Consider the following 1,142,046-nt stretch of genomic DNA (forward strand, 5'->3'; position numbering starts at 1 on the left):
CTTAGGAAACAGCAAACAGAAAGTGGGGTTAGGCAATGAAGCCCACCCCCAGTGACCTATTTCTTCCAGCCAGGCCCTATCTCCAGAAAGTATCAAACCTTCCTAAACAGCACCAAACAACAGCTGAAAACCAAGTGTTCCAACACATGAGCCTGTGGGGGACATTCTGCATTTAAACTACAATATGAACGTGATTTCCATCCTCCTCCTACCGCCTCAACTCAGAACAGCCTGGAACTGAGAAGTGTTTGTGCCTTTACCATCTACACCTTCTTCTCCCCTTTCTCTCTCTTTTTTCCTTTTAAAAATTTAATTACTGAGGGAGCAGCATACGCCCCATGGTACACACATAAAGATCAAAGGATAACTTCTCTTCTTCTACCATTTTGTGGGCTCCAGGGATGGAACCCAGGCTGGCAGGCTTACACAGGAACTGGTTTACTCTCTGGACTCTCTGTCTGGCCCGTTGCTTCTTCCTTTTTCCCACTCACTTCTCTGGTTTTTGTTCTGGGATTACTGTTCATTCTGTGTGTCTGTTTATCGGTCTCTGGTCTGTTGCAATGCTCCCTTTTCTGTTGTCTCTTTCACCTGTATTTCTGCCCCCTTGTTCACTCCACGGTTTGCCATATGCATGTGTATAAGGATCAGCAAAAGTCTCCCACCCTGTAGGCAGCCAGAGAATCCTGAGCATTGTATGCATGGAGGCAGAAGAACAAAGGTTACAAAACAGCCTTAGCACTGCAGGGTCTGAAATCCCAGACGATGGGAGCTATTGCCATCCTATATACCTTTATTTGTTTTTGTTTTTGTTTTTGTTTGATTTTCGAGACAGGGTTTCTCCGGAGCTTTTGGTTCCTGTCCTGGAACTAGCTCTTGTAGACCAGGCTGGCCTCGAACTCACAGAGATCCGCCTGCCTCTGCCTCCTGAGTGCTGGGATTAAAGGCGTGTGCCACCACCGCCCAGCCCCATATACCTTTAGAGGATTATTATTTTAGACTTGTTTTGTTTTGTTGCTTGGTACATTGTCTATTCAGGTTTACTGAGTAGCCTAGGGTAGCCTCCAGTTTGCAATCCCCTGTTCCTATTTCCAGAGAGAGGGATGTGGTAGCAACTGGGCTCCATCACCACATCTAACTTATTTCAGTATCTCTGAAGTTTCTAGTCCTATCTACAGCATTCTCACCAGGCTTGGGCCTATTGGCTTATAGATTATTGGGATATGATGGTAGAAGAGCCTCCAGGGGGCTATGCCAATCCTAGGAATATTCTTCAGTGGTTTTCAGCCAATTCTACAACTTCCAGTCCCTGGAGGCCAGTGTGTTTGCAATGCAAGAGGATTAGAACTTTCCCTAGGGGAGCCCCCTCCTTAGCCCAAAATCAGGGCTGCATTTTGGATTTGGTAGGAACTAAGAGACTCGAAAGACCTGATGACGGTGTGTGTCGGTGTTAGGCTAATTTCAATGAATTCCAAATTGAGGTAGCTACACTGAAGGAGGTCCCTCATGCACCCCAAGTTAAATGAACTGGGGTTAAAGCTGTCAGTGCTCTTGTGCTGCATCTGACCACACGGGATGTAAATGGGAATTTTACACTTAAGAGGGAGAACCATGGGTGAGTTCTTTTAGAAAGAGAGCTCTGTCCTTACACCACACTTTCGTCTCTCGGAGTCCTATGTGACTCCATCGCCTGAGAGGGAGGCAAGCTTTATCATGGCTTCCTCATGGATGGGGAGGCGGTACCTGGGCAATAACTGACTTTCACCTTGTAGAGCCGGGTCATCCAGGGTCACAGGTCTCCCTTTTCACTGCTTATCCTACAGGACGGCAGCACCTCGTGGCCTTTGAGTTAGAAATCCCTGGGCGGCTCTGCTGATGAAGGCAGTCTGTTGGTGACCTTGAATAACTCCACACTCTTTCTGGATGCCTGCTTCCTCGCTTTAACTGTGGCTAGCACGCCCTTCCTTGCTTCTGGTTATGTCGTGCTTTCGTTTTCTTTTTAAAATTGGCAATGATGAATCATCACTGAGTCAGAAGGAAGGGATTCCACGTTGTGCAGAAGCAGAGAATCTCTGGGTTAGACAGCTTTGCGGGGAGGTGCTTGCTGGCAATGTCCCAGCACTCAGGAGGCTGAGACAGGAGGTTGAGATTTGAAGCTAGTCTGACCTACATATGAGTTAGAGGTCAGCCTGGGCTATAGAGCGAGAGGCTGCCTGAAAAGATCAAAAGAGGAAAAACTAAGCCAAATAAATAAACAGATCTCTGAAAAAGTCAGCTGGCTTACTCTTGCTTCAAAGTGGAATTAGTGAAGGAATTAAAAGAGTCTGGATTCTAGAGCCCCACCCCGGGCCTACAGAAATGAAAAACACACTCCTAGCACAAGGACATGTGCTCAACTATGTTCATAGCAGCATTATTTGTAATAGCCAGAACCTGGAAACAACCTAGATGCCTCTCAACCAAAGAACAGATAAAGAAAATATGGTACATTTACACAATGGAGTACTACTCTGATAAAAACATCTTGAAATTTGCAGGCAAATGGACGGACGTGGAACGTGGAGAAAAAACCATCCTGAGTGAGGTCACCTAGACCCAGGAAGAGAAATATGGTATGTACTCACTCATAAGCGAATATTTGGACCAGAGCAAAGGATGAACAACCTACAGTGTACAACCCCAGAGATGCTAGATAACAGAGAGGATCTAAAGAGAGACATACATGGATCCACCTAGGAAGGGGAAATAGACGTGAACTCCTAAAACCTTCATCCCATCACGGATGGAAGCAGATGCAGAGATACAGACGCAGAGTGGTTAGTTGTGGATCTAACCACTGGACTGAGCTCCGGGAATCCTGGCGAAGAGGAGGAGGAGTGATAACGTGAGCAAAGGGGTCAAAGCCATGATGGGGAATCCCACAGAAAAAGCTGTCCTGAATTAGTGGGAGCGCACTGGCTCTGGACTGACAATCATGAAATCTGCACAAGATCAATCTAGTCCCCCTGAAAGCAGGAGACAGTGAATGGGTGGCTTGGGCAGTTTGTGGGGCCACTGGCAGTGGGACCAGGAGCAATCCCTAATGAATGATCTGGCTTTTTGGAGCCCATTTCCTATGAAGAGGAACCTTGCTCAGCCTAGACAGGAGGGGGAGGGCCTTGATCCAGTGGTGATGTGACAGAATTTGTTGACTCCCCATGGGAGGCCGTATCATCTCCAGCCTTTCTACATCATTTTGATACAAATATGATATACTCAGAAATACTGTTCTGTTGTTGTTTGTTTTACTTTATTTTTCCTTCCTTCCTTCTTTTCCTTCCTTCCTTTTTCCTTCCTTCCTTCCTTCCTTCCTTCCTCCCTCCCTCCCTCTCTCCCTCCCTCCCTCCCTCCTTCCTTCCTTCCTTCCTTCCTTCCTTCCTTCCTTTTTAAATCATGCTCTATTGGCCTCAGTACTGTTCCTGCTGAGTCTGTTTTCAGCCTTAGGCCACCCTGAGCAACAAGGGTGCTGTGCCTAGTCTCCAGGTCAGTGTAGTTGCCCAGGAAACTCCAATCATTCCAAGATGATTCTGTTCTATTCTCAGTCTGGAAAAGAGGTCCAGGAGGGAAAAGAACCTCCAAAAAGACAAGCTCCAGGGAAGAGGGGGTAGAAGACTGGAATGAAAAATGATTCAAAAGAAAAGGGAGTTCTGGTCTGGTCTGGAGAGAGTTAAGTGTCCCACCAGACGCGTCTGCCCTGGGTGAGGGTAATTCTATCTGTGGCTTGCCATTTCCGAAGGTGACCGAAGAAGGCTCCAGCGACTGGCAGGGACTAAATGTTTTGCAGTTACCGTGCTCACCTTGCTCCTGGGTCATGGCAGGAAGAGTGTGAGATGGTTAATGTTACTGGTATCAGCACTGACTGGTCAGGCTCAGTCCTGGCCAGTGGGAAAAAGAGAAGGGCCTGCAACAGCAACTCTGTGGCCAGAGAGGACCAAGTGCTCAGATCACTAGTAGGGACCCAGCAGACAACGGTCTAGGTAGGAGATCCGAGGGCCGGGAGCTATGCAATGGATTTTCCTTTAATGTACCTTTCAATTTTTCTAGAGCCAGAGTCAAAAGGACATGTTATCCAGCACATCTCAATGAGAAGCTACACGGCTAGAACTCAGAAAAACACATGGTTTCGGTTTGTCTTCTCTGGTGTGGGCAGTTTAACAAGGCAGTTCTCCCTACGAACAGTCTTGGGAGTCAGGCTTGGTGGTATAGGACTTTGAGCTCAACATTTGGGAGGCAGTGGCAATCAAATCTCAGTGAGTTTGAGGCCAGCATGGTCTACAGAGTGAGTTCCAGGGCAGCTAGAGCCACACAGAGAAATCCTGTTCTGAGAAAAGAAAAGCAAATGAGTGAATCAATGAATGAATGAATAAGAGCAAACTTGGGACACTGGAGAGATTGCACAGCAATTAAGAGTGCTTGCTGTTCTTGCAGACGACTGGAGTTTGATTTCCATCGCTGATGCCAGACAGTTCAAATGATCTGTAACTCCAGCTCCAGGAGATCTGACATCCTCTTTTGACCTCCACCAGTGCCTTTGAGTGCATTCACAAACACAAATAAATAATAAAATTTTAAAAACAAAAACAAAATCCAGACTCAGTATGTTCATTCTCCCGAGGACAGTGCAACAAAGAAGAGAGTCTGTAACCAGAAAGGGAGGCAAATTAGAGATCCTTTGGGGTGGGCTTAGTAGGGAACTGGAGCAGGACTTTGCCAGAAGGAAAAGGGAGTGGACAAGCATTCCGGGCAGAGGAGATGAAATCAGCGAAGACAAAGAAATGTGCACAACACAAAGGGTAATAAGTTTGCAGTGTGTCTGACTGACAGAAAGCAGGCGAAGCTGTCCCAAGCACAGAGAGATGCTCTTGCGGCCAGGGAAAGTTCTAGGCCTTGTTGAAGAGCATGTGGGTGAAGCAGGGTGGTAAAGGAGGCTCTTGTTACATCATCACATTCAGTCTTTCCCTGGGAAGAACAGTGGAGGGCCTATGGGCAGAGAGCAGGAACAAAATCCTGACCTACATTAGGAGATTCAAGAAGAAAAGAGCAGGCCCGATCGAGCAGGCCGTGTAGTCCACGGGCCTTCACCTGGAGACAGGCACCACAGAGGAGGCAAGGAACATTCTTATTTTTCTTGTCTGGGTCCATACCTCAACACCCCTCACCTTTCCCCATTTTCTCTTGCTCAGTTGGCTGAGGTAGGACCCACCTAACAACTTTTCTAAGTCGTGTGTTGCGGCTTGAAGGTGAAATGTCTTTCATAAGGTCATGTGTTTTGGATACCTGGTTGCCACCTGGTGGCACTGTTTTGAGAGCTTCTGGGACAAAGGGGAGTTAGATGTCCTTATGAATACTTAGGAATAATAGCCTTTAAAACTTACTTCTTTAGGAATTGTAAATTATTTAGAGACTTACTGTCAAGCTTGGAGGAAATATGCGTGTGTATAAAATTGTTCAGCACTGCCCACATGTTGAAAAATGTGCAAAATAGAACACACAGCTCAGGGACGGATCATAAAGCAAGCATCCATATCGCTGTGGATGTCCTCATATCCCCTGGCTGCCATTTCAATCCTGTTCAATCCTCCCTACCCCTGCAAAGGCAACTATCCAAAGAAAGTACTTTAAGTTTTTTTGGGACCAAAGAGATGGTTCAATGGGCAAAGCACTTGCTGTCAAGGAATAGGAATTTGATCTCCTCTGGGAGAAAGAGAGAACAACTCCCACAGCTTGTCCTTTGACCTCCACTCATACAAGTGTCCCTATGTACAGACATGCACACCTAACTAAATAAGTAGATAAATGTAAAAAAAAAATCTAAGTTTTATTAAAAAAAAAATTTCTCCTTCTAATTTCAGATAGACCCTCCCTACCTTTCTGGGCCAGTTATGCCACCTGGTTCAACATATACAGTAGGGATCGGTATCTACTTATACTTGTGTGTATGTCTAAGTGTATGCCAAGTTCAAGTATCCTTAGAAGCCAGAAAAGGATGTTAGATTTCCTGGAGCCAGCGTTACAGTTATGGGCCTCCCAACATGGGCTGTGGGAATTGAACTCAGTTCCTAGAAGAGCAGGGCACACCCAAAGGTGCCAAGCCATCTCTCCAGCCCCTCAGTGTACACCGTCGTAAAATGGGGATGGAGCTGTGTAAATTAAGCTGTGGCCACTCGATAATTAATCCCCTCTGTGACTTTCCGTGGCTACTTTCTGTCTTAAGAGAGGCCTGTTTTTCTATAAACAGGAACGAATGCTCCAGGAACCATTTAAAGGGCAGGCAGGGAGAAGAAAGGCATGGATTGTTGAGTCTGGTAACTTCAGATTGACTTATGTGGGATCTGGGCATCTTGAACTGGCTTAAAAATTTGTTTGGTGATCCTTGAAAGCTACTGAGTTTTCCTCTGTGGTTAGATGTGCTGGCTCCCATACTTAGGGAAGAGGCGAGTTGTAAATGTTCATGTAGATGAATGAATATATGATATTGATGAGCAAATCCAGAGGGTTCCCATGGGGAGGCTGGCCGGGCAGTGCAGCAAGGTGTGAAAAAGGTCTTTGGAAATACCAGAGCATTGGCAGGAAAGCAGTGGCCACTGGCTTCTGCCGTTGCTCAAGGCAGGCCGGGCCCACCCTCCCCAGGTTCACGGGGAGGTTTATGAGGGCCAGCGTGTTTGTGCTGCTCTTGATTTCCACAGATTGCTCCGCAGTTGTTTTTATTAGTTTTATTCCAGCTGTTGCTCAGGGGATTTTCTGGCAGCCAGGTCCTCCAGGACAGCTTGGAATCGCTCGCTAATTGACTCCAATCATGAAAAGGAGACAGCAAGCCTGCTTTGGTCTCTTTCTCATTGCGAGCCGGATAAATCCCAGGCAGGCCCCATAAGAAAAGCAGTAATGAGGTTCACACCTCCATTTTCCAGTGCAGAACTAGCCTGCCCAAGTGTTAGGTGCCGGGGTAAGGTGTGAGCCCAGAGGAACCGGGCCTGAGGAGGAAGCAGACCCGAGAATGTCATTCCTCCTGGGTCCCGTGTGGGAGCGGGCTCCTCAGTAGTTTCACCATCTCGGCCACCCCAAGACATTCACAGGTATAGGTGACTCCTCGGGTTTTCACTTCACACCATCTCCAAAGATGCCCTAGCCGGAGAGAGGCTGCCCTGAAGTCTCAGGGAGATCTTTTCTAGGAAGTTATTACTTTCACCCACTTTGCAGAGCGAATAAGAAAGTAACTTGAAGTCTAGCAGGCTGCTGTCAACTGGGTATAGCGGATACGTATTGCTGTTGTTGTAAAAGGCATTTGTTTTGTGTTCAGTATTAAAAGGCCATAGTGAGGGCCGCATCAGCAGAACAAAACTCTCACTGCCTGTCATTGAACATTCCCCAACAGAGTTTCTAAAGAGTGTTGTATCAATTGTTGTGTGAAATTAGTTCTCATCTCTTTTCGTACAGATATTATCACATTCCCCCCCCCCCCGCCGCCTCTGTGTGTGTGTCCAAATGGATCTAAATCCAAACATAAAGGTTATTTAAAAGCAGGAGTCTTGCCAAGCGGTAGTGGTTAATGCCTTTAACCCTAGCACTTGGGATGTAGAGGGAGGCAGATCTCTGAGTTTGAGATCAGCCTGGTCTACACAGGACAGCCAGGGCTACACAGAGAAACACTGTCTCCAAAAACAAACAAACAAACAAATAAACAAAAAAACAAACAAACAAAATAACCAAAAAACAAAACCAACCAAACAACCAGAGAAACTAAACTAAACCAAAACAAACCAAACAAAAACACACAAGAAACAGGGGCCTAGGCCTCACCCTGCATCTCCCAGACTATGACTCTTCATCACAGTCTGAAAAGAATTAAGGTAAATAAGATCAGGGTTCTGATGTCTTTTTTGTTTAATAGGGAAGTTGAGTCATTACTGGAAATCAGAAAACAGCATGTTGACAAGGTTTGGAAAGACTGAAAACATAACCCCAGTGTAGGGTGTGGTTGTGGAAGTGATAGAAGATGATGGGGAGGAGACACAAATTAGAGTTCTGATTTTGTTTCACGTGTGCGTGTGCACGTGGCTGGACATGGCAGAATCCAGAGGATGATGCCAGGTGTCTTCTCATTCGCTCTCCACCTCAGTTCTTGAGATAGGATTTTTTTTTTCCTTAAATCTACCTGGAGCTCACACCCCAGGCTAGTTGGCAAGTCAGCAAGCTCCAGGGATGCTCTTGCCTTTACTTCCCCAGCTCTTGGATTACAGATGTACACCGCCCTGCTTGACTTTTTACATGGCTTCTGAGGGACTGAACTTAGCATAGTACTGACTGAGCCAACTCCCCATTGCTTGTTTATTTTTAATTTTTAAAAAATATAGCCAGGTGGTGGTGGCACATGCCTTTAATTCCAGCACCTGGGAGGCAGAGGCAGGCGGATCTTTGGGAGTCTGAGCCCAGCCTGGTTTACAAGAGCTGGAGCTGGTTCCAGGACAGCTAGAGCTGCTAAACAGAGAAACCCTGTCTTGAAAAACCACTATATATACATATGTACACACACACACACACACACACACACACACATAGTATTTTACTTATTTGAGAATTTCCTCCATGTGTATTTTGATTATCTTTACCACCCACATTCTCCCTTATGTCCTTTCCGACCCACCTCTCCCTCTCTAGACTCTCCCAATTTAATATTATTTTTTAATTTTTTAATAACCCACTGAGTCCATTTTGTGCTACCCATATACTTAGGTATGTGGGGCCATGCACTGGAGCATGGGCAATCTACCAGAGTTGGTACCTTAAAGAACCTGACCCTTCCTCCTTTAGCAGCTATCAGCTGTCAATAGCGCCTCAGCTAGAGGTGGTAGCTCCTGTGCCCCGCCTCCTTCTACACTAGAATGTTCATTGACTTGGTCTGGGGCAGGCAATCACAACTTTAAAAGCAGTCCCCAAATGTACAGAAAACAGTTTTGCTCCAGTGTTTCCAGCCTCAGGCTCTTACAGTCTTTCTGCCTCCTTTCCCACTATCTTCCCTGAGTCTTGAGGGGGTGAGCTGTGATGCAGATATCCCTATTTGTGGCTGAGCACTCCACAGACACTTATTCTGCACACTTGATCAGTTGTGAGTGTCTATGTTTAACCACTGTCCCCTGCACGAATAGCTTCTCCGGTGGAACGTGAGAGCTACACTCATCTGCAGATTTAGCAATAATGTCACCAATGTTATGGGTGTAGTCAACCGGTTTCTAATTGGATTTAAGACTTAACTTCACAGGAGGAAAAGGAAGTTAAATAGTAAAAGTCTAACCAGGAACCCAGATTTGGACTGCTCATAAGTCCAAAGTTGAAACCTTTGCTAATGAAAATAGCATCATACTGTCCTCTAAATTTTTATATTTGTTTTTAATTTTTAAAATGCTTTTAAATTTTTCACAGTTAGTGTACAAAACAACAGATTTATTGGTTTTTTTTTTTTTTTTTTGTTTTGTTTTTCAAGACAGGGTTTTTCTGTGGTTTTGGAGCCTGTCCTGGAACTAGCTCTTGTAGACCAGGCTGGTCTCGAACTCACAGAGATCCGCCTGCCTCTGCCTCCCAAGTGCTGGGATTAAAGGCGTGCGCCACCACCGCCCAGCAACAGATTTAATTATTAAGACTTTTTAAAAACTCATTTAAAAAAGATTTTTTAAAAAAATTTTATTTATGGATGTGTCTCTCTCTCTCTGTAAATGTATATATACTGTATGTGTGGATACCTTACAGAAGGTGTTGGATTTTCTAGTGTTGGCATTGAAATTACAGGCTGTTGTGAGCCACCCAGTATGGATGTTGGGGACTTAACTGGTGTCCTCTAGAAGAGCAGGAAGCTCTCTTTACCATTAACTCATCCCCCCAGCCCTTATAAAATATTTTTATGCAAACATCTCATTGCACTTTGCTCATACTCATACTCACAACCTGCTCTTTCTGCCTTCTCTTCCTGATCTTCTGGGAGCTGAAGAGCTGACTCAGTGGTTAACAGCACTGGCTGTTCTCCTAGAGGATCCATGTTTGATTCCTAGCACCCACATGGTGGTTCATAACCATTTATAACCCCAGTCCTAGAGGTTCAAATATCCTCTTCTGGCCTCCATAGGCAACAGGCACATATATGGTGCATGGACAGACATGCTTACAAAATACCCACACACAAAAAATAAAAAGTAAAAATAAAATTTAAAATGATATGTATCAATCCCATGCAAGTCAACTGTAAAATAAGCAAGCAAAACATGGAATAACTGGGGAGATAAGCATACAGAATATTTGCTGACATTTAGAATAATAATTATTGCTATGTTAGTATTATGGTTTGGTTTGCTTTTTTTTGAGATAGGCACCCCGGCAGTCTGGCTAGCTTATGCTCCGAAATAACAACACACAAACTGTATTCATTTAAACACTGCTTGGCCCTTTAGCTCTAGCCCTTACAGGCTAATTCTCACATCCCGATTAACCCATCTCTAATAATCTGTGAGCACCAGTCTTACCGGGAAGATTCTAGGTTGGAGCTTCATCGCATGTGTCTGCCCAGGAGCGGGGCATGGCGTCTCTCTCTCTCTTGAGGCGTCTGCTCCCAAGAGGAGAGCTGTGGAGTCTGAGTTCACTTCCTCTTCCTCCCAGCATTCTGTTCTGTTTATTCCTCCCACCTATCTTCTAACCAATAAAATGGGCCAAGGCAGTTCCTTTATTAGCCAATGACCTTCCTCCATCATTTCCCCTTTTTCTGTTTAAACAAAAAAAAAAAAGGCTTTAACTTTAACATAGCAAAATTACATATAACAAAACAGTTATCAAGTAAAAGTTACAATATTCTTTATCATAACTAAGGAAAACTATAACTATAACTAACTATTCTTAACTCCATCAAAGACTCCAGAAAGATACAATACTACCTAAGCAAACAAGAAAAAAGCAACTTTTAAAACTCTAGAAATGACAGAGACATCTCACTGCCTGGACAGTCACCCAAAGTTCCTCTGTACCGTTGGGGCATCCATCTTCAGCCTTCAGGCCCATGGTATCCAGCAGACATTTCCATAAAGCAGGAAAATTCAAAGTCAGTTCAGTCACTATCTGTTGTGTCCTGCAGAATGCCTCACAGACTCTTTCATGAATCAGGAACCCCGAAAGATCATCTCACCTTAGGCAAGTTCAGTAGTCCTCTCTCTGTGGGTTCTCTGTGTCCAGTTTATGCAATAGTCCAGGCAAGAGCAGTTTCTTGCCCAAATGGCTATCCAAACTCCATAAGGTGCCTCTTCGATGCCCATCTTCCTCTTGAAGTAGATTGGTGCTGCCAGGAGCAGAGTGTCTCATGAAAAGTCCTCAGTTATTAAAACATTAAATGTCCTATTCTGTAATCTTTGAAAGACATGAAGAATGTCTATCTAAAATATATCTCTATATATCTAGAAAATCTAACTAACATGACTGCAAGCTTTACTATTATCGATGATTATCCATTAACAACCTATATTTCTTAATTATACAGTACATATTTAAATGAACTACACAATCACAATACCTTAATCAAAATCAGAAACACTTATATATATAACAAAATTGACCTTAAATCTCTATCAATAAAGCAAAATCTATACTAATGTAAATTATTCATATCTATATCATATCCCCCTTTAAATGTAAAAGGACGTTTATAAACCATATTTGGGAACATGGGCACAGTTTTTTCTCTCCAAACTGCTTCCTGCTGAATGGGGGCATCGTTAATTAGGTCTTTCATGGTATAACCTGTGTGCTAGTTTCATCTCAGTCGGCAGTTGAGCGAAGCAATTTTCTGAAGATGTTCACTGCAACCCTTCAGGAGGGCGTGGTCCATCATACCAAATCGGAATAGAAGAAATGAACAGCGTCTCATCCTCTGTGAAAACAAAATAAGAAACTCCTTTCCAAAGCATCATGTCCTTAGATCCAAATTTCAAAGTCAAGGCATCAAAATATCTATGTTGGATTAGTTCAGCAGCATTTATAAATAAATATCTTTTAGCATCTGTTGCTCCTTCCTCAGCATTTAAATAATTTAAAGAGAGCATAATAGCATACAGTATCAAAATTCTCTGTCTATTTTCCATCTTTGTACAGCTTTGTTTTAACCTCTATTTCATTTATTTTTACTTTTAACTTTTTGCTTTTTGAGACAGGTTCTCTGTATCTTTGATCTGAAGTAACTCTGTAGACCAGGCTGTCTTTGAACTCTCAGAGATCTGCCTGTCTCTGCCTCCCAGGCATTGGGATTAAAGGTGTACGCTACTACACCTTGAACTCACATAGATCTGTTAGTCTCTGCCTTCTAGGCACTGGGATTAAAGGCTTGAGCTACCACACCTTGAAGTCACAGAGGTCAATCTCCCTCTGCCTTTCAAGTGTTGGTATTAAAGGTGTGTACTACCACACACAACAACTCTCTTCCTTTTTTTTTACTTTAAGAACTTCAACTTTTAGCTTGCATATATTTTTAACACACAGTAAACCATTTAGAAATTTTCTTTGTCTTTGAATCTCTCTTTACTCTATATCTCTCTTTTTCTGACCACAAGAGCCTTTAATTTACCAAGCAATCTCAGTAGGACTAAAGCCGTGGCTTTGCCAGCTAGATCCAGTCCATTCCTTAGCTTTCCAGCCTCATGGCGGATATACAGGCTGCAGCCATGTTTATAGCCACAACTCTATGGCGTTTCAAGGTCCCTCCAGCCAGCGAGCTACAACAGACAACACTCAAGTCCTCTCTCGGTAGCCGGCCCTCCTGCCTCAAATAGCCTTTTGGTAATAAAGAAGGAAGAGGAATTCCAGACTGTAGAGGGCCCATAGGTTGGATAACCTTATTGATAGCTCTTAGATCTGTCACCATTCTCCATTTTCCATATTTCTTTTTAACAACAAATACTGAAGAATTCCAAGGGCTGGTTGATACTTCAATACGGTGAGCATCCAATTGTTCCTGTACCAGCTGTTCTAAAGCCTGCAGTTTGTCTTTCGTTAAAGGCCATTGTTTAACCCATATGGGTTTCTCAGTTAACCATTTTAAAGACAAGGCTGTTAGTACTTCTGAAGGTTTGCTAGTTACTTTATGTTCCTGTACAGCCCTAATGGCTGGTGACCTTTGTTTATAATATTTTATAATATCCTTCCCAGGAACATGAGTTTTTGGGACTGCAGGAATGTTAACCAGGGTATTCCATTGCTGCAATAGGTCATGGCCCCATACATTCACTGCAATATTAGCTACATATGGCCTCAGCCTTCCTTTTCGTCCTTCTGGCCCTATGCATTCAACCCACCTTGTGTTTTGTTTTTACTTGAGATACGGTTCCTATTCCTAGGAATTGAATATTTGCCTCTTGAAGAGACCAATCTGGATGCCAAGATCCTGGAGTAATGATAGCCACATCCGCATCTGTGTCTAGGAATCCCTCAGTTACAATGTCATTTATATGCACTCTTAACTTTGGTCTTTGATCATTTAAGTCTGCCAAAAATATATGTTTATTATTTCCTACTTGAGTCTTTGACTCATTTTCCAGGTCTATTCCATTACCCAGAACAGTATGGTTTTATACAGTTGGCACTGGATTGTTTAATTTTCCTGGTGAGACATGTTCTCCACAGTGGCTGGGAATGACTGGGCCTTGTTTGACATCAGGGCCTGTGAGAGGCCCCCCTCCCTGAAGAATTTCCCATTTGTATCAGGTTGCCTTGTCTGTCTCTTGTCGACCTAGCTAATTCCTAGAATCAAATAAAGGGAAGGAAAATAGTGTAAGTCTTGCACAATACCTTTCATAGTAGACGCAAAATAATTATTGAACTCCTGGATATTATCAATCATTTTTTGTAGTTTTCCAGATCTTACCTGTCATAATTACAATGAATTAGAGTAGGTGTAATAATCATTATCGGCCAGCAGGTGTCGCAGTTGCAGCCATGTGGCTAAGAGACGTTAGCAGCAGTGAATAGCACGTGTTGCTTACTTAGGTACTGAAAAATATGCTTTGTTTAACAGATTAAGAGCAGTTATTAAGGTGATCAAAGGAGTCCGAGAGTTGGGGCCCAGGAAAAAAAAAAGAAAACCCAAAGTTTTTTATTAGTGTGAGTTGTGGACTATATACATTGCAGGGATCACAGGCAACTGTGTGTGGGCTGGTGTATAATGCACAGAGAGGCAGTGTGTGGGTGGCGAGCTGGGGAATGCTGAGCAACAGCCTGCTGCATTTGAGGGCCAACTAGAGCTGCGGGCAGGAGAATCAGTCCCCAATGCACCATGAGGCTGTCAAAATGATTGCAAAAAGTGTGGACTGGTCCCTATGCTGGGTGCCAGATGATGGCCGAAGTTACAAAATAATCCCATACTAGTTCAGAATTACATATAATAAAGGGTTATTTATTTAGGGAATACTCACAGATCACTGTCCTAAATCACAGTCCTCTGCACAAATGGGGAAAAGGAACAGAGTCTAGCTCTAGCAGCCCAAAGCAAGAGAGCAAACACAGGCTATACAGTTGCATTTATACTATAAGAGACCACACCCAAGTGGGCTGGTATCTTAAAGGCTATTAGCTGAAGAAGCAGAAGCAGCTCACACGGCACTGTGCCATCTGCTTTAGGACTTTACCAGTTTCACTGACATTATGGCCACATTTGTGAAAAGCATGAGGCACAAGGGTACCAGGACCCTGTGTAACAATCTCCCCAAAACCTTGGTAATAATGGTGCTAGTTACTGCCATCTATTTCACTGCCTGTTGCAAACTAAAGCCTTCCTATGTGGTCAAGCATGTGTACCCATAGTGTTTGGTGTGCTAGCCTCTGTGTGTGTGTGTGTGTGTGTGTGTGTGTGTATGTGTATATGCATACATATATGTATATGTATATACACACATATATTGTATATATGCGAATGTAGAGAGATCTGGCACTTAATAATAATCTAGCTCAGAACTAAGAAATATACAGTATTTATTAATAGATAAAACTTACAAATCAGGATTCTCTGAATGAACAATTGATAAAGATGAGATTCAAACAAACCGAACCAGCAAAACCAGGGTCCAGGGGGAAAGGCAGAGAGGAAGAGGGCTGGATACACTTTTGCATCCAGGTAAATAGTCTATGAGGCCATGCCCCAGTAGGCGGGTAGTTGTTAGCTATACACCTTCCCACAACACCTCCCCCTTTTGTTTAAATAAGAGAGTTTTAAACCTATTACAAAATTATATACAACAAGAACAAATATCCTATTTTAACTAGCTTAAGTCTTGTGTAATAAATAACTTGGCCAACTCATGAGAGAAAAGTAACTACATTTATCTAGTCTTCAACCCCGTCAAAGATTCAAGAAGGGAAATAATGTTATCTGAGTAATTAGGAAGTGCAATCAGACAACTTCCAAAAGATGCAATAAATCAAAGAGACAACTGGCTACCTGGGCAATCACCCAAAGTCACGTTTGCAACGTTGAAGCAACCAACTTTGGCTAAGGCCTAGAATAACTGACAGATTATTTTTAAAGGCAAGAAAAATTTCAAAACCAGTTTACCCTGTCTTGGCAAGATTTGACAGTTCTGTTTATCCATTTTTGGATACTATGTATTTTGTCAGTGGTTGAGGTATGGGCAGTTCCTTGCCCAAAGGCACGTTTTGCCAAGAAGACAAGCTCCAAGTGGAGTGTCTTTGGTGCCTTGATGCAGGTGAAAGGTTCTACACCCTTCCCTTCCAACCAGACCACCCAGGCTGTTCTCATAGCCGATTCCTGCTATTCCCTTTTCCAAGGTCATCATTTCCCCACTCTCATGTTCAAGGTCAAATCTGATAACTGGCCTTCTTTGGGTTCCTTTGTGTTTGTTATAGTTTGGCCTCCCACAGCCAAGGTACCAGACCAGGTTGTGCCCCTGTTTGTTTTCATTCCCTGTCTAAAGATGGTGACCATGCATACAAAAAAGGTATTATGGTTGCTTTTAAAAGGAGTTATCTGTTAGAGTTATAGGTCATGGATGAGGCTTTTTTAGATGAAATTATAGAATACAATAATCCAAAGATTCAGGGTGAGTCTGGAAATTGTTAAATATGGCCGACACTGTGCGCAGAGTGGGGTTGGGTTACTCCCCTGTTTCTCTATGGTAGATAGTTCTAGTCACAAAGTTGGGAATGAAAGATCTCAATGGGCTCTTAGCTCTGATGAGGTTTTTATTTTTATTTCTTTGGTAGGGAAGGGAAAAGGCACTGAAGATTTCCTCTCAAGTTGAACATACATTTTTTTAAACCCATATTAAGTTTATGAGCCGAAAAATCTCATTGAACCAGTAATCCTATGATCTTTGCTTATTATAATTCTGTGAAATTGTGATCAACTAATAAGTTGGTTATAACAGTCATCAGTAATGGTCTAAAATGGGTTTGATGAGAGGCAGAAAAGTAAGGAATTCTTCCTTGTCACAAAGGAAAGAGTGTGAACTAAAAATTTGTAAACATGGGGACTTTGGGATAACAGAATGTTTATTTCTGGTCCTTTATAAATGTGCATGGAAAGCAGTTATGGTCTTTGTAGTAAAGCTCATTTTAGAGAATGCCTATGACAATCTTAGAAATAGTCCATGCCTTTGACTGAATTCTCATTACTTGTATCTAATATAACTGCATTAAATACCCATGCTATATAACAAATAACCCTAAAGTTCAGAGGCTAAAAATCCCACTAGAGCCAGTCTTCTCTATGCTGCCTGAGCTGCCCAATGAGTAAGCAGCCTTCCTCTTCCGCCTTCTTGCCTTCTTCACCATGTTGGAAGATAACCTTCCAAACTGGAAGCTGCACTGAACCCTTTGCTTCTTACGCTGCTTTCTGTCAAGTATTTTGTCACAGCAATAGGGGAGAAAACAAGAAGAGCTGATACAGAAATCTGTTATATGGGAGGCAAATCCTTCATGGGTAGAGTCATCGCTGTGCTAAGCCTGACCATATATATGGTTCGCGGGCCTTGCCGCTGGTTTGTTTGTATAAGGAATGTGGATGAGTTTGGAGGTGCAGGAGAGTGAAGACCCAGAACAGTGTAAAGAAGGCATGATGGAGCATTTTGGTGGGCATTTGGAAGACAAGAATGCCCCTGGAGATGCAGACAAGAAAGATTATGCTTGAGAACCAAGTGAGCTTCATCCCAGAGCTGGAAGGTTGGTTCACCATACATAAATCAATACAAAACATTAAGTAAATAAACCAAAGGACAGTGAGTTCTAAAAGAAAGAAGTAGGAAATGTATTTCATTCATAAAGGAGTTCTTGGCCAGATTTGTAACTTGTTCTCCTTTTGAAAAAGTTTACCGCTCTTAATGAGATGTCTCCTTCAAATCCCCCCACCCCAGAGCTCAGAGGACATATCAGAAGTGGAGGCAAGAATCTCAGAGCCAGAGAGAATGCTGGATGCTAGGAAAACAATGCCTCCAAATTAACTAAGCAGAGTTCATATGAGGGGGCTGGAGAGATGGCTCAGCGGTTAAGAGCATTGCCTACTCTTCCAAAGGTCCTGAGTTCAATTCCCAGCAACCACATGGTGGCTCACAACCATCTGTAATGAGGTCTGGTGCCCTCTTCTGGCCTGCAGGCATACATGCAGACAGAATATTGTATACATAATAAAATAAATAAATATTAAAAAATGTTTAAAAAAAACAACAAACAAGTTCATATGAACTCACAGACACAAAAGCAGCAAGCACAAGGCCTTCACGTGTGGCTATGCACTATGTGTTATATTGTAGCTTTTAGTTTTGTACTTTCATGAAACTCCTGAATGTATGAACAAGTTGATTTCTGATTTTTTGTACCTTCCTTTTGGGCTCTTTTCCTTCTGTTGTTTTGCCATGGGATAGTTATTACTTTATATCTTATTTTGTTGTAATTTGTTGTTGAAAACCACAAATAAGAAAAAATTAAAGTCAGGAAGAAATGAATTTGTATATTTAAGTTCAGGAATTTCAAATCTCTACGACTAATTTAAACCCGGGGAAGCAAGTCCAAAATAGTCCTACCGGGAAGCAACTTATAGTGGAAATAATACAATAAAACTTTACCCCCCCCAAAAAAAAAAAGTTTACCGCTGTTGACTCTTAATACAAACTTCATTTTACCCTTCTTGGACTCTGTAGAAAAGTGAGGAGAATGTAGAAAGGGTGATGCCCGAAGACTTTTGCCTATTCCTGTTTCTGTCTTTCATGCTTTGTGTTTAACATTACACCGTAATACAATACTGGATCCTGCTTCTTTATGTTGCTATTGTGAGCATTTTCCATCTCAGTACAGTTTGTCCATTGATGTATTTATCCACAAATTCAAGCAGCAGTTCTTTATGAAAGCACCAATTTCTAAACAAGTTTCTTCTACTAACAGTAGACAAAGCAGCTTCATAACCTGCAGTTGACTTTTCCTTTGAGCTGCCACCCAGCTCCCAAATAAAACATGGAGACTTATTATTAGTTATGAATGTTCAGCCTTATGTTTGTCCCAATAGATCTTATAACTTATTTTAACCTGTTTCTCTTTATTTATGTTTTTCCTTGGGCCTTTTTACCTTTCTTTCATTATGGATGTCTTACTTTTTGTCTGATTGCCTGGTGACTGCCTGCATGACTGGGCATCTCCTTTTCTTCTCTTCTCTTCTCTTCTCTTCTCTTCTCTTCTCTTCTCTCCTCTCCTCTCCTCTCCTCTCCTCTTCTCTTCTCTCTCTTCCTACTTATTTTCTCTGCCTGCCAGCCCTGCCTATCCCTCTACTGCTTAGCTATTGGCCATTAAGCTTTTTATTAGACCAATCTGGTCAAAATGGAGGTGTGGGTTAGAACCCCACTTCTGACTCCAATGGTATGTGTGTGTGTGTGTGGGGGGGTCCTTCTGTCCATGCATTGCCTTTATTGGTTAATGAATAAAGAAACTGCCTTGGCCTGTTGATAGGGCAGAGCTTAGGTTGGTGGGGAAAACTGGTCTGAATGTTGGAAGAAGGAAGGCAAAGAGAGAGACACCATGGAGCAGTCACCAGAGCCAGACATGCTGAAACTTTGCCAGTAAGCCACTGCCACATGGCGCTACACAGATTACTAGAAATGGATGAAACTAGGATGTAGTAGTTAGCCAATAAGAAGTTAGAGCTAATGGGCCAAACAGTGATTTAATTAATATGGTTTCTGTGTGATTATTTCAGGGATAAGCTGGCTGGGCAGCCGGGAAGAACAAGCGGCCTCCCTCCTCCAACAAATCATGTGCCTTAAGCAGGCAAGGTGAAATAGCAGCACATTTTTACATCGTTAAACAAATACAACATAAACAAACATAACACATCTTTGCCTAGTTAAAGTAATATTCCACAACAATAACCAGAGAAAATCAGAAGGTGAAGACAGAATCCTAGCCCCGAGTTCGGGCGGTTGAAAGTGAGATCACCGAATTCTGAAGACAAGGGCAGGGACATAGGGACTGCAGTCGAGGTAAGGCGTTAAGAGTCCCTCTTGGTTTTCCCAGTGAATAAACAAGATGTGGGAAAGCAAAAAAAAAAGGGAGACTGACTCAGAGACAATTTCAGTAGTCCAGATGAGAGACTATGGAGCTGGGTGAGGACGTGACTGAGGGAGGTGAAGTGGGCCCTGTAGACTTGTGTTGGAATGACATGTTTACCTTGGTGATGGTTTGGACGTGGGGCACAAGAGAGAAGGGAAACTTGGGTGACTTTCTAAACATCCTCTGTAGGCATTAGTGGTGCCATTACTGGTGTGGGAAAAGTGGGTCTTGTATTATAAATGGCATCAGTCGGCTCACTTTTGTGATTTTTTTTTTTCTGTGCTGCTGAAGAGGAACTGAGGATGTGGGTCTTGGGTTTCACTCCCAGGTGAAGTCTGAAGGATGTGTGTAACAAGAGAGAACAAGCAAAGACTAGGCATTTTCTAGAGCATGGCTACCTTCATGCTGGACTGTGACTATAAACTCAGAGACAGATGAAGGAGAAATGGCAGTTGGTGAGAGATGAGATGTTGAGTCTCCAGGGAGAGTCAGAGAAAGGAAAGTGGCAGAACTGGAGGGTGTACTATGATTCATTTGGTATCCACAGCTCAGGGTACACAACAAAACTTAGTGTTTGTGGTTTAGTTAGGTGATTATTGTGATCTGGGTAAGTCTAAGAAACTAAAGATGACCTCTTCTTGATTTGAGCAGTTTTTTTTCTTCTTCCCCCAGTCCTATATAGCTCAAGCTGGTCTCTAAAAAACAATTTATTATTTTATTTATATGTATCTGTGTGTGGATCTGTGCATTTGGATGTGGATGCCGGAGATGCTGGAGCCCCTGAAACTGGTCTCACAGGTGGGTGTGTACAGCCTGATGTGGGTGCTGGGAACGGAGAGCACTAGCGCTCTCAACCCCTGCCACGTCGTCTTCCCGCATTCACCCACCGAGTGCTTTGATTACAGCAATGTACTGCCACGCTGGCTTGAATCATCCTTTTGAATGTTTCGACCCCATTTTCTCCACGTTCTTCCTCAGGGGGCTCAGAATTGATGAGCTTCTCTGCTTCTAGTCACTGGTGGAGAGTACATGAGGTAGGTACTGATGGCAAATCCTGCAGTCACGCCAGGCTCCCGGAAGCTGGATGGATCCTGGGTTGAGCTAGTCAGCGCATTCACTAGAGTTAATCATTTGCTTCTCCATCTCTTCAACAAAACCTCGATGAGCACCTACTATGTGCTGCCCTCAGTTTCTTGGGGTTGTCAGATCCCGAGCTGAATGGATGAATAAATGTCCATAAAAAGTTGGGCTCATTAATCTTCTACAAATAGCACCCGAGGCTTTGGTCGTGAACTTGTTGGCTCCCTGCCCTTCATACACAGTTATATTGAGATAAAAAGAGAGGAAAACCTTTATTCTTTTGCCTGCTGTGTTGTTTTAAAATTTTATAAAAATGTACAATGCTCTGAAGAGGCTCAGGCAGAAATAAATCTTTCTCTGGTGTCTAAAAATGGACAGCCTCGTCTCTCTCGAAGCTGCTGGGGGTCAGCAGTCATGCCCCACAAAGGCAGCAGGCACAGTCTGCCCGTTAACATTTTTAAGGCCACTGTAAGTTATTATTATTATTTTTTTAGTTTGGTTATACTTACTGCCAAACCTTCAGAATCTGTGTATTCGTGGTACCTATGAGGGACAGGGGATTTTGGTGAATTCTGTCAGCCATCTTACTTACTTTCTATCTTACTTTTCTACACTTTTCTCCCCACGCCAGGCAATGCATGATGTCAAGCTGAGGCCCCAGGCTTCCAAGCAGTAATGGTACTGGTTTCCTCTCCAGCATCCAGCCAGTCTCATGGGTGCTAATGAGCAGTGGTACATGTGTTGCACAGTAGATGCTCAGTCTATTCTTGTTTGGCTGATGGATTCTTATCATCCCCAGTAAGACTGAGATTGTATCTCAGCCCCTGATACTGACCCCTGTCTTGTAGGCACTCAATGAGGCATATGTTGGGTGGATACTTGGGTGAATGTCCATGGGGAGGGCTGAGCTTTGCAAATCCTTGTAGGGTTGACTCTCTTGATTTCTCTAAAGATCAGCAATGACACTGCCCTTCCCCAATCACACTCAACACAGCACAGTTCTGAGACAAGATACGTACATGAGTGTGTGGATTTCTTACTCGCCATACAAGTCTCCAGCAAGCTCATCTGACCATCCTCTAACTCACTTCCGTGCCAACCCCATCTACCTGGAGACTGCAACATATCCCACAGGTCGAGGGTTTTCGCAAGACAGATTCCCCTGTTTCAGATACCCCTTGCAAGTAGCAAGCTGCCTCCTGCACTATGACCAACTTATTTTATGTAAGAGTTCTTACTGTCCTTCTTTGGGCTTGATTAATTTGCTAGGATGGCTCAAGGAACTAAGGAAAACACATGCATTGGCTTTATATTGATCATATATCTATATAAATAAAGGAAGTTACAAAAAAAGAGAAATGTCAGAAGGGGCATAAAACTTCCATGCCTCTGCAGAGTGTTGTCACCCAGGAGGCCCACAAGTTCAGTCGTCCCGTGCGCACCAAATCCTATTGCTGAAGAGCAAAGTGTATGGAACCTGATTCCTATACCCTTGTCCTCTCCACAGAGGTCAGTGGCTGGGGCTGAAAGTTGAGTACATACAATGTGTGTGATAATTGGCTGGGCCCTGTGAGAACACACAGCAAAGGTAAATATTTATTGAGCACAACCATAAAGCCTGAGGTCCCATCTTCTTAGCTTGTAGTTGTGGCAAATACAACAGCGTCTCTAAACATGCCCCTCCCTAGTCACAGTTTCAGTACATTGCAATGGGTTCTGCAAATACTGCAGAATGGGTGTCAATACAGACAATAAATATTTATCCTGTCTTCACTGGAATAGGCAAGGTAAGAGAACCAACCTAATCCTTGCATGTCCCTCCTCTTCTGGAACAACTTGGTAAATGTTTGATGACGTGAATAGATTGTTCTGATAAACTAGAACATTTATCAGAAGTTTATCGTGGTTGACCTGTCCCATTCTTTGGAGCAGCTTCTTTAGGCTCTGCAGCTAAGATCCTTGACAGAGAGGTCAAATACCTGGGAGGGTGTTTGCATGGCCAACTATTGTGTACACTTGGAGGGTATAGGCATGAGGAAAATCACATTTGTGATGGCCCTTTGGCTGGAAAGGACATTCTAAATGAATGAATGACAAAGCTGTGCTTTGTCCCAGATATAGTTGGGCATTCTTGAAGGAGAAAGCAAAATGACTAAGGTCTCCGGTGTATATATGAGTCTCTGGGTAACAGCTCCTACTATTTTTACTATAAATAATTAAAAGTACTCACTGATGGTGGGGTGTGGTGGCTTTTGATCCCAGCACTGGGGGTGGGCAGAAGTAAGGGGATCTCTGTGAGTTGGAGGCCAGCCTGGTCCCTCTCTACAGTGGGTTCTAAGGCAGTCGGGGCTACATAGACAGACCCTCTCACACAAAAAATACTCACTGATAAGTTTTAATCCCAGTGTAGGATTGAGAATCTAGAAAGGAAAGGAGAAGCCATTTGACTAGATATGTCCATAGTAAAAGCCAGAAGGATTCAAAACAGATTCCAGAGTTTTTGTCTTTTGGTTGAAAAAGATCTAAAGAATGAGTTATTAGTGGTATTATTGTGATGGTGGATACACATTGAAGTGTCACTAGGAGGCAAGAGATGGTGTTCTAACATGTTTGTATATTGTCAGGGTTCATTATTTAAACTCAAGGGAGGTGATTTGTTTGATATAGCTTGCAGGAATAGTAAACTCACCAGATTGCTTCTTTGTTTTTTCAGATAGACTTTCTTTTATTATTATTATTATTATTACTGTTATTATTACTATTATCATTATTGTGATGGTGATGTTGGGAATCTAACCAAGGGCCTTACATAAGCCAGGCAGGGATTCTATCACTGAGCTACATCCTAGTCCACAGATCACTTCTTAATTAAATGTTCTAGTGAGGGAAAGGCATTTTGTTGTAACCCGTGTCAGGTCTAGGTATATTAACAACGAGAACATCAGCAAGGAGGATCGTGGGAAGCTGGTTGTAGAGTCTCCTACATGCTCGTTTTAGCCAGGTATTTCCCAACTTGAGGATTGCTAGTGTGGCAACACCGAGTTGACTTAAGCTCTCTTTGCTCTCTCTTCTCTAACCACTAGGCAAGTGGGTCAAAGGTGAATACCCAGGAGGGCACGGAAGAAAGAAGGGATGGGGTTACTGATGTCTTAGAAGCCACTGTTTGAACCATCAATGAGCAGCAAATGGTGGCTTCAGAATTGCCTTTTCTTCCCTCTCTTATGCTGTTGGCTTTAAGGTTCTTAAAGTGTTTTGAAATTACATTATTCTTAGTAATACAGGCAACTAAAATGCCATTGCCTTCATGAATGTACACAGGTAATCCCAGCTGTGGAGGGGGTAATCCCAGCTGTGGAGGAGGCGAAGGCAGGAAGATTGCAAATCAAGGCCGGTAAGGGCAACTTAGTGATTCTGTCTCAAAATAAGGAAAAAAATGAACACAAATGTTGGGGACAGTTTTCTGGTAGAGCATGTACGTAGCACATGCAAGTGAGGCCTCAGATTCAATCCCTTATGCAGAAAATAAAACAAAACAAACAAATAAGAGAGAGAAAGACTGAGAATTTTCACCTGGAACTCAGCAACCATCCTCTAAGGAGACATTAGCATTGCCATTGCAGAGACACTGGCAGTCTGGGGGACCAGGTCTAGCCCTCACTGAGAAGTAATTCAATGGTGTTCATTTAGTATGTGGTATTAGATGCAAACTCAGTGGTGCTCTACTTGGCTCAGGGTCTTAGGAGGGCCTGGCGACTCCTTTCTCTGCATCCACACATTATTACCTGCCTTCGAGAACAATGCTGATGGGCTGTTTAGAAACCCTTGGGTTTTCCAGACCATCCACAGCCTCTTGGAGATCAGCTCAAGAGAATTTGCCTGGAAACACATGCCCTGTGCTTTCTGTGCTAGATACCGACGTTTTGGTATTTCCTGCTGGAACACTGCTTGGGTGGAGTTCCCTTTGGAAGCACCAGGCTTTTCCTGTTTGTGCAGTTGATTTCCAAAACCTTAAATAAACTCTGCTATGTGTCCAGAACAGCAACAACCCCACAGTTCTTTTTTAAGCACCTACTAGGGGCCTGCCATTTTTCTAGGAGCTAGATACCACTGTGACCTCCATAGCCCTTGCTCTCAAAGCGCTCTCAGTCTGGTCCAGGACTGAGATTGGTAAACAGGCATTTGCCTTCCACGTGTTAAGTGCCATGCAGGACAAAGTGCAGAGTTGGGGATGGGAGGAAGGGTGAATGCAACCTCGGAAATGTCAGAGCTTGAGAATGGGTGCAGTGTACTGGGAGATACTCGCCAGGTCGTGATGACAACTCAACCGTGTGCTAATTATAAGAACATGATTTTTCTCAAATCTTTTCTCAATTACATGCAAGTACAATGTTCTAGTTAATTTTCAGAAAATCCCTCTCTCCAACAAGCCATTTTGCAATGGCTTAAGCATCTCCACTTCTTTTTTTTAAATATTATAACGTGTAAGCATCTCCATTTCTAATGTCACTGCAAGTGAATGCAAAATAATAAATGGTGAAGTAAACGCATCACGGAGGCAACAGCGCCACACTGTATAGCCTGCTTGAAGGAAAGAGTCACATCTGGGTAAGAGGCAAGCAGAAGTAGAAATAGGAAAGTGAGGTGCTTGCTGGATCCCAACAAGTTAGGTCCTTTATTATATCATTGGAAATGCATCTGGGCATGTCAAATAGACAGAGTTCTTAGTTATATATAGGTGACAAAACACATCTCGGTGCCACTTAGACTTGTGCTTTATTTTGTCTTTTTCTGGACTCTCCTTGCCCTCCCCCTCCCGTTACTGAAGACTAACTTTTTTCCAGAATAAAAACTAGAGGGCAGGAATAGATGTAAAGACTTCTGTGTATTTATTTAGTTGGGGTTTCTTTTTTTAAAAAAATATTTATTTATTTATATGTATACAATATTCTGCCTGCAGGCCAGAAGAGGGCACCAGACCCCATTACAGATGGCTGTGAGCCACCATGTGGTTGCTGGAATTGGACTCAGGACCTTTGGAAGAGCAGGCAATGCTCCTAACCTCTGAGCCATCTCTCCAGCCCTTAGTTGGGGTTTCTTATGATTTCTCTTGGATATACTGTGTGTGTGTGTGTGTGTGTGTGTGTGTGTGTATGTATGTGTGTGCATGCACGCACGTGTTTGCTTGCGGGTATGGAGACCAAAGGTCAGCCTGACCTTAGGTGTACTTCTTCAGCAGCCATCCACTTTGCTTACTGAGACAGGGTCTTTCCCTGGGGCCTGGAGCTCATCACTGAGTTCATCACTAGACTGGCTGGCCAGTGAGACCTAGAGCTCTTACTATCTTTGCCTCCCCAGTGTTGGGATCACTAGCATGGTTGACCACATTGGACTTCTTATGTGGGTGCCAGGGACTGGACTCAGGTCTTCAGGCCTTCAGGGCATGCACTTTACTGACGGAGCTATTTCTACAACCCTCTGGGTTTACTTTTGATTTCTGATGAGCTAACAAAGTGCATCTTCTCCCATTTCCACACACGACTTTATTGCCAGGTATGGCGGTGTACACCTGTGATTCTGAATGCGGGGGTGGGGAGGCTGAAATAAGGCGGTTACTGCAAATTTGAGCCTAGCCTGGGTAACAGACTGTGAAACCCTGTCCCCCAACATTGCTCTATTAAGTTATAATTTGTTTATAATAAAATATACTCATTTGAAGTATACAGGCCTATGAATTTCAACATAGTGTAGCCACCTCAACAGTAGAGGATTGAACGTTGACAACTCTCCAATGTTCTCTCACGCCTTCTGTGCGGTTGCCGTAGTCATGGCTGCAGACCCCTACTGACCTGCCTCCTGCCTCTGCAGATCAGTTTCCCCTGATCTAGAAGTTCTACTCTATGGACCTGAAGTTCTGTTGCGTGGACTCATCTCATGTGGAGGCTTTTGTGTCTTTTTCATTCCTCCTCTCCCTTAGGATAGCATATTTGAGATCCTAGTTCTCTTTTCTGTTGCGGTCATCAAACACTTCCACCAAAAGTAACGTAGGGGAAGGAAGGATTTATTTCAGCTTCCACTTGGAGTTCACAGTTCAGTGCTGAGGAAGGTTAGGGGCCTGGGGTGGACTTGAAGTAAAATCGGTGGAGGAATATTGCTTGCTGTCTCAGTCACTGGACAATGCTAAGCTGGGTTTTTGTTTTTTTGTTTTTTTTGTTTTTTGGTTTTTGGGTTTTTTTTGTAGAGCACAGGGCGTCTTGCCTAGGAATGGTGCTGCCCACAATGGGCTTGGTTATCTCACATCAATCATCAGTGAAGACAACCTCGTACAGACAATTGCTCAGTTCAGGTTCTCTCTTCCCAGGTGACTCCAGATTGTGCCAAGCTGACAATGAAAACTAACTAGTACAATCTTTTTATAGGTAGTTTTTTAAAATTTTGATTTAAAACACTGATTTTTCTCAAATGACAAGTAATTGCTGGATTGCTCAGAAAGATAAACAGTTGAAGGAGGTCCCTCTGGTCCAAGAATTCTACCGTGGCCCAAGGAAGGGAGGCCTGAGAATTGTATCAGGTGAGTACAGATGTGATTTAAGAGAAAGAGCATGTGCATTCATTTCTGAGCCCTGCGAGCCTGGGAAGACGGGAGACGAAGCTGCTGTGAGTGACAGGATGCATGACAGAGGACGACAGCGCGATTTGCGCAGTTCTCCTATGAGCTCAGCAAAACGTGACGGTTCTGAGAAATATAAATATATACCGCTCTATTTATATGCGTGTTTGTCTCAGGAGACTTGGCAGCGAGTGGTGGGAAGGGTTTCCTGAAGATAGAGTGGGCAAAGCGAACGAGGGAAAGTGAAGCCTGTCTGAGGCCTGCTGATGCCTAGCGACAAACACACATGACAACCACTAACATTAACTGAACCCTTAAGTACGCTGTCAGGCCCTGCTCAGCTCCTTACATGCACAGCTTCGTTCCACATGAACTCACATGCTATGTAGCAAATAGTTCTTCTGCTGATCCTTGCATCCTTTTGCCATCTTCCTGCATGCCATAGTTACCTGCAGTTGAGCTCCCTGCACCTGCATAGGTCTCTGATGGAACACAGTCTTCCGGCTATTGGAGCATTCTGCATCTTAGCCAGGACAGGGAAGAAAATGCTTGCGACTTTACCTGTTATAAATGGATTCAGGAAAACCAGTGCTCTCAGTTCCCTCCCATGTGACTTTGTCTAACTTCTGCTACACTTTCCAGGAGGCTCTGTTTGACTCTCAGCCTTGAATAACCTTACTAGTCCCTCTCCCTAACTTTTTATCTTGTTTTCCTCAGGGTCCTGTCCTGTCCTTCTAACTTGCCTTCCCATGTCCTCCCCTAGGGTTGCTGCTGGGCAACTGTTATAGAGTCACCTTACAGACAAGGGAACGAGGAGGGTTTCTCTCTATCTACCTCCTGCTCATCCTCCATCTGAGCTTCACTCTTAGACGGACCTTCCAAGACCTTTCCCCACAGCCTAGGTCTGGCTTATTTTCTCAGAATCATCCTTTGCTATGTATCCCAGTACTAAGTTTGAAATGGTTTGCATGATAACCCTTCCCAACCCAGGTTGGCTGGCTCCAGGATGTCAAGGGCCACGTCTACTTTGTCCTTCGCTGTACTCTTTGCATCCTGTCACGTCTTCATGAACATAGTAGTTGCTCAGTAAATATTTACCAGCTGAACACGTGATTTGAGGTTCCTTCTGTTTCTCACAGCTGCTCACCCACCTCTTGAGTAGGTTTTAGCTTCTATAAGAACTGTTCCAGAAATGCATTAATTATAGCTCTTCTGATTGGCACGAGTCTGCTGCCCATTGCCATTGTTCAGGGTGTATGGAGAAGAACCATTTTCAGGTCAAGATGACAGAATTGCCCCAGGGGACCAAAGTTTAGTACCAACTGTAGAATTGAATGTAGAAGCAGGAGAAAAGTGGGCAGAGTCTGAGTGAATTATTAGGAGAGATCTGCACTTTTGGATAACATTCTGATTTCACTCCCATTCTGAATAAAACATTCACTCTTAGATCTCATTACTTTCCCACCAAAGTGCACTTAGTCTCATGTTCTCATTGGGAGTTGTTAAGTATCCATATCGTGTTCCTGCCATGGTGATTTCCCACCTATGTAAAATTTACAAACTGCGTTGGAAGCATTTGTGGAGAAAGGTACCATGGCTGTTTTTGAGACTGTTGAAATGCTCGCTGACTCAGAGGCTTCCCAGGCACACACACTCTCAACACGAGGATATTTTGGCTCTGATCAACATGGATGAATCTTCCTACCTGACAGTTGCCTGTAAGTCAAGACGTGTGTGTTAATAGTCACCAGCTTTCGGCTGCTGTTCAGTGCTGTCTCTGGCAATCCTTCATCTGCCAGGATGCAGGATCCGAAGGATCTTGGCACATAGAGGCGTTGGTGCTTAGCAGCAAAGTAAATATTGGCATGTCATGTGGGCGAGGCAAATATAAGTAAGCCATGACATCTTTAGGGGTTATTTGTCTCAGCTCCACAACCTCTTTATTTTGCTTTTGTTTACTGATGGGCTGATGAGAAATCAATGACTTCACATCTTTTGAGACAAGTCAAAGCAGAAGATCTTTGTAAATACGCAACTTGGAAGTATTTGAAGGTCCTGGGTAGTTTTGTGTCATATGACAGAAAGAGTATCATTTGGGAAGAAGGACTCTCAATTGAGAAAATGCCTCAGAAGATTTGCCTCTAGGCCAGTCTGTAGGGCATTTTCTTAGTTGGCGATTTATGCAGAAGGGCCCAGCCCACTGTGAGTGGGGACATCCCTAGGATGGTCGTCCTGGGGTGAATAAGAAAGTAGGCTGAGCAGGACATGAGGAACATGTACCCCAGTAAGCAGCATTCTTTCGTGGCCTCTGCTTCACAACCCACGTCCAGGATTTTGTCTTGAGCTCCTGTCCTGCCTTCCCCTTATTGTAGACTACAAGATGTAAGATGAAATAAACCTTTTCTTTCACAAGTTGCTTTTGTTCATGGCGTTTATCCCAATAATAGAAACCTAACTAAGGTGCTTAGTAAATACTATATGCATAACTTTGACCATGAAAGGGATCTATTTGTTTCCATAAATCCTGATTGCTGGGTTAGGTTACTGAACTTGTTCCTTCTGACTTTACCTCTTGTATTTCTGTGCATCAATATTTGCTTGGTGATGCCAATCAAACTAGTGCATTAGCCTGTGTAGCTCTTAGAGCCCGGATAGGGATGTGTTACACCCATGTGATTGGGTTGTTTTCTTGTCTTTCATCCCCTTATGAGGGTTGTCTTGACTAACTCTTGTTCTGCTTGAATGAGCCACTTTTTCCTACATCAACTAGAGTGCTCACATCTATTTAACAGAACATGACTGGGTTCTTTAGGGAGTCCCTGCTAACTCCCTGTATCCACTTTGAAGCCAGAGTCAACACTTCACTGCAACCCACTTGCCCACTTGTGACCTCTGGTCACCTCCCAAAGCATCTCGGGAACAGAATGTTGAATTTGCTGAAATGTTCACAAAGGAGGAAAGTTGAGGGCTCCTCCCAAACACCATGTAACCAAACTTAAATCCCTGATAAAAGTGTCCATTTGTTCTGAGAGCCCCATCTCCTCTTGCCTGCTGTAGCCCGGTTTCCTCCTAGTATCCACTGGCTGCTGGATGCAGCCTCCTCTCTGGATTCCTCACCTCCGGTTAGCATTTTAGTTCCTCAACCCTTCTTCATTATCTTGCTTCGTTGAAGTTTTAGTTTCTGTTCACCAATGTATCTCTTGAGATTAGTCCCTCTTAGAAGGCATGATGGCAAGGTCATTATACATTTATTTTCTTGTCAGAGACTGGAGGCAAAACTTAAGGGCAGTTTTACCATATTTGTGTCTCATATGCCCCTTTTTGCTTTCTTTCTTTCTTTCTTTCTTTCTTTCTTTCTTTCTTTCTTTCTTTCTTTTTATAAAGCCATTTCCTTGACATATAGCTTCAGCAGGTCTGGCACTTGTTATATAGTCCAGGCTAGCCCTAAAATGACAGCAGTGGGCCTTCTTCTGGGTATTGGGATAACACGTGTACCACACCTTCCCTAACTTGCAATTGCGTTTTCTTGCTTAAGTTTCTTCTGCATCATTTTAGCTTCTGGCTTGGTCAGCAGCCATTTCCGCCTGACTCTAGCACTCTGCTCAGCTATAGTAATCCTCAGTCTTCTTCCTCTCAAGCCCACAGTGTATAAGCCTGATGCTCCAGTTGTTCATTCAGGCTGTCTCTCAGACCTACAGTAATTAGGTTATCCACGAGGCTGAGTGGTGGTGGGATGCTATCATTCTTCAAAGGTCAAGGTCAATGCAGCTGCTTTTGTAGGCCCATTCAGGTCCTCCCCCCTCTCCCAGACTCAGCATTGATCTGACTTGCTCACGATACTCCACTGGGTTCTCCAGCATAGACATAATTCACTCTCTGTTGTTCTTTATAAGTCTTAATGTGCCTATTCCGAGGGAACTTGATCTTTTAGCTTTGCACTATTGTGGCATGTGGGCTATAAGGCTTCTGGCTGGGTCATTTATATTGCCAGACTACAGTCATTTTGAAGGCCAGTCACCATATGTTTTTGGTTTTGCTGCTCTACTTGGCTTGTGGTGGGTTTGGACTTCTCTTTTCCCTTGATGGTGATGTCCTGTGTGTCTGATTTGTTTTGGACATGTGCGGGAGCAGGGCTGTCATGAGCTCTTCTAGAGGCGAAGCCAGTGGGAGAAGAGGGGTTAAGAGATGGTAAACACCTGATCATGTTTTCCTTCTCAAATGATCATTGACGGTTAAAAGATCTGGCAACTTGCCATCAGCCAAGACCCTCGAGGAAAGACCCAAAAGGGGTGGTATATGGCAATTCCTGGACATAAACTTCACTGAGTGAAGCCATTGGGATTCAGAGGTTGTTTCTGCAGCACCATGGCTACACAGCACCATGGCTATACAGTACCACAGCTATACAGCACCATGGCTATACAGTACCACAGCTATACAGCATCATGGCTATACAGTACCACGGCTATACAGCACCACGGCTATACGGCATCACGGCTATACAGCACCACAGCTATACGGCATCACGGCTATACAGTACCACGGCTATACGGCATCACGGCTATACAGCACCATGGCTATACAGCACCACGGCTATACGGCATCACAGCTATACAGATGGATAGAGGTTCCTTGAGGGCTGCACTTACAGCTAACCCACCTTTCTGTGCTATACAGGAGTACACACAGCCCAGCACCTCATGGGCAGTCGGAAAGTTCTGGTTGAAGGTATGAACTAGAGTAGGATGAGACGTGAGGCTGCAGAGTGGGACTCAGTATCCAAACTTCAACTTGAGATTCCAGTGAATTGCTGGAGGACATGGGCAGCATGACTTCAGCAGCATTCTGAGATTCTTCGAGGCCAAACCTTCGAGCCTTGGTTTCTTATGTAGGATTCTGGTGCGAATTATACGAGAGAACACACTTAAAGCTCTTACTACATAATAAACGGTCAACAAACTTCACGATCTCTGATTTTTCTTTCCAACTTCTTACTGTATCCCCGGGAAACTCCTTTGCTTCACAGACTCCCCCTGAGGTCTCCATTACTTACCTAGCTTCTGAATTTACTTAGCTCGATTTACCTCTTAGCTCCTGCTTTCATCGTTCTACGGATACTCTAGTTGCTGAGAAGTTCCCTTTGTACCTGACTGCGGTGGGCAGTAGTCCTTGGTGAGGACTTCCACTGGGGAGACAGTGTGCTTGAGACAGTTGCTTTGCTGCCAGTATTGCCGACAGGGTTCTCAGTGAAATGGGAGAGCCAGGGAAGTGGGGGGAGATGATCTACATAGGAAGAAAGGACTTAGATGTCTCAGTGACTGGTTCCAAGGAAGCCCTGCTTGGACCTGGCTTTGATCCAGATGACCTGTGATTGGCTTCTTGAACTCTAGATAACATCGGTAGTGGAAAGGGAGTCTATGAAATTATCTTTGGTGACTCATTACTTGGGTTGTCATCAAGGACTTGGCAGAGTGGCCTTAAGGCTTTCTTATATGTGGGGGTGTTGGTTAGAAAGATTTGAAATAGGGTCTTGCTATGTAGCTATGGTGGTTTGAATGAGAAATGTCCCTCACAGTCTTAGGCATTTGAACACTAATCCCCGGTAGGTGGTGCTGTTTCAGGAGGTGTAGGAGGCCTTGAAGGATGCATCCCACTTGTAGGCAGGTTTTGAGAGTTTACGTACCCAAGCCCTTTCTAGTTTGCTCTCTCTATTTCTTGCCTGTGGCTCAAGATGTGAGCTCTCAGCTGCTCTAGTGCCATGCTTGCTTCTTACCGTATGCTTCCTCCCCACAAGGGACTTTTCTCTCTCTAGAACCATGCACTCAGATAAACTCTTTCTTCTTAGGTTTGTCTTGGCCATTTGTTTTATCACAGCATCAAATAAGTAAGTAATACAGTAGCCCTGGCTGTATGGGAAGCCCAGGTTGACCTTGAATTTGTGATTTTCTTTCTTCAGCCTTGCAAGTGTTGGGATTACAGGTGTGAGTAAGGCTTCTGCTTTATTGGTCTTCTGGCCCAGTGCACATTGGTTTACAGATGAACACAGTCCACCCCTGAGTCCTGGAGGCCATCTTCCTCATACCTCCCCGTGTGGGAGCATTGTGGTATTGTGGTGTGTCAGTGCCCTAGAGGTGCTTATGTAACTTCATTTCTCCTGTCTTGGCAGGAGCTCTGGTCCTGAGGGTGTTTACATTCTGCAAGTATAAGCCCAAGAATGCCTGTCTCAGGGCTGGCTCAGGTCATTCCCGGCTCCCTGGCTCCCTGGCTCGCCAAGCACCTCCTTTGTCTCTGGAACGGGCTGTCACTGCCTTAGAAATCAGTATTGGACATGTGAGAAGCTAGGCTGAGCATAACAAGAAGGCCCACTTGGAGGAGGCCTGCCTCAGGTACTGCCTGGATGGAATACGCTCACTTGGGAAGGAGAGGCCACCTCTCCAGGACAAGACTCAGCTGCCCTGGAGCCTTGTGCCGGGCACAACAGCCACTCACAGAGTCAATAAACTGCGAAAATCTGTGGGCGAGAGAGCAGTTTAGAGGACAGGTTAGTGGATGTCCTTAATCAACACCTAAGAAAAAGTTTCCACTGACCCACACTTCCATTCATAATAACAATGGTTACTATTTACTCAACACGTTCTGTTTCCTTGAACCCCATAAAAGGCAAATTCAGCAAACAGGTGGACTTTTCCCAGTTAATAACTGAGCCTTCTCAGTCATGAGCACAAAGTCTGAGGAACTTGCCTGGTGTCCCAGGGACAGTAAATAAGGATGCAAAGTCACCCTGTACAGTACACCTTTTGTTCTCCCTGCCCTTCCCGCCTGCTGCTCTTCTTTTCCTGCGGAGGGGCAGAGACGCCCAGCCCACTACCCCGGCCCCACCCCTTTCTTTTGTAACCGGCCTGAATTCAACAGAGAAGATCCCTGGGAAGTGATCTTGGTGGCTGCCTGCTGAGCTTTATTCCAGAGCTCCCACCCTTCCCGCAGGCTCCAGCTCCGCAGTCTTCTGCCCTCTCCTCCCACCCACCTCAGCTGTAACCACAGCTCTCAGAAAGTTCCCCTCTGCCCTCTGGTTTGGAGACCGGGTTTCCATTTGGCTAGAATAAGAATCTTGCTGCAGATACTATTTTATGAACAGGCCCTTGCACAAACCCAGCACTGGATAAATATGCGTTGAATAGTTGGTTAAATTCTAGACAAAAGATGAAAATAGCTTTGGATCCAGGAGATGGAAAAGTTGGGGGCGGGTGCAGCGCGGGGCTGGGGCAATGATCTTGACTTTGCTCTTCTGTCCTCTTTCCCTGCTCCCTCCACTCCCCGCCACCTCTTAGGGCAGGCGCGGTCTCTGTAGCTTAGTTAGAATTACCGTTGTCATCTGAGCATAGAAACATCCAAACAGATTGAAAAGCTCCAATCGATGCCAAAGCAGAAGTGTGCACACAAGGGCTTGTTTATCATTGGAAGTGATTCAGTTGTGATTAAACTCCAAAGACAAATGTGCTAACAGCTCTCTTGACCCTCAGGCGAGAAACAGCGGAACTGAACTCTGGGGACCAGAAAGGCATCTCTGGCGTGCTGGGTGCACAAGCCTGTGCCCACTTTTGCGGCCACTGTCCGCAGATGGCTTCTGCGCTCGCACGGGTTGGCGGTGCCTGCTGCTGCCGGGCTGCAGCTGAGATCATTCTGTTGATCTTGTTTTACACAGCGCAGCCCGGCACAGGCTGAGTACAGAATGTTCTCTTCTGTGAACCAAGTTTGAACTCTTCCAGCCCACTTTGAGGAACCACACAGAAACAGAGGAAAAAGAGGGCAGATAACCCCCCAAATCGTTGAAATCGCGGTGTTCTTTGGGATTTGGGCTTAGGCCATTTGCTTTTCACTGCCTGAAGTGGAAAAATATATTTTTTTTTTCAAACTTTGCTTTCCCGGAAGAGTGAAATGCCTGTGATGTCCTTCCTCTTAGGACTTGGCACCGACTTTGGAAATTAACAAGTCTGTCACTGTCTCTCTTCAATGTCTTTCTCTCCTCTTAGGCATTCAAGGAACAACAACAATGAAAGTTGGTTTCCTATAAAGGAAAGCTGAGGTCCCTGGTGCTTGTGACTTCTCTCGGGGTTGTGGAAGCTATCACAGTATTGTAAATTGTGTTCTCTGACTTATGCCTGTGGCTGGAAGGACCGGAGATGGGGAAGGCGTTGGCCCAGTGGCCTCTGTACAAATGAGCCATGAAAAAAGCTGCGGACGCTTAGGAGGGGACTTCCTGTTCTTCACCTTGCTTCAGGGTTAAGGGTACAGTTTGAGGATACAAATGGCTAGCGGGCTGTAGGATGATCTCAGTGTGAGACTTCTATAGGTTCAACAGTAAGGTTCAGTTTAGCAGTTTTACAGCATAATAATAATAACAACAACAGCACTCCTAACAGTAAGTTTGAAGAGCTGAGGTTATGCTGTTACCTAAGCTGTTTCCATTTCCAGACTCACGCAGTTTCTCCCATCTCCTCCTGCCAGGTAGCCGGGGTTATAGGTACATAGTGACATGCCAGGCCCCTGCTGCTGGTAATAAGAGCATTAGCAACCCATAGTATTTTTATTGTTTATCGAGGCAGGGTCTTACTGTGTAGCCCAGGCCCCTTTTGGTCTGAGCTTCTCCTGCTTCAGCCTCCTGAGAACGAGGTTTGCAGACATGCATTGCTACACCTGGCCACAATAATGAATATTTTTGATAGTAGCAGATTCCTTTCTTTGCGCTCAAATCTACAAAAAAAATTGGGTGAATCACACAAAGTTTTGTGTGAGAATTTTCCTTTTCCTTTGAGAGCTCATATTAGAGTGGACAAGTCGTGTTTTAGGCTTGTTGGTGAAAGGGTCATAGATTTGTCGTCTCTACTGGCTGCGTCATTTATGACTATGTCACTGCGGTACCAGTGACACAAACTGTTCTCGTGAATCCACAGTTCTGTCACTTCCTGGTTTGGGGCTTCTTTAAGTCTGGCTTTTGTTCATGGTTGGCAAAGACACTCTGTTGGTTTAAACATATCTATCTATCTATCTATCTATCTATCTATCTTTGTGTGTATCTATCTATCTAGCCTTTGTTTTGTTATCTATCTATTTATTTATTTATTTTGATGCAGAGATGTTTTATATTAAGACCCAGGACACACATGAACCAGGACTTGCGTAATGAAAGCAAAAGACTTCGTGAAACAGGAGCCACCTGATTCTTCTGCAACGATGATATTTTTCTACTACATTTTATTTCAGTAGACAAAAAGAATGCTAATTGGGTTCCACTAAGTTGCTATCGCAACCACTGATGTTTTTCAAAGCTGTAGCTTGAAAGAGACTGTGTTAAGGGACTGTGTTTTCCAGTAGTCCACTCTCTCTCTAGTTGCTGGAATTGCTCAGAAGAGACCAGAAGTCTGTGGTGAGGTGCAGGGTGAGAGAGTTCACCCGGTTTCCTAGGCTTCTCTTGCAAGGGAGGCACTCTTAGCTTTTGTGGAGGAGTCTGTGTGGACTCTATCTATCAGCAGGGTTGCTCATGATGTACCTAGATCACTATGATAGTAATAATTCAGGTTGCACAGCGCTATGTGATAAGGCTCAAGAAATTCTAGATGTTGAAACAGATGGGATTTTCCAACTGGAGTCACTCAACCTAGAAAGCCTATGCAAATGTCTCTAGATTTGAAAACCTCCGAAATCTGCAACACATCTGGTCCTTAGCCTTCCAGGTAGGGCCACTCAACTTGTAGCGGGTATTTATCCAGTCTGGCACTATCGTATACATTGTTAACACAATCTTTATAATCAAGCTCTAGGGGAGAGTTTAATTATTACCTGCTTTTACAAAGCTAGGAGAGAAAACTCACCCATGAGTGCTCAACCAGTAAATGCTCAATTCAGCTGGTTTATAAAACGAAGGCATTCAACTGATATTCTAGCAAAGATGTTTTCAACAGTTACACTGGTCAGGTAGACTGACCATTGACCTTAGTCCACTTGGGACCCTGGCCCATCCCTATCACTGTGTGTTTTTCAACAAGCCTTGATCTTGTCCCATGGACCTCTTCTCAGCTCCGGTCCCTGGAACCTCCTTCAGTTTACAAGTTCCTTGGGTGCAAACAAATACCTGACATGCTTTTGAGAAGTGGGACAGAAAGTGAAGCAGGGAAGGAAAAAATTGTGGGAGCTCACCAGGGAATGGGTCTCTGGGCTTCATGGAAGAGGCTGTCTGCAGTCAAGAGTCTGGCTACCCGGGCAGCTTTACCTGGCAGCAGCTTTCTGACTGACTCCCTTCACCCTGGTCTGTCTGGTCACACCCAGGGGCTTCTGAAAGTTTATCTTTCCAAAGCCAGTTATTGCCTGGTCCTCCACACTTGTTGCTAACACAACACAGCCGTCTTCTTGTGGCTTTCTCACTGCAGGCTCTTCAGGATTCAGGTCTAGCTCATCAGATCACAGCTGTCCCATCTCTCTTTCACCTCTGCCACTGGTCCCCTACATGAAGGAAGCTCCGCCAGGCTGGTTTTCTTTCTGTGGCTGAATGGGTGGTACCTGTCTGACTGTCTGATCTCAGGACTGTGCCCATATGCCCATGTTATGTCCCTGCCCAGAATGTATTTCTTCCTTCTCTCTTTCCAGCCATCGCCATCCCCAGTCTTTTTTTTTTTTTTTTTTTTTTTTTTTAGTTTTTCAAGACAGGGTTTATTTGCGTCGCAGCTCTAGCTGTCCTAGTACTAGCTCTTAAAACCCAGGCTAGCCTCGACCACACAGAGATCCGCCTACCTCCTGCTTCCTGAGTGTTGGAATTAAAGGCATGTGCCACCACTGCCCAGCTTCCATCCCCAGTCTTAAAGTCAAAAGGCCTGACTTTGCGGCTATGCTCCCCCAACAACTCTTTTTAGTTTTGTATATTTTTACAAACATATTGTCCATTTAGGAATAGCACCAAATAATATGGAATATCTGAATGCTTCATGTTTTAGGCCCTCAAATCCATCCATCCATCCATCCACACATACATACAAACATTTGAAATGACTTTTCAAATGTCTCCTTAATTTCTGACATAGAAAATTATTCAGGGACAACAAGACCAAGAGTTGGTCTTATAACTCCAGAATCCGCAGAGAGGGCCATGGTGGTTTGAATGATAAACCTCCCAAATAGTCGTGGATATTTAAGTGCTTGGTACTCACTTGGTGGTGCTGACTGTGGAAGCTTAGGAGGCTTGGCATGGCTAGAGGAGGTACTCCTGGGGGGTGGACTTCGATAGTTAAAACTCATGCCATTTCTTGTTGGCTTTCTCTGTTTTGTGCTTGTAATTCAAGACGTGAGCCTGCAGCTCCCTGCTCCTGCCACCGTGTCTGCCACTTGCTGCTGTGTCTCGCTGCCGAGATGGACTCTTAGCCATCTGGAGGTATAAGCACAAATAAACTGTTCGTTGTAAGAGTTGCCTTGGCAAGGTATTTATTTTATCACAGCAAAAGAAAAGTAACTAATATAGACACTTGTATCAGAGAATGGGCTCCTGTTGTGACAGACCTGACCATGGCGCTCCTAAGAGGAGCGTGGAAGACTTTGCACCCTAAAATGGGCTACATACTGTAAGCAGAATTTAATGGGTCATCCTAGCCGGAGCTTGGAATACAGTCCTGAGAGTGATGTGGACTGTGGAGGCTCAGCTCCAGAGGTTTTAGAGGATAGCCATCTTAGCACCTGGGCTAGAGACCAGTCCCGTGGTTTTTTGGCAAAGAATCTGGTTGCCTTCTGCCCTTGTCCCGGAACTTTTTGCCTGAGGCTGAGGCTGAATTGAAAAGTGGAGAGCTAATTTATTTAGCAGAGAAAATAGCACGACAGTGATATATCATGATATTATAGGTAATCATTCTTCAGCAGGTCTCAGTGAAAAAGAGCAAGCGGGGCAGGAGAAAATACAACATGTATGATGTGAAGGGAGAAAGAGGGCCAGGAAATGGAAGGCTGCTGCCAAGGCTTGTGCTGGAAGCGATAATGAGTTTAAGGAAATGTGGGATCTGCATTGGAACAAAGGGAAAGGTGCCCTCAGGTCAAGATCCTACCCACCTGCTTCTAATCTATAGCAGCAAGCCTAAGGATTCCTGCTGCTATAAAGTCACAACAAACAAAAGCTGATTCTAATGTAGTCCAAGGGGCACGGGTCCATCCTAAGCTGGCAGCCAGAGTTGCCAGTGTTGTCCACATGGTACTTGTCTTAATTAGTTTTTCTTTTCTTTTCTTTTTCTTTCTTTTCCTTTTTTTTTTTTTTTTTTTTTTTTTTTTTTGAGACAGGGTTTCTCTGCCGCTTTGGTGCCTGCCTGTCCTGGAACTAGCTCTTGTGGAGCAGGCTGGCCTCGAGCTCACAGAGATCCTCCTGCCTCTGCCTCCCGAGTGCTGGGATTAAAGACATGCACCACTACTGCCTGGCTAATTACTTTTTTATTACTGCTGTGAAGAAGATGCCATGGCCAGGTAACTTAGAGAAGAAAGAGTTCAGTGAGGGTTTACAGTTTCAGAGGGTGACTCCCTGAGCATCATCCTATCAGGGAACGTGACAGCAGGCAGGTACAGTGCTGAAATAGTAAATAATTGAGAGCCATGCTTTGAGGCAGCAACCATGAGACAGAGAGAGAGAAAGAGCTAACTGGGAATGGTGTTGGTATTTGAAACCTCCAAGCCCACCCTTCCAACCTCCTCCAACAAGGCTACACCTCCTACTCCTTCCCAGTCCAACCAACTGGGGAGAGAGTATTCAAACGCATAAGCCCATAGGGCCATTATCACTCAAAGTACTGCAGTGCTGGATTTAAAGTCACAAAGGATACAGGGTAAAGGGGTTAAAGAGAATTGCTGAGGCTAGGCAACACATGGCGGGGGGCGGGGATCTCTGCATGAAGTCCCTTAAAGAGCAAGAGGCTCGGAGAGGCCATTGCATGAAGCTATGAAAATGAAGCCTGGGCTGCAATGGCGATTCCAAGATGTTGGTGATGCCCAGAGCTGTGAGAGCTGCATCCAAAGAGAGGAGGGAGGAGTGCTGGTTGCAGGCGGTAGACAGCAGAGCTGGAGGGGCAGAGCCACCTGAGCCCTTTGAAATTAAAGTCCAAGACACGTGACATGGTTCTGGTGTTTGCTCTCCTGGTTTTTGGCTTTGCTTTGGTCCAGCATCCCCTCACTACACCCCCGTTTCTCCCTTTTGGAATGGCAATGTATATTCTTTACCATTGTGTGCTGCATATGTGTAATTTGCATTTTGATTTGACAGGGTTTACAATTACGAAGCTTTGCGTTTCAGAAGGGATTTTGGACTTTCAGAAGAGTATCAAGATGATAACAAACAATGGGTACTTTTGAAGTTAGACTAAATGCATTTTGTATTGTGATATGGCCGCAAGATTATGGGGACCAGGGAATGGAATGTGGTGGTTTGAATAATAAATGTTCTCCATAATCTCATCATTTGAATGTTTGGTGTCCCGTCGGAGAGGCTTTGGAGCTGTCGTCTTTCTGGAGGAGGCATGTTACTGGGGCAGGATTTGAGAGTCAAAAAGCTAAGCCGTGGGGCCGGAGAGATGATTCAGTGGTTAGGATCACTTGATTCTCTTCTAGAGGATCCACATTTGATTCCCAGCACTCACATGGTGGCTTTCAACTGTCTATAATTGCAGTCCTAGGGTGGGGTTGCAATGCCCTCTCTGGCTTCCTTGGGCACAGAAAGCCTGTGGTACACAGATACACATGCAGGCAAAACACCCATACCCATTCAAAGAAAATAAGCCCCTAGTTCACTCTCTCTGCTTCATGGTTCCTGTTGAAGGTGTGAGTCTGCTCCTTCCTGCTCCTGGTTTGCGGTCACGTCTCCCTGCCATGATGGATTCTTACCGCTCTGGAACCATCAACCCAAATATACCTTTCCTTCTATAAGTTGCCCAGATCATAGTGTTTTATCATAGTAATAGAAAAATTACTAATACAAGGGCCATCACAGTGAGTATAGAGTTGTTGTTTTTGACACCCAGTTCCCATCAACCATCTAGGAAAGCATATCGTTACTTTTCCAGGGTATTAGCTATCAACTCCAACACCTCGGGCAATGGGTCAAGTGCAGTACTGCTGATCTGTATCTCAAGCCTTTCAATTTTCTTTTGGGACCCTCTTCCTCTAAGTCTCAGCCCTTGGGTCATGACCAGGGTTGGCTTCTCTCCATGAGAGAAATAGGTCAGGGACTGGCCAGTGAGAAGGTTGTCATTCCCTGGCTGGCCACAGCTTCTGGTTGAATGCTGAGGGTATAATTGTAGCCAGACCAGTGGGCAACAGCCCTGAGTTCTTGCTGGGACTATCTGGAGCTGCTAAGCTGACAGCTGTGATGGAGCTTTGGGGAGCTCTCTCATATCACCCACAGAAGGCTTGTCTGAAGAGCGAGCTGCACGACGGGAATTAGAGTTGAAGGCAGATAGCAACGGGTTCTGTGTAGCCCCTGTGAGGACTCACATCCAGCCCTACCTGTACCTTGCAGACCATCAGTTCTCTTCGGTTTAGGTCGATTTTGCTGAGCTTTGCGAGCTCGTAATTCGGAGTTCTAACTATTCCAGGACTCCTTCGTGATCTATACTGTGCAAGTGGGTGACAGCCCAAAGTGCATTTCCCTGCTCCTGTCCTGAAGCAGGCCCCTGGTCGAATTGGCCTGGATGGATTCCTAGTCTAGCCCTTGTTGCATTGAAAGTCAAGATTAAGCTGAGTTGATGCCTTCCTGTGGTTCCATGTATTGATTAGTGGATGGTTTCTCTCTATTCCTCCTTGGACAGCATGGTACTTTGCCTGGTGCTGTTGCTCAAAGTGTTGAATCTTAGCAAAACCTGGTGCTGCCCAATGGCTGTACCAGCTTATTGGTACATGAAGTTTGCTTTGCATCTCTCTCTGGGCAAGGTTTATGGTAATATGGTTATGAGCCTCTAGGGGACTTATAAACCATAGTGCTGGGTAGTGATCAGGTGACAATAGGGAAGGGAAAGTGTCACCTTCATTTTAATAGTGCATCTGTGTGAGTGGTGGCCCCAAGTGTGTGTTTTGTCCTCGGAAAAATTCTTATAAATGCATCAGTCTATCATTCAAAGGCATATATTTAATAAGCATCAGCTAGAGACCCACACCTTTTATTAATATTGCATATCCTAAAGGCAATAGTTGCTTAATAAATACTTCCAATGATTAATATGGTGTTACAGCTTTAAAGTCACTTTGAGGTAAAAACCAAACCAAATAGAGTTCATATTCTTGGCTCCCAATATGGGATTAATCTTTACCTCTGATTCAAGACATTACCAGGGATTCCCCAGCTAGGGTGGGAGCGCTTTCCCTCTGTCTGGCATGTAGTCTTGGATCACTGGAATATAGTCAGTCCCAAAAGTCAGGGGTTGGGGAACATTTTAAAATGCTTTGTACCAAATCAGACTATACATTGAACAACATCATTTTCTTACTGTAAGTGACTCCAGGCTGTTCATGACTTCCTGTGCCTGCATTTAGTCCCTGGCTCAGGCCATACAAGGACAGTCCTTGGGCTAGCCCGAGGCTGGACTTTCTCCAGCAAAGGTGACCTTCTTGCTCAACTCTTTCTGCCTGGGGAATCTTGGGAGAGTTTCATGTCCTCACTGACCACCTTTAAGATAACCATGCAGGGAAACCTTAGCAAAGTGTGGTCTGCAACCTGCAAAGGCAGTTCGCAACCTGTGGGCCACTGCCCCTTTGGGGGAGGGTCGCCTAAGACCATCAGAAAACACAGATACTTACATTACAATCCATAACAGTAGCAAAATTAGTTATGAAGTAGCGATGAAATAGTTTTATGTTGGGGTCATCATGATACGAGGAACCGTATTAAAGCAGTCGCCACATGCTAAGCAGAGCTATAAGCAGCCGGGCTAGAGCAAGGGAGGATGTTGTAATTCTAACCTGTTTGGAATGAGGTTTCTATTCATGTTCTTATCAATCAAGTGTAGCTCCTTTCCAACGCAGGACAACATATACTCTTGTGCACGTATCTCAGGAATCAACAGACTTCAAAGATCTGGCAAGAGTTTCTCTCTCTCCTTCTAGGTGGGAGCTGGGAAATGTTGAGGGTGCCTCTCTCTGCCAGTGGCCCCAGTAGTTCCCAGGCAGGGCCCTACCTCGAGCATACATTAGAACCTCCTGGGGCTTCAAACACTCCTGGCAACTGGGTCTCACCCCTAGTGATTCTGAATTGTGTGGCCTAAGCTATATCCTGATAGCAGATGTTAAAATTATTCCTGAAATTTATAATGTGTTATAGTTGTATGATCTGATTATGTTTGGTACAAGAAAAATAAATATATTTTAAACATTCAGATTTTGATGCCGGGCGGAGGTGGCGCACGCCTTTAATCCAGGGACTTGGAAAGCAGAGGCAGGTGGATTTCTGTGAGTTTGAGGCCAGCCTGGTCTACAAGAGCTAGTTCCAGGACAGGCTCCAAAACCACAGAGAAACCCTGTCTCAAAAAACTAAAAAAAAAAAAAAAAAAAATTAGATCATACCACCACTACATAGATTTGACTTTCTATGTGCTACCAAATAGTCTTTATTCTTCTCCTTTTTCTTTTTGGTGTGATATAGCCAGAGCCCAGGAGCTTGTGCATGAGAGGCAAATTCTCTGCCACTGATCTTTACCCTGAACCCCAGAACATGACTTCCTAGTATAGCAAGTTGGGGAAATCTTTTGCTTATTTCATTTGGAATTGGAGAAAGTCAAGGTCTACATCCTGCTCTTAATTTAAAGACTATGGAGCTGGATGTGGAGTGGGGGTGTCCACACAACTATAACTCTGGTACTTGAGAGGTAGAGTCAGAAGGATTAGGAGTTCAAGGCCAGCCTTGGGGCCACGTAGTGAGTTCAAGGTTAGCCTGACCTATCAGAGACCCCAGACAAGCATAGAAATGGAAGCTTATGTGAGCATTGGACCAATGAGCCATCTTTTGGTGAGTTCTAAAGCTTATGGAGGGGTTTTCTTCAGCAAACTCTCCATTTCCCTCCTCTTGTCTCACTGTTTGGAGCATGTCCTATTCTTTTTCGGCTGCTTTCTTCTTAAAAGCTAGAAACCATGTTAGCCTATTCTGATGGAGCTAAATGCTCGTGGGAGGAGGGACTAGGAAAACACGCTAAACTGGAAGGAGTTTTGTGTTTTTGAGTCTGGTGAAACCTTTACTCACCTGATGGTCTTGGCTTGGGTCCTGGGTCTGTCTAGAGGGAGGCAATATCTGAGACATTCGGATGTTGACAAAAGTCTTGTACATAGGATCCTGGATAAGGTAGCAAGGATGCCAAGGCCCATGGGAGGCAGGAGGGTTCCTGGGGGAGTCTGGTGCTGGGTCAGGCTCCTTCTCACGGAGGCTCTCAGAAGCAGAGTCTACAGAAGAGCGGAGATAATGGCTATAGGGACTCCCCGTTCTTATGACTTTAGAATATTTCCCAGAGGGAGGACAAGTATCAGAGGAAATGGAGGAGAGCCTTTGTTAGGACACCCGTCTTGTTAATAAAGTCCAGCAGTGGTAAGGGGAGCGGTTAAAGCACACAGGATGCTAAATTGATTTATGCTGAAAACCACGGCAGCAGAAGTTTGCTTTCCCACAGTTTCTTGGAAATAATCCTTGGTTCCTCCCCCTCGTCGTTGCACAAGACAGCTTATAAAGGCCTCTCAGATGTGGGGGACAGAATTCCTCAAACAAAGCACCAAAGCGAGTCAAAAGGTCGCAGGGTGATTTCTTCGGATTTGTGACACCATGGCATCTGGTATCTGGAAGTAAACAGAAAACAGAAAAGGGAACCGTGTAAAGAACTTTGTAAGGTCAACGTAGCATGTGTTCCCCACCTAAGTGGATACACTTTGTGGGTCATTTCTTTTCTGTCGGGTACATCTGCGTCCTATCAAGAGCTCATTCCCAGAGTGAAGCAAAGTTGGAATGAGCAGTGACCACTCTTTTCTGGTTTCCCTTGGCCCTCCTGCTTCATATTGGGAGTGTTGTCTAAATGTTAGAGGAGGAGAGGGACATTTGTATCTTTAATCCTGTCCTCAATTTGCAAACAAGAAACTAAGTTAAAGGGCTGTACTCAGGTCCCAGGGATGATGCTCAAACGGTGCCTGTAAGGACACTCTCACGGAGCATCTAGTCCTTACTTTTCTCCAGAGGATGCCAGTTTGGACTCTTGACTTTCCCAATAGCGACTTAGATGTGTGTGTGTAGTATATGTAGTGTGTGTGGTATATGTAGTGTGTATGTAGTATATGTAGTGTGTGTGTAGTATATGTAGTGTGTGTGTGTAGTGTGTGTGGGGGGAGGGGTCCTGATATTGTCACATATTCTACTCCTTTGACATGACATGTGCATCTCACTGTATCCACAATGCTCTCCCAGCGCCTATTAGGCAAGGCTGTTCCATAGGATGTTGGAGCACAGGGAAATTACCTGACTTTTCCAGGTTGCTGAGTAGAGCCGGTGATTAGCCACATAAGGACACTTGTTGGTTCTGTGCCTCTGTCTTTGGTCATGGAATCTTCTGCTGGTCCCCAGGGCTGTACATGACATGGCTGCCATTAGCATATGGCTACTGAGACAAAAGAGGAAGAATTACCTGCACCAGTTAAGCTATTTTAGCTGCAAGGGATGGATGATGCAATACAAGCTACCTAAGTAGTAAAACTATACAGGCCCTGGGTAGAGGTGTGGCCCAGTGGCAAGATACATAACGTAGATTGTAGCAGGTGCTAGGTTTAATTTCCAGTACTGGGGTGGAGAGAGGGGTAAGAAGAATATTGTGAAGGAAATAAGAAGTGCCTGGTCCAGAGGGTCTAATAAAGTCATCAGGGCCTTGTGAAGTCACTTCTTGGTCTCCCTGTCACCCACATTGCTTTTGTTCTCACCCACATGAGGACAATAGAGTGGCCAGTAACTCGAAACATACCTTCCTGTGTGCTTGAGATCAACGGGAAAAAGAGGGTCTCTTCCCGTCCCAGTCCCCAAAACTACACAAGTTTCGTTGCCCTTCATTGGCTATGGTGTGGCTATATGCTCATTTCTGGTCCAGCAGTAGGGCAGGGCAGTCTTCATAACAGCCAGGCAGAGGCTAAAGAAAGAACACAGAGACTGGATAGAAGCCTTTAAAGAAGACCTCTGCTTTGGCTCCCAGGATGCCCGTGGATAAGTGCCGGCTATCTCGTTCTGTACTTGGGAATTTTTCTAAGTGTGCATACTTTCATGCATTATTTCTTTGTTTGTATTGTGAAAAGGGCAGGGCATTTGAAATCAGAGAGCTGAGATCATGGTGGCTGTGCAGAGAGCGCCAGCTCTACAGTCACATGGGAAGGAATAGACTTACACAGCCGAACCTGGTGGTGCGGGGTTTCACTGAGACCTCCTACTGGAAGTGACCTTTGGAAATGGGCCGGCCGGGCTTATCACCAAGGCATTGTTGCTCTTACAGTGATTATTACCTTTATCTCCTCTGAATTGCTCCCACTCTGGCAGATGGCTTGTTTGTGTGTGTGTGTGTTTTCTCAAGACATGAAGTGTGAATGTATCTTTAACAACAAGAAATCTAGGCAGGGCTGCTGTAAGCCCATATAGTATCTTTGTAGAACCAGCAACAGAGCCCCCCCACCTCCAGACAGGGCAGTCCCCAGGAAACAAGGGATCCTTGTGGCAATGGATCCCTTGGTGCAATGAAAAACGTCACCTTACCCTCCAGGCACACTCAGGTGTGTTGACGCGAGGGGTCTTTACTGTTGCCACGCCCTTAACAAGAGGGGCAGTTTGGAAGCAGGTGCTGTAAAGTTACGCTGTACCCTGTTATCATATTTTACAGAGGAATTGAAGTCTTAAGGGCGTACTCTCCATTTTCTTGGCAAAATTCATCTACCTGAGGAGGACCCCTTACCACTGTCCCCTTTTCTGAGCCATATCTCTTCAGGCTGCCGAATATAGCACGGTAAGTTCTTTCTTCTAGTTAACTATACAGCAGGGAATGCTCTGGATTCTACTGGCCTTGGCCTGTGCTCACCTGCACCTGCCTCGCATTCCAACTAAAGGCGTTGAACCCTCCCTCTTTAACTGTGTTGATAAGTGCTTTTCCAGAAGGCAGCTGGTCCGTTTAAGATACAGAGTGTTGGCTGTCCATAATTTAGGGTTGAAATGTCAGGGTCTGAGTTCTCCAAAAGGCTGGGGGTGGGGCGTGGGGATACACACACATGTACACACACACACACACACACACACACAACACACACACTGACATGAAAATGCAACAGGCTTATCTAGACTAACTACCACTATTGCCAGTCAGTACCTCTGAAGAGAATGAGTTTGAACTGGATCTACCCAGCTCTGAGGATCCAGGGAGTGTGTTAGGATTTGTGCTACTAAGGCAGGTTTTCCCGTCTTGCTCCTTGGGGACAGAGGATGGTTGGGGAGAGGCAAATGCCATGTTGCTGTATCGCTCTGTAAACGATTTACTCTCTTACCTCAGCCGTGGGGGTCTTTGGGTTCCTTAGAGACACCTGGCTCTAATGGAAGGTAATTTCAGAACAATCTTAGCCAGGAATATCCTGCCACCGTGACATCTAGTATCAGTTTAAAGCATGAGTTGTTTGTCTCCTTCTGTCTCTGTTTCTAGTACTCTCTTCCCTTTCTTTGCTCCACCCACCCAAGTGCCATACTGCGACTAGGACCCCCTGTATGACATGTATATTTTACCTCTGAGCCAAATCCCCATCTATCTCTCTTCTTTTTAATTAATATGTTTTATGTGTATGGATGATTTGCCTGCCTGTGTACCATTTGCATGCAATGCCCATGGAGGCCAGAAGAGGGTGTCTGGTCACCTGTAAATGTAGTTTCAGATGGTTGTAGAAGCAACTATGTGAGTGCTGAGAATTGAACCCAGGTCCTCTGGGACAGTAGCAAGTGTTCTTAATGGCAGAGCCACCTCTTCAGCCCCCCCTCTCTTCTTTACACATGCAAAACAAACAAAAACCCAAACCCCAAAACAATAACAAACAACAACAACAACAGTCTGTCTCCCTGACTTCCATTTTCTGTATTCCAGTCTCGCTTTCCTTTACTGCAAAATGGTCAATTTTTATGTTGGGTTCCTTATAGCTTCAATCTTCTTTCCTCAAGTCCTTGTGTTCGCCCAGCGGAAGGTACTAGAAGACTGGAGATCCAGGCAGCAGTGAAATGGGGTGAAGCTTCTTCATGGGGAGGTAGGGGTGCTGGGCTGAGTCCTCCACATCCCCTCCCAGAGGAGAAGGGCTCCTCGTGTCTCCAGATTCCCCCTTGTCTCCCAGCCCTTCACGCGTGAGAAGATAGCAAATGCTTCCCACCATGCCTAGTCTCAGGTGTCTAATGACCTCCTTGGTTCTCTTAGGTGCATCCATACCTTGAGTGGTCCCCGCATTTAACCCTTTCCCGTTCTGTCCTCTGCAGTGTTTCCTGACGGATACTACCTGACAGAGCGATCAGCCTCGCCTGCTCTTCTCAGAGCTCCTGGAGTTGGGCCAGGGTGTCATCCAGACGGGTACTCACGGCTTTCTCCTTAGCCGTCATGCTCAATCACTTCTCTGCCCTCTCCACTCTCCCCGCCTCCTGGATGCAGTTCCAGCTCTTTTCCTTTTCCTTTCTCACTCCTTCCCTGACAGAACTACTTTCCTTGCATCCAGTCTCATCTAAAACATCAGCCATAAAAGAAATGTTCTGAAACCAGACAAAAATCACGGGCACTCTCAGCTCCGCCGAGGTAGGCAGCTAGTCGTGTCCATTTGGACCTCTGGGTGGACTCTTCATTCTTCCTTATAATGCCGTCCCATCCCTGGGAGTCAGACCCCCCTGGTTGCATCAAAGGCTTGCCTGATCTCTAGATTACTGTTGGGTTTCAGCAGTTCCAGAACCCTGGTTGCAGACCACAGACCGGAAGAAGTCAGAGCACTGCCCAGCCCGGAGGGCACAGAGTGGTGTATTAGCTACTGTTGCACACTCATGGTCAAAAGACCCGGAAGACACAACTAAAAGATTACAGCTCATTGTTTAAGAGAGCTTGTGTTGGTCACTTGACACCATGGTTTCGTGAGGCAGGACATCATGGCAGTGGAGCAGAAGCATGGGAGGAGGGAACTGTTCATCTCATGGAAGAGGGGGGTAGAGTGGGGAGGACAGGGACAAGGTATAACCTTCAAAGGAGCTGACAGTGACCTGTTCAACATGCGATCCCGTGGAGCTATTATACATTTCAGCTATAACCATTGGACACTCTTCTGGAATCAGTACTCTCCTTACAGCAGCTATCTGTAGCCCCTTCCGGGACCACCAATGCCAGTCTTTCCTCTTGCTGCTGGCTCTGTGAGTTTTCCTCGCTTGCCTATCGTTCCGGAAATAGTCCTGTCCTATTTAACTCTTCACCCCGCTCTGAAGGTGCCATCTTCTTGCTGGTCCCCCGTGGAGCCCCAATTACTGCTTTTGATAAAGTCTTGTGGACTTTCCCTTCCTTGGTGTATGGGACTTCAAAGCTCTCTTTGCTTGCTATGCATTCCAATTTTACTATAGCTTTGCTTGGTGGGGCCACAGACTAAATCCTATCTGATTTAATGTGTCTCTTTTCTGCTTAAGGATGGGAACCTGAGGAGGAAAGTGGGGTGTGCTCACCTTCACTGCCTGCCTGCTTTCTCAGGCTTTCCATTTGACCAGAGGAACAGGAGGAGAGAGGAAATCACACAACCCTGTCGTGTAAGCAGGTACTGAAGGGTTATTTGACTTTCTTAACCACTAATGTCTCTGGCTCACACTTAGACTGCATCCAAGCTGCCAGGGGCCCAGTGTTGATCCCTTTAGGATGGAGAGGATGCTGTTGGAATAGCAAACCACCTAGGATTTGAGCAAATGCAGACAGCAGCAGCTTACTCTCTTGAAACTCTGTGTCCACTGCAGGCTAACAAAGGCTCTGCGCATGCTCGCTTGAACTCAAGGGCTCTGCGCATGCTCGCATGAACTCAAGGGTTCTGCACATGCTCACTTGAACTCAAGGGTTCTGCTCATACTCACTTGGACTCAGGCTTATAAAACAGAGTCTGCTGCAGAGGGAATAGGAGTTCCCGGAAGACCTTGTGTCAGGACTTATATGACCAATTCTTGCATTTCCTTAACCAGCGCTAACTAGTCACATGGTCCCACCCACACAGAAGAAAATATAGTCTTACTGTATGCCCGGAAAACACTTTGTGCTTTGGAAATATTTGGGGATGGTATCAATGATTACAGTGTGTGCGTGTGTGTATGTGTGTTCTTCAGACAGTTTGGCCTGGCCATGTTCTTTTTTGCTTGTTTGCTTATTTTTTGAGACAGGGTTTCTCTATGTACCTTTGGTTTGGAGCCTGTTCTAGAACTTGCTCTGTAGAGGAGGCTAGCCTCGAACGCAGAGATCTGCCTGCCTCTGCCTCCTGAGTGCTGGGATTAAAGGTGTGTGCTACCTGTTCCCAGCCCCTGGCGCTATTATCTTGAGCAAGGCTCGATTCCAGTCTACTGACCTCTGGCCCACTCCTTCACATTATTGAAGTCCGCACCCTACCATCGGGTTACTAAACCTCCCCTCCTCATAGGCGTCCTTGGATGACAACTACCACTGGCCGAAGCCCAGCCACTCTTAAAACAAGGATGTCTTGATTAGGGTTTTAGTTGCAGTGATAAAACACCATTACCAGAAACAATTTGGTAAGGAGTTTATTTCAGCATACAACTTTCACATCTCCCTTGGCCACCTAGGAACATCAAGGAAGGTACTCAAGGCAGGAAGGAGCCTAGAAATGTGAGCTGAAACAGATGCCATGGAGGAAGGAACCCCACTTAGCCTGCTTTGTTGTATACCCCAGGACCACCTGCCTGTGGTTGGCACCAGCTACACTGCCTCTCACCTCAATCATTAAGAATAACCCAAGACTTGCCTACCGGCCAATCTTAGGAAAGCATTTTCTCAATCAGGATTCCCTCTTCCCTGGGTCAAGTTGACAGGAACCAACGGGAGAAAGGGAAAATGTCATGGGAAATCTGTTTAACATGAACTTGATCCTCCGGTCATTAGAGGGTCTATTCGAAGGGTGCAGTTCAGATGGATGCTGTGGGTTTGACAGCGTTTTGTGCCATTCCCACCCTCTAGTTTCTGAACATCCCCCACGGAGCAGTTCTTCTTGCCCCTCGCCGGCTTCCACTCTCTCTGGCAACCATTATTCTGTGTTCTCTCTCTGGATTTGCCCATTTTTGGTATTTCCTATCAGTAGAACCATACAGTGTTTGGCCTTTTGCGTCTCTGAGCCCAGCTTCTGTGCGAGTTATCCATGTGCCCCACAGACAGCCTGCATGATGTCGTATTAAAGAATGATCGTGCAGGGCTTGCCCAGCGTCCCTTTCTCTACCTGCTCTTGATCTTGATTTCCTTTCTCCCTCCTCAGGAGCTCCAGCAGCAGTGGACTTCCTGGGTCTCCACAAGGGCCTCTCCTGGAGTCCTTCCCTGACTCTGGTGAGATTGGCTGGTGTGGGAGGTGGGGGAAGAAGACAGAGTGTGGCCCAGGGCCACTTTCAGAGGAGGGAGATACTGTACTTTCCTGGGCTAACCTCTCTGTGAATCCTTTGTAGCTTAGGTGGTGGCCAGTAACCACATTGGTAACCATAGTTACCAATGAGTGAGTAGTGTGTATGTGCCCCCTCCCTTCCTTGGCTTGTGTTCATTGCAGGAAGTTCTTTTTAAAGAGAATTATTTTTAGATTTATTTGGTTTTATTATTTTATGTGTATGGGTGTTTTGCTTGCTTTGCTTGCGCAGTGTGTACCACATGTGCACCTGATATAACTCTGGGACTGGAGTTAGAGATGGTTGTGAGCTGCCATGTAGGTGCTCGGGGTTGAACCCAGGTCCTCTGTATAAGCATCAGGTGGTCTTAACCACCTCTGTGGTCCATTGAAGTCCTTTACCAGCGCTGTTTCCAGCTGTGGCCCCAGAAGGGCTCTGTTTGACATTTTCTTACGCATCATCACTTAATAATGCTCTTTCCCTGCTCCGTGGCTTTCCACGATTCTTTACTATGAGTGGGATAAATTCCTGGCATTCAAGGCCCTCTATAAACTTAACTCCAGTTGAATTCTAGCTTTTACCCTCAAGCTGCGCTGCACAACTACAAATAAGCCTGCTCTGTTTACTTTGGGGGCCTCTCCTCAGCCACTCCCACCAGGAAGGTGTCTCAGTTTCTGCCTGTGAAGTTTTCCCCGTAATTCCTCTCAGTTTTCTGTATTCTTATACTTTCCTCGTAGCGCTCTGGTCTGGAATTCGTTCTTGGGCACGTCCTGTGGCCTCCTGTGGTTGGTGACCTCTTCATGTCTTGTTCTGTGCCAGGAGCAAAGTTAGTAAGTAGCAAAGGAGAGACGAACTGCTTAGAGTGAGCCTTCTCCCACCCCTCATGTAGTTAACAAAGGAAACCAGTGGTGTGGAGCCAGGCACGGGGAGCCCAGCCAGGGCTGAGGAATGCACCCCCTTTTCCTGATGGTTGAAATAGTGTGTTAGGAATGCGCCAAAGAAGATTGGAAAAGCTCAGCCATCTCCAGGGACGCCCGTTAGGCGCTTGCTGAGATAGGAGATCTGGAAGAGATAGATTATGCATTGTCGGCTAGAGGTTATTTCTGGATGCCTTGAGTATATTTTGTTGATTCCATGTTTATATGGAGGAATAAGAAAAGAGGGCATGTTGGGAGGGAGAACAAGGCATGCTGGGAAAGGAAAATGAGATAGAAATACAAAAGATTGAGGGAAGAGGAAGGGAATGGATTCGGGAACCCCAAGCCTTGGCTGAGAAGCAGGATCTCATTTTTTTTTAAGGGCTGAACCCTGTTGAAAAGCTCCCACTTCTTCTGTGCCTCCCCCTGCCGGGTTATATAGCACCCTACTCCTTCTGAATTTACCTGGACACGTCAAAAACATCTTCTGGTATAACCTCACCGAGATGGGAGGTACTGTGTGGCCTTGTTTGGCTTTAACTTGCTGATTGGGCTTTGGAGTTATCCCAAGCCTTGGAGGAATGCCCAGAAGGCTAGGGCTGCTGCCACATCTGCAGTGCAGGCTGACCTTTCTCACAGTGGCCCAGAGCTACCCCTGCACCAGAAAGTCCCCTGGGTCATGTGGGGAGAGGGCATGTACCCTGTTAGGGACTCTACTGGCAGGCTTCTGTTTGGGGACCTTCTGACTTTGATACTCTAGAAACGAAGAGAGAGGGAGGTTACAGGCTCAGGCAGCAAGACGACCATAACTCTCTTGATCTGGCTGCATTGCCCTTGTGTGTCCGTGTTATCTCTGTATTTTTCCTGGTCAGGAGCACCTCATCTGGACTTTGCCAGGAGGTGGCTGGGCTCCCACATTCCCCTCCAGTCCACCCATGGCTATTGCACCAATTTTTGCTAAAAGCCCTACCTTGCCTTTCTAGTCATCCACTTTACAGCCGCCAGTGGAACAGGGATTGGGGAGTACTCAGCTCTGTAGTAGAGAGCTTGCATAGCATCAGTGAGTCCCTGCAGAGCAGAACCAAACATCCCAGCTGTGCTTCCTAATGTCTATGGAACAGTTAGAGTAAACACTGCCTCCCCCTGAAGGTACAAAACCACAACCTCTCCCTCACCTCTCCATAGACAGGCTTGGGTGCTAGGGAGAAGGGAAGGACAGCGTGGAGGAGATGCTTTGCTGTTCGCACAGAGTATGAGTTAGATTCTGGCTCCTGGGTGAAGCTGCTTCTGAGTGTCTTTTTTAATTTTCTTTTTTCTTTTCCTCCCCCCCCCCCCAAGACAAAGTTTCTCTGTGTAACAACCCTAGCTGTCCTGGAACTAGCTCTGGAGCTGGAGTCCAGGCTGGCCTCGAACTCACAGAGATCTGCCTGTTTCTGCCTCCCAAGTGCTGGGATTAAAGGCCACCACCTCCTGGTTTGAGTGTTTTTTATATACAGAGTTTTCTCTTTTCATTAGGTCCTGTTGTATAGGACTGTCCTCTGAGCCAAACTGACACATCTTTATCAGCTCAGCTGAGCAGGTTTGCAAAAGGTCATCATAGCTGGGCTTGTTGACAGCTGACCCTCGTTTGTAGCCACCCACACCTTCCAACCATTTGATGGTTGCCCAGATAGCCATTAGTCTCTGGGAGGCCGAGGGGAGGGGGCTTCATCTACACAACCATGATGGTGTCAGCCTTCATGCTATGTAAAGACCTTCCAGTGACAGCTCCTTTAAGGCCACCTATGCTTCTCCCAGTAAGGTGTCACCCATTGTTCTATAAGTAGGCCTAAGAAGTTCACCGGTTCCCCAAAATCGCATATCTACTTGTTGTTGGGTCTTCAGGAGGAAGGACTTTGTGTCTCTTACCTCCCCAGAAAGCCGTGTTAGTGACAGGCCCTCCGGCAATATTTACTTGAGTGATTTTGGGGAAAGACTTTACCATCACCTCTCCTCCCACGCTCCTCACTTGTCCATTTTTGCCCTCTGAGCCCAGCCGAAATTTCACAAGATCTTTCAACCTACTTACTTCAAGAAGTATCTCCAAGAGGTCACCAGGGTGCCTCATCCCTGCGCCTGGCTCAGGAGTGAAGGGTAATCTCTCGAGACTGGATACAAAGCATGGCCGGGTCAATGCAGTAGCCTCAGAAGTGGCAGGAGAGCCACAGAGTGCTGAGGAGAGCCACAGAGTGCTGAGACAAGCCCACATGGGGCGTTTAACCATGGTTTCCTCATTTTCCTTTTGCACTGAGCTGTTCTTTGCCTCCAGAGCAGGGACATTTCCTTTTTCTTTTCCTTTCCTTCCTTCCTTTTTCTTTCTTTCTCTCCACCTCCCCTCCCCTCCTCCCTTCCCTTCCCCTCTCCTCCCCCCTTTCCCTTTTTCTTCTTGGAGATAGGATTTACTATGTGGCCTCATGACTTTGAACATAACTCCCCTTCCCCCAGTCTTCCCAGTGCCGAGGCTGTAGGACTGGGCCACCATGCCTGGCTGTTGCTTTTATTATATGGTAAATAAATGACTCAGCAAAACCTGAACAGACTTCTGAAATTGCTGGCAGAGATGATAATTTTAAGGAAGGCGTGTGTGTGTGTGTGTGTGTGTGTGTGTGAGAGAGAGAGAGAGAGAGAGAGAGAGAATGCGTGTGTGAGAAAGACAGTATGCATATAAGAGAGAAAGCATATGAGTGTGAGAGAATGTGTGTGTGACAGTGTAAGAGTGTGTACATGAGAGTTTGTGAGAGAGAAAGCATGTGTGTCAGAGAAAGAAAAAGTGCATGAGTGTGTGAGAAACTTTGAGTGTTAGAAAGTGTGTATGTGTGTGAGAGAGACTATATGAGAGAGAGAGAAGAAAAAAGAAAGTGTGTATGAGAAAGTTTGAGTGTGAAAGTGTGTGTGTGTATGAGACAGAGGGTGTGTGTGTGTTAGAGAGAATGTATGTGAAAATGTGTGTGTGTGTGTGTGTGTGTGTGTGTGTGTGTGTAAAAGCATATCTCCTAAGGGGACTCTGGCAGATAGCACTCAATCATGAAAGAACAAACCCAGGAAGCACGGAAGAGTTGTCCCGTGGGAACCTGAGTGGGTGCTTTTGCCTTTCATGTCTCTAGCCATGCATTGGTGAAGAATGATGGAAGCCCAGGTACGTTTGGGAAACTGAGGTAGAGGGGACCTCAGATTGGCATGAATAAGAAGCAGTGAGACTAGATATGAAGAGAAATTGGAAAAACGTGGTAGAACCAGCAGAGAGGTGCCTCTGAGGAGGTGTCTTGATTGCTTCCTATGACATCATGGGGCTCTAAGGATGAAGGTATCTGCTGCGGGGACCAGAGTCTCCTAGGGTGTATTTCTGACAATGAGAAGAGTGGCTGTGTTAGATACTTTCTCGCTGCTGGAAGAAATACCCGACAGAAAGCAACCTAAACAGTGCGAGGGAGGGTTTATTATGGCTTACAGTTTGAAGGGATACAGCTCATCATGGCAGGGAAGGCATACCAATGGGAGAAAGAAGCTGCATGTTCACACCTGCATGGGTTTAGGAGGATAGAGGGATGGATGCTGGTACTCACTTGGCTTTCTCCTTTCCAACCTTCAATTCCATCAAGGCCCTGGACACATGGGATGGTGCCTCCCACTCAGGGTGGATATCCCCTCCTTGGTTAATCCTTTCTCGAAATGTCAAAAGTTGGGCCTCACTAATTGCTCAGGTGTTTAATAATCAAATCAAGTTGACAATCAAATTTAGCTATCACACAAACCAAAAGGGAAATTGGGTGTAATTGTAAAAAAGCAAAGAAAAAAAAATCCCATAGAATATGTCTACATAGCCCAAGCTGACCTTGAACTTGTGATCCCTCTGCTTAAGTCTCCCCAGGCTGGGAGATGCCATGGCTGGTTGGTGAGAGGTACATTTCGAGGCATATTTTAAATGACCTTTATAAGTATTTCCTATAGATACCATCTAAGATATGCTTACAAGCTGGAGCTCTTGGTCACAACCTGGGAAGTGTGCTGAGGGTTTCGATTAGAAAGGACACAGTTCATTGCAAGAATGCCCTGCCTGGCATGGGAATGAAGACCTTGCTGCTGTGGTTCATGAAAGAACTGCCGTCTTTGGAGAAGACTCAGCACCGACAGTCTTGAGAGTCAGGCCTGTCTGGGGGCGGGTAGCGCTGACAGACCTTACAGCTGTGAGGTTAGGATGTACAAACTGGGAGGAGCTTAGTTAGTACTGGTGAGTTGGTTTAAAAAAAAAAAAAACAAAACCAAAATGTAACAAAACAAAAAAAAACAAAAGAAGAGAAAAAAAGAAAAACTCAATCCCTGAAGTATGGTGACTGAATTAAGCAAGGAACCTTGACGATGTCCTTCCAATTTGCCTCCATAATAGCCCTGTCTCTTAATCTCTTTCTCTTCCAAAGTGCAAGGAGAGGCTTCTGCCCAAGCTCCCTTCTCAGGTGGAAAGCAATTATTATAAAACCTCGTTAATGAGGAAAGATTAACTGCCCAGAAAGAGGAGACCAAAGGTCCCCAAGTGCAGGACAGTTGCCCAGACATCTTTTCGTGTGTGTGTGTATGTGTGTGTGTGTGTGTGTGTGTGTGTGTGAAGTAAACAGAGTCTCTGTATGTATTGTATTCTAGGCTAGCCTCACTCCTCTCCCCCCACCCCCGCCATTGCTGGGATTAGAGGTGTGTGCCACCACACACACCTAGCTGTTCTAAAGGCAGTTCCTGAGAGATTTTCTCACAGATTAACTTCATAATAAGGTCCTCACCTGTTGGGTTCTACCATGGGCCTGTCAGGGAGGCTCATACTTTGTAAATGGATCCATGTCATGAAAGTCCCCTCGTGCACATCGCTGTATGCGTCTTTCCTTCTGTTTCCTGTCAATTCATATTGAGAACTTCTGGAGAACCAAGGGGAAGGCTTCTTTCATCCATATATTGGCAACAATAAGAGCTGACATGGTTGGTGGGTTGCTCATTTGCTCTAGGTACACTACATGCATAAAATAGGTCCATTCTTAGCATGGTCACAGAAGACAATGCATTCGATAATGTATTTTCTGGGTCCAAATTTTTTGTCATCCATTTTGAAACAGAGCTTTGACTCGAGATTCCCAGGCTAGAGGCATGAGCCACCATGCCTCAGCTTCTCTGTGGCAATTAACCCTCTACTCTAAGACTTCATCATGACAAGAGATCAAACCCAGAGTCCTGAATATGTTAGGTAATTACTTTCCTACCTAGCTATGCTCCAGTCCTGGCAATCTTAAAGAAGGATGAGTTTAGGGTTTCCTAGTCATGATATTATCTACCTTCAGGTTAGCACCTTTTGATTTGGGCCATGCATTGTAAGGTGTTCAACAGGAGCCCTGACATTAACCCATTTAGCCAGAGTATTTCTTCCAGGCTTGGACTCTGATAACTGCCCAGATCTGGATGTTTCCCCTTGATGTGGAGAAAAGGTATCAAATCAGTATGGGAGAACCCATAGGGATGCTTGATGTTCCCAAAGCCCAGGCCCTAGAACAGGGTCATGCAAATAGAAAGTGGAACCTGTGGTCAAACAGGCCTGGGGATGCTGCTAAAACAGGCTGAATACAGATTGGAATGCTTGTCCCGTTCCAAGCTTGTATAATGAAATCCTCGTGCCAGCGTTATGGCCTTCGGGAGAGGATGAAGTCAAGATGGCAGAATCCTCACAGTTGGAATTAATGCCCTTAGGATGAGAAAGTGACCTAGAAAGCAACCAGTTTAGACCAGGGACCTTGGAAGCAGCAGTTCTGAGTCTTACCCTTGGCCAGAAGCTCGAAGGAAATGTCCTTAGTTTAGTTTTCTTATAAGGAATACCAGAAGGAGGCTCTGCTTCCTCATCCACTTCCCTGCTGCTTTGGGGTTCTAATGGAGCATCCCTGCCTGAAAATCATTCGTGAGGATGTGAATGGAACCAAGACGCACCTGGACACCTTGGGGATGGACAGTTCATCTCTCCAGCCTCACCCCAGTTTCTGCCCTAAGTCCCAGGGAAAGCCTAGACTAGCAGCTTGGTGGCACTTCATTGTTTTTGGACCCACATGTGCTATGTAGGAGCGCCGCCTTCTTCCTTTCCCGTAAGTCCGAACTAGAATCCTATGATAGCACTTCTTTCTAAAACTTGACCTTCTGTGGTCTGTGAATTTCACTCTTCGATTCATGACACGGGAACCTGGAGTCACTGGCTCAGTGGAAGTCTCATGTGATCATGAGCTTCTGTGGCACCTTAAATCATGAGTTGAAGCCCACTTAGGGCTAGGAGGACTCTGTCACTCTCTAAGACCCCCACTTTTCCTGCATCACTCATGAGATGCCAGGGATTTCATTTCTCCTTTTCATCTGGTGAGAACATAGCAAAGACTATCTATGAGCCAACAAGCTGGCCTTCTCAGACCCTGAATCGGCCAGCTTCCTGAACTTATACTTCCCGGCCCCTGAGAGAAAGGTATTTTTGTTGCTCACGAGCGTGGGAAGTCCTATGACTCTAAAACTGCTGTCAAAGGAGAAGATTACAGCAACTTGAGGATCTTTGGTTTTGATTCAGAAATTGGGCAACACTTCATTCCTTAAAATTGAATCAGTGTTGTAACGGCCAAAGCAGAAGTTGGTTTTTCAGATAGAAAAGTACTGACAATAGCAGAAACAAAACCCAAAGTGAATAGGTCATTCCAAAGTTACTTCCATTATAAGGCAGCACAGGGAAACTAGGCAATAGGAAATCAATGGTTGGTGAACACTGGACTGTTTTGGGTCACTCTTTTGTATGAAGATGAAAAGTCTGAGGAATTTCATTATCATGCATAGATTGTCCAGTTTGGGATTTTGGACTCCATCTTTCTAATCTTGATTGTTTAGAAGTTCAGATAAGTATCTTAGTGTCAGTTTGGTTTCATGGGATTTTAACAGGAGTGACTCCATCATCATCATCATCATCAATCTTTATGCCTCTCATTTCTGTTTGATATGGTTAATAAGGACTTTAGCTTTTAGTTTTTACTCCCGAGTTTTAAATCCAAGGTCTCACACATGCTAAGCCTGTGTTTTCTCACTAAGCTATACTCTAACCCCTAAGTTTGTTTGTTGGTTCTCTTTTTCTCCTTCCTTCTTCTTTCCTTCCTTCCATTGCAAGGTATGTGCACATGTGTGTATGCGCTCGCATGTGTGTGAGCTCGTGGTGTGCACATGCTGAAGCTGGAGAAGGACTTTGGAGTTCCTGTTCCATTGCTCTCAGCCTTACTCCCTCAAGACAGGGTCTCACTGAACTAGGCTGATGGCCAGCAACCCCAGTGGTCCTCCTGTCTCCACGCTGGCACTGAGTTACAGGCACATGCAGCCTCATTCAGCTTCTTTTGAAGGTGTTGGGGTTTCAAACTTAGGTCTTACACTTCCACAGTTAGTGCTCTTACTCGTGGAGTCATCTCCCCAATCCTCTGATGCACACCTTAAATCTCTAAGAGAAAATGTGAGGTTAACACTCAGTGAATACTTGCTGGGCATCCTGTTGGTTATTTCTGTGGACTATAAGATATCTGAGTTGATAATAACGAACATGTCATTAGTATTCCAAAGACTTAGTGTCTGCCTAATAGATTTGTTTTTCCTATTCCAGTTCATCAGAACACATAAATATTGCTTCTCATAGAGGAGAGAGCTGAGACTCATAAAGTGAAGTTATTTTCTGATGGCCACGCAGGCTGCAAATAGGCAGAGTGGGCTGTAACTGATTTTGGCTTTGAGGTTAGGTTACCCATCCTCAGTGAGATTCTCTGCTATCTTGGGGTTTGGCTCTGAGAATTTGAAATCAAGTCAGAATCCAAATGGTTCCTCACTCTGTGCAACACTCTTTGTTACTGAGAATTTCTTGGAAAGGCACTGTCAGTTGGGTCCCCATTTTCCTGGGCAAGTAGCAGGCTCCATGGATGGAAGTTGGCTACCCTCGGTGTGAGGGAGAAATTTCTATTACTCTTACCTAAACCTTGTTTGTCTTTTCTAAAAGCGAGAATTACGCAACTGTGTTACTTATTTCTCCCCACCCCAGTTTGCAGGAGGCTGAGGTTCAAAATTTTCATCTTGTTGACTGTACCATCCCATCTCTGGTTCTATTGCTTTTTAATCACATGCACACATTTCACTATTTTTTCCCAACCATTCCTCCTTCCTTTCCACTCCTGTCACAAGATCTCATTAAATATTCCAGGTCAGAAATGCTAATGCCCCTGCCTCCAACTCCCAAGCGCTACAATTACAGGTAAGGTTTGTTGGGTTTTTTTTTTTTTTTTTTTTTTTTGGTTTTTCGAGACAGGGTTTCTCTGTGGCTTTGGAGCCTGTCCTGGAACTAGCTCTGTAGACCAGGCTGGCCTCGAACTCACGGAGATCCGCCTGCCTCTGCCTCCCGAGTGCTGGGATTAAAGGTGTGCGCCACCACTGCCCGACTACAGGTAAGGTTTTAACATGAGCCGCGATGAAGGGACAGTAGGTACGCACAGCTGTTAGAGAAAGGAAAAACTGTCCTCGCTATACCTGCTTTGTTGTATGCACTTTAGCTTTTGTTTCATTTGTATGTGCTGTGTGCTTATGCGTATGCATGTTCATGTGTGTGTGTGTTGTGTGCACAAGAGGCTCTAGGCTGATGTCAGCTATCTTCCTGAATTTCTCCCCTTTTTATTTTTCGAGGCAGCATCTTTCTTCTCACCTGAACCCAGAGCTGAATGTCAGTTAGTCTAGCTGATCAGCTTGTTCTGGGGATCCCTGTCTGTACCATTCACACCCTGGGATCACAGATGGGCTGCCACAGCCAGATGCATGATTGATGGGGATCAAAACTCTGTTCTCACATTCGGTGGCAAGCTCTTTACCTACTAAGTCATTTCCCCAGCTCCATGCATGAATTTTTTTTTTTTTTACAGCACTTGTATGTTGCCTCAAACTTTTGGTGGAAAGAGTCCATGTATTACTATTAAGAAACAAAACTGGGTGGTGGTGCAAACCTTTAATCCCGGCACTCAGGAGGCAGAGGCAGGGAGATCTCTGAGTTTGAGGCCAGGCTGGTTTACAGAGCATGTTCCAGGACAGCCAATGCTACACACAGAAAAACAGAAACAACAAACACAAAAACAAACACTAGGATATCTCCAGTGATTCTATCTGGTTTTATTTCCTTATCTTGCTGGAGAAATCCAAGCATGGGTTCTAGCTAGAAGTGGCTCTATTTATGTGGAGCACAAGGAGCCATTTTTATAATTTATTACTTTTTAATTAATCAAGTTGCACCAGTATTTATGGAGGGCTGTGGCTTTCTGAAGTCCTTGTCTAAGCATTCTCCTCCCCAGTTCAGTCAATTGCCCTCTTGGAATGCAGGTGCAGACTTTGCTAGTTACCATTTGCATAGGACTATAGATGAGTAAAACCTGACTCCAACATTCTAGGTGGCTTCATTTAGTCTTCTCAAGTGGTGGATGGAAGAGTTTAGAAATAGATCTGAGTATCACCAGACAGGAAGTGCGTGTGAGTAGGAAGCAAATCTGTGGCCACTGTTCCTTCCCCACCTTTGCCTCCTCTGCCCAATACATACATCAGTAGAGGCGGTAGGAGCCACCTGGGTTCATGGATTTAGCCTCCTCCCTCTCTCTCTTTCTTTCCCTCCCCTCTCTTTATCTCTCTCTTTATCTCCCTCTCTCTATTATCTCTACACCCAGCATCTCCATCTCTATTCCCTCCACTTCCCTCTCCACCTTACCTCTCTTGGTGGGACTGGGAATTGAACTCAGGACCTCACACATGCCTGTAAGTGTCTCATTACTGTGCCATACTCCAAACCACCTAGTTTCTTCGTTCCAGTTGAACCTAGCGAGAACCGGAGCCCTCAGTATGGTGTCTAGACACACACCTTCCCATGACAAGGTACAAGACAGACCGAGACGGTGTGTCTTTTAAGAATGTCATCAAATTATAAACGTCTCCAGTTGTACGACTGGATGCTGGATCAGAAACCAAAGATCCCTGAACATGATGGATCTTGTCAGCAGCATCTGTCTGGCAATTTTAAAAGCAGGTAGGTCAAATGGGGACAGTCTTCATTCTCAAGATTTAGTCAACTTTGGATGATACTAATTTTAAATCAGCCATTACTAGTGGATACTAAAAATAGACTATACGAAAGATCTGGTGCAGGTCTTACAGCTTGACACAAATCTGATTAGTTTTTCGACAGCACGCCTCAGCTAGTGTTTTGAGTACTTCTCCCAATACCTTTGGCAGCTTTGAGTTCCGCTTTAGGTGCAGAGTTTGAAAATCAGCCACTGAGATGGAGGGCAGGTTCACACAGCCACCGGAGAAGGAGAAATACTGTTTTCTTTTAGCTCTAGAGAATTGGCTTCAGTGGTTGGTGTCTTCCTGCATGCTAGAATCTCAGAGTTTGGGTTAAAAGAATCATTCCTTACTCGGGAGCTTTGCCATTTCTATGCCTTGCAGTATAAATAAAGAGCAATTAAAATCCATATCCTGCTCTCTGAACAGTGTTGTTCACCATAATCTGCTTTCTTTGATGTCTGGTCTTAGATAATACAAGCTGGTCTACTGTTGCAGTCAATACGAGTCAGTGAGACCACCCAGCTCACAACTTTCCCTCCAAGGACTGTTTGTTATGTGAGGTCAAGGTCCTATTCTTTTTGACCCCTTTATTTAATAAAGAATAACTAATTGTGTGTGTGTGTTGGTGGTATATGTGTACATGTGTAGAGACCAGAACAGATGCTGATTCTCCATGTTGTACCTTTGAGATGGTGTCTCACTGAACCAGAAACTCACTGTTTCAGCTAGGTTGGCTGACAGTGAACGTCTAGGATCTGCCTGTCTTTGTCAGGCAATGTTGGTGTCCCAAGTTCATGTAACCATGTCCAGCTTTTACTCTGATGTTGGGGTTTTAGACTTGGGTCCTCATGTTTGTCCAGCAAGCACTCTTATCCACTGAGCCATCTCTCTGGCTTCTTAATCCCGTTTCTTACTTTCCTTTGAGTCTGTTACAAAATGGTCAAAGGCTAAAGGGCTATTTGGCTTTTGATTTGACAGTCACGCCTTCAGTTGCTGTCGCTTTCAAGTGTAAGGGATCCTGAGTCTTGCATGATGCAGCCACAAACGGGACTAAATTATGCTAAGTAAAAATAAATTCTCGTACTGAGAATTTCCCAGGAGTTTTGATATTTTTGACTCTTGCTCACTAAATATGGAAAAGATTGAGACATGGAGAAGCAGGGGAGCTGTTCTGCCTTTTTTAGACCTTTGAAAAAGCCGTTTCGTCCTATTCAATGCTATATTAGCAATATACTAAAAATCCCTCTCTGCCAAAAGGTCACAGTGCCCTGCGTGTTTGAGGTTCGGGAAATGTTCTTTTAGCTTCCATTTTTATATATGTAACAATTAATTAAATAATCAATATATTCTAGTGGTCTAGTATTACTCATATATGGAAATGATAGAAATAGATATTCCGCTGATTTTTTTTTTCTTTTAAACAAAACCTTACTATTTAGCTAGGCTGACCTGGAACTTTTGATCCTCCTGCCTCAGCATCCCAACTCTTGAGATTACAGGCCTGTGCCACCACACCTGGCTGAAATTCCATTGTAATCCTCTGTGTTCTTCATATAAGGCAGGTTTCTGGTGTTCAAAGTCAGCACGGCTGTTGGTGGAGAATACATACAAAGGCTAGGGAGCAAATTGTGTCCTCTTTTGTGACTGGGAAGACTGCAACTTAAGAAGTATTGATGGAAACAATCAGGAACTTCAGCTGATGGCATACACTCTAAAGATGCGGTGATGGAAGACAAGGAGAGTGAACTGAACTAGCTGGCTCAGCAGCACTGGAAATGAGTGCCTTGGTCAGTGTCAGGCTCTGCCCGTTGAGAGTTCTAGGAGTTTGGTAACTGTGGTACCAACGGTTATCAAACCACTGGGTAACCATTCAGCTGTTCCACAGCTTGCCCTCGAAGCACATAATGTTTCTCTGTCACTTGTGGCACACACAAAACTGATAGAATAAGATGCTTGATCAGCTCAGTGCTTCTTTCACTCCCTTCTCTGTCCCCCTCTATCCCTTTTCTCTCTTCTGGGAACTCAGCCTTGGCACCGTACACAAAGATCCAAAGGTCTTTCCCTTAGCGTTGTGAGCAGCCATTGATGCTCATTGCTGAGATCCATTAACTCATTAGGATCACACAATGCTAGAATTCTCCTTTTACTGTGTTAGCCTGACTCTCTGGAATGCGGAAGTGAAGAGAGCTTTCTCCTATAAACTATTTGATCATCTTGACACACAGTTGCTTTGGAAAATCAAAACAAATGCTTCATTCCTTCTGCTCTTTACCTTTTATGATAATGCTCCATGCTAGCATTTCACAAGTGAATGAGGGCTGTTTTGTTTTATGAGAGAGGCTCATTATGTATCCCTGGCTATCCTGGAACTTGTTAGAGAGATCAGGCTGGTCTTGTGCTTTTGTAACAAGCACTTTACCCACCGAGCCATTTCCCTAGCCCATGATGAGTCTTTAAACAAACTACTATAAACATATAGGTAGTGACATTCTTGTGTTTTCAGTCTCCTACAGTCTTGGTTTTTATTGATGGCCTCATCATTCCATCTTCAGATCAAAATTTTGGTCGCTTAGATCACCCTCATGAACTTTGTTACTACTTTGCTTTCCCATCTAATAAGATGTTCTGTGTTTATTCATTCATCTCTGGCTTCAGACCTAGAACCAGTTATCTCTCTGAGTGGACGCACTCTATGTAGGAAAAAACAATCTTTAGATGTCATCATCTGGGTGCCCAAGGAGCTCACTGATCTGGGTTGGTCATTATTTTAGAAGACAGAGCTGGAAAACTTAATTTCCAGTTCTGGGACTTCAACCTGGGGTCTCAGGCATACTAAGCATGGACTCTCCCACCCATCATGTCCTCTATTACTGAGCTACACCTCTAGTCCCAGCATTGTACTCATGTTCTCTCTCTCTCTCTCTCTCTCTCTCTCTCTCTCTCTCTCTCCTTCTTTTGAAATATGGTCTTGAGCATTAGTCCTCCTACCTCAGCCTCCTAAACACTAGGATTATAGTTCTGAGGATTCATATCTGCCTAATTTACAGTAAAAAACAGAAACAAGAAAAACATAGATTTATTAGAGAAAAGCCAGAAAAGAACTCCTTGAGTGGGAATGGCCCCAAGGGGGGATGGCTCCCATTTTACTTTTAAAAGGTAAAACATATTGCTGGGCATGGTGTCTTACATATGTAACCCTAGCACTGGGGAGGCCAAGGCAGGAGAATTGCTGTAAGTTTCAGGCCAGCCTGGACTATAGAGTGAGATCCTTATCTGAAAAGAAAATAAAACAAAAACATCTCATATATTCAAAGGGAAACTTTGTTTATAATTATTATAAATATTATATTTATATTATATTTATTATATTGTAAATTTATATTAACAATTTTACAAATTTAATTTACAAAGTTTATATTTATTCTACAATATAAACAAACTAGTCCCCAAATAACAAATCACAACCAACAATATACAAGTGTTGTGGTGATTTAAATGAGAATGGCCCCCATAGGCTCATATATTTGAATGCTTTGTCTATAGTTGGAGCAGCTGTTTGGGAAGGAATAGGTAATGTAGCTGTGTTGGAGGAGGTGTGTCATTGAGAATTGGCTTTGAGGCTTCAACAGCCCACACCAGTCCCCATTACCTTTCTTCTCTCTGTCTCATGGTCGTCATCTCAAGATGTGAGCTCTAACTACTTCTCCAGAGCTGTGCCTGCTGGCTGCCATTTTCTCTGACATCATTATCATGAACGAGCCCTCCGAAACTGTAAGCACCAAATAAACTCTTTCTTCTCTAAGTCCCCTGATGGCTGTAGCCATCAGCGGTGCATGTTTGCAGTTATAGATTGTGGTAAAAATGATACAACATAGCTCATCTCTCTGGTTAAGCCACTAACCGGACACCTTGTTAGCTTGGTTGCCTTTCTCTTGCTTCTGACTTTTGGGTTATTTTTGTGTCAAATTAACTTTGGGGTAATCATGTAAAATATTAAGTGCCTTGATAATTACACCAATAAAGTAAACCATATTAAAGAATTAAACCATTTGCTTGCTCCCTAGTCCTAATTATCCCTCTATATGTAAGTTTTTGAAAAATTATGGCTTGCTATTGCATTTAAAAACCTAAGTAAATAGTGTCTACTTCTCTGTCTGCTTGCCTTAGACAGTGGATAGATAGTTCCTCTGTAACATATATAAAGAGATATGCTTTATTTTCTTCTTTTCTTAAAGCAGGGTCTTACTGTGTCCCTCTGTCTGGACTGGCACTTGACATGTAGATCAAGCTGGCCTTAAACTCCCAGAGGTCTGGGTGCCTGTGTTCCTGAGCTTTGAGGTAAAAGAACTGACCCAATCTTACATTCTTAAAGGTGCACAGTTTCAGATGTGTGTACATGCTATTATATGTTCAGATCTGTCCAGATCTTAACAATCATGGACCGTACAAGCAAAACTAAGGCACTCTCTGGTGAATCTATCTGTTGGCAGATGGGTCAATTGAACAATCACTTTGGAATGCAGTTTGTCAAAACGTAGGAAGGATAAAGCTGTATTTGCTACTTCCTGGCAATTCTTTTTATAGAGGAACTCTCTTTTTTCCTTTTAGGACAGGGTCTCTCAGTGTAGCTCAGGCTGTCTTTATTCTATCTTTCTGCTTCAGCCTTTGGAATGATGAGATTACACATATGCACTGTCTCATCCTGAAGGAGGGATTTTTATTGTTGAAGATATGTAGTACCTTGAAATTAGAAAAAAAAAACCTTCAATTTTTATCAAAAGAAGAATAGGTAAATTAAATTTTGGTACATTTAACTGACAGAATATCATATAATTAAAATGTATGTGCCAGGTGGTGGTGGCACACACCTCTAATCCCAGCACTTGTGAGGCAGAGGCAGGTGGATCTCTGAGTTTGAGGCCAGCCTGGTCTCCAGAGTGAGTTCAAGATAGTCAAGGCAATACAGAGAAACCCTATCTAAAAAAAAAAAAAATTAAACCCAAAAACTAAACCAAAAAAAATAATGAAGTAGGTTAATACATAAGAGCGTGTCTTTTAAAAATTTTTAATTTAAAATAAGAAACGAAGCATAAAGTAACTGCAGCATGCTACTTCTGTAGCATTACAGCCTACAACACAGAATGTGGGCTGTGTTTGGATGCATACTTGGTAATGACAGTTTGGAAACATGAACAGGATGGATGCACAGCATGGCTCCAAGGACTCACACGGAGGGAACAGAATGGCACTTTGTAATTCAAGCGTTGTTTTAACTTTTCAAAAAAACCTTGTGCCCGCCTCGCCAAGCATTGGCTCCTGGAATATATAGATAACTAGGAAGAAAGACAGACTCATAGACACAGAAAAACTGGGATCGGGGGGTCTAGGCTCTTGGACGGAGAAAATGTAGCACCCTGGAAACGCAGCATGTTTATTATATGCAGGGAGGCAAGGTCATTGCATACAGCTGAACAAGGAGGTGGGGTTATTGCATACAGATAAAGAGGCAGGGTTACCATATACGGTTGAACAAAGAGGCAAGTTTAGCTAATCTTGGTAGGAGCAATCTCTGTAGGGGAACAGTGAGCATGGGGGTCACGGGGTGGGGAGGAAACCATGTGAGGCTTTGCCACCCAGTAGTCACTGAGACCACTGTGCCCATGTTATTTGCTCAGGGCTTCATTAGCTCCTGTGCGTACCATTTTGTTTTGAGAATTTCTGCAGAAGTACTGTATTTACATCATTTCTACCTTCCCTTCTCCCCCTCCTAACTCCTTCTGTGTCCCTCCAATTCCCTCTCAATTTCATGACCTCTTCTTTAAGTATTATTTTCATCCATACATATATGCACATATATGCACACACATGTATATATAATAAATACAACATTGATGTAGAATTCCTCTTTGTATGCTGTGAATATGTTTTATTACCATTGGTTAACAAAGAAGCTGCTTTGACCTATGGCAGGGCAGAACAGAGCTAGGCAATAGGCAAGAAAACTAAACTGAATGCAGGGAGAAAGAAGGCAGAGTCAGAGAGATGTCATATAGCTGCCAAAGGAGACAGATGTCAGGAACCTTACCAGTAGGCCACACCCTCGTGGTGATACAGAGATGAATAGAAATGGGTTAATTTAAGATGTAAGAGCTAACTAGTAATACACCTAAGCTATTGGCCAAACAGTGATGTTATTAATATAGTTTCTGTGTGATTATTCGGGTCTGGGCGGCCAGGAAAGGAACATGCAGTCTCCATTTATACAATGTGCCAAGTCCAGTGTTCATATATATGTGTGTGTTTAGTGGTTAACCTCTTGAAACCAGATAGCTTGTCCTGGAGAAGACTGATTTTTTTTTCTCTTTTAAAAGCCATTAATTGACAGACCTACCTGGTGCCTTGGGTGACAAGCCAGCAAAAAACACCCCCCACCACCACCACAAACCCCACTCCTCACAGTTCAGGCTGCCTGAAGCATCCACATGCCTGCCAGGAGCCACAAGATGCTGGGTGGTTGGGTATCAATATGATGAGGAAGTATATGGTGGTGAAATGGAAGAGAAAGAGAGACAGGGGTAGGGTCTTATGAGATTTCCCCATCCATGATGTCAACTGGTATCATTGTGTAGGTCCGGTTTGAGCAAACGTACTGTTGAGATTTCATGGGGGCAGCTCCCTATCATATATCGAAAACACTGTCTCAAAGCACACATCCTCATCCTCTGACTTTTCTGCTTCTACTTCCACAACGTTCCCCAAGCTTTAAGTGTAGGAACTGTAATATAGATATATCAACATGAGGTGGGCACCCCATAGCCAGCTGTTCTCTGCATTTTGACCAGTTGTGGATTTCTGTGATGGTCTCTGTCTATTTCAAAAAGAAGCTTCTTCAATGAAGGGTGAGAGCTATGTGCACCCGTGGATGCAAGGATAGATATTTTGAATGCAGTTGAGAATCAAAAAAGCTGTGTGTGTGTTTGTGTGTGTGTGTAAAATCTTTGAAAGTGGAAGCATTTAATACAGGGAGTTTTCACATTTAAAAATAAATCTAGATTTCTGGGTTCTCTTGAAAATCAGAAGCTTCATTCGGTCTTTAAGCAGTAGCTGTAGGTGCTGCCCCCTTCGGGTGAGCTGAGTGCCCTTCATAGTCCCTGCCCGGTAGCCTGGCAGTGTGCCTTCCTTGCTTCTTGGTGCCACCAGCCTGATTCCCACACGGCTAATGCCCCGCTGAGCGAGACAGATAATGAATAGCACTTGTGTTTCTTGCCATCAACAGCTTTTTTCCCCTCTTCTCAAACATTTCAGTCGTGTGTCTCCAACTGGGCTCAAATTGAATTTCAGAGTGCTTGAGAGTCAGGGCTGCTATGTCCCTGATGTCCTTTCTCAGGGTGTATTTTAAGTGGGAGTTGGGCTGGATAAGTCGGTTAAAAATACCACCTAAAGTTCCTGGAGTCCTCGCTGTGTCGGTAGCAGGAATGTAGTATGGGAGCTTGTTATTGGTCTTCGGTAGTTCTAAAAGACGGCTGAGGAGGAGAAGCAGACTGTTCCAGATAGCCAAACTAATTTTCACAATCCTCAATGCAGACTGCACTCCATTATTTCTAACATCCACAGCAACAATTCCCCAAGAACTAACTCTAATTAAGAATTCCTGCTCATTATCGAGTTTGGAAATAGATCAGGATGAGTCCCGGATCCCGTCCATGCCTACAGCATGAAGGGTGGCCAGGAGGGTGAGAGCTCCCCCCCCCCCCCCCCCCCCCGCCAGTCTCCCCAAAGAGTTGGAGAAAGAGAGCTTCAACAGCAGGTGGGAATGGGACATCCAACCCAGGAACCTTTGTCTTTAGGGCAACGTTTTTCGGGGGAACCTCCCATTTGATGTTGAGGGTCAGAGATGATTTAAATGAGTCAGTGGGGGCTGAAAGGTTCAGCTAAAACAGAGGCTGCCAAAGAAGTGGCACAAATAGGATTCATGCTTCCGTAGCTGAAATTTTTCACAAGGTAGCTGCATGCATGCTGTGAACCGAGGGACCCTAGGTAGGGACCGCCCAAGGAATAAAAATGTTTGCACAGGTTACTTTCAGTTTTCACTTCCCAGTCTTCTCAAAACTCCATCACTAGACTCTGTATTCAGGCACCATCCTTAAAGTTACCCTCATGCTCTTTCCATAAGTGCATTTTGGAGAAGCTTGGAAAAAGCCTTTTGGGACTGGAGATGAAACTCAGTTGGCAGAGTGCTTGTCTACCATGGCAAAGTCCTTGGTTCAAACCCCAGCTCCATATGAATCCAGGCATGGTGGCACATGCCTGTAACCCACTGCCTCAGAGGTAGATGTAGGAGGACTAAAAATTCAAGACCATTGTGGTCTACATAGTAATTTTGAAGCCATGAAACTCTCTCGAAAGAAGGGTCGGGGAGCCTGCCTGCCTGTACCAGGCTCTCTCTTATGCACCATTAATGCCCAGGTCACATGGCTAGTAAGTGACCACCCGGATTTGAGATCTTTTGAGTGCACATTCGTTCATGTACCAGCAGTTTTCAATGTATGATCATGGAACACCCTGTAGGGGGAGGCCGTGGGAATTTGTTCAGTGGGTCTGTGAAGTCAGAACCATTCTCAGAGCAAGGCTTTCTCAATCAGTCTCCTATGAATGTGCGGGGACTTTTCCAGAGTCTGCATAACACGTGATGGAAAGGGACAGGCTGCAGAACCAGACCTGAGAATCCAGCTGTTTTCTATTATGCCAAATACCACAGAGGTTTCCAAACACAGAACAATGCTGTTCTCCTCACTAATCTTTGTTTGGTTTTGAGCTCTCTGGGAGTTCTCCATAATTTCAAAGAGGAAAAAAAAACCCAAACCCCAAAACAAAACAACAAGCAAAGACACTACTGGATCAAATACTGGAAAATCATTGCTTCTAGTGCAGTTAGCAGCTCTCCTAGCCATTCTCATCTGGGTGTGTCCTAAACATCTTTTCTCTGAGTTGGCTGGTGTGCTGGCTAGATTTATGTCACCTTGACACAAACTAAATCACCTGAAAGGAGAGAAACCTCAATTGAGGAAATGTCTCCATAAGATTGAGCTGTGATTGACGAGGGGGCAAGCCCATTGTAGGGCTGGTGATTCTGGGTCCTATAAGAAATCAGCAAGAACAAACCAGTAAGCAGTATCCCTCCATGGCTTCAGCATCAGCTCCTGCCTCCAGGTTATTGCCCTGCTTAAGTTCCTATCTTGGCTTCCTAGGATAGGAAGTGCCTATCCTTCAAGAAGGGACTATAGTGTGGAAGTGTAAGCAGAATATTCCCTTTCCTCTACAACTTGCTTTTTACTCATGGTTTCACCATAGGAACAGAAACCCTAACTAAGACAAGTTGGTATCAGGAGTGGGGTGTTGTTGTGACAGAACTCACTGTGTTGTTTTGGGGATGCTTGTGGAAGGACTTTGGAATTTTGTGCAAGAAAAATTGAGTGTTCAGTGCCTGGTGAGCTGTTCTGTGGGAACTTGGAAGATAAGGAGGTTGAGGGCAAAGCAGAAGACAGAGGCTTGGCTTGTAAAGTTTCAGAGGGAAGTTTAAAGACTCTATGAGGACCATTTGTTACTTTGAATAAAAAAATTCTGTGATTCTGATTTGCCAGGGTTGGAGAATCAGCTGTGACTAACAAGATACCAGAACTACTGAAGTGAAACCTTGGCTTTGCTGGAACACTCGATATTGGTTGGCTGGAGTTGAGAAATAAGTTGTGATAAACAAGAGACCAGCAATGTTGAGGTGAAATCTGGCGAGTGTTTCCCGAGGAGAGCCATCACACAGAAGCTGTGTTCAGAGGTGGCCAAAGTTGTACCTTGATCTGAGCTACCTGGTTTTGAAGGCCTGAAGGAGTCATGGAGAGCTGTGCTTGACGCTGTGAGAGGCCAGGAGAGGTCATTGGTAAAAATGCAGCTTCAGTAGCAGTTAAAGGTTCAGGACTGAAGGGGTCATGCAAAGAAGTTGAGGCTTGGCACCACGAAAAGAGCCAATGAGAGGCTATTGGTAAAAAGGCAGCCCAGTCGCCACAAAAGACCCTAGTGTTTTGGAGACGCTGGTACAATGGGATGGCCACCAAGAACAGCAGCAACAGCAGTGGAGGGGAGCCAGCCAGAGTCTAGAAGACAAGCTGTGCATGCTGCAAGGGATGGAGCTGGAGAAGTGACCCAAGCCCCTTGGAGGAGCCCAGAAGAGTGTGAGTAAATCCCGGGTACTAGACATTCAGTTATTTATACTTTTGGAGTGTGGTTTTGCTTTGTTCAGATTACAACGGTGCCCTGGCTCTTCCTTCTTGAAGTAACAAAGTACTTAATTTACCTTTTTATTTTACAGAATTCTACAGTTGAGAGACTTTCAACTTTTGAAGAAGAGATTTTGGGGCTTTACAGAGAATTTGGATTTTAAGAGACTTGATATTTTTAAAGAGACAATTTATAGTGTGTTTGAAATGGTAAGACTGTGGGATTTTTTTAAGTTTGTAAAATGTTTTATAGTGTAATGTCTTTATTAATGTGTGATCTTGGGGCTGAACAAGAAAGGAAGGTTGTGGCTTAACAGTGACATATTTGTGTGTCAAGTTGACAAAGGATCCATTGTGCTTGGCTAGATTTATATCAACTTGACACAAGCTAGAGTCATCTGAGAGGAAACCTCAACTGAGAAATTTCCTCCATGAGATTGGGCTGTGGGCCAGTCTATAGAGCATTTTCTTAGTGATTCATTGAAGAGGGCCTAACCCATTGTGGGTGGGGCCACCCCTGGGCTATTGATCCTGGGTTCTATAAGAGAGCAGGCTGAGCAAGCAATGTGGAGCAAGCTAGGAAGCAGCATTCTTCCATGGCCTCTGTATCAACTCCTGCCTCCAGGTTATTTTCCTGTTTGAGCGCCTCTGTCCTGGTTTCCTTCGGTGATAGACTACAATGTGGAAGTGTAAGCTAAATAAACCCTTTCCTCCCCAACTTGGTTTTTGGCTATGGTGTTTCATTTTCTCCATAGAAACCCTTACTGAGACAGCTGTGAAGAGAGACACTTGGTGGGCTGGAGGTGAGGGAGATTTTCTAAGGGAGAGCGAAGCACCAAGAGCCTCCAGTGGGAGGAAGGGCAGAAGAAGGAGAACCCAGGAGACCCTAGGCACAAGACTGTGTATTTGCCCTGGACTGGCAATTACGGGGATGTAGAGGCAAGGGGCAAACATATGCTTTAGAAGAGGGCAGCAAAACCTCTTAGCAGCTCATGGCCCAGACAAATCACTCAACCTTGCTGGACTTGACTTTCCTTGACTGTGAAGCAAAAGTCTGGATTAGCTCAGAGTTTTCACAATAACACTTCAGTAAATACATACCATACTCATAGCGGCACTTAGAGATAAAATGATGCATAAGACAGCCGTCTGTAAATATTTAGTTTAAATTAAGCAGGCTTAGTGTTGTCTCCTATCATAATGCCACTCTCCATGACGGAGGGTTTATTTGTTTGTTGAGGGAAACTCTCATTAGTTCTCAGGTTGGTTTGAAGTTACTGGACTCAAGGTATCCTTTGGAATTAGCCTCTTGAGGTTTGGCATTACAGATACATAACACTGAGCGGCTCCATCTTTGTTTGAGGTTTTATCTTCTCTGTAGTACGGGGGAGTGAACCTAGGGTCTTGCACATTCTAGGTGGTTGCTCAAACATTAAGGTACATCCCCAGCTATACTCAAGACTGTGTGTATGTGTGTGTGTGTGTGTGTGTGTAAGAGACAGAGAAGCGGAGAGACACAGACAGAGATGGACAGACAGATATACAGACTGACACTTTATGTAGCCCTAGTTGTCCTGGAAGTTGCTATGTAGACCACAGACATCCATCTGCTTCAGTCTCCTGAGTGCCAGGATTAATAACATGCACAACAGTGCCTGGCTTTTACCGAGTTTTGATATGCTTCCTCAAGTTGCAGTACTGCGACCACAGAATGGCTTGGCCTAAGGAGAAAATGAGATAGGAGAGGTGAAGAGCCCTTGAAAGCAGATAATTTGATCAGATTTTTTTTTAATAGCTCAAAATTTTAGAAGTCTAAATTGTTTGGTTCCATACACATAAAGTCTTCACAGAACTGAGAAGAGACAGTTTCAGAGGAGGGTCATAAGCCGTCAGGCTTCCTGACTGCGAACATGAGGTTACAGCTCAATGCTGCCACCTGACCCTGTGTTCCCGAGCAAAAGACGCCATTCCATTAAAAGGGGGCATCAATGCCTACCTCATCAGGTTGTTGTAGCTATTTGATGAGAAAACACATGTTGGACTCAGGCCTCGGGAAACATGGGCCGTCTTTTCTCCAGTTGAGAAAGTAGACAGCCGAAAACGCGTGAACAGACTTGGTGAGTGGGAAAGGAGAGACAGGTTCTAGCACTAACATGCCAAATAGGAAGAAAAGTGGATTCTGATTCTGGAGTCTGAAGCTTAAGAGGTCTGGCAAGCCATTTTGGTGGTCTGTTTCCTCTTGTCTGCCACATGGAATACATCGGCTCCCCTGGGTCTGACTTCCTGGGAGACATGATGAATGGGCTGCAGTCAGGAGTCCTTCGTCTCCCATTTATCATCTCTTGGCTTGCTCAGAGGAGCTCTTGCCTTCCAACAGGTGAGCTGGATTAGATGGATTGTGTGTTGTCAAAACAGTAAGTAATGGGATGTTGTGGTGATTCTTTTGTGATGTAGAAGCAGGAAACATTTACGCATTTCAAGTTAGATTAACAGCAAGCTCAGGAAATGGACATTTATGGTTCCTGATCCTTCCCCTATCTATCATACTTGTTTTTAAATTGCCACCCTAAGGTATATTATTCAAGTTTTAACTCTATATTCTTCTTACAAATGTATTTGGAGAAAATAAACACAAAATTCGGCATTATTTTTTTGCCTGAATAAATATGGTGGACAGAGATCTGTGAAGATAATTATTTGGTTCTGTCTTAGATACTTTTCTATTGCTAGGATAAAACACCATGGCCAACTCTGAGAAGAAAGAGTTTATTTTTGGTTCACAGTTCCAGAGGGATGAGAGACCTTCGCCATCACAGCAGGGAAGTGTGGAGGCAGGCACTGCAGTGGCAGCAGCCAGAGCTTCTGTCTGGAAAGGCAAGCTAGGGGCAGAGAGACTAAAGCAGAGAAGGCAGGAGCCTTCAACCTCTCAAAGTTCGCCCCCCAGTGACGTGTTTCCTCCGACAAGGTCACACCTTATAAACCTGTCAAAAAAGCGCCATCTATTGGGGACCAAATGCCTGAGCATATGGGGGGACATCTATTCAAATCAACACAGGTTCCCTGGCTAGTTCCATTCGAAGAATCACTCTCTGGCAAAGAGTTAGAGAACCCAAATCCAGGCTTTCCAAGGACTTGGACATAGGCTTCAGTGCTTTAAAGAGTCGGGTTGGAATTTGAACTCCACTTTTTGCTATACTTGTTGACACTGAACTTTTCGTTTGTTTTGCATGAGTGTGTGTGTGTGGGGAGGGGCGGGGCGTAGGTACACATATATGTATGTGGAGGCCTGGCACTGATGCCAGGTATCTTCCTTAATCAGTTTCCGTATTCTACATTAGGTCATGGTCTCCCTAGAAAACCTAGAATTCACTGTTTTGGTTAGTCAGGCTAGCTGGTTTGTGCTGGCCACAAGAGATTCCCTGTCTCTGCCTCTGGCGGATTGGGATTACAGGCAGGTTGTAACATTTATCTGGATTTCATGTCAGTTCTGGGGATCTAAACTCTGATGCTTCTATCATTACAGTTGCTTTACCTCCTGAGCGATTACAATACCTTTGAACCTTCAATTTTTCATGAAGTTGGATTGATAGAAGCTGCCTGGTCGAGTGGAACATTGCAGATGCCTCGTGAATGCTAGCTCCCAGGAGGGCAGTGCTGCCTGTGCAGGTAATCCACTATGCCTGCTCTGCTTAGAGCTATCTTACTCTGTTGGACTGATTCGAAGTACCACCATGCGTACCACAGTATGTAGGTTTTGGGGGAAGTTAACTTATTAAAGCACATAGTGTCATAAGATTCCCAAGTAACTTTATGAAGGAAGTTCTTAATAGCTATGAAAACACCTGGACACATGTGTATCATGTAAACACAAGATCATTGCAGGTGCCAAATAAGGGAGAATGTACAGAAGGGTCCAACAGAGATTAAGCTGAGCTTGTATTTTTCTCTATCCAGAGAACCGGCAATAAATTGGGTCCTGGAAGGTGGAGCCTCTTGCAAGGGACCAGTTGAAGCTGTCACCTATAGAAACGCTCTTGGAAGAGCACGTTGTCTTTAAGTTACATGCCTGGCTTCTCTTAGAAAGGTGCATGAGGCAGGATTTTTCTTCACATATAGTAATTTCTAGTTTCTACTTTGAATTTTGCCATTTTTATTGAGAATAGAAATTTTTAGAGGAGAATACAAAAAGCTTTATAAACAATCCATATTCATAACGGGGCACAACATTTGAAGAGAGAAACCATGGAGAAGGGAGATACTGGCAATTCCTACCATTGGCAGAGGATTTCTATCTGAGAATGTGAAAATACCCCGTACAAACCCAGGCGGCAGAGAAAAAGGCAGTTGAAATGCAGGGGAAATTCAAATGACCAAAAACAATAGACAATATGCTAATTAGCAATCAGAAAAAATAAACTGTAAAGCACAAGGAAACATCATTATGCATTTTCTGCAAAGGCTAACATTAAATACGCTGACAATAACTGACAAGATGGAGCAGGGCAGAATTTCAGGCGGTGGGAGGGAAGAGGATTTGGTAAACTCTCCCCTGGAAGTTTGTGTCATCCACTAAAGTTGAAACTATACTTACCAGACTAATCGGGGACTCCAATCTGAAGTGTATATTCAACAAAATATTCATTACTATTTTTAATAGCCCTGAGCTGGAAATAGTCCAAATGCCCAAGTACATGGTGGTCTAATTCCATTTTGGGGACCTGGGCCGCCATGAAAATTATCATAGTATAGTTACTTTGAGCATCGTTGATGCTATTCATATACGAAGAATTAGCAAAAAAAAAGCTCAATATTATTCTAATTATCTAAAGGAAAACGGGGGTTAGCTTCAGGTTTTAAAAGATGAACATTTAAGCAGCAAGATTTTGAAGAAAGGAGGCGATTATGATAAACACTACCATCTGCTAGAGCTGTGTTGCTCTGGCGGGACAGCCGATTATGGTGTCAAGACATAACCTTGGTTAATAATCTAAACTCAGCAATAGGTGGAATATTCATATAATAGAAACTAACAAAGTCTTCTAATTTAGGGGCTTTCTTCTCCCTGTGTCTTTAAGCATGTCCTAGCATACTACAATAAGACGCAAAGTACTGTTCTCTTTAGTGGCCAGGAGAAGATAGTTATTGGGGCCTGTTATCTGTGGGTCTTTTTAGATGCTGGGAATCATTGAGCTATCAGCCAAAATTTTAGGTGCATATAGGCTTTCCAGAATGAGTTCTATATCAGACCTGCCTGGCTTTTCCAAGAACTAAAGCACATGCTGTAAGACAAAAAAAAAAAAAAAGGACAGGAAGGGAGAATCATCAGAGCCGCTTTCTGTGCTTGCTGCCCTGTAGCAAGGGTCTTTGGGAGGAGAGAATGGCTTTCAGGGCTGTCAGGGATCTGTGAAGCAGAAGAGACTGGGCTAGTTGTGAAGAGGCATTCCTGGGGTGAGCTGCTCTTGACAAGAGCCTCTGTGAGTTGGGGAAGGGCACGTGTACATAGCTCCACCTAGCACTGAGGGAGGGACTTTGTCCTTTGTAGACTACAGCAGCCCGTTCAATGATGGGGACAAAAGTGGCAGGATCCCAAGACGAACTAGAATTCTAGGACTTTGCAGGAGTAGTCTTCAGTGGTAATGCTGTGTGACAGCAGGAGGCAGTGTCAAAGCAGATCTGACCTAGCTTTTTTTCCCACCCCGCCTGGGTTTTCGAGACAGGGTTTCTCTATGTAATCCTGGCTGTCTTGGAATTCACTTTGAAAACCAGACTGGGCTTGAACCCACAGAGACCCTCCTGCCTCTGCTGGGATTAAAGCCATGTGCCACCACTTCCTGGCCCGATCTGTTTCTTGCCTCACATAGATGTGACAGTAAGATTGCCCTTTGGATTAGGTAACTCCAAAGGGAGTTTTAGAATAACTGACAGGGACAGAAGGTTAAAACAGTCCTTCCAAAGTTCTTCCTGACAAATAAGTCATGTGACCCCAAATATCACTTTCCAGTTTTCATATGAATTACCAAGGTAGAATGTATCTTTACACTGTAGAAACCTGGTGATGGCCACATTGACCATGTGATCGAGGGCAGCGTTACTTCGAATTTGGTGACCTTCTGGTGTGACACCAAAATGTGGAAGATATTTGTGAAGTATTCTTATTGAGCAAGCCTTCTTTTCCATCCATTCTCCTTCTCTCCCTCCCTTCTTCCCTCCCTTTCTCCCTTCCTCCCTCCCTCTCTCCTTTCTTCCCTTCCTTCTATTTTTGTGGCACTGGGCTATGAACACAAGGTTTTATATATGCTATACATACACTCTACCACTGAGTAATAGCCCCATCATTATCCAATATGTTTAACCAGAGTATTATCTATCTACCAGTTTATAGGCCACACAGAGTCTAGAGGAACATGGCCAAGAAATGGAAAACAGCCACATGGGTTCAGAATGTGGGACAGTCAACAAGACAGTTGACCTGCAGTCTTTGGAAACTCAGTCTCATGAGAACCAAGGATGTGCTGCAGAAGCAGCCATTGTCTGAAAGGCTAAAGAGCTATAACAATCAAACATGCTGGCTTAGAAGGTAAAAATGGTCCCAAGAGTAAATTTGGAAACAATTGTGGAATTTGACTTGGACTAGATGGTAGATGACCTTAGGATTGTTGTTGCTTCCTTGTGCATGGTAACACTACACAACCATAGAGGAGAGGTATCATTCGTTATTCTTGGGAGACATGTTCCAGTCTGCAGAAGTGAAGTGCTTTGATTAATATAGCTTTAGGGGGAAGTTTATATAGAGATGGAAGAAGCAAACAGCAAAATGTTAATTGTTGTTGTAACTATGGAAGATGTATGTTCACTTTGAAGTTTAGAGCACTGGGTGTTCTTCCAGAGGGCCTGAGTTTGATTTCTAGCATCCGCATGACAGTTCACAACCATCTGTGACTCTTGTTCCAGGGTACTGACATGCTCTTCTGTACTCCCTGGGTACCATGTGCATGTGTAGTGCACAGACATATATGCAGGCAAAATATACATGCACATATGAATAAATGAATAAATAAAAGAAATAGAGGAAGCAGGATGACTTCTGGGGAGTCAAAGAATTCTCTGGAAAAAGCAGGAGATGTGACAATTGTGCTCATGGATCGGCAGCTTGTGATCACATGTATTCTGTTCACTAAGAGCACCCACTGTGACAGAGAGCAAACCGCACAGCGTCGTGATAGGCAAGGCTGCTTGCTTTTAAAGAGTGGCGTTCCTATTAGCAGCTAGTCTCTCCAGCTGGTGGAGCAGGAGACAGATCTCCAGACAATCTGAGGTGATTACCATGCTCCCGTTTGCAGGCACAGCATCCCCCCTTGCAGCCGCTATTTTTCAGGAGACCTAGAAGTGCAGACCGTTCCGCCAGCTGCATCAGGAATAGCTTGACTCGCTTAATTCAGGGTCTGGCTGTCTTGACTTTGGTGTGTTTGTTAGCGGCTGCGGAGAGCGGAGAGCCATGAGTGTGTCCCTGCTGCTTGCAGTTCCGCTGCAGACAGCTGTCAGCTGGGTCTCCTCTGCAAACAGAGGCTCCAGGTAACTGTGTACTTTTCCATTTGACAGGCTGCCTGGGGTCCTGTTGAGTCTTAATCTGGGCTTCCCAGAGCCTTCCTTTGGTGACAGTGGATGATCTGTGATCCTCTTTAAATAGCTGTCCAAATCTTAGCTCTCTCTTACCCCCCTAAGTGTTGTTTTTAGCGTTCAGTACATCACAGTAAATGATTATACATCAAGAAATTAAGGAATCACAGGCCTAGTCCAACCTGTAGACATCTGTAGCAGACAGAGCAATGGAGAGAATATGTTAGGAGAGATATCAGATTGGCTTTTGGAACTTTTTGAAGTGCCGGCATGACACGATGGAGCTGACCTGCTTTTTTTGTCCACTGCAGACTGAGCTAATGGCCCAGCAAAATTGATTGAATACAACTGAGCCACAGGAGCCTCCACCATCAGTCTAGAAGCCCAGAGAGCAGAGACAAGTCTGCTTGAAGCCTACAACAGGAAACCGAGAAACAGCTCCTCCAGTCTCTAGCAGCCAGGGACAACAGGCTATATCAGCTGTCTTCTTTTGCCTGGGCTGTGTATGAACTCTGAGGAAAGAACTTATTGACAGTATCTGTGATGTTAGCCAGAGTGGCTCACGTCTGTAATCTCAGCACTTCGAGAACATGGGCAGAACCATTACTGTAAGCTTGGGGGCCAGCCAGAGTTACAGAGTGAGACCCCTGACTCAAACACATTGAAAGAGACACAAAGCAAAGCAGGATGTGTGCGTGTGCCTGTGTGTGTTAGCATACCCCATCCCTGCCTCCACTCTCCTTTCTGCATAGCCCACGTGTGTCCTTTTTAGCAAAATGGGTCCCTTGGTACACAAGGGACACCAGGGATCAGTCTTCTTAGGAAATGGGACATGGTTGTGTTCACTAAATAAGCAAAGTAAGCCAGGTGTGGTGGCACATACCTTTAATCCCGGCAGAGGCAGGTGGATCTCTGGGAGTTTGAGGCCAGCCTGGGTTACATAGGGAGTTCCAGGACAGCTAGGGCTGTGTAGAGGGACCCTATCTCCAAAAACAAAAATAAAAAATAAAATAAAAACTAAGCAAGGTAGGATAGATCAGAGCTTTTAAAGTGAATGAGTTTGAGGGGTGAGGGTGTGGGCAGAGAGAACTGCAATCAAGAACAAAGTGATTTAGATCATATTGGGGAAGGCATCTGGGTGCTGTAGGGAAGGACCCACTGGGTTCCTAGGCTGCCTCTCCTCCAAGGGGAGATAGCTCTGCGTTGTGTGGCTTGCTGCTTTCAGTCTCCAGTCTCTCAGTCAGCATACCTTGCTGTCAGCTGCTCATGCACATTCAGCCACATGGGGCCTTCCATTGACTCCCTCCTAGAGCTTCTTCCCATGGCCAAGTTAGCTTTCATGGCATGCCCAAGGTGCCCCAGAGGGACAACTGTTGCATATTTGACCTGGTCTGCTGCTATTGGATTAGAGGCTCACAGAGGACTTACTCAGACATATCACACAGGAGAGAACACCTTGGTGACTAAAGCGCTCTTGGCCACAGTCCCCAAATACTCTTCAACCCAGATCATATTTCAAGCAAAAGGTTTCATGTGTCTTTGGCTTCAGACTTGTGTGGTCTTGTCACTGTTTGGGTCACGGGCTGTCATCATTTGTTCATTCAATTCACTCATTTGACTTCGTTTCATAGTTTATTTGTGTCTTCGCTCTTCTGTCGGGGGGAGAAAGTGTACTGGCTCACAGTGACAATACACAGTTGCCCTCTCTATATTTCTAGGATCACATTTGAGACTTAAGTCCTTGGCGTCATCTTTGGTTTGCCCCTTTTCACTGGTTAGTGTCTCTTCTCACTCTGCTATGTCCATCCAGAAGATTCTTCCATACTTAGCACACCCTGAAGCGCTTTCATCTCACTGATGAGATTTGTCTATTTCCCACATCAGCTTTTCTATTGTTGCCTTTTTGAGTCATCTTTAGCTCTAGCCTAGATCAGGTTTTCTGGACCTGTCTTTTTTTGCTTACCACATGTTGGAGTGTACTCTAGCCCCAGTGAGTCCCTCATCGCTTTTCAGACTCTGCTGCATCTTCATGCTGTTAGGACTTTTGAAAAACCCAGGTAATACCTTTCTTGTCAAATCTGCACCCTACCTTGACATTTTGCCCATTCTTCACAGTTGAGATATTCGAGTTCAAATCTCACCTTTCCTGAGAAGTCCTCCCTGGTTCCTTCAACTTAGCTCTGTATCCATTGCAAAGTTAAATGTACATTAGAAGCATACTCCACATTCAAGGGGAATTTGTTTATATTATTAACTTATGGTACTTAGCAAAATCAGGTTCATATGGGGACATGTGCTAATGCTACTCAGTGGGGGATTTGCTGAGGGCCTGAACTGAAATATGCATTTATTTCTTCATTTATTCAGTGTTGGGCTCTCATCTGGGTCCTAAGAATGTGCCAAGGGTCTCCAGGGATTGACCTGAGAGGGATGGGAGACAAAGAAACTTAGCAGTAAGGTGTGAAGGCTGGGTAGTAAGGAAAGATCATTGGGGTGGGTTGGTGAATCCTTTATAGAAATAGAGATGGTTGAACTATAGCTGGAAGAGTAAATAGCTGTATTAATAATCCTAAGTTTCTTTTTCCACATCTTGAAGCCAGGATATTTTTTTTGTCAATATATACATTTAATATACCAATGTTTCTGTCCAACCCCCAAGCTTGGAAGTGTAGGCACCACCACACCCAACTCAATACTATATATCTGAACAATACTCAGAAGGCTGAGGCAAGACGGTCATGAGTTTGAGGCCAGCCTGGGCTAGAATGTATCACAAAGACAAAGAAAAATATGCAGTAGTGAGATTCTGGAGGTTGTACAATATATTTTCACTTTAAAAAATGCTAGGTGTGGGGTTGCAGTGTGTTTATTCCCAACTGCCGCTTTGAGAAGTCAATGCAATGTTCTCTCATGGTTCTGTAGGCCATCAATGCAAACGTATCTTAAAGACGTGAAACCAAGATGGCAGCATATCTGATAATTTTTAGGGACTATCTGGGGGGTTTAGTCTGTGTCTTTTCCAGCTTCTAGAGGCTTCCTGCATCCCTGGACTTTAGGTCCCTTCTTCCAGTTTACTTCTGTTATCCCTGGCCTTCTGACTCTGACTCCTATAGGAGCCAGCCATGATATGAACAGATCACCCAAAGGAAGTTTTTACTTTCAACCATTATCACCTGCCAGTGTAGGACTCGGGCATCGATAAGTTTAATAGAGGCCTGAGTCTCAGTAGTTTACCCTGAAGCAATACCTGGTAACAGGAAGGACCATAAATTAAGATGACCTGAGCACCACCCAAGAACAGACCATCCAAAGGAAATACCTAATGTTCCAACTGCTGTAGATAGGATCACCTGCCAGAACACACTCACCAGGATACCCCTAGACAAATGTCAGCCAATCAGTGGTCCTGAAGCTCAGAAACCCCTCACTCCCACCTTTACTACTATAAAAAACCCAACTCTAACTGAACTTGGGTCTCTCCGTTTATTCCAATACATTGGACATGCGGAGAGACTGAGTTTGCAAACTTGCATAAAATAAAGGCTCTTTGCTTTTACATGTAGGACTCACTCTCCTTGTTGGCTTTTGGGGGACTTTGCAGATTTGGGCATAGCAACTCCCCTCCTTCCAATCAGAGCCACATGAATAATCCAGGGTTGTCCCCCCCCCCCATTTTAGGACACCCATTCTGACAAGACAAGCTAATAGCCACAGGTTCTGGAAATTAGAACAGAGGTATCTTTGGGGACATAATTCAGTGTATGACAGAAGTATTTATTTTAAGGATACTGATATGTTTTTTAGAGCCTAAATGTGGGATTATAGCTACATCTCAGGAAGACTCTAGAATCTTTTTGGTTCCTACATCTGCTCCTGTCTTCGTGACTATATTCCTCTCTCTTGTTCTTGGCAGACTGATTTTCTCTGCAACTTAGCCAACCTGCAGGAACATGACGGGTGACAACCCAAGGGTCTGGGTTGCACTTTACCCATCTTGCCCCTTTGTACCATCTCTAGACCCAATTTTCAAGAAAAGAACGAATTGCTGCTTTAATTACAACTACTACTATCATTGTGACTGTCTTTTAAGCTCACAAGGTAACTCAAACTGACCTTGCAAGTCCTCCTGCCTCTTATTCCCAAGTGCTGAGCTCACAGGTATTCACCACCATGGCTAGCTGATTGACACTTCTAGATCAAGCCTATCAAGCCAAGAATGCACTGGCCTAATGAAGAGCTTCAGCCAGAGCCTAGAGCTGTTCTCCACAGCACAAATGTTCCTGGAAAGCAGGCATTCTAGGCGTAGGCCTTGGCGTGCGTTTAACCATAGTCGTCTACTGAGAAAGACTTAGCTCATCAGAAGGGTGAGTGAGAGAGTGCTGTTTCTGATAGAGGGTAGTGACACTCAGTTAGTGTCTGTCAAACAGTAGGCATTCAAGGGACGCTAATGAAGTTGGCTTGTGAAGCTTCCTTTCACTTTTGCCTGCAAGAGAGTCAGGCCTTCAATGGGCCCCACTGCTCCTCGCTCCTCTAGGGACCTCACTGTCATGTGCCACGTGCCCTGTTTAGAATTCTTCAGCTGCTTTCTTCCTGCCACAGAATAAAGTCCAAACCCTAGCCTGCCACTAATGTATAGAATGGTGAGTCTCCTCTCCTCTACCCAGGACAAAATAATAACCATAGAAGTGTTGAAACAATTAGGTAAATTGAAGGGGCCACCGCACTTAGCAGCCCCTCTCGGGGCTGAGTCCTCTGCACAGGGCAGGGTGACTTCCTATTGCTCCCAAGGAATTGGTCTCGTTTTTTTCTCATGGTGGAATCTTGTTTTTACCTGGGGCTCTAGCCTTGGGAATATCTGGCCCTATGTTGTCTTTAGTCTTATATATCCCTTTAGGTTCTGCCAGGCTAGAGGGTTTGTTCTCTTAATTTTGAAGACTTTCTAGTCTCGTTCTATAGTCTCAGAATAGGATATGGAGTCCAATTTTCTACCTAAATATGGGAAACCATCCACGCACTGCCTTCCCTGGGCCATTAGCTTCTACTTGAGCGCTTTGAATGCTGATGAGCCATACTTAGGCTGCTTGGTCCCATTTTTTTCAACAGCTCTAATTAAATAATGAAAACATGCAATTATCTTTTTAGTCGTGACTGTCTTGCCTTTTTAATAAAAATTTCAGTTCTTTCATGAGAACAAAGTAACTGCTCAAAAGGCATTGATTATATTTATGCCTTAAATGATAATTTCATGACATTAGTAGTTACACCAATTTCTCCCATTTTCTTCTAACTATATCATTTGTTGGAGGAGATGACTCGCATTGGAAGCCTCATGATTTCTGGGTGATGCCTACAATGGCCATTAACACAAAGACAGTGAAGAAAAAACCTCCTAACTGAGGTTAATGCCTCTTGTTATGCCCCCCAACTTTGCTTAGGTCACTTTCTGTTTCTCTCCCTCTCCCTCTGTGAGGCAGTCTCTCTGTGTAGCCCTGGCTTCCTGGAACTATGTAGAGCACGCTGACCTGAAATTTACAGCTATCCACCTGCCTCTGCTTCCTGAGTGCTGGAGTTAAAGTTGTGTACTACCCAGCTTTAGGTTACTTTTGATTCATTTTCAAAAGGAAAAACTATATTATAAAACTTTTACTATGTGTTGAGGCATCTCTGCAGTCTTTTCATGACTTATATGCCAATATATCTCCATCTGTATGTCTAGTTTGAATTTTATAGAAATTGGTACCAAACTATATAGTCTCCTAATGTATTAATTTTGTGTGTGTGCGTGCATGCATGCATACATGTGTGTGTGCACGTATGTGCATGTGTGTGTCTGTGTGTGTGCGTGTGGTTATGTGAATCTTGGGAATGAACACAGAGCCCGTACATACTAGTCAAGGGCTCTCCCACTGAGCTATCACTACCACTACCGCTTATTCAGCACTTATTGTTATTATTATTCTTAGCATCATCACTATTGTTATTTTGTCTGTCTATCTGTCTGTCTATCTATCTATCATCTATCTATCTATCTATCTATCTACTATCATCATCTATCTATCTCTATCTATCTGTCTATCATCTATCTATCTATCTATCTATCTATCTATCTATCTATCTATCATCTATCTATCTATTTATCTATCTACTATCATCATCTATCTATCTCTATCTGTCTATCATCTATCTATCTATCTATCTATCTATCTATCTATCTATCTACCTATTTATCTATCTACTATCATCATCTATCTATCTCTATCTATCTATCTATCATCTATCTATCAATCATCTATCTATCTATCATCTATCTATCTATCTATCTATCTATCTATCATCTATCTATCAATCATCTATCTATCTATCTATCTATCTATCTATCTATCTATTTTAAGATTAGGCATCACTATATATCTCTGACTACCAGGAACATTCTATGTAGACCCAATTGTTCTCGAACTCACAGAGACCCACCTGCTTCTTTCTTCTGGGTGCTGGGATAAAGGCGTGTGTCACCACGCCTAGCAGCATTTCTTAAGACAGTTGCCCAAGCTGGCCTCACATTTATGCCAGTCCTTCTGTTTCGGTCTCCCAAGTTCTGGGATTACTAGTATGAGCCACGATACTGGAATGCATTTTTAGTTTTAAAGCAGGGTCTTACTATATCACTTAGGCTGGCCTCAAACTCACTGTGTAGCTCCTTAAAAAAATGTTTCTTACTGTTCATGTGTATGGCATGTATGAAAATGTGGGTTTTATATGCCCTGGCATATTTGTGGAGGTCGGAGGCACACTTTCAGGGGATGGCTCTCTCCTTCTGTTTGTGTATGGTTCTGTGGATTGAACTGAGATTGTCAAGCTTGTGTGGCATACTTACTGAACCATCTCCATGTTCCCATATTGTCTTTTATAGAGATACATGAAGACGTAAATTTTTATATAAGTTTTAATAAAAGTTTGAATAATTTCTTGGTTGGCATAACTGATTTATCATTTTTTCCTTTTGGTTAACCCATAAATGGTTTTGGATTTGTTCTTGAATTTGATTTCTTTATCTTAAAAGACACAAGAAAGACCAATGGCCTCTGTAAACCTATGTACAAATTTACTCACCATTACCATTTGATTTTGTATCACGTGTGGATATCCTAGCCCTGAATACTTCAGATATGACCTTATTAGGGAAAAAAGATCATTGTAGGCAGAATGAGTAAAGGTGCAGGGTAGTGGTGGGGCTAATAGAGTAGGATTTGTATTCTCGTAAAAAGGAGAAAGTTGGAGACAATATGTGGGGAACATCATGTGACATCATGGGACATGAAGGTAGAGCACAGGGTGATGCTTTTATAAGTCAAGGGATTCCAGTGAGTGTCAGAAAACACTGCAAAGCAGGCAAGACCATGTGAAGGGAACAAATTTTTTATTTTGGACTAAAAAATCTCCAGAAATTTGAGATGATAAATTTCTGTTAAGTTTCCAAGTTTATGCTACTTTGTTAAGAAAGTTCTAGAAAACTGATATATCTAACTTTAACAAATGAGACAGAGAAGATTAGAGCAATACTCTGATCTCAAGTGACAATCTAAGATAACTGGGCATCACTAGTCACTATCCCAAAAACATATGGAAAGATTATGACCATAATAAAGCTTTAAGGAAATGGATTAAGCTTTACCATTGTGATGAGCTGAATGTTTGAGTAAAAGTCAAATACCCAGTGACTTAGAAAGGTTAAAAAAAAGTAATTACTAAAAATCCCAGTGATAAGGATGTGATTACCAAAGACCTTCCTTTTATGGCTAGATCAGTTTTTCTGTATTTCAGTTAAATGAGGTAACATGAGCAAAATGTAATGATAATTATTTCTACAGAATTTATTTTTCTCACTTGTGTTGGTGTCTCATCCAAGGACGAAGCGTGCCTGTCTATATTGGGGGGTTTCCAGGGCACTTTATTGAATGCCATGTGTGTTATGGCAGCTATATGCACTGAAGAGCATACATAACAAGTTGCTTTCAGAAAATGGTGTCAACCATTCCATTACAAAGAAATGAGTAGGCGGGTTCAGTCCAATGCAGAACATTTCTCCTGAGCCATAGAGCGCAACTCCTCTAAATCTCTAGACTGGTTTTTTCATGCTTTATTCTTTGGGCAACTAAATGATAATGATATGATCTCACTCTCAGGACAGCTGAGTGTGATGCTGCACAAGCACAGGGGCTTAGTTTACTTTATTCATCTTGGTATCTTTTTAAAAAATATTTATTTATTTTATGTATACAATATTCTGTCTGCATGTATGCCTGCAGGCCAGAAGAGGGCACCAGAGCCCATTCCAGATGGTTGTGAGCCACCATGTGGTTGCTGTGAATTGAACTCAGGACCTTTGGAAGAGCAGGCAAAGCTCTTAACCTCTGAGCCATCTCTACAGACCCTCATCTTGGTATCTTTTGGGGCACAATTCTTTTTCATTGAAGGAATAACTAGGCACCACAGTATGCACTTGTGGTCATTTCTAACTGGAAGGCTGAGGCAGGAGGATTGTTCAAGTCCAAGAGTTCTAGACCAGTCTATAAAACAAAATGAGGCTGTCTAATAAATGAATGAATGCATATATATTTTGTAATTTCTCTGTCTATGCTTTTAAAAATTAAAAGATTTATAAAGGCAAGGCTTTTGCTTGTCCTTCTTAATGGAATATACAGTCAGACCTGTAAACCAGTCTATTGGAAAATTTTCATAATATGCTTTAAATGGGATAATGAAGACATAGTTGTTCTACATTTTTTAGGACAAAGACAAGTTCTTCTTATTCTTTATTCCCCTAACAAATTGCTACCCTGAGTCTTTTCTAGTTCAGTATTCTAAACTTGCCACTACTCTTTCACATCCTTTAGTCCTGAAGTTCCAGGGCTTCTAGGGGCTTTCCAGGAAATTTCAGCAAGGGAAGGACATCAGATAAGGGACAGGAGGGAGCAGTGGGAACTGTGGAGGACTGGAGAATCTGAACTCCCATTGAACGGACACGATTTTGTTCGGTTGGGTGGGAATAGGATAAGTCTATTATGGTCAGATTTTCACATTTCTTAGGAAGTACCAGAAACATAGAATTAGATGTGATATCTGTCAATTTGAAAATGGTTTCAAATTAAAAAGAAACACACACACCGCATTGACCTATAATATCCATTCTTTGCTGGTGAACACACCCCATAGTTGAACAGTTTGTAACTTCTGTTTTTCCAAAATGAGTAATTCATACAGTTCTGGGCAGTGATTCCCTAGCAATCACCAGGAGCTTTAGCATGAGAATGGTGGCGAGCAGGTAGAGACACATAAATGTACAAGAAAGTCTGAGTCATGTTTTAAACCATTTGTATTTTTTTTATTGCAAAACAATTGTTACAGAAATTCCAGAAAGTTCTTTGCCTGTAGCATCTGCCAACTTCTGCTTCAAATTATAGATCTAAACAGACAAGCTCAAAGTGCATTGTGAATCCAATAACAGACCGTTAAAAAAGAACAATGCCTCTGGATATATATATATATATATATATATATATATATATATCCAGTGTCAGTAGATATGCAAACCTCTTTCTATCATACATGAAAGGAAGAAAAGATGTATGTATGTTTAGTAAACCCAACTTGAAAATCATTGTATTTATAGGAATTCATTTAAAAATGGTGTCTGAATAATTCCCCCCATTGTAAACTAGAATCAACTCATTGACAAGCGACAGTCTAAGTGCTATATTAGGAAATGACCATGAGTGTAGTGTACTGACGACACGGGCTGACTTCCACGGTGGGAGCAGCAAGAGAAACTCAGGTGAGATACTCCAGTGACAGGAAGCAGGTTAAGTCTTCACATGCTACAACATCCTTCCTCATAGTCTCCCTCACACTGGTCCTGTGTTTGGATCCAGTGAAACATGCTCTCAACATCCATGGAAGTTCTCTACGAGTCACCCCAAATAGCGTGAACTGCCTCTCCCAACTTGAAGTTCTTGAGTGTATTTGATGTGTTTGCTCTGTGTGAGAGTCATAGATCAGGCCCCGCTTGGCTTCAAATCAGAGGCCCCCTGACATGGCCATTGAGAATCGTGCTGCAGACACCTGGGAGGCTAGCACAGGGCTTGAAAGCCCACATCTGAATCTTTCTGTTGGGACATACATGTTTTCATGGTCAACAGATTTTGCTTGCATTGTCTTTCCTAGGCCCATTCTTTTGTGTTCTAGATCTGGGTCTTGGATTGAATTTGTCATCCCTTCATGGAGAGGCAGGTGACTGGGTAGAGATGTAGAGGGCCTTGCAGGATTCAGACAGGCGATTCAGATTCAGCTGTGACAGATGTCACAGTAGCCACGTTAGGAACATGTATGGAGGGAGGAGGTGAAGTCAGCTGGGAGCCCAGACCCGGGACAAATTCAGAACATCTGGCTTTTCCCATGTAGTCAATGTTTGGGGTTACTGTTTGGGGGTCCATATGAGGTAATGGATGAGTCTGTTGGTCTCACACACATAGAAAAAAAAAGGAGCTAGCTTTAGACTTTAGACTAAAGAAAAGGAAAGAAAAGGGAACAAAAAAAAAAAAAAGACTGCAACCCCAGGCCCAAGGCTGATTTCACCCTGTGCCTCACATTCTTCAGGAATCTGCCTCCCCCCAGAGGCTGGAGTCATGGCTGGCACTGATGCCCACCAATCTATGGGCATCTACATAGATGTCCATTGTTTCAGTTTCCAAACCCACTGCCAGTGCAGGGATCCATGTGCTGCCAGCAGAAGGTGGCCAGTTATTCCAGGAAAGTTAGGAAACAAACCGCTTCTTTTGATTAATCCGGGTGACTTGGTCACCTCCATCCCCTCTTAGATGACACACAGAAATCAGAATATCTTGGCTTTTATTAGGGGTAATCAGTGCAAAGAGATCATGAGAGCAAAGGAGACATTAACACTCTCTGAAATTAATTTGAAAAAGAGAAGAAAAAGTTGTTCTTTTTTAATCAGAGCCAACCCCTTCTTTTATTGACTCTAATCTGAGAGACAGAATGCTTGACTCGTAGACACAAGAGACAGCACAGGGCAAAGCTGGTGGAGAGAAAAGGTTTCCCTGCTCATTTTGGGAGCATTTTGACTGTGCAAGTTGGATCCATCCCTTTCCAGATGTTGAATGGCTTGTAACCATGGAACCGCGACTTCTTTAAAGAATAAACTCTTTGGAGTCACCTGATGCTTCATCAAGCAATTGCCCGTTCCCACCTCTGGACCCAGCTCCCCCATGGGTGTGAAAGGCACAGGACAAGGGGGGGGTCCTCGTCCACTAGCGTGGGACCATTCACCCATAGCGTCCATGCATTCCTGTCCTGCCACCATGGACCCTTGGCTTTCATCTCTGGTTGAGCAATTTGCACCTAGGAAGCTCTAAAGAATCCAAGGCATGTCTTTCATGCCACAGATGCCCCGGCACCTAGACCCTGGGACTCCAAAGTGGTGCTGCTTTGCCATCTCTGGGGCCCTAGCTATTGCGACTTGCAGGGGATACTCTAGCTATATTATTTGTTCAGAGCTGTACAAACTTGAAACAAAAGGAAGCCTTGATTACTTGGTTTAATTTCTGAAACCAGAAAGAAGCTGCAGTTAAAGAAGCCCAACAGTTTGCTTGGGCCCCTAACTGTCTTAAGCACTGCAGCAGACAAGAGTAAAACGTTAAGTACGCTAAACAGAGTCAAGACTGGTGCATAAAGCACAGCATGCGTTGTGCTGGTGCAACATTAAGACTTAGTTTGGAGAGGGGTTACTTCAGTCAAGTCACATCGCTATTGGAAGGATTAGCGGGTTGAACGCAACATCTAGGCCTACAAGTATACAGCCGCCTAAACGTTAGCATCACTTTATCTAGAACAGACAGCGCTACTGAATGAACGTATTTACCAAATACTGTATACGGCTTCCACACGGGGTCAGCAGACGTAAACAAACAGCCGATTCAACTGGAGTTTAAAATATTTAAGTTCATTGGTTATATAGTATTTTGCATAACATGGCAGCTTGTCCATCACACAACCATACCCTGCCTCTCACAGCTAGCGGGACCTGGTAGAGGATGGCCATCAGCTTACACAAACATTTTACAGTAGTCTGAGGAGTATGGGCAACATAATGAAGACCAGGAACAAAAACGCCCATTGCCAGAAGCTGCCAAATAACATGGAAATGGGAACGTCATCAATCCTTGCTCATGTGCTTCTTTATTGAATGTTACAGGTTTATAAATGAGTAGAAAGCGGTCCTGCGACGTTCATTAATACAACCACATGCTACAACTATGCTGGGTTAAACACAGGTTACAGATAGGTTTACATGTGTTTTATAATACAGCATCGCCCAACATGTCACATGTCAGAGCCTATAGATAGAGCATGATGGATAACTGGATAATATTGCCTTTAAGGAAATCAAACATCCCAAACACCCAGGGAGATTAGACTGTACAGCTGCAGGAAGACGAAAAGAAACGTACTATCCAGTGATCTACCATAATGTTATCTATAGAAACCGGATTTGAAAATACATTTGTAACATTCAGAAGAAACACATTTTGTGTTTTCACAAGTGCCCCTCCCCCCATTTCATTATTCTGGCATATGTATATATATTGTTTTTTCCAAAGGGGGAACTTTCAAAGTGCTAAGTATTAGCTGGCCCTGGAAGCTTCGACATTAAAGAAACACCCAGGTCTATAAAGTGCCGCACTCTGACTGTCCTCCTTTGACTTGCAGAAACACAAACTGGCCACGACAACTATCCTCTTGCGTTCTAGCACTCCATTCAAATCTATCAGTTTCTAACTGTAAATATAAAATATGGCCATTTTTTTTATAAAACATCCATCATTTCTTCCCCAAAAGGAACAAGCAAGCAATTTAGAACAAATCATTACACATTGCAGTATATAAAAATTGGCACCTATGAAGCAGACGATTAAATATGCTATCTCTTTCTTGAGCCCTCTATGACTTTAAGTATGTATGGTCTTCAATGACCGGCTGCTCATGAGCTGCTTAATTCACGAGGCAGGTAATCAAGGTCCCCTCCATCAGGGACATGGTGGGACGGATGAGCTGAACACAAGCAGTCTGTACAAGGCCACAGAATCGATGCCACACTGGTGCAGAGAACCCAGACATGGAAGGAGATGGGACTGAAAAGAACACACACACACACACACACACACACACACACACACACACACACACACGTACAGGAAAGAGATGGCTTATGAGGCCTACACAGTTTGTGTCTGAAGTTGTTGACATTTGGCTTAGAGATTCTACACACTTCACCAAGGAGGCTAGCACTTAATTTTCATGCAGAACAAAAGCTCAGGACTGTTAAGTGTTTCCTTTCCCAAGTCACGTTCTTTCTCTCAGGTGGTCACAACCAACAGAGACACTCAGGCTTGTCCTTTCTCTCCCTTGCTTCCAGTGAGGTCCCAAGCCAGGCCCCACAGTGCTTGGCACCTGCCCTGTGGTCACAGATGACAAACTCATTTTCTTGGACTTCTCCATGGATTCCCTCAGTCTCTGCCTTTGAGAATCCTTGCTAATCAAAGTCATGGAAGTGGCCCAACCACATCCAGCTAACCGTATCTACTCTAAGGGACAGAAGCGCAGGGACATGGCCTTCCAAAGAGTCACAGGGAAATGGTCTAAAAGTGTTTGGTGCCTGTTTCAGCTTGGCTGCTAATGAACGTGGTCTCTCTCTTCATCAGCCACCGTGGAAACAGGGGAGTCATGAACCCCTGAAAGTTACATTGCAGCTTCACATGGATGTGAATTGGGGGTGTGTGTGTGACAGGGCTCAAAGTTTCCGTGAGGTGCTCACAGGGACTCATGGCTCAAGGAAGCTTAGAGTCAAATGATTTACTCTGGGATTCAATGCATGTCTGTTGGGAGAGAGATCAATAAGGATGTGTCTCCAGCATAGTTTTCAACGAAGAGGTTGGGTGTTACCGAAATACCAAGGATGAAAACTGATTCTACAAGTATGTGAGCTTGCCACTTGTTTTAGGATGAAAAGCTTGGTTCCTTAAGCTTGGTTCCATATATATGGCTAGAGGTTTTGTGAGGGATTGACTTGATGTCACCAAATGAGATAAATGGTTAAAAGAACCAGAGAGCATCTGGGGCCAGGGACATGAATCATGTTTCTGTTTTTCCTCTCTCCCTTCCTCCTCCTTCTCTCCCCCCCACCCCCCACTGGGTATGGAACACAGGGCCTTGAGTATGCTAAGGAAGTGAGCCCCAGCCCTAGCCTCAGAATATTTTTCTTTTTATGTTTTCTTTTCTTTTTTTCCTTTTTCTTGACAGGGTCTCATGTAGTCCAGATTGGCCTTGACCTTGATGTGTAGCAGAGGTTGACTTTGAATTCCTCATCCTCCTGCCTCATCTCTCCAAGTACCGGGATCACAGGTGTGTATCACCACTACTCCTGGCTCCAAATTAGTTTTCTTAAAGACTTTATTATTTTAAAATATTCAGTGATCCAAATAGGAATCCAAAGTTTTGTGGTCGAGATTTTCTTATTCCACTTCAAATCTAGCTTCTAGTTTAGAAACTTATGCCTCCATTCTAGACTGTGTAATACAAACTAGCTTGGAATCACACATCTATTCCGATTGTATTTGGTGGTAATAGCTTCCTGCCAGAGAAACCAGAGTGAAAGAGATGTCACGATAGTGCGTGCTTCCAAACAGGAGGAGGCAGAGGGCAAGGGTGAACCACTTTGACAGTTCTTGTTCAGTGTAAGAAAAGATTAAAAAGGCAGAGACTTTTTAAAAATTGTAATTTCAGCAGTGGGTCCAATAGCACAGTGAAACTTTTTCCAGTGAAGCTTCTTCAATATTAAAAAATAATCTTGGCTATACCTTCAGATGACAGGAAGTCAAGCCTGTTAAGAAATTTCTCTGTCTGCTTTATTACTGTATATAAACATGTATCTGTGCATGTGTGTGTATACATAAACAGCATAAACTATAGAATTATGCATAAGCTATATTTGCTTTCTCTTTTGGCCTACTACACCTTTTTTATAACTTTGTAAATAAACATATTCATGGTCTGCCTGCAACTGATGGCTTTGGGTAGATGTCAAGCCCCCAGTCAAGTCTAAGATTATTTATGGTTTTTAAACTTCCTTAAAAAACACTTTGGGGCCAGGCAGCGGTGGCACAAACCTTTAATCCCAGCACTAGGGAGGCAGGGGCAGGCAGATCTCTGTGAGTTCGAGACCAGCCTGGACTACAAAGTGAGTTTCAGGACAGTCAGAGCTGTTACAAACAAGAAACCCTGTCTTGGAAAAAAGCAAAACAAAACAAAAGTACTTTGGAACATTTCCATAAAAATGATACCAGCCCTTGAGAAACTCCGATTAAGTTTATGCTGAGCCCAGATTCGATGGCTAAATTCTAGGTATGAAAATATCCACATATAACCATGTGTTCAAATACAAAATGGTCATGTGATGAGTGGTGTGGGAATTTGGCAGTAACATCTTGAAGGTGCTCGGAGGACATAGTGGAGACATGCAAATGAAGAAGGCCACACAGCAGCATGACACACTATGGATGGTGTGACTGTAACAACATCCCCCGCGACAACGTAATGTTAGTTCTTCCCATTGCTGTTTTTCTTAAAGTTCAATATTACATATTGGATGAGTGAATTCACTGATGACAGGTGAGATACAAAATAACTTACAAATATAAAATTATCTGGTTACATTCGTCCTGAGCTTGCTTGACTATACACTTGGTTGCCCATGGCATATTATAAATCATATCACTCTTGCTTTCAACATCAACTCTTCTTTCATTTCGATTGCAAGACAAAAAGGACAAAAAAAGGCAATTCTGTTCCCTTATTTCTTCTAAAGAGATAAACAGTTGTGGCACCAGAAGTGAATATATAAGAGACAGGCGAACTGTATATATGACTGTTACCTTGTTTTTCTTTATAATGACCAATTACAGAAGTGTTGGCATGAGAAGGATGTGGGACGTTAGGTAGAACTGCTTGCTGCCGGCTTATACTGAATAAAAGGGATGTTCTTCATCAGTCACCAGTGATGGAACCAATGTGAAAAGAAAACAGAATGGAAGTTTAGAATATCTCATCTTGCATGCTGGCTATTTTATCTTATTTTGTAATTTTAGCCCTGTCTCCTCAACTCTTGGTAACAGGGCAGAAGTCCCAAGATGCCTGCTGGCATGGAGAATGCTTGAGCTCGTTCCCCAGAGCTCGTGGCTTTCTGTGGTGCCTGGTGATACGCATTCATCTCTAAACCCTTTCCGTCCTCTTTTCCCCTCCCTTCCCAACAAGTGTCAACATGCCAGAAAACCCTGTGTTTGGCACTGGGCCAGACGGAATGCTTGCTTGACCTGTGGCCCAGAGGTTACCTTTGAGTTAACATCTCCCAAGGCAATGTTTTGCTCAGCTAAGAGTAAAGCGGATATAACTCAAGGAAGTGGGGGGACAAGGTGGACATGGGGAGAGTTTTAGTGCTGGATTCTCGAGCCTCCTGCAACACACGTTAAGAAGGTTTAGTTGTGCTTGCTCTCAAAGCTGTGAAAAGCTGATGTTCTAGACAATCTCCTCATGGATAGGCTGTCCCCTCGGCCCTCCGGCTTGGAGGACTTACTTCTCTGGAAGGGATTTCGTAGGCTTGAGGTGTTCCTCTGTCTATCAAGCTTGTCACTGATGGAGAAACTCTTCCTGGTATGTGCATATGGCGCACTTGGCTCCTCTGCTGAGTAGCTGTTAGCGCGCTCTATCTTGGGAACTGTGATGTTGTTGGATAGGGTTCTGTCTGCATTTTCAGCCTCCTGAGAGGAGATCGGATTGGCAGCTCTCCGGCCTCTGCCCTCATTTTCCTCACTGTCAGAGCTAGGATGGCTGAGCTCTGCCTCTCGCTCAGGGTGGCAACAAGATAAGTCCTCTGCTTTGTCTCCGAGACCACCAGGGAAGGTGGCTCTGTCAGCAATCGCTTGAGGGGCATTGACACATCTTGTGTCGATACAGTCGGTAATACTTGTGTATTCTGCTGTTTTCACGGGCACCCCAAAGTTAGCATAGTAACTCCTTGAAGGAGAAAACATAAAGCTATGGGATTTTACAATGGGGGCCTCTTCTAGGAGAAAGGGTGCAGCTGCTAGGTAGCGGCTACTCTTGGAACGCTCGATGGTGTGGTACATTGGAGGGTCTGTGTCCCAGGGGTTTTGGCATTCTGGGAGGTGGGTATAGTCTGAAGAAAAAGATCGAGTGTCCATGGAGGTGAGGTCTTCAAAATCAATGCTCCTGCTTGGAGGTCGGTCTGTCGGTGCGAGGGTTGCATAGGCACTACTTGAAGGGGCTGTGGAAGGCGCTAGAGTTGAAAAGCTTGGCTCGCCCAGCCCCAGGATGTTCATGGAACTATCCAGAGGGTCTATATCACAGTGGAGCTCATCCATGGCAGAGACATAGATGTCTATGCATGAAGAGGGTCTTCTGGAGTCCGGAACAATGGCCAAGGTGTTTGCAGGGGCTGCAGGAGCTTTGGGTTCTTTTGCTACTGAGTGGGAGCTAGTAGCTCGGTGTAAGCTCAGGGACCTTTCTTTGAAAATGCTTTCCAGCTTTTCTAGCCCACCTTTCTCTTTCACATTGACCGAATAGAAAGAATGGCTTCGCATACGGGGCATTAAGGTTGGAGAAGTTGGGGATATGGTCTCCTCACCTGCAGGGTCTATACTCTCTTGAAGTTTGAAGGTGTTTCCCTCCTGGCTATTGAAGCTGCTCTGGCGGACGATGTAGGCTGCATCTGTGCAGTCTGAGGAGGTTCTTGAGCGGATCTTGTTGGATTCCGCCCTCTCCAGACCCGTCAGGCGCTCCAGGGCTGTGGCCATGCGTCCGATGAGGTCCTCCAGTTGAGCCAGTCGGATGTCCACGGTCTGGAGCGACGCCTTCATGGAGTGTTCTCGCTCGTTAACTTCCTCCAACCTCATGGACATGTTCTCCACCCTGTACCGAGAAGCAGAGAGTAAGAGTCACCTGGGTCGGGATCCTCTGCTGGGGGAGTTAGAGGGTAAGGCTAGAAGATGGCAAAGCTGTGCTCTGCTACAAGAGGGAATCAGTGGGGTGGGGGTTTGGGTCAAGTGGGGGGGGCTGAAGTGGAGAAAGTGGAGGGGTTATAGGTAAAGGAAGGGGCTAAAGTGGAGAACGTGGAGGGGTTATGGGTAATGGAGGGGCTGAAGGGGAGAATGGGGAGGGGTTATAAGTAAAGAACGGGACTGAAAGGGAGAGAGTGACATTCCTGCCCTAACCTAGGATTACAGAATCTGAATATGTTTGTGTCCAAAGACATTTTGGAAATGATCAAATAGAGATTTTCTTTAGCTTTGGTAGTAATTTTGAAAAGGGGTCTCTGTGTTGCACAGACTGGAGTTATCTCCCAGTGATACTCCTACACTGCTCTAAGGGCTGAGAAATGTCTGGTCATAGCCTGGATTGTGGGGCCCCTTTGTTTACTGCCCTATGGCTTAGGGTTCTGTATCACAGAGAAAAGGAGCAAGAGAGAGTCAGAGGGTTGAGGCCTAAGGAGGGAGGTCAGCTGGACCCAGACTGGGAACCCAGGGAGAGTGAAAAAGAAGCTGGGGTACAGAGGGAGAGGCCCTTCAGGTACACTAGGAAAGTTCTGATGGGAGCCCTAAGAAAATCGAGCTAGAGCTGGAAACCAGTTGCAAAGGGGCTGAAAAAAATACATGCATATATATATATATATATATACACACACACACACACACACATATACATACATATGTGTGTATGCATATACGCATATAACACTCATATATATACATATATACATTCACACAAATATATACATTCAGGGCCTCATATACATACATACAGAGTCTCTCTATAGCTCTGGCTGTCTTGGAACTTGCTTATAGAGCAGGCACTGCCTACTTCTGCCTCTTGAGTGCTGGGATTCAAGGCATGGCACACCTAACCTGGTCAAGAATTAGTCTTAACCAATTTTCACCACTTCTCTGCACTCCTGTGTAGTTGGTGTATTAAGTCTTGTAGAAGACAGAAAGAGCTCATGTTAACCCATTTCCATCTACCACTCTGAGGGTGATTAACCATCTAATCACCCAATAGTCTATTGATGAGAACATGGAACTAGCTGCAAGGCGCTTAATGTGGAAGCTAAAATCTAAAAAGGACCTAGAGCCAAATTTACTTTATGTTTGTTCTATAACAAGACAGCTTCCTTTAAACTTATTCTTCTTTTTTTTTCCTTGAAAAGTTTGGGAGCAGTGAGATGGTGCAATAGGTAAAGACACTTGCCACCAAGTCTGCTGGTCCGAGTTTGATCCCTGGATGTGCATGGTAGAAGAGAGAACCTAGACCTGCAACTTGTCCACTGACCTCCACATATGTGTGCACACACAGACCCTGCCAAGAACTTTCAGTCAGTGATTGTGGCCCCAAGGAATACACACACAGTGACCAAGTTACCCAAAGAAAAGAGGTCATTGTGAAAACTGCGATCTTATCTAGACAGTAACCTGACTTTAGTTTCCCGTCCCATCTCCAGATAGAGAGTGGTTCATTTCAGATGAAGTCGATGACAACAGGGTACAGGGGAGATGAGAGGTGGCGCATGCCCATGAAAAGAGAACAAGCTCTTAGTTCTGATTTCAGATCCCTGCGCTCAGGTTGTATAACACAAAGGTACAGTTATATAATATTCTCTGTTGTACGGACTGTGTACAATCAGTAGTGAAACGCAGCCATCAGCATCCATACCAATGTGTCTACTCACAGACACACATATGTGCAGACCTCTTTCCCAGCTCTCTCTCTCTCTCTCTCTCTCTCTCTCTCTCTCTCTCTCTCTCTGTCTCTGTCAAGAGGCTGTGAATAAGGCAGGAGATACCAACTGCCTCTGCACTCAGAACAGACATATCCTGGAGGATACTGAGGCACCCAGTACAGATGCCGTGGTCTTTTGGTAGGCTCCCAAAGCACCCCGAGACATTTCTGTTGTGCTTACATACCATCCCATTGTTGGAAGATGCTAGTTTTTGGTTTTCTTAAAAATGAAAAGAACCCAACAATAACGACAGTTAAACTCTAAAGCAAGTAGAAGCCATAGAAGCAGAATGGGGACTGGGCTTGTGGCCCTGCGTTTTCTGATTCTTGAGGCCTGGACCAAGAAGACAGGAGGCTTCTCCTTCGTTCTGCATCCCTGGCACCTTCTCACCTCGCTCACACTCTGAGAAGCCACCCTTGGCAGATCAAGGGAGGGAGTAGTCCTGCAGGGCTTGCTGACATGGAGTGGGAGACTCTGGTTCCCTGCTGGGTTTCCAGAAGGAGTTATTGACTTGGTCACAGTATACTCATGCGTGCTGGCATCCGGTCCTCTTCATTCTAGTTCCTCAGAGAGGCAAAGCCTTCCTGGCATCTTACTATGCCTTTCCCTTCCTGCCTTTCTTGCCTCCTAGGCCTATGTATTTCTGAATTCAGAAAGCATTTCAAAGGCCCGAAGACATACGCTGAGGAAATGTGTCTCAGCTATGGTAATATTCCCACATGGCACAATTTTCTGGAAGCACGCGGCTGTATGTCCATTCATGAGCAGCTTTCCAAGGCCTCAGAATGAGAGCGCTTTGGAATTTCAGTTCCTCCCTCTGTTTGCCAGGGAACTACTTTACAGCATATCATAAATCTCTCTGTTTTGTAGTGGCAGATGTGAATAAAACCTGTGCAGAGCTTTAAATCTTATTAATGTTGGCTTGGTACCTATGGTTACAACCGCCCATTGGCATATGCAATTATATCTATGTATATATTCTGCATTCTTTAAAGAAAGAGCAAGGGACCAAAAAAATTGCATCTTATGTGATTTCTACACAGTTAATAAAGAATCTTTGATGTGGCACACAAAGTGTCATCTCGTGAAAATTAGAAACGAGTCTCTTAAATCTTTGAAGTCCCATTCACACTGACTGCAGTTACCGATCTACTGTGTCGTCTATGCTATTACTGGCTGCCTTTATAGTATAAACAGCTAAAGTGCGGTTACACCAGTTCTCTGGGACACTCTCTGAGTGTTCTTTTGGAAGCTAGCCCCATAAACTGCATTATGAATATACCAGACTGGAATGATGGTTTTATTAGCCTAGAGCCACATGAGAGACACAAGACCTAGAACTGTTAGATATCAAAAAATTCTGTCATGTGTGTGTTGTGGCTTACTTTTGTGGGGCAGGGTTTCTCTGTGAACCTGGAGCTTGCATTTTTGAAATTAAGCAAGCCCCAATGATTCTACTGTCTCTACCCCTGACAGCACCATGGCCACCATAATTACGGGTGTGCATGAGGCCATGCCTGTCTTGTGATATGAGCTCAGGTACTCATGTTTGTACAGAATATTTTTTATATAGATCTCTTGGCTTTCAAAGCCCTTTGGTAAGTACTAAGTGAATCTGGGTAGAAAATTATGCATTTACGTCTTTGTTTTTAGATTTACTCTATAAAAGAGAAACAATAAAAGTAGTTCTTGGTAAAATACCAATCATTATTTTCACTGGTGGACAGAACCCATGCTCTTGCCTATCTGGATGACACGGAATACCCACATAAGCCAAGCATGGGGCTATTCTCTTCTGGAGAAGAGTACTCAATAGTCTATAGAAGGAAGCAAAAACCTGTTGAGGAGCCTCAGGTGGGGTTGGGCCTTCTTTACTTTATGTCTGGGACAAAACTTTCTAGTTTTTGGTCCAAGCCAGACCTGCCCTAGACTCACCAATGCACTTTGCCCAGGCAGAAGCTTTCACTGCCTCCTGGAAAAACTCAGGATATTTCTAAAAGTTTGGTCTGTGGACTGATTGGGCAACAATCTTTTCTTCCAGAAGGTTCATGTTCTCTTTGGCAGTACAGATAAGATGTCTGTGTTTTGGAGATGTGAGAACAGATTTATCCGGTCCATGAACAGCCATAGGACCCATCTCTGCCAGGCAGGGCCCAGGGAACACACCTTTCTGATGTCACCCGTATCCTCTCGTCGTTGGATGAGTTGAAGCGGTCGTCCTTCTCTCTGAAATACTCTTCTATGCACTGCTCTTCAAAATCATGGACTTTCTTGAGCTCATCATCAGTTATGAAGAGTTCTGGGGGAGGGGGAGAGAAAGAGCCGTGAGACAGAGCAGGGACCGCAACAGCATCTGCTCTGTGGCCTAATGACAGCTTTAAAGAAATCCAGGCTGGGGAACGTCTACCAGATTCTATTGCGAGTCCCACACAGAATCCAAATCTAATTAGGTCTCTTGAAACACAGGCTCCTTCCTGAGCAGCAGAGTCACTGTGGTCTCTGGAATGCACCTGGGTAAACCTGGGTACCACAGGAGCTTGGTTTAATGAAGGAAGCGACAGGAGGATAAGGAGAGCCAGGGAAAGGAAGCAACTGGGAGCATGGATGTTTCTTAAAGGCTCCGAATTTTCTGGGCTGTGGAGTGTGACATGCCAATGTTATTGAATAATAATCTTCACGCAACCCCACATTCTCCTTGTCTTTTTCCCTTGTTACAGAGGCAGGAAAACCAAATACATACATTTCTAGTCACCCTTGATATTATTGGAAACTGCAAGACTTGGTTTTGAGCAAGAAGTCTACTGCAGAGACGGATGGTATGTCAGAAGAGAGTTTGCTCCTGATTATTTTAAAAAAAAGATACATGGCTGCTCTTTCTATGCTTTTTTTTTCAGCTTCCTTTCTTTTTCCTGACCTCAACATAAACATTTGATGACTGGAGGCCCAGTGACTATTCTGTGACCTTGAAAACAAAATCACGCAGAAGGAAACACTGCGCTCAAAACTAGGAGTTTGTGTCTTTGTTCTCAGTGAGCCATGCTGAGTTTTGGATCATCCCTTCACTCTCTGTAAGTAAGAAAAGGGAGCTGTCCTTATTTGTGCTATTGTTATTCTGGTTTTCTAATAGAAGGTAACCGTCTACATCAATGCTACAGCAACAAAAGAAGTCTGGAGGAACTGTGAGCCTTAAAATGGTTTCTGGAACAGGGTTAGGGCAAGAAGGTTTCTGTGGATATTTCCCAAATCAGGAAGTCTTTCTTATCCTGGACCCTGGAGATGTTGCAGGGATTGATGCAAATGTTAGGAGGGCTGAATCCCAGCTCCATGGCCTTGTTGCCCCAGATTGCTCTTGCTTGCCTAGATGCATCGCCTGGAACTTGCCAGGGTCTGTAAAACATGGGCGTAAAAACTGCTGGGACTATAGAAATCACTGGAAGTCAGATTGCATTTCTTCAATATGGTAGGCTCCTAAGGTGAGGCACTGCTGTGTCAGGTAGGGACACTGAAATGTGGTCATAAAACCACACAGAATCATGAGCATCAGGGTCAAAAAGAAGAGAGACTGTGTGTAGACTCCCTCCCTGATCCCAAAGAGTCATAATGCCCTCTGGTAAGAATATTTCTGAGATCCAATAGAGTAGACCCAGAACTTACTTGGCACCTTATAAGTGCCTCATTTGACTTTCTCTCCCCGCCCCCCGCCCCCCGTGTGTGTATGTGTGTGTGTTTTACAGGCACTGCTGCTGTCTCTGTGCCTGGCATTTCTATGCATGCTCTGGACCCAGATTCAGGGTGTCATGCTTGTATAAAAAGCATTTTACTGACTGAATCAAACCCCAGTCCCCATGCTGCTCTTTTTCAAAAAATAAAATATACTTCTTTTTTTAAAAACAAAACAAAACAAAACTATTACCATGTCAGATTTTACCCTATAACTCTAAGTTTACTCTTTCTGAGACTCAATGAGAACTTGGCAGTGCTCTGGGATCGTTTAATGACAGCTACAGACTGACGGGAGAGCTTCGTTCTTCCCTGATGGGTAGGCGCATGCGCGGCCTGCCTCTCTGCTCTTCGCTCTTCTCATCCTGCCACATTCTCAAGAGCGTCCTTCTGGGAAGGCCGTCTCTGAGAAGTCTGTCACCTGCTCCTCTCTGCTGCATGTCCAGAGACCTGGCGACACATTCAGTGCTACTCTGGCTGAAAACAAGAAAGCCACGTATATGGCTGGAGGTGGTTTTTACCTGCCTTGACACTCAGAACTTGGGAGAATGCAGTGAATTTCTACCAGGATGGTGCTAGCCTGATTTATATAGCGAGATAATGAGGGATATGCAGTGAGACCCTGTCTCACAAATGGAGCACAAAACAGATCACATATAGAGTTTGGTAGAGCTTCTCAGTATCCTTGGACCTATGAAATGGGTTCTGAAGAAGAAATAGGTCTCTGGGCTGCCTCAGCTGTGGTTTGAACAAGAAATACCCCTCTCAGACTCATGTGTTTGAATAGTTGGTCCTTAGAGGGGAGTAATGTTTTGCAGTATATAAACTCTGTCTGGCTTATTGGGGATGCATCTTTAAGGTTCATAGCCTCGCCTTGGTGCCTGTTTAGTTTTTCCGGCTTTCTGATCTCCCAAGGTACAAGGAGCTGCACGTCCCTCGAACCCCTGCCACTATGGAGACCCATCACTGCCAAACCTTCCTCCCTTACTGAAGTCCTTCTCTCGAAACTGTGAAAATAGAAAGCCTCTCCTTGGCTGGGCGGTAGTGGCGCATGCCTTTAATCCCAGCACTCAGGAGGCAAAGGCAGGCGGATCTCTGTGAGTTCGAGGCCAGCCTGGTCTACAAGAGTTAGTTCCAGGACAGGAACCAAAAGCTACGGAGAAACCTTGTCTCAAAAATCAAAAAAAAAAAAAAAAAAAAAAAAAAAAGAAGAAGAAGAAGAAGAAAAAAAGAAAGTAAGCCTCTCCTTTAAGGTTCTTTTGTTAGGTATTTGGTGCCAATGATGATGAAAATCCCTCACACAGTTCTCTTTCAGGTACGGTATCTCCAAATCATCTTGTGCTCGCTCACTAAGCAGAATTTCCTTCCACAAGTGTTCATGCTTTATTGAAATTGACTTGGAGCCCTGAGGTGACCCCCAGCACAATATTATTTATTATTATAATTAATTCATTTTACATCCTGACTATTTTCCCCTCCCTCCTCTTCTCTCCCACCCAGACTCCAGCGCAATATTCTTAAAACGTTCCTTGCCTAGCATTTGCCCATGATGGCATGTTTCGAGCACCCCAGCTTTCTGTTTGCCTAAACTTGTATTTCGGAAGGGAATGGAAATGGAATTGCCAGGTTTTTCTGACTGTCTGGTTTGAATATCTAGAAAGAAGTTTGGCATTGCTTTGTTAGGGAGCTCACTAAGAGCTCTAGGCTTAGAGAAACAGTTCACTAACGGGCTCTGGTTTTAAACCATGGTGTATTGGTATCCCACGGATGGAGGTAGATTCCTGGACCATCATGCTAGAGGCGCTTGCTTGTGGATTTAATGTAGATGTAGACTTAACCCATTTGGAAAAAGCACAGCAGATTGTTTATAAGTCATTGCATCTCCAGTGGCTCCTGAGAGTTGGTGCCCAGGGGCATTTAGGAGCCTGCAGGAGCCACTGGTACTTAATATGCAGAGATGGAGATGTTAAGTCTCCTGCAATGTGTCACACATTCTTACACAGTGAGGAACTCTTCCAGCCCAAATGCCATCCAAACTTCCCTTCAGAAACGCCAGGCTAGAGGTGGGTGGTAGGTGCTGGGTGGTGGAGAGGCTATTGGTCTGTCCTTCGAAAGTAAGGTTTGTTGTCTCCACAAAATCATATAGGAACAATGCTGAAGGTGGAGAAAACATTTAAGAGCTGGGATAGTGACAGTCCCAGAAATGAATACGGAGGAATAAAACTCAGGCCATACTGTTTAAAAATGCTATCTAATATAACACTTGGTGCAGAGCAATGTGGCTGATTTGCTATGGGATCTTTGGAAAGCAAGAGTGTATGAAGGTGGCTAACTCGATTGGAGAGTGGTTTTTTTTCTTAGTAAGAAGTGGCTAAGAATTGTGACTTCTGCTCAGACTATGCCGTCTTCCTTCTGTCATGTATCTCATCGAGTAGGTCCCATTCCCACTCCCCTAAATAGGCAGGAGGCAGGAGAAATCAGGCAGGAGAACCAAGCAGGTCATGGATCCTGCCTGACTGCCTATGGGAACTGCTGGGAACTTCCAGCTGCAGGTGCCAGCTTGCCGCTCACTCAGGCCGTAGTCTCTTTCATCTGGGTCACTCTCGTGTTTCCTCCACCGGCAACACACATGTTGGAATATCATGGTCATGTGGCTGAAGATGATGAGCGGTGGGGGCAGAACCGGCCTCTCGTGGAACGTCATGATGAGTTGGTACCTCTGAAATTTCCATACTTGGTTGGATATCGACTTTACCTCAAAAAATGTATTGCTGAAACAGATCAGAGAGTCAGTCACAAGACAAAAACAAAATCATTACTTTTTGAAATATCAGCTCCCTCCATCCATGCTGCCCATCCATCCACCTGTCTGCCTCAAGAATGGCCACTCACTTGAAGACAGCAATAAGGAGGTTGACCAGAAGGATGTTTGCCACCAGGAGATAGCAGGCCATGATGGCCGGCACAATCCATGCTCCTGTCTTGCATGGAGGTAGCTGGATTGTCTTGCCATCTTCTCGGGTCTCATTCTGTCCACAGGGGGCTAGAGGAAGCGACATAGTCAAAAAATGAGAAACCAAGGCAATTTGATTTACACGAGAGTGAGAGAGAGACATTTAAATGAGGGGTTTTAATGGAAGAAAAGATACAGCCACCTCAAACAGCAGAAAGTTTCAAAAAAAAAAAAGCCAAAATTGGAAATTGAGAGCTTCATGAATATTCAAAGGGCCACCACTCTTGAGGAGAGGCGGTTCCACCTGTGTCCCCAATCTGTCATCAGACTGCAAAAGGTGTCTAGAGCCACCTGCCTGGTCCCTCAGTCCCTTGGCCCCTGGCAGTGGTGAGGGGGTATTTGGTGTTCCTAAAATGCTTGGTGAGGGCTTTTGGAGGAGCCAGGGCCAGAGTCCTACCTCCTGGCAAGTTACTTTCAAAATGCGCTGTAGAGGCCTCCAGCGGACAGCTTGGAGTCGAGCATGGCAGGCTATTGATTGGAAATTAACACCAGGGCAACTGCTAATCGCTGTGGGAAACAATCCACCACCCCAGCCAACGATTTGCTGTCTCAGTATGGAAGGAACGGTCCAGGGCAGCACCCTGGGAAGCCCCAAGAGAGCTTGTCACTTGGTGCCTCTGATGGATGAGGAGGATGATAGGGAGTGGGGTGACAGGGAGGGACCACAGAGCCCAGAGCTACTTGCCTTTAAATAGCAAACCAGCTGCATATTCATTCCAAGTGGCGCATTTCAGGGACAAGGCATACAACCTAACTGCAGCAGCTACATGGCAAAGACGGCGTTCAGGGAGATGCGGAGGTGGGAACCGGGAGGAAGGCGATGTGTGGGACTGGGTGAGCGGAAGTAATGTGCTAATGAGGCCAGCTTGGAATTTCCAGGTAAGTGGGGGAGGAGTCTTCAATAATGCTTTACAGCCCTGTAAAGATAGCTCATAGAGTCTGTCTTTGTTACTGTTCTTTTGCTGTGAAGAGATGTAGGGACCAAGGCACATTGTAAAAAAAAAAAAGCATTGGGAAAGGGGGGCGACTAGCTTACAGTTTCAGAGGGTTAGTCCATGACCATCATGGTGGGAATCATGGCAATTAGGCAGACGGCTTAGCCTGAGTAGTAGCTAAGAGCTCACACCTGATTCACAGACAGCAGGCAGAGAAAGAGAAAGAATGAGCTTGGGCCTGGAGTGAAAGCTCAAAGCCCACCCCCAGTGACACACCTCCTCCAACAGGGCCACACCCCTTAATCCTTTCTAAACAGTCCACCAGCAGGGACCCTAACATTCACATATATGAGCCTAGGGGGGCCGTTCTCATTAAAACTATCACAGAGCCAGAAGTTGCTTATAAGTACTAGGGGGTAGGTGAGCTAGCCCTTGCTGTGCAGCTGTTTGAACAGTGTGACCATACCTCTGTAAGCAGTGGGTAAGAGCCCCTCAGGAGGCCTCAGTAGCGCCTACAGGCTGCAGCTTAGCATCTGGAAGAAGGGGTGGCGTGGGAATTTATAGGGCTTGAGGGGTACAGAAAGGGGGCCCATTCTTCTCCAGAACTCCTTCTGCCAGGCATTGCACTCTGCAGGTTCTCAGCTCTAAATACCCAGGGCTCACCTGGCAGCTAGAAACACTACTAACACTCACCCAGAATTGAACCAGAAGCCCCCGGAGTCATAGGTATGGCATTTGCTCTTAGCCTTCCTTGTTACTTGCTTTAGAGGTTGAGTAACTGAGCTTTAGTTAGGCTGGAAAAGTCGCTTGATTTTTTTTTTTTTAATTAAAATACCTTTGCAGCCAGCAAAGGTTTTATTAGCATCAGGCAACCAAGATCCTGATTTTATGGCTAGGATAAGAAGGCCAAAGTGCTCCCTTTGGCTCTATTTGCCGGATAATTGGATATGGGGATGGGGTGTTTTCTAGAAGGCAGAATCTTGTTATTGACATTTGAAGCACTGACCACCCAAGACAGCCCTGTAGAGGGGTTCTGGAAGGAAATTCACCTCCAGGTGATGTCCAAATTCTGCAGGCGGTTCCCCAGGATTATCTCCTCTCACTTCTCCCTACGGGCACAGGCTGGACCAAGTTTCCTGCAGTTCCTAGAAATCCAGTCTCCCTCTGACTTCCTGATTTTGAGTCACATGGGTTCTGTTTCCTCCACAAGACCTGTTGGGCAACTTGGTGCCACTCCCAATCTCACCCAGGGCTCATGTCTTCTCTTTAGCGTGCGCTTCGCAGCCCACCTCTACCCTTTGAGCCTGGATCAGGCTAATCATACACTTCAACTCCCAACATTCTCGCTGTTTCTCTCGGAGCTCTCACACTGCTGCCACTGCCCAATGACTTGTTTGTCCCATACGCAAGATTCCCACCGAGGCATTGCTCTTCAAGGTTGCTCAGTCATATACCTGGCATGTTCATATGCACCCCAGGATAGTCAGTGTTTGCTGTCTGAGTGGAGAAATCTCTTGAGCATCCATGCATGAACTGCTGTGGTCCTACGAAGTTGGTTCAGACAGGCAGTGTAGATGTCAGGACAGTCTGAGGAACGTCATCTACAGCCAGAAGTGCAGCGTGAATGAGTTAGACGTTCCTTGTGACAGTGATAATGGCAATAAAAGTGAATAGTTAAGGAGCAGCATTTATTTGGTAATATCACCAAAGACACTGAAAGTGTGATAGGCAGCAGTTAGTGCAAAGCATTGCTCCATGAGGGCTATGAATGACTCCCTTGTTCTGGGTATTTGTCACAAGTAGAATGTCCAATAATTCAAATAAATACACAGATGTCCACCACTAATAGGGTTGAACAGGGTACTTCCCAAACCTGACAAGCAGCAGTTATTAGGAAGGATGGTGAGTTATCTTTGACGGTCCTATGATACCAATAGGCCGCTGGGGATGCCCCACATGGATGGCGGTTGAGGGCTATGTGAATTGGTTGCTATCACTCTGTCTCCCCCTTTCTTACTTTTCTCACTTTGCACTTGGTGTAGAAAGATTGGGAGTGGTACCCAGTGATACAGCATCTGACCTGATGCTGAGGCTGAATTGGTGTCTAAGTTTTAGGAGTCCAAGCAGAGATTCAGCTGCTCTACTCCTTCCCCAAAGGAAACCACTTAAAGGGTCTAGTCTGATAAGGCTGAACTTTCATCCAGCTGCAGTACAGACTATTGCAATCAGGGGGATGGATACAAGTCTGAAGAACTGGCCAAATACTTGGATAGAGCCACCAACCCTGAGAGCAAAGAGCGTGAGTTCTAGAAGCAGCGCCATAGGGCAGGTGTGAGCACAGAGGGGGGACTTGGCTGTGCAGTTCTCGCCAAATTTGAAGAGACTCCCTTGCTTTGTCTATGTGGGTCACACTGACACATCACAGGGAAGAAACTGGAAGTGCCAGTTCCCACTAATGAGGCATTCAGAGGTAGAAATGGACAATTGGGCTATGGGATGCACTGACGGGTTAGTCACAGTCTGGCAGGAGTGTGTGGGCAAGGAGAAAAGCTACTCCCATAGGTTGTGGAACAACATCCCAGTGGTTGGAACTGCTCCCTCCCCCATAAACCATTATTAGTGACTAAGGAGGTTAGTCTATAGCTTATGAAAAGAGTACTTAACTAGTCTAAACAGGACATTGAGTTCAGTTCCCATTGCTGAAATAGGTAGAACCTAGCCTGAAACAAGGGTCAACAGCATTCTTCCAAGAATATAAGCCCTGAGATGAGAATTCTTGTCTCTCTTGTTCACCAAGCTGAAGAACACAGCCTCCTGGGCACTACCTGACACATGTAGGTGCTGGACAGAGATCTGCAGCTAAACATGGTGATGCTGGACACACCAGGATGCAGTGTCATGCATTTCTCCAGGTGCAAACTGATGTCTGTGGCCAGGTCAGAGCCTGAGTGTCTGTCCTATTTACTCCTAGGTCTCATCAAGTGCTGCCATAATCTGCTAGTATAGAAAACTCCTGTGATAGCAAAAAACTGACAGAAAACAAAATAGGATTTTCCTCCCAAAGTCTCTGTCCAGAACAATAGAAGATCTTACTCTGTATGCTGTTGTCTAATCCTCCATAGCAAACCAGCCTTCCTACCTCATCCAGTACTCATGGTAGACATTGTTAATTAATCCTTACATCCTCTCCTTTCAGCCAAGATGTTACTTTGGAATTCTTTCCTAGATAAAACTCTTGGAAGTATGGCCAATGAACTGTAATTCATACAAGGCACAGGGCCATACTTAGCCTGCTGTAAAATGGGAATGCAAGGATTGGGATGGAAGGTCTTTTCTGTCTCTTTTAAGGCTCCCCACTCAAGTCTACAAGGTTTGGTTGACACTCAACCAACATCCCAGCTACCCAGGAACCCAGAGTGCCAGACTTAGACACCCTTCGTATTCTAGACATTTCTGGTGTGTGACATGGACTTCTTCCCACATATCACAGACCCCCAGAACTTGGCCCTGCGCCTTGCCAATTCAAAGGGGGCAGCTTTAAAAGTGGATGATTCTTCAGAAAATATTCACCTCAGTTCTTCTTTCGTCTGAGCCCCTCAGAAGCACAGAGGGTAGAGCTGCAGTAAGCGTCTGTGGAAGGGATGGTAGGCATCCACCTCCACCGGAACTTTACATGGCTCTTCCTCCCAGCTCTGTAAGAAGCACGCTGATTTTAGCCAGGTGTGGTGGTACACAGCTGCCGTTCGAGTACTCAGGAGGTAGAGCAGGAGGATTGGGAGTTCACGGCCAGACTCGGCTACGTAGTGGGACCCTACCTATCTCAAGAACTAGAAAGAAAAACGAAAAAGATAAAGGCACTGGGACTTGTTTCTGCTGCATGTACTGGATTTTTGGGACCCTAGTCTATTTGGATGCAAAGCTTCCTAGGCCTGGATGTAGGGCCTTGGACTTCCCACAGGGCAGGGTTCCCTGCCCTCTCTTAAGGAGGGAGGGGGAAGGAAGGAGGATGAGTGGGGGGGGGGGAGCGGGAGGTTAATGGGAGGAGGGGAGGCGAGGAAGTGTAAATTTTTGAATGGAAAAAATAAAAAAAAGGAAAAAAAGAGAAACATTTACAGTTGTGGGGCAGCATGCCTTTCTCACTCGAGGTTGTATAGCTAACACGAGATAATTCTATAGTTACTTTCTTTACCCAAATCATGCTAAGTTCCTGCTGTGTGGCATGACAATTTATTCAGATAATGTAATTACGAATATAGGAGAAATGGGTACAGCCTCCCTTTGATCTCTGACCTGGGTACACTCCACTCTTTCTCCAGTGGCTTTGTCAGTGTGTGAACACAAGTGATCAACTACTGCTTGCTTCAATCCAAAGGCTTGAGCTTGAGGTATGATCTCTATATAGTTTTGACATAATAGACGGTCAGAAAGTTCAAAACCTTTGTCAGTGTCTCAGAAGAATTCGGGAAGAACAATGGAGCCATCCACACAAGGTAGACGAGAGTCTCTTTCCTCAGGGACTCCGAAGAGGGAAAAACACAAGGATGAGGGGAGCCTCTCGACTATAGACAAATGAGGGAATTTTATAGACACTTGGTCTTTTTTATTGTTCTTATATCACTAGCCTGCACTGTTCAGATGAAGAAGAGCTGACTGGGGCTCTTTAAAGGTCAGAGCACGGAGGAGAGCAGGTTCATAAGTAGGAGGAGGCACTGACATTGCCTTTTTTTTTCTCTCCTACAATAAGCAGGGCAAGAGAATGTTCATTATTTCAATATGTGTACCATGTTGTTCCCTCAAAATCAGAAATATTTAAAATTAAAGATGGACCGATGTTTGACTAATATTACTCTTAAAGATAAGACAAGAAAGAAGAGCGATTTTTAAAGGACTATCACTTCTTCTTACATCTGGAAAAAAAAATGCCCTCAAGCTTAATCACAAACCAGAGTCAATAGAATAGTTTAGTTGAATATCTGACTTTTTAAATTCCATTTTATTTTTTTTTTAAGAAAATGATTTTCAACCAAAACTCTGTTTTAAGGGCTGGGAATATGACTCAGTGGATAAAGGAGCCCATTGAGGTTCCATCCCTGGGGCACACATGGTGGAAGAGGAGAACTAACATCTGTGAGCGGTGCTCTATCCTCCATACATGCACCATGACATGCACATATGCTCCCTTCAGCAGAGAAATAAATAATGTAATAAAAACTAAAAAAAAATTAATCCATTTTTAAAAGATAAGAAGACAAGGAGTATTACTTTATTAGAAAATGACCCCCATAGAGAGAGGCACTATTAGGATGTGTGACTTTGTTGGAGTGGGTGTGGCTTTGTTGGAGAAAGTGCGTCACTGTGGGGGTGAACTTTGAGGTCTGTTTTGCTCAAGCTTTGTTCAGAGCAGTATACAGGCTGCTACCGCTCCCCTCAGATTAAGATATAGAACTCTCAGCCTTTTCTCCAACACCATGTCTTCCTGCATGCTACTTGTCAACGATGATAATAGACTAAACCTCTGAAACTGGAAGCCAGCCCCAACTAAATATTTTCCTTTATAAGAGTTGCTGTGGTCATGGTGTCTCTTCATAGCAATAGAAATCCTAACTAAGATGATCCGTTTGACTGAAAGACCAGGAATGCTATGGCCACAGTCCTGGCACCTGCTCTGAGGGCTAACTCTTGGAGAACTGCTCTTGGGTCTTCTTTGTAGCATAATAGTCTTCAGGATGAAATAACTGAAGACACTTCTTTTTGTACTGATACCTCTTTCCAGAATTTTCCTTATTTAGAGGTCTTAGATTGTGATATATCTATCTGGGAGCTAGGAACAGTTTCTATTGCTTGTAGGGGTTGACAGTGTCCCATGTAGTCAAGGACAGGAGTTATAAAGGTAAGTGTAAACCAGATCAGACTGAATTCTGTATAAAGGGACCATCAACTAGTTTCTGTCTTATTACTTCTTTTATGGCTGACTTCTTTTCCTAGTCCCTGACTCAACTGCTAGGGATGATGTTGGCTTCTCATGACATGGCACAACAACCATTAGAATTCGCCAGGTTGCCTCGAGTGCTATATCTGTGAATGAAGGGAGTTAGAGTATTGATTTTCCTCAAAGGGTGGCACCTCTGCGGGTCAGGGAGTCCATGATGATTTTAGGGTACGAGAACAGAGCACTAAATAACATTGAGTTAGGTGGTAAGAAAATGACCTTTTCAAGACTCATTCAACCCTTCCTGACTTCATCAGGAGGACACTGTCAGTTTGAGGATGTTTGCTTAACTCATCCTTCACTAACCCCATTTCCAGTAAAGTTGAGACATGCTTAAGCATCTGCCAAGAATTTCATAATAGTGTGGTGTTTTCCTTTTGTTTCTTTTATGGTTATCTTCTATTTACATCAAATCATAGTCATTTTCAACTTATGGCCATGGTATAATTTTTTTTAAGTAAATTGAGTTTTAAAAAGTGATTCAGTTGAAAAATTACAAGGAACAGAACAGAGGTTACAAAGTAGAGATTAAATGTTGAGAAATACTAAATTAGATGATGCCCAAACTTCATCTGCTCCTAACATTGTATTGGTCCATGATTCCAAGAAAAGTCATGAGATCCTTAAGCCTATATCACCTGGGTATCAGTGATACAGTCTTTAACTCTTTAGGGCCATCCTGGTATGTAGTCACTGGCTGTTAGTGTAATTTTAGTTTTGAGCTGTTCATAATTTATTTCAATTTAATGGCTTAGAAAGCAGAATGTCCCAAACCTCGGTATATTGTGGGTATGTGGATAGGTGCTCTAGGGGAAAGAGGGAAGCGAATCTGATTCTTTCCAACATCTCAGTGCTATGTTCTTGCTAGTTTACACATAAATTGTTATTTATTTGCTATTTCTGGAAATAGATTCAACATTCCAACCTTGGTAGTCTATTGTTTTGCTTTAGGAATTCCTATCAGGATAGTTGTATCCTAGTCTTTCTAGGGAAGACTGAAGATATATAGTGGCTATTGTTCAAGCCACTGAGTTAGGGTTAAGATATAGCAGGTTGATTGCCTCAACAGTCCTAATCCCCACCCCCTTCCCTATATCCATCTCCTTTGCCAAGTGACTGTGGAGTTCCCACTGCATGTGTGGAATCTGTTTAATTGCCCTTTGACTCTGAATTTGGCCATGTTGGTGAATGAGGTATTTGCCAATACGATCCATGTAGAACTTCAGGAAAGCCCTGTGTGTCTCTGTTTCTACTCTTCTATCTCAACCATCAGCACAGCAGATATGCTCGCCAGTCAGAGGTGAGGCACATGCGCATGGAGCCTCTGCTCTGACATGCTTCTGTTGTCTGAGTTGTTGTTGTTGTGAATCAGCTGATAGTTGTTCCCCTAGCAGCCGGGGCAAGAATAACCATTTAGTCCCTGCACAGGCTTGTGAACTCAGTGAGTGCTGGGGGTTAAAAAAAAAAAAACCATGGAGTTTGGGATGTTTTACCCTTTTGTACAATTGAGTCTTAGAGATACTTTTCTATACTCACTGTGGGAAGAAGTAGTCCTTTAAAAAGACAAAGTCCTTTGTTTAGTTTCTTTCCTCTGATGAAAAGTAGTTGAATGCTCTCCTCCTTCCCCAGAACACCTCCAATATACCCACAACATACCTAGGGTTGGGACATCATGCTTTCTAAGTCATTAGGTTAGTGAATTGATTTCCAAATGGCTCAGAGGTACAGTTGTCTGAACAGCTCAAAACTAAAGCTGCAAACAGCAGGTGAGTATAAGCCAGGATGGCCCTGAAGAGTTAAAGACGGTATCACTGGTACCCAGATAGGGCAGGCCTAAGAACTGTCCACCTCTCATTTAGGTCATGGTTGATTGGAACACATCCTATCACTGACCAGTGACCAGTGGCTAGTCAGACTTGGTCTTCAGAAGTCAATTTGCAGTACAGAGATTTTAGCTAGACAATGGTAGATACGTAATTGGAAAGACAGGTAGAACCAGGCCATATTGGTCCCATAAGAGTAAAGCAAGAGGAAACAGCCTGCTCCACTACTGAGGGGACCTAAGAGACAGCCACAGCAAGGATTGGACCAAGATGCCAAGACACTGCTGGCCTCATTTGAAGAAAAAGATGGGTAGGCGCCAATGCAAGAATTCTTCCAACATCCCACAAAGCAACATTGATGTGGGAAGGTCATATGTCTATCTGTTGCTTTCAATGGTTAATTAATAAACTGCTTGGCCTGATAGGTCAGAACATAAGCGAGTGGAGTAGACAGAATAGAATGCTGGGAAGAAGGGAAGTGAGGTCAGACGCAATGGAGCCAGCTGCCAGGTCAGACATGCTGAATCCTTCCTGGTAAGCCACCACTTCGTGGTGCTGCACAGATTATTAGAAATGGGTTAGTCAAGATGTGAGAGTTAGCCAAGAAGAGGCTAGATATAATGGGCCAGGCAGTGTTTAAAAGAATACAATTTGTGTGTTGTTATTTCTGTGGCTAAGCTAGCCATGTAGGAGCCGGGAGGGACAAAAAGCAGGCCTGCTCGCCTCATTACTACATAACATGGTAACATCAGGACATACAACAGGAAGACTTGATCATCTTAACCCAGAAGAAGTAGAAGAAAAAGACTTTAAACACCATTTTATGAAAATGAGACCTTTAAAGAGGAAGTGAAAAACTCCCTTAAAGAAACTGAAGACAAGACAAACAAAAATTGGAAGAAATTAATAAATCTCTCAAAGAAACCCAAGAAACCCCCCTCCCTACAAAAAACAAATAATCAAACAGGTGAAGGAAATAGCTCAAGACTTGAAGACTGAAATAGAGGTAATAAAGAAAGAACAAACCAAGGAAATTCTCTATAAGGAAAATCTGGGTAAACAAACAGGAACTACAGAGACAAGTATAACCAACAGAATATAAGAGATTAGAAGAAAGAATCTCAGGCACTGAAGATACTACAGAGGAAATAGACTCATTGGTCAAAGAAAACATTAAATCCCACAAATTCTTAACCCAAAAAATTCAGGAAATCTGGGACACCATGAAAAAACGAAACCTAAGAATAATAGGGGTAGAAGAAGAAGAACTCCAGCTCAAAGGCACAGAAAATATATTCAACAAATTATAGAAGAAAACTTTTCCAACCTAAAGAAGGATATCCCTATGAAGGTATAAGAAACTTACAGAATACCAAGTAGACTAGATAAAAAAAATCCCCTTGCCATATAATAATCAAAACACAAAACATACAGAATAAAGAAAGAATATTAAGAGCTGCAAAGAAAAACAGTCAAGTAACATATAAAGGTAAACCTATCAGAATTACACCCGACTTCCCAATGGAAACCATGAAAGCCAGAAGGTCCGGGCAGATGTGTTGTAGACACTAAGAGACCATGGATGTAAGCCCAGACTATTATACCCAGCAAAGCTTTTATTCATCATCAATGGAAAAAACAAGATATTCCATGACAAAAACAGATTTAAACAATATGTATCCACAAACCCAGCCTTGCAGAAAGTACTAGAAGAAAAACCTCCACCCAAGGAGGCTAACTAAACCCACAATAACACAAACATCTGATAACCCCCCACCAACATAACAAAAAGAAGGGAAACACACAAACACTACTACTGAAAAATAACCAGAGTTAACAACCACTAGTCATTAATATTACTTAATATCAATGAACTCAATTCACCTATAAAAAGACATAGGCTAAGAGAATGGATACAAAAACAGGATCCAGCCTTCTGCTGTTTACAAGAAATATACCTCAACCTCAAAGACAGACACTACCTCAGAGTAAAGGGTTGGGAAAAGGTTTTCCAATCAAATGGACCTAAGAAACAACTCTGTGTAGCTATCCTAATATCTAACAAAATTGATTTCAAACTAAAATCAATTAGAAGAGATGGAGCAGGACATTTTATATTCATAACAGGAACAATTCATCAAGATGAAGTCTCAATCCTGAATATCTATGCCCCATATACAAGAGCACCCACATATGTAAAAGAAACATTACTAAAACTTAAATCGCACGTTGAACCCTACACACTAGTACAGGAGATTTCAACACTCCTCTCTCACAAATGGACAGGTCAACCAGACAGAAACTTAACAGAGAAATAAGAGAACTAACAGATGTCATGAATCAAATGGACTTAATGGACATCTATAGACCATTCCATCCAAACACAAAAGAATATACCTTCTTCTCAGCACCTCATGGAACCTTCTCTAAAATTGATCACATACTTGGTAACAAAGCAAACGTCCACAGATACAAAAAAATTGGAGTAACCCCCTGTGTCTTATTGGATCATCATGGAATAAGGTTAGAATTTAACAATAGTACTCCCAGAAAGCCTACAAAGTCATGGAAACTGAACCGTCAACTACTGAACCAACCCTGGGCCAAGGAAGAAATAAAGAAAGAAATTAAAGTCTTTCTTGAATTTAATGAAAATGAAGGCACAACATATCCAAATCTATGGGACACTATGAAATCAGTGTTAAGAGGAAGTTCATAGCACTAAGTGTCCACATTAAAAAACGGAGAAAGCTCACATAAGCGACATAACAGCACACCTGAAAGCTCTAGAAAAAAAGAAGCAGACTCACCCAGGAGGAGTAGAAGACAGGAAATAATCAAATTGAGGGCTGAAATCAACAAAATAGAAACACAGAAAACAATCCAAAGAATCAATGTAACAAGGAGCTGGATCTTTGAGGAAATCAACAAGATTGACAAACCCTTATCCAAGCTAATCAAAAGGCAGAGAGAGAACATCCAAATTAATAAAATCAGAAATGAAAAAGGGGACACAACAATGGACACTGGGGAAATTTAGAGAATCATTAGGTCCTACTACAAAACCTGTATTCCACAAAATTGGAAAATGTAAAAGAAATGGACATTTTTTTTTAGATAGATACCATATACCAAAATTAAATCAAGACCAGGTGAGCAATTTAAATAGATCTTTAATGAGATAGAAGTTGTCATCAAAAACCTCCCAACCAAAACAAGCCCAGGGCCAGATGGCTTTAGTACAGAATTCTACCAGAACTTTTGAGAAGAGATAATACCTATACTCCTCAAAGTGTTCCACATAATAGAAACAGAAGGGTCATTGCCAAACTCTTTTTATGAGGCTACAATTACCCTGATACCCAAACTGCACAAAGACTCAACCAAGAAAGAGAATTACAGACCAATATCACTCATGAACATGGATGTAAAAATTATCAATAAAATACTGGCAAACCAAATCCAAGAACACATTAAAAAAAATCATCCATCATGATCAAGTAGGCTTCATCCCAGAGATGCAGGGCTGGTTCAAAATATGAAAATCTATCAATGTAGTCCATCATATAAATAAACTGAAAAAAATATGATCATTTCATTAGATGTTGAAAAAGCATTTGACAAAATTCAACACCCCTTAATGATAAAGGTCTTAGAAAGATTAGGGATATAAGGATCATGTCTAAATATAATAAAAGCAATATACAGCAAGCCGACAGCTAATATCAAATTAAATGGAGAGAAACTCAAAGCAATTCCACTAAAATCAGGAACAAACAAGACAAGACTGTCCACTCTCTCCTTATATCTTCAACATAGTTCTTGAAGTTTTGGCAATAGCAATAAGACAACAAAGGAGATAAAAGGGATTCGAATTGGAAAGGAAGAAGTCAAAGTTTCGTTATTTGCAGATGATATGGTAGTATATATAAATGATCCCAAAAACTCTACCACAGAGCTCCTGCAGGATATAAGATCAACTCAGAAAAATCAGTAGCCCTACTATACACAAATGAAAAGGAAGCTTAGAGGGAAATCAGAGAAACATCACCTTTCACAATAGCCGCAAATCACATAAAATATCTTGGGGTAACACTAACCAAGAAAGTGAAAGACCTATTTGACATGAACTTTAAGTCTTTGAAGAAAGATATTGAAGAAGATACCAGAAAATGGAAAGATCTCCCATGCTCTTGGATAAGAAGAATCAACATAGTAAAAATGGCAATCCTACCAAAAGCAATCTATAGATTCAATGCAATCTCTATCAAAACCCCAACACAATTACTTACAGACCTTGAAAGAACAATAATAAACTTTATATGGAAAAACAAAAACCCAGAATATCCAAAACAATCCTGTATAATAAAGGAACTTCCAAAGAGCAATCAGGGTCCCTGCCCTGTGGGAAGTCCAAGGACCACCCACCTCCATCCAGGTCTAGGAAGGTGAGCATCCAAACTGCCTAGGCTCCCACAAAGCCAGTACGTGCAGTAGGATCAAAAACCCATTGCCATTGTTCTTGAGTTCTCAGTAGTCCTCACTGTCTGCTATGTTAAGCGAGTCTGGTTTTATTCCAGGCTTTTTCAGACCCAGGCCAGCTGGCCTTGGTGAGTTCCTGCTCTTTGGGCTGACAAGGGAGGGGGACTTGATTGGGGGAGGGGGAGGAAAATGGGAGGCGGTGGCGGGGAAGAGACAGAAATCTTTAATAAATAAATAAATAAAAATAAAGGAACTTCCAGAGGCATCACCATCCCTGACACGTAGCTCTATAACAGAGCTACAGTAATGAAAACACCTTGGTATTGGCATAAAAACAGAGATATTGACCAATGGAATCGAATTAAAGCCTGGCTTGAGAGAAATTCCCAGGAATCCACAAGGATGGACCCTAGGCAGTAGAGGAGAGGGTGCCTGAACTGGCATTACCTTGTATTCAGATTGATGAATATCTTAAGTATCACCATAGAACCTTCGTCCAGCAACAGATGGAAACAGAGGCAGAGTCCCACATTGGAGCACTGGACTGAGCTCCCAACGTCCAGTTGAAGAGTAGAAGGAATGAGAATATGAGCAAAGAGGTTAAGACCATGAGGGGTTCATCCACTGAAGCAGTTTACCTGAGCTAATGGGAGCTCACCAACTCCAGCAGGACTGGGAAGGAACAAGCACAGGACCAAGCTAGTCCCTCTGAATGTGGTTGACAGTTGAATGGCTGGGGCAGACTGAGGGGCCACTGGCAGTTGCACTGGGATTTGTCTCTGCTGCATGTACTAGCTTTTTGGGATCCTATTCTCTTTGGATGTATACCTTGCTCAACCTAGATGTAGTAGAGAGGGCCTTGGACCTTCCACAGGGCAAGGTACCTTGCCCTCTCTTAGGATTGGAGGGGATGGGGTAGGAGGATGTGTGGAAAGAATGGGATGACGGGAGGGAGTAGAAATTTGGATTAAAAAAATCTAATAAAAAAAAGAGTGAAGCAAGATATCTGAAGGGAGAAGAAAGGAAGGGAAGGAAGGAGAGAGAGAGAGAGAGAGAGAGAGAGAGAGAGAGAGCCAGCCAGCCAGGGAGTATGAGACGTGACATGGAAAGAGACTGGAGAGTAGAGAGAGAAGCGGATGCCGGAGGCCACCTCTTCAGTTGCTGGCTCCCCCAAACCACTTCCATTTTCATTATCAACCCACTTCATGCTGCATTTCCTGTCCCCAAATCCCTCTGTGGTGTCCTCTACTGGGCTCACAGTCCATCTTCCTGTAACTTAGTTTGACTGGCTTTGTTTTCCTGCAACCAATGTTTTTCTTTGTGTCATTAGTGTCTTAGCGAGAAATAGCTTCTGACTAGTAGTTCGTCAGAGCAGGAACATTTTCAGAATGTTTCCTCTGGATAGTGGGGATAGCAACGAGATGGGAGATGGGGTCTTCAGAGGTCGGAAAGATGTAAGTAAATACTGCGGAAATCACAGTTCTTCTGAGAGCTCACCTTGGCATCTCTTTCTCTTTCTTTTCTCTCTCTCTTTCACATACACACACATACACACACACATACACACATACACACACATACATACACATACTCACACATACACACAAATACACACATACTCACACATATACACACATACACACATACATATGCACACATACACACATACATATGCACACATACACACACATACACATATGCATACACACATACATACATGCACATAAATACACATATATACACATACACACACACACCATTTTGATATGAACCTAAACAAAATGGGATCAGATGAGCGGCTTCTCCTTCAAACCAAACAACAATAAAAACGCAGAGACCAAACATAATGGTTAATGTTGATTGTAAACTTGATTGGACTGAGAAATGCCTACAAAGTTAGCGATGCCCACATTTGGGGATCTCTCGAGAGTGCTCTTAGAACATGGAAATTCTGACTTAATGAATGTTTGAATCCCTGATGGTTCATGATACAATGACAGTAAGGGTGTGGGCAAAAGGTCAGAGGTGGGGACTCGGGAGGGTCACTGGGGGTCCATCCGTCGGGGCTCTATCCTGCTCTGGCCCCTTGTAGTATTTATCCTCTGGTTCCCACCCTTCATGAGGTGAAGCAACTTCTTTACCATATATCCTTGCAGCCATGATGCTCTGTCCAAGAGCGTGAAAGGTGTTTCTGTCAGGAATTTATATATTTTTTTCCACAGTCACACAAGAGTAATGAGAATAAGTAAAAAAACTGCGGTTTGCTTCTCTGGACTTATGTGTTGCTGTTACCTCTATGGCAACTTTTTGAATTTCTGATCATCCTTCCTCCACTTCCCCAGCACTAGGGTTACAAGTGTGTGCTACAACACACATTTAAATTCTACTGTAATTTTTTAAAATTTGAGACATGGATTTCCTATGTAACCCTGGCTATCTTGATTCATGCTGTGTAGACTAGGGTGACCCCAAACTCTCAAGTTATTACTTGACTTCAGAGCTCTGGGGGCAGGAGATGGATCTCTCTTATTACAGGCGCAAGAAAGCAGATTCATTCTCCTTGCCCTGGCCAGGAGAATCCCCTGGAAGGCTGCACCATCTCAGCTTGCACACACATAGGGGAACATGTGTGTTGCTATTTTGTTAAAAACCAGGATTGCATGCTTTTTCAGAAACCCATACATCTCCAGTGAGTCTGTTCATCATGATATCTGAAGAGGGATGACCTGGAACCACCTTCAAGAGGGACTGTCCTATAATAGAGACAGTAGTAACAGAGCTAGTAATAGAACACCAGGGCCGCTTGTGCCGGGAGGGATCAATGCAGCAAGCCAGATGGCACATCTTTGCCTGGATGTGCCTTAGGGGATGGAAGGCTGTAACAGCACCACAGAAATGATCCATGGCTCCCATTGACTCTCATCAGACTGTGCTTGAGGGGTATTACATTCATGGAAGCAATCTATATGGCCCCTAACATTTATTCAGCTCATGTACATAGGCAAACTCGAGTTCCTGCTGACATTATTTACACATTCCCTGGTAAGAGACGAAGCAGGAGAGCCATTCATCCTCCCAACTCCTACTCCTGGTTCTCATCCTCTGGCATACTTCCCTCTCCATGTCCCTTGGTCCCTTTCTGTACTCCAGATGCCACGCTCAGTCTCCTGCCTCCTCACTCCTGTCTCTTCTTACGACTAGAGCTGTTCACCCTCCAGCTGATGGCTGTAGAGAGTCCACATTGTATGCAGTCCACGTTCTGCACTGAACCTAAACAGCTGTTGGCAGGCTCAGATGCCAGCGCCCAGCACTTGCTGTGGTGTTGGGAACAGACATTCAAATGTGGGCTGAATATCAACACCGCTATTGTTGAATATATCAATACCACTATAATAAAACAGGAGATGGAAAACCTTTATACACTGGACTAACACTGACATATGTCATTAAATAAGCATTTTAATTTTCATGGGTTTATTTGTTAAAATAAATATCCATTAAGTGGCATTGTGGGGAAAAAAGGGAAGTGGAGGAAGGGCCTTTTTCTGTCTATCCCTGCTTATCTATTCGCAACGATCATGCCATCTTATATTCTCTGTTTTGATAGCTATCTGCCACTGGTCTATCTCTTTACATCATTTCCTGAAGTTACTACACATGAGGTGCTATCTTGGGCAGGTTCAGGTGGAGCCTCCAATCTGCCATTGTCAGCTTTGTATGCTTGGGCCCACTCATGAGTGGGAGCTTCAGTATCTCCATCTTTAAGACTGAGATAATGATGTTGATACATGCCCAGCTTCCGTGGCCATTCATCTAACAAGTACTCATAGAGTACCTGTCGGAGGTGGGCTGGTGATACCCCAGCGAATGAAGCGCTGAGACCTCTGTTGTTTGATCATCTGCACTGGGAGGCAATGGGTGTGTGCTGAGGGGCAGAGGTCACGGGGAGCCCATGAAAAAGAAACAAGAGCGTAATGAATGAGCAAACTCAGTCATGTGTAGGGAGGTGATTGGCCCTGGAGCAGGCAGGCTCCAGAGTGTGTCCAGGTGGCCAAGAGACCACCCTGGGAGAGCATGATGGGAACAGACTGGTCTCGGATGGGACTGTTGGCTGAGAGGTGCTGAGGAAAGGCTGGTTGACGCAGCAGGCATTGCTGAGCAAAGGCTCTGAGGTGAAGCCTGCCTGCTGTGTGCTGTGAGCTCAGGAAGGTCCCTGTGCCTGAGGTCACACTGGGAGAGCAGCTGGAGTAGAAGGAAGGGTTGAGGGCAGAGAGCATCACGCGGGGCCTCTGGAGAGACCTCAGAGAAACAGGTTCTGAGGTGACAGGCATGGAAACAAAGCATCATTCTGTATTATCATCCTGGATTTAATTCAAGTAACTGACTAATTTTCCTTTCTCCGCTCATGCTTCTGCCTGACGGTTTTGCAGCCCTAGGTAAGCCATCTTTTCAGAATTTTTTTCTGGTAGTTTGCACTCAGCAAGGAACACCGATGGCTGTCATGTTTTGGTGCCCTATAGTCTTCAAATATAACTCATAAAGAGGAAAGGTAATCATAGGGGGCAGCTGGGCATGGTGGCACATGCCTGTGACCCCAGCATTTGGTAGAAGAGTTTCAAGTTCAAGGGCAGTCTTAGGAAGACACTGGGTTTGAAGGCAGCCTGGGTCACAAAGCCAGACACTGTCTCAAAACAAAACCGAAATCTCAAACAGAGGTTAGGAACAGGGCTCACCAGCTACCTCTCAGTCCACCTACACAGCTCGCCCCAGCTTTTGGCTACACAGCAGTTCATTGAAGGAATGTTGATTTCTAATCTGATTTGAACAGAAGTAACTTTCACGGCTAGAGGAAAGCCTCACAGCACGAGAGAGAACAGGGTTCTCGTTGATGGCGTCAGGGCCCAAGCCTGGCTTTTCTCTCTGTAGCTAGCGGTGCTTCTCAGCACACAGTGTTCGGTGCGCCTGCTGTGCCTAAGAACAATAAGCTCAGGTATAGGCAAAACCCTCGCTCCTTAAGTGCCTTAACCTTTGCTGAAGCAGGAAGACCGACTTGAAGCTGGAGCCAGCAGGGGGCTTAAAATTCTCTAGATGGTTTGATTCCTCGTGTGACATACAAGAAAAGACTTTGATTCCTAGGAATGCCTTAATTTCAAAGATAAAAAGTAGGAGAGATGGTTCACAGAAATTATCTGTTAATATTCAACTCGGTTGATTACATTCGCTAAGAACACTGGAAAACGAGAGAACTTCACGTTGCCATTATAAAAACACCCCAGCTTACACAGGGGTGGCATGGGAGAGCTGATCTGCGTTTGTTCTTTAAAACCCTGGCTGACACAGTTTTAAGAAGCTAACGCTTCGTGCAGCTCCTCTCTGAACAGTAATGGACAAACAGTGTTTCATCCGGCCAAGTCGGTCTGAATAGAGCTGTGGGAAAAAGCCTAAAACGGAACGACAAGCAGTATAAAAACTAGCCGGTTTCTAGGTTCTGCATAGAAAGGAAACAAGTTGGCCTTTTTGGGCTGCTGTCCCTTGCCTCTTCCAGAGACAAAGGCTTTTTGCTGCGTTCTCATAGAACGGGACTCGGGGAGTGGAGACTTGTGCACCGTTTAGAAAAAGGAGGGTGGTGAGCGTTCAGGTTCAGTCTTCTCAGTGAGCGTACGAACACACATCATACAAGCAGATGCAGCAGAGACTGGAGAGAGAGACACAAGGGACCGAGAGCTGAAGGAAGGCAAGCTCCCTGACAGGAGGCCGAGGGACTTGGCACATACGTGGTTGCAGTTAGAACTCCATGTAAGGCGGAATTTTGTGTAAGATGACAAAGCCAACGTGCAGTGACGTGAGCATGTATTCTGTCTGGGCTATGAGGGGACGTGCTGACTCACACAGGTATGAGGCCGATGGACACACTCTTCTCCATAACTTTTCAAGGAGCAGAGCTGACACGGGTCTGGCAAAACGTGTTTCAGACTCCCAGACAGAAAGGCCCTGTGAAGACTGAGCGGGTGTTTGTATTTACAGCCTCCCGGAAGAAGGGCCCAGCAGGTTCTAGGACAACGCTTTTCCATCTCTTCCCTCCTCTGAGCCCCACAGCAACTGACACAGTTTTATATCAAGGGCAGATACGGAAGATGAAGTGGACCAAATCTAGCAAGGAACATTTTGGAAGTTCTTACCCAGTCACTTAAAAAAAAAAAAAAAGAGCTTGGCTTTTGGTCTGTCCCAGGAATTGTTTTGTATGTTTTATAAATTTCAACAAAAAAAAAATGAAAGAAAACACATATGAGGTATGCACTTTTATCATGCCTATTTTAGAGATGAGTAAACTGAGGCAAAGAGGATAACTAACTTGTCCCTGACATAGAGCTAAAAGGCCTGAATTCAGACCCAAGTTTCTATCATCTTTAAAGCAAAACAAAAACCACCCAACCGAACACACCCCACTACTACAAGAGTCCCAGGCTGATCAGGAACTTGAGATCCTCCTGCCTCAGCCACCTTAATGTTGGGATGATAGGCACGTCCCATCATGCTAAGTTCTATCATTTTAACATTTTAGCTATCATACTATGCTGCTTCTAATAATGAGGATTTTTTTTTTAAAGATGGGGTTTTATTATGTAGCCCTGGCTAACTTGAAACTCATTATGTGGACCAGGCTGGCTTTGAACTCACAAAGATCTACCTGCCTTTGCCTCCTGGTTAAAGGGTTGCACCCCAAGGCCTGGTCATTGTGAGGATCTTGAGGGTCACGCTAAGGAAGCATGGGCTGATGTACTGATGTCTGCATTCTGGCTTTTCTTGTGTTCCATCCTTATGTCAGGCTAGTGACTATCAAATACTGATGCTTACAAATGATCTTTTTTTTTTTTTCGTTTGTGAACTTTTGGGATAAGCCTGACCATAAGAATTATTGGCTACCATGCTTACTTTCAAACATTATTTATGTAGACCATTCATTCAACAAATGGAAAGTTGGTCACATGTTATCTAATGAAAGAACTCAAAATGCTAACTTTCCATTTATTTATGTATTTATTTATTTATTTTTGTTCAGCAATTCCTTGAGAATTGGGGCTGACTGACAGGGATATAATATACACGTGCAGATTTTGAAGTGTTTAGATTGTGTTTGATAAGGTCACCTAGGCCACAGACTTGAAGACTTTAAGGAAGTCCTCTTTATGTATTTATCCTGAGATCTGTCTCTGACTCATGGGAACAGAGAGCTCTTTATTTCAGTGGATGGGGCAGATGGGAGCAAACGGAACCATTCTGCCTGGGCATAGCTGCTTGGAGACCCCTTGACTGACAGCTCCACTCAGCTGGTTGGGTTTGCAGCAGGGGCTCAGTCGAGAAGAGGTTAAGGACCATCTACGACAAGGCTTGTGTCAGCAGTGCACAAAGCGCGAATCTGGTTTTGTTATCCGCATGTAGGAGAGTCTATTATTTCACGTTAGTAGGTGATTGAAGGCACTGGCTCCATCGATGGTTGTCATGGATATGCACTGCTCCAACTGCTCCCAGACTATAACAGAAGCACTCGTGTTTAGTTTAGGAACGTCAAACAAAGGGATCTGACTCTATCAAACACCGCAATACTATGTATCGGCATCCGAGACTAATCAAGATGCCGACAATCACGTCTGTGGCGTGAGAATTCAAGAGATGGATTTGCTGTAGGGAATATTCCAACTGATGGCAGATACATAAGATCAAATAAACAGAGCAGTACCGATAAGATCTTTATTGCTGTGCTCTCTCATTTAATTTATATATAGACTGTATATAAAATTATACACACATACACAGTCAGCCTTGTTTAGGTCTGTCTTCTCCTTGCCTCCATGAACTGACTCAGACCTGGGAGCAAAGAACATGAAACATAATCTGTTCTATTTTGAGACTTAAAGAGGCATACTACAGAATCTTTCTGTTCTTCTGGGCGTTGGGTGGTCTGAACTACTTTTGGCTCAAAATTGGGGCTACTTTGGGTTCTAGTACTCTGTCTTTGTATAGATCTTCTCGTGATGCAGTTTGTAGCTAGGCTAATTTCACGTGTGCATGTCAAAATAATGGAGCTGCACTTAAACACTTCTATAACCCAGCATTTTGGCTCACTTGGATTTAACCTGACAGAATTAGTAAATTAGTTTTAGGTCACATTATTAAGTGATACTTTAAAATGTACATTCTCTGGAGAGCAACATTCAGCTACTTTTTCCTCTCATGGTGAACATCTTGGTGTAAATCAAGTCAGTTGGATATTAGAGTATGACATGACCCCTACAGAAAGCAGAGCCAACCACAGAATATCCACTGGCTGACCAGAAAACCATTCAAGGATAGGGAAAAGACAGACAATTTCAAACGCAATCATCATCCTAGCAGCTCCAGGATGGGAGCACCGGATAGATATATTCTATCATTCAATTGTTCAGTCTCTTTCTTTTTATTCCATTTTCTTTCACCCCCATGCTCCCCTTTGCTCCCCTTTGATCACATTAGGAGATAAACTTCCAATTCCATCAGAATATCATCAGTCGCTTTGAGCTGGCGAGTAATGCATCTCCCTTCTGTATTCCCCACCAGATGGAAACCGTGATGGGAAAAGCCTCTCCTCTCTAGACTGTACATCCACAGGGAAAACTTGTCTCAGTTAGAATCCTGCCACACCTCTAAACACAGAAGAGACAGAGAATACAAGATCCAGGCCCTAGGACCAGCCAGCATGCCTTCAAACCCAAGAACTGTCATTCATAGGCTGTCTAATGCAGGACACATAAGCTCCCTGGGACTGTTCTTCGGCTATCAGTGGGTCATAATCAGAGTTGTGTGTAGAGATTTAAGTATAGTGTCTAGCACATCGGAAGTGCTCAAGAAATACTAGCCTTTTTCTATGAGAGGCTCTGGAGCTTGGAGATATCAGCCCAGACATTGGTCCAGCTTGGTCCGTCAAATAGCAGTGTATCTTATTTAAATTGCTGATTAGGCCACTGTGAACCATTGGAATTTCCTGACACAGGCCACTATTGAACAACAAAATTGGCCATTTCCCCATTTCCTCAGGTTCAACAAATACAGTAATAGTCTTTGTATTTAGTTCGTTAAAAATATAGGTTCAATCATAATGTGTCATAGGTTCCTCATGGGTATTAAATGAATTAGCACTCATAACTGTGTGGGGCCAATGCCTGCTTGATATAGAGAGAATGCTATGAATGGCTGGTGAGATGGCTCAGTGGATAAAGGGGCTTTCCGGCACACCTGATGATCTGAGCTCCATCCTGGCATCCGCATGGTAGACGGAGAGAATCAACACATGAGAGTTTTTCCTCTGACTTCCACATGTGCACCATGACTTGCATGCACATGTGGATGTACGCACGCATCCACGCGCGCGCGCGCGCGCACACACACACACACACACACACACACACACACATCCTTTAATCATATGTAGTGTCTGTATTCCTGGGAATTGGTCTACAGCCTCCTGTATGCTAGGCAAGCACTCTGTCACTTGAGTTATAGATAGATGTATATGTTTGTATATTCTTAGCTCTGGAAAGTGATATTGCCATTTCTATTAGTAATAGCATTTGCTGTTGTTATTTTTGTTACCCTTGGACATAATTACTGCTCAACTCCACACCTTTTTTTTTTTTAAATCAAGAATTACCTCTGTAAGAGCAACAAGTGCTTTTAACTATTGAGTCCTTTCTCCAGCCCTGTGGTTCTGGTTTTTTGAGCTAAGATCTCATCTAGTTGATTTTGGCTTCAAACTCACTTTGTAGACACGGGCGACTTTGAACTCCTGGTGTCCTGCAGCCTTCTCTTGAGTTCTAGGATTACAGGTTTGTGTCACCATGCCTGGCTTCATACTAATGACATTTACTTATTTATTGGGCACAGGCTAGGCAAGTACTCCATCCTTGAGATACATCCTTAACCCTTCACCAATGACGTTATCTTTTAGTGACATTGTATCATTTAACAAAATATAATTTTTATAGCAAAATTTTCATATGCTAAATTAACCAAGAACCTACCTGGTGATTGTAAGTAACTAGATCCCTAAAACAGCACTATTCTGGACTCGGAACAAACTTGTTTAGTTATTCTTAATCTTATCGGACCTGGCAGTTCTTTTTCATGATAACAAGTTTCTATTGTCTTCTTTAGTCTATTATGGTATCGTTTGCCTGTTTTCATAACTATGGAAAATCAAAAGTATGTCTTTTCATATTAAAGAACAAAAGGAACAAAGTAACAAACATCTGAACTTATAAATACTCAGGCATAAGTATTCTAGATTTTGTTATGGGGCAATTGTGTTTGAATATAGAGAGAATTTTCAGGAATGGGACAGACACAGATGGAGATGGATGTAAGCACCAAATACAGTGAATGCTTTGTCATTAAAAAGTTGATTTTTCCAAGATGGTGAACCACCCTAGAGAAAGTTCCACAACAAACAAAATGCCACCTCCCTTGATTTTCATGGTGGTTTCATGACTGGAAAAATCCATGACTTATTAAGAACATGCAAAATGTTGTATTAACGTATTTAAATGTACGGTGGAGTTAGATCCAGATAATTATAACCAGGGTTTTCATCCACATAATTGTTTTATGGGATACTAAAAATCTGTAGACAGAGAACAAGGCTTGATTGTTAGATCTTATCCCTCTAAGGATTGGCAAGGAAAAAACACACCAAGATTTCTAAGATAAAATTCCCAAAATATAGAGGCAAGGTCGCCTCAGTAGAAGCCACCAAGAGCAAAGTTGAGTTCAGTCACTTCATTGTACAGAGAGGTGCTGGGTTAGTGTCATATGTTCTGCTCTTTGGGACAAAGTTGAACTTGAAGGCCAGTTTGCTGGCTACTAAACTACAGGATTGTTGGATCATCAACCATACTGGGAATCTTTAGATCAGTGCTATAGTGGAGGTCTAATCATGCAAATCATCTCTCCCCCTCCCCCTCACACACACACACACACACACACACACACGTACTCAAGTCACCCCCCTCAATATCTATATTAATTCCATTCTTATACAGGGTCCTTCCTAGCTTTTGCACCAACAGAGGCATGAGTTCAAACCTTTATGCCGCCTACAAGACCCGCGCGACCTAGCCGTCGCCTGCCTCTTTAGTTTTGCTTAGTGTCATTTCCGCCTTACCCATCATGCCTCCACCTTGTTGATCTGTCATCAAGATCCCAGCAAGACTCCCTCTCTTTCCCACCTCAGGAGCTCTGCACAGATAACTTTACCTCCCTAGGTTCTTCTGATGGACTTCTGTGCATTTTGCCTAGCTTGGCTTAGAAGCAAGTCACTTCCTCAGAGAGATTTTTCTTGAGCCTCTACTGTGCCCTTTTTCATAGCTCCCATCTTTCTTCATCACAGATTACAGGGCTCAAGCTTCTGTGTTTTTTTCCATCTTACACATATGATATGGCATGAATATCTGTGCACCACATGTGTGCTTGATGCTCACAGAGGCTGGAAGAAGGTGTCAGATCTCCTGAACAGTTACAGACAGCAGTGAACCACCATGTGAGTGCTGGGAATCTAACCTAGATCTTCTGAAAGAGCAGCCAGTGTTCTGAATCACTGAGCCATCTCTCCAGCCCAAGCTTGTGTTTTTATGTGTATGTTTCTAGGTTTATTATCTGATGCCTCCAATAGACTGCGAGTCTGAGGGAGAGGAAGAGGCGGTGGCAGCTTAATGAGCTTCATGGATTCCTAGCACACAGCACAGAACTGCTGGATCCAAGAGTGGATGAGTAATTGGGTCAGCTGCCCAGAGTGACCTTCATACTGGCTGGAAAGCAGAGACATGCCAGAAACAATCAGGACCTTTTTCTGTGATGAGCACATCATAAATGCATTGGTTCTAGCTTGTTTTCGAGAGAGAAGCTTGCTGTTTGAATCAGCTTGTTTTGGCTTCTTTGTTTTCAACTAAAGACATGTAGAGGAGAAGCACCTCACTGTTGAAATGAGTTGAGGCTCTCCCATCTCTCTGGAGCTGGCATCCCTTGCTGGAAGAACCTGGAAGAAACAGCAGCTTTTCGAAGTTTGGCTTCCCAGGACTCAACCTTACAATACCCTTCATCCTTTCAATGTTATCACCGGTATCTCATCCCTGCATAGCTTCGTTTTGTGTCTTTTGTTTTGTTCTTTTCTCAAACTTTTGCCCTTGGGAGTCACTTTCATTAATCTGGCACACCTGCACACTACCAGCCCTGCTCCTATTGTTTTTCTATAAATGCCGCACACTTTGACATCAACATAGATTTTGGTTTAATAAAAAATCAGTAATGTGCGTGAGCACCTCTGTTTCTGAGCTCATCACGTTCACTCTACAAAGCCTGCTCTCATATGGGGCAGCGTTGCTGGGAGGGAGACCCACGGCAGAGCCAATCACAGCTTCAGTAACAAACTGAAGGTTACACCTGGTTCTGTCACGGACTGTCCCTGCACACTAGAGCAAACTGTTTATAGCCTGGTTCCCCACCCACCCTGTGCCCACCATGGATATGAACTTCTAGGGTTAGGGGTTTAGGTTAGGGTTAGGGTAAGCAGAATCACCCCATCCTCCATGTTAACCAGTACGGAGGTTGAGAAAATCTGGCCTACTAGCCTCCAAAATTCAACTCCCAATCATTGCTTCTTAAAGGGAAAGACCTCAATGCAATTGTCTTGCCATCTGGATTGTCCTAAATGGAAATTCTAAAGAGGTCCCTGTAGTGTCATTTAAAATGTATTTTATAAAGACTGCCTGAAGATCTGAGAGTAAAACAGTCCATTGTTCAGTCTTATAGACCAGATTATGTTAACATACACCTTTAATCTCAGTAGCCATAATGGCACACATCTTTAATTCCAGTAGCCACACTAGTTGCCATAGAAACTGGGTGGTGCATGCCTTTAATCCTAGCCCAAGATAGGAATATAAGATCGGGGGAGGACAGCTCTCAGATGCAGTCTCCTTCTGAGATTCGAGGAGGCAGGATCGCCATTTCAGTCTGAGGTCAAGGTAAGAGCCAGTGTCTGGCTGTTTTGATTTTCAGATCTTCAGGTTGAACCCCAATTTATGAGCTTTTATTTTATTTTATTTATTTATTTATTTTGGATTTTCGAGACAGGGTTTCTCCATAGCTTTTTTTTTTGGTTCCTGTGCTGGAACTAGCTCTTGTAGACCAGGCTGGTTTCGAACTCACAGCGATCCACCTGCCTCTGCCTCCTGAGTGCTGGGATTAAAGGCATGCGCCACCACCGCCTGGCTTATGAGCTTTTATTAATCATGCTTCAGGTCCCAAATGCTAAGAAACCCAAAAGTGAACTTTGCTGTACAACCTTCTCCAAAAGTGTTGCACGCAGTGTAGTATTGCAGCCTGCATCTCAGGGCGCACTTTTTAGTTGCCTCTCCCTCGCAGTACTTATCTGCCTCTGCCTCCCACCCCCAGGCTATTTCCTTTGCAAATACTGCATTCTTGTTGGCATCACTGTTTTGATGGCAAATGCTACTTTATATCCTCATAAAGGCATCTGAGATTCCTCTAGGAAGACACGCTATATTTTTCCATGTCTAAGTCATCCATGATGAGGGCTCTGAACGCCTCTGTTACTATTACTAGTAATAGAAAGACTATTCTAGAACTATAGCCACCTTCCAGGGGGCCAAGTGATGACCCTTTATTGGATTTCTGGATGGGGGGGTGTCACTGGCTTTTGCAAGATTCTCCATCCTCTTGACAGTTGGCATGTGACAAGACACTGTGCTCTTTCAGGATGGCCGTAAGCTGTTGTGATTCTTACATCTCCAGCAGGGTACTTAGTAAGTACCTTAGAACAGGTTACTTAGTAAGCAAAGGAACGCAAGATAGAACTTAGGACTATAGAGAGGTTCAGGGCAAGGAGGAGAGGGAGTCAGATAGGAGCAGCCTTCTGCTATCATGTAGAAAGCAAGACAGACTTGGGCACTGGGCCTGGGTTCCAGTTCAGCCTCTACTGAATGCCTTGGCAAATTCTTTACCTGGTTCTGTCACAGGCTGTCCCTGCACACTAGAGAAAACTGTTTATAGCCTGGTTCCCCACCCATCCTGTGCCCACCATAAATATGAGCTTGGACGAGGGCATAGCAGTGTGTCATAAGCCTGTCCTGGTGCCAACTACTGCATCAGGTACTCGACAAGTGCTAATTGACTTTCCCTTTCCTTAGTCATGCAGAAGAAGCCTGCAGAGCCCGTGACCCTGCCTTTGTCACACACTTAACAGAGACCATGGGAATTTTGGTGTTCAGTACAATCTACTTAAATATAACTGCTGTCCATTTGGCAAAAAGGCGGTGACATTTTTGATACTTGATAGGGTTTGCAATCTTAAATCTACAGAAAAGAATTCAGTCTTTGAGTGCTTGCCCTGCTTGCAAGAGGCATCCCCTGCCCCGGATATTCAATTACTTACTGCATAATAGAACCGCATGCACCGTCTATTGCTCTTTCTGTAGGTGAACATTATGTTCCTCAGGTGGCATGAGAGGCTTTGAAGTACTTGTCAGCAACTGGCCTTCCTATGCAGTACTGGAACCATTCAGTTCACGGTGGCATTTGACTTTCAAAGCCCTTGATCAGAATATTAAAAAAGGGTCCGCACCAGTCTCCCTTCCTTGCTTCAGGAACTGTGCTTTCATGAAGCTGAGCGCCATGGGATCCTCAGGCTAGTCAATGGCCCCCGTTTAAGAACTGTTTTGAATTTGTTTTGCTGGCATTGATTAGCAGCTATCACTACTGAGTCCCATCAGCCTTATAGACCAGATTATGGTAGCACACACCTTTACTCTCAGTAGCCACAATGGCACACATCTTTAATTCCGGTAGCCACAATGATACACACCTTTGATCCCAGTAGCCATACTTGTTGCCTTAGAAACTGGGTGGTGCAGGCCTTAAATGACAGTGGTGCCCACCTGAACTAGTTGATAAGGCTCCATTGCCGAAGAAACCCTACACTTTGGCTTCAAGGTAGGTAGAAGCCAAGCTTGAATTGAGCTGGAGGCTTCCTTCCTGCCGTCTAGCATGGAGAGCACTCCGGGCTTCTGTAAAGAAAAGGCATCCATAGGCTAACCCAGCTGTGAACCCTACTGTCTACAAATACCAACCTGCTAGGCAAAATGTGCCCACTCATTCTGTAGTGGTACAGCTGTTGTGGGGCTAACCAATCCCTTTCTGATTGGATTTTAGGTCCATTCCACAAAGAAGATTTCATACTTGGTACTATAAACCTCGCCAAAAACCCACAGATAAGGAGATACTGAACCCCAGAGGTGAACGTAATAATGTTGTTTAGCTAAATCATCATAGTGCCATGCTGCCTTTTAAATATTTATGTTTATACCCCTAGGTAAACGCTATTCCAGAAACAAATGGCTCAAGGGACAATTGAACGTTCAACCCCAAATCGGACATTTATACCATCACCTTTAAGGATCAGGGAACAGCATTAAGGGGGAGGCAGGAAAAAAAAAAAAGGAGAATTGTAAGATAGGGAGAGGACCTGTAAAATGTAGTCATGCAACCAATGTAATCATGACCTCATGGCAGCTGAGACTGTCTGTAATGGACCTACACAAGACTGGACTCATTGAAAGGCTACCACGAATGTGGGTGGAGCTTACAGGGCCATACGCCTTGATGCTGAACGATTGGCTACTACTGATGATCATTGTCTTTAGTTGTATAATCACCAAAGAGCCTCTAGTGGGTGGTTCCAAACTCATGGCCACACAGGCAATTGTGTTTAAATCCTGTTAGTGAGTCACAACAACAAAGTCGTTGGTTTGCAAAGGGAACTTGTCAGGAAGAACACAGGGAAATCCTAGAGGTGGGGAGAGATAAGGGTTATAATCAGATTTCACAATATAAATGTATGAAATTGTCAAAGAAAAAGCTCAATGAAATTTAAAAAATAAATAAAATAAAAACAAAATTTATAAGCCAGATATCCCCTTGCTGGGTGAGGTTGAGTGGTCATATTATCCCTGGTTGAGGAGCAATGAAATGGATTTGAACTTTGGGAGGCCGTCATCATCATCGTCATCATCATTTATTTGGCACTGTTAGGGACTAAACCCACAATCTTGAACATACTAGAGAGTGTCCTATCACCCCAGATCCTGGGAGATTTTTCTGTGGTCACAAGAAAGCTTCTGTGGGTATATTTCAGCTTCTTGTGGCAGTCCTGAGACATGTCTGATGTGTTTGCAGGATTGCAAAAGATGGACTAAGAATTTAAAAATAAAAGCAAAAAGTGTGGAGGGGGGAGAAGAGAGAGAGAGAAAGAGAGAGAGAGGGGGCTGAAAGAGAGAGAGAGATGGAGAGAGAGATGGAGGGAGAGAGAGAGAGAAAGAGAGAGAGGGAGGGAAGGAGGGAGGGAGGGAGGGAGAGAGAGAGAGAGAGAGAGAGAGAGAGAGAGATATGCATTGGCTTTTCTTCCTCCACTCCTCCCTCCTGTGGGGCCTAAAGAGAGAAGGGTGGATGCAGAAGGAAAATACAGGCTGAACTGTCAATGCTGATCTGGGGAGGAACTTGGGCTTCCAGTAATCCTGCTACTTCACACATTATTAGAAATGTCCCGCGGGCAGCATAAAGATGGTTTTTGGAGAAAGCAAGCTATCCACCAAGGTGCTTGGGAAAATTGCCATGCAGACACAGTCCTTCTCCACCAGCATGCCTAGGCCCTGTTCCCTGCCCTGCAGCCACACCATTGCCTCATGCTGCCCTCTGGCTGCTCAAAGCCCACTCCATCCAGCCTGAGCCATCTGCTGCGACATTTCCTGTCCAGCTTCCAGCTCTCCGTCCCTGAATGCTGATTTCAGCGATTTGGAGAGTTAAGATTAAACGCACAAATACTTCGCACTAAGGAGAGATGAGTCTGCAGGTTTGACCCGGCCAGGGGATTCTGGCTCTTCCAAGGGAAGCTTGCTAGTCCTCAGTCAGGGGAGTTTTGGAACAAGAGCATTTGCCTGCCTTCTCTGGCTTCCCTGAAGTGAGCATGATCTCTCTGTTCCTCTCTCACTTGGCTTTTCTAAGTTAGAGATCTCACTCAGAAAGAGGCTGCACACAAGATGAACTGTGAAGAGACCCATATTTCTTAGCTTGGCACAGAAAGTGTTTCTTAGCAATCTGTCTTCCTAACCTCATCTCCTCCATTCATTCCTTCAAACGCTAGTAGGAAAGACGGACACAGTCTCTAGTCCCAGCTCCTCCGCTAAGAACACAGATAATGCAGCACGTGGTCACCTAAGAAACTCGATGGAAACAACACGTCCAACTAGGGTAGGTTCAGGAGGCCTGGGAGTGCCTTGTATGGGGCACTAACCTGGAGATTAGTTCGTGGCTGGCAGAGTGGGGAGACCTCCTGTCTTTGCTCTTTCCAGCCCCATCCGCTAACACCTGGCATGCTTAGTCATCTCTCTCTGACTGGACATGACAGTCCTCTCTTTAGAATGGTTTGTCTGTCTGAAAAACTCCTAGTACCGTTCATAATCCGGCTGAATTTCTTATTACCAGGCAGATGCCTCTGATTGCCCACTGCTCTGCCTCTTTGCTGAGCTGTGGCTCCCTGAGCCTCCTGCTAAACTAAATTGTGTTCCCCTTTCTTTCAAGGGAAGTCCTTGTAAGTCACCCCTATGGAAACAAATCACACCAATTTGTAATGGTCTGCTTCTATGCCAATCTTCCCCATTAAGTGTTCTTCAAAGGCAAAGAAGTAAAGTCCCTTTTTAACCTCCGTTTCTGGCAGAGAGCCGGACATCCGGAAGTGTTCGGTATCACTGAATGGACTCATTCAGACTGAGGATAGCAGGCTGTTCCCTGCATTCTTTCCTGTATTAGATGGTAAGATTTAATGCCCACATAGAAGGACCCAGAGAGCTTATATTTCCAGTGTCACTACTGCTAAGATCAAGAAATAGTTATCTACCAGAACAGAGGATGCTGTTAAGACAAAGGTTCAAAATTCTACAGTAGACCGCAATCTACTGGTGTCTTCTAAACTCATCCTGAACCAGGGACCGGACATTCTAGCCCAATACTTAGCCCAAAGTCAGGCAAGTTTCAGTTAATCATCCCTTGGCAGATATGGCCATAAATGGAGCTGCAGGAAGTTATTTGCTGTAGGGGACATCATCTTTCCAAATTTGTGGCACCTTTCTTCCTTACACACTGCCTCCAGGCTTTTATGAACTCTGCCACATTCTAGGGCAATTAATGTAGGTGCTTGCTGGCATGGTCTGCTAACTGTTAACCCGGGTGCAGAACATCTATTTGTTAGCTGTTGTTAATACAGATCCGTTAAAAATCAAAGTGGGCATCCTTGGCTTGGCTTTCGGCGGAGATCAACCATCTGGCTTACTGTGTTCGGTCAGAACGCTGTGCATTTGGAAAGGCTGTGCTTACAGGATGTACAGCAGTTACCTCCAGGGTGGGACTGCTTAGAGCAGGGGGGCTTAGCAGGGCCTGTTCTGACCTGCTGCTAGGCTCATACAACCCTCCCTCCCTTTCTCGGTGCTCTCACAATGAAGGACCCCCCCCCATCTTTATAGACGTCTAACAGCTAATCTCTGTGTACATATTAGAACGAAGGCTTTGTCCCAAATCTATTCCTTGAGCCTGGCTATAATTTTTTAAAGGACACCCTCGGCTAAGTTTCAGGTTGTTATCAACTCTTGGATTCCCTCTCAGGACACGTTTGTTTCTCCCTTTTACTCCTCACGGCGTGCATGCGTGTGCTCTGAGCCCATGATCAGGCCTTTAAATTTAACCCATTGTAGTTCCTTTGTAAACACTCAGTTCCTTTCCACTGTCAGGCCTGACATTCACGGCACCCTGATTTCTCTAGCTCCATGGGCCTGCTCGCTGGAATCTGCTTGTTTGGTTGGTTATTTAAAGCCATTGACAACACCGCTTTTCTCTGTGTCTTGCTCCGGGATGTTTAATCATGCACGGGAGACTTTCTGAGTTGCTTCTTTGTGCCAGACACAGCTTGAGCCGCTGAAGCTACAGCAGCGAACAGAGAGAGGTGGTTTTTGCTCCCATGGAGTTGGCATAATAAAAGAAGCTTTTTGTTCTAGGGCTGAGCTGTCCGATATGGCACCCACTCGGGATCTACAGCTGCTCGAGTTCAAATCCCAACTAATTAAAACAAGATAAAATAGAAATGCTAGTCCTTCATTCGTGCTGGCCATATTTCAAGTAGAAGCATGGGAAAATCAGCAGCTCTGATACTAGATAGCACAGTTCTGTCACAGGTGGTTCTACCACAAGAGTGTTCTAGAAGAATTTTCCACTGTCATCCCTCGACTCTATAAAACCCTCGTGGACACACAGAGGCATGAGTTAGAATGACAGGGCTACAGACTGTCATTCTTCACATGTAATTTCCCTTAGAAGCATAGTTTATGCACAGCATTCCGGAGTCTGCACATTGGCAACACCTAGTTTTGAATAATAAGATGGCTGAATTCATGCGGTGGGGTAAGATTTTGAGATAGCATTGGCTCACTGTTTCTGAAGGCTCTGCATTAGCCAGAAATGGAAGGAAAATACTGGGGTGGGGTGGGGGGACGAGAAACATTGTCTGCACTAAACATGTAAGAGAGAATAAGCATGTTCTTAGCATTTATACTGTTTTGGGCATTTGCAATTTGGAGATAACCTAAAAGGATACAGGAGGATGTGCCTAAGTTGTTTTGTATAAAGGACTTGGACATCTGTGGATTTTGGTAGCCACAGGATGAGGTGAAGTCCCGAAGCCAGTCCCCTGTGGATACAGGGATGACAAGCCCGTCACTTCCCATTCCTGCCTTTGGACCAGGTGTTAGCTTTGTTCTCAGCGTTTCGTGGCTAGGAGAGTTATCATCGAGAACCCAGAGAAAGCCTGTCTATCTTTCAGGCTATTCTCTTATATTTTTGGTTGTGAGCCTAGCCTTTAATGACTGAGCCATCTCTCCAGCCCTCAAGCTGTTCTCTTATAAATTCTCAGGGACCTGAGAATGTTTGTAGAAGGGAACACAGAAAGCAAGATTTGGGGGAGCATACTCAAACGTCCTGACTGAAGCAGGGCTACAGAAGAGACAATGGGAGTCTGCACATAGATGTGAGTGTGGACGAGAGTGAATGTCAGTGCACCTGGGCTTCATGGGACCAGGCTGTGCGATCCCGGGACTTCTGCTATAAGTAGCAGGGGGTTTGGGAGAGAAAGTTTCTGGAATCTGGGACTGTGGAGAGACATTCTAACTTTGCAGGGCTGGAAGAGATACATTGACTTTCAGCAGGAAGCTATATGGACTATCAAGTCAGCCCTACATCCTGCCCCTCCCATCCTAAACCCTACTCCATAGCCTCAGACAGTAATCACCTCCCAGTTTTAAGAGGATAAATTCAAAATTGAAATAAGTGGAATTATAAGGTAAACACTGACTTCCTGGCAGCATCTGAATTTGTGGTCTGGGAGCAGAGTTCACCCCAGAAGTTGTGTGGTTTCCTTCTACATACATGAACCCAGGCAACAACTGATGTCCTCCTCTTTACCGGGCCATTTTATTTGGAGCGGTAGAATAACATAGTCCCAGGAGGTAAGCACATCTAATGCCTATGAAGAAAACTTGAGTAGTGAGGAAACTGATTCCATCCTGAAGTTCAATGGATCACCGTAGGAAGGAAACCATACACTTACATGACCTGTTGGCTTAGTCAGGAGTCTAATCAGTCTGCGTGGCTGATCTGGCCCGCCTTTTGTTCTTGTAAATAAAGTTTCATTGACACATAGCTGTACACACTGGTTTGCTTATTGTCTAGGACAACTTTGGGGGTAAAATGGAAACACTGCTAACTATGACAGAGACCATATTGCCCTGAAACAACATCTAGTCATTTCTGGAAAAAAATTGCTCACACCTATCTGGCCTGGCTTACAAATTCCTTAAAGGCAGGACTATATCCAAATATTTTCCTTTTTCTTCACAGGCCATGTGGGTACAAAGCAAGACTTTAAGAATGCAGAATAGACTGGAGTGACTCTTTCAGCGTCAAGCATGACTTCTTGAAGAGACTCCTGGGAACAATGTGTCTTTTATTACAGCTGCTGATTGCAGCTATTAAAGAGGGTATGGTTATCTTTCTATCAGCCATGTTGATGTGGTTTTTTTTCTTTTAGTTTTGGGTCAGGGTCTCAATCCTTCCTCAGCTGTTGGGATTTCAGGTCTGTGCTACCATGCACAGCCTCTATAATGCTGGAACTTGTGTGATTTGACCTTTCAGGGTCATGTACTGTCAGCTTCGTATGCTATCTGGTGATGTTGAGATAGAGAAACCTTTAAGAGCTGGGGGCCCCTCGGAGGTACTTAGGTTGCGGAGAGATTTCCCCAAAACCATTAATAGCAGTTATGCAGAGTGGGTTCCTTCTCTTAAGAGTGCAGTTTTATAAAAACAGGGTGAGCCCAGCTCTTTGCTAGTCTCTTGTTTCTTGTATTGCCGTGTGATTTCTTTCTCACATGTTCCCACCGTTATGACAGCATCCATCATGAAGCCCTTACCAGAGCCCAGAAGATGCCAGTGTCTAGCTGGTTTTGTTCATGAAACTGAGGAACTAAACACACAAGCCCTCCCCTTCTCTCTTCTCCTTTTCTTCCTTTTCTTGGCTTTTATCTCTCTTTCAGACTTTTAGATGTTTTTTTTTTTAAATCAAATTTGTGAGTCTCCAGTTTCAACCTTCAAGTGCTGGGATAATAGGTGTGTGTCTCTTTTTATTGTAAAGTCCCTAGCCTTGGGGATTTTGTTATACCAGTACAAAACTAAGAAGTGGGCAATGGGAGAGCTGACTGTCACATTGTAAATGTGGGTGGTTGCACCAGCCATCTGCTGTATGTATAATCCCGGATGCTCACGGTTTCCTACCTTGCTGGAAAGGTGTCTCCAGTGTGAACGATGTTGGCTTTTCGCTGAGGAGACTTAGAGTCTGAGGGCCTATCCCAAATCAGTTTCTTCCAGAAACTTCCTCCTTTGCTGAGGAGAGCTTTAAAATGAGTATGATTTATGTACTGAAGGGAATATGCACAGTGGGTGTGGAGAATGTGTGTGTGTGTGTGTGTGTGTGTGTGTGTGTGTGTGTGTGTGTAGAATGAAAGGCCAGGAAAAAAAAGTGCAACTTCAGGTAAAGCTGGAGTCCATACCCCATCCCACTGGGAGCTCCAGGGTATGGGCTGTGCCTCACTTCCGGGAAGGTATTCTGTAGCCTCAAAGTAGGAGTTTGCAGGCTTCAACAAGAGTCAAAACAGCTAAGTGTTTATATTCCCCACATTTAACAGGTGAAGCAAGGTGCAGGATTTCCTGGGATCGCCACTCTCGGGTCACCTTAGGTTTCCTGGGTAATGAAGAGACTGCAAAAATTCTGGGGCCAGTTATCTGAATGTAAGCCCAGTATTAGAGACCATGGAAACAGAGAGGTGGGTGCAAAACCTGGAAAAAGGGGTGAGGGGGAAACAGGTATCCACCACATTGCCAACTGGATGCCTATGTTTATTAATGTGCTATGAGGTTATACACTATGTTAGCTCTCTCTCTCTCTCTCTCTCTCTCTCTCTCTCTCTCTCTCTGTATGTGTGTATGTGTGTGATAGCCTAGGCTGGCCTCAAATGCAAAATCCACCTGCCTCTGCCTCATGAGTGCAGGGATTACAGGCTTGCACTACCATGCCTGGTTTATCTTTGTCATTTCTGTGATGTGCACACTCCATTTTATGAAAGAACCATCTTCTACTTCCTCATCCTATTATTTTTCCTTCAAAAATAAAATGATTTATCTGGGAATATAAAAATGTAGGCTTTTGGTTGTTGTCAGTTTTCTGCTCTATTCCCAATACCTAAGAAATGGAAACAATTTATATGTCCTTCAGCTGATGAATGGATAATGAAAATGGGATCCATTTACACAATGGGATTTTTATTCAGCTACACAGGAAAAAGGAAATCGTGAAATTTGCAGGTAAACAGATGGAACTGGAAAGTAGCATTCTGTGTGAGGTAGCCCAGACTCTGCCTCACATTCTCTCTTATTTGTTTCTAGCTCTGAGCCTTTAGATGTGAGCATAAAACCTGGAGTAACTGCATAAGCCAGGAAAGTAAAAGGGACCATGGAGGGCTGGGGGGGGAGCTCTAGAGAGGGGGATAGTAGGAACAGGTGCTATGAAGGGGGAATGGGAAAAGTGGGGGTAGGGTTTAACTGGAAAGTGGGGAGGAAATATAGACAAGGGGCAGGAGGGTGAAATGAAAGAAAATCAAAAGCTTATCAAAATATGTGACTTTTTGTCATATCTTTGGGGGCATAAATATTAAATGTCCTTTGTAGAAAGCATTCCCTTTGTTTGTCCTAAGTATAGTCCTTTTGTACTTCAAAGATTCTTGGTCAAACCACGCTCAGATTTGAAGTTCCAGATTATGGTATGCCTAGAGATTCACTTGGGAAATCCGGTGCCTCTTGGCATCTTCTCTTTCATCTCTCCAGCGTGAAGAGTTCAAATCCTGCTCTGGCCTCAAAGTGCAGCTTTTCTTCCCTTTCAGTTAGGGGGTGCCCTTCACTGGCTTAGTCCACTTATGTTTTTTTTTTTTTTTTTTTTTTTTGAGGATGGTAGCTAGCACTCAATTTGTTGTCCCAGCCACAAAGTCAACAGCTTGGGGTTAGAACCAGACAGTTCTTGTATCTTTTTTTCCCATAAGATTATAGACGGTGGAACATTTAGCATCAGTGGGGGTTGCCCTCTCTCCATGCAGCTGTCTCTACTGTTCATCCTGCAGTGGTTACCTTTCCTAGGCTGCAGCCCATTACAGCTAGGCAGAGTGAGAACTGGTATTTTTTACAACGACTAATTTTATCTCAAAGCATGCTCAGTAACTTACTTGCTTCTGTTCTATTGACACACACACACACACACACACACACACACAACCTTTCTGCAGGTCTGGTTTCTGTCATTGTTGCTGATTTGGGGGTCTTTTCTTACCCTAACCAACTCCTACTTTCTAACCTAATATTTTGTACTTGTTGAAGAGGACAAGATTAAAAAGCACTTTTAAGGAAGTCTACTGACTTGTCTCTGTTGAAAGGGACAAATACTTCTTATATTGCTTTTCGCTACCCAGAAATTCGCAATTGGGTGACAAAATAGTTCCCACAGCCAGATGGGAGCTCAATATTTCTTCTCATAACAAATTTTGGGGGTTTAGTATAGAAGACTAAGAGAAAGTTATGGGAATTCAAGATGTATTATACCCCTGGAAGCTCTTCTTCTGTGGGGCTACCTAGGACTCACTTAGAGGGGTTACAGTAGAGTAGACAATATTTGGATTTTGAAGTCATGCCAACCAGGGTGGATCAAAAGTATTCTGTTAAAGGTACTGGAGTAACAAGGCTTTGAAGAAAGGTCTCTTCAAATGACTGGAGAATTATCCATCTCAGGAGAGGCTGGAACCCTAGCACAGAAATTAAAATTCTTAGCAAAGAGGTCACCAGGGACTCTTCTAACCATCCACCAAGTTGACCCTTTTCTCTTGGTAAGCTTTGCCATTTTTGTGATTCTGTTGTTGGTACCCTACCCCAGCCACTCTTCTCTCTCAACTTGTGCTCATCCATCTTGGCTTTCACAGAAAAAGACATTTATCCTAAAATCTGCCCGTCAAGTGAAGATCTTTTAAATTAATTAATCAACCTTTATTTACATGTATATGTATGCACCTGCTTGTCTGTATGTGTAGAATATGCATGCAGGTACCAGCAGAGGCCAGGAGAGGGTTTCATATCCCCTGGGACTGGAGCTGCAGGAGTTTGTGAATTGCCCGATGTGGGTGCTGGGGACTCAATTTGGGGCCCACAGAAAGAACAGCAAATGCTAATCATGGAGCCATCTTCTCAGTCCCCCGTTTCATATTTAATTCGTTTTATAGTTCAGCACATCCTGTTGAGCTTCATGGCTTCCCTGGACTCTGTACAGGATCTACAAACTCAATCTAACCCCAATGGGACACCAGCCCCATGCATATTTATCTTCCCAAGTTTCTCTACGGTTTTTATACTTTAGACTAAGTCAGGGATCTCAGGGCAAGTTCCCATTCCTCAATTTTGACTCCCTGCCCAATTCTTCTACACCCTTGGTACCATCTGAATTTGTCCTAGGTCTTCCTAAGGTACCATCCTCCAGTCTCCTGCTGCCACCTTTCCCATCGCTACCACATTAGGGATGTTCTTTCATTTCTCACTTCCCATCTCCCTTCCTCCCCACGATCTCCCTCTCCTTTCCTCTCCTTTTCCTTCTCCTTCTCCTTCCAGACCCATCTGTCCTGCTTCCTGTCTCCTACCTCTCACTCTATAGTGAGCCATGCTAAATCGTTTTTTTTTTTTTTTTTTTTTTTTTTTTTTTTTTTTGTGCCTGGAGCTTGCCACTCTGGGTCTCAGTTTGGAATGCTATTCTCTCTTCACACCCCTGCTCCCATCTGCCTAGCACACATCTGCTCATATTTCAGGGCTCTGCTCAGCTTTCTTCTTCTTCTCCGCAAGGCCTCATCTATTACACCCATGCTCCTACTCCGTGTGGGACTGACTGACTTCCTTGCTTAGGGTCTCCTCGATCCATAGGCTGGCAACGGCAGGTTGCCCCCTCCTGAACTGTAAGTTCCTCGAAGGCAATGTCTCTTTCATGTTTCTTCCCAGACTTTGCCTTGCAGCTCATGGTAGAAGAAAACACCCTTTGAATGAAGAATGGACTCCAAATAGAGGCCAGCCTGGGAGGAAATTACCGTGGATATCATGATAGCAGAACGCATACAGGTCACAGCGGGGGCCTAATGAAGAGATAGCTCTGTTCTTCGGTAAATCTCATAAGCCCAAGTCTGGAGTAGTAAACAAGTCATGTGGGTATCCGTTATAGTGTGGCCCAACTTTCTCAGAGACAGCCCTGCATTGGCTAACTTCCTTAGCAGTTTGTGAAAACGGAACCTCATGGAACAATTTCTTTTTCCCCCAAAGTGGGCACTGGCCCAAGCTTTCCTTCCCAGAGTGCGCTTCCTGGTCGGGTAATGCGCCCTATGCTCTAGCCGGTAGGCAACCCTGTGCTCCGAAGCCATTAGAGGTCAGTCTGAAATACTAAGCCGTAGCTGAGACCAGAGTTCTGAGACCTGGAGCAAACAGCTGAGATGCGCACAGCTCGCATCCTCCTGGCTCCTGGTGTTTTATGTCCACCATCGAACGTGTATTTCAGACACTTGAGCTGTCCTACTTTCATAGCCAAACCCAGGAACAATTAATTGGAGACAGGAAAGTAATTCAGGACAGTACTTTCCATACACATGGTTTGAGTCAAAGCCACAATGACAACCTGTATACCAAAGAGCAAGGATTATTTTAACAGCAAAATGTTGTATTCAATCAAACAATCAATTAAAACAATGAAACAAAGAAACCCCTCCTCCTTCAGATTACCTATTAATTTTAGATGAAAAAGCCCCAGGCAGTAAGAAAAAAAAAATGACCCACGCACTAAGAAGATTGGATATTTAATTCAGAGGGGGAAATGCCTAGGTAATATTAAGTTGTCATGGTAAAAAGCAAGTCCTGGACATTCTGCTTCCCCAGTACTATCTAAACTTGTAAAAATACCCAGAGAGGCAGAAAGGAGGCCTAAATTTAGACCTGCATTTAATGCATTCAAGAGCATGATTCATTTCTCTCCTGTCTTGGTACAGCCTGAGGAATCTGAATACACAGCAGAACACCCTGTAAGGAAGAAGCAGCCCCCATGCAGCCAGAGGCTGGAGCGTGTGGAGACACCCTGTCACCTCTGCTAACACAGGTGCACTTCCAAGGTCCCCGCCCACCAAGCCAGATCTCTGAGCTCAGGAAAAACCATTCAAGTTTAATTTTACTGCAGCCTTGGTGTGGATACTGCTGGGAATTTATGTATTTTGTTGTTGTTCTGCTTTTGAAATGGGTTTTCCTCCCAAGCACCTGTGGGCCTGGCTAGCCCTCACAGGCCATGCAGTATGGGTCACTTTAATGAGACCGCCCAGAAGAATGTTGTAGTTTGGTATTGGTGTAGTTAACGGAATGAAATGAATTATTTTGTGGCACTGGGTATTGAACTCAGAGCATCCTGTGGACCAGGCAAATGCTCTACCATTGAGTTATAGACTCCAGGCAATGTTGGTACATTTAAGACTCCAAGTCACTATGGTAGCCCTTAGCTGGGCTTAGCAAGATAATATACGTAGCATGAGTACTTAATGTCAATTACAGGTTATCTGAACAACAGCAGCAGCAGCAACAACAACAGCAACAACCAAGTAAAGTAAAACCCAAATAGCAACCGACCAACTAACTAGCCAACAGCAGCAAGTTCAGGTCACATAAATCAGATCGGCATGAGGCCCAACCTCCACAATGAAAACGGCTGCTGTCTCTTCTTCATTTTCACCATCTTCTACTTCTAACCACATCCTTGTACGCCCCTGCTCCCAAGCCAGAAGCCAAACCCTAGCCTCTCGGGTAATTTAGACTAAGCTTGGTCTGTTATTTGTGTCAGTCCATTATGACTTAGAAGGCAAATGAACTTGTTATTTTGTGAATTTTAAAAATGTGATTCCAATTTTTTTTTCTCAGGTTTTTAAGCACATTTGGAAAGTAACCTCACAGGTTTCATCCCATGGTCTTTGGATTTTTTTTAGGTTAATTTCTGTCTAAAACAACAGGAAAATAGATGAAATATATACCCAAAATACTACACTTAGGGAACACCGCCTCCCAGAAGTGAGGGCATTCTAGCTGTCCTCCATTCTGAGGTGTGACATTGGTACGAGTCACCTATTCTGAAGGTCCCATTGCATATTCACACCGATCAGTCCCAGTTCAGAAAGAGATCACCCCACCCCACCCCCCCATGAAATGGGTCCAGCAACGGAGAAGTCAAAACATCCAGAGCTAGATATGGAGCGCGTGCATCAAGTTAGGAATGAGTTATCTGAGGTGCGTGGGAATGAGAAGCACTGGGAAAGGGCCACACGGGGCACACCCACGGGGCACATCCACGGGGCACATTTACAGTGGGGGCTTGGTAGACCATGGGAGGGCAGTGGGTCCGGGTGGGTATGAAATCCTATCAGCCTGAATACATGCTTCACACGCCAACCTGCACACGGCACAGAGAGGAGGCCACAGACTGAAGGGCAGCGGCGATGATTTGAATGATTTGTACCTTTCTCAAATAGTTTGTTGCTGGTTCTCCTGGGCAGTTCTGAAGGGTGGCGGCAGGCATCCAATCTCCACCGGGCCCACCTTGTGCCATAGTATAGGCATTTGAGTCATTAATAGAAGAGTGATGTCCGGTGACCTTGGTCGAATGTTATTTGAGGTTTGAGGACAGTTGTCTAAATCCATTTGAGAAAGGACGAATCCTGTTTAGCAACTCTAGACAGAAAACTGGCTGATTTAGCTTAGAACAGTCTGCCATTGCGGCCAACTTCAGAAGATCACAGAAGAGGGCAGGGTCTCAAGAAGGTTTCATCCACCTAAGGCTGGGTCGGTTCTATTTTGGGATTTGGGGGGTCAAGATTTATCCTCACACACATAGAGCGCCACAAGATCTAATTCCCAGAGCTGAGGGAATTTGTCCATTTTTCACACAAAACACCTCCATTCTGTCTTTGGGGGTGGTGAGGAGATCTCAAGTTCTAAACTATAATCAGCCCTTCTTTTAGAACAGCGATACTAAATCCTTGTGTTCAGCGGATGGCAGTGTTTGTTGCACTAGGCTGAGTTCATAGTACAACATCAATAAATGGCCACGTGTAGAGGGACAGACAGAATCCCATTTGTAAAACCCATCCCCACCTCCCCTTCCTTTTCCTCTCCCCCTTTCTCCCATACCACATTGTTCAAATGCCCATGTGGACTTCCTCTCGTTCTTGGAGAAAAAGGGACAATTTGAAAAGGCAAAATAATGTAACAAAGTGGAAAAGCAATTTCCGCGTGTGTATGCGTGCGTGTGTGTGTGTGTGTGTGTGTGTGTGTGTGTGTGATAACCTTGTCTCTGAGGAGTATCAGCATAGCAAGCTTTTAAAGTGTTGTTTGGCCTGGAGGGACCATTTGAAAGGATGCTCTCTACAGGAAATCCCTGTCCCTGGGAAACTGCCTTCTTCTGTCAGCCAAAGATACCCTAACTGGAGGATGGAGCTAAAATTCTTCCTTTGTGAGTTGGCTAAGTCTTATGGAACAGATATTTGTTCCAATTAGGTGTTCCAAAAAGTTGCGCTTGCCTCAGAGCCTCAGATAACGTGTTTTGAGAAGGAAAGCATATTTGTTCAGAATCTATCGTGGAGGGGAAAATGACGTGTAACTGTGTTCTGTTGCCAGGATACCCACGCTCTTCACAGGCCCGAGGACTTCCAAGCTCAGACGTCTTTGGTCCTTGTATGCCTAGGCCCCATCCCACCTGGGATGAGGAGGGAGAGCGGGTGCTGACGAGACTCTACTCCCTCTCTTAGTAAGCTATGTGGTTACCTGACCCTAATCGGTGTTCACAGTCCAGGGCTCACATGGCTGACCTGTCAGCAAAAAATAAATGTCTGAAAAAAATGTGAATTCAACAGTGTTGGAGGGTTGTTATTTTCAGAGTTGAACTCCTCAGGGAAAGTGAGAGGGAGCTGCTGCTGGGATTCAGCTTCACACTGAAACATGCTTCTCCCCTGACGCTTTCTTCCCCAAGTCATTTCCTGATGCCTGGTGTGCCCTGACATTTGGTCCAAATAAAACCCTGGAACAGACTCAGGACTACAGCTGCCCCCAACTCCACACAAAAGGAGTTGTTTTTTGCAGAGACTCCGTGTCTAATAGACTGACGGTCCGGGGGCTGCTGCCTCTTGGTTCACGCTAGATCACTTTAGGGTATAGATACCCCCCACCTCAGCATCTACAGCCAACAACTTGGTCTATGACCTATGGGCATTTTCCATACTTCTTGGTAATGAATTCTGGCTTCATCTGTGTCTCAATAGCTCTTAACAATGAGAAAGACTGCCGGGGAATAGCTTTTAGCATGAGGAAAATACCATACAGATGTTTGCCCTTAATCTTGAATTCTAATGATGAAATTGAGAATTGTTTATTTATTCTAAAGTCAAGCCCTAGAAATTTGTTTTCTAAAGCCTAGCAAGGTGAGGGTTAAGGTAGGAGTGGGTAGTTTTGACATAATATATTCCCAGTGATGAAATATAAAAAAAAAACCTTGCCCCAAGAGTTTGAGTTATACACAAACTTATATCATTTAAAGTGGTTCAGTTTTTGTATCAACTTTGGTCTACTAGATGTCCATTTGTATTACAGGAAGGACATACCTGAAGAAATAGGTGATGGCTATTTTGCTAAGGTATTATATTCACCTCCAGCGATTGTTTCCACCACGATAGCAAACTAGGAATCGGCCCTCTATCTTGAGCCATTTATTGAGGACAGACGAATGGACTTGGAAAAGACGTGACTCAATCAAAGTTAAATACCTGACTTTGGTGTATGAGAATCATAAACTTGCTTACGGTCTATCTGGTCTGCAAACACTTCCCCATAAATCATCCAATATGGCATGTAGAAGATATTCTTGGCCAGTTTCCAAGATGGCTCCTCATTGGGAAAGAGGATGGCTTGTCTGGCGACCCCAAAGCTCATCAGTACCACCAGCATAATGATGACAAAGTACATCATGTCTATCATCTGGAAGGGCGGAGAAGGAGAAATAAGAGAAAAGCCACGTGATTGAGGGTGCCTGTGAATGCTGACATTGAAGGAGTCCCCAGCTAAGAGGACAACTGGACTATTGAAGCTGATGTCTCCATGCTGAATACTGATGTCAGTTGCTAAGTTTTTTTTTTTTTTTTACAAGTGCACACATAATTGAGCCCCTTCATTTTTATGGACGTCTAGGAAATATATTTACATTTAGACACAGAAGGGCTAATCCTCAGAATTTGGGTTCTTCACGTGGTTCCAGCACCATTTTTTTTTTTTTTTAAAAACTGTTATTAGGGAAGGCAAGTCGTTTGTTTTGGTTTCTTTCTTCTTAGGAAAATTAGAATTGGGATAGTTGGGCTATTTCAGGAACAAGTGCAGAGCAGCATATTCCTACTCTTAGTTCGAAGAGGCTAGCATGACTCGGGAAGCTCAAGAAAATGCAGGGTTACAAATAGACCCAGGGCAGGAGGGCAAATGGGAGCTCCATCGCATTGCTGGATTCTCTGCCATGGATCTGTCTCTCACCAAATCATCCAGTTTCTATGTTTCTCCTGTAGGGTATCTTATTATTGGAGGGGGTGGGGTCTTTTCACTGGTCTTTAAGCTATGTAGCTTCATGACTGAGACCAGTGCCTGTTGACATGACGGATTTCCTCCCTGGTGTGAAGCCAATTTCTCCTGACTGAAGCCCACCTCCTTCACTCTTCCCACTTTTCCTTCTCCATCCCCTCGCTTGCTTCAATGCTATGTGACTAGGCATCTCATTTTCCCCTGCCCAATTGCTCTCTTTTCAACACTGAACAAAGAGTGGTGATTCTAAGTGGCTCCAAACCCACAACTTCTTTCTTTAAGAGAGAGCTCCAATGCATCTGCCCGAAAGATGGCTGTGCTGTCCAAGCTAGGTTAGCTGTGCGCCCGCATTCCATGGAAGTCATGGTGAGGTAGGCATGTGACACAAGACAGGACTATCACAATCTTCAGAACCTTTTTTGTTTGTTTGGAGACAGGTCTCTGTATGAGCCCAAAGTATCTTAGAACTCACTGTGTAGATGAGGTTAGCCTGCAACGTCATGCTCTTCCTGCTTCTGCCTCCAGGGTGCTGAGATTACATAGCCTGTTCTACCATCTCTTTAAAATAGAAGTAGAGAGAGAAGTTCCCTTTCATTCTTCATAATGTTCATTCTTTATAATCATGTAGCATGCAGGAGGCTAAGTTTCCCCACCAGCGAAGGAGCAGATAGAGAGAGCTAGTCCTAGCAGTGACTGGACCCCTGTCTCAGTAGTCTTTATGGCCTGTTCCACCCTGTTTTATAAGTCAGTATGTCCCTCATACTCATAAGTTACAAAGATTGGTTTTCACTCTTTGTGTGAAATTGTCTAACACCAAAGACTTCCTCCTCTTGGATATTACAGTATAAGGATTACCTACCCCCAGAAAAAGATGAATGCTAATTATCAGTGATAAAGAAGGTTTCAGACAGTTTTACTTATTTATTATTGTTACTGTTGTGCTGAGGACTGGATCAAGGGCCTATTGTACACTAAGCACACACTCTGCTATGGACCTATTTCCACCTCTAGCTTAAAAGAGAATATTTTATGGTACTTAAACATTACGTTCTTTCTGGGTGCCTTAGGACACAGGGGCCTCAATATATTTTAGATCAATTCATCAGTTTTCAAGACAACTTCAGAATACATCTGCCCAAAATTTTAAGACCTTGAAGTGAGATAGGAAATTCTCTAAGATCCCTCTTTTCCATCTCCCTGCAGGTTTATGCTGGGAGAATAACAACATGTTCATAGGAAACCCATGCTTTATCTTCTCTCTTCTTTTTATTTTATAAAATTCTTTGACCACTTATTCATAGAAAGTTTATCAATGAAGGAGCACAGATGGGTCTTTGTGTTATATTTGGTTACACTTGTTAAAAGACGGGTGGGGCAGATTAGGTGGGCTCATGAGCATGCAGGGCTAGCCGGACTGAAGGAAACTCAGAGAGGAAATACAGAAACGGCACCAACTTAATGTCTCAGTTTTTTTTTAATTATTGTTTCTAATATCTACTCACAGGGTCAAAACAGCAAAAGAAAAAATTCTTCTCATATGCTGAGCTTTCTGTCTTTACTGTCATAAAAAATATCAGGAGCAGACTTCTTTTGTTTTCAAAGTGAAATTATCCAGTGAGATCAGTGCGAAGATCCTGCCCAGTCTTACAAATGTCTTTCAGCGTGTTCAACAGAGAATACCCACGGTGGGGAGGAAGCACAAGCTCTCAGGTGCCAGACAACCTGGATTTTGATCCTAACTGCTAGCAAAAATAGCTATGTGAGAAAAAAAATCCACCAAAGAAAACTTTTTCCTGACCATTAAAAAAGAAAAAAGAAAGTTGGCTAAGTGGCCTGGAATGCGGTGCTTAACCTTGTTTTTAAATGTTGTAAGTGGGATAATAACAACAATCACGCGATTACCTTTGACTCAGTGACTATGCGGTAATTCTCATAAATGCTAATGTGCTATTATTGGAAGGCCAGGATCTGGAGTCAGGAGTTTGACCCTTGTCCCTGTTTCTCTCAGAGTCTGTTTATTTAATTAATATAGGAAGGGCTTAGATCAATTCCACGGGGTTTAACAGTTTTGAGGACTGAGAGGCATCTCCCATGGTGTCTGGCACAGTATCGCACAGCTCCTATCATGGCTTCGATTCCACGTTACATAAGGGAGTTAGTCCACAGTTACAGTTTCCTTGACAAATAAAATACGCAAGGACAGAGTCAGGATTTCAGGTAAACCTGGACCTGTATATGAACAGGATTCACAGCGGGAAGGGACGAAGGAGTTCTGTGCTGTCGGGTATTTATTTGATGCACTGGTTGGTTTCCTTGACATTGCCAACACAGAAAACGATTTCAGAATGAGCACCTGGCCATCCTGTGCTTGGTGTCCAGAGACCCTGGGCGCTGGGCTTCCTAGGTGTGGAGTATGAAAGAGGGCGCCTCTAAAGGCTTTGCATATAACACATCTGGGAAGACTCCTCAGCTTCCAGCTTGCCATCCATCTGGCTCACTGATAAACTCCAAGGATGGATTTTATCTACCTTCTGGATCGATGACTCAATTATTGAACTAATTATCTTAAAAGCATCCTGTAAGAACTCAAAGTCCCCAAATTTCCTACTTATTCCTGACTGATAAATGAAGTCATTCATAAGTTAAAAAGTAGAGAAAAGACATCACAGCCCTCCTCCTCATTTCTTAGTAAGGTTTTATTTTAGTCAAAACCGGGATAATTACGCCCTTATTAAAATGATAGGCACGGAAATTAAGATAATCTCACTGCATTAATGTAACTTTAGATATTTCAAATATTTAAATGCCACCTCGACTTTTAAAAAAATAATTGACTTGGTTTGGGTCTTTGAATATTCTGTTAAAATAAGGTTATCATAAAAAACTATCAGATTAAATAATCCCCTAATTAATAATCTTTTTATTTTAGACAAAAAAGGGAAATGTAGTGGCATTTCATTTGTATTTTAATAAAGAGAGCTAAAATGGGAGCCTAATATAGTGGTTCATGACAGAGGGCAGCTCTGTGCTTTGGGGACATTTGGTAATGTTTGGAGACGTCTTTGTTGTCCTAACTCTTCCTTCTTCTCTCTCCCCCCCTCTCTCTTTTTCTCTGGTGTTAAACATTCTGCAGTATGCAGACTTTTCAACAAAGAATTACGCAGTCCCACCTGGGTGTGCTGTGCATGCCTGTAGCCCTAGCACTGAGGAGGTGAAGGCAGGAGGAGGGTAAAGTCCAGGACAGGCTGAGTTACATAGTGAGACACTTTAAAAAAAATAAAAAAAATGTGCCAAGGTGGAGAAAAATTGGTCTGATTTCCAAGCTGTTATAGTTTGATATCTTTTTCTCAGTTCACTTCGAAATGTATTTGAGAATCTCAAAAAAGGCCTGTTTTCTCTCGAAAATCCATATGCACATTTTCCTATGTAAGTTGGGAGCAGGATACCCAGGTCCCTCCCATCCTTCAAACCCATTCCCCAGGGTCTACCTTTAGACATAAGAATTTTTCCCGGAGTCTCAAAGCCCTTGTTTAATGAAGACATAAGGGCGGAATAAACAAATAATATACACCCTGCCCTCTCCCCACACAATATCAAGCTGAACTGGGTTCAGTGTGTGTGATTGAAGCTCCAGAACCCATGTTTCTGTTCTCTAGAATGTGTCTGGTGCTATTTACCCTAAACAGCGTCGGTGTGATAATTCCAAGCTTTGTGTAAGAAAGGGTTGGTTATATAGAAGACACTGTGTGTTTATAAACTTTCCTTCCTTCATTGTCCTTTACAAAGACAGTTTGAGCATAACAATAGGAGACGCAATTTACCAGCCAGCTGACCGCCAGCCAGCTATTGTTGAGCACTGCCAGTCCTAAGGACCACAGCTCTGCAAAGTACACGTTTGCTGCTCTTTGTTGCCTTAGAAGGCCGCGAATGGAATATCAAGGAGTAAAGGAAATTCATTTTGAATTTAAATTTTTCCTTTCTTTGCATGGATTTTTTTATCAACAGGAAGATTTCTGGTTATTTAAGATGTATTTCGGTAGAATTCATATGCAGATGTTTAATAAATACTGAATTAGCAATGATGCCTGTCAACTTGATTGGCAGTAAAAAGGGGCATCTATAATGCCACTTGCTGGTTTCAACAACTCATAGGAGGGAACTAGAGAGACGATCCCAAAGAGATTCTTATGAGGGGGTATTTTTCCAGGTAGGGTGGATATTCTTAGCTTTCCACGTGTCGGAGATATACATGCGGGCATCAGGTTCTGGTAATTCCCCTAGACTGTCTGAGGAAGAAGCTCATGAGCCCAGCATCCCACCTCCACTCTATGCCTGCCACCAGGATCACACTGATGCTGGCTACCCCAGGCTCAGTCTTTATGGGAAAATTCTGAAAACTAGAATATAGCCAGGAAGTTGAAATTCTCAGACATTTGTATAGAGGTACATTAACTCACCACTTGAGATTCTTTTATTTTAAAGAATTTAGAGGAGCAGGTGTCTCCCTCAGGAGCCAGGTTCAGTCACAGTTTTCCCTAGTACTCAGAGTCTGCCTACCTAACTCAGATCAACTTAACCCCGCTCCTCCCTTTGTGGACTAGACTCCACTTTTTAAAAGAGTTAAAAAAAAGTTTATCTTATTTTACATCAGGTTTTTTGAGATAAGCTTTTGCTATGTAACTGACCCTGGATGGCCTGGGATCTCACGTCCTTAGCTCCCCAAGTGTTGGGGTATTCTGAGTGAGTACAACTACACCCAGCTTCAAATGTTGCCTCAAAAACTCACCTTCTATGAGTCTTCAACATTTGTTAGCAGTTTTCAGTGGAGACCAAGTCATCCTCCATGCCCGCCCACTGAGAACCTTCTGTGTCAATCTGTCTTGACCTGTGAGCGACCCTTCTGGACTCCATAAGATGTCACCATGACCTTTTCACCCTTCCGTTCCCTTTGTCTCAACTTCACAAAACAGCATCTTTGCTTAACTATTTTTCCTATTCTTTTCCTAGCTAGGGTCTCTATTTGTAGCCCTGATCATCCTGTAACCTGCTCTGTAGACCAGGCTGGCCTCAAACTCAGAGATCTGTCTGTCTCCTGCTCCTAAGTGATGGGATCAAAGGTGTGCACCACCACTGCTTGGCTTTGCTGGGCTCTTAAGCCAGTGCCTGCCATAAAGCAAGTGATCTTTCCATATGCTTCAGTTAGAAAAAAAAGGCGGCTTTTTATATAGCAATAGAGTCAACTTTGCAAACACTTAGAGGAAATTAAAAACCCTGAAGCACCCCTGGGGCCATCTCATGCAGACCTCAGTGGCAAATCCAAACGAATCACATCTCTCTTTGTATTATCAGGGATCCTCCTCCGGGGAAAAGTGACAACGGCCCCAAATGCCCTTGCTTACCATTTTCCCAATCATCATTACATATGGGCCCAGATACTTGTTCACGCCGAAGATGTCCAGCAAACGGATGTACCAATAAATGATGTTCACACAGTAGATGACCCTCCCGTCGCTCCTGAAGGGCTGGTCTTGAAGACGGAGGATCATTCCCACCGAGAAGAGAAGGATAGCGATGAGGTCGGTGACGTTCCAGTATTCCTGCAGCCACACCCTCACCTTCTGCAGCAGCTTGCCAGGCTCTGACATCAGGATCTAGAAAGCAGAGAGAGGGTTAGGCCTGCTTTCTTGTATCCTTTCAGCTCCGCTGGGAAGCGCTCGGTCTATCAGCTGATGGAAGGGGCTAGGGAGACCTGTGTCTCGTTGAAGGCCTGTATGCTAGGGATGCATAACTGAACTCAACGTAGGCAATCCAGATGTGCACAGATGTAAACAACAGGTCTAATTCTTGGGATGGTCTGGCAATGTTGAGCCACTGCAGGCTTTTGCTATAACATTACATAGATACCCGTATCCAGCCTTCAGGACTGAGTGACATGGACCACTCCTACAGGACACCTCCATTCCTCTCTTGTGTCCCCAAATCGTTGCCCGAAGTACAACCCCATTAATGACTCATCATCATCTCCGTGATTGCCACTGAATTCTACGTCCCATTACAGGCACATGGCTGCTACCGTCTTCTCAGGACATAACTGTTGTCATTATGGCCACCAGCCTACCGCCCAGTTTCTGAGCAACACACAGTAAACTCTTTAAGGACCTAACCCTTGATGTGGTTGATGAATACGCAGTTGGTGGTGTAAGCAAAGACTCATCAAGCTGGACCCTAAGCGGGGGTTCCTTTCATTACCAGTAAATTATACCTCATTTCTTAAAAAAAAGGAGACGAGGGACAAGCAAACCACGGTAAGTATATACTCAGACTTTCTGATGGCTTTCATTATAAACAGACCAGAAGCCAGGCTCCTCCCCGCGGCCCACTTCACATCCCACCGCATTCTCAGTCGTTCTGCCCCCATAGCCACACTGACTTGCTTGGAGGCTTAGCAAGTTCAGCCTGCGCTCAGGACCCTCACGTGCGTAATTCCTTCCCCTGGGGACTTTCTTCTCCAAGAGTCTGTATGTTTGACTCCTTCTTATCCTTAAGCTCTTTATTCAGCTGTCCCCTTCCTAGGAAGGCCTCTGTTGACCATTCCAGCTGCAGAAGCCTCCATTGCTCCAAAACACAGATACCTGATTCCTGGCACTGACTTCCTACTTCAGCAGGTGTGGGGGTTGGGCCAGGGGATTTGCTGTCCTTGCAGGCTCCCAGGGACCCTGTTGGGACATCTACTGTCCTACCTACCCACTGGTATCCCCTGCAGCTGTTGCTGTTCTGTCAGCTCCTCAGCCTCTAGTTCCAGCTTAACTAGATACAAATTGCGCACGTGCATGGGGAAGTAGGGGCAGGGAGGATGGGCCTGGGCCAGGTCTTTGCAAAGCCCACCCTCTTGTTCACGCGTCACTAAAACTGCTGGAGAGAGAGAGAGAGAGAGAGAGAGAGAGAGAGAGAGAGAGAGAGAGAGAGAGAGAGAGACAGGAGAGAGAGAGAGAGAGAGAGAGAGAGAGAGAGAGAATAGATGAGAGACAGTGAGGAAAGAGGAGAGGGAGAAAAGGAGGGGAAAGGAGAGCTCCTCCTCTGCCCCATCACTGCTAAGCCAGCCCGTAGCACAGGCCTTGGTATCGTGGGACACAGCAGAGCATCACGGGGGAGTGGAAAGAGAAGAGCGGTTCAGATAACCGAACAAGTTTCAGACCCCAATCTCTTCTCTATCCGTAGCATACCAAACAATTGCTCCATCTTGTTTCCCAGACCCGTAAAGCGGGGATGGATGCGATTAAGGCTGTCACTGACCTCACAGACTTGGGGGAGAACTGGGTGAGATAATGTCTACTAAGGCCTGCTGTAAACAGCTCCATACGATTAAGGGTTTGCTGCGGCTGGCTCGGGTGACTACGTGCAGAAGTATGTGGAGAGCAGAATGGGACCAGCAGCGCATGAAACCACAGCCTTCCTGGTGTTTGCCTGGGAGGCACGGAAGCATGCGAACTTTTCCATGCTTCCAGGATCTTGCGTCTGGGTTCCTGAGGGCCTGTGTGCCAACCACAAGGAGGCGGGAAGGCCGATGCTTGTGGGAATTGTCAACCACTCAATAGCCGAGCCACTCCTTCCAGAGTTCAAGGCAGGGGCATGGGGTGAGAGGCGACCTCACCAATTGCCGAGAAAAAGATCACGCACAAAAAATGGCCACAACCCCACTTCTTACATCTTCCCCCAGCGGCAAGCACTTCTCAGCTGACCCTGCCCTGACCCAGTATCGGAAGCCCCACCCTGCCTGCCGTGACATGCAGCTTCACAAGAAATGGACGGCCGGGCCTGGAGGTTGCTGGCAGCCTGCCGGCTTGGCAGCCTTTCTAGAACAGTCCGAGGAGTACAGGCTGCTTCCCATCTTCTTCCAGCCTAGTCCCTGGACAGCCTCCAGTCTCCACACTTCTAGTCTTTGCCTCCTCTGCTTGCGATGGGGAAGGAATATGTGGCTGGGTGTGAAGTCTCGGGAGTGCCAGCTGGCACTCCACAGAGGCAGGGCCCCTGGCGGGAGCAGGCTCAGTTCTCTGAGCGACACAAAATCCCAGGCAAATTTATTACTGTTTTTTTTTTCAGTTTCCAAGTCCACTGCACTGCACAGGCAATGGGAGGCATGGCGAATGGTGGGACACAGGGCGAAGAACAGGCTGGAGCAGCACACGGTGTCTCGCTGCTTTAGTCCTTAGTCTCTAATCAGTTGGGACTTATGTACCATTCCCAAGCTCTCAGGAGGGGGAAATACTAATTAGAATAAAAATAACGCCCACATAGCCCCAGAGAAAGGTGCTGGCGAGTTTTTTTTTTTTCTTTTTGTATGTGTGTGTGTGTTTAAATCTCAATGCAGTCACATTTAATGGATATGGCATCTTTCTTTTTGGAATGTGTCTGGGTGATGAAGGTGGGTTTGTGGCCCCATTGCCTTCTGTGCCCACCCACTGAAATACAGAAACCAGGATTGTGCTGGGGCGCCCAGGGCTGCACAGGCTTGACAGGATTCTTCCCTACTGAAAAGGCCCCTCCCACTCACTGCAGTTTCTGGGAACATGCAGAGGAGTCAGCCTCACCTTGCAAGCCTGTGCAGGTTCTCTCTGGTGAGGTAGGAGTTTGTGGGGAGTACTGAGCAGGATTGTTGCGCCCTCTTGTGGACTCTTTCTTGACCACATAGATTTTAGAAGCACTGGAATCTCAGGAGCCACTGGGGTTAGCTTTTCTTCCTCTTTTTTTTTTTAATTATTTAAGCTTAAAAAACAGTTTTAAGTTCACAAAAAGCACTTTCCTTGGTGTCTCCTGGCCCCTGCAAAGGCACAGCCTCTTCCATTATCAACAGCCTCCATCACCCAAAGACCTATCAGGGTTCACTGTTGGTAGGGTATGTTCTATAACATTCTATAGATTTGAACATGTGTAGAATGATATGAATCCATCACTAGTGTAGCATACAAAATACTTTTGTACTCTTAGAAGCTCTGGGCTTCACTTACCATCCTTCCAATGTCCAACCCTGGGCAACCATCAATCTTCTTACCATTTCATGGCTCCACCACCCCATAGCTCTCCTTCATCCCCACAGCTCCCCCTCATCCCCATAGCTCCCCCATCCCCATGGCTCTACCACCCCATAGCTCTCCCTCATCCCCATAGTTCCCCCTCATCCCCATAGCTCCTCCATCCCCATAGCTCCCCCATCCCCATGGCTCCACCACCCCATAGCTCTCCTTCATCCCCATAGCTCCTCCATCCCTATAGCTCCCCCATCTCCATAGCTCCCCCTCATCTCCATAGCTCCCCCTCATCTCCATAGCTCCCCCTCATCTCCATAACTCCCCCTCATCCCCGTAGCTCCTCCATCCCCATAGCTCTCCTTCATCCCCATACTTCCCCATCCCCATAGCTCCCCCCATCTCCACAGCACCCCCCATCTCCATAGCACCCCCATCTCCACAGCACCCCTCATCTCCATAGCACCTCCATCTCCTTAGGTTTCCCCAGGGTTTCATATAGCTGGAATCATATAGAATGTATCCTGTTCAGACATTTTTCTCTTTGTAACACATAGCTAAGTTTTCCCATTGCCTCAGAGCTCATTTCTTTTTAGCAATGAATAAGACTTCCTCTCCCCAAGGTTAGCTTTGACTTCAAACAAATCATAAAGGAGGTGGCATTTCAGTGACTCCTCTTAGGCTAATGGAAGGAGGTGACGAGAGACCAGAACTGAGTTCCATCCTCCACGGTGCTCCCTAGGGGTGGAAGGGCTGGCGGGTGCCCAGTGTGGGGGTGGTAGACACCAAGAAGGAATCAACTCCAGAATAAACTGAGGAAAGGAAAACATGCAGTGTGTCATTCCCCTCTCCCCCGTGCTGCTGAAGCTGTTTCTCTCTGTCCACCATGAGAGTTCTGGGTATTGAATGCAGGTCGTTGAGCTTGACAGTAAGCTGCGGGAACACATCTGGAGAGCTTGATACTGGATTGGTGGACAGTGTCCAAGGAGACCCCCAAGTAAGGAGTTGAAATGGGAGTTAAAAATAGCAAAATTTAAAAAGTCATTTTCATAGAGATGAGAAGAGGGAGGTGTAAATGATATTGAAGCCCTCTGGAGGATGTCTTGGGGCAAAAGGCATGTGAGCAGAAAATAGACTGAATTGCCCTAGGAAACCTCTCTAGGTTTGACAAAGAGGGAAAGCAGCAGCCTCCAGCAGCCCCACAGAACCCTGTCTGGGGCTTAATTCGGATCCCAAGCATCCTTCTCGAGTCTCCATCCTCAGATATGATGAGCCACCATTTCCCTCCCGTTTTCTGTTAGGAAGCAGTTACCTCTCTCATCTTCTCAATTCCCAGCGTGAAGATGTAGGAGATGACGATCCATTCCTGAGTGGACGGCCAGCGCTCCATCTTCACTAACACGATGTAATTGAAGAGCATCAGGTAGCCGATGTATGCCAGCTGCAAGGGAATACAGTACAGGAGTCGAACTGCAGAGGCCTGGGGGCTGCGCCCTGGGCAAGACCACTGCGTGGCAGCATGGAGCAAGGTCAGTAAGCGGGACAGGGAGTCCATGAGGAACCGAAATAGAGAGTTTTAAATAACAAAGAATATTTATGTATTTTCTATGTGCATTCCTGTGGAGGTCTGAGGACAATTTTCAGAAGTTGTTTCTCACCATCTACCAAGTTCTGGGGCTTGAACTCAGGTCTCTGGACTTGACGGCAAGTGCCTTTACCTGCTGAGCCACCTCTACCTCCAACATTTTTTTTTCTTAAAGGCTGTAATAGTTAAAATAATTGCATATGCAATGTTTGTTTTTTTTTTTTAACCTTTATAGTATCTCTGGGACCCTAGGACCTTGCTTATACCTTTGTGTCATGGTGTAAAAATTTGTGTGGCAATCACCAGTGTGTGTGTGTGTGTGTGTGTGTTCCAGTGCTCTGGCTTAGAAAAGAACCTGGCCTATCAGGGCTCTTCTTGCTTAGGTGTAGACATGGTTTTCCATACTAAGGTGATACAGTATAGTTTTTCCCCCTGAAAGATGTCAGGTAGGATAATGCCCACCAGAAGGAAAGAAAGACACATAGACTACTTAGCAGTTGGTAAAACCACAGTGTTAGTAGTCTAGATTTAGTCTTAAAGGACCCTCACCCCTGCTCTCCTGAGCGGATGGTTTTGACCTCCAGTGGTTTGCTTCTTTCCCACTGGGTACTGTCATCCTTCCCTACCCTGCTCGGAACATTGGAGTTTGTTTTCTGTTTCTTTGAAACAAAGCAAGAGAAAATAAATCGGTTTACAGGAAGGCGTGGGGTGTGTGGCCTGTTGTGGATTTAATTCTCCGGAGGCACCAGCATCTGGAGTTTGAGTCCTGATGTGACTGGCTGGAATGCTAGATGTGGGGAAACAGTCCTCAGGGCCCAGGCTTTTAATCTGCTACTGAAAGATGCAGTGATGTCAATGTGGAAAGAGAAGAATTAGTGGTGCTCTTGCCTAAGAAAGTTTGCCCCGAGGGGGATGGCAGACGGGCGAAACATCCTGCTGGCGATGCTTCAAGTTGAGCAAGGGACTGACGGCCTCAGGGGCTGTGAGCAGGGATCCAGAGTGAGCTGACTCAAATCTGTATTCTTTGGGGGTGGTGTGGCAATAAACAGGGCAGCATGTGGGCAGGAGGATTGAGGATTTAAGATGCTGAAGCCATTGGGTGACTTTGAAGGCTGTAAAGGCAAAGTTAGGGGGTAGAAACTGCAGCCTGGTGAGGAGATCAGTGAGATGGGCCCAGAGAGATGTCTTGTGTTCCAATGGGCTTCTCCCTTCGTTTTTACCAACTTTTTAATAGGAGTCAAAGGTACCTCTGACGTTCCCATTACATTGATGTACATGGCCAGGCCCAACTGTGGCACAGAATTCCCTTTCTGATAAGTCAAGACCTGGACATGGTAGGCAAACACTCTACCACTGCCAGCAACTTCCCAGCCAGCCCTTCCTATGACAGAAGTAAGACACATAGCATCTGGAACAATCAGATTGTGATAGTGAGTGAGCGCTGCAGCTGCCGAGGGTTAGCTTAACTCTTCCACCCGGGCGATTGGATCTTCTCTATCCCCATGACTACTCTCATGCCTAGGTTCCCACAGCTCCCCGCTTCAGAACCACTAGTGAATCAGGGAACTTTCTCATGGGAGAGGCATCCTTTAAAAATTGGTTTTGAGTGTGACTTGGCTCACAGGGTTTCAGGTTATGATCAAGAAAACACCGACATGCTCTGCAGCCCTTGTATGCATAGCTATGAAACACAAAGGAGGGGAGTCAGTTGGTGAGACTAACACACTCAATTTCTGTCTGCCTCGCGTCTCTTCCATCTTCCTGGGCACTTCCTTCCTTTTATTGAATAAAATTCTGTTGCTTTAGAGCAAGGTGGAGTGACTCTTAAGTGCCCTGCTTTTAGTATTTTACGAAGTTCAATGCAAAAATGTTCCAAGGCCTTGTCTCCTCTTGTCACATGTTGGCCCAGAGACACATAAACTCATTTCTTCAGAAATTCCATGTCTTAGAACTTAAGTAACTTTACTAACAGGGCCCACCCTCTGAACTCAGGTCTGGTGTATCTGGAGGAAGGAAGGGAGGCAGAGAAACTTGGAGTGACACTTGGGTTTAAGTTTCAGCCCACGCATGTCATCTTCTGTAAGTCACTTAACCTAGGGCCTCTGGGGAAGAGCTTGTCACTGCCGGGGAAACCCACAGTGCACATCATGTCCTCTGACCTGTGGTCGCTTGTACCTTGAACCTGAATCTTCTACAGCGCATAACTGAGAAAGGTTCTCTGCATAGACAGGGCCTGTGAGCCAATTGGATCTCTGCTTCCTTCTGTTTTGGAACTGAAGGGGACCCACCTGCTTATCTGTTCCTTTGGAGAGCTGAGATAAGGTCAAAAGGTCATAGGGGAGTGAGGTGGGTGTTCCCTTTGGGTAGAGTGTCAGAGAGGAGGAAGGTACACTTCTGGAAATCAGAGCAAAGTATTCTAACAGAACACAGGTCACAGCAAATGTGACCATCAGTCTGATGATGAAGTTTATTGTTAAGCATTGTTGGGGTCTCAAGAGCTTGGCACTCATTTCCAGAAATCCGTTTACCTTGAGGCCTGGATTTTGTCAACATTTGAACACAAATTGCTGGAATTGTTTAAACCTAACTGGGGAATTTAGTGTGACTGATTTACCAAGGCTAACCAGGACAGTTGTAGAAGACCTAAACCCAAATGACAAAGATACAGCTCCCGTGGTGCTCTGAATGACAAGGGCACCCATAAGTTCATATGTCTGAATGCTTGGTCTCCAGTGAGTGGCTCTTTGAGGGTTTAAGAGACTCATTCTGAGCTCACTCTTTCTCCTCCTACTTGCAGATCAAGATGGGATCTCTCTCTCTCTCTCTCTCTCTCTCTCTCTCTCTCTCTCTCTGCTGTTCCCACCACTATGCCTTCACTCCCTCATCATAGATGCTAACTCTCTGAAGCCATAAGCCTACTTACATGCTTGCTTCTCTAGGTTGCCTTGGCCATGGTGTTTTGTCATAGCAATAGAAAGGGAACTAAGATAGTGTTTTAAAGTTTGTTGCAAATGATGTTTGGAGCAGTGTGCCCCAGGTTTCTGTAATCCTTGGAGACACCTGGGGCCTTCAACACCTCCCCACTACTCCCACAGAGCTGATTTAGTTGGGTACGTGATGGATCCTTGAATTGGGATTTCTAATAAAATCTTTCCTATTGTGAGAATTAAAAAAAAAAATAATGGGCTAAAACTCACTATTCTCTGTTCTGAGTCAGGCAGGGCTTTTTAACCCTAACAGCTCAAGACAATGACCTGGGGAATGCTAATGCAGTACCCAGAGGGATGACATCAGAGCCCTGAGGGTGGAGACCAGGTGAAAGCATGTTTTGAAAGGGATCCAGCACATGGACTTGGCACATGCGTATAATCCCAGTCCTTGAGAGGTGGAAACAGGTGATCAGAAGTTTAAGGAAAACGTGGGTGAGACCCTGGCTTAAAAAAAAAATCAGAACCAAAAGTGTAGTAGGTGATTCCAATGACCTTGATACAGAGGTGCCAAGGATGACAGCCCCTGGCCAGGGTACTGGTGATGAGGAAAGCATTTGAGGCTGAAAATTGCCTTAGTTGGGTCAACAAGGAGCAAGAGAATCAAGGAGCTCAGATGATGGACATGCTGAACCCCACTGAAGAAGAAAGAGCAGAGACCTGGAAGGCTAATTGAGGTCAGTGTTCATCCACGTGCTGGTTAATTCTTTATGTAATTCCTTACACCAGTTTCTCTTGTGCTTTAGACTAGGAATCTGCTAACATTCACAAAAGGCCACATGGCGAATCTTCAGGGTTCTGTAGGCCAAGAGGATTTTATTTTTAATGGTCATAATTAACTTTTTTTGTTAGAGCACATGTGTGGCCAGCTGTAGTAAACACTGAAATTTGGAGTTCATCTTTCACAAACTGATTTTTTTTTAAAAAAAAACTTATTTCAACCTTTTTAAAAGAAAGGTTAAAAAAAAAAACACCAAACAAAATAGGCTGGGGTTGTAGCTTAATGGTAGAATACTCGCCTAGCATCCCTGGGTGTGATGTACAGTGACACAGAATAAATGAAATCAAAATGCAAAAATGAGTTCCAGCATGTAGACCATAAGAGTGGAGTTTCCTCTGTAGCTATAGCTTTCAAATCCCCCCCCCCACTTTTTTGGTTGTGACAACTGAGGCAGGAGAATAGAAGGAGAAGGGCAGATGTGGGCATGAAAAGGAGAGACAGCTGTTATATTGGTGAAATCATTGTGAGTCTCAGGGAGGTTAGGAAGCATCTGGATCCTTGCTTACACACAGTAGCTGGTCAATAAATGATACTTCTCTTGTGGCGTGGACAGACGAATCTGGCATTGATTCCCTCTCAGAAATGTGAGGAGTTTAGGAGCAGCACTGCTTCCTCCACATGGTACTTCTACATGCAGACATTATCGTGCCTTATATCCGTCAACACACTAATCTTCACATATTATGTCGTTTTTTTCTCTCTCTATCTTACAGATGGACAGAATGGGAAAGTAACTTTTCTGGGGTCACACAGCACAGAGGGACACAGGTAGGCCTATATGTCACCTGCCTCTTTTCAGATCACATGTAGTCACAGCTACACAACTACGCTGCTTTCTACAGGGCAAGCTTGAAAGAACGCTATAAAAAATGTAAACTGAATTTTTGGATGTATATTATTTTGAGGTGGGTATGATTTGGGGATGTCAATACATTTGGGATTTTATTTTACTAAAATGAATATAAATGAGGCATGTGTGTTTTCATATTCTCTCATATTCTATTAAAAATCATCCTTTAAAGTAGCGGCTTTTAACTGGTGGTAGTTTTCATCCCACAAATGCCTGGAGACATTTTAGCTGTCATCCTTAAAGGACAGAGTGTGGTTCTGGCATCTGGTAGGCACAGACCAGGGACGCTGCTGCATGGCAAAGAAGGATCCTAGCTAAAATACCACCAGTGCCGTGGCTGTGAAGTCTTGCTTTAAAGCCAGTGTTGAATAATAACATCCCGGACTGCACAGGAAGCCACGTCCACGGTCCTTTGAGCCCCTCTTGTCCTCAGACCTAGATTGCCCTGTTGTTGACTCAAAGGACTGCCCTGCAGCTGGCGTGAGAAAGTCTAGAAACACAGAAGCTTTGTCCTTCAGCTGGCGTAGCTCCAGCAGGCTGGGTAGAATCACTTTAAGCTCCAGGGCTCTCAACCTGTTGGTCATGACACTTTGGGGGTGACCCCTTTCACAGGGGTGACCTAAGACCACCAGAAAACACAGATTCGTAACAGTAGCAAAAGTACAGTTATGAAGTAGCCATGAAAATAGTTTTATGGTTGGGGGGTCACCACAACATGAAGAACTGTATCAAAGAATCACAGCATTATGACAGTTGAGAACCACTGGAAAGTGTCACTGAAAAGGAAAAGGGAACCGCAGCAATGTCCCTATCTATGATATTTGATGCCATTTCGGGGACAGCCCGTGACTTTGGAGGCAGGAAGTGCATGTAGGGTGTGATTCCTGGAGAATATTTACCAGGGCTGGAGGTTTTCGTGCTTTGAGCTGTGCGCTGTTTAATTGTGCCCGAGTAAGAAAGTGTGACTGATGTCATTACCAAGTTGGCAGTTGTTACTTATAGATGCTGTCAGTCTCTGGGGGTGCTACATCTGACCCCCTCCCCCCCACATGTTCCCTGAAGCCCCGGATGAGCATCTGTAATTGGTTACTCTGTCCTAATTCTCCTCCGTGCGGCAACACAGGAATGTTCTGGAAGAGGACATCTGTTTGCATGTGAAACTAACTCATACACATCGCACATCTGTTTCTGTTACTTCTCACCCCTGTCAGTTCCTTTACCTTCTGTGGCGAGCAGAAAGGCAGTCTATAGACGCTGTCCCCCAAAGCTCGCAGAGCTTGTGAAACTACAGGAAAAACAAGGTCACAGGGCTTCCATTCCTGCATGCGTGGTACTTACAGTGCTGCTCAGAGAAAGCCACACAGGTACCCGAGACAGGACCGCCCACCCTTGAGGCTAGCCTTTTAGAAAGGGGGAAGGAAAATGCTTACAGTGTAGAACCAGAACTTCACAATGGGTGCATTGTAGAACTCATAGATTTTTCGGCCCACGGGGATTAGCCGGTGCCTGCTTTGGACTTCTTCTTCGTCCTTCTTTCTGGATGATTCCCCATTGTTTCGCCCCAGCATCGCCTACAGTAGGAGAGAACAGAGACTATCATGGCTGGGCTCTGTAGGCCGTGTTGCAGAGGAGGAGTGGATGTTCATGATGCCTGAAAGCTCACAGAACCCAAGAAAACAAGCCCCACACCAGAGAGTAGAAAGGCTTGCCTTTCTTATGTGTGAGTTTGCACTATATTTGTATGAGGTGTGTAATTCTTCGAAGAATAGAAATCTTGGGGCTTATTTCTTGAGCCTTCTTTTCTTCTACAACATGGACCTTCTGAATGAGTAGGCAGTAGGATATACATAGAGTTCTGCGAGGGATAATAAGCACTGTTTGGGAAGGCCAGGCTACAGGAATCTGTCCCAATTTTGTTACTTTCTTCCCATATGTATATGAGACATGCAAGATCTGGATTCAAATTCTGTCTACCCCATGCTAGTGACTTCCGGGTCAAAAGCAGATTGATTGGGCATGTTATAAGCCATCTGAAGAGCTTGGAATTTAGTTAGATTAGGAATATCTCTACCCATATAAAGCATGGGCATTGGTCCCTCTATTTTAAACCTTGTACGATTAGAATTACTGCTGTTATCAATTTTGTGCTAACTCTGGGGTACATTGACTTCCTCTTCAACCAGATGGGTTAGGGGAAAGGTTTGAAGCAAACTTGATCTGCAATGGTCCTCATCTCTAAGCTGCTGGAGAGCTCCAAATACATGCATCTCCTTGCTGTTCATCACAACAGTAGCCATATGAACAATAATAATCAAATATTGCAAAAACAGCAGAATCTAGGGACAGGAAGACACACCCTGCCTGGCTAGTAAGCAACAGGATGTCCCAGAGATGACTAAAGAGCCTAACAGTGAAGTCTCATAGGCTTTGGATGAAATAGACAGGAGGATGAGTTCTAAGATGAACACTCAGGATCTGTGCACTCTCTGAGACCTACTTTCATTAGCCATAAGTTGGGCTATGGTCCTTGGGGACCTATGTATTAACACCTGGCACCTAATTGAGTGGTCTGTAAATACTAGGTAGTCTTCAAAGTGAACGCGGACCTTCTTAGGTACTCTCACCTAAAGGTCCCTCACCAGAAAGGTGTGCATGCTGTGAGAATCTATAGCAGGGCAAAGTATTGGCTTTAATTCTTCCACATTGTTATAAGATATAAAGGTTAATTAGACAATGCTGGGAAATTGAGTTTTTTTCTTTTCTGCAATTATGTGGTGAATGGGTGACGTATGCACATATGTGTGCACGTGTGCATGTGTGCATGCAGAGGCCAGAGGAGAATAGTAGGTGGCTCTGTCACTCTCTAGTCCCTTGGTGTAGGGTCTCTCATTGAATCTGAAGCGAGGTGGTGGCCAGCAAGCACCAGTGAACCTCTTGTCTCTGCCTACCCATCCTGCACTGGGATTACAGGCACATGTGACCACAGCTGGCTTTTTATGTGGGACTGGGGACTTGAACTGCTAAGTCAACCCCCATAGCCTGAAACTTAATAAACATGAGTCTATGATAAGACATACATTATAGCTGCTCAGAATTGAGAAGGATTTGGGATAAGACACGGTACTTGGCACTTAAGTTTCAAATTAAGAGATCTAATTACAGCAGTGTTTGCAATTTGTAGGGAAGTTGAAGACATAGATAACTTCCACATGACTTAGTTTTCAACCACCTGACACAATACATACAAATATAAGTTTCAAGTATTTCAACGATTTCTTCATAGTTAGCTCATTGAACTGTATGACACTCACAGATGTTAGGATATATTCTCTGGCAAGCCTGTTATGCTCTGAGACATGAGAGACATCTTCTACAGTGACTTTCTGAAGGATCATACTCCCCAAAGCCCTTAGTAGACAAGGGACCCTTCTTCTTCTATATCCAGATACAGTGAGCATCATGCAGCTTCTGACTGTCCTCCCAGGAGGCTGGCTATGAGGAAGCCACACCATACTTGATTTGGGACATTTGGCATTCCTTGGAGGCTCTTTACTCTGGTGAATTAAATCCACTAAGCAGGACCATAAGAGAACAGAATATAATTCTCTCTTGCCCTTGGCAACTGGATGAGGTTGTTAAATGTGTAACAACTGTCAATGGAGTATGTATGTTTGAATTCTAATCTCACCTTTGCAACTAACTAGCTGGCTAAATGTGGGCAATTTAATCTGCGTCCTTGCTTTCCAATCTGGGAAGTAGAACAATGTGTACCTGATGGGCATGATGTGGTCCCATGGCGAGGGCAGAGAGAGTATGCAGCACTATTTCAACAACATAAGCAAACATTTGTTAATGCCTAGTTGTTAGTCTAAGTAGCTTACGTGTATGTGTCTAAGTGGTTTATTCTTAAATCACACAACCACCCGCAAGACAGACAAAACTCTGCTCCCACTGATGATGGAATGAAATTGTGTTTAAGGTTACATAGCAAGTAGGTGAAAGGGCAGGATTGTTGGGGAATATTATTTGAAGTCATGTTACTTTTGTTTGTGCTGCATTTGTTTAACTCTGTGAACCTGTAGCTCTTTGCCTGTCTAAAACACCTGATTGGCCTAATAAAGAGCTAAATGGTCAATAGCAAGGCAGGAACAAGGATAGGTGGGGATGGCAGGCAGAGAGTAAACAGAAGGAGAACCAAGGAAGAAAGAGGAACAAGAGAACAAGGAGAGGAAGACATCACGGGCAAGCCACTTAGCTAAACAGCAAGTCTCAGAGAAGGAAATAAAGAAAGATAGATATACAGAAATAGAAAAAGATAAGAGCCCAGAGGAAAAAGGTAGTTGGGATAATTTAAGAAAAGCTGTCAAGAAACAAGCCAAGCTAAGGCCTGGCATTCATGACTAAGAATCAGTCTCTGTGTATGATTTATTTGGGAGCTGGCCCTCCAAAAAAGCCAAAAGAATAAAACATCACACTGCACAGGATTCTGACTCTAAAGCACATACTCTTTACTTCTCTGTTGAGACAGCCAGGAAGAACCCAAAATCAACACTAAACATGATTAAAAAACCATTTTATTGAGGCATTCAGAGACCAAAATCATGACATGCTCTACAGGGAAGGCAGTGTGCTGCTTTCGCAAGGCAGGACAGGGCAGGTGCCTACCTAGGTTTTTACAAAGATCTTGGAACTGAAACAAAAATTGCCTTTTCATCCGGTGAGCAATGGGTCATATTTATCAACAGATCCCCAGGAAGGGGTTTCTAGAAAGAAGGACTGCCTATGGAGGAAGGTTGTCCCATGGTGGTCCCGATGATGACACTCATGCAAAGTCTTTCTGTCACCTGAATCAACCCAATTTTCATCTTCTCCTCTTCCAGTTCCTTCTGGGTCATTACTCCTAGAGCCAGTGGCTAGGGTGCTGAGGGAGGCTGAGGTGCTACAGACCTGTCCCTGTGGAGCTGCTGTTTGATGCAGCTCTCCCAAGCTATGAAGCCCTATCTGTCCCTTTAATAGCACAGGCACAGGCTATTTTCAGCCTTTGGACACAAGCCAGTGGCAGCCATGTCACTTGGGTGGGGGCTGCGGGAAGTGCTTCCGTGCACAGCTGTCTTGTTCTCGCTGCAGAACAAAGCATCCATGTTCTATAATTGTACCAGGAAGCACTAATACAAGCTTTCCACAAAGCTCAAAATTCAATTAGTGACGGGTTTGTGACTTTGACCCTGAAGACAGACACAGTCTTGGCTTTTGACCAGCAGAACGGCCCCAGCTTAGCAAAGCTGGCTGCTCACAGCTCATGGCTTCCCTCTCTCTTGCCAGTCACATTGTCATGTTTATCAATGGATGCTTGCCTGGAAAATTGAGGTCGCCTGGCTTTGAATTTGACTGATTTGTTCTGTAGCATCATTGGCAGAAGGCTTTCACATACAGTTGGATCTTATAGCCCTGCTGTTTGTGCACAAAGAGGAAACTTACGATACTGTAATCTTAACACTTACATGATTATACCTGGCAGGAAGCCGGGGAACCCTTATCTCAAGCATTATTGAACCTCAGCAATATCAATGCGTGAGTGGCTTGGGAGAAAAACGGCGTAGTGTTTTCTTACTGTTAGCTCCATGTCCTCTTCATCTTTCTCCTTTGTGGTCTTCTCTGGCTCCTCTGGCTCCTTCTCTTGGAGGTGAATTTCTTGGGCCTGAGTCATATAGGGCATGTCGTCTTTGTTCTTGAACTCCAAGCTGAGAATTGAAGGAGGAAGTAGAATTCCCAGAATTACCTAAAGTAATAATAATGATAATAATAATAATCACATTTAAAGGATTAAGATTAGGGTGGTTGCTTAGAATCAGAGAACCTGGGGTGAGGCGTGTGTGTGTGTGTGTGTGTGTGTGTGTGTGTGCACATGCATGATCATGCACAGGTGCTGTACTGGCTGAACATGGATGTGGAAATCTGGAGATCTAAACATACAATAAAGAAACACTTATTTTACTCAGATATATCTTATCCTGTTAATTCTAACATTATGGGGGAAACTGAGGAGAAAGATCTTATTCAAAAGCAAAAGCAAAAAAATAAGAGATTTTCATTTGGTCATTAGACAGAACTTGGCCTTGTAAAATCAATTCATACACATACTGGCATGTATTTGTGAAGCAGAGTTGATGTGCTAGCTGATGAGCTCTGTCAAGTAAAGCTTTCTGGGTTGACCTTGAAGGCACATGTAGAAAATCATTTTATCTACTGTAGAACATTCTATTGGCAATAACCAATGTCCAAACAGAACCATCCCTTCCCACAGAGAATATTCGTGGAGAATAGTTAGTCTCCTTGCACAAAAGCCCCAGAAAGGCCAACACTGCATTACTCTCATGTGTAAACACGGTGTGAATCTCAGTGTCAGGATGCTTTTCATGGCAGAGTGATCTCCTCCACTGTCAGAGAACAGTGTCCTCTCCAGCTTCTCTCAATTCTAAAATGGTTCCAGTGCATAAGGGTCCCGAAGATGAGCCTCCCTGAAGATACTGCACCAAGGGGAGGGACTCAGACAGAATCTGAAAGATCAGTGGGTGTGATGCCTCCACAGGGACAGTCTTGTGGTCCTAATAGCCACGGGGACTTAAGACCAGTGAGGAGAAAAGGTCCAGAACTGACTCTGAATTATAGGTGTTTTGGGAGGCTCAAAGGGCATGCTGGCAATCTTTGTAGGGTACAACGCCCTGTCCTCGGAGCTGAGAACCAGCTTGGCTTCCCACCTGAGGCCAGGATTAGTGGTTACTAGCAGCAGGACTCTGGGATGTAATACATGACCTACTTCATAGAACCGTTTTTGTAACTTCAGCTCAAGAGCCCCTAAGAAAGGCAGAGTGAGACAAACAGTTCAGGCCCAGTGAAACAAGTCAAGGAGGGCAGGATGCAAAATTGTGGTGTAAGTGGGTCCAAAGATACTAGGTGTATCATGAACGACATGGTCACACTACATACTAGCAAATTTGTTACGAGAGTAGATGCTAGACAATCCTACCTCATGCAAAAAAAGGTAATTGCGAGATGATGAATGTGCCAATTTGCTTGACTCTGGTAGTTACTTCACTGTGTATGTTAAAGCATTGTATTGGTATCTTCAATACACGTAATTAAAAACTGGCATCATAAAAATTAAACCAAACAAACACTCTTCCATTTTTCTCTCATTCATTTCTCTCTCTCTCTCTCTCTCTCTCTCTCTCTCTCTCTCTCTCTTTTCAAAAATTCTTTTACTTTAATGTTTTCCCTGAAAAATCACTAGCAGGATTAGAGGAAGCAAAAATTGGGCTGAGTGTGTCGCTCAAAGGTAGAGAGCTCTCTTGGCCTGTGTGGGGCCCCACGGTCTTCTCTAAAACTGCCAACGAATAAGGCAAAAGCCCAACTTTCTCTTCTCAAGAAAAAAATCATATACACAGTCTGTTCAGTACCCAAGAGAACTACTACCTCTTGGTTTCCCTTAGTTCACTTCTATAGCTGTCGCTATACACCTTTTGAAAATGGGTTTAGGTTGTGTCGACTGGCCTGTGACTCGCTTTTCCTCATCTGAGAACAGATCAGGGACTAGGGATGTATCTCACTGCCATGTGTGAGGTTCTGGGTTTGATTTTGAACCCACCTCTCCCTAGTAATGTCTTGATGTACAAATCTATCTCAACTTTAGTTCAGTTAAAATGTCTCAAGCCCATTCTATCAGAGGCCATGTCCCTATGTTATGACATAATACAAGATAGCCTGAGTGGGATCAGAAGGGTATTTAGCCTCACAGGGCACTGAAGGGTGACTTAGATGAGACTCCTGTGGTAGCATGATTGTGCAAGAGTGTACAGTGTCCCCCAAGAAACCTGTGTGTACTATGCATCTCTGGATTTGAGACAAGATTCTGTTTTTGTAGGCCTTCAGATCTGGCCTCAAGACCCCCAACCTAAGACCTTTGAGGGTAGAGGCAGAATAAGCAATCAATGACTACAGCATATGTAGTCTGCCTTCTTAAATGTGACAGACCCCAAGTTCAAACCCTTAACTCTAAATGAAAATCACATCTCTAAAGAGATTATAATGAAGAGTGATGGGTTAGCATCACCTCCCGACATAAGATAACCCTTAGACCCACCATAGATCTGGCTTAGAAAACTCCAACCAACCCTTGGACGCTATGGCAACGGATCTCTTTTGGGTATGCTGACCTTGAGGCCCGAGTTCTTGCGCATGCGGAGCCGGCCCATCCACATGTCAGTAAGTAACATCTGGCTGCACGTGTGTGCAATGAAGTCACGGTGCTTGGCAGCCACAGCCAGCTGCAGGCATGTGGCATTGCTCCAGTTCTTCAACTCATATGTTAGCAGTTTCATAGCCAGCTGCTCATCCTGCTTATAGGACTGGTCCAAGAGTTCCACAGCCAGCTGGCCAAAGTCCCTGGAAGACAAGGCACAGGAGGGTGACTTAGATGAGACTCCTGTGGTAGCATGATTGTGCAAGATTCAGGCCAACTTGGAGACTTCCATGAACAAAGATGAGCCCCACTGTGTAATCATAAAAGGTAGCTTGCTGTGAGGAGTAGCTGTTTCATGTCAAATCTGCTGGCTCATAAAACCACCCAGTCAACATCCTTTAAGTGTTCACTAGATACCATGTCTAGAACTGAAGATGTTAGGGCAAAGCTTGATTCCTGCACTCAAGACCCCCAATTCAGGGCATGTGAAGGTAAAGGCAGAATAATCAGTCAACCATTAGAGTATAGTCTGTCTTCTTAAACATGACAGACCTGTTCTTGCCAACTATATATGATCTCAGCCAAGTGACTTAGATTCTCTGAGATGTTATCCTTAATTGGATGAAGTACATGATGCTATGACCTGTTGCTTGGGGCAGTTGAGAGGATGAATGAAATCAGTGTAACCTCTCTGTACCTCTATGCAGCGTTGTGCACAATAAGGGTAAATGACTCATGCCCACTCTCTGTGTGCTCTAGTGCAGGGACTCTGTTACCCCGTAAGTTTTGTGGAACCTAGAACTTCTGGCATTTGGGGTCTACCCTTCCTTCTCTCCCCACCCTCCTCACGAGTGACTGGCCAACCTGGAGTTGTGGTTCAGCTCCTGGGAAATGTCATCAACCATGTCATTCTCAGAGGCCTCATGAGCCATGGCTTTGCAGAGCTTGCAGGCCACCAGGGCTTTGGCCATGGCTTCCTCTCCGTGCTGCCAGAAGAACAGGGCCATCTTCTGCCTCTTCATGAGGACAGCCCACACCATCAGCTCATGGAAGGGGAAGGGGAAGTGGTTGATCTCGGGGTCATCCAAGTCAATGTCTACCTCCTCTTCACGCTTTTTAGTTGTCTTTCTTCCTCTCCTCAAGGGAATGTCATCCTGCAATTTTAGAGAAACAAAGGCAAGCTGAGTTGAAAAATGAATCAGATTAATTCACTACATACTTTATGTATAGCTTCCATTGGCTCAGCTCTAGAATCATACTGAAACGAACCAGACCAATTCTTATCCTAAAGAGACTTGCAAACTTCTTTGGGCTAATTTAAAAATAAGACTTAATAAATGCATATTCAACGACCAACATGTCCGTTTATGCTTTACTTTAAACAGAACATTTTCTAAGCTGGGGATGGTGGTGAATCCCTAAAAGCCCAGCAACACCTTGGAGTCAGAAACAGGAGGATGGCGAGTTCGAGATCAGGCTGGGCTACATAATTAGAGTCTGTCTTAAAAATTCCAAACATGTTTTCATAGGTCATTTTCTTCCTTCCTTTCTTTTTTGTTTGTTTACTATTGTCCATTTCTTCTTCCATAGGTGTGGCTGTCTATACCTCATGATGGACAACATTACCATGTTTCTTTTTTCTCCTTATATTTTTTTTCTGAAAAAGCAAGGATATTCTATATTTGTGTTTTCACATAACAACAATAAACAATGAACCAAAGATGGGAACAAAACTGCTCCAGTTTCTGCACCCCTATTAGATGCATCTGTGAAATTCTTTGGATCTGTTGGCATTGGTAAATATTTCTAACTGATTTTGCCTGTGGAGTTTATGCACTTGGTTTTCAAGTTAATATTTACAATTGGATTTATTTATTTTTGTTTTGCCCCCACTGCTAACATAAATCCATTGTGGAATTTTAAGAGCTACTGTGAACTGCCACCATGGCACTTGGAAAATCGTATTTTAGAATCATGCACTAAGCCTTACTATTAAAATGAACTCATATATCTTTTAAATATGTGAGAAAGAGAATAATCGACACTAATAATTTGAGCAAACACTAACCTCCATTCCCAGCAGTTTCAAGGCTTTGGGCTGTTTAAAAAAATGTTGTGAACAAGTTAGATCTTTTTTTCATTGAGGTAAGAAACGAATTCTACTATATTGCAAATAAGTAATATAAGAACTCTATGGTACCATATAGCGTTAATTCTATGTCACTGAGTAAACACAATAAAAGGAACATGTTTTTGAAAAGATTGAGGAGAGTTAGGGATGTTGTGATTGTGGTGAACCACAGCAAATCAGAAAACTGAAGAGATAAAATTGAAGGTTTAGAATGACTTTTGTGGGTTGAAGTTTCCCTTTCCTATGACCGTCCTACTTCACTGGCTCCTCCAGGATGTACAGCACTTGAATAAATATTATGGTCTGAGTGTTTTCCTCCCCACCCATCTGCATCAGATGATGAAATTCTAACTGACAAGGTGGGTATTTGGGAGAGAGTGTTAGATCACGATGGAAGATGCCTTCTGAAAGAAAGTTATATCGTTATCAGAAAGGCTGATGGGAGTTGGTTGGCTTTTCCCGTGTGAAGACACAGATAGAAGGTACCACCTAGGAAGCAGAAAACAGGCCCTATGCATACACTCAGCCTGTTGGTACCCTGTTCTTGACCTTGGAGCTGTGGGAGATACATTGATGTTGTTTATATGCCCCTTAGCCTCTGGTATTTTGCTACAGTAGTCTGAGCAGAGAAGACAGATGAAAAATGAAACAACCAACAGATCAAACCAGATATTTCTCAAACCTCTGGAAAACTTCTGTTATGTAGAGAGTTGGGGTATAATTCGAAATGTTTGTTTAGATGTTTTCTTTGGCTATCTTCCAGTGTTGCGCAGCAGAGCAAGGGTGTGCGGGCCTTAGCAGGTGCTGTTGGTGGCAGGAGTTGCTCAGTGACATGGAGGGCATCCCCACACAGGGAGTGGCTTCCTTGGCCTTGCTGGGTGTTTGTAAAATGGGCACAACTGAGGGCACGGAAAAAGCCACTTGGGAATTTGTATTTAAGAATGGGAGAACAAAATAACACCCATGGGCCAGGGGTACCAATTCCATCTCCTAAGTGCATCAGGGCAGTGGGTGTCATTTCGGAAGCTACCAAGGACATAAGAATTAGGAGCTGACAGTTCCTGTAATTTGATGTGATTATATAACTTAGAATAGCTTGACGCTGTCTCTCTCCTTTTCTCTTTTGGCTTCTAAAATTACCACAAGTCTACATTTTTTGTCTTTATTCAAACATTTTGTTCCCCCTCTCCTGGTTTTCTAATAGATCCACAAAATATTTTCCTCAGTGGAAAACTTTGTTAAAAAACAAAACAAACAAACAAAAACCCAGAAAAACAAAAATAAACACTACATAAAGGGAAAAATCATAAAACCCAAACATTAAGAAACTCATAAATATTTTTTTAAAAGAGAGAAAAAGGGAAAAAATCTCATGCCCCCTACCAGCAGAGCCAATTGCTCTCCAGGTGTCTTTTTGGGATCCTAAGGGTTCTCCAGCCCTTCAGGGAGTGAAGTCCAAGCAATATTTTTAGTAATACACGCCTTTGAGGGTCCTGGCTTACGAAAACACTAGCGACTCAAAGCTGTGGGGACCTTAGCTTGACAGGAGAAAAGGCGATGGAGCAACTTGGGGACTGTTCCTAGATCCCAGTGCTAGGCACAAAATGAACCAACCAACAACAAACCAAACAACCAACGAACACAAACGCAAACAAGCTTCACTTAAGAACATCCTCAAGACGTACACACTGAATCACTGGCTAAATCGAGCCATGAAGACATGTTCTAGAAATGCCTTATTGCCATCCTGTGGGACATAGGTGGAAACTGTCCCTGCTTGGACTTCTTTTGCCATAGTAGTTCTGACCCAGTGACTCCCGAGGAAAGTGCAGGTTTTTGCTGGAATTGAACTGTAGACATGAAAATGCAAGATAGAAAATCCAAAAACGAAGTCCCTCCCCCAATGGAAGATCATTTTTATTTGAAGGAAAGACTAGCAGAGAGACTAGTTATTTAGACTGTAACTCTAGAGAGACGTTTTTAGAATGACCAAAGTGGGACTGTCACCACAAGGAAAGCAGCAGATAGAATTTGTTTGCCCAGTATTTTATATTTAATAATAAATTTCAATAATTTGGATGGAAAAAGGGGGGGGGTGCGCTTTCTGTCTTTTCAATTTGTTTTCCCTTGGAGACAAGAAGACCCGAAATCTCTCCTCCCTAGTCTTCCCCAAAAGAATCTCAGAACATGTTAGAAACTCACCCTTTTGGGGCCAAACAGATTGTGGTAGAGGGTCCGGAAGCGCTTGCGGGTGTAGTTGCAGCGGTAAGCCCCGCCCATCAGGTACTCAATCACTAGGCCAATGTCTATGAGGCTGATTCTGTAGTCCGGGGGCAGGTTTCCCTGTTAGAGATGACGGGAACAACAGACAAACCCAAAAAGACGGCATGGTTTACTAGGGGTTCATTGGCAAGTGTTCTGTAACTATTTTAGAGTAAAAATTATAATGAAAAAAGAAACATGAATGTATTATTATGCTGGTTAATTAATTCACCTTAAAATAGATCCAACCGAAACCTGGATACTCTCGCTTGGAAAGAAGACATAAGTTAAATAAGAAGATGCGGTAATCGCCGGCAATAACAGAAAATCAAATTATTTATTCAAGTCTTCAGCTGGGGAGAAAAAAACACCAGTGTAGCAGAAAGAAACACAGGCTAGACAAGGCAAGGGCTATCATTCCCAGCTTCTAGATGCAGGGTCCCCTGATGCTCCTGAGCCTCTCTCTGACCCAGGCCTACCTCTTGTAGGCCCTTTGGGTATCCCCCCACTCACAAAAAAAAGACTCCTCTCAGAAGATGAGTGTCGCTACCGGGGCGGGGACCACTTAGAGATCAATTCTACTTAAACACAAGACCTCTGTTAGCTGGTCACATATACTGGCCCTCCCCCAAACTAGGTAAATAACAGGAATCAGGGAAGGCATTTCATAGTGTCAGAATGGAACTGTAGGAGTGTTGCTTGCGCTGAAAGGGTGTGTGTGTGTGTGTGTGTGTGTGTGTGTGTGTATCAGAGAAGAAATTTTAACATTGGAATGAAAACTTTCACAAAATTAGGTGGTTTTGTCACCTTTTGTTGCAAAATAGCTTCGTTTGGGGCAATAGCAGTCCACTTACAGATCACCAGAATGTGATATGGGACTCCGGCAGTAGGAAATCCATTTAATTGGTTAAAAACAGCTTCAATGTACAGTTTTAAATTTTTCTTGAACTTTTTAAAATTTTTATATTTCCCATGTGGTTGGTTCTTGGGATTTTGTTGTTGAAAGTATGTATCAGTGAAGCAAAAGAAAAAAAATTGATGTGTCTGGGATCCAGCCTGGGTTGGGCTTTTTGTGTTCTATTCTCAGTAGCAAAATTGAGTAGCTAGATTCCCTTCATCATCCTTGGTTGGGATAACTGCATCCTGGATACATGTTACGTGCTGAGGATCATGCCCTGATTTGGCGTGGTCTGCACACAGCAATGACGAGGCATCTGTATTGCTTATCCTGGGACACAACTGTTGGACCGAAGGGCAGCTTGCAGGTATTCATGCCCAGAAAGGCCAGAGACATGAGTCCCCAGGGCAAACAGCACGGGGCTAGGCTCTGTTAGCTCAATTCTGCGTGACTCTATCCTTTTCTATATCTCACTTTGTGTTCTAAAATCAGAAATCAGGGACCTTCGCTCCTTAGGTCCCGCCTGCTTCTAGAAGCTCGACTGTTAATCAGCATCCATCAACTGCTTTCACTTTCTACTGCTCCCCATTGGGCAAAGAGCACTGCGCGGAGTGCTCGGGGTTGGTGTCCTCCGGAGTTTGGTGTGTGGGGTTGGAGGTGGTCAAGGAAGTGATGTGGATGGATCTGTGCTCTCGCTTCCCCTGCTCTGGAGGAGGCTGAAGGGGTGAGTGGTACCTTGAATGCCCAACAGGTTGTGACAACAGCCTCCTGAAGGAGTCTTCCTTTGCTTTGGATCTTTCCAAATTGGAATTCAAAAAATTGAGACCAGAGTCATTCTTACGCTGTCTGCTGTTCTTAATCCTGTCCCCACCCTGTGGGGCATGACTTTGGGAATGGGCAAAGCTTCAAGAACGAGCCCCCATTTCATGTCTTAACAACACAGAGCAGGCCCTGAGCTTCAAGTTACTTCATAGAGAGGATCGGGAGGCAGGTTGACAACTTGAGAATGTTGTCCTCATGCTCTGAACCATTACTCGAAGGTAAAGTTTAAGTCATGCCATGCTATAAGATGTCCTTGGGAGCAGTTCAAACTCAGAATGAACTGTCTTTAGGCGTCAGCTCATGGTATGGCTGTCAGGTTTGAACTGTTTAGGAACATTGCTTTTTTTTTCCCCATTTGAAACACATAGCAAGCCTTGAAAACAAGCTTGTTTCTTCAGGGTGTGGAAAGTCTTAAATGATTGCTGATTGTTAGGTTCAGCAAAGGAGAGTGTGGAAAAGACGAGGGGACAGACAGGCTTGATGGGGGAAAAATAATCACTGGTTAGGGCTCATTCTGGGGAGCACTCAGGAAGTAAGGAGGTCACCCATGGTTTAGTAGGCTAGCAAAGTAAAAAAAAATAACAGGCAATCATTTATTTTTTTAAAATAAGAGTGTTCCTACAAATTTGCATGAATTTATCTTATGGGCTTCTGAAGGTCTCCTTTTCTTATCCAAAATTTCAAAAACCCTTTCCTTCCTTCCTTCCTTCCTTCCTTCCTTCCTTCCTTCCTTTTTCCCTCTCTTCCTCCCTCCCCCTTCTCTATTCCTCCCCCTCTCTTATAGTCAGCAAAACTGGTCTTAGTTCCCATGTAAATGAACTTTAAATCTTAATTTCACTGTGGCCTCTGTATTCTACTCAAATCCCCCTCCTCTGGCAGGGAAGGAGCACACAGATAATCTGAAGTGTTAGCACAGTTAATTGAAGAAAGAGAAACTACGACTTAAAACATCCGAAGCCACAGACCGAGCAGGCAGCTACTGAAAGGGCAGGTTATATGTTAAAGGAGTGTGCAGACAGACTTGAGCCGCTAGCTTAAGAGGGAAGCCACGAGTATAGCTGATGGATTTATGCATCAAGTCGCTTGACCGAATTGGTTTGCCTTATATCAGTTCAAACTCCTGGTGGATGGAGAATAGCGATTCTTTATCACACTGCTTGTAGATTGCTCTCTAGATAGGAAAGAATTTGAGATCATGAGACTAGCTTGGAAGCATTTCTCCTCACTCATTTCTGTTGGTTTCAAAGAACAGTGGGACTTAAAGATGACCTGATTGGCTTATGGTGATCTGATAATTAAAAGATGTATTCTTGGATTTGTAGGCATTGTTTACATTTAATTCAGAGATATCTCACTATCTATTATGTTTAAAGTCCAGAACTATGTTTCTAACTCATGCACATGTATGTGAATATACATTGTATTATGACTACCAGTTAAAACTTTCTCAGAATTATATATATATATATATATATATATATATATATATATATATATACACATGCCTATAAGGAAAGAGGAGTTTATTATATTCCTTAATACTTATTATATTCTTTAATTAAAAAAAATTAAATGTCCCAGGACATTCTTAGGATTTTAAACCTAGATTTTGGATCCCCTGAGTAAGTACTTGGCCTAAATTAGAAAAAGTCTTATGGGAGAAATTTGCGCCCAGATGTGAAACTTTCCCGTCTTTGAGAAACACCTAACAAGGAGTCTCATTTCCATATCATTTCATCTGTGAACATAAACTGTTGATATGTGGCTTCTTTGCAGAAGAGAAGGCTATTCCTTCCTTTCCTTCAGTAGCCAGAGAGATGAGTCTTTATTTCCTGATTCTACTTCTTCCGAGAGAATAAACTAAATACAGATGTTATTTTTGCCCTCCTCTTACTAACAGTCTGCTCTCCAAGTAAAGGGAGAAACTGTTGCTAGGCCAGTCTAGTGCGATTCTGGATGAGCTTCAAAGCCATCTCCTCCAGTCCCTAAGTGAGCGAGTCAAAGAATGCTCCCCCAACTCTCCTCTCGTGCTATTATTCCTGTCGCTCTGAACGGCTGCTCTTAGCTAACGTTCCTTCCTCCCATGTTCTTAGCATCCTTTCCTTATTAATCTATGTCATTTTCAAGGTACATTAACAGCCGAGAAGCTTTGAAAAGGGAAGAGAGCACCTTAAGGATTAGCTGCCTGCCTTCTAACAAGACTCGTTACAAACAATGGCAGGAGACAGCTCAAGGAGCTTTGGCTAATGGCTACTGCTGTAGCGGAGTGGAAATCTTCCGAGAAGAGACGCTAATATGAGAGATCATTTAGCTGAGAGAAGCTAATATGAGATGGTGATCATTTCTGCTCAAGGAACTATAACTTCAAAAATCTCCTTGAAAGGCGAGACCTGACTGCCAGGAAGGGGGCAGGGAAAACGCGTGTGTTCCAAGGTTTAGGTTGGCTGATGAACGGGATTCTGGGACCAAAGCCTAGCTAAATCATCAGAAAGCCCCATGTTCTAACCGAACACAGACTGCTCTGAGGTGAGGAGATGGTGTCATATTCATTATTTTAGAACTGCTTGAAATTTATTGAACATAAGAATTAAATGCTTAGCAAAGAATATGCAGAGTGAGTGGGACCCTAATCACCTGAGAATAGTTTCCAGAAAAATCGAAGTCAGGATAAATTAAGGGAAAGCAGAATGTGCGAAGGAAATGGGTTTTCTGGAGGCACAGATGCCACGCACGGTGGCTTGGAAAGGGCTGAGGAAAGCTGGGGTCTCAGTAAAGTCGTGATTTGGGTAAACAAGCACACAGGGTCTGCTTCCCTTGATGTCAAGAGTTATGGGTTTTGCCCACAAAGCTGGACAATCCTTCAATATGGCTGTGTGGAGATGGAAGGAAAGTTTGTAGTAGCAAGGAAAAATAAAACCAGTGTTTTCAGGTGGTTGTGGGTTTTGTTTTTGTTCTTACATCCTTTACTTGTTCTTAACGAAGGCCCAGTAGATTAAAATAGGCCAATTATAAGAAGCTCCCAGGCCTCCAGCACTTTGAAGACAATAGCAAGAGTTGCTTACAGTTTACTAAGGGTCAGTGTAGTTGAGACTTTCTACGAGATGATGTACTTGTCTTGTACTTTTGATTCTCATTTGAGAGTCAAACCAGTCTAGGACTTTCCCTGAGTCCACGATGCATGGAGAAGGAACTTAGTTCCTTATCTAAAACCAGGAACATGTTTGGCAAGTCCAGAAAATGACCTGGGGCCAGGACTCTGGGAGAACTGAGATTTCTCTTCCTAGGACTCCCCCTACCCCATCCCGAAGGACTGCGGTCATCAGTCCTGCCAAGCCTGTGGTACACTTGAAATATCCCTGGTTCTCTTTGGGCAGTTTTGCTTGACTGGCTTCTTTCTGACTCTGTCCCATCGTATGATGGTTTTCTGCTGACTTTTTAATTTTTCTCCTGCACACTGTATAGAAGGTGCTATTATTTCTTAGTAAACTTGCTTGGTGTATGGCACAGTTTATGCAAGACTGCCTGATTCCAACTTTTCTGGCCTCTGTATTTTCTGATCCTACGGTCCTCCCTGTCAGGAACCTGCCATTGAAGAACAACCTGCTGGTCCAGGTCCCTTCTCTTAGTATGTCCTTGGGTTCTGCCGCAGTACTACAGCATGCCTATGAGGTGGGGAAGGTCAACAGTTTCTGTTTTGTTCTTTGGAGTTAAAGGTTCTGAAGCCAAGCTACTACTAAAAGAGACTGTTTGGGGCAAAAGAGCAAATACATGCCAAGGTTAAACATAACCTTCCTATGTTCAACATTAAATGAGAATTTTATGCAACAGGAACGAGGCTATTACAATCCTACTTCAGACAGTTTTTGTGAAGGGTAATGATTTCAGCTGGAGAAAGCCTATGTAATATTGTGTACCCCATCACCAGTAAGCCTTAGTCATTGCTGCTTTTCCTTGATAAAGTATCTGTGATGATGTTAGCATGTTACAAATGATTGAATATAGTCCTCTCCTCCTAACTCTTCAGCCTTCTCCATAAACTGTGAACAACTCACTTGCACCGACCAGCTTAAAACAATCAAACAGATGAACATAAAGTTTAGTTTGGAAAACTGAAGTGTTAGGAGGATGGACTGCATAGACGAGCACCCTTGTCTCTACCTCATTATGTGAGGTAGATAGGATGCTATGAGGAGCTGGCAGGAAGGCACCTCATGTGGTAAGTTACCATGGAAACTTACTCCCCCAAACAGTGTCGGGCATTTGGCAAGCTATAGGTAATGACATAAATCCACGTTGGCATGGGGGGGAAAGCCTAGAGTCTGCTATAGAAAAGCGTTACATTCAGTGAAAGCATCTAAAACCATGGCAACCGAAGGAAGGACCACAGCGGCATTGTCAGCAGAGGAGCCCAAGCTACAAAGCAGATGCACATACACCATTCTGCGATGGTGGGGGCTGGCAGGGACATGGAGACTGGGCAGCTCATGCATTACAGGTACAATCTATCACAGGAAGCACTCAGGACAGGGCCTCTGACCTGTGGTCTAGAGGATTCTTACCTTTTTGACATCCCTGACCAAGTGGTACAATGTGTTTGAGGGCCCATGTCTCTGAAAATGATAAAGAACAATCAAACAGTTTTGCTAATCAGGGGCTTTGGGTGACGAGGCAGGAGGGAGCAGGGAGCTGGAAGGAAAGGTTCTGGCTGGTGGAGGGCGGCTCGTGGTGCAAGGCCTTGTTCTAGTTGCTCAGTTGTGTCTGTTACTTTGAAACCAAGGCTGGCTGGATTTCGGATCACATGTTCTCCAGGAAAGTGTATTTGAAGTTGTAGGCTCAAACTTTGTCAGGGTGATTGCCAACTAATAGATACCTGGGCCAAATGGTGTGGAAAGAGCCAGTTTCCCGGCAGGACAAAGCAGAGGGTTTGACACATTGCCATAGAAACACTTTCATTTGATTTAATGTAGTTTTCCAAGCTGTCATTAAAAACTTGTCTCAAAAAAGCATTGGCCAGCTTTCTCGGCAAAAGGCCAGAAAGTCGGTAGCGAATCCTTGTAGACTATACAGCCTTTCTCAAATCTCTTCAGCTGTTGTTACTGTATGAAAGCAGCTACAGCCTGTACGTACACAAGTGATCTTGGCTAGGTTTCATCAAAACTTTACTCATGGTCACAGAAAATCAAATTCCATAGAATTCTTTTTAGCAGAGGGCTTTTTACTGTGTAATCTCAGCTGTCGTCAAAATCACAGCCCTCCCCCCACAGCCTTATGAGTTCTGGGATTACACACAGCTGCTGCTCTATCTGGATGGATTTCATAAATTTTAACATGTCATAGAGTATTGCGACTTTCTTTGGTTGTTTCAACCATGAAATATAAAAGAAAGTCATTCTTAGTTCCCAGGTTGGACAGAAATAGTGGAAGGGCTTCATATTTTGGTGATAGGTCCCTGGCATCTGACTTACGGGAAGGTCATAAGCAAGCTGGGGAAAAAGAGGTCAGTAAAGGGTATGGATGTATTGAGGCTTAGAATAAAGTAGATGAAGCTGGGAGGTGTTGGCTCACACCTGTAATCCCAGCACTTGGGAGGCAGAACCAGGTGGATCTCTGTGAGTTCAAGGCCAGCCTGGTCTATAAGAGCTAGTTCCGGGATAGGCTCCAAAGTTACAGAGAAACCCTGTCTCAAAAAAAAAAAAAAAAAAAAAGTAGATGATTTGTTATTCTGTGGTCTTTCAGAAGTAGGGATGCTGAGTAAAGTACAGAATCCCAGTGAAATTTGATTTTCAGAAGAGCAATGATGCCCCATGCGGTACTGGGAATAATAGTCCTCCGTGCTCATGATGTCTGTATTTGCTGAGGCCACCACTGGATTGAAAACATTTGGGCGAAATTGTGTGTGTATTGAATATGTACAAATAGTTTTCTTATCTTTCCTTAGAACAGTGGTTCTCAACTTTCCTAATGTTCTGACCTTTTAATACAGCTCTTAATGTTGTGGTGAACCCAAGCCATACAATTATTTTGTTGCTACTTCATAGCTGTAATTTTGCTACTGTTATGAATCATAATGTAAATATCTGATATGCAACCCCTATAGGGGTCACCACCCGCAGGTTGAGAAACACTGCCTTAGAAGATACAGGCTAATAACTGTTTAGATGGCGTTCATCTCGTAGTGGGTATTGTACAGGAGAGCGCAATGTTCCTGGTTTAGTTGCTTCATTATTTAGCTTCCAAAAAGAGGTAATATTTTCAAAAGTTGGATGATGTGTGTGGATTCTATGCAAATCTGATGTCATTTAGATGAGGAATGTGAGCATTTGAAGGTGTTGTTTTCTTCTGTGGTAACTCCTAGGACGACTCCTATGCCATATGAAGGATGACTGTATTTATGCTAACACTCATTGCTTTTCTGAAAACCAAATTCTGCTGGTGTGCTGCAGCTATTGGCTAAATCTGACAACATGACCGCAGAGCCTGAAACACTGGGAATGCTCTGAGCTTGAGGCTCCTGCCCCAGCCTGGGTGTGCAATAGAGGGATGGCAGAGCTTCCCGGGACGCAGTTTTCTCCTCTTTACAATGAGGAGAGTACACCGCTTCTTCTGATTGGGCTACTTGAGATTAAACGATGCAATGCCTCCTTATAAAGTTCAAAAACGGTGCTCAGCTTTCAGTAAGTAATAGATAGCATTAGTATAGTACCATTGTTGCCATTCGCTGTCCCATAATTTTTCTCAACACGGTACTGCAGCTGACCACTGTCGGTTGACTGGAGTAATGAAACCTGTTGATCTAAGGTTCAGGACCAGGGGTTTTCACATTCTTTTTGGCTTCAAACCTTTCCACCCCAACTCTGTCTAACTGATGAGTCCTGATGCCCAGGTGTATTTACTTCTCACTGGAAGTCTCAGTGATTTGAGCCAGACAAGCCCGCAGGGAAAGCAGAAGCCTGGGTGCCCTCTGTCAGACGGCTTCCCTCCTCTAGCGGACTGAGACGAAACACACTGGTGTTATCTGTCTCCTGCCTCTTGGTGGGGAACTGTCTATAATGCATTGCATGCACGGTACCAGGACAGCCATTGTGGACAGTGCATGGAAATGAAACGTCTGAGAAGAGGCTTGGGGTTAGTTACTGGATTCTTTCTATTGTTTCTCAGAGACTTAGGACCTTAGATAAAGCACTCCTTAGACTCTGTCTATACTTTACACTTTCGGGGGCTGCAAAATTCATGTTGAGCTTCATGTCCAGTACAGCAGTGTGAAGAGGCGGGACTCTAGGTGATTGGGTCACAAAAGTACCTACTTTGTAAGTGGAATTGAGGTCTAGGCAGAAAATGGTTCCCACTCTCGTACTTCCAACCTTTCTGCCCTAAGAGGACTGACTGTGTCTGTCTCTTGTAGTGGATACATTCTGGAAAGGGAGAATGGCTCTCACTACGTGATGAACCTACTGGCCCCTTGGTCTTAACTTCCAGCCTCCAGCACTGTGAGAAAGAAATTTATGTTCTTCATAAATTATCCAGCCTCAGGTATTCTGTTGTAGCAGCACCAACAGACTAAGGACCTCAGTTTTCTCATCTGTGAAATGGCAAAAACCAGCACTAGTTCTTTAAACTTGGGTAGCTCTTTTGGTGAATGCCGCTGCAAAGAACCACAACCATCATAAGACATTTTTGGACTCCAAGGTATTTTATACTATGGTGAGAAAAATGGACTTCATCACTCTGAGGATGACATAATGATACAGAATACTTAATCAGCCTGCTTTGGTGCGAAACCAACCCTCTCCTGCAATATTTGTCTCAAACACCTCTGAGGCTTACAGAATATGTGAGCTCTGATCGACAGAGACTTGGCTGGTGGTTTTGTGTTAGAATCTGAGAACAGTGGCCTCTGATTATCACGTTCCCTTTTGCCTAAGATGCTTACAACTGAGCAGCTAGAACAAGGCAAGTCGTGGTGACTTGGCGTCTGTAGGTTGTCCAGGTGCCAGGGAGGGCATGGGAGGAGCGATCCATGCATTAAAGGAGAGACAGGAAAAGAATCACAGACATGGGGGCGGGGGCAAGGCCGGAGAAGGTAGACAAAGAGAAGAACGGAAGCTGGAAGGCATCTTGGCTTGGCCCTACCGTGTTGTACAGTTCCTCTAGTCTGGAGATGGTGAGGAAACGGTGCATGCTTACTCCATTCTCGATGAGTAATTTTACAAAATCCACTCTGTCCAGAACCAGGGCGTCCAGCATGGCTTGCTCCAGGGACCCTACCTGTAATTGAAGACCTTCAGTTAGTCTGCCCAGAGCAGAGAAGAGCACTTCCCCCGTGCTAACCCTGAGGGCTTGAAACCCATTGGTGGCCTGTGAAAATCTCCAGATATACCAGAGAGAACCGGTCCCCGCCCCCGGCTCTCACCCCTCCCCTGCCACCTCTCCCCCCCCCCCCACCCCCCCACCCCCGCCAGCGCCACTCTTGGATTTACAGATCTAGAAGCTACTTTCTCCCCTAAATCTCTTACTCTGGAGCTTCAGGACCCCAGGTTTTCCTCCTGACAGATTCTCTGGCTTCTGTAATGCCTATGCAGGCAATGCTAGACCCTCCTCCCCTCCCTTCATTTTCTTCTTCCATAGGCTCTGAATGAGGGCCCTGGCTGACTTAAGGATAGGAATCCAGGTAAACAGAGCCTAGGGTCCAATAGGCATGGAATCTCTGGGTAGAAATGGACACTCCAGAGACAAACCGGGGCCTCTTAACTAAAACAATGTATTTTCTAGATGGAGCACTGACTGGGACTTGTATTCGTTTTGCAGTTTTCATTTATTTTATTTATTTATTTTTTGTCAACATCCAGATTTCTTGACAAATATGCCCCCGACTATCAGTCCCTGAACACCGTGAAGACAGGTGCTCAGCTACGGCCAGAGCTTCTGGGGGTGGAAGGTTTGGGAAGCCTTACTTCCACGCGAGTGCTGGGCTGGCACCCGTGGGTGGGTGCGTACATCCCGTTTCCCAAATTCTTACTTTTGGCACCCAAGCAACAGAAAAAAAAAGCCACGGACAGTTATATAAAGCTTTGGTTCACTTGTGCCGGGTATAGGGCAGACCTGTGTTCAGCCACCAGGACCAGATGGTACCTACACACAGAGATGCCTGGCCCAAAAGCAAACCAGCATGAGTGCCGACATTTGGCGGCAGCAGCTTCCTCCTTCTGCTCTCTTGAAAGATAACCAGTAACATACGAATCCTCTCCTACATTTATGTTAACGCTGTCTTATCTGTATCTTTAAAGATAGAATAAAAATAGGATTTGCATCTGAAAATTGCTGAGAAGAGCCTGGGAAAGGTTGGTGGTGCGCCTACTTATATCTTCCACTAGGTGGCAGCATGTCCCCAAACACGAGAAGGGCGCCCAAGCCCCGTATAGCTCTAAAGCAAAGGGTGATTGCTCCTCCCCCCACATCCGCCCCAATTTTCTGAGCCTCTTTCAGAGGTTCCTTAAATACTATTGCCAAGCACGTGGGCTTTTCAGGGGTAACGATGTATACTCTACCGGCCACTGTTGCCCGTAAATAAAGATCTGACTGCGAGCGATGTCAACTCTGTTCCAGGCTAAAGCCAAGCTCAGTTGGTCTGGGGCAGATGCATTGGCTCCTGTGCGAAGTGGGAGAAAAAAAAAGGAGGGAGAGAGAAACAGTGGTTAGTCATGCCAAGAAGAGTCTCTCAGCCACTCCTCCATGGATCCCTCTTCCCCAAGGGCAAGCTAAGGAGCTGTGTGACTCCATAGATATTTTGGGGGAGGATCCTTCTTTGTCACGGGGCTTTCCTGTGTACTGTAGAAAAATTTCATTATTTCATTCATTCATTTATTCACCATCTGTCTGTCTGTCTGTCTACTTAAGACAGGGTCTCAATATGTAGATCAGCCTGGCCTTAAGCTCATGGATATTCCCAGCTTGGCTTCCTGAGTGCTGGGATAATAGGTGTGTGCCCGGCCCTTGTTACATTTCAGTCCCAAACAGTCAAGTGTGGCTAGAAGCAGAGATGACATTTGTGTCTCTACCGAAGACTCTGCTGGGACAGGCAGTCTGGATAAAGCATGCAGTCCACACACACATACCCCAGCAACTGTTTTTGTATCTGAGCACAGGTGCAGCCTAGAAGGCAGTAGGAATATCTTGCATCCTCTGTCATTAACCGGCTCTCAGGAAATGCTGCTGCCCCTGTCCTGGGATTACCCTTTGGGTGACAAACTCCTTAAGAGCTTTGGGTTGTACTCCCTTCCCAAGTCTGAGCCTGGTGCCCGCAAGTTGATGGGTATAGTATACATCATATTCTTGGAATGAATTGATTATTGTTTGAAATAATGCCTATTAATTTCATTTACACAGATTTTTCTATTAAGAAAATCTTTTCTCTTCTTAGATAGCAACATGGATTGCAAAACTCATGCCGGGGTAACTGAAATATGTGAAAATGTATGTTACTAAGTTACAGAGGAAAAAAAAAGTGAAGGTTCCCTGGGATTGATTTTGGAAGGTGTCATTTTATAATTGCTTCTTATTTCCCATCTTTTAAAAGTCTATTTTTTATTTTAATGGACACAGTAAGTGTATATTTGTGGACTATTGTGTGACATTTAGACACACAGACACTGTCTGTATGGATAAAATCAGAATCGCAAGCAGAGACCAGTAGAGAACATTTGTGCGTGTGTGCATTGAGACCATTCAAAATTTCCTTTATTATCTATTTCAAATATATAGGCATTATTATCTATTTCAAATATATAGGCAGTTGTCAACCTCGTTTTCCTATAGTTCTTCAGTACGGTTACTACAATTAACAGGCTGTACCCCTGAATACATTAAACACCCCCACTCCCTCCTCCCCCACCATTTATCTTTCCACTTCTGTGATATCCACGTTTAGTTTCCAAATCTAAGAGGAACTTGCAGTATTTGCCGTTGTGTGCTTAATTAATTAATTATTTCCACTTAGCACAGTGTCCTCCAGTTTCATCTGTGTTGCTGCAAAGGGTATGTTTCTCTGTTTCCTTCTGGTGAATACTATTGCATTCTGTATAAAGACACCACATTTTCTTTAGCCGTTCGCCTGGTGATGAACATCTGAGTTAAGTCCCTGCCCTGAGTATCGTGAATGGTGCTGCAATAGGCACCAGCATGTAGATGTTTCCTTGCTCTACTGATTTCATTTCTTTCTGATGTACACCGGGCTCTGGGACAGCCACATCACACAGTTGTTCTGATCTGAGTTGTCTGAGGATCCTAGCCTCCATGCTGTTTTCTTTTAAAAAGAGATTTTTTAAAAAAAAGATTTATTTATTTTGTTTTATGTGTACAAGTGTTTTGCCTATATATACCATGCATATGCCTGGTGCCTGTGGAGGTCAGAAGAGGGTGTCAGATCCCTTAGAACTGGAGTTATAGAGGGTCGTGAACCATCACGTGGGTGCTGGGAATTGAACCTTTGTCCTCTATAAGAGTACAAGTGCTCTGATATGCTGAGCCATCTTTCAGCATCATCCGCGCTCTTTCTTTCTAAATAAATTCTTTTTAAATAAAGATTAGATCAACTTAATATTTATCCGGGAGAGAGATATCGGGGGGGGGGGAGACACAGGAAGAGAGCGGAAGAAACACACAGAGAGAGACACACACACACAGAGAATTCACTTTGCTTCTTTTAGCTGGTCGGCTGGTCATTAAGAACATACTACAATGGTTCAGTCATTCCCTGCATTATTTATATGTCACAAATTTGCATGCTGCCCAAGTCAATAGTAGCACAAGCCTGAACAGGAGTCCATGGAAGAAGGAGCGATTGAGGTCAAGGTGAGCTACAGGCCTGAATGTAATTAGGTAAGTGTCAAATAAAAACATGAAGTCCCTGAATTTTGGATTTTCAAAAAATTGAAAATGCATCACTCGAGAATCGTCCTGGGTGACAGTTTGAATCGGCACAAGTGATGAACCACCCTGGCTTCCTTAGGACAGTGACAGTTTTAGCACTAAAAATTCCTTCATTCAGAAAGATGCCTCAGTCCCAGGTAAGACTGGATGGCTGCTCGGGATGTCCTTAATCAGCTGTGCACTGGAATTTCCCACAGAAGTTTAATACACTCTTGCCTCAGATGCATCCCTAGAGTTCCTGCTCAATCTGGTCTTAGGCACTGCGTGGTCTAAAAAGTTCCCCAGGTGATTCATATGGGAAGACAAGGTTAAGACCCTCTAATGTAGGTAATATACACTCATTAGTTTGCTTACTTTTCACTCGTGTAATTTTGCATTTAAACATATTGATTTCATGCCCTCCCAGATGACAGACATTTTACCAGTATGGACACCAAGATGAATCAGGCCGAATCCTTTGTCTTCAGACCTTACAGTCTGGAGAGGAGAACGCTCTAGTTTAATATAGCAGCCATGGGATTTCCCCACTCAGCATGTATTTGTTGAATAGATTTGTTTTCAGCAACCGTTTAAATTTGCACAGCTAATAGTGATCACCAAAACTGTAGTCACCCTCTTAATGGAAGTTGCTGTGTCCTAGTCAGTGGTGGGCCAGTATTCGGAAAACATGCAAACCTGTAACAGTGAACCTTTATAATGTGATTTGTGCTATAGGGACCAGTGCCACTCCCAGCATATCTGTGGCCTGTATCTACATAAACAAATGATTGTGTCAGTACTGCTCCAACTTCCCAATCTTGCTTGTTGCCATGACAATATTGTACCAGCTAGCTAGAGCAATCCATTGGCAGGCTCCCTCAATAGGAGGGCTGGAAACTGTCTTTGAGTAGCCTTGAAGGCACAAATATTTGAGTTCTTTGGGCTCTCTGGTTGACTCCACATGGAAAATAGAGAGTTGGAAAATACCTTGAGGAATTAAAAAAAAGGCCTGAATTACAATTAGGTCTTGACTTGAGCTCAGGGTACTCACCCAATTGCCCTGCTTTCTGGGATGGTAGGTGGGAGGCCTGGGTGCCTTTGAGGAAAGCCTTTGGATACAGGGTGAGGATGAATGGCGGGAGGAGTGGCAGAGGTATAAGGATGAGAAGGCAGGAGGCATGTGAGGCCATCCAGAGAGGGGAAGGGTCAAGTACAGTGCTGTTGAATGAGCTGCGGGCTGCATTCCTGCCACCCAGCTTCCAGCCGCCTGGCTAGCTTATGCCCCTAAATAACAACACACAAATTGTATTCTTTTAAAAACTGCTTGGCCCATTTCTATTAATGTGTGTAGTGCCATGAGGCAGTAGCTTACTGAGAAGGATTCTAGCCTACGTCCATCTTGGGCAGGAGCTTCATCGCATCTGCCTTGGAGAGGAGCGATATGGCGTCTGAGCTCACTTCCTCTTCCTCCCAGCATTCTGTTCTGTTTACTCCACCCACCTACGTTCTAACCTATCAGGCCAAGCAGTTTCCTTATTAATTAACCAATGACCTTCCTCCATCACAGTGCCTTAATGTGGGCACGAGTACACGTCAGTATAAAAATGTCAACATTGCGGTTCAATTATTTTATCTTTCTGCAGGAGGCTGGTGAAGTTGTAAGTGGACAAACTATGACCACATAGAGTTCTGAAGGATGAATTACTGGACATTTCAGTAACAGAGGTATGTGTGAGGAGATGAGGTATTTAGCTCACTTCTACTGCTCTATTAAGCGTTCAGAGCAGTATGTGGTACGTAAAAGGCATGTCTTAATCTCTCTGTGTTAAAAGACAATGCCAGAAAGTGGCAGCTCACAAAGAAAAGATTTTTTTTTCAACGTTTGGGAGGCCTGGAAACCCGAGATCAAAGTGCCAGCTGGTTTGATGTCTGGTGTGGCCTCCCAGTGCTTCACCTGTGTCCCCAGAGTTGCAACAGTCAAAGGGTGGGCACAGTTCTAGAGCGTGAGAGCAGTGATGCTGGCAACTGAGATTGGTTAAGAGAACTTCACACGCGCTTCTTTGAAGAAACATGAGAAGTTGCCTGGTTAAAACAAGACAGAAAACAACGTGTGGTAAGGTTGCTAAGATCCACGGGAAGAAACGCATTCTCTGTGGCAAAGGTAAAGAAAGCTTGTGTTACTACAAACATTCCAGCCACCGTGTGTGCTGAGCGTTCACATCTTCACCCTCTTCCTCTACTTACATGAGGCTAACATCATCTCATACCACAATGGGATGAGTAGGAAGAGACATCTCTGGAGATATACGTGCTGATAGTCTTTGTGTATGATGATGATGATGATGTGTGTGTGTGTGCTCATGTGTGAGTCTGTTTGTGTCTGTGAATGTGGGCATGCAAGTGTAGGCTGCTGGATAACCTTGAGCATCAGTCCTCACCTTCCAGCTTGCTCGAGACAGTGTCTCTTGTTCTCCATTGAATACAGAAAACTAGCTGGCCTACTCATTTCCAGGCTGCTGGGCTGCAGCTATGGATGCTACCACATCTAGCTTGACTTGGGTTCAGGGACCTGAAGTCAAGTCCTCATACCTGTGTAGCAAGATCTTCTCCCACACAGCCACCTTCCTAGCCCCAGTCAAATTATTTTGATAGATCACATCAATGTAATTTCTATTTCAGGATTCTGTTAAGTATCCAGCTTTATTAGTTGTTGTACATATTAAACGTTATATTGGTATGCATGGATGTATGGGTGTATATAAAGAAATGCAATATATAGAACTCACTTCCAACCATGGTTTCAGGTATGTGCTGGGGGTCTTAGAATGTGTTCTCACAGATAAAGAGCAGCTACTATAGTAAAAGTTCATCTGTTTTTTCCAGAAACATTTTTATAAAGAATATTATTCTTCTGTTAATACATTTTCTCTTTTGTTATTTTCATTCGACTCTCTCTGTGTGCAGTCTATGCTAATCCATTTTTATTATTTATCATTTAATGAGTTGGGTTATAATGGACCCAGGGTAGCATTCTGAGCTAGTTATTATTCACAACTGGAAGGCTTTCTCCTAAGCCATGCCAAAATCAAACTCCCTCCTGCAAGCATGGCTTATCCACACAATCCTGCATGCATCCCACCTCCTCTGTTTCTTTGCTCTGAGTTGGGGTGAGGAAGGACTTGCACTTTCTGCTGTTCTTTGCACATGCTGCGGCAGACAAAGGGAAGAGAGCATCCTGGGGCGCTCCTCACACCTAGGAATAGGATTCTGAAGGTGCACTGTTACTGCCTTTTCTTTAAAACTCTGCCCTGTTCCCCAACATGGTTTCTGCATACACAGACATTTTGGAGCAGATTTCTTAGTTTCACCAAGATGGAGCTGCTTGCTTTTCCTTGTTTCTGGTCAGTTGATTTGGTGATTTGAACACCTTTTAGGAGAGGAAGGGGAGAGTGATGAGTTGATACGTATGATCGCGTCTGTGTTGGCAATTAGAAGGTCATATAGATGAGAGAGTTTCTTAAGCAGGGGTTTTCACAGGGTAGCCTAGCTCTAGCTGAAGCATGAGGACAGACAGTCAGGAACATGCTTGACCAGAAGCAGGAGGCTCCTTTAAGAGGTCACTGTATTCAACTGAATCAAGAGTCTGAGAGGGGGAAGGGTAACCAAAATTAAGGATAATATAAAAAGCCATATGGAAATCTACTATTTTACAAAATTGTAAAAAAAAATCTAAAATAAGAGTTTGGACAGAGGTATCCTTCATGGATGGACAATGCTCCTACTAGAAGTCATGGATTATTAAATGAAAAATCCCAGTGCCAGGTGTTGAATACTTCCCTATAAACTGTTGGTCAGGGAGGTCCCAGAGGCCCCTGAAACAATGCTACTGTCATTGCTCTTGATTGGCCACCAGAGCTTCGTGATAAGACCCAATTGCTAAGGATAGATGCTACACATTGGTCAGAAGTCAAAGAAATAAAGTTGGGGGGTGGTGCGGAGGGAACACCGTCAATAGGCTTACCAAGCTGTGTATCCTGAGAGCTACAATAATGACCTGTCAAGCAAGGTGCATCCTCGGACATAATAGAGGCATGGCTATCATAGGAGTAATCAACTGTGTTTTGATTGCACTGAAGGCTTGTTCCACAAGAGGAAATTCATGCCTAGCTCTGTAAACCCAATCAAGACCCCATGACTGGCGAGGTCATAGCCCCTCGATGGAAACCTACTGCTAGTGTTTTGCTGAATGACTGTGCTATCAAACTGTCTTCCAAACACTTACATTTATACCCATAGATCTGAGCTCTGTCCAGCCTTTATCACATAAGCTTCTTGCTGCTAGAAGTGGCAATTAATGCAGAAACCCATAACTGGCTAAAGTATCAGGAACACATGATGGTGGAATGTTGGACCCTAAATGGAACAGCTATCCCATCTTCTCTAAGGCTCAGGAAACATTGAGGAAGAGGGGACTGAAAATATAAGAGCCAGAGGGTGGCGAAATGTGCAATGTGAAACAAAAGGCTATGTCTGGGTCATGAACTCACTATAGCTGTGGTTATCTGCAAAGAACATGCTTGAGCCTGACAACATTTCATCATGGACTGGGGAGAGGCTCATGAGGTCCTACCCCTCCCAACTATTTATTGACAGTTAATGGTTGTTAGGGGAAGGCTTGTCATTTTCTTCAGTGGTGTAGCCACCGATAAGTTGCTCTTCAAAAAACATCCTCCCCCCAAACACATTTTGGGTAGAAACCAATTAAACACTGTGGGCTAAAAAAAAAAGGAGGCATGAACATATAAGGGGACTTGATGTGGGGGTTTGGCGAGAGTGGGAGGACATCAGAGAGGGGAGTGGGTGAAGGAAAAGACTACAATTCATTATATGAATGTTTGAAACTGTCAAACAGACAGAGATTATGGCACAGTATTGAGGGGTAAATAACCAAAAATTTAACATATACATGGATGAAAATTTCAAAAAAAATTTGAAGGCCTTGGGTACTAAGCAAATAATTCATCCTCTTTGAGGGTGATGATCTATAAAAAAAGTTGGGTGTCTCATTTGACATAGATAGTCTTAATACAATCCTGCCTGATGGGTTGGGGTGGGGATGGGCAGGACGTTCTGATGTGTCATGCATGACAGTAGCATGACTCTGATGTTGAGGATGAAACACCCATCTCTCTGAATAAGGTTGAGGAACACTTTTCTTCGTGTTGAAGGATTTGGAACCTTCCTTGCCTTATATAAAGAATTTTATCTAGATTAAATATGCTTTCTAAGCCAGATGTGGCAGCACATGTCTTTAGTACTAGCCTTTGTGAGGTAGAGGCCAGTGGATCTCTGTAAGTTCAAGGCCATCCTGTTCTATATAGCGAGATCCAGGATACCCAGCGCTACATAGCAAGAGCCCCTATCTCAGTGTATGTGTATTTCCTGATTCTGTGTGCTGTTGTGGTTAGACTGATGTAGTTCTCCTTGCATTAAAGAAGCTCCTCTTTGTTTAAACCAACAACCAGGGAGCCTGCATGGGACCCACCTAAGCCCTCTGCATATATATCACAGTTATGTATGTTGGTCTTTATGCGAGACTCCTGACAAAGGGAGCAGTGGCTATCCTCAGTGCTTTGACTGGATCTTGGAAACCTATTCCTCAGTCTGGATCACCTTGCCCAGCCTGAATAGAGGGGAGGGTGCTTGGTCTTATGGCAGCTTGATATGCCGTGCTTTGCTGACGCCCATGGGAGCCTTGCCTTTTTTGGAACAATTACAGAGGAAAGGTGGATGGTCAGGGGGCCAGAGGGGAGGAAGGGAAAAGGGAGTGGGAGGAGAGAATGGAGGAGAGGTTGCAGTAGGGATGTAAAATTAATTAATTAATGAATGAAAATATCTTCAATATACAAAGACGGGAAAAAACGGACAATACCTCACTTAAGTATAAAAATCAACACACACACACACACACACACACACACACACACACACTCACACACACCCCTCCTCTTTACAGAAGATAGACACCATTACAGAAAGTCACAACTGGCTGAAATGCTGATAACAATGGACCGTGTGGCGCCCAACCCCAGCTGGTACACCTACAACGCAGCTCATATACCCAAGACACAGTGAACATCACGGGAGAGGCGGTAGACAGATTGTGAGAGCCAGAGGACTAGGAATCCTCGTGTGAGATAGCGTATTCTAGATACGACAGGGAGGCCACACCCATGGAACTGCAGCAATACAGATGCCTGAACAATGACAACACCAATGCGCATGGGAGGACTAGGAATCCTCGTGTGAGATAGTGTATTCTAGAAATGACAGGGAGGCCACACCCGTGGAACTGCAGCAATACAGATGCCTGAACAATGACAACACCAATGCGCATGGGAGGAACAATATAGGGTCCCAACCCTAGATAGAGAGCTACAAGTAATTAATGACTACTGAGAGATAGAACATTAAAGTCTTCCACAGGGATGAGCCCTCTAACTGGCTATTCAGTACCAAGTGGTCAGTCAGCCCTAAAGCCAACACTAAAAAGTCTTAGCAGGTTGTATTTATATATTTATTCACACACAAGCACACACACACACACAAACACACACATGTATGTATCTATGACATTTAAAGAATGTGAGGATGAGAAACCATGAATTTGGGAGGGAGCAGGATGGGGTTGTGGTGCATGAGAGAGGTTGGAAAGAGAGGAAGGGAGTAATGATGTGAAGATACTTTAACTAAACATGCTTTCTATGGTTGCATTTAGCATTTCTTTTATTTTATTTATAAATGTTGCAACTAATGCAGTAGGGTCTCAATCAACACAAAACCACCTGCCCTTTCATTAAAAGACATCAGAGTCCCTAACTACGTGTAGCTCAGTACTATGGGAGGAAACTAGCTGGAAGGCCCTTTCACATGACCTACGTTGCTAGGATACACCTTCAATCTTCTCCCCCAGTGGAGATAGCTACTCAGGAGCCTCCCTCAAGAATGTGGCTGCTACCTGGAGAAAGATGGAATTCAAAGTTGGAAACACACACACACACACACACACACACACACACACACACTTCACACAGATGGAGTTTGTATATAATTTATTGTTTTCTATATTTTATTGCCTTGAATGATAACTATCTTCTCTTGGTAAAAATAACTTTAAGTGAATCTCAAAAGAATCCTAACCAGGATCAGGAAAGACCAATTTAGCTTTAGCTGAATAAATCCCATTTTTATATGCGAGAGACAAAACAGAGCTACCCGAAGAAACATAGGGTAACTTCCTTGGGTTATAGTAAATAAGAAAAATAATGCCTAACATTTTCTTCATGTTTAGTTTGAACCCACAATAGTTAACACAGTTTCTGAGAATTCATGAACTGAATTCTTACAATGACCCACAGGTACCATTACTCCAACTTTACAGATGGGGGAATCCAGGCACAGGAACCTGTGTACGTTGAAGTAGCCAGGACGTGTCAGAGGTGAGATTCAAACCCAGGCAGTCTGGTTTTGCAGTTGTCCCCACCATCAATTTTTTTTTTTTTGAATTAGAGTTTCACTGTAGCTAAACTGACTCCAAACTTGAGAGTCTCCTGCCTCTATCTCCTAAGTATAGGGTTACAGCCAGTGTCACCATGTTAGCTTCCTAAGGAAATTCTTACTTCATTTTCCTGCCTGTGCACTTGGGATGTGGAGCCTTCAGGAATAAGACCTAGATTTCTAACTGGTTTAATTCGTTAAAAAAAATTTTGAGCTCTAGTTTTCTGCCAGCCTTTATGGTAGACACCAGGGAAATAGGGTGAACTTTCAATGGAGGGAACCCTCTAAATATTTACATATGTATTTCTTTTTAGTCCTTTGGGTTTTATTAGAAAGTTTCTTGTTTCGATAGAATCCTTTGAAGGATCATTTTATACACTATGACACTTTCTAGAGGCTTCAAATAAACCCAGCATTCATTTCCTTTGGAAAAGCAAACACTGGTTCTAAATGGTTTCCACCTATCCCTACCAGCCCTATTCATTTCAATAATTCCATCTTGATTGCCATCCCTCCCCAGCCATCATAAATACAGCTCCTGGTTTAAATTTTCATGCAGTGAAGACGAGTACACACAAACTAGCAATTTAGGTAATGTTTATTTCCTAAAATGATTCTTTATAAAGTATTTACCCTTCTCCCCAGATAGGAATTTGCATAAAGATATAAATAAGATATAGGCCAAGTATGCTTAAGAGGGTATTGATTAGGTAAAATGATTTATACCTGGGTAGGCAAAATAAACCTTCCTTGAGTTTTGTTATATATGCTGTTTAATTTTCTGTCTTAATAAGGTTATTAAATTGTGCATTTTCCTTAAGTTGAAACTGTTCTGAAGAAGAGCCATCACATTTTCACTTTAGAATTCTTCAGGCTACTTATATAGATTAGGCTTGGGTTTGTGTGCAGCCTTCTCCCGGCATTCTGAACAGCAACCCTACACTTCAAACACTTCAGATATGCTTTTCCTGAGCTCAGTGGCCCTTTACATTAGAACTTTTAAAATACTTTGTTTATACCTTATAATCTCTAATTATGCAAATTTTTGATACTGTTTTAAACAGTTCTGAAGACTTTGAGACATAGAAAGCCTTGCCTTATATGTGGAGATGCCTCAAGAATTAGACCATCGTTGATATTAGGTCTGGACTCTTAGAGAACTGAGCTCCCAGGCAGATGGGTACTTCTGACTTCAGTTTTGGTTTCTGACATAGCAGGTGAGTAGCAATTGTGCTTATGGGCTGTAACTTCTTTGGCTCAAGGAGAATGAGCACCGAGCTGATTTATTATCCACAGTGCTTGGGAAGTGATTTAGTTCCTTGGGGCTTAGTTCTTTACATGTAAAACCACATAAATAATATCTGTCTTAAAAGATGGTTTTGCACATTAAATGGGCTCATAAATGGAAAAGGATGATTTGTCAAAGGATTATTCCAGCCAGGACAAAAAAAAGTCTGGAACCATCTATTTTCTTCCCCCAAGAAACATATCTTACCACGAAAGTCAGACATTACTATAGTGGTATATTATTTGTGTTTTCATAAACAAAAATTGCTGGAGGATCAGAGTGCAAAGCAGCCACACTAGTTAGAAATAGAGGCCAGGCAGTGGTGGTCCACACCTTTAATTCCATCCCTAGAGAGAAATATAAGATGGGAGGAGACAGGTCTCAGACACAGTCTCAGTCTGAGGAGGCAGGATTGCCCATTTTGGTTTGATAAGAGCTAATGGCTGGCTGCTTTGCTTTTCTGATCTTCAGTTTGAACCCCAGCATCTGTCTCTGGTTTTTTTATTCGTGCTAGACACTATCGTAGAATGAAAAGATGGAAAAGGTGTTCCAAGTAAACAGACATAGGAAGCAAGCAGGTAGAACTACTCTAAAACTTGAAAAAACAACTTTTATTTTTTTTTTTTTCTAGACAGGGTTTCTCTGTGTAACAGCCTTGACTGTCCTGGAACTCTCTCTGTAGACCAAGCTGACCTCAAACAAAGTTTCACCAACCTCTGCCTCCCCGATGCTGGGATTAAAGGTGTGTGCCTCCACCACATGGCAGAAGTTTTTTAATTCAAAAATGGAAAGAAAAGATAAGGAGGGGTACTTCATAGCAATTAATGGACAGATCCATTAAAAGAACATTCCTATTTAAATGTATATGCACTGAACACAGGTGTGCCCAATCATGTAATACTAATAGATGCATACTAATAGATGTAAATCACAGATTAAATCTAGTACAGTGCAGTGGACACTTTAATATCTTACTCTGATCAATTAACAGATCTTCCTGACAAAAATTAAACAGTAAACATGTGAATTATATGACACCGTAGATCAAAGTGACTCTACGGAATATCCCCTTCAAATGTTACAGAATATATGTTCTTCTGAGCAGCCCACGGAACATTCTCTAGAATAGGTCATATACCAGGGTACAAAGCAAGTCTCAACAAATATAGAAAAGCTGAAGTAATTCCTTTTATTCTACCTGATCATAACAGAAAAAGACTACAAATGAATAGCAAAAGAAATCCTAGAACACATATGAATTCAAAGATCAGAGAATACTACTGAGTGACGAATGGGTCCTTGAATAAATCAGGAAGGAAATAAAAGAATTTTTAGAATCAAATGAGAATAAAAACACAGCATATCAAAACATATGGGATACATACAATGAAAGCAGTCCGGAGTGAAATTTATAGCTCTAAGTGTCTACATTAAGAAGTTAGAAAGATCTCAAATAAATAACTTAACGATATACCTTTGATCCCTAGAAAACTCAGATCAGTAGATGAAAAGAAATCCTTAAAATCAAAGCAGAAATCAATGAAATAGAAACAAGATAGTAAATACAGACAATACAGAGAATTAAACAAAGAGCCGTTTCTCTGAAAAGATAAATAAAATGGACAAATCCTAGACAAAAGAGAAGGTGGAAATGAATATAATTAGAGGTGAAAAGGGAACCATTACAATAGATATCAATAAAATTCAGAAAATCTAAATAACATACTCTACTGAAGTGGAGAATTTAAAAGAAACTGATGGATTTCTGAATATATATGACCTACTAACATTAAACCAAATGAGATAATATATAAAGATTTTGGTTATCTATTTTTTTTTTATGTGTGTGAGTATTTTGCTTGTATGTGTCTGTGAATCACATCTGGCAGAGCTGATGGAAGCCAGAAGAGAGTGTTGAATCCCCCAGAGCAGGATTTATATATGGCTGTGCGACATCCTATAAGTACTGCAGACCTAATGCAGGGTCTCTGCAAAAGCAGCAAATTTGCTTAAGCACTGAGCAATCTCTTTAGCCCTCAGATAAACAATGTAAACAGATCCATAACAAACAGTTAAGATTGAAGGAGTAGCCAGGAGTGGTGGCACACACCTTTAATCTTAGCTCTTGGGAGGCAGAGGCAGGTGGATCTCTGAGTTTAAAGCCAGCCTGGTCTACAAAGCAAGTTCCAGGACAGCCAGGACTGTTACACAGAGAAACCCTGTCTCGGAAAAAAACAAAACAAATTCAGGAAGTAATTAAAAATTTTCCTACTAAAAAAGCCAAGGTTTGAATGGATTCACCAGTAATTGACAAGTGAGATTTCATGAGATTAAAGGTTTCTATATATAAAAAGAAACTGTAGTTCATGTAAAAAAAAATCACCCTACAGAATGGGAGAAATATCTCTGCCAGCTGTGTATTTGATAGAAGACCAGTTTCTAGAATATACAAAGAACTTCAGAAAATGGGTATCAAAGAAACACTTTAAAAAACGGACCACAGAACTGAACAGAGAGTTATCAAAGGGAAAGATACAATTGTCTAACATTTTAAAAGTGCTCAACATCATTATCCACAAAGGAAATACAAAGTTCAACTCCTTTGCGAATGATTAGAATTGGTGTGTCATCCTGTGAACAAATGTCAGCAAACACTGGTGAGGACGTGGGGAAAGAAATCCCCGCCCCCTAGTGGTGGGACAGCACACGGGTGCAGTACCAGGGAAGGCAAGAGGTCTCATTGCTCCCATTAGCTCAGAGCAGCTGCGGTTTCCTGCACAGCCGTTGCATAAAATTAATCCTGCCAATTTCCAAGTGTGGCTGGGAGAAGGGCTCCAGAGGTTCTCCTCCCAGCTGAAGAGCGGGTGACGAGTACTTACTGTAGAGGGAAGGGTTTTTTTTTCTTCAGTGTTCTGGTTGTGAGGACCTGAAGTTAGGAGCGGGAAATGTTGGGTAGATCTGGGAGGGTAATGGGGAGTCTATGTTGGATATGATAAAGATAAATTAATATATGAAATTGTCAAATAATAAAGTATTCTAAGAAAGCACTATGCAAAGAAGTTTTAGTGTTTTATATATATATATACTCTTGATAATAACTATTATCAAATTAATAATCATAATTTAATAAATATGCCAGCCAATTGGTGATGCTTTTGCATGTAGAGCATTCCCAGTTGGACCATCATTACAGGGTTTTCTGTGGTCAGCGTGAATGACTGGCTGCCATAGACTCTCCACAAAATGATACTACAAGATGAAGAGAAATTCTGAGTATTAAGTCCAGATGGTCCTTAAGTTTCCTAGGGCTTATGCATGTTAGAACTGCCAATTTATATTAGGAGTGATTCTCTGACAGAATATGAGGTGTCAATCGAATCTACCATTTGGCTTTCTTCTCAGCTTCTTTCCTGAGTGAGCTGAAGTTTGCCAAGGTTAAGATAAGCACCAGAGGAGGTAAAGCTGTTACCGTGCCAGAGTTTGAATGCAGATGGAGGCACTATGTTCAGACTTTAAAACGATATTGTTTTTAGGAATGTAATTTTAGAGGTGCATTTATCTGGGTTGTTTAGCTCGTGAACACTGGGAATTCTCCATATGAGGCACAGCCACCCCTGTTTGGAAGACTTCTCTGGTAACATCCTCAAGTCTCTATTGTCCAAGAGGACATGTAGGATTAGTGTTCTATGGTGGCCCCTGGTTGCAAGCAGCCAGTGGTGTAGCGGCTTAAACGAATGCAGACAGATTGTAAAAATATATATAGTTTTAATGTAGAAATAGACTTACAGAACCACCGTTCCCGCGGAGACCAGGAAAGCAGAAGGGGACCACTGGGAGCATGCTTGCCAAATTTATAGGCCAACATTAGCCCGAGGCGAACACACCCCCTAAGGGGCGGGACTTATCCCTACATCTCCCCTTTTTGTCTAAATAAGACAGAACTAAACCAAATACAACTAAATACAATAACAACAAATAATCAATATAACAAACAATATTGAGAATAAAAGCTTTGCTAAACATTCTATCTCAAGGAGTCCAAATAATGGAAAGAGTAACTACAATTGTATAATCTTCAACTCCATCAAAGATCTGAGAAGGGAATAAACACTACTCAACAAACGAGATATATCCAAAATGTGCAACGATTGACAGAGACAACTGACTACCTGGGCAATCACCCAAAGTCTCGTTTGCAACGTTGAGTCAACCAATTTTGGCTAAGGCCTAACATAACTGACATACCATTATTAAAGGCGAGGAAAACTATATATATTTTTACAATCTGTCTGCATTCGTTTAAGCTGCTACATTTTGGCGCCCAACGTGGGGCTCGAACCCACGACCCTGAGATTAAGAGTCTCATGCTCTACCGACTGAGCTAGTCGGGCAGGCGGCTGGGGTGCTGGGAATGCTGCCCCGCCGCCCCTATTACTTCACAATGGAACTGCTTAATCTGTCCTGGTGACCAGTCAGGCTGTGTTCACTGGTCATGGCTGGGTGACAGTTCTTCAAGAACTTCAGACCCCTTCTCTCACTATTGACTATTTCCCGAGAGATCTGGGCTTCTCCATCGCCTGAGCCCCTTCATGTACTCCTTCCTGGGGCTAGAGATAACAAGAGGTGGGCATTAAATGTTGGTTTGATTGTCCCCTTATGAGTTGGGCTCTGTTGTTTTCCAGAGGAAACTCTACTCACTAAGAAGAAGTGTTTCTGCTTTTGACTTTAGAGCTAGGAATTAGTCTTTTGAGGACCAAAGTCATAGAACAACCTCACAAAGTCAGGAATTTAAATGTGTACTCAGTCTGTTTGGTGATAGATGGGCTAAGAGTTTCTACAAGCCAACATTGCTCTTATGTGCTTAGGTTCCCAACAATATATACAAGTAGAAAGGATTAATGGACTTATATGGTTTATGATTAATGATATTGTAAAGCTCTCTGTGTTTCTTTTTTCTTTTAAACATCTGTTTAAATGAATGTGTTCTCTTTGTTGTGCCCTTTCTGCAGTACAAGGAGCCAATCCTTTACCAGCCCCCTGTTTGTTTGCAGAAAACAGTGGAAAAGTGTTCCCGATGTATGCACAATAGGCAAAGTAGAGAAACGTAATGGATGCGAGACTGAGAATAGAATAAAAATTTTTACTCTTGGCCTGATTATTCATGATATGTCAAATGGAATTTGTTTTTACAGCTATGTGAATAAAATTTCTGCTATTACCACCGAGGTACTATAGAAGCCTATGCCTCAGGGATATTTTGTGGAATTATTGCATTGGTTTTTCTCTCTTTTATTCTCTTTTACTCATTCTGTCTCTTCCTTTGGGTGCCATGCAACACCATATGTGATGTGTTTTCACTAAAGTTGCACATAACAAAGTGAGCCATTGATTCTTCTCAGGTTTGTTATGACAATCTCCAGTCTCCTTGTCTCAAGAGCCCAAGGTCTCAGCATCCAATATGCATTTGCTTATTTAGTCTCCCATCCCCAGCCTCCTTTCAGAACTGTATCACAGCCTGCTTTTAGCATCTGGTCCTCCATACCAGAAAATCTGTTTTGGCTTCTTCAGAGAATAAGTCTTTTATTTTCAGTTGGAGAGGGTTTTTCAGAGTGGGGGAAGACATGGCATTCTGACTGCATCTTAAAAAAGACTTAACAAATTCTTTCCTATTTTTCCTCCCAACGCTTTCCTTTTGAATTTCTGATTGTCCCAAATTCTGGGACTTTTGGGCACCACCAAGTGTAAATCAGCTTGATGCTAGCTTAGAATTCCATTTTCTTTTCCGGTCTGCTATTTTTTGTTTTTCCCTCCATCTGTTCTCATCTTCCAGGTATAGAAATTGCATACCTCAGTCCTAGTCTCGTCTCATTGGTCATAGTCACGTGATCCTAACATTTCTACAAAATAATCTGAGGTGTTTAGCTTCCATCCTTAGAGAGAATGATCAGTACAGGAAGCATGAACCTAATGCTTCTGACCTAATGCTTTTAATTAAGACCTCACTGTCTTGTTCTGCATGTGTTTATTAGCAAGCCATGGTAGACCCTTGGTTCAGCTGCTACATTTGTCAGTCTCTCTGGGTTTTGTCATGTATCAAAAAAAAAAAAAAAACAACTGTAGTAGTCATTGACTAACCTAAAAAACACATGAATTTGGGGCACTGTTTATCTGGTTCTGGACATAGATCTTAGTACATAGAGCAAGTGTGAATGACTCAGGGAATCTAGGCTTGTGTTCAGATGTAATAGGAGTGGCGGGGCTGTGTTCCCAGTACCCCGCCACCTGACTAGCTTATGCCCCACGTTGGGCGCCATTCTGTTGAAGGAGCTGCGGGCTGGCGTTCCTGCCACCCAGCTCCCCACCACCGGCTAGCTTTATACCCGAAATAACAACACACAAATTGTATTCTTTTAAACACTGCTTGGCCCATTATTTCTAGCCTCTTAATGGCTAATTATCACAATCTTGCCTAACCCATATTTAGTAATCTGTGTAGCACCAGTCTTACCGGGAAAGATTCAGCATGTCTGACCTGGCAGCTGGCTGCATCGTTTCTGCCCTGGAGAGAGCTGCATGGCGTCTGAGCTTGCTTCCTCTTCCTCCCAGCATTCTGTTCTGTTTACTCCGCCTATCTAAATTTTAACCTATCAGGGCCAAGGCAGTTTCTTTATTTAACCGATGACCTTCCTCCCTCATTCAGAGTCTACCAACTTCTAGCTGTGAGAGAGACCTTGACCAAAAGCTCAGTTTTTTTTTTTTGTTTCCCAGTGTCCCTAGTGGCCTTTTACCTGTAGTCATCTTGTGAAGATGAAGTTAGTTCATACTCAGAAATGTAGTCACTTATGTATTAGTTGTGATTGTTATATGCTAATTGTATTATTGTCATTGCCATGGGTAGTAGAATACAATGACTTAGACTGAGGGTTTTATGGCCTGAAATGGGTGCTCATTGCATTTAACTCTGTTGTGCCAGAGAGGCAACTGTGCACTCCAGGAGAGTAACCTGTGCACTCCAAGGCACCCTGAGTCTAAGAGTCCAGCTCGAGCTTCCCTTTACATACCATTGTAGATATGATATGTAGGTGGCTTCATCCACTCATCTCCCCCATTGAGTTTCCCTTTACATACCATTGTAGATATGATATGTAGGTGGCTTCATCCACTCATCTCCCCCATTCAGTCTCTTGACTCTGGAACCCATTAATGTTTGGTCAGCTTCCTCCACTCTTTCCTGATTCCTAGAAATGCCCTCCCGGTTCCCAGAACACTCCATCGCGTGTGTGTAGTTTTGACATAAGTTCTCCCCATCCTCCTAGCCCTGATTCCTGAGTTTGATGCACCTAAGCGTTGAGTTATCTTCTCTTTCCCTCAAAAGGAATGTTTTTGCTTCAGAAAGTCTGTTTCGGTTCAAGACCTCTTTGTCTATCCTTGAGTACTTTTTTCAACGAGGTTAGGAACTTCTGGGACTACAGAGTCAAGTGACACCGTCATTATTTTTATTATTTGTATATTCCGCCAGTCCATATGATCATATAATCGAGGCAGTGGCTGTCTGTACAATTGATGCTGTTCCACAGTTCTCAACTAAGTCAAGAAATAGAAGGCATGACTCCTTAACTCTGCTGGGAAGTCACAGCTATGAGTTCTCCACTAGTGGAGAGCTGTTCAGCGGTGTGGATTTGCAGTGAACCTTCCTGGGCCACATCAGAGCCTTGCATGTTGTGGTTGTTTGAGTGAGAATGATCCTCATAGGCTCATATATTTGAGTGCTTGGTCTGTAGCTTGAGGAACTGTTTGGGAAGAATTAGAAGACAAGGCCTTTTTGGAGGAAGTGTGTTACTCAGGATGGGTTTTGAGCTCTCTCTCTCTCTCTCTCTCTCTCTCTCTCTCTCTCTCTCTCTCCTTGTGGATTAGATATGAATTGTTAGCTACTGTTCCAGTGCTGTGCCAGCTGACAGGCTCCATGCCATGATGGTCATAGGCTGTACTAGCCTCTGGAACTATAAACCTCCAAGCAAATGCTTTCTTTTATAAGTTGTCTTGGTCAATGGTGTCTCTTTTCCGCAAAGAGAAAGTAACTAAGACAGACACATTACAAAGGAAAAGGATGTTTAGTTTCTGAGGAAAAAGTGAGAGTCTGCTACATTAGTATTTAGAAATGGCCACATGGTGCTAAACAAAGCGTTATAGACCTGGGTTTATCTGGCCCCGATTCCATTTCTTGTTTCAACCAAGTCAAGGCACAGAGCAGTTGCACCTGGAGTAAGAAGTAGAAACTAGGGAGGCGCTGCTCTGTTTGAAGGGAGACAGTGTATTTCACTCTTAGAGGGAAATAAAAAAAACAGCAAGCAATGTGAGCAGGAGTATTGGGAACTTGAGAGATGCTGTGATCCTGGGAAGTCACATGGACAGGCCACAGGGAGTCCTGTGTAAAGTACCCAAGAATGCCAATCTTAGAGATGCTGCTTATTTTGGGGTCATTTGCATTATTAACAAATAAGCCTCTTTTCTATCCACGGTAGTTTCTAGAAAACTCTACAGTTTATTAAACATCCTATAAGCTAAGTTTCATTTTCCTGTTCATTTTGAAGTTGACTTCTTTGATGAAGAAAAGAAATAACACATGGAATTAAAAACTAGAAGGCAGTACTGAGCAAGAGAATGGAAGGAAGTTTTCCTGCTCTCCTGAAGAGAGTGTTGTATTTGTTGCTCATTGACCTGAGAGTATAGAGCCCTCCCCAATGACCTTCACAGGTAAGAGTACCATAGCTTACACCTGGGCTGTTTATGTGACTTTGGTTAGTGATTTATTGATATAGCAAATAACTTCATTTCTATTAATAAGTAGTATTTATTAAATTCCTGCTGTTTGTGATCAAATTTTGCTGGATGGTGGGGGAGGATACATACAGCATTCAAGCACATGAGCAGAATCCCTTTTCTCTGGAAACATGGTTACCAGGACTTTTGTAGCTAGGGCACTAATATTCTGACTGGTTATTGGTTTATTACAGTTCTACCAGCATCGTTAACAATTCCTCCCACTTTCATGCCCCCCAAAATGCCTGTTTGGAGATAAATTATCTGATACTCATTCCAAAGAGCTGTGAAGATTAAATGACAAAATTGCTGTGAAAAAAATTGCTGTGAATTACAAAGTTTGATCCAAATGAAATGGATTAAAGTATTTGAATTCTTTTATTGCATTCTCTGGTGGATACAGACAGTATTGTCTGAACTTACTGTCTACCTTAGGCCCTGTTACTGCTCTGAGATCTGCTCAATTTTTCATGGGAATAAACTTGCCGTAAGTTAATTTTTTGTTTGTTTGTTTGTTTTTGAGACAGGGTTTCTCTGTTTAGCTTTGGAGCCTGTCCTGGCGATTGTTGTGTAGACCAGGCTGGCCTTGAAATCACAGAGATTCATCTGCCTATGCCTCCTGAGTGCTGAGATTAAAGGCGTGTGACATCACTGCCTGACCATAACTACATTTTTATTTGAAAGCAAAATAGTGTGTGCTTCATCATTTTCTAGGTTTCATTCCTTTATGCTGCATTCAGAACCCTTATCTGTATACTAGATGTTTTCTGTATTTCACCTTAAATGAATACTTTAACATTTATGCAGCCTTTCATATTTAGTATGTCATAGTTTTGATGGGTTTTGAACATGGAGGGTGTCTCAGTAGCCTAGGAATTTTTAAAGCCTGCTTTCGAATGGAAACGACTATGTGGTAAATGTGAATCATGAAGGAAGACAGCACCCAGAGCAGCCTCCTCAGGTGTCCTTTGCGCCAGCCCACACAAGAAAGGAGCCACGAGGCCAGCAAACACATATTACCAACCTCCTATGTGGTGGGAATTGGGTCCCCCTGTACACGGCATATGTGAACAGATACGGCCCTTTTGTCTAGTTTGCCATCATCTTCATCTTCAGCCAGACCACCGTGTTTTAGAGAGACCTCTCCTGGTACTACACTAAGGGCTTTAGTGTCATTATCAGTTAAGATGCTTACCATGTCAGCAAAAGAATTGCCAATTATTATCTCAGACTCATAGAGGAGGAAACTGATGTTCAGTGAAGTCAAAACAATTTTTTTAGTCAAGAAAAAGCGGTGTTTGAATGTGGTCATAAGTCTTGCTGCTTGAAGGTGTCACACCCTTTGACTATGGCTTCCCTGTAGTGTCATACAGAGGGGATGGTAGTGGGGATAGAAGTGGGAGGAGTAAGTAAGACCTATATAGGATTGTCCCCCCCCCCAAAGTAATAAACTTTGGTCTTTGGGGGGAAAGATGGTAAGCACATCATTTTCTTCAAAAATATTAGAAATGACCAAGTAGAGACTATTAAAACTGAAGGCTGTAGTAATGATAATAGTAGATAAGTAATCAGTGGCACAATTAGGTATATCAGCTATGAGCTTTGCGAAGATGTTTAATCCTTGAACCCTGCCTGGCTAGTATTCATTTGACCTTGTTCATGGTTGTGTCTGATAAATGAAACATTGTATTTTGGAGCAGACCACGCATTGGCACTGAACGAAGAATGCAATCATAGTGTGTTTATTCTAGGATGTGGACTTTCGATATTTGCATTTGATGAAGTTTGATACATTTTGACCCTCAGTACTTCTTTTAAAACAATGTGTGGAGATTTGCAGCCTCTCAAACTCTTTTCGGACTTCCTTTCTTTTCCCCTTTCTGTCTACAGAACTTCTGTTCCATGGGTTGCTCAGACTTGGGGGTTGGCAAGATGGCTCAGCAGGGAGAGGCGCTTGCTGCCAAGCCTGCTGACCTGAACTCAAGCTCTGGGACCTACATGGTGGGAGAGATCTGGCTTCTGACCTTCCTATGTGCCCCCCACCCTCCCCAGATAAAGGTAATAACTCTGGCTGTGGATAAGCTGCCCCATGTCCCATTTCACAGGTCCAGAACTTCTGTGACAGTGACTGATTCAAGAGATGGACACTTACAGAATTAAGCAAGTCCCCATTCTTCTTGGAACCTCTCCGCTGTGGTTACCAGGAAAGATGGATCTTTCTGACTGGCATTTTCTGAGCTGCTTGGATGTTAGCCTGATGAGGTTTCTTTGGTGACCCAGGTACAGGCTAACAGCTTCTGGCTAGAGGGCTACTTTGATGACGTCAGTTGAGTCCTAGCTCTCATTTTGTCTGAACTGTGCCTGTCCTTAGAGTGTCTGGCCAGGTGAATCTACAAATCCATCCATCCATTTCTGCTTTAGCTGATTTAAATTGTATTTCTGGTACTTAGATAATTTCTAATTGTATAGATAGTTCACTGATTATAGTTAAATAAAGCAAGTTTCAGTTTATACTTAAGATACTTTTTATATTAGGTAAATACATGCTGATTCTTTGCTCTTTTATTAAAACAGCTTATTTGGCACCTGAAGCGTTGCGACGCAGCTGGATCTGCTGCATATATGTTTTCTCCACGTGTGAGTGGTGGGGAGGGAAGAGTGGGTGAGGGGAGGGCACACAGCCCTTGGCAGGGACCCTCACTTTCCATGTAAAGGTCAATGTGATGTCACTTCTTGTCAAAAGTACCCACATTACTATCTGAAGCCACCCTGGATTTCCTGGCTCTCTGGAACATCATTCCTTTGTACCCTTTCTTTCTTTACTGCATTCATTTGAAAATGCTCCATAGGAAAGACATCTGTCTAAGGTGTGGGGAAATTCACCTTTATCATTTACTTTATTGCTTACCATTGCAATGCTTAAAAGCACGCATCAGAAGACTGAAGATTTACTAATATAAATTCAAATATGAGAAAATTAAACAGCTCAAAAACAAGGGAAGCAAAGACTTATTTTCCCCATGGCCACCTGGTTTCCCATCTGCCTTGCCTTTTTCCCCAGTGGCCTTATGAAGCAACGGTTTGCTTCCTGACTCTCCTCCAGTCTAACTACTGGTTTTCTCAGAAATGTCTTAGAATAAAAATTGGACTCTACAAATAACCCCTGTGCATTACATAATTGAAAATTAAATATAATTGTGAAAATTAAGTCTTGGCTAAACACACAGGAGGAATATAATAAACTTAAGAATCTAAAATGGATGTAATTACGTATATATGCTTGATCATCAAAGAAGTCATCCAAAACTGTGCCCGATTCCCTTTCCAAATCAAGTAGGTCAGTGTCGGGGGGTATTCAGTAGTCCTTGCAAAATAGAGTTCACACTATAATCATTTAATGACACAAATTCCCTCAGCATAACGGCTGCATAAACAGTGTTCATTATAGTGATTAGAAACATTAATTTCTTAGAGCAATCAAAATTTTCTTTCATCTCCTATTGCAGTATTTTTTTTAAGATGTAGGTTTATGACCCATGAAATCAATTTAGTAGGTACAATCAGCATCTGGGAAAGTAGATTAAAAGAGAAAATATTCAGTTTCATTGCATATTGTCCATGTAAGTTTATCTGAGATACATTTCAAATTTTAAAGAGCAATATGTATAACTCTTTGACTATGACACAAACTGTATTTCATTTTGTAAAGTAGCACACTAAAAAGCTAGAAAACAAGTAAGTATTCTACAATATGCCAAATACATTGTAGGGCTGACCTGAATATGACGCCTAATTTCTAGTTTCACAGATTGTTGAAGACAAGTGTTTTCATTGAACAGTCACAATCACTGTGTTTTCTTTCTGAGACTTAGATTCCCCTTCCCATTTGCTATGAAATTTGTTCATGGCATTTGTTGATGTCAATGGAGTGGGGGATATCTTGGCTGTATGTACGAGCTCTCAGTTCTGGACTGAACCATTGACTAGCCAACTCCTTGTGAGCACACTCTCACCGGCTCTGTCCCTCAGGTTCCTTATGTATAAGTGAGGCTCATGATGAACTGGTAGGCTATTTGCAGAATCAATGAAGGAATGCAATAAATGTTCTTCACAGTGTTGGGCACACAGTGAGTCTTCAACAAATATTGCTTATTGATGTTATTACTTTCTTCATTATCTTTATATGAGAATAGAAAACATCAGACTTTTATAGCAAAGAAGTTTCACCTTTGCTTCCGATAGAGACAGCATAAAGCCCAGAGTGTATCTTGTGGCTCAACCTACTCATGCCTGCCTCAGGCCCTTAATTCTCTTTCCCAGCATCTATATTTGTAGTTGAAAATGAAACATCTTACAGAAATGTCTAACCTAGGATACACCACACACTAGGAGGGAATGAGAATTTCCTGATATGTGATCAGGAGTCTAGTGAACGCATATAGACACTCAAGGAATGAACAGGGAAGCCTGGTAATCATATTTGTCTAAGGGTCTCATGAGGTCCAGGAGGAAGTCAGATATGTTGGTCCTAAGTTCAGGCATAATCATGAGTTTGAGTGTGAAGGAGGTTACTTCACCTTGTGTAGCTTTTCTTACTCCGCTGGCAAAGGGAGATTCAATTAGTTCCTGCATCACATAGCTGTTGCTGTGATTAATGTTTACCGTAGTTGTAAGGAGCTTCGCACAGCTACTGCCACATAATAAGTTTTCAAGAAAATAGTGGTAGTGAAAGAAGAGTAATATTCTAGAAACAGCGCATGAAGTAACTGTCCTTTTTTACTCTGAAATATAGAACACCGATTCTATCACTGGATCATTGAGTAATCCATTCACTTCTTCATCCAACAAAAACTGAAGGCGGCATGAATTGGGGATTAAGTTCCATGATGAGAAGGTGAATAGGACAGCTTTTCTGCTCTCATTGAGTTTATAGTCTATGGAGGTCATGGGCACGCAACGACGAGGGGGTGATAAGGGCCGCTGCAGATGTGTTAATAGCGCTAAGTGAGAACACAGATGTTTGTGACTGACAACCACACTTAGAAACATTTATAGTTTGTCTTCCATATACTTCCGGCCTGAATTTTAGATCTGAACAGGCCTAACTTTCTTCTGTTTATACTAATTTATTAAAAGTTTTGCCAAGTGTAGCTTGCTCACTAAGGTATACTAAAGAGGAGGCTTCATCTATAGAACCTGGAGGAAATTGGCCTGTACTTGGCCACGGCTCCAAGGGTAAGGGCAGGTAGTGAGATATCTTTGAAGGACTGAGTCTAGAGAGTAGGGAAAATATCCACCCTATAAATTAAAATCCAACAATTCAAGCATGCTTGCGCTTACTATGTTCAACAGGGAAGTTAAAGTTCTGTCTAATGCTCAGTTATAACAAGGAGTATTGTCTACGTTTTCATTTCTCTATCTTCTGAATGATATTTGATTTTTAATTTTAATATATACATCTATGCCCATTTCCATTTAGATAGCTTTGAAAATAAAGTAATAATAATTATTAAATAACTTTAGATAACTTAGCATTTTACATATTCTGTTAACATTTTTCATTTAAATTTTTATGATTAAATTTTTATTTAAATTTAAATGGACATGAGTAACATTCTATTCAAAACTTACAAAATCAAGTCACACACAACATATGTCAGCATTAAAAGGCTTCAATAGTGGTAGCACTGTCTTACACAATGGGTCAATGGGCTGTCAGTAATTAGATGTGACATAAACCATTTGGGGTTAAGTCCATTAGTAGGAGGCTTAAGGTGTCTCTGTTAATCCATTTAAATTACTTTTTGTGTTATGTGGATAGAGGAACTCTTACCTTTGAGTAATGCTGTCAGGATAGCTAAATCAATGTCCTGGTGGCCTTCTGATCCCATTCGAAATACTGTGATCTGCAATTTGAGACAAGGAGATGCTTAACAACACATTTGTCCTCCAGAGAGAAATCAAATCAATGAAACCACTTCTGATCAGTGACAGTTTTACTATCCCTGAAGTAGGTTCTTGACTTTAGGGCAAGCGTACATAATGAGGATCAGAGGAATGGGCTCTCCCACTCATTAAGAGGGAGATGTGTCAATAATCTCCAAGTGGGGACCATCTTACATTACTGTATGGATAGTGGTTATCAAGCAGGGCTTTCAGGATTTGCAATATATGTAAGTTGTAACACAGGCCATGAGTGAGGAACTGTGTTTAAAGATAGCTGGCCACTATGTTCTATAGAAAATGGCCCACTGCATGTGCACAAATGTGCGCTGTAACCACCTCTACACTTATTCCTTAACAATAGTCATCTGTGTTGGTTGGTTTTTGTCAACTTGACACAGCCTAGACGTCTCCGGGAAAAAGGATTCTTCACTGAGAAAGTGCCTCTGTAGGATTGTCCTATAGACTAGTTTGTAGGAAATTTTCTTGATTAACAATTGATGTGGAAGGGCACAGTACACTCCTGGGCAGATAGTCCTGGGTATACAATGAAGTAGGCTTCTGGAGCTGGAGAGATGGGTCAACAGTTAAAAACTCTGGCTGCTTTTCCAGAGGGTCCCGTTTCAACTCCCAGGACCCACATGGCAGTACCGTCTGTAACTCCAGTTCTGGGATCTGACAACATCTCTGGCCTCTGTAGGTACCAAGCACGCACATGGTGCACAGAAATATCCATATGTGCAAAATAAAACACCCATATATGTAAAACAAAATAATAGAAATGAAGAAGAAACTAGGTCGAGGAGCAAGCCAGGAGGAGCAAGTCAGAATTCCTCTGTGATCTTTGCTTCAGTTTCTGCCTTCATGTACCTGTTTGAATTCCTGCCCTCACTTTCCTCAGTGATGGAGCATGATCTGGGGGTTTTAAGCTGAAATGAACTCTTTCCTTACCAAGTTGCTTTTGGCCATGGTATTTTTATCATAGCAATGAAAACCTCAACTAAGACAACATTCAAGGGTTTTGACACTGGGATGCGCGTTACTGTTTAGCCCTCTCAATGAGTGCATATCCTTTAGAATAATCTAGCAGTATATCCAGATGGTAGGAATGGACAGAAGGCAGTAAAATAACATCTTTTCCATGGTAATATAGGAGAGAAACACGGTCTCTGGGGAAGAATAACAGGAAGGAGAGGGAGGAAGCATCAGCGAGGAATTAATTCTTTCCTGAGACTTGACTGTTGATAGAAAGAGGGAGCTGGGAGACTCATTCCAGAGGAGATGTTTTTTACTAACAATTGTTACTGCAACCACAAACTAGCAATTGGGGATAATCTCTACTTTTATGGCACTGAAGAATTCCCCTCATAATCTCAAACAACTTTGCTGACATTCAAAGAAAGCCCCAAGAAATGTTATTTGTATGCGTCCTCTATGCTCACCAAAGGCCCAGGTGTATGTTTTGGGTGGGAATCTTTTATGGGTGTACAGGAAACACTGGCATCCACAGTGATGGGCAGCACCGGATTTGTTTCTACTGTGTGCCCTGAGAAGCTTTCATTTTCCCTTGTAGAATGCTGACTACACAGAGCAAGTTTCCCCGCTTAAAAGGCAAAGACGAGCAGCGGCTAAGTATTGGTTTCTAGCCGGGATGAGCTAAAGAACGGTTTTTGGAGCAAAAATTTGCATGAAAAACTTAGAGAAGGATTTTTGTAAGGGAGCAAGGCTTAATCTATTTTCAGGAATCTTCTTGCCAACTCCATGAAGAGTTAGTAAAGATCATACTGGGAAAGTATAAACTTGGCTGAAGGGCAGGGAAGGTTGCAGATGATGCATGCCCTTAGCTAACCAATCAGAAAGCACAATTCAAAAATAAGCTGTTGTTTACTAAGTGAGTTTACAGTCAGTTGAAATTTCAGGAAAACCCCAAGAGTGTTTCTGTGCCTTTGACGGACTGATTCTAGGACTCAAATAGTCACAACCACACACAATTGTCATAGAATTCGTTACCAAATCAAAGACTTTAAAAGAATATGTTGTTGGCATTGGAAACAATGAGTAAATTATGAAATAGAATACAACCCAGAGATGTGCCTACACGTATGTGAGCATTTGAAACCAGACAAAGGGTCGTTGGAAGTCAGCGGGGAGAAGATGCTTGTTTTCTCCCTTCTCTTCTCTTTTCTTTCCTTTCCTTCTCATCCCCTTTCTCAGCCTCCTCTGTTTCCATTAATAGAAGGGTCGTGCTATGTCGCTGATCTCAAAGTTACAATCTACGGCCTCAGCTCCCCTGATACCTAGGATTGTGGATATGAATCACCACCCTGAGCAATAAGTGATGTGAGGACAACTGTACCTTTTCACTTAAAAACCTGAATTCCTTTTCTACCTCCCAAATCACACAGATAAAATTCCAAATGGATTCAGTATGTAAAGATGTATAAAATTGTTATAAAATACAGGAGAATATAATTTGTAAAGATTTTTTTATCATGTAATGGAATTCTTTGATTCATTCCCAAATACCAAATAAAAGTAGATCATATAATTAATGTATTATTTTTTATGTTACATGTTCTTTTAAAACAGTCTTTAAAATATGACACATTTAAAATTTTTATTTTTGAGATTGTATTTTAATTATAAGATTTCACCTGATGTGGGATTCCCCTATGTATGCCGTGAATACAATTGGTGAATAAAGAAACTGTCTTGGGCCTGTACAGGGAATAGAGGTAGGCAGAGAAAACTGAACTGAATGCTGGGAGGAAGCAGGCGGAGTCAGGGAGAAGTCATGGGCCTGCCACCAGAGACAGACATGCTGAAACCTTGCCAGTAAGCAATGAGCTTTGGGGTAAAATATAAAATAATGGAGATGGGTTAATTCTAGATGTAAGAGCTTGTGGTTGGCCAAACAGTGGAGTCTGTGTAATTATTTCAGGAGTCTGGGTGGCCAGGAAAAGAACAAGCAGAGGGCAGCTGGGAACACACTAGCAGCCTCCACACAACATTCTCCCTTCTATTTCTTTCCTCCAAACCCTCCCAGATACCCTTCCTTGTTCTCCAAAACTCCTGGCTCATTTTTCACTAATTGCTATTGCATTTTGTAAATGTATATACATATACATTCATAAATACTGTCTCATGGTAGTATCAGAAACTACACCCATAAAATATCTCCAACATGACTGCCCAATCATGTGCTAAAGATTGTTATTTTAGAGCTACTGATTCTAACTATTATATGTTTTGATTACGTAACTTTCTTCGACTTCCGTGCCTGGAGTCTACTAAAATATGATATGTCCTCTTTATGGAGCTTGGCACTTCAGTTAGACTTTATTTTTATCTAAATGTGCTATATAACAACCGTTCATGTGTCCCATCCATGGTTTTATTGATTGTCTTATCTAAATCCTTATGTTGAAACTTAAGGCCAGGGTGATGGTTATAGGATGTAGGGCAATTAAGGGGGTGCTATGTCTTGATTAATGAGGGCTATAAATTAGTATCATTATAAGAGAGCCCATAGAGAACGGCCTCATTCCTTTTGCTGTGTGAAGACACGGCCAGAGGAGCCACTTAGGAGCCAGAAAGAGCCCTTTACATCTGTGACCCCTGATTCTGGCCTTTATGCACTCAGAGCTCTAGGGAGCGAATCTACATTATGTATTAGAATCCTGGGCTATAGCATTCTGTTTCAGCAGTCCGGGTGTACCATAACAGCCCTATTCCCAGTTAGAAAAATCCTTGTTTGGGGGGAACATTTTCTTTGTGTCAGGAAAAGTGATATTTATTTTCAAATATATGATCTTCAACTCCTCATTTTATGTAATAAAATAAATGTGTGCATCTACATAAAGGTGAACATATAAAATACACAATCAACAAATCATTGCTATGACTATTTAATTGGATGGGGAAATTATTAAGACTTTGTTATTATGCCTCTAACTCCTAAATAGTTATTCAAAGCTGATCATAGAGTCATTTAATAAATCAGAAGATAGCCTTGCACAAAGCAAATGATGAAAGCCCATTTCAGTGCTGATGGAGTACATCTGACTGTGGATTTGACACTAGGAATGTGTGTCACACATCTTCACATGGACAGAGGACAGACACCTGGCATATGAACTCTTTAGCATTCAGATCCTCCGTGTGACTTTGACATATTGTGCACATTCTAGGAGAGAGGAAACATTCTGAAGAGTGTTTAGTGAATAAGGAGACAATGAATTTCCATGAAGAGAAGGCTATGCTAGTCACCCAAATGTTCTGAATGTTCACGGTAAGTTACCATTGCACCCTTCTGTACACAGCAGTCTCCTCTGTTCATAAGGTGGGATGATAATGTTTGCCTATTTCCACTTAGATAGGAAAAAAACCGTATAGGATCTCCTAGCAAATAGTCCATGTTTTGTCACTGCTTTGGAGAGAATAGATGGATCCATAGATTATCACATTACCGTTTGCCCCAGGCATCTTCTGCTTGTTTAGTCAGAGACAAAGTAGCTTGGCTAAGGTCACACAAAAGTTAGAACTCTGAAGTTGAGTAGTGCCTGTCCTTACCCCCATCCCATCTAGAGAGTAGTATGTGAAGGACAGTATTACCAGCTGAGCTGCCTCTTCTGTTCCAGCTCATATGTGGAGGTCAGAGTCTAGGATGGCTACGAGACGGAGGATGTGAACGGAACAGCCTTCTGTTTTGGTCTGAGTTTGAGATGTTCTTCTATAGGCTCATGTGATGAAGGCTTGGTTCTCTGGCATTATTCTGTGGTGTTTTAGGAACATTGGTGGATGGGGCCTAGTTGGAGGAAGTAGGTCACTGGGGAATACATCTTGGGTGCTGTCCTGTTCTATGGTCACTCTCTTTGCTCCCTGGCTGCCAAGAGGTGATCAAATTCTACCCCAACAGCGCCATGGTGTTCTCTCTTTGGCTCACAATAGTAGAGCCAGCCACCCATGGACTGATACAATGAGATAAAGTAATTCTCTCATTTAATTCCCCCCTCAGGTATTTATCACAGAGATAAAAGACTAACACACCTTCATAGGCATTTGAAATAAAAAATAAGAAAAAAATGACCAAACAAAACCCATCTATGAAGTGTTTTTGAGTTGTGGTCACAGCTGGGTAGGGGTGGTAGGGGCTTCCAGGTGGAGGTGTGTGCTGACTTAGGTTTTCATAGGGCATCTCCTTCTGCATAGCCATGAGGATATTGTACCTAGCATTATTGATGACCCCATAGTTCCAGGTGGGAGATGAGAAGTAGCTGTATCTTGTTCTGAACTCAAGAAGAGATGCTGGAGAGGTAACCTGAGGTTAGTAGTGGTAATTTGACTAATTGTTTAAGTTAACTCTTTTTTTCAGGGCTGGATGGCCTGAAAGATATGCAAAAAGCATTTAACTTATGGCAAGATGAAGGAATTCAGGGTCGTATTTGAGCCCCATTATTTAAAAGATCAAGACAATTGCAATATGAAATGGGCTTCTTTGCACACCTGACCTGTTAAACTCTCCAATGCCTAAACTTCACTGCACGATTAGAGATCACATTTCAGATGGAAATCCTCCTGACACACATGTTAAATTTCCTTTAAAATGTAAGATTATCGGGCTTTCATAGCAACAGATGTGGATGGGGGGCAACGAGTGGGGAGTTCCAAAGGGATTTATAGGGGTGCTTGTAGAAGTGCCTGGCATTGTTATCAGGGAGCTTGAGATGGTGTTGGCATGCAAGGGCTTTGTGGGATTTTTATTTTTGAAAATTGAAGTGTGGGCATGGTTGCCTTCTTGTCCATGTGCCATCCTGGAATGCTGCTGTTGAAAAACACAAGGACCTGGGCTGACGCTGTGAGCAAGGGAGCCTTCAGAAGAACCAAAGGAGCTCCAAGGAGAGCTGGGGACGCCAAAGACAAGTTTTATATTATAAGCTCCCCTGACCGACCTGAGATGTTATACTGCTATCACTATTCTAAAACTGCTAAAATTTGAAATGAAAATGTTGCGAAAATTAGCTGCATAGAGCCGCCTTCTACCACTTCCAGGGATGACCGCTTTCTAGGCTGTTCTATCCTTTCCTTTCCTGGTGGCAGTTGGTTCTGAAGAGCAGGGCTTTCAGCTGCAGAGGTGGGCATCGTGGATTTGTCATTGGCCTGATGTTCACTATCTATGTGTGCTGTAGTGTATTTAGCCGCTATGACAAGGCAGGCTTCCATCGTCTGCCATTGTCAACATTGCTGCAGTGAGTACCCATGTGCACATGGGGAGGGGTATGCATCTGGAGGAGAAAGTTTGGTCCTGCTGCTCTGAAGGAGAGCTCCTTCACCTGCTTCTCTCTGATGCCTATGGTGCCTTCACTCTTTCATTCGCAGATTCTGATTCTCAGGATGTCTGAAAAGAACATTTAAGTTTACAATATGCACTCTTGGTCCTGTAGTTTGAAACTCTAGTTTCTGCTTCCACCTCCCAAATATTGGGATTAAAGGCTTGCGCCACCATGCCCAGCCTAGTTTCTTGTTTTCAATTAGGAAATTATGGAAAAAAATTTTGTTCCTTCCCATAGTATCCTTTTCTCTCTACTACATTTTAAGCATAGAAGAAAAAATATTTTGAGAATTCATTTTGTCTCTTTTTGTCATTTGAGGGGCAGAAAAGGAGATATCCATGTGTCTCATTTGATCAAATATCATAAACATAGTATAATAAAAATGTAAACTAAATAGAATGATAACCTAATTGTTTTATAGATAGTTTAGTAAAGGCTGATTTTTTTTTTAAATTGAGATTTTCAATGTGAATGCTAGCTCTAACTCTAACACTTCTCTGACATGGCTTGTATATTAGCAAAGTTACATTATGGGATACAGGAAGATTAACTCAGCTTTCCAGATAAAAAAGAATAAACGTGAAAACCATTTCATTAAAAAAATGTTTCCCCCAAATTCAGCTTCCTTCTTGACAAAGTACCCGAGCTTAGATAAAATTATGGCTTTCACAAGGAAGGGAAGTGGAGTTTAAAATTCACAACCTTCCCTTATTTTCTACCCCTTCCACCTTACTGCCAACCAGCTTCACTGTCTTTATTTTTATTTTGTGTCCCCTTATAAAAGTCAGAAATTTGGTCACCGTGCTTGTCACTCCCAAGTTGTGTATGGTTCTGATTTACTGAGCTGCTTTCCTGAGCCTCTCTGCCCAGTCTGCTGAGTGTGGAGGGCACAGTACCAAAGTGGGCAGATAAGATCCATGCTCTCCCATGTTGCCACCCTGAGAAGGGGAAATGAGAGAACAGGTGTGGTATGCGGTACCATGTTGTGTAATGTTCTGTACAGCATTGCTTCTGCCTCCTCTCGACCCCTTTCTCTCTGTGCCTGCTCTCACAGCCTTGTTCAGCCTGTAACAGCTTCAGTTTTGTGGTGATTCTGGTTCTGTTGTGAGTGGCAGCTTGTTTTTTTCTGGGCTGCTCAGCCCCAAAATAACCATACAGAAACCATATTATTGCAGTACTGTTTGGCCAATAGCTTAAGCATAATTCTGACTAACTTTTATATCTTAATTTAACCCATTTCCATTGATCTGTGTATCACCACAAGGCTGTGGCTTACCGGATAAAGTTCCAGTGTCTGTCTCTGGTGGGGCTACATGCTTCTCTCTAATCTCTGCCTTCGTTTTCCCAGCATTCAATTTAGTTTCCCCTGCCTAACTAAGTTCTGCCTTGTTATAGGCCAAAGCAGTTTCTTTATTCACTAACCAATAAAAGCAACACATAGACAGAAGGACCTCCACACCACGGTCCTGTCTCTCATATTCATTCCCATTAGGCTAGTCATGCAAACAAATGTATTAACTTTTCCTCCGTCCCTATATAAGGCAGAGAAATTCCTAGCAGGGCATTCAAAGATCGCTGGTATGTGCTCCCTGCTGTTCTTTAACTCCACCTGTTGCTGATTGCGCACTTATCATTGTGCCTCTTGCTGCCATTTCTCCCTGTCACAACCACAACCCATGTCCACATACCAGACATCCAGCCCACTGTGTGGAGCAATGTATTCCTTTTTCGAGACCCTGATTTTTTTGGTTTCTCAGCTTTTGCCCATTCAGAAGATTCTTAGCTGAATTTCCTCCCTTTACTTGGTGAACTAACCATGGGTCTTCCTCTCCACACGAGCCATTTTAAGAAATTTACACACTTTCTTTAAGCTCCTATCATCCTCTAAGGCTTTCTGAGGCTCTGCTTTCCACCTTTATGACTCCTGTAAGCACACTTTGTATAAAGGAGAGATTAGCTCGCAGAAAGGCCTCCCAGTCCCAGCTCAGTAAACATTGTTCAGTGGATGAACTACCTCCAAACGGCTGTGTTTAAAAGATTTAAAGAAAATAAAACATTTAAAAAGAAGTAGGATATACTCCCCAAGTGCCAAGAATCAATTTCAGCACAAGAGTCTGCCCGATACTGTGTTGTTGCGAGATTGAACAAGTCTTATATGAAGGAGGGTAGGGTGTAGCTTAAAAGCATTATTTACTGGGATTTCATATACATAAGAAAATTTGGGGGCTACAGAAGCATAACATACTCCAAAATATGTTTCACCAAGGTGTCATAATCCTTGGTTCCATGTATACTAAACCACTCCATACAGGAAAAAAAAAACTCAAAGTAAAGATATACTCCAGGGAAATGCAGCAGAAACTTAAAATGACTTAGGGAGCAGCCTAATTCATTTTTTCTTGGAAATAAATGAGTCTTTTCTCACCATGAAAACAATGAAATAGAATAGAGGGCATGCCCTGAATTAATCATGGCCATTCCATTTTAAAACTCAGTAAGTCTTGGGTCAGACAGGAAGAAGGTATGGGAGAAAATACTGGGGAAATTAAACCGACTCACTTTCAAAGTACCCATTTATCAGCTTAATTTGTGACATATTTCGGTCACCGTGGGCATCGAATCTGTGAACGCAGGCATGGCTATTGAGTAGAGCTTTTGAAAATGAAAATAACTGTGATATTACACTGAAAACCAGGCCTAAGCTGCAAGGACATTCTGGCTCAATCGATCAGAAATTGAAAGGAACGTTCCACACTCGTGCCCTGCTGCTCGCTGTTTGGGAGATGACGTCTGAGCTTGACAAATGGTTTGGAGCATGTCTGAGAAGTTTACAGAAATGCTAGGACTACACACAGATGATCAACAAAGGAAATTCTTGCAATTCCAAAAAGTCCACCTATAATAACATTAACCCGGAGCCTCAAGGACACTCAAAGGCCACAGGACAATTTCCGCAGAAGAAAAATATCGACCTGGATATGGTGACTCGTGCCAGAATCCCAGTATCAGGAAGCTGAGGTGTGAAGGTTGCCATGAGTTCTAGGCCAACCTGAGCTACAGAATAAAACACTGTCTCAAAACTAAACAGCAGATACATTTCTGGTGTGTCCGCTGTTTGGATTATCACTAAATTCTGTAGAGGCTTCAGAAGAAAGGAAGGATTAGATCCAAGAATTCAGTCATCACAATGCTGTGCTTTTTATTTTATTTTTAATTTAATTTTATTTTTTTACAGTGCTGGGGATCAAACTGAGGGCCTTGCACTTGCTGGAAGAGTGGTTTACTACTGAGCGACATCCCCAGTCCCAGGGCCTTTTGAAGTCCACAGGCTTATCATAGCATTTCCCCTAGTATCACTAGCATTTCCCCTAGAATCACTAGTATTTAAAATAACTTGAAACAATTGAATAAAAATGCAAAATACATGCACATTAAGATATGGAATGATAAAAGTCTATTGACAGGGAAAACAGGAATCTCAGTTGGCAATCAAAGGCTTCTAAGCACACAATGACTTTAGGTTTCTTTCTGGCCTTATCAGAAGGGACTTGATGTGGGGGGGGGGAGAGAATGATGAACCTTCAGGAACAGAATGCTGGGAACCTGAAACTTCTTCCTTATTTCCCAGCTGTTTTGATGAACTTTTGGATGAAATTGTTAAAACTGTCACTTTGTCAATGTTATTGACTCTAGCAAGGGACATGCATATTAATATGTAAGAAGGAAGGAAACAAGAGGAAATTCATGTGTAATTTCAGATGAGAAAGCAAAACAGCATTGGAGACAGAAATGCAAATTTAAAATTAAAATATTAATATCAGATTCAATTACTTGTCCCAAGTTCCATAAGACCCATAAACATTCTTTAGTATCCATGGGGACTGACCCCAGTACCTCCCATGGGCATCATACTCAAAGGATGCACAGGGCCCCTTGATTTAACAGAATTTTGACGTCTAGACTATGAATAACCTCCCATACAGGCTATGTCAACTCTAAATGAATACCTACTGCATTGTAAATGCTTGTGAATAGCCATTTGGTTGTATTATTATTCAGTGAACTATGAGGAGAAATGTGTGTACATGTTTATCACAAATACAGTTCCTTTTAAATATTTTTGGTTGGCATCTGATTGAGCCTGTGGTTGTGGGACCTAGGGATACTGGCCTAACTCTTTATGGAATATTTTTGAACGAGCCTCACATTTTGCACTGAGCTAGTTGAATAAAAAGTGCTGCAGAGACAGAAATTGGATGACATTAATACAATTCCAGCATGTCCTATAAAGCTTTTGTGTATAAATTTGCATATTATATAAGTAAGTTTTTTTTTTAACTTTGAAAAAGGATGTGTTGTTACACCACGAGCTTGATAATTTATTTTCATCATTTGACCTTTGATTCATAATTTGACCTAGGTTGATTTTGGTGGAGGATTGTCTTATAGAATGAGTCCTGTCTACACCATTGTTCGGCTCTGTGTTACCCTGAGGGACCCTAAAGACAACAACTCGGCAGTTAATGAACGGAGCTGCAGAAAGATGGGTACACTTTGTACTCTAATCTTAGATTCCCTTTTTACCTTTTAAATCCTGCCATAATTTCAAAATACTAGAAGTTTCCCCACCAAGAAATGTAGTTAAGAGGCCAGAGATGTAGTTTTCGTCCTATAAAGGTAATACGCTTGCACACCTGGGTGCTTCCTTTTCTCCCCTCCTCTCCCTTTTCCTTCTGTGCCCTTCCATTCCTTCCCCTTTATCACTTCTTTCTCTTCCACCCCTTCCCTTCCCTCTCTTTCTTTCCCCTTTCTCCTCACGGAAGAGAAACAGGAGCATATTTTGAAATATTATTTTGCATGCCGTGTTCTCAGTTAACATAATATTTGTGAACTGTTGAGAACTCTTCAAGAATATACTTTTGATATTTGCAGGGTACTTTTTTATACTTTTGATATTTGCAGGGTATTTTATCTGATAGGTATATTATAGTTCTCTTAATCGGTGTCCTGTAGTTAATCAATTACATTGCTTCTAACTGTTTGCTGTGAATAGAGATAGGATGAAGGTTTGGAGTGCGGATCTTGTTCTGTGCTTAGCACATAGTCCTTAAATAAGTCTTAGACATGTGGAGCTTTTGCCACAACCTTTGTCATAGCTACAGAGGAGTCTTAGCATGAGGGTGAGCTGAAGTCAGAGGAAGCTTGGGTTGTCTTTGAACCTGATTTGCTGGCTAACCCTCTAAATCAATTAACAAATGCCTGAGGTAGATCTGCTGGTTCCAAAACAGTACCAGAGAACCTACACCTGTCTCTGTTGAGAAGCGAGCTGGGTCAGAGCTTATCTTCATGATTACCAGCCACCAGGTGGAGCTTCAGTTCAAGTTTCTCTCCCGGTTTGACCTGCCTGATTTTTCCTCCAGCTCTCTGATGACAGCTTAGGGTCTCTAGGCCATTTTGGCTTATATAACTGGGCATGTTCAAGTGAAATCATTCAGTGAACATACTGCATGGGGATTGCTTTTTATAACACGTAAGTCATATCACAGTAAGAAGAATTTAAAATATGGGTCAGTAATTCACCCAAGGTTTTCTAAACTCGTGACTGGCGTATCATTCATCATCGAAAGAGTGCTCCCATCCTAAGACGACACTGAGGAAGGCAGAACAAAACTCCTCAGCTGCTTCTGTGATGAGGGGAACATATAGAGTGGGTGCAACCCTTCATGTAGTTCTCACCTTTTAGAAGGCAGAGACGAGACGGCAGTCTGTCATCTGCTGTCTCCCTCTCTCAGTTCTTTTCCTGATAACTGGTATTTCCATGTTCACTTATCATATACATGTGGTATGTGCCTCACTGGGAGATAACGGGACAGATGTTGTAGGACCTGCAGTCATATTTCCAGAAACTTCTCTGTAAATCTCATGACAAAGAATAAAAGATAGAGGCTAAAGAAATAATTGTTATTTATATCTTGTCAGCCAATCAGATGAATGAAAATTAATGTGACTCAAGGTAGCATTTTTCCTTTTTAGGAAAAGAGTATTGCTGTGTTCACGTGCAGTTCTTTCATATATGTTTAAAAATAAGTCTAAGCATCTCCTGGGAGTAATACCCAGGACTACAGATATGCTTCCAGTCTAACACCATATGTGCTTCTCATTGAGTTATAACATTTTTTTTCTGCTTTTTTTTTTTTGGGTAGCTGTTTTTTCCTACCCTTTTCATCACCACCAGACAGAACTGCATCTTTGTCCCCTGTTTTTCTGTCATGTTTACCATGACATCACACGTCTTTTTGGTAAAAGCACTTCCATGAGACACTGTCGTTTGGCGAGAGAAATTACAAAGGTACCATAAAGGGCTCCAGACAGAAAAGGTTCTCATTTTTCTCTTCAAGGTAGTCCAGATCCCTGGTAACAGCATGGCTGACAGTTTAAAAGTTGGGTATACCAGATGTCCTTAATTTGCCTCTCTGGGAATCTACCCACCTGTTACTGGGCCAACCCCACTTTTCAGACTTGGGAAGTAAAACCTTAAGACTGAGCAACTGAGGGAGCTTTGAAACTATGGAGAATAAGAATATCAGTTAATATAAATTTCTTTATATATTCCATTTCGTCTGCTGTGTCCAGTGATGACCCCAGAGACAAATGTCTCAGGCATGGCATGGTAGGCTATCTGAGGGCATGGTCTTTGGTTTCCATCAGTCAGGCTTTCAGTACCATGTCCAGTGAAACACTAAAGAAGAGAGCTGCTTAAATTCCCACTAGAGCTGAAAAGTTTGTGGCCAGGTGAAATTCTTGAGAAGAAAAAAACTTACTTAAGCCTGAGTTCATGGTTTTCTCTCTATGGTTTGCAGGATGAGGTTATAGTTTGGCAAATGTCCAGGGCTGAAGGACTCCTGGTGTAATGTTCTTACATCTCAGAATCAAATAAGTTTGACTGATGGTCACTGGGGCTCTCTTTCCCCCTAGAGGCTATGCCTCTTTGTTTGCTCTCAGAATGGCAGAAAATAAACACCAGGACATCTTAGTCCAACCTCCTGGTGATCCACTAATTCTCCATCAAACTGGAAGAAGCAATCTTGGTTTTTGTGGATGGTACCAACAGAAAAATCACATTTGCTGTCTTTTGTAGTCTGTCCAGTGATTTAGGGGAAATTTGTACTGTAAGCATTCCCTTTCCCCTTATGGTGCTGTGTGATGATTCTATAATCTGGTTCTCTGTTATAAAACCCCATTATTGATGGTCCCTTGCTGGCAAATGACAATCCTTTTTCCACTCCAAAGAGTCTGTCACTCTTCAACTTATACTACTCCACTTGTGCCCAGGGACAAGGACTTCACACTGTGAAAACCAGCATGTGCACAGTCTGTCTCTGGACTGGACTCTATTCCAATACCTAGACACATTCTGTGTTGTTTTGAAGATGACAGACCATAAACAGAGCATAGACTTTGAACAAGGTGTGCCAAAGAGGGGATGATGCTAGCTTATAGAAGCATACCCTTATGCCACCCATGGTTCCTCTCTGTACCTCCCTATGTGAGAGAAATGGGGACAACTCTTCATCTCAGGATTATAGTGGCATTTCATTCATATTTTGATAAATAAAGCTTGTCTTAATACCAGAAAAGCAAAACAGTCACACTGGCCAGCCTTACAGACCAGGCAGCAAGGACACACACCTTTAATCCCAGTAGCCACACTAGTTTGCCAAAGAAACCAGGAGGTAGTGGTGCACACCCTTAATCCCAGCACTAGAGAGGAATATAAAACAGGAAGAGACAGCTCTAGGTCACAGTCTCATTCTGAGGTTTCCTAGAGGCAGAATCACCATTTTCGAACTGGGTCGAGTTAAGAGCCAATGGCTGGCTGCTTTGCTTTTCTGGTCTTCAGGTTGAACCCCAATATTTGTCTCTGAGTTTTTATTAATTGAGCTTCACAGGATTACTGTACAATTTGATGTGGAGTAAATTCTTACCATTAGGCATGGGTGTGGTCATAGCAATTCTCTGCCTTTGTTTCTCTGTTCTCCTTGCAGATTCTCTCTCTCTCTCTCTCTCTCTCTCTCTCTCTCTCTCTCTCTCTCTCTCCTCTGCTGGTCTGCTCCATCTAAAAACTCCACTAAGCTTTTTAGCTTTTTGCTCTTTGAGACAGGATTGAAGCATCACTTCTTATGTGCCCCTCTTGGTGGCTGTGACAATTTCCCTATCTCAGCGCACAGATCCTGACAGCATTACATTGGTACTACCGATGATTGCTCACTGTGCATTTGCAGTGTCTCCAACACTGCATGCATGTCACCATCACTTCAACCAGTCTAACAAATACCCATTGCTACTTCCCGTCACCAACCCCACTTCACAGCTTAGTGAAAGGCCATGCAGTTTAAAAAGGCTGAGGTACAGCAGAGACCATACTCTTAGGGCCTTGTTACAGTAAAATCCCAGACTGAACGCTTGTATTGCTTATGATTAACCTTCCAATCTACAAGCAAAGTGAGTCCAGAGTTACTGAGGCTTAAGTTCCGCTAAAGTGGAACACTGAGCATGGCAGGTATGACTGGGGATGCTGAGAGGGAACTGTACTTAGCCTCTGGATGAGAAACACTGCGAAGACACATCCACGCTGTGACCAGATGTGAATCATAAGATCCTGGTCAGTCCTGCTTGAACCCAATCGGGTCATCTGTGACTGTGTATGGGCTATCTGAAAAGTATATGTCATAAGAAATAGTATTTCTAGAATGAAAGATGGTAAGAAGCAAGGCTTTCTGGTCTTGTGGATAAATAGAAGCCCGCTGGTGATGGATGCGCGAGGCTCGTGCCCAGACTTCATGGAGTGTGTATTTGCTCCAAGATAATCCCAGATTTTGCTTGCTTGAGTTAATGTGTTTGAAAGCATTTGTAAATGAAGCTATAAGATTATATCATCACATGATTTTATTGTCTTAAACAAAGACAAATAACAGAGAGCAAATAAATGAGAAAATCACAAAAACCAGTTACTGGAATCAAATCCAACCAGACTCTCCCCTGCCTCGAACTGGTTCTGTGTGCCTGGCTTTGGTCCTATGGGCAGAAACTGTCCCTTGTTTATTTACACAATGCTGAGCCTGGGGACACTGTCATTTTTCTCTTCCTTTCTTGCAGCTTTTTTTTTTTTCAACTTGGCTTCCTCCACAGCTTTTTTTCTAGAGCCACTGGAGAAGAATGAGAAGCCAGCGGGCGTTGTGTGTGTGTGTGGGGGGGGGGGGGTCCTTTTTCACATGACTGAATGGAAATACTAAAGGAAACAAAATGTAGCCCCAGTTGGCTTTCCCCCGAAACCAGCTTGGCAAATCAAAAAGGAAACTGGTGGGAGAACGAAGCTTTCACACAAAACTGCATTTTCTGACCTGACAAAGGAAGAGTGTGCCGTTAGTTCAGCGGTGAAGGGAGCGATTAGTCTAGGGCCACATTATCCTGACCTATGGTGAACCTTGTTTTGAAAAGTTTTCTATTCTTTCAAGCTCAGACGGAATTGATTCAAAGGAAGAACAATTCAGTCTATTGGCTGTATTGTTTCTTTGGAAGCTGGAGTGACCTCTCTCCCTTCCTAGTGCCAATACGAATACACAGCCCTGCATCCTCCTGCTCCCAAGATTGCTTTTATTTTCTATGCCACATGTAAAACATTAACTGGACCTCCATGATAGCTCCTTAGGAAGTCTCAAGAATATTTGCTGCTATCATCAGCAGTGGATACTGTTCATGGTTGTGGTACCTCCTCTATACTGAATCCAGGATTTGACCAACGCCCCACTATCGCCAGGTGCAAACTCCAGTCCTCCCTCCTACATTAACATTATTACAGCAGCCCCATCGAGCAGCGAGCGTCCTTGCTTCCTTCCTTGTCTCTTCATCAAACCCATTTTCTGAATAACAGCAGAGCACTGAAGCCAGCTGTCTCTGGGGTCAACTCTGTTATGCTTCCCATTGGCTATACCCTGAGCAAGTTCACTTCCATCTGAAAACCTCCATTTCCTCATTTGGAAAATGGGAGTCATTGCCGTTCCCCTTACAGTCATTTTCTATGGAAAGTCAAAAGAGATAACTGCATGCTAAGTTCTTGGCACAGGCCTACTATGTGTGAACATTATTACTGAATTGTAAAAGGGATCTGTTTGGACATAATGAAAGGTCTATAGAGAGATCTATAAGGAAATTATATAGACCCCATGTGCAGAAGAGGAATTCTACTGTTGTGGAATATTAGTTGAAGATGTGTTACATTCATTTATGCTGCAGAATATTTGTTTAATGATGCAAAGATGTGGCGCTTTATTTTATGCTGCATTTATTTAAATCTGTGAATCCGTGTTACTTTGTTTGCCTAAAACACCTGATTGGGCTAATAAAGATCTGAATGTCCAATAGCTAGGCAGGAGAGGGATAGGTGGGGCTTCCATGCAGAGAGAATAAACAGAAGGAAAGAACGAGAAGAAGGAGGAGTGAGAAGGAGAGAAGGAGAGGAGGATGCCAGGGGCCAGCCACCGAGACAACCAGCCAGCAGTGGTGTAAGAAGTAAAGAAAGACATAGAATACTGAGCGGTAAAAGCCCAGATGGAAAAGTAGATGGGATCGTTTAAGTGAAGAAAAGATGGCTAGAAACAAGCCAAGCTAAGGTCAGGCAGTCTTAAGCAAGAATAAGTCTCCATGTACTTATTTGGGAACTGTATGGCAGACCCTCCCAAAGAGTAAAGAGTAAAAAAAAAAAATTCAGCTACATACTGTGGTGTAGATTTGTGGGGTAGAACAATTGCCTAGCATGAGTGAGGACCTAGGTTTGATACCCAGTACAGAAAAGAACCAAACCAAGCCAAACATAAGCCCACAACTTCAATTCTCATGGGTTCAAAGACTTTGAGACTTTATAGAAAGACACGAGGTGAGATACATAAGGGGCAACAGAGAAATGGCATGGTTCAGTCTGTCCCTTCCTCAGTGGAAGCCCTGCTGAATGGTGAGTAGTGATGTAAATCCCCACATACACCGAAAGGTTTTAAAATATGCTGGCATACACTTACTGGGCAGAATGATGGGTTTCATAAAGACATCTTCTTCCAAGCATATCATGTTCCTTGAACTCATTCAGCACCACACACCCTGTCCTTTCTCCCCTTCCTCCTTCTCCCACTCCCAGTCACCCAGGCACAATGTTAGCTAACATGGCCTCTTCCGTTAAAAATGTATGGAGAGGAATAAATACTCAAATACTGTGATCCATTACTTAACAGCAGCTTCATAATAGACTACACCACTAGGCACCTCCACCGCTGTTGCAAGCATTCTAAAGTGTGCAGACAAAGCTAGATCACCTGATGTCTGTACACAGCTTCTTGTGTTATCATATATCTTTTAGTGGGGATTGACCCTAGGGCTTCACATATACTGAGAAGTATTCTACCACTAAGCTGTGTCCTTAGGTTATTTTTTTTATGACTTTTGATTATTGAGACAGGATTACGCACACCCTCAGCTCACTCTGTAGTCCAGGCAAGCATTGGACAAACTTATAATCCTCCTGGCTTAGCCTTGAGAGTAGCTGGCACTACAGCCCTGCAGCACTTGACTTGGACCTTTGATGCAGTTAAAGGATACAGTGAACTCAAGAGGAAGGAGGCTACTGTCAGCACATCACAGCACGCTATTTTACAGCTAACGTTTTCATGGGACTGAATATCCTCAAATATTGATGAAAGTCTACATACGTTAACCAATGTCACAGTGGTCCATCACATTACCGAGTGTGATGTTCCATATCTATACTTTTATACAAGTGGCCCCCACACACTAGGCCTTTACATCAATGTCAGTGAAAACAGCGAGCAGTGTGTGCTCTGATGCCATGCTGTCTGTCATGTTTCTAAGGAGAGTGGAATTTCTCACTCCTGTTATAATCTTGTGGCCTTGGTGTCATCTGCTGCTCAGCACTGCTGGTGACATTGTTATGTGGCAAATAACCGTATAATCAAAATCAGGACACACTGACAAACACCAAGGGGGAATTCTAGTTAGAGAGGGACATGCCTCAGAGGGACTTGCCTGGGCTTGCAGAGAAGGCTAAGATGTGATTGGCCATTGTAGGCTGTATTAGAGCTTCGATGCGGGGATTTTCTTGGGGAGGAGGGATGAGCCAGAAGGAGAAAGCATAAGTGAAAACAAGAGAAAAATGAACACTGAATCTTATGTCTGAATGTGAACTTGGCTGAGGCTATGGGTGGAGGAAAGGCCATTAGTGATGAAAGGCTGGAAAGCAAGGTCGGGGACAAACTGCAGATGATCTTCAGTGTCACAAGGTTTGGGCACACTATGCACTATGCCTTGTGCCATATATACATATACATACACACATACATATATACACACATACATACATACATACACACACACACACACACACACACACACACACACACACACACACCCCTCTATCAACCCACACATCAATTTTGCTAGGTTTGGAGAGTAAGTTTATTGCCCAAGATCACTTATGTGATGAAAGAGAGACAGTCAAGACCTGGTCTCGAATCCCTCTAGTTCACACAAAGATCTTTTGCTAAAGTCAAACAGAGTCAGAGGCAACTGAAGCTTTGAGGTGTGAGAGGGGACTTCAGGCAGGACCTGGCTTCAGGATACTATACAAATGTCTGTCACAGAGGGATGTATACACACTCAGGAGGAAGACAGAACCTCTGACCAATTCCCTGGAGAGTAAATCTACAGAGTTGGTTTTATACTCGCCACCTGGTACCCTGGCTAAAGGAGGTATGCCCGCGTGTACAAACAGACAGAGTGTTCTGTGAGACCCTGGGCTGTGTTAAACATGGAACATGCTGCATGTGCCAGATGTTGTTCCAGATGTGTGGATTTGACTGTGTGTGATTTGACTGTGGTTCTCTGTAAGTAAGAGAACCACAGTCTCTGCAGAGACTGTAACTTTGTGTTCACCGCTTCAGTTGAATGCCAGAACCTTCCCTACATCTCTCTATCACATTGGCTGGGTTACATGATGACACCCAACTCATTTACACACATAAAAGAATGAAGTAAAAACATTCACATAGAAGCAAATTTTTTAGTTAAGTGCAGATTATTCACTAATGTAAATAAAAACATGTTAATTCTCACATATGGAAATGCAATAGATATTTGGGCTTACTATTTCTTGTGCCATATATCTCTATCTGTCTGTCTTGTCTATCCATCCATCCATCCATCCATCCATCCATCCATCCATCCATCCATCCAATCATCCATCTAATTATCCATCCAACTATCTAAAACTCTCTTAATACACACAACATTTTGTGTTTTGAAGTGAGTGTAAATTAGTTGTCCAAGATCATTTATCTCAACACTATTTCCATTTTAGTTCCGGTGAGGCTCCATTATCTTCTTTTGTAATGATTCTGTGAACTTCTTTCTCATTGACTGCCAGGGGTGGTAGTGGGTACTGGGACATGTCTAAATGACCCCATACTGTTCACATGTAAAGTTCATGTCACACACACACACACACACACACACACACACACACACACACACACACACCAGAGAAGATGATGATCAAACCCAGGGTTTTCTGTATGCTAACCAAAATAATGTTCTAGCACTAAGCTAAAACCTGACCCCTAAACAGTTCTTACTTATTTTTAGTATTTCATGACTTTAGAATTAAACCCAGGACCTCACATATGCCAGGCAATCATTCTACTACCAAGCCATACCCCAGTACTACATGTCTGCTGATTCAGTGTCTTGTCTCTATGGTTCAACAGTTTTCCTTCTCTCAGTCATGTGTTCCTGATTCCTACTGAAACAAGTGGGGGTGCTAGCTTAAATTGAGCAGAGAATCATGGTTCTGGAGTCATTTGATACCCAGGACTGTGTATGATCTGGTGTGTGGGTGGTCTGATAGTGTCAAAATTCAAATTAAAGTTTTTATCTTTTTATTATTTCATGCATCTTGCATGTATTCTAGGTTGTTCAGGACATTATATACTTTATATAAATTGGATATTGCCATATTATTTTCTAACTTTTAAAAAAAGATTTACTATATTTTTCTGTTTGACTGCATGTGTGTATAGTTCTCACAGAAGCCAGAAGAGGGAGATAGAGTCCCTGGCGTTGGAGTTACAGGCGGTTGTGAACCATCTGACATGCATGTTAGGGACCAGATTGAGTGTGCTGCATGAGCTGCAAGTCCTCTCAACTGCTGTGCCCTCTCTCCAGCCCTTCTGATTTTAGCTGAGTTCTTTTCTTCCCGTATTTATGAGTAAGTGAAGGGTTGAATATATCCAGACTCTGAAGGCAGAGAGTTGCTAAATGAAGCCGTGTCTGTCTGTAAGTGGAAGCAGCCAAGCGCTCATGGTCATGCTGTGGCACCCCTTGAAGCATTGTGCCCCAGTAAGTCTCACTCCCCTCCCGGCAACAGCACTGAGTGTTAGCATGCGTATTTCTCTAGTGGAATGAACGACGACTTAAAAACACTCCTCGACAGTCAGGGAGGTGGACTTCCCTGTAGTGTGAGCACATAGCTGGAGGCCTTGCCGCTCCTGCCAGATGACTCATTATGGTTTTATGGGTTCTAGGGAGAAACAGCTTGATGCCTTTGTTGTTGGTAACCAGTGCTTCATAGCAAAGAACCTGCTAAGAGAAGGGGTTAGATGGCTGCAGTGCCTGGCTGATCGCCTGGGAGGTCTGGTTGCTCTGCCACCACACTGAGAAGTCGTTCTGTTATTGAAGCTCCTCCCTGCTTTCATAGTCTCTACCTTCCCACTTAATAGGTCTTTGAAAGAAAACCCATTATCTATGGGGAGAAAGAATCATGCTTGCTAAACCTTCCTTTGCACAGAATTTGCTCTCTCCCTCTCTCTCTCTTTCTTCCTCCCCCCCTCCCCCTGCCTCTCTCTCTCCCTCTCGCTCTCTCTCTCTTCCTGAAACACCATCAGCTAACCACCCAGGGTAAAAAAAACCTTAGTTGGAAAGAAAGACACAGGCTACTGAACCATCACCTCTCCATGGTTTTGGCAAGAGTGACTCCTGCTTGGTCTAATTATCCAAATGTATTTCACCATTGACCTTGGATCATTGTATGTTGTGTTTCTTAAGTAGAGAATTCCTTGTACACCTACAAAAAGCTGTAGTGTAGAAGAAAGAAAGATGCTAAAGAAAATGTTGAGCTACAAAACCTGGCGTGGTAAGTGGCATGCCGTCATGGTAAATGGCATGAAAAGATGTGCATTTGAAGTTAGTAATCACAAGTCTAAGAGCCGCATAAAGTAAAATCTAACTATTTTCTGTCCATTACTTGGTATTTGTTTCTGGATTTCAGGGACAGAAATTGCTTTCTGTTGAATTTCTCCATTGTGTGACAATTGCAACAAAATGCCTGCCAGTTTCAGAGATATGTACAGATAGTCTCATGGGGACATTTGTTGGAGGGGGATCCCTGTCTCATGCAACCCTACATTTCTTCTGGTTAGATTTCAGCCTACTCTTCTCTTTCCTCCCTCATTCTTTCTATTTCTCTTTGCAAAGCTATTAGCTAAAAGTCTTAGAAGGCCACCAATCTGGTACATCTCCACCATGCTATCTTAAAGACAGCATGAACTGTACAGATCGAAGCTAGTGCGATACACTAATATGTAGGATGCGTATTATGAAGGATATGTACATATTGCATGTGTGTGTGTGTCTGCACATACTTCCTTTATGATCACTCTCAGCATTTATATCATGTATTAGATGCTGAGTAGAAAGGACCAGAGGAGTTAGTCAACTCTTTGATCACTGCATTTTAAGGAGACTGTCATTCTGTGTTTCTACACAGAGGAACTGAAATTTCGTAGACTTTATCAACACTTTTAATTTCAAAAATGTCATCGGAAGAGCAGTTTGAGCTTCTAAAAGAACGATTGTAGTTGTGAGATAATGAATAAAATGTGCCTTTTGGGATCATAATTTCCAAAATAAAATATCCTATATTAACTGATAAATGAACCCAGATTTATCAGCGGGGAATATTACAAGATTATACACTATATAGCAGGCTCCTGAAATCTTAAATAAAAGGAAAATGTTAGTTTCCTGAGTAGGAATTGGGTGTTATTTTCATCCACTCTGTAGAAATGGAAGGTCTGATTTCTGTAAGGAAGTAGAGTCTTACACAGCATTACTGGCTCCTTACAGCTAGGAGCCACTCTGAAAGAGGAGCTAAGGCCATATTCCAGCAACCTTGCAGACAGACCATAGCCTAATGGTCTTCAGGCTTGATGGAATCAAGGCAATCTCTAAAGAAAATAGACTGGAAGTCTTTTCTGTCTAAAAAGTATGAATGATATGTTCTTTAACTATCAAAATATTACACACCTTATTTCAGCATATGTCACTTGCTATGGTGATGACATTTTGAGTCCCAGCACTTAGAAGGCTGAGAGGCAGGGGGATCATGAGTTCAATCATGACCAACCTGGGCTGCAGAGTGAGAATTATCTCAAAAACAAAAGACAAATCTAATTATGCCCATGTATCTCATTCTCTTTCTTCAAAGGCCACCTAGAACACACCTTGCATGTTACACGGGGCCATCGGGGAAGACAAACCTCCACCTCCAGCATTCCTGGAGCTTCCAGGGAGGGAAGCCTCAGGACATTTTCCCAGTTGCTCGAGTTTCAGAGCCTGTCTGTCTGTCAGCCTGGTTCAGTCCCCCGAGAACTCCCAGATGTGACAGGCCATCAACAGCTTTGCCGGGCATGACAAGTTTCATTTCAGGCGGTTCAGCTTGTAATTTCATGGGGACCGGCTGCTGTTCTGGGCCCAGTCAATTGCAGGTTTCAGTCGCTCTTCAAGTACTGCTTCAGTGAACATACTCAGCAGTCACAGTGTGGCCTGGGTCAGTGGCAAGGACAGAAAGACCTCACAGGCCCTTAATAAAAAACACAGTTTGCTGGCCTTCTAATACAGTCCTCATCATGTACACAATAACATTTCCCCCCATGAAAGCCTAAAAGTAATTTGGTCATTACATCACAATTGTACCTATTTATCAGGAGTTATCTATACACATTGTGCAATGGCCTAGATCAGGATAACCTTGTCTCAACTTTCCAAATATTATATATCAAACCACAAGTTTATATCTGTTAACTATTATTACTCACTATGCATTATAAATCCATATTATTGTGCTATGCTATATCATATAAATACTTCAGATAAGATTATTTAGCTTATTAGTCTTGTTTCTTGAAAATCAGTCATCTTAATTCTTGTTTTATAGATAGTGTGCTAACAGTATTTCCATCACAAACCATGAAGGAAGTGAATTAACAGCTATGAAATAATGGAAAGGATCATGCTGTATTCTTGGGGAACCTGGGCTGATTGACATCCATGGTGCCGAGCTCCAGCAGACACGGAGCTGTGCCCACTCAACGAAGGCTGCTGCTATTGATAAGAGTCCCCTGTCCTCACCGGTGACAGAAGGGCTGGGTTGGCTGGCTCACCCTGCCGCTTCCATCCTGTCGTGGATATTCTACAGAGTGCACTTGAACTTCTGCCAGTGTGATCAGCATCACGTATGAGGATAATGTTTAGTATAAAAGGGAGTTTACCCTACAGTGTTGGGAGATCATAATGAGCCAGCAGGCGTGTAAGTTTTGTCTTGCTCCATGCAAGTAGGGTTATGGGCTTGTTCTTTTTTATACTGTTGGAATGATGAGATGATAATAAGTAGGTAATTTCCCTTAGGGGTGGAAAAACTTGGTCTGGCTTCACATGTTTTGGGACCCAGAAGGAGAGACTCAGGTCAGCTTTAACAGGGAGAAGAACAGCTTGTCAATTAGTAGTCTGAGCCTCCTGGAGGCTCATTCCAGTAAGGTAATTTCATGTTGTAAATCTGGGAAAATGTTTGGACAGGCTGAGGGCCAGTTGTTTCAGTAACCGCTGCTATAAATCCTCCATTCCCCTGACAGTGGTTCTCTATCTCAGATACCTTACCAGGCAGAGTAAATGCCAGTCCTGGGGGCTGTAGACCATGTAAAACTAGGCTTGGGGCTAGTGAGAATGTCTGCTCCCCCCCCCCCAAATTTAATCTATATATTTCTTTGCATTTTGGTTCTACCCAGGGCCAGGGGCTATCTTCCTTATTATCAAATGCATGGAAAAGTATTTTTAAATAAAAAAAAAATGTGGAAGCCTGGACGAGCCACAAAGCAGTCAGGAAGATACAGTTTTTCCGTGTATCCACAGTCCAGTTACAAAGTCAGCTATTTCTCAGACCCAGTGCTTGTCAACCATTGCAAAGGAGAAGAGGGACAGAGATGAGAAGCATTCTTCAGTGGAACATGAGCAGGGATTCACTTTGGTGGTTCTGATCTACTTCTAATGTGTGTGGATGCGGCATAACTCGTGGGGCTGGTACAGTGACCTATGACCCTGCAGAAGTGGGTCATTGCTTTATGAATTGGCAGCGGTACAGAAGCAGTCTTGCTGGTGGTAACACACTAGGAAATGGGACTCACAGGGAGACCTTGCCGGAGCTACTCTGAAAGCACATTGATGGGAAACACAAATTCAAAGGCAGGCAGGCGGGGCTGCCAGCTCATTTGGGAAAAACCTGCATTCATCACAGCCAGGACAGGCTAGGTCTTCATATTTCTTTTTGCCATGCAATTACTTCTTATCCTGTGGCCCCTTCACTGGGGCTGTGTTCTCAGAACAAAGGTTCTTTGGTAGGCTTCCAGGAAGGTCAAAACCCACAATGCCAGAGAGCCAGTGCCACTTACCAACTCAGGAAGTTGCCCAACTAAAGTGTGTGGACATTAACTCCATTAAAATTCGCTGTATTATTTGAAATTCATGAGTGGGAAGGGCAAGTAGGAAGGGTCATCTCTGTGTTATAAGGTTTAACAATGACCCTTATTCAAATGGTATAGTCACAGGCGATCTTTAGTAGTCTCCTAAGCAGCACTCCCACACAGTTGTTGGGGCGGGGGTGTCTCTGTTAGGCAGATGTGCGGTTAGCATACTAGTCAATCCTAGGGTTTAGACAGACTCCATAGGTTTGTGGCATTGATGTCCCGATGGCCCCAATGGTCCCTTACCCCTGCCACGCAGATGCCCTGCGTGTTTTCACAGTGTGGTGAAGATGGAGGTAGATGTTAAGAGCACTGAACGGGGACTCCTCACAATCGGGCTTACATTCTCCAAAACTGGCAGCCACTAGGGCTAAGTGCTATTGGTGCTTTAGTTTTAAACTCAGCTTAATGTTTTCAGAGGGGGTGCTACTATGAAATGGAATGATCCCGCCTTATTTTTCAGATGTGTGTTTCTGTAGATTGTGTGTGTATGTATGTGTGTTTGTGTGTCTGTGTGTTGGTAGGTGTGCACGCACATGCCTGTGGGGCCCAAAGTTGATGTTGGATGTCTTACTCAATGATTTTCCACCTTAGGTTTGTGAGAGACTCTCACTGAACTTGAAGCTGACTGATTGAGCTAGATTCGCTGGCTAGTGAGCCTCTGGGAGCCTTCTGTCTTTGCCTTCTTCCCAGTGCTGGTGTGATAGACACATGACATGGGCACCTGGCTTTTCTGTGGATGCTGGGGACCAAAGCTCAGCTCTGCATACTTGCATGGCAAACATTTTATCCACTGAGCCGTCTTCCAGGCTCCTAGAAGATCTAGCTTAAACAATGTTTATGAAGAGTGTTCAAAGATATGGAATTTAATTGCTAAATGAAACCTTTACTGTATAAATATCCACTACACTACTACAACTGTGTTTAAAAACAAAGATAATAGCCTAAGAAATCACATGTATAAAGAACAGCCACTGTGGAAGAAAACTCCAGCTTGGGGCACCCTAGATGATACTGTCCCTTCTTTTTATAGTGGTAGTTCTAACTTTTTTATAATCAACATATTTTCATCAGTATCTATTACACAATTAAAGAAATCAAATCAAAGTTGATGGAGGAAGGTCATTGGCCAATAAAGAAACTGCTTGGCCCTGTGGGTGGAGTAAACAGAACAAAATGCTGGGAGGAAGAGGAAGTGAGGTCAGAGTCTCGACATCTCTCCTCTCCAGAGCAGACGCCTGAGAGAGACGCCATGCCCCGCTCCCGGGATGAGCCATGCCCCGCTCCCGGGCAGACACACGGCATGAAGCTCCAACCCAGGATGGACTAGGCTAGAATCTTCCCGGTAAGACCGGTTCTCACAGATTATTAGAGATGGGTTGATCGGGATGTGAGAATTAGCCTGTAAGTGCTAGAGCTAAAGGGCCAAGCAGTGCTTAAAAGAATACAGTGTCTGTGTAATTATTTTGGGGCATAAGCTAGCCGAGCAGGTGGCCGGGGTGCTGGGAATGCAGCCCCGCCGCCCTAATTACTACACAAAGTGGTATTCAATTGTAAGTTTCACGTTCACTAAGAAATGTGAAATTAGTTTCATATATGAAAAGAAACTCTTACTAAAGAAATGTCACTAAAATCCCTAAAGACCAGATGAATGGGACTGGGCCTTGCAGACAGGCATTCTGTCTCACCAGCTCACTTGATGGTGAGACTTCTAGGCTAGAAATTTAGAGTGATGTGTGTAGAGTCTGTTTTTTTTTTTTTTTTTTTTTTTATTAACTAAGCCTACATTCAGGTTTTCATGATCCCCTCAATTCTTGGAACAAAATATTTAGCCTATGTGTGCTTTAGAGGTGGAAGTGACATTAATATCTTTTAAAGGTAATTTTCAGTTTAAGACGGGGAGAATAAGCACACACACACACACACACACACACACACAAACACACACATGAATGCATGCATGCATGCATGTGTGTGTATATAATTGTCCAATACCAAGTATGTAACAGATACAACATCTTTGTTATTTTTATTACATCTATTTATTTACTTGTAGTTGAGGAAGACCATGCACTCCTGCATCCTGTTGCATCTATTTCCCAAGTGCAGTGGTTGCAAGGGATTGCAACCAATACTACACTATACCTGGTGGCATCTGTGCCTCCTCCTCCTTACAATATTGCTCTTCTTATTAGTTGAACTCTGACTTCTCAATGGACTTGGAATATTTTGCATGTGCCACATGATATGTAGCATGTGCATGTGAGTGTGCTGGTGTGCATATCTGTGCACACTTGAGGAGGCTAGAGCAGGGCGCTGGGTGGGTGGCTTCCTTTGTCACTTACTGCCTTCTTGCCTTGAAACTGTACTAGAAGCTCATCCTTTTAGCTAGGCTTGCCGGCTGGTGAGATCTTGAGATCTGTTTGTATCTTCAACCTAAGGCCAGGTACTAATCAATACTGGTCATCATGCCCAGCTCTTTATGTGGGTGCTGGGATTTGAACTCGGGACATCATGCTTGCACAGCAGATATTCCTACCAACTGAGATATTTCTTCTTCTCTCACCTTAATAGATGGCCATACAATCCTCATTATAGAGCCAGGAATCAGAAAGTAGCCATTGCCTCGTATTTGTCTATGATGTCTCATCTGGTTTGCCAGACAAGTCCTGCTAGTTCTGGGTTCAAGCAAGACTCCCAAGCCAGCTCAGCTCATTCACTATCTCTCACTCCAGCATATATCACCACCCCCTTAGTTGAGATTCCTAGGGACATTCCTTGTTGCTCTGACTGCTTTCATGCTGGCCACGGACCAAGGTGTTCTTTTGAAGGCCCCAAAAGATCATGTTACTACAGGGCTCATAACCAGACAGGATTCCCGTCTGACTCAAAGCCCACACTCTGCTGTGTTTGGTTGGTACCTACACCCCCCACCCCCAAGGCTGCTTCTGCAACAACATCTATCACCTCAGCTCTTATCAATTTACTTCCGGGTACTCTAACCTTCTTGTTATATCTCTAATGCTGTAGGGACCACTGGTACCTTTGCACCTATGCCTCAATCTTCTTGGAATATTCTGTCTTTAGATCTTTGACAGTGAGCCTGCCTTTCATTGTTTTCCAACAGCACATTCAGTGGTAGACACTGAAGGAGGGCTTCTCTATTCTCCCTTTGTATACATTCACCAAATCCATGCTGGGCGGAAGTGGTCAGAGACAATACAAAATAACACCCACATCAGGAGTTTTGTTCACTTTTGTTCTATATCATTGCTATCTACTAATCCTGCTTTTAAGGCTTTTTATAAATTATCTGTATGACTACATACTTATCTTAAATCCTCACTGTCTCTTCCTCATTAGAAGGTAGACAGAATGAATGTATCCTGGTGCTAGAATACTATCTGGAAGATAGTAGACATGCTATGTATGCTTCGGGAGAAACCAAAAAAAAAAAAAAAAAAAAGGTTTGGTGAACAGAAGATTATCACAGGAACTTTCCCTTGCCCTGTGTGACTTGGAAAGGGCTCAGTTCTGAGTGAAATGTGAATGGATGTTCCAAGCTGAAGCCTACCCCATGGCTTCCAAACATGAAGCCTACTCCATGGGTTCCAAGCATGAATCCTACTGCATGGATACTTTCAGTAACTCCTGAATACCTTGTTTATTTATATACAGTGTGTTATGTGCCTGGCGGCTATTCTGTGTCCAGCCCTCTGTGTGCCTGGATCCAAGGGGTATTGGGAATTTGAAGGCATGTTAAAAGGTACATGGATTATCCTTCTTTTGGAGCCTTCTGGCTTGTCCCATTAGGTTTCAGAAAGCTATAGAGGAATGACAATCAATCCACACACAAGGAGACAAGGCAGCTGCAGTGGACCTTGGCCGGAAAGTTAACAAAATTCTGAGAAGACCAATGAGTAAGGCGAAAAGAGTGAGCACGCTCCTTACTGTGAAGGAGACAAAGCATTTCAGTTCCCCTCCAAGGAGAGGTTGGCTAAGTGAAACAGGTAAACCCCAGGATGGATGAGTAGGGACTATGGGAGAAGCAACAGCCTCTGGGCAGTGTGTACTTGCTCCCCCATTGGCGTGCTTTCATCAGGGTTGGGATTTGATGAAGGCAGATAATGAACTGAGAGATTGTTACATGTGCCCAGCATCGGGACCACTGGCCCTGGCTGCACCCTTGATATTTGAAGAATGCCCTCCTTTATTGAGCTTCACCATGAACAAGAGGCAGTGGTGGCATGAGGCTCTGAGGCCAAGCTCCCACCACAGGAGTATTTTATGTGTATTAATTAGTATGGGAGAGAAAATGGTGGGTACCTTGTTTTCAGACTCTAGGTTGACCGATGACCTGTAGATGTAGTGGCCTCTATAGTTCATTTTCAATCCCCTTCCGTTTTCTACTCGCTCCAATCCTACTGCATCAAACACATCTCCACAATTGTAAAAGCGCAAATTTCAATCACATTTGGAGAAAATGGCAGTGGAAGATGGCAAAAAGCCTGGAAATATCTATTCTGAAGCAGTGGGTTTCTAGCTTGAATACTATGGCTTTAGTCAATGGCGGTATTACTGGGAAAGTATTAGAGAACCAAAATTAATCTGATTATTTTGGGGGGGCCTGGGACTGAACGCAGACCTTGCACTTGCTAGATAAGTGGCCAACCATTGGGCAACATCCCAGTTCCCCCGATAATTAAACAATTAAGCTGAGAGTGACCAGAGTTTTATTTTCAATATTTATTTTCTCCCTGCTATTGGATATGCTTAGAAATTAGAGTTTGGAAATCATTTGCATATAAGAGTTGAGATCAGAAGGAGATGTCTGGGAAGAATAAATTGAGGTGGCATCTTGCCCCGCCGTGGCCTTCCCCATCTGCATCTCTCACCTTTCTGTCACCCGACCTGAAACACTAACTTGCAAGTGCATTTGGATCAGAATGTGTCCTCTGTTGAAAGCTCACAGACGTTGCGAGGTTAAAATGCCACCCCCCTTTATACATGGAACTCTGTAAACCCTGGCTCTAGGTTCCCAGGGTAGCAGTACAGAAGAGGAGTCAGGGGGAGGTGGGGACCTGTGGTGAACAGGGTAAAAGAAGATGAGAAATTCTTTTCTGCCATTAAACGGAACTTGGAAGGGGGCTCATGGCAGCAATCCTGCAGAGGAGGGAGTGGAAACTACAGACTTGGCTTATTTCTTTATCTTTAAAATGATATTTATGTATACAGAGCTATATAATAATGTGTACATATATGTGTTTCATGTCTACTCACAGTGGTTGCACATATCTCTGAGCACAGTGTGACATCTCTGTGTTCCATGACTCAATAAGCAGTTGTCTATGCATGCCCCAGACCCTCCGACCATTCTTCTACTCCCAACTTACATGAGGGAACTTTTTTTTAAAATTTATTTGTTTATTAAAGATTTCTGTCTCTTCCCCGCCACCGCCTCCCATTTCCCTCCCCCTCCCCCAATCAAGTCCCCCCTCCCTCGTCAGCCCAAAGAGCAATCAGGGTTCCCAGCCCTGTGGGAAGTCCAAGGATCACCCACCTCCATCCAGGTCTAGTAAGGTGAACATCCAAACTGCCTAGGCTCCCACAATGCCAGTACGTGCAGTAGGATCAAAAACCCAATGCCATTGTTCTTGAGTTCTCAGTAGTCCTCATTGTCCGCTATGTTCAGCGAGTCTGGTTTTAACCCATGCTTTTTCAGACCCAGGCCAGCTGGCCTTGTTGAGTTCCCGATAGAACATCCCCATTGTCTTAGTGTGTGGATGCACCCCTCACGGTCCTGAGTTCCTTGCTCATGCTCTCTCTCCTTCTGCTCCTGATTTGGACCTTAGTATTTCAGTCCGGTGCTACCACTTTTGGGAATATACCCAAGAGATGCCCTATCATACAACAAAAGTATATGCTCAACTATGTTCATAGCAGCATTATTTGTAATAGCCAGAACCTGGAAACAATCTAGATGTCCTTCATTGGAAGAATGGATAAAGAAAGTATGGAATATATACATATTAGAGTACTACTCAGCAGTAAAAAACAATGACTTCTTGAATTTTGCATGCAAATGGACGGAAATAGAAAACACTATCCTGAGTAAGGTAAGCCAGACCCAAAAAGAGGAACACGGGATGTACTCACTCATATTTGGTTTCTAGCCACAAATAAAGGACATTGAGCCTATAATTCGTGATCCTAGAGAAGTCAAATAAGAAGGTGAACCCAAAGAAAAACATATAGGCATCCTCCTGGATATTAACTTCATCAAGCGATGAAAGGAGACAGAGACCCACATTGGAGCACCGGATTGATTTCTTATTCTTAATCTCCGCAAAAATGAGAAATTAGTTAAAATATTTAGCTTGTTTTCTGAGAAAACAGGTTCTGATCTATAAGTAGAAAATTGTATTGTAGCCCATAGATAAGTTGATGACTTTCTGAAATGCATAGTTGACGATTTCACACAAAAAGTTTACCTTGGCAAACCTGGCCCATGATAAAGGTGAGGTTTACATTCTTGCTCAGAGACGCTAAATATTTATCAGAACCTTTAAAGGCAATGGAGTGCTTAAGGGCCTTTTTCCAAAAAGGATTTAAAGTAATTAATTGATCAATTAGTGTGTGTATGCATACGTGCATCGTGCATGTGTGCACGTTTGTGCATGTGTGTGTGTGGGGGGGTGACAGAAGAAGGCCTGAGATATACCCTAGAACTGGAGTTACAGGCAGTTGTGAGCCACTTGACATGGGTGCTAACAACTGAGCTGTTTTGTGTTTTATAAGACAGTGAGTTCTCTAAACCACGGATGCATCTTTCCAGCCCATTAAGGAACACTTGTGGTTCTGTGATCCTTATATGTTGCAGTGCAGAGCTCTCAATTGCAATCGCTCTTACCTCTTGGGAGTTACTGCAACCTTGGGAAATTGGAGACCTGTGTATATTTTCTCCCCATGAGATCATGCACACTAAATCATGCATTTGTTTTCAGAGGGTTCAGAGGACTCTCTACAGACTGAATTGTTTAGGGATTTTAGGCTAGGGATTGCTGCTTTAGTGAATGGAGGGAAAACACAAGGCTATGAATAAAAGAACATTCCTGTTAGCAGTAGCTGTGGGGTGGGCTGGAGAATCTATATGGGACTTAGTGCATTTAAGATCTCAGCAGAGTCTGGAAATCATTTGAATACAAGAGTTAGCATCAGAAGGAGATGCCTGGGAAGAATTAATGATGTGGCATCTTAACCCTTTGTACCCTCCCCCACCTTCATTTCTTGTCTTTATGTCTTTCTACCTGGGACACTAACCAGTAATTTCCTTTGGATCAGTATGTATCCTTTGTGGAGGTTCACATACATTGCAAGGTTAAAAAGCCACCTCCCTTATACATGGGATAAACTCAGTGATATCCTCATATCAAGCAAGAGCCTGAAGGTCCTGACCCTCCTGTGTCCACCTGTAGAGTGGCAGGGATGACATTATAAACCTGTGCGCCGTCACCACCCATTTTTAGGGTGTCCTGGGGATCTAACCTGGGGCTTCTGATAGATCAGCGCTTTCCCCTCTTAACTACACCCTCAGCTCCTATATTAAATATATGAGTAAGACTTTGTCATTCAAAGACTTTTGTTCCCCTGCATTACACAAATACAAAAGCTAGAGAGCCTGTTATCTGCCCTGTAGGCCCATCATATGCAATGTCCACAGTCGTATAAAACAAGAAGACAGGTCACCCCATAGAAATGTTGCCAAATTTTAGAAAAAATATTAAATATACCTTTGTCTGGGTCTCTGTCAAAAGATTCAAAATTTTTGGTATAAATAAAATCAAGTTCATTTCTATAAGAAGAAAAAAAAAGAAGTGTTGCTGGAAGACAGGAAACAATGATTTCTTTTGATTTGTTCTCAGGTACTAAACACTAATTATGTGAAGGGACCCTGTGCTAGGCCTTTAGGGGACACTCACATGTAGAAGGCTGTCTTTTTCATTGAGTTGCATGCTGTCTTGCAGCAGGCAAACTTTGCTTCCTGGTGAGGTGGGGCTGAAGACAGCCCTTTCTGGCCCATGTTCTGCTTAGGTTCACATCCACACTTGTCCCTCAGTTGTGCAAAGCTGGGCTTGGGACAACACCTTTGTTTGTCTGTAAAACACAGATTGTTCTCAGGGTAACCCTTCAGTTAGTGTTCTAAGTTGGTTTATCTTTTGGGACTGGGTCTTCTGTAGCCCACACTAACCTCTAATTCACCGTGTAGCTAAGGATGACCTAGAACTTCAGGTTCTCCTGCATCTACCTCCCCAGGGCTAGTGTAAGTGCGCACGAAGGTGCCCACTTTTTCATTTGAGTTCTTTTGGTGCCCATGTTCATGAGAGGGATAAGCTTGCCCATGCGTTCACATGTGGAGGTCAGAGGCCAAAGTGGAGTCTCTTCCTCCATTACCCCCACTTGATTTTTCAAGGCAGGGCCTCTCCTCTGGAGTATGCAACACTAACTGATATGTCCACAACATTTCCCCTCCACCTAAGGCTCTGGGAACAAGATGGAAGAGGGGCCAGAAGATTGTGAAGCCAGAGCACCAGGACGTCTTCTGGGAGATAGCGTCTTCTGCATAAGACAGGGAAGCTGTACCTGTGAAATCCCAACCACACGGCTGCCTGAACAAGACCAACACAATGACAACATCAGCTGACAAACCAATGGGAATAAAGGAACTCTTATAAGGCCTTGTCACTAGATGAAGAGCTAGAGGCTGCCCATGGCTGCTGAGAGAAGGAGAATTAGCTTTCTCCAGTGATAAGCTTCCTGATAGGTTATCAGTATCCCAATTGGTCAGCCCCAAACATACACGCACACACACACACACACACACACACACACACACACACACCCCACTGAATGGGCTCAGAATGATGTATTTACATATGTGTGTGTAACAATGAAAATTGAAGAAGGGGGTCGTAAATTTGAGAAGGAATAGTAGGGATACAAGAGAAGTTGGAGGGCAATGTACTCACATATAAATTCTCAAAAACTTAAATAAAAAAAGGCATGGTCTTGGACTGGATCTACAGTTCATTGTTTAGGCTACAAGAGCCGGTCAGCAAACCCTCGCCATCTGCCTGGGTCTGTTTTTCAGCACTAGGGTTTCTATTTCTCACACCTGGGTTGTACGTGGCTGCTCTGGATCTGAACTTACAGGGACAGCACTTCGTAACCTTCAATCTGGGATATTTGACTAAAGCTCTATTAGACAATTTTGTTATTTAAAATTTTAATGATTTTCTGGTTCTTAAAAACAGGCAGATTTCTGAAAAACATTTGTTTACTATAATCACATTTTTGAAGTCATGAAAAAATCATGCATATAATTAAATTTAAAAATCCTTGGGTGTAGAAATATATGTAAACAATTACCTAAATTATGTAAAAAACTATTAATAGAAAAATGCACTAATGTAATAATGATATTTATTTAAAGTTCTCACTTATTACCTTTATCCCATATATTTCTATGGTTGAATATTTTTATAACTAGAAAAACAATGTAATTATTATTGTCAATAGTATTAGCTTACGAAAGCCATAGACTCATGTCCTAGCTTTGTTGCCCAGAACCATACACAACAGTTAGACACATCTCTCAGCATCTCTTAGTCAGGTTACAGGTCAAATATTTCTTTGTGTGTGTGTGTGTGTGTGTGTGTGTTTCGTTTTGAGACAGGGTTTCTCTGTGTAACAGCCCTAGCTGTCCTGGAACTGGCTTTGTAAACCAGGCTGGCCTCCAACTCATAGAAATCTGTCTGTCTTTGTCTCCAGAGTTAAAAGTGTGTGCCACCTTGCTCAACCACTTAGTTAGCTTTTTATGGGAACAAAGTAATACCACATGCTGATTTTTATGTGTAAAGACACTTATATTTTATTTTCCACAGTAACTAGGGTACTTGTGTTCTTTCATTCTTTCCACTGGCATTTTCTTTTATGACTGTGGATACAGGAGACCCTAGGTATTAAAATTTTGCATTTTTAGCATCTAGGAGCTAGAACCTTATGACCCTGATATGAGGAGATGTAACCAAAGTGACTCTTGCCATTCACTCCCATCCTCTTTCCATCTATTTCCCTTTTCTGGTTAAATGACAAGCAAATACAATTCTGGCTATATGGTTATGTGCTCCAAGTGACACAAGATGTGCAACATAATTTTGTGTATATATTTACTTTGTAATACATACATGAGAAAAGGTGTTACTATTGTCTGCTGTCTTGACAAGCAATGCTCTAAATGACATTGCCTTCCAGTTCCTTTTTTTCTTTCATTGAGTATTGTGAGAGCATAGGAAAATTGGGCACTAGGCTTCCACGATTCTCAAAGGGATTTTAGCCTTCAGCACGGGGGCAGAGGGCAGGCAGGAATGCCAAATAGCAAGTGAGTTCTTTCTTTCAAGGAATCTCAAAGTTTAAAATGTAAATGGGTTCTTTAAAATGACTTCGATTTGTTCATGTTTGCCAGTTAGAATTTATAATTTGCAGAAAGATGGTCTTGGTTCAAGATTGTCACTAACTAAGGAAATGGCATTGGGTCTGTGATTTAGTGTCATTGAGTATTTGCTTCCTTTTATAAAGTGGTACTATGAATAATGACCCCAACAAAGTTTACTTTGGTATCGGGATAATTTGAAGCACTCTTGTCTAAATATAAAGTTATTTACAAACAACACTGCCATCAGTTGCAATAATATATTTTTGAGTGCTTATTGTGTTCTTTGTGTATGTTAGTTCATTTAATCCTAATCTCACAATTTAGATATTATCACTCCACTTTCCTGGAGGATGAAGCAAGGACCTCAGGATCCATTCCCAGATCACTTGGCCAACACTGAAAGCATTTCATGGAGGAGCTGAGATTTAAAGCTGGCAAACAGTTGTCAGGCTTGCATCACCTTTATTCCCAGAACAGCGATATTTCAATTGCTTGAGAGTTTCAGAACCTCCAAAAGTAAATCAGAAATCCTTGCGCATTGGGAGATGGTTTCTATTATTTTTAAGATTTAAAATATGAATTATGTGCACACATGTGTGTCTCTGTGTGGGTATGAGGATTGTGGGATGGAGTTATAGGCAGTTGCGAGCCACCATGTGTAGTGCTGGGAACTGAACTCAGGTCTTCTACGAGAGCGTTATGCATTCTCCACCATTGACCCATCTTCCAGCCCCGGAAGAGGTTTTCTAAGAAGCTGTGCACTTCTGTCCCACAGGCAGCAAGTGCTTATAACTTCACCTTGGCGTCTTGTCACCCATCCAGAGTACAAGTTTAACTGAAGAAAGACTCTGTCACTCTTGTCAACCGCTAGGTGTACCTCTCTCCTAACTTACACAAGCCAGTGCCCAGAGACAGGACCTTGCTTAACAGACTGTGTTCTCAGCTTTCCCAGCTTTAAAGGGACAACCAATCAGTGATCGGTTGGTGCAATTAAACTCACCCACACTCTGCTCCCTTAAACAGTGTGCTAGTTTCTGCTCGTGCTTTCTCTTTTTCTCTGCCTCGCGCTTCTCATACACCACAGGATGGAGGACTCTTTCTGGATTTATCACATGCTCCTTGCCCATGATTTGTAAGTAAAAAAATATTTGAATTACTTTTCTGTTGCAGCTCTGTGTTGAGTTTGTGTCTTGCGTGTGAAGAAAGATGGCTGTTCCTGGGCGTGGTTTTCCCTGGGATGCCAGGTGGAGTAAGGTAGGAAAGTCACAAGATCTGGTTCCTAGTATCAGATCCAAGTCAGGCAGCAGCCACCAAGCATATCTTCCCAATGTGAATACTTTCTTTCATAGAAGGGACTCTACACGAGCTATCAACAGCATCTGTCTGCATAGACTGCTTGTGTGTGTGTGTGTGTGTGTATGGGGAACTCCTGTACACAGGCCAACAGCGAGGCTTCCGACCCTCCACCAGGTGAATGAAGTACCCTGTGCAAAACCCACAGTAGATACTCATCCCCCTTTATTTCTCTTTAGGGCAGGCTAGGTAGCTGCTCTGATATTGGAAGCCCAACTTAGCAAGGGGCTTTCCAAACATCCTTTAACTCATTGGAAGTGTTTGAACTTAAGTTATTAAGATGAAGTTCAGATAAAGTTTAAGTGGTTCAGGGATAGTTTATTATCTATCTCTAAAATATTTCCCATTTCTTTCCAAACGTTGTACTACATAGTGTCGGTATGATCCATTCCTGAACACTCTTGTCTCAGAGATGAAAGGTTTCTTCTCCTGGCCATAAGAAGCTTATGTAGTGTGTCTGGTCATGGGAGTTATGTAAAACTTGCAGAAGGCCATCTACTTGGGTTGAGTGTTTTTTAATGGGGCTTCAAAGACCAAGTCATGAGTTTAATTACAACAAGTAAGTTTTGCCTGGTTCCAGGAGGCCCTATTGCTGATAAACTAAGTAAGACATAATTAGTTGTTCATCGAGCTGTAATCAGTCGACTGGCTGATTGGCCAAGGTGTAGTCAATTATGTTTTCTGTGCCTGATGTCTGCTAGCCTACAGATTGTGAGCAGATGTGTTAAAGCATGTTCTCGGAACCCAATGTAGTCTGTGACTTTCCCTATTGGCGAGACCTTCTTTGTTTTTCTCTACTCAAGCACTACTAAGTTTAATTAGTCTAAGGAACTTTCTCTTCTGCTATCACTTAGTAGAAGGTGCAGAGGAGGAACTTGAGTGATAGCCTACCCCAGCATCAGGTGGCCAGACACAGTCGCCCCCCTTCCCCCAGCCCTGCTCAGAGTTCTCTACGCTTCTACGTTTTTGCTACACCTGAGGACAGTGGGTAACTACTCTTAATTTTTATGAATTTGTGTACAGAGTTCCTGATTATTCTTGAGCATAGCTTTACTCTAGATGATGTTTGGAAGTCACAACAAGCTGGTTTGCTCTGTAGGAGAGGCCCTAGGTGTCTGGGTCAGACAGGGTGAAAGTGTGAGGTAGCCAAGTAATAGGAAGTCACAGGTGTTCTGAATTTCAAGGAGTCTAGGACTCCATTACCTGGAGTTTTACTCCAGGGTAGTTTGTGCTGGGGAGGAACTTGCCACCTCCTGGGGTTTGGTGATGTTGCTTAGGTAAGACAGAAACTGCACTGAGTCCAGCATCTAGAACCTTCCACTTTGGAATTTCAGTAAATTTCATGGATGGGAACTGCTAGAACCTGTACTTTATTTTTTTAGAGAACCGGGAAGAAATAGAGAACCAGAAATATTTCGGAATTTCAGTGGCTACAATTTAAAAAACTGTAATTCGTGTTAATGATTGTGCAAAGGTGATGGGATGGTTTGAATGGGGTGGGGAGAGATGATGGGGAGGAAGGCAAGTGTTTCACTATACAGCCCAGGCTGGCCCTACAATCTTCCCTCAGTTTCCATGTGTTGGGATGGGATGATTTAACATAAAGGCACAGAGAAGTTTTGAGAGGACTCGATGAGGAAAACACATTAGAGAAATGCATCCCTCAGGTTGCTTAAACCTTCAACTGGGAAGTGGGGAGAGGTATCCTAGCCTGGCATGGAAGATGCTTAGCCTATGAGGGAGGGTCATATCCCATCATACACTGGGAGGATGGCAAGGGAGACTCTCTACAAGTGTTTCCAGTGGAGAAGGCAAAAGGATTGGGGTCTATATAGTAAACCCTTGACCACCCCCCCTCTTTTTGACTTTTTATTCATGCTTATCATGATGACTGAGCTATTCCTTGAGGAGAATAATTAGACAGGACCACCAAGAAAATGGCAAGGGCCTGTTGACTAACTCGCTTGCTAAAGTCAGAGAAATGGTGTGTGTTGGGGGAGTGTATCTTCAGAGTCTAGAGCAGTGGTTCTCAACCTTCCTAATGCTTCGGCCCTTTAATTCATTCCTTGTGTGGTGAACCCCAACCATAAAATTATGTGTTGCTACTTCATAACTATAATTTTGCTACTGTTATGAATTGTAATGTGAATATCTGATATGCAGGATGTCCGATATGTGACTCCCAATGAGGTTGTCACCTACAGGTTGAGAACCACTTTTCTCGGTGTGATGCATAGACTTTGAGAAGGGCAGAGGTGGTTTGTCCAAGACCTATCTGAGTCTCTGGTGAGTTTCTTTCCTTTCTGCCTCTAAGATCTTGATGAGGGTTAATTTTCAGAGTATTGTCAATGACTGTGTTCTTTACAGAATTTATCTATCTGTAAGCAAATAGAGAGGGTATTGCAAGGCTTGCATGTTTATGTTTACAAGTATTTTGATAAATATATGAAAGTGATATGTTTTGGAATAGCATTTTCTGGACACTTTCAGTGGCTATCTTTGCTTAATGAAAATTCCAAACAATTAAGATTTGCTAAGAATGAGTATACTGGTTGGGTGGTGGTGGCACACACCTTGAATCCCAGTACTAGGCAGGTGGAACTCTGTGAATTCAAGGCCAGCCTGGTCCACAGAGTGAGTTCCAGGAAAACCAGGAATACACAGGGAAACCCTGTCTCAAACAAACAAACAAACAAACATACATACAAACAAACAAACAATGGGATAGAAGTTTGTGGATGAACTTGTGGTTTAAGGATCATTCCCTCCCTCCCTCCCTCCCTTTCTCCCTCCCTTCCTTTCTTCCTTCTTCGTTCCTTTCTTCCTTGGTTTTATTCAAGACAGGGTTTCTCTGTATAGCATCCCTGGCTGTCCTAGATCTAGCTCTTTTAGACCAGGCTAGCCGAGAACTCACAGAGATCCACCTGCTTCTGCCTCTGAGTGCTGGGATGTGCTACCACTGCGTGACAGTAACTTTCTTTTGTGAATGTCTTGCTATCATGTATGGGCTGACCCGGAACTTGCTATGTAGGCCAGGAAGGCCTGAAATTTATGCAATCCCCCTGACTCCTAAATGTTGGAATTAAAGATGTGCATCAGCAGTGCTTTGAAGTCTTCGATTCATACTATGGTGAATTAACTGGTAGAGAGTTAAGAGATGTCTGCTTCATTTTTAAATTAAAACACTAAAACTCATTTATTCTGATTGTGTTGTGTATTGGAGGAGGGACAGGTGACAAACCCAGGGTCAATGTGATTCTGACTATTGGGAGATTTCCAGGTTACATGACATGGTTGGGTGAGCTACTAAAAATTGTTCTGAAGGTAAGACGGATGTTCAGTGGTATCATCCAGAAAACATGGAGGGTGTTTGGTGTAGGAGGTCATTCTGTCTATGTGTTGCTTTCATTCGTTAATAAAGGAACTGCTTTGGGCCTATAGCATAGCTGTAGGGGAACCGAGCTAGGTGGCGGGGGGAACTAAAAGGAATGCTGGGAGAAGGAAGGCAGAGAGAGACACCATGGAGCTGCCAGAGTCAGACATGCCGAATCTTTGCCAGTAAGCCACTTTCACATGGCGATATACAGATGAATAGAAATGGGTTAAATTAATATGAGTTAGCCAATAAGAAGCTAGAGCTAATGGGCCAAGCAGTGATTTAATTAACAGAATTTCTGTGTGATTATTTCGGGGCTAAGCTAGCTGGGCAGCCAGGATAAACAAGTGGGGCCCTCCTCCTACAGGTGTTGACTATCTTGACAACATGAAAAACATGTGTTCTCTTAGTAGATATTTGACTATGTTTTATGGGTAGCAGTTTCTCCTTGGGCCAGGGTATAATGACATCCAAGGAAGGCACAGTTGCCTTCTCTTTGAAGGGCCTATGAGAAACAAAAGCATGCACACCACAGTGTAAGAAAACAGACAACTAGTGCTTTGCACTGTGAGGGTAAGGACATACCTGCCTTGGTGTCTGTAAATACACAGGGGTTGAACTGAGAGGCTTGCAGCTGCCACTTACACTCATTCGTCAGTCTCACACTACAATGCTTGACAATGAGTAAATTAAATGGAATACATCCACAAAATACTCATATCCGTGAGGTCAATGTCGTTTATTTCCTAGATCTTCAAAGGAACTAAAGCTACTAGCAGCTAAAATCACACAAAATTAATGAAAAATTGGAAATATCTCCTCGTGTGAGGAGAGTGAGGTGTTTTTGTGGTAAAAGTTAAGAAGCTCTAAGTTGTATTTTCCTGTTGCTGGGGATAAGAACAGTTTTTCTTTATTTGTAGCCTGCTCAAAGTGATGTAAGACGTGAACAAAACTGCATGATTGTAAAAGGGGTTTTTGTATGTGGCCAGGCTGGCTTAAATTAGAAAGGAATTATAATTTTTTTTTAAAGAATCGAATGCTCATATCCAAAGTATATGCAAAATTAGCATTTGGCTCTGTGCTGAAAAGCAAGTTTTATTTTATTTATTTCTTTTTGAGCATCTATTTTTTTGTCAATAGGGACCAGAACAATATTGGGTCGTTTGAGCACTGTGTCCATTCCGTTGCAGAGTGGAGACTTCTCCCGTGGCTGTGGGCCTTCTAATGTTTGACTTTACAGATTACAAAATCTATAAAATCAAATAACGTGTGGAGGCATTATTGGATGTGCTGTTAAAATTATATGGTGTAGGTAAAAGTCTGCTCTCTGTGCTGGAATGCCTTAGTTATTTAAAACATTACATGCAGTAGAGGTGATCAGTTGCTTTGTCAGCAGGCCGAAGTCAAATCCCTGACCATGGCCATTCTAAGACTTTGTCTTTCAGTTATTGGTTTGGTTCTTTTCTAACAATGGTTCGACTTGCTTCCTTTCTTGTCATCTGGAGGTTATATATATTTCTTGTAATGCATCTATTACGATGAGGAAGTTGGCGGAGGGACATGATGACACAATGGCATCAAAGCATTACTCCCTGACAATTTTATCTAGGACTGGGGAAAATCCAAGGGGAAAAGGAGATATCTGGGCATATACTTTGATTAGTTCCCATAGTGACACATCAAATAACTAATAAAATTAATACCAAATGTATCCTACGAGCCACACACTTTGCTGACATTCTTTAGACATGCTGACTCTGAACTCTCCCAATAACCTGGGGAGGAAGTACTGATGTCCCTGGGAACATTCACATGATGCTGAGGGTCCAATCTTCCAGGATACACTAATCACCTTTGCTAATGATATAAGTGTCTTGCTTGCATCTATTTTTGTAAGCAATAGATATTTGGGGATTTGTGTTTGTTTCTTAGATGTGTCAGATGCTGTGGGACAATGGTCTTGTACCCTGTCACTTGTATTGTTTTAATAAAACACTGATTGATCAGTAGCCAGGCAGGAAGTAGAGGTGGGACAATGAGAACAGGAGAATTCTGGGAAGAGAAAAGATTCAGTCTGCAATCGTCATTCAGACACAGAGAAAGCAAGATGAAAATGCTTCACCAAGCCACGTGACTGACACAGATAAGAATTATGGGTTAATGTAGGATTAAGACCAGACGGGACAGGTCTGTCAATAGTCAGATCTATCTTCAGTAGGAGAGGAGACTGCTTTAGAGGCCATGCCTGCTTGACTTTAGTGAAGCTCTGATAGAAAGGGTAGAGAAATCCTCATTTTCCTAAATAGATATGTTTTTGAATGCTAGCACTATCCTCTGCCCTCACAGAAACAGTTAATTTTGCTGCATGGGATGATGATGTGATTTAGGTATCCAGAGACTCATCTGTAAGGCATAGACAACAGTCCTCTCTTGTCTTATCTAGTGTCTAGGGCAGAGTCATCATCCCTAGAGGTCAGGACTCTTTTGTAGAGCACAAGAAGACATGCAACATCTGGATACATTTTAGCTTTTCATTTGGTTGGGGTATTGGACTTGAAGAGCCCTCTGGGAATCCTTAATCTTCTAGTAGATTGATGTTTGTCTTACTGAGTTAAAAAAAAAATCAAAACGTGTTCTGGGTTACAATGGAATAAAACAGATTGCTGAATCCAATGAGATTATTGTCACTTTGTTTTAAAGTTGAGATCCCGAGAAACAATGCTGGGTAAGCCACTCCAGTGATGAAGCCTGGATAGAATCCAGGTTTGTCTGCTAGAGCTCGCTCCTCAGCCAACAGATTAGACGCTTGCCCACAGGTCAAAAGACTCAAACAGATGGCCCGCATCAAATCTAGGTCAGAAACCAAATCTGCAACTCCCCAAGGAGATGTGGTCCTGTTAGCAGAGGTCTATGAACTATGCGGATTCAAATGTCATTCCCAACCTGAGTTTTTTTCATTCAGCAATCCAGTAAACAAATATTTATTGAGTATCTGCTATGTATATACCATGGCACTGTGCACAATTAGGCTGAGTGAGTGTAGGAAAGAGAGAATAATGAATAAAGCATGGATTTGGTTCTTAAGCACTTACAAGCTTATGTGTACATATATAGATATTATATATGAATATATTACAATGAAGATAAGAGATGTAGATAAGGGAATTAATAGTTAAATGTAATCCAGATGTGTGTGTGTGTGTATGTGTGTGTGTGTGTGTGTGTGTGTTGTGTGGAGAGGGAAGGAAGACAAGAGAACCAAGAGGAGGGGAAGGATGGAGGGAGGATCTGGTGTTGAATTTGGTAAATGAAAATGCTCCCCATATGAGAATATGTAGGAAATTAGGAAACTAAAAGAACTAAGAAGGTCAGTTTGGTTGCTAAAAAGCATTCATAAAGAATGAATGGATTTTCAGACTGAACTGTAGAAAAACATTACCATAATTTATATTCAAATAAGTGATATGATTCTCTCTGTGTGTAAGCAAGAAAAATCTGGCATTATTATAACAAGGAACCAGCTCAACTCTATCGGTTGGTGAAGTTCTGTTTGCAATGATTCAGCCACACAACATGGCTGACACTTCCTGGATCCAGGGCCATGCATATGCAGACAAGCCCTCAGGCAGAAGTGCCTAATGGCACCAGGAATCTTAAAGGACCCTGTGTGATCCATGTGCAACATGGTTGCATCATCTATGTACGGCGCAGCTGCGTGAGCCCTTGCACACATGCGTGAGCTCCGTCATCTGCATATGACATAGTCACGTCAACCCCCTGTGCACATGTGCCAGGCAGCTTTTAAAAGCTGGAGGCACCATCTTCAGCTCTCTCTCTCTGCACACCAACCTCCATCAGGCCTATGAACACCCCCTCTAAAAAACTAAGCAGGTTTGTTGTGTATTCCGTGTTTCTTTCTCACTCATGCCGGGTTATTTCCCTGCTAATGGCTTGCTTTTCTGTGGCTGAGAAGTTCAGAATGGCTTTAGTTTTACAGGGTTGTTGGAGAGCAAAAATCTACAGAGTTTACCTGCTATAAATGCTCTCTACTCTTTATGGAAATCTGCCAGTCCATGGAGTGTACAGGTGGGGATAGTGGATCACCAAGGCAGGCTTCCATTGAGCAGCAGTAGTCAGAGCAAGGAAGAAGGAGGGTGTGAGCGAGGATATGGAATGCAGATGATGAGATGAGGTAGCTGTGCGTTCACACCTAGCCCTAAAATAGCAGAGGTTATAATAGCAAACCAAAGGAAAAGCATCATGCATCAATCTTTGATAAACATCAGCTTACGGAGCTGGGAAAGAGAGGGAGGAAAATGGAAAGCAAAAGTGAATTTAAGAAGTATAAGGAAAATGGAAAGTTGAGAGTCTAAATTAGATCTGTAGAAAAGTCTCAGCAGGAAGAGAAAATGGGATGACCAGTACTTCAAAGAAAGGTCTGGAAAGGAGACAAAATGGTGATCTAATGTCTTTGCTTCCATTACTCCATTAGCACATTGTTTTTAGCTTTATTTTTTTTTTGAGCCCTGCATACATGAACCCCACAGCTACGCCACTCTTGACCCTCCTCCCTGTCTCTTATCAGCACATGCTGTATTTCCTGACCTTACTTCTGTGCCCTACCCAAGGGAGACTATGACGCTAATGAAGTGATATAGCTTCAGCAACTGTGAGGAGACCATCTTAACCAGCCTATCAGTGAAGCTTATCTGATTGTGTATCATTATGTTCTAAGTTAAGAGTAGATACAACGTGCCCTTCCCCTGCCCCATCCTGCTCTTTTCCATGTTCCCTAGCAGATGTTGCTAAGATTGCTGTGCTCTGAATATTTGTGACCGGCCCTCCACATTTGCATATATTGAATCTTAATCAGAGTCATGATGATGTCACCAAGTGAGGTGCTTGTGAACTTACTTGGTCATAGAGGCTTCACCCTAAGAATGGGATTAGCGTCTTCAGAAAAGTGTTCTGAAGAAGCCTGCTTGCCCCTTCCATCCTGTGGAGACTCAGAAAGAAACCATCTTCTATGAGAAAGTCCCTACCAGATGCCCAGTCTTCTGGTACCTCGCTCTGAAATTTAACACTTTCCAGAACGTTGGGCAATAAACTTTGTTTATAAGTGACTTACTCAGGGGAAGTCCAAATTGACCAGAATTGAACAGTGGTCCTTATATGCTTCTTAACTGATAAAGTTTAAGGAAAGATGGGTTCATTTTCACTCCTGTCCATTCTAATTTGCTGAGTTGGATAAATGCTGCTAATACCATTTCAGTGCTCATTGGTTTTAGAACCATCGTTGCAAATGAAAATTGGCTCTAAGGAAGTAAGTAGGAAAGCCATGCTCCTAAGTCATAAAGGCTATGAAAGTGCATCACAAGTCTCTCAAATACTCAGAAAAAACAATATTAAATTAATTTTATCATAAACTGTAATTAAGAAACCACCTTTTCAAACCACCAGATCTCCAATAAATTCTCAATATACAATTGAAAGTCAAAACAAACCACTGGGCAGTTAAAACATTCTCATAACTGTAGGTTAGGAGTAAGAAATAATAGTGACATAATTACTATAATTCTTGAAGCTTTCAACCAAAATCACGTGATCAAGTAGTAAAACTGCAATCTTGTAAATTTCAAGTTAAGAATACAATTCAGATCCCCCCCCTCCTGTAATATCCCTTAATCAAGTAGTACTAGGAAGCCATCTTGGACAAAGCAATAAATGAGTGTGAAGTCATTAGTATTTTATTTAATTTTTATTTTCCAACATAAATGTGAAGTAGCATTTTGCCTTTATGGGGAAAATCTGGTATATGAATACTTTGAGGGAAATATCATGAACAAAATGCACTTATTGCTGGTGTTGACTCAATGGGTCATTGTTAAAATCAACCTCGAAGGCTCACTCTCCTGCCACTGACTTAATTTTTGCAGGATCCCATTAAGAGAACATTGCCTTCATGACAGCGGGAAGCAATTCTAGAAGACGACACACCCTATCCCAAAAAAGTTTGTCCATAGGGTTGGGAACACTGTTTAGGGGTTGTTGATTATTACTTGTACTAGATAGAGAGTTGGGGTCAAAACTACGTTTGTTCAAAAAAAGGAGGGGGGAGATAGTAATAGTGAGTAATAGAGTGAATACTTGTGAGCTATTATATATTTGTTACTTTTGTTTACATTATTTGTACATATATACAAAATTATTTTGTTAGATTGTATATATGCATGTTTCTACCTTGGTTTAGGACATTTTGTATATTGATACAACTTTTAGGGTATATTTTCATATTATTATAGGTCAATAGTTGTTCCTATTTGTTGTTATACAGTTAGATCAATTAGGTTCTTTAGATACACAGAGATTGTATTCTGTCTAGATAGGGAATCTTCAACCACTTCAAAGATCTGTGGAATATGGCATTTAAATAACTTAGGATTCTGTTGATATGAGACACGATTGCTTATGACAGCACCAATCTATTCCTGAGAGAATGTTGAGCACCAAAGACACTCCACTTGGAGCTTGTTTTCTTCTTGGCAATACTGGCCTTTGGGCAAGGAACTGACAATGCCTCAACCACTGACAAGTTACATAGTATCCGGAAATGGATAAGCAGGGCTGTCAAATCTTGCCAAGACAGGGTAAAATGGTTTTGAAAAATTTCCTGCCTCTGAAAATGGTCTGTCAGTTGCATTAGGCCTTAGCCAAAGTTGGTTGCTTCATTGTTGCAAAATGAGACTTTGGGTAATTGCTCAGGTAGCTAATTGTCTCTGTCATATATTGCTCTCTTTGGAAGCTACTTGATTGTACTTCCTGCCTGCCCAAGTAATATTATCTCCCTTCTCAGTACTTTGATTGGGTTGAAGATTAGATAGTAGTAGTTACTGTACTCTTATGATCTAGTCAAGCCATTTCCTATACAAGACTTAGACTCCATAGGATTGAATCTTTATTAAAACATTTAGCATATGTTCCTTGCTTAATATTGTTTATGCTGATTGCAATTCTAATCTTATACTTGATATCTGTTCCTAGTGTATATTGTTTTGTATTGGGTTTGTAACTCTCTTACTTAAACAAAAGGGGGAGGTGCTGCGGGAGCTCCTTCCGCTCCTTCAGCCAATAGCCTTTAAGATACCAGCCCACTGGGGTGTGGTCTCTTATACTTTAAAAAGCAGTAGGAACCGGCAATCTTTCTCTTGCTTCTGGCTCCCTTTCTGGCAGCTAGACTCTCTGTTTCCTGTTTGCGATGAGGACTGTTGTTTGGGATGGTGATCTGTAAGTTTTTCCCTTTAAATAAAGAAGCCCCTTTATTATCCATAATTCTTAACTGGTGTGGGGTTATTCTGAGGCTTCAACACTGTTGTCAAGTATCTGGCTGTCATGGGCTATCACAAAGACAGAGGGTATGCACAGCAAACTGTGTAAGAGACCCAGTGTGAACAGCTTCCACCACGAGTATCTTAGAAACAGGCTACACGGCAACTGTAATTAATCTATTTTCTGATCTTTCAGGTTGGAATTGTACTCAGCGGTTATGAGATGTCTCAACCGGACACTCTCAGCTGCATGATCTGAACAGGTGGAAACAGCAGCAGAAAGATGGTTTGTTTTGACTAAGAGCAGGGAACTTGGGAGCCTGAATTACTAGATGGAAGGAAGGGTGATAAAGGGAAGCGATCACGTGGTAACCACACGCCCAGATGCACCTAGAATCAAAAGGTCCATTAGTTTGGCCATAATGAGGATTTCCAAGGAAGCAGGTGACAAATTCTGAACTGGGCTCCCAAAAGGTGAAGGCAGTGTGTAGAAAGCATAAAGGAGGGAAAGGTTTTTCCTCCCCAGTCAGGGGAAACAATCCACAGAGTCCTAATGAAGAAAAGTGAGATTGGTGGCAACTGGAACCAGGCAAAGCAGGCAGACACCAGGGACAGTGCCAAAAGAATAGCAAGACAGCTTGGCAATGATTTGCTGGGGTGGCGGTATTGGTAGAAAAAGGGAGGAGCGAAGCACAGGACTGAGAAAATGACGTGAGAGCAGGAAGGTGGCGTGTTATGGGGGTGTAGGGGTGGGCCTTTGGGAGAATTGGGGAAACTGATGTTTATAGACATTAAAAATTTGAATTAACAATGGGAAACCAAGCAAGGCATTCTAAGCAAGTTTCAATTATGCTTGTAGAGACAAGGTAAGAGGTTAAGGCCAGAAATACAGTTTTATGAATAACATCCAAACAGGTTATTGCTGAAGCCAGCAAGAGGTGTGAGTTACTATCAAGAAAATGGGGTACTATATTAAAATACTTTAGGAGGCTCAGCAGGCAAGACTGTCTCATTGACCGAATAAAATTTAAAAGAAGTTTATTTAGGGCAAACAGCTCAGAAACACATGCAGTTAGGCCAAGCTTATGATATTAGCTCTATTTAAATGATATTAAAGAGGAAAGCTATATATCCTGAGACATGCACCTAACAGGAAGGTATACAAAGATTGGAAATGAAAAAAGGAAGACATGGAAGCTTTCATTACCAGGAAAGTATGAACTGAGAGAAGCTGATGTAATTGTATTAATGCCAGATGAGCTGAAATACAAGGCAGAGACATTGTTAGGAATGAATAAAGCTGTTGAAGAACGGCAGACAATGATTCACTAGGACATACAGCCAATTGTAAAGTCTTATGAGCCCAGGGACATAATCTCAGAACACATAAAGGAAAAATTTGACAGAATTTCAAGGAGAAATGGATGCAGTCTCCCCTGGTAGAAGATTTTAAATTCTCTTAAAAATGACACAAAGGAAAAATAACAAAGCTTCACATGGTGTGGCTTCAATGGGCAAAAACTACGAGAGAGGATGCAGAAGTTTGAGGATGAGAGGAAAACGGTGCCACTGAGGGACTGGCAAAGAGGGAATAGGTGGACCCCCCAGGCAGAGTAACAAAGAAGGTTGTTGTTGAAAAGAAAAAGCAAGCACCCTTCCTAGGGCAAGACCACAGAGGAAGTATGGAGAGGGGGGTATGAGGCCCACGTTAAGTTGAACCCTCTTAGAATACCCTTTCCTCTGATACCAGAGAAAAAGGAAGAAACCTAGATCAGGATATTTTGTGATGGGGGAAGCAAGTGGACAAGTGTATGGGCTTTGACTTCTCTCAAAGGCAGCCTCTGTTGAATACGAGGGGAGGAGTCATCAATCCATTTGCTGTTTCCATCTGGTAGTGTTCATGCGTGCAGATTTGGCAATACAACTTTAAAATTCACGTGTGAATAGAGGGGAAAATGCTTGACCAGCCCGAAGACTGCTGATTTCTTGGAGGTACGATGTGGCAGGCTTTGCATAAGCAGAGGAGAAATGAATTTTAAAAACTTTATGAAGCTAGTAGAATGCACAGGGCTGCTTCCCCTGCCGGAAACATTGACAGAGTCATCTAAATATGTATTTCTAGTGATGTTGTTTACTGTGTGAGCTAACTGGCTGTGGTCAGGGGAATGATGCTACATTAGCCATAGAACTTGGAGCTTTAGTTGAATTAGTTAGATTTGCTGTAGACAATTATATCTCATAGAGCTTGGAAAGGAAATCAAAGAACAGCTAAAGTGTAAAACGGAAGAGGGATTTCACCTTACAGTGTCCTGTTTATTCTGTATGCGGTGTGCTACAGTCTGGTGAGTGCTGATCAGTTTACACCAAGACTCTCCCAACTGGCTCTCTTAGATTGTATGTGGGTGCCTTACCTCTAAGGGAGGTGATACCCCAATTTGCTCTTCTGCTTCCCCCAAAAGAGAAACGACTACCTTGTGTTTCCCTCATTTGTAAAGCATCGAGTACTGTCCACACTGTCCCTCAGAAATGGAAATCATTTAAATTAAGTACAACCTTATCAGCCCTTATCATGTCTGCCCTGGAAATGCACGCAACCTCTTCCTCAGGGTTCATGACGAAATGATAATTATCTAGCAGAATTATATAGGATCGTCTTATAAAACACTCTGGCAAGTTCATCCAATATCATTTAGTTTTATAACCTCTAACGGCTCCTAGAATTTTTGCTGGAATTGCCTTTCTTGGAGATTTCAAGGCTACTCAGAAGTCTAGTCATGGTGAGAGTTCATCATTAGCTTTGGCCTCAGCATCTAAACACAATCAGAACTCAAAAGAAAATCCTCCCAAGTCTCACAGAAGGAATAAGCATGACAGTCTCATGGCCAGGGACTCTAATGGCTTTGTTTGGCCTCTTTCTACCAGCTGTCAGGGTATGTATGTGGCCATAGAGATATTCAGAAATTAGAGATGTCTCCAGTTTCTCTGTTGTCATCCCAAGCCTGGAAGCTTATGTAAGCCTTGATTGACAGGGATGTGTGGATGTCTTCTGAAGGATGCCTTGTTTATTGAACCTGTTATTTCATTTAAATGTTTGGTTGCCTTCATCACCGTCTCAATTGGCCTTTGAGAATAGTTTGTTTCCTGAGAGCCTGACAGGAATCTCCCCAGAGTGGGCAATTCACTCTTGTCAGTCTGAATGAGACAATTGCTGAATAAAGATACTGACCATCACTGGTTTTGCTTCTCATTTTCTCATTGCTCAGCAAGTGAGCCTGAACTTCCTTAAGTGAAAGGAGAAGGTACCATTTGTTTCTCTTACTGGGAGAGTTGAAAAGATCTTCTGTGTTAATAGACAGGAAGACTCAACTTCCTGCCTGGCGTATATTAAAGGCTCCTTAGTGTTAGCTTCTGTTGTTTCTCTTCACCCTGCCAGAGTGTCTCTGCAGGTTACTCCACATCTGGAGTGCACTTCGGACTGATGTAAGAAACATTTGCGCAGCATCTAGATAACACTGCAGAAACTTTACACAGATGTTCCAGGGCTTCTACAGTACTCAATCCATTTTTCATCTGTACTACTGACCATATTAACTTGGATGCTATATCACTAAATCTGTGGTGACTAGAAACACCCAGTGTCTCTCAGTTTACAAGCGGAGTGGAACCCCCACCCCCACCCCACGAGAGACTCCACCGAACATTCCCAGAAGAAACCACTTTTATATTCTCCTTGGCTCATTTGGTTGAGTTATTCTGAAGTATTGGGGTGAACCCAAACCAGGAAAACTGTGGGAAACCTGGCTACACACATGTCATTCAAGCCAACACTAAAAAAAATTCATGAGTTCTGGGGCCAGTGGCACCTCTGGAGGATGGTGAAAGCAAAACCCGGAGGAGAAAGGGGCAAAGGATGGAAGCAAACATTTGGGAGCATGGAGAGTGCCCTGCCCCTACAAGGCTGACATACCAGTTCCTTCTTCTTCATGCATTCCATGAGGATGATGAAGAGGTGCTGAGCTTGGGTGCGAGTGTATGTGAAGGTCTTCTGTATTGTCACCAACAGCTGGTCCCTCAAGGATTCATTGATAAGTCTGCAACGAAAACCACGATCAGTCAGTTCAACACAACTCCTATTCTGTGTGTGTGTGTGTTATTGTAGTTTATCTTAATTTACACATTGTTCATAGTTGATAGGGTGATGTTTTAATATATTAGGGACTATGGAATAATAAAACCAAGGTATTGACCATATCCAGCACCTTATGTTTTTATCATTTTTTGCAGTGATAACACTCAAAGCCCTCCATTCTAGCTACTTCAAAATACTAGTATTCTTTACCATGGTCACCTTACAGTGCAGCTGGAACATTGTAGAACACAAGAGAACACTGAGGATTTATTTTTAATCAGAGTTACTTCTGCCTATGTTTTCCCAACAACAGCTCTTTTAATGTGTCAGTTTCCAAAGCAGTGCATTTAAAAAATAAATTCGTGTCTCAGAACCTCACAGGGTGAAGTAGAAAGTGGACTTAGTCATTTGCTGCCATTTGCCTTTTTCATAGTCACGTGTTTAATGACTGCTACCTCAAATTCTGTTATTAAAGATGACTTCAATTGCATTGTCTACATCTTGGAAAGGATTTGCTGTGTCATTTCCTCACAAACTGAAATGTTATAACTATTTATGGGGATAAAAATTACATCTCAGCAATGCATTTTTCAACATCGATGTAAGATGTGGACATTAGTAAAATGTTTATTGTACAAACGTGAAGACGGGAGTTTGATCCCCAGCACCTTGTAAAAGTCAGATGTGACATACACCTTGCAATCTCAGCACTGGGGAGGCATACACAGAAGAATCTCTGGGGTTCCTGGCTAGCTAACTACCATAATCAGCAAGTCCCAGGTCCCAATGTGAGACTGTCTAAAAACTGAAGGTGGGCGGCTCCTGAGAAGTAACACTCCAGGTTGACCTCTAGCTTCCACATATCCTGCCAGGATATATATATATATACACACAGACACATATATGTACATGCATTCCCCCACAGAAACAGGCAGAAACAGGCACCCCCAAGTGGAAATAAGAATTAGGTTACTACTTTAAGCTAAAGGGTTTTTAAACTTTAAAAAAGGTTTTACTTTTTTTTTCTAGTGAGCCAAAAGTTTGATTCATAGGAAGCAGCATTCCCAAAGCAAAGCACTGTTTACTTCAGCATGCCCAATCAATCAATGCACACTTAAGGCCTCAACTACTAGTTTTTAACTTCTCCCATCAGCCTGGAGAGAAAGGTATCTGTCCAAGTGACAAGGGTGTGAAAACATATTTTGCTATAAAAAGATAACTGTTCTAACTGTTCAAAATCGGGAGGATAGACACTCTTCTCTGGGACAGTAGTAATCATATTTTCTGCCTATCATTTGAACATTTTATATGGTACACATCACCTTCATTATTGAAGTATTAGCAACTCCTAGATAAGATAGAAAGAATATTATTTCATTTGATGCTGGCAGGAATCCTGTTGGCAAGAGGTTTGCTTAATTTTATGAGCATGGATTTTAGCCAGATGGAGTCGAAAACTTAGATCCGCACAGCCAACAAGCAATGACAGAGCAGGGTACTGCCCGATGCTCTTCTATGTCACCCACCGCCTCTCTGCAGCGTGGACCCCACACCATTACCCCCTTCAATGCTGTGGCCCTACAGCAGGCAGTTGTGAGAATTCCTTTCACAGAAAAGCAGGGCAAGAATCTTGAGAATGCCTTTCTATCAGTGACCTGCTGTGGCTTGGATATGCGAGGTTCCCATGAGCACAGAGAGCTGCTCATTGTGGTACCCTTACTTTGAAAAGAAGTGTGAGTCTAAGGATCCTGAACGTCCTTCATCTGAGGATCAGAAGGTAGGGTCACTTCACATTCACACCTTCCTGGGGAAGAATAGTGCCAAAGGATATACATGCTTAGAGAAAAGGAGGTGGGACAAGAAAGGCTACCCCAAATGTTCTCTCGATATTAAGTGATTCTGGTTGACTCCATGCTTCTTGGCTAGAAATCATCTGTCTGCCTGTCCATCCATCCATCCATCCATCCATCCATCCATCCACCCATCTGTCATTCACTCATTTAGAAAATTCATGTGGATGTCTACTTGGTGGTAGGCACTGTGGTATGCGTCAGGGATAGATGGATATATGGATGCAGTATGGTCACTCCCTGCCTCCAGTGGAGGAGAAAGACATCAATTAGACATTTAGCCACAACTGTCAGTGGTAGAGAAGTAAAAGAGCTGGTGAGAGGTGACCTGGGGAAAACCGAGGAGATGGAGCTTTCCCTGACACTTGCAGAAGAGTGAGCATTAGGAAGGGTTGGAACTGGTAAGGGTGGGAAAGGACAGACAGAATGGCATGGATAGGCCTGGTTTGGAGAAGGAAGAAGAGGGCAGAATGGCTGGAGCATGTGAGCACTGTAGTCTAGACACAAAAGAACCCCTAAAGTTCTCTTTGATAAAGGTGCAGCCTCAGCTTGATGCTAGCGGGAGGGGGTGGAAGTGGTTTGAATGACAACGTCCTTTACAGGATCAGATGTTGGAGCGCTTGGTCCCCAGTCAGTGGTATCTGTGTAGGTAGGTTTAGGGATTGCGGACTTGCCAGAGGAAGTAAGCTACTGGGGCTGGATTTTGAGGCGTCAAGGCCACATGCCACATGCTCTCTCTGCTTCCTGCTTGCGACTTAAGATGTGAACTTTCAGCTTCAGCTCCTGCTGCCATGTCTACTGTCTGCTGCCTTGTCCCTGCCATGACGGACTCTTAGCCATCTGGACTTGTAAGCCCCAAATAAACCCTGTCTTCTGGAAGTTGCCTTGGCCCTGGCACTTTATTGGAGCAACAGAAAAGTGACTGACTGATATGGAAGCGCCACCTAACTGAAGGGTTTGAGATGCTGAGACTGCGCCCTCAAAGGGATCCAGGCTGCTTCGCGTGTCCCAGTCACGTGGTTGGATGGTGTTGTTCTGCTCCCTGTTCCTGCTAAGATCTGTCACCACACCAATGGGCCAGATACATACATTCAGATTTGCGAAATTGTGACTCCCCAAGTTTTTCTGCTTCTATGAAGTGATTATTTCAGTTGTTACAATAACTAAAAACTATTGTGGGGAACAAATTTAAAAAGTAAGAAAAGATGAGGCTATAGCGAGGGTTAGCCAGGACAAGATCATGGGGGCCTTTGGAGACTATGTTAGAGTTTATTTAGTTTTTGACACACAGTCTTACTGTACACCCAGGCTAGCCTCAAATTCATAATTCTCCTGCTTTTACCTTCAAAGTGCTAGAATTGCGGACAAGTGCCACCATGTCTTGTGAGATCTGTGGCTTTGTCCCCACAGTGGTAAGAAGTGTTTCAGCAGGAGCAAGAGACCCATTTCTACTTGTGGTGCTAATTAACTCTCCTAAGACTCAGTCATACCTGGTCATATGTCTACTTGACAGGCAACCCAGGAGGGTAAGTCCAAAGAGTTCTGCAGCAGCAGAATTGTATAAGGTAGCACATGACTGACTACAGGAGGGATTCTTCTGATTTGCCACTTGATAGGTCCAATCATTCATTGGCAGGTGTTTAATTTTGATAACAGCTCGGAATTTGTTCTCTACTGCCAGCCATCTGTAATGAACTCTGAATTCCCTGAAGTCATTAACTGTTTGCGAGTGCTGTCTGTCACTTCCATCCAATCTGTCAGTTTGGGAATTAAAGAATGACGTATAATTGACTTAGTCACAGCTTTCAGAACTAGGCGAGCTTAAAGACTCGCCCAAGAGTTCTATAGTTTGGAGTCTCTGTTTCATATCTCTCCAAGGTGGTGGCTTCAGATCAATCACTTAGCAAGAAGAACCTTACAATGGATTGGAGCTGCAAAGTGGACAGGCTCATTGCTGGTAGAATAGAAAATATGCAGAAGAGAACCATCATGTATGGAAAGGACATGATGGGGGAAGCAAAGGAGACTTGGTCCATCTGAAGCATCGTGTTACATTTACTGAACTCCAGTTCTGCTTTGTTCCCCCGCCCCCCCCGCCACATCTTTCTGATTACATCAAAAGGAAAATATTCTTGGCATGCCTCTGCTGTTTTAAGTGTCCCATTGTTACCAGTCACTCCTCTTAACAGAGAAATAGCACATATAAAGCTCATACGCCTTTGGTTGAAGAGGTTTAATGACACTTCTTCTTTAAGAACAATCCCATATTATGCATTTCCTGTGTTCTTAGCACCTCCTGATTTACCAATCCATGGCAGAAATGGGAGAAGAGCCTTTGAGGCAGGCAGGTGGCCTATTTTGTAGGGGAAGAAACTGGGAAAGGTGCTGGAGTGATCTGTGATAAGTCACGTAGCCTGGTGATCTCAGACTGGGCTGAGTTTGTTCCTTTCACTCTTGTGCCATGGTTCCAGTTTTCCTGTCTTATATCTCCCTGTCATTTAGTTTCCTAGTCATGTGCATCATAGGGGGCAATATAAGCTCGATTAGTTATTAGGAAAATGCTTTCCCTTTATATATGCATGTGTATATATGTATATATGTATGTATGTATGTATGTATAATGAATGTATGTGCAGAGAGAGGCAAAGACAGACAGGCAGACAAATGGAGAGAGGAGAGAGACAGAATGAGAAAACGAGAATGTTGGGAGTGTTCTGACCGGCTTAGGGGAGAGGAGTCTAAGTGGGGTTTGGTAAATGAAGACACCAGACAGAGCACTCAGCAGCTTGAAGCTGTTGTCTACGTTAGACCCTCGTCTGTGATGCACTCTGTTTCCCTGTCTTATTTTGTGGATACCCATTTTCCTGTCTTTGAGAAGCCCGCTTTCTTGAAACTCTGATTTATTTTTAGTTCCTTCCATTTTTTTTTCTCCCACTCCACAGCCCTGGAGAGGAGAAATTGATAGCTTTTTTAAAATTTTTACCATGATATTCGAACATCAATGGATTTAGAGACAACCCCTTGTTAGGAGTTTTTTTATGGCACTAGAGTAGTGATTGAAAACGTCTTGACACCAAAACATGGTTGTAACATTCTGTGAAACTGTAGCTTTAGAACCAGGTCTGTGATAGTGACTTATTTATGGAACCCGCTAATTGGGGGCTCCATATGCATCAGTGTTATTTTGGGTCCACCTCAAATTAGAGGGTTTTTGCGACCGAGGAAAATCTCTGTGCTGTGGCATTTGTGGTTCCATTTAAATGCTGTATGTATGGCCTGTAGTTTTCAGATTCGTCACAGAGTAATTTAAAATAGGTCAGTGTTTACCCAGGGCTCAGGATAGCCAGCAACATGCCCCACACTTTGCAATTAGTGTTCTATTCAAACGCTGAAAATGCAGCCCACATGTAAAAATACTTCTCCCAGAATAAATTTAATTATCTGCAATATCAGATTTTGTTCCTAGACTTGAAAACTAAAAAAAAAAAAAAAAGCATCTAGGATTCAGTGCGACTCCAGGAGCTAATCTTAGGTTAATTAACAGCTTTCCAGGAGAGCGGTCCTCCCAAGAGCCCTGCAGATGCTCTGAGATGCCGCACACACAGGGTGAAAAATTTTACTTATATAAATAAAACTGTGAATACCCACACTTGGTACTTTAAAGACATCATTTCCAATGGCATCTCTAGTTTACTAAAGAAAACAGAAATTTTTGTCATTTATTTGAAGCCAAAGCCAATGCCTAAATGTTACACAAAGGACACCCAAAGATGTCCTTGAATGAGGTCATAGAGAATGGCAATCCCTATGCTTCCTTCTCTTCTCTTCAATCTTACTCTCCCCTTCCTTTCGAGAAAAGCTCTCACTTTCTTTCAAATGCTATACCTCTGCTGCCAACAGCCTTTTTAATAGGTTCTCACCCACTGGCTGTGTGATCTTAAGACTTACTTAGCTCTTATTTATTCTCTTTGTATATGTAACATGGAGGTGATAAAGTGTTTTCATAGACATGTGAATTAAGTAAGTCCATCCTCACAAAGGGTCTGGTGTGTGGCATGCCTCACGCGAGAATTTGCTGTGATGGCAGCTGGCCTTGAATTATAATTTCTCAGGAGAAATAATTTTCCCATTTGAGACGGATTAAAGAACTGCGGTGATTTCTTACTTTGGGGAAAATTGAGATATTTAGATCTAGGGGAAGCTTAATTAAAATGGAGCTTTGCAGTCACCCCATGCAGACATTTGCATGTTCATTCTCTGATTCATTCGCTCATTCAGCAAATCATACTTACACCTGTTACCGTCATGCACCGTCTTCAGAGTCAGTTGGGAGATGAGCCTCTCCAGTCTTAGCATCTAGGAATTAGTAGCATTATTTCCTCTTGAGTAGTTAATGTGGTTAAGAACCATGTATCCTTAAAAGTGGCCACCTAACCACTCACACACATTTCTAAAATACTGCCACTTAGTTCTGTGCATAGAGCCTACAACGCTTTTGCTTTGGTTTAGGTGATTCTCTACATTTACTCGGGACTCACTGTGTACCGGGTATTTTTTTTTCGACTTTGTCACTTGACCTGCATCCATTCTCTATGGCTACCATTCTCATCCTTTTATTCCTGTCTAAAGCTGTATGTAAGAGGCAGTAGCAGTAACGTATGTGCATGCTTGGGCCAGCTCTACATGACCAGGGGAAGTCACCATCAAACACTCGGTTGTTTCCCTCAGGGTCTTTCTTTCACATCGACGTCTGCTTGGGGTGGTGAGGTGACAGTACACCTGCAGGTTTTCGCAACCCCTATTAGAAACACCAGCACATAGAGCTCTGAATTCTGGAAATATTGTCCTGACTCAGCTCCTTCTCCATGAACCTTGGCTTGGGTTTGTCTTTATCTTTCTCAGCTGGAATAGAAAGACTGCTAATTGGCTTCTTGCCTATCCTCCTCCAGTACACCCTCCACTGCATTGATTAAATGGCTCTTTTGTAGAGGGATCATGTTCCAGAACACTGTTAAAATTCTGCAATAGCTCCCCATCACCAGTCAGATGACATCTTAGTTTGCATATGTAATTTAAGATTATCTGTGGTCTCTTGCTTAACCTAGGCTCTCTTCTGCTACTCTTATATACTTCCCATAAATACAGGATCTCTGCATATATTGTACACCTCTCTGCCCTTGAATGTGCTCTGTCTACTGCATGGAACGATTTCTGCTCCTAAACTCTCTACTCAAAGCCTATTTAAACCTCAGTTGAAACTATCTCATGGGTGAAAATCTCTGATTCCTACTTACAAGATGCTCTGGGAGAAGATCATTTTATTCCCATAATGTGTAGGGCAGTCAGTCATTCACAAGAATGCCCACCATCTGAAGATATTCAGCATTTCAGTGATACAAAGGTAATTTCCTCCACACAGGGCTTAGTTGGCTTTGGCAACTGGAAGTAATTTTATCACACGAATGTCAACCCAACAAACATATATAATAAATGATCAGTAGAAGATGTAGGGATGTAATTAAAACACTCTGATATGGTGCCTCTCATTGGAAACCATCCCTTCCTTTTCTACCGAGGACTCTGAATAGATTATTCAGCTCTTTCAGTCTTTATCTCCTCATTTGATAACAGATCTAGCATATATGCTTAAGAATGATGTTTTTAGGTCAAACGGTCATGTGAGAAAAACACCTAGAACAACCTCTGATGCAGAGCTATTAAACAGGGATTATTTATATACCTAAGAATTTTTCACACCTTCAGAGGAGTGCTAGTGAAACCCAGCTCAGAGCTGAAACAAGATAACCAGCATGCAAAGTATCCACACTGTGAAGAGAAAGTGGAATAGTGCCATGGTTGTTGGATGAAACAAGTCTTTGAATGAGAAGGCAAAGCACCATTGAAAACCAATTAGCCCAGTGGTTTCCATGGGGGAAGGCCAGGGTCACATTCATTCATCAGGTGAGATGGAAATAGGCTGGTGATGAGGAGGTCCCTGAACTAATCTTATATCATTTCACAGTCAAACAGGTGGGGATCAAAGCTCATAAAGCTCTACACCTCCTGATTTTCCAATTTTGATCCATTGGAAATATGTATTTGCCAGGAAGGGCCCTACCTGGAAGATTCTGCTGGAGAGATTTGAACTTGGAATAAAGGAATGATCCAACTTTAATCATTTTATGCAATGAAAAAATGTGAGGTCTGTAGAGGTGAACTGACTTCCTTAACAGTATGTGACTTGTGAGAGCCAGCTGAGTGGGGAGACAAGAGAGTGAGAAAGGAAGACTCTGATAATGATGTATGCCAGCCTCCATGTACAGGCTCACTTCGGTGTATTGATTAAACATTACGATTTGTTTAAAGGGCTCCATGCAAGTGTTATCTTCTACTACATACACGAGGATGTTCTGTAGTCGACATAGGAAGATTCAGCAATGTGACTCCAGGCATCTACTGTGTTCCCAGGGGAATTCTTTGTTTTTTCTATCAGCTGCTCAAAGTTCCTCTAATTAATTGAAAGATACACATAAATATTCAACAATTAGAATCCCCAAGAGCAACTCTGATGCTGTTTTTCAGAAAAGGATGGCCAGATAGAATGTTGGTACAGATCAAAGTGAACACAGATGTAGGTTGGCTAGATTATTTTGTCACTGAATATCGAAACCAGCTACAAAACAGCCCCTATCAATTAAGACAGACAGCAGTTCTGTGTCTTAATGTCTAGTCTAGAAGAAATTGTTCATCTGGACTATTCCTGAGGGTTCTATCTACTACTGAGGTGGATCTTAGAGAGACTGTCTGTTATAGGTTGTGATATATACATATCAGTGGAACAAGATGCTCTCAGATAAATTTTATTTCTGATATCCATAGAGGGACCGTTTCCCATTTAACTCTCGCTCTTGAATTCCAAAATCTGGAGCCATGTATAGTAACATAGAAGGTATAGGCATATGTACCAAAGGAAACACAAGTGAGTGGCATCGTGGTGTTGAGAGTGGCAAGTGAGCACTTGGTACTTGTGATAAGAACATGCTCTGTGATCTGTGTTTTACTGGTGGCCTTTCATAAGACAACCTAGACTCTAAGCTCCTTGGCTGTTTGGATGGCAAGTTCTATTACCTATGTGTCTGTATTTTCTCTAGAGTGCCAACTTAATAATCCTAAAAGACTTTTTCATTTTTTTGTGTTGATCACATAATTCTGTAGTTTTCCTGCATGCACCTTCTAAAGTACTGTTTATTATCATTTTTAATTATTACTATTATTATTATCCTCTAACTTTGCTAGACTCTAAGCTTTACAAAAGTAGAGAATTTTATTCTTTTGGCTTCCTTGTGTGTTTTTGCCAGTATCTGGGCTAGGGTTTAGATCATAATAGTTATTCAATGTATTTCTCAAATGAATAAGTAATAGTGAATGAAATAGCAAATAACATGGGAAATCTATCAGAATTCAAACATTTCTAGTCTGGTGAAAACCCACTGTAGAAATGAAGAACTGTGGTGTTTAGTGTGGTTGTCATTTGCTATAAGGGACCATTTAAGTTTAATTATAGTTTAGTCCAAGTTTGTAGCCATAACCCAAGTACTCAGGGACTGTCTGATGGATGACAAAGAGGCAGATTCTATCATCCCCAAAAGTTCTATTGGTCAGCATTGCTCTTGAGGTTTACAGCACAGGCAAATGCTCCACCTTGGACTAGAGCTAGGGCTATGGCCAGCAGGATATTTAAGTACAAATTTCTAAACAGTACTGGCTTTTTGTATGTCATTTCCCCTCTTTTCTTTGCCTGTGGCTATTCGTGTGCCCAAGAGCTAAAAGGAAGCTTTCCAAGGAATACAGCAACTGCCACATGGTCAGGCAGATTTTCTGCCAAAACTGTAAGTCAAGCAATATACTCAGAGTTCATTCCAAGTAAAACCGATTAGTGAGCACCACCCGTAGCCACGCTAGGGGGATGGTCAGGATTTCATTATTTTGGGCCTTGCATCAAAGTCAGAATCAGAGCTGACTTAAGAAGTATATGGACCCTTTGGGGAGGCCAAGCTATGGAACGCCTTCAATGGATATACATTAAATGTTGGCTAGAGATTTATTCAGAGGAGAAGCTAAGTAGCATGTGAGAGAAGAAGAAAGCTGGATGCATTCTACTTTCTTGTCTGAAATAACTCTGGGATAAGCAAGATATGCCTCCTGTAGTTACTGGGCCATCTTCCTAGAATACAATATGGCACGGGTGTTAAGAGCATAGTTCCAGTTCTAGCCTGCCTGGGAAGACCATGTGCTACTAGGAGAAAGTTAGCAAATGACGTGACCTTTTCACCCTACATTTTCTTATTTCTACAGTGGGATCAATATCGTAATTATCTAATATTACAAAATAATATATTTAAACCAAGTTTTTCCATGTAAAAGTTTTGCAATAATATATAAGAGACATATTCATATTTATAAATACAATTAACTCCAGTATGTCAAGGATGTTGTTGGAGATAGGGGTAGAGGGGTCAGGGAAGAGTAGTTTGTCAGATTATTCTTTATTACCATATTTTCTTCTTTCAGATACTGGGATAATGTAAGTTTTCTCTATTTTTGTTACATATTCTAGGATGGATTAATTCCTTGCTTAAGAAATTTCAAACAACTTACTTTAGTTTATGTGTATGAATGCTTTGCCTGCATATATGTGTGTGGTACCACGTGCGCTCCTGGCTCCAGGAGAGAATAGAAGAGGGCATCAGATCCCTTGGAACTGGAGTCAAAGATAGCTGTGAGCCACCATGTGGATGCAGAGAACTAAAACTGGTCCTTTGCAAGAGCCACAGTGCTCTTCACTCTGACCATCTCTCCAGCCCCCATTTCCTATGTAAACATCACTGTTTCTTATATATTATCAACAGTAAGTTGTATTGTCAACCTGTCCCTCATTCCATTTCCAACTGATTCCCAGTGGTAAGGAGTTTCTGTTCCTTCATCTCTCATGCCTTATCCTTGTATAGAAATTCTTATGTGGCCAGGTGATTGAAACATTGATATGTTTTGGCATATTGATCAAGAAGCAACTGCTTCCTCTATCCCACGTATCTTTGTGGTAACGTGGGCTTTTTCTCTTTGTTTAGATAAATCGCTGTACTACTTGTTACTCATCTGGGGGTCCTATAGATATGAGTGCCCTTAGAAGGGTGCCATTTTATTCTAGTGCCAGAGTAGATGTTCACAACACATTGACTGATTGTGAGATCCTCTCTTTGCCCAGTTTCATTGTTAATCTATCCTACCAGGTCCTTTCATCTGAGCTCAGATGAATCCTTAAAGTCGTTCTCAGGGCATTTCCAGAACCTATCACTGACAGATGTGAGCTGGCACTCAAGAGGAAAATGGCTTGTGATTCTCGTACCAGAAATGCTAAAACTGAAACACACTATCAAATGATGAAAACTAAGGTGATTGCAGTCTTACAGACATCCAAATCTTAGGCCTGTCCCCAAAACACTGAATTATGACTGCCATGGCCTTAAAGGAATAGATTCTTTAATGCTTATCCAAGACCTATAGGAGCTTCTCTTTGTGATGAAGAGTTGTGTGACACAAACTATCCAAAGACTGTGTAATAAACATGGATATCCACCCAATAATGTAGGAATCAAATTGAGAGGCTTTTGTTTCGTGTTTCTTTTGGCAAGATTAGTACATGTATCATTGGACCCTGCTTTCAATGTGTTTTCTCCTTTTCTGTCAAAAAGGGCTTTCCAGCAGGTGGTCAGTGCTGTGAATAGTGTATGAAAATGATGTGCTCTATGATCAATTTGAGAATTCCATGTGGGTTCTGGAAAATCTGTTAAGAACATTCCAGACATTTATTATTAGTGGTACCACTGATGGCAAGTTAAACCAGTGTAGCAACAGCTACAGGGTCAAATGTCTGTTAAGATACTTCAGAATTAGCTTCTAAAGGACAGGAACTAAATTCAAGGTCATTTCATTTAGGTACTGTTTATTTCTTTATTCCACGTGTATGGTTGTTTTGCCTGCATGTATACCTGTGTACCACTTGTGTGCTCGGTACCCATGAAGGCTAAAGGACACAAAATTGGGGGATTAGAGAGGTAAGGGTAGATCTGGGGATAATTAGGGGAGCATTTAGGGGTCAATTTGATCAAGATAAACTGAATTCAATTCTCAAAGAATTAATAAAATATTTATTTTTAAAAAGTGAAAATCTTTATCATGAAGGGGTGTTGGATTTTGCCGAAGGCTTTTTAAGCATCTAATGAGATGATCATGTGATTTTTTTTTCAGTTTGTTTATACGGTGGATTACATTGACAGATTTCTATATGTTGAACAAACCCTGCATCTCTGGGATGAAACCTACTTGGTCATGGTGAATACGTTTTTTGATGTGTTTTTTTGGAAGGAGTAGATGGGCTGGGGGGAGGAGAAGAGGGGTGTGAGGGAGAACTGTGGTTGGGATGTAAAATGAAATTAAAAAAATAAACATAAAAAAGTGAAAACCAAGCATATGGAAGGTTGGGACTGTAGTGTTTCTCTCTGATAACTATTACATCAATGACAAGTGAGGTGGGATGGCATCCATGCTGATCTAATGCTTGTCCTACTGTCTGTAACTTCCCCATCACCTAGAGCATTTCCTCCTCAAATACTGCTTTTCTCATCTTTCCAATTTGTCTACCTTTTAAAACTGGCTGTGTGTTTTCACTAGTCAGAATATACTTGGAAGAGAACAGAGTTCAGATAGTAAGTCAAAGGGAAGACAGAAAGAGAGGAGATGAATTATAACAAATTACACATACGTATGAAAATGCCATGAATACCAACTTAAAAAGTAAAAATCCCCAATAATTTTCAAAAGACAAGAAATGAAGGACACTGATGTTCTTAAGAAATCTATTCAAATAACAATACTAAGAACTAAAAGTCCTATCAAGATGAGCACTTTATCAGTAAAATTATCCTGTAGATTTTCAAATCTGATCAGAACTAGGCACAGATGGGGTAGGTGGAGATTCAAGGTCAATACACTTTCTGATTCAATTGGATTCTAAAGACCAAGTGTGGCAGCAGGTGCAGAGACCTGCACCAAATGGTCTAGTGACTTGAGGAGAGTATTCGCCTGGTACAGAGACCAGGGAAGCTACTTTGGAAAACACTAGATGTATCAGAGAAATTTAATCTTCACATAATCTAAATTATCTAAGTGAAGTGGGGTTCATGGATTATTCTCATCAGGATTAAGTGGGGTACCTGCATTATTATCATTGGGATTGCCTGAGTTCTAGTTTTAAACAGTTTGTTGAGTTCTGCCTTCAGTCCATCTAAATCAGTACATAAAGGTGTGTGGTTAGTATGCACCTTTGAAATCTTCCTCTGGGTATTCTGGCAACTCCAGTCAAGAGCTCTCTACAAAGAGTTCTCAATAATGGTTTGCTTGGATACCTTCTGATGATGGCGGCTCTTTATATTCAACGACACACTTTTTCAGTGAGCCATGAGTGGAGCAGTTTTAAAGAATATTTAATGTAGAGAGTTGGCTGGCTAACTTAGGTCAATAAAACCTTTCTCGTTCATGATATTTTCTCTATGCTTGAAATAATTTTTTTTTAAAAAATCATTGCTTTATCCTCCCCATGTTGACACGTTATGGAGAGATTTAACAGTAACTTGTCAGATGAAAGTTTTATATAATTTGTGCTGAAATGAACAATTGTTCTAGCCACATAGAATGTGGGCACTATGACGAGGGTGTATATTTATATTCCTCTGAGAAAACCAACAGTGATACTTTCTCTCTGTGGTGCCTTCTGCCACCTCAAAACTCAGTAATTTAACATTGAAAACTATTTGTTATATTTGTTTACATGAGACTGCATACATGTTCCTGGAGGAAAATTATGCTTTCCATAATACCCTTGGTACCTAAAATGATTTGTAGAAAATACCCAGTGATTTATTAATTTGAAGAGTCATGCTATCTGTCTTCTGTTTAAGTCTTCAACTAAATCCTTTGGATGTATATATAAAGATATGGCTACTTATATAATTAAATGTGAGTAAATATTATGTTAAATATTTTACTATGTTTTATTACACTTAATGCATTGAATTTAAATATAGACATAAAATTTAATTACACACGTGTGCGAGAATGCACATACATAAGCACACAGAAATGCTAGCCTGGCATCTTAAAGAATTCCTCTCCTTGACCACTTACACTAGTACATGCTTAAAATCCCAGCTCTCGGGAGACGGAAGTAGGACGATTTAGAGCTTATCAATGTCAGAAATAACATCAATAACAAAAAATAGTCTTCTCTACCAGTTCCTTTCATTTTTGGGGGGTTGAATCTTTCTTTGGGGTTGTTACACGGAGAGGACTATTTTTCTTCTTCTACCATCTAGGGTGATCCTCATTAAAGATAGATTTGATGGAAAGAGGGAAAAAGGAGTAGATTGATTATATTGGCATTTATGAATAACTGAGATACCATAGAAACCTTGTGGGAAATGCCCTACTCAGTATTTTATCTTGTACTGTTTAAGCATTTTAGCCTGTGTGACCCTGTAGTCACGTGTTTGAATGTTCGTTACAGTGTCTCTGAGAGCCAGTTCCAACAGTTTCATGCACACAGTAGGTACCCCTTAAACAATGCTTACAGAAGTAACAGGAGAACCACTTCTAGTCTTTGTTTTTGATGTCTTTTTCTATGATTTAATTCAAGAAAATTGAAAAAGAATCAGCTTGACACGTCTTACAAAAAGTTCTAGAAAAGGGATGAGGCAGGTGAGATTAACAAAAACTAAAATTGATGCTTGAAATCAGCTTAGTTGCCATTGGGTTCTTTTTCTTACTTGGCATTCCAATTATGTCTCTATCATGCTGGGGTGCAGAGCATCCAGATCAATTACTTTCTGCAGAAAGCAATACAGAAAAATGATAGGGCTTTGACATCCTTCAGTGTGAGCTGAATCTCTGGAGCAGCAGGAGTAAACACTTGTGATTATTGCACAGAATGACATGTCCTAGGGAATACCGACTACTCCCAGCTTCCTAATACACCTGCTTTTCTGATGGCTTTCTCTTGTCTTTGGACACATGATATGTATTTGGAGAGATACAAACATTCTTCAAGAAATTTGCAGGCATAAATTGGAAACCATGCAATGTAGTTTTCTCTTTTTATAGTTAGTTGATGTTCTCATGCCTTCATCCTAGCTGACCCCCCAAAAATCTATTTTCAATAAAAAAGGCTAACATCAAGGAAAATGAAAATAAACCAAAAACTCATGAGAATTCTTATTAAGTTCTTAAGTAGAAAAGTCTCAGAATATTTTTAATACATACACACACCCTAAAATCTCTCCCATACCACGCTCACCCCGTATCACCCCTGTCCTATACTGTGTATACTTTCCCCATTCATCACATCCCCACTTCTACTGTCCCCCCACACCATCCCTCTACCACTTCACACACAGCACGTGTACACACACACACACACCCTTTACATCCATCACCCCCCCTCATCTCTCTCTTCACACAAACATCCCATACCACACAACACACTACATTCTTTTCTTCTATTCCCAAGAGTAAGATTTCTCATGGCTGAGCAATGGTGGCAAATGCCTTTAGTCCCAGCATTTGGGAAGCAGAGATAGGTGGATCTCTGTGAGTACAAGGCCAGCCTTGGTCTACGGAGTGAGTTCCAGGACAGCCAAAGCTACACAGAGAACCCTGTCTCAAAAAAAAAAAAAAAAAAAAAAAAAAAAGACTGCTCACATGCCCTTCACAGTCAATCCCTAATTAAAATGCTACTAGGACATAGAATAGGAGTGCTATATGCCTCACTGATAGTTTTATAATTTCCCAATAGTCATGAACAAATTATTAAAAATCCTTTAAGGCATGTTTTTCTTTTTGGATGCTAGCTGGCTAGTGCTGCCGCTTTTCTAGATCTGAACTGTGGTAAATCCAGGATGTTAAGTTTTGAACAAAAATTCTAAAGAAAATATAAGCATTGGTAATAAAACTGTGACGGATGAAGAGCAGTGACTCAGAGCACATGCGGGCTCAGACGATGTTCTCATGCTGACACTGTCCATTGTTAGACACTTGTTCCCTCTGTGACAAATGAAGGGGTGAGATCCCATTTCTCTGCAGCCTGAGACTCGAGGTTGACAGTTATCAGGTAAAGGCCTGATGATTTCAGCATCAGGAAGCTGCACACTGAAAGGTGCTCCAGACACCAGGCAATGCTGTTTATCTGCTTAGTCAAACACAAGAAAGTCTTTGTATTTAGCACTGGGTAATTAAATCTAACAGTTCCTGGTAGCATTAATATTTGTATTTATGGGGTTTAGTCGTTTGCCATTAAGAAGAAAGCTTTGATCATATTTCTGGAGCAAGAGAATTAATTATGGAAAGTGCTTACTGCTTCACTCTGAACTATGACAGGTAAACAGAAAACCCATTACGGTGATAAGGAAATGGACTTTGGCCATTTCTTCCAGGTACCACATGTCACAGAACAGATAGGGAGGAAAAAGACAAAACACAGAATTTAATTTTAATCTCAGCACCACACACAGAAAAAGCATTTCATTGTGATTGTCTCCTAGTGTATCCAAGCCCATTTGCGCTGTGATAGACACAGTCTGTCTGTTTCTATCTCAAGCAATCTCATTCAGATGAGATAATCAGTTTTGCCAATTATAATTCACTTCCAAAGTGATTCTTTTCCAATTCATATTCTCTTTCCAATTCATATTTTCTTTCCAATTCATATTCTTGGAAAGGAACTCAATGACAGACTAGAAAGGTCACAATGTAAGGGGAGAAAAGGTCGTTTCTTTAAGATTTTAAAATGTAAGGTTACATAGCTGAATACGCACACTCATAGTCCTTAAAGCTATATCATTTAACAATCCATAAATTAAATTAACTTTAAAAATTTAAATAAATTCCCAAATAATAAAAATCAGCAAAAATATTAATCTATTTGGAAATGAAAGCTTTGTAATTAGGATGTGTATGCTCCCTATATCTAATTTTATTTGGACAATGATGCATTTACTTGTACAGGTTTGTTTATATAAATATGTATGCACATATGTATGTAGTAGAATGTTCAATTCCATTGGAATTTGAAAAATTAAAGAAGAAATCCTTTCTGGTCAATGAAGTCTAGCTGGATCTTTTTTTTCCTTCCTTCCTTCTTTCCTTCCTTCCTTCTTTCTTTCTTTCTTTGGTACATGTAAAGAAAGTACACTACCACAAAATAATGTTCATTGCAAATGACTTTAAATTGCATGCACATGTGTGGTAAATAATTTCTTGTCAAACTGAATAGGCACAACTAATCCTGGCAGTTATTCCAATGGCATACAGAAATATTGTGACTTTATTTTATCATGATAAATTTACCATTGACTTCCTAAGAGTGTAGCTTTTCATCATAGCACTATGCATAATATCTCTCTGTGTGACTACATGTATCGACAAACATGTACACAAAACTTCCCTTCAGGTTTCTATTTGTTTTAAGTATTGAAAATATCTTGGAATAATTTTAAAGCTTTGAAGACCCACTGAAATAAATAGCATTTAATTATTTGCCTCTGTATTAATTATGTGAGTGACTTCAGATTCTTGGATAACTGCCCATGGTTCATATGTTTGTGTAGAGACTATATAGATTGGGAATTTTGCATACTTAGATTATAAAATAGTTAGAAATAAGAATTCCAAGTGAAGTTAGGTGTTCACAGTCCTTTTGAGTTTTAAATTGGAGATGGGTGTATGATGGTCTAGGTGAGGATGGGGGTAGGCTTATGATGGTCTAGGTGAGGTCAAAGATAGGTAGATGATGGTCTAGGTAGGGATGGGGATGCATGCATGATGGTCTAGGTGAGGTTAGAGATGGGTAGATGATGGTCTAGGTGGGGATAGGTGTATGATGGTCTAAGTGAGGATGGAGATAGGTCGACGATGATCTAGGTGGGGATGGGTAGATGATGGTCTAGCTGAGGTTGGAGATGGGTGTATGATGGTCTAGGTGAGGATAGAGATGGGTAGATGATGATCTAGGTGAGGTAAGAGATGGGTATATGAGGGTCTAGGTGAGGTTGGAGAATGGTATTGGGTGTATGGCCCAGGTGAGGATGTGAATGGGTAGATGATAGTCTAGGTGAAGACAGGGATGGGTATACGATGGTCTAGGTGAGGTTGGAGATGGGTAGATGATGGTCTATGTGGGAATGGGAAAGGGTGAATGATGGTCTAGGTGATGTTGAAGATGGGTAGATGGTGATATTGGTGGGGATTAGGATCAGTGTATGACGGTCTAGGTGAGGTTGAAGATGGGTAGATGGTGATATAGGTGGGGATGAGGATCAGGGTATGATGGTCTAGGTGAGGTTGAAGATGGGTAGATGGTGATATTGGTGGGGATGAGGATCAGTGTATGACGGTCTAGGTGAGGTTGAAGATGGGTAGATGGTGATATAGGTGGGGATGAGGATCAGGGTATGATGGTCTAGGTGGGTATGGGGATGGGTAGATGGTGATATTAGGTGGGGATGAGGATCAGTGTATGACGGTCTAGGTGAGGTTGAAGATGGGTAGATGGTGATATAGGTGGGGATGAGGATCAGGGTATGATGGTCTAGGTGGGTATGGGGATGGGTAGATGGTGATATTAGGTGGAGATGAGGATCAGTGTATGACGGTCTAGGTGAGGTTGAAGATGGGTAGATGGTGATATAGGTGGGGATGAGGATCAGGGTATGATGGTCTAGGTGGGTATGGGGATGGGTGGATAATGGTCTAGGTGAGGATGAGAAAGGAATCAAAACTTGGACACAAGATCACAACCAGGACTGCACTATTTTTGTATGTTAGGAATACATATGCTAATAATATTAAATATAAATTATTGAAAAAACTGGGTAACTTTTGTGCACCTAAAGTTTAAAGGAGTCTGGGGAGGTGAGGAAGGGGGAAGGTGGAGGAAGTAGGAAGAGAGGAGGGAGTGGGAACAGGGATAGCTATGCAAAATGAGAAAAGATTGTATTAAAATATATTAAGAAAAAAACTTTAAGTTTAAAAGTTTAAAGTTTTAAAGAAGTCATCGAGACCCTTCCTGAGTAGGACAGAAACATGCATCATGAAACATACTTCAGTGAATTTTGCTAATAACCCAGATGGATGAGCTCATAGACTGTGCAGACTTGGACAAAGCATTTAACTTCTTGTCCACTAGATTAAGTTGCCCACTGCCCCTTCCAATTCTAAAACTCACATTTTTTTTCTTACATATTTTAAATAGTAATAATCAGAGACTTTTTTTGGTTTTTTGAGATAGAATTTTTCTGTACGCAAACCCATATCTGCTTTGTGGACATATGACAAAAACAATCAGCAAACTCAATGGGTTCACAAACAATTAAGAGCAAAGAGCTGTTTTCAGGTTAAAGGATCATATTGCTATATTGGAAGAAATAAGGACTACGGCAAAATTGAATTAAAAAACAGTTAAGGTTATCAAACACTTTTGTTAGTCAATATAAAGATCATTGGGCAAATGCCCTCTATTTAGGTCCTCAGTAATAAGATGGGTCAGTTCTTACTCTCCCAAAGAAGAATGATGATAGCAATTTAATTAAATTTGGCAGTGACTAAGCTTTAACTTCGATGATGATCTTTGTAGAACCATCAGATCTCTAGGTGTCAGGTCACTGCCAAGGCATTCAGGGGTGGCATAGAAGCCCTCAGCCTTCTGACAGTCTCCACTTCACACGTATTGGTTCCAGTATAAACCAGGCAAACATACTGTCTTAGTGGCTGCCAAAACAGGGATTAAGAAAGGGAAAGGAGAGGAGGTAGTGGCTGAAATGTGGAATCTCTTTACTGGCGAGGAGAGAGGTAGAAAGGGCGTGCCCTCCACCGGGCTAGCTCGTCTGTAATTTCATTATTGTAGTTGCATACTGGTCTGCCTACTAGCCTTACTATGGTTTTTGAGGGTGGCATCTCCAGGCTGTTCTTTTTTTATATCTCAATGTTTTGCACAGTTCATGGTACCCTTGGACAGCTACTCTATATTTATAAGAGGCCTTATCTCCTGTGGGACTTGTTTGTCACCCTAACCATAGGCTAGAAAAATTGGGTAATTAGTGTTTTGCTTTTTAGTTTGACTTAATGTTGTGTGTGTGTGTGTGTGTATGCATTAACAGTTGACCACTATGGATCTGGTAACCTATCAGAGACCTTGTCTGTAGAGAAGAATGATTCTCTTTCTCTCAGCAGCCTTTGATTGTCTGTCTATAGCTCTTCATATCAAATTCTCAGAAACAAACTAACTAACTAACAAAAAACAAACGAAAACCCAGAAACAACATCAACCAAAAGCAAAAGTTAAGTGATTTCCCCTGGTTGTGTTCCTTAAACACATTCACATCTTGTTTCAAATTACTTCCATGACCTGCAGGAGTGTCTTATTAGGCCACTGTGGAGAGACTTTCTCCCAGGAAAGTTGGAGCTTTGGACTTTAGACAGCAGCATTAAAAAGCTGATACTCCCACCAAAATATATAGGGCTGAGGAGTTCTGGGAGTAATTCACAAAGGACCAGAGCTGTAACCGATTATCGAGGTTTTACCTTCCAGGACAATAGAGAAGTACTTGATAATAATCTTCCGAAAGTGTTTACAGCAGCTTGACCATGATGGTTCTTAGACTCATGCCCCAAACTCAGCTTATCTTGGAGGCTACCCTGCACTGTTACCCATATTCTGTTTGCTTCATTTCTCATAGCCCAGTGCCTGCCTCTCCTTCCTTGAGGGAAAAGAGGGAAGGAGAAACTGAGAGAAAAGAGCACACCCTTTAAGTTCCTTCCTCCCCATCCTCATGCGGTCTCAAGGTAGCCTTCATGGATTCCCCACTCCAGGGGCATTTTATATGTTGTCCTCTGTTCTTCTCTACCACCCCACAGTCAATATTTAGATAATTGTTCATAGCTGTTTAGGATATGAGGTCTTGACTGAACTGCAGAGAACACACTTTGATGCCCTCTTTTCCATACTTTAAACACCAGCTTTGTACTCAGGAGTCTACCCTGGGGCCTGGTAATTCACCTACCCGCCTTCTTCTGAATATTTATGCCCAAATGCCAGGATGTCGGATGCCCGTCCACTCCCATCACAGACCACGACTGGTACAGGAGGGGTGTCTCGAAGGTACTCCAAAACGATCGAGATCACGTTGGGTCCTCCTTCCACTATGAGCGCCACCACTGGAACCCCTTGGCCAATTCCTGCATTAAAAAAGGAAAAGAAAGGGAAAAAAGGAGAAAAGAACACAAAGCCAGCAAACCAAATAAACAAAAAGAGAAAAAAAAGCACAAACTAAAATTACTGAGCATGGGGGAGGCAATGAGATATGAAAGGATAAAACACTGAATGACATTTGTAGAAAACTCGTTAGTAGAATTTCCACCCCCAGAAAGTACACATGATCCTGCCCAATCCCCATAACTCCCAAGAGGGATATTATTCCACTTCACATCAGACAACCTGATCCATCAAGAAGGGAAGTGACTCACAGAGAAAGACTGGGTCGTTTGTCAAAATGATGGAAGCCACATTCTGATTGTTAGAAGTGTCTTATCTATCTAGCAGTTCAGTTTTCTGTGTAAAAAATTGGAAGTTAGAAATTTCCAACTTCCTGGTTACCAAAGAAATGTTTAAATAGCTCTTTTCATTAAAAAAAAAAAAGTCAGCAGGGCCTTGTTGGATCTCATTCAGGCTGCAATATGGGTCTATGTGTTCTAAGCACAGCTGATTGTCTGACCGGCAGCTCCCAGCAACACCAGCATCATAAAAGGTCACCATTTTGGATACATGGGTTTCTGCATAAAGTGCCACGTGTGTGATGATACTCACTACACATCTGTTGCATTCAGTTGAATTAAGGGGATTCAAAGGTATATCCCAATGCATTTAAGATTTATATCAAGCCACAAAACCCTGTAATTTTCATGTAACAATTTCTGTAATGTAAGCATTGTATGTGTGATTCAACCTAGCACGCTAAAGAGAAGCATTGAAAACCAATGTCCACGAGAGAAACCATGAGGACAGATTCAATTTATTTTATAGTGACATTTTAAGTATCATGAGCTGTCACTGAATAATGTACTTTGTTCAATTTGATAGTACATGGGTTAAACTAAACAGCATAAAAATGAGCTGGTTTTACGATGTACCCAAAAGCGCTCTTACAAAAGACATAATTGAAATTTTGCGCTACCTCTGTAAATATGAATTTACATAAAACAAAACAAAAATAAAATCAAACTTTGGTCATCTGTGTTTTCTGGTTGTCCTTTTGCTGACAATTTATCTTGTATCAAAAAACTACTTCCCAGTGACAAGCAACGACTTGGGATTTAGTTTTCGCTCTATTGGTAGGAGATTTTACTGGGCTAATATGACTTGTTTTCTTTCTAAAATCTGAGTGCACCAGTCTCACAGGGTCTTATCAACTCTATGTTATAGAGGTTAGATTTTTTTTGCAATTTGATTTTAATCTTAAAGGAAAGGTCCAAAATGCAAGGGATCAGTTTTTATGGACTAATTTCAGGGTAGGTAATACATTTCAATTATTTCCTGAAAACATAGTTGTCAATATATCAGTGTTATAATCTCTAAAGAAACAGAAATATGCTCAGGATGGTAAGATTTCCTATGTTTGTAATGAACTTGGTAATCGAATAATTCAATTAAGTTCAGTGCTAGAAAAAATGGACAGAGCAAAATATTTGTCTCCCTTTTTATAAACATTCTATATATCTATACCCCAAACTCCCTTTTCTTTGGTGACAAAACATGAAGTTTACCCAGTGGTTAAAAAAATGCTTAATACTTAAAATAAAAATTTTATTTTTTACTTTAATTTCTTATGGCAGAGACAATTGTTATGCTTAACACAAACAGAACTTGCCAAGATCTGGCAATATTAAGCCTTTTTTTTTTTCTGGATGCACACACGTGCACATTGGTTTTGAACCTGAGAGGGGGAAAGTATATTAAATATTATGTCAAGAGCTAAGCTGTGAGTGTTAGTCTGTTGATGGAGCATGCTTTAGAGAATACCTGAGAGATGTGGAGAACGTGAAAAACTCTTGCTCTACAAAGGAAGTGCATGTCTGGACAGAGGCAAAGATGTTTTTAGGCAAATTCCTGGGGTTCTAGGATCCCTGAAGCTCATCAATGAATATGTACATAAAGAACTTTATTTAGCCACATTGAAACATTCATGCATTAGCTTGCTATTTTATGATCCCCACTGAGACAAGTTCTTTGATGGCTTTTCAAGCTAAATTCTACATCTGAGGAAATTATATTCCATTTTATTGCTCTTTCATGTTGATTGGCTAAACCTTCCCCAGTAAAACACTGTAGAACACATCCCTTCTCTTATTCCATCCGCTCTTTCTCTCATTCTTTAATTTTTTTCCACCCACATTTTATTTTCTTAACCACATTTTGAGCATAACACATTTAGGAAAATCTCTAGAAAAATTAACAGATTACAAACTGTAGGCTGTTGCCACATAGAATGAAATGGCTTTTTACAAGTCAAGCATAGTACATTTTTATTAGTGACAGAAAGGAAACATTCTGGAAATCCCTTTTATCTGTAGTTGACCTAGATTTACTCAACTCACTGCTTTTTCTTTATATCTGTCAGAAATTAGTTTAAGTTCCTTTAAAGATGCTTGCAAAACTATGTCTTGCTCAGCAGAAACTGTTGGCTGTTTGCCTCCCAGTCCCTCTCCCAAAAGTTACTCAGATTTATAATGGAAAAAAATAAACTATTTCTTAGGGAAAAGATTATGTAGATTATTGAAGATCTCTGGACTATTATTCTTTTGGTTTGGGGAGAAAGTAGTTTAATTCCTTAGCTGAGCACAATCATCTGACAAGTTCTTCTGTATCTGAAGCCTTGGAGTGGTCCTTAAGAGATTTCTACTAGAACATAAGTTGCTTGAACAAGAAGATGTGTAACACGCCTGCCGCACACTTCAGCCTTAGGATTTTGTCACATGTAACAAAAATATGAGCTCAGGGAATGGACATGAGTTCAGCAGGGCCCAGTTTACCTGGGCTCTTTCATTACATTTAGAGTCCCAGTTCTCTCTGCACAGCCTAACATATTTGACTTCTGTCAAAATTTTTGTGTGGCTGATATGCCATTCAGAAATGGGGGCATTCCTTACCCCCATGGGGAGTATTTATGTTGGGATAAATTAAGATTGAGTTGAGTTAGGCATTGTTCAGGACGTAGGTGGCAGGAAGACTTAAAATGCCAACTCATTATTTTTCTATTTTATTTTTGTTATTTTGTGTGCATGGATAAGTCTTGCCTGTCTGGGAGTCTGTGTAGCACATGTGCGCCTGGTGTCTACAGAGGCCAGAAACGAGCACTGGATCCTCTGGGACTGGAGTTCCAGATGTTTGTGACTGTCATGTGGGTGCAGGGAACCAAACCCAGGTCCTCGGGAAGAGTAGCCAAGTGATCTTAAATTAGCCATCCTTCTATCCCCTTAAAAAAAAGCTTCTCTTTCTACCTGTCTATCCCCTTCCCCATCTCTCTGGCATGAATCTATATGGTATAATCAGTTAAGGTAATTATAGAAGCACTTGGTGTGTTGAACAGAAATGGCTGATTTACCTAGATGACTTAGTTCACACTACTACTCTGGTTTTATGTCAAGATGATCAGATAGAATTTAAAGTACTTAGGAGTCTACAGAGTCATTTATTTTCTGTTGAAAGGTGGTTTATATTTCCATGAAGGTCAAACAGACAAGACTGACCTTGACCTAAGTCTCAATGACCACAGGCCAAGCTTACGAGATTATAGTCTGTATCATTCAGAAAGGAGATTCCTGCTCCTTGTATGAGATGACTTCCTAAAGAGAGTGGCCAGTTCAAGACCAGTTCTGCCACTGGTGAGAACCCAAGCGAAGACTGGCAATAGCATTGACGTAGTTAACTTTTGGCTTTGTCAGCTCTGGGAATATGCAATTCTTAGTGATTTAAAAGTTTGCTTGGAGCGAGAATTTCTGTGTTTTGAAATACTGCATATTGTCAGAATTTATCAATATGCTTCATGTTGCACAGATTTAAATTTGCATAATACCAATTATAATTAAAAGGCTTCACCCACCCACTAACTCAAATACCCTGGGCTCTAATTCAGCAGTTTATTCTGCCGATAAACACATGGTCATCGTCTCCTATATTTATATGAGTGGCCAGCAAAACCAAGTAACCTCCTAGATTATTGCATGTTTCAAACAGAATCTCCCACACATTTGAGAAGCATTAACAATTATTGTAGTGATGAAAGTTAAACAGTACCATAGCTTTTTTTTTCAGATTAGATTCTAAGTACTTGTAACTAGATACTACCTATCTTCTGTGGTCTGCAAGTGTGAAGTGGATTTAAGAAAATTAGGTAAAGCTATAATCAAGCCAATGAGATGGATCAGTGGGCACATTTGCTTTCAGGAACACACATGGTGAAAAGAGAGAGAACTAAATCCCAAAAGTTGCCCTCTGGCCTCCACATGCATGTTGTGGTGCATGGGTGTACACACTCACATCCACACACACAAACACACACAGCTGTTGATTGGTTGTGTCTAACTAACAAAAATCTAATCTTTTTCTCTCTAGCTTCAAGATACTTCTTGCAAGTTTCTCTGTCATGGATAGGTAAGTATTCAGATACAGTTATGGAAATGCTGTGTATAAAGATGGCGCTGCAGTAAAACTTCCTTCCGAATGAGACATTAGGGATCTCAGAGGTGTTTCAAAGAAGAGGGAGCACAGAAAACACTGAGCAATGTCCTAAGAGAAAAATGCATCTCGTTTCCAGAAGTGTCTCTCAGGTTCTCTATGGAAGCAGAGGCTTTCGATATTGCCTTGGTTTTTAGAAGTGGTATGTGTAGTCCATTCAAGACAGTGTATCTACAAATGTGTAAGGCCTCACTTGGGAAGGTGCAATCTGGCCAGGTGGGTTTAGTGACTTGTGATGAAATGCCCAGCTGATGAATGAACAATCCGATACAGATCAATCTCGTCCATGTTCTGTTATTACAACATGTGTTTTTCTTCAAACAATTCTACACTAAAATTGATGTGCTGGTGTTTGTGGAAACATAAAATGCCACATAAACTAGTGAACAGTCAAATTATTTATGGGTTTTTAGTAGGAAGAAACTCCTTGAGAGATGCCCATGGTCTGTCCTTGAGGTTGGGACTATCCAGATCCCACGTGCCCAACCCACTACGGAGAAGTGTTAAAATGGAATGATTTTTGTCAACATCCTTTTCTGCCATTGCTGGACTGTAAGAATCCCTGTGTTCAATTTTAACTTAACCCAGTCCCTCTATGGACATGTGCATGTTCAAGTTACGATAAGTCCACCAGAATAAACATTTCATAGATTTTTATCTTGATATGTGACATTTCTGATTTGGTTAGAGATAAGAGCTTCTCAAGATCCAAAAATAGAGGGCTTAGATTGAAGGAACTGCCTTTCTCAGACTGTGATTTTTTAAAAAAAACCCTAAAACTAACAAAGCAAAGCATTTCTTATCCTTCAGATGGAGACCATAAAATCTATTAATATGGCAAATTCAGTTTCTATTTGTTTTCCTGCTGCTGCACAGACTTATTTGGGGCATTATTTATGCCTCAAATATTTGCCTAGGAATCCTATCCTAGCCCCTCCTGGAGTGCATTTTATTTAGGTATGGTCTTCTTATTCTGTTGTTTCCACTTAGCAATCAGAGGCCAAAGGATAGACTGATGGAGAGACTTAAAGAGTAGGGTAGACGGGAAATCTGGTCAGTCAGCTTAAGTTCTGAAGAAGGTCCACTGGAAATGTTCTTATTGGGGTAATCACTCTGTATAGAGCACTGTGGAGGAGGTCTTGTCTGAATCCCTTAAGAGCAATTGGATGCTAGACCTGTGTCAGGCCAGGGCTACCATCCTGGAATTAGTGTCTGGGGCAAATGATTGGCAGGTGGGCTGTGAAAGCATGCTCACCCAGAGAGTGAAGCCTTGATTGACAGTGTCTCTGATGGATGCAAAGGGACCATGGAGAGGAAAGATCACATAGCCCAAGTGTAACTGAGGAAGGGATGGTGGGTATATGATTAAGTAGAATTCAAGTGGGGAATAGTTTGCCGACCCTTCCTATAGACATATCTCTTTCTCTCCATCCTGTTTATTGCTATAAAATACTCTATGGCTGTCTTTATCCATCTTTAACTACTCTGAAGAGTCTTGGGGGTGGGGGCATTTCTAAGCATAGAAACCTAAGAGGGAGAATATTCTTGTACTTGGAAATTCTTTTTGGAAGAGGAATTTGGGGTAGAATTGTGGGATTTTCGTTTGAGGTAGAGTTGTAAGGAAAACAGAGGTCAATGATGGCTGTGGAGCTCTTGGCTCTGCTGGTGTCAGGTGGGGGCTTCGTGCTGAGGCACAAGTGATGATTAGTGGGGAGCCCATGGAATGGTCATGGTTTGCTGATGGACCCCTCTCACTGAAAAAGAGGAGTCAGCCATGTGTACCCTAAGAACAAAAGGGAGAGGGAGATTCAGCCCATCTCTCTGCAGTAGTCTAAAAACACCACCTGTGTTAGTCTAAGTTTAAGGCTAGGATCCCCTATTCTGATAGCCTTAGTGACCCCTTAGAGAGTGGGGCCCAAGTCTAAACCCATCATAACATGCTGCTCAGGGCATAGCAAAGTCTCTCCAGGCTTGGGTCTTCCTTTGACTTCAGTGACTTTCCTGGGAGGATGTGGCTTCACATGGGTGCCATTTTTATTTTACACCCTGGAAGTCCCACTTGACTCACACTGGGATGACTCTTTTTCCTCAACTCTGAGGGACCCTGTCTAGACCTGGGCAGAAATTGTTACCTCCTTCTTCCCAGTTCCATGATGGATAGCCTTACTCTCTATCCAGCTTGCCTTTCCATGCATTCCCATTTCCTTCACTGGTCCTCAGAAAGTATCTCTGTTTCTAGTGTATCCCTGCCCCGACTGCCACTGCTAGACCCCCTGTCCGCATGGCTAGACTTCATAAAGCATGTTAGCTCCACCTCATTGTCTTAGAAGGCAACTTGATGGACATAGATGTACTAAAACCATATTAAGCTATTTTGCACAGTATGTAGCACAAAGAGTAGATCCCTAATTTGTGAGATCATCAGATTGATTAAGGAGTTATTATTTATAAAGTCTCTTAAAACAGAACTTGGCACTCACTAAGAGCTTTCTGGTTAAATAAACACAAATATAAAGATGCTTATTTATATTTATTAAGCTTATAAAAGGTTTCTTCTTTAAATATATACATGATTCATGAAGATAGAAGAAATGAATGCAATTTATCTATGTAAGTCAAACACATGTTCTGACAGTAAAGTACTGGGAAACATGCCTCCCTGAAAATGTGCCTAGTTTCCAGAGCAGACCAACAATATGCTAAAACCACATGCATTTATGTTGCATCCAAAACCCAAAACCTCCTGGTTTGAGGTAGATGGCCTTTAAAATTAAATTATTTTTTTCCTAGTTCTCTATTTTTCTTGGTGCCTCAATCAGTTTATTAAGTCTTTTGAGTGTGTTAAAAAGATGCAAATACTAAATAATAAAACCAATAAACCAAATCCAAGTATTTTATATGCTTTCAAACTCACTTAGCTTTTGACTTAATGGGAAAAGTTATTCCCTTATGGCCAGACAGCTCTGATTGAAATATGCTGCTATTAATGTCAGTGTGCTCCTATGCAAGTAGAATCACTGTGGGTAATTTCAATAGAAAGGGACACCTAGTCCCATGGGCTATAAAGTGGATATTACTTTCCAAAAGGGGAAATCCAACATTGTTTTCTTTGGGGTCATTGTTTGAAGACTGAATGTTTTAACGTAATTGATCTAAGACAACAAGAAAACTCATCCAAACAAAGCTATAATCTTCATCTCTGCACTGTTCAAAACCCACATCAAAAGACTGACCTTGCCTTCTCAGATGTGGGGTAACTGGAGAAGTTCGGAACTCATTTTACTTTAAAATATTTTGCCAACACTTTTCTCCCAATGTCCTGGGATCCAAATATACAGCCCATGCAAGCGCCTGTGCTTTGTGGCAAAATGAATAAAGAACAGCAGTTACAGCAACTGTGGGCTGTGAACCCAGGGAAGGACCTGGCCTGTCATGCAGAAAGAGGTGATGGAGATGGGCGAGGTGTTACTGCCAATGTGTATTAACTGATCATCCTCAAATTGTACATATGTTTTGCTTTGCATCTGTTATAAGAGAATGCAATTATTTCCAAGAGTACTTCCTTCAAGGAGTGTTTTCCTGCCCTCCACCTCTTTCTGTTTCCGAGTTCAAAGATAAGTCTTCTTAAACATCTTCCCCTTCACTAGGAGGCAGAATTAAACATTTTGCTCTGTTCTTTTATAGTTAAAAAAGAAGTCTCCTTTATGACTATGCTCTATAATTTTTTTCAGTCAGCCATAACATTCTAAAGAGGAAGGTTCTCATGCCCCCCCCCCCCGCTCGTGACTCTTGAAATTTTATTTCCTTGTTTATGTATCCCAGCATCTCTTTTTTCTACCTGGCAGATGTACCTTAGTAATTCAATCATGTCACACAGAAATCTTTATGTAGTGGTTGACCACTAACGTTTGGGACACAGAAAAGCAGGAAGGCAAAATGATTTTGTTTTCATTATTGTTATTGTTTTTTGAGACTGGGTTTCTCTGTGCAGCTTTGGAGCCTGTCCTAGAACTCACTCCATAGCCACGGCTGGCCTTGAACTCACCTGCCTCTGCCTCCTCAGGGCCCCCCCCACCCCGCTTCTGCTCCGGTTCTGTCCTGATGATTGTAGTGAAAATGTACTTCCCCCCCCCAGACATTTTTTAAAGATTTTTACAACATGAGCAATTTGTCCTCAGTTAACTGAGAGATGATTTCCATTGCCCCCAAATCAGAAATGCAAATACCCCATGTGTATGTTCCCTGGTTTTCCTGTGGATTATTGAAGGCCCCTTTGGTAACTTTCAGGCCGTTCTATGAGTCTATGTAGCAGTTAGCCGTTATCCACAGCTATTATCTTTCTTTGAAAATCTAGTGTGGTTTCACGGCTTATAGGAAAAATCTGAAATCCTTCTCTGTGATATGAAGGCTCATCTTCTCCCAGACTCAGATCATGGCTTCATCTTCATCTTTCTAGGTTTTTCTCTCTGTGTTCTCATACAGCATCCTCAGGGTCCTCCAGGTAGGATTATTTTTAAGCTCCTCCTTTAGCCACCCTAGACTTCAGAGAAGGATTTCTCTCTCTCTCTCTCTCTCTCTCTCTCTCTCTCTCTCTCTCTCTTTCTCTCTCTCCAACTGTCTCCAGGAGGAGGTATTCCATGGACTTTTCTCTCCCCCTGGTAAATTTAAAAAGAAAGTTTGGTCAGCCAAGCCCAATACTTTTTCCTCCCTCTTGCCTGCACGGAGCAGAGGTGGGATGGGGTGGAGTGGGGCTCCCCCAGGTCCTCCAGATGCCCTGCCCAGGAGGTAGGTATAATGTGAGGGGTGCAGCACGGTGTTGGATTCTGCTCAACTCTGGGATTCATCCAGCTTATTCAGTCAATGGTCCTAAAGTCATGTTCTCCCACTTTCCCCTATAAGCAATACAAGTGGTATTTTGGATTCTATACCCTAACTACTTTTATTTCTTAATATTGTTTGGAACTTGGATAAAGAAGAGGGACACTTTATTTTGCCCCCTCTGCCCCCCTCCATTTCAATTGTCAAAGCCTGGTACAAGTGTTATCAGGTCTTAAGCCATACCCAACCCCTTAGGCAGTATTAATTTTCTATGCCTTTGTGGTCCCATTGCTCACCAAAAAATTGTCTTTGGGTAGTTACTCTGCCTTGGTTTAATGGAAGTTGTTTTCCCCCACTACACTGTAAGCTCCTTGACAGTAATTCCCTCATCTCAACACATTGGCTCCCAAATGCTTCATGCCCAGAAGATGGTTCAAACAAGTGCTTGAAACAGAAAACAAAACTAAAATGCATAACACCTCGGGACAATACAGATGAAGGGACAGGAACACATCAAGAGTTGCAAAGAGTCTATTACACACATCAACACTACTGAGGCATCCTGCTGAAAGTGCATATGGTAGCCATTTAGGTGGTTCTATGGCATCCTTTTCCAGATCTTTACAACAGGGTTTAGGCAGTGGTCAGAGATCAGTGGGCGGGTCTCCGACTGTAGCTGTCCACCTGGATTACATTGGAAAAGCTCTGATGTTTAGAGACAGAATACTGTCTGCACTTTTAAGTGGAGGCTGTGCTGTTTCTCAGGATTGGACCTAGTCATGAGGACAAAGCATCTCGGCCACTGGGGAGAAAGATGTAAGCAAAGGTTTACATTCTTCTCCTTGCTAGAGGGATGCCTATGAAGCTATTATTTCCTTTGGTTGAAATGAATAGAGGCTATGTGACTGAAATTGAAGCCAAATTTCTTCCCACTGAGCTGATTGATATGTTTTAGCGGTAGGCTAGGGATGACCTTCACCAACAAGACATCAAAACAACTAAAATAGCAGACTTTCATTGTTAGACACAAGACTAAGGGAAAAGGCATTGGTTATCTTGGGTCAATTATTATTTGGATCATTTTGGATCCCCAATTGTGGGTTTAATTTTGGACCCAAAGCACGAAATTAGATAATTGTTTTTATATGGCTATCTGTACATCCATAAGTTATCTCCAGTCCCCGCAGTCTTTGATGAACCTTCAGGAGAAGTTATGAGACTATATTATATTGCAGGAAACTGTTTTCCTGGCTTCATGTTTCCATGTTCAGGGAGTCCATCCCCATTGCTCTAGTGTTCCACCCCGATCACCCTGTCTGTTTCCTTGCTTAGGATAAGTTCTTACTGGGTGGATGAGAATGACTTCAAATTCACGATTCTCTTGCCTCAGGCTCTTGGCTTCTGGAATTACAGAAGTGCACCATCATGCCTGGCTCTATGGTCAGCCTCTTGACTGTGAGGGCTAGTTTCTGAGTTTCCTTTGATGAGTGTTTTCAGCCGTTTCCCTATTTTTCCTCAGGCGGTGAATGCCAGTCAGCTACCTAGGTAAAGGTGCCTGTTGTGGAAACTGATTCCCCCTCAATTACCTCAGTATCTCCAACAGTGGAATCAACGAAATTGGCATTCTCTTCTCCATCTGCCTGGCTGTGGTGCCCGACTATCAGTGTGGTCCCTGTCAAGGGTGGGGTGTGGTGTGGTGGGCTTCCAGCTCTAACACTGTGAGCTACAATACAACTTCAGCTCCAGAATCTACTCTGCAACAGCACCGAGACAACCCGAGCCTCTGGTTCTACATTGGGAGTGTAAATCTATTTTTAAGCGGAAAAAACCCACAATTTTCCTTGCATAAGATTTGTTTTTCTTGATGTCATCACAGCTCTTCACAAGCCAATGATGGTCATGTGGTTTTTTTTTTTTTTTTTTTTTGGATGGAAAGAGTTTAATAAATGCTTAGTGTTAAGCAGGATTCCTGGTAACAGGATTTAGTAACAGGAGTTGGCAGTAGAAGAGGAAAGTCATAGTGAATACAGTGTTCAGGATGCACAGTCCCTATTCTAAAAGTTCTACATATATTAATTTATTTAATCCTTACAACAACTCTATCTGAGAGATAACCATTAGCCCCATTCTAGAGATGAGGAAACTGAGTCAAGGAGCAGGTTGAGCAACTCAACCCAATTCATAACTGCAGAGTAGCACAGATGAAATGTCAAATAAGGTAAGGCTGTTCCCAGAGTTTGTGCTCTGGGCAAATGCTCACTAAATAGTTATATGGTAGCAGTGGTAGTGTTTCATGTTGGGGCTAGGAGCTCTATTTCCCCCTTGTTTTCTGCTGTCTACATTTCACAAGTCTTCTCGTGAGCAAGTGTACTAGAGGAGCAACACTGAGAATAAATGTGTGTTATTTTGAACTAAGTAGGAATAAATAAAAATAAATACACAATATCACAAAATGGGTGATACCAGTTAGAGTGTGAGGATTTAGTTTATGTATATGCTAAGTACAACTCGCCATATCACCGTAGAGGTGATCAAGATTTTCTCCTCCATGCGGGGAATAGTATTTTTTTTTTCTTTTCTAAAGGTCATGTGGTTTTTAAAGAAGGTGATTACAAATGGGTCAAAACAAGGCTGCTTGTGAACCGCGGGGTTGTGGTGAAGTGTTGTCTCACGCTAAGGAAATTGTTTCCTTTACCATTCAATCAGAACACATTTACAAGTATGCGTAGGTGGCCTTATTGATAATGACTTCAGTATTTCAACTAGAAACCCAAACAGCTTAATTCTGGACAAACCACCACGTTCAGTAGCTCTGCCAGACTTACGATCTCAAGGTCATCTCTGGCAGTTCTTAAAAGTAGCCAGCAATTCTGGGGTGTTTAAAGGAGGCCCCGGGTTTGTTCGGGGTTGAGGGCCCTGTTTCGTGGGTTCAGTTTTCTGCTTCTTCTAAACGCAGCTATTCATTGTCAGAGCTGTTCCCCTGTCTGCACGAGGAGAGATGAGGCTCTAGAGAAGGACTGGATCTTTAAGCAAAGGAACAGAGCAATAATACAGAGGCACCCGTGTCAGTCTCTTAGTGGGAAGATATCAGTTCAAAACTTTTCTCATGGTCTAGCAAATCCTTGGTGGTGCCAGGGATAAATCCCTGCTACGTCTCTTCTGGAGATGAATGCTGCACCGCACCCTCGTTTAAACTCATTTGGCAGGATGATGAGAAGCTGGGAGACAGCTATGGCCCAGAGGTATGCAGCAGGTTCTCTGAGCCCTCAATCATGGGAGTATTTAATCCTATTATCTTATTCTGTATGTCTGTGTGAAATGGCCTTTTGTAGCTGCTGGCACCAAAAATCTGGGTGGCTGCAATAATAACTCACGACCTTATTATCTAAAAGAGGGCTCTCTTAAGATTATTAAGTAAGAACGTGGTCCTTTAAGGTTTGCCTTAAAAGTCGCACTGCTCATGTACAAAAGTCATTCGCGCAGTTGAGAAGGATCCGTAGAAAGGATGTGTGGAAATCTCACGCCAGTGTCTGGGCTAGGATGGAGGCTCTTATTTTAGACCCATCGGAATCACCCGTGGAGGTCACAGCTTGCAAGCATAGCCTGGCCCATCCCTGAGAATTTCCAGTCAGTGAGAATAGGTGTTTCAGGGCAGCTTCCGGGTGATGCTGCAGGAGCTATTGTTCTGGGGAACCCCACTGAGAGCCAGTGGTTTAGCCTAAGCTGCAGGGGGAGGCAGCAAAACAAACCAAAAACAGCTGACGTCTAAACTGTGCTCCACTCAAGCAAGAAAAGGAAAAGTTCCTGGGGTGAGACTGGAGCCACCCACAGGGTTCCCAGGAGCCTCCCTAAAGGAGTAGCCACCAGCAGACTTCTTCCTTAAAGGGCCAGACAGGCGAGTGTTTTTAGCTCTGCAGGCCAGATGGACTCTGCTAAAGGACTCTGCTTTGTGATTGTGACACAGAGCAATCTAGGGATATTTTATTTAGAATAGCATGTATGCTGTAGTAAATCCCTATTTGCAGAAATAGATGGTATGCTGGATTTGGTTTCTGGGCTACAGTTTGCTCACCCATGGGCCTAGATAATGTGCTAAAGAAATTCAGAGGAGGAAAAAATCTGTTAGTTCATTCACCTTGAGTGTCCAATGGGAAATGACCAAGTTGGGAACGTGGATGTGTAAGCCCAGTGTTGATGCACCTTCCGTTGTACCAGTGGCAAACTGCTTTCACTGGCGGAGGAATTCCCTAACAATTCAGCTCCTAGACCTGGCTGCTTGAAACAGTGTAAGAATCCTTTTCACGATCCCAGAAGGCGTTTCACCGTACTAGTGAAATTTCTCATGTGTACCTGCATTTCCTTCTTGGTGGTTTGCTTTTATAGGTAAAGAAAATGCTTACTAACATGTTTTTATGACTTAAGAGAATTTGTGGATTTCTGAGTTAGATTTTGGTTCCCGTTTGTTTTTCCCTCTGCTCATTTCACAAGGAGTCATCCGGATGCCTTTTCCCCCACTTTCATGGCAGGTTCGTGTTGCTCACTAGAGCTGCTAAAAGCAAAATGACTTGAAGACAAGCTATCTAGATGGCTTTTGTGAAAAACCAAACTCCTGCCCTGAAGAGGGTAAGAGAAAGGGGAGGGTCTTTGACAGGGACAAGTGTGACCAGGTGGTACGGAAAGGAAGCATCTAATACTAGAACTAGGATAAGAGATTCAATTCCCTGGTTTGGTTCTCAGGTCTTCTTACTTGGCTGTGAGCAACATGAGCCCAGGGGCCATCCTGCTGATGGAAATGTCTTCCTTGCCTGACTTCTGTCCGTCTACCACCCTGGATTGCTCTCGGCTTAGTAGCTGCTCTCCATCTTTTGTACTATTTTTTTTTTAATTTAGCTGATATCTGGTATTAGGGCTGTCCTAGCCCATTTTATATTCTCTCATTTTTTCAATTTCCACAGCCTCTTTATGGGTTCCCTATGCCTCTATCTAAAATTATGGGATTAGCCGCAGATGTTATTTGGCATGGGAGTGCCAGAGTTGCCTGCTTTGGAGTGAGGGAACAGATGTGGACAATTTCAGCATCATGGGTGACCTTGAGTGAGGGAAGTTGAGAGCCCCTCCCCGATTTTCTAAGTTGTCTGTGAATAAGAGAGTGCATGTCAGGGGGTGTGTGAGGGTGCTACAGCTGTGATTCCCCTAAGTCAGGGGGCGTGTGGGGGTGCTATGGCTGTGAGTCCCCTAAGTCAGGGAGCATGTGGGGTTGCTACGGCTGTGGGTCCCCTAAGTCAGGGGGCGTGTGGGGGTGCTATGGCTGTGATTCCCCTAAGTGCGTGTGTTAAAGACTTGGCCTCCAAGAAAGGCACTAAGTGGGACATGGGAAATAAGAAGTAGGACCTGCTAGGAGCTCTTTAGATCTTTGCAGGCTTGCCCTTGAAAGGGATTGTGGGAGCCTGATCTTCTCTTTCTCTCACTTCCTAGTCATGAGATGAGCGGTTTTGCTTGATCATGACTCGTACAATTGATGTACTGCCTCACCACGGGGCCCAAAGCAACACAGCTCATCACTCAGGGACCAGGTATTCAAAATTAGGTGACTTTGAAGTTGATTTTCTCTGTTTTGTTGTGTCTCTGAAATGGGGTCTTACTCTGTATATTGGGCTGTCATTAGTACTGAGATCCTGCTGTCTTGGTCTTTCCAGAAAGACCTAGAAGTGCAGATGTGTATCACCATGTCCAGCTCAAGTGCTTCTTACAGTGATACGAAACTATCACAGGGTTAGGGCTGGTGTGGAGACTAATATGGATGGCCAGTTTGAACTTAAACAAAAGTACATGGAGGAGGATGTCGGAATTTATTATAATTAAGGAAAATGTTATTGTGGCATTTCCCAGGAATCTAAGTTTGTGAACAACAATTTATACTGCAACAGTTCTTCGGATTTGACTAATGGGAGCATAAAAATCGACAGGGCAAAACAAATGCTGTGTTCCAACGGGCCAGGTTCTGAGGCTGGAAAACAAGGGTGTAGGGAACGGCTGCCTCGACTTTTCAAGCAGGCGTGCTGTGCTCAGTTGCTGCTTGCTTCACAGCCTCCCCCAGGATTTCACAACAAACCCTACTGTGCAGCACAGACAGACGGTGCACACTTCCTGTGTTCTCCCTCTGGGTGGAAGAAATGCGCCTCCGCCGCTAATGAGGCAGGGCTCAGCTCCGATTTGTTTGATGACCCGGAAAGCTGACTCTTCAGCCCTCCCTCTCCCCGTTTTGGCATAGGCATGCCAATTTTTTTTTTCACTCTGCTTCTTTGGAGCAGGAATTGCCCACAGCTCCCCATGTGGACCCAGCGACACCGCCAAGGCTTGTTAGGGTCCTGCATTCCCTTGCCTGTGTTGTAGGACTTGAGTGTTTGCCTGCTGGGTTGTGGCATGTAGACCTTTGCCGAACTTGGAAATCTGGCCTCCAGTGTGGAACAGGAACAGCCTGTTCAGTGCCGGGAAGAGTGCTGTTTTATCTCAGCCAGGGGTGCCAAAAGAGAAGGGGAAAATCTGCTGCTTGCCTGTTTGGCTATTATTCAGGCATGAAATCTCTTAATTTCCTCACTTTTTTTAGGGGTTAATGAGCTGAGAGTTTAAGGTTAAGACATGCTTTTTATTGTTAAAACAATGCTAGCTTCATCAGCGACGCCCAGGACCCTTCTTTTATTCTTCAGAAGTATATGAACTGCACGATGCTTTTCACATCCGTTTGTTTCAGGAGCTTGAAATGTTCCAAACAACATTTTGTGTGGATTAAACAAATTATTAACAATCCTCAAAAGGAGCGTTGGAGGGGTTGTGCTGAATTCTTCAGCTCTAACCGTCTTCAGCAAATGAGAGTCTAAATTAATGTTCTTTTGATACTCCCCGGGAATAAGATACCATCTCTTCTCTAAATCCATCTAACTGTGAGTTGATGATGATGGCAGAAAAGCACCCAGTCAGCACAAGTCCTCTCATTTATTCTCCGTTTCTCTAACTTTCTAACGTTTGCCTTGCATTGCCACCAAATGAATTGATCCTGATCTGGTCCAAAGATTAGGTGGTGACTTTGGCACAGTGAGGAGAAATCAATAATACTTCTTTTTCTGTACAAACAGAAATACTGAAGCTATGATGACATTGGATAATGGAATTTTTTTTTTTTGCCTTCTTAATGCATTAGTTGGAAATAGTTAACAATAATGCTATGGAATAGGAACACACTAAAATTTCCCAGACTGAATGTTCTTCTGTACGAGCCATGGTGGTCATGGTGATTGAGCCTATACACCTTCCTGTTCAGTTTTCTTCCTTGAGTCTCTCTACCATGTCACTACCTCATTGGTCTTTTCCTTTCTGGACTATATTGTCTAAAGCCTCGTACTCCACTCCAAGTCAGGCTGGAAACCAAAGCTGAAAACAAGGCTAGGAAAAAGCATCTCCCTTTACAACAGTGATCTACCGGGCGGCTGTTTGTACTCAGTTCTCAGGATGATTAAATGCTTAAGACACGGGCTCTGCTTTCTACAGTCGCAGAGCTTACAGGCGATAGGTGGTTGAGCAGGGAAATGGGCACACCATCACTAATGAGGAAGAAGGGCTACCACAGAGTTTCAGAGAGTAAAGTGTGGATGTGGACGATGTGAGGAGTTGGGTCCACAAGGCTCATCAAGGAAGGGAAATGCGTGGATGGAAGGTAAATTGTTAGGTGGAGAGATGAAAAGAATGTTGCCGTCAGTAACAGGAGAGGACTGGATTCCAGCAGGTTTCAAAGAGAGACAAATCATACTCAATAGTGTATAATATTTCAAGAAAACTGTAAGCATCTTGGAATGAGTGGATTAAAATGTCCATGTGGCATTATGGGAAAAAGAAGCTAGGAAAGAAACCGGAATAATATGGAGGGTCCTTCACTCATCAATGAAATATGAAAGGGACCAGGTCCCACCAGGCAGGTCCTGTTATCATGAAAATAATCTACTTTAACTGGCCATAAGAAGTAAATTTGACTGATTTTGAAAACAAAAATATCAATTATTTCCAACTTAAAGTCTTCCTAATCTATAAAGATTTCTCACCATTCTTTTCTTCGTGGAGAAGTGACCAGGGGATCCCATTTGGATGCTGGGTGGATTACTTGGTCAAAGTTTTTAAAAGAATGATCCCATCCCCAAATAAGTAAGTCAAAAGTGAAAATGTTTCTTTTCTCAAAAAGAGAAAGATTCTAGCTTGATTAGGAAAGGGTCAGATGGGCAAGATAGGCAAACACCAAGAAATCATTTTCCTTAAAATTTCTTCTATTCTCCAAAGTTGTTTTGACTTCATTGTTTTGATTTTTAAAGTGGCGTTTAATTAGCTAGGATGGCTAATGTTTTATATAACCAACTTGTGCCAAGTCATTTTGCCAAATAGAGAGAAGTCAGGCTGAGATTACTGTTGTTTCACCACGCCCCCCCCCCCCACCACCACCACCACACAAATTATCCCTTAGCGAAAAGGTCCTCTAAAAGGCAGAGGAAATTTTGAATAACCTAGACCACTGAGAGCATTTGGAAAATGACAGAGTCATCACAGATACCAGTAATTGCCCATGACTTTGGTACTTAGAACTGTACTCAGTCTTGGTCTTTGGCTGAGACAGAAGAAAGTCTTTTTGATTGGTCTGAACAGACCAGAGCATCTACAGAAGGTGCTAGGATGTCCTTGATATGATATGACTGCTTAGAGGAAGCTCAGCTTCCTTTGCCAGTTAGAGTTTGAACTTGGGGTTGATAATATGTGAGCGTCTCATCCACTCTTTCTCACTTCTTAACTTCCCTGGGTAAGGTTCTATGATGTACAGAGTTGTTACCCCCATCGTGGGAAAGTTAAGGGCTCAGTGATGGAAAATTTCATGTTATGGTTATCCTAATGCATTGGATGATGGTGCAATGATCAAAAAAGATGCCAGTGATGACAATTGAACGTCCCTTTGCCTTCCCAGCCTCCTTCATATATTCTCAGGCATAGGATGACAAAGGGAAGTCCACGAGTCACATGAAGAAGGACTGTTGTAGCCATGGTACACGGTCAGGAGCTCCTTTGCTTGCCTGCATCTGCCTGCCCCCTCTTAGCCATCCTCTCTATTTCCTGCTCATGCTGTTTCTCCAGCATCTTAGCCACTGACCGGAAATCTCTCCCCACCTAAGTCCTGATTGATGACTCATTCAAAGCAATGATTAACCAGTCCTGGACACAGTGAGTCCTTAACTAGGTGCTGAATGAAACAATGCTTTCAAGCTTTCAAAGGGAGACAAATTTTAGGGGCCTCTTCTTAAGTGAGCTAATGTTTCCCATGTCGAAGAACAGGGTAATAAAGATTTGGGAATGACAGCAGTCTAGGTATACATGTAGGTACCCAAATAGCTGGGCATAAGAGTAAAGGTATAACCTATCTGAGATATCATTTTATAACTATAAAATGTCATGTAATTTCTACCTTGGATGGATTGGTCAAGTATTAAGAGAGACAGTACATAGGACAATGTCTTATATAGTCTCGGGAACTTGAGTAAATGCTTCCTTCCTTTTACTCATACCTTAGAATGCTGCTAAGCTGTCCTAGGTGGCATCTTCAGGGTGACATGTTAAAAGGAATCACTAAGCCCCAGTGGGGATGGATGTCTTAGAAGAGATGAGCAGTAGTCAGGAGAAGGATGTGGTTAGGAATTTTTAAGGAAATGATAGCTTCTAAGGTTAATTTTCTTGCTTGGGGTTTAAGAGGAAATTCAAGGTTCTTGTTAATTATACTTACCAATTGGGTCTAATTGGCAACTACCCCAAAATGAATAAAACAAGCGGGAGTCAAGAGAGAAAAACGGCAGGCATCCTGTCAAAAAACAAAAGCTTTGAAATCTCTACAACCCAATGGTCGGATACACATTTCATTAAAGCAGATAGACCACCCAATTTGTGTGAGTCTCTGTGTGTGTTATCCTGCACACGCAGAGCTGGGCAAAGTATCATACGATTTCTCAAAACTGAACACTAGCAGATTCCTATCAACATGCCTTCTGCTGGTGGAAACATATTTTTGTCCTGTTCCCATCAGGATTAGTTATGGGAGGTGAAGAGATTGCTTTACACTCATATTACATCTTAGTATTGGTGAAACCCAGTGCTGGTGGCTGGTGTATCAGGTAAAATGATAATTATGACTCTTTCAGTTCTGTGTCTTCCAGGACAGGACAAGAAGCAGATTCATGCCTATGTTCTTTCTTGCTTTTAGAAACATTTCTGCGTTTTTTGTTAGTTTTTTTTTTGTTTTTTTTGTTTTTTTTTTTAAAGAACTATGTTCCATTGCCAAACATTAGCTACATATGAATTACATTAGCTGGTCACATGCTAATCTTCTTGATTTGTTACTAAGCACGAGCAATGTTATTTACTAAGGATTCTCCTTCTGCTCTTTCTCTTTCATTGGCTAGCCAGAGGGTTGTCTGTGTCTCTAATGCCTTCTCTCACTTCAGTATGTCAGGTTTCCTACTGAGCTGGCTTTTCTCCCTCTCACCCAGGAAAGACAGTCAATGGCAAATCCTGTCTGGGGAGATCTCACTGGTTAAGTTAGCCTGTTTTTGGCTAGGTGGCTCAAACAGCATGTGCTGTCAAATCTTGGCCTAAGGGAGCCAGCCTGCCTTTGCCTTCCTGAGGCTCTTGCCCTAGAACAACATATAGAGGAATTCCAGACCTCAGCTTCTTAGGTCTGACCTAGACTTCTAGAGAAGCCTTAGGTTGTAGCAGTTGCTGGGAATATTGGAAAGGGACAGATGGTTGGTGAAAGGCACTGGGCCCCTTTTCATGGGTCATCATTGAGCCATTCCTCAGGTCCACAAGCAGATAAAACCGTGTTGTTAGAACAGTGAACACATGAACAAAACCATAAAGCAGTATCCCCTGAAGCCCCCGGACGTGGGTTGCTTCCTTTGGATTCTCCTCTGTTCATAAAATAACAATCCAAAAGTAACAATGTTACATTTCCCAGTGCATCCTTAATTAGTGTGTTTCTGAGGACACAAATTCAGCTAACAACTGTGTGTAGCAATCAGACCACTTGTTAATACTATAAGCAAAGCTACTAAGATGGCAACTACACCCACCCTCTTCCAGATATTTAGTGTAAGTATTATGAATGAAACTGAGCAATTCATAATATATATTAAAATTAAATAAACCTGGCTTTGTTACATCTTTCCTGAAGAGTGACCCTCCGGTTGGTATTTTCAATCTATTCTTTCTCTCTCTATATAAACGTCTCATGAAGAAAAATCTCAAAGGCTGCTATGCTAAAGGGCAGGGAAAAGAGTGTGACTATAGTTACAAACTGGAGTGTCAAGGCAAAGGGAGGCGCTGATCATGTCTTGAACCCTCTGCCCCAAAGACACAGTAGAGAGATGATGAATGAGAAGATGGGGAACAAAAGACTAGAGATTTTGTACCAAAACAAGATTGATTCCACAAGTGCTGTGTTGGAGAATGTTGCTGAATTGCACAGAGAGGTGTTTTTTTTTTTTTTTTTTTTTTTTTGACCTCTGAATTCCTAGGACATTGTACCAAACAGAGACCATCCCTCAAACTAAGATAGCAACATGCTGCTGAGCAGGAAATGGCTGGCTGCGTGTAGTTTAGGTTCAGGCAGAAGCTCTGTCAAGTCAATTCACTGTGAATTCAAAAAAAAAAAAAAAAACCTTAAGGTTTCTCAAGTGACTTTTATATATAAAGAATGAAAGTAGTGAGGTAGGTGAGATTTACAGATCATCTATATGTCTGTGCACACCACACATACACACACACTCTCATACTATATTATTTATGTTCTGGTTCTATATTCTACTTTAGTGTTTCCCTAAGACTCTCTGTTAGTAAAAGAAGGAGTAAAACATGCATGCCTCTCCTTATGGGTTTAACGATTTATATGTTCTAAAATATAACTTGAGGTCATATGTCCTCATTCATGTTTGCCCCAGAAAACTTCCCTGTGCCATTAGAGGATACAATTTAAAAAAAAATGAGACAAGGTTCAACTCTCTGTACTGCACTAAATGTCTGCCTATTGAAAGCGTTTTACCTGTGTGGCATGTAAGTGTACTGGCCCCATTGTGCCTGTCAAATCTTGCTTGGCAGGCATCTGCATGAATATTCTATCCAGAAATGTTTTTGTCTGAACTGCCACTGTACTTTGCATCACAAAGGGCACGGGCACTTGCTGTTCTATAGTGCAGCCTCTGCACACATAGCCAGCCCTTCAGAACAGGCTGGTACAGGCGTGGGCTCAGATCTAGCCTTCCTGGGTCTGCCACTTAGTAGCAGCCTGACCTGGAGTCCATTCCTTGGCCTCTGTGCTTTAGTTTGCTTGCTAAAAAACAGATGAAGAACTCTTGTAGAGATTAGATCAGCTATTCCCTCTAAATGATGTAGAGTAGGACTCGATCAACACAAGGTTTTGTTGACTTCTTTGGAAGACTGAGTTCTGCAAACACAAAACTGTGCCTTGTGCACCTTGCCGCCTCCACAGTGCTTTCTGTAGTGCAGGCACTCAGGCAAACTTGTAGAGCAAAAGTCCCAAAGAAGCATTGCCATGGGAAAATGGAATGGTGCAATCGCTGTTGATTTTAAACCATAGGAGGTTCTGCCACATTTTTAAAAAAGTGAAGAAATTCAATATATATTTTGCGTGCATAGGAAATACCTTAAAATTATAGTGAGGTAAAGAGTATATTGGAGAACCTTGCTACGGTGAGCATATGGGCACTATTCAACATGAAACAGCTGTTGAATGAACTGCAACTTTATGGGGAGAGAGGGACCTGGACGTTGGGGTACTCAGGAGTGTGTTGAAAGAGAAATGACTAGTTATTGGACTGCCATATTCCCCTCTTGGTAGGGACACAGATGGAGGGTGCTTCCAGTCTCCCCACTGCCACAGGACATCTATTTATACTTTAGTACTGGGAACATGTTTAGACTGTGCTGTAATCTGACAAATCCAAAGCAGAAACATGGCGTGTGATCTGATTTTAGTTATTATTAAATACAAGCATGAAATTTGTTACACTGGTATCATAATTTTTATATAACTTTTATATGTGACTCGAGAATATTGTTCCTGTGTCTGTAGTCAGCCTCTCTTCCCTTCAGTTTCCTGACTGAATTCTTTGCTGATTCTTTATTCCTAAGACAAAACCAAGACTGCATGGATCAGGGAAGAGATATTTTGAATGTAGTGATGCAGGTTCCCATTTACTGTTTGGGTATGATGGGGGTCACCCTAGAGCTGGGGTAGGAGAACAAGGAGAGGAGAGCTAAAGGATACAACAGTTGGCTGAAACCTTTTTTCCTTTTCTCAATAAAATAAAAAGAAATATCCAACACAAAAAAAATAAAAATAACATACAACATGAGAACTACAGTGGACAGTGGTGTGCTGGAGTTAGGATTTTTGCCAAATGAGTATGTTATGGCTATCCATCCTAAGGAGGAGACAGGGAACTATGTGAGATGGTTTTACTACAGATGCGTCTAACAATTCTACTTTGTACTCCTTAATTATACATAATATCTATTTTAAAACATGATATATATATATATATATATATATATATATATATATATATATATTATTCTGGGAAGGAAGATGTCAAACTCCTGTGTTAAAGGGATAGGGGAACTACATCCAAAGACTTATTCATATACTCTTTTGCAAAAATTGTCTCTGTTTTGCTGGAAAATTCAGCACCAGGCTGGCTAGTTTTATGCCAGCTTGACACAAGCTGGAGTCACCTGAAAAGAGGGAACCTCAATTAAGAAAATGCCTCCAGGAGATCCCACTGGAGGGCATTTTCTTAATTAATAATTGATGGGGAGGGCCCAGTCCACTGTGGGTGGTACCATCCCTGTGCTGGTGGTCCTGGGTTCTATAAGAAATCAGGCTGAGTAAGCCATGGGGAGCAAGCCAGCAAGCAACACTCCTCCATGGCCTCTGCATCGGCTCCTGTCTCCAGGTTCCTGCTCTGTTTGAGTTCCTATCCTGACTTCCTTCAAGTGTTATGGAAACAAAAGCCAAAAAAACATTTTCCTCTCCAAGTTGCTTTGGTCATGGTTTTTCATCATAGTATTAAACTTAGACAAACATCAAGAAGTCTTAAGAACAAAAAGTAGAGGTATCATTTCCTGCCTTTTGTCTTCTACCTGGTTCACTGTAAATATTATTTATCTATGATTCTACGTATCCTAGAATACTTAGGGCTATTGTATAAGCATATGAGTATAAAATGTCAAAATGTAATTATAGTAAACAAACAATTAAATTATAGAATAGACTTTAAAGATTAACTTTAGATATCTTAAAAGATACCTCTAGATACCTTTCTATATGAGCCCAAACCGAACTATTTCACTATAATAATTTGAGTGTTTTACTACATGTCTCTATAATTTTTTGTATCATTGAGTAATGGTTAGGTTATTTCTGTTCTGTTACTGTGAGCAATATTATAGTAAATATATACAGAATAAATTCCTAGTAGTGAAATTGTAGACTCAAAGGTTTTGTACACATTAAAGGGATGGTAGAACATCGCTAAGTAAGGTTTCCACATTTACACATAACAAAGATGTTATCAGTTCATATTTATGTAGTATTTATTGACATAAGTTTACCTTGAGCTTTGATTTTGCCAATTTGATTGATATAACTTTTTCATTGATGGATGATGTTAAATCTTTATCTCCTTCCCCATGACCTTCCTATGGATATGTCTTGCTCAATTTCCAATAGGGTGTTATACATTTTTCTTTTTGATTTATAAATACTTTGCATATTATGGAAATTGGCTCATTGTCACAGCTGTAAATATAGTCTTCATTTGGCTGTCTTTTGAAATTGTTTTTCTAATGGAATTTCTAAGCATTTGTTTTCTGTAAAACCCTATCTTGTGTGAATGTAAAAGTCACAATAATAATTTTTGGCATCAATCAAACATCCCTAATCTGAAAATTTGGTAGCCCCAATTTTCTGAAATCTATAACACAGACTCTCAAGAATTATTAGATAAGGAAAACACAAGCTATTTTATAAAATGACAGTGGGAAAAGATACCCAGCCAGAAGTGGAACCAAGAAATTGTTGTGAGTATAAGGGAGAAAAGAGAATGTTTATTTTCAAAGTTCTTGCTGTGACCTCCTTAAATGTGCAAGGTGTCACACACACACACCCTGAATTTGCTCACTCTCTAAGCTAGAACAAAAATTACATCTACACATAGATCTAGCACTTAAGTTGGACTGAAAATGCAAATTAAAAATCAAAGGAAAAATTAGGGTAAAATTGATAATGACATGTATATGATCTCTAAAACAAGGAACCTGATGAACTTACTTATGAAGATTAATTATAGTCATATATTTTCTTATAACTTTCATTAGCAGACATACCAATTCATATGTTTATTAGTCTTTTAATGGCTTCATCGGCACCCTATCCCTCCAGGCTTTATTCTGTACAATGACTCGTTTTCACTTCAGGATCATTCAAGTGTTAGAAGCCAGACTGGAGACTGACATAAGCCGTTAGCCCACCGCCTCACCTTCTCTTCCATCTCCACAAAGATTCCCTCCCTCAGACCTCTCTTATGCAATATAGTACTTCGAGTCTCAGAGGAAAAAGACAAGAGAAAGACACTAAAGTGATAAAGCTAGGGAAGGAAGAAGTCAAACTATGCCTGTTTGCAAACAACACAGTTTTGTATTTAAAAGAGCCTGCATACCCTATCAGAGAACTCTTAGATCTAATAAATGGATTGCAAAATACAAAATCAATGCAAAAAAGTCAGTAGCTCTCATATATAACAACGGTAAACTCAGAGTTCTATCTTATTCATAACAGTAAAAGAAATTTCCTAGGAATAAACCTAACCAAGGCAGTGAATGATCTCTGCAGTAAGGACTTCAAGACACTGCAAAAAGAATCTAAAGAAGATACAGATGATGGTAAAACTTTCCACATTTCTGTAATGGCTAGGTTAACAAAATGAAAATAATGCTGTATTGAAAAAAGTAATCTACAGATTCCATGCAGTTTTCATCAAAATTCCAATGTCATTCTTCAGAGAATTAGGAAAAAAAATCAGACATTTGTAGTTTTCATATTTCTTGTAATAATATAGCTGGGCAGGTTACTAACTGTCCTTCATCTCCTAAGTGGTCACTACTGCTTAGCACTGCTACCCCTCAGGGATAGTTATGTTGATAAGTGTATTGATGAATGCAACAGGTTCTTGATTGATGTCAACCCTTTGGGGAGACTTGGCTCCATGGTTTAATAATAGAAAATATGAATATGTGTATATATATATATATATATATATATATATATATATATATGGTCTATAGTCTAGGGATATGAAATATATATGCTACTTGCCAGATCTACACTGTAAATTTTTTAGAAAAATTACCTCATGGTGCTCTCGCTTCATGAATTACTCATTCGCTCAAGATTTATGTTACTTCCTTCCTTGCCTCTAACTTCTAGAATAATTCTAAGTAATTTATAGATAAAAATTAGCATTTTTGCCTATTCACATCTGATATCTATTCTGGCAGAATCCTGATTTATTAGAATGTTCCCTGGGCAATGTCATTTAAAGAGTGAGCTTGCCAGGGCCTCAGAGGTAAAGCAATTGCCTCTCTGGGTTTTGTCTCATCCTCATGTTAGCTGACAACTGTAAACTGTGGGATTTCTCTGGACACCAAAGGCTATGACAGGAGAGTTCCCAGCCTGGAGCAGGAGGATCACCTGGCTTGAAACATCTAAAGCAGTAGGCTAGGAGCCAGTGCTGCTGAATTGCAAATTCTTATTTGATTTACATCATGGGCTGGTTCTGCCTGTTAGGCAAGTCAGTGTGTCTCTTCAAATAAAGACTAGCTTTTATACAACCACAAGGGCACAGCAGTCAACTCCATTCCCTGACTCCCAATACACGAAGGGTTCTAATACAGAGATACTATTGGGCATCTCTAGGAGAGAATAGGCTTCGTTCTCGATATTACAGAAAATTTCCTACAGTGATATTAGGATGTATTAGAGCTGGCATTTTATATTATGGATTTAAGGGCACCAAAGTTCTTACTGACTGTTAAATATTTTTCATCTCACCACTATTCCTGAGCGATGTTTCTTCTATGTATTCAAATAGCAAGCACATCCAAAGGGATGCAGTTGTTGGGTACCAGGAGTTCATATGAAACTGTCTTACATATTGTAGGATGTTAGCATTCTTGCCTCTCTCCCATGTCATTAATTAAGTACCAGAGATTGGGGCAACTGCAGATTTGCTCTCTCATTTGTCTGTTAAGGGAGGCTGTTCCACCATAGCTGAAAATTATGCAAAAGTCATCTTTTAGAGTGGTGGCCAAGTGTGACAGTAAAGGGACCAGGATACAAATGATACAGTCATGAGTGCTTATTTTGAATTATAGAAACCACACTGTCATAAATTGATTTAAATTGGTATGCACATCATAGGCACATACTGAACTTCAAATCCAATTTAATTTTGATTTTAATCAACTGAACTTCCATAATCTCTTTTAACCAACTTCCTTTTTAAAAAGCTTTGACTTATCTTGTGGACCAGTGTGTTCATAAGGCCCATTTCAGTGGAAAGGGGAAAGGCTCTCCACAAAAATCTGGGATGTATTACAGATGTCATTCTGTCCTACTGGGACACATCACTCTCGTCACTGTTCTTTTTGTAAATTGTGTGAATAAGTACAAAGTCATGTATTGCAACAAGAACTTTATATATATAAAAATTTCCCCAGAGGGTTCTAAATTCTAATATCATTTGATTGTATTTTAGGAATTCTGCAATCATTTCTGTTTCTTGTTTACTTAAAAATATAAATGTCAAACTCATTTTAATCTGCTCCTTTAGAGAAAAGTGCTCTGGGTGGCCTCATCAGGCAGGGCCACCGTTAAATGTCAGATGTTATTCTGGGGCGAACAGCATCAAATTATCTTTCTAGCAAACTGGCAGTGTGGAAACATCAGTGCACGCAGTGACACCTCCATTAACTAACCCTCCAAGCACATGTGTTTGCAGTGGGCTGCCATGAGAGGCTTTCTAAGATTGAATTCAGCCTGATGGAGAGTTCTCATTTGAGCAGAGAGGAAAAGCCGGGGAATTCTAGCTTCATAAAGATGTCCTAGACTGATGTGCGCAATATAATGATAAACCCAAGCCAAATGGAATTTCCATGTGGTGAAATCTAAAATATAAAGTGTGAGCCACCGCCACCACTTTTAATCAATTGGACCCCAAAGACAACTTGAATTTGGTCTTTTTCTTACAATGTCCTTTAGGCAAATGATCAGAAGAAAAATCTAAGATTCTCGACATTCTGGGTTGATTTGCATCAGCCCAAGTTCTTGCCCCGGCAAAGGCAGGATACATTTCAGCCTTACTGACATTCACGATCTCTCGTACACAGGGAAGCAGCTTCAGCCTTTTCTTCTTTTGTACTGTAGACTCAGGCCCTAGTGACACTAGATTTTCAACTCTTCAGGGAAAGCTAGTGATTTTTGGTTATTACTTCAGAGACCAAGAAATTCTATCAATTACCACTTAATAATTAGTGATAACAGACACTTGATGATACATGCCAGGATATAATTTTGGCGACTTTTCTATCTTTGGACCCTCTCTATAACTGAAGGGGAAGATAGACTCTTCGTCAGCAGAGTCAGGCTAGAAGTAGTAAAGCTATTCTAACAAACATCCTGGCTCTGATGGGCTGCTGAGCAGAAGCTCAGGGTCACGGTTGGACCTAAGGCAGTGGGGCTATATAAACATGGTCCATGGTTCCTACTGAGAGGGCCAGAAGGGGACCAAAGTCTGGACTGCAACATGGCACAGTTCTTTTATGTGTTCAGCCGTTTAGTCACAACTATGTGAACGATCATCCTGGGCTCACAGATTCAGAATCATTACTAAGAGAAAACTGGCCGAACGTTCTAGGACTATAATAATTGCTCTCCCACATCTACCTGCCATTGCCCTTCCTAGCACTTGTAACAGGCAAAGACTTCCTCTTCTCCCCAAAACAACATTCCTTCTTTCAAACTTGAAAAAAAGTTAGAGCTTCTGGAAATTTTATAACTTTAGTTACTGAGAACAATAATGTCAATATTGGGGAATTTTGGTAAGCTGAGGGTAGAATCTCTCATCAGAAGAGAGGATTGTCCAACTTTTAAGATACATTTTAACAATAAAATAATATATTTTAAGCACTATTTATTCTTTAAAAATTTTTATGCGTGTATGCAATGTGTCTAGAGCATATCGACGGCTGTCGTTGTGGTCAAATAGCTTAACCAATGGACAAGGAACTAGTGTCGTTTTCCTAAGCGTATTAGTCTTTGTGGAGTACATGGCTGCCAGTGAACACAGGCACTCAGTAATCAAAGCAGAGTAACAAGGATTTCCGTATCTTCCAACATTAGTCATTTCTCTGTGTGAGGACTTTCAAATGCCTCTTTCAGTCACTTACAGGCATATGGTAGGAAGTGTTGACCAAGAATTGCCTCGTTGGGCTACAGCAAACCAGAATGAGTTCTCCCCTTCTCTGTTTTGGTGCCCTCTGATCTATTGTCATTCTTAACCTTTAGTTTTTCAAGAAAGAAGTGAAATTTGAAGGGTTTCTAGATCACTATTTACCACTCAGTTCTAGCCCATGACTGGCTAAAATTTGAAGGGTTTCTAGATCACTATTTACCACTCAGTTCTAGCCCATGCCTGGCTAATATAAGACAGAAGTATTTTGGTACTGAGGTATTTCTGGGTGGGATTGTGTGCTATTTGGATTTCCTTTCCCATTTTCCAGAGATCCAACAGGTAGGACATGCCCTGAGAAAACAGGAGTGGGCTTGAGTTGGTAAATGCAGATAATATGTAGTATGTGTTATTGACAGAGTGAAGGCTGTGCTATCAAAACATGCTCTAATTTTGCATGTTTGGAACTTTATCCTGAGTTGTATCATGAAGACACTTGGATCCTGGAACAGCCCATATATGTCTTACAGCCAGCATCTGACCAGGCTTACTACCTTTTCAGCTGCTCACCCAAACAACACCGTTTCTGCCCTACATTCCTGTGAGATCCTTATAAATGCATTGCTGGCTTTTAACCTTGTTCATCACTCCAGTCTAATCTCTACATGCCATTGGAGCAACATTGTAAAGCACAGTGGGTGATCATCTGTAAGTTCTTAGATCCAAACTCCTTGTAATTATATCTGAGTCTTTGCTAAGCTTTTCATGTCTTCACTGAAGGTCCTGAGATTCTGTCCCTGCATGCTACCCAGAATGGTTCTTCCACAGCCGTCCCTCTCTTCACTCATGGCCCTGCTTCCGTGTCCTCTTCCTACAGGTCACACCTGACTAATACAAACAGCCCTCCAGACCTATTCACGCGTGTGCCCACAGATACCTTCCTCGGCTTTATTTTTCCTAATAGCACTCATTACCACCAGATAACACATATTCATCTATTTTCCTCTTACCCTCTTTGTCTCTGAGTTAAACTCAATGAATTATTTCTGCTTTTCCAGATCTTAACAAAAGCAGATATATACTAAGAGTTCAGAAGGTATTTATTCAGTAAAGGAATAATTGGCATTGCCCCTGGTAGGTTAAATTTGCAGTTTAAAAAACTGCGGCTGGTTGAGTAGTCTAAAGCAGGGAACTTCTCATGTCTAAAATACTTCTCTTCTTTAAGCAGTCCTCGGTAATCCCTGACAAGGCTTTTCTACTGACTGGTAGAGAAGGCTGTGGGTGGAATGATGGATGTCAGAGACAGCCAGTGCTTCTGTTACTAATAATTGGCATGCTGATGAGAAAGAGTTTAAGGGTCTCCTGAACAGGATATACTTTATGTTTAGTAGACGTGTACTCCATAAGTTGATGCCATTTGTGCAGATAAACAGGCTCATGGGTAGGTCACTGCTTTGAAAGCTCTCTCCTCTGATTGATGAGGCTTGATATTTCAGTAGGAGACTGTTGAATGTGTCCTGATAGTTCTAGAACCACCATGGGTATAAGAGGGGGTGGGTAGGATGGCTACCATTGAATGTCTAATTTTCAGGCAACTGAGTTCTTTGTGATTTCCATTTTGAAGCAGAAAATGCAAACAGAAGGGGAGTTTTTAGAATTTGTAGAATAAAGCTTAATTAATAAAAGCATGAATCACTAATTTCTAATTATGATACAAAGCAAAAAGTATGCTCAGATAAGAAGGAAGAATTGCTGTTTCGAACACTGAGCAGGGTTGCCACAAATGTTGATATTCTTAGGCAAATACTTATTATGACCAGGTCTGCTCCCCTTCCCAGGTCTGTTCTTGGGGCTACTGTGATTGTCATGGGCAATTGCTCATGCGGTTAAGTGAATGGAACCTTTTCAGGGGGCCTGATCACTTTTCACATCTGAGGAGCTTAACTGTTTTCTTACCCCTTTGGGTCTGAACACAGTGAGGAATGAAGTCTGTCTTATAACTTAGGGATTACTCACTCATCTAGTGACTTCTCATCTCAGATTTTCATACACCAAGGGGGACTAGGGACAGTGCCAGGATATATTTAGTGAGTTTAATGGCAGAATGGTAGGCTCAAACTCATGACATCTACTGCAGCCTACAGATACAGTCTTCTTAGCTTCCTGTGACTTCTGGGCTCTACTGGGCTTCTGTAATCCATTTCTTGCTACTGCTCATACTAGCGGAGTGGGAGGCTGTGGGTTTCTATGTTGCCTCAGAATCCATCAACAAAATAAGCCCTTTAGGCTCTGTGCTCCTCCTCTGTATCCACAATCCTTGTATGAATTCCCATTTATGAATACGAACCCAAACTGCTGCCTTCTGCGATAGTAAAGCAATGGTTCAATGTCTCCACAAATATGATATGATGTGTCCCTGATGAGTTATCACTCCAGAGACTGCCTCTTGTTGGTTGTCCCCTAATGTCCCTAACCATCTGCCATGGTTACCCTCATCCTCTCGGTGTCTGGACTCTGCTGCTCATGGGCATGAGGTGATTGATTGGTCAGGATCCTCTATGCCTGCCCCTTGCTCAGTCCCTCCTTTCCTGGAAGGCAAGTTGTACATTCAGCACTTTTAACCCCTTTGGAGAAAGACATCCTTCCAGATACATAAATTATATACCAAAAGGTGCCTCTTTGGAATGAAGAGAAGGCACCCTATTGTCGGGGCAGCTGTCAAGCCTAAGGCTCAGCTAACAGCCCTGGCCTGTCTAACTCTGGCTTGCGTATCCTCAGCTGGTATCTAACTAACCTAACCACACATCCACCTCACTTTATACATTACAACACGGCTGGTTCAGGAGCCACCAGGACCTGCACAGGGATGGGCTTTGCTGGTCTAGCAAGTGTTTCTCATTGACCTGTACTCAACTTAACCTTGAGTTTTTTTCTTGTGTCCTTATTGTTCCCCTGTCTTTCAGTTTCTGGCTCATTTCTCATTAAACTCTCATACCTAACCCAAAAGCAGCAGAAAAATTACCACTGTTGCCTAAAATAGATTAAAATAGTACTAATTATATAGCATCTCCCCATTCATTCTCTCGAATTCCCAGATGAAGTGTTTTCACCAAAGCTTACCGCCTGACTGATGTAGCTCCCCCCCCCCCCCCCCGAGACTCCCCTTGGGTTCCAGCTGCAAAGATTTAAGAAAGGAGTTTCCTAACATAATTTTTATTTCAGATGAGCCAAATTTATTATTTGAGATTTCACTCTGAATAGAATAAAAGTATAAAGCTTGGTTAAGTTAGTAGCAGGAGGGACAATGAGAGAGGGGGGCCTAGGGAGAAAAGTCAAGGCCAGAGAGACCTTGATGGAGGAAGGTCATTGGCTAATAAAGGAACTGCCCTGGCCCATTTTATTGGTTAGAGGTTAGGTAGGTGGGGTAAACAGAACAGAACGCTGGGAGGAAGAGGAAGTGAGCTCAGAGACTCCACAGCTCTGCTCTCCGGAGCAGATGCCTCAGCAGAGACGCCATGCCCCGCTCCCGGGCAGACACATGCCATGAAGCTCCGACCCAGGATGGACTAGGCTAGAATCTCCCCGGTAAGCGCACCTTGGGGTGCCATACACAGATGATTAGAAATGGGTTAAATTAATATGTGAGAATTAGCCTAGAAGAGAATGGGTCAAGCAGTGATTAAAAGAATACAGTGTCTGTGTAATTATTTTGGGGCATAAGCTAGCCGAGCAGGCGGCTGGGGTGCTAGGAACGCAGCCCTGCCGCCCTTACTACTACAGTTGGCGCCCAGACGTGTGGACAGCCAAAACCCACTTAAAAAACCTGAGAAGGCTTAAAAATAAGGGAGAGAGAATTTAACACAGATTTTTGCTCTTTGTTGGTGGCGTGCTGTAGAGAGATTTCCTGATTCTGCAACAGTAGCAGAAAAAAAAAAACGCTGTGTCATTTTAAAGTGTGACTTTCTTGGGCTGTGATCTGTGTGGCTCCTGCAGGAGACAGATCTTTTCAATAGAGCATTTGGAGTAAAGTGCTACGATTTGTTTGATGGCAACTAGACTCGCTGTGTTCTCGGGTCTGCTCTGCTTGTTAGAGGCAAGCATGCACTTTCTTCTAAGAGAAGCTTCCTGACTCAGCTTTAGCTGCAAAACCCTGCAGCTCATTAAGAGGTCCTGCCACGAAACACTTAAACGGTGTTGATGAAAAGCTGAGCACATGCTTTTCGGTTTTCAGCCGTAACAGGAAAAAAGCTGCGCCGTTTAAAAATGCCGGCTTTCTGGGCTGTCCTGCCACGACAAACTCTGACTCTTTTACGCAGGCGGTTTGTGCGGTTTGCAAGCATAGGCTGCTGAAGCTCGCTTGCTGGCTACAGCCAGTACCTCAGCCATGAGGCTGGAAAGCTAAGGAATGGACTGGATCTAGCTGGCAAAGCCACGCCTTTAGTCCTACTGAGATAGCTTGGTAAATTAAAGATTCATGTGGTCAGAAAAAGAGAGATATACAGTAAAGAGAGATTCAAAGACAGAAAAAAAATTGTAAACGGTTTAAATTGTGTTAAAAATATATGCAGACTAAAAGTTTAAGTTCTTAAAGTAAAAAACAAAAAAAGGAAGAGAGTTGTTGTGTGTAGTAGCACACGCCTTTAATCCCAGTGCCTAGAAGGCAGAGGCAAACAGTTCTCTGTGAGTTCAAGGTGTAGTAGCATACACCTTTAATCCCGAATGCCTGGGAGGCAGAGACAGGCGGATCTCTGAGAGTTCAAAGACAGCCTGGTCTACAGAGTTACTTCAGGTCAAAGATACAGAGAACCTGTCTCAAAAAACAAAGAGTTAAAAGTAAAAATAAACAAAATAGAGGTTAAAACACAGCTGCACAAAGATGGAAAATACACAGAGAATTTTGATACTGTATGCTATTATGCTCTCTTTGAATTGTTTAAATGCTGAGGAAGGAGAAACAGATGCTAAAAGATATTTATTTATAAATACTGCTGAACTAATCCAACACAGATATTATGAATTTGGATCTAAGGATATGATACTTTGGAAAGGAGTTTCTTATTTTGTTTTCACAGAGGATGAGACTTTGTTCATTTCCTCTATTCTGATTTGGTATGATGGACCACGCCCTCCTGAAGGGTTGCAGTGAACATCTTCAGAAAATTGCTTCGCTCTACTGCCAACTGAGCACACAGGTTATACCATGAAAGACCTAATTAACGACGCCCCCATTCAGCAGGAAGCAGTTTGGAGAGAAAAAACTGCGCCCATGTTCCCAAATATGGTTTATAAACATCCTTTTACATTTAAAGGGGGATATGATATAGATATGAATAATTTACATTAGTATAGATTTTACTTTATTGATAAGAGATTTAAGGTCAATTTTGTTATATGTATAAGTGTTTCTGATTTTGATTAAGGTATTGTGATTGTGTAGTTCATTTAATTATGTACTGTATAATTAAGAAATATAGGTTGTTAATGGATAATCATCGATAATAGTAAAGCTTGTAGTCATGTTAGTTAGATTTTCTAGATATATAGAGATATATTTTAGATAGACATTCTTCATGTCTTTCAAAGATTACAGAATAGGACATTTTAAATGTTTTAATAACTGAGGACTTTTCATGACAATGAGACACTCTGCTCCTGGCAGCACCAATCTACTTCAAGAGGAAGATGGGCATTGAAGAGGCACCTTATGGAGTTTGATAGCTATTTGGGCAAGAAACTGCTCTTGCCTGGACTATTGCATAAACTGGACACAGAGAACCCGCAGAGAGAGGACTACTGAACTTGCCTAAGGTGAGATGATCTTTCGGGGTTCCTGGTTCATGAAAGAGTCTGCGAGACATGCTGTAGGACACAACAGATAGTGACTGAACTGACTTTGAATTTTCCTGCTTTATGGAAATGTCTGCTGGATACCATGGGCCTGAAGGCTGAAGATGGATGCCCCAACGGTACAAAAGAACTTTGGGTGACTGTCCAGGCAGCGAGATGTCTCTGTCATTTCTAGAGTTTTAAAAGTTGCTTTTTTCTTGTTTGCTTAAGTAGTATTGTATCTTTCTGGAGTCTTTGATGGAGTTAAGAATAGTTATAGTTATAGTTTTCCTTAGTTATGATAAAGATTATTGCAACTTTTACTTGATAACTGTTTTGTTATATGTAATTTTGCTATATTAAAGCCTTTTTTTTTGTTTAAACCGAAAAAGGGGAAATGATGGAGGAAGGTCATTGGCTAATAAAGGAACTGCCCTGGCCCATTTTATTGGTTAGAGGTTAGGTAGGTGAGGTAAACAGAACAGAACGCTGGGAGGAAGAGGAAGTGAGCTCAGAGACTCCACAGCTCTGCTCTCCGGAGCAGATGCCTCAGCAGAGACGCCATGCCCCGCTCCCGGGCAGACTCACGCCATGAAGCTCCGACCCAGGATGGACTAGGCTAGAATCTCCCCGGTAAGCGCACCTTGGGGTGCCATACACAGATGATTAGAAATGGGTTAAATTAATATGTGAGAATTAGCCTAGAAGAGAATGGGCCAAGCAGTGATTAAAAGAATACAGTGTCTGTGTAATTATTTTGGGGCATAAGCTAGCCGAGCAGGCGGCTGGGGTGCTGGGAACGCAGCCCTGCCGCCCTTACTACTACAAGACCTGACATCTCAGCTCAGTGAGGAAGGTGGCTATAGGAAGTAGGATCCTTTTGGGGCAAAGGCAGAGAAGAGAGATGGGATTTGGACCAGTTGAACCACATGGCACTGAACTTTTGAACAGCAGCTGAAGAGAATCTAGTGTTTCTTGGAATCACAGGTTTTGGAATTGTAATCAACCATATCTAAGCTTCTGTGATATAGACAATTACACAGTCTGAAATGCCCAGTCTTTGAAGCCTCGCATGTCACTTTGTGAAAACAGAAGATTTTTCTTCTGAGAGAAACTTTAGTAGGTGATCCCGATGGGGGAGCATCCTTTCTTTTCACAGCCAAATGTTTTGTGACAACTTCAGTACAGAGCTCCCCAGTCCTTAGGAGAAATGACCACAGCCATCAGATATGTAGCATGTGGCTCACACAAGTGCTCCCATTCATCAAAGTGCACGCCTAGCAGGAGACAGCGAATGTATACACACAGAAATATAGAAACAGTGGTCAAGTTTGAGCAAGATGTCTGCTCAGGATGCTTTAGTTTAGAAAAACATTCAATCCTCCTGAGACTCCTCTGTGCTAAGATCAAAGCCTGATTTGTTTTTGCCTTTTTCAGTCACAAAAAAAAAGAGAACTTAATAAATAGCAGCCATTTCTCTAGGGTGCCCTTCTTCTCTGGGTACTGTGAAAAGGATGTCAGAAAAGTTTGAGAGAAGGCTTATCTGCATTCCTGAACCCCAGATGGGGCTGACTTTTGGATGTGTAAAATCCTGAGCTTGAGCCCAGTCATTGTGTTAATGTTCTCATGCTTCTACTTGTTTTCTCTTGGATAAGTTCCTTCACTCAGTACACTGGCTCAGGAAGAACCATGGCTGGTGCATTGCTGTTTCCTTGAATTTCCATAGCATCGCTGCACAGGATGCTTCATTACTTAGCGTATTCCCTAGGTGGCATGGGGGTGGAAAGAGAGGCTTGCTTACTTGTGTTTATCTTCTGGAGTGAGATGTGCTTTTCCAGTTGTCTGCGGAGTTTCACCTCTGCTCCATATTTTCCCGTGGTCCCATTGTCAGCCAGGATGAAGTGGGAATGCATGCTGTTGAGGACGGTGAGCTTGCTCATGGGGTTGGACATGGTCTGGTATGGCCGGACAACCTGCAGGTAGCAAAACGAAGCCCATGTCAGAGAGGAGAAAAGATGTGAGACAGAGGATGAGAGAGATTGAAAGAAAGCTCAATGGTCCTCTGGTACAGTGAGGTGCAGCTGACACCCTCTCTCTGGAGCTAGAATAGAAGAGGGATTAATGGTAAAAATCCCATTAGAAGGAAGACTGTTCCTAGAGAAGTGTTTCTTACCAGATCTATAGTTTGAGCCTTCACTGTGTTAGAGTCATGCTCTGACGACTGTTTCATTCAAAATTGACATCTTGCTCCTGAGCCAAACATCCTTTCTAAATTTAACTCATGTATTTCTTTCTTCCCTCCTTCTGTCATGTCCTTTATTTAATAGGTAGAAGTCATTATTATGGAGAATGGAGTCAGTTTCAGGAGTTGGGGAAGGGGCAGTATTTTGCTGTTGTTGTGTTTGTTTGTTTTGTTGTTGTTCAATCTCACTTAGCAACCAGAAACTCTGTTATTTAAAATCAACAATATCCTTAATAACACTCCTTAAGTACAAAAGAGCTTGACTGTAAAATAACCCTCTCAAGAGATGAAATTGAATCAGGCCTAAAAGTTCATCTCTATTCTGTTCTCTCTCTCTCTCTCTCTCTCTCTCTCTCTCTCTCTCTCTCTCTCCTACTTTTATTTTAATTTCAAAATGAATTGTACTCTGTAAATTAGAGTAATTTCAACACAGGCTTTGACATCTTTGCTATCAAAAGTCATATCTATTTCAACCTGTTGCTTTTTATATAGGATCTACCGGACACGTGATATTTATTTTGTAGATGCGAAAGTAAAGAAGTAGATATATGAGTTACCCAAAAATTTAGACAAATAATCAGACTTTACATTCAATGCCTGATTCAAAACTCTGAGTTTATGATTTTTTTCCCCATGCTGCTTAGAGCAAATCAGACATACATTGTATTGGCAAACGATTGCTAAAATATTTAGGTTAGAGCTTCAGCTGGAGAGGGAGAAAAGAGGCCGTTCAATAGGCTCTCTGTTGCACAGTCTCAGCATGGTTACATCTGCACAAAATCACTGAAATTGACAGAACAGGAATAGATGCTACTGGGCTCTGATTTTTGGGTCTTTGTGCAGTGCATCCATTAATTATACAGAGGACATGTACTTGCTTCTTCCGGCATGTAATAACTCAGTATACAATGCTGGCATAAGATTGAGTCGTGTGTTAAAGGCATTACAGAGTGATTTAGTGAGGGCAGTTTTCAATAGCAAAGAGCTCATGTAAGTCATTTTTTAGACCTCGATCTTGATTCAAAACCTACAGTGCAATGGGCCCGGAAGATGAAATGTACTCAATAAACGGAATGAATAGGCAAACCCGAGACAGTCATGCTTTTGTTCAAACCTGGGAAGGCAATGGATCTCCTCTTTTCAGAATTGTCAGGGAGCTGATCTGATTTAAATTTAAAATGCGTCTATTATTATGAAATGGTCTCCAGTCCTGTTATATGTGTCCTAGATTTTAACATAGCATTAATATAATGCCAGTTCCCAGTTTCATTTTAATTGCTCCTTGTTGATTTTTAAAGCTGATAACCTTGATTGTGGCCTCGAAAAGCCTTATGGGAGGTAGTCAATTGCTGTCTTGTCCACAGCAGTGAGTGGGATTCTTCCGGAATGAAGCCTGCATTGGGAAGCTAGTCCTGCACGCTGCAGCACTGGGAGAGTGGGTGGCTTGTGGTTGAAATTTCCATTTGTTGCCACTCATATTTGATCATAAAACATTCATCCTACAGGGGAGTGCATGCTAATAAATATTAATGCGTTGCTGGAAGGTTTAGCAGAAAGACTTTTCCCCTGTTCTGAAAGTGCCTCTCCAGTGCACACTGGGCAAAGGCAAATGCTTTAGTTACGGTGCTGGATTTCAGTGGCAGGTCCTGAGGACTCAATGCCGAGGGGATGCAGAGGGGCGGCTCTATAAGAGGGAGAGGAACATGGAGTTCTGGAGGTTAAACAATATGTGATAGTCATTTGTGCTATCTCCCTTCCCCTCCCCCTCCACTTTAAGTTCTGAATCTTCTTAAAGACTACTAGTAAAAGTAAAAATTTCAAGAGGAATAAAAAAGGAATAAAGATAATTGTGAATTCAGCTGAGTACCACATCACAAAATAAAAGGCAATTACACAGTCTTCCTGTGACCGTCACATCTCTTTCCTTCCTTATGGAATCCTATGTCCACTGGTGCTTCAGTCTTTGGGTGTGGGACAACCTTCTCCTAGGAAATATAGCCCAGGAGTACTTAGGGAATTCTATACATCTGCAGATTTTGATTTCTTCATTATCCAAATCACCTTTTCTTTTGTTCTCACATGTAACAAGTTATACGTTGCCATATTTTGGCAGGGACCTTGTCTGCTGAACAATATATATAAATTCTGCTGAACAGAATATAAATCTGAAAAATGAGTAAAATTCCCCTGTATTTCTCTCTTCTTTGGAGGAAGCTTTTCGGGGTCCTGGAGCATCCCCAACAACATACATCAAGGGAGGAATTGCAGTTCAGTTCATGGCTGTTGAAACCCAATTCTCTTAATTTGCAAAGAGGAAATAATAACACTGCTGACTTCAGGGGGACTGCTTTAGATCATACATGTGAAGCACCAGCCTCACTGCCCAGCTTCTACCAGGCTTTCTTGAAGTATGGATTCCTTAGCTAGCTGTCTTATCTCTTCCTATAAGTTCCCTCTTACCAACTATATGCTTCTAGTTGTAAACTAGTGATCAATACATAATATGGGATAAATCACTCACTTTTTATTTAGATCAGTGTAAGAAGAGGAAGAAAATCAACCATCTGTTGGCAAAATATGCAAAATATGTTTTAATTTTCACATCCCCCAAGGCATCTAAGAGGATGATGGCACACAACTATTTGTTGATTAACTGAAAGTTTGAAGATAATTTTTCAAGTACTTTAGAGACATGTATTTTGGTCTAACTTGCCTACAAAATCCATTTAATATTCTTCATTACAAACATGTCCGTAGTCTCTTCTTATTAAAGTTACAGTCTGCGTATCTACAAATACCTCCTGATCATTCTTGTGTGTTTTCCAAATAGAACAAATATTGCTTTTTTCATAACAAGAATACAAATGTACTTCTTCTTCTGACATGTTTTAGAGGCAGCCCAGCAATTTCATCACCAAGAACTCATACAGAGAGGATGCCTGTCTTTAAAAGTGTGTGTTGCTATGATGGTGATATTTTCATCATATACTGGGTGACTGTGGATGCTTCTCAATGGGGACTTTGTAAGAGATTAAATCATAAAGATCCATAACCTGTATGGGGTAAGATGTTCCCTTTTACTCTTAAGAAATTTGGAGACCTGAAGCCATGTACCCTTCCTTGGAAGAGTTGAGAAGACAGGCACCCAAATAATTTTCTGCATTTTATTCTTGAGATCATAGCCTACATCGAGGAATGTTGAGCAGTATCTGAAAGTCTTTTTAATTAGTCTTCATGATTGGCAAGTAAGTCTACTTAGAAGTGGACCCTAGACCTTTCTACTCTCTGGCCATCACTGATCACAGTTGTATAAGTAATAACTTTTTTTTCTTGTCCCTCAAGAGTAAGTGAACACATCTTTACTTGTTCATTGCATACCATTTAGTACTGCACTGGGCATTTGATAGAATCCTGCCTCATGCCTCTATGTACACCTTCGTTCTGAAAGAGAACACCATTGAAGAGTGAGATCTTGTAAGAGGTTATGCAAGGCGTTAACAGGAAGCATCCTTTATGTGTGGTCATAGACTGTTCTATTTGTATTCTGAACCTGGGCTTAAATCAGTCATTTGCAGATAACTGCTGGAGCTTTTCTAAGTATGTTCAGTCATGTCATGGTCTCATATAAGAATAGTCACAAGAAATCAATGTTTAGGAACTATAGTTAGTTTCTATAGCTACTACCTTGTTACCTTGGGCAGAACTCATGGCTCATTACTTCATTAATTTCTTGAGGACATGCAGCCTATAGTGGCACTATGCTGTCCTGAGGACATACATGGTCATATGTCAAGATAATATCTCCTAATACATGTTCAAGATATGCTAAGTTTTCTTATCTGTCAATGACAGGACTCCTAACTTCTGGAAGCTCCCTTCCTCTAACACTCGAGGCTGCATACACTTTGCTAGAAAACATGCTTCCTGATTCAAGGCAGTGGAGAACGATGGCCTAAAATGAGTGCTGGCTACAAAAGGAAAGTTGCATCCTCTCTCATGCTTTGCAACCTCATTTCTCTTCTGGCACTCTGTTCAGTGCAATGGCAATTTGGCTACCCGAGATGCCTTTTCCTAACAGAATTGAGTTGGGATAAATTGGGGTTTTCTCTCATCAATCAGAGGCCCTCTGCCGTTCCAAGTCCATTTCTTAGTGACTTGTGTACCAACATGACCCAAACAAACAGCAGAGTTGGGGACAAACGCCCTAAAGAGTCACCTTCTCCTAATAGCAACACAGTTTTAATTTAGGCAAGAAGAAAACAAGCATTCATTGACCACATCTAGCATGCGTGCACTGAGGAAAGAGCCCATGGAATAACGCTTTGTCTTTATTTTATCCAGGGCTCTGTAAGGCTCTGACATGCGAGGTGTCTTGGCCAAATGTGTTCCACCGCTCATTCAAATCTAGATCTGAAGTTCCTTTTTAAGCCAGCACGCATTAGGAAGGAAAACACAGGACTGTCTCATTTTAAATTTGTAGAGGATGCAGTTGACTTTGCTACTGGGCATTTTGGTTACTGACTTATCTGGGTTTGGAATCCTTCCAACAGCTGGGCACATTGTGTCCTGTAGAGCCATCTAGAACAGTTATTTAGGAGGTCAGGGAAGGGACCAGCAGGGAGCCTGATGGGATTGTATTTTGGTGAGAGAGAAATGAAAGGTGAGATTCTCTAAGGATTCTGGCATCCCCGTGACTGCTGGAAAAAAGGGGTACTGCTGAGAAGTGGAAAGCAACCTTTGTGTCAGAGATACAGGAGCATGGAGACTGAGAGAATGAAATGAGAAAAGGAAAGGCTTTCTGTGCCATCACCCTTGGAGAGGCGTCAGCCAGCAGGGCCCTGGCTGCACATTTCATGTTCAGTCAGTGCAGCTGTTAAGGGTAGGCATAAAGCACGCGACCCGAAGCTCAGCTGCTGCCCATTAGCTCAGCACACACGGGAGCCAGTCAACCCAAGTACACATTTTCAAAGAGTGCTCAGATCCCTGAGCGGTGGGAGTCGCACTAAATTCTACAGGTGCATCGATGCCACCTTTCTGCAACCCTGTGTCGCACAGAGTTCTGTGGCGCTCATTCTTTTTTTTTTTAATTTATTTATTTATTAAGGATTTCTGCCTCGTCCCCACAACCGCTTCCCATTTCCCTCCCCCTCCCCCGATCAAGTCCAGACCCACACGGGAGCACCGGACAGAAATCTCAAGGTCCAAATCAGGAGCAGAAGGAGACGGAGCACGAGCAAGGAACTCAGGACCACGAGGGGTGCACCCACACACTAAGACAATGGGGATGTTCTATTGGGATCTCACCAAGGCCAGCTGGCCTAGGTCTGAAAAAGCATGGGATAAATCCGGACTAGCTGAACATAGCGGACAATGAGGAATACTGAGAATTCAAGAACAATTGCAGTGGGTTTTTGATCCTACTGCACGTACTGGCTTTGTGGGAGCCTAGGCAGTTTGAATGCTCACCTTACGAGACCTGGATAGAGGTGGGCAGTCCTTGGGCTTCCCACAGGTCAGGGAACCCTGTGGCGCTCATTCTATACGGTATGCTGGGATGGACTCACCTCCCTTTGGCCCATCCTGAGGGGAGCCATGTGCCACTTACTACTGGTGATGAAAAAAGGCCCCGAGGAGGGATTCCTTTCTCCAGCAGTCACCGTGGCCCTAATGGGGGCAAATTTAAAGAGTATTCAGAAAGTCCTTGGAACACTTCTCTCAGTCTGTGTCGGATGAATGACTCACGACTAAGGGATAAAGTGAAAACTGATTGTGTATAACCAGAAAAGGCTTCCCCTTAGCTTTCCTTCTGTCAGAACATGTACTCTGGAGAAAGCTGGTGCCATGTTGGAAGATGGTTTCACACCTCTTTGAAGAGGGACACGTGACCAGGAACAACATACAGCAACAGCCTAGTGAGTGAGCTGTGCAGAATCTCAGACTCCAGTGCTGCACAGTTGCCATGTGATCATTGCCTCAAGAGGCCTGCATCCAGAGCTTTACAGGAAGCCGCTCGCAAATTCCTTCCCCGGTAACTGAGAAACCACTGTTCGTTACTTAAGCCATTAAGTTTGAAGGTCATTTTTATGCTCCTACAGATAAAACTATCCTTTACTACTATTGTCTTTCATTAGGACTTCAAAATATGTCTTCTTCTTCTTCTTTGGATTAGTTGGTGTAAATAATTTCATGACTGCTGTTACCCTCTGCCTCTAGACATGAGTCCTCAGTGTTGCCTGGAATTCCTGCCCTGTGATTTTGGTCAGTTTTGATGTGTGCTCCTTTGTTGGTGACCAACATCCTCCAGTCTCTTCATACTGCTGAACAAATTCCTCCCCTTTGTATTAGGCAGATGGACTGGCTTCTGTTCTTGCTAGTTGATTAGGGTGACTCTACTAATTGTATGTTTTCTGTGTCTCCATATATAAATTGAGGCTAGTATTACAATCACCTTATTGAGATATCCCTCCACCAACGTGCAATGGTTCAACTTGTGATTTTTCAACTTTATGAAGATATGAAAATCAATACCCATTCAGTAGAAACTACCAAGTTTTTCTGGGTTAGTGACCTTCTATCATAATATTTTGTAGCGGCAGCAAACCATAGCATCCAGGTATGCATATGGTTAGAAAGGTAAAGGATTTATTTGGTACTCTACAGTTTCCTGTGGCCACTAAACCATATGAACTATTCAACACTCCACTTCAAAACAGACCCAACCGTAGGTCGATATAAGTATTCTGAGCAGTTCAAGGCTGACGGACCTAATGATGCTCATTAGGTTAGGTATATTAAATGGGTTTCTATTTATACTATTCATGGCTCACAGTGGGATTATGGCACATAACCTCACCACAATATACCCTAAAGAGTAACTGAGAAGCAAACCTTCAAGAATGATGCACTCAAATCAATTAAGGGAACAGTATGGTAGCATTGGCTAAAATCCCAGCCGCATCCTTCACTGCTCATGGAACACCTGGAAGTTGACTCAATCTCTCTTTTTGAAAAAAGTTTTGAGATTTTATTTGTTCTTATTTTATGTGTATGTGTTTTTTTTTTTTGCCTGCACAGATGTCTGTGTACCATGTATGCAGTACCTTGGAGGCTAGAAGAAGGTAGCACATCTCCTGAGACTAGAGTTATAGACTGCTGTGAGCTGCCATGTGGGTACTGGGATTCAAACCCCACTTCTCTGGAAGAGGAGCCAGCACTCTTAACCACTGAACCGTCTTTGGAGCCCCAACTGATTTAGGTTTGCCACCAACAAAATGAGCATAATGGATGATAATTATTTCTGAGCACCCTGTGGAGAACTAAATGAGTTTTTATGCAAGGAGCTAGGTATCTGGTGGCTCTTAGTACAAAACTGTTAGTATAATAACTGACAATGATAAACTTCCATTCTAAAGCCCTTTTAATATCTTGACACAACCTTGCAAGTGTAACTTCTTCCCTCTTCTTCAGTTACAGATGGTTTCTTTTTTTTTCTGTCTCCTAAGCTTTGGACTCTACCACCTCATGACCTTTCTAGGATAATTTTTGCAGAATTATTATCTGTTTTTCCATAAGCCTTTTTCCATGACCACTATGTGATGAAGGTCAAATCCATCTTGTCTCAAGGAAGAGTCCCTCACAGTGTGACTCCCATGGGCTACCCCCATTTATTACCCTTATACCCCAAGCACCAATGGCACACATTGTTTTTAATCCCTTACATTAGAACTGCATAGCCAACCCCACCTCTCTCCTGTTCCCTGGAACATCAGCACCTTCTCTGCTGCTTAAATCCCTCATCCTGGGACTCCTGTAGATGACCCGTCTCTCCTCAGTGCCATTGACGCTGACGCTGCCTTTCTTTTTCTGCCTGTGCTTGCCTTTTTGTCACGCCAATAAAGCAGTTTGGATCAATGTGCCAGTGATGTCTAAACAACAGTTCTGATTCCAGGCCATCCTCAGTCTGTCATTAGCACTTGGCTCCCTTCGCTCTGCCTTTCTGAAGCACTGCCTTCCCCTCATCATCATAACTTACGGTTCAGTCCCTACATCTCAGCCCCTCATATGTTCCTTTTGTTGGCTCTTTTCCCTCCGTTTGGCCATTAAATTGCAGAGATCATCAGGATCCAGGCTTTCTTTCCCTCCCTGTCCACCCTCTCACGGTGATGCCAACCACCAGGATGGCCAAATTGCCACCATCTGAGATGACTTCCAAATCCAAGCTTGTAGAGAAATCTTTCTGCTTTTGCCTCACACACCATGTAGCTTGCCAGAAATCCTCCTGGAAATGTCTCAAGGAAACCTCGAAGTGAACATGCTCAAATCCAAATTCATCATTACCTTCACCAAAACTTCGCTTCCGACACAAGTGATCCTAACTATTGCCTTGGCAGTTTGCCCAGAACCTGTGTGGTCCAGGCTCAGCAATCTCTGACTCTGCCCTGTATCACTAACAGATGTCATTGGGTTTCCTTGCCTCTGACTCTTTCCTTGCACATCGCCTGGGTACATCCTGTCTAACCCAGTCATAGAAGTCCAAAAAATCTCATGCTGAGACCACTGTTGGGATGCCCTTTCAGTTTATGGTGTGAAGTCATATTTGGCTTGCCCCAAGGAAAACTGACAAATGTACTGAGTTGATAACCACATCCAATCCAGCAATCAATTGTGTTATGGACCTTGGTAGTTCTTGGCTTAAAATGCAAAGTTAGCATTAAAAGGACCCTTTTCACAAGAATTCTCATAGGTTATAAAAACTCAAGGAGATAAACTTGTAATTTATTGAAGTACAACTCTGAATAGATAGTTTAATAATTTGTTATGTCAGAAAATCTGCCAGACATAATGTTCATCCTTAAGTTCAAACAAAAACATAGCTTTGCTTCTGATTATAGATTTTTAATTTGGGATGTGTCTGGTTAATGTGGTTGGTGAGAGATAAAGATTTCAAAAAAATTTTAGTTGCCTCCTATAATTCTTGTTAAGCTGTTTTCTAAAGGAATATAAATTTAAAATGTGTTAAGTGAGAATTGCTAGAAATTGTTTCCTGACTTCACACTAGAGGTACTTTTATAAGTTATCTGTCTAAGCCAAGATTTTTTTCAGATCTCTTGATATGAGTTGTCTCAGGAAAAAGTTGGATTTTGGGTTCCAGTTCATGGTTCATTTACTTAACCCCTGAAATGCTGTTCTATTACAGGGCATATTCAGTAAATTATAATTAGTTCCTCTAGATATGATCATGATAATACTATATAGCAACAGAAAAACCATTTTTACAATTAATTTAGGGATGAAGACATTAAGTGTTCGAATGCCTTACAATGACTGACATTCTCCTGCAAAGTGTTATACTAATGTTTAATATTCCAGGCACTCTAACACTGCTGAAACAAACCAAAATTTTATGTCCCCTCCCACCCCAATTCTAAACTGAAATCCCAATGTACAAGGTGATGGTGTTAGGAAGTGAGATCTCTAGGAGGTAGTTATGTCATGAGAGTCGAACCCCCAAATATGGAGACCACTTGGATTAAGATCCTAATAAAGAGGGACCCTGGAGAGATGAAATTGTCATGAGAGAAGGGAGAAAGGTACATCATTATATTTTATTTATTTTCTGATGAAGTCTAGATTCCATCATGCCTAACTTACCTTAATTAGGAAATATTTATTTAAATTGAGGCTCTAAATTGAGTTCTGATAATCCTGCCCCTGATATATATTGCCCATACTATTCTCAAATTGTAGATTCTCCAGGCCCAGCCTCTTGACTGGTGTGTACAGGCATGGGTCACTATGTCTGGCCTTGTCTTTTCATAAGATTGTTAATTTTATTCTAATGTGAAACTTGAAAAAAAAACCCACTATTACCACAAAAGAGCCTAACAAATTCTATGTACCTTCAAGATCATCAGTGTTGGGAGAAAAAAAGCAGCAGAATGGTCAAAATTCAATAAGCCTTGGTCACAGATTTATTGAAAAACTAGACTACCATTATATTTTAAGTGCACAGTGTAACCTGCCATTTTAATTTCCATTCAAAAAAGAGATTTTGACTATATTCTTTTAAAAAATGCAATTGAATCATGTGAGCTGATTATGCATACTAGTGGGTTCAACATGAATTTCTCTATGTGCACATAACACAGCCTGATCAAATTCAACTTCCTCCTTTACAATCACTATTCTTCCTAGTCTCTAGTGAGTATTCTGATATCAACATTTTTAAAGCTTCTACATATAGGAGAGACCATGGTGTCCTTGCTTTCCTGTGTCTAGCTTATATCACCCGATGCACCAATTCCATTTTACTGCAAATGACAGACTCTCATTCTTCTTTATGGCCAGGTAATATTTAATCATACATATGATATGTGACATATACAGTATATATTATCAGCTATGTGGAATAATATATATGATAGTATATCTGATAACATACATATATGTGTGTATGTATGTATGTTCAATCATTTGCTGCTGGGCATTCAGACTAATTCCTTATCTGTGTCTGTTGTGAACTATACTGACTTCCCTTCCTTTGGATATATGCCTAGAAGTGGGATAGCTGGATCCTCTGGTATAGCTATTTTTAGTTTTTGAGGAACCTCTCTATTGTTCTGAATAATGATTGGGCTAATCTATATTACTATCACCAGTACATGAGGCCCGTTTTTGCACATCTTTGCCAGAATTTTTTATTTATTTTATAATACCTGTTTTCATTGTAGTTAGGATTTACATGTCCCTGATAGCTAATACTATTCAGTGTTTCAATATGTTAAGAAACTTGGTTATTTTCCCATTTTAAAGTTAGAAGATTTGCTTAAGTGTTTTTAAGTTTCTAAGTAGTCTAGCTATATTACCCCTTTGTTAGAGAAGTAATGGCAATTATTTCCTTTTATTCTGTAGGCTGCTTATTTATCCTGTTGCTTCTCATATTGTGGAGATGTTTTGAGTTTGATTTCATCTCAACTAGTCAAGTTTTGCTTTTGTTTCCTGCCATTGCAGGTCCCCTGTAGAAAGTTACGGCCCCTATGGGGCCTTAAAAGCCTCCTTCTTTTTCATCTTCTTGTGGCTTCAGACTTCATTAAGCCTTTTATCCCCACTCCTCATTTCAATGATTTTTTTTCCTTTTATTGAAACTAGATTTTCTTACATAATATGTTCTGATTATGGCTTCCCCTGTCTGTAAAACTCCCAGCTTCTCCCCTCCCCACCCCCAATCTGGTTCTATCTCAAACAGAGAGTGAGAGATAAGGATCCAATCTGAATCCTTTGGGGATCTGCACCCTTCTCAGCACCGCTTCTACAGAGCCCTTTTGGGGCTCTGCTAGGCATCGGGTAGGTGTGCATGAATGACATCTCTGCTCAGATTCATTGTGCCAATGCCCTGCTGTCTAGGACACTGCTGCTCCACAGCAGATCTTGACATCAGGTTTTGTGGTGCTGCCAGCTTTTATGCCCTCAGGAGTCTTTTGGCTATCTGGGGCACTGTGGTTCCATACAGACTTTAAGGTCATTATTTCTTGTTCTGTGAAGAATATCATTGACATTTTCATAGGGCTTCCATTGAGTAGGCGGTATATTTAAAGAATATTAATTCTTCCAATCCACAAACATGAGAAGCTTGTACACTTTTAGTGTCTTCTTAAATATATTTCATCAGTGTCTTATAATTATTATTGAGTCCTTACACTCCCTTGAGTGTTTATTCCCCAGTATTCCTTGCACTGTTCAGAATCCAGGCAGTAGGTGCAGGTTGGGTTCTTTCTGTGTTGCAATACTAATCCTTAAAAGACATCTAGTGCATTTAGGTCACAATCAGTCTTGTTGTAGACCCCCAGCATGGACTTTATAAGCCTAAAAGCAGAGCTTAGCACCTTTGGTATTTGTGGGGAGAAGACCTGGTTGTGCATTAAGAAAGAGGGAAGTGCTGGGAACTTCTAATCACATGTCTATGATCTCACGCTACTTTTTATCTTACCTTTCTTCCAGCTCTCCTAGTTCTCTGTGAGGTGTGGTTTGTTTTTGCTAGCTCTCTGGGAGCATGAAGGATGAAAGTACATAATTTATGGGGTATATGAGCACCTTTCCCTACCCTCTGGGCTAGCGCCAAGACCATTTTAATTATTGGGACACCATAAAACATCTCTCATTCCTACTAGCATGTGTATATTCTTATTGGCATATGATGGAGATGTGATAAGAAGAGGAAAATAAATTGGGACTGAGTTTTCCAACTCATAAGGGAGAAATTGCTAACAGAAGTCTTGCTTCCTATCATCCTATGGCAGTCACGAGGTTAACAAATATGGAATAGGATAAGCCAGCATTCTCTGCCTGTGCTAGGCCAATGAAGTTGTTATCTTGTTACTGTGTCTTTAAAGAATGCTTCAGTTTAATCATAGTTTATATGGATGAGAAAATTCTAGAACTGCAACCCCAGTTGAATAATAATGCTTATGATAGAAATATTTAAGTCATGACCCTTCCAAAATGACTTCTGAGTCATCCTAACATTTGAAATAATTAATTTATACCCTCATATTTGGTCTAACTAGAAAATCAGTATTTATTTAAAATCCAGCTTGGAGTTTGAGGCTAGTTTATTCTGGGAAAAGTAGTCCCAGATACTCTGAAATGATAGAAAGCCTCTTTCCCAGCCAGACCTGCCTGCCTCACAGTTTGGGGATTGCCAGCTGGTTGAAGCATCCAGGAAACTTTAGTTAAGAAACCCCTTTCCTATCTTGCTTTCTTTCTCCTCCATCCCATGCCTTCCTGCTAACTTTGCATTTATGTGTGTTATTTGGTAGTGTTGGCCATGCGTGCACATTGGGTATCACCTCTAGAATCTGCTCTTCTGTTTCATAGCATCCTCTCTTGGGTTGCATAAAAAAATGTCTGTATGATGTGAGAATGACAAGACTGTGCTCCAGACTCAGAGCAAAAGAATCAGTTTTGAAGCAGTTGGTCCCAAGGATTTAGTATCTTATTGTGGCTCCAACAGGTCTCTTTATAGCAAATTATTTAGCATAAATGTTTTACCTCTGTGGGGCTTTAATTAAAGAAGAGTGAATTACTTTAATGTACTGAATAATGATAAAAATTTTATTGTTATTGGAGGAATAAACTATAGTCACTTGCTTACTACTAGTTTATCGATTCTGGTTGATGGACTTTTGAGAAGTTATATAGAGAGCAATATCCCTGGGAAGGTGGTAATACTGTTTATATTTTGCAAGTGGATTCCCCAGAAAAACAAACAGAAATGAAATCATAACCTAGAAAAAAAATGGGAAGAATGCTCTAGACCTCTACTGTTGGTTAGTATGTAGTCCTGGACATAAGAAGGAGAAACAGAGACTGGCACTCTTTTATATTTTGGCCAGGGCTTTTTAAAGCTAGATGGAAATACGTCATAGCCAAGTACTTACCAAAGGAGGGGCCAACAAGGGAAGTCATGATGTTGAATGGAAGGCACTCCTTTTGGCTTTCCTCAATTGGGCAATGAACATGCTAATGCTACAAAAGCCTGAGCCTTGCAGTGGGAGAGCCCTACTCTGATGGAGCACAGCTCTGATGGAGCACAGCTCCGATAAAGCACAGCTCGGATGGTTACAGCTCTGATTCAGCACAGTTCAGAGGACTACTGCTCAGATTGAGGACTACTGCTCTGAGGGACTATGACTCTGATGAAGCACAGCTCAGACAACTTCTGCTTTGCTGGAGTACCACTTTGATGGAGCACAGCTCTGATAGAGCACAACTCAAAGGACTACCATTCTGATGGTGCACAGCTCAGATGACTTCATCTTATTGGACTACTTCCCTGATGAACCAGCTAGTTCATGTTGCCCGATGTTACATGGGATAAACACAGGTTGGTGTTGTCATGCCAAGAATATGTTGTTTGAGCAGAGGCAGAGCAGTTGGTCTATCTTATATTTGACTTTTCTTAGTTGGGATAATTGACAGGGCACTTATCTACATAGAGTTTGGAAACAAAGAAATCTTTTAGTAAACCTTTCATAATATGAGTTTGACTTTGAGAGTTGGACTCAAAAGTATCATCCTGATGTATTACAGCTGCTAGGAGAAGTCAAATAATAGAACACTCCTCAGGACTTACATCTCTTCCAATCAGGTCCTCCTGGTTTTCCACAATTCCCCAGGGGGCGATACCTATGGTACATATCTTCCCTCGAGACTTAGAGGCATGGTCCTTCAAGGCATCTCCAACATGACGAATGACTCCTAGGAGCAGAGAGAGAGGGATTAACTTTGTCTTTTAAGGGCAGTGACCTTCCTACCATTCTGCAGGAAATTAATGAGTGCCTGTAACTTGGGGGAGAGTGTTGGGTATACAATTCTGACACATTTCTATAAAAGCTACGTTTAGAAGAGACTTCATAAGAGTGGCTATCATGCAGATATATTTATCAGATTTAATAAAAATTTAAACAATGCATTTCTTTAACACACATGGAAAAAGAGAATATCTAATGTCAGCAAAGAATAAATACAATTATGGTATAATTAGAGGACCCTTTTCTTGTAAGCATAGTGATTTATTAATATCCTCGCATCCTTGGAATAAAAAGCACAAAAGTTAATTTATTCCACAGTCCGTGAAAGAATTAGGGTCATTTTTGTAGTAATTTACCTAAGATTTTATTAACTTCAGTTTCCTCTTTCTATTTATATCACATAATGTGGAAAGCATAGTAATAATGCTGTCTTACTCAATGGCAAATTTATGCTAAAACGTGTGAGCACACCTTTAATATCCACCATTCTCCTTGTTTCCTCCTTCTGTTAATGATTGCTTCACAGTTAAAAGCAAGGGAATTCAGATTGCAGCAGTAGGGAACCTGATCTTATTTTAAGAAAGCATTTAAAGGATAGACAGTTTCTAATCCTTTAGCTCCCTTCTTGAGCAAATGTTTCTATATATGACTTGTAAGATACATTTTCTAAGAATTTACACTCATCAACATTCTCCCCATTCCCCAAGAAGCATTCATCCTCAGGTGCCCTCCCTTCTACGAATATTAAGTCGAGTATGATTTCTTGCACACAGAGCAGCTTGTGAGTCCCCAACAGCTCCAGATTGCACTGTTGCATTCTCTAATGATTCATAGCAGCATGTGAGCTATGCCCTCTGATGTCAACTTGTGGGCCTTGAGGGACTGGCTGACTCCAAATAAGGGCTCGGAAACCATGCACTGACCAGGCAGAACATGCCCAGCAGTGTCACAGTGGAGACGTCATATGTGTTTCAATAGCTCAGTTGTGAAGTAGACGTGAGATCAGACCAAAAGAGTTTCTTTCTAGGAATCAGATAAACCTCCTTGAGCACTAATCCACAGTGCGCTCTACTGCGAGCCTGGGAGAGGCCCTTCTCACCTGTTAGCTTGCCAATGCATCATCTAAGTAAAAATATTTCTGAACACAACTTTTGGACAAAAAAGAGGAAATCCATAAATATTAATATAATATGCAAAACACATCTAACTTTACAGCATGCTTCTTTGTCTGCCTTGGTTTTCTCTTCCTGCCACCACGCTTAACAGCCATCATTAAAGTTCTGTACTCTGAACCAGACATTAGTTGTTTGGTTTCTAGTATTTAGGATGTAATCCCCCACCTCTGCTTTTGAATACATTTCATAAAAGAAGAAACCCAACTAGCAATCCAATTTTCTAAATATAGAAAATTGGTTGAAATTTTTTCTGAGCCTTTTGAGTCTTCCATTGGGCGGGTCTCTCTATATACCAGGAAAGCAAAAGACAAAATAATTATAAGTAAGCACTTTTTACTTAGTGAATCAAAAATGTGGGGGCTAGTATCTGAATAGTCACTAAAATTTTTCTTTACAGGATCAACAGTAAGAGCTGACTGAGCAGGTCAGCCAAAGATGCTGCCAGCTGATGGGCTGGATTGGGCTTTATAACACATTACTGGGTGTGGATCATCTATACAGTTTTGACTGCCAAAACACGCCTGTTTAGCTGAGTGCTGACTGCTCACAAATTCTAGCTGTGTAGGAGATTTTAGTTTTGGTATCACTCGAGCATCATCCAAGCTAAAACTCAATTATTGTTTAATAAGAGCACATTAGTTGGTCTAGAGTTATATACTCTGGATATCCCACTAACTTCAAATTTCCCCATGTGTACAGGCTTTGAGCCTTATGACACATTTGTATTTGCTTATTACAAAATTACTAGAATACTTTTGCTATTCTTTTGGAGGTCTCTCCCTAACCCTCTCTCAAGCCCTAGCTATCCTGGAACTTGTTGTTATAGACAAGGCTGGCCTCAAACTCACAGAGATCCACCTGCCTCTCATTGCTGAGTTTTGGCATTAAGGGCATGCACCACCACACCTGGCATTTGTGTGCTTTAAATAGGAATATCTGACTCAGGGTCTCTGGCAACAAAGTTTACTTCATTATCTGTTGCATACTAATCATGTTCTGCAGACAAGAACCTAACTTTAAGTGGTTATTAGAATTGATTTAATTACGTGCCTGTATCATACTATGGAAATTTATGTGGCAGACAGGAAAAAGCATTTGAAATCCAAGGAAGTTTTGAATTAAATATCTGTTGGTGTAGAATATTTTAAGAAACATTTAACATTATAAACATACATGGGTCTGGAGAGATGTTCAGTGGTTAGGAACATATACAGCTCTCTCTCTTTCTCTCTCTCTCTTTCATACACACACACACACACACACACACACACACACACACTTAAGAAGTTATTTGGTACCAAGCTGGAAATTACATAAATTACGAAGGCAAACATTCCAATTTAAATGCAGTGGGTTTTTGATCCTACTGCACGTACTGGCTTTGTGGGAGCCTAGGCAGTTTGAATGCTCACCTTACGAGACCTGAATAGAGGTGGGCAGTCCTTGGGCTTCCCACAGGTCAGGGAACCCTGATTGCTCTTTGAGCAGATGAGGGAGGGGGACTTGATCGGGGGAGGGGGAGGGAATGGGAAGCGGTTGTGGGGACGAGGCAGAAATCCTTAATAAATAAATAAATTAAAAAAAAATAAAACAAAAAGTTATTTTTTAAAGCGCTAGTGGATACCCATGATAATTTGACGTACTGAAAACATCCTGCAAATTTCCATTAGTCGTTTATTCAAATCCTTTAAGTCATTAAATAGTAAAGCCATTTCTCATATGCAGTTCTTTTTAGCTAAAAACCATCTGTATAGCTATGTCTAAGGTTTTCAGCTAAGAAGAATAATATTATCACAGCTGCCTTACTTCATCTCACTCTGATTACCTGTGTTGACCCCTCCCGTGAAGATCCATGCTCCGGTTGTCATGGCTGCTTTGATGAGCCCTTTCCCGAAGACTTGCTTGAGTTTGGGCTGGAGTTCAAAGTTCTGGAGACCTCCGTGCACAGAGATGAGAAGTTTGGGAAGCTCCAGTTGCCATTCCTTGGTCATCAGGTGTAGTAAGAGATCAGGTTTCGTATCAAAAGATACTCGAACATACTAGAATAAAGATGGACAATTAGGAAGATGGGTAGGGCTGCCTGGGGCTGTTGGACTTTGTGATAGTTAGATGTGCTGTACTTGAAGAAAATGTTTTTTTTTTTTTTGTGAAATTAGATATTTTAAAGAGAAGGGATCATTTCCTTTACCAAAAGGGGCTTCAGGAGACAGAGGGCTCCCTGCTTTTAAAGGTTGTGTCGAAATTATTATTATTATATTATTATAATTATTATTTTGTCGAGGTTATTGCCAACTAAAATATTACCTGATAAAATACAGTTTAAACACAATTTTCCTGGTAAGCTTTTTGTCTAAAACAAATCATGTTGATTTTTTTCATTGTTCATATTTGTATACTTCAAACACTCCTAATATTTTCAACATGATCAATCCCTTTAAATAAACTAGATGTAGATACAGCTATGTCTTTGTGTTTCTATGATCTTGTCATTTTGAGGTTCCAGAAGACTCAAAAGTTCTACAGAATAACATGAAAAATTTAAAATCAAGCTATAGTAGGTTATATATAACTGTAAATATATCTCAGATAGCCTGTCTTTTGTCTAGCTACCTATGTAAAATCTATGTATCTCTGACTTATCTATCATTTACCTATGTATCTATCTGTCATCAGTCAATCAATCAACCAACCATTTGTATTTATTTAATTTTTATGAGACACTATGTAGCTATGACTGGCCTGGAACAGGCTATTAAAATCAGTCTGACTTCAAACACATAGTGATCCTCCTGTTTCTGTCTTCAAAGTGCTGACACAAGAGCTCTGTGGCACCACACACAGTTTAAATGTTTTAATTCTCAATGATCAGTGACAGAAAATATGCCAGTTATTTCTATAGTTGAAAATGAAAATATATAACAGAAACCAAGGTTTTACTAGAAATCAGGGTTTTACTGGACACAACTTATGCTGTAAGTATAATGATAATATATGGGATCATATACAGGGACACACAGGTTTTAGTTCAACAGCATAGTTGACATACTAGGCAATTAGAGAAAATCTTGTGAAATGTACTATTGACATGGCATGAAATACACAGACACTCAGTTCTGAAAGGAAGTCTGCTTGGATGCATGAAGCAGGGCTGGATCTGAGAGGCTCTCCCAAAATTTGCAGCCCCTCAACATCTGTCCTTATGACTTTCTGAAGTCTGGGGGAGTTTGTGGAAAACTGGTACACATCAAAGTCCTCAACTCTGAAACATTAGGAGGAAAAGCTAAGGAATTACATGAAAGAAAGCTGTAGGGACACTGGCATGCCTCCACCATGGCATGCTGAGGTAGGCTCTGGGTGAGCTGACAAAAGAATTCCCATTCTATCATTTCTAAACACAAGTTCACCATCAGTACTTAGTGTGGTTTGAGATGAAGAAAGTGGTGTATTAATATCAATTTTGGTGGAGTGGAATGATGGCTCCAGGTAAGCAGGGGAAGCAAACACAGACCCTCTGTGAAGGAATCTGTAATAAATCCAGATCAGGAATAACTGCATACCAACAGATAGCTGATCTAGACCCTCCCAGACAGTGAGATGGTCATAGGATACAGAACAGACACATTCAGCATTTTATATATGGATATTAAAACAAGGAAGAAGAAGTTGTAATGACCATGGCCATTTGAAACCTAGAACAATGTGAAGTGAATACTGTAAGTGAAAATTAGCATGGAAAAGGAACATATTGACAATGGTTCCTAAAAATTAGCTATGGACCTGGAAAGATGAAGGTTTGAAGAAAGACACAGAAAAACTAAATCAACTAAAGATGCTCGGGAGAGTGAGTTAGAAATTCCAGACAACCTTGAAAGAGGCACTGCTTGAGGAGGCATTGGCGGAATATGTCTCAGAAATACTGAAGGATACCAACTCTCAGATCCTGGAGCTCAATGGATCCTAGGCAGGATAAATAACAGGAAACTTCAGTCATGATATGTCACAGAAAGCACCCCCTCAAAACGGTTGGGAGAAAGAGCCATCTGTGAAGGCTCTAGACTGGAAGGAAATCCACTCCTCAACATCAGCAATGGAAATTAAAGCCAAGAGAAATGGCCAGTCGGTCTAGAGCTCAGGAAAATGGTAAAATCCGTTTTATGGATGCCAACCCCGAGTTTCCCTCTGACAGTTTTCACTGAAGTAAAATTGAAGCTTACATGATCCGGAATGATGATCTCAAACACAAGGTGGGGTGTAACTAATTAGTTAACTCACATGGTAAATACAAAGTCATGTTGATTACACAATATAAACCAATAATCATGCCTAATTTATAGTGTAAATGGATAGAGATAAAACATTAGGCAATAAATTGGTAATCAAAATTACAGTATTCTTATGTGCCTATTACATGCGGGATATATCTCAGATATATTGTAGAAGCATGCCTTTGGAAACTCTTGGTTGATACCCAACCAAGCATAAACAGGATGTGATAGTGCACGCCTGTAATCCCAAGATTTGAAGGGTGGAGGCAGGAGCATCAGAAGTTTGGGACCATCCTGTACTACAAGAGATGCTGTCTCAAAAATAAAAAAAATAACAAGAACCAAAGTAAATTCTGGGCCCTTGAGATGGTTCAGTAAGGAGCACTTCCTTGATACCAAGCCTGAGGACCTGAATGCAATCCCCAGGACCACATGGTAGAAGGAGAGTACCAACTCCCAAAAGTTTTTCTCTGACCTCTGGTGCTCACTATGGCTCACACACATATGCACACATATATACACAGAGAAAATTAATTAAAATGTTTAGAATTTTGAAAGTGTTGTACAGGAGAGAAAATAATTGATTAACTAGGTTTGTGGCATGTTGCCGTAATCAGCACTTGTAAGGTGGAGGCAGGATGTTAAGGGGTTCATAGGCTAGCCTTGGATACATAGTGAATTTGAGGCTAGCTTGGACTTCATAAAATCCTATCTCAAAAAACTCAAAATTATTGACTACCTTTGAGCCAATTACATCCAAACAAAATGAGCTGCCTTTTACATTTATACTTCACTCACACCACTAAGCGGTGGTAAGTTTTGAGCTCCATTGTACATAACATGAGCCCAGCATCCTACATATATATGGTCCAGTGTTGGCAAAAAGGTCACTCTGTGGGGCCTAAATTCTGCATTCCAGCTATATGTTTTCTAAGTTCCATCTCGTAGTCTCCCTTATCATGTCCAATGAGATAGAAAGGATCCATGTTGTTTCCAAGCACACACTACACTACTAGTGGGTCACAAGAGGTCCTGTACCTAGCTTTGAATCTACAACCTTTTCCTGGCCTTAAAGATGCAACTGCCTCTTACTCCTTTTCCTTTACATAAACCAACTAGTCTCCAAGTCCTAGGAGGCATTTTTCAAGATACTCCATTCATCCAGGCCTGGTCTTGGCCCCTTCCACAGTTGTGTGAGCAGTCTATTCCCTTAAAGGATGTCAGGTTGGGTTCTGGTACAGCCTCCTTATGGCTTTTCTGTACCTCAGATTACTATGAGACAGCAGCGGGTCAATGGGCTGACTTCTTCCTTGATCATAGTATTTATTTTAAATCATTGCATCTTTTTCAAATTCTCTATTCAGGCAAGCAATCTTCCCTTTATTTTGGCCTTACCCTCACTACTGACAATTTTTTCCCAGTTTTCTGCACATTTTACTCTAATACTAATCCCCAAGTTCTAAGGTAATGCACTCTGCCCTGTTATTCACAGGAACTATACTCATCTTTCAAGGTTCGCTTCAGTCCCAGTGACTGCCTGAGACTGCAAGCCCATGCTGACACAATGTAATTAATTCTTGCTGAATCACAGTGTGACAGTTCTTTCTGGATGTTTCCTTTATGCGCCATTTCATACCTGTGCTACAGGCTGCCTTTGGCTGTCCATGGCTTTTGGTAAGCTTTGTCAATATTGCTGTGAAGTAGGCACAGGATTATGAGAGATGATTATGTAATCATGGGGATCTGGAGATCATCTCCTCCAACTATTCTGTTTATAGCGCCAGAGAGGAGGCACAAGGGCTGTCTCACAGGGATATCATATCTAGCTATCCAATGGTCATTTGTTCCATTATTTTAGCCATATTGTTAAAATCACTATGAACCCCGACATCTGTAGATGGGCTTGGCCTTTAACCTTTAAAATGTAAAAATCGCAGGATAGGTAAGCTAGTCAAAAATGGAGGCTCTGATTTAATAGGTCTAGGATTACATCTTGGCTATCTTCATTTCTAACAGCTCCCTGGGGTCTGCACGTGTGCAGCTCCTGCCCCAAAATAAGAGACCTAAATAGTGTGTATATGGTTTGAGTGTGCTCTTAAATTTTTTAGGTTGAAAATGTGATTTTCAGTGTAGCCGTTTGGAGAGTAGTTAGGTCACGAGGACACTGTCCTCCTGAATAGATTACAGCTCTTATGGCAGGAATGAGGTCCTGAGAAAAGGATGTGTTTGCTCTCGTTCCTGCTGGTGATGGTCATGTGTGCACACAGACATGAGTTCTTGCGAACAATGGGCCACACTGGCAACAAGTCCATAACTCTGAACTTCCCATTTTCTAGAAGTGTGAAAAATAAGAGTCTATTCTATATACACTTCTCATTCTCAGATATTCTTCTACAGCAGCACAAGGAAGGACTAAGGCAACATGTCTGGTATTTGGTTTGGAGTCAATGGAAAGTAAAATACCCTTAAATTTTCTATGGAAAACAAAGAGTTGATGGGGAAGAAACTGGCTACAGTAAGTACAATTGGCAAGCTACTCAAGGCATCTTCACTAATGGCACCCATCTTGGCTAGGACTAGCAGAGAAAGTTGAGATTCTGCACAGACCACAGCTAACTATCCCGAACCTGGTAAAGACCACAAACATCCACTTCCTTGACTTTTACCTATTGCCCATAATCTATGACTTATTCTGCTCCTCTCCTGGAAAACAAAAGACAAATATTTAAGTAAATCAGTATACTAATTTGTTTTTTTTAAAAATAATTTTGGTATAAAATAAGAAGAAATTTGGTATAAAAACAATTTTGTTTAGAAATTAGAATAAATGGTTTGGGAGGTAAACTCTTATTAACATTGGGTTAAGCATCATTTGAAGGTTACCTAGAAATTTCAATTAAATAGAAACTATTAAGATGCTATTCCTATGAATGTAGAGACCAGAGTTCCCACCACACCTCTCAGTTGTATAGAACAATGACCTCACTTGCTCACTCAGCAGCTTCACACTAATTGTGCCCAGAGAAATTGAACAATTCCTATTAAATTGTTAATGTGATTTGAAATTAGGAGCTATTTGGGTCATCGTGAGAAGCAATTCAATTTTTTTTTTTTTGATTTTGGGTTGGGGATGGCATATGTGTGGAGGTGAGAGGGCAGCTTGTGAGAGTCAGTGCTCTCCTTTCTCCATGTAAGTCCCGGGGATTGAACTCAAGTTATCAGCCTTGGCTGCAGGTGCCTTTACTCACTGAGCCATCCCACCAGCCTATGATGAACTATTTTCCCATTATGAGTCATTAATTGCTAAGGGATCATAATGCAAATGACCACACATCTCCCTAGCATGTGTTTCAAATGTGGTCACCTAGGCATTACTCTGGCTTGGTGCTGTTCAGCAACTTCCGACTCACTCCATTATCAGATGCTAACAGCATTGGTTATTTGGACAATGTGAGTATCTGACCTGCTAAAGGAGACCAACCCTGACCACTGCACAGGCTACTGTACGGGTTAAACGGTGGATGATGTAATGGCCAAGAAGCTCCAATAAGTCCAAAGTGGGTAAAGATTCCTTACATTCAACATAGACATAGTGTGCCTGCATTTAACTGATTCAAATCACATGGTTTTTAAAATAGTTTTCATTTTCTAATCTAGTTTTGTGGGGGTAGGAGAAGACCTTGGCCTCCCTTTACAATAGACCTTGAGGTCTCCAGTTTATCGAAAGAGAAACTGAGATCAAGTAAGGTGTGTATCTATGTAATGACCTGTCCTTTTCTCTTCCTGCTGTTAGGTATCCCGTCTGACATTGGAAGGCCTGTGCACATCAAGTAGATGGATGACGTTTGGAATGTTCTGTGTAAGACAGAAGCTAGATTTTGTTGAAATTGTATAGTTTTATGTTCCTGAGTTCTGTGGAGGTCAATGAATTCAGCACTATTTTCACATGAAAATACACACACACACACACACACACACACACACACACACTTTAATTTCCAGACAATAAACTAGAAATTACCTGTTGTGAGACTCTATAGGCAATGAGGGCTTCTCTTTGTTAATGACCTCTGCAGAGAGTCAGCTATGCCTGATCTTGGGGTTCCTGTACTGAGCAGGTGATTTTCCTACTGAATTGGCTATTACGATGTCATCAATCCTAATGCTTCTGCTCACTTATCAATGTGATGGAGTTCACAGGGTGTCATCAGGCAGTGTTCATATCCACAGGGACAATGGATGGAGTAAGGATGCAGTCATTTCTACTTGGGAGCAGATGGAGAGATGGAAACTGTTTCCTTCAACCAACCAACCAACCAAAAAAAAAAAAAAAAAAACAAAGCAAAGACAAAACTCCATGAACTTCTATCAGCTGTCTCAACTTGAGCTTCATAGAGCATTCGATTGTGCTAATTCATCAATTGCCTCTTTAGTCCTAGATTTTTATCCATGTAACATTGCCCAGTTGTTTTAATGAAAATGAAAATGGGCCGCGGTATAATAAATCTGGATAGACTCTTAGAAATGTTCAATGACAAATCCTCTCCCCTTCACTGCAAAGCCATCATTAATTCTTATAAAGAACCACTTGGTACTTCTTAAGCAGTGTTTGTTCTGATTAATGGACCTACCATTGTGAAATCTGTTTTAACGGTCTCCACAATGCCTTTCTTTCAAGCTCATGGTGGGAAATGAGGCCCATTCTCTCTGCTGAGAAATGTGACAAGCATCATTTCATTTCTCAATTTTTGTACCGCATATAAAGGGGGTACTTGTAATTAAAGCTGCAGCCAAATGCAATGTGTCACACCAGAGAGAAATCTGTTGAGAGCAGCTTCCCAAGTCCATGGAGACTTTGCATCCAGTTTAATGGTTATGGTGGTTCAGCAGAGAGAGAATCTCACTAGAAAGAAAATATTTGGAGTTGCATTCAATGCATCTAAATTTCCAGTTTGATGACCCTCAATACTTTGGAAGTAAAGGTGTCATTATTTTTGCAGTTTCCCAGTGTCAGATATCAGGTATTTGTAGGATTAATAATGATAATGGGAAGCTCAGTAGTGAGAAATAACATAAAATGCCACTAAGCACATACAAAGGTCATGGGGGCTAGTCTATGGGGTTTCTATCAGAAATATTTAGTATGACATTTTTTAAAAGCAAGAAAGTGGACAATTTCCTGAGCAGATTCAGCTTCCCATACTTTACATACCTATAATTAGGATGGGAATTATCAACCATATATTCTACCTTAATTTTTTGTTGTTGTTGTTGTTGTTTTTGTTCTTTAAGACAGGGTTTCTCTGTGTAACAGTCCTGGCTGTCCTGGAACTTGCTATGTAGACCAGGCTGGCCTCTCACTAACAGATATCCTCCTGCCTCTGCCTTCTTAGTGCTAGGATTAATTTGCACCCTGCTTCTACCTTAATTTTTAATTTCAGACAGACCATCTGATCCTGTTGCTAGCTCTGTAGCCTTCAACCACAAGGTGCAAACTGAAAATCAGTGGAGGAATCACAAGGTTTCTCCACAGCCCCATCAGGCTATAGGAAGCTCGTGTTAGCCATAGGGCAGTGATTGGTTGTTCATGTGTGTGAAGAAAGAACCACTTAACCATTTCCTATGCAGCATGTGTTAGTCAAGGGCTCCCAGACTAAATCTGCAGAATGCAAAGAGAGACAGTTTGTAAACCTCAAATTCAATCCCCTAAAACCCTCTAAGAGTACATGGTTACAGACGCTACGCTAACAGGGGTAACCTTGCTACTATGTGGTCCCCTCCCCCAGAGCTCAGAGAGCAAGGCTTTCACCTTTGTAGGCTCAACAGTTATAGCCTTCAGTGTGAAAACAAGGGCTAGGCATAATTTTCTAAATTATATGATAACTGTTCTAAGGGGCTCCACATGATCGAGTAGGCAGGGTCAATACTAGAGGAGAGCCAGAAGAGAATTATGTGGTTGGCTTGAGATGTTTATCTGCAGGCCCTTAATTAGGTTCAGCCTTACCTGGCCCACAAGTCAGCTCTGTGTTAATTAGAAGAGATGATCTGTAAACAAGTGAGTCTATAGTCTGCTCGTTTTGTAAATCATGTCGGAGCCCTCAATAGACAAGTCTCCAAGAAATCTCACTATCTCTGCTGACAGGGTTATCTTATTGTGGCTCTCAGGTGGTTTGCAAGTCATGAGACGTCCCTATGAGCGATCTGGTCCTTAGAGCACTCAGGATGGTTTAGAGCTTGTCATCTGGTAGGATGCATCTTGGGAATGGGCAGGAAGCCAAGTTCCTTCCCTCACTATCAGCTTGGATTGGCTCCTTCTCACGTCATAGCTTCTCTCTGCAAAGCGTGGACTTTCCTGGAGCTTGGATAAGCTTGGACACTGCGTTCTGAACACCACCAAACACTTGAAAGAACTTGGCAAATGAGTCTAATGATCTAGATGTAATTTTACAAAGACTTCCCTTCTTCTCAAGGCTTTCAAGTTTAATGAACCTCATTAAATAGTAGTGATTTAAAAATTCTGCTACAAAAAAATTCTAAGAACCCCTATGAAAAAGGTAGAGGCACAATGGTAATTAGTTTCCTTTCAATCATCTCCAAACAACTTCAAATAAAACAGTGGCCGTCATTTGTCCTGGGTACATGTGACAAAGAAAAAAAGAGAATGGAAAAGGGGTCATTAGGAAGTTGGGTTCAAGAACCTTTTCTGGTAAAAGAAGTTACTTTTTTTGGGGGGGGGGGCTTCAACTATCTTACCTATAATGTAGGTAGAAGGGATGGAGATTAATTTTCCCAAGGCCCATTGCACAGTGGAATAACTGCTCTTTATATATCCAGAGATCTTTGGATGCCCATGGGCTCATCAAAGCCAATGAATGAGCCAAATATCAATCTTAGATAATGCCATCTGTGACGTCCTTCCTTGTTATTTGGTGCCAAGTCAAGAACCACCGATTGTGACCCTCAAGTGCCTTTGATGCTTAAGGGCCTGTGGTACCCTGCTGTCCTACCCATGTGGTATGACAGACACCTATCTTCAGCTCTCAAGTAACGGGAGGCATCTTAGTAATGAGTCTGGTCCTCCTGCCACCTGCCTCACTGTGCGCAGTCCACCTTGGCATGTGGACAGTGCTAGAGCTGTATCCTGGGCGGCCTTGAAGGAAAAAGTTAATGTTATATCTTACCTTAATTTAAAAAAAAATAAAAAATGAAAGTCGCTCTTGCCCCTGGAGTGTTTTGATGACTTTGCTAAAAAATCGCTTCAAAGACTCCTTTCAGAAACGATGGCCCATAGACACATTAAGTTTACTGGCTTGCCCAACCGCGGTTCTAAAGAATAATTAACCCTACAGTGTTCTCATGAAGACTGGCCTCTTTCACAGGAAGTGGGTGCCAGGTCTGTCTGTCCAAACTCCCTGCTGCTTTGCTCGAGAGGTTGGGAAGCAAGAGAGGCTCGGGTTGGCAAGCAAACATTCCCCTACCTCGGAAAAGGAGAAAAGGAGGCCTGACAGCACCACTTCTTTGTTTAGATAGGAGCAGCCGAATAACTCTGGGGCGAGCTTTCAAAGTGCACAAGATGCTCATTTGTGTCTGAATGAATGCCGGGGATTTCCACTCGCTAAATACCCAGCAGTAATGAAAAGAAAAACTGGTCTTCATTAGGCTAATTAGGCTTGGGGAGAAAGAAAGGGTGGCTCTTAGAGAGACTGCCCTTTGGCCACCTAGGGCCACCCTAACCTCAGGGTCAGCATCACAGTATGTACAAAACAGTGCCCAGAAGGGCAGTGCTTAGAGCTCCCTTCCCTGCGTTTTTGTCTTGAAATTCTTAATATCTGAGGACTGGGACCATGCGTGAGGATCAGGGTTTGATCACAGCTCTGAAAAGCATTCATCAGTATGTGTTGGGGAAATGAACTCTGAAGGGATTGCAGAATAGTTAGTTGCTCATTTATGATCATGACTATTATTCCTTATAGGTTATGAAAGAAATTGCTGAAGTACTTTCTGGAACATTTTGTTGAAGGGCATATGCTAATAAAGCCATTTTGAGTTTAGCTCCCCGGGCTTCTAGGGGGTCTTTCAGATTCACCAGAAATTTTCAGGGGATGAAAAAAATTGCCTGTAGAGGAAATTTATACAACAAAACGGCTCTTGCTGTGCTCATTCTAACACCACGCCCACAGCAGGTGAGCTACAGACAGGGACCCAGGTAATGGAACTCATTCGGATTTGCTGGGATGAGTGACTGCCAGGGCCAGAGAGAATGTGGACATCAGCTCTCAAACCTCTAGCCTGCTTTCCTGATGGTGACTGTCACTAAAGCTGTTCTTCACAGAACAAAGACTCAACTGTGGGCACAAGAAAGCTGATGCTCCTGTGGAAATATTCTAATGGGTCGTTGGGCTTCTAGGAAGAACAGGAAGCTGTTTCCCTGACCCATTTCTATCATTTCCCTACGTATATTGAGCGTTAGCTTTGTATTAGGTGTCTTTATGCTCATGAACCTCACGGAAGGCAACTTTACCAGCTTCCTAGGAAGAACCCTTGAGGCGCGTGTAAATTAAATGGCTTAACTAAGAATTTCCCGTCAGACAGTGAGAATGTATCCAGTTCTGTGACTTCAGGAGCACACATCTATTTTGATTGATCACTAAGTTTCCCTCAGAGTAAAACCTTCTGTAGCATTTGCACCAGGCACCATCCAAAGTCCTACATCTACAGAGGCGCTATAAAACCTTGAAATGGCCCTGGGAAGTAGAAGTTACTACCCCACTTTTCACACAAAGAAACTAAGGCACCAGGCTTAAATAGAACAGTCACACAACCAGCAAGTGACAGCAATAGGCTATGAATAAACAGCCAATGGATTCCTACTCAAAAGTCAGCCAGTAAGCTACAAGGTCTGATCTTTCAGAGTTAAACGTAAGCATTGCCTGAAAATATAAATTAAAGTATATGAACTAATAGAGGCATAGATCAAAGGTGCATTCTTTAAAGGATGAGTCAAATATTTTTCCAAGTTCTTTTAGAGACTGGGTAAAATAAGACTACTAACACCGCCAGCTAGAGCCAGGCGGTGTGGAGCACGCCTTTAATCCCAGCATTTGGGAGGCAGAGGTAGGCGGATCTCTGTGAGTTCAAGGCCAGTTTGGTCAATAGAGCTAGTTCCAGGACAGCTAGGGTTTTACACAGAGAAAACATGTCTCGAAAAACCAATCAACCAATCAATCAATAAATATTAAAAATAATATAATAACACAACTAAATTAATTCATGCCTCTAGACACGTCCAGCATTGTGCTGGTATCTTACACCTATTGCCTCTTTCAACCGCCAGAAGCCAGCCTGCTGAATTACAAAACTTTTAGAATTTTCAGACTACAATGCTATACTTTTTATTTTCTGAAAAGTCTGTGAGCCATATTAAGTGCAGTCCACGAGAACTATAGTTCAGACACAACAAAATTTCCATATATGTCCCAATTCCTCACTAAAGATATTGTTCTTTCCCATTGAGAATATTACTAACCCAGCTACTTGGAGAAAAGGTACTTGATATGGATTACAGCATCTCTGTCAAGACCAGGAAGGAAACAGCTGGGAAATGCTGCCTATAAAAACAAAATAGAAACCTAAAGGAAACATTTTTTTTCTTTCTCCAAACCTGGGATAAATGATTTAGGAAAAGGCTAAATAGATGAGACATAGAAAATAATATTTCAAACTGTGACTGGCTGCAGAAAACAAACCAGAGTCAGAAGGACAAGTACCACCTTTGCTTTCATATGTGAAGGGCAGAGAGCCACGGATCTGATTGTAAAAGTGATTGACTGAAGATAATACAGGTGCTTGTGTCGGGAGACAAATAAAGAGGTGATGGATCTGGGCAATGAGTGTGTATAAACATACAGAAACAACACTGAACTGCAAGATCATATACAATAGTGCATGTTAACCAAAATGAAAATCAGCCCATCATCTGATCTCATCCTAAGGATTTAAAAAGTCCTGGGGAAGGTTTTACTTCCCCTACTGGGAAGCGACAGAGGCTAGGCTAGCCTGAAACCTGCAGCTTCGCTCTTAGCTGTTCCCTTACAGGATGGGAAATTGTGTCTGGGAGAACGTGACTGTTTTTTTTTTCTTTTATTACCATGGCTTTGTTGGAATGGCCACCTCCTTGGAACTCAATGGTCCCAAAAGCATCTGTTGGGCTGAGCTGAGTGTGCTTGCTGATGGACCACTTCTCAGACTGGATGTCATTTCGGGAGAGGCGACTCTCATTTTTCTCGTTCTGAAGCACAGAGATACTGGGAGTGAGCCCGACATGCTGGCCTATTAGGCGCCCACAGCAACACCTATAATATGAGAGGTTAAAGTGAACCCCTTGCATCAGCCATTACTAGAGTGCACATGCAAGCAGCCTGTTAGAGAAACCCACAGACCATGCTGACCCACTCCAGTTCAGTGGTAGGTGAAATCCCAGAATGCAGTCTTATCAGGAAAATGACGGAGAGAGGTTTCCCATAATACCCCATCAACTGCTCTTCCCCACCACCCAGCTTATCCATACTTATTGTCCTCAACATCCATACCTATAAGTACTTGGCATATTATTTGGGACAGGGCAATTGTGAGCAGAAGTTCTCTAGGTGTTTCCTCTTCTAACTGCTCCCATCTTTCAAACCTCACATACAAGATGCTAAAGAGCTTGGGGGAAAGACTTCTAACACGTACATTTAAATGCGAAATCTCAGTTATGTGTGGGCCCCAACCTAACTCATCTCTCCAATTGAGATTTACTGTTCAATATTCAGTTCTGAGAATAAAAATCTATAGGTTTTTTTTGAAGAAGAAATGAGAAAAACTGGAAACTTAAAATTTGTTTCCTTTGTCATCAAAATATCCTTCAAATGTTATAACATTACAATTACTAGTAATGAGAGTTACATAGCATTCTCTTACACACTAACCATACACCGATGACAAACTATTGCAGTGCTGAAGCTTGAGAAATGTATCTAAGGTTATGTATCTAGTCTGTGGCTGGAAGATCTGTGTTTTCAGCCACCTTTTAAAATTGCCCATTCCAAAGGCATTTCCAGATGACGATGCACTACTATTGCAGCTTCCCGCTGTATGTACTGCTGATTTCCAGAAATGTAATTGCAGAATTACAGTGCCAAAAAGTGCAGAGCGGTCTGAAGGTCTAAACCCTAATGAATCTTCTAGGAGTGTTTCATTCAATACTGTGTTTTTGTTTTGTTTGTGTTAGCAGGGCATGTTAGCACCAATGAAACAGTTTGACAAAATGTTAAGGTGGAAAAATAAGTGCTTGTTACAAAAATATAGTATATTGTTATATACAGGGACCAGTCTTTCTACAATAGTGAATCTGTTACTCTGTGTACAGACACTTAGTTGAAGATTAACTTTAGCCTTGCATATTAAGCAGTGAAGTATATATTTTGCTTCAAAATATATTTAATTTGGCACTGGTTCCCTTGCAGTGGTAGTAATTACTATTGGGCTCTATCCCTATAATTACGACCTTAAATTCTTAATGCATTAAAGATCACAGGATTACCTATGGGGGTCTTTGGTGCTGGGTATGATGTGAACACATTCTCTTTTGTAAAATGCTCGTTCAATCCAGGATTTCTGAGCCTGAAAAAGAGAGAGAGAGAGAGAGAGAGAGAGAGAGAGAGAGAGAGGAATGATAAGCATAAATTTTAAATCTTTTTGACTAGATAACAACACATGTAATGTAACATAACGATATACTAGTATGTCATAAATGGATTCCACACTGCATATCATCCAACCAGCCATTCTCAGAACCTGCTGCCTGTTTTAACATTATAATATTGAGAAGAATGGAAACAGCTAGGCTGGAAAAAGTATTACTAATGGGACTGTAGACATGTTCATTATGGTTTCTAAAGGACAGAAACATAAGACTATTCATAGAGAAAATGAAATTGAAGGAACAGAACATGACATTTATACTCTTACAGGAAAAGTGGAATTCAAACGTCAGAGGAAACACACCTAGTTCGGTATCAGGTTTTCACGGTTGAAACTTCTATTAGATTTTCGTTACGGAAGAAAAGGAAGATGGCTGAGGGGGTGCATAACTCCAAATCCCTGCTACATCACTAAGGTTCTTTAAAGCCAAGTTTGTGATACAGAAGAACAGAGAGGGAGAAAAGGAAATGGGAAGACAAAGAGGATAGGTGTAAGCACAGTCTTCAGGCTCCCAGGTAATGCTTCGGAAGGGAATGGGCACACTTCCCCTTATATCCCACATACATGCCAAAAAGTATGGCTTCTTACACTCAGACTCCCAGGCATCAAGATGGTGTTCCTAAATGGGCAAGGATAATCTGTCCATCAAAAGGGTATTTCTCCTCCACCCAGCATCATCTAACTTTCATGTACAAGTTATAGGCTATAGACTGCATTATTCAACCATAACTATGCATGAAGCTCTGCATATCTGTAGATGAAAACACCATGCCACAATTCCAAAAGCCTGGATACCCTGGACCCCTTCCTTCAAAAGCATTTGAAACAGAAGAGACGTCTCTGTGAAACCTGCTAAACTTCTTAGGAAATTCCTATCTTAAGTATTTAAGATGGAAGTTACTAGAGCAAATCTTAGTTATTTCACATGGTATTATTTTACTGTCATACCTAAAATCATATTTTTAAAATATCCTGGCCCGATGCACAATTGAGCTGTTCACTTGACCTGTGGCAATCACTGGTGGGAACTGTTACCAGCTTCTGCTTGCTATTGTGTAATTAGTCCCGATTCCCTGGGCACACAGTGCTATCTGAGTCTTGTGCCTTCTGGTGTACACTTATTCCCTTGATCTCATACAATGGAGGTCTGTGTATGTGACATCCATAGCAGTGGTTACTTAATACTTACAGTAACGCATATTCTACACATGGCCACACGGAGGACGGTTGAGGGCCATCAAGACACTGTATTCTCTTTCAGTAATGGTCACAGCGGGGCCACTTAATTTCTGGTTTCCCTATATTGTCTTCATTTAAAGCCACAGCCCACACTGCTTCAAAGGTCTCCAGGTTCTGGTGCACCTCTCTACCTTCATGCATACAGAAGGCATTTGTAATTTTGTTTGCAGCAGGACATGAAAAAAACAAAAAAATCTCTTCTCAAAGAGTTCCCTTCTTTGAGAAGAAAGCTACTGACTTCATCTTTGCAACAGAAAGGAGCTCGGCAGCAGAGATAACCGTCTTTATCTTTGTAAAAAGCCTGTAAATTAAACTCTTCATAGCCCATGGTGCTGAAACACTGAATACTTTTGTTGGTGTTATCTGATGTTCGTTCCTCACTGGACATTTGAAACCCACTCTCCCTACACCTTGGGGAACAGTGAAGAAAGAATGTACTTTTATTGGCGGTCCTGGCAAGCCTTCAAACAAATCTTTTGGGGCATCATCTGCCTGCTCCAGTGAGTGCTGGTCCATGTTCCAGGAGAGGAAGTTGGAAAGGCTGTATGCGTGGGGACATAAAATCTACAGCTGAGAAAGGAGCATGAGCAGGAGGGGCTCTCGGAGATGAGAACAGTTAGGAATTCTTGTAGCTTCAGTTTTCCCCATCTGTATACTGGGTACAATAATAAAGCTTGACATACTGGGTTGTTGTTACTTGGGGAATACCATGTTTGGCTTCAAGAAGAGAGAATGACCTTGGCTTTTGTTTGTTTATTGAGACAGGTTCTCACTCTAGTCCCAGTTATCCCAGTAATAATTTGCAAGTCTAGCTGACCTTAAACTTGAGCACTCCCAACGCATGCACCATTATGCCAGACTTCTGGACTGATTCTCAAACTATATATTCACATGGAAGGTCATATAAGGGGTCTATAAAATACTGGTAGAAATGGTCATCCCTCTGCTTGGCTCATAGAACACTGGACTGACAACTAACACGATAGGAAAAAAAGTTACTGACTTTCTCTGAGGCTCATGTATAGCATAGAGATTCTAAATTACTATGGAGGGTTTTATGATAAACAGACCAAGAGGTTCATCTTGCACAGCTAGCACATAGTAGGAGCCCAGCAAGGTTGCACAGTAGCTAACATTTGTTAAGGGTCCATTACGCCCTTGGATCCACAAAACAGCACTGATGGGGAGGGACCCTCTACAATACGACATCAATTTTATCAATGAAAAACAATGGAGCCAGAGAGAGTTGGCAAGTAAGTTCCAAAGCCACAGCTTGACCTTGAGCATCTTTGCCCAAGGATCTTTCCTTTTACCCCTTGGATACATTGCTTTGCCAGAGGAGACTGTACTGCTTCTGAATGTCCTTTATGTGTGCAATGCCATCTGAGATGCCTGGGACTATTTCTGTGTTTGAACCACACTGAACTCCTGAGAACGGGTTCAGACTTGTTTCTTCCCCTTCCACCTCCACAGTCTAGCATTCAGTCATGGAGGTGGGGGTGAACTCTCTGCTTCCTGTTTTTTTCTCTCCCTTTGGGGTAATGGATAAGATGCCACTTTAGGAAGACCCCAATACATAAGGCAGAATTAAAGAAGGGGAGAAATATTATTATTTCTGTGGCAGCAAGGAAATGGAATGATAACTAGACTTTAAATTTGAGAATATGGGGGCCGTGCCAAACGAATCAGATTCTTCGAGGACACTGTTATTATTAGCTTCAATTTGGGAGGTCCTGCAAGCTTTAGTAAGATGGTGTGTAGAAAAATTACTGCATAGGGATTGTCAATTTGTTGGTAAGTCTTTCAGAGGAAGGTGATTTGGCTTGTGTGCAGTCCAGCAACTTAATTATATCCTCCAAGAAAAGCAACCTCTTTGTGGGTGAATGAGAAATCACTTCTGTTTCTTGGTATTAGCAGATTAATCAGTTCCTCTGCCACCGCACAATTGGGAAGAGAAGAAAGGTGAGGTAAAAAGGTCTTCCCGTCATTCATAATGAACTTTGACTCTTTGTTTATGAGGCAAGAATAATTTATCCTAGGATAGTGGTTGTGCAGAAGAGCCAACTTAGGAATTCTCCAAAAGATGCATAATTGATTCTGCTATATTGTTGGGTTGGCTTCATTGTGCCTTTATTCAGGTTGCTAGTGTGGACAGATAATCGATTTAATTTTTTTTCCTTTAGGAAAGGGCATATTTTGATGTACAATCGTGGTTTAACTTGTGGCCTAAAAGAATTCCCTTTTTCTTTTGTTCAAGGGCTTTGTGCTACTCTGCATGAAGCTTTAGACTTTGCTCCAACAGGCAACTAAGTTAGTGCACAATGATTGCCCTCATTGTTAGAAAGCACGAAGTAAATCTGACATGCATTTCCTGCTGACGGTTTAATTTTCTTCTAATGCGCAACTTCAGTGGAGGCTTTGCCCTACCAGCTTTGCTTTTTAACTATTCCACAGAAGTCTCCAGTCCTCTCGAAAAGATCCTATCAGCCCTCAGAAATTCACTTCTATGCATTCTTTCCTGGAGGTAGACCAGTCAGGTACCCAAGCTGACTTTGTCATGGGCTGTTTCTTTCTCGTCTTTCTTCACTACCAGCCATGTGTGATATGTACTAGGGAAACGTTTTCAAAGGCTAATAATTCAAGGACATCTTTTTTTTTCTTTTTTTCAAAACAGAAACAAAGGCATCTGCATTTTGAACAAAGTCTAATCACTACCCTAAGGAATAAAAACAAGAGCTACTTTTGAAAATTAAATATGAAATCAATAAAACTTTAAGATGAAAGAAGGCAAAATGAACCTATAAATATTGTCATATACAAAAAAAAACATTAACTCATTTCATTTAAACAGGTTCCACTGTTTCTCACCCAGGCTCTGAGACCAATGTGAAGCCACCAACAGCTCTGTCCTGTCTCCCTTTACTTTCCTACTAGCCGTAGACTCGGTCCTTCTTCGGGAGGGAACAGTTGCAACACAAACTTAGCAGCTCAGTGACCCAGACAGGCAATCCAAAGATTAAAAAGAAAGCATAATGAACTTCTGGAGACAAATAACGAGGGACACATATCTATGCTGTTCGCCATCCCAGTCTCAGTGTCAAGAGGCCACCCAGTCTTCATTAGAACAAAATACCAACATATACGTTCATTTCCCCCTCTGTTTTCTCTCCACCCCCTCTGTGTATTCCCTTGGTCTTCCTCTAAGTCCCCACATCCAGCCTGGAGAAGGTGAACATGAGAAAGGTTAGCTGGAATCGTTTACCTGGGCACCGACTCTGGCTGGTAGCAAGGCAGAAGTCCCCCTGCACAGCTCCTGTTGCTTTCATTTTGCTGTGACTGGGGCTGGCCATCCCGCTAATAATGCTCGGATGACCGCCCACTGGAAAAAAAAAAGTCACTTGCCAGGCTCTTCCCCCAAGAGACATTTCAAGTAAGCAATGAATTTGGGCAGATTGGCCCCTTGGAATGTGCCAGGGCTCCAGGATTAGCCTGGCTAAGAAGCCCATGGACATTCCCTCCGAGTCCTCAAACACGGCTTGATTTGAACATCTAATCTGAAGCCAGAAGAAAAACAAATCCCTGGAGAGATCGGGTTTAAGTAGCACAAGTCCTAACTGCTTCCTACCCCCCCCCCCACCCCCACCTTTTCTTTTTCCATTTTCAAGGCGGGAGGGAGGCTTGCAAGAGTGATAAGGTGCTCGGAGTTCTGAAAGTTCAGCCTTGGAAAGTGAATCTCTCTAAAGAAACAGTGTATTAATGCTGCCAGTAGTTTGAACACACAAGAGCCATTGTTCCTCGGCCGAACAGCATGGAATGATAGTATTTCTTTAAAGAGAAACTGTTAAAACCCACAGCATTTCAAAGGAACCCTCGGGTCCCTGCACATGAACCTAAGCAGAACGCAGTTGGGATTGGCCAAGTTGTTCACCTTTCACAGTTAGATGTCAACACAACTTGCCGGATTGGATTTCTTGCCCGCAGCCTTCCCCTGCCCAGCACAAAGGCACGAGAGACCTGCATTCCCTGTTTACGGGATCTGCTGAGTGCCCCGTGGATGTGGGTGCAGGCAGAAAGTGGAGAAAGTGTGGGGAGCCAGCTGTGTGATGGGCTTCACTAGCGGACTCCTGCCTGTATGAGGCCCCATCGGGTGCATTCAGAGATCACCCAAGAGAGAATGTTTTTGATGATAGTAACGAGGTATGCAAATACGCTAGGGAGAAGAGTTTCAATTTCAATAAGGCAAACAAGCTCTGAAGAAGCGAGTGTCTGAGCACTGTATCTCTTTCTCAGGCTGGCGGTCAACTGAGAGGTGGCACCCTTCCACAGCAAGCCTTCAGGGCTATCATCAGCCAGGGCAGTGGAACTTTGCTTTTCATTTTCCTGTTACCTTGTGTCCGAGTGAATAGCTCATGTCCTCAGTACAGTAAAAATGACAATAGTAACCAAGTGACTTATTTTGCACGTGGATTAGCACATAAGCCAGCCATCTTTACTGTCTGTGCTCTTTGCAAGATCGATTACCATATTTGCTGGTCTTTTGCTAAACCATAATTTCCCCAGAGACAAGGGACAGTCATCTACCTAGGGACTTTTGGTGGATGAAACATGGTAAAAACAACAAAACAAAACAAAACAAAAAAGACTTAAGTGAATCGTGTCAAGCTTTACCATGAAACCCAAGAGGGAATGCTGGGGAGATGAATCCAGAGTGTGCTCTGAATAGTTAGCCATGCAAGTGTGGGGTCCTGAGTTTGAGTGACCAGAACCCACCGAAACCTGGACACCTTGGTGCTCATCTGAAATCCCAGCACTTCTATGAGAAAACATGAAACAGAGATAGGACAATCCTTGAGCACTCCTTGGCCAGTTAGTCTGGGATGTGCAGCAGCAGACAAAAGAGACTTTGTCTGAAACAAGATGGGAAGATAGGGACTGGCACCTGAGGCCATTACCTGACTACCATACATGCACAGCAGTATATATGTGTTCTCTGGCCTTTTTCTCTTTCTAATCCAATCCCTTGCAGACTATTATTATTATTATTATTATTATTATTATTATTATTATTAATTATTTGGTAAAAGGTACAAACATCCTCTACCTGTCCTTAGGAATTAGCCACAGCCGTAATGCCACATAGTCCTTTCCTCTGTGCCTCTGTGAGTGTTCATTCTAATTAAACCATTAGAGATTGTCTCTACATCATTGTTAAAACTTCAGAACTGGAAACGAAATAAATTATGGTTTATGCCATTTGATGATCACAGCAAGGCTTCAGGGAGAAACACATATTTTCATGTTGCAATGTGAAAAAGAGCAGACCACAGAAAAATAGGAAGAAAAAAATGGCAAATTTTAAATAGAAAGATGATTGGCAGCTATGCTAGTTTTCATTTTATTCCATTTCTTTTCAGGTGCTCCTTGTCATTGGGAGACTGTGGAGTTACAACAACGCATTTCACATTTGCTTTTCAGTTACCACGCTCTGTCTTATGCTCACAGGATGGTACGGGAAGGTGCTCAGAAAAGTGTTTAGAAAGAAGTTCATGAAAAATGAGAAGGGTTCCAAAGGGAGATCCTGGAAAAGAAAGACTTTTGTTTTCAATATGGTATGAGATTTCTGGAAAGGCACAAAGAGAAAAGTGGACAGACAGGGAGAGGTGAGAGGAAGGAAGTGGTAGGGAATAGAGAGGGCGGGATAAGTGGGCAGACTGATACTTTGGAAGACCTACTGAGATGAGAGTGTAGCAGCAGTCGGTTATGATGCTAAACCAATGGCTTTTCAGTAATCTTGCCAATGCAGAAAGAGTCAACAATTCGCCTTCTTCGGCACCTTCTGCCAGTAGATCCCTCCGATAGAGTCTTTTACCACTTTTCTATGCATTTATTTTGATTCTTTCTGGTCCTATTTTTATTTTGGTTTAGTTTTGCTTGCTTTTCTTTTCTAAAGAGAAGTAAATATTCAGTAGAAAAGAGTATGAGTTGCCGTCCATGAAATTTACACCAGAAATGAAAATATTGCTACAGAGTCCTGGGCCTTTTGTGGGAGTTGAAACAGGAAGCTCCAGGTGAAGTCAGCAGAATGGAGCTTCCACATGAGGTAGGGAGGACCCTTTGATTGGGCAAGGTAATTAGCTCCAAAGAGACTCGCAGCTCAGAGCTACTTTGCATAGGGATCTCTTCACACCTAGAGCATCATTACCCGAGATGCAGCTCCCAGAAGGATTTATTACCAGGCTGCTTCAGGTGTAGATTTTAGAGAACTTGAGTTCTAACAGTAGAAGATCACATGCATGGTGATCGCTATGGCTATTCCTCACTTCTGCTTTCACGCCATGGCAGAATGCCTTATTCTCCAAATTTATCATTAATGAAACTTTACATCTTAAAAGACTATACTGAAAAGGATTTGTTGGCACCCAATTCTTTAAAAAGTAAAATTAGATTTTCTGTTGGTGGAAATGCGATTTTAACATGTAAAATGCATATTGGGTTGCCATGAGACCCTGCAAAGAAGTTGTTCATTTGGTAGCAATGACAAAGAGGATGATGCAGGTTAGGGGCTCAGCAAACATTTTCACCAAAGGTCAGATAGTATGCACTTAAGGATATTAGTGACCAACAAGACCCCACCTTAATACTTGATTACTTGGTTATCATGCAGGACAAAGTAGCCACAGACATGATCATGACTGAGCATACTTCATTTCAATGAAGAGGGTAGTAGGCTGCAAGTGATGTAACTGATCAACCTTTGTAACAGAAAAACCAAAACCAAACAAACAAAAGCAAATTCTGCAATGGGCTGTCAGGGGAGCCGCTGGTGGACCTCCAGGCTTTGTGGCTCCATCCCTCACTTGTCTCTACTCTTCTTCCTGCACAACAGGCAAGTTGTCTTTAGACACATTTGCTTCTCTTGCTTTTTCCTGTAATAGGTCCATCCTCAGATATCTCACCCCCTAGCGGTCTTTGACCATCCTAGCCAAAGGAACACCGTGCCATTCTACCAGGTCACGCCCCCTCGCTCTACTAGAAAGTTAAGTTCCCAAGGGCAATGAGGTCAGCCTGTTACCACCATCAGCATGGCACTTGGGGGCACACAGAAGGCCTAGAAAATCCTTCCATTTCCCGAAGAATAAAACCTTCCCTTAGAAAGACGCCTTAGACGGATGGCATCTGGGGCTGGAGAGATGACTCAGTGGTTAAGCGCACTGGCTGCTCTTCTAGAGGACCCCCGGGATCAAGTCCCAGCATCTCCATGGAAACTCACAACTGTGTGTAACTCCAGTTCCAAGGTATCTGGCACCCTCACACAGACATACATGTAGGCAAAACACAAATTCACATAAAATAAAAATAAACACAATAGAAAAGAAATGGATGATGTCAGAAGGACTTGTGTCTCCTAAAACTTTGAGGCTGACTAGGTAGGCATTTATGTTGGGTTCATAGCAACGCATTATTGTATAAGGAAGGGCTATCCCTAATAAAATATTATCATTTGGGGGTTACATTTTTTTCCCTTATTTGGAAGTGTGAAAAACATAAGAGTCCCTCAGAAGTGTTTATCCAAGCCCAGTGGTACAGGCCTGTAATCCCAGCTGTTCGGAAGGCTGGGGAAGGTCTATCTTTACATTCAAGGTTTACCTGAGCAACAGCGTGAGTTGAAGGATCGTTTCTGGCACCTGAGGGGATCGTCTCCAAAGAAAAAGTGAGAAGAGTGCTAGAGGCGGAACTCAGAGGGAGAGTAGCTGTCTACAATGCATAAAAGGCTAGATTCAATCCTCAGCGCTACGAAAACCAAAAACGACAAGGAGATGGAAGTCACGATGCTCTCATGAAGTGACTGCCATTGAGGAAACACGGGCAGCCCCTCTCAAAGGCCCTTCAACCCTTAAACTCCTTGTTTTTATCCCAGTGTGTGAGAATAAATGTGTTGTGGTTTTCACCCTCTGAATTGCCATTGACCTATAAACAATGCCAGAGGACACAGCAAGGACCCTGTTTCTGGATCATGCCGCCACCAGCATGTCCTTTCCCAGCGACTGATCATGCTGTCGCCTACCAAACCCTTATGGATCATCTGAGCCCAAGCGAGAACAGCTCAGTATCGAAAGACTTTGGGATCTGACCCTGGAAGGGTTTTATTCAGATATCTTCACTTCCTGGCGATCCTTAACACTCTTTCTGTTCAGGTCAACCAGAATGTGGATGGTGTCCCTGATCCACCAAGCGGTTCCACACTTCTCAGCCCTGGGGCGTGTTGTTATTTCCCTTGGAAGGTTAGATTATTCCTTATGCACCAAGTGAGTGCCTTTGTATTCCTAAATCTGCATAAAACACTTTGTTCTGTGAGAGGCTTGGCTAGCCCCTGCAAGCCAGAACAACCACGACTTTGTTTTGTTTCCATACGTGGCTCTCACAACAATCAGAGGCAGGCTCACGGACTGTTCTGATCACTTATTTCTGGTTCAGTAGGTACACTCACCCACTTCCGCTGTTCCGTGTCCCCATCCTTTTCTGTGTCTACTATGGCACAGCTAGAGCTTGGACCTCCCTAGAAGAATTCTCTTCTTCCCCATCCTAGTTGTCCTTTCTTCCTCAAGGACTGCTACACCCTCATTTCTAGGACTGCTTGAAATAGAACTGACTTCATAGCATCTAAATTTGCAAGATATATCGACCTATTTTGTCTACTTATCTTGAGAATATCCACACTTTCCAGTTGTAAATAAAACTCATCCTTTATAAACAGGCCATGCTGGGAAAATTGCATTTAAATATGACCAGAATTTGCATGTAGAATGGTCATTCTACACTGTCATCTTAGAAATAATCTTCCAATATATTTATATGTAACATGGAAAACTTCTCCATTGTAAAGCAATTAACTATTGCTTAACCATAATACATTATATTTTCACAGCCTTCTATTACACACAGAAAATAGTATTTATATAACCTTTGAAGTAAGTTTATAAAAGAGACATCATATGATTTTCTTATATAAATGAAAACTGGGGTTTACACAGATTAAACATCATGCCAAAGTTCTATACCGGTGATTGGCTTAGCCTGATGGCCTTGTGCTTCTGTTGGTACTTAGGTCTCTGTTTTCTTTATTCTGCCACTGATTTTAAAGATGCAAAATAATGCTTTACTTTTGGGTGTGGTGGATTAATGTCATCAGAATCCTGATGTTTGTTAAAACATACATTTATTTCATCAGGTCTAAAAGGCTCCGATGAAAGAGTTGAAATGAAGATATTGGCCTCTACTCCAAAGTTATCCCACAGCTACCAAGGATTAGCCACGAGCTTTGCCACAGTTCCCGTTTCCATACTTAAACGTTTATATGCTCCACGTGACACTTAGGAACTCACTGCCTCTGTTGACCCAAAAACATGACACCGCTGCTCCCTGGGAATCTGGTTCACATCCTAAAAGGCAACAGAATAAACTTTACCCCAAGAAAGAGAAATTGAAAGTCAAGGCTATGACCAAAAACACCTCATGAGACTGAAGCTTGAAAATGATGGATCACTGCTAGTAAACCGCATCCCTGTGATAGTGTCAGCACACACCTGTGATGGGGTAGTGCTCTGCACTGGCAGAAGCTGTGCCAGTGACTTTGTCATTACATGGTAGAGCGTGCCAAGCCATCCTTTAAGCGCTCCGTTCTTTATAGGAGCTCATTGTGGTCGTTCTGATTTTGTTAAGAGGCATAGCTTCCCACCCCTTTCCTGCCATTCTGCTGAGTCAAAAAATTAGAGCATTTCACGTTCAGTGAATATGTAGATAGAATTTATGTGACAAGCCACGTCCGGTGCAGAGGCCAATTTTAATCTTGATTCTTTTGTCCTGGAGGGATGAAGATGCTGAGGCAAGCAGAGGGTAAGACTTAGATAAATCACTATAGTCCAATTTTTGGAGAGTTGTCTTTTCAGGATCAACTCCCAGGGAAATCCCAATCTCTGTCTGTCTGTCTATCTGTATGTATGTATGTATGGTACAAATTTTATTTTATTATAATACTACCTACTACTGCTTTGAGTTAAATTTTAACATAAAAAATTTTATTTACAAAATAGAGTGCAATTTGGCTATAGGATTTTATTTCTGGACTCCCAATTTTCCTTATCCATTTAAAGTACTAAGGCAGAGCCTGGTAGAGGCATGGCTGATCAGGAGTTTTGAGATATGAATCCTGGCCATGACTTGCTGATAGCCAGGTTCCTAATCTTGGAGAGTGGTATGCTCTTAGAGACCCCCAAGGTCAGCTGCAGGTCTTGAGAGTTAGGATTCTGGGACACAGAGACCTGCAGCTTTGTTTTTAGTCCCTCATTAATGTGGACAAAGATGGTCGAGAGGCTGTTTTTAAGAGGCAAAGATTTTAAAGTTCTTTACACTTTTGTGGAATTATTATTCTTTTTATAAGCAAGCAACGAAAACTCTGCGGAGAGCAAGGTTTTCAGCCTATCCAGCACAAAGTACATAAGAAGATTTGAATTAATAAGTAATCCTCGAAAGAATTCTCACCAGGCTCCAGCCATTCTGAAAAATGTCCCTGGCTGAGCTATTCAGCGCATATGTAAAACTGTAATTCTGTTTCAGTGAGAATCCAAGTGTTATTAACAACACTGTTATGATTAAATGATAACTTGTCATTTTTTATTATGCCTTTTAGAGAATTTCTAAGACTGGAACATGGTGTTCCCTTACCCTCTTTTCTTACCAAATGAAAAACCAAAACTTAATATTGCCATTCTAGTCAGGATTTATAACAAAGCCAAACAAAACAAAACAAAACAAGATTTATAGCAACCCCTCCCTCAAAAACCTAACAATCAAGAATGACTGAACTGGAGGGTAACGACAATCCTATTTGTATCATTGGTAGCAACATACAAGCATACAGGCCCAGCAATGTCAATGCAATATTGTTCCTACCATCTTTTGGGGAATGGAGAATGTTTAGATATTCAGTTAATACAGCATAGCCATTGCTCTCAGTCAAATTGCTTAGTTATTAGGTAGAAGATAAAACCATTCACATAGACTCAACCTTTGGTGAATGCCAAAGGGACAGTTTTCATGATGTTGAAGTTTACCACCCCTATCTTTAAAACACTGCTAACACCGTCTTCCCTAAACACTTGCTGCCGGAGTCTGCATCTTCCCGATTATGTATTTCTTTATTTGCTAATATAAAACCCCTTTAGAAGATTTTAGATCCCCGGGTAGATTCTAATCTATATATTTAGTCTTCTTTAAATATATTTTACATTTGATGCACAAGAAAATGAATATAAATTAAAATGTATGCTTAAAGAATCTTAGAAGGTAGCACAAAAATTACAGATGTAGGCTCTTATGCAGATCCCAGCTTATGATGTTTGTATGTAGATATGTAAGTGGGTGGGGGTATAGGCTATGAAATTAGAGAGGAGACCACACAAAGAGGAGGGGAAGATAGGGGAGGAGGAAAGCACATGGAAGCAGAAAATAGGCCATGGGGAGTGAGGAAAGATAAAAAGGGGAGGAATAGGGGGTTGGGCAAGAGAGAGGGAGAGAAAGAGAGAGAAATTACTAAAACAAATTTTGTTTAGAAATGCCACAATGAAACTTACTCATATATATGCAAATTAAAAAACGGAAAGAGAAACTATAAACAGAGGCCCCCCTGAGAAGCTCTAATTGTCTTAATATATGTTATTAAAGGCAGTGCTACCTGGATCCTAGCCTTGAGTCAGTGGCTAGAGACTCTGAAAATGGGCCATCAGTATAGTGCTCACGTTAAATTTTAAAATTGTATTGTTTGAGTTATTCCTTTTATTTTATGCATAAGGATGTTTTGCCTGCATGTATATATGTGAATCACACATATGTCTGGTACCCACAGAGGTCAGAAGAGGGTGTCAGATTTCCTGGAACTGGACTTATAAATGCTCGTGAGCCAGCATATGAATTGCTAGGAACCGAACATACCCAAGACCTTTTCTGGAACAGTTAGGGCTAAGTCATATCTGTACTTTCTTTTTCAAGTACTTCACACACACACACACACACACACACACACACACACACACACACACCCATCAACTGTACAAACTGGGGCCCCAATGAGTTCTGTTTAGTTGATGCTGTGGGCCATAAGGGTGTGTGCCACCAGAACACAGCCCACAGCCATCAACTAAGCAAGGCTCACAGGGGCTCACAGAGACTGAAGCAGCAATTACGAAGCCTGCACAGGTGAGCCGAGATGTTATGGCTTCTAGCTTGGTGTCTTTGTGAGACTCATAAGTGGGAGTGGGGGTATCTCTGACTCTTTCGTCTGCTGTTGGGTCATCCTTTTCCTCCTACTGGGATGCCTTGTCCAGCCTTGATATGAGGGTTTGTGCCTACTTAGTCTTATTGTAACTGTTCTGCCATGATCAGTGTACAATCCTGGGAGGCCCGCTCTTTTCTGAAAAGAAATGAAAGAAGAATGGATCTGGGGGAGAGAGGAGGTGGGGCCGGTACTGGGAGGAATGGAGGGATGGGAAATTGTGGTGGAGATGCATTAAAAAATGTTTTATATAATAAAAATATAACAAAAATCAATGAAAAAGAAAAATTCATAAATATGAATAAAGTCTGGACTAGACTCAATAAAAAAACTTCCTCAATTTATCATAGACCAATAGTTTTGTAGAACACTATAACATGATCGTGAACTTGGTTTTTGGGCAATGTTAAATTGCTATGATTGTTTCCAAATGTTTGTTCTCAACCTCTATGTTCTGAGCATTCACCATTGGCTTAAGGGACAGCATCTGATCATGGACCACTAGACACGAATCTGTGTGCAGTGAACTGTCTGACTCTAGCCGTATCAGCACTATTGGGGAACTTGTCAGAAATGGGGATGCTTACACCTCACCGACCGACCCAAATAGTACTAAAGTTAATGCAATTCTCAGGCGACTGCTTCACAGTAAATTTGTTCTGGGGGAAAGCCAGGTACAGTAAAGACCTATTTAATACCAGCAGCAATAATGAACAGTTTCATTGCTCTTGACATAGGCCATTCAGTGGTCTAATTGTTGTCAAGTCTTTACTAAGTTGAGCCTTCCCACAAACCTGTGAAGCAAGGGTTTATATTTTATGTTCACTTTTCAGGTATAAACATGAGGCAGCAGATATAAAGAGTTTAATGTCATTCAGCCAGAAAGTGGAGTGCATGGACACAGAGCACCTTTTGAGACTCAGATGGCTATGAGGGGCCATTATATCGGGGAAGTCAGTGTTGGCTGGAAGGTTCACTGAGCTAGCCTGGCCCATGGGTGGTGTGCACTGGCAGTACAAGATGGGTGTTGCATTCCAGGAGCTTCTTTGCATTCCTCGGAATAATGTGTTCTTCCTTAATTCCATAACTAAGGGATATAAGCTTAATTACCTGTTCTTAACCTCTGTAATTTTAGAGATATATTTAAATTTTTCTTTCTCCTTAAGTCTATAATGGAAGGTGTTTGCTTCCAAGTATTTTCTCTCTCCCCAGTACCCTGCGCATTCTGTTAATACTAGTGTTGGTCACACATTCTGATCATTGTGGCAGTCTTTAGCTCTAGGCTCAGGACAATACCTACATTTTAGTTGTGTGTGTGTGTGTGTGTGTGTGTGTGTGTGTGTTTTAATGGGTCCCAGGCTGTCCTGGATCCACTAGCCTGGCCTCAAATCTGTGCTAATCATCCTGCTTCAGTCTCCCAAAGGCTGGGACTACAGGTGGGAGCCAACACACCATGTTGTCTGTTTACCTTTTCATTCTCTTGCCAGATTTTAAGTGCCTTGTGCCTGCTCAAAACTTTATAACCATTTCTTTAAAAAAATAATAAATAACATTACAGCTATCTAGAAAATAAATCATTCAACTGTGGAAGGAGTATTCTGTAAGGTACTCATTAATGAAACAATTTGTTTTTGTATTTACCTAACATCTTCTGTACAAATAGACCTGTCAGGTCTTAAAATACCAGGCGAAATGGAACTGTCAGTCTTAAAGTATTGCCGCTGTGTTGAAAAGTGGTTACAATGAGTCGCATGTGTGTGCATGCTATGTGCAAACATTAATGATTAATTTTCTGCTGGTATTTGGTAGACATTTAACAAGTTTTGTGTTTTCCAATTCTACAATATAGGTGATACATACACTGAAAGTGATGGAAAAAGAGAAATTAAATATATAGCATATATCATACATATACTATATATGTAATATATATACACACACATACACACAATGTATTTATCACTGTTCATTTTGTTGGCATTATAAGTTGATTAGTTCACTTGAAGATTAATGGGTCCTTGTACTCAGATAGACATACCCCCACATGCAAACATAATCAAAATAAAATAAATCTTTAAATAAAAAGAACAAAGGATCCATCCAATCATTATTGAATGTCTTCAAATGAATATTAAGAAACACAGACGGCTCTGAGGGGCCCAAGAATAAAATAATCTTCAGAATGTTCTGGATTAGCAAATGCTATTTGCGGAAAATATGGAATGCTTAATGTCCAACCGTGTTCTTATTCAAACCTGACCACTTGATAAGTAGCACCTCTGCCCATTGGTTTTGTTTCCTCACAGTCTGAATAACGTTCTGTTTTTCATTTGTTCTCATTTTTGTGTGTATGTCTAGGTGTATTGCATGCATGTGTGGTGGGTGAGCTTGTGTGTAGGGGTGTTGGCTCATGTGCATCTAGGTGCAGATGAGGCCAGCAGTTGATAGCAGATGCTTCAGTCACCCTGCACTTGAGTTGTTGAACCTGGAGACGTGACTAGATTGTCTGGCTAGTGAACTCCCCTAGAATTCTCCTGTCTTTGCCTTCCCACAACTGTAATTTCAGGCATGTGCCCTCCACACTGGCTCTTTACTATGGATTCTGGGGATTGAACTCAGGTCACAAAGATTGCATGGTAAGCACTTCATCCACTGTGTCGTAGCCCGAGCCTCCTTTTCCATTTTTTCAAGCTATAGTTAGTTAACACAGGCTGGTAAGACTACCTTAAAATTAATTTTGATAGTCTAATGGTTAATGCAACAAAGGAAAGCAGATCTTTATCTCTTAGGTGGGTTTGAAATGATGGTCTTTAAATCAACATGGCAGCCATTTTTGCTTTTTCTCTATGCTGGAATCCCTTTCTGCAGAATGACATATCAAAAATTGCTCTGTTTCACAAATAAATAAATATTGATGGTCTTTGCTAGCCTTTGCTTTACCCAAATAGAAATTTCTGTATAGTCTATATTAAAAAGACTATACCAACAGAATTCTAAATTACTAGCTCTTAGTTGACATTCACATATCCTATGGGATATCCACATAGTGTAGATAGGGTTACATGATTAATTCACTCTACAAGTTTGAGGATACAACCCTGCAATGCTTTGTTCAGCTGAATGTCAGTACTTGTCCTTCATGACCTTAGATGCACAGATTCTACCCTTTTCTGTAAAGCCCTGTGATCACACCAGACCCGACTGACGAAGCCCTCATGGAGCCATCACTGTGAGTTTAGCTTCGGTATCAGAGGTGAGTACAAATGACCTGGGGGAAATGCTCTGAATCCCCATGCTGCTTCATTGGTGACCTCACACAGCTCCCCGATATGACTGGTGACAAATTTTATTGCCCAGGTTCTCCCTTGCAAATGGAGAGTATAGCCTCCATTATGGACTGTGGTTGAAACAGACAAACGCTATGACAACCTGAACAATTTGAGTGTCACCTGAGGACTTGTTAAAATGTGTGTGCTGGCTTGTGGACAGACTGACACATTCTTTTATGCTTTATTTTCATAATTATAGGTGACTGGATTTTAGCAGCTTTAATTACATTCTTGCTTAACTTACACCAAAATGTTAATTTCTTTTGGATTAAATAAACTCTTTATGAGTTAATTTGACACCCCCCCCCATCCTTCTTAAAAAAAAAACGATTAGGAATTTCATTAGATTTAAGTAACATGGAATTTGATCACACAGCACTCTTGCTGGGGCTCAGCCACGGCAGGCTTGGGTACTAGGCAGGCTGATTACAACTTAAGCATTGTTTCAGTGTGATTTTGCAAAGGATTTCATTTACCGAAGATTAGTACATTTATTAAGCTGTTGATAATTGAAGCCTCTTAGGTTGGTAAGTACCATCCGGTGAGGTAGATTAGTGGGGTTTAATTTGTTGCTCTCAAATCATACATGAAGACTTAGCAGAATAATTACATCTCCACTGTGGTCTAATAAAGATGACATTGCAATGGCACTTCTGGCCCCCTCTGCATGTGTGTGGTTTCCTTTAAGATGCTGCACTTGGTGGATACCCACTTCTCCCTCAATAGAAGTCCAAACCTTATCACCTATGAATAATAAGACGTAGGGAGAAACTGAAGATGTAGTCACCTAAGGGGAGAGCTGCAAGGATCAGAAGTCAGAATGAAAATTATTACAGTAGAACTGATAATAAATAATGATCTTAATTTATTTGCTTTTAGTATATGCTATTCATTATCATTGTTTCATGCATCATGTTTGTAAGAGAATGAAGCTGAAGCTTAAATATCTAGGCCTAACATAATTCTTGTTTTACAGGATAACATTCATTAAGGTCTTAAATCCAACATGTATATTCATAATACCCATTGCACTTTCCCATCAAGAGGAGCAGATTATTGCTTATAAAACACTATCTCTATCCATGTAATGGCTTTCTCAAATACATATCATGTCTTGAATGCCTGCTGTTTGGGTGGGGTGGAAATGGAACACCTAAAGTTCATAGTAGTCTGTGCTTAGAAGTCAGATTGCCATCTAAAGTACAGGTATATAGTCTAATGGACCAGAAAAGGGAGACGGTTTATGCTCTGTCCATGAGCCATGCAGATACCTTATATTTTTACAATATCCAAACTTCAAGTTAACCTCACTCTTGTGCCTGCCCACTTCATACCGCTGATCATAAAAGTCAAACTTGAACAACTGCTAAGAGTTTTCCATGAAATATTCTACCAAGTGGCTTTCCAAGGGTGCTTGACTATGGATCATGACAACTACTTCAAATGGTTTCACAATATCATGGAGAACAAATGGCAATGAGGGTTTGCTTCTTCGTTTTCCTATGTGGGTGCTATTTTCAATTCTGAGTTCATTTCCTGAGAAAGTAGCTCCTGCACATTTGCTCACTACAGCATAATAATGATAGAAATATATGATTAGATATATTAAATAACAATGATAGAATAGACCTCGAAAGTCTGTACATGTAAGCGCACTAAAGCCAGGAGTTGTATATAAGTATCAAAACCCATGTACTTTCTTCAGATCACAGTTATTGCCTCTCTGTACTGGTGACCATTTTCAGTGTGGTAATATATTCACATTCCCCACAATATCATGCCTAAATAGACAATTAATGCAGTTTCACAGAAACAAAAAGAAAACCCAATCCCCAATCTGGCCATTCCATCAAATTATGCACTACCCCTAGAGACAAGCTGACGGCTGTTTGCATGGACTGGAGATGGAACACTTAAAGTTTATATCAGTCTGCATTACACTTTTTTTCCAAGTCTCACCTTAGAACCATGAAGAAAATGAGCCAGGCAGAATGGGGCAGAGAAGCCATGAGATGAGAAAGTCCCAAGGGAAAGAAGTATTTCTGCCTGAGGAGAGGTGATGTGAGGGGTTCAGCTGTTAACAGTGTACCCCACAGACTGTGAAGTTAGACGTGTGAGAGCGAACTACTCAGGTGGCCTTTGAGAGGCAGAGATGTAGGAAGGGGAACCCCGCCCAGAGACTCTACTGAGGTTCTGGGTGCCAGTGATGTGATAAACTATCTCCAGGAGGGACCCAAGTGGCTCTCATCAGACATTTAAGAAAAGATAGTGAACTTCTATGAGTCAAAAGATATCAACTAATATTTATTCATAGTTCATTGGTCCAGATGCTAGGAGAAGATCTCATTTGACCCATTTGACCTTAATAGTGGAAGAAAGTAACATCCAGAGAAGGATGACTCATTCAAGACCATAGCACTAGCGCCTCACACAGCCAGTGCTCGGAAACAGGTGCTTTCCAGACGGAAGCCCTTGTGCTTATGGTCACATCACACCCACAGCTGATGTGGGAGACGGGCTAAGCTGGCTTCTAAGACTCAGCACTCTCATTTCTCGAAAGAGATGGAATGTGTAGGAAAGGTACAGAAAGTCCATATGCTCTAAGGTGCACAAAGGGCAGGATTCTGGGAAGCATTTTTAGGAATGGCTTCATATCACAGTTTTAGCTGTGAGTATCCTTGGGTGTTGGCTATTCTAATGCTTCACCTAGTGGGATTCGTCTAAGGGAATTTGACCTTCAATATTTGTGTAGTTGTTTTCTAGGCTCACTTTAAAAACATATCATAGAAATCTCAGGTCACATAGGAGCACTTATTTTCGGAGGTTTACCCCCTACCTTCATCCTTTGTCACCTCTAATGAAGGACTTTCTGGGAGTTTATCTGTGTTAGAGTTGTTTATACCTCTTGCTATTCAGTGTCCAAATACAGACTTTTCACCTTGTTTGCTTTTTATTTAACAACTCATTTTGTATATTCTTTCTGTATTAAGGGCCACTGTTCGCTTTAACTTGATTCTCTCTCAGAATGAGCTCTGTAACCCACTGGCGTCTTTTTTGGTAGAAGAGTGGAGAACACTCCAGCAGCTTGCAAAACAAATGCTGAATTACTCCCTGGGAAGCTGTGACCTGGTGACAGACAGCATGCAGAACTGAATTAGCCATTCATCTGAGAATGTGCTGGTCTGGCATGGGGCAGGGTGTGCATGCGTGTGTGTGTGTGTGTGTGTGTGTGTGTGTGTGTGTGTGTGTGTGTGTGTTTGGTGTGTGTGTCTGCACCTGGGTATGTGCATGTGCGTGCATGGACCCAGTGCTGGGTAAAGTGTGTCCATAGCATATGGTCAATTGACTCTTTACTATAGGAAAGACGTGGAATTCTAAGCAACTGCCCCAATTTCCAAATCAGAAGGAGATAAAACCTTTCTGGATTTCCCATAAGCCTTCACATGTTTGTTTGTATTCTTGCTTCATAGAACAGGAAGACATGTATATCTGCGATCTAAGTGATTAAAACTTCACAATGACAATGCTTGGGATAATTATTAACATCCTAGTCTGTTAGAAAATAGTTGTGGAATCAACTTGTAGTAGAAAACCATATCAAAATCCTCTCAGGGGAGTGTGACAAACACACGTTACAGACTCCTGCTCGTGGACTCTGTGTCTGTGGACGAGGATATCGCCACAGTTTTACCGTTTTCTCCCCCTTTCATTGTACATATATTTCTTTCTCACAATAATATATCCTAATTACGGCTTCCCCTCCCTCCCCCCCACTCAGTTCCTCCCTGCTTCCCCGGCTATGTAGACCCATTCCCTTTCTGACTCTCACAGGCTTCTCAGAGATAATAATAAAATGACATAAAACAAAAACTAACACATCGGAGTTGGACAAGATGAACAGAAGGAAAAAAGCCCAAGAGGAGGCACAGAAATCAGAGACCTGCTTGTTTGCACACTCAGGAATTCCATAAAAACATCCAACTGGAAGCCTTAATATGCACACAGAAGACCTGGTGCTGACCACTGTAGGTCTTGGGCATGCTGCCTTGGTTTCTGCGAGTTCTGTGAGCTTTGCTCATGTTGATTTAGAGGGCCTTGTTCTCTTGGTGTCCTCCATGCCCTCTGGCCCTTTTACTCCTTCTTCTTCTTTCATAGTGTTCCCTGATTTGATAGAGACATCCCTGAGGCCAGAGGAGGGGACAGGGAAGGAAGGATTTGATGGAGACAATCCTTTTAGGATTGAGGGTTCCAAGGTTTCTAGCTCTCTGTATAGTGACTGGCTGTAGGTTTCTGTGTTTGTTCCCATCTGCCTCAGGAGGAAGTTTCTCTGATGATGACTGAGCAAGGCACTGATCTATGGTTATAGTAGAATGTCATTAGGTGTCATTTTGTTGTGATAGTATTGGGTTTAACTTCTAAAGAAGGATGACAGGTAATTCCTTACGTGCATTGAGCAGAACTTCTCCTTCCGCACCAACATTTCTCCAGGTGGGCCTGCTTGCAGACTAGATTACTGCAGCTTGCTGAAGCCATTCTGATGTTGTTTCTGGTCTCTTCCTAACACATTGACACTTGAGCTACAGTTTCTAAGATGATTCTCTGCCCTTTGTGTGTGACCTTGTTCAGTCCTCCTTAAGACTGTGAGAATGACATTCTTTGACCTCAGCTCTTCAGCTTTGCTGTGACTCTCACAGTACTGTTGACTATTGTGGGTGGTTGTCGTATGCTGGTAAAATGTTTAGTGGCATCTGTATTTTTTGTGAGAACAACTCAAATTCTTTACTGTTGGAGTGCCCTGCAGTTAAGGCTGCAATCCACCAGGTCCAGAGAGCTCTCTGAGCTGGGACAAAATGGAGGATTCCCTTAGTTCTGTCCATCAAAGGAAACTATTAGTCAAGTGAAGAGGCAGCCCACAGAATGGGAGAGTCTTTGCCATCTATACCTACAACAGAGTACTAGTATCTTGAATGTACAAATTATTCTAAAAATAAAACACCAAGAAAGCAAAATAATCAGCTAAAAATTGGACTTGAAAATTAAACAGTTTGCAGAAGAAGAAATAGAAATGGTAGTAGACTATTCTACCAAATAGAAATGGTAGTAGTTAGTAAAGCCTTTCCCCAGATGGCATAGGCTTGAAATTAGCAAGGTCTTCTTCTCCTGGGTCAAGTACAAGACTTTATGGATGATGGATCAGTGTGTACAAAGACTAGTAACTGCATTTTCCTCCTCTGGAATGTTTACAGTCTGAGACTGCTGGCCTATGGGAGACCACTTACCAAGACTACCTAGCCATGCCCCTGTGTTACACACAATAAACATGCTGGCATTCCCCTTGGTTTGCAGCAGTTGGTGCCCTCCATCAGCATGTGCACAGCCCACCTGACCCCAGGTTTTATATATGTGTGTCTGTCTGTCATTTCTTCCTTCCCTCCCCACCCCTAGTCAGGGTTCCAGGACTAAGCCATGTGGATGGCGTGCAGCCATGATTAGAAAAACAAATGACAGCAAGTTCTGATGTGGTAAATGGGACCCCCTTTTTAAAAATTATTTCTTTAGGTTAATATATAATTATGTAATTTCCTCCTTCCCTTTCTTCACATCCCTTCTTGCTCTCTTTCAAATTCATGCAACTTTTTTCATAAGTTGATATTTCATACACACACACACACACTCCAAAATACATAACTACAACTTATGCTCTGTCTATACAATGATATTTGTATGTATGTTTTCAGGGCTGACTCTTTAATATTGGATAACCAATTGGTATGCTCTGGAGTAAACCCCCATTTATTTATTTAAATAAACTATCATTTCTCATTTTACATAGTAATCCCACTTCCCACTTCCCCTCCTCCTCCTGCTCCCTTCACCTTTCCTTCAGTCCCATCCCCCACCCACTCAGAGAGGGTAAGGCTTCCCATGGGGAGTCAACAAAGTCTAGCACATTTCTTTGAGGCAGGACAAGGCCCTCCCCACTATACCCATGCTGAGCAACTCCCTCCAGAGAGAATGGTGGAGGAACCCCTTTTATATTTATCTGTTTGTTTGTTTGTTTGTTTTTTCGAGACAGGGTTTCTCTATATAGCTTTGTGCCTGTCCTGGAACTTACTCTGTAGACCAGGCTGGCCTCAAACTCACAGAGATCCGCCTATCTCTGCCTCCCAAGTGTTGGGATTAAAGGCGTGCACCACCACCACCCAGTGAGGAACTCCTTTCACACACTATTAGTGGGAGTATAAATTGGTCCATTCACTTTGGAAATCAGTGTAGGGTTTTCTCAAAAAGCTGGAAATAAAACTACCATGCGACACAGTTAGACTTCTTCTGGGCATGCACCGGAAGAACTCGTTATCTGACTACAGAGATACCTGCAGGACCAGATCCGTTACTGCTCTACTGAAAATGGCTAGGAAATTAAGCAGCCTAGATCTTCATCAACATATGACAATGTGGTACATATACAGAATGGAATTTTATTGATTCATAAAGAAAGATGAGATTATGAAATTTGTAGGTAAAAGAATGAAACCAAAAATAATTATACTGAGTGAGACATTATTTTTCTCTTATATTTGTTTCAACTTTTAGTTCTGCTTAACACAGAAAAGCCGTGGAAGTCATTAAACTAGGAAAGAGATGGGGGGAAGTGTTTGACCCTAACAGATGTGGGGAAGGGGGATACTAGAACTACGTAAAAGCAAAGTAAAGAGGGGGTACCGGGGACAGAAAGGTTTAAACAGGAGGGAGATGGAGGATGAGGGGAATGGTCTGTGAGGCAAGATTAACCTAAAAGACACACAGAAACCTTCTATCCTACAACCCAGATAAGAGATTGAAGGGAGTTACCCTGCGCTGCTGGTAACACTGCTCCTAGAAACAATTGCTTGCTAATAAAATCCACATCCTAGATGGGATGGTTTGCAGAGGGTGATAAAGAGGCCCCAGGGGCCCACAGAGAAATGGAGGCTTATGTCTGTACTCTTGTTGCCCTCCAGAACCAGTAGATAAGACACTGTACTGAGGCTGGAGAGATGGCTCAGTGGTAAACAGACATACTACTCTCGAAGTGGGTCCTAGCTCAGTTCTCACTACCCATGTCTGACAGCTTACAACCAGTTGTTACTCCAGCTGCAGGGGGTCTTATTATGCCTGCTGGTTTCTAGGGACACCTGCTCATGTTGCACAAACCCACATACAGATGCATATGTATACTCATAACTTTAAGAGACAATGTTTAAGATATCCTGTGGCTGAAAGAAACCACACACTGCAGTTGCAAGATACAAAGCAAGGTGGAAATGAGCTATAACTGTCCTCTTTGCTGTCTAGATTTCCAAATGTCAGAGGATGACATGCAAGCTGCTGGGGAACAAAAGGCATTGATAGCCTTACTCAGCAGTGAACCCTCTGAACCAGAATCCAACCTGCAGGCAGATGTGTCCATCCATGTAATTGTGGCATGACTCTTGGGGCATAAAGCACACACTCTGCATTTGAGGCCTGCTCTGTAGAAGGAAACCCACGTCTGGTACCAGTTAACAACCTAATAACAAGAAAGTCATAGAAACAAATGATTGAACTTATGGATATTTCCTAACTAAATTGATGTAACATCAAACTATTTTCTAAATAGCTATATTTATAGGTACATGAAAAAAACCCTACCATCATTTTCAAGCAAAGCAGGCTTTTTGCAACAAATTGTAGTAAATTTGGACACTCATGGATACCTCAGTGTAGTAATAGGGGCGGCGGGGCTGCATCCCCAGCACCCCGGCAGCCTGGCTAGCTTATGCTCCGAAATAACAACACACAAACTGTATTCATTTAATCACTGCTTGGCCCATTTCTATCTAGCCTCTTCTAGGCTAATTCTCACATATTAATTTAGCCCATTTCTAATCATCTGTGTTGCGCCCCTAGGTGCGCTTACCGGGAAGATTCTAGCCTATGTCCATCCTGGGTCGGAGCTTCATAGCGTGCGTCTGCCCAGGAGCCAGGAGCATGGCGTCTCTCTGAGGCGTCTGCTCCCGAGAGGAGAGCTGTGGAGTCTGAGCTCACTTCCTCTTCCTCCCAGCGTTCTGTTCTGTTTACTCCTCCCACCTATTTTCTAACCAATAAAATGGGCCAAGGCAGTTCCTTTATTAGCCAGTGACCTTCCTCCATCACCTCAGAATTAAAAAATAAGTTGTGGTTAGGAGCTTAGTTCCAAATCAGACATTGACTCCACTCCCTCTGATGTAGGGATGTGTGTGTGTGTGTGTGTGTGTGTGTGTGTGTGTGTGTGTGTGTATGTGTGTGTGTGAATGAGAGAGGGATGTGGGGGGATTTTTAATTTTCTACAAAAGCAAAATTAACAAACAGAAATAGAAATTTCAAGAGTGATGACGTCAAAGTATGGGTTACTGCTAATTCCCCTCCCTAGCATCTTGTCTACCTGCTCTGGACGCTGGCTGTGCTCTGTGGTCATCTGGGCAGGTTTGTCAGAAAGGCTTACAGAGGGCAAAGCAGTGATCCTGCTGAGATGGTTCAGGGTCCATTCTTCCGTGTTTAAATATCAAAGCAAGGAGGTAGCAAGGAAGTCAGCTTTAGTTTGATTTCGATTGCCTTGCTAAACACTGTGACTATGAACAACACGGAGGAGGAAAGGGCTTCTTTCATAGTACACCTTCCAGTCCATCGTGAAGGGAAGGCAGGGCAGAACCTAGTGGCAGGAACTGAATCAGAGGCCATTGAGGAATGTTGCTTATTGACTTGCTCTTCATGGATTGTTTGGTTTGCTTTCTGATATGCCCCAAGAACAGCACCATCCACAGTGGGCTGAACACTCTCACAGCAATCCTTAAACAAGAATGCACCGCAGACTGGCTCCCGGGGCTATTCTGATGGAGGCGTTTTTTTTTTTTTTTTTTCTCAATTGCGCTTTCTTCCCACATAACTTTAGGGTCTGTCAAGTTGACACAGCAGTAACTACCACAGGGTGTTAGGTGGGATTTTTGAGTACAAATAAGATTAGTTTGTAGTGAGATATATTCATCCTTTCATATGTCTTAATGGTTTCCATTGATGACAGAGGAAATTGCCCTAGGACAGAAATTCTTATATTCATTAAAAATACATAGCTCCACTCTGCTTTTGAATGACAACGTGTGTTTACTTTCTTAGCTTCTCATCAAATATTAGGATTTCACAAATGCTCTGACACTAGGTTTCTTTGGAATGAGAGCAGCTACTGAGTTCCCTGAACACAGTCTTTTATGTGGAACTAAAAAATAAAACCAAATACACGAAAGCATTCTGATATCTCTAGAACATTAAAGTACCTGTATAAAATATTTGTCCTTATGGGCTGAATTGTTTTTCTAAGTTCACAGCTGAGTGCCCTGGCCTGTGACTCAAATATGATTGTATAGGAATAGGGGCATATAGATACAGTCTAGTTACAGAGAAGTCAGTGAGGAAGATCTGCCTTTATCCAGATAGAAGAAGACAGAGGCAAACACCCAGGAGAGACAGGAATGAGTCGGGAGAGAAGGACAGAAAGCAACCACTTGCAATAGTGAGTGAGCATGCCTTCCTTTAGAGCTCTTAGGGATGATGCCTATTAACATCTAGATTTTGGCCTTCTACCGAGGCAACATGTATTTTAAGTGACACACACACACACACACACATGTCTAAGTACAAGGCTGCTTTCTCCTTCACTTTCAGAGCTTATTAGGAAGTACAGGTGATGAAAATCGAACAGGTAAGATTTCATGCTCTGTTGCTGCTGCTGATTTAATGTTTTCTGGGGAGTTGCTGTAGCAGCAAGTTCCTTGCAAGGCTGGGATGAGACTAGATTGCTGACAGTCACCTGTGCATTTGTTCTTAGAGTAGTCAGGATTCATTTCATTCCTGCTTAATTGTGGAGAATGAGTCTGTCCATAGAAATCTTGTGTTTTCTAGGGACCAGGGTATCTTGGGATTTCAACATCTGCTTTTTAAACATCAAGTTATTGACATCAGCTATCTTCTTCAGCTTGAGAAAATGGTCTACTCTGTTTCAGTTGTATACATGTACTCTCCTATTTCTGAAGGCTTTAATTTGCACAAAGGCAGAGATAAAGTCCATAAAGTACCTCATCTCTCTCCCATAATAGTCAATCGTATTATGAAAAATAACATCAACGGTTATGTAACTGCAGCATGACAAGTGTGAATGTTCTAATTGGTCAATTGGACCAGAATGATGAGGTGCTTTTTCTTCCCCCAACCAATGTCACTGCTCATCTATTATAACAGTCATGAAGAGCCAAGCAGTCCAGTTCCCACGGATATCTTCAAAGCTCTAGAGACTGCCACTTCAACCATTCTTTAATTGCATCTGGCATAGATTGTGGCATGCTCCATAGAACTAAGGAGGCATATTAACTGGATTTGCCTTTCCCTGGGTCACTGTAAGCATGCAGCTGCAACCGACTGTGGAGGCTTGCCTTCGGGATCTGCTGTGCCGCACTGTGAACGCCCCGCCCATGGTGGGCAACTGGCAATGTGAACTTTTATGAACGAAATTCACTAGTTCTTGTTTGATTACCAGGTGCTAGGAGTATCCTTTGCCCTTTTATTTAGATGTATATGGTTTGTTCATAAAGTTTCCCAGATAGCAAAGTAAAATTGGAAATTATTGTTATGTGTCAGCTCAGATTTTTATTGGTAATATTTATATTTTATTTATTGGAGATTTAACTTACTAATTTTTTGTTATTGAAAGGTACATGCCCTGCTTTCGACATTTACATAGCATGTTACTTCCATTGTTAATATATACTGAATTTCATTTCTTTTTCACATTTTAGTGGTGGTCGTACAGAGAGAACTGTTTTACATCCTCTTTTTGAGCCAGTGAAACTTCAGTGTTGCCACCTGTCTACCTGAGCTCAGCAGGGATGCTGATGACTCCTGGACTTGTGCTCAGAGAGAGATGGAGTACAGTATCCCTCTCGCTAACCTTCATCTAGTTGAGGTTTTTAATCACACCCATTCTAGAATAAGAAGGGGTCTAGGGTCTATTAGCACTTCTGATCAAACATAGACAATTAAGTGTTTGTGTTTTTCATGGTTCCTTTCAAATATTTTCCTAAATTGACAGGAACACAACGAAACCCAACAAAAAGACGTAAGCCTCCAGGACAAGTCCGCAGGGACGCCGGCAAGCTTTGTAGTGGACAGACAGAAGAAGTGGCATAGTTGACTGGAGAATGTGTGAAGCTGAGTTACTGGGCTGGAAAGCACTGGCCAGTGCTAAATAAGCTGACCCTAAACTGAACTCCCACAGGCCTAGAAAAGAGGCACCCGAGAGTTTTAAAGGCTGGAGATCTGATGGAGCTGTAGGACTAAACTCATACAGGATGCTTTTTAAAAGAAGCAGTCAACTTTGCTACTCATTCTCAAAAAGCCAGGGAACTGCTTTTTCTGCTTTTTTGGAGAAGCCTAGAAATGTGTTTCTTTGAGAAGCTGACACTTACATGGGGTCCCCAGACACAGCTGAAAGAAGGCATCAGGTGTGAGGATGAAAACTAGCGGTGAAATACCATGAACTACCTGGAGACCCTCCAGGATCCTTCTCTTTCTGGGCTATTAGACCATGGCCAGTTTGGCTAAATATTTTCCCCATTACTCCTTTGTAATTCTCTGTCCCACCCTAAAGACCTCTTCACACAGACGTTGGATCATTTACTCTGGAAATATTAAAGAACACCAAAGAATGACCTAATTATCTTGAACTCGGGGACCTCCCAACAAAATGTATATTCACAGAAAAGATCATCTAGTGCTAAACACTATGTGAGGACAAAGGATTACAATTTGCATCTTAGTGTCTCAGCAGGAAAGGGAAAGCTTCTTTTATGAATGACAGAAGTCATCAAAATCAGCAGTAAACAGTGCGAGAATGGGAGTGGTAGTATTCCCAGGAGACTCTGAGGGCTGAAGACCCAGGCAAGGGGGATGCAAGGCCATGACAATGAAGGACATCTCCAGAATGGGAGGGAGCACTAGGAACTTGAGTGATAGGATAAGAAAAGAAAAGCGAGGGGAAAAAGGGAGTAGGGGATGAGTAGAGGGACAAAACCCAACAGAAGAACCAGATGACAAGATCACTAGGAAAAAAACAAGGAGAAAATATAAAGCAAAAATAAAAATATTAAAGAATGAGCAGTGATGGTTTGAAGGTTTAGAAAGGTAAGAATAAAAATTTGGTTATTTGGGCTCAGGATATGGCTTGGTGATAGCAGTGGGCTTGCCTAGCATATATGAAGCCCAACATTTGATCCCTAGCACAGAAAAAATAAAGCAAAAATGATTTAAGAATTCCAAAATTGTAGAACATAAAATTTTCAAGTTGGAGAAGCCACTGAATGTTTACTCTCATGGATGACATAGACCTATGACAAAGTACAGAATGGCAGGATTTCCAAAGAATGAGACAGAACAGAAAGTTTCCCAGGCTCTAGAGGGGAAATGGTTTCATAAGCAAGACCAAGAACAGTGGTATCTAGAAGGCAAAGGGATATCTTGAAATCACGAGGATAAGCAATTTTGAACAAGTATGAAAATAGGACATATTTCAAAATGTAACTTCTTCTTTACCCTTCCCTAGAGGGTTACTGGAAAATGTGTTCCATAAACGTGGAGAAGGAAGATGTCTAAGGAACAGGGGACTGCACACAGGACAGAGTGGAGGGGATTTTCGAGAATACAGAAAAGCAAAGTGTCAGGGAAAGGAGGAAGCTCTCGGTGGTTCTTCTGCAGCTGAGGACCAACAGGGCCAGAGCCAGAGATTTCCAAAGAGATGTGGAGGGTGTGGGAAGTGTTGAGAGGCAAAACTACAACACACAAGAACAGCAACAAAACCTAACATGTATATCACCTGAAATATTCTTTGGGAAAAGACTGAATAATTTCAGAGTCATATTTAGCAGCAAACAAAAGTTACAAATAAATGTTCGAAGGACAGTTCTCTAAATTTATATTGTGGGTAAGGGAAGAGAGGAGCCTGCTTGAGAAGAGAATAATGCTAAACTCCACCTTTTACCATAAAAGTACCGGGCATGAAAAACCTTTTAAAAAGTAGGATTCTTGAGATGCTATTCAGAAATAGTTAAACACCACAAAAATGAGGCAAAAGAGCCAAAGGTTGGTGGCAAACAGAAATATGGAGTGAGGAAGGACTGATCAGAAAGTAGTTTTGAGTCAAAGGGCTTGTGTACCAGCTGGCTTTCGAGGCTGCATAATAAAACTATTTAGCATAACCTCAGACCATTAGCCATCTTCTCATTTCCTCCCTGGCTCTTATGTAAAATAAATGCATATTATTTACTGTGAGCCACTGGGTTAGGTATCACCTCCTTCCATCCTAATGAGAACCGTAGGAGGCAAAGCAATTTTGCCTTCACATCCCAGACAGAGAATTCAGGTTCAGAGTTCTAAAAGATTGCCCAAGACCACAAAGAAAGAGGAACAAATGAGAAGCAAGATCTGAGACTTCTATTCTTAGAATGAATTGCCCACACTGTTTCTATACCTCTGTGTTGAAACTCTGAAAGGCCACATGTGGAAATTAATTATTCATGAAATATAGTTTTGTAGCTACAAGGGTATTCACACTATCAAAAGTGGGATGAATTAGCAATAACTCTTAATATCCAGTGGGGGGAAAAACCTCTATTATGGTCAGAACTCCATACTATACCTATAAATTGGTAAAAATATACAGAAATAGGGTTATTCTCCTAGATTGACCCTTCTTGTCATTTACATTAATGGGATCAGATTCTAGTTTTGAAGTCATGTAGGAAGCCAATATCTGGCACTTGATTTTCTAGGGAACAGTTCAAGCTCACTCTGGGTGTTGGGGTAGAACGTCATATTCTTTAATCAAATATTTAAAGAATGACCAGAGTTCAACACAATTCAATTTTGGTTATTGAAATCTTTTTGGCTTTGGAGATTAAAGCAAAAATTTTCAACAGTATTGCTTCATCAGCTTACAGATTTGTGTTTACCCACTGACTCCTAACCCATTAAAAAGAAAAGGAAAAAAACAAAACAAAATGAACAACAACAAAACAACTGTTAGACAAATGCCAGCAAGCATTTATAAGACTCACATGTTTTGGGAGGTTGAGATCACTTTTAAGAAACTATGTCCACATGTTGCTAAAGGTGTCTAATTAAAGTAGCTATACCAGTTTTTAATGAGCACTGGGTCCAAGAGCTAACCACTGTTTGCAGTAAAATAGAAATCTTTTGAAGGAAAATGAATACTGTAAACTTTATGTTCTGGGAAATACTTACCGATACTAACATATAAGGTGTCTAGGAATGGTGTACAGTTTCTACGTGACTAAACACACACAAGTATAAAACTGAGAAAACCCTTACTGTCTTTGCAAAGTTGTTAGTACACTACAACATCGAAAGGAATTAGAGAGGCCTGCCTGCTTCCCTGCCTTCCTCTCTCCCTCCCTCCCTCCTTCCCCCCTTCCTTTTCTCTTTAGCAATACTGGGGAATGAGACAGAGGCTTTATACATAGTAGGCAAGTACTCTGCCACTTAGCGGCACATCCCCAGCCTAAGATGTGCAAATAAATAGTCACGAAACACTATTATCTACAACACAGTGTGGAAGAAAGGCTGACAATGATCGTTTTTCTCAATGGAGAGTTATTTTGAATTGGATAACTACCATCACAACTAGGTGCAAACATTGTTTAAATTAATAACATTGCGTTTGCTCATGAAATTATTCCCATAGGTTCCCTAATTCAAAGGCTTACATAACTAATCATGTTGGGGACTTAACTTGGTGAACCCCTGTGGACAATACCAGGACCTTTGGCCAGAGAACTGGCATTGTCTCAAGGAAACTTGTCAGTTCATTCAAATACCATGAGGTGAAGTTTGCTCAGCTATAGAACTGCAGTCCTCTCTGCTTCATAGAGCTTTTGTTAGGTTCAAGAAAATAAAGACGATGAATGAGAGTTGAGGAGGTATTTTTATAAATGAAAAATACTGTAGAAATCTACATCATAATGTTATTGAGATTAAAACTATATATATATAATATAATATGTATATAATTTTAATATAAAATGTTCCAGTGGTAACCCACAATGAATGGTATTGGTATTTTTAGTGACATCTTGGTGACTTTGTGGTTGAAAGCATACCTTGCAGGCCAGGAAAGGTCATGCCCCATACTACCAGAAACAGAACACTGTAACTCGTGGAAAATCAAGGTTCTTTGGGAGAAAAATACTTTCTCCCAAATCCCACATGTGGGCAGATTAAAGGACTAATAGTAATTAAAGATTGACACTGAGTGAATAAGATTAATATTAGAGAAGGATTACATCAAAAAAGATTTACATCAAAGGGTTCTTTCTCTTTCCTCCCATGGAATGCCTAGCACACTAAAAGAGGTCTTATGCAAAACACCCCCAGCCTCTCGGTACTTTCAAAGAAGCTGAAAAATATGAAGCGGTAAGCACAAATTGATTCTACTGGAAAATGTCAGAATTTATAACAAGCTTAAGGTTCTACCCCACAGGAACAACCCTGAACTAGAGGGTGAACTAGGTTATGGCTATACAGGATTCTGTTTGTAATTTGGGAATGCTATTTGGGAAATTGTTAGTGGAGAACAGACAGCAGAGGCAGCATGAAAAGGGGCCATGAGCCAACCATCTTATTATAGTGAGAAGAAGCAGTCAGAACTACCTAAACATTGGTCTTCTCATTTGACAAGCTCCAATGCAGTGGGTATGTCTACAAAATGCATACACATACATACATGTCATTTCATGAAGAAACATTAAGGAATATTTTCAATGTGGCTATTCAACTGCAAGTTAGGAGCAGGATGAAGCTGAGGATCCCACAGAAGTCTCTTCTGCGATACACAGTGAATGGATCCCTGGGTCAGAGAACTAAAAACACCATATGGGCTGTTATCATTTGCTGCATTCAACACTGATATCCATAAAATAGTTTTTCATAAATGAAGATCAGTGCCTTTAGTACAAAGGTCAAAGATATTACTATCATTTTTCTTCCATTCATTTATTTAATAAGTGACCCTAAAGTGTCAACCAAGTACTGGCCTCATCTTAGCACTTGGGAGCTTAGTAGTAAGAAAACCTTGTAGAAAAGGATGAAGTACAAGGGTGTGTGTACTTCTCAGTGTATTAAACAACCACAACAAAAGCAACAAATCCCTTCCCCACCCAAAAGCATGACATCCGACCTTTCCAGGGTTCAGATCTGTGTCTGACTGTTACATAAATTCACCATAATACTACTACCACTGATATAGCACTTGGGCATTTGACTAAAAAATGTCAGGAGTATTCTGAAAATTCTACTTCTTTTAAGAAGCTACTGGAGAACTGTCTTCAGAGAGTGTCCATCTAATGCTATGCTGATTATAATAGAATCCAGTGTGAGCTGGGACCCTGATGTTAATTCCTGAGTGGAGGACATTTTAAATAGCACTTCAGAGCACCTTGTAAACAGTCCTACAACATTGATTGGCATGGTGACTGTTTTGGGTGCCCCGATAGATGACATTAGTCCTTCCTCTAGCTGCAGCGTGCCTCGAGGGAGAACATAGAAGAGTATGCTCTTCCAAGTGTCAAGTGTACACTCAAGTGTGACAATTCTGTATGCCAGCATGTGCAGAGCTAAACTGTGAAGGTGCCTAAAGTTGATTTCTGTGTTCTTTGGAGTTTTTAGGAATATAGGAATTTTTATTTTAATTTAATGAAGCTTCAAAAATGCCTAAAATTTTCTATAATGGGAGAGCACTCGCTAGGTCAATCCTAATAGATACAACTGCTTACACTGCCCGGTGTGCTTAATGGAGAGGCACACTGTTGTGGCTCACGTTGTGGTCCCCACATGGCAATGCTATCTCAGGAGGTTCTGGAAAGGTGCAGGCTAGCCAGAGAAAGTCGTTTAATGGAGGCATGCCTTTGAAGGTTATACCTGGTTCCTCACTCTCTGCTTCCTGCCTGTCATGACGTGACGTAGAAGCTTCCTTTGCCACACACTCCCACACTGTGGAATCCTGATTAGGCAATCTTTAACAAAACCTTCTGAAGCTGTGAGCTAAACTAAATCTTTCTCTTTATGTTCTTTCTCAGGGATTTGGACCACAAAGATACTAAAACTAACACAAACACTGTTAACTATCTAGGGTTTTAAAAATGAAACAAGATTATTGATACAGTCATAGAATTCCCTAATTTTCTTTCATGTCTGATATTGTAATTAAAATTATCCAATACAAGGAACCAATTGCAGATGACTTGTGACAATTTCCATATCCTAAAATGAATAGATTATTGAACAGTCCCTGCATTTATGAGCAAATAGAATTTTTGTATAGTTACTTGCCGTCTTAGAATTTTTTTATTGCTATGAATAGACACCATGACCATGCCAACTTTTAGAAAGAAAACATTTAACTGAGGGTGGCTTGCTTACATTTTCAGAGGTTCAGTCCTTTATGATCATGAAGGGGAGCATGGCAGCGTGTAGGAAGATATGGTGCTGGCTACATGGTGACCAGAACACACTGGAAAGTATCTTGAGAAGATGAAACCTCAAAACCCACCTTCACAGTGGCACACTTCCTCCAACAAGGCCACACCCACTCCAACAAAGCCACACCTCCTCATAGTGCCACTCCCTACGAGATTATGGGACTATGGAGGCTAATTACATTCGGACTATCACACCTGCTGTGTCTTATATAAAAATTAGCATTTTCAATGAATCTAGCAGACTACAAAATATTTTATGTAAATTTGCACTGGAGATCTGTTTTGCTGGTAGAGAATGACCACAGAAAGTAAAGTGATCTTAATTAATTATAAAAATAGACACAATTAAATCCTCTAAGCAACTGAAAATACAGAGGATGTCTCACTTGGAATACACCTGGAAGACAAATTTAACTAGAGAGACCCGGGTATTAGATAACTCTAAATCAGAAATCAAGAGAAAGGGGGCATTAACTAAAGGTGATTCCACTAAAATTTCATCATAGAGGGAAATAGCCTCTTTTATAAAGTCCTTCTTTAGTCAAAAGGCCAGACAGACAACAGAGGGTCTCAAGGATCTACAATATAGATAACTGATCACACAGACACTTAGAGAATAAGAATATAGGAACTAGAATACAGTTACAAGGGAGGAGTAAGTTCTAATGTTTTCTAGAAAAATGACTTATATGCAAAGTTTATCATCAACTAGAAGAGTTCAAAAGTTCCCACACAAAGAAATGAGAAGTTTAAGGAAAAGGAAATGCTAACTACAACTCAGAGATGTACATGCTCAGAACCAAATGAAACAAACAGACAAACAAAAAACCACAATCCCAGAGAATTTAGACAATGAGGACACTAAGAGAGACTTACATAGATCTAATCTACATGGGAAGTAGAAAAAGACAAACTCTCCTGAGTAAATTGGGAGCATCAGGACGTTGGAGGAGGGTTGAAAGAGGGAGGGGAGCAAAGAAAAATGTAGAGCTCAATAAAAATCAATTTTAAAAAGTGTTTAAACACAACAGATGTTCATGGTACATTATGGCATTTTAGCATTTATTAATAAGACTCTATCCTCTTTATTGTATTGTGTTTTTTAGTTGAATTAGGCAGAATTCTTTCTTTGAGAACTTCAAACGTGCATATAATATATTTTTATTAAATCCATCCTTCTTTCTCTCCCCTTCAACTTCTCTTCTATTCCCCCACCAATTTTCTCTCCCAACTTTATGCATTCTTTTCCTTTAAAAGATCCATGGCGTCCACTTAGTGCTGCACGTATGTGTATGGGTGGAGGACCATATTAGGGGCTGCATCCCAGGAGGAGAATTATTCTCCCTCCCACCAGTTGCTGTCAATTGCCAATAGATTCTGAGTTAAGGGTGGAACTTCATGAGTCTCTTCCATTTCATGTTGTGCTTTTGTCTTGATCTTGTGTGTGCAATAGGCTTTGCGAGCTTGTGTTTGCCACAACACTATCATGTCTAGCAAATAATGTTTCTCTACAGACATTCACAACGTCTAGCCCCTACAATCTTTCAGTCCCTGTCTTCTACAATGATCCCTGTCTATTAAGGGGAGGGAGGGAATGCAATATAAATGCCATATTTAGAGCTAAGTATTCCACGATCTTTTATTCCCTGCATATTGATCAGTTGTGGGTTCTGTATTAATCATTGCCTACAACAAAATAAAATTCTTTGGTTAGAGTTGAGAGATGTACTAATCTACGGATATACAGATAAGAACTTAGGGTAGTTTTGTATTGTGTCCATTTAACAAAATTATTGTATTAGGATCTTCACTAGGGCCTATATAATCTAGTCAATCATGGGATTTTGGCCCAGTTAATGGTACCATGGACGAATTCTGTCTTCTGGAACAGTCTTTACATATAATTTGAAGGTGTTTCATTACTCCCATAACTTTTTGCCACTGCTACATGACCATATTTTGGCAGGACAGTCATTGTTATAGCTCATAGAATTCACAGTTGGGTAGAAAAATTAACATAACAGTAATGAATCCTGTATGTATGCATGCCAGATGTATGCCTTAAGAAAAGGAATTTCTGTAGTTTATATATTTTTTGATTGCCAAAGAGGTGTCTACTATCACAAAGCATCTTGACACCAAGCAGAGTATATAAGAAATCTTTTAATAGAGGAGACAACTGAATATCCCAAAAGGTAGTATATATAGGGGGTGGAGCTGAACCCTCGCTTCCTAGAAATCTCACTGAAGACTTTCTTAAAAATTTGATTGGACAGCGTTAAAAACTTCACAAAATCTAGGCTGAAGTTATGTAGAAAAAAAAATGTTTTCCCAGATGACAGTTCCTATAAAAATGATAAGAAATCTATTAAATTTCCCCAACTGGGAAAGGGAAACGATTTCATTCAGCAGAGAGCAGAAACACAGTATGCTAATGGCTTGAAAGATGAAAGAAACAATGGTTTCTAAATTATGCCAGTAATGTAGGAGACAATTCTCTTCACTGCAGTGCATCAACTCACTGGCCTTTAAGCGCATTTGTAGTTCAAGTTCAAGGAGGGCCAGACAGGAAAAGTACACCGGGGCTAAAGTTATCTATCAGGTCACAGATAACCAAAAGTTTATGTCAGAACAAAAACTTTCTTCTTCTTCTTCTTCTTGCTTTGTTCTGAGGTTTCCCTGCTTGACTAAGATCTCTGACAAGGGACTGTCTACTGAATGACTCCAGGATTAGTCTTTGGGTATCTGCATACCTAAATGATCAGCAGTCCAAGTGTTAAATAAACAAACAAACAAATCACCATGGTTTTCTGCTGCTTCTACTAGTTTGAAAGGCATCTGATGACATCCCATACTCTGATACACTAAGAACTGAGCTAAGCTTTCTAATATGAATCTTGTTGGGAATGAGGGGTTTCAAATGGCAGCCTTTGACAGGGGACCCTTTCAGCTGGCAGACAGAGTGCCTATATTAAACATGAACAGCAGTGATCATGAGAATGTGCCTCAGTAAAATGAACGGAAGCCAGGACCAGAGTTTATTATGTGTTCAGAGAGCCAGACAATTACGGGAGAGAGAAAGAAGCAAGACAGCTAGACCGCTGGAGCCAGAACCCAAAGCAATGGGGCGAACCAAAACTCACAGAGGGAAAGAGATATTTCTTTTTGTACCGGAACAAACCCAGCACCATAATGCCTGTGGCCTTAAAGATAATTTGCCATTTCTGGAGAAAGTCTTACTGTTTATTTTATTAAGATACTTTTATTTTTGTTTGCTTTATTGTGGGTAAAAGTGATTATATCCTCTAGCTATCCCCTATTCCCTAAGAGTTTTTGTCTAATTTTCCTATGATGTTCTGAACCATTTTTTTATTATTTGCCAGCTCTCCTCCTCTTGTGTCCCATGCCCATCCTCCCATGAGTGCAGAACCATTGGTCACTTCCTAAGCTCAGGTCCTATGTTTTTTTCTCTGTCTGTGGCCTCAGCTTCCCCTTTAGTCTCTTCTTGCTTCTTATATTCTGCAGTCTTGTAAGAGTCAATTAAATCCTAGTGTCATCTATAAAGTGTTCTCAACTTTGCTTCTCAGGGTCTCTGTTCACTGCCTTGTGTCCCAAGGATGCAGAGACCACAAGGATGAGTTCATCTTTGTCCATCAGTCTATTTGCATCTTCTAGACTAAGAATTTTTTTAAATTAAGAACTTTTTTAGTACAATCTTTTCTCATTTTACATAGCAATCCCCTTCCCACTCCCTCCCCTCCTTCCATCCCAACCTTCCTTCTATGCGCTCCCATTCACTCCTCAGAAAGGGTAAGGTTTCTCATGGGGAGTCAACAAAGTCTCACACTTCACTTCCAGGCAAGGCCAAGGCCCTCACCCCTATATCTAGGCTGGGCATGGTATTCCTTTAAAGAGAAAAGTTCTCCAAGATGCCAGTTTAAGCACTAGGGATAAATCCTGGTCCCATGGCCGGTGGCCCCAAACACTGCCAAGCCTCACAACTGTCACCCACTTTCAATAGACCTAGTTTGGTCCTATGCAGCCCTCTACACACACACACACACACACATACACATATACACACACACACACACACACACACACTATCATTCCAGAGTGAGTGAGTTCTCACTAGCTCAGGTCAGCCTTTTCATCTCCTGAAAAGACAGAGAGTTGCAGGGGTGAGAGGAGGGAGAAGAGAGGGCTAAAGGGAGGGGAGGAGAGAATAGAGGAATGAGGCATACATGAGGGAATGGGCAGAAAAGGAGAGCAAGGAGAGAGATATCTTGATTGAGGGAGCCATCAACGGGTTAGCAAGAAACATGGCACTAGGAAAATACCCAGGAATCCACAAGCATGGCCCCAGCTAAGACTCTAAGCAACAGTAGAGAGGACGCCTAAACTGGCCTTCCCCTGTAATCAGATTGATGACTACCTTAATTGTCGTCATAGAACCTTCATCTAGCAACTGATGGAAGCAGATACAGAGTTCTACAGTGAAGCACTTGGCCGAGCTTCCAGAGACCAGTCCAGGAGAGGGAGAAGCGATAATATGAGCAAAGGGGTCGAAACCATGACTATGAACTCTTTTGGACTAGGAATACTCATTGATTTGTCAAGGTACGTATGCTTAGTACTTAGCGTCATGTTTGCAAAAGCAATATTCTGATGCTTGACAAATTCATGAATCAGTCAGCCAACAGTGAGAAAATCACATCTGACGAGATGGGACTTAGTTATGTTACCACATTATACCTGAAGTTCCTCAAAGAGTCTAAGAATAACTCCTGCATATACTGCATCCTTTCCTTGCTTGGGAAGAAATATTTAAGAGAATCTTAGACTTAGAAGGATATTTAAAGCATGTTTATAGAAAAAGAAATTAAGTTACATGTTAAGGAATCATAGCTTCGATCATAGAGATGTGACCAAACTTATTATAAGTCAAGGAATAAATCTCTAGTGAGTCAGGTGAATGATGCATAGAGGGGAGAAAGTAGGAGTGGAGGGCGGGGAGGCTGTGACTAGGACATATTGTATGAGAAAAGAAAAAGAAAGAGAGAAAGGAAGGAAGGGAGGGAGGCAGGGATTAAGGAAGAAAAGAAAAGAAAAAAGAGAGAAAGGGAGGGAGGAAGGAAAGAAGAAAGGAAGAAAGAAAAGAAAAAAAGAAAAGAAAAAAATACAGTAATGGAATCGGGAATTCAATGCACACCTAGGAATAAGAGCAGAAATTAGACCAGAGCATTGATGACCAATCAGTCACTCCTGGAAGCATGCACTGTAACCTACAGCATCCAACCAGGAAGTATCACTGTACCTTTTAGCATCAATTGCATTGCCTGGTATTATGAGCAGTTCAATGAGGCCAAACTTTGTAAAGATGCCCTTCTCACTTTGTGGCCCTACCCACACACCCTGACTGGAGGGCAGACCTTGTGATTTTTCCCTAAATCACGGTCTGACCTAATCCTTGGTTCCTGGTTCATGGGACTAACAGAGGGAAAAGGTGAGTGCACAAGAAGATGCACTTGGCCTTACCTGGCCAGATCCTCACGATACTTTCAAAAGAGCAGGATTTTCCTGCTGGGCTGAAACACTGTGAAGCACATGCCTTTGAGGTTCTGAAAAGGCTCCAGAGCCGTTTTCTATCATTTGCCCAGGAGGATACAAAGGGTGACTTCGCATTTGTCTTCAACATAAATCACAAGTTGGTTTGCTTTAATACTCCCCTTTCATTCCATGCTATTTATATATTGTCTTGCTCCAAGAGGAACCGCTCAGTCGCGACATGAAAAGGAAGGAAGAATTAGGGAGGGGCCCCATATGCCACCAGGCGTTAGGTAAACTGCTCACAGGACTGGCCCACTGGGCGTGTTTGTGATAATACAAATCAGAGCCAAACACTATATTGGTCATTGAGTTCCCTTGGCACTGGACACTGTGGATTAATGACTCTTTTAAAATTTCTCCCTCTTCTCCCCCTACCCCCTCCTCTCTCCCACCTACCCCCTCCGCATCCTCTCCACCTTGATCTCTGTTCAGAAAGGGACAGGCCTCCCACGGGCTTGCACAAAGCATCAAGTTGAGGCAGGACCTAGCTCTTCCCCTTTCATCTAGGCAGAGCTAGGTAATCCAGCATAGGGAACAGGCAGCCCAAAGCCACCTAAGCACTGGGGAGGGGTCCTGCTCTCACTGTTAGAAGCCTGACTAAGAGACCTTTTTAAAATGTTTCCATGAAAAACAGTTCATGCTAATAGCATCTTCTAATTTGACATTGCATTTGGTACTACGAGGAACCTAGAGACAACCTGCAGTTTTTGAAGATATGCCACTTTTAACAGGTAATTGTCACACTGTTTAATTAATTCAGGGACCTAATACCCAAGTCACTTCCTAGAGTGAATCCCCATGAAGTTGGAGGGACAGTTATTAAGTAAAGTACTACTATCTGGATTCAACAGTTCTCCTGTGTGAGAAAAACTTAAGATACAACATTCAAATTTTTGTTTGTTCAATTTTTTTTTCCTTTTGAGACAGAGGTCTCACTATATAGCCCTTTTTTTTTTGCCTGGAGCTTATTATGCAGACCAGGCTGGCCTCAAATTCACTATACTCTGAGATCAGCCTGCCTTCTAAGTGCTTGGATTAAATATGTTTGCCACCAAGCCCAGCCATCAACTTTGCTTTTAAGTAGGGGAATTTGAATGTGATTTTGGTGAGCAATGTTGTGTTCACGTGAAGAGAGAAATGGGAAGAGATGGCAGAGATGGGATGGGAGAGGATTGCTAACACCAAGGACTTTTGAAAAGGCCATGTGGGAACTACGTGCGATTGTGCTCGTCTGAGAAGTCCTGGTTGCCAGTGCCACCCCACCCCACAAGAAGCAATGTAGGCTCTTAATAATGCTCTCAATTGTCCACAGAACTTGATGGCAAGGCTGTATTACTGAAGGCTCTAAACACTTTGGTCACAGAACATGGAAGAAACAACATGGTGCTGACCTGGGAGCTCCCTCCCTGCTCACCAGCTTATATAGTACTAGATGGTACTATGTACACTGCCGGGGGCTGGGGGAAGGTTATCAGCAGCTTTACCCCAACGTAAAACACATTAGCTACAAAAATGACCGGTGTGGACCTAGGTCCCACGATGGCGTGAATATTATGGGGTAACTGACAGCTTTTTCATCGGATTTAAGACCTACTCCACAGGAAAATATATCTGGTACATAAATATAGCCAAGAACGCATGTCTAGGGAGCTCATTGGACCTAGCAGTGGGTCTCCTGCTATAATACTAACTGAACGTAGAATCAAAGTGCCATCTATGCTTGCATCTCAATACCCAGACTTTATCAGAGAAGTTTCTTTCTGCAGTGCACTGTCGAGAAATGGGATATCTATACCATCACAGCTCCTAAGGCTCAGGAGCTACTGCAGAAGATGGGCATAAGATACTATAGGAGCCAGAGGTCAGAAGGGCTGGAGTGAAGCCGTGTCCAGGTTCATGAGTTCAGCACTCATGAACTCAGAGTGGCTGTGGTTGACTGCACTGTATTAAAGCAGTAAACAGTCCAGCTTGAAGTGTGTGGGATTCCCAAGCCCGGCTTCCCTAGCTGCAGAGCTATTGACAATTGTTGGCTTCCAGAAGGAGAGTTGGTTTCTTAAGGGTGCAGTCCCTAGCAGGCTGACTCAGCTCCAGTGTATAGTCCCATACCATGAGTATATAGACAGTAAAAAAAAAAAAAAAAAAAAAAAAAGGACTTGGTGGGCTATTAAAAAAAAGAAAGAAAACAGGAGGTTGGGTGGAGTCAAGATGATCTGGGAGGCATTTAGATTAGGGAGCGGTTATGAACAAAATATATTGTGTGAATGTATAAAACTCTCAAAGAATAAAAATACATTTTTTTTAAAAAGAGAAAAATTACAGAATTTGAACTACATAATGAAGAGAATACACACAGGAAGTTTTATTTCATAACCAAAAATAAATTCAATGAGCAAATTTGAAAGTAATTATCAGATATAAGATATTCATAAAAAGAGACAACCAGCAGGGAGGTTCTTAATAACTATTAAATTTAAAAACTTAAAATGTTGGGAGCACTATTATTTGAATGGTACCTGATGGTGCAAAGAGAGAGAGGCAGTGGTGTCTGCTTCAAGGTTATTCATTTCCAGGTTTTAATAACTGGTTGATGAGCCAGCGGACAGTGTGCGGCTGCAGTTTGGAGAGTATATCACACACACCTGCAAGTGTGCTGTAGTGTGGACACAGCTGGTGTTTGTCACTGGCCTTACCTCTAGGAAATAAATGTCACACAGTGTGCTTGCTGCACGCCTGAGCCCCATGGAACAAGCTCTGTGCACAGACATTCTTTTTCTCTGCTGGCTGGGGGAGGGGTCATACAGAACGTGAAGGTCAACACAGAATATTTCCTTGGCAACACACAGCGATTATGCGTGTAATTTTCTTTCCCTGAAGCTGCTCTTTCCAGCATGTAGGGTGGATTAAGAGGCAAACTCACTACATAGAAACCGGTGAGGGGGTGAGTATGGGCAAGATTCAATATACTCGAGGTACAGGTGAGCATGAGCTGCCTCATCCCAGTGCTGGTGCGGCTTGGCACATGTATATGGTATGTTCTTTCACCTAGCAGTACTCCACACTCAGCAAAACAGTGGTTCCAGTTGTCATCAGTGCATTCCAAACCTGGGGGGCCTCATTTCCTCTGTGTCCGACTTTCTCTGTGTTCAGCAAATGCTGCCACCGAGCAGGAGCTGCTGGGAGTGTGTTACTCCAAAAGAAAGTATTTTCAACTGAGTGAGGCTGAAGGAGGGGGTGGTTAGTCATTTGGTTAGTCATCTCTCACCTCTGATTTGAATAGGAATCGTGTCGACTGTTTTCGGTTTTTCTTCTTAAGATACCACAATGGAAAAAACATAAGCTATTTCTTTTGAGGGTCTATTTTGTTCTTAGGATGACTACAGGTGCCCGGAATCCTTGATGTATAAGTCAGAGCTCCTGGTGTCCAGTTCATCCTGTGTGGATGTGGATGGGTGAACAACCTGTAACTGAATCCTAACGATGTTCAGGAACAAAGCAAGTTGTTGGCTGGCATCTCAATAAACCTCAGATGCTGCCGGAAGCTCACAAGCCTGAGCCCTGCGACAGAGCATGGGTAGCCCCTCCAGCCTGGTAAAGTGTCTGTCACTGGTATTCAGTATAGCAAAGACAAGGCACTGTGTGTTTTTCTGGAAATGTAGAAGAGAAGGCGAAGTGGACAGGGGATGTAGAGATGTTATCCACTTCGCTGGCAAGAGAAAAATCACAGCAGAACTCTTTCCAAGGAAGGAATTCAGAAACCAAACCCAGCACAAAGGAAAGATGAGTCGTGTTGGTTGGTAGCTCACTATCCTTTCCTGTGTTGAAACATTAACATTTTCAGATATAATGAGCTTCTTTTTTTTTTTCCAGGCCACTAAGCACAGACAATGTGTTCAGGAAATGCCAAAGCTGGCCTAGCAGCAGGGCTTTGCACTTGAAACACAGATCTGGATTTTCCTGCCTGTTCAAAGAGAGCTCGGACATGAAGACACAGACAGATGACTGGCGTGTTTGGTTGTGAGGATTAGCCGGGTTGGGTGGAATGCCACGCTGGCCCCCTGAGCTTGCACTCTGCCCCCCTTCATGCCACTGCCTTAGGAGGAATGTGCTCCTTTCTGTGGAAAGTGTTTGGGGGTACTTATTAAAATAAAGAACTTGCAGGAAAAGGGACAGGACTGCGGCAAGGAAGCTGCGCATTTCTTAACAAGGAACTGAAATGCAAGCAGCTTGCCTTTCTGGTGAGGGTAGTTACCCTAGAGAGAATGGGAGCACAAGATTCTGAACAGAAAATACTGAAGAGGTATCACAGGCAAAGCACGCAATCCACATCAGGAGACGGGGTTCTGTTTGTAATGGTTTGGGTCAGATTGTCGGCACCTAGCAGGTTTCTCCTTTGTAAGCCCACACTGAGGAGATGTAGTCAGACATGTCCTAAGTGAGCATGCATGGCAGGTAACCAAGTAAACCAAGGAGGAAAGACTGGTTTCCCCAAAACGCAGAATTTGATAGAGATTTCTATTGCCAGAGATTTTAGTTGTTATATTTTAAATTAACTAATAAAAATAAAAGGATACCCCATCTTCTCTGGGAAATTCAACTCTCCTAAAACAGCCTCAAAAATTGTATTTACCAGCTAAACACTTGCCCTATGAAGAAAAACAGAATCTTGAGATGCTAAGTTATTTCTAATCAATGAAGCAGCAGCCAGGCGCTCATTCCAGGCCATTTTCCTGATCCATCTTCAGTTCCCAAATGTGTGTTAGTTATGCCTTCCTGATTTGAGAACAGAAACTGCTCCAGGAAGGGTCTGAGGAAGAGGAGGAATACAAAGAGTCTCAGAGGAAGACAGGAAGTAGGCAGTCCCTTCAGAAAGCAGAGCTTGTAGGGCTCTGGGGCTCTCATGGAGAGCCAAAACACACTGATGGGCCAGGAACAGCCTGATCGTATTTCCACACAATTCTCGGTGGTGCCAGGATGAGATGCCCCAGGGAGGAGCTGAACTGGATTTAGCACACTCCAGGAAGGCAAAATGGTCATTCAGAACATTTTGTTTTCAAAGGGAATAACATAAACTTTTAGTAATATAAAAATATTTTTAAAGATCCATTAATGGCCTGTCTTTTCAATGAACAGTATTTAATTTTTTAGATTTATTTATTTTATGTTATACATATGACTGTTTTGTCTACAAGTATATCTGTGTACCATGTGGGTGCAGTTCCCACAGTAGTCAAAAGAGGACATCAGATTCCCCTGGAACTGGGGTTACAATGGTTGCAAACCACTATGTGGGTGCAGGGAACGGAATCTGGGTCCTCTGCAAGAGCAGCAAGTGCTCTTAACCATGGAGCCATGTCTCCAGCCACCAGTGTTTTGCTTTTAATATCTAATCTGAAAGAAGCCATTCTAACTTCCTGTCTGTAGCCCAGAAAGTAAAGCGACCTTATGCTGGGAACATTCTCATAGTGATCTCAGTCTCGGTACACCTACCTCACTCATGGTACCATTTAAAGAGGCAGGCAGAATTCAACTGCTTGGCAGCTTTCAAGATATCTGGCGAGATGCCTGTTAGCCTGAACCACAACTTCCAGAGCATCCATAGCAAGCTGACCATTAGACATGGCCCCTGTCAGTCAGTCAGTCAGTCAGTCATTAATTATTCATACCATCACTTAAAAATCTGTGCTCACGAGAAACCCTGTCTCGAAAAATCAAAAAAAAAAAAATCTGTGCTCACGAGTGGATCCTGTTCTAGGACAGTATATCCTGAATCCACGTCTGTCAGTGCACTATTTCTGCCAGGTATTGCTTCAGAGGTTTGTGAAGCTGAGCGTGTTTACTGACTACTTCCTTCTATAGATACCAAGGGGTGTCACCCTATTAAACGCTGTGTACATGCCGGTAGAGAAAGCCTTTCAACTTTGGTTATGCCAACACATTCAAATTACTTAATCGGAAGTCCCTCAACCCTTCGTTTAGAGACCAGCAACAAAGGTAAACATCTTCTAGAAAGACATTGAAGCACCTACCGTGTAATTTTCACAGAGCATCGGAAACGGAGGAGACAGCAGCCTTTACCTAGCATTTTATTCAATTTTCTCTCGACAGCATCTACTAAATCTCTCTGAGGAGCAGCACTCCATGGTATCGACTGGTTTTCTAGCCACAAACAAAAGCAACAGCGCTTTCAAATCTCTGGAAAGCAGAAACTTAACAAATGAACTTTTGTCATCTAAAGTACGCCACCCCAAAGAGGATGGAAGTAAACGCTGAATCATACTCTTCAGGATTCTGACAGGAAGGTCTTTGCTTATGTGACCATTCTGACTTCTGTGGCGTCAAATCAGCAAATGAATACAGGCAACACTGAAGCAAAACGAAACCAGGACTTTGCTCTTTCTGGACAGCTTAACACTTTCCTTCTGCTGGACTTCCCTTCCTGTGATAATATTTGGGGAATATTGTGAGCTACCAACTACTCCCTGTCTTATACGAAGGTTTTTAATGCAGTAGGCAATAATTTTTAAGTTCCCACCAACCACAGAAGACACAAGGAAGAATGACAGAAGAAAGTGTAAGGTAAGGTTGAACACTGGTTTTGTTTTCTGTTGATAAGCTTGTGAGAGGAGGCAAACTGAAGGTCTCAGGCTGATCCTTTCCTCAACCTGGACTAGAGAGAGAGGGATAAGGTCAATGTGGCGAGGATCAAGGACTCTGGAGGGATCCTGGTGTCACCTGTCTGCTAGATTATAGGGAAGTTACTACCATGAGGGTCCCTGAAGTTTGGGGAAGGCTCTTTCAAGCCCTTGCAGTAATGCTGACATGGGCATTGGATATCACCGAAGTTAAAACGGACGATGTCTTAAAGGAGTTAAGTTCCAGCAAGATGGCTCACTGGGTAAAGGCACTTGCTCTAAAGCCTGAGTTTGATTCCTAGAACCCAGATGGTGGTGAGAACTGACTCCCTCAGTAATCCACTGACCTTCATACATGTGCCTTGGCACACATGCTCAGGTACACACATACACAGAAACGCAAAAAAGAGAAGTTGCGCTTCAAAGTATGGACAGCGTGTAATCTCAAGGATAAGTAAGAAGTCAAATATGTAAGAAGCCAAGTGTATGAAATGTCATTTATTCACTTTTCCATGTGTGCATAGTGCGTCTCTCTCTCTCTCTCTCTCTCTCTCTCTCTCTCTCTCTCTCTCTGTGTGTGTGTGTGTGTGTGTGTGTGTGTGTGTGTGTGTGTGTGTGACTGTGGAGACAAAGGCCATCCACCTCTCTTGATATATGGCCTCTCATTAGCTTGGAGCTGGCCAGTGGCCCAAGGGATCTTCCTGTCTCTTGCCTTCCCAGCGCTAGGATTACACCTGTACGCCACTCCTGTAGGTTCTGGGGATGGAACACAGGCTCATGTTTGCATGTCCAGCACTAACTGAGCCATGCCCAAGCCCTGTCATGGACATTTGGGATTCTATTTATATGCTATAACCTTCTGAAAGCAGTGTGGTTTTATTTAAACAATACAATTGATCTGTGACTTTCATAGATTTTTGCCTGTTTGAGTTTACTTTCTTGATATGATGTACCCGTGACCTCACAATCAGTACTATTGTTACTTTCCTGGGCTTTGCTGGCATGTACAACATAGCAGAAAGTTCCCATCATCCCTCAGTGTTCCTGGTGGAGTAGGAGGGAGGCAGAGCTCTGGCTGCCCATGTCGTCTGCATACTATAAACTCTCATGCTCTATTTCACATTGTAATGCTTTTCATTGGCTATTTGCTGTTAAATCCTTCCCCAAGCCTAGTACTGAAGTACCAAACAGTGTCCCTGAGCACGAGATATCAGTGCCACGCACTGGGAAGGAAGGATGTTTTAGATAAGCCTTGTTCAGGCACCAATTCTGAGGCGGCCCTCCCTGAACCGTGTTATTGAGCCAGCAATGTGTATTACATAATGTGTCTTTGTCAAGCTTGGTGGGCACCTCTGTAATTCCAGCACTCAAGAGACTGCAGAGAAGAGGAGCATCGTGCATATGAGCTCAGGAAGGACGACACAGTGAGGTCCTGTCTTAAAATCCCTCCCAAAGTAAGTAAGCAAATGAACCAATATACAAAACTAGTGTTCCTTAAAGAGACGTGGGTGTGGCTCAGTGATGTGCATCAGCTGCGTGTGACACATAGTTGTGAAAGGCGGTTAGTGGAGACTTCCCAGAACCCAATGGTACATCAGAATCTAGACTATAAATAGAGAAGGGGGCTCTCACTATGCAGGGTGGCAGAGTAGTTGGTTTCAGATCAATCTGGCACCAAGAACTAGAGAACTGTATGTAAATGTTTGATGATGTTGAGCTGTTAAGTCAGCATGAACTTGCGGGTCCAAAATCACACCGATGAGAAAGCTGTCGAGTAAGCAAAGTGGTATTGGGAGAAACTAAGGAAGGTAAAAGCACAAGAAGCTTGAACTAGACGCATGGATTGGGAGACCAAATCCTGGGAAATTTCCATCTTCATAAACTGATCTAAAGTCAATATAATTTTACTGAAAGTGTCTGGGATGCAAAGAGCTAAAGCTTGTGAGTTTGAAGAACAGCAAATTAAGTGTTTACATTGGGCCAGTGCACACACGGAAACAGGTCATTATGACAGGCTGCACAATCATAGCCAACAGACAGCAGCAATGGAAGACAGAAACAAGGAGCAGACTCACATTTGGGCACATAGCCCAAGGGGCACTTCCCAGCAGCAGGAAAGGATAAATGGTGCTATGTGACCTGCCTATCTAGTTCAGTGGTCCTCAACCAATGGGTCATGACCCTTTTGGGAGGTGGAACAATCTTTTCACAGGGGTTGTATATCAGATAACCTGCATATTCATCTATTTACACTATAATTCATAATAGTGATGAAGTAGAAGCAGAATAATTTTATGCTTGAGGTCACCACAACATGCAGAATGGAGCAAAGGGTAGCAGTATTAGCAAATTTGAAAACCACTGATCTTGTCAAGGACAAATAAAATGACATCATCTCTCATCACCAAGCAAATCCCCTTGTGGGTAAGGTTGTAAACATTGAACAGGAAACAAGCTCTCTCGAAGACAACTTATCTTTGAGGATGGCAAAGCCTTGTATGGTACATCACAGTAGCACAAGCTGAATAAGACGAACCATGGTATGTTTAATATGTGTCCATCTCTCCACTCTAAAACTCAGTTATGGGAATAAAAACAGAAATCACTAGCCAGTTACCCAGGTTCCAGATAAAATGCAAAAGCCACCAAACTCAGAAGAGAGAGTGCGAGAAGAGGTAGAAAGAATTAGTACACTTTCTCTGGCCCCCATCTCACGTTGTCAAAAGTCATCTCCTTAGAACACTGGCTCTTTGTTGAGACAGCTGGTCTTGGCAAGCTGACTTTGGGAAACTTCTAGGGAGATGATGGAGCACCCACCCAGACCCTCCATAACGAGGGAGGTTGGGGCATGTGGACCCGAGTTGCTGTAGCGCCAGTCACAGCTGGCATGAAGGAGCTATTCTGAAGCCGTAACAGGCGTGATGACTAACCTTGGCTATCAATTTGACTACACTTGGAATTAACTAAAACCTGAGCAGCTGGGCACTCCTTAGAAGGATTTTTCTGGCTGGATTATTTCAAATGGAAGACCTATCCTAAATCCAGGCCACACCTTCTGATGGCAGCGTATAGAGAACACGGAAGAAGGAAGTTTTTGCTCATTGCCTGCTTGCCCTCACCCTCACTGGCAAGTTCATCTATCCTGCCCTGCACCGTTCCTTCACTTCTGTGGGTTTCCAACATGATCTGGAAATGGGCAGCTCTTTACTACCTCCCTGGGACTCCAGCACCAGATTGGGACTGCAGTCTCATGGACGACAGGACTGGACAACTACCGGATACCAGATGTTGTGGCCTTTCAGTCAGGAGAAGGTCACTGTTGGGCTACTTAGATCACAGCCTGAAAGTTACTCTAATAAAGCCTCTCTCTCTCTCTCTCTCTCTCTCTCTTTCTCTCTCTCTGTTTGTTAGTGATCATTGCTGTCTCTAGCCCATCAGATTCCCTCAGCATCTTGGATGTCCATTCCTTTATTCCCACTCTCCAGCTGAAGGCCACGGAGCTCTTTGGAGTCTGGTTTGTAGTGATGTTATGCACCTGTTTTCCCTTTGTCCTTACTGTCAGGGCCCCTTCCCTTTCCCAGCTCTGTCACCACACTACCCATAGAAGAAGCCCATCATACTCAACGTAGCTGTTCCTGTCATTTTTGTCTCCTTTGGGGTTGATGATGGAAGACAGTTGTGGCCAGGGTAAATGAGAAGGAGGAGGAGAAAAAGGAGGAGGAGGGAGGAAGACTGAAGAGGGACAACTAATTATTTTCAAGGATTAATATAATCTTCTCTGAAAAGCATCATAGTGAATTTTTGTTTAATGCAGCCCATAATTCTCAGTATTATTTTACCCAAAGGCATGAAGGGTATCAGCTACATGTTAAACGATTTCTCAAGAGTTAAAATACAAGAGTTAAAATGTTGTATAAAATACAACATTTTTGTGAAATACATATTATTCTGGGGAAAATCATTTGGCCACTTGGTGAAAAAGTCAACAGCTTTCCTAAGGTGTGCTGAGGTCCCGAGGGCTAGATGTGGTGCGAAATCCCTGAAGTAAGGCAGAACCTCTTAGTTCAGATTCTACCCAGCTGGGAGAGTAAAGAGACAGAATAAACGAAGCTGGGACAGTCTACAGGGTGGACATGAAAACATATTTGGGTAGTTAATCTTAAAATCTACCCTAGAGTTTACAAAACACTGCACAGCAAATGAGCAGCCTCTGGGATGCCAAAGCAAAGTTGCCCACTGCTCCTGAGTTTGTGAGAGGAGTCTTAGGGAGGAAGCCTCCAAAAGCAAGAAATGATAGGATGGGGGCTGGAGAGATGGCTTAGACGTTAAGAGCACTGATTGTTCTTCCAGAGGTCCTGAGTTCAATTCCGAGCAATCACATGGTGGCTCACAGGCATCTGTAATGAGATCTGGTGCCCTCTTCTGGCCTGCAGGCATACAGACAGACAGAACACTGTATACATAATAAATAAATAAATCTTAAAAGAAATGGTAGGATGGTGTATAGTGGTCTACACTTTGCTCCCTGCCATTCTCCTTCTGTCTCCCAGCTTCCATGGAGTTATTAAGGCACATTTGACATGGGATGAACTGTACTCTCCCGAAATGTACAATTAAAAGAGAGGAACATACAAAAGCATCAAATCATCACTTCACATGTATATGCTTTTCTATCATCACCAAGATTTTTTATCTGTAATCTTCACTTTCTAGACCAACTACAGGCTTGGCTCATCAGTTATCCAACGTATTGAGAGGATCACTGTAAATATTACCAAATTTGGTGACTTACAAATGGATATGGCTTCTGTGTACACCCTTTTACAGTAGCATTGTCAAACCCAATTCTACCCCAAATGACAGAAAGTGATTTATGTTTTTTATTTCCAAGTTTGGTGAAGCCGTCTTTAATCATATCTAATTTTGTTTTCCAGGATGTTGCTCCTCCAGTGTCATTCAGAGGTATGGACTTTGGATTTCCATCTGTGAACATAGAGAGGCCAATAGTTTTATTTGATTTGCCCTGAAATAAATTGCTATTCTATTCTTAACAGCCACTGCAGGTCAAAATATGACTGCAGTACAGAGCGACCTCTCCACACTCCACTGCCCAGAGTTATGGGCCCCAGGCTTCTTGCTTTTCATATCACCACCATAGGTGACGGGGCTCTGGAGAAGGGCATGCAGCAGAAAACAAAAGCCAATAGGTTTCCATTTGCTTTCTAACACAGAAGCCAAAGGCAGTAGGGAAAATAGCTGCTGCTAAAATCTCAAGACTTCTACAGGAAGACATGAACAGTTTGTTATAAAACACTGATTTAAATGTATGACTAGTTAGTGTTTCCAAGAAATAGCTAGACACAAGGAAAGTATTTTGTGTTTTGTTTTTGACTAGTTAGTGTTTTCAAGAACTAACTCTACACAAGGAATTTTTTTTGTGTGTGTTTTTTTAATGTCTGGATCTACCAGCATAAATATATCAAGCTGTGATACATAAACAAGTTAACTTCTTTTAACCTTAAATATAATTTACTGAGTATCTACATTATACATAGCAATTCATAGCAATCACTGTAATTCTTCAGGTGTAAAATATTAATTTATGTATCAAAATCTTAACTACATTAAAATGGTCAAGCTGTTTTGCTACTCTCCCCCTCTATCCTGCCTCCAACCCGACCCCATTATGTTCCCATCTCCACCCACCCCCAGTTTACCCAGGAGATCTCTCCTATTTCTCCTTCCCAGGGAAATACAAGCATTCCTCTTTGGGCCCTCCTTGTTACCTAGCCTCTTTATGACTGTGGATTGTAGCATGATTACCCTTTACTTTACAGCTAATATCCACTTATGAGTGAGAACATACCTTGCTTGTCTTTCTGCGTCTGGGTAACCTCAGGACATTTTTTCCTAGTCCCATCCATTTGGCTTCAAATTTCCTGATGTCATTGTTTTCCTACAGCTGAGCAATACTCCATTGTGTAGATGTATTACATTTTATATGTCCACTCTTCAGTTAAGGGACAAAAGTAATGAAAGAGATGTCTTGGTGAGGAGGAAGCATTTCAGGGTCAGGTAGAAACTTGGTGCAGGGAACATCCCACAAGTCTACAAGGATGATCCCAGCTAAGACCTCTAGCAATATAGAATAGGTTGCCTGAATTGGCCATCCCCTGTAATAAGATTGGTGACTACCCTAATTGTCAACAGAGATCTAGTAACTGGTGGAAGCAAATGCAGAGATTCACAGCCAACATTGCGCTGAACTCTAATAGGGAATCCTGTTGAAGGAAGGGAGGAAGGATTGTATGAGCCAGGGATCAAGTTCATCACAAGAGAACCCACAGGAAAAAAAAATCTAACTTGGGCTCATAGGACCTAACAGACATAGGGCCAAGAGCTAAGGATTCCATGTGGGACTGACCTAGGCCCTCTGCATATGTGTGACAGTTGTATAGCTTGAGCTACTTGTGAAACTCCTAGCTGTGGGAGTGGGACCTGTCCCTGATGTTTTGGCAGGGCTTTGGGAACCTATTTCTCATTCTGGGTTACCTTACCAAGTCAATCAAGGGGAGGAGGCCAGTACTACCTCAACTTGATATGCCATCTTTTTTGACACCCACAGGAGGCCTGCCGCTTTCTGAAACAGAAAAAGAAGTGGTTTGGTGGGGAGGTGGCAGAGGGGGGATGGGAAGAAATGGGAGAAGAGGGACCGGAAACTTTAGTTGGGATATAAAGTAAATGAATAAATTTAATCATTTAAAAAAGTAAAGATGCAGGTTCTTGAATTTTTTTCTATATGGTGGACACAGATCACACCCACCCAAATGCAGGGTACCAGTATGCTCTATTGATTATAGGAAGACTCTGGAAAAGAACAGAGTGATGATGGTACAGGTACTGTATAATGCTCCTTGACACACAGACAGAACATAGCCCTAGTGATGCCTGAAAAACTCTGTCATCTTAGTTATTGTAGACACAATGAAAAGTTGAAGTGATGCTGAAGCACAACAGGTGTGTGTGTGTGTGTGTGTATGTGTGTGCAAACAAAACTCATGGATTATACAATAGTTACAAGTGGGTAACCTTGAAACGTCTGTAATAAAGACTTAAAATAGTCCCTTGGAGCCTTCATTCACTAGGACTTTCAGAAAAGGAAGCTTCAGGGATATCCCGCTTTGCTGGTTGCTGATCTAGAAACAAGGCGCATGTATAGTGTTTCTACTCTGTATGGGTAACTTGACCTTGCTCTGAAATTGCCACACAATGGTGTCAGGACTGGTTAGTATTCAGGGACTATCTGTTATTCCGGTCTAGAACTCAGATGTAGATGAGGCTGTGATTCTCCTATCAGGTATAGATTTCCATCCTTTCCCCATCCCTCTAGGGCAGAATAGCAACAAGCAGTGTTAGAGATAAACAGCACCATGACTGAGTGGCTTTCAGTCCTGAAATGTAAAGATGGAGCAGCATATGCAAATATATATAATATTATATATTTAATCTTATTCATAATATAACATACTCGTGGGCTCAATGACAGAAACCACAGAATCATCTCAATGGATTCAGAAGAGGAATTTGACAAAACCCAACCTCTCACTGTTGTAAAAGCTCTGAAAACTCTAGAATAAAAGGATCTTTTTTTAAATAAAATATTTATTTATTTATTATGTATACAATAGTCTGTCTGTGTGTATGCCTGCAGGCCAGAAGAGGGCACAAGACCTCATTACAGATGGTTATGAGCCACCATGTGGTTGTCAGGAATTGAACTCAGGACCTTTGGAAGAGCAGGCAATGCCCTTAACTGCTGAGCCATCTCTCCAGCCCCTAGAATAAAAGGATCTTATGACAACATAGAGGATCACACGTGACAAGCCAGTATCCAACATTCCAAAAGATGGGGAAAACCAAAGCATTGGCAGTGAAAGCAGGCATGAGAGCAGGCCTTCCATTTTCATTCAATACAGTTCTTGAAGACTTAGCTAGAACAAGAAATCAAAGGAAAATACAAAAGTAGGAAGTCAAACTGTCAAATTATCTCCATTTGCAGATGACTTCAGCCTATCCTTAAAAGTCACTAAAGACTCTGCCCAAAACACTTAGGCCTGAGCCATACTTTCAGCAGAGTGGCAAAAGACAGATTAACATACAGCCATCAGCAGCTTTTCCATATACCTTAAAACAAGCTGAGAGCGAAATCAGGAAATCAATCATTTTCAAAATAGCTTTAAAATGGCCAGGAATAGACCTGACCAAAGAAGTAATAGACATCTACAAGTAAAACTTGAAAACACTAGGAAAGGTTTGCTGCATCTGGTGACCTAAGCCCGTAATCCCAGTGTTTGGTCTTGGAGACAATAGGATCAAGGGGCTCAGGACCAGCCTTAGCTACCTGGGCCACATGAAATATGTTTCACAAAGAAACCATGTCTGATGGAGGAGGGTCATTGGTTAAAAAATAAAGAAACTGCTTGGCCCTCACAGGTTAGAACATAGGTGGGTGGAGTAAACAGATCAGAATGCTGGGAAGAAGAGGAAGTGAGGTAAGACGCCTCAGACAGAGGCCATGCTCCTCTCTCCCGGGCAGACGCGATGAAGCAAGCTGCCAGGTCAGACATGCTGAATCTTTCCCGGTAAGACTGGTGCTACACAGATTACTAAAAATGGTTAGGCAAAATATGAGAATTAGCCCGTAAGAGGCTAGAGCTAGTGGGCCAAGCAGTGTTTAAATGAATACAGTTTGTATGTTGTTATTTCGGGTAAAGCTAGCCGGTGGCGGGAGCTGGGTGGCGGAATGCAACCCGCAGCTTCTACAACACATGTCCCCAAAACCAAAACCAAAGAAAAGAGGCATAGATCTCCATGTAAAGAAGACATTGAAGAAATTAAAGAAGACATTAAAGGATTGAAAAATCTCTCGTGCCCATGGGTTGCCAAAATTAATATTGTAAAAAAAGGCTGTATTATAAAAGTGTCCTGTGGCTTTGACACAATCCCTATCAATTTCCAATACCACATCTACTTCTCAAACACAGCAGAAACAACCCAAAGTATGATATGGAATCACAAGAGACAAAACAAATCCTGATCAAAAAGAATTATGCTGATGGATACCATGATATCTAACTTCAAGTTACACAGAAACAAACATTGTGTAGTACTGGCACAACACCAGGCACACAGAAAAATGGAGTATAATAGAAGACACCTACAGTGGCAGCTACCTTATTTTTTTTTTAACAAAATTGCTAAAAAATGCACATTGGAGAAAATACAGCATCTTTAACAAATGGTGCTGGTAAAACTGTCCAGTCACATGTAACAGATAAAACTAAATGCCTATGCCTCACCTGTTCAAAATCAATTTACAGAGGATCAAATATCTTAATGTAATATCTGAAACCCAAGAGCTGATAAGGAAAGTACAGGGGAAAACTTCAAGATATAGACACAGTCAAGGAGGTTCTCAAGACGGCAGCTTCAAAGAAAAATACCAACAATTGATATGGGATGGCATGAAATTCAGGCAGCTTCTGAACAGCAAAAGAAATAATCAACTGAAAAGACAGCCAACAGAATGGGAGAAAAGATTTGTTGTTTATAGCTGACAGAAGATCAATATCATCTAAACAACAACAAAAATCCCCAAAAAACAAAAAGCAGAACAAAACAAACAAAAAACCTACCAGAAACACAAGCAACCCAATCAACAAATGAAATGAATAGAAAATCCTCATTAAATGAAATAAACATGTCCTATAAACATACGATGAAATGTCATCTTTCTCAGTCATCATCAAAATGCAAATAAAAACTCTAAGATTCTGTCCCATCCCAGAATAGCAGTCATCAAGAAACACGAATGCTAGCAGAGATGGGGTGGCAGTGGCACTATACCCTGCTGATGGCCCAGTCACTGTGGAAATCAGTATGGAGACTCCTCAAGCAACTAAAATTAGAGCATATGGCCCATCTTTACCACTCCTGCGTGTGTGTACCTGAAGGGCCTTCTCTGTCAGCATGCCAGAGAGATGCTTACATACATATTCACTGGAGCCGGTTCACAGCAACCAAAATTGTTCACAGCCTTAATGTCCATTGACAGGTCAAAAGTTATAGAAACGTGTGTGTGTGTGCATGTGTGTATGTGCATGTGTGTGTGTACATGTGTTTGGGGGGGTGATAGTCAGCTGGAAGAAAGAATAAACTTAGGAGTTTTGCTAGAAAATGGATGCAATCCAATACTATCATATCAAGTAAAATAAACCCATATTCAGATAATCCGGCATGCTTTCTTTCATTAATGGATTCTGGATTGTATATAGATACATAAACACACACATACACAAATACATACATATGACATATAAACAGGAAGGAGAATTGGGAAAGAGGGATGCTAGAAGGAGTGGGAAAGAGGGAAAAGAGGAAGAAGCAGGCATAGATTTGGTTATAGTCCGTGATATACTTAGGGAAGTTGCTTCCACAAAACCCATCTTGCTATATAATTAATATATACCAATTTTCAAACAAATTTAAAAATCAAAAGAGGAGTGCAGTAAGACATGTAGGCCCCTAGCAAGTGGGAAGAGAGCTCTGGCTTGGGCACTCAGCAGACAGAGTGAAGCCAGTCAGAGCTCTGAGTAGGAAGGAGTACCTGCTGGCAAATGGAGCTGGTGTAGTAATAAGGGTGGCGGGGCCGCTTCCCCAGCACCCCAGCCGCCCGCTCAGCTAGCTTATGCCCCAAAATAATTACACAGACACTGTATTCTTTTAAGCACTGCTTGGCCCTTTAGCTCTAGCACTTACAGGCTAATTCTCACATCCCGATCAACCCATCTCTAATAATCTGTGAGAACCGGTCTTACCGGGAAGATTCTAGCCTAGTCCATCCTGGGTCGGAGCTTCATGCCCGGAGCGGGGCATGGCGTCTCTCTCAGGCGTCTGCTCCCTAGAGGAGAGCTGTCAAGTCTCTGAGCTCACTTCCTCTTCCTCCCAGTGTTCTGTCCTGTTTTCTCCTCCCACCTATCCTCTAACCAATAAAATGGGCCAGGGCAGTGCCTTTATTAGCCAATGACCTTCCTCCATCATTTCCCCTTTTTCGGTTTAAACAAAAAAAAAGGCTTTAACTTTAACATAGCAAAATTACATATAACAAAACAGTTATCAAGTAAAAGTTACAATAATCTTTATCATAACTAAGGAAAACTATAACTATAACTAACTATTCTTAACTCCATCAAAGACTCCAGAAAGATATATTACCTAAGTAAACAAGAACTAAGAAACTTCAAACTGTAGAAATGACAGAGACATCTCGCTGCCTGGATAGTCACCCAAAGTTCCTCTGTACCGTTGGGGCATCCATCTTCAGCCTTTAGGCCCATGGTATCCAGCAGACATTTCCATAAAGCAGGAAAATTCAAAGTCAGTTCAGTCACTATCTGTTGTGTCCTGCAGAATGTCTCACAGACTCTCTCATGAATCAGGAACCCCAAAAGATCATCTCACCTTAGGCAAGTTCAGTAGTCCTCTCTCTGCGGGTTCTCTGTGTCCAGTTTATGCAATAATCCAGGCAAGAGCAGTTTCTTGCCCAAATGGCTATCAAAACTCCATAACGAGCCACTTCGATGCCCATCTTCCTCTTGAAGTAGATTGGTGCTGCCAGGAGCAGAGTGTCTCATTGTCATGAAAAGTCCTCAGTTATTAAAACATTAAATGTCCTATTCTGTAATCTTTGAAAGACACGAAGAATGTCTATCTAAAATATATCTCTATATATCTAGAAAATCTAGCTAACATGACTACAAGCTTTACTATTATTGATGATTATCCATTAACAACCTATATTTCTCAATTATACAGTACATATTTAAATGAACTACACAATCACAATACCTTAATCAAAATCAGAAACACTTATACATATAACAAAATTGACCTTAAATTTCTATCAATAAAGCAAAATCTATACTAATGTAAATTATTCATATCTATATCATATCCCCCTTTAAATGTAAAAGGACGTTTATAAACCATATTTGGGAACATGGGCGCAGTTTTTTCTCTCCAAACTGCTTCCTGCTGAATGGGGGCGTTGTTAATTAGGTCTTTCATGGTATAACCTGTGTGCTAGTTTCATCTCAGTTGGCAGTTGAGCGAAGTAAATTTTCTGAAGATGTTCACTGCAACCCTTCAGGAGGGCGTGGTCCATCATACCAAATCGGAATAGAAGAAATGAACAGGGTCTCATCCTCTGTGAAAACAAAATAAGAAACTCCTTTCCAAAGCATCATGTCCTTAGATCCAAATTTCAAATTCAAGGCATCAAAATATCTATGTTGGATTAGCTCAGCAGCATTTATAAATAAATATCTTTTAGCATCTGTTGCTCCTTCCTCAGCATTTAAATAATTTAAAGAGAGCATAATAGCATACAGTATCAAAATTCTCTGTGTATTTTCCATCTTTGTGCAGCTTTGTTTTAACCTCTATTTTGTTTATTTTTACTTTTAACTCTTTGCTTTTTGAGACAGGTTCTCTGTATCTTTGACCTGAAGTAACTCTGTAGACCAGGCTGTCCTTGAACTCTCAGAGATCTGCCTGTCTCTGCCTCCCAGGCATTGGGATTAAAGGCGTGTGCTACCACACCTTGAAGTCACAGAGGTCTATCTCCCTCTGCCTACCAAGTGTTGGGATTAAAGGTGTGTACCACACACAACAACTCTCTTCCTTTTTTTTTTTACTTTAAGAACTTTAAATTTTAGTCTGCATATATTTTTAACACACTTCAAACCATTTAGAAATTTTCTCTGTCTTTGAATCTCTCTTTACTGTATATCTCTCTTTTTCTGACCACACGAGTCTTTAATTTACCAAGCAATATCAGTAGGATTAAAGGCGTGGCTTTGCAGGCTGGATCCAGTCCATTCCTTAGCTTTCCAGCCTCGTGGCGGATATACAGGCTGTAGCCATGTTTACTGCCACAACTGTATGGCATTTCAAGGTCCCTGCCAGCAAGTGAGCTACAACAGACAACACTCAAGTCCTCTCTCGGTAGCCGGCCCTCCTGCCTCAAACAGTCAGAGTTTGCCCTGGCAGGATGGCCCAGAAAGCCGGCATTTTTAAACGGCGCAGCTTTTTTCCTGCTATGGCTGAAAACCGAAAAGCATGCGTTCAGCTTTTCGTCAACACAGTTTAAGTGTTTCGTGGCAGGACCTCTTGATGAGCTGCAGGGTTTTGCAGCTAAAGCTGAGTCAGGAAGCCTCTCTCAGATGAGGCGCTTGCTTGCCTCTAGCAAGCAGAGTAGATCCGAGAAATTGTCACTATCAAGAAAACATGCTTTACTCTTTCCCAAGCTTTTTCAGGCTTTCTGTGGATTCAGTTGTCCTTGTGGGCGCCATATGTAATAATTAGGGCGGCGGTGGCTGCGTTCTCAGCACCCCCGGCTGCCTGCCCGGCTAGCTTATGCCCAAAAATAATTACACAGACACTGTATTCTTTTAAGCACTGCTTGGCCCTTTAGCTCTAGCACTTACAGGCTAATTCTCACATCCCGATCAACCCATCTCTAATAATCTGTGAGAACCGGTCTTACCGGGAAGATTCTAGCCTAGTCCATCCTGGGTCGGAGCTTCATGCCCGGAGCGGGGCATGGCGTCTCTCTCAGGCGTCTGCTCCCTAGAGGAGAGCTGTCAAGTCTCTGAGCTCACTTCCTCTTCCTCCCAGTGTTCTGTCCTGTTTTCTCCTCCCACCTATCCTCTAACCAATAAAATGGGCCAGGGCAGTGCCTTTATTAGCCAATGACCTTCCTCCATCAAGCTGGTACATTCTCCACTACTAAGTTCAAACAATATGTGCCCTTAGTTCCTGCATTAAAATAGTGATAAGGAATATGCAATGTCTGATGGTAGCTATAGGAGAAGATGCTATGCATATTTCTCATATACTTGTCTATTTGCCCCAGGTAATGAAGTATTCCCCTCACAACATTTAAAAACTGCACGAGAGCTCCAAGAACACCCAGTCAGGGACTCCACTCATTTGCCGCTCCATTGCAGGGGTCACATCTGAATCTGCAGTACCTCTTCCTTGGCAGTGGACACCCTGTGGGAGATGTCTGCCTGTCTCTCTGCATCTTGCCTCTTTTCTTTCCCATAGACTTCATCCCACCTTACTCAGTGATTTTCCCACAACACAAGGCTATAACACTCAGTGAAAAACCCTTCAAGGGTCTCTCATTGACTAACAAAGAAACTTTAAGCAGCTGAGCATGGAGATCGATTGATTCCTGTTCCCTGTGTCACCTCCCCTTTTCTGGCCTGGCCATGCATTTCTCTCCACTAGGCTTTCGATTCCCCACAAAGACAGCAAAGAACCAATGGCCACGCTTTCAGCAATGTCAAATTCATCAAGAAGTGTAGAGACCGTCATCTTTTCTTATTACTTCACTCCTAGTGCTTTCTGGACAACAGGAATTCCCTCAACCATTTTGTAATACAAGACCCTCCTCTCACTCATTTGACTGCAAGCATCTTGAAGGCAAAGATCACACTTTGTGATCTTTGTGCCTCTTACAGTGCCTGTGTTCCTTGCACACAGAAGATGTTCAAAATCTTAATTTGACTATCTGATGAGATACGGGCTTTTACAAAGTCCCTTGAGTGTTTTGTTACGGTGATGAAAGAACACAGAGAATGTGATCTGCTGATAAAAAAATAAATAAATAAAAACAAGCAACCAGCAGATAAAAAAATAAATAAATAAAAACAAGCAACCAGTGACAGAGCATTTTGAAAGTCAACTACTGCTACACCATCAGTTTCCCCAACCCAACTTAGAGGAGAAAGTCTTTAACATGGAACTGAGACAACTGATTACAGTTATTCTATCTTTTTCTAAAATCTTATTATTTCCAGAACGCAATTAAATACAGCATTAGAAAAAACCCCTGAGGATGTTTGAGGAGAAAAATAGCATGAAACTCCCAATGTGAATAGTCATAATTCTATCCTCTATATTGCTTTGTAAGTAAAAGGAAATATTAAGACTCAGAAATTGGAAAGGATTAATTTTAGAAAAAGAGAGTACCTTAAATAGAGTCATAAAAAAAGGATTGTACTGCCTTTCTTCTATCCTGAACTGATGAAAATTTGCCGTAGACTTTTATTGGCACTCATTTTCTAGAAGAATCTTAATACAACATGTGCATTCTTAATTAGATCATTCTCATTATGTCCAGCTAAGTACTGGCAAGCAAACAGGCCATTTCCTATAAATGTGTGCATCTCCCTTTCATCGTAAAACCTTGTAGCTATGAATTGCATTTCATAGTCCTGGAAATGTCTGACAGCTTCCCACACTGGTTCCTTGTTAAGTAGATTCATTCATCTCCTGCTCATTCCCTCGTCATTCTTTGTCTATTTTATTCTTCACCAAACAAACGGCTGTACTTCTCTGGTCCCTTCCAGTTCACCATGGTCTTCATTTTAGTCCTCATTTCCACAGTGCAGTTAAACCAACTCATGCCATCTTGTTTGCTGCATATGGCCTTTCAGATTAAAGGCATGCAAGGTATTAGGACACAGAAATCTTTGCCTCTGTTTTGCGGAGATTCAAAGACTGGCCCATAAATAATTGCTGACTCTCTTCACATCACAAAGTGTAATGCTAACTCATGCATGTGGGGCTCACAAAGAGGGAAGCTCCAAACTGCTCTGGTATTGTCAGCATTACCTGAGTCTCCCACAGCTTTGAACGGCCCTAGAGATTGGATATGTGTGGAATGCTGAGGGGCTGTGCCATTTCTCCACCGGGAAGAAAAGTCTGATTCTTCTTAAGTGACATGGCCTCCTGGATCTCCAAGAGATTTACTGAGGTCACTGCTACATGCCTGTCAGAGGGAAGGGTGCAGAAAATAGCTGTGCTTTAACTGGCAGGACAAAGGTTCGTGTCAGTCTGTCCATCTGTCTCTTCTCTGGTTCTTTTGGTTAGTCTGACGAATCCAACTACTGTGCTGGGATTTGCTATAAGAGGAGAAACAGATGATGAATGGACAGTGACCTGTTCATAGCAGATATGAACCAGTGAATGAGCCCAGAACAAGTTTGTTTCTTAGCAGGTCTTTCAAATGAGCAGGCAGTCCCAGTCAACACCTGAACTATAGTCTTCTGGAAGAGATGGAGAAAGAGGATTCCGTGAAGCCACATAGGATAGTGAGCTTCAAAACAAGCAAACAAACCCACCCTGAGGCCAGAAATGTTTGGGCGGCATCTGTTCTAGGCAATAGATGATAAATATGTCTGGAAACTAACTCTAGATTGCGTGAATGGTCTCTGGCCCGAGGATGCCCCAGAGGGGATCTAGTCAAAGAGGAGTGATGGTGGCAGTTTTCATTGAGAAGAACACCACTGGAGAAACTAGGTCTTACAGGAGTCTCACTTGAGCAGCCAGAGAGGAGAGATGCTGCCTGAATCAAGGGATATAGAAGAAGTCCAGGGAAGTAGAGATGGATTACTGAGATAACAGTAAATACGACCCACATCCAGAAGTCTGCAAAGTCTACATGGTGTGTCCAAGAATTTATGATGTCAAATGTCTAGAAAACCTATGTGGTGTGTCCAGGAGTCTACAATGTCAAATTGCAACCTCATTGGTTCTTTAATTCTTTGGACATTTGTTGGGGGAAGTCGCTTGGTCATTCCTGGCTGCCCAAGCATGAAATAACCACACAGAAATTATATCATTTAAAACACTGTGTGGCCAAGAGCTTAAGCATGTGTCTAGCTACTTCTTATATCCTAAACTAACCCATCTCCATTCATCTGTGCATCACCACAAGGTCGTAGCCTACCACAAAGTTTCAGTGGGCTCCAGCAAAGACATTGATCTCCTGTGGGTGGCTATATGGCTTCTCTTTGACTCTACCTTCTTTCTCTCAGCATTCAGTTTAGTTTTCCTGCCTAGCTTTGCTTTGTTAAGCCGTTGGCCAAAAGCAGTTTTATTAGCCAATGGCAATAAAACATATTCAGAGTATACAGAGGGGAATCCCACATCACCTCGCCTTCTCTGTCTAAATAAAAAGGAAGGTTTTAACTTTAACGTAGTAAAATTACATACAACAAAACAATTATCAAGCAAGAATTATAGTTACAATATTTGGCAAATTAAAGAAAATGCTCTATAATCTGTCTTACTTTTTGTAAATGAACTGAACACAATACCTTAATCAAGAGCAGAACTATACATTTAACAAAATTGACCCAAGAACACTTCTGCATTGCTGGTGGGAATGCAAGCTGGTACAACCTCTTTGGATGTCAGTGTGGTGATTTCTCAGAAAATTAGGAAACGACCTTCCTCAAGACCCAGTAATACCACTTTTGGGTATATAACCAAAGGATACTCAATCATGCCACAAGGACATGTACTCAACTATGTTCATAGCAGCTTTGTTTGTCATAGCCAGATCCTGGAAACAAACTAAATGCTCCTTAGTCTAAGAATGGATAAGGAAAATGTGGTACATTTCCACAATGAGGTACTATACAGCAGAGAAAAATAATGACAGCTTGAATTTTGCAGGAAAATGGATGGAGCTATAAAACATTTTGAGTGAGGTAATCCAGACACAGAAAGACAATTATCACTACTCACTTATAGGTGGTTTTAAAACATAAAGCAAAGAAAGCCAGCCCACAAACCACAATCCAAGAGAATTTAGACAACAATGCAGACACTAAGAGAGACTTACATAGATCTAATCTACATGGGAAGTAGAAAGTAGAAAAAGACAAGCTCTCCTGAGTAAATTGGGAGCATGGGGACCTTGGTGGAGAGTTCAAGTGGGGAGGGGAGAGGCAGGGAGGGGAGCAGAGAAAAATGTAGAGCTCAATAAATATCAATAAAAATGTATAAAAAATGACCAAAAATTTTCATCAATAGACCGAGATCCATACCAATGCAAAGTATTCATATCTGTAGCAGACATTGGCCTGAAACTTGGACAAAGTAACCTGCCTAGGAATCAGGGAGAAAGACTGGGCTGCAGAAAAATTGGCTCACCCTGTCTATAGTGCTGTGTGACTTTAGTAGAGCTGCATCTCAAGGTGAGAAATATCCCTTCTAAACAAGTTTATAACTTTCACACTTGAACAAAATGTCCCTGGAATTATTTGCTAATTTTCTTAATGACAGCAGACATAGGTTGCTTTATTATCTTAAAATGATCAACATAGATTCTGTTAAGAGATTTTACCCTTAGTGGGAGCTGGCAAAGGCTGAAAGTAAGTTGGGATCTCAGCCTGGGTTGCTGACATTTGGGATGCGTCATTCTCGATGCAGAAGTGGAACAGAATGCATTAGGGCATGGTTAGTGACATTCCTGGGTTTTTGTCACTAGTTACTACCGCTAACTCCCACTGAGACAACCCATAATTTCTCCAGACAATTGCTAATGGTTACAGAGGAGAACAGAGTATTTTCCTTAGTGGAAAAAAAAAATCACTATTTCAAAGAAACATGGAAAAGCAGAACTGCTGTTTCTCTCTGTGCTAAGGATTTACCAAGTCTAAGTAAGAGCATACAAACCCAATGGAGACAGTGGAAGGACCCAGCTCTGAGGGACTTTGTCTGAAGAAAACTTTGGGAAAGTAGGATCGAAAAAACAAAACAAAAACACCCCCACTTCTTTAAGAGATAGCTACATACAAATAGAAAAGGTATTTTAACCAGTGATAAACTATAGTGCCTGTCTATGGGCAATTGGGTCGATGTCATAGGTTGTTTGACTTTGTTGCAATTTCTTGGTTATAAATTTGAATAAACTTAGTTGATGAAAAAAGAAACCTAGAAAATCTGAAGGAAAATGTTTCTTAAGATAGCCATGAATTTTCACAGAACTTATTGCCTTTTACTTCATGGCCACACACACTCTAACAATGAAATAGACTTTGTCTGATGATGACGTTGAACGAGGCAGAGACTGTGAAAGTCACAGAGTCCACATGAAGATAACAGCAGCCAGCAGGTGTCTGCTTCCTAGCCTCTTTCTATGGCTTATTAAAATGCTCATTTAATATTTTTCTTGTAACAAATTAGTGTTAATTATAGGAAATTATGGAAAGTGTAGAAAATATCAAAAGTAAATAATACCATAATCCTCTCCTGGGAGTAATAAGGACTGAGCCTCTTTCAGTGTGAAATGTGCATAAACTTATATCCTTACTGCAAAAGGAAAGGATTGAAGGTCCACCAAGGACACTTGTCATAAAAAATGTTGTTCTACCTGTACACAGGCACATATCTCCTATGAGTTTTTCTTGCCATATGCCAGAACTACATCCTAAGGGTTTCCTCTAAACAAGACATTTTCCCCTAAAAGTTCCGCGTTGATTCCCGTAGTCAACTTATTAACCATATTGTTGAGAAACACACAGACAAGGATGCAACTCGAGTCTTTGCCTGGATGTATCTCCTTCAAACTAGTGAGGGCGATTTTGCCCCTGGATGTTTGGCAGGGTATGAAGATATTCTGGGTTGTCACATCTGGATAAAGAGATGACCGTGGCCTTTAGCCCAACCTAGCCCCACAGACACAGCAGAGAATCACAGGTATTCACAGATTACCACAGGGAACAGTTCATCCTGTGGTCCTCGATATCTCTTTTCCTTGTTTGATTCCTCTGCCACCCCAAATCATAATCCCTCTAGTTATCAGCACTTTTTTTCATACAGTTTAGTTATATGGTGACTGTTTTCCCACATCATTATTCTTCAAACTGTGACATTTAACACAGCATGACATCCACCAAATGATGCAATGGTTCCTCACTGGTAATCACCAGTGCCACTCCCTCAGCATCCAAAATGATAAAGGGATGACCATTCCTGACCTGTTTGTATTTCTCTAATAATTGTCACTAAGTGGATTCCTATTACAGTTATTGATTCAAATGAAATGAGTTTGTTCCCTTCTCATCCCATAATGTTTCCTGTGGCGTCTCTCTGGTACTGTGTTCGAGTACCTATGTGGTCTGCTCTGTGCCTGTGTGCGCTGCTGAGTTAAAGGTTGAGGTGCTCACATCAGCGCTGCATCTTATAGCCCAGGTGTGACCTAGAGGCTTTGAATCCCAGCTGACAGCAGTATGGGGCAACACATTCAGACACTACGTCCATCTTAGCCCAATATCCAGTTACAAAGTGATTTCTTCAAGGACTATGGTAGGAAGATAGAGAAAGGAGAGGCATTGCCAAATTTCCCTGTTCTGTGAGCGGAAACCACATTTCCACTGTAACCACACTGCCTTCGCATGACACAAACACACTCTTTACATAGGTGAAGAGTTCAACTCCCAGATTTACTGGACAAACGTATTTCCCTACCTGCCCCTTTCCAGCAGATGGTGCTGTTTTTCCAACGTTTACTTTTGCTACACAGCAAATGATAACTTTTGATCGATTGCGCGGGGCTGCTCAAGGGTATTTAATGAAGTCTACTTTGCACTTTGCTGTTATTGAAATTGCTCACAGGCCCCAAATCGAATCCGAAAATGAGATGGCGTACCTCAAACGTACAGCCAGTCTGCTCAGAATTGATGAAAACAATGTGTTTTAAAGGGACCGAGGGCACTTAAATGATGGATCACCTCCCCACAGCCATGATGGATTAAACTTAGCTTATTTCTTAGCGACACAGGAGAAAATGGTTTGGGGACACTGTGAAACTCGGAGACGGGACTTGAACAGAGCCGTTATAAAAGACCATGAGTCATGGTACCAGTTTCATGTTGCTTTTATGGCTGATGCCTACATAAAGTTTTCCTAGAACATGAATTTAAATGGCTGAGTGTCAGAATTTACTTATTTTTCAAAATTATTTGCTGTTCAGATGGAAGAAGAGGTATAAGATCTCCTTCTGGCCAGCAGGAGCAGAGATAAAAGCTTCTTGTCAACATGGGTTACAAGTCCTCCTTAACACAACTGGGACTCAGAGAAGTCTCTTTTCTTCCTTGAGGAAGTGCCGACAATGAGGAAACTAGGCCAGTCTAACCTTCCTGCGAACAGTGTCAGCCTGGGTGAGGATTCAGTTTCAATAAGCTACCTTGTCTTCCATTCATGACCAGGGGAGAAAAAGGCCAGCTCAGAAAGGGGAAAGAACAGAGTGAGACTCACAGAAAACAGACCACCCTTAAAATTCAGTCCACAGCCTGCACATCCCAAACACCAGTCAGCAATCCGCAGAGCAAACTCATCCAAGTTTCAGAAGACTGAACACAATACTCAGGCTACTGGCAGTCAGTGGAATTGCTGAGGGAATGAACTATAGTAATTTCTACTCCAAATTTGTAAATTGACATATGAACTGATTTATGTCGGTCAAAGAAATCAACATATAAATTATTTGAGTGAGTTTCCCTAAGACCAAAATGAGATAAAACAGCATTTCTAAAATAATTTTTATCCAAACCCATTATGGACTTTCTTTATACACCCCAATGATGCAAAATGTATGGGCCCTTTTTATTTCACACGAGTATGCGTGATTGTATCCAGGCTCTTTTAAAAATCACAAGATGTAGGATGTCCCCCTTGGACATGCTGGGCATTTGAATAGAGAGGCAGGGAGAGAACAGAATGGATCTACACTTTGAGATCCATTGGCATCTGATGACACCTCATAAACAAGTCATAACTTACGCATGCTAAGTGCTGCTTTAAGGTCATTTTATTCGTAACCTACATCCCAGTCTGGGCACTAAATACAACTTATCAAATAGAACCATTTGTAACCAAGCAGGTTTTGCCTTTAGAAAGCTATCCGTCTTCATATAAGCTCCATTTGATGCATCCAGATGTTTTGCTCCTTAAACTATATCACATTTGGTGACCAATTTTATTGCTGGGGATACTTAAGGTGGGCATTTTTTTTTAAACTAAAAACTCAAAGCTATAAGTGACTCTATAGATTTGAGATAAAAAATATTCACCTTGCAAGATAAATCAGTTAAATCTTCCAGTCAGAGAAAACCTGTGTTACCAGCTCTTCCCATGTCTGGGAATGGATTCTAATCACACAGTTTCCAGGTGAAGGGTGAAAATGAGCCATAGCGAAGGAAATTCCATTTCCAGTCAGGTGAAAACTGACGTGCGAAAGTTCCATGACCGTCACAGGTGACGGGCTCAGTACTCTCTGTCAGGGTCTTATTCCATAGTTTATTATCAGCATACTGAGAAGCTCTCTTAGTTATCATCCCTTTGTATCTGCATCCACTGCACCTGAGTTCCCTTTTCAGGGGAAGCTGAGGGAAGCAGAGAAAACTAATTTGATATGTAAGCTTGAGAGAGCGCATCTCCCTCCGTTTTTGTAGATAATCAAATTTACTTTCACGGGATCATACTCTGCACATAGGAGATAAAACTAATCAAACCATGGATAAGACACAGTCAGTTGTCAGTGAAGTGATATGAGCCGATGCTATCCACAAAGCAGCTGTCAGATCAATGAAGGAAACTATAGGGAGCCCACAGCCTAAGAAATGGCAAAGGGATTTAAAGGTCACCAGCAAAGACTTCAATACAGTCTCACCTTCAAAGTCGACTTCATTACGTAGAAAGTGCACTAAGTTTTCTCATGGAGCAAAAGTAAGCACATTCTACACTTGCTGGACTGCCTGTTTCCAGTGGTTCTTTAGAGGTCTCTGCTGTTTGCAAGGTCTTTTTTTGAACATTGTTCTGTATTCTTTAAGTATGTCTGTTAGGCCTTGGCACTGTGTCGGGTGCCCCATTTCCTACAAAGGGGAGAGTTGGCAAAGTTACAGCCACCTGTTCTGACAGCTATGTGATTTATTGGAAAACTATGGGGCAGGCATAATCAGCTTGGGGCCCTTCTCCCTGTTCTGCATTACCGTTTCTCTCTGTTTTCTGCCCATGTCCCACCCCAATGCAGCTTTCTCACAGTTCCCCAGGGAAGGGTTTCTAATGTCACTTTAAGGTAGTATGTGTTGTGGTGTGTGTGTGTGTGTGTGTGTGTGTGTGAGAGAGAGAGAGAGAGAGAGAGAGAGAGAGAGAGAGAGAGAGAGCACTCAAGACATTCCTTATTTCTAAGTCAATGCATGTCCATCTTGAGCAGAGACTAGTTTGGAGATGGATTCCTCTCTGTATTCCAGTGAGTTCTAAAGAACTGTCCCATCATTCTGGCTATCTGGATATTTAGGTAGCAGGAGAAAGGAAACAAACATGAGCTTAGGGCCAGAACAAAAGACTTGGCATGTAGCGTTCTTTCTCTTTGTATGTATCCAGGTATGGGACATTGGTAGGACCATCTCTCCTTTCCCAAGTCACACAGAAAATATGGTTAGCATGTATGGAAACTGGACCTCTGTGACATAAACAAAGCTTCTTGGCTTGTGTGCCCTCTTCGTTTAGTTCACTGTGACTGGAAGCTGAGAATTTTGACTGAATTCTAAGGAAACTTTGTGGCAACCCTGAGCCATGGGTAGCATGGAGAGGCAGAAATCAGGAGGCACCAAGAAATATGTTCTCAGGGATTTGTGGGGAGGGAAGCAGGGCTGTGCATAGGACAAGTGAGGGTTAGGCGCCTCATGAGAGGCTGTCCACTGCTCTGTGCTCTTCATATCTGAAAACTCTCCCTGACTTTCAGCCACCTCCTATGGGAACAACTTTGAATGCATTTCTGTTGTTTGCATCCAGACTCTAAGAAAAGCTTGAGTTTCCGTTCGGACCCAGAATGGCATTTGCTGTGTGACGGGAACTGCTGTGATTTCGGTCGACCAGTCAACCATGACTTCCTCCATGGTCCAGGAAGGCTTAGTACATGGTGAGGATAAAAGTGGAGTCTATACGGCCATCCCAGTGAGTGCTAGAAAGGAGTTCTTGGTTTACCTGGTAGCTGATTTCCAACAGTCTTTTAGCAGTGCATTCCTTAGCCATTATCTATAGGGAATGCAATCTTCTACCCCTGGTAGAAGTTAGAAACTCTGGCTAGTCCCACACCTGGTATATGTGTAGCTTTATTCTGTATGTATATGCCTATGATAAGGCATAATTCATAACTGAGGTACAATAAGATATTTATAGTAAAGTAGGTTATGATAACATATTCTAATCATAAAGGTAGTGAAATTGCATGAATATATATTTGTGGAATTTCCTATTTAATCTGTTCAGATTACAGTTGCAAGCTAGTAACTGAACCACAGGAAACAACATCATAGGTGTGAGGACCACTGCATGATTTCCCCACATAGACTACTCAGGTCTTTGGAGCTAGAGTCACTTGATGAATTGCGCTTTCTAGTAGCATATTTCTTGATAACCCTACATGAAATCACAAGTTCTACTCATGCCTGACATAGGCAATGGGAAAACTATCCTTATCACAAGCATGGAAAAATGGCTCCTCAGCATTGCTGCCTATGAGTCGCAATCTTCCACAAGCTTCTGGAAGTAATCATATACAATTATGATATAGAGATGAATACTTTACATTGGTATGGATCTTGGTCTATTGATACAAATTTAAGACTGATTTTGTTACATTGTGAATATAGATTTCTACTCTTATTTAAGGTATTATGCTTATACAGCTTATTTAAAAATGTAATACAAAATTAAAATTATGGATTAATAAATAGTCATCTATAATATTCAAGCTTTTAGTCACATTAGTTAGGTTTTCTAGATGTACAGAGATATATTCTAGATGGATAGGTATTCTTCAAACCTTTCAAAGACCTGCAGAATAAAGCATTTAAAATGTTGTAAAAAAACTTAGACTTTTCTCAACAATGGGATATGTCATGTCTGCTTCCGACAGCACCAATTACTTCAGGAAGATGATGAGTATTGAAGAAACTCATTATTTGTCTTCAATGTGACAAAGCTAGTCATTTGAGCAAGATACTGTTCTTGCCTGGACTGCTTGACAGTATGCTGTATAAACTGGACTTAAAAGACCCATAGAAAAGTGACTGCTAACCTGGTCTAAAAAAGGGGGAGACCGTCCTTCCTGGTTCCTGCTTCATGAAAGAGTCTGCCAGATATTCTTCAGGACACAGAAGAAAGTTACTGACAAACTGCCAGTACACGTGAAACAATCTTTCAAAATTCCTGCTCCATGGAAAAGTCTGCCATATACTATGTGCCTGTAGGCTGAAGATGGATGCCCCAACATTACAAAAAAAACTTTGAGTGACTGTCCAGGCAGCAAGATGTCTCTGTTATTTCTAGAGTTTTGGAAGTTGCTTATAGTGTACTTCCTGTTAACTTAGGTAATTTTATATCATTCTGGATTCTTTGATGGCATTGAAGATAGATAGTTGTAGTTTCCTTAGTTATAATAAAAAATAAATTAGATATAAATATTGTAATTCTTACTTGATACCCGTTTTGTTATATGTAATTTTACTATGTTAAGGTTAAACCCTTCCTTTTTATTTAGACAGAAAAGGGGAGGTTATGTGGGATTCCCCTCTGTATGCTGTAAATATGCTTTATTACCATTGGTTAATAAAGAAGCTTCTTTGGCCTATGGAAGGACAGAATTTAGATAGGTGGGAAAAGTAAACTTAAAGCAGGGAGAAAGAAGGCAGAGTCAGGCAGACACCATGTAGCCATCCAAGAAGCAAGAGGTAACAAATAATGAGTCTCATGATAAAATATAAAATAATGGAAATAGGTTAATTTAAGATATAAAAGTTAGTTAATAAGAAACCCAAGAATCAGTGCTGTAATTAATATTGTGTGATTAATTGGGTCTGGGCAGCTGGGAAACTAACAAGCAGGAGCTGTTTATATTTCTTTCTCCTTCCTTCCTTCCTTCCTTCCTTCCTTTCTTCCTTCTTCCTTTCTTTATGGACACTTAGCTATTCATTCTCATCACCCCATTTCTCCAGGCACTGTTAACTTAAGCATCAAAATTCTAGTTCTGAAGTATGTCTTTGAGAAGAAGAAATTCGGGACTTGTAGATACCAACCATTAAGTGGAATACAACATGGCTGTTTCTTCATGACAGCTGTTATGAGGTAGTTTTTTTTTTCCATTTCCCCAACTAACAGCTAAGATTCATGGATCAAAGAGATGCACACATCTTATAGGTAGTAAATGGAGGAGTTCTTAAACAAGTCATGAAGTACCTATATTTTTCTTTCTTACATTCCTCTGTTTTGGATTTGGAAAGAAATGAAGAGATTCACAAGAGTGGAAGGCCCCTGGGTGGGAAGAAGCAAATTCATGTTGAAATAAGTAACATTTGTATATTTCCCAGCAGAGTGCTTTACAGTAAGAGAAGGGAATAATGGTGACTATTTTTTTTCTCAAAAGTTCAAGAAATAATCTTTCTTGTCACTTTGTGCAGATTTCCTAAGACCCTCTGTGAGTAGCTGTTAAGATTCAGCAGAGCATTAAAAGTTGTTTTCCCAGGGGGATTTTATGCTTCCTTTCATCATCCTCATTATCTTTTTCTCATAATTGACATTTTATTATTTAAAATATAATATCACTCTGGGATATAGCTCAGTACTAAAGTGCTTTTCTAGTATCTATAAGGTCTAGATACTCCCAATCCATAGACACATACCCTCACACACACAAATACATATGCATATATTTTATTTATTTTATTCATTTATTTGTTCATTCATTCATTAACTTATTCATTCATTTCCATTCATTGCAGTGTTGGGGGTTAAATCCAGAGCACTGTATGTTAGGCAAGTGTTACCATGGAGTTACATCCTATTGCCATTTTCCACATCTAAATCTTAACATTAGCATCACAGTATTTTAATATTAAAGCTTATAAAAATTAAACATATTCTTTCTGTTAAGAACAGACATGCGTACTATAAAGCCTCATTAATGTCCTGTTAGGAAGTGTCGTGGTGTAATGTGCTAGATTCTCAACCAGTAGTAGATATCCCAGAATGTGATTGCATGGCTGTCTACTTGAAAGACAAAGTGCTCTATATTCAAATATCTTCGATCTCAAGTTAAATCTCCACTTTCAGTAGACGCAAGAGCATTTTTTAAGATGTCTACTCAACACAAGGCAAAACCTTTCCAGACTGTTTTGTTGAGATGTGGGGCTTGAAACAAACAGGAACTTTAGAGTGAAAGGAAGTGGTTGAGGGGAAAAATATGAAGTGTGTACTCCTCTTTTCTAAACGGAGCATCCAAGGACGAGAATGCAGGTGAGTTAAACACAGAGGGTCTGACACTGGCTCCGTAAGCTCTGAAGGGCTTAGAAGAGCAACACATTTTCTTCCCCAAAGTGATTTTTCTGTTTTGAAAAGTTATGGGCTGCTCCCTTCATCTTTGTTGAGTTGTTTAAGAGTCACGGTGATCAATATGACGTTTTTGGACTTAATAGATTGTCAGGCTCCCCAGGTTTCTGGCACATGGGAATGGTCCTTTTAGGAAGCGCATTTACATGTAGCAGCCTGAAGTCTTAGGAATAAATTGAAATGTGCAATCTGCATTTCGAGAAAATACAAAAGTAAAAATAAAGCCTTTTATTTTCTGAATGTGTTGGAGCAACAATAATCAAAATACGCAAAGAGAGCATACTTTTAACAGCGATGTGCTCAGAATTCATTTCAAGGAAAATATCTCCACAATTAAGACATCTGAATCACTTCAAAAATGTGAGGTCTGGGTGAAGTAAAAACTCAGAAAATAGAACCGAGCTGTTGCCAGGGATGAGGACCCAGCTGCCTCCAAAAAAGGAGCAATAGAGGTAAGTAGGAAGAAAGCATTTCTCATGGAAAGTAAAAGCCAGGATTGATCACCATCTCACACTTCTGTTTTCTGAACATAAAAAATGATAAGGAAAAAAATTGGAAAAAAAAGAGCTTCCTAGAGAAATGGTCTTTTCTCGAAATGACAAGCTTTTAAATAATTCATCCGTGTTCTTTATATTAGTAGAAAACATTAAGGTCAAAGTTTGATAATCAGTCTTAAAGTTTGACTGCCACAGCTATGTATTTCAAGAACAATAAGCATATGGTTGAGAGTTCTCTTTCTGAACTCAGTCGCTGGGAATCCGGTGAGCACAAGATTGCATTCTCTGAGTTCTCTTACTTCTCTGTCTTCAAAGCACTAACCAGGCCTGATCTTCCTTAGCTTGGTACAGCCATAGGTTCCTCTTGCTTTATGAACATGCTGGACTTGAAATTCCACAAATCCTCACCCTGGAAATCCCCACCCTGGAAAACTACACCCTGAAGAAACCCTATATAAAGTCTGCCTCCTGCTCAGTTCTTGTCTGAGCTAAGACAGCCACCTTTTTGCATCTTTCCCACTAAATCTCCTATGTGAGGTTTGGTTTTTGTAGTATGATTTTGCGCTATTCCTTGACTCCCTATTACCAGGATACCTTTTCCCTCAGTGCTGCAATAGTTGTGTAGGAGAAACCTTTCCTCTCAGAGTTGCAATGCTTCCATTTGGGAGACCCTTCCCCTCAGAGCTGTTACACTTCACAGTTAGTAGGTCTGTGTCTTCTCTCATGGCTCTGTTATTTTCTTTTAAATTTGATGCACACAGTAATTAGTGGCTGGGAGCGATGTAAGTGGCCACACTCCTCAGGTTATATTTTAATATCTTTAGTGGTACAACCCAGAGAAATAATTTCCATAGAAAGTGTTGCATTGAAAAGAAGGAAAAAATGGGTTCTATAGCAAGAGAATCCTGTTCTGTGATAAATGCAGTCCAGTCTGATGATGCCCAGGAGGGTTTTTCATCTGTTTGCCTGGCTATAAAACCTGACATTGAGAACTCCACTGCCCATGAATAAAAAGGAAAGTCAGCATATCTGCATATTCATTCCAACTTGGAGAGCGTGAGCAGACGTGAGCAGAGAAAGCACACACAGGTGTGGAAAGTGACTAGACTTCTAATTCCACGAGAAAACTACTTAGTATTACTTAGCCTTCTTTCCTAATCATAAACTGTGAGCAAAATCTAAGCTCTTAAGAGTTGAGCACATACACTATATAAGATATGTCATACAGGCATAGCACCTACCAGAAATACATTTATTATCACATCAATAATCGTAGTGAATTAAGGCTATTCTTTTTATAGATTGGTTTTCTCAACTTCTTATCCTACAATGGGGACTTCATAATATCTACTTCATAACCTTGGAAGACTTGAACACAAATGGTTAACTGTGGGCAAAATTGTTTCCTTGCCGTCAGAATGAAAGGTGTTATTCTTTCTTCTGCCCACATCTCTCTAAAGGGGTAGTGGGTAGCTGAAGCATAGTTATGGGTTGAACTGCAGAGTATGCTGGACTTTGTCTTTGGGGCTTTGAGTGGGTGATATCTTCAGGGAATGAGAAGAAAGAGTAGGTATGATTGATGCTGCCTCACAGAAGGCAAGTGCAGCCTGAGGACCTTCTCTGTGGTGGCACTTGCTTAAAGACTGGCTTACTTGATTGATTTTGTGGTGTTGTAGCAGAATACCTAGACAAGTTAGGTTATAGGAAACAAAGAATTTGAACCAGGCAGTGGTCGCACACGCCTTTAATACCAGCACTAGGCAGGCAGAGGTAGGTGGATCTCTGTGAGTTCAAGGCCAACCTGGTCTGCAGAGCTAGTTCCAGAACAGCCAAGGCTACACAAAGAAATCCTATCTTGAATGGAGAGAGAGAGAGAGAGAGAGAGAGAGAGAGAGAGAGAGAGAATTCTTTTCTATAATCCTAGAGACTGTAAAGTCCTAAGTCAAGAGGTTGTCTGATAAGGACCTTCATAATGCACCATCTGTGCTTGAAGATACAAGGAGCATGTGTAAGAAGAGAGGGAAAATGTGGAGCTTGCATCAGGAGCAACTCCCCCAATCTCTGATCCACTACTGCAGTGGTGGGCTTAACCTATTTGCAAGGACACACATCCTGAAGGTCCTTCCCCTCCATACTGCTGACTGAGGTTCAAGGATCCAATGGGCAAACGCTGGAAGACATACTCAAATCACAGTGAGAACAGGCAATTCTTTTAGAACCTTTCATCTTCAGACTCAAACTGCTACTCAGCCTCATTGCGCAACTCCACCCTGGCTTCCTTCGAAAATGCTCAGTCTTCTTCTCATTTCTTCCAGCTCTGATTCCAAGACTGCAGCTTCTATCTGGGTTGTGTAACAGTTTTCTCAGAGATTGAAACATTTCAATCTACAGGGAAACTTCTTAAGCAAGACGGTAAACAACTCAGGATAGCTTCTGGAAGTCTCTGAAACCGACTAGGTTCAGGAAGCTCCTCCATGTCACAGTAAACAATGAAAGCAGAGAGTTCCTCTCAGACTGGAGAAAGCTAAGCCCCCCAAAATGGTAGCACTGCGAAGATCCAGCCACACAAAATTGCAAAGATTCTGAGACCAGATCAGCTTCCCAGAAGGAGCAGAGACCAGCTGAGCTACCTGGATGAGGTTTAGACCAGCTGAAGCACCTGAGAAAGAACACTCCCCAACCTGTTGAGCAGGCTGCAGGCTGCCCTTGGACCCCAGCTTTGTGAGCTGCCACCCATGCTGGGGTGAGCCTAGGTGATGCACCGCACCTATCCGTGAATCATTTCTGCTCCTGTAAGCAACCCCTCACCCATAGTCATGTAAATAACCTCAATAAAACTCCTTGTTTCACCTTGTTAAACTTGATGGTGGTCTGTATTTGGTTTATTGCAGTTTTCCTATCTGGAGTGGGTAGATGTGTGTGTTGTTTCTCCCTGGAAAATTTTTTGTCACACAATATTCTCCTACACAGTGGAAATATTCTCATTTCACAGTGGAAATGGCCATTTCTTTGATGGCTTCCCCAATGCTCCAGGCAGTTTATGTCTTCTGTAGGCTCCCAATACTTTCAGGCTTTTGGATATATTTCCATTGTAATACTTTCTGGGTTGGATTTAATTAGATTGTTAATTACTTTGCCTCCCTCATCAGATTTTAAGCATCTAAGCAGCCAAGGACCCATATACATTTGGCACCACATCAGTAATACTGTGGTGCTAAAGTGTCATGTTGTTTAATAAATGTTGAAGTAAAGAACGGCTGCTGGGGCTATCCTGAAGGACGAAGCTGAATGCATAATTACCTTGTGCGTTTATCTCTCAGAAAGAAGCAGCACAGGAAGCTGGTTGCATATCATGGATTGCCTACAAATATACCAATCCCCTGGTCTATACACATTGAACCTGAGTGACATCATCTATTACCTTGTTCCTTCACTCATCAATGTGTGTCCCTATGTATTTGTTTGAGTCATCAGACAGCAAGAACTCTGACAAAAATAGCTAGCTTCAATAATATGTCTGATTCCAAGAATAGTGACATATCTAAACATGTCTTCTGGTTAGATTATAAACAGAATCATGTTTGTGTTTATAGCACTCATAACTAGAAAGGCGGCTCTCACAGGAGCCTTGAGGGGGTGGTAGAAAATATGTCATATGAAAGTAGAGAAAAGGAATACTGGAGGTTAAAGGTTCAAGTAAAAATAAGGGCTGGAAATGGGAAAAAGAGATGGAAGATGGTTATTTAACCAAAACCAATGATGTATTTAAAAGTCTTATGGGGGCACACTACTTTGGAAGCTAAAAAGAAATGATTTTTACAATTCCAACTTTAAAAAAAAGTAGTTTAGACAGAGGTACCCTTCATGAGTGGACATTAATTCTATTAGAAGTCGTAAAAATCTCAGTGCCAAGCATGAGATACCTCACTAGGTCTAAGAGGCCCCAAAGGCCCCCCAAGCAGCACAGACTGAGACTGTGTCTGAGAGCTGTTTCCTCCCATTTTATAATCCTCTCTAGTTCTGGGATTAAAGGTGTGCACCACCCGGTTTCTATGGTAACTAGTGTGTGTTACCACTGCCTAACTGTAAGGCTGTCCAGCGTGGCTGTTTTACTCTCCCCATCCCCAGGAATGCTTTATTTATTAAAATACAATTAAAATGCCACTACAGCCTATTGTCCAGTATCCAGGCAGAAAGTATAGGTGAGGCAACCAGACTAGGAGAATTCTGGAACGAAGAACGCAAGAGAGTCAGTCAGTCACCAGCCAGAGACATTGAGGAAGCAAGATGAGAATGTCTTACTGAGAAAAGGTACCAAACCACATGGCTAAACATAGACAAGAATTATGAGTGAATTTAAGGTGTAAGAGGTAGTTAATAATAAGCCCGAGCTAATAGGTCAAACAGTTTATAATTAATATAAGCCTCTGTGTGTTTCTTTGAAACTGAATGGCTGCGGGATCAGGTGGGACAGAAACTTCTGTCTACAGGTTCTACCCTGAGCTAAGAAAATATTGTCAACTGATGGCTTCTCTGTGTGTGTGGGGATTCGTTTTTCCTTCATTATGTGATTGTTGATAGGCTTCCCATGTTCCAGTGATGGTCCTACATTCATGTGCATAAAGGCAGAATTAACGAGGCCCAGTTAGTTATAAAAAGAAAAAAAGAGGAGGAAGAACAGATGAAGGTGGCAAAGGGAATCTGTACCAAGGGATGGGGGAGTTGGGTTGGATATGAGCATGTCTGAAATTGCCAGGGAATGAAAAAATTTAAAAGGTGCCTTGCCATACTCATCATTCAGACAGTGATCATGTGTTTAAATATTCTACAGTTCTGTAAAGATTCAAGGGCTAGCTGGCAAAAGGGGAATGTGTGAACCAGTTACAAAAAAGTACACAAGGCCTGTGAGTATCTGTGAACTTATACTCTTTCCTTCTAGTGCTTTCTGATAAATCAGTAGGATTCACGTAGGCAACAAAATGCAGCAGACATAGCTTTCCTGGGGGTGGAGGAGGAGGGGGTGGCTGCTTCACCACAATAACTTCTTAATTTACAGGTTCATCCTTCAAGAATTTTAAACTCAATTGCATGACATAAATGGACTGGAAGTTTAATTAAAAAGGTAAATGAAATAGTCAACAAGTAATGAAGTAACCAGACATTTGAAAAAAAAACAACTACTACTTTATCGTAAATACATTTTTAGAGATTTTAAAAAGGCAAGCCAAATCTTCACTCAGTTCATTCCTTACCCTCCATGTGGAGACCAGAGCAGTCACAGACTTTTCCCTAAGGCAGAAGAAACATTTCCATCATCTTTAGAAACAGTGGCTAAGGATGAGGTTCTGTCATCTAACGCTCTTGAAAGAATATTCTAGTATTAACCCCAGAAACCAGGTTGGGGTATTCAAGATGAATCAGTGGAAAAGGCAAGCCTCAGCTGGCAAGTCATTGATATATTTAGTGACCACACACAAGTTAGTAGGAGACAGTCTTGAGAGGTGAGAGTGTGACCTGAAGGATACCAGCCTGATGGTTGTCTTGATGAGCCTTGGGGTAAACTGATAGCTATGATTTTATTCATGGGATAGTCTGGTGACTTTTATTTTAAACTAGGCTCTTCTAGACCCTGTGTTCTCCTGACCACAGATTTCATATTAAAGCTCACGGGAATTGACTCTCGTCTTAAGTAAACTGTCCCCGATGTTGGATTTGGACCAGAATCTTGTGTTGAAGCTCAGCTGACTTCAAACTTTGGCATACAAGAGGGAATTCAATGACATTTCTCTGTTATTACTCATCTCTGCTTTAGACCTTCCAGGTCTCAGCTCTCTGGATCACACATAGGACACTCAGCTAATCACTACTTCTCAACTTCTACTTTCAGAAAAACCTGTAGAAGCAAGGTCAGTCTGTGCCATAAGCTTTGTATTTCTAATCTACACTCCCACCATGGGAAATTTGTTTGGAAGAGTTCCACAGTGTTTGGGACTTGGTTTGTTCTACCTGTTAGCACAACTCCAGCAAATGGGGAGGAGTGTGCATTCAGCACCTGTTCACAACTGTGCATTGCAAAATGAGCTAAGTTTTGAAAGTAGCTGGTTAAAATAGTGTGTGTTCACATATGTATATAGCTGAAGTGAAATAAAATCATTTTTGGTGATAATGTCCTCGGCCCAAGAGCCATAGACTAGCTAACAAAAACCTCAGTATCAGGCATGAGAAACTCCCTCTCAAATTGATGTTCAGGGGGGTTAGAGATGCCCCCAAACAATATAGGCATACATGTGGTATAAATACATACATACATACATGCAGGAAAACATTCATACACATATAATATTTTTTTTGATTTTTTTCAAGATAGGTTTTCACTATGTAGCTCTGGCTGCCCTGGAACACATTACGTAAAGCAGGCTAGTCTTGATTTCACAGAAATCCACCTGCCTCTGCTTCTTCATGCTAAGTGTTGAAATTAAAAGTTTGCACCACTATGCATGGGTCTAAAAATAATGTCTGAAGTGGCAATAGAAGCAGGTTTCATAGAAACAGGTAGTGAGTGTGAAGGTAGATTTAGGGTCTGGTCTGTATGTTAGCTTCACTTCACAGCTGCCATAGACGAACATTTGTGATCTATCAATGAGATTTATTTATGACTCTAAATTCAACATTTTAAGGAACCTCACAAGAAAAGTAACTTTGAAACATGGCCATCTGAAACTAAGGGTCTTGTTGGACAGATCAATGGATGTCTACTGGGTAGACACTGAAACACTCTTTCTAAGCTCCTGGAGAAGGAACCTGTAGCCTTGAAATTCATGATGCACTGAGATTGCCAAGCACATCCTGCAGAAACCAATTCATGCTGCTTAGATTCTCAGGCCACAAAGCTAGCATTTGGAGTGTATACACCCACAGGGTGGGCACAGCATCTAAAGAAGTGCTTCACCACGTAGCCCAGGCTGGCCTAGAACTTGTAATTCTCCTTACTCAGCTGCCTGAGTTCTGGGATGTCTGGCATATGTCACCACGGCTAGCTCTACTTTGTACTTTGTAGTGATGACTGTTGAGCCCAGTGCATGCCTACTGATGCCATTCAGTGTCCCATGCCTACTGATGCCATGCAGCATCCTGTGCCTACTGATGCCATGCAGCGTCCTGTGCCTGCTCATGGCATGCAGCGTCCTGTGCCTGCTCATGGCATGCAGCGTCCTGTGCCTGCTCATGGCATGCAGCGTCCTGTGCCTACTCTGCCTACTCACGCCATGCAGCATCTTGTGCCTACTCATGCCAGACAGCATCCTATGCTTACTCATGCCATGCAGCGTTCTGTTCCTACCAACGCCATGCAGCATCTTCTGCCTACCAATGCCATGTATGTCCTCTTTCGTGGTCTGGTTTTTCATGCTTCTGGCTTCTGTTTCCTCTTTCAATCCTATCGTTTCTTTCCTTCCATCTCTGCTCAAGCCTTCTTGGCCTTTGTAGGTTTTCGCATCCTTAGCTCTCTTCTCATCGTGAAGTGTTTTAATTATCAATATTACCTACTTCTTTCTCTTCCAACTTGAATTAGCTGCTACAATTCCACTTTTAGATCTTCATCTACAATTCACATTGTATAAAGCAACAACAAGGGATACTTGTCTAAACTCGCTGGAATATAAGAGATTCTCAGCGCCACTCCTCTTGTGAAAAGTGAGGCATAGCACACGGTGGCCCTCAGGTTTGAGTAACCATGGAAAGAGAAGAGGGTACTAGAAGGGCCTGGGGACACAAGAAAACTAGATTTGTTTCTTTACAGTCTTCTTCAAGGCTGCTACTCAGAATGCCGACCAACCGTATGGTCCTTATAGACTACAGAAACTTCCAAATGGCGAAAGCACACACTTACTGCTGGGACGCATTACCTGATGGTCCCTAAAGATCCTCACATGTGTCGGTAATTCTTCATCCCCTCGGCTCACGCGTGTTAACTCTGCAGAAGGATTCATGACATACCCCTCTGACGTCACCAGGAGTGCAAGCACTGGCCAGTCTCTCCCCTTCCCACCATGCAGGCTTTGCAGAGCAGGAGTACGATTTGCCTTAATTCTTTGAGGAACAGTTTCCTGAGTTAAAGCCACAAATCCTTAATTGGCCTACCGTGATTCAATGTACCCACAGGGCTGACTTTGCAAGCAGAAAACTGAAAAGAGACACCTCCTAAGAAAAATGCAATTAACAGTTATATTGGGAGCTAGACTAGGACTTCTACAGACGAGACAGCCCAATCTTTTAAATTCGATGCTGAGTTATGAAATGATTGCTAAGGCCTTCCCCAGACCTCCTTCCCCAGGCCTTCCCCTGGCCCCGGGGAAGGCTCTTCTCTCCAGCACTCTCATCTATGGATGAAATCAATTAATTCTGCTAATGACATAAGATGTTGCTCTCTAAAATGGGAAGCTGGCAAGGAGCTAGAGATGGCTCCAGGGTTTCACCTGATGAGTCAGCTCTCCATAATTACAGGAAATGCATTCTAGGTGAAGTTCAAGAGTAGAGCTGGGATGCTCGTTCACCGTGTCTGAGGCAAACAACTCTGTCAGATGAGTGGCTTCAACCACGAGGTCGTAAACTTGAGGGGCCTTCCTGTAGGTCATGTTCCCCACAGCATCTCCAGCATTTATACACTGGTCTGTATTCAAAGGTCAAAACTGATATTGAATGTTTAAGGTTAGATACAACTTTCAAAAGTAGATACAGTTCTAGCCTCCAGTTAGGCATGGGAAAAACTCAAACAAAGGTGTGAGAAAATACTGAACAGATTCCCTAAGTGGTGACGTGACAGGGTGTGACCAGCGCTTATGCTCATCATCAGGTGATGTTAACTCTAGGCTTCTTTGAAAATTTGTTAGGTTTTTATCGGATTAAAGAGACTGAATGATTGGAGACTAATAGGTTGGGCCCAGAGGCCAGGTTAGCCTGGGGCCCTTGCTCTTAGTGGTCCATCAATGCAAGTACTTTTTGAGCTTCTACTAGGTGCTAATGCTTTGCCTTCCACATATGGGATCTGGAGTATGGTGGGAAAACATTAAAAAATGACGTAATCAAAGGGTTACATGCCAGAGAAGGCCTTGGCTGTTAAAGCTGAAGGACAAGGAGGCATCATTGAGGAGTTTGCAGACAGGGATGGGAGTGGGAGAAAGAAGAAAGCTTTATCTGGAGGGAGTGCCGGAGCTAAGGGCTCCAGGAGAGGAAGGGTTGGGGCATATTTAATAACTGAAATAGTGAGCGGTTATCTTAATGAAGGCCGGCACTAGACCTTCAGAGCTGAAATGATTATTTACTGTTTCTCTTTAAAATGACAGTTGTGCTATATTTCTAGAGTTTGTCCATGAAATATGCAAAGCTGGCATTTGAAAGTCATGGCGTGCTATGGGAATTTTATGGGCATCAGTATGGTGTCGCCCTGGGCCAAGATAGGGAGCTGGAAGATTTATTTGGCATATTAAGTGATGTTGAAAGGAAAAGGATATTAAAGGCCCCAAACTGTCAGCTTTTAATGTATATGGTGAAGGACCAAGGGGGGTTGGATTGTACCGAATGAGCAACTGGCTCCAGTTTTCTTTAGGTGTATTTCATGTACCTTCTGAGTACTCACAGCACCGCCTGGGTAATACAGGTGAGTGATGCTTGGCTCCTCAGTTCAAAAAGTAATCCCCCACCCCCAAATCTGCTACTTGATTTTTTTTTAAAATGTATGTTTCAAAATGAATCAGCCAGAAAACCTGCAAGTCTTTCTATTTTGCTTTCAACCTGTAGGCTTTGTCCTTGAAAATATTATTACATATGCACCTTCATTTTGATCGATTATGCTATTCAGGTTAGCAGAGACTACCAGAGCAACTGGCCACCCATCAGCTGAGGCATTTTCCAGAAAAAGGGCTTAAAAGGTAGAAGCCATCTTTTTCTCCAGAAGTATACACATAACCACCCTAGTTAGAACTGACTTTGGGACCTTTAAGTACTCTGATGCATGAATGTCTACAAATGCTTGCACAGAGATGACTTAACAGTGAAGGCTCAGTAAGGCATCTCAATCAAAGAAGAGATTGGCATATACGTATTGGTCAAAATGCAGGGAGGCCAAAAGTTCAAGGGAAAAGACGAAGACACAAGAGAGCAGCTTCTAAGCAGCCCTCAGTGGTACTGCAGCCTGCACCAGCTGTCTACAAATCAGCTCTGGCTCACACAGAACCAAGGCATGATGGGCTTTTCTAACAGGGGTTCTACTGTTCCTTCCATGTTTCTCAGTAATGAAAATCAGTCCCTTTTGGATGTGTATCCATCTTCCCAGGCTAATATCTATGCTAGCCTGGCCCACCAAATTCAGAAACAACTGCATTTAGGATGCGACAGGATTGAATCCTGGCTTCAGTGTTGATTAGCTCTATACTTACGATCAAATCACCAACTTGGGTGATCATCTATAAAACAAGTCATTTTGACCAACGGTTTTCCGTTTGTGTGGGAGTTAATGAAGAACACAGAGGGAAATCTCATTAAAGGGTAATACGGTCTGGGCTTCAATAGTTTTTTTTTTCAACTCCCACACTATTTTGAGATCCACTGCTTTGGGGGATTAAAGACAAATGGAAGCAACAGGCACCTGGCCATCCATCCCTGTTGCTGGACATCTTGTGATGAAACAGAAACGAGCATCTCACACGGCAACTCCTACATGAGTACCATCACTAACTGGATGTTCAGTCGGTCAACTTATGTGATACATGGTGTCCTCACTTACTGAACAGAGAAAAAAAGCCATGGATTTAATGGATTGATAGAGGCTGCTGACAGTTACTGATTGAAGTCGATTCTTTTTCCTTTTACATGTAGATTTATTTTTTTACTAGAATCTTCTAGACACAAAACTATTTGAATTTGACTCCACAAAAACTGTCACATGATGTTCTTAACAGATTGCATAGATCTTGCATGTAAATATTGAATAAATGGCTACCATCATCATGAAAGTATACTTTTGGCTTAAAAAAACCCAATACATGTTTTTGCTTCTATGACCTCCCTTGTAAGCCCTCCACACTAATTTCTTATAACCATTTAATAACTTGAGTTGACTTTTCCTAAAAGGTCAAGGAAATACTTAGTTCTGAGACTTAAAGCAGTAGTTACTTACTGTGAAGGCCCTCTTAATTCATGACAAATAGCCTGGCTAAACACAAACACAGGTCAGAGTCACTATACCACATCTCCCTGATGAGCCCTATACTTTATTAATTTCTCCCACCTACAAAAATAACCTAGGTAGAAGATTTATATAGTTATCAACATCTTCAAAATGGATGATACCAAGCATAGTTTTATAATGTGTTAGTTATTAAGAAAATGGTTTTAAAACGATCCCTCCTAATGAGATGTAATACAAGTAACAGAATCTCATTCAGTCTGGCCTCTGCTCTAGTTGGATGTTCAAGGGAGGAAGTCATCTGAGAGCTGGAAGTGGATGAATGGAAGCCAGAAGAAAGTAAATGAGCAGCATCCTTAATGGCCACCCTGCTAGAGGAACCCTGATGCCAGCAAGCCAGTGGGATGCAACAGCTTAGGAATCAGCCTTATGGGAGCCCTTGTTTTTTATCTGACATCTGCAAGGTCTCAACTGTTTTGGACCACACAGCCTCCCTCCGTTCCTCACCTCCCACTTCCTTTTGTTGTGTTATTCCTTTCATTTCTGTCTCTTTCTTTTCCCTCTGATCCTTTTTCCTTTCATAATGAAGCAGTGGATGAAGAATTAGTGCATAGCCTTACGGTAAAGACCTCCTCTGGACAGATGCCCCCTTTTGCCTCATGGGGAAAGCATGGACCATAACATCATTTGACACCATCTCAGATGCCTCCATACTGACAGCTTACACCAGTAAATGACATTTGATTTAGTGACACTCAGTACAAAAATATATCAGAGCTTTACAGTTTTCTCCTGTCTTCCAACATTCCTTGATTAAATGTTGATAAGGACAACATTAATGGTATAAATCAAAAGGTTTTAAGTGATTATAGTTTACAAGGAAATGTTTTATCCCACTTTTGTGGCAGGTTTCATCTTCTCCAGTCATATTGAGTACATTACTTTGCTCACCAAGAAAACCCCACATCATAGCCTCAGTAAAACTAGTCAAATGATCAGATCGATATAAGTTTGCTTGTGATTTGCATTAACTCTTAGGAAACAGCAGAAATAAGTGTTGTAATTTGTTGGGCCATATTCAATTGTTCCTTGCATTTAAAGGAAACATGTCTAATATAAAAGTTTTCAGGTGGGGAGATCCCAGGCATAGGGAGATTTCCTGAACATTGCAGAGAATCTGATGTGAAGTTAGGGTGGTGAAGGTCTGTTAAGAATGAAAGAACAGGAAGAGCCTCCCCTAAGCTCCTCAAGGCAGAACAGAGAGAGCTCTTGCATGTGACCTGCAATCATGTCATTGTCCTCATCATTCTGATGACTTGATTCAGAATGTTAACCACAGACTGAAATGATCTTCATATGCTCTGTAATGCTCATCCACATGACCCATTTCCTCTAAGAAGTTAACTCCCACAGAGCCCAGAACAGGATTGGGTTCGACAAAGTTGCTCTACCACAAATAAATTTAATAAATGAATTCAAGCCTCTTAAGCATCAATTTTTGCATCTGCTTAACGAGCAAAATCATACAACAACATACCTTGCTAGAATGCTGAGCTGACGGAAGAAAAAGCTACATTCACATAAAACAATGTAGGCAAGATGAAATCCCAAGAAATGTTACTTCAGCTTCTACAAGACATTATGCTATTTTCAATGTTTACTAGCTTGAAGTTTCTAACTTTACCTCCTTCTTCTGATTTTAGCTGACTGCTGCTAAGTTGTAAATTGCTTGCCTTGTTGGAGCAACATTAAGTAGACAAGTTCTTGTCGCTTAGCAACCATTAGAAACTTTAAAATGTTGAGCAAGTTAATTTGTAACCAATTTTGAAAAGGAGGGAAGATCTGAGCGGTGGGGAGAGTAGATGGAGTTGCTGGGGGAGGGAGGGAAGGGGAGGGGAGAAGAAATGCGCTGAGGTGAGGAAGACATTGGTGTCAAGGGTCCATGGGAATGACAAACTGAGCCTGCGCTAGGGAGATGACTATTAGCCTTGGTCAGAAAGGGACACCCATCCTGCATGTAGTCAACATTAGTTTAGTTGCTTATAAAGACAGACAGCAGCCTCCTTTGGTATCATTTGATCCTTGTGGCAATCCCCTCCCCACTTTTTATTCTAGAACTGAGTACGGAGATTTGAACACTCCAGCAAGTATTCCATCACTGAATTACATATCCCCAGTCACCCCTTTTTCTTTTCTTTATTTTGAGAGAGAGTCTTACTCTGTTACCCAGACTGACCTTGAACTTGGGATCTTACTGCTCCAGTCTACAAGTAACTGGAATTATAGGTATGGTCAGAATAGCTCAATGTCATTTTATCCCTACTTGAACAAAGAAAACTGGGCTCTAAGATGATAACTCGGTCAGTGAAGTTGCCACACAAGCAGAAAGAACCGAGTTCAATGATCAGCAGCCACACTTTACACCACGAGTCAGGTGTTACACACTTGTCACCCTAGTGACGGGGAGGCAGAGGCAGGGGTATCACTGGGACTCAGCAAAATGGCAAGCTCCAGGCTAGTGGAAGACTGTCTCAAAAATCAAGGTAGGGAGCAACAGCAACTGGGGAAGGGCAGGCAAGGTGGGTCTCGGCCCTCTACACATGTGCATAAAACACATAAAACACACACACACACACACACAGAGAGAGAGAGAGAGAGAGAGAGAGAGAGAGAGAGAGAGAGAGAGAGACAGAGATGGAGAGAGACAGAAAGAGACAGAGACAGAGAGACAGAGACAGAGAGGGATGGAGAGAGGGGAGAGAAGGAATGATAATCAAAAAGTTTTAATTTTTAAAAAGGCAAAAAGCATAGCAGTTGAAGGACTGAGTCAGAAAGTAAGATCCAACACATACAACTTGGGGAAGTGACTTAGGTCTCTGTTTATCAGCTCCTCCTCTGGAAGTTATAATAAGAGTGAGCATTAATATTTAGAAATTACTCAGCATGTGGGCTGAATGTGTATGATTGTTGATAAGGATATATACAGCTAACAGTTGGGGATACAGGGTCTTTCAAAGCTTTAAAAATGCTACATTGGTCATTTTTCACAAATTGAACATACACACGTACCACCAACCAGACCATGAAACAGAGTATTTCCAGGCCCCCACATCAGGCCTCAGATTAGTTATTTTTCTCAGTCTTGTGACAGAAACAAGGGCATCACGGCTTGCCAATAGAGAGGGTGTAATCCATTTTGGTGGAGAAGCCCTGGCGGAGTTCATGGCAGTGAGAACGTGGAGCTGGGACACTTCAGATATTGTTCCATGGACCAGGAAGTGGAGAACTCTGTGTAAAACTGGCCAGTGTATGACCCTCAAAGCCCATTGCCATCAGTGATCTGCTTCCTACAGATGCTCCCTATTTCTAAAAATGCAACAAATCTCTCAAAATATCACTTCCAACTGGGGCCCAAATGCTTAAACACATGAGCCTTCAGGGACACTTCATTTTCAGACAGTAACCCTTCTCTTGCTCCATCCTTCATTCCAAAGTAACTAACATTGTGACTGCTAAAACAAAACAATCTTGCTGATTTTTGTTCCTGTAGAAAAATAGTCGGGCAATACGGAGCCCATTCTCCCTGCATGCAACAGTATGTTCTGTGAGGATGATTTAAGTGGTGAACATTTATTCTCTCGTAGGGATGGAATTCTGTTTGTAAAACTATGACAATATGTAGATCCATTCTGAAGCTGATAGTCATCTCGATAGTATTTAAAATAGTAGGGGCTTGAGAGATGGCTCAGAGGTTAAGAGCACTGGTTGCTCTTCCAGAGGACCAGAGTTCAATCCCTGGCAACCACATGGTGGTTTACAACCATCTGTAGTGGCATCTGATGCCCTCTTCCAGCATAAAGGTATACATGCAGATAGAGCACTTGAATTCATTAAAAATAAACAAATATTTGAAAAAAAGCAAATAGTAGAAACCCTCTTTTAATGCCAAGCAGTGAATATGTGCATATGTTTTACTAGGTGTGGTTTCTCAAGTGGTTTTAGAACATAGTGACTGAATATGATCAGCTTTAGAATATACTATAAAACAATACTTCCATCACGTATGAGAATTCTTTGATTATCCCATTGTAGATAGACTAGTGGGGGTCACAAGAGAGCGCCACATTGTGTTTCCTCTTTGTATTGTCTCAATGACTAATAAAAAAACGAGCACCTCATACCATAAAATAACACCAAGATACAAACTCTCCCCCCCTGTGGTGAAAGGTTATATTCTCTGAACCCACATTTTTTTGTTTTTAATAACTGCCTTCATTTAAACAAAAGCATTACAAAAAAATACAAGTCCTGATTTCGAAACCAAGGGCTTTCACCATTTCTATTTGTATTCACGTTGTATTTCTTTTGAATGTGAAGAGCTATCCTCTGGTAATAGAAGAAAGAGAGGGAGTCTGCCCCCAAATAAGTTTCCTTTTCCTTTTGTTGCTCTTCAAAGAGGAATTAAAATATTATCTCACTGGGCAGGCAGCTGGGAGCTTAGGAGAGGAGGAGGGGGAGATGGGGAGGGGAGCTGACCTACTTCTGGAAGCTCCTAGACACCATTTTCAGTGATTGCAAGATGCTTTCAAGAACAGGTGTGTGTGTGTGTGTGTGTGTGGCGGCGGGGTGTGGGGGGGGAGACTGAGCTTATGCATAAGCACAACATGGAAAGGCTCCTGGGCACATTGTAGGGGAATTTGGGATGGCAGCTTTCGGTTTGAAGTTTCACCTCCCACGCTCAGTGCATGCTCAGGTAACCAAATCCTTCTGAGGGAGATAAAGGAAGACAAAATTATTTTCTGGTATAAAATGAAAAGATGCTGAATTGTTCCTGTCTGTACTGTTACACAGGTGCATAATATTAGTCCACATTGTCTTTATCATCACAACAGGTCTGGCATCAGCCAGAATGCAGGTCCTTCATCTTATAGACATACACCAAAGCCACTCTGCCACTGCCCTTCAGACACAACCCTAAACCATTCCTCCTTTTCATAAAATGACTCCAGTTATTTATATAATATACATATATGTGTACGTATATATAATTTATTCTTGGTTTATATTGAGATTCTACCTTTCCCTAGTTGAAAGATATGTCTTCCCTAATGACGTCTTTAATTTATATTTCTATTATTTATAAATGTATATTCATTTCTTTGGAGGGGAAGGTGTGCGTTGAGTCGTTTGTGCCTGTTAGAACATTGCGGGGAAACAAAGTGGACTTGAAGGCCTCCCGCTGTAGGTGGGTCCTGCTCTCCTCTAGCCTTGCCCACCTTTCACTCTCCTGACACACTGACCTTGACCGAGAGTCCTTTGATGACCTCACATTTTCATTTATCTGTGAAGCACTGCTACCATAACCCTCAGAGTGGGCTGTAGGTTAAAGATTAATACATCTTCTGGGAACTGGAGAGACTACCTTCAAACTCATGGTTTAGGTCATTAGAAGTCTATTAAACAAACATCACCCTCAGGGATTAAGAGGCAGTAAATATAATTTCTGCTATCCCAGCAGGGGCTATTCTAGCCACGATGCATGCTGAGTGGAATCTCCATCACTGTTGACCCCAGAGGTGAGTGCCACAAACTCACAACAACACAATGAATCCAAAATCACTTCTGATAATGCAGTCTCCTGAACTCCTGACACCATCTGCCTGATTACGAAGAACATTAATTAGTGCAGGAAATTGCTAACTTTTTCTTGTATGTGTGTGCTGTACATGGATGCTCAAGCATGCACCCATAGAGGCCAGAGGGCTATGTCAGATGACTTTGTCTACCATTCTTCACGGTAGTGTTTGAGACAGCGTTTCTCACTGAACCTGGAGCTCACTAATTGTCTAGTCTGGCTGGCCTGTAAGTCCCAGATATCTTCCTATAGCTGATCCCAGTATCACAGACATGCACCACCAAGTCCAGCTTTTCATGTGGGTACTGGAAGTCTGAACTCAGGTCCCCATGCTTGTGTGGTGGCAAGCTATGGAGTCATGGGGTCATCTCCCTGGTTTAGGTGTCCATGTTTTCACTCTCTGGCTTTCATTTTAGATCCCGACTACAGACAGGCCTGCTGATTTGATGACGCAGCATTTCTCTTAGCTTGTGATTTTAGGGAGAGAAATTCAATGCCTCCAGCTGATAGCCTCATGACATGACTCAGCAATCATGTCTAACACTACATGTTCCTTCAGTTAGCATCTAAATGCCGATGATTATAGGCTGGGCAGGGAAACATGCCCTAGGCAACCTGTGTTGGACTAATGGTCATGATGTGGATTCTCAGAACTCAGAGAGTATCTGGATGGGAGTAGTTGTGACATGGATGGTTGAGGTTGTTACTAGTGATAAACCCTGAGTTTGGAACCAAACTAAGAAGGTTTAAATTACAATTTGTCCCTCTATGACTGTGTGGCTTTGGTGAAGTCATGTAACTTCTCTGATTTAGTTTTCTCATCTATAAAACAAAGATAATAACAACCTAATGCAGGCACGCCTTGATGCTTGTGAGTTAATATGCGTAAAGATGCTTTCAAAAGTCTTCTCCATTTTAAATGTCACTGTTGTCATAATCTATACTGAGAGAGCTGCTGCATGGTGTGCGAAAAGCAGCTTATGTAGCTGTTTTATGAAATGTCCTTTAAAATAATTTTGCATAAAATTAAAGGCCATACTAGGGATATAAATGGTGGCTATCTCAGCATCATTTTAATTTGCTCCATTTCTGCATATGGTTTGTATTGCTAATTGTTTATAATTAGACTCCATTACTTTTAATCAGATAAAATAATAAAACAGTATAAAAATGTACTTTCTGATATTCATCCCTCATTGATAAAGTCCTCCAGGACAGGAGATTCTAAAACCTCTAACTAAGTAAAGGGGAAATTGATTTACTCATTCTTGACTTCCTTGGCCTCATTCTTTCTAATGTGTTAAGTATGACACTAGGCACTGGGGAGACAATGATTAACTTTCTGGGTCCTTTAAGGAACTTGCAATACAGTAAGATATACAGATAAACCATGTGAACACAAAGTCCTGTGAGGGCCAAGGACAGTCTGGTGTGTTTGAAAGTCTCCAAGGAGATGATGACCCCAATGCTCTTAAAACACAGGTTGAGGCAGATATAAGGGGGTAAGGCAGAGCTGGGCCTTGCCCACAAAGCCAGAAGACAGTCTGGTAAGGGAAAACCACATAATTTCCAGATGGCTACAGCTGCAGATGAAGGGAGGAAGTGAGACTGACCATGTTGACAAGGGCGTGATTCTGGAAGAAACCCCCTCCATGCCATATAGTTTGAACATAATCTTAAAGGTGCCCAGTGGAGGGCTAATGAAGGCTTTTAAAGTCATAAAGATGAAGGGGATCAGAGGTGTAGTCACATGAGTGTTTGACAAGAGTGATGCAGGGCTCTGGAATGAAGTTGCATCCTTTCTTTTTTCATGGGGGAAGCAGTCCCCTTTCTTTGTGAGCTGGTAACTACTGTCACTTTCCTTTCTTAGGCTTATGCCATGGGGCAAAACGACTCCTGCTGGAATTCCCATGGAACTGGACGCTCTCTGAATGTTGACTTGACAATTGGATAATACAAATGAAATTTGCCTTGGTATAGCAGATGAGATGTTCATACCCTGTTTTACTAAGATCTGAGGAAAAATAATTCAAAGGCTCCCAGTACAGTCATGATCTTTCAAATTAAGATGCAAACTTTCTATAGCATTATGATTCCTAGAAAAATCATCTAAAGCTACATTAACCATGTAGAAAACAAGTTTCAATATGGCTCTTTTTATGATCTGAAGGCACCTGTTTGAGAAATTGCCATTGGTTCTTCGAGAGTATGCAAGCTATGAGGTCATTTCTCAAGCATCAGTGACACATTTTTCATTTCTGATATAATCCATTGTAAGTGGACAGACCAATTTCCACAATATTTTCATAGAATCAGGTGATATGGATCACATGCTCTTAAGAGTGTCACAGAAGGAAATTGGAGGTGGTCAAAGACAAACACAGCTGAGATTACCTAGCGCTCCAGAAAGTGCATGAGAAACATCTGGAAAATGGAACTCTGATGTTTGGGGAATTAGGCTCTTTGAAAAAAGATGCTAGGAAGGTGTTCACTCCATATTTAATGGGAAGGCAAGTGCTGAGACAAGTGGAGTTCACAAAAATGAACCTAAGGGAAGAAAGACTTTATTATTTATAAGAACCTGAAAGGGGGGGTCAATGTTTAAGAGCATTGCTCTTAACTGCCCTTCCAGATGGCCCAAGTTCAATTCTCAGCACTCACATGGCAGCAACTATCTGTAACTCCAGTTTCAGTGGATCTGGTTCCCTCACAAAGACAAGCCAGTTAAACACCAATATGTGCATGTGCGTGTGCACATGCGCATGCGTGTGCGCACGCGCGCATATACACACACACACACACACACAAACATGAAATGGTCCCTCGGATCTCATCCAGCTTCTCCGGTCTGCAGCAGTATCTCTTTTTATAGTATATAATATATATAGTATATAATATTTATAGTATATATATATACATGTTAATTTTTTAAATCTATTTTTCAATTTCCAGCTTTGTGTTTCCTGGTCTCTTATAAGAAACCATTTGGCTGTAATCAGCTCAGCTGAAGAATGTGAGAAACAATTGCAAGTGCAAGATTTACCACTTCAGAATTCATTCTTAGTAGATGCTTTAATAAGTAATTATGTTTGAATGGGTGGAGGCATATAAATGTCAGGAAATAATGACGAACCGCATGAATATTTCTTCAGTTCAGTGTGTATCTGATATAACACAATCTGCAAGCCATATGGAAAGGTAAGTTTTAAGAGTGAATAGTGATGGCATTCTATTAACACCACAAGGAATCAAATTGTAAGTTGAACAGTCAAGCAACAACCATCACCACTAACAAGCCGCAGCTCATCCGTCTGCTTTCGAGTTCTCTAGAAGAAGTGAATTCAAGTTCGACAGAGATTTACCTTGAACACCAGGGTTGACTCTGTATCATGCTGGGTACCATGGGCCAGACTGAGACACAGACAAAATTGGCTTATGGAAGTCTAAAGCAATAATGTTCCCTCGGGTGCCTAATCTGAGAAGCCTTGTTCAAATCTCCAGAAAACAAATGCAATATCCTGGAATGAAAAGTACAATTCTAGCCATAAATGAGGCTACATTCTTCACCTTAGTGACATAATGCTAATTGTCTTTTGTCATTTGATGACTCCGTGACAGTAATGGAGGCACATTTTCCTGCAGTACAATTTTCCATCTCTCGCAGCTTGGATCTATGGGATGAATTGGTTTTGATAATATACTGGCAACTATGCTAATTTCTTACATGGTGCTTTAGAATGTGACTTTAGGTGTAGAATTTATAGCATAACTCTTAATGGGTGATTTGGTCAGAACCCAGAAGATCTTTTCTAGTAAGAGGCCACTGAAATTAAACGAGCAAGTTTTGTTAGCAGAAATCTCTTGATTTGTAGATAAAGAGAATCCAGGAAATGTAGAATTCAGTGGTCCCTTTCAGGCATGGTGATTGGTTCTGAGCCCCTCTAATGGACACCAGGAATTGGCAGGTCCGTAAGATGTAGATGATTTTAGAGAAGCTTAAAATCTTATCTTCAGTGAATGTAGTAAGAATCCATGTGAGGAGTGATCAAGGGGAGAATGATGGGAAGCCAGGCAGGGATTGACAGGTGAGCTCATGCACTTGCTTCTTCACTAATGGAGAAGGGAAGCCAGGCACTCCTTGAGGCTGGAATGAGAAAAGCTTGGGAGGTGTCTGGGTAGGTGTTTCTTGTATGTGAGTGGGAACCACCTGCTGTAAGGCATAATAAAATAAGGCAAGGCATGGTGGACTGGATCCAGGATGTAAGGCAGAGCCACTGGAGGGAATTTAAGCACACATGTGTCAAAATTCAATTTGAGTTGTCAACAAATCAGAAAAGCATTCAAAGTATTTTTTTTCTGTCTCCTTACCAGATGATGGGGTGGGGGGAGGGGAGTTCCTATACCGACCTATATAACATAGTCAAGCTCCGAAAGCTCAGTGCTCCCTATTGGCTTCCATTGGACAACGGCCTACAGCAGTGGGAGCTGTACACCTCATGCATAATGCACAGACCTTCAACCATTGAGTTAAAGGCAAGATTTGCGACATGTTCTGACATCTTCCCTTTGCCCAAGGTAGGGAGGTTTTCCTGAGAACGTTCTGGGTAATGGTCATCCAGTTTTAAAATGCTGTTGAGTTCCAGGGTCACCTAGCCACCTGAGACTACTGACGACAAGGATGTTAAGTATCACGATTTATTACGGAAATATTGAATCTGTAAACATTCTTTGGAATTGAAACCTAGGCTAGAATGGGTCAAGCAGTTCCAGGGAAGAATACCATGGGAGACATTTTACTCCAACTCTCCAACAAAATGAAAATAAGTCACTTACAGTAAGAACTCAATGGCATTTCTACAAAGTAAGTGGCTCTTCAAGGAACTTAAAGTATTTTATTATACATACGCATTCTCTTCTCAAAAGCTAGAAAACACACTCTTTGAGACTCTTGCTTACAGGTTATAATGCTTAAAGATTATTAGGTGGCCATAGATGTGGTTACTCAATACTAGGTCAAATTATTATAGAATTTGGTTAAAATCCATGTATCTGGGCCTTAAGTTAGCCATAAAGTTTCAAAGGAAACCCATATCCACATAGCCCCAAAACTCAGTACAAAATGTGCCACTGAGCTGGAAAGGGGTTCACATAGAACTCAGTAGCCTAAACAAGGTAGGCTGTAAAGAACAAGTACAAACGTAGGCTGGAGGAGCTGCCTGGCCTGGAGCCTCTCCACCAATTGGAGAAGGTGGACATCAGAAATAGCACACACACACACACACACACACACACACACACACCTTTAAATTTTGATTTTAGGCATCTTAGTGCTCTTCCTGCATGTATGTTTGTGTACTGCATACATGTCTTTGTACTGCTTGCATCTCTGTGTACTGCATACATGTAGTATGTAGAAGTCAGAAGAGGGCATTGGATCTTCTGGAACTGAAATTACAGACTGTTGTTATCCATGTGGGTGCTGAGATTCGAACCCTACTCCTTTGGAAGAGTAGCCAGTGCTCAACCATTGAAGCACATTTTCAGCTCCAGGACAAGCTCTAAGGAACTGTGCCGTGAAAGAAAGGCAGGTGCAGAGAAGCTTCTGAGAATAAATAGGATGGCTCCGCTCTGGTCCCATGGAGACAAGGACAAGACAGTAGTAAAAACCTTAGGTCAGATGTGAGACTATTGCATACTATAAATGGCCATGTGTTTACTATGCAAAAATTTCTGCTCTTACAGAGCTGTAAGTCTTTAATTACGGAAAATAATGATACTTTCTCTACATTATCTGTAAATAATGATATTTCGCCACAATAATTCCTCAGCATATAATACATCAAGTTAGTATTTTTTGATTGAATTGTTGAATTGTTTCAGATAAATAAGTGCATTATCTCATTAACATATACATTTGTGTTCATCTTCAATAAATACAATTACAAAGCGGGGCGGTGGTGGCGCACACCTTTAATCCCAGCACTCGGGAGGCAGAGGCAGGTGGATCTCTGTGAGTTTGAGGCCAGCCTGGTCTACAAGAGCTAGTTCCAGGACAGGAACCAAAAGCTACAGAAAAATCCTGTCTCGAAAAATCCAAAATAAATAAATAAAAATAAATAAATAAATAAATAAATAAAATTACATCTATCAATATTATTTTAAAATAAATGTCTTCATGATTACCAGTAAATGTTTGCTTTGTATGTCTAATTTACACACTTGGGGTCACATAAAAGTGGCTCAGGTGACAAGGGGTCCCTAGCTGAAAAGTTTATCAAGCTCTGCACTAACCTGGCTATCCGAGAAACTCTTTGCACATGTCCGTCAGGATGCATTGGCCTGGGACAGGACTGGAGAGGATGTGTGAAGATGTACAGAAGGAACGAGGGGTTCCCAACTTTCCTCACTGCAGCCCCAAAAGGCTGTTTCCTTGTCTTCAAAATTGGTTCTTATTACACTATAAACAGCATCTACTGGGGTGGGGAGGGGCATGTCTCATGTGGCATTTTAAAATTTACTTTGAAAATCTCTTCCTAAATTAGTAATTCAACTCCTACTCAGCGAAATCCTATAATAGTATCTGGGTGATACCTATTAACACAGGAACGCAGTCTAGTTACATATTTGAAGATGTAATAAACAAACTCTGCTTTGTCATTTGGACATTTGGTTTATAACTTGAGTCTCTCTGTGGCCATGTGAGCAAAGACACAGGGGTTAATCCTGTGCCAGCTTGCCTTCTGCTGAGTTTGCCTTACCTCTCATCCTTGGGGAGAAATCTGGGCTCCCCACTTCCTTGCCAGCTAGGCTTCAATATGAATTATGCCCAAGGCACCATTTGTGGAAGATATGGAAAGCAGATCCAGCAGCAGCCAGGGACGGTTGACAGATCCTGATGAGGCTTTCCCAGGCTTTCCAGGGGAGCACCGTGAGTCATTTTCTAGCTGGCTGCAGGAGATTAGAATGTGCAGCCGCAGCTTCGCTGTGTCTTATGTACCTAGAATTGTTGAAAACTAGAAGCCTTGCTCTCTCTGACATGAGCTTTTGCAGCCCACCCCTCAGGTCCATCCATCTCGGTGTCACCGCTGCTTCTGCAGACTGTATGGCCTGTCTTCCTGCCTTAGCTACTCCCCTCTCTCCCTGCAGACGCCAAATAGTCTGCTTTCTAACCTCCTAGGCACTTCTCAATTCAATCATGTTTGCTGTTCAACATTTTTAGCTTAACTGAAAACAAGTAGCAATTATACTACTTTTTTTTTCCTAGAGAAATGCTTCTCTGCCATAGGCAATAGTAACACCTACAGTACTCTGAAGCTGTTTCTGTGTTGAGTCTGGGCAGGCTGAGGGCTGTTCTTTGATTTTAATTGGTTCTTTTGTCTCATCTAGTTTTCTTCATTTGTTTTTATATTTCATGTTCCTGCCTTTATCTATTCTTCTCTGTTCCAGATGTCTGTATTTTAATAGTATTGGTAGAAGAGTATGTCTCTAGCTCTTAATACCTGATGTGTGTGTGTGTGTGTGTGTGTGTCTGTACATGTCTGCTTCACTTGGTCTTTACAATGGCTTAGAACTTCCAATTGAACGGGATTCTTTTTTAATTTATACTTGAGAAACTTGAGTCCCAGGTAGTAGGTTCAGTGACATTTTCGAGACTACTCAGGAAGTTAGGGCAGGTGTTAGAATTACAACGGAAAACTTTTTATCACTAATAACATTCGCCCAGATGACAAACTAAGATGGCAGCTGACAGGACACAGCTTTCCTGAGACAGGAAAGTGTCTGGCAGCACAATCTTCTCTACCTGTATCTGGGTCGTCATCATTCTTCCTGGGAGGCAGACCCCCGTTGCTTCCATTTTTACTCTCCCGCTGAACGCAGCAAGCTCAGCACTGGCTGTAGGGAGATAGGGGCAGCTTAGCGGCTCTCTGGCACCTGATACACTTGGTCTACTGGGTGAGTAGAGAAGTGATGAGGGTGACAAGATGTCATTAATGCTGACAACCTTTCAACAGCCAATACTAATTAGGGGGCTAGTCTCCAGCAAGTGACTAACCAAATAAGAGCACCCACCGCAATGCTAACTGATCTGTTTGGCAGTGTCACTTGGAGGGCATCCAACTGAGAATCCCAAGGACTAAAATGTTTACTCTTTCAAGGATAAGCTTTTCCAAGCATGAAGTTAGACTTGCAGCGACAGACTACAGGCTATACTTATATGCATGGAAGCAGTAATAATAATCCTTCTCTCCTGAAAAAAAAAAGATGCAAAAAGAAAGAGCCAGATTTCTGCCAGAATAGACAAAAAAAATAATAATAATTCCAGCTCAAAAATCCATTGATTGTTTTAACCAATTCAACATTTTCACTCAAAGGTAGTGTTAACATTCAGGCTTTGTGCTGGCCTGCCCCTTGTCAGCTGGCAGGATGCACTCAGGCAGTACTAGCCCACGGTCCTATGGCTGCTGCATCGCTGAGCAGTTTGTGTTCATGTGCCATGCCCCCATTTAAGAGAGCAGCTTCTCCCTGTCTCCCGTCTTTCCTGCTGCTCTTTCAAAGAGGCAGGCTGGCCTTTGTGTGTTGTGCCTCTCTCTCTCTCTCTCTCTCTCTCTCTCTCCCTCTCTCTCTCTCTCTCTCCTCTCTCTCTTCCCCCACTCTCCCTCTGCCTCTCCACCATCTCTCTACCTCTCTGTTTCTTCCTCTGCCTCTCAGCTTCTTTCCCCCTTTCCACCTTGGCTGTCCCCAGAGGCCAGTGTCCTCTCCCTCCCCTCACCCTTTTCCCACTTTTTTTCCCCAATAAAAACTCCCCAGGTGAGCTCTATCACATAATGCCATCTATCTCTCTCCCTCTGTTTTTTAAATTATAACAGAGAATACTTTTAAATATAAAAAGATGAGGGAAAATATGTACCTTGCAAAAAAGTCAGCAAGGCAAATGGAATAGTTATGGCCACTCTCAAAGGTAATGATATCTTGAGAGACTAAATAGAGGTGTGTGTGTGTGTGTGTGTGTGTGTGTGTGTGTGTTTATACAGAACATTATAAATAAATAATTCTTTAATGGACAACCTGAGAGTTAAACAAATCTAATTTTGAATTTTTAAAATGCTTTTTCACTAGACTATTCACAGTGGCTATGATGAATTCCATTGAAAGTGGAACCTGTTGCTTGTGAGATTATCTCTTTCCACTTGGCAGGATGGAGACCCCAATCCACTAAGTGAATCTGTGAGCATTCCTAGGTTAGCCATAGGTTCAGGACTCACTTTTCCAAGGAGGAAAACATTCTAGATTAAAAGGACTGAATTTGAACACCAGACTCCAGAGTTGCCACTTTGGAGCTGTAGAATAACGTATCAGGCATTATTTTGCAAACCATGTCTTCTACTTATAAATTTCATACCTTATAGAAAATATCAAATTGAACAGTAGCTTAACCACTTTGTATTATGCATGGCTCACAGTGACTAATGAATAAGCATTCCCTTCAGCTTTCCAAATGTCTTATGATAATCAGAACTTTGTCCAAAGTCCTCAGACCAGCAGCTGCCCTTCTCTCCCTGCCTCTAATTTCCCTAAATGGCATCTGGTACCTTCTTCTCTGGAGAGAGTGACCAAGTGTCAGGGAAAGAGGTTTATTATCCTGAACATCTGGAGCAGCACATGTGGTCAGTGCACTCAAAGGCTTGCCCTTGCAACTCTCAGGTTGCACAGAAAGAAATTCAGGGTGGCTTGAAGTCACTGCCATAGCCCCCAGAGAATCAAATACTAAGAAGTCCTCTGCTCAGTACTACCAGGAGACTGCACAACCTCTAAGAGGTGGGCCTAATGGAAGATTGTAGGTCACTAGGAGTTGACCTCAAAGGATAAACTGAACTCTGATTGTTTTTTTTTATTATTCCGCTATGAGGCTACTTTGCCATATACATCATCCAGGATGTGCAACCAGCCTGAAAATTCAATTAGCAAGTCTTATAGGAAGTAGGGTAGTAACTGGCCATGAGCAGATGCTTTCAAAGCTGTGACTCAAAGTAAATCTTTTCTGTAAGTTAATTATTTCAGGTATGTTGTTACAGTATCAGAAACCTAACAGTTACTTTTGCATTGGTGTCTCTCCCTGTGACCTGAACTGGGTGATCCCTACTCTGTCCCATGTTCCAAATGTGAAAAACAAGTTTTCAAAAGTAGGTTTGTATTGCTGCTATAATTTGTTGGTTTTTTTTCCAGGTGGGTAAAAAAACTCTTTGAAGGCAACAAACATGCACACAAAATTCATGCACTGGAGGTCACCTTGATCAGAAGTTACTTCTCAATAGGTACAACTCAGCACAACTACCTTATCCATTGCATAGTAATTATTTGAGTATGTGTGTTTTTCAACCTAACGTGTCCCCAACACCCTGAGCCCCTAAGAGTATTGATGATTTTATACAGCCACAGTAAAGATGACGGTAGCAACAGACACGGCCTCATTTGCTCTCTCTGAACCTCCCACGTTTAGAAGGGTGAATTCTGAGTGAAAGACGTGAAGGGAATGGAAAAGCACCAAGCTTTCCTTCAGAGGAAGAGCCCGGTCAGAAGAGTGGCCGGTTTGCTTGGCTGCGAAGGGATACATTCTCCTTAAGCAACCCTCTGCCAAGTTTTGGGCTTCTGTTTGTTGTTGTTTTAAAGGTAAACACAATTAAGAGAGAAAATAGCGAGTCTTTAAAAGCACAGCTGAGTGTTGATGTTTTCCTTCTGGGGCTTCTGGGCTTGTTTCTGTGGATCTTATTTACCATCGAACATCACAACCGCTCAGCGCCACCAAAATAGCTTAGCGGCGGCCTTCTGTTCAGCCGTGGGCGGGGAAAGAACTTTTACTTCACAATGTCCACCTTTTTAAGGCTCCTTTGCAATTCTGCCGCTGTCATAATTTTCTCTCCTGTTTCTGAGAAGACAGTTTTGTGCCGAGAAAGCTCTCTGTTATCGCATCTTACAGGGACTCGGGTTGCACCACCTGATGGCATCTTGTTGGCTTTTCTCTAGATACGCCTCTGTACCGAAGATGGGACCTCCAAATGTGTTAATTATCGTCTCGGCACATCCCCGTAGAGACTCTGTGAATTTGTTCTGCCGGAGAGGCAAGCCTAACTCGTGCCTGTATGTTAGTGATAGCTCCCTTCGCCACCTCTTTGCCCACTGCTAATCCACTAATTCATTGGATTCTTGTATTTCATACCTGCGTGGAGCCAGCGCTAAAACTAATTCCAACCAATTAAATTTCTACATCAAAACTCACAGTGTATGACAACTCATTTCGACTTCTTGGCAATGTGACAGGAAAAGGAAAGAACTGGTGCACAATTAACACAGTGTCCCAACTCTGTAAATATCATTAATCAAGGCATATCCGGGAGACGCATTTCATGGTCTCAGCGATCCACAGAACACTCTTGCTGGGACATACTGCAGCTTGCATAAGGTCTCATCGGAGGCAACTTTTTAGAGCTGAAATATAACCTTACGATTAGAAAACCCTTTGAGACACCTGGAAGATTCTTCAGAGATATAGTCCATAACTCCCTTATTATTTCATATTTTGAAGCATTCAAGAAAGATAGAATATGCTCAGAAATAAGAAGGTTTAAAATGTATCCATGTGCTCAAAAGAATATTCAGGACCCGTAACTGTGTGGTGCCCCATACTAGGTGAACATTCCTGGAGAACAAACTGGCTATACTCATAGTCACAGCTGTGGGGGACCATGGAGGTGCTTTCACAGGTATATACAACATACATAACATACATCGACTCACACACATGTCAGGTACATGCTGTCCAACAGCAGAGCCCGTAATCCATTTCGGTTTCCCCATGACCATCTTGTCTGCCTCTCTGCCTTGCATTATTTGCTTTGCTCTTGTTTCTGCCCAGATCAAAGTGCTTGGTGGATTTGTTCTGCGCACATCATGTTTCAAAGCATACCACTTAGAGTCCTTCCTAACATGGTGGAAGTAATGGCTTCTACCCAGATCCACAGCCCCTTAATCCCTGGAGCCTAAGACTCCGATTTCCTCCTTGGCAAAGGGAACTTTTGTGCGGAGGCTAATCTTGAGATAAGATGCTCATAGGGGTCACTGTGGTCGTCAGAGTTCTTAGAGAGGAAGAGGGAAGATCTCTTTCCTAGTGGAGACAGAACGATGCAAGCAGTGTTGATTGATGTGCTCTGGAGACAGAAGGTAAAGCCACCATCCACCAAATGCAAGTCTTCAAGAGCAGGGGACACCAAGGGACAGGTTCCCACCCAGAGCCCCAGAAGGAATGCCCTTCTGCCAATGCCTCATTTGAACCAGGAAGCCTTGTTTTTAGACATCTGAGCTACAGAAAATAGAGTGAAGAAGGTCTGTGTCTGGAGCAACCATGCTCGTATTGATTTCCTGCAGCAGCAGTGGGAAGACAGCCCACCATACTCCCTGGCTCCTCTCATTTCCTGAAGCACTGAGATAAGCTGTGCTTTGTCAGCAAGCATGCTTTCCAGTCCCTCAGCCTGCAGCTCCTGTGCAGCAGCCTGACCCATGTGGAGCACGATGCCCCTCCACCTCTCAGGGAACCTCTCTAAGACTATGTCAAAGGCCCTCTAATTCACAGGCAGTATTAGTAAACAACATTCATGCTATTACCTTGAACAATTGTTTAATTTTCTGGAACTATATGTATGTGTGTGTATATGTATATACTTCTTCCTCAAACTGACTTCTCCAGAGATTACGTCATATTAATTTCTTGTTTTACTTATAATTCCTAGTATGCTATCACACACAAAATATGCTAAAATAGACGCTAAATGTCCATTTGTCCATCTGTTATTTGTAAACTGAGACACACAAATTAATGACCTAAGAGCATTTATTATATGCTGCCTCTTCTCCGCAACTTCCCAAGAGTAACAGTGGCAGACTCCCTCTTTTTCTGAAGCAGCAGTCTAGAATGACTGCGTATGGTTGTGATGAGCAGTGGAAAACATAAACATCAGCAAAAATACTGTAAAGATAATAGGACGCTAATGGCTGAACTAGAGAAGGCATCCCCAGAGGCATATCCTCCAGAAAACCCACAGTGCTTTAGTACAACTGCAACAATATAAAAAATGGATTTAGCCTTTAAATCGTAGTACTTTTAGCAAGACATTTATGTGGCCTATGGCCTCCAAGCTGCGTTCAGATACTCAGGACATTTCCCAATAAAGCGAGAGACAATGATAGACATTCCCATTATTTTTAAAATCAAGAACCTTTCTAACATTGAGTTGAAATTAAAGTTAACAACCTCTCCTAAAAGACTCCAAGAACACATTTTAGTTCCTGCCTAAACAGGGGGTTGTATTCAGGCACACAGGTACACGGGCATGTGCCCACATATGCACGTGCATACACACACAATAAATATGTAAATTAATTTAAGTTTTAAAAGAGCCAAACTCTTAATACACTGTCAACGTTGTCATCCAAACTCCCTTTCTTCATGGTTGGATGAACTTTCGAGTCTCTCTGGCCCCTGTCCTGGGGATAAGAAAAAATACCTACCCCACTTCTTGAGTTGGAAGACTGAAAAGACCTAAGGCATACAAAGTTATCAGTAGAATGCCTGGCATACTGAATCCTCCTGAAAGATAAGCCATAATTACTGTCATCTCTGAAGCTCATTTTAGGTCACTTACATAACCTTCTGGAGCACAAACCAACTGAACCTGTTTAAAGATAAATGGAGAAAGAGCAGTGCCTCCATTTGTAGAACGAGGATGGAGAAGAGAATTATCCCATAGGATTAAATGCTAATGTTTAAGCAGTAGGTCTTGAGGCGAGGTAAGCACTGTCAAATGTTGTGACATAATTTCTACCTTCATCTCTAGCATCGGGGAAAATAAAGCCTGCATTTTTGCTGGTAACTAGATGGAAATTATAAGCACCTTCTATTTGGCACGTCTCCAGTATGATTATCGTAAGCTACCACAGAATAAGGAAGGAAATGTGTATTCTAGGACTGTGAAAGGATAATGTTTGCAGAAAGAGAGCTGTCATGTTTGAAGTCAAGAGCAGAAAGGGCATGCATTTGAGAGGGTCCAAGAGACTCTCGTGAGAGGCTGGCACCGATCCGTGTCTTATCCTGGTGGTGGTTGCCCAGATCTGTTTTGGTGATACTTCACACAGTGGCATCTGTGCATTTCCGTAAGCTAACCATAGTCACCCTAACATGTTTACACAGAAGAGGCTTGGAAGGGTTAAAAATGTAGCCACGTTCTCATTGGAAACCTCTAGCAAAGTATGGATTTATGCCTGTAGAAATTACTTTTTCTGTTGCTGTGATAGGACACCATAATCAAGGCGATTCATATGATATAGAGTGTGTTTGAGCTATGGTAACAGAATGATTAGAATCTACTATGGTGGGGAAGCACAGAAGCAAGTGGCAGTCATGGGGGCAAGACAAGATGCTGAGGGCTCACACCAAGACAAGGAAGAAGCAGAGGGAGTGAATTGAATCTAGGCATTTAATCTCAAAGTCTGTGGCCAGGGACAGACTTTCTGCAGCAAGGCTGTGCCCCCAACTCCTTCAAACAGAGCCACCCACTGGTGACCAAGTGTTCAAATATCTGAGACTATGGGGAACATTTCTCATTCAAAACCACCACGATACTCATAGTTCTCAAGCTAGGTACTGAACCCCAGAGCCTTCCCAAAGATCTAGTGCCTTCACAGTTCATGATCAATAACTGAGTCTTCTAAATCGCTCAAGGTTTTTCTATTAGAATCATGTATGCAGCCAGAAGGAGGTGTTTTAAAGTAACACTTTAACATTTTTATTCTTTCATTTTTCCTTCATTGAAAATATTCTTATGCAACACATCCTTAGTATAGATTTTTCTTACTCTCCCCAGCTCATCCTCACCATCCCTCCTCTCCAAATCTACTCCTTTTCTGTCTCTAATTAGAAAAGAACAGGCTTTTAAGCAATAACAACCCAACATGACAAAATAAAATATAATAAGATAAATAAAACCATCATATCACAGTTGGACAAGGCAATTCAACAGAAGGAAAAGAGTCCTAAGAACAGGCACAAAAATCAGAGACCTATTTGTTCTCACACTCAGGAGTCTTATAAAAGTACTAAGCTAAAAGTTATAATACATATGCAGAAGACCTGATCTAGACTCGTGTCAGCCCTGTGGTTGTTGCTCTGGTTTCTCTAAGTTCATATATGCCTTGTTTAATTGATTCAGAGGACTTTGTTTTCCTGGAATAGTCCATCTCTTCTGGCTCTTGCACTCTTTCCAACAAGGTTCTTTGAGCTCTGAGGAGTGAGATTTGATGGGGTGCCCTATTTAGACTCTCTCTCCTTATAATGTCTGACTGTAGATCTCTGCATCTGTTCCCATCTATTGTGGGAGGAAGCTTTTCTGATGATGACTGAATAAAGAATTGGTATTAAGTCCCTGGGTTATCTAGTCTCAGGTTCTTGGTCACCCAAGAAATGTTGGTTATGGGTTCCATTTTGTGAGATGTGCCTTAAGTCAAATGTTGGTTGGCTACTTCAACAAGTTCTGTGCCATTATTACTCTAGCATATTATGAAGAGAGGACTGATTGTAGGTCAAAGGTATTTTGGCTGGGTTGGTGTTTACATTTCCCTTTTAATTGCCTGCATGCAGAATGCCCTCCTGCACCAAAAGCACCAACAACCTATTCATGATAAAAGTCCTGGATAGGTTAAGGAAACAAGGGATGTACCTAAACATAGTAAAGACAGTATACAGCGAGCCTATAGCCAGCATCACCTTAAATGGAGAGAAATTCAAAGCAATTCCACTAAAATCAGGAACAATACAAGGTTGTCTGCTTTCTCCATATCTATTCAGTATAGTACTTGAACTCTTAGCAAGAGCAATTAGACAGCTGAAGGAGATCAAGGGGTGTACAAACTGTAAAGAAAGAAGATAAAATACCTTTATTTCCAGATGACATGAAAATATACTTTAAGTAATCCTAAAAATTCCAACAGGGAACTCCTACAGTTGATAAAAACTTTCAGCAAAGTATTTGGATACAAGATTAACTTGGAAAACCAGTAGCCTTCCTATATACAAATTACAATTGGATTGAGAAAGAAAACATGGAAACACCTTTCAAGATAGCCTCAAATAATATAAAATGTCTTGGGGTAACTCTAACCAAGCAAGTGAAAAACTTGCATGATAAAAATTTCAAGTATTTGAAGAAAGAAATTGAAGAAGATATCAGAAGATGGAAACATCTCCCATGCTTGTAGATTGGTAGGATTAACATAGTAAAAATGGTCATCTGACCAAAAACAATCTACAGATTCAATACAATCCTCATAAATTGCATACAATTCTTCACAGTCCTTGAAAGGACAATTCTCAACTTCATATGGAAAAACAAAAACCCCAGGATATTTAAAAAACAATCCTGAATAATAAAATAACTGCTCACGCTCCCTGATTTCAAGTTGTACTGCAGAGCCATAGTAATAAAAACAGCATGGTGTTGGCATAAAAACAGACACATTGATCAATGAAATCAAACTGAAGACCCAGACATAAACCCACATACCTATGGACACTTGATTTTTTTTTTATAGCGGAGTCAGAAATACACAATGGAAGAAAGATAACATCTTCAACAAATGGTGTTGGTCTAACTGAATGTCGGCATGTAAAAGAATGCAAATAGATCTATGCCTACCACCCTGCCCAAAACTCAAGTCCAAGTGTATCGACAGAAAACCAGGTCCACTGAACCTGACAGAAGAGAAAGTGGAGAATAACCTTGAACTCATTGGCATAGGAAAGGACTTTTTTCCTTTTTTTTTTTTTACTATATTGGTTTTTTATTGCTGTATAACAAATTATCCTAAAACTTAGAACTTAAATCAACAAGTATTTAGCATCTTCTACGGGTCGGAGGGTTGGGAGCCTGGACAAGTTTGGCTGGTAGGTCTAAGGTACGCAGCTGCAGTCAGACCAGCTGCTAGAATCTGAAGACTCGAGCCGAAGGGCTTACTATCGAGCTCATCGCGAGGAGGCTTCCTTTTCCTACCACATGGGCTCAGAAAGGCTTCCCATGATGTATGTGGCCCTAAAAAGGGACTCTACTCATCATGATAGATGCCAGAGTTTCACGGGTAAAACTCAGAAGTAGCCTATGAACACTTTTGAAATCTCCCAATGGTCACATAGACCAAACCTGGAATGAAGTAGAGAGAGGCTAACTCACAGTGATCAGAGCAGCAATAGTGCAGGCACTAAGCTCAACAATTAATAATTGAGACCTCATGAAATTGAAAAATTCCTGTAAGACAAAAGACACTGTCATCTGGACAAAGTGATGGCCTACAGAATGGGAAAAAGAATTTTACCAATTTCACATTCACTAAAGGGCGAAAACTTTAAATTTTTAAATGATAAAAATCAGTTATAACATCAAAGATCCTAATACATCACTTTTCCTGGAAATACTGGTTTTCTCAGGTAGTGTCTTTAAGTGGGAAACATTTCTAATCACACTTTGCATCCTTTTTTACAAAATAGAGTATATAAAAAAACTTAAGCAATAATTTCTTAATCTCTTGACCTCTGATGGCCATTCTGTAATAAGCCTCGGGATTTACTCTCATTATTTATATTTGTATCCGTAACCCCAGGAATGACTAGATGTGTTATTCTCTTTGTTTTGCATTAGGAGGGCATATATTAAGTCCATGGTCTCTCAGTATACATCTTGTAACAAACACATAGCTATGCCCAAGGAAGAGAAAAAGAATGAATGCTTAAATCTTAGTGATTGAGTTAAGAAACAATAACAAGACTAAAGAGAGGCTCAAAACAGGAGGCATTAATAAAGGACAGAGGTATGGTTCCCACCTGAAGGCAACAATCTTGCTGTCTCCACTGACCCTCCCTTCAGGTTCTTCATTGCCTGTTTCCCTGGATGACTAGTCTGGGTAGCCAACATTCACAGAGCAACAACTAAGTCTGGGCCTGTGCATGGACTTGGAATAATCTAGAGCAGAGCCCTTCTGGTTGAGGAACTCACAGACAAGTTTCTAGTTGTGGTGTGAGCAGATACGAGCTGTCATATATAACAAGTTTGAATTACAGCCTTAGGTAAGACTCCTGTCCTTGACTAACTTTCATAAATCATAATTTGTGTTTGAGTAATGACTATTTTAACTACCCACAGGGCTTTAGATAAATCATCCTTTGTTTAAATGTCTAGTTTGCTTTCAGCCAATCACGGGAATTTTATGAATCACACCTTTTCTGTCGCTTTTCTATTATATGAACCAATAAAAATGCAGAGTAATCCGTTTCTCTGCCTTGTTGTACAGTAAACAAGTCTGTGACAGAAGGCTTCTGCATCTCATGTTGCCGATGTCATTGCTTGCCAGTTTTCTAATTCCCTTGTGTTCCTCTAGTTAACCTCTCATTTATTCTAGGACTGATAAAGTATACTTTTTAAATTCACAGCTTGAAGTATCTGTGGGTATTTTTTAAAAAGTTTTTAGATTAATTGTGTGTATGCGTTTATATTGCACATTGCCTGTGGAATCTCACAGAAGACAGAAGAGGGTATCCTGAGTTGTCTGCTGTTATTTTTTGCCTTTTACTTTCAGGCAGGGTCTCTCCATGAACCTGGAACTAAGGCTTTCTTTGCTAGGCTAGAAGCCAGCAGGCTGCACTGATCCTATCACCCTATCTCTGCCTGTCCTGGAGCTGGGGTTAAAGGCATTTGCAAGGATGCCTGACTTGTTACTGGGGTGCTGGCTCTGAACTCCAGTCCTCATGCTTGCTGAGCAATGGGTTTTAGCCACAGATCTGTCTATCCAGCCTGCTGTTGGCCATTTCCTCTTATCCATACTCCATGCCCACTCATGCAGGTGCCACCCGTGTAAGAACCAAGGAAAACATGGCTCCCATGACCATTTAACTTAATAACATTGAGCCTTATTTTAAAAGTGGATAATAGTCAATAACAAAAATCATGCGAAGATGCCTTAGAAACATTTCATTTCATCACTTTTTAAAATAAAGTGGCTGTGAATACAAATTCATCGATCTCAATACAGCCGAGAACTGTTTCAAGTTGAGAACAGCCAAGGAATCATATGGAGAGGCCAAAAGATTCATTAGGGTTTTTGTTTATATATATATATATATATATATATATATATATATATATATATATATGTATAAAAGGGAAATCTATGTCTGAGTTTGGAAAACCAAGGCATAGCGTGTTTTGACACACTCACAGAAAACAGAAGTGCAGAGGAGAGGACCCATGTCCCCTAAGTATTGATCGGAGTTTGAGGCTGGGCTGCCTTTTGTTTTTAAGCTGCGGTTTTCTCACAGTCCTCCTTGTATCCGCTGGCAAGTGTGTGGCATAATTCCAGTTCCATGGAGATGCTTCCAGAGCCCCAATTACTGGGGGACAGTCAGTACTGAGGAGCTCCAAAAACAGAGAAATCTCTATGGGCTGGAAGCGGGTGGTAACGGATTTTATGAAAGAGGGAACTCTTGACCCGCGTTTGAGTGGGCTGCCTTTGAACGGCAAGATACAGATTTCAAACGTGCTTTTGTTTTCAGTTATTTAAGAACCCAAGTGGAAAAAGTCCACGAGTGAATGGAGAGCTAAAGTTAGATATGCTTTTGGGTCCGAAGAAATTCTGAGTTTATGAACTCTTGAATGGCCCCAAATAGAGTAAATCATCACTCTACTTCATGCGACAGCATGCCTCATGTGCACCCATGTTTCCCTCTGGTGCTCATGGGGCCCGTGAGATGCCAGTGCTCAAGAAAAGAGCTCTGGAAGGCAAATACTCAGGAGCCCCCTTCCTGAGTTAACCAAGGTGGAACAGTTTCTTCTCCACCTTCTCAGTGCCATTGTGAGCATGGACTGAAAGACAGGGGTATATGGTACAGGTTTTTCAAAGTTATTTTTTTGCCACAGAAACTTTCTCTTAGGTGTTTCCAGAGTCTAATGGTCCCCATTATATGCTCGATAAGATAGACACATCCGGTCTTGCGTGAACTCCGCGGAGAGTAAGCTGGTGGGATCACCACACTTCACAATCGTGAGTGTCTGGCAAGACTCTACAGTCATACTCAAGTCTCTCACTAATATGGATCTTTCTTTCTTTCTTTCTTTCTTTCTTTCTTTCTTTCTTTCTTTCGTCCTTCCTTCCTTCCTTTCTTTTCCTCCCTCCTTCCCTTCCCCTCCCTTTCTTTTTTGGTTCAGGGCCAAGCAACCTAGACAGGCCTTGAACGTTAACCTCCCCCCCACCCCCCCACACACACCTTAGCCTCATTCGTATGTGAGAGTACAAACCTATGCCACTGTCTGGTACAAACCTATGCACCTATGCCACCTGCTCCTTTCACACATCTGTTTTAATGATGGTAAGACTTACTCTACTATGCTATACCTCATGACCAATTTGCCATGTCCTGCCTGTCTCCTCTTTTCACTAGAGGAGTCTTTAGGAGCCATCCATATGCACTGTCTAATAGGTGGCTCCATAGAACCAGCAATATTGATCCTAAAATAGGAATTCAGTAGGCCAATGTTGACTGATCAAGAGCTTATTTATTTATATAATGCAAAAGTACTTAAAGATTAATGTGAGTTTAGATCTGTCTCCACAGTAGGCAAGACTATATCTGGACTTTTACTTTATTTTCTAAATCAATGCTAAAGAGCAGGCTGAAACACAGATAGATTGTTGTTTGGTCAGAGGAATTCCTTCTTTCCTCCTTTTCCCTCCCTCTCTCCATCCCCCATTCTCTCCCTCCATCCCTCACTCAGCTAGTATGAATTCCTAGTTTCTCCTAACCTCTACCATTGATTTGGGTCTATTTCTAGAGTGTAGGCTGCACACTGGGTTGCCCCATGACACTCTAACTTGTAGCCTCAACCACTAGTGTACCAAATACTAAATACTGTTGTAAAACGTGTGTTGGCGGCAGAGGAAAAAAAAAAAAAGAAAAGCAACACTGTTGAGTACTTGCTCTTGTCAGAGTCAACAAATCCTTCCTCTGTGTTTACTGATTTCGTATTGATAAGAATCACATAAAGTGAACAATGTCCTTCAGTTTCATAGGTAACGAAATGATGTTTCAAATGCTTAAACTTCCAGGCTCTACAGTGATATGGGTAAAACCAGCAATCTGCATACAGATCACTGCGTTTAAATCTCCCACTTCTTTAAGGTTGTTCCATTAAACCCTGTGTATCTTAGTTTCCTTGTTTATAAACAACATGATAATCCTTCATACCTGTAGGATTGCTATACATGCTAAGCAGCTCTATGGTATTAATGGAAATTGCACAAATAAATGCAAGACATGGTAAATTGGTCATGAGGTATAGCATAGTAGAGTAAATCTTACCATCTCTTAAACTGGGGCTGGATATAAAGTGAATTGTAATGATTACAACCACTGCTGTTACTACTCCATGTCATCCAGCTAGCACAGGGAGTGGTTCACATGGGAAATTTGGTCTGCAGGCTTTGGATTGTACACCAAGTTCAGAATCCATCCAGACAAGACACAACCTGGGCACAGTGAGCAGGAGCTTGAGCAAGGGTATCAACAGACAGAGCTGTATCTGAGTCTTAGGGAGCAGGGTATTCCTACACATCCTGAATCAATCAACAGATGTCTCTGAACCTCATCTTTGGTGACAATGGGTATGCTGGAATCTGTACTGCAAGGTGGTTGTGGACATTAGCGCTAATACTGTGAATATCCCCATAGTAACAGCAACCTTCCTAGTCAGAAGTAAATCTAAGTGATGCTGAACAGGGTCACACTAAGAGGAGACTCATAAGACCCAGCTTTCTGGATCCAAATCCTGAGAATTTTCCTGCACCAGAGCTGGGCCAGAACCTCTATTAGAGTACTATGAAAACAGAGACAAATTAAGACTAATTCATCAATCAAACCTGTTAGAGTCTCTTCCAAGGAGGGAGCTGGGGCTGGTGAAGGCACTTCTGGGGAGGGACACCTGTCTTCTGAGCACCGAGTTGGTCTCTTTTCTTGCCCATGCCTCACCTCTTTGCAATCATTTTTCTTTTCTGAGTTTTGAATTACTTCCATGAACAGCATTTACATGGCATTTTCCTCTCAAGTACATCCATAGTAAATTGAAAAGCGGAAGCTGGAAGGAAACTGGAGGGAACGAGGCTGGTATGACTGTTTCTAGGCAGCAAGGCTTATCTGTGTGACACATCCCTGACCGGATAGAATGGGCCAGCTGGAAAGATTGTCACTTGGGACTCACGCCTGCCCTCACTCTCATCCCATTTGCTGGCAGATCTCAGCGAGAACATCTGGAGAATCTGTTTACTACAGATCTTGTGCACGAACGACACAATCCTACAATGTGACACTCCGGATTTCAAAAACGAAAAACCCAAACTGAAAACTGAATTCTCTTCCTTCCCTCATTTAGCAGATAAAACAGACCCGAACTCATAGAAATTTATTCCCGTAATTTTTTTAAAAATCTCATTTCATGTCATATACATTTGAGGAAGTATTAAGTGGTGGTTTGCTTTTTTTAGACTCTCCCAGGGCCTTTTATAATCCTTGCTTATTACACTTTTGTAAGATTTGAACAATGCTTATTCAAAACGGCTGCAAGGTATTGCGTATCTGTGTGATCTCAAATCCTAGGCTCCTATAGTTTAAAAGCTGGGTCCACCCCGCCCCCACCATTCATTACCTTATTTCTTCACACCTGTGACCCTTCGACATGTTCTGTGACCTTTCTGTTGGCAGCATATTGAAAGAATGAAAGGCCATCATCACAAATGGCTCTGGGCCCCCTTCTGGATTCTGTTTACTCCTTCAGGGATTCTTACTAAGTTGCTGCTCAGATCATAAGGCCCAGCCTCCAGCCCCCATTCTATCAGAACACACTCACAACGATGATGTTAAAGAGGACACTGGGATTTCTGTGAGGGTCAGGAATACATTCCTGGGAAGGGCGGAGTGAGAACTCCCGAGTGTGTGAAAACATTCAGTAGCTCAAGAAAGAAAATGAGAAATGTATGACATGTAGCCTGAGCAAATAAGTCAAATTTGTATTTGGGATTTTAAGAGGGCCTGGTGAGAAGAGTCTAGTGGGGTCTACAAGAGAAAGACTGAACACAGAGAAGGATTTAGACAGGGGCCTGGCAGAAGCTTATAAAAATACCGAATAGCAAAAGAGTCCAGAATTTGATACTAGTCTGTGCCTTGTAAAATGTTAAATATTTCTACTATCTCATTGCTGTTCTATGGGAGGCGCGGGGGTGGCAATCATGGCTAATCCTGCTTTCCCTGTGTATCAGTGTGAGAACACAAAGAGCTTATGTAGATATCAGAGCTCAAGGTAGAAGTGACTGAGGTTGACAGTGCCAGGCTATGAGGAGGACTCAGAAGGTCAAGGTGCTTGCTTCACAGCACCGACGACTGAGCTCAAACCCCAGAAGCCCTGTCAAAGTGGAAGGAGAGAACTGACCCCGCGAAGTTTTCACCTGGCCTACATAGGAACACCATGGTGTGCATCTCCTGCCCCAACACTGCCCCTCCCACAATAAAGTAAAGTGTTTTGAAGATGTATCAGAAGCATAGTATGTTATAAAACTTGGATCAAGGACCTAAATAACTTCCTAAATAAAAATAAGGCACACATTTTTCAAAAGCCGACAAATCAGGCTTCATTAAAAATGAAGCGTTGGAGCAAAGAATGCCACTAAAGCAACGGAAGAGAATCTGAGACAATAATGCGGGAGAGGAGGGCAAGTGTGGTCACAGGAATGCAGCGGAAGAGGAGAAAGACAACCTAATCCTTCAGAGAACAGGAGAGCTATACTTGACCGCATCTAGTGGAGAGTTTCTAAGTAACTAGTGCAAGGAATGTTAAATGTTCTAAAAGCCAAGAACTGAAAGACATCTATGGAAATAGAAATAAAATTACCTTGAGCTAAGTATTACACACTGTGTACATAAATTGAGGCACCGCAATGCACTCCATAAATCCATACAACCTATCCATTACAGATGAAAGTATACTTTAAAAAGACTGTGGAAGCATATCTGGAGACTAAGATGTTTCCTTTCTAATCAAGCATTTATAGAGAATTATAAATGCGATATCCAAAGAATTCTCACAACTCACTAATTAAAAGACAACTGGTTGAAAAAAAACGGGGAAAGGACTTGAGCATGCGTTTCTCCAAAGAAGATCTATAAATTATGTGTAAGCACATGAGAATGTGTTCAGCAACACCAGGGAACTAGAAATGGAAGCCACAATGAATCGCTATTTCATACTCACTAGGATGGTCACGAAACAAATGCAAGGTAATCACAATTGATGGTGGCGGTATGGAGAAGTCGGAACCCTAAACTGTGGTTGGGAGGACTAGAAAACAGTGCAGCTGCTTCTGAGGGGAGTCTGGCACTCTCTGAATGTTAAGCAATTTTCACAGGACCTGGCATTTCCCTTCCTGGTAGACAACCCAGAGGAATAAACACTGACAAAGATGCAGTCACCCCATCATTCAGAATGAAAATAGAAATAGCCCTCATGTTTCTCAACTGTTGTCGCATACATCACCATGAAATATTTCTCAGCTCCCCAAAGCAATGAAGCCGGGATGACACGCTGTAACACAGATGCAGCTTTGACACATGATGTTAGAATCACATTCCAAAGAGCACACTAAAGGCACATTGAGTATGATGCATGGGTGTGAAACGTTCAGAACAGGCGCAGCTACGGAGAGAGGATGCGGTGTTTGCAAGGGGCGGGGAGGGGATGAAATGGTAAGTGACTGCTAACTAGGGGGGGAATTTCTTTAGGGGAGATAAAATGCTCTGAAATTACGTGATGGTGATGAGCACACCCTAGAAGCACATTAAAATAAACTATTCTGTGCACTTTTTAAAGACAAACTTCCTATCATGGGACTGAGGTCTCAATTAGGCTGTTTTTTTTTTTTTTGAAAAAAAAAACACACTTTTTAAAGACCATAAAGGTCAATGAAGTCAGTGTAGTTTGTTTTCCCTGTCCTATCCCAGGAGGCAAAGAGTCTACAGACACCCCACTGTAAACTTTCTCCAGCTAAGTGCCAGTCTTGGCTGGCTATGTGCGAAGCTGGCTTTCAGACACATCGATGGAAATTAAGCGTGATCTGCTTTCTCCTGTCCTCACTTCAGAACCTAAACAGCCACCACTGAAAACTTGTCATTATATGATACTTTAGCTTTTCATCATCATGATATCTATGTTTTTATTTTTTGTTATCTCTGTTATAAAGATGAAGCAACTGGGGCCGACTTCATTTTTAGATGAAACGATAGGAAGCAACTGGAAGCTCAGGCGACTTGTCTCTTATCATGACTGTCTAGTTAACGCAAAGGCCTGACTTACTTATCAAATCAGTAACAGGTTGTGGCAGATGATAAAAGCAGGGTCTCCTTTTCCCAGTCTTCATCATGGGCCTACTTTGGTTGAATTAGCACAGATCTGAGAAGGAATTTTACATTTACAACTCTGTCCCATTTCTCCTGAGAAGGATTTAAATACATACACTGATGTTCAGGTAGTTCTCTTCTTGGTTGTTTAAATAAATAATAAACAAACAAATAAATAAGCAAATAACTCTCAAAAGCTTATTAGCTACCTACACAGTAGAGTCATAACTTCAAGGAATACTCATAATCTACCCTTGATGAGATACTTGTTTTTCCTCCCTGACTTTAGGTACATTAGCTCCTAAAGATTGGAAATGAAACAGTGGTGCTCAAAATCATCGCAACCATTCTCCACTCCAGACTGGAACATTACGTAGGTAGTATCACTTATTCATGCCATCAAAATGAACCAACACTACAAATCCTGGTCTTTTGTACCCTCCTTTTACTTGCTTATAAAAAATATCCACCTATCTGGTAACTAAACATTTATCAGTACTCTACTGAGGGAAAACCATCCCAACCCCAGGAGAAAAAAAAGACACAAAAAACAAAAACAAACAAACAAAAAACAAAGTAAAGTCACTGGAAAGGGACTACTGGTTGAAACAAATTACTCGGAACAAATTATTTACAAAGCTCTGTCAATCATTTAGGAGTCATTTCAATGCAGTTGTGCATTCTCAGAGAAATAAGATTTCTCACCAATGGACAGATAGTTTTATAAAACAGTTGATGCCGAAAAAGACAATCTTTTTTTTTTAATGTGGCTTATTATTTTTTTTAACTTTCTTTTTGGTTATTGAGAAAAAAACAATTTCCGCCTCCTCCCAGCCTCCCACTCCTCCCCCCCCACTCCTCTCCCCATCCCCCCACTCCTCTCCCCCTCCCTCTCAAGTCTAAAGAGCAGTCACGGTTCCTTGCCCTGTGGAAAGTCCAAAGTCCTCCCCCCCCCCCATCCTGGTCTAGGAAGGTGAACATCCAAACTGGCTAGACTCCCACACAGCCAGAACATGAAGTAGGATCAAAACCCAGTGCCATTGTCCTTGGCTTCTCAGCAGCCCTCATTGTCTGCCATATTCAGAGAGTCCGGCTTTATCCCCTGCTTTTTCAGTCACAGTCCAGCTGGCCTTGGTGAGCTCCCAATAGATCAGCCCCACTGTCTTTGTGGGTGGGTGCACCCCTCTTGGAAAAAGACAATCTTCACAATAGTTTAATTGTTTTATGAAAGGAATCTTATGTGGTAATTGCAATGTATATGTGTGTGTGTGTGTGTGTGTGTGTGTGTGTGTGTGTGTTACATAGGAAAAAAGAAATGATATTTAACAAATGGTAACCATCTACAAACCAAAGACGTCAGCAGGCTCGTCCTGAATGGGAAGCCATTCATTATGGTTTGGAGGAAATCCTTTGTTCTTGGGCTATCACGGCAAGTGCAATTTTCACATGTGATAATTTCCTCTGACTGGTAGTTTTCAGATCCAAGTGAGTAAGTGTTCTTTTTGTTGTTCTTGTTTTTAATAAAGAAGAGACAAAGATTTGGGGAAAGTTTCAACAAGACACAAAGACAAAATGCAAAAATTTACTTCAATTACAGAATAATTAATTAAAGAACATCAGATTCTCTAGGATGTTAAAGACAGCCTCAGAAGGAGTTGTTGACTGGAGTATTCTGTCATTATAGGTTGAGCGTAGGAAAATCTAAAATTCAAAATACTCCTAAATGCAAAATTTTTTGAGTACCAACATGGTACTACAAGCAGAAAACCTTACCCTTGACATAAGGGGCAGGTCTTACTCACAATATGGGCACACCTGCTGTGGCGTATTATTTTAAGATGTGTTACTTTTTTTTTTAATGCTGTGGAACCTTAGTTTTAATGATGCAAAGATATGTTGCATTCTTTTATATTGCATTTGTTTAACTCTGTGAAGCTGTGTTACTCTGCCTGTCTAAAACACCTGATTGGTCTAATAAAGAGCTGAATGGCCAACAGCAACGCAGGAGAAAGGATAGGCAGGAATGACAAACAGAGAGAATAGAGAAATCTGTGAAGAAAGGAAGAAGGAGTAAGAAAAGAAGGGGCCAGCCACACAGTCATACACAGAATAGGAAGAAAATAAAAAATATAGAGTAGAGAAAAGTAAAAGCCCAGAGGCAAAAGGATAATTTAAGAAAAGCTGGCAAGAAACAAACCAAGCTAAGGCCAGACATTCATTAAGTAAGAATAAGCCTCCATGTATTTTTTGGGAGCTTGGTGGCAGGTCCCCAAAAGTGCAAAAGACTTAAACACAAACAACTACATACACCAGAAATACAGTATGGAATTTTCCACATTAAGAGGGTGTGTGGGGAACAAAGTGAATTTCATGAAAATTCTTGGGAGTTATCCTCAAGGTATCTCAAAATCTTTTCAAATATCCCAAAATCTGGGGTGTAGGTGGGGAATCTAGAATCCAGAATAGTTCTTCTTGCAAATATTCCAAACCAAAGGATATCCAAGTTATACCATGTTACTCTGATAACCTCAGAAGGTTTCTCTAAGGGCTTCTTTGTCCTGTCCACTAGCTGATGCGCAGACCTGTGGTACAACTACATGACCAACACCATGTCCCATTAGCAATGTGGCAGAGATTTTGGGATTCTTGAAAAGTTGAGAAACTTTTAAAGTCACATCCATCTTTAGCAAATCAAACCTTTTGAGCACCTCCACCATTGTGAAGGCCTCCATGGTCATGAGTCAGACTGTCTTGGGCACATTACCTAATGTACCTGAAATCACAGAATGCAACTATGAGTACAAGCACATGGCTGCTATGAGGCCTTAACTTAGCTAGTTTACCCAACATGCCAGGCATGATGCACAGGCCTCATTTCAATTCCCATTCTCCCCCCTGTCTTCTGCCAATCCCACTCTCAATCCCCAGTTTGAGACAGAATCCATGGACAATTTCATTTAACTGCCCCTGGTGGATAGCCAGCTACACTCCAAAGTCCCTTGGAGTTTTGATTTCTCTTTCGTCAATCATGAGAAGTGATCTCCTCTCTCAGAACTTATTTTTTAGAAAGCACCTTTAGAAAAGGAACAAACATTTAAGCAGTATTTGTGACTACATACTCAGAGGCCTTTTCTTGTATGTTGAGTAACATACAGGTCTATCAATCAGAACTGTTTTCCTCACTTCCGACATAAAATGTGTGGGCTTACTCCCACGCCAACCAGTTCATGTCTCTGTACACTCAGTGGGTGTCCTGTAATTTAATTCTGACACTAACTGCCCGGAGTTAGTGAGAAACCTCATAATTTAAGCATTCTGTCCTACAAGACTGTATCCATTACAGATTTGCATCACAAGTCTAGACCAGCCATACTTCTGAATGACCAACAGGATATGGAGTTAAAGATTCTTACAACCCTTTCCACAAGTTCAAAAACATGCACAACAGCTCACAGACAAAACTTAGAAAACAACCTTACTTCTATTCCTTCCTCCTTGTAAAGGGACACAGCTCAAGAGCAGCCAAATGGAAAAGATTCAGAGAGCCAAACATAAGGGCAGGAGCTCCCATGATGTTTCTGGGATATCAGGAACTCCTGTGTCTCCCAACCTAGAGGCTCTCTCAACCCTGTCACAGGGGTGTTGTCACAACCGAGCGAATCACTGACCATTGGTGGTTAACTTCCTTTCCAGACCTTTTCCCCTCTGTGGTGGTCTGGTTTGCACCTGAAAATTTTAACCTTCTGATGAAGCCTTGGCCTTTCCAGGGACTGAATCCCAACCGGAAGTCACCCAGGGGCCTGCTAATCAAGCTTTTATTAGAACAAAAGACACCTAGTCAGCCAGGAAATTGTGAGTCTTAGAAGCTCAGTTAGGAGAGACTTGGACAAGGACCAAGCAGGCATTCTTTAATCACCATACTCAGTGCAGCAATGATTGACAGCTCGGCATGTGTGAATTGAAAGTCATTTTGATCCTTCCCAGGGCCTCTGGCTACTTCTACTCTGAAGTCTTGTGATCAAAGCAAATAAAATCCGGCCAATAAAGTGTCACAAAAAATGACCCCAGAATCACTTTCTTTCAACACTGTACTTTGTTCTTGTCCGTTGTCCAGTCAGTTAATATTACTCTGAAAGTCCCATGAGGGTTCTCATCCTTAAAACTTATGTTTTTTCTTTTCTGGCCACAATCATTATTTAGGTCATCTACACAGCAGAGATACCCGGAGGACCCGAGAGACTCTAGCCACTGAAGGTTATTTCCAGTATTTTCTCTTCATGGTCTCTGAAACACAGTGTCCGGAAGAAATGGACTGAATTTTCCATTATGGGAGAAGACAGTGCACTTGGTGTTAATGTGCCATCCATAAAATGGAAGCCTTTCATAAAGCATAAATGGGACAAAATGGAAGCACATTAGTTTTGGTGGGAGACAGCTTGGATTTCTGGGAGGAAGTTCATAAGTCTCGTCGCTACAGGCTCACCGGTGTCCAGCAGTCTCAAAACAAATCATGATGGGTGGATGCCACCCCTATTACAGGAGAGGAACATACTTGTTTTTAAAGTGTCAATGATACCTTCTCCTCCTAGGGAATAAAGATGAGATGATCAAAATTTTTGCCCTTTCCAGATATCTTGACATTAGCCTTCTCTAAGGAAATTTTTCTATAATGGAGAAGGTCCGCCTAGAACACTTATTTTCACTAGACTCTGTGTGACACCAACACCAGTGTTACGTCACTCTACAGAGTCCCCTTTGTGCCAAACTGATGCATCTTTTCAATCCTGGGCCTTCTGATTGGTTCCCCTTGTCTCCTGTACACTTCTGCCACTTTGGCGTTCATTAACACTAGACCAGAATAAGAATGGCAGGTAGTTCTTTTTATTTATTCCTGTATCAAGTAAACACTCTTTGTAGACGTGTGTCACATTGTGAATACAAGATGAAGATGTATAACTAGACTCCCAATTTTATAGTAATCGTACTGTATTTTGAGGTATGAAACATATAATTGCTATTTAAATCATAGCCATTCATCTGAAGAATTATCCCAGGCAGGTCTCTGTGGGTATCTGGGTGGTAAAGCAGAGATGGCAGAATGCCCTGACCTGTGACTCAACTTCCCCACATACGGTTTCAAGAAGGTTTGCACTCCAGAGTCAGCTCCCATGGTAACAGACTTTTTCTCCCATCTCACACTGAGCTGAACTCTGTCTTCTCTGTAGAAACTGTTTGCCTTACAGCCTCCTTTATCTACATTTTCCCTTCCTGTCCTTGACCTTGACCCAAAACGTTTCTTGCTCCTTGATTCTTCCCTTTCTCTTCCATCTCACATTGAGACTACTAGGAAGCCCTTCCAAGTGTATTTGACTTGATTGTCATTTCCCATCTCTCTTTTAACCCTGGCTTCAAATGTACTTCACATGTCATTGCGGTGATGCTAGCTTCCTGTGAGATCTAGAGATTATTCTTTATACAAGTCTAAGAAAATCAGTTTATACTGCAAGTTAGCTCACCCCACCCCACCCTCTGTGCCCGGGACATGGTAGAAACCAGGGCCCCCATAAGTAGTTATCTGTTCAGCCTCACCTCTGACCCCTCACCGCTCATTCACTCCCACTCTCCAGTGACCACACACAGACCATGTGTGTTCTAGGTTAAAGTTATTGCTTCAGCTGCTCTTGTGCTGATGTCCAAGCCCGGAATGTTCTTCCCTGGAGCTCTTCATGGCTAATTGTCCTTCTTCCTTTAAGGGCTTACTCAAGTCACCCTTCTGTGAGATCCATCCTGACCACCTGTCTCAAGCACCAGCTTTCACTGCTTCAATCATCCCTTTATGTTACTCTTCTACCTTTGGCCAGGACACTTATTCCTTTCTTAAATATTATATGGTTTGTTTCTTACACCTTCTGTTTACTGTGTAATGATTCTATGGGCTCTGCTATTATCCCCAGCTCTTGCTAATGAGTTGTGCTCTGAAGTGAAAGGTGGCATTTCCAGTAATAGAGTTAAATTGCTTGTGTCCGGCACCATACCAGGATGCTCCCTCTCTCCATAAAGCCGTGATAGACAATGCAAGAGGAAGCAGCAAGGCCCAGCTGTTATAAGTAAGACTGAGGTTGGAGAGCTATTTGGCCACACCAGGTAGCCTAACCACTGTGATGCATAGAAGATAGAGACACAAAGTTCAACATCACCAAGTCAGGGATTTCAGGCTTTTCCTAGTTACTACACACAACATCTGTGAATGTGCTGAAAAGCGATTGGTCTGAAAATAAAACGATAGATTTTCATGCTTTACCAAAAGCCCCTCAGACACAATCAACAACTGAAGACTGGTAGGCAGGAGGCTGTGGGTGGGAGGGGACTATCAGCTTTGTCGGTTATCTGGTTGCTGATTAATCATGCCCCAAATTTTCCTGTTTCTGCTTTTGAAGAGAAGTACCCGAGGTTAGTTTTGGTGGCTCATCCAAACAAGCTGCCTCCAGGGCAGCAGTGGTCAGCCCTGTGGTTCAGACCATCACAAGAGCCAGAGTCTCCCACAGGGCTCGCTGGACCACCGGTCTCCAGTTTTCTCCCCAGTAGGTGTAGGTGGGCCTGGGGAGCCCCGCTGCTACCCGTAATGTTTATGATGACAATCAAACATCAACCACACTCTGAGAACCACTGCATTTACCAATGCCAACAGTATTTTAAATCAAGAGATATTTTAAAAATCATGTCATAGTTTCAAAGGAATATCAAACTAGCCATCACAGAAAAAGGAGAATTTACATATTATTGGGGATTACATTTGGGGTCATAGCACATCCCCATTTTTCTCGGGAGGCTTCTGGAGTATTCCAGCTGTCCTGGCCCATGCCAATCACATCGTGCCTCCTTTAGTTTACACAGCTGCTCAGCTTCAGATGATAAATTGTGCAGTCTTTCTGCTTATACCTGCTTACCGTCCTTATTTCCATATGAGAAATACTTATATAATGGTTTAAGGCTTAGTTACTCAAAGGTCTTAATCCTAACCAGGTGGCAGCCTCAGGAAAGACAAAGCCATAGGACATGGTAAGGAAGCCCCAGCTCTGGCTAACGATCTTGAATCTTCTTTGTTTTCCATGGGAATCAATGAGGCATAAGTGGGGGCTAGGTGTGGGGTGGGGATGAACATGGCAGGTGCAGAGAGGTTGAGGCTAGATTCCTCTAACTGGCCCCAAAGCCCGAAAGAGTTGGGAACCATCCTTAGCATCCAAAGCAGTTCAGGAAAGGTTCTCAGGGTGAGGTTGAAAAACATCAAAACCACTTACTGAAGAGAATGGGAAGCATCAATTCAGACATTCCCTCCTCTCTCTAGTGAGAAGAGAAGCAGAACTAATGTTTCTGATAAAAGGTCAGCTTGTTCTCCCAGCCGGCTCACAGTCTTACGGGGCCAAAGTGTGCCTTTCAACCACCTCACGAGAACTCCTCGAGGCCCACATTGCTAGGTTGGGATATCTAATGGTTATAGGCTAAGTCTGTAGAATACTTCAGTTCCTGCCCAAGGAAGCTCCACTGGGGACCCTTCTTCTTCTAATGCAGAGAGGATTCCCTGATGTGAGCTGTGGATTATAAGCCAGGCAGGTGCAACAGGGAAGAAACAACTTTTGGTTATGTCCAGGCTTTTCATGACTTTCCACAGACTGTCGTGATGAAGGGGAGGAGAACGCTGACTTTCCAACCAGACTGTCGTGACTGCATGGTTCTTGACAATCACCTGCAACCATCTCCTTCTCTTTCTACCTCTGAGTATCTCTAGCTAAGCTTTAGTACAATAAAAAAGTAGCCGAATGTGCATCCTCTTTTGACTTGAAGTCATTAGATAACTTAACCCTAGTTTCTCTCCAAAATCCTAGTTTGGAAAACACTCAAATTTGGGGATGGGCAAAAGAAAGCATGAGGGAGAGAGGGACTGCTTGTATGAAGTGTAAAAGGCAGAAGACATTTTTCACCCCCAAAACTAAAGAGTGGGCATAATTTCCTCATTTCTTATTAAGCATTTTCTTTATGGAAACACTATGCTTTCAGGGTAAATAAAATACCTTAAACTGACGGTGCTTGCCTCTTGGGTGGCCCAAATTCAACCTGAACTCTTGGTAACTGCTGTCATTTGTATCTACATAAAACTGTCAGCGTGCTCAGGCTGCCATAGGAAAAACGTAGGAGCAGAGTTTCAACAACACAAATTCATATTCTTGCAGTTCTGAAGTGTAATTCCCAAGATCAGATCATGCCACTCTGGTTTCTGGTGAGGACTTTTTCTTGGCTTGCTGATGGTCACTTTCAGTATCTTCGTGGGAGGTGGGGGTGTGGTAGGGAGGGGTGGGAGTTGTAGAGTGGCAAGGAACCCTTGGGAGGAACCGGTTTCCCTCTTTGTACAAAACTTGTAGGCCAATAAATAAATAAATAAATAAATAAATAAATAAATAAATAAATAAAATAAAAACCGACTTGTAGGCCTATAGTATTAATGCCTTACCTTCATGGCCTTATTAGCCTTACTTTCTGAAAGCTTGTCAGACAGTCCCACTGGAAGGGGGAACTCTGCCAAGGGAATTTTGAAGGACCACAATCTCCTCCTGATCCTGGGCACACTAAGCTGGGAGCTAATGTGGTACTGGCTGAAGCGCCAGATTATCAAACAGCTACATGAACGGAAGCTGTTGCCTTTAGGTCAGGCTTCTAGGTGTGTGTCAAGAGTGGGGGGCGGGCAGCCTGGTAGGAATAGGGGGCAGTCCTGCCTCTCTTAATTTACCAGGAGGGGCTGGGCTTTGCCAAGCTCTTTCGAGGGCAGAAGGAAGGATTCCAGCGATAATGGAGAGAGCAGCAAAGGCAGACGTTTGAGAATAGGAAGCATGAGAGATCAATGAAGGGTCGGCCTGGGACAGATTTCAGGCTTCTTCTTGCTTCTCTAAAGTGGTTTTTAATGCGTTTTCCTTTGTGTTCCTGACATGGGAAGCTAATGGAAGCCGGCTGTGCGTTTATTCCCCCTTCACTCCTGCTCAGTGTCACCTGCCTCCCATTGGGTTCCAAGGCATCTGCTCCTTTCCGTTCCAGCCCTGCTCATTTCACACATTCCTACTCATTTCCAGCTCTTTACCCCACACCCAGCTCACGTGACCAGCAGCGCTCTACCTGACCGCATTACCCCCACCCCCCATCCCCTTTGAGAGGAGAGAGTTAAACATTGAGCTGACTTCCTCTTTAAAAGTAGGAATCCTATTGTTGGGTACTTGGTCTTACTTTTTTTTTTTTCTGCCCAAATTTCTAAATTGGATGTCATTTCCCACAGAGATACAGACATAGACAGGCACTCCCTTTTATTTCTGGGGGTTCTAGTATATAGAGTCCAATGTGCTAATTTTAAGGAATCTAAAACAATTTCAGTATACACATGTACACAGACAGGTAAATACGCATGCATGCCTTTACATGAATGACAATGTGTTTTCTTGGTGATTGGGTGGGTCATGGGTCATATCAAAGCGGTTCGCTGCTAATTAGCATGAGCCCTGATGAGTCTAACGTCTGTGCAAGCTACTCTCCATGCAGTTAAAGAACGTCTTGGCCTAAACTTATGAAGCTCATGCTGCTGAGAAAGACAAAAAATGATTTTATCCAGAGCGTCATGGCTTTACGTTTGCAGACTGCAGCACATAATAGCTTGAGCACTGAAGGGTAAAGGCATGGTTTGAGTGAGCCTTGGTTTAGGCCACTGTCTCCAGAAAGTCTCCTAATAAATTATGAATATGATATCGGAGAGTACATGGTTAAACCATTAGCAAAATTGTTTTATTGCCTCCGTTTACAAGGAGATAGATGCGTCATCTTGGGGAAGACGGTGTCAGGAAATGTCTAAACAAGCACAGCTTAAAGAAAGACAGTTGCAAAAAGGACCGAGACATTCCTTGAAGCTCATTTCTGCTGACATAGCAATGATGCTCAAGAAGATTTGGGGTTCTGATCCTTACTCCACAACCTCCTAGCTAGGGCATCTCTATCCAATCATGTAGTCTCTCTACAGCTTGGCTTTCAGATTATAATGTGGGGGTATAAGGGTACCAAACATACATGCGGTGGGTAGATGATATGAAGAATATGGGTGGGCATGATTTGAACATGGCTTGGGTGTGGTCCCCAGAGGTTCATCTGTTGGAAGCTCAGTTTCCTAGATGGTGTCTTAAGAGATGATGGAACTGTTGGGAGGTGAGGACAGTGGAGGGTGACTGAGTTATAGGGAACATCATCCAAAGTAGGAATTAAGATAGTTCTCCGGAGATCCTCAGTTTTCTTGAGAAGAAAACTTGTTACAGACAAAGCAAAATGGACTCTTCGCTTTCCTGTGGCTTCCTGTTTTACCATGCCATTTCTCTCTTCCATAAGTAGTCTTTCGATGATACCCTTCACCATGATGTGGCATAACCAAGGGAGTCCTTGCCAAAACCTATGCTGCTTGGGTTTTCAACTTCCAAAGCTGTAAACTAAGTTTAGCAGTGGTGGCATACACCTTTAATCTTAGCGCTCTGGAGGCAGAACCAGGTGGATCTTTGAATTCAAGTTCAGCCTGGTCTACAGAGCTAGTTTCAGGACATTCAGGGCTATAAAGAGAAACCTTTCTCTAAAAACAAACAAAGAAACAAACCCTATAAACTAAACAAACCTCTTTTCTTTATAAATAACTCTAGCCTCAAGGATTTCATTAGAGCAATAGAAAAGAAACGAAAAAGTCAAACATTAGGCACAGAGTTTGGATCACTAGAAATATTCAATTAATATTAGTAATCATTATCGTGCATGGGTATATCATCTTTTATCCTATTATATTTTGAAGATCACATTTCTAAGACATCCAGAAAGGCAAAGAAAATAACATAGAAATACCTTCATTTTTTCCACTTACTATCATGGTTATCCCTTCGGGAATACTAATTACCCAATGGTGTGTCAGTGTTCATCAACAAAACTTCCTAATAATAGATGTGTTCTACATGTGGGCCCTCTCTCCACATATATCTAAGGTGACTGATAATTTGGGTTTTTATTTTACTTAATATTAACTTATATTAAATATAAGGATTAGAACAAGCATAATTAATGTCTCTCAAAACATTCTTGAGCAGAGAAATATCATGTATTAATTAAATTGAAATATGAAGAACAGAGAAATTCTGTCTCATTTTCCCACCTCTTATGCCTATGTACCTAGAGGGTCTTAAAAATTTCTAATATTCTCTAAGATTTCATAAATAAGTAGACATGTTTTATGGAACTACATATTGATGTGAGAGCCGTCTACATTCTGGCCAAGAACTTGATCACTGAACTTTATTCCAGCTACTGCTTTTGAAAATTTGAGAGTTGTCTAGCCTGACCTTTGTCTCATCCTATGGCTAAGTATGTCCTGAAACTCAAGGTCTTCTTGCCTCAATCTCCAGAGTAGATGGGTTGAGGCCTGGGCTGCGGGACCAGCCCTCAATATACTTGTCAGTACGTTGTGGCTTTGTTTGTAGAGTTTTGTTGCTATAGAAATTATGCTCAAATGCCTAATTTTGATGATGCTTTGAAATGTGAAAACCAGAAACTAGGATATGCTCCATAACAATTATTGCTAATAAGTCAGAATACGCACATTTAACATATATATGGTTTAGTTTGGTTATACCTATCAGTAGCTTTTGTGAACTTTCACAACTCCGCCAGTAAGATCAAAGAAGTCCTTTTTGCTGATACTCCTACTGAGAAGGTGGTTATACAATATAGTATACGACACTGTTGTTAATATCCTACTGTAAAACCTAGAACTTTCTATTAAGGAGCACTTTTTATAAACGAATAAAACAAAATTAGTCACATGCGGAGACTTAGCATGTCTTTGTAGTTTTCTCTTTTTTAGTACTGTGCTAGTCATATATTTAAAATGATATTAAAATTTTATTTCCTAGTTAATGAATAAATCATGTATATTATCCAAATGACTTAAAAACTTTCCAGCTAGGCTATAAAGCAGTGGCTCCCAAATGTAAAACCGCTAATGTTCTTTCTGAAAATCTGTTGTTAGTCCACAAACAAATGAGAGAAATAATTATAAAAGATTATCTTGTCTTCTGCAATTATGCTCTTTTAAATGTTCGGGTATTAAAATAACCATTCTTAATGTGAGCAAACTTGTATTAGTCATAGTGGTTCTTTGGTATATAGGGGATATGCTGAGACAAGCCATGGCTTCTTTAATCACGATTCTTGGCCATGATCAGCTCAGTTAGAGTACCAACGAGGAAGGCTCTTTGATGATCCACAACCATCAAGTGTCTGAGAAGTCCAGATGTGGAGGAGAATAGACGGGCTTTAGAATTAGACACCGTCAAAAGAAATTCTTAACTGTTGTTTTCAAACTGTGTGTTCTAAGACACTTCACTTCAAAGTCCTTTGACCTCTATTGTACCACATGTAAAATGGAAAACCTGTTAGAATCGGAAGCAGAATTGTCGTTCAGTGGGAGAGTGCTTGCTTACTATGTGAAAGGCCCTTAGCTCCTCTTCCTCACTGCCACTGCGACTCCCCCCACGGAAACCATAAAAGAAGACCAATCAGGGCCAGGGACAAGGGCTCTGTGGGTAGTGGCTAAAAATTCTAGGTTTAGTTACTTTCTTTAAATTGCTGTGGTAGGACACCTAGACCAAGAAAACTTATAAAAGAAAGTGTTTATTGGTTCCATAGTTTCAGGAGTTAGAATTCATGACCATCATGGTGGAGAGCATGGTATTTAGACCAGCAGGGGTGGTACTGGAGCAGTAGCTGAGAGTTTACACCTTGAGATATAACCATGAGACAGAGAGTGAGGTACTGGGAATGATGTGAGTATCTGAAATCCCAAAATTGATCCTCAGTGACATACTTCATCCAACAAGGTCACACCTCCTAATCCTTTCCAAATGGTCCCACCAGCTGAAAGCCAATTATTCAAATATATGAGCCTATGGGAACTGGTTTCATCCAAACCACCGTAGCTCTCAAGTCTAAGGAGCGAGTTCCATCCCCAAAACCCATAGAAAAATCTCACATCTATAATCCCAGCATTCCAAAGATGGAAATAGGGGCAGAGACAAGAGAATGGGCCAGAGATTCTTAAGCCAGCTAGCCTGGAGTACACAGCACAGCAGCAGAAACAAGAGAGATCCTCATTTAACAAAGTAGTAGGCAAAAAAATCAGCTTCCAAAAGTTGTCTTCTGATCTCCATGCTCATACACACACAAACTCCAGAACTCTAAAAGAAAGAAAACTAACCAATATGGAGTTTCTGATACCAACTTCTCTTGAATAGGGAGTCAGTACTCTAGTGTACTTCTTTTCCTTAACCTAGTAATGGAGTGAGTGTTCATTATGTGCCTTGGACACGAATATTTTGGTAGGCAGTTTCCAAAGTCATGTGATAATCTACTAAACACAAATCTAGGCAGCTCTGTCTGAGAAGGAATTTTGTTTACGAAGTCTCATAGTTGTTCATTGGATACGAGCATGAATCTAATGGACCACTCTGATGAGATGAGATTATCAAGAGGAATCCCTTCTCTTGCTGTTTGCATATGAGAGAGTAAGATGGACTCTGGCAAGCATCGAAGGAAGCCATGATCTGCTGGTAAATTGCCTCTGGATGTCACCAAAAAACGGCCTCAGAGAGACCTTTTGGCACTGAGCTTAGTACTTGTGGTAGTTTGAATGAGAATGGCCTCCCATAGGCTCCTCTGATATTTGAATGTTTTAGTCACTAGTTAGTGGACTATTTAGGGAAGGATTAAGAGGTGTGGCCTTGTTGGAGGAGGTTTGTCACTGGTGACTGGGGTGAGTTTTAAGGTCTCAAAAGTCCAAGCTAGGCCCAGTCTCTGTCTCCCTGTTTCTCTGCCTCTTTGCCCCGTCTCTTTCTGCCTGATGCCCACCAGGGTGATCGTGGACTAGCCCTCTAAAACTGTAAGAAAGCCCTCAATTAAATGCTTTGCTCTGTAAGAGTTACTCTGATATGCCAGGCAGGGTGGCACTAGTCTTTTTTTTTTTTTTTTTAGATGTAAAAGCATTTTTTTTTATTTTTTTAATTTATTTATTTATTAAGGATTTCTGCCTCGTCCCCACAACCGCTTCCCATTTCCCTCCCCCTCCCCCGATCAAGTCCCCCCCCCTCATCTGCTCGAAGAGCAATCAGGGTTCCCTGACCTGTGGGAAGCCCAAGGACTGCCCACCTCTATCCAGGTCTCGTAAGGTGAGCATTCAAACTGCCTAGGCTCCCACAAAGCCAGTACGTGCAGTAGGATCAAAAACCCAGTGCAATTGTTCTTGAATTCTCAGTATTCCTCATTGTCCGCTATGTTCAGCTAGTCCGGATTTATCCCATGCTTTTTCAGACCTAGGCCAGCTGGCCTTGGTGAGATCCCAGTAGAACATCCCCATTGTCTTAGTGTGTGGGTGCACCCCTCGTGGTCCTGAGTTCCTTGCTCGTGCTCCGTCTCCTTCTGCTCCTGATTTGGACCTTGAGATTTCTGTCCGGTGCTCCCGTGTGGGTCTCTGTCTCTGTCTCCTTTCATCGCCTGATGAAGGTTAATATTCCTGAGGATGCCTATGTGTTTGTCTTTGGATTCACCTTATTTAGCTTCTCTAGGAACATGAATTATAGGCTCAATGTCCTTTATTTATGGCTAGAAACCAAATATGAGTGAGTACATCCCATGTTCCTCTTTTTGGGTCTGGCTTACCTCACTCAGGATAGTGTTTTCTATTTCCATCCATTTGTATGCAAAATTCACTAGTCTTTAATTTCAGCAATTGAGAGGCAGAGGCAGGCGGATCTCTGTGAGTTTGAGGACAGCTCTAGGACAGCCAGCTCTAATAGAGAGAGATCCTGTCTCAAAATGCTAATAAATAAACATAAGAAAGAAAGAGAGAGTGAGAGAGAGAGAGAGAGAGAGAGAGAGAGAGAGAGAGAAAGAAAAAAGAAAGAAAGGAAGGAAGGAAGAATTTCCTTGGTCATCGTATCTCTTCACAGCAATAGAACAGTAATGAACATCATACTTTAACCCTACAACCTAAAAAAATGAATTTGCTTGAGTTGAATCTTCCCCTACTTGAACCTTAACTTGATTCTCTACTTGATCTTCTAGAAAAGGACGTACCTACCCTACTTCTTGATTTGATTTCTTTTTTCCTTATTATAGATTGTACTCAGGGCCTTATGCCTTCTACACAGTTGCGCTACCTCTGATAACTTTGAGATAGCCTAGACAGAACCCAATCATCCTTCCTTCTTAACAAACTTTGAGGCAGTTAGTTGACCTTGTTTTAATCCTAAGTTTATGATACTTGGATCCGTGTTAATGAGCCATATCTGCTATGTATGTAATGAAATCAAATGTTTCATGTTTTAAAAGGTAATATTATTTGGAAAAAATTAAGCCCCTCTTAATTTTTCACAGAATACCGAAGCTCCTATCTACAACATAAATAAGAAGTGAGAGTTCTTATCTTCCAAAGGGCAAATGGAGGGAGAAACATCATTTCTACTCCCTCAACATATCACCAAGGACTCCAGAAATGCATAGCTCTCTCACTCCGTCTCTTTCGGTTTGTTATAAATGCCCTGTAGTGCAACAACCTAGCCTCACTTACCACAGGCTTAGCTAAGATTCTAGAAGTAACAGTGAATGAATCTTCGGCTTGGTCCACAGCAATTCCCGAAGGCCTGCAGCTGTGAAGAGCTTTCTTCCTTATTGCAGCTGCTGATTTTCCTTTCTCTTAGCTTTTCCATGTGGTTCTGGGGACAGGGGTAGCTACTCTGCCCTTTCTGATCTTGACTTGGAGCAGTAATCTTTACATACTCCTCAAGATAAATCTCATGTAACTGGGATTGTTCTGACTAGTTACTTGGACATTCAACCAGATTCTACCTTTCAGTGTCTTTCACGTGAAAACAAACCATGCCTCCAGGCTTCGTGAAAGTCACATCTAATAAAAGCACAACAGTCTGTCTGCATAACCTAAAGTAACTATTGATAGATGTCTCTCTTTGTGTGGAAGCCTTGCCTGTTTTTCCATGTTGATACACTAACTTGGGTTAACATTTATGTGTCCAGCCCTGAGTAGGCATTTTATGTGTCCTAAATTGCTTACTTGTAAGAGTCTTTCTCTGAGAAAGGTACCATAACTTCTGACCTCGTGCCTTTTGTGAGAGAGTGAGTGACAGACTATTTAAATAACTGACCCCAAACACATAGCTACTAAGTGGAGAGATTCACATCTCAGAAACTGTGATCTCCAGGTTGTATATTTACTGCTTATATTACCCTGAAATGAGACACAATTTCTCCCAGTCAATGTATGCAAAGCACACAGCTCAGCAGAAGATGAAGGGCCCTTCCGTCACAACAAATTATGTCTGCTCAGAGAGACAAACACACAAATACAAGAAAAGTATTCCTCCTTTTCTTAACACAGCTATTGGCAATAAAAATGAGAAATGAGCATGTGCTTTCAAACTTCTGCCTGAAGCCTAGAAAATTCGCGGAGGAGCTGTAAAACAGACAACACAGTTTAGGACGTTGCAACAAGACAGAAAAGTTTAGTTCAACTTGTGAGATAAGCGGGGCTCTGAAGGTGATGCCCTGGAACTCTGTTCCTGTGTAACACACCCTTAGATCCCAAGCGCCATTTCCGAATGCTAGGGTTGAAACTGGGCAGGAAAACCTCCCTTGGTCCTGGGCTATGTGTTACTCTCGGTGACGCCATGAATTTACACTATGTTTGCACATAGGTGTATATGGATAAAATACACAAGAGGTATTTTTTTTTTTCTCTCTAGCAAAACAGATTCAGCTTTTGTATCATGGTGTTCCGGATGGGTTTTGAAAACAAGCAGAACCACTGTCAGGCTGTTGATTTACCGTGTTTCAGATGCTTGTGCATCCTGAAGCTCTGCCAATCACAATGCGTCCTCAATAATGTTGAATGTGTACCCGTTATAGAGGATTCTCGGAGGGTCCACGCTAAATCAAACAGCTGCTAAATCGGGTCTATTTTGAAGATAAATACACACTTCACTGAATTTAAATTAAGAGTCCAATCCAAGGCTCTTCATCTCCTACCCGAGTATGGTGATAGCTAACAGCTTGCTCTCTCTTCCGCCCCTCAGTGTGCACCTCCTATCTCTCCCACCCTCCAGTTCATTTTGCATGCTTCCCACAGAGGCTCTTAATCTAGATCCAGGATGGAATTTGGTGGTCCTTAAGCATAGATGAGAATTTTATATTTATTTCTTTGTTTATTACCAGATTTTAAACTGAAACTTACCATTTCCTCTTAACACTAGTGGAGACAAACTTTAGTATCATGTGCGCTAGCTCTTGCTGCCAAACAAAAACCGCAGATGTTTCTCTGTCTCATTACAGTGTTAGCAAATCTCCTCAAATGCCATTTGTGCCTATCGCCAACTCGGATCAGGATGCTTATTAGACTTGCTGTTAGATCTAATTTTTAATGAGCTAGTAAAGGAGCAAATGCATATTACAGGCTTGTTTTCTGATTTTGACAACTGTATTTCTAAAGAGTTAGTCTCCTTTGAAATCTTCTTTATGTATACTTATTTCCTCCTGAGAAGGAAGCCGTTAGGCTTTGTAGATTGCTAAAGATACCTGTGGTGCCCACACCCAAGCCAGAGCCGTTGCTCTAGAATTAGGTGTACAGTAGCACTTTCCCTAGGAGTTCTCACACTGGTGAACATTATCTGTGCTTGTCTGGTTCCATGCAGCCCCTACAAGTCACATATGGGTGTGGAACACTTCACATGGGCCTAGCATGACAGGGGAAGTGAGATTTTAACACTTGGCTGCAATAGTGACATGTTGGGGGTATCATATTGAGAGTTCAGGTCTAGAAGGTGTATGGTAGACATGTCTAATAAATGGCTAACAATAAATAAGAAAACATAGATAGTTTGAATAACAAAATCCTATCACTGAAAGTGCCAATGGCGTGCCTCCTGTGGACAGAGCCATCGTGGGTTAGGGAATATTCACTGAAGAGGTGTCATTTAAAGAGCTGAGACCTACAGGTTGAGAAATATCCTCCTATAGGAAGAAATGAAGGAAGGTGATGTTAGGCGGAGGGATGAGAAACACAAATATCTAAGAAAGTCCCCTGCTACACGGGTGAGACTGGAAGGCACAGGTACCTAGAGAGCAGGACGAAGGGGCTGCAGTAGGGCAGGGAGCCAGAGGAGAAGTGGGGTCAGACTGCCATGGCTCAGTCAACTAATATACAGAATTTGAGCAAGGCGGTGGTGGCGCACACCTTTAATCCCAGCACTCGGGAGGCAGAGATGGCAGATCTCTGTGACTTCGAGGCTAGCCTGGTCTACAAAATGAATTCCAGGATAGCCAGGGCTGTTACACAGAGAAACCCTCAGGGGGAAAAAAATTGAACGATTTTTTTTATCCAGTCATAGTAGGATACCAACCAGAGGTCTTTTAAATGTACAACTTGATATTGTCAAAATTTCCTAAAACTCATACTGGTGATTTGAACTGTAGAAGGCACAGTTTACAGAAAGCATGTTAAACATCTGGGCTTTTTTTCTTCAGGGGAAAAAAAATGACTGACATGTGTTCACCAGGAAGGCTGGAATGGATATTGTCTAACACCCTGGTGATCTTTTTGCTATTCTATGGAGCTAGCCTTCACCTGATTTTCCTCAAATCCTGAGCATTGTTTAGGTCCTAATCCTGAGCTTTATCTCTCAGTGAATATAACATTCACTATGAAAGAGGTTCCATGTACTTTGCATCCTCCACCAACAGGATCTAAGCTGATGCTTATACAAATCCTTCCTCCCTAGGCCCTTACCTTGAGCTGTTTGTCAGTCAGTAGAACTCATTCTTATTGTAAGTGTCTTTGCTTTACTACTTTGCAAGGGAGTCTCAATGTAGTCACCCCTGAAACTTTGTTGTGATAATTGTCACATGGAGACTTCCCCCAAAGTTTTACTATGCTTAAATGTATAAGAAAAATAAACCATGAAGTCAGACTCTGGAAGTTTTGACCCAGCACCTCTTAAAGTTTGACCTGAGTTTCATTCTTCACTGCACAGGGAAGGTTTCACTGCCAGCTCTGATGCTTATAGGGACCACAATATTGGGCTGTAGGATGAAGGCTGCAACCCTGTTTGAATAATTATAGGAGTCTAGGAATGAGCTGGATGAAAACTTTGTATAATGCTCATTGCAATAGTAATGGCTAGGATCTCTAGAAAGTCTAGACAAAATGAGCAACATCTTCTAAGGGATCGCAAGAAAGATAGGAATACATAATTCCATAAGTAATGCCACTGACCAAGATAATATTGGGATGGGCAAGTTTAGGTTGAAAAATCGACAGTTCCATTTTAGATATGCAAATGGAGATGCAACTTGGAATTGTGAATAATGGAAAAATTTGAGAGTTGCGGCCAAAATGGCCTTACAAGATATTGGGTGAAGGCCATTTGTGATCAGCCCAGGCAGGCAGAGCAGGAACTCCAGAGGAGTGGCATGTATGGCTATCATCTAAGTAGGCTGTTTGTCCCCTGCAGATAAAATTCATTCTCTGCTTCAGGCAACATGAACAAATTCCAAGGCCTCAGTCTCTGGAGAGGGAGCACACATTGATAGAGAGTATGCTACTTGTGAAAAGACGGAAATGGGTAGAGGCAGGAAGAGAGAAAACCGACAGCTATTAACTGCCACCAGGTTCACGCAAAAACCCCAAAGACAGATAAAATCTGTTGTTCCATAGGGAATAACACTGGAAGGCCAACACAGTCAAGCTGACCAAAGTTAAAATCCTGACACTGATACTGGCTCTATAACTCTTGAACAAGGGAAGACTTCAGCCTATAATGCATAATACTTGCTACTCAACGCAGAAGACATGCTCTAAACACATCAGCTCTTAACATGAAATACCGTTCTGTGTTAGGAAGCAGTTGCTGTGCCATAGGCTTAGGCAGTGTATCTCAGGTATGTACAAAAGCATTGGCTCCTGGCTTGAGAACTACCTGAGCTGGGCTCTATACCTTACTTCACATCGATGTTCCTCCAAAGATCTTTCCAAAGAATTTACATTTCAATGACTTTCTAAAAGCTGAATATAGCACGCTCCTGCTTCCTAGTCTGCTCTCTGCCAGGCGAATGAATACAGGTGTCTCCATTTCCCCTTTCAAATCAGTACAGGCTCCAGGGAAGTTTTATCTCCATTATTTTCCCCTTTCCTCTTCCAGCCAACCTTAGTCCCTCCAGGAAACTTCACCAGCTTACTCAGCATCCAGGGCTAAAGCATCGCTGTTGTCTCTGAAACCTGCCATTAAACATGTACGTTAGCCAACGCCCTGCTGAGTTGGCTTTCTCTGCACATCCTATATAATAAACCTCCAGCCACTTGGCTTGGAAGACACAAAGAAGTGGTAGACAATTTATTTATCCCAGCTGATCGATAGGAAACCTGGAGCCAGTCCAGGAAAAAAGTATCTCTAAACCTCCTCTCATTTCCTGGAGTACATTCTCTCCATCTCTGTTTAGTGTGTGCTCAGGTGATTCATGGCCCATGGGGGACGCTTCAGATGCGCAATCATCAAAGCACAAGGGCCCTTTGCAGAAATCAGAGTAAACAGGTTCAAATAACACACATTCTCCTCTCTCTCTTACTAGCCCTCTCTTCCTCCTCCTTTTCTTTCCTTTCCCTTCCCTCCTCCCTTCCTCCCTTTTTCTTTCCCTATAATTTTCCTGCTTTATACATAGTTGATAATTAGCCTGGGAGCCTCTATAGTTCACAACACATAGGTGCTCTTTTGGTTAACGTCAGCATTTCCTAAGGTTAGAAGCCCTAACTTTCTGGATTGTCCTCACCAGGTGCACTTATTCAGAAACAGTAAAATCAGCACTTTAAGTTTTCTCTAGGCCAGACAAGAATTGGAAGAGGGATGGCTCGTTCTCTGCTTTTAGCTCATGCCTCTCCTAAAAGTGTGCATGTTACATGATGTATATATCTACAAAACCCTTATCAACTTGACTCCAAACTGAAAGATACAATGTAATAGTGATAATATAATGTATACTTAATGTAATGTAAGATTTAATGTAATAGTGATAGGCATCAAGAGACATTTTTACATAAATCTATCAGGTACTTGGCCAAATTCACTATCACTCTCCTTTTTCTCCCCCTTTCCATCATTCTAATTAATCTGCATAGACACCTTCCTTCTGCCTTCATGCCCTGTATGCATGTTTGATTCTAGATAAAGATTAGGATCCACAAATATGAGAAAACATGCATTATTTATCTGACTGGTGTCTGACTTATTTCACTTATTACGATATCTCCGGTTGCATCCATTTTCCTAAAAATGGCATACTTTCTTTCTTTGTGGGTGAATAAAATCCCATTGTGACTAGGCACTGCTGTTTTATAAATCCATTTTCCTGTTGATAAATACCCAGGCTGATTTAATGAGGAGGCTCTTGTAAATGGTGTCGGAATGTGCATAGTTGTGCAGGGATTACTGTGGTGTGCTGACTTGGAGTCTTTGGGGTGCAAAGCTGGGCAGATTCTTTTCTCTCTGGGTTTTCCATTTGTCACCCTTGCACATCCTGTGACATCGTGACAATTACAAAAACTATCTGGTAGGATATTTTGACCTTTTTTCTTCATTAGACTGTGACAGAGTCTAAGCAAGAGTGAGATGTCGCTTGCCTGGCTCTTTCCAATGCCACCAGCACAGCCATTTGTTTCAATTAGCTACGTCAGAGGTGCCTAGCCTCTTTCCAGATGTGTAGGGAAAGATGATGGATGGGCATAGCATGCCAGGATCTTAAAAACTGCTCAAAAAAAAAAAAATAAAGCCCTGCAAAACCTAACAGTGGTCTTCTCTACCCGGACAGATGCCCAAACATGCATAGTCACGTTAACTGTTGGCTCAAGTTCACTTGGCTATCATATATTGACAACCTAACTTCAGTCTTTAATTGCTACCATTTCTGGTCACTTTTCTCTCTGTAATTCCCTGGATCCATTAGCTCTATGTGTTATTTTACTGTAATGCAAATGCATTTTTTTCAAACCGGTCGAGGCTTGTTTTCCCCAGTGGATGGAGAACTGCTTACTGGCAATTACTGCTTCTTCTCTACTCACATCACAGAATCTAGAGCTTCACCCACTGAAGGCACAGCACTGCAGAATTAATCAAAGGCCCTTCTGAGCCTTTCTGGGCCTTTGTGATTTGTGAGTGGCTGATGAGTTTCTTCCTCATTTCTGCAGAACTAAAATTCTGCACATTATTTTAAGGGAGGCAGAACTTTGATCTACAAGTCATTAACTCACCTTGCTCAGTCTACTTGAAGGCCAGAATTTAGATGATATAATACACGGGCCCAATTTTGCAATTGGAAGTCCCAAGTTAGCTGATAAAGTGCTCCAATTGTCTTTTAATGACACCAAAAGGCCTGCTCTATCCATGTCTGAGGCTCAAAAAGATCCAAAGTCAAATCAAATGAACAAGATGCTCAGGTGCATTTGTTGACTTCTAATGAATTAAACAGATTAGGATGCTGTATATATGGTCCCTGCTTACATTCACATTCATGGATGTGGTGCTTAGATTATATCCATGACCAATAGGGAATCATTGGCTGAACATAATGCTAAGTGTCTAAAAATGCTCATTTTTGGATCTGCTCACAGAATATTTTATATTTTAATAGCCTATTTGGTTTTCTTTTCATTTAAAATAATCATCATCGTCATCATAATCATCATCCCTTTTTTATGTCTGTGTACCCTATCTATGCCTTGTGCCTTTGGAGGTCAGAAGAGAGGTGTTGAATCCCTGGAACTGGAGCTACAGACGGTTGTTAGCCATCGTTTATGTACTAGAACTTGAACTTATGCCCTCTGCAAGAGCAGCAAGTGCTCTTCATCACTGAGCCATCTCTACAGTCCCTTTTCACTTTTTAAATATTCTTTTACATTTACTTTACATGCTCATATGTGTATCATGTATGTGCCTAAATGCCAACGGAGGTCAGAACAGGGCATCAAATTGCCGGGGACAGAGTTACAGATGGTTCTGAGCCACAACGAGGATATTGGCAACTGAATCTGGGTCTTCTAGAAAAGCAGCCAGTACTCTTAACAACCGAGCCACCTCTCCTGCCCTGTTACTTTTTATTTGAACAGTAGATTCCACTCACCTTATATTCTGCTGAGCTGTTAACAATATAGTTTAATGGTTCCCAGAGCTTTAACATTTACTATCTAGGATTTTTGAAAGTTACTGGCAACATGGATTAATGTTTCTTCTGATGCTCTTTGGTTCTTAGAGGTAGATGAAAGGGTTTATGAGGTTTTAGAAGGTTTGTGCTATGGAATATTCTTTTGCACTGTGTGAATATATGTCACTGAGATTGATTTAATAAAGAAGTTGGCTGGCCAATAGCTGAACAGAATAAGGTTAGGCTGGAGATCCAGACTAGGAAAATGCTGAGGGGAAGAAGGTCAGAGTCTGGAGTTGCCAGACAGATGCAGAGGGGGTAGAAGATGAATGTGCCATGGGGCTTCTTCTGTGGGTAGTGTGGGGGCTTCTATAGGTAGTATGGGGGCTTCTATGGGTAGTATGGGGGCTTCTATGGGTAGTGTGGGGGCTTCTATGGGTAGTATGAGGGCTTCTCAGGCTGGCAAAACTCAGCATATTAACTCTAATGTGCTGTGGGCCAGGGTTTGGTATGTTGGAAATGGTTTGGTGCTAGTATCTTTGGAGGACCGATAGACAACATGCCTTTCCAATGAAAGAACTCCAAATTTACTCCTGACTTCAGAGATGGTTCCTTTTGTTTCTCGTTTGTAGCTCGTGGTACATTTATATTTACCCTTAAGGAATCTTAATCTTTGGTTTCCTCCTACGTTTTCAAAATATGACCTCTTTCACATTTTTTCCTGGGACCTTTTCAAAGTCTGAGGCAACCTAGTAACTTGGAGAGGAACTCACAAGTTTTTTGTCCTTCCCCATTAAAACAGAGACAGGCTTACTTAACAGAGCTCCTAACCAATGTCGAAAGCCAGAGATCTTTATGGCTCACACTGTACTTAATTTGACAGACTCCCAGTGAGTTCCTATGAGACATTTCATCATTTTTCATCTCTTGGGGAACCTAACAAGACCACCAAGATTTACAATAGCATGTCTCTATCTTCCAGCCCACAGAGTAACACAAAATACCTTGGTCATAAGTCTTCATGACTGTTCCTATTGTTCTTGGGTTATAAAACCATTCCATTTTCTTTTCTTTTCTTTCTTTCATTTTTTTCTTTTGGTTTTTCAAGACCAAGTTTCTCTGTGTTGTCCTGGTTCTCCCGGAACTCACTCTGTAGACCGGCTGCAAACTCTACATACATTGCTCTGATGGTATGTTTTAGCTTTTTCCGTACCTGACATGCTCCCCTTTATGTTATTTCTATTACTTTCGCTGTTGTTTAATGCTCCTATTTTCAGAGCAATTCTAGATTCATGCATCGCTGAAATGGTGCAGCGATTTCCCACATGTACCCTGCCCCTAGACGCACATAGCCTATCCCACTAGCTACCTCTCCCTCTACTGTGAGCACTTGTGACATCGTCTGCCTCTCTAATCATTCACCATCATCAAGCAAGTCCACAGGGCTTGCTCTTGGCATTTGCATTTCGCAGGGCTTGGGTAGAAATGTATGACCACATCACAGCTTACCATGCAGGACCACCTCACCGGACATAAGATTCTAGCCCTCCAAAAACACACATTTTCGCTATTGTAGCTTAGAGGTTCTAGAACTGGCTGCTTTACCTTTATTTGACAATGCTTTCCTTTTCTTCCTAGACTCCCCAGAACGTCTACTTGGTCTGCTCAGCATTTCTGTACTTGCTGTGGTTTATTATCATACCCTTATGTATAAAGAGAACGGCAGGCAAACAAATTCACCAGGCTTGGTCCTAGCAAAGCTCCTGGTTTATGGCAGTCACCTCCCTAAGGCTTCTAGTCCTGTTCAGTCTCACTACAAGATGAATCTTCCATTTTCCTTTCATTTTAACTCACACTCAGGTAAGATGAGGAAGGGAATTGGCCCGCCCAAGCAGAGCCTTACTAGAAAGCAAGGATTATGAAGGCGGAGACCTAGAAATTGGCTGTCCATCACACCTGAAGTAGATAGCAGGTGTGCTGTCCCTTGAATAAACTGTTCCAAGTTGTTGAATTGAGTTGTCGGTGGACACCAACTTTCTCTTTCCAAATTTCCCAGACAATAGCTTATTCCCGAGTTTAGCATCCTAAGACTTTAGTAGGCCAGGGTGAGCATTCTTTCTTCTGAAATTGATTAGAAATGACAGGCAGTAGTAGTATTGCCCTGGGAGAATCTTTGCTTCTCAAAATGCAAAAGGAGTAAAGAGTTCAGTAGGTAACCGGAGGGGAAGTTAAAGACTGGAAACCCCCTTGTAATTAGCACCCCTATAAAGAGGCTTCTTGAGAACACTTGGTTGCCACGAGTCATATCATGGGTTCAGTATGCTTTAATTGCCCGTTATTTTCAGCATGATGGCATTTCAAGGGTTTTGTTCCCTAACAGAAGAATGGATAAATACAGCAATTGACTCATGTGTTGATCCAGGGCTATTTTTACCCTTCAGCACCTTCCATTGTCATCCCAAAAGAAGGTGCAGCAGCTTCTGGGCAGTCCTCCCACAGACGATCTAATATCCACATGGATGCATTGCCTGGGCTCTCAGGAGCACGTGGACCTCTTTCAGGAAACCTCAGCCAGAGTCAGTTCGGGGAGGGGGAAAAAACGGCAGCGCGCAGACCGTTTTCAAAGTCAGACCCCTCCACAGAGGCAAGGGTCATACCAAGCTTTCTTCATATCCTGAAAGCCTCGTGTTTCAGATCTCATTAATCCCAAGAACACTGTCAGGGACGGCCCCTGCAGGGAGGGCTGACCCAAATTGTGATTTCTTTCAGGCCAGGGAAGCCCCTCCAGGACAAACAGGAAGCGATCACTCAGCATAATGTATTCTCTCTGGAACAAGTAAACAGTCCGCTGTTCAGTTCAAAGTACTGAATCCAAGTCCGCAAGTTGGTTTTGGCTCAATGCGACCCTAAAATCAAGTCAAACGGAATGAGTTTATTAATTCGGAGCCTGGAGATTTGATTTGGCGGAATATTCCGGCTGAAGTGTTGAATTCCACCTCGTATTAGTTATTGTTTTTTTTTCCTTGGCCATTTTGAAGGACAGCTTGGCTTTAGACAGAAAATGCCAACGTTGGTTTCAGATCTATTCCCAGGTACAAAAGTAATCTCCTAGCGTGTGGTTTCAAGTGAGAGATAGGTTTTAAAGTTTATCCACACAGTAGAATGAAATTTTTCTTACTCATTGGGATCTAGAAATTTTCAGATTTTTCTTTTAATTTATTTGCCTTTCCTTGGGCTGTTAGCACTCAAATGTACCTAGTCTAATTACCTTTGCGGGCAATTAAACAAAGTTTTCCACTTCAATAACACCTGCCAACACAAAGGGGCTGCTCCTGCCTTTGAATCCTTAAATAAGATGCTTAAGTGCTTTGCAGAGGTAGCAGGAAGCCAGCACCAAAACGTGTGTATGCTTTCTAGTGGACAGGGTCGTCTCACGCTGAGAAGTGGTAGTTCTGCTATTTTAAATTAGTGTTCACAAAATTGCATATCCTTAGAATCAAGGGAAGTGGCTCTTTCTTCCAACCCGTCGTTTTTGCCAAGTGTATAGAAGGAACAGATAGTCCGATGCATTAGCTTCTGTAAACACAATGACAGCTAGACAATGCTTAATGCCTTTCCTTATTGCAAACACTTCCAGAAAGTCAGAATAAAAAGGGGTAATTTTAGAATACACGGAGCTAGATTTCCTCAGTTCTACCTATTTGCTTTACACTGTAACAGGTGTCCTGTTGGCGTGGAGGAGGCTTAAATGGTGTTTCGTTGGAAGGGTGACTGAAACTTTTAGAACCCGAAGCCAGTTTTATAACTGTCTAGTCTGGGGAATCAGAGTCCAGGCTGGACTAGGAGATGTGGGTTGGGAATCCAAGGATCTGCTCAGAAGCAAGCCCCATATCTGGACTGTCACCATGTTCCTTCTGATTGAGTTTAGGAAAGCTGGGTAATTAACAGAGAGAGTGGTAAAGAAAGGAGCACACCAGTGTGTTTCCTCCTGGGTTCTTCCACGAATGTTCTTTCTGCTCAAGGGTATCAAAGAAGCATTAGTGAGGCTGGGTGTAGTGGTGCATGTTACCCCAGCACTGAAGATGCTGAGGCAGAAAGCTCATGATTTAGAATACAAAATTGTGAAAGTCTATCTCAAAAAAAAAGAAACCAAACTAAAAATAAACAATGCATTCTGCTAATACATACTGAGATAAACTATTTGTTTGTTTATTCATGTACTTATTTATAAACAGAGCCTTGCTGTATAATCCAACCTGTCCTCAAACATACAACCCACCTGCCTCCGCCTGCACCATCACATCCGGTTCCTGTGTTTACTTCTAAATGTCTTGGAGCCACACATAACCTAAAGGATGGTGGCCAGGGTCAACACAGTCATTGTCAAAACGAAACACTTTATTCAACCGGCCTTAGGAACATCTTAGGCTTAAAGAACCATACTGAAGGTGAAGCCAAAGAAAAAGCTATCTAACTGAAGGATGATGGTGCTGATGGTGGACCTCTTGTGTCCAGACTGCAAAGGAGGGAATTTGAAACATACGTTACATTGGGTGTGTGGCCATAGTAACTTGAACTTTAGTTTCTGTTGCTTAGGTGGCAGAAAGAGATGTATGTGAATAAACTGGATGCTACTGTTTATTATTATTTAATAAATCTAAGGAACAGAGACCCTAGTCTCTGCACCTGGTGCAGGTGCAGCGGCAGGCAGGTACTGGGTCTTGGGTGCCCCCTTGTGGTTAACTTGCTAATATAAAGGGAGGTTCTGAAGAGTGCAGACTTTGTCTCTGGTCTTGCTTTTTTGCTGTACATCATTCTGAGCTTTCTATCCTTCAGCAACACCGCCCTACTTCTAGTCCTCAAATGCACCACGTCCCCTTCTTTGTGTCTTGCTTACGTCCTTCCACATCTTTGTAATGTTCCTTCATTAACTACCTGCACCTAGTTTGCTAATTCACTCACGAGTGTTTCCCTTGACCTCACTTCTGCTTTGAAGAATTCCTCGATTCCATGAACTAGGCCCTGCTGTGTGCTCAGTGCAGAAACATCATCCAGAAATATAGTTCTTTTGACTGAACTTGGAGACCTTGTTCTTTGGGCTTGGCCCTTGAAATGAAATGGCAGTCTCTAGAAATCCATCTAACAAGAGTGGTGTTTCTTTGTAATGAGAGCTCTCAGGAGAAAAGAGTAGATTTTTGAATATACCACACAACTATTCCACACTGACAGTACTAAACTTTATTCAGAACACTGGTCATGTTTTCCTACAACCCTTTCTTCTTCTGCTGTGTGTCTATTCTCTAGAAACGGAACTAGGTTCTTCTGTCTTCTTGTACAAACATAGTACAGCAGATGGGTAATATATGTTTATTCACTTAATGATGACAAATGAATTACTTACAAAATTCATTATTTCCTGAGGAATAGAAAATACATCCTCCCTAGACATTCCCTTTGCCTCCCAACTTTTTGTTTGAATAAATTTAAATCTGCACTATAACTGACTGAAAGCCACAGTGAGCACACGAGTGCCTTCTGCTCCATCCCCGACCTACAGCTGCCCTGTACCCTCCTCAACTGTTTGAGTATTAGCTTTAGATACCATAGTACTTTATTTCCAGACACTTGGACATGGAGCTCTTAAAAACATAGCATTTTCCTATGCATCCACATCATTAACCTCATTTGAGAAAAACATAATGTCAGCCCATAGTCAAGTTTTCCAAAAAAAAGTCTTTAATCATTTTTGTTATTGTTTGATCCAGCACACAATCAAATATGGTAGTGCCTTTGGTTTGTGAGTGGCACAGTCTCTTTAGATGAACCTGATGTGTTTGTTCTCCTGCCTTGCTCATCTGCATTGCCTGGCTGCTTTTGAGCTATCTGGCCCATCAACTCTGTTCTTTAACTTTGCAGTCTGACTTGTTTGGTTGTTGTTGACCTAGTTTAAACATTTTGAATTCCCTGAACTATCTTTCCACTACTTAACAGGATGTCATGAAGACCACTCCACAGCAGGTCAAGAGTGTGTTTTTCTTTCTTTGCATATCTTTCTTCTTTATTCCTTAATTGTGCGAAGTTTATGTAGTCATTCTTCTGTGGATAGACACTGGGCTGTTACCAGAATTTTACTACGAATAATAGTATAAATAGTGTGTGTGTGCTGTACACATGTGTATATGTGTGTATGCATGTATGTATGTGTGAGTGTGTAGCCCTGGTCATTGGCCTGGAACTTGGTATGTAGAGCGGGCTGGCTTTGGACTCCATCTGTCTGCCTTTGCTTCCAGTGTGCTGGGATTAGAGTTGCATGCTAACACCCGTGGCCCACAATAAGTGATTTGGTGTCCATGATATTTTGCACTTGTTAAGATGTATTTTCAGGGTAATCTCCTAGAATTTAGATGAATGGATTAACATGTAAATGGTTATAAATTTTTCTTAGACACTGATAATTGCCTTCCATGGGATTTCCCATTGCCAGTATAGGACAGTGACAAAGTGTTTGGTCTTCCTGTTTCCTCCAGTCCTTCTCTGTTCATCTTCCCCTTTCTCTTCCTCTTCCCCTGAGTTAGAGAAGGGAAGATCCATGTTGAGAAAGCATTCATTAATTCCTATTATGTGTTAAACCAAGTCTCAGTGTCTAATTTTATTAAATGCTTTTTTCCCTATGGAGATAAGATGATTTTTCTCCTTAGATAATTTGCTATGGCAAATTTATTGGTGATTTAATATTATACCATCTTTGAAATTTTAAAATAGGTTTTTTCTTTGTAATAAAATATTTCTTAAGGTCTACTGAATTTCATCTATGACCTTTACATGTCTGTCCCACGTGAGACCAGGCTGCCCCTTCCTCTCTGGGACATCTTTGTACAGTTAGGTTCGTTTCATATTTGCTTCAGGAGGATGATATTTTGGAAGTTTGTTTGTTTGTTTTATTTCGGTGGTTATGAAACAAATGTATTTGGAGAAACCATGGAAGTTTCAGTAAAATTTACTTCATGCTTTGATAACTAAACACATTTTATGCAAATTGATCTGTTTAAGCTTTTTTTCTCTTAAGGCTGAATTTACTAAATTGTTTTTTCATAGGAAATTGCTTATTTCAGTTAGATTTTCCAGTTTATTTGCTCAGAGTAGGACAAAGGACCCTGAATGATTTTCCAATTTCCTTTGTTTTGTGACATTTTCCTACTCTCACTTTTTACTCTATGGATTTATAACTTTCCCATGTATTCACACACTATCGTCTCTCAATTATCTTTTATGATTTTTTCATACGTGATGAGTTGCTTTTGTAAAGAACAAGTATTTTTTTTCTTTTATTTTTTATTCTACTGTTCCGATTTTGACTACATGGATGTCTGCTTTTGTGGCTCTTCCTTCTTTCATTTGGCTTAGTCCCCCCCCCCCCCGCCCCCCGCCCCTTTAGGGATATCCTTGGGATCTGAAATTTACATTAACAACAGTATGTTGATTCCAACTTACTAAAACTTAAAATTAATCAACTTGAGGGAAGTAAACAAAGGGTCTTTTTAAAAGATACTCCAGGCTTAAACCTGAAATCCTACCCTGCCCCCGAGGGTGGATGGTTACAGATACAATCATTTCTGCTTCCATTTCTTAAGTTTTAGCTTTCCGAGCTCAATGTTAGGTGTATTTTACTTATGCAGCATTGTTTTGGGTTTTACATCATGATCTGATCTTAAAATTGTTCAATTTCCTGTAAATTAAGCTTAATCCGTTTATGCTTATTTGTATGAATGACAAGCTTTGCCTCAATCCCATCCTATTGTTTTATATAGACTGGTGTATTTGTTATGTTTACTATGTTTTCCCTTTCCCTTTTCATAACAAAAACTTGCTGAAAATAATGGATGGTTTAAGTTAAACCACTCTGGTCCACTGAGTGCTTTTTGCTTAGCCCATTTTATTAGGAAAATTTTGGCTTGACAACTAACTAAAAACATAGAACTAATATAAGACTCCCCTAAATGAATCTTTCTTGTTTTGTTTCTTTTCTAGTTTTCTTCCTTACTTTTTTGTGTTTAAAAAAGACAACAACAAACAACCAAACTGTTCTAAGGCTAATTCTCCTTCCCAGCTGCTCTAGGGGTGGAGTGCTGTCTAAAATGCTGATAGACTGAGGCAGACTGACTAGGCACACAGGCTAGCCCTACTTCAGTAGGTGCTCTAGTATGGTTGTTCTGACAGCTGCTCATGAAACCCCAGGAACTGAGGTTCTTCTTTCTGCTTTGCCAGGCACTCAGGAGAGCCTTCCCTACCTCTACCAGCTGTAGGGAGGTAGTCCTGCCACGGAGTCTTAGACAACAAGATACCAATACAGTCATCATTCTAGCCAGGGATTGAGATAACTGCAGACATTCCCAGTCATGGAAGCTGGGGGCAAGAAAGGGCTCACACCAATCGGAAATCAGCCTTTGCTTTGAGTTGTGCTATACACACGGGGCGGTGTGAACGTTTGAATAATAGTTGTTAACTGCAATGGAAACTCGGAAAAGAAGTATCTGGGTTTGGTGCAATTTAAAGAGTGACTTCTTCAGTGCGAAACTTTGAACTTCACCTTTAAAGTCTCTCACTCATGTTTTGTGTTTTCAATGGCTAATCCAAAGCTTTCTTGTAAAAACATACTAAGCATAAAGAGGATCAGTGAGCCAGACACATTTAATTTCATTCTTGAAAGGCTGTGAACAGATTTTTGTTTCAAAGGAATATTCACGTTTCATAGAGAGCATAGACGGTTTCTTAGTGTTTCCTTTAGCCCGACAAGAGTTAATCTAGAGGAAGACAGAGAGTTGCTGAGGCCATTACCACCAATGAGCACATTACATATCTCAGTAGAAGTCTGTGTGTACATTGTATGCTTGGCGACACACAGCTCTTTTCAAAGCTACAAATGAGTAATTTTAAGTCACTTCTGTTCAGCCATCATCAATATTCACCTCTCGAACAATCGTCATAAGTCCCAAACGTTCCTGCCACTGTCTTTACTGTCAGGGCCTGACAACCATCATTCTACATGTAGGGTCTGTGAATTTAGTTACACTAAGTGCCTCATATCAGTGGAACCACGCAACATCTGTCTGCCTCTGTCTGCTAATTTCACTCAGTACATGTTGCAGCATGTGTCGGAATTCCTGTTCTTTTTAAGACCACACAATATCCCATTGTGTATGCGTACATGTCCCATGTTCTGCTGGACAGGGACGTTTGGGTTGCTGCCATTTGGGGCTATTGTGAATAACGTAGCTATGGACAAAAGTGTGCAAATCGCTCTTCTTGTTCTCACCTCTTTTGAGTAAGTAAAAAGTAGGATCGGCGGGTTTTGTTATGCACAATATGCATTATATTATATATATTATATAATATATTACATAGTCTCTAGAAAAATTTTCATTCTCAAAAGCCTTACATTATTTCTCCAAATTGGCTGCACCTTTTTGTGTTTACACACCAGTGCACAAGAGCTCCCATTTCTCTACTGGCTCACCACACGTACATTTGATTTTTGTCCTTGTGTTTATAATATAAGAGTAGGTTATAATGATGAGGCTCACACTCAGCTACCTGACCACACAGTGAGCCCGCTGTGCTGTATTGTGTCATATGCTCTCACCAGTAATTTCACATTCGCTCTGCATATGAGGCTGTGTGACTTTCCCCTTCCTATTTTTACTTTCCTAGGTTATTTCATTTTCTTAGTTAAACTGCTTGTAAGAGAACTTAAGGAAGTTGAGAAAAAACAACTTCTCAGATACAATATACTAACCAGACATGGTGACAGATACTTATAATCCTAGCACTTGAAAGACTGAGGCAGGATGGTTGCCGTGAGTTTGACATTATCATGGCTACATATTGAGTCAGATAGAGACTAAGAGTAAGACCTTATTTTGTAAAAACAACAAGAACAGCAACAAAAGAATAGAAAGAAAAGGACAGAGAACAAACATAAAATAACACCATGATTTAACCAAGTGAGCAATTATTTACAAAAGTATATGAAAATTGGGGCTGGAGAGATGACTCAGTGTTTAAGAGTACTTATTGCTCCTGCAGAGGACCCAGGTTCTATTCCCAGACACCACACGGTGACTCACAATCATCTGGAACTCCAGTTCCAGAGGCTCTGACATCCTCTCTGGCTTCCATAGGCCCCAGGTATACATGTGGTACACAGACACAAACAGGCAAAAACTCATCAAATAAAATAAACACAAATATACAAAAAAATTAAACCTACAATATAACAGGACAAAAATAAAAGTCCAAGATTACCACGGTGAGTTACAGAAGACTATCAAATACTTGAGTCAAAACTAAAATTGTAAGAACACATAATTGATACAAAGTCACAACAACTTTGGAACAAGAGATGGAGACTATATACCATGAAAACTTAAAACGAGAAAAGACATGCTGATATCAGATAAAAAACTTTAGAAACTACAGATAAATTATTTCATAATGTCAGAAGACTAGACTGAATAAGACTACTTATGTGAATGTATTACACTTCATCATAAAAGCTTAAAATTCACAATGTAAATATTGATGAATCCAGTAAAAGACATATATAGTAACAGATATAATAGAAACCCTAGTGCTCTTTTCTTAAGAATGACATATTAAATGGTGAAAATTTCACCAAAGATACAGAGAATAAGTAATGGCATTGATTCAACTGGTGTGCCTGGAAATACTTCCCCAATAAATGATGAACATGCATTCTTCCCAGGTATAAGAGAAGAAAAATACAAAATGTTTTAAAGTTAGTGCCATAGAAAAAGTCTACAGAATTTTACAAAATGAATTCATGCAGATGATGATTTTGTGATCAAAGAACCAGTGTTTTGGGAAAAAAAAACAAAACAGAAGGTAGATTGACTTAAGTAGCCCAAGACCTTATATATCTAGTAGAAAGTAGACACATGACATAAAACTGATAAACCAAGAGGTAGGAACCTACTCATCTCATTCAGAGGCAACAGGAAGGTATTAGAGATGGGAGAGATGATGCTGAGTGGTGGAGGATGTTGCTTCCCTTTTTCTTTTTCAGATGTGTGTACATTTGCAATGCGTCTACCCATGTGCACACAGGCAGAGGCCAGAGGATGATATCAGGTGTCTTTCCCTATCATTTTCTATCTTAGTGTTTGAGACACTAAGGTCTGGAGAGGGCTCAGTGTTTAAGTGAGAGTCCCTCACTAAACCTGGAGCTCACCTGTTATGTAGACTGACTAGCCACCATGATCTTCCTGCATCTGCATCCCAGTGCTGAGACTAATACACACACACACACACGCACACACACACACACACACACACACACACACACACACACACACACCATGCTTTTTAGGTGGGTGCTAGGGATCTAAACTTGGGTCCTTAGTTTTTCGCAGGAAGCAGCTTACATAGAGCCATGACCAGGGCCAAGTTGTTTTGCTTTTCCTTTTAAAGTAAAAACCACAAGGCCAGAAAAACATAGGTTTCAAAGAACCTAAGGTGAAAGTGAAAAAGAAAGACCATGAGAGTGGTCACTCCCCCAGCGGTCAGGCCTTGCTGTGCAGTCACATTCAGCAAGGAAACAGGGAAGGGAGGGCAACACTCAGCACAGGAAAGAAAGCCCAGACACTGAACCTCATAATATGACAGCTCATGATTTTCCTGAGACAGGGTGTCAGTCCACATCCTGGGTTAGCCTCGAACCTGTAGTCTTCCTGTCTCAATCCTCCCCGTACTGAGGTTGAAGCTGTTTATCACTACACTTGATTTTTTTCTAAAGGTACAAACAAAACCCACTGGAAGATTGATGACAGTTTTTGCATGCAAAACCACCATGATGGCAGGATATCCATAAGCAAAATGAATAAACAGGTGAATGTCACCCTACATCTTATCCTTCAAGCAAAATATTAACGCAGCAGGTTTCAGAATTAAAAAATGTGAAAATGTGTTACCCTTATGAGAAAAGCCTTTGTCATTTGGGGTGGGGGAAAGAATTCCTAGTCTCTATACCAAAAATTCATGCATAAAATGGAAAAATTGATTATTTGACACTTGTTAAATGATATATCTGTGTGCTAAAAATTATCCTTCTAATTATAATAAAAGCAAGCTATTGATATTGGATACATGTATGGGCTACTTGTTTGTCAAGGAACTATAACTTAGGCTACATAAAAAACTCTAAACCGAGATGGTAATAGTAAACCATCTTTTTAGAGAATCAGCACTGCACTTCTCCTAAGAGGAAAGAGAGATGGTGAATAACCCTTAACATTGATGTTCAGCAGTGCTAGCCGCAAGAAAAAAAAATCCACGAAGACCAAAAGTAGTCATAAAACATGATGCCAGCAAAGATGAGGAGAAACCTGAGTCTGCTGATGACGGCAGATGGCAGCCACTCGAAGAATCTTGTAGCAGTTACTCGTGGAACTAAACACCAACCATCACATAACCTAGCCAATGCGTGTCTGGTCTGCTTTTCCAGATAAACAAAAATCTTACATTGTCACAGAAATCTGTGCTTGAATGTGCATAGGAACATTATTAGACAAGAACCAAGAAAACAGCATTCTTCAGTGGGCAGACTGTTGAGCCAACTATGGAATACTAGTCAACGATAAAAAGAAACGAATTTTTTTTGACACTTGCAACAATTTTGAAGTCTACCCTGGAATTCTTTCCAAGGACTAGTGCTGAGTACAAAAGCTAATCCAAAAAATTGTGATTATATTTATATTTATACATTATTTATAAATAAATATTGTGATTATATTTATATTATATTTATATATAAATATATTTATATTTAACATATTGAAAAGAAAGTATTTTAGAAATGGAGAAGAGCTTTGTAAGTTGTTCAGGGTTAGGGGACACAGGAGGGGACATGAAGGAAAGAGATGCTATGACTGGAGAGGGGAACAGGGGCTTCTTAATAAGGCAATGAAATCTTTCCAGAAGATGTCTGTGATGTAGAAACACAAACACACACATAACTCTGTCTAGAACCAAGCCACCCCACAAGCACTGGTTAACATAGGGGAGTCTCAGTATCGTCTAGTGTCAATAACCTAGGCCTGAATATACTGTAGTTTTCCAAATATTAAAAATCTAGGGAAAACCAGTTTAAGAGGACATTACATACATCTTTACTGTTTCTTGCCATTGAACATGAATTTACATTTGGCTCAAAATAAATTTTTTTTTTTTTTTTTTTTTTTTTTTGGTTTTTCGAGTCAGGGTTTCTCTGTGGTTTTGGAGCCTGTCCTGGAACTAGCTCTTGTAGACCAGGCTGGTCTCGAACTCACAGAGATCCGCCTGCCTCTGCCTCCCGAGTGCTGGGATTAAAGGCGTGCGCCACCACCGCCCGGCTCAAAATAAAATTTTAATAGGTTAATTATTTAAGCACAACTTATCTTCACATATTCAACAAAAGATTTCGTATGTAGGCATATTAGAACAGAGCTGCTGAATGCCAAGACCTGGGTTATTATTAGGTTCTAGACAGAAAGAGGAGTAGCCACAATGGTATCTGGGAAGTAGTGGGAGTGCTTGGCCGGATGAACTGGGGATTTCATCAAGGGAGACACAAGCTTCTGTGTCATCAGGGATGAAAACATATCTCGGTGTCTCCTGAACAGAATGTACCATAACCTCTAAGTAGACAGTAAAGTATAAGTGTTACAAGCGTGGCTTCTGAAAGCGACTTCCTGTGACTCAACATCTGTCATCAGCAGGATGAAACTTTTCTGTGCTTAGGCTGCTTCCTTCGAGGTAAACCACACTTAGAGCGGGCCTGGTATTCAGTCAGTAATCGCTAACTGCATTAGCTCATAGCGGGACATTTGTCATGTGTGACAATACAAGCATTGTTATTTTTTCTTATTATTTGTTGCCTTTTGGTGCTTAATTTTCAGATTTCATCCCACTGTACTGGAAGAACTCTGTCCCCTGCAGACACACAGGCCCCAAAGCCAAGCGCTATGGGGTAGCTATAGCTGCCTGCCCACCTACCACACGAGTGAAGACAGGGTCAGCACTTTTCACCAGAATTTGCTCCCCTTTTTTGGCTGGGGATTTCAACTCTTGTTTTCTGAATTCAGCAAAAGGTAGGTATATCACTATTGAATTTCTTCCCTCTCACAGCTCCAAGAACTTTTCTCCCCTGTGAGAGGACAAGTGCCCCTTAGTCAAATACAATAGACATCCATTCTCCAGAGTAGCTGGAGCCATTATTTTCTGGATCATCACTTTAACTTTGTCTCATTTTGCGTTCTTGGTTTGTGAAGACTGACAGACAGTTGGTGTAGACTGATGTCATGAGCTCTAGGTTCTCTACAGACTGGCATGTTCTGCTTGTCACAGTGGTGTGGAAGCAGCCCTGCCGCCTGTTGATGACAGTTGACAGGATATACCTATGAAGAAGCCCGAACACACTTGGCAAAAAGAGAGTATATAATTCATAAAAAAGAGATAAGCATTATTCTTCAATTTATGAGGATGAGATATACAAGATTAATTTTCTAATGGACCATGGATAATCCAATTTCTCCTAGGGGGGGAAAATCACATTTTGGTTGGACTAGCAAACGTTGTCTTTAATAAGGACAAGTATTGATTGCATTGACTGTAGGCAGGGCATACATAATATGTGAAGCCAAAGCTTCGTGATAGAAATGTCAGAACTGGCTTCATCTTGTGGCCTCTGTGGATGCCACTAAAGTCCACATTATCACAGGAAGCAGTGGCCCTCTTTGTTGGATCTTTAGGAGTTTAGACACCTAGCTTACCTTTTTCACTTCCCGCAGCAAACTCCCCTTAGTGGGCTGCTCCATGCAACAAACAGCTTCATCCCGCTTTTCTGTTAATGGGACAAATGTCACCTGTGGGGGTAAACTATGAAGATCCCCTATGGACATTGTGGCAATGACTATCATTTCTTAAGCCAGTTCTTTTTGAGAAGTTAGGTATTTCCCAATGCAGTAGCTTGGTTGTAAAGGCCCCTGCTGGCTTATGTATTTGAACACCTGGTTCCCCAGTTGGTGGAGCTATCTGAGGGGTGTAGGAGGCGTGTCCCTGATGGGGAAATTATTTCACCGGAGGTCCTACCCTACTCCCCTTTCCACTTGAGCCTGTGGTTGAGAAGTGAGCTGTCAGCTTCCAGCTGAAGCTGCCATGCCTCCTGCTGCTATGCTTAAGGGCTTTAACCTTCTTGAATAGTAAGTGAAAACAAACTTATTCTTCTATAAGTTGCTTTGGTCCTGGGGCTTTTATCACAACAACTGAAAAAGTAATACACATCTTGATTAATATATCCCTCTCCATCATACTTAGGATCTTTAGAGTCATAAAGGCTTGTGGGCCATTCAGGTTTCACCTTCTTAAATCAAGTGTGACTCTTTCCTCAGAGCCTTGTGGCAACCTCCCACTGAACGTCCTCACACTGGCCTGTATATTTTTTGAAGTACAGAGGAGAACCAGAAACACACCTTGTATAGCATGACTATACAAGGAGTGAGCATATATCAGAATAACGTTTTCATTCTTTTCTCTCTGGGACTGTTCTTGAGGATTGTCAAGTTTGCTGGATGGGAGTGGGTGTAAAGGGGGCTCATTTCTTGTTTTAAAGCTCAGATCTTCAGGAAACAGTCAGGAGTGACATCTAGAACCAAAAGGGCTTCTTTCTAGAACTGCTTTTGCAAATTCATTACTTCACTTTATGAAGTACACCTGCCATGTCTTGTTAGATATAATCAAAATAATTTAGACTAACTTGCCAACTCATTCACTGGATGAGAGTAACGTCATTTATCCATAGAGAGATTAGCTGTGTCTCCTTGTACATTATTTAAGGTCATTCCTATCCACTCTTCATCTATTTCTCATCCTTCTGTTTGTGTAGAAACAAATCTCCAAATTCTGAGGTTATCACTTTTTAAAACAAAGTACAGAAACTAGTGAACAGATATTTCTAAAGTGTCAAGAAAGATTGCTCTAAATGGCTAATTTCTTAAAGGAATATTAGGTAATGATTAGGATAATGTATACAATATATTTAATGATGAGACTTCTTTGTCACATTTTGAATTAAATTGTTGTTTTAAAAATCTATGCTATGCATGCTATCAGTTCATTTTTATTTCCTTTAGAAAAATATCAGAATATATCAAATAATATACAGTTATTTCTATCAATATATCTATAAATCAAAGAATAAAAGGTTGAATTCAAGGTGGTTTAAGTTATGTAGCATTAAATAATGTGTGAAATATAATCATCTGAGTATTGAATTGAATATTATGTCCATTTAACTCTATTATTATTCAAGTCTTTAATATTTATAGTTTTGATAATAATTATGTATTGGTACATTTATCCTAATCTTTGGGACACTAAAACAAATTGATGGATGATGCTTTTATTCTCAAAACAGATCTTATGCATAAAAATAAACATTTCTATTTGCAAAGAAAATCAATTATAGTGAAATACAGAATTGGATAGTAGAACAAAAGAGTCAAATTTTCATCAACACATTACATGTGTAGCATATGTCTAGTAATTGTCATAATTTCAAAATAAATATTAATGTTTGTGGTAGTTTAAGATATCTGTAACAACTGTAAGGAGATATGAACATCTCTGTGGACTATGCCAGTGATAAAGTCACAGATGTTGCCAACACTTGATAATATTGTCTACATACGTAATAAAGTGCCTTAGCATTGTTTCCTATTGCTGTGATAAGACACCCTGACAAGCGAAACATAAAGGAAGGAAGTGTTTATTTGGCTCACAAATCCAGATTACAGTCCATCATTTTGGGGAAGTTAGGACAGCAGGAACTTGATGAGTGAGTCAGGCATATTACATCCACAGACAGGAGCAGTGAGCAATGACTTATTAATGTTTGCATGCTGGAGCTCAGATGGCGCTCTCCTTTTCATTCTGTCGAGGGCCTAGCTCATGAAATAATACTCCCATGTTCAGACTGGCTCTTTCCCACTTCATTAAACTATGAATATCCCTTATAGACATATCACCAGGCCAATCTGAGCTAGACAAATTATCACTGAGACTTTATTTCTGGATGATTCTATGTTGTGTCAGGTTTACAATAACCCACCATTAATATATTCAAGAAACTACTAAATCTTTTAATATTTTTGTAAAAATATGCATATTTTCTGTATATTTATTCAAGTTTGTAAGATCAAAATGCTTACACTGAAGGAGAATAAAAGATCTACCAAAATAAATAAATATAAGATGAATTGTCAAGTGTATTCTTTTAAAGCACAAATTTATAATGACATACATTTACACACATCTACATGCACATGTATACACACATTCAGTACAGAATAAGAGCTGTGCTTTGAAAGATGTTCAAAATAGGAAATGACAATGAATTATAAATTAGGGAATATTTCCTCAATGAAAAGTTTACTATTTATTCAATCTAAGTTCAAGTTATCTGTGACAATAGGATAAAGAAAAACATAAGAATGAAGCTTAACATCATCAACAAATGGTGCTGGCATAACTGGATGTTGACATGTAGCAGAATGTAAATAGATTCATATCTATACCTATGCACAAAACTCAAGTTTACATGGATCAAAAGCCACAATGTAAATCCAGTTACACTGAACCTGATAGAAGAGAAAGTGAGAAGTAGTCTTGAATGCATGAGCACAGGAAACTAGTTCTTCAATACAACACCAACAGCACAGACACTGAGAGCAACAATTAAAAAATGGGACCTCCTGAAAATGATAATTTTTGTAAAACAAAGGACATAGTCAGTTAGACAAAAATCACAGCCTACAGAATGGAAAAAGTTCTTTATCAATCCCACATTTGACAGAAGGCTGATCTCCAAATATATAAAGAACTCAAGAAATAAGGCATCAAAATACCAAAAAGTCCTATTTAAAGATGGGGTACTAAAGAGATCTAAACAGAGAATTCTCTACAAAAGAATCTCAAATTGCTAAAAGACATTTAAGGAACTGCTCAATATCTTCAGTGTTAGGGAAATGCAAATCAATACAATTCTGAGATAACATCTTAGACCTGTCAGAATGACTAAGATCAAAAACATTGATGATACCTTATGCTGGAAAGGATGTGGAGTAAGGGGAACACTCCTCCACTGCTGGTGGAAGTGCAAACTTGTACAGCAATTTTGGAAATCAGTATAGCAGTTTCTCAGAAAATGAAATCAATCTACTTCAAGACCCAGTAATATAACTCCTGGGCATATAAACAAATGATGCACAATCATACCACGAAGACATTTGCTTAACTAGGTTCATAGCAGCATTACTTGTAATAGTCAGAAACCGGAAACAACCTAGATGTCCCTCATCCAAAGAATGGATAAAGAAAACGTAGTATATTTACAGAATGGAGTCTTACTCAGTGGTAAAAACCAATGACATTTCCAAATTTGCAGGGCAATGTATTGAACTAAAAAAAAAAAAAACAAAAAACATCCTGAATGAGGTAACACAGACCCAGAGAAACAAACATAGTAAGTGCTTACTCAGAAGTGGATATTAGACATAAAGCAAAGGCTAACCAGGCTACAAGCCACAACCCCAGAGAACCTAGGCAAAAAGGATGACCCTAAAGGGGACACACTGAGGGACCCAAGAAAGGGAAATAGTCAAGATCTCCTGGGCGAGCTGGGAAGGGAGAAAAACAAGATGGCTGAATTTAGGGACAGATGGAGAGGGGGAGCAATGAAAGAGACATCACAATAGAGGGAGCCATTATGGGGTCCAGGAAAAACCAGGTACTAGGAAAATTCCCAGGAATCCACAAGGATGACCCCAGCTAAGACTCCTAGCAATAGTGGAGAGGGTGTCTGAACTGCCCTTCCCCTATAATCAGATTAGTGAATACCCTAATTGTCATCATAGAACCTACATCCTGTAACTGATGGAAGTAGATGCAGTGATCCACAGCCAAGCACTGGGCTGGGCTCCTGGAACTTAGATAAAAAAGGGACGAGGGATCATATATGAGCAGCAGTTGGGGTGGGGGGGAGGTTGTCAAGATCCTGATTAGGAAAACCACAGAAACAGCTGACCCTAGCTAGTGGAGCTCAGGGACTCTAAAGTGACAGCTGGGGATCATACATAAGACAGAATTAAGTCCTCTGAATGTGGGTAACAGTTATGTGGCTTGATCTGTTGGCAGGGGGGCTGTTAGTGGGATTAGGACTTATCCTTGGTGTATGAACTGGCATTTTGGGGCACATTCTCTATGGTGGGATACCTTGCTCAGCCTTGATATATTGGGGAGGGTCTTGGTCCTGCCACAACTTGGTATGGCAGATTTTGTTGACTCCCCAAGGGAGGCCTTGCCTTCTCTGAGGAGTGGATGAGGGTGTGGGATGGGGGAAGGTAGGGGTGGGAGAAGGGAGTGAAGGGGAACTGGGGCTAGTATGTAAAATAAAAAATTAAAAATTTAAAAAGAATGAAGTTTAAATGGTTTCAGCTTATGAAAAAAGTAAGTCGATAGATATTTCAATACACATATTACTGAAAACAGTCCTGTAGGCAATATAGTTCCCATGACTCATGGTTTATGGTGCTATGTCATGAGAGAGCATGAGTGAATGATAAAAAATTATCAAACAGACAGCTGGAATTCAGAAAATAGTATCTAGTACAAAAATTGAAATAGAAAAATTATATTGCTTTGTGGGGGATGCTACTTTTTAAATCATGCACCAAATTATATACTGACCCTTTAACTAAGGTAGCTACTCTAGGGTTATTTTCAGTTAAAACAGCATCCTGAGGATTTCTATGGAGAAAAGAGGGAAAATCACATATTTATATTACATATTTACAAAAACTGCTTACAGTACTTATAAAAATACTTACATATTTATAAAAAAGCATAGAATATTCAGCCCAAACAAACCTATATTAAACATATTCATTGTAGTTATCTCAGGATCAGAGGATATATTTGATTTCTTTCAGTTTTCTACGGTTTATTCAATGAAGATATTCTACTTTTATAGCTAAAAAAATTGTTTAAATTATTTTTATGATATTTTGCTATTGTTATGCTGTTAGCTGTATCAAAACCTTTCTTGATAGGGAGGCATTATAGCTCTCTGTTCTGAGAAAATACTAATTTTTTTTTCTCAACTAATCAGGACAAATAAAATTTTAAGATCATAAGACATTATTTGGTATAGACAAAATGATTTTGGAATTTAGTGTAGTAACTCTCAGAAGTAATAATGAGTATTTACATTGATTATGATCATGGTTCAACACAGAACACAGTCAATGCTAATTGGTGTTTTTACCTGTGATGCAAAAGTTGGGCTTTGAACTATTTTCCTAAAGCTCTTCATTTCAATTCATTGCATTTTATGCTAAAATTTAAAAGGAAATTACATAGGTAAAGGGTGTTTATTAGTTACCAATGCAATTATCCAATTCAAATACTGGCTTATTGAACTTATGGGATTTAGGCATTTATTTCATGATCTTTGCATGTTGTAGCTTTTTCTAGATTACATCGTTGACTTCCACTGTCCTTTGTAGTTTTTCTCTGTGGATCTAAAATACTACAAACATTAAATGTCTGAGAATTTACCACCAAATAAGTAGCATCACAATTATTAATTAACATACAAAAAACCATTCTTTCAATACACACATATCGAATACCAAACAATTGAGAAACACTAAGATGAGTAAGTCCGTCATGATCTCAGCTATCAGAATTTAAAATGGTTTGCAGTAGCAACAAGAGAAAAGAGTTCTGTTTGGCCTGATTTGAATACTCCTTTTATCTTATTTCTTCTAGACTTTTCTAGATACATGTGTATAACTTTTCAGAAAGTTGGCAATGTGTTTAGCATGTTACTCTAAAGAATGGACCCAAGACAGGTAAAATATCTAGCATAGCAATTATTATACAGTATTTATGAAGGTCAGGTACCTGGCCTATACTGGAGAAATATACATATTGTTATCGATTGTGTTTATCATTCATAATATTTTAGAGATATTGAAGATTCCATGCTAATTTGTATTCTACTAATGCTATGGAATTTGTATTTTTGAGATCATGAGAGATTTTTATGCTCTTTGCATATGTAAATTTCTCAGTTTCGGAGTTCAGGCTAGATATTATAGATTCATTTCATCATAAATGCCTTACCTCAATGACTTCTTTTATTAAATATATTTCCTAAACTGTTATTTGACTAAGATGGAAATTTAACACCTCTCTTCTTATTGACGAAAAGGAAACACACAGGGTTCAGTCACCTGCGTATTTACAAAAGGCAGGTTATATTTAGAAAGACAAGGTTGGAAATTCATCATTACGTTCAATATACAATGGAAAACAGTCTGAATATTGCAGAAGTGAAGCAAATAAACAGGAGAAGAGAAAAAGAGACAAGACAGCAGAAGTATAGGGGAAGATAAGAACATAGCCATTTCAATCTACAGAAATGAGACGACCTTCTCTTAGATAGAGAGACTATAGACATGTGTGTGATGGATTCAACTGGGCCTCACAGGAGGGAAAAATGACTTCTTGTGTCTGTTCCACTTCAGTACTGAAAATGTATGCATTTATTTACTTACAATCACAAAATACACCTTTCAGTGTTAGGTTCATTTACAAATTTGCCTTAGCTCAGCTGTTAAGAGAGCTTGTGTCCCCTACAGAGGACCTGGATTAAGTTCCCAGTACCAACGTTGGGCAACTTCTATCTGCCCATAATTTCAGTTCTAGGGGACCTGACCTCTTCTCACCTCTGTGGACACCTGCATGTACATGGTATGCACATACACACACACACACACACACACACACACACACACACACACTTAGGTACATAAACACACAAACTAAAAATATAAATCTTAAAGCTATTGTAGAGTTCTCATTGATAATTCTTACTATTAATTTTAGAATTTTTGTCACCAGATTTTCAGATAAAAAGTATTTCATTTCTTCTCCCCTTTCTGTTTCCTTGGTGTGCGCACATGTCTCTCTGTCTCTCTCTCTATCTCCCCCCCCCTCTCTCTCTCTCTCTCTCTCTTTCTCTCTCTCTCTGTCTCTCTGTCTCTCTCTCCCTCTCTCCCTCAATAAATGTTTTATGACAAAAAAGTATTTCATTTATCAGAAGAGAATTGTTTTGTTATGACATCATTAATTCTGCTTTACAAAATTCCCTAAAGACCAAATGTACACTTTCCTTTTAATCGACAGCATTAAGGATGTAATTGGTTGGATTTAATATATTTGTTTAGAAGAAGACAATTTCAGAAGTCTCAGTTTATGGCTATTTATTGTTTTATGTAGTATATGATGATGCACACTGCCAATAACGTATTTTTGAGCTCAAAAATCAAGAATTTGCAAAAAAGCCGGGCGATGGTGGCGCACGCCTTTAATCCCAGCACTCGGGAGGCAGAGGTAGGCGGATCTCTGTGAGTTCGAGACCAGCCTGGTCTACAGAGCTAGTTCCAGGACAGGCTCCAAAGCCACAGAGAAACCCTGTCTCGAAAAACCAAAAAAAAAAAAAAAAAGAATTTGCAAAAAAAAGTAACTTTCTATGTTGGCAGGTGAACATCATATATTTGGATAAAATGTTGCCTTCCTTCTTGAATTACAGCATATTAATTTCCATATTCCATTTAACTAATCATCATATTTCCAGTGACTTTGATGAATACCCCATGCTTTAACTTAGAGCCAATTACGGATTATAAGTAGAGTCAAACAATGAAGTCCAATTTCCTTGGTATCCATCTAGCGTTGGTAAATTATCTTCCTATCTGAAGCAGATTGTGGCCTTCAGTCTCTTGGGCAAAGAGGAATATAGTAAATAAATAGAGAACTACAAGCCCATTGGGAGGACTAGGGAGATGTCTTAGTGGATAAAAAGCACTTGCTGTCCAAACATGGATACCTGAATTCAAATCCCCAGCACCTACACACAGAGAAAGGCATGGATTTACATACCTGAACCTTGGCATTTGGGACAAGGATAAGGGCAGAGTTATAGCCTGGGAGCTTTTTAGACAGCTAGACTAGTCAAAACAGTGAGCTTCTAACTCAGTGAGAGACTCTGTCTTATGAGTGAAGCAAGAAGTAATCAAGAGAATCTTTTGCACGTGTGTGCATGGATGCATGCACTCCACATCTATATGTACACGCCAGACATACCGCACATACATGTACTGCTCATATACATACACACAGGCAAAAAAAAGAACCAGATCTATGTTTTAAGACCCTGATGGGGACACCCACTAAAACAGTCTACCTGAACTAATAGGAGCTCACCAACACCAGCCGGACTGGGAAGGAACAAGCATAAGACAAAACTAGTCCCTCTGAATGTGGTTGACAGTTATGTGCCTGGGGCAGACTGAGGAGTCACTGGAATTGGCACCAGGATTTATCTCTACTGCTTCTACTAGCTTTTTGGGAACCTAATCTCTTTAAATGTATACCTTGCTCAGCCTAGAGATAGTAGGGAGGGCCTTGGACCTTACCCAAAGCAATGTGCCTTATCCTCTCTGAGGAGTGGATGGTGGGTGGAGTCGGGAAATAAGTGGAGAGAATGGGAGGGGAGGAAGTAGTAACTTGGGTTGGGTATGTATAATGAAAAAAAAGATAGTTTGTTTTCTTTTTAAAAAATAAAATAAAAAATGATGCAGGTTGACTGAGAGCAAGGTTCTGGGAGACAGATACTTTTACTAAAATGTGTCAGACCGTAGATATTCCCTTCTGGTTGTCATGATGGTCATGCTTAGAAGAGTAGAGATCAATGCAGCTGAGAACTTCTGTGTGAGGATTGGCGGGTTTTCACATTTATCTATCAAGTATGTTTCTACAAACTGAGTCCTGTCCAAGCAGAGACGCGCTTCATGCCTCTAGCGAGTTGACTGAATGAAATAGGGGCCAAAGAAAGGGGAATATTTCTTTCTTACAAATTGAGGTTTGGATTCACCTCTGTGCATCTTCATAGGCTCCACTTGGGAAACATTCAGATTTAAAGGCATAAGAGGGTGGGATGTACAAGGTTATCTGAACTTCCTCACCTGATGTGAGAGTGTGAGAGCTGATTTTTCTTTTCTTCCCCCAGCCATACTTGTAGGAACCACGACTTTGTAGTTAGCCATGGCTGAGTATTTATATTGTGCAATAAACAGTGCTACAAACCAGAGCTTTCACTGACTGTATTATCCAGGGAGCTTTTGGGTGATACAGCATTTACCAGTGCATCATTCAGAATGTGCTTGTGTGCATGGAAGCAAACATTCTAGGAAGTTAATTTCTGGAAAATTCATCAGAAATAACTTTAAGCCATGCATGATCCCATTACTAATGAAAAAAAAAAACATGACTGTGCTACAAGATTTTGCTATGAAAAATTCTCTTTATGCTGTTTTTACGTGCTTATTATTATTACTATTTTTTGTATTTTCACAGCCAAATGTTAATCCCAGGCTGTTGGTAATTCCCCACATCTTGTTGATGTCAATCACGTTTATTACAGAAGCTTTCTTCCTTATGTCCATTTGTTTTTTGATAACTAAAACCATGTTGGCAACCATTCAGTTATCTGCTTCCATCCATAAACTTATAGAGTAGATTTTTCAGAAAAACAAGCACACAAACAAAAGACTTATCATGTTATGATTTTATTATATTATTAATATATTATATATTATATTTAATCTGTTTGCTATGTGCTGCAGTCTTAGAGGGATTAAAGGAGTTACAAAGAGACTGGATTCTTTACCACAGGAAGAGCTGTAAGGCCAGGACACCTGCACTTCTTTGCCCTTTCTGCATGCAATCGCTCACCCCTCCACACTGTACCATGTCATTATACCCTACTAGGTACTATCACTTTGTCCTTGCACTTCCAGCTGCGTGAACCATGATCCACAGAAATCTCTTCTCTATTAAGTTAGCCAGTCTCAGGAATTCTGTTAGGACAGCAGAAACAGATAAAGAAAGGACCAACGGCCAAAATCTTTGCATTTACCCACAGGAAAGTCTTCTGGTAATAACCCTCAAATCCAGAAGGTACTTTTATAGACTTAGCACATCTTATCAACAGGTACAAGGAGTCACACATGTAGTGATTCAAATATTGCATGAACACCTATTGTAAACTTTCCTTTTGCAGGGACTGGAGAAATGACTCTGCGGTTTAGGGAACATATTGCTGTTGTAGAAGATTTGAGGTCATTCGCCAGCACCCACATCAGTCAACTCCAAACCACATGTCACTCTTGCTCTGGTTGATATGACAACTTCTTCAGGATTCTACGGGCACCTGCACTCACATACTAGATCACATACCCACACTCAGACATATATAAATAAAATAAAATCTTAAATTTTTTTTCCACATAAGAGTTTTTTTGAAATTTCCTATAAATAGAATCTACCAAAAATCTGATATTTGCTATCATTGCTGAGTTTCCTATTTATAAATATAAAACAACCTCTGTTAAAAAGAGACATGCAGAGGCTGCTGCACAAAAGTATTCCAACTGGATGTATTACATATTATGCACCATTGCAAACTCAACTTAATGTTACAAGCCCACATTTTGAGGTTGGTAGCTTGACGCTGGTTTACAACATGGGGACATTTCCCCCACTCTTTGTCGGATATAAAATAATTATTTTTAACCAGTTCCAACTTTAAGATTAGGGAATGGCAAGTTTCAGGCTCCAATTCTGGATTCCCCATCTTCTGAGCTGTAAATAATTCCCCACTTTGTCCTACTGCATGTTCACAAGCATGGACATTAACTTCTTTACCTTCAGCCAATTAGGAGATTCTTCTTTCTTCTCCTTCTCCTTCTCCTTCCTCCTCCTCCTCCTCCTCCTCCTCCTCCTCCTCCTCCTCCTCCTTCTTCAATGGAACCCACATCCTAAAGTATGATTGTAATTGCTTCTTGTACAGATGACAGAAGGCAATTTCAGGACCTGCTTTACTTAATTAAGATACACAAGGAAGGACTGGCAGGCTACACTGCCTCTAAATTATATTTCTTCAATATTTTTGAGAAAGTTCTTCTGTCTCTGCAACCTTGAGATATGTTTAGAAAGTCCGCACTATCTCAATGCCTCCAAATCTCACTGGTAAGTGGAAATATTATTGATAGATTTTTCCACAGGTTGCAGAGTTTATTTATTAACTTGCTAGGGATTAACTAAAATGTTAAAGGGGAAGAGAGTGTTTAACCTATTGGCTGACACACTATTTTCCAAGAAACAGAGGGAGGTCTTATTACAATTTATTTTGTGTAGGAAACAGAAGCCTTTGGCATCAGGCCCAGATTGAGAGGCCTTTTGAAAGAAGGCCACGTTTGCATCAGTCTGAGAAAAGGTAGCTTCCTGTCACCAGTTTGTGACTTGCAAGTCAAAGTTGTGCAAAATCTGATATTTGGACAACACCTCTAGATTCTGTGCACATCACAGCAAAGCTCAGGGGGATCTGTACGATTGAGAGACATGTGTTTTTAAGAATGAGAAAAATTATATTTTTATTGTGTAGAATCTAAGATGTGCCTCAAACTCAGGGAGTTTACACAAGCAATATATTATATTTTTTGGATTAGGAAAGCTTATAAAAAGTGTATGTGTGTACAAGCTTGTATATGTCACATGTACAGAATAGTCCATAGTTAATTTATCCCCCATCCACTCAGCATAGCTCTTCCAAAATGGAGAACATTTTGTTATTTCATCCCTCATGCAGCATAGCTGACTGTGTGCTTAGCTTCAACTTTTGGCTAACATCCTTCAGAACATGGGTATGATGCCACAGAAATACACAAAAGCCTCTCATCAGAAAACATGATACCCAATCTAATCAGTAAAGTGGCTTTCGTTCAGTCCACTCTCAGTTCTATAAAGCATGGATGTCACAAGAGAATAACAATCAAAAAAAAAAAAAACCCACCATGAAAACAACATCAGTTCTATGGAAAATGGCATTGAACGCATGCTAAGTGGCACAGCCTATTTATTCTTGCTGCTAAAGCTTTTATGCTCTTCTTCAGTCAAAAGAGAGTGCTTACTGATTACAAAAGAACCACAGTCTAAGGATTGATTTTAATGATCCTACTGGATTTTCAAGCCTTAGACAGCTTACGGAGAGAAGAGCTCAAGTGACAGAGTGTAAAGTGTTTTCAAACAGGTTTGCAATGTTCCAGTCCGCGGGTTGTTTGGTACTTGAGGGAGGTGGAAGACCCGTGGAGCAGAGCATGTTAGGCATTTGTGAATGCTTACTGTCAATAATTATAGATCTGAAGAATGAGACAGTGTGAAGAGATCTGGGATGCTTCTTGCCTTCATGTCCAAACCTTTATCTCACTGTTTGGGAAATAGAGGGAAAGCATTGAACTTGAACTCATTTCTGCAGGCCATAGGTCTGGTGGTTCCCATCACTGCTTGTTTATTGAATGGTCCAGGTGAAAACACTTTTCTGTCTTTCTGTCTTCCCTATTGCCTTTCGCCCTTACACTAAACCTCCCTGATTCCTTCTGTTGCTGTTATTCACGTACTTTAACAATCAGTTTCTGAGCATCCGGTGGAAGAATTGTGTTAGGGATGAAGAGTTCAAATGGGGCCCTGGACTCATGGACTCACACGGTCTAAAGGACAAATGGACACAGCAGGGATGGAAACACATCCTAAGAGGCCATATTTACACCAAGACCTGGAAGGTGAGTAGGAGATACCCTATCACATAAAATGGTGGCTTACGATTCCAGGAAGGGAAGCGACATCTTCTAATGTGCTTGTGAATGAGAATGCCCTCAGAGGCTTATATATCTGCAGTTCTGGTTTCCTGTTGGTGAAGTTTTTAGGAAGGATTAAAAGGCATCACCTTATTGAAGGAGGTGAGCACTAAGAGTGGGATTTTAGGTTTCAAATGCCCACACCAGACCAGGTTCTCTTTCTCCCCCTCTCCTTACGCTGTGTGCTGTGGATCAAGTGTAAGCTCTCAGCTATTGTTCCAGGGCCATACCGGCCCACCAGCTGCTTTGCTTCTCACTATGATGGCTATGAACTAACCCTCTGAAACTCTAGGACCCCCGGTAAATACTTTATTTCCTACATTTGTTTGGTCTTGGACTCTCTTGACAGTAATAGAAAAGTAACTAAAGACAGTGCCAGAGTAGGTGGCTGCTCCATCAGTTGTGAGACAAAGAAGGCTTTCTTTCAATGAAGCATTAGCAGAAATGACGCACTAGGATACAGCAGCTTTACTATTTGTCGTTGTCTTTGAGGCCAAAACTCCAGACCTAAGCCCCGAAGTCTCTCTAAAACTTTATTTCTGCATCAGATACAACATGGACCTCCAGCCTGACCTGGAGTCTTCTGATGCTTCATTCTGGAGCAAATATTTCAGTCAAAGATTTGGTTTTCCCTTCCAGAAGACCCAGCGATACCACTTGGGTATATATCCAAAGGATGCTCAATCATGCCACAAAGACATGTGCTCAACTGTGTTTATAGCAAATTGTTTGTAATAGCCAGAACCTGGAAATAATCTAAATGCCCCTCAAATGAAGAATGGATAAGGAAAATGTGGTACATTTACACAATGGAGCAGAAAAAATAACAGCATCTTGAATTTTGTAGGTAAATGTATGGATCTAGAAAACATCATTTTGAGTGAGGTAACTCAGACCCAGAAAGACAATTATCATACGTACTCACTCATAAGTGGTTTTTAAACATAATGCAAAGAAAAACAGCCTACAAATCACTATCCCAGAGAACCTAGACAACAATGAGGACCCTAAGAGAGAGATATATGAATCTAATCTATATAGGAAGTGAAAAAGAGATCTCCTGAGTAAATAAGAAACATGGGGACTATGGGAGATAGTTAAAGGAGATGGGAGAGGCAGGGAGGGAAGCAGAAAAACTATAGAGCTCAATAAAATCAATATAAAAAAGCCCCCCCCCAAGTTACAAGATAATTGTTCTCCAAGAGAATTGCCAGATCTTCTTATAGCATGAGTTCAATATTACCTTGTATTGGTCTGATAGGACTGCCCTAATAAAATACCATGGATGTGAAAAAAAAATTGGTTTTCTCCTGTTCCAGATCAGAATTCAAAACTGCCCCAGAGTGTTACACAGAACACAGGTGACAAGCTTCACAAAGTGGCTGGAACATGAAGCCCTTACAGGTAACGAATAAGCAGGTAAAAGGGGGTAGAAAATTTGAAAAGTTTAAAAAAAAATAAAAGAAAGTCTTAGTATACACTTTCTACCTAAATTATGCCAAGAATGAAAAAAAGATGTTCAGTTTACCAGAGAGCATATTGACTTGGAGTCACGTGTGACCACAAAAAATAAAAAGAGGCTGATTAGCCCCTTAGGTCATAATCATGGTCAGCTCATCCCAAAGCTATGCCTGCCAATGAAAATAAAGGCAAACAATTCTCAGCATGCATCGGCAGATATCTCAAAGTCATCGGAAACAAGACTAAAAGCTCTTCATTCCTCCGGGTCTCATTTCATAGGGTAATTCCTCCTTGGGAGGATCTGGACCAGACAGAAACATGAGGCAGAACAGGAGAATGATTTAGTATTTACTGATACTAGCCATAGCAGTTACAGATGTAGTAGTTTTCTCTGTCTGTGGCTTAGTAATTGTTCAGTAGATGTTACGCTTTTTTAATTCTGAGAATACTGTCATATTTTATAATATAGGTTTGAAATTATAGTAATTTGATAATCTGATTATAACAGCAACAATCAAATGTGATTTAGGGGGCTGCAGATATGGCTCAGTGACTTAAAGCATGTACTGTGTGGCCTTTTTACCCTTTTCATGGAGTCTGAACCCATAGTATGAACTGGAACTTTAGGTAGCAACTTCTGGAGTCAGTCCACTCACCCTCCTGAATATCAGCTATCCACTACCATCTAAATCCCCTGTTAGAGATTGCTAGATCTGCCTAAGTGCCTATCAGCCAACCGACCCACTGTACTGTTCTAGGACTATCAGAAGCACCACCTAGAGCCCTAGAGCGCCCTCAGGACTAAAAACAGCATCATTCAATTGGTGGTCAACCTGATAATTTGAAGTAAGATCAGTCAAAGGTCCAAACTCCTCCCCAACAGAGCCAAGAATAAATATCTGCACCAAGTAACACCACAAACAACTGAACACCAGTCAAGGAGAGGATACCTAGAAACCTTCTCCAAAACACAAACAACTCGAACAAACAAGCAAGATGGTATGTCTCCTCTGGAAACCAGCACCTCCATGGTAAAATTCTCCGAGAAAAGCAACATAGCCGAGGCACAAGACAAGACACTGAAACAGCTGTTACAAATATGTTCAAGGAACTCAAAGAGGATAGGAATGTAAATGCCTGAATGAAGACTGCAAAAACACAAGGAGATAGAAGCAGTCATTGTAAATCTCCCAACTAGGGGAGGAAGAGATGGTTCAGCATTTTAGAACCAAGTTCCTTTTATAAAGGACCCAAGTCCATTTCCCAGTAATCATATGGCAGCTTACAACTGCCAGTAACTCTAACTTCAGGGGATCCAACAACCTCTTTTGGCCATATCAGGCACCTACACACATAAATTTGGGCACATAAATATATAAAATAAAATATATGATGTCTTTTAAAAACTATCCTAAGTAAAAGAAGCTAAAACACAGATGGATATGGTGGAGAATTTTACCACAACTTCACAGAATCAACAGAAATATTACCCCCAAATTTTCATAAAACAGAAAGGAAGGAACATTTGCAATTTTTTTTGTAAAACCATTATAATATTCCATGATACTTAAACCAATGACTCAAAAATTTATACATCAAATAGCTCTGATGATAGATTAAAAATTCTTAATGAAACACTTTCAAACTAGACTCAAGAACACATAGAAATGATTATCCCCTATAATCACATTGGTTTCATCATAGAGATGCAGGAATAGATCAACTTACATAAACAGATAAACATATTATACCACATAAACAAACAAAAGGCCAGAATCCACTTGATCATCTCATTAGATACAGAAAATAAACTTGAGAAAATTCCTCATTAAACAATCAATGACAAATGTCCTGGAGAGATTCGGTGATATGGAGGCACATCTCAACATAATAAAGGCAATTTATAACACACCTATAGCCTACATCATTCTAAATGGAGGGAAATTTAAAATGTGTATACTAAGATAAGGAACACGACAAGGATGGCCACTCTCTTCACTCCTATTCAATATAATGTTTGAAGTCTTAGCTAGAGCAAATGGGGTCCTTGGGGGAGGGTTGAAGGGGGGAGGGGAGAGGCAGAGAGTGGAACAGAGAAAAAATGTAGAGCTCAATAAAAATCAATTAAAAAAAGATAACATCTGCCATGAGGTTTAAAAAATTAAAAAATAATATTAAAAAGCTATTAATAGGAAATAAAGAAGTCAGAGTATCTTATTATCAGATGATATGATTTAATACATTAAAACCCAAAAGATGTAACCAGAAAATTCCTAGAGCTGATAAATACTTTAAGCAAAATAGCAGGATACCAAATTAAACCATAAAATCAGTAAGTTTCTAATATACAACTGACAAACATACTAAGAAAAAAATCAGGCAGGCAGTCCTATTCATAATAGCCTCAAAAATCTTGGAATACATATAAATAAGGAAGTGGAAGACTATGTAATAAAAAATTAAGACACTAAAATATTAACTAAAGAGGATACCAGAAGATGGAAAGATCTCCTATGTTCATGGACTGGCAGAATTAATATTGTTAAAATGGCCATCCTACCAAAAGCTATTTATAGATTCTGAGCAATTCCCATCACAATTACAGCACAATTCTTTACAGAAATTGTAAAACAATATTAAATTTCATATGGAAATACACAAAAAACAAGGCTAGCTAAAATAATAGCAAACAATAAGAAAAAACTGGTGGAGGAATCACCATAACTGATTTCATGCTATACTTAGAGCTTCAGTAGTAAAAACTACATGGTGTGGTATTGGCATAAAACAATCACACATTGAACAGTGGAATACAATTGAGAAACTGTACATAGTACATACACTTATGGACATCTGACTTTTGGCAGAGCTCCCAAAAATACACACTGGAAAAAAGACAGCATCTTCAACAATGGTGCTGGTCACAGAGTACAACTGCATGTAGAGTTAAAGTCTCACCTGTCTCACCCTGCACAAACTCTAAAAGAATCAAGGACCACAACATAATACTCTGAATCTGGTAGAGGAGGAACTATGGAATAAAGTTGAACTGACATGTACAGAGAGGACTTCCTGAACAGGACCCTAATAGCACAGGCACTAAGACCAACAATTGACAGATGGGGCCACACAGAACTAAAAGGCTTCCAAAAAGCAAAAATGTCATCATCAAGTGAAGAGGAAGTCTACAGAACAGGTAAAATATTTACCAGCTCTACATCTGACAGAGGATTAATATCTAGAATATACGAGGATCTAAAAGTAAATAAATAACAACAAAGCAACCCAATTTAAAAATGGGGCATGGAACTGAACAGAAAGAAAAGATGAAACCCAAATGGCTGAGAAATATTTACTTTCTTAAAAAATGTTCAACATTCTTAGCCATCAGGGAAATGCAAATTAAAGCTACCTTGAGATTTCATCTTATCCAAGTCAGCATGGGCAAGATCAAAAGATCAAAAGCAAATGACAGCCAATGCTGGAAAGGATGAAGGAAAATTGGAACATGTATCACTGCTTATGGAGTGAAAACGGATGCAGTCAATGTGAACATCAATGTGGAGGTTCCTGAAAAAGCTAGAATTAGATCTACCCTAAGATCAAACTGTTCAACTCTTGGGAATGTACCCATAGGACTCCATTTCATACCACAGAGACACTTATCCTTATTCATTGTTGATCTGTGCAAAATACCCGGAAATGAGAACAGCTTGGATATTTATTAGCTGAAGAGTGGATAATGAAAATGTTGTATATTTACACAATGTGATATTATTCAGCCATTAATAATACTAAGATTATGAAATTTTCAGGTAAATGGATGGAGCGGGAAGCAATCCTCCTGAATGAAGGAACCCAGAGACAGAAAGATAAGCTGTATTAATTAAATCACTTCTTGGCCCATTAACTCTACCTTTTCATTGGCTAACTCTTACATCTTAATTTAACCCATTTCTATTAGTCTATTACCACAAGGTCGTGGCCTACCAGCAAAGTTTTAGCACATCTATCTCCAGTGGCAGATCCATAGCGTCTCTCTGACTCTGTCTTCTTCCTCCCAGCATTCAGTTCAGTTTTCTCTGCCTAGCTCTGCTCTGCCCCGCCCTGCCCTGCTATAGGCTCAAAGTAGTTATTTATTCATTAATGGTAATTACAGCACACAGAGAAGACTCCCACATCAACAAACGCTGTTGGAATAACCAACTACTTTTAAAAATTGTATTTAATATTCACTCCACAGATACAACCTATACTTGACATAGTTGTTGAAGCCAAGAACCTGTGGTTAGAAAGGTTCCACCTAAGGAAGAACCTACTACTGTTATTCTGTTAAATAGCATTAAAATGACTCCCAATGACTTGTTGCTATCCCCACACCCCCTCATCAGAGAAGCTCATACTTGCACAAGATGGTGCTTCACACAAAGATCCACAACTGGTAACGTGCAGAGAATAAGAAACCTTGGTGTACTCAGCTCTAAATGGGACATCTGTGTCACCCCTGGCCCCTAAGGTTCAGGGATCTATGAGAAAAAGTGGGCAGAGAAATTATAAGACACAGAACTGGAAACTGTTTTCTGGACACAACGGGGAAGTTGTCCACATGATCTCACAGCGTTTGTGACATCATGCACAAGACCTGCTCAGGTTTAAGCCAGACCAAAATCTCAGCGTGGAGGGGAGGAGGTGAATGTGACGACCCACCCCTAACTGAGGAGCTACTGGCATTTGATAGCTGCCAGGAAAAGGAAAGTCTTTTATTGCTATTGGTGTGAGAACTAGTACAGCGACCATAATCCAGGGCAAACCTCCTGGACAGAAGTAGGTAGTCAACAGAAATTGGACTTGATGTGTTTAAAGATGGGGGAGGGAGGGTGGGAGGGAGAGAGAGAGACAGAGAGACAAACAGAGAACATGAAGTTACTCGGATAAGGGAGCAGATCTGGCAGCAGTCATGAAAGGGGGTGAATATGAATCAAATGCATTGTATAAAATGCTGAAAGAATTAATAAAATCATTACTATTTTTTTTAAGGAGCATATACTGCTCTTGCTGAGGAACCAAGTTCAGTTCCCAGCACTCACTTTGGGTGTCTTACAACTGCCTACAACTCCGACTTCAAAGGGATCCAACCCCTTGGGACTCAGGAGAAACCTGCGTTCATCTGCGTGTGTCCACTCCCCACACACCTAACTAAACACAAAATAATGTTTAAAAAGTGTCTGAAGATCTTGCTTTGTCCAACGCATCTCATAAGTGTTAAAAAGCCCATGTTCTGACACAATTTTCAAGGAAGGGGGAAAGTGAGGCTACCGTAGAGAAAAGAAAAAGCCTGTGGCTTGTCTCAACCCCGGTTTCAAGCGTTTGCATGTCCTTTCACTACAACACAAATGAGTGTGTAGTTTCAGGAAAGGTGAGAACCAGCATGCTTTATGACTTCGAGCAGGATGAGCTCTGGGTGGCACGAGCTGGGGTCTTTACACAAAGTTGATGGTGAGGCCCATAATATCCCTCAATATGTTCCAATGTTAGCGAGGAAGCCTTCTCTACAGAGCAGCTTGCCATGTATAGCTGCTCCACAGCCTGACGCTGCCTGCTCTGCCTTAGCGATGCTATCCCCATGACACTGACGGTCACAGCTGGTGTTTGAGATATTTCCTCATGCCGCATATGAATCATTTTGTTTTCGGGATGGCGCTGTGTAAAGAAGAGTGACTCAACGGGGTAGTAGTTCTCTGCATACATTTTAACTTTGCCTTCGACTCCGGACTAGAAAAGCCCTAGTTTGGCAGCCGTCACGGTTATACACAGTTTGGAAAGCAACCCCAGTGAATGCCAAAACAAGAGCTATAAACTTCGATTCCAAACGGGAGTGCTCATCCGATGCAGATGAAGTCGAGGGGAACAGAAACCTAGGTGAAGCAGGTGTCATCTCAACAAGTGAGAAGAGCTGATGAGAGCGTCCGTGAGCAGCAACCCTCAGTGTCTTCTCAGTTGGTCTTCTGTGTGAACTATGGGGGGCTCTTTTAATTATTTTGCAGATATTTGGGAAGTACTAAATTATATCAACACCAAAAATCATAAAACAAATGTTTTGCTTTTAAATGGCAATAAATCTCTTCTTAAGCTATAGTTTCTTTCTGGAATTATGTTGGGTATTGGGTTTGGCAATAAATATTTTATTGGAGTTGTGAAACTTATCAGATATCATAGAAGGAAGAACAAACTCATCCCCAATACACACACATACATGTGCATCTCCTGCCCCACCTTCACAGGCATCTGTCACTGCCCCTGAACTAAATAGACGGGGATTGACTGTTAGAAGACTCAGCCCAAAGCAGGAATGGATTTAGGTACTGGTCATTCATAAAGGTGTACCTGGTGATCTCAGTCTGAATGATAAACTATTGCTACTGCAGTTTTATGATAATTCTCCCAGGCAATCTGTTTATTCAGTTTCTATTCCTCTGTTTCCAGTCTTTATCTTTCATATACTTCATCTCTACATTTAATCTGTACTTAGCCAATATCATTCCCTTTTTATTTGTAATGTAACACTTTCTTCTAGAATAGACCATTTTCCTTTTTTAATCTGAATTTTTATTTACTCTTTGAAAATTTCACACGTGAAATGTATATGGATAACGTCCATTCCACTTCCTTCCCTCCACCTCCCTTCAGGACCCTCATCACCTTTCCTTCCTAGCTTCACGTCCTTCTTTTAGTATATAGCTATTAACCTTATGAGTCTAATTAGTTCTGCCCCTAACCACATGAGCATGGAATCATCACTGGAGTATGGGGGACCTACCAGCGGCCACACTCCTAAAGGAATGTGACTCTCCCTCTCCTATCAGCCAACAAGAGCCTATAGTAAGTAATGGGACCATGGGAACATGTCTCCTCCATGCTGAATATTTTAACTGGCTAGATTTTGTGCAGGTCTTGTGTAGGTAATCACTGCTTTTATGGCTTCATGAGGTCAAAGGACACGTCATCATCCTCATATATTTCTCTTTGTCTAAACTAGATAGCTGGAAATAATAACACTAGGAGGGGTTAGGGTAGGGATGTAGCTTAAAAGGTAGACTGCTTGCCAGGCCTGTAATCCTAGCCGTCAGGATACTGAGGCAGGGGATCAGAAGCTCAAGGTCATTCTTGGCTGTATAGTAAGTTTGAGAGCAGCCCAGACTTCATGAGACTATTTTTTTTAAAAAGGGAAAATACTGAGTATCAACTTTCATATGAAACATTATTTTAGATTATAATATGCACATACAAATAAACATGCAAAGTCTGATCTTTTCATTTTCTGTGGGAGAAATTTATGAATCCCATTTTTAGAGCTCCTCAGGCTGAGAATGAAAAGGTTAACTGTCTAGCGGTGCTCTTTTCCTACCTAATTCCTAAAATAAGTACCTCAAAATGTTAACGTTGTTATCTGAAAAGCATGCGAGGGGGCAATGGTGAAATGAACTTTAGATATACTGTATTTAGTGAAGCCTGCCAATTATCTTCACTGTCACCACACAACCGACGTCCTGTTATTCAGTGTTTATGTGTGGCAGGCACACTTTCCACGTAATGCTCACATACGAGTCAGCAATCTGTCTCAAATGATTGTTTGCTGTATTCTATGCAAAGTTGTATCATTCAAATGAGTTCCATTTATGTATAGGATGGGCTGTGCTTTGTAGTTCATTTTCTTTCCCATGTTAAGCCATAGTTGGTTGCTTAATATATGCCCCATGATAACTGGCAAGAGCTGCCTGTACCATCTTTTTTCTTCCTAAGTGTCCCTTGGCAATTCCTGAGTTTTCAACCCCTCTGGATCACTTACAGTTTACGTACAAATTAAATGACCTTTGGATGTCCTAAAGCAGAACGCTAATAAACAGGAGCTTCAGCCTTCTGACAGCCTTTGATTATATTTGTGTAACTCTTCATTCTCATTTTCATCCAGGTAAGAGTAGAATCCCCAAAGGATTTAAACAAGAAAAGAAACACTTAATTTAAATAAGCATTACATACCTGGCAGTTGGGGGGAAAAATGCAAGCGCTATAAAGCAGTTCATCAGGAAGCACCACGCTGTGTTAAATGATAGGTAATAAAGTCACAGTGTCATGAAGAAAGCCGCTACACAGACCAGGAAATGACTTTTCGAAGCTGTGAGAGTCACATTCATTTCTGTTTCCTGGGATTACCCAAGGGGGCATGACTGCATTTGGACGACAGTAAGCACACACTATCTGCCAGGTCCTTGTGGTTCTGTGAGAAGCCCTGAAATTTCGGTATCTTTGCAAAACAGATACTGAACACTAAAACTGATACACCGAAGAAGGCACACATGGCTGAATTTCCTGAACTTAAATGATGTTTGACTCACTCTCCCCCATGACTCCATAAAGACAGCATCAAATAGTGCTGCAGTCAAACTCGGGTGCCGGGGGAAGATTGTGACCCAGCTGGCATGTGCTGGATACAAGGTAGAATTAAGGACTCTGGGGGAGAAAGGAACAGATAGAGGAGCTATGAAAGGTTAATATTATTTAAGGTTACACTTACGAAGTCTCAGTTACCAGAGTAAGAGGAAGGAAGCAGTGTTTATATATCTTCAGTTTGCAAACACACATAATCTACACTGCTGGGTTTATGGGAAGGGAATTTGGGTCTTCAAAATCATGGTCTTTTACCATCTTCTCTGCACAGACATTTATGGGGGCACACCGGTTATTTACTCTTCTATTCTCTGGCATCTCTTACAATCTAGTTATCCTACTGCAAAGGACTGTTTTCTTTTTCTGTGTTTTTAGATGTGTTCTATGATCTCTCAATACCAAGAGAATCAAATAATGTTAGAGGTGCATATTTTCTTGCTTCACTATGCATGGATATACAAAATCAGAAATGCTGGGCAAAGGGAAAGGATTGATGGGTGACCTGTGTTTTAGACAGCTCTCTGGGGGTTCTGAGGGGCACTGTAGCTTAAGCACCTCTCCCCTGTATTATTGGTGTCCTGCTCAGAACAGGTGCTCAGTATATTAGCCGACTGAAAGATGGCCAAAGCTCCCTCCCCAGCTTTTCATAGACTTCCATAGTCAATTCCTTGCCTCAATTTACATCAAAGAAGTCCACAGCTGTTCTCACCTAACTCAGCTCGTTGTTAGGCCCTCATTTAGTTTCAAGTTGCCTCCTAGCCTCTGAGAGTTCTGACGCAATAACAAATCATATAAGTGTCAGGTCCAACTTCCCCACCTGGTGCCTTCAGCAGCCACTCTGAAGCTTCCATTTATTGTCTCCGTCAGGAGGATGCCTATTGGTTCTGGTTTCCTCTCGAGGTACTTTATCACACTGGTCAGGGGTAGAATTTTATCTTGTTCACTTTATTTAGCCCAGTGATTTAAACCATTTTGCTAAATTAAAACTGGAGACATACCCTTGGGAGGAAAGTTAAACTTGCAGACAATCATACTCAAGAGTTTAAACTGCAGGGAACAGAAAACAGGGCCCAATATTTGAGAGTGCTTCAGAAAAGCAAAAGCTCACCTTGATGCTGATGTGAGAAAAATGCCAATATGGATTTCTGTGAGGTATTAAATTGTGCAGATAGTGGACATCACTTATTTCCTAATATAGAGGAGACAGAGTTTTCATCGGGCTTGAGCTATGGCTGCGTTCTGGGCTGCCTGAGCCATTAGGAGAAGAAAGTAGATGGAAATTCCAAATTCCTCACTCCCCTCTAAGTCACATGCTTAAATGCCTTTTTTTTTTTTTTTTTTTTTTTTTTGGTTTTTCGAGACAGGGTTTCTCTGTGGTTTTTTGGAGCTTGTCCTGGAACTAGCTCTTGTAGACCAGGCTGGTCTCGAACTCACAGAGATCCGCCTGCCTCTGCCTCCCGAGTGCTGGGATTAAAGGCGTGCGCCACCATCGCCCGGCGCTTAAATGCTTTCTTATAAAGTAGGGTTAGCAGAGATCTTCCTATTTCAGAGCAATGAGGGAAATGAATCCTCTGAGCAGCCGGAGGCTACTGGCCTTCTCCAGCACATCTTTGTGCCTGTCAGTTTCCACACCACCCTTCCTCAGAAGTGCCAGGAATTATGGTGACCCCATCTCACTAATGTTTACTGTCAGCAGGTCCACTCAGGCTCTGTCACACAAGGCTGCTCTGCCACATCTTGATTTTCCTCCAATTGCATCGCTCTGTCTTTTACCCAGCTATGGCTACATCCATCAAAATTTCTACAGTCATATCCAGAGAATTCAATACTCGTCTTTCATAGGAAAAGGTCTCCAATATCTATGATGTTGATGCATACATTCCAAAGCACATACTCTCTCCTAACATAGTATACAGCGTGTGTGCTCTGTGGGACAAACTGTATTAACTGCTCTCTGAGAGAAGTCACCACTATGAAGAGACTCTCCGCTCATGAAATAAATAACACCTGGTAATTGTGTCTTCACCAGACCAAATTGATCAAGTTCTATACACGACGGTGTGGGGGAGAATGAGATCAAGGAGACCATGCCATTGAGAAGTCATAGGCCTGGAGGAGAAAGTGTAGAAATGGTCAAATAGAAAGTCCTTGCTAGTGATTGACACTTGTACGTTTCTACCCACTCGGTTATCATAAGTAGGGTGTGTTGGTCCAGGAACTGAAAATCTTTGATGGTAGAGGAACTGATTTGTTTTGATGGAGAATAGTATAGCTTACTCAGAGATCCAGAGGCCTACATTAACATCTATTTCCTCTACTTTCCAGTTGTGTGAGTCTGGGAAAACCCTCTGTTCCCTCTCAGGCAATCATCCCTGAGATCTGTGCAACAACACTTTGAATATAAGTAGACTGTATATTTCAGTTTTAGTTTAGAGAGTAGTGTTTATTCTAAGTGCTATTCTTACTCTCTTGCTCTCTCCCTTGAACACACATGTGCACATACACACATGTAAGTGTGCATGTTAGCAATAGCTTCCCATCATGTTCTTGTGAATATGAAATTAAATTAAGTAGCAACTGGACCCAAAAGTCTTATCAGTTGTGTTTGTTAAGGTGCCTCCTCCTCTATCCTGCATACATGAGGAAAATAATTCACATTGGGATGCTAAATGGCCACTGTGAATTTTTCATTCTATTTCACTGTTGTAGAACATAGCACAGTACATGGATATTTATTTTTAATGACAATCATGTAGGCCTCAGCTATACCCCTGTAATAGAAAATTAAAAATTTATCATGAAGAAGTACAAATACCCCCATTAAAGAACAAAGACAAGGCATGGTATTGTTTCTAGGAGTAGAAGTTCTACCCCAACTAATCCTGAAGTTTTTGCCACGTCTGAACAAAACGTGGCAAACAAAACTTTCTGAACCATTGAGTCTGCTTTTGGCAAGGATCCTGACTGGCCTCAACCACTGCCATTCTTATTCTGCTTCTATAGGTAAAGATAATCTCAAGTACTTAAGTGCTAGGTCTAAGCAGGGTTAGCTAGACTGCTGTTTGATTTCATTGGTGCGCTCTTACGGATTCAAGTAGAGTTTTCTGTTCTTATATCATATAGATTTCTATCCTTTGTTCTTTCTTGACACATGTTTCATTTTCTTTGAACACTGAAGGCAGAATTTCTGTGTAGGGAGTGCCCTTGATATGCCTGGCACTTTATGTCGTCAGCTGTATCCTCAAACCTACTTGTCCTAAGGGTTAGGAAACCCTTAGGGCCTTGTGACAATTTTCATAGGTCATATTATCTTAAAAGACCTCAGTGGGGCTGAAATTTTAACCAATCTGATCTAAAACTATCATTTCCTAATATTCATGTGCTTTTAAATTTTAGCCAAATTCACGTCACTGTTCAAACATTTACCCTGTTCTATATACTAGTTGTGTTATTTACTTAATTTTTCTTTTTACTGAACCGAAAACTTCATGTTTGTATCATTTTAAATAATATTCAGTTACACATTTGATGGATCGATTGTAGTTTAAGTGTGTAAGCATCCTGACCAGAGCAAAGGTATTTTGAGGAGAGAAACTGACTCGCTATAAGCTATCAACTCTTGAAACAATGGTCCTGAAGGAATTGGAATTTACACAGAAATCTCATGCTGGTAGAACAAAGAGGTTGAAGTCTGGTGTCAGTCATAAAAGATACTTCTATTCCAGGATAATAATTAAACAGTTTTGGCAACTTGTCCAACCACCTTGCAGAAGAGACTAGAGCAGAGGTATTGATGGGTTGGTGCTGGGCAGGACCATGCATTGACCAGGACTGCTAAGTGATGTATAACTCTCACACATTACTTAGCAAACCTTCTAAGAACCTGAAGATGCAATTGGTGGGTCACTAGATGTTTTTGTTCTTATTTTGTTTTTTTATTCAGTGTAGCCGCACTGAATAAATCTTCTTTCTCTACCTTCCACTATTAACTTGTGTCTTGTAACATTGAAAATATGTGGCTGAGCTTAGCTTGTTGGCACTGTCAGAACCCAGGCTTTGACTATAAAACTTGAGTATTGAATGTACATTAATGTACCTCATATTATAATAATATTCATTAAAATAAGTAAACATCTCTAACATGAAAACAGCCATTCAAGAAACAGCTGACAGTATCTTGTATCCCTCATGGTCTTGATGTTGTACTCTGAGACACCCTAGTCAGAAGTGGTCCTACTTCTGCAACGGAATAAACCAAACTGTTGCCTAGTACAGCAAACCTTGATGTTGTCCCAGATGATACCAGATACATGGTTAAGCAAGTCGCGCAGCCACCTGGCACCCACTTTTAATCTACAGCTATGACTGATGAGTGTTGTAGGCTTTGACTATTTTTGAAATGGCACATCCCATTCTCTTGTTTCTTCCTGCTGGGTCTTCAGCTGTTCCGAATCTCTTGCTATTAATGGAATTAGGAGACCAAACCAATGACAGAGGTGGCCCAGCTGCACAGATTAGGAGAGCAGGTCATACAGGATAACCAAGCGGCTGCCGTGCTCGGAGAGGTCAGCATCTTGATAGGCATAGTGGACAGATTTTAGAAACGGAGAGCGGGACACAGCTGGTCTACCTGGGGAATCCTGTGCCAGTTTACAAAACCCCTCTCTTTCTGCTTGCCTTTTGGATTGCAATTTCTGCTGCAAAAATTATACCTCTGGGATACAGTTTTCAAAGTTCCGTAGCTACCTATAAAGCTGTCCATAACCTGTAGGAGACATAATGTCACAGTTTTGTCGATTTATCTTTAATTTGGCCATCAGTTCCCATACTTAAATCCCTATGTAGCAAACTTCTGTGTGCCTTAAAGTGTAGACAAATAGAAACCTAGCACTGGAGTAAAACAGAGGGCTCAGCTTCATCCAGTGGCAAGTGTCACTGTCCAGCAGAGGCAGATGACTCAGCATACCAGTCCCAAGTCAGGCATGTGATCAGGTCTGATCAATTAGGTGGTATCTGTGCTTTTATTCTGTGTTAAACATGTCAATATCAGCTGCTCTCACTCCAGCCTATCTTTTTATACTAGACCTGATGATCAAATCTGTGCTGTAGGTTGTGGGTTGCAGCTGGAGGGGCAGGGGAAAGATAAGCTGTCTTAGACAAAGGCAAGGCAAACACAAGGATTTATTTCTTAGTTTCTCATTGAGCTTCCTGATGAAGTCTTTTCCTCTAGCTTAGAGTTTCTGGGCAGACTCCCCCAGAGTTTCTTAAGCAGGTCGCAGGATCCTCGTTTGCAAGAGCAAACGAGTCAGCATGGTCTGTATATTTCTAAACAGTTTGTGAAAACTTCAGGTTACCTTCATAATCAAGTAGAACCCAGAGAGAAGGAGCCATGCCTCACAGTGCTGGATCATCCTCAGAGCAAGTACTTTACATTTAGCTTTGATCACAGTAGTTTAAGGCTATAGCATGTGACACATAATGTCACATTGACACACTAAATTTGCCACTATTATAAAGATATTTTGTAGATCTTAGTCACTTCAATTATCAATCAGCTTTAAAGTCTGTCCTCTACAGTGTGCTGGGGGTCTCAGTCAATCAAGTGAAGGCCCCAAGAGCAAAAATTGAGGTTACCTGGGAGAAAAAAAATGCTGCCTCAATTGCATCACTTGCTTGATTTCCCAACCTATTCTATAAATTATGGACTTGCCAGTTCCCATTAGAGCCAATCCCTTAAATTTCTTTATGTGCACCTGTGCACACCCTACACAAAGACACACTATTGGTTTTGATTTTCCAAAGCACTTTGACACACTTTGCAAATGGAATATGTATTCAGGAAGACAGTCAAGAGTGCAAGCTGTCTGAAAACTGGGAGGAACCTACTTGGTAGCAGGTGTAACAAGTCACTGGAGGTAATATCCTGCTAGGATAAATAGGAAGATGGAAAGTCTAAGTGAGACTTCATACCTATCTCCATACACTTGAAGGTTTGAATGTGGAAGAATCAAACTTATTCTTGTTGCCCAAGAAAAGAAAATAGTGCTCTAAAGTAGCTATTATGGTGGGCAAATCGGAGATCATAGCAAGCTAAGAGACGGCTAATCATGAGCACTGAGTTCCACTTCCACTCAAAACACCGAGCTCATGTGGACCAGCTTCCAATAAGAATTGCACTATGAAGTTACAATAGGGACTCCTTGATTGAGTAAGAGACTAGAAAAATAACAAAAGAAAAACCAAAACGTGTGGCCTGGAAGTTTCTCCTGAGCCCAGCAGAGTCAAAACCACAGTTCCCATTTATTGGGTGTGCTTATGTGCTGAGTACCATGTGGGACATGTTGCACATTTGATTACTCAACCTTCTCCTTCCAAATCCTGAGATGGGCTTTTACATCCTTGCTTATAAAGAAGAACAAGGCTCTTGAAAGCTTGATAGCTGGTCTAACATAATTTAATAAGTTGTAGTGCTGGATTTAAAGGTAAGACCTGTCTAACTCTTCAGGCTCCCTGTAGTTCTTATAATAGAGAGAGAGCCTATGCAGCAAAGATGTACCTTCCTACAATAGTAAGATTCAAAATTCAAGTACAACCAACCAGTTTATGTATTTGATCCACAACATAGTTGTCCCAATTATATCTTTCTTTTCTTTTCTTTTTTGATACAGGGCTTCTCTGTAACTTTGGAGCCTGTCCTGGAACTAACTTTTGTAGACCAGGTTGGCCTTGAACACACAGAGATCCACCTGCCTCTGCGTCCTGAGTGTTGGAATTAAAGGTGTGCACCACCACCCGGCTTATATTTTTCTTTTTTCAATCTTTAGTCTAACACAGAAAATGCATCTGGACAAGGAAAGACCTTGTTTGTCAAAGGATTAAAAGTATAAATTATGGATTTTTCTCTTAAACAAATATGGTTGACTGTAGATCTTGTTATTTTGAAACATAGCTACAGAACAGGATAGGTATAGTCCCCACCCCACCAAGAAACTTACTATGTTTAGCTATGAAAACAAATACTAAATTGAAATGTATCCCTATGTATTGAGAGACAAATTTTTACCACTGCAGAGGAAAAGAATAGCACTCCTAAAGTAATGTCTCTTTATTCCTTCTAGGTTGGAAAAGCCATCTCTCAGTGAGTGACTGCAGGGTAAAAGATGCATGATGTTTAGTAGGGACAGGGTACAGCATAGCTCTGAAGTTTTACAATACTAGAATCCTTGAAGATCTGATCATCAACAGTCAGTGTGGCTGCTTTATGAAGAAAAGTAGCAGAGGTTCAGAGGCATGAGATGTAGCTGACAAGGGAGATCAAGGCCACTCTGTGAAGTGCCATGGAAAAGGTGTAATCTTTTAAAATGAATAAATGAGAGACGAAGATAACTTGAAGGCTTAGACAGCTCAACTGTAAGTTTGCAGATACAACCATAGTTGGACCTGGGCTGTGTATGGAAGGGTTAAACACAGAAGGCCCAATATGGTTATTCTCAGAAAGTTTCTATTAGCAAGCTTGGCATCAGAAAACCCAGGTACTTGTAAGTCCCCACCATTTCTGGAATAAGTAAGAGCTTGTGTGGGTCCCCAAACTGTGAAATACTATGGTTTATGCTGAACACTTGCCTGTTCTTCCGGAGTTGGAAATTTAAGACGCCAGGCAGAGGGTGGCTACAGATGCACCCCCCAATAAAAATCATGAGGCGATGAGTCTTTCGAAATACTCCCTGATGACACATTACAATAGCTGTTATTTGTTGCTGGAGGGATGAAGACATTCTGGGAACTTGGCTGTATGGGACTTTTGGAAGCTCCTGATGGTTTCTTTGAGTGTCTACCTACTGTGATTTCTACCTTTGCATATTTTACTTTATGCCCTTTTCTCTCTAATGAATCTTAGCTATAAACATGACTATATGAGCCCCACTTGTCCTAACAAACTACTCAGTCTGGTGTGAGCATTCTTGGAGACTCTTGGCACAGGAAGAATAGCGGCTACTCTGACTTAGAAGCCCACAGAGACCTTAGAATTCAGGCTTGCTGCTTGATCATAGAAGGACTTAAGGGAAGGGCAGGAATAGCCTGCTGCACCTGGGAAATTGAGCCTTCATATTTGCTTTATTACTGTAGGGTCTAGAATTTTCTACAGTGACCCACAGCTGGGCAATCAAACTGTAAAGATATCTACCAACCCTCAATGAAGACTCATAATAAATATTAAAGAGTCAGCTGCAGTCCCCAGGTGCCACTGCCCTAGATTTTCCAGGAAAATGCCATATTACCTTTGGGAGATTCGAAAGTCCATGTCATGGCTCTATACAGTACCAGCCTATCTGTCCTTATTAGAATGCAGGATGCACTAATGAGTGTAATAAAGGTGTACTTCAGGGCATTTCAATTCTATGCCTCTATATTAAGTCATCCAATCTTATGGTTTAATGTCTTCTTTTGATGGATACAATCTATTATATAGGACCAAGAAAAACAAGTCATGCCTTTGCATTTTATCTGTTAATTGTAAAAACTACCAATAGAACCATATTAGCAATCCACCACGAAACATATTTCATGAAATATAGTAGATTTCACCGTAGCCAGCAGACCAGTGCTTAGAAGCAATGACTATGCAAATTCAATTGTTTTATTCATTCTTTCACAGGAAAGAATTAAAGGTCATGAAACATTGATGAGACAAGACACTGGGATAGAAAATGATCTTGTTTTCTAAAGCAGCAACTGAGCAACACAACTGTTCCTTTTCTGTGGAATCCAGCTGCTTTGTTTCCAATGTCGAAGTTCTGAATTTATAATTTATATCACCCTCCTATCATGAGCTACCACTTGGGAAAGTCACAAAAACTGAGATACCTGACATCTAAGGAGCCTGATGCACTATCCTTATGGGAGAGCTCACCAATAAATATCAACAAAATGTCTTTACCTTTACAGAGTACAAGTAGAACATTTACAAATATTTACAGGGCCCTGCTTCATCCAGTGCTCGTCATCTGAAATAGCCTTTGGTTGTTAGGAATGGACTTATCTACGTGTATTGCAATATTGAAAGGATAAGGCCAACTGTCAAACAACATATGACATTACTATTATATGGTCATAAAAGACATACACCTTTGTGAACTATAAAGTCTATAAAGTGTAGGTACTGGATGCATTTGACAGTCAGAAGTGGGATAGTGTTTCTGATGGAGTTGACAGTAAGATGAATGAACATTTAGGAAGGCATGTCTTAACTAGGATGGCTGAGTGGAGAACACAGTCACAGAGGTAATACAGGGTAGGGCTGGATAGGCTTGCTCTGAGCTGTCCAGGATGTAGTTTATAGCTAATGATGAAAGGCGTGGGAATGAATGATATCTTTGGAGCAAGCATCCTTTGTTTCCAACTCTTCTGGAGATATCTACCATAAGGGAGGTGTTGAACAAACTGAGAGGCGCTGAAAGAGAGTTCTGGAAAGAGCCTAGACACAAACAGTAACACATGTGCATATTGAAATGATATTAAATTGCACCAGAAATATAGAACAGGAGGAAGAAACATATATGATACATAACACAGAGGAGAACAGCCAGTCATCACTGGAAACACTGGGTTTTCTAGATAGTCTTAGATTCTACATTTGCTGTAGGAACTCCTTCAGCCAGTAGCCTTTAAGATACCAGCCCACTTGGGTGTGGTCTCTTATACTATAAATGCCAATGTAAAGCTCACATTAGCTCTCTTCTAGCTGCTGGAATAGGTTCCTATTTCCCATTTGTGCAGAGGACTGACATCTGTGAGTCTACCCCTAAATAAATAACCCTTTATTATACTCAATTCTGAGCTAGTGTGGGATTTTTTTTTTAGTGTCCATCTTCATACATTCTCATAATGGACCAACATTCTGATTTGTAATCTTCATCATAATTATAATTATGATGTATTTGTTTTGAACTGTGTTAAATTTTTATTTTTAAAATTGTGATTTGAGAAGTTAATGTGGATAAGTGTAATAAAAATGAATTGTTAACACATGTATGACCATGTCACAATGACCCATTTTTATGTATAATCACATGTTAATGAAAATATAAAAAAATTACCATTTGACTGGATGACTTGATTCTCATAAAATTATTAAATAAAAGCTGAATTGTGGATAATATATAATTCCAACAATTTTTGAAATGTACTTCTCTTATGTTGTACCCTTTATTTATGGGATGCAGATTTTCAGCAACAGGGATTACAAAATCAAAACATCAATCAATTCTGAAAATGTTGAAGATGCAAAATTCAATCATGATATAATGATTTAATTATTTTCATAAAAATAAATCAGCATATCTATCACAGTTCTATACACAATTTATGTAAAGTTGTTGTCTATAAATAGTTGTATTATTTTTGTACTTATATACCTCAGTAACATAAAATGTTCTCCAGCAGGAAAAGGTCACAAGTAGAAAAGGTGCCTTGACTTTTATCACATTGAACTAGAGAGTGAGGTGACAGAGCTTCTAATAAATGGAATATTAGAGGCTTCTTGATAACTTGTAAGTGGCAATGGTTCAAATCTTTATATTACATAATGGACTACATTATTGCATTGAGTATAGTTGAAGAGATAACAGTGAATATAATCTCAGGGCTACCGAATGAAGAGGCCATGTCCAAGTAAGATTGTGAAGTAAACATGACTTGTGAAACTGGTGGACAAGGCCTCTAATCCACATAAGGTTCTTTAAGCATTATAAAAGGCTATAAAGCCATTTCTTTTCGATTTTGAGATCATTTTGCATACAAACACAAAATTGCTTCTCTTTAAATATCTCCTTAATGAGTGAATGAATGAAGATGAAGGAATTAGAGCTAGAAGGCTCTTTGTGTTGCTGCTGATTGGCTGCTGCTGATTATCTAAGTAATATATCCAATCCCCATTCTAAATTCTGTGACTCAGTAACTCATCCCACATTCTAAATAATAGGATGCTAATGTGCTCTAAGTCCTCTCTGGGCATATAGTTAAACTAAGTAAACTCATTAAGAAAACATTGACTGTGTCACCTAAGTAAAACCATTTATGCAATCTCCTCTCCTACCTAGAGCCATCCTAGGATGCACGTGATGAAAGAAAGGAAAGAGGAATCACGTCTATGTCCTGCCACTTGTCACCTTTATGTATGTAACACACTCCAGTCTTCATAGGGCCCAAGTAGTACACGTTTCTTGTCAGCTCCCAAAAATCCACAGAAGGAGCAAAGTGACACATTGTGGGGGTGAGGTGGGGGCTGGGCAAATGGACTTTCTCAAGAGTAAGCAATACCATTTAGAAGTAGAAGTGTAAGAAAACAGATTAAAACAATCTAACAAATATAAACATGTAAGGTGAACCAGCACAGAACACTGGGACTCACTTGGAATTGACAGCTTCTGTCAGTGTTTCCTAAATAATCATGTCTATATAAAACTGATTCATGACCACCAGAACACATTTTCCCCAAAAGAGACAGAAAGAACATCATATATATATATATATATATATATATATATATATATATATATCCATGTATATATGTTTAAAGTTAGAGAAAATAAACTTCCATCCCTGAAAGTTACAGAATTCAGTCTGAAAAACTTGACTAATGTAGGATACATGACAGTCTGGTGACAGTGATATCTAAATAAGACTTCACTTCATGATGTTTATTACTAAAATATTGAAAAATCCCAGAGACAGAATTTGACACTTGGAAATGCCAAGCTTCTTAAGAAACTGAAGTATGATCCCCCTTGGTTTACCAAAAGACCAAATTCTTAGGAAAGGATCCCATGCTGGCTTTCTAAGAAATTGCCTTTAATTTCAGACTTGAAGTTGTAACAAACTCTATAACACAGTTTTTTCCAGCCGTAAACAATAGACCCTAAAACATTTTGTAAATGGGGTCTAGGCAGATGGAGCTGAGCATCTTCAAACCATGCCAAAATCATTTTGTAACAGCTTAAAACAGCAGGACATTTTCCAGACTTACATGGAGAACAGTGCTCCATTTATGCCTCTGTCAAAGACCCAATTAGGAGTTTTGACATATCAAGTCACACGAGAGAAATCATTGTTGACTAGCACCCAAGGCAGCTAGTCAACATTAAATGACACTGAAACAAAATAAAACAAAAAAACTAAGAAGCAAAACAAGAACTGATCACATCTTTTCTCCAGACCACCTATCTTATATGGTCTCACTCAAGTTTCCTCTTGCCAGGCCTCCAATGCCCTTACCTCTCTTTCAGCTACTCTCACCGAAGTATCCTTTCTTTGCTTACCTTTCTATTCCCCGGTCAACATTTATCACCCATTCACTCAGAATCCACATCCTTTTCAAGTTCTGAATATAAATGTTTGGAGATAACCTGTTTCCTCCAATTTGTAGAAAGCTTAGCATGTGCATCAGCACCCTATTTCAACCCAGGAGAGCACGAAGTAGTTTCTACGAGGCCCTGATGCCCAGCTTGCATGGAAGCAGTCTGAAGACAGACAAGAGGATTGCAGAGGCCTGACACCGACAGGAAAATATGGATAGAGGTCAATGATTCTTAAATGGTCGGAGGCAGTGAACTTACAGGATTGTTGCAAGATGTATTTTAAATATAATAAAAAATGCTTTCCGTAAAATATATAAAAAAAGAAAAAGTCACAAGGAAAAGAGTATTTTTTTTGTTGTCGTTGTTTAAAAGAATAGGTAGACGTTGCAGAAAACAGAAAGACAGAAAAGCTCCAAAACAATTAGATTCCTTTATACATGACTCAGCTACGTTTACAATTGGCATTTTGGCATAGGACCATCTATTCTTTTATCATTGAAAATCTGTCGGTTCTGTTTATTCCATCAGGGCCTCATGCTTAAGCGGGGAAATAAGCAGAGTCGATGTAGCTTCCTGTACTATTTCATGAGTATGTGCTAAACAAAACCTTTGACCCTCATTCTCCTAGCACACCTGTCATCAGTTCAGAGAAGATAAAGGCAGAGCGGTATAAGGAAGGAGGTAGATTGAGAGCAAGAGAGCCGGAGTTTGAATCTTGGTTAGCAAATGAGACTCCCGCCACATAATTTTTCTCATAACTGAAATACGGGTGGTGATACAGTTACAACAACAATAATATTTTGTGGAAGGAGTATGAGAATCAGGTAGATTGCAGATAAGACCTGTAAGCTCTTGTTCTGACCCAATCTCTGCTTCTAATCATGTGTGACGACCTTAGTACGTCAATGGATTGTTGCTTAAATCACATCGTCAGGAAAGTGAGGCTATGGTGCTTTGTTAATGGTTCCGAATCATTTAAGATCAGGAATTTTTCTGACATAGCAATTTGCTCATGATCTTAGGGCTTCCTGGGATCCTTCTAAGGGCCTGGAGTTAATAATCCCCTATATCATGTCTCTGATGCTTCTTCAATGTCAGACTTTCTGGGCTGTTCAATTCCATGAACATGGCCCTGTTTTCATGATTTCTGACCTGACTATGGTAGAAACAACAGAAGGGTGAAGGGGATGTTTAGGGAACAACTCTTCCCATGGAAGATTTCCCTGGTTTCCATCTTATTGAACTTCCTAATTAAATTTCTTTCACACACTTTCAACTCTTGATGTACTCAGAATAGGAAATCTAACAGTACTTATTTATATGCTAATTTGCTACAGATAATTGTAGTCTTTCTCAATCCCAAAGGAACAAGAGAAGATGGTCGGTCTCATGCTTAGTTGCGGCTACTGGAGCCTGGGACAGTTTGTGCAAAGCCAGGGTGCAAAGAACTGCAGAAAGCAAGCCTGGCCCACAGTGCCACACGGAACCAGCCGACAATGGGATCAGCAATGCTACTGCTGATTACCCTCCATAACACAAAGCCTAGACATGTGATACTTGGCCTACTTATGGCTGTGTGTCTTAGAGTGTGGCATCATTGTCCTTAAATCATATAGGTGGAAATGCAACATGAAGACTGCTAGGTAGGATTTTTCTGCGCCACCCATGGAAGGTGGATAAGTTTGAGTTGGGCAACCTGAAATAGTATCTTTCTTGTAGCTTGCTTCTAACATACTAATGAGAATTTATGAGTCTTGAGCTGAAAATCTGCATTTTCAATGAAGGCAAAGTATTTTATTGTATCTGAAGTCTGGAATTTCCAGCATAGAAGCTTATTTATGCAACTAAAGGATATTTTATTAAAACAATTCAATACTTGAGAGCTTACCATCATTTCTATCATGATACCATAGCATGATGTAGCATAATTAGGCTATGAAAGACATCATCAGGGAAACGCTGTAACCATTCCAGATGTTGGTTTTCTTGAAAAAAAAATCAGAATAGTAATGCCTGTTTTATGGTGGTAGTACAGCGTTAAAGGATCCATTGTGTTGGCTGAATAAACTCTAATATACCCACACAACAGAAAAAGATCTAATCCTATAAAACTATGAGAACACTGCTTATAGTCTCATAAAAAAATCTCTCTGGGACCTGAGTAAAACAAAGTACTTATCTACCTATATCTTCTTTATATATGACAATAAAATATTTTATATGAGAAAAGTAAGAGAATAAGAACATACATTTGCATTTCATTCTACATACTTTTATTTTAAAAGTATGTCTTATAGGGGACCTCTTTGCAAAGACAGAAATGTGTAGGACTTGCCTGATAAAATGAAGTCAAAACTCCGGCTCAGCTTTAGGATCTTTTCCTAGCACCATCCTTCTTGGAGCAAGGAAAAGTATATTTAAAGACAGCCATCTAATAATTTCCCTTCTAAGCTCTCATCCTTCTGCTTAGTTTGAAATTTAATGAGTGCTGACCATGAAATTATTATATTTCACTCCAACAGTTGCCAACACTCTTATCACTCAAATCAGCTTGCAAATCTGGGGGGAGCTATCTGGATGAAGTGTTATTATCAAAATGTATCAGTAATTTGTTTCTGAAATGGGAGGAGGAAATGTCTTACATCAGCAGAAAACGAAATTGGAGAAGTCTGCAGCCCTCTGGGGGACCAAATCTTTGCGGCGGGGTTTCTGCATCGATTGTTGGGGGTTTGCAGCTCCATCCGGTCATGACTGATGCATGGAGCTACCACACAGTCAGCTAGGCGGTTCTTCATGCTGACTGAAACAGTGCAGACTTTGGGGAAAGCAGAGTAACATGCCATCACCTCGCTTTTAGCTTTTTCCTGGCTTGTGGAACAAATCCACAACAATTTCTGTAAGCTTTTTTTTTTTTTCTGAAATTCTCTTGGGCCAGATTTCTTATCAGATGCATTTAAAAAGTCAGAACAACAAAATCATAGCAAGGTATTTTGGAAGGACAGTGTGAAATTCTGGGTTGCATAACACTTACAGTCATTTTCTACTCATGCAAATAACATTTCTACATTTTTCTTTTAATTTATGAGACTTAGAATGAGGATAAGAATTAGAAGAGATCTTCAACTATTGATACTTTGCAGTGCACCTTTTTTTTTCTTTTTCTTTTTTGAGACAAGATTTCATGTAATTCAAGTTGACTTTGTTCTCTCTTTATATCCAATGCAGGCCTTAGAATCCTGATTCTCTGTATCCAATTTCCAAATCCTGGCATATGTCACCATGTCAAGTTTATATGGTTCTGGCAATTGAACCTAGGGTTCCAGGCATGTTAAGCAAGTACCCTACTAACAGCTATATTCACAGATCTTGTTTGCTTTTATGACAGAAGCATTGGTCACAATGCCTATCACTGGTCTGAAACAGAAGTCTCATTTTTCTCCACATAGACACATCACATTCAGTCTTAGGGAAGTTCTAGAGAGTTATCTTTTGCAACTCCTGGGTTTATAATGTGAAGACTTCTTTATATGCCAAGACCCTAACTATTGCTCCAAAGGTTTATTTTCTGCATGAAAGGTGATGTCACCTTATGTGAATGACTCTCCAGAAGCAAAAAATATACCTAGTGAGTGAGGTCTGCCCTTGTTATAGGGGCCAATGAAATCCGATCATCTTTGATAGAAGAAAGTATTAGGAAACTTAGGGTGTCATTGGTTTGTAAAGGATGAGTCAGAAATTGCTGCCTGTCTCTGGTTGATGAGGTGGTTGGACCAATAAGGTGTGAGTGGCTGCAAGGAAGCACTTCTGAATCATCTGCTTGCCTTGGACTCTCAAGGAGAAATGTTTGGAAGATGACAAAATGCCTGCAAGTTCTCGAATATTGCTGGTGAAAGAAACAAACCTCACCTGTTTCAGCAGCACATACTTTATTTTGCCTTAACTGATAAAGACAGTTTGATGGAAGAGTCTTCTGGGTGTGCAGTAGAAAATCTGAAACTTACAAGGGGATATAAGCCAGATTCTATATCTTTGATAGACACTCCTAGTTGAGCAAGATCAAACTAGTGCATTAAAGTCCCCTCTTTGTCCACAGACTCTGTAGTACGGTCATTAGAGATTCAGAAGAAGATGCTCCTTCCTCATAGAGACCAACTCAGCATACACATTTAAGGTGTTAGGCAAGTCACAACTGGGAAACCCTGAGGGTGCTAAGGTATAAGGTTCACAACCTGCCCATGGCATCAAGATGATGACATTAAGAACTTTTAGAACAGAACCTGATTCATATAAAAGGAAAGGCATCAACCAATGTCAAGGGTGTCAATCACTTATCTTTTTCTTTGTGGAGAGAGCACAAACAACTTAGTGGAAAAGAAGGGGCACGAGGAAGGAGAAGACAACCAAATTAGACTAATTTGGTCCTGGGTACTTGATTGTATACTAGGTTGCAAAATTCTATGGTTCATAAGAAAAATCTACAGAGAATATTTAACTCAGGATGAAATGAAAGCATATCTGTTATGGGATAATGCTTTTGTACACTGTAAAGATTTCCAACTCATATTGGTTTAATAAAACACTAGTTGGCCAGTAACCAGGCACAGAGCATAGGTGGGACAACCAGACTAAGAGAATTCTGGGAAGAGGAAAGACAGAGATGTATTTGTCATCTAGAAGTAGAGGAAGCAAGATGAGAATGCCTCACTGATAAAAGGTACCAAGTGACATGGCTAAACATAGACAAGAATTATGGGTTAATTTAATTTGTTAGAGCTGGTTAATAATAAACCTGAGCTAATGGGCCAAACAGTTTATAATTAATATAATCCACTGTGTGTTTGTTGGGACTGAATGGCTGAGGTACCAGGTAGGACAGAAACTTCTGTGTACACCCATCTCACTTTGTACTACAAAACATGAATATTTCAGTTCTTCTTTGAAACACTCTTATTAAAGGCAACTTTTACACTTTGCTCTTTGCTATAGGTGGCCAGTATCAGGACTACCCTTTGTTTATACAGCATAGTTGTGACAATTTTTAAAAGCACAGAGAAACCCTACCATTATTTCTACAGTGCATTTTATCTTGTATTCACCTACTTCATTTCCTTTTGAGTAAATTCCTCCATCTGTCCATCCTCCCGGTAGGTAATACTTACTGTATATTTAGTTCACTCTAGATACCTTCTAATGTTCCTCATTTATGCAAATAATTTCAATCTCTACAATCACTTTAAGAGGCAGGTACCACTCTAGATGGGGAAAATGAACAGTTATTGTATTCAGCAGTTATTGCTGGCCAGGAGCACAGAGCACCTGAGTGGTAAAACCAGAAGATGAACCTTGGCAGCTGAGAGCCTATGAAATTACACTGTCTGTTCAAGAACTCAAAGTGATTTTTAAAACTAAACTCCTATAGGATATTCTGCACAGAAACTAGGAGAAAAATACCTATAACTATAAATAGATATTTTAAAAGGGAAGTTAAGCAATAAGGGTCTGAATGAAAGTAGGAGATTAGTCAAAACTATAAGCTCAATGTGTTATTCTATCTTTGAGTCAAAACCTTACTGCTGAACTTGGCAGTTAAGGTTAAATATAGAAAGTAGAATATGTGGCATGGTTCTCCCTACAAAGGAAATGATCTATGACTGATGTGCAAAGAGAAACTGTGTCCTTTTTGGTCCTTCAATAATTTCTGAGTTCTGAGCTTGAGAAGGGACAGAAGTCCCTTCTGTGATTAGCTCTAGACACTATCTAATTGCTTTAATTTTCCCGGCCAGAAATGCAGCTTCTAGTACAGCACGTCTTCCAAAGTGCCCACTGATATTTTCTCAAATAAGATTTCAAAGGAAGCTGTAATATCTTTCCCCTTTCCACTCCACACATTATCAAGAAACAATAAACCAATTTGGTTAGAAAATTTCATTTCTTCTGTTGCATAATGATGTAACCAAGAGCCTCACTTTTCAAACTGCTGGCTGAAATATGGCATACATTTTATAATAGAAGAATTAAATATTATTTAATAAAAAATCCAGAAAATATTGTGAGAGATAAAGCTGAAAAAAGAATGCTGAATTTCACAGCATGGCAGCCTTTAAGATTATTTTGATTTTATTTCCCTAGATAGGAATTCAAGACATTGAAAAAACACTAATATAAAGAAAAGAATATGCTTCAATCATATAAGTTATCCTAATTTAAACTTTCACTGCTAGACCATCTTTCATCTGTGTAAAGAATACATTTTGTCCTATTACACTGAGGCTTTTAGATCATGGTAAGTAACTTCTGCATACGATTGTGTGGCTGGTGGTACTGAAGGCCGTTAGCCACACAATTCAATAGTCTGTCCTTCACTCCATTGTTGTCACATCCGAACAGGTCAACTCTATGTCGTTAGTGCATGCCATTGCTGTCTAAATAGTCTATGATATTTTTTCTGTATGTGAGGGCTGCCCTTCTAGCGGTGTTTGCTACTCTCACTGGAATGTGCACAAACCGGACACAAGGGAGAACATTTCCCAAGATTCGCAACTCCTTGTATTCACATAACATTCTTATTTCCAAAAAGAAAATGGTGTGGCTTTTGTTTCCATGTTCAGCTTTTGAGGAATCACGAGTCTAGGGACATCTTAGCCTCTTTGAGTTAGTGGTGAATACCAGCAGTGGACTCAACCTTAGAAACCGTGCATCTCTCTACTAGCAAATTCGTCATTGTCCCCCATTTTGCTTGCCTCGTATCTGGACAAGGGGATTCCACCTCACAGAGTGTAAGATGGCAAGGGATGACACCTACATATCCCTCAGTCACAGTAGAATTCCAAGGAACAATTTCCCAGTTAGTGGTGGCATTATCTAAAGAGGGAGAATCATTTCTAGGTTCTACCTCTAGTATCTCAAGCTAAATCTCTTGTGTTAGAGCCTTCCAATGCACATTTCCAGTTTCCAGCACCACAAATCACAGGCTGTCTTAAAGACCAGCCAAGGAATTAGCAAACTCAGGTTCCCCAGGTCAGTTTGCTCATAAGTACCAGAGAAATTCACTCTATTTGAACTCAAAATCATACTTTTCTAAATCTTCCCTTTCTACCTTATGAAAAACTCTCATCCATTTTTATGAATCACACACACACACACACACACACACACACACACGTTTGAAAGGACAAACAAGTAGAAATACTAGGGAGACATTGACTACTGTAGCCTCTTGGGGGGAAAAGATCACAACACATTCATAGGCTCTCCATTGTCCTCCATCCAAGCATCTCCAACTGCGGGTGTTGGCTGTAACCCAACCAATTAAATGCACTGTTTCTGTTTTATTACCTGCTTTTTCCATGCTGCTGTTGTCTTCTTTAAGAGAAGCAGTTTTCCTGTGGGTAATACAGTTTTATGTAATGTCTTAAGAACTCTCAGCTCCAAAAGTGGCTTAGTCAATGTTTAGGATTCACCCTGTTGCTATACCAAAAAGAGCTAACATACTACTTTTCTCTGAACTTCACAGAAATCAAGTAAGATATCTGAGGGACAAAAAGTTAGCATAAACATTCTGTCTTCCCTAATGCCACTGCAGTTAAGAGACCTTCCCACCTGGATTTGACTGTGTTTAGCTGCAGTTCCACCCACAATGGAACCTACATTGTCACCTTCTAGTAAGAAAGGGAGTTTATAAAAGAGATTACCTCATATCAAGTAGGGTTTAAAACTAATTGTTTGTGATGAAATGTTATAGTATTCTTCACAGATCCTTTTTTGTATCTTTACTTTTTTTTTGCTATGTTGTGTTACTTCAATAGATGTCAAAATAACTTAAGAAATAACTAGATCAAAAAGTTTATGCCCATCCATATAGATACAGTTCAAAATGTTATTAAATAAGCATCTTGAACATTAAGAGGGTCATCACATGCACTTTCTGCTAATTATCTTGTTTCTTTTAATGCTATAACTTGTTTCTATAGGGAATATGTGATAGGGAAATCTATAGTTAGAGAATAAACCTAGGATTTCAGCTAAGCTCATTGCTACTGTCATTTCAACTTAAAGAATAGTAGATACGGAAGAAATCCAGAAGAAATGCCTAAGCTCTGACAAAGTAAATAGGTGCCACAGCTGTCACCCTTTTCATTTGCCCTGGGACCCCAGGGAACTCAAGACCTGCTTTTCCACTCAGCCTGAATGCAAGGTTAGAATCTTTCTCCATCACCCACTGCTGGCTGAGACAGAGCATCACCTTCCCTAGTGGACGTAAGCTGTATACTTTAGGCCTGCCTGCAATTCTCAAGGAGACAGAGGCAGAAAGCTACCACCAAAGGCTCGGTATCTGAGCCAAATATCTCAAAGAGAAAGATGTGGCGGTGGCACTGGAACAATTAGAGGTAGGGGCTGGACATGGACAAACTACCAGAAAAAAAAAAACTTCATGAAGAAGGCAGAGCATATTTACTGGGTGGGAGAAGACAATTATTTGGTCTGAGAGCACAGGCAAATTGTGATTTGGGGTAAGGAAAGAGAGTAAGGATACCATTTCTTACTGTACCCTCTGATTGGTTTTTGTTCCCAGGAATTTGAGTCAGTCTCCAAAGGAGAGGGTGCTGTGTGGTAAAAACCAGGCCATGTGAGGATGGTATCTCTGGAGGGCATGACCTCAAGTAAATTAATACCCCTCCTAGATGCTCCTTTTTCTGTTTGGCAAAGTGTCTGGGTGAGAAGGGGTGATTTCTAAAGTCCCGTTCAGCTTGCCGATCCAGAACTATACCCTTTAGAGATAAGCTGAAAGTAAATAGTCCTCTATTAAACATGCATGGGAGTCTTCCCAATGGCATGAAGAGCCTGCTTATGCAAGTGGCTTCCATCTGCTCCCTCTCTGGCTTGCTGAAGAGTCAGCAACATTCATCAGTGAATCCCTGGTGGACTGATGGGAGTCCTTTATGGGTTTGACACTGCTGGGGAGTCTGAAACATCTTCAGATGACTCTCTGTACTCCACAGACTGCCCCAGTGCTCTCCATCTATCGCTGGCTGTCTTCTAAGGACAGGAAGGAGACATTTTGCTCTCCAGAATTCCAATCTTGTCACGAGAAAGACTCAAACATGATGTCAAAGGAAGCTATCATTCTAATGGGGGTGGGGAGAGTCGGAGGAGCTGCAGCTATACTTCCTAGCAGCTCTGCAACTCCTAAGCCAAATCATAGCAGTATGGGCAAATGGCCAGCCTCCTGGTGTGTCACAAGTGTAGCTGCCAGACCCCACCCTCACAAGAGAAGACCTTTACTTGAAATCTGATCATGTAAGCTTGCTAGCTTGACACATACTATTAATTTTATTTTGGACGTGTATTCTATAACTGCTGTCCAGTGAGACATAGGTGTAAATGTCAGAGATAAGGACCCAGGTTCAATGCAGACCCATCTCCCATTACCTTTCTATGACAGATACATTGTTGCCCCAATCCAACCTTCCCTAGCACCCTACCTCTCTCAGACTCCCTCTCATTGGGGATCTAAGTGTATTTGCCTAGTGATTATCTACATGCTTGAGTGGACACAATATTAGTTAGAAAGTTTTAATAAACATGGGCATTCAAGGGAAAGACTAAGCAAAGGAAAATAAAATGTGTTTTCCTTCTTTCTGAAGAAGGGCTAGTGAATTTTTATTTTGTGATCGTCTTGGAAAATTGTGTAGCTTGTTATATACGTGTACAGTAAGCATGGGAGATTCCAAGTCCATCTCTCTCTGGGATTGCTTATGGTAATCCCCTCTGCATTCACATTCTGGCGTCAACTCTACCCCTGGCAAGAAGGTAACCAAAGAGCCAGAGAAATGGAGGCAGGGAATGGGAACTTTAGGTTTACCGAGGCTGGATGCCCCTCCCAGCACCGACCTAGTCAAGTCCAAAGACATTCTCACCCAACTCAGCTTTCAGCAGATGAAACTAAACAAATCATTATCAAATCCATTTACTCTGCTTTCAAGGGGACAGAGAGGAATTTTAGCCACAGCACATTAACAAGCTTTCTGGAAAAGCTATGAAGGAAAGTTAATGGTCAATTCATGAGGCATTCTGTAGAAGTAACTACTTTGCCTGCATTCAACCTCTGGCTCTTCACTCGCTGGGTGATTATGTCTAACTGGATCCCTGTCTAAAGAGTTCTCCTTTTTAAAACTAAGATAGTATGAGTGAATGAGAATTAAATAGATAGGATGGTGTCAAAGAGAGAGTCCCTCACTTAAAATCTTACTTTGTTGGCATTCTAACAAGGCAACTAAGAACCTAATTCTGGCAGAAATTGCCTAGGCCATCGCTTGAGTATTGCCACACATGCGTGCACACATGGAAATATTTAAAATATGAGACCTGGCTGAACTGGATGACTACAGTGCTGCTTCTGAAAAAATTATCATTGGTTTTTCCAAGCTTAGTCTATTCCATTAGGGAGTGGTTCAATGAGAGTGTGCAAACATCTGTCCTACATCTGCCTCCTTCCTTAGCTACATAGACCCACTGGACTTTTGGCTTAGGGTGATTCCAAAAATGGCCAAAGCCACGTCTACATACCCACCCATGTTCTAACTGTCCCTAGAACAGCTTTATGTCCCTGCACAGACATATGTCAACTGCTGCTGGAAAACTATGGGGAAGGAGATGTTGAGAATGTGCACTTTTCTGTCCATGTTTCCATGTAACAGGGCAAGTTTTTAAAAAAATACCAGTTTAGTTAAATCACATACTATCAACTGACCCTCAGTAAAGTCTTCAACATTATGGAAACATAGTGAATGGGTTATAAGCATTGATGATAATTTGTTTGCTTTAAATGTCATTTGTAATCTGGAGGGAAGGTTTAATCTCTATGACAATACGCATCCATAAACAAATCCAGGAATCCAGTGAAATGATCCCTGCTTCCCTGGTACTCATGGAATGTTATCTTCTTAACAGTACTGTATAACTTCACTGGCCTGTACTTTCTTCTCACTTAACATATATAAACATGGAGGGTAAAGAGAGGATGCCCATCAGGTACATTAGAGATGTGTTCTGATTTTGTTTTAGGCGAATAAAAGTAATCTATGTTTAGTGTTAAGATCATAAGTCACAGATCCTATTGAATGATAGCTCACAAGAACCTGTATCCATTACCCTAGTGGGTGAGGATTAAGACAAGCCAGAGCTTCTTTCTACCAGCTCTCGTGTATAGGGAAGGAAGTATCCTCTAAAGTAGCACCTGGATATCTTATGAAAGTCTTCACACTCTAACACACTGTGATCCTATTGTTAGGGGATTAAATGATCTCATGTGGCCTGGTCTTCTGTCAAATTAATGAAGAGGGAACGGAATGTTACTGTGGTTAAAGTGATCTTTGTCAAAGAAAATAAATCACAAGGTTAATAATTTATCCATCGACATTGGCCTTTTTAGGAAGAGTGCCTCTTGGTGGTTGAAGCAAAGGGGGTTATAGAAATACAATAAGCCCTAGAATTGTAAGAGATTAGGGAATAGAACAGAAGAGATAGCACGTTAGAAGACGTGACAATTTACTATGGAGATTTCAACCTTGTTTCACACAGTGAAGTCTTAAATCCTCTCTGTGTGTGAAGAAATTGTGTTTATTTATACAATACTATATGACAGGTAATTTATTTCACAGAATACAGCGAGTACTTAGGGAGAAATGTGTCTGAATTCTGAGTCAATCAAACGGAAGATACAGGATCAAAGCATCAAGTGGTCCTGCGAAATGGAAACGATTCATAAAATGTAACCAGCATCAGTTTGATAATTACTATGTATTAAGTGCATTGCATGCTTTAGGAACTGCATCAGGTAGCTGTGACTATTGTCTCGTAGAACGCTTACCACAGCACACTGGAGAAATTTAATACTCAGAAGATCAAGCAAGCTGGCCAAGATTATAGGTGTAAATGGGGAGTTGGGACTGAAGTCGGACTGACTGATTCAAAGCTTCTCCTCTTTCCCCCCTTGTGCTGTGTCTCTGTGTCGGTCTCCTGTGTCAGTCTTAAGACGTGCTTTTTCTGAAACTGGAAACTCTAGTAGTCCGACAGCAGACGAGATTTTCTAGGTGGATGAGAAAATATGACGGACATGGATGAATGGAGTTCTTATCTTAATAACAATTTCTTTTAAAAGATGTTTTAATTTTTGTTAAACGTGTGTGTGTGTGTGTGTGTGTGTCCATGCATGTGCGTGTGTGTGTGTGTGTGCATGTGTGTGTGTGAATGCAGATAACTGTGGGGGCCATAAATGGGTATCAGACTTACTAGAGCTCGAGTTACAGGCAGTTGTGAGCCACCGATGTAGGTTCTGGGACCGGAATTGGCATCCTCTGGAAGAGTTTACACATTTCTTTTGAACACTTTAGCCATCTCTCCAGTCCTTTAATGACTATTTCTTAATGTGTTGCTTGTTGTTGTAACAAGCAACCCTATATGCTAAGGACATTTAATTTTATCCAGTCTAAGTTCAAATATTATTACTACTGCTTCTATCTTAATAAGAAGATATATAAAATGTATGCATACATAAGCACATGCATACATTATACAAGAAAACATGTAATTTTAGCTACTCCTTCTAAGAAGTGGTAAGAATTAAAACATGTAAAGTGAATGCAAACCAAACACTGAAGTAATAATTAGAATTATCTAAGCACTGGGACCCTCAGATGAGATGAATTGGTAGGGACCCAGTCTATGAAAGGAAGAAGGATTCCATAGATTCCTTGGTGAGAGACGGGAAGAGTTGCCACACTGATATTTTGGTCAACACTGTGTCAGTGCTGGGCTGAGCAGTCTCTGGGCCTCTCTGATTCTCCTAGCAACCTGAGAAATAGGATGATTGACAACACAGATGTTATTGGTCTGGTGTTCATATCTAATGCGTGCTAATTTTATTGTATTTTTTGCGGGGGGGCAGGGTTTCTATACATAGCACTGGCTATCCTGAAACTCACTATGGAGACCAATATGGCCATGAACTCACAGAGATCTACCTGCCTCTGCCTGCTGAGCGCCAGGATTAAAAGGATGTGCCACAAGTTAATGCACACTAATTTCACCAAGTTATAAAACAAAACTTGTGCCAAAATGTTCTTATTGTCCCTGATGTTAGAAAGACTGATAACAGGATCTGGGCCAGGAATATTCAAAAGACACCAATTCTTGATTTTGTGAAAAAGAAATTTATGCAAAACTGTTTTTCTTTGCTTCCCAGAAACCTTTGAAATAAAGCACCTTAAAGAACCACTGACAGAAACCTTTTGCTCAGAGTTAGATGCTCCTTCACCAGTCACCTAAGCATGCCTCCAATTAGGTTCAACTTTCACTGAAAGAGGATAGAGAACTTGAGATAATATACACATATAGGTAAGTGCCTGTTGCTGGCCAAAGAGCAGTAAAGCCTTCTCCCCCTCCTCTTCCTTCTTCTACCCAGTTCTGGGGATATGGAGATCAAACCCAAGGCTTTGTGCATGCTAAGCAAGTATTCTACCATTGAACCACCTAGTCCTTAAGTCTTTTGTTTTTTTCCAGAACTGGGTCTCTGTTCTATTTCAAGCCATCCATAAAAATTAGTTTGCATGTCTATCTGCAATATATATATATATATATATATATATATATATATATATATATAGTGATTCTACCTAGAAATTTTTGAACACTGCACCTGACTATACACTGGTAAGGAGATGGGGGGATACAATAAATTCCTTTCAAGGGGATACTTATACAATATTTTATACAGAACCTGACCAAGAAAATGTCTGTGAGATACCATGTTGTAGAATGTTACTTTAACTATGTAAAAGTGTGTTGCATTTGTTTATGCTGCATTTAAGATGTGCTGCCTCATTGTACCTGGTTGGTCTAGTAGAAAACAGTATGGTCAATAGCTAGGGAAAAGATGATAAGTGGGGTTGGTGGGCAGAGAGAATAAGTTGGAGAAGGAATTTAGACTCAAGAGAGAATGAGGGAGAAAGAAAGAGAGATAGCAGGAGCCAGATATGGAGGGAGCAGGAAAGTAGCCCATACAAAATAAAAGAAAAGTAAAACTGTCCTGAGACAAAATTTAGACGATGAGAAATAAATTCAAGTAAGATGTAAAAGCTAGTGGAACAAGGCTAAACTTAGATCAAGCATTCGTAATTAGTAATGAGTCTCTGTGTCATGATTTGGGGGTTGGCCATCCCAGAAAGCCTGCTACAGTTATCCTTTGTTTCACGTGAAGGGCTCTGACAATGGACACCTTCTGATGTATATGTGAGGCACTCTACCTTTATCTACAGTTGAGAAACTAGAGACTGCATGTGAGCAGCCAGTCACTACAACATTACCAAATTCCTACTTCTTATTATCTCTGTCTCTGTTGACTGAACCTCCTGACTCTTGAAAGCATTTGAATGCTAGGCCTATCCTCTCTTTGCCTAATCTCTGTCATAGCCCCACGTTGGGGACCATCTGTCATGTACCACATTGGGGTGACATCAGTCAGGGTCCAGCATCAATGGATTCATATGTTGCAGGGTAGGTGCATGTGGATTAGAACTGTTAGGAAGATAAACAGAGATACAAAAGAAATACAGAGACATAGGATAGTACCGGGAGAATGATCCAGTGAGTACTGGATCTGCCTGTGTGTGTTTCTTATGATCTTTAAACACCCCAATACAGAAAGGAGGAAAAAAAAAGAACTTTTTTTTTATCATGATACAAAGAACAAGCAAAGTAATTACCATCTTAATACCCAGAACACCAAGTAACCATTCCCTAGATCAAGATATTTTTGTTAGTAGCCACACCTTAAGACAATTTTCTTGTCGATAACCTTGAAGGAGCAAGAATAGGCTGAAACTCTCTGACCTTTAGTCAAGATGAAATGGATACACTTCTGTGGGTTCCCACATATCCCTCTCTTTTAAATTTATTTATTGTCTGTATTTTTTCACAGGAAGAGAATGAAATTGGTCCATTGTGTGTAGAAAAAGGATGCTGGTCCTGCTGACGCTGTAGCCACCAGTGCACCCATCGAAGATTTAGAGCGACACAGCTGAACCTGCAATCTGACCCTCTCATGCCATGCTACAGTCTGAGAACGGAAGAAAGATCATGGAGATGATTGGTGATTCCCAGCTTCCTGATAGACACACTGTGCAAATTTACAGACCCAAATGAATCTTGTTTACTTTAAAGTCAGCCTATTTACTTTAAAGAATGCTGGCTAAACATTTGACAGTTTATCCATACCATATCTTGGGACACAGAACTCATTTTTGCCAGTATGGTGTTCAGTCTGCTGCTGAAATAAAGGACCTAAGAACTGAGGCCTCAGAAAATTTCCCCTCTGGGAGAAAGAGCCTTGTTAAAGCAATGGAACACTATTGTGGAAGCAAAGAATGACTGAAGCCCCTTTTCAGAGATGAGGAAGAATGGCATAAAAGATTTTGCTGCTACTCAGGGACTGGGAGAGTTTGAACTTATCTTTGAAAGTAAAAAGCAGCAATGTGATTGGTCTAGGAAAGGAAAAAAACTCATAACTTACCCCATCACAGAAACCTTTTCTTGCCTTTGATTAGAATGGAATTAATAGAATTATGATTTGGCAAATTGTGTGTTATTATATATTTTCATACTAGAATTATGGTATTGACTTATTAAAGTTTACAGCTGCTTTATTTAGGTCACCATGAAGTTGTTATTGATTAGAAAAAGTTTAGAGCTTGTCTGAGAAAAATTTAACATAATGCCAGCAAGTCTTTAAATTTGATATGTTTAATAGGATGCATTTTGATTTTGATGTAGCTAAAAACTGTTAAAGACATCCTATACCAATTCAAAAAGTTCATCCCATCTTTGTCTTTCTCCACTTTTTTATTAGGAGATATTGTAGCCATAGGCACACATGTATTGAAAAGCATTAATTGGCTTGCATGTGATTATCTACTTGTCTGTGAACTATCTCAATGGAAAGATGTCTAAGAGGTACACAACTAGCTGTGTACCCTTCCTTACCTCTCTATTTACAGAGGCTCATAGTCAATGACAGGTAAGATCTTTTCCCCTCCAGGCAACCTAATACAGGACATGAATGATGAAATGTACGTACCAATGATGGGTAAGTCCATAAAGAAGAAGAAGACGGCCTAAGACAGGCATGATAGTCTGTCCTGTAGCAGAAGCACAGGCTTTTAAAATAAATTTAAATGGGAGGAATATGTGAGGGCCCACAGAAGTGGGTCTGTTCTCTTTTGACTAAAGGTCAGAGAGTTTAAGCCTATTCTTGCTCCTTTAAGGTTATTAATAGAAAATTTGACTTATGGTGTGGCTACCAATAAAGATATCGTGACCTAGGATGTGGTTACTTGGTGTTTTGGGTATTAAGATGGTAATCGCTTTGTTCCTTGTATCATGATAAAAAAGGTCTTTGCTTTTTTTTTCTCCTTTTTGTATTGGAGTATTTAAAGATCATAAGAAATACACATAGGCATATTCAATATTTCCTGGGTTGCCCTCCGGGTACTATATGTCTCTGTATTTCTTTTGTATCTCTGTTTATCAGCCTAACATTTCTAATCCATATGCTCCTATCCTGGAATATATGAACCTTTTGAGACTGGACCCCAACAGATATCACTTCAATGTGGGACACAATAAATCTCAAGTTTTCACATCTCTCTAGAATCTTGCTTTTCTCCAAGAACTTTTAATACAAATCTTCCTGCCACTGCTATGACTTGGGTCTGGAATGCTTGCAAATACTCATGTGTTCAAGACTTGTTCTTCGCCTTGGTACAATTGAGAGGAAGGTAGGAGGAACCTCTAAAATGTACAGTCTGCTAGCAGATGGTAGGTCCCTGGAAGTGTCCCCTTACAGGGGGTTGTGGGCCCAGGGGCTATTTTTTCCTCTTTGCTTCTAAGCTTCTAAGAGTTGGCTGATTAGTCCTACTGTGTATTCCTGTCATGATATGCTGTGCTGCCTCATCACAGGCCCAATAGAAACAAGCCAACCAAATATGACCTGAAACACCCATTAATTGTGAGACCAAACAAAATTACCTCTTTTAAAATTCTCTCAAGTTACTTGTTACAGTCATAGAAAGGTGACAATAGTAGACATAACTTAAGTCCTGTGACTATTCATGTACCCTTTCCAGGCCAACTAAGCTTGTTGCTTCAATCCCTGAGCCCAAATCTTAATCTATTCTCAGAAGTTTTCTTTTCTTTTCTCCCCACACTCTGTATTTCTAATGTTATATATGTCACAGCATAATGCAGTTATGCATAATGCAGGTGCCAGTTCCTAGAAAAAAAGCTTTCATATTCTACCAGAAATGAATGCTTTCCTTCCACTCCCTCCCCTGTTCCTCATTCACAATATTGTGAGTGTGCATATCTCAGTGTGCCTTTTATTTTGTTTAAAAAAAACTAAGTTATTTGCATTTATAACCATTTCAAGACTTGCATTTTGAATGTGTCTTTGTAGAGCACAGCAGTAAGACTGCCTGGTGGTCCTCATGTATTTGCACCTCACTGCTTGCCTAGATGTGTTCTTTAGTAATGCGAGATGCACTTGGGTTAATTTGCTTTCAGGGAGGAGGGGGAAAGAGGTAGGTGAAGAGCGCCCACCAGTGAGCCAGTGCACACAAATGGAAGCTAATTTCCTTCTTCCATTGAGCAAAGGACATTTTAAACATAGGCTATTGCACATTGAGGCCAATTCTACTGAGCAGAAAAACTAAGAAAACACTTATAACTAATAAATGACTGTAGCATGGGTCCATGGTATAATTGTTGTTTGAAAATTACAATCTGTACAAGCACAAAGCAAACAAGTATTAGAAAGGCAAATATTTAAGAACTTTTCAAAAATATGGCCACAATGTTCTTTGGTTTTAAATGTTGACAGAAAGAGACTACACCTGTAATAATCGATCTGCCTCACTCCTTGTCCTATTACTGGTTCTTTAGTTGGGTTCGATTATGTCCATTGTTCTTGATGCTGGTCTGGACACTAAAAATACCATGAAGAAAAACTCTCTGTGCTTTCATGAACTTTTGTGCATAGTGACCATCAGCCACACATGCCAGGGTACAGCAACTCCAGAGAGAACTGTGGAAGGAAAGTCACTTGAGACAAGCTCTGGGAAAGAGGATTGTTTAAGTACCCAAACTGCAAAGAGGACAGAACACTTAATTATACCTGAAAAGAGAAAATGGATTTCAAGATGGAAGAAATACAAACTCATTATGAGTGGAATGTCTCCAGATAGCAGAGGAGGAACTTCATTTTGTGAAGTGGGAACAGTACAGAAATGTAAGCAATGGCCTGGATCAGTTCAATGTATCCTCAAACTTTGTATATCATGTTCTCAAAGACTGATAGACAATATCTTTGAAAGGCAGCACAGTCTACAGGTAATAATTTAATATATCTTATTATACAAACTCAACTGTAGTTATTTAGTTACCAAAATACTTTCAAACAACAAACACTCTCTGCTCTAGCTCTAGATTCAAGAGACTTCACTTCATTTTATAAAGTCTAAAAGTACCTGTGTGGCCCAAGTTGTAGGCTGGCATTTCTAAGTAGAAGCAGTAGAGTTTCAAAGGTGTAATGAAGTTTCTTAACTCTATCCACCCCAAGGTAGAATAATTACTATGTGGGTGTAAGAAAAGTCATTCCCAGATCTGAAACAATCACCCCGTCTTCCTCTTTGGAGACTTTTCATGCATCTCTGACTTTGCATGTTACTCTTAGGGCTATGGACTGCTGTGAGGAACAAGAGTTCTACACTCATAAAGGTAGTGCAGGAGTCACAAGAGTTCTTAGAGTCTGTGACCTGGGAGTTACTCAAAGGCCATGCCTAGCTTGGTGTCAGTGGTGAAGGGAATCAAGGAAAGAATCATGGAGCAATCTGCATTTCAAGTTTGAGGGACAGGTTGAAGAGCTGGCAGAGAAGTCCTCTGAGCAGAAGAAATGGCCTTTGCTTAGCTGCAAGTTATGTCCCTGAAATAACTAGCAACCATTCTCCATGCAATAAACTGAATACCCTTTCCACAAGCAATTTCTCTCACAAGTAGGTGAAGTCTTTGTGTGCCTTTTCTTTGATGTGGTCCTTCTCATACACTCATACAACAGAGAAAACAAAAAAATTTAAAACAAGAAAAGCAGTAATTTAAAACAAGAAAAGCAGTATATATATATATATATATATAAGGTATACTGCTTTTCTTGTTTTAAATTACATCTATTATTGGAGGAGCCCAATAGCAATCATTGTCTCTCAAACTTGTCTCTTGGACTTAAGCTTGTGTTCAACTCTGGCACTTGTTCACATTATGATCTTTGACAACTTTTTGGGCTTTTATTAGGCTTCAGTATTAAGTGACACTAATAGATACCTTGCTCACAAGGTTACCTTGATCTTTGGCCTAGTGTTGTGTGATGGTTAATTGTAGTTGTCAACTTGAAACATAAGAGAAAAGGGAAGCTCAATTGGGAAATTGCCTCCAGTAGACCATCCTATGGGCATGTCTGTGTGTCTGTAAGGTTATTTTCCTGATTGTTAATTGATGTGGAATGGAGGACTCATCCATCCGTAGGTGGTGCTGATCCTTTCTTTTGAGTCTGATCCAATAAGGAACAACTTGGGCTATCAAACTTTGCAAATAGAACGCTTACCATTCTCTTACAAATGAAATAATTCATTCTTGAAAATGCTGGCAACTTTCACTATAAAAGTTGGTTTCTGGGTAGGCAAGGGAGATTTCTCATTTTAGCCTCTGTGGTTTTATTTCTGCTGTTTCTATGTTCAGTATTCCTCTCACACTTCTGGTAACTGAGCTCCAGTCTTCTGAGGAGCCACCCCACTTTCCACTGCTTAGCTGAAAAATCCACCTGAGTTAGGGCTGGAACATATCACCTTCAGCCCACTGGAGCATGGCCTTTCCCTGTGAGACCCCTTGATAAGGATTTGCTATATTATTGTGACCAAAAACTTGAAAATATATCAGGAGTTGTTGCAGACACCTTGAATAGCAAAAGGACATCCTGACTGAGAATCAATATGACCAGAGGAAGACTACAACAGGATTGTTATAAAAGGAGTGCAGGGTCCCCCTGAGTTCTGTCCCGCCGGACTAGCTTATACCTGAAATAATCACACAGAAGTTGTATTAATTAAATTCCTGCCTGGCCCATTAGCTCTAGCCTCTTATTGGCTAACTCTCACATCCTGATTAACCCATTTCTATTACATCTGTGTATTACCACGTGACTGTGGCTTACCGGCAAGAACCTAACCTATGTCCATCTCAGGTCAGAGATTCATGGCGTCTGCCACACTGCCGTCTTCCTCCCAGAATTCTGTTCTATCTTCCCCACCCACTTGAGTTCTGCCCTATCAACTAGGCCAAGGCAGTTTCTTGAATAAAAAATGAAAGTAACACAAATACAGAAGGACCTCCTACACCACAGGATCAAGCAAAACACTGTCTACCTGAAGCCTGGAAGCTCCTGGGTTTCTAACTCCATGAACCAATAAGCTTCTTGTGTGCTGTAATTTGGTTGAGACTGAGTTTGTTATCATTTTCAGCGATCCCCAGTCACATGCATTGCTAAAGACAGTTGGGATTCATGCCCAGGAAAGGCCAGTCTCCATGTGTATCATAGTTACTCAAAGGCCATGGAAACAGAAAAAGCCCAATCTACAATGAAAGGCAAGAGTGTGTAAGAGTGATAATGAATTTTGTTTGGGTGACTCCAATTTAAAATGGCACAACCGCCTTGGATTTCAGCCATGGGAACACATTCATTGAAGTACATTTATATCTCTATAGTATCTTTGTGCCTGTATCACCTGGTCATCAAATCATCTGTCTGATGGATAAAGCATCTACTTCCAGAATCATGCCTCACTCAGTTACAGGCTTCTTGTCCAATGTCTGACACAGTTATTCAACAAATGCCAAAACAAAACAACTTTTCACTTCAATATAAATAAAAGAACCTGCTTTCAAACAGGAATCCATGCCTCTGGGCTCAATAATCTACATAAAAGAAGATGGGGGCACTGGTATAACAGAGTGGGAAGACTTTGTTTACATAGCCCGTTATGTGAATGATGTCCTCTAGCGCTGGACAGTGAGAAATCAAGGCATCCTTTCTAAGCTATAGAAAAGGAAACAACACTAATCATCTGGAATTTAAATGTGATTGTTCCCAATTTTGTTTTCCTAACAGCAGTAAGACTTAAGTTTTCAATTTACCAAGTACAATTTTTCCAACTTTCCTTCTTAATAAATAATAAATTATAAAGCATTCTCAATTTGAAATTTCAGCACTTAATTATAGCTAGGGATCTTAGAATTTTACTACTGACTCAAGAATAACAAAGACAATTAGGTATTCAATATCTTTTCAAATGTTATTCTAAATGTCTACATTTCTAAATATTTATGACCAGTATAGCATTCATTTGAATTGAGGAAATAAATATCCATCATTATTATTATAGTGTAGACTTTTCATTAAACACTGTAGGATGCTTCTGCCTACAGTTAGCTGTAGACATTCATTTGTTTAGGTATTTTTGGCCAGATCCGTTTGCTGATCACAGGGTTGGTGCTAAGAATGCGAGACTGAATAGAACAGATGCAGATATCTCACAGAGATTATTTCTGATATATTTAAAACTAAAAAAAAATTGATTCTTCCGAAATTTTTTACTTGATGAGCTTGACTGTTTCTCTATGTCCTTTCCATTTCCAAGTGCTGTGTTCTTTCCCACAGAATCCATATTATTCCATGAGCTATAAGAGTTTAGCAAGAGGAATACACTGGAGGAAACCAAGGGTTGGGATTAAAAGAAGATCAACCATGGATCTATAATCCAGCAGCAGTGAAATACACAACTAATTAAGCTTAGGTTTCTTGTAGGCATTAGAAAGGATCATCATAACGAGACTGATGGTAGAAAAGAATGTATTAAATGCCTGAAAAGTGTTAAATGCAGTCCTTGGTACAAAGTGATCATTCTGTGCCCCATGGGACAGATTTATAAATGAGTACCAAAGATCAGATTGTGTAGTATTGAGGGAAAACTCCATTCTCATAATACAATATTGACAGCCAAGTCAGCAAGCAGCATTGATCTCCCTGCTCGTGGCTCAGTGATCTATACTCAAGGCTCAGCAAGGAAAAGGACAGGGACCCCAGGCTCCAGCAAGATCTTAAGTTCACTTATCGTGCTCCATTCAAAACAGCCACTCAATACTCACATCGTCCACACAGATGACTATCTACCAAATGGACTGTAATCCAAGCCCTGGGAAAGTCCTGGGCTTTTGCCTAGAGTAAGGCTCAAAGGGCACAAAACTAGATCCCCTCTGCTTCTAAGACTTCTGAGTTTCTGATTGCATTTGGCAATTAGAATGTATGTGAACAAAACCCCTTTTGTTTTCACCAACAAAGGATTCACTTAAGTGAATACAGAGGAGGTTTGCTAAGCCTTTTGTCATATATAAGAGATAAAACTATTGTCCTGATTATTTTTTTTCCTCAATGAAAAAAATTGGATTTGAGAGCAAGGTGAGGGGCCAGTAGCGCTCCTTTTTTTCCTCCTTTTTTAAAGACTTGACAGTTTTCATGCCATCTTGAATGCTAACTTATGTAGCTGAGAAACAAAATTCTCCCATCCAAGGTAGAATTTGAGAGTTTTTCATGCCAGTGTATTTATCTTCTAACAGCCACCAGGGTCTTTTCTATTGCTTGCCCAGATAACTACTAGAGATATGAACTCAATAATGGAGATTTTCATCATGGTGATTTCTTATGGCATTACAATTCTCTTCTTTGTGATCAGAGAGATCAATGATTTTTAAAAAGTGAAGTTTGTTCTTATTCTTTTCTTAACAACAACAACAAGGCTTTTTTTTTTCCAGTTAAGACTTAAAGGTAAGTATTAATTTAAGCAAGATAATGTGTCAAGATTGGCTTTCTTGCTTCTAGAGGACAGAACTTAAATTTGAGTGAAGTTAATGTTTCAAAAATTAGTTCATTTACTTCCATTTCAATAAAACAAGTGATCAGGGAGAAATGTAAGTTCAAAACAATGTTGCAAATGCTGCTCTCACGCAGAATCAAAACAGCACACACTCACACCCTTCTTGGGTGAGTTTCCTCACTACTTGTCTCTAAGTGCTGCAGCTATTTTCTCAGACCTGAATGAAGATGGTAATCATGTCCATGCTCACACTTTTCACTGGAAGCCATAGGATGCAAGTAACATGGGGCAGAAAGCTAATTGTACTTTGAGTTTCAGCTCTCTCTCTCTCTCTCTCTCTCCCTCTCCCTCCCCCCCCCTGTATGTGTGTGTGATAAGTCCATAAAAGTATAATTTCTACTGAAATTGGAAAACCCCAACCAGAGCTCCATGACTGTAGAATGGTCGTTCTAGCATTGTAGAAGTTCACTGAGATGCATAGAGTTTGTGAGACGGCAAGTGTTTGTGTGAGTGGCTACGTTAATCTCACTGTGCAATGTATTTATTGGTGAGTTCCTTACAATAAAGCAGTTATAAAAAGAATAAAAGAAAGCATGCCCCTGGAACCCTGAGAGAAAATGAAGAGCCCATCTCTGCTAACTGTTTGTGAGTGCTATGCACTTCTTGAGAGAGACAAAGTTCTCCCAGACTGTTGGAGAGCCCATCCATGCATATGGACATACATGTGGACACATGAGTGCACACTCTCGAATAAATGATGAAGGTGATACTAGAACTTCGAACAACAGCAGGATTTTCTTCATCTAGAGTGGTACAGTCATCTCCACAGACAAACTCTTCTACTATTGAGGAGAACAGTTTGACTAGAGTCCACTGAATTTATATTTTTATAATTTCTGCGAGAAGAGAGAGAGAGGCTATTCAGGATTTCAAAAGAAACAGAAATTGAGAATTCAATGATCAGATTTTGCCTCCAGCCCATCTCACAGCACATCAGTCATTTCATGGTCCCTTACACTATTCTGGCCCGGAACAGCTCTTTCTTTGGAGAAGAAAGTGAGGGAGAAATGAGATCCTGTGGCCTATTTGGCCACATCCCAGGAAACACTGGTCGTTTCCTGTGTCCTTTTTAATTCTGGCAGGTTTGTTGTGATTTCATGGTTTGCTGTGAAAGAGACTGGAGGGTCTCTTTCAAACATTTGTCCCTTTTTATAAAAACACAGCCATAATCTGTTAAAATAAAAAAAGAAGAAAACTAAGAGAATGTCTGAGAAGACCACTGTTCATAACTCTGAAAAGTATTGTTAATACTTTGGATTCTATATTTGCATCATACACAAAGCTTGCCATCATCGAATGTAAAAATACACCTAATGTATATGTAGGACAGGTTAGTCATATGTTATGCAGTGTTTATTTATAATTAATATTGTGAAATTTTAAAGCATACACATATATTTTCATTATGTATTATTCTAAACTTCTATGAGTTTGGAATAAACCACTCAGAACTTATTGGTACCACTGACTTTCTCCTAGAACCAAATATATTCCCCATAGGAACAAAAAAGTAAAACTGCATCCCAGTCATTCAGTTTATGAGTCCCTGAATGTTAGGACCTAAAAATAGAAGAAATGGAAGTTCTAAGAAGCCAGCAAGTACATTCCAGAAGGGATTCATGGGTGACAAAATAACAAATCAGTGGTTTGAAGGGCATTTCCAACAGAGCATTTTCAGCTTCATCTCATCCAAAAGACTGGAGGCCTTGGATTTAACAAGCAGCCAAATATCACAGATGACTTAGTAGTGGAGACATGTGGCAATGGAAGGACAGCTTTGTGAAGAAGTCTCTTTGAGCCATCTAGGATTCCCAAGAACATCTTGCCATAGAGAAAGGGGAATGCTATAAATATACGCCCAATACCTGCAGGCTTTTTGTTTGCTTTTGCTGTTGTTGTTGCTTGTTTGTTTGGTTGGCTTTTGGTTTTACACCCTCTTGTCAGCAGAACTTCATAGAGTAGAGGTGACTCTACAGTCAACAGCAGGGCCTGTGCAGTATGTCTACTCATCTACAATTAGCCCCTGATTACACCTGGGGCCCCACTCTACAAACTCAACCTCAATCAGACTATAATGAATTAATATGCAAGACAACTAAGAAGAAGCTGTAGAAATCAGCAATTCACATGGGAGCCCAGTGGCATCCTAACATTAATTTGTGTGGTGTATGGGAATTGAAGAAACATGATTTGCAGTATCAGCTAGACAGAAATCTTTAAAGAAAGACAAAGGAACGATATGTTCAGGCAAGTCAGCTTGTTAAATATTTACACCGAGGTTCCTGGTTTAAAGGCAATTACGTCCATCTACTCTCCAGTCACTGTTTATACTGCTGGTCAATAATGGCCATATGCAATGCTGAGTACTTGGCAACACTGAAAGTAAATATACACACTTATGTGCATGTAGTAACATTGGTCACATGTTTGTATAGTATTTGACACCCAAACTTTGTTAACATGTGATCCTGCTCACTCCTCTACACTCAGGATAAGAAAGAAATGGGGTCAGATATCTAGTTACATTCTTTCCAGGATTAAAATTCTATACACCACCATTTCTCAGATCACTTGTCTAGAAGTTGTTTTAAAAAATGACTTATTGTGGCACAGTTCTCTAAATATATGGGTCTGTGGGTACAGTTAGATGGATATACATACATACATAATCTCCATATGGACACATATGTATAAATGTATATGTATATAATCCAAACATATGTTTATCTGTATATGCATACATGAATATGTACTTGCAGCCACAGACACATGTGAATACATGTAGATGGATCTAGATGTACATAATCTGTTTATAAATGGATATATAATCAAGAGAAAATAAAATACCCCCAGACAAAAAGAAATAAGGGAAAAAAAAAGAAATAAGGGATTCTCAAAGACCAGCCTCATTTCTTGGTTTCTGGAGGCAGAGGTCATGTTCAAATTTCAGCTTGATCATATAGTTTCCTGATTAACCAAGAGTTCCCTATTCTAAATAATCTCATTGTCTTAAATATTAACATCAAAAATATTATTCCCTACTATTTCTTGTAAATTTAGAGTAAGGACTTACTAAAATAATATAAATGTATAATATACAATTGACCCAAAACAACCATTTCTTCAATGTCAACTACAAATATCTTAACTGATTAAAAAGTCTAGAATTTCCTTTTTGTCCTCAACAAAAGTTTGCAGTTTTAGCTAGTCTTTTTATCTCAGAAGATAAAAAAAAATCATTCCTTATTAATGTAGTCAACAAATGTTTATTGTATGTCCACTATGAGTAAATCTCTTGCCTTTGGCACAATAAATGTTCACTAAATACTAGTTATTGTTATTTGACACTGAGTGTGTGAAAGGGAACTTAGAGTCATCACACAATTTTAGCAGAGATCTTAGGTTGAGCCTAAGTTACATTTTGTATACTAGCATGTTCTATAACTCATTCTTTCTTCTTACCAAATTACACATGAATTTTAAGTTTCCTTTTGGCTCCTTGATTTTTGCTATATGTCTTAAACCTAAATGTGCCTCTCTTCCGGTCATGTATCTACCTGAAGCTCATCTGTTATGTTCTTTTCTTTTGCTTTTCCTCTTAAAATACTACACTCCCTCCCTCTTCTTCCTGTTATTTCAATTAATGAGGCATCTGGTGCCTCGAGTATATGTGTAAGGGAATGAACCACGGATAATACATGATTCTTGCTCCTGGGATGACTTGCTAGTGGTTTTGATTTATTCACATGTACCCACCACATTATTCATCAATCAATCAACCTTGACCATGGAAATTGCTTATCTTGCCTTGGTCAACATTCGTTTTCTCTATAGATACTGACATGAAAAAAAAATAGTCAAAAGTAGTTAGAGAGATTATATTGACTAAAGAGAGATCTGAATTTTATTTATATGTATAACTGAAGACTGAGATATAAGAGTGAAGTATAGAATGTAGTTGGGTGAGCTAAGTAATTCCCAAGGAATCTGATTCATACTCAACCAAGGAACCCTAAACTTTGGAACATTGGTTACATTGTTGAGGGTGAACCTCCAAAAACAGCTCTCCTTCAATGGGCCCAGAAATTTTACCTAATTTCTTCAAGGTAACAAACACCCCAGCACCACTTTCCTCAAGGAGGAACACAGTCAAAGGGCTCTTTGTGAGCCTTTTGTCCAGTTTCAGGACTAGTTTAATATTCAAAGGGCAAATGTGTCCCCTTCACTTTGGAAAGGTTCGCGTTTAAATACAATTTAGGTCACTGGCTCCTGTGACGGCATTTCCCTAGTGAGGAAGCTGCATTTAAGCCTCTTCTCTTGTATTATTGATAACAAAACTGGTAAAGGCCCGAGAAAGCCAACAGCTTTCTCTCAGGGCAGTTCAGAAGAAGCAATTAAATCCAAACTCTATTCCAATTTCCCTTTTTAGGGGAATATGTCTGTGCTCTGAACACCAAATCTGTGAAAGCCGAGTGCCAGCATGAATTTTTCTTTTCAAATACGTTTCAAGCTTTCACTCCACAACAATGACATGATGGACACATTACATTTTGGTTAGCAACGTAATTATTTCTGTCATGGTGGAAAATGGATTATTTTCTTCACAAAGCAAACAAATCCATCCTTTATGCTTCTAATTCCCCTGAGTTGAGCAACTCAACGTGCCCTTGAGGTACCATTGTTTCTCTTCATGTCTAACTCCCCTTGAGATTCTGAGAGCTAGGGTTGGGGTTCCTTTATTACTGTGTGCCCATGCCTAGTCCAGACTGTGCCACATGAATGATCTCTGCAAATATTTGTTGAACACATTTTCCCCAAAGAATATTTTGGAATGTTTAAAAAATACAAAATGAAAACTACTGGGCAATGTACACAAAACTCTTCCCCACTTCCCTCCCACCTTCTGCCACAGTGTCAACTTCCTCAATTACAGGAACATCTGGAAGCCACCCAGTGGGCCATCCATTCACACCACAATACCTCTGTACAAAATTTTTGTTTCTACCTAGAATGATTTTTGCCCTGTATTTTAAGATTTGGACAAATCAGGGCTTGGGCGTATCTCAGTATAGTAGAGTGTTAACTTAGACTGTGTGAGGCATGGCCTTGAATATCTACAGATGTAGAAAGAACAACAGAGTAGATATGACAGCACATACCTGTAATCCCAGAATTTGGGAATCAGAGGCAGGAAGATTAGTGTGATATCAGACTGGTCTGCATAGTAAAACTAACTCTGCATTGGAAAATAAAACTATGCATAAAAATTACTTGTCTAACACCTGGACAGGCCCTTAATGGGCACTGTTTTTCTCAGGGAAAATGAGCTGTTTTACAACCGGTTGTCTCACAGCACCTGGTGTCTTGGCATGTTTTTTTCTGATATTTTTTGTTAGAAATGCTATGGTGAATTCTTTCTGTATTTATACCATGAGTTTTCAAGTCCTAGACTTTAGAGATTATGACATTTTCATCTTCATGTTCCTGATGCACATGGGCCTTGGTTTATTGGAGGTCCTCACAACTACGTATTGAATTAATAAGATTCTAGTTTTGAGACGGGCACAGATGCTGCTCTTGCCGGATAAACCTGTGCAGTTAACTTCTCATGTCTGTACCTCCTCATCTATGAACTCTCCTACCTGTGGCCTGAAAATAGTCAGGTGGAAAACGTCCTGTCTTTCCTTACTAAATGCAGACCTTTTCTGGCAGTGACTCTCTCGATAATGTGGAATGGCAACCCTTCACACAGTGCTTACCATGCATCAGGTGTTCTGAGTCAGAGATGACTTAGGGTGTATGGGAGGGGTGGGAAGCTTATGTGAGCGTGCTAGCCAGTCTTATAGAACTGACTTGACTGGCCTGAAACCAATCCTTCATAGAATATGAGGGGATGACATCACAAGCTTCCTTCCTTCTAGCATTTATATTTAACAGAATTTATAGGCACAGTTATAAAAGTTTAACCCAGGAGTTGATTTTTAGTTTTACATAAAAACATCACCTCAAATTCTCTTTGGCATAAGATACACATGAGTAAGATGGGTAACAGCTGTGGTCACTTTTGAACACCCACCTCTAAACTCCAGCTGAATCTGCTCAAATACTACTTTTGTTTTTCTCACCGGAATCCTGATTGTAACCGAAGTAGATGCCCCTAATTAATTTTCTTTGATAAAATGAACATTATTAAAAATGTGACGGTGTCTTCACTCCCAATAGCCCAGCATCCTTAGGAAACTAAGCTTTCAACAAGGCTGAGGCCAGAACATAGCTATCTGCTTAAGAAGACTGTCAAATACAGATTGTGACTTCAGGCGCATGCGTTGAGGAAACAGTGGTCAAATACTGACACAGTAGTGACTGGTGATATTTGAAATGTATTTATAGTGGGTTTAAAAACAAAAGCCTGGTTCAAACACAGATATCCTTCTAATTGCAGTGACCTGAAACAAATATGGAGGAAGAAAAGAATTCACTGAGTCTTCAGCATCACTCTGGTGGTTCAACCATAAATAACAGCTTAAAGGAGTGGACATAACAAGGATGAGCAGTTACAGCGTGCTTGCACAGATGAAGCCGGCTATAATTATTTTACTAGTATTTGTTTCTGATAGACAGCATAGTATGTCCTGCATAAGCTATTCCTGGTAAGGTCAGTGTTAAGTAGGACTCTGACCATTAATTAACAGCAGCCTATGCTCTCTCTGCATCAGTTACTTTTCTTGTTGTGACAAGATACCTGGGAACAGCGAAGTGAGCAACTGAAGGAAAAAAGGGGTCATGTTGGCTCAAAGATACGGGGAAGGAAAGTCAGGGCAGCAGGAGTATGAGATGCCTTTCATGACCCCAAAACCAGTGCCACAGGGATAACATCGTCAGTTTCTGCTGCCAGCTTGAGATGCTGCCTGAATCCCTTGGCTCACAGTTGTAATGGTCTCCATGTGTCTTGTACATTGACCCGGAAGCAACACTTCCCTAGATGTTTATTTTTAAGCAGGGAATTCCTGATTCTAAGTTTACATTTTCTGTTTGCAAATAAATTTGCATTTGCAAAAGTTAGAACCTGAAAGCAAGCTTTCAATTTTAGGAGTAGAGGAGCAGAGGAAAATGTATTTCTGTAAGCTGGAGGCCAGCCTGGCCAACATAGTGACTTTCAGTCTAGACAGGGATACATAATGAGACCCTGCCTCAAACAAGCAAACAAAAACAACAGAAAAGTTGAAGCCTTTTATTAGGAGAGTCTTGCCCTCGATATGTCTTTCTTGTTGACCCAGAGAAAAGCATGAGCTTCCTCTTTAACAATAGCAGGCGGTTCCTCTGCACTCTGCTTGTCCTCAAATGTTAACCTTGCTGCCACTGTTTTCAACATTCACAGTTTTGAAATCTTTCAGCATTTCTTACTGTTCTCACTCCCTTACTGTAGCCATACTACCATCTGAATGCTGTAGGCAGAGACTACTTTTTTGTTTCCCAGCCGCTCAGATACCAATATTCACACAGAAACTATATTAATTACAACACTGTTTGGCCAATAGCTTATGCATATTTCTAGCTAACTCTTATGGCTTAAATTAACCCATTTCTATAATTTGTGAATTACCATGAGACTGTGGCCTATTGGCAAAATTCTGACTGGTGGCTAGTATCTTTTCTCCTTCAGCAGCTACATGGTGTTTCCTTGACTCTACTTTCTCTCTGTATCTCTGTTTGGATTTCCCATCTGGATTTACTCTATTAAACCATTGGCTGAAACAGATTCTTTAATAACCAATGGTAATAAAACATATTCATAGCATACAGAGGGGCTTAGGTGTGAAATTCAAGCTTTCCTTAAAAGAATGAACAATGCCCCCTTATTTATAATTTATAGCATTATTTCAGAACAGCAGCCCAATACGGAATACTTTTTCTCAGGTGCCAGATGCTTTCCCAAAACTGCACATGTCCTCCTCTGGTTCTCATGATTTCTCCTGATCACAGTGCCAAATAATTCATATTCTTACTTCACTATATCATTTAGCCATTCTCACTCTCTCATTCCTCGTCTGAACACTGATATAGTAAAACTTTATTACTAGGATGAAATAAAATGTATATGATGTTTGGTGTTTAGTCACAATAATTAAGCAAATGTTCATTTTTTACTCCTTCTCTTAGTCAAACCCATAAAGTTTTCTAGCTGTTGTTTCTTTTAAAAATTAGCATAAGAAGATCACTATATTAGCCATTAGTGAATTATAACTTATAACCCCTGAGAGGTGCGACTGCATGGAGTGAATGGATTGATAAAATTATCCATATCTATATGAATGTACAGCAATCTCATTATGAGAGTATAAAATATTATTATTATTATTGTTATTGAAGACTTATCCAGTTGTTTTTACTAATTTCAAATATTTATACCCTATAACTACAATCACATCCCTAAAGCCACCAAGATAGATGTATGCATATGTCCATAAGTATGTCCACAGCAACAACCACTATGGGCCCCATAAAGAGAAATAAAACATATTTTGGAGATCAGATCGTTGTCAGTTGCGGGGTTGGTGAAGATCTTCTCCCAGTCAGTGGGTTGCCTTTTTGTCTTAGTGACAGTGTCCTTTGCTTTACAGAAGCTTCTCAGTCTCAGGGGGTCCCATTTATTCAATGAGGCCCTTAATGTTTATGCTACTGGGGTTATACGTAGGAAGTGGTCTCCTGTGCCCATGTGTTGTAGAGTACTTCCCACTTTCTCTTCTGTCAGGTTCAGTGTGTTCGGACTGATATTGAGGTCTTTAATCCATTTGGACTTGAGTTTTGTGCATGGTGATAGATATGGATCTATTTTCATTCTTCTACAGATTGACATCCAGTTTTGCCAGCACAATTTGTTGAAGATGCTCTCTGGCCTGGGTCTGAAAAAGCCTGGGATAAAACCGGACTTGCTGAACATAGCGGACAATGAGGACTACTGAGAACTCAAGAACAATGGCAATGGGTTTTTGATCCTACTGCACGTACTGGCTTTGTGGGAGCCTAGGCAGTTGGATGCTCACCTTACTATACCTGGATGGAGGTGGGTGGTCCTTGGACTTCCCACAGATCAGGGAACCCTGATTGCTCTTTGGGCTGACGAGGGAGGGGGACTTGGTTGGGGGAGGGGGAGGGAAATGGGAGGCAGAGGGGAAGAGACAGAAATCTTTAATAAATAAATAAAAATAAAAACAATAACAAAAAAGAGAAATAAAACAAATGCCCATTTATAGACAAATTGAGAGACCTTGTATGGTATACTCATGTATCTTAGAATGAAAAGAAAAACAAAATGAATAAATTTCATAAATATTGAGTGGAAGACGCCTGAGGCAAAATATGATTGGTAAGACTTGACTTAATCCAAAACTGAAGACAAAGTAAATCTGACGTATAGAGTGCCTTGAGTCGCAGATCCATGTGGTGACAAGGACCAGGAACAGTTACGAAGGGGCTCAAGAAAAGAGAAAGCACCTGCGAGACACAAAGCCACCTGAAAAGGAAAATTCAAAACAGGAACTAGTGATCAGGAGGAAGAAGACTTGGCGAAAAGGAGGTTTAGGCCCTCACTGCTCAGCGTCCTGGAAACGTGAGGTAATTACTTTAACACTGGCTAGTTTGTGTACTGCCATTGGGATCTGTGCGACAGGGACAAGCTCTAATTTCCTGCTTCTGGGCTCAGGTTTGGTTAAGAGAGAGAAATAATGCATTCTGGTGACAAGGTCAGAGAGAGATACTCTAGAAAGTATCAACGGCCACTTCCTGCTGAACCATTGTCATCTAGAAGGTTGACTATCCCTGAGAGGTGGCAGATGCTACAAGCAAGAAATAATTTAAGATGTTAGAACAAAATAACACAGAGAATGCTTAAAGTGCAGGTGCATCTATATGCACACCCTCACAAGAACGATAGAAGTCTAATAGTGGTTACCCTAGGCCCACAGCATTGATGGAGAGCCAGCATTAACCGGAAAGAGCACCCTTGCGAATTAATGTGCTTTGGCATAGTGACTGCAGCTGTGAAAATTATTAAGGTTATGGCAAAAATTCATAAATAATGCTCAGTGTAAGTTAGATCTTGTGTCAGGAAAGTTTTCCTCATGATGCTCCAGTAGAACCTTTATGGGTTACCAGTTGGATGCATTCAAATGTGACTGGAGGTTGTCCATCCCAGAGAATCAGTTCAGAACTCAAGATCCGCAGGTATGGAATACACCTGCTTGTTGACAGGTGACCCATGTGAAGACACACCTCCCTTCTTGCTCCATGACAAAAGCTAAGCATACCCATTCTTCCCTTTGCCTCTCATTTCAGAGAGTTTCAGAGCAAAAGGAAGTTATCTCGCCGTGATGCTTGTTGACTGTAATTCTCTGAAGTCATTATCACCCTGGACAAGGCACTTTAGAATGCATAGATACAAGATTCTTACTTCTTCAGGAAGCGGTTTGGCAAAGTCATTTGGATATGGAAAATGAGCTTGCCCGAGGCACAAAAATAAAAATTAAAGAAGAAAAAAAAAAGAAAAAAAAAGAAAAAAAAAAGCTCAGTGAAGCCTCCCTCCCACAGTGTAACCGTCTCAAGAGCATCCCGCTGCTGCTGAACAGTTCCCACATTAAATGACTAATGAATTTGGGTTCGCCCCTGCATTTGCACAGCTGGGGGAAGCAGCGCTATCTACAAAGCTTTGAGGCAGAGGGTGAGGAGGTGGCAGCATTGAACTTCAACTGAGCAGCCTAAACTAGGCAGTCTGCTGAGTGAGTACGAGCTGTACAGCCCAACTAATGCACACCCAATACCCTCTGCAGAAGCAGCCCCCAGCTTCCTGTGGCTCCCTCCCTGCAAGGCAGCCCTCAGCACTTGCATGCCTGCTCCCCTTCTGAAAGTGCCTCCGGTGGGGCACTGTCCTGGACAATGCTCCCTGTCTTACTACTTTTCGTGAAACTCTATTTACCCACAGTGTCTTTTCTACCCCATCTTTTCACATTTGTCATTTTCCACCAGATGTTGCTTTCCCTAAAAAAGCCTGCCTACCTTTCTTGGCTGTGTTTGGTGTCTGCATCTGTCCTCAGTGTCCTTCTCTATCTCCTTAATGCCATCATTAGCTATTCTTGATCAAAGGATTAGTGCTTTTCATCTTAGAACTTCTAATACAAGCACAATTTCTGACACAATGCAGGAGATTATTGTAGAATAAACAGTGTGGAAGGAATACAAAAGTGATTGGGGGTGAAAAGCCAGTTTCATAGACTTTGTATTGATGCATGAATCAGTGTGTGAAAACAAAAACAATATACACATTTGGATATTAAATTTGTATGAACTTCAGGCCTTCAGAACATTGTCAGTGAACTCAGGTCAACTTTGATTAACATATTAATAATCTATTGTATACTGAACAACTTTTTGCATGCTAATTTGGTATTAATTAAAATATCATAAAATCTTATTTGTATTCAGTTGACTATTATATGACTTCTAAACAATGACTCATAAACAAAATAAGCTGTTGTGCTTTTTATTTCCTCAAGAATACAGATTTGGGAAGGTAAATTTTAGTCAGCTGGAAGATCACAGTGAGATTCCTCCAGAAGAGAAACCGAGTAGCCAGATCAAGGAATGGAACTCCAAGATTACTTAGAATGTGGTACTTTAGCAAGTTTTAGTGGATTGGAGAGGAAGAGCAAAAAATTAGGCTCCAAAGGAAAGTATAGAGATGGAGCAGGAGAAGCAGAACTGGGAGCCTATGGGTCCCGTAACCAAGAAGGCTAATACTAACAAGAAGTTTAGGCAGCACTTCTTTTCAAGTTACTGGATATGCTAAAGCTTAATTATTGAAGAAAATTTTCATTTACATTAGCGTGAGTAATTAACAGTGACCTATATGATGGCTAATATGTGTCAGCCCTTCTGGGCGATGGTGTCCAGGTATTTGGATTTGCTCAAACATTCTGGATATTTCTATGAGAGTGATTTTAAATGTGGTCTACACTTAAATCATGAGGTTTTGAGTAAGATATATTACACTCCCTAATGTGGAGTTGAGGGCCAGATGTCAAAAGTGGGCCAATCTCCTCTAAGTCAGGAAGAATCCCTCTTCATGACTGCTGAAGCAACAGCTTTTCCCAGTTCCACAGCAACTCTAGCTTGGCTTCTCCTGAGTCTCCACTTGCTGGTTTCTCCTGAAGCTCTGAAGGTTTCAGACTTGCCAGCTTCTGAGAGTGAATGAGCCATACAAATGATGAATTCTTCTTCTCAATCATGTGCACTTACTTACAGATACACATACGGGTAGACATACATAAGCACATACGTGTTCACCATATTGGTATATTTCTCCTGGCAACACTAACACAATAGACAGAGACTAACAGTGAAAACAGGTTGCACACAAATGACGTGGATTCCACAAGTACAAAATTATCCAACAGACATGTTGAATTTCGTTCATTCTTACTGCGCAATTTCTACTTTATTAGGCTGAAAGGAATAATTTGTATTTACTGAATAGAGATCACGGTCTATACCAACACTAAATGTATTAATTTTAGAACTATTCAACCCATCACTTTAATTTATAACAATGGAAGACTTATAATTTGTGTCTGGCCCATGATCATTTTGAGAACATGCCTAAATGAGTTCTGTGTTTCCATTATAGACTCACGAGAGAACTCTTACATGCTATTTAGACCTTAGATAAAGGAAGGGATTCAGAGCGGCTTTAGGTAAGATCCAGAAGAGCACAGGGAACCAGAAAAGCCCACTAACATGAGGCTGAGCTTCTCTAACCCAGAACATTCTCATCTAAAAAGGGAAGTGACCAGACCTACTGTAGTTGTTCACAAGATTATGCCCAATGTTCTGTGAAGTATATTTCATTTTTTATATAGCAAAATATCCTGCAAGCTGAAAAGAACTTTGGAAATGTTGAACTGTTAATATTTTACCTTCAGTTCAATAAAATCTCTGAATAATGACGTCTGTGTAAGAACTAAGAGTATATAATTTAAAGAGAAAGAACAAGTGTTTTGTCCATCACGAGACAGTTATTCCACAACCTACTGACCCCAACAAGCATATAACCATGACGGTGGACAAATGGACTCCTCTCAGCTTCTTTACAAACGAGGGAATGCTATGATATTCCTGTCATCCTTCTGTAATTAAAACACATTAGAGCAGGGATTTTGTTTGGCGTAAACCTATGCAGTCACAGAGACTGGTCGCAGTCTCTGTGAGTCTCTGTCCCCCAATTCTGTTGTGTGTAGAAGACATTATTTCCCTGGAGGCATCTATCACTTCTGCCTTTTACCATATTTCCCACTCCACTTCTGCATAGACCCCCTCTGCCTCATACTCACTGTCTGTACCTTGTCCAGTCATGGGTCGTTGTGTAAAGGGGAAGTAGACACAAAGTCCCACCCTAGCCAAGAAGCTATTTACAACTGATACCTCTTGGGAAAGGGAAAATCAGTTTCTGCGCTGGAGTGGCACTGGGTATAAGCCCCACACCAGAGCAAGCCCCATGCCCAGTAGTTGGCCAACACAAAACAAACTTCGAGGCTGTGTGTGGAGGGGATGGGAGATGGTGGTTGGGGTTTTTTTATTTTGGTATTTTTTTTTTGCTTTATTGGTTTTTGTTTGTTTGTTTTACTTTCTTTTGAGAGATAGAATATGAGGTTAGGTGGGAGGGTGGGGGAGTCTGGAAAGAGCTGGGAGCAGGGAAAATAGGCTTAAAATATATTATATGAAAATATTAAATAAAAAGAAGCATCCAATTAAAAATGTTAGAGCAAGAAGTGACCTTATGTCATGGGTGACAAACTGTGGTCTACATTCATGTCCTACTTAACCATCTGTCTGCAACTGGTAAGCCAAAAATACTTCATTTTTGCATTTAAAATGCTTATAAATAATAGCAATAAGTAACGTTGGGTAGCCTTTGAGAGTAGATGAGATGTAAATTTCTGTGCTCATGAATGGTTTACTGGAACACAGCTCCACTCGTTTGTTATGTCCCATCTCATGGCTGATGCTTGGCCACAGTGTAAGGGAGTGGCTTGTCACAATACAGAGTTGATTGCCTACAAACACTTTCACCAGAGACTATCCGACCCACAAAGCCTAAAATATTGACAATCTGGCTTTATATATATAAATTTCACTGGTTCTGATGTAACCCAAACTTCTCACTACAGGCAAAAACTGAGACACCAAAGGTAAAACTGTTCTTGACAACTCAACTCTAGTTTTAACTGACTTCTCTAATTTGGTTTAATGTCCATTTGTCAGACTGAAGTAAATGATCAAAACTTAGCTCTAGTTATAGCAATCTTTAAGTTAAAATAGATAGACGCCCATGTAGCTCCCTGATTAATCTCATATCCTTGCTCACGTGACCTAATGCCAGGCCCCCCCCAATCATATTGAAGTAGATTGCCCTCATGTAGTCATTAAAATGGATTTTGTGCTGCATTTTCTTTGATGGTTCTAAGTAGATGCTATTATAGGACAAAACAATGATACAATTTAACTATTTTGCTGGACACATCAGTCAAACTGACACATATGCTCTGATTTTATTTTGTAAAGTAATCCTATGGAATATTTACTTTCTCAGAAATTGGCCACATTCTCTTTTCTTTCTAAGATGTGATTGACAAAAAGATGAGGGAATGATATTAGTGTTTCTATATTTGGCAAATAGTACTTGCCCTGTTAATCCTCCCAACATAAGTTGAATTTCAGACTTTCGTAAAGCAGAAAAGCATATCCAAAGTCGGAGCATCCCCTTCTTAAGAGCAAATACCTCTAGTGTGTCTAGAAAAATCAAATGACCTAATTGAGACTTAAAAGACCTGTCTCCAAACCAGCACTTGTACAGATGCTATTGTCACCTTGGAATGATGTTTCACTTCAAATTTATTTGTCAATGTGTGGAGACAGTTTCAATTGGCACTGCAAAGGCCCTGGTTTGTATACACGGCACATGGAAACCAAAGGCACTGAGACAAGTCTCACGGCACAGAGGACTGCAAGATCAGGACATCAATAGTGCTCAAGTTGTAAGGACGTGCTCAAAGCATTTAACACTTGTGTAATTGCCAGATCCCACATGGTCCAGCCATCACTCAAGCCACTGTAGAGCAAGTACTTACCTGATAGCTCCATTTCCATCCAAGAAGAAGAAGACAGAGATAATGCCAGAGATAATTGCATACCATTCATCGAGTCCCATGTGTGACTCACTTTAACCAACAACAGTGGGATTATTTCCTAAGGATTTTAATCTCTTCCCTGAAGTAGTTATTTTCATCAATTTTTTCCTTTATTGTAATCATATAAACCTCGATTTCTACTTGGCATTGATATATAATAATTCATGTAGTAAAATAGCCCAATGTAATCAGAAAAGTAAATTTCAAATTACATGTACATTTAAACAACCAAACATTTCAACAGGACAGCACCAATGTTGTTATCTCTAGATATTTTCCAGATGCACAGTTAAAGGTAAATCAGGAGCAGTCACAGCAGGGTTGACAGTGTTCTCCTTCTAATATTCCTTTCTTTAGTTCACAGTGTAACCCGGCCAAGAACATTATTAAAGGAAATAAGTTCTAATGGCTTACTAAATGAAGGAGTACACTTACTCTAACACAATCAATAAATGAGGTAATTTCATTTCTCACTTTTCTTTCTATAAATATTATTAAAACAGGCACCTCGTCTGAACTACTTAGTGTCTTCTTGAGTTCACAGTCAACTAAAAGCAATTTCATGTTGCCTTTACTAAGCACTTGATTGATTGCTGATTTAATTATTTAATCTTCCAATATAGGGGACACACAAATATTCTTTGAAAATATTCTTCAATTGTCCAAAATAGTAAGGTACTGTAATGCCATTTCATCTTCTAAGTTGTAGCATCATAGGCCTGAATCCAGTACATGACTTCATTTCCTCCAACTGTTACTTATGCAAGCATAGCTCATTTCACACCTACTATGTCCCGAGCTCTCTCCTAAATGTTCCTGTACCTAACCGAATGAAATAGGATTCCTGACTTCAAGACAAATTCCACTGTTGGCTTGGGTGGGGAGAAGGAACAGTGGTTAATTTTATAAACATGCAAAGGAGAGCTACATCTTGCTTCCTTGGAGACCCAGGAGATGGGTTTCTGAGCTCATTCTGCTCTGCTAAATTGAGCATTTAAGAATGGATGAAGTGGGTGAGAAGAAGGTGTGGTTCGGATTTTCCAGGTATGGAAATCACCGGTGCAAAAAGACCAGCTTTAAAGAACTCTACAATTGGAGCAACATACAAAGTCAGAAAAGACGAAGAGGCCAGGTCTTACTTACTGGGTCAAGAAGTTCAGATTTTATTCTACAGGACATGGAGAACAGTCAAAGAACATCAGATACAGACACAACCCAGCCTTAGCTCACTTGCTTTTCAAGTGGTCCAAGGGTGTGGGAAGGAATGATTTCAGGTAAACAAGACTGGAGACAGTTATAGTATTTTGGGCCCAAGGAATAGAGAGGCCAAATTTGGGAACTAGGAATAGACAGAAGGGGGCGGATTGGAGACAGGAGAAAATCTGGCAGGACTAATTGTCAGATTATGTAAGGAAAAAACAAAGCAAGGCAGAAAAGGCATCAACCTTGGTTTTCTAGTTGGGGTGATCTGGTCAATGAGTGACTCTAGCAAGCAGGAGGAAACCCAGGACACAGGAGGCTCTGGAAGACTCATCTAATTCACCAAGGGCCATGGGAATAGGCAGAAGTCACGGAGCTAGGATACTTTCTTTAAAGTTTCTGTCATCCTCCATGAGAGCCTATAGCATCTCAAGTAAGAAGAATTCGATTAAAGTGCTGTCATCTCTTCTAACCCCGGATGCCATGAATGGATTATACCCTTCCTCTCAGCATGCAAATTAGGTTTCCTGCGTGATTCTTTAAGAAACAAGTGTAAAAGTCCTTCAGTGCCCTATGAGCTGAAGAAATTACAAGATGTCGATGAAGGATGAGCCTACATAGATGTATAGAAATATGGTAAGTGCTCAGGTTTTAATGATAAAATAGGATACTGAGGTGCAGTCCTGCCAGAGGCATAATTTAATGAGCCAATGTCTCTTCACTGACATGTCATACTTCAAAAGGGAAGAGTTTCCAATTTTATTATGAATAAAATTGCGAGTGAAATGCAAATTCTCAAGGTCCTCCCCCAGCATTGTAACCTGGGCAGAATATTTAGAACTGTATCTATCACAGACAGTCATGGACCTCATTGAGAAATATCCCTTCAAGAGCTCATTGTGTGGGATGAACAGCCTCCTCCTCCCTCTTTCCTACCCATTTCCCCTTCCTCCCCTGCTCCTCTCATCTTCTCTACCTTTCTTTCCCTTTCTTGCTGCCTTAACCCACCCAGGATCTATTTATAGATAATGTATCTACAGTTACATTAAATCTGGAAATAACTTTATTTCTAGAAAAGGGAATAGAGTAGATCAATACTGTCCCCAAACTATAATTCCTAGGTCTATGTGTCCAAAAATGAAATAGAGCAGAGCCGACAGTTGGAACAGAATCCCCAAATGCAGTGACACACAAACTTCGTGTGTTATAAAGGTCTCCCTTGAATGACCAGAGTCAAATAAGGTGCTCAGGGAAAAAAAAGACAGTTTGTTTAGCTCTACTCTCCCATACATAATATTTAATACAAGGCATCATTTAAAAGTCCCATGAATGGATTTAATTTTAAATCGGAATATGCTTTTTTCAAGCAGAAGTGTGGAGTGTTCTCTTCTGCCCCAAGCCTGTCTAGAATCCCTGGATGGTTTGGTGACTGTCATGTGGATCAAGTAGAAGGCTGAAGCCTCTTGCATTGTGCAAATCAGTTATGGCTGCCCTTCTGGGGTGCTATCAAATAAAATTTCATTCTAAGGGGCCTATAGAATGTGCATCGCAGCCCTCAAATCCTACAGGAATGTAGCAGAATCCCAATTACTAATACTGTCTTCGGGAGCTCTGCTCATAATTGTATCTCAAATAAATTCAAGAAGACATAAAGTGTAAACTCTGATTTACATGATTCAACCATACGAAAGAGAAGAGAGAAAAATGATGGCATAAATAAGCAGAAAATTAAAGGAGCAAGGACAAATATATTTTCAGATTACAGTGCTGCGTTATCTACAACCCAAAAGCAGGGCAGCTGAGCTCAATTTCTTTCTCTCTGTACATGGTATTTCATGATTACATTTTGAAAGCCTGTGTACTGTTTACTTCAAACCCTTTGCTTCCACTGTTGACTAACACAAAATCTGTTCAGCCCAGATGCCAGCACACGACAGGCCACTAAAAGAATCTTCCCTCCAGCTCTGCTTCCCTCAATGGGGGCTCCATTCTTAGAAGAGTTGCAGGCATCAGGCTCCTGGGAGAGCTGGTTAAAATGTAGATTACTGGGCCCAGAACTGGGTAAACTGCAAATTCTGGATCTCTGCCTAGTTACTAAATCAATAACTCCGAGATGAGGCTGAGAAACCATATAATGGTTAATAGTCTTAAGGCTTCATGTATCGTTCACCGATGATTCTTTTTTTTCTGATTATTCAACACACATTTATTGACTATTTAGGATTAAAAGACTTGTTCATATCAGATGATGGAACAGAAAGATGTAATCTAGCTGTCTGGTGTTCTGGGGCCAGCCGAGGTTACACCAACAGCCAGGAGAGGTAGGCCTGAAAGCCCCACTGCAGAGGCAGGAAGTCACCACAAAAGGCAGAGACAGAGCTTGGCAGGAACATTGCTATGATCCCATGCTTTCCTGAGTGAGGTGGCCCTGGACTTGGACATCTCAACTATTTCCTCCCTTATCCCCATGACCACACACTTTCATTCTTCTGTCCACAATAGAGGAGACAGAACTTTCCAGAGCAACAGAAGATTTCTTCTGGCCTCAGAAATTCTCCTCAGGCTGTCTGGGAACATTTCACAAAAAGCCCAGTCACGTGGTGCAGGGTGCAGCCTGAGTGGAGGCCGCAGCCTGAAGCACATCAGACAGTTTCCAGAGCTTTCAATCTGGCCAGTCTTCTCACTTTTGTTCTTAAAGGCATTGGAAGCGGATACTCCACAAAATGGAAATACACAGGTTTCTTTGTGTGTAGCATTAAAATTCTGTTTAATATCACACCTTATTTTCCTAAAAATAGTTATTCTTTATGTTTCCTATCTTTAAGGCTCTTAGAGGCTTTGATTCCCCAGCCAGGTCCCTGAACTCACTAGCCATAATTTGCACCATGTATAGATTAATGAAGAGTGATGTGTTTCATTGCTGTCTTGAAGTTTACAGCTGATAGGTATTATGGTTTAGTTGTGACCTGCCCTTACTAACCAAAAACCTGGGGTTTGCTTCTTATTCTACTTCTCATAGAAAGGTTTGAGTCGTATTTGGGATTGGAAGACTTTTGGAAGTCATCCACTTAAAATACCAATTGAAAGTTGGGTGTGGTGGCTCATGCCTGTCACCCTAGCATGTCGAAGGTTAAGGTAGGATGATTGCCCCATGTCTGAGTCCAGTGTCAGAGTGAGATCTCCTTTCAAAAACATAGAAATAAAAGAAATGAATCTCCATGTAACTGTTGAGAACTTGAGAGCACTAAGGAGCAGTTATTTTCTGGAAGGACCATTGACTGTACAGTATACTGTAAATCTTTGTTCAGTAAGATCTTGTTTTGTCTCAGGAACAGTATGATGAGCATAGGATAATTTTATAAGGAAATACAGGACATAAAACATCAGCCCTTATCTCTTAGCAGAATCACTGCTCTTCCAGGTAATTCCCTTTAGCTATCTAGGTAATATTAATTAATTCTAATACATAAAAGTCAGAAAGGAGAGAAAAATAGAACAAGTATTAGCTGAAGTCCAAGAGACTAGGCTGCAACGCAGGGGCATTAATTGGTGAAATAATACATAGTTTAATGAGATTGGTGACATTATATTACAGTTAATAACATGGACATGATGCCACTATAAGCATGTATCATTTATTTCAAAGTTGTCTGGATCAGTGGGACCCACACTCAGTGAGATGGGTGAGACAAAGAAGCACAGTGCTAACTTCTGTCCTAACTAGTCAGAGGTGACTTATCTTTCTAGCTCATCAAGAGGATCACAAGGTAGCTCCTCCCTTCATTCTTGGAACCTTTGTTCTTAGGTCTAGGGGGCTTCCATTCAATTAGATATCAAAGATAGAAACTCTTGATTAAAAGATTATTCTAGGTTCTTCCCAAAGACACGAATAATCAATACAACATGCCCCTATTTCATTTACTTCTATTGCTTTGGTCCTAGCCCAGGTTCTTAGAAATTCTCCAGGTCTCTGATCTAACCATTCATCTTCTACTTAACCACGTCTTACCAAGGATAGATCCTACAGCCAGGGTGAGTGTACAATACTGAATCTGGAAGTAACTTCACTCAAATATTAACTATACTGTTTTGGGATAATAGTCTAAAGCATTTTTTTGGTAGACAAGACCCTATATCTGCCTTGAGTATCACTATTTATTGTTACATTTCTGTTTTCAGTTAGAATATCTAATCCTTTGAGCCCAGATATAGTGTGCTCTTCTACTCCCAGGGAGCATGTAGGCCTGTCCATAGGGAGTTACCACGGGACCTATTCAAGACTGGAATCCTTCATTTTAAAAAGAACTCCATGTTACAAGGAAACTATGTAGCCTCAAGGTCACAGAGCTGGTTAGAAAGAAAATGGAAATTGGAAAAAGTGGTTAGACTTACCTTTCCCAAATATAATTTAATAAATGTGTTCAAAAGATTTAAGCCAGAAATGATACTGCATGCCTTTCATCCCATCACTTGGGAGGGAGGCTGAGGCAGGAGGAACTCTGTGACTTTGAGGTCAGCCAGGGTGACAAGTGAGTTCCAGGACAGCTAGGGTTATATAGAGAGACCCTGTCTCAAAAAAATAAAAGAGAAAGAGAGAGATTTCTATTTCCGTGTGTGTGTGTGTGTGTGTGTGTGTGTGTGTATGCACGTGCATGTGTTTGAGTGTTTGTGTGTGTGTGTGTGTATGCACGTGCATGTGTTTGAGTGTTTGTGTGTGTGTGTGTGTGTGTGTGTGTGTGTGTGTGATATCTATGGGTGCTCATAGATGCCAAAAGAAGGCATTGGATCCTTAGGGTCTGGAGTTGGAGGCATTTGTAAGACTACCAACAAGAGTGTTATGAACCAAACTCTGACCCTCTGGAATAGCAGCAAGTACTCTTAACTACACTGATCCCTTCTTTTATCCTATTTTGACATTGCTCACTCAAATCATAGCATTGTTCAATATAAAGAATCCAAAGTCTTTAGGGTCATACTGATCAGATGCTTTTGATTATCAAGTTGACATAAATGTGCTTATTCAAAGTGTGTTACATAGCTCTTCCTTTTGCTCCAATGCAACCCATTTTTCAGAAGCCTTCCCTTCAAAAAGTCTGCCAAGACTTCACTTCTAAGAAAATTCTTTGTCCTAAAAATATTCTTCAAACTCAACACAAGTTACCAAAATGAAATCTCCTAAATAAAACAATGGCAGAGATAGACCTGATAATGAATATGAAATATGCTAAGAACATTCTGTCACTGAAACAAAATTCACATTTTGGTTGTGTGATTAATGGCAGGATGAAGCCTTGAACCACTTAAGAATGAAGCCCACTATAGCAGAGGAGAAGTCACCTGAGAAGGGTCCCATCTAAAAGGCAACCATTTCAAAGCAGGCTCTGTCTTTTGACTACCATCGTCCTGTGCCTGACCAGACATTCATTTCCAAGTGCTATTTCCAAATGAAGCCCCAAATGCAGAGTGAGGGTCAGTTGGCATGTTCAAAATTTGCTTTGGGGTGGACAGAACAAAGAATGAAATGTTTTCAGGAGGAATTATAAGTGCATTCCAACACTTGCTGGTTTTAATTCATGTTTCAAGACGGTCTTCTTCGCCTGATTCCTTAGTACCCCATTTCTACCAGGACATGCGAAATTAAAAAGAAATTATACATGAAGCCAATTCTGACTGTCCACATGGCACTGAAGTTAGTAAAACATACATACATACATACACACATATACATACACACATATATGCACACACATATACATACATACATACTCAATATATTTTCATGAAAGAGAACGAGAAGGGAAATCAGCTTGAACCTAGGCTGTCAGAATTGGTGTCTGATCTGATTTAACCAAATCTAATCAGGCCATCACGCCCCACACTGTATTTACTGACAAGTCTCAGAGCATCAAAGAGGGTAAGGCACATCAGGGCAGTGGGAGGAGAAACAAAAATTACCTGTTGAATGGGAGAATTGGCTATTGGCTAAGGGTTTCGATAACTCTGGATGTTCAGAGAGTCCATCCATCAAACTAGCATAATGGTGGCAGAGTGGGGGAGGGGGAGTGGAGTCTGAGGCAAAAGGATGGCAGAGAGTAGAAAGTAAGCAAGGGCCTGGGAGAAAAACCATTATTGAATATTTAATGTCTAGCCTGAAACAAGAAGAACATTTAACAAGGAAGCAAATTATTATTCACGAGCTTTCAGTTTTCCCACAGAAGATAAAAGCAGTGGAAGAATGCATAGGTGCTAAGCAGAGCAAAAATGGGGCAACCAAAACCCAGAGGGGGAAACACACACCATAGTGTTCATATGGATGATTTGTTTGCTCATATTCCAAAGCAGCTGGGCGGTCTAGTGGTGAGCATAGCTGCCTTCCAAAAGAAGTTGGTATTTCTGCCTAAATGTTGCTGAGAGGATTTGGCATCCTTTTATTTTCCTCGCAGGATTTTGAAATGTGCTTACTCTCTCAAGTCTCATGGGGTAGCTATACTCTCAAACGCACAGATGTCTTTGCAAGAGAAAGCTCTCTAATAAAATGCATCCCCTCCTTCAGATGCTGCAATCAGTGGAAGGAAGCTCACTAATGCCCTTTATTAGATGAAGTGTCATCAAGCACCACATTAATAAATGGAATAAATGGAAGGGTGGGGCGGGATGAAATGCAAGCACTGGTCTCCCGGCTGTGGTGGGTATGTGTGCGTGTTGAGTTTGTGTCTGTGTAATTTTTAAAGACGACAGAGTTCTTCTAAAAATAAGTAATCTATCTCAAATACTAACTTCTCTCCTGGCTTCGTGATGGGTATATTAATAACAGTTTCTATTTTAAAAATGAACACTAATGAATAATACATTGAGTATTCATTAATAATATATACATATATCTGTTAAGACGAGTTAAAAAGCATCACTTTGGGTTCAAGCCAGTGAGTGGCTTTAACTGGAAAGGTAGTTCTTATTGCATATGGGACCATGGAACTTCACTCTCTCAGTCATAGTTAATTTGTCAAGACGTTCTTTTTCCTGGTCTTGATTGACTACTAAATCTGGAGGGAAATTCACATCCATTTGCTAATTCTCTGGCCTCATTCTTTTTCATGCCCTATTACACAAGTTGCTCCAATACAGCGAAAGCATGCATAAGTGTAGAAATCTCTCCCACTCCCTATGCTCCCAAATGCTCTTCCTTCCAAATATTCCTTGGGAAGCAAGTCATTGCCATGACAACCATAAGATGGGGTTTGAAGGGCACTTGGGGGCACGCCTAGTGAAAGTTAAAACCAGTTTGTGTTTAACAGGGTCAGGGAAACTGAGCCAATGGGTAATATTTGGCAACGAGACACCACTTAGCTATTTAGAATTATCCGTCCACACCATACCTAGCTGGAAAAAAATCAGAGCGATTTATTCAGGGCTGATCCATCATTCCTCCATTGTAGCAAATTCCCTCTGTGCTCACAAGTAATTAAACAAAAAGATCATACATAATAGGAAAAGGAGAATTAAGGATTCGCCTTGCCTGACAAACTTTGATGTGAAGCATTCAGCTGTGCTCAACCCACCCCCAAAGGGTTAACCCGTTTCCTTTCCTAAGCAATACTTTTCTTCTGCACCTTCACACTTTGTGCCCTTCCCTGTCATGCAGGTGATGAAGGTAGATTCCTAAGGACTCGTGAGGACTTTTTTTCCCGTGTCTTTAATACGTTTGCTTCCAGAAACAGGGGCACTGTGGCCACAACTAGCAACTGCAGCTCAGGTGTAGTAGGAATCTTTTGTGTAACTCGGAGCTCGAGAAGGCTCCCTTCAAATGCATGCGAGAAACAATACTTTCTCACACCGACTCCAGTCCAAAGACCCAGAGATAGAAATGATCATGCCTTTAAAAAGTCACTATGTGATAAGGTGCATTCTTTCTTTGTCTATACCTGACTGACCACCTAGCCAGGGAGCTTTTAAAAGAAGGAGGAGAATCCTTTGTTCTCTCAGGTTCCATTTAAGGAAAAGTGGGTCGAAGGGCTTCCCCAGGGAAAGAAAACAAGCTCTGGAGCCAAACGCAGACAAGGAAGAGATTTCATGCCCACTATTATTCTACCCTCCCCCCACCTCCCGCAAAGAAGTGAATTAATTCTTTGGCAGACTAATGGTTAAGAAAGGTGGGGGTGCGCACAGGTAGCCCCTTTCCTGAGACCATATCTAATTCCCTAGTGTAGCTCAGGCCATCCTCCCCGCTGGGTGGGGGTGGGGTAGAGGTGATGGAAACTCTCTCCAGCCATGGGTAGCACAGGCAGAACTGCATGCATTCGCACGCCCCAAAACTGGCGTCCCAGCCCAAGTGCGAAGTTGGGCGTTCAGACCTGAAAAGCACAGTAAGGGACATTCAAAGCGGCAAGTTACAGTACCTTGAGAAGTCTGACAGATGGGAGAAAAGCTGCGTGGCATAGCTTTCGGATGGTCCAATTTAGGGGTCGAGAAGCATCAGTCTGATTCATGACCCCTTCCAAATTCCACCGGGAAGACCAGAGACTGCAAATCTGGGCAATGCCTAGAAAATAAACGGCCCTCCACGGCCCTGGCATCCCATGGTCATCTCCACACCTGCAAATTCCATTAGGGCAGAGGATTCCTGGAACTTGGGAGTCTAGTCAAGTGGCTTTCCTGAGCCCCTGAACCTTCTTAAAAAAGCCACCTCCCCTCTCCCTGCAGCCGTGCTCATGCATACCAAATGTGGCCGAATGGAGGCACACTGCTTGCTGCTTCGGGGAGGGGATGCTTGATTTCGAAGGAGAGGGACAGCCTGCACAAAACAGCCTGTGGTCGGAGTCAGAGCAGCCTGCTCCAGAATGCGCGCTCCCTCTCCCGCTCTCCTCCCAGCAAACGCAGGTCAGGCGTTGTGGGGGGGACCCGGGCCATTTGCTTTGCTCTCTTGTTTTGTGGGGGGGGGGGGAGCCAGGAGGAAAGCAAAAAGGAACAAAAATGAAGCCAGAAGAACTTGTACTTTCTTGCACAAAGCATCTTTGAGGGGCTGGAAACTGGCGCAGGGGGAGGGGCTGGGGCACTGGGAGGGAGAAAGGATGCCTCTGAAGGATAAGATAAATGCTGCTTTTTTGATTTGTGTGACATAATAAATTGAGAGCTATCGTAAAATGGATCTATAGTCAAAAGAGATCCCTGCTGTGTTCTGGGATCTTTTATTAACTGTGATTGACAGTCTTCACCCTGATACAAGCACCATATAGATGATAGATGTGTCGAGGCTAAGTCAAACTTGCATTTACACACGCTGGGGACAAGGAGTTATTCCTGTCGTAGAAAGCTGTGCAAAGGAATGCTTTCGTGGCTTACCTTTTTAGCAATAGTAGTTTCTAAATTGGGGGATATCCCAACCAGACAGACTTCTCTTGCAACGAAGTTTAACCCTTAAAGTGCTGTGTAGAAAGAACACTGTCCACAAAAGGTGATTTTTTCCAGTGCATGTTTCCCTTCTTCCCAATAATTTTTGAAGGGGGTTTTAAGAGACCGTAGCTGCATTGGGGTACGTAATTTGTAAAGCTCCCATGGTGAAAGGGAATAAAAGAGAACTTTTCCATTTAAAGGAAGACAATGGCCAATTTCACTTACAGAAGGGGACCTTAGGAGGGCTGGGAGGGGCGGGCATGCCATGCTGCTCACCTGCATTACCCACTCCCTCCAGGCATTAAACTTTTGCAGTGCTGTTGACCAAAGAATCTGCCCAGCAGATGCCCACACCTGCACCCTTCAAGTGTTGCCAGGGTACTCAGCACTTCCCACCCTACTTCCCTCCTAGTGCCTGTAGAGAGTCTCCATTTTTAATTAACCAGAAGAAATGGGTAACCCCTTCACACACACACACACACACACACACACACAGACACACACACACATACACACACAGAGACACACACACACACACACTCCCATGACTCCTGTGCATTCTGGGACAAAATCCAGAGGGGTTAGAGCAGATGTGATGGTGACACAAGGCCACGTTTTAGGACCAAGAACAAAGAAGTTATCAAACACCAGGCGCCTGTACCACCGCACCATTTTCTAAAGTATCCCAGAGGCGGAGATGTAGAGAATTACAGAGCTACTTACTGGAACATAAAAATCCAGGCATTAGATTATTTCGATTACAGCAGGTACCAATTTAACAGAACTCACACACGGTTCATTTCCTGTCACTATCCTATTTCCACAATGGGGTAAAGGACGTTTTAGAGTGTTAACACGCTAGGACATACATATGTCAGGCATGGTGTGGGCCCTTTTACAACATGCAAGCTCACACCAATGGCAGCCCTCTAGGGCAGATGCTGTCATGTCCCTGTTTCACAGACTAAGCAAATAAAGTCCAGAGAAATTAGCCTGCATCAGAGTTATTTTACTGAGCCGCACACATATACTTTCAGTTCTGCTTCTTTCATAGTTGGAGACAACAACAATAACACCTTTTCTTGGGTTTTCTGGTCTTTAATCTGATGTAAGAATTGCAATAAAAAGATGGGATAGATGGGATAAGAGCTCAGTATGTCCCCCACACAGTGCTGTGGCATGCCACTGAGGTTTGCTTAGCCTCCTGAATTCTAAAAATCAGACTTCAGAGTTCACAGTGGAATTCTGACCCTGGCCTTGGGCAGTTTTCTCCTCTCCTGCGTGCACTGGAATCTTTTATCTCTGGAATGGAGGCAATTGCACAGCTACACACCCAGAGTTCTTGTGAAACCAAATGAGCTAGGGCCAGTGGAGCACCAAGTCCAGTGTTGAGCATCTCTCAAGCCCCTTCTACCACAATTCATCTTCTAGGCAGCATGCACTATTCTACAATAGGGACCCACTGACATTTTTCATTAAGGATACTTTGTGCGTACGTTTGCAGTACCAGGTAATGAAACCAAGCAAGACAAACTCAACCTGGATGTTTTCTATGAGCTGTGAAGAGTTCAGTAAATGGCACAAAGAAGAAGGCAAAGACTGAAAGGGCAGTGGGACTTCCCTCAGCCTTTTCCCTCCAGAAGCCTGGTCGTCAGATTGCAAAGTGTCACCTTCAGTGAGCTTACCAGGAACTGGCATTTCTTCGCTACTAAACGCCTCTTAAGTGGTTTCTTCATAGTTTTGAAAAGTCAGTTCTGGGGAAAGGCGAGGCCATTCCAATTGCCCCCCTTTTCTCCTCACTGTCCCAAAGTGTTAAGAACACAGAAGTGAAAGCACCCTTCTGAAACCACAGTCTTTGATCTTCTTCATGCCCTTAATTTTTAAGAATAACTTTGGTCAGAAACATAGTTAGGGTTATATGAAATGAGAAGCAGGAGATGTCACATCCTCTCTAGTGGCAATTAGAGGGATGAGCACAAAACCTTCAGGGAGTGGAGTCAGAGGCTACACAGCAAAGGAGATGAAGATCAAAAGAATGAACGGTTTAAGGGGGCATCTTCCCGTCGTCATTGGAGTAATTTGTGTCAGGATTATTTGCTGTCAAATATCTAAAGGGGTTTTCAGGACCCTCCTCGCTTAGAACAAATGGTATTTTTTTTACATATGAGTTTCCCCATGCTTTTAGAGAGAGCCCTAAGACGAAAACTAGAGAAGAGGAGGTGTGGCTGAGGCAGGTCATGTCTCATACATCTCAAATGCTCATTTTCAATACTATGTGCTGAGTGTTTACAAATCTAATTGATCAGATTACTTTTTAATATTCCTAAAAGTGGCAAGTGTGGGTTTTTTTTTTTGCATTCTCAAGTGTGCCTTTCAACATATTTCCATTCTCTTTTATGCTATGCAAGTCCCTTTCCCATCCCTTACCTTTCAGTTCAGTCTCAAGGCAGTTACTAAGTCTTTATTTTATCCTTCAAAGGCATGTTCCCTCTCAGGAAAAGTCAACACGCTTTGATGGAACATTGGCTCATACTCATGATAGCTCTCTAATATAGAGGGGCTAATTTGAAAACTAAGGCCATAAGGGGATGTGTTGAAATACGGAGCGGCGGGCTGTGTCCCGCCACCCAGCTAGCTTTACCCGAAATAATTACACGGAAACTGTATTCTTTTAAACACTGCCTGACCCATTAGTTTCAGTTTCTTATTGGCTAGCTTTTACATATTGATCTAACCCGTTTCTATTAATCTGTGTAGCCCAAGAGCTGGCTTACCAGGAATGATCTTAACCTGTGTCTGTCTGGAGTGGGAGAATCATGGCGACTCCCCGACTCAGCTTCTTTCTCCCAGCATTCCGTTCTGTTTACTCCGCCTACCTAAGGGTTGGCCTATCAAATGGGTCTAGGCAGTTTCTTTATTAGTAAGAAATCACTCCCACATCAGGGATGGATGCATAATGACCAGATAGATCCGAATATCCAAACCCTTCTCATAAAGTGTTTTATACAAACCACAGTGTCCTAGTTGGCTTGCTATTGCTGTGAAAAGCACCATGACCAAAGTAACTTGGGGAGGAAAGGGTTATGTTTAGCTTATATGTTATAGTCCTTCATTCAGGAAAGACAAAGCAGGAACTCACGGCAGTAACCTGGATTCTGGACCTGAAGCAGAGATCACAGAGGAACTCTGCTTATTGACTTCTTCTCCATGGCTTGCTCAGTCTGCTTTTCTATATAAATTAGAATCATCTTCTCGGGGTAGTAAAGCTTTTGAGTGTCGTAAGCAGTGCTTAAGTGGTAGTGTTAGTGAGAGGTTGGAAGAAAATAAACTCTTTTTCTATAACGTGCCTTGGTCATGTTGTAAGCAAAGTAAGAAAACACACATCCAGACACAAAATGCTCCAAAGTAAGTTTGTATGTTTTGTTATTATACCATTGAAATATTTGGGTATTTGGACTTTAATTGTGTATATTTCAGGAGCTTATTTTTGGACATGGTCTGCATAAAGTAGATGCTATTCTGGCACCCAGGAGACGTATTAAAACCAGATAATGGTTACCTCTGTAGGTATCTTCCTCCCATCAAAATTCTTTAGTAGTCTTAACCTTCTGCTTACTTATGACTGACCTCAATCTATAGTTGCCTTTTTTTTAAAGGTGTATTTTTATTTATATGAATGTATGTGTGTGTGTGTGTGTGTGTGTGTGTGTGAGAGAGAGAGAGAGAGAAAGAGAGAGAGAGAGCCCAGAGAGTGTCCAGAGAGGCCATAAGACAACAGTAAGTAGAGTCCCTGGAGCTGGTGGTTCTGAGCTGCCTAGTATGTGTGCTAGAACTAAACTCTGGTCCTCTGGAAAATCAGTGAGCACTGCTGGCTGCTGAGCCATTTCTCCAGCCCTCAATTCACAGCTTTCTGGTGTCCTGCCAGCTCAATAGTTTGGTCAAAAAGATCATTTTTTTTTTGTTGTTGTTCTTGTGAACTTCATGGTAATTTACACTTTCTGTCTGGAAACCATTTTATTTTTTAATGTATCTTTTCCTTTTGACTGTTCTCAGAGCAATAAAAATTTTAGGACTTCTCTGATGTTTCTATAATATTCTTTAAAATATAAAATTATATTATAGGCCCCACTGATCTACAATATTGTTATTTATTATTTCCAAATATGTTGTTCAAATAAATTACATGATTTTTTTCTCCAGTTAAAGTATTTTCCCCTTTAGCATTGTTTTATGGATAGTAGATTCTGAAATAGATTAAACTATATTAAAATGAATTACTCGCTTTTTAACTAGCTGAAGTGGCATTTGTTTCATACCTCAGAACGAGAATGATCATCTTTTCTCCAGCACCGGGTTGTTTACCCTGCCTGCTCCCCACCCTCTGCATAAATGCCTCCAGTGACATGGACCAGGTGAGGTGGTGAAACAGATCATTCCACGGTTGGGCAGCTTCAGTTTACAGAAAGTTCTTCCTAAGGCTTGGTGACTTCTTACGTCAAGTTGTCTTCCCAAGTCGAGTTTCCCAAATGCCTTTCTAGACTGTGCTCAAACAGACCCGTGAAGTCTTCCTTTTCTCCACTGTGGACAATCCCTCTTCACACCATGGGATGCAGTTCTTAGCAGGAAACCTTCCACGGGGTTATAAAAATTCAGGCTTTTCAGGGGCTACATTCAATACTGTGTCACAGGGGTACTCAAAATGTAGTAATGTTTTAATCCTCTTAAATCTTTTGAAATACTTCTCACAAAGGTTCTTTAAGGAGCTTGAAATTCACTAATAATTTAGCCTCTTCTGAAATTTTCGTCAGTAAGCTTCTGCAATGTTGACTTTAAGCAATAGCAGCCCATACACGCAGAAAATGGACATTCTATCTCTTATGCACACATAGAGAGAAGGAGTGGGGAGAGAGGGAGGGGGAGAAGGAAAGAAAGAGAGACAGAGAGAACCAATCTGAACTGATAAGTATAGATTTCCTCTTTTTAAAAATCTGGACATGGCTTGTAAGGGATGTAGGTTGTAATGGGCTAATGGGAATTCTACACTAATAGTAGGAAAGTAGCCTCCGTGTGTCTTCGTCTGATGGCTTTGAAGTTAGACTCCAATTCTTCTGCCTTTTATTCCCTACTTAGACCTAAACCAGCTACATCTGCTGTCAAAACCTAGTTTCTCATTCCAGAAACAGGGTCCACTATACTGTCCACCTTCATAGTTTGGAAGAAAATTGGAAGCAATTATCATAACACTAATATAGTGAAAACCACATATGATTGTCATTGTTATTTATATTGTTGACACGAGCCACCATATTAGTGGTTCTGCTGATAGTTTATCCCAGTGGTTAAGAGCAAGGACTGGCACCCAATGCCTGGACTTCTAACCCAGCTTTACCATTTATAAGATGATTAGAGAATGTCATTTAAACTTTTGGTGTTTTATCTGCAAACTGAGGATAATAATGCTATCCACATTAAAAGAATAGACATCTGCAGAGACCACAGAAGAGGACCCCACCTGTTACTAAAGATCAAAATGTTAGCAGTCACCAGGCGATGGTGGCATATGCCTTTAATCCCAGCAGTCGGGAGGCAGAGGCAGGTGGATCTCTGTGAGTTCGAGGCCAGCCTGGTCTAAAAGAGCTAGTTCAGAACAGTCTCCAAAGCTACATAGAGAAACCCTCTCTCGAAAAGCCAAAAAAAAAAAAAATTTAGTAGTCTGTGTTTATCCTTGCTGAAGTGACAGGAGCTGCCCAGCCCATTGCTACTGCTCTAAGGAAGTAAAGTTAACACCACAGGAGGAAATTCCATTTAGATCATGCAATGAAAAAATATTTTAAAACAATTGAAATGCAAAATATCTTCACCTCTCCCTTTCTCTCATTTATGTAGGAGGAACCACTTCAGAGACCCCGAGGATAAAGATACACACCCGACTTCCTTGACAGTTTCTCATTCTTCAACCGAAAGGCAGCCGCACACTTATGAATAAAATACGAAGCTAATAAGTAAATGTGTGTTACTCTGGGAAATTAAAAGGTATGTAAACAGCTGTATCTCACTGAAAATAAAAATCACATGTGTCAAACAGAGCATATATAGCTCTCAAGGCTCGGGGATCATTGTAGAAGAGAAGGGGGGAAGAGTGTAAGGGAGTGAGACACAGATAACTGACTGCGAGCAAGCATTGTCTTTAGAACATAGGGCAGCTGCACATACGAGCTCACAGCAGCTGTGACAGCAGGAACCAGACCAAATTCCGGCATAGAGAGGGGAGCTGAGCATGAAGTCCTACCTAGTGGAGGAGCTATGGGCAACTGGTAGCTGCTGGATGATGAGCTGGTCTTCTCTAACATAAGACTCTGGTTAATTATATACTCTAACAGAAGGCCACACAATCAAGACTAATTGGGCAGTACAAATGGTCTTGATGGGTTAAAAAAAAAATGAAGAGGCAAAACTGAGTGGGTAGGGATGGGGAGTTGGCCTGTGAAGAACCAAAGAAGGGAGGGAAATAAGACCAGAACCATGTGTGAAATTCTCAAATAACTACTAATAAAACACTTTAAAAATCACACTCACACACATAAGGTGGCCAGCAAATTTCAATGGCCAGGGGCTAAAATACATTCTCATTTAGCTCTGAAATCCTATTGCTTCTATTCACAACAGGGATGAGTCTTTGCAATGATTCTAAAATTTTAATGAGTCTATGGGGCCTTGTTAAAAATATAAGAATTTGAGGTGTTCATTTTAAACTATTTTATAGTCCATTTCCTAATATTTGTGATGCTGTTTGTTACTCCAGCCCTTCTCTCCATTCTAAGCTTAGATATGTGCAACATAAGTGTGTACAGTTACACCTCTGTTCATAGAATACCTTACACAAATTTATTACGAAATTCGTCCATCTTATCATGTTGGTAATGAACGTAAGAGTTAATACCTGTGGGGCAAGGAGACTTAAGCAGTCAGTCACTAATTACTGCTTGAAAAAAAATGGATTGGTTGAAGGGAACCACAGAAATTCATTGCTAGCAGGAGGCTTAAGAAAGGTATTGGTGAGAGAACACTCAAATATGTCCATGTTCAAGCTCAAACATTACGCGTACCCTGCAAATGTCCTCTGACTCTCACCAACCCGAACTGGGAGCTTCTGCCAGCACACAATGTGTCCTGTGCATCTTGAGCCTCTGATGCTGATGGCCAGTACCACATTAGAACATAAGGTCCGCTCACCTGGGAAACTGAGACATACTGTGATCTGGAAAACCTTCAAAGTGGTGGTGCTGCCTGGGAGAGGATTTTCATGATGAAAGCTAATGAAAATTGTACTTATTGGGCTTGCCATTTTGTGTTTGTCATTCTTCCAGAAAACATGACACTGTATTTATCATGCTACCTTTTTTTCAACAACTATGGGTCTTAGTCATAGTAGCTGAGGAATTAGATGATTTTAGTCAGTTGGCCAGTTTTGTATTTTGGGTTTTATTTTGTTCTTCTTGTGAAGGAGATTAAAATCAAGATGAACTACATGAATTTTTGAAGTCAAGGTGGACTGGATTTGAGATCCTATTAAGTTATCTGACAATTAACATAATTTTATAAGTCATAATCTTTAAAACAGACTGAGCTGTAATGCCAAAGTGGTAGACAACTTTTTGAGTGACTACGAAGCATGTGATGTGCCAAAAGAAGATCCCATTACGAACAACAGAACTGTCTCCTGCCGGGCAGTGGTAGTGCACGCCTTTAATCCAAGCACTCGGGAGGCAGAGGCAGGCGGATCTCTGTGAGTTTGAGGCCAGCCTGGTCTACAAGAGCTAGTTCCAGGACAGGCACCAAAGCTTCAGAGAAACCCTGTCTCGAAAAATAAAAATAATAATAACAAAAAAAAAAACAGTCTCCCAAGTCATTATTCCTTCAGGAGGTCACCTAGGCAAGGTAGACTTAAATCTAGATCCATCTGATCCTATAATTCATACTTATACCTAATACAGAGGATTGTAAGAGCCAGAGGACCAGGACACCTTGCCCGCACTGCTCTAAATAAGACTGAGATGTTGCGCTATGGCATCTCAACAATATGGCTGATTAAACAAGACTTGAAAAAATAATGACAACACCAGCTGCCATGACAATGTGGACAGGGGCATTTTGCAGGGTCCCATCCCTAGAAGAAGAGCTATAGTAAATCAATAGCTACTTAGAGAGGGAAAGTAAACTTTATTCGGGGGGACTCCTTGTATAGTTTATCCAATCCAAAGTGATCAATCCTAATGTGTGTGTGTGTATATTTATATACATAATGCTAAATGTATCAATCCTAATACATACATTATATATTATATATATATATCACTAATATTTATTAATATATAATGCTAAATGGACTCAATAGGAATACATGTATATCTATAAAATATTCATACATATATGCATGAAGTCTTGAATTTGAGTGAAAGTTCAGGGAAGGACACTGGAGGAGTTGGAAGAGAGAGATGTAGAGATAGAAGTGATATAAATACAGTACTCATACATGATATTTTGAATAAATAAATACAAAAATAGGTAGATAAGATTATAAAACACGTGCCTTTTCTTGTCCCTTAATTAAATAATATGCGAGTAAATGCGTGGCTACAGTTCAAATGGAAGAATGATTAAGTCCATTTTATAAAACTACCCAAGATTTTAAAAGATTAAGTCAAGTCACTGTCATGAGCAAAACCATTTCTCTTCTCTTTGGGGTTGGGAGGCACTCTGCTCCTGATCTTGGCTTTCATTACTGTGACTCACTGATTCTTCTCATCTCTCCAGCTTTAACGCTGGACCATTATCACCATCCATCATACTTTAATAGCCCTTATTATTTTAGCTTCTGAGTTTCTTGTCCCTGGACTCTTGTGTGTCCTCTTCTCTGTTCTTCCACCACTCCTCCTCCTGGCTCCTCTTGAGGGTGGCTCTTTCACACGGCGGAGAGCTCAGCTTGAGTGTGATCTTTGAGATCCCTTCCAGCACAGCCGCAGCAGCTCCTCAGCACCTACTGCATCTCTCTCTGAATCCTTTTCTACTTTTTAGAACTTATAATTGTTTAAATGATTGATTCACTTCTTTCTGGTACTCAGCTCCTACTTAAATGTCATTTCTTTGGGACAGTCATCAACAGTATACTAGATCCCAGCAGAGTCTCTGGAACAAGGTGTGAAGTCAAATCAGAGTCTGTTGGTTCCAGAGTGAACAGTAAGAATAAATGGATAGGAATATTGATTATAACCATTGCCTTTAAGTTATTTAGGAGAGTCTCATGCTGCATAGTGTTTATTAACAAACTGAATTTTTCTTCAGGCTCTTTTGACTTAAAAGTCTAAAAACTGCTACTAAAAATTAATGAAAGGAAGAACCTACAGGCTCTTACTTCAACTACAGAACAGGCTCTAAGCAAAGAGGTCTTGGGAAAGAGAAGCAAAACAAGCATCAGGGAACTATAAGTATAAGCAATGAAATCTAAAGTAACTCCTGTAAGGAATCAGCTACCATTCACTGTAACATAGCAGTGTCAGACATCCCCTATGATGAGAGTTCAGGAAGAGCCAAACTACAGAATATATCTTTATGAAGAAGAGTCTGTATTTTATATAAAGACAAATGTCTAGTCAAAAGTGTAGGAATAGTCATCCACACATCAATGAACCAGGTCCACAATTAATAATAATAATTATTATTATTATAAATAATATAATAAACAAATAATACTAATTATAAATAATCTGATATTGATTCCTCACAAGAATATTATGGTTCCTTACCCATAATTATGCTGACATGCTGGTAAGAAAGATGTGATTACTAACTTAGTTTTATAGATGGACAAACAGGCTCGTTATACCTGACTTGATTTACCGTTATCTCTAGGTTTACTGCCTTGTGTGCACTTCATGAGGCTCTGTGCCCTCTTCATGGTTAGTCTACTAGAGTGAGCCACATGCTGGGTATTCTTTCTAAATATAATCTTCAGAAAAAATTAATGGTACACACAGTAGCATGAACATATCTCAAAATCATGAAATTCTAGAAAAGACAACCTGAGAGTGACAGCAAAGACAGTCATGGTTGCCAGCAATTGTTAGAAGGGTTATCTGTCAATAAAAAGGACAGGAAGACTTCTCAGGGTAGTGGGAACATTCTATTTTCAACTCAGTGGCAGATGTTCAACTTCAGCCATTGCTAGAATGCATTGAACTATATACTCAAAGTCAATGGGTTGCTTTTTATATAATGAGCTAGAGAAAATATATTTATTTCTCTTCTTATTATAATACTCAGTTTTTGTTGTTGAAATTAAGAGAAATTTAAATATTTATGCTACAGTTTACATATGTAATGGCATCAGAGGTCTATGCAATAATGGTTATTCATTCTAGTGGCCTTATATAAGGAATGATGACACTGTTTGGAGGTGGATACTAAATGAAGTCTTTTGGTCACTGAGGGCATGTCTTAAAGGGAAAACCAAGAATCCAACTCTCTCCTCTCTCTTTTAACACAGTTATGTGATAAGTGGCTTTGATATGTCATAAACTCCTACTGTTATATTTTTCCAAAGCAGACAACATCAACCAGTCAAGAACTAATGCCCACACACCTGTAGGCCACATAAAGCATTTCTTGCTATAAGTTGTTTACCTTAGATATTTGTGATAATAACAGAAAACAGACTAAAAGAACTTTACAATTCCTGACATGGATTTTGGATAATTGATCAAGTATTTTAGATAACATAATTCACATACAACTTACTATGATTGTATTCCTAACTAATACATAAATTTTTGAATATTCCAAAAGCATGTTAAATGCTTACATTTGAATCATTCATGTTCCTTAGTAGACAATAATCAGCTTGCTTCCATTTCAATGTTATAAATACTTCTGTAATGGATGGGTGATCACATATTTGTGCATACATCTTTTTAATTTCATTTTAAAGAACAACTTAAAGTGAGAAATGGCTACCCTTTCGATAGATATTTTCACATTATCATCTAGGTGTGTACCATTTCAATACCTTTCAGCAGCAAGTAAGAATGACTTATTAGTAAATTATTCATAAAACTAGAAATCTAAATTTTATTTCTGGCCAAGTTGATAGCAAAAAACTAAATATATTTATTTCTATTTTGCAACATATAAGGCTCCATTTTCTTATGACAATTTAAAATTCTATCAACTGACTTTTTTCCTATTAGAGTTTAATTTTTCCCATTAATTCTTGAATGCTGTTTTTATATTAAGGATATTATCTCTTATCACATTAGTCACTAACAGATTTCCATTCTTCTTTCATCTTTTATATTTTTATATTGAAAACAAATTTTAGCATTTACATACTTAGTCTATATTTTTTGAAGAACTATCATTCCAGCTCAATTCAGATAAAAAAAGTGTGAATATATATGTGTGTTCTTTTTAATCTCAATCATTGGGTTTTAAACATTAGATTTTTTTTTTTGAGGAGAGTTTCTCCGTAGCTTTGGTGCCTGTTCTGGAATTAGCTCTTGTAGACCAGGCTGGCCTCGAGCCCACAGAGATCCGCCTGCATCTGCCTCCTGAGTGCTGGATTAAAGGCGAGCACTACCACTGCCCGGCTTAAACATTATATTTTCTTGCTTGTACTTGACCAAGCCACAGCCCATATTTTTATTATTTATTACAGGCTCATAAAAGCATTGTTGTGAAAATTTTCCAATTTCCAACTCTGAATATTAAGATTTCCTATTCAATGATAAAAATCTGCAATCTATCCACAACAACAGTCACTGTTTCATGCTGCCAGATGTTCTTAAGAGTATTTTTCTCATTCACAAATACTATTTCCATAAATGAAAGAATCCTCAGGTCTTAAAACGCTTTCATCTTGGCCTAGGTAAATCTAATCTAGTATCGCTCCATGTGTCAATCATCTTGACCACAGGATTGACTGGCAAAAGTGAGTGAAATGCTGTTGCCGAACAAATGTAACATAAATTCCTGAACTTGCCCGACTATCAGCAACTAGAGACTTTGAAGATCAGTGCCAACGCTGAGTCCTCTGGATGGAAAGCCAGAAAACAGAGAACTTACGTTTCTAGAGCTGTCAACTTGGCACAAAACCAGATGAGGACAGCTCCAGTTTGAGAACTCACTCACAGCTCTCAACAGAAAAAATAAATAAAATGGGTAAAAGTTTCACAGGTAAAGAACTCAAGAGCAATTCCTACAAATACAATCTTTTCAAGAATGAAACTACTCCAATTTCTAGATCAATCATTTTCAACATACCTGAATTGTTATATAAGCGCTTCCTCAAGCACTCACTTGGAACTAAAATTTGTCTGGATCTTAAAGCACAGGAATCCCCATAAATGGCATTTTCGTTGGCACATTGCCTGTCACAATTTTTGGTTTTCCTTGAACCTTAAAGTTTCCCTAATTTTACACAAATTCTTCCATGCCTTACTTTCAATTTTATGTGTTGGGACAGAGGAGAAAGTGAGAAGTGAAGCCAGGAAGACAAAATTCAATAGTGTAGACCACTCTGACAACCAAAGCAACTGAATTCTTGAGACTATCCCAAGGACCAGCAGATTAAATATGGAGCTGTTTCAGTCTGCTCCTCTAGGACTTGGGATAACATCACAAAACTAAGTGTGGTCTTGAGTATATAACAAAGCTAACATTGTTTTAAAAATTTAAGATCAGTTCCATATATGCTTCTATCCATTTCAAATTTTCCACAAATAAAGCATTTTCAGCATTACTTTTAAAAAAAATATGAAGTGACTATTGTCAGATACTTAGTACAGAATCTGTGAAGGAAAACAGCTAATTCACCCAGAGCACTGCCAGATCACAGACAGAAGGGGAGTTCCGCAGTGCTATGGGAGTTTACTCTGGGAGAAGGCATCTAAGACTACATATACCTGAGCACAAACATACTTTCAGGCAAAAGGAAAATAACAGAAAATTAGTATGTCTTTTATTCTCTCAGTAGAGTAAAATAGTCGTATTGGCAATGTTATTCATTGTTAGTACAAATAAAATTGGTTGAAGAACCACAGAAGTGTATATCTTAAGGTATGAGGTTTTAATCTTCCATTCTTACAGCATGACCACATATTTAATATTTTATCAAATTTACAAGGACACTATTAAAATATGATTAGATTTGCATTAACTATTCCATATAGATAAATGTTTTGATCCAGCTAACTTCTGAGTGTTTTCTATGCGTCTAGCATCAAGCCAAAAACCGATACTACAAAGAGATTAATACACAATGCCCATAAGGATGAAACATCGAAGTAATCTCATTGAGAGGATGGGAAACGGACACGTCATAGAAAATCAAAAATCAAAACCTGACAACACAGTCAACTCTCTAGAGGTGACAGCAAAAAATCTTTAGCTACTGACTCAGGAAGGCTTAATGCCTTAAGCCTCACTTTGGAGAGGGACTGAGAAACAAGATGGTGAGGCTCAAACTGTACTCATTGCTCTAAGACTCTAAGACTGGAAAGCAAACAGGACTCGGCATCTGCTGAAGTAGAATGCGACAGGTGACTTACTCATCTTCCTGAGAAACAGATATGACTAATACTGTGTGATTAGGATCCAGATCCTCAGTATTGATACTTTTCATGCCTATTTACTTCCCAATGAACTCTTCCCACATCCATTCCTTAATCTCCTGGTAAGGAATTCTAACATGTCTAATATTATGAAGATTTTCTGGCAGCACTGTAGTATATTCAAGGAAATTCAGCTACTTATTTTTTTCTGTTTCCATCTTGCTGTCATGATAAAACATTCTGAACAAAATCAACTTAGTGAAGGAAAGGGTTTATTGGCTTGTACTTCCAGGTTATAATCCATCACTAAGGGCAGGGACTGAAGGCAGGAATTCATGACAGAAACCATGGAGAAACACTGCTGGCTGACTGATGTGCAGGATCTTGATATGACCCCCTTTACCTGGGGATAGTACCAAACATAGTGTGCTATCTAGTCCTCCCTACACCAATTAAGGATCGAGACAATCCTCCAACAGAAGTGCCATAGTCCATGCTGACCTAGACAGTTCCTCAGTTTAGGCTTTCCTCTCAGATGACTCTAGGCCAGTGGTTCTCAACTTGTGGGTTATAATCCCTTTGGTAAACCTTTATCTCTAAAAATACTTACATTACAATTCATAACAGTATCAAATTACAATTATGAAGTTGCAACCAAAACAATTTGATGGTTGTAGGGGGAGTGGTCATTACAACATGAGGAAACTGTTTTTTTTTTCTTTTTTTTTTAAATTTATTTATTTATTAAGGATTTCTGCCTCGTCCCCACAACCGCTTCCCATTTCCCTCCCCCTCCCCCGATCGAGTCTCAGTATTAGGAAGATGGAGAACCATTTCTCTAGGCTATATGAAGCTGACAATTGGAGTTAAGTAAGACTCCAGTTGGATCAGCATGCATGTTCCTTCTCTTAGGTTAACTCTTTGATCCCATGTAGGTAGAGATACTCTGAGACCTGGGGGCATAGAAGGAGCAACAGGACGATGTGAGATTTCTAAGCCATTGCATGAAGCTCAAGAATACAGAAAATTTTGACATAGATTGTGGAGATGCTAGAATAGGTCCAGGAAAGTCAATGAAGTAAAAGGATCCAGAAACATGTTGAGTCCAAAAGGTGGTTCTGTTTGACAAAGTGTAGACAGGATTGGGTGCTCATGATATTTGAACTGGATGACTGAAACAGATGCCATAGAGGTTTTTAAGAACTGGAATTAAATGTAACCAGGAATGTAATGGAAATGACCTTAGAGATCTGGGTATAGCTAATGAACAGAGCTCTTGCCTAGCAACACCAAGACCCTAAATTCCATCCAACGAGAACAAGAAAAATAAAATGCTTTTAGAAACAAATTAGAACTGGCAGGACTAGCAGGAGGAAAACAAACTTTACCAACTGAAAAATAAATAAACATGAGGTCTTCAGTGTTAACTCACTAAAATGGTTTTCTAAAACCTATAGACTGGGAATAGGGCACTCACTAAAATGGTTTTCTAAAACCTATAGACTGGGAATAGGGCTTTTTTAGTAGAGTTGAAGTCTCCATCATGCTGAATGTGCTATGTAGTTCAAAAAGAGTTCATTTTGTGGTGTAGCTTTTCCTTAAAGCTAACTTTTACAAAAGGATTGAGATTCACACAGTGACAAAGCAGAAAAGGGTACTATTTCAGAGAAATCGGGGTTAAAAAGAACCATTTTTTCCTGACCTTTTACAGACAAAAGCTACTCCTTCTGATAGAGCTTCTCTTTAGAGAGAAGGTCAAATAAAAGTCTGGTGTTCTAATAAGGAGCAAGTGAACAGATTAACTTTTAACTTAAGCACTTAAATAAATATTCAAGACAAGCGCCCCTGAAAGAAGCCGTAGCATGGAGAAAAGAATCCTGATAATGGAGTTTTAAGGACTCATTAGTGGACTTATAGACAATAAATCTAGCAATTATGCCAACCTTGACTCTGCTAAACCAGCTAAGCAATTACAACTATCTTATCTGTTTCACTGAATAAAATGTAGCCATTCTCTTATTTCTCTTTATTTTTTTCAAATTCAAGACTAGGCTTTGAAATTGAGTCCATACCTGTTTTTCATTTTGATGTGTCACCCAAGGTCTTCATATGGAAATGAATCCAAATTTCTTCCAAGTGTCCAAAAGGAAGCGTTAGGATTGTATGATGTGTTTTAAGTATTCTTGGAACTAATATTTTACTCTGTTTAAAATGTTTTAAGTATATGTTGAAGAATCTTTTACAACTAAAAGGAGAAAATGATACTTGGCGGAGAGAAAGGATTGGAAATCTTGAAAAAAAAGAAGCCTAGCCATAAGCCCTCTCTCAAGCTTGCGCACATAACCTACACTGAAGGCCTCTTTGCTTCTCTCTTCTACTCCCTCCACTCAGCCCCTGCATAGGTTCCTACTAGCTTCTGGGTATTTCAGGAGAAAAGCTGACACTGTCCCACTCCCAAGTAGAGGTGATCATTGATTGGCACATTCCATGGTTGCCGTTGTCTGAATTCAGGACACCAAAATGAACAGAATATAAAAATACTAATTTGCTCTGGGTTATTAGATAAAACCCTTTTTGATAATCTATGTGAATATTTAATGGGAAATCTATCCACCTCTTCCTGTCTTAAACAAAACTCTGAGTAGTGGTTGGTTAGCTTAACATTAGTAGCTCCAATAATAATTTTTTAACTTTTTATTCATTTGGGCAGTTTGCCTATACATATGTCTATGTAACAGGTTTGTCCCTAGTGTCTGCCAAAGCCAGCATGGGGCATCAGAAAAATCCTGGAACTTCAGTTATACACAGTTGTGAGCTGCCATGTGATTGCTGGGAAATGAACACAGGGCCTCTGAAAGAGAAACCGATGCTGGTAACCACTGAGCCACCTCTCTAGCCTTCAATAATGGAGTTATATACTTCAAACAGGTGAGCTTTATTGTATATGCATTCCATTTTAAGGCAAGTGATTTTAGAAAACAAAACAAATAATATTCAGTGAATGATAGGTTTGAATTGAGTCTAATTTCACAACATTGCAATCAGCAATTAAGGCAAAATTTATGTCAGGATTCCTCAGGGAGTTTTTGTGTCTCTATCTCACATTTTGTCCTCCTTAGAATATTGATTGCATACATCTCAAATAATCATGTATATCTCTGATTGCTCTCATACATAAATAGATTCTTCAAAATTATTATTTGATTTTCTACTTATGAACATGAAAATATTTTTTTATCTTTTTTTTGTTGTTTGTTTGTTTTATGGCTAAAGGCCATTGACACTGCAAGACTCTGTGCGTATTTTAAAAGAGGTCTCATGAACAGAAACATTGTAAGAGCCAGAGGATTAGGTCTGTGGTGAGACTGTGCCTTCTAGCTAGGACAGGGAAGCTACATTCACGGAATCTCAACAACATGGATGCCTAAATAAGACCTGAATGATTTCAAGAATGGTGAACACCCCAGTGGACACAGTGATGATCTCACCGTGAGACCCCTCCTAGATTATTCCTGAATTGGTTATTTAACATGAGGTAGTCAGACCTAGAAACATACATGTGGGCAAGTGAATGGTCACAGAAGATTGTATTTATATATTGATTCATTTGTATGTGTCTGTAACAATGACGACTAACGAATAGGGGTTCATGAACTTGGGAGGGAGAGGCGGTGAGACATAGAAGGGGTGGAGAAAGGACAGGGAGGGGAGAAATGATACAATTATATTTTTAATATAGTAATTGTTTTCACACTGCTGATGCTCCTTTCATTTCTAGAATTGCCTTTGCATCCTTTGAAAATAAAATCATGGATACAATCCACAATCCTATAGAAGCTAAGTAAAAAGCTAAGTAAAAGCTAAGTAAAAAGAGGAACCATAAGAGAGACGCATGTGAAGGGCCCCAGGAAGAAAAATAGTTAAGATCTTTTGGGTAAACTGGGAGGAGGTTGAAGGGAAGGGATGGGAAATAGGAACATGAGGGATCAAGAAGACAGAATTGGGGGAGGACAAGAAGGGGAAGAGCAATGAAAGAGATACCTTGATAGAGGAAGCCATTATGGGGTTAGAGAGAAACCTGGTGTTAGAGAAATTCTCGGGAATCCACAAGGATGACCCCAGCTAAGACTCCTAGCAATCAATAGTGGAGAGGGTGTCTGAAAGGGCCTTCCCCTTTAATCAGATTAGTGACTACCCTAACTGTCATCATAGAACCTACATCCAGGAGCTGATGGAAGCAGATGCAGTGACCCTCAGCCAAGTACTGAGCTGAGCTCCCGAAGTTCAGTTGAAGAGATGGAGGAGGGATCATATAAACAAGGGAAGTGGGGGAATCAAGAGCATGTGGTTTACAGAGACAGTTGTCCTGAGCTAGTGAGAGCTCATGGACTATGGAGGGACAGCTAGGGAACCTGAATGGGACGGGACTAGACTCTCTGAATGTGAGTGACAACTTTGTGACTTGATCTGTTGTGTGTGTGTGCGTGTGTGTGTGTGTGTGTGTGTGTGTGTGTGTGTGTAGAGGTGCAGCTCCTGGCAGCGTCACCAGGACGTATCCCAGGTACATGAACTGGTTTTTTGGAGCCCATTCCCTGTAGTGGAATACCTTGCTCAGCTTTGATGGGTGGGGGTGGGGAGTTTTGTCCTCCCTCAAGTTGGTATGACAGATCTTGTTGACTCCCCCAGGAAAACCTTACCCTCTCTGAGGAGTGGATGGAGGATGAGAAGGGGTGGTGAGTGTGGGAGGGAAGGGAAAAGCAATTTTTTAAAATAAAAAAAAATTAAAATAGCCGGGCGGTGGTGGCGCACGCCTTTAATCCCAGCACTCGGGAGGCAGAGGCAGGCGGATCTCTGTGAGTTCGAGGCCAGCCTGGTCTACAAGAGCTAGTTCCAAGACAGGAACCAAAAGCTACGGAGAAACCCTGTCTCGAAAAATAAAAAAAAAAAATTAAAATGAAAAGAAAAAAAGAAAATGAAATCACCATGTAAATTTCTGTATTTGTTCTTCCATTTTGCTTGGCTCTATGCCCATGTCCTATGTCTCAATGGTATCATTTTGCAATATATTTTGATTTGAAACAAACTAAAAGGAGGCCTTTCAATGTTATAGTTTAATGAACTTAGTTGTAGACTTTTTAGTTTAGTCTTTTTTGATCTCCAGAAGGATTCTTTCCTTTTATTGGTTTTATTTATTTCTTTGATTTCCTTACTTGATTCTTGAGAATATACTATCTCTTTTTTTCCATTTGTTCTTTTTTTCTCACCATAATTCATACTCTAAGGGAAATAAGCAGTGTCCGCGAAGATTAAATTGATGGGAAGAATATATTAGATGATGAAATTTCCTGTTAGCTAGAGGTGCATTGAAATGGGTGAGCAGCAAGGTATTATCTCAGGAGGTTTTCTGCAATGAAAATTTCATAACGTACGAAGCTCTAAGGAACAATACAACCTCAACTCTTGAGGCTATATTAAAAATAATCGAAACAAATCCTTGCTCATTTTAATTGATATTTTAGGAAAACCACTGTAATATTTTTTCAGTCCCCCAAACAGGAACAAACTACTTTTCCGAAATTTGCACAAAGCACAGAGGAGGTGAAGATAAAAAAAAAAAAAAAACAAACCAAAAGATTAGCAGTAACAGTAATGTCTGAAATTACAAACCATCTGTAAATATGCGTTAGTTGGGAGGAACTGGTCTGCTATCCCATAGGAAACATTAACATATATTAGAGTGATTTTCTTTACCGTAGGCTAGAGTGGTGAATCATAAAAGTAGCAATTAAATACTTTTGCTGTGCCAAGCCCAATACTAGCAATAATATGCCCCACCCAACAGTTGGCATACACTTAGGCTGGCTACTCAACTGCCATCTCACCTTCTTTTGTTATTTATGTTGTCAGGGAAGCTAGAAAAATAAGATGTTGGTTTCCGGGGTTCCATTATATCTTGTTTTAGTCAATACGCAAGAAAAGAATATTGGTAGTATGGGAGGAATTTTTCTCTTAAAAAGGGAAAATCCCCAATCTTTGTGGCCATTACTATGCCCCTCACCACCCCTCATTCCTGTCCTGCCTATGGGGCTATGCTACCTCAAGATGTAGCACTTTAAGCTGGAGCAAGTGTACCAGGAAGATACCTGGAAAGGGGAGCCCAGAGTCAGACAGAAACCACTCAGCCTATTGGTACCACATGCAGTGTGAAGCCAAGTACAATCATTTTGTCACAAGGTTTCTTGGCTGTCTCAGGTCATCAAACATTTAATTTAAGCCACAGTCAGTTTGTTACCAGTAGTGGAGTGTGTCAATAAAAAAAATCTCTATGAAATGAATTGTGGGTGAGATTAACATTACTCTCAAAGCTGGCCCACTGGGAAATGACAGAGACACATTTGGACCCAGGCAGCCATGCATTGGTATTTCAGTCCCTACAGGCAACACTTTCTTTTTGTTCCCAAAGGAAATGTCGTGATGTTTGAAAAGTTCATCTTTCTTCCCTCCATCATCCTTCTAATTTGTTGTAATCCTAGCCTTTCTCATAACTTCCCTTCCTTCAGTGTAACATCCTGGCATTGCCCCAAATTTCGGAGTTCATATCACTCAAGAATGTTTGAATATATTTTAATGGCACAAAATATTTTTTTTGTTTTTGTTTAGTCAGTTTGTTTGTTTGTTTTTTTGAGACAGGGTTTCTCTGTAGCTTTGGAACCTGTCCTGGAACTAGTTCTTGTAGACCAGGCTGGCTTCAAACTCACAGAGATCTGCCTGCTTCTGTCCCCTTAGTGTTGGAATTAAAGGTGTGTGCCACCACCGCCCGGCTGGCACAATATCTTATAAGCAAGTAGAAACAAAACAGTCCTCAGTGGTTGCTTCAAGATGACTCTTTTTTCTTTCCCCCTTCCTCAGCCCTTTCCTCCAATTCTTTAACTAGAGAGTACCTACCGTGCCAGGCATTGTAGATCCAACTATAAGGCAATAAAACTAGATCCAAACAGTCTAGCCAAAGATATTCCAGAAAATATCTCTGTTAGTAGACTGAATGAATGCACTACAGCGGAAGGCACAACAGTTAAATGTGAGAAAGCTATGACTTTAGAAGAAAGAAAGAAGCAGTTGGCTGTGCCTGAGAGAACACTGAGGTTCCCAAAGAGGTTCTTCAGATCAGATATCATCATAATCAAATCAAACCAGTCTCTACGGCCAGGTGATCTTAACATCTAGTTTACCTGTCATGTTAAAAATATGAAACTGATCATGTGTGTCATATTTTTATATTTTTTCCTATGAGTATTCAAATCCAAATCACTGAAAAAGGTGTATCTGACTTGTAAAATACAAAATACCTCAACAAACTGAATGAGTTAGACTGTTATCAAGGTCTTTGTTTTTTGTTTTTTTTTTTTGGTTCTTTGTCTAATAACTTCAATAATTTAGTAGCTTTACTGAGACATCAAAACTAAATTCTGGAACTGGAAAAAAGGCTCAGCAGCTAAGAGTTCTTGCTAAATGGCCACCAGTATCATGAGTTGGGATCCCAGTACCCAGATGACAAACCAAGAATCTTGCAAATATCAGTAACTCCAGCTCCTCAGGATGTAATGTCCTCTTATGGCCTCCATGCTTGTACACACATGTACAGATATACTCACACACACAGAGCTACATGCACATAAATAAATAAAATTCATCTTTAAAGCTTAATTCATAAAAATCACCAATGTGCTCAGCTTTAGAGAAACCTTTATAGGTCATATGTAGCTGGGTGAGGGGCTGGTGTCCCCAGAGCGCTTAAAAACATTAGGAGCATATAAAACAAAGACAAAAATACTGAATGTATATGAAAGATGAATTTTGATAGTTACAAACAAAACCTAACTCAAAATGGTTGTAGGAAGCCAGACCTTTTAGTATTTAACTGAAGGATGAACATGACTCTTCAGTCCACTGGACTCTGTTCTTTTACTGATAATTTCAAAGTAGAATATTCTTAGAAAACTCTTAGTCCCAATTAGCACATTTCCTTGTATCATTTTGTAGGCTAAAGGGGTTTTAAAAACAGGAATATCCTGAGTGAGGGTGGTAATATGTACAAGACTGAAATGCTTAAATCTAAGATAAAATAAGACACCACTGAAAGCATATCTCATAGTTTCTGAACAAATAAATTTACTACTAGCTACAATACATTTATTATATCTCATACATAGACTGAACTATGTTTTCCAGAGGCAGCGTTCATTCATGCCTAGTTCCACTAGCTGCCCTGTTTCAATACCTCACACACTTTGGTCTTAGCTTTTGGTTTCCTGTGAAATTAACCTGTTTCTTCCACATGACCACTTTCCATATTTTATCCCTGTATTTGATACATTTTGATTGTTTCTGAAATTTCATTCATTTGGTCTCTAATGTATGCAGAGGATACATGAATGTCTTTACAATCAAAGTGAGTTTTGTCAAAATGGTAGTGTTTCAATTTTTTCTTTATTTTATTTTATTTCTTAAAAAAAACAAAAACTATCTTTTCATTTTATGTACCAATCCCAGTTTCCATTCTCTCCCCTCCTGATGTTTCCTCTACCTTCCCCCCCAACACACCACTCCACCCCTGATACATTCCTCAGAGAGAGTAAGGTTTCCCATAGGGAGTCAACAAAGCCTATCACATTGTTTTGAGGCAGAACCAAGGCCCTCCCCTCTATATCTAGGCTGAGCAAGGTATCCATCCAAAGAGAACAGGTTCCAAAAAGCCAATGCAAGCAGTAGGGATAAATCCTACTGCCAGTGGCCCTACAGTCTGCCCAAGTCATACAATTGTTAACCACAATCAAAGGGCCTACTTTGGCCCTATGCTGGTGCCTTCCCTGTCAGGCTGGAGTTGGTGGGCTCCCATTAGCTCAGGTAAGCTTGTGCAGACTTGTACAGCCACCCTGGAAAACAGTATGGAAGTTTCTCAGAAAACTGGGAATCAACCTTCCTAAAGACCCAGCAATATCACTCTTGGGCATCAACCCAAAGGATGCGCAATCATACTACAAGGACATTTGTTCAATAGTGTTTCAATTTTAACCTCCATGTTATGCATGGGATGTTGAGTATAAAAAAGCACATGGATGTGCAGTAAAGAAAGCAGAGCTCTTTTCCCACTCCTTCTGTTCTTGACGATGAAGTAGCCTTTCTGGATTCCTGATCTCCTACTGCTCAAGTAAATGGCTTTGTCTAGACAACATCCCCAAAGCCTCCTGTGCAGGATGACCAGATTCTCTGCAATTGACTTTCTCATGTTTTATTCTCCTCAGGCAAACCTTAAAGCGAGGGTTTGCATACCAGTAGCACTTGGGAGTTGTTTCAGGAAGCACAGAATGAAAGTGATGGGTTGAGACTGGAAAAGAGAGAGAGGCAAAGGAGTATGTTCTTAGTGTACCATCACAGCCGCCTGGGCGTTCTCGCTGGTGTTCTGCTACTTTGGGACAGGATGTTCAGCTTTCTTCCCAGAGTTATCTCCTCAAGACCAAGCAGGTGGTGATTTCTATGTCAATGCTCATCAGTGATTGGTGGTGAGCTGCTGTGACAGAATTGGGGGGGGGGTAGCAGGACCTCAAATCCTCCTGTATCTGCAGCCTGCCACATAGTGTCCTCAGGCTAGAAGATGCTCTGAGATATAGATGAAGATGGGAGGAGATATAAAATGGCACACGTGTGCCGAGGTGTCTGAAGATATGGTTGGCTCCTGGATGCTTCAGTTAGTATCTCATCATCCTGCTAATTTATGTGGCAGTTACATGACACAGTTAATGCCCCAGATTAGCTGGCGTGGCACATCCTCGGGGCATCTTCCCCAATGTCTGAGCTGTGTGGTGGCATCTCCATACAGTACTAACCACAGGGCTTACACATCTCCTTCCAAACTCTAAGTCCTTTTTAATCTCTAGCCTATACTCCACCTTCCTCTGTTTGATGGATGTTGTTGAATAAGCTTGTGGTTCTTTTGGAGAAACTCATATAAAAGCTAAGCTTTATTTCTCTAAGGAAGCATAAATTACTGAAGTGTTTATGCCAAATAGCTATCCTTGTCTCTGACTCTTAAACAACTTAGAGGTCTAAAACAGCAAAGTAACTGATGCTGATATTTTAACGTTACTATAAAATTCATAATAGCCAAATCTTCGTGAACCATGATGTTTAAAAATTCATTTGCCCATAGCAACTTTAACAGGAATATCACTGGATGCTCAAGTTCTACAAAGTTCTGTGTGGCACAGCATTCTTCTCCATGACTCTTTATGTTTTCACTCATATGGATAAACACATATACATATATGTGCATACACATTTCTTTGTCTGTGATACTTTTAAAAAACTGATCTTCCATGTCACATAGTCCTTACTTTATGGTCAACCCAATGAATAGGAAAGGGGAAGCAATAACATCCCAAATTACTCAGTCTGTGATTCTGAGCTTATGTGTCCTTCAGGCTTAATACTGTGGACCCAGAACCACCACACTCCATCCAAAAGGTATTCTTAGGAGCTCTGTTCCATCGCTATGATCTCATCTCACTTAGTCTGATCTACTCAAAACAAAACCACTTTCTAATGCCTTCCATACAACTCTTTGCTCATGAGTTTCCTGACTTAGGTCTCGTTCTGCACATACATCCATTACAGTCTCTTCTCTTAGCTTCTTAGGGATCAGTAATGCTGTGCTTCTAGTCCACTGTTAAAAATGGGTGCACTGCTCTGAAGATAGGCAGAATAGCATTACTCTTGGAGATTTTTCATGGTGGGGCAGGGCTAAGATTTTACTTTATTCTTCGATTGGATCATTTAGCTTCATATGAGCTCCCTTTGGATTGTTCTAACTCTAACACATTATAATGAGCATCATTTTGAGGTTATATATAAACCTCCTTTGGCATACCTGCAGGAAGGAGGACTAGCAAAAGTCAGCCCAGACTGCTGATCAGTCATTCTGACATTCATTTTAAACTGTGACCTTTGGCAAAAAAAAAAAAAAGCATGAAGAAAGCATTAAAAGAAAAAAAAATTACTAGCAATAGTCTTAACAATCCTAGTAGGAGTGAAAATAAACACCGTAAGAGTGTTTGCTTAAGCTATATGACATCCTAAAAATAAATAGCAAGTTTTTTATAATAATTTGATGAATTGAAATTCTGTATGCATGTATCCATGGTAACCCAGGTTTATATTTTTGAGCTACAAACATTTGTGCCACCAGAAATATGTAAATCATATGAACAGATATAATAAGATAAAATTATATTTCCATAAATATCTGTTGGGTAATAGTTCAAAAAAACTTGACATCAGATCATAAATTATGAAGTGTTTTAAGTATTATTTTTAGAAAAACTAGAAAAATTGTTTATCGATGCAATTTTAGTGAAGAGAGAGTAGTGTCAAGAGTCACATGCCCTTTCTTCTAGAACAAGGTCGAAAGGAAAGTGAAAGTATGAGTAAATATGCAGTGCCTCAAATATCAAATGGAATCCATCAGGAAGTCTAAGAGGAGTGCTTCCCCTTAGACCTTAGACATTAGCAAGTGGCGAGGGCCAAAAAAGAACAGAAGCGTTACTATGGGCGTTCTATCAAGCCTTGCTTTTCACCTTGCCTTTTTCCAGTTACAAGCATAACTTTCTTTAAAAGGGAGGCTTTTAGGCTGGATTCTAGAAAGCTCTTAGAAAGCAGTAAATACCATGGCATTGCATCACATTTTACAGAGTCTTTGAAGCCCAAATTAACTGTTCTGTAGTCTTGTTTTGCTCTGCTGAGATAACTGGACTCTGGAGAGAGGAAATCTGAGTTCCAAGAGGAAGGGACAATGCAAACATTTGCAGTGTCTCTCTTCTCATGTGAAATTCAACTTTTACTTCTGAAGGTGTTTAAATTTATTTTAATGCAGAGTGATTCATTCTATGATAATAGCTTGGACATACAATTCTTTTTCAGGCATATGCTTGCTATTCTGTCTGTTCTCTAATCACAGACAAAATAAAACAACAAACATCTTCCGATCTTTCTGCATGTGAGGAATGGAGGAAAATGTTAACCACCTATGATTGATCTTCTAGGCTCCTCCATGGACAGCCTTCAAGTTAAATGCACATTTAAATGCATCTACCAATGTCATGGTGGAAGAAACTCAGCTTTCTCAGGTTTATAGTTGAGGAGAACAATTGAACTTCCAAGTTGGCCCTGTGTTGTCCTTCCTTGCTGTCTGGTCAAAGGCCCCAGATGGCCATATGCATTTTAGCAGCTGGTCCTGTACTCCTCACAGTAAATAATACATCACAGGAAAAAGGCAAGAATTTGACTCTTTAAGAAGCAATTTGTTCCCATCTGTTTGCTACTAGCTTATGAGTATGTTGTTCTAACATTAGTATTTTTTCTGCAATGATTGCCCCCAAAAATAAATTTCCTTTCTTTCCATTATATCATCTGTGGACATGCAGTGGGTTCCTCGGAGAGTTCAAAGTGTTCCAACATGCACCTTGAGTTACAAAGTAGCCACAACCTGCTTCATACTTTTGGAAAGAATTGTTCTGCCCTAAGGACAACTGTATGTGCTGTGTCTCCAGCCATCTATCCTCAACAAGCTGGCTTCTACATACCATCTGGGGCATTACTAGCTATAATGTGGGAATGAAGCAAACCAACGCAGAGGCAGATGCAGAGACCCTGGACAACTGTTCTTGGAAGAATATGTCCTCTGATTCCTGTCCACCCCATGCTCCACGCACATATTCTTAACACTGTGAGATGTACGGCCATGCACAAGTTGCTCCTTCAAAGTTAGCTAACAACCCACCTCTGCAAGGGTAAGGGAAGGATCCATTGTTGTTGAATATTTGACGATGTAAAGATGCACTGCCTTTGTTTATGCTGTGGAATATTACTTTAACTGTGTAAATGTAGCTGTATGTTACTTTTGTTTCTTCTGCCTTTGATAATGATGCAAAGATGTGTTACATTTGTTTATGTTGCATTTGTTTAATTATGTAAAGATGTGCTGCTGTTTTACCCTGCCTTCCTCACCTGATTGGTCTAACAAAAAGCTGAATAGCCTATTGCTAGGCAGAAAAGGGATAGCCCTGGGACTGGCAGGCAAAGAGAAGAGAGAAGAGAGAGTGAGGGGAAAAGAGAGAGACAAATCAAGGGTCAGAAGCCAGGCAGCCACCAGTCAGCCAGACATGAGAACCAGTGGAATTAGGACACACAGAAAAATAAAATCCCCAAGACAAAATGTAGCTAAAGAGAAACAGATTAAAATAAGAGCTAGGATAAGAGTGATGAGCATTCATAACTAATAAGAAGTCTCCATGTCTTAATTTTGGAGCTGCTTGCTGGCCCTAAAGAAAACAGCCTGCTGCAATCTATCTCTTCCTTGCTCATGGAGATTAATCCTCTCCCCCCCAGGAACCAGGGAAAAGAGCCAAGGGCTCTGGAACCCTCTTGCTTGAGCCTGCTGCTTGCTTACAGAAGACCCACTTCACGGTATCTCTTCTAAAGAAATTACTTTCTTATCAACTGTATGTGTGGGCTTTCTCAATTATTTTGCTAAGTCATCAGGAAACTGGAAGCCTGACCAAGTGCAGAGACCCTGTGGTAACAACAATACCCATTTGCTCAGCAGCTTGAAAAAAAAAGTTTTTTTTTCTGAAGATCATAACAACTTGCAGCCTTTCATAATTTATTAATATGTCCTCATTGAACAAATATTTGCTCAAATACTATCTCATACAAATCACTGCCTCTAATTGCTGTACAAAAAAAAATCGAGCAAACTGATTTCCTGCCTTTCAGGAGTTCACAACTTATTATAAACAATAATTATGAAAATAATGAGCATATGTGCACAATTATTGCAGTCTTCTGTGCCAGGCACCTTTCAAAGTTTGCTACTCACATGACCTCATTTAGACCTGCTGAGAACCATTTACATCATTCTTGTTTTACAGACCCTGTTAATATCTTGTCGAAAGTCATACAGTTAATAAGGCTCGGGGCTATTTGTTATCTACAAATCCCAGGTTTATAAACACTTCACATATAAATAAAGAAAGAATTAGACTCATTCTTGTACTGAGTAATAATCTGTTGGAAGAAAAACGGTAGAGAGAAGGATTGGCCTGAGGTGTGACCTCCTCGTCATGCACACAAGTTGACCACTGCCTTCTGAAAAATGACGGATATTTATCATGTTCAAAAGTCAGTAACTGCCAAATACATCACAAAATTCCCCATTAGTTTCAGACACTTCCAAAGCACTCACAGGTCTGATTTTTTATTTGGGGGGGGGGAATAGAGGTTTTTGTTGTTGTTGTTGTTGATCTGGGTTTCTCCAGTTAGCAATACAAAGCAAATGTTGAGTTTAAGAAAAGGAAATATATATACCATAACCCTGAGCTGTATTTTTTGAAAACAGGAAAGCTTAGAAGCAACTACAAGGTTTTAAAGGGTCTGGGAAAGCATGGGTTAATTTGATCCTTCTTTAAATAGCTGTGTGTTAAAAATAAACCTTGGCACCTTTGAAACAGAAATTCCATATGTGTATCACATAAAATACATCCGAAGTATTGTCTGGGTAACGATTTCTTTTTAATATTTATGGAAAATATATGTTCTAGCCACTAAATCTTCCCCCTTCCCCTCCTCCATCAAAGTACTAAAATAGGAACATGCTAAGAAAATATTAACGGCAATCCAATTCTTCTCCTTGTCCTCACAGAGACCCGGCCTGAGGAACTTCCTCAAGTCCAGTGCAGATGTGAACCAACTCTCAAGGGATCCAGGCTGGACACTGAGGGGTCCTTGTAACCAATCTCCAGTCAGAAGGGAAATCAGGTTAAGACAGCATTTTGGAATTCAGCCTGTTTGAAGTGCTCCAATCACGAACCAGACTGAAGAAATAGCTACATCTGTTGTCAGCTGAAGACATCACCCCGGAAGGGCTGCGGGCTCCTTACTCTGCTTGGAGAAGCAGCAGGGTACAAAGGCCACACAGGGGGCCCTAATCGCTTGCACCTTTACCATCATTTCATTTTCTAGGGTTCTAGAAATAGCTACCCTTTTATCTCTATCTTGACAAAAATTATACAAATCAAGAGGCATCTCACTGAGGAACCTATGCCAAGAAATCTAGCCAGCACACCCTCGGTCGGGGTAGCAGAGGCTCCTTCTCACCATAGCACACGTTCCTCCCACGGTGGCACACATTCCCTTTCATGATAGCTAGTCCACACTCCCTCTCTCAGTAGCAAGTGCTCCTTCCTGTAGTAGCACACACCCCCTCTCCTGGTAGTACATGCCCTGCCTCCTCTCATAGTAGCAAGCGCTCCCTGCTCACAGTAGCACACACTCCCTCCCAGGGTAGCACATGCTTCCTCTCCAATGGTCTAACACTCAGTGACAGGTGCCTGCGATTCACCCACGGAGTTCTGGGCTCCAGAGAGCTTAGGCATTAGTACTTCTCTGGCTCTGCCGTGCACAATACATACAGATTGTCTCCTGTGTTCAGACCGGTTCTGCCATCTCCAGACTTTTGAGGCCGTCTGTTTACCTGGGTTGTACTTTCAAGAACAGCCTCCCCTGGGGCTCTCTTCAGCGGCTCTGACCTGTCACATGGTGCTCAACATCATTCCATGACTCCTTTAATCTTCGTATTTCCAGTGCAGCTGAGACTGGACTGTCTCCAATGGCCTCTCGTGGTGTGGTACCAAGCCTCAGGGTCTCTCCGTGACCTCTTCAAACCATGCATCTCTCAGGCTGCCAAAACCACCACCAACCAAATGAGAGGCTCTTACACATTCCCAAGTTGGGCTAACTAGCTTAAGATGCAGGCTTTACCATCCCCACCCCCTTTCTGGACAACAGCTGTGTGCTGATTCGGGAGGAAACCATCCCAGAAGGTTTCACCTCAACAATATTGGTCTCTTCTTAATCACTGCTGCTGGTCTTTCAGCCACAGGCAAATAGCTCAGTTGTCACAGTAAAGGTTTCACGTTAGTGGTTCTGGTCTCCTGTTACCCAGTCAACCCTTCAGCCACAGATGGCCAGAAACCACATATATGTAATTCAAAATACAATTCACTTCGTCCTGATAGAATCTTTTAGAGACTGTCAAACTTCTCTTCCAAACATCACAAGCCAGGCTTCAATCATTTGCATGGTTTTCAACATTCCTATCTTCTAAATTCCCACATCTCTAAGCCCATCGAGTTCTAAGCACTGGGGGGGGGGGGGGGGGGGCTATTCAAGTCCAAAGTTCCAAAGTCCGTCTCAAAATAACATGGCCACATCTGTCACTGCATTATCTCACAAACTGGTCTGGTTTCTGTCTCTGTGTGTTTGTTTTCTATTGCTGTAATAGAACATTCTGACCAAAAGCAAATTAGAGAGGGAAGGGTTCATTTCATCTTACAGCTTTCCATTCCTTCATGAAGGGAAGGCAAGGCAAGGCAGGAAGTCAAGGCAGGCACCAAAGCAGAGGCCACAGAAGAACATTGCTTAGCGCTTTCTTCCTCAAGCTCACACTCATGTGAGTTCTCATACCTCCCAGCACCACCTGCCCAGTGATGGCATTTCCCATAATGTCTTGGGCTGGGTCCCTTCCACATTAACCACCAATCAAGCAAATGTCCGCACAGGCTTGCCTACAGGTCAATCTGCTGCCAACTTGCCAAGAAAATGATTCAACAGATGGGCAAAGATCTAAACATTTGATATACATAATTGAAGAATTTTTTGATCTTCTTCTACGTCTAGTAGGAGTGTGACTTGATACATGTGCTAGAAATGGCATATTGGTCATCATTACCAGCAACAAAATAAGGTATTGACCTAAGGACTTAGCAGTTTTACTACTAGAAATGCATCCTGCAGTGTGCTTACATCAGTCAAGCAGCACATTCAAGGTGATATTCTTTGAATTGTTTAAGACATTAGAAACACAGAAAACAGTCTTGGGCATCTCTAGGATGTTAACTACTTTCCATAAATACTGATGAAGGGATATTATGAATTTACAAAGAAAAGGAAGGGGATTCTGTATGAACACAGACTGTGCTCCAAGTGAAGAAAGAATCAAATACAGGGTTTCTGTTTAGACAGAGGCATTTGCTGGGCTGTTGTTTGAAGTCTCTGTGATTCTTCAACAACAAGACTTGTTCATCAACAAGTGAAGATTGCACATTACGAAAAGTGTATGATGCACCTGTCTTTCTGTCTCAGAATGCACAGAGGAACTGCAGCTTGTTTTTCCATAAATCTATGTCATAGCTGATTTCATGATAATGGGGGCTTTAGAAATCCAGAAACAAATCGTAAATAAACAGAATTACATGTCCTTTGTCACATGTAAAACTGTGAATTTATTGTCAGTAAGATTTTATCACCCCAAACTTGCTTTGAAAGAAACTGCAAGGGGAAGGATTCTTAGATTTACTGCTTATTTTTCCAGTCAAGTTCACTGCTAAAAGCCAACTCTCTATGGAAGTTATATGCCATGGGTCCTCAGGAAGGGCACTGAATGTCACCTCTTAAGATGCAATGACCTGAAAAGCTTCTGCAGAATTATTACTTGTGAATAAATCAGTCACTAAAATGCATCCAACCCAAAGAAATCTTTAGGTGTGGAAATACAGCTTTTAATTTTTTAAAAAAGCTTTGTATTTCATTTAACTGGATTATTAGCATTCGGTGAAAATAGCATAAATATGTAAAAATTTTACTTTTATTTATGAATTTCAGCCTGTTAATATTTCAACACACTGACAAACAGAAAAGAGATCCAGTGGGAGAGAAGCAAACACGGTTTGTCCTCATGTTGATCTGCTCACCACAGCGGGACTAGCTTTATCACTGCCCAACAAGGTTGAGTCATCAGGAGCATTGACGAGGTGCTTACCCGGCTGTATTAGGTCTTTTCCCCTTAAGGGCAGTGGTTGGAGTAGCTAATGAATGACTATGTGCATTCATCCTTACACGTGAACAGGACACTGAGCTTGCCAGAAGAATAACAACTATGGGTTTACGTGACTGAAAGTATGAACTGACAAGGTGACTGGTAAATAAAGTCAGCATAATGCTCAGCTTAGAGAACTAAAAAGGATCCCCAGGAGCCAATAGCCACAAGAAATACAGCCAGGGTAGCATCCATGTGCAAGTTCACTTTCTTTGTAACACTCTGTGAGTTGACAGTGCCAATAGACTGTGGTCAACACTGTCTGTCCCACTGAGCCCAAGAAAAGTAGTTCCATAAGAGCATCATGGTAATGCCTTCTGCTTAGGTATTAGGAATAGTGTTTGATGCATGGAGCATTCTGTCTTAATTCCTCTTTTCTGTTAATTAGGTGTTAAGCTGAACCAATACTATTCCAGTAAGTGACACATTAATTTTAAGGACAATATGAAAATGTTATCTTACAAATACCTAGACTAACTTAACGTTGATGTCTTGGGACACACCCCTGCTCACTCTAACCTAACTCTTTTCTCTGAGTAATTACAGCTGAGCCAAAGCAGAATCAGGGAAATCCTGACTTTTGATCTAGGTGCCTGACTCCTGGCCACAGGGCGAGACACGTGGCCTTAAGGATCTTCCCTGGAAAGCCATGCTTTAAAAGATGATTTCACTGGAAAGATGGTTCAGCCGTCAAAGAGTAGGCTTACACCCACAAATATAAAAGCTGATTTCCAGTGGGGAAATGAATTCTATGTCCACAAGATGTGAGCCAACATGTATGGTTTGCACCTTCGTTTTTCCCCTGCAGTATAGCAAGCTGACTTGGCACAGATGATCTAATTTAAGACATTTCCTTGGAAATCTCTTAAGTGTTTTGCAACTTGAAGTGTCTATTGCCATCCTGAAGAAGCGGGGCTCTGTTAAAATAAAAGCAGGAAAGATTTTCTTTCTCTCTTGGTTTATTTATTTATTTACTTTTGGTCCTGTGAGAATAAATTTTTAAGGCATTTCCATGGCAAAGTTCAAGCTTCATACACTGAAAATGTAGTTTAGATCCCAGAGTTAACCACATAAAGCAATTCAATTTGGGTCTATACCGAAAGCCTTTAGTTTTGAACTGTTCCTTCAAATAACCACTCATACTTTAAATCCCTGACCTCATCACATTTGCTACTTATAACATCTAAACTCGTGTATAATATTTAAAGTAGGAATTTGTAAAGATAATGTAAAGATACTTCTAGAACAAACACTACGATCATCCAGAGGCAGGGAGGCAAAGCACAAAGCGCGGGGCTGTACTGTAAATCCCACTGGGAGTTAAAAGTCTAGACTCAGTTCAGTCTCCTATCTGAAATGAAATGGTCACATTAATTGATCTGCAATATTTTTTCCACTTAAAGAAAACTTGGATATTATTGTTTTGCAGGTTAGCAAAGTTCTCCTGGCACCAGACCAAAAAATATATCGATGTAATAAAATCCAGCTGGCCTCCTCCTTCAGCAGAATTTAACCGAAGCAACTTTCCACATCCCCCAATAAACACGGAGACCATGCTACTCCAGAAGTGAGATCTCTTTGCTGTTATTCTCGGAATTTGTTCTCTAATATTTTTTAATATGTCATTCTGAGTAGGTAGACAAAAGCCAAGGACTCCTTTTATGAAATAGTTTAATCACTTCTAACTGTCCAACTTCCCATGTCTAAGAAGGGAGTTCCAACTTCACTTTATCCCAACAACAGAAGACCAAGGACGAGTGTCTGCCAAGCTGTTAGAAGGAAACCTGACTGGTAGGAGGAAACCATTGTCAAAACTTCAGAGCATTTTAAGCACGTTGAAAAGACTCTGGAACCAAGCATAGCTTGGCACACTAGTGGTTAAACTTTTATTTGGAAGTTTAATATCTGTAACTGTTTAGACCTATAATTATTTCCTAGTCCAAGTATATTAAAAATTCAAGTAAAGGAAATGCTTGGAGTATATCTGTTGAGCATCCATGTCCTATAAGACAAAGCTTGCTCAAAAAGTGCATCTGTTCCGATGTCAGAGCACTTAAAACATAACCTCACCAGAATCCTGTTACTTAGTAGAACTTTTGGAAAGGCTGATGCCCAGCGAGTGCTGGACAGACGGTATACTGACTGGATTCGCAGTAGTTTCTAGTACAATAGGAATTTTAGAAAAGCAAACAGCATGGTGGTTGACAATGACTTCTGAAGTCAGGGCTTGCTTCCTTAATTGCTAAGTTGTCAGCCATAACCATGTGTGCTTAGCTCTACAGACCTTCACCCTTTTACATAAAAAGTAGGAAACTACTGGAGGCAACTTTTAGTTAACGGGTATATAGGCTTATCACTGAATTAGGTGCCTTTTTCTCGTCAGTAAATACCAACTTTTCCTCTATATGAAAACGAAATCTAATTTTTGTTCTCTTGATTAATTCTCTCATGCATGTATGCATGTATCTATCTATCTATCTATTATCTATGTATCTACTTACCTACCTACATATATATATCCATGCCTCCCCTGTGTGTGTGTATATGTGTGTATGTGTGTATGTATATGTGTACATGCGTGAGAGAGGTGAACACTGGGTGTATTCTGGTGACTGACTATCTCCTTAGCCCCTCAGGCATAATTTTTAATGTTTTAAGTAAGAACTTATTGCTACTAAACTACAGCAAATATAACTCCACATAATGATTTTATTAAATGCTTTTATGTTATGAGTAAGATAAAATGTGTTTGCATTTTTCATTATCACAACTGTATTTTGGAAAACAAAATATAAGTATTCTTCAGGACTTTCAAGAGAGTTGCAGGCTTATTTTTAATATGAAACAACAAGACATTTATTCTTCCAAAAACTTTCAAATTCTAGAAGAAGAATGTTTAGTATTTGTAAAGGAGTTTAGAAAAGCTTGAATACTCAATGTAAGAATGGGTACCCTTATGAGAACAACTTGATAATGCTTTCGGCCTTCAGCCTGGTCATAGCAGCTACCGTAGAGTTGGAATATCAAGACCCAGTATCATTTCCAGGAAGCACACGTTACCATATATTCGGAGGCTTCTCTTCTGCTTTCACTCTGAAAGCATGGATGAGTGAAACCTTACCTGTTTCTAGTTATTCACACTAACACATCCTGACTTTTTAAAAGTCTACATTTATTTCCCAAACACTGGTTGGAAATGAATAACAGTAAATTATCAACCAAAAGCATAACACCTACACAATGCGGAGGGAACATTTTGGTTTGCTGAGCTAACAAATGTTACGGTTCTGAAGGCAAGGAATATTTTTACTAAATAAATACCAAAGTCTCACAACTTACAAAGAATGAGAAGCAAATTACCACAAATGTGACTATACTGCTGTCTAAACACCTCCAAAAGTATGGCTTTATTTTGAAAAATTTTAAAGGATAGAGGCCCTCAACTTGAAAGAATGGTCATGTCTAACACTTTTAATCCCAGCTACTACCTAAATATATACTTAGCATTGTGTTCTCTTTCACAAGGGAAGGGCGAGAGTAAACAAATGACGTAGGTAATCTGATTAGCAGTAATAAGACCAACTAAGTCCTCAATCCAGGGCGAGCTATTCTGACTTTGTATTCTAAATACACTGTAGACACTAAAAACCCTGATTAAAGTTCAGTTATTCAGCACACTACTAGCCGCAGTGTTTTGCTAACTTAAAGCTGCTTTTGCACATTCCAAAGAAATAAAGATTATAGACTTGCGCTGACTCTCTGATGCAAACAATGCTAAGTAATTACAACAACAACAACAACAACAAAAATCCACCGAGTAGAAGAGATGCTGTTTTTAGTTGTTCTTTAGTAGGTGTGGGGAATCAAGTAATTTAGGAAGAGAAGACACAAACTGAAGAGCACACAGACAGATTGTTGAAACTGAAATAATTAAATTATTTAACAGCTAAAAGGACAGATTGTCAAAAATGTCTGTATTTGACACTGCAGAACACTTGCCTGGGTGAAATGAGGTTAGTACAACTTACCACGAGACATGGATAATGTGCATTTCTTGTTGAAAACCTAATTATAACATCAGATTGTAAGATATTCTGTGCAACCTCAATGTCGTGACATATCTTTGGCTATTAATTCAAAATATAGATATGTTTGTTGAATATAAAAATATTCAGCTGACAAAAGCTAAAGTCTTGTGCAATCCAAAAGACATCCTTATTTAAGTTTCCCTGCAATGCAGATACTATAATCCTCATTTCATAAACTGGGACTAAAGGCTTCAAACTAAAAATAATTTCATCAAAGTTATGTCATTTGTAAGGGGCAAGACTAGTATATAAATACAGGACTTTTAGTTCCATAGCATTTAAATCAGTCTAGGATGTCCTATCTAGCAAATTCAGGCACCTCGTACTTCTTAATGTGGTAACCATTTGTTCCTTCTACTGGACTCTAGTTATATACTTTCAAAGTCTGAAGAAAAGTTAAAGACAATCGAGTAAGTCAAAATCACATAGGTGATGCTGTAATTACACAACGATTAGGCAGCATAGAGTGAACAGAATTATTTAATCTCCATTGGCCTCAGAGGCTTCTCTACAAAATGAATAGACATCCCTTTTACTACGGGGCCTATGGTGGCATCAGCTTGCTAATGGAAGCTCATGTAAATGGCTAAAATAATTTGTGAAGGTGGCTGGTAAGATGCATGTACCATCTGATTTTGTAGACTTATTGATGTGGGTAACCCTCCTTGGTGTGGACAGACATCACCCAGATCATCTAAAGGCTGAATAAAAGAAAAAGGCAGAGGAAAAGGGGCTTCATGGGCTGCCTGACTGCATGAACTAAGATCCTGCCCTGGTTACGGCCAAAGTACTTGTCACTGCCAAGCCTACACAACAGGCTGGAATTTGTACTATAGGTCTCAGAGTCTCTGACTTAACAATAGTGGATCACAAGACCTCTTAGCCGCTACAACTGTGAGTCAATAATCTGTATGTATATATGTATATGTAGATATACATAAATGAGTGTGTGTTCCTCCTATCCAACCAATACAGAGATAATTTAAGGATTAGAGAAAGTATTATGAGTATAGTATGGGTCATAGAAAGCCACTAATATACCCTGAAATCACAACCATACATTTCTATCGATTCTTAGAATACACAAAATTATATGGAAAGTCATGGCTGTTCTATGTATGTTAATTAGAAAAGGAAATGAAAAGATTAACATATTGTTTTCAATATTTGCAAAGATACAATACACATCTGAGTTTTATGTTATATATATAAAGCTTATAAACATTCTCTTTTATCTATCAGGACAGTCACTCTATATATGCCTTCTTTCCCTCAAATAAATTTCTTTGAATATCTGTGGGGTAAAAATTATTTTCAGGAAAGAACAACTCACACCTGCTCTGTCGAATGCAACATAGGTATGATTCAACAGGGAACATTTAACAACTTGAAAGATGGCTGCCTCGCTTTCTGAAGCTTATTAAAGTCATCTCCATTCCAGAGATTTATGAGGCTGAATAAAATTTTGAAATATTATAGAGACCATCTGCAGGCATACATGTCGATGAATTACCTCATCCCTGGCAGGGAAAGCCGAGCACTGACTGCAGATTCCCTGGGAGACAGCACACAGCACGGAGCTAGGGAGGGTTCAGAGGTGTCCACCAAAGAAGCCAGCAAGTCCACAAACTTCCATCGTACTCAATTCCACCTCCAGGTCTGCCATGTGCCTCCTTCTCCTTGTGTCTTCTACTGCTCTCCCAAAGACCTGCCCAACTATGTTAATGTGTGTGCTATTCCTGAACACAGCCAATGACGTTTGCTTTGCAACACATTCTCTGGAGCATTCTACCTCAAGATATCTGAATAGTTTACCCCGCATTGGCTCAAGTCACTTTTTAAATGAAAGATGCTTGGTCCATTTACTTGCAATTCACAGGGAAATTGTAATTTTTCTCACCAACTTTTTGATCAAGCACTTTGTCATATTCTAAAATTATTTGTATTTTTCTACTATGGTACCATATATCATTTGTTTCTCTTTTCCTTGCACCTATGAAGCGCTGAGTACCTGGTGAATGTTGAATTCAGAACATGCTCTGCCATTTCAGACTTTGTGTTTGCTTGGCATGAGATGTTTGCCTCAACCCCAGAATATTAATTATCTTTGCTAATCTTTTACTACTTTTTAAAATGTATTTTTTTTTCAGTGCGGGGAATCGATCTGCGAACTCACACCGATTTGACACATGCTACATATTTTTACTCTCAGTCCACAGTGCTTTTTTTTTTTTTAATCTCCACTGCATAGTATCTAAAACAGCACCCATACCTGCTGTACTGGCTGGTTTTATGTCAACTTGAAACAAACTAGAGTCACTAGAGAGAAGGCTGTAGGGCATTTTCTTAATTAGTGATTGATGTGAAGGACCCAACCCATTGTGTGTGGGGTGCACCCTTGGGCTGGTGGTCCTGGATCCTTTAAGAAAGCGAGCAGAGCAAATCATGGCAAGTAAGCCAGTAAGCAGCACCCCTTCATGGCATCTGTACTTAGCTTCCTACCCTGCTTGAGCTTATGTCCTGATGTCCTTTCATGATGAACAGTGGTATGGAAGAGTAAGACTTTGTAAATGTGTTCCTCCCCAAGTTGCTTTGGTCATGATGTTTCATCACAGCATTAGAAATCCTAAGAAACCTGCTTTCCACTTGCTTAAATCCAGCCTGTTTTCAAAGCCTGTTCAAATTTGTCTTCTCAGGTTTTCTCAGATCTCGCTTTGTTCTTTATTAAAGGACATTGAGCCTATAATTCGTGATCCTAGAGAAGCTAAATAAGAAGGTGAACCCAAAGAAAAACATATAGGCATCCTCCTGAATATTAACCTCCATCAGGTGATGAAAGGAGACAGAGACAGAGACCCACATTGGAGCACTGGACTGAAATCTCAAGGTCCAAATCAGGAGCAGAAGGAGAGAGAGCACGAACAAGGAACTCAGGACCGTGAGGGGTGCATCCACACACTGAGACAATGGGGATGTTCTATGGGGAACTCACCAAGGCCAGCTGGCCTGGGTCTGAAAAAGCCTGGGATAAAACCGGACTCGCTGAACATAGTGGACAATGAGGACTACTGAGAACTCAAGAACAAAGGCAATGGGTTTTTGATCCTATTGCACGTACTGGCTTTGTGGGAGCCTAGGCAGTTTGGATGCTCACCTTACTAGACCTGGATGGAGGTGGGTGGTCCTTGGACTTTCCACAGGGCAGGGAACCCTGATTGCTCTTTGGGCTGACGAGGGAGGGGGACTTGATTGGGGAAGGGGGAGGGAAATGGGAGGCAGAAATCTTTAATAAATAAATAAATAAAAATTCTCTTTGTTCTTTCCCATCTCAATTGGACCTCAGCAGTATCCAGAGTAAATGTGTCTTTCTCAAGCTATCTATAAAGCTATAACCTGTAAACCATCTTTGTTTTCTTTGTAGAACCCAGTGTAATGCCCAACAACTTTCTGGCCTCCTAATCTAACCTACAAGTTATAACCAGTTTTTTTAAAAAAAATTAATTTAGTCATAATCAAACCTGATACAGTGTAAGAAGGTTTTCTATTCCTCAATAGTCAATGTAAATAAACTTAGCCTGATCAAGAGTGGTGTATTAGTGCCTTGTCACTGATCTCATAAGTGACTCTCAATCTCAATAACTTCTTTGAAGCATTTGCAAAACTACATCACGGTTCTCTATCAAACAAATGAAACAAATTAATTTCACATGTGCCATTACTTATCTTGTAAATAACCTTCCATTAGTTTTCATAGATTGTGTTTCATGGACCTATGCCCTTCTCCATCTCTCACTTCGGTTTGCTCTCAATGCTCTAACACAACACCCTTCACTAGGGGACATCCAAATCGTACTCAACTATCTAAGCCCCATGGCTCTAAGGACAAGGGGAGTGTATTTTATGTACCTAGGACACACTAAACTTTTAGTTAAAATTTGCAAGTATATGTGTGCATTTGAAGAGGGAAACTTGATCAGACTCAAAGGCCTAAAATCCCAAAGAATTATGAAACACCAACTTGACCTTCTGCTCAGGTTCTTGAAGATGCCCTCAGCTTTATGGAGAATATTAGAGCATTGATGGGTTGACATCTCTCTAAATGTGTGACTGAAAAAGAACAGCTTCAGTACAGAATCAAGACAGGGAACATGCTGAGAATCAGGTACTATGTGAAGGAAGAAGTGAACAGAGGAACTTGTAGTAATGCAACTGTAGACACAGGTTACTTTAAGGAAAAGGCTTAGACGTAAGAAAGTTGCTAAAGACAGACTATTCCAAGAGAAGGTTCTCAATCATTTAAAACATTGTGTAAGAGTCAGGCAAACCTAAGTTTATTCTATCCTCATTATTGAATTTCTGCAGATAACAGAGGACCTTTTAAAGTGATTTAATTAGAAAGGAAGTCACTGAATGGAAGATTAGAAAAAGGTTAGTTCTAATAAAATATCATACTTGTGATTTCATGTCCCATGTCTACCATAGAATAGCAACTGACGTTCACAAAAACTACTGGGACATGGCATTAGACTACTGTGAGGAAGCACATAGCCACACAGAGTAGTTTCTGTTCTCTGTGTTGTATTGTTTTCTTATCTAACAGTGGATATACATTATTCACATAGTAATAGCTGAAATATGTACTTAGCAAGAATGCAGAAAATTCAAAAATGGAAATAAATTAAGTAGATTGTTTCAGGAAATTATTTGAATTTTAATTAAAAAATTTCTAGAGCCATATTTTTCTTCATATATTTTGTTTGTTCAATTATACATTTTTATTCTCCAATCATCTTTTGACAGCTATGATGTATTGGGATATGGTTCTCAGGAGATAGTGGAAAGGGTTTAGACTTGAATGTTGGCCCTAAAAAAGGAAACAGTTTGTCCTAAGAATGTGTTTTAGGCTCTAAGGTACAGATGTGTGTGTATCAGATGCTACAGCAACAAAAAGAGGAAGCGATACCATGGGTTAGTATTCGAAGGAGGAATCCCTCACATCTCATAGAGCAGGCACCGAGGCTTGGAGACATTCATCTGAACAGTTCATGTCCAAAATGTGACTTCCGGAGTAATTGATACGAGTCAGAAAGTCAAATATAAGAGGTAGTAGCGGAGATAAAGTTGCAAACATCCTACATTTATGCTAAAGAGCTATAACAAAGCACCAGACAGGTAAAAGCAACTTTAATCCTCAAAGGTGACATTGGAATCATGCATTAGATGCTCACTGAGGACCATAGTATATGGGATGGTCTGATGAGAGATAACATCAGGAAGGAAGGAACACTCAGAGCAGCTACAGGCCTTTGTGTGGGAAGATGCAGGGCTGTGAGGGGGACACAGAGAAGAAGAGAGGAAAAATAAAGGGGAAGAAGGAAGAGAAGAGAGAGGGAAAGGGTCCACTGAGAACCATTTACAATTTTAAAGACAAAGGGTTGCAGGGCAGCTCCTGACAGAGCAGACCTGGAGAACTCAGGAGGCAGGAGGTCAGGCAGTCTCATGACCAGCATTCCAAAAGATTTTCATCTCTTTAGCAGCAGGCTAGACAGCCACTGCAGTTAAAGACAGTTTTCCAAAAGCCGATTCAACCTGTTCTCTGAGTATACTTTTTTCTTTTAATCATTTGAAATGGTTACACAGAAGTGTGTCAGATTGGCCAGTTTTACTAGCTTGTGAAAATCTGTGAGTGCCTGTGTCAACCAGTTTTCTTACTCTTTTTTTTTTTTTCTTTCTACAATTGTGGTTTCACATACTTCAGCTTGTTCCAGAAACTCATTGTATTGTACACAAAGAAATAATGAAGTTGGTCTCCAAAATTAAATCCATGATGATCAAGTTGTCAAAATTTGAAGCAAGCAAAATATGTCATATAACTTAAACAATTATTTGAATTATTTTCTCCTCATGTGAATTTCTCAAGACCAGTGGGCATGAAGACACTTTTATTTGCAATATTTTCTCTGGTGTTTCAAAAATGCATGCTACATTTTAAGAACACATGAGCGAATGAATGAGAATAATACTTGTTTATGGTTTGAATATAAATGCCCCATCAGTTCACACATCTCAACACTTGGTTTCACTCTTCTAGTTAGTTCATGGAAAAGTTAGCCTAAAAACCTGATCGAGAAGCTTCCATGATTCTGAGAAGCAGAGGCTGCTGGCTGTGGGTGCAAATGATACATTCCAAAGACTTTTTCTATTCCTTGAGTAGATGCTAACTTTTTGCAGGTAGGATGGCTGGGTATTGAATCTAGGTCTGCATACATGCAGACATGTGTCCCATGAAACTTGAGGGCAAGTTGCAGACTTAAAAGGCAAAGATGGAGGACAGAATGTAGTGGGAGAGGATAAAACTTTAGTCTTTAGCACGAACACAGTTACATACATTACATAGTTAAACGACCATTTTGTGCTGAAGCTAAAGGGAAGTGTATTATGACGCCCCTCACTAAAAGGAGGAACAGCTGCCACACCCTCAGAGACGATACAAAAGATACCTTCCAAAAGATATCAATGGAATGAGAGGATGGAGAAATGGCTCAGTGGCTAAAAGCATTTACTGTTCTTCCAAAGGACACAGGTTCGATTCCCAGCACCCACATTTCTTACTACAGAACCAGTTCTTACGACAGTTCTAGAGACTCAGGGCTCTCTTCTGGCCACCATAGGCATTAGTCACAAATGTATCACACAGACGTACATGCAGACAAAACACTATACATATTAATTTTTCAGTGTTACTATTAAGAAAATGTTACTAGTAAGAAAAGCAGATTAAATCAAGAGCTACCACCCATCAACATGTTACATGATATTTAGCTACACTGTTGCATTTTTAATTTTTTTTAGTCACCTGGCAAGTTTTTCTAAGTATGCATATGGCAATGACTTTCTAAATATATAACCTGTATGCTCTCTTCCTTCGACACCTAGTTTTACTCCTTTTGCTTCTTAGCAGGAGAGAGTAAACCTGGGCAGATCCTACACCACCTGACCTCTCTGAATTCAGTCACCACACCACACTTGGGAGGGAAGGCCAAGGCAGTAGTAGGGAAAGGGTGTAACTGAAAGGAGAAGAGGGAGTGTCAGTCTGATTTCTAGCTTTTCCTTGGAGTATGCCTCCCTCTCCTGTTAACTTTCATTACCTCTAATCAACAAAATCATGAATATGAAAGGACATGAGCAGAAATGAACGGCAGCCTGTATGAGGCAAGGACTGCGGTCAGCTGAGGAACAGATACCTAAGTACCTGTGTGTGTGTGAGTGTGTGTGTGTGTGTGTGTGTGTGTGTGTGTGAGAGAGAGAGAGAGAGAGAGAGAGAGAGAGAGAGAGAGAGAGATTGCATGCGTCTGTGATAATAAGTCCTGACTGATTTTTGCACATTTGTGACCTGTGGGGTGTGCTTTCTCACATCAGAAATCCTCTAAAAGCAAACTCTCCTAAGCAATAAACTTTCCAAGGGAAACATTTGTATGTCCAAAGCTGTCCTCAGAACTACACTTTCATCAAAGTTACGAATAGCTCCCCTCCCCAATCTGCTCTGTTATGAAGGAGACGGAACAGTCCATCCTACAAAGGGAGCTCACTAGAAGCTAATGCTATGGATATTCAACAGACAGAAGATGTACTGGTCAAAGATAGATAAAGGAATGGGTGATCCTTAGGAAATCCCATGGAAAACTGTTCTTCAAGAACAGTCCATTTTAAGGTAATATAGTCATATTTGATTCTTCATTGATGTTGTAGGTCGATGGATTTCATTTTGGAAATGGAAGAAGAAAAATACACAGAGATACAAATCATTGATCATTGACATTTCTCAAAATCAATGGTCCCAATTCCCCAATAAAAAGCCACAGACTACCAGAATGGAAGCCAAAACATGATCCATCTTTCTACTTTATAAAAGAAAAACACATCAACATGAAGGACAGATATTGCTTCAGTGTAAAAGGTTGTGAAAAGATATTCCCAGCATATGAACTGAAGAAGAAGCAAGTCAGTGTAACTATTGACAAAATAGACTTCAAGCCAAAACTAATCAAAAGAGAAGGGGAAGATATTCCATCAAAGGAAAAATCCACCAATATGGCATTTCAATTCTTAAAATCGATGACTAAAACACATGGGAAGAAACATGATTACAACTTAAACCACATATTGTCCCTCACACAGTGGGAATGGGAGACTTCAATACACCACTCTCACCAATGGGCAAGCTATCTAGACAAAAACTAAAGACAGAAATGCCGGTTGCCATGTCAGAGGAACAGCAGATGACAGTTGACTTCAGGGTGTCAGACCATCTGGAGGAAAATCCTTCATAAGTGAATCTCAGACAGGGGAGGTCCTGAGACCACAGGCTTCAGAATGTCTCTTGTTTCTGTGGTGCCTTTTCACGTTTGCTGTTGTCATCATCCTCTGGTATCTGGTATGGTGTGAATAGATGTGGGGAGATCCTCATTGCCTGAAATATAGTGTTTATCTCATAGAAACATCCCCTTCTACTGGGCATTTTTCCTGTGGATTATTATGAAGATGATTTCTTCCTAAGCTGTACTGTCTAATAATAATAATGCTAGTTTAAATAGAGTTTTGATGATAAAAAATAAGGAAGTGTTGCACAGCTAGAACACATGAGTTTCTATTAAGGAGACACATAGTCTATGGCTTAGGTCAATGATTAAGCAAAACAGCTGAGTCCCAGTAGCCCAGCTAGCTTAAATTCTTTTAGCCTTAATACTAGGAGATGCATTCACAGATTTCAGAGTGCATCATTGCTGAAACAAAAGCTTTGAAAATAACTTAAAGTTAGACTAAGATGTTTTGGCCAAATAGCTTTGAGAGAAAAACCCCAAGAAGACAACCTAGAAAGGCACAAAGTTGAATGAGGAACTTGTTAATGTCAGACAACAAGAACAAAGCATCCCAATTGTCATTAGCTGATGTGATTTTCTTAACTAGGACTGGTTGATGACCAAAGGTAATGATTAAGCCCTTGTACCCATTTCTGGCTTCAGTCTCCTGTTATAAAAATATCTATTGATGAGTGGGGAATAGAGCTGATTGTTTTTCAGGTATAAAAGTTTAGGTTTGTGATTACCATGCACAAAACTCATGTCCAAATGGATCAAAGACCTCAGCATAAAATTAACCATACTGAACCTCATAGAGTAGAAAGTGGGAAATACACCTGAATGCATTGGTATAGGAGACCACTTCCTAAATATAACCCCAAGAGCACAAACACTGAGAGAAACAATTAATATAAATAATTAAAATGGGAACTCCGGAAACTGAAAAGCTTCTGTAAAGCAAAGGACACCGTCAACAAGACAAAATGGCAGCCTACAGAATGGGAAAAGAGCTTCACAAACCCTGCATCGGACAGAAGGCTGATCTCTAAAATATACATAAAACTCATGAAACTGGTCATCAAAAAAACAAATAATCTAATAAAAATGGGATTCTGACCTAAACAGAGAACTCTCAACAGATAAATCTCAAAGGTCTGAAAGACACTTAAGGAAATGTTCAACATCCTTAACCAGCAGAGACATGCACATCAAAACAACTCTGAGGTTCCATCTTACACCTGTCAGAAGGCCAAGATCAAAAACACTGATGACAACTTATACTGGAAAAGATGTGGGGTAAAGGGAACACTCCTTCATTGCTGGTGGGAGTGTAAACTGATACAGCTGCCTTGGAAATCAGTATGGTGATTTCTTAGAAAATTAGGAAACAAACTACCTCAAGACCCAGTATTACTATTTTGGCTAGATACCCAAAGGATGCTCAATTATACCACAAGGACATGTGCTCAACTATGTTCATAGCAGCATTATTTGTAATAGTCAGAACATAGAGAAAAAACTAAATGCCCTTCTTCTGAAGAATGGATAAAGAAAATGTGGTACATTGACACAATGGAGTCCTACACAGCAGAAAAAATGACATCTTGAAATTTGAATGCAAATGGGTGGATCTAGAAAACATTATATTGAGTGTGGTAACCCAGACCCAAAGACAAATATAATATATACTCACTCATAAGTGGCTTTTAAACAGAAAGCAAAGAAAACCCAGCCTACAATTCACAACCCCAGAGAACCTAGACAACAAAGAGTACCCTAAGACAGACATACATGGATCTAATCTAAATGGGAAGTAGAAAAAGACAAGATCTTAGGAGTAAATTGGGAGTGTAGGGATCATTGGGGAGTAGAAGGGGAGGGAGGAGGAAGGGAGGTGAGTGGAGAAAAACATAGCTCATAAAAAAAGTTCCACAACCTTCCAAACAGGCACACCACTACCCAGGTATCAAGAGTTCAAACACAGTAGCCTGCAGAGGACATGTCACATCCAAACCACACCACCATCTTAACAAATACAGGAGTAGTTTTCTTTTACTGTGTCTCCGAAGAGAAAGTTCTAATGGAATTGAACATTCTGCTGCTTTCTCTAAGGGTAAGAGACAGGTAGTCGGTAAGGGGAGGAAAGCAGAAGAGAAATGCTGGTTCAAGGGTAAGGAGAGGCTGATGTGAAGAGTCAACCATCAGCTGGGATCCACAAATACCTGTGGTGCAACAGAAGCGACAGGGCTGAGAGAAAGAGAGAGAGAGAGAGAGAGAGAGAGAGAGAGAGAGAGAGAAGGTATATAAACAAGGTTGATTGTTCTGTTGTCAGAGTGGGGGGGCTAATCCTGCTTGGTGAGCTAGGGGGAAGAGATAGTTCTACTGTAAAGGACTGGGAGGCTAAGTGTTTTCACACAGGAATAAGGAGAGGATAGCAGACAGAATTCCCTGCAGGCAGGAGGCAAAGGGACTGGGAGGAAAGAAATGATAAACAAAACTGCATAACCAAAGATACAGAACAGTTCCCTCCAGACTGTAGCCGTCTTGCAATACCTGTGGGAATGAGGGAAGGCAAGACTGTGAGAGAAGAAAAAGCAAGTCCCAGTGGCTTCTGCAGAAGGGAGCTTAAGGTTGCACGAAGAGAACATAAATGATTCCTTTGCAATAATCAGACTAGATGTGTGTGGCTCTGTGATAGTGTTATTTAATTCTAAACTTTTTCCTATCAAGTTGAGCAGTTGAAGAGCCAAGGAGGAAAGAACCCGAGCCAATGCAGTCCTGAGAGTTTCAGCGCATGGAAGAGACCCCAAGGCTCGTCAGCAGACAGGAGAATGAACTGGAAGTGTGCAAGTGAAGATTCACTAATAGCAGGGACAGGAGACAAAAGCAGGGCAGCACGTGATGGGTCAGTGTTGGGGTGACCTTAGTGGACGCAAGGCAGGGAGTAAAGGCCTGAGGGGAGGTTCCCCGAAGGAAACGTTGACAGGGTCTGATGTGTCTACCGCTGGCGAACAGCTACATCTTCAGCAGAGACAGAAACCAAAGACGAAAAAAGTGGATTAGGATTTCAACACAGATCTTGAAATCACACAACGGCATAGTATATAGATGTGTGGCATTGAAAAACACAAACACCATAGCAGAAGCATAGGAAATCTTGCAGGGCAATTGCTGATTATATGCTGTGGTGTGTAACATGGTTCTTGAATGAAACGAGTACCCAAGTTTTCCCACAACAGGGTCTTAAGTCGTTCATGCATTGGGTCAGCCTATTTTGTTCTATTTTTAAATACTCAACTCAAGAAGACCTAATTAATATTCTGTATACCATAAAATATTCTCAAGCACATCCCAAATTTTTTTTGTTTATATTGTTATCTCTTGTTTCCATAGCTTTTGCACCAAGGACAAGATTATTGTCTCCTGACAATGCCATATAGTTATCTGACAGACTTTTATCATATTTTTGTTTCTGTTTATCTTGCATTTTTTAGGCTATAAGGAGACTAATTTTGTATCATAATAGGAAATATTGTTAAGACACAATGAGAAAGAATCAAAGGAAGGGGTGATAAAAAAAGGGAAGTATGAAGTGAGAAAAGAAAGGAAGGAAGAAAGAAAGAAAAGAACAAAGGATAACTTCCCATGAACCTTCCCTTGCAGAGAAAAGACAGTTTCATATGTTAAGCTGAGACATAATCTTAAACCTGGAATAAGGACATTTTTCAGGTTGGTGGGACTTGGGATTTAGGTTCTTCTAGATATGTTTTGTACCACACAGTTGTCTGGCAGACTGTTATAAACCTATAATCATTTGTCATGGCGAGCACAGCAATAGCAATAGTTTAATTTACAGTATTCGCTTGTATTTATATTGACAGGATACGCTTTAAGGAGACATTTGTATGCAAATCTGTGCTTCCCAAGTTAAAATGTAATAGAAGGAAGCATGCTATAGCACAGAGGTACATAAATTCACTATGTTTTGTTTCAGAAAGTAGAAATGTAGTAACTATTTCTCACAGTAGTTAGTACAAAACCTCCCAAATAGAGTAGAACATCTGCCCAAGAATTTAAAAGTGAAACATGAAGTAAAAACAAAATAATCACCCTCCTCCTGTGAGATACGAAACTATTTCATTTTTATGCTCAAATTCATCGTCACATGTTGTTACCCAGCGAAACTTCCATCTAAACAGATTTTAAAGTGGTCCACATCAAAGACATTTAAAGGTGAACAGGTCTAGGATGGGAATGTGACGTTTACAGAACATTAACCGTAAAGATGCAAGGCAATTTCCACTGGGGATAGGGGTGTATCTTCTTTAGTGTGTAATTCTTATAGCCCTGGCAATAAGAAGATTCTAATTTCAAAAATGACCATAGAGGCTGACACCTATCCACATGTTAATAATCATTTGAAGAAAAAAATAGCAATTGTATGAGGTCCATTCCATTTAAGATATTTTTACAAGTAAGTAAAAGGTACAGACACTCCACAGTGACATCCATTTCACAGTCATGAGCTTCTTGTCACTCCAATCTGCTGCTGGCTCTTTGCTAACAGGTGCAGATACCCATCCTACACCAGAGGAGTTCATTCTGTGAACAAAGGTAATTAACCTATTTTATTCCTCTGTGACTCTTCAGCTGCCATAGAACTGAGATTCTCCAAATTTACTTAAACAAAAAAATTACTTATTTTTTTTTAGGTGTTTTGCCTGCATGTATGTCTGTGTACTCTCTGCATTCAGCCCAGATACCTTAGAGAACAAAAAAGGGCATTTATTCCCCTGGGCCTGGAGCTACAGAGGTTTGTGAGCCACTACGTGGGTGCCAGGAAGTAAAACCTGCATCCTCTGAAAGCAGTCATCTTAACTGCTGAGCCATTGCTCCAGCCCCTCCAAATTAAATTTTATTTGAATTTTTAAAAATATTTTCGAGGATAGTTTTAAACTTTACTTAATTAAAATTTCAGGCATCAGAGTAAACTTAATTTAAAAAAAAAAGAAGATACTGAACCCTGATTTTTCTTGGTCTGTATATTCCAGACCTTTCTGGTGCATTTAGGAAGAAAGGGGGATACTGTTGTCACGGTACTGGACCCAGTAAACATGCATGCATGCAGGGGGGGGCGACATGTAAAAGGCTCAGCTGAAGATCAGCCTTCAGCTGACAGAACTAGAATTCACGCTAAAGGAGCCAGGAAAAGCCAGAAGCCTCGCCATGCCCAGAAAGAGCTCAGCAGCCCCCATGCTACACTGAAGCCACAAAGCGGCATCCTCACCTCCTCTGAGAGAGAGAAAAGAGCCCCCACCCCATCCAGGCTTCTACTCTAGTCTGTGCTTAGCTTTAGTTGGTGCCAAATGCAATTGCATGTTGTGCCTAAACGGAAGATTGACTATTTGTTATTGAACTGGGATCCCTTACGTGATTCCGAACAAACTGACTGCTGAAAATTAAAACCTACAGAGCAGAAGGAAATGACAAAACAGAATGGTCACTAGAGACGCCAGGTATCCAGAAACTCAGCCTGCATGGTTTTTTGTTTGTTTATTTGTTTTTTTTTTTTTCTGAAAAGGCAGGACGCTGACTTTGCCAGGGGCTTCAGGATTCACAGGGGCCTAGAAGCAATTCTGTGCCATATGAGTCAAACAGTGTACTAGAGTTCCTTTTGGGGAAATTTTCCATTTGAAGAATAATTTTTCCACAAATAGTCTGTGAAACAAAATTTTAAAATCATAATGAGACTTCTCTAATCAAATCTGCCTCCTAAAATCAGAAGTAATTTTGGTGGCTCTCTCGACAACAGCAGCACAATCTGCCACATGGCTTTAATGTGTCTGGGACTTTGCTCATCACTGTAGAAAATGGCTTAGCTGAACTGACATTTTGGAAATAGTCCCCTTCTTGGGAGAATATAATAGATTTTATATTGCACAATGCAAGGTGAGAATTCATCTACGTTTCTTAGAGAGAGATATCCTCTCCAAATGTATTAAAATTAAGTTCATCTGAAAAGGAATTTAACCTACATATCACTTCATAGGATGTTGTTCAGTGCTTGACCCCATTTTAAGAAAGATGACTATACTTTGTGAAGCTATATACTTGAAAGAAATGCTAGTATAATGACTTTATCCTTTTTTTTTTTTGAGAACCCATTACAGGATACCCCAAGGTCAAATTAATTTCTGTAAATATCTTGTTGGATATGAGGGCAAGCAGGTAGAGTGGGCACGCCTATTACTGACTCTGTAAGAAGTAGCTCTGAGGTGGTTTGAGACAGCCTAGGCCAACTCTGCTTTGTCAGAGAAATTATCAGTGTTTAAGAAAAGACTACGATAAGATGCTCCAATTCTGTAGACACTGAGATTTCTGCTGTTTTGACGTTAGTTGAGATATTTCAATCAGGCCATTACACTTAATAAAGGGTTAATGGGTTTTCAAAACAAGGTCCTGGCTTTCTCTTCAATTTCTCACACATTAGATCTTACAGTTGCAAAATAAAAATACTATTTAAAGGTTGGTTCAGTGCTATGAGAACTAAGCTGCTAGAATAAACTGGTCATGAAAGTCTTAGAATATCTATTTTCTTCGTGATGATCTAGTCAGATTGACAGGACTACCCTTATTTGGAGATCTAACTACTTACAAATCGTTCATTTCCAACCAAGTTTATGCAGTGATTTTTTTTCATTTTTATTTTTATATTTCCACTTTATAACGTGAGGAAAATCTATGTTTTTCCTGATAACGGAGGACTTATCCCAATCATTTGCCTTCCAGACACAACGAGCTTTCTTAAATTGTGTGGAATCTGCCATCCTGCCATGACAGCTCCATGCAATAAGTCATATACAGAGAAGTATTTGTGTGTTTTTATTGTCTTTTTTTCCTGAGATTTTAATGGAATTACATCCCGTTTCTTCCTCCAACCCTTCCATGCTCTATACTAAATTCATGTTTTTTTTCATTAATTGTTGCAATAGGCCTATATGTATATGTAAATACACATTCCTAATCATAACCTAGTCAGTAGACTGTTACTTGTATGTATGCTTTCAGGGCTGACTATTTGGCTTTGGATAACCAATTGTTCTGCTCTTCCCCGGGGAAGACTATCCTATTTTTAGCATTTCTCGGCTGCCTGTGGTTCTTTGTGAAGAGTTCCTGGTCTTCTCTGCATCCTTTTTTGGCAGATTTAATGTTGCTTTCCCTGTTCAGCTAACGTTTAGGCAGTCATGTAGGTGAGGCTTCACGGGTGTAGCTTCTGACATTACTAGGAAACAGAGCCTCAGAAAACTCCCTCCTCCTCTGACTCTTACACTATTTCCGCTTTCAAAATGTTCTCGGTGACTAAGGGGAAGGAATGTTTCCTTGGTGTAACCATTGGGACTGGGCTCCACAACTCTGCATTTTGATTGGTTGTGATTTTCATTTCCAAAATGTTTGTTTATATAAACAGTAATCGAGTAGGAACTTGTGATTTTCTTTGGATTAGGAGAGGGTTGAGTTCTTTAAGCTTCAAGATAAGAAACAGGTGAATGACCCAAGCCCTTAGGTCAGCTCAGTCTACTAAGGAAAAGCAGCAAATAGGAGGTGTGGGTCTGAAAGCAGCTGCTGATAAGCAAAGAAGTCGATGTGCAGATTGAAAGTAACCTTAAGCAAAACAAGTGCCCCATAAATATTGGAAGCCGCGTGTGGATATGGCCTGATAATGCCTGTTTGCTGTTTTGAGTACCACTCTGGGTCAGTTGAGGTTTGAAAAGTGATTTCTTCTTTTCCAAAACTCTGTTGAAGATTTCTGTAAGGAATCTGTTGGTCTGTCCCCATACTGTATGTTCTCCGCTGATCAATAACTACCAAGCAAAGACCTTTTGTTAGAGAGAGACAGACATCACTCACACACACACATACATACACACACACACACACACACACACACACACACACTCACTCACTCTCACACACACACATGCACACCTCAGACCACCGGCTCAAACATAAAATAGATATAGGCACAATATACAGGCAATAGGAACAAACATCACACACACACACACACACACACACACACACACAACATACAGGAAACGGACAGGCTAGTAGGCACAAACTATAGTCAGAGGGAAGACATCTGGAGAAAAATGGAGAACTCAAATTTGGGATCACGCTTGACTAAGCAATCCCAAAGTAAGTTTCGGCTTTCATTCCTTTAAGCCATACTGACACACTTTAATCCCCTTCTCCTCTAACATGGCTAGGCTCCAGAGAAGAAAGTGGTTTTAACTTCATGTACATTTATTAAAAAAAAAAAACCATAAAGGAGCCAGTTTAACCTAAAATACTACTTATTTGATAGTTCTTAACTTTACTTCATTAAATCCAGCATAAACCATAAAATAGCATAATGGCTTAATGATGCTAGTGAAAACATTTATTGAAAATTTGTCAAGCATCCGTTAATAGACTGACTTAATCCATCTCATCTCCCACATGGTAGGAAAAGGTCAGTAAGTAATTTGGTAGTAAACAGAACATGCCAGACAAGGCAGAGCACTGTGACGGGACTGTAACAAACACAAACGGCTTTACAAAGCTTTCCCATGAGCCAACACTTAGGTACAACTTCAACATGTATGGCTCATAGCCCAATACCATGGACAACAAAATCCATGGTAAAGGCCACCACAGCTGCTCCTCACCATCACCACAAATAACAGGTGTGAATTTTGATGACCATGCAGCCAAAAAAACGTGACCAAGATGTGGCAGAATGGAGAAATATATCATAACTCTAACAGTCCAGGAGAGCAACCGAGTTGCTCAATGTCCTCTTTAGGGGAGTCTAAATATATTCCTATAGAAAAGTATCCTAGAGGTAGGTGAATTCCTGAGCACGCTCAGCGTAAGGGCATAATTTAAGAGAGAAAAGTGGCATACACACTGGAGACATGGTCAGCTCAAGGTCATGGATCCTGGGTTTGAAGGTTAACTGGTGGACAGGATGCCTCTGGGCATGCTCACCTTATGTCAGAAAATCTAGCAGAAAACAAAGGAAAGGGCATTTTGAAGTCGCATTAACATAGGAGTTTGGCCCTAAAGATGCCTGCCTGGCTTAGTGACTGATGTCTCTGCCTCCAACTGTTCACCCCGAGATAGGTTCTCTAAGGGAAAAACAAGAAAATCTCTCACTTAGACCAGATATTTTTCTTGGAAGCTGTCCTCGGTTGAGATGCCAAAGGCATATCTCCCTCTAGCCATCCAGCCCTTTTGAAAATATTTTTTCTCTTCTGTGCTTTAATTTCCTGCCTTATTAGAATTATTGGCTCCTTCTCCTTTTGAAAGCCAGCCTGACAACAGTCCTAGGCCAGCAACTTGCACTGAAGACTTTGTGGAAGTGTTACACGGCCTACTCTTGGCCAAGCTTTGTCTATTAGTTTCGTGCAAATTCTGCAGTTTGTATTAAAGGTAGTTTGATTTGACCACTTTCACCTTTAAATACAGACTTTGGAATGTCTTACTGCAGGTAGTAGCACTGAGCACACTAATAACAGGAACAGTAAGGGTGACATCATTCTCTTACTGTCCCCCATCCTTGAGCATGCATGTCTATCCCAGTTTCCCAGTTTAAACTATGGGTGTCCTACAGAAATAAAAAAGAGCACTTTTCCTTTGTGGGAATTCAGACTACAGAAGAAAAAAAGGAAGCACAATTAGAACCTGTCAGCCTCACTCAAATAGCTACTCCTGTTTATACGAGAATACCATACCTATTCACCTAACATACTGTCAGACAACAGCAACCAATAGCTCTATAGCTTTACCATGTTATCTCTCCTACCCTCAGTAGGAGATGTCCAGTCCTACCATCTGTCTGGCTGCAGAACAGACAGCAACTAGCTCTTGGCATAAATTTCCAGACACAGCTGTTGGGAATACACATCCAGACGTCGTCAGTGTGCAGGTTGCAGAGAAGCCAAGAAGACCTCTCACAGGAGGTAGAACCATTAGGATGTGCTGCCCTGTGGACATGGATCAAAGCACACACAAGATCAAGGAGAGAAGAGGGGCTCATGCCTAGCAAAAGCCTCGGGTCTAGACTGCTGGCCAAAGTGTCACCTTGCTGCTCTAAAATATACTAGTGTCACTGTGATCACTGTCTATAGAGAAGCCACACTATCACCGTAGTGACCTGATTTTGTCCTCTCTTTGCTCACCTTTCTGATCATCTTTAATATCATCAAGCCCCTGAAAAACAAGCAACTCAGGCCCCCTAGGATCTGCTGGTCCTTGGTTCCATATACAATGGTTTTCTACAGTGAAATTCTCTGAGCAGATTCCAAGTCTGCACAGAGCAGTAGATATTCCTGCTATAAAGTTTCCACTCAGAACCAGCCTTGGGCAATACCATGTACCAGGCAAGGTTCTCAAGAGCAGGGTCAGCCCTCGCCTTTCTGGCCTACTGTCCCATTCTCTCCTGACATTTACTCCAGTCTCTGGCTGATTAAAATTTGCTCTCAGGGATAGTCTCAAAATAGCTTCGCATGCTCACCCACAGGGATCCAGGTGGTCCAAACGAATTTGCATCCAGGGTCATTCGCTATCGAGGAAGAAGCATATTTAATTATTGAAAAGTTAAGTAAGAAAGAGCTGACAACTACACACACGGCATAACAGAAATGGAGGACTCAGGACTGGTAAGTCTGGAAGCACACTGATGGGTAAGTCAGCTGCGTGCTGAGAGAAACTTTGTACCTGCCAAAGATGGGACTTCTAAGTGAACTGAAGGGAATACTTGAGGACAGCACAGGTGTCTGGGGGAAGTCAGGAACTCTAATGGAAACTGTTTGCAACTGATGCATGAAATGAAATAGGAGACATTAGGAAAAAGGAGTCAACTCAGAGCAACTCTGTGTATAAAACTACATTATGAAAAACAGCCAGCTAGTCCCACCATGGACAGAAAAAATCAGCCCTTAATCTAAAGTCAATGTATTGCAGAAATCCACAAATCTCTAAATGGTATTCTCATTCAAAGGGGACAAAAACCCAAATAAAACAAACTAGAAACATAAACTAAGGAAGGGTTTTTTGGAAGTTGGCAGAGATTATCTTTCCTTCTGGTCTGTTTGCCAAGATCAAGATTAAGCATAGTTCCAGCACAGCTTCAGCTTCTCCAACTCAGAGACTAATCACGGTATATTACACAAGGCAACTCCTGTGGCATCTGCCATCCTATTCCACTCTGAGGTGACACAAAAGACTTCATGGTATTATGGTACTCTGTACCAGACTCCAGGCTAAGTGTTTCATGTGTGCCTTTGCTATATAAACACAGCAACTGAATCTAGTCTACATACTTGAAAAAAAAAAAACAAACAAGGAATGGGTTCACAACAGCATCCTAATGACCCCTTGGCTTGCTGATATCTCTGAATATCAAGAATGGGGATGTTCTATCGGGAACTCACCAAGGCCAGCTGGCCTAGGTCTGAAAAAGCATGGGATAAATCAGGACTAGCTAAACATAACGGACAATGAGGAATACTGAGAACTCAAGAACAATTGCAGTGGGTTTTTGATCCTACTGCACGTACTGGCTTTGTGGGAGCCTAGGCAGTTTGGATGCTCACCTTACTAGACCTGGATAGAGGTGGGCGGTCCTTGGGCTTCCCACAGGTCAGGGAACCCTGATTGCTCTTCGAGCAGATGAGGGAGGGGAACTTGATCGGGGGAGGGGGAGGGAAATGGGAGGCAGTGGCGGGGAGGAGGCAGAAATCCTTAATAAATAAATAAATTTAAAAAAAAAGAAAATAAAAAACAAAAGGGAGAAATGCTGTAGGATCATGCTCTTGTAGCCTGTAAAGATTTGTCACTTGTATTGGTTTAATAAAATGCTGATTGACCAGTAGCCAGAGAGGAAATATAGGCAGGGCAACCAGACTAGGAGAATTCTGGGAAAGAAAACATTCAGTCTGTGGTCACAAGCCAGACACAAAAATTCAAAACGAAAATGCTGCACTGGGAAAAGGTGCCAAATCACGTAACTAACCTTAGATAAGAATTATAGGTTAATTTAAGATGTAAGAGCTAGCTAGAAATATGCCTGAGCCATTGGCCAAACAGTGTTGTAATTAATATGGTTTCTGTGTGATTATTTGGCTCAGGGTGGCTGGGAAATGTATGCACTGTCTCGAGCTACAAAGGTAAATGAAGTCATCTTAGCTATCATCCTCATATCAATAAAGGAAGTAGAGGCTCCAATAATTTAAAAAAATAAGAACTTCGGGCAGAGAATGGGGATTTGCATGTAAAAGTAGCATACTCTCATATCTACAAGGCTAACTTCCTAAGGCTGTCTTATATGACCACCAGCTGGGTGGTAGAAATATATGATCTTTGAATCTGAAGGATAATAGTCCAAAATGAAGCTAAAAGCAGAGCTAGCCTCCCTGTGGGACACGTGGGGACCCTTCCTGTCTCCCCACAATTCTGAAATTTGCTGTTTTTGTTACTCCTTAATTTGCAACTGTGAAGCTGTCCTTAATGTCTCCAGCAGCACATGGCATGTCTGCATCTTCACAGAGCTTTGTTATAATTGCTATGAGGCTAGGAGCCCCTCCTACCTCAGAGAAACCTCATCTTAGCTAAACACATTTACAATGACTATTTTCAAATAAGGTTTTAGGGGGTTATGTCTATGTATATCTCACTTTGGGGAGGAAGATGTGTTTAGGACCTAAACACATTTCATGTTTCAAACGTGGGAAAATCAGTTTTTAAATTATTTATTTACCTTTTCTCTGTGTGTGGTCTACAGATGTGTGCACCTGTGTAGAAGACTCGGGAGGCCTAAAGCAGATGTCAAGTATCCTGCTCCATCACTTTCCTCTTTAATCTAAGACACAGAATCTCAGCTCACTATCTGGGGTAAACTGGTAGACCTGTACACTTGCAGAATTTACCTGTTTCCACCCCACTGCACCTGGGTTATAGGTAGAAATGACCACACCCAGTTTTTACATGGGTGGCAGGGATTCAAACCCAGGTCCTCGTCTTTGCAAACTGAGCACTCTTAATCACTGAGACATTTCACAAGCCCCAAGTAAAATCATCCTTAAATGTGTTAGTTTCCAGGTTATTTAGTATCATAAAAAACATTTTGAGATTAACAAACAACTTGAACTACTTGCAAACCGTAATATAAAAGTGAAAGTAAGCATATTATAAAAGCCACTAAATCCATTTTTTAATCTCATGCCCATTCTGCTCTTGTAACACATGATTAAATCCTACATTTATCCTAATGTTCTGTCCCAAGGTATTTAGCTTATGAATTAGAAGGAAACGGATTAGTGTCCAAAGAGAAGTCTCCTCTCTTGAGAAAAATGCAGAAATGAATCTTAGAAATAAGAGGTGAACTAAGACGGAGGTTAGAGAGATGTTAGAATTTTTAGAAAAGTATGATTCTCTTCATTAGAAACTGACACAGAAGATGCTATCTTTTTTTCCATTGCATAATTTTGGCCTCTTTGCTGAAAATCATGTGTCCATAGGTGTATGGATTTCTGTCTCCATTTCAATTCCAATGATCCACCTGTCTGTTTTATGGTAATACCATGTGGTTTATATTACTATTGTTCTGTAGTAGAGCTTGAGGTCAGGGATGGTGATACCTCTGGAAGTTCCTTTATTGTACAGGATTGTTTTAGCTGTCCTGAGTTTTTGTTTTTCCTTAAGAAGCTGAATATTGTTCTTTCAAGGTCTACAAAGAATTGTGTTGGGGTTTCGATGGGAATTGCTTGAATCTGTAGATTGCCTTTAGTCAGATGACCATTTTTACTATCTTACCTACTGATTCATGAACATGGGAGATCATTCCATCTTCTAGCATCTATTTCTTCAAAGACTTGAAGTTCTTGTCTACAGGCTTTTCACTTGCTTGGTTAGAGTTACACCAAGATATTTTATATTATTTGAGGCTATTGTAAAGGGTGTTGATTCTCTGATTTCTTTTTCAGCCCATCTATCATTTGCATATAGGAGGGCTGCTGATTTCTTGTGAGTTAATCTTGTATTCAATCTTTTGACTAAAGGTGTTTATTGGTTGTACTTCTCTGGTAGAGTTTTGAGGGTCACTTATGTATACTATCTGTGAATAATGATACTTTAATTTTTTTCCTTTCCAGTTTGTATCCCCTTGATTTCCATTTCCTTTAGTTGTCTTGTTGCTAATGTACTATATTGATTAGGTACGGAGAGAGCAGACAATCTTGTCATGTTCCTGGTTTTATTGGAATTTCTTTGAGTTTCCATTTAATTTGATGTTGACAATCAGCTTGCTGTATATTGCTTTTATTATATTAACAAATGGTACTGATCTAACTGGATGTTGGCAAGGAGAAGAATGCAAATAGATCTAATTTTATCACCTTGCACAAAACTCATATCCAAGCAGGTCAATGACCTCAACATAAATCAAGCTACACTAAATCTGATAGAAGAGGAAATGGGAAATAATCTCCATTGCATTGACACAGGAGACAACATTCTGAACAGGACACTAATATTGACAATTAATAAATGGGACCTCATGAAATTGAAAAATTTATGTAAGGCAAAGGACACTGTCAATAGGACAAAATGGCCACCTACAGAATGAAAAAAGGTCTTCATCAACCCCACATCCAGCAAAGGGCTGATTTCCAAAATATGTAAAGCAAAAACACTAGATGCCTACACGTCAAATAATCTAATTAAAAATGGGGTATAGATCCAAACAGACAATTCTCAATAGAAGAATCTCAATGACCGAGAAACACTTAAGGAGATGTTCAACATCCTTAGCCATCAGGGAAATGCAAATCAAAATGACTCTGAGATTCTACTTTATACCTGTAAAAATGATAAGATTAAAAACAGAAGTGACAGTTTATGCTGGAGAATATGTGGAGATGTGGACAAGAAGAGCACTCCTCCACTGCCGTGGAGGTACAAACTGGTACAGTCACTTTGAAAGTCAGTATGGCAGTTTCTCAGAAAACTGGAAATCAGTCTACCACATGACTCAGCTATATCACTCTTGGGTATGTACTCAAAGGATGCTCAATCATACCACAAGGACACTTGCTCAGCTATATACATAGCAACTTTATTCGTAATATCCAGAACTTGGAAACAACCTAAATGTCTCTCAATCAAGGAATGGATTAAAAATATGGCAGAGTTCCAGGAAGTCTGTAGAAGAGGGGAAGAAAGGATTGTAGGGCCCAGAAGGGTCAAGAACACCATAAGCAAACCTACAGGATCAACTGACCTGGGCTCATAGGGGCTCACAGTAACTGAACCAACAATTAAGGAACCTGCATAGGATTGATCTATATGGTATTCTGCATATACATTACAGTTGAATAGCTTGGTCCTCTTATGTGACTCCTAACAGTGGGAACAGGGGATATCACCAACTCTTTTACTGGCTTTCGGGATAGAACTCCTTGTCCTGGGTTGCCTCGCTTAGCCTTAATACAAGGGAAGGCATTTGGTCTTATTGTAACTCAATATGCCATGTTTTGTTGATACCCATGAAAGACCTGACTTTTCCTAAACTGAAACAGAGTAAGAGTGGAACAGAGGGAGGGTAGGTAGGAGATGAGGGAGGGGAAACTGTGGCCAGGATGTAAAATAAATAAATAGCTTAATTAATTCATTCATTAAAATAATCTGGAAAATGGATGTATAGATGCTATTACAAGCATATTAGGAGCTCTTAGTGGTTACATTCTAAGAAAGAATGTCTGATTGATACATGAAGACACATACAAAGATGAGCTACCCAAGGTCTCTCTCACTGTCCATCTATTATTTGTTTACCAATGAGCAAATCTGAGATAGTCATACTGTTTTAAAGAGAACTCACAACCGTGTTTGCCACTATCAGCTAAACAGTGGGAACAGGGGATATCACCAACTCTTTTACTGGCTTTCGGGATAGCACTTCTTGTCCTGGGTTGCTTCGCTTAGCCTTAATACAAGGGAAGGCATTTGGTCTTACTGTAACTCGATATGCCATGTTTTGTTGATATCCATGAAAGACCTGACTTTTCCTAAACTGAAACAGAGTAAGAGTGGAACAGAGGGAGGGTAGGTAGGAGATGAGGGAGGGGAAACTGTGGCCATCCTTTTGTCGATAGTTTCATTTAAAGCATACCCTCTACCCCAAGAGAATGTATAACTCTAGGCCTGGTCTAATTAACACAGTCTGATTTATAATTACTCACATGCTTGAATACCAACAATTAGGTCACTTTAATAGGAGCTCTAGATTAAACAAGCCTCTGGGTATCTATAACATCTTGGCTTAACTCTTTTTTTTTTTTTGATTGAATGAAGTTAAATTTTACTTCAACTTACATCCAATTAGCTTCTCATTGCTGGACCCATATAGAGAAGGGATGTACCATAATAATTTTTGCTTCTACATAGTTTACATATAGATTAAAGGTTTCTCTTCCCTCTTGGGAATTCCTAGTAATGGTACCAACAGAACTAAGGCCATGTCTTATCCCGTGGTGTCCTCCTGAGTGCCTGGCATCCTAAGCAAAAGCCCAGAGGCTGGAGGAAGATCTGGAGGAAGGATGCACTGTCACAGTTCTCTTTACTAATATATAAACTCTGTAGCTCTCACTCTAAGGAGGCTCTGTGGAACCTGGAGGGGGAAGCCTGGAAGAAGCAATCTCAAAATCAAAAGATCATCTAAGGTTAAAACTAACAAAATCAAGTGATTCATTTTTAAACGCAAAGTTGATTATTCTGAATAAAATGATAGTTTTCATAAAATGTTAAGCAATATAGAAGAATATTAGTCAAAACTCTAAAGCCCTTTTCCTGTTACCCAAAGCTGACAACTCCCAAGGTTATTCCTTCAGACATTCTCCAGAAATATGCAATCATATACAGACACACGCTTTTCACAGCACTCTTAGTGAGCTTCCACTGCTGTGAAGAGACAGCATGACCACGGCAACTCTTACAAAGGAAAACATTTAACTGGGGCTGGCTTACAGTTCAGAGGTTTAGTCCATTATCCTCATGGCAGGAAACATGGCAGCATGCAGGCAGACTTGGTGATGGAAAAAGAGCTGAAAGTTCTACATTTGATTCATAGGCATCAAGAAGAGAACCTGCTTGAGCTTCAGAGACTTCAAAATCCACCCCCTAGTGACACACCTCCTCTAACAAGCCACACCTCCTAGTAGGACCACTTTCTATGGGCCAATGGGGACCATTTTCTTTCAAACCACTACAAACACAAAAGGAAATATGCTATTCATATTCTTTTATGATGTTCTTCCCTTCATATATAGAAAGCATATTGTCCATCTATTTTCACTTCAAAATAGAGAAATGGAAGGATGGGTACATGCCACAGTTTTAAAGGAGTTAATATGTGCTATATCACAGTGGATGAAGACAGTTTGCTCCCATGTTTTCTATAAAATAAATACAATAAAATCCTTTGATTTTCCTGTGGCCATAGTGCAAGTCCATCTGAAAACAGATGTCTAAAGGAGACTGATTAAAACTGTACACATTTTAAATCTTAGTGGGAAATATCCCAGTGCCCTCCTGAAAGGTATTATTGCAGTGTGGGTGTACACACTCTCAACACACTTGGTAGGACTGGGCATCATCAAACACACTAGTCTCTTCAAATTCAATGTGGAAAAGTGGAAGTTTTTGACTGAAACTAATAGAGATGCAATAGTAGTGCTTCCAAAAGTTATTATCTAAGGGTGGACAATATGCTTTTCATATAGGTTTTTATCATATAAGTAAAGATTACAAACAATTTTTCATTTTTTCTTATGTTCAAGCGACTAGATAATAATCTGATATTATCATAATTTTGACAATAGTATATAATCTAGTAAGCCACAGAGTTTGAGGATCTCTAAGACTATATAAGAGCAGCCTAGAAATCAATGACAGCATCTGTGGGTTTCTCCTGCATTTATAACTGCTCCATGGCGGACCTCACCTCACTGCCTCCAAGACCCAGCTGAACCCACCACGATCTGAGAGTCAGCATGCCCAGATTGCTGGTCATTCATCCTATGACAGCCAGCTAGTTATTCCTCATATCATATCTTCGATTTTTTCCTCCATAAAAATAGAGACAAATAGTAGCCATTTCTTACAGTTGCAATAAGGATCAAACAAGATGGCATAATGACATAATAAGTTCTGTTTTTGACCTGCTGTAAATGTGTTGAATTGATTTTTTATTACTGTGCTTGTGACCAAGTCCCTGTGAAAAGGTACCTATTTTACTAATTCAAGAAAGGAAAAGACTGTGTTCATTTCCAAGCCTTGAACAGACATGGTTTCCAGGAACTGGTTATAAATCAATCTGTGGATAAAGATGTGTTTGAAAGTCAGTCAATAGTACCAGGCTCTCCAATCCGGAAATTGAGGATAAAGGTCAGTCAGTCCCCAAACATCCTTGCTTCTAAAAGTCCTTTTAACTCTATCTGCCTCAGAGGTTTCAGGATTCTGCCCAAATCATCCACTCACTTTGTGTTCTATGTGTTAGGACTGCAACTTCCTTTGCTTAGCCTGCAGTGTATTCAGCTGCCAGTCTCAGACACAGAATGGCAGGATTTTCTGCATGTGTGTTATTTTGTATAGAAATACCAAGGCTGAATCTTCCCCCACTTACTTGATGAACAGTAAAGCCCACTTCCTTTTCATTACCACCACTAAATTTTCAATCTTCAGCAAAATCTAGGATAATCAAACTGTGCTTCAAAATGAGAAACAGCTCATTTTGCTTTCTCAAATTTTATCATAGCCACAGAAATATAGAAAATTCTAATTTACAGCGGAAGTTCAAAATAGATCAGTTTCTATGAAAAAAATGTTATTGTTGCCATATTAATACACTGATAAAAGCTGTCTTTGGTCTACCTAAATGCATGTAGTTTAAAACAAAATTGTCTGTAAAAGTTAAACCCTCAGTACAAATGCACATATACATAGATGTGTTCTCAAGTGCTTGTTTGGATAGTTGAACTATTATATATGTGAATTCCTTAGATGGAAACAATATTTGCATTCTGAAACTCTCGGCTTCTGTGGTTTAATTGTGAGATTCCCCTCCCATATTTCTCTCACCCTAGCCCTTCCTTCAGGTCTTCCAGACACCTACTTCTATTCTGAGTCTTGCTTTAGCCAAGCTCTTCCTTCTTTATCCCTCCTGATCAAAAGTTTTACTACTTACTCTTCAAGGATCACATCATACCCTACCATTATTCCTCACTTTCTCCTCCCACAACTCTGTACATGTCAGTTATTGGTACATACATCTTAAATAACTGTGCATTTTCCCGTTCCTGGAGAGTCTGATGTGTGCATTTACTTTTCCATCTCCAGAATAGACACAGCCAACAAGTGCTCTTTCCTTTATTTATATATGCATATCTAGTATTCATATGTAAGGTCATTTGCAGCCCACTTAATAAAAGAAGATATGAAAAATCAGCAGAGGATTGCTTCTTTTCTTTGATTGATTTTGATACTGTTTCTTTTTTTTTCTTTTTTGGTTTTTCGAGACAGGGTTTATTGGTAGCTTTGGAGCCTGTCCTGGAACTAGCTCTTGTAGACCAGGCTGGTCTCGAACTCACAGAGATTCGCCTACCTTTGCCTCCCAAGTGCTGGGATTAAAGGCGTGTGCCACCACTGCCCAGCTCTTTGATATCATTTTATAAACATTTTAATCTCCAGATCAGTTTCCCCGGTTGGCCATCAAAGATGGAAGAACTAGAAAGCAAACCTTTCAGGGTTTTTTTTTTTTGTCCTAACTTACTTACTAAAAATATGTAAACATAATTATATGAGCAGAGCTGATGAAATGGTCCATTCCATTTCACAATCACCTAATGAAAAAGAGGCATCAGTAGTCCTAAGGTCACCATTCAAGTTGGCATTGTGAGCATTTAACACACCAAATAAAGTAGGCCAGTGCGCCCTGTCCCTAAGGGACTTGCACAAACTAATCAATAATAAACCTTGAAGTAATAATTACTAAAGAAATACCAGAAAGTTCTACACCATCACCAATTAGAGTTCTCTCATTCACACCAAGTATCCCACTTGATTTTTGACAATGGTGTCAATAAGTTCAAAGTCAATGATTATTTTTAACATCAAATAGTCAATTTACACCATACCATAAAATATAAAAATATCTAGTGACAAGCCCTCTCCACAACAGGTGGTGGGCAACAGAATTAGGAGTGGAGTAAAGAGACAGTGAGGTAAAAGAATGTGGGATTCCCCTCTGTGTGCTGTGAATATGATTGGATAAGTAATAAAGAAAACTAGCTTGGCCTGATAGGGTAGAATAGAGCTAGGTGGGGAAAACTAAATTGAATGCCGAAAGGAAGAAGGCAGAGTTAGAGAGAAGCCATGTAGCCGCTCTGGAGCCAGATGGAACTTTATCTGGTAAGCCACAACCACATGGTGATACACATTTTACTAGGAATGGGTTAAATTAAAATGCAAGAGCTAGCCAATAAGAAGTTAGAGCTAATAGGTCAAGCAGTGTTTTAAATAATATAGTTTCTGTGTGATTACTTCAGGGCTAAGCAGCCAGGAACAAACTAGCAGCCTCCTTACTACAAAAGAACTCTAGACAGCCTATAATATCAGCATGCAGTTCTGTATTGCACAGATGCACTTGGATATCCAAGCAGGAAACCAAGAATGTCAAGCTTCAGGAACCACACTCTGTCGGATGTGTACCCTTAGTATAATCACTCTCATCACAAACCCACAGGAATCCACAAGGACTCTCTGTGACCCACGGGATATCTCCAAACTCAACCCCTGGTGTTAAGATCATTTACAGATAATGCCCTAAACATGCTGGGAAGATCTAACCCAGTAAGGGTTAGCTCCAATTCAGAAAAGCAATACCTGCTTTCTGCATGTGTTATACATGGGGATGTTTGTGCAGCTGTATTTCCTATGTACAACTTGTAAAACCCCTACGAAAGGGTCATTTCATGGATTTAAAGAAGAGAAATTTGAAATGAGAGTATAATCTAACTTTTCAAATGTCACACCCTTCAAAATGGCAGAATAAGAGCACTGAGCCCAAGCCCTCCCCTAAACCTACACTGAGGGTAGATGATGCTGTGTCCCTGACTTCAATTCAGCCAGTTCCTTGTTGACCAGCAAGAGATAGGGTATAGAATAGACCTTCCATGAACTTGTAGCTCATAGACAGTAATCTATACTTTGGAACCTATGGATGGCGGTATCTTGCATCTTTGGGTTAAAACCAATAAAGCATTTATAGTTGAACAAGAAGTGTAAGGCACTCTATTATATGGCACATTTAAGGTCTTCTCCTCTATATCTAAATTTTAGGAAAGGATTGGAAGTATGAAGTTTTGCTATCTGGAAGCAACTTGTCAAACTTAAGCTACTGATATATGAATGGAAACTCCTTCAAAGCGGTTTGTAACAAACAATTACATGTATCATAATATCTTTTTGCTTTTAATTGGCAATAGAATTTTTGAATAAATGATATTCTTATATGCCTACAATTTGGAGTGATTAAATCAGCTTTGTAATTTTTTTTTTTGGTTTATTCGAGACAGGGTTTCTCTGTGGCTTTGGAGCCTGTCCTGGAACTAGCTCTGTAGATCAGGCTGGTCTCCAACTCACAGAGATCCGCCTGCCTCTGCCTCCTGAGTGCTGGGATTAAAGGCGTTCGCCACCACCGCCCGGCTCAGCTTTGTAATCTTATCCCTTGATGTACATGATTATTTTGTGATAACAAAATAAAATTATTTTTAACAATTTTAAGATATACATTGCATGTTTATACTAGCTATCATTCTCTATAATTAATTACTACTAAAGCTTTCTTCTCCTACATGAAATTTAGTATACTTAGATCAACATTTCTCCTCTCCCCATCAAAGTCCCTCCTCTGCAAACCATCATGCTCCTCCTTCCCATTCAGTTATCTTGATAACACATATGAGATTCCATTGTATTTCCCTTGTGTGTCTGGTTTATTCCACATAACACACTGCTGTGTCTGCCTCTTAACTCATTTTAAAGCCCTTTGCCCTCTCTATTCCCTAGAATGTCACTAGGGAAAGGTGGCCTCCTTGGATTGTAGGTAATCTAATTCACATCTCAATTCTGTTGACCCTCCTTCCACTTGCTCTTCCAAATTCTTTCTAAGCTTAGTTTCTTTAACTTATTCAACTCCCCAAATCTGTCATGTCTCCTCCTCCTTTATACTGGTGCTTCCTACAGTTTCCCTTACCTTCCAAGTGAAGTCAGAGAGTACCCGTAATGCCAATTACTGTCCCTGTAGAGTCAAACTTTGAAGCTTTATTCATCTCCCAAATTGAAACTTAAATTATCGATTAAATCATCCCACAGAGTATCTGATCATAACTTCACAGTGTAAACTCGAGACAGAAACAAAATCAGCCATTTTGGCTCTCACACAATTTTTGTTTTGTTCTTCATCCTCATCTTCTCTCAGCCATTGTATGGTACTGCAGATGGGAGGTGTGGGTTATAGAAAATATTCTAGTAAGGGGTTTGGCACTGGGGAGTCACGTGGTCAGACTCAGGACCTGATGGTTGTGTTCCTTAGACTTTCAGTAACCTTTGGAATCCCAGAACATGAGTACTTGATAAACATGGAATCCATCACATTTAGGAGAAGTTAATATGAACAAATACGTACATATACTTGTAAACTTTAAAACAACAATAATTGTTTCACATGCACAATGATACTCACAAGGCTTCATATCCTGAGAGGGAATAAAATTTCATTGTTACCAATATCCACTGCCTTCAGGCAAGAAAGCTCATACGTAGGAGACAGGAAATACATATATTGTGATAGAGGGATAACTCTAACAGACTAAGTACTCGCTAAGTCCGGTTTCATTGCTCTTTCTGGTTATTTAACATCTAAGTAAGGCTCCGTTGATGGAGCTTAATCAACAGAATTTGGCAAAAGAATATTTCCACTTGATAGCCCATTTGACCCACAAAATTCTCCCCAGGTCATGTGACCAACAGGAGTGAATATGACCCAGGTGAGCCAGAATGTCATAAACTGGTGATGTGGAAACCACATGTACAGAGCACAGGTCCTGGAATTCTTACCCGGAGCAGAGTCATCTGACCAATTCCTTATTCCCATTGAATTCTGACACCAGTGAGGAACTCGCTATTGTCAGATCACTGGATTTGTCTGCCACAGTACCAAGATTTACCTTAACTGATATACGCACATTAGAAATTACTTTTCCGCCGGGCGGTGGTGGCGCACGCCTTTAATCCCAGCACTCGGGAGGCAGAGGCAGGCGGATCTCTGTGAGTTCGAGACCAGCCTGGTCTACAAGAGCTAGTTCCAGGAGAGTCTCCAAAACCACAGAGAAACCCTGTCTCGAAAAACCAAAAAAAAAAAAAAAAAAAAAAAAGAAATTACTTTTCCATATACAATTGATTCTACTACATGGTAAAATGATATTCTACACTGGACTATGTAAAATTTATTTGGATAAATGAACACTTTAGATAAGAAGACGAGTATGCCTTATGTAAAATGCTTGGGACCAGAAAGATTTCAAATGTTAGATTTTTGGAATGTTTTCATACACATAATAAGATATTGTAAGAATGAGACATGAGAAAACACAAGACTTATTTACTTTTCAAATACACCCCACACATATAGCCTAATGGTAACTTAATACAGTATTTTAGTTCACCTGAATTTTGGTGGTGATCTGTCACATAATGCCATACATGGGATTTATGATATTGTATGATAATCATAATTTTTAGATTTTGGAACTTTTCATGTTTCATATTTTTCACATTCAATCTGTCACTATAATAGCTCAAATGAACTTCAATAGGGGATCATATGTCAACAAAATACATACAACAACAGCAAAAAAATTGACAAGAAAACTTGTCCTCAAGCATTTTCTAAGCAAGTAACTTCCTAAGCATTCATACTTCAGAAGAAAACCTTAACATTGTGTGTGTATTCCATTTTATTATGAAGAAGCAATTTAGATAGGCAGCACCATTCAAAAGAGTATTACGCTAGCCACATACTACAGACTACTGCTGTGCACTTATTTGCTTGACTTGCGATATTTCTACAATTTCCTGACTAGTTGGTGTTGGTTTCTTCTTTTAATACTCTATTTCCTATAGTTTTGAGGCAGTAGAAAAAAAATCAAATTCACAGTCTGACTTAGTGACAGTTAATTCAGTTGTTTACATTTGATTGTCTTGAGTCAACTAAGAGACCCACCTCTGTGCATGCCCAGAAGTGATTACCTAGATCGAGTTACTTGAGGTGGGAAGGCCTGCACACTCTGAATGGTGGGAAGACCTGTACATTCTTAATGGCACCATTCCATGGGTTGAATCTGCACTGGAAACAAAAGAGAAATCCAGAAGAGCCTAAAAATGGATTGCCCTCTGCTTGCTGTCAACAAATACAGTGTGGTCAGTGCCTCAAATTCCTGGAGCTCTAACTTCCCCACCGAACACATCCGACTCTTCAAGTGTTACTAAAATAGTCCTTCCTTCCAGAGATTGCTTTTTTCAGGTGTCTTGTCATGGTAGTGAGGCAAGGAAATATAATACAATCCCAAAATGAGTCTTTTTCTATTTTTGTTTCACTCTCGGTTCCTCCTGCACACACACAGTCTGGTTTGGTTCGTTTGTTTTGCAGATCTGCTGTATGACCTCGACAGAATGCTTACTATGCTGATGACATAAAAACAGGACCCGTTCTTTAGAGCCAGACTGCAAGTCAATGTCCTGGAGGCTGGCACCCAGAAACATCTGGTTTGGCCAGCATCTGGGAGAAACTGAATCTGCTGCCCTGGCTCTGGCTGATGACACACAGTCTCTGAGAGAGCTCTGTCTTCAAAACCACACAGCAGCTTTGGAACAGGACAGGTCAGCTGAGAAAATGACTTTTACCCTTACAATGTTACCTATGCTGTCCTAAGCTCTCAGTGTTTCTCCCTTATCCAGGGATCTGCAAGAGAGCCCATCACAGTGCCCACTGCCTTGCTCATAACACAGATCAGTGTGACGGCTTCCTCCTAACATGCCTTAGTAAGTTGTAGATGAATACACTGTACATGGCTATACCAAAGCCTGTAACATGTATCATAGTCCTGCTTTAAACTTGTTTTGGTTCTTATGTTATCAGTATACACTGAAGCCCCAACAGGGGATGTAAAACTGAGTAATGATGTTTAACAAGCAGTATTATCATATGGACCTAAGGTAGTGTTGAAACCACAGCTTCCCTGTTGAATGGCTCTGTGACCCCTGAAGCATTGCTTGATCTAGTTGTGTCTTAGCTTCCTTATCTGTGAAATGGGGATTATAGTTATGCTTACTTCCTGAACTGTTACAGGAATTTGCGACTTAAGATATTCACCATATTTTAGATGCTGTCTAGCACAACATGAGGGCTTTTTGTGCTGTCTTCCATTACTATTCTCCTTCATCTTGCACATCATCTCCAATTCAGTGCCCCATATAGCACTATACAATTGTTAATAGCCCTAGTAAACAGGTTTGAGTGTAAAAAGAGTTTTAAAAGAACTGCCTCCATGAAAGCCAATACTTTTTTCTACTTTTACTCCCAAGTTTCAAAATGACACTGTATTCAGGCCTGGAAGTATTTAAGATGATCTCTCATCTTGCTTGGGCTTTATGAATTTATAAGTTTTAAAGGCATTCTCTTCCAATCTTGCTTGAATCTTATTTTTATATGTTTTCTGAGTGCCTATGCCAAGGTGTACTTTTTGCAGTTTGTGGGGTAGAAAGTAGGTGCGGAAGAATGGAGTCTTATGAGAAGGTAAAGCATGTGTAACAGTATCCATTCTATGCCTATTGTGTAAATATTCTTTAAATAAAATTACATGCAATATTATGTGAAACATTGGCAGTTTCCTGGGGACATGAATGAAATAAGTGTTAAACTAGTCATGTACTTTCGTAGAAGCCTATGCTGACACATTCAGAAAAACACAAGCCCAGAAGTAATTACTCAGCCTTCCCTAACTCCTGGCTTGTATGGTAGTAAAGGTGACGCATTCACACAAATTAGTAAATTTTTCTCACCTACGACTGTCATCAGGATGAGTAAATTGAGCTGTCTACAGATAGTTTCCTTGAGAAATGACATAAATTACTGTGCTTGTATGCTACAGTTTCAGTACAAATCAAAGTGCAAACGAGTCACCTCAGGGAAAGAAAACAAACCCTAGAAGCCTTGGTTCTTATTGTAAGAACACTCAGGAATTTGGATGCAGAATGGGGTTAAAGATCAAGGGTACATGATGGGCTGGGTATCACATAAAGGATGGGTTAGCACATACAAGAAACATACAAATTTGAAAATTGCTTTTCACAAGGAAAATGATTTCTCTCTCTTTCTCTCTCCCGCCATGTCCCCCCATCTCATTTTGTTTTTTCAAGACAGGGTTTCTCTGTAGCTTTAGAGCGTGTCCTGGAACTAGATCTTGTAGACCAGCCTGGCCTTGAACTCACAGAGATCCTCCTGCCTCTGCCTCACTAGTGCTGGGATTAAAGGTGTGTGCCACCACCATCCAGTGGAAAATGATTTCTAATGCATGAAAAGGTTTATCTGTGTTACTTCAGGGATTCAGTTATGAACCAGAGGCTAGCTCAGGTAGCCTTCTGAAATGTCCTCTTCAACTGCAGGTGAGTTAAACACAAAAATGAAGCAAGGATATTGGAGAGGAAGCTCCCAACTTCAAATAAAGAGCTGGTGTTGTAAATACAGACCTCCTCAGAGTGCTGTCTGCCAGAAAACTGTGATTATGAATGAAAACTTTGAAACTCTATCTAACAAATAACCACTGTCTATAAAAATTCCTTTCTGTTTGCTAAGATGATTAAACAATACAAAAACAGCACCACATACTGACAACTACAGTTCTGATTACTGGGCTAAATAACATAGACTGTGTACTTTACTTTTATTCTAAAACTTTCGCCTTAATATTTTATTTTCAGATTAGATTGCATCTTTGATGTGAGCCTTTAAAAAATTTCCTTCTACTGGGTTGCATGGTCCAGCCTCAACATGAGGGTGTTTGCCTTGTCTTACTGTATTTTCTTTTCCAGTCTGGCTGTTGTCCCTTACTCTTTTCTAAAGAGGAAACAGAGGGGGAGTGGATCTGGGGGAGAAGGAATGTGGGGGAGAGCTGGGAGGAGTGGAGCGAGAGGAAATTGTTGGGATATATTATATGAGAAAAGAATCTTTATTTTCAATAAATTTTTTAAAAATACTTTAATTTGTTGAGAATTTCTTACAATGTATTTTGATCATATTTGTCTCTTCCTAACTGCCCCCAGATTCACCCACCTTTCAACCCACACAAGAGAATAAAAACATCAGTACCAGGAATGAATTACCTCTTAAATATTACTGGCTACCGTCATTGCTCTTGGTTAGCCTTCAGAACTTTGATAAGACCATGTTGCTGAATACACCACATACTTAAGTCATAAAAGCTGGTATGACCTTGAAGTTTTAACCCTAATGGCCAGCTTCCATAGTTCTGCATGATACCAGAGAATAGTAATCATTAATCATACCCAGTTATCAACCCTGTGACCTACAATAATAATTGTTCTGATAGGATGACCACTAATACAATGTGGCACAAATGTTATGGGAACAGCCAGTCAGTTTCTGCTTGGGTTTAAGATTTGTTCAATGAAATGGATCCTATCTCTGGCATCATTATTCAGAACAAGGACCTGTATGTAGCTAGATAGATCAGAACCCTAATCAAAAGCTTATTGCTATTATGCAGATAAGAGGATATAATATTATAACAACTTTTAATGATATATTGCTGTACCCATGATTAATGCATCTCTTAGCCTCATTGAAGAAGCGTTCTTTTGCAGGATGGAGACTAGCAGAGAGACTCACAACTGGTCATCCTGTTGATATTTGCTAGAATGAGGACAAGGAGAGAGAGTTTTAAAGTTTTGTTCTCTTGAAGGTTTAAAGATAACTATCTTTGTTTTTTTAAAATATTAACAAAGTCCAGAGTGCTAACCATTACACCATGGGGTGGGAATGCAATCTTGTGCAACCACTTTGGAAATCGGTGTTTCGGTTTCTCAGGAAATTCGGGATCAACTTACCCCTGGACCCAGCAATACCACTCCTGGGAATATACCCAAGAGATGCCCTATCACATGACAAGAGCATTTGTTCAACTATGTTCATAGCAGTATTATTTGTAATAGCCAGAACCTGGAAACAACCTAGATGCCCTTCAATGGAAGAATGGATGAAGAAAGTGTGGAATATCTACACATTAGAGTACTATGCTACGGTAAAAAACAATGACTTCTCGAATTTTGCATGCAAATGGATGGAAATAGAAAACACTATCCTGAGTGAGGTATCCCAGAGCCAAAAGGATGAACATGGGATGTACTCACTCATAATTGGTTTCTAGCCATAAACAAGGCTCACGGAGTCTACACTTGGTGATCCCAAAGAAACTAAGTAAGAAGGTGAACCAAAGGAAAAGCATATAGTTGTCCTCTTGGCTATGGGAAGTAGACAAAATTGCCGGGGAGAAAATTGAGATCTTGGGGGTGGGGTGGGATGGGGGTAAGGGGAGATGGGGAGAGAGGGGGGAGGGGGGAGAATGGGGGGGAGCTTGGGAAAGGGGGAGGATTGGGATGAAGGAAGGTTGGATGGGGGAGCACGGAAGCACGGTTCTTAGTTAAGGGAGCCACCTTAGGGTGGGCAAGAGACTTGAACCTAGAGGGGCTCCCAGATATCCAAGCCGAGGTCCCCAGTTAGTTCCTTGGGCAGCTGAGGATGGGGAATCTTAAATGACCCTATCCTAGAGCAATACTGACGAATATCTTGCATATCATCATAGAACCTTCATCTGGTGATGGATGGAGACAGAGACAGAGACCCACACTGGAGCACTGGACTGAGCTCCCAAGGTCCCAAGGAGGAGCAGAAGGAGGGAGAACATGAGCAAAGAAGTCGGGACCACGAGGGGAGCACCCACCCACTGAGACAGTGGAGCTGATCTATTGGGAGCTCACCAAGGCCAGCTGGACTGTGACTGAAAAAGCATGGGATAAAACTGGACTCTCTGAGCATGGCCAACAATGAGGGCTGATGAGAACCCAAGGACAATGGCACGGGGTTTTGAACCTACATAATGTGCTGGCTTTGTGGGAGCCTCGCCAATTTGGATGTTCACCTTCCTAGAAATGCACGGAGGGGGGAGGACCTAGGACTTACCACAGGGCAGGGAAATCTGACTGCTCTTTGGGCTGGAGAGGGAGGGGGAGAGGAGTGGGGGGAGGGGGAGAAGGGTGGGAGGAGGGGGAGGGAAATGGGAGGCTGGGAGGAGGTGGAAACTTGTTTTTTTTTCCTCTTTTCTCAATAAAAAAAAATATTAACATTCTGCCAGACAATGGTGACACACACCTTTCATCCCAGCACTTGAAAGGCATAAGCAGGTGAATCTCTGTGAGATTTGATGCCAGACTAGTCTACAAAAGCTAGTTCTAGGACAGGCTCCAACGCTACAGAGAAACCCTGTTTAAAAAAAAAAAAACAACAACAAAACAAAAAAAAAATCAATGTACTTTGACCCTATAATCTCTGGTCACATTTGAAGTGCTTATTTAACTTATTGAGCATTAAAGAGTTAAGATTTGCCATTTTATAACAAGCCTATAGCTGAGACCACAAACCAAAATTAAAGACTATATTGAGTCTTTGAAAGTATGCTTCCATTAATTTAAATTGGCCATTATTGTTTAGCTTTTATAAAGCGGTAAAGAGGCTAGGTAGTGGTGGCACATATCTTTAATCCCAGCACTCAGAAGGAAGAGGCAGGCAGATTGCTGTGAGTTTCAGGGCAGCCTGATCTACAAAGTGAGTTCTAAGACAGCCAGGGGTTACATAGAGGAACCCTGTCTCAAACAAAACAAACTAACAAAAAGGAGGTATAGATATGCACTAAATATGTCTTTTAATGCATATTGCATACCATAGTAAATTCATAGCCAGAAGAAAAGTTGGCACTTTCCAATACAGTGCTAGAAATCTTCTATATATTAATGGATAGTATATTCACATAAATTTAGCTATACCACTAATATTCAAAATAAGGGTGAATTTACAGTATTTTTAAACTTTTTAGTACCATCTAAAACTAGTTGGTCATTTTAATACTTTTAAAATATCTCTATTACCTTCTAAAATCAATAAAAAAGGATATTGAGCAGATATATTTTCATCAGTTCCCCATACAACTTAGCTAGACTTTTCTTTCTTCTTTAAGTGGTGCCAAATTATGCCGTTCTTGTCTATGGGGTTTGCTTCCATGTTACCAAGCTCTCCTCTCTTAGATCCACCCATCGTTGATGGGAAAGGTTCTCACTACACAGAACATTGGTGAACTGAGTCAAAAGAATTCATTCTATCTTCTTCTATCTGTAACCTTGAAGTAGAAATGGGGAGAGCTTTCGAATTCTGACACAAAACAAGAGAGGCAGAAAACTGCTGGTATTTAAAACAATTATTTCACCTGGTATGTCTGCCTAATCAATAGCTGACATTTGCCTCATTTAGAACTGACTATGACCAAGATAATAGTGTAAAATGATGCTGATGAGACAGGGGAAGCCACACAAACACAACATGTGTCTGTCTAAAAACTTAAATGTGAGCAAAACATCCACAAAAGCCCAGTAATGTGTGTAGAAATTATATTGAAATATTATCCCTTGATTTTAACTCTTTCTGAAAGTCCAGGTACAAAAATCACTTGATGATATTTTGCAATAGAACTGAACAGAGAATTCTCAACAGAAGAAGTTCAGATGGCCAAAAGACACTTAAGGTCGTGTTCAACTTCCTTAGCAATCAGGGAAATGCAAATCAAAACAACTTTGAGATATCATCTTACACCTGTCAGAATGGCTAAAGTCAAAAACACCAAGGATAACCTTTGCTGGAGAGGCTGTGGAGGAACGGGTACCCTCATCCATTGCTGGTGGGAATGCAATCTTGTGCAACCACTGTGGAAGTCAGTGTTTCGGTTTCTCAGGAAATTCAGGATCAACTTACCCCTGGACCCAGCAATACCACTCTTGGGAATATACCCAAGAGATGCTTTATCAAATGACAAAAGCATTTGTTCAACTATGTTCATAGCAGTATTATTTGTAATAGCCAGAACCTGGAAACAACCTAGATGCCCTTCAATGGAAGAATGGATGAAGAAAGTATGGAATATATACACGCTAGAGTACTACGCTGCGGTAAAAAACAATGACTTCTCGAATTTTGCATGCAAATGGATGGAAATAGAAAACACTATCCTGAGTGAGGTGTCCCAGACCCAAAAAGATGAATATGGGATGTACTCACTCATAATTGGTTTCTAGCCATAAATAAGGACCACGGAGTCTACAAGAGGTGAACCTAAAGAAGCTAAGTAAGAAGGTGAACCCAAGGAAAAACATAGAGTTGTCCTCTTGGCTAAGGGAAGTAGACCAAATTTCCGGGGAGAAAATGGGATCTTGGGGATGGGGTGGGATGGGGGTAAAGGGAGATGGGGAGAGAAAAGGTAGAAGGGAAGAAGGGGGGACCTGGGAAACAGGAGAATTGGGATAAAGTAAAGGTGGATAGGGGAGCACGGAACCACAATTCTTAGTTAAGGGAGCCAGTTTAGGGTGGGCAAGAGACTTGACCCTAGAGGGGCTCCCTAGTGCCCAAGATGAGGTTCCCAGTTAGTTCCTTGGGCAGCTGAGGATTGGGAACCTGAAATGACCCTATCCTAGAGCAATACTGACGAATATCTTGCATATCATCATAGAATCTTCAGCTGGTGATGGATAGAGATAGAGACAGAGACCCACACAGGAGCACTGGACTGAGCTCCCAAGGTCCCAAGGAGGAGCAGAAGGAGGGAGAACATGAGCAAAGAATTCGGGACCACGAGGCGTGCATCCACCCACTGAGACAGTGGAGCTGATCTACGGGGAGCTCACCAAGGCCAGCTGGACTGTGACTGAAAAAACATGGGATAAAACTGGACTCTCTGAGCATGGCGAACAATGAGGGCTGATGAGACACCAAGGACAATGGCAGGGGGTTTTGATCCTACTTAATGTGCTGGCTTTGTGGGAGCCTAGCCAGTTTGGATGTTCACCTTCCTAGATATGAACAGAGGGGGGAGGACCTAGGACTTACCACAGGGCAGGGAACCCGGACTGCTCTGTGGACTGGAGAGGGAGGGGGGGGAGAGGAGTGGGAGGAGGGGGAGAAGGGTGGGAGGAGGGGAAGGGAAATGGGAGGCTGGGAGGAGGTGGAAACTTGTTTTTTGTTTATGTTTTTTTTCTTCTTTTCGTAATAAAAAAAATTTAAAAAAAAAGAAAAAAACTATGATGGGAAGTATTATGAGTTAAACTCTAGGGGTGACAGTGTATGGATTATAATCCTAGAATTTAGAAGGAGGCAGAGGCAAGATGATCAAGAATTCAAGTCAGTTTGAGCTACACAGTGATATGCTTGAGAGAAAGAGAGAGAGGAAGGGAGAGAGAAGGGAGGAAGAGGAGGAGATAAGAAAGGAAGGTAAAAGTGCATGACCGATGGGTCTCCATATATTTAGTTTCTACACCCACAAATTCAGCAGTGTTGGATAAAACATATTTCAAAAATCATGTCTGGCGATGGTAGCACACGCCTTTAATCCATCCCAGCACTCTGGCGGCAAAGGTATGTGGCTGGCTCTCTATGAGTTTGAGGCTAGCCTGGTCTACAAAGTAAGTTCCAGGATAGGCTCCTGAGCCACACAGAAAAACCCTGTCTTGAAAAAACAAACAAAAAGTTCTTTGTATATTTTGGAGATCAAAGAACTCAAGAAACTTGACATCAAAAAACAACAGACAAATATCAAAGGGCCGAAAGACGTTTAAGGAAATATTCAACATCCTTAGCCATCAGAGAAATGCAAATCAAAACAACTCTGAGGTTCCATCTTACACTTGTCAGAATGGCCAAGATCAAAGACATTGATAACACTTTATGCTGGAGAGGATATTGGGTAAGCTCCTCTGTTGCTGGTGGGAGTGCAAACTTGTACAGCTTCTTTGGAAAAAAGTATGGTGATTTCTCAGAAAATTAGGAAATAATGTACCGCAAGACCCAGAAATACTGCTGTTGGGTATATACCCAAAAGATGCTCAATTTCACCACAATGACAAGTGCTCAACTATGTCCATAGCAGAATTGTTTGTAATAACCAGCAGCTGGAAACAACCTAAATGTCCCTCAACCGAAGAGTGGATAAGGAAAATGCGGTATATTTACACAATGGAGTACTATACAGCAGTAAAAAAAAGACATCTTGAAATATGCAGGCAAATGGATGGATCTAGATAAAATCATATTGAGTGAGGTAACCCATATTGAGTGAGGTAACCCAGACCCAAAAAGACAAATATAATATGTATTCACTCATAAGTGACTTTTAGACATAAATCAAAGAAAAACCAGCCTACAGGCCACAACCCCAGAGAAACTAGACAACAAAGAGAACCCTAAAAAACATACATAGATCTATATAGAAAGGTGAAAAAGACAAGATCTCCTGAGTAAATTGGGAGTTTGGCAGACCCACAGAAGAGGCTACAAGGGGAGAGGGGAAAGAGGGGAGTGGAGAAAAATGTATAACTCAATAAAACAATAAAAAAAGAAAAAAATTGGAAAGTCATAAGAGCTGAGATTATAATTGTATAAGTGCATTCTTACATATCTTAGTAAAAACATCTAAGGACGGGAACTTTCTCAGACGGGGAGAAAGGCAGTCATTTTCCAGCTCCTCTCTTATTCACGCCAATGGTGTCTTCCATACCCTCCCATTCCCCTTCGGGATGCCTCTTAGAAAACTTCCAGCCTCTCTTCTTGGCACCTGACCTAACAGGTTCTAAATTTATTCGCTTTTGCATTTAAAATTACCTCAGTACCCTTCGATAATCCATCCAAAGGACCATCTAATGACACCTTAGATCCCAGTATCATTTGGGACCTTTACAAATACTGGGAGCAATCAGGGAAATGGAAAGAGAGTCCCCATTGCCTATTTCTCTTTCTCTGTGCCAAGCCCTGATTGATTTTGTCTGCCCCTACTCCCACACCTTGCCTCACCCAGTGTATAAATGTCCTGTTTTTAACTTAACATTGATGGATCTGTAAGTTTGTTGCTATCAGGGAAATGTAAATTGAAACAACTTTGAGATAACATCTTAGACCTGTCAGAATGGCTAAAATCAAAAACACAAGGTGATAAGCACCTGGATGGTGGTAATGCCCCTAAACTTACCAACACCACTCAAAGTTCATCTTCATACTACAAAATGCTCAGAACAGTTCCAAAGGGGTTAGCTAAGATGGTCCAGCATCATAGTCTACTTCAGCCAGAACTTTTTGTCTCAAGAATTTTACATTGTTATAGATTTTTGTATATTGATACAAATTTAAGGTTATTTTTGTTATACTGACTATATGTTTTAACTCTTATGATATCCTTATATTCTTATATATTGATAAAAATTTAAGGTTGTTTTTGTTATACTGTATATATGTTTCTATTATTATGTAAGGCATTATACCTATGTAGATTATTTGAAATTCAATGCAAAGTTCTAGTCTTGAAAGCTATTTAGAATAAAAAAGAAAGACAGGTTAATAGTTAATCATCTATAACAATGAAGTTTGCAGCTGTGTTAAGTATATTTTCTAGGTCAAATAGAAATATAATTTAAATGGATGGTCTTAAAACTCTTAAGAAACCTACAGACTATGGCATTTAGGATGTCTTGATAACATAGGGCTTTTCTTAACAGTGAGACATGTTTACTCCTGGCAGCATCAATTTACTTCAAGAGAAGATAATAGGCATAAAATAACTAACATGGAGTTTACTTTCAATGTGGCAAAGCTTGTCATTTGGGCAAGGGGCTGCCCTTGCCTCGACTGCAAACATTATGCATTCCAATCTGGATAATAAGTTTACAAAAGAAAGTGACTGATAAAGATAAACTTTTCCAAGACAAGGTAGGACAGCCTTTTGCGAATTTCTGCATCACAGAAGTATGTCAGATATTCTAAGCCTGTTGGCTGAAGATGGACACCCCAACATTGCTGAGGAAACATGAGGAGACTGTCCAGGCAGATAAATGTTTCTGTCATTTCTATAGTTTTGGAAGTTGCTTTCTTTGTACTTCCTGTTTACTTGGATAATATTATATATTTCTTGGGTCTCTGATGGGGTTGAAGATTAGATAGTAATAGTTATAGTTTTCCTTAGTTTCGATAGAAAGTAAATTAAATATAAAACTGAGGGCCCACCAAGATATGATAGTAATAGAGTATTTTTCCTGAATTTGACAAATACTAATGGACTGGACATTGTGAAGTGTATTTCTTACTTGATAATTGTTAATATTGAATATGATTTTACTCTGTGAGAGTTAAAACCTTCCAGGGCTAGTGGTTAGAGAAAAACATGGAAAGAGGGTCACCCAGTCAACTCTTTGCTGTTCTTTGGATTTATCATGTCTTTATCTCAATTTTTGAGATAGCAGAACAATTTAGGTAGATGCTATAACCTATTTCTAGCCTTTTTTGTTCTCTATTTACTGAATTTGGTTATATAGGGATTCGGGTATCTTTTAGATGTGAGTGACATTAGACTTTTTAAAATGATGTCTTACTTCAATTAAGAGTTGGCTCTGGAGTTGGGGTATGGTTTCTCCTCCTTAAGATCCAAACATGGTTGTTTAAAGGTTCTCTCCAAAATCTATGTCTTATATCAGGAGAACCATCTGACCATGTGATGGATAAAGGAGAGCAAAACAAAATAAATGAATTGACTATTCCCAATGGGAACTACTGTTACTCATCTTATACTCTTTTGGTGTTGATTTAACTCTAAAGTTTTTTCTAAGGTTTTGTAGGATATTTGGTCAAATTGTGATACACTGAGACTTTGTTAATAAAGTTAATCTTGAATCAGGGGGTAGTACCAGCAACTACCTGACCAGAATTAGCCATAGATAACCCAGGAATATAGATTGAGAAGATGCACAGGAAATAACAGAGAGGGACTTAGAGATTTCATGCTCTTTTCAATCTGTGAAGTGTAGAGAGGTCAACTAGTTGTTTTTTGATCTGTCAGATTTTCATCCCAATATTTAACTCCCAAGTCTTTGTTGATAATAAAACAACTTAGGTAAATACATCACTGAGGTGTAAATCTCATCTCAAGATTTAAGTAAGACTATTATGTAAACTTTCCATGCCTTAAGTTCTGTAAGCATATTGAGTATGATTAAAACTCTGTAAAATCTGTAGCAAAAGGGTTAACTTAAAACTTCTAACACTGGGGTTGATTGTTATATGTGAACAAAGGTAACCTTAGAGAAAACATGTGGCTGCCATCTTAGCTGCTATCCTTCCATCAGGATGGAGGCATTCATATGACTAACCGCCATATTTGCTAGCATTGGAAAGCATGCATTTTACCACATGACCTCACTCCCATCTTGTTAAGAGTGACCACATGACATAAACCAGCCAAGGGAAAACAACTTCTCCTAGCTATGAAGCCCAAACCAAATGATTCCCCATGTTATCTAGCCTCCCCTGTATTGTTCTCAATGCACAGTCCTCTCTCTTCCTATCCAGACTCTGGTTTTTCTCTCTCCCTCCTCAGCAACAGACTGCCCACCCATTCAGTGCTGAGGCAATCCCTGACTGGGACTCTGAATGGAATTACAATGCCTAAGGGGATATCCTTGCTAGAGATCAATTTATAACTTGAATCCTGACGGGTCTTCATAAGGCCACCCTTAAAATGATAAATTACAAAAAAAATTCAACAGTTCATTGAGTAAAAATGTGAAAATCCCTCTCATGTCCTAGACCACTTCAAAAAAGCCCTCTTACAATATAACAGTCTGGGTCATGAGACCCCAGATGGGAAACTACTCCTTATGACTTACTTTTTCTCCCAATTTCCCTGACATTAAGGCCAAATTTAAATCCCTAGAGAGGGATCCCTGAGTCTACATGCAGAAGTTGTAGCACTGGCCTTCAAGGTGTATCATGGGAGAGATGGAAAAGCCTGAAAACAAAAGTACTTAATGATAGCCATGGCACAGTAATTTCCCAGGTTCCCTCCCCTCTGGAATCCTAAGAACCTTCACATTCCAGTTTCAAATGTGATCAGGAGAGTCACCAGGCCCTGGGCCTGTCATAAATCTCATAAACCACCTGAAGTGGTTTAATGCCCAAGGTACCATCAAGAAGCATATTGGGATGTTGACTGTCTCTGTGTCTCTCTTAGCATGGGCACTTCAAATCCAGATGGTTCTTTAGCCAACGTTTTAGGTCTGGCTGTGGATGACTGACGGGGCCTGGGATCCCTTGACCCGACCTCAGTCATCTATGACCAGGAGCCTCAGGTAGATATCACAATATCAGAGTGATCTATTTCTTTCCTTCTGGACACTGGCACCACTTACCTAGTCCTGATGGAGTTTAATGATCCACCTCTCTTTTCTTATTGTCAGGGTAGGGGACAGCTTTATCAATCTCATTAAACCCCACTAAATAAAGCACCCAGGCTCAATACCCACTCTCTCGACAGCCTCTTGCTGATCCTCATCACAGGATTTATATTATCAGGGCATGACAAACAAGAGGTTCTGGTCATACCCTCTATAAGCAGTCCTAGGTATAACCATTTGCATTGCCACAACAGTGGTGGAATTGACTTCTTCCCTAGCGATTTACCATTGGTTTTCCTCTTAGTTCATCCAGAATTTCTAAAGGGTGGCTCAGACCATCCTTACCCTTCAGGGCCAAATAGACTCACTGGCCACCATGGTGGTACAAAATTGGTGAGAAGGAGATTTACTAATAGCAGAGAAAGATGGTCTTTGTCTTATCCTCAGGGAGGAATGTTGTTTCTATGTTAACCAAACAGGTGTAGTAAAAGAAAAGATCCAACAACTCCAGATGGAGCTCCAAAAACGTAAGATACAGTTTGATGCTTCTGGCCAGTGGATCCTTGACAGTCCAAAATGGAGGTGGATACTGCCCTTCTTAACCTCTTTCCTCTTCCTTGTCTAGTACTACTAATCACACCCTGCTTTGTAAGATTCTTTTCTAGAGTTCTTCAACAACAGACCCAAAAGATTTCTAGCCAGACTTTTAATCAGTTGCTATTATAAGATTATCAGCCCCTAGCTACCAAGCCAGAGGCCTGGGACTCCCAATTATACCCTGATGATGAAGGTAAAGTTTATCCCAATAACTTCGACAGCCCCATTCAACAGGAAGTAGTTTAATGATAACATCACCCTGCTTTCCTGACCCCTGACTGTTTATCAATAATAAACAAGAAAGAGGAGTTGTAAGCCCCTCAAGGCACATGAGTGGTAAGGCACATAAATCGTAAGGCCCCTGGACACCTTCAGCTGCCAGGTTCCATACACAAAACACTCTAACTGCTGTAATGACCCATCACAGCCAAGCACAGAACTCAACATCCTAGCAGTCTCTGAGTGATGTACGATTAATAAAAACTCAAAGTTAGAAATTGGGGTTCAATCTGAAGATCCAAAAAGCAAAACAGCCAGCCACTGGCTCTTACCTCAACTTCAGTCTGAAATGGAGATTCTGCTTCCAGGAATCTCAGAATGAGGCTGTCTCTGAGAGCTGTCTCCCCCAGTTTTATATTTCTCTCTACAGCTGGGATTAAAGGCGTGTACCACTGGGATTAAAGGCATGTATCCCCCCACCCCAATTTCTATGGCAAATAGTGTAGCTACTGGGATTAAAAGTGCATGTCATTATGGCTACTGAAGTTAAAGATGTGTGTTAACATAACCTGGTCTGTAAGGCTGACCAGTGAGACTGTTTTACTCTTAAATCTTCAGGCAGTCTTTATTTATTAAAATACAATTGAAATGCCACTGCACCTGAGATCACCCCAAACTCTGGACTTGAAATCCCACTAATTCTCACCATGGAAAGCTCCACCCTCCAAGAAACTCTATGTAAACCCTGCCTTCTGTTCCATTCTCTGCTGCTTCACCCACAAGCAGAGGTAGCCACCCTCCTGTTTTTTTTTTCCCTCCCAATAAACCTCTTGTGTGAGGTTTGTTGTTTGGTGTGACTTTGTGGTAAGCTAGGATACCTTTCCATCTAAGCTGTAATACTTAAAATAAGACTAGGTACAAACCCTCATATCAGGACTGGATAAGGAACCCAGTAGAAAAAAAAAAGTAATTCCAAAATCAGGCCAAAGAGTCAGAGACACCTCTACTCCCACTGCATGGAGTTCTCAAAAAATACCAAGCTAACAACCATAAAATATATGCAGAAGACCTAGGACAGACCCATCAAGCTCTGTGATTGCTACGTCAGTTTTCTGTGAACCCCTATGAGCGTTACTTAGTTGATTCTATGGGCCATGTTCTCCTGGTGCCCTTGTCCCTTCTGGCTCCTACCATTGTCTCCCCCATCAAAAAAAAAGGAGGGAAGTAAGGAGGAAGGGAAGAGTAAATAAACTGATGATGATGGTTTTTATAGATTTTAGGACTCTCACTGTCACTAATTCCCATCCCTCAGCATTGACTCTAAATGGTTCCTACAAAGTTCACTATCCTCCTCCTTTCCTCTTCTGTTCCAGAAGGTGGAAGGCCCCCTTTTCCTCATTTCTGGTACTCTACACATTAGAGTCCTCTTTAATGAAAATGTAGTGCTTCTTAAGGAGCCCCCAACTGTGACAGGGCTATTACAGTTGAAAAGATTTGCATACCCCAATCATTGCTTTCTTAGGCTGCTATAATAAGATATCACAAACTGTATAGATGAAAAAGTAACAGAATCTTGTTCTAGGGCCTAGCTTATCATGCCTTAAGCCCTAGGTTCAATCTCAAAAGTAGCTAAAAAGAACAACAAATTTATTCTTTCCCAGTTTAGGAGGTGGAAGAAATTTAAAATCAAGCTGTCTGTAGGACTGGTTCCTCCTAGGTGTTTTAGTAGAGCAGACCCCCTACGAGTTCCTATGACTTCACTGACAATCTCTGGCAATCTTTGGCTCACAAGGCATCATGCTGAGCCTTGCTTTGTCATAGGCTGTTCTGCCTCTGTGAGTCTATGTATCCAAGTTTACTCTTACTACAAAGGGGCAAGTTATCTTGGGTTAAGGGACAATCCCATTCCAAAATCTTTGACTCAACAATGACATATGTAATGATGCTGTTTTCAAGATGGATCACATTTCTATTGGTAGGTAGCTCAATAGGCGTGAGCAGGTTTGAAGACCATTGAGAAAAGATCTCTCCCTCATAATCTTCTTTGGACACCCCATGCAGTCCATTTTTCTGGTAACCCAAGAAAGGAAAGTGTCACAGTTGTCCCTTCTAAAGATTAAGAATACACATGTAAAGGAGAACTAGAGGGCTTTGCTGGAACACATTAAAGTAAATCTATTTTTTTTTTCTGTTCAAAAATGATGTCTGTGTTCTACCTCTGGCCCTAAGTGAGACAAAACATTCTAAACTGCCCCCACACAGTGTCCCTTTCTCCAAGAGTCAATCCAACTGGACCTGCCAGCTACCTAGCCAGAAGAGCATCTCCTGGGGGAAAATGACAAATCTGAAGATTTGCCAAGGAAATGGGAGGAATAAATCCACAAATGTGATAATGTAGTTAGACATAGCAGAAGTCTCACCATCCATGCAATTGCTCACAGATCTTCACCTCTAATCCTGCCTGTTTTCATTATTCTAATTCAGAAATCTAACTTTGTATCTTCAGACACCAGCCAAAATCTCAGACATATTTGCCTGGATTCTCCGGACTTTTTTTGCCGTTTCCCTCAATACTCTTCTCCCAGATCCCATAGAACTGCCTGAGATCTCCATTGCTGAGTCTGTCTACTTCCTTAGACACTAATTCAAAGGGAGTGACTTCCACCTTCCTCTCCGCCACAGACGGAGGCTTTCTTCAGCAGCCGCTCAGATTTACAGTTTGCTTGCTCTGTGTTCTCTTAGACAGTTTCTACAACTTCCCTCTAAGTCAGTTCTAATTTCTTATTTTTTTTTTAATCAATGGGACTAAGAACACTCAAAGGACCCCCTGATTTCCTGGTAACATGTACGTGCTGGGGTTAGGACTTCAACCTATCCATGTTTTTTAGAGCACACAATTCAAACCCTAACACATTTGTACCAAATATGTTTTAATAATTTTTATAATCTGTATATCCTAAATTACAATGGGTTCCAGAAGGCCCAGAAGTGGAGATTGGAGGACATAATTGGGAAAATTGAAAAAAAAAATGAACCGCAAGGAGTGCACCCACACACTGAGACAATGGGGATGTTCTATCGGGAACTCACCAAGGCCAACTGGCCTGGGTCTGAAAAAGCCTGAGATAAAACCGGACTCACTGAACATAGCAGACAATGAGGACTACTGAGAACTCAAGAACAAAGGCAATGGGTTTTTGATCCTACTGCACGTACTGGCTTTGTGGGAGCCTAGGCAGTTTGGATGCTCACCTTACTAGACCTGCATGGAGGTGGGGGTTCCTTGGACTTCCCACAGGGCAGGGAACCCTGATTGCTCTTTGGGCTGAGGAGGGAGGGAGACTTGATTGGGGGAGGGGGAGGGAAATGGGAGGTGGTGGCGGGGAAGAGACAGAAATCTTTAATAAATAAATAAATTTAAAAAAAATGAACCTTAAGTTTCTTCCCACATGCTTCAGCTTGGACAGAACTCATTTTGTCTGTTTCTAACACTGCAGGTCTCTGCAGTGCTAAGCATCTGACTTGGTTCTCTGGTTAAATAAATGCCTCTGATCTTAAGCATCAGTGTGAGGCAAGTGTTTCCTTGAGCTCACTCTAGATGAGTACTGTGTGGGAAGAAAAGCTTTCATGGGAAAACACCAAGTCAAGTAACAACAAGCAATGTCTTTGCAACAGGGACTCTCAAAACATTTTACGCATAAATGTCTGTTTTGAGTAAAAGAACATGACTCCCACAGAAGCCTGAACCCATTTAAATGTGCAGACCTCTGAGGTCAGAATGAGAGGAAAGCTCCTTCTAGAAGAAATACACTTCCAAAAGCAAGACTTGGTGGATTCCCTAAGGAAGTGGTTCTCATCCCATGGCCTGGGACTTCTTTGGAGTCACAGTCAGATACCCTACATATCAGATAGTGACATTATGATTCATAAAATTAGTAAAATTACATTTATGAAGTAGCAACAAAATGATGTTACAGTTGGGGTCACCACAACATGAGGAACTGTATTCAAGGGTCACAGATTTAGGAATATTGAGAACCACTGCTTAAGGGTTCATGCAAATACTCATAGATGGTGGTGATGCCCAGCAGAGCTGTTTTCTGAGAGGAAAATGGCTGAGCAGGCTATTTTCATATGAACATGTGTTAGGCTCTTGCCCTTGTGGTAGAGAGGTTATCACATGTTAGCATGGCCACGGGTGGCTTTAGCATGCTGCGTGTGTGTATACCAGCAGTTTACTCTTAGCTTTCAACGGATGCATTCTGGGATGTGGAGAACACAGACAAAAGGCAAAGTTGAAAATAAACCAGGAAACTCAAGTCTCAAACAAACAATATGCTTTCTTCTAGTCAAATATGTAAAGCCAGTGTGAGTGCCATAGTTGAATACAGAGATTCTTCCACTATGACTGCAACACCTTTTCTTTAGAGACTGTCAAGGAAATGCTCTGAACTCTGCAGGCTGGGCCATTTGCTGTGACTGTTTCCTGGGGCATTGAGCCGGGCCAGAGCAAGGGCCAGGATGTACCGTGTTCCAATAATATTTTTTCCAGCAAGTTACCGACTTTCGAAGTTCATATCATTTCACATGTCACAAAGTATTTGTCTTTTGAATTATTTAGGAAGGGTGATATGCCATTGTCTGGAGATGAGGTGTGTGAAAACAACCCACAGACTGGATTTTCCTCCAAGGTTTAGTTTATCAATCTCTAAACTAGAAGGTTCATCTTAATTTTGTTCTTCATTTATTACATTTAGATGCATGACATATAACTCTAAAATGTATATAGCCATGGGATGAGAACATCAATTTATTTATTCTTTTCTTCATTCTAAGGAGAGAAATGACAGAGATTAAAAATGTGAGTTATTCAGGGCAGTAGAAGGTCCAGGGTCCTTTCAACAGACTTAAAATTAAAAATTTTTATAAACAAATTCAAAATTTTGACCAAAGAGTTTACAACATGACACATATATCCCTATAACTACTTTTAATGTTAAATTTTCTCATCCATTCATTTTGAATTCTATTATTTTTTTCTATTACACAAACAGAATAAAACAACAGAGCCTGGTACAGACATTTTCATTTTAAAAGCCAAGGCCCAAAACTTCTTACGTTGCAATCTATTTTATCTTTTCTTAAAATGCTTCCCTTTCTGCCTCTACATTTCAAAGCAAACTCATTTTACTTGAGAAACAAGATGCTTTTTAAAATCTGTTTCAAAATGTCTAAGTTTGAGTTTGTGGAAATGAATAATTATGCTATAGTCTTTGTCAGAGAGAAATACTTCCCTCTGATTTGACTTTCATAAACAAGGTCTACAGCTGGCTGCCAGCACTGGCAGAATGAGGAGACTGAGGGGACGAAAGGGGTTTGCTTACAACGAGCACCAGCTGGAGGGATGGCCTCAAATCACAGCTTCATGTTTCAAATGTGACACCAATGCTCAGGCACCCTAAATATGTTAGTAGGGAAATTGTCAGACATTCCTTTAAAAGTTGAAAACTTGTAGTCTAGCATTCCCAATCCTGGGTAGGTACACCCTGGAATAATATAAATGCAGGCCCATCCAAAAATATGCTTGCCAGAGTTGTTGGCCACCTAATTCTAAGAGCTACAGAGAAGCAACACACAAGCCATCAACTACTCTAGAGACCAAACACATCCAGGTTTTCTCATGGTGGCTCTTCTCACTGTACCCCAATTTCATTACATGTCACTTCCCTTTGAAATATTTCTTCTTGAGGTGTCAGCCACAGGGGACCCACAAGCCCTTTTATTTCATACATCTTCAGATTCCGTACCTCTTTTCTTTTGAGTCCCGTGTCTTAAACTTCCATGTCTCTATCTTGTCCCGTTGGAACCTCAACATTTTCAAGATCAATGAAACTGCTTTTCCTCCTTGACACCATCCCCAGTGAACTCTCCTATCATTTTGTACCTACAGACTTCTTTATTACCACTGTGATTCTGTCTCTTGTTGCTTTTCCCCCTTAAACTTTCAAGCTTATGACAGTCTACCCTCTCCTAGCAAAAAAACAGTTCAAAAGTATAGTGTCTATGAAGATGTGGAAAATGACCTATGGACATTTAACGCAAATACTCAACCAAAAATAATGCTTTACGAATGTGTTAAAGGATTAATGTTCTAGATCAATATTGCCATTCTTTCTAGAAACCAGCTTATTTTTCTGTGTGTCTGTAATATTTCTCAACACACCAGGGCCTTTGCCGTGAGTATGGATCAGATGTGGGAGAGTGTTCACATAAACATGCAGATAAACTGCCAGGAAAAACAAAGGCACATGTGAGAGGTATCATACATCTGCAGCAGGTACCACCCCTTACAGTGCCCCTCTGCCCCACAACTTCCAGGAAATACTACCAGATCAGTTAGACTTGAGTGCTGTGCCTTGTAATTTTTTCCTACTCAAAACTGAGAGTTAAACTCAGTCTTCATGGGATTATAGACTCTCCTAACCCCTGCTTTCTTTGAAGTTTAAGAGATTTACCTGGGGTGAACAAAACTTAAATCAATTGGCTTTGAGTTTCTTAGCTAAATGTATGTCTGGATCACTACCAATGAACACAAAATTTTTTGTAACATCCTTGGGAATCCAGAATAAGTCTACTACTGAGTGAAATGGGAGATTTAGGAGCCAGATTCACTTCTGCGTGAAATAAAATATAGTAAACCTCCACCCTGAGAACGCAGCCCCACCTTGGGGAAGAAGTGAAGTTTTACTTTGCTCACAATTTGTCTAAGTCTCTTGCTCACATTGTGTTAAGGGCTGTTCTACGGCCTTCCTTTGGTTTTTAATTGCTAGAATGAACAGGTACTTTAGCATAGAACAGAGTAAGGGAGTAAATAGCGGAGTCTCGGGGACACTCGATTTCTTGGGAAGCTTGGGATGTCTATAGGGTCACAGCAGAAGACAGAGAAACATGCCACTGTCAAGGATGGAGTGGTAGCTTTAACCTGCAACCAACACAGCTTTGTGAAAAATGGGTCTGCTGTGAAAGCCAAGTGCTTGATGTTACACCTTTGCTGTAACCACATCTGAAATTGCTGACAGAATATTCGTCCCAACAAAATAGGCCTAATACAATTTCTTTGTTGTTCATGAACAGATGTGAGCTTATTAAAAGCAAGAGGATTTAGTTCAAACAATTACTTTGTAATTAGGTTTTTAACTAAAAGGAATACTAATCATTCTTTCCTAATTTGCCCATATATTAGAATGAATTAATCTCATAGCAGATAAAATGGATCTGACAATCGCCATACTTATTTTTCGCTCATATTTGCCTACTTGTTTGTCAGGAAAAAGAGTCCAAGACCATAAATCACATTCACATTGCACTTGCCTAAAGGACCAATGTAATGATTGAACTTGAGTCTGCCTACGACAAAAAAAATATATCTATTTCCTATAGTAGGACGCTATTCATTTTACTTTGGGCCTCTGTGTTCAGGAAATAAGTTTACATAGATTTAAAACAAACATACTAGATAGACAGGTAGCAAATCTGTACTTAGGATTCAATGGAAGGTAAAGGGCCAAATGAAGGACTCAGTTGAACTCTATACTACATGACATTTTGCATTTAGTTAGACCGTCTCCAATGTAAATGGTTTTATGAAGTGGAAGGAAATTTCTATTATATTTTACTCTATTTCAGCAGCTCTGGGTAGGTACATAGTAGGTGCTCAATCCATGTTCGTATGATCACTTTAAATTGGATACCAGCTTACTGGCATCATGACACGGGAAAGAGAAAATACTTTTAAATTGCCTCCGTCCACATAAAAAAATTCCTCATGAAAATATAGAACGGAAATGTGACAGCAGAAATCTGTGAGTCAGGTTTGTTCCACCTTTGCTTATGACACTTTCTCTCCTGTGGATTCCAGTCCCTATCCAAAGGATCACGGTCATGTTTAGCAAAAACAGACCATGCAATAGTGATCTTGTCACATTTTTGCGGGCATGAAAGTGTGTGGCTTCATAATATGGCTCACTCCTTTACTTGGGAGGTTGAAGCAGGAGTATTGCTACACATTTGATGCCTTCCTTGGTTGCACAATGAATTTAGGGATAGCCTAAGATACAGAGTTAGACCTCTGTTTGTGTCAGAGGTGAGAATCAATGAACCAGGAATATTTGGTTCTTGTTCTCTCTGACAAGTAAAAAGACTAAGAATAGGGGTGATATTAATTGCTTTTCCCAACTCCTTTTGAAATCAGAATTTGTGTCCTTGGGTGAGTGAAACATCTTACTTATAAAATATGCATAATAAAACTGCACAGGTTGATTTCCAATTTCTGTAATAAGTCAAAGTATAGTATTCTTATATAAATACCCTAAGGTCACATAGGTAGTAAACACTAGCACCAGGATTTGATCTTATACCCTAGTTCCCAACCTCCTGTTATGATCTATTAAATTATATTCTAGGGCTATTTATCATGTGCAAAACCCACCAAAGGACATTGCTAAGAGTTGATTATAATTTTCTATCATCCATCACTTATCTACTTGACACATATATGTGTCTATATCTGCTTGCTATACACAAGGGCCTATGCTTAAAGTTAGGGATACAAAGATGAATGCAGCTAAGGTTCTATCATCCAAGCAAAGGCAGGCCCAAATTCCAATAAATGCTACATAATCAATTCAAAATTCAATAGGGGCACAAAGAGTGGAAAATTAGTTGCTTGTCAAGCAATAATGTATTTCTCCAAGTGAATAGCAATTTTTCTAAGTCTTAAAGGAAATGAAATGCAGTGACTGGTGGTCATGATTATATTGCCATTGTGATCTAAATTTCCACTGAGAAAAAAAATTGCATCTCTGGTTCTCTGAAGCAGATCTATATTTAAAAAGCCAACATTTTAGGAATGCTGGAGATGAGATAGAAATTTTGATTTCTCTCAATTCTTTTACTATATTTAAAAACCTTCAATTTTTTATGGCATGCATACCCAAAGACTTGGCACCTGACAGCAAGTGTCTGTGTACTGACTAAACTCTAAGAGAATGTCGATATTGGTGATGGCTTTCGTGGACAGTTTCTGGAAGCTCCACTTGCCTCTGTGCTATTTAAACATGCGCCTTAAATTCCTTCATTGATACGTGTATGTTTACTCATTGCTGCGACAAAACACTTGGCAGAGGCTGAAGGGAGCAAGAATTATGTGGTTCATGTCATAGAATGACAGCCAAGAAGTAGAGAAGGGGAAAGTCATTGTTTTTCCATCACCCCCACCCAGCTTGTTTCTGTGTAGAAGCCCAACCTGCGGAATGGTTCTGTCCACGTTCAGGTTGGAATATATTCACTCCTGTAATCCCTCACAGACAGACTATCTGATGATTTGCCCTTCCTAACTTCTAGGTGATTCTAAAAATTGAAAGCTAGGCACAGTACGTGGTGCTAGGCTATAATTATAATACATGGGAAACTGAAACAGAAAAATTTCAGTAAGCTTGAGGTCATCTTTGGCTACATGATGAGTTAATCACCAGCCTGGGCTATATAGTGTGATCCTGTCTCAAAATAAAAACAACAAAGTTGACCAGGAAGAGGTTACCATCATAGGATAGAAGTACTCAGCCGCATAGCTTGTAAAATATTTATACTATTGATAGGAAAATGTAGATGCAGTGCCAGACACCAATAAAATTCTTCAGATTTCATTTTTAAAAAACCTGTTTGCATTTACTGCTAACTCAGAAGTATACACTGTGCCATGTTATCCCACAACTTTCCAGAGAATTGTTTTTGACAAAAGTACTCAAACATCTTTCTACAGTTTCAGAAATCGTCTTAGATACTGATTTAGAATTAAATCTTCAAGCTGGGTATTTGTAGGTTCTGGAGCCCTTGGCAGCATCCCATTCTCCCCAGAGATTACAGAAGAGTCGCAAAAGCCATAGATAACACATAGGAGTCAGAGAGCAAATTAAAAGCTATAACCTTTGATTAACCCCCGAATGAGAAACCAGAAGTGAGCTACTATTGGCTAGGAAGCTCTGTATGTGCTCTAAGCGACATTTCTCCGGGATTGATTTTACAATAATCTCAAAGTTATTTGTATGCTTCTTCTCCACTGCCCCTCAAGTATAAGGAAAGACGTTTAAAATCATCAGACCCAGACTTTACACTGAGAGGGTAGTTTGGTGTAAGACCCTCACTGTTTAATATAAAGATTTACATGTCTAGCGAACTGGGTAATAAAATTTTCATGAACTAAACCCCTGAGCTCATGTCAATGATAGTATAGAAAGAATCACTAACACTGCATTTGACACCAACCATGCTTAGAACAGATACTGCCTAGGCTATGAAGTGTTTAAAAGTCCTGCCTTTGGGATAGTAGGATAATGGGGAGTAGTTATTGGTCTTTCCTCTTTTACCTTCTGTAGTTAATAGTGCTGTCTAATTTTTAAAAGCCTGATGTCTCATGCTTAGTTTACCAGTTGATCCAAATAGGCAAGCTAGAGGAAAAGGCCGATTTCAAGCCATGTGTTCCTAGTAGGCTTATCTACTAACTCAAAGACCAAATAACATTGTCAGTTGATGATGCCTTTGCTGAGATTAGTGTAGGTATTCAGGACCGTTGGAAGCAAAATAGATTAGCAAAGGAAGAGGGACTTTATTCTTGGGAAGACCTCAGCTTCAATCACAGCTCTTCCTTTTGCAAGCTGTGTCCATTTGAACACATTACTTAACATTCCTAACTCATTATCTCCCTGTGAAACAGATTGATTAACACTTTTCTCATTTTGAAGAACACATAAGGAAAATGCCTGCCGGAGGCAGGGTCTACATATAAAACTACATGCCTTTTCTCCCGTTCTACAGTACTCTGGGGGAAATACTAGCAGACTTAATTCCTAGCCCTTCCTCCATTCATACCCTTCTGTACTCTGCCAAATCCTTGCTTTGTTTTGTTTCCAATTCATTTTCTGAATTAACACACTTAGTTCTGGGATTCCTGTGGCTTCTTCAAACAGCTCTTCTTTGTTTTAATAATCTGCCAGGTAGAGGAATTCCTCATTTTCATTACGTTCCTAGGGGATGGTCTTTGTGTGAGCTTGTATTCTAAGACAATTATAAGGTATACGACAAACCAGCGAAGAACATTTGTCATAGGAAGGGGACACAGAAGGAAAGAGGGGACATTAAAAATAGGGTGATAGGAATTAAAGAGAGGGTCGTGGGGTTAAGAAGACAAAATAGCGCATGGACTATGATCTATGTGTGCAAGCCAAATTAACCCATTCCTCTTTATGTCTTTTGTGGTCATAGTTCATTTCACAACAACAGGAAGCAAACTAGGTTATACACAATTTTTCATTATAGATTTGTTTTGATATTTTACTTAATCCAATATGATGCAAACATATGAAAAATTATTGTCTTTAGGTCTTTATTTTCATTTCGGGTCATAGCAGTTGGTATGTGTTTTGCTTGTCTGAGTCTAAACTCACCACCGCCGTGATGCTCAATTTCCACGTGTCTTCAGTTAGTAGGCAGCATGGGGCATATCCATGACGTGATATGGGGAGACATGGTCATGGCAACAGGTCTTGGTCAGATCAATGCTCTGAATTTAGGCATATGACTTGTGCAAACTCATTAGGGCATAAGCAAGCTTAGAGGCTATGTGAGACAAACTGAGGAATAAAAATCTGGTATCCAAACAAGAGGAAGAGAACATGCCTGCAGACATTGGATGAAGGGACATGAGAATGTAGAAGACGAAGCTGTGCGGAGTTAAAAAAAAAAAGTATATGCATACCAACTTCCTTAAAGTTTGATAAAATTAAAATTTGGTCTTCCTACCACTTAGATTTATGATAATCATTTTATTTGTAATATATACTTTAAAGGATCATTAGCTCTTGAAAGGCTATAATTATGTCTACTTCGTGTTCTCTGATCAAGGTTCCTACCAGGGTGTACAGCCTGTAGAATATGCAGAGGTATGTTCCTAGAAGGTGAAACTGAGCAGTACACTGTCAATAAAAGGATAATGAATGCCCAAATGAGTAATTCATTAAAAATGTAATAATAAACCTCCCTCTCTCCCTCTACTCTCTCTCTCTTTTGTAGCTGAAAACATCTCAATTTCTAGACTGCTTGATACATATTAAAGACCAGGGCCTGGAAGTTAAAAGAATTAAATCCCAGTGACAAACGTCATGTGTCACCTATAAATTCAACATGTGATCCTTCATGCATTTTATAGCTTGTTTTGGATAAAGAAAAGCAGAGATATGAGTTCTCAGTGTTTTTGTCCACAACTTATCCACACATAATCATTGTGACAACAGAGAGACAGCTTTAATAAGCAAATATACAAATCCTTCTGAGCCAGGTCTCCATCAGAACTGTTTCTACACTCACAACACGGAGCTGGTGCAGACTGTTATGAATTCCCACCCTTAGGATCCTGATCTACATGCACTGTATGGCAGTGTGGTTCTAATTGGATCTGAACTGAAGACCACCTAAGGCTTCAGAGGCTTCCAAGACCTCAGGATTGCAAAGGCTGTTCAGCGATTCTTAAGCCCCAGGTCTCAAAGCACATATTTCTGCCACAGCTTGTGGGTTGCCTCTTCCTCATGAATTAAAGGCAAACTTCAATTTACTCACATCACAGGCAAGAAGAATTTGGGACAATGAAGAAAGGAAATATTATTCTTAATGTTTCTTAGCTTTCAGAGCCACAAACTTACCAGTGTGGGCCAGCTAAAATCTCCAGCAATGAGACAGGGAACAGGGTATCGTATACTATATGTTAATGTGCACACTGTAGTAAGCTGAGTGACAGCTTCCCACCCTCAAGGTGTCCACGTCCTGTGCCAAGAGCCTGTATGTTACCCCACACAGCAAAAGATGCTTTGCAGATGTGATTCCGTTAAGGCTCTTGAGATGGGGAGATTATCCTGGATTATCTGGGTGACCCAATGTAATCCTGAGAGTCCTTATGAGAGGGCAGCAGGAGGGTCGGAGTCAGACAAGGAAGTCTGATAGCAGAAGCAGAGGGTAGAAGACACAGAAAGAAGCAGTAAGATGCTTTATTCCTGGTGAGGAACCAAGAAATGCAGGTGGCCTCTTTTCTCTGGAACATGACCGTGCAGATTGTCCCCTAGAGCAGCCATATGAATGCAGCTCTCCTGATCCATTTTAGGAGATTTGACCCAGAATTATAGAAAAACACTTTGTAATCTATGCTATTATGTCTCTCAGTTGGTAATCATTTCTTACAGTAAAAAGAGTAAATTATTATATATGCATTATAATTACAGTATATAGCTACTTAAGGATTTACCTAACAGACTTAAAAATCAGGTTACCTACATTTTGTATTCACAGTACTTCCTCTTTTCAGGTGTTGAACACAAAGGACTCCAAAGGCATGAAGTTCTCTTGGCTATGCCAAAGATATGTGCTAGCTCAGAGAGCAGTGATCAAGTGGATTCTGATTCAGGCATGTCTTACCCAAGGTAGAGGACATGGATTCTGGAGGGATCTGAGTTCCAGTCTAGCAATGGACAAGAACTAGTACTGTCCATGGGCTATCTTAACAACCTGCCAAGGTCATACTGGTGAGTAATACATGGTTGAACCAGAAGTCAAATGGAAACCAACAGAATTATCTTTCACTGGGATGTCTACTGCCAAAGCATGTGCCAATTTTCCTGACCCCATCTATTCTTTGATGTATAAAGAGCTCAGCAGGTGGGTCCAGTGTGAAGGTACCCCTTCTCTAACTTTTTCCCTTCTTTCTTCCTGATCTACATTTAAATTTATCAATATGCTTCCCACGCCTGTGCTGTGATGAGTTAGTTCTGTAGCCCCATCACACTTATAATCTAGGTCACCACGCACATGACTTTCCTTCCATGAGCAGGCTCATTTTTGCTGTCTGTTCTTCCCACGTCCTTATCCAAAAGTGACCTACTCTAAGCTCCAAACTCTACAAATAAATTTAAATTGCTGCATGTGGTTAGGAAAAGACTTGCCGGGCTCTTCATTTTACACTCCTGCTTCCCTAGCCAACAATGGGCATTGTCCTTACCCAAAGAGCATAGAACGAGGTAACCAGTGAACCTGGTTAAGAGGTAATATAATCTTCAAACAAAATGAGTATTCTGTCCTTTTGGAAAATTCATTATTTTTGACTGAGACATAAAACATGAAAATGTATATGTAGAGGGGGTATTGTGTATTATTTTGAACTGTGTGTGTATGTTCATGATATTTAAATCAGGTTAAATTCGTTGCCATAAATATATTTACAATTTTATGGTAAAACTTATAAAACTGCTTCATTTTGGTTTTTGAAATGTCCAGCATAGTATTACTACCTATAGTCACCTCCTATGTAGTAGAACACCAAAACCTCTAACCTTATTGCCTTTTGATGAGTTTTTCCCCATCCCTCCCATGCTGGCACCAAGGTTCAGAAGGAGAAGAGCAGGTCTACATTATGCCAAAGACTCATCTTCCCTGTGCATTCTATAAAAGCTACATTCTCTTATAGCCAAAAGCACACCTTTCTCTCTAGGTTCAATTTGACAAGTAATGATTCAGTATCAAATATTCATCTTCCAGTAAACAGTAGTTTTAATTATATGTAGATATTGTCAACTGTTCGAATCTTGATGTATGCACCTTATACAAAATTAACGGCATGCTAAGAAGGGAAGGACTCATGTTTTAATTTTCAAAGGCCTCATCTACATAAAAAACAAAACCACCATTGCCTTTGCACCTCCCGGGGAAGAGCTTTGATCATTTTAGAAAGTTATACAAACTCTAGAAAACTATAGAGAATTGCCATCTCCCATATTAAACTGAACACAGAAGTTGATGTGAAAAAAAAAATGTGCTTTAAATCACAGTTAAATGAATTGCAGGTGTTATTATCATCAGACATTCTTACTGGGTTTGGAAATAACCCAGTTTATAAAGACTCTCTAGACAAAAATTCAGCTGGACCTTTAAAATATCACCCCAGGCTCCAGAATTCTCTGCAGTGAAGATCAAGTCTCTTCCTTTAATTCAAGCTGAATGAAATCCTGCTGACCCACTTCCAGATTTACCAGAAGGAACATAATCACATTGCTGCCATCCTTTTCTTTTTAATTTTTATCCTACCAGTCGGTTACTACAGAACCAGCTGCCCCAGACTGAGCGATTTATGGCAGCAATATACAGTTACTATGGAACAATCCCTATAGGTCAGGAACACCGTGCAGTATGCCTGGGCGGGGACTCACTGAAGATGTGTACTGGTGCTGCAGCCAGAGTCCTGGGGAGCTGGGGCCTTTAGAGATGGCTCACCAGCCTGCCCAGCTGACAAGGTCTGAGTTCTTTATAATATTAGAACCTCTATAGGAAGCTACAATGTCCTTACAAAATGGTGCAGCTGATTTTCCTCAGAGGCAGTGAGCCTTGACAAAACAAGGCAATGCCACAGTGTCATATGTGACACAGCCTTGGCAGTCACCTAATTTTCAATCAGTTACAGACAGGAATATAATTCATTGTGTGAGGGAACCACAGAAGGGGGGGGGATAACAAGATGCAGGGACCGCTGCTAATGCTGTCAGGGTAGCGCTGCATAACATAATAGAAGATTCTGAATACCCATATGTATTTTGCCCTGGCTGCCAGAACAAAGCACTAAAGATCTGGGGACTTAGACAACAGAACCCCAACCCCAGACCCCACATATACATTGATTCTGAAAACTGCAAGTTCAAGATGAACTGTTGGAAGCATTAATTTCTTCTGAATTCTCTCTGCGAGGGATTTTTGGTTTTGTTTCACTTTCCCTTTCTGTCTTCTCCAGGTTCCAATCTAGGTCTCAACCCCCCTGTGATAAAACCTGTTGTACTTGACTGAGGCCTCCCTTAATGTCATTCTAGTTTATTTTCTTTGAAGACCTCATATCGTATATAGTCACATTCTGAGACACTAAAAGCTATGTTTGCAACATGTGAATTGGAAGGATACATCATTCAACGCATTTCAACCTAGTTTCGTCACAATGGATGTCTTCCATACTGGGATTTGTGAAACCCAAAATTCAGACTCTTATTTGGATTCCACACATCTTTTACAAATACTAATCTAAATTGGGGATAATAGTGCATAGCTTTAATTCCAGACTCTGGGAAGTGGAGGCAGGAGGATTACTGTGGAATAATGCTCTTGTATATTTAAAGATTTGTCACTCATGTTGGTTTAATAAAATGCTGATTGGTCAGTAGTCAGATAGGAAGTGCAGGTGGGACAGCCAGACTAGGAGAATTCTGGGAAGAGAAAAGGTAGAGTCAGTCACCAGCCAGACACAGAGAAAGCAAGATGAGAATTCCTTATTAAGAGAAGGTACCAAGTCACATGGCTAAACATAGACAAGAATTATGAGTTAATTTAGGTTTAAGAGCTAGTTAATAATAAGCCTGAGATAATATATCAAATAATTTATAATTAATATAAGCCTCTGTGTGTTTCTTTGGGACTGAATGGCTGTGGGACTAGGCAGGACTCAAACTTATGTCTACAGAAGGATGGTTCAAGGCTAGCCTCAGCTACATAAGGAATTTGAAGCTAGCCTGAGCTACATGGGATCTTGCCTCAAAAATCAAACTAACAAAAACTAGTATAAAATAAATAAACCCTAAAAGTAAACAAACAAATACTTCAAAGCAATCTATATATAGATACAACCAGCTCCAAAGAAAGTTCTGGCAAGTACTTCAGCTTTCTGAGAAAAAAAACTATGGTTTTTTTATATGTGGTCTTGCCGCTTGTGTGAACCTCAATCTTCTTCACACCATGCTGCATGCTCCCCCACTCCATTCCAGCCTACTTCTTACTCCGTAATGTTTCAGGTTTGTCTTCATGCAAGACTTACGCCCTAGATGTTCTCTCTGTAGGTATTCTGATATATACTGCAAAATACCTTATTCCATGACTCTGCACTCTCCTCAAGTCTCCTCTCATCAAAGAGAGCTCTATCATTATTTTAGGAACTTCTTCCTCCACCCAGTCATTCTTTGAACCTTCACTGTGGTTTCTCACAGTACAATCTAAGCTATTATTTGTGTCCTAAATTATAAGATCCATTATTTTCCTTTGCAGTATATACCATAGTGCTGCAGTATATAGCACATAATCTATATATGTATGATGAATAAGTGAGCAAATGATTACCAATTAACTTAGATTGTGTAGCCTGACTGACAGATGAGCCAGAGAAAGAGGAGTAAACGTGGAGTCTACACTTCCTGATTTAAATTTTCCAGAATTTCTGATCACTAATAGGATCAGTTTGTTTCGCTGATGATATAATTTCAGTAAATTACTTTAATTACATTGTAAATTACCAGTAAGTGTTTGTTTTCCTTAGATATGGGATACTGAGATTCAAATACACCATCTGAATGTTTAATGGTGAAACATACAAAAAGGTGATACTGAATAAGTTTCCCAGAAATTCTGGATACTGAAAAATTCAGGTTTCTAGAGTTGCAAAAGACTCTCCTTTTGAGGCAAACTGGTCTGGGCATCCCCACAAAGGCAAAACATAATCCTTATTAGAGTAGGACAGGACATACCCAGTTTTAAGTTTATTACACACTTCATGACTTCCTCATGTGTTGAAAATGTATGTTTATTTTTACCAGAAAAGCATATTGTCAGTCTATGATATAAAATGGCCTCAACTAGTGACTATAAATAAATATCCCAGCAGCTTTCTATGGTGTACAAAATAGTAAGTTAACAGACATAATACAAAAACGTCCAAAGATACTGAATTCAATTCCCAGCAACTACATGGTGGCTCACAACCATCTGTAATGTGATCTGGTGCCCTCTTCTGGTCTGCAGACATATGTGCAGGCAGAACACTGTATATACAATAAATAAACCTTAAAAAAAAAATAATTCCAGTGATGCATAGAGTATCTGTCCTAGTCTCAATTTGTTGATTCCTTTGTGCTTGGAAATGCCTCTTGGTTGAGAGATGGACCACCTGATTTTTACAGTTGGATGCACAAGCATCTTAATGTGTGGACTATGATAAAACTTTTAAATGCTCCATGTATCAATTTCTTTTTACATAAACTGAGGTGAGACGGTTCAGTTTGTACTGTTTCTTCCAACCACAATGGTCTATCATTTACCTCATAGCTTCCCTCCTCCTTTCTATCCTAGATTTGCAGAAAAAAATAAAGAGTAGTATACAAATGATATTATATAATAACTATATTCACTTAATAAGATGACAAGAATGTCTACTTGTGATTCCTATATCCTAGCTTGTTTCTATGATCTCCAAAGACTCTTCTGAGGATAAATCATATTCACACACTCCAAGTCAGATCTAGGAGATATATACATACACATATGTATAAGTGTAGATTTTGATGCAGATTAAAAGGTTGTTCAACCTGGAAGAAATTATGCATGCTGCTAAAGAATGACACTTGATAACATTAAGATAGGTATGTACTGAAACAGCTTTGTGCACTCCATGAAAATGGGTTCTGTGGGTCTAAGAATTTCCCATCCATAGTACTGACCTATGTAAACCCTTCTTATCATCTTGATTATATAAATATTCTTTCCTTTATCTGAATAAAGGATGGTAGTATGAAAGCAGATCTTGGGTAGGCTCAATATGATCCAAGCAATTTCCCAGATCATATCTCTTAGAAATATTTCTGCCTGGGAATTTAATAGTCATCTATTATACCAACATTTATTTCAGAAAACCTGGTTCGCTTTCTTACAAAATGGCTGTGTGAAAATGTGTGGATAATAATAGGAAGTACACATTTTTATCTGCTAGATGATTTGGAAGATAAATTCTATACTATAAATATAGGTGTTTCTGATGAGTCTTAATACTTGTCTTTTCAATTTGACAGCATTTTGATATAGAAATGAACATTTCCCCAAGCAAAGGACAGAAAATATTCAAAAGATGATTGGTAGGTGTTTATCCTTTATGTCCCACATAGGAGGGATAGGCTGTACCTCTCAAACTGCTGAATGCTCATTGCGATAAAGGCTTAGCTGCAGTTCACCACATTTTTGAAAAGCAACTCCTTTTGTGTTTCCACCGTGCATCTAAGTATATTCCTATGAAATGATAAGCATCCCGGCACTCAGGTGTTAGGTCACTCATTTTACACTCAGCCAGCCTGCTTTTAGTCTATCTCACCCACACCATAAACAATGCCTGCCAAAGCTGATGCCTGAGTTTTCGGGGACTGTCTGCTTTTCTTCTCTGTATACTTCATCATCCTCCTACTGAGTCAATCACAACTTCCTCTTCCTCTCCCGGGGACTCTCATGTCCTCCCACTTTAATTTGGTAGGACTCTTGTTTAGCTGGGGCTGTCTCCTCTTATCTCACTCCTCAGGTTCCCACAGTGAAGAAAACTCAACCAACCAAATAAACAAAAACAACTCCCTTTCTTCATCCTATCCCTAAGAACTTGTTCTTTCTGTATTCTCCGTGATTAAATATTACCAATATGAAGGTGACCATGATGCATAATTTTATGGCAAGGGCTGTTTATTTGTTAAAGGGACCTTATAAAACCAATGCATTTCTAAGTGGTAGAACACTAAACAATAAGACTGTAAAGGTGGGTGTGAAAATTGAGGGATGTTTTCATGGGTATGGACGCTTCACCAATATCTTCAAATTGCCTTGCACAACCATCTTTCCTCTAGAGGAACCATTTGGGAATTTCCTTCCTCCCAATGCACTCTGACAGTATTGACATTACTTTTGAATAACACCTTTAAAAGCATTCCAGCCCCTTTTCTAGGAATAGTCTCATCGACACAGCCTTCTGCCAATTGAATTTGTGACCAACAAAACACAATGCAATGGGATTGCAAGGTCTTGTGTTGAATTATTGAAGTGTGACTTTACCAGAGCAAACACATCTCTGCTCAAATGGGGTTTTCATCCTTCTTCCCTTGAAAACAGAAGAATAACAGCAGCAAAAGACCCCACCAAATATGGAATATTTAACATTTCACACGGTGAAACTTAACTTTAATCCATTTTTTATTGACTGCACTTTCCACGGTAGAAGAATAGAACAGCTTTGTTAACATAATTATTGATAGGCTTTGCAAAGTTTTCCACAGATAAACACTTGAAAACACACGACTCTTCCAATTTTAATATTTAGGGTACTTTTGGATGCTCGCAAATATTGCTGATTTCACTACAGTTCAATATTCTACAGAAATAATAACATTTTCCCATGAATTTCCAATTCAGGCATTACAAAGCAAGGGCTGGAAAGATGACTCAGTCAGTAAAGTGCCTGGTACACAAGCATCAGGATCCAAGTTCAGATCCACTGTCCCCATACAAGAAGACTGCATGGTGTTATGCTCCTATAATCCAGAGATGTAACAATTGGGTCCTCTGAGTTCACTGGATTACTAGTCTGGCCTAACTGGTGAGCTCTAGATTTAGTAAGAAATCTTGTTAGTACTGGTCCCCCCGACACACTTACAGATACACAAAGTTATAAAATGAGTATTTTTTTTTCAATGTCAGCAAAACTTTTGAAGCAAAACAGGATTTCACCATCAAAAGTTATGAGTCAACAAATGATTCGAGCTGGATCTCACCTGGAAACTTCTTTCCTATGATTCAAAAACAGTTCCAAAAACACACTATGCAAATTGGCAAGGGAGGGAAGAAATTAAAAAGTCCTACCCAGATGCAACATCTGTGAAGAATGACAATTACCAGCACGGCCATATATCCTCAAAGGTAGCACTCACATGATAGCAGCTATCTAGTTGAACCTAAGGTATGTTCAACAGAAGGGGAATTATGCATGATAATGGGAACCTAGCCAGCTTCCTGAGGCTCCTGATGTCATGAACTCTACTACAAGCAATTTTCTAGACCAGCATCACTGCTCACTACATTCTAAATCTCATTCTAATACCCATAGACAGGTGTAGCTATCGTCCCTTATCAAAGATGCTTCGTCACAGCAAATGGAAACCATCACAGACAACCACAACTGGAGAGAAAAGAACCTGGGGAGCTCCACCCCAGTGGGTGCATTGGCAGCAGAACTCTTGTATCTAAGGGAATATGAAAGAAAAGGGAGCAGAAAGATTGTGAGAATCAGAACACCAGGAAGCCGTCTGTGAGATAGTCTTTCCTAGAAATGGCTGAATAAACGAGACAAGAACACAGAAAGCTTCAATGGGCATGCTAACGTGAAAGGAAGGGGGAATTCACAGGGTCTCACCCTAAGATAAAGAACTGCAGGAAATTAATAACTGCTGAGAGAAGGAGAATTAGTATCTCCCAGGGATGAGATCCCCTTTTGATAAATGCAAAGTGTTTTGCCCTGAGATCATAAATAGCAACATCAAAAATGGACTCAGCGGGTTGTATTGATATACTTCCATATATATGAAATTATGTGTGTGTGTGTGTGTATATATATATATATATAGTAATCAAAGAAAAAGAGACTATCAACTTGATAGGAGTATGGGAGTGGCTGGAGGGAGGGTATTACAGGGAGAAAAGGGGGGAAAGTGAAATAATTCTATTTCAATTAAATACTTAAAAATAAATGAGCAAAAACTTTGAATCAAAGTGGATTATTGTAGTTACAGGAAATATCTGTCCACTTCCATAATAAAAACTAAGAATATCATGCAACAGTAGGCATACCACTCACCACCACTAATCCCTCAGAATACATTGCATTTTTCAGAATAAGTATATTATTGGTGAACTTTTTTCTTTTTAGTTAAATAAGAGTGTGGAAATCATATTTCTCATTTTATCAACTTCAAATCAGTATAATGTTAACAAACATAAAATCTATGCTTTAAACTCACCTGTATCAACATGATAGGTCTCATGAATTGGTATTTTCAGAGATGGCTTTGCTGCCAGTTGTGGTGGCACACATCTTTAATCCTAGTAATTGGTAGAAAGAAGTAGAGCAGTCTCTGTAGCCAGCCTGGTTTACATGGTGAGTTAAAGACTAGCCAAGGCTATAAAATAATACTCCCTCAAAAAAGGAATGGCTTTGCGTATTCAGGTTTTTGTCAAATTTAAAAAGGTATTTTGTTATATTTATTAAATAAAATTAACTAGAACAGCTTGTGGAATTTATTCCCAACCTTTTCCACATAATAATTTATTTGCTTGAAGGGTTTTATTCTTTTGTCAAGGATTAACTGAAGAGAACTTTACGGCATCTAAGTATAGCTCAGAGGGATAATTTCATGCATCTTGGAACTCATTATATAAATATGAAGGTTCTCTCTATGGACCAGGCTGAACCTGAGATGTACGACTTTCTCACCTTTACCAGATTCTTTACTGATGTCGTATCTTATAAATTTCAAAATAATTTTCTACTTCATCACTAAATTAGTACTCAGACTTTGGGGGTAATTTTTATTCCTGTTAGGATTTTCAAAATGACTCTCAGGGGAAACGAGGCTAGTCAGACTGAAGCTCCTTAAACTTTTCACTTCGTGACACCTTTTTATCTATGAACACTTATGAGCACTTTATGGGACCCAGGTACAGAAGGATATGAATAAGAATACAAATAAAATGGTTTTTGATGTACAAATGATTTAAATGTACATCCTATATTTTAACTAGATAACACATACATATAAAAAGGGCAGTGTCAAATTTCTTCCAAGTTCACTTTTCAATATATTTGAAAAAAGCAGGTGTCTCTGTAGATGTTAGAATTCAGCCTGCAATGGAAACATCCAGGCCAACTCTCCACTAAGAAGAAGCACATGAGGCACATTTCCCAGTGGCTGGATTTCCTTCCAAATGAAAAAATAAAAATAAAAAGTCGTGGCATGTATTATCTTCCGGTTCTGGTAATTATAATTATTCTGGACACTTTTGAAAATAAACTCACATTTTAACTAAATCTATAGCTATCTGTTGCTTTATTTGTGGATAAGACTCCTACAAATGTCCACAGTGGAGCCCACAAAGCACTTTCGCCAGTCATACGGATAATTTGAAATTAAGTATACACAAATGCTCTTGTTAAGCAAAACCAAGATATTCACAGGACGCTGCAGAAAAGCTCATGCAATTAAGGAAGGCCGAGCTTTATAAATTAAAAACCATTGTCTTCTACACATACTACTCGAACAGTTATGCATTTCAACTTGAACGCTATATCTCATTAGCGCACATTTTCCCAGGCAAAAGCTGCTGCACAAATATTTGCTAATGGCAAATAAATGGAATCTTCATAAATTATGTGTTAAAATTTTAAACCAACACATTGAAACTTGGTATTTCTCTCAAAGTTCTCTATGGGTGCCACCTGGAGGAAAAGCTCTATTTCTTTTGCATCTCAGTAGAGGACAGTAAGGCTGAACAAATTTTATCTTCAGACATTTTTGTTGTTGTTGTACATATTATATGTCTATCCAAGATGAAAGCAAGTTTACCTGTTTACAAGATCACATCCTTGCTCATTTTCTCACGGAGAATTAGATCTTTGCTGAGCACTGTTGGACGTGGATCATCTGTAGGTGGTTTTTTTTTGGGGGGGGGGGGTGTTGGTTGATATTTTGTTTTTTATCATTATCAATACTGAGGTAACAGTTTCACATAAATACAAAGTACAAAATGGCAGAAGTCTGTCTGGCACATCCTTTAAGAAACTTGAATTGCTATTTTGCTGGTTATTAAGAAACTGCTGTCAGCAACTCACACAGCAGTTTTAGAAAACCGAAGATCACAACAGAACACCACAATCTATAGATGTGCTAATCTGATACATGCAGGGGAGTGATACCAGAAAAATATGTTAAACCGCTTGTTTTATAACTTAGCCACGGTATTCCCATAAGAGCAGGAAGTTTTTTATGTACAGGAACACACTGCAATTCACAACACAGACCTGAGTCTGAACCTGAGCGGAGGTACTCCAGGGAGCGTTCTTTACTGTTCCATGGGTACACTGCAAAATAGACATGTTGTGTGTTCAAAACCAAGGCTCTGGTGAAGTCATGTGATAACTCAATCTGTTACTGCTTGAAGTAGCTCAGAGTCATTAGGCATTTGATTATGAATTAGTTTTTGGTTACTATGCCTTTAAATAGCTTTTATTGTGGCCAAATTTTCTAAGACCCCCACATCAGTTTCACATCATAGGAATCTTGGTGGGGGCATTGGCTCCAAGCTTCTAGATGGTAGGACTTATGATTTATTCACTTTCTATACTTGGCATGCCCTTTATTGGAATAAGTATCAGATAAGGTTGTCCTGAATCAGTGAGTTAAAATCATTCTAGCCATGACTGTTAGCCAGCCTCAGTACCATAAGACTTTACTCAGATAGTCTTACCCAAGTTATTATTGTCTCCGATACAGTTTATGAAAGTGTTAACATTTTAATGTTTGCATTAAACACCCCCCAGATTTAACAAGAATGAATGCACCTCCCCTCATTTGAAGCAAAGATTGGAGTTTAATATAGCAGTTTCTTCTCTTGAAGACTTTTGCAAATTAAATAAGTAAATAAATAAAAGTAAGAATGACGGGCTCATATAAGTGGGAGAAGTATTGGTATTTGTGGGTCAAACTAAAAGAATATACAATCTACCCATCTAAGGATTGGTCTGCTGAAGGAAATTCATACAAGTAGATTCCTCCTTCCATGGACAAAATTTTAACTGAACTCTTTAGTCTTCTAGCAGGACATTAAATTTTCGATGCTGAAAATTTACTAGGATGTAGACAACCCTTCATCACTTGTCAAATCATTAGACCTTTTGTGAACCTTGGCTACTCTATAGATTATTTCTTTGCAAAGATAAAAGGCTTTTAAGATGTTCTCAGTTAACTTTTAATATTACCAAGGAAAGGAAAAAAACCAGGAAATTGCCTTCAAAGTATCACTTTTTTCCAGGAATGTAACAAGATAAAACTTTATATATTTCTGCTACATCGAATGGCTTGCAAGTAGACCTTGCTTTGCCCAACCCCACAGCTTTGGTTTCATGGTTTTAAATGTGAAATCTCTTCTAGTGTGTAGACCATCAAATATATAATGTTTTTTCCTGTTACCCCTGGTCGCTACTTTCAGGAGGGTCTGTAACTGTTCTTAATAGATCCTAGCCAAAACTTCTGTCACATCCATAAATAAAAATAACTCAAATGGAGATTGTATCCAGCTGATAATTTTTCTGTCGGAGTTCTGAGAGATGACATATTGAGGCTTCGTTATCTCACTGGTTGGAAATGCCAGGACCTCTAAGCTGCTTTTGGGATAATGAAAGTGTCAGTGACGGAAGCATCCTGAGAGACACTCAGACTCCTCTTGCATTTAAACATGTAAATATAAGTGAGTTCGGACTCTGCATGAACTAACGTTAGTTTTAGAGATTAAAGGGAAGATGTAGCTCCCATGATTTTATCCAGGGCATTTGTTTCATCAGCCATATTACAGTGCTATTTTGTGCTATTCACCATGCCAGTGGGCACAGAGTCAGAGGAACCAGTGTGTTATTGCTTTCAGAAGGAGATTTCGAGACAAAACCATAACCTGCATCGTCTACGTGATGACTAGGAAAGTCATGGCCTCTTAACAGTTTTAAATATTGTTAGTGCAGCAGAGGGATGTGGGAAGTGTCTTTATAGGTGTAAGTTTGGGCTTATCTTCAAAAATACAGGGTCCTGGGGTATGAATCAAGCACACCTTGCCTACAGATGAAATATCCCAAGACCATGGACACACGCATCTTAGATCACTAATGCCACAGAGAGAACTGTTAACTGGCCACTGGCAAACATCTCCAGGGGAACTCCCAGGTCTAGGGGCTGAGTCTATGAGACGAGCAGTTGACTTAGGACATACCTAGGCTCCCGCAACAGTCAAACAGCCTGGATAAGCTCCGTAGCACTCTGAAAACTCGGTCATTATCAGATTCAATGGAGAGAGGAACTTACTAATTTAGGCTTGACTTTTGTCAACAGAATAAAGTGCTAGGGAAGGTTTATGAATTTTGAAATAGGGAGGCTGCGTAAGTTGGCTCCCTGAAAACTGACTCATGCAGTATTCATTTCAGAACCTGTCAAGGAAAGATAAGCCACCATTGTCAGTATTGCTACAATTAGCAATGTTGCTTGTAGAATTGTTAATTCTGCACCTTTGTGATCTGAACTGTATTTTACTTTCCATTATACATTTCAAAGATACTGTAAAGATCACTCTCAACACAAACCATTTGAAGAACAGGTAATTCCATCTATGCCAATGCCTTGGAGTTCCTATTGTGGACACAGGATTCTGCTAAGTGCTTCAGGCGGGTAAGGGGTAGGAAATTTAACAGAGAAAATGAAAGTGACATGCTGGACATTGTGGGGAGCAAAGTGAGTTAAGTAGTATAGCCACCCGGAAGAGTATAATTGAGTCCCATAGAGCATGCGTGGTTTCTGTTAGAAGGTCAATGATGCTCAAGGGGATTGTGGAAGATGAGCAAACTCAGTTTTGGTGGGTTAACAGCCCAAGTTGTAGGGAAAAAAAAATATGATGACCCCAACAGTGCCAGAGATTGTCAGTGTATTCATGCGTCATAGCATCAGGAGAGCAAAGAATGTTCTGGAAGAAGAGCTTGACAAGGCTTCTTTTGCTCCCGACTAGGAAGTGGGATTGAGATGCGAAGACAATGCTCCAGCGGTAGTGGGGCACCTCATGAATGTTCCCGAGGAAATGGGAACAACGTAATTCCAGCTGTTTCAGATCACAGACAGGCGAATGCGAGAGTGCATTGGCTTCTTCACGTCATCAACAGAGGATATGGGGGAAAACCGGAAGAAGGAACTATGAGAAGGATAAAAGTACAAGAAGGGGCTTTTGCTTGATTGGGGTCTCAGGAACAGCCAAGAAGGATTTAAAGGCACAGAGCCTGGGTAACTAAGAAGGGCAGTGGCTCCAAAGACTCAGGAGAGAACAGACCAACACATCAAGGCCTGTTGCAGGAGACAACAGGCTGCCCAGTGTGGGGAGAGTTCCAACAGAGAAGCAGAGTTGCTATAATTTTGCCACATTAATAAAGACTGACTTTTATTTTCTCAGTGAATCAGAACCTCATATTACCAGGAGACAGAGAAGATATAAGCATGACTCGGGTTCTGAACAGTGCTTTAAGATATTAAATTACTTAATGGTACTTAAATGGAGACTTGGGTAAGAGATTACTGGAAAATGTGAATTATTTGGTTGTCTGATATTCCTTAGAGCAAGTGATCTGATAATAATGGGTAGAAAAGTAATTTCTGAAACACAAGCTCTAGCACCATCAAGAATGTTTCCTGTGTGCTCAGAAGGCAGAGGTAGCTGGATCTCTGTGAGTTCGAGGCCAGCCTGGTCTATAGAGATAGTTCAAGGACAGCCAAGGCTACACAAAGCCTTGTCTGGAAAAAAAAACAAAACAAACAAACAAATCAAAGAGTGTTTCCTGATCTACCCCTGGTGGCTTGATTTTTATTTTTTAATATTCAAAACATTTATATTTAAGAAAAAATAGGGGGGAAAAGCACAGTTGCCACATGTATAGACAACATTGGTCACATTTTGGATTAAATTCGTATTACATTTTTTATTCAATTATTTTAAAATAAATAATTACATTAGTTATCAAATGAAATAATTAAATAAAATACAAGAAAATTTCCATGCCTGAGCATGTGTGTGTGACATGCTGCGATGGGGGTGGAGTATGTCATGGCATGCTGTTGTGGAGGCATGATGATGCCTCTTGGGATTGGGTTCTCTCTTTCTACCAAGTGGGTCCCAGGATTTTAACTCAACTATCGGCCTTGGTAGCAAGGGCTTATTGCCTAATAAACAATCATGCTGGCCCAAAGTTTGGATTTTGAATGGAGCAAAGTCATTGAAGTGAGCGATCCATGTGAGTGGACCATTGGATACAGAGTGGATGAGAGCAAGTCCGAAGGTCTGGCCCCTTCGTGGGCGTGGTGCGTGCACTTAAGATCGGAAAAAAATGGAAATAGAAAGAAATGCAAACGATGGCTCTAACAAACAGCAACAAGAGCTGCATTGTCCCCGTTTAATAGCCATTTATATAAATAACTGGCTTCGCAGAATTTACTGACATTTGCGTACAGTTACATCAGCCTCCTTTCAGGGTATGAACAACAATAGGATTTGTTTTGCCACCTCAAAATTGGCCTCTGTAAATTCCAACAGTTCTAATTTATCTCCTTAGTAGAGAGGATTTAGCTGTGAGACACTTTAATTAGTGCTCTCTCTGCACTTGGTAGCTAGTTAGCACCATTTTAGCCTCCTTATGTTTCCTGCGCACCATGTAATTCTAGTGTACTTAAGAGCAAATATAGGTTACAGAAAGGTTACCTCTCAGAATATTTAATAAAAGTAAAAAATAGCAAAACAGAAACGCTTCTTCTTCAAATGCCAGACTGTTGAAAAGCCAAATTCAGGGAAAAGAGTCTGTTGGTTTCTGAGACTCTACAAGAACTTCTGTGAGAAATAACAGGAGCACGGGGCGGGAGGAGATAGCTCCTGAGACAATTCACAACAGCTGGCAGCTCGGAGCACAGGGTGCCAAGGGTCAAAGACACTCTTAAGTGTCCAGCCTCTGTGCCCTGCAGAGCTGAGATGACAAGACTTGTGGAGTCTGCAGAAAAACAGCAAGAGTCAAAGATACAAGTAGTGGTTACCTTCGAAAGGGAGGAGCTGTACGCAGCCTGAAGAAAGTGGAAGGAAGCCAGGGAGACTCCAATGCCGAAGGGAAAGTCATTTGGTGGAATTCCTAGCAAGGGAACCTTGTTTTCTAAGATAAAGTAGGCAGTTATCCTAGGGTAAAGAGAGGGCTCCTACTGTGTTGTAGTTGGCTCTAAAATGTCCCTGAAGGCCTATCTCCAAGGGTTGTTCTCCACTTGGTGGCATTACTCGGAGATGAGGTTGCTTGAGGGCATGCACGAAAGAAGGTATCTGGATCACAGCCCCACCATCCTCTTGTTCTCCATCTGTGTTTCCTTACCACCGTGACATAAACGCTCCCTCCATCCCATGTTCCCCATCCTGAGATGCTGCTTCCCCACAGATGTGATCCAAAAGAACTAGTTGGTCATTAGCCAAAACCTCTAAAACACTGAGCCCAAACAAAATTTTCCTCCATTTAACTTAGTTATATCAGGTATTTTATTGCTGTGATGGAATATGGCCCAGTATGGAATCCAGAAATCAATCACTTTCTGCTGCCTAGACTTTCATGGTGTCTTGGGATCACTGTTTAACAGTTATGAAGTATGCCTCAAAGCAGGAAAGCTCAGAAGTTTAAATATTTATGTACTAGCAAATGATTCATTTTATTAGCTAGAGGAACATTTAGAAGAGCTAAAGAGTAAGATATTTGCTGAGACACCAAGCTGACCACCCTTCTCTGGGCTGGCAGCACAGTCTCAAAGGTGGGTGTACCATTGTTCTCTGGGAATGCTGAAACTGCCAAGATGCAAAGCACATTCTCGCTCCTCTGATAGCTGAATTTGTTCACGTTCTTCTAAACCACCAATAAGTGTGAACAAAGTCAAGCATCCACAGTGGTCGCTTGTCAAGCCCAAAGCCATTTACACTCCTTACACATTTTCCCTTGGGAAATTCTACCCTTTTCTGAGTGACTGGGTGATAAACCTAAGAGTTCAAGCTTCGCTGGAAATCAAATTACCCTGCCACTGGGTGACCCAGAAATGAGTATCCAAGCAACGTCTGAGACCTGAGGGTGTTGCTTTCTGGGGCCTTTGGGTAGAGTTAGACGGTTCTATTCCTTTGAACACTCTAATATCAAAGCCTGACTTCTAGACACATAAAATGATCTCGTGACTGTCAGAAGACCAGCCAGAGGACAGAGCTGACCAATGAGAAGGTATAAGGGAAAGTCAAAAAGATTATCCTTTAGGCTCTGAACTAACCAACCCGTGACCATCCCATGTCACCCACTCCTTTGCATTTTAATTTAGCTGAGCATTTATTTCCTTATGCTGTTGTTTATAGCTAATCCTATCTCCACTGATTCAAGGGGCCAACCAGGGACATATCAGGCCTGTATTTCCAGCTAATCACAATTTTGTCATATACTATCATCTTGACTTTCCCGTTCAGCTACAACACTCAGAGATTCTTGTTGGGTTAGTCAGGCGTTCTGTTCAATTGCTGCTATACACTTACACAGCCTGCTGTGGTTGTGAGAGTCCCCAGCATTGACATTTTGGAAGCACTCTTAAGATTTTAAGAACAAGCTTTGCATGCTTTGAAAGCAGACACTTGGAAAGACTATCTTAGCAGAAAATACAAAGAAAAACCACTTGGGTATCGACAGAGAAAAATTTCATGCAGGAATGAATTGGGGTGGCTGGCTCACAAAGTACCCACCTCCCAGCTGTGTGGCTATTTGCAGTCGGTGACTTCTGGGAAGGGAAGAGTCATTTTCCTTTGGAAGTGTGGCCCCTGATAGATGCCCCTGCCACAGTGCATGGCTCCACGCTCACCCATATACACACAGTGCTGATTTGATCCCAGGTTAAAAAGGGGAAAAAAGAGGACATGAAACTGGGAAGAGGATTGGTTGGAGTGGGTCTGGGAAAGTTTGAGGGACACAGTGGATATGATCAATACACAATGTATACATGTATAAAATTCTTAAAGAATAAATTAAAAGTTTTATACTAAAAGTCTTTCCCATAGAAGTAGACACTTAAAACCGTTCATCTCTAATGGGCCTTGAGTCATCATTTATGATTTGCTGTTCCACAGTAGATGCTGAAAACAATGTGGAATGAATTCTCTGACTTGAAAAGCACTCCAAGATGGTTTGCTTCCTTCCCTGGCTGAGTGTTCCCAGGCTGACTCATTAGGGACACTTTCTACACACTCTGCAAGAACTACACCTAGAGATACAATCACTTAAACCTTTGCCCACCCAAAATTCTACTAGGGTCCAATTAAGCAAATGAGGATACAAAGAAACTCAGAAAAGGTATGAGTCTCTGCAGAAACACATATAAAGCATTTGCCCGCATCATTCCAACCACCCCAAATTGTCAATTACTTTGGGGTGTTAATGTGGTTGTATTTTCCCTGAGAATTTTTAAAAGTCAGAGAAGGTTTTTGTAAACAATGAAAATATAGAGTCCTATGCTTTGCCACAAGAAGTACAGATTGAAGGTCTCTAATGTGAAATTATAATATAACCCAGAAACATGAAGCTACAATGAAAGCTAACTATGAAGCCTTAAAACAAAGGCATCACATGTAGCCACCCCAATAAATATATTCTTTGTTGGTATATACACAGACAATCCACTCATTGATTTTAAAGAGTACTACACAGTTTTGTTTTCTTTAAATGAAGAGTTTTCTTCTGGTTTAAAAGTATAACTTAATTATAATGAAAAAAATAAAATCATGACTAAAATCCTTCAATGAATTGGTCCAAACATCCTCTCTTTAAAAGACATTTCATGTAACTGGGGTTATTTTCAGGACCGCTGTGAGACAGTAACAACTGCAGAACAGAAAACAAAGCAGCCAGACGTAGAAGGAAACAGGGAGTCACTGTGCCCTTGAAAACAATGGAGCGATGCCATCAAGTGGCCGAAGAATGAATTTCTCTACTGAGGATGGGTTTTCTTTGACACTGCCACCTGGTGGCTACAATGGGGAATTGTTCTAGACTCCAGTGTTAACAGTGGATTGTTTTATGAGCTCATTAATTTAAGACTTGAAAGGTCACCATTGCTATTAACAGAGTAAAAAGTATTAACAACTTTTATAATAAAATTAAAACTGACAGAATTGTAGGAATTACTAATAATGTAATATCATTCACCTTCTAAAGGAAAGAAACACCTGGAAATTAATTTAAAAAATAATTTGGAGCTGGGCAGTGGTGACACACGCCTTTAATCCCAGCACTAGGGAGGCAGAGGCAGGCAGATCTCTGTGAGTTCGAGGCCAGCCTGGTCTACAAGAGCTAGTTCCAGGACAGGAACCAAAAACCTACGGAGAAACCCTGTCTCGAAAAAATCAATAATAATAATAATAATAATAATAATAATAATTTGGTAAAATTCTTACCTAATATCAAAACAAAAAATTTATTTAACCTTATACTTTATATTTTTAAAAACTTGCAAATTTACTTTCTACATCTATTAGCAATTTAATGGTTTTTGCTATTTTTAACCCAAATCAGAACTTATCAATCATCTAATAGATTAGGTCATTTATTTCCACCTTCAGAATGTTTTTGAATAGATCTGGGTTCTGTTCGAGTCACTTGGAAGGACCACAATGAGCAGAATAGACATAGTTCCTGTCATTATGTTCTTGCCATTGGCTGGATGTTCATGTGTAGAAGACCTGTGTAGGCCGCCAGTAAAGGCCTTCGTGAACATGTACTGCTTGACACAGGTTTGAGCTGCTTAGTCTGCTTAGTCTGTGGTCGCCAGCCTTGGTAGACGTAAGACTTCTCTAGTAATCTGGCTGCTTTACTTTTCTGGTTTTGGGTTGAACTCCAATATCTGTCTCTGGGTTTGGTACTGATCCCAACACCTCAGTCCTATGGTCTTCCAAAGCCTTCCCAGGTGAAGCTCAAAGGAACAGCAAAGCCTTTCTCTGGTCCACGGGTGACTGTGTGACGGTGTGTGGGCAACACGTCCACTTTGGTGTTCTCTCCCTGGTACTTACGGCATGAAGACTGCTCCTACACAGAGACTTTTCCTGATGAGGTCAGCCTACCCACCTCTGTTCAGTTCAGTCGTATGCAATGATCCAGCCTTCCTGCTCAACTGTCTATAGCAAATGGAGTGAGCTTCCAGAGTTCTGAAGCATCTCCATCAGAGAGCCCAGTACACTGATTCCAGCTTTCCTTTGTATGTGTGCCTGTCATTTCTTCATTCCCTCGTCACCCCAATTAGGTCAATCTCTGGAGTCATATTGGTCAAGGAAGACCCATATCTATCAACTTGCACAAAAAAAAAAAAAAAAAAAAAAAAACCTCCAAAGGGATTGAATACCTAACTGTGAAACCTGAAAGACTAAAACTGCAGGAAGGAAACAGAGGCAGTGCCCTGCAAGATAAGTGTCAGAAGGGATTTTCTGAATAGGACCTATTTGCACATGAATTGAGGCCAACATCTGACAAGTAAGACCTCATGAAACTGAAAAGCTTTTGCACAGTTAAAGAAACAGTTGGGTAGAGAGGAAACCCACAGAATGGGCACCCCACGTGAATTCGGACTCCACACCTACCGAGTGGATGGCCTAAAGGCCTAACTGGTCCACAGTCAGAAAGTCTCCCAACCCTGCCTGCTTGGCTTGCTTTTACCTAAGTGGATTTTTGTAAAACCCCTGCCACAGCAGAGCTAACTGCATAGGGTACTTGGAAATCTCCCAAACTCACAAACATCCCCTCCCCAACTGCTGTGTTCCTTGTCACACTGCGTCTCTTGGGCAGCTTCCAGTTTGTGCTCCTTGCCCGTATGTTCTGGGCTTCTTGCTCTGTCTATTTAATTGGTTTTAATTTGTCAAGCAAAGCATATTTATCAGTATTTAACCAGAACCAAGGCAGGAAACTAAAGCAACTCAGGACCATTCGTGTCTCCATTAGTTGCATCTCTGCTAGTCACAACTCTGCAACCATGACACCTGCTGGACAATAAAGATTATTACACCTAAAACAATTTACCAGATCTCATAACAGGTAATTAATAACTCAATATGGCAGACTACATTTGTTGTGCTTTCCTGTCGCTTTAAGGGACAAGCTTCGCCCACTCCCATTACCTCTGACCTGCCCGCCATCTTGGGCCCTTCCTTTTCTGCTTCCTTGATGTGCCTGCTTTTTATTATAAGGAAGACCTGGGAATGTTATGGGTTTGGTCCCTTTAAGAGACAAGCCACACCCATTCCCCTCCCCATCCGCTGAGGCAGGCTGATCTTCAGCTTCCGGCCTGAGCTCGCTCCCCTTACCATCTTCCTCTCAGAGAGGCAGCTTCATTTCTGCTTCTGCCTCTCTCCCCACTTCTCTGCTTCCCCCTTCTCTGTCTCTTTCTCCTCTTCTCTCTCTCTCTCTCTCTCTCTCTCCCTCTCTCTCTGCCCCCCCCCCTTCACCCTTCCTCCTCCATAACCCCCTGAATAAACAACCTTACCCTGCATGTTGTGTCTATCATGTTTCTGTCTTCTGCCTGCCTGCCATGTGTCTCCCTGCCTGGAACCAGCCACTTCTCTGAGACCAGCACCCGTCTCTGCCTGGGGCCCACTGCCTGCTGCCACATGGCCCGCCACCACTGCTCAGGCAACTGCTCTGGGACCGGCAGCCATTTCTGCCTGGGACTGGCTGCTCCCAGAGCCCACTGCCTGCCACCACATGGCCCGCCGCCACCATTTGGGACCTACAGCATTTCTGCTGCCTACTGCCTTGGGGATCTTGCAGCATTTTTTAAAAAAGAACAACATGCCTTTTCACTTGGTTTTCACTAAACTCCTCATGCTAACTCTGTTAAATGTGTTTTGAGCAATGGCATGTCTCTGATAGGGCCCATCAGAGTTGTCCACATTGCCCAATTCCTGTTCACTCTTTCTATACATAATAATACATATATTTTAAACTGGTGAGAGGTTTTGCAAGGTGACCTCACCAAACAAATTTTAAACCAAATTTATCTCTTATGCTACAGTCCTTATATGTCTAAAACTTCTGTTTTTACAAAGCCAAGGAGTTCTTGTGAGTTCCAGAGAGCCGAATTAAAGAATCCACCTTAAACAGGTCAGATACATCCCCCTCAATTCCCTGGTTCTAAATTTTTTTTTCCCTTAATTTAACATTGTTCTTTGTTCTGCCAATACCTTACAGACACCAGACATTCCCATGCCACAGACATCGGTCAGAAGCAAAGAGACCAGCTATGCCAGGATGTGACCAGCACCCAGCCTTCTCTCGTGCCCCCCCCAAAGACGACGCCCATAATCAGCCAGAAGCAGTCTTGAGAGTTCGCCGCCCCAGTTCCTTTGGGCTGTGGTGCCTGGTCTCCTGCTTTTTATTATAAGGAAGACCTAGGAATGTTGTGCTTTCCTGTCGCTTTAAGGGACAAGCTTCGCCCACTCCCATTACCTCTGACCTGCCCTCCGCCATCTTGGGCCCTTCCTTTTCTGCTTCCTTGACGTTCCTGCTTTTTATTATAAGGAAGACCTGGGAATGTTATGGTTTTGGTCCCTTTAAGAGACAAGCCACACCCATTCCCCTCCCCATCCACTGAGGCAGGCTGATCTTCAGCTTCCGGCCTGAGCTCGCTCTCTTTTCCATCTTCCTCTCAGAGAGGCAGCTTCGTTTCTGCCTCTCTCCCCACTTCTCTGCTTCCCCCTTCTCTCTCTTTCTCCTCCTCCTCCTCCTCCTCCTCCTCCTCCTTCTTCTCTCTCTCTCTCTCTCTCTCTCTCCCTCTGTCCCCCCTTCACCCCTCCTCCTCCATAACCCCCTGAATAAACATTCAACCTCACCCTGCATGTCGTGTCTATCCATGTTTCTGTCTTCTGCCCGCCCGCCACGTATCTACCTGCCTGGAACCAGCCATTGCTCAGGGACCGGCAGCCTAATCTGCCTGGGGCCCACTGCCTGCTGCCACATGGCCTGCCACCACTGCTCTGGGACCAGCAGCTATCTCTGCCTGGGACTGGCTGCTCCCAGGGCCCGCTATCTGCCACCACATGGCCCACTACCACCACTTGGGACATACAGCATTTCTGCTGCCTACTGCTGCGGGGGATCTTGTAGCATTTTTAAAAAAGAACAACAACATTAACATTGAAATTTTTAGTAACTTTTTTGCTAATACTATGGATTGTATTCTGCAAGGCTTATATGGTTATGGCGATACATCCATTTATTGGATATTGGGACTCAGGTTTTTTTCTTCATATTATATCCTTAAGAAAGAATGAGGCACTTTTAGAAATGATACAGTCTTTGCAGACTAACAATGAACAGCTAGTTGATAGTTTTAATACCCTCATTCTTCCTTATATTTGTTTCAGGGTCTCTAATTTGCCCAGGATAAAGCCTCTGAAAATGAAGATGGTTTGCTACAGTAGCCTCCCCAGGCCAACACATTTCCTCATCACTCTTGAACAGAGCTGTGAAACTCACCCTCTAAGAATGACTTGATATAAAATGGTGTGCTTCCTTTCCAAGGAGAAATTTGAGGAACTCGGATTCACAATCCTTCTGCATCTATAGGGTTAGGAGGATCTGAAAGTCCCAGAGAGAATGATGTGACATGGAGAAAGAATCTGGGGAATAATACAGAATCCATTATTCAGCCCCTCTGCATTCTTCACCCTGAATTTGATTACACATCCTGTAGGCTGCCAAAGCACCATGGAATTGACCTTTACAGAATTACAATCACATCCCGTAGCACAATGACTTAATTCATGCAGCTGCTTTCTTTATTACAACTGAGTCCGAGGGGACAGTTTCTTACACATTCCTGCCTCTCTCATATGCAATTCACTATAAGATTTTCAATACCAGTCTCATAAAGAAAAAGATTTATCAGCTGTAGCTTTCTAGGGTGGTGGTGCATACCGGCAATACTGGAAGTAAGGAGGCTGAAGGGAGAGGGGGCTCGATGCTAACCCAGCGTGGACTGAAAATTCTTATCTTAAAAACAAAACAAACAAAAGAGAAACAAACAAATCCCACAGGCTTCCTAGCTTGCTGACATAATTGTTAGTTGTTGCTTTGTAGTAAGACATGGCACTGGCTGGTGAGATGGCTCAGCTTTTGTTACCAAGCCTGATGACCTGAGTTCATTCACTGAGACTCACATGGTAGCAGGAAAGAAGTGGCTCTCTCAAGTTGTCCTCTGACCTCCCCATATCTGCCATCATGAGTCCCACCCCATAGATAAATACATTAATAAATAAATGTAAACATTTTTAAAGGAAACCACAAACTGTGATATGAGTCAATAACTCTCAACCAGGGGTAATTTTGATGTCCTTGAGATACTAGGAATAAATGGAGATGGTTTTTGTTGCTATAACCGTGTGTGTGTGTGTGTGTATGTGTGTGTGTGTGTGTGTGTGTGTGTGTGTGCATGTATCTGTGTATCAGTGGATCACTGTGATCTAATCATCTAATTGTTGGGGGCTAGAAATGGTTCTGGTGACCTTGCAACAGAAGAATCACTCAAAACAGCATTTGATAGCCAGAAAAGGAAGTTCACTGTGCCAATGTCAGACATAGGGACTTTAGGTTCAGGCTTGCCACACCGTTCTCCACAGTGGCCGAGATATGGAAAGAACCAGTCCATCATCAGCTGAATGAAGAAACTGGGTAAGCACACATCATGGAAACTATCTAACCCTTGAAAAGGGGACATCTGCTGGGATTTCTCAGATGAAACTGAAGGGCCCCCTCTTAAGTGTGGCAAGCCAGACTACCAAATGACATGGTCTCCCCTGTAGCTGTGGAATTTAGAAACACCCACCCATAGAAGCCCAGAGCACAAGGGATGGTTGTCAGGGGCCAAGGGTGGGTGGGATAGTGGAATTCTGATCAAAGCACACATTTCAGTAATGTAACAAGGGTAGGAGATACACTGGATTAGAGGCTGAGAACACTAATAACAATGATCTGAATACTTGGAACATTTTGTCTCCAATTAAAGTAGGGATATCTCTTTTACAAAGAAATAAACATACAGAAATTGTAGACATTCTCCTGGAAGAAGCTATGAGATGATACATATCTTAAGTAGTTTAATGTAGCCAATTTCACAAGGCTAATTCATACACAGTAAACATTACATCTTTTGTTTAATTTAAAATATAATTGTTTGAGAGGCCTGCCTGTCTGGTGGTTGCAGTTGTGGGCGGGAGAAAGACAGTGGCCAGAGACCCACCCACCACCACCTCTGAGTCCCACTATGATGAACAAATGACTGGTGGAGAAATGGGAAGGAAGGAGAAGCAGAGCAGTTCAGTGCACCATGGAGAGAGCAGAAACTGGAGAGATGGGGGTGGTGAGGAGCACATGTGGTGTCTGTCCCTGTGCTGACACTGAGCCATGTCTGTGTTTGTGGCCTGATGGCAGTCAGGGTCGCAGATGCCTGTGATGTGCTTTACCACCACTAAAAGCCATGTTGAGATCTGAGGGTCCTGCTGAGTTGACACCACCCCTTGCTTGCTCTGGGAGAGCTGGCCTCAGTGAGGTGGGCACAGGAGACCGAGTTTACTTTTATTTCTGAAAAGCTATGTTAGTTTTAGACCCCATTGTTCTTGCTCCTCTGCAGTCGTATTAGGCTCAAGTAATCCAACAGGCGTTGGGCCTAAGTCACACCATTTGCCATCCATTTACTGCTGCTCAAGATGTAAGAAACCTGGCAGAATCTTGCACAGTGGCCCTAAGCACACTGTCACCTCTGATCCCTTGTGTCTAACTGTCTGGCGTTCCTGAACTTCTAAAAGAGTGTTCTGATTCATTTGTGATTTCCCAAGCTTACTCTCATGTGTTTCTTAAATGTTCTTTTAACTGTCCTTCTAAACAAGGGTAGAAGCACATTGTGTAACCTACAAAGCATCAATCTTTGGCCATTGTGCACCTGAACAAGTCTTTTATCTTACGGTCCACCCATTATTTTAGGTGTAAATCTAGCTCTATTTGAGCATTTTATCTGTAAGTGTACTATAAGACCATAAGTCTGAAAAAAATTCTGTGAATGTCTCTTCTCCTGGCGCAAAGCCAGCTTTGCCTTTTGCTTCTTATAGACAGCTGTTGCCACAATTACCTTGTTTCAAAAATGAAATGATCTACAGCCAATCAAGAGAGAGCGGTTCAATCAAAAGAAAAAAAGTCCCTCTTTACTGCATTCCTTCTGATCTCCTTCCAAGATTCGAGACATAGCATATGGCACAGGGATTTCAGATTCTCTGAAGGCTGTTCCTTTTTCACTCTCAGAGGTATGGCAGCCATGAAAGCAGAAAAGAAAGAAAGTGGTAAACAACCTCCCATTAGAAATGCCCAGCATCTGGCTTGCGAATATGGCATTCGTAGGCCACGGGGTCAGAATTCAGATGCAGCTTCCGTAGATGTCATTTATTTCCAAGGTTGAAGACTTCATGCATTTGTGAACCTGCTGCAATTCTGACTTCCTGCACAGTGGTTCCTTCAGTCTGTTTCTGATCACAGGGGCACATATTCCTTCCATTGTTGCATCACAACTCTACAGTGAGTGCTGGGCACACTGCAGTGAGCATCACTGACACCTGAAGATTCCCTTAGTTAGAGCACTGTGATAAATGTTTGAAGTAACTTATAGGAGCAAGGATTTGCTTTACCTTGTGATTTCTTAGGTTTCTGTCCATTCCTGGCTGTCTTCACTGCGTTGACCCAAAACAAGCAGAAGCATCATGGTAACCATACAGCAGATGTATGTGTGACGTTAAGGACAAGATACAATTTTCTCAGTCCTGCTCCCAGTGTCATCCTTTCATCAACTGCTCCTTGCATAGGCTTCTGTTGGTGTCATCGCATTATGAATATATCAGGGGGTTGGTCCATTGATAAGGCCAAAGGTCCCATGATGAAGCCACTCTAACAACTGGGTCAACCAGTGAGGGTTCAAACTTTCATCACCAGAACCCCTTGTGAAGCGCATATCATAACCAAACTACAAGACCTAGTTTCATACATGAAGTGAGTTGCACGCAAATGGTTTTGGTAAAAGGTAAGTACTGGGAATATTCAAAAGGAGGACATAGTTTGCCTGGTGTGTGTGTGGGGGGGGGACGTCTTACCAAGGAAGCACAATTGCTGAATGAGGAATTCACCACACAGTTTGGAAAGAAAGACATATAAATGTTGAGATATGCTATGCCTGAGCTGGAGGTCTCCATATAACTTCCCAGATGTGTGATCTGCAACCATACAGCATATAGACGGATGAGACAGCTGGTTGGCATGTAAGGAGCTGTGCTGTCTTACATACGCATTTGAGTTCTGAGTGTTTCTAGTGATGAGTGAACTGTTATTTACCAAGAGAAAACCAGCAATCTCTGTGCTCTTCAAAAACCAATGTAAAGTTGGCCAATAAGATCACAGAGAGTTAGGTACCGTAATATTACTTGGATACTTGTTCTATTGGGATCTCACCAAGGCCAGCTGGCCTAGGTCTGAAAAAGCATGGGATAAATCCGGACTAGCTGAACATAGCGGACAATGAGGAATACTGAGAATTCAAGAACAATTGCAGTGGGTTTTTGATCCTACTGCACGTACTGGCTTTGTGGGAGCCTAGGCAGTTTGAATGCTCACCTTACGATACCTGGATAGAGGTGGGCAGTCCTTGGGCTTCCCACAGGTCAGGGAACCCTGATTGCTCTTCGAGCAGATGGGGGGGGGACTTAATCGGGGGAGGGGGAGGGAAATGGGAAGCGGTTGTGGGGACGAAGCAGAAATCCTTAATAAATAAATAAATTTAAAAAAAAATACAAGTCTTAAATTTTGTAGAACATTTGTAGTTAAGTATCTTGGCAATGTAGCACAGCCAAATGCTCAGTTGTCAATATTATATAACAATTATCAGTATAGAACACCATCATATAGCCAGAGTGGAATATTAGAATTGCTGTTTTAATGTTACCCTTCTAAATCAATGTCACAGTTGAACTGACCTCTAATGAGTTATCTGTATGCCCAATCCTAGAAGCTTCTTTTGAAGTGGGTGGTGATTAACACAGAGACCCACAACTGCTCAAGGTGCAAGAAAGGAAGACTGTAGAATGCTGATCCCTAAGTAGGACATAGATGTACTATGGACACAATTTTTACAGCTATTTTTTCTGGAAGCAATCCATGAGACAATTTCAAGAGAAGAGGATACAAAATATAGGCACAGTCTTCCTTATACTTAAAATTTACTGCTAAGATGAAGAGAAGGAAATTCCCAAGAGAGTATGCAGACATATCTTTGGTCTTCTAGTTCATTGAGCAGTAGTTTGGAGGCACTCATGAGCCATCTCAACACTGTTGTCTGCAGGAAGCCTTCCTTTAGTAAAAGGAATTGTGTCTTCCATACCTCCATATTGTCTATAGCACTTCAAAGTGCCCATGTGTATATTCAAGGACCATAAAATCAGTCCAAGAACAGACACTGGAGATCCCAAATCTGCAAATTTGTTTCATTCTAGATAATTCTTACCTCGTGCTCTAGCCCATGGGCTTAGTGTGACTTACCCTTGATTCGGTTGTTAACATTCTCAAGTAGAAGAAGAATAGAAAAAAAAATGAAAATAGGAAAGGGGGAAATACTGTAAAAGAAAATATTAAGGAAATGATTCTGCCCTCTCCCTGCCATCTGGTAGACCCATGTGGTAGAAGTGGCTGATTAGAACATTTTATAACACACCCTTTCTATTTGTTGATCTTACCTCAATAAGGGTGTGCAAAGGAGTATTTCAATGCAGTAAGTGATCCAAAGGAGATTTCCCAAACAGTATAGAAATGCCATAGTTTTTCTATGCATCAGCCCTCACTGCAAATTCCAGTGTATGAGAAGACCCATTTCCTTCCTGGTTGGTAAGGAGGCTAAGTCTAGAAGCCGAGATCTTCTCTGAGCAGAGTCTGAGAAAATATAGTCAAGTATATCTGAAAGCTGCACATAGAGGCTAGCCCACCAGTTTGTCTTCCTTTGTACCCAATTCATGCCTCACAAAATGTTTCATTCCACCTCTGCATCCTAAAGCTGAGTGTTTCTATCAAAATACACATTTTTAAAATTTGCTTAGCTCCAGCATTTAAAAAAAATCCTTATGAGTGGGTCAGTTGTAATCATTTCTCATTAATACTACAGAAAGAATGTTTAAATTATACCACAAGGTACTGTAACAAGGAAACATATTTAATTCAGATGATTTCAAAGAAAGATACTTTTGTAAGTATGATTCTCTTAAATCTCACAGTAGGAACTTTATTATTTTAAAAGGAATTCCTGAAAAAAATCAATTAGAACTTACATAACACAAAGAAAATATGGACAATAAAGCTACTCTTCTATCTGTACTGCTTATAAAATATGTTTAGAAACTGCTAAATATCAAAATTATTTTGTGGTTCTTAAAATTTTTAAATAGGTGTGAAAGGGAGAGAGGGAGGGGAGGGAAGGGAGAGGAAGAGAAGGACAGAGTGAGAAAGAGACAGAGAGACAGAGAGAGAGACAAAGAGAGAGACAGAGAGAGAGGGAGGGAGGGAAAAAGGGAGGGAGGGAGAGAGGGAAGGAGGGGGAGAGGAAGAGAAGGACAGAGTGAGAAAGAGACAGAGACAGAGAGAGAGACAAAGAGAGAGACAGAGAGAGAGAGGGAGGGAGGGAGGGAGGGAGGGAAAGAGGGATGGGGAGGGAGGGAGGGAGGGAGAGAGAGAGAGAGAGAGAGAGAGAGAGAGAGAGAGAGAGAGAGCGCAGGCATTTGCAGAGACCAGAAAAGGGAGCTGGAGCACCTAGAATGGAGTTATAAGCATTTGTGAGTCACCTGACATGGGTTCTGGGATCTGAACTTAAGTTCTCTGGAAGAGCAGCAAGGGCCCTTAAATGCTGTGTCATATCTCCAGCTCCGATTTCTTTTTTATCTTTAAGAATTTTTGGACGTAGAATCTGGGTAGGTGATCAGGCGATAAGGCTACTTTCTGATGGCAACTTGAACCCTTAAGGCGCCCACTGAGATTGTTCTTTCACGTCCTTTACAAGAAGAAATTGCTTGGATAAAAGAGAGTAAGTGAACAATAAGAACAATTTGTAAAGTTTTCAGAGGTGACTCCTTGCAATGTCAGTGGCCATATAAGCTAATATCCGGTTCCTTGTGATCCCTCCACAGTAACCAAGGTTCAAGGCACCGGTTCCCAGTGTATTAACTGTGCTTCTGTGGTTTTCTTACCCCAGCACTATTTTGAAGCATCTATTCTTAGAAGTTACTAAACCTTCGCTTCAATTACTTTGCCTTTTCCATCATATACCACTGAGAGCTATCTGTGAGTCTGTTGTGGGAGTGAAGCACCCTGGGTTTTCACATCAACATCTGTGCTCATGTTTCTCTAATATCCAACTCTCGACTACATCCTTTGACTGCCAATCATCTTTCCTCACCTTCTGAGCCAGTGACTGCTTTCTCTATTTTTTTAACCTCTTGTTTTTCAAATGCAAGAAGCCTGTTTAACTGAAACCCAACACTGCACTTTTGTTATCAACAGACATTATGTTCCGCATTCCTTTTGGGCACTGGTAACTTATGCTATGTCCACCAGTTTGTTAGACTGTTCCCTCTCTGTCTAAAGGAAGAGAATTGATATGTGTCATCAATTCTCACATCATAAGCAGATGAGGTTACCCAGAAACATAAATAAAAGCAGTTTTGGTGTATTCTAGGTCATTGTATTATTTTGATACTTCATATTCTGGTGCTAAACATGAAATCCAGTCTCTCATGGTTTTTGAGACTGTGCAATACAGTTTTATGAACTAAAGGTCCCATGTTGTTCGGCATAGGTGCAGCCTTCTTTGCTTTGCCTAATTGAAACATCATGCCAATTGTTGGCAACTTTCCACTTCCTGTGACCTCCAGTCTGTGACATTCACTATTTAATTTTTTAATGCTGAGAACTTCAGCTCTCTCATATGAGTGGCAGAATGGAGTATTTGTCTATGGCTGGTTTATTTTACTTAACATAATATTCATTGTTTCTATCAAGGGATATAATTTTAATTCTCTGAATGCAGGCAAAAACAACTCCTTGGTGTCATCCTTCCCCTCTGACTCTACAATCTTGGCGCCTCCTCTTCTGCATCGTTCCCTGGTGCCTGGGTGGGTACCGGGTGGAGAGTGAAGACATCCCATTTAGGGCTGAGTGTTCTAAAACGTCTCACTCTCTGCATGTTGTGCAGTTGGGGGTCGACACACCTACCATCTCATTGGGACAGTGGCAGCATGAATAGGGCCTACACAGGTCCAAACCAGATAGGACCCCATCACTGAGAGGGGAATTAGACATGAGCTCTCATCCCTAACCAAGAAGGGCTCTCCGATGGACAAGCACTTGCAGAGGAAAAACTGTTTTTCTCTAATGGGGTATCATTGGGTGTATAAATCACACCTCAGGGCAGGCTCCATAACCAGCATTAGACAGCCAACACAAAACAAATTCAGTGGTATTTTTGTAGATTTTTTTGGCTCATATTGTTTTGTGGCTTTTTAAAAAATACTGGTCTTTTGCTTGTATATTATATTTTGTGTTTTAAGGCATGTGTATGTGTCTGTTTATCTGTTTACATTTAAGTATTATTTTTTTCTGCCTTTTCTATCATTACTATTGTTACTGTTTAATTTTCTTGTTAGTTTTCTAAAGATAAGTAAGAAGAAGGTATCAAATCAGATGGGAATGGAGGATTCAGGAGGTGAGAGAGGGTAAACTGAGATCAGAATATATTGAATAAAAGTATTTTCAATAAGAACTTTTAAAACAAAAGAAAATAATGTGTCAAATGTTAATAGTTCATTTTAATTTTGCATGACTAAAACCGTAAAAAATGAGCAAAAGTTACCTGTGAGTCCTCCATGACAAACTCAGGGTGAGTGTCAGAGGAGCTCTTCCTTCTGTCTGGAATGCTCTGTCTCCCTTTACTTCTTCCTTATTTTTCCGTATGTCCCAACTCCCTTGATTCCTTCACTCATCCTCCAAGTGTTAGCATACAACATGTCCCTCCTGGAAAAAGACTCCTACCACCTCAGCTAACACCCATCTCCACTATCCTCTAGTCTTATAGCACCCCAGAATACTTTGCACTTATCAAAACTGTGACAAATAAATCACACGCATGCTCGTATCTTTCATCCCACCCAAATGGATGCAGGTGAAGGCAGGACATCTTCTGGTTTTATTTATCACTGTGACTCCACATCCAGCAAATGGCTGCCCCGAGGAGCACAAGGCTGATGATTGTGGAAGAAATCAGTGAATGAATAAAACTGCATAGATACGTTATTAGATATTAATTCCCAAGTGCACTGGATGGCATCATCTACCTGTCTCTCCACCAAGCCATGGGGGAGATTTGGAAGGCACAGGGAAATTCCTTACTCAGACCAGATATTTCACCTCTGCTGCTCAGCTCATTCTCTCCAGGATCTGACAGCCCCTAAGCCATATCTTATTTTAAGTGAAGACAATTTTTATTTTTAAGCCCAGAAATACAGAGTCATTTGTTTAATGTTATGTATTCTAAACTGGAATGGATGGGGCTGAGCTTCTGAGTATCATTTTGTTAATATTCTCAGGGTCAATAAATAATGACCACATCCATCATCACACAAATACAACGAACATCAAATCTCTAAGAGTGTTCTCATAGCTTCTAGAGTAGCCAACAAGGACAGGAATTTCCTGGCTTCTCTGCATCTGAAGCTCTTATAAGCAGCCACCCTGAGGCTGTCCCTGCTCTTTGAGATGGCTACAGCTTGTGATGAACAGATGACCAGGGTTAACTTGCTGAGAAACTCTGAAATACTTCACATCGATAATGTGAGAGTGGTTTGGGTTATTGGTTCATACGATAATTTGTATTGAGCCTGTGATGTGTGAGGCTATGGAGTGACTGATCAATCAAGCAATGCTGGTGTGTGAAGTCAGTGCTCCACAGAAGGTCTCCATGTCCTCTCATGAGTGTGTGGCAATCGGTCTCAGATCTGTTCCCAGGAGTTGGGTAGCTTCTCAGTGAAAATGCTGACTGCCCTGAACTTTGAAAGAGAAATGACAACTCACAAGAGAAACTCATTCAGAGGCTGCTTCAGGCAAAGCACATGAGACATGGGACATGAGAAAAGCACACTGTGTGGTGGTGGACCAGCAGCATAGGGTGGGCACCATGAGAACAACCCAAGTGTTTTAGTCCTTGTTCTGTTGCTGTGAAGAGATGCCATCACCATGGCAACTCTTATAAAGAAAATCATTTACCTGGGGATGGCTTATACTTTCAGTGGTTTAGTCCATTATCAATTGCCATAACGGGCATAACTTGAGGATCTGAGACCTTAAAACCTGCCCCGAGTGACACACCTCTTCCAGCAAGGCCACACCTACTCTAACAAGGCCACATCTCCTACTAGTGCCAGTCCCTGTGAATCAATGGGGCCATTTTCATTCAAATTACCGCACCAAGAAACATATGTGAGTTTAAAGATGGAGATGCTTTCCAACTATTAGAAATACATTGCAAAAAAAGCATCTCCAATAAAAATTTAATTGATTTATTTATCTATTACTATAGATAATTCATTAAGATATATGAATTTACATAGATAAACATTAGATTTCTATCCAGAAAGCTGGTGCATGTTATTCAGAGTTTGGAACTAAGGTATAAATATTTCTAATCCTAAGTAAAAATAAATAAATGTAGCTTAAGTAGAGAAGAGATAAAAATGTTGAATCAAACTATTTGACATGGAAAAGGGAGTTATTTTATGTACATGGAAATGATCAGAGATCATAAATATTCTTGTCTGCTATAATCTGTTACCATTTAAATATTTTAGCGGCATGGCAGGGACCATGAAGGTATATGCTGTTTGAAAGGAAAAACAAACACATTATTTCTCTAAGTCAATGAAGTGTGACCTGTATCTCAACACGTACACAGAGCAACAGAGCAGAATAATCTCATCTGAAATAAACATTTACAAGGATGAAATTTCATCATTCATTTGTGAGCTGGGAAAGCCAGAGAAGGAACTAAAAGAACAGAGAAATATTCTTTGATGTCCAAAGTTGACTTTTTAAAAATTAAGCTCTGCTTTTTAACCGCATGAAAAAGGAGGCAGAGAAACCAGAAAGACTTTCCAGAAAAACAGGAAGTACATAACTGTGTGAGCAAGAACATACCACGGCCCTTGAAAGCTTTATACAGCATCCTTGGGGGTCTGTCCACCTGGAATTCTCATTAGACTTTGGTTCTTATGAATGTTCAACTGTAGAACCACTTGTATTATGATGGCAGAACAAGAGTTTGAGATATTAACATTTCACGTTTAAATCCACGGTTCACTTTGATATCACTCAATGGAACAAGATAAATCTCTGCGTGTCTCATTGTATATGAGATTACATAGCATAACTGAGGAGGGTAAAAGTCAAGAGTCTGAATCACACTCATTCTGTCTAGTATTATAACTTTAAGGGTACAGTCTAGATTTTGTTCAGAATTATACTTCTGTTCAAATGTGGTTATGCAGTATATGTCTTTTTCTCTACTTAAAACCTTCCAAGAATGTAAACCACCCACTCAGAATATATCTCAGACCTTTAGAAAGTCTTACAATCTGGCCCCTTTGTGGGGGCCCACAGAAGTGGGTCTACTCCACCTTGACTGAAAGTCAGAGAATTTAACCTTATCTGCTCTTTCAAGGTTATGGACAAGAGGTCTGACTTAAACAAGATCCATTCCACCCTGACCAAAGGTCAGAGAATTCAAGCCTATTCTTTCCTCTTCAAGGATATGACAGGAGGTTTAACCCAAGGTGTGATACTTGTCTTGAGACTTGATCTTGATCCAGGATGCTTGGGCTACGATATAGTCGCTGCATGTCCTGTCTGAACAACAGAACATTTATCTCAGGATATAGTGGCTTGATGTTTCAAGTATTAAAGCAAGTAATCACTCTGTTTGTTCTTTTTGTGTCGTGTTAAAGCAGTCTTTTGCCTTCTTCCCCCTTTTGATTGGGATATATAAGCACATGGAAAATAAATGCGGGTGAATTCAGTATTCACTGGATTGCCCTCCTGATTCTATCTTATGTCTCTGTATTTCTTTCATATCTCTGTTCCTATCTAATATTTCTAATCCACATGCTCCTACCCTGGAATGTGTGAACCCTGTCGAGGCCGGACCATGATACCTCTTAACCCTAGAGTCACCCCCAACTTACTCTCAGACTGACTGAAGCAAATGTTGGGTGCATTTCTTCATGGCACTAATCTACCCTGTTCTTAGAATCCTAGAAACATTGTTTCTCTGAACTGTTCTCCCCAACTGGATTTTCACTTAACAGGCTCCAGATGTGGGATTCCCTTCTGTATGTGTGAATACATTGGTTAATAAAGAAACTGGTTTGGCCTGATAGTAGAGCTAGGTGGGGAAAAACTAAGCTGAATGCTGGGAGAAAGGAGGCAGAGTCGGGGAGAAGCCATGGAGCTGCTGCGATTTTCATGGTAAAATATAAAATACTGGAAATGGGTTAATACTAGATGTAAGAGCTAGTTAGCAAAACACTTAAGTGATTGGCCAAGCAGTGATTTAAATAATATAGTTTCTGCATGATTATTTTGGGAGTCTGTGCAGCTAGGAAAACAAACAAGCGGCTTCCTACAACAGGCTCCTTATAAATCTATCCTAAAGTCAGCTCTCCTCTTTTATGTTAAGCAACAAGCAAAGTGGGTCCTAAGGATGCTCTCTTCCTGGTATGCACATCCTCTAACAATTATCTTTCTTCACTGTCAGCACCAATCATTGTGACCAGAAGAATATGATAAGAAGATAACATATACCCTTCAAGGGTAGATTGCCTACTGCTCCATAAATGCTCTCTTTGTTCTTTTGTTTGGGAGGCATCTGTCACTTTGTCATGTGTGTGACTCTAATGGAATGATCCATGGGGGAAGTATTGGTCCCCTGTGCTAGCAATCAACATAAGAAAACCTTGGAAGCAGAGCCTCCAGCCCTGTCAAGCCTTTACACACCAGCAACTTGCTCAGACCTTAGAAAGAGCTACACAGCCATGATATTCCTAAATTATTTCCTGGAAAACAAACAAGGAGCCTCACTGAATATTGTTTTTTAATCTGCTAGTTTGAGTAACAATTCTTACAACACGAAGATTAGCCATTGTATCTTTTCATGCTGGTTTCTCCTGGTCCACAATCTAAGACTTTATGATATCATCTATTCTATTGTCTTTCTCATGCACATGCATAGACTGTTATCTTACTTTTATTGGGTTGGTTATTTCTTGTCTTTCTCAAGTAAAGCTTAAAATCCTTGAAGCGAACAGTTTTGTCTGCCTTTTTCATCAAGACTTACACTCAGAATGGGGTCATCTAGATTGAATAATCAATGGAGATCCACTTAAAGAATAATGTATCACACGGGAATTTGCATTTTACTTGCTTCTTCATGATGCACAGGAAATCTATGAGTTAAGTTTCTTCCATCAGCTATTTGATGTCCTATCTAGCCCATATTCAACAATAGATACTGGAGATATCTGTGTCTAGCTAGGCAGGGAAGCCAAGACTCTCAGGTACATTCTAAGTAAAGCTTACACTCTGAACTGAAGACCAGATAAAGATGGTTTTGAGTGATTAGCATTGTTTACAAAGGTTTCAGAGAAAGGATGAGGTCTAACAGAAACGCACAGGGTGTGGCAAAGATGACATAAGATGACACTGGGTATCAAAGCTAAGGAGATGAGATATTCACAAGAGAACAATGACATGGAGAGGTACAAATCAACTTTTGTGAGAAGAAAATGCAATCCAAACATTAAAGATACAGTCTCCTGATTATTAAGTCATCCTAGACATTTGTACATGAGCTGGAAGAACTGATTTAAGTACCTCATTCAGAGAGAATGGTTCTAGATATAGCCGTGATCTTTTAGTAAAGCATATGTCTTATCCTTTAACCTAGGGACATGGCTTCCTGCTTCACAATCATACAATAGGCACAGGATGCATGTACAGTTTCATGACACAAACTGACCGTGGGAGGTCAGCACACAGTCTGCCTGTCTCCTATGTCCACAGTTTGTCCTTTTATTTGACTTTGAGTTAGTGGGGGAAACTGAGTCCATCTCTACGTTTCATTCCAGAAGACCTTTCAGTTTCTTTGGTTTGGGTCTTGCTCTTTTCAAAAAAGACACAAAGAATCTTTTAATCAGAGTTCAAAAAAAATGACGAATTAAACCTTTATCCACCTGGTATGGTTCTCCATGGTGTGACTTTCCAGTTACGTTGCCTGAAAAACTACTGGTATCCATCACGCACCATAAAATCGAAACATTCAGGATGCTGAAGTTGGATAACTGCGTTTGTTTAGAGACATCTTATTTTATCCGCCAAAATGATTTCTGACTCAGAATTGTCCTGCTTCAGATGGCTTAGATGTAGGTCCTAGATGTAGGCCACTATATTTGACTTCTCATCAATATTTTTATTTTTATTTTTTTTTAAATATTTTATTTATTTATTATGTATACAATTTTCTGTCTCTGTGTATGCCTGAAGGCCAGAAGAGGGCGCCAGACCTCTTTACAGATGGTTGTGAGCCACCATGTGGTTGCTGGGAATCGAACTCGGGTCCTTTGGAAGAGCAGGCAATGCTCTTAACCACTGAGCCATCTCTCCAGCCCTCATCAATATTTTTAAAGAAAAGAAAATGAACTCTACTAATTTTATGTGGGGGTTCAATGCAAGTAAGCATCTTGGAAGCTACAAGCTTCTGTGAACAGGTCAACTGCACAGTTTTCAACAGCTGAATAATGACATAAGTCCTAACTGGTAAACATGAAAATGGTAATATTCTCCATTTTCTCATCCTAGCATTTCAAACACACAGACAAAACTTCTCTACATTGAGAATGGTGAAGTCTGCTTCCATCCTAAAACACTGCATTCTGTAGCATCCACAGCACCACAGACGGAAGGTGTGTCATATTTTTAAATTTTATGTGTTTTGAGGAATCTTTGCCCTATGAACACAACTTAGCAGCAGTTCCCCGACAGAAGAAATAGAGTCTTTGGTGACAAGAAGAGACATATGCCCTTCTGATGGGCCTTGCTAAGCAGGAACACTAACCCTCTTCTGGAGTAAAAAAGTGTCTACATAGAGATTTAAAAGATAATAATAAAACAAAATAAAAATAAAAATGTTAAAGCCCAATTATAAAAGACCTAGAAAGGGTTCCCACTAGGGGCAGCAAACACACCTCTGTGGAATATCTCATGGGAGGAGACACTTTCATGCCAAGCAGATGACACAGAGAGCTGAGTCACTTTCCACCTGACAAACAGCCACAGATGCTGCCCCCTTGACTCAGAAGACGTCAAGGGACAGGGTGCCAGGACTGTGATGAAAAATGACAAAGACCTATTTACTTTCTAACTCCGAGGGTCAGAGCCCACTCTTCTGTGGAACTGTTTGGTGGCACTCATTCCCCACTGGTGCCAGCTGGAGTTGGGGGTAACTGGAGTAACAGAGAGAATGCTGTTCAACACTAGACGTGCGAGTTGTGCTTCAAAGGCTTCTTGGCAGATGAGCCTTGACAGTGCATTTGAACCTCAGCGACCTCCTCAAGCGGTGCCTGGCCCTGGAAAGCCTAGATGTATTTTCTCTTTTCTATCTTCAGCAACCAAGATATTAAGAAAACAGAAATAACAGAGAGATAAACTGACACTGTTTTACAGATGAGTATTTGTAACTCAATTCTAAACATCAAAAAAAAATTTTTTGACAAGAAAGGTTGACTTTATGCTGGATGGATGGTTCAGTTCATAAACTAAAAATGTGCATAGATGGTAAGACAGGAGAGATGGGAAGATCACGGTAGCCAGCTAGTCTAGCCCACTCCATGAATTTACAGAGCAGTGAGAGACGTGCTGTACACAAAGGGTGACAGGAGATTATGAAACGGTACTGAAAGAAAGTTGTCCTTTGACTTCCACATGCATGTACACACATGTACTCAGGGACAGGCTCTCACACACAAAGACATAACATTTAAAATGAGAGGGGAGTAGAAGTGTCTATTCATCATCATATGGCAAAAATCTCAAACAAACCAGTATGTACTATCACTGCCTTACAGAAGTACCAGGTATGGAGATAGCCACATACTTCTGTGTCAGCTTATTTATTAATACAGTCATTTATTATTAGTTCATTTTGTAAGTAGTGAGGGGGTGTGGGCTGCACAAAGATGAAAGTCTTCATAATGAAAAGACTGGACACAGCATGAGACACTTGTGCACACAATTCAGACTGTAGAACTATATGAATAAAGACCCACCCACATTAGGTAGTCCTATACTTAGTCCAATGATTTTATATGACCATGTAATCACCATGTGTAAAATAGAATTCAAATATATGATTACAGTTAGAACCAATTAAGTTCTGTATGGTCTTCTCTATGACAGTCCTAAGTAATTCTATGTCTCTCAAATCCAGTTCTCAGTTCCTCAAGGGCTCTGATGCTCCTTGTCTCTGTGGTGCTGTTTGTGGGTTACCATACATATTCTTAAATCCAGTGTACAGAGTCCAGTGTTAATATTTGTTAATCTGGCACAAATGGTTTTGTTTATATATTCATTTGTGCCCAGAGCTGTAAGTTAACCCTTGTCTGTGAGTTCAGCCCTCTAGCTGCTGCAGGGTCATAGTCAACTTCTATTGGTCACCTTGTGCTGGACAGAGGCATTCTTTGAGTTGCTATGTCCTAGGTTTGACCTTTCAAGCCTCCAGGTAGATTTGAGCATGACTACTATCCAGGGTACTCTTTATGCTTGGCCTCATGCTATAAAAGCTTTGATTGTGCTATGGAACCAAGCATCTTTGCTGAAGGAAGCTAAAGGTATTCAGACTTCATTAAGAGTGACCCAGCTATGCAACAGTACAGACTTCCCTTTCCATCATGTACACACACCCAATAAAGTACCAGTGAACAAAGCACACTGGAGTCCACGTGCACTCAGAGGCACATCTCATCTTCCAAGAAAGTATACAAAGACTGTTTCACCCACTAGCCCCTGGGCTACTTTCAAACACAAGGACCTTCCACAGACGTCCTTTGTAAAACTGTCTACAGAGAGCCCCAAATCTTCACCTGGCATTACCAATGCTTCTGAAACCAGAGTAACTGCCATGTGTTTGAATCTGTAAGAAACACGTAAGTGTCAGCTTACAAGCTTAGGTATAGTAGGCAGACTATCTCATTCTCCATAATGGAAGCCACTGTGTTAAGCAGTTACCAAACTTTCTGCAGAAACACCACACTTGGTGTGACATCCTTTGTTTCACCTCTAGTTATTTACCCCAGCTCTACAGCTCTGACTATGTAAAGGCTGAGCCCTGAGAGGGGTCACATTTCCTGATTTTCACTGAAGAAATAGTGAAAATGTTTCCTTTGAGTTTACATAGAAAGCTATTTACAAAGATGGCTGTTTCTACTGTTTTTCATTTATAAAGATACAAAGATTAGAAAAGAATGGATGAAATAATTTTCACCATGATGCAATTCTTCTTTGTGTTAGTTTTCATTGTGTAGCTGTGGTGACTTGAAATGCTAATTTGAAAAAATAATATGTAGACAAAGGAATAATTCAATATAGGCGATAGTTGGGTTTATACATCTGAAACTGAGAATGATAGGCTAGAAAGTGTCTACATAAGTAGGTCAAATGATGTGGGATTCTCCTATGTGTGCTGTGAATGTTTTTATTACCATTGATTAATAAATGTTGCTTTGGCCTATAGCAGGGCAGAATAGAGCTAGGTGGAAAAACTAAACTGAATGCAGGGAGAAAGAAGACGGAGTCAGGGAGACACCATGTAGTTGTTGAAAGAGAAAGATGCTACAGCCTAATGGTGATACACAGATTAATAGAAATGAGTTAATTTAAGATGTAAGAGTCAGCTAGAAATATGCCTAAGCTATTGGTCAAACAGTATTGTAATTAATATAGTTTTTGTGTGATTATTCAGGTGTGTGTGGCTGGAAAATGAATGAGCAGTCTCTGATTACAGTCAAGTATAGAACATCATCCCAAATAGGAATCTCCCAGAATGCAGTCAGAGTACAGTCACAGAGCTCTGCCAGTGGCATTGACTTCAACAAAATATACTGGAAGATAAAAATCTACCTGAGAGAAACACTTCATCACCATGTAATCCACACGAAGTTCAGCATTACCCTCCATAGCCGGGACTCTAGAAAGGGGCTAATTTGAAGACAGAGGATTCTCTATCAAAAAAAGAACAAAACCAACCAAGAATAAAGACAGAGGAAAAGGAGGCTGAATTATAAATGGTAGGTTAGCAACACAATACATTCTGATGCATTTTCCTCTGATATTCTCATTGTTTCCTCCAGAGCTGGTACAGGAAATTACACTGTTTGCATCTCATAGCACTAAGCATTAGAAACCACTTCAACTTAGTTCAGCTTCTTGGAGCGTGGAAAGCTCTTGCTCTAGGAATTCAGTTCAGATAAAAAGAAAATTAACTGAGGATCTGTTACCAAAAGACCATCATTCCACGTTGGAATCAAAGCAGTCCCAGCATAGAAGTGGATAAGGAAATCATACCTGTAGAAGGTATGTTCCAAGGGAGACACATGCTTAAGCACCCCAAAGAAGCATAAGACATTGGCAGATAGTCAAGCCAGAGGGTTCAAGAGATTTTCTAGAGGGTACAGAAGAGAGTACCAAAGTCCCAGGCTGGGAAGGCTGTAAGTTCCATAATGTATGTCAGAACCAAACAAGAGATTGCAAATCTGAGGCAGTCAGACCATGGTAGAAGAATGCATTTTTAAAACCAAAGCTTGTTTCCAAAGAGCCAAATTATAAATATTACTATCTATTAGGCATATGGAAAACTCATGAAACTGGAATCTGGAATGATAAACATTTTAGGTTTATCATCCAAAGCATAAGCTGTCCCAGTGGAGCCGTATGTAATTGCTATTTTTAATGTACACTGCAAAGAAATAGCACCAGTGCTCAATAAGAAGAGAATACTCGACATATTTGACTAGACGCAATCTGGAGGTGTATAATTATGCAACCATATCCATGTATAATTTGTACATACATCTTATCTTGGAATGACGAAAGTATGCATCAGGTAGCAGACATGAAGAATCAATACAGATGAATAATCAATAGTCATCAATTCTAAGTAGAAATTATCTGTTGCACTTGTGACCAAAGAAATGCAGATCTAGTTTAAGTTAAGCTTTTGTGTGTGTGTGTGTGCATGTTCACACATACATTCACACACAACACACACACGCACAGACACACACACACATGCACACACATATACACACACATACGCAGAGGACAGTTTATAATTATCACTTTTTTTCCTCAGCTAAAAATGTTGAATATTGCCCAATTGTGAGAAATGCAAATGAGGGATTTAGTTTCTTTAAAAGATTAGTCAACACTGCAAATATTCCTTGGAATCAGCTATTAAGTCCGAAAGGCATATCCCCACACAGGAGGGCAACCTCTTCCAGGAAAAGTAGCAGCCATGTGGAGCGACAGGTGGATGCTATGGAATGGAGTCTCCAGATATGGAGACTTGCACAACAGAGCAAAGGTGCCTGGCCTGCGGAGGTTCTTCCAGGCAAGAGGGGGTGTAGTTAAATATCTGTCCATCTGGCACTTTTGGGAAAAAAAAACAAAGAATTTATAAAAGAACTAAATTTAGATAAGAAAATTTTTTCCTCAAAATAATAAACTTGCAACTTTCCCCCCAAGCACACGTGCCAGTGTTAAATTAGAGATGCTAAACCATAAAAGCAGAGTGTGGCATAACAGTCTGGACTCCACAGCATCAGAGGCAAGATGGCAGGTTAGAAGATGCCTCTGCATCACCTGGTGAAGGAACAGTGTTACACAGGAATAAACAGACTTTGCTGCAAAGTCGTAAAGAGAAGAAGGGCTTTGGAAATTCACAAATGAGTCAAGAACTTCAGCTGAGAGCTGCAGAGTTGCAGAATGGTGACTGACTGAGAAGAAGAAAGCCAGGCTGCCCATAAAGTAACAGCCACATGAATTTCCAGCAAGGAAATGGAAGTGGTAGCCTCGGCTAAAGGGAAGTCAGGAATCGCTGGTGAAAATGACTGGTTGTGCTACCGAAGCCCACAGCTCTCATAACTCAAGTCTCTTTGTGGGTATTGCTGAGGGGAACTTTTCCGGCCTGACATATCAGAAGTAGAGACGAGAAGCCCTGGTTCAGAGGACTGTGGCTAAATACCGTCTGAAAAGGAAACTTAATGTTTTTTTTTAAAAAATATTTATTATTTTTATATTATGTATATGAGAGTTTTGCTGTGTGCATGAATGAATACCTCCTACATTAAATGCCCGAGGAGGCCAGAAGAGGGCATCAAAACCTCTGGAGTTCTAGACTGTTCTGAGAGACCAGGTAGTAGGTGTTGGGAACCAAAACCAGATCTTCTGCAAGAACAGCTCGTTTTCTTAATCGCTGATTCATGTCTGAAGCCCCCAAAAGAAACTTATTTAAAGTTGAGTAATACTGGGCTTTTGAGGCCAGCATCACCTTGATACCTAAGGCATATAAAGATATGACAACAAATCTATGAACCTATATTTCTTTTTTTGTTGCTTTTTTTTGTTTTTTATTTTCAACCTATATTTCTGATGAACGTAGACATGAAAATGTTAGTAACATGCTTGCAAAAGAAATTTAAGAAAACATTAAGGAGATCACACACCATGATCACATGGGTTTCATTCCAGGATGGAAGGATAATTCAATAATTTACAAATACATAAATGAAACACAACATATAAATAAACATAAGATAGAAATCATACAGTCTTTTCAGTAGACACACAAAGGATCTCTGACAAAGCCCAACATTCTTTCATGATAAAAGTACTGAAGAATTTGAGAATACAAGGAATTGAATCTCACAAAGTAAAGGACATAGAGGACACCACCACTCTAAATTTGGAAAAAGAAAAACCCTGAAAGGTCCACCTCTTAAATTGACATTAGGCAGGACCCACTTTCTATTGGTCAATATAATACTTGTGATTATAATTGGAGCAGTAGGACAAGAGAAAGGAACAGAAAAGTAATACAGAGATGTCAAATTATTGTATTTGCAAACCGCATAACCTATAATAAAAAGAATCAAAAACACTACCAGAAAGTATTTAGAATTGATAAGCACTTTCAGCAATGAAAACAAAAAAATGCAAAAAGTACAATAACAACTAGTTTTTCTTTTTTAAGATTAATTTATTTATTGTGTATATAACGTTCTGCCTGTATATCTGCCTATGGGCCAGAAGAGGGCACCAGATTTCATTACATATGGTTGCTGGGAATTGAACTCAGGACTTCTGGAATAGCAGCCAGTGCTCTTAACCGTTTAAGCATCTCTTTCTATATATCAGCAATGAAGCTGACAAAAAAAAAGAAATCGGCGGTAAAATCCCATTCATAATAGCTTCAATAATAGCTAAGAATAAAATTAACCGAGGAGATCAAACAAATCCCCAATAATAACCTTAAAACAGTAGAAAATGGAACATACATACCCCTAATGTCACGACCACAGATTGTCAGAGTACTTTGGAAATTGCTTTATTACTGAAAGCAAGCTAGAGCAAACGACATAATTCCTATCAAAAACACAATGATATTCTTCACAGAACTAGCAAATAACAATTAAAAATCAAATGGGAACACAAACAACAGCCAAATAGCCAAAGTAGCATAATAGCCAGAGAACATGAATAGCCAAAGTAAACTAAGCAAAAGAGCAATGCTGGGGGCTTTGCAATAGCTGATCTCAAACTGGTTAAGAACAACAGCACAAACTCTATGAAGAAGACACAGAGGACCCACGCAGACTAAAACAGAATAGAGAATCCAAGAAGAAACTGTCTAGAATCTATAAAGAACTATAAAATAGCAATTCACTAGAATAAACTTTTCAGTCAATGAATGAACTAATGAACTAAGTGAGATGAATAACTATAAGTGGGGAAAATAATCTAATATCCTTAGCTGTTAAGGAAATACAAACTAAAGTTGCTTTGAGATTCCACTTCACCCAGTCACTTTGGCGGTTATTAAGATAGCAAATGACAATAAGATTGCGGGGAGACAAAATCTATGCTGGAGCAGTGATGGGAATGGAAAGCAGTACAGCCATTGCAGAGATCACAGTGGACCCTCCTAAAATACAGCTACCATATGATTAGGCTTTGCCACGCCCGGTGTAGAGTTGTGGGTTCTAAGTCACTCGGGGATACCACTCATCTATGTTTATTGTTGCATGAGACACAACAGCCATGAAATGGAACCCATGTGTATGTCTATCTACAGAAGGCACAATGGAATTTTACCACGTATTAAAGAAGAATGAAACCGTGAGAGAAAAATGGATGGAGCTGGGAGACATGTCGCTAAATGAAATAAATGACTTGGAGACACAAATATCACATCAATAAATTTCATGCATGTGTCAACCTAGTTTTAAAGTCACACATATCATATCTTAATGGTGTATACATATATGTATAAGATGAAAATAGAAAGGGGGCTAAAAGAGAGGAGTAAGAATCTAAAGCAGGGAAATAAGAGGGGGATGGAATATATGTCTTTAATGCAGAAGTGGGGATGAGGCTCATCAGTGAGGAAGGAAAGTAGGAGAGATATCAGTGGGGTGGGAAGTGTGTGCATAAAAATGTTGCAATGACTGCTCATGCTGGTGAAGGTGCAGAGCAAGGGGAACACTGCTCCAATGATGGTGGGAGTGTAAACTTACACAGCCACTATGGGAATCAATATTGCCGTTCCTTGGAAAATAGGTAATCAATCTACTTCAAGACCCTGGTATACCACTCTTGGGCATCTACCCAAAGGATGCTCACACACACACACACACACACACACACACACACACACAACCACATAGCTTCCACTGACCATAACATCACTAAACTTACTCCTTTAAGAGAAAGTGGTAAATTGGTGATTTACTTCATAAACTCAATTTTTGATGCCTTCGTAGCTATTAACAATTTTGTACTTCAAGATTGAACCAACCTGTTTGCTAAACAGACTATGGTGCCCACCTTTCTGATCCCCAGGCTTAGATCCTGATACAAACGTTTCTAATTATGGGTCTCACCCTTGTACAATTAACACACATGTTTCTAAACAGAACTGAAGATGCTGTTCCTAAATCGCTGTTCTCTAGCAAGTGCCAATTACTTTTACTATTAAGATTTTATAGGTCAAAGGGTTGACAAGATGGCTCATGGGGTAAAGGCAACTGCAGCCAAGGCTGAGGACCTGAGTTCGATCCTCAGGACCCACGGGGTGGAAGGAGAGGACTGAAATGGACCTGGACAAACTCACACCCACATCGTTACACATTGCATACATAAATAAGAAATGCAATTAAAAACATTCTATTGGTTAAACATTTCACACAGCTAAGAACTGCAAGAGAATATTCCCTCTGGGAAACTATGTAGAACAGATTAATTTATAATTGGGGAAAAAGAATTAAAAATCACATGAACTTTGTATCTACTAATTTACATTAAAATTTTGGTCAAAGTATCTTACATTGTTAACTTTTTAAATTTTCAAATGAAATTTGTTTTCTTTTCTTTGTAGACAAGGCTGGCTTCAGATTCATAGAGATCCGCTTGCCTCTGTCTCTTGGGAGCTGGAATTAAAGGCGTGTGCCAGCAGCGCCCAGCCAAACATTTATTTTGTTTTAAATACCTTTTCCTTGAAGACACTTTGTTTTAAATGAATAATAGGCAGGAGCAGATTTTCCAAGACTCATAAGGTGTTCGAGATGAGGAACCCAGAAATAGTTCCACACATTGCGTGCTTGTAAAACGGACTTCAAGAGGCAGTTTGCGTTCTTTGTTTAGAATGCCCGCCCTTCTCCATGTATAACCTTCAGGTACCAGTTCTGAGAGGCTGGGCTTTGTCTGTTAGAAATAATCCCAGACGTGCATTCTTACAGTCAGACACGAGAGGGCGCCAGATGCATGACTTAAAGAGATGTCGCAGCCTCCTTTCCCTTTCTATTCCATTTTGCTCCGGAGTAGCAGACTCTTGCTCTTAGGGCTGAAAAGCTGCCATCGGGAGACTGGTGGAGAAGCCTGATGGCTCTGCGGTAGCCAGTTTTTATTCTTGGCAAACTCAAGAGTAAAGCAAGGCCCAGCTTGTCCCTGTTTAACAACGTCGAATGAAAAGCCATTTCATCTCAGGGCTGTTAAGTCCAAATCAAACAATGCCTAAGCTGTTTGGTTCAAGCCATCTCAAGTGCTCCAGCACCAGGCGAGGCTTTCTTCGCTGATGATAAGCTCCAGTCCCACTGTTCTCTCCGTGCATACGACTTGACCCTGCTGATTCCCCTAACCCACCTTCCCAGCTGGATTTTCCAAATCAGGTCTCTCTGAGAACCATCACCTGGCTGGCTTGACAATCGCTCTGCGGGTGCAAATGAACCCATTTGCTTCCTAAATTTCAAACCGTGCCTTACTCGTTCTACAGAAGTAAAATGCTAACCACAGCAAAAATTACACGCATCTGCCTACGACGTTTTTCTAAGTCCTGTTTCCTCCAAAGCTAGAGTCACGCCAATGATCCAGCCCTGGGTATCTAAGATCCTCAAGATCAAGGACGAAACACCTATTCCCGAAGAAGTCTGACGATTTGGAATAAGTTAATTCCCTTCCTTTGGACCCTGGTAGAGGGAGGAGGGGATCTAGTAGCCACTGTAACTGTGGAAGGTATCCCCAGCCCATCCGAGGATACTGGCTTTCCAGTCTTCTAATCAACTTGTTGCTGGTAAGCATAGTAGTTCAAGTTAAGCAAAGCCAAAGGAGGGCGTGTAATTTATTCAAAGCTCCAATCTGTTTGTTGCAAGAAGCCAGGATCGTGCTGTGATCTGCCCTTCATGCGCAAGCTCTGCTCGCCCAGCCCATCTCCCATCCGGAGGGAAAATCTCTGCCCAGCGACTCCAGGCCATTAGCACTTTTTCTTCACTGCATTCCTAACCCGTGTAGCTTTGTTTGTCATTTGTACCCAAAGGGGTGTCAATGAGAATGGAAGACCGAACTAACGAAGCAGAATTTTCTAGGGTCAGTAGTCTGGGTCCCAGCACTGGCCACAAACTTCAGAGGGGAGAGAGGAAGAGCCAGAGAGGCTGGTGTAACCGAGTCCACGCAGTGCCGCCTGGAACGCTGCTTTCTGAGAGCCTGTGTTAGATAATCCGCCCACTACCTGCTTCTCAGACTGGATCTATCCCGTTGTTTGACCCCCTCTGTGACTCCAGCTACACAGCCTGCTTCCTGCTTCTCAGAATATCAACCTCTCTCTCTGGCTGGGTTGCTCTTCTCATGCCCCACAGGTTTAATTCAAAGCTCCGAGCTCACCTGTTTCGGCTTCCCCTAGACCTCGTTGCCAGTCCTGTGTACATGGACTCATTACTTTTCTTATCATCTCGAAGCCAAGGCAAATTCTTTCACGTTGGGGCTTTTATCTCTTGCTCACTAATGTGCATCCAGAGCCCAGAAACTATTCTTTTTGTCGGTGTCTTTTACCAGATGCTCAATAAATAATTGATTTATGACTGACTGCACGAGATTATTCTCAAACACTTAACTATATTAAATAATTAGTATAAGAAAACCATATTGAGGTTGCCATCCTTTTTCGGGATTAGCTATGTAATATGAGAAATGTAGTGTGTGAGAGAAACAATAGGTGATTGTCCAATACAAGCGTCACACACAGGAGAATGATGGCAATATGCAGCCCACCCTACCTTCCTTCTAGAAGCCTCAGAACACACCCAGGAAGCCTTCAAGGTTGCCTCTCTAGTCTCCATCCGGGCATCATTGTGCCATCAATCCACAAAATCCGTATTAGCTTGGAACAGGAAAAGGAGGAAAGCATTAACCATTGGAATACACAAGATGCTATCTGAACATTTAACAGCATCAGAAAAGAAGAGGTTTGGGAGTGGAGGAGAGAGGGACCTTTGAAGGACAGCTGCTGGGCTTCAGATCACCACATGTCACAACTTCTGAACCTTACACAGAAAAAGAAGACCTGTTACTATTTTGTACTGACCATAGACTGTGTACCAACCAAATGAGCTTTTTTATCTCATAGCACCAAAAGGAGGCCATGACATTTATGAGTCCCATTAGTCCATTGCTCAGCTGTCCAACCAACATTGCCTCATTTCTTAAGTAATGTGGTACACATAATCACACACACACATTCTATACACACACACACACACACACACACACACACACACACTAGTATATATATTAAGAGCTGAGGACTGAAATCTAGAATGAACTGCTTTGCATGCAAAGGAGCAATTCAAAAAAGTCTAAGGTGAGTTTCCAAGACGTCCGCAGACACATGTGGCTATAGGTTAGGTACGTGGCTCTGAGCCTAGAAGATAGTCTTGCATTTGTCTCATTTCTCATTAATTTCATCCTAAAAGCTGTGAAAGTCAGCTGTTCTTTGTTGGATAGAGACATTTCTTAACATCTTTTGATCGCTTAATAAAAATTCCCGGTATTTTTCAAGTTAAATACCTGATAGTTTATTCAAATGATCACATCAAAACATGAATTATCCTTGAGGAGAGATAAAGGCATGGTACCCTAAGCCTCATAATGTGGTATACAGTACATGCTATTTTCTGGATGTAGGTTGAGGGTAGATTTCAACAAAACTAAAACTCACTGACACTGTTTAATACTATTATTTTATATTTGCAGATTAAATACATCCATCCATGCATACAGGTTCACACAGAGAGGCAAAAAATGAGTCCTACAAGAGAACAGTTTTACACACAGATGCATTGGAAATACTAAAGTGCTAAAAATGGTGATTTTTTTTCCCTTCTACTGTATTTCATTACATGGTGGACTGTTGAGAAAACAAAGAGATTTCCTTGAACACAAGTAGGATGAATGAGGAAGATGAGGAGGAGGAAAACAGAAGATGAGAAAGATGAATGCAGAAGAGGAAAAACACAGAAATCAATATTTTTTTTTCCTGTAGACAGAGAATCGCTCAAAGGGAGCAAGATTCTGTATTTTTTTTTAAAGGCAATGTGAGCAAAAATGTAGGAGTAAACAAAAGCTTAGGACTCAACATATGGGTTGTGATTCAGCCCTTCATTTATGAGGCTGGGATCATCAGAGATTAGTTATAAAAATCTCCTGCAGGGGGAAGCTGCAAGGTGTATATATTTTCCTGGTCTTGATTATAGGCAGAAATAGAAATAGTCGTTTCTTTGCGACTTTCTGACCCTAAGACCAGCTGTGCTTTTAGAGAGCACAAATAATGCAACCTGACTTTAAAACTAACAGTGATTGTAAAACCACAAGAAGGACCCTAAGTCCAGTTGTGCTTCTAGAGAACACAAATAATACAACCTGACTTTAAACTAGCAGTGATTGTAAAACTACAAGAAGGCAGTGGGGATCAGCAGAAAGTACATCCGGAGGATATCTATAAAACTGCCAGACGTCTAGCGTCCATAGATGCACTTAAAGAGAACAAGAGGATACCAAGAGATTGTCAAAGTAAAGCGACAAGACAATAAAAACATTAACTACAAAGTTTGTGGGGGAAAGCAATAATACTGCTAGAGATAAACCATAATAAAACCAGAAACTCCATGTGTGCATTTCCCAGTTCTGATACACCTGAAGAAAAGTGTGGGCCCTCCAAGAGAGAGCTGAGGAAATGACCCTCAAGGCAGTGCAGAGATGAAGGAAGGCTAAGTGGAAAAGAAGCTAAGAGGCCGGAGCACAGACTGAAAGGGCGTGCACAGATCTATTCAAAGCTCACAGAAGGCACAAAAGGCAAAATGGGACTGAGGCAATTTTGAAAAACATAATGACTTTGCATCTCATATCATTATAAGACACAGTGCTATACACTTTAGACATTCAAGATGAGCTGTAAGAAAGGAGTAACTCATATGTAAATATGTCTCTGTGAAATTGCACAGCTCCAAAAGAGAAGAAAGATACTTTCAATGACCATTTAAACAAGGGACAAATGAGAGAGCTGTCTTTAGTCCTGTTTTACGTGTAATAGTTGAGACTCACATTTGCAATAACCACACATTGCATGTCCAAATAAATGAGGATGGAGAAAAATCATTTTGGAGCACCAGGTCCAGAGTTCGCAAGGGAGAGACTCTCTGAAGACTTTCCCAAAGTTCTCTTTGTAATAAAAAAAATGCCATAAAATGTCGTTAAAAATCTCCTTTAAATGACTTTTTTTGTTGTTTATTTTTTTTTAGTTATTGAAAAAAATTTCCGCCTCCTCCCCATTCTCCCCCTCCTCCCACACATCGTCCCCTCCCCCTCCCCCCACTCCATTCCCCTTAAAAGAACACATGACATCCAGGAAATAAAGCCTGTGAGCTCAGTAGGTAACGGTGCTTATTGTACAGTCTGGTATCAGACCTGGATCTGATCCTTGGGATCCATAGTGGGAGGGGAAAAAATCAACTCCCAAGTACACATCACACACACACACACACACACACACACACACACACACGCTCACTAAAATGCATCTCTAAAAAGATTCAAGATTCATTTGTGGTCATGGAAATCACAAATGAGTGCTTACATAGCAAAGCACTACAATATATAATTGAAGAATTAAAGCAATCAAGATGGTGACAAAATTTAAGGAATCTGTGGAAATCAGGAATAAGGTCATTAAAGTTGAATTGCTCCATAGCCCTCATACTGTTTGGGAGGAGATAAAATATTTATTAGCATTTGTTAAGTTAAATATGTATATTAAGATGCATATGATCTAAAGGAATAAGTATAGTGTGCATAAATACTGAAGTTATGGATAATTAGTATAAAGTCATGAAAAGAAAAAGCTGAAAACAGAAAACACAAATAATATGATAGAAATAAACACACACACATACACACGTGCGCGCGCACACACACACACATATATACATATCAGAAATAATCAATGTTAAATAAACCAAAGTTCATAAGTCCATAAAAACATAGAGCAGGAGATTTGGTTGAAAGCTATAAAATTAAAACATGTGCTATCTACAAATACAATAATTTAAGAGAAAAATAATAGCATTATACAAATGTAGGGGAGACCATTGCTTTAGATGGTAGGACCCAGTGACCTATATGACAAGGCCAGTCATGCAAAGTACCAAGCTACCATAGTGAAACCATAAAGTAGGAAGAATCCCACCACATACATAACACAATAGCTTTTCCCAAATCAGAAAATCTACAACCAGCAATAAAAATCCCAGCCTTCTGAGCCTCCATTAAGAAATCCCCTCCCCATTAGCCTTAAAACAAATGGATTTAATTAAGATAATGCTGAGAAGTCCATGCTCAGAATTACCCTGTTTAATTAGTCAAGCCTCCTACAAAGACCTCTCCATTCCTTGCCCTAAATGGTTCCTTCTATTGTATAGACAGGATACTGTTCAGTTTCTCAGTTGCTAGCAGAAGCCAGTCAAGTCTTTAAATGTGCTGAATACGACTTCAATCCAGATAAAGTGATATTATAGAAAAAGTAATGATAAAAATAGGTTACAAAGTTAACATCAGAGCCAAAAGAATACTGCTATTGATAAATTAACTGAAAATATATAATAATTTCAAGCTTATATGCTCTAATTAGTAGAGCTATAAAAATATCCAAAAGAAAATTAATAAAATAGACTAGAGATAATGACAAATCAGCCATGAGAGTGGTGGGATGTAACACACTTCATATCAGGTATTCAAAGATAAGTTACTAGAATTGAAGGTTTGAATAGCATAATTAGAAGCTTGACCTAGTAGACAAAGATCATAAAACTAATCACTGAGGAATAGACATGATGTCAGGTAGACTGTGACATCTAGAAAACTGACTACTACAATTAGGAACATAAGGCAAAGTCCAATAATATACAACATGTAGATTGTGGGTGTTTCGGTTTTTTTTTGTTTTGTTTTGTTTTTTTTTTTTTGGTTTTTCGAGACAGGGTTTCTCTGTGGTTTTGGAGCCTGTCCTGAAACTAGCTCTTGTAGACCAGGCTGGTCTCGAACTCACAGAGATCCGCCTGCCTCTGCCTCCCGAGTGCTGGGATTAAAGGCATGCGCCACCACCCTGGCCAGATTGTGTTTTCTTACTTTATCACATCTCAGAAATAAATAGTTAAAGTGACTGAAAAACAAAGGAGGAAGGCAGAACAGGTAAGATAAGAATCAGATTACTAATAATGATAAGCAAAACCAAAATGTGATAGAAACAAAGCAGAAATAGTAAGCCTGATATGGTGGCATGTGCCTATAACCTGATCACTGGGAAGCTGAAGGGCCGCCTGGCTTACTCAGGGAGTTCTGGACCAGTGTACGCTGCATAGAGACCCTGTCTCATAAAAGATCAAAGAAGAGAAGAAGAAAACAGAGGGAAATGCTGTGGGATAATGTTCTTAAACACTTGAAAGATTTGTCATGTGTATTGGTTTAATAAAAAGCTGATTGATTCGTAACTAGGCAGGAAGTATAGTTGTGGCAACCAGACTAGGAGAATTCTGGGAAGAGGAAAGGCAGAAGCTCAGTTCATCATTCAGGCACAGAGGAAGCATGATGGGAACACCTTACTGAGAAAAGGTACCAAGCCATATGGCTAAACATAGATAAGAATTATGGGTTAATTTAAGCTGTAAGAGGTAGTTAGTAATAAGCCTGAGCTAATTGGTCAGTTTATAATTATTATAAGCCTCTGTGTCCAAACTCATGAAGTAAGCTTAGACAGACAGTCTAACTGTCCAACTTTACATACAAGACCAACACAGAACATGGAATCAGTATTAAGGAGCTCTTTGCTATAAAAGTGGGCAGGCAAAAGTCAATATAATTAAAAGTAGAAATAGAGTATACAAAATAGAAAACAAGGATATAAATAGAAACAATTAAAGTCAAAATCTATGTCTAATAAAGTAATTGGGCAAGCTCTAAAAATTGCTGATTGCTTTAAAAACAAAGGGAGGAACAGAATAAAAGTAGCAATTGCAAATACAAAAGGATTTCATATACGACATAACATAACCGAATGTAAGTCAAGGATAAAAGCCTTACCACTATATAGAATGTTAATACTGACACTTAAGAAATAACAGAAAAATTGAGCACTACTAATAGCATGTTAAAGTAAACAATTTGACATGTGGTTCTACCCCTAAATGAGGAATTACAGACAACCAATAGCTGCAAAGAGAGGGAGAGTCAGCATTTTCCATGGATGAGGTTCTTAATTGGTGATCCAACTAATATAAAGTGGTGAGCACTGAAACCATCTGTACAAAAGCAACAAAAAGTGAACCCAGAAGGTTGTATTTACATATTTGTACATGCATGCACACACACAAACATTTATGTGCACACACACACATAAAAATGCGCACAAATGCATGTGCATGCATGTAACAATAACAATCAGGGAAGAAGAGGCTATCAACTTGAGAATGTGGCAGGACATAGAAAGATTTGGAGGGAGGGAACATGAGAGGGGCTTGAAGGGGGAGACTTGGGAGGAACTGGAGGGAGAATATTGACTTAATTATATTTTAATTAAAATTTAAGATAAATTTAAGATAGATAAAATTGAGTTGCTTAAAATCTTTCAAAGAAAACCTGATATCTAGGGCAGCATTTTATAAGCAAGTTCTTAGGAATCGACCTGTTAGGAATCAACAACCTTAAAAACATCTTTAGGGGCCAGGCGGTGGTGGCGCACACCTTTAATCCCAGCACTTGGGAGGCAGAGGCAGGGGGGAATCTCTGTGAGTTTGAGGCCAGCCTGGTCTACAGAGGAAATTCCGGACAGGTTTGAAAGCTACAGGGCTAGGTGGTGGTGGCGCATGCCTTTAATTCCAGCACTTGGGAGGCAGAGGCAGGCAGATTTCTGTGAGTTCGAGGCCAGCCTGGTCTACAAGAGCTAGTCCCAAAACAGGCTCCAAAGGTACAGAAAAACCCTGTCTTAGGGGGAAAAAAAGCTTCAGGGAAGAGAGAGGTAAGAAACTTTCTAAATCATGTGTGATGTCTAACTTCTGCAGTAACACGAAAGAGAGACAAGGAAAGAACAGGGGCAATATAGTCCTAACCATTAAAAACCTGACTATTACATATATATTTACATATATGTGTATGTATACATACGTATACATGTGTGTGTATATATATATATATATATATATAGTTTTTCAACACGGTTTCTCTGTGTAGCCTGGGCTGTCCTGGAACTCCCTCTGTATACCAGGCTGGTCTCGAACTTACATACACTTGCCTACTTCTGGCTCCCAAGTTCTGGGATTAAAATTGTTTGCCACCACTGCCTGGCTTCTTTGATATACAATTAATTCCACATTAATTATATACTTTCAGCCAAATAAAGCAAGGTTTCCAAAGCAAATACATTTGACAACATTGGTTTTTCTCAAGAATATAAAATTGAATATTAGAAATCAGAAATGTTACTCATTACATTTACAGTTCAAAATATCTATATTCCTTCAATTAAAACATTCTATAAAGTTCATCTTTTCATAATAAAATGGTCTGAAAACAAGAAACCAAAATCTTATAAATCTAATCTCAAAAAATGTCATTTGGAAAAATTAATTGGCAAAAATGATGCTCAATAATGAAACTTTAAAATCATTCCCTTTGAAATTACACACACACACACACACACACACACACACACACACACACACACAGAGTTCCATTATTATAGGTCAGTTCACTATGTAAAAGATAAAATGTATTATAAATGTCTTAGAAATAAATAAAACATTGTTACTGAAGAACTTTCTTTTATACACAACATTTAAACATTTCAAGCATACTGAAATTATAAAAAGTGCAAAACCTCTGATAGAAGAAATTTGAGATGTATTCTTTAATTAGATCCTTTACAAACTCAAAAGGGGGACATCTAAGAAAAATTTTAAAATGTAAAAATTTATGCAGCAAGATAAAACTCACTTAGAAAGCCCTACCAGAGAATTACTTTGTGCAGGAATGATCCAATACTGCCAATAATAGCCCTCACCTGAAATTCAGTTGTGCTTTCAGTACGATTGCAGTAAAACCCTGAAGGATGTTTCACAGAGCTCATAGGATGATTCCAAATACTCTCATGTAGAAGTCAAGGATTAATATGATCAAAGGAATTACTCTCCACATTATTAACATTATAGCAATTTTAAAACCTTGATATTCCACCCATGATGTGGCAAATACTATGATGAAATATGTCTCCACAAAGAGACTCATATATCTATGGAAATGCTGCATTTGTAAGAATTAATATGAGACATTTTCAAGGAATGGGTGGGTTTTTAAAAAATAGATTCCCTGGAACTACTAAAATCCATATAGGAAACAATAGAGATTCAATTCTTTTCTTAGAATACACATGGCAATTTATTTTAAGATTTCAATGAGTAGATTAAAATTGGTTAAAAAATGTATAAGAATCTCTTAATGACATTAAAAGTGTTTAAGCCCATATTAGATACCAGAGGATAACAAATAAAAAGTCCAGTGCTAAGAATGGGTTTTTTTTTAGTTGCTGGCCAATAAGATCCTATTGGCCTTTAAATATTAGAGGCTGTTGCCATTGCTTCTTAATATTCTCCAGAAATTGGTGGTAAGACCCTACTGCCGATGACACTCATCCATTTGCATAATCATATTGGTACTGACCTGGCACTGCGTCTCTGCTGGCTAGCTTTCATAGTGTTGCAGGCTACCAGAGGAGAATAATAATAGTCAATCATACCCACATGTAGATGGTGACAACTGCAAAAATGGGCTGGCAAGACATGTCCACTGGTGTAACAATGACATAAATGACAAACCAGCCACTTTCTGATCGAATTTAAGGTCTGCTCCATAGATGAAACATATTCGTAGCACCATTATGGAGGCCAAGAACCCGTGGCTAGACAGGCCATAGACCCTGAAAGCCTACTTCTATCATTTTGCTGGATCAACATGGTATTAAGTTGATTCCTAATGACTTTTATTATAGCCATAGACTCATTAGTACATCTCTCATCCCTCATCAGAGAAGCTTAAGCTTCTATTTGCAGTAAATGATGACAACATGAAGACAACCCACAATTGGTCAAAGTACAGAGAATAAGAGACTGCCAAATGTTCAGCTGTAGGGGGGCATCTATAGTACACCCTCTTCTCTCAAGGCTTAAATATCATGGTGGAGGAGTGGGCACAAAGATTGTAAGAGCCTGAGGAGTGGATGACTACAAGAAATCAGTGTTCTCAAGGCAGAGCAAGGCAGCTGCACATATGAACTCACAGCAGTTGTGACTGCATGCACAAGACCTGTACAAGTTCAAACCAGACAAATCCCCAGGATGGAGCGTGAGGTCAGTGTGAATCCCACCTCTAGCTAAGGAGCGACTTGCTTGGAGAGGGAGTCCTCATTAAGGGTGTGGTTTACCATGCCAGTGAAAGACCACACATCTGAGAGCAGGTGGACAGCAAAAATTGGACTTGATTGGTGTAAAAAAAAAAGGAAAAGGAGAGAGAGACAGACAGACAGACAGACAGAGAGAGACACAGAGAGAGAGAGAGGAGGGAGGGACGCAGTTGAATAGAGTAGATAGTAAAGGGGGTAGATCTAGGGTTGGGAGGAGTTGGAGAAGGGGATAATTATGATCAAAATACCTTCTATGGTATTCTCAAAGAACTAATTTTTAAAATAGCACATGGGGGATTTTATCTATCATTTTTAAAGAAATGTTACCAATAAATGCAACTATATTCAAAATGGAAACGCCTGGGTTTTCAGAGAAACCATTTACTGTAAGTCCAGGAATGAGAAGAAAATTAGTTGCTAGACTTGTGGCACTCAAAATGCATGCAAACTGTGTAATAAGAAATCCTGTACATCAAGAAGATAAAACCTAACCACCCAACAGAAAATAAAATGAACAGGTATTTCCCAGAAGAGGAAACTGGAAAGCCAAGTCAACAAATGAAAAACCTCAGTCTCCATAGTAAGCAAAGAAATGCAGATAGAAATCTCAAGAAGCTATCATTTCGCACCTGCCAGAACGGCAAGACTTTAAAAGGCTGACAATCTCCCTGACATGTGCAAGGAGATTTAAAGCCCCATGAATTTTCATGTGCCATTGGAGGGGGATATAATTTGATATCACTTTGGAAACAAGTTGGTGTCACAGAGTAGGACTGAATAGGAGAATAATTTATGGCCAACCAAAACCAACTGTCAAGTGTAAACCTCAGAAAAAAAATCTTGCAAGCATTTCCAGGAAACATGGGGAGGTGTCTGCAGCAGCATCATTCATAATAGCAGCATCCTCTGAGCCACTCAAGCATTCATCAGCTGGATGGAGAACTAAATGGTTATTTGCTCACACAGTGGCGTTGCATTCCAGTGTGAGCTGGCCTGACTCGGTCCTATTCATCGGCACAAAGGAGTCTCAAACACACAAACTGAAAAAAACATATCAGGGACAATGCATACACATAAGGTTCCATTGATACGCAATGAAGAGAAGCAGACAGAATTAAACCTACAATTCAAGGATGCAAAGGAAACACGATGGCTGTGACTAATGTGCCTGCAGTCACCTCTGTAAAGGTGAGAGAGTACACAGGGGCTATCAAAGGTACTTCCATGTTCTATTTTTATTGATGTTGAAATGAAGATGCTCACTTCTGGTTATTCTTTAACCAGATTCTGATTACCCATCCCTCTGTGTGTATAATATATCTTCTGACATAGTTTTCATTGCACAGAGTTGTGTCAAACAATATGGGTCCCTGTTGTCAGGGTTTCTGTCCTGCTCGGTTCGCACAGTCATTACATCCCAAAGAAATCACACAGAAGTCTACATTAGTTGTAAACTAATTAGCCCAGTATCTCAGGCTTCTTATTAACTCTTACAACTTATATTAGCCCATTATTCTTATCTGTGTTAGCCATGTGGCTCGGTACCTTATTAGGAAGGGAAGTCACATATTGCTTCTTCTGTGGCTAGGCCAGGACTGCAGAGGAATCAGCTTTCCTCTTCCCAGAATTCTGATCTCATTGACCCACCTCTACTTTCTGTCTGATTGTCCCACCTATAGTTCTTGCCTGGCTACTGGCAAATCAGCATTTATTTAAAATATAATTGACAGAATACAGACCATTGTCCCACACCAGGTCCCAGAATTTGACTCTTGCTAATTCAACTAGGTAGATAACATGAAAATGAGCATGACAGGAAAGAAAGCTAATTATTCAGACAAACTGAGGATAGTAAATACTTCTAAGGTTTGTAAAGAAAAGAATTAAATTGGGGATTTGAGGAAAACAGAGTACAGCAGTTTAGAATGAGAACTATGGACTCCAAGGTCGGCTGTCGTGAGTTCATGACCACACAGCTATGCCAATGCTCAGAAATAGCCTCCTGCACATCTCATACGCTGCACTTCTGTAATGCTTCCTGAGCCTTGAAGGGGAGGCAGGTAATATAGATGCCTCATGTAGGCCTAAGCACTAGTGGAGACGCTGAAGGTCATGATTAAATATTCCGACATTTCTCTGATATGCTGAAGACCTTGCTACAATATCTGGTATGTTTTAAACTAGCACTCTAATTGATAATGATAAAAGAACAATGGGAAACCAAATGCCATTCAATGATGACTGCAAGATACCAGGGAAGAAATGATGGTGGTTCCCCCTGGGATGGCCATGGCAATAAATACCTTAAGAGAGCTTATTTGGTCCATATTTCAAATGTTAACCATATAGAGTTTAGGTGACCAAGATTTTATGATAGTACATAATAGAGATAAACGGCATAGTCAAGAAGAGATTTAATAAAATTTGATTAAATTTGAGTAACACATGAAAAAAATCATGGGATAAGCCATTTTCTGTTACTTTCTCAATATCTTCAGGAAGAGTCAGTAGCTGACTTGAGCAATCATCGTAGATATATAACATGGCAAAGACATTATAAAAGGTTCTGAGCCCTTCACCCTTGAATGGACATGTCAGTGTAAGGCTCACTTATTTGATGACAGAAAACAAAATATCAAGTTTCTGAAAGTATTCTCAGTCTCATGACTGGGAGAAGAAGTTATCCAGGCAACTTGACTCCACATTCCTCACTGTTGGTGGTCATACCACTGGACAATGCCCTGACTCCCTTAGCTGACCTGAAATGTAACTGGCTCTCATATGTGATACAAGGTGAATGGAAATGCTTACCACACCTCAACCAATCTTCTAGGCTCTTATATTAGTTTTTGGAAATAAAGCATCAAATTGTATGCAGTCAGAACTGAGGGATACTTTAGAATCTGAGGGACAGACAATCTGCCATGAATTAGTAAACTGTCTTCAGAAACAAAGCTAAAGTTCTTTCAGTAAACAGAATCACATAATTAAATGTTATTATCTAAATTTCTGGTGGTGGTAATCATGTGTTTTTTGAAGCTAGGACTCACTGTGGAGCTCAGTCTTTGAATACTATCGTCCTGCCTCCATCTCTTGAGTGTTGACATTACAGGCATATGCCTTCACACTCAGCCTAAATATGGTTCTTACTACAGAGAATCTAGATTCTTTACTGCACGAACACACATATGAAATGTCTAAAAGGAGTGCAGGATACTTTATATCCTATTTGATATTGAAATCTGGATAGTTTATTTGTTTGCTCCTTTGATGCTATGCATGAGGCATATCCCATAGACTCATCTTAACCAATCTATCACATCCTTGGTATACAGACATGGAAGCCGGCACAGTAAAGTAAGTGACTTGTTTAAGCTTCAGGAATAGAATTAAGTCTGTGGTCCTACCCATTGTAAAACTGATCCCCCACACTACGAAATAAGAAAGGACTTGAATAATATCTCGGCCAGACCTAGAGATGGCTCAGCAGTTAATAGCACATCTGCTATTCCAGAGATCCCAAGTTCGATTCCCAGCACTCACATGATGGCTCACAACATCTGTCACTGCAGTCCCAGAGGATCCAATGGCCTCTTCTAAGCTGTGAAGGCAAAGCCTGCATGTGGTGTGCAGAAAACAATCCATGTCCATAAAAATTTATATAATTAAAAAAAAAACAATATGGTCACCAATTTCCTTAAAGAATTGAGGATATAAGGAGTAGTGACTTTAAGTTAATTCAGTAACATAGAATTTAGAATTCTGTATATACATCATCAATAGAAACTTTATTAAGGCTATATACTATAGAGGATCAGACTCCTTTTTGTCAGGTCTGCTTCTCCCAATAATAGGAATTTATATCCAGACAGGTGCTCCACCATGGTTTGGACATGGCCCAGGAGCAAACTGCAGGTAGCAACACATGAAAGACCTTCCTGTGTGACCTCTGTAATCTCTCTGCAGCTCTCGTCTGCCCAGCACAGGCCTCCTTCAGAGAACTTGCGTCACTGGGCAAATATCCTCTCACCTGCAGCCTAAATCCAAGACTCTTTGTGGAGCCCTTTGTCTTTAGGGGAGAAAAGGAAAGAATGAAAAAAAAAAGCAGATAGAAGAATAAATTCTGCCAATCAGAGTCCTACTTTCCTAGGGTAAACAAGCAACCCAATGGTCAAATCTTCCTATTTCTACAAAGGTTATTACCAGAAAGATCTTTGCCCTGGAAAAAAAAATTTAAACTGAGTAGCTGAATTTGACTTGCTTATAGTCTTTTTGAACTCTGAATACTTTTTTTCTAGCCAAGCCTAGAGATTTCTAGTACTGTACTGACTGATGGGAACTGGTGTTTTTTTTTTGTTGTTTTGTTTTGTTTTGTTTTTTTTTTCCTACAGAGTGGAGGAACAGCCGATGAGATGATGGGATGCAAGAGGTATGGCTCTGAATGCTTTCCTTGTACTAACAAGTTGAGCCACGTGAAACAAGTCAAAATGACCCAGCTGTGCCGCCCTGTGGATACTTTCAGCAGAGTCTAAGTCAGAACACCGCAATCTGTGGTTACTGCAGCATTATTCAATATGTGCCAAGACATATCCGCCTAGATGTCCATCAACTGATGAAAGTGTACAGAATATGTTGTACAGGCACAGAATGAAACTTTCTTAAGCCGTACAAAGGACAAGATTGTGTCATTTGTAAGAAAATGGGTGGATCTGAAGATCATATTCAATGTCTTCACCCAAACCGAGAAAGACATGTGTCACGTGTTTCATTGTCTGCGAAATTCGGATTTTCAAATATGTGGCATGCAATGAAAAGGAGGGATGTTTCTGATGAGGAGGGGCAGCACAAGCCAGGGCAGTGAGGGTGGATATGAGCAGATTATATGAATGTACTTGTGTCGAAAGTCAGGATGAAACCCGTGACTTTGTCAATGATTACACACCAAACAAGCTCAAGAGCTCTGGGTTTTGATGGAGATAATGTTAACCTTAAGATGAAAGAAGCTCACTCGCATGGTAATCACCCACAGTTGCTGTGTGTCTGGCACGGTGTGTGCTCATTTTCCCTTTTAACAACCTGATATTCCCCAAAGCTTAGCAACCAGTACGGAAAAACCAGTACTTCTTGCCTGGATGGCACAGCTCCTCGTCTAAGAGGATCTGACTCAGGAAGTGCCCTAAGAAAGTTTTTGCTGTGAGGCGCAGGCTCTTCCGTCATCTACAAAACCACACATTTTTCTTGTTGCCCTCTGAGCTCCAGTGCTTTCACTGAGGTGTCGTACCCAGTGAAATGTGTTCTTCTTAACTGTGTCCTCAGAGGCACAGAGGGCGCCAAATTTTATATCTTACAAACGTAGTGCCCATTCAAAATCATGAACCTATATAAATAAAAAGAAAACACTTAATTTTTAAAAGTCACACAGCTGACTCCTGGATGTGGACAGGCTGGGGACTGTCCACATCCCTAGAGTCAGATGGAAGTTATCACTCTCCTGTTTTGCTTCCCTTTGCTTTAAAGCCTGTGTACCTCATGTTACAGCAACTATGGAGACCTAGTTTTGTAAAAACCAGACTGTGAAATGAAATCACCCAGCCTCATGTTGAAAACAGAGTACCTGGAGCCAGAACACAGTGCTCAGTGGGTAGAATCTGCTGTCTTCTTTCCACAAACATTTGAAACCTTCCATGCCCCTGCATGCTCCCTGCAGTGCTGAGCATTAGCATGGTCCAGGGACCACAACTACTGAGCAAGAACGCATGGAAAGACTGATAGAATCAGACACATCATCTGAAAAGATAGTCCTGGCAGCCTCCTGGGATAATGGGGGTGTCATGACTTGGGCTGCCTAGGAGGAAATTTGGGTTATAAATGTCCATGAGGGTCTGAAATCAGTGCCTTTAGATTAGTATATAGTAGCAGAATTTTGTTTTCTAAGTCTTTCAAATACAACATGGGAGAATAAATAGCGGTGAGGGGTAGAGAGAAAATAACAGGGAATGCGTGCTGCAGTTACTTCACTGTGCCTTCATAGTGTCACCTGTTCAAAGAGTTCTTGTTATACAGTACAGCTTCAAAGGTGGATTAGAGGGCTGGGACAGATGAAAGTTACAAAAGAAAGCATTTTGATAAATGTGCCATATAGTATAAGATATTTACTGTGGAAGAAAGTAGATAAATGGAAATACCCATTTTAACTATCTTAACTCTATTTTTAAAATGTACGAAATGGCTCACCAAGTAAAGCCTTTGCCATGCAGCTGTGCATGGCTGCCTAGAATCCCAGTGGGCAGGAGGCAGAGAAAGGGGCTTGACACACTTGAAACAGCCAGCTCTGCTGTAAACAAGCAACCTCATCTCAATACATAAGGCAGAGGGAAATCCAAGAAGGCATCCATGCCAGCTTCAAGCCTCAACATAGGTGGTTATGAATATTTGCAAACATACACTTGACAGACAGACAGACAGACAGACACACACACACACACACACACACACACACACGAACACACTGGGTTTAAAAGGTAAATGGAACAGAATGGAAGAGCAAGGAAATATGTTCCAGAAAATTACAGTGGAAGAATGAAAGAAAAAATAAGAGGCAGAGGGGCAGGAAAGGGAATGCAAGAAGAGAAGAAGTTGGTAAAGTTGGATAAACTATTCTATGTTGTCACCTGTACTACTGCTCACCTGTCATCTGATATCTGTCTTCTCAGTCCTTAAAACCTCAGCCAATACCTTCCATCTGGAAAGCTGTTGGGGTTGGTAAACATCTCCTCATATGTTGTTTTCAATTGATTGACTAATATTGTGTATTTTCCCTTATCTCATAGTATTTATAAATATAAGAACTGAAAACTTGCGACAAAATATGACTATTAAAGAACAAACTTCAAATAAGGACAAGAAGGTTCTCCGAGCTAAAACAGATACATCTGAGTGCCAGGAGTGGGGAGAGTAGGTGGGAGAAATCCAGGAGGAACGTACACCAAGTGACAGCCTCTTCATAATGGATTGTGTACACAAAAGGGACAGAGATTCTAGCTCAAAATTATCTCCTGGGGCTTAAAACTTAAAAGACTCAAAGCCTACTAGGACTGTGCTTCATTTCCTGGTTCTTAAACATCCAAAGAACTCTATAATGTGGGAATAGTAATCATAAAATAGCTAAAGAAACAGTGACTTCAACATCAACTTTATGCAAGCTTAAATGTATTCTTCCTGATGGGCAGACTATCTTTTTGAAGTTCATGTAGTTGTGAGCAGGATTAAGTAACTTTATCACAAAATTCCATGACTGAGTTGTTTGTCTCTTAATAGGCAAGTAAATTATTTAATTGGATCATTTTTCCATCCAGTTGTAAAACAGATATATTTCTTAGCTTACAGTAGATCTCTCAGTGAGTGTTGCTTCCTGAGAACTGTCTTTTGTCAAAATCTCTAGTCAAACACTTAACCACAGTTTTCAAACCCAAGTGCTTTCAGCTCAGCATAGTTTTGTCTGAGAGGCAAAGACTTTCGCCAGTGTGTTTGTAAGGAGAATATTGGTTTGAAGTTTAAATAAGATTATAAATCACTAACTTTCTTGCATTTCCCAGTTGAGGATCCTTAAGTCTTTATAATGCAGCTCTTAATTTGAAAAAAGAAATGTCCAACATCTTCAGAATATATCATCAATTCCTAGATGGTCCCTTTGATTATAAGGAGGAAATAAAGAAGCAAAAGACAACGAGGGAATTTGACAAGACATTATTTAATATTTAGGACAATAACTGATACTGCTATTGACCATGTTCTCAGGACCACATGGGACCGTAAACCAAGTCTTCAGTAGAACTTTGAAATTCAATTGAATGCAAGGAATCACAGCATGGCCTTAACAAACAGAATTAATGTGTATCAATACATACTCAACAGCTGATGCATGCTAGATTCCATGCTTCCAAACTAAATCTGTGTTTGCATGCCATCTGCATCCTAGGAATATGTCTCCAGCATTTCCCGTGGGCACACCATTTCTAAATATAAAAGGCAACACAGGAATTCAGAATGCATGCCCAGGGGAATTTGGTCACCTGACAGCATATGTCCAAGTATTTGAAATTTTATGTTAGCCTCCAAATAGATGCCAAGGGTCACGTCTTCCTCATCTTTGGCTTCTGAACAAGAATATAGAACTCTACACAGAAGCACCCATGGGGCATTTGATGATCTCAGAGGGACTATGCGTGACGTTTCACTTTATAGGGTGAGCATAGAAATCCAATCTTTTTATTTACTTATCAGGGGTGGACTCTGCATGACTGCATGCTTATTATGATTATTCTTGACTCCCAATAGTTCCTGGCTTAGAACCCAAGTATGTATTCAATGGCGTTCACAATCACAGGCTGTTAAATTCTAACACACATTCACTGAAGTAGTACACAAGAAAAATCAGATTAAACTTCCATGTTTTATGGTAAAATATTTTGCTATAAAATGTAATTAATCAGTAAGTTTCTTTAACCACCCCACATTGCCATATTCAGAAATGCTATTGCTGCTTCTCGGATGAGTTGTGTTGTCAGTAGGTTAAAGGTGAAAAAACTCTGATATGATAATGTACCAGTTGCCTCACTGTGACATGCTCTCTTGTAAAAATAATCACTTCAAAGGGACAAAATATAGTGCACACATATGTGAACATCTAATGCAGGGTCTGGTTTTAGTAGCTGCTTCATAAATGTTGATTCCATTTATTCTTCTGTGGAAACACAGATTTATCCTCAAAGGATTTTCTTGATAGTTAAAAAATCTGATCAGTTATTCCTTTTACCAATTCTGCAGCAAATGCAGTAGCTCCTCCTTATGTGTTCCCTCTATTCTGAGCAATGCAAGATAATTGCCACAGCTTTGGGGATAATGGAACAAACTCTGAATGTCTACCTAAAACAAAAACATGTACAACTTAATGTCATAAATCAACTCCTACACTGTGAATCTCAAATTTCTTCCTAGATAACTGTAGTTTTAAAATTCTGTGCAGTTGGAAAATCACCTGGGTTACTTTAATCACAGATGATCATCACAGAGACTCTCAGATATGGACAGGCTCATAAACATTTATCAATAAATATTAGTAAATATTTAGCTAGCCTCATTACCTCCTGTTTTATGAACATACTGGAAAGCCCATAGTCTATTTGATTATAGAATGCTATTTGCTCAATTGATAGAAAAGTCCCAAACCACCAAAGTACTCTAAGGAACAATTCAGAACCTAAACCAATAAGATCTGCAGCACTCAAGCTTTTTGGAATCTGAAACACTGTGCAGTATAACTTCATTGCCCTTAGTTTAGCTCCTGAAGTTGCCGTATTCATTGGTTTAGGAAAAAAAGCAAATCCAGCAAAGAAGGATAAAATTATACTAGACTTTGAATTCCAAAATGGCCTCAATACTGCCTTCATAGACAACATCCTCAACAGCAACAGCCTTTATTAGTGGGAGTTGGGCTTTGTTGAGAGGGTGGGTGTAGAAGGTCCCATAGATAAGGCAGGAAAACTCAGCATAGACAAGAACAGATTATGAAGTACAGTATTTCAAGCTGGAAAAGGTAGTGAAAATGAAGGGAAAAGAAACAAAGAAGGGAACAGGAATGGTTGTTTGAGCCCTTTATAAGTTATATTGTAACTGAAGAAATTAGAAAGTAAAAGTCAAGAATTCACTAAGAAACGTGATTTTTGTGTCGATCTGGGGTAAGGCAAAAGACCAGGCAGAAACTGTATAGACTCTAGCTTGATTGACAAGAGGCTGAAGGGCAGGTGCTCTACCCCAGCTCACACATGGAGCTCTGGGATAGAGAGTGAAGGTGGATGCAGGGGAGTGGAAACTCAGGACATCACACACTCAGGTCACTCATTTTTGCTTACCATGCTCAGGGCTAAGTCACCAAGAATCTTAGGGAACCCTGAGGAAATATATATCCCGTTCTATCTCATTAGTGCGCGCAAGTATTCCTTACTTCCTCCAGAAAATTACTTTAACAGCCATTGACTTCTTTTTTTTTTTTTACTTTTTTTTATTTATTAAAGATTTCTGCCTCCTCACCGCCACCGCCTCCCATTTCCCTCCCCCTCCCCCAACCAAGTCCCCCTCCCTCGTCAGTCCAAAGAACAATCAGGGTTCCCTGCCCTGTGGGAAGTCCAAGGACCACCCACCTCCATCCAGGTCTAGTAAGGTGAGCATCCAAACTGCCTAGGCTCCCCCAAAGCCAGTACGTGCAGTAGGATCAAAAACCCATTGCCATTGTTCTTGAGTTCTCAGTAGTCCTCATTGTCCGCTATGTTCAGCGAGTCCGGTTTTAGCCCATGCTTTTTCAGACCCAGGCCAGCTGGCCTTGGTGAGTTCCCCATAGAACATCCCCATTGTCTCAGTGTGTGGATGTACCCCTTGCGGTCCTGAGTTCCTTGTTCGTGCTCTCGCTCCTTCTGCTCCTGATTTGGACCTTGAGATTTCTGTCCGGTTGACTTCTTAAGAAAAATGTCAGACTGTTCAAAAGGGATAAGAGTACTGGGAAAGATGAGTTTATTTTCCCCTTACCAATGGCCGAAATAGGAGCGCACGACCAAGTTGAGTTTAATAATGGAAAAGAAAGCTATTTTTCTAAATATTTATCACCTACAGCATAAATGTGAGGTGGCCCTAGTGCTTTTCTAATTGCAGGCTCATGAGCTATGGTGGATAGAGAAGCGGAAATGCCCTGTGAGGATGTCATAGCCAAGAGCTAGAGATAGGGAAGCCATCACAGAGAGCTAAAAGATGCGGGGTCATTCTCACCGCAGCAGGTTATACCCTGAGTGTTTCCAGATGACTCACGGCTTTTACATTTTTAGCTCATCAGTAACAAGAGATACGCTCCTTAAGAGGGAGAGCGGGGGAAAGATGGGGCCCTGTGGCATAGCGTGGCAAAATGAAACCTAATTATCTAGCTTGTTGTGCAAGCTTATTAAAATACAAAGACACAGAAAACACAATTCTATTATCAGAACCTCAAGAGAAAAGGGAGACTATGGTATGTTATCTAATGGGTTTTTAATGGGAATACTAAAGAAAAGTAAACTATATTTTATGCTTATTATAATGTAATGATTTTTCAAAAACCTGGGTATGGGTGAGGCTGGGGAGACTCTAGAGTGATGATACGTAAGCAGGAGGACCTGAGTTCCAGTCCCTAGCACCCAGGCGTGACAGTGCATATTTGTAACCACAGTGCTGGGGGAGGAGAGACAGGTAGAACCCTGGAGCTCCTACCGGAAGCCTGCCTGACCAAATCAGTGAGCTTCAGGTTTACTGAGAGACCCTGGCTCAAATTAAAAATAAGAGGGAAGTGTTAGAGGGAAAACATCTGACATCAACTTCTCTACCCTCCATAGGCACACATGCGTGTGCACACGCACCAGCTCACACAAATCCAGACACACATTAACATGCAAAACTAAAGCCTAGGGAGATAGCTTACCATGTAAATCACTGATCACGTAAGTGTGATGGCCTGGGTTCAAATCCCAGACTGTGGCATTTCATTTGTATTTTAATAAATAAAGCTTGCCTGAAGACCAGAATGTAAAACAGCCACACTGGCCAGCCTTACAGACCAGGCAGCAGTGAAATACACCTTTAATCCCAGCAGCCACACTAGCCTGCCATAGAAACCAGGAGGTAGTGATGCACGCCCTTAATCCCAGCACTAGAGAGGATTATAAAAAAGGAGGAGACAGCTCTCAGTCTCAGTCTCATTCTGAGGTTTCCTGGAGGCGGGGTCACCATTTTCTGACTGATGTCGAGGCTGGCCTGTGTAGCTGTTTCACTTTCTGGGCTTCAGGCAAGCTTTATTCATTAAAATACAAATGAAAGGGCACCACACCAGCCCACGCGTACAGCTGGGTGCATGTCTGTAAGTCCAGTGGTCCTGTGGTGAGCAGGAGGCAAAAGCAAGAGAATGCCCAGAGCTCACAGTCCAGCTAGGCTCAAACACACAACAGTGAACAACCAAAAAGAGACTGTGTCTCAAGGAGGAAGGAGAAGACAACCTAAGTCAGTAATGACCTCTACAGAGAGAGTTTCTATTCCAAAGAAAGAATGTGATAGGCAATGCCCTCTCTGGAGGTGCACTTGAATGCTTAATACTTCAGAACATAAGTCATGTCCTGTGGCATCGTGTGTTGAAGGGACCGAGCTAAAGCTACAGACATCCAGTGTTAGTTTGGGTATGTGATTTCGGCAAATGCCTCGTTTTTGTTCAGTGCCTCCTCTTCCTACCTAGTTCAGGGCTTCTTAGCCACCTCCATCAACACTGAGAATCTTTCCACTTACTGAGCAAAGATCTGCCAAATGAAGACATGGTCTTCCTTACTGCAACTGTTCTTTATGCTCCTTAGAGGCAGGGATTGTTCTCTCAGCTTGCAGATTGAAAAAAAATGAGGCTGGGAATGATCCAGAGACCTGTCTTCAGCTCCAGTCAGTCACGAGAATTCACCTGTCAGTGTGACTACAAGCCATGCTCTCTGTGTTATAGCGAAATGCATGTATCATAACCACATGGGCATTTCTTTCAATCTAAAATTACTGTCTACATCTGTTTTTAAATTTTAATTACCATCAATATGCCTCAGAAGCAGAGGAAGACCAATATTCAAGGTTTAAAAATGATCCGTAGACATCCTAGTCAGAATAACCTGCCAGGAGCGACACGCCTTGGAAAAGGATTTTTATCATTTCAGGATCATAACATAGAGAACCATCTATGCATATGTGATTTAAGAGTCCTGATGTCAGCCGGGTGGTGGTGGCACACACCTTTAATCCCATAATTTGAGAGGCAGAGGCAGGTGAATCTCTGAGTTTGAGGCTGGCCTGGTCTACAGAGTGTGATCCAGGATATCCAGGGCTACATAACACAGAGCAACCCAGTCTCAAGAAACAAAACAAAACAGAACAACAAGAACAAGAAGAAGAAGAACAACAACAATGACAAGAACAACAACAACAAAAACATGCCACTGATGGCGTTTATTCTTTAACTGAAGGGGCTAGCAAATACATTTTCATGAAAATAGTTAGATGGACCTCTCAGAAGGTGATTGATATAGCTAAAATTAGCTAAGCTAATAAATTTTGAGACAAAAATTCCAATTTGGTTTAGATAAAATTCAATTGTCAGATTGTTAAATGGGCCCCAAGGTAACTCGAAGCATGATTTCGTAATTTCCAAGATAATCCTTGTTTATAATAGAAGCTTCACCATGGATTTAAGGATAAGATTTTAGCCTGGTAACTAAGCTTGATATTTAATACGGCACCAACAGCAGAACTTAGAGAAGAGGTGGCCTCTGTTGGGGAGACAGTGATGCCTGTGGCTCACAGCAGGGTTTCCAAAATCAATGCCCCTGGATGAAAGACGACTGCACTGTCACTAGCAGCAACAGCACAGACCATGCTAAAGACATAACACCCCACCCCAGGCCTGCTCAATTATAAATCCTAGAACTTGGGGCCAGTATTCCACACCCCACTAAGCTCTCAGGGTGTGCCTCCTGCAAATTTGAGAGCCAGTGATTTTGTGGGGGTAGGGGGTATAAAATAGCAATGTCAGGTTCATCCTGGGAACATCAGGTATAATGAATCAGGGTGACATCAGGCCTCCTGGCCCCCAAGAAGTTGCCAAGGAGACTTGTCTCGGGCAAGGTTGAGACAAACTGGCCTGCTTGAGCAACGTTCTTAGGAGTACACAAACGCGCGCGTACACACACACACACACACACACACACACACACACAGTGTATCCTCCCTGGAAAACAAGATAAACACATAAAAACAATCTGGCTGAACTGAACACACTAATGCTTTTCTTCTCCAAGTAACTCTGACCTCCAGAGAGTTCAATTACTGGGTCCATTCCATCCTGACAAATGGGGCTGCACTAGCTAACATCATAATAACAAGGAAATCATAAACAGCTTCCAGGATGCGCCTCACTGATCCAACTGTCTTAGAAAACATCACCAGATACATGAAGCCCTAAGAGAAAGAAAGAGGCTCAATTTTCAACCAGGCAATACAAATACAGGCAAGGGCCTTGTGTCTCACAGGTCTCCACCATCCCTGCCAGCACGCCAGGCAATTAACAAGTGTAGAATCACCACCCGTTGATTGTTATCCAGCAATAATTTACATATTATAATACACATGTAAGAAGATCACGTGGTTCCTAAAATGATCAGCTTATAAAATCCAACTGTCAGCATCAACCTATGGGATAATAGTGCACTCCCCTAACCCTTTAGGGACCCAGGGGACGCCTGGAAGAGCAGAGCATCACACCACGTCCTTAATGTCTTTTTCAACCTAACTAAGCACTTATGGAGAAACAGTTACTGGGTTTTTGTTTTGTTTTGTTTTGTTGCAGTTGAAAGTGACATCAAAATTAGCATGAGAAAGGAATCTAGCCAGCCCTAGCAAGGCCTTGCCCTTCTCCCTCATTACCTCTGCCTTGCTAAAAATCATTCGATTACCCTCCTGAAGTTGGTCATCAAGGTCTGTTCTCTTCTTTGGCCACTTTCTCCTCCTGAGACTGACTACCAAGGTCCAGTTATCAAAATATTGAAGTCCGGCACTCAAAAGCCCCCTTTTGGCTACTCTAAGTAACATGCCCAATTAAAAGTAAACACTTCATTCTAACATAGGGTTTTCTGCTTTTACCTTCATAACCCTCCGTTGGCCTATGGGCCTTTTCTTCTCTATCCAGAGGCAGTTCCCTGTACCGTCTGGGACAAATATTTATGCGCCCTTCCTGTACTCCTTTTCTCTTCTCCCTCTTCCTCTATTTCCTGGTTTTGTGTGTATGTATGTATGTATGTATGTATGTATGTATTTATTTATTTTTGTCTCTTATTCCCTGACCTTTCCTGTCAGGGGCACACACATCTTCTTTGTGCTGAGAACTTGGGGGTCCTGAGCCAATGATTCTTTCAGCATGTATGTGTGTTTTCTTCCCTATAATGTTATGGCTAGAAGATTATTACATTGATCTTACCAGCCTCTGCATTTGATCTTCTTTTCAACAACTGTTAAGTGGATAATATTCACCTGTTTCCTTAAAGAATGCATAGTTTGGTTTCTTTCTGCTTTTCTTTCTTTCTTTCTTTCTTTCTTTCTTTCTTTCTTCTTTATCAAATTGCCATCATTACCATCCTTACATTTCATGACCATTATTGGGTAAAGTAAGGGCTACTCGAGCACAAACATTTCATCACTGCTATGATTGATCTAGCATAGACAAGTGTGGGTACTGTGAATAGAGAGGATGGAACGCATCCCAGGGAAAATAGGATAAGATGGAAAAAGATGTCATAGCATTATTTAGCCTGGCATGCAGTATGAAATTTAGAGAATTCTGGGATTTTTTTCCATTTCCTATTTCCTGACTACAGATGATCATAACCATGCTATTACGAGTTAAGAGAGGCCAATGTTATTTTCATTCAGCATTTGTTTGTCATTTTATTGTAAGAAGCACACTGACGAGGACATGTGAATAACATTATTTCCTGCTGACTCAGATACAGGATACAGAACCAGGTCAGAGGAAACCTTAGCATTAGAGCCTCAAAGCCTGGATTACAGCAGCGGTATCTGGGAGGTGATCAAAAATGGAGCTCCTCAGGCCTGCCCCCATCTTCTGCTCTACAGCCCTGGAGGTAGGCTTTGCAAATCTCCCAGTCCACTCCCTCAATGCCCATGGGAACTGGAAGACCTCTGATGAATAATACATCTACAAATACACAGCCTAGTCATGTGGGAGATTTTTCTTTTTCACTGAATTCTCCCCAAGAGTCCACAAGAAGAAAAGGACATATAATACATCAAGTCAGCATTTTGAACTATGGCGCCAAGAAGACCCAGTGAAGATTCCCACATTAGGGGAGCCACTTGTGTTTATCAGGATGAAGGTTTATCCAAAGCCATGGCTCAACCACGGCTGGTTTTTACTCACCAGAGTCCCTCGAACTGATCTGTGGACCTTGACTTGCCCTTAGTAAAAGACAATTTGATATCACTATTCATAATCAATATCTTTGGCTAGCACTTAACCCTAACTGGGTCATAGTTTTAACACCAGATAATTTTTTTTCTTTTAAACACTGCCTGGCCCATTAGTTCCAGCCTCTTATTGGCTAGCTCTTACATATTGATCTAACCCATTTTTAATATTCTGTGTAGCACCACGAGCTGGCTCACTAGGAAAGATCTTAATCTGCGTCTGTCTGGAGTGGGAGAATCATGGTGACTCATTGACTCGGCTTCTTTTTCCCAGCATTCTGTTTTGTTTACTCCACCCACCTAAGGGTTGGCCTATCAAATGGGCCAAGGCAGTTTCTTTATTAATTAACCAATGAAAGCAACAGATTAGAAAGAAATCACTCCCATATCATTTCCCCTTTTTCTGTTTAAACAAAAAAGAAGGCTTTCATTTTAACATAGTAAAATTACATATAGCAAAACAGTTATCAAGCAAGAATTACAGTTACAATATTTATATCTATTTTATCTTTTATCATAACTAAGGAAAACTACAACTATGTATCCATTCTTCAACTCCATCAAAGACTCCAGAAGGATATAATATTACCTAAGCAAACAAGAAGTAAGAAACTTCTAAAATTCTAGAAATGACAGAGACATCTCGCTGCCTATATGGGCTGCTAAGCTGAATCTACACATATGTTCTAAAGGTATCTTGACTTCAGAATTTTGATCTAAGGTTATGATGCTTTGGAAAAGTCCTTCTTTTGTTTTTGCAGAGGATGAGATCCTGTGGATTTCTTCTATCCCAATATGGTATGATAGACCACGCCCTCCTGAAAGGTTGCTCTGAACACCCTCAAAAAATTACTTTGCCCAACTATTAACTGAGAGGAACCTGGCACACAGGTTATACCATGAAAGACCTAATTAACGACGCCCCCATTCAGCAGGAAGCAGTTTGGAGAGAAAAAACTGTACCCATGTTCCCAATTATTGTTTATAAATGTTCTTTTACATTTAAAGGGGGATATGATATAGATATGAATAATTTTCATTGGTATGGATTTTAAGGTCAATTTTGTTATATGTATATGTATTTCTGATATTAAGGTATTGTGATTGTGTAGTTCATTTAAAAATGTAATGTATATAGGTTGTTAATGAATAGTCATCTATAATAGTCAAGTTTGTAGTCATGTTAGGTTCTCTAGATGTGCATAGATATAGTTCAGTAAGATAGACATTCTTCATATCTTTCAAAGACTACAGAATATGGCATTTAATGTTTTAATAACTTAGGGCTTTTCATGACAATGAGACATGTCTGCTCCTGGCAGCACAAGCTACTTCAAGAGGAAGATGGGCATCTAGGAGGCTCCTTATGGAGTTGGTTAGCCATTTGGGCAAGAAACTGCTCTTGCCTGGACTGATGCATAAACTGGACACAGAGAACCTGCAGAGAGAGGACTGCTGAACTTGCCTAAAGGTGAGATTATCTTTGGGGTTCCTGATTCATAAAAGAGTCTGCGAGACATTCTACAGGAGACAGCATAAAGTGACTGAACTGTCTTTGAAATTTCCTGCTTCATGGAAATGTCTGCTGGATACTATGGGCCTGAAGGCCAAAGATGGATGCCCCAACGGTACAGAGGAACACCAGATAATTTTTATAACTCAATATCTGTATTATTTCACATCCAATGGACTGACTATTTCACAAAGTATGTAAGCAAGACAACTGACCATGGGGTCTCAATAAATGCATCTTATGCAAAATTGTCTATGCTTCTACTTCACCAGTCACTTTTAGCCTCTAAGCAGAAAATGCCCACAAGTACGTTGTTTGACTGGCATTGTTAAACTACAGAAATTGCAATTTTTTTAAAAAAATGAGTTAATTCTCAATATTTAATAAATATCTGTTTTTACATACAAATGTGAAGTTTGGCTTTCATCTGAAATACCAGAATTTGGGACAGTTAAGGTGTTTCCCAGGTGAGGACTACAGAGCAATGGTGAAGATCGTGGCCACTCATGTGACGGACAACTCTGGTTTATCTTCTGTGTCCTACTAGCAATTATGCTGCCCCACATCAAGGCATTTCTTATGCCCAAATTTCTATCAAAATTAGGTGGATAGAACCGAATTATGAGTCAGTACATCCCATGTTCATCTTTTTGGGTCTGGTTTACCTCACTCAGGATAGTGTTTTCTATTTCCATCCATTTGCATGCAAAATTTGAGAAGTCATTGTTTTTTACCGCTGAGTAGTACTCTAATGTGCATATATTCCACACTTTCTTCATCCATTCTTCCATTGAAGGACATCTAGGTTGTTTCCAGGTTCTGGCTATTACAAATAATGCTGCTATGAACATATTTGAACAAATGCCCTTGTCATATGATCGGGCATCTCTTGGGTATATTCCCAAGAGTGGCATTGCTGGGTCCAGAGGTAGGTTGATCCCGAATTTCCTGAGAAACCGCCACACTGATTTCCAAAGTGGTTGCACAAGTTTGCATTCCCACCAGCAATGGATGAGGGTACCCCTTCCTCCACAACCTCTCCAGCAAAGGTTATCCTTGGTGTGTTTTATTTTAGCCATTCTGACTGGTGTAAGATGATATCTCAAAGTTGTTTTGATTTGCATTTCCCTGATTGCTAAGTGTGCATGGAAATAGAAAATAATAATCCTAAACTTGTTTGTAAGTACAGAGACTACAGCATGGTCAAATTATTCCTGAAAGCCTGGAGGAAGAGAGACAGTTCAGGGAGTGTGTGATGGCTGTGCAAGAATTAGGACCTTAGTTTGAATCTCTGACACACACATAAAGGACCATGTGTTACATCTGGTTTGTAGAAGCCTGAAAGAACACTTAAGATGCTTGGCGAGTTATCATATCTGAATAGGGCCCCCTGGCTCAACATCTATTCCTCTAAGTGTCCTAGTTATAAAACAATACAATTCAAGAGTAGTCTTATGGTTTCACATAAATAAAAATAATTTATAATTATTTTCAGAAACAAAATAAAAAATTATATCAAGAAAAAAATTAGGTGGATAAAGACTCACATAGGTTTGGATTTCAAAGAGATGAAAATGGATTTTTTTTTTTACATTATAGAAAGTCCAGCTATTCCTGAAGCGGGATGAAATGGAAGCAAAGATGAGGGAGACATGGAAAGGAATGGAAGTCACTCACTGCAATCTGAAGGGGAGTCAGAAATTTCAAACAAGTGGATAGTGTTTGTTGTCCTACAGACATCCCAACGAGAATTTGGAAACAACCAGCAATTTAAGCAGTGCCAGGATGCTTGTAACCTTAAGTCTGAGAGAATGAGCACTCCTTTGTTCTTCATAAGCCTGACGATAGCATCCCACAAAAGCAACGTATGATACAATTTACAGAAAGAAATTCCTTAAGAGACAAGTGAATCATCCCATGCTTTACTTAATTTTTAAACTCTCCATAAATTCTATGCTTTGATTCATGTTTAATTTCTGCTGTAGGAGACACCTTTGGAACAATGTTAAAACTTTAAAAGCCCCAGAATCAACTAAACAGCTATTATAGACTCCTAAGTGCAAGTCTTTTGACAAACCAGTGCCCATGCCTTAGATGTGCATTCCCCGAAGATCTCTTTTTTTCTCTCCTACTCCTTCTTCCTCTCTCTCGCTCCCTGTGTGTGTGTGTGTGTGTCTTTGCTTTGCTAACACCCATACTTAAGCATGTACCCTTGTTTATTCTAATAAACTTACTGATTTTGTTTCACTCTTCTTTTCTGCAAAAGTCAAGGATCCAGCTTGGTGTAAGTGGAGGTCCCCCAGGAGGAAGGGAAGCCTTCAGGGTATGGGCAGCTGTGATGGACTATCTCCCAGCATACATGTTCAGCATGCAAATCAAATATCTGTTCTGAAATAAAATGATTGAAGACTACAAGCACATCCTGACTAGCTTCACCCATGGCCCTCCTGTCAGCCCCCCCCCCGAACTTTGTACACACCATCACAATTTTTTAAATAAACTATGACCTCAGATTTTTTAAGACACATGTTCTCAAAATTAACTGCATATCAGTGCTACTAGGAGAAATGTAAACATATTTGATAAGGGATTCTCCTCTGTATGCTGTGAATACCATTGGTTAATGAATGAAGTTACTTTTGCCTACAGCAGGGAAGGATTGAGTAAGGTTGGAATTCCAAGAAGATATAGGAGGAAAGAAGGTGGAGTCATAGAGATGCCATATAGCTACTGCAGGAGACAGATGCCAGATGGAACCTTACCAGTATGTCACAACCTCATGGTGATACACAGATTAATAGAAAGGGGTCAATTTAAGATATAAGAGTTAGCCAGGAATATGCCTAAGCTATTGGCCAAGCAGTGCTGTAATTAATACAGCTTCTCTGTGATTATTTCGGGTCTGGGCAGACAGGAACAAACAAGCAGTCTCCACCTACAAAATGGTACGGCAATGTGGACCAGCTATATCCACATAAAACCTGGGAGAGCTTTTAAAAAAAAATCTAGACACACACACACACACACACACACACACACACAGAGAGAGAGAGAGAGAGAGAGAGAGAGAGAGAGACAGACAGAGACAGACAGAGAGAGAGAGAGAGAGAGAGAGAAAGTTTAGCACATATTAATAGCTATATTTTTTTTCAGATGGACTCTGTTTGCTGGCAGCAAGCAGGGATGCCGTGGCTCCTTTAAGAGAAGTCTTTGTGACTCAGCACTGGCAATGAAGGCCTTGCAGCTTCTATAGGGGAGGGCTTACTGGTTTGTGTTTGTTGAATGAACAGCTCTGGTTCTTTCAGGAAGCCAAGCACTTAAAAGGGGTCTATAAGCAGCATGTTACAAATTGCTTAATGGTGACACAGACCTGCTGTGACCCTGGAGCTAGGGAAATGTGTGTGGCTCTCAGAGGCAATGAACATGCCTCCTCCATGTTGGACTGAGTGGAGTTGGTCCTAGCCATGCCTGTTTAGCATTAAGAAAAAAAATGTTCCTGGTCAGATATACAATAAAGACAGATTCAGACAAAAATAAACCTCTCAAGAGGTCACAGTGTGTTTTAAAAATGTACATAGGCTTGAGAGAGAATTTTTAAAACATTTAAAAAAGTCTTTAAAGAGACAAAATACAGACAGTCCTAGAATAAAGGAGTAAAAAAAAAATAACCCACATAAAGATTAAATATACACAGAAAGTCTGGATTGTGTATATTATTGTGTTTTCTTTGAATATTGACTGTGAATGAGCTAAGTACAGAGGGACATTTCATTGTATGGGCTACTAAACTAAACTAACATATATACTTTAAGAAATACAGGTTAATAGGTAGTCATCTATAACAGTCAAGCATGTAGTCATGTTAGTTAGGTTTTTTAGATATACAAAGACATATTTCAGATGGATAGTTATTCTTCAAACCTTTCAAAGACTAACAGAATATGGCATTTAAAATGTTTTAAGAACTTAGGACTTTTCATGACAATGAGACACATCTGTTCTGGCAGCACCAATCTACTTCAAGAGAATGATGGGCATTGAAAAGACTCCTTATGGAGTTTGTTAGCCATTTGGGCAAGAAAGTGCTCTTGCCTGGACTGCTTGATGTTATGCTAAATGAACTGGACATGCAAGATCCACAGAGAAATGACTGCTGAAGTTTCTTAAAGGTGAGACGGTCCTTGGGGGTTCCTACTTCATGAAAGAGTCCGCCAGACATTCTGCAGAACACAGAAGAAAGTGACAGACTGAAAAACTGTCAATATCAATGGAACTGTCTTTAAAATTTCCTGCTTCATGGAAAAGTCTGGCAGAAACTATGGGCCTGTAGGCTGAAGATGGATGCCACAATGTTGCAGAAGAACTTTGGGTGACTGTCCAGGCAGTGAGATGTCTCTGTCAATTCTATAGTTTTGAAAGTTGCTTACAATGTTCTTCCTATTAACTTAGGTAACTGTATATTCTTTTGGAGTCTTTGATGGAGTTGAAGAAAGATAGTTATAATTATAAAAGACAGATTAGATATAAAACTTTAGATTCACAAATATAGGATAGATGAAACAGTATTTTCATTAATTTGTTTAATATAAATAGACTAAATATAACTATAATTCTTGCTTGCTTGTTTTGTTATATGTAATTTTGCTATGTTAAAGTTAAAACCTTCCTTTTTATTTAGACAGAAAAGGGGAGGTGATGTGAGATTTCCCTCTGTATGCTGTGAATACTATTGGTCAATGAATAAAGCTTTGGCCTACAGCAGGGCAGAATTGAATAAGGTGAAAATTCCAAGCAGACAGAGGAGAAAAGAAGTAGGAGAAAGATGCCTGTGTGCCGGTATTAGTAAACAACGAGCCTCATGCCAAAATATAAAATAATAGAAATTGGTTAATTTAAGATAAAAGGGTTAGCTAGAAATATGCATAAGTTATTAGTTAAGAAGTGGTTTATTTATTTTTTTAAGAAGTGTTTTAATTAATACAGTTTCTGAGTGATTTTTCAGGTCTGGGCTGTTGGGAACGAACAGCCTATACTTATTGATACTTGAATTCCCACCCCAGATGTTTTATTTTAACAAGGCTGTCATGGCCCAGGTATTTTTTTCAGCAACCAAAGTTGGTGCTAAAGCATAGGCAGGGATAATTTACTTGAAGGAAGTGGAAGATGGGAGTTCTCCCATAGCTTTAGAAGTTTTTGTAGAACTAGCACTGTCTCTTCCTTTTCCAATCTGTTGCCTTATAGGATCAGGTGATATGGGTTTAAGCTTTCAATTCTAGCTGCAAGGAGGGAGTCCTACACACATACAATTCCCCATTCTGCAATTCAAGTTGGCAGCCATACTCTCCTACAGTCTGCCTATGAGGCTCACATACAACCATATTGTTTTATCGGTGTAGTATCTCAAGCAGAAATGCAGAGGGTACATGATTTTGTCACTTAGTAACTCTTGACACAGATTATGTGACTGATTACAGGTTAGCAAATGGGGACACAGCATCTAAGCTACTGGGATCCTACAAAATACTACAGATAAATTCTGGACTGAACAGGAAATCCCTAAAGAATAATAACATATTTTCTTTCTTTCCTTTTTTTGTAATATGACTGAACCAGCCCTTCTTTCTTACACAGATCTTTGATGGGCTGTGGATGAATGACTTGAATCTTTTATAAAATGTCCATTTATGGCCAGGTTTTCCAGAGAACCCTGCCTGGAGTAAGGGAAGATATTCATGCAATCTTTTATTTTTTTCCTTCTCATTCTACTATCTCCTATTATTAGTAAATTCAAGATACAGAGAGTACAAAAAGTTTTTCTGCACTGGTGAGTTTAATTTAGAGAGTCTTTTAAAAGTCAAATAAATTAAGAAAACAGAAAACGAACAATCACCCTATTCTATAGTCTCAGTTAATGTCTCTTCTCAAATAAAATCCTTTTCAGAAATCCTTGAAATGCATGTGCAAGGCTGTTTCCATATTATTCCTCACACAACACTGTTCAGTCTGTAAATCTCTTTGACATTACTATGAAACACAATTTCATGTATTATTAACTGATTAGATTCCTTCCACTTTTTTGCTATAATAAATACTGTGCTGAGTATTTTATCACTGAGACTAATTATATTTTCTTAACTTCTATTTAGGTTACTTACTGATGTGCAAGATAGAATGGAGCTACAGAGTCCATTTCAGGGTACCTTCTCCAGGGTTAGTTTTGTATGGGTCAACATCCAGGGCAATTGGCTTCTCAGTCGCCTCTGTGGTGGTGTGCTCATTCTCTCCTTATTTTATCTCCCTTTTCTCTTCCCTTCCCAGTCTTTCCTAACACATTAGATGCCACCATCTTTTCCTATTTGCATCTTTATTTAACCACTCTATAATCAAATTTCTTCCTCTTTTTTCTGATTCCTTTGGGCATTTTCTATTTCAGATTTTTTAAATCTAAAGGCTAATGAACACTTGATTACATTTTGTTTTCATTTTTACTATGTGCTGTAAATTCTGAAGGTTATTGTGGCAAGATATATAAAAATATGTAGCTAACTTAATTTGTCCTCAGATAGTTAGTTGTGAAACATTTTACCACTCCTATGTTTTCTCTTTTTCTAGAGGGAAAAGACGGTGTTCCATAACTGTTTATTCCGTGGCTGTATACTGTTTCCATCACACATCTTTTAGGAAAATCTTTATTCTGAAGATCTATTTTGAATATATGGACTTATTTATAAATTTGAATTTTCAAATAAGAAGTATATTTGTTTATTCTTATTTGTTTTTTATTATTTCAGTGAAATTTTATAAGAAGCAGGTACTACTGTTGCTGATCTTGGGGTAAGTCATCCATATTTGCTACTATGATAAATTAGTATTTATATTATAATTTTCATCTCACTCCTAAGAAGGCATTTATTTTACTTGCTTTCAAAAATTCTTGTAATTACTAATTTGCTCTGGGTTTTTCTTTGTGTGTGTGTGTGTGTGTGTGCTAGTATGTACTGAGCCCATGAGTGTCTTGCAGAGGCCAAAAGGAGGATGTGGAGTGTCCTGTTTTTCTCTCTGTGCCCTGTGTCACTGTCTGCTTTATTTCCCCAGACAAGGTTTCTTGCTGAATCTGAGTTTGCTATCTTGGCTAGGCTGGTTGACCATTGCTGTGCCTGTCTATAGTCTCGCAATTCTAGAGTTATAGGCATATACAATTAGGCCTGCATTACTTTATGTGGGATCTGGGGTCTTGAACTTATGTCTTCGTGCTTGTGCAGTAGGTACTTTTTCCTACTGAAGTTTCTCTCCATCTCGTCTTATGTTAAATTGTGTGTATCTGTATGTGTGTGTTTGTGTGTAATTGTGTGTGTGTGTGTGTGTGTGTGCTGAAGTTTAAACTTCAGGCCTTGTACGTGTCAAACACATACTCTACCACAGAACTCTAACCATATTATCATAACCCTGGCCTAAGAGCTTCTCGTAAAACTAATCTTTAGCTGACTACAATGACTTGTCCTAGTCATTCTAATGTTGATATTTTGGGAGTTGAAAATACATCCCATTCAACAAATCTCCCTGCTATCAAATTAAAAATGTTTTTGCTAAAGTGATCAGACCTAACGTGCTCTACATTTTATAGAAATGGAAATATTTTAGCTTCGCATAGCTCAATATTGGTTTTGAAAATATATTGGCCATGTTAATCACATATTTGAGTGGTTTAATAATTGTGCTAATGTTTATTAAATGTCTTTCCCCCTTCTATATGTGTAATAATATCCATCTTCGGCAGTTTTATCTGAGGCATCTGTATTCTGATAGCCAATTATTTCACTTTCACCTGAGCTCCCATATATTTTAACACCCCATGTAGCAAGGAGAGGCCTGCTTGTTCTTCCTGGTCGCCCGGCTAGCTTAGCACTGAAATAACCACACAGAAATTGTATTAATTAAATTACTGCTTGGCCCATTTTCTCTAGCTTCTTATTGGCTAACTCTCACATCTTGATTTAACCCATTTCTATTATCTGTGTATCACCATGTGGCAGTGGCATATGGGAGATCCTAACCAGTGTCCGTCTCAGACAGAGGACCCATGGCTTCTCTTTGACTCCGCTTTCTTCCTCCCAGCCTCCAGTTCTGTTTTCCCCACCTACCCAAGTTCTGCCCTATCAAAAGGCCAAGGCAGTTTTTTTACTCATTAACCAATGAAAGCAACACACAAAGAGAAGAACCTCCTACACCAACCCCAGGTCTCCCAAAGGCAAGTGATGTATGTTGATGGCTTGTATAAAAACTATTATGATCATCAAGAAATATTTTTCAGTTAAAATATGACTATGGCTATTGGGGAGACAGTTCACTTTACTGAAGTCCTTACCATGCAAGCATGAGGACCTGAGTTCAATTCCCAGAACCCATATAAAATGTCTATCTAGCTGAGGGATTCTTATAACTCTACTGCCAAAAGATAGACTGGAGAATCTCTTGAATCATCTAGCTTAGCAAAGTTTTTAAGATCAAATTCCAATGTGATTTTCTCTCAAAAACAAAACAAACAAATAAAAAAAAACAAGGTGGATGGCTCCTGAGAATTGACATCTGGCCTCCACATGGTTCACACAGACACACACATTCACACAGATAACACACACTCTTCTCCCACAAAGGCAGTTTAAAACAACAGCAGCAGCAGCTAGAGCCTAGCTCCTCTGTATACATTGTCATTGCCTAAGTATAAGGGTTATTTGAGCATGGATCCAGGAGAACCGAGGAAGGCTAGTAGGAGTGTTTATACGTCTAATTTCATCCCCAGTTTCTGACTACTACATTTATCTGATCTTGTTAGTAATTCCAGCAGAATCAAGTTGTCATAACTACTTAATGATCTGTTATCACTTCATTATAGAATCCGTCCCAGGGGAGGTATTTAACACCCTTAAATTAAAGGAACTAATCATTTGCTTTCTGCAGTACCTAATGAAGGTTAGGTTGGTCTTGTTCTGATACCAAATGAGTGCAATTTTACACCTCAGCAAACAAAGTAATGGGGGGTTTTGTATAAGCAGTACTGCTGCACTCTAATTGAAGCTCAGAGTTGGATGTGAAGTCAAGGCAGAAAGCAAAGTAAACACATAAAAATAAAAAGGTGTTCCTGCTTAAGGTTGATGCTCGGACTTCAGAGCATGTGATCATGAAGCCAGTTCTGATGCCCTGAGATCTTGTACTGGGAGTAAGTCATGAGCCTCCCTATGTCACTCTCCAAGGATGCCTGGGAGCATATTCTTCCAACAGCAAAAGACATCATGACATAAAATTGATTGAGTCTTCAATAGATTGTCAGGGTTTTCCACTGTTTGTCTCCTCAATAGCTGAAGGTGTCAGCATATGTCCCAAAGTTTCTTCAGAGCCACCAAAGAATCAGGTCACATGTGATATATACACCTACTACCAATTAAATTATACATTTAATATTTTAATGTGTTAAGTATAAATTCTTCAGATGTTTTATCCTTTACCAAAAAAAAGAGAAAGAAAGTGAGAAAGAAAGAAAAACAAATAAAGATTAGTCAATGGGTTTTTTTTTTTCCCTCAAAATAAAGGAGTGTTTGTTGCGTGGTAAAAAAAAAAAAAAAAAAAAAAAAAAAAAAGATTAGTCAATGGTCCCATTTCCTTACAGCTATAAAATGTCCTGAATTTGTGGTAAATGTTCCACTGCTTTATTGAATCTGATACAAATAAATTCCATGTCTCCTACAAATGTCTTATACTTTTAGAAGAGATACCATTTATTACTGCTAGGAAAATGGACACGTGCAAACGTTACAGCTGAAACAAATGTGGGGGTTAAAAATCAATGCCAGGTTTTTCAATCCTTGTGGGGGTGGTGTGGGGGGGTGAAAGCACATAGGAAAGGCATTAGATACAAGGTAACTGGGGGAAACACAGCTGTATCTTGGCAGCTGTGCCTCCGGTTGGTCAGATGTCCCTGTGTCCATGATATCCCCTTAATTGTCGCTAAATTGTTTCCACTGTGCAAAAATGAATGCCTCAGGGCATTTCCCCAGAGGAGTGCTGACCAAAGGGTCTCTATTCTCAGAGACTGAAGGTCATTATAAATATCACTTGCAGTTTCTTTTGACAGGACTCCCCTTTTGTGGGGACCTGAAAAGAAACATTCTAAGAGGGAGATCAGGTTCACCATGAATTGGAATGGAAAAGGGGTCATTTTATACCATGTTTATATCATACACATCATAATATTCCTAGAATCTTTTATTTTAACTTGGCAATCCAGAACCGACTAAGCTGCTCCCCACACTGGAGTAAAATAAATCACGCTCACCTCTCTTCAGAGTGTTTGCTGTGTTTAGCCTTCCTTAGTAAACTTTTGCTCAAACCATCTATGTCTGTTTCAGGTGAATTATTTCTTTTTAGAAGACAAGAGTCAAGAGAACCCTCTATGCACGCCACCACTGCCACTAACAGAAATTAAAGGTGAAATATATTTAGTCATTTAGTAGACATATACAAAAGACTCAAGCCACTATTACAGCCACATGTCACCCCAAAATAAAGTAGAATGTTGGCAAGATCCACCACAATTTGAATTCCTAATGCTGGTTCCTTAGCTATTTTCTTGTACTTACAATTTTGGTGTAATTCCGAAATAATGGGCTCATGAACAATACACTGCACTTACTAAACATTTTGGAGGAACACATAACTTGAATACCAAGTTCATTGTTTCCATTTTCTCAGAATTACAGCCTGCCTGCAGCCAATGTGCTGACATGTTAATTTGTAACTGAAAGGCACACACATTCATTTTCATCAAAATACCATGAAAAAAAACTGTGGTGGAGTTGACAAAGATGACAGCAGAGAGAAAGGACTCCCTCAGCATGATAGCTGCTTTTTTACTTTCTGATGGTGACTCGTGGACTAAAAGCTGAATAAAAGATTTACATCATCATTCAGACCAAGAACAACAACTTCATAACAGAAATCAAACTGTTAAGAAGAGGTTTTTTTTTTATAACAGAAACAGGAACAACTTATTAGGAGAGATGTAAAAATACTAAACTATTAATATTTGTACGTGATCCAAATAAAATAATATATAATTTCAAGGCTGACATTAGTACATACAATCTGGATGAATATCAAACTCTGAACTTGAAGAGGCAAAAACCATTGCAAAATGTTGGAATTCAATGTAAGCTGTCATGTTAATATATTTAGATTTTCCCAAGGTGTTCCTTTTAGCAGAAACAAAACATAACAAACCATGAAATTAGTCTTCAGCCTACCAAAATATTAAAATCTGAAATCAATATTTCATGGCACTTTTTATTATTAATACATTGCATTAATCAACCCAGGGAAAGGCGTGGAAGTCCTGAGAAAAATATTTAGACTACACATCTGATTATCATGATAGAAAATTCCCTTGAGGGTCAAAGGGCAAAATATCCTTGAAAGAAGTATCTGCTAAAATTCAATTCCCATTGCTCAAATTTCACAGCCTCCAAGATCATTTTCTATTAATGTAATCTGGTCACCAGGGTACATGTATTTGCTCAAAGGGAGTGGCTGACTAACTCCTATATGAAGTACAACTTATACTATGAGTTAAAGAGTGAGCAAGATTTACAAAGTTATGTCTGGTGATTTGGCTACTGTGAGCAAACAGTGGGCAGGAATTACAAAGTTGTGTCTGATGACTGGGTTACTGTGAATCAGTCTTTGAGGATGTGTTACCTCCAGCTGACCAGAGTTTCTCTCATGTTTCAGGATGCAATATCCTCAAAAGTCCTATCAACATAAACCCATGAAATTAGGCTTAAACTGAAATAGCTTTTTTTTTCTTTTTTGTCACAAAACAGAAGATTACCACACAACAAAAGATGAAAGAAGCATAGTAATGCCTAATATTTTTATCTACCAATTTCTTACTCTGTTCCTTAACTGAGTTTTCTTTTTTAACAGAACTCCAAAAAGTATTGGGGAGACTATTCTACTGTAATAATCTATCCCAAGAATATTTCTTTATCTCTCTTCATCACAAAGTAATGAGAGGATAACTTTAAAAAAAATACACAACACTGCATATCTAATATTACCTAATAAAAACTCATTGAATACTATCTTCATAGAAATGTGTGATTCAGAAACTTATACATATAGCTAATAAGATGGTTCAATAGATAAGAGCACTTGCTACCAAGCCTGGCAACCCAAGGTCGATCCCTGAGATCGTGAGGTACAAGGAGAAAACCAACTCCAGCAAGTTGTCCACTGACCTCCGTAAACATGCCGTGTTTGTTACACACAATATATAAATATGTGTAATTAACGCAAACACAAATACTTATACACACAAAGATTACACCAAAACAAAATTGTTACTGAGAAAATATTTTTGTGAATTAATCCTTCTTATTTTAAATTCTTCAAACACTGGCACTGATTTTAGGATAAGAAAAACATATTCTACAAAACACCAACTATTTTTTAGACAATTTTAGTGAAGCACGAGTAGGAGGATTTCTAGTTCCCATGACGCTGATAGCATGAATCACTTCACATCATTGTAATATTTTCAAAGAAATAGATAATTTGATCAGTGTAATAATAGACATTCCGGATATAGACATCTATAAATATAGCCAACTGATCTTTTACTAAAAGCACAGACAGTGCATTGGAGAAAACAGATATTTTACTACACATATTGGAATATCTAGACAGCCACATACTAACTAAACCAAAGATTAGGACAGGGTATGGACAGAGGAGAGAAAATCTAGAGACAGATTTACACTACTCCCAAAGGTGAACTCAGTATGCCATAGTCCTAAATGCAAAAGACAAAACTATAAGACCCCTAGAAAATACCCTCTGCAAAAACTGTATACCTGCCCAGACTTTGGTATTCAAATAGAATACCAAAAGTGCTAACCATGAAAGAAATAACTGGTTAACTGGCATTCACCTTAAAACTAAAATACCCTGTGTGAAGCATACAGTCAAGAAAATGAGAAAATAGCCTAAAGACTTGCATAAAAGTGGTGTGGGAAGTCTTTCTGTACATGTGTTGCTTTTATTGGTTAATGAATAAAGAAGCTGCTTTTAGCCAATGGCTTAACATATTATAGCCAGGCTGAAATATATAAATATATATATATATATATATATATATATATATATAGAGAGAGAGAGAGAGAGAGAGAGAGAGAGAGGAAGAGAGAGAGTGGGCAGAGTCAGAGAGATGCCATGTAGCTGCCCACCGGAGACAAATGCACCAAAACCTTGCCGGTAAGCCACAGCCACATGGCAATACACAGATGAATAGAAATGGGTTGATTTAAGATGTAAGAGCTAGCCAATAAGAAGCTAGGGCTAACAGGCCAAACAGTGATTAATTAATCCAATTTCTGTGTGTTTATTTTGGGTGTGAGCAGCAGGGAATGAACTAGCAGCCTCTTGTTAACATAAAAGTACATGCAAACCAAACACCAATACAAAATAGACAAAGGCCTCCCAAAACTTAACTGTTAAAAAAATGCAATTTAAAACTGTCAAAACACATTAATAGTCAACTCTCCATACAACAATGGGAATGCACAAAGAGTTGCTCCATATCACATGCCAGGAGGAACACATAATAAGATTGAAATGTCCTTCATTCCCATTGCAAGGGCACACGGTCCAAACATGACACCACCCAATCCTGACAAGAACATAAGAGGACCCCTCATTCATTGGTAGGGGTGCACAAAATACAGAGCCACCTCAGAAGATAGACTGGCATCCCCCCTCCTCTTCCTTCCTCTTTATTTTCTTTTACCACATAGGTAATTATTCTACCACTGAGCTTCATCTGTATCTAGTAGGTGCTTCCAGAATCATCTCCAGATTGTGCTTCTTGGTTATGATGCCTCACCCTGAGCACCTTCTTTACTGGACTGGGAAATACCTAGCAAATGAGTAAAGCAAGCTTCAGGAGTGTCGGTGACGTGTCTCCCAGAGGCTATTAGTTCACGGGTATTCTGAGATAATCTATAGTTTATTCAGTAGACAGACTCAACATTTGAGGTGAGTACTGGGAGGTAGTGGAAACTTTCAAATGTTCTAGTGGGGGGAACTATTTAACTTGGTGGAGTCTCGGATGGATGAATCTCATCCTGGCCCCTCCCTATCTTTGTTCAGTTTCCAGGTTGGAGTTGATGTTCGCTGCTCTACCCCACCTGCCAGCATTGGAACCTGTGAGCTCAAGCCAATCTTTCCTCCCAGAAGTTGCTCTTGTATTTGTCAGGGTACATTGGCATGTACCCAAATCACCTGAAAAGCTGTGTCCACACAAAACCCTGCACAGATGTTTACAGTAACTTTATTCACGTGGCTGCAACTTGTGTTCTCTCCCTCTTCAGATGACATAAATCTTTCATGTCTTTAAATTGCCATCTTAGAAACATATAACTTCCTGTGTTCTGCCATGGGTGGGTGGGTGTTATTATATGGTATGCGTGAGACCTGGGTGGGTCCCATGGTGGGTGAGGACAGTGCCAAGTGGGGACAGATCAATATGCCGTACAGACAGGGTTTGAGTGTAGAGTTCATTTGAGATAAAGAGAATGAGAAGGGAAGAGAGACGGGGGGCAGGGCAGAGGAAGAGATACAGAGACCTCCCCCACTTCCTCAGAAGAAATAAAGGAAAATAGAGAGAGATAGGGAGTGGGTGAAGCTTCTCTCTTAAAGGGACCTTTGCACCTGCGTACAGTCATGGAAATGCTTGCCATACACAGGGGGTGACTGTGCCAAGTTCTCAAGGGGCACCAGGACACTAACATTGGGTAACAACAGTGCTGTGTCTGGACAGTGGCTCTCATTCAGTGCTCATAAGTGACTTATCAAAACACAAAATGACACTAAGGAAGCCCATAGTAATAAAGAATAAACCAGTCTGAAGAGTCTACACACTACGTGGTTGCAATTCTATCATATTCTGAGAAGTCAAACCTATGAAAATAAGACATTTTATCTCAGCCAGGAAGTGAAGCAAGCAAACAAAATAGTCTGGAGATAGTAAAAGGACAATGACCCCGAGACTCTGTGGAGGGACAGATCAATGGGCAGAGAACAGGAGGTTTTGTATGCTAGCAAAACTCCCCGTCTCCTTGCGTGATGGTTGACACATGCAGTTATTCAGATTTAAAAATGCATATCATGTTCAATCATCAAAGCAGATCCTCCTGGAAACTGCATGTAGATTTCTGTGAGGAGGATGTGTCAATCAATGTGGGCTTGTCAGTTGTTACCAGTAGAAGTCTCTGGAAGGGAATGCTGGCATTTAGAGGGGCTGTGCTTTGCAGCTGGGCATTAGGGAATGGAAAGTCTCTGCATTTACAGGGAATAGTGCTGTAAATCTAAATCTTCTCTTAAAAAACTATTCAAAAGCAATACTACAAACCTAAAATATTGCATTTTTAGCAACTTACACAACCTAAATCATTGCCACTGATGTGTATACTCAAACATCAGACTTTCAGTTTTAATAATAGCTGATACTTCATATATGGTTTCTAGGTTTGGATGACCTATCTTCTACAAAGTTAATCATGCTTTATAGAAAATTTTAAAATGACAGCAAAAGTATTACGATGTATTCATATTTCATATAAGATGCTTCATTACCATGTATTTTAGGTCACAATTACATCATGCTATATTTTAATGTGTAAAGCACCTGTCTCCTATGACCCCTGTTACTCCTTTATTCATCAAAGTCATGTTAGCCTGTCTTTGAAGCACTTCAGACAGGAAATTTTCAAAATCAATCTATATTTGCCATAAAGATAACTCATGTGTAAGTATAACAAATATACTATGAATACCATTTTCATAACCTGTTTATCAAAGAAAAATCACACAGCTCTCCATCTACCATTTTCAAGTACATTTTTTTCCTGATTCCTACCGTCTTCATTCTTCACCAAATAGGAGTGTTTCCATGCTTTGCAATCCTGTGTGACTCTTTGTCCTCTCAGTTCATCCCTGATCCATATTAGTTAAGAGGCTGTTTTGAAATAAGAACAAATCTATTTCAGCCACATCTACCTCAGAAACGCTTGATGAGTCTAAGGAATCACAGGAACGTTGTATGCATGTTGACATGGCAGGCACAATTTGAACCCAAGTACATCTACACTGACCCCATGACATGCCACACGCACCGTGTTCTCAGAGGAGAGTCTAAGTCAGGAGTGAAGTCGACAGACGGGTCACCCTAATGACCATGCCTCTGGGAGAGCAAGAAGATTCAGTAGCTGAAGGCGTTTCTGATTTGTGCATCTGAGCTGCTTTGTGGTATCCTAGAAACATGCCAGGGTCAAGGTTTTAAGAGATTCTGCTTCCTTGATCTTCTCAACTGACAGTTCAATTTGAGAAGAAACAAAAAAAAAAAAAAAAAAGCAGAAAAGGAAAAGGCCTCAAGGGTTCAGGTTGGCAGCATGAGCAGATGGAGAAAACAAAGCCGTGGAGTCAAGCCTGCACGAGTTCATCTGTGCCACCCCACCGTGCCACTGGCATGGGTGGACTGGAGTGAGCAGCCATTCTCGTCCCTGAGCTCACATGCCACCCCCTCCTGCATGCTTCCCTGCTGAGATTCAAGGCAGAACACACTCACCTGCACTGGAAGAACTAGACAAGGCAACACAGTGTTAATTCACACATTAGAAAAGGGGGATCGATCACCTCCCCTGTCCAAACAGCTCAGATATTCACCATATGTAAAACCAAGTGTTGCTTTACAGACATCAGTGGAAACGCTCACAGTCTGCACACATTTGGGTTTAAAGATTTCCCCATGGCATTCACAGCTGTCTCCCTGGTCGGGACCTCGACTCCATCAGCCATGACTGATTTGACAGCTTGAGCTGTACGTTTCAAACGGTAATTAATTTTAAGACCATGGCCTCCGGCAATATTTGTAGCTGGCTGTTATATTAAAATGAATATTAATCTTACCGAGCTCATTTATTAAAATCAATTTCACTAAAAATATAGTTTAAAAGGACTGTGTAGGATATTAAAGACATTTAATTAGAACAAAAGAGAGATGGCACAGGGTGTACACACACACACACACACACACACACACATATATATATATATATATATATTGAGATTTCTAAGCATAATCTGCCTTTTCCTCATCACTTATGTTTTCTGAAAACTGAACTTTACTGTGCTAGTTTACAAAGTAAATCTAAACATTATCCTTCATTTGATGTCCATAATCATAGCTTTATTTTATTTATTTATTTCTTTATTTATTCATTCATTCATTCATTCATTGGGGTTTTTTGTTTTTTTTGTTGTTGTTGTTTTGTTTTTTTTTTTTTTTTGAGCCAGGGTTTCTCTGTAGCTTTGGAGTCTGTTGTCCTGAAACTAGCTCTTGCAGACCAGGCTGGCCTTGAACTCACAGAGATCCACCTGCCTCTGCCTCTGCCTCCTGAGTGCTGGGATTAAAAGCGTGTCCCACAACCGCCCAGCTCATAGCTTTATTTTTAAAAGGGGAAATAAACCACGTTTGCTCCCAAAGGCAATCATTATAGTATATATATATATATATATATATATATATATATATATATATTGTTCACTATTACTCTTTCGCTCATCTTGGATAGACTTTAGTCAAGAACTCTGGGTTTACAAACCATCCACTTATATTTCTGTTGTCATGATTTTCAGCTATTTCACTCCAATGCTTTAAAACGTCAAGTACCTAATGATGGGGCTCCATCTGCCACCCTGATTGAGAAGCCGCTGTCAGGCAGGCCAACAAGAGAACTGCTTGATTTGGTGACTGAGTGAGCAGAGAGGGTTGCTCGGTGTGCAAGGTGGGGATGCTGGTAACCTGCGAGCCTCGCCTTCACACCTGCGATTCTGTCTGCTGCTGCCTTCCTTCTCTAGAGGACCCTTTCCTGTAAATCACACCAGTAGACTGCTGTGTGGTGTTTCCTTTATGTTCTGACAAACAAAGCTTGCCTGGAGATCAGAGGGTGAAGCTAGCTGCTAATTAACCACAGAAGCTGGGCTGTTGGAGCTTGGGTCTTTAATCCCAGCACTTGGGAGGAGGAGACAGGAAGTGATAAGGTGGGGTGGAGACAGGATGATGGGAAGGAGAGAGGAAGGAAGGAACTGGCAGTGGCTGCTCCCAGTTCTTTGATCTTCCAGGTTTTTACCTTAATATCAGACTCCTGGTTTTTATTGATAAGACTAATTAGGGTCACACTCCAGAAAACACCTCTCTAAAACACAACCCTTCAGCCTCTTTCTGTGTCTTCATCTCCTTTCCTGAATGCTCTGATATCTTACTCAAATGGTACTTTGAACAATGGCTTCCTAAGATGCCCAGACAGTGATCCGTGTAATTATTAGGGGCATAAGCTAGCAGGCAGCCGGGGTGCTGGGGTGCTGGGTGCTGCCGTTCATATTACTACAAGCCTAAGACCACTCCCAACTCCCAACTCAAAGTAAACATGGAAATGTTCTCTGTTCCTACAGCTAAACATGTATTTTCTAACATCTTATATAAACACCATCATCTTTTTGACTGAATCTCTTCACTTAAAACCACCATTTTGAAATTCTTCTATTTTGCTGCATTTGCTAAATTGTTGTATTATTTCTTAGAGTTTTAAAAACTAAATTAAAAAATTCATCCAAGATCCCACAATGGGAAAATGAATGTTCTTCATTCCCAGGAATCTCCACAGCAGGACAGTCTTTGCTTTTATTTGTCCATGTTCCCTAGAAAAGAAGAAGCAGAAGCAACAGGATATAAGCAGACACATAGAAAGTGATTTTGTAAGCAGAAGTGACTGAAGTAGTGGTGGGGACAGAAAGGTCCCTTGATCAACTGTCCAGAAAGCCAATGCTGTCGTTTCAATAAAAATCCAAAGTCCCCAGGGCCAGTAGAGTGAAGGCCTAGATCAAAGTGAAAGGTCCAAGGACCAGAGGCATCTCCATCCAAAGACAGAAGAACATGGATGCCTCAACTCAACAAGAATGAATTCATCATGACTCTACTATTTTATCCTAGTCAGGGGCCTAGATAGACTGGATGATACCTGTTTACAACAGTAAGACACTCCCTTCCTCCCAGCATCCAACACTAACTTTCTACAGATGTCTTTATAGATAAACGTAGAAGTTACATTTTACCATCTTCTCTAACTCTCGGTATACGCTTTACAAGGTAATATTAAATCAACATTATTATTTTAACAGTCACTCACCTCAGTCCCAGCAAGCTCACTGCTTTGTCAACAGATAGGCAGACCGTAGACATGAGAAGAGCAGGAGTGTGACTGAAGGGGGAGCAGAAACTCCCTGACCATTATTTTTAGCTTTTAAAATCCCTGAAAAGTTGAAATTACAATATCCTAAAGTAAGACAATGCTAGATTTTTGCATCTCATTATTTTAAGGATTGGGCCACCATAATTTGTTCATATGAATAATTAGCTGAAAACAGTTTCTGATAAAGGTTCGGAAAGATGCAGAGGAATTGATTAAGAAGTAGTGGTAAAAGGCATTACTTTTAGGGCCACAATCCTAGCACATGTATTTTTTCTAATGTATGAAACATAGAGAAAAATTGTTTCCATAACTTTCCTCTCAAAACTTCTAGTGCTGCAATATATTAGCAATTTCTAATAAAAAAGAAACACACACACACACACACACACACACACACACACAGAGAGAGAGAGAGAGAGAGAGAGAGAGAGAGAGAGAGAGAGAGAAGGCTCCTTTTGAGAAGCAATTACTTTCTATGTGTCTGTTTTATACCTTATCGGTTCTGTTTTCCTGGGAAAACCTGAGGAATGATAGAATAGAATATCTGGTTATGGAGATGCCTGTGAATTTCTGTGAAACACTGTTTATCAAAAGCATCTCCTGGAAGGGATGTGACCAACAACATTTAATATGGAAATAAGTATCAATGCTGGTCAGACAAGACAGGAAAAATACAAGTCTGACCTCAGTTCTTGTACTTTCGTTGTTACTGCTTTGTAGACTCTAGCCTCTCCCCTTTACCTCCATAGGATTAGCTTCCTTCATCCAGCGCACAAACGTGAACGTCAGTTTGTCTTTTTTCCCCCTCCCTATCCTTTTATCTTTGCCCCACCCCCAAAGAACCCACTTCACATAATAAAGACATTCACAATTTAGAACTTCATGTCTCGAAATATGAACAGCCACTCATCTGCTGGAAAACTCTTTGGAAGATTCTAGTGTATCTTAAAAAGCATATGCCAAAAGGAGGCTTTTAATCTAACTCCCACATAAAATCCTTTCCTACACTTCTCTCTCCTAGTCAACAATTCCTTTTCTGACCCACATGTATCAGGTCATTCCTGGCAGCTCTATATCCTTCATTCCTTTCTACACCCAGGCTAGCAGCACATCTTGTCTTCACTCTGTGAGCACACTGTTTCTCAAACTGGCTCACTTCTCTCCTCGCTGCTTTCCCTTGTCTAAGCTGCTGTCACGAGCTGCAATTCATCCCTAATAAGTCAGCGCATATCCTTTTCAGTTTCTTTATTCTCTGAAATAAAATAAGGAATCTTAAAAGAGATGTCATTCCTCCTACTCTTCAGAATGTTTGAAATTAATTTTTTAATAATAGGGTATTGAAGATGGTCAACAATGTATGTATATATATATATGAAATATAAATTAAACCCCTAGTTCATATAAAAATAGTAAATTCGAATTAAGAAGGAAAGAACTCATAAAAACACCTATTCAATTCCTGATGGATACGTCAACCTTCATCTAATCCAGTGTCAGTAAATGAGATACTGACATTATAATCATCTTCATCCTCTTGCTTAGAAACCAACCAGTCTGAAATCATGCTCCTTATTACCTGAACTTGCTTTTCTTGTCTGGATAACATCTGGTGTTACCAAAGTGATTGTTCTAAAACAGAATATTACATTCTTCCTTTGTTTAAATTATTAAATGTTAGAATGTGGATTGTAACTTTTAGGACCAATTCTATAGCTTTTATCGGGTCACATCTTCCTGCAGTTCTGTCTAGGACCAAGTTAAGAAGTTTTTTGTGATGTGGCCTCACAGTAGCTCGTGATTTGTGTCTCTAATCTAGTACTTGGCTCTTCTGTGCTTTTTGTCACATGAGTCTCCCTAGTAATGGTTACTACAACACATATCTTGGATTTTTGGTATGATGAGGAGGACAGAGGCATACAATAGACTATGTAATATGATTTCATATTCCATCATGTGCTTATTAGGCTCTCAAGTCTCTGGAGAGCTTAGATTATTAAAATTGATTATTCATTTGAGCACAAAACATCTTGAGAATCCAGGAAGCTGTCATGGCTACATTACTTGAACTTTAGCTTAAAGAAATAGCAGATACTTCACTGATAGACAAATCTCTCAAATGGTTCATCCAAACAGATGATAATAACATAAAATGTCAGTAATATTCATAGAAGTATTCATAGAAGACATTAGAAAGTACTCTGAAGTGAAAACTCATTAAATACTTTTGTATGTAGCTTACACTCTCACCTGATGTTTTACGCCCAAAATGGCATCAGCAGTCATATTGCCTCGGGTAACAGCTAAGTTAGACTGTGCCAGAATGCTCTACGTGACTGAGAAAGTTGTGATAAAAATGTCAAATCTTGTCTCATTAACAGCATTGTGGTAGCAGAATGAGTCAGTAGCCTTTTTTCTAATTTAGATTTTATGGTGTCAATAGAGACCATTAAAAGTCATATTGGATAAAACTTTAGTTCAGAACTTCACAAAAAGAACATTGTGTGAAAAAAAAATTTTTTGATATGATTCACTGCACACCTAAACAATCCTCCCCAGATTACATTTGCAAAGTTAAAGTTGAGGTTTTTAATGCAAATTAAACGCACTGGCTATATTAAAAAGTAGATCAGGTAATAATTAGTCAAGGGTAAGAGATCAACTGTGGAATATGTTTGCTCATAAAAGATCAGCCACTTTCACCTTTTTGCAATATTTCTAAGTCATTTTGCCCTTTGTAATAAAAAAGGTGATACACTGTAAATGTCAAAATCTGGTGGTATATTAAATAGTTCAACATTTGGGGAGATAAAACAGCTCCATCCTTTCTCCAGTACAGTTCTTATCAATTCGGACTGGTTTTGTTCCCTAATAATTTAAATCCAGTGTTTTCTGTTCATCTAGGCTTCTGGTCAACAGTATGCTTGTAATGAGTCTTACAACTTAGATTGGACTTTTAAAGGAACCAGTTCTAACCTCGAATGTATCAATTGACTTTTTAAAGGAACCAGCATTAAACTCAAAGGTATCAGTCACTAAGTGTATCCAATTGCTGATTGGTGACACCAGTAGTCCAACTCTTGTCCTTTCTTGTTCCCACACCCCACACTTCATCCTACTGCCTCCTGTATGGTCTTTTATGTGATTCCCTCCGCTGTCCTGTGGAGGAATTGTCATTTACTTTTTTTCAAGTGAGTATGTTAGGCACATTTGCCAGTGAATAGGAGTTATCCTATACAGATATAGTGTTTGCAAGCACCTTTCCCACCCAAACTACCAAGGGATTGGGAACCAACAGCTGACACAGCCTCCATCCACCAATGGAATAACTGGAATTATCTTGAGAATTTAAACCAAAACCGCAGATGGGCGTAGGTATCAGAAGTAAAAAGGCTACTTTAGAGTTTGAAAGACTAAGAAAAGCTGTTGCTAAATCATCACCTATGTGACCAAAACAATGGACAACAGGATAGGACAGGAAAACAAGCCGATACACCAAAGTCAGAGAGAAGATAACATGAAGGGAACCAAAGGGATTAAAAGAGGAGGATAAAGGATGAAGGAAGGAGGGCAGGTAAGGGAGGAGGAGAAGGGGGAGGGAAAGAGAGAAGTGAAGGGTAGGAGAAAGGAAGAAAGAAAGAGGAAGGAAGCAAAACGTTAAGGGAGGAAAAAGCAAACAGACCTCATTCCTGAAGAGTGCTAGGTCTGACTGGACTTCCCTTCTTATTCTGGCAAGACAGCAAACTTGACTATTGAAGGCTCATTCTACAGCACCTTGGCTTACGCTAGCCCTAATGAACAGGGTCACAGCAAAGCCGCCTTATCCATGACACCACAGAAAAGAGGTCACTGAGTCCAGTGCTTACAGACAAGTGGAAATATTCAGCTCTCTTTCTTAGGGACAGAATGTGTCCACCTGCACTAGGTCTTAATCTACAAGACACTTCTTCTTGGTATGCCAGTATATGTACATTGTAATTAATTAGGAAAAATCTTTGGAAATTATAATAAATGAAAACAGTAAAAAAAAATCAGAGACTCTTGAATAAATAGTCAAAAATTCTCAGTATTGTTTGAAACCAAAACCAAAATGTAGATCTTCTCTAAAAGAAAATATTAAAACAGGTGACCACATAACTGTGAAGCAGGATCAACTCTACAGAAGCTAAATTCTATGTTTTGAGCCAATGTGTTAAGCAAGAAAAGGTGCTGACGTGTCTTTAAGCACCTTCAGTTTATTATTGCATATCATCTCAGACATGGGCTATGAAACGTGATATTTTCTTACACAGGTGCTTAACAAAGTGCTCACACATGTCTTGTAAAAATCACATCACCCCCTTTCACAGGTGGGAACATAGGAGGCTTAAGTATCAAGTCTAGGGGCACAGAGATGTTGGATTATAAATCTATTTTTCCCCAAGACCAGAGAGGATAGAATGCCTTTTAAAACTGCATTTCATGTTAGAAATAAATAAATGTTAGAGAATGGGAATTTCTTGGGCAATGGAAAATAATCAGGGTACTAAATGAGTCTGAAAATCTTTCCTGTTTTCACCACATTTTTCTCTTCCCATATGTTTAAACATTCACACACACACACACACACACACACACAGAGAGAGAGAGAGAGAGAGAGAGAGAGAGAGAGATATGTTAGATTTGCCATGAACTTTGTTAAAGTGGAATTACAATTTGATAATGATTTTTCTGTTGGTGCTATACTCCTCTTATGAAAACTACTTTATTAGGTATTACTAGACTTCAGCTGAAGATTTTTCATGCCTGTGCGGCATTGTGCATAACCTTGAGATTGTTTTCAGGAGCTGTTTCACTATAACATAACTCCCGTCTCAAGAGTGGACTCCAGCAACACCACAGCATTGCAGTGCACCTTACCTGTATATTTCCTCCAGCATAAATTTTCCCCAGCAGGAAAAATACTTACTTCATATACTAGAAGAAGTTTTTCTTTTTTTTTTTTCTTTTCTTTTTCTTTTAGTTTTTCAAGACAGGGTTTCTCTGAGTAGCCTCAACTGTCACTGGTAGACAAGACTGGCCTCAAACTCTTAGAGATCTGCATGAGTTTCCCTCCTGAGTGCTGGGATTGGGAATTGAGTCTAATATCCGTAGATGGTTGGTCAAGGGTTTGGTGAATGCAGCAAAGATCTTATATACTAATGAATTAACAATTTCTTCATGTTTTATGACCAAAATCCAATATTTATTACTGAGAACCATGACAATTCATTGAGAACTATTCAGAAGAAACCAAGAATCATGAGACTTCCCCCCCAAAAAAATTAGAGACAATTGCATGTAATACCTCCATTTACATATGAGGGAACTGATTGGTTCAAGTGTCTGAGAGATGGGTCAGCACTGCATAGCAGGTGCTCTTTGCACTGCATGGTGTTGATTTAGCACATGGTGAGCCATGGGGCATTGGAGAACATGTATTTCACTAGTTACATCTGTAATACCAACAACATGTCTGACTCCGTGAGTGTGTTATTTAGTGTTGGCTCCAACAACATGTTCATAAGATGAAACAGATTAATCATGTGTCATCGCAAAGTTGGGAAAACCGATTATTGCTGTTTTGATAATGTAGTCTTTTCTTTATCGATAGACAGTTAGTTGTCCCCGACACTCTAAAAAGGATCCTAGAAACTTCTTCAATGGTAGAGAAAACACAAGGGGAGAAAAGAGGCAGTTGGAGCTTCCCTAGGTCCAGAAGAACTCTTGGCCTCATAACTCCAGTGCCTTGGTGATGAAAAGATCCCCTCTCAACCTTTCCTCTGACTCAGATGAGAGGCAAGGTCAGTAACACTTCACTCTTTCCTGCAGAGTATGCACAGATAATAGTCCAACTGTCAAGATGCCAGTAAGATACTGTTTCTAGATGAAACTACATGTAATGTCCTATCATGCATGCTATTTTCATGGTCTCGCCTCTTCTATAAAATTCTTCCCAGTTATAGATCCAGATTGGTAGATGGGCTACACCTTATTCTAGCTGGAGGACTTGCTCTTTGGAGGCCTGCTGTTTCTCCACTCTCCTTGAGCCACAGCATCTGCCTTCCTAGGATCAAAGACTTAATGTCTTAGTTTTAGTAGAAAGTTACTAAAGATTTTATGTCAAGTTAAGATCTTGTTCAGAAGACAACCAAAAAAAAAAAAATCACAAAGAACAGAGATGTGCAGGACAATGGACACTTGGCCAATGCCTTTAGGCTAATATTTGTGATGCTGTTTAGGAAATATGATCCTGGGGCAGATGAATAGCTATGCTCTACAGCTTGTCTTCCCAGGCAAGTCTATTCAGAAAGGAGACAGGTTTTCCAGGGATCTACAATGGGATTACATGTGCAATGTACCATCTGAATGCCTTTGAGATCAAAGACGCTGGATAAATACAAAACATAGGATTAGAACTATGAACAATTTAGCAATGGTGCACAAATCATCTCCATTTTCAAGCCCCAAAGCACACAGAATGTGCTGGTCTTTTGGAAGGTTTAAGAAATGTACCACAGTTTTAAAGTCTGAAAATCAAGGGCAGAACTTGGGCTGTCCTTGGGTGCCATCAGCCCTTTTTATCCCCCAGCCTTCTCTGACTTCCTTTCAGAAGACAGTGTTGCTACAGAAGCAATCTGTGTATCCTAACATCTTCCTGAGAGCCTCTATCAATGTCGTTAAAAATATTGTTATGGCTGGAGAGATGGCTCAGAGGTTAAGAGAATGGACTGCTGTTCCAGAGGTCCTGAGTTCAATTCCTAGCAACCACATGATGACTCCCACCCATCTATAATGAGATCTAGTGCCCAGAACACTGTATACGTAATAAATGAATTTTAAAATATATATTGTTATGCATTAATTATTACACCTTGCTATTTCCAAAAGGAGGAAGAAGTTGACGTTGTGAGTGTTAGCCATGAAAGGCAATTGAAATAAAATCATCCAGAGTGATAGCGAGTTAATGGCCTTCTCTGAAGTTGAGCTGGCCACTGAACCACCCTGATGGGCTGGATTTATCTGAGATATAGACTAACCTGGTCATCAGAGAGAGACGGAACAATGGCAGGTGGGTTTTGTTAACCAAACAGGAACTAAGTTTTCAGGAGGACCAAGGAGATAATACTGTTTAGAATGAAGACATAGAAAGATCTGCAAGCCACTGGAGAGATTCTTTGAATGCTCTAACACTTGGCACATCTCAGGAAACTCAGCTCATCCTGGTTGATCATCACATGTTCTCTTATGCTCCTTTAGTCTTTCCCCATCATCCTCTCCTCACTGTCCCTCTTCTCTTCAGGCGACTTTACAAAGACCTAGTGAGTTACAAGCTAGCATGTGAATGAAGCTTGGTTTCTGAAACTCTGGTCCAAGGAGGCAAATGTTTGAACCAATTAACTAACATACAAGTTCTGCAAGCCACCTGTCACTGTTACTAAGTGACTGCCACATTATGCCATGCATGCAGATTTGAGTTCTTCCACAGATATTATTGGAGCAGATTATGACTGACTAATTAAAGGCATTTAAAATAGCATGAAAAAATTAAAAACACGTAAGCCAAGTTATTGATGTACAATCAATTCACATTCAACACTTCTTTGAAAAGCATTGCTATAGACTGTAGAGTACTAAATTACTAAGATTATTATTAACAAATTATCCAAAAAGCACACAAAAGTCCCTCCATTCTTCTCTATTAAAAATGTCTCTTAATTCTAAAGAAATAAAACAAAACAAAAACCTTGGTGGACAGGGGCCTGGAATTCTGAGTTCTATTCCAAAATCTGTCCCTTACCCCTGTGCTTCACAAAAATTGTCTGGTAGCTTTTGGCACACTTCCACATCCTATCTGATATAACAATAAATATAAAAGCACTATAATTCATAATAAATACATATTTACAATGACCTACTGTGTTGCTTTTGAAACACAACTGGTCATCAATCTGATTTGTTCTTTTTATTGTCTCTTTGCTGCACTATAAGTCTAACTTGTTTTTAACTAATATCTTCAATGCTATCACAGAAAGGAATGTATTTATATACCTGTGACCCAGAGATGAAGGCCCTTCCACTCGCATACTGACAGACTCAATATCAGTGAAGTATAATAAACAAGAATGACTAAAAACTCAGTTGTGTTTTCAGTCAGGTAAGTTCACTTCTGAGCCTGATTTTCTATTTCTGTAAAAGAGGGACGACAACAGAACTGTTGCAATCACAAAATGAATGGGGTTGGGCAACAGAAAACTTGGCATTAACAGTAATCACTATCATTCTTAGTTTCAATATCTATGGTTGATAAGGTAGTTTGAGAGAAAGTAAGACCACATTTACACAACTTTATTTATGATGTTTTGTTAACCAAACAGGAACTAAGTTTTCAGGAGGACCAAGGAGATATTAGTGTTTAGAATGAAGACATAGAAAAATCTGCAAGCCACTGGAGAGATTCTTTGACTGATTCACGCTATTTTGTCAATTCTTGTTAATACTTAAGAGTGTCTAATATATGTATATCTAGAAACGTTATGTGTGTTTTGCATGTTTGGGAAAAACAGAGTATCAAGGTTCTCATTATCTGTGTGTGTTACTTTTCTTGTCACTTAGGAGAAACACCTGACTAGAAGCAGCTTAAGGGAAGGCTAATTTATTTATACTGGTTTACAGTTGAGAAGCCACAACCCGTCATGGCAGAGGAGACAGGAATGCAAGTGTGGCTTCTCACTGTGGCAAAAGAAGAATAAAGTGAACAGTTAATGCCATAGCACCAGACAGGAAGCACCTAGATCAAGTGAGAGCTGAAACCACACCTCAACTCTCAAAGGTCCCTCTACAGCTCCGATACTGCATTTTCAAATGCATGAGCCTTGTGGGACATGTCACATTAATTACCTGGAGGCTGCAGAATACATCCAGTTGTACAGTGGCTGTCATGGATGGAACACAGACTAAATTGGTCAGCTTTGAAGCACACAAACACACAGAACAGCAACAATCCCAGAGCATCATTGTGATTCTATTTCATTACCAACCATATTGATGGCTCCTTCTTGCTTTGTATTTATTTTGTCTCTCAAATTAGCACCTAGAGAGAAGTGATTAGATATTGTAATTGTCTGTGATTTGCAGTATATCTAATGTAATGCCAAGAATTCAACAGATACCAGAGTAAGACAGTTTTAATTATATAATTTTTTTCTTGATATTTCAATTGATCAAGAAAAATTGAATATGGAGTATCTCAAAGTCACAGAGCTGAGCTAAGCCTCTGGGGGTACAGCAGTATCAAAGGGATCACTTAAGGACTGTCACTTTATATAGCTTACAAGTTTGAGAACTTGAGTAAAGCAGGGATGGCTGAAAAGATGGGGTGAAAACAATTGTTAAGGGTAAGTAAAACAAGTAATGATGACGGTGAGTCAACACATCCCTCCAAACTCTTGATTCTATATGGGTCTTCTCTAATTGTCCTGAATTCTTTCTTCCAAGAAAAACAACTGTACACCTAGTCCCCCAATTTTGGGCTACTGTTTCCCAATTACAGGGTGAAAATATGCTTTTACAATTTCTTTTGTGTGTGTGTGTGTTTACGATTTCTAAATTCTATTAAGGGAGCATTCTCATTTACTTAAGATGTAAAGAGCACCCAGTAACTCAAACACAAGCCTACATGAGCCTCCACATAAATAAATGCAGAAAATTCCTTGGAAATAACATCTGTTTTGAAGAAATTGTGGGATGTAACCAGACAGATGAGAAAACATAAGAGAGAAGAAGAGGGCCAAATTTAGCAAGACAATGGAAAAAGGCAACACACTAGGAATCTCAGTCTGGTACCAGCTGGATCGTGTTCCTGACACAGTACCCACAACCATCCTCCGCATGCCTGGGCCTGCTGCCTCTTTGTGTAGGTAGCTCATGTGTGTCAGTCATTCAGAAGAACAGCTCATACATTGCTCAGAGCCTGAACTCACAGAAAACTAACTGGAAATGTTGTCTAGTTATAGAGTTTATTCACTTTCAGGGACACACAGGAAGGCAATTAGATTAACAAAAAAATTTTGTTCTTTGGAGACCTGTGTCAGTGAGAGGAAAACATTTGTATAATCTTTGTATAGATGTGCTCATAAGTGGCAATGCTAAAATTTAAATTTTTGTACTGATTATTTACACAAAATGGAGGATAATGAGTGTGTTAGCTAAATCCAGTCTTCTAGTTATTATGCTGCTGATGGCCACAGTATCTCTGAATGTGAGAATTTGTATCTTTCAATACTTCTCTAATGGCAGAAAATTAGATTCTCAGTGTTTTATAATGGGAAAAATCACAGAATAGCTTTCTGAATTTTCTTTCTCAGAGAATCAGGGACAAAGCAATGGGCATCGTGAAGACTATAGGACCATGTCTGAAAGCACACAGTCAAGTCATGGACTTAGAGAGAAGGAGAGCCAACCCAACCACAGATGATTCCAACAGCCTTAAAAACATGCCATTGGGCAGGTTGTAAACAGTGCACCAGAGTTGTATGGTAGGCACATCCTTCACATTGTGGCATTTGTGTAATGTCCTGTAAGAAATCAAAGGCATATCTTATAGGTATCTTTCCTGGAAGAGGAAGTTGGGATTTAAATACAAGGCAACAGTAGAATAAGCCACAAGGATACCATATGACCAAGGGATTGATGCAGACGGATACTGGGCAGAAAGCCCCAGTCTATTGTGGAATAATAGCTTTGGGGCTCAAGGAAAGACATAAGATAGTTTTAAAGCAGTCAAAGTAGATGAATGTTTTCCAGGTCACTGCACAGTCATATTGGCTACAAAATGAATTCTGTGTAGCATTGCATGCTCATGGGATAGACTATCCTGGTACTTAAATAAACTGGTCAAGTAATATATGACCTCTACCCATACAATAGCCTCTTCTACAAACATCTTACATCTTCTAATCTTGGATAGTTAAACAGATAACTTCAGAGTCTTATTACCCTTGAGAGAACAGAAAAGTAACCTTTACTCTAACAGACTCTTCTATGACATTTTTTAATTAGGAACAATAAAACTTCAATTGAGATATCTTTTGATAAAGTCTATTTAACTCAAAGGATCACAATTGATCTAACTGATGGTGAGTCTTTGCTCATGCCACAAACACAGTGAAATCATATACAAGGTGGAAGTTAGCTAAAATCAGCAGCTTGTTAATATAAATAAGCTCACAGTTTTCAAAGTTAGTGAGTACTCAGTCTGTCTATGAGAATGTAATTTGAACTATGAGATATGAGATCCCATTCTTCTCTAATGAGAGACAGAAAAGAGCAGATCTGGAGTGTGGGAGGGGAGGTAGGGAGGGACTGTGAGGAGTAGAAGGAGGGAAAACTGTAAATAGGATACATTGTATGAGAAAAGAAAATTTTCAATTTTAGAAAAGTTAGTCATACCTGCTTTATTGCCAGTCTCATCACAAATTTCATTTTAGTTGAATAATTCCACAACATTTTCACATCACGCTGAGCATTCATATACAATTTTATAATTTTTTAAAAGTCCAGTGCAGTGCTTTCAAGTCCTTAATTAATGACCCATTTGAAAAAATTCAAATGCCCATGAGCTTTGCCCAGAGAATTAAGCCTTGTCACCATTCTAAGTATAACAAGGTTTCTACAATATACTCTACTAAATTGTCTTCAAGAGTGGGGGATTTTTTGAAGTATTTTTTTAATCAATTCTGAATCAAGATTTGGAGGAGTCCTGTGGAACTCCATCCAAAGAGAATTGGTTAATCACTGGTCTGTCTTAAATCCTGCTTAGTCTAGATCCATGCAGATTACAGGGGGAAAGGAAGGCAAGAATTTGGGACATTGAATCAAATATTTCTAGTGACAATGCCATTAAAGAAAGATTGCAAACTCAATTACACCTATAATTCCAGCAGAGAATATAAACCTACCAAGGGGACTGGACAAGGTTAGATTTGAACCAGGGACTTCATGACCTCCTCACAGGGACCCTGTTGAAATTCAGAGGCAGCAAATGTCTGTACTGTGATGGTTCAGCAGGGTGAGCAATCGAGCTTGTGACCTGTTCCCAACAGCATCTGCCTCAGTAAGCCTCCTCCCTTCCACTACAAGCACAGCAATATGAAAGTTTGGAAATGGCATGGAGTTGCCACATGTGAAGAAGGTAGGAAGCCTGTGCCCTACATCTCCTAAGAAGTGGAACTTTCCAGCAATCCAGGCATAAGGTGGTGTGACTCCTCACCTGGGCGAGCCTTGGGGTAATTTCCAAACTTGCACTGATAAACTAACAAGGGAAATGCCAGAGGTGATTGCCAAAGGGGTGTGTCCCTTATAAACACATAAGTTGAGAAAAATAATCTTCTTGAAAACTTCAAGCAAAATTATTTCTTCCTCTAGTTTATTTAAAATATAAATCTTGGCCCATTGAGAGATAAGATGCTTGTGTTCCAAATATAACAATTGGTAAAATAAAATTCAAAAACAAACTATAACTAATTGGGTAAATCACTGAAGACTGAATAAATAAATCAGAGCTCTCGTATTAAACCTGCTTCACGCATTTCTTGTGTGCTTCTACAGAAATATAATAAGAAAGCAGGACAGAAAAATCCAAGAAATTCATATGCTTTTGAAATTTCAAAGGCTACACTATAGTTAATATGCATGAGCTACAAACTGCTTGGGGAAAGAGGCCAACTTCTAATACAGAAAGGCACTGGGGAATAAGTCACAACAAAACATTTCAAGACAAAATGTTTCTATAAATTATGCCACAGAATTACCATAGCATCATCTGCTCTCTTATGGATGATGGTGAGCCCTGCCTCATACACTCTGAATACTCTGTTTATCACTTCCATGAGAATGAATCCCAAATAGCCATTTCTATGCTCTGCTACATCCCTAAACTCTAATCCTTTATCTCAAATTGTATTTTCTCTTTTCTATGCTATTTCTTATTCAACAATCATTTTCTTCTCCCCAAATTGTCTCATCCTTTGCTATTCCCATATGGTTATCAAATCTGATTAGATATTCTTTAACGTTATTTCTTCAATGCTCTTAACTATTATTTCTTCTATATTTCCTTAAGAATGAGCTTTAAGCCTGATACCCAGCTACAGTGTTTGTTTCAGCATCTTTTCCCTTCCAACTATTTATCCCAATTAATATCTGAAATAATATAAGAAATAAATACTAAATAGTCTGCCTCATTGTCTCTGAGACCAATGAACAGGGTCATCTGGAGCACAAGCAAATAACTTTTTATAAGACAAACACTCTCTTACAGATTTACCATATAGATTTCAAATGTTCAAATTCACTTCGTGAGTGTAAGGACTATCTTACAGGTAAGGTTTCCTATGTAGTAGAAGGCAACATGTAGAAACCAGTACGGGGTTTCAATTCTAAGTGTTCTCCACCCCTTTTAGAAATGAAAAGAGACAATGCTTGTTTGCATCTGGTTGTTTATACCCCATAGGTGCCACAAACAAGTTCACCTAGTCAGAACAGTCATCATCACGAGAGTCTGAGGGCATGATCGTGCCAGCCACTCTCAATCAGTTCACTCAAAACAGTCAGATTATTCAGTCACCAACATCCTCCAATGCCCACTGCATTCAAGTAATGGGAGAGTAAGAGAGAGAGAGAGAGAGAGAGAGAGAGAGAGAGAGAGGTCTAGACAGAGATGAGCTAAAAATGGTGGAGAACATCAAAAGCAACCTTGGAGTCTGAAAGACTTGGTAAATGCCTCATTTCATACATAAAATGTTTGTGCTCTTGAAAATCAAAGCCTCTGCCATGACTAAGAAATAGTTCTTAGACTTGGAGAAAAACTTGAAGCCAAGCTTCCAGAAGATGAAGATGATTTGGCAGCAGCGTGACTGTCTACTAGAACAGCATTTAACACCATGCAGCGAGACAACAGAATCCAAATTTTCCTCACTGTCATGTAACGTTCACTCTTCGTAAAGAACCTTAAAAATGAGACTCATAGTTTGTAAACATAATCAAGAGAAGGCAAATTCAGAAACTGTGCAAGAAAAAATATAAAAAAATAATGAACTTATGACTGATGTTAAAAAATATAAATAAAAATGATACATGAATAGGGGGGATTTCAGGAGATAACTAATGAGAATGTAGAGCTTATATAATGCAGTCTCTGAAATTTTACTCAACTGGCTATGAAAAAGCTTTCAAAAGATTAAATATTCACTTCTAACCACCCCTGATTTGAACAGATCAACAGACAGACACACAGACACACACACATGCACGCACACACACAAACACACACACACACACACATACACGCACACACCTTCATTCACTCTTAGGAGAAAATCATTAATGGTCTTACTAAGACCAAGAAGAAGGCAGGTTAACCTAATATACTTTAAGTTCTGACACTAGAATTAAACTGAAGCTGTGACCAATGCAATTAGACATGAAAAAGATGGTTGTAAATAATATGAGTATATAACCAAAAATGCCAGAAGAATCAATGATAAACTAATACAAGTAGTAAAGTACTAGTCATCCTCATATGCAGAAAAATTCTTCATATAATAAAGAATTAATAAGAATAGTATATAATAGAAATGATTCAAAATGACAATAAGCATACAAACAGATTGATATATACAACTAATTTGCAAATATTAAGAGATAAAATATTTTTATTTTAAAAAACTTAAAATATATAAATGGAGAGTAGCAGGAACTAAAAATATTTCTTGTTAGTTTTTAACATCTCAAATATTGAAATCCCAGATTTCTCAAAACTAATTATTAGTTGAATGTGATAATCATAAAAATCTTTTTCCCAAAGATAGATGAACATATAACTACACTCAAATGATAAAAGAATTACATAAGAATAATTCCAAAAAAAACAGCAAAAAGAGTCCTGAAGATAATATAGCTTGCTCTCAATGGTACTGAAATATGATCCCATGTCTCCTTTAGCTCAGAGCAGTGTGGGTGCCAGTGTGTGACTACACAGATGAAGCTGTGTAAGGTGCCCCAAAATAGAGCCAACAACTTCTGGGGCTGTAGCATATGATCAAGGTGACATCTCAAACTGCTAGGGCAAATATATACTCTGAAGTACTGTTTGAGTAATTGTTCAGCCATCTGGAAAAAGATAATAATAGATCTATTCTTCATACAATATCCTAGAACAAACTCAAACTTCGCGAAAAATGAATTTTAAAATGAAACTATCCAAGTAATAGAAAGGAAATGAGTGAATCGTTCCATAAGCCATGTATTAGGTACGGCTTTCCAAAAGTGTTACGAAAAATTCACATTCAAGAAAATTGTCCATTATAACTTTGGTTGAGTGCATATAAGAAACTTCATTTGACAAAGTTCCATAGAAAATGAAAAGACGGCCTGTAGATCAAGAGAAAATTTTTGCAAATCTTATCTTTCACAATGAAAATACATTCAAAGTATAGAAAAATACCTAACATAAGAACTAGTAAAAATAGGCAAATATGTTTACCCTCTATTTCCATCAGTGTGGAGCAAAAGAACAGCCATGCCAGCAAAATCACTGTGCAAAGATTTGGGAGCAACATCAACTTACAAGATGGTAAGGGCAGTTTGGGAGCAGTTCAGCAGTTTCTTATAAACCTATGATACAATGAAGCAACTTCTGGGTTAACCCTTAAGAAAAATGGCAGTCTATGGTCACAAAAGCATGCATATTAATATTTTAATGCCAGGCAAACTGTGACAGATCAATACAGTGAAATATCACTCAAAAATTCAACAACAGACTGTTGGTTCATATAGTAACAAAGACAAACTGTCTATTAGAATAACAATAAATAAATCTTGAAAACAGATGACAGGCAGCTTTGGAAACTGTTTTGGCTAAGCATGTAAAGCTGAAAAGATAAAGAATCCCACCAAACACTCTTTCAGATGGTAAATCTATTCCTCCTAAGAATTTGATTTAGTATTTCTGAAACTAAGTGTATGCTGGGTAATGTGTAAATTCATTATAAGTAAATGAAATCATGTTCACCACTGACTGAGAAAGAAGATCCCTGTAAATGCATGATAAAAGCTATAATCAACCTAGAGGCTCTTCCCTGGGTCAGAGGCACCATCATAGGCTGTTACATACACATTTATGAAGAGAAAAGCATGGGCTTGAGGCATGGATTCATATACACACCTAGATGTATTGTTTCAGTAACAACACAGGGTATGAACACCCTTAGCAAACAGACCTTTCAATGAAGTAAAGGAACAGCTTTGTATTAAAGAAATATGAAATATGAAAATACGAAAAAAATTCAGGCCTTTAATCCCAGGACTTGGGAGGCAGAGGCAGGTGGCTCTCTGTGAGGTGAGTTCAAGTTGAATTCACCTGATCTACAGAGTGAGTTCCAGGACAGCCAGAGTTACTATACAAAGAAACCTTGTCTCGATAAAACAAACAAAAATTATCTACGGTGATATACAGAAATTAGAAAAAAGACTATAGTAAGAATGTTTGCATAAGTTTTAATGTATTTTCCACCAAGCATTTCCTATATCTAACCAAGAAAACAATAAGTTTAAAGAAGGCTGTCAGCCATGACCTTTACTAAATGATGGAAATCCTAACTGCAAATAACATGGTGCTATCACCATGCCCCCTGGATACGACACTGAAGAGAATGCACCATTGCTGCGCTGGTTTCTTATGACTCACAACCTCAATACAGACACCAGAAAGTATCAAATAGCATGCTTCAAATTGCCAAGGCAATGCAAGGTAAGGAAAGATGTGACTCTACCAAAGGTTGGAGAACAGGGAGGCACTGTAGCCAAACACAGTGTGCCAAGCCAAATTGGATCCCAGAAAAAACAAACAAACAAAAAACCAGATGCTAGGAAGAAAAGAAACACCACCAATATTTGGTATACCAATGCTAACTTTTTAGGCTAACATCTTAAATACATACAGAAAAGTTATCAAAACTAAGTAGAAGATAAAAGCATTCTCCAAATTGGTCCATGAAAATACTATACTTTTGCACCTTTTCTTTAATAAAACTAAAGACTATAAACCAAGTCAAAATATACACTAACACTTGAGAAAATATTTGTAAGGTACGCATGTGTAGGTAATATTTAGTATACATATTAAAGGGAAGAAGGCACCGAAGAATCTTATGGGATTGGCATAAAATGAATTTACCTCTTTTAAATAATTTCAGAGAGACATTTCATAAAGATAAAAGGTTAGTAATACTTCATATTCAACCTCAACCTAATAAAGAAAAGCATTTAATTAAGACTATCCCTGTAGCAATGAGCACACCCAACACTCAGAAATCTTTTTCCAAAGCATTTACCTTCAGGATGAAACAAGGACTCAGCGAGGAACGGATGAGCACAACAGACACAGATAAAGTTAAAGATGTGCTCAGTCCGTCTCAGGAAGCCATCCATACACTACAGAAGCTCCTTTCAAAAACGATGAAACTATTTTAAAAGTAAGAAATATGTAACTTCAAAGGGTACCCACTGAGCATAGCTGGGATAGTCTAAACATCAAATAGAAGAAAGCAATTTCTTATAAACCACCTAATAAGCAGGGGCTCATTCATTCCTGCTAACCAGGCAGATGGTAGATGGTAGATGGAATGATGGATTGAGAAGCAGTGGGAAGAGAGAATCTGCTAAAACAGAACAACAACTAATGAATGGGGTGAAATAGGAAGTCTGCCACTTTTAAAGCAACATCAAAAAATTAATGGTGTGAGAAATGTCAATAGATAATAAATCTAGCAGGGAAAATTTGGTAAAAATGAGATATCTGATTGGCCTTCTAATTTTTTCACAAGTTGCCAAAAATTTGCAAGGATTAAAGTCAGTGTCTGCATTGGGAAAATATGAAAGTCATGGTGGCTTTAGAAGAAAACACTATTACATCACTGAACTGTGAGACTTCTTCATTCAGATTCAAAACACACTAATGTGTAATTACAAACTACACGTTATTGAATTTGTATATCTAATTATCCGAAGATTAAAATGAAGATTGGAAAGCAAATGCTCACAATAAATATGTTTAAAATTGATGTAAACAGAATATTTAAAAAATTACTATGGTCAAACAATGAAGAAAATATCCAACTCAAGTTTTAAAATGGCAAAAGATTTGAGTAGGCAATTCACAAGAGACGTGTGAATTTTTAGTAGCAACACAAAATATGAACAAGGTTACTAATCATCAGGGAGTAGAAGATTAAAACCACAAGTTACATCATATACTTCCAGGAATGCCTTACAATGGAAAGCAGACAAAACAGAGAATCAGCAAAGGTGTGAAGCAACTAGAATGTTATGTACGTAACTCAATGTTTATTAAAAGACTTAGGAGCTGGCAAAAGTGATCAATGTGAAAAGGTTCTTGTCACCAAGCATGGTGACCTGAGTTTGATTCTCAGCCCACTTAGTGGAAAAGAAGAAACACCTGCAGGTTGGCCTGTGGTTTTCAAATGCATGCACACAAGAGAAACAGTGAGAGAATGAAAACAATGTAATAAGAACGTTAAAGACAGTAATTGCACCATTAAGTATATTCCCAAAATTTAAAATATATATAATTTAAAAGAGTTATACAAGCCAGGTGGTGGTGGCACACATCTTTAATCTCAGAACTTGGGAGTCAGAGGCAGATCTCCTGAGTAAATTGGGAGCATGGAGACTATGGGAGAGGGTTGGAGGGGAGGGGAGAGGCAGGGAGGGGGGCAGAGAAAAATGTAGAGCTCAATAATACAATAAAAGACTATGCATGAAAGAAAATCAACTTGCACGAAACCAAAAGACCTCAGCTCACTAATGCTAGGATGATCCACTCTCATGACAGATGGCAGATTTTAAACTGTCTAATATGATTTGTACCACTTGTTTCCATGAGGTATATTTACAAATAAATCAAAAAATTGCTTATGCAATAAACAAGATGTCACAAGTCACACAATTTCAATTTTATTCAGTGCATTCCATGCCAAACAATGGCCATTCATGACACTAGGATTGTGAGTAATTATGAAGAAATTATTCTTTCACAAGTTCTTCTTCACTGACACTAATTCCAAACCTTTCATGCTAAGGTCAGTTTCCTGGTTGTCAGGCCATCCATGGCTCAGTGGCATTGCTGACGCTCAACTTTAAACATATCTCTTATTTTATTTACCCCTGATTGAAAGTTACCACTTACTGGGGGGCTGATACTTCCTGTAGGTGAAGCTACCCGTGGCTATGGCTATCAAGGCCGTCTTGAGTTCACTGTCTTAGCTGCACAGCACTAATTACCTGTTGACAGGATGCACATGAAGCTTACCATCCATATCCTCACAGCTCCTCACATGGAAGCTTGCTAAACTGACCTTGCAGTTTGGGTATCAGGGTAATTGTAGCCTCATAAAAAGAGTTTGGACCTTGCCCAGCATCTTTTCACTGGTTTTTGAATTAGATTCATTTTGTTTATTTCAGATTCTTTTGTGTCCTTTCCATGAACTTAGCAACTCTGTCATCTAACTTCTAGTAATTTGCAAGCTTTATGTCATTCCAAATTTAATAAGTATTATCTGTAGTCAGAAGGTGCTGTGGGATAATGCTCCTTTACCCTATAAAGATTTGTCACTGGTACTGGTTTAATAAAATACTGATTGGCCAGTAGTCAGGCAGGAAGTATAGGTGGGATGACCAGACTAGGAAAATTCTGGGAAGAGGAAAGGCTCAGTCTGCAGTCGCCACCCAGATGCAGAGGAAACAAGACAAAAATCTTTCATAAGGCTGTGGATTCATACTGGGTTAAGAAAAATAAGCTTTGATCAAGGAAGACCCCTTGAAAAACCTCCAATAGGAACAGATGGCCCAGATAATCCAACATTTCAGAGCACCTCTGTTACAGTTTCCTCTGAGTTCTACATCCAGAACAGCTTCAAGACTGCTGGTTGAGATGATCCATGCTCACAGAATACTCTTGTCAGGACTTGATGATAATCCTAAATTTTCTTTAGGTCTTCATAAGATTATCATCACCCCCAATTAGCAGGAAGTAGCCTGGAATACTATGTTCACAATCCCCAAAAAATGGATTATGGATATTTGTCTTATTTGGTGTGTTAGTTATAAGTTATTATGGATAATGGCCAGGAACAAAAAACTAAAAATGGGAGATTAGATTCAGGGTCTTGCTTTGAAAAGAAAAAAAGGAGGGAAGTGCTGTAGAATAATTCTCTTGTACCCTGTAAATATTTGTCACTGGTACTGGTTTAATAAAATGCTGAGTGGCCAGTAGACAGATAGAAAGTATAGGTGGGGTGACCAGACTAGGAGAATTCTGGGAAGAGGAAAGGCTCAGTGTACAGTTGCCACCCAGACCCAGAAGAAACAAGATGGAAATGCTGCACTGAGAAAAGGTTCCAAGCCACTCGACTAAACCTAGACAAGAATTATGGGTTGAGTTGTAAGAGCTAGTTATTAATAAGCCTGAGATAATAGGCCAAACAGTTTATAATTAATATAAGCCTCTGTGTGTTTCTTTGGGACTGAACAGCTGCAGGACCTGGCAGGACAGAAACTCCATGCTATAAAAAAAGAAGAGTGCATCTTCTAGTAAAGGACACTCAAGACATCAATGATAACTCATATGGAAGGCATTTGGGGATGGCTATCTACTCTGGTGATGAGGCTACAATAATGATGACCTCCATGCTCATAAAGAAGGTATCGTTAAGCATCCTGGAAGTCAGAAACTACAGAAAACAAAGGCCTCGTTTTAATTCAGAATTCATTACTGAAAAGGCTGAAACTATTACATGATGTAATTGTGTGACCTTTCCTTACAAAAAGCTATCCTTTTAAAGGAGGGCCCGCAAAACAGACCTGAAAATGCTAATATGAATGTTCCTGGAGATAATGACCAGTGTATTCGGTCTCTTTAATATGAGCTAGGTCACACTGCTTTATAAAACATAGCCTACTTCAGAGCTATCCTGAGAAACCTCAGGTTCTTCATTTAGAAAGGAATTTATAGTTCAGGTTGGAAAGCTGGGTACAGTGCTCATGCTGCAATAGAACTCCATATGAGTAAATTTAGGTCTACATATTTATCATCTATTGATTTGCTTTTGATCCCTTTCACTATACTGTCTTTCTTTAATAATCTTTTGAGAAAACAGTTCTATAACAATAATCATAGAAAATAAATATATAAATTGCAAAGATTAAATGATTAGCTGTATCTATGATTAGAGAAAAGAAATTTAGGTCGTTTCCAATTAAAATGTCTATAATAGGAGAATGGCATGAATAAACCATCTTATTATACAATGAAATATTATAAATCAACAAAAATCAATGCAATACTGATGCATGCATGTATATTCTAAACATAATTGTAGGCAAGGAAAAAGTTGTGGAAAGATTTATATGAGAAGCTATTTAGATATCTTAAAATGTCAAAATTACTCTCTATTTTTATGTTATCTAGATACTCTCAATGTCTTGGGTAATAAACACCAAGATCAATCATAATAGTTATAAGAAGATAAAATTACAATGATAAATAAAAAGAGGATGATGACATTCAGAAGATCTTTAAATTAGTAACATAAATGCAGAGACTCATATAGCTTTTACTTTATTCTTTTATGTATTGAAAGAGCCACAATATCAAAAACACATTCTAAAAATTTTAAAAGAAGCATGAACTAACAATTTATTATTCATATGCCAACAAGAACTCAGCTGGACTATAACGCAGCTGTGAGTTTGTGTCTTGTGAAAGCACAGCATAGAACAGTGGTTCTCAACCTGTGATTTGAGAAAGACCCCTTCTCAGGGGTCACATATCAGATATATATTATGATTTATAACAGTAGTAAAATTACACCTAAGAAGCAGCAACAAATAATTTTATGGTTAGGGGTCACCACAACATGAGGAATTGTAGGAAGGTTGAGGACCTCTGGCCTGCAGCTATCAATGAGACAAGTGAAAATGATGCTTCCCTCCTTTTATTCCTTCCTTTTAATATTATTCTCTGACTTTAAAAAGCTGTGTAGCCGGGCAGTGGTGGCGCACACCTTTAATCCCAGCACTCGGGAGGCAGAGGCAGGCGGATCTCTGTGAGTTCGAGACCAGCCTGGTCTACAAGAGCTAGTTCCAGGACAGGCTACAAAACCACAGAGAAACCCTGTCTCGAAAAACAAAACAAAACAAAACAAAACAAAAAAAAAAAAAAAGCTGTGATGTGCTATCCTAGCATTTGACTTAGGAAGTTGATGCAAAGTACTGTAGTGATAAAATTACAATGCTAGGCTGTTTGGTCACGGGTTTTGTGTGTGAAAGTGTTGGAAATACTCACTTATGTGTGAGCATCATCAAAACTGCCTAAGCAACTATCAGGCCCATTGAGAATCAAGCATTATACCAGAATATATTGTCTTTGAAGGAAGGCACAAAATCCTCATCAGAACACTTGGACACCAACAAGATCAACCCCTGGCTAACATGTATCCTCCGGACTGCTCTCAAGATAGCTAGTATCTATCAATCTCTGTGACCAAATCCACACAGCATCAGAAGAGTGTCATCATCTTCTATATCTAACTACATTGTTTTTTTTTTCCAGTTCCCTCCCAATGTTACCAAGAACTTCCAGTGTGCTGATCCTCAGAATCACTTGCCTCTTGATGAATCTCCAAGAATCAAGCTACCGAAAACTGAGGGTTCACCAGAATGGCATCTCCCCCAACTTGCTAATACAATTAATATACAGGCCTCCCACAAGCATAAATCAGAATATCAATCAGAGTGTAAGCAGTCAGATGAACATTGGTCAAGAGGGAAATGTCTGGCCTTCTGCTCTCATCACTGTCTTTCTCTGCTCAACAGCCCCTTCCTTCAACACCGAGTCACATCACATTCTTCAATACAACTTAATGCTACCTGCTTAGGTCTGCTGGTAATCTATCCCTGACCATGGCAGCATTTCTTATTCTGTTGCCAGTGCCTCTGACCTCCCTGATCCCTCAACTGAAGAGAATACACAAAGGAGACAGTACCTGGGCTTCTCTTGCCCAGTAAAGTCTTTGGGGTCTGGAATTGTGTGGCACTGCTAAGGGCACGGTAACTGTTAGTTAAATGAATAAACACATAAGTTTAAGACATCCAAAGTCATCACTGTACCCTGGTTTTCCTTTTCTATCCATTGTCTATCTATTTACCCATGGTAAGCCTTGGAAATCAGGGGTCATGGGCACAGAATTACAGTAAGATTAACTTTAGGTTATGCTTTTCATGTTGGTTTTGCAAGGTGCATCCATTCCCTAGTTGCTTTCTCCTCTAAAGTTGTGTGACGACTAAACTCACTGAAAACACACGCAATAGTGTATAAATGGTATGTTTTCATTGTTATACCACAAAGATACATATTACTTTTGTTATGATGCACTTGTACCCAATTCTAAGATATTTTCTCCAAAACTTAGAAGTTTTAAGAATACTAAAACAAAGATGAAGTATTGCATTTAATTTAATTAATTTATATATTTATTAAAGATTTCTGTCTCTTCCCCGCTACCGCCTCCCATTTCCCTCCCCCAATCAAGTCCCCCTCCCTCGTCAGCCCAAAGAGCAATCAGGGTTCCCTGCCCTGTGGGAAGTCCAAGGACCACTCACCTCCATCCAGGTCTAGTAAGGTGAGCATCCAAAGTGCCTAGGCTCCCACAAAGCCATTACGTGCAGTAGGATCAAAAACCCATTGCCATTGATCTTGAGTTCTCAGTAGTCCTCATTGTCCGCTATGTTCAGCGAGTCCGGTTTTATCCCAGGCTTTTTCAGACCCAGGCCAGCTGGCCTTGATGAGTTCCCGATAGAACATCCCCTTTGTCTCAGTGTGTGGGTGCACCCCTCGCGGTCCTGAGTTCTTTGCTCGTGCTCTCTCTCCTTCTGCTCCTGATTTGGACCTTGAGATTTCTGTCTGGTGCTCCAATGTGGGTCTCTGTCTCTGTCTCCTTTCATCGCTTGATGAAGGTTAATATTCAGGAGGATGCTTATATGTTTTTCTTTGGGTTCTCCTTATTTAGCTTCTCTAGGATCACTAATTATAGGTTCAATGTCCTTTGTTTATGGCTAGAAACCAAATATGAGTGAGTACATCCCATGTTCCTCTTTTTGGGTCTGGCTTACCTCACTCAGGATAGTGTTTTCTATTTCCATCCAATTCCATCAAAATTCACAAAGTCCTTATTTTTTATTGCTGAGTAGTACTCTAATATGTATATATTCCATACTTTCTCCATCCATTCATCCATTGAAGGACATCTAGGTTGTTTCCAGGTTCTGGCTATTACAAACAATGCTGCTATGAACATAGTAGAGCATATACTTTTGTTGTATGATAAGGCCTCTCTTGGGTATATTCCCAAGAGTGGTATTGCTAGGACAACGAGCAGAGCCTACAGAAACAAGCATAATCCATAGAATATAAGAAATAGAAGAAAGAATCTCAGATTCTGAGGACACCATAGAGAAAATAAACGTACTGATCAAAGAAAAAAGCAAAGCCAACAAATTCTCATCACAAAACATTCAGGAAATATGGGACACAATAAAAAGACCAAACCTAAGAATAATAGGAATAGAAGAAGGAGAAGAGTCACAGCTCAAAGGCCCAGAAAATATTTTGAACAAAATTATGGAAGAAAACTTTCCCAACATAAAGAAAGATATTCCTTTGAATATTCAAGAAGCATACAGAACACCAAACAGACTGGATCAAAGAAAAACATCCCCTTGCCATATAATAATCAAAACACAAAATACATAGGTTAAAGAAAGAATATTAAGAGCTACAAAGGAAAAAGGGCAAGTAACTTATAAAGGTAAACCTATCAGACTTACACCTGACTTCTCTATGGAAACCATGAAAGCCAGAAGGTCCGGGATAGAGGTACTGCAAAAACTAAGAGACCATGGTTGCAAACCCAAACTACTATACCCAGCCAAGCTATTGTTCACTATCAATGGAGAAAATAAGACATTCCAGGATAAGAACAAATTTAAACAATACGTAGCCACAAATCCAGCCCTACAGAAAGTAATAGAAGGAAAATCGCAACCCAAGGAATCCAACATTGCCAACACTGCCTACAATAACTCAAGCATCTAGCGACCCAGCACAACGCAACGAAGGGAGATACACAAACTCTACTACCAAAAACAATAAGAATAACCGGAGTAAACAACCACTGGTCATTGATATCACTTCATATTAATGGTCTCAATTCACCTATAAAAAGGCACAGTCTAAGAGATTGGATACGAAAACAGGATCCAACATTCTGCTGTTTGCAAGAAACACATCTCAACCACAAAGACAGGCATCTACTCAGAGTAAAGGGATGGGAAAAGGTCTTTCAAGCAAATGGTCCTAAGAAAAAAGCATGTGTGGCCATACTAATTTCTAACAAAACTGACTTCAAACTAAAATCAATCAGAAGAGATCGAGATGGACACTTTATACTCATCAGGAACAATTCATAAGGATGACGTCTCAATCCTGAATATCTACACCCCTAATATAAAAGCACCCACTTATGTAAAATAAATATTAATAGAACTCAAAGCAGATATCAAACCACACACACTAGTAGTAGAAGACTTCAATACACCTCTCTCAGCAATGGACAGGTCAATCAGACAGAAACCTAATAGAGAATTAAGAGAATTATTGGAGGTAATGAAGCAAATGGACTTAACAGACATCTATAGAACACTCCACCCAAATAGGAAAAGAATATACCTTCTTCTCTGCAGCTCACGGAACCTTCTCGAAAATTGACCACATACTCAGAAACAAAGGAAACCTCCATGGATACAAAAAAATATCAGTGTCCACCAGTGTCTTATCAGATCACCACGGATTAAAGTTAGAAGGCAACAACAATGCTACCCCCAAAAAACCGACAAACTCATGGAAACTGAATAGTCAACTACTGAACCACATCTGGGTAAAGGAAGAAATTAAGAAAGAAATTAAAGTCTTCCTTGAATGCAATGAAAATAAAGAGACAACATACTCAAACCTATGGGACATGATGAAAGCAGTGCTAAGAGGAAAGTTCATTGCATTTAATTTTAAAAATAAATAGCTAAAGTTAGGAACAAAACTTGGCCTTCCATTCAACTTCTGTCTTAGTTTTCTGTGTCTCATTGCCTCTTATATATCAAGTAACTTCTGACTTCTCTGATCTTCACTACACCCTGCCTATAACTGCCCCTCTATTCCCACATGCTTTACCCTCTCCACATGTGAAACACCTTCTTACTTTTAGCTGACATTAGAAACGGTGGTCCATGCAAAGTCCCATCAACAATATCCCTGACTTTCCAAAACTCTAATGCTCTGTCATTTTGATATAATTATTCTGTAATAGCAGTAATCAATCTTAAAGGCTGAGGCATCTTCCCAGTGCCCTGCCACAAACAGAAGAATATTAGACAGCAATTTTATTTCAAACAATATGTAAGAATTAGCCAAAGATATAGCTTAGCAATTTTTAAATTCATATTTATTATTTTGTCATCACTGAAATCAAATGATTCTTGGTGCTTTATTATAAATAAATATTGAGTAAGCTCTGGTCTTGAAATATTATATCCTACTGATTTCTAAGACATCTTGCCACAACCAGCACTAGGAGGACACTTATACCCATGCGAAAAGTTCCAGTTAGGTAAACTTGGTTTGTTTGTTGGCACCTGTGAGTACAATATCCCTCCTTAATATTGCTAACATGGAATAAATAAGTGAGGGACCCAAAGAATTGAGAACATTGAAATCCTTATAACCCTTCCCTGATAGTGTCTCTATAGTTAAAATATTATTAGCTTGTCAACCTAAGTGTTTTATAGTCGCCATCGCCCATGTCTTAGTTTACTGAGATCTACCCTTTCTTAATTTCCAAGCAGACTTCAGAAGTATAATACTTTCTAAACTTCAGAAAGAGTACAGAACTCATGAGCATCCTTTTCACCATCTCTTTCAGTGCCTCCTTTTTAATACAAGGGCCCAACTTTACGTCAATGACCCTGCTATTGGTTTAATTTTGTTTTCCAAAGAATATGACCAACTTCCAACAAAGGGTCACTGCAGCTATGAAAAGAATCAGGGTCAATTATATAATTAATTAATATGCTGGTGGGGTACCTTCGGGACGATAAGCAGGCCTGCTTACCTCATCACTACAGTTACAAAGTGAGTTCCAAGGCACCCCGGCCTAACAAAGAGGAACTCTGTCTTAAAACACTGGTAAAACTAAAATGGGCTGGGCGGTGGTGGCGCACGCCTTTAATCCCAGCACTGGGGAGGCAGAGGCAGGCAGATCTCTGTGAGTTCGAGACCAGCCTGGTCTACAAGAGTTAGTTCCAGGACAGGCTTCAAAACCACAGAGAAACCCTGTCTCGAAAAAAAAAAAAAAGAAAAGAAAACTAAAATGAAGTAAACCTATATTATGTCAATTAAGGTCATCATTAATTTTCCCCAAAGTGGAAAATATGGACTCTGCCCTTGACAAAGAATGGCATATACAGACAGAGGCAGAGATTGGAGTGACATTTCCACAAGACAAAGATGGCCACATATTATCAATAAACACTAAAAAACAAAACAGGGATCAAGGTGTGGAGCAAATGTTCACTCGGGCTTCAGAAGACCTTAACCTACCAACACCTGGATGTCAAATGTACAGCCAATATCTATGAAATGACAATTTCTGCCGTTTTATGCTTCCTAGTTTGTGGCCTTTTGTCAAGGTAGTCCCAGGAAACTGATATGACCTCTTTCTATGATAGTCTATTGGGGCCAAGAGATTATTGCATCCCTTCCCCCTCAAAAATGAATACATGCATTATCTACAATAAAAAACAATTAATTGCACATAAGAGACCTTCTTAAATATCTTTACCTGCGACTGGGGTCTCTAACATTCTACAGTGAACATGGGTGTGTAGTGTGAGTTGGAGCAAAATCTTGTCATTATATGCCACTGATACTTTTACAGTGGTAAAACAAAGACTGTTTTTTTCTATGGGGCTACATAACTATTTTATTCCTAAAAGGGATAAAACATGCCTAACATGCAGGAGATATTTTAATGAACAACTAAAACTTATATTAACATTCACATTAAATGCCCTGTCCCACTTAGTAAACCTTCAACCCAGGAAACCCAATTGCCAACTGATAGCTAATTAGCCTTTACAGTATCTCATTCTTAAAGAAAGTCCCTGAACACGGTGTGTCAGACAACAGCAAGCAATGAAATCAAGGTAACCAGTGACCAAGCTAACCTTTTAGCTACTGGAAGCAGCTTCACAGACGGTGGCCTGTGATTTTGGCTGAGCCATTATCTCAGATGGTGAATCAGAGAAGGGGGCAGGAGGGTGAGCTGGAATTCAGATCATAGCTCCTTCTCAGGGACAAGCATACATGTGGTTTTTTTAAAAATAAAATAAAATAAAAACCTCTGCAGCGATCCTCTCGCTTGTATACAAAGAGAAATTGTCAGTCCTCTCTCGTTTGTATGAATTTGCATCCATCAACTTCTATCTGGCCCAGCACCTAATTAACAGCAGTGTGCATCTGGCAGATGTTTTATCTGGAACTGAGAACACTGTCTGCAGTCAGGTCACATGCCAAAACTAGCTGGCCCTCCCTGCACACATCACAGCCCTGCTCGTGGGGACTGTGCTGTAGCAGGCTCCGCTGCTTCCCATTCAAATGATGCTCTTATCTTGATCTCTTCTTTTCTCTTTCTTAATAATTATACAGAAAATCCTAGATCCAAATAACCGCTCTGCTCACAGCTTTCCCATAAATCTGTCAGAAAGGACGATGACTCCAAAAGCAATTGCAAAGTAATATGGAAGATAATATTCTACTTTGCAAACAAATTTCTGTCTGTCGAAATGGACCGGATTACTCACCAGACTTTTCTGTCCCTGGCCTTAATGGAACTGTGGCCTTTGGGGATAGGAGAAATGAAGACATGAGTGGGCAACACAGAAGTAACATCTTTTGCTGTGCTTTAAAAGAGCACAGCGTTTCCCCAACAGAACCTCTGCACTGACCAGGAGACAGCAGCTGTCTCTATCTTCGGGATCAGCTTAATTCAAATCTCACTTTGAGCAAAGCAGCCTGAAAGTTTATTAACCACCACAATATCAGCTTTCTTTGTTTTAAAAACATTATCATTCTCAAACGTGTTTTTGCTGTTGTCAACTCCCCACCCCTCATTTTTTTTTTTTGGCCTTTTCTGTCAATAATGAACTCATTGGTAGATTTTTAATAAGTCCAAGGTTATAGGCTCAGTTGCCACATGGATGTGTTCACACAACATTAATCTCAAAATCACAGACTTAGAGACTCCATTGGTGGTGGCAGGACAAACATGTACAATCACTATAGAAATCAATATGGTGGTTCCTCGGGAAGTTAGGGATTGATCTTCAAGATTCAGCTATATCACTCTTGAGCATATACCTAAGGGACATTTCATCTTACCATGGGGATACTTTCTCACCTATGTTCACTGCTGTTTTATTTATGCCAGGAACGACCTAGATATTCCTCAACTGAAGAATGGATAAAGACAATGTGGTACATTTATACAATGGAATATTACTCAGCTCTTTAAAAAATGCCATCATGAAATTTGCAAGCAAATGACTGGTACTATGAAAAAATATCTGAGTGAGGTAACCCAGGATCAGAAAGAGAAATACAGTATATATTCACTTACAAGTGGATATTAGCAAATAATTAAATAATAACCAACCTACAATCCATAAACTCAGAGCAGTTAGTTAAAGAGCAGGAGTCCAGGAAGGACACATGGATCTCCGTGGGAAGGAGAAATAGAATAGATTTTAAGGGCAGACGAGGGGTGGGTGAGGAGGGGAGCAGAAGAATCAGGTGTGTGGGGAAGGAGAGAGGTTAAAGGGGAGAATATGAGGAAAGACAGCTGGAATTAAGAGGCATCTGGGGGATGCTATGGAAGCCGAGTGCAGAGGAAACTTTCGAAAGCATATGAAAGTGATCTATGAGGTCTTCTAATAAAGGGGATATGGAGTCTCAACTGGCCCTTTCTTTTTGCCGAATGAGGCCTCCAGTAGTTTGCATTCAATTGAGTTGTTGGCCCAGGGGTTCTGTAGAAATCCCCCAAACACCCAGGCTGTTGCTAAGAAAATGGTTTGCTCTCTGTGAATTGACAGTCGGGCCTCATCCCTAAGGATGACACCCATAAAACTCACTGGGCATGGAGAAGTCAGGATGGTGTCTACCTGAAGCCCTCACCCCTGCATTCTAGTGTCTTTGGTAAAGAAGGTAATCTAAAGGCTACCAAAAGAAGAAATGTGAACACCAACTCAGCCACAAAACCTGCAAATATGAAGGGCAATGGTGGTGCAGAATTTGTAGTAGTAGCCAACCAACGTCTGATTTGACTCAAGGTCCACTCCATAAGAGGGAATCCTTACCTGACACTACTAAGGTAACCAGAACTAGAGAGTAGATGACCCAGAGACCTAGGTAAAAACCAAACACCTCTGATCTTAAAAAAAAAAAATTGGGGAGAAAATTATCAATGAAATGACTCTTAGTGCTATTCTGCTATACTCACAATCTGTGCCATTTTCAGTCAGCATCAGAGATGCTTCTTCTAGCAGCAATGGGAACAAATGCAGAGACCCAGAGCCAGATATTACATAAGGAGACAGGCTAAATGGGAGGTATCCATCAAAATCCTTCCCCTCAGATCTCAGGGAACCCCAAGGAAGAGGGGAGAGAGAGAGTATAAGAGATAGAAAGGATGGAGAACACCAGAAAAAAAGAGGCTCTCTGCATCAACTAAGCAAGACTGAAGCATTAAGGATAGGGCCTATACAGATCTGGACCAGGTCTTTTGTGCGTGTGCATGCATGCGTGTACACTCACTCACACACACACACACACACACACACACACACACACACACACAAGATGTATATATATATATATCTTAGCTTAGGATTTTTTGGAACTTGTGAGTATGACAATGAATGAGTCTTTGATTCTTGTTTCTGCTCTTAGGATTCTTTTTCCTGCTGTGTTGCTGTGTTCAACTTCAATATAATAGTTTTTGCTTTGTTGCATTTTATTTTGTCATGTTTGGTTGTTAAAAATAGAGAATTCCATGTGTTCTTGTCACAAAGGAATAATAGAAGTATGAGGCAGTCAATATGCTAATTACTCTGACTTAATCATCACATCCTGATACAACATAAACACATTTTCACAATTCACACCTATCACATAAATACATATATTATGTGTCCATTAAATATAAATATTTTTTAACTTAGGAAAAAGCTACTTGTGGAAAAAGGAAACTTTGGCCAGAAGTCACTGAAATGTTACAAAACAATTTAAAAATGTGTCTTAAACTGACTAATAAATCTCCCATTAAATCTATATTAAATTAAACCAACCTAATTTAAACCCATACATTACTGAGGATTCATGATAAATCTGTGCTTTGTTTATCCTAAAATACAACAAATTTCTATTCATTTCATGATTTCTTTCAACCTAACGGCTAGTAATAAATATTATGGTTAATCTCCTAGAGCTCTTACTGTATTCACATCTTAAAATTTTATTATTGAGCTCATGGTTCCACTCATGATTTTTTTCTTTTTTCATTGACTTTTATTGAGTTCTACATTTTTCTCTGCTCCCCTTCCTGCCTCTCCCCTCCCCACTTCAACCCTCTCCCAAGGTCCCCAAGCTCCCCATTTACTCAGGAGATCTTGTATTTTCTAATTCCCATGTAGATTAGATCTATGTATGTCTCTCTTAAGGTCCTCATTGTTGTCTTTGTTCTCTGGGATTGTGATTTGTAGGCTGGTTTTCTTTGTTTTATGTTTTAAAACCACTTATGAGTGAGTACATGTGATAATTGTCTTTCTGGGTCTGGGTTACCTCACTCAAAATGATGTTTTCTAGCTTCATCCATTTGCCTGCAAAATCCACCCACGATTTTAAGATGTTCTTTGAGCTTCACAATAAGCAGAACAGTTCGTTATGATCAGAATATAAGCTGATAAGTGGGTCGCACGGGAGTGTGTCTTGAGTCTCAAGCAGTGGTGGCAAAATGGCTTCTGAGCAAAAGGTTCACACAGCTAATCAAGTGTCACAGTCACATTCCCTCCCTTCACAAGTTCCTACAGTGTGTTTCTGGCTTCCTTTTAGCGGTTTTTGGTTGGTTGGTTGGTTTTTCGAGACAGGGTTCCTCTGTAGCTTTTGGAGCCTGTCCTGGAACTAGCTTTTACAAACCAGCCTGGCCTCAAACTCACAGAGATCTTCCTGCCTCTGACTCCCAAGTGCTGGGATTAAAGGTGTGCACCACTACCACCTGGCTCCTTTTAGAGTTTTGCATGGTCGTTTATAGTCATTAATTCTTCCTTAAAAGGCTTTGTGATTTAAAGCCTCTGAGATCTGACTTTGCAATATCCTTCACACTCAAGTTTCATGGTTCTCATTAAAGACATATGCCTAAGAATGAAGCCTCTGAAAGGAGAAGCAAGCTACTTCCAGGGGCTGACTAACTGTTTAACCTTTGGAAATTAAACACCTGACCAGTTGGTGTATTCTCTATGGAAGGAGAATGAACAGTTCTGTTTCAAAGAGCAGCATTGTGATTTCTATATTGTTGGTTTTCCCCTGCCTCAGCCCTGTTGTATGGATGGTACCCACACACCTTGCATTCCTGTTCCAATGTGCCCAATTAATAAAAAGATTGTGCAAATTTTACCCTGCTTAATTATTTTTCCTACCCAATAATTTTATTTTTACTTTTTAATTAAAATGAGTGTTTATGTGTATAAGGTTTAAAAACCCATCTTTCTCAACTTAGAATCCAGATTGTTATTGACTTATTCCAGGGCACATCAGTTTACACAGCTCAGGGGATAAGCACCAGAAACAAAATACCCCCATGTTGGCACTAGCCACATCCCATCACACACTCCCAAAAGATCACTACCACAAAAAGACCTTAGCTAATATACCAATGACTGGCTGAAAAAACAAAAAAGATAATCTACTCTCTTTTCATATGAGAATTTCTAGAAATGATCACAATATGTAGTACAGACCTGCTTTGTCCTGCGGGTTTCACCTTACTAACAAAGCCAAGACCCTAAAGTAGAGCATAAAAGTGTGACTATAAACAGAAGCTGTGGTGTTTGATCTGGAAATAGCACGAAGCTATGGATGGCTCATGAAGCCTGTCCACCTGAATTCAGATGCTGAATGCCACATTCTACCAACATGTCCCTTGGCTTAAGAGACATTGACTCTCTGTGACTCAATATTCTCACCTATAATAAAATAAAAAAATTGTATAAATGCAAAGAATGGGGTGAATTTTATCAACCACTAGTAAAAGATACACAAGAGCCGGAATTTGGGTGTCACCTGTTCCTCTATCCTAGCCTCGAGGAACTCTCGAGAGTCTGATATGCACTTTGTAGGATTCCTGTGCCACACAAAGAAGGAAGAGTGAACAGTCTCAGTGGGAAAATAGCTGTGACACAGCTTTAACCATGTATGCTTGTTATCATTTTCTTGTTATGAGCTATAAGATCATTTTGTTCTAATATCGTCTTCTCAGAGGTAAGAAGACCTCAGGATAATGATTAACAGATTTTCTTTTAGAGACTTTACTGTGAGATATAAGGAAATGTCCTAGCCTGAATCAGCAGTTCCATTTTAACACAATTATCTAATTTTGGACATTTTCCTCTTCCATTTTGATAATTCATGAACAGAGAAGATGGTATTATAAATATCACAAGTTTGTTATTAACAATTTAGAGTACTACCCAACAGAGAAAAGTGTTAATACACCAAGTGGAATATTAATGTCGCCAAGATCAAAAAAATCAATTAGGTGTTTAACTATTAGGCATTGTATTAGATACTGCACTTGGAAATAAAAGAACCGTAAAGATCCATTCAGATTCTAAACCCTAAATTTAAAGTAGTAAAATAACTAAAAGGTGCTACTCCTATGAGTTTACCATGGAAGAGCCAATTTTTGAGTAAGACGGTCACACATGATCTCTTTTTGGCTGTCTCAGGCTCTGTGTAGTCATCTCTTTGCAATCATGTCAGACAGTGTATTAATACTTCTGTGTAAATGAACTAATTTTTCTAAAAGAAGATTTAATAGAGCTATTTATGATCCCCTTATCAAGGTAACAGTAACAATATTTTATCAATTAAAACATTGGAGTTTGAATTATGCTTCAGGAAAATGGTGGAAAGAGAGGACAGCCAAAATATTTATGTGGACTACTATATATATATATAGTGGCTTATACTATTTTCTTTTTTACACATATATTAGGATTTTTTCAGAATAAATTTTTTTTTTTTTGGTTTATCGAGACAGGGTTTCTCTGTGGCTTTGGAGCCTGTCCTGGAACTAGCTCTTGTAGACCAGGCTGGTCTCGAACTCACAGAGATCTGCCTGCCTCTGCCTCCCAAGTGCTGGGATTAAAGGCGTGCGCCACCACCGCCCAGCTCCAGAATAAAAATTTAAAGATAAATACCAACAAATCTTATTTACCTTTTTCAATTGCTTTTTTAATCACAAAACTATAATCTCATGATCTAGATGTCCCTGTGATGCGTTGAAAGTCCATGGAATGATAAGAACAATTTAGCTCTCAATTAAACTGCATTGAAAGTTTAAAAGATTATACGTATGGTAAAGTAGTCAGAATCAAAACCGACTCCAATACTTTATCCCAATGTTGCAACTATTTGATGGCATTAACTGTTTCATACCTTGTCCTTGTGGCTTGTAAGGAAAATTGAGGAATTAAGAGCGCTCTCTCTCCTCAGAGAGTTTCAGACATGGTGCACTATCTAGGAGGTAGAAGAGGAAGGTGGGTTGTTATCTTCCATCTACTCATAGACAAGTACCTGTTGAGACTAGACTACTCATTTATTGGTGCTATCACCATGGCATTGTCAATTGGGGAAACTTCTTCATGGAACTTGCTTTCATTGTTTCTAGTTTCTATGATGTATTCACCATGCAATTCCTCTAGACTTTTCAGAGTCTAGGATTTATGATTTGCACCAAAGACCTGAAACTTGACTAATGAATCTGTGTTCACGACAGAACTGGGGGCTTGTGGGGGGTGGTGGTGAGGATTTTTCTCTGATTGTTTTCAAACATATTTGAAAAATAAAACTTTGCCATTTTTAATTTACAACCCAATAGAAGAAAGTATACAAACACAGACCAAGAAATTGTAGACGTGCACAGATTTCTCAGTAAGGCCCCTTCATTCTGTAGCAACAGAACCAAGACTCAGCTAGGAGAGATGAGTTCTTTGATCACACACTGCTCAATGCTGCAAGGTATAGATGTCATACCGTTGAGTCCCAGCTAGTTCTTGCTCTGCCACATCTGTCAAGTCTATAGATGGAGCCCCTGGAGGCTGCACTTTGTATACACATAGATAACTAAACCAATGCCAAACAGCATTCCTCTGTCGCTCACGAAGGTCTCTTTATGGAACACCTCTCATTGTAGAATTTTTAAAAGGCTTCCGTTTAGGAATAATAATCAAGTCAGTGCTCCAGGCAAAAGATGCATCTGCAGCAATCAGTAACTCAGAACTAAAGGTACTTCCCAGAGGGAAAGAAAGGTCTATGAAGAGCCAGAGATGCTCAGATCAAGGTGCCCTTAAAAGAAGTCAAGTGGGTTGTGTTACCAGAGAGTAGTGAAGATAAACTCCACCTCCTTAGCTATTTCCTACACAGCCCAGAAAGGCAGTGTTCCTCCTGGCTAAGACAAATTACCACAGGGCAGCACATATATTAAACTCTCTAAAAATATAGGACTAAAATCTACTGCTCATTAGGATTCAATCTACTACTCACTGGAATGATTCTTTCTATTTAACATTATTGTCTGTTTCTATGACTACAGGTACACTTCTGAACATAATAGGTAAAAAGTCATAATTGAAATTGAATACATTTTCTCCTGCTATACTGGCTAAGAGTTAATGTTTCTAATTGAATAACATTTGTAACTATGAAAGTTAAGACAGCACATATTATGCCTATAGGTAATGACAGCTTATAAATTAGTCCCACATTTTTAAAATAAAAATAATGAGGACTCCAGAAACCAAGCTTAATGAACTTGAGTCTAGGAAACCCTAGCATTGTTTCACTGGGATTGCTCAAGACGATAGAGAATGGTCAATTCATTAAGGTAAGTGAACAAGCTGAAAAGTGGTAAAGGTAACTTTAGAGACATGGTTGGAAGACAAGAAACCTTGCTGGTGCAAAGGCTGATGTCAATTGTATTCATTTTACCACCCTCAAAGCTCCTAAGGACCAGATTGTTATTTTCATGTTGTGAAGTTTCTACACACAATTCTTAATGAACCCAAAAATTTACTACTGAGCAGTCAAGATATAGAGAAATGATCAGTGAAGTAAGAGTATACCTGTGACTACTTCCAGGTTGCCACCAGCTGACCTACCATCACTTCCTGGTGCAGCAGTACAATTGCCAATCTCATGTCTTCTCTATGCTAGTCAAGGAAGCAATCCACCTGCCAACAATCTAATGTTCTGGTTTTTTTTTTCCAAATCCAATTGAGACATTATAGGTTCCATTAGTTAGTCATTGTTCTATTCTTAGCATGAATATTCTTTATGTTCAATTATCCTAATTAACCCTACAGTCACTGTCATGTGGAAAGAGAGGCTTGGAGATATTAAATTACTCAATGTCAAAACCAGAACACACACTGGATCTTAGCTTCCTACCTGTACAGTAACTGCTTCACATGCTATATTGTTTAAGGTTTGTCATAAATGGCTTCCCTGAAACTAAGACTGAAACGTTGTTAAGGAAACCCCTTCCATTGTTTAAATAAATAAAAAATAAAACTGAAATGTTTACTCTAGAAAACCACAGAGTGATGAAGCACTCCAAGAGAAAAACAGGAAAAGGTCAGCTGACAAAAACTAAGGACTGCTGAGAACAGAAGAAATAGTCTTCTCCATAAGGAATCCATAATTGACATGCAATGCCATGTGGTCAACGTTGAAATTTTATACATATAAGTACTGCTAAATGGACTGAGTAGGCATATACATACACACACATAGTGTGTGTGTGTGTGTGTGTGTGTGTGTAAAAGAAAAAGAGACCATGGTTTCTAAAGGAAACAATGTGTGTAAATGGAAACGGCTGGAGAGAGAAAGGGAAAGGGGAAATTAAGTAATTATATTTTAATTTAAAATGTTTTTGATGTTTGAACAGCCAGCATAGGTTCTTGAGACCAGAGAGAATAAGCAATACTCATGTCAGCTATCATACTCAGATCATTTGTAGCCACTATGAACAGCAGTGAAGTTGTAATGATCACCACTGTCTTTTCTCTGTGGACTAATTTGATCTTGATAAAGGTACCAATGTCACACTATGTGTACGAGATCAAAGTTTAGCACTCAATTTAAATGTCCTTCAGTAGGATAATTTACTTACTGGATTTCAAATACATAATGCGATTGATAGCTTTCAGATTCCTCTTAAGAATCCTGAGTATGTAACATAGTAAGACCATCTAGACTTTATCATGTCACTACTAAATGAAACACTGCTAGAAAGGAAGAAAGCAATTTTCAGCCAATGTGCCCAAGGACCCACAACTATTAAGCAGCAGGGATGAGATTCAAATCCAAGCATTCTATGGACATGCTACTGTATTAACCCTTATAGTCAGAATTACACATTAAATTTTATGTTAAACTTAAAGATCTGCTTTTTGTTGTTTCTTAAAATTAATTTGTCCTGAGTTGTCTATATAGAAGACATTTACCAGAAGCTGAAATAATAGCCTAAAAAAGTAAGGAGTTAAGCTTTTAATAAAAAAAAATTTATTTCTAAGCTAACCCATCACGTTTCAGCTTAATTTGAACTTCTTCCAGTAATTTTTCCCACCCCCACTCTGCAAATACCCATAGGTACCATAATACAATCTTCTAGACTTAAGAGTTGATTACTTAAGTTACTCTCAGGTGGCTAAGTTATGTCAGAATAGACCCTGATCCTGGCTTAGAGTCTACAGTGTCCCTAAGCCTAGCATACAGCAACTGCACAAAAAACATTTACACGCTAAGTAAAAGACAGAATTGCTGAATTTGATGTATTAAGTTTCATTTGGCTTTTGAAATCTGTTAATTAATACCAACAAAGAAAAAAAACAGGAAGATTTGAAAAAGATAGGAGCTGTCTTGTAATAAGATGATGAAATTGTCATGTTCTAAAAGAAAGAGAAGGGGTAGGGGTAATAAAAACCTATGTACTATGATAACATCAGAAAGCATGAGCTGGGCTCTCATAAAACAAAGTCAAAGCATGTTAGAATTCCTGGGTATGCTTGATATGTCTATCCATCATTGTTAGGATACATCATTTCCAAATCAATATCGAAAGTGAACATTCACAGCTAACACCAGACATGTGTGGTGATCCTTTGTCTATGCCCAATTAAATGGGATATCCTCCTGGACATCTCTACCACTAATTGGTCAGGGTACGATACGCATGAGCTAGGGTGATTACCTTAACCCATCTGCCTCTCGGTGGTGTCAGAGAGAAAGCAAGAGTCATTAGAAGTAGGGTGGCTAATTTGTTTGCTTATCTCAGAGCCCAACCAGTTAAGGATTATAAATCCTCTTGGAGTTTAATGTGAGGCTCAGAGCTAAACTGGGGAAGGAAATGATTTTAAAACCTTAAGCCCTGGAAGGCAAAAGTGGTAAGGATCCCAGAGACAAGACATTAAGAGAATATTTATTCCTAACAGTGTGAAAGTAGTATGTCTCATTAAATAAAGTGTCTTTTACCATCCTGAGGAGTTACTGACCCATAATGACAGAAAAGTCCACAATTAAGCAAAGTTACTATGAATCACCACAGACACAGAACACATCCCTTTCCTTTGTAAATGAATAATCCCATGGATGTTCATAGTTATTCATCTGGGGAGAATGACTGTGCTTCTTCAGAAAGGAAGCAAAATAATGATCCAACCTTGTTTCTCACTAGAATCTGGTCGTTTTAACAATGTAGACCTACAGATAAAAAGACAGACCAAATGTTAGCAAGACCAGGTCAGGTGATGGAGGGAGGAAAAGGAATGGACAAAAGGAAATGAGTTTTCAAGGGACACACAACCGCAGAACTCATTTGTCATTTATCTCAAGGCAAACAACAGGCAAACATGCAACTTCAGAGCCTCCAACATTCAGGGACCCTGGCTGGGTCCCTGGAATAGGCAGTCTACCTGATGACATTCCACTAGCCGCAAAGAAGTTTTCCTATCTCAGATTGCATGCTAGTTTGGTTTTTGCTGAGTTCTATTTTCCTACAAAGAGATTCCCCAGACTCCAAAAAAAGATTTTGACGAAGGATTATTTCTTGATTATATTATTACAATTTTCTCACATCTGTGTTTGATTGACACTAATGTCATTTCTCATCATGTACTAATATTCCCTTTAACTCAATTACATTCAACATCTCTTTATCTTAGCTTCTGAAAGTTTACCACACAGGGCATAACTGGTATAACTGAACAAGTGGAAAAGATGGCAAAGATAGCTTAGAGAATCTGACGTGCGTACCAAAATATATTCCTTGGAGGGTTGAATTATAAGACACTTATCCATCCTTGTCATATTGGAAGCAGGGAAAGTTGTATCACATTCTAGAAGGGACACAAACAAGCCTGGATGCTCTTTTGCTTCCACCACTTTCTATGTAGGTGGCTTGAAGTTCATCATTTAATGATTTATTTATGCATGCATTTTATGTATGTGGTGTTTTATCTGCATATCAATCTGCACAGCAGAAGAGGGCACTGGATCCCTTGGGACTAAAATTATAGACAATTGTGAGATGCCATGTGGGTGTTGGGAATTGAACTCAGGACCTCTAGAACAGTCAGTGCTCTTTACTGCTGGGTCATTGCTCCAGCCCCAAAGTTCGTCATTTAACTTGAGATGTTTCTTTGACTGTGGAAATAGGAATAATGCTCTCTTTAGTTAATCAGATAAGTATGTTTCACCTATTGCATTAATAAGGATACTATAGCAAAGAATGAGAGTGGAAGGGGAGAAAGAAAGAAAGAAAGAAAGAAAGAAAGAAAGGAGAAAATGGAGATTATGTTCTAATAAGGCTATTATTGAGGTTAATAGAGAAGAAAATAAGCAAATATACAAATATTAGATACAATACTATTATGATAAGTGCTACAAAACAAAAGTAAGGGAAGCAGCTGGTTGTTCCAAAAAAGGGGATGGATATCATGTTTAACAGGAAGGCATAAATGAGGTTCCCCATTAGAAGAGCTTCTCAAAGATTGAGACATAGAAGAGATAGATAGATAGATAGATAGATAGATAGATAGATAGATAGATAGGGAGGTCCTAGGATTTCATAGCACATGTAAGCGTCCCCAAATAGTGCTACAACTCCAAAGGGGGTATTCATTTCCTTTCTGCCATTAAAGACAAGCTATTACTTGAAAAACAGCATCCCCAAGTACCTGCTGCTGCTTCCTGCGAAGATGTGAGAGATGAACTTAGAGAGGCTGAGGAATGGTGACCTAGAGTGTGAGGGCCATGACTGAGAAAGTGTGGGACCATGCTTAAGCCCCAGAAATCTTGAAGATAGCTGGGGCTTTGGGGTACAGATGTGGAGAAAGGCCCACCATGGTGTGGGGAAGAGGAAAGAGAAATAATGGCCTCCACATCTACTTACAGTCATAACCAGTTTGCTGGAGGCATGGCAGGGCAGAATTAATGTACCTGTTGTATCAGTATATTAAGTTTCCTTCAGTTGTGTCCTTAAAATACCTCCTCAAGCCAGGTGGTGGTATGCACACCTTTAATCCCAGCATTTGGGAGGCAGAGGAAGACGGATCTCTGAGTTTGAGGCCAGCCTAATCCACAACAGGCTCCAAAACTACAGAGAAACCCAATATGTATATATTTAAGATAGCATCCTCCTACCTTTTTTAAAATTGATTTTTATTGAGCACTACATTTTTCTCTGCTCCCCTCCCTGCCTCTTCCCCCCACTTCAGTCCTCCCCCAAGGTCTCCATGCTCCCAATTTACTCAGGAAAACAAAGAAAACCAGCCTACAAACACAATCCCAAAGAAATTAGACAACAATCAGAACACTAAGAGAAACTTACATAGATCTAACCTACATGAAAAGTAGAAAAAGACAAGATCTCCTTTTTTTTTAATCAATGGAACTATAGGTCAAGGGCAGAAAAGTTTCTCATTAGATATTCACAGTGTTTTCTTGTTTTCTGCGGTAGGAGGGATGAACATCATATGAGCCACCTCCAGTGGGTTCCATGACTTAAATGCGGATCGCCATCTAATAGAAAAATTGTGGCCACAGCAAATTCCTGCTTTCATAAATTTAAAATGTCACAGCAAATTCAAATGATGTTTTAAATAAATGTGATTCCTCCTATTGAAAGAAGCTGAATCTTCATAAGGCAAATGAGCCAATTTAATTGACTGCTTCAGAGTGTCAGGCAGATGGAGTCATCAACGCCTGGGTGATGAATAGGATTAATAAGGAATCTTGCAGTTTTACTTTGTTGTTTTGGAACTTTTTTATTCCAACAAGAAAATAAACAAACAACATGATTCTGAAAAATATATTCCACACCAATCCCCAAATCCAATTTTTCTCCTTAAAACAATAGTAAAAAAAAAAAATACTAGCAATGCTTTACCCCAGGCTGAGAAGAGTTCACAAAGAACCAGTATGTATGATCAACAGTCTGTCACACACAAGCACTTGAGGACAGCTCATGCGATGACAGCTGGCCAACCTGGAATATCTTCTCTATTCCAGATGCTCTGGAGCAGGGCAGGAATGCTCAAAACTCGTGAGAAGATTTTACCATTGCCTCCGCTGTCTAGACATGGAAAAGGATTTTAGCTGGAGTTCACCAGGTTGCAATTCACTAGCAAAAGACACATTTGTAACACTTCATGCAGTATTCTTTCTTCTTTTTACTTTTATTTTGGGTTTGCTTGTTGTTTGTTTGTTTGTTTGTTTGAGTCAGGGTTTCTCTGTAGCTTTGGAGCCTGTTCTGGAACTAGCTCTAGCTCTTGTAGACCAGGCTGGCCTCGAACTCACAGAGATCCGCCTGCTTCTGCCTCCTGAGTGCTAGGATTAAAGGCATGCGCCACCACCGCCCAGCATTTCTTTTGACTAGGGTAACTAGGAAAATTATTACAGGAAAATAGTATGGAGCTACAGCTGGAGTTTCCCCACTGCCAACCAATCTCTTCAGACCTGTTTTCTCACCCAAATAGATCTAGACCAGCTCCAAGCTCACCATCCCAGCCATCCAGTAAGAAGATAAAGGCAAAAATGCTTCCTAAACTAAAGAGAACAAGGGACAAGTGAGCATGTTGCTAAGTTACCAGTAGAAATTCCCAGAAGTGACTACCTCCGTTAGGAATACACGCAGCTCCCGTATTATCATAGCTCCTTGTAAGTGTTGTAAGTGTTCAATTACTCTCTGATATCCACATGTTCCTTTTAGCATTCTCCTAATAGATTTTTTTCCCTGTTTCAAATGTTTAAAGTCATTGGTCTTCCAACTTGCTCTCTTAGTATCTTCCTGGAGGAAACCCACCGTATATTCAAGTTCATTAGATGAAGAAGGATCATAATCACAGTTACACCCTTCTGCAGGATGATTTGAAGAGAATACTCTGATGTTAAATATACCACAGTGACCTTCAGATAAATTCTTTCATTGGTAAAGTGTGATGAGCTACCCAATGGTGCAATTTCCTCTGATTGTGAGCACAGTTGTGGATGCTGATTTGAACAGCCTGATTGCTTGTTTCACAGCTGCCAAGTGTATCCATTAGCTCTGGGGAGCTACTATTACTCTGAATCTTTGGCTGATAAACAAAATGATCAGAAAATCCTCTGGTCACCCGATAAATTTCCAGCCTGAACTTTTGTGTGAATCCTAGCAACACCAAGGAAGTTTTTATCCCAAAATAACAGAAGAACAATTTTGGCCAGTGGATTTTATTTTTGTCTTGCAAAAGGAGAAACAAAGTGACCCACCCAGGACATGGGAAGGATAGAAAGCTGACTCCAGAGGCCACACTATCTTCCTATCCCATTTTCACAGCAGGGAGGAGAAGGGCTAACACAGAGCTGCATGCTCTTAAAAACATTGAATTAATGGACTTGCAATAATTTCAAATCTCTGTCCTGTGCAGAGGCCCTGTAAGTTCATAAATTAAGTCTGTGATGGGAAACAAACAAAACAAAAAAGGAACAAAGAAGACAGGAAGAATAAGGCTAGTAGTCCATACTCACTATAAGAAATTTTGAAATAACTTGCAAATATGTTTAGCATTTTTTTTATGCCATGATTTGATCCAGAGAATCTGGCAGTACAGATCACAGGATTTCCATCAATTTCCGCACAGTGTGTGTTGTGGAGTTTCCTGCTGAATTGCAGTCATCAAATCACATGTTTGTGGGTAACCTGAGGAGGAGCGGTGTAGCATTTTAGACAGAGCAGGAAGGGGCTGCCTCTTCAGCAATGAGAAATATGCAAAGGAGGCCTGTGTGCTGCAGACTCCATCCTATCATTTTATTGATTGAGAATTTCATAAAAACACATAATGTATTTTTCAGCAAATTACAGGGTTTTTCTTATTTGTTTTTCAGAAGATCTCGGAGTTGTGCTCTGGCTATCCCTGGAATTTATTATGTAGAGTTAGGTAGGCCTTCAACTACAGACCCTCCTGCCACTGGCTCCTGAGTGCTGGGATATGCACCTCCACAAACAGCTTAAATTAAAGTTTTGTGTTTATCCAACCAGATCACTCTTTTCTCCGTCCTTTTCTCTTAGTTTCCCTTAACCTGAAAACATTGAAAGAGCCCTTTCCTCTCCGCTATACACTGTATTTGATTAGCACCCTGAGTAGACCAACAAATGTGATTTAAATGCAGCATCAGGCCAAAGTGGGCTTAAACTTCTATGACTTAGGTATGCATAGGTTCATAAATAAAGGTTGCATAATGCTAAAAAGCATAAGTCATATTTATAATTTTTTAAGTAAATGTGGTACATTTACACAACGGTGTACTACAAAGTAGAAAAATATGACATTTTGAAATTTATGGTCAAATGGATGGATCTAGGAAACATCATATTGAGTGAGTAAAGTAACCAGATTAATAAAGGCAAATATAACATGTACTCACCCATAAGTGGCTTTTAGACATAAAGCAAAGAAAAACCAGCCTACAATTCACAACCCCAGATAACCTAGACAACAAAGAGAACCCCAAGAGAGACATTTGTGAATATAATCTACATGGGAAGTAGCAAAAGACAAGATATCCTGAGGAAATTGGGAGTGTGAGGATCATGAGAGAGGGTAGAAGGGTGTGGGGAGAAGAGAGAGGTGTGGGGGGAAATACATAGCTCAATAAAAACAAAATAAAATAAAAATACATATGTAATGTGTGTATGTGCATTTGTGTATGCGTGCATGTGTGTGTGTGTATGTGTGTGTAGTTTGAATAAAGTTACACCCTTGGAGTGACAATGCAGCCTGCAAGAGTCATAGACTATCTACCAGAAACCATGGACCATGGTGCCGGGCATGCGGAACTCCCTCAGCTGACAGTAAGCAGTGTCTAAGAGACACACAAATCCAAACAGGTTACTGCTATAACCCTTCATTGCCTCTCAGAACTTGAAAGTAAGAAACTTTTACTGATCACACCCCACCCTTCAGACACGGGCCAAACAGACATAGGGCTGACCTGGAAGCCTCCACCTTGAGGACTCTCTCTCACCATATCTGAAGTCGCTATGCAAGCTACCAAGGGAGAAAAGCAATTAGTACTCCTACACAGCTGTAAAACCTATGGACCACAGCACTGACCACTGTAGCAGGATGTCCCCAAGGGTACAATAGTGACACTTATATCTTGAGGCTAAACAACCGCCATGTAACTGGATTAAAGGTTTGTATAATAGGAGGGAGTTCATGACAGGCTCTGTAAATCCAGCCAACTACCTGCAACAGGTGAGGTCATGAACCCTAGAGGAAAACATACTGACTGCCACTTCCTGAAACTAGTATAATTTCTAATCACATTCTAAATCCTTATCCTTATACCCACAGATAAGTGCAGGGCTCACCGTCTATCAAGAACGCTTCTATTTGTAACGGATGGAGACCATTACAGAAAGGCCACAATGCAGAAATGACTGACTGTGGAGTGCCCACATCCAGTTAATACAGATACAACACAACCCCCACTCCCGAGGCTTGAGGAACAACAAGGAAGGGGACATGGACATATTTTAACAGCCAGAAGCAATGAATGTCTACAAGAAAGCTGTTCTCTGCACATAACAGAGGAGTTGCACGTGTGAACTCATAGTGTACTGATAACACACACAAAAGTTGTACAGGCTGAAGCCGTATAAAATCTCAGCACAGAGGGGGAAGGTGGGCCTAAAGTTGTCCCTTAGCTGTGTAATGATTGATAATAGATAGCTTATGGGAGGCAAAGAGTTTCATTTAAAGGTGTAGTCCTCGTAGGTTGAGCACATTCCAGTGGATGGTTGTATGCCAAGAATATAGGGCCAGCAGTAATTGGACTGGATGGACTTTAAAAAAATGTGAGGATACAAAGTTGAATAGGTATGGAGTGGAGGGGTGGTTTAGAGGAGTCGAGGCATGAACATGATCAAATATAACATATGAAATTCTCAAAAGAATTAATAAAATACATTGCTAATCTATAAGGAAAATTTAGTGTGGAATCTAAATATTTTTGGCAAGAGTATAATTATAATACTGGGTGATAGGAGAGCAAGAACATTCGAAATTCTACTGGATTAACCTAGAAGAAGCTGAAAAGAAATATACCCTTATTTCAGCATCCTTATTTTAGATTAAGGAAGATCACACCAGATGCCATTAAACACTTTAAAACCCACCATTTGGAAGTTTGGGAAATAATTTCTCCTTGCAGCTGATGAGTGTGAAATCTCTTAATGAGATTTTAAATCTACATTATTGTGTTGACAATTATAAGTAAATGGATATATAACTCGAGTAATTTTATCTACTATATATTTATAGCAAGTTTAAAATGATGCATTAACCTTTTCCTTTCCTAACTGGTATAATGCATAAGTGTTTTATCTTCCCCAGTTATTGAGAATGAACAGGGAAATGCAGTTATACTAACAACATTGTCTGCCATAAGAGGGTTGACCTTCGCTGAGAATGGATGGGTCGCCAGCTTCCTTAGCATTATTGGGATCATAATTCTTTCTCCAAATTAGACCTGCACATCTGGATAAAAAATGGGCCACGCAATTTATATTAAATTCTAATTGTATAACATATAAAGAGAACTGAAAATGTGGAAATTCCTTTTCTACTAAAAAAAAATAGTGACTCTGAGATTAAAAGTTAAACGTCTAAATTTTTGCCTAATATTTCACTTCCACTTGAAAGCATTTTCCTTTTTCTCATGCCAGGCGTGCAGTTGGGTTTTTCCCTCTGACGCTGCAGTTTATATTTACAGAATAGAATTTCAAATTTAAAAGACAACAAAATTTATAGAAGAGTAATCATCTTCAGTAACAATGATTATATAGCTGCTATGGCCTATGCTTTCCTGTGTTGGCTTATAGATGAGACATGTCTCTCAAAGTAATAAATTCAAATAAATGCAAAAACTGACAAGGGTGGAGCTGAACAATTGACTCTAGGGAGCTCCAGAGTTCCTCTACCATGCTGCACTGAAATACTTGGTTAAAGACATTAACCACATCTGTGCCGGCTAGTTTCTGTCAGCTTGATGCAAGTCAAAGTCATTTAAGAGAAAGGAACCTCAAATGAAAAAAATAAAAAAAAATAAAAAAACCTTTGTAAAATTGGTCTGTAAGTATGTCTTTGGAGTGTTTTCTTGATTGATAATTGATGACTGATCAGGTAGGGTACAGCCCACTGTGGGCAGTGCATCCCCTGGCAGGTGGTCCTGGGGTATGTAAGAAAACAAACTGAGCAAGGCAGGAGGGACAAGGCAGTGAGTAGTAGTTCTCCAAAGCTTCTGCATCAGTTCCTGCTTCCTGGTTCCTGCCTCCAGTTCCTGCTCTAACTTCCCTGGATGATGGACTGAGTCCACGCTGTAAAATGAAACACCCACCACCACCACCACCACCAAGTTGCTTTTGGTCATGGTGTTTTATCACAGCAGTAGAAACTCTTAACTAAGACAATGGCCATGCATGAACAAGCCCTATTAACCAAAGATAATTGGTAACAGATTATCAAAACAAAGCTGGACAATATGGACATTTAAAAACTGTAAAGAAATTATCCTTTAGCTTCAGGTGAGTTATCATCACTCAAAGACAAGCAGCTGACTCATTTTACGATAAGGAATCATCCATATAGAATTTCACAATTAGATTTCTTTAAACAGGACCTCAGGGTCAGCTTAAGGCTTACCACACTGCTTACACTCAATAACTCAGTCTTTGATATAGACCTTGCCCAGAACCAGCTCACCATGGAGTTCTATTACTAATGATCAATCATTCCCACTGGTTTTCATCAGTTCTCAGAGACTTTATGACTCTGAAATCTTTTTCTACTCTTGTTTGGACTGGTCTCTGTACATTTTGCATGCAAAGTTTATACTACATACAGAAACTTCTGAATAAAAAAATATTTTAAAAGTGTGTGTATAACCTCATGAGCTTTGCCCTGTGAACACAGTGATGTAAGCAGTTTCCATGTGAACAGCAGTCCAATCACAAAACAAGACACTCCTGCTCTCCTTCTTTCATAAGTTACTTATACCCATTTGCAAATATGCAAGAATCATAGAGAAGGCACTAGGTCTTTTATCTGAGTATTTTCATTCAACAATATGCTTCAAGATTCATCATGCAGGTGTAGTTTATTTTTCTTATTGCTGTATGATATTACACTACACAAATATATCACAATTTATTTATAAATCATGTTTTTAATTATAATGTTATTTTGTATGGGTAGGACCAAAGTAAATCCATGCTTTACCTTGTAAACCATTTCAACCTCATAATTTAATAATTACAGATAGTATTTATATTCACTCTGTATTAGTGAATGAAAATACAGAATGTGTACAATGATCACCAAAGTACTGATGTAATTTAACTTGCAACATCCTTTCTAGAAGTGTATCAACAGTGAAATTAGAAATTCTATGTATTTAAGTTCAAAGATGTAAATTTTAAGATAGGACAAAATCTTTAGTTAGCAAAACTCAGTACTGCCTCTGTTTTAGATACTATATTCACAAAAGTTTATAATTATAGATAAACTGACTACAAACAAGATTTAATTTCTAGTTCCTTGTTTTTGAATACTAAATAATTTGTAAAAAAAAAAGTGCTTACCTAAGCATAAGATGGTGGATAGAAAATGTATTAGGAAAACATAGATGCCTAATTATTCTTTAGTATTCATAAGAAAGTAGATTTACAGTGTTCAGATCAGTGACAAACAGGTAAAAAGCACAAATAATATTACTTACTTGCACCAATACTTTAAATCATGTCAGATTTTCTGTTTTATCAGGTAGGTGAAAGCATACATTCTTTTTCACTATCTTCACAGTCCTTCCAACAGTCGACCTAATAAATGCATTTTTCTGCATCTATTTCTCTCATCCAAAACTCTCATAATGGGAGTACTTGTTTTAATATGCTTTTTAGATATTTACAATCTGATAAGTCTCCAACAGGAAGATGATACATGCTCACAAGAGTCAACTAGCAAAGCATGTTATAATCAAATTACATCAGCCAAAAGACAAACCATCTTGGGTTTCATGACTGGCTGGCTTTGGGGTGCTGTTCCTGTCCTTTCCACAGAGAACACTCTATTACTTCTGGAATTGTTTTCCAAATTATTTTCTCAGAAAGTATAATTATTCAGAACCAGATATACATGAGTCTTATCAGTAAGTTCTGTTCAATAGTTATGATCTATTCAGCCACACTGACGCACTGAATAGATCATAACTTATCTATTGACAAGGATTTCTAAGGACTAATCAGTATGAATGTTGCCCTAATTTTATTTTATAAACTCAAACCCAAGTTTTATCTATATAAAGAGGTTAGATCTCAAGAGTCGATCTCCCCACCCATCCTGGGCAGGAATGCTCAGAACTCAGACAAGGAGTAAAATGAGGAATAAAATTGTTTCTAGTTATTGAAAAATTTTAATCATAAAACATAATTTAAAAACTTAATGTGTTTACTTTTCCTAAATTATTCTGTATACTCATTTATTCTTCAAAATCCTTAAGCCATTAGGTTAGTTAGTGCGAGTTATGTACTTTTTAAGGAGATACTCATGATACAAAAGGGTTTTCTAAATTTTCATTCCTCAATTTTCTTTCAACCAACCTAGCATCACAGTTGTTTTCTGTAAATTTAATGCACCCAGAAGACAAATGTGAGCTGATGTGTCTCACATTTTGCACACCACTTTGCACCTTTGCACACCCTTTGCACACCACTTCCTCTTTGCATGGGACCATTTTCCTGCCACCCCCTGCCGCCTCTCTCTAGCTCTCCTTGGCAGGAATGCCAAATGGTACTTTCATTTTGGCAAATCTTACCAGTCTCTTTTTATGGATTTCCACTTTCAATTCCTATGCTAATTCTTTTTTTTTCCTTTTTTAATTTTTTTTTTTACCTACCAATCCCAGTTCCTACTTCCTCTTCTCCTCCTGTTCCCTCCACTTTCCTCTCCATCCCATCTCCCATCCACTCCTCAGAGAGGGTAAGGCTTTCCATAGGCAGTCAACAAAGCACATTGCTTTGAGTCAGGACCAAGGCTCTTACCACTATATCTTGGCTGAGCAAGGTCTGCCTCCATAGAGAATGGGTTCCAAAAAGCCAGTACAAGCAGTAGGAATAAATCCTGGTCTCACTGCCAATGGCCCCACAGTCTGGCCCAACCACACAACTATCACCCACATTCAGAGGGCCTAGTTTGGTCCTAAGTTTGTTCCCTCGCTGTCAGGAGTTGGCAGGCTCCTATTAGCTCAGGTAGACTGTTTCAGTGGTTGCTCCCATCATAGTCTTGACCTCTTTGCACATATTCTCACTCCTCCCACTCTTCAGCGGGACTTTGGAAGCTCAGCTCCACTGGGGATCTCTGCCTCTGCTTCCTTCAGTAGCTGGATGAAGGTTCTATGGTGACATTTAAGATTGTCATCAATATGCTAATTCTAATCATGTACAAACCGACTCTAAGGAGTCCACCACTTGAAATCATTTATGTAGAAATTCAGTCTTAGAAAGACAGATAGCCTTCTGTATTTTCTCTCAGAGTAGTATATAGATTTATTCTCTCTCTCTCTCTCTCTCTCTCTCTCTGTATTCTCTGTGTGTGTGTTGTATTCTGTGATATTGTGTGTGCATATATATAGGATATTTAAGCAAAGTGGGACTAAGAGAAGGCAGGAGGAGACTGAGCTGGAGAAGAAAGCTGGAAATAGGAAAGGAACTAAAATATCTATTACAAACAGAAGACATATCTGGAAGGAGGAATGGGACCAACAAGGAAGAAGGAGGAAGTAGGGAGGGCAACACTTGGGAAGAATAAGTACAAAGGGTAATAAATAATACATATATGCAGAGATGTTACAACCAAATGTATTTTGTATGCTAAAGTTATTAATAATAAATTTGAAATTTCTTTTAAGAAAAGTAGATGGACACTCTAAGACAAAATGATGAAATTTTCTGGAATCCCTCCCCCTAGGCAAAGAACTATAGGCAACTTAAGATTACAGGGAGGAGAATTAGCCTCCTCCAGGAAAGAGTCCTCTTATGGATTGTCCAATACAGAGTGGTCTGCACTGAATCATTATATACACAAGTAATAAAAATTGATTCATCAAGATGTATTTGTGTACATATATATTCGTGTGAATATAGTTTCATATATACACATATATTTCATATTCATATATATACATATATATGAAACAAAGAAAAAGAGGCTATCTACATGAGAATGGGTACATGAGAAGGGTTGGAAGGAGAGTAGCTAGGAGAGATTGGAAGAAGAAAGGGATGAGGAAAATTGATATAATCTTATTTCAATTAAAATATATTTTAAAATTTTAAAAATTAAGATTTAGTGATATTTCATTTGTATTTTAATAAATAAAGTTTGCCTAAAGTTCAGAGAGTAAAATGGCTGTGTTAACCAGGCAGCAATGGCACACACCTTTAATCCCAGTAGCCACACTAGTTTGCCATAGAAACCAGGCAGTAGTGGTGCACGCCTTTAAACCCAGCCCTAGAGAGGAATATAAATGGGAGGAGACAGCTCTCACTCAGTCTCATTCTGGGATTCCTGGAGGCAAGATCTGCATTTTGGACTGAGGTAGAAGTAAGAGCCAGTGGCTAGCTCTTTTATTTTTCTGAACTGCAGGTTGAACCCCAATATTTGTCTCTGGGTTTTTATTAATCGTGCTACATTAAGAAAATCTCTATCACCCTCCCCCTCTCTCCTAACAATATCTTTTCCTTTCCAAATGTGCTTCTAGATTTTCCAATCAATGGATATTTTGTTTTCCTCTTCATCTCTTTCAACTGCATTTTTAGGAATTCAAATTAGCAAATTACAGTTAGACTACAAAATCTTTTTGCCAACACAAATGTCTTTAACTAAGAAAACATAAGAGCAACATTTTACAAACTACCTAGCCTCTCTCTCCAACATACTTTTCAATGGAAATGTGTTCTACCAGTTGTAGATACACCAAAAGGCAAACATGTAAGGCAAAATAAATAATATATCTAATTTGAGAAATAAGGCTCTCCCTCAGAGTCTCAGCATTGGTTGAGTCTTGAGGTAGATCAGACTATCTTTTTGATTGTCAGTTTAAAATACACCAATATTATCACAATAGATTTTGTTGTAGTATATAAATCCCGAGCCATGGAGTAGTTCTTAAATCCAGGTGCAGATAAGAATTGTGAAGATACTTTAAATTATCTAAAATAATCAAACCTACTTAACTGATCTGGTTTAAGATCTGATGTTCATGGCTAAGAACCACTGATCCTAATTATATTTTTTCTTTTTAGTAAGATTACAATTGTTAAATCCAAAAAATTGATTAAATGTTATTTATTGAATAAAAGAAGCTTATATTCATCCATAAGTCAAATGTGCTAGCCCTCAAAGATATCACATAAACCAGCAGGAAGGAAAACAGCTCTCCAATCTTTAATGCTGGCCTTGCAGAAGTAGAAAGGAGGACTGTGACTGAAAAAGCATGGGATAAAACCAGACTCTCTGAACATGGCGAACAATGAGGGCTGATGAGAAGCCAAGGACAATGGCACGGGGTTTTGATCCTACTTCATGTTCTGGCTTTGTGGAAGCCTAGCCAGTTTGGATGTTCACTTTCCTAGACATGGACGGAGGGGGGAGAATCGTGGACTTTCCACAGGGCAGGGAACCCTGACTGCTCTCTGGACTGGAGAGGGAGAGGGAGAGGAGTGGGGAGAGGGGGAGAAGGGTGGGAGGAGGGGGAGGGAAATGGGAGGAGGGGGAAACTTTTTTTTCCTTTTCTCAATAAAAAAAAATAAAAAGAAGAAGTAGAAAGGATACAGAGGATGCATGTCAGTCGCTATAACAGAACATTTCAGTAACTCCAGACATGCGCTAGGACCTTCTGTTAACTACCATGTATTAGTGTTTGAACTCTGGCTCTTTGTGCATTGTTTTAGGGTAAGGAGTCAAGGTGGAACCAACAAATGCATTTTTGAAGGTTCATATATGCACCTGCATGGTAAGAAGCAGAATTCTAGGGGTAGGTTGATCCCGAATTTCCTGAGAAACCGAAACACCGATTTCCAAAGTGGTTGCACAAGATTGCATTCCCACCAGCAATGGATGAGGGTACCCCTTCCTCCACAGCCTCTCCAGCAAAGGCTATCATTGGAGTTTTTTATTTTAGCCATTCTGACAGGTGTAAGATGATATCTCAAAGTTGTTTTGATTTGCATTCCTCTGATCGCTAAGGAGGTTGAGCACGACCTTAAGTGTCTCTTGGCCATTTGAACTTCCTCTGCTGAGAATTCTCTGTTCAGTTCAGTGCCCCATTTTTTAATTGGGTTAATTAGCATTTTAAAGTCTAGTTTCCTGAGTTCTCTATATATTTTGGAGATCAGACCTTTGTCTGTTGCGGGGTTGGTGAAGATCTTCTCCCAGTCAGTAGGTTGTCTTTTTGTCTTGGTGACAGTGTCCTTTGCTTTACAGAAGCTTCTCAGTTTTAGTAGGTCCCATTTATTCAATGTTGCCCTTAATGTCTGTGCTGTTGGGGTTACACATAGGAAGCGATCTCCTGTGCCCATCTGCTGACCCAGCAATACCACTCCTGGGAATATACCCAAGAGATGCCCAATCATATGACAAGAGCATTTGTTCAACTATGTTCATAGCAGTATTATTTGTAATAGCCAGAATCTGGAAACAACCTAGATGCCCTTCAATGAAAGAATGGATGAAGAAAGTGTGGAATATCTACACATTAGAGTACTACGCTGCGGTAAAAAACAATGACTTCTAGAATTTTGCATGCAAATGGGTGGAAATAGAAAACACTATCCTGAGTGAGGTAACCCAGACCCAAAAAGATGAATATGGGATGTACTCACTCATAATTGGTTTCTAGCCATAAACAAGGGTCACGGAGTCTACAATTGGTGATCCCAAAGAAGCTAAGTAAGAAGGTGAACCAAAGGAAAAACATATAGTTATCCTCTTGGCTATGGGAAGTAGACAAAATGGCCGGGGAGAAAATTGAGATCTTGGGGGTGGGGTGGAATGGGGGTAAGGGCAGATGGGGAGAGAAAAGGGAAAAGGGGAGAATGGGGGGAACTTGGGGAAAAAGGAGGAGTGGGATAAAGGAAGGTGGATAGGGGAGCACGGAAGCACAATTCTTAGTTAAGGGAGCCACCTTAGAGATGGCAAGAGACTTGAACCTAGAGTGGCTCCCAGATGCCCAAGCCAAGGTCCCCAGTTAGTTCCTTGGGCAGCTGAGGATTGTGAACCTGAAACGACCCTATCCTATAGCAATACTGACGAATATCTTGCATATCATCATAGAACCTTCATCTGGTGAAGGATGGAGATAAAGACAGAGACCCACACTGGAGCACTGGACTGAGCTCCCAAGGTCCCAATGAGGAGCAGAAGGAGGGAGAACATGAGCAAAGAAGTCGGAACCACGAGGGGGGCACCCACCCACTGAGACAGTGGAGCTGATCTATTGGGAGCTCACCAAGGCCAGCTGGACTGTGACTGAAAAAGCATGGGATAAAACTGGACTCTCTGAACATGGCGAACAATGATGGCTGATGAGAAGCCAAGGACAATGGCACGGGGTTTTGAACCTACGTAATGTGCTGGCTTTGTGGGAGCCTAGCCAGTTTGGATGTTCACCTTCCTAGAAATGGACGGAGAGGGGAGGACCTAGGACTTACCACAGGGCAGGGAACCCTGACTGCTCTTTGGACTGGAGAGGGAGAGGGAGAGGAATGGGGGGAGGGGGAGAAGGATGGGAGGAGGGGGAGAAGGTTGGGAGGAGGGGGAGGGAAATGGGAGGCTGGGAGGAGGTGGAAACTTGTTTTTTTTTTCTCCTTTTCTCAATAAAAAAAATGGGAAAAAAAGAAGAAGCAGAATTCTAAACTACTAGCCTCCAACCCCCAAATATAGGAAATGACCTTAGTTTTTCTCCAATGGAGAGTAGTCTTTTTGGCTATTTGCTTAGGACTTTTTTTTCCTTCTATAAAAAGAGGCTGATAAAGTATTGTTGATGATTGATGTGTTTAAAGCAAGTCATGGGCCATTTCTATCCTTAAAGATTACATTCACACAGGAAGAAGATGGTACAAAGGCATAGAACATTTTGTAAAGGCTTTGAATCTTTGCCTATGTTCTAGGAAAATATGCATGCTTGAGAATTTTTGCAATTGCCAATTAGACAATGAAGAAGGTAAAAGCTAAAATTTGTTTATGTTTGCCAGTCTATTCATTGGCTAAAGGTGGCAGGCCATCTTGTTCCTGGGTAAGTAGTGACAAATTCAGGTGGACAGAGCACAGCCAAGATCTCATTAATCCCTTTCTTTTAAGGTTCACAGGTCTCCAGGGTGAATCAAAATTCATCAACAGAGGCTGAAAAGCAGTACACTCAGCATCTGGTATTATTTGATGTTGTCTTACATAGAAAATGAAAGCTATTGTATTTAAAAGGTTTGTTTCTGTTGATCTTTGTCTCTTGAGGCTCTGCATCATCCCCTTACAACATTACACATCAGGCCTCTTTAGTAACCAGGAATCTGACTGAGAGAGTAGGCTCTGACCTTCAGCCAAGAGGGTGTTTGGAGGATGCAGCTCCTGATTCAGAACTGCTTAGAACTTAGTAAAGAAGTTATGTACCTTGGCCATAAGTAATGAGAGAAAAATGCAAAAATAAAGAGCCACCGATATACTCAGTGAAAGGATGCTACACACATGTAGGGAGAGGAACAGGACCAAACCAGGCATATATGAAAGGAACATAGAATAATTGCCCTCACCAGAGAGCATCTTGCAGCATAAACCAACACTGTTAGCCATGTCGTGGAATGTCACCATGTCAGACAATGGTAAATGTTAGTGGACAGGGGAGGCTTTATCTTTTAAAATTAAATATTTTCATTTCTTTTACATACTAACCACAACCTCCCTTCCCCCGTTTCCTCCCATTCTTTCCCCCATCTCCTTTGTACTGCCCATCCACTCCTTAGAAAGGGCAAGGCCTCCCATGGAAGTCAACAAAGCATGGTATATCAAGTTGAGGCAGAACCAAGATCCTCCCCCCACATCAAGGCTGAGAGGATATATCCCGTCATAGGTAATAGGTTCTAAACAGGCAGCTCGTGCACCAGGGACAGACCCTGGTCCCACTGCTAGAGGCCCCATAAAACCAAGCTACACAACTGACACCTGCAAGCAGAGGGCCTAGGTTGGTCCCATTCAGGCTTCCTAGCTGTTGGTCTAGAGAGTCTGTGAACTCCCATGAGTTTGGGTCAGTTGTCTCTGTGGGTTTCCCTGTCATGATCTTAATTTCCCTTACTCATAGAATCCCTCCTCACCCTCTTCAACTGGACACCCTGAGCATGGCCCAGTTCTTGGCTATGGATTGCTACATTTGCTTCCATCAGTTACTGGATGAAGGTTTTATGATGACAATTAGGGTTGTCACCAATCTATTACAAGAGAAGGTCAGTTTAGGCACCCTCTCCACAATGGTGAGAAGTCTTAGCCGGGGTCATCCATGTGGATTTCTGGAAGTTTCTCTAGCATGGCTGTGAGAGGACAAAATAACAGGAAATTCTTGCCTGGACCTTTTAAAGGGGAACCCTCACATGAGTGGTATTCTGATATTTTAAGAATAAAGAATTGTTGAATTTAGAATCACTAAAGCCTTCATTTTGGTACTTTATCAATGACATTCCTCTTTCAATATTTATGGTTTTTTCCATGGAGATTCTTTATCTACTAAATCATTCATACCCCAAGACCAGAGCAGCCTTTGTGGTTCCAGTTTCATCTCTAACATCAAACACCAGGATGGGCAGTGTATTGACTCAGTTTCTGCAACATCTGGACTAAGGTAGAAGGCAAACATTAAAATTATGTTCACTACTATTTTGGTGATCATTTTCAAGAAAGAATAGTTTTTATCTTGAAAAGGGAGGAGTCTAGGGACTATAGAGATGTGATTGCCGGCAAAGTGCTTACTGAACAAGCATAAGGAACCGAGTTTGATCCTCAGTGCTTACGTGATGCCGCATCATACATTTATAATCCCAGGCCTGGGGAGGCTGAGACAGGAGGATCCCTATGGCTTGCTGGACAGCCAGTTCCGGTGAATTGGCAAGCCCCATATTCACTAAGAGACCATGTTTCAAATAATAATAATGAGGTAGAGAGTGACCAAGATAGAAACCAAAGAGGGGCTCTGACCTCTGCATATATGCACACACGTGCACAAATAAGCTCACATATACATACGCGAATAAAACAAAAAGCTTTACATTACTCAGTAAAATCCCCCTTAAATTACATACTGTAAATGGATATTAGACACATGGTTATCAATTATAAGGAAATAGAATTCAATTTTTTAAAAGACCTTAAAATAAATATTCCATATTAATGTTGTTTAAATTTTTAATGTATTATAAAAAGTTGTTTCTCAAAAATTTGTAGTATTGTTAAAAGTTAAAATCACTTTTAATTCATAGTGGTTCACAAAAACATACGTACATGTATATATGTATACAGTTACTATCCTTGACACTGAGATCCATGTCATTTCTTACACACCACATATTTTTCCTTGCTTTTAAAAATCCATTTTCCTCCCTCTCTTCCCCTTCCTTTTCATCTGAGTGGACTACATCTACAGCCGTGTGTGAACCACAGCTTCGGCTGGGTGCCCTGGTGAGATGTACCACTGGACACTGAGAAGGCAGAGCCAGCTCTGGTAATTTTAGAATTTCTTCTGTGACTGTCACTAGTTTCTGGGTTCCTCAGTGAAAGGTGGCACTCCTGTGAGGTGGCCATCTCTGATAATTTCCCTTTCCACATTTTGGGTTGGCCTCTTTCATCTTCTACCTTCTATCCAAGGTGTTCTCACTTCTCTCAGCCACTGCTAGTCTTTGGTTGGCCCTATGTTCCCCCTTTATTTTCCTAAATCTTACAGTTTTATGAACTTTGCATTTCCTTACTAGGACAAATAAATCTGTTTTACCAAGCAAGTTCCAATAAAATGCTTACATCTACCTAGAAAACCAAAACGCATCTAGTCACAAAGTATCTTGAACCTCAAGTGTAAGCCAAGTATTTCTTTCTCTGGTTGTGTTCTTAACTATACGCACAGCATACTAAAGTCAGATCCATTTCCTTCTCTCAAATTAGAGATTTCAAAACTCAGCAGCAAGAAACGTCTATCCAAATCTTCTATATGCTGAAGCAGGGGAGTAGGTCAGATGATGATTACACTGAGTTTCTTCTACCCAGGACTTCTATCTATATAATGCTGGTCTCTTGAGGCAGAGCATAGAAGTTTAATATGTTATACATTCTGGTAGTAGATTTGTGTTCATAAATACTAGAAAGTTTAAATAATTTTGTAAATCTTTTCATTCCTGGAATACTCTTCCCTGAGGTTAATGTTGAAATTGCAAAGCAAATACATTTTTTTAAATGTATTCTCTGGATCCTCTATTTTAGAAATGTTGAAAAGAAGTTACTTCTAAATCAGTAATTTCTTTTATAATACAAATATTCAGAATATCACTTTCTCCTAAGTATTGTAACAAACAGAATTCCTTTTTTTGACTATGTATTTCTTAGGTAAGATATAATAGAAAAGATATTGATTTGGCAAGCATTTTCTTCAAAAATAACCCAACAAGCCTTTAAAACAAAATCTCACAGGCATACGTTTCCCCATTCACACTGCTGTTGTCATGGAGACCAATCTCTGGCACATTTGATGGTGTAACCTACACATCTTCCTAGCCTGAAAAAAAAAATCCCCTTGTTGTCATGGAAACGCCAGTCACTAGCCTTTTATTCTTTGATGCTCCCATAGATACCACTGAAATTTCAGCTGTGATTTTCCCACTCTCTAACGATCTTGGGGTTTTCAGACAAAGCTAGAAAGAAAACAAAATAAATATCTGGTAACTTTCAGCTAAATGGACAATTGTTTCCACCCACAAAGCTTGCAATAAATGCAGCACTGGGACTAATTTGCTTTATTGAAATCCTAGATGATCCTTAGGGTTGAATAGGTACTTTGAAGAGTTTAACAAGATGATTATTTCCCGTATCACTTAAAAAGAATCATCATAAAAGTTACTAATTCTATAGTTAATTTAAATATCTATGAAACAAAGAAAAAAATAAATTCAAATGGCCTTTAAAGTCTATTCATTCTGGAAAAATATTACAAGGAAATTTCAAAATCTTAAGTCCCGAGAGATAGCTCAATGGAGACCTTACACCACATCCCACCTTGTCTGTAAAAATAAACCCAACTCTTATAAAAGGATAGATTCAAACATTCATTCAAAAGAAACAATTATCCCTCTTATAAAATAAAAATATTCTTGTCACTACAATGACAGTCACAGATACCTGTTATTTGCAAATTCTGAGAGCATTTGGCTTAGAATTATGAAATAGCAATAGAATAACTTTGGACATTGATATGAGAAAAATAAAATTAATAATGGTTCTCAGATTTCTGGATTCATGAGGAAAGGAACAGAAAAATGATTGGGCTATTCTGTAAAAGAGAGAGTGTAAGGAAAACACACACTCAGAGGGGCTGAGGCAGAAGAATGCATGGGAGTAAATCTAGAAAAGGCTGGCTCTATAGAACTCATACAACACTGAGTTACTAAAATACTTGGTAGGACACTAGGCTTTAAAAGGACAGATGGTTAACTTGTTTTCCATATTACTGACAATAGTAACTCCAATGAAATTAATTCCTTATGACACTGTTCATCATATAACACCAAATCAGTCATTGTACACATGGCCTATGGATTAATCAAATGCTCCAAAATGCTGATTTGTAGAAATAACTAACATTCTCAAACCGGAGAAGACATAATAAAATTTTTCAATAAAATGAAAACATTCCATTAAAGTCTGTTGGATTCTTATGTTACTATGTGACTGACTGATAGCCATGCTCAAATACTAATTCCTAATCTTACCACATCAGAGTCTGTAATCTTCCACCAGCAAAAATCACAGGCTGAGTGACAGTCTGGTTCATGGCTAATGTGCCTGGATGCAACCTTCTCCGTGACAGCACCCTCTCAGCTGATGACTTGGGTCCTCAGGAGGGTTATTGAGCATAGGGAAATTAGAGAGGCTGGAGCCTCTTGGGAAAGAAAAAGATTGTGGGGGCTGATCTATTGGGAGCTCACCAAGGCCAGCTGGACTGGGACTGAAAAAGAAGGGGATAAAACCAGACTCTCTGAATATGGTGGACAATGAGGGCTGCTGAGAAGCCAAGGACAATGGCACTGGGTTTTAATCCTACTGCATGTACTGGCTTTGGGGAAGCCTAGCCTGTTTGGATGGTCACCTTCCTAGACCTGGATGGAGTGGGGAGGACCTTGGACTGCTCACAGGGCAGGGAACCCTGACTGCTCTTTGGACTGGAGAGGGAGGGGGAGGGGAGTGGTTTGTGGGGAGTGGGGGGAGGGGAGGGAAAAGGGAGGCGGGGAGGAGGTGGAAATTTTTAATAAAAAAAATAAAATAAAATAAATAAATAAGATTAATTTTTTTAAAAAAAAGAAAGAAAAAGAATACTAACAAATCAATAACCTGTGATTTTATACAAAGACAAATTTAAATTAAGTTTGACCAATTTGTGTGGCTTAGGAGAGCGATGCCTTCTGCCAACAGGTAAGAAACTTTAACAGCCTTTGGAACATTTGATTGAAGAAACCAGAACACTAACCTGATGGTGGGTAAGCATGGTGGCTTCTGAATTCTAAGTTCTAATGGTCAGAAAAATTACTGGTTATCAGAACTGATATTGAAATGGGTAGTCGATGTTATCTGTGGGCTGACCATCAGGGAAGCAGCTTTGATGTACAGACACACAGATGGATAAAGTGACTGGACCTTAAAAGGCTCATCCATATATAAACTACTATTGTATTTTACAACTCAAAATTGAGTTTATGAAGAAGTTTAAAGAGCAAAATATTCAAAGACAGGGCTTTGAATCTGCATGATAAGAATGTTGATGCCAGGTTTTTTTCAAATTACTTCGAGTATAAAAAGCATCATCTTTAAAAACATTCATATTCCTTGCTAGGTTAATTATTACATTTTAATTAATAAATATATATACTTAAGATATATAAGATGTAAAATTATTTTAGATTAGGTCTTAGCAATGTATTTCACCTCAAAAATACTCAGAGGCCACCTCAGTCATGATCTACGTTGGCCAGTTTATCCGTTTAGCATAAATGACATCTGAAATCAAATATTGTCTCTAGAGAAAACCAGTTTCATCATCAAAGGGCATATACATCAAGATACATATTCACCACATCATCTGGAAAGCAGGAACTTCAACTAAGGAAATGACCCCATCTGACTGGCCTGAAGAAAAGTCAATAGGACATTTTCTTGATTAATGGGTGATGTGAGAGGTCCCAGACCACTGTGGGTGGCATCACTACTAGTTGGTGGTCCTGGGGTGTATAAGATCAGGGAAGCATATAATAAAGAGTAAGTCAGTAATCAACATTCCTCCATGGCCTCTGCTTCAGTTACTGCCTCCACAGTCTTGCATCCAGGTTTTTGTCCAGCCCTGATTTGCCTACATGGTGGACTATGACTGACACATGTAGTCTAATAAGCCCTTTCCTCCCTGCCAAAAAATATGATACACACTCACCACTAGAGCATAGACTGATAGACAGACAGACAGACAGGCACATACACACATACACAAAGATATATAAAAAGACAGGTACATACACATACACACACACATACACGAATATATAAAAAAAAAAACCCTTGCCTCTGGATAAAGAACACATTACACATTATGTTCATTTGTTTTTCTGCTCTACTCAAACATATATTATGAATATATGTGTGCAACAAAATGAAATAGTCATCTCATTCTCCAATAACTTTTCCATTGCCAAATATGATTATTTGGACATTTGGACAGCTCTGGTTCTAAAAACTGAAGGGTTTTATGCCTATCTTCAAAGAAACCACCATAATCAAAGACTTGGTCATCTGAGATTTCTGCCCCACAGGCAGGAAAATCCTGTCAACAACTGTCTTTTGTTGTTGGACAAGGAAAAGAAGAGTGAGCATTAATTGCTGGGGTTGGGGTGAGATGACATTATAGTGCCTTGCCTTCTTCCTGGCCTTTTATGCTTTTTATTTTTACAATCTGATATGGAAACATATGTCGGCACAACATGTATATGAGGATAAGAAGCAAAGAACATTATTTCATTTTTCAAAAACAAAAACTACAAAGTCTGGCTACTTAATCACTTCTGCCTGAGGATCAAATAAAGCTTGTACTATGAGGAAAACAGAATATAAACATCTTTTAAAAACCAAAAGAAAATTTTACAATTCATATTTCCCCCATAATGTTTCTGAAATAAAGCCAGCATGGAATTTTCCGTATTATCTCAGACTCATAATTTGAGATGCACATAGAAATTTCAAGGACAGTATGAAAAATCTCTTATACAATATAAGCCATCAAAGCTGAGGCAGAACTTAATCCTGGCTCTTGTCATATATACCCATTTCAGCCTGGAGAGTCATTGATACAATATATGGGAGCATAAAAACACATTTTACTGGCCTCTAAATTCTTAACAGTTCTATAGATATCAGGCAAGGGAGACTTTAGTTTCAAAGTAAAGTCATTTAAAACTCAACAACAACAAAAGAGAATTTTTGTTTTTGATTTCCCTAATGTGGCTTCAGTGCCCGAGGAGAGATTACCCAGTTTGGAGAAATGTACATTTTGCAGTCAGAGCCCAGGGATCAACAGTCTACTCTTTTTCTGAGAAAACTAAATGAAAATCCAGAGGATTTACCTATGTGAGCAGGTTGGACCACTTGAAAGGTATCAGTTCCCACTGTAAGAATTGCAGCAAATAACTCTTCACAGCAAAACCAAGAGCAAAGTATTATGTGATTTCAAATGAGAGGTGACCCATTTGAGGAATGCAGTTTTTTCATTGCTAGCCTGTGGTGTCTAGGACAGGCACTGTCACCCTGTTAGAGGTGAACACCACTGAACTCTTTTTGTATTTGCATGCACATGAACTGTAGGAAGATTCTACAGTAGTAGTTTTCCACACCACTTTTCCAAAGGGTCTTTGATGTTAACAGTGGTGTTGGCAGAGATTTCAAGACAGCCTAGTATTGACTCTCATGTGGTAAATCACTAGTAAATCACTCCTACGTTGATCTATAATGAAAAGGAGCAAGCTAGATGAAGAAACATGCAATGTATAAAGTTTAAGGGGAAAAGGACCACACGAAGAAGAGGAAGTGTTTGAAAGGATTAGAAGGATAAAGTGATGAGTGAGGCCTTGTCGGAGGAAGAGTGTCATTGTGGGGTGGAGTTCAAGGTTTCAAAAGACCACCCTAGGCCCAGTCTCTCTCTCTCTCTCTCTCTCTCTCTCTCTCTCTCTCTCTCTCTCCCCCCCCCCCTCCTTTCATCAGGATGTAGCTCTCAGGGGCTTCTCCAGCACTAAGCCTGTTGTTTGCCACCTGTTTGCTCCCTGCCATGATGATAATGGACTAAGCCCTATGCTCTCCTTTATAAGAGCAGTGTTGGTCATGGTATATCTTCACAGCATTAGAACAGTGATAAAGATAGTTATCCCTCTTCTGGAGTTGTTGCCCAATGGGGTACGATAGATTCACAAACATTATAGGTTATTGACATTGATTTTGGTTCTCCCTCAATAAGAACCCATTGCTGAAGATATCATACCCTTGAGTTACTGAACATGGAAAAATTAAGCTGGTGCTGACCTAAAAGTTTCATTCCTACTGTCTAGCATTCACATATAACATATAGTGCTGGAAGGGTCTGTGCAAGTTAGCATGGGGAAAAATGCCATCAATCTTATTAAGCCTTGAAGCCTGTAGGCAATAATAATGACTAGTCTGACAAAATACGCCCACTGGTGCAGAGGTGGCAAGAACGTGTGGAATAATCAAACACTTTTGATGGGATACAAGGCCTGCTCCTCAAGAGGGAACCCATACTTTGCACTATTAAGATGGTCAAGAACCTGTAGGTCAACAAACCATAGGCCCTAGGAAAGAGCCCACTGCTATTATGCTGCTAAATGGGCATTCTCAAACCTAATGATTTATCACTATAAAACTAATGATTTATCACTATAAAACTAATGAGTTATCACTATAAAACTAATGATTTATCACTATATCCATAGGTTATTATTTGCTCTCAACCCTCATCAAAGAAGCTTCTTTTTGCAGTAGACCATGTCTAACACAGAGACTCACAACGGGCTAAGTTGTAAGTAATAAAAGATTGTGGAATACTCAGCACTAGATGGGGCCTATGCGTCATACCTCCTCCCCACAAGGCTCAGGGCTCACTGAGAAAGAGGTGGGGAAAAGACTGCAAGCGCCAATGGCAGTGCTTGACTACAATGGAAGTGTTTTCTGAATGCAGTGGTGTGGTTGCAGAGGTTGTACCATTGTGCACAAGACCTTGACAAACTCAAACGAGGCAGAATCCCAACATAGAGAGGAAAGTGGTACCCAACTTCCACTCCTAGTTGAGGAGCGGCTGGCAATAGACAGCTGCTAGGTGAGAAGGGGTCGGTTATCCTTCAGGGTGTAGCTCCTGACAAGCAGACCATACTCCAGAAGACAGCCCCAGACCCTAGAGTGTTTAGGAAGACTACATATAGAACTCGAATGTTTCAGATTTTGTTTTTAAAAAGAAGGCATATAATTGGGCATATATGGAGGTAGGGATGAATCTTGGAAAAGTTGGGGGAGGGGAATAAATATGATCAAAATAAATTGTATAAAATATCAAAGAAAATATTATTTAAAATATATTTTAAAATAGGGGATGGCCTCATCACCAATACATCAATACAAATATTTTAAAGATTAGAAAACTACCTATATACATATATATATATACACACACACACACACACACACACACACACATATATATACACACAATTACATGGGCACATGTATGTATGTAATGATATAGATAATAATAGCAATAGAAAGAAGTGTATTTACAAACAGATCAATAGATAATTCTCATTGAAGCTGGGCAGTAGTGGCACACGCCTTTAATGCCAACACTTAGGAGGCAGAGGCAAGCGGATCTCTATGAAATTGAGGCCAGCTTGGTCTACAAGAGCTAGTTCTAGTACAGGCTCCAAAGCTACAGAGAAACCCTGTCTCAAAAATCGAAGAAGAAGAAGAAGAAGAAGAAGAAGAAGAAGAAGAAGAAGAAGAAGAAGAAGAAGAAGCCTCACTAAAACTGCAGAAAACTGACAGCAAAATAAAAAGGTATCCATTTATTTAAGGAATTTTTTTTACTTTAAACTAAAGAGGAGAGAAATAAACTATTTTATGACATGTTTGTGACATTTATCCTTCCATAAACAATGAGTTTTTGATGATAAACTCAGCATAACAACTAATGCTGTGATTTCCTCATCTAAATCCAGACTTCACTTGTAGGATCTGAAGCTGCCTTTGGGAGGGAAGAGTTGCTTTTTGTTTCTTGAGACATAATTTTTCTGTGTAGCCCTGACTGTCCAGGAACTTGCTGTGTAGACCAGGCTGACCTCAAACTCCCAGAGATCCACCTGCCTTTGCCTCCAGAGTACTGGGATTAAAGGCGTGTGCCACCATGCTTGGTTTGAAGTTACCTTTATAAGAGGTCTCTAAATTTCAGCTTTCATCATTTGCAGAACTTTATATTCAGATCATTCTAAACATAGAGCTCACATTCCAAGTTTGGCTAAAGACAGGATGCTTTTTTTCTTCTATCTTCATAGATACAAAGCAACATCGCTCATCTGGACATAGTTTACCACTACAGAATTTCCATAAAGAGATGATTTAGCAGATCCCCACTGTGTCTTGAATCTAAGTTTACCACTCTAGGTGACCAGCTAGAAAATTTCTAGGTATATCAGTTAGTTGGTTCCTTCTCTTCAGACCCACATTAAACACAACACTACTGTAAACCAGATATGAGACTTAGATTTTTAGTAGGCAGCACTGTGTAAAACCAGAATGATCACTATATTGAAACTTCAAAAGCAACAAAAGAGACGCTAAATGCGAAGCTACACATGGTTGTTTCTTTTCAGTTGCACTGCACCAAGTGCTACAAAAGAGGAAAAAGCACACAGTGCCAAAAGACATGTCCTATTGAGTGCTGAGAAAATTACAGTTTGAGCAAAGATTAAAAGAAGACTTGGAATTGGCTGGAACAACGGAAGCAACAAAAGAATGAAGAAACAAGGGTGTTGCGATACAAGACTGTGGGTATTTATTAGGAAGAATCGAGTGAGCAGATTATGAATTTAAAAAGCAAACATTTTCTATTACTTTAATGATTACAAATTACCCTCATGCATTCCTGTCATCCTCCTTAAAACAAGCCTTTCCTGGACAAGACAAGGGAAGGAAAGTTTCTATTACTTTAATGATTACAAATTACCCTCATGCATTCCTGTCATCCTCCTTAAAACAAGCCTTTCCTGGACAAGACAAGGGAAGGAAAGTTATCTGAGCACCTTTTATACAGTAGGTCTCTGTATATTCATTTTCTGACTTGATCCTCCCACCACACCTGGGATAAGCGTCATGCTTCTGTTATTCCGGTCTTACAGAAGAAACTAACTAAATGAATGGAGTTTCTTGTCTAGAACCAGAAGTCAAGCTCAGATATTCATTTCCACAGTGACACTAAGTATCTACACTATCTCTCCCTTATGTCTTGGGAAGAAATATCAGGAAAATCATAAAGCAAGTCTCATAAAATATTACCTTTTTAAAAAAATTTTAAAGTGCAATAGTGTTTACTGTTCATATACTCAGACTAAAATGGCTTTTTAATTTTTTTAATGAATAGAAGGAAGGATCAAGATTTATTAAGGAATATTAAAACTTTTCTCTAAAGAATACTAAGAAATAAATCCATTCTCAAAAAGTTTGATAAGTTTTCCAATTAAGAAATCAAATTTTTTTAAACACAGAGCAAAGAAAACCAGCCTACAAATCACAATCCCAGAGAACCTAGACAACAGTGAGGACCCGAAGAGAGAGAGATACATGGATCTAATCTACATGGGAAGTAGAAAAAGACAAGATCTCTTGAGTAATTTGGGAGCATGGAGACCATGGGAGAGGGTTGGATGGGAGGGGAAACCATGGGAGGGGAGCAGAGAAAAATGTAGAGCTCAATAAAATCAATAAAAAAGAAATCAAATTTTATTATTATGCTGAACCATCTGAAATAGTTAATTATTTAGGCAAACTATTATTTAGGTAAACAAAAGTAGTGTTTCTTATAATTCAGCCTAAACTTTTATTCATACTGAATATAAAGCATTACTATGAGCTATAAAAGAATATTAAGCTTTTCTAGACTCTTCACATTGCTAAAGAGACATGGTATAATTATTTAAATATTTTTTAAAAACATGCTAAAATTCCATACAAAGATATTTTTCAAGTGGTATAAATTTTCCAACAGAAAGGCATCAAATAATGTAGTCTGGTAAAGAGGAGACCATGAGGGCAGAAGTCGTTGCTACAGACAAGTATGGCTTGGATGTGGGCATTAAAGAGCAGTGTAGCAAGATGTTATGAGCACTGGGAAGCACAGATTCAAGGTCAACAGGACTTGAGTGGCAACTAAAAGGAAAACAGCCAATGAAAAGAGCAAAACTCGAGAAGCTGCAGAGGCTGTGGCGAATGAGAGGGTGTAACTCAAAAGCAAGTATTAAACCCCTTCTAAAGAAATCTTTTGAACTGATAATAACAAAATCTCTGGTTAGGAAGGAAATTGAGTCTACTTTAAAGGAAAACAAAGGAAATACAAATGGAAAAGTAGACCAAGGCACCATCAGATGAGAAGGCCCAAACCAGTGTAGTTTGGTGCTGAAGTGAGAAAGTCTATAGTACAAGATGAACACATATGAAGTAGACAACTCAAGTTTCTCTTACAGGCCTTGGATCAGGATTTTATTATTATTTTTTTTTTTGCTCACCTCAGTCTCTTGACTTACAAAGCCTGGTGCCCATATTACTCATTGTCTAAATTCTATTTCTATGAGATGTGACTTCAAGTCATAGCTCTAGCAATCACTTTCCATGTGTTATGGGATATTTGATCATACTGTATGAAGATGTGTCTCTGTCCTTCCTTGTCTACCTAAGGTACGTTCTGGTTGGCTTAATAAAAAGCTGAACAGCCAATAACTAGGCAGGAGAAGATAGGTGGAACTTCCTGGCAGAGATAGAATTCTAGAAAGAATCTGAGTTGGGGGATTTGCCAGCAGTCAGAGAGGAAATCAGGTGTACAGTACTGAGAAAAGGTAATGAGCAATGTGGCAAAATACAGATTAATATAAACAGGTTAATTTAAGTTTTAAGAGCAAGTTGAATACAAGCCTAATCTAAGGTCAAGCTTTCATACTTAATAATGTCTCCAAATCATTATTCAGAAGCTGATGCTCAAAAGAAAGACCACTACATCCATGTATCTTAGCCAGAAAGAATTGCCATCACTTATCTCCAAGTCAATAGAACTTTCTTTATGTTTCACCTCTGTTCACACTATAGTTAACTATGTGTATCCGAGTTTTCGTGCTATTCTGTGAGTTTCTTAGTAGACTGTGTCTAAAACACATTTGTACACTATATAGCATGAAGAAGAGCATTCACAGTATGTTGGTCAAGATTGGAAAGATAGCTTCAATGTAGAGGTATTTATAGATCGTGATGACTTGAGTTCAATTTTCTCACCCCACAAGACTCAGGAGAGAACTAACTCCTGAGAGTTGTCTTCTGACATCCATAGACTATATCCCTGCAATATATGTGCCTGCACACACACATGCAAACACACGCACAAAGTAAAATAGAATGTTAGCTGAAGTTACTCAACTAGCAGCACTTCATATCTAAGAAATGGAGAAATAATTACATATCTTAGAGTACATGCTTAATGTAAATTACACCCCATTGTAGAAGATTGCGTGGTAGGATGATTGTCCTGGAACAATATAAATCTGAGAAGAGAATAAATAGCCAAATGTGTGTTTCCTAGGAAAAATTACGTATCTACTTCTAATTTGCCAGTGAGATGAATGTGTCAAAGACAACAGGGCAGTATTGAATCTAGAAGACTGCAGTAAGGTAGAAGTAAGAGAGTGAGAAAGGACTGACTTTTTGATGTGTTGAAGCTTCTGAAGCACTTAGCAAAGGGTATGCACAGAAGTGAAGTGTTAGTGGGATTCCCTCTCATTATGTACCCACAGATTTGGAAAGCATATTGAAGTGAGATGCATTGTATGCTGAGAAAACAATAGCCATTTTTATTCTAATGTTGCAGAACGGTATCTTTCCTGAGATAGAAAAAAATAATGAGGATTCTGAAGACATGAACACTCTGGTAGTCCTATCACAGAGTGTCTGGGAAAGGATTTGGCAAGGCTTCAATTGAGGTCTGGGTATCAAACAGAAAGATGAAAATACTTGAAGGAAGAGTTTTGAACTTCTACTGTAAATTGAAATCCTTCCCAACTCTGCCACAAGCCAAACTTGTCTACAAGAAGAGAGCCTTATCTGCAGATGCTGGATGCATGAACTGCATGGCTCTGCCATGCTCATGCTCTGAGGCTCCTAACAGCATTTCATTCCCAACTCCACACAGCAGCTCCATCACTAACATGGTCCTGGTACAATGGCCAGGAATAAACACATTCCAAATGGCCCTGGGTGTTGGCAACAATGCACTACAGCACACTCAGACCATTAAGTTCCGTGGGGACCAACATGTGACAGTTATCAAAACACTACAATCAGTTCTCTTTCCTCACACATGAAAGAGCATTTGTACAAAAAGAAATCAGGAATTTATAATCCAGGATCCATATTCCTCTAATCGATTCAAGCTAGTCCCCAGGGGTCTGAGCCTTACTTCGTAATTCTGAAAACGTATTTTGTGCATGTGCCCATATATCTTTTTCTGACAATAGACCCACTGACTTTCTTAAAGTTTTAAATACAGGTAGAAATTTATGATATTATAAACAACTACTGAACAAAAAAAGAAATCAAGACACCAGAGCTCACTAAACATGAGGTTTCTTACAGCTGATGAATGAAGAACGAATGTCAGTGGACTCATCCTTTTATATAAGATGCTTGATTTTCAACTCATAATAAATATGCTTACAATGTATATATAAAAATCAGGAAACTAAATGGTATACAATAACTGCATAGTTATATATAGTTATTAGTATATATGTAGTTACTAGTTAAACCATACTTAACTCCTGTCATAAAAACATTTTAAAAGAATCATTCATTATTGAGATAACTTTGAATTTCAAAATCCTTGTCATTCTCTAAATTTTTACAAAGTAAAACAGATTGGGTAAATATTATGGATACTTTATAAAGACATGTAGAGATGAAAAGACTCCAAAATAATTTTGAAGATATTTTCTGTTATGGATATACTAGTCAATCAAAAAGGGGCCACTCTCAGATTGCTTTTAAAGACTCATCAGTCAGAGTTTGGTTTGCTAGTGCCTGTCTTAGAGTTCCTATTGCTGTGAAGAGACACCATGACCACAGCTACACTTCTATATGAAAACATCTCATTGAAGTGGGAGCTTCCAGTTTCAGTGCTTTCATCCATTATCATCATGACAGGGAGCATGTCAGGGTGCAGGGAGACATAGTGCTGACTACATTTTGATGAGAAGGCCACAGGAAGCGGTTTCAATATCACACCAAGCAAAGCTTGAGTATATATGAGACCTCAAAACCTACATCTAAAGTGACATATTTCCTCCAGCAAGGCCACACCTACTCCAACAAAGCTCCACCTCCCAAGAGTGCCACTCCTTTTTGGGGGGCCATTTTCTTTCAAACCACCACAGTGCCTAATCTGTCATCAAATTTCTTAGTCTTTTTAATGATGTAAGATTATGCTACTGTTTTTTTCTCCAATTCGTTATAAAGGTTTCCCTAAAAGTTAGAAATAATTTTAATAGAAAATTTGTCCTTTGAAGCACTGAAGTTAATATGCTCTCCCCAGAAGGTTATAGTGTCAACAAATCCTTTACCTCCTCCCACTTGGCAACATGAGCTCTGCCTGAGAAGGCCAAAATGAAGATAGCCAAGAAGGCTGGCACATGCCAGCAGTAACTCACAATTCTGACGGGACAAAAGCTGGCCAAGCTTCGGGGCATTGGCATAAACTTGGAAAGCACTGATGTCATCTAGTAGTCGAGGGCTGGGCCTCCTGCATCAACCGTGCACACAGCTCTCTGGTTGAAGAGTTGTGCTGCCAAAGGGCCAGCAGTATCTCTGCCAAGATGCAGACTTTTCCCAGTGGCCTTCCCACCCCTTCCCAATCTCTTCCAGGGTTCTTGACTGGATCCATGATCTCGATGACCCTTCCCACAAATGTGTCAACACATTCCTCATTTGTATTTTCATCCCTTGATACAGCCCGGCACTTAATTATAGGATGTCCCATAAAAGTATCTAACAGTCTCAGATATAAACGCTTTGTCTTTCCCAAAGACCTGTGAGGTCCTAGAAGCATAGTGGAAAATGGGAAAATTCTAAGGTCTCTTTGTATGGTTGAGAATAGGTTGTATAGGAAATGTCAGATGTGGCAAAAGCAAAACAAAACAAACAAACAAAAAAAACTTGAGCTTCTCAAGAGAGAATTCTTATCAACAAACAACCCCATGCTGAGCTGCCTCATAATGTCATTTCAGCCTAGCTCACTGTCCCAAACAGTTACAGGATTTCACTCATGAAGCACTGGTACCAAAGTAAAGGATCAAATGTCATTAGCTATTTATCTTAGGACTTTTCTAACCATAAAAAAAAATAATGAAAACTAAGATTCTGAATAGAGACAGGGGAGAGGGCCTTGGTCCTACCTCAATGTGATGTGACTGCTTTGTTGACTCCCCATGGGAGGTCTTACCCTCTCTGAGGAGTAGATGGAGCCGGAGGTGGGGTAGGGGGAAGGTGGAGGGGAAGAGGGAGGAGGGAAGGGAGGAGGAACTAGGATTGATATGTAAAATTAAAAAAAAAAGATTGTTTTATTAAGAGCACATAAGAAATCTGAATAGACATCAAAATACTGATTAAAGACTCTAGCTTAGATCATTCTTTAACATCATCAGAAGAAACTCTTCTGAGTTACATAAAACTGTTGGAGAAACTCCATGCCAATTAACACTGACTTGAAGTTTGTTTGCCATTAGTTTCTCATCAAATAGGAAAGGAAAAAAGAAAAGTAAAATTGTGTCAAGTGTGTGAATAAAGGGGGATGGTGGGATTAGTGGGAATGGGGGAGAAAGAGGAGACGGGCTTAAAGCAAAGAAAAGAACAAAGAAGAGCCCACATTCTTTGGATAACATAAAGCTGGAGGGGAAATAGCCCTGTTTCATCTGTGACTAGAACGTTTACTGAAGAGACTAGGTGACAGAACTAATCTGAATTTGAGTAGGCAGCAGCTGGAAATTCCCCTTAAACATGAGATTGAGACTGTAGGAGGGACAATGGTGACAAATCATGTGATAACAATGTCCAGGAAAATTACCTAGGAAAGCTAAGGTAGAAAAACATGAGATGACATATGAGTTAAGTCATGAGAATGCTGCTTTGAAGACACATTAGGAAATTATACGTAATTCCAGGATGATTAAAAAGTCTATGAGACCATAAGAGGTAGTTAAGCAAATCAATAACGAACAATTCTGTCAACTGAGGTCAGTTCTATTGAATAATAACGCCCCTCATAGACTCATATGTTTGAATGCTTAGAAGGGTTTATTTAGGAAGGGTTAGGAGGACTTCCTCTTGTTGCAGGAAGTCTGTCACTAAGGGTGGGCTTTGAGATTTCAAAAGCCAACAGTAAGCATGTCGCTCTCTTCCTCCTGACTGCAGATCCATGCAAAGCTGTTGTGGGAATTTGTACATTGTGTGAAGATATATTACTGTGATTGGCACAATGAAAAGCTGAATAGCCAATAGGTAGACAGGAGATATAGGTGGGATTTCCGGGGAGAGAAAGAAAGAAGAGGAAGAGTTAGGTGTGCTGGAGATGCCAGGAGTCAGGGAGAAGAAACAGGAGGTACAAAATGGAAGAGGGGTAACACCACACGATAAAATATAGATTAATATAAATGAGTTAATTTAAGTTATAAGAGCTAGTTAGGAACAAGCCTAAACTATAGGCTGAGCTTTCATAATTAATAAGAAGTCTCCATGTCATTTGGGAACTGGCTGGTGGGACGGTCAAACTCCTTCCTTTAAGCTCTCAGCTACCTCCCTAGCAACATACCTGCTTGTACACTGCCACAGTGTCCACCACGATAATAATGCACTGACCCTCAAAACTGTAAGAAAGCCACCAGTTAACTTCTTTCTCCTAGAAGTTGCCTTGGTCATGGTGTCTCTTCACAGCAATAGAACAGTGACTAAGACAAGCCTCTATAGAACTGAAGGGAACCATGCATAGGCTGTCTCAGTGTGGGGAATAGCATTTAAATTTATAGGCCATAACGGTATGTGAAGCAAAAGTGTCTTATGCCATTAACAAAATTATTTATGACAGAGAATTTTATAGTAGCAATAATAAAGTGAGGAAAATAATTAAGTAAAAAAATTCACTGGAGCTGAGAATATAGATCAGTCAATAAAAGCACAAGAAGTCTGATCCCTCATAACCCGTATTTTAAAATGTCTAGACATGGTGGTACGTGCTTATGAAGCCACTGCTGGGAAGGAAGACCTTTTGTTCTTATTGGCCTGCCGCCCTATACTACTTTGAGAGTCAAGCAAATGAGACACCAAGAAATGGCACCTAATGTTCTTCTCTGCCCGCCACATACACAGACACATAGACATTAAAGTCCTCCACACAAACACAAACAGGCACACACATAAACTGTAACACAAACAAACATGTACATAAACACATATGCATAAAAACAGCAAATTCATTCATCAGAATACAACCATGGCTTTCTAATAATGAAATATATCCACATGTAGACAACAATCATTCTCATAGCTTCTTTTATATTTTTTTTATAGTCAGCACATTAAGTCTTTATCTGGAGGGTACTGGTCAGCGTCAACAGACTTTGTTTACAAAGCATATGCTTTCTAGTATCATTCAAACATCTACTTTAAAAAAAAAAGAGCTCTGAATACAATCACACTTCTCAGTCTGTACTTTTTATTTTCAACCTAAAGAAAAGAACATCTCCTTGAAATCAAATAGCCTTGTGATTTTTGACACCCTCTGGTCTGTAAATATTACATATGATACCATAGTGACAGGAAGCATTCATTGGATTTATTCATTACCGCCTTGGATTCCGCAACGCACTGCAACAACACAGGGCCTTGTTGGATACACTGTTTCCAAAACACACAGAATGATGAACAATGCTGGCTCTTACCCTCTGTCCACCCAAAATCAAAAGAGCATGAGAGGAAACTTCAGGTGGAGCTACACAATTTGTACCGGAGTGCTGTAAACGCCTATGAATCTAGTAATACAAGGAGAGAGACTCCTGGGGAGCTCGGCTTTATTTCCACATTGAAACTTCACCTGGGGCCATGTTCGAGTTTCCAGTTGGCACAGATTGCTTCCAAATGTCTCCATGAACCTTGCTTGATGAGCACAATAACAGGTTTTCCGAGGAAAACTCCTCGCCAAATATGTTTGGAGTTTCAACCGCAACCACAGCATGGACCTTCCTGGCACTTGATCCAGTGCGGGCTGTGCCCTGTATTGACTCAGCAGCCATGTCCTGAGTACCGAGTCTGTGCTAGTGTAAGGACTGCTGTGACACTCAATATGGCCCCAAGGATTTTTACACTGAAATTTTGGTTCCCAGGATGGATGTCCCTGTAGTAGAATCATTGAAAGGCTGGAACCAGAGGAGTGTGCTTAAGTCACTGAGGACATACCACTCACAAGGACTCATGAAGTTCTGAGACTCTGGTTGAGTCTGTCAAGAGCAGCATATTATAATTAAAGGGAGTCAACCTCTGTATTGCGTCATCACTTCCATAAGTACTTAGACCACTGTGATGTCATCAGTCACGGGGACCTTATCTGAGACTGAACACAAATGCCTACCCATTTTTTTTTTATTTCAAGCCCTCAAAACTGTACACTAGACAGCCCCACCCCCATACCGGGTATTTCATTGTTGCAACAGACTAACTACAAACACTGATAATCTGCTTTCTTTGGTCTGTAGTCAGGCCAACTAGCTTTAGTTTAATGTATCTGTTACTGGACTATAGCTTTCAAAGATTTCTTCTTTAGACATTTGAATGTAAGTAATAATTATTTATTACAGCCAAAAGATTATCAAGAAAAGCCTTTAGATTGATAGTAAAAAGGCCAATTTTCTCCCAATTCTATCTTTGTCAGCCCATTTTCAGAAGCAAGGAACAGCTTCTAAAGTTTCTTAGGCAAAGAATGCGGACACTAATTCTCCCACATGTTTACCACAATGAGGAGTGTGTAGTTTGAATCTATAAATCACTTTAAGGAATAAAATCTTGTGTCCATCAATAGTCAGTTATGACGGAAAGATCTACTGAGAGGACCCTAGCCCTCACTGCTGAACTGTTCGCTACTGGTGAATTTGGTAGAAGAGAAATAATAGCTCTCAGTTGTATAGCTGTTAGTGACCCAACCAGGCTCTAATAGCTAATCCCAATTCAATGGCCACACAGACAGCCCTAGGAAAACTAAATCAGTCAGAAAACAAATCAAAAGTCATCTTGGAAAGATGCTGGTAGGGACAGGGGAGGGATTTAATGGGGATGGAAGAGAGAGTTGGGGGGGGGGGGAGAAGGCTAAGCGGAATAAGTTATATAACTGCTTGAAATTGACAAATAACATAATTCATTCATAATTTTTTTAAAAAAATTAGAAAGGTAAATAATATTGGCAATATAGTTTGCCTTAATCATTCTAAATAAACCATATGCATCTTTCTAAAATTTAACTTTAACATTTGCTGGGAGATTCGTGTTCAAGAATGTTCAAGGTGGGAGGCCTGAAGAAGTGACTCAGAGGGAAGAGCGCTGGTTGCTCTTCCAAAGGACCTGGGTTCCTTTCCCAGCACCCAGATGGCCCTTAGCTGACAGCAATTTGTACCCTACTTCCAAAGAATACAACACTTTCTCTTGTCCTCTGGGGCACTGCAAACATGTGGTACACCAACATAGCATTCAGGCAAACATACCCATACCCATAAACAAAAATAAAAGAATTTTTTAAAGGACATAGTGAGCATTGTATAGGGAAAAACAGGATCAATGATATAGCCTATAACCACTTTTTTCAAGAAACTTGGGGTTCCTTTTATCTGACATAATTACATATGATTTAGAAGGAAGATGAGAAGATGGTCAGAGCCATGACTGGTGTGGTGGGAGGGTTCAGGAAGCTGGAGGATCTGAGAGGTTGGCCAGCACTCATTTCAGTAGCCATGAGCAAAGTGGTGTAGATGAGGGACGCAGGCTTCATGGGCCTCATTGGGCAAAAAATACCTTCCTCTGTTGGGGGTAATATTTTCAGTTTAGTAAAAGAAAACAGGATTATGTAGTTGGGATAAGATTATGTTTTTATCCAAGATATAAAATAACTTAACATGACATACAAAGAAAAAAGGAGGCTTGCCTTTCTAATGTCCAACCTAGGAGGTTTCAAGGCTGTGTGTGACAAAACAGGTCTCCACTCAAATATGATGATGGCCTACTGAGTAATTGTGGGCTTTGGTCAAGATGAATGAGTTATTGAGCTGAATGGCTTTCAGATTGAAGCAAAAATTGAAATTCTAGAAGTTAACGTTGTTAATATTATTTCCTCAAATCATTCTTATGAGCTCATGAGGGAAGACAGGTCTCAAAACCATCACCTCTCACAAGTGAGGCAGCAGCAGAGGAGTGACTAGTCTTCATGTCCCAACTGTTCCAATCAACCCGAAGGAAAAAATTTGCACCCAAACAAACTGTCACCAGTGGCTTTCCCACTCTGGGGTCAACATACACATCCCTGGCACACTGCTGCTTACTTAAGTCAAGATAAAGTGAAATCCAAAGCTATTTTACATACCCGAGTCACTTTTTTATGAAGGGAATTTAGTGAATACAAATGTAGAAAATAATGGCATAAAACCTAGCTTCATTAATAGTTTGTATTAAAACGTTCAGTAACGAACATTCTGAAAAGAGAAAAACTTTTTAAATGTGATTCTTTCTACTGTTTTTAGAACCTGTTCTGCCACCCTTTAGAACATAGGGGAGGTTATTTAACCGTTATATTGAATCTCCTCCTTAATAAGCCATCTTGAGGCCACAGAAAGGTTTTGTTAATACATACATCAAACATCTATGCATTTCTTCTAGGTGTTTTAAGAATTTATTGATGAATATTCCAAAGCCTACAAAAAGTATCCCTTTCCTGATGAATTTCTCCCATCACTCTAAACTGAACATGTAAAAATGTCCCTACTTCTGAGAAACAAAAGACTAAGTTTGTATTGAATTGCTTCACTTTAATGGAGACATTAAGAGCTGTATTCCATGCTAATGAAAATAATTACTTTAAACTAAATTTCAAAGAGTAGTATGTGTTTTTTGCCTGTTATCTGTGAGGAAGGGAGGCCTAGCCTTGGTATGAACTTCCACTAATCTTATCAGTTTAAAACAGATTTTGCAAAGAACAATTGAATCACACAACCAGGATACAGTGTTGTGCTAATGAAATTCATCCATCCACTCAAGAAACTTTAATGAACCTTCTCTATCCTTGCAAAGGTAATGAAGATAAGGTGGTAAGAAGCAGTCCCTATTCTCAGAGTTCACAGACTTAGGTGAGAAAGACCAGCATTGTTTCCCAAACGGAGAGCACTCACTCCTGGTAAACCAGTAGGCAAAGACTCTACTGAGATGTGGGCTCTGGGGAAACTTTTCAGAAAGAGTGTAGGCAAACTGAACCAACACATCCCACATAGCCTGACCTTTGTCTCTGTGATTAAAGTTCTACTGAAATACGAGACAAGTTTCTGGAAGCACCAACTGTAGCTGCTCTCAGGCTGAGAAATACCACAGGTGTTGCATGGACCTGAAGACTGACAACAGCGACGCTCTGAATCTTCTCTGAAAAAATTACCAACTGCTGATCAAGACAAAGAGGTACCTGGGGCCTGAGAGGTAGTTTGTTCCTTCCAGTTTGGGAAGTATACGCTGAGGCACCAGGTCAAAAAGAATGAGTCATTTCTGGGAGCCGTATATGACCCAATATGGGGAGGAGTGTAGTTAGAAGAACAACCGTGGACCGGACCACACAGTGCTCTGTCCTTCGACAATTGAAGACAATTGGTTATCATGCAGGCCCTTTGACTTTGAGGCTCCAGAACATGCTTTAGGCAAATAAAAAACTACTGTGTCAACCAAGTCTTCAGATATGTCTAAAGATCTATGGAACCTTGAAGTCCTGTGTGGGGCAGAGGGCTTGTGTTTCTTCTGTCTATGGAGAGTGAAGAATACACAAGACTCAAGTGTAAATGAAAGTAACTCATGGGTTTTACCAGCAAGATGCTGCTTTCCAGTGGCCGGTAAAGAATCCTCCTTTCAAAAGTCTGGAAATAGGGCCAAAAAACTTCTGACATACAGAGGGGGAATATGCTAGTAGGGAAAAAAACATCAGAGTTTTAGAATTTAAAAGAAAAATGTCTAAATTTGATCTACTAATGAAACACACATGCATTGCTCAGAGCCTGGGCAGCCTCCTCTATAAAACAGGGATTCCAAAGTACATATCATAGGGCCATCACAAGGATGATAAAAAACGTTTTAAGTCTTTATCCCCATGCCTGACACAAAGTAGTGTCTCAATACTGTTAGCTACAGTCACTGGCTTTTTAAGTGCTTACCACATAAGAAGTAGCAGATAGTCGATAACTTGTTATTAACATTCTCATTAGGAAATAAATTTAGCTAATGCCAACGTTAATCAGATGTATTTCCACTTAAGCAGAATACATGCCATCCAAAACGACTTTATCTCTCCTTCTACAATCCCGTTACTCACCAAATTCTTGCAAATATGCATTATACGATGCTAAAACCCCACACCTCACCTCCCTCAGTTTGATCCTCTGTCTATAGCAGACAGACTCAGGCATTTCCTGGTAGATGACACTGTTAAGTATGGGGCACCTTAGATGATGCTACCATCTGTTGCCTACCTGCAGCTGTCACCATTGCATAGGGAATTACATCTGAATCCAATTACTTCCGGAAACTAGTCTCTTTTGTATTTCTGTGGCTTTGCACAGCTATTCTTTCTGTCTTGTCTTGCTCCGCGCCTAGAAAAACTTTCTAGATATAAACCAAACACTACCATGCTCTATACAGCTCTCTTCAATTCAGAAAATCCTGCTCCGCTACTGCTCCAAGTCCTATAGTGTTTGTAACTAGACATCACTTTCACATCCCTGCATTGCTCTGTGACTAACAAGCACATCTGTCTCATCCAAACTATGGGTGCCTCCAAGTCATGAATCTTGCCTCACTTGACTTCACACCCTCAAAACCTTCTGTATTTCTTCTTGCATAGCCATTACCAGTAAATATTTGCCAAGTCGTAAATGAAGTGATAAATGCCCCCTTGCTGTCTTCATAGGTTCCACCCTCATTGAAAAACAAATATATTCTAAGTTGATTAGAATTTTGTTATTAAATGCCCTGTGTTCTGCAGCATCTGCAAAGCCAGAGGAGAACAAGATCAGTCCTCCAGGAACGGGGGTGAGGGTGGAGGGTTGGGGGGGAGACACACAAATGATCATTAGACATTGGTGTCAGTCAGAGGGAGACACAAATCGGCTGCCCACATGCTTCCAGAACTTTCCCAAAGGTCCTTTTTCAACACTAACAGGCTGCAGGTAATTGTTAGCTTCTCATTGCCTAAAAACAAGATCCTACCCTGAAACTAAAAGCACATGCACAGATTTTTTTTCCCTTTTCTTTAACGTTGTACAAATTGTTGTATGTATTCTCCTTTAAGAGTCTGAGAAAACAGAAAAAAAATCTTAAAATCCTTTTTATCCCTTATGAGTTCACAGAGTCCTGATAGAACACCTTTTATTTTTCACATGCTGAATTCTAATTATAATTATAACACAATGCATTTATAAAGTTTTGTTTCCTAGTGCTTCTTTTTCTCGCAGCGCTGTGTGAAATTATCAATTCTATTTGTCTTTACTCTCTGCACCAGGGATGCTTCAAAGAAAAGTAATTAATATTTGGCAGATGACAACTAATACAAATTCCAGACTAAAAATATATCTTAAAGTATGTCAGAGGCTAAGAAGGTATCTATGTACCTATTCCTTATTGTTTTACATCTCCGTGCAGAAATGGTCAAAGGTAACAGAACAAAGAGAAAAGATGATAAAGGTCTTTCATCCTCTTTTTCACTATACAATGTTGACAAATGAAGAGGTACAATTCTTTACTATTTGCTGCTTTATTTCCCTGTCTATCACATCATTTTGCTATAGCGAACACTTAACCAGTGTGTTGAGTTTGAATCACAGATGCGGACAGATAGGGTTCAAGGCTGCTAGTGGCTTTACCCTGGACATTGCCTCTTCTAGAACTGTGACAACTTCTCTTCTTTAAAAATTATGCTTCAGATACTCTCTCTAGCAACACAACTCTGAAACATGGAGCATGTTTGCCTCCTGACTGGTTTACATGACATCTGCTGACATTAATCTAAAATTGTCTCCCAAGAATGACCTTTTCCTTTGTAATAGTCACAAAACTAAAACAAACCATAACCTTTTAACTGTACCATGTACAAATGAAATTAAACCTCATCTACTACACTGCACTTATGGGAGTGTCATCCTTCACGTGTTTGTGAAGCTGCCCACACACTCAAGCTGTATACTCTGTGGTCTGTGAGGATGAAAGATAATAATAAGAATAAGAATAACCATACTAATAAGAATCACAATAATATATACCATTGAAGGCAAAAGCCAGCATCTAAATAAGACCAGAAAGGTGAAACATTAATATGACACATCTTATTTCTTCTGCATCGATGCCTTATTGTAAGCCAGTCCCTCACAGCAATAAATGTTATAATAGTTTGATGTTATAAAACAGACTTGATGCCACTGCTCTCCTAGAAGCTTACCCATCGATTACCTCCTTATTTCCTTTCACAAAGGGAAGAAGCAAAGTGAGATGAGAGATAATAAACTAGCTTGAGAAAAAAATGAAATCCCATTATGATCTTGAACAGATATGGCTAAAAGCTTGCCTCTGTCTCAAGTTCTCTATGTGGCAATCACATTTTCTAAGTTAAGAAAAAAATGTAATATGTAATGGAAGTATTGGTTAACAAAAGACTGGGAGAGTTTAAATTGCTACTACCAGGCTAGTTCTAGGTTTCATAAGGTATGGTATAGCACACAGACCTTGTGTCCAAGCTTACTGGAGAGACAAGATAATGGTTCACAGGTTAGAGATAACTCAAGATTATTATGGTTATTATGAATGGTATCCATTACTGGTTTATGCAACATACTCCATCCTTTTAAAATAAGCACAGCATTAAAACCCAAATTGTGTTAGAAATATTGCTTTGGGGTGTCAGAGAAAGAGAAGTATGATGAAAACAGTGAGCTTCGTTTTTTAGGTCATTGTAATTACCCACATAAGAACCTGGAAAGATGAGAGTTCCTCATCCCTGCTCTCCGTACATCATGTGTTATTTGAGGGAAAGGATGTCAGCAGGGATGCTCACATTAAGGATCTTAGGCTGGAGACTGTCTTAGATTATTTCAATAAGTCACAAATGCAGTGACAATTCCATCATTAGAGACAGACAGAAGCAGAAAATGAGTCCATGCAGAATGGAAGGCTATGACCATTGAGACAGGGAGTACAGAGGCATGGCTGCAGGCAGGGAATGCTGACAGTCCACCAGAAGCCAGGAGACAACGTTGCAGTGTCTGTGCCAGAGCCATGGGTCAGTTGCTTTCCTCGTATCTTGATTTCTGTCTGTAATACTAATATCAGACTTGTGGGGGTCTACATCTATGAAAGAATCTAATTTCTGTTCTCTTAATCTAGCCAGTTTCTTACATTAGCCACAGGAAAGTGATACAGCTGTCAATAAGTCTAACTATGATATAACTGTCTATGTGTTACTCAAACACATTTTCCTATTTATTTAGACCCAGTAAAACAGTACAAAACATCAACTCCCATTTATGGTCATCAAACTCTTCATACATAAAATGGAGTAAGCTCAGTTCATAATCTCTCTGGTCCCTTCTATTGGGTATCAGACAGAGTTTTCTTCAACAGCCTTCTAGGATGGGCATTAAAGACTTCCTGGGTTTTTAATGTAAACAGTCTCAGCATATTTGTGGAGCAAAGTTTTTTGGGTATTTTTGTTGTTGTTGTTTTTACCACCTTATTAGAAAAAGTCTAAACGAGATATGAAAAGTATATCCAACAAAACTTACTCGAGGTAAGGTGAAGAATCATAGAAAACATTGAGCTTCTATTTTATTGCCTGGTATGTTGGGAAAACACATTTCAGAAGTAATTGTAGGGTATTAAGCCAAAGCTTCATATAAATTCTGTCTATTAGTAGATAGTAAGGCTGAGAATTTACCTTATTTTTTTTCCAGCACTGGTGATCTACAGCAGGATCCTGTGTATTCTCAGAAGGGGCCCTGCACTGTGGTAGAGTTCCAGCTCCTAATATTTTTATTTTGCAAGTGAAAAGAAAATATCTGGCTTATATTCCTACAGAATGAAAAGTCATTTGGGGCTTTCAGTGCCTATTAAAAATTGTAAGTTAAAGGAGAAATTTTAATAATAAGACTCAGTACAGGTATTTACAAGAGCAGAAGAAAAGTTAATTTACTAGTGCCCTGAAAAGAAACTTATATAAGAAGAGATTTATAAGAAAATTATAGAAGTTTTAAGATTTGTAATCAAGTTAAGGAAATATTTATAATTATAATTATTTTTATTATCGATAAACCACTTTGAATTAGTTGATGATTTGCTATCATGTAAGATAACTTCTATTTCCGATTTTAAACCTGAGAATAATAAAGTGAAAAAGCTCCCCAAGTGTAGACTATTGGAACCTCCACAGGGTTTGCTCACTCTAATTACAGCAACTACTTCCTAGAGCACTTTTGCTTCTCACATCAGCCAGAGCCCTTGCAAACAAGAGACCGAAGGGTTGGGAGCCTATGCTGCATGGCAGTGATCATTAGAATGTGGGAGTTTTACTGACTTTCCTTCCTTTGGCATAAAAAGCATTTGTTTTTCAGAAGAACCAAAAAAGCAAATTATTGTTCACATGTTTTAAGAATGAGACATTTCATTAAATATTTAGGAGGCATCCTATTCTCTAGTAACATTTTAGGCAATTTATCTGAAAATTAATAAGTAACCCTTTGCTAAAGGGGAGAATTTGAGGCAGGCTGAAGTAATCCAAAACTAGTTAGTTAATTTTGGGAGTCCATAGTTCACTTAACTGTCATAGTTAAGAGTGAATAGAAGAACTGAAGAGTTAAACTTGGTAAAAAGAGAAATATCAAAAAATATTTTTGAGAAGTTCTACTTGAATATCAATGAAAATGTACTTAATACTGCAGTTAAATGCATAAAATGATAAGTTGATAAATGCATAAAATGATAGATTGCATGTTGTGTTATGTCATGTCACAATAAAAAGTTAAAATGCACATTTAAATGACTTGGTAAAATTCTCTTAATATAGCTTATTTCCTTCTCATAATATGTGAGATCAATAGATTATTCTATATTAAGGATAATTGTCTTCTTGCCTGGACTGAAATACAAACTTTAGGGATATTTCTTACACTTTAAGTCATTAAATCTCCTGTTCTTTATTTGATGAAGCCCCAAAAAGCTATTATTTCAAGTCAAAGTATCACTTGTTAATTGTCAACCACCAATCATTGTCTAAATGATTATGATTTAATTACACTTAAAATTTTCTACTACTTTATTTTAGCAAATAATTTTATGATTTCTTTACTCAAAACTTCATTAATATTACTTTACCTTGATGTGTTATTTTTTTCTTCATAAGAAAAGAGGAATGGGAACCCGAGACAGTAGGTCAACTGTAGTATGGAAAGTCTCATGTAGATGGAAAAGAAGAAGAAAATGAGAGAGGCTAAAAGCTAGGTAGAAATTTACACTTTCAGCTTTGCAGACTCCTTTTTCCCTCCAAGGTCCAGCTACTAATCATCAAAGGATTTGTGTTCTGTAAATCTCCCCTTCTTTTAGGAAGATGTTCATAGAAAATACATAAATCTCCAAAGAAAGTTCTGTAGTGACAGGTAGGATATGTCACCATAAAATAAGCCACATTGGTGCAAGGATTATTTTGAGCTGACAGTCAGGAAGTGCTCCCTCCCTCCTCTCTCGCCTAAAAGCACAAGGTAAATTCACAAAGGCTTTCTTCCACTCTCACTGAAGGTGAGAAAGTCCTCTGTGAAAAGGGCATCACAGACCCTCATTAGTCTAGAGATAGCTTGAGAAGTCCACATAGTCAACGGGACTCAGCAGGCTTTGTCTTCCATCATCTTCCCACAGTTTGCCACACTGGATAGTCAATGTACTCTTTCTTCCTTTGCTGTGCTACTTACATTAGTGTGTGTGTGTGTGTGTGTGTGTGTGTGTGTGTGTGTGTGTGTTCTTTACTGAGGCCACCCTACAAAACAGAGCTTTCACCTGTTCCTATAAATTTCAATATTTTCTAATTTTCCTCCCATAGACATATGGACTAAACATGTCAATAAACTTCCTTTGCTTTTCTTTCTCATATTTATTTTATTTTATCTTTCCTTCTTTTTAATTCATTTTGCTGCAGGTGTCCCAGATAAGCGCTGAGAAAAGTAGAAAATTATTTTTCCTTCAATGTGGTAACTAATGTCACACAAGTAATAACATGACTATCTACTCATGAAAAAGTTTGAATATACTAACACAGTGAAGATAAAATACAAAAAAAAGACCATGATGAAGGAAATAGGACAGGTATCTAATACATCTAATAAATAAGGCAAGAAATGCCATCTGCATGTACTTAGGACAATGATTTTCTCCTTTGTCTTGGGAGAGCCTTGTTTAGAGATCACTCAGTCTTCATCCACTGCTGGGTTAGGGCCAAATAAAAACAGGTGATGACCCTTTGTGAATAAGCCAAGAAAATTTTATTGAAACTTGTAGACTTACCAAATTAAATTTAAACCCCTACCTTCTTATACTTTTAAGATAACATAATTCAATGTATTTTTATAGTAGAGTATATCTGAATTCTTCCAAATAAGCAAAAAAAAATATTCCAGGATTACTGAAACTTAAAAAGGACTCCAAATGAGATGCATGTGGCTGGACCTATGTAACACTATTACATATGGTTTCACACAGCTGATCTTTGAAAATTACTCAATTAATATTTAAAATATACACACTATTTGATATTTCCCAGTGTCTCTGAATCTTTAAGACAATTCTATTAAAGCAACTGAAGATGATTTTTGCTCAGTAGATTTTTAAAATAATTTCTAAACTTTCACCTCCCTTGTCTCACCACACTTAACTGAAAGATGAGTGACCTTTATGAATCCCACACTCTTGTATCAAACCACATTATCTACAGGGCAAGTCTCACTTGCTCTAAACTTTAGCCTATAACCTTACAAGTCATCACACATCAATCCTCTGCATATCTGAGTGTTAAGAGTTGTGCTCAGTGTTCAGCAATATCACAGTGCCCATTTCTTGAGGCCGAGATCCTACAATGATTCCATTTTTGTCTTAAAGTAAGTTGCCTTGCTTGCCTTACTATAAATTCACTTTTTAGACCTGGAGCAGATCTTCCCCTTTTGAGAGATAATTTTAAACTGAAACATTCTAAGAAATGGATGAAGAAGAAAAATCCACAGAAGGTCAGAAAATTCAGAAACAGAATTTCGTGTTCATGAACCACTCTAAAAAAACAAATCAAGATTTACTATTATTGTTTCTGAGATTTGCTCTTTCTGACATTATTTTGTAATGTGACCAGCATACAGAAGCATCATCCCATCCAAACAAGGAAGAAAGCTGGCATTTGCCAAGAAACCGCTCCCTCACCCTCTAACAATAGGTTCCCACTGCTATTGTCTCCAGAACAGTCTTCTAGAACTATAGCCTGGCACCATGAAGGCAGCTTGTTTGCTTTCCCTCAGTAGTTTATGCTCATTAGTGAAACTTGTGGGTAGGAAACATTATGTATATTATTTTAGAGATTAAAATAAGACAGTGTAGACAAATTTAAGAAGTATGTACATTCCAAAGAAATTTGAAAAACCCACTCAGAATATTACCATAATGGGGAGCTGGCAGCTCTCTCTCACCAGCTCAAAGTCTCTGTGTCATTTCTGGCAAATTTCTTCTTCCTGCTTTATGGGACAATGCCCAAGTTCATAACATATAGAAGAGGTTTTTTTTAAATTAATTAAATTTTTCATTTATTTTACATAGCAACAAAAGTTTCCTCTCCCTCCTTTCCTCCAGTTCCCTTCCCCTCCACCATCTCCCCCTTTCATTCACTCCTCCTCTATTTCTGTTCAGAAAGGAACAGGCCTCCCATAGGTATCAACAAAGCATATCCTATCAAGTTGAGGTGGAACTAAGCTCCTCCCCTTGTGTTAAGGCTAGATGAGTCAACCCAGATTGGGGAATAGGTTCCCACAAGCCAGCTCAAATTATTAGGGACAGGCCAGGATCCTACTGCTAGAAGTTCCACAAATAGAGCAAGTTATACAACTGTCACACATAAGTAGGGGACCTAGGTCAGTCCCCTGCAAGCTCCCTAGTTGTCAGTCTAGAGTCTGTGAGCTCCTATGAGTCCAAGTTAGTTGTTTCTCTAAGTTCTCTTGTAAAGACGTTGATGTCCTGGCTCATACAATCCTTCCCAGAGGTATGATTCAACAGGATTCCCAGAGTTCAGCCTGGTGCTTGGCTGTGGATCTCTGCATTTGTTTCTATCAGGTACTGCATGGAGGCTCTCTGATGACAACTAAGTAGCCATCGATCTGATTACAGGAGATGGCCAGTTCAGGCATCCCCTCCATTATTGCTAGGAGTCTTAGCTGGGGTCATCCTTGTGAATTCCTGGGAGTTTTCCTGGTACTGGGTTTCTCTCTAACCCCAAAATGTCCTCCTTATCAAGACATCTCTTTCATTATTGTCCCTCGCTCCTGCCTCCATTCTATTCCCAACCTGCCCAACCCAATCCCTCATGTTCCCATCTCCTACCTCCTCCACTCCCACCCCAATTTACTTAGGAGATCTCTTCTATTTCCCCCTCCTGCCCAACCCAATCCTTCATGTTCCCACCTCCTAGCTCCTCCACTCCCACCCCAATGTACCTAGGAGATCTCCTCTATTATTTCCCCCTCCTAGAGAGATCCATGTGGCCCTCTTTGGGCTCTCTTTTTTACCTAACTTCTCTGAGGCTGTGGACTATAGCAGGTATCTCACCAGCTGACTGGCTGGCGGGGACTGCCAAGAGCTATGTTCTTAATTAAGCTAGAATTATTAAAGCATCAACCAAGATGTGGTGTGTTTAACTTACTTCTAACTCCAGTATGATGGCTCTGCCTTATCAGGAAGAGGTGATAAAGGGGCTGATTGACCAGGCCAGCTCAGTTTCCACACCTTCATTGTGTTTGACCTTGATGATAGCAAGCCCTGTTTAACAATCTTCCAACAATTCAGGGTCTGATTTTGGTTTCTCACCTAAGTTCACACTGTTTAGGTTTTCAAGACTGCCTTAGAGAATCCCCACAGCACTACAAAGTCCTAGGTTTCTTTATACCATGTTCAGCAATAGGTTTTGATTTGCATTTATTCCCGAATTCATCCAGAAACGAGACTTTGGTGACCTATGACATGTAATCATGTAGCCTACTTTTTAAGAGATTTGAGACCTCTGAGATGATACTGTAATTAAACTCATATCGAATGTACATGTCACCCAAGTGATATATGCAGATAAAACATGCATGTTCTTCTCTGGCTAATCAAGTAGAAAAATAAGAAGCAATCATCAAGTAGGTTAAATAACGGAAATAAGGCAACATGACAGGGGATGGAGTTAACTGAAACCGCTGTTCATAGTGCTGGATTACCTTGATTCCCTCTTGCTCTTAGTGAGTCGCTTTGCTTTTTTGTACAATACTGTTTTACAGAGGACCTTCTCCATGACTTTATATTTTCCAGACATCCCTCTCTCCTCCATTATCATTTTCTTCATCTCTATGGCATCAACGTTTTCAGCACACCTCCCCATAGCCTTTATTTTCAGCCATCACCTCACTGTACACAGCTTCTCATTTGTCCAGCCAGTTTTCTCAGTTCTATGCCATACCCACAATAGTCAGCTTAGCCACAGCCTTTACTTCCTCCACTCCCCATCCTGTTCCAGCCTGGCTCCTGGTCCCATTGCTATAGAGACACTGCTCTTGACAAGGAATCCAGACTGTCAAATCACTGGGCATCTTATTCTCTCCACCACCTTTCCTTTCCTTTCATCTCCCCAGACCATCTCTAACTCTGAGACCTCCCTGAGGCTCCCACCAAAGATTCAATTAATCAACCTAATGCCATTATCACAGTTTCTTATCTTGACAAGTAGGAAATACAGATGTCACTCAATTGTCGCCTATGGCCAAAGAGCAACACCATGGCTAAGGGCCAGTATTAGAGTCATTAATTCCTGTATGAGTTAATGAAGATACTGAAGGCTCAAGCTATTTGCCTGATTCTGTTTTAACCTCAGAACAAGCCAGGGCGATTGTTTTATTAAAGTCTTTTATTTCATTTGTCACTTTTAATTATGTGTGCATCTCTATGTATATGTACAAAATATGTGTGCAGTGTCAGAGGCATGTATACCCTGGAACTGGAATTACAGATTGTGGTGAGCTCTTGATATAGGTGTTGGGAACCAAATTGAGGTCCTCAGGAAGAGATGTAAGTGCTCTTAACAACTGAGACAGCTCTCCAGCACCTTTTTGTCACATTAGTAACAGGAATTACTATACATAAACACATACATACATACATAATATATACATATATACACAGAGAGGAGGGAGGGAAACAGCTAACGAAAGTTTTACATTGTTTCACTGATAAATTTGGAGTTTTCATAATATTGTTTTGATTGACATGACGGAAGAAAAACAGCTTATTTAAAACTTGGTAAGTAAATGACTCAATCTATTAAAAACAGTAAAGGGAACATAAGCTAAAACGAGATCAAAGAAGCACAAGTTAATGCCCTCTTTTCACTCCACGGCAGTAATGAAGAATTTCCAGTAACAAATTAGTAGGTTTTCATTTGATATTTTTTGTCTGACAATAAACTTGTCCCTAAGACTGCTAACTCCATAGCTTTGTTGCCTTCATTAACATGGACCTGATTTGACCTCACCGTCTAGATCAAGAACAAAGCATCTTGTTGAGCATAGAGGTAAACTCTACTTTCCACTTATCTGGCTCCTGATTCATCAGTCAGCCAAGTACTGCAGGCGAAGGGTGGATCTGGCTACCTGAGAACAACATCTCTGTCATCTCTGTCATCTCCCAGCTGACTGAATGTGATTACAAATGACTCCACTGCCCTAAAAGTTAGTTTATAATCTATAGTTTGGACAATCAAATAAAAGCTACCCAGAATGATGTTGGGCTTATGTAAGTCTAGTAGGAGGTCTTTTAAAGTGATGACTACTCAGACATTCAAAAATTGAACTCGTTTTTCTCCCTTCTTTCCTTCTCCCTATCTATATGTGAAAATCTATGTTTGGCTGTCTTCTCTGTCACTCACCTTCATAAAGGATCCCAAGTTCCCAAAACATACCAGGTAGAAGCAAGCAAGACAAGAGGAATATCCTGGAGCAGAACACTAAATGGAGGACTGGATGATGCTTGCAGTACTTGCATGGATATTTTTGCTGGGCAGATGTCTTCCCCAGGAAGAAGCAATGCCAGCCTTCTCGAACATGAGATTTACAAGTTGGGCAGTAATACAATATGCTGTGAATGACCTCACTGTTCACATCAGCACAGGGCTGTGATATTATCCTACCAGCCCAGTAGTCTGTCTCCATTAGTAGCTCCAAAGGCACCGGTTTTAAAGATTCGGTATCCTTGCAAATTGTTTTCTCTCTCCGTCTTGAATGTAATGGGTCAGGGACAGAAGGCTTAACTGTTGCTTATTTCTGGCTCCTTCTGCATTTGTTTAATTGAGAGCATTTGGTCTTGATAACATGAATTCAGCTCTTGCTTTAGTTTCAGTTGCCACTGAACCCTGTAGTGGCATTTAATTACTTGACCAAACTTTGAAATCATAAGCTACTTTTGTATCTGCAACCTAAATCATTCATACTACGACAGTAATCACCACTGTTTATCTTCTAAGGAAAGCTAATTTCATTTACTGATGGCATATCAAATACTTTAAAATGATTTAAAACTCCTATTTATTACAATGCCAGTCGTTTCACAAGAAAGAAAGTAACTTTCAAGGCCATTTTTTTTTTAGTTTGCAGTCTGTCTGTCTGTGAAGAGATGAGTTGTGACATGAAGCCAAAGAAAATGGGAATTCCTCTTTTTCTGAAGGTGACTCTCACTCTCTGTGTGTACCACAAATGGCAATGACACATATCAGGCCCTATCTGACGCATCTTTGTAATAAGTCCAGAAGCTCTGTTTGTGGTACTGGGGACAAAACCCAGGACCCTCTATATGACAAACAAGCACTGAGCCACCGAAGTCTGTCCCCATAACCTGTGGAAAGGGACGCTTTAATGAAAATCCTATAAAGACAACAAAGAAATACACTGGATAGAGTTGACCAACTCATTACCGTCATATGTGTGTAAGTTGTGACACCGTCCATCACAGCTTCTCACCACGAGTGCCACCAACCCAGGAGCAGCAAAGGCAAACGTTTCCATCTCCAGTCAGCGTCCTGTGTCTTTGGTGCTTGCCGTGGTTTTCATAGTCGTCTAAAAACCAAGTGTTCAGCCTCCTGTTCTTGTGGTGTGCTTCACGGGCTATTTATTACAGTCTGTGTTAACTAGCTGCAGAATTCCTGAACCTCCAAAGCAATCACCTGCCTGGTGTTTGTCATCCATGAATTCATGAATTCATCGGTTTATTTTCCTATAATTCCAAACAAGTGCTAGGACTTCAGGTTCCAAACAGCCCAGAGGTATCCAGGTTTGTTGTTGAGGCTCAATCCGTGATGGCCTTCTCTAAACTACCACACAGGTGAACTTTCACCCAGTCATAGCTGCTGTAGGACACCATGCCTTTCAGCCCCCAGCTACCTTCCCTTCAAATTTGGAGGCCTTCTCCACCTTGGAAATTTTCTGAAGTTTACTATAGAAGTCATTCTACAACATACTAAAAAAGTGCCACACCCCCCTGCCCTGCGCCAGATAGATAGACAGACAGATAGATAAACCTACATGATGAAATCTGTCCCCAAAATAAGCAGATTTGGGGATGTATCTCTGGGAGGTGCTGACGTCATGACTATTAAGCCCTCATAAATAGGGTGACAGTATTAAAAAGAACCCAAAGAGATCCTGTCCCTTCTCCACTTGTTAAAACTACAGCAGAAACACTGTTATCTAGGAAAACCCCACCAGCCATTAAGTACAGTTTGGCTTTCAAACCTGCAGAAATGTAAAAAGTAAGTCCCTACCATTCAGAAACCTTCCAGCCTGTGGCCTTTTGTTATAGCAGCCTAAACAAACTAAACAGAGCCTCATCCTCCTTTGCAGATGCCATAAGGAAAACATTCTATTTGCTGATTCCCCGGAGGCTTGTGTTTTAAGTACTGTTCATTGCTGTTCAGTCCAGCTTAGGCAGTCATCCATGGTCTGATGCTGCAGGAAATTCTCTACTCTTGCTTCTGAACGTGGTCTATCCCTTGAAGTAAGCGTTTCCTTTGTTGTATTTCTAGTCGGCTTTTTGTTTTCAGGGTAGCATTTTCTAGACTTTGTAACAAAACTCTGCTTTCTTGAAATGCCACTTTTTTTTTTTTTAAGAAAAGAAGGGTGTTGGGTCGATGTCTTAGCTGTCAAGAATACCGACAGCTCTTTGAGAGGACCAGGGTTCTATTACCAGTACCCACATGGTAGCTACTAACCGCTGTTAACAGTCAGATTCCAGAGGATCTGATACCCTCTTCTGACCTCTCTGGGCCACTGCATGCACATGGTACACAGACCTGCATACAGGCAAAACATCCATACACATCAAATAAAAATAAATCGCAAAAAAAACACATTATAAAGAAAAGAAGAATCCACTTCCTATCATGTTTGGCCTGTGCACTTTAAGGCAGTCTGTTGGTCTGTCCTCAACTACTGCTAATGTTTCTCCACTTCTTCTTCCCTACAAGCAATGATCGAGTAATTACCTATCATTACAATCACTCACTATTTATGGGCAAAGATGACAGGTGTTCCTATGAAACATCAGATACCCTTAGATTACAGGAAACATGGCAAGAGCTCTCATTAGGGAGTAGCTGTGATTCCAACTTTCAAATTACGGGTTTGTCTTAAGTTTCTATTGTGATAAATACCATGACCAAAAGCAACTTGGGGAGGAAAGGGTTTTTCAGTTTACACTTCCAGTTAACACTTTATCACTGATAAAAGTCAGGAAAGAAACACAAGCAAAACCATGGAGGGGTAGTACTGCCTTGCTCCTCATGAGCTTCTCAGCTTAATTCAAACACCTCAGGACCATCTGATCAGGGGTGACACTGCCCATAATAGTGGGGCCCTGCCACAGCAAACAGCATCCAAGAAAATGCACCACCAGGTTGCCTACAGGCAAATCTCATTCAGGCCTTTTCTCAGTTGAGGTCCCCTCTTCCCAAATGACTCTAGCTTGTGTCAAGTTGATATAAAACCAGCCAGGATGGTATTATTTTCTTCATTAATAAAACAATCAATAAAACTTACAAACTGACAAAATTACACTTTGATCATCTCCTTAAAATATTGGATGAGCTAAAAACAATGGGCAATCATGGTACACACACACCTTTAACCCCAGCACTCGGGAGGCAGAGGCGGGCAGATCTCTGAGTTAGAGGCAAGCTTGGTCTGTAGAATCAATTCCAGGACAGCTAGGGCTACACAGAAAAACCCTGATTTTGAAAAACTCAAGTGTGTGTGTGTGTGTGTGTGTGTGTGTGTGTGTGTGTGTGTGAAATGTGACCTAGAGCAATGACTCAGTAGATAAAGTGCTTAGCATGCAAGCATGAGGGCCTGAGTTCAGACTCTATGGCAGGTGACCGTAACCATAGTAATGATAGTACTCCTACATCAGGTAAGAGTCAGAGCCAGGAATTCCTGGAAGCTCACAGGTCAGCTAGCTCTGCATCATTCACAGCAGTGAACAAGATAACCCATCTCAAACAGGTGGAAGGCAATGACCAACATGAAACTGTCCTCTGACCTCTGACCACACTGCGGCAGGTGTACACCCTTACACATGCATGTGCGTGCACACACGGGTGTGCACATACATACTCAATAATCTGTATCCATCACATTCAAACACATAAAAATAGTATAAAAAATGGCAGTTTATGTGTATTGTGTGTATGATTTCAATTCAGTGAGTCAAACAGTTGAAAATTAACATCGTTTGTTTATGAGTCCAATCGGTAGTTTCGCTCACTGGCTTGAACACTCTTACCAAACAATTTAGCAAATTAATAACACTATTAAGATATGCTTGGTACACTTGAAATCTGCTTCATATGCTACCATGCAAACTGTGCATATATGGCACACATGTGTGCACATGTGGCCAGAGGCCAGCACTGGATGTTTTCTTCTGTTGGTTGAGACAGGGTTGGCTTTCTTTTCCTTTTCTCCATAGAGTATAATTTAGTCCAATTTCAAAATGCATGTAAACAGTGCATTTTGATCATATGCACTACCAACTCCCACTCTCACTTTCCATCTCTCTAAGAACCCCCAACGCCTGCTCCCTTGCCCTCCAAATACTCTCAGAATGCCTCCTCCACCCTTCATGTTCTCTTCTTTTTGTTAAAAACCCACTGAGTCCAATTACTGCTTCCTGTTGGAATGCTGATTGAGCTTAGTGACTTGACTTTTTACAGGTAGCCATGGCAGCAGTGAGCTTGTGCGTGTGATGGCCACAGCTTGTCCAGAAGTCAGCATCTCTTAGCACCCCTCTGTTCATTCTCTGGGTCTTACTTTCTTCCCATCACTCTTCTGCACCCCCTCTTCCACAATGTTTGATGTAGGATCTCTTTATTGACCTAGAGTTTTTCATTTAGGTAGGTGATCTGGCCACAAGCCCTGGAGATTCTTTGTCTCTCCCCTCTCTTTTTCCCAAGCCCACTACCAGCATTGCAGAGGCATGCTGCCATGACCAACCTTTTCATGGGCACTTGAGGTCATGGGTGATTGTGTCCTTATGCTTGAACACTGAGACATATTCCAAGTTCCCTCCTATTCTATTCTTAAAGTTGTAATGTCATCTCTTCCCTTATATCAAGTTAGTCTTTCGGAAGTCTTTCCCACATCCCCTTCTCTTGTGTTCTGTAAGGCTTCACCTGCCAAGACTGGTACTATAAAAACAAAGGATAAAAAGCATTCCTGTTTCTATGTCTACTGAGATAATTTCTACCTGTACAGTTTTCATTCTGAATCCCATACCCCCAAAAGAAAAGGCACATTGAGTAACAAAACAATGCCAACAGAGACAGAATAATGATGGCCTTCTACACTCTAATATCCACCACCTGCAACATGCTAGTTTTCATGGCAGACAGGGGTTGAGGTTGCAGATAAACTAAGATTGCTAATAATTTGTCTTTACAATAAGGTCTCTGGATTATGTAGGCAGATTCGACATAATCTTAAATGTGAGAGGCAGAAAAAGCTGAGTGATGGAAGTGGGAATAGATTCAACTTTCCTACCTTCAAACACAGAGGAAGCAGCCATTGCTATGGGATGTAGGTGGCTTCTGCAAGCCGGAGTGGTCAAGTCAATAATTTTTCCTCAGATACCACAAAGGGAAGGTAGTCCTGCTTTTCTGGGCAGTGAAACCCACAACAGACTTCTGAATACAGAACTCGAATACATCTGCATAGCAGTAACCCACTAAGTGTATGCTGAATCCACTGCAACAGTGGGAATGCAAGACAATGCCCTGCATGTTTTAATCCTAAAAGCAAAAACTTTAATTCAGAAACAGTTTGACAATTTATTTTTACATATCCCATATCTTAACAACACTTTAATTGGCCTCCACAATTAAAAGGCCAACTATTCTCTGCCAGTTAACCAAACACAATGAACCAATTAAAACCTAAAGCCTGACAGTATAGTAACACACTCTCTCTACTTAAAAGACAATCTTTCTCAAGAGTTCATCTTGACTTATGGATTATGACAAAGTATATGTATAATAAGGTATATCAGTCAGTGAGGGGAGATTTGCTTTAAACATATTTCAACTAATAACTGAGAAAGGAAAGATGCAATTGCATCATCATGTTCCAGTCCCTGATAATAACAAGAAGTGAGGCAGGAATAGCTCCTTACCAGGAATCAACAGACTTCAGCTACCGGTAGATCCAGACTGTGGCTGGTGTTCTTTTCCTGGGAGCTAATGGCTACTTGTATACTCTTTAAAGATCTAAAAACATCCGAAAAGAAACTAATGCTTCATAGCACACAAAAGAGATGCAAAATTCAGATTTGGGTATTTACAAGAAATACTATGTTAGGCACTAGCATGCATACTGCATTTGTCCTGTAGCAGCAGAAGGAAGCAGCTACAGGAGGCTCTCTGGAATTGCAGAATCCTAAACACTTGCTTTCCTTGAAGGATTGATTTCCAGACTCCATCTCTAAGCAATGGACTTCAATTCCACCTACAGCCCAAAACAGGAAGCACACAAAGCACCCAAGAAATAGCCTCACCAATAAATCAAATTTAAACTGATTCTGGGTTCCTGTCTCACAACCAAGTTGTGGGGAGTAACAGTGGACAGTGGAACCTGGACAATAGCACGGTCAGGATGTGCTAAACAGAAGAGAATGTGGGAAACTCTACAGGAGAAGCTTGTTTTCTCCAACAAAATCATCTTCTAGAGGAAAAAAAATAGACCAGGAGGGATGATCTATAGACTAAATGGATAATTACAATATGCTGATTCCATTTGGATTCTCATAGAAACATACTAAAACACGAAATTATGAAGGGGTCGAGGAAATGTGACGGTAAGTTCATAGCTGAGGGAATTGATAAATTGCTTATGCATTTAAGTTGCGCCTTAAATTTGCTCTTCTCTGTCTCTAGAGCAGTGGTTCTCAACCTTCCTGACGCTGTGACCCTTTAGTACAGTTCTTCATGTCGTGGTGACCCTAACCATAAAGGTATTTCATTGATACTTCGTAACTGTGATTTGGCTACTGTTATGAGTCATAATGTAAATATCTGAAGTGCAGGATAACTAATATGTGATCCCCAAAGGGGTTGAAAACCACAAGTTGAGAACCACTGTACTCGAATGTTCAGGGCTGTGGCTCAGTAGCAGAGCACAGGTTTCACAGGCACAAGACTCTGGGTTGAATGTCCACATCCAAGCAAATAAATGAATACCCCCTCTCTTTCATATAGCATTTAGATGAAGTAACGTAATATTTGAGATTTGACTGTAAATTTTCTAGTACAGAGGGAAGAAATGAAGAATAGATATTGACTGAAATTAAACTAGAGGATTATTATAAAGTCTTTCTTTATTTTTGAAACTTTCCATATTTTAAAAAGGCATTATTTCCCAGAGGCCTTGAGTTTTATGAAGAGAATAATTTTATTACAATGATTCTCCTCAAAGTATGAAGAAACCAATAAAAAATATCAAAAGCAAAGAGTGTCCTATACTGCAATATTGCCTATGTTTCCTATTTTAGTTCCAAAAATGCTAAAAAAAAAAAAAAAAAAACTATCTTCGACAAAGACATAGAACATTTCAGTGATTAAGACCCGCTATGGATGACCAACATGTTGGACCGGCTTTCAAAGCTCTTTGCAAACCACAACCCCAGCACAATCATTAGTCTCCTATTACCTCTTAGCTATACTCATCAACATTCTAACTGCTGAAACATTAAAGACTACACATGGCACCTCCTACAAAACAAGGGCCCGAAGGCTTAGCCTATCTCCAGCTATTCGCCAAGAAGGAGTTAGGAGACTGTCCCATGTAGTGAGTATGTGACTACCAAAGGTTCCACATCAATGCATGTGGCATTCACACTCATCCAGGAAGCAGGTACTGCCATCTTCCTTTCAGCTAAGAAGTGAGAAAGGGAACCCTGAAGGTGCAAAAAGCAGTGAAGGGACTGAGCATTTAGGGTAAATACCAATGACAATGGTCTTCCACCAAGGCCAGTGCCACCCACCTTCAATCTCTGGAAAAGCCTTGAATTATTTAAGAGGTTGGGATGTAGATAAGTTTACGATTCTGTGGATGTATCCTCCTAAAAGCAACACGTGTCAAGAGCCAAAGAGACAGGGAAAAAAGGTTTCATTGAATAGTTTAATATAGTGAAGAGAATTAGCTATCAAATTAATTAGCATAATGTGCCCCAAAAGAAATGAAAGAAATAAAAACGTATGGTTTCAGATGTACTAGAAAAATAGAAACATGAACATACACTATGAAATACCTGCACACATTATTCTCAAAAAATGATGTGGCGTGGAGAAAACAAATGGCAAATGAAAACCTCCTGCACAGCACAGTTCCTAAGAAATGCCAAGCAGATAAAGCCATAGATGTATCCCATAACTCTACAAATGTATTCTAGAGGTGTGTCTCTAATCTGGATGAGAAAATGAAGACCGAGTTTAGGAAATCTCTTTCTGAGGGGAAGGAATCAAGAAAATAGGAAATGGGTGTTTTATCAGTAGCTGCAATATTTTGTTCTTTCAAAGAGATCAAGAAAAGATAGAGATTTTACTTTTTGTTGAGTTAGGATAGACAAGGTGCCTCAGCACTTTCTACTGTTTGCATATGAAGATTATTTACATCTTCATTTTAAAAGTATAATGAATGGACAGTAAAGAGTCAAAGAGACTTTAAATGAATTTTCACTAAATAGTGTTCCCTTGAGACAACAGAGCACCTGGATGACTCATAAACTCAATAAGAAAGAAAGAGAGAATTACTTTAATAACTGGAGAGAAAAGCCAGCTGTAGGATGATTTCTTCAGGCTGCACAGCTAACAACGAACAGACAGGCGTTCGGCCTCTGTCAGCTCCATTCCAGAGCTTCTACAGTGTTTACTAAAGTACACGAGACTTACTGTCCAAGTTGAGAGGACATGTTTCAGATCAGACCTTTTGGGCAGTATTCATACTCAATACAGCTCTCAATCCAAAATGTCATTGCTATAAAAAGTTCATTTCCAAGAAATCCTAGAAAAGTTAACCTTCCAGAAGGGGGAAAAATCTAGGCAATTACTAACATGAATGCTTTCCCTTTTTTGGGTTACCTTGTGGTTGAAAGTCAGGTACTCTAGAGCGAGGAATTTGATGAATATACAGCCCTGACACAGAGTGGTTATCTTGTTATACATGAATTGTCATGTCAACTCTCAATTTTAGACATCCATCTTCAGATCATACAGAATGGTTCTCATTTTATTAAAGCTTGGGCAATTTCTGACATTCTTGAAACCTATTTCAAGAGGTTAGAGAAAGACATGAACTGATACCTTGGTGACCTTTGAATTATTCATACAAGCTTCCACAAGTATCCATTTCACTACATGACAACTTGTGAACTCATTCATCAATGTTCCAGAATAAATACCTTCTAAGACCTAACCAAGAATCAGCCCTGCAATCTCCTTCTACCAGGGAAGTCCATGAGGATGAAGAAATCAGAATTAGACATATAAAAAGAAAAGGTAAATTTGCAATGTAAATTTAAATGCAAATGCAAAAAGTAAATTTGAAATAATCCCCTCTAACCCATTTCTGTGGAGAAATTTTGTAATTATCTGTCTCTTACCTATTGAAACTATTCTTCCCTACACAAAAAGAAAATAATAATATGGTAAAATAAATTTAAAAAATTCATCTCTATTTACTTTTCAGACCCAAAGTCTAGGAACTAAAATCTCCCTCACATTAACTAAAAACTATGGCTTTTATTTTTGATGTTGCTAATTGATTAATTCATTTCTGGAGCAAATACCCAACTGATTAGTCTATGTTATGCTCTATTCAGGGTTCCTTGCTGTATCGTTGGATAACACAAGAATCTGTGCTCAGGGGCGCTGACAATCCAGCTGTAATAAGCAAAGTCATTTAGTGGACAGTAAGAAGATGGACATTAGTACATGCAGTTTGCCTTATGAGAGCTTCCACACAGCATTATCGGTCTTGATGCTATCTCACAACGTTCAGCATCTATCGCCATGATTCAGTAAAAATTGCCATTAGGAAGATGTCATTGCTTTTTTCCTAACTGACAAATCCAAGCACGTTTTTCTTCCTCTTGAAGTCTAGTCACCAGGTCAAAGAAGCTTTTGGTCCTGACCTTCTAACCACAACTTAAAGGAGGCATAGACTGCTTAACCTTGCTCCGATGAGCTTTGGCTATAAGTAGTCTGTACCATCTATTGGTGGTTTGCCTATCTCTTTTGTGCGGATTAAACTCTCAGTGCTATTAGAGCTGTCCAGACTTGTCTTACTTAGGTTTCTCTTGCTGTTTGGGAAGGAAATTTTCTTTCATCTTATAGCTTGCAGGGAAGTCAGAGCAGGAACTCATGGCAGGAATCCAGAGACAGAAGCTGAAGCAGAGACATGGAGGAACACTGCTCTTTGGTTTGCTCTCCATGGCTCACTCAGCTTTATTTTTTAGACATTCTAGGACAAGCCCAGATCAAATTTGACACTCCCCACAGAGTCCTGGGCCCTTGAGCCCTCCCATCAAACATTGATCAGTAAAACACCCCCTACCTGATGTGGAATTCCCTTCTGTATGCTGTGAATACCATTGGTTAATACAGAAACTGGTTTGGCCTGATAGAGATATAGCGGGTGGGGAATGAAATTGGTTGCTGGGAAAAAGAAGGAAGAGTTAAATAGAAGCCATGTAGCCCAGCCAGAGACAGATACTGGAACTTACTAGGAACAGACCTGGTAAGCCATAGCCACGTGGTGATACACAGATTAATAGAAATGGGTTAAGATGTAAGAGTTAGCCAATAAAAAGCTAGAACTAATGGGCCAAGCAGTGATTTAATTAATACAGTTTCTGTGTGATATTTCGGGGCTGAGCAGCTAGGAACCACCAAACGGGCTCCCACAACACCCACATACATATCAACTTGATGGAGGTAATTCCTCAGTTGAGCATACCTCATCCCAGATGACTCTAGATGATGACAAATTGACAAAAAAAAAAAAAAAAAAAAAAACCTAACTAACATGGTACCTAAAACTTGTATATATTTGACAAACGTTCAAAAGCTTATTTCTTTTTCCTTTTAATTTTTTTGTGTGTATATGTGTGTTGTCACAGAATTCTAAAGAGGATACTTGATTCTTTGGAGCTGGAGGCACAGGCCTGAGCAATCTGAGATCTTATCTCAGTGCTGAGAACTGAACTCAGGTCTTCCAGAAGAGCAGCACGTGCTCTTAGCAGCCTAGTCATCTGTTAGACTCCTAGAATAAGTTTCTTAAAAACATGTTTCTCTAGAACCCTTTCATTTTTGTTCTTCAAGCCCTCCTTTGCCTTTGCAAATGAAAATGAACAAGTCGATACATCCAGCTGGTCTCAGCAAATGACTATAATGGGTCTTTTGCTATTTATAAATAAATTGTAATGACTAAATTGTTTTTTTAAAAAACTCAGTAAACAATGGCAGGAGAAACTGTTCTGATATATTTTAGAATTGAAAACAAATTTAAAATTATCATCATGCAGGGATATTTTCCCCAAAACTTGTTTGGACTACTTTCTTCCTAATATGTTTGTTGCCCTCAAATATACAATTAAATTTTCATTCGCTGTGATGATGATGAAGATGATAAAGAAAAAAAGTGTATTCATTGTTCTTGCTAATTATTCAAAACTAGTATTTCCAAAATGCTTAAACAGAATGGACCATTGTTTTTAAATAGATTTTTCTTCACCCAAAGAAGAAAAAAAATTATACTAACAAGAAAATGCAATTGTATTCCCAAGCAATACTGCTTCATTCCCTGCTTAAGTCTTAACACAATGAGGAAAAGGCGGTGCACAAAAATCAACCTGTCAAGAAACAGTTTGCTCAGTGATGGACCAGCGCTGCAGGAGATTCATTCCACCTCCACCAAGAGAGCCCTTTGTATAACAAGAACAAACCATTAAGGGCTTAATGACATTGTGATGGCATATTAGATGCTGAAAGAGAAACAAGGCTATTCTGTCCTCCCACTTGCCACCGCTTCTACCACACCACCATGGACGCATCACCCACATGGTCCTCAAGTACATTAGTCCTGCCTATTCAGCCTTACTTACTTATTTTAAGACATTGACATATCGAGCTGCTGTGAAACTCTGTCCTTTAGGCATGGCATGGTGACATTGTCTTGCCATCTTGCCATCAGAGCAGGTTAGATTGCCCACAGAGACTCTAGACTCTAACAAAGTAACAAAATCATGTCTGTCAACATTTCCCTGGAAGGGATTTGAGATGGCTTGTGAGGCATAAGAAGACCCCACTTCCCCGAGGATTTATAAGCAAGTTAACAATTGCTGAGGACGGCGATGGTCTTCCTCAGCCATGTAGTTGCCTATAAGTTGTCCATGCATCTATAAATAACCACATTTAAATTCTTTGCCTTATCAAGGTAGACTTAGGTGGAATCATTTATTTCATCTCTTATAGGTACCATATCTAGGATGGATAGACATTTGTTTATATATCTTGAGACATAGAAAAAAATCAGGTAATATCTGCTTTGGGTAGCAAGAAGCTAGAAGCCACCTACTAGGCATAAATGAGGGCATGAGCATCAGAAGTGGAGCCAGGTTTTTACGCAGATTTACCCTGTATTCGCAGCATCTCAAGTGTAAGCCTTGGCAGGAAGAATGCATTTAGTATCTGACTGAAATTCACTTGCCTGCTCTGGAGCACTCCTGTCTCCTCTGCTCCCTGCTCTTTCTGCACACTCTCAGTAGCCTACTTATCTGCATAAGGTGTGATACTGTGTGTTTGGCACCTGCTGATAAGGGTAATTATAGCATTAGTGGAAGCAAATACGCCATCCAAGGTTGAAAAACAACTCTAATTACAACTACTCCATCATTTTACTCCTTCAAATCATTCTTGTCCCTTTAACACAGAGCTTACTCGGAGATTAAATTAAATCTATTTGAAAACATGCCTTTAAATAGTTATAGGACTAGAGGAAATCACCTCTCTAAATTAATAATGCATGCATGCTGAGGTGAGTATTTGATATTTGCAACACTAGGCTGCACCTCCTAGATTATATTTTGAATGCCTTCCAAGCATTTCTGTGCAAATACAAAAACAACAGAAAGAGCAACCATACTACTTCAAGGAAAAATGCAGTCTAGATCTTATAGAATGAGCATGAAGAAGTTCTTAAATTATTGTTATACCTATAAACCACTTTGATAGTATTTAAAAAGCTAATACTCAAAAACTTAATTTGATACCCCAAATGCAAACACATAGTTTTATTCTAATCAATAATAAAATAAAACTGTAATAGAATTTGTCTGCCTTTATTTTAAACAGTTTTCAGATTTTTAAAAAAAAATCTAAGACTTTATCTCAGAAGAAAATAATTTCTAAAGGATGCATATTATTAAATATTATTTCACTACATCAGAATTATATGAGTTATGTATTTGAATATCAAAGGATCATGAATTCATAAACTTTCTTCTGAAAACTATGAAGCTGAAAAATGAGGAGAGAAAGTAAGAACCAATAAAGATTGGCTTTCTAGGCATGCTCACTGTTGTGGCCCAGAATCTCAGAGTATGTCCAGGAAATGCCACCATGAAGACTCAGAACAGCAGCCCCTTTCTCCAGCTTTTGCAAAGATAGTACCACTTCTTCCTGGCACTGGAATCAAAGATTCTAGATAGCTGTGGTCAGGGATGGATGGGTCAGACACACTCTCCTCCTACCCTGGCTTCCCATACTCCATAAGCATACTTTCTCATTACCAAAGCAACTGCCAGAAATGAAGTTTTTGACTTCTGTTGCTAGCATCATGACTGTGCAGGTACTCAACTTCTGAGAAAAATAGAATAACTTACAAATTTAGTGGTGAATCGATAGGAAACCTAACTAGTATCAATTCAAGCGAAATTCCCTTAACCTCACACACAAAATACTGTAACTTGAGTCAGAAAGAAAAGTTTCTCTGTTTTTCTAGAACAGTGGTTCTCAAACTATGGGTCATGACTCCTTGGGGATCACATATCAGATACTTACATTATGGTTCATAACAGTAGCAAAATGACAGTTATGAAGTAGCAATGAAATAATGTTATGGTTGGGGGTCAGCATAACACGAGGAACTGTATTAAAGGGTCACAGCATTAGGAAGGTTGAGAACCACTGATCTAGAATGCAACAGAAGTTCCCTTGTTGTAGTAAATAATTTCTATGTCCAGGAGATATCCCTGTGTTTCCAAAGTGAAAATGAAAAATAACAACAAATTTTTCTTATTTGGGTGGAGTTAGAAGTCCTTACAGCCCCTGAGTAACTTTAACCCCATTGAACATAAGGTATTATGGTTTACTTTAACAAAATCACTATATGATCATTTCATGTCTCAAAATAGCAAAGAAAGGCAGTGAAACCCCATATATAATAATTAACTAAATTCTTCCACATTCATCTAGTCTTTTTCAAACTAAAGAGCAAAATCTTCATATATTTATTATTAAGCTCAATACCACATTGTTACTGAATATAACCCATGGTGGATAAGAACCACAGCTATGTCAAAGAGTATCTTAGTTACTGGTAAGAACACAAAAAGCAACCTTGTTACAGTTAGCTGTGGTCTACAAGCTATTTTTCTGAGCTAAAATACCACAAATTTGAAAACATCACCAGATCACATTAAATTATAAGAAAACTGTCTTACCTTGAAAATGAAATACTTTTGGAAAGATATACCCTGAAAGCTTTATCATTCCCTTGCATGTGTTTGCATGAATGTGTCGAGTGTCTCAATTACTAATGAAGTCAAAAGTCTTTAATCAACAACTAATGAGATCAAACCAGGAATAAAAACTAAGATTACAGACCTAAGAATGACAAAAGCTCGTTATCTTTGGGGTTTTTTAATCTGATAATTAAAAGCATAACTAAAAGTCTTATTTTTGGAGTTTTAGAACAAAATCAATATTGAACTTGTTATGCAATGTGAGAAAAAAACACAGGCTTTCAATTGCATTTTAACTGCATTGCTAATGTTTCAATTTACAAGTACCACAAAAAAAATACTGCACCATCACCTATCCTTAACAAGCAGGAGAACAGGGTTACTTTTCCAGATGTTTCTGGTTGTCATGGTATCCTAGTATGCCTCACACACAATTTTATTCAAGGCAATAACCTCCAAGGCATTTATTCTCACTACAGTGTTAAATGAAGACTTTGTATGGCCCTGATAAAGGCTAGTCACACACCTGTTGAGCAAAATAAAAGACACAATATAAGAAGCCACATAGAATAATGTTTAGATGTTTTCTAAATTAACTTAATTCTTAGTTTATGTAAGTGGTAAGAGGTCATTAATCTTTTTATAAAAATTATTCCAGAAGACTGTCTTCAGATAAAATAAAATCTGCTTTTAAGATAATTTCAAGTCTGCTTTTCTAAGAGAATATTTCTGTGCCTGAAATAAAATTAACTGCATATATATGGACTATATCCATATTTAAATAAAAAAAACCTTGCCCACAAAATACATCAAACAGGTTGAGATCTCCAAATTTAATTTTCTGTCAATAATTTTTGTTAAAAAAAGAAACAAAGTAAATGAGCTAAAATCTCATTCTGTGCAACTGCTGTTTACACATGCTACCTTTGTGTATGAATTTTATCTTTCAGTGCAACCCCTGAAAACTAGAGTGAGCTAACACTAATCATACTGGAGTCCATTGTATGAACTATTTTTTTAATTAATCTAAATTATCTTCACTTGTAAAATCTGCATGATACCTCTGAAAACATAGGAACACACATGTTGATATTCCTAAGGATGCTTTGGAAGTTAAAAGCATTGCGTGCTCTTTGCCCACGAGCAACAGGAGGCCAATGGAACTGCCTTCTGGAACAGAGCGCTCTCTCTCTCTCTCTCTCTCTCTCTCTCTGTCTCTCTCTGTCTCTCTCTCTCATGCTGGAAAATCTAATATTTAAATACTAGGAATGCAAATGCAGCACAAGTTTTCATCAACTGTATTTCTACACACACAGTGCCTGTGTTAATTTCACATGAGTGCTTTTATCGCACTATTCAGACATTGAAGAGGCGCTGACACATGGGAAAACTGCTTTCTGAATGTCGTACATGCTAAACCAGAGGCGTATAAGCACCTGGGATATTCTTGCTATTCTCCACATGCAAATGACATTCTGCAAACAATTAAACCCACCCATTAAAACGGTGGGAGTGTGAGATGGAAAGAGCAAGTGTTAAGAGAGTAAAAGTATGACATGCCCTTTCCATTATACCCCCCCCCCCATTCAGCTGATGTTAAGTGAGTTCGAACGCGGGACACAGACAGACCAGAGCCATGGAGGAATCACAGGATGTAGGGCAACTCACACAGTCCGTTAATTACAAAAACTCTAAAGATCTGACCGCCAGACTCTCGTCTACCCAGCACTCTTCTCATTCCCGTACAGACAGAAGATACATCAAGACCCTCTTCTGGCTAAAGAGAGGGGAGTCGTCCCTTATGGGGCCCCTCCTAGCAAGGACTTTCTTTTTCTGTAACTGGCTCCACAAGTTCCCCAGGTTCCTGCGCCACGAGGGCAAGTTCAGCACCATGGACGGGGCTCCTGGAGCCAAGGGAGGAAGAATGCTGAGGCTCCCGGCTCTCGCCACTCACCGGTGTCTGCTGTGAGGGCAGTCCCGAGCGCTTGGTGGACCCCTGCTTGGAACTTAACCTTTTCCACGACTCGGCAAACCTGCCCCGGCTGGCGCTGCGGCTGCGCCTGCGGCTCTCCGCGCTGTCCTCGCGGTCGGAACAGCCTCGCTCCATCTCGCCCGCGTCCCTCCACTTCTTGCCCATGCTTAGCCGGTGTGGCCGAGCGGGGAGGCGGTCCCCTTGGCAGTGCTGGCTGCAGCGGGCGCTCAGCTCTCTACTGCGCCGCCTTCGCCTTGTCGGCTCCCGCCGGAGCCCCGTGCTCTGTACCGCCGCCCGCAGGCTGCGCTTGCGACCGCGATTGGTTCAACTGGGACTGGGGCTGCGAGCGCCACCTGCGCCCCAGCCCGCTTCCTTATACACCCAAATTGCTTTCCATCCGCAACCCGCCCACCTTCCCGTGGTAGGGGAGAGGGGATCACACAGCCCACGCCTGGGGTTGTGGACGCGCAGCTCTGGGAGTTTCTTGCAGTCACCACGCCCCTCCCGGTCTCAAGGCCCCTGGGACTTGGGAGCAGAAGCCTAGGTCATCTACTGGTGAGTGGGTGGAGACTCCAGTTAAATTAAACAAAGAGGGGAATGTTGGAACTTTGTCCGCCTTTCTTTCTCTTTCTTCCTTCTCATCTCTTCGCAACAACTGTCTTCAAGACTCACCCTAGGGAGAATCCAGCTTCATCTGCCTGTCTGGTGCTAGGCTACTTCCTCCCTCTGCTTGTCAGGCTACCCCGCTGGGCCTCAGACTAGGCTGCACATTGAAGTTTTCTGAATATATTTTCATTACACATACGCACACACACATATGCAAGCACACGAATATATTTATTTGTAACATGTTAAATGTTGATATTTCTCGAGGGTTTGTGTAATTAGCTCTGCTGTGGCCTACGAATCAGGATCCTGGGGACTGGGATGTAACTCAAAGGTAGAACGCTTGCTGGTATGTGCAAGGCCCCAAGTTTGATCTCCAGCTTCCTAGAACTGAGGGGGGAAAAAGAAAATTCCCAAGTCAATTGAGTCTCTTCTCCATCTACAATTAAGCCCAAGGGTCTGTATTATGGAGCAGTGTTGAGGAGGATTCTGGGAAGAGAAGGGATTGGTATTCTTTCAAGGGACTTGTTTTCTGTGTCTCTGGTAGGAACAAGGTGGCGGTTAGGCTGAGAACAAAGTGAGATGGGTTCTCCAGCGTGTCATATGCCCCTTGTCGTTTCCTCCTATGGTTTCGGTGCTTCTCTCTGCTCTCTCGTGAGCCTCATGTCAGCTGTCTTAATCTGTGCTGTTCTCACATTTAATAATGCCTTAAACCGATAAAAGAGGACCACTGAGGCATCACAGAAGAACAGAATCTAAGACAATGCCTTCAATTATCAAGGAAAAGGGGGGTTAAAATAGTCCCAGGTGAAAAGACTCACCTGGCTGCTCACCCTTTGCAACATCAGAATGATACATTTACTTTCTTTTTTCTTTCTTTCTTTCTTTTTTTTTTAATAAATGTGCAGCCCAGGCTGGCCTTGAACTTGTGATCCTCCTGCCTCCTCCTCCTTCAGCAAATCCTACCCACCGGGGTGTGCCACCACAACCGCCATTTTAGTTTCTTAAACAAACATGAGGAAACTATGAGAAACTCTTAACAAGGAAAGAAAGAGGGTGGGAAATGCTGTGTGGGAGAACATGGTGCTTTGGTCCAGCTGTGAAAAAATTTGCAATTGAGTTGGTAGCAGCCAGTGTGCTCTTGCAGGGGCCTTGGAATCTGGTCATTAGCAGGGATGGGAGGCAGAGCTCTAAAGCCTGTCCCACAGATGTGCTCCTGTGTTTACAGCTTATAAGTCTATCCATGTAAGCAAAGGGGCTTTTTAAAGCAGCACTCTAGGTCTGGAAATCACGTATCCCTATTAAAGAAAATGAAACTCTGAACAATGTTTGTGACATCCAACAGCATTTAATGAGAAAACCACAGGCTCCACTTTACATTTATTTGTTTTTATATCTAGGTTCATGGATTTGAAATTATTAGGGACATTTCATGAACTGGCAAATATTCAGACACTATTCCTTCCACTTATGGAAATCAAACAAAGCAATGATGCATAGTTTACAAAGTGCACAGGTATGGCAGCAAAGTACCAATTGAGAGACACGAAAGTCAAGAAATTAAGACAGATAAGAAATACTTATCTTTTCCTTGAGTCACTTAGAAAGAGACACATGGGCATAACTCTCTAAGAAAGGAAAATCCTGTGTGCCAACCTGCATACTTTGTAAAAAAGTTCCCTCTGTTGATACAAATGACAGCATCCCTGAAAAGAAACTGAGGAACCTTCAGGAATGTATCCAGGCACATCATCCAACAGCACTCACCTCACAGAGTCCCGAGACCCTGGTTCACCCTCATCAGCCCATTAAGAAGAAAATAGCCCTGCCATCAGGGGTAGTTGTCAAAAACGACCGTATCGGCATGTCAATGAGCACTCCAAGTGGCTGGAAGGGTTGTTTTTATCTTAATGTACTTAGAAAAAAATTAATGGTGGATAGTGATTGCATATGGCATTATTTTAGCTGTTTGCTCTGCAAAAAAAAAAGCTTTCAAATGCCCTTATCATAGAGTTATCACAGAGTACTGTTTTTAAAGCCTTGTTTGAAGATGATCTCTGCAGTTCTTCTTCTTGCAGTTGACAAGTATGACAAGTACCAAAAAATGTCTGGAAGTTGTTTAAGGGCTGGGTTACATGTGATGCGGTAGGGGAGCAGAAATGGACCATTTCCTGTTCTGATGTTCTTTTGTCTTTCGAAAGTTCCCAAGAGCCAGGAAATGGAAATGTGTTATGTCCCCTATGAAGTTAGCAGAGAAATGGCACATTAAAACTAAGAAAATGCTAAAAGATACTAGCACTGGGGCTTTAACATTAGAGTGACAAGCCACCGCCAGAGTAGCTTAGCTTTCTTGGGAAAGTCACTGTCATATTGTACAAGGAGAACGCTAGTACATCTTAAAAAATGGTAGCCTGTAGAAACCAGCACCCCTAGGTGCTCACAGAGGTTCTAGCCTCCAGCACTCATATACACAAGGCATACACGACACACAAAAAGTTTCTTAAAAATAAATCTTTTAAAAAAGATTCTAGGGGCTAGAGAGATGGCTCAGAGATTAAGAGCATTGCCTGCTCTTCCAAAGGTCCTGAGTTCAATTCCCAGCAACCACATGGTGGTTCACAACCATCTGTAATGGGGTCTGGTGCCCTCTTCTGGCCTGCAGGCATACACACAGACAGAATATTATATACATAATAAATAAATAAATATTTACAAAAAATAAAAAAGATTCTATTATCTTTAATTATGTTATGTGTCAGTATGTGAGCTTATATATAGTCTAGAGGCATTGTATCCCCCTGGGAGCTAGAATTATGGGGAGTTATGAACCATCTGACCTGGGCACTGGGAACCAAACTTCAATCTTCTGGAAGAGCAATACATCCCAACCGCTGTTCTGCTACTACTACTATTGATGATGATGATGATGATGATGATGATGATGATGATGATGATGATGATGATGATATTGATGATAGTTTTTAAAAAGGAATGGGAAGTATAGCATAAACTTTTTCCTGTAGCTTTAAACACTTACAGAATATGTAAATCAATAGGCTAGCAGTAAAATCACTTATACTGTTTAATGCTATAGTCCATATAAAATTAATGTTTAAATTGTCTCCATAAAATGTAACATTATGCAGTGATCTGGAAAATGAACTTTAAATCGTATTACAAATAATATTCAGGGGCTGGAAATGGCTGAGTGATTAAGAGTATGCACTGTTCTTCCAGGAGCCATGGGTTTGGATCCCAGAACCTATATCAGGCACCAGAACCACCCGTAAGTCCAATTCCAGGTGACCCAGCATCCTCTTCTGGCCTCTTCAGGCACCTGCACATACCTGGTGTTCATCCATGCACTCAGGCACACATACATTCACATAAAATAAATAGTAACTGTTTTTCTTTTAGTTCAGAAAGGAACTCTAAAGCATCAACAGTTCTCCACAATTACAAGGCCTCCTCCAATCTGAGGCTGGCCTTGCTGTTGAGGAGTCTGTGCAACAAGGAGAAACTGTTTTCAAAACTCATTTGCTATAGGTCACATGGTGGTGCACTTTGTTGCAAGAAAGTTAATAGAAAATATTTTTCCTTTGATTGCTTCCAGGCTTTATAAACCCACAGGCACACCCCAAGACTCACAAGAGTACATAAACTGTGAGAGGGGAGGGTAAACAGAGAAAAGGTTGAAAAATTATCAAGCTATGTTCAGTTCCCAAATCATCCCAACAGTATAAGAGACTGTGAACCATAGTTCGGCAGTTTTAGTACCCTCAATTTCCCACATTTTAACCTCTCTGAAATCAGGAGGCTTCTCATCCCAGATGACAGCTCAGATTCACTGGGATACAGTGTATTGATTCACGGCATCGTGAAGTGAGACAGGCACTCAGCACTCCGACGCTAAAGATCTGACAGGCTATGCGGCACCTCGCACCTTCTGCCTCAACACTCGGCTTTCAACATCAAGTATCTCTCTTCCAATTAGCACAGCATTTCCTTATTAAAAAGCTCTAAGCTTTAGGAAACACAGCTTTACAAACAAAGCTGAAATCCTTCTTTTCTGGTTTCTAGATTTGGGAATAACACTTACTTAACAAATGTTCTTTTCCTGTGAGAATCGTCAAATGTTTGAAGATGGCCTACGCGCATAACCCCCGTAATTTCTCTTCTTTGTCAACAGTATTCGCTTCCTCCTGTCACCTCCTTCCAAACACTACAGAACAAAGGCCGACTGAGCACACTCACATAGAAGGGAAACATGGATGGTATGAAATGAACTCGGAGGACTGCTTTGTGAGTCCACTGGAAGCTTAATCTCTATGACTAGGCTCTCGGTGAAGTGGGATTAGTCAGTGCCCATGAAGCAAGAGACAGGATGTAGAATTTCTGTTTAGTCATGATTAGATTTCCTTTACAGACCTGAGGGCTAAGACTCACACAAACCAGACAAGCATGAGAGGTGAAGCAATTATCCCTGTAACTCAAGCACGAAATCCCCAAAGCCCATGACTATTAATCAAGGAAAGGAACAGTAGGGCTATCCTGGTTTATGTAAATTGGCTGTCTATATGGTTGAAATTCTCTGAGAGACAGATCCTGAAAAATTAGCCTTTTTCAAAGGGAAAACAATCGCCTATACCCTCTGCAATAATACCTGTTGAGAAGCCATCCAGTGGCTATGCACCAAAAAGTCTTCCCAGCTACCTGTTCCACCTCGCTTCCCCTCTTTTCTCTCAATCTGGAAGGAATTAAGCCCTCCAACCACAGACTTTTTACTCTTTAAATGGCATTACATTTAAGAATCCTACTAAAAACTTCCTTTTTTGTTCATTGATACACTTTCATAAACTTGCATGTGTTTAAACAAGTGTCTTCCTTACAATTCTATTGATAAATACTTCTCTAAAATTTTCATTCAAGATTAAAAGAGAATAGCTCACGTTATCAGTGTTAGAACTATCAAACTAAATAATAATAGAAGTGGAAATACTATAGACATTATAAATGGAGAGACCGAGGAGAGAGAATAGGAAAGGGAAATAAGGATAAGAGCAAAACATCACTTTATTTTAAAATAATATATAAAATAGATGAGTAATATAATACCTCTATTGAAATAATCAAACCTATATGGACAGGAAATTTAAGTGAACAAAAATATAAGTGATGTTTAGGATGTGGAGCAAGTGGAATTACCACACACTGCTGGAGGGAAAATGTAATGAAGTTGACTTGGGGATACCCTGTGACCCAGACATTATGCACTAAGGGATACACACAAGAGACTTATCGCATTCAAAGTTCTAGAAGGAACAGCAACAGGGAGCAAAAGAAGAGAGGCACAAAGAACACATAGTGTGGAATTCCATTAATTTGACATTATACAAAAGTATTCTAAATTGTTAGAAGTCGGGAGGGTGCTTATCATGGCAAGGGGACATGCCATGGAGCAGGACTGCTGGGGAGCCAAAGATGTGCTACTTGTCAATCAAGACAATAGCAGCAAGGGCATATTCATTTTGGAAACTGTTTAGAGCTGCATAGTAGTAAATACTGTGCCTTTCTGTGTGTTCATCTCAATAATAGCTCACCAGAAAAGTAGAAGGAATGTCTGCCTAACGTGTTCTCTGGTGATAATGTCACCATACATAAATTGTTGTTTGTATTTTATCTAGCCTAATGAATATCACCACGCATTTATCCCTATGTGACCATGACATTTGAAGTGCTAAAATAATTGCATATACTGTCTTTTCAGGGAAAGAAGACAACCTGCCTGCCTCCTCAGGAGAGAAAACTGAATGAAGTAACCTGACTTTTTTATTCTGCCAAGTAATGTTTACAAGTATGAGCCTTGAGCCTGAGACAACTCAACATTCTCTTTTTGCCTCTCCTATATTCATCTTTGTACTTTATAAATATTTAAAATATATAATCTACATACAATGGTCTAATATAAGTTAAATAACACATTTTTGTAATCAAATGACAAATTACATTAACACTACAAAATATCTACTCCGCTTAGAGAAAAATAGGTCATTCACATCAAAAAGGATATACCTATACAGAATATAGTCATTTTTTCTTCTTTCTACAATAGACATTTAGGGAAAACTCGGAAATACTGAAGTAACATCCTCTGAGGTTTTAAGCAAAGAGCACATTTGTTTGGAAAGCTGCCATAGAGACTCCATCACTAGAATCCTGGGGAGCTGAGCCAAGGCTTTGATAGGAATAGGAAAGACCCTGCCTAGCTGCTGCTAAATCTCTCTCCTTAGCATCCTGCTCTGAACACTAGCCACTCAACAGCTGTTGTCTACAGCTTTTGGCTCCTCCCTGCTGAGTTAAATATTTCACAGGTATCTTCTCTATTTGATCCCATGTACAGTTGCTTATATCTTTTATAGTGACCACATATATTCAATTTAATTAAATATCAAGGAAAGCAATTCAAAGTGAAGGGCAAAGGGTATAATTTCCATGAAAACCAAAGAATATGTTTTGTTTTATTTTTTTAAAAAAACATTCTTCTCAAGTCTTTGTATTTTGATTTTTAATTTTAAAATGTTACATTTATTTGTTTGAGCTGTGTATGTAATCACACCCCTGGTGTATGTGTGTGTTTTGTGTGTGTCCGTCCTAGAACTCAAGTTGTCAGGCTTGATATAAGTTTCCTTGCCAGATCACCAGTCTCATTTTTTAAAGAATGCCTTGATATGAAATGATATTAACACAATAAATATAGGCAGAAGGAAGAAGAGGAAGGGAAGAAAGTGGTTGCATTACAAAGAATGAGCTCTCAGAACCCATTGTGGTTATTATGAAGATATATCTCTTTATTAAAAACAAAAAAACAAAAAAAAACTTCTGAAAATTATAGGTTGTGCTGGTTTGAATGAGAATAGCCCTGTAGGCTCATTTATTTAAATGCTTAGTCATCAGGGAGTGGCATCATTTGGAAGGATTAAGTGGCCTTGTTGGAGGAGGCATAACACTGGAGGTAGGCTTTAAGGTTTTTGTTTGTTTGTTTGTTTTGTTTTTTTTTTTTGCTTTCAACTTTCTTTAGTTCAGCTCAGGAGAGGAAAAGTAGAAAACATGGTGTTTGGGAGCCAAAAAGATAGTTCCTTTAAAGTTACAAACAAAGAAACAGTAATTGTTAAAGAAATGAGCATTGCACGGAGGGCTGCCAGTGTTTTCTTTTTTAAAAAAAAAAAATATTTATTTATTTATTTGCCATGTATACAATACTCTGTCTGCGTGTATGTCCGCAGGCCAGAAGAGGGCACCAGACCCCACCACAGATGGTCGTGAGCCACCATGTGGTTGCCGGGAATCGAACTTATTGCCAGTGTTTTCATAGGGCCCGGGCACCGAGGCATTCAGAAGTCACTGAAGCCATGGTCCAAGAGGTCCTGGCTGCGGTTTGAGCTGGCCCAGGAGTCAAACATTTTAGCGTTCATTGTATGGATGTTCCTCATTTTATGACATGCAAAAATGTAGGACTCACAGGGCCATGGAGGTGTCCAACACAGTTTCTGAGAAAAGCCTAGGAGGTCAGGCCATATGCAGACAGGTTGGATGTTCTGCAGGGACCTGCAAGGGACACAGAGAACTCGAGCAGTGAGTGAGTTTCTGGGATTTTGGAACCGCCAAGAACATGGGATACCCGCTAAGGAAAGTGGCAGGCGCTAGTGGGGATGTCCAGAAAGAAGCCATGAGTGTTAGACCCTAGCTACAGCCGTGTCCAGGACTGTTGGAGTCCAGCTACTGGGGCACCAGGTGTTTGGCACAGAACTACCTAGTTTCTGCTTTCATGATGGATTTCAGCCTCCTTCGGCCCCTCTTTCCCACCTATATGCCATCTGTCCATTTTGGAATGGGCACACCTATGTTCCATCACTATACACTGGATGACCATTACTTTCTGCTGTTCCAGAACCTCATAATTAATAGTTTGCTTTGTTCCTCAGAAGAGACCTTGAACTTCAAACTTACAGTGTTAAAAGCCCATGCCAAAGCCTGCCCCCCCTCTCTCCCTCTCTCTCTGTCTCTCTCTGTCTCTTTCTCTGTCTCTCTCTCTGTCTCTCTCTCTATCTCTCTCTCTCTCTCTGTCTCTCTCTCTCTTCCTGCTGGTCATCTGATCAGGATGTAGCTCTCAACTACTTCTCCAGCACCATGCCTACCATATCTGCTTTCATGCTTTCCTCCACAATGGACTAACCTCTATAGCTGCGTGGACTAACCTCTATAGCTGTGTGGACTAACCTCTATATCTGTAAGGACTAACCTCTATAGCTGCGTGGACTAACCTCTATAGCTGCGTGGACTAACCTCTATATCTGTAAGGACTAACCTCTATATCTGTAAGGACTAACCTCTATAGCTGCGTGGACTAACCTCTATAGCTGCATGGACTAACCTCTATAGCTGCGTGGACTAACCTCTATAGCTGCGTGGACTAACCTCTATAGCTGTAAGGACTAACCTCTATAGCTGTAAGGACTAACCTCTATAGCTGTAAGGACTAACCTCTATAGCTGTAAGGACTAACCTCTATAGCTGTAAGGACTAACCTCTATAGCTGTAAGGACTAACCTCTATAGCTGTAAGGACTAACCTCTATAGCTGTAAGGACTAACCTCTATAGCTGTAAGGACTAACCTCTATAGCTGTAAGGACTAACCTCTATAGCTGTAAGGACTAACCTCTATAGCTGTAAGGACTAACCTCCATAGCTGTAAGGACTAACCTCTGAACTGTAATCAAGCCTGCAATTAAATGCTTTCTTTAGCAAGAGATACCTTGGTTATAGCATTTTTTTCACAGCAATAGAGCAGTGACTAAGACAGGAGTCCAATATAACAGGAATGGCTCATACAAAAAGATAAAACAGAGGCTTAATTACTCTAAAATGATCAAAGAAAAGCCTGCCCTTAGATTTCAAAATAATAAATAAATGTAATCTCTTTTAAGTCAAAGGAGGTTTTCAGCATAACCAGATTTTCAACCCATAAAGGATGCTGCTATCCCCAGGAGGAGTTGGTATGAAATATTACCAGCCAAGGCAGTGGCTACCTCACCTCTAGGGAATCAGAGCTGTTCCCTCAAACTACTTTTGGGATCTCACAGGGATCTGAACATCCCACTTTGGACTTTTACTACTTTTTTTACCTTCTTAAGCAATGCAGCTGCCTTTCTAAGGAATATTTGCATTTTCTTATGTGTGTGGTCCAGATTTTGAGTGTGTAATACAAACTGTAGGCTTGCCAGAGAAGACCATCCGGAATGGGTGTGCCAAGCAGCGTGCAGAATCCAGAGCCTGGGGTTTCTGATAAACACATGCCTCTTCCCCGCCCTCACGCTCTAACACTAGACACGAGACAATCACCTGTGCCCAAGTCCAATTACATTGCTTTCACAGAGTAGCACCAGGAAACATCAAGGGTCATCTTAAAACGAATACACTCTCTTACAGGCATCAGGAAAGTCATTATTTCTCTTCTTTTTATTTTTGAGAAAGTACGACTTTACCAATGTTCTACACAGGTCATGGTGATTATGCAAAGCTGGGGCAATGTTCAGGCACATTTAGTTTCCAAACATAATTGCCTTTCATGCGCTTGGGAAATTAAAATTTTAGACTATTTACACATTTTTCAGAGGGATGAGTAGTCTTGTCATTTGGAGCATTGTGAACAGCGTGAAAGGGGAATGTAGAAGTTACAATGCAAAACTCCAATTCACTTAAAGTCACAATTACTGCTCATTCATAAAAAAAATTAATTTCTTCTAAACCCAAGCATAAGAATTAGGACTACTTCAAAGTTATGCATTTTCCCTGGTAAAATACAAAGATGAAGGAAGTTAAATCAATCAGTTAAACAGGACGGAGCATCCCTGTTTTCTTTGCATCTTTGCTGTATTTTTTTTTATTTTTTTCTCATATGATTTTTTTTATTTTTACTTTATTTTTTTAATTAAAAATTTTCACCTCCTCCCCTTCTCCCACTTCCCTCCCCTCCCCCCCGGTTCCCCTCCCCCTCCCTCTCCAGTCCAAGGAGCAGTCAGGGTTCCCTACCCTATGGAGTCCAAGGTCCTCCCCACTCTCCCCAGGTCCAGGAAGGTGAGCATCCAAACAGACTAGGCTCCCACAAAGCCCGTGCATGCAGTAGAATCAAAACTCAGCACCATTGTCCTTGGCTTCTCAGTCAGCCCTCTAACTCTGATAAAGTTATTATTGGAGTGTTAAGGAATCAGAGAACAGGCTCATGAACAAACTAAACTCCCCAAGTGTTTACATGTATCCTTTGATTTCCAAATGAGAAACAAAGCCAGCAAAATACAAGAGAGAGAGAGAGAGAGAGAGAGAGAGAGAGAGAGAGAGAGAGATATTGAATAGTGGCTTATGTTTAGTGGGGCTGTAAGTTACTGTATTGCACCAGATTCTGTTCAGTCCAACCAATTATTTAGATCAAAAGAAAGCTGCCTGATATACTTTATGTTAATAAAGAAGACTGGCAACATTTTCTATCCATATTTGTTAAAGGGAAGCAAAACTTATCACAGTGTTAAAATTGTGAAATGAAAAGTGATGCCAATCTGGTTAAAGCAGAAAGTTACAGAAAAATGACAAATGTCAGATCCATAACCTTCTGAACTTCTTCCTGCATGGCTTTCGGAGGTCAGCTGCCTTTCTCTGAAGCCCAGCAGGGGTGAAGAGTAGTTCACAAGTTTTTATGCCAGAATAAATACACAGCTGTTCACACTTAGATATTTTTTAGTATCAGTTTTGAACGTTCACAATATCAACTGACCTTCAGTGGCTCCTGGGAGACCATTTGCAGCTGATCCATCTCCAGACAATGATAAAGATTTCTCCACATCCTGGAAGGTCCTGTCTTTGCAGTGTCATTTAGAACAGGCTTTGGAACAGGGGTGGAAACAGTCCTGGTACCCAGTTAGAATAAGAAATCTACCCAGTTTGATGGAACAAGAAGACTCTCCGTAGAAGCCTGCAGGACTGCTGTGACAGGCATTTACAATGAAGGTCTGGAAGATGGGGGAAGTTCTATACTACATTTCCACTATAAGTCAAATGAACCAACAACAGGTACAGCATTCATTCCTCTTCCTTCAAACTCTTTCTTCATAACAGCGTTTCCTGCACACACGAGAAAGTTTATTTTATTATTTGTGTATGTGTGCATGTATGCATGTGCATGTGTATTATGTTATATGCATGTGGATGTACTCAAGTATAGGTGTTTGGGGAATGTGCATACATGTGTGTGCACATGTGTGTGGGAGCTAGTGGATGACATCAGATGTCCTCCTCTATTGCTCTCCACTTTATTTTTTGATGCAGATTTCTCTCATGAACCTGGAGCTCAAACTATTCATGGAATCTAGCTAGCCAGCAAACTCCAGGGATCTTATTTCCTCCAGTGTTCTCCAACGTCCTTCCTTTTCCAACTCTATTCTAGGCTCCTGGTCCTTAGGCTTACAAGGCAAGCACTTTACCGCCCAAGCCATCTCTCTACCCAGCCCATTTACTCTATTTCTTTTAAGTTGCAGGGGCCTATATCAGAGTTTTAACCCCAAAGCATTCTCAATTCTCCCCAAGCATCACTCAAGTTTATAATGGCCTAACTACACATCCAAATGTTTTCTTTGTGAGCATTTATTTATGTAGAAATGATACAATCTGGTCCTATCCTTAATCTTCCTTTTCATTCCTACACCGCTGGCTGCCAAGAATTACTTTTATACTGAAATAATTAAAAAATATAAATACTCTGAATCCTTATTTTATAGCCCACTTCAAAAGGTAGGTACAAAGGATATTATTAAATTTTATTTGCCAAAATAGATGACAAATATTTACTTATTCTTTCTCAGCAACATCTGTCTTCCATCAGTTTCTCATTAATTTGACAGGGTAAATGATTATCTCTAAGTGTGGAAACACCTCTGAGACTTCCCCTGTTTAGAAAGGACTCTGGATTAGGTGTGGTGATGCATTTTTCAGGGATTTAATGAGAAGAAAACTCAGATCTAATGTTTACTAGCATGGAAGAAAAAAAATATTTATACTCTTAGGCTATTTCTTTCTACTTTAGTTTACTAAAATCTCCTCTCTCTGAGTCTCTGTATTTGTCTTGCTCTCTCACTGTGTGTGTGTGTGTGTGTGTATGTGTGTGTTGTGTGTTTTCTAGCCTCGAGCATGATGAATACAAGATAAAACCATTAGATGTTTCCTTCAATGTGGTCTTAATGCCTTATTAAGACAAAACATAAGATATTTAAGGCCAGATCATAGGAACTCATAGGAACCAAGAAAGCCTAGGAAATCTTCAATCTTTGGATGTGTTTCTGGGTTTTACAGAAAAGATCTATCACCTTGATCTCTACTCTGAAACAGCCCAGAAGTTAGAGAAGGTTGGGTTCTACCGTGTTTGAGTCTGTCACTGTCTGGCAGCAGTACATACATATGCTGCAGGCCCTCCCAGGTACAACTGGATGGTCACACATGGTCATGGCTGCAGAAAGCTGGCCATACCTAGTGACAGTCTCAGGATAACAAAGAGGTCCTCGTTTCTTCCTGTATCATGTACATGTGGAGCTCAGAATTCTTCCCTAGGTGTTGGGGAGATATCTTTGGTGGGCAAGAGCACATATTGTCCTTTAAGGGGACCAAGTTCAACTCCCAGCACAAGGTAGGAAGAGCCAGCTTACAGAAAGGATTTTCTGTGGTAATCACTGACATTGGGCAGCACACAACTGCCCATAACTCTAGTGCCTTTCACTCCAATGCCCTTTTCTGGCATTTAACAGCACCTACACACACACACACACACACACACACACACACACACACGAATACATCTTAAAAAAAAGTAAACTTTCTCACCTGAATAAGATGCCTGACACCACAAAACTGTGTGACTCACAACAGAAGACTGTGCTCTCTATGCTATACTCACATTTTCCTCTTCACTTCGAGGAGTTTCCTGGGAAGGTGTCCTCACAATGAGATGAGAGCCCAGAGGGATGTAGCACTCTTCCTTATAAGCTCACCTTTTAGAAATGTCCAATGGTTCCTACGGAATTGTTCATTAGTCTATCACATTTTTCTCAAGAAACACATGCTTTACTTGCTGCAAAATTTTGCACTCATGGGAGACGAAAAAAACTTCATGATCATTTTGTATTTGAAAAGAAAGAGAAATTTAACATCTAGGATGGCTGGAAATAAGTCTAGGAGGCAGTCGGACCTGGATTCAAATTCTACTCCATGGTAGTTAACTGGCTGTAGTATTTAATTATGAATCTGAACAAGAGTGTCTTGGCAGACGGCACAAAGTAGGCAGAGTCAGGCTATCACAAGGGATTTTCTAGCATTATGGGCACAGGGTTCCATGCCTAGAGGGTAAAGGACCATTAAGTGATGAGTGTTCTTTCATTTTATAATAGGGACAATGTTTCCAGAGATGCATGTGTCGCTCTGTTTTATTTGAAAGTGACTTTTAACAGTTTCATTGTGTCACTCTCCCACATTCCAGACAGAAAGAAAGCCCTTTAAAGCCATTCCTCTATTTCAGCACGTAATGTATTCACTCATCATTTGTGGTCAGTAAAGTTTATAGGATCAGAACACATACAATCTAAATCATCTTTTTCTGAGTTAATAAGCCACAGTACAAAATATATTCCACAATAACAAGCAGTCATAAAAATTGCTCACTGCATCGTGCTTCTACTTTATAGAATAAACCTTCCCAGATCATAATACTGTGGTTTAAATGAGGAGAGAGAAATAATACAGATCAGAACCACAGCACACGCGCACGCGCGCACACACACACACACCATTAATTCAAATGGGAAAAAAAAGGTTTGAGCACTTCAGAAAAATAACCATAGAAATCCAAAACACAAAAAGACCTAGAATATAAATTCTGGAAAGAAATCAACAGATATTTGTTGTAAAATTTCAAACACATTGTAAGAAAAGTAGTGTATTTAAAAATATAACTTGGTGAATTGGATGAAAGTGTATTTGCTATAACTAGTTACTTTCTATTTTATTATACTTACAAAGATTGTTGGGAGAATTTAATTTGAATTTCTTCCCTTTCCTTCCTTGAAGCCCTCCCATTTACTCTCCCATATGCTTTCCTTCAAATTCAGAGCCTCTTTTTTTTCCACCAGTTTTTATTGCATGCATATATGTACACACATATATAGTTTTAAGCAACCTGTACTTTGAGATGCTAAAGGAAAAGATTTGCTACTCGTATATTATTTTTGAAGGCAATAAAGCATTGACAGAGTGTGACTGAAGCCTGAGAGAGCTGTCCAGTGCTGCACGTCAGGAAGCTCCAAGACATCATCTACAAAATCACTTCCTCTGTCATCTTTCCAGGAACTTCCTACCTCACAGTTCAGAACATTCAGGCTCTGAGTGTTCCCTGGACATCCACAAATGAAGATAGGAGAACAGGGTCCCGTGTTCCTCCCTAGAAGAACCAAAACTCCACGTGCAGGGCCTGCAGCTTCCTACTCCAGGGAAGAAAACCCAAAGGAACCACAATTGACACTGAATACCAACTTCCATGATCTCCCAGGGTTAGCAATTCAGCTACTTCTCATTTTCAATAACAAGGTGTCACCTTTTAGGGATAGGCTCAATTTCATGCGAGACCCCCAAGTTTATTCTGTGATTCTTTCTTGGTTTTCTTCACCACAGATTGCTGATTTCCGAAGTGGACTGACTTTGTTTAGCAGTAGCTTCATTTTAGTATGTCCTTAAGTCTGCGAAAGATATTCTTATCTGCAACAAACAGGATAAGCCTGGTGCCAAGCAAAGGACGGTAACTTTTCAATACCTTCTACCAACAAAGCGCCTCAAAGCCTGTATTTTTTATTTTTTATACACACTTTTAATCAAAGGAGACACTGTTGGTCAGGACACTGTGTAACCAACGGTGATTATGTATTTGGGCATTATTGAAGACTGTGAGAGATCTTGAAGCCTTTGATGACTAGCCCATGCAATTAATAGTAATTGCAGATAACTCAATAACTACCACTTTAAGACTGTGCCAGCCACTGCTGCAAGTGTGGCCTCTATTAGTTCCTTTAAGCCTCAGAGCCCTATGATGTAGTGCGAGAGTTCTCATACTACATAGAGGGAAACTAAAGCCCAAGAGACCTTCTGACTCACTTTGGTCATACCTCACGGAAAAGTCAGGTAACAAGATCTAAACCCATCTCTTTTTATTGCAGAAACCCCCACTTTAAACCGCCATTCGCATTACCTTTCTATGTAATGAACATAGACTTCCACTGTTTCAAAAGAGTCATTTCATGTTCCCTGTAGATGGAATACGGCGCAAAGACAAGAGTTAAGTGCTAGACGGCTGGAAAACCCAGACTGTGACCACCAGAAGAAGGACTTTATCGTCGTTATCATTATTTCTCCAGTAGCTCCTGAAATATTAGCCCCACTTGGAAATGGAGCATGCAATAAAAAGTCTGATAGTGGGACTGGTCGTGTGTACTCCTTTAGAAATGGGGTACCAATTCTTTTCATACAAAACTGATGCCTCAGCTGACCCTGAACTTTACTTTAATGGCATGCCAAGTGTTATCTGTCATGGGATTTCTAGGAGATGAAATTCTCTTCATAAAGCAAAGTTTCACAAAAAGTTGAGCCCAATCATGGTAAAATCGTCAGTATCCACAAGGAGTGGTTCCAAATAATTCTCTCCTGTACATAGTCTTATAGATCAGGTTCAATAGTCATTCCACAAACAGACATTCATCTGAGAAGGGGAGGCAAACATGTCCATGCTAGGTTGATGCCTCAGAGATTCAAGGGGAGTGCAGAAAGCATCTGTTCCCAGAGATGAAATAGGGTGTCAGTATAAAATTGTTAGTATACAAATGAGTTTTTCTTAAGTTAGCTTTATTAGCTCCCAACCAGTTAATTCTGGAAATTCTGTTGAGATGTCCTATGCTTCTCTGGGTTGCACTAAAATCCAGAGGTACCATGCCTTGAGGTGGTTTCTGCTTGTTGCACTCCCATGAGCCCTGCTCTTCACCCAGGCTTGGGGGACTCTATAATGGACTTGGTGCTTGCACTTTCTTGTAAGGTGGCTGCTCCCTGAGGCCTTACCATGATGTGACATTCATGTCCCCACTGTTTGTTAATCCCTTGCCCTTGAGCTCTGTTCCTCCTACTTTCATGACTCTCCTCCATCTCTGGGACACATGGGACCTTCTCCTCTGTGAGCTTCGATTTATCCTACTAAGTGGAAAAGCTGTTGACGAACAAGTAGTTTCTGCTCTGCACCCTATAAAATTTCCCAAAGAAAAGAACTTCCAGGTTCCAGGATTCTCGTTGCAATGGAGATTATAGACAAAAACAAAGTATATCCTGAAAAGAAGGAATTATTCTGTTTTCTCAAAAAGAACCGGGCAGTAAGTTCTCTGAGCTAGTGAGGGTGTATAAGAATGTGGGTAGAAGTGTCGCCTAAAGGAAAGTACATGGGTTTTTTTCAGACCTAGTGGTAGGCTCTTTGGGATCCTTAGTGCCTTAGTGTTTTTATAACTCCAAAATAAGGGAATGTACATAGCTGTAAGACTGAAACACAATCCCCTTTGGGTCTTTACTAGAAATTTTGTGTATGATCACTATGATTCTTCATACATGTGGGAGCTTCTATTATGTCAATTTTTTTTTATTATGGCTCTAGATACTTCCACATCAATAGTTATCAAATTACACATTTTATCCCTAGCATCATTTCAACTTGACAATTCAACATATAGATGTTTTCAAAAGAAAACCTTGGGGGGGGGGTGGTGATGAATGATGTTTTCATTCTTCTCAACTAGGTTTTCTTTTGTTTTGATTTGTTTTAGTTTTGGGGTTTTTTTTTTTGAGACAGGGTTTCTCTGTGTACAGTCCACAGAACTCATTCTGTAGACCAGGCTGGCGGGCCTCAACTTTACAGAGATCCACCTGCTTCTGCCTCCCAAGTGCTGGGATTAAAGGCAGATACTACCACCACCTGACCTTATCTCAATTTTCAAATACATTTGTGTGTTTATGTCTAGGTATATTGCTTCACAAAAACAACATCTTCATCAACAGTAGTGATTTGTAGAACAAATTGAAAAATAGGACAAATAAACATTTAAAATAGTAAAAATGCCTCACACTAGTATGTTGTTTCCTTCCTGCGTATGTGTGTGCACATGTGTGCAGATGTGGTGGTGCACGTGTGTACGAGTACACCTGTCCATGTGCACATGGAGGCTGACAACAGCCGTGGATACTGTCCCCCAGGAGCTGTCTACCTTGATTTACACATGTGACCTCTCACTGGAATCTGAGGCTCAGTGATTGACTAGACACAGTGGACGACAAGAATTTAACCTACTGGCATTCTCCTCCACAGAGGAGGAATTGCAGGGATATGCCACCATGCTTCGCTTTTTTACATGAGTGCTGGAGACAGAAAACAGGACCCCACGTTTGTGTGCTAAGCACTCCACTGACTGTGCCACCTCCACAGCCCATCTCCCATTTTGTTTGCACAACTGTGAATGTTCCCTGCACCCTTGTTGAGAGGGGGAAGGTACACCAGGCTTAGTGATTTGGAGGTCTTTAGTGGAGAAAAACCACCTAGTTCTTGATTTCTGATCTCTGGTGTGGTGTAGCGAAAGTGCTGGTGGTTATGAACAATGGCAATGAGGTACCAATATGCATAAATTCTCACCACTTAGAAGTGTTTAACACTGCTTATACACTGTTGCTTTCCACTTAATCCAGGACAATGCCCTCTTGCATTTTAATGCTATTGGAGATACTTCCCACCAGCCAGAATCTTAGCCATACTTTTCAGCTAGCAATTGGATACAACGTAATGTCATTTACCCAGTCACTCCTAGGGCTGAGAGAGAATGAGCAGTGAGTCATGGAGGCAGTTAGTAGAGAGGTGGTAGCAACTCTACTCAATAATGTTAAATATCTCTCTCTCTCTCTCTCTCTCTCTCTCTCTCTCTCTCTCATGTGTGTGGTATATGTGTGAGATATGCACTTGTGGGTGGGTGTGTACATTTGTGGAGGCCAATCATCAATGCCAGCTATTACCTTTGATCCATATTTTTAAGACAGAATCTCTCACTGAGCATGAAGCCCATAGACTGGGTAGACTAACTGGATCACAAGCTCTAGGATCCACCTCTCTCTGCCACCTCCCTGTATGCAGCATTAAGGCTGCAGGCCTGCCACCTCTCCTGGGTTTTACATGTGTTCTGGGGATCCAAACTCAGGTCCTTATGTTTGTGTGTCAGGTATTTTACCCACTGAGCCATTGCCCCAGTTAGGAAGTTTTTTAAATAGCCAGAGGCTGTTATTATGCCTTTAAGCCTTTAGAAGACAGGACATAAGAGGAACAATAACCTGTAAGGCTCATTATTCTCAATAAATATTCATCTGTTGTAATGAATGGCAGGTTTCTCAAAGCTGTGCACCTTTGAACACATGTGCAGGTTGATATACCAGGGAAGGAGGGGTGCCAGTATGTTTCCTACAAATATAAATAAATGTGGTGGTGGTCCATCACCCATTTTATTTTCCTTCTTTTCATGCTATAATTTATTTTGCTTGGAGTCTTCTGATAACTTCTAATATTATTGTGGATGGGAAGGGAACATACAGAAGATAATTGGTCCGTGTTCCTCACCTCCCTAGAAAATGCCAGCAGTCCTAAACTTACTTTCTTCCTGCATAATCCTAAAGCAGCTAATTATGTCCCACTCAACGATTGTATCCTCCAGCAAACACTGTTTACAATGCTACAGAAACTAAATTTCAAGATTGGCAGTAAGCATCGGGCTTGTTCTAATAAACGGATAGTTGGATGTTAATTCCTAGTTGTCTTCTTGGGGTTCAGAACATTAAGAAGTACCTCATGCATTTATTCATGAAGTTCTTGATAGACAAATCATTTAAACTGGTAAGATGTTCTCTGCCTCTACGGATGAGTTTTACCTACTTATTAAAGACATGCAATGCAAATCCACGGCACCTGCTCTTTTTTAATCTTCACACCCACTAGCTCCTTCTCAGATGGATCAAGCTGCCACTTTGTCAGAGGAGCAGGATTCCAGAAAGCCATGGTCTTCTGTCCTAACAGTTGTATATTTGCTGAATGTGAGGGCTCCGCTGCTACTGTTTCTCCAAGATTCTGACTTCTACGATAATAAAAATGAAACTTTTACCATTGTTTTGAGATGGAGAGGCCATGATACTTCCCTCTATCCTAATGGATTTTACTTTTCCTTTATGTCAGTGAGAGATGCCACTACCTGCTGGTTTAACTATAATAAGTTTCTCTGATTAGTGGGGTTATTGTGTTTTACTTCAATCTCTTATAATTCTCTAAAACTGCTACAACCAAAGCATTAACATTATGGGAGAACATCCTTGGCTTCATCCTTCTTTCAGATACTCCATTATGTTTTTTCGCTTCTAAATTTACTGTGTTTTACACAAAAAATTTACATGCTAATGTTTTTTAGTCTGTCCTTTGGTAAATAAAGTCCTAAAGCTCAAAAGAAAGCATTAAAAACACAAGTGGAAAATACATCATAAGGCATGTAGGAAGAATGGGTGAAAGGATAGCCCTTGACATGGAAAAATTGGGACTAAATCTTTTGATCTACTTTTAACTGTGATGACTTTAGAAGCTGATGGGGGATGTCCTTCTATAAATGTGTTGCTTTTATTGGTTAATGAACAAAGCAGCTTTGGCCTATGGCAGTGCACAATATAGCCAGGCTGGAAGAGATATAGAGAAGTCAAGGAAACATCATGTAGCTGTTGAAGGAGACAGATGCCGGACCCTTACCAGTAAGCTGCAGCCTCATGCTGGTATACAGATTAATAGAAATGGGTTAATTTAAGGTGTAAGCGTTGGTTGATAAGAAGCCTGAGCTAATAGGATAAGCAGTGTTGTAATTAATACAGTTTCTGTGTCATTATTTGGGTTTAGGCAGTTGGGAAATGAACGAGCAGTTTCTACCTATAAGAAGCCACCATAGGAGTTCTTGGGAAATGATAACAAAATGGAAGTAATTAATTGTGGGAAGAGAATATCCTACATGGAAAATGTGAGGACTACCATAAGTCAGACTGTGAAACAGGTTAAATGTTTACAGACTTTTCTATTTGACATGTACATGCTCTGAGACTTGAATGGTCATGTAGTGTGGACATACTGTGCTTTACCTTACCTTAGTGGGTGGGGAGAGGCATTCAGTATTTTAGCATTAAGCATGGTGTTTCCTATGGAGTCTTCACACTCAGGAATTCCTATCTGTTATTAGTGTTTTGATCTAATAGCAAAACTAAAAAAGGTCTCTTTTTTTTTTGCCAAATACCTTTTCTACATCTACTAACATGATCCTGTGAGTTTAAACTTTATCCTTCCTCCCCTGGACCCTTGCTGTCTGTGGCAGGTGGGAGACTGATCCTGAGGTCATCAGAGAAGGAGAGCTGTGCCTGCTCCTCACCAGCTGTAACATTCTGGAGAGCAGGTGATGGAGGAAGGTCATTGGCTAATAAAGGAACTGCCCTGGCCCATTTTATTGGTTAGAGGATAGGTGGGAGGAGTAAACAGAACAGAACGCTGGGAGGAAGAGGAAGTGAGCTCAGAGACTCGATAGCTCTCCTCTCGGGAGCAGAGGCCTGAGAGAGACGCCATGCCCCACTCCCGGGATGAAGCTCCGACCCAGGATGGACATAGGCTAGAATCTTCCTGGTAAGCGCACCTTGGGGTGCTACACACAGATGATTAGAAATGGGCTAAATTAATATGTGAGAATTAGCCTAGAAGAGAATGGGCCAAGCAGTGTTTAAAAGAATACAGTGTCTGTGTAATTATTTCGGGGCATAAGCTAGCCGAGCAGGTGGCTGGGGTGTCAGGGACGCAGCCCCGCCGCCCTTATTACTACAAGCAGGCCCTGCACCTTACCTGGGAAGCACAGTAGAACTGACTCTGGAACCAGACCAGATGGTGTGAGCATGGGAGAGCTGGGAGAGATAGTATAAGCTACTTGTTTGTCCTGCAGCCAAGTGGGCAAGTGAGAGAAGCCCCCTTTTGCCCCCTGTCCCTTACTGCCTGTGGCAGACAAGGAAGCTGACCTTCCCCCTTACCACCTACAGCACCCAAGAAAGCAAACCTTGCACTGTCTGAGCAGCAAAATAGAGCTGACCCTGTTGGCAGAGGTGTGGGTGCTCCCCTTGTTTGTCATGTGGTGGTGGGGCCAGGGAAAGATACCTTCACCCTGCCACATGCAGAAGACAAGGAACTGACCCTCCCCCTTACCAGCTGTCCTGCACCTCGCCTAGGCAGCACAGTAGAGCTGACCCTGTTGACTAGAGTGTGGGTAAACCAGCCCTAAGAACATAAGCCACATCCCGTATCTGCCATATGGCAGTGTAGGCATGCCCCCCTCACCCCTTGCCACCTATGGCAGCCGGAAGAGCTGGCCCCAAGGTCATAAGAGTGGGAAAGCTGTCCCTGCCCTTCACCACTAACATAACTTGGGAGAGAGGTCCTGCGCCTTGCCTAAGCAACACAGTAGAGCTAACCCTGGTAGTGTAGGTACAGGTGAATTGACCCTGATGGCATAAAAGTAGGAAAACCAGTCCTGTGCCTTGATCATTGCTGCATATGGTGAGCAAGCAGAGGTATTGATGTGGGATTCCCCTCTGTATGCTGTAAATACCGTTGGTTAATAAAGAAGCTGTTTTGGGCCTATGATAGGGTAGAGCAAAGCTAGGTGGGGAAAACTAAACTGAATGCTGGGAGAAAGAAGCCAGAGTCAGTGAGAAGCCATGTAGCCCCCCAAAAGACAGACACAGAAACTTTACCCTGTGTAAAGCCACAATCTCATGGTGATACACAGATTAATGGAGATGGGTTAAATTAATATGCAAGAGCTAGCCAAAAAGAAGCTAGAGCTAATGGACCAAGCAGTAATTTAATTAATAGAGTTTGTGTGTGGTTATTTTGGGAATCTGAGCAGCTGAGAAACAAACAAGCAGCCTCTTAGAACAGGGGATTATCAGGAGTTCACCCTTGTTGTAAGGATTTGGGAGAATTGACGGGCTGAACAACCCTGCAGCTACCCAAGTGCAGAAACAGGGTTATGAGTTGGCCCACCCCAACATCCACCCCATCTATGGTCTGCTGGGGCATGTAAAAGGGGCATGTCCTGCATATCCAAACCTGAAAGATCTCCAAGACACAGGGCAACAATATCCAAGAGGAGTCCCAGTGAGGGACCAGTATAAATGGTGTAGCAGAAACCAGAGGCCTCAAACTATACCAATGACTCTTTGCGGTGAACAGTTGCAAGTAAAAAAATAGAGAGAGAGAGAGAGAGAGAGAGAGAGAGAGAGAGAGAGAGAGATACTGCATGGCTCACTGTTTCCAGGACAAGATTTTTCTTTTTTTTTTTCTTAAATTTTATTTTGGCAGACAGGGTGCAAGATAGAGGGAGGATACAAAGGGAAAGGGAGATGAGTGGGATAGAAATGCATGATGTCACATTTATTTATGTGACCCCATGTGGGGTTGTGACAACAACTTAAGCTGTACTCCAAAGTATACAAGACATTCTCCAAGACAAGCCATATACCAGAACACAAAACAAAACTTAAGTAACTTAAATTGAAACACAAAGAACAAATAAAAAGTTAAAAAAGCATTATTCTTTTGATTTTCTGTACTGTATTAGTAAATTTTCAAATTTTGAGCCAATCTTGCATTTCAAATTCTGATTGGATATAGTAGATAATCTTTTGTGATAAGATTCCCCAATCCAGTTTCCTAATATTTTATTGAAGACTTTTACATCTATATTATTAATATAAGATACTGATTTGCAGACCTGGCTTTGTGTGTGGGCCTTATATCAGAGCAATACCAGCTTTGAAGAATGATCTGGACATGGTTTGCTCATCTTATGCTTTTTGGAAGAATTCTTTTTTAAAAAGAAATAAATGTGTAGCAGAACTCGCCAGTGAAGTCATTTGGACCTAGCCTTCTCTTTGTGGTAGATTTTAAAACTGTTAATCTCTTTCCTTGCATATAGATTCATACTCTTTATTTCTGCTTGAATCTGTTTTCATGGTTATCTTTGTGGGTACTTAATTTTAAGACATCACACTTTAGTTGTGCTTATAATACCTTTGTGTCTATAAAGTGAGTAATCACCTCCTTTGGTTTATCCTTATTTCATACTTTGAGTTTTCTTTTTCCTTTTCTGTCACTATGCCCAACATTCTGCCAATTTTGTTCTCATTTCTAAAGAATAAACTTGAGGCCATTTTTTCTATTTTTTGAATTTTATTAATCTCTGCCCCAATATTCATAATTTTCTCCCTTCTGCTTCCCTTGGGTGAATATTTATTTATGATTTTTGCTCCGGTGTCTTTAAGGGGAAATTGGACTATTCATATGTGGCCTTAATTTTTTAACTATAGGCATTTTTAGTCATAAAATTTCCTTGAAGTATTGTTTTATCTGGATCCCATATTTTATTTGGTGTATGTTTATTTTCATACATGTCAAAGTCACTTCTATCTTTGTATAATTTTCCCTTGGTTTTGCAGCTGTTTGTGAATATGCTATTAAACTCCAAACATTTGTGAATTTTCAAAATATCTGTTACTGATGTCTGGCTTTCATTCATAGAAAATATTTATATTATCTGACTCTTTTTATTTCATTAGCTTTTGTTTCGTTGTCTAGTATATGGCCTATTTTGGAGAATGTCATGTATACATTAGAGTACAGCTTAAGTTTTAGATCACAACCCCACATGTGGTCACATAACTGCATGTGAAGGTTGCCAAAAAATGTGACAAAACTGAGCATGTTTCTGATCATGCAATGACAAAAGAGTTAATCCAAAGCCAAATGCATAATGAATCTGAGGTGTGACCCATGTTTGGTTCTGAACACACTGCATGGAAGTTATGCACTAAGTCATCACCCCACACACTGCCAATGAAAATTGTCTAAAGGACCTCACCTCAGAATCAAGACTATTAGGTCAGTAGCTGCAGAGTTTTTACTGTACATTCACAGCTTTCTGCTCTAAGGAAATAAATGGCTTAATTAAAGAAAACAAAGACTCCCAATACTGCTACCATCATTGCTCAGAGCAGGAATTAAATAAGTACATATCTGTACTGTGTTAAAATATTATAGTTTAAACATTGCTCACTGGCTTAGTGACTTGACTTTCATAAAACAAAGTTCCTTAAAGGAATTTGAGTTGGGGTGAGGGAAGGTTTCCATAAATTTCTGAGATAATCCAGAACATAGTTCTACCATTTTGAACTGTGTGTTTATGGAAAGCAGCATCCTAAGCATAGATTAACAAATTAAAACTGGATCAACTCTGAAAACTCTTCAGCGTGTTCTGCATCATACAGTACCAAATTAGCCAAGATTCGCTCACGTCTTTAAAAAGCACACCCATCTCACCAGTATGCAAATGTGCTCTCACTTATAGGAGTGAAATTGTGAGTATGCTAAAGAATTTCTTTAAAATAAACTTCTCTGTGCTTTCTCATCAAATTGATGCTTGATTTGTATAGCTCTTTTATAAGTCTCTATACTCAGAGCTGGGTAAAATTTCCTGAGATGAAGAGATAACAAGTAGAAAAAAATTAAGTAGGTGTGTATTCAAGCATATTTATTCTGCTGATGTCATACTAGAAGGTTCCACAGATATCCTTGGGAGACAGTGGGTATTATTCAAGTGTTCTTTGTTCCTAAAGAGATCTGCCTATTTATTCTACCCATTTGAAGTATTGGAATTCTCACTTGCTGTTGTACTAATACTTTTTGTCTTGTTTTATGTATTTGAATTACTGTCTAGAACGATTGCTCCCAGCCTGGAACTTCCTTTATTATGTCTTATAAGGCATATCTAGTGGCAATAAATCCTCTCACTGAGGTTAATTTGGTAATATCTACTTTAAATTTATTTTGGAAATATAGTTCTGGATCTAGATTTCTTAGCTAGTCTTTTGTTTCTTTCTTCTGAGCTTTTGCTTGATTACCCCACTGCCTTTGTTCTATAATCCCGCTGCCTTCGCTCTGTAACCTCACTGCTTTCTCTATTATCCACCTCCTTCATTGTTATCCCACTGCCTCCCTGTTACCCCCACTGCCTTTCCTGTTACCCCACTGCCTCCCTGTTACCCCACTGCTTCCCTGTTACCCCACTGCTTCCCTGTTACCCCACTGCCTTCTCTCTGTTACCCCACTACCATCACTGTTACTCCACTGCCTTCTCTCTGTTATCCCACTGCCTTCTCTCTGTTACCCCACTGCCTTCACTGTTACCCCCACTGACTTCTCTCTGTTACCCCACTACCTTCACTGTTACACCACTGCCTTTATTGTTATTCCACTGCCTTCACTGTTACCCCACTGCCTTCTCTCTGTTACCCCACTGCCTTCATTGTTACCCCCCTGCCTTCACTGTTACCCCACTGCCTTCACTGTTACCCCACTGCCTTCACTGTTACCCCACTGCCTTCTGTTACCCCACTGCATGCCAGCCTGCATATTTACTGATGAGAAATCAGCATCAATCTTAATTGTGTTTTTTTCTTTATTTATATATAATCATTCTTTTCTTTCTCCTCCAAGATCTTCTTTCGTAAGTTATGTTTCTGTGTCATTTAAAGTCTTATTTTCAGCAATGTTTTCAACATTTTTAAGTTATTAATTATTTGATATTTTTTCTACCTTTCCTTGCCTACTGAAATCACCATTATGCCTTACTGGCATCTTTAATCTGATCCTCATTTCTTTTTTTGTTTTCTTCTTTTTCCCCTCTTTGTCCTTAGACTGGATAACCACTGTTTATGTATCTTCAAGTACTCTGATTCAAATGCATTCATTATACAGCCCTACAGATGAGTTTTCCATTTACACCAATCTGTCTTCAACTCCATTGTGATCATACAGTTGTTTGTACACTCTTTTACTTTGGGGAAGGCAGTAGCCTAGAACTTCTTCTTTGTGTTCTTTAAGCATGATCAGTAACAGCCCATTGTCAAGAGTCCAGTACTATCAGGAGGCTCCTACTACCTTTGTTGTGTGTATTTGTGTGTGTGTGTGTGTATTTGTGTGTGTGTGTGTATTTGTGTGTGTGTGTATTTGTGTGTGTGTGTATTTGTGTGTGTGTGTGTGTGAGAGAGAGAGAGAGAGAGAGAGAGAGAGAAAATTCTTTGTTTACATGTTTCTTCTTTTCAAAGGAAGCAATTTTGATAACACATCCTTACCAAGTTTAATAATCCCTCTCTCCAGATACTGTTCTGTGTCTTTGTGTTGTAACTGGGCCAGGCTCCTGGAAGAATCTATTTCCTTTGCACTCAGTAGTTCTTGAGGTGCCTGCCAGAAGGTACAGTCTTAGGCATGCACACAGTAGGACTTTTAGCCCAGTTATTTATGCTGTGGGTATCGCATCTACCTTAGTCCTCACTAATCCTACCTCACTGTATTGTTTTCCCAATTCCCTGGAGGGTACATTGCTGTGCTGTCTTGCCCCATTAAATCTATGCCCCTGTGTTACTGTAATTTTTTCGGACTGGCTCAAGAATTTTGTTGACTGTGGAGGGGGGGATCTTGGGGAAAACCCCTTTTCTGGTTCTGTTGGGTTTACTAATTGACCTCCTTGTTATTCAGTACTATTATACCCCAATCTGGCTTCAAGTTGCCTCTTAGGCTGAAACTTCCCCAGTCTCCATTCCAAAGTCGGTTTATTTGCAGATTTTAAAACTCTCTCTGCTTATGACTAAGTTTTCCACCTGGGCAAAATCCCTAAATCACAGTCCCAGACCCAAGGGAGCAGTCAGTGATCTGTCAGAGCAATGTCCCTGCTTCTGGAGCAGGGTGTGGAGCTAGAAGCTAGTCTCAGGGCTCATGGGCATAATGAAAACTCTAGTAATTTCCAGCCTCTGTGTATTTAATTATCTTTGTGTCTCACCTCTTTCTTCCTTCTCTCTGGGAGTTTTGCAAGACCCTTATTGATTTCTAGCATCTTCTCTGCTGTGCATTCCTTCCTCTGTCCTCTCCATCTGCTGCCGTGTCCAAGAAGACTTTAATTTTGACTAACGTCTTTTCGAGCACGACAATTCCCACTTTCTCCTTGTTTCTGGTTGGCATTAATTGGCTGAATTTCTCTATGCTTTTGTTTGTTCCAAGCATTTTCCTTTAAAACTCCTTGTCAGATCATTGCAGCATCTAGTTCATAGTAAACCTGCTAACCATTAACTACCTTTTAAAAAAAAAATCCAACTTGAGGTGTTTCGGTGACATTATAAAAGTCCATTTCAGCTCTCTTTTATACACAGCCACTGCTGCCAAGTGGCAGGGAAAATACAAGCGCTTCACTTGGTTCCTGTAAGAGGTAAATGTCCCCGTTCCCAGCTAGTCTATGGAGGAAGAGAGGAGGGGCACCTTATTACAACTTGCCAGGCTGGAGTCTAGATAACACGCTCTGCCCTTAGTGAAAGCGTGGTTATTATAGGTGTTTCTTTTTTCATGGCATTTGGGTGAAGGAAACGGGTCAGAGAGTTTTCAGTCTGGCTACACTGCTTCTTTTCTGGCTCTTTCGTTAGAGACAATAGAGTCTTTCTTGAGACTTTTGTCTGTCTGTTCTCATTAGGGTTGGTCTATCACCTGGCCATCACCTTATCTTGGATAGATGAGGCAAAAGAAAACACATTTTGCCATGTCGTTTTTCACATATTGAGTGACAAAGCTGCTATACACTCTTCTTCCTATTCTAATTTGTATTTAACAAGAGAGATGGGGCAAAGCAAGTCTTTACCATCTTGGTCCAGAACAGGAAGTCCATTGTTACTTCCTGAGTTTACATTCAGCTACCTACTAATATTAAAAATTATTTTCATTTGTACCACTTAGTTCTTGGGTTCTATTAGCCAGACATGAAATAGTGGTTTCCAGTGTTCCCTGTTTAGGAATGGACTGTCATGGGCTAAGAATAAGACACTAACTACCCACATAAATTCTTTCTGAAAAGGCAATTGTGGGTGATCTCTTTAGCCATTGGAGGACAGGACTAGTTCACACTTGACAGGTATCTGCCATTACAGTTTGTCACAAATAAAATCTTAACATTTACAAACTCATAAACTGATGAGTATGTGGTTTAAGTACTTATAGCTAGGTTAAAGAAAGCCTCTGACCACAGAGATGAAGAGAACTGCAAGTGGTTGATTGTTTTGCCAGATTTTCACTTTTTTTGTTCCTATAACTAGAGGAAAATACGAATACTGTGTCTGCATCTTCCTGTACCATCTTTACCCCAAAGTTCCCTTTCATCTTTGTTGATGATGACAGTTTCTGCCAGAAAGTGGTTATGACGCCTGCCATGTCCGCAGAGGACCGCAGAGGACTCCTGACTTGGTGCTTATGAGTAGGCGTTTCTGCTCCAGGGACAAGGACATAAGCAGAGTGCTATGAAAGAGGACAGTATGGTCGCCAACCTAATTAAAATAAAGACAAGTGGCTCACTGGATGAGCTTACTCCAAAGGAAACAAATAAAGGAAATTTCATTTTTGTGCGGACTCCAAGGACATAACCAACTTTATGAGGTGGAATGTAATGCAATGTATTCCCAACCTCATAAGCATATACCCACTGCCTTAGCTGCCTGCAATACAAGCCTGCCCCTCTTCAGTGTAAACGAAAATGAGAGATATATAAAGGAAAATGAAAGGGCATAAATGCATCCACTGGCAAAGATTAATTACAAATAAAATCTGTTCTCAATAAAAGAAAAAGTCTAATATAAATATTTTCTTATTCTTTCTCATCTATGTACATGTTCGTTTTCCTAAAAAGAGATGGGTTTCTTTTAATTCCAAAAGTGGATCTTGTGAAGTCTACAGATAATTGTTACCATGGTGCTGTAAGTATCCCACAGCAGACTAATATGTTCTTGGGGCTAATGCTGCCTTGGCATTTATTGTGCTACTTCTTCGGTACAGAAACCTGGGAGGATAAAAATCTGCAGCTCTTCCCCACTGTCTCCTCTGAAACACACCCGCATTCTTGCTTATACTGAGGATCTTTAGGGTTCCTAAATGAGAAAAATGAAGAATTAATTCCTCTGAGGGGGTCTCCTGTTTAGTTACAAGTAAGCTGGCTCGGAGTGTGGAAAATTAGAGCCGTTTAACTAAGGAGCTGAGCAGGAAGGGCAAAGGACTTTCCATTATACAATTTGTTGTTGAACATCTCAAGAAAAGAGAAACCATGCAGGAGAACAGGCTGTTACTAAACGGCTTCTCACACCTCTCTGAAGCTTGAATGCGTGTTACAAATGTGTCTATCCCACAAATAATCACCAGTGGGAGGAGGAAAAAGAAAAAATAGATGCAGATCCTAGATATCTGCCCTTTTTCAATATTATTATTTCTAGGATGATACAACAATAATGATACAGCAATAACCTGACCACCTCCAGAAGAAAAAAATATTTTCACCTTAAAGACTCAGATATGTACGATTACTTCATAATGAGAACTTGAGATCTGAAACAAGGTTTTTAAAGGAATTATTTTTAAAAGTGAGGGTCCAGAAATTTTTATACTTTTATTTTTCTTATTGTTATAGATGGGTGTTTTAAATATTTATACCTTGCTCCCAAGATCAAAATGGATATTCAGATATATTTTACTTAGTCCGGTGAAGAATTTTCTATAGTTTATAGGTAGGTATTATCTTCTTAGAAATATGGAATAACTGGCATTAAAAGAGGCTACAATTTTGGAAATTGAGGTTCACATTGATAATCCCGGCACTCAGGAGGCAGATGCATTGGGGTTCATATTGATAATCCCAGCACTCAGGAGGCAGATGCATTGGGGTTCACATTGATAATCCCAGCACTCAGGAGGCAGATGCATTGGGGTTCACGTTTATAATCCCAACACTCAGGAGGCAGATGCAGGACTGCTCTGAGTTTTCTCCCAGTCTGGACTATAAAGTGAATTTCAGGACACTTGTCTGAGCTACAGAATGAGCTACACCTCAGAATAAACAAACAAACAAAACAAAAAGAAATCAGAGGTCATTGTACTAGCTAGGATATCTAGCTGATAGGAAGGATGGACATTATAACAAAAAGAGGTTTGAAGTTAGCGACCTGAGTTTAAGGTAGACAAGTTATAGAACATCTCTGCACCTGATTTTCCTTGTGTATAAACCGAGGATAATGCTGCTCTCTAGGTCACTGACTGCTACAAAAGTTAGATAAATAGAGGTATATAGAGTACTGTGTAGTATAAGGCAGACACTAGGAAACTTACTTCTTTTTCTTTCTGGATGGGGGAGGGTCAAGACAGGGTTTCTCTGGCTGTCCTGGAACTTGCTCTGTAGACCAGGCTGGCCTCAAACTCATTGAGATCCATCTGTCTTTGCTTCCCAACTGCTGGGATTAAAGGCATGTGCCACCATTGCCTGGCCGGAAAATTACTTCTTATGTTCTACCATCACATTAGTGGCCTTGGTTAAGTCTTGATGTCTAGAAAGTTCTCCATCTCTTAAATCTGAATGAACAATATCTTTGGCCCAACCGTGGTAGCTATCTGATTAGGCTGAGATCAATTCAGCCAATCACAGCAAACAAGTGGAAAAAATTTCCTCTCAAGAAATTTATACTTCAGAAGTAGGAAACAGAAAAGGGCATGCACAGATAGGCCAAAATTGAGACTATGTCATGAGGAAAAGAGGAAACAAGATAATAGAGGCCCAAACAAGAATGTGCAGATGGGGGGGAGGCAATGGGCTGATTTGAATAAAAATGGCCACCATAGGCCTGTAGGGAGGAGCACTATAAGGAGGTGCAGCCTTGTTAGAGGAGGTATGGCTTGACTGGAGGAAGTGCTTCACTAGGAAGTGGACTTTGAAGTCTCAGTGTGTCTCAGTTCTCTTCCTGCTGCCTGCAGATCCAGATGTAGAACTCTCAACCACCTCTTCACCACTACGCCTGCCTGCATACCGCTATGCTTTCTGCCATGATGATAATGGACTAAATCTCTGAACAATGAACCAGCCCCAGTTAAATCTTTCCCTTTATAAGAGTTGTTGTGGTCATGGTGTCTCTTCCCAGCAATAGAAACCCTAAGACAGGCACCAATGATAAGACAGACTGAAGTGGGATCATAACTATATCCCACTACACACTACAAATCCATCCTCTATTAGCAGTCAAATCCAGATTTCATCTGTAATTTGAGTGATAAAATATTTAACCTCTCTGAGCATTAGGCTGAAGGTGTTTAAATAATCATGTGTACTGCAAAGATGAAAGATAATGCGTTTTCTAGGGAAAATTCCTCCACCAAGTATTCCACTGTACCTGGAAAGAGGAACAGAAAGTCTCCAGAGAGAAGACAAGAAGTCAAGTCAGGCAGGCTGGGACTGAACCCAGAGTCTCCTAGCAGCCAGGAGAGCACTCTGTTACTGAGCTATGTCTCCAGCCCTGAATTGTTTATAAATTATTTATTTCTCCATAATTTATTTATTGAATATTTACTATAAGCACATCAACATGCTAGGAGTTCAAATACCAGCAATGACATCAATAAAATATCTTTTGTGGCCCCTAAAACTCAGTGTCTTGGGGAAGAGTTGGAATTCTTTATATATTTACTATAGAAAAATCTGTGGAAAGGGACAGAAAGAACCCAACTCACCAGTTTGTTTAAAATGGTGGCAGAAGTATCTTACCAAGGCTACTTGTTGAGAGGGTAATTTCTTATGAGTGGAAAGTCTGCATAAGGGTGGGAACAAGTATTTCTGGTTGCCTGTCACTCTTAACTGGGTGTGGTTGTCCGCTGGTTCAATTATTGCCCGGTAGGGTATTTTTGAAGACTTGATTTCTATACTGGAACTTTCAAAAGTTGCATTTAAGTTTAAGTTTTTAAAAAGAACACAGCTTGCAAATCCAGAATAGATTTTTGTCTGTAGATATAGCAATGTAGATACTAACTCATAACATATCACCTAGGTTAAGAGCTTGAGAAAAGCCATTCTGTGAAACATCAAGTTAGAGTGAAGCTTTCCTCATATTCTCTGACATGAGACACACCTGGCCTTCCTCATCTCTACTTACTTATTAAGGCTTTACAGAGAACACTTCCTAGACTGTCCTTTCTTAAAAAAGAATTCTCATATGGAGCGTGGTGGCGTTCCTCCCCTTAATTCCAGCACTAGAGAAGCAGGTACCAGCAGATCTCTGAGTTCAAGGCCAGCCTGCTCTACAGAGTGAGTTCCAGGACAGCCAGGAATATACAAAGAAATCCTGTCTCAAATAATAAGATAAAAAATAAAATAAAATTCTCAGACATAAGCTGTAGCTCACCCTGGGTTGAGGCTGATAACTAAACACTATGTTTAAATTGAATTCTCATTGTTTTTATCAAAGCAATGATACAGCAAAGTCACAATGACTGCTATGTGTAAGGCAATTTTCGGTAACACATTTCCTAAAATACAGTTTATATGATGATTGAAATTTCTCTCCAAGCCCCGCCTATATGTTATGAAAGATTTAAATGGCTCTCGTTAGGTAAGCTTTAACTAAACAAATGAGGTATCAATCCAGCAGCTCAACATATTATCAGTTAATGATCTAGGTAGGAAAGTACAAACGAATTATGAACCATGTGCCATCATCACTATCTGTGTGGCTTCTCGCCAGTAACATTATAATGATCGTAAATTTGGTGAAGAGTAATTGCCTGCCCCTCCATTTGTTACTATTATTACATGCTTTTTCTCATCCATTGCAGCAGCTGCTTAATTCACACTCACACCCACACGCATGCACCCCAGCAACATATGCCATTTCTGTCCAGTCACAAGTCAGTAATTGGTTCTCCTAGGACCCATCCGTACAAGCTACAAACCTGAAATCCATTTTGATCCGTTTCTGTTCACCATCCAAATGCATCCTCACATTCCCAAGTCTTGAATAATCTTGCCAATCCCACCAGTTCATCGACTCCTGCCTGGATTACCTTGGGACCCCTGAGCAGATCTCCATTCCTCCGGTATCAGTCTCCTCCAAACTATACTATCAGATGCAATAGCGTGAATAGGAACATACAATGACTTCTTTCCTCTTCTGAGGGAATGAAAACTCATGTTTGTAAGTACTTCAAAGACAACTAGCCACTCTTTCAGCACTGCTCCTGTCTGCTCTGTCCTTTTTAACTTGGTTTTCTAAGTTTAAGCACCTGCCATTCCCTAGCCTACAACACTCTTCATCTTGTTTGCCTTGGTGTTTGCCATTCTGTTCCTCCAATCTTAGCTTGAGTGTCACTTCCCCTGCCACTGTTATACCTAAATCCAGGCTGTGCTTCTCGCTTTTGCTGTGGACACTGTGTCTTCTTCGTTGTGAATTGTCCACTGCCCTGTACTGAACCTGTTTCTTGACTGGCCAGCATCCCTGCCAGTTTCCAGCTGCAAAGAAGTAGAGGCTTCTTTCATCACTCTTTCGATGTCAGCTGCCCTTCACCTCACACATAGAAAGCACACAATACATAGTTTTAGTGTGAAAAATCTGAACACTTGTGTAAAAAGTCCTTCTCTGTCCCGCCAGCCAGCTCCCAAATAATGACACAGGGAATTCTCATTAATTATGAAAGCTCAGCCTTAGCTTATGCTTGTCCCCACTAGCTCTTACAACTTAACAACCCATTTCTACTACTCTATGTTCCAGCATATGACGTTATCTCTTCCATCTTACACCTCTTATTCCCTCTCTATGTGTCCTGGCATGCCCTGTGCATCTCAATTATCTCCTCCTACTCCTTTCTCTCCCTGGAAATCCCACCTATACCTCTTCCCAACTATTGGCCATTCTGCTTTTTATCACACCAATTCTAACAATTCATTTTCACACAGTATAACTTGTCCACGGGAAAGGTTCTTATAATGCACAGCTTTCCCATTAAGAAACTTTCAATGAATTCAAAGCAAAAAACCAATAAATTTACCCAGACTATTGTCTTTTTATTCTATGTCTGTAGAAAATGACACATTCTTTACACCTAATCCCCACCTAATTCCTGGTTCTCACAAAAATCTACCTTTTATAAACCATCCAACACTCAGTAACTAGCCAAGACCACCTCATATTTCCAGCATTAGTTTATGGTATTACCACATTACTTTATGGTTACCATAAGTAATCTGCTCCCCTGGAAACTTACTGCATACATGTGCCATAGTTTGCTTTTGAGTAGATTCATCTAAGCATTTGCTATGATAATCTGTGGCATGAACCTTGTAGAACAGTTAGTTTTCTAATTATATTTCTCTATACATCTGTCTTCTTTAACAAGTGGAAACAGAATAGAACCAAAACTCTTCCCTTTGTACACTGTACACAGGATAGCGCTTGAGACATTGTGTGTTAAGTAGTGAAAGCATTTTAGAATCAGGCCAGTTTGCACTAGAACCCAAAGTTTCCATTAAATGCTTATTTTTGCCTATGTTACTTGCTACTTGTCGGCTGGCTTAATACTTTATTTGTTTTGGCTAGTTTTAATTTTTCATTAGTAAATACGAGGTGAAAGGGCTGCTACAAATTAATGCTTCAGAATGTTGTCTCATTGGGAAATTTTGAGAAGTACTGTACATCAAGCCTCAACTTAATATACAAACACGGGCAGAGCATTAGACATGTAGCAGACACCGCTGTGATGCTCGTGGCAATGGGGCAAAGGCAGTTAATCACTGGGCAGTCGTAATACACACCTTTAATCACAGTGGCAGGCATATATCTATGAGTTCTAGGAAAGCCTGGTCTACATTGTAAGCTTCAAGACAGTCAAGGCTACAGAGAGAACCCTGTCTCAAAGCAAAACAGCAACAGCAAAAAAAAGTTAGTGGTCTTGTCACCTGTGATGCTTGCGATGCTTGCTTTCTGGTGACAGAAAGGAGACGGTAAACAAAAGATGCTACATTTCATTATATGTTTGATAGCAACAAAGTAAAAAGATACAGGAGACAGCACAGAATTTATAAATGAGAAGAGGTTCGGAAAAAGTAGAGGTAGTTGGAAGATATGGTCATACATTACAGTGTCAGATAGGGCAGCCAGGACTTCACTGAGAAGGAAACATTTCCACAAATGGTTATGACATCACAGTGAACAAGAGATGTATTGGGGAAGAATATTTTAGACAAAACAGCAAAGGACCAAAAGAAAAACATGGCAAGGGTCTTGCAGGAAGAACCAGTAGCCCCATGGGATGTGACAAAGTAAACAAGGGGAACCATGGTGAAGACAAGATTATTAGACAGTATAGAGTCATTTCTTAGAAGGCTTTATTCTCTAGCATGCATATTCTGACCTTTGCTCTGGACAAAATAGGGAAACATGGAGTATCTCATCATCTGACGCTTATTTTAGCAGGATCTCTCTGGCTGCTATCCTGAAAATAGACTGTAGTGGGGGTGGAGAGTATTCCTGGAGGCCAATTAGTAAGTCACTGGGTATGGACCAAGAGAGATGATGAAGGTTTTGAATTGGCTTTGAACCAAGTCTGGATAAAGTTAAAAGATGCAAGTAAAAGGATTTCCTAACAGATTGATTGAGTGGTATGACGGAAAGAAAGAACTCAGAGATTTCCCCAAGAATGATTTGGATAATTGGAGAAAAGTTTTAACCTGGGCAACTGCATGTAGAATAGGTTTGAGGGACTTTAAAAGCCCAGCTTTAACATGCTCAGGCCAAGATATCTCAGAGACAACAGCCTGGAAGTACTGAGTAGATGTGTGCTTCTGAAGTTGGGAGAGGGGGGGTCTGGGTTCCAGATCTAGGTTCTAGATACAGGGTCTAGGTTCTGGAGTTTGGAGCATATAGATAGCAATATAGTAATAAATCTAATTGATATGGGGTAAGTGAGGTAGTTTGCAGTTTCTTCTAGCAGCGAAGTGATGGTACAGGGATAGGATATAGTAACAGCTCTCATACTGTCTGTCTTTCTCTTTTGAAACACTGTGGATCATTGTGTTCTCTGCAGCACTAGCATTGGCATCCCTTGGGGACAATTATTAAACTGTAGATTTCTGGGCTTCTTCCTCACATGTTATTAAAAATTCTGGAAATAATGCCTAGAACCTTCATTTTTTAATAAGCCCCTGAGGAGCGTCTCCCATTTGACATTTGAGATCTCCTTTAATAGGAGCTTAATAAATATTTGTTGAACCCATTCATATTTTTAGGACCTAATTTTTATTCAATAGCAATGTGACACTCAGAGGTTCAACTTGGTTTCGGTTCTGATGGTAATTGTGAGGCCGACTTGCAACCCATATCTTGCCGATTAGGGTTAATACTTGCGAGCTGTTCGGTAGCATACAGTGCCATCTCAGATGACAGGGTGCAGAGGAGAAACTGACTCTAATCCTCACTTCTGCTGTGACACAGAGCAGAAGACATGAAATTACACAGTGCAACATCAAGACAGAAGTGAGTCAAGGCTTGGGAATTGTTTCTTGTTTTCCCTGCCCTAGGTTCTCCATAGGGGTTTAGACCAAATGATTTCTCATAGGAATTCTTGGTTATGTTATTCTACATTTCTGTTCTGACATTTCTACAAGGAACAAGCTGGAAAGCATCCCCCTTGACTGCAATGTGGCCTGCAGCTGAGCACATTTCCAGTCCAGTGTTCCCAGACACATTCTATGGATGACAAGGTTATGTCCCCCAGGGCTTTCCTCAGCTGCCACCAGACACAAATTCTTGCCTACAGCCTGTTGCTCGCCTTAGAAAAGAAAAGGCCAAAACAAAATCGACCATATCTTCCCACGATGCCTGCAAATCTGTCAGTGCACCTAGCAACAGCTAATCAGGGATGTTTGAAACAAAGCTGTTGTCCTTTCTAAAGGGTTTGTGTTAAGATGGGCATAATGGTTCATGCCTTTAATCCTAGCACTTGAGAGGCAGAGGCAAGCAGATCTTTGTGAGTTTGGAGCAAGCCTGGTCTACAAGAGAGTTCCAGTTGCACAGAGTCACTCCATTTCACACATACATAAAAAAGTTATGTTAGTGTAGACAGCTCCAGTGCCTACACTCAGTCCTCCTGTACAAACTCTGTTAACCTGAAACAATGGAGACTTTTGATCTCTAACATAGTTCCAATCAGTTCCTGCAGCTATGCACACCTAGTCAAGGTTTATCTAGCTCCCCCAGGAAGTAAATCCTGGTTATTTACATACTCACAGAATTTCCCTCACCCTCTCCCCAAAATTACAACACGGTTTATGTTGATTAGCCCCCTATTCCCATGAGGAACATGCGGCTTCTCCCCAATGCCACTTAGCTTGGCCAAGACAGAGTAAACAAAGATGAACTAGAGTCTAGTTGCTGCCTGGCACATATAGAGATACTAACTTCCTTTTTTGACTGGACCCCATACTTGGTACTCCACTGGTAAGTGGAACTTATACTGTTTGCTGAACCATGGAACCAGAGTGCAATCACTTATTGGCTTTGAGCATCACTTCCTTGCTGAGAAAGACTCTACTCTGGCCTGTAAAGCAAGAGTTTCTATTCCCAAGTATATATAAAGGTCACCCAAAGGACTTGTGTAATCACAAAGTCTTGGATCTGGCTGCTGGGTTTCTAGTTCAGTAGGTCTGACTAGGACTTGAAGATCGGTCCTGTTTCTTACAAGATGACAATGGTGTTGCTCTGAGACTCATACTCTGAAAACCTTCACAGTAGAGGACCATAACATTTACACAGAGAAAGAGGTCTGCTTATATTTGAAAATGGGCAGCAGAGGGGAGGTTAGAGAGGAAGAGGAAGGGAGGGGGAGAGAAAGTGGGGAGAGAGAGGGGGGAAGAGGGAGGGAGGGAAGAAGGGACAGAGAGAAGAAGGGAGAGACCATTTATTGGTGTTTTCCTTTACACTGTTTGAGTATATGTTGCTATGATTGGTCTTTATTTATTTATTAAATAAATTAATTAAAATAAATAAGCTGACTGGTCAATAACTGGATAATATAAGGTTAGGGGGAGAGCCAAACAGGACAGAGTCAGAGGAGTAGCAAGCAGACACAGAGAAAAGCAAGATGGATGTGCCGTACTGAGAAAAGGTACCAAGCTATGTGGCAAAGCATAGATAAAAATATGAGTTAATTGAAAATGTAAGAACTAACTAGTAACAAGCCTGAGCTCATGATCAATCATTTATAATTAATATTAAGATGCTGAATGATTATTTGGGAGCTGGAGGTTGGGACAGGAAAACTTCATCTACAACTTTCTAATGCATCTAATTAATATCTGTGGTGGTTTGGATGAGAATGATCCTCATGGGTTTATGAGTTCCAAAATGGTCCCCAGTTGGAGCTAATTTGGAAGAATTAGGAGGTGTTGTAGATGGAAGTTTCTGCCCCACCCAGTCTCGCAGCTGTTCAGTCCCAAAGAAACACACAGAAGCTTATGTTAATTCTAAACTGTTTGGCCTATTAGCTAGCTTGGGCTTATTATTAACTAGCTCTTACAACTTATATTAACCCTTAACTCTTGCCTATCTTTAGCTATGTGGCTTGGTACCTTTTCTGACTGAGGCATTCTCATTTTTCTTCCTCTGCATCTGTCTGGTGACTCACTCTCTACCTTTCCTCTTCCCACAATTCTCTTAGTCTGATTGCCTGCCTATACTTCCTTGCTACTGGCCAATCAGTGTTTTATTAAACGAATACAAGTGAAAATCTGTACAGTGCTTTACCAAAACATTATCCCACAGAAATCTGTGACTTTGTTAGAGGAGGTATGTCACTCTGAGTCTGCTTTAAGGTTTCAAAAGATTCATACCATTTCCAATGTTCGTTTTCTCTCTCTCTCTCTCTCTCTCTCTCTCTCTCTCTCTCTCTCTCCGTCTGTCTCTCTATCTCTCTCTCTCTCTTTCTCTTTCATGCCCTATCTGCCTGGTTGTCTCTGTCTGTGTCCTCCTTATGAGTCAAGATGTGAGTTCTCAGTCATTGCTGCCACCATGCCTTTGCTCTGCCATCATGGACTCTAACCTTTTGAAACCATAAGCCCAATTAAACACTCTTTTATGAGATACATTGATCATGGTGTTTTGTTACAGCAATAGAAAGCTAAACTACAATTTCCTCACATTATCATTTGAATTTTGGCCTCGTAGCTCCACACAAGCTGTAGAGAGTGGAGCTTATTCTAACTCTGCAGACATTGATTTTATAGCAATGACAACTATGTTATGTTTCTTTATTCACGACACTTTATCACAGTCATGAGTCAAAGCTGGTCTATAAGTCCTGCCATTTTGTCTCTTCCTTCCTTCTTCAACCTTCTTCAGGGTCATAGAATGCCTCAAAGATATCCATGATTAAGATAACACCTGCCCATCAAGACTTCCAGAAGAAGAAAATGGCCAGTATATTTATAATGCAAACCACTTAAGGTTATGATAATACATTTAACCATAAAATAATTCAGTAGAATTTAGACTACACCATAAGTGTAAGTCATAGATACTTCCCATTATTTTGGTTGCATGCTATTCTTAGAGGCTAGAATGGTAAAGACTCTTTATCATAAACACCCAGGTGCTGTAAGTGTTAAATACCTAAACCCATCTAGTATAACCTGTGCATGCTCAAACCTACAACCACAACCAATAGCAGCCAATCAAATTAAAGACAGAGGCTACTGGACAGGATGATTCAATATGGAATGAACAATGAAAATGTAGAGAGTAGGAGGCGGGATCAGGTTAGCATGCATCCTAACCTCTTAGCATCTGGAATATCAGTCCTCATGGATACCTTATCCACTGAAGATACCAAAATTCCATAATGCTCAAAGGCTTTATGGATAATGATGAAGTGTCTGCATAATACATCCTTTCCAACCACATAAACTGTCTCTATAGTCACCATTATACCTAACATAATATCAATATGAACACTATGGAAGTAGCCACTATGATATATTCAGAACAGATAAAAAATTTAAAGCTAAGTTTCATTTCCAGGTTATTTGAATCCAGAGATGTGAAATCTGCCCACTGTGAAGAATGATTGTAGTCTGAGCACAGTTGGATTTAAACATGGCAGCATTGTCAAGCTTGTGTTTTCCTGTCTGTGTCTGACCTGTCCCACTCCTTCCTGGTTGCATCTTGAATGATATTTATACATATTATAGTCAAATAAATGTGTCATGAATAATGGAAAGGAAAGGAAGTAAGGAAATAAAGTAGAAAAATGAAGAAACCTGCCATAGCTCTTGGCAAGATTTTCATTAGCTCCTGGAACACATGACCTCTTTGAAATGACTCTACCTTCCTTTTGTCTAGGCTGGTGATTATGTTCCTCTTTTTCAAAATTTTCTATTATAAAACTGTTTTTCTCTTTTTTTGTTTCATACTTCTAGAAAGTGCCTGTTTCAGTCAATTAGACTAACATGTACATGTAGAACCTTTGCTATTTTTAATAGAAAACAGCTAATGCCTCTAGATGTATTGTAAATCACTTCTTTAACCTCACCATGATTCTATAGCCAGTCCTTGCTCCCATCCATCTATGACTGTTCTCTCCTGAAGACACTCATTGCACAGAAGTCAGGGTGGTTCTCTAGGAAGAGAAACAAAGAAAAGGAAACTGTGCTTCCTATTAAGGGCTTGCTAGTATGAAAACACAATAGAAATTTTTTTATTTTTGTTTTTGTTTTGTTGTTGTTGTTGTTTTATATGAAACAGCCTTCAGGTCTGGTCAGTCCATGTTAGATGTAAATTTATTTTCTGACCAAACAATGAGTCATTCTAAATAAGAGCATTAACTTATTTTTAGCTTTAAGAATGAGAGAATGGCAATAGAGGGTGTATTACCCAGTAGGAAAGACTGAGGAAACTGCTCAACAAGGTTAATACAGGCGGCCCTGCCATATAACTTTGCCAAAGATAAAAACTCAGGAACTGTGAGTCAGACATAAAAAGGGAGAAAATGTGTTGTCCTGTGACTTTCTTCTTATTTTATTTATATCTACCATACCAGCAGGTCCTTCTACGGTCAGAGACTAGAGCAAAAGCATCATCCAGGTGTAGATGGAAGTTTCTCTTCCAGTCAGTACCACAACCATTCAGTCCCAAGGAAACACACAGAGGCTTATATTAATTATAAACTCTTTGACCTATTAGCTCAGGCTTATTATTAACTAGCTCTTAGAACTTAAATGAACCCATAATTCTTGTCTATGTTTAGCCACATGACTTGTACCTTTTCTCAGTGCAGCATTCTCATCTTGCTTCTTCTACATCTGGCTGGTAACTGTATCTCTGCCTTTCCTCTTCCCAGAATTCTCTTAGTCTTGTTGCCCTGCCTATACTTCCTGCCTGGCTACTAGCCAATCAGCATTTTATTAAACCAATATGAGTAACAAATCTTTACAGTGTACAAAAGCATTATCCCACAGCATACAGGAACGTGCTTGCTATATAGATTGCCAGAGGCCATCTTAGAACTCTGAAAAGGCTCCTGAAAAATGCTAAAGTCCTGAAGGAGGCAGTGAGCCTTCCAAACTTTCCTCATGCATGTGAATGTCAAAGAGCCGCTGCCAGAGTTCCATGCCCATAATGCACCTCTTTATGAGCATGAGAGGACTGTACACCCTGTGTAACTGGTGAGCTATAGATAAGCATGCTGACCACCAGAACATGATCCAACTGGAAGCTCTGATAGAGCCCCAGCCACTGAGTTCAGGCCTCACAAGCCACCTGATGACTATTTAACCTTTGTACACTCAGAGCTACCATAGCCCGTGACAGGGAATCTAAGGATGTTCATGTGTGGGCTGCCTGCCAGACACCTGGTTTAGATCTTGTTGTGAAATAAAGATGAAGCAATTAGCTTCCTGTTGCTAAATGGACTTCTCCTGGTGCTGCTTGTACATGCTTTGTCCCCTGCTGAGCCTTGCTGGGATGAATTAGGGGCCTTATGGTCCCACCCCACATTCCACACTCTGAATAAATACAAAGATGGCTCAGTTGGAGGGATCTGAAGCTACAAACACCATACACACTCCCGGTTCTGGCCAGCAGAGGACTGCCGATCAGGCCCCACATCACAGCTAGCACAGACAGGTCTAAGAAATAATTATTCGGTTACTCTTGGGTTTCTTTCCACTTGTTTATGCAGCTTCTTCTCCCAAATATAAATTTCTTGTAATCTATGTGTGTTATTTAAGTTATAATAAACAAATCTGCTTTGCAGGAGAAATGACCACTATTTATTTAATTTCTCCTAAGTAGGAGAGATGGGTTAGAGTAGGAAGTCAGGATAATGTGGACAGGAAAATATGAGGTAGGAACCGTTCTCATCTCTTCATGCAAATAGACAGATGCTATCTATGTATCATTCTGGAAAGAGCTGGTGAAAATACCATGTCCACAAAATATCACCTTTCATCTTCAAATATGCATTAACTTAACCCATTGCTAGGACATGTATAGAGATAGATAGATAGATAGATAGATATATAGATAGATAGATAGATAGATAGATAGATAGATAGATAGTCCTCCCCCTCCCAGCATTTCACTCTTTCTTGGGTTCTTGCCCTTACTACTTTTATTGTATATTTCTGTATACAACCATAACTCTATGTGGTGATAGTTAAGTTCTGTGTTGAACCGTAAGTTAAGTCTCATTCCTCAAGGTTGCAAGTCCCATACACACATTATTTGTGTTTCCATGTGGCAACTTAAGAGGATTTCTACTGGTCCAGGTCTATGAGCTGCCTCCTCTTTCTCCTCTTCCTCCTTTTCCTCCTCCTTCCACTACCACTCTCCCTTTTGTTCTCTGTGTCCAACAGGTAACCTTGGATATCCCCAATTCAACTGCTTTTATATTACTGAAAGTAATGCAATGTTGTCAAATCCCTCAACTATTAGAGAAGTCGAATAATGGATACGTTGCTGTATAAAGGAAATTCTTTTCTAAGAATGCTGGGCAGTTAATTACCCATGCATCCAGTGCATTAAGCATTAGCAACAGTCAATCATGAATCTTTCTTTGCATCAATAAAATACTAAATAAATTACTCAAGGTTCTATAAGTGGAAACATGCAACATTGGCCATTGAACATGTTGTTATGATTAGAAGCTTCTTTCAACAATATCTCCAAGCATTGTTTTTTTAACTAAGCATGTGACACACACTTAGGGAGATCCCAGAGATGGTAGGTTAGACCTTGCTTTCTTCATAGCTTCAGGTCCTCTGAAGGATCTTTCCATGCCAGGCTTTCTAGCAGATTCAAGTGTGAGGTGATGCAGGAAGTACAAAGCATGGTATGGAATCCAAGTCAGGTGCAAGCTTGACCCCTATCTCTGAGCATGACAAACCAGGAATAAATGCTCTGTTTTCTAGAGCATTCACAAAACTGGAAGCTTTCAAAGAAATACTGTCCTTCTACTTGGGTAATAGGAAAAGAGGCTTTAGACAAGCTGTGACTTTTAAAGTTAATCCACTTTGAGGTAGAGTTGCCCTTGGAAAATAGCGCTATTTTCCATTTCTCACCCTGCAGAAAATGATGAAACTTAAGGGATATCTTGTGTGCATACCTGAGAAAACATAAGACACAGGAACTCATGCTTGCTCCAAATGTCTCCATAAATGCTATAGGCATTGCATAAAGGTAGAGAGAACACTGTTGGAGGCAGAGGCACTCTTTGTTGTAAGCCAATTCAGATGCTGTGTCACAGAGATAGTCATCTGAGCTCTCTGGGCTTTGGTTTTATTCCCTCCCCACTTTGCTTGATAACTTCAATAGTTAAAAAAGATTATGAAACTACTTCTATATACTGTAGAGGACTGGAAATAGTTGCATCCTTGTAGCTCTCAATTGATGCTTTGTTAACTGAAGAGTATCAGCTTTTGTCTCAGTGCATATGCCTTTGGTCTGTCTTGGTTACTAATTAAAAAATAGCTCAAAGTCCCAATGAGGAACAGAAGGAGGGAGAAGACGAGCAAGGAAGTCAGGACCAAGAGGGGTGCACCCACCCACAGAGACAGTGGGGCTGATCTATTGGGAGCTCACCAAGGCCAGCTGGACTGTGACTGAAAAAGCAGGGGATAAAACTGGACTCTCTGAATATGGCAGACAATGAGGGCTGCTGAGAAGCCAAGGACAATGGCACTGGGTTTTGATCCTACTTCATGTTCTGGCTGTGTGGAAGCCTAGCCAGTTTGGATGTTCACCTTCCTAGACCAGGATGGGGGCGGGGGAGGACTTTGGACTTTCCACAGGGCAAGGAACCCTGACTGCTCTTTAGACTTGAGAGGGAGGGGGAGAGGAGTGGGGGGAGAGGGAGAGGAGTGGGGGGACGGGGAGAGGAGTGGGGGGGGAGGAGTGGGAGGCTGGGAGGAGGCGGATATTGTTTTTTTCTCAATAAAACAAAAAGAAAGTTAAAAAAAATAGCTCAGATCCTCATATTAAAATATGTGAGTTAGCTGGGCGGTGGTGGCTCACACCTATAATCCCAGCACTTGGGAGGCAGAGGAAGTGGATCTCTGTGAGTTCAGGGCCAGCCTGGTCTACAAGAGCTAGTTCCAGGACAGGCCCCAAAGCTACAGAGAAATCCAGTCTCAAAAAACCAAATATATATATATATATATATATATATATATATATATATATAGAGAGAGAGAGAGAGAGAGAGAGAGAGAGACAGAGAGAGAGAGAGAGAGAGAGAGATATGTTTTTTTGGTCTACAGAGCTAGTTCCAGGACAGGCTCCAAAGCCACAGAGAAACCCTGTCTTGAAAAACAAAAAAAAAAGAGAGATTTTTTTTTTAATGTGTCTTATTTTATTTATTCATTAGCTACTGGGAGAGAACCCTGGACCTTCTGCACAATGCTTCACTACTCATCCAGTATGGTAAGCCCTTTCCACTTTTTTTTTTCTTCCTGAAATAAGATCTTGCTAAGTTGTCTAGGCCAACTTTGACTTTCTTCACTTGCTGTGTAACCCAAACATCCTTTGTATTTGAACTCTTCCTGCCTCAGCCTCCTATGCAGATGGAACTACAAAGTTTGCCTTCCCAAGACCCTGGGGTAAAGCTGTGTAAATCAGCCTCTTCGTACGTAGACTTTCGGATTTTCTGTTGGCTTCATGGAGGGCTCTGGAAGGTTTGTTAAGGTTCCTCAGCAGTTGATCTTCAGGCATGGTAATTTGGTACTTTCCAGCACCTTCCACGGGCTGTCAGTTTAGCTTACAAACCAACTATGAGAACCAAAGGCTTTCCCGAGACTTCACCAGAAAGGTTGGAAGGGGGTGTGAGGGCAGACATGCACAGAAATAGTAGAAGTACCTAGTGAAAATAGTCATGTGTGGGAAACAGAGAAGCCACAGATGTATCAAAACCTGGAGACTGCAACATTTGGGGTTCTAGTTTTTCAGTGATCCACTAGAAACCTCATAGCATAGTAAACTGCTTCTTGGCAAAAGAAGTCTTGCAGTCTCATGTCTTAGACTAGCAAGCCTACAGAGAGAGGGGGGAGAGGGTTGGGGGGAGAGGGAGAGAGAGAGAGAGAGAGAATATGCTCAGACTCACATGCAGAAGACAGGTCATTTTTATTTTAGTTTTAGAAATCTTTGGAACCCTAGAGTCCAGTCCAACCCCAATGCCACATTTAACTTCCAGCTTGTCAACATTCATAATGTCTCCGGGCTTGACTACATCTCTAAAGTGGTTGAACAGGTTTTAATGGATCTTTCAGCTCTAACATTAGGTTCATTAGCTCGTCAGTTTCTTTCATGCTTTAAATTTGTCTTTAGAGACTCTGTGCCGTTTGTCTTACAAGAATAGTTTCAGAGAACTTGGTGAAGGCTCCTCATTTCATTGTTATAATGCTTTTACAGCTAAGGTCCACAATTCCTAGAGCTGGCTCTACATATAATCGTATAACCCACTGCATTTATAAGAAAACAGAACTGACATAGGTGGGCTTGGAAGTGGTCACCTAGGAAACGGTGTATTTTTTGCCTTGTTATTAACCACACTCCCTTTTATCTATAACATTCATTTGTTGTTGGCTGAAAGTCAAACTTCTAAAAGAAAGATTATATTCTCCAATTGCCCTGAAGCAATTTTTCCCCCAGTTTGACCCACTACTAGAAGAAAATATTTTTTTAAAAAAAAATCAACTTTTGGGTGTTTTCAGGGGCAATATGAAAGATCTAACAACTTTTCTCCCACTCAGTAAAAGATTGCTCAAAATTAAGGAGGGTCAAGAGCGTCCCCACCTAATGATTTGACAGCTGTGTGCTGCTCACAGCAGTCCTGTTCTGATGACCACAGAATCCTCCCCCACTTCTGACTTCAGACTCTGTTCCTGGTGTCTCAGGCCTTCCTTACTCCTCCTGTCCAAACATACCCCTGGCTGTGTGTCCCTGTTCTCTGCTGCAGCGCTGCTGAGCTCAGGGAAGTCAGGAAGAGCAGAGTGAGGACTGCAGGAGTCTAGGGAACTTAGGAGGAGGATGGCAAGAAGTACCCGAGAACTCTGCACTGCAGTACTCAAACCTGAACGGCAATAAATTGTTAGAGGTTGGGCAGAGATAGCCTGAGAGTTAAAAATCCTTAGAGACACAGTCACAGGTGGAAAGAACAGTTCCTATTGTGAGTTGTAAGCCCTGGAGCTTATCCTGGTTGCCATGGTAAATATGGGGGTGGGGGGGAGGAAGGTGAAGGGGGCAGGGTGTGCTACCAGAAGGAGAAAGGGTAAAGGGCCACCACTGAAGCAAACAAAGAGCTTTAGAAACATTTGAAAAAGCATTAGTGGTGATCTTTTTTTAAAAAAGTTTGTATGATTTGGAACAATGTGTCTCAAAAAACAAATCAAATCAGAAGTAAAAACATGTAAAGCTAAAGCAAGGTAGATATGGAAGCACAAACCTGTAATCTCAGCTCTGTGGAGGCTGAGGCAGGAGGACAGTCATGAGTTCAAAACAGGCCTACAAAATGAGACCCTGTTCTCACAAACAAAACAAACAACAATAAACAAGGAAAGCCATCAAATAAAAATGTGCTTATCTAGCCTTTAATGTTGTACTGTAAGACTAATATTATTATGGCATATCACCTGGCTAAACTACTGGAAAAGTTCAAAGGACAGTATCACCATAACATTGTGGTATGGTTTCCAATGCAAATCAGTAAGGACGTCAATGTTTTTATTTCACAGATGTATTACCAATGCAGGGCTGGAGAGATGGCTCCCCTGGTTAAGAGCATGTGTTGCTTTTGCAGAGGACCCAGATTCAGTTCCCAGAACCCACATGGTGATTGAAAGCATTTATACTTCATTCAGAGGAACTGATGACCTCTTCTGGCTTCTACAGGTATTGCATTCAGGTGGTACACATAAAATACCCATACAATACACGTAAATTTTTTTTCTGTTTTGTTTTTATTTTGTTTTGGTTTTGGTTTTTTGAGGCAGGATTTCAAATATCCCTGGCTGTCCTGGAACTAGATCTATGGATCAGGCTGACCTAAAACTCACAGAAATCCTTCTGCCTCTGCCTTGTGAACTGGGATTAAAGGCATGTCAAGAAAATCTTTTTAAAAAGGAATATTGACATAACAAAAATCAAAATGCCCAATTGCCACAAACTAAGAATTAGGAATGTGTCTCCTAAAATTATAACTGTAATTAGGAATGTAAACTGAATGTCAAGAGAGTACTGAGCACTTCCGTAGCATGTGTGGACGTCTTTTGGTGTTGCAAAGAATACCCTTGATCCACATGAAGAAACACAAGAACAAAGCAGAAGTAACACGGAGAGACAATAACTTTTTACTAAAAAAAGTGCTCCACCTCCCAAACTATATATGGCCATATAACCTCGGCTTCCCATCCTTAACACAATAGGGAGCTTGACTGTTCTTTATTGGCTGAGGATCAATCTTAGTCTATGCCCAACTGGTTAATTTGGGAAGTGAAGTAGAGGAAACTGGGGAGATAACTCACCCCCACGATGTCTGGACATGCAGGGGCCTTTGTGTATGCAAGAGTTTTACCAAATTGGTGGTAGGGCTTAAAAGATTTTAATTCCCTTTCGTAAAACATTTTACAAGATGGGGGAGATGTGTAGAATTTTGTCCTCCGTGAGCTAGCTACCTCTGATAGAAAAAAAAAAAGAACCATTTTTCTAGTGGTGGAAATGCCAAGAAAATGTTGTATAAATTAGCCCATATATTTTGTGCTAATGTACTAGAATAAACCAAACTGAAAGAAAGCACAAATTAAAGTAAAACTATATAAAATAAACAGAAAACCAATAATCAAATAAACTAGAAAACAAATTAAATCCACAGTGAACAGAAAAAAGTAAAACATAAATCCGAAAAATTAAATTAAATTGAAAGCAGAGACTAAGTAAAAATTTCAAACTCTTTTTTTGAAAACATTAATAAGATTGATAAGACTCTAATGGTGCTAATAAGAAAAAAAGACTCGTGACACATATAACACAATGCAGGAAATAGAAGAGGATATTACCAAGAGACTTAAATGGTAAGGAAGGAATACCAGAACTAGTTTAGATTCACCAACCTGATAAATAAAATAGACCAATCTAAAGAAAGATTTGATCTGCTAAATTTACACAAATAATAGACTTTCTGAATGGACGAAGGCAAGAAAATCATCATTATTATTTCAGCATTCTATGTACAATCCTAGCCTAGCGATTGCATTATAAAGGATGATGAATTTGGTCCATTTTCCCAACTCATTTCTCTCTGGTATGCACTGAAATGAATGAAGACTACACTGGCTGGTTCCTTTATAGGTACTGATGTGGGATGTTCTTCTCTATATGTGTTGTTTTTATTAGATAATGAATGAAGATGTTTTTTCCAATGGCTCAGCAGAGTAAAGATACATGGGAAAATATAGAAAAAGTAGGCAGAGTCAAAAAGAGGTCCTGTAGCTGCCAGAACCTTTACGGTAAGCCACAGCCTCGTGGCAATATACAGACTAATAAAAATGGGTTAATTTAAGATATAAGAGTTAATAAATTGGGAGCATAGGGACCTTGGGGGAGGGTTGAAGGGGGGAGGGGAGAGATAGGGAGAGGAGCAGAGAAAACTATAGAGCTCAATAAAAATCAATAAAAAAAGAAATGTAGCTTGAAACACAGCCACTCATTACCACAAGACTGCTGAATATTGTCAAAATCTCCCGTGTGGCAAATATTTAGTAGCTTTGCATGCTACTAAATTTAGTGGATAAAAAAGTCAGAAGTAATGTCCACAGACTCATATCACGTTTAAAGACCCTATAGTTCCCCATAGTACATTCCTGCTGCCATGGATTAGAAGTTGTCCAAGAAACAAACATAACCTGGCTGAAGACCTCTGGAGAAATTAGGCCGGAAACAGGTCTTTTGCAGTTGACAAAGGATGGTTCAATGGCAGAAGAGAGGACATTAAGCAGCTACTCTCAATTATGAGTGGAATAAAGAAAAGTATTAGTATAAAGTACTATGATGAGGTCAAGAGAAAGTAACTTAGGTGCTGCTGATCTTCACCTTCTTGTAAGACATGGGCACTTAGGAGAGGTAGATGCCCCTTGCCTCCAAACTTTCACATACATACACCTAAGTTCCCATCAACGGGCTTTATGTGGGTTGTCCATTTCTGACCATGAAGAAAGGTCCTTGAAGGCATGGTTGATCCCCTTCTCTCCCCTTTTAGGCCAAGACAAGCTTGTTTTCTGTAAGTCTTGGGTATTTCCATTCATTTGGCAGTAAAAGTTAACACAAGAATGAACCGTATCTTCCTACTATTTTCAAAGTTTGGAAACTTTGATCAGAGTTTAAAAGTGACAAATACTCAATACTTTATAGACTACAAGTTTGTTCTGTATGTCCTTTACTTTTACTTGAATTATATGCATAAAAATGTTTTCTTGTTTGTCATTTTTTGACTGTGTGTGGTACTTCAGTGACTCTTGTATCAGGACTTTTGTGTGATGAGCAGCAGAAGAGGTGATGAAACAAACATTTAGATATTATAAGGTTAAGATGTATCTTCCTTTAGCTCTGAGACAGTTCTGATAGCACAAAGGTCCAGAGAAGTGTAGAGCAAAGTGTGGGCTCATGACTACCTTCAAAACATCTCTTGAAGTAATAAGGTACTAGGTGAAAATAGGGATATCAAGGAAAAGGGCTAAATAGCCAGGATCAATGAGCAATGTATGTAAGTATGACTCGTATGTTTTAAAATTATTTTTCAAAAGAGTCTCTTAAATTAATTATTAAAAATTCAAATTTTCAGGCTTATTTAAGGTATACTGAAAGAGAAATTTAAAGGTGGATTCCATAAATATCAAATTACAACAAGTAACCCTGAGTATATTTATTAACATTCAAATTAGAGGCCCAGTTGTCTAGGGAGGACACAATGCTTGATTAGCACAACCTAGATAAAAGTAAAGGCAAGGTTATCTCAGGACTTGAGTTTGAATTTGACTGGGTTGTTATATCTTGCTCCAGCATGCTAATATCACAAATTCCTCAATTTGAATTTAATTAGAACTTTAGTTTATATTCCTACAAATCTTACATTGTTAATCAAAGTACACGGTTAGCTTTAAATCAACTCATAAAATTGAAATGACCCACTGATTAACCTGTCAGTGAAGAGTACCTGTGTGCTTACCAAGAGAAATTCAGGAGATCGAAGTGTTTCTAGCCAGAGTATCACCTTGTCCATTATTGGTAGGAATAGGTCATCTGCCCATGCTCTGCTGATCTCCAAAAGCACTGACTCTAGGAAACCAGGACCATGTTTCATTTATGTGGTACCACACTGAATTAGTTACAAGGATGTTCATGTTTTCATACAATTATATACAAGCCAAACGGCTTTGTCTCATTTCTTTTATAAGGACAATAAATTTTTGAGATTAAAATTAATGGATTAGGACACCAAAAATTTCAATATTCACATTAGTTATGGGTTCATTTGCTTTTGGCATTTAGGTAATATAAGTGAGAAAAATGTTTATTGTTCCCAAATGGAGGCATAAACATTGAAGGGGAAAGGTGAGACGTTACTCCAGTCAAAGGTTGATTTGGTCAACTATTACATTTAGAGCACTTGTGACTAACAGAAATATCTGGTGCAAAAAGTATGTTATTAGCATTTTAAAGTCATATGGGACTCTCACCTGTCAATTACTAATTTGTATGCACTTTCTAACAGCTTTATAACCCCTACTGGAAGATGCTCAGACCTGGATCTTATGCACTTTGCTAGAAATGAAGCATTACAAACCACATGTTAGACTTTTATCATACTTCCAGACCACCAGTCCGCTAAAAGACAATCCTTACATCAATGAGAGATGACGGTTCCCAGTTTGTGATGACTTTTGACATGCTGGTAGAGTCCTTTTTAGAATGTTCTTATGCAGCATCATGCAATGTAGTTATTCTTTTTTTTTATTTTTTTTATTTTTTTATTGAGAAAAGGAGAAAAAAAAAACAAGTTTCCACCTCCTCCCAGCCTCCCATTTCCCTCCCCCTCCTCCCTCCCTACGCCCCCTCCTCCCACCCTTCTCCCCCTCCCCCCACTCCTTTCCCCCTCCCTCTCCAGTCCAAAGAGCAGTCAGGGTTTTCTGCCCTGTGGTAAGACCTAGGACCTCCCACCTCCGTCCATATCTAGGAAGGTGAACATCCAAACTGGCTGGGCTCCCACAAAGCCATCACATTACGTAGGATCAAACCCCCGTGCCATTGTCCTTTGCGTCTCATCAGCCCTCATTGTTCGCCATGTTCAGAGAGTCCAGTTTTATCCCATGCTTTTTCAGTCACAGTCCAGCCGGTCTTGGTGAGCTCTCAATAGATCAGCTCCACTGTCTCAGTGGGTGGGTGCATCCCTCGTGGTCCCGACTTCTTTGCTCATGTTCTCCCTCCTTCTGCTCCGGGCCTTGGGAAAGCAGGAGGATTGGGATAAAGGAAGGTTGGACAGGGGAGCACGGAACCACAATTCTTAGTTAAGGGAACCACTTTAGGGTTGGCAAGAGACCTGACCCTAGAGGGGCTCCCAGGTGCCCAAGCTGAGGTCCCCAGTTAGTTCCTTGGGCAGTTGAGAATAGGGAACCTGAAATGACCCTATCCTTGAGCAATACTGACGAATATCTTGCATATCATCATAGAACCTTCATCTGGTGATGGATGGAGATAGAGACAGAGACCCACACTGGAGCACTGGACTGAGCTCCCAAAGTCCCAATGAGGAGCAATGTAGTTATTCTAAGGACAATTTCATATAACTCCAGTCATTTCAACCCTAATTTATCTAAGATTATTTAAGTTAATGTGGCTACATCCTCAGGATAAGTTAGTGAGGAATAACTGTGATGTCTCCTAAATGTATCCTACCTAAAAGGAACTGACTAGGCTCCTCTGTGCTGTTCATTATATAGTCTCCATTCTACTATGTTAGTAATTATGCTATATACTTAGCAAATTTACCCTAGAAGATTGAACATGCAAGTTGGTCTCATATAAAGTCATTACAATAAATAATATTTGTCCTCCATAAAATGACAGATAGAATTACCATAAACCCAAACACAGGAAATAGCAGAGCTTAGACAGACCTGCATCTTGAAACAGAGCTGTCCAACAAAGTGAAGCCTAGATCATCTGGGCCTCAGCAAACACATTGCATATGTATGTACAATGAGAGTGAATCACCACATATTCTCAGTGGTCTCTGATGAAGAAATGGCTGATTGATACATAGATCTTCTGTCAAGTAAAACAATTTGCCAATAGTAGACTTTACTATTGCAATTATGGAAGCATTAAGTCACTAAAATAGTTCTTTCGATGTGTCAAAATTAATAGTCTCATAAGTCTATCAAAGAACTACTTCCCAATGTTAAGTTGAACCAATATGTGTGTGTGTGTTGATACATGTGTATACACACACACACACACACACACACACACACATATTCAACAAATGTCACAAAACAAAAGAAACAAAAAAACATGAGGAAATCGTATCTATCTCTGGAAGGAACTTGTAAACTGAAAGAAAGAGTGGTAGGCCTGCTCCTTCCCTAAACATCTCAAAGACCATTGCAGAAAAGGACATGAAAAGATTTGAAGAGCCTGAGGTTAGGAAGGACTACAGCAAAATGTTGTCTTCTGGACATGTCAGAGAAATCGCACTCACATACTCAATCACAGCTTCTATTGACAAAAGCAAGTCAGTCAAAATTCCAGTGTAGCTGGGAGAGGGTCTAATAAAGGCCCACTCCTAGCTGAGGAGCTTTGATGATTGAAGGCTGACAGGGTAGGGACAGTGAGCTTTATCCAGAAAGTAGTATCTACTAGAATGAGCATATTCTCATGGGAGATCCTATACCTATGCACACAAGGACAGGACAAACTGGACTCAGCAGACTAGAAAGAGGACAGTGGGAGGACACTATGTCCAGAAAGAGGGTCTAGAAGGAGTTAAAAGGAAGTGGGTATGGTTTACATGATCAAAATACCTTATATATGTAGATGAAATCCTCAAGGAATGAAAAAACTGATGATGAAAGTCTCAAAAGAGGAGAAAAAGGTGAGAAATAAGACTGGGTAATGTGTAGCTGCATTGAAACCAATATGGTTATAAAGTCATTCTGTCTAATAAGTGTTTTGTTGTTATTAAAAGGAGATTAAAGAACTAAGCAGTATCTTGGTAAGAGTAAAGTTTGTGACATTACTTTCAGATTGAGACAGAAACTATAAATCTGTAAAGTCAAAAGCGCATAGTGGTATTTCAAAAGTATGTATTATTTTCAATCCAACAGAAAGAGAAAGACTAAGTAAGAAAAGTGTGATGGTTTGAATAAAAAAACATCCTCCATTGGCTCACACATTAGAAAACATGATGCCCAGTTATTGGCATTCTTTAGAGAGGTTAGGAAGAAGTATAGCCTTAGAGGAAGTATGTCACTGAGGAACAGACTTTGAGAATTTAAAACATTGTACCATTTTCAGTTCCTTCTCCCTAATTTCATACGTGTTGTAGAAGACGTGACCTCTTAGCATCCTTCTCATGCTATGCCCACTGCTTGCTTCCACACCTTTCTGACGTGATGGATTCTTATTCTTCTGGACACATAAGCCAAAATAAACTCTTTTCCCATAAATCACATATTTTGTTTTGTTTTGATTTTTTTGTTTTTTGAGACAAGGTCTACATAGCTCTGGCTGTCCTGTGACTCACTGACTGGCCTCAGCATCAACGAGATTTTCCTGCTTATCCCTTCCAACTGCTGGGATTAAAGTCCTATGTCACCATGCCTGGCACTCCACAAGTCATTTTTTTGTGGTGTTTTACCATAACAGAAAGGTAACTAATACAAAAATTTTAGCAAGAAAATAAATAAAATAATTTATTAAAGGCATGAGATAAACAAAAAATAAGAGTAACGAAATTCCACAAAAAGATCCATGCATCCTAGAAATCCAACATGTGATATTATAGTCTACAGTTATCTATAAGTAAAAATAAATAAATACATAAACAAAACCCCAATATTGATGGCTTACTTTATATCAGTCACAAAAATTCTCAAAATATACAAAATATATTTTAGAAGCAAAGTGCACAAACATTCTCACAATGCTTTGAATTTAAAGCAGTGTATTAAATAAACAGAAACAATACCAGTGCTGTGGGACAATGATCTGTACCCTGTCACTTGTATTTTAAATAAGCACTGATTGGCCAGTAGCCAGGCAGGAAGTATAGGCAGGGAGACCAGGCAGGAAGTAGAAGCAGGGCAACAAGAATTCTGGGAAGAGGGAAGTTTCAGTCTGTAGTTGTCATCAGACAGATATGAAGCCAGACACAGAGCAAGGAAGATGTGACTGCCTCACCAAAACAGATACCAAGCCACATGGCTAACACAGACAAGTTTATGGGCTAATATAAGTTATGAGAGTTAATAAGAAGCCTGAGATACTAGGGCAATCAATTTGTAATTAATGTAGAACTCTGTGTGTTTTCTTTGGGAATGAACAACTGCCAGACCAGGTGGGACAGAAAACTTGGTCAATATATAGCAACTTGAAAAATGACTCTGTAAGATTTCTCAAAGTTATCAATAATTTTTTTTAAAAAATCCACAAATGAGGAAAATATTTGCCGTAAATACACACATACACAGAAGAATAAATACTAAAACAATTTCCAAATATCTTTGATAAAAAGGAAAATATTAAACACTAAGTAAATAAACTATGATTTCTAAAAATCCCAACTTGTAACCTCTGAGAAAAATAAATGTAGTAGTCAAAAATATAAGATATCACCCATACTTATTTGTGACCAGAAGGATACAAAATAAGATCAATGAGATTTAATTTTGTAGCCACTATGCTAGCAAAACATATTTCTAAAGTTTATTTTTTTGCATTTATTTACTTATCAGAGGGAGTGAGGTACGTGCCATGGTACCTAGATAGAGGTCAGAGGACAAGTTGAGAAAATCAGTTTTCTCCTTCCACCATGTAGGTTCTTGGGATCAAACTTAGGCTGTCACATTTGGCTACCTTACCCATGGAACCATCTCACCAGGCACTTAATAAAGATTGTTTTAGGCAATTCTTTGAAGTTGCTAGTAGAAATATAACTCAGTCACTGCCCTTCAGGACTCTGTAGGAGAGTCACAGATCCTGTTACCCATCGGTCAGATTCCAAAGACCATCACCCGTCTAGACACTTTCTCATATAATGCAGTAGAAAACATGTGTGAGAATATTCATAGCATATCAATTGTGATAAAGGAACATCACTAAACAATGAAAAGTAAATGAAGTAAAGCTACACATAACATTGATGAATCTCAAAAATAATCTTAAATGACAAAAGCAACATAAAAATGATTAAATCGTGACTTTTTCAAGCTTAGAAGCAGTGAAGCTGCACAGTTAAGCTGCACAATTCAATATATAAGGATACACACACACGTGTGCATACACACACACACACGCGCACACACACACACACACACATATATATATAACTATTATTTTAGGGGGAAATAATAAAGATAGAAAAATTCAAATATATTTTAGCCCTGGTATAGGGCAGTTAAGAAAGGGAGACTCTCAGAGACGAATGTTAAGAAAGTTGCAGCTGTTAAATAGTGTGATCATCTATTATATATGTCTGTATGACGTGTGTATGTTTTATATATACATACAAAATATATAGTAGCTAATACACACATATTATATTTGTATATGTATAGTCATTAAGTATACATATATATTCTCCACAATAAATGTATATTTCTTACAATCATTGATTCAATAAGGCAGAATTCTTTTTATGGATTCTGGTTCAGATGTACAACAAATAATTGAAAAGAAGTAAATATATGGGTCTGAAAACTGTCTAGCGGGTCATTCATGATTATATAGATCAAATAAAATTCATGGTGAGATAGTAAGTACATGCTAGACATAGGCAAGAGTCAGGAAATGTCTACATTCTTTGAAATTTTACAAACAATATAGAATTTTAATAATGTAAAGGGATGTGGGAACCGGGCTTGGGGGAATAAATAGCTCAGTCCATAAAGTATTTGCATTGTATAAATGAGATGGCACCTTCAATACCACAGAACCATGTAAAAAAAATCTGGGTGTGATGGCTTGCGCTGGAGAGATAACACATAACAAGTCTCAGGCATATCCCTGAGACTTGATGGCTAGTCAGCCTTGCCTTCATCGGGGAGTTCCAGACCAGGGAGAGACACTGAATCAAAAACCCAAGGTAGACAGTGTTTGAGGAAGGCAGAAAGGGTTGACTTCTGACCTCCACATACAAGCACATGCAATAAAACACATGTACACACTGCAAGTGTATGGACACAGATTTTACCTGATTCACAATCACAGTGGGATTTGGCTTTACTAAATTTCCTCTGTTAATTACAACTTGTGATGCTCAGAAAGAAAAGGAATTTGCTAAATGGATAGATGAAATCAACATTTCTCAAGAAGTTTCCTAGGAACTCCTTGAACAGCTTGTTGATGCATGTACATGCCATAGCTGAGGAAAGATGCTGATCTTCTGCCTTTTAGACCATTCAAACGCTGCCCATTGGCTGACCTTGCCTCTCATCACTGTGGTGATGGTGGGGTTCTGGCAAATAATGCTCCCTGTGCTCAGAAGGAAGTCTTGGAAATGCCAAGTTGACAGCATACAATGCAGGCAACACTAAAGAGTCCCAATGACTCTTCAACTACAATCACTGCACTGGTCTTACCCTGTGCCTCTAGAGGTCATTGCTCTGGCTGATTGAGTGGATTTGGTCAATTGTAAATACAGTAAGTAGCAGAAAGATGAAGAAGTCAGGGGACTTCTACCCAGGATCCTTCTCTGCTTTGTTAGTACAGTTTAAACATATCCCTTTCATGGATTTCCCAATTCCTGCCCTGTCGAAACAGCTACTCTGTCTGAGTAGCAAATAAAGACTCTCACCATAACCATCCCTTCAATTCCAGGAAAGACACCTAGGGAGTCACATTTTCCAGAGCCTCACCACTACAGTGATGATAGCGGGTCAGCCAATGAGCACCACTTAGCCTGCCTACAAGGCAGAAGATCATGAGACCATTATCTTCCCTAAGTAATGGCCTGCAGATACAAGGACAGGCTGTTCAAAGAGTTTCTAAGAAAATTCTTGAGAAACATAGATCTCACATATTCATTTAGCAAATTTCCTCTGGCTATGGAGGAGTTTCCTTTCATTAAATGCTAGTTAGTTACTCAGTTTTACTCTTCCGTATGTTTCCTGCTAATCTCTGACTCACCGATTAATAGCTTTAAAAAGAGAAGGGAGGAAAAGATAAATAGAATGAAAGGGTCACTTCCACAGGAACAATTCTAGAGCAGGAACATCAAAACACATGCTCCATCAGAGATAAAGGAATCAGGAATGGGCGCGCCAGATATTACATACAGTAATAGATGTGTTCGTTGCTTCTCATCATTTCGGTTTTATATCTCATTTAATAAGAAAATCCCATAGTGATTAAAAAGAAAACGAAGTGTGAGTTGGGTTCTCATGTTTGGTGACTGTGTTTATGTTGCAGGGCCTGTCCAGTCCTGTGAACTAAAAGGCCATGCATTCCCCAGCTTCATCAGCCTGGGCATTGTGAGGCAAGGGCATTAGAATCTGGATAATGAAGAATCTTCTTCAAAGCGCTATCAATTATTAATCTTATATCAGTTGATTGACACTGTTAGATGGTATTCCATGCCCATAGCTAACCTTACTATGCACATTGCAAGTCCTGGGCAAACTGGTCACAGAAAATAAGTATGCAAGTGGATGTTTAACCAGAAGAATGTTCTTTACCATGGCAACATCATCAAACATCTAGATTCTAAGTGATCTTCTAAATCATCAAAGGAGGGACGAGCACACCTATGTTCCAGGAATCACGGTTTTGGTTAACAGACATTGCTACTTACAGAGAAATTGCTACATTAATTAATAAAATTTACTTGGTGAAACAAAAAATGAGGAAATAATAGTGTTGACAAATAGGAAGAAAATGTTTCATTTTTGCAAAGTGCTTTAACTTTTTGTTGCTCTGGATCATCGTCTTGGTAACAGTAGAACAAACTGATTCAGATGCAAGCCAGTGCTGAAAATCCCTCTACTGGCAAATTCTGTGGAACAATCTCCACCTCCAACTCCAGTGTATAGGCAGCATCTGCTTGGGGCCCCAGCTCATTAGAAGCCGGCAGTAGTATCTCCAGGGTTGAATTCTTTTCATTCATTATTCAATATCGATATGTTTTGGTATAAAGGATTGCCTGCATTCAAAACCTCTCTTTGAAATAAAAAATTCTTGATTTCCACAAATGTTCAGCCATCTCTTATTCAAATATGTGCTCCACTTAAGAGATGTGAAAAACTGTGAAGAACCAGCCATGTGTTAATGGGAAATGTGTTTATGGGGTTTTTTACTCTCTGAATTGTATTTTATTAGCAAGATCTCTGAATGCTGGACCTATGGTTGGTCTTTAATGTACCTCATTCCAGCTGCTCAGACGACTCAAAAAGGATGGCTTTAATAAAAAAAAATAATAAACTGGCAAGCTTGATCATAGACATGACAGAATCTTGAAAAATGAATTGCTAGTATATTTCAATATATTAAAACAAGGCAAATGGGCCTGTTGGTCATTTAACATCAAGTACTCACATCTAAATGTGGTGTAAGTCAAAATGAAAAAGCAGTGGCTTAATGTTGCCATCAACAGACTTGTTTCCATAAAAATCAGATTTACTTTTAAAAGACTATACACACTGACAATGAATTTGATTGATTCTCTACTGGTAAGAAATATACTTAGAATGTCCAAAATTGAATAATTTTATAAATCAAACTATTATTTTGAATGCAAGTACTAGGAAAATAACTTGGAAAATTTGAAGATGCAAAACTAGATTATTTTTCCTCTTGACATAAAAATTTGTAAGCCAGAATAGAAGCTTATACAACAACTTCTTTCTCTGGAAGGGCAATTATCACAAGAACAAGGATGGACCATAAGTGATTAATAAATTCATAATTTATCAGACCACTTTGCAGACCAGAGCTGAATGAAGGACAGGTCCATGATGACCTGGATTGCAACTTGACCAGAAAAGTTTAACTATGGAATCAGAGGTATCCTCTATTTGAATCTGAATCTCCTACCCTGAATGCAATCTTAAGGTTGCTGTACCTTTTCATTTGTTCCCTTTCTTGATGTTACTTTATTTGAATAAATGTCCTATTTTTCTTCTTCCAAAATTCAACCAAAAAACTATAATCCAGGCATCATAGCACATACCTGTAATGCCAGAAATTGGGAGACTATACAGAAGAACCCACAGTTTCAGAAATAAATAGTAAGAAAGAAATGCCCTCACAGAAAAAAGTAGCTGCTCCAAAATCTGTATGTAAACATGACCCATATCCCTGGGTGACCAGAAAAACACACACAAGCTGCGCAGACTCACAGCTCAGCTAATCAGGTTAAACTGAGAGTTTAGCTTCTGCCACAGGGAACAGGTTCAAATGAAGTTTGAGTCCAGTCTATCTAAGTATATGCTAGAATAAAATGGAGTCAGGAGGAAGCTTGCAAAAGAGCAATGATAACAACTGATAATCATAGCATACCAGCTATGGTTTATAATGATTAAACCTTATTCAAGAACCAAAAAATGAAACCCAAGTAACTCAGGTATTAATTTTTTAAAAAATGAATTTTAAAGCAACTCCTGAAACTATCTTTGAAGATTAGAAGTTTAGAAGCTATACAACAAGTCAATAAGAGCTCCAAGATAGCTGTGAAGCTATTGAGAATGTTATTGTTTCTCTTCTTTATTTTTCTATGCAACTTCATGTTTATCTCCTACCCTGCATTAAACTCAACTCCAAATGGGTCGTGGACTTCAACTGAGGACCTAACCTGATCCCCAAATCTGATTTTAAAAAAAATAAGAAATAGAAATAAACTTGAGCTCACTGATACAGGAAAGAATTTTCTAAACAGAACCCCAATAGCATAAGCATTATGACCAACAAGAAATAAATGGTATCTCAAGAATCTAAAAGACTTTGCTGCAAAGGACACAGGATTTGAATAAAGAGGCAGCCCACAGAGTGGGAAAATATCTGGCAAAGGTCTATTATTTAAAATTTATAGAAAACTCAAAAAATTAAGCATTAAGAAAAAGCATTAATTTTAAAATGGTGCATGAAACTAAACAGAGTTCTCAAAAGATGAAATACAAAATAGCGGGGAAAGATTTTTTTCCCTTTGGATATCAGTATGGTGATTTCTCAGAAAATTAGGAAACAACCTTCCGGGAAATGGGAGGCTGGGAGGAGGTGGAAACTTGTTTTTTGTTTATGTTTTTTTTTCTTCTTTTCTCAATAAAAAAAAAATTTTAAAGAAAAAAAAAAGACCCAGCAATACTACATTTGGGTATATACCCAAAGGATGCTCAATCTTCCCACAAAGACATGTGCTCAACTATATTCATAGCAGCATTGTTTGTCATAGCCAGAACCTGGAAACAACCTAAATGCCCCTTGACCAAAGAATGGATAAGGAAAATGTGGTACATTTCAACAATGAAGTAACACACAGCAAAATAATAATAATAATAATAATAATAATAATAATAATATCTTGAAATTTGCAGGCAAATGGATGGATCTAGAAAACATCATATTGAGAGAGATAATCCAGACCCAGAAAGACAAATATCATATGAGCTCACTCATAAGTGGTTTTTAAACATAAAGCAAAGAAAACCAACCTACAAATCACAGTCCCAGAGAACCTAGACAATAATGAGGACCCTAAGAGAGACATACATGGATCTAATCTACATGGGAGGTAGAAAAAGACAAGCTCTCCTGAGTAAACTGGAAGCATGGGGATCATGGGAGAGGGTTGAAAGGGAGGGGATAGGTAGGTAGCAGAGAAAAATGTATAGCTCAATAAAATCAATTAAAAACAAACAAACAAAAACAAAATAGCTGGAAAAGGTTTTTTTTTAATGTTCAACATCTTTAGCCATTAGTGAAATGAAAATTAAAACTACTTTGAGATTTCAACATATTCTATACAGAATGGTCAAGATCAAAAAACAAATGATGACAAATGTTGGTGAGAATATGCCAAAAAGGGAATACTAATCGCTCACTGCTGGTTGGAGCACAAGCTGGTACAATAACTATGGTAATTAGCATGAAGATTCTTCAAAATCTAAAATAATTCTTCCACATGATCCAGCTATACAACTCTTAAAAATACCCAAAGGATTTTATATCCTACCACAGAGATATCTACTCATTCATGTTCATTGCTGCTATATCCACAATAACAAGAAAATGGAAATGGCCTAAATGTCCATCAAATAATAGCTAATGAAAAAGTGGCATATTGAAATATCAATTGGTTATTAAAAAATGAGTGGGGAAGTAGTGGCACATGACTTTAATCCCAGCACTCAGGGGACAGAGACAGGCAGATATTTGTGAGTTTAAGGATGGCCTGGTTTACAGAGCGAGTTTCAGGACAACCAAGGCTACACAGAGAAACTCCACCTAAAATAAATTTGTAGATAGATGGATAGAGCTACAAACAATCACTCTGAGTGAAGTACCCAGACCCAGAAAAATAAAAGTTGCATGTTTTTTCTCAATTCTTGGTTTTAGCTTGAAATCTTCAGATAAATAAATATACTTAATTTGGAATACTCATAAAGGCCAGAAAATTAGTAAGGGGCCATAAGAGGAGCTTTTCTAAGGAGGAGAAGTAGAAAGCAGTAGTATAAACAATAAATGGGATTAATGAACAAGAATGGTTAACTGGAGAGGGGGATAGAAGAGGGAATATGGTTAAGAATAAATAACTCTAAAGACCTTTGGGGAAATTTAGGAAACATACCTACTACTCTAGATGATTTTTGATATAAGAATAGAATGTAGTTTGCCCTGTAATGAGATCACAAAGCAATAACCTAACAAATAAAAAGCCTGGTGCTAGGAATAAGTTTCTTCTTCTGGAGTGGCTGGCCAGTGAGATCCCATAGACCCCCAAATATTGCCGGTTACTGTTAATGCTATTGTTTGTTCTCCAGAGTTTGATTTGTCAAATTTGATATTCCAAAATTTAGTAATCTATATTACTGAAGACACTACTTACCTACCTGAGTCACAGAATATTGAAAGAATGAGCTGGTATTGACCTAGAAGCTTCATCCCTACTGGCTTGCTTTCATGGTGCTAGAAAGTGCTATGCACACTTCTAGAAAACAACAGTTGCCATTGAGCTTCCACAGTTGTGAACCCTTCAAGTTACAATAACAACTAGTCTGGCAAGACATGCCCACTGTTGCAAAAGTGGCTTAAACTCCATGGGAGTAACCAATCACTCTCTAATTAGATGCAAGTTCTTCTCCAGAAGATGACATTCATACCTGGCACTATTGTTGAGCCAAAAACCTGTGACAAGACACATCATATTTATGCTCCACCCTTTCCTCCCAAGGTTCAGAGTTGTTTCAGAAGGTGGAAAGACTATAGGAGTCAGAACTGGTGGATGAGTACAAGAAAACTGTTCTGCAGACAAAAGAGGGCAATTACACACAGGAACTCAGAGAAGTTACAACAGCATGCATGACCGAGCCCCTTGCAATCTCAAGCCAGACCAAGTCCCAGCATGAAGAAGGGAGGAAGACATGAAGCCCCCCACCTAATCAAGAATCTACTGGTAACTGATAGCTGCTGGGAGAAATAGAGTTGGGTTTCTTTAAGAGCATTGCCCCTACTAGGTCAACCATGCTCCAGTAGAATATCACATAATGCAGAGGATACAAAGTTGGGTTGATAGGGAAGGGAGGTAGACTTTGTAAGAGTTGAAGGAGGGGTGAATACGGTCAAATTTTGTGTGAAATTCTCAAAGAAGAACACGAACTTTTAAAAAAGGGAATAAATAATAAAGACAATAAGCTCCAATTTTAGAGTTTTTTTAGAGAGAACGCACACATACACCTGCGCTGGAATGTCAGTTAAGGCAGATATTGTTGAAAACAATACCAGAGCTTCCAAAACCCTTATAAAGGAACTACCATATGCTCTAACAATCACATTATAATATGTACATGTAAAGCAAACCCGCTGTTTTTTGTTATGTGGTGTGGTGTGGTGGTAGGGGGTTGAAAATATTGAGGACATTGAAATTAAACTAAGCGTCCATCACAGATAAAAGAATAAGTAAAATGTGATACCTGTACACACCAGAATACCACTCAGCCTTAAAAAATGATGTGGGAATTCTACCATTTGGGACAGTGTAGATGAAACTGCGAAAATTTATGTTAACCTAAGATAAGTCAGGCACAGAAAAAGAAGTACTCTATAACTTCACTTACAAGTGATATCCTTAAACGTTAGACTCATAGAAACAGACGGTAGAATAGCGGCTAGCCATCATGCGGCAGGAACTGCAATGAGAGAAAATTCAGGGTACAGTAAGGCCCACATTAAGTTGATCCAGAAGGAGTCACATGCTCTGAGCAAGTTTGTCTACTTGGCTCCTCATCAGGGCCTTATGGGAGAAGATAGTCAGAGGAGGGTCAGAAGAAATCCTTTAAGTGCGGAAGGTTTGAGGGGTTGTCCCTTGTAGTATGGAGTGGTGGGCCGCTTCCCATCACCGGGCTAGCTTTACCCGAAATAATTACACGGAAACTGTATTCATTTAAACACTGCCTGGTCCATAAGCTCTATCCTCTTAATTAACTCTCACATCTTGCTTAACCCATATTTAGTAATCTGTGATGCACCACAAGGTCTTACCGGGAAAGATTCAGCATGTTTGAGCTGGGTCCATCTTGGGCCGGAGCTTCATTGCATTTGCCCCTGAGAGGAGAGGCATGGCATCTAGCTCACTTCCTCTTCCTCCCAGCATTCTGTTCTGTTTACTCCACCCACCTATGTTCTAACCTATCAGGCCAAGCTGTTTCTTTATTAATTAACCAATGAAAGCAACAGATTGATATATGACACTCCCACATCAATCCCTCTGGGGGAAAACATAGACTGGGATGTCTTATAGAAGAACTTAGACTTTGGGTTCTGGTGGAAGCAAGTTTCCTTTTCCCAAATCTCCTTGTGACTTTGTATGGTCCCGTTGACCCTGTAACTCTGTGTGTCTGAATCCACTCCATGAAATGCAGCTGTGTGGCACAATTAATAAAAACCCAGAGACAGAAACTGGGGTTCAACCTGAAGGTCAGAAAAGCAAAACAGCCAGCCACTGGCTCCTACCTCTACCTTAGTCCAAAATGGCAACCCTGCCTCTAGGAATCTCAGAATGGGACTGTGTCTGTGAGATGTCTCCTCCCATTTTATAGCCCTCTCTAGGGCTGGGATTAAAGTGTAAACCACTGGTATTAAAGGCATACACCACCTGGTTTCTATGGCAAACTAGTGTGGCTCCTGGGATTAAAAGTGTGTGTTACCACTGCTGGGTCTGTAAGGCTGACCAGCAGGGCTCTTTTACTCTCTGATCTTCAGGCAAGCTTTATTCATTAAAATACAAATGAAATATCACTACACAGCTGAATTAGATCATGGTAATTATATAGATTAAGCATGATCTTTTTCTGTACACAAAATGAAGGTCACTTGAGTTTAGCTATTGCTTATGATTTGTCCACAGTTATTGCTACTATTTCTCTATTGTTGCATTTCCACTGTTCTGTAGGTTTACACCTCTGAGTGGTTTTAAAGTAGAATCTGTTAACTTTCAAAACCCATACAACAGCCTTAAGAGAAAACAAAAACATGCTGTGGTTTTGTGAGAGCTGAAAGTGAGCCTTTCAAACTCCTCTTCACTTCCAGATACTGAATAATGCACAAGTTCTTGCAATGATACATAATAAATGAGAGAGCTTACATTTATTGAATTTCTATTAAATGCCAGACTCTGGCCATAAAATTCATATACGGTATTTCATGTAGCCTCTTTAAAGGAGCTGCACAGCAGAGAACTTCCCCCTCGGATGAACAGATAGGTTCAGAGAGACTAACATTCGGAAGACTATACTAAGGATCAAATCAAGTTTTTTTCCCCATGATATTTTATTCCAATGGTTGGTGTGGGAGGTCTTGTGGCTCCCTTCTCCAACAAATGGTTTAAAAATTTCTGTGTTAGTTAGAAAGGAAATGGAAGCCATTCAGGCTTGAGGTCCTTTCTGGCCATGCTCACAATCTCATAGAATACAGGAAATTATTATAGATGTGTTACAAAAGGATACTCATTACATTCAAATGCTCTGCAGGAATTGACTTCTTCCTAAATGCTGTAGCGAATGTCCAAAGCTTGGATCTGAGAAGTTAGGGAAGAACTCCTGAGATGGAGGTGTGGTGATATGAAAGAAGGGAAAGAGGGCCAGCAGTGAGGGCATTGTAGCTACAGCACAATACACAGCAATGGTGTCTTAGGTGCAGAAAGGTTGTGAAAATTAACGTACAGCCATTTGCAGCCATCTTAGCCTCCTTCTACCCATACAATCATTACTCAACCCTCTGCTCCCCATCAGTCATCTCCCTGTTGAAGAAATCTTGAATCTGTAGCATTAATGAGAGGAAACAGTGAAGAGGATTCAGAACACCACACTGTCAGAAGGGCGTGGGAATGAATCCTGGACCTACATTGATCTCCCTTAATTCAACAGCATCTTTTGTCTCAAAAGAAATTATAAACTCATCCAATCTTACTCATGACTGTCTACTGCACACAATCTGCAACAAATTTCATAAAGCTTGGCTGACTGGTTTGATTTCATGTTGGAGGTTGCAAAGCTCACTAGCCTGTTATAAGGGAGGAGTTGCTTCCAACCACTCTTGTTGTATATAAGGTTTCTTAATGGGCTCTCAGGATAGTTGAGTTGATTCTCAAAGAGTATAAAGACTTTTGGTGGAATAAACCACACTTGGTTGTCTTTCCTTGTCCCACAACATTTCGAGTTTACTTCTGTTTTTGTTTCACATTCTCTGTCTTACTCTTCCAAGGACCATGAACTCTGAAACAAAAGAGGACAACAGGTTTGCTGTGCTTCTCATTTTCTTCAAAGACAACACAGCACCTGGGTTCCCAGTGAACCCTAAGCTCTTATGCTCTGATTTGAACATGAAATAGTCCTTGCAGACTCATGTTAAATGTTTGGTCCCCAGCTGGGGGGTGTTTTGAGGATAAGTTGTGGAAATTTTAGAAGTAGGGCTTCATTGTATGTGTGTAAGGGGACATGGCTTGGGAGATGGTGCCCAGTCCTCAGTCCCTTCCTCTCTATTCCTTTCCTCTATGCATGAAGTGAACAATTCCTCACACATGGTCCTGCTTCTACAATGCTTGGCATCATCATAGGTCCAGAATCAACAGAGCCAATGCCCTGAAACTATGAGCCAAAATAATCCTTCCTTCATTCTCTCCTTCCTTCCTTCCTTCCTTCCTTCCTTCCCTCCTTTCTTCCTTCCTTCCAACCATCCTTCCCTTCTTTCATCCATCCTTCCATCCACCCATTGTTTAAGTCAGATATTTTGATACATTATAAAAAATTCTAATAGAATATATTTATTGAACTAGTGACTAGATGGAAAGCTGGACGAATAGAGAAGAGGAATCATACCACATCTGTCCATGCAAATTTCTGAGATTCTTTACCTACAAAAGGCAGATGATAGGATATGTCAACTTCATCCTGCCAGCTGTCACCATGGGTTGGCAGTTGTGAATTATCTAGATATGAAGGTGTTGACAAACTTCTAGGGATGCAGGATGCAGAAAGATGGGATGGAGCAATGAACTGACAATCGGGCCTGACACAATCTCACAGGCCTTACTACAAACTGCTTCACTTTGTGTGTTTACTGAATACTGACTGCACTGCCAGCTGGGCTGTGAGGTCTGTGGTAGTTTTTTCCTTTCTCTAATTTTGTAAAGCAATCCAATAACTTTTTGCTTTTAGAACTGGAAAAAAGGTCACAATTATTCACAGTATTTATTTTGCATTTCCCACACATTCAATTTTGTGACAGACAGAAATGAGTCATAAAGAAAGCAAGCAGCATCATCCCTACCAAAAAGGTACTGAGCATTTAAATTCAGGGCTTGAGAATCGAAAACTCTGATTTTTTTCGGATGCACGGCTATGCTTTGTGCATGACTTCCTCTCCTAGCAGACATGACCTGAAATGGTGTAAATGCAGCTTTCTCATGTATGACTTTCCAAGTCCAGGCAAGAAGCCAAGCAAGCTCTCTCATGATTGCAACACTAAAAGACACTCTTGGAGACCACTGAGATTTGTAAGGAAATCTGGGCACATTCTTTGCAGAGTTTAGGGGTAAAGAGAGTTCTTGGAAAGGGATCATAATAATTAATAGGTTTTTAAAAGATGTAACTAGCCGGGCGGTGGTGGCGCACGCCTTTAATCCCAGCACTTGGGAGGCAGAGGCAGGCTGATCTCTGTGAGTTCGAGACCAGCCTGGTCTACAAGAGCTAGTTCCAGGACAGGCTCCAAAACCACAGAGAAACCCTGTCTCGAAAAACCAAAAAAAAAATAAAAAAAAAATATGTAACTATGTTTTGGTTTAAAAGATGTTCTTTGAAAGCCTCATTTTCTGACTGAATATTAATGACAATTTGGTATTGAGCTGGCAATTTTTAAGCTGGTGGCTAGCCTGATCAAAGGTTCTGTCTCTGGCTTTTCTGTATTCACCAACCAGAGCGCAGTTTTTCCTAGAGAGTGGCAGACTTTGGGAGATGGGAATTTGGATAGTGGTGCGACCTTGATAACAAGCTTTCTGCTTGCCAGGGAGTGAAGTGTCACATGCCAGAAGACCTTCAGCCAGCACAGCAGGAGACAGCCCTGCCGCAGGCACCAGGAACTCTTCTGCTAAAAGATGCGACATAGCATAGGCTAGAGCAAAAACAATTAGAGAGGAACCTATGGAGTTGAGAAGCGATGTTGACACAACCATTTGTAGCTTCTCAACTGGCAAGTGAATCATAAAGTTCTGCAAAAGAGGACATCTGTGAAAGCACAGGAGGCATGAGCCTTCCTTTATCCACAAAGCAAGGAGTTTGAGCCTCTCTCTCTCTCTCTCTCTCTCTCTCTCTCTCTCTCTCATTCTCTCTCCCTCCCTCCCTCTCTTTCTCCCACTCTCTTCTCAGAAAGGTGGAAGGGGATGACGTCAGGCTAGACCCATGCCACACTCTCGCAAAACTTTTGTTCTCAATATTGTTTGTTATATTTATTATTTGTTATTATTGTATATAGTTGTATTTAGTTTAGTTCTGTCTTATTTAGACAAAAGGGGGAGATGTAGGGATAAGTCCCGTCCCTTAGGGGGCGTGTTCGCCTCGGGCTAATGTTTACCTATAAATCTGGTGAGCTTGCTTCCAGCGCTTACTTCTGCTTTCCTGGTCTCCGCTGGAACGGTGGTTCTGTAAGTCTATTTCTCCATTAAAGCTATATGTATATTTTTACAATCTGTCTGCATTCGTTTATGCTGTTACAAAAAGAGTTGATTTTTCAGAAGTAGTGAGAAGAATGGGAATTACCAGAATCAGGGAAGGGTGGAGAAGAGGATACAGGGTGGGGTGTGAGTGCAGGTAACAGAAGGAAAAGTCTCTGGTGCTCAGTAGCACAGTGGATGCAATGTGGTGGACAAAACTTGAACACACATTTCATATATGATAAAGAATTTGAAAATGTTCCACTTGGAGGAATGACCTGTGCCTCACGTAATGGGCTTGCTGGTTACTCTAACGTGATCTTTACATGTTATGTGCCTATATTTAAAGAGTAACCAAAAATATCTTTGATTACTTTGTGTCAAGTAAAATTTAAAATACTAAATTTGTTTTAAAGAATAAACACCACAGAGAAATGAGGTGACCCTATACTATGCACCATGTATGACGTTAGCCACCCTCTCTGTTACTGAGACTGAATATGATATTGTTTCTCTGTAAATATTTATAATTCCTCTGACAAAAAAATGAACATGTGAGTGTCAACGAAGTAGCTCAAGAGGTAAAATTGCTTGCCACCAGACCTAATGACCTGATTTCCTTCCCAGATTCTACATGGTGGAAGGAGAGAACCAACTGCAGAAGCTTGTGCTGTGACCCCATACATGTGCTGTGATATACCTGCACACACGCGTGTGTGTGTGCACAGACACAGGGTGAGAGCCTGTGTTTGGAAATAATGTTTCAAAAGAAAGAGCACGGTACAATATTGCACACCTTTAATCCCAGTACTCAAAAGGAAGAAGCAGATGGATCTCTGTGAGTTTGAGACCATCCTGATCTACATAGTGAGTTCCAGGACAGGCAGGGCTGCACACTGAAACCACGTGAATCGGATTACTTCTACACAACAGAAAGCACAAGTCTGCGTGTGCCTAAAGGATAGTTTCCATGTGTGATAGCAAATTCTTACAACAAAACTGGACTTTTCACCACAGAACAGACACATTTTGCTGCCTGTAGCCATACAACCCATCTGTGGGTCAAAAACAGACCAGGCCCCTTGTGAACAGGGAGCAATTTTATATCTGGAATGTCAAGAAACTAGGCTATTGGGAGTTACTTAATGTTGTTTGAGAGCATATTTCCCTAAACATTACTGTCTAGAGATCCAGACCACATAATTTAAAGAGAGATCACTCATGCATGAAAAGCTAAATCCCTAAGCAGGATGATGTTTTTCTTCCTTTGGTTCCATGAAAGAATAGTAGTCAGGGCTGCAGAAATGGCTCAGCAAAGGTATTTGATGTGCAAGCGTGAAGACCTGAGTTTGAATACTAGCACCCACATAAAAACACCAGACACAGCTGCATGGACACCCATAACTACAGTGTTGTGGAGGGCAGAGACAGAGGGATTACTAGGACTTGCTAGCCACCAGCCCAGCTCCATGTTCAGTGAGAGACCCTATCTCAAAGACAAAGGGAGAGAACAGGACACCTAATGTTCTCCTCTGTTGTCTCACGCAGGTACACACACCAAATACACACATGTATACACACTCCCTTACAAACGGATAAGTAAAAGTCAATGAAAGCTGGGCCTACCTAAACCTTATGTCTTCATCTTTGAAAATAGCCCACGTAGGTTGGACACAGAAGGACTATGCTTGCTTTGTCCTGTTGGTTAGTAAACATGGTTGGTTGTTTGATTTGGTTTAATTTAAAATGGGTGAAAAGAAAAAATACAACCAATTTTCTCTCAACACATTGAATGTGGTCTTGTTTGACAGGCACAGGGCAAACCTCTGACCCCACCAGGAAATAAATTACCACTTGTCAAAACAAAAATGGAAGCTTTGCTTCCACCAGAGAATTTGACCACAGAGCCTCCTCCTACAGTTTTTTTTTCTAGAAATGATATCTCCCTCTTTGTCCCTCTACGTCTCTGCTGAGAACCCTAATCCAAATAATTCAGACATTCAAATGTCAGCTCTGAGGGGACATGCAAAGGAGCTGTTTTCATTTTTAATTTCCATTGCATAATTTTTCCTTGGCTCACCATTTCTTTGAGCTCTGCGGGCTTGTCTGTAGGGTATAATCAATGATGCAAACCGATCCAAAATGTGGATGAACGCACATTGGATGAAGGAAAGAGCACTGGGAATATCTACTGGATTCTCCGGCATTTAGTGCTTATAATTGCTTCAGGATGAATGTGCATGCGAGAGGAAAAGCCAAAGTTTCTCCCCTGACAACTTAGCCTCCAAGGCGCACGGAGTTTTAAAGCATAAGTAGAATTCCCCTTGACTGTCTTTAAAAGGGTTGCATGAGCAGAAGCCAAAAGAGATCACGGTTGGCTCCGAAGTCCAACCCAAATTGTTGTCCAACGTTTGTGTTAACTCAGCCTCCCTCGAAGGTTTTTGGTGCTGGGAGGGAGAGGGGGGCTTGGCAATCTGGTTCACATCTGGTTGTCTGGCATTAACTTGAAAACTCACTGAGTTCTCAGTCTGAAGATGCTGGGGGACCCTTGTAGATAAAGCATGATCTTGGAAAGTGTGAAGAAGCAGATGGCTCTCTCAAATAGAAAATTTAACTGCAGGAGACAAGCACCCAACAAGCTCTCTCAAAGATGCTATTGTTCTCTTCCCAACACCCTCCCTGCTGACACCACGGGAACCCGCTTCTCCCCTCATTACCAACTCTTACGAAATGAAATATTATTTGAAAACCAGCACAGTCGATTATACATATTTTCTCATTTTCAGACTTCTATTTGATCACCATCAACAACTCAGTTTTAGAAAAATCCCATTATCTTTCCTAAAGTCCTCACCAGTAGAATCTGGATATTTTATCTAGATTTTTTTTTCTTTAAAACACAAGAACATTCTTTGAAGGTTTAGTTTCTCACTCAAGTATTTTCTTTAAGGCATCAAATGAATTTCTCAAGGCTTCAGGTATTCAGATCAGGAAGCACTAGGGTAATTAAAGGCTTGTGTCAATAAAAAATTTCTGTGCAAAACTCCTAAAGCCTCAAAGGATTGGGTGAGCAGCTGGGACTAATGCCTTAAATCATCACATACCCAGGAGCATTGTTATTCTCTCAAAAGACACAGATTCCCGACTTGGTAGATGGATGAAACTGGAGTATCTGTTGACATAGGTAAAACCACAGGTGGCCCCTTAGAACACCTGCTTCCGGGTCAATTCAGCATTGCTAAGAATCTCCTGTGTGACTGCCCGTTGGGCATAAGGTAGGGATTACCAAAAACACAGACCTTACATACAGGGAGTATAATCCAGTAGCAGGCTGCTTTCTATGATATTCTGCCAGGATATGGATGAAGCATGGGTACCACACTCCCAGAACTCAGGCGAAGATGTAGGCAGTTCTCCCAATAGGAAACCAAAGCCCAAATACTAGTCCCCTCTTGTAAAAAATGTTGGGCATAGATGAATGAAAAGACTTAATTACAGCAAAAGTTTGAGTGGATTCTCAGGCTTACAAGGGTTTGATAAGTGATGGTTCTTCATAACGTAATAAACCACTAGTAAAAATTATCAACCTTTATTATGTAACTTTCGCCAGTTATATGAACTCTCTGGTTCATTCACATGGAGATCTAGTTACTTTTCTGGGAACTATTTTAACAGAATACAAATCTGTTTTTCCTCTGTATCTTCTTCAGTGTAAGGTAAAAGGGACAACGGAAGCAGGAAACCAACCAATTACTGTGCACCATGACTCTGAACCCAGAGTCAGTGAAAGAAACACATCCTGTACTTGAGACCTGGGCCAGGGAAAGAAACATCTTTATCCCTGAACCCAGGACTATAGACATGTGCCCTGCTCTGAAACTAGTATCAAAGAAACATACTTAGTTCCTAGAATCAGAGCCAGTAAAAGAAATATGCCCTGGTCCTAAGATTAGAGTCAAAAAGCTTTAAAAAAAAAAAAAAAAAAGACCAGTGAAAGAAACACAGTTTGGCCATGAAGTCAGAGCCATTTCTGTCCCTGATCAACTAAACTGACCAATCCCGAAGCAGGGAAAAACTAACCAATCCCCCTTCTCCCTGGGAAAACCCCGCCCCTAAGAAGCCCTATATAAGCCTCTCCACCACTTCAGTTAAAGGCTGCCCTAAAGCTGCCATAAGGCTGCCACTCTCCTGGACCCCTCCTTCCCAAATAAATCTGACGACCTTCATTCACCAGTGCAGACTAGAAGAACCTGGCTAAAACGTCTCTTAGGGGACTGAGCTGAAAAACCTGCCTGAGATGCTCCCTAAGGGGCCTCAGCAAAGCGGAGCAGAACAGAAGAACCTTGCTAGGATGCTCCTTAAGAGGCGAGAAGGGGGCACGGGCTGAGCAAGGTGGAGCAGAACAGAAGAAACTTGTTATGATGTTCCTTAAGGGGGCTGAGCAAGGTGGAGCAGAAAATAGTAACAACTTTTCTTCACTGGAGAGAGTGCTACATTCCTGCAGTGGAGGCTTCCCTTTAGAAGAATGTTAGCAAAAGAAGAAACATCTTGGGCCAAAGAAGAAGCAGATATCTCTGCTAGGACGTTCCCTTAAGAGAACAGAGCAGAACTCAGCAGTAGCGGCTCTCCAGGACAAGAGCAGGATCACTATATCCTGCAGAGAGACCATCCACCACCGCACCCCAGCTTCAGGTAGCCTGGCTTCCCAGTAATCAGGAGACCTTTCCTCCAGGGCTGAGCTGTCCGATTGGAGCTCTAATCTTCAGAGTTGAACTGTCTTATATTGCAGCTCCTCCCCTCCAGAACTGTCCCATTGCGGTTCTAAGTAAATGCTGGCTTCCCAATAAGTCGGGATATCCCTGAAACACTACTGTAACACATTACCCTACATTTAGGCCATGTATGTGTGTGCGCACACATAAATGTGTGCTTCTAGGAATGGAACCCTTTCTTGGAGCATGCTAAGAAGCGTTCTTTCATAAAAACAATATCACAGCACTAATATTATTTACATATTGGCCATACTTCCCAATTTTGTTTTTTTGTTGTTGTTGTTTTTTATTTTCTATATTTTTATTAGATTTCTCTTAAAAAAAATAGCAATCCAAATTCCCACTCCATCCCCTCTACATACCCCTCCACACCACTCCCCTAATGCTAAGAGAGGGTAAGGCACTTTATTTTGTGGAAGGCCCAAGGCCTTCCCTACTATATCTAGACTGAGCAAGGTATATATACTAAGAGAATATGATTCCAAAAAGCCAGTTCATGAAGTAGAGATAAATCCCAGTGCCATTGCCAGTGGCCCCTCAGTCTGCCCCAGCTATACAACTGTCAGCCACATTCAAAGAGACTAGTTTGGTCCTATGCTTGTTCCTTCCCAATCCATCTGGAGTTGGTGAGCTCATATCAGCTCAGGTAAACTGTTTCAGCATACTTCCCAATTTTGTAGTTTAGATAAACTTCTTCACCAAGCAGTGGTGTTAAGTGCACATCCCTTCTGCTTCCAACCTATTATCATCTCTTAATTGTCTTACTTTCTGTTCTCACAGGCTCCCCACTGTCCATTTCAGTGAAAACCAAAGGTGCTGTTCACTGTGTCTCCATCATTGTGGTCTTTCTCATTGTACTGGTTTTCAGAACTTTGGGAGTTGGTATCATCCTTTGGTAAACCCAAGGTTGAACTTACATCAATCAGGTGTAACTGTGGTGCTGTTAGACTATTTAGTATAAAATCCAGACTTTCTGTTCAAAACTGTCCAGGAAGGAGAATGAAACAGACATGATTGAAAGGAACGAAGAGACAAGCCCAGAAACTGCTCCTCTCAACTCCTTTCTGCACTGGGGGTTTTGTTTTCTCAACCCAGGAAAGGGTCTTCCACACGTGACAAAACACCTAGCCACTGAAGACCCAGAGCTTCAGAGCTGTTCCCATAGAAAGGTCCAAATTATCCCAGATCCACTCTGGGGCTCCCCTCAGGGAAGACTTAGATCATGTGTCAGGCCCTCATGCTGATCTTTAGGCGATGCCCGTGACATGAAAAGGCATGGGGGTAAAAGTGTCATTGGGGAGGAGAGGAAGTATTTCAAGAGACTGACTTCCAGGCATCTTCTAAAATGAACTGAAAGAAGGACTTTAAAGAAACAGCTACCTACCAGTATCTAGAGCATCAATGCTCACCATGATACCCATTGTTCAAAGCACGCTGCAGATTCCTTACCTGGTAAATAGAGAACTAACATGTAGCATACATATGTACCACAGGACACTAGTCACCTCTAAGAAGGGAAGGAAGGGATTCTAACACTTGCTACTACATCTGGAAGATGCTAGGTTCAATGAAACAAAACAGAGACAAAAAGACTTTAAAATGGCTAGGATGACACATGGTATAATAGGTATGTTTTTATCATAATAAATAATTAGTTTTTTATAAGAACAGGCAGTACTCTTCTTATTAAAAGGTCATGATCATAGATACATGATCATTGACTAATAACTAGTGCTATACAGAGGACAATAATTCATTGCACAGATGAAATAGGCCTTAGGGAAAAGCGAGTACAGAAACCTTGTGTCACACTGATGAATGAAAAGGAACCCTATCCAGCCAAGCCACGCTTGAGCAAAGCAAGCAAAAAAGATGAAAATATCAAAGCTGCCAAAAGGTTCTTGCACATATCTGTGATTTTTACCTAGATGTTGGGGCCTTTGGTTCAGCCTGTAAGAAACAAAGAAATCAACGACAGACTGAACATGCAGTTTGATGTCCCAGCTACATGCTTTTAAAATTAAATACAAAGCAAATGCAAAGTCACGATATCAGAGAGATTCGAAAATACTGAAGCTATATGATTAAACAGACTCCCAGGTATGTACCTCAGAGAAACTTAGTCAAATCTCTCAGGAAATATGGGTTAGAAACCTCCCTAACAATGATACGTGAAATGGGAAAATATCAAGACCAACTCAAAATGTCCTTTGGCAAGAGAATGGCTCAATAGTGCAATGGGTTTTTTTTCTTATGATACCAATACAATACGTGATATCATATTCGTATGATACTGTGCAGTGGTAAAACTAATTAAGCATTAATACAGATAGAACTTCAAGAATAATGTTGAATAAAATAAATTATAATTCATACATGTTGAAAAAATTGCTTTTGAAAACACCAATAAGCAAATCTCTATAGAAATGCAAGGGATAATAACAATTGCTGGGTAATTATCCCTGAGCAGCCCGAGAGGAGAATATTAAAAGCAGGTCAGTAGTTGAGGTTAGAATATATTGAAAGCCTTTTGCTTCTTAATCTGGTTGCTAAACATGGAAGTACTCAATTCATTTTAAATCTAAACCGGACATAAATGTTATAGGACACAGTTGATAGAAAAACATGTGTTTAGGAAGATAAATAAAGAGGAATGCTTTCCATATGCCCTATGGTATTGATGCCAGAGAAGTAAATTGTTACATAAAAGATCTGGACACAGCCGCGCAGTGGTGTGCTGAAGTCGGCCACCAAGATTGAAACGTGCAGTGCACGAGACTAAACTTCATTTTGTACCCATCTCTTGAACACACTCCTTTTTTATTATTATTATCTCCTGACACTTGGAAAGCAGAGGAGAGCATAATGGAAAGGCTGAACCGAGAACGCAGCTGACATTTGGATGCTCTGCCCAACAGGCAGAGAGCGAGAGGCGTTTACAGCTTGTGATTAAGTTTTACATAGCAGCTTAGCAGGGAAAAGGTGAATCTGGAGCTCTGCCTGAGTGTGTTCTCATTGCAATGCTCCGTTGCTTACAATGGGTGGTTCAAATCACAGCTCCCAGCGCGTTATGTAAAGCCTTACCCCATGAGTGAAAATATTTCTGATTAGTACACTCCCCAGGTAACCCACTGTGCTCTGTTTACTCAGCTTATTTCAAACATTGGCAGGGGAGGGGGCCCAAACTGTACACAGAGAGAAACGGATAAGCTGCCACGTGGCTTTCTGCTTTGGTTTGGCAGAGTGTATGCTTGAAACGCTACACAGATACTGGAGTTCACGGGCACTGAAATCACTCTGCCTTCCTATCCGAGAGCGTGCTGAGTCTCTGCTGTAATCTCAACATACGGTCCTGGGCTACATGACTTCTTCGGGGACTTAATGTGTGTTTGAAAGACTCCCACATTCCAGGGATTTAAAAGTGAGTCATAGCGCTGACATGTGTGTCTAGAACGATGGCTATCATTGGAAAACGTCTCTTAACTCATCCAAGCAGCTGAAGCAGTCCCTAGTCATTTTGTTCTAAAAGGAGAATTCTCCCAGGATAGAAGTGGAATAGTGTCCGTTTCACCCGTGTCTCTCTGAGGCCACAGAACATTGTCCAAAGAATATTAGATTCCGAGAAGAAGTAGAATCAGAGACCTCACAACAACTGAGACGGCGACCAGGGCACATGTGAGGGAGGGAGGATGCATAGGAAAAATGAAATTGCAGCCTAAATTATTTGTGGCAGAGCCACACACATGGACAATCGCTCAGGAAAGGGTTACTCGGAACGACGCACGTGAAATAAATTTACAGAGCTGGGGAAATCTTCCAATAGTTACAAAACAAAAGAAGAAGTAATCCAAAATAGAAGCAAAGGCTCCACTCATAAAAATCAGCCCAAAGAGACAGAACCAGTTGTAAGTACTGCAGGGCTGGATTCTAGGGCCTTCTTATTGCCAGTGTTCTCAAGATTTATTTGACGTTCCGTAACACATATTAATTTCTCTAAACATACCCTCCAAAATTAAGTTTCTGAACCATCTAAAAATATATCGGTATGCCAATGACAGGTACATTGCTCAAACTAAACAAGCATCGTGTGGATAAATGTGTGTCACATCTTACCTAAGGAAAGAAACTGAAAACAAATTCAACTTCACAGAGCCTGAAACTAGGTATGGTAGCACGTGCCTACAATCCTGCCACCTAGGGAAGGGGAGGCAGGAGGATCAGAAGTTCAAGGCCAACCTCCGCTACATAATTTGAGTCCACCTGAGACACATGAGACCTCAACTAAGAAACTAAACAAAGACCAAAACCTTGCTTTGGGGACTTGGAATTCACTCACTAGGGAATTGTCAAGAGAACAGACAGCTGGGGCGAAGTTCAGTGGGAGAGCCCTCGTCTCGCGTGTGCAGGGCCCTGGGTTCCACCCCTAGTTACGCCAAAAAGCGGGAGAAGGAATAAATAAAGGAAATTATATCCTTCAAGATATCCTAGGAATGATTACACAGGCTTGTACTCAAAGAAACTCAGAAAACTGACATTTTTCCTTCCAATCCCCAAGTCACTTCAAAAGTCATGATCTTCACAGGGTTCTAATGCGCCTTGCTTCATGTCAGCAGTCTACACAGAAGAGAAGTTCTCCACAGGCTAATAGTGTGAGGGCGTGGGGGGGGGGGCGGGTGACAGCGGCAGTGAGTCCTTTCCTGTCACTCTTCAGCCCCTCCTTCCTATTGGAAGAGGGAGAGAGTGCTAATCACAGAGCAAGCTGACGTCATCCCAAGTACCACCCGGAACTGGTTAGAAATGCCTCCAGGCCTATACTGGCACAGTCTCTCAGGCCCTATTTAGTATTAAGATTCAGGGGCAAAGGGACCCATGGGTGATTTGCTATGTCTGCCCTTCACAGGCGTGGAAAGCAAGTAGCATCCCTAGCTCCTGTTTGTCATCCTTACATATTACTCCTCTCAGCCCTGAAGGCTCTGGAGATTTCTTTTAGCATAGATTCCTTCAGAACAGCTTTTTATCCAAAAGCTCAATTCTTGAGAGTAGCACATTTAACCTTGTAGCCACTTGATGGAGGGGAACACATGGAGGGAAGTTGGCTTTGCTGAGTTTGTCAGTTTCTCTCAGTGAAGAGGCAATTTCATTGAGTTAACAGACCTGAGGTACAGTAAACATGCTTCTCACAGGTATATTCACAAGGTAGTATAAATATCTCTCGTCCACTAACGGTGTCCTCAGAGAGGGCCAGTAGAGGCCCAGGCAGCAGCACTGGAATGTGCCAGAAGAAGCCCTGTGGAGCCCCCATGTGAATGGGGTTACTGAAGACATCAGGGTAGAATAAAGGCCAACCCATAAAGCACAATGCACAAAGCTCCACCTCTCTTTAACAAAAAAAGTGTCCATAAATATCATATCATTCTGTTTACTACAAGTAGCCTCTTCAATAAAGCAAAGATAAAGTCAAAGTCAATTATGGCCATGAGTTTAGATGCAAATGGGATCAGAACAGAGAAGGAGCCAGATTGTTACACCAGGCACTTTCAGAATGAAAGGTGCCAGCTATTCCTTCCACAGCACCCCAGGTACTTCTCTCAACACATGGAAGAGACAAAGGGAAAATGTACATTTACCTATGCTATAAATTTTAAGTATTTGACCTTTGGGGTTTACTTACAGTACACTCTTAATATGTGCTAGTGGTTCCAGCCTGTAATGTTTAACTTTGTCAACTTGACAACACATGGAAAGTCTCAGTGAGGGAGTATCTATCTATATTGAACCTATGTGTAAAGGATCGTCTTATTTAAGTTAGTTGATGTGAGACGATCCAGATCACACTGTAGGCGACATTATTCCCTAGGCACCGCATCCTGAACTGTATGGGAGTGGAGAAGTCAAGTTAAGCCCAAGTAAGGAAGTGAGCATATATGCCTTTGTTTCTCTCAGCTCTTTCCTGTGGATGCGATGTGACCACTTGCTTCAAGTTCCTGCTGCCGTGACTCCCTCGCTATAAGGAATGGCAACCTGGAATTCCGCTGAAATAAACCCTTTCTCTCTTAAGTTCCATCTTGCCAGAGTATTTTATCACAGTAATATAATTAAAACTAGGATGTAGTCCAACCCTTTCACATAGCTGGGAGATTTCCTCCTCTCTGAGGACACTTTCAACCTCTGCACAATCTGCACAATTCTTATGTCCTAAGGGGACACTTTCTTCTCCCAGCTGCCCCATAACTACAACTCCTTTCCTTCTAGATTATGCTTTGCTAACAAAATTTGTAAATAGAGCTGTAATCACCCCGCCCATCATATTTCTTACAAGCTAGAGGCCTCCCTACTAGAGGTAGCGAGAAGAAAGGCCAGCAAGCATGAGAAATATGCTATGCTCTTTCCTGGTCTCTTTCTTTTAAACTTTATCAAAACGTGCTTGGAATCTCTAGATAAAGACCTTCTAGCCTGTCCTCAAGCTGGGGTTTTTGTTGCAGAGGTGTTGAGAGTAGTGCTTATTGCCTTCTTAAATTCATACCGATCCTCATGCTAAAAGATTCTCAACAAGTAATTCTAATCATGGTTTCATGCCCAAAGGTTCCCAGTAGATTCTGGCTATTGTGCTCTCTTCAAAATTCGATAACCCTAAGAAGTGGGTGTCTATTCCATCAGCTCAAAGGTCAACCCCTGCTTTGTCTCTCAGGACTTAGCCTTCATTCACTCTGAGGATTGGGTGGAAGATCTATAGACGCAGAGAAGAAAGAACATTCAGAAAGAACTAATTCAGGGGGAGAATTTCCTAAAAGTCACTCAAGAGGATATGTATGTCTCAGGATGTGATTCATTGTCCATGCATGTTTGTTGGATTTGTTGATTGGGGAGATGTTTTGTTTTGTCTTGAAACAGGATCTTACAGTGTACAACATGCTAATCTTAGGCTCTTGACCTTCCTGCCTCAGCCTCCCAGGTGCTAGCCTATTCCACACAGTTGGTGTTAGGACATGAATTTAAGGACAGCCTAGCAGAGCTGGAATTCCAGTGTTCTGGTGACTTCAACCCTATACACTGTCAAACAGAAGGGAAGTCAGAGAGAAATCAACACAGCTTATCAAAGTCCCCAAGTGGAAGAAACTGAAATAATTGAAATTGAAAGTTGCCTGCTACAGGAAGGAAAGGTAGCAAAGAACCAACTAGTTTTCGGGCAAAGATCAGAGACCCCTTTATATAGAGAGGTCCCAAGACATTTTGCTTGGCTCTATCCATTTTTTCATCTTCTAATGAGTCATATATGTATATCACAAATGCTGCACCCAGTTACCCTGGTTCCAATCTATTGGTGTTCTGATCCTTTGTGGTTTCTATTCCCCTCACCTGAACAGCTCCTATTTCTCTACACAGCTAAGCTCTGTTCATTCAAACATCCATAAGAGTTTTCTGGCTCTCATTCCCTTTCAGGAATGCCCTTGACACTCTTGCCTGCTGATAATTTGGAAACTGACAGTCTTTCCCCCCATCTAACTCAAAATCCCACCCTAAGTCCAAGTTTATATAAAGAAAAAAGTAATTTTATTTAATGAAGGAAAAATTTGAGTGGATAAATAAGCAGTTGACTCCAAAGAAGAAGACAGCAGAAGGTACTCTGCAGCATGATGGGGGGACTCTTCAGGGTGCAAGCGTGAGAGGACAGTACTGGGAGCCATTCTGCAGCATAGGGGCTTGCAGAAGGCAACCCTGTCTCAGCAGAGCTTGAGCAGGAAATAGGAATGCTGTCTCATTCTGCTGTGGTGACATGCAGTGACTGTAGCAGGGAGGAATAAGTGGCCATGTGTCACAAGAAGTCAGTCAGCTTGGCTTCACACTGGAGAAGAGGACAAGGTGTCTTCCTATGTGAGTCTAACAAGCAGTTGTCATGGCAAGAACCTAGCAAGTAGAAAAGCAGGTTGCAGGTTGCAGTCTTGGGATGACTGATTATTCTGAGCTGGTAAAATTCATGACCCTCCCTTTTCTGAGACTCACTTTTCCACTCTGCCAAACCAGAAGTGGGACATTGCTTAGCAATGCCACCAAGGGTGCTCTATCTCCTGGGGATCATGGACGTAAGGACATTAAAGTTTCATGTGGTTTATTCTATCAGAATTCTCCATCCCCTGAATAAGATGAATGCTTTCGCTTCAGTTCTTATAAGCATGCACCATCTTTTGTGCATTTTTGCAAGTGATTCTTCCTCTACGTCAGAGTCTGTGTGCATAGAAGATAATAAGCATTTGAACCCAGACAAGCCAAGAAAAGCATCTCATTCCTAGCTCTGTACAAACCTGGTGATCAAAATTGGAATGAATGCCTACTAAGGCTTACTAGAGTTGCTCCCTAGCTAAAATTTCTATGAATATTTTACCAGACTAACTGAGGAAGGCTAGGCTTCACTGGTACCAGCTGCATCCCTGAGTCTACAGGGCCTCTACCTTGGATTTTTATGTGCATATTCATTTTTGCTTAAGTTAACACATTTGGTTTTTGTTATCCACTTCTAAAAACAAATTTTATTGACTATTACCTACCCCCAAAAAAATCATAAAAAATGTCAAATATTTGACATATGCTTTCTAACCCTGTGTCAGTTTCTTCCAGCAGCCACACATTTATGAAGACTGCTTGTCTTCTCCACATAAGTGTGTCCTTTCTTTAACAGTATACCTGTGTTTAGAAGTCCCATGTACATAATGAGGGAAATATTAGAGGAAAGTCTGAGCTCTTTCTAATATTTTGTATTTTCTAAAATCCTAAAAATCACTATGGCCTTAATTTATTCCAGGTACAAGGACTTTATTGGGATGACATGGGCTGATCATTCCTAAAGTCATCATTCCATCCCTCAAGACAATGATACTTCCTAGTTATGTCTAATGACACACACCTTCCAAAGCTAAGGTAGGAAGATTGGAGAACCAAGGCCAGATGCATTTGCTCATAGTGTAATAAAGAGCTAAATTCTTCCAGTAAATCTACGACTAAGGTAATATCAATAATCCTATTTTGTAGATAAGGAAACTAAAGTTTAGAGAAATTAGTAATATTCCCAAGTTTACACAGCTTCAAATCAGAAAAGAAGAAATCTCCATTGGTTGGAGTGGTTTGGGGAGACACAGCAGTGAGCAGGGTATGAAGCAATTCTCATGAAGTGAAGAATATGAAAAGAAGTCACTTAAAATATCACAGGGTGGAGGAGGGGAATGAGGTTTTTTTTTTCTAAGGGCCTGGATCAGAAAACCTCAGATCAGTACCTGACCTTAAGCAGTGGCTTGGTAGGAACCTACAATCACTTACAAATCAATGTATCCAGGCATGTAGTATATGCTTTCTGAAGAGCTTAGAATTAATGATGCTCACAGCTGTGGACAGGAATTGGCATTAAGGCCAAGAGGTAAATTGGAGTTACATTTTAGAATCTCTTTGTTGGAAACCTAGCCTAGAACTTCAACTAGAAGACTTAAACAGGCAGATCAGTTCCAAGCATTCATTCTAGCAGTAACGGTCTGTGTTATTGTAGGTTATTACTCAAACTCCCTGAGATCCTCTTTCCTTATCTAGAAAAGGGGGACAAGGATATATCTTTATCACAGGTTTAAGTATTACACTGTGTAATGTACTCATATCTCCCATATGTACAGAATAACTAGTTTTGATTGGCAAGCTAAGGAATTCATAAATCATTCACTGTGGAATGAGCCATGACTCCATTGAGAAGAAGATCAGGGAGGCATTCACAGAAAGGTAACACATGCAGGTGGGATGAAATGAAAGAAAGAGACACATGCACACAGTTCAATGTACCACTTTAATTATTTAATTATGAGATAAGTGTGTGAATCTAGCTAGAGTCTCCAGAAACAGGATGGAAAGCCAGAGGAAGACTCAGAGATGAAGCAAACATTTGCAGTTTTCCTCTATTCAGTACCCTGAACTAGGACTCCAATATATTAGAGACTTCTATAAAGAATGATGAAACCTCATCTTTACCATTAGTACTAATTGACAAATTGCTCACAAACAAAAGCAGATAAAAATCCACAAACAAGGAAGGCAACATCCTGCCAAAATGTTAGCATGCAGTGCACTGGGTCAGTGTTCCTGCCTGCAGCTATTCTACTTCAATAGAATCAGCATTTATACTAGTCACACCTTGACTGAAAACACAAATGTGGTCATTTGTATCTTGTCAAATGAATTTGGGGTGCCCATTTCTGTCTAGTGAAATATTACACTAGGAGGTTAGAATTACTGGTTTGGAAACAAAAGAAAGAAAATTCTTGAAGCCTGAAACAGTAGGTTACATTCATGTCTATGGAGTTCATAGACTGCAATTTGGGACCACCTGACCACTTGCTTGGCCTGGTTGCACAGAACTAAAATAATTACACAGAAACCATATTATTTAAATCACGGCCTGGTCCATTAGCTCTAGCTTCTTAATGGCTAACTCTTACATAAATATTTAATCCATTTCTATTATCTGCGTATCATCACGTGGCTGTGGCTTACTGGCTAAAGTTTAGGCATCTGTCTCCGGCAGGGCTACATGACTTCTCTCTTGACTCTACCCTTCTTTCTCCCAGCATTTACTTTAGTTTTCCCTGCCTAACTCTGTTTCCCTATAGCTCTGTTATAGGCCCAAAGCAGTTCCTTTATTTATCAGTGGTAATCATAGCATACAGAGGAAAATCCCACATCACCTCCCCTTTTCTTTTTAAATAAAAAGGGAAGTTTTAACTTTAACATAGTAAAATTACATTAAATAGTTATCAACCAAGAATTACACTTATATCTATATTATCTTTTATCATAACTAAGGAGATCTATATTATTACTATCTATTCTTCAATTCCATCAAAGACTCCAGAGGATATAATATTACCTAATTAAACAGGAAGTGCATTGTAAGCAACTTCCAAAACTCTAGAATTTACAGAGACATCTAGCTTCCTGGACAGTCATCCAAAGTTCTTCTGTACCATTGGGGAATCCATCTTCAGCCTACAGGCCCATAGTATCCAGCAGGCTTTTCCATGAAACAGGAAATTTTAAAGACAGGTCTGCCTATAATTTCAGTTTATCAGTCACTTTCTTCTGTATCCTGCAGAATGTCTAGCAGACTCTTTCATGAAGCAGGAACCCCAAAGGACTGTATCACCTTTAGGCAAGTTCAGCAGTCATATCTCTGTGGGTCCTGCATGTCCTGTTAAGCAGTCCAGGCAAGAGAAGTTTCTTGCCCAAATGGCTAGCAAACTCCTTAAGACGCCTCTTCAATGCCCATCTTCCTCTTGAAGTAACTGGTGCTACCAGGAGCAGACGTTTCTCTGTCATGAAAAGTTTTAAGTTCTTAAACATTTTAAGTGCCATATTTTGTAGTCTTTGAAAGGTTTGAAGAATATCTATCTATCTGAAATATATCTCTGTACATCTTGACTATTACAAATGAATATCTATTAACCTGTATTTCTTATACATTACATTTTTAAAATGAACTGCACAAACACAATACCTTAATCAAGAGCAGAAATATACATATAATTTAAGATTGACCTTAAATTTGTATCAACAAACCAAGATCCATACCAATGCAAATCTCTATAGCATATCCCCCTTTAAATGCAAAAGAACATTTATAAACAATACTTGTGAATATGGGCATAGTTATTCTCCAAACTGCTTCTTGCTGTTTATTGGGTGAAGTAATTTTTGAGGGGTATTCAAGGCAACCTTTTAGGGGTCTTGGTCCATCAAACCATATTAGTCTGGAAATAACCCACAGGTTCTCATCCTCTGTGGAAACAAAAGAAGAACCACTTTTCCAAAGCAATATATCCTTAGATTCAAATTTTGAATTTAACATACCTTTGAAATATATATGTTGGCTTATCTTAGCAGTCCCCAGAATCAAATGTCTCTCTGCAGTCAAAAAATTCAAAGATAACACAATAACATACATAATTCAGACTCTCTGTGAATTTTCCACCTTTATGTGGTTTGTTTTTACTCTAATACTTTTTCTACAAGTTTAATGTTTATTTTATTATCTTTACTTCTGTAATATATGACTGTCTGTACTCTGTCTCCTTAAAAACTTTGTTTCATTTTTAAGAAAACATTTAGTTCTTTTTATAACTCTCTGTACTCTTTTTCATCTCTCTCCCAAACCTATGTACATTTATCAGCACCATGACCCATTTAGAGGTCTTTTATGTCTGAATCTGTCCTATTGTGACTGTCCAGGAGCACTTCTTAAACTGCTAAGCCCTTCTTAAGAACTTAAGTGGCTGCATTACTAGGGGAAATATGGAACTGCCTGCTTGCACTGCCCAGTCCAGCATGGTAGAGCTGTTTGCTGTCTCTGAGAGCCATGTTCATAGCCCCATTTTTAGGCACACAGTCAGTCTATGTTGCCATTAAGCAAGTTGTAGCAGTCTGCTCATAGACCCCACTCAAATGCTCTATAGCTGGACCTCCTGAAAGATTTAGAGTTCATGCTGGCAGCATAGCCCAGAAAGCCAGCATTTCAAAACTGCCTCTTTTTTCCTGCTACTGCTGAATCAGGAAACCCTCTCTTAAAGGAACTGCAACCTGCTGCCAACAAAATGTTGGCTACCAAGAAGCTGTGTTTAACTCTGTTCTTTTGTGTCTAGGATTCCTTTGCAAGCTTTCTCAGGTTTTACATGGATTTAGTCCACCACATTGATGCGTCAGTTTGTTGGAAGAAGGTCGTTTATTTGCTTCCTGGCTGCCCAGAAACTAAAATAATCACACAGAAATTATATTAATTAGATAACTGCTATGAGCTCTAGCTTCTTATTGGCTAACTCTTGCATATTAATTTAATCTATGTATCTATTAATTAATCTATCTAGCCAATTTCTATTAATCTATGTATCTCACATGGCTGTGGCTTACCAGCTAAAGTTTTGTCTGGCTCCAGATAGGGGCTACATGGCTTCCTTCTGACTCTGCCCTTCTTTCTCCCAGCATTCAGTTTAGTTTTCCCTGCCTATCTATATTCTTTTGCCCTATCTGGCCAAGCCAGTTTTCTTTATTAATTAACCAATCATATTCACAGCATACAAAGGGGAATCCCACATCAACCTGCTGTATCAGTGTCACCATAATTACACCTGGCAAATGCTAACAGTAATTTTTATAAGAGGTACACTTGTCTTCCTCTTTGAGGTTCTTTAATCTCAGGCATGAGTTAATCATTGAGTGGGCTGATTTGCTGGCATGAGTAGTTACTACAAACAACACAGTGAAACCCTGATAGGAATCATCCGTAGATTCTGAAGTCTTCCAAGAGTGCTCCACGGGCATCCCTTTCAGCATGAGCCTCAGCTCCAAGCAAGAAGCTACAGATATAGTGAACAATCCGGGCTGCCCTGTTTAGCCAAAACTCTAAACAGAAGTCATTTGCTGTGGGTCTTCCCTATCAAACACTGCTGCGCTGCTGTTCGGAGAAAACTGATCTTTCTCAGAACTGTCCATAGATGTAGACCAAGAATTATAGTAAGGGTAAGGAGTCTTATCTTCCCATAGGGAAGTCTTCCTCAATATTTGTATAAGTCATTGTTACCAATTAGAGTCCTTGGCAAAGGCAGGCAAATTTCCACAGAAAGTATCATCTCCATGCATTTGAATTAGAGAAACTCAACAGTGTCACTGCAGCCAACTTGAGCTAAACCCTACAAACAGAGGTGAAGGGACTGCTCCTCTTCCCACTTTCTTTACTATGGAAATATGATCTCATCACCTTCCCTATTGATGCCTACCTACTCCCACAGAGAAGTAAAATGACACCCAATATCTATAGGAACTTTTAAATTTACTTTTTAAAATATTCATCTTAAGCATTGCATTAAAATTTATTGGAGAACAAAATAAGGCAGAAGGGTGGTCGACTGGGCAAAAGGGGTAAAGTGCCAATCTAATAAAGGTTGACTTAGACTGAAAACTATAACCATGGCAGATGATCACAGTCTGTAAAAAGAAACTTACTTCATGTCATCCAACATTGCTCCTCCAAAAGTATGTACTGGTGTGGAAAGTCTTTCTGTTTATGTGTTGCTTAATGACTAAAGAAGCTGCTTTCAACCAATGGCTTAACAGAATATAGCCAGGCTGGAAGAAATATATAGAGAGAGAGTAGGCAGAGTAAAAAAGAAGCCATGTAGCCAACGCTGGGGACAGATACCTGTGCTGGAGCCACCAGCCAAAACTTTGCCAGTAGGCTATGACCTCATGGTGAAGCACAGATTAATAGAAATGGGTTAACCAAAAATATAAAGCTAGTTAGCACTAACCTTAAGTGATTGGCCAAGCAGTGATTTAACTAATATAGTTTCTGTGTGAAAAAGAAAGAAAGAAAGAAAGAAAGAAAGAAAGAAAGAAAGAGAGAGAGAAACTGGAACTCTGCTCTGGTCAAACCCCTATTGTGTGACTTTGGAATGTTCAGTTGGTTTCACTAACTGTCAGGTTCCCTCATCAGTGACTGAACATAGTTAAGTTGTGTGGCTATCATGACACAGTATGTTCAGGCAAGTACTCTGCATCTTCAGATCTAGGGAGGAAGAACCTCATGGGGCTTCCTTACCCCAGACATGACTCTCTCCGATTTCATTGAAAAAGAAAATGTTTCCTGTTCTTGAAGAGGAATGGACAGACGGCTCTCATGAATCCCAAATATTGAGTAGGAAAAAAGGATCAGATATGTTGTATTAGCTGAAGCAGCTGTCCAGGTAGTGTTCTGCACGATTCTGGGTGCTGTAGTGGTGATCCTCATAGTGGTGATCCCTCCACATACAGAGCTGTACACTACAAAGTCCGCACAAGTCTACACGGTGGTGAGGGTCGTGAAACTGAAACCTTTTTAAAACCCAAAAGGACCATGTCATATTCATTTCACACTAACTCTTAGGAGCAATGTTGAAGTTTTAGTTTGTAACTTTTCAAGAAACACATCGCACAAGAAATTGAAGCAATATCCATTAACTAACATATCCAGCTATCTAGGACAGTCTAGGGGAGTTTTAGACATAAACATGTGGAGTTGTCTGCTCATGCTGGAGTCCCCACTTATTCATGCAAGTAATTTTTACCCCAATAAAGTGACTACCAGATGTGTGTTTTGTACTTCTGACTTTCCTCCTGGTGCATGTTACCTTCTGGCCTTTAGTCTAAAGGACTCCGAGAACACCTGCATCCCTGACTCAAACTTTAACCCCACCCCACCCCACACCTAGCTTTATGAGCAATTTTTCTGTCTGTCTCAGGCACAAATGCAGGACCCAGTGAATGCAAGGAAAAAGATCTGAAGCCCGAGAAAAATAAAGATAGCTTCCAAAGAAAACAATGATTAAGTTACAGCAACTACACAGGTGCAGCTGTGCAGTTTTAGGAGGGTTAGTCTTCACACCTATTTGCAGGACTACATTAGAATTGTAATATAATAGCACCTTCTCCCATCTTCTCTTCCTACCTCTATGTGAAAGCTTGCAGCCCCACAAGATGACTCCCCACATACAATCAAAGCTATATTTGCTCCCAAAGAAAAAAATCCCAGTAACTAATTTTCAATTAGAGAAAACTAATAAATTAAAATTGTCTGCTGATAATTCTTGGCATACTCTCTGACTCTGTGCATGAATTTATATAATTATATAGCCTCTAGTTATTAATGAAAAACGTATTTTTACATGAAATCCTGTTACGACTTTATGCTGGTAGAAAATTGGGATTCTTCTTAAGATCCAGCAAATATTTCAAAACACTGTATTTTAAATGTCTTTAATTTCACTCTATATAGCTTCCTAATTGCATTGCAGAAGCCTTAATTTCATTTGATTTTACTTCAATATTTACATTAGGTAGACTATGGCACTCTGAGATCAGGAAAAGACAGACAGTCTGCTGTTAAAATTTAGACCTCGATTCTATACATTTACATATTAAGAGTTTAAAGGTCAGATTCAATGAAAACAAGATTAGGAATGACCAGCAAATGAATTCTCCATGATCCATGGTTGAGTGAAGCAACATATAGGAACTAGAACATATTCAAGACATTATTGTGATTGAATTGATTAATCTAAGATTGCAATTTTAATGTAATAATTGGATGAAGATGTAGTTCAACCATAGAGTGTATACCTAGTATACATGAAGCTCTAGATTCAATACCCAGAAACTTCCCCCTCCCACAGGTAGATAGATGATAGATAGATAGATAGATAGATAGATAGATAGATAGACAGACGGACGATAGATAGATGGTTGATAAGTAGATGATAGATTGACAGCCAGACAGACAGACGTTAGATAGATGGTTGATAAGTAGATGATAGATTGAGAGCAAGACAGACAGACAAACAGATAAAATAGATTGATGATTGATAAATGATCAGTAAGTGATAGATGATAAACACATAACAGAGAGAGAAATTAAAGAACATTGTTGGTCAGGCTATTTCAGTCACATAGTTCGAATTATATGCTAATTACTCTCTCAGAAATGTAGATGATTCTATACAGATCAACTTTATAAATGTATGTTTTCCTATTGCTAAAGTATAAAATTTGATTATTTACTAAACGATCACTTTAGAGTTTATGTTAGAAATCAAATGTTAAAGAAACAAACAGTTTCTCACTAATCCATGGGTTCCTTGTGACCACTCACCCTAAACTTCCCTTAGTTCCAAGGAAATATACTTTTTCCAGGCTGCTTTCTGAACTTCCCTGAGGTCCATTGGCAGCGGTCCATCCTCCTTTGGCTTTCTGTCTCCGCTAATTTCCAATGGTAATCAAGTGTAAACTCCTTACCTGGACCACTCTCTTAAAGAGACTCCCTTCTTACCTTTACTCTGATGCTGAATTTGCTAATTTAAGTTTCAAGTTGCAGAGAATTGTCTCTGAAGCAGACATGATGAAGCAGAACCCACAGATCACAGCTTTCCAGGCCAGAAAGACAAACAGGATCATCCATGCATAGGCATTCTCTGCTATATTTTCAAGAGGTACAAACCGTCCTTTCCCTGAACCTGTGACATTCTTGCATATTCTCAAAAGCCTCAGCACAATTTCTAGAGCTATTTGCTTAAAGGCCCCAAATCCCTAAAGATACAAACTTGTTGAACATTATTAGAGGCATTGGCTCAAAATTCCAGGTTGTTTTCGCTGATATTTCTATAGAATTCAAAAATAGGAACACAGAAAGGCAAGATGTTTAAATCTACAGACTAAAGTCAAATTCCATCCAGAGAGATAATTCAGCAGATAAAAAGACCTGCTGCACACACCTGATGACCTGAATTGATTTCAGGATCCTGGAATGGAAAGAGAATAATCAACTCTTGAAAGCAATCCTCTAACATCTGAACTTTCATGGTATATACTACCTGCATGAACATGCACACACACATACAAACACACACACACACACACACACACACACACAAATAGGAATAAAGAAATAAATTTCTCATTCAATATTTTTTGCAATTAATATTTATTTATTTATTAAAGATTTCTGTCTCTTCCCCGCCACCGCCTCCCATTTAGGATCTCCCTTGCTCTGATTCAATATTGTAAGTGTAAGGATACATATAGTTGTAAGCTATTGGAGACCCATGGTCAAGACAATTGTTCTTTTCTGGCCTCCCAAATCCCTATTAGACACCATTTGCTTCACATGCCTCTCACCAATCCATACACATATGGCTTAAGTCATGTGGCTGATTTTAATTAGCATATTTTAATAGTTCATTCCTAGATATTGAATATCTTATTTATTTAGCAGGATACCAAGGTGGTGTCTGAAAGCTATGCTTCCTTTTAGAATGCTTTGATATTTAATCTTATTTCACTAGTTGGCTAGTGAAAATTCTCCTCAGCTCAACATGGTGGTTGCACGTGCTTATAATCCCAACTGTCTGTAGGAAAAGGAAAGCCCACTGAGTAACAGAGAATCCTGAGCTACATTATGAGAGCCCTTAGTGATCATGTACTACCACTTGGTAGTACATGCCTGCTGTGGGAACTCCTTCAGTCAACAGCCTTAAGATACTGGCCCACAGCTGAGGATAGGGAACCTGAAATGACCCTATCCTATAGCAATACTGACGAATATCTTGCATATCATCATAGAACCTTCATCTGGTGATGGATGGAGATAGAGACAGAGACCCACACTGGAGCACTGGACTGAGCTCCCAAGGTCCCAATGAGGAGCAGAAGGAGGGAGAACATGAGCAAAGAAGTCGGGACCACGAGGGGTGCACCCACCCACTGAGACAGTGGAGCTGATCTATTGGGAGCTCACCAAGGCCAGCTGGACTGTGACTGAAAAAGCATGGGATAAAACTGGACTCTCTGAGCATGGCGAACAATGAGGGCTGATGAGAAGCCAAGGACAATAGCACGGGGTTTTAAACCTACGTAATGTGCTGGCTTTGTGGGAGCCTAGCCAGTTTGGATGTTCACCTTCCTAGGAATGGACGGAGAGGGGAGGACCTAGGACTTACCACAGGGCAGGAAACCCTGACTGCTCTTTGGACTGGAGAGGGAGGGGGAGAGGAGTGGGGGGAGGGGGAGAAGGGTGGGAGGAGGGGGAGAAGGGTGGGAGGAGGGGGAGGGAAATGGGAGGCTGGGAGGAGGTGGAAACTTGTTTTGTTTTTTTTTTTCTCCTTTTCTCAATAAAAAAAATGGAAAAAAAAAAGATACTGGCCCACTTTGGACGTGGTCTCATGTACTATAAATCCAGATGCAAAAGAGTGCATGGGCCCCTTGGCTGCTAGATTTAGTTCCAGTTCCCAAAATACACACAGAGGATTGCAAATCACTATTCTTTCTGTGAATTTACCCCCTAACAAACAAACCTTTATTATACTCCATTCTGGGCTAGTGTAGAACTCATTCATACCACAACAGTTTGGTGCCTAATATGGCATCTATGCAAAGTAATTTTGTCGTATTGTATATGCATGCATGTTTCTACCTCTGCTTAAGATATTTTGTATATTGATGCACTTTTAGGATATACCTACCATATCGCACTATACATTTCTTCCTATGATCTAGATACTTATACATTGCCTACATTTTGAGGTCATTTCCCTTATTTGCTGCACATTTGGTTAAAGACTTTAATATTTTAATATGAAGCCTTAGTCTTTAAGCTATATAGGCAATAAGAATTATATGTCAATAGTCATCCATGTTTGTCCTACTTATATTTAGACTAATCAGGTTCTTTAGATGCATAGAGATTGTGTTCCACATAGATGGGTAATCTTCAACCACTTCAAAGAACTGTAGAATATGGCATTTAAATAATTTAGGATTCTGTTGATGTGAGACATGATTGCTCCTGGCAGCATTGATCTATTCCCAAGAGAATGTTGGGCACCAAAGACACTCCATTTGGAGTTTGTTTTCTTCTTGGCAAAACTGGCCTTTGGGCAAAGAACTGCTACTGCCTCAATCCCTGACAAAATGGATGGTGTCCAGGCTGGAGAAGCAGGAAACAAGCAAAAAGACTGCCAAACCTTGCCAAGACAGGGTAAGATGGTTTTTCATTTTTTCCTGCCTCTGAAAATGGTCTGTCAGTTATTCTTGGCTTAGCCAAATTTGGTTTCCCCAACATTGCAAATGAGAGTGATTGCCCAGGTAGCCAGTTGTCTCTGTCATGTCTTGCACCTTTTGGAAGTTGCTTAATTGCACTTCCTGTTTACTCAAACAATATTATTTCCCTTCTCAGGTCTTTGATGGGGTTGAAGACTAGATACTCCTAGTTACTCTCCTCTTATGACTTAGCCAAGCCATTTCTAATATTAGACTTAGACTCTTTAGGATAGAATAACTATTGAAACATTTAGCATATGTTTCTTGCTTGATATTGTTCATGCTGGTTGTAATTCTAATTTCTATACTTGATATTTGTATTATACTCCATTCTGTGCTAGTATAGAAATCTTTTATATTGCAATACATGCCTTTAAGCCCAGCACTTGGGAAGCAGAGCAGAAGATCTCTGTGACATCAAGACCAGTATAATCTACATGAGTTCAAGGCCAAGCAGGGCTATATGGTAAGATTCTGTCTCAACCACTACATGCAAACTAACAGTAAGGAGTATCTTAGACTACCTTAATGAAAAATTAAAACACTGGCATGAATAACTTATATAACTAGAATTTTCTGTTCACTTGAATATGTCTGTGTGTTTCTTTGATATAAATTATAAGCCCTGAGTCATCTTCCTCATATTATAGTAGTGTATCAGACACTGTTGCTGATCTTTAAACATATGTTTTAAATTGTCATTTCTGGGCTGGAGAATATCAAGCACTTGCCCAGTACACAGAAGGCTCTGAAATAAATTAAGTTGCCATTTCTAAATATGACAGTAATAACAATGATACTGAAGAGCTGACCTCTTTTCCTTAAACTCATAAAATGCCTTGAAAACTTTCATCTACAACTAGAACACCCACGTTTAGGAGTACTAAACAATACTAGATAAGTTTTACCATATGTCAACTCTGCCTACAGCAGAGTTGGAGAAACTAGCATTTCTAAGTTATACAGTTTTAACCACCCATGAAAGAAAGGCTAGTTTCTTTCATGTGAAAATTTTGGTCCGAATATGAAGAAAAAAATGAGAGCACAAACACAAATGAGGAAGAGAGGTATATTCCACCCGCTTTCATAGCACCTGAATCAGGAAGCGATGGCTCTTGGTACCCTTCAAACAATGACAATGCCAGTGATCTCAGGTCCCCTCTAGCAGTTCTGACTACTTTCTTTTGGATCAACACAGCAGGCAGGTCGGGCTGCAAAATGAGCAGGAGGAAGCATGCATAAACCACAAATAGTCACCTTATAAAAAGACGAGTGTTTTTAATAGTCGGCTCCAGCCATCACATTTGCATAAATTCCCTGAAAGGATGAGTTGTGACTGACAAGAGAAAAGCACAAGATGGACGTGGAGAAAACAGTAGCTGTCGTTTGGCAGAATACTCTACATCTATCCAACAATTTCTGCTGGAAATTAATAAGTTCTAAAGGAAGGGTCCTCAAAATCAGCAGCGCAAATGGCACCCAGAAAAGAGTTTGCCTGTGAAAGACCAGCATTGCTTCAATAACACTGCCGTATGCTGCCAAATTGTTAATCAGAACTGGCATCGTCTCCACCTGCCAATTTGTCAGTTTCCTTCTGGCAAGTCTCCTGCTGTCTACAAAGAACTTTGTTGGTGAATCTTAGCATACATCTTCTGTGGCCAAAAGATCTAACATTGATCCAGGAGTGAAGAAGCTACAGCCCCTTCCATGACATTCCCAAGTCAAATCCACACATAACAGGAAGGTTTTTTTTGACACGGCTCAAATCCTTTGAAGAACGCAAGTCAAAGAGCTTTCTCCTGTCCTTTGAAGACTCACTTAGAAGAAAAAGATATCCTTGGCGTGCGTTTTATTTTTCTGTACTAAAATCAAAGTAAATTGTTATTTTAGCAATGATACCCCAATCAAATTGACTTAGAACAGTTCTCATTATGAGATCTCTGATCCATTGTTTCCAAATAGCTGCACTTTGAATCACTACACACCTCAAGGGCTGCTGCAGGAGATGCTTGGGGACTTACAGGTAAGAACGTAGCATTCTCCTCCTCTTGGTTCTGTGAGGAGAAACAGAGTCATCACGACAGCTGGAGCCAGCAGCAGGCTGCAGACCTCTGGCCCTGTGCACTTATTCTAGGCCACTATCAACAAACTGCCCCCCCTCTGTGAACAGTTTGCAAGAAGCAAGCCAACTTACTTCGCCCATGCTCGGGTTGTTATGGTATTCAGCCAAAGGTGCTTTTGCTCTCAGCTACGCTTATGTAATTTCAATTTTAGATAAAAAAAAAAAAATATCCAATTGAGAATAAAGGCTCAAAGATAATGGCCATAGCCTGAACATTTGAAATGGATTTACCATTCTTTTGTTTCAGAGAATATAGAATCTCTGGAAAGAGGAATTTTTTGTCAAATGCTTCAGTAATTACTAGAATCTGTGGGAATTACCTGAGGTTTGTTAGTGTGTATCTGATAACCTATGACTTAAGTTTTCACTTACACACACACACACACACACACACACGGTGCAAGGAGCAAAGACCGTATATTTTAGTACATGTTCAACCCGATCAGTCTTCAACATCATGGGTGCCTGGTTAAACACTCACTTCCTAGACAGACATAGTTTTCTTCATCAAATACCTAATGCATCTCTGATTTCGATGAATGATTTCATTTCTTCTAAATTTTAGGAGTGCATAACTAGAGTTCCAAGATGAGATATTCAAATGCCTAGCTCAGTGCGTGAGGCTCTTTACTGAGTAAAGCCCTAATGATTATTTTTTTATATTCTCCCCTAAAATTAGTTTCTTGCTTACAGATCTAAGGGCCATTTACATAACGATTTAATTAAATTTTATAAGCTATGTATCAGGAAGAGGGAGATAGCTCAGTCCATTGTGTGCTTAACATACAGCCGTGAGGAGTCACTCAGTTCAGCCTCCAGGACCCAAGGGAAAAGCCTGGTGGTGCACCTGCTAGCACAGGACTGGGCAGAAAGAGACACGAAGATCTGCAAAGTTTAATTTGGGAAGAAGAGGCTGATAAGAGACGTTGTCTCAAAAAAAAAAAAAAAAAAAACCAAGGTAGACAGTGCTTGAGGAGTGACATTCAAGTTGCCTTCTGGCTTCTATAGACACATAAAAACACATGCACACATGTATCTGCATCGACATGTGTGTGTCTGTCTGAGTGTACATATACACACCACATGTACTCACAACAGACACACACATATATTACACGACACACACACAAACCTATATATCAAACATGAAATCTACTTTCCAGGGTTTGATTTTATTTTTAATTTACAATCCCTGGTTTAATATTGTTAAACACCCTAGCAGCTTGGGTAGATACACAGGCAGGCCGATTTGTTTCCTTAATGGCTATGTAATTGTTTTCTCCATTACATACACATGTCACACTTCGTGCTTTTGAAACAAAGCTCTCATAACACTGCTCGTGACCTTTAAAGCATGGGCACAGACGCAGAAATTGTGATACACCTAGAAAAAGCATCAGATGTGTTCTAAGACACTTAAAAGTCACCACTGCGACTGCCATGGCTTGTCGTGGACGTTGTCTCGATACTATTTATTAATATAATGGATAAGTTTGCCAATAACAGGAAAAGAATAGAGTTATATATGCATAAAAGCTCTTTACACTAAAATTTCTTTCAAATGATGAGGAAAGGCACAATGATGCAGAGAATGCCTGTGCACATCTTCCAGTGATTTAAAACCTGCTGATGCCTCAAAGAAATATTTAGAGCAATATTGTGCTTGGAGGGGGTTTTATTTTATTTTTCATTTCCCACTGCATCCATCTGGAACAAATCTCCCTGGGTGAGTTACATCTTGAAAACACTATGAAAAACATTCACTGAACTTGCCCCCCCCCCACCCCCAGATCATATAACCCCGGGTGCCCAGCAGATCCTGACCTGGATCAAGAGGGACCACTGCTGAGGTGGATGAGAGTTGTTTCAGGTGTACCTTCTGGTGCTGCAGCTCCAGGCACGGAGAATGTCTGAATGAGATAGCCACCCCTCCTGCCTTCCCAGTGGACCTAAGCAGTGTGCCGAGCCAGGAGGTGGCTGACTCAAAAGGAAACTGGTGCTGTTGGTATCTCTTAGTGGATAACCTCACAGAGTTCAAAAGAGTCAAAAGAAGCAAGGGAAATTCCAGCCACATTATTAGAAGGCAAACAAATACATGGCTTATTTTGGTTTCCCCCCACCCTCCCTAGTTAACGTTAACCTTCATTGGATCCCTAAATTTTTATCACCAAGTCATTTTTTAGATAAAAACCAGTATAATTTAAATCACTCACAATCCCTCAGCATTACCGCCCAGAAGATGCCCCAACTGTTTCCCTTTGGCTTTCATTTAAATGTATCTATTTCCTGAATGGGATTGCATTATATATCAATTTTCAAAAGTTTATCCAAGGCTTGACCATGTGGATAAGAGGGTACTGAAGATCCCCGATCTCAGCTTTGCACATGGGTGCTGACCAAATGCTTTCTTGGGTCTGCTGTGGGGGAGACAGACTAATTTGCGCAGCTTTGGTACCACCTCCTAGAGGCTCCCAGCACTTACACCACCTCAGCTGTGCTGGTTTCCCCCCAGTATTCCTTCTCCTTAAATCGCCAGGGTTTCTCATTCTGTTCAAAAAAGGTCGCCACTCACGTCTACAAGGGCTCTGTGTGAGGAACACACAAACACACACACACACACACCTTCAAGACTAGTCTTTTAGACAAGCACAAATAGGACGCCCTGAACTCGGGTAGCTCCATCCAAATCCCTTAACTCACGGTTCGTCCTCTCCCTAACTGCCTGCAGAACTTCACACAGGCTGTGAATGCCGTTGTCCTTGTTCATCTTCCATCTTCTTCCACAGAGGTTTCCACAGCCTGACACCTAAGGCCAACTTATATCTAGGTGAATCTAATAGTGTTTGACTGATGTGAGGAAATCCAGACGTCCTTTCCATATAAACTGCAAGCCTGTGGCTTAGGAGAGAGAAGCCTGAGAAGGGGTATAAATTGGGTTCCCTCTTTTATTCAAACCTTACGCCACTTATAGGTACTAGACCAAAAAAGTTGTTCAGAGACAAAGAACAGATTGGCCACAGTACTAGCCTTTGGAAATATGTTACTATTTAAACATACCTTCCTTCCTAGGGTAGGAAGCCTTGAGTTCAGGGCCGTTAGCAAGATGCTATTTTAAATTCATAACTGATAGGCTTTTTAAAAGTATTATCCCCTCCCGATTGTATAACTTATTTGAAAACACAGTCCAGAACCAAAGGTACCTTGAGAATTTTAACAAATCCCATTAATCCTGTTGTTTGTAAGTATACACACACACACACACACACACACACACACACACACACACACAAAGTAGACTCCCTTTGTGGATAAAAGTTCAAATGGATTTCAAAGGAGAATCTTTACAATGTGTTTTCTTGATGTATTTGTGGCTCATTGAGTACTGTAAATGAATCACTGTAGAATTTGGTCAACACCAACTATAATAAATAAGTTTTAAATGGTTATCATTTAAATTAAGACAAAGATGTAGAAGTCCTCTATGGAGCCCCTTTCTCCATTTTCAGAGTGAGGCACTCTATCCTGAAAAAGTAAGTACACCACGTTTGGGGAAACAGAACCGATATTTTCAATAGTCAAAACACATTAGACTAAAGCAATCTTAGAGTATCTACATAATATAAAATGAACTTTTAAATAACAAAAGGGTAGTTAAATTAATTTTGGTTTATCTACTTAACACAATGCTATGCAGTCACTAACAACAGACACCAGAGTTTGAAAAAACATTTACCTAATCAGGGGCACAACAGGACTTGAACATTGTACATGCTTTTGCAGTTTTCTTAAAGGACTTGTCAGCTATACTAATAAAGACGACAATTACTTTGATAAAGAAGATTTTAAGCCTAGTGTTTAATTTAATTTCTAAATATTAGAGGATGTATTTGAATAATTTTTGAGAGAGAAAAAAAATTTAAATGACACCAAAATAATAAAATTGGGGGCATTTTATATAGAAGGCAGAAAATGGATAATTAGTATCTTTCTAACAATCAAATTACATACCCATCACCAAACAAAAATATGTGTAAATTAATCTTCAAATTTAGTGAGAAGGGAACAATAAAAATAACTTCGGCAGTGTAGGCCATCTTGAAAGTTTGATTTCCAGAAATATCACACATGAAGTTTTAAAATTAGTGGGGGTTTGTGATTACTACTATTTCCACAACTGAGCAGCACTTTGTGTGGTTCACTTTTCTAGATGAACTGTTGTATAATACAGTAAAAAAAAAAGTATTATTTTTCTTGCAACCATGTGTGTTACCTTCTACCTGATAATCAACGAATGTAATACCTCAGTAATCTGACATGATCGTCTTGACTAGGCCTAATATTTAAACCAGCAACTTATATGAAGTTTGGTAAGCAATCTGGTTTGAACAAGAGATAAAAACCTACCTTTTGAGGATCCTGTCCTCAAACCTACCTTTTTACAGAAGCAACATTTCAATATATAAGAAAATCATGTCAGAAGAAAATATGCATCAAGGAGAGCAGGAGTTAGTGGAAGGGAAGATTGATATCCATGATGGGCTATAATTTAGAATTATTCTCATGCCACCATGAGTGTTTGATGTTTAACCTTTATACATTTTTAATTCAAGATCCTCGGCCACAGTCACTTTATCTTTGCTTTTAAGCTTCTTAAACACTGTCAAAGTAAAATTCAAACTTGACCAATAACTAGTCATTAAACAGTTCTCAAAGACATTTGCAAATTAAAGCAATAGTAGGTAAAAAAATTAATTTTTACAGTTATGAAATAAAGTAGTCAAAAGCATTTTTTTGGATAACAAATTCTCAGAATAACAGAATAGATTTTATTCTATTCAGTACCATGAATAATACCAACATGAATTCCACATCATATTTCCTTGCTTACTTTAAGCCATGTAGCATTTTGAAAATCGCTACATCTAAGTAGAGAAAATCAATCAAGAAGTAATTCAAAACATGCCAAATAAAACATAAAGTGTGACCTATATACAACCATCCTAGTTAGTTCAGACCAAAATAAAAAGAAATCTTGACGTGGTCTATGTTAAGTTTTATTTTTAATTATGTTGTTAAGAAGTTTTAATATTCAAATATTGTAATTCACTTTCTCTATTGCACTCCACGATGAGTGATTTCACATTCTTTTGTAGCCAAAACAAAGAGAAAATTAGGAACTCACTGCTAATGCACTAATAGAAATAATAACTGTACCCTTTTGTTTGCTCCAATCAGTTAGACTCTGAGCTCTATACCATGACGTACATTAAATACAACAGTTCCTTCACATCTATATTTTAGAGACAATTTCAAACTTTGGAGCTAAGGTTAAACTTAATTTCTTGTCCTGCACTGAGTTAATTAAATATTTCAGAATGTATCATTCCTCTCCAAGAAAATGACAGTTTATAAACAAACACCCAATTACCATATCACTTTATTTTAATAAATGCTTTGCAAGTCTGCACCTTGCACATCACTGAAATACAACCTCAGAGCTCACTATCCATCTCCCCAGGGTAATCCGCAAGCAGGGCACTAAATGGGCTTTACAGGGAACGCTACAATTCCGCCGAGTTTAACAGACACAATCCTCCTTGCCAACTTCCTTCTAAAGTTTGCTAACAGCTCTCCATCAAGGATCAAGCCTGGAAGAACGCATTGGCATCCTGAACGGGAAACGCTCCTTTGATCTCCTACACAACTTAACAGCTGCATTGCCGCACACTTAAGAGAAACATGAAACTCACCAGATTTGATTGCTTGTTTTTCATTTGGGCAGCCTTCAAACAGATGAGCCTCAATGACTCCAGCTGTCTCCTCACTCCATGCTGCCAAAACCCGGAAGGTGCGACAGGTGCAGAGAGAACAGCAGCCCGCCGTGGTGTCCAGGAGGACTGAGTGTGAGGACAGCCAGCTCAGGGCAGTGCAGAGCAGGGAAGGGAGCCTGCTACAGGTTGCAGTGATTGGCTTCAGCAGCTGCTTCCCAGCTTTGCTTCCAGCAGGTGGTAAGTTTGCAGATGACTAACTGTGCTCCTCTGGCTGACTCCGAAGGAGCCCCAGTGTCCCTATGTCAACTGAAGAGAGATGGGGGAAAACGATTAGTAATGAATCAACTAACATGTAAAGCAAGGGAAGTCAAGTCTTTGTGTCCTTCATTGTTTTTTTCCCCCCTTGGTTTCCTTACTGGATGATAATTACCAACTTTACCCTACACTATCTGTGAAGCACATTGATTATTAATACTTGCATGAAACATTTCCTGACCCAGGTCCTATTTATAGCCGAAGTCTCCTTTGTTTACAGCGCCCTTGTGGGATCAGGAGGGAAGCTACCATTTACCCTGCGCAGCATGAGACTTGCCTCTCCAGGGCTCATTACTCGCAATAAATATGAAATAACATGTTCCCAAAGGTAACCAAGCGATTGGTGGCCCCACCGTCCTTCCCTTCCTCGTTCACCCATGCCTGAGCAGGGCAGCTAAGGTGAAGCAGGTGTAGAGTTGCTCCTGGTGGTGACAAGCAGGTGTCACCTCCGATGTGGCACCCTTACCTGGGGAATGTGCTGGCCCTCTCTAGAGACACTCAGGTTTACTCTTTTCTCCAAACCATGTAAAGCTCTAGAAATAGTCAGGAGCCCAGGCAACCTAAAAGTGTTCAAGACTATAAAATGCCCATTTCTTCACTTTCAGAGTTCATCGTGTCTTTCTTTTCTGTTTTAGGATAAAATTGCCATTGGGTATTGAAAATCTGGAGACGGGCTTTCTCAATCACTTCCCTTAACTGGTTCTGACACTCATGATTCTTTTCTCTGAAACCAAGGATGCTGTTTGGAGGATTATGCAGCAATGGCAAAAATAAATATATAAATTAAATGCCTGCCCACTTAAAAGAACATGCTAATAATATCTAACATATTTGTTGTGGCTCAAAGTCCCGTAGCACTTAGCACATATTCACAAGGAAGTGACCACAATAAAACTCAAAGAGGCTCTCACTTCCCATATTAGATCACTGAAGCCCCAAAGGTTTTGTGACTTGATGCCCCAGAGTATGTTCGCTGCTACACGGGAAGTCCCCAAGTTCCCTGTGCCTAGAGCTGTGTTCTTTTGGCAATACCTTTCTACTGTGTATTTGATGTGGGATTCCCCTCTGTATGCTGTGAATACCATTGGCTAATAAAGATCCTGCTTTGGGTCAATTGCAGTGCAGAATAGAGCAAGGCAGAAATTCCAAGCCGATAAAAGAGAAAAGAAGGTGGAGTCAGAGACACCATTTAGCTGCCATAGGAGAAAGACGCCCATGCACCAGTACTGGTAAACCATGAGCCTCGTGGTAAAATATAAAATAATAGAAATGGGTTCATTTAAGATGTAAGAGCTAGCTAGAAATACACTTAAACTGTTGGTCAAACAGTATTGCAATTAATATAGTTTTCTGTGTGATTATTTCGGGTCTGGGTGGCTGGGAAATGAACAAGCAGACTCCACCAACATGTGTTATTATATTTGTTTACATTGTTGTATAACTCATCCTCACAGGCCCAGTGTCTTAAAACAACGTTCATTTGTTCCTCTCTCCCACTTTCAGGAGCCAGGGTCCCAGTATGGCCACTGCTCATAGCCTCACCCAATACCATCCCTTCATAAAGCTCAGGATCTTTTCACAAACCCATGTGGCTACTGGCAGAATTTCACTCTTGGGATTGTGGAACTGAGGACACTGGTTTTCTTGCTTATTGTCAAGTCAGCAACCACTCTCAACTAGAACGCCTTCCACAGTTCCTCACCATGTGATCCTGCCATACCATGGAGGCTTGCTCTTTCACACAGCCAACAGAACAATCTAATCACATCAACACATTATCTTGCCACACTCTAAAAAGTTTTGTGATATATATTCATAGACACACACTTTGCCAACATTCTGGGATATGAGATTGTCCAAGACCATGAATAATTATACCTAAATTACAACATAAGACACTAAAATATGGGTTGTAACAGCCACCTCTTCTCAACAGCAAATGCTAAAAGATGACCTGTGTCATCTTTGAGCACATTTCTGTTTAGGAGCTGTTTAAATTGTTGGAGCTTTTTCCCTTCCTTTTATTATCCTGAATTTCTTTGAATATAACACAAACCCAGCATAAGTTATTATTACAAAAGTAGGAGAATATATTTTAAATCAAATGTTCTTCCTTGCCCACCCTGACCCACCTTCCTTCTTTTTTTAATTTTGTGTTATTTTTTATTGAAAATAGTTATTTCATACAATATATTCTATTACAGTTTCCCCTCTCCCTATTCCTTCCAGTTCCTCCTCACCTCCCCTCCCATCTGAATCCACACCCTTCCTGTCCCTCACTAGAAAACAAAGAGACATTTAAGAAATAATAATGAAACAAACAGGATAAATAAAAAACCATTTAGAATATGATAAAACAACCAAACAAGGAAAGGAACCAAAGAAAAAGCACAATATATACAGGCCAGAGATACACATATTCAAACACTTAGGAATCCCACAAAAGAAAATCAGAAGCATACACACACACACACACACACACACACACACACACACACACGCAAAGGACTTATAAGGGGGAAAAATGCCCTGACTTAACATCATGAGACAAAGAACCTGCTTTGTTGTTGACTTTCCCTTTCTGTTAACCATCTACTGCTGTGCATGGGGCCTGCCCTTAAGGGAGGTTTCTTTCTCCAGTGAGACTCCCTTGAAGAAAATTAATATTTCATTTGCAAGTGGCTATCAATTGGAGCTATCTTCTGGGTTAGGGGTGGGGCCATGTGTCTGTACCAGGCTTTTTCTTTCCCAACAACCAACTCCCAAATCATGACACAGAGATTTATTATTTGTTTTGAATGTTCAACCTTAGCTTAGCTATTTTCTTGCTAGTTCTTTTTACTTAAATTAGCCTGTTTCTCTTTAGCTACCTTTTGTCTTGGGGCTTTTAACTTTTTTTTCTTATGTATATCTTACTTTCTCTGCTTCTCATGTCTGGCTGGCTGGTATCTGGCTGGCTTCTTGCCCCAGATGTGTCCCTCACTCTCTCCTCATTCTTCTCTCATTTTTTTCTTCTCTCTCAAACCTCTATTTCTCCCATTTATTCACTGTGTCTGGTAGCCCTGACTATTCCTCTCTTGCCTAGTTATTGACCATTTAGCTTTTCATTAGACCAATCAGATACCTTAGGTAGGCAAGGTGAAACAAATACTACACATCTTTACATAATGAAACAAAGGCAGCATACACAAAAGTGGCACAACGTTACACAGTTAAAATAATATTCCACGGCATAAACAAACGTAACACATCTTTGCCTTGTTAAAATAATATTCCACAATGTTTCCACTTCCCTCAACTCAAAACTTACCTCTCTTCTTGAACTTGCTCTCTTTCCACCTCCATAGCTGAGCCACAGCCTCCAAGCTAATTCCCTGAATGAGAGGAGTACAGGAACTCCCCCATAACCAGAAGAAGAAGAGGAGGAGGAGGAGGGAGGAAGAGGAGGAGGGGGGGGAGGAAGAGGAGAAGGAGAAAGTCATCAGTGTTTAGCTTTGAGATACAAATAAATGTCTTTATATACCCAAGGAAAAAAATCCTTCAAAGCCAAAATTCTCTTGATTTTCCAGAGGAAAGCCCAAAGGTAAATGGAAACTGAGCAGTGAGAGTCTATAAATGATTTCATGGAGCAGAAAAGCGTCAGAGGAAGCATCAAGAGGAACAGCATGCCATCTGTGTCACCAAGTCACACTCCAGACCCCATTTTTCAGGACCTTGGCTGTGAGGCCCCAAGGACACATGATAAAAAAACAGAGTCAGCTGGGCCTAACTGTCTCTGAAGTGTCCTGGAAAGAGTTTAAGATGCTCAGGGAAATTCAAGCAGGCTGTGAAGGGTGCTGAGATGATGAAGACAGTGCATGGACCTTAGGAGCCTCAGAGGCACAACTCAGGAACGGCACTGAGAGCAACTAAGGCTCCTTCCTAAAGGCCAAGGAAACATGTGAACCTTCAAGACAAGGTCTGAGATAACAGGTATGTACAGTGTAAGACTCTTCAGCTCAAAGGCATGGCAGGACCTTGTTCTATTAAAAGCACCAGCTGATGCCAAGTAACCAGGCAGGTGCCAACAGAGGAACCCCCAGTGCTAGGCAAGAAAAGTGGGACCCACATGTCTAAAGACAGCCACAAGAGTACAGCTCCCTTCCTCATAGCAAGAAAAACGTCAACCACACCAACATTGCCTGTCCTCTCCAATAAAAAGAAACATTCCATTCTCTTCCAAAGAGACTTATAATGTGTTAAAACTGGATTAAGTTGAAAACTGGAAAATTCTGACTGTCCTATTTGAAAAGACAAGTAATAATGCACAATCATGCACTATAAAGTTCTCCTTAAGCACATACGAGACATGATGTGAATAAATGTATTCTATTAAAATGGGCTTCCTAGTAAGGTACCATTTCTTCTGGTATCTTTAAGGACTATATGAAAATTGGACAAATCATCAGTAGAAGCATCCACTTTATGCTACTGAAGACTTGTGCTTCTCCTTTTTAGTATGATTCCTAAACAGATGACTACCCTTTAAATACCTATTGATGTAATATATATAATCATATAATAATCATACTATATATATGCACCAAGCTCTTGAGTAGGTCCTGGACCTCCCGTGATTGTGTAAAAGCAATGTTTCTATCCTTGGTGGATTTTACAGTGGAGGAGAAAGTTATTGAAGTGCTTTGTGGTTCAATGCAGTGTGTTTAATAATGAGAGATTTGTTTATAGAGTGTAGAGGCCACCAAACAAGTTTTAGGGACACTAGAAACTTTTATAAAGTAAATGAGCCCTCAGCCAAGCTCTGGAGGGAAAATTAGCCCCTTGGTAGAGAGGGAATTGACTGTGGCAGTGAAGACAGCAAGTTCACTGACTGAAGCTGTCCATAAACATGGAATATATAGAAATCGAGAAGCTACTCAGTTTGGCTGTGGTGTAGATGTCTACTTCAGATTTTTCTTCCTTTAGAGCAACAGCCTTGAGATGAGTCACTAAAAGCTGAAAGTGTCATTTCCCCAGGATCCAAAAATGTCACCCTGCGTTTCTTAGGGAAGACTTCTATTCTTTGTGTGTTGGCCCCATTCTCACGTCTTGACTAGCCTTGCACCTCTGCAATGCTTGGTTAAAAATGGGATGATAATGGGCAGGAAATCATCCACCAAGACATTCCAGAATTAACACCCCCGGGCACAATCTATAAATATGGCTGTGAGTAATGATATGAATGGTGCCTAACGTCACACTTTATTAGTTTACTTAATGTCTTAGCAATTTTTTAGCTTATAGATAGATAGATAGATAGATAGATGCTCCCCTATTCTGTTAATTCAAGTAGTTAGGTCACGGTGAGTGCAAAACATCAAAAAGGACCATAGCACAGCCTAATGTCGAACCTGTGCACTATGTCAATCTTGGCTTCATGTGGTTTCAAACAGATACCAGGAATCACTGCTCTAGCCTCCATGTTTTAAGATCTCCAGCAGTAGCTCTGCAGGTTCACACACTCTGGTTTGTTCTATGTCATGTCTTAAGCAAGGTGTTTCATCCAGTCCTGAGGCCTCAGATACATTGCCTGATTGCCCTTTCTCGCTCATCAGTCCACCCCATTAAATGGCTTCCAGAAAAGGAACTGGAAATGTGGGTAAAGCGGGCAGAATGTGGGTAAAGAAGGACACTGGGTTATCCTCTTAATATCCCCTCTGCTTGTGCAGCATTCCTGACACAACTTAGTACTCAAGCAACCGCACAACAACCAGCGACCCTAGGTTTCATCGGGTATTCCTCCGCCTGGCCCTTCAATGTCCTCTCCTCCCACTGTCTTCTAAAGTAAACATGCATGACATGGAAATCAGCTTCTCACATGGTTTCCAGGGCTCAAAGTTGTGTGTAGCTGTGGGTTAAATTATGACTCCCACAAAAGGGTATGTTTAGATGCTATTACACAGCGAAAATATGGTAAAGAACTAGTTCCCTTCAGAGGCTTTGAAGAGCAACTTTGCTCAAAAGTTAAATTTTTGTAGAGGTAATCAAGATGGGGTCTCTAGTGTGTGTCCTAATCTAATATGTCCATCAGCTTCATAGAAAAGTGGGTCATTTGAACACAGAGACGTTCATGTACATAGAAAGAACATCCGGTGACAGAAAAGGCAACCTGGCAAGTTCCTTCCACAAACTGACGAATGCCAAGGGTTGCAAGCAAATCATCAGAAGCTGAGTGAGCTAGAATTAGGGGGCTCTCCCCTCGCAGCCCCCCAAAGAAGCTATTCCTTCCAACACCTTGCTCTTGGGCTCTAGGCTGCAGAATGACAGCAGCAACTTTCTGGAAAACTCTTCAGCTTGTGGCACTTCCTTTGGGTGATTGCCTTCCCCCGAGGATGACTTGTTTATAATTAGTAGACAGTGACAGAAGTGGCAGGCTAGATCGCTGCAGAAGGAGAAGGACAAGCCCCTGGTTTCAGTATCTCTTTAGTTTTCACACTGCACAGAGCCAGCCAACATGACACAATACTACCCTATGGAGAGGCCCACAAGGTGACACAGCACAGCCAACCTGCCTAAGTGATCAGGATCCTCCAGTCTAGACAAGCGCTCACGGGTGAGACTGCAGCCCCAGTCAACTCTAGGAGTTCATGTCACCCACATACATGTCCTTGACCCTCAGAAACATATAGCACTTTGCTCTTCTAAGCCACAGAGTTTGTGGCAGTTCCTAAACACCACAGTAGATAACTAATACAAGGTGTTTCCTTCATAATGTCTTAATCATAAGAATGTCTGCTTTTGTTTTCCAATTTCCATCATCTATGCAACCAGTCTTACATAAAATCTCCTGTCTTTTAAGCTCAGAGGCGTTACTGTTTGGAGTTTGCCTGATACTAACACACTGCTGTCATATGCTCTAAAGAACAAGGATAACGGAGCGACCAATGGTGTCCATATACATTCTGTGTAAACAAGCTTCAAGTGAGCATTTTAATGAACCCTCCAAGTAAGAACAAAGCAAATCTTTTCTCCGTACAGACAGCAGCATGAACTCAAGGAAGGATGATGATTTCCACCTCTGTCAGAAAAATCCTTAAATAACAGCCAACATGAAAGACTCACTTTTTTCTAATATGGTACCAACATTTCAGGCTCTTAGATACAGAAACGAAGCCCACATGTATTATTTATATGCTGTCACATTATGTATGGTCATTAATAATGACTGACATTCTACCAAGTTAATTCTGGATTCCAGAGAGGCGTGGGGAAGTTACATCTAAATGACAACAGTAAGCCCTTTCTTTAGGAGACTGGTTATTTCTACTCTGCGGGCTTCTCAGCAGTTTGGAATAGAGACGTGACTAAAGGGAGCTCGTCCATCCATGATCACCCTCACTCATTTCCAGGCTCTCAAGCCCATACGTTTTAACTCCTATGCCATCTCATTACAAATCCAAATATGACATTTTTACATTCAGGGGCCACATTTAAAACATTTCCTCAAATGTCTCTCTTCTTATCACAGAGAATTAAACATTCTCATTTTCTAGCAATTTCCTTAATTAAGCAGCTTGGTTTGAAGTCCCATTTCCCTGGAAAAATTGAAAATATTTATAGTTTGCCCAAAAGATGACAGAACTTTTCAATGAACAGAGATATAAATGTTATCAACTATTCTCGTTTGTTTCCCTAATTCTGTGATTTCCAATAAAAACTGACCAAAAACAATTTAAAAAGGAGGGGTTTATTTGCCTTCCAGGTTGCAGTTCATCAGGAAGAGAAGTCAAGGCAATAACTAGCAAGTAGAAGCTAAAGCAAAGACCATGGAAGGAATGAAGCTTACTGGCTTGCTTATCTATCTTTCTGATATACTCAGGTCCACCTGTTCTAGACAGCACCACCCACAGTGGGCTGGGCCTTCCCACGTCAATTAACAGTAAAGAAAATGCCGCCAAACAAGCCACAACCTGGTGGAGGTAATCCCTTAATTGAGGTTTCCTCTTCCCAAGAGTGTCAAGTTGATAAGCAAGATTACCCATCACATCGATTGAATTCATCTATTTTTAACTTAATTGTATATATCTCTACACCTGATAATGTGTTCATAAGAATTTTCATACAATTGTGTGTTCCTCCTTGACAATATCCGCCCACTGCTCTACCCTGCCTTCTCTCCTCCCCCGTTATTTCCCTTAATTTCTCTAGACAGTTCCACTTCTACTCTCATGTCACGTATGATAATATGTATCTAAAAATATAGGAACCACAAATAAGAGAAAATATGGTATTTATCCTTCTGATACTGGCTTCATTCCTAATTTGACTATTCCCATTGCATCCATTTTCCGGTGAACAGTATAGCTTCATTCTTCATTGTGGCGGTAAACAATCACAATTTATATATGTACCACATTTTCTTTGTCCATTATTCTCTTGCTTTTGCACTTTAGCTAATTTAAATATGATTTCAATAAACATTGCTGTATAAGTACATCTGTGACGTGTTGACCGCAGGTCCTGTGAGTAATTACACAGACATGGTACAGCTGGATCTTATGGTAGATCTATTTTCAGGATTTTAACGCTCTTATGATCTTTTTCCCCTTCTTCCCCATTCTTCACTGTTCTGAGTCATAGAAGCAAAAACTGTGATTTCTAGTTGGACTTAAAGCCCATTCAACAGGAGAGAACTTATGTCTGGTACTGGAAACCTAGCCAGCTTCCTAAGTCTAATAAGTTCATGGACCTTAGAAAATAACCTATTCCTGTCACTGTACTAGATCTGCATAATTCCTTACTATTTTCAAAATCCTATCCTTATATCCAGGGATAAGGATAGCCACCAGCCCTCATCAAAGAAGCCTCTCTTTACAGTAAATGTAGACCATCACAGATAATGCCACAACTGTACACAATGCAAAGACAAACAGATCATAGGGAAAGCAGCCACAATGGATAAATTTACTTTCAGGTGTTTTGAGAGATATCCATACTGATTTCCATAGTGGATAGACTCATCTTACATTCCTACAAGCTGTCTACAAGGGACCCCTCTTCATCACATCCTCACTAGCATTTGTCATTTGTTTTCTGAGTGATTGGAATTCTTACTGGAGTGAGATACAGTCTCTGATGTGGGATTCCCCTCTATGTGCTGAAAATACCATTGATTAATAAAGAAATTGCTTTGAACCTATAGCAAGGCAGAACTTAGATAGGCAGGGAAAACTAAATTGAATGCTGGGAGAAAGAAGGGCAGAGTTAGAGAAGCCATGGGGCCACTGCCAGAGACAGATGTGCTGAAACTTTGCTGGCAGGCCACGACCTCCAAAAAATAAATGGATAGATAGATAAACGATAGATAGATAGATAGATAGATAGATAGATAGATAGATAGATAGATAGATGATAGATCATATGTAAATTTAAAGTAAGTTGAATACTTAAATCCTTTTTGAGTAAGAACAGAAGTAGTGAGGTAGTGGGGAGCATCTTCCCTCATCATAGTCTTATGTGCCATAATAATCAAGCAATGCCACTCCAAAGACATTTGCTCCTGATAAAGAAGTGAAGATTGATAAGTGAGTTCCATTTGTCTTACCAAGATATACTTCTTTTTTCATCATTTTTTTACTAACTAGTTTCCCTTCCCTCCTCTCGTCTTGTTCCCGCCTCTCCTCCCACCTCCGTTCTACCTCCATCTATTCCCCCTCTGTCTCCATTAAGATGTGGTAAGGCCTCCCATGGGAATCAATAAAGCAGGACATACCAAGTAGAGGCAGAACTAAGCTCCTTCCTGCTGCATCCCCCAACAAGGCATCCCACCATAGGGAATAGGTCTCAACGACCCATCTCATGCTTCGGGGACAGATCCTGGTCCTACTGCTAGGAGCCCCACAAAAGACCAAGCTACACACTTATCTCCCAGATACAAAGGATCTAGGTCACTCCAATGTTGGCTCCCTAGCTGTCTGTCCAGAGTTTGTGAGCTCCCACAAGCTCAGGTCAGCTGTCTCTGTGGGTTTCCCCATCATGATCTTGAAATTCCTCCATATAATCCCTCGGCCCTTTCTTCAACTGGACTCCAGAGCTCAGTCCAGAGCTTAGCTGCGGATCTCTGCATCTATTTCTGTTAGGTACTGTACAAAGAAATCCCACAACATACCTTGTTTTTTCTGTCTATGTTGATTGAAAGTTTTCCTGGGTATAGTAGTCTGGGCTGGTATCCATGGTCACTTAGTGTCTATAAAACATCTGTTCAGGACCTTCTGACTTTCAAAGTCTCCATTGAGAAGTCAAGTGTAATTGTGATTGGTGTGCCTTTGTATGTAACTTGATCTTTTTCCTTTGCAGCTCTTAAAATTCTTTCTTTATTCTGTATGTTTAATGTTTTGGTTATTATGTGGTATGAGAGGACTTTTTTTTTGGTCCAGCCTATTTGGCGTTCTGTAAGCTTCTTGTACTTTTATAGGCATGTCCTTCTTTAGGTTGGGAAAGTTTTCTTCTATGATTTTGTTGAATATGTTTTCTATGCCTTTTAAAAACTGGAATACTTCTCTTTCTTCTTTCCCTATTAATTTTAGGTTTGGTATTTTCATAGTGCCCCAGATTTCATGGATGTTTTTTATGTTAAGAATTCATTGGATTTAACATTTACTTTGGCTAAGGAATCTATGTCTTCTATCATATCTTCACTGCCTGAGATTTTCTCTTTATCTCTTGTATTCTGTTAGGATGTTTGCTTACATCTGTAGTTTCCATTCACTTCCTCGGATTTTCATTTCCAAAATTCTTTCAGTTTGTGTTTATTTATTGTTTCTATTCAACTGTTCAAGTCTTGAACCATTTCTTTTACCTGTTTGTTTGGATTTTTTCTTGGTTTTCTTTGCTTTATTTAAGGAGTTCATTGATTTCTTCCAACTTTTTATTTCTCTTTTCCTTGACTTCTTTAAGGGAATTTTTTAATATCTTCTTTAAGAGCTTCTGTCATAAGGTAATTTTTAATTCTATTTTCTTGTGTTTCAGCTGCATTGGAATCTTCAGGTTTTGTTGTTGTAGCATCACTGAGCTCTGGTGGTGCCATATTGTTCTTTTGGTTGTTGAATGTATTCTTACACCAGCATTTACTCGTCTTTTCTACCAGCCAGTGTGGCTTGTGTCTGTGCCCATTCTTCCAAATTTTGTGTTTCACACCTGTGCCTTACTTTCCAACTGGTGTGGTTTGTACCTATGACTATGTAGTCTGCTGGAGTTGCAGGAGAGGACTGGCCACAGGGAAGACATTCAGGTGCATGGGGTTGGGCAGCTGATTGGGTCTTGGAAGCACAGTGTTCAGTGGATGGTAGGGGTTTGGAAACAGCCTGGAGGTAGGTGTCACCTGCCTGCAGACTGATGGAAACTGCCAAGATATCACTTCTAATATGACATTTCCAAAAGGGGGGAACAGTGCTCTAGGAAAGCAGATCTTTTCTGGGTATAAGCTTCATTTTGTAAATAGCACTCCTGCTTCACTTATCAGTAAACATGTGTATTTGAGTTGGAGAAATGGTTCAGTGGGCAAAGTGCTTGATGCTCAAGCCCAATAATCTGAGTTTGGATCCCATAACCCACATAGAAGCCTGATGCTGGGAGATAGGAAGCAGAACAAGGAGGACTGCAGGAGACTCTTAGGCCAACTAGCCTGGCATACATAACAAAGAACAAGAGGGAACCTGTCTCAAACAAGGGAGAAGGCAGGAACCAACCCCCAAGATTTCCCTCTGAAGTCCAAATGCACAGTGCAAACCCACACTCACATACACACATCAACACACACTCACACACTTACACACATATATCTACACACACATAGAAACACATCAACACACACAGACACACACATACATCAACACACACATCAATGTACACAGATACATACTCATACACATTCATAAACACACACATCGATACACACATACACAGAGGGAGGAAGTTTCATGTAGCACAGGCTGTCCTCCTAATTATTAGGCAGCCAAGATTGACCTTGGACTCATCCTCCTCCTCCTTCTGCCTCTCAAGTGCCAGATATGTAAGAATGCATCAGCACACCTGGTTTGTTATTCTATATTTAAATATTTCTGAGAGTTCTCTTTAATTTTTTAATTAAATAACCATTCTCTGTGGTTATATACTATATGATATATACCTTTAGAATCCTATCTCAGTCTACCCAGGAACACCTGTGAACAAATGAAGCCTACAACCTCATCATTGGCTAAATTGAATTAAAAATGACTTCTTATCATAACAGTGCAAATGCTTGGATGATTTCTGTCTATTTAGTTTGAATAAAAGTTCTCACTGTCTCTCCTTTGCCTATACACGAAGTGTGAGATTTGTTAAAAAAAAAAAAAATAAGCGACTGGCAGAAAATGAACAGAGCAGACAAAGGTAGAGGAAATGAGCTGGGCATCTCGTGCAAAGCTTGTATTTTGGCTGATGTTCAATTCCATCTACTCGCCACCCCTTATTCATCTGATACTAAAATGTGTGTCCTCTCATTTCAGGGGTAAGGAACCCAAAGCAAACAGAGGGATTGCTTGAGACATGGCAAATGTTTTTTTCCAAAGAAGATTATATATGTCACAAACAAATAAGATTTGAAATGAGAGGGGAAGGGGAAGGAAGGGATTAGGAATTGTCTTTTGAAACTGAGAAAAAGAAACAATAAATTAAATAATATATGTGATAGTAGTTACATAGCAACATATAAACTCTGGCCAGGCTTATCGATATTGTATGTTCTTGATACTATGAATTGAAGTTATTCATACTTGAATGGGTAAGAACTGTGGGATCTTGGACTGAAACATTTTGCTTCTACTTTTTGTGATGCTTGGGATGTGTTGCGGGAGGTCCTTCCGCTCCTCCAGCCAATAGCCGCTGAGATATCAGCCCATTGGGGCGTGGTCTCTCTTCCTTTAAAAAAGCTGCTACTTCCCTTCTCGCTCTCTTTGCTTCCTGCTCCAGTTCCAGCGACTAGACTTCTTCCTGATTGTGCAGAGGGCTGTTGTCTGGGACCGTTATCTGTAAGTTTTTTCCCCTTTAAATAAATACCACCCTATTAATCATAATTTCAAACTGGTGTGGCATTGTTTGTGACTTACGCCTTCATCTGGCACCCAACGTTTGGTTTTAGGATCCCTCCTTACCCCCCGCTCAGCTGCCAGCCTCGAGTTTGGCTCCGCATGAGCCCTCCCTTCCTCAGCCGCGGCCTGTGCCTTGCGGCCTGTGCATGGAGCCAGCAGTTTAATATAAATTATCATGCAGTGGCTTTTCTTGCTGCAGTTCTTTATATTTTCCCTTTAGACACCTCAGATTGACTTCAAGTCCCCACACACCCTATCGTCTGCCTCCCCACATGGATTTAAACTCCACAGGCCCATGTAGTCTCTGCCCGCATGGTTTGCTCTTTTCTGAGTCGTTTTTAAATCTCCCTTGCAAGCACAGCTCTTAAGTGGTGCGAACCAGAGCACGTGGTTGCCAATTGCCGAAAGCTGCAACCCCTTGGGGTGACTCTGTCACGTGGAGGCATACATGGCTTCCAGGTTACTCTTCTCTACCCCTGGATTCTGGGTTTATGGTTCCATGTACGGAATTGATTTAATTACATTTACTTTGTTGAGCAACTTGCATTTGCCAGTTTTTAACAAATACTAGGCGGACACTGAAACAGGACCCCGTTTTCGTCACGACTTGGTAACAGCGCCACCTGCTGGATAATAGGTAATATGGCAGTTTTTGTTTCCAACATGAATTTTACTGTTTTGATTACCAATACAATGGGTTATATCATGCAAGGTTTATATGACTATGTGGATAACTTAATTTACTGGTTACTAGGTTTCAGTATTCTTTTGCATATTCTATCATTTAGGAAGAATATGGCACTCCTAAGAACCATACAGTCTTTACTAGAAACTCATGCAGGTCAGGAGATTCAGGATTCAAAAGAGACAATAATAAAAAGACTTAGAATGATTGAAGAAATTATTGGAGCTGGTGAACAGAGTAAGAAGGCACAAGGACAGGATACAATGCCAGCACCAGCTATTAGAACTGGCTTACCCAGGGTTTTAGGGACATACCCTATACTTAATTCTGACAAAGCGTCAACTTCTAAAGGCTCAAAGGGAGTCAGAGAAGCTAGATGGATGCCAATAGCAATGAATGATCCAAAAGAAATTAAGCAAGCTATTGTTAATTTTGGCTTGCCTCTGCATATGTAAAGGAAATGATAAGGACTTGGGCTTCTAATGCTAGAGCTATCCCCCATGATTTCCATCAGTTAGTGTCTGCAGTTTTAGATAATGGACCTTCCTTGATGTTTGGAATTTATTTAAGAGAAGAATCCAAACATATGGAACAGCAAGGAAGAGCAAAAGGTGTTGAGGTTTCCCGAGATCAAATTCTTGGTGCAGGAGAATATGCTGATCCACAGGTCCAAGCTCTTTATGACGATGAAGTACTGTGTCTATGTCACCAAGCAGTTTTAAATGCTTGGAATAGGATACAAGATCCAGCCAAAAGGGTTGAATCATATACCAGAATTAGGCAGGGACAGAGAGAACCCTTTATTGACTTTTTGCAAAGATTAATTAAGGCTCTGGACATAGGGGTAACAGACCCAGAAGCTAGACGAATACTTCTTGAATCTCTAGCTTTTGAGAATGCAAACATAGAATGCAAAAAGATAATTGGGCCTTTAAAGTCTAGATCAGCACCTATGGATGAATGGATTCAGCATATGATGAATGTTGAGACGTTTAGCTATAATGATGAATCTTGGGTAGGAGAAGCGATTTCCACAGCAATGAGGAGACATCAAACTGCCAGGTGTTTTAATTGTGGTAAATTGGGACATTTGCAAAGGGATTGCAGGCAAAGAATTTCTAGAAATAATATCTCTTCTGGGAATGACAAAAATAGGAGACCTAGGCCTTCAGGTATATGTAGGAGATGCAGTAAAGGACGGCATTGGTCCAACGAATGCAGGTCAACAACAGACAGACAGGGCAATCCAATATCATCGGAAAACTCCTTGAGGGGCCTCTCGCAGGTCCCCAAGCCAACAGTGGCCCAGTCATTCCCAGTCACAGTGGAGAATGTGCCTCACCAAGAAAATTAAAAGCTCCAATTTCTGCTGTGAGAAGTAATACTGGTCTAAATGAAGAATTACGTGTGGAGGATGAGTCAAAAAACCCAGTAGGACAGAGTAAACGTATATTTTGGCAGACTTCTATTAATGAGCAAAGACCAAAGCTAAGAGTCTGTATAAATGGCACTTTTATTGAAGGCTTATTAGACACAGGTGCGGATGTAAGTATCATTACCCCAGAATCTTGGCATCCGAATTGGCCTCTTCAAGAGGTAGATGTTCAGTTCCTGGGAATTGGAACCCTATCTCGTGTAAAACAAAGCACAAGATGGGTTGAATGCATAGGGCCCGAAGGGCAGATAGGAAGACTAAGGCCATATATAGCCAATATTGCCATAAATTTATGGGGCCGTGACCTGCTACAGCAATGGAATACCCAGATTAACATTCCTGTAGTTCCAGGAACTCATAATTCTGGGAAGAATATGATGAGGTATTATGGAAAAAGGTCACCAGCCATTCAAGCTGTACAAGAACATACAGCAAATACCAAACCTTTGAGGTACCAACAGCCCTACCTTTAAAATGGCTAACTGAGAAGCCAATATGGATCAAACAGTAGCCTCTAGCTGAAGATAAATTACAGGCATTGGAACAGCTGGTGCAAGAGCAACTAGCTGCTCACCATATTGAAGAATCAACCAGCCCTTGGAATTCTCCTGTGTTTGTTATAAAAAAGAAATCTGGTAAATGGAGAATGGTGACAGATCTAAGAGCTGTCAACAAAGTAATTCAACCTATGGACCCACTACAATCTGGAATTCCTTTGCCTTCTCTATTACCAAAAGGATGGCCTCATATAGTTATTGATTTGAAAGATTGTTTTTTCACTATACCATCACAAGAAAAGGATAGAGAAAAATTTGCCTTCACAGTACCTACTTATAATAATTCCCAGCCTAATAGGAGATATCAATGGACTATCCTCCCACAGGGTATGCTCAATAGTCCTACATTGTGCCAATATTTTGTAAGTAAGCCATTGGAAATAATTCGTAAACAATTCCCCAAGTCCATAATTTATCATTACATGAATGACATCTTGTTATCTGATTCAAATAAAGATACTTTAGAAAGGATGTTTGAAGAAATAAAGAAAGTCTTGCCTAGGTGGGGATTACAAATTGCCCCTGAAAAGATTCAAAGAGGAAATTCTATTAATTACCTAAGTTACAGAATAGGATTAGAGAAAATTAAAACGCAAAAGGCACAAATTAGGAGAGACCGCTTAAAGACTCTTAATGACTTCCAAAGATTGTTAGGAAACATTTCCAGTCTACGACCAGCTGTTGGGATAACACCTGATCTAATAGTTCATTTAAACAAAACCTTAGATGGTGATAAAGATTTGAATAGTCCAAGAAAACTGAGAGCTGAAGCAGAAAAGGAACTGACAATGATTGAGGAAAAATTACAGGAGGCACATGTGGATAGGGTGAACCCAAATTTTAGCTGCATCCTAGTCATATTGCCTTCCAGAATTTCTCCTACAGGGATTCTAATGCAGAGGGAAGATATTATTTTAGAGTGGATATTTATAACCTAATAAACCAAGTAAAAAATTAAAAATTTATGTGGAAAAAGTCTCTGAATTAATTATAAAAGGTAAGCTGAGACTTCGTCAACTAGCAGGTATAGACCCAGCAGAAATTATAGTGCCTTTTACTACTGAAGAAATAAAAAAGTTATGGGAAGACAATGAACCATGGCAAAGAGCTTGTGCTAATTTTTTGGGAGAAATTAATAGCAACTATCCCAAAAGTGGTAGACTTAACCTCATAAAAAGAACTTCTTGGATTCTTCCTAGAATTGTACGTGATGCTCCAATAACTGGAGCCCGTAGGTTCTATACTGATGTAAATAAATCAGGGAAAGCAGGTTACAAGTCAGATGAATTGAGTAAGGTGGAACAAAGCCCTTATAATTCTGTCCAGAAGGCAGAATTATATGCCATTCTTATGGTGCTAAGGGATTTTAAAGAACCTCTTAATATAGTTACAGATTCACAATATGCAGAAAGAGTTATCTTGCATATTGAAACCACTGAATTTATACCAGATGACACAGAGTTGACTTCATTGTTTATCCAAGTACAAGACATAATCAGGAACAGGCTTTGTCCGATGTACATAACACACATCTGGTCCCATACAGGTCTGCCTGGTCCTCTAGCCCAAGGCAACGCTGAGATTGATCAATTATTGATTGGAAGTGTGTTGCAGGCCTCAGAATTTCATAAGAAGCATCATGTCAATAGTAAAAACCTAAAGAAAGTATTTTCCATTACTTGGCAACAAGCTAAGGACATTATAAAGAGATGTCCTACTTGTTCTTTCTATAATCAAACACCGTTGCCTGCAGGGAGTAACCCAAAGGGTACTAAGAGAAATGAAATCTGGCAGATGGATGTGTCCCACTTTATGGAACTTGGTAAATTAATATATGTACACCACACCATAGACACGTATTCAGGTTTTCAATGGGCTACTGCCCTGAGCTCAGAAAAGGCTGATTCAGTAATCACACATTTATTGGAAGTTATGGCCATCATGGGTATACCTGCACAAATAAAGACAGATAATGGTCCAGCATATGTATCTAAGAAAATGAAACGCTTTTTTGATTATTATAATATAAAACACATTACAGGTATACCAAATAATCCTATAGGTCAGGCAGTTATAGAAAGATCAAATTGTACTCTAAAGGATATGCTGAACAAACAGATAGGGACCGAAAATACCCCCAGAAATATATTACATAATGCTTTATTAACCTTGAATTTTCTTAACGCTAATGAGAAAGGAACAACAGCAGCAGAAAGACATTGGATAATGGAAAAGTCTGCTGAACTAAATCAACCGATTTATTTCAAAAATGTGCTGACCTCGCAATGGAAGCTAGGAGATGTGCTACATTGGGGAAGGGGTTTTGCTCTTATTTCCACAGGAGAAGAAAAATTGTGGATACCATCAAAATTAATAAAGTTTTGATTTGAAGAGGAGAAACCTCTTGGAAAGGAGAAATAACAACTCATCCACAATGATGATATTTATACAGGTGGTAAGAAAAACATATAGAATGGCGGCAGGGTTCCCTTCTTATCTCTTCAGGAAAACACTCATCTTCAGAAAATTCAAGGGACCCTGAATGTTTGAGTACTGACAGATGGAAACTATTTACAACCCAATAAGATTCAGCAAGAAAATCAAATAGATCTCGTAAGTAAAATTATTCTACTCTTATCTTTAAATATGTATTAATGTGCATTTATTTATACATATATAGAGCAGGTTTTGAAGTTGGACTCTGGCTCAGTCCCTCTCCAATTCCAAACCTGTTGGTAAGAGAAAAACCCAAAGTTTCTGGAGTTTCTGTCTCATGTCAAGAGCCATGATATGGGACAGAAAGAAATATGAGTTTAGAAAACACCTTTGCTTTTCTTCATATCTATCATACTTTTCATTGAATATATCTATCATGCCTTTCATTGTATATATATATATATATGTATGTGTATATATATATATATGATTAATGTTTAAGTTTTTCACAATGAACAATGAGTTTTTCCTGAAGTGACATTTGAAGTTTCCAGGAAGAAGATGGGGCCCCATAACAACAACTCCACCTGGTTGATATGACGTCATGATACTGATAGCGCTACTACAAGACCTGTTTTAGTACCAGCTGCGCAAGACAATCCCAACTTGGTTAGCTGAAATGGTGCACATCTTATACAACATTCTGGCCAGACCTGCACAAAATTACTCAGAGACTATTTGCAATTTTAAAAGACATTGATCTTGAAATTTAACCATCATTTTACTTTCACAGGATCCCCCAGAAAGAACGTCGCCCCCATGACAGCTGGAAGTAATTCTAGAGGACGATGTCCCCTCTCCCAGTAAAGTTTGCCCTTGGGTTTAGGGACATCATTTCGGGGTTGGGAGGTTGGGGGAGGAATTTTATAAGCTCAGGGATCATTTTGGAAAAAATAAAGAAAAAAAAAGAGGGATGATGGGATAATAGATTTGTAATTGTGAGTTACTGTTTTTAGACAAATATATTGGTATAGATTCTTGTATATTGATACAAAGTTAAATTATATTGACTGTTGTATGCATGCATGTTTCTACCTCTGTTTAAAACATTTTTTATGTATTGACATATATTGTGTTGATATATATATATTGCATATATTTACCATATTGCAGTGTACATTTCTACCTCTGATTAAGATACTTATATATTGTTTGTGTATTGATATATATTTACCATACTGCAATGTATATTTGTACATTGTTTCTATTTGGAGGTCATTGCCCTCATTTGTTACACAGTCGTTTATTGTCTTAGTCTTTAAGTTAGATAGATATTGAGAATTATATAGATTAATAGTCATCTAAGTTTGTCATTTATAATTAGACTAATCTGGTTCTTTAGATATATAGAGATTATACTCAGTATAGATAGATAATCTTCAACCTCTTCAAAGAGCTGAAGAAAATGGCCTTTAATCTAACTCAGAGTTTTGTGGTAGTGAGACACAATTGCTCCTGGCAACACCGCTCTATTCCGGAGAGAATGTTGAGCACCAAAGACACTCCACCTGGAGCCTTTCTTTTTGGCAGAACTGGCCTTTGGGCAAAGAAATGCCCATACCTCAACCACTGACAGAGATACAGAGTGTGCATCAATGGATAAAACAGGACTGTCATATCCTGCCAAGACAGGGTAAGATAGTTTTGAAAAGTTGTTTGCCTTTGAAAATGGTATGTCAGTTATGTTAGGCCTTAGCCAAAGTTGGTTGCTTCAACGCTGCAAACATGACTTTTGGTGATTGCCCAGGTAGCTAGTTGTCTCTGTGATTTGTTGCATGTTTTGGAACTTGTTTTACTGAACTTCCTAATTACCCAGGTAACATTATTTCCCTTCTCAGATCTTTGATGGGGTTGAAGGCTATATAAATGTAGTTACTTTTTTCTCATGACTTGGTCAAGTTATTTATTATACAAGACCTAAGCTAGTTAGAATAGGATATTTGTACTTATTGTATATAATTTTGTAGTAGGTTTAGAACTCTCTTATTTAAACAAAAGGGGGAGGTGTTGTGGGAGGTCCTTCCGCTCCTCCAGCCAATAGCCGCTGAGATATCAGCCCATTGGGGCGTGGTCTCTCTCCCTTTAAAAAAGCTGCTACTTCCCTTCTCGCTCTCTTTGCTTCCTGCTCCAGTTCCGACGACTAGACTTCTTCCTGATTGTGCAGAGGGCTGTTGTCTGGGACGGTTATCTGTAAGTTTTTTCCCCTTTAAATAAATACCACCCTATTAATCATAATTCCAAACTGTTGTGGCATTGTTTGTGACTTATGCCTTCAGGGATGGAACCCAGGGCATTATAGATGCCAGGGAAGTGTTTCTCTCGGACTTGCTACTGCTATAAAGAGACACTATGACCTCTTATAAAGGAAATAATTTAAATGGGGCTTGCTTACAGTTCAGAGGTTCAGTCCATTGTCATCATGGTAGGGAACATGTGACATGCAGACAGACATGATGATGGCTATATTTTGAACAGAGATGGAGAGTGCCTTGAACTCAGAGATCCAGCTGCCTCTGCCTCCTGAGTGTTGGGATTAAAGGCTTAGGCCACAACTGCCCAGCCCCATCACACTTAAGAGTTCTCTTCAGTGGCTTCCTGGCTAAGCTGGTTCTTTTGGGTGTGCGAGGAGTTATGGAGGGTAGGGGTTCTCACAGAAGCCTTCCGTGTCCCTCCCTCTCAAAAGCACATCTGTAGCCATCCATATCAGAGCAAAAGTAGCCTTCTTGCTCTTCATAGTCAGTGGGAGCAAGGATAACAGGGTTCTACATAGTTCTCTCAACAGTGCAGACCACACATAGGGCCCCCTGCTCCAGGAGGACCAAGGACCCAGACAAGGCCCTTGGAGGCAGTTCAGCCACAGACATCAACATGGCCTCGAGTGGCAGCTCAAGCCACTCATGTCAATATGGCCACCAGCTGCATCATGGTCCTCAGACACCAACGGGGCCTTCGGTGGAAGCACAGGTCACAGTCATCAGCACAGATCCCAGCCACAATAGGACCATAGACCCAGTCATAGGTTCAGTGACAGAATGGTTCCAAACATCAACATAGCCTCAGGTGTAGGACAGGTCACCCACATCAATATCTCTCACACACACACATACACACACATACACACACACACACACACACACACACACACACACACACACCTGGCAGCATGGCCTATGAGGACAAAGGACTCTTAAGATCAGGATTGACAAACCGCCACGCACATGCCAAATCTTAACCACTACCCATTTTTCTTAGCTCATAAAGCTAAAAGTAGTGTTTGTACTTATTGGTAGTTTAAAAAAAAAGAAAAAGAATTATTTTGTGAAATGGGATATTATATGTTCAGGCCCATAAATAAAGCATTATAGTAACACACCGTCTCCGTCATTTGTTTCCATGGCTACTTGGAAACCTAAAGATGTTATTGAGCAGCTATGATTGTGGCCATGGGAGTCTCAGAGCAGAAAACATCTACTATTTGCCGCTCAGTCCTTGCTCATGCAACACTCATTTGAATACTGTGTCCTGTAGATCCTGATATTTTATCAGATTGAGGGCTTAACGCATTTCCTCTTATCAACAAAGAGTATTTCAGGAGATACACACGACTTTGAACACAGGCCTTTTCCCTTAGAAGAAAAATCCAATACTAAAGAATATATCCGAGTAATTTGTCTTGTCTACCTAGTACAAAAATGGCCAAATACCTTGCATGTCATCAATTTCCCCCTTACCAAAATGGCATTGTTTCTTTTGATATCTCTCACATTCAATCATGTTGTCAGACATATATTCCACATGCAATCTGTTCTCTTGCATAATTATGTCCCTGTTTTTCAAATGCAACTTTTCTCCCTTCTGTTTTCGCAGAGGTAGGGCTAGAACCCTGTGTTGCAGAATATTACCTTAAGTAGGCAAAGATGTGTTACATTTGTTTATGATGAATTTATTTAATTATGTAAAGACGTATTGCTGTTTTACCCTGCCGGCCTAAGGCACTTGATTGGTCTAATTAAAAAGCTGATGGGCCAATAGCTAGGCAGTAGAGGGATAGGCAGGGCTGCCATGCAAAAGAATAAGTCAGAGGAGAAATCTAGGCTTGAAAAGAGAGAGTGAGAGAGGAAAGAATGAGAGAGAAAGAGGGAAACCCCCGGGGTCAGACAGCCACCAGACAGATAGACACAGAGTAGGACATACAGAATAAAAGGTATAAAGCCCCATGGCAAAGCATAGATGGAGAGAAAGAGGTTAATTTAAGATATATAAAAGCTAGTGGGAGCCTAGGCAGTTTGGATGCTCACCTTACTAGACCTGGATGGAGGTGGGTGGTCCTTGGACTTCCCACAGGGCAGGGAACCCTGATTGATCTTTGGGCTGACGAGGGAGGGGGACTTGATTGGGGGAGGGGGAGGGAAATGGGAGGCGGTGGCGGGGAAGAGACAGAAATCTTTAATAAATAAATAAATAAAATTTAAAAAAAAATAAAAGCTAGTGGGGCAAGCATAAGCTAAGTCTGAGCTTTCATAACTTAGATTAAGTCTCTGTATCATGATTTGGGAGCTAGTTGGTGGCCCAGAAGAAAGCCTGCTACAGCCCACAGTCTCACACAGGCTAGGCAATTATTCTACCTCTAAACTGTACCCTCAGCCTTCACATGTTTTTCTGAGACACATCACATCAGTTCCAGGTGGATTCGGATGATAAGATTTCATAAAAGCCGATGACAGCAAATTATTGAAACTCTTTACCTGCTCACCCATGTCTAAACTCCTACATTCTCCTTCCAAAATCTAAGTGACTTTACATTTATATGTCTGCTTTTCAAATCCAACTGTTTGTCATTAACAAAATCCCTTCCCTCTTCCCCACTGTTGTAATACGGTTTTCCGGAATACCTAGCCTGCCCTGTGCCTGGCTCCTTATACTCCACTTTGATTCGCTATCGACTGTGGCATTTCCCGTGAGTTGTTTGTCCTTCTCTAGAGCATGAACAACACGCAGTATACACTAAAGATTATTGTTGCTCCTGGCACCGTTTATCTAACTCAAAACAAACGCACTGTACTGGTTAAAATTCAGGCCCCAAATGGGAAATCTAAAAACAGAATTCCGCATTCTCTATTAAATTAAATGTTTGTAAAAACTCTCTTGGGATGGTGGTATAATTTGGGGAAAGGAATACAGTCTGGTGATACTTGACTCTCAAGTATTCAAATTACCAGATTTTAGAAGGACGGGTTATATGTGATGTTTACCATGAACCTGGCATTTGCTTGTTATATGGATCCCGCTACAAGTGGATTAAATCCATCAGGAGCTGTGTTCCCTAAAATAAGAAAAACCAATTTCAGTGACATATGACACGGTGCCTAGTATATAATAGATTTTTTTTAAAGAGCAAACATTATTGTGATGTTTTGTTATTTAAAGATTTGGTTTGGATATTGCATGACTGCAGAAACTGCCTGTGTTGAAGACTAGGTCCCAGTATTATAGATCCAATAGAGATGTGATTGCATCATGAGGGTTCTGACCTGATCTATAGATTGATCTCAGTGGATTCAGAATTTAATGGTATTATTGGAACTTTGTGGGAAACCTTTAGAATCGGAGCCCGTTTAGAGGAAGAAGGTCACTGGGGCATTCCCTGGAAGGATGGGCCCTGCTCTGTCCCCTTCCTGTCTGTGCTTCTTGAGTGGCAATTGGATAGAAGCTCCGCCCCACCACACTCCCATGCAGAAAACAATGGAACCTGCCCTCCTAGAAAAGAAACCCTCCTTTAAATGGCCTCAGGGATTTTCTTCAGCAACAACAGTGAAAACTAGCACAGGGGCATCCCAATGTCCTAAAGCTCATGCTCTGTTTCCACAGTTTACCTGTCTGAGAGAACCAGGCAGAGGCTCTCAAAAGTAGCACACACCAGACCTTAGTCAAAGTCATAACAGGTTGTTGCATTAGCTTTGATTTTAGATAACCAGCTAAAGAGTAGACTTAAATTTCACATTATCTAGACCAGAAAGGATTTTTGGTGTCCTGAGAAACATCTAAGACAGGGTTAGCAACTGTCCCCAAGCAACCAGTGCTGTCCCAAGAAGGCTCAGGAACATATAAATGTAGACATAGTCATGTATTTGTGCCACTAATGCAAATTAGGGTGTAATCAGAAATGGAGGGCACAGGACACAATCCAACAAAGGAATCACAAAGCACCCATGTCGCACATTCGTAAGCCAGCATCTGAAAAGTAAACAGGATGAGCTAGCCATGGCTCCACACACAACACCTCTCCGGGAAGAACCCAGCCACCCACAGCCTGGAAAAGCTGGTCTTTGTAGCTAGACTCACCAGCCATCCATCAATTTGTCCAGGCATAAACGACTGATTCAGGACTGCTGTTCATCTTATTCAAGCAGAAAGAAATAAGTCGCTGGGCCTAGCAGGCCTTTATTTTGAAATTTTTGTTTGGGTTTGGGTATTTAGTTGGTTTTTGCTGTTTTTTGACTGGTTGATTTTGGCTTCTCTGAATCTAAATTCTTTTATTTTGATGGAATTCTCTGCACTGTGAGACCCAGTGAGAAGCATATACCTCTGTCTTAGTTAGAATCAAATGGTTGTAATAAAACGCCATGCTCAAAAGCAACTTGGGGAAGAAAGGATCTATTTCCTCTTACAACACTGGGGTCACACTCCAGCACTGAGGGATGTCAGGGTAGAAACTGAAGACAGGAACCTAGAGACATCAACCAGTGCTTACTGGCTTGCTCTCCATGGCTTTATTGGCCTATTCTTTAAAAAATACCATCCAGGATCTTTTTTAAAAATACCATCCAGTCCTTTCACTATCTCTATGAACTATCAGTTAAGAAACTGTTCCACAGGCGATCTAATGTAGGCATTTTATCAACTGAAGTTCCTCTTCCTAGATAACTCTAGCTCGTATAAAGGTGGGAAAGAGAAAACAATGACACACACACACACACACACACACACACACACACACAGCAGCCAGGACACCTTTTTTACATAGGTAGAGCCAACAAGATGACTCAGACAGTAAGAATGTTTACCACCATGCCTGACAACCTAAGGTCAGACAAACCACATGGTGGAAGTTGTTCTATGACTCACACACACACATAAGCACACATGCATGCACACACTACGGTACATGTGTACTCCTCACCCCACCCCACCCCACCCCAGGTAAATAAATTTAAAAAGTAATAAATTAGCCACAGCAGTTTCTGTTTTTCACAGCTAAGATGCGAGACTGACACAGAGCCCAGCTCAGTTGGCTGCCAGCACCAGACCGATAGCTACATCAGAACCAAAAGTCTATCTACAGGCACACCAGGGAGAACATTCACCAAGTACAATGAATTTCTGGAAAGAAAGATTAAGAGTCTGTCCATACCCTGAGCTCACGCTCCAAGTGTCAGACGCTTAAGAAAAGGCCGTACTTCATTTCCTAACAGTGGACTGCCTTGTAATTCCTGGCACCCACAAAACCAGCCACGCATGTGTTAAAATTTAATTCATTTTAGAAATGGTTTCATTCCTTGAAAATAAATGTCTCTTGATCAAGCCAGCCAAGTAACTGGAATGCCATGATTATCTGGGAACATGCAAAGCAGCATGATTGCCAAACAGAATCACTTGAGGGGCAAACCATTGATGGCAAAGCATCTCTGCTTACTTGAGAGTAGCTATAGGATGCTGCACACATTAGGAATATATGATATTGGGCAAGGGATAGGAGAATGATATTCATCACTTCCAGAGCCTCTATGGATGCATTACCCAACAAAGCCTCAGTAGGCTTATACCAACCCAGCTCTCTACAGTCCATTGGAAAGGCAGCTATGCCCATCACCACATATCATTCTCTCACTCACCTAAATCCCATTGCTTGGAGACTTTAGAAGACTTCCCGGCTTTTGTGTGGTTGATTAAATCACCGGTGTCTAATTCAGCCTCTAACTGAGAATGTCTGAGAATGTCATTGGGACTGAGAGTCACCTCAGTAGCATAAAGTGAGGGCTAATTATGACTGATGGACACATGCTTCTTTCATCATGAAATTGCAAAGGTGGTAGAGCTTTGTACCAGGAACCAGGGCAAAATACCAACATATATCTCTTATTTCATTACAAGGCCATACAATAGAAAAAAGATTAAGCTACATTGTCAACTGCTAGCTGAGGTTCTAAAAACCTTCCTTTAAAAAAAAAAACAGCTATAATGTCTTATAAAAAGCACTTATCAAGATAGTTTACAGATTACATAGAAGGTGGAGTGTTGCCCGCTGAGTGTCAAATCCACTGGGGAAGAGGGTGTCTGGACAGGTGGAGCCCCTGTTTTAGGCTTCGGGCCCTCCTTTCACATTTGACAACAATATGGTTCCTTACAACCATAGACAAGAATTCTGAGTAAGCCCCCCCAAAAAAAAAAATTGGTCAGAATCTAACTAAGAATCATTCTCCCATTGCCCATGAGCCAAGAAAGTGTTTGCTCAAGTCTGTCCTCTCCAGGCAGAGTCTGAGAACAGAGCTAGTCGGTCTGTCTCCCCAGACCCTTTCTCTATCTTTCATCCTTTTCATGCTCCACATTCCCAACAGAACAACTGGAGATGGGAAAGAAGAGAGACCCTTTAGGGAAGCAGCTTCATCCTGTGTTTGTTCCTAGATGGCTCTAAGCACACTGTACATGATGCTGCCTCTTACCAGACAAAGAGAAGCAAAGATAGTTTTATTACTAGAACTCAAGGCAGACATCAAACCAAACACACTAGTAGTAGGAGACTTCAACACACCTCTCTCTCCAAGAGACAGGTCAATCAGACAGAAACCTAATAGAGAATTAAGAGAATTATTGGAGGTAATGAAGCAAATGGACTTAACAGACATCTATAGAACATTCCACCCAAATAGGAAAGAATATACCTTCTTCTCTGCAGCTCATGGAACCTTCTCGAAAATTGAGCACATACTCGGAAACAAAGGAAACCTCCACAGATACAAAAAAATATCAATGTCCACCTGTGTCTTATCTGATCACCACGGATTAAAGTTAGAAGGCAACAACAATATTACCCACAGAAAGCCGACAAACTCATGGAAAAGTAGAAGACTGGAAATAATAAAACTGAGGGCGGAAATAAACAAAATAGAAACACAGAAAACAGTCCAAAGAATCAATGAAACAAAACAGCAGAGATAGTTTTAAATACCAAGGAGACCACACTATTCTGTAAAACTGACTGGTTTTTTGTTTTGTTGGTTTTTGTTTTGTTTTTTTACAAAATTTTTAAAAAGATAATAAAAGAGAGAAAGAAAATCTATAAAATACTTACCATAAGAACATTCTAGAAATTAAAGATGAACTGTTGAAACTGGGGAAACCTTAAAATTTCTCTATATAATTAACATAAAAATAGTTCTATTTGCCTCCTTGTTTTAAGGATTGCATGAGTAAATATGAGAGTGATTTGAGAACCTCACAGTGTTGAGTAGTCCCAAAGTGTAATCACCATGGAGACAGGAGGGATGCACCTGAAGATTGTCACACAGCTATTACTAAGCTAGCACAGTATCACAGTCTTGCGCTTGGGCTTTGTAGGTCAAAGTGGAATGAATCAGCTTATGCAACATACTGAATGCTGTGCTCCACAGAAACTATAACCTGAGCAGTGGCTGCTTTGTTCCTTTGGTTGTCATCAGATACAGATTCAGTGTTAACGTCCTTGCCTGCACTCTTCTCATTATTTTCTGCAAAGGGAAAGATCACCAGCCTTAACTGAAATGTGTGGTTTGTGTTTAATATTTTGAATTTATTTTTCTTTTTTGAGACAGAGTATCGTTATGTAGGCCAGTTTGCCCTTGAATTTATAATAACGTGCCTCCATGCTAAGTCTTATCATTTGGAACTTAAGTGCTTAGGGATTATTGATCTCCTAATGCTGTGGTTGTAGTTACCAGCATTTATACCCAAGGAATTCCTCTCATAGTACCCACCCACCCACAACAGGCTGGAGACCCACATTCATCAAAGCTCCATCATATTTGCTTATGACCCCTTCTCAAAAATTCACCTTTGTATTAGTGTTTCCTAAGACCTCAAGGCTTTTTACTTATTTCTATTCAAAATGAAAGAACATTCCTTTGAAAATTCTCACGGCAGCCCGAAGAATAAGAAAACCCACGAGGGGGATTGCTGCCTGGTAGTGAAGTAGAGTGGAGGACAGCCAAAAGGCCGCCTCATGTCACCTCGTAGTGTCTGAAGCACCGTCAATGTCTAGCAGTTGACAAACTGCTCTCTTCATTGTCGCCACAGAACCACCCGACATCACCACCTGCTGCAGTAAAGCAGTAAAGGTCACTTCCTGGATGTCTTGGGAAGCAGCCATCAAGAGGAGCTCGAGTTAGTTCCAGTTCTCAGCAATCCCAACATTCAGCTGTCACCCTCTTTTCACATCAGCGTGCTGTGATTATTCCCAGCAGTGGAGCCGGGCCTCCATGGTAACGCTCTTCAGGGAGCTGGGGGAACCTCTTCAATTATTAAAATGAATAATTCTTACCAACACATTTAATTGGGAAATATTACATGTTAAAGGGGCACTAATGGAACAGCTCTGAGAACCGAACAGTGTGATAGAGTATGCTTTTTGACATGACTTTTAGCAGTATACCCTCATCCCATCAGGTGATGCATTATTTAGTTGCTTAAAAAAAAAAAAAAAACTACCGATCATTTCATTTCTAAGTGGAGATGGGATTACTGAACTTACAGAAGCAACGCTTTGAATTATTCCACTTGAACCATTATAAACCCACGAAAACAAAATACAGCAGATGCGTGTTATCTCTGATTGCTAGAAAGTCAACTCAAAAGACACCAAGCATCACATTTGCCAGTCGACGCAGAAACGTGTTTAGTGTCACCAGGGGCAACTACAGTATTTCCTTTATTGAAGGACAAAAATAAATGGATAAGCATATCTACCGTACTGACATACTACAGTGTAGGCGTGTGTTTGTCCATGTGCAATATGCATGATCATATATCCACAGACAAGCAGAAGAACTCAATCTTGTCTGAACTCATCACACACAAATACAGATATTTTATTATTTCTGACATCATTCTTGCCAATTCTCCATAAACAAAGTTTCTAACACTGAAGTAGAAAAAAGGATAAGGCTGGTGATCCCCATTCAATCCCTTCATTTTGGAGACCACAAAGCATGCGGGATAATTAGAGTAGAAAACTGAAAAATGGAAGACAAATGTGTTCCCCTCCCCGCTTCAGTAGGAGATCATTCGATTATCAGAAACTTCACCTTCAACTTGTGAGCATACACCTTGGAAGTGGAATCTTACTGGTACTACCTCTAAAGAGCCACAAGACTCATTTTTAAAAAAGGACTAAAGATAGTTTTGAACAGGAGGTATGCTTAAAGCCTTTTGTATATTAATTGAGATTGCACAAGTATTGTGCAATGGGGACCATTGCACTTGCTGACAGTGCTAAAAGGATTTCAATGGGGAACCAACCAAGAGAGCCAGCGACCCATTAGTTTAACCTTGAAACTGCCTGGTTTCCCTGCCCCTTAGTGCACCTTAGCGATTAGCATGGTCTGCTTCCTGGGTTTCTAACAACCGGAATTCTTACTATCCCACCCCAGTTTGCCCTCACTGAATTCATGGTTCATGGTGTGAAAGCCTGTCCCAGAATACTCTCCAAATGATGAGAATATCAGATTAAGCGGCTGCTGTTTCCCAATTCCCTAGCCAGCTCTACAGAGTCTTAGACTTTCTAAATCATCCTCTTGTTTCGCTGGGTCTGTCGGGCTGCCCGGTCCCCTAATGCTGGAGGAAAATCAAAGAGCTGCTTGACTGGAAAGGAGTAATTACTATCAGTGACATTTCCATTAGGAAGGTTCCTACCGAGCTCTCATCTTAATACCAGAGACTCCCAGGAATGTCCCTGCCCAACTCAACTCCTGACACTAATGCTTCTTAATTCTAATGATTTATAATGAAGGACTACTCATTGTCAGACGGTAAAACTAGCGACCCAAGGGCACTTGTCTGATACACATTTCTACCCACCGGAAATTCCATGAGTCTGACCTTCTCTGTTGACTTTGTGTCATTATTCTGTTTTGTTCACATCACGTGACCGCGGTGTGAGCAGTGTGTACTGTTGAACAGGTGCCATACAGACTATCCAGGCGACAGATGACTGTTTTCTAAACTTCCTTTAACACTCAAACTTCTCTCAAATGAGAGTTTTTAAATAAATGAATATGAAGGACAGTACTTATCAGCATAAATATATTATGGTAACTTAAATTTGTAAGTTCAGTTATATAAGAATTTTCTGTGCATGTATATGTGTGGTTTTTGTTTTGTTTTGTTTTTTTTTTTTTTTGAGATAGCGTTTTTCTGTGCAACAGTCTTGACTACCCTGGACCTCTCGTTGTGAACCAGGCTGGCCTTGAACTCACAGAGACCCATCTGCCTCTGCCTCCAAAGTGATGGAATTAAAGTCAGGCACCGCAATTGTGGAATATTAGTTTAACTATAAAAAATGTGTTATATTTGCTTATGTTATGGAATATTAGCCTAACTATGTAAAGATATGTTGCATTTGTTTACCTTGGCTGCCTAAGGTACCTGATTGGTCTAATAAAAAGCTAAATGGCCAATAGCTAAGCAGGAGGTATAGATGGGACTTCTTGGCAGGAAGAGTAAGTAGGGGGAGAAATTTAAACTCGAGGAAGAAAGAAAAAGAGATGCCTAGGGTCAGCCAGCCAGCTAGACATGAAGGGAGCAAGAAATAAGGACATACAGAATGAAAGAAATCTAAAAAAGTCCTGAGACAAACTGTAGATGAATAGAAACAGGTCAAATTAAGTTAAAAGAGCAAATGGGGAAAGGCTTGGCTAAGATCGAGCATTCATAATTAATAATAAGTCTCCATATCATTATTTTGGAGCTGACTGACGGCTCAAAGAAATTTCAAACTACATGTCACTATGCCCAGCTGCAAGAATTTTAACACTTTTTTTTTTCACAAGAAAAAAACCTGTAGAAAGTAGGGGTTTAAATAGGATTATATAGTAACTTTAATGTTTGATTTTTCATAAATTTCTTTTGCACATATAAACTGTTTCTCATGGGTTATCCAGGGTTCTTCAGCTACAAAGAAATAACACTTTAAAAGACATAAGTAATTGTATTTATTATACATCACAATGTGACTAACGGAGTCTGGTGGGGTGAAGAGCTATGAGCAATTACTAAGTACTGCAAGTCTTCCTCAGGAATGAGGCCCCTCATTTGTAATTCAATATGAAGTGGCCAGCCCTAAAAATATACACATACCCAGCCACACTAAATGGGCTCAGCAGGTTGTGCATCTGTTTGTATCCATGCACACGCATGCACATGTGTAATAACTGTTAAAGAAAAAGAGGCAATGACTATGAGACAGAGCAGTCAGGAGCCTAGGAAGGGGTTGAGAAAAAAAGAGAGAGGAAAAATGATGTAAACAAATTATACACATATACAATTCTTAAAATAATTTTTAAAAAAAAAGAAATGGCAAATACAGTATTCCAAGGCCTACTGAAAATCCTAACTACATTATAAGTATTTGTTAAAGTCATCAAAAATGTATCCAAACCTGCCATATAATATGTCTTAATTACTTCTCTATTGCTGTGATAAAGCACCAAGACCAAGGCAACAATAAAAGGAAACATTTAATTTGAGCCATGGTTTCAGAGGGCTGGAGTTCATGATGGCACTGTAAAGGCATGGTGGCAGGAACAGCTGAGAGGTATCTTGATCCACAAGGAGGTAGAGAGAGATACACTTCGATGATGTGGTTCTTGTGAAACCTCAAACCCCACCTGCAGTGATATGCCTCCAACATGTGCACACATCTTAATTCTTCCCAAACAGGTCCTTCCCCCAACTGGGGACCAATCATTCAAATGGATGAGCCTGTGGGGGCCATTCTCATTTGAACTACCAAATAATGCAAGTGAGTTGCTTGATGCGGTTTCTTATAGTTTTACTGATTAAATATATTTTTGCATGCAATTTGAACGACACTTTTAAAAATTCATTAAAACACAGCCATCAAATGGCTGGAGAGATAGTTCAGGCGTTCATAGCACTTGCTGGTCTTGCAGAGGACCCAGATTTCATTTCTCGGCACCTATCTAACATCTCACAGACATTTATAATTCTAGCTCCAGGGCAGCCATGACCATTTCTGGCTTTTAAAAGGACAAGACACAGATACAATACATATACATAGTTGCAGGCAAAACACTCCACAAACAAACAAATTTTTGAAAAATCAATGGCCATGAAACACTACTTCTCTGTAGAGCAGTTTGAAAACATGACTAGAAAAAATTGGTGGGGAAAGGCTTCGAGAGGGGCTGCGGCCGCTGCTGTCATAAGCGCCCAACTCCCCGAGAACCTCCCCATCTTTCTTCGCTGATGAGGATGGCTCTGTCCCTTCCAGGAAGTAGCACAAGTGCCAGACCCTCGGAGATATTATCTGCTACTGAAGGCAAAGATAAGCATTTTCGGTTGAACTGCGTCTTCCCAAAACCTATTTAAGGATTAAGGAAAGCCTTGATTCCCACAGCAACTGCTTTTGGAGATACAACCTTCAAGGAAGCAATCAAGGTTAAATCTAATCATAAGGGCAGGTTCCTAATCCCATAGAACTCATGTTCTTTTATAAGAGGAAACACACCAGAAAGTCCCTCACCTCTCCACAAGCATACACAGCACAAAGGGAGGGGATAGACAGAGTAAAGGTGCTGTCTTCAAGCTGAGAACTGAGCCTCACAAAACCCAACCTCACAGGCACCCTGAACTTGATCTTCCAGATGTCCAAAACATAGAATTATAAGAAAATAAGTTTCTGTATAAGCTACTCAGCCTGCAGTAACTTGCTGTAATAATTCAAGAATTCCAATACAATCACAAAACAGATGTGGCAGAAAATACATTTAAATAGTCTCAAGCAAGGAAGTTTCCATTTTATCATTATGAGGTTATTCGGATTTAATTGTGTGGATATCACTGTTATTATTTTTCTGCCTGAACAGAAGTAAATGATTTTTTTGATGCTCAGGCCTCAAATACGAGTTTCCATGGATTCGATGTAATCTCAGCTTTATCCAATGGCTTTCGGTCCTCACTGCCCTTAACGCAGAGCTTTTCCCATCCCCTTAAACTGCTAATGTGTCCAGTTGGGAAGACATCTTCATTTCGTTTGAGAACATTTTGCTTAGTTTCTGTAGCTTCTCATTCTTTATTCATGTTTTCCTGATGTTTTATACCAAGGATAGGAAGAGCACAGCACCAGCCAGTGCTCCCGACAGCCGTGGGTCTGCACAGTCCCCCATTTCTCCTCTCATTCAGTCACTCAGGAAGCCATCACCAATGCAAACCACAGGAAAGGACAACTACTTTCCATCCCCTCTCTCATGCCTTTCATCAGATTTGACTTCAGAGGTTAAATCTAGCACAGATTGTAATGATCATCATGGCCTTTACCCACTGTACAGTTGCATTCCTTGCACTCAGAGAGATGCTGAGCTCATTCACTACAGAAACACTATCTGTGCCCTGCAGCTGTGCGCTGCACACACTGCACACGTGAAGGTTCCACTCTGGACGCAGTATCCATGACCCACAACCAAGTACTGCACACACAATGCGAAGGTTGGTCCCTCTTTGTTCATATTTTTCATTGTCTCTACCACTTTCAACTATTTTTCACATAAATTTTAATATGGAGATCTTGGCTTACAATAATGTCAGTGACTCAGTCATATAAAAACAACTAATTTTTCCAAATATTCTAAATGCCTTTGATAATTACCAGAGAGACAAAGGGTCTGTGCTATTGTTAAATGCTGTTCCAAATCATGAGCCACCTCATTTCGTATGATAGTGCCAACATAAGTGCTCCAAATTTTTTTTTCAACAGAATATCATTGAAAGTAGGAAAAGTTGAAAGCATAATTCATTCCAAACACTGAACTCTGCCATAACTGGTCCAAATCTGGGAGGGATTTGTGTTATTGACATAATGAACACAACAGATTAGAAATAACCTTGAAGACAGAGACACCTTAGCAGAGAGGAAAGTCGGGACAAGCACTTTGACCTGCCTTCTAGTGTGGCACTAAGATGAACACATTGTCATCTCAGTGGAAAGAGTAGAGCCTAGGCTGTCCACACTTCCTCCAAGAACAAACATGCGTGAAACAAATGCTACGGCATCTTTTTCCTGATTGAATTTATTTCTGCTCCTTGTACTTGTCAGGGCAATGTGGTTTCTCTGAACAATTGTGTAGGTGACTTTTCAGGGTTCTGGCCTGCCTCTGAGTTGACCAGTGAGACCGCCTCTTCCTTCTTCCTAGATTTTGGCCAGGCTCATTATTTTGAATGGCTAGTCTTCACTGTCAACTTGACTGGGTTCAGAGTCAGCAGGTGAACATTCCTCTGGCGGTGACCGTGAGGATGTTTTCAGAAAGGTTCTGCTGAGAACGGAAGACCCATTCTGAATGTGGACAGCACCTTTCCTTGGGCTGAGTTTCAAACTGAGTACAAGCGAGGAAGTGAGCCGAGCACTGGTGTCCACCCTGCTTCCTGACACAAAACACAATGCAGCCAGCCAGTCACCTCCAGCTGCTGCCACCATGCCTTCCCTGCCATCATGCACTGTAGCTCAAAATGTAAGTCAAAATAAACCTTCTTCCCTTGACTAGCTTTTGTCACCTGCTTTGTCACAGACATAAAAAAAAAGTACCTAATAAATTATCTTTTCCCAATCTAGACACAACTTGCCTAGGCTCAGTGCTTATTAGTGGTTCATGCCTGTCTTAGTTAGGGTTACTTGTGCTATGATGAAAGACTATGACCCAAGTAACTTGGGGAGGAAAGGGTTTCCTCAGTTTATGCTTTCACATCATCAAAGGAAGTCAGGACAGGAACTCAACCAGGGCAGGAACCTGAAAGAGGCAGGAGCTAATGTAGAGGCCATGGAGGACTGTTGCCTACTGGCTTACTCCCCATGGCTTGCTCAGTCTTCTTCTTTTTTATTTTTACAACCCAGGACCACCAGCCAATGAGTGGCCTCACCCACAAAGGGATGGGCCCTCCTCCATCCATCAGTGCTTAAGAAAATGTTCCACAGGCTTGTGTGCAGCCTGATCTTATGGAGGCATTTCCTTAACCAATGTTTCCCTCCTCTTCATTAAACTAGCAAACAGAGTGACTACAATCATTCTCTCTGCCCACTTATGACCTGCCCAGGAAAGATCATGAATTCACCCTAGCAAGTCTATGGAAGGGATACTTTGACACTAATTGCTTCAATTTTACATATATACATATATATTATATACGCTTAAGGAATGCAACATTATTTTGTAATACATGTACACAACAAAATGATTAAGAGAACTCTATATTCCTTTACTATTGATTACCATTTCCTCATCCTAGCATCCTAGCTCTCTCTTTGTCTCCCCCCTCTCATATATGTATGCACATACATATGTGTGTATTCATGCGCATACATGTATGTGAACTCGTACGCATTCATGTTTTCTGAGAGCTCCTGAAGTCTCTTGCCTTCCAACCTTGGGTGTTCTCTGCAGCGGTACTAAAGAGTCATCATACTGCACATCACATCACTCTGGGCTTCTTTCTCTCTATGCACAGCCTACAGGTAGGCTCTCTGGCCCAATGTTATGGGGGAAGAAAGTCCACATGAGATTAACAAAGCATAGCTGTTTCTTGGCTCCTTCCTCACCGAGTTCTAGAAGCTGAGCTGGAGGGAGGTACATCAGGAAAAGTGTTTCTGAAACTCAAAAACCGAGTTTTAAGTACCAAAAAGCAAAATTCATGCTATGAGAAACAGGGCTTACAAGGCATTACCAATCCTAAGACTCAATGAGAAGGGCAAAGTGAGAGGGAGACAATCAGATGCCACTAAATGTTCCCAACTGTGCCAGACTCTCCTGGAATGAGTCATAGAAGAGAAGTAATGTTCTACCTAAAGTGGAGCTCAGAAAGCAGAAGAGCCTGGTCAGATCAGTGCACACTTTCAACCCAGCCCTCGGGAAGTAGAGGCAGGAGGAGCTCAAAGAGTTCCAGGCCAGCCCGGTCTACACAGTGAGTTCCAGGGCAGCTAGGACTACATAGAAAGGCTCAGTCTCAATTTAAGAAAAAAAAAGAATGCAGAGGCTAAGATTGTACCCCAATATGTATGCACAGGCACACAGTGCAGTGAGGAAGGTCCCGGGTAGGCAGACTCCTTACAGTCTGACTGAGTAGCACTCAGAGATCCCAAGCCCCAGAGACTAGACAGAAAGAAGCTCGATGGACTCAGAGCGGAAGCAACAAAGTTAACATGCGGTGAGTTAGAGCTCCTTCCTGTGAAGGGTGTATATCCAAGGCAGGGACCAGATACCTCCCTGTGGCACCATCATACTATTTAAGGACCTGGGTCTGGGAAAGGAAAAAAGGAAAGAAACACTCCCTTAGAAGTGTTTAAAGCTAACGTTACTGAGATCAGTTTAAAATGGGCTGTGATAAAATGTCCTGACTTTACACACTTATAATGAGGACTAACAAAGATGACGTTTATCCCTTTCACACCCCGCCGATGATTCAGTCCCTCTCATTAGTTTATAAGTAGACTCACTGGCTTCCTAGAGTCACTTGCTTTATTTTTTGCTATACCAACCATGGAAAATCTTAGAACAATGCTTCTAGCATACATCACTAGCACAGGGCTTTACATAACAGCCACCCCCTCCTCACCTGGTAGCAGATGCCTGAAATCCCAGCATTCAGGAGGATGAGGCAAAGATCTCAATTTCAAGGTTGCTCTGTGCCACATAGCCAGACCCTGTTCCCTTTCTCCCCATCAAAAGAAAATCTCTGAATGGGCCTACAACTTCCGAGATGCAATACACCTCTGCAGTGTTCCTAAACTCTACCCAATAAGAAAAACACAACACAAGGAAGCCCTGAACCCTGGTGAAACCAAGCTACGTCTAGCCCAGTGAGCACAAGTGTTTGCGAAGTAGAAAATGATGCCAGCCAAGCCAGACACTCCTTCAATAAACAACCTGCCCAGTTGTACAGTATCAGTGGGTTAGAGAATAAAAAATAGAATCAGCAATTTTTCTTAAATAAGAATAGTGGAAAGTCGTTCTTTACTGGTTAGTCCAGCACTACAAGTAAGAAAGAATGGAGACAGTGTCCTTTGCTTTACAGAAGCTTCTCAGTTTTAGTAGGTCCCATTTATTCAATGTTGCCCTTAAAGTCTGTGCTGTTGGGGTTACACATAGGAAGCGATCTCCTGTGCCCATCTCCTGTAGGGTACTTCCCACTTTCTCTTCTATCAGGTTCACTGTGTTCTGACTGATAGTGAGGTCTTTAATCCATTTGGACTTGAGTTTTGTGCATGGTGATAGATATGGGTCTATTTTCATTCTTCTACAGGTTGACATCCAGTTATGCCAGCACCATTTGTTAAAAATGCTTTCTTTCTTCCATTGTATACTTTTGGCTCCTTTATCAAAAATGAGGTGTTCATAGGTTTGTGGGTTAAAATTCGGGTCTTCTATATGATTCCATTGGTCAACTTCTCTGTTTTTATGCCAGTACCACACTGTTTTCATCACTGTAGCTCTGTAATAGAGTTTGAAGTCAGGGATGGTAATGCCTCCAGACAATCCTTTATTGTATAGGATTGTTTTGGCTATCCTGGGTTTTTTGTAATGAGGGCTGATGAGAACCCAAGGACAATGGCACGGGGTTTTGAACCTACGTAATGTGCTGGCTTTGTGGGAGCCTAGCCAGTTTGGATGTTCACCTTCCTAGAAATGCACGGAGGGGGGAGGACCTAGGACTTACCACAGGGCAGGGAAAGCTGACTGCTCTTTGGGCTGGAGAGGGAGGGGGAGAGGAGTGGGGGGAGGGGGAGAAGGGTGGGAGGAGGGGGAGTGAAATGGGAGGCTGGGAGGAGGAGGAAATTTGTTTTTTTTTTTTCTCTTTTCTCAATAAAAAAAAAGTTAAAAAAAAAAGAAAGAATGGAGGCAGAGGCAGAAGGAATGTGGCAATTTCATAGCCTGCCTGTGCTACAGTATCAGACACTGTATTAAGGGAGGGGGCAGAAAGAGAGGAAGAAGGGTGAGTGGGGTGTGGGTGGGAGGGGAAGAGAGTGGGGAAAGGTTTGGATTCTCTTAACATATTGTCAGTGTTCTATACTTATGAAGCAACACGGAAGCAAGAAGATTTCCATTTTATGTAATTCAGATAATCTAATTAATTACCTGAATCTTTAGGCCAATGTCCTCCTCTGGTTAGATTCCAGGATAACTCATCCTCCAGAAATGTGGTCCCTAGGCACAGAACCTCTCTACCAACAGCTTCATCTGCAGTCTATCCTTAATGCCTCTCCATGGAGCTTCTGGCTCCCGCATTAAGAAATCAGAAGCAGATGTGCTAAAGCTATATATACTGAGCCTTATAAGTACTTTTAGTATTTGCTGGAGATTTATCTCCCATGTAGGATAGCCCCAGGTGGCCATCCCTAAAAACATAAATTCTAGATATTGTCTAAGCCTTAGATTCCTCATATCAGAATGGGGCTTATAATATCCTCTTTGTAGAACTCTGTGTGGGGTTGCTTGGGAGTGGGGGAACACCTAGCACAATTCTAGCCACAGAAAATGGGTGAGTCTTAGCTTCATGAGCATGTGGTTACAGTGAGGTCATGTTGCAAGAATGTAAAATTCCCTGATAAATACCACATCCATATAGAAGTATCAAAAGAAGGGAATGAGGGAGAGAGGAAAGGAAAAAGGGAAGAAAGGGTGTAAAGAACAAAGAGGAGGGAGGTAGGGAGAGAAGTAGGGAGGAAAAAAAGGAAGGAGGAAGGAAGGAAGGAAGGAATGAAGGAAAAAAGGAAGGAAGAAAGTAGAAAAGTTGGGGTAAGGAAAGGAGATTTTCATAAGTCCATGTGATAAATTCATGCAAATTTGAAGGAACATTCTTATTTTTAAAATAATCGATCCCTTGGAGGCCAGAAAAGGGCCTAGGATTTCCTAGAATCAGAGTTAGAGCCAGTTGAAAGCTGCCACGGGGGTTCTGGGAACCAAAGGCTAGTACTCGTCAAGAAAAGCTGGGTGCTCTAAACCCCTTTACCCCCTTTCATGGCTACACTGTCACCATGAAGTGAAGAGCTTCCTCTACCATATATGCCCACTACAATATTCTACCTCACCACAGACCCAACCACAACAGGATCTGTAAACCACAGATAGAAACATGCAAAACTATGAACAAAATTAAACATTTTGTCCTTAAAAATTGACCATCTGAGGTGTTTTATCATAGTGAAAGAAAATGGTCAATCCCTTAGAGCAAACGGCAGGAGGAAGTCCTTTGAATAGCAATCTTGGTTACCTTATGCCTACCAATGCCAACATGGAACGCAGGGAAAACTTGTTTTAAAAAATGGATCAAAATTTACCATATATCAGTAGCTCAGAGCCACACGGCAATAGAATCAAACCCTCCAGCTAAACAGTTTAACCCCAACCTATTTCAGCCCTTGCCCATGTAAGTGTCCTTTGTGGCAGTCCAAATGTGTAACAGGAAGAGATGCTTGTTGGTCCCAGCCACCCGTCTAGCTTAGCCCCAAAATAATCACACAGAAACTATATTATTTAAATCCCTGCTTGGCCCATTAGCTCTAGCTTCTTATTGGCTAAGTCTTACATCTTAATTTAACCCATTTTTATTAATCTGTGTATCACCACATGGCAGTGGCTTACCGGCAAAGCATGTCTACCTCCGGCAGTGGATCCATGGTGTCCCCTGACTCTGCTTTCTCCCTCCCAGAATTCAGTTCTGTCTTTTCAGCCTACCTAAGTTCTGCCCTATCAACATGCCAGGGCAGCTAACCAATGAAAGCAACACATAGCCAGAAGGACCTTCTATATCATTTCCCCTTTCTGTTTAAACAAAAAAAAATTGTTTTAACTTTAACATAGTAAAATTACATATAACAAAACAGGTATCAAGCAAGAATTACAGTTACAATATTTAATTATAACTATAAATTTTTCAAGTCCATCAAAGACTCCAGAAGAATATAATATTACCTAAATAAACAGGAAGTACATTATAACCAACTTCTAAAACTTTAGAATTGACAGAGATATCTCACTGCCTGGACAGTCACCCAAAGTTCTTCTGTACTGTTAGGGCATCCATCTTCAGCCTACAGGCCCATAGTATCCAGCAGACTTTTTCATAAAGCAGGAAATTCTAAATACACTTCAGTCATTTTTTTTAATGAAGCAGGAACCCCTAAGGACCATCTCACCTTTAGGCAAGTTCAGCAGTCATTTTTCTGTGGGTACTGCATGTCCAGTTCAACAGTTCAGGTAAGAGCAGTTTCTTGCCCAAATGGCTAAGGAGCCTCTTCGATGCCCATCTTCCTCTCAAAGTAATTGGTGCTGCCAGGAGCAGATGTGTCTCATTGTCCTAAGTTCTTAAAACATTTTAAATGCCATATTTTGTAGTCTTTGAAAGATATGAAGAATGCCTATCCATCTGAAATATATCTTTGTACATCTAGAAAATCTAACTAACATGACTACAAACTTGACTATTATAGATGATTATCTATTAACCTATGTTTTTTAATTATACATTTGAAACTCGGAAGAAACTCAGACTCCAAGTATTCAGGAGGAGAGCATATGGCTTTCCAGAAGTGGGGCAGCAAAGTGGCATGTTTCTTTACAAACGTCCCCGCTGCAATGTGTTCCAGCTGCTTAGGAACGGCATGTCTGTTCTGGTTTCCACCCTTCTCTGTTCACAAATTAGCTTTTCAGCTGGGCTTAAGTATGAAAAACAGACAGCTTCTGAAGAGAAAGAGGCTTGCCAGGCAGAACTGAAGAGCTAAAAAGTCATACTATTTAGTTGTTTTGTTAATTAAGAAAACAGTTGTGCCTATGTTCAGTCTCAGAAATATCTATCCATCCATTCTGAAGCATTGAGCTTTGTATGCATAATCATAGGGGGAAACATGACTTTCTTGCTCCAGAAGGACCGTCAATTACACAGATCATTGGGGGCACACCTCCACAGCACAGTCCCAATGACTATCATCCTCCTTTATCTCTTACGAGACCTATTTCAGACTCCTACATTCAGGGCTACAGCAATGGCCCAACATGATACTCATTGCTACATAGTGACTCCCCTCTCCCTTGACTTCATCCTCCTGATCATGGATGGTTGAGGCCAGAGGAAACACTGTGGACCATTGTAACCTCATACCTGTTGCGGAACTTCGCACATAACAAGCATTCAATGTCTGTGTGCATGTGGAACAGAGGAGTAAATTCTTTCCTGGCCACACTAGCTTCTCCTCTCCATTCACACACCGCTCTCCTACCCCTGCCATGGGCTTCCAACTTCATACTTTACAATGCCCAAATAGTTTCTTGAGAGACTGAGAACAGGAAGGATTAAGATTCCTTACAACACATTTTTTTCTCAAAATTTCATGTTTGCTTCATGCATGTGTGTGATGGTTAATCTGACGGTCAGTTCTACTGGGTTGATATTATTAACCACATCTATTTGTTTTTGAAGACATCTCCAGAGAGGATGGGCTAAAGGTAGGGAATCTGCTATTGAGATGGACATCAGCATCCCGTGGGCTCTGGGTTTGAGGTGGAGTCAAGAGGGAGAGGGAGAATGGCTGGAGGGCAGGTATTCTCTAGCTCTTCTTCCTGGTTGTCACAATGCGAGCTTATCTGCTCCACCACACCCTTGCCACGGTGGACAAGAGTCTATCTTCAGCTAATGGTTGTTGATGAAGGGGATGCCAATTTTTTATTCAGTGCTAAGGTCGCAATAAACTGTGCTCCAGCAAAAAAAAAAAGTCCTCCCACCCACACTCATGCAAACAACCCTAATTAAACTCAATGGGACACACACACACACACAATCCATGAAAGCAGAAGAGGGAATTGTTGAAAGAAGAGGGGTTTCAGTGAGAGAACAAAAGAAACAATATGATCTCCCGAGGTCAATGTCCACACACTCAGAGTTGCCATGCTTCCATCTGCCTCCTTACCCTCTTCTTTGCGCTCACAGCACAGCCACATGATGTCATACTTGCTCCTGAAAGCTGATTGTTCTGGCATCATTTCTTTCATTTTATAGGCTCTCCCTAGAAGACACATTTACTTCTAAGTCTTCAGGTACCCTAAATTTGAACTGTCACTCTTCCTCCTCGCTGGCCATGGCCAATGGGGTGTGCACACAAGGATCACAAGCCAAGTAAAACACATTGTTTATATGTAGTGCTAACAGCTCAAAGTTGTGGTAAAAGTTTAATTGAGGGGACAGTGAAACAATCAGCTTCCTACCCATGAACCCTGAGATTAGCTAAACCTCAGTAAAGCCATCCATCCCCAAATTTCTTTACTGACATGGACCAGAACCAGAGGGCTGTCTTGTCAGTCCAGAAAGAGAGAAACAGAGGCAACCAGCAGGAAGAATAGGTTTAGCTCCAAAGCTATGACTTTGAGCTGCCTCCAACTGGCCAGGTCAGTTTGGCCAGAGAAAGAGAGAAAAGGGGGGGGGAGGAGAGAGAGAGAGAGAGGGAGAGGGAGAGAGAGAGGGAGAGGGAGAGGGAGAGAGAGAGAGAGAGAGAGAGAGAGAGAGAGAGAGAGAGAGAATATATTATTGCATTGTAACATGCCGGCAGCATGTCTGGAAGATGAAACTAAAAAGAGGGCATGTCATTGGTATGATACCATTGACACAGTGGCCATGCACAGCAAAATGCCATATATTAATTTCAAGTTCCTAGCTACTGCTCAGTCTTTGTCTCATAGGAAGAAGTGATGGAGAAATGATGGAAAGAAATGCATACCATCCCTAGTACCACTACAGCGGTTAGTTCAGATGTCCTCGGGCTGAAGCCAAAGTGAAATAGCATCGTTCCCCAAATGAGTCTAGACACACTGCAGGTGCTGCCACAGGTACCTGTTGAGTGGGTGAATCATGGTTTGGATCCTAGTCCTGAGTCACACACACACACACACACACACACACACACACACACACAGTCAGACCTACATATCTCCACTTCTCCCTCAGCTTTTCCCACGTCTCATGGAAGAAAATGGGAAGTCATTCCTTTCATGATTGCTCAGGTCGTAATATTCCTCCAGTTCCACACAACTATTACTCAGTTAAAAATTATCTACCCCCAAAAGACTGACTTATTACCCAGAAGGCAGAGCTGGACCCTCTTTCACCCCACCCCTATTTGTAAAGCTAACAGTGGTGGCGCTTATTGAGAAGAATTCATCCTGCCTTGGCGATCCAGAATGCCCTTTGGTCCCCTTCACTGGATTCTCTATGTGGTCGATAATTGGCCTATAAATTTTCTATTTCACAAATACTGAAATTAATGTCTTTTATGACATGAGCCTAAGTGTTTAAAATTATCTTCTTTTTTTTTCAAGACAGGGTTTCTCTGTACAGCCCTGGATATCCTGAAATTCACTTTGTAGACCAGGCTAACCTCAAACTCATAGGGATCCGCTTGCTTCTGTCTCTTGAGTACTGGGATGACAGGCATGTGCCACCACAGCCCACCTTAAATTATCTTTTTTAACTGAATATTTGTCCCAAAACAAACAAAAAAAACAACAAGACCTTCCTCGGCTCTTCATAAGAAAGTTAAATTTCATCAGAAAATGAAATTAAATTATTTCTGCAATATTTCATAATTGTATACTATTTAGAACAGTCTCCTTTTGACTTATTACCTGATGTATTTTTCTTGACCTAATAGCATTGGAAATCATCCTTAACTAAATAATTTTTAAAAGTATGATTTGTTCTATGAGATGAGGTTTTCAAAGGAATATCATTTTCTTTTCCATGTAAGTTTAAAACATCTCATTTCCTCAGACATAAAACCTAACTTGACCATCAAAATATACCAACAAATTAAATGTACAAAGATGGTAGAAATAAAATATTGTCCCTAGAGAGCAGGAATCATAACACGCTTTTATTTTCAGACAATTAGAAAAGGGCCAAGAAGAAATGAACAAATAATATCTCAAGGTGACATGAGTCTGGATTTTCCATAGGAAATTCACATAGCCAAAGTATTTCATCTACATATATGATGGAAATAATTTTTCTCCAAGGATGATTATTGATATTCTTGACCATATTCTCCACTTTTTCCATTATCAGCCTACATCAGGAGATTAAGGCAATTTTCTCAGGTTAGATACTTTTCTGAGAAAAATATTTGTAATAGATTCTAATTATGAATTTATTCTAATTAAATATTGCAGCACCATCCCCTCTAGACTATGAACTCTAAAAACTTTGTATCCTATGGAATTAAGAGACCTGACCACTAGTCATAGGTCAACCACTTCACTGCCCGATGACCATGAATAAATTGTGCTGTCTGTCCTTGATTTTGTCACTGATAAAACAGAGATAAAGTTGAAATCTACTCCATCAGATTTCTGTACAATTTAAATGAAATTATATATGTATGAAGACAAATACAGCTCCTGACACAAGTAGATATTCAATAAATGTTATTTTCAGACAAAATATGAGTGAATAATTTTACAACTTTAAAAAGAGGTTATTCCATGAATGATACTAAAGCAAAAAAATGAAAATATTAATGAACCTAAACACATAAGATAAAATTTTTTTAAAAAAACTGCTATAATTTTAATTTTGTGTATGTGTGCAGGTGCCCTCAGATGCCAGAAGACGGATCCCTTGGAGCTGGAGTTATAGATGGTTGTGATCCAGGTGGATGCTGAGAACTGAATCCAACACTGGTGCAGGAACAGTATGCATTCTTAACCATTAAACCATCTCTTCTGCTCCGAATGCGAAGTTTTTTAAATAACAAAAATATTTTTAAAAATATATATTAAAAAAAATCAGGGTAAAGGAAAACACCTGGAAGGAAATGTTTGTAACTTAGTCACTAACAAATGAGTAAACAGCTTCACCACAGAGGGGAGGAAAATTAACTAAGGGAGAGGAATCAATGACTCAAAAAAATTAGGGCCAGTAAATACATGAACAGATGTTCAGTCTCACTGGTAATCAAAGAAATGCAAATACACAAAGACTGGCAATAATTAAAGAGACGGACCAGACCCGGCGTCTGCAAGTGTGCGCAGTAGAACGGCCTCACGCACTTCCGGAAAGTGAACTTTCGAGAAAGCCTTTTTAGGCTATTTTTAGGCTCTTGAAGATTACACATCAAAACGCAAAAGATGCGTTCCCTTTACTTTGTGGGTTTTCTTTTATCATCTACTTACAATTTTTCAATACTCAAACATAAAACAACTTCTGTTTTTCAAAATTAAAATGGTTTATTTCCTCTTCTTGTGGTTTTAATAAGAAATAAAAGCTCAGGCAGCCGAATAGAGTGTACTAATAATAAATAATACCCCTGATACCACCTGACACCTCATGGATTACAGAGGGGGCTTTTTGCTCTGATTCTCACTCAAACCTGCTGAAAAGGAACAGAAAGGGAAGAACTACTGATCTTGGAAGTAGCCAGAAGCCTCCGGGCTCCTTTAATCCTCTATGCACCTGCCTTTGTTCCACAGATGACCCTGACGTGCAAAGGTGGCTGATTCAGAACCCTGGAGCATCTTCTCCACTGTCCCCTAAGGAGCACTTCTCTGACTGAGAACTAACACCTGCCTACATTTCCCTGCTCTGTGTCGTTCACTGACATGGTAAAGACATCTCTCCTCATTCTAAGGGTATAATGCTAGTCCTCTCCCCAGGCTTCTTCCCAGATTTCGCCAATAAAGTAGGAGAACTGCCCGTTCCTCTATGCCCCTATTGGAAATGGCTAAGCAAATTGCCTTGTGGTAATTCAGATTCCCAAGTTGGTGAAACCTGAATGCTGGCCACTTCAACCCTCTCCCTATACGTTCCATGGATACCTAAATGCTTATCCTATTTCCTTCTCATATTTTTGTTCAAAAAGGGGGTCAAAGCAGGACTGTGAAATTCGCTCACACTTTGAGGATAAATTATCCTAACAGCAACAGATTTTATATCCATGGGGTCAAATTTTAAACTAAAATAATAAGGTTATTGTGAAAATTGAAAACATTCAAATGCAGTCGAATAACAGGTGGGAGGGGCATCCTAACATGAATGATGAGGACAGGGTACACACTTCCCAAGGACTTTGTGTCAGCGCGAGTCAGATGCAGTATCTGATATCAGGGGCGCTTAAGGATTCGTTTTTCTTTTCTGAAATTTATTCTAAACCTCACTGATACTTACAGAGCTGTAAAACGTGAGATGAGCATAAGATTCCTTAGTATTCTTTACAGGGGAAGAGGAAGAAGAGGGAGGAAGGGAAAAGGAGAACTGAAAAGAATAGGAAAAAAGTGAAAGGCTTAGAGACGAATAATCTAAAGAACTGAAGTAGCAACTTTTCCCTGAAAAATAATCTACGAAGCATCCCATAAGGGATCTCTATTAATGGACTCTCTTCTTTTCAAATTTAGCAAATGAAAGCAAGTAAACTATGACGGGGACCTTGGGGTGGTTATAAAAAGCGGCAGTAGATGAGATCACAGCTGACCATGATACTGGTTAGAAGCAGAAAGCCTCCAGTAGCCTAATGCGACTGGGAGAAGTGAGACAACCTTAAAAGCTCGTCGTCACTCAGAGTGGATCAATGTTAGTTCACATTTTGGTGATGTGTGTGATAGGAGGCTTTTCTTTCTGGGGAGGAAGAATTAAGTGGCTGTACTTTCATTGTCAATTAGTCAAAGTTCTGCAGCAACCCCTGGCTCTAATGCAGAGCTGGGCAGGAAGGCCAGAGCAGTTGAGTCAGCATGGAGGAAGGGCACCACTGCCACAGGAGCCCAGCGAGCCCAGCTGGAAGCTCCCTGCAGGGCAGTGATGAGGCAAGGAGGAGGTAAACACGGTGTTTGACTGGCTGGCCCTCCTTTTATTTATTTATTTATTTATTTATTTATTTATTATTTATACAATATTCTGTCTGTGTGTATGCCTGCAGGCCAGAAGAGGGCACCGGACCCCATTACAGATGGTTGTGAGCCACCATGTGGTTGGCGGGAATTGAACTCAGAACCTTTGGAAGAGCAGGCAATGCTCTTAACCACTGAGCCATCTCTCCAGCCCCCTGACTGGTCCTCCTTTTTCATGCTGATGACTCTGAGGTGATCAGGGAGACTGTACGGAAAAAAATGCTGAATATTAAGGAACCAAACAGGTGAAGGAATGGTTCAAGGCCTGAAAATAGAAATAGAAGCAATAAAGAAAGGATAAATCAGGGTAATTCTGGAAATGGAAAACCTGGTAAGCAAACAGATACAATAGAATACAAGAAATGGAAGGGAGGGTGTGGGAAAAGGGGTCGGGGGAGAGCTGTGGATGGAATGTAAAATGCAAAATGAAATTTTTAAAAATAAATAGAATTTTAAAATGAATAAATAAACATACCACCATAACTAGATTTTGAAAAATTAGAATAACCCCCTGTATCTTATCAAAACTCCATGGGTTAAAGTTGGAGTCCAACAACACAAACTACAGAAAGACTACAAACTCATGGAAACTGACCAACTCTCAACTGAATTACCAATGTGTCAAGGAAGAAATAAAGAAACAAAAGAGTTCTTCGAATTCAGTGAAAATGAGTGTACAACATCATTATGGCACACAGTTAAAGCAGTGCTAAGAGCTCATAGCACTAAGTGCTGACATAAAAAATTTGGAGAAATCTCACACTATCAATTTAACATCACACCTGAAAGCTCTAGAAAAAAATCACACCCAAAAGTAGAAGATGGCAGGAAATAATCAAACTAAGAGCGGAAATCAATAAAATAGAAACAAAGAGAACAATACAAAAAAATTAATGAAACAAAGAGATGGTTCTTTGAGAAAATCAACAAGATAGACAAACCCTTATCCAAACTAACTAAAAGGCAGAGAGAACACCTAAATTAGAGAATATCCAAAATCAGAAACAAAAAGGGGGACATAACAGCAGACACTAAGGAAATCCAGAGAACTAGTAGGTCTTACTTCATAAACCTATCCTCCACAAAACTGGAAAATCTAGAAGAAGTAGACAAGTCTAAATCATATATCAAAAATAAATCAAGTACAGATAAATAGTTTAAATAGACCTGTAACCCCTAAGGAAATAGAAACAGTCATCAAAAGCCTTCCAACCAAAAAAAAAAAGGGCAAGCTGGTTTCAGGGCAGATTCCACCAGACTTTCAAAGAAGAGCTAATATAAATACTACTCAAAATATTCCACAAAATAGAAACAGAAGGAATGTTACTAAGTTCTTTTTATGAGGTCACAGTCACTCTGATACCCAAACCACACAAATAAAGAAAACTACAGACCAATATCCCTCATGCAAAAATACTCAATAAAATACTAGCAAACCAAATCAAGATCAAAAAGATCATCCACCATGATGAAGTAAGCTTCATCCCAAAGATGCAAGGATGGTTCAACATTCAAAAATCTATCAATGTAATCCACCATATAAACAAACTGAAAGGAAAAAAAGACACATTATCATCTCATTAGATGCTGAAAAGGCTTCTGACAAAATACAGCACCCCTTTATGATAAAAATCTTGGAGAGACTATGGATACAAGGAACATACCTAAACATAATAAAGGCAATACACAGCAAACTGATAGCCAACATCAAATTAAATGGAGAGAAACTCAAGGTGATTCCACTAAAATCAGGAACAGGACAAGGCTGTCCACTCTCTCCATATCTAGTCAATATAGTACTCAAAGTTCTAACTAGAGCAATAAGACAACAAATGGAAATCAAGGGATACAAGTTGGAACTGAAGAAGTCAAAATATTGCTATTTGCAGACGACATGACAGTATGAATAAGTGACCCAAAAATTCCACCAGGGAACACCTACAGCTGATAAACACCTTTTGTCAAGTGGCTGGATACAATATTAACTCATAAAATCAGTAGCCTCCTATAGACAAATGGTAAATGGGCCAGAAAAGAAATCAGGGAAGCAACACCCCTCACAATAGTCACAAATAATATAAAAATACCTTGGGGGTAACTCTAACCATACAAGTGAAAGACCTGTATGACAAGAGTTCCAAGTCTTTGAAGAAAGAAATCAGAAAGGATATCAGAAGATGGAAAGATAACCTCTGCTCATTGATCAGTAGGATTAATATAGTAAAAATGGTCACCTTACCAAAAGCAATCTACAGATTCAATACAATTCCATCAAAACTCAAGCTTAATTTTTATAGATTTTGAAAGAACAATACTCAACATCATATGGAAAAGCAAAAAAAAAAAAACAGGATAGCTAAAACAATCCTACACAATAAAGGAACTTCTAGAGGAATCACCATCCCTGATTTCAAAATCTACTACATAGCTATAGTAATAAAAACAGCATGGTATTGGCATAAAAAAAAAAGATAGGTAGATCAATGGAATCTAATCAAAGACCTTAACATAAATCCACACACCTATGAACACCTGATTTTTGACAAAGAAGTAAAAATTATATAATAGAAAAAGAGCACCTTCAACAAATAATGAGGTCTTAGAAGAATGAAAATAGATCCATATCTATCACCCTTCACAAAACTCAAGAACAGATGGATCAAAGACCTCAACATAAGTCTAGTTACACTGAACCTAATAGAAGAAAAAGTGGAAAATAGCCTTGAACGCATTGACACAGGAGACAACTTCTTGAATAGAACACTAGTAGCACAGATACTGAGATTAACAATTAATAAATGGGACCTCATGAAACTGAAAAGCTTCTGTAATTCAGAAGACACAGTTAATAAGATAAAATAGCAGCCTACAGAATGGGAAAAGTGCTTCACCAACCTCACATCTGATAGATAGCTGATCTTTAAAATATATAAAGAACTCAAGAAACTAGGCATTTAAAAACTAATCCAATTTTAAAATTGGGTATAGATCTAAACAAAATTTTCAATAGAAGCATCTCAAATGGTAAAGACACTTAAAGAATTGTTCAATATCCTTAGCCATCAAGAAAATGCAAATCTAAACAACTCTGAAATTTCATTTTACACAGTCAGAATGACTGGGATCAAAAACACTAATGTCAGCTTATGCTGGAGAGGATATGGAACAAGGGGAACAGTCCTCCTCTGCTGATGGGAGTGCATTTTTGAAATCAATTTGGTGGTTTCTCAGAAAATTGGGAATTAATCTACCTCAAGACCCAGATGTACCACTCTTGGGCATATACACAAAGGAAGCTCAGCCATACCACAAAGACTGTTACTCAACTGTGTTCATAATGACCTTGTTCATAATAGCCAGAACCTAGAAACAACCCAGATGCCCCTCAACTGAAGAATGGATAAAAAAAAAACATGTGGTACATTTACACAATGGAGTATCACCCAGCTGTCAAAAACAATGACATAAGGAAACTTTAAGGCAAATGGATGGAACTAGGAAAAAAAATCATCTTGAGTAAGGTAACCCAGACCCAGAGAGACAAACAGGGTATGTACTCACTCATAAGTGGATACTAGCTGTAAAATAATTATATTACATTCCATAGCCCTAGAAAGACTAGATAACAAGGAGGACACATGGATCTCCCTGGCAAGGGGGAATAGAAGAGATCTCCTGGGAAGACTGGAGGTGAGTGGTGATGGGAACATGAGGGATGAGGTTGAGAGGTTAGATGGAGGGGGAGAGTAATGGAAGGCATTTCAGTAGAACCCTGATGTAAGGAAAACTCCCACAAATCTACAAGGGTGACCCCAGCTAAGACTCCTAACAACTGTGGATAGGTAGCCTAAACTAGCCATCTCCCAAAATCATATTGGTAACTAACCCAATTGTTATTAAAGAGCCTTTGTCCAGTAACTGATTGCAGAGATCTACAAGCAAGCACTGGGCTGAGCCTGGGGGGTCCTGTTGAGGAAATTTGGGAAGGATTGCAAGTGCCTGTTTGGGGGGTGATAGTGCCAGGCTCATCACAGGGGAACCTACAGAAGCAACTAGCCTGCTCATGGAAACTCACAGGCTATGGACCAATGGCTAGAGAGCCTGCATGGGATTAGCCTAGGCCCTCTGATATATGAATAATGGTTGTTAAGCTTGGTCTACTCATGGGACTCCTGGCAGTGGGAGCAAGCCCCGTCCCTAACACTTCGGTTGGCTTTTAGGAACCTGCTCCTAATACCAGTTTGCCTTGCCCAGCCTTAATACAAGAACAGTCCTTGTAATCCAAGTCCTACCTCAACTTGATATGTCATGCTTTGTTGGCATCCATAGGAGGCCTGCCTCTTTCTGAACAGAGGTGGAGGAGAGGTGGATTGGGTAGAGAGGGGGACAGGAGGAAGGTAGAAAGGGGGAATGAAAGGATGAGGTAGGTTAAGCTGCCATCGGGATGCAGTTAATGAGAAACATCGTTAATAAAAACAAATAAACAAGTAGGAGTTAAGAAAATTCTGTGACATGGAACTTTCTGCAGTTTTCCAACTTGATCTAGTAGACAGCCAACACCCACCCAGGTTCCATCTCTCTGCATTGTCCTGGCTTTATTCCTCATTTTTTTTTTTTTTTGTCAAAGAAATGGAATTAGTTGTCCAAACTACACCAGAGACCATGTGCTGGTTCAGTGACTAAAAGCGACCTGATGAGTAGGGAAAAATGTGTCATGATTGAGCCCAAAGAAGAGGCTCCCTTGAGGAAATTCAGCATCAAATCCACTTAGGAAAACAGCCAAAGAGAAGATCCAAAAACGGCCAGGCTATAATTAGCAAATAGAGTAAAGAAAAATCTCATCGCTTGGACCTGAAAATTCACTATGTGTCATTTACCGCACTAATATGTTGCCAAAAGCAGTCAGGCAATGGAAAACATTAAGTCATTTAAAAAAATGTCTTGTATCTTCTTCCATTCCAACTTATTTAAATTTAGGAGAGATGGCACTGTCAACCTCACAAGCCAATTTTGAGAGCTGGCGTTTTCCTAGAGTCTGATTTTCGAAGAACGAAAACCTTTGTACATGTAACTGACTTCTCTAACCATAATAAAGTTGCCGGTTGGTTCTGAGCTGAGGGCCCCTACAAGGGAGTTCTGTAAACTTTGTGCATTGCCAAATACCTAATTCTAAACTTTCACAATATGTGCTGACAGAGGAAAGAAAGAATTTTTATTCTGGTTGAAGCAGTTATGCAATGGAGCCCAAGGCTTGTAGAAGAATGTTGTCCGGATTGAAACCCTTAGATTCTGACTAAGACCGGGATCAAAGTTCTGGTTAAACAGGGCACAGCCATTGTGGCCCTGAATGAAGAGAGCAAAGTTATTCAGCCACGCTACTGGGAATGGAGATTCTTGGTTTTAATTCCGAAATCATATTTGACTGGGTCCCATTCCAGTTTTGCTAAATATCACCACCCAGTATCATCTGAAAGGCTTGGAAGCCCTCCAGTCAAGGTGCCCTGCTTCGCTGGTTTCTCCTTTTGGAAATGCTAACGGGGCTTAGTCACCTAGGCTGCTGGGGAGGACCGAAAATGGAAAAATCCCTGATTATTATATAACTGTGTGAGCCAGGCTTAACTTTCTATGTTTCCGCCAACTTAATATTAAAAGCAGTTTCTCTTTTTTTCTGAGCATATGGTTGAAGGGAAAGTGCTGATTTCAAATAAAGTAGCATTAAGAAAGAACCAGGTGGCAAAGTGGTACCATGCCTCCGTGGCAAAGTAAAAACAGACAGATGAGTCTTAACTCCTGCCCATAAAAATGTGCAGTCCTTGCCGCTTCCGTTAACTAGGCTTAGAAGCAACTGTGCAAAGCAGCAGCACAATCCTTGCTTCCAGAGAGCACAAAGGATGATGGGAGTGGTCAGCAATGAAGCAAGCAATTGCAATGCCCTGTGAGTGTAGGGTACTGAGGAAGCCCCAAGTGGTACAGGAGCACGAATGAGTGGTCAGTCTCAACTTCAACAACCAGAGAAAGCTGTCCAGAGAAGGTGGCAGTCCAAATAATAAACACAGTTAGCATGGTCAGTTGTAGGGAAGGCAATGTTGGCAGCAGGTAGGCACTTGGTTGTGGCTGGTTATTCGTCATTCACCAATCGCTCAAGCATCTATTGAGTGCACACTAGGTTTCAGATACATAGTACAAAGGGATTCCCTTCCTGATTTTATTATGCTCGCACCAGTAGTTGTACCAAAGAAAACATTTAAAACAGCATGCATCCTAGGTTTAGTAATTCTGTCATTTATCCGACAAGCTCTAGAATGAGTGTCTAAGAAAATAACTAAGGCTGAAAATTCGAATTTTGACTTGACTTGCTAACACGAATGGAAATCAAAATCAGGCAAGGTCTGTGTCCATAATTTGTTCTAATTTAATGGGTAGAATAATTATTTATTTGCACTGCACTCCTTTATACTATGGAAAGTGTGTGTGTGTGTGTGTGTGTGCGTGCGTGTGCGTGCACGCGCGTTATGGTGTAAATGTGTGAGGATTCATGTGTACATACAGGCAAGCATGCACACACATGTGAGCATGCATGTAGAGACCAGAGGTGGATATCAGGTGTCCCTCACCCTTGCTCCCCAGCCGAGAATCTCTCACCAGATCTGGCATTCTCTGGTTGGCTGGTTACCTCTATAGCTCTATGGGCTCACCTTCTCTACCACCCCAGTGCTAGAACTACAGATACATGTAGCCAGTCCCAGATATTTTTATATGGATGCTGGGAATCTGATCCTCCTACTTCTGTAGGCAATTTCCAAGTTGACTCATCTTCCTAGCCCCAATGCACGCAATAAAAATATAGTTATGGATTATAGAGAAGGCTTGGATGTTAAGAGTGCTTACTGCTCCTGCAGGAAGCATGCAGGCATGAGGTAGGAGGAAGGGGAGAAGGGGAGGGTTGAGGAGAACTTGAGGGAATGGGATGGTCGAGATGGAGGAAGGACAGCTACGAGAGCAAGGAAAGAGATGCCTTGATTAAAGGGAGCCATTCTGGGGTTAGCAGGAAACCAGGCTCTAGAAAAATGCCCAGGAATCCACAAGGATGACCCCAGCTAAGACATTAAGCAAGAGAGGAGAGGATGCCTGGGAACTGGCCTTAATCACCCTGTCGTCAGACTTATGATTATCTTAAATATCATCATAGAACCTTCGTCTAACAACAGATGGAAACAGAGGCAGAGACCTACATCAGAGCACTGGACTGAGCTTTCAATGTCCAGTTGAAGAGTGGAAGGAATGAAAGTACAAGCAAGGAGGTCAAGACCATGACAGGTTCATCCACTGAGACAGTTTGCCTGAGCTAATGGCAGCTCACCAACTCCAACTGGACTGGGAGTGAACGAGCATTGGGAACAAACTAGTCCCTCTGAATGTGGGTGACAGTCGGGAAAGACTGAGGGGCCACTGATAGTGACACTGGGATTTGTCTCTACTGCATGTACTGGCTTTTTTGGGATGTATACCTTTCTCAGCCTAGATGTATTAGGGAGGGCCTTGGACTTTCCACAGGGTGGGGTGCATTGCCCTCTCTTAGGGTTGGAAAGGGGTCGGTGGGAGGATGGGTGGAGGGAGTGGGAAGGGAGAGGAGGGGAGGGAATGGAATTTGGATTGATATTTTTTTAAAGAAATAAAGTAAAATAAAATAATTACACTAAAAAATAGACTCAAACGAGTATACAGGGAGCAGGGTTCTCCTCCACATGTAAAACAGTAGACCATCTCACTATGGCCTGTTCAGAAAGCAGGACAGACAAAAAGCCTTGTGAAGTGCTTTAAGCCAAGATCAGCAGTTCAACTCCATATCACAACCAAGCAGAGTTTGTCACACCCATGCAAGTCTGGTTCAACATTCAGAAATTATTTTATTTACTATACCACATCAACAGGCTTCATAAAAGAAATTATATGACTGTACTAAGAAGTACAGAAAAGTATTCAACAAATAAAAGACCTCATGATGAGTCAAACTCTCAGCAAAGCTGTAGCCGACATAGAGTCCAGCAGTCACAGACAGAGTCCAGCAGTCACGGACAGAGTCCAGCAGTCACAGACAGAGTCCAGCAGTCACAGACAGAGTCCAGCAGTCACAGAGTCCAGCAGTCACGGACAGAATCCAGCAGTCACAGACAGAGTCCAGCAGTCACGGACAGAGTCCAGCAGTCACAGACAGAGTCCAGCAGTCACGGACAGAGTCCAGCAGTCACAGACAGAGTCCAGCAGTCACGGACAGAGTCCAGCAGTCACGGACAGAGTCCAGCAGTCACAGACAGAGTCCAGCAGTCACGGACAGAGTCCAGCAGTCACGGACAGAGAGTCCAGCAGTCACAGAGTCCAGCAGTCACGGACAGAGTCCAGCAGTCACAGACAGAGTCCAGCAGTCACGGACAGAGTCCAGCAGTCACGGACAGAGTCCAGCAGTCACAGAGTCCAGCAGTCACGGACAGAGAGTCCAGCAGTCACGGACCGAGAGTCCAGCAGTCACGGACAGAGAGTCCAGCAGTCACGGACAGAGAGTCCAGCAGTCACGGACAGAGAGTCCAGCAGTCACGGACAGAGTCCAGCAGTCACGGACAGAGTCCAGCAGTCCCAGACAGAGTCCAGCAGTCACAGAGTCCAGCAGTCACAGACAGAGTCCAGCAGTCACGGACAGAGTCCAGCAGTCACAGAGTCCAGCAGTCACAGAGTCCAGCAGTCACAGAGTCCAGCAGTCACGGACAGAGTCCAGCAGTCACGGACAGAGAGTCCAGCAGTCACGGACCGAGAGTCCAGCAGTCACGGACAGAGAGTCCAGCAGTCACGGACAGAGAGTCCAGCAGTCACGGACAGAGAGTCCAGCAGTCACGGACAGAGTCCAGCAGTCACGGACAGAGTCCAGCAGTCACGGACAGAGTCCAGCAGTCCCAGACAGAGTCCAGCAGTCACAGAGTCCAGCAGTCACAGACAGAGTCCAGCAGTCACGGACAGAGTCCAGCAGTCACGGACAGAGTCCAGCAGTCACGGACAGAGTCCAGCAGTCACGGACAGAGTCCAGCAGTCACGGACAGAGTCCAGCAGTCACAGACAGAGTCCAGCAGTCACAGAGTCCAGCAGTCACAGAGTCCAGCAGTCACAGAGTCCAGCAGTCACAGACAGAGTCCAGCAGTCACAGACAGAGAGTCCAGCAGTCACAGACAGAGTCCAGCAGTCACAGACAGAGAGTCCAGCAGTCACGGACAGAGTCCAGCAGTCACGGACAGAGTCCAGCAGTCACGGACAGAGTCCAGCAGTCACGGACAGAGTCCAGCAGTCACGGACAGAGTCCAGCAGTCACGGACAGAGTCCAGCAGTCACGGACAGAGTCCAGCAGTCACAGACAGAGTCCAGCAGTCACAGACAGAGTCCAGCAGTCACGGACAGAGAGTCCAGCAGTCACAGAGTCCAGCAGTCACGGACAGAGTCCAGCAGTCACAGACAGAGTCCAGCAGTCACGGACAGAGTCCAGCAGTCACGGACAGAGTCCAGCAGTCACGGACAGAGTCCAGCAGTCACGGACAGAGAGTCCAGCAGTCACAGAGTCCAGCAGTCACGGACAGAGTCCAGCAGTCACAGACAGAGTCCAGCAGTCACGGACAGAGTCCAGCAGTCACGGACAGAGTCCAGCAGTCACAGACAGAGTCCAGCAGTCACAGAGTCCAGCAGTCACGGACAGAGTCCAGCAGTCACGGACAGAGAGTCCAGCAGTCACGGACAGAGTCCAGCAGTCACAGAGTCCAGCAGTCACAGAGTCCAGCAGTCACAGACAGAGTCCAGCAGTCACAGACAGAGTCCAGCAGTCACAGACAGAGTCCAGCAGTCACAGACAGAGTCCAGCAGTCACGGACAGAGTCCAGCAGTCACGGACAGAGAGTCCAGCAGTCACAGAGTCCAGCAGTCACGGACAGAGTCCAGCAGTCACAGACAGAGTCCAGCAGTCACGGACAGAGTCCAGCAGTCACGGACAGAGTCCAGCAGTCACAGACAGAGTCCAGCAGTCACAGACAGAGTCCAGCAGTCACGGACAGAGTCCAGCAGTCACAGTTGCAGCACACACAGTTGTGAGACACTCAATGCATTCCTGTTAAGACTAGGATCAGAAAGAAAGTCCATGTCATCTATGACTGAAGTTACCAAATACTACGCAAAGTATTTCTGTCATTTGAACTGAGATAAACACACTAGGAGAGTTAAGATTTAGGCAGCGAGCAGGTAAGACTTCATCCTGAATCCGTGCTCCCATCTAGATTCTATGCTCCCATCCACTCCACTTTTACTCCTCTATGATTTAATTTTCAATGCCAATTTACTAGGCAAGCTCTATTCTCCTCTCATCTCATATTGTTTATCTAGTCATCCATCTGTCTACCTACCTATCTACCTATCATCTATCTCTATATTCATCTCATTTGTTTGTTCTTCTTTTTTTCCCTATTCATTTAAATGCCTTTTAATAGGTTTGGACTGTTTTAGGTGAGCTAATTATATTTCTTTATCTCTCTTTTCTTTCATCCTTTTGCCAAAACTGCCTCATTGCTCTGCCTTGTGACCATTTTCCCTCCCTTTATTTTCTTTTCCCACTTCTGCTTTTTCTCTATCATCTAATCTTCATGATGAGACCAATCAGTCCTGTTGTACTGTCTCCTATCCCACTCATACCTATAGTAACTAATACCTTAGTGCACACAATGTTGTCTATGGCCCCTTACTTCCTAAAATGATTGTCACGTATGGGTTGATTGCTTTTTATTTGACTATTACTGTATGTTCATTGTTAGCCTATATTTTTTTAGTTACCATAATGATTGCTCATACAAACATTATTCTACATACAGAGAAGTACTGGAGATTGAACTGGTACCCCCAATAAACTAAGGAAAATGACACCTTAAAGCAATTATGGCTTAGTCGCCCTTGAACACTGAAAACTCTTCCATTGAAAGAAAAGAAGTTGATTTTTAAAAGAATCCTCACAATGGGCTAACCTAGTTATACAAGTCCAATCACAAAAGCAGAGGAGAGAAAGTCCTGAATACATCCCTCACCAGGAAACATGCACCTGTGGCAAGCGACCATGTAAAGCGGTGTTCAACGTCATAGTGCAATGAACTGCTACCCAACAAGGTAAGCCGCACATGATGGCTAGAATAGCAAAAACTAAAGTACTGACAGCACATCAAAGCCATCGAAAGTGTGAAGCAGAAATGTGGCTGGTAGGGACAGCCACTTTCGGAAAAAGTTTGGCAATTCCTTAGCAAACCACTGCACATGCTTACCATGTGATAAAACAAGCACACACTTCGGTACTGACCCAAATAAACTGAAAGTAACATCCACAGGAACCTCTGCATACATGTTTATAACAATTTTATTCATAATTGCCAAAACTTGAAGGCAACTGTGATATCTGTCTGTAGGTAAAGAGAGAAATAAACTCTTACATATCCAGACAATGAAATATTACTGAACCCTTAAAATTAAGCTGTCAAGATATGAAGATAGACTGACGAAAGTTAAAAGTATACATCTAAGAGAGTCTGACCCAAAAAGGCAATCTAGCATATGAAGCTCTATGACACCCAGAAAAAGAAAACAGAGAGAGAGTGTGTAAATGGGCTAGTTGAAGATGGAGAGAGAGTGGGGAGAGCACAGAGAACCATTAGGGCAGTGAAACCAGTCTGTATGTTGCCATGGTAGATCTTTGTCAAAACTCAGAAAATACAATATTAAAAGTGAATTCCAATGGAAAGCATGGCATTGGGAGGACAGTGAAATGTCAACATAGGCTTTGGGTTTAACAAATGTTTCCCTCTAGAGAAGGATGTTGGCAACAGCGAGTGTGTGTGTGTGTGTGTGTGTTCACAAGAGGAGTATGGAACATTATACTTTCTGCTTATTTCTGCTATGAGCCAGTAAGTACCCTAAATAATTTCTTTACTAGTTATTTAAAAATAATATGCCTAGAGGCTGATGTAGGGGAATTGTGACTTTGAAGCCAAGCCTGAACCACATAGAGAGATACAGAGGTAGCAATTACACAGCATCATCTGCTCTCTTCCTTGTGTCTTCCATTCTCATGGTCTCAGAATGGACGACTTTCCTCTCAACAAGAGTAAGAACATAGCAAGGAGAAAGGGCACACATTGTCCTTGAGAAAATTTCCAAACACCATTGAGCGATTTCTGCTTCTTCATCTTCTTTTTTATTGAGCTCTACATTTTTTCTCTGCTCCCCTCCCCTCCCTGCCTCTTCCCTTCCCTCCAACCCTCCCCCGAGGTCCCCATGCTCCCAATTTACTCAGGAGATCTTGTCTTTTTCTACTTCCCGTGTAGATTAAATCTATGTATGTCTCTCTTAGTGTCCTCGTTGTTGTCTAAGTTTTCTGGGATTGTGATTTGTAGGCTGGTTTTCTTGCCGATTGTGATGGCGATTTCTGCTTCTCTTCATTGGTCAAAACATCTTACAGCAAAATATGATTCTAATACCCATATACACCGGGCCTTTCTCTATTTAAGAAATAACAAAAAAGGTACTATGTTGATGAGCAACAGAACCTGCCATACAAAGCCTAAATGAAGATGAATTATTTTCCATATAAGGAAACATAACCAAGCGATAAGATATATGTACCTGAAAATAGAGGAATATATATATTTCATCCTAAAACTCTCCAGTTCAAAATTTCCATACACATTGTTCAAGATTTTTACAAATAATATCATTTGAATATACTTACTGGCTATATTCAGGCACTGAAATATTTCTATACATTATAGCATTTAATTCTTATAATATTCCTATATGCAATTATTGCTTTCTATTCTCATTATTTTGTATGTTTGCATACAAAATAAATTTTTAAAAAGATAATTTGTCCCATTTTATACAGGTATTTAGTGAAATATCTAGAATTTTGGGAGTCAGTCTGATTCACTTCAAAAATCATTGTTCTGGCCTCTTGCGGCCATCGCTGGATCGCAGGCGCCAAAATGAAGTTCAATCCCTTTGTGACTTCTGACCGGAGCAAGAACCGCAAACGGCATTTCAATGCACCTTCTCACATTCGGAGGAAGATCATGTCTTCCCCACTTTCCAAAGAGCTGAGACAGAAGTACAATGTTCGCTCAATGCCCATTCGAAAGGATGACGAAGTTCAGGTTATCCGGGGACACTACAAAGACCAGCAGATTGGCAAAGTGGTCCAAGTGTACAGGAAGAAATACGTCATCTACATTGAACGGGTGCAGCGGGAAAAGGCTAATGGCACAACTGTCCACGTGGGCATCCACCCCAGCAAGGTGGTGATCACCAGGCTAAAGCTGGACAAAGACCGAAAGAAGATCCTGGAAAGGAAAGCCAAGTCTCGACAAGTAGGAAAGGAGAAGGGCAAATACAAGGAAGAAACGATTGAGAAGATGCAGGAGTAGGGGCGTCTCATACAGTTTTCATTAAAGACTGCTTGAGTAAAAAAAAAAAAAAAAAAAAAAAAAAAAAAAAAAAAAAAAATCATTGTTCTGAAATTCTTTTCTCTAAGGTGATCCCTTAACTTACACAAAGAATGCATATACTGTTTCTTACAATGCCTGACCAGTCTTAACCCCTTAGCAATTTTTTTGTACAAATATTTCTCTTTGGTAGACTGCTTCTTATAAAAAATAATTTACAGAATTTTCTTCACTTTTTGTTCAGTGTTCAGTATTCCTGAGCTTTAAAGATGTTTTATTCCTTCCCCTAAAGGTCTCTTACACAAGAGTAATGTCTCCCCTGGCCAAGGGCTACATCTCTCCTACTGACACTACAGAGTTTAGAAATACATTCTATTTTGCTTTTTTGAAAACGTGACCGATTTTTTAAGCAGGCAAACTTTAGACGGGTGTGAACAAACAGCACACAGAAGGGGTGGGCTCCTCCACTTTACCATTTGAAGATACTGTTTTTCATCGATATGAAAGATTCCTAGAAAACAGCATTTCTTATTAAACACAGTGTGATAAGGATGAAAAGTGATACACCACAGGAAAAGGAAAATCGAGAGAACCTCAGAAAGCAACAGTTATCCCAACCTATGCTGAGACATTCTCCTTGATGTAAAAGCAACAACAAAACCCTAACCCTTCAGACAGATCTCTGGAAGCTAAGAAATGTGCGCACTGGACTCCAACCCTGAGTAACACTTGAAAAGAAGAGATGGAGTTCCAACTCTATTTTCTCTTCCATGGACAGCTTTCCCTAAAGCACCCTTACAGAGAGAGGCTGGCTATACTTAGGAAATGAGGCGCGCAGGGCCAATAACGTGGTTCTAATGGGTTGTTGCCATGCTTCTCACAGATTGGAACTAGACTGATGGGTGGCTTGTCATTGGAGACACAGTAAGTGCAGATTACATTCTCAAAATAGACCATCAGTTTGAATATAAATAGATACCCAAAAGAAGCTAGATTTAAAAAAAAAGAAAAAGAAAATGGACTAGAAATCTTCTGTTGTCTTCACAGACTCCATTGAAGTTGCGGCAGACCCTGGAGGTGGATGACCTCGCTTGGGTATGTCATCCTGTACTAAACACCTAATAACTAGGATTTTCTTTGGACAGTTTGGGGGTGCAGAGAACATAACTGGACAATAAGAGATGAAAGTTATTTATTTATCTTATTATTTATTTATTTATTATTTTATTCATCAGTTTCTGATTATTTATTCTTAATTATTTGCTTGCTTCTTTATCTAAAATATTTATTTAATTATTTATTCAATTATTTAATTACTCGGTTCTGAGCATTGAAACCAGGACTTTATACATGCCAAATAAGAGTTCTGCCTGTGAAATACATCTTCAATTCAAATGTCTCTCTTCTTTAAATGATAACCCTGGATATCAAACCCAGGATCTCATGCATGTCAAGCATACAATCAACCATGGAGTCAACCTACAGCCCCAAGTTTTACAAAAAGATCTGGGCCAGGAAGTTTCTAAAGCAGAGCATGTCATAAATAGGACAGTTTCTGTTTATAGTACCACAGCCCCTTAGAGTCTCTGCATGCTGTATTGTTTCTTTAATGCTTTGAAACTAATCTGCTTGTTCTTGATGCCCTAAGACAGACTGTCTTATCGACAGCTACTAATCATGGTCTATACAGAAATTACCATCAGAAATTCTTGCCCAAATGAACTCTTTTAGAAAATGGAAATGTAATACTGGTTAAGTGAGTCCTTATTTAAGCAATAAAAATTCCTCAAAGCTTGGAAGTTCGAAATCAGAGTGGGGTGCCACCAGACTCAGTGACTCATGAAGGCTCTCCTCCCAACTTACAGTGGCAGGAGCTTTCTGTTCTTGAAATGACAGATAAAGGAATTTCTAACTCCTCTTCCTGTCCTTACAAGGTTTCTAATCACTCCTGGAACTCTTCTCAGGGCCTCATCTAAATCTAAATAGTTATCTCCCTAAAACCCCACCTCTAGAAATCTATCTTGATGAACGTGGGAAAGACAATGATCATACAGGGAATATTGGAGGTATAACTACTCGAGAACTAAAATCAAAGATAATGAAATAGTTGAAAAATTCAAATTCTACTTATACTAAGTGTTTAATGCTCATGTAGAAGTTTCAAACAAATAAATAAATAAATAAAATCAGTGCAAAACAGTAAAATCAGTAATGTAGATGAGAAAGTGAGCAAAACAAACCAGAAAATTCAAAACATGGAAAAATAGGGAATAGGGTTCTAAAATGAGTCAAATAGAAATGCTAGAAATCAGAGTTATCATTTGAATAAAAATATAGTCTAGGCATTATTGACTAGATATAGACTAGATGAAGCAAGGAGAAAAGACCAGGCATGGCAGACAATGCTGATGAACAATAGCACTCAGACAACATAAAAATGTCAAATGTGAACACAACATCCAAAATCTCTGGGATGTAATGAAGAGAAAAAGCTAAGAATGCACAGGGTGGAAGGAGCTGAGATCAAAACCAAAAGCATGAAAAAACATTGGTTCATAAAATAATAGTAGAGTATTTCACAAGTCTAATGACTAGAAAAGGCATTTTAAAAATGCTGAAGAGACATGACCTGAAAAGAACCTCTCCAAGATACAACATCATTAAAACATTAAAACTACAGAAAAACAACAACAAACATATTAACAACTACAAGAGGAAAAACTGTCAATGTACATTCACAGGAAAACTCATCATAATAGCATAGGACCTCTCAGCTGAAACCCTAAAACAAAAAACATACAGAGTGATCTACTTCAAGCTCTTCAGGTATGGAATTGCCAACCAAGATCATTATATCCAGTTAAAGACTTTTTTAACAGAGAGAAGTAAAGAGTTTCAAGGTAAGTACAAATAGAAGCAATTCATGTCTGCCAAAGCCTGTGTTACAGAAAGAAATTATACACTCAAAAGCAAAAGATAGTCATAACATAAGAAAGCAGAAAATAAATCTCATTAAAGAAATAGATAACTAATGAAAAACAAGAAATATGCCAACTCATTTTTTTAAAAAAAGCAAGCCCCTAAAATCAATAAAAGAAAAAGAACAAACAACACTTTAAAAATGAAAAATAATCAACAAAATTACAGGAATCATCAAACATTTCTTAATACTATCACAACTTAAGATTTACATAGACAGAATGTTACATGAAGAAGGAAACAGGCAGGAATGCCCACTGCCCACTGTTATATCCAAAAGAGCAGATGTCAAAGCAAAGTCAGTACATCTTAGTGTAGGGGTCAGTCTATCAAAAAGTTACAACTGTAAATGCAAATATTTGTAACAAATGTTGATACATCTAATTTCATAAAACAAACACTACTGGACACAAAGGTAAGTACAGATATAGTAATAGTGGGTGTAGACAGAGACTGGCTGCCCAGACCCAAAATTATCACACAGAAACTATATTAATTGCAATACTGTTTGCCAATAGCTTAAGCATATTTCTAGCTAGCTCTTACATCTTATATTAATTCACTTTTAATATTTTATATTTTACCATGAGGCTCATGGTTTACTGGCAAGGTTCTGGGGCATCTGTCTCCTTCGGCAGATACATGTATATGTATATGTATATGTATCTATTTTTTGCCTGGCTATATTGTGCCCTGCTATAGGCCCAAAGCAGCTTCTTTATTAACCAGTTGTAATAAAACATATTCACAGTATACAGAGGGGAATCCCACATCAAGTGGGTGACTTCCATACTCCACTCTGACCAATAGAGACTAAAGACAAATAGTGACACAATCCCACTTCTGCTCGCTGAGAGATTTACTGTCGATACCCTGCATTCTCTACCCCCAGGTGGGAGCAGCCACTAAGGCACCAACCACTCCACATAACCCCACTGCCCAGCAGATGACTACATGCTATCCTGTGTCCCTGCCTCCAGGTAGAGATCCCCATCCTGGCCACAGTTACTCTATGCCCCTGCCACTATGTGAGGACTACAAGTTCTGCTCACCTCCCCAAGGTGGCACCACCCACTCCAGCTGGACCCTATCCGCTACCACCTAAGAACAATTTGTGGAACCCAGTGAGTCTTCCATAGACTTCTGAGGATCAGCAATGAGAACCATCTAACACCATGGGAATGTTTGTTCCTTGGCTCAGAACCTGTACCTAATCCTAACTGAACTAGAACTGAGGCATCACTTTTTTTTTTTTATTGAGAAAAGGAAAAAAAAAAAACAAGTTTCCACCTCCTCCCAGCCTCCCATTTTCCTCCCCCTCCTCCCACCCTTCTCCCCCTCCTCCCACCCTTCTCCCCCTCCCCCCACTCCTCTCCCCCTCCCTCTCCAGTCCAAAGAGCAGTCAGGGTTCCCTGCCCTGTGGTAAGTCCTAGGTCCTCCCCCCTCCGTCCATATCTAGGAAGGTGAACATCCAAACTGGCTAGGCTTCCACAAAGCCAGCACATTAAGTAGGATCAAAACCCCGTGCCATTGTCCTTGGCTTCTCGTCAGCCCTCATTGTTCGCCATGTTCAGAGAGTCCGGTTTTATCCCATGCTTTTTCAGTCACAGTCCAGCAGGCCTTGGTGAGCTCCCAATAGATCAGCTCCACTGTCTCAGTGGGTGGGTGCACCCCTCGTGGTCCCGACTTCTTTGCTCATCTTCTCCCTCCTTCTGCTCCTCATTGGGACCTTGGGAGCTCAGTCCAGTGCTCCAGTGTGGGTCTCTGTCTCTATCTCCATCCATCACCAGATAAAGGTTCTATAGTGATATGCAAGATATTTGTCAGTATTGCTATAGGATAGGGTCGTTTCAGGTTCCCTATCCTCATCTGCCCAAGGAACTAACTGGGGACATTGCCTTGGGCTCCTGGGAGCCACTCTAGGTTCAAGTCTCTTGCCAACCCTAAGGTGGCTCCCTTAACTAAGAATTGTGCTTCTGTGCTCCCCTATCCAGCCTTCCTTTATCCCAATCATCCTGTTTCCCCAAGTTCCCCCCATCCTCCCCTTCTCCCTTTTCTCTCCCCATCTGCCCTTACCCCCATCCCACCCCACCCCCAAGATCCCAATTTTCTCCCCGGCAATTTTGTCTACTTCCCATAGCCAAGAGGATAACTATATGTTTTTCCTTGGGTTCACCTTCTTACTTAGCTTCTTTAGGTTCACCAATTGTAGACTCCGTGATCCTTATTTATGGCTAGAAACCAATTATGAGTGAGTACATCCCATGTTCATCTTTTTGGGTCTGGGTTACCTCACTCAGGATAGTGTTTTCTATTTCCATCCATTTGCATGCAAAATTCGAGAAGTCATTGTTTTTTACCGCAGCGTAGTACTGAACTCCAAAATATATAGAGAACTCAGGCATCACTTTTGTATATCAGCAATGAATGGTGAGCCCCAAACACCATTCAAATGGTCTATCACCAGACAAGTTTAAAGAAAAAAAAAAAAACAGAGATTCAAACACCCGCACAGAAAAGATAAGACAACATAGCCATACCAAGAAACACTTCCAATGACCTAACTTTGGACGACTAGGTCCCATAGGAAAAACACACAACATGAATAAGACAATATGCTTCCTCTAAAGATGAAGACTCCCATAGCAATGTTCATTGAGAAATCAGCTTAGGTGACCCAGAAGACAACAACTTCAAAATAGCAAATATCTAAGATCAAGCAACTCAAGGAAGATAAGGATAAAAACCAGAATGAAGACTAAAACACAAAAATTGAGTGGAATAAGGAAAATGTTATAATATATAAAAAATAGAATTTAAAAAAAGAGATAGGACTTTGAAGAAAAGCCAAACTGAAATAAAGCAAAAAATAAAAATTTCAGTAAACTGAAGAAAATGCTCAGTGGAAAACCTCAAGCTGAAAAGAGGACTTGAGGACATGCAGACAAGTTAGAGGAATTGGCTCATTCAGTCACAGAAAATACTAAATTTAAATACTAAACTAAACACATGAACAGAACATGCAGGAACTCTGGGATATATATGAATGAATCATGATTAATTAAAAATTCAGAGGCTAATATTGGCGTCCAACCTAAACCCAAAAAGGAAAGCAGTCAGTCATTGACTCTTACATCAACCTACAAGCAGTAGGAATAAATCCTGGTGCTACTGCCAGTAACCCAGCCTATCCTAGCCTCGTCTAGCCTCTCTGTTAAGCTCACAAGAAAATAGGGGAAAAAATCATGTTTTTATTTTAGTAATGGAGACCCCAGGGAAGACATTTTCAGACAGACGTGCTGTTCTTTCCAACCCTGTAAAATTTGCTACTTAAGGTAGTGATTTTAGGCTACAGCCCTCAGTTTTCAAGAGGATGTGGTCTGTCCTCAACCCACAAAATGATGGTATAGCAGTTAAGGTCTCAGTGGGAAACTGCTTCTGAGTTTAACAACAGCTAAATAATTGGCAAGAACTGATGACAACTATAAGAACTGTTCTCCTTTACCGTCTGTCCTGGAGATGGTCTCTGTGTTATAAGTAAAGCTTTATTGGAACTCACACCAAAAAACAAAAAAACTACTGACTTAAACCCTATTTAATAACAAATGAACTTAACAGACACCTATGTCCACCCAAAAGCTGCAGATGTACATTCTAAGCAGCCCAAGAAACTGCCTCCAAATGAATCATAAAGTCAAGTCTTATAAAATACAAGTGAACTAAAATAATTTATCTTACTATATCATAATGAAATAAAACTGAAATTCATAACAATAGAAACTATAGAAAGTAAACAAACACTTTGAATAATATAATTTTGAGTGTTCAGTAGATTATTGAAGAATCAGAGAGAAAATTAAGATATATACAGTCCAATTAAAATAAAAACACAACTTATTAGGCCATTTGGGATATAGTGAAGGTCATTCTAAAAGGAAGTTTGCAGTTATGAGTGTTGGCATAAAAAACATCAACTAAACCTCAAATAAATGATAAAGTACTTAAAGTCTTAGAAACACATGAACAAGCCAAAGCTAAAATTAGTAGATGGAAATAAATAACAAAGATTGGGGCAAAAGTTCATTAAATAGAATTTAAAAGATCAATACGATGAATGGAACAAATATAAACTATATGTGATAAATATAAATATTAAAATGTGTATTAAACATAAATATAGAAATATACACACAAAATAAAAAGAGAAGACCTAAATGACTTAAACTAAAGATAAAATGGCGACATTGCAACAACCAATGAAGTTTTAAAACATCATTAGAGAATACTTTGAAAACCCATGCTCCATTAAAATGGACAATCTAGAAGAAATACATAAACTTCTAGATACATATGACCTACTAAAATTAAAGCAAGAGGCTCTATACAATCTTAACAAGCCTATAATAAGTGATGACATTGAAGCAGAAACAGAGTCTCCTGGTGACAGAAATCTCAGGATCAGATAGATGCGCTTCTGAATCCTACCAGACGTTTTAAGATGAACTAATGCCAACACTCCCCAAATTGTTCCATAAAATAGGAAGGAAAAGAACACTGTGAACACTTTTCCGAAGCCAGTACTGCCTGATACCAGAACTCAGTAAGAACACACATGCAATGAAAATTATCAACCCATTTCTGTGATTAACATGCATGTAAATATTCTCAATAAAATGATTGTAAATTCAACAACAGACTTCAAGATCGGACACCGTCACCAACTTGGCTCTATTCCAGGGGTACAAGAATCATTTAACACACAGAAATAAATAAAAATCAGCACATAAACAGACTCAGGGACAAAATATATATCTTATCACTCTAGATACAGAAGTCAATATCCCTTCATGATAAACGTCCTGAAGAAACAAGAACAGGAGAAACATATTTCATCATAATAAAAGCTATGTGCTAATCTTACAGCCAACATACTGAATGGGGAAAATTGAGATTATTTCCTTTAAAATAAATAATGAGCCAAGTGTGTACACTCTCCCCGGTTACTCAAAGTGAAATGATAATTTCCAGGGGCTCAAAAGTAGAGGAAGCAGATCAAATATAGTTTCAATAATGCACAATATGTGAACTCTAGGGAGACAACATACCACATGATGATTGTAGTTAGCAGTATGGTAGGTGTGATAACTAATCTTGATTGTCAACTTGCCTGGTTCTAGAATCAGCTAAAATATAGACAACTGGGCAACCCTGCGAGCAACTTTTTGATCCAATTATTTAAAGTGAAAAGATACACACTAAATGTGATGATAAAAAGGCATGGAAGAAAGAAACTGGTTTTTGCCTGCTTCCTTACACTCTGTTGACAAGTTCATCCACTCTGCTACTGCCAATTCCTTCATTGATATTAGAACCAGGTTTATGAAAACCAGCAGCTCTCCAGGGATCCTCCAGCCTTCAGTGCCAGATTGGAACTATGTAACTAGAGACTCTTGAGTTTTGGGGGTAGAGCAGTCATTGTTGGACTACCCAGATCATATCATGTAAATTAACCTAATTTATATAGAGAGAGACTATGTAGACTAGGTTGGCCTATATATTAGTTCTGTTTCTCTATAGCAGAGGTTCTCAATCTGTAGGGCACAACCCCCTTGGTGGTCAAATGACCCGTTCACAGGGGTCACATATCAGATATTTATATTATAATTCATAAAAGTTGAGAAATTATATTTATAAAGTAATGATGAGACTAATTTTATGGTTGGAGATCAACCTAACGTGAGGAGCTATATTAAAGGATCACAGAATTAGGAAGGTTGAGAACCATTGCTCTAGAGAACATTGATGAATGCAGTAAATAAATTTCTCACCACAAAACCAAAACTGGCCAGTCTATGAAGTAATGAAAATATTATCTTACCATCAGCAATTATTTCATTACATATACATATATTAAAATATCAGAGTATGTGCTTTTACACCATTTTATTTGTTAATTATACTAATATGGTATGAGGAAAATGGGAAGGGGGAAAGGAAGAAAGGAATGGATGGAGGGAGGAAAAAAGGAGGAAGGAAACTTGGGGGAGTCTTAAGTTCTTGGCCAACCATATAATCAGAGAACTTTTTTTGTAGCTCCTGGGCAGATGTCCCTATGAAGAGTTTACAGGGTCTTCCCCTAGGGTTTTCTAAAATACATTGAAAGTTGAATTCCAGTCTCACCTAAGAGTTTTGTGAGAGAGTTGGAGTTGCTAGTTTGGAAAGAGTTGAATCTCCTGAACAACAATATGTAAATGTAGAATTCTGAAAACGTTATGTAACTGACTCTCTCAAGCATCATGGAGCCCCTTTATTAGCAAGAGTAACCTTTGCCACCATTTTTTAGAAGACTTTAACTGTCAAACTTGCAAAACTTGCATGGTTGCCTTAAGAGCTGCCAGTTCTCATTCTTTATCCATCCTCCCCTTGTTGCTTGCAAACCTATAACAAAAGGCAGATCCCTCCAAGTTTCAGGTCTGCTCTAAGCCCAGAAGGAAGAGGTTGGCATACCAAGAGAACTGCTAGAGTGTAAAAATTTATTACACATATCCTCAGGGGTATGTGTGGAAATGGAGTCTGGGAATATAAACAGGTTTAAGGAGAGAAGTCATTTATGGGGATGGTATTTTTATATGAGTGCACTTCACAGATTCTGGACTCGCTGTGCTGTCTGAGTCATTAGCAGTGGCTCTGGCTGTTCAACTAATTAACAAAACTCACTCTTAATTGGGCTGAACTGAAGCTGGTGGCAAAAGTTCCTTGGTAAAAGATAGACAAGTGAACCAAAAGATTGAGTATGCAGGAATGTTAAAATGGAGTAACTAGGTGTCCTCCCACCAATGAAGAGAGTATCAGGATTGTTTTTGAAGGAACCTAGGGTCTGTCTCTTCTGGATCAGAAATGCAGATGGAAAGAGCAGTTATTAAAATATTTCTTAACTTCAATAACAACCAGACTAGCATTGACCAAGTAATGACTTAATTCTATGTAAGATACACAGTGGCAATGGCCATGGGGGTAGACAACAGTCTTAAGTGACCCTCAGAATAAAATGACCTATGCAGGTCGTTTTTACATTTTATTTTATTTAGTTTTTAATTTAATTTTTTTTTTCAAGAGAAGGTTTGTCTGTGTAACCCTGGCTGCGCTGGAACTCACTATGTAGACTAGATTGACCTCAAATTCAAGATCCACCTGCCTCTGTTTCCTGAGTGCTAGGATTAAAGGAATGTGCCACTCTGCCCAGCTTGAATTTTAAATTTTTAATTAGAATAGGTTTCATCATTGAATTTTCAAGAAAAGTCCGTTTTCTCTGATTCTCTTTCCTCTCTTCCATCCCTGAGTTCCCACTTCCTTGTACCTTTCCACCCTGCCATAATTTTCGTTCCACTTCCACGTCCAATGTGACCTCTCTTGCTCCAGGCTTCCCCTCTCATGTTCTCTAGTCTAGTTTCATAGCCTATCCCTGCATTCACTTCTACTTACACACTTATAAACATTATAAACTAAGATACTCATATGAGAGAACATAGAGATATTAGGTGGAACAAGGAATAACTATGCTCCTGGATTAGCAAAATGCTGCATTCGATAAAATTTTTACCAAAGTTTGAATGACCCTATTCACAGAACTGTAAAAGTACATCTAAACACACAAATAGAAACATAAAAGGCCACAAATACCAAATAATCCTTAACAGAAATAACATTGCTGGAAGCATCACAATACAAGACTTCAAACTATACTATGAAGTCATAATGACAGGATGGTACTTGCACAAAACATGTGTAGACCAATGGGACAGAACATAGAACTCATAAGCAAACCCACATGATTAGAGCCACTTTATTCATCAGAATTGGTAAATTCATCAAAACAAACATGAGGGAAAAGTTTATTCAACAAATAGTGTTGTTAAGGTTAGATATCAGCTTATAGAAGAATAACTCAGATCCAAAACTTGCATCTTAGACAAATGTCAGTTCAAAGTGAATCAAATATCTTAAACTAAATGGCTAAACACCCCAGGACCTTACCCTGCTTGACTTTTTCTCCACCCAGGCAAGCTAGGAGTCACATTCATATGCTTTTCTGGGTTTCAGTTTTTCAGTCCACAACATCCTTCCCCTGACTCAGGCCCAAGAAAGAGTGCTGCACCTGTGGTCTTTCTTAGTAAGACCCTAAGACTGTTCCCTCATACCCTACAGTGCTTTTCTCTTAGCCCTGCCAAACAGCCACAGTACATAAGTCCCATTAACCCTACCCTTTTCCCACCCCTTCTCAGAACCTGCCCCAAACTCTGTACCATACATCCTTGGTCCCACATCACCTCTGTCCCAGTAACTCACATAATCACATACATAGCAGAAGTGAAATCATCCCAGTCTCTAAATTAAAATCAACACTGAGTATCTGTGCAGGATAGTTCTATGTCAGCTTGACACAAGCTAAAGTCATCGGAGAGGTGGGAACCTCAATTAAGAAAGTGTTTCCATAAGATCAGGCTATAAGCATGCCTGTAAGGCACTTTCTTAATTAGTAATTTATGGCAGAGAAATTAGACATTTGTAGGTGGTGTCATCCCTGGACTGCTGGTCCTGCATTCTATAACAAAGCAGACTAGCCAGAGGTGGTAGTGCATGCCTTTAATCCCAGCACTCAGGAGGGAGATCAGGCAGGCAGATCTCTATGAGTTAGAAGTCAGCCTGATCTAAGATCTAGTTCTAGCAAGCCAGAGCTACATACACATACTATCTCAAGAAGGAAGGAAGGAAGGAAGGAAGGAAGGAAGGAAGGAAGGGAGAAAGAAAGACTTAGTAAGTTTATTAACAGCACCCCTCCATGGCCTCTGCATCAGCTCCCACCTCCAGGTTCCTGCCCTGTTTGAGTTCATGTCCTGATTTCCTTTGATGATGAACATTACTATGTAAGTGTAATCCAAGTAAATCCTTTCCTCCCCAACTTGCTTTTGGTCATGGTGTTTCAACACAACAATAGAGACCCTAAGATCGTTTTCTGCACATGATCTGAAATCAACCAAGTCTTCATAACAGCAAAATAGAACAAAACTCACACTCAGCATAGGTGACAGAAACTCAGACACAAAATGAACAAGCAAACTTCACAAGTCCAGGTCCCATTGCAAAATCACGAACACTATGAAAGGCCAACATAGTTTGACTTCCCAAAAAATAGCAGTCCTATAGAGATGTTCACCAATAGAAATCATCTAGACGTGAACCTCAGGACACAGATTTGAAAATAACAGTAATAAACATGATCAAAAAATACAGTTTAAAAATAACACAAACCATGGAATGATCTTTAAGAGGACAAGACTAGCCAGGACATGGTGGCACACACCTTTAATCCCAGCACTGGAGAAGTGGAGGAATGTGGATCTCTGAGTTCAAGGTCAGCCTGGTCTACAGAGTGAGTTCCAGAACAGCCAAGGGTACACAGAGAAACCCTATCTCAAAACACAAAAACAAGCAAACAAAAAAAAAAAGAGGGCAAGACTAAAACTCCTGACTCAAGTTCAGGAAAACACACACAGCTGAATGAAATAATGAAGAGAAGTCAAGATGTGGACGATATAGAAATGTTAAAGAAAATTCAAACTAAAATAAAGTTTGAAATAAAATACTCAATAACTTAACAAACTTAGCAGAGGACTTTAGAATCTGAACAGACTAAGTAAAAAATAAAGTAACAGACCTAAGGATACAGAATTGAACCACTTAATCAAAAAAATATTTTAAAAAATATATATAAAGGAGCATGCAGGAACTTTGGGATACCATATAAAGATAAAAATCTACTAATTATAGGCTAGAAGGAGGAGAAGAATCTCAGGTCAGGGGTATAGACCAGGTCTTCAACAGTATCATGAAAGAAAACTTTTCCAACTAAGGAGAGCACACCTACTTAGATAAAAGAGACACACAGAACACCAAATAGACAATAAATCTTTTAAAAATCATCTTAGTATATCATAGTTAAAACATTAAACATACAGAAGAAATACTATTGAAAGTTGCAAGAAAAATAAATGTAAGTCATACCTAAAGGAAAACCCATCACTATAACAGCTGACTTCTCAGTAGAAACTTTAAAACTAGAAGAGCTTAAAGCAAAATAGCCCAAGTCCTAGAAAACCACAGATGCCAGCACAGACTATTTTACCCAGCTAAACTATTACCTTTGGTTGAAGGAGAAAAAAAAACAACTAAAAGAGTTCATGTCTACCAAACTAGCTCTACAGAGAACACTGGAATCAATACTTTAGACTGAAGAAAGGAACAGCACAGCCAGGACTGCTGGGAGATTGTGAATCCTAGAACTAGAAGCTGCGCCAGTGATAACTACACAGCTGATTAAACAAGATGGAACAAGAATGAAACCGATAGACATGCTAATGTGGAATGGGGACTCTCATAGAGACCAAGCCCTAGACAAAGAGCTAGGCAAGGTGAGTGATGCTGAGAAAGGGAGAATTATCTTCCTAGGAATGAGTCCCCAAGAGGTTATACAATACCCAGTGGTCATCCCTGAAAACATAAGCTTATACATGCAAAAGACACTAAATAGGCTCAGTAGGTTGTATTTATACACACAGATATATATACATATATCATATTATATATTATGTATCTTATATATAATATATATAAAGTCAAACAATAATAACCAAAGAAAAGGGGGACATAAATTTAAGAGGGAATGGAAGAGACATAGGAGGGGTTGGGAAGGAAACAAACAGGAGGCACTGGAAAGAGAAAAGGGAGAAAGTTATGTAATTATATTTTAATTAAAATTTTAAAAGAGGCTCCAGAAAGAAAACAAATAGCACTAGGATAGTTGAAATTCAAAATAAGACAAAGGACAGGAACAGTACATAAAAAGAGCAAGATGACAGCAATTTGGTGTGGGATTCCCTTCTGTATACTGTAAATATGATTAGTTAATTAATAAAGAAAACTGGCTTGGCCTGATAGCGTAGAGTAGAGCTAGGTGAGGAAAACTAAACTGAATGCTGGGAGAAGGAAGGCGGAGTTTAGAGAAGCCATGTAACCCAGCTGGAGACAGATGCCAGAACTTTACTCAGTAAGCCACAGCCTCGAGGTGATACACATATTAATGGAGATGGGTTAATTTAAGATAACGATTATCCAGAAATATGCTTAAGCTATTGACCAAACAGTATTGCAAATAATATGGTTTCTGTGGCATTATTTCAGGGCTGAGCAGCTGGAAATGAATAAGTGGCCTTCTACTACAGCAATCAATCAACACACAGTCCCCAATTATAATTTTAAAAAACAATAGCCTCAACTTTCCAATCCAAAGTCACAGTTTGTTAAAGGGATTGAGAAATGAGAGTGACTTTTTTATGGTCAACAAGAAATGCACTTTACCTTCAAAGACCGACACCGCCATAGAGTAAAAAGATATGTGGGGGTAAGTATTCCGAGGAAAATGGTACCCGGAAATAGGAAGAGGACAGTATCCGAATCTCTGACAAAATAGACTCCAAGCCAAAATTAATAAGAAGAGATAAAAAAGGACATTTCATCTTAGTCAAGAGAAAAAGAAACCCAGAAGACATTTTAACCCTAAACTATATGCACCAAACTCAGACACACCCAATTTCACTTCAAAAATACTATTTGACTTCAAGTCAGAGATTAAGACCAACAGTGTATGATTTTAATATAAACATAAACAAGTAAGACATAGAAATACTACAGTTATAAAACCGAATAAGTTCATCCAGTGTAAATGTCCCTGCAGCCATGCTTGACAGACAATCTGAATTCCATCCCCAAACCCACATGATGGGGGAGAACAAAGTACCACCAATTCTCCCCTGACCTCGGCGCTTGCACTGTAGCGCACACGCCAGGCACATATATAGCCCTCTTATGCACCTACAAAATCAATTCATGTAAATGCAATTTTCAAAGATATAGGTATAGGCAAGAGCTTTCCAAACAAGACTGTGATACAGGGAAGTAACACGCAGACAATGTAAAATTAAAGTTTCTGCATGTACAATAAATTATCAGCAAAACTAAAAGAAAGGCTACAAAATGAGAGAAACTCTTTTCTAGCTAAATGTCAGACAAGAAGTTAATATCTAGACTCTATAAGTTAAACATCAAAAACAGAGCAAACAAAAAACAAAAACAAATCTGCTTATCACTAGATGGGCTAGTGAGATAGACAGACAGTTCTCAAAAGAAGAAACACAAATTGTACGTACGTTCTTTAAAAGGTGTTCAACAGCCTTGGTCATCAAGGAAAGACAAATCAAACCTACTCTGGAATCCCACCTCACCTATACAATGGCTACCATCAAAAAAGGAGGCAAAGTTTGGTGAGGGTGTGGAAGAAAGAGGCATCTTATTCTGTTCTGGTGGGGGTGTAATCTTGAACAGTCATTATGGAAATCAATGTAGAGGTTTCTCAAAAGCTGAAACAAAGAGCCTACCAGTTGATCCAGCTGAACCACTCCAGAGCACAAACCCCAAGGACTCTGTAGCCTCTGACAGAAATGCCTGCACGTCTGTGATCACAGCATCATTCATATTAGACAGGAAATGGAATCAGCTTAGATGTCCATCAACAGGTGGCTGGATAATGAAAATGCAGTGTGTATACACAAGGGGATTTTATTCAGCCACAAAGTAAAATGAAATTTTCAGGAAAGTGGGAAAATATAGCAAGTATTATATTAAACAATTTAGCTCAGACTCACAAAGGCAAAAGTCACATGTTCTTTTTCATGTATGGATCCTAGCATATATAATGGAGGACCTTTGACAGTGACTTATAAATATTGTAGTCCCTTAGATAAAACATGATTGGCAGCACACTGATTTTCAAGAAATTCATACACAACAGGGAAAACTGTAGGCCTAGCACTGGAACATTATCAGCCTTCCACTAATTCCAGGCTCGAGTTACTGCATAGCTACAGGACTCATTGACTCAAGAGGAGTCCCAGGACCTTGGAGAAGGATTCTAAGCGGTATATTAACTGTGTCAGAGGTGTGGCTTTGGGTGAGAAAAGACACTCTGGCCCTTGGGAGAATGATAAGGCCAATGTTAAACTGGGAGGTTCCTGGATACCACTGTCATCTACTCCATAGGGGGCACCTCAGTGGGTCACATGGTACTAGCTATGCATTGGATGGCAGGATCTTGGAACCCACTTTCTAGTCATCTCCCTTTCTCCTAGGTTTTTAAATGAAATAAATACCTGAAAATGGACATGAACGAGTTCACACTGGCTTCCTGATCCACAAAGTAAATATTTTCAAAAATAAGTTCTTATAAGGGAACACTCATCCATTGCTGGTAGGAGTGCAAACTGGTATAGCCTCTTCAAATATCAGTATGGTGATTTCTCAAAAAAATTAGGAAACAACCTACCTTAAGATCCAGCAATACTACCTTTGGGTAGGTACCCAAAGGATACTCAATCATCCCACAAGGACATGCGCTCAACTACATTCATGGCAGCATTGTTTGTCATAGTCAGAACGTGGAAGCAACCTAAATGGCTCTCACCCAAAAAATGGAAAAGAAAATTTGGTACATTTACACAATGGAGTACTACACAACAGGAAAAAATAACATCTTGAAATTTTCAAGCAAATGGATGGATCTAGAAAACATTACATTAAGTGATGTAACCCAGACCCAGAAAGACAAATAGCATATGTACTCACTCATAAGTGGCTTTTAGACATAAAGCAAACAAAAAAAACAGACTACAATTCACAATCCCAGAGAACCTAGACAACAATGAGGACCCTAAGAGAGACATACATGGATCTAATGTACATGAGAAGTAGAAAAGACGAGATCTCCTGAGTAAATTGGGAGCATGGGGACCACGGGAGAGGGCAGAAGGGGAGGGGAAAGGAAAGGAAGGGAGAGGATAAAAATTTATAGCTCAATAAAAACAGTAAAAAGGGAAAAAAGAAATGATTGTTTTCAAATACTTTAAAAACTTTTACATATAAGAAAACTAGTAAGAAAGTGGTAGTAACATTGGCATCTAGTTCACCTGACTGTTTACCATTTGTTGTAGATGGTTGTTTTCTGGTTGTTTTAACAGTCTGTTTAAAACTTTAATCAGATGTTAGTCCTAGTTACTGCTGCTATTTCCATTTTAGACTATTTACTGGAAAAATTGCATGGTACTTGGCAAATGATACCCAGCTACCTGCCTGGGCAATACCCTCTTCTTTTTTATTCCATTCAGTATAAACCCCAGAAGCAGTTAGTTTCCACCAATAAGGGTCCTCAAACTGGCTGCCTTCTTTCCCATGGAGCTCCATCTACTCTCAAAGGGGTCACCATCATTACGATACAGGAACTTTGATTATTTTATCATTTCCCAGAATACCATGATTGTAACTTGAATGGAAGCAATATGGCTGGACTTAAAGTGTGACCGGTGCTATAAAATGGGACGCTGAAGCAGAATTCCACGAGGATATAGTAACCTGCCACTTGAGCAAACTTCCTGGTAGGTTAAGGTTCACATCATTTTGACATATTTCTTATATTGATTTGAGTACTATGTAAATAAGCCAGTTTTAAACAATGCACACAAAAGTCAGCTCCCAACTCTGAAGTTACAAAGCAAACAAAGCTTCCAATTAGTCTTAGGACCCAACAAATTCAATGGTGCTTAAAATATCTATATAAATCCTGATGCTATGGAGTGGCAGTCACAAGTCTAAACATCAGCCATAAATTGCTATATGATTCAGTGACTTTTAGAAATATAAACAGTATCTTTCTATTTAGAAAATAGCTATGACTTCCTAAGGAAATCACTGTTTTTCTAAAAATGGTTTCTTGCTTTTTCTAGAACTCTGGGAAGGTGGACAATGTAACTCTTAAGTAACCGTAAGATCTGAGGTTCATGTGGTAAATAAGCTAGAATCATCTACTGAAGTGTAGGCAAGAATGTGTCTAGTATGATGCTTATGGATAAAGATGTTTTGTGTTTAATAATAAACTCATGTAAGCCCTGACAACAGCTTAGAAGAGAAATGCTATGGTTCATGGTTTTAGAGTATTCCATCCACCATGCCAGGAAAGACAAGACAGAGCAAGATCACCCTGATGGACACATGTAGCCATGACTGTTCACTTAGTGGCAGGCCAGAACAGAAAGCAAGGTCATAACCAGCAGCCATGTATGCTCTTCAAAGCCCCACTTCAATGGCCCACTTCTGCAAGCCAGGCCCCACCTCCTGAAGTATTGAGAACCTGCCAAAATGGCCTCATTAGCTGGGGACCATGGTTATTTTGATGTTCAGATTGTCAATGTCCTGAATGAAAGAATATGAAAATGCTGAAGGAATACCACATGGCTGAGATGACTCGGAGTCATCCAAGATAAAGAAGGTCTAAGCTCAACAGACTAAGGAGAGAGGCACAGCTCTGACAGCCATGATGTCCTTTCAGAAACCCTCCATACGCAATGGCCATGGTCTACACAAGGAAGGTCTGTATACTCAGCTTCAGATGCGTGAAAGTAGGATGTAACAGTCAACTTTCTATCACTATAATTAAGTACCTGAGGCAATGTACTTTGGTTTATGGTTCTGAAGATTCCAACTCAGTCAATACAGTCAAGTGGCTATATTGTTTTGGGTCTCTGGCAAAGCAACCCATCATAGCGGAAGAACATGATAGAATATTGTTTATGTCTTGAGTCAAGAAGTAAAGTATAGAAACAGAAAGAGGGGAAAATCAGGCTCTCATAATTCCCCTCTTTCAGGCTTTTAACAACCTAAGGACCTCCCACTAGGCATCATTCCTAAAGCTTCCTCTCCCTCTCAATAGTGTCGCTCTGGGAAGTGAGCCTTTGAAGACATATACCACTCTAGCTGTGGTAGTGTGAGCTGCCTTACCAGCAAATTATGGCCTGACTGAGGGGTAGGGTATGACAGGTACATAGAAAGGATATCATTCCATGTTCCTCCCTTGTTCTAATATATCAAACTTGTCTTTAAGCAATTCTGTGTCGTGGAGCTACACCTATGAAGTCTCCCCAGCATAGTGCCTTCAGGACAACACCGGTAGACATGCTAATATGGAAAGAGCAAAGCTCACAAGGCTCCAACCCTAGACAAACAGTTAGAGACAGCCAAGGATGCTGAGAGTAGAAAAGAGCACATCAATTGGTTATCCAGTACTAATATTGGTTATCCAGTAATGTCAGCCTTGAAAACATGCATACATCATATAAATATAGAGGCCACGAGTTTGAAAAAGAACAAGGGAGGCACCTGAAGGAACTGAAGAGAAGAAAGAGAAGAGGAAAATGATGTAATTATAATCCAAAAAAATATTTTTAAAGTATCTCCTCTGTCCTTTACTGCTTCCTAGAGAGTGAGCTAATGAGAAATAACATATTAGTTTATTTATGGGAGATCAAGGCAGGATTGTGATCAGCCAGAATAGAGATTGATAGACATTTTTCTGAAGAAGATCCTGAAGTGAACAGGCTTAACTTGGTGTGTCATGTGACCTCAGCACTGCTCAGCTCTGCCTCTGGCCACAAAAGCAGCCACATCTGTCAACAACTGAACAGGCAGAGGAACCCATTTTCTTCAAAGGGAAGTGCTGGGTTGGACTTGACCTGGAAACAGTAATTTGTCAACCCATGGAGTAGAGGATAAATCTGCAGCAGAACAGTTTTGGTGACTATTGGGGGGAGGGAGGGCATGAAAACTGACTCACTTAACTCCTAACCCACGCCCTTTTCTATGCTTTCCCCGATCATTGGAGACTAGAAAGTAAAAATGTGTCGCTAAGAAATCTTAGCAGTTTTCCATGTGGCCTATGCACCCCCTAGAAGACACATTTCTACAGGCCCAGAAATGGGAGTTGAGAATAGGGGAAAGGAGATCCCAAGGGCAGAAAGTGCCAGGCATGCGCAGAGACCAGAGGGCCAGTCCCTGAAGCTACGTGTACAGCTCAGACTGTTAGGGTTGAGCAGGGAGCAGCACTGGGAGGAAATGGACCAAGGCTACTTTTTAGCCAGGGTGAGCAGATGCCCCCAGACAGCCCTGCTGTCTACCTTCACCATCCAAGTTTCTTTATGCATGCCCTCCAGGAGAAGCAAATACAGATACACGGTAATTTCTTGATATAAAGGTGTCTCTCTCTGATACTGTTTTAATAATTTTTCATTACCCAGCAACCAGTTCAATGCCCAGCGTAGCGTCATCATACGTTAATTTTTAGCGAATTAAAATTGCTACCTTGTTATTATCCTACGTAGACTTGAAAAGTACCAAAAAAAAAAAAACCACACATAGCTAAAGAATGTTAGAGCCATTGTACCAATTTTATGTTTCCTACACCAGCCAACTTCTGGGATTTCAGCAAGAGGAGGGCAAACTTTTGAAAGGAAACTGGAGAAGACTAATGTTCCTTTGACAATCCTCATATCATTCACAATCAAAGCCACATCTCCAGAGGCAGAGTTGGACACCCACACGATGGCTAGGGTGGAGCAGTCAGGGCCATATATGTGCCAAATAAATAGCCAGGGATAATGGCACACACCTGCAATCGCTGGTTTTACATAAACTGTTAACAATTAACAATCATTTTAAGCTTCTTAACCTGCAAAGCCTACATATTAGGAGATATTTAATCTATAGCTATTGTGTAAAGGATAGTATACCCCAAAACTTTTCTTATTTAATTCTCATCACACCAGTAAGTAGATATAGTTTAACCTCTGCAGACTGCAAACGTTGTGTTGCTCAAACTTAAGAGTGGAGCTGGTTGAGGTATGAGCAGCAGACATTTTAGGAATGTCCCTGTCCTGTGGGCTCAGCTTGGCCAAGCTCCTCCAACTTGGAGATGATCTGCAATGCAGTTTTTGCCTCACTAGTAGCTTGTCTTACAGACTTAGCCTCAATCCAGAGAGTGTCCCTGACTTTTCCCAGGGTTCTGCTCTCTCCTTCCACAGACTCCCACCAGGTTCCTCAGAGAGCCAAAAGAACCTCTCCAAAGGCCAAACCAGTGAACTTGTCTGTGTTGGACTTTCAACCTCTTAACACTCTGAGGGGTTTATTATTACTGCTTTTATTATTATTCTCTCATACATTATATCCCGATCACAGCCTTCCCTCCCTCTGCTCCTTAGTCCACCCACCCATCTTCCCCACCCCCAGATCCACTTCTCCTTCATTTTCCTTCAGAAAAGAACAGGCTTCCCAGGGATATTGAGCAAACTCTGCATACCAACTTAGAATAAGACCAAGGCACAAACCCTCATATCAGGACTGGATAAGGCAACCCAGAAGGAGGAAAAGGGTCCCAAGAGCAGGCAAAAGAGTCAGAGATAACCCCATTTCCACTTCTAGAATCCCCCAAGAACACCAAGCTACATAACCATAACATATACGCAGAGGAACTAGCTCAGACCCATACAGGTGTCACTCTAGTTCTGTGAGCCCCTATGAGCCCTGCTTAATTGGTTCTGTGTCCTCAACACCTCTGGATCCTACCATCTTTCCTCCCCATCTTCTGTGAGGTTCCCCTGGCTCCAGCTAGTGTTTGGCTGTGCATCTCTGTACCTGCTCCCATCAGTTGCTGGAGGAAGCCTCTCTGATGACGATTGGACTAGGCACCGATCTCTGAGTATAGCAAAATATCATTAGAAATCATTTCATTTACTTTTTTTTCTATGCTAAGTTTCTGGGCTACCCAACTTTTAGTTTCTGGCCATCTAAGGCAGTGTCAAGCATGGGCTCCCTTGGATCAGTGATTGGCCAGCCACTCCCACAAGTTCTATGCCACCATTACCCTAGCACATCTTGCAGGCAGCACGGATTTGGGGGCTGGCTTGTCCTAGTGCTACCACTGGAAGCCTAGCCTGGTTACAGATGATTGCCAATTCAGGCTCCATGTTCCCCATTATTAGACGTCTTTGCTAAGGTTGCTATCACAGATCCCAGGGAGTTTCCACAGTGCTAATAATGTGAGTTTTAAAAAAAAATTTTAAAAAAAGGAAAATTAAAAAACAAAACAAACAAAAATCTCTTTTCTTTATACTCTGCCCTGCCTGTGGTTTGATATCACGGTACTGGAAAACAGAGGAGCACACTATTGCATATTTCCGCTGGTAGCTCCAGCTAGATCTTCACCGCTGTTCCTGTGAAAGAAAAAATAACAGGAAGCCGCTGGAAGACAAGCAAGCCTGCAGGAACAGTGTGCTTGCCTGTAGATGCTCACCTGTAGGTGCTTCTGCAGTGGGAAGACATGCAACATGGGGTCAGATCTGTGGTTCTTCCAAACTTCTCTGGTAAAAATCTGGAACATCCAAAGCAACCTTTGCACCCTCAAAGCTTCAAACAGGGTTCCATGAACCCTATAGTACACCTTGAACTTCTGTAAAACCATGGTTTCTTCAAGGAGTCATTTTAGATTTCTTAAATCATATTTTAAAACTCTATAAATACATAGAGGGATGTCCCGCCTGAAAATTTCACCTCTCTGAGAAAGCTTTCCAAACTTTCATCATCTGGATTATTTTACTTGTAAATTGGCTTTATTACAAATATACATATTTAGACATAATTTTGCACAAGCATGGAGCTTTTCATTTTTGGTTGACTTTTGAAATTTCTTATCTTCCTCCTACATGTATCAGCCATAACTCCAAGTCTAGTCGACAGCCTTTCATGTATTAATACATGTGCATAATTCTACTTAATCCTATATCTATGCATTATTCATCGCAGGAAGCCTTCTTCAGTTGCTGTCTTACAGGAAGAAATTCTAATTACTTAGGGCCTTTGTTCTCTCTCTCTCTCTCTCTCTCTCTCTCTCTCTCTCTCTCTCTCTCTCTCTCTCATTCTCTCGGTCCCTCATGGAAATTCCGCCACAGCCTCTAGGTTGGCTCTTGTTCATTGTTTAAATTACTGCATTTAAACAGTCTCTGGGCTGCAGATAGTGTGGAATCTAGTCCTACTCTAGCACTGAAACATTTTCCTCTTCCCCTGGGCCACTAGAGGGCGCTGTTAGAGCAGGGTGCGCAGCAGCCGACTGGGGTGAGACTTGGGAGACACATCCTTGAAGGAAGTAACCTCTTCATTCTTACCATTCTTATCAACCTTCTTCATCCTCAGCTGAATATGCAGTTTGTCTCAACTTCTCTCCCAAGCCTTACTCAAGAAGGGGACCCAGAACTCACTGGCTTTCCCCAGTCAGGACTTTACATCCTATTCCAGCCATCGAGGTATAACAGGGTGGGAGAGTGGGGATATTGTGACAAACTCTCTCAGGCTTCTTATTCAGGAACCCCACAGCTGTTGACAGACACAGAGAAAACGTCTTGCCAGAAATGTTCTTAACTACACAACCATTAAGAGCAGCCTCTGTCACCACTGCCCCTGCAAGGTCACAACTCAGGAATGAGCAGGCTAAGATACACATTACCTCATTCGGTAGCCACGGGAATATCATAAGCACAGTTTTTACTTTGTTATGCAAATGAAGTGTATGATGCAGATATGGCAAGCCCATGCTTCGACATAGATCTCGAAATACGACATGGGTTTTCCTCATGCCACCTTAAGTAGGTCACTGTGTGACCCCTCCTGCATTTCCTTCTTCGACTCTTGGAACCAGCTGAACCAATTCAAGTTCAGTCCAAGTTCCCTAAATTTTTGCAAAGTCACAGCAATCTAGTAAGCTTGCATTTTCTCTCACTTCCTGTCCTGGGTGCCCTCTTCCACTTTAGGGGATCACCGGACTTTAACAAGTAAGACAAAGTCCTTCAACAAGTCAGTTTACGCACTGCCCTGTCTGGGAGAATTTCCCAATAAATGACTCTTTCCATCTTAAGACAATGTGGCTTATTTACCAAAGCCAGGTTTTAGACTCACTCACAGTATACAACCTGGCACATGGAAGACCTTCGGTGGAAGTTCATAAACAAATGAGTAACAGGAAGAATTGGGAGGGGGTCTCTCGGGAAGAACTAGTGTCAAACTCTATTCCTAATGACATAAAATCTATCAAGAAAAACCATCAGATTTGAGTTGCGTTTTTCAGAGAGGATTTCTGTGACAAATTCATTTACCAAACCAACTTAGCCGCTAAAGAGTCCCTGGCTTTGATCTGCCACTGAACCTGCAGGGCTGTTGCCCTGTGAACCTGAGTCCTGAAAAACTGAAAAGTGTGTGCTGGGCTCTTCATACACAGCTCTGTGCTTGTTGCTGTTGGGAGACAAGGTTCAGTTCTTTATTAAGAGGGAAAATACTCTGAGATCTAGCCTTACATAGAAGCCATTAAGGGGATAAAAGGCAGGACAAGTCTCCTTTTATCAGAAAAGTTTGTGGTAATCATGGACATTGTGTTTCTCTTCAGAAATACAAATGGAGATTGGCTTTCTTTGGACTTGTTTATCATTTTCTCTCCCTTCCAGAGAGTGTAGCTATCTTCCTGGGAAAAGAAATGAAGGCCCGGCAATGTGGAAGTCACCAGGGCCACTGTTCTTTCTCGTGTGCTCTTTTCTTTCTGTGAACTCTGAGACACCACTAACGAGAATGCCCAATTATTACATCTGTTGACCAAGAGCAAGCTTTGCTGCCCAATAACACAGCCTCCTCCTGCAGTTCACGCTAATGAGAAACGGGGTAACTGTGGGACATTTAGTCAAGGAATACAGGCAGGACTTAAAGCCTGTGTTGAGTCTATGCCAGAAACGCAGATGTTTTGATGTTGCAAGTCTAATCAGCTTTGTTTTATATATGAAGAAATGCCCATACAGTAATTTTTATGCCCCAAATTTGGAATATATTGTAAACATCAAAGAAGCAGAGATCTAGAAGGGGGCTCGAAATATCATCTACTTCAAGGCAGGAATAATTATATTCCATTCATCCCCAAAAGTCAGCCATCTGCATTCTTGATGTTTCTGAGATATTTCATTCTACCAGGCCTTGGCATAGTTTGTTTCCTTAAGTCTCAGAGTGTATTGTCTTCATTCCCTCTATGGTCAAAGAGAGATTCAGTTTTTTCATGGCATTCATCTTCTCTCCACTAGAAGGGGGAGCTTAGCTGGTTTCCATGGCATTGATCTTCTCTTCAGTGGAAGGAGGAGCTTAGCTGGTTTCCATGGCCTTCTTCTTCTCTTCAGTGGAAGGAGGAATTTAGCTGGTTTCCATTGTCTCCAGACTCATGATGGGCCTTTTTCAAGATTCTGTTTTGTTTTACAATTATATGAACATGTGTGTGCATGTGAGTGCTGGATTTTATTTGCACACACCACACTGTCTGTGTTACTCCATCCATCAGGATGTCCTGTCCTTTTCCACATTAACCCTCAGGTTATCTCTTCTGTAAAAGACCTCCTTATCTCCATGCTGGTCACTCTCCTGGGGACTACACAAGCTCCTCTAAAACTGTTAGCTTCAAAGGGTGGTGATAGGCAAGGGATATGTTCAGGAGACTACTAAACATGAGAACACAGGACCCAGTCCTAAAATTAGACAAAAGAGATGAAGAAGGTCATTTCTTATTTATCACAGGAAAATTCTACCCAGATGAAGTGTTAATTCTGACCATCCATGTCCCAAATACAAGGGCACCCTCATTTGTAAAAGAAACATTATTAAAGCTTAAATCATACATCAAGACCCACAGGTATGAGACTTCAACATGCCACGCTCACCACTGGTCAGCTCTGTCAAACAGAAACTTAGCAGAGAAATAAAGGAGCTAACAGATGTTAGGACTCAAATGGGTTCAACAGACATGTATAAAACATTTCATCCAATTACAAAAGAATATACCTTCTTCTTAGCCCCTCAAAGATCCTTCTCTAAAATCAACCACATACTCGGTAACAAAGCAAATCTCAACAGATACAAAAAAAAAAACTGGAATAATCACTGTGTCTTATTGGATCATTATGACTTAAAGTTGAATTCAACAACACTAATTGCAGAAAGCCCACAAAATCATGGAAACTGAACAATGTTCAACTGAATCAACACTGGGTCAAGGAAGAAATAAGGAAAGAAATTAAAGACTTCCTAAAATTCAGTGAAAATGACCATGTAACATACCCAAAGTCATGGGACACAGTGAAAGGAGTGCTGAGAGGAAAGTTCATAGCACTAAGTGCCTACATAAAGAAGCTGGAAAAAAAAAACCCACACTAATGAACAGAACACCTGAAAGTTCTAGAACAAAAAGAAACAAACTCACCCAGGAAGATTAGATGGCAGGAAATAATCAAATTGAGAGCTGATATCAACAAAACAGAAACAAAGAAAACAATACAAAGACTCAATTAGAAGAGTTGGTTCTTTAAGAAAAACAACAAAATAGACAAAAAGGCAGGCAAAGACTATTCAAATTAACAAAATCAGAAATGAAAAGGGGGGCATGACAACAGACATGGAAGAAATCCAGAAAATAATCAGGTCACACTTCAAAAACCTGTACTCCAAAAAATTGGAAAACTTAAAGGAAATGGAAATTTTTCCAGATTAGTACCGTATGCCAAAATTAAATTAAGACCAGATAAGCAAATTAAATAGACCTATAACCACTAAGGAAACAGAAAGTTATCAAAAGTCTCCGGACCAAAAAAGCCCAGGACCAGATGGTTTCAGCTCAGAATTCTACCAGAATTTCAAGAAGAATTAATGTTAATACTCCTCAAATTGTTCCACACAATAGAAACAGGAACATTGAACACAATAGAACACAATAGAAATAGGAACATTGCCAAACTCTTTTTACAAGGCTACAGTTACCCTGAAAACCAAACCACACAACTAAGAAAGAGAATTACACACCTATCTCCCTCATGAACATTGATGCAAAAATACTTAAAGAAATACTGGCAAACTGAATCCAAGAATACGTCAGAAAAACCATCCACAAAAGTAGGCTTCATCCCAAAGTTGGAGGGAGGGTACAACATGCAAAAATCTATTTATGTCATCTACCATATAAACAAACTGAAAAAAAAAAGAAACACATGATCATCTCATAAAATGCTGAAAAAGGCTTTGACAAAATTCAATACCCCTTCATGATAAATGCCTTGGAGAAAGCAGGGATACAAGAAACACACCTAAACATAACAAAGGCACTATACAGCAAGCTAGCAGCCAATATCAAACTAAATGGACAGAAACTCAAAGCAATCATACTGAAATCAGAAACAAGACAAGTATGTACACTCTCTCCATATTTATTCAATGTAGTACTTGAAGTTCTAGCTGGAGAAATAAGGAAAAAAAGGAGAACAAGGGGATGCAAATTGGAAAAGAAGAAATCATACTTTCACTATTTGCTAATGATGTGATAGTATATGTAAGTGACTCCAAAAATTCTACCAGGGAACTCCTACAACTAATAAAAACCTTCAGTAATATATCAGAATACAAGATTAATTTGAAAAATCAGTAGTCTTCTAATATACAGATAAGAAATAGGCTGAGAAAGAAATCAGAAAAACATCACCCTTTACATTAGCCACAAATAATATAAAATACCTTGGGTAAATCTAACCAAACAAGTAAAGGACCTGTATGACAAGAATTTTAAATCTTTGAAGAAAGAAATAAAAAAACACTTCAGGAAATGGAAAACATCTCCCTATGCTCTTGGATAGGTAGTATTAATAGTAAAAATGGCAATTTTACCAAAAGCAATATATAGATTCAATGCAATGCCCATCAAAATCCTAGCAAAATTCTTCACAGACCTTGAAAGGCCAATACTCAACTTTATAAGGAAGAAAAAAAAACCCAGGATAGTCAAAATAATCCTGTAAAATAAAGAAACTTCTGGAGGCATCACCATCCCTGACTTCAAACTCTACTATAGAGCTACATTAATGAAAACAGCTTGGTATTAGCATAAAAACAGACAGGAGGACCAATGGAATCAAATCAAAGACCCAGATATCAACCTACCCACATAGGAACACCTGATTTTTGACAAAAAAGCTAAAATTATAAAATGAGAAAAAAGCATCTTCAACACATGGTGCTGGCATAACTGGATGTTGACATGAAGAACAATGTAAATAAATTCATATCGATCATCATGCACAAAACTCAAGTCCAAATGGATCAAAGACCGCCACATAAAACCAACCACTGAACCTCATAGAAGAGAAAGTGGGAAGTACCCTTGAACACATTGGCTAAGGAGACCTTTTCCTAAATACAACTGCAGTAGCACAGACACTGAGAGCAACAATTAATAAATGAACTTCCTAGAATTGAGAAGCTTCTATAGAGCCAAACACATGTTCAATAATGCAAAACAACAGTCAACAAAATGGGAAAAGATCTTCATGAACCCCACATTGGACAGAGGACTAATCTCTAGAACATAAAAAGAACTCAAGAAACTAGACATCAAAATATTAAATAACCCAAAAAAAGGGGAATGCAGACCTAAACAGAGAACTTGCAACAGAAGAATCTCAAATGGCTGGAGGACACTTAAAGAAATGCTCAACTTCCCTAAGCCATCAGAGAAAAGCAAATCAAAACAACTCTGAGATTCCATTTTATACCTGTTAGAATGGCCAAGATCAAAAACACCGATGACAACTTATGCTAGAGAGGATGTGGAGTAAGGGGAACACTCCTCCATTGCTGATGGGAATGCAAACTTGTACAGCCACTCTGGAAATCAGTATGACAGTTTCTTAGAAAAGTAGGAATCAATCTACCTCAAGACCCAGCAATACCACTCTTGGGCATATACCCAAAGGATACTTAATCATACCACAAAGACATTTGCTCAACTAGGTTCATAGCATCATTATTTATAATAGTCAGAACCTGGAAACAACCTAGGTTCCCCTCAACTGAAAACTGGATAAGGAAAATGTATTTCGGTACATTTATAGAATAGAGTACTATTCAGTGGTAAAAATTAATGACATCTTGAAATTTGCAGACAAATGTATGGAACTAGAAAAAACATACTGAGTGAGGTAACCCAGACCCAGAAAGACAAACAAAATATGTATTCACTCATAAGTGAACCTTAGACATAAAGCAATGGATAACCAGCCTATAGTCCACAACCCCAGAGAACCTAGACAACAAAGAGAAACATACATGGATCTACATAAGAAGGGGAAAAAAGAAGATCTCCTGAGTAAATTGGGAGCATGGGGGATAGGATAGAGGATGGAAGGGTAGAGGGGAGGTAGGAAGGGGAGTGGGAAAATGTATAACTCAAAAAATATATATAAGGCAGAGGAAAACATGAAAAAAATTAGTATCAGGTCCAAACCCTGAGATATTCTGATAATTTACATATATGAAAAATAGGTAAATGCATGTTCACAATAGACCATTTCTTCCAGAAACCTTCCTGCCTATTGAAAGCAATAAAGTCATCAAAGTTCATTTTGATTTACCCTCTGAAAATGCTTTTGGCACCTTCCAATATGTCTCGAAATGTGGTCTCTGGGCCAAGCAGTCACACTGGCATTACATTTTGTATACATGTATGTGTATCCCAAGTGTCTCCAACACTGGGTCCTGGGCCCAGCCTACAAGATTTCACTCTGCTCTCTCACTTTTGGGACTCAAAGACTCCAAGAGATTCTTAGGAGGACTGTGTTATTGAAGTATCTCATCATATGGTTACTCCAGTTTGAGGCCCTTAAAATTAGTCATTAACCACACAATTAGAAAAAAATCAATCCCTTCCCAAAAGTCCAATGATCCGTTTTCAGTGGGGAAGGAGTCCTAGGGAGACAGGGAAAGAGCTGAGCAACCCTGGAGAAATTTCATTATGCAAAAATCCCAAGTCTTTGAGCACCACTGACCATTTGAATTGAGATCCAGACACTTGCCAATAGTCACTTTGGGAAATGGGAATGGGGTCCAATGGTCACTTTGGGAAATGGAAATGGGGGTTCGGGAGATGCTCTGCAAAAGTGCTACTTATGTAAGGAGACACCAAACGCACGCTTAGGAATCCAAATCAAGGCATGGAAAGCAAGTAGAAGGAAGGGTGGATACTTTTTAGAACTCTTTAAAAACAGGAAAAAGAGCTAAAAATAGCCCTTTATCTTAGTGGCTTTTCTGTTGCTAATGCTACACCACCACAAAGATCATAAATTATAAAGAAAGGGGGTTCATTGGGATCACAATCATGACCCAAAGTGGAGGGGCTACGCAATGGCAATGTGCACAGTGACAATGGCTTTCTGGAAAAGTCCGGATCAGCACAGGAAATCATGTGTCGGGAGACAGAGAATGCACAAGAGATCTAGTCAAGCTGGCTTTTATAGCAAATTGTTCTTAAAATAATCTATTTATCCATTAGCTAGCCATTCATTGATATGTACGGGCAGAACCTTAATCAGTTACTCCAGGTCCCTCCTGGTCCCATCTCTTACTGTTTCACGATAGATATTAAATTTGAGAATGTATTACAGAAGAGACAAACAATATTTAAACCAGTGCCCTTCTCAAAGTGGGACAGGGAGGGAGAGGGAGGAAGGAAGGATAAATTAACACTAAAGATGCTTGGAAAAAGTCATAGGGAGATATTATGTTTACTTAAAAATAACTACACCATATATAAGTATATATGCATATATTCATATACACATGTGTATGTATATATGTACATATATATTTTTTAAATGAAGTGATATAATTTGAGGTAATAATACTACCCCTAAGAGCCATAGACTAACAAAACCCCAAAGTTGGTCATGGGTAACCTCTCTTTGAGTTGTATTCCAAGGGAACAAAAGAGACTCCCAAAACAATACAGGCTATTGCTCTTGTCCTTGATGGCCTCCCAGAAGTTGAGGTAAGATCCTATAGGTAATGACACTACATGCCTTGGAAATAGGAATCCATCTGAAGCTAATCTGGAAACCTCCTCTCTGAGTATCAGAGAATAGCATACAAACTGCCAAGTGAGAGAGGGTAGTCCTTCCCTACTGTAAACTACAACAATGGCCAACATGGCAAAACTCTCCCAAGGGTTCAATGTCAAGTTATCACAAAAGGGTGGCACCTTGGTGACTACCAACAGTCATCTAATTGGTCTTAAGGTCCATTCAGTAGGAGGGAATTCGTGTCTGGTACTGTAAAGCTAGCCCGCTACCTATGGCTGGTGAAGCCATAGCACCTAGACAACCTACTACTGCCACATTCTTAAACTGGTATCTTTTTTAACTACATTCTAAACATTAATCCATATATCCACAAAAAAGTGCAGTTTTAACCCCTCATAAAAGAATTTTTTTTCCAACAGAGAGAAACCACAACTGGTCAAAATTCAGAGAACCACTGGCTGTGGGCTGCCCATCCCCAGCTGATACATCTACAACACAACCTTACACAGGGAACATGAAGAAAGAAGAACATAAAGATTCTAAGAATTGGAGAACCAGGACCTCTGCTGTGAGACAGGATCTTCTATATACAACCAGGAAACCACACCCACAAAATCCCAACAATGCTCTTGTCTAAATGAGATCTGCACAATGCCAACACCAGATGAATTGCCAGTGTGGCTAGGGGAAACTTCACAAAGCACCACCCACAACTACAGGTTGTCTTCCTGGAGCAAGCCCCTGATAGATAGATTAGCCAACATTAAGCAGTCAGTCTTAAACACATATACATGCCAACAAAACCAAATGAACTAATATATATATATATATTTGTGTGTGTGTGTGTGTGTGTGTGTGTGTGTGTGTAAAATAATTAGAATAGAAGAATTTGTGAACTTGAGAAGGAGTGGGGGGAATACTGGAGGAATTGGGGGAAGGAGGGGTGGAAATGACATAAATATAATACTCATGTATAAAATTCTCAAAAAACTAAATTAGAAATAAGATAAATATAAAAACATAGTAGAATAAATGACCTCTTACATAGTCACAAGCTAGAGCCCAGGTACAGACAACAAGAATCAACATAGTTAACAAGGATGCACAGGGCTAGAGAAAGACTCACCTAGACACGGGAGCATTAGTTTTCTCACTTCATAATATGGATTTACAAAATGAAAGGTCTAGGGTTGGGGGACAGGGTACCATCTTAAAAGCATGTAGTGGATTCATTCCTGCAAAGTGTCTGATGTTACAGAATGAGGGGGGAGAGTTCTTGCTGGGTGCTACCACAACTGCAGTACCTGTAGATGTTATAAAAAAGAAAACCCACGTACATCCAGCTGATACTTGCCTTGCCCTGTATAAAGAATTCGGATCATAGATTAATTTTTTTAAAAAAGATTGGGGGTGATTATGATCAATATATATTTTATTCATGTAAAAAATTGTCAAGGAATAAATAAAATATTCTTTCAAAACTAATGTGTCTGGGATATAAATTTCTTCCATACACTTAGGTTTGCTACTTTGCAATTTAAATGGGAGGTTTGAAGCGGGAAAAGGCATAAGCATACCTATATAAAAGACAGTTTTTATAATGATCTTTATGATAACAGTCATCCTAAAGCTGGGATTCATGTGATTTCCAAAGACTATTATCATATTGTAACTTTCAACTAAAATGAAAAATATAATGAGTTATAATGAAATTGGAATTTAGAAAACTCATAAAAATGACAACTTTTAATGTAATATTAAATAAATATCTGAGATTTTATTTGAGTAAAGCTCAAAAAAAAAGAGAAAGGAGGTTGAAGCAGCAATGACAGCTCCTTTGTGCTGTGGAGAAGATTCTGAATATGGAACTGGAACAAACTGGCCAGCAGAAAAGAAATGAAAGGTCTAGATAAACTCAGGAAAATCTCCAAAATGAGTGCCTCTATTTAAAAACACTAAACAACAAAAACAACTCTGCAGACAGACAGAAACAATGCCGTAGCCTGCAGCTCCCTTCCAAAAGGAGGAAAACAAGCTTTATATAAAAATGAGTGGCAGAAGAGGACCAACGTTGAAATCTAGACAATGTTTCTGTGAGAAAATAAAGATTGAGGCACAGGAAATGCCAATAAATAATGAGAGCATGCCCAAATTAATGTCCCATAACACATAAAATCATAATCTGATCTTAATAAATTGATTATTGCTGTGTATATGCATGGACATCTGCATGCCACGGGTAACATGTGAAAGTCAGAGGAAAACTTTTGGGAATCACTTCCTTTCTAACCATGGGATCTGGGAATTGAACTCAGGCCACCAGGGTAGCATAGCAAGTGCTGGGCCATCATACCACCCTAACCTGATATTTCAAAGTAAACTAATGGAAGTTTTACACAGTGCATTATATGAAAGAACAAGATAGATCAGCATTAGGAAGAAAAACTCCAGTATGAGATAAATTAAAGTAAAAATGCTAAAAAAAATTAAATTAAATTAAAATCTAACATGAATTACTTTGGTGTGGGAGAATGGTCTGTATTCTGTCAATTATATTTTAAATAAATGCTGATTGGCCAGTAACCAGGCAGGAAGTACAAGAAGGACAATCAGAAAGGAAGTAGAGGTGAGCCAATGAGAACAGGAGAATTCTGGGAAGAAGGAAGCTCTTTCTGCAGTTGTGGCCCTCGCTGAAAAAGGTACTGAGCCTCGTAGCTAACATAGATAAGAACAATGGGTTAATATAAGTTATAAGAGATAATAAGAAGCCTGAGTTAATGGGCCAATCAGTTTATAACTAATGAAGAAGAAGAAGAAGAAGAAGAAGAAGAAGAAGAAGAAGAAGAAGAAGAAGAAGGAGAAGAAGAAATATGACTAATGTTTAATGTCAGTAGTCATCAGCAAGGTAAAATGAATATGTGCAAGGGTGGGTATCCATCTATAAACCAAAATTTTGATTGTTAAATAGTTTTCTAGAGAAACATCACAAAGGCTTGTATATAAGCATTTTTATCATAGTTTTAAATCATAATTGCCCAAACCTGGAAACAGTACAAATGTCCATAGAAGGAAGACAACAAACAATTTTAGTATACCATTTCTTTGTAACAATTCTGAAAAACCATATTATGGAATAATCTTGAAAAACATTTGGGGAGAAAGAAATCAGACCCATGACACTATAATGCTCAAAAATGGTAAGTACCTTCCTAAATGGAGAAAGATCCAAGAAGATAAAATATGCAACATTTGTCGTAGATGTAAATAGGTGATGTCCCAACAATTCAGAAGGGGAGACAAGAGTGAGAATTCAAGGACAAGCTGGGCTATAACCAGGCCCTATCTCTGGAAGAAAAAGATGAGACCAGAAGGAGAGGGCCCTGTGGCCTGTAAGCTGAGCTACTGAAGTACTGTATTAACTGGTGATTGCATATGAAGAAGAATTTCAAGATTTGGAGATGGAGAGGAGAGCTTTAAGTCCAGGAAAGATGGGGTGTAGGTCAGCTAGCTGGATTTGACTTGTGTCTGGGCCTGCACCTTTATACACTTACACAGCTTGTCATCACTAGTCGGTTATGTCATCACTAGGGCTTAAGACACGGTGCCAGGTAGCTGTGCGACAGGTAGTACGCTGTCTTCTTCCGGTCTTCTTCCGGTCTGGCGTTAAGGCAGATGTCAAAGTGGAGCATGGATGTGACTCCCTAAGATAGAATGATGACTTCTACAGAAACATGAGCAGACATACAAGCTTTCTTTTGTTTGTTGCCGTAAGTCAGATCCCACTTCCGCCCCACTCCACGCCTGCCACACACTCCGCCCGCAGCTTCCATCTATTCAATAGACCAATTGAGGCTCCTTGAGCACTTAGTCTTTGTCAGACCGCGTGCTATACCCTAAGTGTGAACTGAGGACTCTGCCTCTGCAGAGTTCTCACTGGTCAGAAAGAGGAAGAGTGAAATGTGTAGACTTCAGTGAACGCTAGCCTTTGTAGGGGGGAAGACGAACAGAGGACTTCAGGACTGCGAGGAAGGACTCATTCTGAGTCTGCAGGGCCAGGTTTCTGTGTGCCACTGCCGACTGCAGAACAAAAGGACGCTAGCTACTTTCCACACTGGCCAAAAGAAAGCCACTAGGTTCTAGGCTAGTTCACAGTGCCCTCTACTGAAATAGGAAGCCAGAATTAGATGGGGGAAAAAGTTCGAACACAGAAAAGAAAAACACTCTCTGTGATACATGTTTTTTATTTTGTTTTGCTTTTCTGCTGTTGATTTTTGTGGGGTTTTGTTGCTTCATTTTTTTAGTAGAAATATGACCCTCCTCTTTTAAAAAAACAATGCACCAAAAACCATCACCAGATACTTATTAGCATGGAAAGCAATAGAGGATCACCCCAACAAATGTGAACACCACAATGGCAAAATGGGTTTAGAATAACTATCAAAACCTAAAGTGTGTTAGCATGGGTCGTGACTTGAGACCATGAAGTCTGCCCTCCAGGAAGCTAGTTTCTGTTTTCACTGTCTTCAAATAAAAAGAAATTCAGCCTTGAAAGTACTGAGGAGGCTAAAAATACATGTCACCAAGAGATACATAGCTGAAAAGACTGTGCACACAGGTGACCAGTTCTATGATGCTCTGGGAAAGGAACTGGGAAGCAAGCAGGCAGAGTGGAGTCTCTGTAAAACAGTGAACTAATTTTACATACTATAGTGGTGGCTTTGTCTTGTTTTGCATTGTCAAAATCTACAGGACAGACAAGGCCGAAGTGGAGCTAAGGAAAATACATGCAGGCTTTAGGCAATCATGATGCATCAGTGCAGGTCTGCCTTGGGGAGGAATGCTGATGAGGAGGCTGGCAGTTCCGAGACTGGCGATCTGGAACATGCAGGGATTCGAAACCTGCTCAGTTTTCCTGTAAACTTTAACTCGTTTGAAAAAAGAAGTCCATTTTTCAGACTATCATAAAAAAAGAAGGCTTCAAAAGGCAAAGTTTATTAAAAATACAGTTTGTCCTGCCATCTAAAGGGAACATGGATGTAAATGCACATATGTATGTGTGTGTATGTGCATGCATGTGCACATGTATGTATGTTTATATGTGCCTGTGTATATGTGTATGCTTGTTCTTGTGTTTGTGAATGTGTGTATACACATGTGTGTGCATATTCTTGTGTGAAATGTGTACGTGTGTGTGTGTGTGTGTGTGTGTGCAATTTCATGGCAGAAGGAACATCAATGAAAGCCTGTATTGCAAGGAAGCAGCATTAGTCTATCTGTGTCCTATGCTATGAGACAGAGTTTGGGAAACAGCTTACATGTGACCAGGACAACAAGAATCATTCTTTATTGGATGGGGGTGGAGGTTGGTTGATGTACAGCCTTAATGTTGTGAACAAACTCCTGTGTGTTCAGGGGGCTACGTGTGTCTGCCCTGCTCCTAACAGTCTATGATTAGAACCCAAAGGGCATGAGCATTCTAGCAGAACTCAGTCTTCACGCGCTGCTTGTAACAAAAAGAGAAAGCAATCCTTTAATATATATGAGTAGAAGGTTTACAGGTAAGCAAGCAGCTCTTTAGCAAAGGAAGTTTACAGTAGAATGGGGGTTACTTTGTTTATAAATGAGAACACTGTGCAAAATGTCAGTATTTGTCCTTCGGATTGGGTTGTCTGGTCTTAAACCTTTGTTCCACTATGAATTCGCTCCAAAAACAGGATCCTAGATTTTGAAACAATATAGTTAATAAATCTCCAAAACTGTCCCAAGAGGCACACACTACAGTCATTTACTTAACTGGCTCTGAGAATAAAGTAATTAACAGTCTTACGTTCTTCCTAGCCCCTTTAATTATGAAGAGAGGCCTAACTATCTCATCATCCCTACATGATTAGCAAACCAACACCGATGAAAAGGGACGAGGGCGGCCTCTAGGGAACAGGTGTGGAGTATTTTACATGCACGACAAACATCCTCCAGCTACCACAAGTCCAGACATCTGGTGGAGATTTTTGTAGTAGCGAACATCTGGAATTTAATTTGCTATGTGTAGTAGAAACTGCACATCTCTACGTTGTTCAAAGCCATTTGCAGTCTTATACTCTGCTCACAGCCTCTACCTAGCCCCTTGGAAAACACTTTCCACAGTGCCACTTGCAACAACTCTTCGAATGCCTCGGTTTTGCAAAATAACAAGGGGATGCATTTCAAGCAGGGCCGCTCCCGTTACTGCCTTTATCCCATTGATGAGCTCTGGCGTTATAACTGACGTGACCTCAGATGACTGTCCAGCTTCATCAGTTAATGCTGCCATCTGGCCGTGGCCTGTGGATCCAACAGTATATGTGAAGGCACAGCAGGAAGTGAGGAGATGACCCGGCAGGGAGGTCGCCTGTGTTCTGTGCACAGCGTTTCTTTCCCTGTGCCTTTGCGATGACTCTCCAGACAGTTCCTGCAATTGCTTGCACCATTATAAATGGCTGCTATCAATAAACACCCTAACCTTTCATTTGTGAGATCAGCCTGTACTTCTTGCAGATAACAGGGGCTTAGATTTCAGCACAATGGAAAACATATCCCAAGACCTTTCATGGACGGTAAGAACATTTAAAGAAAATGAAACAGGCAGATTTTAGATAACATTTCCTTTTCTTTCTTTTTGTAACCTTCCCCATCCTTAAATATAGCCTTAAAAAGAAGCTACTAGATAATATCAACTTTTCTTTAGTCTAGGATATGGCTGTGTTTGCTCTGTGAGTGGTGGATGCTCACAGGATGAAGCTGACATTTTCCCTCTGCAGCATGCCTTTCAGTCTTTTCTGGGTGTGGCCTTGAAGTTTCATATGCAATAGCAAGCCTTCAGTAAGTACTTCTCAGAATGATTTCCCCTCCCTTGAAACATCCTGAAAGGAAATGTTGACTGGAAATACTCCTATCAGCATTTCCTCCCATTGCCAGGCCCATCGCAGTAAGTGAAACTCAATCAGAACCTTTACAGTCATTTTACGTCCCTTTCTCTCATCTAGTTCTCGACATAAAGATTTCCCCTTTGGATTTTATATCTTGAATTTAGCCTTCGAAAGCACTGATCATCAGTCCCATCATTGAAATGTGTATTTATTGCCAGTGAAAAGCATGTTCATCCCAGGAAAACGTGTGTGTGTGTGTGTGTGTGTGTGTGTGTGTGTGTGTGTGTGTGCGTGCGTGCATATTTGTACTAGGACCTTTTGAAATGTAAGTTCCATATGGGAAGCAGACAGTATGGAAATGGTTTAAGGAGGCTGCTCTCAGTCAAGACTACATAATCTTCTGCTAGTCATTGGCCTTCAGATAATTGAAACCTAAAGCTGACCAAGTTAAAGCGGATGTGGAGGGACCAGCATGGATATATGCTTTTTAACAAAGGAAGCTTGGGACAGAGAAGCCTTTGGACACAACAAAGGAAGGAAATGGATCTGAGTGTCTGTAACTTGCCACTTACCGTGACAGTGTCTCATCCACACCTGATCTGGGTGTCTCTGTTTGTATCAGGTCATTTCCTTTGATAGTACACTCCTATCTGACCCGCCATGCCTGGGAAGTGGCAGTGTCCTTCACCCCCACCGGACAGGCCCAAGCAAAGGCGTCATCAGAACCCTCCGTGTTTCCGTTGTTGGGCTCCACGCCTGCTGCAGGCTTTGCATCTTTCTCTTCCTGCCCAGTTAAGAGAAATCTGTAGTGTCCTAAGTTTTGGTTTCAAGATGAATTAACAAAGCTCAGCGAAAAGATGAGAATAAGAGGGGACCATTCATTTCACAACTCAATGCTTAGAATCCGAGTTGTTGAAGCCTGTAGAATTCACCTTGGCACTGGAAAAATGAGACAGAAACATATGGATTGGTTTACAATTTTAGAGCATCAAATTGAGTCCTGTCTAGAAAGCGAACTAAAAACAGAGGTGACATAGAAAGTCGTAGGAATAGTTCTATTTAGGAGGTAGGTGACTATGGATCCAAGCAAGAGATGACAAGCAATACAGATACAGGCAAAGAGCAAACAGGGCATGTGTTATGGGAGTGAGTACATTTGTTGATAAACCAGTCGGGAGGAATGAAGTGGGAAAACGACAGAAACAAGACCAAGCCCCAGTGTGTCTTCAGTTTGTCATTGGTTGGTATTGTTCCATTCAAACAATGGAGTTAACGTTAACACAGTTTACTGAGAGAGAAAAGGACGAAGGGTCAGGCACATTGGGTTTGAATGTCACCCTGGAGCTACCTATTCAAAAGCCCTCAAACCAAAGTCTCTGTGTTTAAGCCAGAGTTCAGTGAAGAGATTTAGAAGAAGTAAGTGTGCAGACAAAATGAAGGCCCACAAGGATGGATGGAATCACCAAGAACAGCTAAAGGACCTTTCTGTTCTCAGTAGGCCACAGCCACCTGAAAAGTCTGAAGAAAATGAATGACCAGTTTCCACCTTTAAAACAAACCAGCAAAAGGGGGAAGGAGTGTGAACAGTCCTCCAAATGGTCAGAGAAGTGGACATGGGGCTACGTCTCTGATGTGCTGGTACAGAGATCAGAAGTGGAGAATCCAGTCAGGTAACTGAAGGCAGAGAAGTAGGAAAACAGGGAAGTCATGTTTGCTGTTCAGGAAGCTCAGACAGAAAGTGCCTTCCAAGAGATGGAGAGGCCACTTAGCTGCTGTTATTAAGAAAGATGAGAACCAAGTATCCACACCATGGCAGGAAAAAATGAGCAAGTTGCCATCTGTTTGCTTTGAAATAAGAAGGGGAGTGATCAGCTGAGGGGGGCATAAGAATAGTGATGCTAAAGGTGAGAGAGGAAAGTGAATATGTTATTTTTAGGAACCAGAGAGAAAGTAGAACCTTCCCAGAGAAAATAGAAAACCAAGAAGTGTTGGTATTATGTTTGTGGTATTACATCAATTTCTATTGATTAATCTGGCCCCATTCAGACACTCAGAGCAAGGAGATGGTTGAGCTTAATCATAGTGGTGGTTTTGTTTAGGGGTTTGTTTTCCTTGTCTTTTAATTTGTTGGGTCAACCATGATGTGAAAGGTAGTCAGTGCAGTTAATAGCTTAAGGCCCGTCATCTGCCAGGAGATAGCCCAGCAAGAAGACTGCAGTATGGACAAATTCTCACCCTCTGCCAAGCACCGCCTGACAAAAGGATCATTGTTCCAGGAGGCAGGATATGTAAATAATTAACAAATAAAAAGTAATCAGATCTTCAAGATGAGTTTTTGTTTGAGCTGGATAGAGGAGAGTGAGCCTAGCAAGCTCACTGAATAGCAACTACGGTAGTGCCCACATATTGGGGATCCAACCAAACATGGGACTCAGCAAGGTGAGTGACCTTGAGGCCCTGCATCCTAAGAGCTTTCAACTTCCCTGTTTCTTCTATGTTCACTGTGATTGTCGCCAGCGGTTCGTCTATGTAAATAATTTGATTTTCAGCTGTGCGTGCTCTGCTTTTTGTTCTTTCTAATTTATGTTTCCAATTAAGTTTTACAATGGCATTGTTTTGTTTAAGTTGTTCCCTTTGCTCTGCAAGTTCCTTTCTCATTTTGTTCTGCTGTTTGTTGGGAGGTTTTGTTCTTAGTGTTGTCTCTTTGAATTCTTCTTTTATACATTTTATTTAGTATTCTTAATAAGGAATTCTTGTTCACAATTTGTTTATGGCTAAAGAATCCATGGCAATAGGGACCGAACTAGTCACTTCTTTTCCTGCCACATCCCTCTTTGTCTTTTTCCTTTCTCTTCCCTCTATCCTTTCTATTTTCCCTCTGTAATTAATGCTCCTTCCTCTTCCCCTTACTTCACCCCAGCTTCTCCCTTCTTCCAGCCTTCCATCTCCCTCCCTTCCTTCTCCAACTTTCTTTTCCAGACTCCCTCCTCCTCTCCATCCCATTTCTTCCTTCCTTCTCCCTCCTTGTTCTCTGTCTGTCCAGTGCAATGATTCTTTTTCACATATGCTTGAGACAGAAAACTCTGACGAGAAGTTCTCCTTGAGTGGGTAGGCTGCAAGCGAGCCAGTTGGGTCTTGTTGAAACGTCCACTCACTGCGACTGCACAACTTCAAGTCACAATGATTTAAAAGCCAGCTGGAAACTACAGATTGCTTTACAATGGGCTCTTTCTTCCGAGCTAGTCAAAGGCAGCAGAGGCCACACTCCTCACCCGGGATCATTAGGGCTCTTACTCTGGAACTCAAGCTCCACTGCTTGTTTCCAGAGGTGTGTTAGGTGATCAAGCCTTTCTTACTTTCCATCTTTATAAACGGATCAATAAGAAATTTATGATAGCAAAATAAAATAATAATTAGTTTAAAAAAAAGAAGTCTTCTAAATTCATCCGGAACATCTATTTTGAGGTACTTCAAAAGAGTGAAGACAGATTTCTATACATTCATCATGATGACATTCTCTTGCTCCCTGTCCGTCTTTTACACACAGACACATACACACACACCACATGTCCCGGGTAAGCTTCTGAGTATCTGATGCAGAGTTCCATTTCTTGCTTTAGCTCTACTCCTTGGGGCATTCTGACCAGTTATTCTGGCTCCTGGCCCTGCCACTTCCTCATTACGCAGAGGAAGTACATTCTTAGCACTCACACCCACAAACCACACAGGAAATGAAAGGTGGGATTAAGTAAAAACCCTCCACAACCCCTAGTCTGCTATTGCATCTGCTCTTGACATTCCTACTCCCCAGAGGCTCCTGATAGAGAAACCCGCAAGAGCAACCAGGAAGCCAGGATGGAAATGCACCTTGGCCATGTGACTCCAGCTGTGTAGGAGCCTGTGTGGTACTAGGGAGTTCACATCCTGCCTGTGCATGGTCAGCAAAGCTAAGCTGGGCATCCTGAGAAAAGCCCCCTTCGTTGACTGGAGAGAGCGCTCAGCTCCTAACCAGCTGATACAACAGGAATCTGCCAGATGTACTCAGTCTACATTCTCCGCCATGCCATATAAAGACAAACATAATGCTTATGAAATACTCAGTATATCTCCAAGTGTTAGCGAGGCTACTCACTATTAAGCACGCCTGCCTAAGGGTTTCTTTTCACATTTCAAGAATCTCAACCTTTGACTTTCTTGGAACACGTTTCCTTCGGGAAGTCTCAAGCTTAGCATTGAGCTATTATTTATTTATACAAAAGCATCTTTGTGACCCTTTATGTCCCCTTGCTTGATAGGAGGGTTTTTTTTTTCACGATCCTACTTCAGCTGTCAATTTAACCCTTTCAGAAAGCCTCTACAGAAGATTCATTTGTGCAGAAGACATTGTGTATGTGTTGAGAAATCCGTCTTCTTTCTCCTGCTTCCTTGCTCTTTATTTTTACAACACAGCCTGAAAAGAAGCCGGTCTGGATCGCAGCTATCAGCACAGCTCTTAGGGAAGCCTAGATGCCTTCATTTCCTCACGTGTGTGCACTAAGTGCATGTTCTATGCCTGGCAGCAAGCCCTCCTCCAGGAGCTGAAAACAGAAGCATAAAACCTGGCTAATGGACCTCAGGCACTCCTGACATCCGATAAGTGTCTGGTGTGATAACTGTTAGATCTAATAATTTATACGATGCTATGGGAGCCTCTGGATCAATGAAAGCTACATTAAGAAAAGAAAACAAGGAAGCTGTTTAAAAGTAACAGCTGAGCAGTGGGCCATTCCAGTGCAGAAAAGGACCAGAAACAAAAACAAAAACAAAACAAAACAAAAAAACCCTAGCCATTGGAACAACATAGGCATAGCACAATAACCCAAGAGAACATGATCTACTAGGAACTGTGTCTGGTTTAGGTTTCATTTGATCGAAACTGGAAGATGGAAAGGTTGCAAAGAGGCCATCTGTCTGTCGATCAGTTTATATAACATGCTGATGTCAATGAAGAAATCAAAAGAATCTAGCTGAAGGAGTGGGGGGACCAGGTGTGTGCTTTAAGAAGTCACTGCAGTGGTAGCATGTGAAAAGACTGAAGGGTGAACAAGCCTGAATGCGGAGAAACCATTGGATGGTGAGAGCTGCCATCAAACAGGATGGCCTGAATTATGAGCCCAGCAGTGGGAATTCAGATGAGTAGATGGCTCCGAGAGATACTGAGTAGCAAAAGCCATGACTGTCAATGAGCAAATGGTTACCATAGGCAGGGAAAAGAATCACTGACAGCTATCCAGGGCTTGGTCTGAGCATCTGGGTAGACCATGGTAGCATTCAATGACAGGACAAACGGGAGAGAGAATCGATTTTATAATAGATGTTGAGGTGGTTGGAATGAGAAATGTCCCCGATGGGCTCTGACATTTAAACACTTGATCCCCAATTGGTGGTGCTGATCAAAGAAGTTGTGGGGGCAGCACACCCTTGTGGGAGGATGTAGCTCACTGGGCATGGGTGTTGAGAGCTTAAAACCTTGACTCACACTCAGTTCCCTTTCTGTTTTGTGCTTTCAGATGTTGTATGGTCTCTCAGCTTCCTGTTCCTGGTGCTATGCCTCCCAGTCAATGGGCTCTTATCCCTCTACAACTGGAAGCCAACATAAACCCTCTCTTCTATAAGTTGCCTTGGTCATAGTGTTTTTTTATCACAGCAACAGAAAAAAAAAAGGAACCAATGCAGATGTTCTTCCGTTTTAGATGTCTCAAGTCAAATTTCTTTTGCAATGTCTAGACACATGTGTTCAAGGGTGGTGCAATAAATCCAGTTAGGAGTTCCATAGTCACCGGAGCAGGGCACAGGCGGAGTCAACACTACAGACATATGGAGAGAGAAAGAAGGGGAAGTAAGGGGAGAAGAGGAGAGGAGTTGAGGAGGGAAGATCACTGTAAACTGATGTTTTCACCTAAAACAGTAACTACTATATGAAGACTGATATTTTGATATTATAATTCCTGGAGAAATCACTCTGGCCAATTTACTTGACTGAATAACTTCTTCAGAGAGCACATCACAGAAGCTAGAGCTGCATGCATGTTTACTTAAATCCAAATAACTTGCCTTGCCTATGCCAAGAAAGAACCTGATGAGATGGAGCCTTTTCATACTCTTCTGCCTTCTGCACCATTTCTGAGTTTCTAAGTGCTCTCTTGTCTTCACTTTACTGTGTGCTAAATGTGTTCTTGGGCTGTGCCTTTATTTATCTCAGTTACACTTGAAATCATCACACATCTGCAGCAGGTTAAAAACAGTAAAAGAAATTCACATAAAAGCAAATGTTGAACTTAACAAAAATTTATGATTTCATATGTAAATACTTTGAAAGTGACTTTCGGAACATTATGCATTGCTTGGAAATTCTTGGTCTAAGGGATGACAAATGAAGATCAGTGGTAGAGTATTTGCCTTGGATGTGTTAGGCTCGGGTTCAACCCCTAGGACTACAAAAACAAAAGCCATATATATCTATATCATTCGATGTGTATTTGTTTTTTATGAAAACTGACTGCCATTGGTTCAAAAGAATCCACCACAACTTTTCCATTAGCATGGAAATATTTCCTTTATTTAAAAGACCCTTCTCTTAGCAACATAATTGAATGGAAGCTATTATAAGAGAGACGGATACAGCAACAATTGGAGGGTGATGGAGCATCAAATGTGGCTTCCTTTAACGTGGAAAATAATTTTATTGTAATTATATCCCAAAGAAGATTGTGTGTGTGTGTGTGTGTGTGTGTGTGCGTGTGTGTACATTTGTGTGAAAAAATGAAGACACAGAAGTCAGAGGGCATCCCTAAGAAGAATTTTTGGAGTAAGTATAAAAAAAGAAGAGTTAGTAGCACAGACTGACAGATTGCTGGATTAAGTTGTTGGAAGGCTATTGTTTTATAGAAACTGAAGACAATGGTAAGAATCTAGCAGGTTCCAGCTGGTGAGTGGAGAGGAAGAAGGAACAGCAAATTCTAAATTTACAGATTAATTTGTCTATTATTCAGCTATTTATCAAACAACAGCCTCAAGGATTCCATGACATTATTTTTTTTTACTTCTAGTACACAGTAAATTGACTGTGAATAAGGCAGATAACCATTTTTTATAGGTAGGCTTCCTTTAATTGGGTAAAGTCTTTAAGACTAAGGTCTCCAAAGATGGAATCATCTCCCTCCACACCTTTAGGCATTACAACCCACATTCCCATGGCAATGTCCACACTGCCAGCCTGCCCTGGAAACTTCTCACACACACACACAGAGAGAGAGAGAGAGAACACAGAGGGGGGGGAAGAGGGAGAGGGGAAGAGGGAGGGAGGGAAGGAAGGAGAGAGAGAGAGAGAGAGAGAGAGAGAGAGAGAGAGAGACACTCTGGAGTGATTGCACTACATCTGGAAAGGAACTCCTCTTGAGGACAGTCTGGATAGCATCAACTTTGGGTGCTATTGGGAGAGCATCAGAAGGGGGCATGTGGCTTGTGGAATCATCAAAGACAGTCAAGAAGTCACTAGAGTGTTCAGACATTTCTGGAGAGTAGAAATATACCACTGACTCACTGCTATCACACCAGAACACTGTGACATCCCTGGGCTTTCATATGGTCACACAGCATTTGTATGAAAACATAGGAGCTTATGTGGGATGGGAAATAAGGAGGCATCTGCTGTAAAGAAATGGTTAATGACATATACATATATAGTTAATATATGAGAAATGAATATGGTTTTACAGATTTATTTATGCATCTTCTATAACTCATTAAAGATATAATGACCTTTTGAAAAATCTAAGCACCCACATATCTAAGTACCCACACTATATTCAACAAATGCCATTTGCCCATCTTCATCAGACCATGAGTTTTCAGAACTGTATCAGATACCATCAGAGCTCCTTTCTTTCTAACGTCATCAGCATCATTGTCATTTGTATTTCATAATTATCACTAAGATATATTATGCATAATATACATTTATATTCCTGTGACAATTCAGTTTTTGGTAAAAGAGTGATGTATGTAATATCTTTAGAATGGTCTCCATTAATTTCATTGCTTAATAAACACCATCTTATTGCACATAATCTATAACTTGTATTTTACATTCTCATTTTGGTTATTCTACTATGCTGCCACACATGTCTGAAAAGTTAGTGTTTTCATTATGGTTTTTAGACTAATAATAGAATCATTACTTTTTGTCACTATACACTACTAATGTCCACAACAAAATCACGGATTTTCAAATGTTATACATTCCTAATTTCAATGGACAGCTTTTATCTTCTGGTTGAAACAAGAACAGAATAGCTACCAATGTTGATTTCTCCAAGTCAAAGTCACATACACACACACACACACATACACACAAACACACACACGCATGCGCGTACATGTGTGCGCAATTATTACAAGTAATTTAAAGAGTATTTTAAAAAACAAATACAATATCACACGCTTCACAATTCACCAGGCTTGAGACAATAACTATGATAAAAAATGCCTTCCGGTGATAAGACATGTCTTTAGATTTTAGGTAAACAGGCTTTTAGAGATAATTCTCTGACAACAAAACACAAAAGAAGCGTCAATTAATTTTAAAGTCATGATAACAGAAATGTAAATATCCTCCAATCTCTTGCATATTTTCCTAAGTTAAACAATAAATCATGTCTAACCCAGTGCTTAGATTCCCAAAGTCATTTATGCCAAGGTGTCATTAAATTTTCTTATTAAGTATCATATCAAGTAAACAAATCTTGTTAAGTATCTCAAGACAGGTTCTTTATAGTTTCAGGTATAGTTTTAAGATGATTCAATGTGTTTGGCGTCTGGCCTGTAAATCTGTTTAAAGCCAAACAACTACAAGCCTGACTCCCTTAGTTCTATCCCAGGGATTCACATGGTGGAGAAAGAAAAGTGAACCCTTCAACCACACACACACACACACACACACACACACACACACACCTACACACACACATGTACACGCGTGTGTGCACACACGCACGCATGTATGCATGCATAAACACAAGCACACATGCACATAGCACTTTTCTTTTTGATTTATAGTATTTTGTTTGAAATTCCTGGACTGAATCCACTGCTTGGTTGTAGGATCAACTAATTACAGGGTTTTTTCTAATCATAAGCAACGCTGCAAACATTAGCAGACACACCTGAGTACACAAGTCTCTATAGTTTCCTCATAAGTGGGTTTGGAATTCTGGGTAAGGAGAATAGGTGTCTTGACCTTGACATGATACAAGTCCCCATCTTTACTAGAGATTGCTGAATATTCACCCACAGGAGAACCAACAGCCTATTCCTAGAACTTCAGTTCCTAGATGCCTGTCTCATCCCTTCACACCCGCTTCCCACAAGGTTTCTCTTGGTTCCAATTCAAGTTATGTGCACACATTCTATTCTTTTTTGACTTGGAAGATATATGCAGCCTTTGTACATTTTTATTAAAAATATTTATTTTATGTGTATGTGTTAGTCTGAATGTATGTATTTACACTGCATATGTGTCTGGTGCCTACAGAAGAGGGCATCAGATCTCCTGGAACTGAAGTTACAAACAATTCTGAGCCACCGTATGGGTGCTAGAAATTGAACCTAGATCCTGTGGAAAAACAGGTACTGCTCTTACCCACTTGAGCGAACTCTCCATTCCCTGGAGTTGTATTCTTAATGTTCACTCTTAGGTCTCTGCTCTGATGTTTAGCTACACTGTTTTTCTAACAGAGAGAGCAGATTGGACCTCTGAATGTAGACTCCAGAGCAACTGGCCTCCTTTGGGAACTATTAAAACAGGATTCTTCAAAGCTTTCCAAAACTAATGGCTCAAATGCTCATAGGATGAATCCATACTCATATGTTCCCAGTGACTAGAAGCATATTCCTGTAGAATACTCAATATCTATCTATCTGAACAAAGTCTCTTTCCTAGCCAATGAGCAGATCCCACATGACTCCACCTTCTTTGACGTACTCAGCTAGAATTTTTTTTATTGTCTATAGGAGAAAGGGAAAGGAATGTGTCAATGGTGAATTAAACATAACAGCATTTGGGGACCATTAGTCTCTTGATTTGTTGTTTAGCTTCCCAATCCTTGGTTATCTGTTACTGGTTCTCTCATTAAAAGGAGTGAGTTTTGCTTATGCTCCTTTGAAATAGTCTTCCTTATAGTCTTGACGTTTGTATCGTTGTTATCTGGGTTCAGAGCTCAGGGTTTGCAGTGACTTTCTGTCAGCAGCTTGGAGAGATGACTTTGCTGTGCTCTGGCATCTGGGGCAGATGTGAAGTCTGTTGTTTGTCTAATGAGCGCTTGCTAACAGGAATTCGTCTTCCTTATGTGGCTTTGAGAAGTTTTCCCTTCGTGTGAAGATTTTTCCCTTTGTGTGAGGTTGCCATCCCCTCTACACGTACAGTTCTTTCTATGTATCCCTTTCACTTGTGTGTTCCATTAAATGTGTGGATTTATGAATTTCTTAAACTCTGCAAAGTTTTGGCTGCTATATTTTGTGAACATTGCTTTCATCTACTTTGTTCCCTTTCTTTTGAGCATCCTGATGAACGCATCCTGGGAGTCTGCACCTCGTCTTCTCTACCTTCTACTCTCCATGTTTGCTCCTTTTAGCATTTGCCTCTGCTGTTGCCTTTTTATCTGTTTTTGCTAAATTCTAACTTAACAGTTCCGAGCACTATTTTTGTTTTTGTTTTTTGTTTTTCAAGATAGGGTTTTTCTGTGGCTTTGGAGCCTGTCCTGGAACTAGCTCTTGTAGACCAGGCTGGACTCAAACTCACAGAGATCTGCCTGCCTTTGCCTCCCAAGTGCTGGGATTAAAGGCGTGCACCACCACCGTCCGGCACCAAGCACTATTTCTGTCTTTGACTCTGAGTTTGTCCAGAGCACTGTATAGTTTAATGTTCCTGTCAGAAGCAGTAGTTTAAGATATGAGGAGGCAAATTTCTATGTGTTGGGTATAAAACATGGGACCAGAAGAATCTAGAGACGGTTATATGTTGGTACACTGGGGGAGATGTGGGGAGCCACAGGGCAGTGTGAGAACTTCACAGCTTCACTAGCCTTTACACTGTGTTTGGAAGATGTGCCCTTAGTCTCCATAAGAAGGAACAGTGATCTGGGCTGCTTGAGAAGAAACAGGAGAAGGTTTGAGGAATGAATACAGAGCCGAAGAACCTGACTTTATTCCAGTTCTTACTTTAGGCTTATGGAGTCTCGTATATAATTCCATAAAGCCTTGGCCATGTCCTCACCAAAGGGCCAGCTGTCAAATTAGATGGCAAGGGAGCCTGGCCTCATAGGTCATGCCCTCTCAATTATCAAGGAGTCAGCAACAAATTATTGTATCCTTTGCAAACTTATAAATAAATCCATATAGCCATCTTAAAGGCATGAAGAGAATTGCCCACCAAAAAAAAAAAAATAAATAACTTTGTCACTGAGATTCATCAGATCCCAAAAGAACTGTGCCCATACCTTGTGGCCCAACTCTTGCAAACAGCCCTGGGGTGTGTATATTACATGGGGAGGGTTGTATTGAGTTATATAGTTGATTTGTTTGCTATTGTTTTGTTTGTTTGTTTGTTTCAGTCTTTGAACAGGATGACCTACATAGCTCAGGCCAGGGGCCATGGTGTTTCTTTCTTTCTCTCCTCAGTCAGGTTCCAAAGACAATGCAGAAGGACCACTGGACTAGAAGTCAAGATGTATCAGGAGCACTTAAGAAATCAGAAAAGGAAAGACAGAGAGAGCAAGATAAAGTCCTGAGTAGATGTGTATTATTGACCATTTGCACAGCCATCTCAAAGAGCCCAGTGCCTTAGACTTGTGAGCAAGTCTCCACATCAAACTCAAAAGAAAGGCAAAGCCTTCCTCTGGTCCAAGTATGGATGTTTTGAATGACTGACCTTTAATTTAAGCCAGTGAATGCAAAAACAGTCAATCACAGCTCCCTACTCTTCCATGACTGCAATTTGAAACTACCCAACAATAGAGACCTCCTACTCAGATTAGCTAACCAATCTCTTTTTCATTCAGCTAAACACACACACACACACACACACACACACACACACACACACCATCCCACCTCTTTCCGCTCCAATATATAGCAAATGAATTGAGTATTGAGTTTAGGGGCTGCTGGTGCATCTCCGTCAGCATGAACTCAGTCCCAGATTTTCAGTACATGTGTCTGTGTGTCTGTCTTTTTTTTATTCTTTCGTAGCCCCAGTAAGGTCAAATCGCAGACTATGTGCTGCTAGAAATCAAACCCAAAGGCTTATGTGTACCAGGCAAAACCCTCAAGTACCAGCTCCATCCCTAGGTCCCAAAAAACAGATTTATAGTGCTTCTTCGCACAAACACAATCTGGCAAGAGCCTTTGATTTGTTCTCAAAGCCTCTGAAGTATAAAGAATGATGTTGAATTATAGTTTCTAGTTACATGTATAAGATGGGCAGTTATTATCCGATTTTAGTAAGCAAAAGACTAAGCCAAATGAAAATGAACAAATCCTCTTAAATCCACCAGAGAAACGAGGTCACAGAGTGAACCGCAGCCTCTGACATGGAAGATACAGATGGCGGATTGCAGAGAATAACATTTTACAAGAAGGTAAATCTGTCAACAGCAGCTTCCAAGGGAAAGGATAGGAAACCCTAAAATGTAGTTGGCAGGCTGCTTTGATGTAGACATGTCTGGGAGTTAAGATTTCTACAGGGACCCATCCATGAGGCAACATGGTTGTGCTTTTGTGAGTTTTCCCTCCAGGAAAAATTTCTCTGCACAGGAACTACTTTGAAACATGCAAGAGTTTTCTGGTCTGCTCAAGTATTGCCTATAAGACATGATATGGATATGGCTCAACAGGTAAATGACTTGCCGCACAGTGGGAAAGCCCAAGTGCTACTCTCCAGAGCCAACATAAAAGCAAAGTTTAAGGATTTCACAAATCTTCACCTTGTAAAATGACACAAACAACAACAACAAAAAAGGATAGTGAGAAATGCATAGGAGACAGTGACATTGTAGAATAGTGGGAAATGCACAGGAGGTGGTGACATTGTAGAATAGTGGGAAATGCACAGGAGATGGTGACATTGCAGAATAGTGGGAAATGCACAGGAGGTGGTGACATTGTAGAATAGTGGGAAATGCACAGGAGATGGTGACACTGTAGAATAGTGAGAAATGCATAGGAGACAGTGACATTGTAGAATAGTGGGAAATGCACAGGAGGTGGTGACATTGTAGAATAGTGGGAAATGCACAGGAGATGGTGACATTGTAGAATAGTGGGAAATGCACAGGAGACAGTGACATTGTAGAATAGTGGGATATGCACAGGAGATGGTGACACTGTAGAATAGTGGGAAATGCACAGGAGATAGTGACATTGTAGAATAGTGGGAAATGCACAGGAGGCGGTGACATTGTAGAATAGTGGGAAATGCACAGGAGATGGTGACACTGTAGAATAGTGGGAAATGCACAGGAGATGGTGACACTGTAGAATAGTGGGAAATGCACAGGAGACAGTGACATTGTAGAATAGTGGGATATGCACAGGAGATGGTGACATTGTAGAATAGTGGGAAATGCACAGGAGGCAGTGACATTGTAGAAGAGTGGGAAATGCACAGGAGACAGAGACATTGTACAATAGTGGGAAATACACAGGAGATGGTGACATTGTAGAATAGTGGGAAATGCACAGGAGACGGTGACATTGTACAATAGTGGGAAATGCACAGGAGATGGTGACACTGTAGAATAGTGGGAAATGCACAGGAGACGGTGACATTGTAGAATAGTGGGAAATGCACAGGAGACGGTGACATTGTAGAATAGTGGGAAATGCACAGGAGACAGTGACATTGTAGAAGAGTGGGAAATGCACAGGAGATGGTGACATTGTAGAATAGTGGGAAATGCACAGGAGATGGTGACATTGTAGAATAGTGGGAAATGCACAGGAGATGGTGACATTGCAGAATAGTGGGAAATCCACAGGAGATGGTGACACTGTAGAATAGTGGGAAATGCACAGGAGATGGTGACATTGCAGAATAGTGGGAAATGCACAGGAGATGGTGACATTGTAGAATAGTGGGAAATGCACAGGAGACAGTGATATTGTAGAATAGTGGGAAATGCACAGGAGATGGTGACATTGTAGAATAGTGGGAAATGCACAGGAGACAGTGACATTGTAGAATAGTGGGAAATGCACAGGAGACAGTGACATTGTAGAAGAGTGGGAAATGCACAGGAGGCGGTGATATTGTAGAACCCTCACACAAAGGGAAAAATCTTCACACGAAGGGAAAACTTCTCAAAGCCACATAGAGGAAGACAAATTCCTGTTAGCAAGCGCTCATTAGACAAACAACAGACTTCACATCTGCCCCAGATGCCAGAGCACAGCAAAGTCATCTCTCCAAGCTGCTGACAGAAAGTCACTGCAAACCCTGAGCTCTGAACCCAGATAACAATGATACAAACGTCAAGACTATAGGAAGATTGTTTCAAAGGAGCATAAGCAAAACTCACTCCTTTTAATGAGAGAACCAGTAACAGATAACCAAGGATTGGGAAGCCAAACAACAAATCACGAGAGTAATGGTCCCCAAATGTGGTTATGTTTAATTCACCATTGACACATTCCCTGCCCTTTCTCCTTATAGACAGTAAAATATTCTCGCTGAGTACATCAAAGAAGGTAGAGTTCTGTCAGGCCAGAAACTGGGATCTGGGCTCATAGCTAAAGTAGGGCTGTGTGGTGAGGTACAAGCCTTGCCCTCCCATTAGCCCATGTCCCGCCAGGGATTTGGAATAAGGAGGACAGTCCCTTGTTGCCTGTTGTGCCTGGACAGGCACAGGCAACATTCAGCATTCCTGCCACAGCTGGCAAATTTAGCTCAGGTTCTCAGGTGCCTTCAGAGACTGCCATGTGTGACCACAAGCTTAGGCAGGTATAACCACACCTATTTCTTTATTACCTCTGTTTTTTTTATTACTTTAAACCTTGTAATCACAAAATTAGGAGAATTTCTGTACTCTCTCCTCTGTTAAAAGCCATTTACCCATATAGGCTCCTTGGCTCAAGGGCCAATTAGCCTGTAGACGTTTTGGCTAAGGGTGCTGATTGTGGGAGGTATAGCCCCTCAAACTTTCCTGTCTCCTGCCTCTCCTGGCTCCACTGCACAGCATGGGTCAGATTCAGCTGCCCACAATCTCAGCAGTAACCTAGGTCATCTCTGGACTACACTCTGAGATCTCTTCTCTCTTCCCACCCACTCAGCAGTGGCAGACACTGTGGCTAGGTGACCACAGCTTGTCTGGGCAAAGGAGAGGCCATACTTTGGCTCTTCTAAGTCACAGAGCAGCCAGAAGGGGTGTGTGTGTGTGTGTGTGTGTGTGTGTGTGTATGTGTGTGTTTGTGTGTGTGTGTGTAGGGGGAGGGTATAATACTTACAAACTCTAAAATCTCTGCATCTGTTTCACCCCAGCTCCTTTGGTTACCAAAATGCATCTAAGCAACTGTACAGATAGAGGAATACTATTTCCTTGTCTCACATTCACAAATATTATTTTCAAGTTTTACACCAGATTTTTTGCCCCACCTTTCTCTCTCCTTTTTTATTATCTATTATTATTTATTTCTGAGCACTCATTATTCGCCTCTATACCTGTGATGTCATTTTCTTCATGTACTCATGTCCCTCATGTACTCCCCTGTACGCCGGCTACACTTCTGTGCATTTTGGGAGTCACCTGTTGTCCCTACATTGGATGCCATTTGTTGGAGATCAGATTTGACAAAAATATCACTTACCAGGGTAGGGGTATGGGGATCAGAAAAAGAGTAAACAGGATGAAGATGCGATTGAAAATAATAAAACAGAAATATAGGAGGGAGTTCCAGTGAACACTGAAATCGCCTGCATTTAATTTTCCATACACTTTTATATGCCAATTATAAAAAGGGGAAGAAGGCAACAAAAGACTTCTTTAACATGATACAAAGGACAGCTCAAACAGCTAATTGCTTCAACACTTTGAGACATCGCATCATTAGCATTCTGTTGTTTAGGCAATGAAGTCACCCTAGATCAAGTATCCTGAAGGCAGCCACTCCCCAGGTTAAACCTCCAATTATAAAAGAAGGAGCAGAGTACGCTTGCATATCCTGACCATCTGTCAAAATGGAGTGGATCTAAATGTGCAGGCCATCATAATGTCAAAAGAACCAAGTAATCACATCCTGGGTTAGGATGTGTGGCTTTGGTTGTTGTCAACAATTTTGAGCAAGCTAAAACTCTCTGACCTTCCGACAAGGTGGAAATGGGCTCACATTTTTAGGCCTCCACACTCAAGTGGGGTCTGTTCATTGGCTAGGAAAGAGGGCTTTGTTTAGGTAGGTAGACACTGAGTAATTCTACAAGAATGTTGCTCAAACTCTAGCATGCTTCAGAGTCTCTGAGAAAACAAAAGTATAACCAATGACTAATATGTAAAGGTCTTTCACAAAAATAAAGTTTTATAGCATGCAAGCATAGATGGGTAATGTAAACAGAGAGACATGAAGTCTGAGAATCAAAGGGAAAAAAAACAGAAGTTAAGAGCTCTGTAACAGAAACAGAGAATTCTTTTTCTGCACATAGTCTGGGTTTTCGGAACACATCAAGAGTGCTTTTGGATGAGCAAAGAGAAAAGAGCCTGGAAGAGGTGTGGGAGAGTAGCCAAGGAGTGTGAGATGACTGCAAAGGGTGTAAGATATATAACGAGATTGTAGAAGAATGTTTTCTATTTTGGAGGGATTTCAGTCAACCACAGCAGGGTACTCAGCAACAGCAGCATCTCTGCTCATAATAGTAGGAACCTGAGGCCATGGCAGCCCATATAGCACAGACCTAGAGTCAGAATAAGCAGACCAGAACCTGAAGCAGAGAAAACCTTCAAAGGCCCAGCTCTAGAGACCTAGTTTTAACAAATAGGCCAAACATTCCCAAACAGCCCAATCAGCAGGTGAAATTACCTGTCACGAGTGAGAAGGAAACACGGAACGTGGAATTTATTAGAGGGCGTGCGTACAGGCCTGAGGATGGGTGTGCAGAGAGAGAGAGGGAGATGGCGTGTCCAGCTTTTAAAAGCTGCCTAGTGTAGGTGCACAGGGAGTTGGCATGACTACGCCACACGCTGATGATGCAGATGACTGGAGACTCATGTATGCTGCGCAAGGGTTTAGCTGAGTCATACATGGATGTAATCACGCATGCGCACACGTGGGTCATGCAGGGCCCTTTAACATTCAGGCATCTCCGCGCCAGAGGGCCCATCTGCACGTGCTCACCTTTAGAACACAGAAGTGCAGCCTTATCTATGGCTGGATATTTACATTAGGGAAACAAGTATTCAAACACATGAGCCTGTGAGGGGCATTGTAGACTCAAAACCTAACAGATATATAGTAACCATGGAAGATTAACTAGAATACTGTCATTTCCTGTGCAATCTCTTCATGATCCACACCAAGCAGTGTCCTGAAAGTCCCACTTTTTATGAGCAATACTGACATCCTATACACTATCACTATAAAGTACTTTGAATGAAATGTACGGAACTGTTAGAGAACTCACAGCACATATGCCATGGATCACTGATGGTTTCTTTCCCCATGTTCCGTGTGGGGGCCTAATGACCCATCTCAATATAATACATTTGGCATTTACTTCTAATTTTTTGGAAATAGTGCAAAAAAAATGAATTCTGTTTAGCAACTTTTCTAAAGGTGTTTGTGTGGTAACTTCCTTCTGTTGAAAACATTAATTCATGAAAGAAAAATGTTAAATTAAATAAATACCCAAAGCATATCAATCCTTGATCCAGGCATGATGGCACACATCTATAATCCTTGCACTCGGGAAGGCAAAACAGGAGAATTATGAGTTCAAAGCCAGTCTGAACTACTACATAGTAAGTCTGAAGCTGGCCAATGCAAACCAGTGAGGCCCTGTAGATAGTCGATTCCATCTTAGATTCATGTCTTTCCCCCCACCTTGAAGATGGGTGATGGAGGAAGGTCATTGGCTAATAAAGAAACTGCCTTGGCCCATTTTATAGGTTAGAACATAGGTGGGTGGAGTAAACAGAACAGAATGCTGGGAGGAAGAGGAAGTAAGCTCAGACTTGATAGCTCTCCTCTCTGGGGCAGACACGATGAAGCTCCGACCCAGGATGGACGTAGGCTAGAATCTTCCCGGTAAGCGCACCTTGGGGTGCTACACACAATAATAGAAATGGGTGATCAAGATGTAAGAATTAGCCAGTAAGAAGCAAGAGCTAATGGGCCATGCAGTGTTTAAATGAATACAATTTGTGTGTTGTTATTTCGGGGCATAAGCTAGCCAGGCAGCCGGGAGCAGGGCGGCAGGAACGCAGCCCGCAGTTCCCTACAACAGATGGGTGGGGCAGACAAAGGGGCAACCTGGGCAACTGTCACTGGCCAGGAGGAAAGAGTTAAAACCGAGGAGTAAAACAGTGAATGGGAAAGTGGAAGGGAATGTCAACCAGTCAGGGGAGGTTGCCTGCTGTGCTGCAACCCTTGGTTCTCAGCAGGCTGCAGGCGCCCAGCTGAGAGAGCTGCCAGCAAATGGTACGGGATGCCCATCGCAAACAGTCCTGCACAGAGCAAGTCTGTAGAAAGCAGGTCGCACACAAGTAGCAGGAGCAGCACATCTCCCATCTCTGGCAGACGAGGAAGAGCTCCCTGCTTGCAGCTGAAGCAACAGATCTCAAAGGCAAGAACAGAAGCAGAAGCTCTCAAACGGAGATGAGAGGACTCTCAAGGCGGGAACAAACACCTTGTCTGGGAAGTAGGAGTGGAGGGACTCTGGGTGAGTTTGCCTGTGTGTGTGGGTTTGTCTCAAGAAATGACTTGCTTCTCCAAGAACACATAGGAGCTGACTCTGGCCAGACCTAACTGAGGACCCGACCCTGGCCAGACACCTGACTGTGAGATCTTGGCTTCAGGCTTTTCTTCCTGAAGAGGACAGAAAGGCCTGGGGACCAGGCCCTGACCAGACCTAGGAGCTGGCCTGCTGAAATTCCTGCCTGCCTCTTCTTTATACAAAACCAGATGGACCCTGACTGGCTATGTGTGTATTCAAATGAGATATAGAATGGGACCAGTCAGGAGGGAGCTGTCAAGCCTCAAGAAGGGAAAGGGAAAAGCCTGCCAACCCTATGCCACCCCACCCAACCCATCCATCCACCCACCACCTCCAAGTGTGAGAGCAAGTGTTAGAAGGGTAGAAAGAGAAAGGCAAGAAGAACACTGTTTACCCACCCATTCTGGCTCAACTTGCCACCTGACAAAAATAGCCAGGGTCTCTGCTTGGATCAACATTAGAGTTACCCACCACAGCCTTTAAGGTAGCCAGGAAAAGTTCAGGGGTGGGGAGAATGGCAGGGGTGGGGGTGTCTGTGCTCTGTCATTGGCTTAAAAATCAAAATTAAATAATATAAATTAACTGATGAAATAATAATCACAATCAATCTGTATTTTCTATATTTCTTAACATAAGACAAGGCAACTCAAAGAAAAAAAAACACCCTTGAGAAATGTTCTATATATATCTGAAGAACCAGCATGCCTCCATATTAGATTTTTTGGTTTGTTTGTTTGTTTGTTTGTTTTTCAAGACAGGATTTCTCTGTATAACAGCTCCAGCTGGCCTGGAACTTGCTCTATAGACCAGGCTGGCCTCGAGTTCATAGAGATATGCCTGCCTCACTGGGATTAAAGGTGTGTGCTACCACCCCTGGCCCTACTTAGGTTTAAAACCCATCTTATAGTAAAGACAAACTAGGTTCATTCTTGTTTATGATTAAACTACTGTTTTTCAAGGATTGGGCTATGCCCCACCTGTGACCCTAACTACGAATGGTTCTGTACTACCTGTACCAGCAATAGCAACCATGTCTGTTTCAAAAAGCTGTTTTATAACCATCTTACAATCTTACCTTTGTTTCAGAAGGTTATATGACCATCTATGACTACCTTGTTATGACTGCCTGTCCTTATGACTGTTTTACACTGGCCTGCCTTTGGGGTCCAAGCAATAGCAGGACATGTCATATGCAGCAGCCAAGATGCCACACTGGCTACTCCCACCTCTAGTCATGAACTCTTCCTATGTGCATGTGCTCTTTCCCCTTATAAAAAAGGCAAATGCCTTCTCTCCCCACTCTCGCTCTCTCCCTCTCTTCCTTTAGCTAACTCAGAGGCTGCCTCTGAACCCCTCTCTTCCCCCTCCCCAAATGTGAGTGCTGTTGCACGGTGTGACTCTGTGGCACAGGTTGGCTCCAACTTCCCAAGGTTCCTTTCGCCATTAATTCATTACAATGGCTACCTCATTATGCCCACCTTGTTGCCAAGTCTTTGTTTCAGGAGGTCATTAGGACTCAAGTGTATGCTGATGCTCTGCTCCTGTAACCCCACTTACTCTGACTGCCAAATTCAGCACTTAGAAACCTGCCGTGGGATATTTTTACACGGTGTGAAGGTGGATTGCTGTGACTGGTGTAATAAAAAGCTGCATGGCCAATAGCCAGGCAGGAGAGATAGGCAGAACTTCGGGGGAGAGAAAGGAAGAGGAGATGAATCAATGTGCGCAGGAGATCCATGGAGACACAGGAAGTCGGGCATACACGATGAAAGGTAAAAAGTCACATGGCAAACATAGATTAATAAGAGCAGGTTAATTCTGTCAGGAGCCAATTTCCTCCTAAAATCATTACAGGAACCATCACCCTGGGGAGTCTGCAGAGAACCCCACACCCATAATTGTGTTAGGAATCGTTCTATTGACAGAGCCTACCCCACACCCAAATTGGCTGTTAGTGGAGAGCTATCTGTTAGCGGAACCCATCCCACATTCTAAACTATCTAAAGATCTAGGTGTGTCAACTCGTGGCTTCCTGGCCTAGGTGACCTGACCGAAGGTAACCTCCTGGCTACGTGACCAACACGGACCATGTGACCAACGTGAACCACGCGGCAAGAGCCCAGGCCCCTGTGCCCATCCCCCAACTCTTTACCCTATATAAGCTGTACCCCATCTCTAATAAACTAAGGCTTTGACAAGAACCCCGCTTAGCCTCCTTCCTCTTTCTTAGCCCATTTATCTTCCAGATAGTGCCTCTCCGTGACCCTGGAATAACTGAATTGCTAGGCGGGTTACTAACCCTAGACTAAGTAACCCGCCAAGGCAATCAACATAATTCAATTTATAAGAGTTGGTGGGACAAGTCTAAGCTAAGGCAGAGCTTTCATAATGAATAATAAGTCTCTGTGTTATGTGTGAGCTGGTGGCCTTAAGAAAAATCTGACTACAGGAACCTCCTACCCCTGAGCTATAAAAGCCTTCTTCATATCCAATGCTGACCTCTTGAACCCTGTCTTAGCAGGAGGAGCCCCACGCTCACATATTCAATAGCTTGCTTTAATTAATTGCTTGCTTTGGGTTTGGCCAGGATGATTTGTGTCAGTGATGGTTCTCCTCCTGTCTTTGGGGTTAACAGATGCAAGGCTGCACTGTTCCCCAGAAGGCCAAGGGTCTGGGAGAATGTGCCTAATGAAGCAATCTTTAGTCCAAGCAACCCTTCTATGTTGATGTGATTCAAGATGGGATGCATCCTGTTACTTAGAGACTGAGCACGTCTCCATATTCAGCTCACCAATCCTCTCGCTGAACTTCAAACCTGGCCAGCCAAAAGGAAAGAGAGATGCTGTTTGTTTGAGAATTGTTTTTTTCTTCTTCAGAGTTTTGTTTTGAAACCCTGCTGGAAAAGCTTGGTTGAGACCTAGCCAGCCTTTATCCTGCAAAACTTTCCAAACAAAGACTTCAGGGCTTGGGGTTTTTCCCAGGTTCTCTGGATTCCTGTAAACTGCTTGAGCTTTGCTCCCGTTGCCTCAGCTTCCATATCCATGCCTGCTTCCTATGCCAGCACCAACTTTTTAGACCACAGCTTCCTATATCCGCCTCCCAGATACACGCCCCTCCATACCTAAAAAGAGAGCACAAGAAGGCATCACTGGATAACGGCTGACAAGCCTAGAAGTAGAAAGGAGAAGCGATTGTCAGGAAAGGGGCACCTAGTCATCTTTACCTTCTCACGCCGAGTTCCACCATGCTCCCTTGCTGTAACCCTCATGACTAGGTCTTAGGAGTTTGCTTGTGTCTAACAAAAGAAGCCAGTGAAGGTCCCTAACAGCAAATACCAAGGTCCCCTTATGAAACAGTTGTGGCCAGACAGGGTCAAAGACTGTCAACATTCCTCAGGCCTGGCTGTCCTGCTAGCCACAGAATCAGCCTCTGGAACAACCAATAGCGCAAATGTTGCTCTTTGCCACAGCCATTTGTTCCTCTTCTGAGAATTCCTATGAAAAGTTTCCTATGAAATAGATCAGAAAAGATAAACAAAGAGCTCCCTTTGAGCAAATATCTTCCACTCCCTACCAGATCAGACAAAAAAAAACAAAAAGCAAAAAAAATGTCCTCAGATTGCACAAACAAAATTTGGTTCTAAAATTTGCAAGAGCAGAGAGAAGTGGGCAAGCGTTCTTCAATTGGCTCAACTGTCTGATCTTAATGAAAGCAAATTCCTAGGATTCCCCTTCAGCTAGCCTCACAGAGCAAAGCCAGCCCTCACACAAAAGCGCTGGCACAACCGGCCAACAGAGATTGTCACCACGAATAAACATCTGTAGACTTAACTCACCCCAGAGCTCTGGAAAGCAGGAAATCCGGGCATTTGTTATTTCCACAGAACAAACCAACCTCGACACAACAAGAGGCAAAAACAAAGCAGAGCAAACTGGAAGGAAGAGAAGTGGGTGTGACTGATGGAAGGCAGAGGAGAAACAGGACAGGGGGTTGTGTTCAGGAATGTGCAGTGTCAGGAACACACGACTGGCATTTACACCCGCGTCTTCCAAGCAGGAGGTTTTACTTACCAGCAATACGACTGTGCTTGCTTGACCAGGGTCTGATTTTTCCCTTCACACCAGAGAATAATTCCGTGAAGGATAGCTCGTGTGTCACAATACAAATTACACACAGGAGCTGTCCAATCTGGAAGCATGCTATTCTAGAACTAGGTGATTGCCAGTCCTCTAGTGTTATTGATCTGTGACCAGGATTTCAGGAAGGCATTTCTTTCCCTTCCCTAAAAATTAAGAAGAACCAGAAACTAGATAGCTCAAAGACCTAGAGTAAAGCCAAACATCACTGGTATTAAAACAAAAACACCACCACCAAAATAATAATAATAATAATAATAATAATAATAATAAAATAATTCCTAATGGTATTCTGCTATACTCATAGGTCTCTGCCTTATTCAGTCATTATCAGAGAGGTGCCCTCCAGCAGCAGGTGGGAACAGATGTAGAGACCCACAGCAAGACACTGAACAGAAAGAGAGTCTAAGTTAGAGGCTCCATCAGGTCCCTCCCCTTAGAGCTCAGGGAATCTCATGAAGAGGAGACAAAAAGACTGTGAGTGTCGGGGACTTGGAGGATACCAGGAGACCAAGGCCCTCTGAATCAACTAAGCAAGGCTTGTATGAGCTCACAGAGACTGAAGCAGCAAACACAGGGCCTGCATGGGTCTGTACCAGGTCCTCCACGTATATATTATAGCTATTGGTTTAGTATTTTTATGTGACCCCTGACTTTGAGAACAAGTGGGTCTCTGACTCCTTTGCCTGCTCTTGGGACCCTTTCCTCCTGTTGGGTTACCACGTTTAACTTCAATATGAAAGTTTTCACTTCATTTTATTGTATTATATTTTGCCATATTTGGTTGTTATCTTGTAGAAGCCAGTTCAGTTCTTTTCTAATGAAAAACAGAAAGGGAGTGGACCCGGATGGGAGGGAAGATGAGGAAGAACTGGGAGGAATGGAAGGAGGGGAAACTATAATCGGGATATATTGTATAAAAAAAAGAATCTATTTTGAATTAAAAATAAATATTTTAATAAAAAAATTAAGAAGTTAAACTTGCAGAAATTAAATCAGAAACACACACAACACCAAATAGACAGGACCAGACAGAGAAACTCCCCATGGCACATTATAGTTAAACACCTACTGTCATAACAAAGAACATGTATTGGAGGGAGGCGGTGGTGACATGGCACGCATTAATCCCAGCAGAGGCAGAGGCAGAAGCAAGTAGAGCTCTGTGAGTTCAAGGCCAGGCTAGTCTACAGAGAGAGTTCTAGGACAGTCAAGACCACACAGAGAATCCCTGTCTCAAAATTAATAAATAAATAAATAAATAATAAAAAAACAAATTAAAAAAACTTAATATTTTGGGTCTTCCTTTTGTGCTTGCCGTCCTAATTGGGGTGAAATATGTGGTTTTAATTTCTATAGATGATATGCTTTTTACATGCACTTGTTGGCTTGTGTATTCATTTGACATCTACTCAAGCCCTTTGCCTGTGTTTTAATTACATTATTTGTAGTTTTTGTTACTAAATTCCATATATTCTAGACATTAATTACTTGCCAGTGACTTAGTTTGCAAATATTTTTCTCCCATTCTACAAGTTTATTCTACTTTACTCTGTTAATTATTTTCTCCATTATGCAGAAACTTTTTATTTAACATAACATAACCCAATATGTGCGATTTTTTCCTGTTGCTGCCTGAGCTTTTGAGTGCTTTCCAGAAGAAGAAGAAGAAAAAGAAGAAGAAGAAGAAGAAGAAGAAGAAGAAGAAGAAATCATGAAGTTTTCCATTTTGTACTGTTTTCAATGTTGTAAATCTTACATTCAAATTATCAATCTGCTTATTTCCCTGTATTGTGAGAGATAGAAATTATCAGTACAAAATGGAGTTATTGCTTCAAAGAGAATAATGGTAAGTTGTTCTTGAGCCATATGTGAAGGACAACGGCTTCGGAACTGGATTCAGACTGCACCAGAAGAATGTTCCACTATGGAACATGAGATGGTTGCAGAGAGCTTCTTAGTCATATTTCTCCTCAACCTTCTAGCAAAAATCTACTAGAGATTCTATTCATTCCAGACAAAAAATAAGTCATCAGTCATGGCCCTGGTGGGGACTGGAAGCAGGTGGGTTACAGAAACTGGGGGAGCTGCAGAGGTCTCAGGCACTGTCTGATCACATTCTTAGTTTTTCGCTTGGAGGAAAGCTAGTGGTCTGCAAAGAACTGCTTTTCAAAGCTTTCGTAGCCACAGGATGTTAGTTCAGAAAGGGGTGTGAAATGACAAGCTCATCCGGGGACTAAATATAGCCCAAGATCATTTGGTTCTGTTCTGCAACATAGTAACTTTCCACAAAGAGTTCCTTTGGCCTTGTAAAAGCTCTAACAGGCATGGCTTTTGTTTTTTTCTGGGAAGTGCAGTTTCTAGGACCTACTTTACTTTTGTTTTACAAGTACAGATCCATTTTTCCCTGAAACATTTGTTGAAGAAAATGTCCTTTCTTCAGATTTGATTCTTGGTGCCTCTGTTGAAAACTGATCACATATCAATGGATGAACTGGTTCCTATTTGTTATGCTCAACTCTTTGAGTCTACCCGTAAAGGTCAGAACCACATTGGGTTGGACCTCCATAGCTGTATGGTACATTTTCACATCAGGGAGAGTAATTCCCCCAGGTTTAGATTTGTTCAATACTGCTACTGGGGGAGGGTCCTCTTGTTGCACTTGAATTTTATCATTGCTTTTTTGTTTGTTTGTTTCTGGACAGAATGTTATTGGTATTTGGTAAAGATTACATAAAACCTGTAGATCATTTTGGACAGTGTGAACATTTTAATAATATTTATCCTTCTAATCTATGAGCATAGAAAGAAATCTTTTCATTTAGTCATATCTTTTTTTTTTCCTAAGTGTTTCTGTAGGTTTGGTTTGGTTTTTGTACAGGGACACAGAGCCGTGTGCATGCTGGAGTTCTACCAGTGAATTACACCTTGAGCCCTATTTTATGGTTTTCATTGCATGCCAGGAACCAGCCAGAGTAGGGGCATAAGGATTTAGAAATATTAATAAAGAATATGAAGATGCATGAAAAATAATGAAACAGAAAAACATAGAATAATATCAGGAGGGAGTTCCAGTACATACTGAAATCGCCCACATTTAATTTCCAATTGCTTAAAACACCCTGACCCCAAGAGATAGGAGTAAAATAAAAAAAAAAATACATGAACATGATACAAGGAAAATTGAAGGTCATGGGCTACATCCATAGTTAAACATTCTGTTGCTAGAACAAAACAAGTCACGCTCACATCCTAGACCAAAACATTCTGTAGGCAAACCACTCCCTGGGCGGAATCCAATGATACCTCCTTAAAGGAACCGGACCCTTAGTCAGATCCTTAGACTTTTGCTTGGGGTAGAAACACGTCTACTTCTTTATTCTTGAAATATAAGGTCTGGCTATTAGCCACACCTGTTAACAATAACCTTGAGAGAAAGCAGAACTCTCTGCTCCGAATCTAGGTGGGACCTTTGTTTGAGGTGGAAACACAATAACCTTGAAGGAATAGGTGGAAGTTCCAACTCTCTGACCTTGGGTCAAGGTGGAAATAGGATCACATTTTTGGGCCTCCACAACTGCGGTGATCTTTTATGTTGTTGGTTACATTATTCTCAATTAAAATTTTTGTACCTATTTTAAGTAGGATTGATTTCCTGATTTATTTTCAGATAGCTTTTCTATATACAATAACAACCTGTTTCTAATTTTATCTATTTCTATGAACATGTAGCATCTGTGTGAGTGCAGATACCCCAAGATCCCAAAAGAGGGGTTGGATCCTCTGGAATTAGAGTCACAGGCAATTGTGAGCTGCCTGATGCTGGTACTGGGAACTGATTGAACGCCCATCCTCTGAAAGAGGCACAAGTGTTTCTAATTGCTGAGCTGTCTCTCCAACCCTCAAGAAACAATTGTTATGTATTGACTTTATATCCCTTACCTTTGAACAACCCATTGAATCCATTTATTAATTTTACCAGGTTTTGGAGTAATCTAAGTTTCTCTGTATCGATGATCATGTTAGCTATGAATAGGGACAATTTGATACCTTTTTTCATATCTGATGACCTTTATCTTGTCTAAAGGCTCTAGCTGGAACTCTTAGTCCATGCAACATGAAAGTGGCAGCCTTGTTATGTTCCATATCACAGAGGAAAGCTTCAGTGATGTGAAGTACGGGTCTGGCATATGTTGCCTTTTATATGTTGAAGTATTTTTTCTTCTATACACAACAAATTGAATTTTTAACGTGAAGGGATGTTCCATTTTGTCAAATACTTTTCCTTAGCATATTAAATAAGCATTTAATCATGTTAATAAAATGTATCACATGTTGAAAATCTTTGTATCTTGCATCAATCTCAGATCGCATGGCAAAAGGTTTTTCCAATGTGCTACCAAGCTCAGTTCCCTCACACTTTTTCAATTTTTTGTTCCATTTATTTTGGGAGGGAGGCTTGTGTGTGTGTGTCGTGGAGTGCCTGTGGAGGTCAGAGGCCAGATTGAAGGAGTTGGTTCTTTCCTACAAATCCATGGCTTCTGGAGATCAAACTCAGTCATCAGGCATGGCAATGAAACCCTACCTGCTGAGCCTTCTCGCTGGCCTAGTGTGCACATATTTGGTTAATGACTTTTCTTGCATCCATGTTAATCAAGTATGTAGCCTGTGGCTTTTCCCCCCCTTTCTTTCTTTTACTATGTTTTTATCTGGTTTTATAGTCAGGAATAATGCTGGCCTTGTGAAAAATTTTGGAAGGATTTTCTCCTTTTCAGCTTTTGGGTCTAGTTTGAAAAGGTTTATTTCTTTACTTATATTTAAAAGAATTTAGCAGTGATTCTACCAGACTCCAAGCTTTTCTTTATTTGAAGACTTTTTTATTGCTTATTTAATCACTTATCTGTTTATTGGTTGGCAAAGATTTTCTAATTCTTCTCCCTCAACTTCGACATATTGTATCTATCCATTCCTTCTAGGATTACCAATTAGTTGGCATATATGATAAACCTTAATAATCATTTGTAATTCCTATTGTTTCCATTGTAATTATTTTTCATTTCTGATTTTGATTCAGTTTTAGTTTACTTTGCTAGAGATTTGGTTCTGCTCATTTTTTTGTTTTATTGCCTGTGCTTTTGATCCAACATCTTATATAATCCAAGATGGCCATGAACTCATTACATATTACATTACATACATTACCTAGGATGACCTTGAGCATCTGAGTCCTATGTCTCTACTTGCAGGGGTTCTGGGAGAGCATGATCATGCCACCATGCCTTATTTCTGTGGTGTCGGGAATCAAACCTAAGGCCTTCTTTACCTTAATTTCCTATGGGCCACATCTGTCTCCTCTCTGTATAGAGGCAGTCCTTGGTTCCTTCAGGACAAACACCCTCTCCTCTTCTCCCTTGTTTGCTTCCCCTTCTCTCTGTCTTCTAGCTCCTGCCTTTGTCTCTTATTCCCTGCCCATCATCCTTCTGAGGCAAATAAATCTCCTTTGTGCTGAGAACTTGGTCTTGGGGTCCTGAGCCAATACTTTCCCTCTCATGTTCTGTCATTATTTTATGATGATAAATGTTAAATCTGTGTTCTCTGTTTTACTTCTCCTTCTGTTCATCATTGTTTCACTTCATTATTTGCTCTGCAATCATTTTCATTCCTACTCAAGAGTGGTCCTCATGGTGACACAGCGTGCCATTCAGGGCCTCGGCATCATCTAGAATCAGATGTATGACCCAGCACCTACAGGATAATCTTTGCCAGCCACATATCCTCTATCTGTGATATGAACAACCAGCCCCAGGCCCTCGCACACGCTAGGCATGAGCTCTGGGTCATATTCCCCAGCATGTTATAGGATCTAAGCCCAATACCTGCTCTCAGGAATCAAGAAATCTGGGACCCCCAGAAGACCAACCAGCCACAGATGAACTTTTTCCTTACTATATTCCTGAGATCTAGGACTCTGGGAGCTTCCTCACCAGATGGCAAATGCTGTGGAAAGCCTTTTGGTAAACTTTTCTGGTTCCCATGGAGTTTTTTCTCCTCATTATTACTAGGTAGTGGTTCTGTCATATTCTCTAATATGTGCAGATTTTCCTTTGCTCATTCTGAAGTCAGCTCTGGAAAATGTGGGAATATATATATTAATGTGAAAAATGTAATAGCTAATAAATCTAAGTCCTAGCCTAAAAAAAGGGTTGTTGAAAAGGGAATGTGATATTTGAATTCACTGTCTTAATTGACATGTAAATTAATGTAAAATTAAATGAAATCAAAATATTTGAATCACGCTGATTTTCAAATTATGTTAAGATTGAAATTATCTAATTATGCATGAAGTAACTCTTCTATGGGCTAAACCATACCTTGGACTATGATTAACTCTGACCTGAGACAAATCACTACTGTTTTACAATAAAATTCCTCCTTTATAAAATAGATTGATATGGGTTACACACAGTGATTTCCTTCCAAAGACTTTAGAATGGGAGAGGAAGGAGAGTTGCCAATACAGTGGTGTTGCCAGTGAGACCTCACAGAGTGTTCTGCACTAGCTGGTCAAAGGTGACAGCAACAGGATGTCTAGTTAACAATATGTACACTTTGCCATGTGACGAGACTGGCACTTTACAGTTACATATTTCCTCCTCAAGCCCACTGGAAACACAGGAAAACTATCAATCAGATGCCAATAAGGAACGTTAAACATAATAATAAAATTATCCACCAAAGTCATAAAGAAACAAAATAAACAAGAAATAACCCTAAGAAAATCCAGGCAGATTATTACCCTTGAGAGGCTCCTAAAAGACAGGAGGAAAGAGTTAGATGTGATATCCTAGATGAAATCTAAGGCTTAGAAGTAAAAGCCATTAAACACAAACAATGGGGCAGCAAGTCTGTCTCAGTAGGCAGAGCGTTTGTCTAGCATGTGTGAGGCTCTGGCTCCCATTCACAGAACTACACAAATCATTGTGTTGGCCCCAAAGCAAGCAGGAGGATTAGAAGTTCAAAGCCATTCTCACCTTCACAGCCCCCAACCTGAGTAGTGTTGCTAATTCAAAATTCGAAAAACCAAAAAAAAAAAAAGCAGAGATTCAAAATTACTGATTCATAACCAGCCTAGGATATATGAGCTTTTTGTCTCAAAAGTAAAAAAAAAAATTATTACTAAAGTATAAACCTTAATTATTATATGAGCACAATTTTAGTATTTATAACAAACTAGCAACCCATATTAATATAAGGCATGAATAACAGGAGAAATTAAGTGTGATTAAAGCAAAATCTTCTGTAATACCTTTACAGACTTTCTGTACATCTAAAACTACCCCAAAATTAATGTCCATTAAAAAAAACCATATAGCAGAGGGGCCAGAGAGATGGCTCAGCAGGAAAAGTGCTTGTCTTGCAAACCTAAGGACCTGAGTTTGATCCCCAGAACCCATGTAAACGTGGAAGGAGAGAACTGACTTCCCAAACTTGTTCTGACCTCCACACAGGTGCTTGTCAGGTGTACCCACACATGCGTAGTAATAGTCAAATTTAAAAAAAAAATTATAGAGGAAATTGTATGAGATAGCCCCTAATAGAGGTTTTAGCCTCTGAATTGTGAGACATAAAATAATGAATCTCCAAATTTACAAGAATAGAAAGAAATTCTCTCATTAATGATATAAAATTGGGTCATGAGTTCTCAACAGTAAGTATACAATCATAAGTACCTATTATCATTTCACATATATCCATTTCTCACTTTTTAATGCTATGTTTTCTAAATGCACCCACAAGGATGGCACAGGCACAATTTACTCATAGTTACTACAGCATGGCAGTCCATTGTATGAGTACAGCACATTGTGTTTGTGCCGCCCCACATGATGGTTAATTTACAGATGGAAGTTTCTGTCCTACCCAGTCCCAAAGAAACACACAGAGGATTATATTAATTATAAACTGTTTGACCTATTGCTCCAGCTTATTACTAACTAGCTCTTACAACTTAAATTAATCCATAGTTCTTATCTATGTTTAGCAAACATGGCTTGATACCTTTTCTCAGTAAGGCATTCTCATCTTGCTTCCTCTGCATCTGGCTAGTGACTGCATCTCTGCCTTTCCCCTTTCTAGAATTCTCCTTGTCTGGTTGCCCCACCTATACCTCCTGCCTGGCTACTGGCCAATCAGTGTTTTATTAAACTAATATGAGTGAAAAATCTTTACAGTATACAAGAGCACTATCCCACAGCAGTGACCATATTCAAATTTTAGAGTTTTTGAAGCAGTAATGAATATATCTTCATGTTTGCTTGTTCCCATGAACAAGAACTTCCCACACACAAACATTATTATCATAACACTTAAAAAGTGTATGCATTTATGTATGTTCAATCTCCAGCTTGATGTAAAATAAATAAATAGCTGAGAGATCATGATGATACATGCCTTTAGTTCCAGCAGTCAGATAAATAAATAGCCAGGTGGTGGTGGTGCACACCTTTAATTCCAGCAGTCAGGAAGCAGAGACTGGCAGATCTCTGTATGTTTGAGCCAAGCCTAGTCTACAAAGTGAGTTCCAGGACAACCAGGGCTATTATACAGATAAACCCTATCTAAAAACCAGTAGATAGATAGATAGGAAGGAAGGTAGGTAGATAGATAGATAGATAGATAGATAGATAGATAGATAGATAGATAAAAGCTTTTAGCTACCAATTAGACTTTGTTCTCAAAGTATACCAACTCATTTTTAGCTGACACTGTATCCCAGAGTTTCATCTTATATAATCTTTTGAATGCCATCTCATTATATCTATGACTACTAAAAAAGTTAAACATTTTATGTGTGTATTCCACTCAGATTTTCTGTATTTTGTGTTATAATGAATATCCCTCCCCCATTTTTTTGGTTTTTTTCTTAATAATCTACCTGACATTTTGTTGTCATTGCTTTTTTAAGACAGAGTTTCTCTGTGTAGTTTTGGCTGTCCTAGAACTCAGTCTGTAGACTAGGCTGGCCTCGAACTCACAGAGATCCATCTGCCTTACCTCCCAAGTGCAAGGATTAAAGGCATGTGCTACCAGGACCCAGCTTCTATCTAATTTTTTAAAAAATATTCCTTATATTAACCACTTCCTGGTTGCATTCATAAATGCTTTGCCCAGTTGTGTGGTCTATTGGCTTTCTTTATGAGCTCCTCTGTCAAACAGGTGTATTAAATTTTGCTGTGATATGAATGCTTGTCCCCCTAAATCTCACTTATTGAAACCTAATCCCAAAAGTGATGATGGTAGGAAGTCCCAGGAGGTGACTAGGACATGAGGGTGGAAGCCTCATGATGAGAGCAGTATTGTTATCAAAGGAGTCCGAGAGCTGCCCCGGGCCTTCCGTCATGAGAGGATGCAGTTAGAAGCTGCTGTCTATGTATTATAATGTGGACCCTCTCCAGATACTAAATCTATCCATACCTTGAACTCAGACTTTCCAGTCCCAGAACTGTAAAAGACATAAACTTCTCTTCCTCTTATGTCACCCAGCATATTTTATGTTACAGAAACACGAATGAACTGGAACAGGCTATACTGTAGTAGAACTACCATGCATATACTTGCTTATTTTATCTAAAATTTATTTTTATTTTTTGTATGTTTGTGTGTATGTCTGTGTAAGGGTATGTTTATGTGAATGCAGTGTCCGTGGAGGGCAAACAGGGCACTGGATCCCTCAAGGCTCCCAATGGTACTGGGAATTGAACTCAGGCCTCCTGCCAGAGCTGTATACTCTCTCAATCTCTGGATCATGTCTTCAGCCCCTCTGATGTGTTTTTGAGGCATTGAGAATATCCTTCTCTGTTTCAATGCCCAATGATATTCTCCTACATTTTCTCCTAAAAGGTTTATAGTTCTACATTTGATCTATATGGAGATTATTTTCCTTTGTGATTGGAGGTAAGGATTCATTTGTAAGAATTCAATTGTTCTTACATCATTTAATGAATCATTTGTCCTACAGCCATTCATTTGTACCATCAGCCTTGTTACATCTGACAGGTCCTATGGAGGCTTAAGTTGCTTGTATAAATGCAGATCTATGAGCTTTAATCCAAGATGCTAACACAATCCATCTAGAATATAGACCATGAATCTATAATATCAGCTATAAACCTGTGGTTCAGGTGGAAATGGTCCATAAACCTTACTTTGAAAAAATATAATCCTGGGTCTATGAGATTGCTCAACAAAATAAACATTTACCATGCAAACATGAAGACCAGAATTCAGGTGTGCAGGATTCATGTAAATGCCAGGCAGGCATAGCAGCCTTGACCTCAGAACTCAGGAAGCAGAGATTAGAGACCTGTAGCAAATTAAGGCTAGGTATACAAACTCAAGTGAGAGACCCTGCCTCGGTACATAAGGTGAAGAGTGAGATATCAACCTCTGGCCTCCATACACATGAGGACACACAAGCACAAACGCACATGTTCATACCACATACATGAAAGATGCATGGTCCCAGACATTGGTAAACATGCTGTGTTAAGCGTCCAGAGGAAAAAGTATCCTTGAACACAGAGACTCCTCCCCTTAACAGTCCTGTCTAGCCCATGTGGCCCCTGGCAATTTAACACCCCCTGGGCAACAGCTCATTTCAAGACAATTTGACTCACAGAAATCTGATAATCAGAGAGGCTAAGCCATCCTTCACTCTAAACTTAGAAGCTTCCACTAAGCAGGTGGATATATCTGAACAGCTAACTTCAGCACAGTAATTAATTCGCAGGAGACTTGACTCTGCCCTTGAGCAGGACTGTCTCCCACACACAATGTAACACTGCCTCTGTGCTCCTCAACAAGCTAATGACATTGGCACAAGAAACAAATTATCAGACATATGAGCAGCACACATACACATGCGCCCATGCACGCACACTCACACACACAGACAAGGCGGTAATTACAATGGGCAGAATTTGCCTTTGAAAGTCTCCTATCACACTCAGAACAAACTCAGAAATCGGGCCATTAGTCCGTGGGCTCACACTTTCAAGTTTAAGAGTAAAAATAACAACTACTTAGAAACTGCTTTTGCTAAAAGGCACTGACTCATTTGGACCCACAGGTGACTAAAAGCAAGGTATAATCTTGCCATCCCTGTCTTCATTTTGTATCTCTCTCCTTTGTCTTAAAACTGGGTCAGATTCCTGCTCAGCTCTGAACATAGGTACATTAATCACTCCAGAAGGGCTGGAGTGATGGTTCAGAGCTTAAGAACACCAGCTGCTTTACAAAAGCTTCTCAGTCTCAGGAGGTCCCATTTATTCATTGATGCCCTTAATGTCTGTGCTGCTGGGGTTATATGTAGGAAGTGGTCTCCTGTGCCCATGTGTTGTAGAGTTCTTCCCACTTTCTCTTCTATCAAGTTCAGTGTCTTCAGACTGATATTGAGGTCTTTATTCTGTAAAGCAAAGGACACTGTCACTAAGACAAAAAGGCAACCCACTGACTGGGAGAAGATCTTCACCAACCCCGCAACTGACAAAGGTCTGATCTCCAAAATATATAAAGAACACAAGAAACTAGATCGTAAAAGGCTAATCAACCCAATTTTAAAATGGGGCACTGAGCTGAACAGAGAATTCTCAACAGAAGAACTTCAAATGGCCAAAAGACACTTAAGATCATGCTCAATTTTCTTAGCGATCAGGGAAATGCAAACCAAGACAACTTTTAAGATACCATCTTACACCTGTCAGAATGGCTAAAATCAAAAACACCAATGATAGCCTTTGCTGGAGAGGTTGTGGAGAAAGGGGTACACTCATCCATTGCTGGTGGGAATGCAAACTTGTGCAACCACTTTGGAAAGCAGTGTGGCGGTCTCTCATGAAATTCGGGATCAACCTACCCCTGGACCCAGCAATACCACTCTTGGGAATATACCCAAGAGATGCCCTATCATACAACAAAAGTATATGCTCAACTATGTTCATAGCAGCATTGTTTGTAATAGTCAGAACCTGGAAACAACCTAGATGCCCTTCAATGGAAGAATGGATGAAGAAAGTATGGAATATATACATATTAGAGTACTACTCAGCAGTAAAAAACAATGACTTCTTGAATTTTGCATGCAAGTGGATGGAAATAGAAAACACTATCCTGAGTGAGGTAAGCCAGACACAAAAAGAGGAACATGGGATGTACTCACTCATATTTGGTTTCTAGCCATAAATAAAGGACATTGAGCCTATAATTCGTGATCCTAGATAAGCTAAATAAGAAGGTGAACCCAAAGAAAAACATATAGGCATCCTCCTGAATATTAACCTTCATCAGGCGATGAAAGGAGACAGAGACCCACATTGGAGCACCGGACTGAAATCTCAAGGTCCAAATCAGGAGCAGAAGGAGAGAGAGCATGAACAAGGAACTCAGGACCGCGAGGGGTGCACCCACACACTGAGACAATGGGGATGTTCTATCGGGAACTCATCAAGGCCAGCTGGCCTGGGTCTGAAAAAGTATGGGATAAAACCGGACTCGCTGAACATAGCGGACAATGAGGACTACTGAGAACTCAAGAACAATGGCAATGGGTTTTTGATCCTACTGCACGTACTGGCTTTGTGGGAGCCTAGGCAGTTTGGATGCTCACCTTACCAGACCTGGATGGAGGTGGGTGGTCCTTGGACTTCCCACAGGGCAGGGAACCCTGATTGCTCTTTGGGCTGATGAAGGAGGGGGACTTGGTTGGGGGAGGGGGAGGGAAATGGGAGGCGGTGGCGGGGAGAAGGCAGAAATCTTTAATAAATAAACAAATAAATTTCAAAAAAAAAGAAAGAAAAACAAGAGCGGGCTTGGCAGAGGTAATGCTATTAAAATAAATTGGTTACAAATAAAAAAGAAAAAAAAGAACACCAGCTGCTCTTACAGAGGTCCTATGTCCAATTCCCAGCAACCACAGGGTGGCTCACAACCATCTATTATGAGGTCTGGTGTCCTCTTCTGGTGTGTACATGTTAGCAGAACATTGTATGCATAATAAGTAAATACATTTAAAAAAAAATCACTCCAGGAGCCTCTGTCTGAATTGCTGTTATCTTACTATCATGCCTCTTCCAGCCTAAAGGCACGAAGATAAGATTAACTGAGGTATGTTACTGTTACCTTCTACAGTGTCCTGTCCTAGATATCCAAATGGTACCTGAAGGTCTCTAGTCACTGCTAAATTTGTAGCCACCTTGAATTTCAGGATGAGCAAATCGTTGCAGACTGGTCACCCTTGTGCTGCAGCAAAGGCCTCTTGCAAACCAGCTTGTCTCTACAAAGCCATCATTGTTTCCAACTACCTTTCAAAACCAGAACTGAGATAATGCTCAACCATGCCACAGCTGGATCAAGCTGGCTTAATTATGCCCCAGCCCCACCCCAGTTCTATTTTCCTCTATCTAAAACCTAAAGCTCAGGTCAATGAAAAAACTGGCTGAGCCCTGAGTCCTGTGTTGGCTTAAATCCATGCTATTTGTCATTACTTTCAGCTGCCTTTAAGAGTTATTTTTATGTTTAATTATGTGTATGAATATGTGCCTGTGTAGAGGTGAGTGCCCCTGAGTACAGGTGGCCAGAAGGGGGTGTTGGAAGGCCTGCAGCTGGAGTTCCAGGCAGCTGTTTGAGTCCTCCTCTACCCACATTCACAGGCCATATGGGTTCTGGAAGCTGAACTTGGGTCCTCTGCAAAAGCAGCAAGTGACTTTAACCTTTTAGCCTTGTGTCTAGCCCCTCTGTTTGCTTTCTTTGAGGGCAAGTGGGACCCAGCATGTTGGAAGAACCTCCCTCTCTCCCAGCGAAAGCCAGAGTCATCCATTGCTCTTTCATGTCCCTCTTTGCTCCAATTTTATTCTTGGACTGGGGAGATGTCTCTGGGAAAAGCCCTGGCTCTACAATCATGCCACAGAGCAGCGTTTTGATCCCCGGAAGCCATGTCAAACCGGGCCGAGTGAAGCCTACAATTTCAGTGCTTCTAGAATAAGATGGGAGAGAGTTGGGGAATATTATTTTCAGGGGTGTTACTTCTGTTTATGCTGCATTTGATTAACTGTGAAACTGATTCTTTGCCTGTCTAAAACACATGATGGTCCTAATAAAGAGCTGAATGGCCAATAGCAAAGCAGGAGCACGGATAGGTAGGCAGAGAGTATAAACAGGAGAACCAAGGATGAGGGGGAGCAAGAGAACAAGGAGAGGAGAACATCAGGGGCCAGCCAGCCAGCCAGCTACACAGCAAGCCTTGGAGAAAGACGTAAAGGAAGGTATACAGTAACAGAGAAAGATAAAAGCCCAGAGGCAAAAGGTAGTCAGGATAACTTAAGAAACGCTGGCAAGAAACAAGCCAAGCTAAGGCCGGGCAATCATAACTAAGAATAAGCCTCCATGTGTGATTTGTTTGGGAGCAGGGTGGCGGACCCCCCAAAAAGCAAAAAGAGCAAAAACAACACACAATAGGAGAGGGTATGGAAGAGATGGGGTAATCCCTGGAATCTTGTAGGCCAACTAGCCTGATATGTCCCACAATTTCAAACAACAAAGAGATCCTTTCTCAAACATGATGAAAGAAGACCAATTGGAAGCTGTCTTCTGACCTCTACCCCAGTTCCCTCTCTCCCTCCCTCCCTCCCTCCCTCACACACACACACACACACACACACACACACAGAGAGAGAGAGAGAGAGACAGAGAGAGAGAGAGAGAGAGAGAGAGAGAGAGAGAGAGAGAGAGATGGGGGGGGAGAGAAAGAGAGAGAGAGAGAATGTGAAAGTCCCAATGTTATTATCCATTAATCAGATCTCCAACTGGCTAACTTTTGTGTTTCCCAATAATCATGTGTCTTCTACAAAGAGTTAGTGGACCAAATAAGAGTAAATAATCTTGTGTCATTTTCATCAAATAAGACACAACCTATGTATTGAAGGGATGACTTAGAAGATGACTACCTAATATAGCCAATATATTATCCAGAGACGTGGGATTCAACACATTTTTAATTGAGATAAAACCAACTCGTTCCAAGGGGTTTACAAGAGCTAGAAATTAGAGATTAGTTAAACAACTCCTTCTCTGAAATCATTCAGATCCCCTCCATATGGGTAAATTCCCCAATACCCTGAGTCCCATCTTGTTTGTGTGACATCTCCCCACTTGGATCCTTACCCCTCCATGTGTTTCCAACATGGAACTGCAACAGAAAAAAGTTATCATTACCAAATCTCTTCCTTTTAGCTATTGAAAAAAAGGTGACTTACAGAAATACAAGGCACTGCAAACCAAGAGCATTTCCAGAAACAGGTCAGGGTGAGTATGCTTTCTTGTGGCTAAATCCCTGGGCTCAAATCCAAAAGGACTGTATGCTGCAGAGCCTGACAGTGGCTTGTATCTGTTCTGTGTTCTTGGACAGTTACCTAAACCGGGAAAATCGGCTATCATCTACACCATGCCTGCTCAACACATGGACCCCTTTCAAACCCAAGTGCTCACATCCTGTTGCTGGTCTTGACTGAATTACTCAGTGACTCATTTTCCAGGCTGTGGCCCTTCCAGGTTTATAATTCTCCCCACACTTAGATGGCTGCACTTTTGCATTTAGGTCAATCTGTGGGCGGGCAAATTGCCTTACAAATCAACCAGATTACATAATTAAAACGTTCAGGTACGCGTTCCTTTTAGCACGGTAGGTATGGTGGGCAGATATTTAAGTGGAATTACTGCTCAAATGAGAATGTATTTGGGACATGGCACCCGTTTCTGAATTAGTTGAGCAAGGACTAAAAATCCCCAAGTGGTAAACAGGGAACTCATAAACATGACGGGGAGTTACAAAAGAGGTCTGGGAATTCAGTCTTGCCAATAACACACACATATACACACACACACAACCACCACCACTTCTTGAAACCTTGAGGAGAGAGCAAGAAGTGTTGATATGAAGTGACCATGAAGAAATGGACAGGAACACAGGCAGGTCTGTTACCAACAGCATTCCTTCCCGAGTCTGCAATCCAGTTTCAGCTTAGTACATTCAAAACCATTATGCTGAATGCTAGTGATTCCTCTTCTTGTGTAGGAAGTGAAAAAAAAGCTGAGATGGTGAGCCATGAGGTGTTTTCATCCCATTTCTTTATGGCAAAGGGGATTGGAAGAGACAAACTACGTAGCCAGACTCAAGTTGCCCGTCCCGAGACTGGCAAGAGCAGAACGCTCTGCTGCCCAGCCGTAGAATGGGGGCAGTCACATAGTCTCATTGTAGAAGAGTCATTTCCACACTTCCTAGCTTGGGTTCGTAACATCTGGGTTAGTGAGTTGTGGGGCCCTCAGAACCACCAGCATAAACGTAATCCTCCTGTGGGTGCTGAAACCAGTTCCCCGAACAAGACACTGCCTGCTTCCAGGTGCTGCTGTCCAGACACAAGTAACACCAGCATCGAGGCTCAGCACAGGGCTGCCTCAGTGTGGCCCCACTTGTTTTAAAATTGAGGTCCTAATTCCTAGCTGCTATAAAATACTAAAGAATTTACAAGTATCAGTAACTCTGGCATAGATTTTTAAACGACCCAGCAGGTGTTTCAGATTGCCAGCTGCTTGTGGGCCAAGGCCATTTTCACCTAGTGCCCCCTGTGATGACACAAAGTGTTTATAATCCCTGTGATAGTTGAGAAAGCCGAGGGTCAGAAGTAGGATACTGCTCTGAGCAGCACCACTAAATGCCTTCACTGGCATCAGACCTTAGTTGCTTCCAAAACATTCATCATAGCTATAGCAAACAGCTACCCAGCATTTCACTGCCTCCATCCCTTAACTTCTAAGGGCTGTCTTCCTTAAACTGACTTCAGAAATGTGTGTGTGTGTGTGTGTGTGTGTGTGTGTGTGTACACATATTTTTGAAGGACCCAACAAGGTTTCTCTTATAAGCCTTCTTTACCATCAGAACTTATTTCTCTTTCCAATGTTGGGAGTTACTCATGTTCTTTACCTTCTGAGACACGTTCTCCTCCTTCAGAAGTCATCTCGACCTATGTGCCTCCCCGAGAAAGTAAGCGCTGATGAGCTGATGGGAGAAGAGAAGAAGCTGGGTGTGCCCACCCAAGATCCCACACCCTTTCCCCCAGTCAAGGATCAATTTCCTTATCCCCAAGTCCATCCAACCACCTCTTGCCAATGTCCATAAAGCTCATATGTTAAAAGGCATTTGCTTACAAAGCAAATGCTTGTGTTTGGTCGTTCATCTCCCTTAAGACAACACATTTGTATTAACAGAGTTTTGATACATACAAGAGAAATCTCTCTATATCCAGAAACCAAGACACCTGTGCCTATTATTCTGCATTCTAATCATAGCTAGCTGCATATTTTTCTTTCAACTCCTTACAAAACCTAAAAAGAATTGCGAAATCCAAAAGACGCCCGAGATTTCGAAGCAAAGATAACCATAGCCAAAGGAATAATTTTAACGGTGAGAATTTCAGACATCATCAAGGGGCAAGCTGATCATGGGCTTCGTATAAAAGCTTGTCTCAGTCACTGCCACCTACCCTCGTGTGCAACAAATCTGGGTGGCAGTAATCAGTCAAAGCAAATTCTGGGGGAGATATGTTTGAAAGATGAAACCAGAGAACTAGGAATGTCCAGGACTCTCAATGTAGGCAGATGTGTTTCCACTGTACAAAGTGTGGGGAAGAAACGGGAGGCTTACTAGGTGCTATAGGGTTTTCAAATTGCAGCCTTCTTAAGCAGCACTTGGAGAGCCTATGATGCAATTTCATGTCCTGCTCCACCTGCTGGGGACGCCAGTGGGGTGGGGGAAGGGCAGATCCTGTGCTTTCAAGTGCCTCCTGAGACCATTGTAGGTCTTTTTTTTCCTTACTACTTTTTAAGTTCTCTAAATGTTGACAAAGAACAAAACAAGGAAACTGGCCAGTGGGCTCTGCTCCAAGATCAAGGCTCAGCAAATTTTCCAGGAAAGAGTTTAATAGTAGGAATCTGGGGGCCCTGTGGGCGAAAACCTCCTTCAGCATTACCAAGTCACCACACAATGTGCGGGAGCGGGAGCGGGAGCCGGAGCCGGAGCCAATATGACAACTAATGAGCTCAGCGGGCGGGGTTCCTCCAGGTCTACCTTATTTACAGACACGGAAACACCATTTGCATGTAATTTTCACACAGTAAAAGGCCTTCCTTTTCATAACATACCTAAAACCAAAAGCCATTCTTAGCTCTCAGCAGAGCCACAGAACACCAGAACTCATTCCTTTATCAACAATGTATTAAATATTTCACAGTGAAGAGTCTGAATACATTCACTGGAATAAATGATGAACTTCAAGTGATAGATATGGCCATTCCCAGAAGCAGATTAGTATCTCATGTATACATATCAAAACTTTATAATGGACCTTGTATATGCAATTGTGGAATCCAAATCACTAGAAATTAGCGAAGCAAAAATTCACCATTTTTAACTCAAAAGGGAGAGGGAGGAGTTATAAGGTTAGTTTGGCAACTCGAATTATGGAATCATGATCATAGCTCCTGCCCGTTTTGGGGGAAGTCTTTAAGTGTGTCACTTTTCTTATTTAAGACAATCATTTTATCTATTTAGGAAAATTTTAATCTATGAATATACTTCCCAACCTTCATAGCATTTTCAGCTAAAACATTTTGCTCATGTAATTAATATCTTTGGAGGTCCTTTGGGGGCAGAGTTGCTCATTCAGAAAACAAAGCTCAGTCTCCAATTACACGATGTAACAATAAGCATGTGACAGTATTAGACCCTAAGTTAACCTATAAGCTCCACCTGCCCAAGAGCCAGGTAACATCCTAGGATTCTAGGAATTGTAGTTCTTGGAAAATAACAACAAAGCCTTGTGGGGAAGTATGGTGGCCTATGGGTCACCTAACCTCTCCAGCATGTGTCTTGACGCCACACAGCTGGAACGTTTGCAGGTGGTTGTTCTAACCAAATTCCATCTTGGTCAGTATTTAAAATTTTAATAAAACCTTGCTTAAACTCAGCCCAAATTGTGGAACTGGTTTTTCTCTGGTGAATTTCATGATTAACACCAGGACCCGAGTGAGTATTTTTAAATCATCTAGCTTCCTCACATTGAAACTAAATAAAAGTAAAAAAAAACCTTCTTTTCCAAATGACTTGGAACACCCACCCAACAAACTGTTGTCTCTTGTAAGCAAGGATCCAGGATGGGCGCTCGAGGACGTTTTCCATGGTTGAAAAGGGTTCGGGTCTAGATTGGCAGTTAGAGCATTTGCCTAGTATGTATAAGGCCCTGTATTCAATCCCCAGTACTAGGGGGGCGGGGAGGATAAGATATGGTAAGAGGGAAACAGAAGGGATAGGGGGAGAAAGCAGGAAAAGGGAGAGACAGGGAGGAAAAGAAAGGTGGGAAGTGGCAAAGAGAACACAGACTAGCTCCGCCCCAGAGAGTCTACTCCCATTTGTAGGCTAGGTCATCAGCATGTCAGAGGAACAGAAATGATACAATAACCTGTTACCCTATTAAAGCTCTTCACTCTGGAATTCCTCAGGTTATTAAACATAACTAAATAAGTACCTGAAACCTCGGTAAGAATTCCAGAGGCCTGGCTTGTACAAGGCCCTAGACAAAGCTGGGTGTTGGAACTTCCAGTATCTCCAGCACTCAAAAGGCTGAGGAGCAAAGATCTCCTTGAGCAAGAGGCTAACCTGAGCTACAGAGGCAGGTTTAACTTAAAACAGTAAATAAAAGAACTGCAGGGGATGAACTCCAGTTCTGCAGAACTGAGCTAATAAGTATTCTCAAGTGGGATCCGAACACTTGTCTGTAGGAAGGGAATGTGCCCTGGGGTTAAGTGCATGCCTCCCTGGGGAAGGCCTTTCACTGGGCTGAATGAAAACTCCGTTAGCAGGAGCACTCAACCCTTGCCCGTCTCCTGCACGCCCTCCCCTCCTCCACACCGAGTAACCTGCTCTACGCTACTGGTGTAAAGCTATTAGAAGGGCATGGTGAAGCTGGAAAACAGAGGAGTCCTGAGCCTGTCTCCACCCCAGCAGCTTGGGAATTATCACCCATGAGGCCGTGCACCTGCCTTTCATCTTTTCAAACAGTCTTCACCTTTCAAAATAATCTTTGCAGCACGGGCTCAGGTGGACCCTCTGTCAAAGGCATAAAACAACCACCGGTTGACATCTGGAAGCCACCGTGCTTCTCCTCAGTCAGCTGGTTTGTGGAGAGCCTCATTTCTGGAACTCAGGGAAGGCCCTCGCTTGATCGAAAATCTCCACCAAATTGTAAACCACCTTAGAACACAATTTCTCTGCACAAGAAGAGCACAGGGAAGCCTCAGCGGCGGTTTGTGTGACTAATAAGCAAAGGCTATCGCTACAGACTGAAAAGGACTTCTAAAAACGTCTTTCACATCCGCACCCCACCTGCTGCAATTCCGTTCAGGCGAGGACTAGCCAGCCTGGGTCCTTAAGACTCTGTCTGGCAAGTAGACAGCTGTGGGCCCACCCGGCCCTTTGAGGCGCTGGGCAGATGAACCTCATTATGATAAACAAATAAGTGGTGGAGAAATGAGAGGGAAAGAGAAGCGGAATAGTAGCAGAATGGTTCGTGCACCGTGGGAAGACACGGGAAGAAATGAAGGCGGCGAGGGGTGGGCAGATTTTGGAAGCCTGCTTGCCACCCATGTTGCTGTCTGGGCCAACCTGTTGCCAGGGGTCATGTCTGGGTCCCTGATTCTATAGTAGCCAGGGTCCATGTTGATGTCCATGGCTCCTGTCGCCACTGAGGGCCATGAGGATGCCCAGGGTCAGGTTAGCCACCTGAGTCCAGGTTGGCATTCGAGGGACAGAATGCATGCAGATCTGAGTGACCTGCACTGCTACTCAATGTCATGGTGACGTCGGGGCCAGAGTTGCAGCTGAGGGCCAAATCAGGGTCCATGGCCTTACTGCAGCCAGGGTCTGGGCTGATGTTTGAGGTTCGTTACTGTACCGCCCGCCTGTACTACGTGACAGCACTACTCCTGTATCGCGGCTCCTGCACTACAGGACCATTCACAAGCCGGGCAAGGGCCTGGAGATTTAAACACACAAAGACACGCAGACAGAGACACGGGTCATCCTTGAAACAGGAATGCCCCCTTTATTGTGTCCAGGGGCAGCTTATATAGCGATCCTTAACTGATAGTCAAGCCCAGCCAAACCCACCAGAAATCACTCCCCTGCCATCAGGAACTCCTGAGGGTCTCGTGCTCCGAGCAGCTGCAAGCATAACACGTTGTTTACAAGAAATTCCAAATCTGGGGGTTCACAGCTCCCAACACGATAGCATGAAGGCTATGTTGGTGTCTGAGGGCTATACTGCTGCTGGAGCCCGTGCCGACCCGAGTGGCCTGCACTGCTACCTGGGGCAGTTATGACATCTAGACCCAGCTGCTCCCGAAAACCATATCTGGCCCTACTGTGGCTGGGGTCTGCTGAAGCCTCAGTCCATATTGCCACCAAAGGTCACACAGAAGCCCCAGGGTTGAGGCTACGACCTGAGGCCGTGGTATTCGGCAGCCTTGTGGTCACCAGAAACAACCTTACCTGAGTGGCCATTGCCCAGGGCCAGGCTGTCTTCCGGCCCAAACCGCTACTGAGGGCCATGTCTGAGTCTGTGGTCCACATGCAGCTGGGGTCTGTGTTGATGTCTGTGCCCCATGTCACCACAGAAGGCCTTAGGAACCATACAATATGAAATCAGAGGGCCATGCTGAGCCAGTCCTGTCTTTTGCTGGCCCTGTATCTCACTGAACACTTCAGCAAGAGAGCTGGCCCCTGCACTCTGGAGAGATGGCCCCACCCCTCACCACGCAGTGCAGATGAATCCAGCTGACTCTGACCCCGTGCCTGAGGCAGGTGGCCCCAGTGGCTTAGACTGACCAGCTCAGCTAGCACCCAGGCCCACACCTGGGCAGTGGGTTGTTCCACCCTAGCATCTACCCCACCGAGGACTTGCTGGAGCTTGAAGGTACTCTAGGGAACAATACTCACAGGATCTCCATGACTTGGGGCGACAATAGGGTATTCCAGAGTCCTGGTGAGAATCCAGTGATGATGGCACCAGAAACCCGACCAGGGATTCAATGCAATGAACATTGCTGGTAAGGTAATAGGACCAAGGGGTATATACTATATGACACACTGAGGCCCCCAGTGCCACCAGGATGAAGAGGTGATGGAGATCAGGAAGAGGTTGTTGTTGTTTTTATTATTGTTTTGGGGGGGAGTTGTTCTTATTTTTGTTTGCTTGCTTACCTTGTTTTGTTTTCTTTGGGGGAGCTTCAGGTGTGAGGGGAGGATATGGGAGGACCGGGAAGTGAGCATAATTGGGGTACATGATGTGAAACTCCCAAAGAATCAATAATTAAAAAAACAAAACAACTTTTGTTTTGGGTGTGGTGATGCACATCTTCAGTGCCAGCCCTTAGGAGGCAGAAGCTGGTGGACCTCTGTGAGTTCAAGGCCAGCCTGGCGTACAAGAGAGAGTTCAGGACAGCCAGGGCCATTACACAGAGAAAGCCTGTCTGGAGGAGAAAAAGTCTTTCAAAAAGTAATAACAGTAAAATACTTAGGATTGAGAATCCTGTGACACAGGTATCTCAAAATAACATACAGATACATGCAATTTTTAAAATTATTTATTTAGCTTTATTTTCTGTGCATTGGTGTGAAGGTGTCAAATCCCCTGGAAGCCAGTTGTAAGCTGCCATGTAGGTGCTCAGAATCGAACTCAGGTCCTCTGG

The 1,142,046-nt window shown here is 41.0% G+C and overlaps 2 protein-coding genes and 1 long non-coding RNA gene across 27 annotated transcripts; 2 read left to right on the plus strand and 1 right to left on the minus strand.

Moving 5' to 3' along the window:
* Positions 1 to 90,260: 90,260 nt before the first annotated feature.
* Positions 90,261 to 894,966, minus strand: Trpm3 (transient receptor potential cation channel subfamily M member 3). Of its 25 annotated transcripts, XM_041661185.1 has the most exons (28): positions 597,161 to 597,572; positions 358,751 to 358,830; positions 357,317 to 357,521; positions 344,730 to 344,943; positions 341,552 to 341,676; positions 326,980 to 327,151; positions 309,557 to 309,631; positions 290,201 to 290,375; positions 269,023 to 269,146; positions 217,157 to 217,229; positions 191,300 to 191,400; positions 189,885 to 190,019; positions 186,314 to 186,364; positions 180,267 to 180,302; positions 179,975 to 180,115; positions 177,710 to 177,739; positions 176,506 to 176,795; positions 175,616 to 175,844; positions 173,014 to 173,181; positions 168,833 to 168,973; positions 162,512 to 162,640; positions 157,576 to 157,827; positions 151,378 to 151,588; positions 107,417 to 107,567; positions 107,096 to 107,295; positions 102,971 to 103,103; positions 98,660 to 98,943; positions 90,263 to 96,997 (listed from the first exon to the last, which is right to left on the minus strand). In XM_041661185.1, the coding sequence occupies exons 1-28, from the start codon at positions 597,335 to 597,337 to the stop codon at positions 96,975 to 96,977; spliced, it is 4,125 nt and encodes a 1,374-aa protein (XP_041517119.1). In that variant the 5' UTR covers positions 597,338 to 597,572; the 3' UTR covers positions 90,263 to 96,974. The 25 variants fall into 25 exon arrangements, with proteins under 25 accessions (XP_041517117.1, XP_041517099.1, XP_041517097.1 ...); XM_041661183.1 differs by having other exon boundaries at positions 90,261 to 98,943; positions 597,481 to 597,631; XM_041661165.1 differs by having other exon boundaries at positions 90,261 to 98,943; positions 151,414 to 151,588.
* Positions 597,519 to 624,578, plus strand: LOC121454006. Its single transcript, XR_005975146.1, has 4 exons — positions 597,519 to 597,641; positions 602,476 to 602,566; positions 604,041 to 604,187; positions 624,235 to 624,578. It is a non-coding gene; the product is annotated as an uncharacterized LOC121454006 (long non-coding RNA).
* Positions 894,967 to 1,057,795: 162,829 nt separating the features above from the next.
* On the plus strand, positions 1,057,796 to 1,058,280 carry LOC121454474 (60S ribosomal protein L26-like). Its single transcript, XM_041661845.1, has one exon. It carries the CDS (start codon positions 1,057,806 to 1,057,808, stop codon positions 1,058,241 to 1,058,243), a length of 438 nt encoding a protein of 145 aa, XP_041517779.1. The 5' UTR covers positions 1,057,796 to 1,057,805; the 3' UTR covers positions 1,058,244 to 1,058,280.
* Positions 1,058,281 to 1,142,046: the final 83,766 nt, after the last annotated feature.

The sequence above is a fragment of the Microtus oregoni genome, unplaced genomic scaffold (assembly GCF_018167655.1).
Source record: "Microtus oregoni isolate MIOR12 unplaced genomic scaffold, Mior012 000012F_ref0000307, whole genome shotgun sequence".
Lineage (NCBI taxonomy): Eukaryota > Metazoa > Chordata > Mammalia > Rodentia > Cricetidae > Microtus > Microtus oregoni.

What these genes read in the sequence shown, in the direction of transcription:
- Trpm3 (XM_041661163.1), bottom strand. Translation starts at nt 597,337, where the DNA reads ATGCCAGGGCCGTGGAGGGCCGTTTATTTTCTAGGCATTGCCCAGATT. An exon ending in GCCATTCCAACAAAGCCATG is followed by an intron (nt 344,944 to 357,316) that starts GTAATAAAAGAA and finishes TCTTTATTCTAG; the next exon opens with TATGTTCGAGTATCTTTTGA. An exon ending in TGAAGTTCTGGTTCTACACT is followed by an intron (nt 162,641 to 168,832) that starts GTAAGCATTTTC and finishes ATTCCCTTGCAG; the next exon opens with CTGGCATACATCGGCTACCT.
- LOC121454474 (XM_041661845.1), top strand. Translation starts at nt 1,057,806, where the DNA reads ATGAAGTTCAATCCCTTTGTGACTTCTGACCGGAGCAAGAACCGCAAA.